Source organism: Ammospiza caudacuta, chromosome 16 (assembly GCF_027887145.1).
Source record: "Ammospiza caudacuta isolate bAmmCau1 chromosome 16, bAmmCau1.pri, whole genome shotgun sequence".
Lineage (NCBI taxonomy): Eukaryota > Metazoa > Chordata > Aves > Passeriformes > Passerellidae > Ammospiza > Ammospiza caudacuta.
In genome coordinates, this window is record NC_080608.1 from 4,873,051 (window position 1) to 6,026,483 (window position 1,153,433).

Here is a 1,153,433-nt window from a genome sequence, read left to right on the forward strand (position 1 = left end):
GGATCCATTGAACCACAGGAAGTCATTTCCACGTACAAAATGCTGCGTGCATTAGAAACAGCCAGACAAGAATCGCTTTTTCAAGATTTTGCAATGGAAGACAACTAATTCACAGGAGTTTTAGAGACTTTATTTATGTATAAACAATTTAAACACTTTGCCATAAATTATCTTTGCCTGTCTCTAGTCTTTGCTTAGCAGCAAATTAAAATTAATATAAAAACTCAATGAACAATTCATACATGTATATTACAAAAAAGTTCTTGTACCAAAGTTCTTATTAGACTTTTTTTTTTCTTTTTTTTTTTTTTTTTTGTGGTGACCGTAATGTGATTGTCTCAGTTTCTCGACCAAACAAACACACTAATAATTTTTAAATCTGAAACAGTGATTGTGCCTTCTGGCTGATGTATGTACAGGGTGATCTGACGTGGTGCCCATTTGCAATAGTGTAACACAATGCCCACAGCTCTACTGGAACTGATACCAACAAACTACTGAATCTAAACAGACTACACCCTGTAACTGTGTTATACTGTCCACAATGGAAATCTTCAAAGACAAACAGAGTATGAAATTTATCTGTAGTGATTTATAGCCACCATTTTGAATGTAACTTTACACTCTGCCCTCTTTGAATAAGTTAAGCTTCAGGCCAGACAAGTGGAGGGTCAGAGTGCAAGTCTGGTTTTGTTACTTTTAAATATATTTTCCTTTCCTATTTCCAGTGCGCTCTCACTTGCATTTCATTTGTCCTCCATTCGCTACACACAAATCACCCCAAAGTCATGTTTTAAATGCATCTGTATTTTGCTTTAAATGAAAACCTCTTGGATATTTATCAAACAAGCAGTCTGAATCATCTGTGTTTCATCAGCTGGTTAGTGAAAGTGGCCCACTTGGATTTCTTAGTTTGCTCACGTGTGAATGGAGTGAGGTAATACAATACGAGGCCTTCTTTTTGTTTTTCTTTAGACCCAGAACAAGTGGGTAATATTTCAGGGGTACTTTTTAATTTGTACGGTTAAGAGTTTTCAGTCTGGCTTTAGTCCACTTCAGGATGTGGTTTTTAATCACTTGAACAGTAGCATTTAACTCAAAAAATATGAGCTTTTTTGCCACTTACTATCCCAGAGTAGCTCAGCCTAGTGCCCCCATTTAGGTCTTCATCTCCTTAGGAGAGGAGATAACAGTTATGACTACTGATTCATCCAGCAAAGGATGACAGCAGGTTAATTTGTTACCTCTTTCCCATTTCATTCTGTCTTAAAAACTGGATGTTGCTGCTACTGTCTGCTAGCTCTGGGTACTGCTCCACGGGCAGGACATAATATCCCTCGTAACCTTGAACCCTTCCCGTGCTGAGGAGCTGCTGCCTCTCTCCGTCTGTCCATACGCGGCTGCCCTCGCGTCCGTCCCGCGCCTTCTGCTGCTCCTTGGCCCAGGCTGCGGCCAGGGCTCGCTGCCGAGCCTGCTCCAGCACCCTGGCCTTCTCCTCGTCCAGCGTGTCGGCGCTTAGCCCGTAGCGGATGTTGATGAGCAGCGTGGAGTGCTGGAACTCAACGTTCGTAAACCTTCGAGTCCTGCCGCTGACCAGGAGCGTGGGCTGCGACACGGTGACGTTGATGCCGCTGTCCAGCACCTTCCTCCCGCTGGTCATGGCCAGGGTCACCAGGTCGCTGTCGGCCGAGCCCACCTTCACAAAGTAGTGGGTGTCCTTGCCCTCGATGCTGTAGTGCATCTTCTCCAGGTAGTGAGCGCCGTTCAGGACCGAGGCGATCTTCCTGCTGTCGTCCGTGGCGATGCTGGAAACACCGGTGGTGACACGGCCTTCCTTCACGGCAAACATGATCCCTTTCCCCACGATGGGAGTGCTCGTGGCAAACCAGTGGCCTGCTTTTTCTCTAATTTTGGCATGTAATCTTTTAGATATGACCTGTCCCTCCAGAGCCATGAAAGCCTGGTTGTGTCGTTCTGTCGTCTGCTGCACTCCTGTAATTAGCTGGGGAAAGAGGAACAGAACAAAAAAAACACCAAAGAAGATGCAGGTCTGAACATACTCAGAGACCAATAATGATCTTTGCTTTGCTTTTTCAAAGGAAAGACATGCAGAGAAAAATTGTACACTCCAAAAGACCACCCTAAGTTATCCATCCATCCATCCATCCATCCATCCATCCATCCATCCATCCATCCATCCATATCTTGTTCAGAATCAGGTAAATACTCATTCAGCAAATCATTTTGCCATCTGTAAGACCAAATAAAATACTTCTCATCACCCTCTGTAGCATATATGCACTACACATTTCAATTTTGGCCAATCATATAATGCCCAGTAGAAGAATAAGAAAGGCCCAAGTCTAGCACAATTTTAATCAGAGCTGAAAACAAATAGAATCAGTGTATTTAAAAGGTGGCATTTAACTTGTGGACACTTTATCCCAGAGATTTCAACCAGTAAATATAACTAAAAGGCTTATGAATATAAGCTTTTTTGTAAATAGATGAAATTTGGGCCCAAAAGCACCAAAGAATTCCTGAAGAGGGGGTTTAGACTCTCAAATTACTTGGAAGCCTGGGAAAGTGGTATGTTTAGGTTTATATGATTATTTTTGTTGTATTACCACAAAGATGAAATAAGCCTAGCAAAGAGTAGGATTGGAATTGGCCTAGTACTCTTCTTAAGTTTATTAAATGGGCTGGAATTTATTATGAAAGTTAAACCTATATAGTGTTCACCATTAACCTGACAAGTATGAACACTGTAACTGAAATTAAATGGAATAGCAAATCAAAACCTCTAAATAGAAAAATGACAAAAAATGGCAAGAAAACCTCTTGCAGGGTGAGAAGTAGAACCCTTTTTACCAGTAAAACAAATACCAACCTAATTTTATTGGAACACATTATTAGGATGGTTTTACCAAAGGTACAACAGATGATAAATTACCCTGACAAAGTCTCCCTTTGTCATTGCTAATCAAGTTAATCGAGTTACAACTTGTTAATCAAGGAATAACTCAATAAAAGACAAACTAATGACACTGTAATTATGATAACAACGAAGGCTGGCAAGAAAGGCATATGTTCATTAGTATAAAATGTAGCTATACTCACTTCACTTTACACTGAATTAAGTGCTTGGCCTTCTGCTGTAACTACAGAAGAGCCAGTGATTGTATCCATAGAGTGGGACAAACTTATAAAAAAAAAGTAATTTAATCTTTCTGCCTACCTGTCCATTTTCACATGCTTGACTCTCAGACAGCTCGTATGGTGGTGACACAAAATACATTTTTGCTCTAGGGAAACCAGGAATGATGTTGCTAAGCTGAAATCCAAACATCACCAACCAGCTTTTGACATCTGAAAGTTGAAAGAAAGCAGTTAAGTCAGAAATACATGTGTTTAACAAATAGAGAAAATAGAAAAATTAGGAAATCCATCTTTGACATCCCTAATTTCAAGTAGCAAGTGAAGTCACAATTAATATTATTGTGTGGAACTTTACAGAACTGTAGCAATCCACTATGAAAAGGTGGATTGCTACACTGCATTAAATTTACCCTAAATACATCATCAAGGATATACCAGCTTTTTCACTATTTTCCATTAGAGCACATGAATTATCCAAACATTTTACAGTATACAGTACTTGTTCCATCTCTGACACCTTCTGATATGGGCTACTATATGTAACCTATAAACTGTATTGTATAATGATAAATTATTAGGTTAACACTCTAAAAACATCTGCAAAGTCCTTTGGGGAAAGACATGGCTTCTCCTCTATGTCCTACTTCCATCAGCTGTCATCAGGTCTCAGGAGGCTCCATTAAAAGCAGTGAGAAGCTAGATTTGTAAATCAGATGTCTAAATTTAGGCAACAAAAATATCCTCCCCATCCCTCTAGGGAAAGTATGAGCTGTGTGAGAGTGTTAGAGCTCAGCTCTGAGGTGAGCCTCTGCAAGTTCCAGATGTGGGATCAACAACAAAAACTCTATCCTCAGATCTAGCTGTAAAAACTAAGAAACAAAGTTAATAACAGTTATTCTCACTCTGCAGCTATTAAGAACTAATTATGTATTTTGGTTATCCAAATGATAACTCTTTTAACAAAAAAGAATCCATGACGACCTCATTTTACATTTTCTGTTTCCTGAATTCATGATAATTTTTGCTTAAAAATCTCTCTTGTCTTTCCCAGTGGCCATCTCTCCTCCTCCAGTGGCCTACACTGGCTCCACTTCTGTGAGCTGAGCTGTTGCAAAGCCTGTCTTCCCCAAAAGTCTTTTCTTTTCTTAGCCATTTTGACTCTAAAATTAGTAGCAAAATACTCTGCCTCCATGAGGTATCTGTATCCATCTTCCATCACACAGTGCCTACTGTATTTTCCTGAACCCTTGGACAGCACAGGGTTACTGCTCCTCATAAGGCTTCAATTTTATTTTATGGTAAAATGGTATCTCCTGAACAATTCACTTCAGCTGTTCCAATTCCACAGAAACCAGAGCAGGACCTGTATACAAAACAGTTACTATTTTGCTGAGCTAATGTGCTTTGCAGCACTGCATTTGCTACAGGAACTTGTTTTCAGCAAAACCTGTGAATAAACTCCTGTGTCAGGGGCTAACAGTAAGAATGGACTGCAGAGGAGGAATTTTTGGTGTTTTGTTTTGTTCTCTCTTTTTTTTTTAACTATGACAACAAAGTGCCACCATAATAATTTCTTGTCTAATTTTATCTGTTCAGTCCTACAGCAACAAATATTTGCATCACTGATTAAGTATTTTTACAGACTACAAGGTGTGTGTTGTACCTAAATGCAATTTATCTTATTCGATTTAATCTGGTGGATAGATAAATTAAATAAATACAATTTCGGAATGTAGAAAAACATAGTAAGATGATGTTGAAAATGAAGATCAAAGGGTGGTGGAGGAAAATAGGACTTTTGTTGAATTTAGGACAACAAGGTAATTTTAGTCACCAGTATTTTCACACTATCAGATACAAATCACATTATCTCCTAATTGCAAAGTTGCTCCACTAGAAACACTGGTGTGTTACACCTACTATTAGGTTGCAATGCACTAATGAAACATGCTGTGATTTTCCTTGAAGGAAATGCACACTTTTCTTGAAATTCAAATTACTGCTAAAATTAAGATCATTCCTTTTAAAAACGGTATCACTACTCTAATTATTGTATACTGCATATTCAATTCTGAAAAAAAGCTTTTCCTGAAGACATATTAATTATCTTTCCTTTTAGAAACTGCCAGCAGTTAGTTCAAGTACTGTGTGATGTTACTAAGGGAAAAATTATTCCTAATTAAGAAAGGGTTACAAGTTTTACCCAATTCTAACATATGTGATCAAAACTACTTTTGTTTCTCGGCTCCACAAAATCCATAACATTTATTAGTCTTTCAGGATGAAATAATCTTAAAAAACATCAAGGATTTAATTTTTAAGACTAAAGACTGTTTGCATATTAAAAGTTAAATGGGAAAAAGAGGTCTAATTAAATCCATTCTTGGTGCTAATTCTTAATGTGCCCATGAGCTCAGACAGTGGTTAATTTTGAAAGTAGCCCTGAAAGAAAGAGATCTGAACAGTTCTGGATTGTGATACTGAACCAACCTGCCAGATTCCCATACATGACTTCATTTTTCTTGGTACAGAATTAGAATGAACACTTCTTTACAGAGTACTAGTTCAATAGGAAGAGCACTATGGCTGTGCTGAAATTTTATATTCAGACCAACATATATATATTTTTTCCCTCCATAATTCATCATGGCTTCTCTCTTAGAGCCCTTTGTTCAGGGAAGAGTAGTGCCAAGGAATCAGAAATAGCCACTTTTAATAGGCAAAAGAGGAAAAACTTGATGTGAGGATTGAGCAAAGGGCTCGTAAAGAGAAGCTGGGTTTCTTTCCCAAATCAGCTTCCAAGCTGTAGTGTAATGTATTATAAATGTGAAGAAGTCTCACCTGTTACATAATTCTTTAGATCCAGTTCATTGCTGAGAGGGTTGTTACTCTTGAACATGTACAGATTGAAAGGAGCGGGTTCTTTGCCAATATTTTTCCACATGGTGTAATCAGGAGATGTCCAGCGCCCAGCCAGGACATCGTAGTCCCTTTGGGTAAAATGCACGAGTTTGGTTAAAGGATCATACAGCCCTCCATGGAACCCAATGACCAGCTGGAAATCTGGGTTGGAGTCATAATAGATCTCCCCATAGGCTGTGTACTGGAGCTGCTTGATCATGAGGCCATTGATGCTGAACACAGCTAACGGAGTGCCTGTGTTATCAGAGGCCACGTAATACTCTTCCCCGCTGCTGCTCTCCATTGCAAACAGGTGCCCTTGCAGATCGTAGTACAAAGAGGTAATTTCAGAGTTGGAATGATTGTAGACATGAGTTACCCTGGTTGGATTGTGAAGATCAGCATAAAAGTACTGCAGATGATGCCCCAGGTTGGTCTTGCAGGAAGCCCTTCGGCCCAGCCCGTCGTAGCGGTACTGAACACTCCACCCATTGGCTTTGTTGTAAGCTCTGGTCAGGAGCCCTTTGGAGTTGTACTCAAACACGTCAGCACCCCGCTGCCACAGGTACCCATCGTCATCAATCTTGTAGGGGATGTCACCCAGGCGCGTGATCCTGTCCCTGAGGTCGTAGCGCAGCGGCATCAGCCGGACGCTGTTCCCAGGGTTCAGGAGGTGCAGGTTCCCGTTGAGGTCGTAGCTGTAGCGCCAGGTGGGCCTGTCGTTGACTGCCACGCTCTGCAGCTGCCCATCTCCGTCGTAGTCATAGGTGTACTTGGTAGTGTTGGCGTAGGGACCGAGTTTCAGCTCTCTTTTGGTCACCCTTCCCATGCTGTCGTACTGCACGGTCATCCAGTACATCAGGGAGCGGAACATTTCGTACTGCACTTCCTTAATGCGCCCGTGGGTGTCAAAGTGCTTACTCAGCGTCATAACTGCCGTGGTGATAATTTGGTTTATATCGTAATAAATAACTCCAAATTTGCCAAAATGCTCGACTTTGCCAGAAATCTCATCGTAACGGTAAAGGTCAACTGGAAGAGGCGTCTCACTTATGATGGGTTTGATGCTTGCGATTCGGAAGCTGTTGTCATGATATGTATAATCAAACCTTGCATTGACCATCCCTTCTTCAGAGAACCTGTAGATTTGTTTGTCAACAAGAGGACCAATTTTCCTATAGCGAATGGTACAAGAAAACCCTCCACTTTGCAAATTCACCATTTTTAGGACACCCGTGGTTTCATCGTACCCAAAAGTAACCGCCGTGCTGTCGTAAACAATTTCAGACAGCTTGGACAGCTTTCCATACTTGTAGAAGACTTGCCGGCCGGTGCCTAAAAATGATGTTTTCAGAATCCTGCCGTCGTCGCTGTAATCAAAAATGACGGAGGCGTTGCTCTCGGGGGGGTTGTAGATGTTCCTGATGTAGCCCACGGAGGTGTGGGTGGACATGCTGTGCCGGGCCACGCTGGGCATGGTGACGGCGTGCAGGCGCTCCGAGGAGTCGAACTCGAAGATGTACTGGCGCTGGCTCTGCAGCAGCAGCACCATCGACTGCAGGGGAAACAACAACAAAGCTATCAGCATGTGGCCCCAGAGAGGGAACCGAAGGAAAGTTTACTGGAGAGGCACTAATGTTAAATGAGTACAAAGAGAATCAGATACATTAGTCAGGGGCACGGAGCTGCTCAGGAATATTGTCAGGTTGCCAGATGAGAGGATCTGCTCCTTGGAAATCAATAGGCTGACACTCCAGAGAAAGTGTAGGTTAGCAACCTGTGAGCTGTCCTCCCTGTAGGAGGACTTTTTTTTTATTTTCCTTTTTTTTTTTTTTCCTGAGGCATGCAGAGGAGTTAGATAAATGACTTGATTTATCTTTCTGCCAGCAGTTGTAATTCACAACTGTTACTGTGAAATATGTGAGAAACTAAGCAGAGAACATCAACTCTGGTTTACTTAGAACAACAAGAAGGGAAAGGGAAAACAATACAGAGTTCTGGAGTATTTAACACACTTTTATTACTGAAGTGTGCTAATTAGGCTAAGTAAAAATGCACTACCATACTTCCATTTAATAAGTAACAATTAGAGATGAATTACCTGTTTCTACATGAACCTTTTGTTAGGTTTAGTCATGCATTTTTGGGCTTAATTAAGCACAATACATTGTCTTAATTTGTTGCCATTCTACAGCAGGAAAATATCAAAAGACAGAAACCATGAACAAAATATTTCCCATTAAGAATTAGTCATATTCAGCTGACTAAATGAAAAATAAGGAATTTTGAGACCAGGGATGGCTAATGGCTGGGATACACCAAAATAAGGAATTTTGAGACCAGGGATGGCTAACGGCTGGGATGCACCAAAATAAGGAATTTTGGACCAGGGATGGCTAACGGCTGGGATACACCAAAATAAGGAATTTTGGACCAGGGATGGCTAACAGTTGGAATACACCAATCTTAGCTAGCGGGTGTGCGTGATTTATGCGCCACAAAGCCAAACAGAACTTTGTGTCCTTCCAGCTTGTGCCAGGAGGAGACACTGTCACAGACATATTTTCTGGAAAATCATTTCATTAGGATCTTTTCTCCTGAGAAGTTGGGAAGCTTTAGCTTCTCCATGTTTTGCTGCTTTGGAATGTGGTTTGGAGAATTGTTTACCCAGCATGTGAAATTGTTTTTACTTAATGACCAACGACAGCCACCTGTGTGGAGGCTGTGAGCAGTCACAAGATTTTTATCATTCCATTCCATTCCATCCCGTCCCATCCCATTCTTTTCTAGCCTTCTGATGAAATCTTATCTTCTATTCTTTTAGCATAGCTTTAATATATAATTTTCTTTTAATATCTATCATAAAATAATAAATCAGCCTTCTGAAACATGGAGTCAAGATTCTCATCTCTTCCCTTGTCCTGGGACCCCTGAGAACACCACCACACACACGACACCACCTACGTTTTCCAGGTAGGTGTAGCTCCAGACTTTGCCGTCGGCGAACATGCGCGACACGATCCTGCCCTGCTTGTCGATGTCGGTCCTCTCGCTCATGGCCCCGCGCTGCAGCCCGGCCAGGCGCCCATTGAGGAAGTAGGAGACGTTGACGGCGGCCAGGCCGCTGCTGGGCAGCCAGAGGAAGGGCCGGCCCAGCTGGTCGTAGATGATGCGCAGCGTGAACTTGCGGTGGTCATCGTAGATCTTCTCGGTGCGGATGTTGCGGTCGTAGTCGATGGACAGCAAGTTCCTGCCGTGCACCTGGTGAGGGAAGGAGGCTGAGCTCAGCCAGGGCTGGGCACACCCAGCTTACAGCGGGGAAAGGGGAGGCCTTTGTGCTATCATGGGATCAAAGCCCATCTGCCTAGTAAATTGGAAGGTCCTAGCTTAACTAAAGCACCTGAGTCGCATTTAGGTAATGGCCTGCAGACTTTAGCAGAAATTAACAGGGTTTAACTCTTGTTTAAGGCTTTGAAGGCCTTCAGTTTAGGTAATCCTAAATTTCTTAGATGATGGTAAGGATTATAGGGGAGATAGGAAGGAGGATGATGAACATGGTGGTTAAGATGGCAATTATAATGCTGGTTGGCTTGTTAGTGCATCATTGTTTTACATGGTTTGTGGTGTAAAACAGGGAAATTCTGTGAGAGGTGTAGGGCTCTTATCAACTAGCTTTTGTTTTCTATTTGGTGATATATATTGAAATAATTTGGGGTCTTACTGGGGTATTTCCCATCTCACTGCAATATGGGAGGTGATATCCTACAGTAAAAAGCTTTCATCATGGTCAGAACAGACAGACATTCTGCACATTGAGGTCTTAAAGTTCAGAGAAAAAAATTATTTTGCATGGAATATTTTTCTACTTATTCTATTTTTCTATTTTCTATTTTAATTTTGTACTTCCACCATCAATTTTTTTTGCCCTTTCCCCTACAATCACTCTAAAAACAACAGAAGAAATTTTTGTGTCTTTACTGAGGTTTAGCCACTTCTATAATTGCAACACCCTGCTTAGAATTCATTCATTTACTGTTTTCTTCATTTACTTTCCAAATATTCAATAGATCCTTCATTTGGGATGGGCTTAAAAATCCTGATCATACAGGCTGGGAAAGATGGACTTCTAGTGTTGAAAACAAAGGTGCTAAAAAATTAGGTTAAATATTTTTCTTTCCCCCCCCCTCCTTTTTTTGTTATAATTTTCATTCAAAGTACAGCATGAAGTGTTTCAGTGGCAGATTTATTTATTTATTAATTTAAAATAAATGAGCAAACAGAGGCAAAGGAGAATAAGAATGCCAAATGGGGAGCCTTCTAGGGAGAGTGTTATAATGAGAGATACATAAATATATTCACTGGGGGGTAAGGCATAGAATTCAGATAATGCTGTAATTTGATAAAGCTTTTTAAGTAATTTAATTGTAGATGTGTCATTAATAAAGTAGAAGTTTTAAAATTAGATATAATTTCAGAGCAATGACTACTTTAAAAGTATTCATCAATTTCTGGGAATTTGTTCTTTAGCTTATATTTTACAGTGGCTTTGATAATGCAACGTTTCCTCTTATCCAAAATTAAACTGTACATCAAACAATATGTAAATTAACCCTGAGCCTTTCTTGAGGATATAAAAATTATTCTGAGATATATTCACTGGCAGGGTAAACCCAATTCCCACCCCAACCAACTCAGTAGAAATTCAGTTATACAGACACATTTAAAATTAATACAGTTTTGTGTTTGTAAAGAAATAATTATTTCAAATTATTGCTCATTACCCTAATTTTTTCCATTAATGAAATTAATCTCTTTAAGAGTTTGCATTTCCTCAGTGGGCAATTACTAGGGAAAAAAAAGCTCTTTTCTTTAGGTTTTCCCAAAGGTTATCCCAGCAACAACTTGCCCTGTGATTCACAGAAAAGACAGAGTATTTTTCTTAAAACACCTTGGGGCAAAACAAGTCATATTCTGCTCTCCCATTGCAATGAAAATAAAGCCAGGGAAGCCAAACTCAGCATTAGTAGTTTCTCAGCTGGTTACTCTTGTTTTGTAGGATCAACCCTGATGGCAGACATATTGAAAAAAAAACCCTTTTCATGAGCAGAAGAGAGCTTTTACCCCTCAAAAACATTTAGCTATAGAAATAAAGGGTCAGTGTATGACTGAAATAGCCCAATTTCTTATGGGTAAGCAGATTTTCTAAAAAAAAAAAAAAAAAAAAAAAAAAAAAAGAAAAGTCTTTCAGATAGATTATGAACTGAATTTTAGCTTTGGGGGTTTTGTTTGTTTTGGTGTTTTGTAACTTCTGAAGCTTCATAAATCAGTCAGGATTTCTGGGTTTTGTTCTCTCCATTACAGTAACTGCAATAGAAATCTGCACAAAGGAAAATCTGACTGCAGGTATCCCTTCTTTTCTCAGAAACTTTATAACAGTTATTTGGTTTTGCCATAGAAAACAAAATTATTAGGTTTTTAAAAATGATTACACACACAAGAGCCGTGCACACACACAAATATCACTTGGAGATGCACACACGCACATCACCTGCTTGGAGAATTCAGTACCTTCATTTGCATTTGTAAAATGAGTAAAACCAGAGACTGTAATTGCAGTATCATATTAATTATATAGAAACCCAAACAGACTGATAATTCCCACCCTTCCTGGGGACACTGAGAGCAGTCACAAGTATCACAACTGCAGATTGCTCAACAGGCCCTTTCTCTTTTGTTCACTAATCTGGTTTTCCCCTGGCTGCTGCTGAGGTGGCCCTAGAGATGAGCCCTTTGTGCCCTGGAAAGGTCTGGCCACAGGAATCACTTACAGGATGCTGCTCCATAACCAAAACTCTTCAGACAGGAATCTCAGCAGGACTTTATCTGAAACTACAGCAAGACACTGAAGTGTGGTGCATCGCACAGCAGCAGTGAGTGGGGTAAGATAAAGGTGCAGTTCCTTCCTCAGGTTGATGAAACGTGCCCAGGCAGGTGTGCAGATTCCTACAGGTGCGGCTGGGAGGGCAGAGCCTGGGCTCAGGCAGCACCACTGTGTGAGGGCTCATACAGCCAGCCAACACGTTGGGTTGGAAGGAACCTGTGAATCTCCCAGTACAACCCCTCTGCACTGAGCAGGGACATCTTCAACTGGAGGAGGCTCTGCAGAGCCCTGCCAACCTCACCCTCAATGCTTCAGGAATGGGGCACCTACCACTGCTCTGGGCAACCTGAGCCAGTGCCTCTCCACAGCACCATAAAAAGCTTCTGTATCACTACTTTACATCTACCCTCTTTTGGATAAAGCTGCCACACCTTGCCCTATCACAACAGACCCTAAAACAAAGTCTCTCCCCATCTTTTTATAAGCCCCCTTTAAGAAGCACAGGGGCGTGGGCTCCAACAAATATTCCCCAGAGTACTGTGGGGTGAAGTACTCAGGCAAGAGGTGAATCACCAAGAATGCCCACCCTCCAGTCACACTTATGGTGAACTGGGGCTCCAGGAGGTGGCCCTGCTGCTCTGTCAGCTCTGCAGCAGTGCCCTGCTCTGTGTCACTGTGTGCCACCTGCTCCCCACAGCATTCCAACACACTTGCTCTGCTTCGCTCACTAAGCAACTTGTAAAGATGAATCAGAATAAATGAGATGCAAATAAATTCTATGCTTTCTCCCTTGTTTTCAAATTTCATTTTCAGTCCACTCAACCTGTGATAATCTCATAGTGATTTTCATTTAAAAGAGCTAAATGGATATGTGATTATTGTTACAGGAACTAACACCAGACAATTAAATGTTGAGGTGTTGCTAGATAAAGCATTGTTTTGATTTGCATAAACATGATGCAAAAAAACCTATCTCAGAAAACCTATCTATCTCAGGCAAGGTTTCAGCACTAAGATGTGCTTAACTTGAGCTAATTACCACAAGTACCTCTATTAAATTTTTAGTATTGGGAATTAGGATTACTGCAATTTCATTTCAGCATCTTATTTTTATTTTGAACAACACCTAGTCAAAATGTAGAGCTGACCTGTTTTCCACTTCTAATCAACTGCTGCAGGTCAACACATCAAAAATCAATTACACAGACATGAAATTTAGTCATTAAGGATTAGCTGCTAATCTCATTCAATTTTTTTGTCCAGCCTTCCCCCTCTCCCAAGTAAGTACATTCTGAGCATTTGTGAGTTACGATTTGTCAACTCAACACTGGGAATAAGATGCTAGCAATAGGAAAATATAAAAAAATTAACATCCAAGCCTCTTTTTTTTTGGTAAATCACTACATAATTGCTTGCATATAGTGCATTTTCTATGTGATCTTGAACACACTGAACTGCACTTTGTGTTCAGCAATGTTGAAAGGATTGCTAAAAGAGTGAGGACTTGATCAGCACTGCATTTGTTTTCTGCCCAGTATCTCAAATCCCTTCCTAAACTGCACATACTGAAGTAGTCCAGTCAAAAAAATCAGTGAAAATCTGGCCAGCAAAGCACAGAATGGGATTAATCCAGCTGCAGCAGATCTTTAATTTGGCAGGGGACGGATTACATGACCTGACTGTCTTCCTTATCCTGTGCTTAGGATTTTGTAATTATGGCAATTATTTTCCAATCTGCCATTTGGGAAAGGGAACAAACACAACATGCCTGTCTCAGTGAGTCTGTAGGGGGATTTCACAGCAGCAGAATGCTGTAGTTGTGTTTGCTCCCCAGTACCAGCAAGGGTAAGGCTGTCCTGGCAGTTTTACAAGTGGTGAGTGCTCACATTCCCACTCCCTTGAGAGGCAGGGAATTTTGCAGCAACAGGGCAATGAAGCAGGGGGAGGCTCTAGAAAACACCTTTAGAGGAATGGCTGAGGGAGCTGGGGGTGTTTAATCTGCAGAAAAGTTGGTTTGGGGGTACCTAATTGCTCTCTACAAATCCCTGTAAGGAGTTAGCAAGATGGGAATCTCTTCTGCCTCTTCTCAACTGGAAGGACAAGAGGAAATGGCCTGAAGTTGCACCAGGGGGATTTCAGATTAGATATTTGAAAAAGCTTTTTCACTGAAAGAGTGCTCATGCATTAGAATATGTTGCCCAGGAAGGTGGTGGAGTTACCATCTCTGGATGTCTTCCAGAGGCATAGGGATATGGCATTTGGGAATATGGTTATTACAGGGCTGGGGCTATGATTGGACTACATGATCTGGAAGGTCTATTCTAACACTGATGATTCTGTGATTCTGTAATATTTTAGATATTTTTACCAATCTCTTTTGGAATACTTTTAGTAACAAAGCTCTACAGCTGCTTGCAGCAGATGATCCCATGCAGCCAACTGAGCTCTCCAACAGTGTCACACCAAAGACAATCCCAGAGCTGTACATTTTTAACAAGCAAAAGTAACATCCTTCCAAATAAAAACAAAAGAATTTTCTGCCCAAAGAAGAAAGGATGATTATTGTAACAACAGGTTCTACTTACCCTGAGCTTTCTTCCAAACACCGTCACTTTGCCTTTAATCTGCTCCTTCCTCAGGCGCCATTCAATTGAGTTTAAACCATTTTCCATGGGCAGAGAAATATTACAGCGTCCTATGGTGGGAGTCACAGTCCCAGCCAGGACATGAGGCTCGCTGTGAAAGCTAATGCTCATGCCATTGGCATACATCACTCTCAAAGTACCATTATTACAGAGCTGGTAGCTGTTCCTCACTTGATCTACAGCAATAATGAAAAGAAAATAATTTAGCTACTCCAGTCATAAAGAAAACATATAGCTTAATTTGATTGGTTTTTTATTGCACTCCTGTTGATGTTAAATGAAGTCAGCCTGCAATTACCATTTACGTGGTACTATGGTGGAAATTACAGATGTTACTGATTCATGTAAAGAACAGTAGTGTAACAGTGAGCCTGCAGAGAGATACTGTGTTTATTTCATTATCTTTTCCCTTCAGTCTTAATTGTGAATCAAAATGCACAGTGATATGTGTTGAACCATGTAATTTATTTCTGATATGAACAAAAACTCCTGAAAACTGAACTGCTGGATAAACAACAAAGCATTAAACTCCAGGACAAAAAGAAAAAGATGATGATTGCTGGACTCTTTTATAAGTAGGAAGAAGTGCGTGCCTCTTCTTTTTTGTTTCCCTCTGTTTAAAAACTGTCTCCAAGCAGAGGTTTTGTACAGAATTACAGCGTGGCTTTAAACCCTCAAGGTGTGAGGCTCCAGCAGTGCAAGCTGGCAGCCACAGTGGCTCCCTCTCCTGCCTCCCCTCACTGCCCTGATGTGCACACCCAGCCCCTGTTTGAGAGGAGTTACAGAAACAAGCCTGTGCTTCTCTGGCCATGCTGCTCTCCAGCTGTTTGACACAGCCAAGTCCCCTCTCAGCCAGGATGGAGTGCCAGAGTGTGCAGCTGTCAGCAACACATCAATATTTGCTTGACAGAAGGACAGCATCTACGTAATTAATCATCTGCTATAAGAGAAATTAAGTCTTTGTAACCGAAGCTGTCACGGTATGATAGTCTACAAATGTTGACATTTATGTCAGGAGGAGACTATTGTTTGATGGTGATATTCTCATTCCACTGACGTTATATCTTAATTAAAAAGCCCCACCACTCACCAAATCCCTTTCAGTCTGTATTTGATAACTGACCCCACTCCATCAGATGCAATGCCTGGGCGGTGCTGGAATGCTCTGCACAAACTCTGAGCCTGTGCTGCTGCTGCTGCCTCCTGCCACCCTCAGGCTGTAACTCTGCTCTGGGAGAGCCAACTCTGGCACACACCATCCACTGCCCTGACTGTTCTACACTCTTATTAATGGCAGTGTATACATTTAGAAGATGTCTTCTACTAGAAGGCTTCCTGAGCCTCTCCAGAAGGATCTCCCCCAGCAGTCAGGTTGCATCTCTGTGGCACAGAAGAAGTCAGAACCAATTTTGCAGGGATGTACAGAGAAATATGCAAGTGGGTGAAGTGACCCTGACCCAGGAGGCAGTGGCAGGATTAACTTTCCCCAGCAGACAGTGAGCATAATTACTTGAATAAAAGCAGGACTGTGAAATGGCTCTTACCTGTCCTGAAGACCTGTCATTTTAAGAATAAGCTTTTTGGGAGTTTTTCTTGCAAACCTTACACGGTTTCCCCCTGCTCATAGGTGTACTAATGACACGAAGTGAATTGCTTTCTCAGGCTGTGTGTGTGGTTAGGAGTGTGCTGAGAGGTGTGCTTTGGTACCTTGAACAACTGTATAGGAAGCCTCCACAGAGGAGAGATTTGTGATGACTGTGACATCGTCATCCCGATTAGAATTCTCAATGTCGATGGTAATGGACTTTTCCATTTCCCGATGAAGGCTAGTTACCACTCCAGTGGGACGTGTCACATTGGTCAGACGCCCTTCATGATCATAGCTAATAGAAAAGTTAGTGAGAGCAAAAAAGCATGAGGATATATGTTCATTTCAATACCCAATGTATTAATAATGCAGCACATTTGTGCAAAAAACCCCAGACTGAAGCAGCTTTTCAAGAACATCCTGGCCATATCTATTTCTCTGTTCTTGAAAGAGTCTCTAATGATGAAATAATAGTTTTTAGATACTGATCTCAACTACATGGGTGCAAATCCAGGCTAGCATCTTTTGAATTATTAAATTAATTAAATTATTATGAATATACCAAGTGATATTTGGCTCAAACAATTATAACTAGTAAATTAGTCTGCATTTTAATAGTTGCATTTCACTCTAAGGAAGTGGACTTCTGATGGACACTGAAATAAACAATTGAATAAACTGCACATTTGCTTTTGAATACCTAGTGGAAACTAAGTATAGTCTTGAGTGACATATCAAGGAATAAACTTGCCATAAAGTATTAAAATATACATCAGCTTGACAACATTATAATTTCATTTAGATCTTATCTGTGGTATTGAACTGCATTTTGGGGTCAGTATTTTGGATCATAAAGATGAAAGATGAAAAGTAGAAAGGGCAGCAGCCAGCACTCAGAATAGACCTTAGAAAATTATTTAAATGCTCCAGAGGCATAAAGATTAAAAAAAAAGAAAAAAAAAGAAAAAAAAAGAAAAAAAGAAAAAAATATTTCCATGATTTTACAGAGTTAAATTTCTTTAGAAGTATAAAGCCTGAGGAGGGGGGAGAGAAGGAATGCTGCTGGAAATCAAATCATACCCTTTCCCCCTTTCCTGCAGTATGCTCTAGCTGTGTGCATACATTTGCTAAAGAAGCAATCCCTTGGATCTTAGGGGCAAGAAATGGGGACCTGAAACAAAATCAGCATTCCAGTCTGACACTCAGCTTGCTGCAAGTCTCTACTGGTGCAAGTCTCTCACCCAGCCACTACCAAAGCACAGGCGCTTCTAGAGAGCAGAAAGGCAAGAAAAAATGTCCTGTGTAGATAAAGGGAAAAGTTTAGGCAGAGATTGAAACCAACTGGTCATCCTTGGGATGGAGAGATGCAGGGAGCAGGAAGCCTGGAAGAGAACTGGTAAATCCATTGCACTGCCTGAGAGTAACAGAAGAGAAGAGGAGCACGTTTAGTAGCATGGAGCCAGCTCAGTTCAGGGTAGGCTGTGGTTAGCTGTAAAGATGAAAACAAAATCAGAGCTTTCAACATGGCTTTACAATCAAAACACTCAGACACCTCAGACTAGGCCACCTGAACTGTACAGCACATCTAAAAAATTAAGACACAGATTTTCTCCTCAGTTAAAATAAACAAAATATATGACTTTCAAATCCATTGCAAATGGTTGCACCCATTCAACTGAATATTGAGGAGGAAGGAAAAAGTCACCTGTGGAGCAACAAGCCTTACCAGAACCAATGGAAGTATTAGGCAAAGAAGGAAATCAATAAAACAAAGCATCATGGGACCTAAAAGGGACCAATAACACATGGTGTTCATTTAAGTGGCTCAGGATCAAAGAAAGATTAAGCAGCATGATTTTCCCCAATATAGTCACAAGTTTCTCCCCACAGATACATATATATTTATATATAGATATATTATCATATCAGCAAGATACTGAAAAAAAGATAATATGTTGAGATAATCTATGAAAGTGGGTTAGGTCTTTATAGAGGTCTTCACAAAAATATTGAAAAGTACTCCAAAAGAATAGCTAAAGGAAGAACTGGATCCAGCCAAGCATCTGTCTTGCAGGGGAAAAATAAAAAGTACAAAAATGGACAATTTCAAAAATTTTAAAGGTTAATAAGGCCCCTTAAGAGCCTGTATGTGGTGTGTTTCATGATGAGCAGAGTGAGGAAGAGAACACTTGGATGTCAAATCTTACAGCACAGGCAGTGTTATTTAGGACAAACTAGAAAAAACTATGAGTGTCTCCAGTGTGACTCTGCAGCACTCGGTGAACTTCCAGAAAAATGGCTGGTGAAATTCCCCATCAGCAAATATATTTTAGGCAATGTAAATGAGACATTAATTTAAAGTTTTCATTCACATTGCTGGGTTTTTAATTAACCTAGGAAAAATTCCTGGGGATTGCTGTGGGCTACTCACTGGAAATCTCTATTCAAAGTGTAAGGGCAGTCTAAAAAGTAAATATGGATGTGGATGTACATAGATTGAAGCGGAAGAATGGAAATATTCCAGTGCTATTTCAAGAAATGATTGTTTTACCCCTGCCATGGGGTGGGTTCCCAGTGCTGGTCACAGCTTTGAAAGCAGCAACAGTACAGATTAAAAGGGCTTATAAGCAAGTGATGGATACACTTAACAAAATACATACAAAAGAACTCTCATTGAAGATCTACAGACCATTTAGATTACGAGTGAGATATAGAAAAAATTCACTACTTAAATGATATATACACACTCTGATACCAATAAAAAACGCATTTCTACTTTGTCCATTGTATGAAAATAAAATCTTATTTAAAAAATACTTTAAAGGTAAAAAAATTAAAATTAATATAACAGAAACCTTTTATCGACCACAAAATTTAAGTGACATATTCCTCAGGTTTTTTTAGAATTTATGTATTAAATGAGAGCAAGTGCTCAGTAGAATACAACACCCAGACATTTATCTGAATAATAAACTATATATTAATTAAATGACTATGCACTTCTCTTCTTCATGTCATGAACCTGGGTCTGATGATGTAAAAACCAAAAATTTACAATGAAAAATATATTAATTGACATGGTGTCTTCTTCAGAAGCAGTCTCTGCCTACTGCAATGTGTGACACAGCATCAGCCTGGATGAATCAAGTCTGATAAGGCAACCTTTACATTTTCAAATGAGGTGGGCTCTGGGTACTCTGAAATTCCTGAGCTTTTGTTACTGAGTTCAGTTAGAGTAAGGCTTCATCCCAAGTTTTTCTACTAATAACATTACAAGGTCAAACAAGCTTTCTTTATCCCAGCACCTTAAAAACCAACAAACAGCATCTCCCCACTGCTACCTCACCGGATCTTTGCTAACTGTGACCCAGACCCCCTGGCAGCAGGCAAAGCTTTCCCAGGACAGCTCTGGGTGACAAAGCTGGCGGCTGTCTCTGCAGCCTGATGGCTCTGAGCTGCCCATGGCCACACCTACAGCTCAGCCTGGACCATGGGACACAGCTGAGCACCTGGCACCTTCTCAGGTAGCCACAAGCATCTGTGCATCCATCCCTTCAGTGGGCTCGTGACAGTGCCCTGAGGGCTGCGGTCCCTGGCCACTGCTGTGGCACCTCGAATCCTCAGGCAATTTCTACGAGCAGCATCCCAGCCTCAGGTTTGAGTTGTGCTCCTGACAGCTCGTGGGTGGAGCAGGAAGGGCAGGGCCATAACCAGCACTGCAGAGAGGAGGAACAGCAGCTTCTGACTGAACACAGAGCTGGGCAAGGCACAGACCCACACACATTTACACACACCCCTGTCTTCTCTCCCTTTTAAAACTGATTCCAGAAAAAACTGCAGCACTCTCTCAGGATGCTCCCTAGACCGAGAGGAATTCCACTGGGAGCTGCTTCAAAGATCTGTGCTTCATGCCCAAGCCAAGCTTAAATTACCCCATGTGAGCCTGCTGGTAGCTGTTCTATTATTGAAGAGCCTTGGCTGCTCCTGCTGCAAATGAGCTGCATGCACGTGCACAGATGCTATCTATAGAATTCACATATGGAGTGTGCACACACACAAACCAGCCTGTGTCTGCAACTCTCTGCTGATGCAGATGCACACCTAGATTAACTGTACAAATTAAATTCTGAGAGCATTTTCAGGGTGAAGTTGAAATTTTAAAATTTAAAATTGAGAGGAATATACCCAATAAGATAACACGGCACTTCAGTGCCTGGTTGATATAAATGCACTGACATAAATTTTTCATAAGAACTTTAGCTCATGTAGTACTTTACCATTTAAAAGACCTCTGTTCTTTTCCAGTTCTGCTGCCATATTAACAATTTTGACTGCTGATTATGTCTGTATGAATGCATGAATGTAACTGCACAGAAAACTATTTTATTGTCCTTATAAACTCTCATTGGCTGAATACTTCTTTCATCTTAAATTGATATTAAGTTATAGCTACCAAAAAAATTTCAGAATGATGAATACAGAATTTTCTCTTAGGAGATGTTCCAAAGAAAAAACAGAAACCAGAAACCAGTACTGAGTGACTGTGGACTGTGATTGTTTAGGTTTGTATATTCAATTTAAATAATGTTTTTATGGTTCTCTCATCTATGAGCTCTATGCTTATGAGAATGTATGTACAAATTTGGGAGAAATGAATTATTTCTGCTGCCTCATCAAAGTAACTAATTATCTAAGACAGTACCTCAGGCTGTAATATTTAGATCTAAAGATGGCATTTAACTTCCACTGACCTGAGGCAAAGGTTGTGCATCTTTTCTTATTTGATCTTGGAAAAAAATTTGTAGCACTATGTACACATTAAATTATATTTTCAGCTGATCTCAGTAAGACATCAAAGCCTCTACCTTCTGTATTTCCTTAGGAATCATAACAGAATTTTGCTAATAAACCATGTTAACTTATCACTAGGTGTGACTCTCAGACACCAGTTATACCAGTTTTGTAACCAGTAACTTTCTGATGACATTTTTTAATGTTTCATGGATTTTCACATAGAGTTTTAAATTAATTCACTATTTAGTTTCTGGTGTTTTGAGAAATACCTAATTTATGTGACTGCACCTTGAGCTGCCTATTCAGGAAAAAAAAAAAAAAAAACAACAAAAAAACCTTCTCAGAAGGGCATTCACATCTCATCAACAATAATATGAAATTTATTCTGTCTAGTCCAGTGAGCTTTTAATCGAGCTTATAATCAGCAGGTAATACCTTCATGTGGTCATGTAACTGAATTATTTGTGGTGAAGAATTAATTTTTGCCAAATATGAAGGACAAAGAAGGCCCTGCCCAGGTGGAGGCCCGGGCTGGAGGAGAGCAGTGAGTGGTTGGGCATGCAGGGCCCCACGAGAGGGCACTGCTTTCCTTCCAAAGGGAACTGCGTGTGCAGCATCCCTGCTGAGCAGGGCAGGCATTCCCAGCACACTGAGCACAGCTCCCTCCATCCCTGCATTTCTTATGTTTTCTCTGAACAGAGGAAACAGGTGGCCAAGCTGAATGCATCAATAAACTAAGAGGTGTGTGCCATTGCTAGGCTGTGACTTGAAAATAAGCCTGCCATTTAAAATTAAATATAAAGCTTACTCCTATTTTCTACTCACTGATTTGGAGAATGATATTTTTGAATTATTAACTAATTCAGACAAAATATATGGCATCATACTTGCCATATACTTAAATATATTTTTCAATATGTCATTTAGCTTCTCTTTTTAATACTTTTTGATCAAAAAATGGCAATGAGACTACTAAGAACAGGATAAATATTAATAAAAATTGGACTAGTTTTTCTAGATTTTTAATATACTTTTGAAACTCATCTCTTCAGATGAATTTCATTTAAAGAGGAAGTTCTGTCTATTTAATCTATATGCTCATGAACACCAGTGTGCTTTTGGGTTATCTACAAATTATGGAAGTTACACCAGGGGTCTGACAGATAGCTGGGGATCTAATTTCCTCACTTGTCTCAGGAATGAACAATCATTGAAGTTAATCAACATTTTAACAACCATGAGTAATATATGAGGCTGAACAGAAAGAGAGATAATTTGAGTTCCAGAAGAAGCTGCAGCATGAGGGCTCCTAGAGAGAGCAGCTCTGTGGGAGCTGCAGGGGGAGTGCTGGGCTGCTCTGGCTCTGGGCAGCCGTGCTGACCATGAACAGCAGCTTAAACTAAGCTGAGGTTCTGGCCATGGCACAGGTTCTCTGTGCTGGGTGGGGATGAGCTGCCCAAACTCAAACCCCAGGCAGGGATTTAGGGGGATCAGCACCCACCCAAAGGACGCCATCACAAAGCCACTTAACCATTTCCAGCATCGCTCTGGACTGAGGCACAATGGCCTTACTCAGTATCATTGAAAAACCTACAACAAACTGCAGCAGGGTCAGCCTAGGGCCTACTGACTACCATTTGAAAAAATAAACGTACGCTTTAATATATCCAAAAACATTCTTACTCATAAAACGTTGTCCATCCTGTTTCATCACTCTTCGTTGCTAAGAGACCACTGTTTCCATTATATGTCATTAATCCGAGCTCCAGGGTCTGTGTTGAGACCAGCTTGAGTCCCCCATTGGTGCCAACGGCCAGGGTGACAATCTGATTGTCCGGCATCAGCAGGTGGCGGGGCATCCCGCTGGCGTCCCGGCGCACCTTCAGCGAGTTGCCGTTGTTGTCCATCACCTCCGTGACATCGTTATCGCTGCTATAGGTGAAATTGTACAAGTACTCCCCAGTAACGAGGCTCAGAGTGTACTGGTGAATCCCATCAGCATTGAAGACATACAGCTCCTGTTCTCCTGGAGATGCAGCTTCATATTGGTTAAAGGAATTAAGAACGGGCCTGTTTTTACTGACAGCCCTAATGCGGATATTTCCGAGATCAGCTATGTAGATGGTACCATCTGGGGCCACAGCTAAGGAAGATGGTGAATTTAAGATGGCATCAGTGGCATACCCATCATCCCCAGCATAGCAATTACAGTTGACATCATTTTTGCAATCACAGTCTGAAGCTGCCCCTGCAAGAAGGCATATTTCTCCATTGGTAGTTACCTGGCGGAGCCGATTAATTTTTTTTTCATCTGTCTCACTGATGTAAAGAACTCCTGTGTGTGAGATGGCAATGGCACTGGCTGATTCAAGTGCAGAATGAATAGCCAGTTTGCTAAGAGAGTAGTCTATACCAGGAACCTGGCAGTGCATGGGGCGTCCAGCAATAATGCTAACTTGATGGTTTTCTGTGATCCGTAAAATAACATTGTTCTCTAGGACATAAAGGGAGTTGTCCATGGGATTGACAGCGAGATCAGTAGGCCACTCCAGCCGTACCTATGAGTTGCACAAATTATTACTGTAAAACTCGAAACTGAAAAGTACACTCCTAGTGTTTAAAATTCCACGTGTAACAACAGCAAATTAGTGAGGGGTTTATCAGTGTAAATCATGAAACCAAGCCATGAACAGCAACTATTTCAAACAATGATTTTGTTTTTCGGAAATATTAAAGCTACGTGCAGTTGTAACTTTGGCTAATTGTGTTTCTGTGCAAGAATGAATGCTACGTTGTGGAAGCTCTACAATAATTACAGAAAAACAGGCAATTAAGACAAAAACTCCCATTATCTCAACCTTATTTCTCTATAGTTGCATAAATAAACTGTGTTAGCCACAGTAAAAAGGATGGTTCACCCATTTCAGTAACAAATCAACTATGTTATCATCTTGTGCTGCATAATGCATTTCTTAAGTGGCCAGGCAGTCATCCAAAATAGATGCCCATCTCTTCTAAGACAGAGAGGAAAATAAATGCAGTAAGAATCTACCTGGGTGACATCCATGCTGGAATCACAGCTGAGAGGTCGAACGGCAGTTAGGTCATTGGAGCCCAGCAGGGTCGATATAATTCCATTCTGATCCACTTTTCTAATCATAGTGGCATCCACAAAATACATGAGTCCATACTTATCCACTGCAATTCCTGCAAATATAAAACCCGGGCTTCAGTGCAGCAGTGAGGCTCCTGGCTTCAAGGCAGGCTTTGTCTTGTTTACAAGATGGTGAAATTTGTTCACGTCCCCTGTTCCTTCCTCCCTCCCAAAACGAGCACAGGTTCTGGAACCCTCCAACAACCCATAGTTCTGCCACTGAAATGGCATCAAGCAGGTTTATCCTTCAGGGCTCTAAAGAAAACCACAGAAATCCCCAAACATGCCAAAGACCCAGCAGAATGCATCATCTTATTTCTAGATTCAAGCTCTCTGATATATTACATAAACCCAATTAAAAAATTATCTCCTAATTTTACTCAGAAATTTGAGGCATTCCTTTCTTAATCTGAAGAATCTAATGAGGATGAAGAATTTTTAAAAAAGCTTTTAAAATACCTCTAATTTTTTTTTTTAAACTAAGAGGACATTGTATTATTTCTATATGGTTTTTTAATTCTTTGACCTGTTGCAGTGAAAATACAGAAAGAAACTCTGGTGTTTCCAGATGAAGACACAGGGGTTGCCAGCCTATAAAAAAGGGAAGGTTCAATGCCTGTCACACTGTGAGTCCTTAGAGAGGAAAGGCACAGAATGGAAGGGTGCTCCCTTTCAAGAACAGACAGATGCTGCTGCCTGTTGGGAAGGAGGGCAGCCTTTTTCTCACTTGCCTTTCTTTCCTGCTTTGATTTGGTGCACGGCCTTGTCCATTTCTCAGGCTGAAAATAAAATATTGATCTAAAAAAATTCTGTCCTCAAGTGGTTGCAGTGCTCATCCCACTGGGCAGTGAGAGAAGATACAGCTTCATCTTTTCAATTTCTACGTGTTAACTGAAACTACTTCCTATACAAAGAAACTAGAATTTCCATTTTTGTGTACCTGTATGATCATCTAGTTATTTTCAGCCACTGAAAAAACCCAAAGATGTTTGAAACACATGGCAATACACCTGATTAATTCATCCTTACAATTAAGATGAAACAAGAGAGAAAAAACAAAAGCCTTAAACACATCTCCAAATCTCTATATCATCTTGAAAACCTTTTGTCAAAAATTAGAAACTGGAAAGGGCAAAAATCCTTTTATTTTTTTCTCTGACTCTGAAGAAAAAGGAGATACATGGAGGAAAAACTCAGAGAAAAGACACAGCAAGCAATTTCTCTCCCCAAAGACTGCATCTCAAACAGTAATCAGTTTCCCAGTTCACACGCTGGCTTCTTGGAGTGAACGGTACCCTGCTAATTTGTGTTCTGTTCTCCTTTTGCAGCACTCACTGCCGGGGTAATAAAGTTTGCTTTAACTAAACAAAGCACGAACACTTGCCAATCCACTGTAATTAAAGCCCAGAATAAAAATCACCAAGCAAGGAGTGATTTAATTGCCAGATAATTATTTCCACATCCAGCCTAGCTGCACACAGCCATTCTCTCAGGCTTCTTTTCCTCCTTTACCTCGAGGGCTCATTAGGGTTGCATCCACTGCCTTCCCTCCATCCCCACATCTGGCTTCATCAAAGGGCAGGCACTGCTCTCCTGTCCCTGCCACCACTTCAGAGTTACCAGCAAGGTCCTTCGTGCCCGTGAGGGACTTGACTCTGTAAATCCGTCGGCTATTGGTGTCCGACACGTAGAGGGAGCCTGAAACAGGGTCCACGGCCAGATAGTATTTATGAGCAGGATTGTTGCTTTAGAGAAAAAGAAAGCATAAAACAGAAACAGCTGAGCAGTCTAGAAACTTCACAGGCTTTCAGAGCTTGGATACTCATCAGGCACAGAAAGATCTGGAAAGAAAGTCTGACACCTTTGTACGGAGGTGAGGTCTGAAGGACCATCACCTGAGGACCTGACTTGATTAGGGCCTGGTCAGTGCTCAGAGGGATTGTAATTTTAAATCTCACTCATTCTTCTACACTGAACCCTGCACAGCAGAGCCCAATAAGCCAGAGCTGCACAGCAGTCTTTCCTCTTGATCTCTTTAGCCCTTTAGATCTGCTCCAGGTCAATTCTCTTCAGCTTATCTGTTTCCCCCCTTCCGCTACCTTGTTTAAACTTCCTTTGGAAGCAGAAGTCATAGGAGTAGGATCAAAGAATCAGCTTCTGAGTTACTTAGATTACGCCACAAGATTTGTGAGGTCTTGTATAAATAGAAGGCAGAGGCATAACAAATTTATTTCTAAAGCAAATTTGTTCTCATTCATTCTTATCAAGAATCTCATTTACAGCAGATGAAGTTGGTTATATAACTAAAACCAGAGACCCCAAGTGTCTGACTTTAACTCCAAACCTTCTGTTATTGAAAAACTGGTCCTCAGTTTGTGATTGGAATGGGCGCTCATATGGAAAGCTACTTCTCTTCTGAAATATATGTTTTTTGACAGCTTGTCACATTTTGGAACTACTTTAGCAAATCATCTGCAAATTGAGAAATGTCAATCTTCACAATATATATACATTCACACACACAGAACTGCAGTGCAGAAATATTTTCAAAATCTTGCCTGGCTAGTTTTACTCAGTTTATTTGGATTTTAAGCATGATGTGGATTTTCCAGCCTTTGGAGCCTATGGGTGAGCATAAATAAGATCAATGATGGTTTCAAAGCATAGAAGACAAATGAAGACGGGAAGAAAAAAATGAAGGTTACTTACCAGTAACCAGAGATATTTGCCTCCAAATATCCACACTCCTAGTTTCATGTGGCAAAAGTGCCCATCTCCAAGAGTGAGGATACACAGAGGTAAGCTATGATGGATTAGGCCATTTCTCGAGCAGAATCGCTGAAACTATCATAAAGCCACTTTCAGCAGATGGATCCATCGGCACATCAAGATAACTGTGGCCATGTGGTCATGACCACATTTGGAAGAATGAGGAGGCCCCAAAATATCACTTTCTACAGTTATTTTCCTCTATGCCAGTCTTTGACATGCCATGGGTTTAGGTCAATAGTGGTTTGTTCTAAGACTGTAGAAAGTAGGAAGGAGATTGGTTGGATCTCAATTCAGTAGGCAGAGGCAATACCATCTGCTGAAGTCTAGGAGTGTAGAAATTAGAGATGAAGAAATACAATAAACAAAAAAAAATACTTGGCAGGTTTATTTCATGCATGGATCTCAGAGTACTTTAAAAAGATGGGTGTAGCACCCATTTTACAGAGGAGGAAACTGAGGCACAGAGAGGTTAAGTGGTGTAGACAAAGTTATGCAGGGAAACTAGTGACATGCTTGAGATTAGAGGACAATCTCATTATTCCCCAAGTTTGTCTTATTATCTTCAGCAGCAGACTGCACCTCTTCACTACACCCTTACCACATTCCTTCTCATCCCTCCAAAATAATGCTCCATAGAAAAATAGCTCTTTCCACTTTAGAGATTCCTCCAGTCTCCCAGGTATCTGAGCCATACTAACACCTGCATGTCTGTCATTGCTTCCAAACGCTTTCCAAACTCTGCTCTGTTCTCCCACCATGCTTTCCCCTCACACTGAAGAACACTCTGCTGTGGCACTGGTGTTGTGCTGCACCTCACAAACACACCCAGACTTAGCTCAAGGCTGCCCTGCAGCTGGTGCCTTTGGCAAGGCCCTTGTGCAAAAAGGTACATCCCCCATCCTGGCCAAATGGGCACCTCCAGGAGCTGGGCACAGGCTGGGGCTGGGCACAGACACTGCTGCTTGCCCCTGGAAGGGAGGGTCCTGCTGGAGTCAGTGCTGAGAGAGAGCTGCTCACACAGCGCCCAGGGGAGCAGCAGCCACCCTGCAGGAACGGAAGGGTCTCTTGTTTTACACATGGTTTTGCCAGGCTGTGCCCACCCCTGCCTCTCCTCTGCCCTCAGCCAGCCCTAGGTGTGCCCAGGATGGGATAAGACATGAGTCAGGGTAAAGAGCAATGGCAGAACATGGGATATGGGAATATTCCCTCTCCTCTCCTGCAGTCATGGTGCATCCATGGAGCTTACCCTGCCTTTCTCCTCTGGAATCTCCCCCAGGGCAGCTGTGCCAGGGATCAGTCACAAGCTTTGGTTCCAGATCAGAGAGCAGCTCACTGGAGCTGCAGACCTGTTCCATACTCCTCCCCTCTTTCCTGAACTAGGTCAGAGAACAGTGATAGTGGAAAACTCAAAGCAAATTTTTGAGGGAATTTGACAGAAAATGACTGCTGGAAGGTAACATGCACTCTTTGTGCTCCCAAAGAATCAATGAGACTATTACCTCAAACAGGGATTTTTTTTATAAATGAGTACTCAATATTTCTCAAACTGGCATCCGAGCAATTAAAGAGCTCTGCCTCTCTTTTCTCTGCACCCTTGCAATCTTTCACTTGAATTATAGAAGGCCAAGGATTGTAACTTGCTTTAAAAGATTCTCCATGGCATTCAGGGTAGCTCAGAGGCCACTGCCAATAATGTCTGTGGCTCCAGCCCCCGAGTGAATGTGTGGTCACACCACCTGCAGCCTCACTCTGCTCTCTGAGGGACCTGGGACCCAGCAGCAAGTGCAGCTCATTCTCCCTGTTCTTCTCACAGGTGCATCAAATTCTGTTTCAACAGCAGCTTTTCTTTAAGCTTTACCAAAAGAGAAGCTGTCCACAGCAAATCTCTAAGCAGATGGAAAACTAACTAGGCTTAGTTAAAGCAAATGAGGAGCCTCCAGCATCACCAATAATCATCAGCAAATTGTGAATGAATTCACCCAGATAAGAACAGTTAGAGGTGTTTCTATGCCAAAATATATTGCTAAGGGGAAATGATCCTGTTTAGTCCAGACCATCTATTCCATCAACTTGTCACAGAAATGGAAAGTATGGTTTAAAAAGGGTAATGCACAGGACACTATGAAACAGTTTACAAGAACTCTTCTTGTTCTTGCCCTTAATTTCCTCCGGGGTGAATATGATCCCTGTCCCAGGTGTGGCATGTCAGGAGGCACAAGTGTTTCCTATGCTGCAGCCATCCAGAAGTCCTAGTGCTCTCCTCCTGACATGCAGGAGGGTCAGGCCTCCCTCCTGAATCTCACAGTGACTGCTTCTAGTGGTTGCACACAGCCAGCCCCACAGGCTGGCTATTAAATGGGTTTGAAAAAAGAAATATAAACTAAATTATGGCAAAAGACAGCGGGTTCAGAAAATCATTAATGATCAGAAAATGAGTTTTTGACCTATATGCAGTCATTAGTGCTTTTGTGAACCCTTCTGGCATTTGTGAAAATGCTGTTGTAGTTTACCTTGACCATTTAGACCAATTATAGACAGCAGGGAGAGGTGTTTATCTAGAAGTTAGCTTGGGGTTCATTATACTTGCATTCTACTAGAAATTTCTAATTACTGTCAGGACTTATTGGCTGCTTTTTGACTGCATTTCATAATTGCTAATGCTTATCATATTCATAACACACAATTAGCACATAAAAATGTTTCTATATATGGTACATGAAGAACATAACATTACACAAGAAGCACAACACAAAAAGCAAACACAATGAAGCAAACAAACCATATCAAATTATATGGGAAAGAGCTCATGTCTTACCTATGTTTAAACTCTTTATTTCTTTATAGAAAGGGAACAGAAGAAAAAAGAACAAACAGTTAGCTGAAGAATAGATGGTAAAGCAAACATAGTATTTGTTTTATTTTACAAAAGGACACAGGAGAAGATATCTCTTTTCAGCACTAGCCTTAGCTTCGTTTCCAGATGAAGAATGAGTGGGAGGGGTAGAGCTGCAAGCTAATTCCCTGTAGGACACCCCTGCCCCCACCCCCCTCCCCTCATATTTACGAAAATTTCTGAACCACTGAAAGAATTTTCCCATGGAAATGTGTGTAGCTTGGGGGCTAGGAGTGAGAGAAACTGGCAGTTCTCTGAATACAGAGCTGGGCAGGGGGAAGTACTGGTTTTGGACATTGTCTGCCAGTTGGAGGCAACTTCTTTAATCAAATAGTTCTCTAACAGGCCATTTCTAGACACATTTTTACTATGCAGTTTGTTTTTCTCTCCTCCTAGTCTCTAAAATAATTGCTTAAAGCAAGTTTGGATGCTCCTTGGTGTCTGTTAAGCCTATCAAAGCCAAAGTCAGGGTAAAAAAGCCCCTTCTAAGTGAGCAGTAAGGTACTGTACAATGGGAGATAAACAGCATTAACTGATCCACAGCTTACTGCCCAGACACAAAGCCCAAGGAAAAGTGCTCTCTACTTCCCACAAGAAAATGAACACACTCTCCACTCACACAGCATCTCACTGTGTTGGTGTAATTTCCATTCAGGAATATGCACTGAACAGAGCAAGGGGGTTTGTGACTCCTGAGCTGCAGCACTCCAGGCACAGCCCCAGCTTGCAGTCCCACGTGCAGTGCAGCCCAAATTCCTGCTGGACATTCAACCAGGCACCTTCACAAAGCACAGTGTGAAGGAAACGTGCACACTGGGATATATCTGACACATAAAGGCACTCAGGATTTATAGGGACTTATGTGAAACCAAAAGGACATCAGCTGTGAAATCTAAACAAAGCGATGTTTTTGGTTTGCAATATTTGAGGATGTACTGATTGCAACATAACCCAAATTACTTGATATGAGCTGAAGACTCGGCTCTCATTCACACTAAAATGGCTCAAATCTTCAAACTCTTACCCATGTAACTCATGCAGATTTCAAGATGAGCAATGAATCACAATTACTGCTATATAGATTATGTTTGCTGGAATGGACCTTAATTCCCTTTAGAGGAACGGGGGGTAAAAGACATCATAATGCAAATCCTAAAAATCTGTATGTCAAGTCCTTTGCAGCTGTCCAACAGCACTCACAATGCATCAGCTTCATTGTTAATTGCTTCTAGTTATAACAGAAGCTAAAGAAACTATGCTATGGAAAACAGACTTTCATAAAGGAGGAAGTGGACAACAGCAGATAAAAATCCATCTTCTATTTCTTTACTGATGTCCTTTCCAATTTTCCCTCACACATCATAAAAACCCATGTTCCCTTCAATCTCTCTCACAGAGAGACGAAGCAAAGTACTCACACTAATATTGTTGTAAATTTTGAGGCAACATTTTCAAACACAAGGTGGGCTAGCAAACTTTCACTGGCTGATATTGGTGAGGTACATATAAATGCATTATAAGAAATATCCTAATCTGAAAATGTTTCTCCTCACCTATAAAGCTGTAGTCCTATTTACTACAAAGATAAAATGATCTGAACAGCTTAGAAAAAAAATAATTAGCATATTCTGTATAATGCAGAGTTACAGTGCATATTGATATAAATATTTATAGCAGGTCACACTTCCATGCCAGCTACCTTCTGTGGTTTAAACTGAGCTGCTAGTAGAAAGCACTGGATGATCCATGACTTTAAAAAAAAAATATAATGAGGCAGCCTGATGGTGTATGAGGTAGGTGTCAGAGAGTGATTTCAGAGTTGAATTGGCCTGAATCAGATCTCTTTTCTTTTCTATAGAATCAGAATTCACAATAGTGACATCAACAGAATGACATGAATGGAAGAGAGGTGTAAAATAGAGCTAGGCCTCCTATTCTTTAACAGTCCAATCATTTTGCACTTTTCCCCACTAATTAAAAACTAAATGTGGAAGCAGAGGAATTGCTTATTGGTCATATCATTAAAAAAAGACTTGTGACCTAAATTCACTCAATGTACGTTGCAGTTGTATCCAATTTCCAGGAGGACCAATGCTGCTGCCTGAGTGGGCTCCAGGAGGGGCAGCAGACAGCCAGGGCATGCAATTTTTCCTCATTTTTCTGCAAATACTCAGTAGTGCTGTAAGTATAAGGTCAGTTACATGAGTTAGGGTTTGAAGCAATAGCTCTTGCCTCTCCTGGCAAAATGAAAAAAGGAGATGGAACAGAAATGGGTGAAGTGGTACATTCTACACTCATGCCTTCCCTATTAAGTGATCAAATCTTAAGGCTGGAGCAGGGCACGGGACAAGGGGAAAGAGTTAAAATCTTAAAAAGAGTTCTGATGATGCAAAATGAATCTGTATGTCAACCTGAACTGCACTTGTCAACCTAGAGAAAGAGACTCACAAGCATGGAGAAGAAATGTGAAAGTGGATCTCAAAACCACTGGCAGCAGAAGCTTCCCTCTGACCTCATGAGATTGTTACACCTCTGCCTGTCACTGTGGCTCAGTACCTAAGGGCAGTCAGTTCTAGACTTTTCAAACCAAACTAAAAGATGCACTGAGGGAGGACAGAATCAGTGATTACTAAGGAGACAGAAAGAGATGCTGTGTACTTTCTGTACAAGTTGATTTCTGCTCTTAAATCCTTCACTTTAGTCACTGCTCAGGTTAAGTTACAGACTTTGAACTATGCATTTCTGTGCCCCATTTCTCCACTGGAATTTAAATAGGTTGAAAGCGACAATGTTTTTCAAAATTATAAGAAGTAATGGTAAAGGCTGATTTGAGCACAGGCTCCAGAAGCGAAGCACTGAGGTGAAGCCTTACCTCAGCTCCAGGATGCTGGTGACATTCCTGGAGGGGAAGATACGCCGGATATAGTTAAAATCCCCAACAAAGAGACTTCCATCAATACCCACTGCCAGTGCCACAGGGGCCAGGAGCTTATTTCCTTCTGCCAGGCCATTGCAGCTGGGACAGGAAATGCTTCTGCGGCGCCCGTTGCCCATAATGCTGGTTATCACAGCTGGCTGCTGAGTGAGAAACTGATTTTCTCCGTTGCCTTTGTGCAATATACCTAAGGACAGAGAGGAGAAGAAGTGGTTATTACCACTGTTCATTGCAGGGGACTTGAGGCTGTTTTCTTTTCAACAGCCGCTTTTAAGGACTGTACATTGAAATGACTCTGGCGTTCGGATTTTCAATGGTGCAAAAAGAGCAGGAGGATTTCGCAGTTGTAAAAATAAAGGTGTAATGAAGATTCAGTGTTAAAACCCACACACATACACACCCACAGACTCAAACCTACACTCAAGAGTCCTCTGGTATTCATTATGAAAGAAAACCCTGCCACACAGCTCTGGCCTGGGACTGTGGTTTAGGTTTCTGAGTGGGTGGAGAAGAGCTGCTCCTTATTTGTGTCTCACTCCAGTTTCCTGCATCATGTTTTGTTTGGAATTCTGTGCCAACCTTACTGTTCTCTTTCCACCTCTCAGTTCTTCACACTTTTTTAATGGAAAATGAAAAATGAGAAATGGAGGAACCAGAGAAAATGATAGCTCAGAAAATGAAAAGATAGGAGAAAGATCAAACTCCCAGAAGGGCTGCTAAGGATCAATGATAAAAGGCAAGAGGGAAGCTGGTGGTACAGATCTCTATTAGACTTCAAGAAAATACCTTCAAGATAGGATTTATCTTCAAAATATTTGTTGAAAGAGCAGACCCCTGCTCCAAGAAAGGAGTGGATTTTCTGACAGTGTGACCATATTCTGGGGCATCAAAAACTGTGGAAATCTGGCTGGAAACTTTCAGCTTCACGTTCTTGTGGGAATAAAGTTGCATGACCCTAACATAACTGGCTCCCCACTGGTGGCAACACTCTCTGTTGGCATGTGGACCCAAATGTGGATCCACTGCCCAGCACTGGAAGTGAGTTCAAATAGCCTGATCTAGCCAATTCTGAACAATACTTTAGATTTATTAAGCAGAAATACATTTTCTTACTTGGTAATGAGCAGCAGGAAGGCTGCAAATGACATTTTGCAGGGAACAAATAAAATGTATGCTGAGCATTCAGCTCCCAAAGAGTTGTTGGCAAAATACAAAGATTATGAAGATTCAGATCAGGATATGGGAAGACAAAAAAAAGGTGAGGAAAAAACAAACAGGTGACTATTGAGAAAGGCAAAGGAGACTCAGTATCTTGTCCCAGACTTATATTCCTTGTAAGCTGCATCTCAGGTTAGGGGGAAAAGGAGGTCAAGCAAAAGGAACCAGGAATAGATGTGGCTAACATGAGAAAAACAGGGAAGACAGAAAGATATTACAGGGGAATAAATGAAAAACAGAATAGAGGATAAAGATTAGGACTTTAAGAAATTCAGCCTGTGCAGAACAGTAAAAAATGTGTTAAAATTCTATAGAAATTTTCTGACAATGGAAATATGTCTATAGACAATTTTCTGACAATGGAAATATGTCATATAGAACAGCAAACACAAGGAATGAACTAACTCACCACTCTTGACATTAAGTACATGATGTTTATCCAGAGACCATCCTCCTAAGTTTGAGGGATCCAGTTCAAATCCTTGCAGCAGTGCTGTCCTCTTCTCCCATAAAATGAGACTGGGGCAAGTCTCATATTCAAACCCCACAGACACTGAAATGAAATAAAATCTAATATACTTGCTGAACAAACACTGAATTAAATGTCCAGAGCAGGAGTATTCCAGTCCCCCAGCCCCCTCAAGAAGATGGAGTGATTACATTCCTCACTTTTATTCTAAAATATTATATTCAGATCTTTGACTAGACACAAATTTAAAACTTCATTCACATGTACTCTGCAGGGACCTGATCACTTCTGTTTTAATAGCTCACACTGGGAAGTGATGGGTTTGCTGAGAGGAGAGTGAGAAATAAAATTTTTAAAATATAGTAAAATTTTATTAAATAATTAAAACTATCAGATAGCAGGACAAGATAAATTCTTAATTTGCCAGATGTTCACAGCATTTATTTAGCATATTCATTTTACATACTATATACCAAACGGCAGTGAAAACTTCATGTGCATTTAAGCAAAATTACACTGTAAGCATTACACAGGAAAGCAATATCCCATGTAATAACATAAGAAAGTGAAACTATAGCAAAGAATAATTTAGAAATTATAGAAAATAATTAAGATTTAAAAAAAAAAAACCTGCTCTTTCCACATCGGCACAGCTCTGATGCTCATTTTTAACACTGCTGTATTAAAATTATTCAGACAGTCAATGAAAACTGAAAAATATTATGATGATCACTCTTCTTCCTACCCACTAGAACCAAGCTAACTAAAAATAGCTGTAGAACTACAAGACTGAACAGCATTAGAGGAACAGCATTTTCATTTCAAATGTGTTATGGCACAAGAGACTACAATAAGGGTATGTGTGAAAACCCAAATGCACTGCAGACTGCCAGCCAGTCCAGCACGAGGATCATTTTATAACTAAAGAAAACAAAATTATAATGATGGATTAGGTTTCCCTAAGTTCCTATGGCCAGTTTTTCCCATTGCCTGGTCTAAACCTTCTAAGTCAGGTTTAGAAACCCAGGAAACCCAAGCATGTTGATGAAGTTTAGACCTCTGAACATGATCCTGAATGTGTAAAAGAACCATAATAGAAAGATAAATTGTGTCAGGGAGACAAGAACTGTTCAGTCTACATGTGCTCCTCCATAAGGAAGTTTGCAGTTTTCTTATTTAGAATTATAGGTGTTGCTTGGAAACTCTTGGAGCTTGTATATGCTGACTTACCTACAGCATCTGACAACCCATAAACCTTCTGACCATAGGCATCTGTTTTGTCCCAGATAAATGTATATGCCAAGTTGGGAGATGCCTGAAATGATTTTTGGAACAAATGCCCTTCTACTGCTACCATCAAATGAACTTTGATCAGATTGAGTGGCACCAGGGTCTGAGTCATGATGATCTTCAGTAAGGATTTGTATCCAGCAGTGCGGGAACTCAGGTAGCTGAGCTTTATACTAGAGCCAGGGATCTCAATTTCCTCATGAAGAACCTGGGAAGGAAAGACATCAAACACTTTACATTATTGATTTTTCTTTTTTTTTTTAATGTATCACCTTGTGTATTCTTCTGAGCTTATGTCTTTCTCTTACTGGGAGTGGATGTCCTCAAACCAACACAGTTCAGGTGACATTTCTGACAAATAATTATTTGGTGTCTGTGTACACAACTTTTTAAGAGCCCACTGCTGGCAAAATGGCAAATAAGTACAAACATTTTTTACTGCAAGTTATATGCAAGGGTAACATAAGAAATATCATAGGAACCCACAACTTCCACTAACAGTATAAAACTGAATACAGCAGAGAAAAAAATAGCACCAACAGAGTTTGCCTTTGTTCTAATTAAGAAATAAGGAAACAGTCTGTGGTCAGCACCACATGCCAAGCCTTTGCAAAATTCTCTTCAAACACCTAAGCTGGCAACTGAAATAAACAGATATACTTGGTATGTTTTATGATAATGGGAGAGTGCAAGGCGATCAAAGATAAACGTGTCTGGGTGACATAAACCTTGGGATATCTCCTGCAGCCCTCATTAGAAAACCTGGCACCTGTCAGAACAAAGGCAGCTCTGCAGAGACATTTGCTGTAGTAATTGCAGGGGACACGTGGTGGCCCTGTGCTTGGACCAGAACTGTCACCTGCCCACTGAATTCCCCACCCTGCTCACTCACACTGTTATTACCTGGGTTTCTGGCACGATGGGATTGCGGCTGGGAGCGTCACTAAAGAAAGTTGAAAGTGGTGATGAAATGATGACTGGGTCAGGACGGACAAAGCCACTGAGATCACAGCTGGGAATGGAGTTCTCCTCTGTCTTCATCACAAGTGTGTCCATGGCATAGAAGCTGTTCCATGGCAGCCACACCGTCCTTTCCTGGCTCATGAACGGGGCCCGCTCAAAGTGCAGCGTCAGGGATGCTCCACCATTTGCAACCAAGTCAAACCTAGAAAAGTGTGGCCTTTAGAAGGGCAAGACTGAGTAATTCCAGTAATCACACTCCTGGCTAATGAGACAGCTACAGAGGCATACCAACAGCGATGGGTATTTATCTGGTTTTGGCTGGGATAGAGTTAATTTTCTTTCTAGTAGCTGGCGGAGTGCTGAGTTTTGGATTCAGGATATAATGTTGATAACACAGGGGTGCTTTTATTAAAGCAGAGCAATGCTTACACAGAGTCAGGGCCTTTCCTCCTCCTCACCCCATCACACCAGGGAGTAGAATGAGAGGCAGGAGGGGACACAGCTGGAAGAGTTGACCCCAAATGAACTGAGGGATATCTCAGATCATAGAGTGATATAGTAATATACATTGATATATAACTGCCATTATATAAACTAGGAGAAAAGCTGCTCAGAACCTGGCTGGGAATTAATTTATCTTTCTGTTATTTTCCTTTTTACTACAGTTTTTATAATTATTATTCCAGTTATTAAACTGCTTTTATCTCAATGCAAGATTTTTCTTACTTTCACCCTTGTGATTCTCTCCCCACATCACCAGAGGTAGGGAGAGTGAGCAGACCATGATTATGTTTTAAATGTCATGGTTCCAATGATCAATAATGGGATGTGAACCTCTGGCAACTAAACTGCTAAAAACCAGCCAAGACAAGCAATGATTTGAAGTCACTCGGACAAAACTCATTCTGATAAAATTATAAATCCTTAAATATTAAATAATTTAAAAAATACCCAACCAACAAACCACCACATTTATTATTACAAGTAACCTTTATATAGAAATAGCAGAGAAGCCAAGTGCATTCTGAGCAGAACACTGAATTATCCCTTTCCTAAAAGATCCTGTCCATCAAACATAAAATGGGACACATGGCAGTAAGACAACAGTAATGAGAAGCGGTCTACAAGTAAGAGTTCCTGTCCCCAAGATAACTGATCTATCATTTTTAAGAGAAATTAGGTGTTTCAACCTAATTTCCTAAATTCCAACTCCCTACACAATCACAGCAGTAATGTGGAGCTACGCAGGCATTTCAAACCTGGCTTAAATGAGAAATGCTTTCAGGTTGTTCTGACAACAGAAACAGGTATATTTGTTTTATGTAAATGCTGGCAACATAACAAATTACTCAATGACATCAATAATCTATGCAGATTTAAATATAGTTCAGCTCACCATTTACTGCAATTTTAAACTACTGAAATCAATATTTTACTTTTATTATAACAGATTAATATTCTGGAAAGTATGGAACTTCAATACTCCCTATAGTTCAGTTGACTTGTATTAATTATATCAATTCCATTGTTTTTATGCAAGACCAAGATAAAATGGCAAATGTTTACAATGCCTGTGTCAGATAAACTGTTTTAGTTACCACAGCCAGTAAACCAGATAAACCATGACACAATGACTTTTGTTTATCTGAATTTGTGTGCATTTCAAATAAGCTGATACAAGGGGGAAAAAGCACTTTTTTGCACAGCAGGAAATTGTCTAAATATACTCAATTAGAATCTTTTGATTACATTCTACCCTGAAGAAACTCAAAAGAGAGTGTCTCTTCAAAAGCAAAGAGAAACAGAAGGGAAATTTTAACAAAATATACTATTCTATAATGATGCTTTCTTTCTTTCCTAGAAGTGTTAGCCTGCTCTCCATTTTAAAATAAAATATTTCTTGTCTCAGCTGGATATTGCTGTAGCCCACAAATGTTTTCATAGATACAGAGCAATTTATTTGAAAGGAGTGTGCCTGCTAACACGTCATTATCAAAGTCAGCCTGTCCGTATTTACATGCAGTTAGTATTCAAAACGCCGTGTGAAAAATTACTTTTGTGTTTACTTAATAGCTCTTTGCCCTGGGAGGAAGGCAATGCCTGGTGCCACATGGTTCCATTAGATGACACCATCTGTTAATCAGCAAAGACACTGCAGAGCACCCAGGGGCTCAGGGGAGCAGGGACACTCACGTGCCATCCTGGCGAGTGATGGTGTAGCCGTACTTTGGATACTTGACAAACGACACGTTGACCCCAACTAGGGGAGTCCCATCTGTAGTCACCACTTGGCCTCTTATGAGAGACACAAGACTGGAAAAGAAAGAGAATTAAAGGTAGTAAAGCTAATTACAAAGGGAGGTTATGTCATTTATAAGTGAAGTAGTGGAACACCTGTACCGCATTTATTCTAAATACAGTTTACTCCAAAGGTTTTTAGAATATTGCCCAGCTCCCTCTATACACCTAAATCAAGAAAATGCTTGTTTATGCAGTGAGAAGTGCACACAGAATGGCAGTCAGTGCTCTTACCTAACAAGGGTTTGCCTCATTGTCTAACAAGGCTTTGCAGGGTACAAAGGTCCCTCCCATTCAGCCAGACCAAAGCTGTGCCCCTGCAGCCACTGAAACTCCAAAACCTCCCTGCAGGGCACAGTACCACTCCTGTGGGTGCCTGACACACTTGACAAACATGGAGCAATGCCACATCTCTGTTTTGTACCACCAATTCTCCACATCAAGGTTGAAATTCCCTCATCTCAGGGAGTGACTGATACCTGCACACTGCACTCCAGCCTGGTTTGGAACCCTTGCTTGCACTTTGCCAAAAGGAGGATTTGGTTTAAAGTCCAGCTTTACACACAGGCAAGACAAAGCATTTCTTTGGCCAGCAGGATAAGCAGCTTTGTTTAACCTAAGGGAGATGAAGATGAGCTATTCCTCTAAGAGGCACAGTCAGATTTTTTCTTTGGCAAGTGCTCTGCTGCTGCTAAGTGCACAGCAGGCACAAAGTGCTGCTGCTCCCAGCTGGAGAGGAGTTCCCAGCCCCTGGCTCCTTTCCCTTCCATCCTCCTGAGCCCTGAGAGAGGCAGATTGGGGAGGGAGAAACTGTTTGCTAAAAGGGCAATGGAAAAGGAAAAGCTCTTTGTGATGGCTTCCATTGCTATACTGGAAATGTGAAAACTGGAGAAGGTGAAAACAGGCAGAGTGAACTGCTCTTAACCCATAATCTCAGGGATTGTAAAACTGCACTTTTATATATTCACCAGTCTGTGCCTCCAGCAGGAGCCTCCAACTCTGCTCTGCTGACAGAAGGGGGATGAGGAGCCCTTCCAGCAGGACTGGGGCTGCTCCCAGAGCTCAGCAGGCTCCAGGCACAGCACCCTGAGCCAGCCATGTCTGAGCTGGGCAAGGGGACTAACCTGGGCTGAGCTTGGCTGGGCTGGACACTGACCATGGGCCCCTGGCACAGGACAGCTCCTTCCATCAGCGATACCAAGAACGGTTTGCAGCTCTATTCTGCCCACTCTGAGATGTGCAGGGGCTGGGAGGTACATTTCTAACTGTATTATATTGGCTATTTAACTGCTATTTCCTCATATTTTTATTTCAAATAGGGTGACATATTTTCTTCAATACTGCATTTAAAAAATCTAATTAATAAAAACGAGCCATTTCTGTTACTTTTCTTTTAGGATTTTCAAGTGCTTTTTCACCCATCAGGTCAATTTTTAATTTGCTAAATCAACATTTTGTAACAGAATATGGGATTTAATAGAAATTGAAACCTGTTGAGAAAAATCTGCTTGGGAACACATTGGACCAAGATAATTGTCTTGGCATTATTCATTTTGCTTGAATTATTTTATGTGACAAACACACAGAAACAGATGCAGGAAAAAAAGTCACTTAAGCTTCTCTAGGAAAACTGTGCAGAAAGTAGATTTAGAAAGAAATTGTCAGATGGCAGAAAAAAACTAATAATGCCCATGACTTAATTTTTTCTACCTTCAATTTTAGTATTTTAGGAAATAATTTGAATAAAATATTTTGGTCAATAATATTCCTTTTTATTTCTAAAATTTTAAATAAGGAACAAAATAGATATTAGAATAAGCTAAAATGTAGCTAAAATATGGACTTATAAGAAGCAATGTTTTGACTAATAGTCACACATACAATCACCTTTCTTTGGTAATCTTTTAAAAGTGTAACAGAAAAACTGAACTGATACAAGAATTATATATATATATATATATTTTTACCAAGGAATTTAAATGTGTACAAACACAGCTTTTTTTTTTTTTTTTTCCCCTGGAAACATCATTTAATCTTGTTTCTGCACAGAAAATAATAATTGAGATTTACCTATTTTAGCAATCAATAACTTATGTTATTTTTTCCTTTATAGTAGGAAATAACCGTTTTTCTTAAACTAAGACTGGAAAAAAAACCCCAAACCATTATTTTGTCTCACTTTTTCATGTCTTTCAATGGAATGACAGACTGAGCTCAGTAAACAGCTTACAAACACAGGAGCTACTTTTTGAGACAATGGCAGCTTCAGTATATGGAAAAGTTGGGATTTCAACTTTGTGGCACTTTTAAAAGACAAACCCATCAGTTCTAAAACTTACAATTTGACCCTATACATTAGATTTGCCTAAAATTGGTACCAAAAATAGCAGCTGAGCCATAGAATTATCAGAAGTACCTTTAAAACTTAGAGGTGAAGGCCAATTTTAACATCATTAATAGGTCATTTGCAAAGATGTGTTAAAATCTGCAGTGTAGCTCAGATGAGTAAAACAGAACTAAGAGTCCTACCATGAGGAACATTTAAAAAAACCCCCAAAACTAAAGTTTCCAAAGAGTTCTTTTTTTTAATGGAGCCTCAGGACTGAACTGCTCAGCTCCTGTTTAGTTTAGAGCACTAATTCATAGAACCATAGAATGGGTTTGAAGGGACTTTAAAGATCATTTTGTTCCAACCTCCTGCCATGGCCAGGGTCATTTTCCAATAGATCAGGCTGCTCCAATCCCTGTCCAACCTGGCCTTAAACACTTCCAGGATTTAAAAAAGGTGAAAGTAGAACAATTTTTTTTCTATTTTTTTCAACAACTCCACATGTGTATGCATGGAGTATTTTATAGAACAGCATAAAATCTATATTCCATAGAGTAGGATCCAACAGGAGTTTCCTGATGGAATATGGAAATGATTGTGCACAGCACAGGGGTGAGTACAATGGGGACCTGCCTGGTATATCCAGAAACATTATGATCCTCTTTTCACAGACAAATATTTAGGGACATGCTCTACATCACCCACTAAGCCTGTAATGGGATCCTGACTGAGAAAAATTCCTGTAATGAAGTGCAATCCTTTGGGTGTTATCTTAAATGAAGCTCTTTCTTCAGTTTTAACTTTGGTGATATGAACATAAATAATATACTCATCAATTTCTTAGCATGCAGAGGAAAACTCCCCCCTTGTGCAGGATCCCTGCTGCAGCAGAGCCACAGCTGGCACTGCAGGAGGGCTGAGCCCCCATGGGATGGGGCTGGGACACCCCCTGACACACAGGGGGCAGGGACTGCTCTCACTCTGGAAGTACTTTTTTTGTGGTTTGTACTATTACATCTGTATTTTTAGTTTTCCTAGTAAAGAACTGTTATTCCTATTCCTATATCTTTGCCTGAGAGCCTTTTAATTTCAAATTTATAACAATTCAGAGGGAAGCGGTTTGAATTTTCCATTTCTGGGGAGGCTCCTGCCTTCCTTAGCAGACACCTGTCCATTCAAACCACGACACGTGTCACATTCCCAGCTGCTCCCTGCAGTTGAAGGGGATTTCTCACCTGCAGTTGAAGGGGATTTCTCACCTGCTATTGGAGGGGCAATCTCACCTGCAGTTGGAGGGGATTTCTCACCTGCTATTGGAGGGGCAATCTCACCTGCAGTTGGAGGGGCTTTCTCACCTGCTGTTGAAGGGGTTCTCCCCAGGGATGATGTGGGTGCTGTCCTTCCCCACGAGCAGCTTGATGCGGTCGTAGAAGGAGCGGACGGCGGGCGCGGCGCCGTGGCTCTGCTGGATGATGTCCAGCGGGTCCCGCGAGCCCCGGCACAGCAGGCTGTTCTGGCAGGTGGCCTGCAGGCAGCAGTCAGGGTCCAGGCAGTCCACCAGGCCATCTGAAAGGTAACAGGCACCACTAAGATCCAGCACGGAGCTGTGGAGCAGTAATACCCATGGAAATCTTAAGGCACTGGGAAAAACGGTTAAAGTTCAGTCTTCATAGCATCCCCATGCCCCAAACCTGGTAAATCAGCCAACAGTGCCATGAGGATGAGGCTTTGAGCACATTCCTTAAAAACCACTACAATTAATGCAAATCAGGGTTAGATGAGGATGAATCTCAATAAATCTGTCAAGGACTGAAATTAGGCAAAAGGAAGTGGAAACAATAAAGGATTTCTGTTTAAGTTATTTGCTTGTTTGGCTGATTTTTTTTTTCCCTGTCTTGAGAATTATGCTGTTTGATTTTATTTGTTCCATTTGAAGAGCTGAGAGGAGATGGAGATGACAAAGCTATCATTATCAAAGTAAAACACAAATGACACTGTAGCCATTTTGGCAGTTCCCAGGGAAGGGCTGCTGGAGCTCCCACCTCCCATGGATAGCTGGCTCACAGCTTGTGTGCATGCTTGGACAAGGAATATCAGTCACAAAATTGGTGGGTTCAGTCATCATATTACAGATTGTTTTCTATCATTAATATTTTTTAAGATGCATTTTTAAGAAAAAAAGAGAATTTTAACACCAGAAATTAAAAGGGAATCAAGGGAGAGATCAATCTGTATATTTAGATAAATAACAATTTTAGCACATGCAGTAACAATTCTATCATCATCTCTTCATTTGGTATTATTATTTAACTTAAATATGTTCTCTCAATGGAGTTCTACTATAATTTAGAAATTATTAACCATTTGCTTTGAAATATTATCATCTCTAACAATTTACAAACATTTGTTCATCTACTCTGGCAAGAATCAGGAGTTCAATCTGCAATCTACTTATGTCTGTAACACTTTCCAAGGTGTATCAATCTGATTTTTGAATGCAAATATGGCCTGGATATACACTGAAAATCATACAAAAGAGAGAGCATTCCAGTATGGAAGCAGACAAAAGTACCTCAGGTTAAGATCATGACTCATGCATTTTCAAGATTTTCAAGTGCACAACAGACCAGCACAACTGGAAAAACAACAACCTAAAGGAAAAAAAACAATCTAAAAACTACAAAATACTTTCTTATTTTACAATTAGCCTTTTATATCCAACCCATTTTGTGTGCCTGAAATGACTGTGCCTGACCTGATTTAAAAACAAAATTGCCAAGTTATGCTGACAATGTTTCATTCAGGCCTCTAAGGAGATTTAAGTCAGACAAACTACCTTGTTGTGAGAGCTATATGTTGCTTTAAGGTCACTCGCCTCTTCACATTAAGAGCTCCATTCATCTTAAAATTCTCTCCAACAAGGCTGCAGGATCTTTCTGTTTTGTTACATCTAATTTTCCCCCCACTTGATATAATCATTCTGAGGACATCATTAGCTTCAGGGTATAACTCAAGGCAGTTTTCCTATTTCTGAGAATTCCTCAGCTTCTCCTCCATTCTGTGAGACCTCTACAACTCTGAACTGAGCTTTGCCCACTGTTAAGTCCACCCAGTTCTCAGATGACCACCAAGCAAGGAAACCCTATCAACACACTAGAAATAACAGAGGCAAACCACAGGATATAAATTACTCCCTCTGACAAATTTACATTTACCTATTGAGCTGCATCATATTTTGGCATAGCTGTTATTAGAGGTGAGCAGAAGTTCTGCCTGTAATGACCTCATCATGCAGCTGATTATGGGATGCTGTGGCCAAACACTTGTGATGACACCCTGAACTTGGAATGGCCATATCAATCCCTCAGGCTCCTGTCAGTCATGTGAATCACACCTTAATGCTCACGAGCCCCCTTGGATATTGTCTGACATTGCAATCTTCAGTAAATTACCCTGCCACTGCCAATCTCACCGTTATCTCACAAACAATCAAGCAGGCAATCAAACTGCTCTGAATTGCCAGTTCAGGACCTGGGAGGCTGCAAACATCTCCACTCAACAGCAGGGAAAATCCTGCCTGTGATTCCTTCCATGTAAGAAGGTTTTGCTGCAGTTCTGTGAAGTCAGACTCAGATGCTCTCAGATGCATCTTAAAACAATATTTAGAAAAGACGGGCATAGAGCATAACACAATTTACTTTTTCTAACATTATTACTTATATGGCTCTATTTCCCTGTAGTAATTTATCCTCAGATGGCAAACTTCAGGATTTAGGATATTTTCACCTCATGTGAACTAGCTGATCCAGCTTGTTGCAACAGCAGAGTGAGCTCTGGGTCTGCTCAGCACACACAGCCAGGCCCTGGGCACTGCTGCTGGGTATCAAGGGCTTACACACCCCTGTGCTGCTCACATCCACAGCTGCTGCTCTTATTGACTCTGCTGCTCTGAAATCTCTGCCTCCATGCACCAAAGAGTAGTGGTTACTGTCAGAATATATCTGCTTTTAGGCCATGTTTGCCTAATTTGCTATCTGGACTATTATTTCAGAATGGCTGAGATTGGCAAGGACCTCTGGAGGTGATCAGCTCTGGCCCCTGCTCAAGCAAGGCTACCAGACACTGGATGCCCAGGTTGCCCACACAGCTTTTGAAATGTCTTCTAGGATGGAAACTCCACAGCCTCACTGGGCACCCTGCTCCACTGCTCAGTCACTGGACAATGTGACACAAGTGACATTTGTGCCTGGGGTTCTTCCTCAGGTGCAGGACCTTGCACTTCATGAGGTTTCTCTCAGCCCATTTTACCAGCCAAATTGTACCATTATATATGAAGTAAATTGTTACAGAATCATTAATTTGCATTAGACTCAGCTGATTAAAAGCAGAGTTAGAAAAAAAGTACCTTCTGTAAAAGAAAATTCTGCTATTAACATAAATTTTAATTAGAATTCAGTACTGTGGGTTTTAATATATATTTCTGAGCTTGTCATCCTCCAAATTTCCTCAGGTATGCTGAATTATTTATATGGTTAATGACAAACCCTCACCACTTGCCTCACCAAAATATTGCTGCTTTTCATGGCACACAGAGCTGAGTTTCAAGTGGTTAGTGACCTCTCTGATACTCTGCATGCTAAAGGGAGGAGGCTGGAGAGGGAGCTGAGATGGTGCTGAAACTTCTCCAACAATTTGCGACCAACACAAGTCCTGACTTGGCCTTAACTGAGATGAAATAAATAGGAAATTTTGATCTGATTTAAACTGGCAGCACAGGCTTAGCTCTCCATTGCTGTTCGTGGTATTTCTGAATTCTCAAATCTTTTCAGAAATGAAGCAAGTGACATGGTATCCCTCTTGAAGAGTTCACTTGGTTAATGGATCCACACGATTCTCAACTTTCTCTGAACTGTTCCACAAGCTTTTTGGCAGAATTCACTACACAGCACAGAGAAAACTTCAAAGAAACACTTGAAAGTAGATTAACCTACTCATGCATGTCATATTTATGACTGCCTTACTATTGTGTTCCTCTTGACCATCATTAGAAGGACTAAAAAGGCTCTCAGGAGGAACAGTGATATTTTTTACCACATTACTGTTCTAATGTGTTTAGAACCTGTCAGCACCAGTGTTCCAGCATCACTGAATATATTTCTCACCATGTCCAGGTTACTGGATTGTAGAAGTAGAAAGGTGCTACATATTTCTGCAGAAAGCTGATGCTTGAGCTATTGGGGTTTATAAATCCCAATGAGTAAATTATCTACAGTTTCCACACTTCCTCCAATACCTGCAGGTTGTGCTTTGGGTTCAATTCACTATGCACACCAGAATGAGTGAACCTTGACCTGACATCCAGCTTGCTCAGCCAATGCTTTCTGTACCCACAAGGGACAATTCTGCTTCCAACCCAAAACTCCTGAGCCCACGCTCAGCAGAGGGCATCCTTACACTGCACTAGCTGCAGGAGCTGGGGACTTTCAGAGCCTAATTCCTGGAAATTTTTCTTTTTCCAATAAACATTTCAGACTGATGATTAAAATGGAGGTGGGGAGGGGGGGGAACAGCAGCTACTACAAACCCTGAGGGCAAAAGGGTCTTTGATCACTCTAAGGGCAAATTAGTTAATTTATCATGAACCGATTTTAATTATGTGCAGTATTAATATACCCAAGGTGAAAGAATTAAAGATTCTCTATCAGATTATCAAAAGAGTAGGCCTTCTCTGCCAACACAGAAATATATTAATTGAGCTCTAAAACTGCATGCAAAACTCCTTCCACAGGCAGGCTATGCCACAGCCCAGGATATCTTATTACCAGGAAGTTTATCTAATATTTAACCCAATTTTTCACACTTTTGTAGCTTGATCTAATTACTGTTATCTATATTGGCATGTATCATTCAAAATAATTCCTCAGAAGTTTCTGGTGCTCACAAGAAAGGGAATGCTTCTATTCCTGCTCCAGCCCTGTAAAGACTCCCTGTAAACCATCAGGACATTGATTATAACACTGGCTTTTGTATCTAACTGTGAGCATAACAGAGTATTTTTGTAACCCAAACTGCCTTTCAAGACAAGCTGGATTGTAAATCCCAAACTGTGGTAAGGTAGAATGAACCTGGAGATTGGTTGTGCCTTTGAATACCCCAAAATTTTCCCAATGATGTTTTAAAGTACCCTGGAGGATGAGTGGTGAAGCACCCACCCCACTTCCCTGGCCCACTCGGGATCCCTGTGCTGCTGAGTTTTGGCATGAGGAAAAGCCTCATTCCTGAGAGCAGCACTGCAGGAACCCACTGCAGGGGTAGCTCCAGCCTGGGGGTCCCTCAGAACCTCTGGAGAACTGATGTCCTAAGTCCAAACCACTCCTTGCTCAGAGCCAGGCCGACCCAAAGGGCTGCACTAAAAAAAAATGAAACTTGAAAAACAATGTTTGCCCAGCTCCAGTGTACATGGACACCTACAGGGGTGCTGGAGCCTTTCCAAACCATGGAATTTGCAGGCTCTGAGCTCCTTGTTTTCCCTGCAGTGAGGCACTGCAGACCACATCCCAAGGGGGACAGGGATAAGTGTGAAGGTGAGCAGAGGCTGACATGGAGCTGTAACACAATCACATACAAGCACACTCATTAGCTCTTGTCAAAATTTGAGTGCCTACTTTTGATACAGATTTTATACCCGAGCCTACGAGACTCACTCTGGCCCCCACCCACTACAGATTTCAGCTCCTGATTGCATTTAATGTTCCACAACTGACTATTGCACAGGCTCTGGGAAAGGTATTTTCTGTGCCAAGAGTATTCTGGGTATTTATATTGAGAACTTCATAAAAACTTTTGTCTGTGCTGAATTAGAGACCCCTGCTGAGGCAATGCTTGTTGAGGCAAGCTAAATTACATGATTTGCTTTTGTACTGTGAAATACTTGTATTATCTTAAATGTCATGAGCCTGATGCAGTATCAAGTCACAGGATTTGTAATTTTCTAAAAGCAATTTTTTTCTAAATGTTTATTGCAGGAAGACACTTCTCTTTTCTTTCTATTTTCCTTCTGTCTAATTTCAGAGATGAGTTTTCTAAGACAACTCAAATAAACAGCCTTTCAATCAGTCAAGTGCACTGTCCTGACAGTGAACTTCACTAGAAATGCATTTTTCTTGTGAATTGAAGAGATTTCATGATGGAGCAGCTAGTTGGCTTTCTCTAATTCATTATTTTTAATGTATTGTGCCAAACAGAATTACCACCAACTGTACTTCCTGGTGGGGTTAAAGATATAGAGTAACAAATTGAAGGGCAAAATGTGCCTTCTGAGAGATGCACATCTCTCTTTGGAAAGCCAAGCGGAAAAGAAATTAAAATGTATTTTAAAAAGAATGTGCTACTTTGCATAACAAATAAGAAATTCCTCTTTTCTGTTTGGCTTAGTATTCTATACTGCTAGGGGTTGCTTCCTTTCCTTCTCCTACCAATTTTAGTCCAGATAATTACATTGTGAGGAGAAATGTGATCTGGGAAGTGATAGAAGCAGTGACTGCATTTAAGCTTTTTTAAAAATTTATTTCTTTTTAACCTGCCTGCACCTGCCCTCTTCATCCTGATCAAATACTAAACAAATTTAGCAAAACTTTGCTTATTTCCTGTTTTTCATTCTCTGAGACTACATAATTTAACTCTCTTGCCAATAAAAACTACAAAAATGAGTAAATTTGAACAGATGCAAAAGGGGGAGAAGAGAGAAAGAAGGAGGAGAAAAGCCTAGAAGGAGCAGCCCCAGTGGGCAATATGGGCTTGTGCCAAAGCTGCCTCTGCAGAGGACACGATTCTTAAATCTCTTTCCCAAATTATCTCAAGACATTCAGGACAAACATTCCTAAATGTGATGGATATCAACTGCATCCAACATTTAGTGAAACTATAATTTAGGAAAGACATCTGAGTTTTGCTGTGTATCCCATTGTCTCATGCAGCTGGAAGTGCTGCAAAGTCTAAGGTGAAATTTAGTTAAACTGAAGTAATTTAGGGAAACTAAAAATATTTTTCTATTTAGGAACAAGCAAATTATTATAAAATAGTTATTTCAAAATGATGGGTATAAACAGCCACAGTAGTGATTTCCTTGTGCAATATGCCAAAAGAAATAGGAATGTAAAAAGTAGCATATCCTCTCCCATTCCTCAAAATACCATCAGTAATGCCTAATTTCCTAAAATAAAGCCATGGTGAATTAAATAGGTTATACGTGTCTGTTAGGGGGATTATATATTGTAATCACAATTACAGGTCTTAAAATAAAGCTATTTCTAATCCCTCCAAAAGATGCTTAATAATGATTAGATTACTGAGGGTCTGATTAAGGGAAGAAATTAGCTTTAGAAGCAGCCACAGTGAGCAAATTATGTAATCCAAACATGGTTTGGAAAACAGAAGCACTTTCCAATTTCGAGAGATGTTAAAAGTGAGGCTATGCCAGAATCCCCTCACTTTTCAGTTAGGCTTTCTCCTTACAGAGAAATGGAAAAAAAACAAACAAAAAAAAAAAAAGCAGCAAAAGCAAAACGAAACCCAACCAGTAAAAGCCCCCAAAAAGATAAATAAGAGGTTTTCAAGTTTTTTCAGCAAAGTAGCCTGTGCACCATGGTAACCCTAAACACGTTCATTATGAATCACAGAACCACAGGCTGGTTTGGGTTGGAAGGGACCTTAAAGCTGATCCAGTGCCAGCCCTGCCTGGGGCAGGGACACCTTCCACTGTCCCAGGTTGCTCCAAGCCCTTCCAAACTGGCCTTGGGCACTTCCAGACCTAGATAAGCCATATCTTGATTTGCCATGTGATGGCAAGGGCAAAAGCAGGTGAATTTCCCAGTGTTACCTCAGATCATTCACCCTGCACAGCCCTAGGAGGAGAAAGCAGCTTTGGAGCCTCTCTCCTCCCGCTGCTCTGGAATCACATTTTATTCATGCCAGTAATCCACACTGACATCTCATTTAAAATGAAGATTTGTAAGTCTAAAAGAGAGGGGGACTCATCTGCCTCTTCTAGGAATAGACCAACGAAAGGACATTAATCTAAAATGGAAAGAAAATATTAAGTATAATCTTTCATTTTTCTCTTTTTGAACTATGGTATGGAGTTTGCATTGTGGCAGATAATAAGACAAAGCAGGACAAATGGGAAACCCTCTGGAGTCAGTGGCAATGCTCTCCTTGACATCCATAAAATGAAGACTTGGCCCAAGGCATTTGAATCTGATTGTGAGATACAATTGCAATAAGAATGGCTGAACAGGGAAAAAGCTCCAAAATATGTTAAATCTGCTGCCACAGAAGATAGGAAATGATAGTTCCCTTTCAGTGACATGCTGAAGGAATTGTATTTTAACAATATGCAGAGATGGACAGAAAGGAAAGAGGCTCAACTGTCCAGAAAAGAACTCATTTAGGAAAAAGAGGGAAAAAAAGGTATTTTTAGCTACCCTACTGCCTTCCAAAAGAACAGCTTGTGTGTTCTGTACTACCCCAGAACTGCTTGCTTATGTTAACAGAGCAATGTTGGTAATGGAGCAGCAAATGAGTTCAACACTTTGCTGCAAATAAACTCAGCTGAGTTTCAAATGAAAAGAGTGACTGGGAGAAGAGGCAATTCCTTTAACTTCCAATAAACTTGCATTTTATGTGAAACTTGGCATTCTGGTAACTAGCTGGATCCTTACTATTGATTCCCATAGTACACTTTTCAGCTTTGTCTAATGAAAAAGCTTAATTTTATCTGTTCCTTTAAATAGAGAGTCACAATTACATCAAGGTGCAGCTTGAAGCACAGAACACACACAGCCCTTCCACCCTCTCCATTCCTGCAAACTCCCCTCTGAACACGGAGCCCAGAGCACAGACTCCTGGCCAGGTGTGCAGAACCAGACATGTACAGGGCAGTGCATCTCAGGCAAAGGCAGGGCTGCATTCTGAGATTTATTAATCATTAAGGGATTAATATTATATTTGTCTTTGAATTTTGTTGTAGTTCTTGTGAATTTGACAAGCTGGTAGTCAGGAAAATGCCTCTGTCCTCACAGCACACATGAGACAGAATTCCAGGACATCTCAAGAGGAATCTGAACCCCAAAATATGATGGAGCAAACTGCAGCAGCACAAACCACCAAGGCATGGGAGAGACTGAGAGCGCTGCAGTGGCACAGCCTGAGGGGAGCAGCATGCAGGAAACACAGCAGAGCTCAAAGTGCCTCTGGTTCTTCAGAAATGCCTGGAAAGCTTGAGGAGAAGCAGCAGCTGAACAAGTGTTGAGCTCCCTTATACAAACATTCTATGGGAATTAGTGAGGATGAGACTACAAGAGCAGGAATGATCATTGAATTAAATTGCTGAGACTAATTTCCACCTAAACCCCACGTGAAAACATGGGGGTCAAAGGGACTTCTCAGGTTGTTTGGATCTTGGATCAAGCTTAAATTTTCAAACTATTTACACTCACAAGAACCAGTGACCAGTAACCTCTCTAGAATCCAGAAAAAAATTACTTAAAATGCAAACACTGAGAACATCTGGAGAGTTCTCCCCTAAGCCTTTCCAGCCTTCAGCTAGACCAACTAATTTTCTTTCAGGTGCTTTACTATGGTAAACCAAAATCCATGCAATTCACATGATAATGGAATATACAATTCTGCATTAATTATTAATTCATAATATGATGTATCTGTTGTATGGCAATTCTGTCTGTATTCTTTGCCTCTGATGAGCTCCTGTTTACTCTCCTTGAATAAGTTTTACAATTTTACAGTTTTTCATCAGGATGAGCAGCAGAATATTGTCACTGGTCATTTTTTCCCCTGCTTGCCTGTCTGTTTTACAAGTGCAAAATAATGTCCTGGGTAGATAAATAAACCTCTTATTGCAATTTTTCTAATAACATTTCCAACCTTTTTCCTTTCTTTGAGGAAATTCTAATAATACATCTGTTTTCAAATTTCCCTTTATAATCTTCAAAGCATGTAAAAACTGCAAACCTAAGCATTTCACCTTTTAGTTTCTTACACTGAATATTAACACAAGTTTAGTGGGTTTTGTTGTATACTTAAAAGCCAATTATTGTACTCTGGCAGTTAGATTCTGCTTTCTATAATTCAGTAACAGCTATAAAGCAAGTTCTAGTTCTCTGAAACTGAAATAGCTTTTGAACTTCTAAAATACTTTTGTAAGCACTGAGCATGTGAAACCAAGGAACTAACAGAGGATTTACAAATTAAAACAAGTTGATGACATTCAGCTGTTGTTAATATCATGTAATCAAAACCAAATACACCTGTTCCTCAGTTTGGGACTTACTTAAATTAAAATACTCAGCCTAATGACAATTCTACCCTTGATACAGCCCAATCTTGCTTTGCAGTTTTAGGAAATAGATTTATAAAATATTTATTAATCAGCAAACGGCGGATGTTTTCTTTAGATTAATTATTGGCCAAAGGAAAGGGAAGGAGTCTCAAGGAAAAAAAGCTGTGTCTGATGCTTGGTTTATAGCAGATAGCAGAAGCATATGAAAAAGAATCTGTGTGACTTTCTAAAGACATTATATTGAAAGTTAATAAGAAAGTTCCTTTAAATTAAGGAGCAAATTAACCAATCTTTTTGAGAAGTAAAACATCTCAGAACTGTTTTCAGGCCACCATGGAAGGCTCAACAAAACCCAAAAAACATCTTTGAAGGGAAACACAGGACACATCCTATATTTAATAGTGATATGTCTGACACAGGGCAGGGAGAGCAGAGCAGGGATGTCAGCCCCTTACCCTACATGCACATGGAGCACACCTCACCCTGCCCTGCAGAGCCTGGCACAGGGACTGTACAGTGTGACAGCAAGGGACAGCCTGGCAAGGGCAGTGCACAGCAGGGACAGCCTGGCAGAAGCTAAGGGACAGCCTGGCATGGGCTGTGGGACACCAAGGGACAGCCTGGTAGGGGTGAGGGACAGCAAGGGACAGCCTGGTAGGGGCTGTGGGACACCAAGGGACAGCCTGGCAGGGCTGTGCCCAGCAGGGACAGTCTGGCATGGGGACTGTGCAGTGTGACACCAAGGGACAGTCTGGCAGGGCTGTGCCCAGCAAGGGCAGCCTGGCAGGGGCTGTGGGACACCAAGGGCAGCCTGGCAGGGCTGTGCCCAGCAGGGACAGTCTGGCAGGGGCTGTGGGACACCAAGGGCAGCCTGGCAGGGCTGTGCCCAGCAGGGACAGTCTGGCATGGGGACTGTGCAGTGTGACACCAAGGGCAGCCTGGCAGGGCTGTGCCCAGCAGGGACAGTCTGGCAGGGGCTGTGGGACACCAAGGGCAGCCTGGCAGGGCTGTGCCCAGCAGGGACAGTCTGGCAGGGGCTGTGGGACACCAAGGGACAGCCTGGCAGGGGCTGTGGGACAGCTGGCAGGGCTGTGCCCAGCAAGCAGGGGACAAGGCCAGCACGGTGGCTCTGTGGCCGCTCCGAGGGGCACAGGGCGCTCCGTGCCGCTCCTCAGCAGCAGCGGCAGCGGCAGCTCCGCTCGGGCCGCGCTCCCAGCCGGGCTGGCCTGGCACCGAGCCGGGCTCCCTGCGGGTCCCGCCCGGCCGCAGCTCGCTGTCCATGCTGGAGAGCAATGTGACCCCTGCCAGCAGTGCGGGACATGGCAGGACATGGCAGGACAGTGCCTCCCGAGGCCCTCTGCCCGCCGGCACTGACGAGCCCCGCTCACCTCCCTCGTTGTCCTTGCTGTCGGCGCAGGCCGTCTCCATGGCCACGCTGCAGCCCGGGCCCCTCCAGCCGCTCTGGCAGACGCACTGCCAGCTGTTCTGGCCCAGCGTGCACCTCCCGTTGCCGTTGCACAGGTCCGGACAGCCATCTGCGAGGACAAACGGACAAGGTGAGCCCCGGGCACCCCCTCCCCGCTGCGCTCAGGCCGTGCTACTGTGCAGACAAAAAGGCTCGGTCCTGCCACCGCCGGGAACGCTCGGTTAACGAAGGGACACCCTGCAGCAATGGGGATCTAGCTCGGGAGCCCTACTCCTGTAACACCTGTCTGAAGGTCCAGACCTTGAGCTGATAGAAATGACAGCCTGCTGACAGATCTGTCTCTTATTTTTCCCTCTGTATGTGCGTACGCATCTTCTTCATCAACAAGCTTGTCAATGCTCAGAGGACTTTTTGTAGTGAGTATCGCATTATTCTCCAGAATAATTTATTTAAACTTTGTGTCTAAACACAAAGTTTAAATAAATACTTCTATCTATTTAAATAAATGAATTAATATCTTCCTTCATTGATGGTAATTTTAGAATACCTACTTATTTAACACTAAGTTTACTTATATTTTGGTGTCACATCTTACACTTTCTGAAAAAAACATATTAGAAGAGATATCCCCTCAAAGATGAGTGTTTTGAATGGACTATGAATATGACATGACTTATTGTATAGCAAGAGCCAAATTAGGAACAAAAATACTAATTAGCTAAGCTACTTACATGTTCTAACAAATGTCCATAGGTGATAGAATACCTCAACTCCTTTCTCCGGGAAGTAAATGAGTCCCAGGAGACATTAGAGTATCTTACTGAATATTCATTATGGAAAAAGGTAAGAAAACCAAACTGCAGCCTTGGTTCATACAACCAGATCCATCAATACCCAATCCGCACAAGCACAGCTATTTTTTGTCTGTGGGGTGACAGAAGATTTGAGGCCAACCTCTCAGAGCACCTCTTTGAGCAGGAGGAGAAGGCTGTGCTGCCTGACAATAGGTTTTTTCTTTTACAAACCTGTTCAGAAAGCCACAGCTCTGAGTTTGTCTCCTCCTACCCCTCCCAGCTGCCTTGGCTGTAGCCAGGTGAAGTCAGAGAGCAATTTCTCTGACCCCAGACTCATTCTCACAATGCTGCAGCAGCTTCCCATACAACAAAGTGATGCTCCTGGAACTCACAGCTGGTATCACGAGAGGTCAGAGACTCTGAGTCCATGTTACACAGAAAGCTGTTGGCAGACAGAAACAAGTCCTACAAGTTGTTGTGTATTAAAAAAAAAAAGTCTCTTTCACTTAGATTTAGGATTATTTTGCCACTACATATCTTAGCTTAAAAAAAAACAGTTACTTTTGCAGCACAGGTAATAGATTTTCAAGACATTTCGTTTATCTCTTCCATTTGTCAGGTTGTTTGAATGACCAATATGTTAATGTTTGAAAGGAGGAGGCATCACAGTGTAGGACAAATTATTTGTTTTAAATGAAAACCAAACAGTAATTGTGAATATACCCATGTGGTTGGTTTTCTACTGAGGCACCGACAAGAATTAAATCACTGAAGCAGTTTGCCTTGCAGCATCTGAGCAAAATGAAAACATGAACAGTGGGGAGCTAGCAAAATCCCTGAAAAGTTTTAAGTGCAGCTGGGGATTAATGGACATGACTTTGCTTTTAGAGAAGAGAGGGAAGGCAGCACCAGTGCCACGGACATGGTGTTGCTAGGAAACACGATGCTACCTCCACAGAGCTCATTTAACTGCAGCCTTCCAAAGGGTTTGAGGAGCATAAATATCAGAAGGAAGGGAAGGAGCAGCAGTACACTACAATAAGATCTAAGTACTTGGACAATAATGTCTTCCTTAAAAGATCTATTTAGTTAATTATGAATTAGCTTTGAAACAGCTTTAAGTAATGGCCAACTAATTAGGTGTTTTGCATGGTTATGTCTCTGTACATGCCTGTGTGCATCTATGGATTTCAGGTTTTGCCTGTCTTCAAGCTAGTATCCATATAGCATTCTAGTCTGTTAGACCAACCAGAAATCAGAGCTCCATTATGATGTAGTAATAACATTTTTCTTCTTTAAAAGGCTTATATTTAGCAATTGCACTGCCTATCTCTGTTTAAATCTTCCTACCAGTGCATGTGAGCAGTGATTGTTACTGATGAACACCTGCACACACAGGATTTCCACATATCTCACGGGCTTGGTGGCCACCAAGGGGTTTGGAGAGTGGACAAGGTGACCAAGTGCCTGCCTGAGGAGCCGTGAGAGCCCAGGCTCAGTGGCACAGCTGGACAGATGGCCTTTGCTGGCCAGGCTCCCTGCAGGCAGCACCCCCAGCTCTCCCTGCTTTGGCAGAGCCTGCCTGCATTCTGCAGCCACACTCAGCCTGGGGAATCCTCCCAGAGCCACACAGGGCAGGGCTATCAGCATCTCATGTCAAGAAGCAATCCCGTGTGGGATGGAGCTCTCACTCACCACTCAGCAAAGGGCCCTTGGTGCTAAGCAGACAGGTTGCTATTCCTGGTGTGCAGAGAAATTCTCCTCATCTTTTCCATTACAGTATGCTTAATGGAAAATGTCAAGAAGCAAGGTTAAAAAAGAAGAAAGTGCTTGTTTAAAGTGCTAGATTGACAACCTATTTATTCACAGAACAGGCAGAGTACAGGCAACAGCAGTTTGAGTGTCTCACGCTGTTCTAGCTGCTGCTGAAGGTGAAACACTAATGCAGCCTCCCTCCTCTCTATCTCCAGCTTGCCTGTGGAATTGGAAGCTGAAAACTTTACTACAAATACATATGAATTCACAATTAAAACAGCAAGAAAGATTTCAGAAAGATTTTTCAGTGTTGCATCAGGAATCTGTGATGAGCATATGAGAGATATCAGAAAGCAAAAACCATGCTATGGACTGTGCTTGGTTCAGAAATGGAGGGTGCTGGATATATTTACAAGAGAATACTCCCAGCTTTCATTGACAGTGAAATTATTCTGAGATTAAATTGTAAGGTGACTAGTTCATATTTGAACTCAACAAATTAATTTCCAGTATCTAGGCAGTACATTAAGAATTCTAATCCAATTTTGGATAAATTCTGCACAGATTTCCTTTTTACTCTGGTATTCCCAAACTTCAGGTATACAATTACACATGTCCAGCTTCCCACACATATATGGATTTTCCATTGCATAAACTACTTTAAACTCCAAAACAAACATTTTAAATAAACTAAACCATTTAAGTAAAATAAACCAAACTAAAGTCTGCCCAAAAATTTTTTTGGTTTCAGCCAGAATCTTCAGAACTCCCATTTATTGTGGGGCAAATCTTTCTCCAAAAAAGGAACGGAAAGGGCAGCCAGGGAAAGAGAAGTCAGAGACTTCTCTTTATAAGTTTCCAAACTCTGATGGAAGTCTCTTAGTATAATGAAAAGGAAGAAAAAGAATAGGAGAGATGAAGGGAAAAAAAAATCTAAATGGTGTTTCAGAGCCGCTTAGAGAAAAGCATTATGCTTTTAGCCTCTGGTCAGTTTGTACATGGAAAAATAGAAGTAAATCAAGAGTTTGTGTCTTTTGAGTCCTTCTGATGCTGTGCCATCAGCCATTTATTCTGCAAACAGCATCTCCCAGCAGAGTGGGCTCCCAGCAGCTGTCCCCATTTAGGGCACATGGGCACAGCTACATCTGGAATGTGGCATCTCCTGTTTATCTTTCCACATGACCTCATCTCACACACCCTGATCCAAAGCCTGCTGGCACTCACTGGAGCCTTTCCAGTGACTTCAGCTGGGGCTGGATCAGGTGCTCCTGTGGGTGCAAAGCCCTGCAGTGAAGAGTATGTTCTACACACAGTGTTTTCTCACTCACTCGATGCACACGAGTTTCAAGGGGAACATTTAAATTACATTTCAATCCTCGTCTTCTCATTAAAGCTGTTAACTACAGAACTGGAGCAAATAAAAGTAGTCTGGGATATGATGGTACCTAAAGAATTTAGAGAAATGACATAAAAGCAATAATGACAATAGCCTGTTTAATTTGGATTTTAGAGGATAATCACTGTTTCCATATTTTCTGTTCATTCCTTCGGTGAGCTGCTGGTATGCCTACAGCTATCTAATAATAAATGAGCTACATAGAATGAGGTACCTAGCAACACTGAAAATAAAATCATGTTTTTTATTTGCTATTGTTATTTTTTAATCCTTCAATTCCAAAGCCTTCAGGGCTTAGTTAAAGCCAAAGAAAGGGCATACAAATAAAAATGACACAGTGTTATGGTAGGCACAGGCACAAGTCATTTTCTACAGAGTAATACTTCAACTGAAATAAACTCAAACCCCAAACACAGAATGAAACACATGTCAATGAACCAGAGTGTTGGTTGAGTGGGAGGTGAGGCCCCTGTGAGTGAGTTTTGACAGTTCCAGAACAGGCTGGAGCCATGCAGAGGCACCAGCCCAGGGCTCTGAGACAGGGCAGTGACACTGATTGACAAATTGCTGAGAATGAAGCCAGGCTCTCAGTGCAGCACAGAGCCACTGCCATGTACCACAGCAGAGCTGCTGCTTCCACACAGGGCTCACACACAGCAGGAGCCTCTCCTGGCACTCAAGGGTTTGTCACCAGCATGCTCTCACTGGCTGCCTTGCTATTTCTTTTTTTTTTTAGAAAAAAATTTTTTTTAAAACTACTCAACACCCTAAGTATTTCATTAAGCAACATATCAAACAAAGAAATAAAGAATAAATATCTACTTGCACATGTGCTGTGCAGATGAATATATGCCTGAGTTAGAACTACAGACTTGCCCAGCTACAATTGCATTTATTGAACTGGCTGAAAAAAAAAAAACAACCAACAACAGTCAAAAAGTATGTTTAAAGAGCCCTGCAATCTTCCACTCCAATGTTGGAATCCATAAAGTTAGAGGGTTTTTAGGAAATGGTTAAAAAAGTATAGGCCTCAGACTGAAGTTTTGTTAGCATTGCAAATACAGCAGAAAAGTTTCCCAAGCAGTAGAGCATACGTGACAAACAACAATAGGCCTCTGTAGAATTGGCTTAAGGATGGCAACAAGGTTATTTAATGTATATCTTTAGAAGGTTAGCATGAATAGAGCTCTGTTCTTTGTCTCTTATGAACCAGTCTTTGTTTTAACTACCATTACGTGTGTTTTATAAGATTGGATAGAATGCTTGTCAATATGTGTTGTTCTATGTATGATTGGCTGAAATCTAGACTGAGATGGTTTTATGTCATTCTATATTACCCCACCTTCCCTGACATTCCCTGTGGATCAGCGAGCTGTTAACATCCTGTCTCCATTGTCTAACAATGTCCTTAAACTGATGTGCTGAAAAAATAAAAAAAAAGCTCTTCACTGGTCTGGTTTGTCCAGTGTTGTCCATATTTGGACATTCTGCTGCGGCAAATGGGTTCCTTTTTTAAAACGTGGGTTCCTGACACAATTGGACATATATTTCCCATATATACCCTTCCCCCGCACTCCAATACTTCCTCTGCAGATAAACAATTAGGAATTTTAAGTAACATTTCTTAAATTGCCTGGGATATGTATTTCATGACAGAATGATCTATCCTGCAAATCCAGTCTTTCTCACATAAGGGCAGGAACTCAGGGAACACCCAACTCTCCAAACAAAACAAATAGGAGAAAAAACCTGTGACTGTTTAGAAGTAAAGATCTCACAAAAGGGAACTTCTGGCATGAAAAAGTCTCAAGTACAGTCACTTGCATCTTTCTGAAAGAAAAGAACAAAAGAAAGATACAGAGACACACACACAACAAACAAAAAGAGAGGGAAACTCATGTTTCAGCAGAGAACACAAAAATTTGAGATTGAAGAAAACCCCAGGGGTGCAAGAGCTTCACACCTTGTTAACAAGGGATTGCTGCCAGAACTTTCCATGTTACCCAAATTCATGTTCAGTGACTCAGGCAAAGGGGCTCCTGTGATTTGGGGAGAGACACCCTCGAGCTCTCCCTCTTGTGCACAACCAACAGAGCTCTGTCACCAGCTTTGGTGTGACCCCTCCAAGCTGCTGGGCAGGGAAAAGAGGAGGACAGGTTGTGCTACACTGTCCTGAGATCTGGGGAAACCAAACAGAAACCAACCAAATGTCCATGTCTGCTCAGAATGCTGAGTACACACACACAGAGTTTCAGCTGAGCCCAGAATTTGGGCTCCTAATACACAGCAAGGAAGGGAGAGTGCCTTATGGGAAGGTCAGCATCAGACTGAGGAGCCTCTGCTCTGCTGCAGTCCCAGTGCTCTGTGACAGCCAGGCAGGGCTCTCTCTGCACCCCAAAATTGTAAATGTGAGCACAAGGACAGCTCCTCCTGCACAGAGCCCAACATCACGGCTTTACCAGCATCAGCAAAGGACTTATGTGAAATATAACCTAAGAAACTGCTGCAGCCCAGCCACACAGCTCCTTCCAGAGGCCAAGCAGGTTATTTGCTGAAATTTTGAGCTAAAATTTGACCCTACTAGCATATTTGAGTTACACAGTGTATTCTTTTCAAACAAGACTCATATCCAACTCCTATTCATATCCCCAATAAAAAGATATATAAAAGATGCAGTAAAAATTTGTATTTAAGATAGCTGGGTCTTTCAAATTAATCTTACTGTAACAAAATCCATTTAGAATATAATTCCAGGTGAAATTGCATTCATAAAACTAGTACCAAAACCATAATCTTTTATTGTATTAATGTTTCTGATATCACATACAAGCACTGGCATCATCCTTTGTAATATGTAATATCCTTTCTGAGAAAGAAGCCTTCTCAAGCTGAATTTATCTCTAAAATAACGTCTATTTAAAGAGTTTTGTGGCAGCATAATGATAAAGTGACCTATCAGACAGGATGTATAAATTCAGTCAATTGAAGGGCAACATGCAAAACACTGACTTCATGTTTGAAAGAATAGCTAACCTAATTACAATGTATACTAGACTTAATGTAATTTAGGATTTTTGTAGGAAGACATTCTCAGTTCAGTCATTAGCTTCAAAATACTTTTTACACTTCACAAATCCTCCACATATTGCATAGAGGAGGAATGAATTCCTTTCCTCCTTAGACAAGAACCTCCACATAAGATAAGAAATAAAAATCTTGTTATAAATCATGTTAAGAAATGCTAATTGCATTTTTTTGACCATAACTCCTTTAGTGTACAAAAAAACTTTACCAAATTGAGGAGTTTAAGTCAATCAAAATGCCCAGGAAGCCAAGTTAGCATTCAGAGTGACCTAACAGAACTGCTCTCCTTCTGACAGTGCTACTCAATAGTAGCTTTCATCAGTATTTCAAACTCAATTTGAATTCAGTAATGTGAGGGAGTGGGATTTGTGCACACACACACGGATACACAAGCAGGGAGCTGCAGTGAGAACAAGCAGATGTTATAACCTGCTTAAGCAGCTCAGTCCACTGCAGAAGATGCACAGCACCGAGGGGTAGCAGCCTGTAGGGGGTTTGGAGGGGCTCTGCACCAACATTTATGGGTCCAAGTCTGGTGTCTGACCCCAAAACCACCCCACTCTGAAGGGTGCCTGGACCAGTTGACCTGCTGACATCCCTCCTAAACTGAATTATCCACCATCCCTTTGGTTTTAGAGCTTTATATTTCATAATTCTCAGGGCAGGGAATCCCAGTTTTCTCAGGCACTATTAAAATATAATTGCTTGCTATTCATTAGATATTAATGCCTGCATAGAATTTATAATTTAGCAATTAACTTTCAGGTATGCAAATGCTGATCCCGTGTAAGTGTGCAGGTTATCTCTGGCAGAAGAATAAATACGAGCCTCAACAGAGGCAGGCAGTTTCCTCTCTTACTGTGTGGCAGATTAGTACCTTCTGTCCCTCAAATTTGGCACAGAACTTTGGAATCCCTTCAGGATGAAAAACACTATTTAGACATGTGCATTATATTTTGCAGCTGATCTTCTTAAAGTATTAATCACATGGATTCCATTAAATGGCTGCACACTGCATGGGTTTGGATTTCAGAGCTCCAATATTCCAATTTTCCAAAAGAAAAATCCAAAGAAAGTGCCAGAGAAGAAACCAGAAGTTTTTATGAAGTTTTGTGGAATAGTTTGGAATGAAAAATATTAGCAATGCACTAAATGTTTTATGCCTTCTGGCTTGCAGCAGTCCTAAATCTTCATGACATTAAAATATGATTACAAGTGACCAAAAATAATGGGTATTTGAATATTAAAATAAATATATCTCACATGTCTGTTAAGGCTAGAATTTATGGAGTTTGAAAATAAACAAATATAAAGTATGAAATAATGCTCATGACCTAGGAGCAGTATTCCATCACATGGGCAATGTATGCAAAACAAATTAAAATAGATAAGCAATATATTCTGAGTTATGGGTATGCTGAGTTGTTTGGCAGATATAGGATAGAGGATGAATATTTCAATTCATAAAATATACTTTATAAACATTCCTTTAATTCTAAAGTGCAAGGCACCATTCTGCATCCCTTGTCAATAAACATAAGCCTCACGAATATCATACCATTTTCCAATTTTTATATCTACCAACTGCACAAATAGCTAATAAAAGCTACAGAAATAAAAATGTTGCGCTCTCAAATGAACTGCTTTAAGTCCTGCATGCATAAAAGAGTTATCTTTCTGTTCCTTTTTTTATCTGTTTACGTGGCAAAGGAAAAAACATCCCAATCCTTCAGATCTAGCCAGTTGCTTTGATATTTAAACACTAAATAAATCTGCAAAAGTGATTTTGATCTACAAGGGAGCTCATCTTCTCCATCTCACCCCAAAGAAAGCCAAGAGTATTAAATCTGCACTTGGAAGAAATTTGGAAGACAAACGAGCTCTTCAAGCTCTGCTTGCTTTACATTAAACATATTTACTACCAGGCAGCTGATGGCTCTGCTCCTCCCCTCGCCTCACCACAAGTGTCCTTAATTCTCTGGAACGAATACTTAAGTCTTTCTGCTGCTGGGCAGAGCATTTATTTTCCATTTCTCTGTAGAAGCCATCAGAAGCACCAATGAGACTTTTAATTTGATTGCCTTGCATCTATATTTGACAGCTTTTAAGCCATCCCAGGGCAGGCAGGTTGTTACTACTTCCACCGGGACTGTTTGCCACGAGAATTTAGGAAGGGAAACACAAAGTAAGGGAGTGGGAGATGAAGCCAAGAAATCTGGAGACCACTGTGCCCCAGCTCCAACAGGATTGTGTGACCAGGAGAATCAGTATATTGAATTAATAAACTCCATTCACTGATTCATGCCAAGCAAAAAAGTGCAGAGCTATGTATTGTCAGGATATTTGCTTTAGTTTAAAAAATCAACAAAACAAGGTAAAGCAGAAACAGATCAGTTAAAAGGAATTTCCAATAACAAATAAAAGTAGTGGTAGTAATAATAATAATAATAATAATAATGATAATAATAAAGAAAATCTATGGTCTATGCAAGGGACATCTAAAAGATAATATTGTGTAATTACATTACATTTTGTACATTAATAATGTAAAGTTTTGTGTAATTAACTCTTTCTTTGCAATGCTGAAAACATGTGAGTAACTCATAGGATCTCTAAACATAACAAACAGATGCCAAAGAAATTTTTCTTTTCTATCCAGGTCATCACTTTTCTTAGTGTTCCAGGGGAAAGGTACCAGAGTATGAGACTGCCCTGAAGATCAGCATTATTGTTCCTCAGCATTCAAATAAAATCAGAATTTAGGTTTCCCCACTCTGCCTGTGTCCCATAATTTCACTGGGGAATGGTGTCACTGTCGCTTCTTTACAGCTCAACTGCCACCACCACCTTTCAAGGAGCATGTTAGAACCATGTTAATTAGGCTTTCCTGTAGCTGATGGCCATTTGTTCAGAGCTGTGAACTGAGCAGAGTGCAGCCCTTTCCCACTGCTCAACACCAGCACAATCCTGCTGGGCTTGGGCTGCAGAGGAGTTCCAGCAGGTTCCCCTGGTGTGCCACCAGCAGCTGCCAGGGTGACACAGAGTGGTCCCCAAGGCTTGGTGCAGTTTGGTGCAGGTTCCCCTGGTGTGCCACCAGCAGCTGCCAGGGTGACACAGAGTGGTCCCCAAGGCTTGGTGCAGTTTGGTGCAGGTTCCCCTGGTGTGCCACCAGCAGCTGCCAGGGTGACACCAGAGTGGCCCCAAGGCTTGGTGCAGTTTCACTCTCTGAGATCTCACAGATCACAACCCAGCAAAGAAAACTGGGGACAGCTCTGCCTTTCAGGGTAAACACATATGTGGGAATAGGCTTAATCAGGCACAGTGCATATCCAGTTTGCTCTAATAACTGCTGTAAGCACTCAGGAAGTTTATGTAAAAATCCTTTTTAATGGTGTCACTCACTGGAAAATCTCTCCTGCAGTTTAGTGACACAGCCTGGCTCCTCAAGGTACAAATCTACCCAAACCTGTATGTGGGTTCTGCAGCATGCTCACTTGCTTCTCATCATGAAGGAAACCACTCACCACCTGCAATTATTTCCTAGGCTGGGCTCAAGTTACCTAATTCATGTAAGGGATCAGTAGCACTAGCCCTGTGGAAGTTCATCTTTAATAAACCTATAATCTTGAGTCATAGGACAAAAATTCAGAAGCAATACTGATGAGAACTGACATTTTCCTTTTCCCTTCACTGTCATTTATTCACTTTTGAGTGACATCCCTTCTTGCATTTCATTACGTTTTTATCTCAAGCATTAAAACACAGCAAATAAATTATTAAGATCTGGGGACATATTCTGCAAATAACTTTATTAAATCTCCCTTTTAGTATCAATGGGAATGCTCACTTCAGAAACCAGAAACATTATATGCAACTTACTAGGAATTTTTAAAACTGCAGTGTTTAGTATCAGAATTTCTGACAAAAATCCTCAATAAGTAGGGGAAACTGTAACTATAAAAATTGAGTAAATAGATGCAGTCTTCAATGGAAGGCACACATCTTAAATCCTCCCAGTTCTGCTGAATAAATATTTCCCTTTACAAAGCATCTCTTACTTTAAAATTTTAATGCAGTAAAAGCTTTTAAATTAGTTAATGAGGATCTTAGGAATTTCATGGTAACTAGAAACACAAATACTGGTCAAAGATGACAGATTTTACTGAGCATATTCTCTGTGTATGGAAGATTGAAAGATTAAAAGGAATGGGGATATAATTAGATTGTAATAAGCATTGTCTTAATTGTACTTAAAAAAATCCCAACAACTTTCATGTGGAATGGAAATATTAACAAATTTAGGAGACATTTCAGTGTATCCAAAAAGTCTGCTGAGTGATATTTCACTGCTAATTGACACTTTTGATTAAGTATATAAAGTACTGTTTATAATTAAGAGTGGGTCTGAGTGATTTTAATTCACATTTTTTCTCAGCATACAAGCAATCAAAATTGTTATGGAATATATAACAGAAGACTCCAATGAAAAATCAGCCAGTGTCCATTCAGCCTTCACAAATAGGGTGACCTTGACTTTGATGCCCTGTTCTCTAAATATGGCAGGCTTTCTCCATTCTAAATCAATATTTCTGACTTATTTTGGAAAAAAAAATGTTTCAAACATTCATAGGACACACTGAAGATATATATGGATTGGTTTCATGATAAAGAATCAATTAATAATGATCCAAGGGAGACAGGAACAAAAAAAGCAGTTTTACCCCTATTCCAAAGCCAATAAAAAGATGAATTGTATCTAAAAATCTGTGTCACTCTACTCCCTCACCCTGATTCAGCTGTTAGCAATGCCACATGGGAGCAATGTTAACCTTCAGTTCAGAATCCTTACAAACCCTATGCAGTGATTTTCTGTCCTAAGCCTAAAGCATCTTTTCAATTGCTTCTGAAACAAGAAAAGGCACATTACTGCTGCTTTTCCTGCACTGTTATAAAGCTACTCTTAAAAGGAAAAATAAGGATTAATCAGAATCTGCAGACATTTTAACAAATTCATTCACTTTTCAACAACAAATAATGATTCATGGCTTCCTGCTTACAGTAACACCTTTATGCTCCAATTGCAACGGATTCTGCAATTTAAAAATAAAATATGGAAGAGGAAGAGAAACACCCATTTTTTATAGAACTACTTCATTCTGAGCATACTATCTTCCATTGTAGGACTGGATGCTATAATGCTAATTCCTCTTGGTTTGAGAGATAACTGGTCTGTAACCCAGCATACACACATTCTGCCCTGCTTTATGGAATGGAAAGCAGTCTGAACAGTTTAAATTTAAACTGTGCTGAAAGGTGGATGGCAGCATGCTACATCAGAGACTCAGTTCTGGAATTCCCAGTGGTTTAAACAAAAAGTCAGTTCTCTCATCTGTGTCTCTGTTTTTAGGAGAATCAGCATCTTCTGGGACATTTAGGGGTTTGTGTTTGTACATGCTGAAGTTACGAAAATAGCTTCAGTGCTATCCTTGAGGAACTCCTTCACAAGAAACTCAGTAATGCCTTATGATTCCTAACAATTGGAAAATCACACTATTTGAAGCAGCACCACTTTCAAAAATCAATAAACCATCATGATCCAGGAAAAAAATGCTATTCCTAAACAGTTTTTTTGTTGTTGTTGTTAATTTGTGCTTTTAGATAATTGTCCTCTTAGTATTGCTTCTAAACTAAAATCACAACCTAGCAACCTAGTAATATTCTCCACTACAAACTGATTTAGTTTTTAATTAAAAAGAATGGTTTTAATCACAATTGCATCCTTATATTTACTTCTTAGACACCAAAGTTATTATCCCTACTAATTCTCTTCAGAACAGAGACTGCACCTTGATGCATTGTGGTTCTTTGGCTCAGTTGTTCAATGCTATGAAAAACTATTTGAAAGAAAATGAAAACATATATGGTCCAGATGAATTATGAATCTTAGTTATTTTTCAAACTCTTGAACACCTTTAGTCTTCCAACACCTACCTAAAAAAATACTCATCTGAAATTTTATAATTAAACAGAGAAGAAATTAATCTTCACATGGGTTCATGTAAAAATATACTGAAATGTTAGAAGTGTTTATACTTTTCAAATATATGAACAATTAACTATTAGCTCATGCAGTTCAATCTACCCTAATCAAGCCAGAACATCTAAAAAGAAATATCTAAACCTTTTCTCACAGCTATTTTGATGCTATCTTGTTTTTACAGCATTTTAAAAGCAGGATACAGTCCATTGATGCTGAGTTTGATCAAACTGCTTTGCACCGGACTCTTAATACAAACTAAAGATACAGTGGGATCAGGAAAAAAGCAATAAACTTAGATTTTTTTTTTTTTTTTGTCAAAATTCAGGAGTGGCATAGAGGAAGGCAAGTGAGGGGGGCAGGACTTGGGGGCTACTTTGCAAACCATGTTTGAGAGACCCCAGAGCCTGTTTGACACTTGAACAGCTGGGACTCATAGCCCAGCTCCCAAAAACCAGAGAGCCACCACAAGAAAATCCACCCCAGATGTCAGACACCACTCATGGGCCACACAGCTGGCTGATCACAGTAAGGCAAGAATAAAAATATGTTTTAAGAGTAGTCGAGTTAGAGGAAGAAAAGCTTGATGTGGATAAGCAGACAGCCATGTCTCCCCTGCCTAAATTTTCATTAAGGATAATGTTTTGATCCATGTCACAGCAAATCCTTCATGAAAGCAAACTTGCTACTTTTCCATGAAAACTGCTTAACTGTTTAAGAGAGGTGCTTTTTTTGAGTGAAATATTTAAGTGTGCAGTGCTCAGGGTCAGCTCTCAGAGCTGAAAATCCTCAGGGAACAGCTGGGCCATGAATCCTTTCTGCTCTAATCCCGTTAGTGAATGAAGAGGGGATGATGACAAACACAGCAACCTCAATATATCATGTCCTGCTTTTCCTCTGGCTTTCAGCAGCCTGGCTCTGAACTGCTGATTAATGAGACACCAACACTGCTTTGTCTCCATCTATCCCAGCATGGATGTGTTTTGAAGACAACTGACAGCCTGAGATGGACAGTAATATGTCAATCAACACAACATCACTGAAAACACGACAGTAGAATGTGCTGGAAATTGTAGAAATCTACTCAGTTGGACACAATTTCTTGGCAGCTATAAATCAGGTAATAGCAACCTCGGGATTATTCCAATTATTTTTCACTTTCAACATGAAGAGATGAAAATTGACTGAAGCATCAGACCCAAATACCTTCAAGAATACTCAAGTTTGTATTCAGCTCTTACATTTCAGTAACCCAAATTATGTTTGCAATTTCTTTGGGCAAATAAGATATATTATATGATGATTTCTGTTTCTTTTTATATGTATAGAAAGGCTATATGTAAAATGAAATAGGCTGAGGCAGGAATAATCTCCAGAAGCATCGTTATCCTATTGAGCATTTCATAAGCAGGTCAGAACAGAGCTGGAAAGAAAGAAGGAATAAGAGAAAAGAGCTGGATAACATAAATTTTGTAAAAACTTTCTTCAATAAGAATGGCTCATGATACCTCGTAACTTGTGCTCTGAACAAGTCCCCATATTCATTCCTTAAGATCTGTTAAAAAAACTGGCTAAGTAAGGGCTTTTAGTGAAAGAAGGATGTATCAATATTCAGCATCAGTGTGTATTCATCCTCAGTGAGTAGTTACTGCACAAGAGAGAGCTGGCAGCTTAGAGAGAAGCCTTTCAATAGTTTCATTTTTCCCCGAAGCCCTAAATAGATCACACAGCAAAATCCTGAACTGACACCTCAGAGGTTCTACAGAGACCATTTTTTCCTTTTTATTTCTGACATTAATATTTTTTAATACAACATTAAACTAAGAAAATAATGAGCAGAGAATTTCAAAAGCATCAAATACCTTAGGAAGACAAGTCTCTAACTTATAATGCATCCTACTATTAATTTGATACTAAATTGGCAAGAAGCTGAAAAGAAAAAACAACCAACAAAACCCTTTGCAAAGCTTTGCATCTGAAATATTATTCCACCGAGTTTGCAGCAGTCAGGCAAAACACATTTGACTTTATTTGCATCTTCAAGCAGGAAAGGTTATGTGAAACTGATACTGAAGATGCAGGAATGATACCTTGAGAATGTATAAGTAAGAATAATAGTGATCAAGAAAAAGGTAGCTTTAACAGGAATATGAACAGCAGGTCTCAAAAGCATGGACAGCTATTGTTCTCTTTTGTATTTCTTTCCTAGTAAGTATAAATATTATATATATGTATATACATGGCTGTTTCTCAGGGTCCAGCTCTACCTTTCTGTCTCTATACAATCCATGCCACTGACCTCTCACAAGCATTCCTGTGGCTTTGTTGTTTTGTTTCCAGCAACATTGTGTAATTCACTCCCTTGCTGAAGCTCTGCTTGACACCACAGGGTACGAAATAATACAGAAAATATTATCTGCAGGAGAAGAGAAGATTGTCTGGCTCCTGGAATACTGCTAGGAACAGCATAATCGGCTCTGCCCTTTCAAAAGTTAGATCAGCTCCCTGATTGATTGCCCTCCCTCACTTTTTGTGGTCTTTTAAGAGTTCAAGAATTGGCCAGAAAATCAATATAACTCATGAAAAAACCCTCCAAAAAGAAAAAAAAGAAATGTGGTTTTAGTTTGGGAAACTATTCACCAGGATCTTCTGGGCACACCTTTGAAGTACCAGACAAAATGCAGGAAGTTTAGCTGAAAACATACTCATTAAATTTTTTGGGCTAGAAAGGAAAGAAATAAGGTCATGTTCTGCAAATATCCTGTAAAAAGAGAAAGAAAAAAGCTACTCAAGTGTTCTGACACTGAGCTGTGACATATTTCAATCATTTACAGGAAGCCCTCAGCAAAGAATGCAAACAGGAAAGTTCTTCCTCATGAATAAGCTTGCCTTTCAGCCAAAAAAAGATCCCTAGCTGCCCCCTGAAAATTCTGTAAATGAAAAGGAATTCTTTTCCTAAACTCCTTGAAAGTCAAACCACTCTCACTATACATAAATCTCTACACAGAATGCTTCTTTCCAAGTATTCATAATCAGCTACCTTGCTTGGCTATGATAAAATTAAGTGGATGTCTATTGTAGTTCTGGATTCCTTAGTGCTACAGATATTATTTTGAAAGTTTATTCATCCCTGATCCACAAAAGTAGCCAGTATACTTCAGTTTTCAGCATAGGAATATGCAAAGTTACAAACCAGAACCAGAAATCCCAAGCAAAAGCCATCTACATAATACAGAATCTGGGGACTCTAAAAAGAGATTTTACTCAGAAATAAAAGATGACAAAGGCAACCAGCAAAGCACCTCAACAGCAAATGTATCTGGGAAAGATAAGAAGCATCAGATTCCCAGGGAGAAATTTATTTACCAGATATTTATTTACCAGGAACTCAGACCTTTGCTGAAGCACAGAGATGCTTCACTAGATGAGCACTTATTTATCCAAGTGACGAGAACATTTCCTTGGCTTTGGTTATAAAATGGAACATGACATAACATATGCTCCCAAAATTCCACCCTATGAGGAAGATTTCTACCTTTTGAGTCTCTCTGTCTTTGAATGATGGAAGTGAAAATGTGAATGATGTGCAGCGAGTGACAGAAATAATTGAGAATCTCTCAAGCTGCCTCATGAGGTACCTGCTGCTCCTCTGCTTTGCTGAGGAGGCACAGGGGGAGCGACTCAAAGAATATATCTGTAGAAATCTGCTTCCATGTATAAAACAGGGAGATGACTTGTGAAACAGGTGATGAACTGGAAACTGCACATTCAGGAGCAGCCAACATCTCCAACATTTTGGTCATGTCATCATATATATATTACCAACATGTTTCAACGTCTGCAGTAATGAAAAGTGGTCATGACCTAAATATTCTATGCATTTTTCAAATAAAATGAAAGAAAAAAGTGTTCCTCCTTCCTCAGAGCATGCAATCTAAATTCCTGTCATCGTTGTTAGAGGGTTTTTTATGCCTTGATAGGTTATAAACTGTTACAGATTAATTTTAAGTTAGAAATCCATTGGAGAAGTCTAATATATCTAGCTCCTTCTAAATTGCTCTTTGTCAGATACGATGGCTTTCCACTGCGTCCTCCCACACACTTTCCATCTCTCCTGAAAATTGCCTCATCTTTGAATCATTACCCTTGTAATTACAACAAGAGAAATCAGTAGTAGAAGAAAAAAAATCTTTGACACAAAGAGCATTATCAGGGGACAGAAATATCTTGCTATATCCAAAGATAACACAATGCCACATCATTAATGTTTCCATTGATTATTGAGTCCATGATGAGGTAAAGAACTAAACCTTTACACTTTACTTGTGGTATTCCATCCAGCTGATGGAAAATATAAACGTGTGTCAAAGCTGGAAAGGTCATCCCAAAGCACTCTGGGGGGAAAGGTTTTTAGTAAACAATTTTTTATTAGAACCAAAGGTGAAATATGGTCCACACAGTGTTCACCTTTAAAGGGAGAGTATTTAAAGTATTTCCCTACTGGGTGTGAGTTTGTGTGGATGTTTCAGAGTGGCTCAATATCCACATTGACAACCCATTGTTCTGCAAATACAGAACACATAGATCAGTCTCCCTGCCTGGATAAATTATCAATTCTACTTCCAACAGTGGCATTGGATTCTTAAAGGGAATGACAGTACAGCTCTTAAGGTAGGCCATTAAAAATAAACTCCTTAGAAGGAATGCTTCCTCCTATGCTCATTTAAAAGGAGACTGGAAGAGAGCTCATAGAGTTCAATGATTTCTGGTGAAGCTGCTGCCCCAGGGCAGGATGAATTACCTCTGTTATTCCTGACTAGTTTGTCTAAATGGTTCTTAAAACCTCCATTGATGAGGAATTCACAATTTGCTTGGACAACCTCCTACAGTTTTTTCATTCATTGATGACATGTTTTTTCCTAATACAAATACCTTGTACTACAACTTAAACTTCTCAGTCATCCTAGACACAAAGTCCTTTCTTTTTTTCTGTACAGTTTTTGCATCTGAAAACATTAGGTTATTTTACACCATGTAGGTGACAGAATCCTAGCTTTTTAAAAAATCTTTCTCCTTTACTCAAAGCCTTGAATACATAGAAGATAAGATACAGAGCTAATACAGATTTACAAACCCCTTCTTCACTAAGGAACTTGTTCTCCAGTTTTGACAGTTTTAGGGCCAAGGACCCAGTGGGGCAAAGTTGCTGATGCCCAGCTCTGGAGTTGGATTTCAGAAAGCACTACCAAGGCCAGAAGAGTGTGAGGTTTGTGGCTGGACTTGATGATCTTAAGGGTCTTTTGTAAGCTAAATGAGCCCAAGCAGAGCCTGAAGAGATGGACTCATCACCTGCTTGTGTTTTGTCAGGCAGGCAGGTGGAGGCTCAGCTACAATGTCTGTACCAGGGGTATAGCTCATTTGCATAAAAATAATTTTAAAAAAGAACATAAGAGATAACAACTGTCTGGATCAAAATCTGCAGCAGAGTAATCAGGTTACCAAATAGCCCTGAGTATAATTTTTCCCCACTTTCTGTCTGAAAAAGAGTGCCTAACCTACCTCTAATGGAGGACATGAACAGACAAGAGCAAGGCTTGGGAATATGACAGGCAGCCCCAAAGAAAACTTCACACATCACCTTCTGGTCAGAGCTCACCTTAAAAGATCCATTTGCAGACATTTAAATTTTACTTGCAAATATTTAGGATTAAATCCTGCTTTCAATGGTCTCCCAGTGAGATTTTTACCAATAACTTAATAAGAGACCACGCTCAGGGATATGAATTACAGATGGAATTACACTTTTAAAATGGTATTTCTGACTGTTTCATAAGATCTCCATATATATCACTCTGTCCTTGGAATGCTATCTTGACAGTTTATATGCAGAACATCCTCTGCAAGCATTTAAAAACAACAGTTTTAAACATCCAGATAATATTTTCAGTGAAAGTAACAGATCTGTTTTATAACAGTATGGTTTAAAAAACATTCAGATGATTTAAGGAAAGGCTGAATCCGCCATCTTAAATTTCTGTCATGAAATGGGTTCAAGATTAACAACTTCTATACCTTTCTTTCACTTTGTTATTAGTTTTCCAATATTTTTTTTCATCTAGATTACCCTCTATTATTTAGTTATAACTTCCTCCATAATTGCAATCAATGAATAGTAATCACTTAATAAACATATCCTGACAGGTCTATTTTTGCACTGGGAAAAGATTAATTTTCTTTATCACCACTCCAGTAAGCAATTTCTTTTCTTACCTGAAGTAGCAAAGTGAACTGAAGTTCTGCTCTGCTTCGAAAAGCAGCTGAGCAAGACCAGACTCCTTTCACTTTTATATTATTTGGATATAGATTTATCAAAATCTGAGTAACTTGGAACATGCATGCATTTTTATTTGCATTGATTCTTACACATAATTCTATTGCACACAGGCAAAAGCTGCTTTGCACAGACACTGTGCTAACACTGAGCTCACACTGCTGTTCTGGGAGGATTTTCTGAGTGCTTTCCTTAAACCAGGTAAAACAGAGAAAAAAAAAATGCATTTCTATTGAAACTTTTGAGTTTAGATACTCAACAATGAAATGACAAGGAGTGTGCATTCTGTCAAGCATCTATTAAAGCCTCATTTTGATATTAAATAGGATTAAATATCTGAATTAGCTTGGATACCCACAGTTTGCTATGATGTTTTCTTTTCCACTGCCATGTAAATATAGCACAAAGAAACTGGTAAAGAAACAGAAAGAAAACAAATGTTTTTTTATATAGAAATCTCCTTTTCTTCCTCACAAATCAATTTGTGGACTTGGACTAAAGTCACTGAAATCAAAGCAAGTTTTTATTCTGACTTCATTTCAGACGAGGTGTAGCAAAAATGGAAATTCAGGGTAAATAACCTCTCCTACAGGATTTGCATTTCCTGCCTTAGGACAAACAGCCTGTGCAGTTTTCAGGTACCTTCCAGAAGGACTAATTGGTGGCATCTTCCTAGGCAGACACTCGTCAGTAATTCTGACATGAAGTGCTGTGTCAAACTTTCAGCTGGAACATGAAGGCAGTACTCTGACAGTGAGTTGCTGTAAAATTTAAGTGCACTTTAGTTCTTCACACCAACGTTTAAAACATCTTGAGCAACTCATCATTGTACCAAAGCATCAATTCACTCTAAGTACAAATTTTCCAGTGTAACTTCAAGAAATTTCATACCAATACTGACAAAAATCCCTTTTACCATCCTTTTCCTCCGAACTCTGTGCTTCAGCTCCCTGTAACACGAACCAGTGGGGTCACACTGAGCTGTCCCTCTGAACTCAATTCCATCCCTGGCATCAGCCTTTATGCTTTTGTAAATGTCCTCAGGACATAACCACGTGAAAATCCTTACTGCTACAGGCCTGTCACAAGAATCTCTGTGTGCATGCAACAGACAACTTCTGACTGCACAAACTTCATCCATGATAACTAGAAGGGCGTACCTGAATTTTTTGCACTAAGTCTCATCTTTGCCACAGGCAGGACCACATTAAGTTTCAAGGAAATCTGTGTAATACACACCAAACAAAAAAAAGCTTACGCATATTTTAATCACTTTAGAAATATCACCCTTCCTCTGGAAAGAATTGATTATACACATTAGTAATAAGGGAGATATCTAGTTCAAAGCTCTGAAAATTAGGTTTAAAATCTCACTTCAGAGTTCACTAGTTCAGCTTGCAGTTTTCAGCCTACTTTGAGATCTTGGTAAAAGGCATCTTTTTGTCTGCACAGTAATGAAGACTTTACATACACTAATTACTTCTAAACATCGGCACATTACTAAGAGATTATAAAGCAAAACAAATTTTGTGCGAAGCATCAACTTCTGAAATAAGCAATTATTACAGAATTTAATGAAAAAATTATATACTAGGCATTTTGTAAAGATCTGGGAAGAACTTTGAAAACAAAATGCCTGGATTAATCTAGCAGAGGTATGTTGATATGATGGAAGTCTGAAAGCAATTATGAAATAAACACTCTGCATCTGTGCTGGTCACAAAGTGTTCAGTCATAAAAGCTTTGATTTAAATCATATTAGCACAGTGTGAAGGAAGCATGCAGCACCACAACATCAAAGGATATGCCCTGAAAAAATGTATCAATTTTTCTTTTTTTTTTTTTTAATCTCTCCAATAGGAGTATACTTTTATTTTCCAACTCCTGTGTTGGAAATGGTTTGTATATCCAAAGATAAATCAGAGGGGAATGAAAAAGAAAAACATCTTGAGGGATGCAAGAATCTCACCATACGTTTAAGTAAAGAAATAACAATTCACTTGTAATAGGACTGTCCCATTAGGGTCCCTGACTGCCACAAAAATCTCAAGTGACCTACTCTTTTCTTTCTTAAATTCATCACCTAAAGATAATGAAAACAACATGACTCTGGATTTGGACTCATCAGATTTCTTCTAAGGCATACTTCAGTTCTCCAAAAATTCTCTGGAGAAAAGCACACTTGTCTCAACCTCACAGTCTCAGTAGATGGGATACTCTTGTTCAGATAAATCTGCTCAAACTTCTCAGAAGGGATGTGATCCCTGAGAATTTCCCATTTTTGATTATAGCTCACAGAAAATAAGTTTTCTCCTTTGAGTAAATTTTCAAAACAATCCAAATAGAGTGCCTGACTGCTTGTAGAGACAAAATAAAGAGCTTCACTAAGGAACAATTAATTCCTCTTTCAAGTAAATTTTCAAGCATGGTAATTGAGAGGATAGAACATCATTGCTTTGTGTAAGGATGACCTTTTTGAGCTTCCCAGGCTGGCAGAGCCCAGCTGAGATTGTGCTGCTGATGCTGCAGTGAGCTGCAGGCTCTCAGGGAAGGGGCTCGTGGGCTGGCAGTCTCCATGCAGACAGCAGGGCCACTGTCCCAGCACAGCAGGGGAGAGTGCCAGGGAGCTGCTCCTGTACCAGCAGGAACAGACATTCCCCAGCGCTGACCCCTGCCCTGGGTGCTGCTGTGGGCTGTGTTTCACATGTGATGTACAACAGCAGGAGAGCACGGATGGGTCAGACGGGGAAACTGAAAAAGGGGCCATTCACACAAAGGAATGCTTAGTTAGGTTTGAAAATCATTCCAGTTCAGATGATACTGAGATATCATCCATAGTACCAAGTGTTGTATTTGTTGATATCACATATGGTACCATTTTTTCCATCTTTACTTACTAATGTGGAATTTGTTGTTGTGTTGGTTTTGTATGCTTTTTTTTCTCTATAAAAAGTAAAAAATCTATAAAAATAATTGTTATTGATTTGAAATGATTCCAAGAGTCCACCTGCACTTCCCCCAATACATTTTGAGTCAGGCTTGATAGCTGAGAGCACCTGGGTCCTTAAGGGAACAGCCCATTACGGTCCACGACAGTAACTATGTCTCTACGATTTATGAAAAGAAAGCAATATGTGCCTGTTTCGGTGCCTGTCGTTTGCCTACCAATGGTGCAGTGCTCCCCATTCCAGCCCTCTCTGCATTCACACTTCCCATCTTTACAAGTCCCGTGCTCGGTGCAGCGGGGGTGGCACACACGCTGGTCACAGCCCGCTCCCGTCCAGCCCTCCTCGCAGCGACAGGCCCCGCCGATGCACACGCCGTGCGTGCCACAGTCCACCGAGCACACTTCTGCGAGAGAGAACAGCAGTCACGGCCGGCCCCAGGGCCAGGGAGCACCCCAGCAGCGCCTCTGCAAAAAACCACACTCAACAAAAGCCGGCCTGCTCACCTTCTGATGAAAGCCGGCATCTAATTTTTGTTTAAAAGCAGACTAAATTAAAGGTCGCTTTGATATCTTAAGGTTTTTCAAATGCCTTTATATATTCATATTTTTTTTGTTTTTTAATATAAACACCTTTATATTTTTTAATATAAATGCCTTTATATGTCATAACCCAGGAAATTCCTCTGAGTGTCCTGGATGGCTCGAGCCCCTACCAGGGGCTCAGAGACCTTGGTACAAAGCGCAAGATGCATGTGACTTTGATCTTGACCCATGGAAAAAATTACCAACCTTATATGAGGACATTCAAGCCACAAAAATTTAAGTAGAATGATAGTTAGTTGATCACAGGGTGAAAAGTAGAATTTTGGGGTTTTTAGAATGTGGGGTCTGAGTCCCATGATGGAGGAATTTGGGCATACCCTGTCCTTCTTCCTAACCTCCATCTTCTGGGTGATGTTGCCACTTTTGGATTGGTTTAAGGTAGAAACTCACTGTCTAACATAGGTGATAGGCATTGGCAAATTATGGTAAATAATGTACATGAAGTTTTTAGTATAAAAAGAGAACACTGCCCTGAGAGTGGTGAGTGTGCCACAACCCAGCCTGACAGACAGACCTCAGTGAGTTGGAGAAATAATGTAATAGATAAGAAATAATAAACAACTTGAGAACAAGAACAGAAGAATCCTGACTCCTTCTCTGACTGCCAGGCTGGGAAAAAGAGGCTTTTACGTACCTCAGAGTCACTCTGATCAGCAGAGATTCTGAGATTTATATTTTAAATTGTTTTAATCAAAATACCTTTATATTTTTTTCATATAAATGCCTTTATATTTTTCAAATCCTGTACTGCATTGGTACATAACTCTAAACTCCATGTAAAGTGTTAGCTGCTGTCTACACATTTTGGTCAGATGAAACAATCCCTCTAGGCCTGTAACTCAAGGACACTCTACTGCCTCAGGCCATGAAAAGTATAAACAAAAGTGAATTGGGGGGAAGCAAATGGGGGAATATGACTTCATTACCTGAAGCTGTAACCCTTGATATGTAAATGGACCTAAATTTAAATTGTCTGAAAAACTTGTGACCATCATTTACCTTGGGTGGAGGCTCTCTCGGAGTATTTTGATTGCCCAAGGTGCATCTATAGAAGGTCTTTAATATTATTAAATACCCACTTCATTCTCTTAATCTTGTCTAGTCTCTGTTCTAGGCAGCCACTCCAAGGCATCAGTTTCAAAAAACCTGCTAATGTGCACTGGACAGAGCTGCAGGGCTGCATCCTCCACACAGACACAAACATGTCAGAGGTGCTGTCCCCAACAGCACAGGAGGTGAGCAGGTGGCTCTGCTCTCCTCAAACCTGGACCTTGGGTGATTTTGACAGATATTGATTTGCTAAGAATTGAGACTGAAACTCACCTGAAACTCATTTGGCAGAGAATGGCAGCAATTCAGGGTCATTTAAAATGATGGGTAAAAGTCACTTTCCAAGGAGAGATCTTGTATTCCTATTTCTAACATGGTCAGTTATCTGGTGTCTCACTGCAAAAATTCTACAGCTCTCTGCCAGCTGAAGTTTCAGATAAGCAGAAGGGTCTTTTGCCCCACACATCACCAAAGAAAGTGGCAGCAAAACTCTCATTCTTGAATTTTTCTGACTGCTTATCCATAAAGCAGAAAACACATCTTGATATTCATGTCACTGGTAGGGTATTCCAGCTGATTAACCTTAGGAAATAACTGAATAACTGTGAAAAATGTAAATATTTGTCTCCATTTGTCTCCAGTGTTTTGAGACACTTGGTTTTGACCTACAGCAGCATCTCAAGGTTCAACTGAAAATGTAAAAGCAAAATTCCCCATATTTCTTTCCCCATAAATGGAAACATTGGGACATTTTCATTTACAGTTGGGAAACAGAAGTACACTTATATAACTTTTTCAGTCTAAAAGAGAACCAGTGTTAGAACAAAATACAAACGCCTAACCAAATTAAGAATGTCACGAAAACATATATAGAAGTACATCCACAGTTCTTCCCAACAAAATGAAACAAGCCCAATCATGCAACAAAGACAACTTTCTCGATTATTACTGCATTTCAAACTCGCCATAGAAATTAACCTTTGAACAAAACAGCAACATGATTGCAAAATGAGGGAAAAAACCTTTTTCTTACTGTGGATGCCATGGGACAGAGGGAGAGAAAGGGCCAAGGGACAGAGGGAGAGGAACGGCCATGGGACAGAGAGAGGAACAGCCATGGGACAGAGAGAGGAACAGCCATGGAAGAGGGCGAGAAATGGCCAAGGGACAGAGAGAGAGAAATGGCCAAGGGACAGAGAGAGAGAAATGGCCAAGGGACAGAGAGAGAGAAATGGCCAAGGGACAGAGAGAGAGAGAAAGGGCGAAGGGACAGAGAGAGGAATGGCCATGTGACAGAGAGAGAGAAAGGGCCAAGGGACAGAGGGAGAGAAAGGGCCAAGGGACAGAGAGAGGAACGGCCATGGGACAGAGAAAGGGCCATGGGACAGAGAGAGACAAACGGCCATGGGACAGAGAGAGAGAAAGGGCCATGGGACAGAGAGAGAGAAAGGGCCATGGGACAGAGGGAGAGAAATGACTATGGGAGAGAGGGAGAGAAAGGGCCAAGGGACAGAGGGAGAGAAACGGCCATGGGACAGAGAGGCAAAAATGGCAAGTGTTTCTCACAGCGGCTTGTGAGAATTTTTAGGGAGTTCTAAGCACGTGATAACCTTTTAAGTATAAACAAGCTGCAAGTGGTGTTTTTCTACTTCATCTTTTTGTTCTTCTCAAGGAGGGTGTATGAGGAAGGTTTTTTTGTTAACTAGCCAATCAAATAGAATGTGGCGCATCACTCTATAAAAACCGCGCGGTTTTCTCCAATAAAGCCCTCTTTGCTCTTTCTGCAGCACTGCCTCCCTCCTGTTCCTGTGCCACTGCTGGTGCCAGAGCGAGCTCTTACCGACGGAGCAGTCGGGGCCCATCCAGTTGGGGTCGCAGGTGCAGAGCCCCGTGTCGGGCAGGTAGGAGCCGTGGCCGCTGCACTGCTCGGGGCACTGCGCGCGCGGCAGCTCGCAGCTCGCGCCGCCCCAGCCCGGGCTGCACAGGCACTCCCCGTTCACACACACCCCGTGGCTGGAGCACGTCGGGTCCAAGCAGTCCACTGCAGGGGGAAACAAAAAACGGGTGCAGAAGGGTCACTTCACACCAGGGAGAGTGTGGAAAATGTGCTCTGGAAAGTCTGGACAGGGTGATAAATAGAGCAAACTGAGGGAGCTGTCCAAGTCATATTAATACCTGGTCTGAGAAGGGGAAAGTGAAGTAATTTACATTTTACATAAAATAAATCAAGCAGGGTTTGACTGTGCAATGACAGTTTACTGCAGGAACGCTGTGGTGGAGAAGCATGAAGACTTAAAAATAGTACTTAAATATATATATAGTCAGAGTTCCACACATAAACCTGGAGACATTTCTTCTGAAACCATTGAAGCTCTGATGACTCATGTACTGTATTTCAAGTACAAAATAAGTTAATAATTTGCAGTTTTAAAGGACTTTTTATTTGGAGTATCTTTATAAAAACTGCTATTATTACTATTAAATGTTAGAGCACTGTTTGAACATTAGGACAGCCACTTCAAGTACACAGAAGTCAGAATGTCAGTGGCTTTCAGCTTCATTTAGACTCTTAATCATTCAGGCACTTCTGAATGTCTGATCCATGGTCCATTAGTATCTGAGCTGTGAAACTGAGAACCCTGGTTACTTCAACACATATTCTAAACCAGGAGATTGTTTCTCTTAAAGAAGTTAAACCAGAAACATACGGATTTCAACCCAGAAACAACAAAGTGAACATAATTATGATGGAAAATGATGCAGTGGAATTTCAGTTGCTATTTCAGTCCTATAAAGGAATGTTACAAGCTGTCTTTCAAACAACTTTATCAGTAACATTATGAGTTTCCAAATTTTTATCTTATATAATGAATCTGTACCAAATTTTTATCTTATATAATGAATCTCTATAACAATACTGTGCTTTACTGCCAATACCCACATGGAGGCTTTACCGAGTACCTTTTGCTGTGGAATTGAAGGTCAAGGTCAAATTCATGTCTTAAATAACTTGAATTCATCTCATGACTGGTATATATTAGCTCACAACAGCAGGACCAGAAATGATTTGCATTCTCTCTCACTGCTCCAGGAAGATCTGAGTTTATAATGAAAGTGATTTATCTCTCATCTTTTCCAAACTGATCCTTCTAAATTAAGGCAAAGACATTTTCACTCCACCTGATGTGAACAATACTTGATCTTTCAAATCTCAACTTTTCTATGAACATAAAGCCCTGTCAAACTATTTTATTTAGTTGTAGAACATTTAAAGCAAGTATATAGACTAGATACAGGCAGAGGATTGAGACAGATGCATTTAGAGATGCAATAAAATGAGTTATCAGAATACAATAGTATAGAACTCAGAATACAGTAGTACAGGAAGAAATGACTGTAAAATTTCTTAAAAGATTTTCATTTTAATGATGACACTGGCTATCATTTTGGGTTTGCTTTTCCTTTTTTTCTTTCAGATTTAAAGCCAAGTTAATTTGACATGAAAATATAATGCAATTTCATATTTATAGGTAAACCAAGATTGGTTTGTGGTTCACCTCGAAGTTGATAAATTCATAAGCTGTTTTAAATTACACAGAGTACTTGTCCTGTATTGTTACTCCTTCTTTGTGCTTAGCCAATTATAACCTGTCTGAAGTTTACAATGCATCTTTTGTACAACTGCTGTTGAACTCAAAGGACACAGAGCTGTGATAAAACAGTCTGATTGAATAAAGAAGTAAAGTATACAAAAAGTTAGGTCAATCTTCTTTAAAGATGAAGGTTACTTTCCTCCCACATTTGGTCTGTTCTGAGTTTTTTTAGAATATATATTTTAACAGAAAATGTAGAAGGGTAGTACATGTATAACCTCGTTATAGGACAGCTAACTTTAGGAGATAATGATAACTCATAATGTACTCTCCTTGTCAGGAATGTATCATCTTCCTTCTCAAATGAAAGCACTAATGAAAGGAATGTGGAGCATATGAAAAACACCACCTTCTGCTACATAAATTAACTGTCTTCCCTCTATCCTGAATTACAGTGCTCATGCAGCTTTGATTTATTTCTACAGAATGAGCCTATCAATGCCCCAAGCCCCCAATTTCCCTTGCTTTACAGGATAACACACTAAACACCTTTGTCCTTTGTTCCAGACAAATGTGCTTTACAGCTGTTTTGTTCTATCATCTGGGTAAGTAGCAGCTTTCAAAGTTTAAACTGAGGAGAGTTTTTACTCTGAGCTCCAATCTTGTTCTATTTTAATACATACTCAGAGTTATCATCTCAGGCCAGATCCTCGCTGCTGAAATTAGCATAATGTGATTACCTGCAACAGAACTGCACTGACTTGTGTTGCAGAGGTTCTGGCCCTGAGGTGTAGCAGGGTTTACAATGGTATTTAATCAGGATTTATCCACAGACCCTCTTTGGTGTTTAAACAAAGGAGAATGCACCTTAGCAAGTATGTTAGGCTTGGAACTCACAGCCCCCTGGCAGCTCAGATCATTAGAGCTCATTTAGTATTGGGCCCTCTGTAGATTTGACAAAAAAAGGTACTGAAAGCAATTTATATCCTTAAGGACAAAAAGGAGGTCAAGGAGTTTTTCAAACAATATGTACCATGAAGTCCCCAAAGAGCCATGAATTACACTTATGAAGTTAAATGTCATTGAAAAATGACTCGAACAGGAAAGTGACAAGAAAACCACCTTTAACTTAACCTAATTTGGCAATTTCACTTGTGTCCCCCCCAAAGTAGACTGAATGAAGCCTGACAAATACCCCACTTCATCTTCTGTGCAAATTTGTTAATAGAAAAGCAGTGTTTATGCTGCAAAAATTGTGCATCAAAAATATTGATTTTGGTGTCACTTTCATTTCAGGTAAATTGTTTGAACAATATAACCATGATGAATATCAGAAATAAAAAGCTATTGGGAAGAAAAAAAAATTGCTGACCCACTTATTCTAATTCAATATCCTAGTTGGAAAATGGCAAATGAATCAACCTTTGCCATTCCTTTTGGAAGTTCAAATCAATAGAGGAGATTTCATATATTATATAGAAATACAGTCATATTATTTCTATCATTCTACCATTAAAAGTGTAAAAGTTCTAATAATGCAAAAACTTTAACTAAGACTAGATGATTAATTAGAGAGACATCACTTCATAGTGTACCCTTTCTCCCATAGCACTTGAATTAATGTGAGAAATATGTACAAAAGAAATGGAATGCTAGAGTAGAAACATGGTGGTTGATTTTTATTTATTTACAAATTAATTCATTGACTTATTTATTGCCCAATCATATATGCAAAAGGGTGCTTTAACCTTTCTTGTCATGTTATTGGCATCTTCCAAGTTTGCAATCAATAGCTCCTGCCTTTGTAATTCATTTATCTTTTTAGGAAGAAACGTATCCTTCCAAGCACAGTGTTGATTAAATGTAAATCCTGTCATCTCACATAGCCATTCACCTCCCAAAAATCTCTGTTGACTGACAGATTTGTTGTGCTCCCAATTTTGGCTGGAGTTAACCCAATACCTTTGCCCAAAGGCCTGCACTGGCTTTTTCTAGAAACTTCTCTGGAGCTGCTGATGTCTTTGCTTCACCATTCCAAACATTCACCTGAGGATAAGATGGAATTAGCACTACAGGAGCCTATTTCTCTTAGAGGAGTTTGGGGACCCAAGGCAGATAGATCCATGGGGATCCATGGCCCAGACAGACCACAGCCATTCTAGAGAACTGAAAGCAGAGAGAGAATTCCATGCAAGTACCTGGAAATTACAAAGTGAGGGAGGAACGGCTTGCAAGGTAAAATTTCCTGAATTAAATGAAACAAAGATCATTTTAGGCTACCTGCCATAATCTCTCTAATAACTCAAGCATTTATACAACAACAGAAAATACAATGAAATGCATAAAACTTAATGAGACCAAGCAAACAATTGCAGTTAGTACCAGAAAGGGAGGTTCTACAGTCCTGGGGAATAGATTGGGTGCTGCAGAGCATGTTAAAGACAGTCTTTTCCATTTTGATTTTCATGAGAATGATAGTTAAAGCAAGGCATTTCAGATAATTTTTGAAAATCTCCTAGTATCACACACTCAGGGTGAACTGAGAACTATAAATTCTAAGGGGAAAAAAAGATATTACAGCATTTTCTGGATATAGTTTAAAACATAGCCCATTAAAAACAACACAAAAACTCGGCTTCAACTGAATCGTGGAGAAAAGCTCTAACAACCAGTGTTGAGAGGATTTAGTGGAAGAAGGTGACAGGAATGAACTGAACAAACAATTGCAGTCCTACCAATGAGGATCCTTGGTTTGTTTGGTTTTTTTTTCCTTTAACTACAAGTTCACTCAGACTAATGCCAGATCTTGTCCTAAAGGTGATGACAATAAAACCCTTAGTAGTTTGTTTATCTACAGTTTTTTTCTCTTTCTCTTCTGATGGGAGAGACAGCTGTTCACTATAGGGTAAGATGAAAATTGACACACACAGTATCAATACAGCTCTGCAATCCATTGAGAATAGTCCAGAGAGACTCCTCAGCCCTATCAGAATGACATCCCAGCCCTATCACTTCAGTACTCAAGCTGGTTCTCTGTTTGGAGGATTAATAAACCCTGGAGCACAGTAATATATTTTAAAAAGAAAAGCAGTCCAATTTACATTGTGCATTCTAACAGAAAACAGCCATTATTGAGCTTAATCTATGACCACATTTTGCATGGCTTATTTTAAAAAATTTCTTCATTCTATATACTCAAGGAATTGGACACTTTGAATCTGAAAAGCTTTTCTGCATTTAAAGGACAGTTATTGTTCATATGTGCCATCTACCTTTCCTTAATCCCATATGATTGCAGCCAACAGGAGCAATTTGCCCCTCATTAAGTCTGTAAGTAGCAAGGATATCCAAGTCTTTCAAATATTTTTCATCAGTTTCTGTCTTAATAGTGATTGATATGTGCTTTGTGTGAAGTTGAAGCTATACAATTTTGTCTACCACGGCTCCTTTTTCCTCTGCGTTTCACATCTAAATTGTTCAGTAAATATAATCCATAAGAAAAGATTTTTCTTTGCTCTTCAACAAAGGAATTATTCAGGTTTACTTGTGGCAGACACTCTTAATACTGCAAAGCAATGTATATAGAAAGTCTGAACTCTGATAGATCAGAAAAATTGTGGTAGACTACATTTTTACCCTCTTTTAACTGCTACAGCAGTTTTATATTTAGATTTTTATTGCATTCTTTCCTTTTCCCCCAGCCATTAAATAACTCCCAAACCCAGAAAACAAACTAACAACAGAGAAAATGAATATCCTACCTTCCTCACAGTTTTCTCCTTTATAGCCCACAGAGCAGACACAGTTGCCCTCGATGCAGGAGCCATGACCTCCACAGGAGGGGTCAATGCACTGGCTGATGGGCACGTCACACTCTGGACCTTTCCAGCCACTGTAGCACAAGCAGGTGCCTTTGGAGTACTGACCATTGCCACTGCACAGAACGGGGCAGGCAGCTGGAAAACGGAAGGAAAAAAAAAAAAACAACACACAGGGTCATGCATGTAGTTGTGTAAAAGTGCACTAAAAATCCACTATCACACACTTACACTCAAATATGTTCAGTTACTGGGGAAAAAATTGTGATAATTCGTAGTGGTTCAGTTCTTCACTTCCCAAACAAATAATTTGATTGCTATTTAAAGCACATAATAATAATAATAAAGCACACATGTGTTGGGCATTCTGAGAATACAACTCCTATTCTTTGGAGAATATTGATAATATTTGGGATAACTAATAGGGTAATGTGAATATATTTGAGTTTGACATTACTCTGCTTTGTTTCTCTAGGTAACATCCAATTTTCACAGATAAAACACAAAACATTCAGTCCCCACAACAGCTTATTATATGGCATCTTTCTTCTACCATAACACTTCTTTAATGTAATGTCCCCAAACTTTTTTAGACCCTTTGCTTTTCAGTAAGAATCTTGAACACAAGAATGACATAAGCTTTCAGCTACTACAAATGCACCTTGGCACCACTATCCCTGCTGAGCCCTGTTTCCCTGAATCCCAGTGACAGCTTTTACCCTGTGTGTACTGGCAAGAAAGCACCATTAACCCTCATCCCTCTCCACTGTGTTATTAAGGGGGTGAGACATTCTCAGCAAATATTCATTTATGCAAATAAAATGAAGCTATGAATAATAAAAGTAGTCAGTAGGTTTTGGGTGCCAGGAATCAGATGTTGTACATATGCAGAGCAATGGAAAGAAACAAGTGGTTAATTAAAACCCAGGTGCATATAAATGTTTCCCTAAGTCATATTCACTCCTGTGTGCTCATGTCTCCCTTGGGAACACGGCAACCTGTGAGCCTCTGGCCCTGTCAAAGCCTGGCTGTGTGGTCACTGGCCAGAGAAATGGAAAAAAACCCCAGAAAAATAACAGAAAATGGGAGTAATGAAGTGAGTCTTTAAGAAAAGCTTGGAGCACTTTTGTGCTCTTCTCTCTGATGCAGTTTGATAAAGACAGAAAAGTATTTCCCTGTCTTTTCTCTCTTCAAAGTAATTAGAAATGAACGCCCGGTGTTACAGTGCCAAAAATATACTCAAAAGCTACTATTAATCATTAAAAGGTCCTAATGCCTTCTTGGCTTCTATTATCCCTTTAACCCCAATGATCAAGAAGAACCCAAGTAATTGATTTCCTACAAAGAAATGTGCAATGGTCCAGTTATCCAACTTCTCCATTGTTCAGCCCTGCAATCCTTATTAATCTTAGCTGTCCCATTGATCTGCTGCAAAAACATATTTCAGGACAGATTTTTTTGTGAATTTTCTTATTTGATAGGTGAAAAAATTGATCAGAAAAAATAAAATTCAGATTTTCAACCTGAAAAGTTGGCTAAAATTTAGAGTGCTGAGAATTATTTCAAATAAAACTACAGATTAATGGGCTGCATGTCATATAATATGTATAATATTTTTTGGCCTATTTTTCTTCTACAATAGAACAATTTCAAAGTCAGTATGCTGAAGTTTGGGGTTTGCTACTGCTCCTATGTCTTAGATTAATATTATCCATCCTTTGTAGCAAGAGAACTTCATTCTGCTTCATTCCTGATGTTCTCTCTTACTATAAGTTTAGTCCAGATGCTTTCTTATGCAAAAATGAACAGAAATTTGAACAAAATAAAATTTCCATCAGCAACTGTAGGTGTAGCAGAAGGGATTACAAGTGACCTCACCCTGGTAATTCACAGTAGTCCTAATTACCAGAAGAAAAGAACAGCCTTGCCCTTAATGGGTCACAGTTGTGACTAATAAAGATAAGTGTGAGAAGGGGTGGGCCGGCTGGTCAGGGAGAGCCTGGGGGCAGAGGAGCCCTGAGGAAGAAGGAAAGATTCAGAGAGACAGAAAGAACAAAACTAGGAAGAGAGCTGCTGCTGCAGAATATCTGAGTCTGATGGAGTTAGAGGTGCTGCTGGAGCCTGCAGTCACAGTGGAGCCTCTGTGGTCAGAGGCAGCAGGGAAACACTTCAGACACATTCCAGCAGGAGCAGCCAGGGCTGTCAGAGAAGCAACAGCAGGAGCTCGCTGTGGTCACAGTCAGGATGGTTGAACTGTAAAGGAGAATAATCTGGGACCCTTTTCATGCTTTAAATGAGAGTCTGTCCTGGCTCATTTCTACCCTAGCGAGAGGTCTGCTGCAACAAGCAACATTTTCATTTCAGATGAGATATACGTGCACAAGTGCTTTACTGAGTTCACTGAAAAAGTTGATGCTGAATTTCTGTTGGTTTCTGACCTAAGTTTACTGAGCCAGCTGTATTGAAATACCACACAGACAAATTGTCCTCACACTGCACTCCAGGACAGTCTATCTTACATCTTTTTGCACCTCAGCATCAAACACCTTTCCATGATGGACCACACACTGAACTAACAGCAACTTGAATGCTGCATGACTATTCCTTCTGGCTGCATGTTGCCCTGAGCAGCCTGGCTCAGCTCCCAGCACAGCCTTTCTGATCAGGTGTGCACCTCCTGCAAGTCACCAGGTGAGCCAGAAAGAAAGGGATCAACCTGGCACCAATTCCCCTTTTTGGCTATGAAGATCTGGGGGCACAATGCCTTTGTCCATAACTCTCAATTTCACTGCAATTTAAAGGCTTGTTTTGGGCTGACACTGATACATTTTCTCAAATCAGTATAAGGAAGGTAATAATCCCTGTCCTGCTCTCTTTGCACAGTGTAGAGGATTTTGGGCAAATGATCAGAAGGCAGCCTGTCCTGAAGACCTGGAGTAATCATGAGTGTCGAGTTTCTTGGTGTCATCTTGCACACCCTGAAACACTGTACAGACCCTGCTCTTTTAACTGGAACTCACTTTAACACAAAAAAAAATCTCTCTAGGACAAGGCTCCTGTGTGTGGTGGTTAAGCCTGCAGTCCCTTCGGTGAAGTCCACTACAGAAGGCAGTAAATATTGCTGGATGCAAATCCTCTCCATGTTTCCATGGCACTGCAGAGACTCAGAGCTGTCATTGCTGAGGGTTTCTCAGTGTGCATTCCCCAACTGCACTAGGACACACTTACTGAGCCCACCCAGCTCCTCACCACACTGTGATAAAGCTGCATGGCAAGAACAGGTCCCAGGAAGGCTAAATGAATCTGGGGGCAGTTTCTTTGGACAATCTAATAGGCATTAGGCAGTTTCTTTGGAGAAACTATTTGTTCAAGTAGTTATGAGGACAAAAACTTAAAGCTGACTCACAAGCTGGATACAAGTGAGGAACAGCTCTTGTTTTCCTGTTCTACAGACCAACATGTGAATCAATTCCTGAAAAGATTTCTACTCTGCAAACCTCTCCTCTAGCATGAAAACTCAAATGAAGACAGTAACTCTATTTAAACAGCACACTACCTTGAAAGCGGGACTGAGCAGAAATAACCCATTTTAAAAATAAATAAAAGAGAAAACCAAAATGACAAAAACATCCAAGCCACTCAACTATGACCAGTCTCGACATAGCTAGAGAGGTCTGGACCTGTAATTGTGTGCCAGACACCTGCTGTAAGATCGCTTCTCTGCTTGCTTTGTCCCCAAGTCTCATTAAGCACTGGGTAACTGCAGTCCAGTTAAAGGCGATGGGTATCTGCTATTTGGAACTTGTCTGTGGGGAAACCATTCTTATCTCCTGCTTTTGACCTGGATTTGCATGGTTCAGCTTCTGGGATACCAGAGCCTGGCATTGCAGAGGAAAGGTTACTGGGTGGTGCTGGCTCTTGGGCTGAAGAGCTCCCACAGCAGTTTTTAAATGTTCTCTGACTCTGCTATGGTGCTTCAGGAATTTAAGAAAAGCTGAAAGCCATGTCACAGCTTTTCATGCCTCTCTTCATGTATCTATCAGGTCAAAGGTCTTGCTGTGGTTCATGGATCTATTCAGTCCTTGTGCAGCTTGTCTGTAAGCTGAACAGCAATCTGCCTTCAGGGGTCTGCCAGGGCAGTCACAGTGCCAGTGACACCAGAACTGACTCTGGACAAACAAGAGAATCTGTCACAACCTTAGGGATGAGTGGATAAAGTTAGAATTAAGGCACTTGCAACTTAAAGCCACAGTTTAATCTACAACCCTCTGCTGGAGTTATTCTGCAGACTATAGGAATATCACTTTGAGAACGAGAAAAAGGACAGATTCTGGGATAGATTCTAGCATTTCCAAGACTGCCATGTCACTAAGATTGCAGGAGAAACATGTAAGCAAGAATGCAAGAAGGTCTAGATTATTACAAGAAGCTGGCTTGTCACTGCTGTAATGAATAGCCCTTCATGACTGTTTTTGCTATGGGTTTATAGTCTGTCCTGTGTGAGGAAGAGAGAGAACCAAGCTGCTTTTCTCTAGAGAACAGGAGCAGGTAGCCTAAAAAGAGTTCTGCTATGCCCATTTCCTAGATCATTTTGCTGCAGGATGAGACCCAAACCCGTCCACCCTCATTTTACATCCTGGCAGCTTCAGGTGATGTGGAAACTCCTCAAAAATATTCTGGATTTCTTGTTATCTAGGACTGTTTGTGTGACTAATAAAGATAAGTGTGATAGTCAGGGAGAGCCTGGGGGTAGAGGAGTTTGTTTGGAAGTGGGCAGCTCCTGGTCCAGGACAGAACTGATTGCTCAAAGTCTGATGAAGCAATGTGAAGGAAGGTGGTTTATGTAATGGAACAACCAAGCTCCATCTCATTTCTGTGGAGATGCATTGCATATCTTACACCAGCACTGGCAAAAGGTGGACAGAGATCTTCAGGAGTAGTTATGGCAACACTCAGGCAACTTAGGCCCAAAGGTGCATGTCCTGAGTGAGGTCTGGATGAGCACAACAGCTATTAACTTTTAATGTTTTTTGGTTATGGGATTATGCCCTTTACATGTATTTGAACAAAATCAGACTAAATTTTTAACATGGGGCTCAGCTGATGAACAGACACTGCAGACCCCTGAGTCCTGCACGTATTTGAGAACAGTGATGCAGCAGGAAAGACAAGCCAAGCATCCCTCTAGAAGTCCTCTCTCTAAAGGGTATTTTGGAGTAATGTTCATATTCCCTGAAGCATGAGGAAAGGTGATTTGGTAACAGGCTGTTACACACAGATGAGGAGCAGAGATGGCCAGGGCTAATGCCCAAAGAGTCTGGCACCAAAAGCCACCAGCTTTTGTGTCCCAGCTGCAGCCTGTGCACACACTCCTTGCACCCCCCTCCAGTGTCCAAACACACATACTCACCAGAGCAGTTCTTCTAGAGCATGGCAAGAAACCAGCAAAGGATATCTGAGGAGACAAACGCTTGGAGGCTGTTGAAGAACTGGATTAGTTACACAGCTGCTGGGCTGAGAGGCTTTTCCCTGCTACTTGAAGCTCCAAACAGGATGGGAAGGCAAAGCTCTGGCTTGGTTTCTCTTGCTGTAGAGCAAACATTACCCTGGTGCAGAGAGAGTCCTGTACCACTAGGATCTAGGCTGCCAGTTCTCTACTGCAGAATTTTTTCAGTTCCTCCTTGTAAAATAAACAAATTGGTATATTTCTCTTGAAAATCATTTGGGTCTCTGGGCACAAATATATGCAGACTGGAAGGGTTTTGGAATTTGCATCTATAAAGCTTCCCTGTACTGGACCAGGTCAAAAGCAATGCCTTTGTATTATTCTTATTTTGCAAGCAGCTCAGCTTTTCATTCAAATGTAAATTTTAAAACGTGGCAGAAGAAGAATATAATTTTTGGTCCCTTCTAATTTTTAACGTGTGTATCGCAGAATTTTGTGGTGAGATGCCCATGACAAAACTGCACCAAAGGATGGTATTTGGGTAAGGGCCAGTATGGTTGTATCCATAACGCTTGCAAGCCCTAATCTTGCACAGAAACCACATTTTTCTTATCACAAGCGGGAGTACAAAAAAAGATGAGCTTGGCTGTTTGTTCACCATGTAAATAGTATGGAAAATCAGGACTGAGCATTCAAGTATGACCTTAAGACTGAACTAAAAGAGCACTAGGAAATGATCTGCAGTGCCTGAGCACTGCTGACTGTTCCATCAAACAGTTTTAACAAGATTAATTGACATGTTAAAACTCATAGAAGAACATTCTGTGATTGATCATAGAATTTCAACAAATTCATAGAATGAAAATCTGCAAAGACTGCTGAACACAAAGAGGCTTTGTCTGTTGTTGAAAGTCCTAGTACACACTACCTCTGGAACCAGAAGAATTTAATGGAGGAGCAAGAAAGGCAAATAAAACTTTTACTCTCCTCAGCTATCTGCTGTATGTCACCATCATAGCTAAAATTCTGGGTGAAATGGAATTTTGGTCTCAGCCATTACAGCTTTACTTCCCTCTAAACAAATAAACACATTCAAAAAAAAAGCATTCTGAAGAGACACAATTTATACTCCAATGTAAGATATGTTCAGTCCTTGTTGAACTGCACAGAATTTTGCCACATCTAAGAAAAAAAAAATTATTTTTATCTGTAGTTGCTCCTGTTCAGGAGGAGGAAGTAAATTTCAGTCACAAAAATTCACTGAACTGATTTGGGCTGCCTTGCCATGCTCTTTGGACATGGAATCACACAAATTCCTTGTTATATAAAGGAGTGGATAATGCAAGCACACTTGCATAATGAAACTGAAGTTGTCTTTTTTTTTTTCACTGACCACCAGGAATTGAATTGAAGACAGATGTAGGTCAAACTTCTTAGCACTGAGCCCTACCAGGGACCCTTCTGGGTGCAGCTCCTCTAAGGGATAATTAATTCAGCTCTGTAATACCTCACACTTGGACTTCCTTTTAGCAGAGATTAGGCTGCTACTGCTGAGAGATTATGCACGATTTTGCCAACATATAAAGAAGATGGATTCCAGTTTTTGACAGCCTAATCTGAAGCCTATAAATGCACTCCAGGTCAGCTCCAAACTGGAGCAGAAATAGAGGAAAGAGCCAAGACAAATGTTGTGTACAACTGCCTGGTTCCTAATGTGATAGATGAGAGCAGAGTCACAGTGTACTGGCATGTTTTTTCCTCCTTATGCTGGTGAGACATATGCAGCATTTAGACTACACATATTAATTTATATTCAATGGACAAATTAGATTAATAAGTAAGCAGGTGAAGATGTGTTTTACTCATGCAAGAGCTGAATCCTACAACTGTCAACCAAAGCCCCAAATAATTTTAGATTCACTGCAAAAGCTACAATCAAGTTTTTGTTCTCCTAACCTATTTATGTATGAACAATCTTAATCTAAATGGTCTAAAATCAACAAAATTACTATACCCAAAGGAATCAAAAGCATTTGCATTTTAGAAAATCTGCCCAGTTATTAAAAAAATTAATTGCTGTCAACTTGAGTCAGAACATTGGCTCCAGAATTTATATGAATATTATAAACAAAAAAGTATTGAGACATCCCTTGTTTTATTATACATCCCATATAACACCAAATATTTGCCCTTAATTCTCATATCCCTTGTTACACCAAGTATTTGCCCACAGACATTTCTAAAAAATTAGAAGACATAAAAATCCATTTCTAAAAAATTAGAAGACATAAAAATCTATTAGTTGTATTCTGAAAATACAATGGTTTTGACAACACTTCCCTTCATATTTTCTGTTTAAACCTATTTCTATCAGTTGGCTGCACATTTCACTACTTGTCTGCAAACTTATTTGTTTTTACTGAAGTTCATTTGTGGATATGAAAATCTGAAATAACTTCTAAGACCACTTGACGGTTTGTGTTGTTTCTCTTTTACTAGTTTATGCTAATTTTACACTACTTGCCTTGGGAGAAGCTGCTCCACCCTAGCAAAATCATGCCCAAAAAAATCATTCTGGAATGGGAAAGTCAATGAATCCAGGACTGTGTTCTCTCACCTGCTCTTTGTGCCCCACAAATGTGCTATTTGCATCGTCAAGAAGAATGGTGTTTGACTAGTCTGGTGCTCTTCAGAGATCACTAAATTCACTAACTCCCATCAGGCTGAAACATTCTTAAGAACAGTGACAATTAGAAAGATCTACAAAGTCTTTTTTAGGTTGCTCTAAGAGCTTGTGCTCTTCCAAGCAGAAATCATCTAGAAATTCACCCAGAAGCAGGAGAACGCACAACTGTGAACAACTGTCCCTGGCATGAGGTGCTTCAGCAGTGACTCCATGAAATGCCTTGACTGCAGAACACAGAACTATTCAATGGTTTAACAGCAGTGCTGCTCTGCCCTGGCTGGCACCAGGTCAGCATCAAGAAGGAAATTCTCTCCCAGCACTCAAGCTCTGCTCTTCCTACCTCAGGTGCCCAACACCAGCCCCACCAAGCTCTGCCAAACTGCACATTAGCAAGCAAGGAGGAAACCCACAGAAGAATTTCCAGAAGGACAAAAAACCCATCAGGTGTGTCAAATCTCTGACATTCAGAAACCATTTGGGGAAATCAGCACATGCTGACTTAAGCACTAAGGGATGGATGCTTTAATTAATCCGGGGTGAATTTAATTGCTTTAGTTAAGTGGAAATCGGGTTAAAAATGATGCAGAGCATGCTGGGGTGTGTTAAAAACATGACATATGAGTTGGATGAATCGATAAATTAAAACTGCACAGATGTTTTAATTAAACCAAGGAAACTTAACGAAGATCACCAGAGACTTTTAAGCCTATGATTAATTCAATTCATTTAAAATACCTGTAGAGATATGGGGATGCCTCCATTTTGGGAGTTATAGAAGTTCTCAATCGATAACTACTTAAGCTGTTCTACAAAAAAAATGGGATGATTTTTACAGAAGTGACTGGACAGCATTAATGGCACAATTAATATTTACATTCTTCTGAACACTCAGCAAACTTTTGCTTTGGCCCAAATTTATCACAAAGGTCATATTTGTTCTCATGCCTTCAGTGTGAGCCTATCCATCAAAAAGAAAACACTTGCTGTTCCCTCCTCTACCATTGGACAAAGTACCTGTTTCCATTAGATAATTGCTTAGCTTAACAACTGTTACAAAAAAATCTATGTAAGAAATACAAATGTGTCTTCCCACACTAGAACCAATTTCCAGAAATGCAACATTTTTTTCGAACAGTGTCTTTGAGGTTGCTCAGTTAGTACAAGTAAATTTTGCTTGACTATTTAACCCCTGTAATATTTGCAGTAACAATAATGCAGTCCATAAGAATAAGGAAATCAAAACTAAGCCAATATCAAATACCTCAGAACTATTTTAATGGTGGATTGAGAGGACTGAAGCCCCATTACTGCTTTTGTGAAGATAAGCTTAGACAATCTCGCTAACCACCAACAAAGATCTTAGATGAAGATGTTGGAGTGCTTCAGGGGAGGGAAAGAGACCACTGTTCTGTCTCCCTGGAGAAGGCACAGCCGCACATAAAAAAAAGAATTTCAAGTGGCATAAAACAAACTACAAATTGGAGATGGAGAAAAAGAAGGACATTTGAGTGTACTGACACTGGATAAATCAGCTAGCTGTGCCAGGACTTGGTTCTGTCAGTACATTCTGGATTCAGCTCTTGGTCAGCCAGGTTGTTTCTCTCTCCACCATGGCAGAAGCTCTGCCTGTGCTAAGGGAAGGGTGCAGTTCCCCACACAGTGCAGAAAGTGATTTGCAGCCAATCCAGATCAGGTCCTGCCTCTCTGCTGCACCCTTAAAGAGCAGCACAGTTCAATCTCTTTTTCACATGCATCAGTGCATTCAAGGAAATGGAAGTTCCCTTGCTCTGGTTCTGACTTACCACAGAAGAATGAGACTGATCAGTTTGCCACTTATTTTATGCCTTCTAAAAGGAAGGAAAAAACCCAAAGCAACCAAACCAACTCTTTTTCTGTGAGTAACACAGAATCAGAGCTGTGAAATTCCTGCTTTAGATAAAAGCAGTGAAGTTGCTACAAGACCACGCAGAGAAACAAGTTTTACTTCCTACCAACAGATGGGAACCAGCAGATGTTGAAATCAGCTACTGTCATAGACAGGCATGTAGATATTCATTCCTATGTTTTGATAACTTCATCACTAGGAAAACTGTGGAGGAAGGCAGAACTAAACTATTTCAGAGTGTTCAGTTGCTACCTCAGTGGAAAGAGTCAGTGAGGAGTCAAAGAGATGATGCTTCAAAAGAGCAGCAGTGAGATGATGCTCACAAACAGGAGTGGTAAGGACAAACACCAAATACCAGAAATTCCCTTCCAAACATAAGTGTTGTGATCCATAACAGAAAAGCACTAACTGCACAAAGTCACTCACGAACTAGGAAAACTTCTTTTAGAAAAAGGAACAAAAAAAAAAAAAGTGAAATATTTCTTAAAATATTTTTGTAAGTTGAAGTTTTACACCATTGCCAGTGAATGGTGTAAAAATGCTTGCTCCTGTGGTAGTGGCTCAGCTCTGGCTAAACAGCAGTGCAATAGATGCAGGACTGCACCTACAGCCTGCAGCATTCAAGGTATTTAAGATGCAGGCTGGTTTGGTTTCATTTCAGTTACTATTATTTGCCTTGTTAAATCTACCAGAAAACTTAAATCATAACATGTTTAACTGCACAGTTCCACATTGGCTGCAGATATTTAAACATTTTTCTACATTTGAATTAGAGATTTTTTGTTTGTTTGAGAAAGAGAATGGGGATGACAGTTAACTGAATTTAATCTTACTGAAGTAAGAACTAAATATAGAAAATAACTAAATTACAGTTTTGAATCCAGATATAGTGTAGGTGTGAACAAAGTCATGCATGCTGAAATCTGAGGCTGTGATTCAGGGCTGTTTCTGTTATTCAGGGATGGCAAATGTCTAAGGATGTCTGACAACAGCTGTACTTCTATAATGTGATTCACAATACTACTTAATCATAGTCACTTCAATGACATTTACCATCATCACAAGGACTACAAGAAGATCCCAACACAACTGCCAGGATGAACCCTTAGAACTTAATAAAATAAACACCAGTACAATTCTAGGGAGACAAAGCAAAATAAAACCAAAATGTAGATTGCAATACAATTAGATAAGCTAACCAATTAAGCACAAAAACAAATTACAAGGCATACAGCACAGTGAGCACAATTCAGCTCAGCAGAGCAGAGTGGGAGCAGAGAAATTCTTGGCCCCCAATGGAAGTATTAGGAAGGAAAAAAGCTTTTTGGGTTGCCAGAACTAAGCTGCACAATGGTTTTTGTCCTGCATGTATTTATATGGATGTCCACTTCCTTGCTGCACTCAGAACCTTTTGAAATATTCTACCTACTGGAACTCCATTGAAACAGAAGATATTTGTGCAAATAGATGTGCTTGTGCTGCACATGTTTAAGAAGGGAAGAAAGAGAAGTAACTGATAACACAGCAGTCTTCAAAGGCAGCTGTGAGAGATCAAATGAATATACCCAGGTTTTATTAAGTATGAAAATATTACATAATTCTGTTAAAGAAAAATCCATTAATAAGATTTTGCTGTGTTTCCATGTGCTTTCCATCTTGGACATGAGCAAAGCAAACTTTCCAATAATACTAAGCCAATAAAATTTGGTTCCAGCTCAGCTACAGTACTTACTGCCTGTGGCTCTCTTTAGTCCCTGAGTTTCTCCAGGTGGGGTAGAGCATGATCACACCAAAATACCTGAGTGTTTGCTGAAATCAGAGAATTATAATTCCTTACATGTCCACTTTCCACCTATCATGTTTTGTCCACCACTGGCATCAGTGACTTCTGTCAATTATTTTCTTCTTCATCCATTACTGAATTCCTCAGTATTCCCCATTATTTTTTTTCTTAATCCTTTCAGCTTTGTCTGAAACTTCCTCCTGCAGAATAAATCTGCCTTCTTAGCTGCACCACTACCCTACAAGCTCTTTGGGAAAAGGAATCATGCATAATTCCAAGTTCACAGGCTGCAGCATGAACTCAGATACACATGAAAGGACAATGTAATTCACACGGAGAAATTTGCCTGTATGTTTACTGGTGGTTTAATAAAGAAAACATGCTAATAAATTGCTACATGAGATGCAACTATTAGGTGTATTTAACAACATTAAATACATTTCGTTAAAAAGTTTAAAGCATTTTTGTTTCCCTGTAGAGCCCCAACCATAACAAAAAGAATGAAGGATGTACTTCTAAACAACAGGGGAATCTTCACTTTAAACAATTCAGGACAAGACCTTTTGCAGATAAATTCTTTATAACCCTAAATTCAGTGCTGGAATCAGCAGAAGCTGTAGAAACTTTAAGAAGAATGTGAAGTTAATATTTTGCATGTTGAAACTTATATTCTTAAAGTATTATATACTCAAATACTTAATTATATCTCAAATACTTGAAGTATTATATACTCAAGTATTCCTTTAAGGAATACTTGAATTCCTTTATGCTACAAGGAGCTCCTGGGTGCTATTTCAACTTTGCAAATACTTTCTTACAAAGAATGCAGAGGGTAGGAGCACCAGTTCCAGCCTGGTGCAGAAAAAGGAGCAATCTGAGCACTGCTAATCCTCCTGTTCAATCTACACTGTGCTGGAGGGACAGGTACACATCTCTAGGCAGCAGTGAAATGTTATGTGTTAAATGCTTTGTGTTGTAACGAATTTAACAAGGAATCTGCTGCAGAATTCTAGAGCCCAGCCCCTCCATCCAGCCCCTGTTCTTATTTCCAGTCTCCAGGAGGATCCCTGAGGATTGATGAGGAAGCTCAGACCAGACACGATGGCTCCTGTTGCCCTGAGCCCCTTCTGGAGCCATGAGCACTCACAATCTGAAAGAATTCAGCCTGTGACCCCTCCAGCCCCTGGCTCCTGCTTAAATTGCCAATTAGAAAGAGTTGCAGTGATGGATTTTGTGTTGGCACCCCTTGGCTGCCTGACACTGGATCAAAGATACTATCTCATTTCATGCAGGCCAGCTAGCAGCTGACAGACAGCAGTGCCTGTCAGTCATTGTCCAAATAGGCTGTATGTCTATTTATTTATTCTGTAATTAATATTAGCCAGAGTTAATGGCACAAGCTCCTTTTTAGAGTGTAATGCAGTTCTGTAAAACCAAGAAAAACAAGGGCAGGCAGGCAATCACTGCCCTGTACATAAAAACCTGTCCTCAACTGAAGACATGACCAGTTAGCAAGAAATGAAAATAGCCTGCTAATAAAATGTGAGACTGGGAAAACAAGAAGAAAATTTATAACAAAGGCACTTAAAGGTACTGAGTCAGAGAGGTGGGAGCTGCTGGTGGGGAACACTGCCAAAGGCAGCCTTGTCTGTTCAAGTATCAGAATGATGCTTCCACCCACTGTGAGGGAAGATTTGAGTGACAAGCCAGGGCTGCGCTGCTGCAGCACGCACACAAGTTGGCACACATACACACATAAATACACAAAACCCAAAAACAAACCCACCCAGAGAGAGGTACAAAGAGAGAAGCTGAACATGCTGGATTCTGTCAACTGCAAGAAAGGATGTGAGATGTGTGTGGGTGACAAGTCAGGAATGCAGCATTTCCAGAGAAAAGCACACTTCTTTTTTCTTCCTTCAACAGTACAGTGTAAAATGATACATGCTATGATTATGAACATCTAAAATGCTTACTAATAGTTACTTCTTCTTTGATTTACCTTTTTTTCTCTATCTCACTTCTTCTCAGACCTACCCTGCATTCTTGCTCTATCAAAGTGGAAAATACCATCATTCTACTTTTCATTGAAGTTCATAGTCTGGATTTTTTTTTTACTTTTTTTCTTGCCTCACATTCAGGCTTTGACAAAGTTTTTTATGGACTTGATTCTGCATTGCCTCTCTAGGTCAGAATTCTGCCCTGGCTTCCAGTAAATAAAATCTACATTAAATAAACACCTTTTTCTCCACATTGATAAATTCAGTCTTCTTCAGTCATGTTTATATGCAACACTGCTTCACTAATTACATTGCTAATTTATTAATCTAACCTTCATCTGTGTGCCTCTTCTTTCCCAGTCTTGTTTCAGGTCTTTTATCTTATGGAACATGAACTTCATGCTCTAACTCCAGTTACAGATCCGCTTCAGCCCACAGTGCTCACTGCTTGAATTCTGACTTCAACCCTTTTAGAAGTTAGGATAGGATGCTTTTGAAAGTGAAATTTTTGAACTGCTTTTTCTTTTTTTTTGAGCTGTTTCCTGTGCTCAGTCTCTCCTCTGAAGGGCCCATTTCCCTCCATTATCCACAAAGATGTTATCTGCCCCATCACCCCCTCTTTCAAACTGCCTTTACCACAGTGTTCCCCCAAGACGACAACAGTCACACTGCTGGTGTTTCTATAACACTGCATTTCCACCATTTTTCCCTGTACCTTCATATCTGTCAATTGGTTCCCATACATTCCCTTTAAACTTGTATTGAGGTGGTACATCCCTGGAGTCAGGTGCTGCTTTTGTCCGCTTTGTGTGTAAAGGATTAACCACAACAGGTCACCTTTAACTTATATTATTGCTCAGGACAACCCTGTAATAATGCCACCAACCTGCCATTTTTTACACTTCTCCTTTCCAGCTTTGCTTTGCAAACCCATCTGGTGATGGCAGCACCATGTTTGATCCACCCTCCCTCATTTCTCTGATCCTGTTACTGCATTTGAAGGGAGCCACTTGAATAGTTCAAGACCCTTTCTCCAGTTTGACTGTGCCATGGAAGGCCCAAAGTGCTGCCCCACCTCAGCTTCCACCTCCTCTGTGAGGCCATGGCCATGTGCTGCGGGCAGAGGGAAAAGGGGATTCAGCATCCCCTCACCTTTTCCTTCAGAGTCCAGGCAGCCTCTGTGTGCTTAAGCTGTTTCCAGTTCCTAAAACTTCAGCCCAAGTTCTGACAACAAATAGTGATTCCCTGAGTCACACAGAGAGGAGATGTGCGCGCCTATAGATCAGCAGCTGGACATCATCCATTCCTGTGGGCCATGTGCTCTACAGCAATGAACCAGGTACTGAGTTATTCTGCAGGATGCACCCCAAAATTTAATGTTGTCCCCATTGCAATCACTCCCAGAACAGTGTGTGCCACTGGGAGCATTCTGGACACAACACAAAGACAGCAGTTTCAAGCAGTGTGTTCCATGGATGAAAAAACATTATTTTATGCACTGTTGTCAAAGCAAGAAGCCTCTGAAAAGCTTCAGAGCAAGATGAGTCTCAAACAACAGAAATTAGATAACAACTACAAAAATGCAAGAGTTGCTACTTCTAGTAATTATACCTTACTTACCTAATAATTGACAGTTTCTTACATTTTTTGTACAGAGATTAATAGACCACACATAACAAAGAAAATGACAATGGTAGGAATTCTTACTATGGTGCAAACAGCAAATCCATTAGAATAAATTTAAAGAGAGAGAGACTACACGTTACAGATTTGTAACTATTTCAAACTAAATAGATGTTGCAAAAGAAATAAAAGGAAATTTAAAAAAACCTACCCTTCTTTTTATACTTATTAAAGTGGCGCCGTCCTTTGCCAGTAAGCCAAAAACAAACAGAATGAAAATAAAATAATGAAAAACCCACACAAGGAGAACAGGAAAAGAAATTGCGAATAACATAAATCTGAATAATTAGAGTTCTTAAAATCAGATTAAAAAGTCAACTGATCAAACATCGCACAAATTTCTGGTTTAAAAAAAAAAATCCAAAAGCCTTCATTTCATTTAGATTAAAATATTAAACATGTTTCTTATTACATTGCATAATCAACTAGAAGTATCTGCTAAATGGCAACTTCATGGCAGTTGACATAAGCTACTTGACTCCATTTTTGTCCTTCTTTCACAAATTGGACACCATCTCTTAGCAGGCTATGCTCATCATATCAATGTAGAAATCCTATGTGATGGTGCATTGTTCACCTTTTCAGATTAGCTAAAGATGCTTATGATGCAAATCCAAGTATTTTAAAATGCAAAATTAAAGGAGGCTCTGCTCACAGTTGCAAAATAGTATTTGACAGAGTCTTTGGAAGTGGTTTTGTTAAAGGAGTGGAAGAGTTGCATGCCCTTCAAATATCTTATGAGATGAAATGAAATTATAGCCAAGTCTGATTCACTTGTAGAACTCAACTCATTGTAGCACTGAACTCCATTCCCAAGTGGTGAAGGGCAGGACATGCTGATGGATGCCTGCTGCAGATTCACCACAGACCTTGAAAATCCAAACTAGGATCAGACATAAACAGCAACAATTCTAAGCAGGGACTTTTTTATATACTTCAGTGGTTTTCAGAGCTTTTTCAGTGGTACTTCAGTGGTTTTCAGAGCTTACAGAAAAATAGAGATGAATAGAAAAAGGTGCAAAACACCAAAAAATAACAATAATCACAGCTGCACGTCTGATTCTTTAATTGATCCTTGGCCAGAGAATCGCTTTTCACCAATAGCTCCTACATATTATTGTGGACAAGAGGTTACTCACAGTGCAGTTCAATTCACAGCAAATCTTCCACTGGCTTTAACTGTACACACTTGCTTTATCAGGACACATCTCTGCATGGAATTATCCTTTGATTATCAGATTTTCTTTTTCTTTGTATGCCATATCTTATCCACATGAGATCAAAATGTATCATTACCTTTTTTGTTTGTTAGATGAAATTCTTTAACCTTAATAAGGATAAACTCCAAAGGGAATTTTGCCTAAGCAAGAATGGAGTAAATCTGCTGATACTGAAGACCAGATAATAAGCTATTTCCACAGAATGAGAATGAGAAATACCCCACACAGGGTTTGGCAGTGTTTGAGAGGGTGAAGTTTGTTCCATTCCAATCAGGGTATGAAAGTGTGTTACACCCTGTGGGTTGGGCCAAAAGTTCATCTCTTTCCAATAATTTTCATAGTGTTTTCTTGAAGCTAATGGATCTGAAGTCAAATCTGTGCTGTGTCTCACAGCTTTCCTTCATTTTTGTATTTTAGAACCACGTGGATGGAGGGGTCCCTGTGCACTGCCTGCAAATGGTTTGCAGAGACTCCCCTGATGTCTCACTGCCTCTGATGGCCTCAGGATCAGCCCTGGGATAAAAGATTGTGTTTTACATCTGTCAGACTTGGGGTTCACACAAAGGGAAGCTCCCAGATTGCTTTTACTGCATGGACCAAGTTCTCAAAGCCATCTGAGGAGCTTGCTCACATTTTCTCCACATTTGAGTCTTGACTCAACTTATTTTATGGTGGAGAAGTGAGACATTGAAAGATGCATTGCTAAGGAAATAATGATTGAAAAAATGAAATTGAAAAAAAACCATTATCCTTCCATACTTGTGACAGTTCAAATATAAATTTAACGTTACGGTAGATGTACATTAAACATGTGTCCATACATGTAGTATGTATGATGTAAAGGATGTGATTCTCTGTCGCATTTTACTGTGTTTACCCTGCATAGAATTCCAATTTTGATTTCTGAGTTCTGAAACTGCTCTCACATATGAAGAGCATTCAAGTAAGCAGAAAAGCCTGTGGCTGTGAGAACAGGCATGAAAGGGGTGAGGCAAAAACCCCTTCCACCCAGCTCTCAGGGTAACACTGTGCAGCTGTTCCAGCACAGAAACACGAGTTCTGTCAACACACCCATGTTCTCGTCTTGTGCAGTTTTTCAGGCTTCTTTGTTCTTTAGAAATACCATCATGTCTGACAAGAAAACAGTACCAGAGTTGAAGGAAGCTTCCATGAAACCATTTCTGCTTTTGAGGGGAAAGAGACAACACAGAAAGGACAAAGCAGGAAGCAGAGGGAATGCACTGAGGGGCAGGAGAAGCCTGACAAATAGTTTGACAAGCACCCTATTCAAAAGCTGTTTATCTGTCACAGCCTGAAGGAAGTATTTTCTAGCACTAACACAGCACACAGTGCTACACAGAGGTTCAGTAGACAATGCAGGATTGCTGCACAACTCAGAATGCAAATGAGTTGATATAATGGCCATGTATGTATGAAGGGTGGCAGTGAAGCACACAGCCACTGCATGCATACTTTCACAGGTTAACACCACAGAAAAGCACAGAGCTGTCAGTCTGTATTTATAGCTCACATTATCACACCATTCACTTTGTGCAATACAGATATCTCCTCTCCAGATTTACCAGCTGTCTTAATTTCTCAGGTAATCAAACAACTACTTGAATGTTCTGTAAAATGAGCAGGGTGAACGCCAAAATAGCAGTCTTAGCTTTTCAAGCCCCTTGGGGTCTCTATTTCTCTTTTTTTTTTTTTTTTTTTTTGTACTGGGGCATCTTCAAGAGGCAAGTGTGGAGACAAAACCCAGAAATTACTCACTCCAGTACAACTATGGCAGCTACTCAAGGAGTATTTGATCGACACATGGATGTGCCACAGCAGTGACAGAGATGGGGCACAATGAACTCTCCCCATGACTGCATCAGGAATCTAAGAAGAAATGAGCAAATTTCTAAGGCCCTTCAAGTAATCTTAAAAAGCTTTCAAACACCAGGCTTTCCCCCTTGGAACCCTAAAAACCCCATGGAAAATAATTGTAAGCATGCTATTGATAGTGTGCCTAAATCTCACACAAACTAAGAAGGAAGCAAACTGTAAAATGTCCTGAGTGTGCTCAGGAGCAGAGGGCAATAAAACCAAGCCACTGAATTTAAACAACACATCTGCTACTGGCTGTACAAACTAAAGAGGTTGTCCTTTATGAATCATTTCCGTACCACTGCTATCCAAAACTCTCAGAAAAACCTAATGAACACATACTGCCAATCCAAAGATGTCATTTAGATTTCTAGTTAATCCTTGATAGCAGTGTATTTCCCAGTTTTAGTTGTTAAAATTTACAATTGACATTTCACAAAATGTTTATTTTAAGATTTTATCAGGTCCTACCTATTTTCCTACAAAAGGCAAAGTTCCTTTGGTCAAAGAGTAATTTTATATGCAAGAAAGATGCTTTGTACTAAAAGTAAGGCTCAAGCAAGCCAGAGTATGTACTACACTCTATCAATGAAGACAATCAGTCTTTTCTTGCAGACCAGATTATCAGAAAGCATTGATAATTCATCCACTTTTCCAGAAAATAAATATTTTCTGCCATTTCTGTCTACTACGTTTGCCACAAAAAAAGGCTGTAGCTATGCAAGCTCATTGGAAATGCGGCAATACTTCCTCAAGATCTAAGAATAAACAAAGCAAATTGTCCTATTTCAACCTAACTCAGACCCATTCTAGGTAGCAGGCACTGTAGATCAATAGATGACAGACACACACTGTGGTTATTTGTAAATATAGGGAAAATGATACCTTTAGCACAGTCTGCTCCATGATATCCTGGAAAACAGTGGCAGACACCTGAGACACACTCGCCATTCCCATGGCAATGACGTGGGCAGTCTTGCACTGAGTCTGAAATTGAAGCATCACAAGTACATTAATTGGTTGGTTCCTTCTTAGGCTACAGATATTTTGCTTATTTTTTTCTTCATTTGAATTTGTCCTCAATACTTAGAAGTGAAACTCCTAACAATATTAGCAGCACAAGGTTCAGGTGAGGCAGAATGCACAGTTTCATGAGAGCATGAGTACATGTAGAGATCTAGTGACACTAAAGTCACATATTAAGTTCTGGGCTTTATCAGAACCCAAGGTCTTCTGACAGTGCTCAAATCCTCTGCTCCAAAAATAGGCAAGACCTCTTCAGACTTCTACAGCCATGCTGAGTTTATGTTGTGCAGCAAACACAATGCTTCCTCAGAAAAATCAACACTCTCCCTTTTGCAGTGAGACTGTTCTTGCTCAACCACCCTGCCATGGGAAACGGATCATCCCAAGGACTGACTGTGTCTTCTTTTCCTTCTACAGGCATTTGAAGCCTCATTAATTAAGCTGACAAAAGTATCTGCTGAACATGATAAAGAGGAGCTCTTTTGCTGTGGCAAATCTACTCGACCCTTAAAGAAATGAATTAAAAGATGCAGGTGGCTGTGCAAGTGAATGAAGAAGAGTTCTGTAAAACACAGGACAAAGTTTAATATCAGAGTTCGAGTGACTGACTGAAATGTTGATGACCTCAATAATATGAGAAGAGTAGACACATAAGCCTGATAACATTTCAGCTGCACCAAAATACTTATTTTCCACAATTTCTGTTATCATTTGGATAAGGCACACACTACTTTGCATAAAAACAATCTAAAGATAAAACTCCATTTTTGAAATAAATTCTTAAAATTATTTTAATTTGAAAGCTGTTGGATTTCAGCAGAACATATTTTCAACAGGGAATTATTGGAACAAAAATCTAATTGGAATATTACTCTTCACTATCATTCTCTGTTGTTGTGGGACCTGTGGTTCCAAACTAAATGGTTCTGACAGCCCCAGGCACCAAATCAAGCTGCTGTACAACACAGAAAAGAGAATTTGGATTTGGAACTAGCAGAACTATGGAGAGTATTTTTATTTGTCAAATAAAACTGCAAAGAAGAAAATGATTCAAGTAGAACTTTAAATCTAATTTCACAGTTACAGGACACTAAAGCAAATTTTTAAAGATATGTCATTAGCTTGGGCTCTTGAAATGAGTCATATAAACAATGGAAAGTAAAAATTGAAACGTAATTCTCAAAGATATCAATTTGTCTCATGAAGAAGCTTGTTTATAGATTTATTCATTATTTTGCTTCATGGCACACAAAAGCATTTTCTATGTATTCAAAATCATGGTGAATTTAGTATTGTCTAGGAGTTCACATAATTTCTGTTATTCTTCCTCCTCTTCCACACCAGAGAGATGTTCAGCTGTCTCAGAGCCTTTCATTATGAAGCATCTGATACAAGGTGTGTAGAACCAGATAAAACACTATATTTTTCTCCAGATTTCATTTCAATCACTATCATTGCTCTATCAAGTAGCCTACCTGGCTATTACACCTTTGATGCTCCTGAAAGCAATAGCCTTGACCTGGCAACCCTGTAAAGGGCAGCTTATAATATCCCAAGGTTTTCTAAGCACAACAGGGGCAAAACAAGATATGAGCACAAATATTGTTGGTTTTAGAGAAGTGGAAAAAGCCTTCTATGGAAAATATGGGGAAAATTATATAATGTCATAGTTTGGCAGGGGAGGAATTTAGAGAAGTGATGCAAAAGCTTTTTGTGTAATTGATAGTTTGTGGAACCACTACGTATATATACTAATTTTTTAACATTCACAGAAAAGTATTTTTTCATCTTAATTCAGGGTAACAGAAACAATTATATTTGTACTTAATGACAGTGTTGATTGTTCACCTACACCCTTTGGGATTTAGGCAAACAGACTGAATGCTATATTAATGTAAAAGGAAAAAATCTAAGCTACATATTAATTCGGCAAGACTAGAAAACACCTCTGACTATTTTTCATCAAATCTAAACCCTCATTTTGACTTTTTACACCTTCCCTGAAGTAAGAGGAATTACAGATTTATGCAACACAGTGCCATTTCAGACTTCACCAGCCAGGACAGAATATCACAAAGGATACCTCAGAATTTGTTACCCCTCTGTGGAAAGATAGTCAGCAAAGTTCATTAAGAGCTTCAAAGGACAACAAATCTAATAAAGCTTGGAAAATTTAGACTCAGTTTGATTCTGAACTGAATGTAATCCTATTCTAACAAAACTGCAGCTGGATGTTCTTCCGCCACGTTGAGGAGATGACTCACTGCTAGGTGAGTGGTAAGCTGTAAAGCAACGTACAGCTAATTAACTGGCTCAATTAATCTCTAGGATGGCTGCAAACAATAATCTCATTTGCAGGTATCATTTTCTTGAGCTGTCTTTCCACCAAGATTAAACAGCTCTCCTGTTGGATACTATACCACCTGGGTGTAAAGAAGCATCTTCAGAGAAGCAAATAAAAAGTATCAAAATGACAGAGATAAGGGAGCGGAACATTAGCTGGGGAATGCTTCAAACCACACTGAATTTTCTGAGCCTTGTTTTCCAAAAGTAAACTCGAGATCTATGGGAATGCTAAAATATTAAGAGAAAAATTAGTGAATTAAAGTCAGCACACCCCATTACTGATTCTTTGCTAAAGCAGTGTTGAGGAAAAAAGTGCACAGCATCACATAAGGACAAACAGGCCAAATACTGCAGGAAAATATTCCAACTTTGGGTAAGGCAGGGTATAAACAGAGAGGAAAAGTGCCCAGCTGGTGGGAGCACCTACCCAAAATGACTGTGCTGAAGGAGACCACCTCCTTGTCCTTGCCATCGTTGTAGAAGGCCAGGTGCCACAAGCCCACGTCCAGGTACTGCACGAACACGGCCTCGTTCTGCACCAGGGTCTGCACGCTGCGGCGCTCCCGCGGCGACTCCACCACGCTCCACTTCTCCTTGCCATCCAAGCGCTCCATGAAATCGTACTGCAGGGGGAAAAAACAAAAACAAGGGGGGAAAAAAAAGAGAACACAAACAAAACCCCAAACAAACAGACCTGAATACAGAACTGAATACAAAAATCTGCCTCTCTATTTTCTCCTCTACCTTGTTATAAAATGGTATTCTGGAAGAAATGGGAAACTAACATTTACTAGCTGACCATGGAACACAAAGAGATTCTGTGACTTTTATTCTTTCTTAAACAGTGACCTAGAATTATGCATCTTTCCTCTGCATAGGTGATCATAAAACGTACAAACTGACAGGATGGTTTTTGAGAAACAATTTGAAATCTATTATTTGACCCATTAATTTTAGGTTCCTACACAGCTTTCAGAGATTCAGGAGACCCACACCCTTTTCTAATCAATTGCCTGCAATAAATTCTTTTTGAAACAGGAACAGATCTGAGGTGTAACTCCAGACATAATGTTGAATGGAAGCCCCCAGAAAGTGAAACAGGAATAGCACAGACAGGAAACGTGTTTGTCTAATGTAACTCATGACCAGATAAACATACACCGCACAAGTTTTACATCACAAAGTTGCTTACCTGAGGTTGTATGAGGAACAATCAGGGCAAGTGTGATACAAAAACCAGAGGGAGCATGGAAAGGAATAACACAAATAAGGGAATTGAACATATATTAAGGAAAATTGAGAATTTCTGTTTGGATGGCTTCCAAAGAAGGTAGAACATTGCATTAATCTTTGGAAAAGGGATCAAACAGAGCAAGTGATTATTTAGAACATAAGAGCGATGGCACCATTAATGGCATGAAACTAAAAAAAGAAAGAAAGAAATTTAAGATGAATGTCAGATAAGCTTCCCATCTATTAAGCTCAGTAAATAGCCTCCCAGTGGAGATGCCACAATTAAGCAAGACTGGAAGAAATATTGGTTAGTCTACAACAGGGAATAACTCTGCATAACAAAACAGCTGGGAGAGCTGTCCTAATAGGCTTTTTTTCTGTCATTAATGTCTGTGATTCTGGAGCTCTCAAGCTCAACTGAGTAGATCTCATAGTCCCTATCTAAGGGAAGCCCTTAAGAAATACCAAAACCAATATATCTAATCTTTTGATAGCTGTATAACAAGTCCCCTATGAAAACACATCTTGTTTTAGACACATTTATCTGTGTAGGAGTAGATAGAGATAGATAGACATGTCTAAAGAAAGATGCATGTGTTCAATAAAATACAGTAATAGTATGTGCTTGCTTGCCAGTAGCTTCATTACATTTCCCTCTGCATTTCCAGGCTGTGCCCACAACTATGAGAAAACATCTACCTTCTCCTACTTTCAATTTAAACAGAAATCTGTAACCTTGCCTCCCAAACAGAATAAACATCCAGAGAAGGACACACAGATTGTCTTTCACACTGCATTCCACTCAAGAACTGTGAGCCCTAGTAAATTATTCACAATTTGTGATAAAATAATGAAGATTCTCCCTATTAGTGGAAGACAGACAAATTTAGCACTCTAGTGCTATCACATCTACCCAAAACTGGGGTATAAAACCTCACCTTTCCAGCTGAAAACCTCTTATGTACCAGCATTACAGAGCTGGTATGCTCACAGCCTTACAACAAAGGGAAATGTCTGCCAGAACTATTGTCTTGCTGGTAAACTGTGGAACTGACACTGACCTGCAGCCTTTCCACAAAGCAAATCCATGGCAGGGAGGAATTTGAGCCCAAATCTACTAATGTTGAGAGCTATCATCACAGTGAGTGCATTATGTACTCTATCTATGATTCTATGCTCTTAAATGAGGGACAAAGTAAGAGAAGTGGAATAAAAAGTTTCACTCAATATCAGATTGCCATCCACTCGAGCCTTTTCCATATATGATTTAAATGGGGAAAGGTAAATCAGATAAATTAGTGAAATTCAGGCAAAGCATGCCAGAGATGTAGAGAATTCTGGCATGCCAGTAACTTTCAGCATATGTGAGGTACCAAACACACATATATCTATCTCTGAAATCAATGGCATTTGGGAAGATTGCTAAAAGCCATTGTCTAACAGTCAGAGGTTAAGGACAGACTCATCACCTCCTTGGGAAATGTTATTACTTGGGCAACATCTTGGGAAAAAGAAATTGTGCTCTTCAGAACAATTGTTCACAAAGGGTCAACTGGGGAAGCAGCAATAAAAGCTGACATTTCTCACTGGCAACACGCTGTTCCTCTCTGCTTGTGCTGGCAGGTTCCTCTGCCTCCCCCTGTTTGATGCTGATTCTACCTCATATAGCAGAGAAGGCTCAGCAGTTGGCCAGATCGAAGGGGAAGAGTTTTCAGCCTGAAGCTGCTTGAAGTAGTTTTAGCTGCACAATCTCTTTTCATGATGATGGGGTGTGACCTGGTGAGAGCAGGTCCCTTGGCACGGTGATTTTAACTTGGTACAGTTAAAAGGGGTATTGCCCCTCTTTAATCAAACCAGGACATATAATTTAATGGCCAGGCAAAAGCAAAATGACTGAATCTGGATAACTCTGAATGCTGTAGTACTGGTGCAAAGCGATATAGAAAACAATAATACATTTTTATCCCTCTTTGGATTTCTCAGGACTGAGGGAAAAAAAAGAAAGAAGGAAGTTAATGTATCTGCTGGTCCTTCCCTGGGTATATTAATCTTAATATGTCAGTAAGGACCAGGCATTTGTGCCCCAAAATCGAAAATCCCTGACTGAAGGGTCACCAAGAAGACACTGGGAACTCATAAGCAGATAAGATTTCTTCACATGCTTGGCTGAATTATCATTTTGCTTTTCATGGCCCTGTTGATTTTCTGATTTACCACCCTTGCATGATTAATTACTTTTACATAATGTTGTGCTGAAGATATCACTCTTGCTTTAAAGCTACTTATTGGCATATATGAATAGATTAGAAAACCCATCTAGGAAAAGGAGGCAAGTAATTTCATGATCATTAAAAAGCAACTGTGGAATCCTTAATCTAACACACACACACACAACTGCTAAGGAAGAGGCCACTAAATCACATGAATTAGGGAATGGACATGTCAAACCAAATTAAATCATTGAAGTAATTTGGAAGTTTCACTGACTTTTGGCTTTTTTGTTTTCTTTTTTAATGATCCTTTATAGTTCACGGCTTCATACTGAAAGTCACAAAAATGGCTAAAACAGCTCAGGAACAACATGCAGCAGAAATCCCAAATGACTACATCATCGGAGTTCAATTTTGCAGCAGGGAGTACTTACTATGATTAAAGCCCAATATAAGCAACTGACTTGCCAGCCTACACTGCTAAACAAATTCCAAATTCTCTCTCTCTTGGTGAGTTTGTTTATTTTTACTACCCAGCATACTGAAATCCTACTGCTTACTTTTATTTACAAACCTAAAACTTCATGCTAAGTTCTTTCTGAGCAATTTGTTTTTATAATTTCTCCATTCAGGGCTCTCTACCCTCTGATGCATTTTATTCATGGGCTAATAAAGGCTTTCTTTTTCTGGTAACCATGGGGAGCCAGCAGAACAGTTTGGGAGCTCCACACCTATGGCTGTGAGTCCAGCACTGCACAAAGCCACCGAGCCCAGCCACACACAGAGGAAAGGAACCACTTGTGACCACTGTGGAGCTGAGGGAGCTCACAGGGCTCAGGATTGGAAATGCAGAAAACTGCCATAATCTTCAGGGATTTTCTTAAATTTGAAACAATTTGCATACCTCCACAAAAAGCCTAGGAATTTTTTGAGATTAGGAATTGAAAAGAATGATCTCTTAGAGCTCTTGTCTCAATGAGGGATGCATGTTCAACAGGAGAGGGGGAGCACACCTGGGGTGGCGGCCAGCATTCGCCTTTATGCCAAAGCCCTGTAGGATCTAAAGCAGCCAGGAAAACATATGGCAGGGAAACTTGTTTGCAAAGCGCTCTAAAATTAGTTCTTCATAAAACCCAGTCAGTAATTATTCATTAAAACACAGCCATGAAACATCTGACAACCACGATGGCAGCCAACCAAGCGGTTTGTTCCCACATTTGGAGTTCCACAATCCAGCCAGTTCAGGCCAGCCCCGTGGCCACCAGGCAACTTGAGGTGCTCAGAGCACCTGAAAGTGTTTGAGCAACTGCTAAAAACCAAGAAAACACTGATGCTCCCCTGCTCTCAAAGGTTTTTTTTCAAATAAAGCCATTTCCTGGTCTGAATGTAAAGAGTTTTCATTTTGACATGAAACATTTATAAGTATAAGCCACGCTGCTGGAAATGAAAACAATACAGCCCCACACATTGCTTTCTCCAGACATTCCAGGGAAGTTCCTCTCAGGTTACCTCATTTCATGCATCATTTGGAATGTGCTACCAGCATGTAGCAACACCACAACTCCTGTAAGCTCTGCAGAGTCACTTCATGCATTATTTGATATTTACAGTTCATTTTCTATACATTATCAATTCTATTAATATGACTCTCTTCTGCTAAATTCCTATTGATCATTCAAGCCTGCAATGTGCATTTTTTTATTTCTGCATAGGATTTCTGCATAGCAGTACACAGGTTGGAGGGATTTTGCCCAAAAGCTCTGCATTCCTGTTTGTACTCTGCTTGCCACTCAAAACTGCATTTTGGCCTCTCCTCAGAGCTCCCCTCCCCATGCACACAGCACACAGACTGCATCCAGACAAGTTTACAGCTACATCAGTTTGACTGACTAAACCAGGCACTTGGAATATTTGCTAAACAGTAATACTGAGAAGGTTAAATCTCAGCAGGGCTCTCAGACAGGAACTGCATCTTGTTGTCTCAGGTTAATCATGTACCTAATTTGCTGATTATTGACTTGTTCCCACAAAGGATTTTACTCAGCTTGACATATGAGCACTGATCAGTGATGAACTGTCAAGCTGTTCACTGCTTTAGAGCTCATGTCCCTAACCTACAAAAACAAGGATTTTAAATTTCAATTTTAAAATATCGTCTGGTGTCAACTTCAGACTGTTTTCATTCATACAAAAGTATTGTGCTCCTTTCTGTCAGAACAAGGCTTCTTTTCACTAATTCAGGTCTGTAACAGCTTGCATTTCTTATTCTAAAATAATTTCTCTTGGTAGCAGCTTGACTGAATTTTGATTGCTGGGCAAACTACAGCAGGAACCTCCTGCTGTAGCACCCTATTAACAAGCACCAGGACCCTGCCTCAATGTGGGAGGTTTATGCTGGTTCATATTGCAGATTCAGACCAGATCTATACGAGTTTATACACAGTGTGTTTCATTAACCCCACTTATGAAGAGGTTTAGAATTGCTTCCTCAGAAGACTGGAAAGCAGGTACCCTGAGGAGGAATCCAGCTCAACAGGAAACAGATGATATTTCTCATTATTTAATTTAACAGAAAGGTCACAAAATTTCTATTCTATCCATGTGAGGTGGAGTCAAAGGAAAAAAAAACCTCTGCCTGATCACAGCCTTCTCAGATGAGAGCATCATAATGAAACCTAGAACAAATACATCTGATCATACTGCAAAATAAAGTTCATCCTGAATTAAAAGAAAATATTTTGTACTACCAACTACTTCCAACTGGATTTCTTGTAAAAGATACAGGTACACTTCCCTCATGTCTTAGTCAAAAAATTAAAATTAACCTGTATTTACAGCAAACTTTGGTGATTGCTTCGGAGCTTTGGTTGCCCGAAGTAATTTTCATTTAATGATTTATACTTTTGTTTGTTTTCCTTAAATAAATTCCCATTTTATTCATGGTGGAATAGGGTAAGTGAGCACTAAAATTCTGAATTGAGACATGTGCAATGAATTATGCCATGACCTCACTGGAACAGCTGAAGATCCACAGACAGAATTTCACCCTTAAGACAGCATACTGAATGAAGCCTTACAGCCAAAATCAAAACATTCTGAAGAAAGGCTCCCACCCTGGAACACATTCTCTGAAGATATAATTTTTGCGCTGCCTGCATGGCTGGAAATGACTGAAAATCAGTCAGCAGCCCTCTGCAATTTCCCAATTTCTCCAGCCTTTGTATCAAATTTCAGGACAGCATATGCTAACATGGAAAACTGACCAGATCCTCCCTTCCTTGGGCTGTGCACTGCTGATGCTGATTTCTTACCACTCAAACACACCCATGCAGTAACTCACAGAACATTGGAAAACAGCTTACTACAGAAAGCTGATGAATTTTGCACAGCCAAAGCTCCTTCTGCACAAATTCTTAGAAGCAGAGGTAATAAACCCAAATCAACCTCCTCACTCCTTTACTCTCAAGTCTAATCAAAGATTTTGGTCTTCAACTCATCAGTTTTGTCTCACAGATAACTGGATAGTTTTATCCCAGTTTGTACCAAGATTATACCAGAGAATTAACACCACATTTGAATAGCAAATACATAATTTCTTATTTTATAAATTTATTGCTTTAACAACTCAAAAATGTTAAGATGAGGGTGGTTCAGTCAAGTTAGACAAATGAAGGAATTCAGGAAATCCCAAAACTTGAATTCTGTAAACTCCAACATAAACCCAACAAAGATGATCTAAGTTTTGCATTCTGACATTTAAAGCCAACAAACACATTGATAAAGTACCTGGGCATGTGATGGTGGGAGTCCTCTTCTTATATAAACACCAAAAAGAGCATCCTTCCCTAAGGATATGTTGAACTTCAGGAACTGTGGCTGGCTGATATGGATCTGAGACCTCCAAAAAACTCCTGGGGGCACCTCCTGGGTGACCCTGTGGCCAACTTCTGTTTCTCCACTATCTATGCTGCTATTCCTAGTGACCCATGGTCCTGTAAAACAAAAGCAAATATAAATCAAATGAGACAACTGGTTTTAATACAGGTAGTTTTATTCATTCAAGATTAACAGCTGTGGCAGTGACGCCTCTTAAATCAAACTGTAACTTTCTTATTCGGATGCAATCTGCCTGCTGTTCCAGTCAGGATGTAAGAATTTGGCCCTTATATTTGAAGCAAAAACTCTGCAAACCTCTTTTTTTTTTTCATGGAGCATCAGCAATCTCCTCATCCCTCAAACCCTTTAATTCTGTGATTGCTCCTCAGTGATCAAACAGCAACAGCAGAGTCAATTAAACACACGTGAATCTCCTTGTGCTTTTTTCAGTTGCATCTTGTACACAACTGGGATATAAAAAATCACCAGAAAGGTGAAAGGAAGGGTAACTTCAATGTAAATTAACTGATTGCAAATTTTTATTACCACTGTTTTCTTCACTGAAGTAGTCCAATAGACTTTAGGTCACAGAAAAGAGAGTTGACAGAAGAAATGAAATGCACACAAAAGGCTTTAGAGGACAATGTCTGTGCTCTAATGTGCATCTTCTCCTTGAAACAGAGTTAGCACAGCTCAGTGCAGTGCCTTTGAAGCTTTCTCTGCCTCAAGCAGGGTCTATCTACAAGTCTTCTTCCCCTGTGCTCTGGTTAGTTAAAATCCATCATTTGTTGGTTTTTCAGCATGCATTATTGAAGACAAGATACAAGGCCTTTCTGGTTGAGTGCTCTGGCTTCCAGCCCATGAAATAGTCAACTCTTAAAATATGGTGCAAATCCCTTCTGTTCTCAACTGAACAGGTTCTGAGGCTACACATATTTTAAACATGGAGTGCAGAACATGGAGTTAGCAGTGTTTTTAAGCTACAGTATGCAGCATTGCTTGGTTTTGTGTTCTGTATTCCCAAACAACATGGTGAGAAATCCATTTAAAAATTCTTACAAAGACACTATAATAAACCAGACAACCACAGAAAATATCTGTTTACAATCACAGAAACTTAAAGGTATCACTAATACCACTATTACCATAGACTGGATGCTAGTGATACCTCTGATAAAACCTGACAGCATTTGTAAAAAGTGTTTACTTCATGGGGTTTTTTCTGTTTACTTCATGGGGGTTTTTCTGCTGTGGTGTAATGCTGTTTTCAATAAAGGGCAAGTTACTTTTGAAATACCTTCCAGCACTGTATGAATGTAATGGGATGGCACAGAACAACATATAATTCCAGCAGGTAAGTACATAACAGCTTTTCTGTCTTGACTATCTTTAATTGAGAGAGCAGCAAAAGCACGGTTTCAATTATAGATTCTAAATTATCTATGTTAGCAGCACTTACACTTGTACATAATGAAACAGATACTATGTTGGCAGTGTTTTGAAATGGTAAAAGAATGCTCTGAATACCAACTGCTCTACAGTTTTTGGCAACTTGTTTGTTTTTTCATTTTCTATGTTAATGGGTCTACAATAACAGCACTGACAAAGAAAGGGAAAGCAGGAGAAGCTGCAACAAGAGGCTGCAAAGAAGGGAAAAATGGCTGAGAGGGTCCAGCAATGTGCCCTTAGTGCCACAGAGAACAACCAGATCCAAACACATCCTGCTTCATGGAAACTACAGAATTTCACTTCTAATGGATTACTGCAACAGAGGATATCTCAAGGTTCCTGTCTCAGTGAAGGCAGGCACCACCTCACTAGAATTTAAATTAGTTCTCACCCACCTACATGGAGAGGAAAACCAGGGGCAGAGAACACACCAAAAATCACCTGTGGCATGGTACACTATCGCTGGCAGAGCTGGGAAGTCAGCAAAGACTGCAGGCACCTTCACCTCCTTTGAGAACATTACATTTATTTCATAATCCCAACATATGGTAATAAATGATGAATATTTTTTCAATATTTAAAAGTAGGCTGTAAATAATTTCTTTGGAAGCGTTCTTTAATGAACATCAACTGTATCTAATCTGCAAAAGGCTCCTTGACACACTGTAAAGAACCTTCTTCTTCAGGAGCAAGATATCCATAGCCAACCAGCCAAAGAAAAAGCTATTTCCAGGAATTATTATTATTATCCAGTGCAGCAAATGTGCAGAGGCCACAATGGTCTCTGTTGGCAGTTATAGTTTCACTGGCTATTAAAGAAACTCCAAAACTGTCAGTGGCTTTTGCTAATTATGTATGTATTCTCTAGAACTGTAAAGATGTAAACTGTAGAATAGAATAGAACTGTAAAAATAATTTAATTCTAATGGAGGATAAGGTTTTAGTATTTCTAGATAAATTTACCCTTAGTTTCCTTTGGATATCCAAATTTCTGCTTTGTATTTCTCTGTGGGAAAGGGCATTTTTCAGGATTCAAGGATCCTCAAATGTATCAATTAAGCTAAAATAATAAAACTTCAGCCATCAGGAAAACCAGAGTTACATTCATACTACTTCAGCGTGCAAAGGTAAAAAAAAATATATTGGATGTCAGACTTTCCTCCAAAAAATTACTACAAGACAATTCCTTTGAATTTCTCATCAGCAGGTTGAAGTTATCACGGTGAAATAAAAATTGGTGAAAACTGCAGATAAGACAATTGAATTTGCAGTTATTACTGAGCCCAGAGACTTGATTCAGGTTTATCTAACACTGAAATGATTCTGTTCAGTTTGATATCGTCCTTGGAAGCATCTCCCCACAGATACACTTTTATTTTGTTCTACAACACAAATGACCTGGTTCCTAGTTCTTCTCCTGGAACACCTTAGGAAAATCTCCCTGGGAAGGGAATTGTGACAGGGGTTCACCCCAGCAGAGGATTTTAAGAGCAGGTTAGATGATCAGCTCTCAGAAGTGGCTGAGATATATTTAACCTGCAGCAAAGAATGGGGCAGATGGGTGACTCTTGTCAGTCTGTATTTCTGTAGTGTTTCAGAATATTTCAGAATGCTCTATACCCAGCCTGTGCCACATTTGCAAGGAACAGCTGCTGCCTCACCTCTGGCATGCTGAAAGGACCCTTTCCTTTTGCTTTTAAGAATTTAAATCATGGCATCCTGTTTTTATGGAGCTACATTACAATGCTGTAATAACAAAATTTAGAAATGCTTCAAGTTATACTAAAACCCAGGTTTCATATTTGCAAGCTTAGCTAACAACTTATAAAGTTTTAAGTTCCACAAGATGTCAATAAACTCTAAAGATTATGCATTATTGAATCATGCTCTCATAAATTCCTGCTGAATTATCCTTGTTGGTGACACAAAACCAGTGACAGCATCTTGGCTCTGCTCCTTGCTCTGATACTGCCATTGCACCTGGGTTGGTCATGATCTTGCTGCTCTCAGATGCCTATTTGTAAAACAGAATTATTAACAATGACCAGTGCTCACCTTGAAGATGAGGAAGGCAGAGCAGTAAATATAAATATTACAGGAGGTGTCTAGGTGTCTCAGTAGTGGCCTCTTCATACTGTTTCCTCCCAGGATATAAATACAGAGAGGAATGCAAAGTAGATATGACCACTGAATCTACCTCAGTTAATAGGCTAAAGTTGATTTTTTCTTAAACCTGAGAAGCAGACCATCATCCCAACTTTGTATTTGCAGAGCCTTTTTCTGCACTAACAGCTTCCCTGGCAAAGCATGTCACTAGAGACTCAAACTTTTTATAGCTCCCTTCAGTCCTCACCTCCTAATGCAGAGAATGTATCTTGCCACCTGACTCACTCCCCTCCAGCTATTTTTAGAAGCTTTTCCAATTGATGGACCACTGCAGATCACATTCAAAGAGCATCAACTGCATTTTAGTGAAGGTACAGATGTGACAAACTGACAAATCTGTGAAGAAAGACCAACCCAAACTACTCATGCTGCTGTGAACAAATGAATCCCAAGATCATTCTCTCTGTTGTGGGTGACTGTTGTAAAGTTCTATGTTTATCTCATAACTCCATAGATACTTGATTTTTTTTTTCCCCTGTCATTTTCTCTCTATAAACATCTACAAAAGAGTTTTAAAAGCATACTTCTTCATCTTACCCAGGGGAGCCATTTCAATCACGCAGTCAAACATATATTCATCATCTAAATAACACTTATTCATTTAAACTGCTGGTTTATTTACCCAGCTGAATCACTATTTTGGCATATACATTTGAAAAGACTGTTTTTAGCATTCAAGTGTATTTGCCTTTGAAGCTATCAGACAGGCAATCCATGACAACAGCAATGCAAACTCCCCCTGCTAAGTTGTCAGCAGGTCTCATCTGTGAGCTGGAGGTCAGACTCAAGGTGGCAGAGGATGGGACATACCCAGCCAGCCTTTGATTTAACTGATGTCAAGCAGTGTCAGCCATGGAGGCAGAGCTGTATTTACTTGATTACAGATATACTTGATTATTTATAACTACAGTATCCTACACTGTAGCTAAAATTAAAAATAAAAATGAAATCTGGCTACCAGCAGTGTCACACTACAGACATCACATTGAAACAGCAATTAACTCCAGTGCTGTGGCTGTGTGCCTCTATCATGGGGATGACTGCAAATTGCATCTTGATGGCACTCTTGAAAAATACCTAGCAGAATAACCATTCCAGTGGATCTGAAATGAACTACCAAGATAATGTGGACAAGATCAAATTAAATATGAGGAATAAATATCATCAGGGTTGGTTAAATTCTCTTTACCTTCTTTTCCTGTAATTCTATATTTCTAATAAATCACTGCTACAGACATAGCTTATCTTTTTATCTAGCTTATTTTTCTGCTGTTCTTTTATATAGCCAGGGATTTTCACAGATGACTTGGAATTCTGAAGAAATTTATGGTACAGCTGTGTAAAGGAAACCATTCAATATAAAAATAGACTCCACTGACTTTTTGCCAAAAGAGACCATGTGAGAATTACTATGGTTCAGCACGATAGTTTAACTTTTTTCCTTAAGTAAATTTGCTACTTATATGGCCAGACATGTCTTATTGTTCCAGTAAGGCAAATAAAATAGAGTAGAAAATGCCTTTTCCATACAAATATCTTCAGTGGAAAAATCAGTGCTATGCACTGTTACCATACTGACAACTCCCTGTATGAACTTACACTTCAAATTATCTACTATCACCTAAGTGCCCTAGGACTCAGGTGAGAACAGATTACCTCTGGAATGTGTACAATAGATTGACTGCTACTGCAAAACAAATTCCCTCAGCTGCAATGAGCTAAAAAGCCAGGCAATGAGAGTTTGTCTGCAGGAGCTGCTGTGGCACATTTGAACTTCAGTCACACTCAAGATGCTGAGGCACCAATGAGCTCTGTTCTGGAAAGTGAGGAGGAAGGAAGCTTCTGAGTGTATGAGCTTTCAGAAGTACAGAAAAACAGATTCTAGTACAAAACCAAACCCTCAGGTTGTCTGGTCAGCATCCTAAATGCCTGTTGTGGAAAGAGGAAAGAAAATCTTCAAAGTGAGTGTCTGCATAAAACCCCAGCTCTGGCTCAGCTGCAGCCAACCAATGTGCAGGAAAATGAAGCAGTTTGCTTTTACTAAAACATGACACACCTGATACACCTAAAAATTTAGGCACATCTTCACATTCATGTGAGCATGGCTTCACAAGAGCCATTGCTTTCAGAATCAAAAGCAAATTATAACCAAAATATAATTAAGATCTGTTGGTTTACTGCATTTCACAAAGAGCAAAGACATACTAGTATGGATTTCTAAATCAGGATAGCAATCATCTCTGATTGTTCATCTCTTTGGTGCCTGAGTGAGAAGTAAGGGCTTCTATAATTGGAACCTTGGACATGGCATATACCTGTTGTCATCTTATCACAGGGGTTCCATACTGGTGTCTCCTTATCACAAAAGTTCCATACCTTCTTGGTGTTTCCCATGGGCATCCCATCAGAGCACTGACTCTTTCTCCTTCACAAACTGACTCCAGTTCCCCTCTCACCCAGCCACCCCACTCTTTTATAGCATCTTCTTCTCACTGGTCACAGCTGTGACCTGGTGAAGTCAGGCCCGTTCCTAATCTTTGATAATTGGCCCAGCTGCAACTCCTTATGGATAAGATTACTTTCTACACTATCTTTATTTTCTTATATCCCGCTACATTTACCAAACTTCATCACCTAACTTTGAACAGAGCAACTCATGCTATCACCATTAACACACCCACAAAGCTAAAACTCCTCTTCTGTAGAATTTAGCCAAATCCTTTGCTTTTCTGAGACAGCCCTTAAGTCTGGTCTATTTCCAGAAGACCACATCTGCTAGCCTTCATAGCCTCCATCTTAACAGTTCTGCTTGCTAACGTGTTAATTAAGATCTACATTACATTAGCCACATAAATACTTAATAAGATTAATCCACCTGGAAAATGATGGCTTGTCTTGATTAAACTTTAGGAAGGTAAGAGAAGTGACATTTAAAACACACTGACTGCTATTACATTCTGATCGTCTGTTTCAAGGCGTCTGACAGGAAACAGCAGAACCGGGAGATTCATGTTGTTTACATTGTTAATGAGGGATGAGTTTATCTTTTACAAGGCGACAGAGAGTTCCCTGCAGCTGCTGCCGAGCCCTTGCACGGTGTGCTGGGTGGGTTTCAGCAGGAGCACAGTCAGGGGTAGCACGGCTGCCTCAGGCAGTGACTCACGAGCTGCTCTGCTGGCATCTGAGCCCCAGCTCATCCCTCTGGCAGGATGGCACATCCTCCCCCCTCAGAATCCTGTCACTCCTTTAGCACTGCCTGTGTGCTGCATCGCTAATAAAATATCTGAACTATTAGAAAACAATTTGTGTGCAGCCCAAAATGTGACTTGCAGCTGCAGCATCTGGCAGAGCTCTCAGCGTCATTTGGAGAGAGCTGAAGACGACCTGTACAGCTCCACAATGACTGCTGAGCTCAGCTTCCCACATTCATCCAAGGACAATTTCTGCTACATCAGTAGAAATCTGGTTTTCCTCTCTCTCTCAGCTCAAGCAAGTGAGGTGGTGCCAAATTTAACAGCTAATTAAACTTTCTTCGTTTCATTATTGACATTATATTTGCAATTCTGAATTTGGTATCTGGAAACAAGTATTTTTCATGACACTTCAGTACTTTAATATTTAATAACTGCAATATTTTTGAAAAAAAAAGTCTTTCTGAAATCCACATGCACTGTGGTAGACTTTGTGAAATACCTCAAACTGAGCATGAGCTTGGATCAGGTTGGTTCATCCAAAGAGAAGCAAACCCTGGATTATGTGAATATCAAAACACAAATTAATATCAACTTTTTTTCCAAAGATTCAGTGTATTTATTGTACCTAAATTGATCTTTCTACAACTGTCCACAATTACTTTTGGTGTCTTTTAAAATGGGAGGTTCTAGAATCAGAGATCACAATCTCTTCCTGTGTTTTTCAGCCTTCTAGAGCATTACTATAGCAAACAATCTAGATAAAAAGTACTTAGACAGTTTTGAATTACTATAAAATTTGCTATATTTGTGAGCACATCAAAGACAATATGTCCTAAATGAAAAAGTTGACACCAAAGCAGTCTTTATATGGGTTTTCAGCTGGGGTTAGTGCTGGTGTATTCTGTCAATTAGAAACATGGTCACAGATTTTATGGAAATGTGTGTCTAGCCCACCACATAATTTTAAATTTAGAAAACTTTTGGCATAGATGAATAGAATTTAGATACAGATAAATCCCATAAGGTCATCTATTTCACTGCTTTTTGAAGAAGCAATTATTCCCAAACATGCCTCTTTTCTTTTCCCCCACTTTCCCCCTTAATTTAGATTTATTACACCCAAATTCTAACGTTATCCTTATGCAACATAAGAGATAAATGGGCTTTACTCTCAGAAAGTTTTTTAATGTCATAATAATCTATCTCATCCCCACAGAAATTCCAAGGCAGTATCAATTTTTGAGGTTTTATGCACTATGAAGGGTTACTGCCTTATGATCTGTATTAGGAAGGGAATTTTTGTCTTCTAATTTAAATCCCTACTTGAACACAACTTTCACAGCATGGTGGACTTCACTTGCAGTTTTAAAGCAGCACTGGGGATTTTTCTGCCCATTGCACTTGCCTCCTCCTTTCAGACATACCCACTATTAGTGAGATGTAGTGTGTAATTACAAAAAACCTGAAACTGTGTTATCTTAATAGTGAATTTTGTTTTCATTCAGATAGGAAAATGCAGTAATAAAGTAATTTACATTCCCCTTAAATTGCAGTTTTATTATTTCCTACCAGAATTTAGTCTCTTAATAAGGAACAGGCAGATCAAATTGAATACCTGCTTTATTTTTTTTTTCCTCCTTTCAAATTGCTCTACTTTAAAATGCTTTGCTTGCTGAGTAGGCACAGCTTGTGTTTAAGTGGCCCTTCTCAGAGTAGGGGTTAAAGGTTTCTTTGGGAGACCCGTGTTTTGAAAAGAATGGCTTCATCCTGAGTTGTGTCAATTATAGAAAGGTCACTCTCCACAGCCAGAGCCCTGAAATGGTTGTTGTGTTAAAAGCTGTCAGAGGCTTTTTCCTAAAAACTGCTGGGATAGCAATTTTAACTTGGACATAAAAAGAAAGGTGAGGTAGAAAAACTTTTCACCCTTCCCTGCTCTAGGAATTTGTCTTCTTGATATTCCTTGTGTTCACCCAAACCTGTCATTCATTTTATTCCACTGTGGAAGATTACTTGTCTAAATATTGTTCTTCCTCCTTCCCCCACCTTATCAGCATTTCAGCAACCTTCTACAAAATGTCAGAAGAACAAGCAAACTTTTCCAACATGCTCTGAGGAAAGCTAACCGCAGCAATTTAAGACATAACCAGCAGTTCTGTCTCCTTGTCTCCTCTACAGGAGGCTACCACTCCCAAAACAGCATCTCAGCCTCTTCAAATGTGCAAAGCTAATTAGAGTGGGGCTGGGATAAACTGCCAGAATTTGCACTGAAGTGCCCCAGGCAGATGAGCCCATTCCAATCCTGCAGTCCTGCTGCCCTATATTTGCACAGAGATGGCAACAAAAAGCTGCAGGGAGGGAATTGGGAAAGGTGTTAAAGCCCTGCAGTTGTCTGCTAAATGACCATAATTGCCGACCTGAGCTCTTCAGGTTCCTGCCCAAAACCACAGGGTCTCTCACCTGTGCCCAACCTGGAGGCAGTTCAGCAGCAATGAAAACCTTCTGCCTTGCACTTAGGGATGTGCTGCTCATGCACTTTCACCTACAGCCAGCCAGAGATGAAAGCCAAACCAATGAACACTTGTCTAAAAATTTTCAGGTTTTTGGCACTAACAGGATGTAGCATTTCATCACAAGGAGGAGGTAAAAACTAGATCCTCCATGGAAAACATGGAGAAGCTGAGGTGCAGCAGCATTTATTGAAAAAAAGAAGCAAATCCATTTAATGATCAAGCTCATAAAAGAACAACTCAGGTTCCTTTCCCAAGTCTATTTTAACTGATTGTTTTCCCAATACAAGTATCCTGTGTCAGCATTTGCTTCTAACACTTGCTTTGGCAATTACCAAGTTTCACATGAGACACGGGTCCTGAGTGCAAAGCAGTGCTCAGCCCCTGGACAGAATTCAGAGACATTTCAGCTGACAAAAATCAAGTGCTCAGACTTCTGTTCCAGTCATGCCATCCACCATCCCAGCCCACTAAAGCGTGGGAGGTGCTTTGTCTGATTGTAACATTCTGTTCTGCCTTCTCCCCATAATTTTTATAATAACCAGAGAAGACTTTACTGTGATGTAGCAAAGAAAATCCCTGAACCTCACCTGTAAAAACATTCAACTTAAATGATTAAAATCCTTTTTGTGACATGTAACTTCGCTGTGTTTTTAACACAGGTTTTCTCAGTTTAATAAAGTGTTTCTGGTTCTAGGTTTTACTTATTTCCCCTGCCACATCTTTGTCATCCTCCTCTGGAACACAGTTTTTCTTTAAGAGAAAAAGAAACCATTTGTTGTCTAATTTCTCACATTAATATCACAAGACAGACCATTTACCATGGGTCAAATTCTGCTGTCCTTGGTGTTTGCTATTAGAATTCACTGAGAAAGAAGAACCAGGGATGTGGTCCTGGCTGCAAGCCAGTTCTTGAATTCTCTCAAGCACTACAATGCTTGCTTTTCACAGAATCCCAGAATGGATCAGGCTGGAAAGGATCACAGTGGGTCAATGTGGTCCAACCCCCCTGCTCCAGCAGGGTCATCCCAGAGCACAGGGCACAGGATTGTGTCCTGAATGTTCTGGAATATCCCCAGTGAGGGAGATCGGGCCAATATGATCCAGTGCTTGGTCATTGCACAGGAGTTCTGCCTCCTGTTCAGGTGGAGCTTCCTGAGCACCAGTTCCTGCCTGCTGCCTCCTGTTCTGCTGGCTGGGACCACTGTGAGGAGCTTGGTCCATGCTCTGAGCCCTCCCTGCAGATATTTACACAATTAATGAGGTTCCTCTCAGTCACCTCTGCAAGCTGAGCAGCCCCAGCTCCCTCAGCCTCCTCTTTCTTTGGGATCTCTAAGCTATGCCTGGAAAAAGAGCATGCAGCCAGTAAACACAGCACATTTCTGAGAGCACTTCCCCAGCATCCTCCTACCACAACTTCACTGGTGATAAACCAGAACCTGCAGGATTTGGTGTGACCATGGGGCGTGCTGAGAGCCATGGGAGGGAGACGATGGGTGGCATTTTGGGGTGGTTTGGCAGCGTTTTGGGGCAATCTGTGGGGGTTTGGTGGTGTTTTGGGGCTGTTTGGCAGCCTTTAGGGGTGACTTATTGGGGTATGATGGTGTTTTGGGGCAGTTGGGCAGCATTTTGGGGAGGATTGTGGGGGTTTGCTAGTGTTTTGGTGGCGTTTTGGGGCTATTTGTGGGTTTGGTAACATTTTGGGGCTGGTTTTGCAGGTTTTTGGGGTGTTTTCTCGTGGCTTGGGGGCATTTTGGAGCAGTCTGGCAGCGTTTTGGGGTAGTTAGGTGGGGTTTTGGGGCAGTTTGTGACGGTTCATCGGGGGGTTTGGGGCACTGTGGTGGTTCAGGTTTTGGGGCAGTTCGGGTGGTGTTTTGGGGCGGTTCTTGCCAGTCCATCTGGGGTTTTGGCGCTGTTTGGGGCAGTTCAGCTGGGGTTTGAGGCAGGTTGTGGCAGTTCAGCTGGCGTTCGGGTCAGTTCAGCTGGGGTTTGGGGCGGTTCGCGTCCGTTCGGCCGGGCCAGGCCGCGGTGGGGGGCGCGGCGCGGACCCACCTCTGCCGGCAGGGGGCGCGGGCGGGCCGTCGTCGCCGGGCGGGCGCAGGCCGTTGCTGAAGGTCGGCGGCTCGGCCGGCTGCAGCTGCCAGTTGAGGCCCAGCAGGTGCATGGCTGCGGACACAGGGACAGACAGCGGTCAGCGGGGACACAGGGAACACAGACAGGGACACAGGGGACACAGACACACAGACAGCGAACACAGGGACACAGACACACAGACAGCGATCAGCGCGGCCGCGGACACCCGAGCGCCCTGCGGGAACGCCCCAGAGCCACTCGGCTCGCAGGGATGGGGATGTGCTGACAGAACCGGCAACAGCAGCAAAAAACACCCCCTTCCCCCCCATAATAAATAAACAAAAGCGATCCCTGGTGATTCACACGCATCTGTGTGGCACTGAAATATAAAAAGCAAAATGCTCACAGCTCTGGGCAGAGCCAGCCACTTTCCTGACTCACACAGTGCGGGGACACATCTCGGGAAACAAAGCACTACTTGCTGCAAGTACCAGCTCCGAGTTTAAATTATAGGTGGTAATTTATATGTTGATTATAAAATTGGCTTTAGCCCTGTGTAAAGTAGTGACTTGGTAATGCAATTATTCTGTGTTTAGTACAACTTATTTAAATCAATACATTAGGATAATAGAATCACACAGAATGGTTTGGGCTGAAAGGAACCTGCAAGATCATCCAGCTCCAATCCCCTGCCATGGGCAGGGACACCTTCCACTGTCCCAGGCTGCTCCAAGCCTTGTCCAACCTCACCCTGAACACTTCCAGAGCTGGGGCATCTCCAGTTCATCTGGGCAACCTGTGCCAGGGCCTCACCACTCTCACAGAGATTAATTTCTTCCCAGCACCCAACCTGCCCCTACTCTCATTCACTCTGGAGCCGTTATAGAGCCTCTATCTTCATTTTGTAGATTGAGCTTCCCTGACCAAGCCAGGGCTGCTCCAATCCTTTCACCTCCCAGATTTTTGACACCACTGCCCCAAATCCTGTAACAACCCTGGGCAGTGAAGGTTTGCCTGCTCATAGCCATGGCTCTCCAGCCATCCCCGTGCCAGGCACTGGTCCATGTGTACATGTCAGAGGCTGTGCAGCTGCACCTGCAACTCGAGCTGAGCAGTGGGAGCGAGGCCAAGCACGCCCTGCACAAGTGCCTGAGTTATAGGCACTGTGGCAGGGCTAATTGAATAAGTCCTGTGCATAATGCATGAGACTTGACAGGTCTGAATCATTCAGCCAGTGGATTTATGTGCATCTTCACCTTGTATAAACACAGCTACCTGCATACTCTCATCACATTATCCCCACGGCACTCTCAGTACAGTAGAGCAGCGGTGAGGGATAAAGCCCACCAAAGCTGCTGCTTTCCTTTTCTTTGCATCTTTCTGCTTACACAGGATGTATGTAACCTATATACCACAGGGAACAGCATTTCCAGTTATGTCAAAAGGTGTTTGAGAGGATTCACTGCCAATTTGCAGGCAGGAAAAAAAAAAATATTGTGGGCACCCTTAGAATTGTTCTATTCTGCAGTGTCAGAGCCACACAAGATTATCAGATATTTTGCATCCAATTCAAAGTGATTATAGTGGTTACAAACAGCCCAGCAGTGGCCACACACTCTGTTCAAAGACTAAATCTTAGGGATAGGAGAGACAAAACACTCCTCACAGAAACTGCCATTTACAGTGCTGGAGCCACCACTCAGATAACCTCAGAATCCATTTAGATGTGAGTGATTCACATGTGCGTTCCTAAGCCCCAAGAAAACAAAAAGCATCCCCCACCACCCCCAGAATCCATCCATCCATCCCAACCCCTGGAAATCTCTCAGCACGCAATCTATGCAGAGTTTAACCTCTGTATTTTTGACAAAAGCAGCAGGGGAGCAAGATATCTTTCCTAACACCATCTTCCCCTGGACATCCTATGGCTAATGTCTGAGCAGATATCTAAGAATAGTAAGTAAAATCAGGAGACCTTTTCTGTGAAGAGGGCAGCTGCCAGATTTCATATTCATGCTGAATTTGCAAATTTTGTTTCTATTATGTCAAAATAGCTCAGAAAAACAAACAAAAAATACCTTAAAACCTCTGGTATGTTAAATACCAGACATGAACCTGAAAAGGATGTTTTGCAAAGAAATTATTCAAAATTTATTTGTTTAAGAATGTTCAAGAAACCTTGGAAAATAGACAATAAATTTCTATGGGATCAAATTAATTGTTCAATTACAACTTGTCTTGCCAAAACAAACATTTTAAAAGGTTATTTTACTCTAATCTCAAGCAATGAATTTTTTTTTTTTCCTTAAGTATGGCAAAGGAAACTGAAAAATCATTCACAAGGCTCAAACCCCACCAAAGTGCACCTTATCCCCAGTGAGCAGAGGCAGCTGTGCTGGGGCTGGGACAGCAGAGAGCAGCTCAGGGTGTTTGTGCTCTCAGCAATTCCCACTCCCTGCACAGGCACCAGATTCAGCTGGACCAGCCCCGAAAGCCAAGAGTACATAAAGATTAAGTGAATTTCAAAGCCCCACAATGCAAACAAGTCACAAAGGAGAATCAGACTTTTGTGTTTTATACTCTCAGTGTGTCTATTCAAAGTTGCCTTTTTTTTTTTTTATTTTACTGTGAGCATAACCATAAATGTAGGTCAGTTGCAGAGATGAAAGCCTGCTGCTTCAAGTGTGAACCAGTCTTTACAACAGAGAGATAAAAAAAATCACAACTAATAGTCTGTCCAAGAAAATTATAGTTGCTACCTTATAATTACCAGGTAAATTCAGACAGGGAATTATAAAAGATCTTATTAACATGGTATTAAAAACTACCTGTGATCCATCTGCTTCCAAGCACACCATGGTTTCATTAATAACTGTGTTTTAATCAGGGATGCACGTGAGGTAGGAGCAATTAGAGCTCCTTCCTAACGGGGCAGGGATTTGCAGGTCTGCTCCATCCCTGGCGGAGGCTGAGGATCTCCTGCACAGCTCCCACACCCGTGAGGTGATCTGCAAATTTCCACTAAGACAGCTGCAGTCACAAACACCAGGAGTGTTCCCTTTCCACCAGGAATGAGTGGAGAAAAGTGTGTCACAGGGGCCTGAGGGGAAAGCTCTGTGTCTGCACTGCACTGAGCAGGGAGCAGAGCTGAGCAGGGGGAACAAGGGGAAACCTTCTCTCTGCTGCTTCACAACGCTGTGAGATGGCAAATTTATATGATTAACCTTTCCTTCTGTTAATCAAACAAAATGCCTCCAGCAAAGGAATAAGTAGAAGCCCGTTTAATTAGAAATGTGGGGATCCACACAGAAGTTGAGTGCATGTGTCTCAGAGGAGAAATTTGGGCTAGTCAATTTGTGCCTGTTTGCTGGTTTTGCTGCTGTTCTTTTCTAGTTTGAAATGGACTTTGCTTTTTTTCCCAATAACAATTTGTGTATCCACAAATTATATTTTTACAGAGTACTTACAGGTATTATTTTTCTGTGTTTGCTTTCCTCCACCTCAACATTTAAGCATATTTTCAAAGTTCTTCCATATTCAACTTGATTTTCAAACACTAAGCTTGTCAGAATTTATAGAGTTCATTTACACTAATATCTAGTAATTCAGAATAGTGTATTCATATTCTTTAAGACATGATAATTCAGGAACAATAATTTTGAAGAAAAACCTTTGAGGTTTAAGTAAAAAATAATAATCAACCTCTCACTCCCACTCTAGCACCATACAGATACAGAGAGCAAAAGCACCTGGGAGCTAAACCTGCATGCCCAGCAAGAACAAAAGCAGAGACCTGGCTCATCACTCCAGGTGGCAGAGCTGCCAAGGATCAGTCTAAGACTTACATAAGATAGAGGCTGTAGAGTGAATCACATATTATTTTAAGAAGTCCCAAAAGGTACACAAATCCAAAGGAAATTGATAGAACTTACATGCAAATTATATTGAGATTCTCTAAACTCAGTGGTGTCCTCACATTCCTCTTTCATTGGTCTTCTCTCATTTTGGCCATGAACCCACTGCCCACTGCAGTCAGAGTTTTGTCTGAAGGACAGTGGTTCCCAAGCTCAGGAAGCTCTCTGTCTTGTCTTTGTGCTCTTGTCACTCTTGACCTTGTACTTCTAAAAGGAGAGACCTCTGGTGTTTTTGGGAGCTGGAGATCTCCCTGTAGTGCAGCTCAGTGTCTGCCAATAGGCAGAGCACAATGAGGATTTTTTCACTTATCCCTTTCCTCGATTTCTTCAAGGGAGAAATATGCAGCCTAATGATCCATCATCTCTCCCACTCCTACTGCATCCTCCCAGTACGGGTCTGTAAAATACACACTGCTTCCTTGTTGGAAAGTTCAGTATTCCCTAAGCAACTCAAAAAGATGGGAAGATTATACAATTGAAGAGAATTAAGGATGTTTCCATAATTTAATTTCCAACTATCATGCTTATTAACCGCTGAATTATCATCATCCACCATGAAGCCATCAAATATGGCTTTGTCAGGATATATTCAGTGTCTGTCTGGAGCAGAACAACCTCTTTTCATATGAACAAGAGATCACTCTATTAAATCACGAACAACATGAACAAACGTACCCTAAAAGCACATTTTCTGTTCCAAGGCCATTGTGTTATAGGAGCAGAAATGTTCAGAGTTTGCTTTCCATCCACTCATGAGGTGAATGATGCAACTCTTGTTATTTATTATGTAGTTTTCAGCAACATCAAATTAATTTCCAAGCCAGGTCTAATGAATCACAGACATGACGAAACAAAAGGTACCTAATAAATCTCAGCATAATGGTAATTTCATAGCATCTATATTCACAGACCTATTTTCACATCTATTTTTTATTTCATATCGTCTGAACATTGTTTTAGGGCACTACAATGTTTGTATGAAGCAAAGGATATCTAGTATTTTGCACTTCTAGGTGCATATAGATGGGTACCCAAAGAACCTGAAAAGAATAAATGTATTCCCCTCCAAAAATTGAAAAATAATTAAACATTATTGCATACTTACTCATATTAAATCTTACTAAGATGAGACTCATGGTCCTTTATTAGTTACTACTTCTTGATCCTGCAGCAGAACTTGAGGAATACCAGAAATTGATCTCACTGATCTCAATTATTATTCAAAAAATAATAGTTACTCAAAGGATAAGAAACATAGTAATTTAAAGTTTTATTATTCCTCTGGAGAAAGAGGTTCAAGTTCAGCCCAAGTCACAAGTGAAACGAGTGCATTAGGCCTATTCCCCCGTGATTACTTGCCCCCATTACAGAATGAATGCACAATCCATCACAGCTGACAAGCTCTCCTCAAGAGATGCCCGAGACAGGAATAGCAGGGGGCTGAAAGTCAGCAAAGAGCAATGGGGGAACTGCATGGGGAAAACTTGTGCAGTGCTGCAAACCCTCCACTCCATTCTGACCAGAGCTTTCAGGGCTCTGCTGAGGAGTGCTAAGAAGCCTTTCCCAGCTCTTCATATCTGAAGAGGTTGAAACACAGTTCCCAAACACACAAATGATCAGATTTTGCTGAACTAAATCGCAGCTGAGATCCATACTTTGCTAATGTACCTTACAATGAACAGGCACTGAACAGAGGACAGGGAGGCTCTGCCGCATGGGCTGCACTGAATGTGCTCCTTTTGGGGACAGTCTGTAACAGTCCTCTCCCATAAAAACTGGACATGGCAACACATATGCCAGACAAGGATTTCAATAAATCACAGATGATTTAAAGAGACTGGCACCACCTTCTGCTCAAGAGTTTTGTTGGCCAGCCTGCAGCCACATTTGCAGCAGGAGCAGTACAAGCCCTGTCAGGATGAAGCTGTGATGGGATAGGGGTCCTTGACAAGAATAAGGAAGGTGTGTCAAAGAGAGCTCACATTTATATTTATGCCCTTTCATATTCTGCTATTGGCAGAAAGGGACAGTGTCTCCAGGAGCTCTAGTCTGCAATCCACCTGTTAAACATATATTAAAGTGCTTGAAATGTCATTATCAAAGAACATGAGTCTTGCTGCTTAAAAAGAGCAGTCTTAAAATAAACAACGTGAGCAAGTAGCACCTCTCCTTGCTAGAGGAACAATGACGTCTCTCCTAAAATTCAGAAGTGTCAGAACTTTCTATTCTTCCTTGAATACCTCATGTGACTGTGACAAGGATGCCAGAGTTCTCCTGAGATATCCAAGAGATGTCACAGAAATTGATCACGTTCCCACGCCTTTCTCTAAAACAAAACAAAAGCCACACGGCTTGCTGGGTGGACATCTGCCACTTTTGTTATATTATCTACAGGAATGTCTAAAGTACGAGTTTAAAAAGTCCAAACCTAGCATAGCTATGATAGAATTCCAAATGGAAAACAGGCCAAGCAGGGAAGGGGGCACAGTCTGCTGCTGATAATGCATTATTCAAGAAGAGACCTGACTGAGAACTGCACAAGGACATAAAATAACTGAGCAACTGGGCCAGAAATTGGCAGATGAAGTTCAAACGCGTAAAATAAAAGTATGCTGGAGAGGAGTAATTTTAACTCCACATGTAAAATAATGAATTCTGAGCTGACTAATATAAAATATCAAGGAAAATTTTGGGCTAGATCATAATCTCAAGTAAGCCAAACATCTAATCATTATGGGAAGTATAAACAAAGCAAGGAGTATTGTTATGCTATTGTTTCTCCTCTCCGAAAAGACTCAGAATGAGCAGAAGTTGGAGAATGAGTAGGGCAAAGTACATACACGATTTGTCCTTCTAACAAGCTAACCATTTTTGGGTGCTGGACACAAATGGATAACTTGACTTATATCTAACCCAACACAGCTGATTCTACACATACACAGCACTCTGGAGTGTATCCAGCAGTCCCAGTGTTTCTGGATGTGTTTGATACAAGCTGATGCAGCATGACCCTACCCATCCACCAGGCCTGGCAATATAGGGAGTGTTTAGTATGACTCAGGCAAACCCTGGGATTTATATGCCATAAAGCATTTCCTAGAAGCAGCATGATTTTGGGCAGAGAATGCAGTACATAAATGGCAATTGCTGATGTGCCACAACTTTTGCGCAGGTGTCACAACCCAGTGTAGCTGTGCATCAGTACAATGGGAAATAATCTAATTAATAGCACAGCAGAGTCAGTTATAATTATGAGAGATGCATTTTCAAAATATTTCGTTGGAGATCCCAGGGCCACAGCAGATAAGAATTTAACTTTTACAGGGTTGACAGCAGAGATCAAAGATCAGCTAAAAAAATGCATCACTCTCTGGACTACAAGTACTTAGGGTATTTATGAATCTGTGTTTTAATATTAATGACTCAGAATCCTACAGAGCTCATATAAAACATTTGGATGTATTCCTGATTATATTGCCTCTTCTACTTGTGACCACTCAATTGTTTGTAGGCAAGGTTAAAGTAGCATTTCAAAAATAGATGATTTGATGTAAATTTAATACTTATTTTGTGGAATATATGCAAAAAGTCCTGCTTATTGACTGTGACCATTGAAACTCAACAACAAATAGATGGCTTATTTTCAAGGTCATTCATTCTCAGCAATTCATCTTAATCATCAGTATGCTATTTGCTGTGCACTACGTTTTGGTAATAAATCTAAATTAAAAGTTCATTTGGGAACTCCATATAAAGCATTATCAAAATCCACAACTTCAATTACAGAATTTACAGATACCACTATTTTCATTAAAACAATAGGCTTGCCTGTATTGCACCTAGAGAGCGCAATAAAGAACCATTTTGCTGTGTTATTTATCCTGCCCATAACATTGAACAAGACCTCTCACTTCTCAGAGTCACTTTTTGCAGTTTACAATGCTAAAAATGGAAAATTCCATTAACTATAATGGCACTGTTGTGTATTTTTATATCTTGTTGCATGTTTTTTTTCCCACTTCTCTATCAATTGAATTAAGCTCATATTGCTACCCATGTACAAGCTTCTATATGTTACCCAGCCGCAGGTTTGTGCTCTTGTTAATTGTGCCTGACATCTGCAATAGTTTTATACTTAAAAAAAACCAACAACAACAGCAGCAACATTTTGTAACTTTTGAAATAGAAAGTGTATTTTCTGGCTTCGGGAGGAAAGCTGTGAGGATTGTTCATAAAAAATCAGTGTAAGGGATCTCAGGCTGCCATTCCCTCTGGCCTCCTCACTGCTGCAGGGAGAACCCAGCTCTGGGCTTCTCTCACCCAGAGCATTCCTATAAACACCACAGACATGGGAATTGGGAATTCCAGCACCCAAATTTCTGGGACATGAGCCAAGGGAAGGGAGGCAGACCCTCAGCTTTGGACAGTCCTTGCTGCGGAAGAGGGATGAGCTCAGTGTCAGCTGTGCTCCCTCTGCTCACCAGGGAAATGCAGACACCATTGGAAAATATAAGGGAAAGCAGAGCTGATATGACACTATCTTAAACATAACAAAGAAACCCTTGGGCATAATTTCACCCTCAGCATGTGAACTCTTTTAGACAATAAACTGTTTAGAACAAGATGTTTGCTTTAAAGCACCCAGCCCAAGAAACGTTTTATAGAAATACCAGAAAGGATCTATGAGTGAGTGTATTGTTGTCAGCAGCAGGAAAACTTCTGCTAGGAATTAATTGCTTTCTTTTGAATAAATGTTATTTAAGATTTAAAAGGAGATGGAAGAAGGGCTATAAGATGCTTCACTGTCACTGTGTTCACACAGAAGAAATAGGGGGACCCAAAAAAAGTTTGTTTGGTTTTTTTTTTTTCAAATTGATCACCCCCCTCCAAGCTGCCTGATTTATTTCCCTGTGCACGTCAATAAACTGAATGGAATGGATTTTCAAAGCACAGCATGAATGATATACCCACAAATCCCATTAAGAGTAATGTGATTTGTGTGCTTATCTGCCATGCAACGCTTTGAAAGTTCATTCCTCTATTTCCATCTTCAGTTTTTCTACTTCCGAAAATAGTTGAAAAGCTCACACACGCTTGCAGCTCCTTTGGGGGCAGGGAGAAGTGGAAGATGTGCCCAAATCCCAGGATAAAGCTGGGTAAGCAGAGTTCCAGCCCAGGAACACGAGCTGTACCTTGGTGGGTGTTTGTTCCCAGTCCCCACCGTGATGGGATTGGAAGGATCCCTGGCTCAGGCCTCCACTTTGCTTCTCTCACTCCTCTTTACTGAAATGTTTTGATTTTGTGCCACTTTGAGCAATCTTTTTGTCACGAGAAGGGTAACAGCATTGCGTGCTGCCTTCAGAGTCTGGAATCTCATGACAAAGACCTTAAAAGAGAAGCAGAATACAGTGCACTGCTCATTTATTCTCATGACAGGCTTTAGATTGTACAGAGTGCAGAGAACTGGCACACGATTAATCAGTTCCTGAGACTGTGTAACGTGAACTCACTTCTCATGGCAATTTCAGGAGTCAAGGCTGCAATCTTTTTGGTCTTGCATCTGAACTAGATGACTGTAACTAATAAGAAAAGTGTATATATTTTTATTTACCCAATACAGCCTCTTTCAGCCTGGAGGATCCCAGATCACATTATACAATATCCACTTTACCAGCCTTGCCAAAACACTGCCACTTTTGAAACAGGCTTAGAAGAGCAGAAAGGGATGCTCTTAACTCAATTTTGCTCTATTTTTGAGCAATTGTGAGCATTCAGTGTTAATACAAAGAAAATTGAATCAAATTTTAATTTCACACCTAAAAGACACCATTATCATGAACAAAGTACCCAGCTTGTCTTTATTCTGTTTCCAAGAGGAGGAAGAACCTAGATGAGGCTTGAAACTGGTGTTTCAAGGAATATAGACACAAATACTCTTGAAAATCACTGAGGCCTGAACTTACAAGAATTAAAATAACTGCTTTACTTTTAATACTGATCATAAACCTAAGGGATATCACGTCAAACATTTATTCAACTACGTTCCTCTTCTGAAACTGCAACTGCCCTAATTTCTACAAACATGTTGAACAAGACTTTAATAATCTCACTGTTCCAAAGCATTCAGACCTTGACTCAACCTCTGTTAGCCACACTGCTAAGAAAACAGTTTTCAGCTTTATTACTCCTTCGCATACACTGAATGAAGTGAAACTGCATTACTCAGTGGCCAAATTTCTGTCCTCAGTACAAAAAAAGGGTAATTTCTAATCATAAAGTATATTCTTCCCTTAATAGAAGTGATACAGAATGGCCTAATGTGATCACCTGATAAAATCACAATTTAAAACACTGCATGAATGATAACGTTTAACGTTTTACTCTCTACGCAAAGTAATTATTGGAGTTAAAAGTTCATTACAAAGAGGAAATAAATCCAAAGATGAAAAGCAAATATGATTTCTTCTCCCAAAGCCTCTAATTCATTTTCAACACTATAAGCTGTTTATATTTCTTTCACAATGTGCTTCAAAAGGTGTATATATAAACCTAGCCTCAGTCATATCTTGATACTGACATGAAGGTACAGATTATATTTAGCATCTAAGCAGACTGAGACTTTCTGTAAGCCTTGAAAGGCTGCCATTATTAATATATTGTGATTTAGATGTCCTATGGTGCCAGAATAGAAACCTATGAAAATAAAATGTACAAATTTGATAAGTATCTTACATAGTCAATCAGTTACAGCCTTGTAACTCATATTCTTTTGTGTGGGTTGTTTTTTTAGTGGCAATTTTGAAAGAAATAAACAATTATCAAATTGGACTATAGTTACATTTTTGAGAATTTTTTTCCATTGTCCTTACATGATTCCTGTTAATCATTTCCCATAATGGGTTTACTATAACTGTTTCCAGCATTTTACCTGTCTTCTTCTTAAGTTTGATCATGCTACCTTCCAAGGAAAAAGGAAAAAAAAGTTTTACAGCAAAATTTTATAGTTTTCAGAGACTAAAAGCTGGCCCTCCTGCATCTGTGCCTTCTCCTCTAGAACTGCAGAGCTGCTAAGGGAATGCAAGCTGCAAGTGAGGACAGGATTTCTGTGTGATCACACCAACATGGAAACACACGAGAAATCAGTGAAGGGTTTCATGGTGCCAGGATTTTAATTTCAGATCACTGCCTTATTTTGAAGTGCCAGAGCTGTGAGTTTTCAGACTGCAGCAATAGACATTTCACAAGGAATTCCTCTGTGTGTGTATGCTCATATATGATTATGAGTTGCATCACCAAAACATCTGTTACACAATTTCATCAGCCAATACAGGAACAGGAGCTGGTTTGTGCATCTGAAATCCCAAGAGACACCATGAGAGCACACCACAGTCTAAGTCCACTTCAAGCACTGTGCACCATTAATAATGGAAAACATTTTTATTTAATTTGGACACCTACATCCTGATTAATCTAAGGAACATCAAATATACAATTAAATATTAATACTTGTATTAATTTTCTTTATCTCTTATGTCTCAAATTGCCTTTTAGAAGATGGGGTTTTAAGGCTGGCTCAATTTGATCTTCTTAGTATATCAAAACTAACCACTGCAGAGATTGCAGAAATCACTGCTGCAGATGGAGCTGCTGTCCACAACAGAAAAGTGATGCCAGTTTAATGCTCAGAGCATCTGATACCTGATCAATTTAATGAAGCTTTCTGTATTGCATAGGAAATGCTGCAGGAGCCTCTGCACTGTCTGGGGTCAGCAGCACAGGATGCTCCTCATCAGCCCATTTAGGGCTGGTTAAAATCAAGGCCCATTGTAACCAAGGTCAAAACCATCACTGACTTCAGTGGGTACAGCTCCACTTCAGAACTGCTCTATTTGAGGTATTTGAGACTGCAACTATCATAACAGTGCCTGAAAAAACCAGTGTTTTCTACAGGCAACAGCAAAGCATCCCATCAAAAACTCAGTGGTTTGACCTGCAGGGTGAATTGGACATGAGCTGTAATGCATTAGCACATGCATCACTGTATACAACTAATTAAAGCATCATGGGATAAAATACAAGCTAGATTACACACCCTCAGAAACCTTTGCCTTCAATTACATGCACTTTGTAAGGCATAACTGAGTTATGTTAAATGATTAATACAATCATAATATATGGAACAGCTTTACTTAGTAATAGCAATAAAATAACCAGGAATTATCCTTTAAAGAGAAGATAACTCACACTACAAGGGGCAAAAAATAATATATATATATATATATATATATATGGTAGCTAGAATTACACACTGATGCTTCATTGCTAATACTCAAGTTCTCCTTCTTTATGTCTGTTACACCCAGTTGGCTGGCACTCAAACCAGGATTATATATCTTTATTTTTTTCTTTGATGAATGTAACAGTAAATACTATATTTTAAAGGAACCCCAAAACTTGAGCTACATTGAAAATCTATCTAGAATTTCAGCTTCACTTTTCACTATGAAATTTATTTACCTTTTTTTTTATCTTTTAAAGAATTTGCTTCATCTTGAAAGCAAGTATCAAAGCAGCTCCTCAGCATCTTAAAAGAAAAATGACTAGGAGCTCCTCAGTGTCATTGTACTGACAAGTTTCTGCAACGTATTTACCTTCTTCTTTCACAGCACTACGAACATTAGGAGCACAAGAAGTACCACAGCTGAGATTTTTTTTTTCCTCATCCATCCTGATTTGAAAAAGATGCATTTTTTATTATGATCTAATAGAGAAAATCTGCTTCTGCCTACTGGAAGTGGTTGTCCATGCTAATTAGTGAAGAATAAAATACACACAACCTCTATTTTGCTAGGATATAAACAAAAATGAAAATGGAGATACTTTCATATATTTCATATTCATAAATCTTTAAAAATCTCACATTATAGGACAGGTTTAAGAAAACACAAACAACTCAAAACCACCCCTGAGGTAACAGCTACACCAATTTTCCCATTTAAATATAATTTTAAAAAATGTAATGACTGCATTCTTTCAAAAATAACAATGGCATTATGTGGCTGGCATGTAAATGTAACTCAGGATTGCTATCAGTTAATAAAATTGTTTCAGAAATCTGTTCACATCCCATGGCTTTGCAGAGTTTACATGAACTGCACCTCTCACTTTGCTCTCAAGAACTATTTTAACATTTGCATTCAGGTCCTCACAGGGAAGTTTTGAGCCGAGATGCAGAATTACCAAATTTCCATGCCTATCCTATGTGGTGGAATTTTACACAAAGGCAACTCTTTTCTCCCCCCAGCCTCTGGGACACTGCTCTGCTCACAGAGGGCTGCAGAAAGTCCAGAGAGGAGCAGGAAAAGCTGCTGTCCCTCTGTGCTGGCCAGGGATGGAGCTGGAAGGATCAGACACTGCTCCAACAATGGCACCGACTGCTCAGTGCCAGGGAGCTCTGAGCACTCCGTGCTGCTGCATGGTTCAGAGCCAGACCTCTGAAGTTCTTTTGAACCTTTGCTGAGCCAATTTCACATTTGAAATACTGTCAGAAGTTATCTTCTCCATTTTAGCAAGCTAGACACAACACACTCCCCGGCTCCTGGCAGGGAACAATGGAGGGACGGAGCGTGCAGTGGCTGAGCACTCTCATTGAAAAAACCAGGGGATGCTGCAGTAATTGTCCTGAGAGGCTAGAAAGGAAACAAGCCTCTGTGCTGACAGCTTAGCTCAGCGTGAACTCTCATTTTTCACATGGAGCTAATTAAAAACTGAAATTAGTTAAATATGGAAATGACACTTGCAAGCACTTTAGCTGAATCCTGGCGAAATCCCTCTAGAGTGCTGAGACACTACCTGCTGCTTCAAAACTCCCCAACTGAATTTCACAGTTAAAAGGCTGAGCAAAGGGAAAGTTATTACAGAGATTTCCAATTCAAAATGTGTCTGTAAAATCCTAAATTAAATTTCATGGTAGCCCTTTCAATAACGAGGGACATACTGTGCAGTCCAACGAGCTGGTGCTCCAATAATGTCCCTGTGTGTATTCTCTGATTGTCTCACCTTTGGGCCCTGTGCTGGTTGTGCCAGCACTGTGATGCTCACAAGGATACCAGCATTACAATGCTACAAAGATAAGCCCTGTACTGCTGCTGAAGGAGTCATTTGGAAAGCCTGGATGCACAGCACATAAAGGATTTACTTCCACTGTCTAACAGCAGAAATCGGAGAAAATCAGAACCCACTGACCAAAATGTTTTATGCCCATGATTTTAATTTATGTGATGAATACATATGCAGAGAAGAGTCTACACTGCAATAAATTACATGGCCTATATATCTCTATCTCCATACTTTACAGGCAGTGTAATAATAAAAAGCACTTCTGCATATTTAAATGGGCATAAAGAACCAAGGGACTGGATATGCATAAAAGGTATGATGACTGACATTAGCTTTTTGACTAAAGCACCATGTGAATTCCATTTTAGTGCATGTGACTTGCCTACTGTGCATAAAAGCAAGGGTATCTGCCCAAGGGCAAATATGATTTCTGAATGCAATTTAATGAAACCCGCCCACAGAACAGCTCATTCTGGAGCCAGACCAAGGCATTCAGGATAGCCAGTCACATTCAAAACAACTGGAGTTTTTTGGGTTTATTCTTTTTCCTACATTCCATCCCTTTACCCTTGAGGCAGTCCCCTCCCCCTGGCCTGCTGCCACTATTGCACCAACAAATTTCTATCCAGGAAAGGCAGCAAAAGATGCCACGTAGCATGAAATCCACTGTAACTCACTCCCAAGTCTTCTGGCAGGGGGTATTGCTGTACCCAGCCTGCCAAAACCTCTTCCCTGGCAGCTATCTGTATAATCTGTATATCACACCCAGGCTTTGCTAGTCCAGGGCCTTGAAACATCTCAGCTAACCCAGCTGGAGGGGATATGCTGCAGCTGCACCATCAGACCCTCTTATTTTATTGAATTTTGAATATGCAGTTTCAAAGCAATTCAAATGAATTTGCCCAAGGCCTCAGATCAGTAAAACTACTGATACCACCTGCAGCAGGCTTCCTACATTTGAAGCATTTAAAAACAGGTGACAGGATAGGAGCTTTCAGTGTAAGGGCTGACTCTCATGAAAAGCCTGCTAAACAAACTTGGTTATGCCCCATTTTGGCAAGGAAGGAACTGTATGGCTTTCAGCCCAAGTCTTACAATAGCACTAGGAGTAATGGGAAGATCCAGTTAAAATTATTTTTAAAATCATGTATATATATATATATTTAGGTTAAAATGAAGCATTTACTTGACCACTGAGTTTCATTTATTTTCAAGCATCTATATGAGTGGAGATAAAAAGCAGACTTTGATGAACATGGACTCATTAATAAGAGGGTGCATTAGGAAACCCAGAAACAGACATCTAGCAGGTTGAAGCCACTTAATGCCATCCAATTCTTCTTCCAGCAAGCAGAGGCAAAAGAGCAAATTCCCCATCCATCAGTTTTCCACAGCCATGGGCCTTCTAAGTATGTCTGATGGACAGGTACAAGGTGAAAAACTACTGGGACAAATACCTGGCTGGGTATGGAACCAGGAGCCAGAGCCTCAGGCAGAGGAACCAGAGCCTGACAGCCAAAGCCTTCTTGTTCACAGTGGGCTGCAGAAAGCAGCAAGAACTCTGAAAGAAAGAAGCAAGAACTCTGTGGAGGTGGTTGTGGTCCTTCTGTCCTTTCCTTCTCCTGTGTCTGCAGAGACAGCCCTGGCAGGAGCAGTGGCAGAGCAGATAACCAGAGCCTCCTTCTCCTGCCCGTGGGTTTTAACAGCACCCATGTTGTTTGTACAAGGAACTACCCTACCTGGGGATCAGTGTTCTTAAAGAGATAAATTATTTTTGTAATCTCCTCCTCCTTCTGTTGTCCTACCTGAGTACATTCACAGGAACATACAGCTTGGTGAGGGAGCTGGAGACAGGAAAGGGGAATCTGGGGAAGGGCACTGTCAGATACAGCCAGGCAGCTTACTCTGAATAGCAATCACAAGGCAATGATTTGTGCCTTTATAAAGATCCCTAAAGGATAAACTGTAAAGAACTGTCTGGAAAGAACAACATATATTCCAATCAACTTGTGATTGTACTTGAGATGTGCAGGGAACAGTCCCTGTCCCAAGGCAGCATGTGATCCACATCTGGGTGAGCACCCCTGGGATGAGACCCAAGGAACACGAGGGGACATCAACACAAGCTGCTTTTGTCACTAATGCTTCTGGGAAAACATTGACTCAAGAAGCAAATTAAAGGCTTAAAGGTGAGAAATTAAGACTGAGGATTTTCACTTTCAGGCCCTTAAAGGTACCTAATAATTCTCTCATTCTTTCCCCTGCTCTTGCATTCAGAAATTTCCAATAAAGTTTAAAAACTTGAATCAAGGAGAAAATCTAAGCCTGCAGCCTCCCTTCAGGGAGAAAGAAGACAGGAGGGAGCAAAGGGGACTGACAGGCAGAAATACATAATTTATTCTTTCCAAGGCAGCACAGTGGGGTGAGCCAGGGAATTCTGTGCCCAAGCACACGTGCTCCATCTCTGCCCTTGCAGGGACTATTTCAGTGCTTGGAAGATGCGGCATCCACAAACCCAGCAATGTCATCCCCCTGACATAAACCAGTTTCCACATGCACAAAGCAGTGGAGTGAAGATTATTCCCAGAGCTGTGGCTAATGAAGGGCTGCTGGTTCCAGAATACCCCCAAACCAAGCCAGGTACTCCCCCAGAGTTTAGAAGCTGGTTCTTCAAGCCACAGGCGAGAACAAGACTCCTAAGATCACTCAGCCTCTCTCTGAACTGCTTTCCTCTACTGAATTTCTCTGTAAAGAGAGGCTAAAATCATCCCATGAGAGGCAGATAGAGCTTCTTTCTCAAACACAGGGTCCTCACTAGGAGTAAAACATAGGTTTTGCCCCATAAAGGGATTCTGAAATTCCATACAGTCCAAGTCATTGCATGAATTCTTTGAATTGCAAAACTTTAGTCAAGGTCATTTGCAAATGCAAACCTTGAGTTCAATTATGTTTTAGCAGCAGATGACACAATTACAATAAAAAAACATCCCCTGTTTTTATACCTCAACAGCTTTTCCCCTTGGTTATCAATTTTTAAATACAGGGCAAGGATAAAAAGTGTGCTTTTGAGACAATTCTGAACACATAAATGTTTCAGGTCTGTTCGACTGCACAGAACAAGAAAATGCTTCCTTTAATAGTGTGATTTGATGTAATTTGCCTTATGATTTTTCTTAAGGTACAGCAAATGCTGAACAGAAAATGGCACATATTTCATTTCGAGAAACAGAGCCAAATTCATCCCTGCATCTTTTTCATGCCCTATTGGTTTGAGTCAATTATTTTCAATGTAGCTATATCAGTGTGGAAGAGGAATAATGCAATCATGAATCAAGTCCATACTATTTTTCACGACAATTCCACTTGAGCATAGCCTCAGATATAACCTAGTGAACCACAGATCACAGTCATATTTTATAAAATTTATTCAACAAAATGTATTAAATAAACTTACCTTTCTGCCTGTATCTTAGCAACTTAGCAACCTTTGCAATATGAGAATGCTGGAAACAAACCTCTGAAGTCTACAAATGCAGACTTGACTTTTAAGAATAGGTGTGCCAGCATTGAGGGCCATAATTGCAAGAATAAATTTTGCTGAATGGTGCCATAACACACATTTTCCTGTATCTGCACCCAGTCCTTATGGGATTCCTTTATTAATGGCAGCATTTTCTAGGCTATTTGCTAGATCTGTCATGTAAATTCAATGGCAAGGATATTAAGGTTTCATTACAGGAGATACCAAAAGAAAAGTATCCCCACAGTGGCTGAAGTATTCCATGGTCACACATTCCATGGTTTCCAGTGATTTCACTGCCCTGAGCTGCAGGAAAGGACGTGCCCTGTGGCACTTCCAGCACCAGCTTCATGCTCTGGGAGCAGCCCTGCCCAGCAGAGCCCTGCGCACACGACACCTTCAGCTTGTACCTGTCCATCAGACATACTTAGAAGGCCCATGGCTGTGGAAAACTGATGGATGGGGAATTTGCTCTTTTGCCTCTGCTTGCTGGAAGAAGAACTGGATGGCATTAAGTGGCTTCAACCTGCTAGATGTCTGTTTCTGGGTTTCCTAATGCACCCTCTTATTAATGAGTCCATGTTCATCAAAGTCTGCTTTTTATCTCCACTCATATAGATGCTTGAAAATAAATGAAACTCAGTGGTCAAATAAATGCTTCATCTTAACCTAAAAAATATATACATGATTAAAAAAAATAATTTTAACTGGATCTTCCCATTATTCCCAGTGCTATTGTGAGACTTGGGCTGAAAGCCATACAGTTCCTTCCTTGCCAAAATGGGGCATAACCAAGTTTGTTTGGACTTGCTTTAGTGGGGATATGGCAGTGCTGGGCTAGGGTTGGACTCAAGTATTTTAGAGATCTTTTCACACCTTAATGATCCTGTGTGAGCCAAGAATGGTGCTGCACTGCAGGTGGGGAAAGGAAACTTAAATCCCCATAGGAAAATGCAAAGGGGCTGTAAGAAAACCATAGGGGCTGGTCTGCACCAACCCTGGCCATGTGTTAGATGGCAATCAATCCTTAATGCTGTATGGAAAACTGGTTTACACTAGAGCAGCCTGCAGTTTTGCCATGAGAAGGCAAGCAGCAGCTCAGCTCTGCCCAGGAAGGCACAGCCACTGCCAGCTGTGGGACACAAGGACAGCAGAGTCACAGGGATGTGTCCAGTTGATACAAGACTGAAGTAAGAAATCTGGGGTTGCCCCCTGCACCTGTAACTCAGGATTACTCCCTTGCTGCTCAGCCCCTGCCTGGCGGGGCACTGGCACAATGGGGGTTTCTCTGCACTGCCTGAAGCCCTGCCAAAGCTGCCTATTCCCCAAAAAATGGGAAACACGTGGGCCCTGCCGCTCCAGAAATGTGACCAAACCCCATCAAATAAACTTGGGAAGCAGTGCAAATGTTCAGCAAATGTAAATATCAGTGCAGCAGATGCAAAACACGATTTTAGCAATGGCTCCTGTTAAATGTCCTCATGTTGGGTTCATCAGAAACACTGACAAATGCTGCAGCCAAAAATCTGAACAGTTCTCAGTGGCCCCAGCAGCACGGCCCAGGTGCATTGGCACCCTGGAGACTGAGGTGCCAGAAAGTTATGCAACAAAGCATGAAAATCCTGTTTTTCTAGAAGAATCATATGAATTTGCCATTAGTAACAAGTTTTCTTGGCACAAGCACTGTGAAGGACAGTGGCAGAGATGCAGAGCCAGCGTGCTGGGGAGGGCAGGGATGGCTGAGTGTGCTCCTGCCCCAGACCCTGGGATTGCTCAGGCACAGAAACTGGCTCTGCTCCCTCACCCTCCTCTGCCAGCTCCCAGCTGCAAGCCACAGCATGCTGCTTACCTTAAATTCTCCTTGTGGATGGCTGCACTACACCTTTGCGAGGGCTGGTGATTTAGTGCTTGCCGGCTGGTATCAGAGGGAGAAGCATTTTTCCCTTCAGTGCTCGCTTTGTAAATCAATCATTAAATTATGTGCTACTTCATTCACATTTTTGGGGACTATATCTGCCATAAGACACCTGCTGTGGTGACAACTGACAGAATTTATGGAACCTGGGGAGAGGATGAGGAAAGAGAAGAAGGAGGAGGACTCTGACTATCTTTGCACATGCGACCTGCTGGCACAAAGGCTCAGGCAGAGGCACACAAAACGCTGTAGATTGAAGCTATTGAATTTTTCAGCAGCACCATTCACTGCATAACTTTGCTGTGGCACCAGAACACGAGCACTTAAAGAGCAATCTTCAAAACACTAAAGTAAGACATACCCAGCTGTGTTTCCATTCATATACATCAACAAGGAAACGTAATTTTTTCACTAATTCCACAGAGAAATCAAATAATAAAAAGCTATCAAGAAACTGAATAAAGTTCGACAAACACTAGCGATCAAGAAAAATAAATCTAGTTTTATTAATCTGCATCAGGGAAACAGAAGTGATTTAAAGCACCTTTGCAATGTGAAAATCACAATTGGAGGAAATCACAATTGTATTGTCAAGATCAAAATACTCACTTCTTCTCCAGAAAAAAAACTATTAAAATTTTTAAAAGCAATTTGGGAATGTTGAGAGAGTTTTCGACATCACACTCAACAGGTACTGCTAACACTCACATCTCATTATATTTTATCTTTCTTTCTCAAGTCCTATTTTTTTTTCCCAGTAGTAATGTACAAATTGCTTTCCTTGGAATCAGAATGAAGATCCCTGCAGATTCTTAAATGGAAAACACGTTATCATCACTAACAGTAGCACAAACACAAAGCACAGCCACTCCTACTCCTGACAGCACTAAAGGGAGGAGTGTGGAGTATCAGCATTGGAAGATAGATGAGTAAACCAAAGGTGGGAAAAAGAAGATTACTGTTCAAGCAGAGTAATTTTGAAAACTTTACTAGGGGGTTGAGGTCTGAAAAGAAAACCAGAGAACAGAAATAACACACCATTCTCTGTCCTTGTTCTGTGAACATCAAATTGTACCGAAAACAGAATAAAGCTTGTCTTCTTCCCTTCAGACCGGAGCATTAATGTAAAATATTTTATTATTTTTACACCTTCTGCCACATTAGATTGCACTTTAACTCTTTTTAATTTTTTAAGTTGACCATTCTGCTAATAAAAGACACTGGATTGATGGTCCCAGAACCTGGTACTTGCCATTTATTCTCAGAATAGGCATAGCACTGAATGGTTCCTCAAGTTGTCCAGCTTCACTCCTCCTCTGAAAAAATTACTGCTTTGTACTTATAAAGGATATAACTCAGCTAAAACAATATTAAAAAGTGACTTTGCACTGAGTGTGGGCCAAGGGTGTCACAACTGATATTCTGGCAGAAAGAATCCACTGAAAGCCAGGGGCTTTGCTCCTCTCAACAGAACCAGCTCAGAGCTGGGCAGTGCTGATTTCTACTTCCCCTCTGCTCAGTTTACAGAAGGAAAATGATGCAGCAACAGCTGCACTTCCACAAGAAGCAGAATTTCCCAGAAAACAGCCTGAAGAACTGTTTGCGCCACCAGAGAGTAACTTGGGGTCCCGAAATAAAACTGGATAGATAACATTGGGCTTGGAGAGCAAGTCCTGCATCCTGAGAGACCAGAGGAAGATTTAACTGATTTGGAACCACCCAAGGCTACAGCCCTCTCCTTGCACAGCTACCTGTGAAAATCCAACGAGCTAGGAACAAGGCAGAGCAGGAGAGTGGGCAAAGAACTCTGACACACAGATCCCCAGACTTCTGCTGCCCCTCACCGTGGTGGTGTTCACAGGGTCCCAGGATGAGAGAAGAGACGAGGATCTGACTCCATGTTTATGAAGGCTGAATTATTATTTTATGATATAATATATATTAAAAGAAAATTATATACTAAAACTATACTAAAAGAATAGAAGAAATTATTTAATCAGAAGGCTTGAAAGGAAAGAAGTGGAATGGAATGATAATAAAATCTTGTGACTGACCGAGAGTCCGAGCCAGCTGACTGTGATTGGTCATTAATTAAAAACAACCACATGAGACCAATCACAGATGCGCCTGTTGCATTCCACAGCAACAGATAATTATTGTTTTCTTTTCCTCTGAGGATTCTCAGCTTCTCAGGAGAAAAAATCCTAAGGAAAGGATTTTTCATAAAATGTGTTTGCGACACCTCACCTTCACTTTTAATAGAACACCAGAACTCAAAAAGTATATACTGGTGTTCTTCAATACAATAACTACAGAATGTTAACTATACACAAGTAAAGGTGTTGAGATGCTAGCCAGAACAAAAGATTTTGCCTGCTATTAGGGAAAGCACTTTGTGAAAACATTGCTCCAAATGTGATGGGAACACGTAGGGTTCTTTGAGGAGTGAGTATAGAGCAGCTCATGTTATCATTCCAGCACTTGGTGAAGAATTCTCTCCATTATCCCGACACACACACGCACAGATCCCTCCTCCTGAGCTGCCTGGAACAGCCAGGAATTGCCTGTCATGCTTTGCTGTCTCAATAGGCACCAATTGTCTATCACACTTCACCACCTTGGGCTGTGATTTCTCTCTGAAATGCAGTGCTCTTCCTTACATTTAGTTCTTATGATACTTTTAAATATCAGAATATAGAGGCTGATACTCCTCAAAAGACACTCAAAACCAGCAGACCTAAGATCCATTTTTTACAGTAATGTAAAATATATCACTGAAACTCAGTTTAGCCATCTGGAGTGCAGGAATAATAACATTTACTTTCCCCACAGTAAAATGCTTCTAAGCTAAATTAGCATTAAGTATTATTCATCTCAATTCTGCAAAACAGTGAATCATAACCTTAACTTCAAGCATTATTTTTTAAAAAAATTACTAAGTAATTTCATTGAGCAGAAAATAAAACTTTTGTCTTACTTTTCAATTCCTCCAACTATCATTATTTACCAGATGCTAATTTAGCCTATTTACAGAAAAATCAAGTTATTTTTTGGCTCCTCTGTGCTAGAATTAATCAGAAGCAGCATGATACCATGTTTAATTTCAATCACAGCAGCTATTGCTTTACAAATAAATAAAACTTTCAAAATTTTTCACTGCTCTTAAATCAGATGCTATTTTTTTCTTTTTCTTAAGGAAAACAAAATTTACAACACTGGCTTCTACACAAACTTCTCTTTAATTATGAGAGCACCACAGAATGTGGGCTTTTGCTCAATAAAATCAAAGAGTATAAATAAAACTGCATTTTCTAAAAAGAAATAGCAATAGCTGGGTCATCAGGACGTCCAGACTGTTAAGAATTAAAACACCCATAAGGAAATACAATCTTGGGGGAGGAAGTGGGGGGGGTAGAGGATGGAAAAGAAAATATAAAATAAATCTATTGACTTAAGGCAAGTGCTATGGAGTGGTACACAAAATTCCTTTTGTAGATCTGGGCCTCACTTATTCCAGCTTCAGTTGGAAAAGCTGGTTATCCATTTTCTAGCTGGATTTCAGGAGAGGACAGCAGAGCTGGCCCCATCTGTTAGTCCTTGGCTGGGAGAGCGGTGCTATTTGTTTTCCTCCATGGCATCCCAGGCTGCAGAGCAGATTGATGGTGCCAGGGAGACACCAGGCAGCGGTGCCAAGGGCAGGCAGGGACAGTCACATCCAGAGCATCCTGCACCAAGGCGGGAGAGAGTGAACAATCTGCTCTGCCTGCTGCCTTCCCCAGCCCAGCCTCACGGGAGGCTGATCTGACCTTCAGCCAGGGAACACAGCGCTTGCCCGCAAAGCTTCAGAGGCGCACAAGAACACTTTCAGCCCGAGTTTTTCTGGTTTTAAACCCATTCTGTCAAGGTGAGAGACTGCTTTTGTCCTAAATGTCTTGTGCTTTAAGATTTTTGTTCCCTGGTGCCCTCTTTCACAGCAGCCTGCACAGGGAAGGAAGGGTGGCTTTGTGCAGACCCAGCTGATCTGCACATCTGTTGGGACAGTCTGGATTTAGTGTTCAGTGACCCCAAGCCACACTTAAACTTACCCAAAGCATGCTCTGAGCCTGCAGTAACAAAGGGTCTGAGGAACACTCTCCTCATAAAAGAGTCCAATTTTATTATTACGAGTATTGGTTGAAATAGGTACTAGATTCCTCAAAAATACTGAGTGCTTCAAGATACTGCAAATTTCACAAAAGAAAATAAAACTATTTCCAGTTACTGTCACAGCTAATTTTGTAAACTTCTCCCCTGCTGCAGAAAAGTTCAGACAAACTATAATTTTTCCCATTCCCGACTTTACTGATATGTGCATTTCTAACAAACTTCAGAACAGTACATATGGACAATTTTCAAGAATGGGCCTGGGCTAAAACTCTGAAGAAATATATGAAATAAGCAAGCTAAAAAGTAGGGTAAATATGCTCATAATTTCTGTCAGCTCATTATAATATTATTTAATTTTAGGAAAGTATATATAAATCACAAAGTACTATGTGGATATGACTTAAGAGCATGTAGCAGCATACAACAAAAAGCAGGGGAAATAAATCAGTAAAATCTATAGAGAAATCAGTTCAATTTGTATGTATTTGTACAAAAACACAATGAGCAAGCCAGAGACATGTAAAATATAATTCTGTCTACTACCAATTTGGCCTTTTCATAATCTGCAGCCCAAACTCTATTATGATCTTGCCATTTCAATCCAGACCTTTGACTTCCACAAAAAGGCTTTAGGGAAAAAACTGCTTATATTTAGAAAAAGCTTTGAAAGGTAAAACTACCATAGAATAACATTATCTTTATCTTAGCAGGCCAGTCAGATAGTTCAAACTGAAATGGCATTTCATGCTCAGCAATAACGTCTCCATTCATAAATGGCACTTACACAGCTGAAAACCAGGGATTAATGACTGCAGGATTCCCATTTCTTGAGTTGACAGAGGGGATATTTTCATGGAGGTGACACTCATGGGTTTCAGAGGCCTCCCCAGCCCAGAGCTGGCACTGATAAATCACTAAATTTAGTGACTTGCTGAAGACTGAGTGCACACTGCACGTTGGCATAAATCTCATATAACAAAGGACACCCCAGCAGAGGGCCTGGGAAGAAGCCCCACAGTCTTACAGACCCTGCAAGGGAGGGGGAACCATCTAGAATTGGTGTTTTCCTTCAGCCAAGAAAGGACATGACTGGCTTTAAATTTCTAGCCAAAGAAAACAAAGATTCACCGTTCCCGTCCACACAATGGCAAACATTCCCCTTTCCTACCAGTGCCCTGTGCCTGAGCACTGAACTGGGACCAGCTGAGGAGTGAGTGCTCAAAAGAGCCAAACTGCCTTCACAGCCATTCTCCTGCCCTCTGATGAGTTACTCTTGCATCACAAGATTTTCATGAGCAATGTTACTAAGCCAAGTGAAAGGCTGATTGTCTGCTACCTCCAAACCCCCAAATCTTAACATTGGGTGTCTGAGACCTGTTTTGCCTTGCAAGAAATTATAAAAATCTTTTGTCTCTGAAAACAGAAAGATTTGGGTTCACACAATAAAACTGGATTTTTAACAAAATCACAAATTTTGGCTAACAGCATTCACACAGATGCTTACTGGTGACCTGTTGTGTTCAGTAATTTAACCACGTGCCAAATCCCTGAACACTGAGCTAAGGAAACTGCTATTTACAGCTATAAAAAATATTGACGATTCCAGAGTCACCACTACACTCAGGAAAAAGCAAGGTGTGCAGTACATGCAGCCATTACCTCTTTTGCAAACTGCTCTGGGATTTTCAGAGTATGCAAGTTGTAGCACTCAGCAGAAACTCTTAATGGAGAGCATTTAAAACAGAATCTGCTGAAAGTATGTAAAGGATAGCTTACAGCTGAAAAATGGAAATATGTTAAGAGAATTGTTGAGAGAATTCCTAAGCTTTGGGCCCTGAGCTTTAGTTTGGATTTTTCTATTAGGAAGAGCAAAGATCTGTGCTCAGAATAAGGCTCCTTACTCAAAAGGTAGCAAATAAGATGGATTTTATGAAGGCAACACAAGGCTTTGTGCTGCTCCATCCCTGGGAAACGATTCATCATCAGGGACTCACACTGGTCCCAGGCAAGGGCACCCACTGGGCAAACTGGAAATCCAAGGTCCCAGCAGCAGAGCTGCCAGAGCAGGATTTGCAGCACAATCCACAACCTGTAGTTTGTGCTTCTCCTGTGACAATGGGGCTCTGCAAAAAGAGTTCCAGAATGAACCTAGGGATGCATGGATTGTTCTGGCAGCCTCACTGCCTGGTGGTCTGAACCCCTCAGCTGCCCTGCACTGAACTCCTCACCTCCAAACTCCACCACCATGCTAACAGTAGCTACTCAAAGCTCTCCTCCTTCAGACCAAATTCATTGAAATTTCAAATTCCAGGAATTCCAAGTTCACTACAACACTGAATTCTGTACTGAATATTGGCTTCTCAAACCATGGGCAACACAGGAATCTTTACACTGAAATACACAGAGAGGCAAAGCAGAGAAAACTCCCACTGCTAAGGTACCTGCTGTATATTTGGTACTCCAGGAGTGCCAAAGCAATGTTAAGTAAATTGTGTTTAAAAGCCTTTTTCTGTTCTAGCTGTTTACAGTTTTCTAATGGTAAATATGGGAGAAAATATGAATGATTTATGACTGCTCAGTGTAAAAAGTCAAACAACATATTAAAACAATGCTTCATAGCATGGGGAAATGGAGTTAAGCAGACCACTTTCCTGGTGGTTTTTATAGACAGGAAATGCATAGTTTTTTGACAGGGAAAAAAATCTAAAGATAAAAAGAACGGTGTTATATATTGTTAAACCTTTATTTGGCCTACAGCAAAAGATAAAGCTCATTCTGTCAGATATCTAAGAGAAAAAATCTAAAGAGATGAAAACCACAGCTTTTTAACTTAAGTAATTCCCCATTACAAATATTCTCAGATGAGATTGAGTGAAACCCTCCACCGAGCTACATCATGAAAGCAAAACTATTCCCACTCTCTCTGTTAATATGAAAGTGAGCAGTGCTGATCAAGTGACAGAAAAACAGTGGAGGAGCAGGGTAGATCCTGCTGTTTTCCTGAACATCTCTGAATTCCGTGCTCCCAGGACAGCAGCCCCTTCCCTTCCTTGCTGCAGGTCTAATGGATGGCGCATTGCTGCTCAGGCAATTGCCCTGACCCAGTTGTGCAAGGAAATAAAGAGCCCCTGAACTGACTAAGGAGTGTCACAAGGACAGAAGGAAAGATTGGCTAAGGGAGCACATCGGCAGCTGGAGGAGCATCCTCAGGTGGTGCTCAAGGAGAATGTACATTTTAATTTGTAGCCCATTTACTGCAATAGGACACAAGTTTAGGACATGCCATGGAGGACAGGGTGGCAATCCAAGCAAAGAAAGGGAAAGCCAGTTTTCTGTATTTCTGAGAACAAATAGCTGTCTCTAGCACCACATCATTGTTTTACTATTACCAGCTAATACAACAGCAGACTGGAAGTGCAGCTGTGGTCCACAGAATATTTGGCATTTCTGGCCCAAGCATAATCCCTCAAGTAATGAAAAACCTATTTCTATTTCTGCATCCTCGCTACTCTTCATACTGAAGAGGCTGCGTCTGTCTCCCATTTATTGAAGCTTATTCTTCATCTAGACAGCCAGAGCTGGTTTGTATTAGAAATTAGGTTTTAAATCACTATTTTTCTATTATTTGTTTTAGGATTTTCAGGAAGCCTCGAGAGGTGCAGAAAAATTCTGCTGGTTGGAGAAGGCTAATACTGTTCATGAGCCAAGCACCAAATCCCTAAACACTTGCATAAGAACTTTGATGCTTTTAAGGTTCAGATTCTGGCCATGAAGACAACATGATAACAGTTAAAATTACATAAAAATGTTTTTTAAAAAAGTCAAACTCCCCCTGCAAGAGTAAGATTAATCAGATCCCTGAGCTTTTCTTAATGAGCAGACTCCATTATGGTCTCTCTTTTCTCATGTGGTTGGAGTTTTGCATTTCAGTGATTAATAGATTCTCATGATGTAAAAGGGGGATACGCATGAAGAAAGAAACAACAGGTAAAATAAATTTTTGGCTGAATAAATCAAATGAACCTAAATTGCCTTTCTTTTCTCTTGCTGCCCCCTGCTACCTTGTGGCCAGTTTTAACAGGATTCTCTATTTTCAGATCCCATCCCTGCACCACATCCTTACCAACATGCACAGGTCTCTCCTTGGAAAAGGTTTGGATGCTAAAGGCACATTAACCCATCACCATGAGGTACACATGGGGCTTTGGTGCTCCATTTCCCAGCTCTGGAAATTTTAGTGTGCCTGCTGTGAAATTGCTTCACTTCCCTTTCAGTCTAAGGTTCTTTTGCATTTTCCACAGACCAGCAAAAATGTCACAAGTTCATATCCACTCCTATATTACCTTGGGATACTCGCTGTGCACTCCTGACATTTTCCCAGCATTCATTAATTTTCTCAGCATATCAAGCACTATTTACCTCTCTTTTAAAGCTTTTAATAACTGAACACAGAAATCCTCTAGTGACAGAAGGAGTCTCTTCCTTCTGCAAAAGAAAATATTACCCTTACAACTCCAATTCCAACTGTCAGGAGCAAAACCTGAGGTTGTTGACAGCCCACCTGCCTTGGATTGCACTGGTTCCCCTGGAATTACAGATGGGTTTCATGGTTCTAGATTTAGGAGGCAACTTGTAGCAAAAAAGATCCCAATTGAGAAGTGAAATCTCTTGATGGTTTTGGAGGTTCTGTGAGTACAATTGCGTATAAGTCAGTTTTTTATGTGAAGCTGGGATCCTGAGCAGCAGCAGCGGATCGCTGGCATTCTGCTGCAGCCAGCATGGACGGGGCTCTCTGAGCAGCCCCTGCACCCCCAGCTCATTGCTCACCCTCTGCACCCCCAGCTCATTCCTCCTTGCGTTAGAGACCTGCAGCCACCTGCACCTCGCAGAATGTGGAAGCCTCTCGCAGGAGAAATAAGTGAATTGAAAGAAGAAAATGAAAATGTACAGAAAATACAAAAGAGAGCTGCAGGGATAGTGCAGTACACCCAAACTGAAACAAAACAGCTGTTAACATGCAGGGATGAGCAGCATCTATGGAACAGGCTGTCTGACCTTTCCAAGAGCCTTGTCTGCTCCAGGCTGGCTCCTGCAAGGCACAGGTGCCACAGACACACCTTGTTATCCAGCACGTGGGGAACCTGCTCTGCCACACTGGCAGCAGCATGTGGAAACATTTCCTATTCTGTGCTTTTCTCAGAAAGTGTTTAGTAAGAAAAATGTTGGAGGAAATCAGCTGATCAACCAACCAGCAAATTAAAATAAAGCTTGAAATTCAATTAACTGCAGCACTGTTATGCATTATGTATAGTACATTTTAAAAATTAAATATGACACAGAGGGATAAATCTGGACACCCCAGAGAAGAAAACAAACTAAACCTAGAGCATATTTACAGCTTTAGGTAAGGTTCTGTAAGATCAACATTAGAGAATGAAATTCCTTTTCCATTCAGGAACTGCATTAATACAATGCTTGCCTTTCCTAGTAATTATTTAGTAATAGCCAAGATAAAGACATTAAGAGTGTTTTATAATCACACAGTGGGGTTCAATACTGATTCTCTCATTATCAAATCTGTTCAACATACAAGTCAAAACATGATTTTTCTAACCAACTACATTCTTCACTTTGGCATTGTAATCCAAGCTTCTGATGTCAGAAATGATTATGAGAAATTCAGAGAGAGTTTGCTGACTATAAATATACATGCACCAGTCCAAAAGGGAGCCTCTCCTTCCTATGCACATTGCTCTAATAAATAAAATAATTAAATAAAATAATCTTTGGCCTGCCTCTACCCATTCAAAGCAGCCTGTTGGACCTCCAGGTCATGAAGAAGATAAAGCCACACACAATCTCTGTCCTTGGGGCTCTGCAGGAGCAGAGTGGACATAAGAGATGACCCATTTGGAGCAGAAGAGACATCCAGAGGTGCTTTCCAACACAAATCATCCTATAACCTTGCAAACCCAAATCTGGAGTGCAGAATTTGTCCTGGGGGTCAGACAGGTTGTCACAGAGGATGTCATTTTTCCTGTTTATAGCTACAAGGCTATCTTGTAAGGAATTAATAACAAGGCACAGCATCACACAAATTTGGTGTATTAGCTGCTCAAACTGTCTGACCTTGCCAAGTCAATGACTTTATTACTGGACATACAGAATATATATGATGGCTGGGATCTGAGCAGTGACATGAGAAGGCAGGTCAAAGGCTGATGCAACACTACATAAAATTAAACCCTGAATAAGCAAAAGCTGAAATAAACCTGAAAACTGTTTCTTAAACAGCTTTTAAATCACTGTGCTCAAGCTTTACTTAATGAGTAAAGTTTTCTGTGATATGTAATTTCTCTTTCAATTTGTTCAACTTCTTTTGCTCCATAAGTTCCCTACTGTTACCCTATCTTATTATTTTCACAAACTGAATTTAATTTTGATTTTTTATTTTGTCTCCCTTCAAGTTCCTTGAATATTCCTTGACTATTAGTTTATAGTACCTTTAAGTATTTTTGTGGGGTTTTTTTAAGGCATTCATAGTGCTGCTTTAAGAGCTACATTAGCCACACTTACAAAATCCATGTCAAATCTTTCAAGACTCTATGAGCCCACAGAGCAATATTTCTGTTCCTAAAGGCAAATATGTACTGCTATACTTAAATAAATAAAATCCATAAGCACACTGAGTGCAAAACAACACAGTGAGTCAACAAAGAAACACAGCAACAAATAATCAATATAAATGAATCTATAAATGATCAACTGGTGATCTCAATCTAAATAACTGCTAAGAGAGCAATGCCTCCCCAGGAAGAAATGAGACATTTTACCCTGGTATTGAACATTGACTTTTCAGAGAGAATGACCACAGCTTTATTTGATAGGTATCTCTGACTTGGCATTATTTAATCTTTAATATCCCTTATGCTTACCCTTTCCCCGAAAAATGGCCTCAGCTCAGTTTGCTGGGCTGGGTTATAAAGCATGTCTCACTAAAATATCTCAGCATTTTTTCATCATTTTGCCCCCTGGCTTCCTGCAACTCTCATTCTGCATCTACTTATCTCTGCTATCTCTTTGCCCTGACAAAGCTGTGTTCTGGGATTAAATCCTAGGCCACCAAAACATTCATAATATTAGGTATTTGCAGTGATGAAAGTGAGAATAGGCTCTGTCATGCAGCCATCATCAAATCCAGCATATTTTCTAGTTTGTGCATGGGAGGATGGCAAGGGCACGTGAAGTACAACCTGTACTTCACAACTGTGAGACAAAAGAGAAAGCACCTCTGAGGAAGCCATTCTTGCAGCTATGATTAAAAAACCCAACGTTTCTGTTATATAACCAAAGACTGTACTAATAAATTACTAATTGTAAACAGCATCTCTCTGTAATATCTGGGTTGGCCATTTCTGTCCTGTCACATCACAGTGCTCATTTCCTTGGCACTAATCTTGGCCAAGCAGATGTTCTGAGCAGTGCAGGCACAGCCAGGACAGCAAGCTCTGGCCAGGCAGTTGTGTTTCTTTACTCAAGTTGAAAGCAATATATTTTAACAGCTCCTGAGGAGCACTACCAGCATGTGTGAAAAGCATTTCCTCAGACCCATCCTAGATTGTGCTGTGCAATTTGCATTAACAACCCAAAACGTGCCCTGAAAGCACAACTCCAGTGACACATGGAAGAAAAAATTCTGTGATCCTCCCTGTCCCTGTCTCCTGCCAAGGCTTCAGAGTGTGCTCAGCCTGGTAGCTGAGCAAGAAAGGTTTTCAACTGCAAGAGCTGAGTATGGCTGGCCAGGGGCTCTGTACAAATCACAAACGGGACAGGGCTGCTTGGGAACGTGCCTTGAGCTGTTTGATTTTCCAGCACCAGTCTCATTACATTGTTATGGCAATGGGAAGATGCCACCAGCTCACATCCCAGGCAGCAGACCAAGAATTTAATGTTACAAGTTACTTTATAAGTTATTTGACCAATCACACAAAGCAAAAGCACGCTGACAGTAGTTCTATCCAACCACTAGAAGCACATGTACCTTTGGTTAAAAAAATGCTTGCTTATTTCAAATACAATACCTGCTTGTAAGCCTTAAAACACAAGGCACAGAGCTCTATTAATTATCTTCAAACTTCCTAATATCTTGCTAGGTAAACTTTTCTGTAGCTTACGGAGTTATTCTAGACAAGTGTTAATACACAGACCATTGTTCTATTTGTCTTTGCTTTTCTACTTTTTAAATAATTTTTCTGCTGACCAATCTCATGGCTGCTGCTTAGCTCTAATCACAGTTTTGCTGTCTCTGGGGCCTGTCTTTTGCAGCTTTCCCAAAACCCTCTGATTTTGTAGATGGCCACACTAAGCTGAGCACATGACAGCACTTTGGGAGTCATGGGAACATTGGGCTCACTCCAGTTTGAATTGCTGAGTTTCATGGTATGAAAATGTCCCACAGACAGAACTGCCCAGGCTGTGAGCCTGCCCCTCCACGTTGAAATCCTCCTCCTCTCCTTCTCCCAAAATCTCTGCTAGGCAAAACAATAGTACATTGGCTTTTCCTGGAACAGATCTATGGATCAAGCTCTGGTTTTTGACTCAGGAAAAGCCCAGGAAAACGATACCCAAGGAATTTCATGTCAGAGTGCTCCTGTTCTTTGTGGCATTAAGCACAGAGCGCAGCTGGAGCAGCTCGTCTCCAGGAGAACTGTCCTGGTAACATAATGAATCTCACACCTTTGGACTGTGGAACAGGGAAGGGACACTTGCTAGGCTAAAAAGCCACATCTGAATTTTCTGGACACAGGCACCAAAATTCCCAATCCTAGCACCTGTTTTTTTATGGAATGAAGCCAGATTATTTTTCCTAAAACTCCTCAGAGGTAGCATCAGACAAGCTCGTTGAGCTACTACCACGCTTTTCTCACTCAGATTGACTGATAGCAGTCAATAAGAATCACTGAATGTGTGACATTTAAAATATGACAGGCATATTCTAAAATTTAATTATTGCCCCTAACTGACACCTATTTTCAATGCAAATTTAAGAACAGAACCTTCTGTCATCAGCTAATCTTGCAAGATGCAGCATTCCCTTGGTTTACATTGATTTCAAGTGAATCTGATTGCAGTGATTGGCAGCCAGATGCCCTCTGCCTCTCAGAGGTTCCAGCCTTGCATGATTCTCCCTTTTTCAGTCTGGCTTTCCAAAATGTCTAGCAAATTTGATTTCAGCGAAGTCTGGACAAGACAAAGGCTGTGGTTTTCTGACTGCACAAGCAATAAACAAATGCAAGACAAAAAAATCAAATGAAATGGAAGCTCCTGCTTTTAGAGTACAACTCAGAGAGAGAGAAATAGAAAACCAATGGGTGCATTAGACAGGCACTTCAGCAACCTATTTTGATGAATCCTCATCTATGGAATCAGAATCAAAAAGACAACCTGAATTAGGTGTGGAAGAACTTACAAACAGGAATGAACAACAGACTTCATCCAAGCTCTTACAAACTGACCCATTTGAGGGAAGAAAATAAGTTGATATCAACACCTGAAGGATAAAATTTTATGCAAACTGTACCATGTACAGATATTTGATGCAAAGATGAGACTTCTACTTCCAAGTCAGAAATCCTAATAGACTTTTTTTTGTCTGACTCTTACACAAACAAAGGAAAACTTCTTTGGTACAAGTGGAAAAACTACATAAATTAACCATTTATTTCCCTATATCTTATAGTCTGTGAATAACTATTTTTCAGGTTCTTATTTCAAATTCTAAAAGAAGGACATTTTCATTTGCTTAATTAACTGCCAGACCCTTTGGCAATTCAGTCCTTTCTGTGGCCCTGAAGTGAATATATTATTTCAAGTTTATGCAGAAACCTGAAATTTATCTTAAACCTCATGTGTCTTTAAGGTCAAATAACAGTGAGGAATAAATGACTAATAATACTTTCATGTGCAACATAGGCACGAAAGGTGTGGTGCAAGCTTGCTGCTCTCATAGTTAAGTAATTTTTCTTTAATTTTTCTTGTATCTTCTTGTATCTTCTTGTATATGATAGCAGATAAAAATAGCATCAATATCTATAAGTTTCAGTGTGAGTATCAAGACACTATTTTCACGTGAAACATCTTTAAACCCATCACAGCTTTTAATTTCCACAGGAAATAACAGTCCAGGGTTTTGGTTTTTTTCCCTACAGGAAAGTCTAAATATTTAAATTACCATATTTTTAATGTACTGACATGTTGATGGTCAGATGTTCTTTGATGCTCACAGATAGATTGGCAGAAATCAGAGCAGCATAGGGGCTTACAAAAATGTGGTATTTATGTTTGGCAGCAATTACTTTGTGAAAAATGCAAGGTGACTCTTCTTACGCTCCTTCTTTCTTCTTTTTTATATTTTTCTCCTCCAACTTTGGCATGAATCAAAAGAGCTAAAAACTAATTTAACATGACAAATGCTTTCATCACTCCCTTAACCTCTGAAGTGAACACTCTGACAAAGACAATATGTGTGCTATATGCTTTCCTTTTGACACTTTATAAATTACTTTCCTGTAACTGGGTTTTACCAGCAGCCCAATATCTTCAGCATGTCCTAATTTGAATGGCTGCTTCTACATTCTTCATATGTCAGCCCTGGATAATAGGAATTACTCCTGGGCTCTGTGAAATGGTGCAGGAGTCTCAGGGAGGAATGGGACAATTTCATTTCCATCCTGCATGCTGTAGTTTACCAGAAGGCTGTGCAATACTAGCATATAATACTCTGAATTTTGCTCACATCTGGCTATTGAGGAAACAGGGAACAGTGACCAACCTGGCTTTAAATGTGCAGCCACCCCTGTGAATGCCATGTAATGGAAAAGTTAATTGAAGTGACTTTTCTCCTATTCTCTACTATTAAAAACAGTACAACAATTGGCCATAGAAACATCTTAGAGTGCTCTTTCACACACCCCATCTGCACTTTGTTGCTCTCTAGTCCTTTAATAAGATGACCAAAACTCACCTGCTTTATTTTCAACCTGGTGAATTTGATCTGTGTTAAAGTTTCTGCAGAAACCTTGCCAGTGCCAAGGAACTCAGACCTGTTTGTCTGAGAGGGAAAATGTCTGCACACAGAACCCAACCTATCCTGCACAAATGGGTGCCCTAGCACCCTGCACAATTTTCTCCCAGACATCAGTCAGGGTAATTTGCAGAGAGATATTTAGAAAATTTCAGATAATAATGGTACTGACTGGCCTAAAAAGAAGAATCTACCTAAAATAGCCAGACTTTAATGACATATTATGATATAAACAATCAATCTATATGCAACTTAAAAAAGAAAATAAAACCCCAAGTTACCTTCTAACAAGGCATATTGCCATTATTTTGACAAATGTTTAACTTAACATCTCAGTAGTATCTTTATTTAACATCAATTATGTAGTGTGGCAAAAAGTTCCAAAGGTTATTTATGCACTATGAATTTATTTTTAGAGCATTAAACATACTGCTTTTTAATTTCATTCATTGTATTTTTAGTTGTGTGTTGGAGGAAAGGCAATAGGAATGCCTAATAATTTTTAAAATATTTTTCTTTTCCATCAGTTATGGCTTTTTTTTCAACTTCTCCTTTAAATCACCCTTATTATTATTTTTTTTCATGCCAGCCATAATCTTCTGTAATCTCAAAGCCCCATGTTTAAACATGTGGACATCATTTTTTTCAATGATCCACCTATATCAATTCTCTCTTATGATAAGACAATTCATTTAGAAATCCTGAGGAGTATAAGAACTTCAAAGTACTCTTTGAATATCATTTACCCCATATTTGCCATCACTGCCTTTTGCATTTGGTCCTGCAAGAGTCTGGACCAGCATTGACACAGTCACATTCCCACAGATTCCCTGACAAACCTAAGGGGCAGAACCATTGGCTGCAAATTTTGATGAATTTTTTTTACTTTTAGCTAATGCAACCCCAGTGATGGAACCTCTGCTATGCTAGAGTGCAAGAAATTTTCTTTGTGGACATGTAAGGCAGAAATACAATAGCAGCACCTTCAAAGCCTTTCCTTTTTTCAAATCAGGAGATGATTTAGCACCTTAAGTCACACTGTTGGAGGACAGCAAGGGTTAGTTTATAGCTGATGGTCCTACTCCTGCTCTTTGTCATGTGCAATGAATTGTATAATTTTTTGCTGAGAGTGAAGGAATTAATTTAATAAATGGCCTACCAAAAGCACTTCACTTTTACCTTTCTTCTCATGCATCTAAGGCTACAGCACTGCTTTTTTGTTTTTTTCTTTTCTCTCTCTTCCATCACTTTAAATTATGATCAAAGTGGATCTATCAAGTTTATTCATAGGATTAATTTCAGCTATTTTCTGGTTGTGACATGTACTTATTCTTTCCTATGTATGGCATGAAGCTTGTCAGGTAACTTCTCATTATTTAAACCTTGAGCTAACACTCTCTCCTAAACCCTTCTTTGTTGTGTTCACTACCAGCTCTATTGTGCTCATCATTCTTTCAGCTGGAAAGAAGACCTCAAAAACTTCTGTCAAAATGGATCAGTTATGTCGTTCCTTGAAATGATAGATCATTCATCAATTATTAAGAGTCAATACATTTCCTTACATTCTCTCTTGTCTTAAAAATGAAAGTGTAAAAAGCAATAACCACGTTGCAAAGATTTGCTTAAGATTACAGCAACCTAAATACCAAGGAAAAACCACATTTCATAATCCATCACTTCAAAGTTATGCACATGATTAAAATGTTCAACTTGCAGTATATCATTTCCCATGTGCATAATCACTCTAACAGGGAGCTGCTGTATGATAACTGTCAACTTCAATGAATTATGTGCCTTCCAATCTTTTCATTTAGACACCAAACTAAGCTTGTTATTCTTCTGAGGCTTTCTACAGGGAAAATACAGAAAGATGGTTAGATCTGTAGTACTCAGTGTGCTGGGATGTAGGTCTGGCCTAAACAGACAGCAGGGATAGGCAGACAGTTCTCTCCTATTATTGTATAAATTAATCATATATGGAAGCTCATTAGTATGAAAAATGGGGTTTTCTTAGAAAATGGTGTCTATCCTGAAGAGTCAGGTTATATAGGATCAAAGAAAAAAGAAGAAAAAAGAGAGAAAATTCAGCGCATCTTTATATAGATCTTTTGAGTGCTATATGTGAGAATAGTTTCAGAGAGGAAATAAATCCCACAAAGAATAGGTCTGGAAAGTATTAACAGAAAATATTGTCAAGCTACCATAATTTTGCCATTTACTCAAAGAGCCTAAAGAGTGGGCAGCACTTCACTGTCATCAGCATATTGTTAAAGGCACTGTAAAAGGTACAAATACACTGGTAGTTTGTGCAGACACCTAAAAAAAGACCTCTACAACAACAGAGAATGAGAGAGACCAGGGGAGGGTGAGGAAGTCAGAAATTAATGAAATTAACTAAATTAAGAAAGACAAAATCTCAGCCGTTTAAAACATCTCAGAAACCACAGAAAGGATTGGAACCAAGTGTGGTCACTATTCACATATGAATCATGGGAAATAAACACAACATTCAGGGTTTCTATATTTTTCCTTACAAAATGCTAAGGATGAGTGGAATATAGAAAAGAACTGCATGCAAAATGGAATCACCTTATGATTCAAATGTAACGCCACCAGGATTTAGGCACACAGACCAATATAGACTGAGAACTAGAAATCAAAATATTTTTTTTTTTTTATCTAAAGGCAGAATTGATGGTAATATCTGAATTCAAATGCCACTGGCTTCTGTTCCTTATATGAATTCACCACCTATAATTTTTTTTTTCCAAATACTTTTTAAACATATGTCACTACATCAAAAAGCCATTAAATCCCTCTGTTTGGACCATTTATGAGATGTGCATATCTGACACCTAAAGTTAACACTGCACGTTGAGAATCCTGAATCAATTTCTTGCTTCCACTGCTCTTACAACAGTGAACGTGACTGGAACATTTGATTTTCCCTCATTAATCAGTATAAGGAATAATAATATTCTTTGCTCACTGCGAACACACATTTTTAAAACACATCGACCATCCTTTCATGTGCTGAACTCTCATGTTGTGACACAGCCATGTGATTGGAGAGAGGAAACACAGCCTTACCTATGAAATATGCTAGCAAGATGGCAAGCAGGACTGCAGCAGCAATTGCAGATAAAGCAGCACATTTCCAGCTACAGTACTTGGAGGGCTTTTTCAGCTTGAATGCATTCCTGGAGAATGTATTTCTAGGTAACAGCCTGGGAGGTGGAGTGTAAACTGTTCCTGAGGTCAGCGGGTAACCAGGGGAAGAACTGCTGAACAGTGGAGTAGTTCCAGAAGATGTCTTAAACAAGAAATGCCTGAAAAACATAAAATGGAAGAGAGTTGAAAATGGCAAGTCCTGCAGTTAAGAGAGAACATTTCCTACTCCTGTACCATTCCAGCTGTCACAGCCTGGTAAATTCAACAAAAAAAGATTTTGTAGGAACATATAGAGAAATGAAAATTCTCCTTTTTTTTTGCTACCAGATCCTAACAACTGGCAATAAAATACAGTGTCAGGATATCTTTCTTAATCTTTTCTGGAATTAGATGCAACTTGACCACATACCAGCTAAAACACCAGCATGACCCATGTTTGGGAGCTCCCTCTGTAATCCACCACTCAAAAAATGTCTTAAGAACACCAAACTGAGTGTCATTTACACTCTTGGCAAAAGCTCCCAGCAAAACCACTGAGAACATACTGAGCAAAACCCATAGTCCTGTAGGAAAAGATCTTGCCAGAATTAGAATTAACCATGATTTTGTGCTTTAACAGTACGCAGGTTTGGTTTGAACAGCTAATTACAAACAGCACATGACCCAGCAGATAAAACCAGGATTTCAGCTGCCCATACATTGGTTAGGAAGAAAATAATAGAATACACTCAAATTAATCTCAGAAAATGCTGTCAACATATTCCAGACAGAGGAAATGGAGAAAGCAAACTGGAAGACTGATTTCTTTACATTAACTTCTCACAGTCAGGAAGAACCGACTACAAACAGTTCCCAGTAAACAATAAAAACAGAAGCACAGAATAAAGGCTGTGGTCTTACAGAAATTCACTGGGTTTAGGACAGAGAGCTCTGAAGACTTGCTCCATACCCTCTCCCTTCACAGCTCTGAAAAACAAGTGCTTCTTGGAATCAAACAGAATGAAGACACTCCGTAATCTCCAAAATCAAAATCACAGCCTAAAATAACCCAGGTCTGACTTCCAATGTAAAATATGTTGAACATTTTTATTCAGATACAATCCAGCATGTCACTCTCAAACCACCTGTTAGAGCTTTAAAATCCATGTCACTCACTGACAACAACAATTTGGAAGTTGGAGGCTGAAATGTGTTTCCCAAGTCTGCTTTCCAGCCCACCATCATGAATGTGCCTACTGTCAAGCATAGATTAGTGTATACCTATTCTACAGAATACCACAAGTGATTTTAAAGGCATTTTTTTTGAAATATTTGTTTCTAAATAAAACCCAGAGCATAAGAGATTGCACAGAACTTGCATACAGGTAAAAGACAGTAAAAGGAAGGCTGGCTAGGCTCCCCAGATTTCTGATTACATGTTTCCATTTGAAGACAACCTCTTAAAATATGTTTTTGTGGGTTTTTTTAATAAATCAATTATAAACTCTATTAATGAACATGAAAAATCACTTTGACATTGCCTTTGTTATTGATTTTAAACTTCAAGTGGCCTTGTACATCCCTTTCAACAGTGGCCAAAATCTAGTTTATTGTAGAAAATACACAAAAACCGTGGCAATATCTATCCACTGTTACAACTTTTTCTTTGTGCTTTGGAGGCTTCAAATATACAATCAAACTCAGATTAATTCCAACCAGTTACTTCACAGAAACATTGGGAGTTTTTAACAAATAAAGCCACACTTCTTTTTTCTTTATCAGTGAGGGATATTAGGGGTTAGAATCCTTTTCTGCACATCATAGGTGATCTATGAAAAAAAGCAATAAAGGCAAACGCTAAAAGACTTCCCCTTAAAATTAGCAGCCTTTTAAATTATAAAGAAAATCTTTCAGCTAAAAGAAAGCAAGAAATAAAGAAAACCTGATATCTTGAATCCTTTATTTTGAATGGTTATTTACTTTGCAACAGTTCAATTAAAGTCACTGATGGGAAAACAATGTTGTGGGGCTGATTGTGCCACACCAGATGTATTGACTGTTCTGCTCCTTCTGTCTGGGCAGAACCTGATTAATTGGTCAGCAGAAGCAGGTTTGGTCCTTTCCAGCTGCTCCCAAGTGTTGGAACACAAGATCACTTCCATGGTCGGATCCAGGGAGTGAAATGACACCGAGCACGAGGAGCAAGGGGGAGCCAGGAGGGAGAGAGCCCCAGTGAGACAAAGGCAGGCAGGAAAGCTCCTCTCTCATCCAGGATAACTCTGCCTCATCCCAGGAGTCCTTCTCCTCTGAACCCTCAGGGCAGGAGTAACCCTCTCAGGTTTGGACAGAAGGGTCTACAACAGACAATTCTCACCCTTTCCCTGCCCCAAAGCAGATCTTTCAGAACCAAACTCGAAATTACAGTCCTTGGAACTGTCTTTATCTGAAATGCCTTTAAACCCAGGAATTTTATGTCCTCTTTAGCTGAGAAGGCAGCTACAGCACCAACAGAAATTTTAATATAAAGCATTGTTAAAGTAAACTCAGATATATAATGAAACTCTGCTCCCATTAAAATTGAATTAATGAATATCCAGATATGCTTTAATAGAACATGTCAATCATATCCTGTTGCATGTGAGAAGACAAAAAAAGTAGAACAAAAAAGCAGCTCCACTGTGATCCACTTTGAGATACATCAAGTATATAAAGAAAACTAAAACACTTATCCATGCAAACAGGATCTCTATGATATTGTTAAAACTAATCAGGACTTGGTAGAAGAAGAAAAAGCTGACTGAAAAGGAGAAGATGTCATTCTCAAAGCAAAAAAGAAAGAATGTCATTGGATAAACCCTGAATTTTGTCACATTTTGTCCTACCCAGGCATTTCAAAAGCTGAATGTTCATTGTCTCAATATGAGAACACCTGACAAAGTGCAGCTATCAGACATCTTGCCACCTGAAAGTACACAAGTTCTGCCTTCAAAAGTTAAAAAAGACATTTAACTAAGATGTGTTAAATGTCCCCCAAGACACTTTGGAAAACTGGCAGTGCATTCCAAAGCTGGGGGCCAGGTTAGCAGAAGAACCCTAAATCACAGCAAAGCACCCCAGAAAAACTGGGAACATAATGGACAAAACACTTGGACCCCCAGAGTTTTAAATCTAGATTCAGCTAGTAATGGAAATAAATTGACTTGTCTCAACTCTGTCCCTAAAGCCAATGATCTATAGCCATATTTTTATGTGAGATTTGACATGCTCTGGTACAACCAATTGTCTGTGGGCTGAAGCTGCACAGAGAGAACATGAGCATTTATCAACATTAATTACAGCCTCACAGTGGTAAGGCTGGGAGCATTTTACAATGCCTGCTTATGAAAAGAAATGATCTGATTTGTACCAGTTCACTTAATTTCAAATACACTCCATATAAGAATTAAAAAATTGTATTCTCTGTCTTACCTGTTCACCTATCAAATTACGAAAACCACATTTTCTACCTCACAATTAAGCATTAGCAATTTGAATTAGACAGGGACTAATTTTCTGTTTTGAAAACATGGGAATGAATTTGCTAAGTCTCAGCCCAGTCTCCCTTATTTCTGTGGATCCATAAGACAATTCCACACTGAAAAATTCACAAAATGTGGTTGCCAGCCTACGATGATTCTGTTATTTCAGTGACCTTGGAAAGCTATGGAAGGAGCTTGGGTGCTGCCCACAGAATAGGAGTTTATTCTGTAGCTCACTCTGTGCTCTGTTCTCCTCTACCAGGCTCTGGCTGCAGAATTTGGGATTCTCCAGGACTCAGGATACTCCAGAATTCAGAATTCTCCCCCTCTGTTGCCAGCCCTGATGCTGTGGGGTCACCCCAAAGGTGATATCTGGGAAAGTTGAGCTTTCCAGGGGACATTTGAGCACTGCCCTGTGCACTAATGGCAAATGGCAAAAGCTCTATTTTGCTTTCTTCATTAATTCAGAGCTCTCCCTAGCATGTGCTGCTTTCCCACAGGTCAAAAGGACCTCTGGTGTTCAGGGAATAGTGGTCTGACAGAGACTGTATTAACTTCCATATTCTTTGAGAGAACAATCAGCTTTTCCCCCCCTCCTTTCTGGACAGATTGTCATGGCAGCACACTGAAAGAATGAGTGGAGGGAAAAAAAAAATTGGTTTTGCGATGAAAAACTGTAATAGAAAGGAAGAAAAAGACATTTTCTAACATAAATTGCTTTTTTCCCCTCCTCATCCTGTCCTAAACTTATTCTGTATGAAAAAAGAAAAAAAAAGACAGAGAGAATTGTAATGCTTAAATTGTCTTTTTTATATTTTATAGGGTTTTTAATAGTAATTAATAAATAGAAAAGCTACAGGTCAAGAGAATAGTAACAGCTCAATTTAGTTGTTCTAGACTTAAAAATATCTTCAAGCTGTGGTAAAATCACATCTGTCTATCATTTTATTGGACATTTATTCTTAGCAGAAAACAATGGGATATAGAACATAATACACTGGCTTTCATTATGATTAAAAAGAAACCCTTCTGCAGTTTTCAAAGTCTTCCAAAAAAGTAGCCATGAGTCATTTTATGTCAGTGGAACCCTCAAAGTGGCTGCCAAATTCAGACAGTGAAGTTTTATGGAACATTCCTGAGTTCCAAACAAAAAGAAACCAAGCCTGAAGAAAACCATGAGCTGTTCTTATGCCTGTTATGGAAAAATTAATTCTGAGGGGTAGACTGGTGCAAGCTTTGGTTACCTGTGTCTCAGTCTTTCCCCCAATCAGATTTATTTGTATGTTCTCTCAGCTTTTTGCAGAAAACATGGGACCATCAGCCACATTTCCACAGCTGAGGGCTGATGTGGCAAAACTGCACAGAAGTTTCTACCCTAGAACTCTAAAGCCATCAATAAAGCCTAACAAGTGTTATCTATTTGTGTTTAAATGGTATAGTTACAAGAAATTGTCTCAATCATGTCAAATCCACAGATTAAACTCAGCAAAACAGATTTTTCAGTAGAAAGCTGTTTAAATACACATCTGTATAATCCACTGGGCATTTTCCATACCTGTGTCTTGTGCACCCCACACCCAAATAAATGCCTGTGGAAACAGAGGACAGTTCTCATGATACCATTTCAGTGATTTTCAGCCTGCTGCAGATACTGATACAGAAACTAAGAAAGAGTAATAGGGAAAAAATGAATTTACTACACTGAACAGTAATTCAGGATGAGCACCTCAGTATCACCGCTGCCACACTTGTACCCACTGCCACCTCCTGACCCTTGCAGCAGCCCCCAGCACCCAGAGCAGCTCCAGCTCCTTAAAACCCTTGCTGATTCCTTAAGGCTGGGTTCTCCACATGCCCAGGCCAAGTGTTCTAAAGACTGCAGAGAGCAGAGCAGTGTCACAGGCTGCTGAGAGCACCAGGCCGGCTTGTCACCACTGCCACCCTCCAACCAAGGCACGGCTGGACATGTGAAGCACAGTAATTGAACAGTGCCTGACAGCTGGGCAGGGTGGTGGACAGAAAGGCAGGTGCCAACCTTTGGGCACCTTGATCTGTCATTTTATGAAACAAAAGCAAGCAGGCATTGCTCACAAAGGCACAGAGGCAGAACACCTGCACTGAGTGATGGCTCTGTGCGGGCACCTCTCCACAGGACACCTGCTCTTCATCTGCAAGCTGAGATCCTCTTGGATCCACTTTTATCAACTTCTCTCTCCCTAATCCCACTGTGAGCTGAGCCCTGGAGCATTCTCTGGGGTCTCTCACCACGTGCTCCCAGCTCTGGATTGTCCCCACAGCCCTGCCCTGCCCCAGGTGCTCAGAGGCTGCTGAGCTGTGACACTGCTGAGCTGTGAGAGAGGTGAGGTGGAAAATATAGAGACATATATCTGTACAAAATACAGAGACTGCTGAACTAGGGATCACGAGCAGCTCAGGAGTTTGAGATGGAGAACACCAACTTGGGAAGGCAGAAAATCTAGAAGGGGAACGTGCACATGGCAGCTCAGCAGCTCCAGGGCCACCCATCACCCTCCTGACTGGTGGCTCTGTGGTCCAAAAGATTCCAGGTACTCTGCAAGAGGTGTGAGCCCACCCATTCAGCCTGTCTGCCTGAATCCCACTCAGCTTTTGTGGGAGTTAGCCAGTCAATAGCCAGCTTTGCCCTTCAAATTGATGAATCTCCTTCTTGCACTACTGTTTATTCTCCAGGAACAGAGCAATCAAACTGCTGGTTAATGCCTAGCAAAGAGTAACAGGCACCGCTACACGCATAAACACAAAAAATCAGGGTCTTTGCATGTGTATGTACATGAAAGTGTAGCAGGATCAGTCAGCAGATCCAGGAACATTTAGGAGTTCTGAATCAACTCATCTACAGGAACTTTCTCTTCTTAAGCAGAAAACCTTGTGTCTTTTTTTGCCATAGGTTCTGAGTAGTTGTTGCATAGTGCCAAGTGATGAAGTGCAATAATGCCTCCATTTGTTATTCCAGTGGTGGGGATTATGATAACAGTGTTTTGCATTTCAATGGGTCCATGCAGTTTTAACTTCCTACATCAATTAATGAACATCATTTCAAAACACTTCTATTTTAAAAGGCATACATGGAAGCTCTCCACTATCTCTTCATTCAACTACTCACTTAACAAGAAAGAAAGTATTAACAGTGCTACTTCAATTCTATAAGTAATAGAACAGAATAATAAAACTCAGAGAAATTTATCAGTCAACACATAAGCTTAAATAAAGAGGAACTAAAGTCACATAATTCTAGACTTTTCTTCATAAAGACCCTAAACATGCCTGTCTATTCCTGTGCAGTCACTCATGCTGCCTCTTCACTCTGCACAACCCAGAAGTTAAAAATGCAAATGACAAGATCATGAAAACATGCAATTATCTGCAATCAGTAAAAACTTCTCTGAGCTTATGTGTACGTGAGTGGGAGTACATCCAGATCGATTTTCTGAATCATCATTATGTATCCTGCTTTTGTAGTGTTCCCTTCCCCCTTTTCTCCCTCCTATTCATGCCTATATTTCATTTGTTATGAAAATGATACTCCAGCAGCCTGCTAAAAATGACCTTTTTACAGTGCTTTTGGTGTCCTCCAAGTACATGGCCCAAATGTGTTTAAAGTCCTTGGAGATGCTTCTGACTGTGCTTTCCTTGACTCTTTAAAGTGCTTTTGATTTTTAGACAGGCCCAGAATCCATCTATGCAGATTCCAATTATTTGCAAAGTCCCCACAACCTTTCTGCAACCTTCACATGCAGGAACAAGAGAATGAAGGAGTCAGTTCTTGCCCCAGCCTTCAGTCTCAGAGATAGAACCTGCTCTAGCATGTGAACCTGTAGCTGCAAGTAAATGGTAAGAGAAAGTCACAAAAGACAAAGCAAAATTAGAGTGAGGACTCGTTTCACTGCTCCAAGTAGTTGTTTGTCATGCTCAACATATCCTAGGAAATCACATTAACAAAAGGAAAGGAAATTTTGTTTCACTGTTCTGTTCCAGAACATTTTGCATCATGTACAAAGATATCAAAATATTGAGACATCACTGAAAATAGGCAGACAATTGCAGAGAGCAGTTGTAGCTTGGAACTTCAACACATTCAGAAACTTCAAGTTTATATATTCAGTTTAGAAGTTCTGCAGTTGATCTTGACACCCCAACGTGGTACAAAATGTGAACGTGGTATTAAAGAGACATGTCAGATATTTAATTTCTTTCTTAAAAAATTAATATTGCTTTCTCCCACTGTTAAATCCCTCTCTTCAGTGCCCTATTCTTGGCTTTTTTGCCCTTACTGCTACAGGCTGTGCCCAGGCTCAGTGCACTGTGTGCATTTCTGCACTGCAATGAGCTGGAGCAGTGCAGAAATGAGCTGGGTGCAGATGTTTCCCAGCTGTGCTACCCCACAATTTTGAGTTCAAGCTCTGCATGGTGCACACTGGGATCAGCTCACGTTGCTGTTCCATCCCTTCTGATCTCACTGCTGTCCTCAGGCTCACCTGAGTGACTGTGCTGGAACCAGGCTGCCAAAGTAACAAATGCAGCTTGAACCCCAGGAGAAGGCAAATATTTTGAAGAGCTCTTTTAAGGTTCATAGCAATTCTTTCCAGGCTCAATTTTTGGATTTCTCAATCTTTAAACTGAACTTGGCACAAATGACCTCAGATTTGGACCATTGGTCTTATACTACAGTCCACAAGATCTAAAGAAACCTATTTCATAATCACCAGAAGAGTGGCCATCATCCTTTCTCCTGAATCACAGAAGAAACACTAGGATGTTACAGTATTCCTTAAAGCCTAGCATCACATCCTTGTGAGCAACACAAAGAAATTATAGATATAAAATTATCTTTGTAACTGAAAGATTTGGACCGAAAATATTTCAAATTACGAGGCTAATAATGAGAACTGAAGAATAAGAGTAATTTCTATTTAATTCTACCCTTTTTTTCTCCTGAATTAAGTATTATTAGTTATAATGGTAACAATTATTTTCACATCAATATAAAGTACTGAAAGAGGCATTAATAAACCAGGCCATCTCAGTGAAACATCCATGCATGGAAGCTCCTCTGCTCCCCTCCCTCACCAGTCACCCCAGTGCCCATGTGGGGCTCTCATCCCAGGGGATTCCTGCTGTGTGAGGAGCCACAGGAGCCTCCCCTGAAAAGCCATCCCTGCCTCCCTGTGCCCTCAAAGCATTCCCAGCTTTACAGCAGAGCTTTGCCCCTCTGGCTGTCAGGAGGGAAGGAGACCCAACCTGGGATGTTCAAAGGCAGCATTTTCACCACACATCCCCCTGGAAAGCAATGATTAAAGCAGCAATAAAGGAACACCTCTCAACTGGAGAAGGTAGAAACCAGCACTTTGTTACGAGGAGGAGGAGATGCTTTGAAACACACTGCAAGAGGACAATAAAAGTTAAAGAGCATTAAACAGCAGCTCTGAGCCTAAAGGTAAAGCAGCTAAATACTGCAGAAATGAACCATAAAAATAGCACCATAAAAATGCTACAGCCATGCATTACTGTGTCCTTACTTAGAGATATTTCAACCCTTCCATTACAGACCCTTATTTCAAAGAAAACAGAGTGATTATGCAGCCAGCCTGGGAGCCTGATGCAGCCACAAAGCAGGGAAGGGAAGGCACAGCCCCTGTTTGTTCACCTGAACCAGGAACAACCACCCCAAAATCAAGCACACATCACTGGAAATGTTCCAGGCCAGGTCAGCCAGGGCTTTGAGGAGCCTGAACTAGTGGAAGGGTCCTTGCCCATGGTGATCCTTAAGCTCTTTCTTACCCAAATCATTCTACAACTCTAAATAAGTGCAATTAGGAACTCTGCACAGGCATGTTGCAAACTCAGAACTCCACTAGAAGCAATGAGCTACAGCAATACAGATAAATGGAATTATGTAACAAATACAGCACCACAAAGGATCCACAAAGATCCGAGCACAGTTGCCTGAAAAGGCCACATGAAAACGTGTGCAAGCAGTAAAAGCTTCCTTTACATCACAGAGAAAATAAACCAAATGTGATTAGCATCCTCCAATCAATATTGAAACAAGAGATAAAGGATATATTTGGAAAATGTGATGTCTCCAAACAGTCTGAATTTAGCCCAAACTGCCTAAGACAGCAAAGGAAGAAAGGGAAGGTTAAAATATTCTTACCAGAAAAAAAAAAAAAAGAAAAAAAACAACATGCAGACGTGTGTTGTATTATTCAATGGTTTCAGCACTTGGTACTGTTAGATAAAGAGACATCTGGAATCTAAATTGTGATCTGAGTTTTGTACTGCTGACACAAAGCATTCCCTTCAGACAGCTCAGGTGCCACCTTTTGTTTCATAATCACCAACGTGACCACTTGCACATCATTGTCAGTAGAGAGCAGAATCTACTGAAGGCAACTGAAAGATGAAAACAGAGTTATGAAACCCTCTCTTGATAAAGCAGGTGCTCTCAGTGCTGGCTTTGCCTCCTGAGCGCTCCTATACTGAGATTAATAAACAGATAACAAGATAAAAAAACTAGAGTCATGCACTGTGAAGGGGCAGCATGAGAGGGGTCAATGTTCTGCAACAAGCTAAAGCTTTAAAGTAAATGCTGCAGTAAAAAGTTACCAAAAATATACCTTTTTTTTTTTTTTTTTTGTGGCTATTGGTGTCAATGTAGATGAAACACCAGTTTTAAGGGGGAAGAATTACAGGCTAATTCTGAAAGTCTCAATGATTTCACAAGCATCAGTTTCAGTCATTTTTGAGTTAATATTCTTGTGATGAAACTTGTCATCAAGCCCTGTCAGGTGTGTAATTTCAGAGAAGAACTAAAATCGATCCTGAAGGAGCTCTGGAATAGTTTTGGAAGACAGCAATTCTGCCAGGACATTTTCTAATAGCTTAATGCTTGCCTGTGACAAACCTGTCTTCCAAAAAGCTCCAATTAACTGTCGGGCATCCTGCAAGCTCCAAAAATAACAGTATTCACAAAGTAACCTTTGTCATGTACACACACACTCCCAGAGGCTGCAGGATAAGAAAAAAAGAGAAGAACCAAAGTCAGTAAAGGCATTCACAGTCACCTCTGGCTGGGAATAGGTACAAAATCAGACAGTAAAAAAATTCCAGCCAAACAAATTCCCACTGCTGTGGCTCAGGATGATGGCAAAGAATCATTTTGTGAGTATACCAAGGAACTCCCTCCAGGTAAAGTGATTGGTAAATTGGGACAGTCTTGAGCCTTCGGAAATGATATGTTTAATGCATTGTTGTACCCAAGAACAATTTCATGCAGGAAGAGGCAGACCAGGCACAGCACATGGCCACTCTATACCAGAATTAAAAGCAGGTACTAACACTGGGCAATGAACCACACTGCAAGAACTTATCTAGCTGAAAAGGACCAACACTTCTACCTTGTAATTCTTACCAATAAATAACAAATTCAGGATGTCCAAATTGGTTCTATAAAGTAGCAGAGGTTCTCACAGAAGCAGCAGTTTAGAGTTAAGGGGTTTTTGGGATTTTTTTTAATTTTTTTTTTTTTTTAATTTGGCCAAAGTTAGCTCCAAACCTTCAGTAAGCAAGAATACCTTTCCCTTCCTTTTTTGGCCATCTCAGCTTTGGATAACGTGAATTTGCTTTCCACTTCTTCATGGCACCCGTGTTTCCATTTTAGGGGAGCAGGACAAAGTGAGGTGTGCCCTGTGCACGCCCCAGCCCAGCACAGACTCCCTGCCCCTTCCAGGCTCATTTCCTCCCCATGGAGCTGTAACCCACCACTGATTAACCCCAGAGTAACACCAGCCTCGGTGTTGTCAGCTCCAGCCCCAGCTCCTCCCAGAGCTCCAAACCAGAGGAGCAGTCTTTAACCAAGCGTTGGAGGGGCTGGGCTGGGGGTGTAACTCCCCCAGATGCTGGGCTCTCCTTCCTTGGGGTGTGACCCAGCAGAGCCCCATGAAAGCCCTGGGAGGCTGCAAACCAAACACAACATCCCAGAAGCTGTTGTGCAACCAAGCAGCTGAGACCCTGGCAGGAGCCAGCGCTCCCAGCAGCCCAGCTCCTCCACCTGGCTCCTGTGTTTGCCACTCTCTGGGCAAGCAACACCACCCTGCTCTTCCAAGCGCTTTATTCAGCACCACAATGGCTAATTTTAAATTCTGAGAGATCAGCTCTGCCAACTCTGCTATTTAAAGTGCAAGTTAAATATGTTTGACATTCCATACCCCAAATGACAACAAACCAGAATATTTAGACCAGCAGCATGTCAGGCATTTATTTATTTATTTCTCTGTCAGGCCTAAGTGCTGCACCTCTTCATTTATATGCTGCTGTTTGCCCCACAGGCATCAAGCTGTTAACATGTACAGAAGAGATTAAAATGAACTTGCATACTGGATGAGGTATAAATTAAAATTATAGTACTGTCAGTCATGAATCTCGGATTGTTTCTCAAAGTCTCCCAAAATGCATAATGTCAAGTGAGTCTCTGTTTGTTGCTTCAGGAAACGCAAAATGTATAATTTTTCAGCAGCACAGCCAATATGAATTCTAAGTTGTCCCTGAGCCTGTGATATAAATATGCTGTATTAATAGCATGAGTTGTGTATGCAAGGAAGGTCCAAGTCAATAAAAGGCTTTAAAATGGGATGTGAGCAGTGATATTCACTGTGCACCTTCCAGTGCAAAGCAGATTGGGGCTGCTGGCTGTTCTAATGCCACTCACTCCCCATGCTGTGTCAGAAAAACCACCTCTGACACAGAGGACACCAAAAACAACTCCCAGCAAACCGAGTCTGCTCTCTGTGTGCTTTGGAGGACCACCAGTGGCATCCTCCAGGGTGTCCATCCCCACCACCTAATGTCAATGCATGGTGAGCCCTGTGGCAGGGAAGAATGATGCTCCATGGTATCAGAAGGCTAATTTATTACATTATTATAATATATAGAAGAATACTGTACTAAAGAATACTGAATACTATACTATACTGTGTAGAATACTATAATATACTACAATACTATGCTAAAGAATACAGAAAAGATACTGAGTGCTAAAAAGATAATAAGGAAAACTCGTGACTCTTTCCAGAGTCCTGACACAGCTTGGCCCTGATGGGCCAATGAGTCAGAACAACTCACACCAGGGTCCAATGAAACAATCACCTGTGGGTGAACAATCCCCAAACACATTCCACATGAGCACAACACAGGAGAAGCAAATGAGCTAAGAATTGTTTTCCTTTTCTCTAAGGCCTCTCTCTCTGCCTTTCAGCCTCCCAGGAGAAAAACCCTGGGTGAAGGGAGCATGTTCAGAGAAAGTGCATGCCCCGAGCACCCACCTGGTCTCGAGGGGCACGTTGCTGTTGAGCACCCAGCTGTCCTGGAGCTGCACGGACTCGGGGGTGGTGGCCAGGTCGTTGGGCGCCGGCGCGGGCGCGTGGATCTGGTTGCGGCGGTTGGTGAGCGAGTTCCTGTTGAGGGAGTTGGCAGAGGAATGGTGATGGGACAGGGAATGGTTGTGAGGAGGAGGGAGAGGCGGCCTCAGCGTTGATTGGCTGTGATGGTTTGAAGGGCCTAAAACAGAAAAAGAGAAACAAATCACAAATGTGTGTGGTGGCACCGCTCTCCTCGGCATTTTCAAGGGGTCACTGCCTGGGAAAAGAGACTGGGCCTCTTGGACCTGTGGGCATCAAAGGGTGGGCAAATCAGAGCAGTCATTATTGGAGATAAACACAAAACAGTGCTTCCAGCCTGCACAGCTGGCATGTTGACAAGGACTCTATTTAAATTTTAAAATACTTCTTCATGGATTCTCCCTGGAGAAAGTGTCCTCAGTGGAGCAGCCAGGACAGCAGCCTAGCTGGACCACTCCCTACATCTACCAGGGAGGAAATTTACCCCCTCTGTTTCTATCAGGGACTTTGAGCAGATGAGCTTTAATGGATTAAAAATAGCCTCTGGGAATATGGTCTGTAGGCCCCTATAAAACTTAATCAGAGAAATCAATCTTCTTTCATTCACTGTATTTTACCAATCAGCTTCAAATGAACAGGATTTGTGCCAGCACAAGAAGATTAAACTCCAAATATGAAAGGAGAGCAGCAAGGCAGTGATGGTATCTTTCATGTTATTCCATGTGATCAGGATTTGGCCTGTATTTTTCTATTCAGTAATGCCACAAACACACAGCAAGATCTGGAAATTATGCAATTCTTTCAGACTCTTTCATTCAAAAATGACAGATGATATTTTTAGGGATAAAGAAGGATATAAACTTTTCTCATTCTTTGAGTACTGATATGCTTGCACTGATAATGAAAAATATTTTTTTCTAATCATTAAGGCAAATGTATTAAAATAACAGCACATGAAAAGAAAATCTGATAAGCAGGTGTCATTCTAACATTGTCACTTTTCTAAACATAAATGTAGACTGGTAAATAAGGTCATGTACAATTCCACACATTACAATAATTTATGTCTAATAAAAACAGCAAAACAGTAAAAGAGAATAAAGAAAACAAACACTATAATGAACTGTATGCTTTAGACATTGTATCAAGTTGTTTTCTAGTGAACATTAATCAGTAATACTAGAGAAATGATAATTCTAATGATGCATGTTTGTTTTTAGAAACTGAAGCAAAGTACTTCATTGTACTTAATGAATCAAATAATAAAAAGAAAACATCACAAAACATCATTTGCAGCAAGACTGATCTTTGTCACATGAAACAAAGAAGTCTAGAAAAGCTGCTGAGCTGAGTAATTACTGTAAGTTAATGAAGGCCAATATTTATTAAAAAAAAAAACACCCAAATAAAATAGACACAAAATGACACCCCAACCTCAAACCACAGAGCAGCAGGAGGATATTTCACTGGCATGGAGCCCTGAGCTGCAGCAGCACTTGGGGACGTGGTTGGGGTGACCTGCCAGGGCTGGGCTAAGGGTCAGACTCGAGGATCTCAGAACATTTCCCAGCCTGAGCCAGGGTTCTACGGCAGCCCAGGGGCAGCTCTGTGCTGGCACTGCTCTGCCAGGGCAGGGAGAGGCAGGCAAAGAGCTTCTCCTAACAGCAGCACAGCCAGGGAGCAGAGACAGCAGCAGGTTTGGAGAGAGGCTGCTCATGTGCAGCATTTCTGAGGGAAGCACAGGCTGCTGAGGAACAGAGCCAGGTGTCCTGGGGCTTGCACAAGGCAAGTATAATTTCTCCTCTGATAAGAAACTTTAAAAAATGAATTATAATAAATTCTGCATCCTCCCCATGTTGCCTTAAATCTACACAGCAGTTTCTTTATCTTTTTGGAATGTCTGTTGCCAGAACGTGCGCCCTGTGGGAATGTCAGCTGCTTGAAATACAAAGTCACCTTTTATGAACACATCCTAAATTTTAAGCCCATCATATGTGCAGCTCTCCTCACTATCCTTGGCTATGTCTTATCTAAGCATAAAAGGGACTGTTTAGCCAATAAAGTTTGATGTTTAAAACCCCCATTTGGACCTCCAAGAACATCAAATCAGTAATCTGTACTGGGTCCTGTGCCATTCCACAACAGCATGCAGAGCAAGACACAGCAGGAAGAAAATATGTTTGGACAATATCCACATGCACAGAAGCTTAAGTGGAATTACTCTCCTAGTCTGTGTTCTGACTTTAAACAAAGCATGCTTGGATTTCAATAAGCGAATATTTATGAGTGATAAAATACAAATATGTGCCCTTGTGTTAATAGTTGCTTCAAAAGATTCATGTGCATCATGTTTTCTCAACTTACTTTAGATGCAGATTTTCCTTCTCAAGGATAAGTACAAAAAAAGTCATTCCCACATAAACAAAACAGTTTTGCTCTGAGAGCCACAGTAGCACCAGTCAAATAAAGACTCTGAATCTTGTCACCACAATACCATGGAGGCTGCTTTTAAAAGTGAGCCAAGTGCACATCAGTGAGAATGAACAGCATTTCTGTAAGACTAAAAAAGAGCTGAAATCAAATTAGCACAGATTATTTAATCTGCCTCAAGATTCAGCTCCCACACAATAAATGTAGGATACTTTGCAAAATGAGCTTTGCAGAGGTAACTGAACACACATTGCAGCTGCAAAAACTCCGAAACCTGGTGCAAGACAAATGTAGCATTTAATATAGAAAAATAAACAAACACCAATATTAACATCATATAAATGTTATATAGCTTCTATTAAAATGTATAAAAGCTTATATATATAAAAAATACTAACTAGGGACATGCACACACTTGTGAATATATGAGAGAGATAAAAGCTTAATGTGCTGCCTCTTCATAAACCTGTTCAAATGAATCAAAAGCAGGAGACAACACTGTTCAACTTGCCAGGGATATAAAACTGGATTCACATCTGAACATCTGAGCGCCTCTCTGAGAGCATCTTTGCCTAAATTAAAACTTCACCAGCAGTACCTGCAAATCTGCTGAGCTCTGAAGTCCAGGGGAGGAAATCACTTGTCCCATAATAAAGGATCCAGAGGGATTGGCCCCATGGATCCCATGGCATGACACACTCTGGCCCCTGGAAATTGCATTTGATTTGGAAGCTTAAACACAATGATTGTTTTGATGGAGTACATCTGGCTTTTTACATCAGGAAATGGATTTTATTTTTGGTATAGCAGTAGCCAGTATTGGTCTGGGGGACAATACTGAGGAAATTATGCCTTTTCTCATTTATTAGCGGAATTAGTCATTGCACCAGGATACACTACACAAGCTCAAACATTTAGAATTTAAGGAAAAGTCTTTCAAAACCATAGTGAAAATCAAAGACCTGGAAATCTGAAATACTGGTACTCTCCACACTTAGGCTTTTAAATATTTTCAAATTTCTCATTTAAATTCACAGACAACATATCTAATTCCAATCAATTTTAGTACACATTGATTGTGCTGAGCATTTCCAAAAAATCACGGCCTGGTGTCCACATAATCAACATGTCATTCTTCAAGAGATCTTACTGCAGTCAAGAATATCAGCAACACTCATTGCAAATTAGAAGTTGAGTGAGGGTAAATTGTGTTGTAATTAAGTAATCTGAGAATACAAAGTCTGATCTGGGTAGCTTTGAAGCAATCATAAGCTACCCAATTGACTTAGTAGGGTTTAATCAGAACAAGAATACTAAAAAAAAAAAAAAACCAAAAAAAAAAAAACCCCAAAAATTTGCTCGGTTCATTCTTTTATCTGGTGAAACATTTAATAGCAGTGCTATTGTGGCACGGCCTGGCAGCCCCAGGGGTCACAGAGAGCCCCTGGATGTCCCAAAGTTACAGGTATGGCAGTGATGGCTGAGAGCTCCTGAGCACACATTCCCAACATCACTGCTGGGCTTTTTACAATCCAAATGCTGACTAGAATACAAAAGAAAATTCAGATCTGCTTTAATATGGTCAAATAATTTTTCATAGTTCTTCCCAGGCTTTGGTACACTCAACTCATGCACTAAATCCAAGTGACACGATCTGAGGAGAACAAGTTGATTCCCACCTCACAAATGAAATACAAAGCAGGAAAGGCAGCATCCTTAATCTCAGCAAAGCAATTGCTTCCCTGCATCCCAGTTCTTTGTCAACACTACCTCAAAAAGTAATGGAGATTATATCTTAGTTGTGCTGAACTATCCTCTGTGACATTATTAAATGCTAAAGAGCCATTACACCTCCTCATCCTTCCTTTTCACAAAAGAAATAAAAGGGAAAGCCCAAACATGTATTATTTTTCTGATATGAACAATGACACAGATATTTCCTTGTGCTTTAAACAATGCAAATACTGAAAAAAAAAAAAAAAAAAAAAAACCAAAACCAAAAAACCACAACCCAGAACTGTAACTGATGAATTTAAAGAAAATCATTAAAGAGCCCACAGACAACCCTTGTCAGGCAGCATTAGAAACCTTGTCTGCAGCACTGCTGGCTCTTTATTCAAATCCCTCTGCCGCTCTGTTTTCCCAAGGAAACCACATCATGGCACCCCAGTGAGTAAGGGCTATTTCACAGAACCACAGGGCCAAGCCAAATCCATCTCCCAAGGCAGCTCCCATCGCTCTGAGTCAGGGAGAGCAGCAGTGTGGCAGTGCCACAGGAGCTGCTGTGCCCAGCCCCATCCTTGGGGACCTTGGCAGGGTGGCACCAGGGCTCCTGCCCAGCATTGCAGGCTGGGCTTTGTGCTGTCTCTGCTCCAGTTTTCCTGTTTGTTTGCTGCATTCTCTGCATTGTTTTGTGCTAGGCCATAGCTAAATGGCATCTCAATGTTTTGAAAATGTTCTCAACACATGGTGTACAGAAGAAAGTTATCTCACTCCTAACCATGGATACCATTACCTCTCTCTCTTGTTGTTTGAAACCCGAGACATTTGCCAGGTGTTCCTTCTTTTGTGTGCCTGTTTTTTTTTTTACACTCTTTGAGGCAAGAATAGGTTGAATGACTGGCTGTCATCCCAGACTGTACATTTCAAACTGAAAATTCAGTAAATGTGTGATATGAAACAGTAAGTCACTTATCAGTGTCTGCCAGTGCATTGCAGCCATGGCCCCAGCACAATATTACAGCACAAAATTAAATGTTGCTCTGACAAAAAAAAAAAAAAAAAAAAAAAAAAACAGAAACAAACACAAAAACCCCAAACCAACAAAAAAAACCAAACAAAGTAAAAATACTCCACTTCTTGCCCACAATATCCAGTGCACAGTCATACAAGCAAAAGCAAAGCTGGACTCTTCAGCAGGAGTCAAACCTAAGGGATTACAGTCCCACAACCACTTCTCTCAAGTGAGGGTCACCTGCAAAAAGGTCCAAACTCACTGCTCTAAAGAACAGTATTCCCTGAGACACCATGTACTAATTACATTTGTTGAAATACATCACTTAAATATTCATTATCACACTGCCTGAGGTACATGGGCTGCATGAAATAATGTCTGGTCAGGGGCAAATGACATCTCTTCAATAATAATGTTTATGCAGACTCTATGTCCTGTGGTACTTTACATATGTATATGTAAAGTACCACAGGACATAGAGTATATGTTATACATATATGGAAAGGTAGGCACACTATTTCAAATTTTGAAAGAGAAGTTGTAGTTTTCTTCTTTCTAATTGAAAAAGAATCATCCCATATCTTTTTCAATCTATCTTTTAATTTAGTTTCCAAATACTGATATAAATATGAAACATATTTCAGAGAGTTTAAGGATGTATTTATCTTCAGCTCAGGTACGTGAGCACTATTCACACTATTGTTTGAAGAAGGCACTGAAGTAAGAAGAACTAAAAAGAAAAGCAGGCAGTTCTGTTTCTAAGCAATGAAGCTCATTATTACTGTCTTCATTACTATGGAACATTTTAGTGCAGAAAGGTAAATGTTGTTCTCTAGGCTTGGCTCTGCAGAATGGGAAAGAGCTGGACCCTGTCTAAAGACCCAGACAAATTCTTGCCTGAGCTCAAACAATTTGAAGCACTGGGAATCACACCAAAGGGAAAATTAAGACACAGATTTTTCTGAACAACAGACAGAAATTTCCGAACAGAAATGTTCAGGCCAGCAGTGGAACCTGGTGACATTTTCCTGATAGAATTATGGCCTGAAAGCTGCTGCTTCTCTGAGTGGCCTATGGAGGACCCCGAAAACTGTCATGGTGACTTAAGAGTAACTGTGCCATAATTTCCAATTAATTGTGAGTCCTGGTCTGGTGCAATAGAAAGTCATCCCTGAAGCTGTTACAGCAGCACTGAGGATCTTGCATCACCCACTGAGCTGGAACTCTCTTGGTTTCCAAGGGGCAAAAGAAACACCAGCCACGGGTGGTTTAATGCAATGCACGACCTTGATTATTTCAGAAGTGTCACAGAAGGTATTACACAGCGTCCAAAACACTCTTTTTTTTGTTAAACCCAATCTCCTAAAAAATTTACACCAGAAAGAGTCTCTCAAAATAAATTTCTAAAGTAATTATGCCAGAAAGAAGATCTACTAGGAAACAGCTTTTTAATAAATCAGCTTCTAGGTGCTGCAGCTCTTTGAGAGAAGGAATGGTCTAGCAGCAGAGTAATGATTTGGAATCTTTCTGCTGTTTGAAGAATCTGTAAGGTCAAGTTGCACCACTGAGAAGTTTGGCAGCTGAACTACGACTGAAACGAAATATATTGAACCAGGCTTTCAGCAGCACGTAATTCCTCTGTTTCTCAGGCAGTATTGTCTCTTCCCAGCAGCACTAAATTTTTCAACTTCTGAATTTTTTTTCTTATTCCATCTTATACTACTGCCTTAGGACAACTCACCATAATGCACAGTGCACACCAATCTAGATTTTTTTTTTTCAGTTCAACAGCAGGATCAACAAAAATATAATATTTTTGTTGTCTAAAAGAAAAAAAACCCAGCAAGTTCCATCTTGCAACAATGTTCTTCAATGGGTTTTCAGGGTTTAACCAATTTTTTCCCCAAATTACTTAGAATATAACCCCTTTAGCCCTCAAAAAGCATGAAAATATTAATTAAAAACAGTTTTACTTTTAGGGTTGAACCAACTGATAATCAACTGATGGAAATAAATACTGATATATAAGCATCATTAACATGAAGGCTCACTGACATATACCAGCAAATAGAGGGTTCCTGGAGGAGCTACCTGGGAGAATTCAATTTCATAGCTCCTGGGAAGCCAGTTATTTACTACCTGGACCATCTGTTTCTCAACATGTACAACAGGTAAAAATAATTTGTGTGGAATATATGGAAAAAGTAAGAGGAATGTTGCATAATTCTAGAGTAAAGAAAAGCAAATACAATGCAATGTACACATTGCCCTGGATCAGGCTTTTCAATGGGTTATTTCTCTTTTTAAAAGCAGGCAAGATACAAGGAAGTACAAGACAGAAACAAGGATTTGTCTGCCTCCAGGGTACTGCAAGCTGCAATACTACATGACTGGCATTTCTTTCACAGGCAGTGAGATTTCATTTGAATTCTTTATTGGTTGTTATTGGACTAAAGAAGGAAAATCACAAACTGTTCAGATAAGAAGTCGTATTTAAGTTTCCTGACTTTTCAAGGTATCAGAGATGTTATCTTCAGCTACAACAAGATTCTGTTACTCAGGTGAAACCATGGGTTAATGAATAAAATACAGAAAAGTGTTTTATTGTAAAGTAAATTAATTTGTAATTAATGGTGAAGTGCTGTATGAAAGGCCTCACACAATTTATCACTCAGATGAGGCACCCATGGAGCTTGTGATAGCCAGCAATTCTCTCAGGAGCACTGCAGCAAATACTTCCCTACCACTGCATTTACCATGGAAAAATCTCCTGCAAGCTACAAACTCACTCTGCAGCACAGCAGAAAGGAAACAGCCCACTGAAAACTTTGGGTAGAAAAATCAAGTGTTGTCTTCTCTAAATAGCATTACTAACATCTTGCAGAGACTCAATCCTTACCAAGACATTGAACCTCTATGCAATTCTCTATTAAGGGAGCTGGAAGAGAAGAACAGGGCTATTGTGGTACTCACATACTCTTGGAACAGAGGGACACATAATTCTCTCTCCCAGGATTTTTCCTGGGGAAGGCAGTGAGAAAGCTCAGAGAGAGAAAACAAATCTTATCTCTACTTGCTGCTCCTGTTTGGCACATGTGGAATGTGTTATGGAGATTGTTTAATGAAGAGTGATTTGTTAATTAGACACTGCTGATGGTTGTTTGGACTGATTGACCAATTAGGTCAAAGATGTGTTGTGACTGCCTGGTAAGGGGTCACAGGTTTTTCTCTAGTACCTTAGTAGTACAGTTTAGTATTAGTATGTAATAGAACTTAATGTAATATAGTGTAGTTATAGTATAGTGTATATATATTAATAATAATATATTAATAGTAATATTAATAAAGCAACTGTTCAGCCTGCTGAATCATGGAGTCAGAGCACATTATTCCCTGGCTGGGAGCTGTCCTGCATTGATAGGCTATGGATCTTTTCCATTTTTTAAAAAAATTAAATAAGGCCCATCAATTGCTTACAAAATAGTGAAACAGGAAACACCATCACTTCCCACCTCCTGGGCTGTGCTGCTGCTGCCACCCCTGCCCAGCTCCCCAGGCTATGTCCCACAGCAGAATGCAGTGCAGTGTGCTCTGGGCTGCCACTCCAGATCTGCCCTGCTCTCCCCTCTCCAGCATGGGAAGACAATCCAATTGCCAGCCTAGAGAGGCTGTGTGATCATCCTGGCAGGCACCAACCACTGGAGTGCTCCCACATTACCAGAACAAACAGCAGGCAGGGAACTGAAATGCCTTTCAGCAATGCTGCTTGCTCCCAGTGTGGAGGGGAGAGGGATCAGCACAGCCCTGTCCATCACTGCACTGAACTCATTTCTGACAGCACAGCCTCACCCCAGCTCCTCACACCAGCACAGCTCCACAGGCCTGGCTCATCTCAAGGCCATGGCTTTATTTTTCTGAGCCCAGCAATGCAAAGTCAAAGCCACAGAAATATGGTATTAACTGAGAAAGGAGGAAACAGATTCCACTTCCTACTTAAGGTAGAAAAAACAGCTATCATAATTGCATTATATACTGTTTCTTCCTTCAGAATGTCTGAGGCTGCCACAGAACTACGTGGTGTTTAACACTGTGAAAAGAAAGTGAAAAAAACATTCACTCTGTAGCACAGCCGAAAGGAACCAGCCCACAAGTGCCATACACCTCTCAAGTGCCATGCTGAATTGATAATCATGACAGTGGCAACACTAAAGAAGAATTTAAAAATGGGAAAAGAGGATGACCACAATATTTTATCCAACTAAAGACATAGGAGACTAGAGAGTAGTTAAAAATCCAGATATCAATTTGGGTAAAACCTCTGTGACTCTGCAAAAATTGCTAGCAGCTTTTTCTAATGGTGTGAAACAAACAAAATCTCTGCTTTACACTAAGTGTGGATTGCTGGAATCCCTTGGACAGAAAAGGCTCAGGACAGGTAAAACCATAATATGATAGATGAAATTCAGCAAATCCACCAACCAGGAAGAAAAGTTTTTGACACTGAAGTTGGCTTGTGAAATCATGGCAGAGGAGGAAAGAAGAGCATTCTGCAACTACTCGGACAATTTGACTTCTTTGAGATATGGGGCAAGGAAAGAGTCAGAAGAGGAGAGAGGACAAAGACACAAAATCAATGCAATCTAAGAGCTCCTACAGAAGCTTCTCCCACAGAGAAATGACGCTTTTGACAATTAAGTGTGATACATGCATAGGCCACAGGCAGATCAGCAAGGAGCTATCAGCAGATGAGAGCAGAAGCTCACTGACACCCTGGTCTGTTCCAGATAATGTCTGGACAGTGTGGGCAGTAAATTTGGATCAGATTTAGTCTGACAGACCTGGAACAAGAATCTCCCCCTCCACAAGTTTTGAAGAGTCTCAGAGAGCCATTGTTGTTTCCACCTCTCAGGAACCCACTAGAAGAACGAGTCCATTTGCATTAATTTGTCAACACTTCTAACACAGCAGATATTAAATTGCAATTCTATATTTGAAAAGTCCAATAACATTATTTTAATTTGATATCACAACTAGGATACAGAATGATAGCACACAATCTTCCTATTTCTAAATTAATATGCAAGAAAACTCTGTGTTAAATCTTCCACAGAGACATGCTTAATACATCAAGACCTTTCTTCACAGACCTTCTATGAACCACAATGTCAGAGGAACATTTAGGAACAGATGTGTTGTCAAGCTTAAGAAATTCCAAAGCACAGAGGACTTATTTTCCCCTAAACATGTGTAGAGTTGATAGTTTTTTGTTATGTTTTTACCAGTAAATTACAGATATCTATGGTTTTAGGTAGTGGGATACTTACTAGGTGTCCATGCTTATCATGGAATAAATGAAAATCAAATTACTTAAAAAAATAAATGTATCTGAATAAATTATTGCTGTTGGGTAGCTGTGACTCCGCACCAACAGAAGTTACCTTACAAATTTTAAAATAATATTTTAAGATATCCATTCATTTTTAGTAATTTTTTTCATCTGTTATGTGTGAAAGATTTTAATTCACACTCATTTATCAACTCAGACAATTTCACTAATGGAGGAACTCATTTCAGTTTCAGAAGGTTATCAGAATATGGCTACATGGACACGGATCAGGAAGAAGTATAATTTTTTAACATAATTCTTTAAAAATAGGGTTTTCTTATACAGTTCTAAAAAAATATGATGCCCATATAGAAAAGATTTCATTTCAAATGAATGCACCTGAAAGAAATATTCAGAAACATGGGAGGGAAGAGGAGACATTAAACTGGGCAGTTAAACATGGTAGAGAAAGGGATCTTAAACCAAACCATGTTGTACTGTGGCAACCTTGACTGTGGAGTTTTTATCTCCCAAAAGTGATTGCAGTCAACGACACACACATGGAAATGATCAATACCAACAACCAGAATGTAACAATAGTGATAACACCTCGTGTTCTCCACAGGATCTGCTGTGTGTTCTTTTCACATGCTCCACAAAGAAACCCAGTAAGGAAAGGATGTTGTTGGAATTTAACTGAAACAGAGAGCAGAGAAATCACACGGAATTGTGTGACCAAACCCTGGTCCACCAGATTCACCCAGATCTTCTTCAAACAGGCCTTCAACATCAGTCACAATAAACTAAAACACGTGAAAATTAATTCCAGTGGGTGCTAATAGAAAGTGTCCCACGTTTAACTATTGTTTCAAACAGCTTTGGTTTGGGTGTTTGGTTTTTGGTTTTTGTTTTAAAGCAGAATATTTCAATTACACCTCTCAGTAAGCAGAAACAGATGAGGAAACTTCTCCACTGGATGAAGATCTAGAAATGCAGTATTGTTCTGCCAGGCCTCTTACACCTGTTAAAAAAGAGGAACAAAAACCCCCTAACCAACATCCCACAGCTGATCAGAGATTTTTCTATTTGATACATAACACAAGTCCCACCCATGGGGCAGGTTTAGATTTTCAAGCTAATGTCAAGTTAGCTTGAAATGAGTATATTTTAAGAGAGATACAAGAGCAAAAACTACTCTCTACAGGGCATGCAAGCCAGTCATCCTTAAAGCTTGAAGACTGATCTATGCAGATTTTCTGCATCATAAAATAGTCTGGAATAAACCCCAAACTGCACATCAGTGTAGGATGCTGATAGACATCTTGATCTGGCTTCACTATTTCAATTTAGCTGCATATTGTTTGATACTGCTCATGGAAATATGACAAGCTGTGCCACGACTGGAAGGGAAGAGAACCAACTCTCTGTTGCTGTACATTATATTTTTATTAACTGAGACTCTAAATTTATGAAATACTGAAGAGAAATTATTAAATTATTCATCAGTGATAAGACAATTAAGAAGCAAACTAAGGAGCAAGTGGAAGCTCGGTCCTGAGGGAGAACAGCTGGTCTTCTCATTAAAAGTATGTTTTGGCAGCAAAATACCCTATGAACAGAGGGAACCTGCTGCTAAAGCAGCATCTGAGTCAAATTTAGGAGCAAGTGACGAAGACAGGCTGATGTGAAGAGCAAGGTGGAGCACTCTGGGTAGCAGCATGGGGCTGGTGCCAGCCACACTCCCCCTGCTCCTGGCACAGGGCTGAGGTGACTTCATTGTACTTTGGAGCCACCACACGACATGGGAGCTGCCTCAGCCATTTGTGCTCATGCTCCAGACTACAAAGAAATTAACTTCAAACTCAAGAAAAGTTGTTCTTTGTACCGAATGAGCCGGCAGCTGAGCACAGAGTCCAGTGGAGATGATGGTGTTGGGGTCACTGAGTCACCCCGTGCTCCTGCCTGACATCCCCTGCTCATCAAACAGCAAAGCTGCAGAGCCCAAAGGGGCACTGGGTCAGCACATCCTGGGGTTTCCCCAGCAGGGCAGGAACGTGCAGGATGTGCTGAACATGAGCAATGTCCATCTGCCCAGTGGGCAACCACCCCCCAGGGCAGGAAGGGAAATTCCACCTCTGAGCTGTGCTAAAAAGGAACTGCATCTTGTTAGAGACACACAAAGTCTTTCAGACGTGGAGAAGAGAAGGAAAGGGAGTGAGAAAGGGAAGAAACAGCACTTTGGTGCAATGTATTTTATAAAGCTGAAGCATCATATGCAAAGGAACAACAGGCTGGAGCAGGGCCAGAGCTCTAAGGGGGTCTGAAAACTCTTCACGAAATACCATTGCTCCTTTCCTTCTCACCCCTCTACTACTCATACCTATTACTTCCAGGATTGTGGGGTTTTTTAAGGTTGGGGTTTTGCCCCATACTTTTCTTTTGTGTTTTTTTTTAATTCTTTCCCTGTCCTGCCATCAATAGTTCAGGAGATTTACCCTTGGCTCCTTACTTACAATCCATCCTCCAAGATCATCCACCTTAAACACTCAGTCAAACAAAAAAAACACTGATAAACCAGCTCTCGCCCACAGAAACACAAAGGACCTCTTATGATTCCATTGCTGAAATACACAGTGATCTGTGTTTTTTAAAGATAGTATCCTTAAAATATGTCCACAGCCAAAAAACCCCCAAACATTTTGTAGCATCTGCTGAAATATGAAATCCCCACTCACTGGCACGCCTTGTTCTAGATGTTTGAGGAGTTTTTTCAAGTACCATCAAGGTCTATAATTTTTTTTGTAACATGGAAACACAAATCAGATGCTCCATCTTAATTTTGGACACACTTCCTAGTTAGATAAAAAACTGGTAATTTTCATCCCTAATGCCATTCTCTTTCCTGTATTTCCCCACGTCTGTGAAGTATCTTTACAGCTGAAAACAGAAAGAAACAATAGGTTGATTCCTAATCAAATAATTCTGCTTAAAATTGTTGCTTCCATTCTTGCAAAGATTCAAACATCTTGCAAAACTAGCAGGAATTCTGACATCCCTGCACAATACCAAATTACTCTGAGCCTGCTTCAAAGCCTGATTGATCACATAAAATATAACAATTCCCACTCCAATCTTTCTGTACCTATTTGTTCACTTAGGTTAGCTGGCAAAATAAGCATGTTAGCCTTTTCTCTGCTCCAGATATGTCATAGCAAAGTGGGTTTTGCATAAAGAGAAATGGCATGCTACTATCTTTGTAACATTTTTAGAGCCTTGGTTATAAATACTTCAGATGATGCTCAGACAGAAACTCAAGTGATGCAGATTTCAGCTCTTCACATGAACAACAGGGAGAGTTACAGCTTCAGTTTGATTTGGACCTACACTAATTTACCCCAGGTGATCAACAAAAAGGAGAGCATAGCTAAAATAGAATTTCTGAAGTGATGGGATTTATACATCTCACATTAAAATGTGTTAGGTACACAGAGGTATCTGGACATACAGCTACACACAGGGCAACACTCTGATGCACGAAAAGGGGAACAAGTGATGAGCAGGTGAAGCAAAAACCCTGCCTGGGACTCTTGGTGAGGCCAGACTGGGCTGTTGGGGCAGGCAGAGCCCTCTCAGCCCAGAACCAGGCTGGGGAGAGGAGAGGGATGTACAGGATCCACTGGCTGCACCTTCCTCAGCTGAGAGGGAGCTACAAAGGGACACAACCACGAAGGCAGACCAGGAGAGCTGGAAAAGAAGGAAATAAAATGGTGCAGAGCTCCAAGACAGTTGCATTTTTCTTTAGGCAAGATTCAGAGTAAAAAATAAAAAAGAGAGGGAAACAACCAGGAGGGCAGTGAAGGACAGGACAAGGGAAGTGCATGGGCAGGAGGAATGCAGAATTGAGCAGGGTGAGCTCTGCTCCCCACTTTGGGCACACCTAGATCACACAGAGCCAGCTCAGACATTGCAGACTTATCTATATCTGTAATTACTTACAGATACAAATCCATTCCTTTCTGGTTAGTGTTAGATGTGAGCAGTTTGTGTTACACAAACCTTCCCCTCAGCCCAGCAGTACCATCTTGTTTCCTACTTCAGAGACATGACTGCAAGCTCCTAAGACAGATCCTTCTTAAACCCCAATACTGTTTCAGAGGGTTTAGAAAATAGGGAGTCCACAGCTGTGCACCTGTAAAAGATAGTTGCATGGAGACATCCTTATTCTTGCACCACTATAGCTTCTGCAAAATTAAATTCTATTTCTTTCTCAAGAAGGAACAGTTTTTGCAAGCAGTGTTTCTGTTAAGGGAAAAAAAAAACAAACAAAAAAACAAACCAAACCCATGATCTTAAGGCATGTTAAAGAAATTATTTAAATTCTGCTACTTAACATGTTCTGTTTGGAGGCCCAGCCTCATCCAAAGGAGAAAAGACTAATAAAGGAATCCTTTGAACCTCAAACACTTCAATATAGCATTTTTTTGAGTCAATCCTACTCAAAGCAACCAATGAAAAGACAAAATTAATATTTCTATGTGCTATTCTATATTTGTAAAAACCCAGACTCCTACTTCCTAAGCTGACAAACTGAGCCATCTCTTTTTTTATGCATTAACAATTAATATGGATTCTGCTTATAGACATCTGTAATGCTTTGGGCTGTATTTATGGTGTGATAATTGTCATTTTGAGACATGGAACACCAAGATGATAGAAAGACATAGCTGAACTCTTCACTATCTAAGGGACAACACTGCCATCTTGTTCAAAACACTGCCCCAAGCAATGAAAAGTTTCATAAATCTTTTTTTTCCCTACCACTGTTGTCAGCTTCTATTTTTGCCCATGGCTGAATGTGATTATAATCTGTTTCCAGTGTACAAGAAAACAAAGTGATCTAGAATATAATGAGTGGGGAACATTTTGGAGCCCTCCTGAGCTGCAGGATATTTCCAGCTGCTAGCAGAGCTGATAACAGACTTAATAGAGCTAATGATTTCTAATACCACTAACACAAGGCTATTTTCACAGTGGGTAAATAATGACTCTTGTTTTGGAAATAGTTAAGGAGTCATGTAGATGTTTGATAAGTACATGATACAGTATAAATGCAGCAATATTTGGGTAATTAATGGTGGATTACACCATAGCTAGAAGATAATATACTTCTGTGTTTCCTTCTAAGAACTTAAAAGTTTATAACCCTGTTAAGACCAGCATGACAGAAAGGAGATTTCACTGTAAACAATTAAAAGTAATGTTTTAATCTAAGTGTAAGAAAGCATCCATTTGTTTCAGTGCACTGCATCTTTGTTTTTATGTTGGTAATTAATATTATGAAAATTCACTAGAAGTAAAATAAAAACTAATTGGATAGTAAAATAAATTTTCTTGAGAACTGAATGCAAAAACTGCATCAATGGGGCAAACTATGAATAGCACATATGCCTTCAGCATTTTACTTGCTCATGGCTGCATGTTTCTGATGAGGATTAACAACATTTGCTTGGCTCCCTCCTTTCTCAGTGTGCAATCTGAGTTCCCCATTCAAGGGCCTGTGCTCTCATGAAAGAGAATTCCACTCTGTAGGCTGCAAAATTCCTTGCAGGTTTTTTTTGTATGTCATTATACAGAAAAGATTCCCTATGGTAAAAATGCATTTCTTCTTCTTTCTTCTCTCCAGAAATTACCTTTCTATAGAGGCTGCACATATGGAGCTCCTATTTTTCCTTTAAGACGTCTGAACATTATTTCACATTAAGTTCATGGCAGCTGTAAAGAGTGGTTGGGATCTCTATCCTGCAGCACTCAGGGCTTCATGCCCCTGCAGTTTTGCTGCTTTTTCAGCTGTATCCAATCCCAAACAGGATTCCCTGGATGGGACTGTGTTTGCACATGCCCATCTGTCACCCAAAATGGGTGGTGTCAATCAAGCTGATAACAATTCAAACTTCTTTATGGGAATAAAGAAATAATGATAACTCTGATGAAGACAAAACTTTAAGATTTAAATAAAATAATTCAAGCTGGGCAGAGCTTTCCAAGTCAAAATGAAAGAAATAAAAGGACTTACGATGTGAAAAGAGTGAAAGAAATTGTGTAATGCAATAAAGCAATATCTACCCATTATAAACTTTATAGATTTTAGGAAAGCAGATGATAACCCCCATTGTGATTCATTTTCACATATCTTGAAATATTACAGGAAGCAGGCAAAAATAATTAAATTTACCTAACTGTATTTCAAGGTATGTCTTTGCTGGTTAAAGAAAATACAAACTTAAGCAAAGAGTCTGATACAGCTGCTGGTGTCAAACTGAGAATGCAATCTCTTCTCTGGTTTGTTACTGCCATTGCTTCATTAGGAGAAGAAATTGTAGATTGGAACAACAGAAATATTTCATGGTCTAAGAGTCAATATCAGATTTTGTTTGTGCTGGTGATACAGCAGTTCTAAATGACAGGTCAAACATGCAAGGAACAGCACAAGATTGTTCCACATCACAAGTAAATCAGGTTAAATATTGTGGAAAATACATCCAGTAGGGACTCCAGCTTCCAAATTAGGTTTCGTATGAGAAGGCCAAGAAATACAGGGTTTGTAAATTCATATATTTGACAGGCATGAGCAAGTTAATGAATTTAATCATAAGGAAACAATAGCATGATCAAGGAATGTGACAACTGCAATCACTAACTTCAACGACTTGTTCAAATGTTTCTTCTCCCTTAGCAGATAGACAGGGACAAGGAAAGCCACCAGATGCTAACACTTTCAGAAAATACTAGGTATCATATTAATTAAATCCACCTTTTTTTTAAAATAGTAGCAGAAATAAAGACAAACCCAAGAGACATCAGAAACTGAGCTTGAGCAGAGAACACAGCAGGTACAGCACTGCCAGTTTGAGAAGGATGTCAAAGGCCTACACAATGTAAAAACCAAGAATATTGAACAAGTTTGAGAACAAGATGGCTAAGCTGTTCAAAGAATAAGAATTAAGGATTGCTTAATTAAAAACCACTACAGTATCACAGGGCAGAGCTATATTACATGTATTAGCATATAAAAAATGAAAAAGTAGGTATTTTGGAGATCAAGGAGCTCTTCTGTACTGATATATGAGTTGTAATGCCAAACAAAATTAGATTCAAACATGTAGATCAGGAATTTACAATAGGAATAGATAGCTGTTAAAGAAAAGGATAATAACCAGGCAGTGAATTCAACATTTTTATATGGAATATGTCTAAGGAATGGAAAAAGTCTAGTAGAGAATTCTTAACAAAAGGTCTTGAAAACTGAGAAGATACAAAGGACACAAATCTTGCTAAGTCTAAAAGCAACCACATTTTCTTAAAAATAATTAAAATACAATGCACTAGGCAATCCTTCAAAGGGAAGCAGAGCTTTGTAACAGGTGGCGGGACAGAAGATGCAATTCAGTGTTGACAAATGCAAAAGCAACTTAAAATTCGTCTACTAAATGCTGATTACTGAAATGAACACCAAGAAGAAAAAGGTGCGGAAGGATGAATTTTTGTGAAGAAAAGCATAATGCAGCGAATATGCCAGGATAACATTCTCAATGCATAACAATGGAGGGAAATAAAAATGCAGTGTATGTGCTATGCCAGGACATCAAGTGCTGCATCCTGTTACAGAAGAGAAAGACAACCAGGGGCTCCCTTAGAACATGCCTTGTGCACACATCAGAAATGAGCCAAGCTGGGAAGCACAGCCTTACTCACCCACAGTGACTGGAAGGTGATCTGGGCTATCCCTCATCCCCCTGCCTCACTCCTGCTCAGCCCTGAGACACAAGCAGCAAAATGTCTGTGTAACACAACTGCTGCTTTTAAACCTGAATTACCATTTAGCCTGGGAACTGCCAGTGTCCCCCCTGCAGACAGAGCTGTGCTGGGCTCTCTGGGAGCACAGGAAACAGAATTTCCAAGGACCTTAACACATATACCCTGCTGAGAGTCAGGCGCACAGCAAAAAACATTCCCCAAAACTCTGAGAGCTCTGCATTTGCAATTGGGCCTCACAGAGCACAATCCCAGTGCCACAGACATGTTTTCTGAAAAATCCTTTCCTTAGGATTTTTCCTCCTGAGAAGCTGAGGGCCTCAGGAACGCAATGTAAACATTGATTATCTGCTGCTGTGGGATGCAACAGGTGCATCTGTGATTGGTCTCATGTGGTTGTTTCTAATTAATGGCCAATCACAGTCAGCTGGCTCAGGCTCTCTGTCCAAGCCACAAGCCTTTGTTATCATTCTTTCTTTTTCTATTCCTAGCTAGCCTGCTGATGAAATCCTTTCTTCTATTCTTTTAGTATAGTTTTAATATGATATATATAATAAAATAATAAATCAAGCCTTCTGAAACATGGAGTCAGATCCTCATCTCTTCCCTCAACCTGAAACCCCTGTGAACACAATCACATTTCCTGAAGCTGTGTCTTTCCCACGTGGGCAGCCTGGTAAAAATCCAGTGCCAGGGCAGAGGCCAGGCTGGGACACTCTGAGGGAAACACCATTTTCCTTCTGGTTCACCCCAAAGGATCCCTGAGCTGTCCAAGGGAATGAGGCACCTCCATCTCCAAGTGCAGGGGTCCTGTGTTCATGTTCTAAGCACAGTTTATACCTGAACATAAACTGCTATGAAATGGTGCAGCTTCCTCTTCAATCCAGCTACTGTGAATTATATAAATTATTTTTTTTCGCTCCTGAGTCAAGGCAGTTATTGCTGGATATTGCTCATATGAACTGCAGCATCATCAGAGCCAAATAATAACAAAGGCATCACTTAGGCACAGCCTAAGTAGTGATATTTCTGTCATAAATGCTAAACAATAATACATTGTCTTCAATTTTCTAACACTTCATAACTTTTCAGTGAAAGAGACAATACTCCTCTGTTCTCATTTCTTGGTAATTCACAAAGCTCCTACTAAGCAGTTCACAAACAATTAGAACACATTTGTTCTCCAAATATTATTAGTTTACATATCTGATTTTTTTAACTCCAAGCAATTACAAGCCCAGTGCAATTACAAGCCCAGTGCACTGCAAGCAAAGCTGCTGGTCAAGGAGACAGCGCAATAAAAACAGAATAAAGCTTCTCAAGATCAAAAATTAAAGAGCTACAGCGTTACAGGCATTGTTTGTTCACATTTAAGAAGGCTGGAAGAGACAGGCACGCTGTCTGCCTCAGTTCTGTGGGGGATGTGGTAAAGAAAAAAGAATCTCATGATTTGGAAGAGCTAGAAATAGCTTATCATTTATTTGTGGTCCCTGAATTATCTGTCTGCTGTCAGGCCTGCACAGGCACACTGCTGAGCAGCCTCCACTCCCATCCCACAGAGCAGGACACCTTTGAAAAAGGACAATCTATTTCCTTTCTGATGTTCTTTCTAAACGTCATGTACTCCCCAAAACTGTATTTATTTCCTTTAAGTAAAACCAACAATAATGGTTACATGAGAAAAGAGGAAAAAAAAAACAGGGAAGGAGATGGAAGTGGGAAAGACTGCCACTGAGACACACTGCTGAAAGAAACACACAAATGTATTCACTTGCTTTGATGTTCACACTGGTAGAGCTTGCAGACCTGAACCAGGCAGGTGATTATTATCTTTGTTTGTCTTTATATATATATGTATATGCATGCATATATATATATATATTTATATCTCACTGCCATCATCAGTAACTCAATAAACAGTTTAAATGCACACAGCACTTCCTTACGACGTTTCTCCAATTACTCCTTCAAATTTTGACAGAGATTTCTTCCTTCCTAAACATATCCATCAGCACTGTTTCCTCCCAGGCTGGTGACTGTCACCTTCTATTCAGTTGGCATTTATCCTGGGATATAGAGGAACGCAAGCAGCTTTTTCCTCCCACACCAAGCTCTTCTGCAAGGTGCAGCTTGTTTCCCTGCTGAGGAGGCAGAGTGTGCCACCATCAGAGTTTGTGACAAATAGTGACCTTGTGGTGCATGGAATTTACCCCCAGCAGAACAGAAGGGTCACTGAGGCACCTTTGGGAGGCTCTGTGGTGGGTCACAGGTTGCACACAGCAAAAGGGAGCAGGCAGGTGATCTCATTTCTACCTCTGATTATTTTATTAGGTTCCCATTATCAGCTTGCACACCTGAACTGATCTGTGTGGAGCTGCAGAGCCCCTTTCCACACCTGCTCTCTGCCAGCCTGCTCTGGCTGCCCTCGTTATTCCTCTCCCCAACAGAGAGGGATTCATTACTCCATGCAGCAAACTGACTCGCTCCAGCCCTTTGCTTACAGCTCCAAACCTGTCACCACACAGATTATGCCACTATTTCTTCCCTCCTAAACTGTTTGACATCACAGCTTTGATGAACAGGGGAAGAAATAGGGGGAAGGAATGGAACACAAACTGTTAAAATGATTATTAGAAAGCAAAGAATCCACAGGGAGCATCACAGCTTCCTGAGGCCGCTGGAAATTCAAACATTTCTTGTTTAATTCCCATTTATACCGAGAAGTTTTCAAGCCAGTCAACTGAGAAAATTAAAACAAAACCTATTGTTTACAGAGAGAGCACCTGTAGAGCAGCCCATGCTCTGCAGCTCTCTGGACTTCACTCAGCTCCCTGCTAAGAAAAAGGAATAATGTTTTTAAACCATCATTAGCTTTCATTCTGCGATTCCCCTTCTGCTGCCACAGTATTCCTCTATGTAAATGGCATTTATTTATTCATAAGCACTGGCATACATTACTTTTGTCAAAGCTGGTCTCTCCCAGCCTGTTGTCTCTGTGCTCCTATAAACGAACTGGAAAAGCAATTAAGATTCCGGGATTTGGGGCGGGGGCAGCCGTAACGCGATCCCCGTGTGTGACTGCAGCTCTGGGCACGGCGAGATAAGCCAAGTGACACAGATGAAAACAAATTGTTGATCCCTACCAGAGAGCAGCTAGGCAAACAATAGCAGTAAAAGCATAAATGTCAATTTGGAATGATAAAGGATACAATCTAAATGTAATATGAGAGGCCCCCAGACAAAAGGGAGAAATAGAAATTACACATTACCCAAGTACCAGATGCAATAAACAAACAAATATGTAAACACACGCATGAATATGCATATGGAAAAATTCAGATCACTGGATTGATGGCTAAAGTAGTTGGATTTTAAAGCAAAATACTGAAGCATCTTTAAAAAGTGTGACTGCTAGATTTGAAAGACAAAAAAAAAATCTTATTCATACTCCCGGTAATTTTATTTAAATTTTGAATAATCTGCAAGTGCCTCAAAACATGCTTTCCTCTACATTCTACATTTGCATATTAATGACACAACTGTCCATAAGACACAAACCAATGCCAGGAGACACTTTCCTTTCTCCCAAGAATCTGGCTTTTTATCTGCTGAAAGAACTGTCAGAAGGGTTCTCTAATTGCTTTCAGAATTTCCTCTGCCTGTTCCCTTCATGTTTTCTAGTCCCCTACAGCAGTTTGCCAGATGAACTATAAGGTTTCAAAGCTCATTTAAATAATCTTATGACTATTCTAGCCCTGGTGAAAGAAAAATCGAAATAGTTTCATCCAAACTGTGACCTAATAACAGATCAGTTAAAAGACCTACCCAAGATTTACTTCTGACAGTCTACCTGATACTGTTGGATGAACCAAACATTTATTTTGTTATGGGAAGACGTTTGAGTTTAACTTAATGAAGAAAGGTCACAAATGCAAAGGAAATTATCAAGAGCTATATGTAGGAATCAGTGTGTCAAGCACAGCTCTGTACACAAAAAATTTTCACAGTGCCACTATACTGGGAGAAAACTCATTCCAGGTTTTGAGCTGTATCTGGGATTGTCCCATCCAACTGTCAACAACAAGTTCTTGATGCAAGCACAAACCATCACAAAACCAAATTAACCAAAAAATGTGCATATTCAGACCCCCAGATCTCCCCAGAAACACCTCCAGCTGTGACACAAGTGATGCTGCACCACGTTGTGCATCTCAATAATGACCCAGCCCAGGTGCCTGAGGTGGGGCCATGCTCAGACTGCAATAATAAATGATACCAGTGGCCATCAGCACAGCTCCCTGCCAACCCATATCCCCCTCCTTATTTAATATCTCAAACTCTTGCCTTCAAACATTTAGAGATGAGAGGAGGTGCAGGAAAATGAAAATGTACATTTTATTCCTCCAAGTCTGAAATGCAATTCCTATTTGAAATACAGTCCCCAAACATTAGGTGAATAATTTTAGATTAATAAAAGATGGCATTACTGCTGCTGTGTTTGAGTCCTTCAGGAGGCTCTCTATAACTAGGGGAAGTTACTGTTCAAAACTCTGTTATGAGGCAATTATACTGCCTGACATCTAACATCTTGCAAGGCAATCTCACTTTTGGGCATTAAGAATTAGCTGTGCTAATCTCATTTTATGAAAGACATAATATTTTCCTTTCAAGTATTCTTTTTAGAAACATGAGCTGCCAAATCTGTCTTCTAATCTAAGGTTTCCATTCACAACTATTCTGTATTCTACTCATGTCAACTTTGTTTTTATTTACAAACAAACAACACTGATTCTTTGTATTTTCAGTGTTTTAATTTTTGCTTCTATCCTAGAAATATATTAAAAGGAGATTTAAATATGCAATAGAGCTGTTTGAAATACTGCATCTGTTCATCATCATTCCAAGAAAAAATGTATATTTATTTTGTAAGCATTCTATTATTTTCTGCACAGGGAATTCTTAATACTTGCCTTATTTTTAAAGATGTAAATAAAAAGATTAATTTCAATGTAGCTGTTCCTCTGCCATTTTTCTAAAGATTAATAAAACTGATAAAAGAATTTGAATGACAAAGGAATATATCAATTTACACGTCTACCAATATTTTGACAATGTTCCATCTGTACATACACCCCATACACTACAAATTCCACCATTTATCAATCTTTTCTGTGAATATTCTGGTTTTCTCCCTCAGAACACCCCTAACAACCTGGTCATCATTCTACAGAAATTGGCCTAGCCTTGCTTTGGGAAGAGTCAGGTTTTTCCGGGCAGAGAGGCAGCAGGAATGTTCTGCTTTGCCTTGCTCAGGAGAAGAAAGGAACATTGTGTTTGAGCAGCACAGGCAGGGCTGTGGAGGTGCAGTGAGCACTGGTGAAATGCTCCCTGCCATCCCTGTGCCCATGGGCACCACAGCTCCATTTGGCTGCCCAAATTCCACATCTCCAAACACTCTGCTGCCAGGATCACAGACAGGCTCTCCTCTCTGCCCTGCCAGGGGGGCTCCTCCTCTAAACCCTGCCTGGGACAGGCAGTAACACAAAGCCACAAACATCACATTGTCCAGGGCACCCGAGAAGAAATGCAAACAAAATAATGAGAAACTGGCAGCAGCAGCCTCATGCTCTCCCCTGGCTGTCTCTGCTCCAGGGACTGGTGATGGAATCACCCAGAATGACCTGCAGGGTGATGGAATAGGCAGGAAAGCCTGGAAGGGGTTAACATGGTGCTGCACTATTGTAAAGCAAAGGTGACTCTGAAGAAAGGGAGAGAATGATGGGGAGGACTCCATGGATATCAGAAGGCTAATTAATGACTTTATTATACTAAACTAAACTATATGCATTTCATCTAAACTGCATCTGCCAAGCACTCACTCTGCTCACGCTGCCCTGAATCTCGTGACTGTCCCCCAACAATCCCCACACACACTCCAGGCTCTGACAGGCCAAAGAAACAAAACACCATCACTTTGGGTAAACAATCTCCATATCGCATTCTAGTTTGGCACAACACAGGCACAGCAAGTGATAAGAATTGTGTTTTCCCTTTGTCTGAGGTTCAGAGAACGTGAATCTCAGAAATGCTTGGGAAGAACTGTGCCTTGCTTTTCTCTGTGAAGAGAAATGTGGCAGCACTACACCTCCTCAGAGAGCTGCAGTCCTTCTTCATCCTCTGCAGCAGGGAGAATCGCCTGAATGTCTGAGGATCTCAGGGTGGCTGATGCTGCCATTTATTAGTCATGAAAGGAGGGAGACAAGGACTGAGAGCTAAAAAAGATTGAGGATGAGGAGCTGGGAAATGGAAAGCTGTCAGTCAGGGGGATGGAGCCAACCAGAGAACACATCAAGGTTCTGAGAGAAACGAGACAGAAAGGCAGACCCGACAAAAGGGAGAAAAGAGATATTTGGAGTTCCCAGTAGAGGAAAGAAGGACTAAAAACTATTGAGAAAAGTGAGACAAAAACCCAAACAGGAAAAACCTGACACAGAGCCAGACAAATTAAAGGGTGGAAGTCAGTTTATGAGAATCATAGAAGATGAGCAAGGGAAATGAGAATTAGGATTAGACAGAGAAGCAGAATGTGCACTGAATAACCAGCCAAGCTGGAAAAGGAGCACCAGGAGCAGGGTGGGAGGGGTGCCCTGCTGCCCAGGTATTCCCAGGCTGGCCAAAAAGCTGCTGGGGCAGAGCAGGGCTGCAGCTTCTGGCACAATGGGCACAGCCAGCCTTATTCCTGAAAATCAGAGGCTTCTCCAGGCTTGATTCTGCAGCTTAGGCTTCAGATCCTTTAAGGTTCTGTGTGTTTTATTTTCTTTGGCCATTTTGTTGTAAAATAGAAAATTACTCTCAGTGAGCAGAGACTGACAGCTTCAGCTGGTGAGCAGGAGCTGTGGCTGCTACCAAACAACACACAGCTATTAATTTATTTGGGAGTTATTCTTATTATTTCTCAACACAATAACATTAAATGTGCTATGTACATACACTGATGGAAGACAGACTTCACAGTTTCTGTCAACAGTGCTGTATGTGTTACAAGTTTGAATTTTTATTTGAAGTTTCCAGAGCTGCTTTGTTAGCTAGAGAGTTGATCTCAATTTTATGTTGACACCAAAGCAGAGCAGATTAACTTGGAAATGATGCCCAAAGCTTGAAGTGCTGTTGGATCATTTGTCCTTATTGAATGAAGGCAGATTTCTGCATTATATTACACACTGCTGCTGATGCCACAGTTTAAAATATTGTTCTTTTCATCACTCTTTGTCAATTATCCTACGTTCAGAGTGTTTTTTAACTAAATAAATATTCGTGTGTGGTGACTGTCAGCATTAGTAGGAAAGTCCTGAAAAGCCAGCTCATAAATGAAATTCTGATTTCAGCAAATTCATTCTTCTCAGATAGCTACATTTCCAGAACAAATGATCATCTCTAGTATCATTACCTGAACATAGCAAACCTGGATTGTAAAGGATCTTGGCAGTGAATGATGATAGGCATCAGAGGCTTAATGTTTAATTACTGAGCAGAGTTTTGTGGCAGAATATTGTGGTTGTTGCTATCTGTCAGGGAGAAGTGATTCATAAACTTTGCTGCCTGCTCCTCATAGGCACAGCTGGTGGGAATAAAAAATGGACAGCTATTTATGGCTGAAAATCCCACCAGGAAATGTCCTGAAACCCACATGAAAAATAAGTAGAAAATTTAATGAGAAGAGGATTGTGTATTCCTACACACTGCGAAGCGCAGAACACAAAGAACACAAATTAGTTTCTGATATTCCCTTGGACCTGTGTGTTTTAGGAGCTAAGGGAAAAAAATTAATTCTCAAGATAATTAACAAAGGCATCACTCTACTCAATGAAGAGAGTGAAGCAAGCTGAGTTTGGCATCTTAATACCCTCTCAAAGTAAACTGTGCTGGAATAGGATAAAGGAAAGGGAGAATTGAAGAAGATTAAAATGCTGACTTTTTCTTTTGCTACAAACAGCATGGTGAGCTCTAAAGGAACCAAAGGACATCCCCTGTAACCCAGTGGCAAAGGTTTTGTGGGGAATGGCAGGTGTAGGTGCCTGGCTCACAGACCTAATGCGTTTTTTTCTTTCCACCAGTCTGTTCTCTTTTGTTCCAAATCATTGAGAAAACTGAAATATAGCGAGTTAAAGACCCACAACCGACCCCAAATAACTGGAGAACAAAATTTTTTTCCCTTTACCCAGGAATGCTCCAATAGAGATTGCAGGAACATTCAGAAGTGCTGTGAGTGCTCCTACAGGCACAGCAGCTCCCCAGGCTGAGGCTCCCAGCAAAGCAATCCTTCCAAAAACTTCCACAAACTCTGAGCACCACAATTGAGAATGTTCATTTCAGAGACAATTTCAACAGGCAAGAAGGTGCATCTCATAGCTGGATGTGCTGAGCATAGTAAGAACAAGTGTTTGTCATGGTGGTTCTGAGGCTCCTTTTCTATTACAAGCCTTTTATACTTAAAAAATGCTCTATTTAAAAAGAAAAATTCTGCACTTATCAGTATTCAATTGTTGCTTTGTGTGCATGGATGGCTGCATACATGTTTAAGAGTGAAGGCAAAAAGAGGGAGCTTAAATGGAGATTAATTCATGAAAATCTGAAGCTTGATTTTAGATATTGGATACTCATTTAAATTTGTCTGACAGAGCTCTGTTCTCCACTCTCATCTGTTTCAATCTAGTTAATGAAATAATGTTTTATATAATAAATAACAGGGGAATTAAGCCAAGGAGTTAACAGTAAGCACTAAATAATGAATCAATGCAAGTCTGGCATATAGCTTAAAGTTGTTTGCAAGAGAAATACATCAGACTTGATCTTTAAAAGGGAAGCAGAGCCCTGAGTTACTTAGGAAGGGTCATCTCTCCTATTTTATATCTGGTGATTGAAGGCCCTGTGATTCTGCCATGGCTGCAGTAAGAACTGAACCATTCACTGATAACTGGAAGAAGGAAGAACAATAGGAGGTGAGAAGAAAGAAAAAAACAAAACCAGCACAGAAAGGCAAAAAGTAGAAGAGATAGAGCAAAGTACAGAGTTCCTCATCAGAGGAAGGACCAGCAAGAGACACAGTGAGGCAGGTGCTCCAGAGAGGTCTGTCACAGACATCTTTTCATGAAAAATCCTTTCCTTGGGATTTTTCCTCCTGAGAAGCTGAGAGGCCTCAGGAACAAAATGTAAACAATGATTATCTGCTGCTGTGGAATGCAACAGGTGCATCTGTGATTGGTCTCATGTGGTTGTTTCTAATTAATGGCCAAACACAGTCAGCTGGCTCGGGCTCTCTGTCCAAGCCACAAACCTTTGTTATCATTCCTTTCTATTCTTAGCTTAGCTAGCCTTCTGATGAAATATTTTCTTCTCTTCTTTTAGTGTACCTTTAATGTAATATATATAATAAAATAATAAATCAGCCTTCTGAAATATGGAGTCAGATCCTCATCTCTTCCCTCATCCAAGAACCCCTGTGAACACGGTCACAGAGGTCAGCAAGGAGAAACAGTTTGGACTCACACATGAAGAGGAGAAGGAAGAGCAGGACATTCTCCAAAGGAGACCCTGGATCCCAAGCAGAGCTCATTAGAATCTCATCTTTACACAAATATCTCTAAGAGTGCAGCTTTCCAGCTGTTTTTGCAAAGTGCAGAGTGCTGCCAAGAGAGGCAGTGCAGCCCCTCTCTTGCAGCTGGCAGGTGACAGCAGCAGTGTCCCTTGGGTGACACCAGCCCTCCAAGGGACCAAACCCTGTCCCAGGCTGGCTGAGCTACCAGGCAGGGGCTCTGAGGACACAAACACAGAGCTGCTGGAGCTGGCACCAAGGCAGGGAGAGCCTGAAGCCAGGACAGGCAGCTCAGTGTTGGGCTGATGGCAACCAGGGGTGAAAATCAGACACCAAACTAAGGCTGTGCCAGGCTTTGTACGGGAATGAACTCTTCCACAGCTGCCTGTGGCACTCTCTGAGTAATCTCAAAGATTCTCTTGACCAAACATCATTTTTGGCCAAGTCTGTCCTGCATTTTGGCAGGTGGCACACACATACAGGTACAACCCCATGAAGCTGTGCAGCACTTTGATGAGAACGAGGTACTTTCTAAACATGAATTCATTTCAAGTCAGAGCTGTCAGTCTCCTGTGGAAGTGACATCAGTCACTCCTTTTTGGGAGGGACAGGGCTGCTCAGCCATGGCTGCTCACAGCAAGGAGTTCAGCTTGAGCTAAGGCAGGGCTGACTTGAGCTGCCAAATGAAGGCAATGTTTTGCCCACAAGTCTCGGCTCTGGTGAATAATCAAAAGCAGAAGCTCTCAATGCAGGCATCATTACTGAGACACTTGGAAAAGGGGGATCTTTGGGAAAGCCTGGATCTGAGGCTTGCTGCTTGTCAGCACCACTGATGAGCCTGAGTCCATCTCCAGGCTGGTGCATCTCAGCCCTGGGCAGGAGGGAGCAGGGGCTGAGCAGGGTGGGGAGGAACTTCTGCAGCAGGGCTGTGTTCCTGCATGCTGAGGGAAAGAGTAAAGGTCACAGGGACAAAATAAAATAAAACAAAATGGGTTTATAGCCAGTTAAATGAAGGGGAAAAGGTTAAAAAGTGAAAAATGTTTTTCCTTTTAGAAAATGTAAGCACACTCTTCTGTAGCTCAGGTAGGCTTTTTGCTGCCTTTTACTGTAAGTTACAAATTTTGACTGAGTTTCTTAAACACTAACCGCTCTGTAATCTGCTCTATTAAAGTAAATTTAATTGATATAAGTGAGAACACAGCATGCTCCCTAATATTACCTGACTGAATTGATCAGTTCGGAGTGTTCCATCACACTCCCACCCTTCACTGGGATCCTGGCCCCTGCTTTGCCAGCTCTGCAGGGCTGTTTCCCAGCTGGAAGAGCTCCAGTCAGGCTTTCTGACCTCCAGAACACAGACACCAAATGGCTACTCAGAAATACCTGCAGACTTCCATGTCCACGGTTTAACAGAACTTTAAAAAACTAACCTTGTAGCAGAGAAAATGACAGAAAATGGGGTTAGGCGGAATAAATTAATCAGTTTAACTTCTGCAAGGAAAACAGGTTTCTAGTCTCCCTACTTGCTTTCAGATAGCTGACTTCCATAATACTCTCTATAGACATCACCTGGATTTCTGCACCTTTTCTCAGTTTTAAACTTTCATTACTTCCACAGAAACAAGCTCTAAGGCTTAAATTAAATAAGAATTACTTATGAGGGAAAAAAACCCCCACCAAGAACCTTTCCAACAAGTTTTTATAAGATCTTAAATGCTCTAAAAGCAAGGTTAGAGCAATTTGCTGTTGATAGACACTGAAGAAATTAAAAGTCATTTGAGTTAAACTGAAAATAAAACTTTTCCATATATTACACTTCCAAAAATTTGTATCAGGTTCTAATTTGAGAAGATTGTAGAGAAATTTCTTTTTTCACTATCCAATCCAAAACTTCATTTATGACATAATTTCCTTCTAATAAGAAATCTGTTACATATCTGCAATAACCACAAATAAAGATGATAAAATTAACCTCAATGCTTAATAGTAATCTAAGAACAAGCAACAGAAGTGTTTCTTCAAACAGTGTCCACTAAAAATAATGGTGTTCCTCTCTATATTTCTGTTTGTATCTAATTTATTCTCAAACCAGCTTCAATATTTTTGAAACACAGCAAAACCAGAAAACCACCAAATTTCTACTTGGAAAACGTTACCAAAAATCCACAGGAAAATCTCCGAGATGTTTCTTAGAGAAAATTTCATCTTACAGAAAGCCAGCACTGCTTCTTATGGCTTGGATCCTCTCCCCTGCTATTTGGGCACAAAAACATTTTTACACAAGTGGTGTGATATATTGTTTTCCTTTACTTCAAAAAATAAATTCTAATTGCATGGGTGAGCATTCATGCTCTGTGTAAAAACATGCAGTTGTTCTGTAGAGAAAACAGATAAGTAATAGATGATAAATCTTCTCAGAGCACATTTTTGATGTGTAATGAATGTTTGTTTAAAGTGCTTCGTAACAGCATTTTAATGAGTCTTTTGCAGAAAATTTCCTAAAACACAGTGAAATTTGAGCAGTGTAGCTGTGTATATGAAAAAAACAAACCTGACGACAACACCCCCCCAGCCAACCCCCCGTAAATCTTACCCAGTGCTGTCTCCCAGGAAATTGTGACAGATTCTGTGAGGAACCTGGGTCCCGTGCACATTAGGAATTCCTTCCTGCAGGGTTAGCAGGTGTGGGCTATGTCAAACAAATTTATTGCAGTCTGTGCTAATAACCAAAATTATAGAAAACCTAGATGAAAGTGCTCTGCATCCAGCTAATTTGAAGCTACCTTATGAGACAATAACAAGCTTCTAACAGTTTTCCCCTTTTTTAAAATACACTAATTATGCTTAATGTTCCCTGTCGCATTGGCTTTCATGGTAATTATATTTCAAAACTTTTGCAATTAGGGTACAGTTAATATTGTGGAATATTGCAATTATTTTTCATTGTGACACCTCTATTGAAAACTGGTGGCATAATGATCACATTGTTCAACTAAATCAGAACTGTAGAAATATGGCAAATGAACCAATTATAGATTATTATTTCTAATTACAGATAATGCCCTTTTGCTTGCTTTGTCCAGAACAATCTCCCAAATACCCAGACTCTTCCTAATTAAAAAAAAAATACCCAACAAACTGATTTCTCCACCTTAATTTTTCTTACACACATTCTGATATATTTATATTTATTTGTCTATATTTTGTGATTATATACAGTACATTATATACTTACAATGTGTGAGCATGGACAGATGTGGACAGGCACACCAACACATATAGACATAATTTAGGTTCATACAGGTTCAGTCAAGTGCAGCTATAAATGCATTTCAAATGCACTCTGCAGCATTTCTAATTCAGCCCCACACAACATTTCCTTATTTCTGCTCACCCTCCCTCTTTAATAAACTCAAGGGCTTTGGCTCTCTAACCTTAACCCTCCTGCTCACATTTCCATCATTAAACCTAAATATCAACCTCTTCCCATTTACAGACTGGGTTCTGTTTATTGGTGCTGAATGAGCTCAAGCCCTTGATAAATGACAACAGCAGAAATGCCTAAGAACTAATATATATAATTGTGAAAATGTGAGGTTCACTCTGGGGTTTTGAAGAGCTGCTTGTAATTAAACCAGCCTATAATTTGGTAGGACAGACCACTATTACATAAAAGTGCTTTTGGAAAAAACACAACAGAGGAGTTGGAGAGGTACTGCTAAAAAAAAATAAAAAAGCAGCCAGACAGGTAATGGGAGACATTCTGTTATTTTCAATACTTTAGCAATTCTGAGCTTAATTATCATTTACCATTTACATTCTTCATATGGAATTTTAATCAACGCTCGCTTAATTAAGTTTTCATTTAAATTACACTAAACCAGTGATAAATAAATCAACGATCAAATCGCTGACTTCAAACAGAGAAGACCTTTACCAAATTCCCTGGCTTGCCAAACCCCACCATCTGTACATTTCCCAGCTACCAGACTAATGAATTTCAAGGTTATATTTCCAAGTGTAAGATAGAATTTCTGGCCAGCATCAGACAGGGGAATAAAGCGTGTATGAAATGCTTTCCCATCATTTCTGACATGAAAAGATCTGGGGACAACTTTACGTGACTCCTTATTCCCTTCAATAAAGGGCAACATAAGACTAAAGTAAAACTCCTACAAAGATGATTTTGGGCAGAAATCTGAAAATTGCAAATCTCAGCTCATTCAATACTGTGGAGTAAGGTTTTTTTTAAGAGCAATTGCCTGAACAATGAGCACATTTTCAAAATGAACTATAACTCTATCTCCTCTGACCCTCTGAAACTCTAAAAGCTGATTTGAGTGATTAAATGACAGCTGCAAGTCATGAGAAATCTGGCACAGAATATAATTTTAAAGAATGCCTCAAAGTCCTGCCATCACTAATGTCTGTCATCACCCACCTTTCCATCATTTCTTGGCTCATATTAATTGATTCTTTTTTAAGTTTACGTGACTTATTTCTCTGGACATAGCATTTCTCATGCAATTTTTGTTCCCATTAACTTGAGACACACAGTCTCCACCATCTGCTGGGCACTGACAAAATACAGGATAAATAAACTGTGCAGGGGAATGTGTTGCTTCCTCTCTGGGTAACAGCATTTATTTACCTGTATGGATGGGAAGGAGAACATGACCACGGGGGTTATGTTCATGTATAACCATCCTCTATAATGACACAGCAGAACTCCATGGTGCTCTGAGCCACCGACATTTAAGTATTCCCAGAGTAAGTGCCAATGGCTATTTAGGAGCTTTTCCAATATTCAAAAAAGGGACCTAGCTTCACTGTCATTAAAAACAACAGGATTAAATTGTATTTTTTTTGTCTCATCTTTGAGAAAATTCAACCTTTTTTTTTCCCCTGGTGATTCAGTATTCATCAATATTGAATGTCTAACATCTCATAAAAAGGATCCAACCAAGCTCAACAGAAGTGAAGAAACCTGAAGTTTGTTTCTAAATTCAAAAACTTCATAATACTGTCCAGACTAATAGATAATATTTGCAGTGGACCAGTCAGTAAACCTGTTATTTCAACCTTGCTTATCTATTAATTTTTAGATCCTCTAATAAGCTTTTAACACTTTCAGCTAAAAAAAGTGACATAAAAATGTATTAAAAAACCCTTAAAGTTTCCATCACGACAACACAAAAACAATCTATATTCTGATATGCATCACCTGCAACTATGAGTGGGTTTAATATCCTTACATCACATTGCTAGCAGTGAGAATTCAACTATAGAGAATCCTTTCAATGGAGATTGCCACATGAAAAAGTGCCAAAAGGAGCACTAGGCACCGAGTTAGAGGCTCAAACAAGATTTAAGAACAAATAAAAGCAGGCGAGCAGTTTCATTATGTGAATTTTGATGAATAGGGTGCAAACAAGAAATCATTAGAGAGCCTTTAACCATCATCTAATAACACAGATTAATAAAAGCAGCTGGGAGAGCTGTAAGAAAATCAGTTCCCTTTCATTTCATGGAGCCTGTCAGAGCAGGCAGAGCCCAGGCACAGCTCCTTCCCCACCTGAGCAATTTGCTCTGAGTGTTCTCCATCCCTGTGAGCTCCACTCATTGGAATATTCAGCAACATTCACAAAATATTGTTGTTAAACTATTAAATTAACCATGTCTCATACCTTCAACAGACCCCAAAGTGCAAAGCAAAGGTGGAAGAAAGCATTAAATCTTATGAAAATATGAAGTGGGCAGTTTCTACAGGAGCACAGTGGCCTGGAGAGCCACGCATGGCTGGGCTGCTGAGGGAAGCTCCTACCCAGTGATGTTTGGAGTGGCATCACCACCCAGAACAGAGGCTGGACAGAGTTAAAAGAATTGAGTGGGTATTTATTAAAGGCCTTTAACAGGTACACTTTGGGCAGTCAAAAGCCTGGCAGAGGCTACACCCAAGGTGGATGATGGTCATGAGTTTTTTAGACGGATAGAAGTTTGGTCCATATGCTTATCAGGGGTTAATTGTCCAGTTGCAGACTCAGGGAATGAAGTCACATTGCCCCAGTTCGCTTCTCCCCCCTTAATTCAATTTTGTTTGTACTTCTCAGGGCCTGAGGCTGTGATGGTGGCCTGGGTTCCCAGGCCTGGAAGGATTGTCTTGTCTGCCCAAGCTGTGAGGAGAGCTTGCTGACACTGCATGGAGTTAGAGTTGTACACTAGTGCAGGGCAGGGTCTGAAAACCACAAAAACTCAAACTTCAGGCATTACCAGGTCATTTGCTCAGTGTTTGCCCTGCAGTGCGAAAACAAAAGCAGGCCTGGAAAAGGAACACAAATCTAACAGTGGCTCAGACTGGGGACTAACGGGGAGATGGAGAGAGTTTCAGCTAGAAAACACATGATGGGGTTAGAAAAAAACAGAGAGGGAAGTTCTCCTTTTTATCTTCTCTTTACTTAATATTTTTCTAGTTTTGATAACAGTACATTGAAATCAGAATCTGAAATAATACAATTTCAGAACAGTGCTCAAACTTTTTAGGTGCTCTCATAAAACCATCTGAGAGCATTTTGTGGAAATGAGAAATAATTCAACAGCAAAAGTTTTACTCAGTTTTAAACCTAGTGGTCATATTTCTGTAGATCCTCTCAATATATGCCTATAATAACAGACTTTTTCATTAATCAAATGAACTGAACAGATTGGTTATTAAAAACAGTTCAAAATTTAAGATTTGCAGAGAAAAGAGAAAGTATTTAAGGTGGACATTCAAACATCCCCCAACAACCTGACACAAACAGGTATCCAGGTCTCCTACCCTTTTCCCCAAACCAAACAAACACCAAACCAGCCATCCAGATTTTGCATTTGTGCCTGTATATCCCTTAGGAACTTGGAATTTTGAATTGAACCTGCCTGTTCTGTAAAGAAAACACCGCTCTATGCTACGCTGTCAAGAAACCAGTGGATGCAGAGGCTGCTGATCCAGCAGGATCCAGCAGCAGCCCTAATTTGCTCAAAGCCATGGAGATGTTAAACATGAAGCAGCTGGCACCGGCTGAAGCCAGCGCGGCTGCTCGGTGCTCCCCGCGAGAGTCGGCGGCACTGGGGGGTTCCTGCTCTCAATGAGCAATTGCTGGAGCTCCCCACAATAAAACTGCCTTGATAAAGAGCTGTGAAACAGCACCAGTTGCTTTGTGACAGCAGGATATTAATGGAAATTGTTCCAAAAAAAGAAATGGAAACAAGAGTCTCTAATGCATTTGCGTTTCTGGCATGATCTCAGAGGAACTGAGGAATCCAGGCTGTGGAATGCTTCCAGCAGTCAACAGCAGAAAATAAAGAGAGGAAAAAGATATTTAGAGCTGGCCTGTAGTTAGAAAGCAAAGGAAGAACCAGGTTTTGTGGCCATCTATGTACACCTGGATGACAACTGCTAGTGATTGGTATTACCCCTTTCTCCTGTAGATCCTTTGGAAGGATGGCTGTGCCCCTGGGACATGGGCTGGCCTTCAGCTGCTGGCAGGGCCCTTGGGCAAGGGGAGTTTGCTGCCAGTCTTGAGTCTTTGCCTTAGATTAGTTCCGTAAGGACAGTCTCTCACCAGCCTTTCTGCAGTACCTCCATTTCTCAGCCTGCTCATACACTTCACTGTCCACAACCTCCTAATCCCATCTTGATTTCAAGCCAGTCTCAAACTAGAAATGAAAGTCTTGGAAATACCTGATTTTCTTCAAGGCACCCTGTTTTTCTCTTTACCATCTTCTCCAGCTGTAGATAACACTCACAAGTGTAACTGACTGGCCTTAACATGTCCACTAAATTAATGGATTTTAGAATAAATAGCTGGTTTCTGCTTAGTGCCTGCTTCAGACCACAAGAAGACAAACTTTTCACAAATATCTAATTGAATCTTGCTACATTTTTAGCTGAAAAAAGAGAATGAAGAGACAGACTTGGAAAATAAAGAAACATTAGGGAATTAGTTTTTGAAATTCAGAACCATTTCATTTTTAAGCCAATATTTTCACCTTTCATTTTGACAATTTACGTGTTTTTCCTGTTTTTAAACCCACACTGAAAAGTAAACCACAAAGGTTGAAATTAGAGTGAGAAAAAACCTCATCCACATTCTCCTGTAGATTGAAGTGTTTCATATTACTCTTCCTAACCAAATTTACTGATTGGAAAAGCCCAGATTTTTTCCTTCATCCCTCCTAAGCCTTATCAATGGTGTTTTTATTTTTTTTGGCCTCCATGTTACTCCATTATGGTTTTACAGCAAGTTTTTTCAGGTAAGCTGGAAATGCAGGTGCCAGGAGTTGATGAAACCTTCATGGCAGAGTAACAAAGGTTTTATTTCCCCAGTCTCAGCCCTTGAGAGAAACACTCACAGCCATCCTCTACCACTTGAGTTCCAACTCACCAGACTCTCTCAACTTTTACAAATTATTATAATTATTTTACTTTTTTAAATTACTTCAATTAAAATTATTTTTAAGAAACCTGAAGCTCACAAGCTAACAAAGATTTTACACCTTTCCATATTTGCTAGTGACTGCAATTGACAGGTTTCTGTCAAGTAAAACAATTATCCACCTGTTTGCAGGAAAAAGTATTAACAAACATGCTCAACACTGCTTTGTTAGGTAGAACATTCCACACCTCATTACTTAACTGAGGAGTTAGCCTGGTGTTCAGTGTACAGAATTCCTGCTGATTCCAGCAGAATAAGCTATTTGTATGCCCCAAAACAATTATCATGTCATATACATTACAGATTTAATTAATTCACAACACATTATTAAAGTCCAGATTTCTGAGTTCTTCCTGAATCAGGTGGATTTGCAGTTGGGACTTCCCATTTAATGCCATACTAATAACTGTTGTCCAGGTCTGAAGACCAAGAGGGACCTTTTGAAATAACAGGGTCAGTAATTCAACAATACTGAACTTTTCTGTTATTACAAATGGAGCTTTTGGGGCAAGGCAATTCACAGCAAACCAAACCCTCTTTTGCAGATTTTTAAAGATCTATCAGCACAGCAAGAGGCCCAACTTTTAGGGGTTTGGGGTGTAAAGGTTTCTATGCCCACAGATGATATTTTATAATTCATAAAAAGTCATTCTCATTTTCTACAGTATTCTAGCTATTGCTCCTAAATTAGCAGAGCATCAGGTACAAGGAACCTTCTCAAAATAACCCAATTTCCATACTAAGCTGCCAATTTTCCTTCCTTTTGATTTACTAGGTTGCTTTTTTGCAGATCCAAACTATGCAAGATAAGCACCAGTTATCACTACAGTCGTAGGGATGCTGTTTTGGTTCTGCTTGTAGGTGTGCATTTATTTATTTATTTATTTCACAAACCATTACCCCTGACATGAATAAAAGGAGAGAAAAGCTCAGTTTCTGAAGATCCCACTGTTGCAGCCCCATGACACCCAGCACAAGTGCATTAGACAGAAAGGAACCATTGTACAGGAGCAACGTGTGAGGCAACACCTTGGTGGGGAGAGGCAGGGGTCCAAGGAGAGAGGAGTGACAAATAGCATCCTGCATGGATGGAAAAGGTCACTGCAATAAAAGCAACCTGGGGAACTGGGAGCAAGTGGAGCATTGCTACAGACTGGAAGAAAACACAAAATACAAACAAATGGAACCAAGCAAGAGACAAAATTTCCTTCAGACAGAATGAGCTGTGGAATCATTTTGGGAGCTGATAAAATGGAGAAAGATTCCCTCTATGCCTTGATGTGAAATGAGCTGAAAATTAAGCATTTACTCAGGCCAGTAATTAACTTCTACAAACATTCAAAGTCCTCAGCTTTCTGTGTAACAATCTGTCAGAAACATGAATTATGCACATTTGCCAGGTAATAAAAAAGGCAGTGTTCGGTTGATTTCCCTCCATGAGAAAAAAACCCCTCATTTGTGGTTTTAGTCTGCAATCATTTCAAACACTGTGGGAATTACAAACTCCACAGGAACTGGATCAGTTCAAGACTTGCACTGGATTTCCTGACTTTTGTGCACAGGCACACCAGGGCAGACATGGTGAGAGCCCCAGAGCATCACCAGAGAGCCCTTCCAAGAGCACACTCAGCTCTGAGTGCAGCCCATCTGAACATCTGCTGCTTCTCCCAGGAGAAATCTGTGTGAAAATGCACCAAAATAAAGCAGCTGTTTAGTGGAGGAATCTCAGATTTTTATTACATTCCCACTGTAGCAGTTCCTGCAGCTGAAGTTGAGACTGAGAAAGACAAAATCCTGGTCTGCAGAAGCACTGAGCAGAAGACAGGAGTCATCCTTACAACATGGCTTATGCATTTGAAGAGCTGGGTTAGGAAGCAACAGGAAAGGATAATTTGCTTGGCTGAGCTCTGTTTTCAGCTGTTTTCACCAATCAAGCTGTATTTGCAAACCCTCTTAGGGCACGTGCTCCCAGAGGGCAGCAGGGCTGTGGCAGGGAAACACAAAGGAAAAATATTCAGAGTAAAATGACAGAGTCCAGATTTCTTGCTGTTTATGCTGAAAGGATGTTGCAGACATGCATGGGAGAACTGCCAGGCAAAGAGTAAGGCATTAATAGGGCAAGCAAAAAAATAACACTGAGAATAATTAGTAACCACTGATCAGTTTCTCCAGTGATGTGCAGAAGTTTCCCAAGTCCTCTACTTCCTAAAATAAGACTGAGTGTCTTCTGACGGAAAAAATCCTAATTTGATTGATTTAATCGTGCTTTACATGAAGACAAACTCAGTTTCTGGAGATGTTAATGTGATAAATAGGTGGCATATATTTACAGTTTGCCTGATAAGATGCTAATATATATAATCATATTAGAAACAGGTATCAAAACTGTAAATCCATTAATGTAATTTTATAACTAGGAGTAATAATTAAGCACTAGATAAATGCACAATTTATCATTTAAATAAACCAGAAGTGTATGGCATATCAAAATCAGAAAATCCATAAGACAAGATATTGACTCAGATGAAAAGTGTCTCCTTGCTTTCAAGTGTTTATAATGGCACTTATTTGGATTTATGGGGAGAAAAAAGGAAGTTATTAAACTTTCTGCTGTTACAAAACCAACCAACTAAGCCACCCACAGAACCTTCTGTATACAAATATTGCAAAATATTTTGAAAAAAGGATACCCTAAATTTTAGGTTCTCTACTTTATAGCCATGAAGTGCAAACAATTTGTATACGCTCAACTCTTCACTTTCAATCAGCTACAATATTGTGTTGGAGGCACCTAAAAACATGAAATGTTTTCTACATGTTGCCTTTCCACATAAACAGCAGCACTATGCACTGCAGAAGTTGTCAGGACTGTGCCACTGCCAGTGAAAGGGAGATGCAGTTCAGAACATTTAAAATTCTGTATCAAAAGATAAAAATATTGAAAGCATGAAAAGTTCTTCCCACATGGCATCACTTACAGCAGAGACTGTTAGCAAGAACATTTTTAGCCTTTTCTACACACAAAGGAAAAACACACAAACAGCATCTGGACTCAGCATACGAAAGAAAGGAAAGAACAAAAAAGATTTTCTGCTTATAATTACAGTATTCTCAGTGCCTTTCAGTTTTCAAGTGAGGGACCAAGCGTAGGCACTGATTTTCTTGGTGCAATGACACTGAGCAACAACATCGAGCCTTTAAGCTTCAAAAGCTTCAACAGCTTTCCAAAGTTTCCCAGTTACTGGTGATGTCTAAGAAGCTGCCACGAGACAGAATAAGCATTGGTAATGAGAAAAGGCCACAGCCACTGAGGTGTGTCCCAGCCATCAGGGAAGCTGTCAGAAAACAGCAATACACAGAAATGTAAAAATGGAAACTTGGGAAGTCTGTGCTGCAGCTGATTGCTGGGGGGGCTTTTATTGCTACAGAGGTTCCCAGTTCAACACATTTACAAACCTTAAACTATCAAAAGCAGCTAAAAAAAAAAAAATATATGTATATATATATCTGCAACTCTCAAAACCATGATGAGCTAAAAAAACCCCCGTAAACAACAGAATTCAGGTCTGTTCTCAATTCTACAGCTTTTTGTAATTCATTATCATTTTTATTACCGCAGAACCTTCTGTTTGAGATTGGATTGTTGTTATTATGAATTCATAAATTAATAAATGGAATGTTTCTGCCATATCTTACTATCTGGAATCACGTCTTCAGGCAGAAATTCAGACATCTGCAGGCATCATCAACACAGGGTACAGAGATTAGCAGCAGCAATAATATCAGTAGTAGTTGCAGCAACATGGAGCTGATGCTTCAGAAAAAGTACACCCTTCAGTTTCAGTGGGAACACATTGGTCATGCTGTTCCCTCCATTTCTCATTCCAGATCTAAGCTCTAAAATTAGACTCTGCTCAAGAGATGTAACAGAATGGGAATGCAACTGGTCATTAAGGATTTAGAGAAGTATTAGAAACAAATTTTGAAAAAAATTATTTGTTTGAAGGCCTTGCTGCTACATCCACACACTGTTTAAACAATACATGTACAGAGACATTCCTCCTTACAGCCTCAAATCTAGGCCTGGGTCTATAGCAGAAACAAACACATAATTTACTTTTAATTTGGAAACGGAAACAAAAATATCAGTCTATCACCCTTTTTCTGCATTGCTGTAAAACATCAGAAGCAAGTTCCTTATGGCATTTCCTTGTGAATATATTGAGTAAGAGCCACCCTTTCTCAGGAGAACTGCAAACACAGCTGCAATGCAGGGCTGCCTTTTGGAGACAGTTATAGGAAAGCACAGGAAATAATTTAGGAACCCCGGGCCTGGAACTTTAACTGATTTTAACTGTTGCTGCCCTTGACAACAGTTAATTTGTCAATAACTTGACAAATTCTACAATGCAATATTCTGAAATATGTTGCAAAAGATGCTCCTGAAATCTCAATCAAATACAGCAGCTATGACAGGAAAGTGATGCTGGAGGAGGCCAAAATTTTCTTTCTGATTACTGTTCCTCCCTACCTGACCTCAGAAGGGATGCACAGAGATCAAACAAAACCAAACCAAAAGTAAACAAACACAAGAACAAACAAGACACAGAAGAGTAAAACAACACCCTCTCTCCTGGCCCCAGCTGCAATATTGATAAGGGGAGGAAGATTCCAATTCCTTTTCTCCCCCATTACCTACTGAGCTATCCAAACTCTTTTGTTTATTCTCTTAAATAAAACAAATGCAATTGTTCATGAGGATTAAAAAAAGGAAATAAATAAAGCTATGGATTCTCAATATTTGTGGCTGCCAATGTATTTTCTGTCCTGTAGGTTGACAGGTACAGAAAATTGAGGTTTCCATTCAATAGGGGGTGATGCTTCATCATCTGAAGGGATGTAATCATTTTTCTATAGGATTCATTTATTTCTTAAAGATGACAATAGTTCTGCATTTTGGTTTGCATTATGTTGTGGTGTGCTGGGAGCATTTTTTTCCAATAGCATTATAGAGTAGAAACTGGAAATACTTCTTTATTTGATGCCAGATTGTAAGAGGGCTATAAAACAAATACTTCCAAGCACTCCCAGCAGAGAATCTAAAATAAGTTCTCCAGCTACAGTGCATTAATGAAAGCTCTGGCTTCTTTCAGAAAAGATTTTTACAAACTTGATTAAACTGCATGGAGGTGGTGGTAATTACACATTAATAATAATCTAATTCTATAGACAGGTAGTATCTATGGAACACAGGAGATCCATCTAGATATTTATACTAAAAATAATGAATATTGATATTTTATATAATATTTCCACACAACAGGCTCATAGGAAAAAGGAGTCTTATTCTTTATCCCAACTCTAAGTAAAAGACAACACTAAAGAACAATTATTTCCTTCAAGCCAACCTGTTTCTCTTTCCTTCTCTCCTTGCTGCCAAAAACTGCTTGCGAAAAAATCAAAGCAAACGCTGCCTTCTGAGCAGTGTCCAAACAACTCCGTGGGCTGATATTGTTACACTGAGCCAAATGCTTTGTGTCACTGTTTCTGAGCCAAAAAGACACATTAACACCAAAAAATGGGTACCATCCCTCCTTGCAGTTAAACTTCAGCAAGTTCTTGACAGCAATCATGACAATATCTAAACCACAGGTCGGAATTTTCCAAAATATTCCAGAGATCATTCTGCTTCTACTTTCTCATTGTTTGAGTGGTTGAAGCTGATGAAGGTGTCAATTACAGATCCATTATATGAAAACCTAATGTGTGAGTAGGTCTACCCTGTGTCTTTTACTTGGACTGAAAAATGAAGAAACAAACAAATTGGTTTTGTGTTGTGAGTTCAAAGTTTGGTTTAACAGCAATAAATCCTCTCTAGTAAAGGCAAAAGTGCAAACAACAAAAACCCTTCTCTTTCTTCCACATAAGGTTGAGAACCAGCCTGTTATATTGTATTTTGACTGAAGCCATTAAAATGGCATTTCAACAAGCTGAGTTATATTACCAAAACAATTATATTAAACACATACAAGAAGAAGAAATAAACCTGTCCTATTTTTACCTGTAAGAAACCATCTCAGGAATAGGTATGGCAGGAACTGACCTTCTTTTGAAAGGGAAAAGAAAAACCCACTACCTTTTCATGGCTAAAAGGTCTCATTTCCTTCTACAATGTTTGTGTTTTTCCAAATACTATCAGCAGGTGCACTAGATTTCAAAAACCTCTTGTCCTTCATCACATATAATTGTGCTGCATATTATATTAAGAAATACAAGCAGAGGAATGTAAGTGATGGGAGTTCAATTAAAACCAGCATAATATCTCATTGCATAGAAAATGATCCTGCAACTGAAACAGGTTCTAATGAGAGAAAAAAGGAATACATTTCCACATATTTTTAATTACATAGAACTTCCTCAAACATGATTTTTAATAATATATTCCATTAGGTTAACATCATAGTTAAAGAAAGTGCATTTTCTGATTTCATTTCAAGTTTGATTTTGAGCAATTATTGTGTCATTGTTCTGCAGCAGAAAGGTTGAATTCATTTACTGGGTGGTTATGCTAGTTATGATTGATGTCGCTTCTCCAAATGATAAACCAATCACCCCGATAATGCAATGTCATTTTAAGAGTGCTATAATCACATTTCTCTCAAACTGGGAGTTTCTGATGAGTTCTAACAAAGATTTATTGTAGATTAAAGGCCTTCATAATATCAACAATAGATGGCTCATTTGATAGAATATTTGATTAGGTAGTTTTTTCAGACAAATTATTTTTTTCCATATATATTGAGCATGGTTCTTGTGAAGGGCACAGGGCAACACATGGGGACGAGTGGCCCCTCACACCCAAAAAGGTTCATCTTAAACCTGTTGAGGAACACAGGTGAACCTGTGTTCACCTGTAATTACAGAGCTTGAAGCAAGAGAAGCATCCAATCAAGACAAACAAGAGGAAGCATCTATAGTGTAATTAGTAGATTACACTATTTCATGTTGTGTATTCATATTCAATATGAATATTTCAAATATTTCATATTCAACATGTACTTTGAAGACTGGGATAGAAATATTTAAAGCAGCAGCTAGAAAAAGCTAACAAAAAGTTATGAATAATTGTCGATTATCTGGAATCTAAGCCTTCCATATAAGCATCTACAAATCTTCCTTTTTAACCCAAGCCCAAATTTAAGCAAAATATTTACATTTAATTACTAACTCTCAAATTCAAATGTCTGGGTCTATATTGCTAGGTTTCCAAAGGAACTAAAAAAATACACTAAAAAAAATCAAAAAGAAAAATAAAGGAACACAAAAAAACCACAACCAGAGCATGGTCAATGTTTTCTTGTCATGTAGATAGTAAAAGCCACTCTGAAAATCTTTCAAGGATAATGATAAGCCACAAAAAGTAGTAACTTTCTCCAATTTAATGTAGAAGTCATTATCTGTCATATTTTCTTATAAGCTCTAAAAAGAAACATTGTGAGAACTAAAGAAAAAAAGTGACACCACTAGGAAATGCTCATTATTTTCCAGAGGATCCATTAGGTCCAGAATAACTCATGCTACAGAACACTCTGTGGTGATCAAGCCATTATGCATGTGTGCATAGTAAAAGATATTTTAAAAGGACACCTACATCTTACACTCTGAAAATTAAATGTCATTATATATTATATTAGTGTTTTTTAAAGAAGTAAATGGCATGTGGGGAAAAAAGTTTTAAAATGTAGAATAAACAAAGCAAAGCCAATCAGAGGATGCCAGAAAAGTTCCTTGGGTCAGCCCACAGAAACAACTGTTAAGCACAAAGCTTTTCAGGATACAAAGAAACAGTGATTATGATTTAAAATGAAACATAAAGAGCTCTTCCATCAAATTTTCTGACGTTGTTTTACTGCCACTTCCTTCATTCGGCTTCCTAAGAAATGCCATGCTGCTTCCCTCAGTCCCAGCAGTGTCTGTAATTACTCAAGTATCCACCAAGCCTCTTTTTTTAGCTCACACATTCCCTGACCTTGATTTTCTTCTCCTTATTTCATCCCTCTCCCATTTACTTTTTCCATTCCCCTTTAAAAATCTCATCAAGTGCTTGATCCACCACACCTTTCAGACAGAGTCCTCTCACCCTTATTCCCTCCTTCAGCTGTGAGCATTCCCTGTTCTGAGCTCTGAGACAGGCAGGCATCCCCCCTGCCCACAGGTAATGATCCATCACCAACCCAGCAACCAGAGCTGCTTTCCCATGAATATCCCTTTACATTTCTCTGCCCTGAGGTCCCCTGTCATTTTATTTCCCTGTTACTTGGACTCACAGGTGCTTTTGTCAATCTCCACAAGCTGACCTTGTTCTTAGCACCCTGCCATCACCTGCTTTCCTACTCCAACATCTTCTCTGAGTATTTTAATGTCTTGTGAAAATTCACTGGGGAGCTCCAACTTCTGCTCACTGTCTTTCAAAGAACTGCTCACCATGCAGGAACCTTCCCTCTCACCCTGTGCTAGGTTAAATGCTTCCTTGAAGGCATTTAGTGACAGATTTTGCTGAGACCCTTTTGAAAACACAAAGACCCTTCAATCAGCTGGATCACCCTTTTCCAGAAATGGCTGAGCCCTGCAAAATCCTCTTGAATGCTTCTAAGGCATGAAACTACATTGCTGCAAGAATCAATCACACTCACTTCCATGGCTTCTACAGGGCTGTCCATTACAGATTTTGAGACCTGCAGCTCCCAGATCACCTGAAATCTCTTAAAACCCCCTCAAAAGTGGCATCATATTTTCCAATACGCTCAAGGAGCAAGGAAGCACATTCAATTTCTGAATTATTTGTTGTCATTATATTGCAGGGGTTCCCTATTGCTGTCTCCTAATTGGAAGAGTTCCATACCTCCTTGGCGTTTCTCGTGGGCATCTCCTCAGAGCACTGACTCCTTCTTCTTCACAAAGCAGCCACTGACTCCAGTTCCCCTCTCACCCAGCCATCCCACTCTGTTAGAACATCATCTTCTCATTGCTTACACCTGTGGCCTGTTAAAGTCAGGCCTGTTCCTGATCTTTGATAATTGGCCCAGATGCACCTCCTTAGGGGTAAGATTACTTTCCATACTACCTTTATTTTCTTATATTCTATCCTCCTACAATTATTATTTCATTGTGCAATGATATTTTAACATGCCTGAACAGGGTTAAAGGATAATTCAGGATGGAAGGAGTGCCAGGAGGTGCAGCACATGTTGCAGTTGAGACAGCCACTACGCACAGAGTATCATCCTACAATATCAGAAGGCTTCACGCATCTTCCCTTCTTGTTCCTTAGCCCAACCTTTCATCCCCTCCTGTTGATGCCCTGCCCCTGTGTGCCCTCTGCTCCCTTTGGTGGTTGCTCAGTGCCCCTGGGCACTCCAGGGCTCATTGCTGTCAGTGCTGCTCACAGCTGTGCCCATGGGGACGGGCTGGGCCAGCCCCACTCCAATCACCACAAACTGGGTGCCCACAGGTGCCCAGTCCAGTGCCCTGCCAAGCAAAGGCAGCTCTGAGGTCAGAGCAGGTAGCTCAGGATTTCAGCCAGCACATTCTCAGAAAGCTCCAAGCACAGAGGCTGGACAGGCTCCCAAGGCCACCTGCTCTAACCCAATGCTTAGGGAAAAATTATCCCTAATGTCCATTCTGAATGTTCTGTTTCAAATTCTGCTGCCTGCTCACCCTCCCAGCACACCCACAGCCCCTATTAAAGAGGGTGTTCAGGTGTGCAGCCCACAGTCCCACACCATACACAACCTCCAGAGCTCCCTCATTACAGCAAATTTATCCCTTGGGCAGACCAGAAACTGCATAGAAACTCCACACCTACTGTGTTCAGTTAAATAACACACAACATGTATCTTTAATAATAAAAAAAAGGTGCTAGAATAGCTTCTTTTTATTTGTCTGTATTTCTAAAAAGGGACTGGATCTTCACTCAGTTTTTGGCTGTCAAAATGAAAAGTCAGCACCTACTAATAAAAATTAAAATAGAAAAATGAAAAGAGAGGAAAAAAGAAGAAAGAAAACCCTAGGCATTACAGATTCCATGAGTGATAGAGCTGCAAATGTTTTAAAACAGTGGCCTGAAAGACAAGAATTAATTTGCTGAAAAATAGCAGATCTTAGTTAAATGTGACATTGTAAGTACAGAACCAGACAGATTCAGAAACAAGAACAGACACAGACTGGCAGAAGCAACATGCATTTTTTCGATACAAAACCTCATCACCAAATGATATATTACATTAGCCCATGCAGAACAAAGAACCATTGTGTGTACATTTCTCTCCTACCAGATGCAACAAGGAGCAGGAAACCTACTTTGAAAAATAAATCCCTCTGATGACAAGAATTCAATAATATTTTTTACACAGCTCCTACCATACTTCAAACTAAAAATCCCTCTACAGTAAAATGAAGGAACACCATCTATGATGGATTGCATTTCCAGGAATTTTCCATTAAATAAACCAGTAAGATTTTCTTTGCCCCATTTCCGTAGATGCTCTCAATTTTCTGCTGATGCAAGAAAACATTTGCACGCATTCAAAAAGAAGGCTTAGAACTGGCACAAACATGTCACAAACAAACTCCATATGTTTGCAATTTTCTTACCACTGCTGGAAGCCTGCTGTGGCCCCGAACACGCTCTCAACAGATAAGAATTGGGAGAGAACTCCTCGTCAGGGTTGGTGTCCATGATTTGATGGGACGTGTTGCTGTCTAGCAAAGGCATCTGGCAGCTGACTGGTGCAGGGTTGTGGGAGCTGGGCAGCTGGGCAGAGGGGAGAAGGCTGGACGAGGACGTGGGTGGAAGGGGACGACCTGGGAGAGAGGACAGAGGGATCAAAGATCAGCAATGAGTGCAATGGGAAAACCCCAGCAGCCAAGTCATGGCACTGTGACCTGCCGTGGGTACACTCCAGGACTGCCACGCTCAGCCCCACAGCCTCCCCACTGGTACCAACCTGGCCCTTTGTGTCACATTTCCTGAAATTACATTACATCTGTACAGTTCTTAAAATAACAGTAGTGGGCTGATTGTTTTTTTTTTTGTTTTTTTAACTAGGAAAATTGCTGCAGCACAGGAATCTCTCAGAGGCAGGAAACAGCCCAACAAGGGCTTTCTTTGAGCTAAGAATGCTCTGGACCTTCCCAGATCCCCCTGAGAGATGTGACAGGAGGGGACAGCAGGACTGAAAGGCAATTAATTATTCCATTTTAAAGATGGGCTAAACTGGAATCTGGGCTGACAACTCTCAGTTCTGCTGTCCTTCCTCTGCCATTGCTTTCCTCACCAGAGCTGTAGGAGCACAATTTCCTGCCCAGCCAGGTTAATTCCAACCCTGAAGCCCAATCCTTAATGGGTATGAAATACTTCAGCCCACAGCAACAATATGGTCTTGGTCACACAAAGCTGTGATATCAATTCAACAACAAAAATGTTCATAATTATGCATCCTATTCTTTTGTGAACTCTCATAACTTTACATTGGTCCATTCCATCAAATGCGCACAGATGAAGACAGGTTTTTTTTTTATTCTCATTGTGTGGTGGGTTTTTTTGCATTGCAAGTTTATCTAGTACATTGAAGAAACTCTTCATGAATAATTTAAATGTAAGAAAATATGACCTTTGTGATACTGCCAAAGTCTGTAAGGCAGAGATCTGCTACAAATGTTGAAACACAGCAAAACTACATAAAATGCTGTATCTTTATTTCCATCATTCTTAAAGAAACAGTAGAGAGAAAATACACACTGATTTTCTCACTGGTTATACCTTCATTTTCTTGAATCAAGGATCCCTCATTTTGTATGAATTACTCTAAGGTTTGTATACCATTAAGTAAATATATGGAATCACACATGAATATCCAAATGAGGGGGGAAAAAAAGCAAGAAAATGAAAAGTCCCAACTCCCACATATAAATTTTATCTGGGATGCAGCAAAATACCAAAGGCTCACATAGATACTGAAAACCACCAACTTTGTACTGCTTGGTACCAGCAAATAACATGAAGTACTTTTTTCCCTTTGAAAACTTTTGAAATAAAATAAATACTAGAACACATGCAAGTGAGTTTTATGATTATTTGTTATTCATTTTTTAGTCCTGGATAAATTGATAAGACTGAATGACCAAGATATTATATGACAGAAATGGATTTAATCTACTCCATAGTAACTCCCATCTGCAATCTTTTATGCAGCAGAAAATTCAATATGCATTGAATATTTTCATTGTGGACTTGCATTTGTGAGGAAATAATTCTAAAACTGATGATAGGAATAATTACTGTTATTATTCATGATTATGCTATTCTTATGAAATACTACCAGAAAATCCTAAACATTCCAGGGATGTGATTGAGCAAAACCAGCTTCTAATTATTTCTTTGCAACGTGCAGAAAGAAGCAGAGAGGCTGAGGTTTGACACACCTCTGACAGGAACGTGACACTCGTGCCCACTGTGTGCATTTAATTTTCACATATTCTGGCTCTGCTTCAACACTGTGAAGTTGAAAGAAGCAGCTTTATAAATTCTAAATCTGCACTGACTGCATGTATCATATGGAAATATATTACTATACTATAAAACTGTTGGATGTGTGAGGGTATGAGATAAAGGAAAAGATTTTTTCCTTTTGTGGAAACTACATATGGTATTTTAGAGCAATTTAGGTACAATTTTTCAGAATACATTGAGAAATGAAAAAAAAAAAACCTCAAATCCTGAGAATTCTTTTGTCAGGAATGCTAATGACATTGTTACCATCATGAAATAATACAGCCCAAGTCCCTGAAGAAAAGGCAAAATGTCTAATTACTGCAGCTCTGTTTGTAGCTGGGAGGAATCAGAAGGTATGGAGCTGTTAAAATGGGGCATCATTTTGGTGGGAAGTTTGCTCTTGAGGAAGATCTGCCCACAATCACGTGCTAATGGCAAAACAGAGATGCCTGTGAGCCACAGAACCCACTGCCAGTCCATCCTCATCCAATAAACAGCCAAATTTAATTAAAATTTTTCTTGTTGAGACGGTCTTGGTCTATCAAGTTGATTTTTTTTGCATCTACTAAACATTAAACTCCCACTACAGCCTTACCTACCCTCTTTGTGGGACTCTTAAAAAACATTATCTCTCTCTCCACTCCCCGCCCCTGAAACACACAGGATCTCTTAAGACACCCAGATTTATGTAAAATTAGGTGGGAAATAAATTGAAAAATTACTAAACAGGATCAGAAAGACTCCATCAAGCTTTTTTGCCCTAAAAAATTAATCTAAGGGGTAACTATCTGTAGCACCAGTCAAGAGAATGGCTTGTGAAAGTCCCAATGTGTGGGGATGCAGTTAGGCTATAAAGAGCATCATATATGTAATTTATTTGTTACTATACATTCATAAGTGAGAAATGAGAGGTTTGATTCATACTTACATTAATATCTTGGTCAAATAAGTCCAATGTAACATTTAAAAGAACAGAGTAAGCTTTGCATGTTCTATAAACCTGTCAGACCCATTCATGTGTCTGCAGACATCTCAACAGTCATATTTTGAAACTTCCCAGCTCTTTAAAATATTCTAAATTTCCATAGCTTCTCAATGGGATTTGCAATACCCTACGGTCTATAAAAATGGTGTGACATATGATAACATCATATTCTATTACACTGCTGTTTTCAAAAGTTAAGTCATAATAGAAGTTCCTACAATTTGTCTTCATATAGTAATATATTAAAGCTTCTCTGAACAAGTTTTTTATCTAGGTGAGCATTGACAGAATCCTATGTAATGGATACTTACAGTGACAGCAATAATGTAATTGTGTAACACAGTCAAAGAAACATAAACCAGATACAAATGCTAGAAAGGGAACCAGGCTTAAAGCTGATATATTACATTTTCAAAAGGGAATTGTATCAGTTCTTTTCCCAATATCTGTTCATATGCATGCTCATACTGCATATACTCATGCATGACAAAGACTTGTACAGATACTGAATACAGCACTCGTAAGGCATTTTTCAAAAAGCAAGCAGCCAAGAAGAAAAAACAAATTTCCTCTCCTCCCACCCCTTTCTCCTGTCATTTCTCTTATCTTGCTTTTTGATAGTAGAGTGAAGGAAGAAATGTGGTAACTCTTCATTCAGATTTGGGCTTGCTTTGGGCTTCCACACCACACAGCACCTCAGCCTGCAAGGGCCTTCTTTACCCTCTTTTCACCTATATTCCATTTTCCTTTTAAATCAGGCTCATGTTTCTTCACCAGCCCAGGAATTTTTATGAAACCATTCCTCAATTACTGCCACACTTTAAGTCCCCAATGCTTAAAATCTGCTGTAGAACCTACATTCAGAAATCAGACCATGCTCACAGCTGGTAATGTCTCAAGTCCAGACAGGGAAGAAGAGTCCTGTTCATCTCAATCACAATAACACATTGGGAAAAGAGATACTTCAGTTGAAAGACCACACCATCACCAGAAGGACAAAAAAAAAAAATACAAAGGAAAAAGAAAGACTGCCTGCAATCACTCCCAGCATGAATATACATAAATAAGAGACACAATCAAAGAAGAGATGCAAGCTGCTCATCAGTTACTGAAGGATATTTGAGATACACTTTTCATACTCTCTGTTCTTCTTCTGCCTTTAAAGGACTGATAGGGTTTTGTGGGTAAATAAAGCCCACATGTGTGTAGAACCCTGGCCTCCATATTACACCATGGTGCAAATAGGGAACAAAAAAAACCCCTGGAATTTAACAATTTTGTGCAGCAATTATGGAAAAATGCATTCCAATATGTATGTGCACATATTTATATACTTTTTTATATATACTGAAGTATAGTTACCCACAGAACTCTAGATAGACATGCATAATATCCAAACCATGTTATTTTAACAGGTATAAAGATGAATCCAGACTCCTTAAATAGCTATTTTGCCATTAATTTGGACAGGAGGGAAGATCACAACCTATGTGTTGCCATCTCACACTCTTAAGTTACTCATTTCAGTCAATCCTGTCATTTACCACCACTGAGTCCCAGGTGTGGTAAATACTGATGTCAAAGCTTCTTGTATCTGTAATGCAATTCTCAAGCTTTTTCCACTAGCAGAATTTCTCTTCTAAGGTTAGATATGTGTAGCAAACATCTGTGTAGAGTGTTCAACCCTGTGCATTTCAGCATGATTGTCATACACCTAGGCAGCATATTGATAACTGACATTTATGACAGAAAATCTTCCTTTATGTACAGGCTTTTATAAGCAAGATCATCTTTCAAAAGTTTCAACAGCTGTTAATTTTCACTAGCAAGAGGTTATCATATAACTGCTGTGTTCTTCTCTAAGGATATCTGCCCAGTCAAGCAGCCAATAAACAGAAATGCCCTGTAAAAGCTAAATTAGTCACATAAATTGCTACCAATAAAGCCCTTTTGTTCTACAGCTCTGGTCAGAAGGACCAGGGCTCAGGTAGAAAAGGTGGACACAAGCCAACATCTCCCTGTGCAATCCCTGGCAGGTTAGATTGCAGAAAGAAGGGAAACTGTTTTTAAAAAGCAGCTCTTTGGAAGATGTAGTGGCATGCAAGTGTTAATGCAGGAAGCTGAGGAGGCAGAGTGAGAGCAGAGGAGTTGTTTCTCCATAACTGATGGCATCAGAAACACTGTGTAAAATACTTAATTGGCAATTAAGATTTTGACATTTACTGATTGAAGCTGCTGATATTCATGTTACACCAATACAAAGTATAGGACCCTGTGCAAAGTAATCCCATAAAATTATGTTAGTGACTTATTTGATGGACAGGATCATTAACTGCAGTTGCTGCATTGCTCATTTACACCAAAATGATACACAGAGGGCTATCTAGCAATGGAATGGGGGGATGTTAACTGGAGGTGATAAAAGAGAAGGATCAGATCTCGTCCTCCTTTGCCCCCTTCCATCAGGAAAGCTGGACAGAATCAGAACAAGGACCACAGGCAGGACCTGTAACAGCTCACAGCCTCCTCCACCTAACACATTCACACTGCGTTTTCAAGTCAGCCTAAACTGAAGCACCTACATTGTCAGCATTGCTAAGTTCACTGTAAAGAGTGAGAAAAGCTGCTAAATGTGTCAGGAAACAATTAGATAGGTAAGGTGCACATTTTTGCAGTGCAAAGCACTATGAATTTAGCAGGTGGCTGATGAAGGTGAAACTTTCCTGAGGTACAGCACATTCAGCAGACTCTCCTCTTCCTCCCCAGAAAAATTGCCTTCTGCAGAAGAAGAAAAATATCTCCTTCTAATATGAATGCACAGCACTGCTCACCACTGGCTTGGGCCCTCTCAAGGCGGGGGGCAAGAGTTATATTTAATATATATATATTAAACATATATATATATTTATATATACTATATATAGAGAGAGTTATATTTTATATAACTATATATAAATATATATTGTTTATATATGTATATTTAGTATATATTATATATATATATAGAGAGAGAGAGAGAGAGAGAGAGAGTTATATTTAATAAATTAAATATATATTGTCCTAACTGGCACAAAGAACATAAATATTTTTTACTTGGTGAATTAATACATTTAACTGACATGGATGGGGAGCAGCATATGTGATTTTTGTAGCTTAACTGACCTCTGTGCACTGGGGGCCAGCAGAGCCCCAGCAGGGAAAGCTCTGCCCAGGGGAGAAGGTTCTTCCCCCCAGAGGCAAGCAGGCTGTGCTGGCTGCTCCCAGGAGAGGCAGGACAGCTCCCAGGGGTTAGCCAGGAGCAAGCAGCAATGCTCAGCCAGCTGTGCAGAGCCTTCCCTTAACCCCTGACTGCACTCAAGTGCTGCCTTGAGCAGGCTGACCTAGAACAGAGGCTAGGCAGAGTGAAAAAATAAAGTAGGGATTTATTAAAAGGCCTCAATGGATATTCCCTAGACAGCACAAGAGGCCAGCCAGGGCTACACCCCAGATGAACCCAAAATGCATGACCAGTTGTAGCCATATTTTCTGAAAAACCCTTTCCTTAGGATTTTTTCTCCTGAGAAGCTGAGAGGCCTCAGGAACAAAATATAAACAATGATTATCTGCTGCTGTGGAATGCAACAGGTGCATCTGTGATTGGTCTCGTGTGGATGTTTCTAATTAATGGCCAATCACAGTCAGCTGGCTCAGACTCTGTCCAAGACACAAGATTTTGTTATCATGCTTCCTTTCCTTTCCTATTCTTAGTTAGCCTTCTGATTAAATCCTTTCTTCTATTCTTTTAGTATAGTTTTAATGTATCATAAAATAATAAATCAAGCCTTCTGAAACATGGAGTCAGAACCTCATCTCTTCCCTCATCATCGGACCCCTGTGAACACCATCACAACCAGTCATTAAATCTCTCACTTTTATAAGTTTTGGTCCCTTTTCATATTGTAGTTAATATTCCAACTATAGCTTTAGGTTATGAAGTTCCATCCTCCTTGTTTTTCTCTCTTCAATTCACCATTTATTTATAATGCTATTTATTATACGGTTATATTTTTGGGCCTGGAGCTTGTAACAGTTGTCCTTGGTCAAGCTGGAAAAGGATTGTTCTGTTTACCCACCCTGTGGAGAGAACTCACTGACACTCACTGTGAAGCTCAAAGCTACACACTAAAGCAGCACAGAATCTGAAAAACACAAAAACTGAAACTTAAGGCATTACAAGAGGGAGAGACGAAACAAAAGCCCCAAATGAAGTATGTGAGAAAAAGAGGGAAAGGAATCAAACAGTCTATGATCGTTTTCTTCAGCTCCAAGTTGTTTCCTCTTGCCTAAACTGCTGCACTTCTTCTCTAGGGCAAACAGGATTCAAAAAGAGCAAAAGAAAAAGATACAAATCAGGATTTGGATGACAGAGAGTTATCAGTGAAGAAAAGTACTTCCAGTCCTCCTGAAGCTCCTATCTCCAAAAGCAAACAGGCACAAAACCAGCCAAGCTAAGAAAAAGATTTTCACAGAGTCTATTTCACAAAAGTCAAAGGACAAAACATGGTCTTTCTAAAAGCCCACACCTGTTTTCTGATGTGTGTAGGTATTTTTCTGCATCACAACAGACATTAAGGGCCACTAAGGATGCAGCTGATGCCATCTCATCATTCCAGGCAAAGAGAAAATGGTGCTGAGACAATTAAAAGAGATTAGCAAAAGAGAGATTTAGACACAGTAAGTCACCACCTGTGATTTATACCACAGTGAATCAGCAAAGGCAATTCACTACCACAGGTTTGTGTTTTTCCCATTTAACAAAATTAGTAACTCCCTACCTCTTGCTTAGTTTTCTCAACATTTGTTCAAAAAATTTAATTATTTATTTTACAAAAAGCAAAACAACAAAACATAGAAATATATTCGTATTTTATATATTTCTTTTCCCTCTTCTCTGAAGTAAAACCATTACTGCACAACTAGGAATAGACTCTGAGAACTGCAGATAATAGAAAAGGGATAGGTGAAGAAACACCAGCAAGTCCTGATCCCTGTTTTTTTATTACAGATCCATTCTAGAAGCCTGTTTAAGCTTTGTTATCTTCTTTAAATCATTTGACCTCTGTACATGATTAATATTTTCTGCAGTACTGCACATGTGTAATCTTTGAATATGAAAATCACTGTACCAACAGAAGATATTATCATTGCAAAAACTCTGCAGGAGAATGAGACTAACTTGGAAATCAATCACTTCTGACTTCCAGTGCTGAAGTTAAATTATTTTTTCTAAGCAATCCATCTACAAAATGTATCAGTTTTATGAAATTTGGATATTAAAAATAAGGAGACAGTCATGACTTCAGAATTATCTAAACCAATTCAGTATGTAAAGGAATAATTTGCTGCTGTCAAAAGCTAATGTCACTTAATTCTTGTCTTGTTAAATCATCTGATGCCCCGTTCTTTTTTAGTTAAACAAAGATAAATAATAAAAGCAATTTACAGCTAGAAGATGTTAGGGTTCTGCAGCTGTTCAATGTCTTCTGGGCAGATTAGATTCTGTAATGAGAAGTTACTAGCCTCATTTTATAAAAGCTGTTGCTGTCTCGGGAAAAACATCAGTGAATAAGATTAGAAAACCCTTTTCCTTCATGAACCTATTACACTCACAAGCTGATTACTTGGCATATGTTTGATACCTTCATAGCTGGAAAACAGTAATTTGTTTCAATGATTTTTTCCCATCACTCATAAAGTCAAAATGTCTCCTCTAATATTCCCCTACCTCTGATTCAGCCAGGAAAACCAGAGACAAATCCATGGGAGCAAAACTCACACCAAGCAGAATTTAACTTCCCTAAAAAAGGTTCCACTGAACTAACTATAACTAACATTAAATTGTAACAACTTATGAGCTGCCTGTTCCTTGTGGGACAAAAATAACATTCTAAGATTAGGAATGTATTTAGAAGAAACTTATTGGAAGATCCACAGCCATATGTGAATGAACTTTATGCTAACTTAATAATATCTGCAGCTTTTAAAAACTGGGAAGAAAGAAAATTCCCTGTTTATCAATCTTACCAGCTAAACATTCATGTTAGGGAGTTCCACTAACAAAAGGGTGGTAATTAGGCTCTGGGTAGGTAATTAGCAGGCACCCTGTGAAATCTTCCCTCCCAGATCAATCTAGAAGTACTTGATTTCATCTTCATTCAGGGACACCAGGAATTCAGACTGAGCTGGGCTACAATCTTGTTTCCACTATCCAAACACCTTCTGTTTACCTTCACCTAATTTTAGTGAAATTCTAAGTACTGTTAAACAACCACTCACACCATCTGCACTGCATTTATCCCTGAATGTTGGCTTTATGTCTATTAGAGAAATTTATTTCCAGGGATGTTGCAACACTCAGCATTTCAAGTGCCTGGAGCCACTAATGGGTGGGATAAATAACAATATCTTGAACAAACATGAGAAAACTCCAACCTGTAATTATTTAACAACTCTGTGAGAGTGGTACCTAGTCAGTACTAACTGGTGGGAGTTGGATAATGATTAAGGGATTTGTGTTGACTCTTTGCAGCCTAATAAAAAAAAGCAGCTCCATTTTCTGGAGGAAAAATGAGAAATGAAAACAAGGCTTCACATGACCCACATTACGTAAATGGCCAAATAATTTAAATAATATGCTTAAAATCTGCTCTATCATGTGCCAGTGCTATATTCTGGCTAATTCTGCTCCAGGCTATTAAAGACTACTTTTCTTGGTTCCACCTACAGTTAAAATATGGTGTTGCTCTTTGCTTTCGAAATGTGTGGTGAACACAGTCCTGAATTAGTGCTGTCCCACTGCTGTGACACACTCTTTGAGATGTTTTTATTTTAGTGCTGCCAGATAGGGAGGTGCAGTTAGAACAGCAACAGAATGATGGGAATTATTCTTGATAGTTGAATTTACATGACATAATCTTGAGATTTACATTTTCCTTGCCTCATTTGGTTTCTTCTCTCAACATCCAGCTTTGCATTTCTTACACCACCCAGATTGACTGAGCAGGAGTTTTGGGTGCACAAGCAAACTAAAAGTTTGACTTTCCAGTCCTCTCTGTAACTGGTGGGATTTTCCAAAGCACAAAAGCATATCAGAATTTAACTTAAACATTTAACAGGTGCTGCAGATGTGTAAGATTGTTGTGATATTTTACACTGAACTCCTGTGTGCCCCTGCTGAAGTTAACACACCTGTAACACATCCTCCTTCAGGCTGAACACCCATCCCAGCATTTAACAGTAAAGCACAGTGAAACCTCCACGTCAGTCAATGCAAACTCTATTTTTGCCTTCAGCACAGCCAGGGGTTCTGCACTTTTCTGAAGCCCTGAAATGCTCCCCCAGCTGCAGTCTTTTCCTGACTGCAATACCAGGCTGCTGTGCTCATTCAGCGCAGGACATTCCTCTGTGCTCAGGTCTAGGAAAACAGCCTAGACCCAAAGTGAAATTTAAAATCTAAGGCAATGTGAAATACCATCACATACATGAGCTAGGCCCAGCTAAGCCTTTAAGGAATACACAATGTATACCAGCATAGGATTATGGACAACCTATCAAATCACTTACAAATAAGCAGATGAAATTTTGTTCTCACCTAGTATTGAATAAGGTTTGAAATATTTCCATCTTTGTAAAGGTGATTTCTAGTTCAGAGTTTGGGAAGTAGACTCAAATAAAGAATCAGAATATAAACTACAATCTATAGACCACACCTTAGCTGAAGACTGGAATCTGCTCACTTACATGAAAACTGAAAACTATTTCTTCTTAAGTGAGAAGGCTTGTGTCAAATTTCCCTTTATGTGGAAAGATTTAGCCAAAATAAAACCTGAGTGGCAGACTGCAACATAACAGTGATCAGACCATTAATTATTTTACCACTGCTGTGTATCCCCATAATTAATGGCACTCCGTGAGACCAATACAGGAAATTAAAATTTCCTTTTAATGAAAAGAAATTGCAGACATGAAAGGCCACTATATGAAAAATGGGTCTTGATTCTGCAGTACTAAAAAAACCTGTAACCTGATTAAAAGGCATTTGGAAGCACAAAACTAGATGTGCTAAAAAGGTAAGAAATCAGAAGATTTCTTTTTCATTATAGTTACACTTAAAGTTGCCAGAATGAAGGAATAAAGATACATATTCTTCCCTTGCAACAAATGGGCTCTGTTCCATGCTTTTTGGTAAAGCAAAAACCCCACTGAAAATCAAACAGGCTACAGAATAGCTTGAATGTACCATTCTGTATTTCAGCACAAACTGTATCTTTAAAACAACGACAGTTTCTCTCATCTTTTCAGTCTTAAAGCACTTTAAAACTCCAGCCCAGAAATACATGGACAAAGAGAAATTAAAGCAACTGAAGCTGAAATTTGCTACTTAGGAATCCAAAGTTTGTTTACACCATTAGAAGGCACTCAAATATATATCCCCATAAATGACAAGGTCCCAGCAGCAAATTAACAGGAACAATTTTCCCATCTCAGGAGCTGTCAAGATGGGCTCTGTTAGCCAATTTATCTTACTCTAGCACATCTCTGGTGCTTGTCAATCAATATGTGAAACATTTGGTGTTGATTGCCATTTTTCTATCCACTTCCTTTTGCCTCTCGTACCAGGCAATTTACTGCAAGTCAATCAAGGTTGAAGCAGACCTTGTTTAAATAAAACACTGTTGAGTTCTTTTCACACCAACAATTTCAAAAACAGAATGAGCTGTAGCTCTTCACATTTACATTTATACTACTTTTTCTGTTTTTCCCAAATGCCATGCTCAAGCTATAAGTCATAACTAAACTCAGCCGAAGGCTTATGGAGAAATCAGTCAAGGAAGATAAACTGCATAGAACTGTAAATGCTTTTGCTGTCAAAAATTCAGGCTATCAATAGAGACAGACAACATTAAAAAGTACTTAAATAATCTGGGATTGTTTCTTTTTTTACCCTTGCTTGAAGTCAGGTCTCCACACCAGAAAAAACAACTTCTAACTTGTCTGAATTTCTTAACTCTGGATAAATATTTCAAATATTCATTTATGCTGGTATTTTAGGGTAAGAGGAGCTCAACTACTGTATTTATAGCTGTGGTTACAAATAAATGTCTGAAGAAAGTCAATTCTCCCAACAAGAACTTGGTCCCACATTAAGCACACCAGCTGCCTCTCACATTCAGATGAGACAATTGCAGAACAATCCCAGGACACACCACAGCTGATTTTAGCACTACCTTGGCATCACCTGTCAGCAGTGAGGCAGGGAAATAGGGCAGAAGAACACCCTTTGCACCATGTAATTTTATAGGTATACAACTGAAACAATACGCACTTACAGTATGCAGCACTGGACATTTTTCAAACTTTCTACACAGTAACTTGGTTTTACAATCAACACCTACAAAACCTCTCTAGTGTGCTCAATCTTGTTTCAATTTTTAGGTTCACCTTGGACTGCAAAATTTACCCCACAACAATTCACAGCAGTGGCACACAGAATGACTGTCTGCTGGGTTGGAGCAGCCATTCAACTCCTGCCAGATGCTACAATGCTTTTAGGTGCCATAACTAGGGACTGGCATCCATTTATTAAGCTTAACACCATTATTTATCCTATTCCCATATGTATAAGAGCAACAAAAGAAAATGTAAGTCAGACCAAGCCCTAAGATCTCCAAAGTAGTAATCCCTTATGGATAACCCAGAATATATTCCCTTAATAACAAAGGGAAAGAAAGCGACTATGTTACTGTTATTAGTGAGATCATCCACTCCTGCCCTTAATTCTGAAAGACACAAAAGTGCAAGACATTCAAAACCCCTACAAGCTTAATCAGATATACACATTAGCATACCTGAAATATAAATTTTTTGATATATATTATATGTAGACATGTAAGAGAGTCAAAACATCACTCTCTCTATGTTAGAAAATGAATGGTCATTGAAAGATAAAAAAATCCTCAGTTCCTTCTTTGGTCAACAACTTAGAAATTCGCAACGACACCAAATTGCCTATAATTAACACTTGTAAAATTTAATGACAAGAAGATTCCTGGTCATTTGCTTATACTTTCCTATGAGACCTAATATCTTCTTGATCCATAGCACACAGCCGAAAATAGATAAAATGCCTGAAACATAGTCAGAGACTGAGTGAAAAATAAAAACAAGGGTATTACAAGGCATATACAATCACCAGTCCCATCTTGAGCAGTATATTTAAAAACTATGCCAGCATAACAAGCACCACAACTCAAATGGGATGCATTTCACTATCTTTAGGGTAAAGAATGCTCCAGATCTCCAGATTAATTATAAAATAATAAATGTTAAACAGTTTAGAGTACTAGTCTCAGGAAGGAAAAACCTCTGATGTTTATCCTCCCCAAGGGGCTACTGTAGGTAACCCTTACCAGGCAGGCCCCAGTTAAAGGATCCTCCTTTACTCTGCCGCAAGTAATAGGTGGGAAAAAAATTATCAAAAAACCACAAAATTCAGTTTATATATAAGAGCTAGGGGTATATCATCTATATGGATGTTTTATAAACATATACAAATATAGACGTACACACACACAAGTATATGTGTATTATGCACACTGGGATATGTGGGGTCCTAACACCACCAAGAGTTGATCTTTGAGTTATTTTCAGAAAAAATTCTCATTGGCCATGAGAAGGAAGTTATATGTTTCACTTGACATTGATGTCACTAAAACAAAACTAACAAACAACAAACCCAAAATCAACAAACCAGCGAGCTGGAGGCATTAAAAAGTATGTCCTGCAAGGCAAAACCAGTTAGCCTGATTTATGCCAATATGATCCATGTTCTGCTTCAGTAACAATAGCCAGGAGCCCACAGTAAAAACTATCATAAAAGTAATAAACAATTCCAGATTGCCAGTTTTAATTAAGGGTGATTTCCCTGCTGTCCTCCAAAAGATGCCTCCTACACTAAAGCACAAAGAGCCACGCTGATATAACATTTATTTTAGAATTTTCAGTGATTTTTGGTGATAGGAGACCACTTAAGACATCACAAAATTTCCCTTTCTTTTCTCTGCACCTATCTAAAACATACCTTGAGAAAAACCTTCAGAAATCTCTGGGCTTCTTTGGATATAAATTTTGCCACAGGCCAAGGCATGCATGAGATTTTTACAATCCTCTCAGCTATGTGGATGCTACTCAAAGTTTGCAGAAAGCTCATGTCTGGAATTCAGGTTTACAGCTGGGCTCAGACAAGTTATTGGAAAAGCATTTCCTCCAAAATAAACTCAAACACAACAAACAACACCCTACACCTGCTGAGGAAGTGTTTCTCTTGCTCACAGCAAAGCCTGTCTTTTCAGCAGTAGGATTTTCCCCAACATGTTGTACCAATTTTGTGGTATGTGCTTTCTGACTATGAATTCAAAAGGCAACACAAGATGTTTCTGCCACAGAAGGAAGCAACAGGTGATGGGTGATGCAGTTATTTATTAACTGAATACCCTAAATCAGCAACTGGCTCAGGTCAGAGCAATTCACTGCCTGTCCCCTCTCTGCCCAGCCCTGTCTCCAATACCTTCCAAATCTCCTCAGATTTTCCACTGGGACCCTACAAAGGCTGAACACAAGGTTTGATGGATTTTAGGGAATGTAGATGAAGTTAGCAAGACAGAGAGGCTCAATATAGAGAGAAGCAGTGTTCACTGCCAGAGGGTTGCAGAGTTAGTTACCATCCTCTCTGAAAAGGGGATCACATATTTCACTATCCTTACCATCAGACAGAAGTCCAGGACTTTCATCAGTTCCTACCCTCCTTTTTTCCCCCATCCAATACCAGATTGCTTGAAACCTTAATTTTAACAAGAACCTGCAATTTTAGCTGCTAAGAGAACTTCACTTTCCTGTCTCTACAGCCCCAGGGACTAATTAAGAAGATTACCTGAAGGCTTGAGGTCTAAATGCTCCAGAAAGAAAAACCTGCTTAAAACAATTTCTACAAAGAATGCTGACAGAAATAGGAACAACAAGGAGATCTCCCTGTCAGTGCAGGGTTTTACAATCACAAATGAGAGCATGCTGTATGTTATCATGTGTTGGGAAAACCAGTAATAGCACAGCAGGTTTCAATGATTTATTTTATTGTAGTACACAGAAGGGTGATAGATAAGGAGCTTGTTTTCACTACAAATCACAGATCTGAAAAAAGGTCTTGATCTAAAACTATTATGAACTAAGAAGGCGCCAAGTTTTCTTCTGTCCTTGCTAACTTGCCGTGGTGAAAGATGAAATTTGTTAAGTGTCTAAGGCTGAAATAATGCTTCTCTCAGCTACCACGGAGATCATATAAAAGTGGGATTGAGAAATAAGTGGAGTAGATATGTAAGAAAGAGTCAAAGACAATTTTAAAAGATGCCATTTTACCTACACTTAGTGAAATGAAAACTAGAGAATCCACCCTCCTCTTCCATCAGAAGTCATGACCCCATCAGAAACTGATGTACAAAACAGTTCCAGCAAGGTTGGTTAATAGAAATAATACATCACTATCCAGCCCATTTGGGGCTTTTGTTCTTAAACACTTCAGTAAATGGGCCTGTTTTTTAACTCCAACAGATAATTATGAAGTGCAATAAAAAATTCAAATTATGTTAATAGGCCAGAGAACAACGGCTGTTTCTGAAATCACTGGCAATTACTAGACATAATGGTTCTCAATTAAGCTGGAGGGTAGTTTCAATCGTTCATAATTCACTATTTTAAAAGCATCATAAAAATATATAAATGTGAGTTGTTAATAAAATTTTCAGACCAACCATGTAACTGCATATGTCACAGAAAGTAATACTTATTTTATATGGATGGTGCCTTTTCCCTTGTGAATGATATGTGAATTGTGAGTGAAGAGAGGGTAACTACCTGGGATTTGTTTCTCTCAGTGCTCCTAAGTGGAAGAGGAGTGATATTTCTTTCTTGAGCAACTTCAGTTTCCCTTAGGAATACATCAGCAATCATACATGTCTTTACCAATTCTATTTTTATATCCTACAGCTCACAATAGAAACTTTAATACATATGTGGATGTGAACCAGAGGCATCAGGCTTGCCCACTTTCAGATTGCTATTTCACATGTTCTTTAAAGCAATAAAATGGACCAAAGTGGAAAAATTAAGGCCTAAAATCAGAAATCTTGAGGATCATGAAATGGCAAATCCTAAGCACCATCTTTCAATTATGAGCTTGATTCACAATAGATTTCTACCAAATCAAGTAAAACAAAACAAAATGAAGCCATTAAGGAAAGATCAGTTGGTGATAATTACTATCCACACTTCACTAAAACTAGCATTTACATGTCCACCACATGTTTAACCTTGCTATTAGGGAAATAGCACAGCTGCAAATTGCTAAGTTCTCATTGTAACTTTGCTATATATGATTAATGATCAGTTTTCTGGAGACATGCCTGAACTACCTGAGTATATGTATTTGAACACATGTGTGCATTTGTTTTATTTATTTATTTCCAAATCAATGACACCTTAGAAACATTTTCTCTAATTCAGCCACTTCAACCCTCCTCCTGCCAAGAAGAAAAACTTTGATTTTTATTCAAATACATTTGCACACATATTACTGAGAAAGAGTAAATCATTTGAGAATAGTTCCTAACTGTAGAAATTAATATTTTCATAATTAAACAGCAACTCAAAGATTGAAGCATGACACAGTAATTCATCAGTGAAAGAGCCATTCATCATCCAGACTTCAGGATCTGTTGAGAGTCTTTATTGCTTTGGCCTCATTAAAATGGTGAAAACCATGAGCTAACATAAATCTGAATCTCAAAGTATTCTATCCCTTAATTTTTAATAGCTCCACAAAAAGAGAAAGGTTAAAACCAAATAAAAGAGATACAAATAGTAATACAATTGCCCTAATGAACTGTTAGTTATTGGTTTTAGCCATTTCTCTTTAAAAAAAATTAGTTCAATTTCTGAATGAGTTAGTAATTAGACTCTTTATTGACCTTTCTTGGTTTTTGTTTTGTTGTAGGATGTGGTGTGTTGGCATTTTTTAATCCCTTCATTTTTATTCCCTTTTCTCTTTTACTTCTTTCACTTTTAGTCTCAAACTTGCAGCTAAAGTAAATCTCAAGTGTTACAGCTGGACAAAGATATCTACATAAGGACTACATTGTAATTCAAACTTCATTCCAAATGGGACAGAAATATTCTGAACTCATTCCTATGCAGAAAACAGTTGTTTTTCTATCTCATTAAGATCATCATACAATATCAACAGATGCTTAAAAGCCTCTAGTGCTCAAGGAATGTTGAGAAAATTGAAACACAAGTACTTATGAATGGTAATCTAATGATACTGCAAAGATTTTACTTTTCTGTACTACATCTACCAAAACACACATATCCCAACACTCCCTCCACCAAAAGCCAAAATCTGTCATTAAATAGCTTCCATTTTTATGTTACTTCTTACTGGTTGGCACTGTTCATAATTTTACTTCAGAAAAAAGTAAAAATAAAAGAAAACAGGCTGGGTTGAAGTTTCCCTGAATTGCCCACGCCCTCAGAACAGAATATTACCATTACATTACAATCACAGTAAACAAGCATCTGGCTGTCACTTAAAATACAGCTTTTCTCTACTGGTAATAAGAAACATTTTCTGCTAATTTCTGTTATCTGTAAATCTCTCTTGGCATTCCAACTCTGCACTTAATGTGCTGTACACACTCCACTTTATGCACAATGAACATTGCCATCAAATGTCAGCATGTCTTCTTGTTATCTTAAAGATAAGCAGGGATTCACTCAATGAACCATCTAGAGAGTAAGAAGATAGAGAATAAGGAGATATTTTTTTATTATGGCACAGATATTTAACAGAAACACACATACACACATATGCATGTATATTTTCTTCCTTTTACACCAGGGAAATAATCATAGTCATTTGCAAAACCCCCTCACTATTATTTCCTGGCTAGCTCTGTTCATTTAATTGCAGAATGGGAGTTGAAGGCAAGTTTAGACCAAGTTATGCATCCATCTACCACATCTCCACAGGACATCAGCCCCAGGTTAATTGTACCTGCTCATTTTCAGGTACCACTGTAGGCTCCCTGCTACTCCAACAGCAGAAACCAGAAGCTGAGTTTCAAGGCACTGCCCTATTTGTTTTTCATACCTCTTGTCCTTTTAGACTACTGGAAAATTAATCTGCAAATGACCCTTAAAAACAATATGAGCACAGTGCACAGGTGAGAAACAGCAGCCTTGAAAAATTAAACTTATGTAATAAATTTTCCTTCTTGATTTAACAGTGAAAAGAAACCCAATTGACTGAATTCACTAGTATGAAGTCAGTGCAAGGAATGTCACAATTCTGCCAAAGGTTTCAAACTTTAAAATGGACAAAGTGTTTCATATGCATCAGGAATAGCAATATTTTGGTTAAATAAAAGAGAATTTTTAAAAGTCGTGACCTCTAATTGAGTGCCTATATTTTCAATTTTTATTAAACTCTGTGTCTTATTCTCCCCTCATTTAGATGCTTGCAAAATAAATATAATTATATCCAACTTAAATAACTTTGGAACCTTGAGCTGCAGGTGCTGGTATGCTGTATCTATTACCATATTTTAAACCCTTTTAAGAAGATTGCATTAATTTCTATGATAATTTAGAGCCCATAATGCATTCCAAGATGTGAATAGATGTTAATCACCAAGGAATGATTCTCCTGTATACTAACGAAGTCATGCTGCAACCAGTAACTACTACTTTTAAAATTCAATATTTCCACTGAAAGAGTTAGATTAAGATTTGTTAAAGTAACTATACCCCTGATATGGGCTTAAAAACCCCAAAGTAATTAACAACTACATCAATAGCTATGGCCTTCCTATCTACAGGAATTATTAGGACAGAAAATGTTTGTAGTATTCAGCTCATTCCTTGCCTGGTATTATTAAAACTTAGCCATGCATATTCAACTTCTGCCACCACCACAGAGCAGGAGAGCAGCCAGCTCACAGACAGCAGACAGAAAAGAGGCTTTATTCTCACAATGATATTATGTTTAATAGTACAGATACATCACTGAGGAGAAGCTGACAGCTGTGATTGCAGAACTATTCTGATATTTGGATTGCTCACATTCAGCCAGAGTTTACCTCTCGTGTAAGTCAAAGCTCAGTTTGTTCCATCAGCCTCTAACAGAGCAGCATTCAAATTGAAATATCTCCACAAACAGGTGAAAATTGGCCATGTTTTCCTGGAACAAGGCAGGAAAACACAGCTTTACCCCAACCTAGAGGTAACTAAGCATGCCTTTCTGCAATAACCTGCTCACTATTGCTCTGGACAGCAAGCAAAAGCAGGATGCAGCACAGGTGAGCCATTGCCTTGTCACTGTCAGCAAGGAGACCCAAAGAGAAGGAGCACTGAAAATCCAGGTGACCCCAGCTTTGGGAATAGTTGGCATTTGACTCCATGGCTTTGGAATGCTGAATGCTTGCTTTATTAAAACTCTATTATACTATATTAAAGAGAGATGCACTGGGATGTCCATGATTATGTCAGAACAATCTCTGAAACACATTACAATGTACTGGAAGAAAATCAGCTCCTATGCGAAATATGAGCCAAAAAAATAAATTCAGAAAACTTTGGGGGGACTTCTAGATCAACTTGTGTTATGACTTAAAAGACTTTGCACTCTTTCTGGCATCATGCTTGACACTGCTGAACACTTTCAAATTCTGCTGCCTTCAACAGAAGTTCATTATGCCTTTCCAAAATGTGTCAAAAGGTGGCAGATAAAATTTAAGACAGCTTAAAAGGTCCCATATCCTCTGAAACCCAGAAATATAACATTAGCAATGCAGAACAAATTTGTAGTTCACTTTACAAGAATAATATCTAATTGAGAAATTAAGTATTTGATTCTTTACTTTTTTTTTTTTAAACAACAATCTGGGATAATTTGATGGTTGTGTATTTTTGTAGCAGCAGTCAATGCCATTTGAGCAGTGACAGGATTTAAACTGCCACCAATACAAATTAAATCATTAGCTGCTAGATGTAGAAAAATTCAGAATCGTGAATTTCAGTCTCAAGAGAGAAAGCATTTATTCTCACACGTTTTATATAAATAATCACTTAAATCTGTACTTGTTAAGTACAAAATATGTGTTAGCATAACAAAGTATTTGGTTCATATAGATGTGATTCTTGCCTTTCTCACTGAAAGAGAATAAACTATTTAAAAATTATAAAACAAAGCAATGGCTTGAGGAATTGAATTGCTAAACAAGCAAAGGCAGAATATTTACTGAAAAAATTAGAATGGCTATAGCATCTTATACCCACGAGTCACACAGAATTTTAATAATAAAAGTATAAAAAGGTGAATAAGGATCTAAGCAAAAGACTCATCTGGAGAGCAGTCAGTGAAAGAAGATGCAGGGAGTGCACAGCCCCAGAAACTCCGCACTTCCAGCTGTTTATACCTGGAACCCTTCTGTGCTTGCAGGAATTTCAGACCCCATGGGCTCACAAGGACATCCCTGAGCTTTGCTCCCCTTTTCCCCATGGGGCAGAGCCCCTCCTGCTGCAGCTGGGTCCAGTGGGGCCCTGCAGGGGGGGAGAGGAGCAGGGAGCCCAGGGAGGGGTGACAGAGCACCAAAGGAACCCATCCATCCATCCATCCATCCATCCATCCATCCATCCATCCATCCATCCATCCATCCATCCATCCATCCATCCTTTTATCCATCCATCCATCCATCCATCCTTTTATCCATCCATCCATCCATCCATCCTTTTATCCATCCATCCATCCATCCATCCTTTTATCCATCCATCCATCCATCCATCCTTTTATCCATCCATCCATCCATCCTTTTATCCATCCATCCATCCTTTTATCCATCCATCCTTTTATCCATCCATCCTTTTATCCATCCATCCATCCATCCATCCATCCCCTTTCCTGGCCATGGTTCCATCCAGGTGACAGCCCTGGGCTGCCCTGGAACATAAAACCTTCCCTGGGGCTGAAGGATGCAAAGGTTAGGGTTAGGGACAGACTTGCAAGCCACAGTGGAAAAGGTGAAAAGGACAAAACAGAAGTGTGGAGTTGTAAAATGAGGCAAAATCCATTACTTTTTCCTACAGCAGACCCCAGATATTCTAACAGCACAGTCCTACAACACAATCTGTTCCTTAATCAGCATAATAAAAAAACCCAGACAAGACTTGGTATTTTATTTGCTGCACCTCCACCAATTACGCTCAATATAAAGAACTGAAATGAAGAGGAAAATCAGGCCTGGCCACATAGTGGAGTAGGAGACAGAGAAAAAAAGCAGAAATTAATCTAGAGTACTCTCACTACAGGAAAAAAAATGCATGCTACACTTGGTCAGAAATCTTTTCTTGACAAATTCATGCTTTACACAGCTGGAAAAATGAAAGGGCCTGAGCAGGCACCAAGATTTATGGATGTCCCTGGGAGCTCTGGGGTCTCCAAAAGACCAAGAGGTCACACTGAATTAACACCAGCCACGGGCACTGAGGAGAGAAACAGGGAGAGCAGGACACAGAAATATCTGTAATAACTCAGTACCACAGGAAATCCTCTATTGTGGCTCACAAATTCTCCTTCCTGATGTCAAGTGGCCAGCTGGGTAGCTCAGAGAACAAGACAACCAACAAAATGCAAACTGAAATTATTAAAAGCAGCAACACTTGAATAATGATGATTTGCTTGTTTTCCTTGTAAAACAGGAAATGTAATTTCACTGATAAATTTATAAGGGTTTCACTGCCAGCCATTTAAAAAATGTGGAGTCCTTGACTAGAGGGTATGCACTTCAGCCCTTAAAGAAATAATTGTAATACTTAGAATTAATGAAAACTTTTTTCCAAAGTTTTTTCCTTTAATTGCAAAGTTTAAAAGGAATTTTCTCTCATCTAACTTTTCATGTCAGTCAACCCACAAAACACCTCAGCTAGCATTAGGAAGAATTTCCCCATTTACAGCATCATATTACGTGTACTTTATAGATGTTTTTATGACTTATAATAAAGCATTTGCCCTTTGTCACTGTCAAAAATAAGACAATTACTGCAGCTACCCATTCAGCCTGTTGTGCTGTATGGTTGTCTGGTATATCTTAGAAAATGAACTTTTTAAAACATATTTTTAACTTGAACTGCACAATGGATGCAGTTAAAAAAGACTGCATAAAAAACCTGACTGTTAAAAAAACTTTGTATACAGCTGGAAAAGATATTCCAAATTCCAAGCATAAAAAAAAAAAATAAAAAATTAAGACTTAGAAGAGTTGAAAGCTGAAGACCTGTTTAAAAATTAAAACCAGGGGTGATGCTCAGAACATGCCAAACAAACACCTGATCAGCATTATTCTTCAGGACATCTCTCCCTTTTAAAGTAACACCTTTTAGTGAAGTGTCTTTTTAAAAGCCACAATTTCCTAAACCCTTTCCCCATCTAGGCTGTACTACCTAAGAAACAGCTCAAATATCCTTTTTCTCCCTTGAATGGCCGTGCATATTTTGCCAGAGAGAGGAAAAGTCGAGTGCATTTGTGCTGATGCTAAATGTTAATAGATTTGCCTAAATGTCTGCTAATAGCCCTGCCAGAATTAGCTAGACTAGTAGTGCATGCCTAATGTGTTGTTTTTGTTGTTGCTGCCTTAGCTGTTTTCCCCTTTTTTTTCCTCTCAGAAACCAAAATAAAGGAATTTTTAGTAAAATGTTCCTATACATCTGCAGCCTGAACAGCAGCCGTGCCACCACCACGGGGCTCTGACAGAGCATCACTGGGATTGTAAATCCCAACATTCTACTGTTCCTTTCAATTAAACATGAAAAGTTTAATGTTTTTGTAAATTAAACATGAAGCCCTAACTTTGCCAGCCAAAATATGTCCTTCTATCACCTCTTCTAATTCCTCCAGGTCAGTTCTTTTCTTAGCTTCACACAGGCAGAGGCTGATGCTCTTTTATTGACGTGTATTTGCAGAATGTTGTGGGAGAACAAGGCCTTTGAAAACATTTTCTACAGGCCAAAACATTTAATAAATATGCATTACATTCCCAGAGCTCTAATTTGCTTAGAATCACAAAGCCGTTTACACATGTAAAAGATTTTCAAAATAAACAGCTCTAAGTGGCTTAATTGAACAATTGTATTTTTAAAACGGAATAATCGGTGAAAATCAGATAATAGTGTACTATTAAAAAAATCTGATTTACCAACTTGTTTTTGCAGCCAGTCTACAAATGCACTGTTTTTCCAAGTCTTCTACTGTTTCAAAATACATTTTTATGTAAAAATATCTTAGACTACACCCCCTTCCATTTTTATAAAGGACTGCTAATTTCCAATTGTCAGTTGACTGAGCCACTTTGAAATATTTTATTTTTATACTTCCTACTGTTACTGTAGTGCAGAACAGATACCCATTGCTTCTATTTCTGTTCAAAGTATATTAAAAGGCTCCATTCTGACTTTAGGCTGCAGACAGAACATTTACTACCCATTCAAAACACACACTGGAGAGCAGAAAAGCCAATAGTTCCTCCAGGTCCAAGAAACTTTCAGATCTTTAATTAGAAATTCTGGTCCATAGTCCAACTATGATAATATTAAGTAAAAAAAACTCAAATCCAAACCTAAAAGTCTTTTAATCTATGCCAATGGAAACACACGACTGAGAAGGAAAAATAGGAAACAAGTCTGTGATTATATTACCTTTCAGAAAATTTGTTAGCATGTTATTAGCAAAATGTTTATTTGTTAATTATAGTTTTAATTAAGATACAACAATAAATTATCTTTCACATTTCTGCAGATATTTACCACCCCTGAGACTTAGATATCTCATTCTCTGTCTATAAAGCTGACTGAAGTAAATTAAAGTTATACCACGTGAGCACTTTGCTCACAGAAAATCCTCTGAAACTTGGAAGGAGGAACGTGGTGCTCCTCCAGATGCCTCAAACCTGATTTTCAAGGAGGAAATTGTTGATTTTTCATTATTTTATTATTTTTAAACTAATTGCTACACTGTTTGCATAATCTAGAATCTTGCTAATGCTGGTCAAAATTAATGAGAGATGGCATGACTGGTAGGGAACAGCCTGTACAGACCAGATCCATTTGCTATCTGTCTTTGGTGTCACCTGTTTTCTTCATCTCAGTAACCTGAAATTCTCCTTTGCAAGACATTTCTGTTAGGGGATATCATGTGCAGCTTTTCTGCAAAATGCAGCATGTTCTGCCATGCCAGTCAGTAAGGCACCTTAAAAAGTCTGATGTGGGAAGATGATTCCAAAATGAGCTGCAACGACCTTTTTGAGTGTTTGAGGGCTTGTCTGTGAGCCCTAAGTTTATGGCACAACTTCTGGTTTAAGTTTGGCAGTGCTGCCTTCGTCACCTCTCACAGAAAATACAATACAAGGTGCATGGACACCTCTCCACATCCCAGCTTCCCATGAGCCAGAAAGCTCAAAGGAATGCAAATGTGAATATCTGCAAGGCATTTATTGGTTGGATGATGAAAGCTACAAATCAATCCAATGTCAAATCCATCAGTCCTGGTTTTTGTCAAGGACACAACACAACAGCACTCACAGAACCACGTTACAACAGTTGCTTTTTGTGTGTGTGTGGTGGGGTTCAGATTATTTGTAATTTTCTCATTACCTAACAATTATCTGGGGTTTTATGGTCAAAGCATAACAAGGCCAATATATTTCTGCCAGGAAAGCTGCAAACAGAAACACGTTCTATAAGCAAAGCAACAATTACTCAGTTTGACACCGGTGATGAGGTCGCTGCTCTGCTGACACACACAGAACTTGTTCATGCTGTGTACCAGAAGCCTTAAAAAAACCACTAAGGGATAGATGTGTGCAAAATGAAAAATAAGCTGTTTAGACTGGATTTAATTAGTGTTTCCACACGATTATTAACAAATTAATGCTAGATAAAAGTATTGATTTTGCCCTTTAGTTGCAACTCTTGCAAATGTACAGGAAAAAAAGAAATTGTACACTATTACTCAAAAGCATAAAGTTCATCCAACTGAGGAGGTTTCACAGCTTTCCAACCAACTCCCCCCAGGAAGGAAAATTGTTCTTCTTCTCCCATTTAAAAAAAAGAAAACTGTTTTTCCTCTCTTCAGCTGAAGATTTACAGTAGAATGGTACTTCAGTTTAAAAGGTACTGAGGCTGTTTCTGCCTTAAAAAGTCTTTTGAGTGCTGCTATTTCTGTATCCCTCCAGTATGTATACTTTGCTACTTTATTTTCCAGAAAAAAGAAAAAATATTAAGTCAAGTATGTAAAACCACCCCATGGCAGAACAAAGAGACCTGACCACTCCTATCCTTTTAGTGCTGTGTTGCTTATTAATGTCATAATTTATCCTAATACTAGTTAGACACTAATATCACAATATTCCATAATGACAACTTTTACTTCATAAATATATATACACACACACATACCTGTGCTCAAGCTAAAAAAATAAATTCCTGAACAATATCCTGGGAGAAATGTGACTTCCTGCAGCAATAGCAACTGACAGCAAATTACTTATCTTGTCTCATCAAATTTTCAAAGGATACACATAATAATCATTGTTTCTGCAGGCATGCTATTTGATTTCATCACACAGTTGAGCAAAATCTCACATTTAGAATGTCTTACACTCAAAAAGGGACCCTCAGCTGGCCAGATGTATTATTAAACATGTTCAAAGCTGTAAACCAGGGACACAAATGGGTCCAGCTGCACAAAGCTTACACTGGGATGGCAACATGGAGCACCAGGCATTTCACTGGATCTGCTCTGAAGTTCTACTGACTTGTTGTGGCTCCTTCTTATTTTTCCCAAATTAAGGAAGAGCACAAGAGGGGAGACTATTTGATTTTAATCTCAGGTCTATTGCAGTTAGAATGGCAGGGATTTGTTAGAAGCATAATAAAAAGTATGTGAATTGATAATGGAAAGGCTCCCCCAGGAGGAAATTCCCTTTGTAAACACTAAAACTAATACTTTCATTAGGAGAAGTATTAATGACAAAATGTTAGTAGTGTCACAGCTAGGAAAAAAAAAAAAACATGAAAAATCAGTATTATTTTATTTCCCCCTGTGTATTCTGAGAGAAGCAAACAGCTTTGGATTTTGATTAGATGCCTTTAATCATCAAAGTTCAACCTTTGACAAAGAGCTGTTTGAGAAGCCCTACTTTGTCAGCTGAAGCCTGTACTACATAGAGACATTTCCAGTAGAAAGCCAGGAAGGAAACAGAAAGCAGAGTTACCCTTTCTTCAAAGATCCTGGCATAATGTCCTAAAAAACCCCACAGGGCATACTTTTCTCTAGAAGACTTTATCCTGCAATGTGATCATGAAAAATATGCACATATTTTACCCTGCACACCTCCACAGAGGTGCTCACAGTCACAGGCAGTATCTGTAGGGGTGCTGCCAGCACAGCTGTGTGGAGGGATAAAAGGTTTGCTGCATTTAGAAGGTACCACCTTCAGCTGATAGTGGAACCCTGGAAAAAGTTAAAGATAGAATCTAAAATGTTAGGCTTTGTTCTTTCCCAGATCAACTGCACCTGCGTAAGCAGTATGATAAATTATATAATTGTTAGATGTGATGATTGTTTAGTAATTAAATGTAATTATTATATAACCATAAGAAGAATAGTGAGAAACTATGTTGGAAATTCAGAGAGGGGCTAAATTTACATATACAATAGAACAATATAAGTTTAATAATTAACGTGAAAGTTGTATAATGATAGAGTATAAAACATGATCATTTCGGATGTATGGTCGGAGTCAGATTTGGGTTGAATATACCCCGATTCCCAGAGCTCTTAATAAAAAGCACCACATATAATCGTTCCATGATTATGTGTTTTTGAACACTAACACAGTGACACCTTCTAAATGCAGCAAATCTTCAGTGATCTTCAGTTCCAATGCCTGTAGCTCATGGAGTAGTTGGTGATAGAAAAGTGGACTACAGCTGACCATCACAAATCATCCAGCCCATCCCCTCCCTGTCCAACCTCAACCTTTCTTTGCCTTCCCTTTTTCCATCAATCAGCAAATGATTCTCCACACTAGGACCCTCAAACTTGTGTTAAAGTATTCTGGGCACATGTAAAACCATTCTGAAATAAAGACAGCTTGAGCAAGGTGCAGTCACCATTACAGAAAGCTTCTCCATCTTGAAGCAGCTCAAACACAACCCAAAGCTGAACCAAAAGCTGCAGTGGATCCCAAGCAGCAGCGATCTTGGGCATCTACAAATGCCCAGGCTCTGTATCATTTGGGACTTAACCTGCAGCACATATGATAGCCCATCATGACAGGGCTTTTCACAAGTCTCTGACCTTCCTTGACATTTAGCAGCCAAACCTGGTCCTGGTCAGATGGCAGGAGCACAGCTCCCATCCTCTGTGCTGAGGAATTGAGCAAGGAATTTCAATTCACAAAAATACAATGACCCAAAGTGGACCCAGTTATGGGCTTTGCCTTACAGTGCTTCACAGAGCTGTATCATTTTCATGAGATGCTTGTTGCCCTGTTTATCCCCTTATATCCTCTTTTTATTCAGTGAATAAGTTCCATTCAAGCCTCACTCTGTGTTTACCAGTATGCTACTTGTTTTTCACCCAAACTTGTATTTAACTGACCCTGCTGTTTGCTGACATTGCAGAAGATTTGCACAGATAAATATAACATTTCTCCACCTCCCTCAAGGTGAAACCATGATAAAGAGTGGAAGAACCTCCCAGCTGTCACAGCCCCATCCTGACCTGAAACTCAGCAAAACCAGGCTCTGTATCTGTTTACAGAGAGGCTGATAATCTAAATATTCTCACTGGAGGCCTCTGAGATGAGACAAATGCTGCCACACCTCTTCTCAATCTCATTATTGATGTGTATGTACCTTTGCAATTCTGGCTTCATTTGTTGTGCTTACCCGTGCCATTTCCTGTCTTCACGTTGTCAGCTTGTGTTTCATTCTTTTAATAGAAAATAGTTTATGAGTGAACGCCTGGAGGAACGAATCCTGAACGATGTGTGCTTTTGCACTTGTCAATCTTCTCCAGTCTTTAGCTTAAGATCTTTTGATAATCTTTATATTTGAAATGCTGGCAGGCTGCAGTTTAGCACCATTTTAGTTTGGATGAACAATAGCATTTAGAAGAGAGTGACAGAGGGGATTACTGGCTCCTGAGAGCTGCTGTCTGCCAGAGATCTGACCTGCATCCTACATCCACTGCTCACAGATGGAGAGCAACTTGTAAACGTGGTGCTTGATAATGCAGAAATTCCCAACCTTCTCAAATCTGCATTTTATTTTGCTTCCAGGGATTTATTCTCTTTTTTTGCAGATTTCTCAGTCTATGCCTCAGAATGTTTACTGCCTACATAATGCAACGTCCCCCTCCCAACTCAAAATTTAATCTCAAAATTCTCCTTACATATTTGGTGTCATATGCACTAGAAGCCTCCAGCTCAAGTACAAGTTTCTTGCTTTAATCATAATTCTTTTACTTCTCAGTAGGAGCAGCACTGCCTCCCCTAAACAGGTCACAGCTCAGTGTACACCTTGATAATAATATTTTAGTCAGTGTGAAGTGTGTGACTAAGATATATTAACCTATGCTAGTACCCTGCAGCCCCAGCAAGGCACAGAACAATTACTATTATGTTTGCAGTTGGATAGAGTCCCATGTTTTAAATATGGAGATTCATTTAATTTCTGAATTAGCTGTTAATTATATGAAAGTTTACTGTTCTAGGCTTAAAATGAATCACTGGGATTTTCTTTTAGAAGTAATAAAATCTCTGGAACTTATAAACAGTAGCAAATGCTAAGCTAAATTCACCTGCTTCTCTCAAAGCCCTAAAAACATAAACCACTGTGATAACCTTGAATCAATCCAACTCAAGATATTTAATATTAAAGTGTTAGAACTACTGTAATATTAATAAGAACGTTTCAAATGAGGAACATGACTCCATGTTCTTTGTCAATACTGTAACTGCAGTTTATATTTTTTAAAAATGGTATTCTGCTTCGCAGCAACACACATTCTGGCAGAAAAGTGAATAGCCATTTCTTCCACTGCATCTAAATCTTTGCCACAATAGCTGCGGTCTTTTCAAATAACCCTGTTCTTTAATTTGTCTTTTCACAACTGTTTACAAAACACAGCCATCAAAACCAAAGAGATAGAGAATCAAATAAACCAACTCATTGAAACCTCCTGCTATGAAAGTGAAAGACAATTACAGATATTCCTAGGTAGTCTGAGAACCTCTTCCTTGTTGTCCCTGTGCCTGATGGGGCTCACAAGCTCACCAGGGCAGGGATCAGCCACTGAAAAGCTCTTAGTACTCTATACAGGGTACATAAAAAATGCAACAACTCTCCAGGTCATGAGGTGAAAACAAAGTACAGCTGAGGAACACTCACAGGAGCTTATATCAGAGTTACCTTCATGAAGCAGAGATGATGAAAAAACAGCAAATCAAGATGGAAGCTGTGTGAGCATCACACCTTTCAGGAGTAGTGGTTTAAGACAAATAATAAATCAATATTTATACTGATTCCTACCTATTAGCTCTTGAATGAGAAGTTGTAATAGCTCCATGATTCACTTATGCCTTTGTGACACCACAAACACATCTTATTCCCCTCTTTCCTTCCTTCTCGCTGTATTTCTCCACACAAAGTGTGCAGCAATCCTGCCCTTCACAACAGCCACCCTACTGCCCTGGCTCAGCAAGCAAAGCACTACATTGTTCACACATTTAGGAAATCCCCACTTTAGGGAGGCTGCAGAGGCTCTTCTGGACCTCCTGCATGTGCCATCACATGAAGAGTGACAGGTACTTCAGCAAGTGGGAGGTTTCCATTAGCATTCTGACATTTGGGTCAAGATGCAAGAAAAATAAGAAGCAGCAAGGAAGCAGCTGATTTAATGAACTGACCTTCAGTATCCAAACCATCCCAAAGTTTTAATGTAGATTGACCAAGTGTTATAATAAATATTAATCATTAGCCATTTCTTTGAGAGCCTCCTATTTTTGACATGTAGAGCTGATGAAATGAATGTTTACCATGTGTTTGAAAGCTAACTGTTCTCCTGCCTGAGAGCAGAAACAGAATCAGAATATGCTGAATTTAAGGGATCCATCAGCATCACTGGGCCCAGCTCCTGGTCCCCACACCCCTGGCTGTGCTGGGACACTCCACATGCATCATGCCATTAGTGATCCTTACACATGGGCAGAAAATGTTTTTAGACTCCCAGACAAACATAATCTTTGGGCATCATAACCTCTTCATTGTACTCTATTAGACAGAAATCTAATCAGAAAACAAAGGATTTAAATAGAAAATACATGACCACTATCAGGCTCGTTCATCTTTGTTACTTTCAAAGATTTACTTTTAATGGGGGGGGGAAAAGGGACTTATAAAATTATAATATTGCACAAAAAAATCCAGGAAAAAGAAAATCAAGGCCAAGAAACAGAATTCTTGGCAATTCAGGATGAGTGTTTTTTTAAGTAATAAGTTAATAAGCAAGTGTAGCTTTCAGTCATATTCAGCAAGTATGTATGCACGTCTTATACTTTTGGAATATATTTATAATATGTTTAAATAGTTCAATGAAGGCAATAGTAGCACTGATCAAAATATGAAAAACTATAGATTATTTCAAAAATACTTTTTATAACCACTGAGATGAAACCACTGTGAAAATAACTGCTCTTCAGAATGTAACAAACAAATTGATGTATTATTGAGGATGGAAAGTAGCAGCTTCATAACAAAAATACACTATGGAAAATCAGACTATGGGCATTGAAAAAGATCACAAAATTGGTTTTCTCATTTTTTCTGTTTGACTTATAGAGTTTGTCATTAGAGAATTTCTTTTAAGTCATCAGATATTCAAGGCCTGCCATATAATGATGATATCAGCTAAGCTAAAACTTAGAGCAAGAACAACCCCCTGAAATCTCTTACCTTGTCTCAGGTACTAGAGTGCACTGGACAGAATAATTTTTGTCCAGTTGCCTTCTGTAATTTCTGATATCACTTCAACAAGCTCTTGTTTTTCCTGTCCCTTTTCTAATTCACTAGAACAAGATCAAAAGCCAATAACATCAAGGTAATCAGAATCATTTCATGTTCAGCCTGAGAAGAAATAATTTTAAATGAACACATTCATGCTAAAGGAAAATCCATACATTTAAAAAAACCTGAACAAACAAACAAACAACTTTGGTTGGTTTTTTGTTAGTGTTTTTTTTTTTTTTTTGAACCCAACTACTACCAAAGTACTTTAAATTATCCTAGGGCATCAACAATTTGAGATTATCTGCTGGCTTCCAGCTATTACATAATGGGTAATTAGATGCTGAAAATTCCAGTGACTTAGAAAAATAGTCTACATGCTAATTGCTTTTATGAGTCCTTTAATGCAATCTGGGGACAGAAAGAATTTTGGACTGTCTCTGAATAATAACATTACTGGCAACAAGCCCAATTTCTTTTCCATTTTTTCCCCAGACATTTCTTAGAGGTTTTGATGATTTCTTTCCCTCTCTCTGTACACTATATATGTATACATTTTTACTACCACATTATTACATTTTCTATTTAATTGCAACCAATGGTCACTGACCATTTCTGATGCAGTACCACAGCTACCACTAAATTGCTACACCCCCATGAAGATACAATTGTATTTTCACTTAGTTATTTGTTTCTAGTTCCTTGCTTCACACCCTTTTAAAATTACATTATAATTGAAAGAAAGACATTTGCTTTCCTTTCTCCTTCCAAATCCTCCCAGTGATCTTTGACATTTGACTTTCCTCCAGACAGGGAACCATCAGCAATCTCATCTTGCTCTTGACAGGCTGACAGTGGTGAATTTTTTGGCAACAAAACTACTACTGCCACAACACAGGCTGCTAGAAGCTTGGCATGGAGTGCTGCCTACAAACACCTCAAGAAATGAGGTGAATGTCTAGTGCTAAACTGTCAAAAGCAGAATGTTTGTGTGATTTAGTTGAGAAAACATTGAGTGAATTTGGGAAAACAGAAAACAAAACAAAAAACCTGAAAAGACTGAACACCCCCCCCCGCCCCAGAATATTCAAAACTAGTATGGAAATATAGTAATACAGGAGCTTCCAGAACTCCACACTGACATCATCCAGTTAAAACTTTTTCTTTCAATCATTTATATGTATTAGCTAGAGGGTAACCCAGAAAGTTCACAAGTTTCCATAAATTTATGGTTTCCCTTCACCACCTGCTGTAATAGTGATGCCAGTCAGTGGCAGGAGAGCAGGGTTCAAGAAACACAAGTTTTAGAGCAAATCAGCCTAAACACTCAAACATGTCAGCACAAAACAGATGAAAAATTCTAATTAAAAAGGAATCACAAGTGATTACATTTACTGAAAAAAAAGAGTGGGTTTTTTAATCTGTTTTATCATGCTTCTGGGGATATAACCCAGGAGTGTGCAATAAATGACACAATTCTTCTAAAAACTGCATGGATCTCCTCTTTGACAGCCCAGTGCAAATCTGAGCATACTGACAAGGACCTTGCTTATCAAGTCTTCCTAAAGAATTGATTATCTTTAACCACAGAATTCTTGAAGAAAAGCTATCATGGAGCAGCCTGTGCTACTGTGAACAATGGGCTTCTGGGCTGTTAAAGAAATCTATAAAACAAAACTGCTTCCAGAATGAGATGGGTGGGAAATAGTACCTGGATTCTCTTCAGAGAAAGCTTACAAGGGAAGAACAGATAAAACCCAACTGTTGATGCACAGTCCCTGACTCAAGTGCAGCATTTCCTGAAGTGACAATTCAGTTACCAATGTTTATTCCACCTTCAGTCCAAATGGTTTCTGTAAGGGACTGACTGACCAAACTCTGTCACAAAGGGCAGAAATACTGGCCTTGAGGTTGTGTACAAACAGGTGGAAATGAGAGTTTTGCTTGGAAAGTGGCAAAGATTAATCAAAGAGCTCTCCTACCAGGAGGAGAGGCAGGAAGGCAGGAGGTCAGCAGGAGGAAGGAGAACACTTTTGCCTCCAAGAACTCTACAAACAGAAGACGACCCAGGACTCTGATTCCTGCCTCTAGAGTCAACATGATCAGGACTGCAGATGCTACAAGCCCCTTGCTTTTTTGCCTTTTAAATTCAATTTAGTCTCATTTTCTCAAGATTTCCTGCTCACGGTCCTACTATCACTTAGTTACACCTCTGATCTAATAAAAATGCATTGTTATCACAGAGCTATTTAAGTAACAAAAAGAAAACCACAAAGAGCAGATTACCAACATATGTAATTGTCCAAAGGAGGCAGACAGGTCTTTTTGCAAAAGTGGTTATCAGAATTTAGAGTACAATATACCACTGTATTACATACACTAGTGGTGAGCTGCAATCAGCCCGTGTGCAAGTAAGTAAAATTCAGAACAAGAGTGATTTATAATTAAACTAATCAAAATCTTACAGGTGGCATAATAAGTGCTTCTGAATTTTCCATGTGGCATGCTGATTGTTAAATCTTGATAAGGGCTGCTCTACGTGATGCAAGCACCCCATTGGGCTCCATCAAATAAAAGTCTACATCTTAGAAATCTCAATTCCTTACACAAATCAGACCACAGAGACTGATGTGTATTGCTGAATGAACAATTGACCTTTGTGGAAAGAACTTCAAGGCTCTGAGAATGCATTATGGTGTGCAGAGTCCTTTGGAGCTATAATAATCCATGTGCTTACCCTCCAGTGCTTAGGAACACTTTTTTCCTAAACAAACAAAAACTCCACACTACAATAAAGTTTCCCATAAAAATTTTATCAATTTCTTAAGCAATCAACTAAAAAAATAACCTAACCAAACTTTTATTTTTGTAGCTTCATAATTCGATGTCACTACAGTCTCTGCTTACTCTAATAGGGTTAAGCATACATTTCATCAACTGCTAACACAAATGAAATTATTTGATATTGTTATAGCTTTAGCTCTACAATTTTGACTTAATTTAGTGGGATTAAGATGTTCCATCTACTTTAATGTGTACCTGACCTCGGATTCTGACATGTCAATTACTTAGAAGATGGTATTATCTTCTAAGAAAGACAGTGATTCAAACAAGTCACGATGCATTCTCCTGGCAAACACGGAATTCAAAACACGCAAAAATTAATCTTTCTATAAATACTTCTTGATTATTTTTAATTACTTTAACTCTAAAAGCTACACTCCTCCCAGAAGCATCAGTGCTTTTGCTTTACCAAACCAGCCTGGGAAGGGAGTGAGAAGGAAAGCTGTGCCAACTCGAGTGCGGTCAAGTGGATGGAAGTCTGCTTGTGCTATCTGAATCACACATTGGCAGATGAAAAGACATGCCTTTTACCATCTGTAAATTTTAATGCACCAGATTTTGGCTGCCATGCAACCTAAAGTATTTACTCCACTGAGGTACACAGAAGGAAAAGAGGACATAAGTTTTTATCTAGATTTAAGTGACAGCACTAGATAAAATCATTTTATGCTACCATTCAAACTTATGGACTGAAGTAAATTTCTCATCTATATAAAGATGTTCTGATGGAAAAACCCAAACCCTGATTGTCTCTTGATGTCCCCATAGCTTCCTTTCTGCATTTTAGAAGAAAACAGGCATGCGGATTTATTCAAAGGTTTGAAAATGCCATTTCACTAAAACTGAAGGTATCTACAAACGTCTGATCCTTTCAGGGCTTGTAGTCTCAAAAGACCATTGCAAATGCAAATAGCTACAGTTGTTACTGAGGAAACAGAAACAATGAGAAGGATAAGAATGGCAGTGGCAGAAATTATCTTCCCTGCAGCAGCAAGGCTGGAACCAGCCCTGTTTTGCCATGTAACACTGAGGGTAACTTCAATCAGCTCTCTGAACCTCACAGCCAATTTTAAATAACCATGATTTATGCTTTGTCCAAAGTGGTGCAGCAAAATACCTTTGGCATATGAATACATTTGCCCCATTGCTCCCCCCTTCACTCTTCAATCTCCTTCATATTAACCCCTTATTTCTCAAAACTCTGTACTGAATAAACTGATATTAAGCTTTCCCTATATTGGGTAATTATTTTCAGGATAAATGATTGTTTATGTCTCTAAAGCCAGAAATGTACAACAGTAGTTACACTCTTGCATTGTTGCTTTTTTCTTGGCACTAGCACAAATAAGAAGGTAGTTTAAAATTTAAAGACTAATCCCCCTCACCCCAATTTGTGGGGGGAAAAAAGTAAACAAAATGCAGATGTGAAGGCATGTTGTCTCTCCTATTGGTCTCATTTAAATTTGGCAGTTCCTTTACAGTCTTTCCTTGTTTTCACATGTTTAGCTTCAAGGACCATAAACTTCTATCTGAAGAATTTACACTAAGTAGCATGAATAATGTCAAATTTATGCAAAATGTAAGAGAATTGCTGCAGATTAGCTGTAATTTTGATCAGTTGTATTCTAAAATGTAGAAAAATCCTTCACAGATATGTGAAGCAAAATCCACTATTTCTGAACAGAAGGAGGAAAAGCAACAAAGCCACAGAGGTACTGCACATATTGTAGAAAAGTCTTTAAGCAAATGCAAACTGGCAGAATGAAACTATCTGAATATAGGGAAGAAAGAACAAAATGGGACAAATCAGATGAAAATGGTGCTGTTCATCTAGCTAAGGTGACTTCAACACCTACTGAGAACAAGAGAGACATTCCAAGCTGAAAGTGTTTTTCTTCATTCTGATCTCTCAGCATCTGATACTGAAAGCAGCACCAGAGATACTGAACATCTGGAAGCTTTAAAAAATTTTATCACTCTACCAAACTAGAGAGGTTTTGTGAGCATTGTGGCTGCTGAAGCTCATGAGAGCTCATCCTACAAGCCAAGCCCCACTGAATGACAGGAACATTTCTGTTCCAAAAAGTGTTTTTGTGTTGGAATATATCTTTAACTTGGGGAAAGTGAAAGCACAGGTACAACCTCAGCCTTCAGAGCTGCAGCTCTCCTGGATCACCACTGACCACCTTCCCCACCCAGACCTGTCCCCTTTTGCTGTCACCAGAGACAAAAAGGCAGAATTGTCACACGTGCACAGAACACAGGAACATGCAAATGACTTCCACATGTCAGAGATGGAAATATCTTCCAAGGCCCCCCAGACACAAAGGCAATGTGTGCTTTAGCTCACTGTGCAGCACACAAGTGGCTCTGTTTGCAAACCCTCCCTGCCAGAGGCCATCAGAGGAGTCCTCACAGACACCACACGTCCCCCATGGTACAGTGAAAGGACTGAACATCTCAGCTCTGATTCCTGTGATTTTCAATTAAACTTCCTTTTCTGCTGGAACACAGATCACCTGCTCCACCACGCATACTTCTGTATTATTAATTTGTTAGCTTGCTGGAATCACAGTTGAAAACCTTTCGGCCTTGGTTTGCAGCAATAAATTCAACTGACAGCTGAAATTTGGAACGCTCACTTAATATTGATTCTGAATGTAATAACAAGCGACATGACCTTTTGGAGGGTGTAAAATATGGCTGCCACAACATCTGTGCCACATTTCTTGCTGTGTAGTAATATGCTGTAACAGCACGGAGCTGGCACTGAAGTTAAGCTTTATTATCAAGCAGATCTCTCCATCTCTCTGGCTTCATTAAAAAAAAAAAAAAAAACAAACCAAAAAAACCGCAGAACTTTACTCCTCACCCCCAAAATGCTTCCCACATCCAGAACTCGTGCACATATGACTGTTTCTGAGACCCAATTTATCCTGCAGTAAGGAAAGGGATTTTGGATGGCTAAAAGAGACCCCCTGTGTCAAACACAGCAGTTTCAGCAGACTGAAAATCAGCACATCTTCACTCAGACAGGAATCTTACACGGAGTATCTCCATCAAACATCTATTGAGTTATACTGTTTCTTATCTTCCTACCTAAAGGGAAATAAATACCTTTACATCTTTCCTAAAATAAAGAATGCATTAGTAACCATCTTTTGTGAGCTATGACACCACAAATATAATTTTCATTTAGCATTACCCCAGGGTACCTTGAACTCATTTTGCTAGGCTGGATACAGGTTGGTACATGGCAGTAAATTCCTTTGAAGTGCTGGTATCTTTAAAAAATATAGTCCATATAGACAGAATATAAATGGTTTTTTTAAAATCCAATTTATAACTTCAAATTATGCAAGAAGCCTGAGTTTGAAAACCCAAATTCTACTACAAAAAACACACACATCCCTCTTCAAGTATTATAAACAACACTTCAAATATCTGAATTCTTTTTGGCTAGCAGAACAAGTAAACTGAAACAATTGATCTCTTTATCCTTATGAAAAGCACCTATTTTATCTCTTAATGAATACAAAACACAATGAAGCAGATATTTACCATGACATTTTAATCTTGCATCTTGTGATTTTAGTTTCCACACTGCCAAACTCTTGGTAGCAGCTAAAATTTTACATGTTTTAAAACTCATTGTCCAAGAAAAATTAAAAACTTTTATATTAAAGCTTAAGGCACTCTAAAAAATAGATATGTGAGGATTTTTGCTTTTTTGCACTCTTTTCTAGGACATGTACCTGGGCTGGCCTTTGGGACTGGGGTAACCTACCCCAACCACATCACCACACCTCACACGGTTACAGTCAGAGCCAGAAAAGTCTTCTTTTACTAAAATTTCACAAGCAATGGAAATTTATAAAAATACACCAGGTGTACAAATACATTCCTTCAGATGTAATCCTGAGGTAATGGGAACAGATGCCCAATATGTAAGTTTCAAAAGGCATTAAACACCACTGCATACATGTACTGATGCATATGGATTCACACATTTTACATTTAATAAATGTATGTACATTTGACTATTACTGAAGGCAGATTGAATCGCTAATGAGGACCAATATGTACAGTTTGAATTTATTAAATCTATTATATATATATGCTAGCACAAAAAAATGGATATTTCCTGTCTGCCTTTCTACTGCTGTAATCCTAATTTCATTTAATTGTAAGATCAGCACCTGAAGCAATCAACATTGTGCTACAATAGATGAAGCTGAGGCTCTAACAAAACATGAAGCCTGAGCAAGATGTGAATTACTAAAAGAATTGTTAAATTCTTTTAAATACAATGAAGTCTAGGACTCCTTTGAAGGAGTTGGAGAAAAAATTGGAATACTTTAAGAGCTATAGCTGAGCTCTGAGTTCCCCTCCATCTCCTAATTATTTACTCCTAATAAATCCCAGGAAAGTAGTAAAAGTGTTATTGGAAAACAGAAAAATGCCGTGGATTTGGTCTTTACTCCAGCTTCCATATTACACACAGAGTGTCCAAAACCTCCAGCAGTTTGATCTCTGCTGGGGAGTGTTTGACACCCACACATTTGACCATTGTTCCCTTGAAATCAGCATTTGTAAGTCCTACTGATGGACTTTGGGATCAGAGACAGAGACACATTTCCCGCTTTGGGGAAGGTTTCTCACTATAATTGTGGGAGACTTGAGAGCTGAACTGCCCAGCCAGGCTTGGGAGTTTTGACACAGACACCAAATTCTCTGGATTGGTCTCACATCCCCTCAGAGGGTCAGCCCCACTGCTGCCTCAAGTTTGAGCTTTTGTGTTTTTCACATCCTGCCCTGCACTAGTGTACAACTCTAACTCCATGCAGTGTCAGCAAGCTCTCCTCACAGCTTGGGCAGACAGGACAATCCTTCCAGGCCTGGGAACCCAGGCCACCATCACAGCCTCAGGCCCTGAGAAGCACAAACAGAAGTGAATTGAGGAGGGAGAAGCGAACCGGGGCAATGTGACTTCATTCCCTGAAGCTGTAATTGGACAATTAACCCCTGATATGCAAACAGACCAAACTTATATCTGTCTAAAAAACTTGTGACCATCATCCATCTTGGGTGTGGCCTCTGGGAGGCTTCTGACTGCCCAAGGCCTTTAATAAATACCCACTCTCTTCTTTTAACTCAGTCCAGCCTCTGTTCTGGGCAGTGATGCCACCCCAAGGCATGAGCACAGCCCAGCCCTCCTTCCAGCCTGCTGTGCACCCTTGGAGGCACCAGGAGCAGCAGAGGTAAACAAGCACCAATTGGATTACTCCCACAGCCTCACTGAGACAGAATTCAGGACTAATCTGATTATATGTATATTACAAGCCACTAAGAATATTTTGGCAATAATTACCAAGCTTCTATACATAAAATAAGGGCATTTTATTTAGCACTGGGCTAATCTATCAAGTGGTAAGCTTCAAAGGGAATGTTGGGGAGGGGAAAAAAACCCACAAACAGAAAACCCCCCTGAAGTAGGTTTATAAAGCAGAGATATTTCATTTTTACTGAATGGCAAAAAATTATTCCAGACTCTTAAATGCACTAAAAGACTTTCAAATAAAATAGAATTTCTCCTCTCAAAGCTTAATTTCCAGTGATGAAACTTCTCTGAGTTCTAAAAGGCTCCATAGAAGGATTTGGAAATGCTGCCACTGTTTCTGATACACATTTCCAACCCAAGAGCTGTGGTGGGTTTGGGTGGAGGGATGGAATGCAAAATAGCAGTGCCTGACACCTGCCTTAAAAATTAATAGCCAAGACTATATGACAATTACATTTCTGCTTTATAATTGCAACCAAAATTTGTCAAGCAACTAAGTACGAGCTGTGTGTTTGTTTATAGATAATACAAGGCTGGAAATGAAAAACTGAAGCAATACAGTATAATGTTATACATGCATATGTGCTCATGCACATCTGTAAAACTCAATTTTTACCATAGCTGTCAGTAAATATATTAACATAGCCCCGGGGGTACAAGCACACAACACAGACTGAAACAAATGTAAAGGAGGAGGAGCTGTAACTGGAGGAGTCATACAGGAGGGAAAACAAGAGGCACTTTGCACATTCTTGCCCTTAAGAGAGGGTTTTCAGAACCTTCCTCAGGTGTCTGTCTACTACTGTGCAGAGTTTGGGCAACAATCAGGAATAAATTCAAGTTAATTCAGTGATCTGTGACATGGCCATGATCAGAAGGAAGTGTATGAGTGGAAAAAATGGCCATTGATTTACAGAGAATGAGAAAGGGAGGAAATACCACCTAACTGCACCAAATATCACTTTTACCCTGAAATGAGTGAGTTTGGAAAGCCTGGGAAGGCAACTGGCAGAGATTTGGGACTCCTGAGTGTAGTCTTTGGTGTAGCCAGGGAATTGCTGCACAGAACATCCAGGGCAGAGGCTGAAGGTGATGCCCAGGAGCTGTGGCACACAGGGAGGGGGCACAAGGCAGGGATGGATGCACAGCACTGGATGGGGCTTGCCAAGATAGCTGAACAAAGCTGGATAAAGTGACCTCATTTGGGAGAAATCACTGTCAGTCTCCACCTGGGAAGAGCTGACTGGCAGCCCGACCAAAGCCTACTTTCTTTAGTTCTACGGAATTCTTAGAGCTCTATTCCATGACCTGAGCCTCTGCAGCCAGCATGAGCCCAAATTCACAATCTGAGTCGCCAAATCTAAACACCTCAAAGACAAAGCAGCCCCAAACCACTGAAAATATTTCTTCAAAGAATTCTCAGCTAAACTTCAGGGGACAGACTGTCAGATAAACTCAAAAATGGTTATGTGTGTCTGTGCTGTCTTCAAGCCCCAAACATTTCTTCAGAAGAGCTCTCCTGCATTAGCCTGAGTGTTCTTTTGAGAAGCACAACTGTGCACACTGTGCACCAGCACAGGACTTCTTGAAGTTCTACCAAGATACTGCTCCAGTGGGCAAGATTTGTTTAAAAACATCTTTACATGACAACCACAATCAATGCTGTTGTCCAAAAGTATTTTAATTCTTCACTTTAAGAAATCAGTTTCTAGGTTAGCATTGCTGTTGGCTTTAAAAATTGTTTGTTTGCAGATGTTAAACTTATTTACCATAAAAGATAAGTCAACAGAAGATTGCAAGTAGGGTTACTCTTTCTTATCCAGTTTCCTGATAGTATCTGCAAAGTGAGACAAGTCTTGGGAATATCCAAATTTAAGCTATGACTCCAAAGAGCATTCAAGTGACAGCAGTAAAAAATTAGCACCTCTGGTGTCCCAGTGCCCTCCATGGAGAAGCAAGGTGACAAGAAGACAACTGATGCCAAAGGACAGAGCAGAGCATTTAACTTGTGAGAGAATTCCAAATGAAACATGCTTTTCTGTCTTAACTCAGATCTTTAGGATGAGCTTCAACTAATTCAAAAATAGTTCCCTAATCCTAACTAGTCCAGCAGTTACCTCTGCAGTTAATGGACAGAGATGCACACCAAAGCAGGGGCATTTCTCCCATGCCATCCCAAGATGAAGCATGCAGGATGGATCACCCTGTGCTTGTCTTATTTTACTGATGATTAACTTTGATTAATAGCATATCGTTTATATTAGTGCAAATTAAGACAAGATTAATTCTATCTTTATTTCCTTATTTTCAAGTAATAAGAATCTTAAGCCCTTGGGCCAGAGGTTCTTTGGAGCCTATAGAATGGCAGAACAATGCAATTTGCCTTAGCATGTCACTTGTGCCACCTCCTTTAATCTCTAATATATTAGCATATGCCAGTCTTTATTAGCCTGTTGAATCTGGTGCTATTTACATCCACTGAGTCACGAATGTTCTGTTCTGTTAGTTCTGACTAACCCCCTTATTTGGTATTTTGCTTCAAGCTCCTACTCCTGGAAAGGGCTGATTATTTGAAAGCCTCAGTGTTACAATCCCCCAAACTCCACAAAAAGGCTTTTTAAAAAGGATGCGGGTGTAGCCTAAGGATGTAAAATTAAAAGGCCTCTAAAAATAATCCATTTATAGAAAATAAGCTCATTGATATTGTCAGACTTAGTCCATAACCTGCCCTTCAAAAGTCTTCTTATTTTTAGATCTGTTATTTAACTGTACATATACTTTAACCTTGTTGATGGAAAGAAGCATGACAGGCACAGAATCATCTAGACAAAACACCAACATCTCATTTGCATGCTTACTAGTATTGTACATTGAAACACGAGGGCTTCTTCTCCCCAGTAACCTCCCTGGCAGTGTCAGAGCACATTAGTGACTGCTCTGGGTATTTTTAGGCCATTCTTTCATTCCATTGTTTTTGTGTGTGGGGAAGCTCCTGACAGGCACAGTTCCACCCTCTTGCCAAACTCTGCTGAGCACGGAAGGCACATTGGCTGCACCCAAAGGCTGCTCTGCCACACCAAAAAACACAAACCCAGCCCCTTTCCCCACCACCTCTGGAATCTGGGCACTGCACAAGTGCCAGGATGGCGATCTCAGGCTGTGGGTGAAATTTCTCTGCCAGAGCTTTATCATTCTATGCCTGTAGTAGATAAAGCTCGCAGTGGATGTTTACTGTGGAGCTGGAGAATTCATCTACATATCTATTTGCATGCACACTTCAGTCAGTTGTAGGAAAAATAGCACAGGATTGGTAGAGCTCTCCATTGACACACTGAGCATGAACATTTATCCAGCAATCATAAATATGTATTATTCCCTCCCAGTATGCAAGTGGAGACCAGAATAGCAAAGAGGACTGAAACAGACCCTCAGAAACCCACAGATTCCAAGTATTTTTTGGGAATATGAAATCACTAAGAACAAACACACAGAGGACATACTCTGGAGCCTCTGTAACAATGCCTTTTTTGTACAGGTGAAAACTCACACAGTCAAGTGGAAAAATATTCCAAGCAGCTTATTAATCACAAATACAGAACAAATGTATCAGTGCAACTGAAAATCACCAATGCTAATGCAGAAGGCATCTCTGATTAGAAAATGCTCAAAAATGATTACACAGATGAGTAAGCCTGATTTTTGGGATCATCATCTTTCTACATCTGACATGCAAATGTAACTATTCTGATAAATCAGAGTGGGAAGTAGCATCAAAACACAAAAAGTTGTATTTTAGCTTAAATTGATTTGACCATTTTTTTTTTAGTATGGAAGCTGTGATGGACTGTATGGTTATCTGCTGTCTACAGGCAGGTTGCAAAGTGAAGATGCAAAACATGAAAACCACATTTTGCACAGAGAACCAAAAAATCTTCTTGTTAAACTGAAACTCCCTAGGACCAATATTTTTGTAATTTTGTGAAAAGCAAAATAATATGCCAGTTTAAAAGGGAAAAAATAATAGAGAGAGCCAACAGAGGAGTTAAATCTTGAAAGGACTAGGAAGAAACCAACACAGAAGCCATTTGTCACCAGTTCAAAGGACACTATATGTAAAGAACAGTAAATATCACCCTTTTCTTGCCCCAGTTTCTCTGCTGAGCCATAATTTTGCAGAAGGGTTGTGGGTGACTCACAGGACACATCTCCTGGCTGGGCAGGGCTGCTGGGGCTGCACTTGGCACCCAGGGCTGGAACACAGCAATCTCATCACCACCTTCCAGAGTGCTCTGCTGACAGCTGGCCTACCAAAAAACCACTTCCAGCTTGGCAAGGAGCAGAAAACACAGCCCATGCAGCACATGCAATCCTTCTCATCCAGCAGATGAGCAAAGAGCAAGCTGCCATCACTGAGATGAAGGGGGAATGCAGGAGAGGGAAGAGCAGGAGCACCACTGGCACCTTATGCTGGTAGCTCTGTGTCACAGACATCTTTTATGAAAAATCCTTTCCTTAGGATTTTTCCTCCTGAGAAGCCGAAAGACCTCAGGAACAAAATGTAAACAATGGTTATCTGCTGCTGTGGAATGCAACAGGTGCATCTGTGGTTGTTTCTAATTAATGGCCAATCACAGTCAGCTGGTTCAGACAGAGTCTGAGCCAGCTGCCTTTGTTGTCATTCATTCTTTTTCTATTCTTAGCTAGCCTTCTGATGAAATCCTTTCTTCTGTTCTTTTAGTATAATTTTAATGTAATATATATCATAAAATAATAAATCAGCCTTCTGAAACATGGAGTCAGATCCTCATCTCTTCCCTCAACCTGAGACCCCTGTAAACACGGTCACAGCTCTGAGCCTGCAGCCATGTCCCTGCTGTTTCTGAAGGATGGGTGCTACTCAGCTAAATGTCTTCCCTTCCCAGTTTTAGGGAATGCTCTTCCAAAATGTCTTCCCAGATTTGAGATAAGGTGATTCCCTTAAAATTAAAACTGTATGACAATGTTAAGCACTTCTTAGGGTGGTTATATATTTGAGCACAAGCAGGTGCTCACATCTGCTCAAGGTAAGGAGACATGGGTAAGGACACGGAGAACAAAGCTGGACTGCTGGGGCCTGTTTCCATGAATCCCTGATGCTCCTGCATTGGGACTTTCTATTTTGACCTCTCAGGAATCAATTAAAAACAGTCACATTCACTTCAATAGCACTTCAATAGCTCTGCTGGCAGCAACACTTTGTTTGACATTTACTGATCATCTGGTAAGCTCAACACTGCAAATTCTAAGTTGCAGGGAAACAAAACTAAGCAAGGAAAAAACAAATACCAGCATCATGAGTCTGGAAGAACAAAGCAGCCATTCCAGCATTCTATTAAACAACTTGAGACACAAACATGAGCAAGGGAAGGATCAAGCACTACGGTTAAGTTGTGCTCACTGAAGTTCTTTTTCTTTTTCATACACCTAATGTCTTAAATGGTAATGTTTCCCACTAAAAAAAAAAACAACCCCCCATGAAACCCTCAGTGCAAACAATATTTCTCTCTTTTTTTTTTTAATTAGGCCCCTCTTCCTGCAACACTTAAGAGTAACTTATCAGGCTTTTAACACAATGCCATTAATAAAACATTGTCTGAAAATGAGGATTGAAATAATTAGAGCACCATGAAATCACATCTTCAAATCCCATTAACGCTGACTCAGACCATCATTCAGAAAAGTTACAGAGAGCTTCTTGAAAATGACACCACTTTTAAACATTAAAGGATTCTAAACACTTTTCCATTTACTCCTTCTCTTCATTGGTGCTTAGTATCCATTACCAGGATATAGCTACAGGTGCAGTACTAGATGTTTTCCTCAGAAATAAGAAACCAAAAAAAAAACCCTAGAACCAACTACTGAAGAAGTCCAGCCCCACACATTGCCATTTATTTCTTAATATTACTCTAAGCATATTTGCACATTGTAACAAATATTAAAATTACAATGAAAAATTTCACCACCCAGATAAAAAAGTTGTGAGGATCTGGAGGTGTCACTGAAATTCTCAGGAAGCCTCCCAAAATGATCAAATTCTCTTACTTCTTTTATGCCACCAAAGAATAAAGATTTTGCTCTAACCAGAACTTTAAATGGTCAAAATTACTTTCATTTCTGAGCCCAACAGACAGAGTGGGAATCAAAGTATGGTTCAAAGGAACAGTCAGGTCCTCAGGCTAGCCCCAAGCACACTGAAGAACTACAGCTGGTGAATTTCTTTCCTCAATAAGTTCATTATTTACAGTTGTGCTTAGGTTTCATTTGAGAAAGGCAATAAACCAAACTAAATTTATGCAGCTTACAAAAAAGAAATTAAAAGGTGTTTCCATGAAATGACAATTCCATTTATAAAACCCACCTTCTCCTACATGTCATTGCATGTCCTTCTCTGCTCAGAGGCAAATTTTGGGCAGAATCATTTGCTTTATGGTTTATATCCTCATGTGACATAAAAATGAAAAGTATTAATAATTGTTACTGTTTTGTATTTAAGAAAACTGAAGACGAATCCCAAGAATATTAATCCAATTCTACTCCCCAGTAAGGCTACAAACAATTATTGCATTACACAGAGTGTGCGGTCCTGTTTCACCACCCTGCACTTCTCTTTGCTCAGCTGTTTGGAGACCTATGACTGCAACACTGAACAAAAAATTCAATATATCTTTACATTTGAGTCACCTCTGCTGCAGAAGGCACAGTCCCTGCGCTGCCCTTGCTGCACAAGGTGACAGCAGCAACACCAAGGCACGCAGTGGGAAGAAGGGTGGCACAGATGAAGCACAGAGATGTCCTGGGGGATGTGGGAGCGCTGACCTTGCACTCCCCAGTCCCAAGGGATGTTCAGGGCAATGACAGAATGAGCTCCACAAGGAGAAGCTGCCCCAGCAGCCCAAGAACCCATCCCAAGCCCTGCTGTTTCCCACACACACAGGTGAGGCAGAGCTGGGACCAGGAACGTGCTGTGCAGGGAGCAGGAGCACTCACTGAACAGAACACCAGAGCTTGACACCACCCTGGTGGCTCTACAAAAAATGTCATTTTTACTAATATGGACCAGTGATGCTGTCTCAAGTGCAGCACAGGGATAATTCAGCTTTTATGTCTTCCTCTGACAATGATGTGCAGTCCACTAAGTTACACAGGTTTTTAAGCATCTGCTTAGAGATCCTTTAAAAACTTCTGCAACAAAGAATTTTTCCTTCATCTACTAATGAACTATTTGGCAGGATTAAAAAAATTCGCTGTATCCTACTTGTATTTTCCCCATGTAGTTAGCTACAGTTAAGTACAGCAAAAACAGTCCTGCTGCAGAACATGAAAAGTCAAATAATGATTACTGCTGGAGTAAATTTGGTTCAGTATTTGCATCTATTTGATGTCAGTGATGCTGTAATGCACAGTAATCAGAATTTTGGTCTAATCCTGGGGAAAAAAAAAAAGAGAAACAAAAAGGGATTTTTTTTTTCCTTTCAGTTTCTGCCTTCTCTGGATTCATAACAAGAAGATGAACTCAATTACTGGAATTTATTCACATAAGAAAAACACCGTCTTAATGAGAGCAAAATTAGTAACAGAACATTTCACTAACTTGAAAAAGACTTTTTTTTTTCAACTTTCAAGTCTATATAATTTTTTCCTCATGCAGGTTGAACTTTAAAATCACATCTACCTGAACCAAAGGATCGTTTAAAATGTGATATCTAATTTTTCTTATGATAAACAAGGCCTTATTTTTTCACTGCATTCTGACCGTATTATAAAACCCTTCCTATCAGTGTCAACTGTGATTATATGAAATAACCATAATAAATATTAGAATTTTGAAAAAAAAATGCAATAAGGAAAGGAAACTATTTGATATGAATCTGAATTTTCATTCACTGTTGCTTCTTTATTTAATACTGCTGCTAAATTACGACAACACTGATTCCATCATTTAGAGTTTACAGCCTAAAAGAGAATAAAAATCCTAACTGTTTACATTTTTGGTGTATTTATGAAGGTCTCTATGGGAAACAGTGTATAAAGAAATTGTAACCACTCCCTATATTCTGTGTATTCATTAAAATATTGCTTTCATGCAATACTGTCCTGCAGGAAATTTGGTTTTGAACAGACAGTGATACTTAAATCCCATCTCCCTCACCGTGCTCCTCAGGCTATGTGCTGTGACAGCTGTGTCAGATTAAACCCCCACAGCTGGAGCCAACAACAGGAGCATCACCAATGGCCCTGCTGGGACAGAGCTGTTCTGGGGCCAACAGCCCCTGCTCACGTCAACAGTGCAGCAACCAGGGCTAAGATTTGGCACAACTGACAGGAGGGGAGAGGTGAGAAAATAGCTCAAATGGCAAAACCAGAGATTCAGCCCCTGCACCCCTTCCCTATGGCTGAGAGGACCCCAATAAAACCCAGCCATGCATGCTAAAGGCAGCAGCTCATCAGCAGATAATATTTATTAAACACATGTGAATTGTAAGACAGGATTCTTAATCACTTTACATGCAGCGCACTAGAAAGTGCCCATTTGTACCTGTGCTAGTGAGCTGCACAGCTTGACTCATGTTTTGCATAAAATATGGAATTTATTCCAACTCCACAAAGTTCTCATACAGCGTGACTGACATAACTCATGGTCTTCTCTTAAAGAGGAAAAAATCCTGTTAAAACACCTCCACAAAATAAACAATATATGCTTCTACCCCTAGCCCTGCTTCCTCCCTGCAGACACACTCAGCGTGTGGTTCCTGAGGAATTAGCTGTAGAAGAACTCCCCTGCTGACAGCAAAATGCCAAATGCACGTCCTGCACATGTAATGTGTCTGACATTTCCACATCTCACCAGGTTCATGTTTCTGACAAGTGCTTAAAAATATATGTCTGTTAAAAAAAGTGTTTTTATTGCTACCTTCTTAGCTCCACTTTACAATGTTTTAAAATGCTGTTTTACTCATGGAAACACCTCCGCATTTGTCTTTTGATTTGAGTAGAAGTAATTGGTTTTTCAGGGTCAAACACCTTTTTGGAATCAATGGTACATTTCAGTTGATGGATGCTATAAAAAGTGCAAATTTGATCTTCCTCAAACAAACAGAACTGTGAAAAACTGAGAAGACTCAACATGATTGACACATTTAACATGGGCAGCACTGAAAATATTTTAACACCCTACCTTCTTTAATGTTGTTATTCTTTGCAGTAGGAGACCTTAGGAAAATCAGCAAAGCTTTCAAATGTTAAAGGTATTTCTTCCCCACTTCTATTTTTTCCCCATGCCAGTATGAATTCCCAGTTGGGAACTTTTAAAAACTAAAAGAGGATCTGGCACAGACACAGAACTGGTGCATCAGCTGCGGGAGTTGAGTCACCACAACAATTTCTCTTTAGAGCAGCAGACAGCATTCACAAAAGTGCAGCACTAACACCTGCTGAACAGATTTTGTGCACACCCTCCACAAGTCTTTGGGCATTACACACAGTGGGCATTGTATTAATTTTTCTCAGAATTTTCTAAAGTGCTTCTGGAGAATAGGTCAGTGCTCAGATTCTAAATGTGAATCATGCAAAGGGATTTTATCTAAGTCACCTGGAGAGACCCTTGCTCTGTACCTGGCTTCATGTAAAATAATTCTAATATGTATACACACAGCTACATACATTTACATATGCAGTTTATATTGGCTTTTGAATTCAAGTTTAAAACAATTTCTCCTCATTAAATATATATTTTCCTCCCAATAGTTATGATATTGTCAATGACAGTAACAGTCACTGATGCTAATGAAATTTTATGATTTTGCATCGAATTTCATTAATTAATTTCTTTTAGACATTCAACTGAATAAATAAAGAACACTTGGAAACATGCTGTACACAATAAAAGTGACAAAGCCCAGAAAACCAGAAGAATTTTCAACTCTGCTACAGAATACCTGCACAATTCAGTAAAGACACTTTTTTCCTTGCTGAACTGTAAGTCTTGTACTTTTTAACTTAGCCTGTCCCTGATCATGATAAAAATAGATTTCAAGGAAAATTAGAGGGTTTTGAACCTCCTTGGTATCCAGTCAGAGAGGTCATCCCTGTTTCAAAGGAAGACAGACCTTGTTGGATGCAGCACAGAACAGCAAGTTCTCTGTGAATTCCTGCTATCTGACCCAGCCACAACTACTCATTTTTCCTTCTAGCTCACAATAGACACTGACAGAGTTATAAGGAAGATGGCAAACACTGTCATCAAAATATTTCTCGCTTGAACTGAAATCACAATATTTCAAAATATTTCTCATGAATCAATAAAAGACATGAAGTTGATAATTCCACTTAAGAGAAGATAATCCAGCTCAATGCCCTTGAAAGAAAAGCAAACATGAGAGAGGACAGAGTGACTTCAGACTGGCCTCAGGTTCAAGAACAAGACGGCATCACACTGAAGACAAGCTCTCAAAGAGGTGAATTCCTTTTTTCCCCTCTGAGGATCCAATGTTTGGTACATCAATCCCTGTTTTAAGTGCCCACCTTCCAGACTACCACTCTGACTCACCAGCCAGACTCAGCTTGTGATTGTTTTTGGCTCCAGACACCAGGATTTAGACTTCATTGTGCATATTTTTTATCCCTGCTTTCTTTCCTCAGAAATACCTTCTGGATGAACCTGCTCTAGAAGTTCACCAAAAGTTTTAATTTTTAACAGATTTTTCATATCTGACTCATTCCAGGCTCTCTGTCAATTCTGAAACTGTGAATACCCTAACACTGAGAGGAGGTTAATAAAGTTTATTTATCTGATCTGCCTTGTCAATCTGTTTGTGTGCTGGAGACAGTGTAACCATGCATTCAACTCATTCTGAAACTACCAAAATGATCAAATGTTCACCTCTTCACACATACTTAGGATATTCAAACACTGTCATATGTGAACTGTATCCTCTAATTGCAGAAGACAAAAAGTGAAGTTATTTTAGAGATTTTTTCTGATAAGTTTTGACGTTATTAGTCTCCTACTGTGCTTACTAGAGCCTCAAAAAAATCTTACTGTTTTCTGTAAATAAAGAAATAAATAAATGACTACAATCAGTTTTATCACTCCTAATGGTCACAGTCTCAGGCCAGGTAGCAGATCCCACACTAGCACTACACTGGTGCACAGGGGGCAGTTTTGCCTTATTTTGCACAATCTAGTCCTGCTGCATGCAGCATGATATTTCAGCATTTTGCATTATGCTATTACATCGTGTATCCCAGCTACAAGAAAGATTTTGCACATCACAGGACTCTCAGGAACTAAAAGAATTATTTTCTCTTCCTCCATTCTCCTCTTTTCATTTTAATATTTAAGGCATATATTTCTTATAAGACTTCAATATAACTGATTTATTTTTAATTTTTAAGTTATATCTTTGATTCCTTTAAATTATTATCTCAATTTGAGCAATATCTTCCCCTGCAATTACATTACTGTAAATATTATACTGTATTGCTAACTGCATATTAAACTGCTTCGTTTCATTACAAAGTTCTCAAAGCCTAAAAAATTTCTTAAACTCTTATCTAGCTAACAGATTGAATCGTGATTGTGGAACAGATTGAAATCTCCATAATGGGAGATCATATTAAAATTCCTCTGTAAGTCTGCTACTGCTTAAATGAACTCTTTAAGATGCAGGGGAATACAACTGTGGGGGAGAGGGAGAGAAAGAAGTGAACTGGAGAGTTCAGCAAGGGAAAGGAACTCAGCACATCAGATACCCAGGCTTGTTGACAAGGGAGCTGAAAACACAGAGAAGGAAGAGCTGAGACTAATGGATTTATTTTAACCAGAGGATGATAAAGAGCACCTGTCTGCCTGACTCAGGGATCAATGTGGAAAACACAAGCCTACCTGGCTGAGAAAAAGAAAATTCTGGCCAAGATTAGACAAAGCAAACCTGTCCTGCTGTGCCCCTACACACATCTAACAGCACTCACAGACCCGCTGAAAGGGAGACAAACCAACACAGGAACTTCTTCTGTATTTTCATTTTATTACTGCTTTTCCCTGTTTCATTTACTAACATCAGGATGACTAAGTCACACAGCACCAGTGGAAATTCAGATGGTAACGTGTAAATCATTTTTTTTGTGCTCCATGTTAAAGATGCCACTTAAACACTGCTCTAGACACTTGCATTCCCTACACAGCATGTGAACACTGCAGTGACATGCCTTGAGTCAGACAAAGAAAGAGGATTTTAGGAGACAATTCCACACACAGGTTACCAACATGCATCCCCAAGTTATTGTAACTAACAAGGGGAAACAGCCACAGTTCACCAAGTAAAGCTGAGGAAGCCGGCTCCAAGAACCTGGACCAAGGATTACATAAAGGCTTTGACAACCAACATGTTTGAAAAGGGAAAATAAAAGCACATTCCTGCGAGGAGCAAGAGAAACATTGCACTCAATGCTCAGGATTTCTTCTGGACAGTGTGAGACAGCCTTGACTGTGGAACCAGCAGTGCCCAAACTGCACAGAATGACAGCACCAGACAAACTGGAAACAGCTTTCTAACAGTGAAACCAACCAACCAACCAAAACTTCATTGTGCCTCTAACACTCAATCCTTTTTCTTTTTTTTCCGCACAGAGTGAGGCTATTGTACTCTGTCTTTGTCCAGGCTCCACCAGTGTGATAATGTGATGTTGCTCTAATTTAACCTCATTATTCTTTTGTCTTTCCCAAAGAAAAATGCCACTTCTCTCCTTCCCTTTGAGGCTTATCTCAAACAAATGTCTTTGCTCTTAATGAGACCAATCCATATGTTTGCTCCTGCATATTGTGTTTAGTTAATGGGAAGATTTTTCTAACACCATAAAAACTCTTCTATTATTTGTCCCAGGCAGCTTTGTGTTCAGTAACTGCTGCAACTGTTACCTTTGACAAAATGTCCCACATTCACTATGTTCTGCTTCTGACTAGTCATCCTACCCTTGAACTCAAGGTTATTTATGTCCCTTTAGCATATGTATATCTCCTTTCCTCAATTTACCTTATCATCATCTATGTGTTTAAAAAATGAAATGTACAGTGAAGGCACTGATCCGGCAGCCTGCAGCAAAACACTACACATCAATTGATGCATCAAAACTATAATATAGGTTATTTATCAACAATTAAACTTTTAAATATTTGCTTTTCTGATTACCAATAAATCAACAGATAGTCATCAGGAGAAATCTCATTGTTTACTTTCGCTGTTTTCTAGCTAGTAATCAATGAACAAGAATGTAATTATGCATGCTAACTACTCAGGATATTTTTTCAGTAAAAACCAGAAATATGTATAAAAACAACATAAAAGCAAGTAGATTATTGTGAGTTTTATAAGTGTACACACACACTATAAAAATACAAAATTCACTGAAATTATTTGCTGATCTTCTAATGTGTAATAGCTTAATGACTTCCTTGATTTAAATGTAGGCTCCTGCAGCTCCAACAAGGTGCTCTGGCAGCCAGACAGGGCCCTGATATCATCAGGTCTCTGATACAGCCCTGTTTCCGTGCCATGGCACCTTGCACAGGAGCTGCAGAACCGTGTGGCACAGAACAGCAGCCCTGTGCTCCCCATGGCAGAACAAGATTAATCCTGGGGAATGTCTGCTGTTATCAGGCACCCCATGTGCATGCTGATGTTTGTTGCTGCTTTGCTCACAAAGGAATGCAGAGGAGCCCTAGTGGTTTACATAATATTCCTGATTTTCTTTTTAAATGGATCTCCTGGCTCTGTAGGCAAAATACACGACAGAACACAGGAGCTCACAGGATTGATTCAAACCCTTTGCATACAGGATGCATAACAGCTGTTTTGCTTTAGATTATGGTGAACATGGGCCTAACAATTTAAATTCAATTTTATCTTCTAAGCTTAAAAGCAGTGAGAAATGTCTTCTGAGCACTGTTAATTCAGTTTTCTCTCAAGTCCTTTCCCCATCAGACAGATCTGAATTCTCCCAAACACTCTGGCCCACTGTAGTCTAAATGCTATTACATTTATTTTGAGCAAGTTTTCAATTTCTCATGGTAGCCTGCAACTGCGACAGGTTGCTGAAACAACTTCCTTTTTTCAATGGAATGAAATATAGAAAGAGAATACATGTTTCTTCACAACGGGCTTAACACAATTATTAGAACATCACCCTTTACCAAATGCCCTTATTTCAGGCAGGCTTCTGGAACTTCTGCGATCACATTTTATTTTCCCAACAAATAAGAGCTCAGACTAGAAGCTGGAGAATTGTTACTACAGTTTGAAAACATACATCAAACAACAATTAACCCCTCTCACAGCCTCCCTGCATGGGGCTGCAGTAGTCATCCAGTAACCATAGCTACTCATTTCAATGGAAAGAAATTGCTATGAATAACAATGAAAACATAAAATATGTCCTGAAGAGCCACACCAAATCCTGAAAGCTAGGAAAACCTTCCCAATGCAAGGGAAAATAACATTGGCAAAACATTTTGGCTTGATTTCCCACAGACCTACTTACCTTTTCAGTAACACATCCCAAAAGTACATGTGGCCATCCATGTTGGGACACCAACAAAAGAATTCATCAGCTTGTTATTGTCAGAGAAATAGCAAGAAATTAACAATCTTTGCCACAATCCTCTTACATCAGGTATGTCAAGTAACATTTCTGGCACAGAACATGAAGAGAACGAAGGAAACAGTGTGTTAGTGCCTTGTGAAATGCAGCACAGCACCAAACTCTCCATTGCAAATTCACATCGAACATTCTGAGGCTGAAATGTTGCTCTGGGGCTGGCAGGCTGCCAGCCTGTACAGCAATTATCACTGCCCACCTTCCCTGGCACCGTGCATGTGTCCTGAAGATGTGCCACCACACAAACATCAGCTGCTTCTCCCCACTACAACGTGGGAGGGACAGGAACACTTACAGCTTGTTAATTACTTACTTAAAGAGGGATTTTAGTATTTTTAATCCTGTTTATGTATGGAACCAACATCACGTTCTGAGGCAGTCAATCTTTTGTTACAAATAGCAACAGTGCTGCCTTTAAAGCCTGTGCATCTGGGAAAAAACAGCAGTTTATCATCTGGCATCCTCATACAGTTTATTGTCCAATACAGAAGTTGCAGTACTGCTGTCTCATGTGCAGCACAGCACTTGGTGATCAGATGCGATTTTTCTGATGATATTATAAATATCCGTGCTGGGAAATACTCTAAATTTGGGGTTTATTTCAGAATGGTGGGTCTATCCCTCTTACCTACTCACACTGCTGGAATAACCTGCAGCACTTACAATGGACCAAGCAATGATCTGGGTTCTGAACAGATGAGAAGTTCCAAAAATGGTATCAAAAAACTCAGTAACAGAAGGGCCTATACTCAGGTCAAGATTATTAGGATTTCAGGAAACAAATTACAGGTCTCACACAAATTAGTTACTTCCCTTCCAAGTCACAGGGAGATCATTAATACAGACCTGTAGAACAATTAAGTTGAAATGGACCTCTTGAGGTCATCCAGTAGAATGCTCTGACCCCAAAAGCCAATCTTGAAGTCACATAAGGTTAGCTCCTCACTCAGCTCATTCCTGAATACCACATTTTCAACCTCAGATATCTATTTTTGGTGCCTCAAATAGGAGCAGAAAGAAAGATGAGCTGAGAGCCCCCACCTTTGCTACTGATGACATAAGAAGTGCAAATTTTGCTGGCACAAGCACATGGGCTCCACGTGCAGACTTCAGCAACAATCAGCATTCTACCCTATGCACATTATGTTTCTATGTTCAGACAAATTATGCAACGTGCCTTTATGTGAATAATGGAGGTTATTTCTAGAACTTAGACATTTTTTATTTACCAAAATCCATCTGAAATAGCTGACAGCAAGGCACAATGTTCAAGTGACTCCAGCATCAGAGCTTCAGGCATTGGGATAAACGTTTCTCTCTGTCAGAGCTGGTGTGATCATAACTTACTTGTAAATCAGGAGCACTGTTTCAAAGCTTGTTTACTGAGTGATGAAATCACATCTTCCTGGTAACCCCAAGCATGTCATTTATCTATTTATCTCCATCAGAAGAAAGCCTTTAATGAACATAAAGGAAGTGTCACCACTTATCATTAACAGGAAATCTGCCAGCAATCCTGACTCTCCCTGTGTGTGACACGGAGGGGAAGGAAGAGAAGTGTGAGCATATATTAATAAGAGCATATATAAAAGCAATAGTTGCCATTTTCACATAATAAAATATCTTTGAAAAGTGTGAGTTAGAAATAAGGATTTGCCTTCTCCATTTATTGTGTTTTCAGCAACTCTTGCACATTAACTAATATTCTGTCTTCAATTTTCTATTGATATCTAAATGCAAATCTTGCATTTTTTCAAAATGAACTATTGCATTTACAAGGAATTGTAAATTCCAATATTGACATTTCTTTGAGGTGAGTTTTTTTTTTTCCTTTAGAAAGAAATGAAGCAATAGTATTTTGTCACATGACTGAAATATGTGCTGCTTGCACCAACACAGAGCAGCAGGTGCACTGTGCCTGAAATACTGCCTCCTACTACGACTTGCCAGGTAAAATTTATAATACATCAAGATGAAAATTAAAGTAAGATTGAACAACCTCACAGAGCTACGGAACTCCAGGGTTACAGATGTTTAAGTACAGACAAATTGGGAAGAATTATAATTAAAGTTCCAGTTCTACAAAACATATTAAACTGTCAAAAGCCTGCTCAAGCAACTTCATAGGAATAGTTTGAATGGCAACATTCTAGGAAAAAAAAATCTGTTAAAGATACTTGAAAGCTCAAAGTGTAGTACACAGTCAATAACGTAACTGAGTGTATGAACACCTCAGTATGAGATAGAAAAAAAAAATAACAATAACAAAACCCCAAAACCCACAAAAAATTCTGCCAATAAAAACCCCATCCTGACCTAGCTGCAGGAATAAAGCATCTTGGATTAACTTAAGATCTGGCAGGTAGTTAAGACTCACAAGGATCAATATCCTGTGCTTCCAGGGCTCTGGAGCACACAAACACCAGTGTAGATAAAGCTAGTTTAGGTAGCACTATCCAGGAAGGGCCAATGCTGTCCTTAAAAGCAGCCAAGAGAATGATTTATGTGCTTGGCTTGTGCACTAAACTAAAAGAACCATATATATGATATTCGCAGGGGAAAAAACCACAAAACACAACAAGAAGAAAACCCAAATCAAACAAAAACAAACCACCAAAAAATTCTAGCACCTCAGTGCTCTTTTCCATCCATACATAAACTGGTTTCTTTCAACACAGTTCTGTTCACTTTTGATTAATTTTCAGCTCTAGAGTATTAATTGTTGAGTGCCTTAACTAGCTGATTGAAATTCAATACAAAGTGTATGCTGCACTTTTTTAAAAACTTCAGTTTATTGAAGAAGGAATTACATTAAACAGCTGCTGGAGTATATTTAGCACACAGTTTATATCTTGTGTATGTTTACCATAGATTACCTACACACTGTGGCTGGCCATGGTCACTCAGCAGAGCAGGACTTGCTCTGCAGAGCAGATCAGGGCTCTTTGCCTGCCCTTCCATGGGCTTTGGGAACACTCAACACATCCTCACCCTACACCAGCCTTTGAGCAGGTGAGCCATGCTGAGCAATAAAAGCACTGCAAAGGCAGCAGATTTGGTAAGGTGGGCATAAACAATTCATAAAGGACATGCACATCTCATATTTAACAACACAAATTCACTAAAACCAGGGCTTGCCTCTTCAATGGAATTTGTTTTTTATGTCAGAGTGCCTGCAGCACACACTGATGCTGGTTTTCAGCTAGCAAAGAAGTGCCACAGAGTTTATTCCTATCCAGCCTTCAACAAAGCACCTGTTAAAGAGCCTTACTTATTTTAATTCTACATTTTTATGATATTCATCAAAGAACTGAAAGGACACATCAGAAATTATAAGAAATTGAAAAAAAACCCATCATTCTCAACTACCTTGCTTTCTTTAGGAAGCACACTCAGCATAAAACACCTCAGTGCATTTCTGGACATGCAAACTCTCCCCATAATGGAAGAAAAACTTTGTGTTTGCATCCTACAGTTATGAAAAAGCAACAGTTTAAACCCAATCTAATTTTACTGCCTCTTTAATTGCACCTTCTGGTGCCTCACGCCTGAGAAGTGATTTACGTTTAAGCTGATAGGTTCAAACACTGCTTCAACAAATTAATGACTGAGAATTACCCACTCACTGAACCAGAGCCAGGGTTTGCTGACACTCACAAACCTGTGCCTGCACAGGAGCAGCAGCTGAGCTCTGCCACACAGCACCCAGCTCGGAGATGGCACCGGGGAGCCAAAAAATGCAAGGTGAAATAGAAAAAATAACCTCGACTTTTGATAGCCGGAGCTTATCAAGATGCGAATGATGAAATCAGATTGTTTATTTATTTTTAGCCCACATCCCTCAATATGAAATTCAGCTTAATTACCTTATGTCTCTGACAGTAATAATTGCCACATACAAGATACAGAGGAAAAGGAGACATGCAGTTACTATGGAGGAAAGAGAAAAGCTGACAGAGATCAGGTTCAAAAGTTTAAGTCTTTCTGGGAATTCAGAAAGTTACATTCTGTACATTTTTCTATTAGAAATTAAACAAGAACAGAACCCTTAGCATATATATCTGAAAAACAAAACTGAAGTTGTGTTACACATTGCCCCTCAACTAAAATAAGTGTTCCTCTGTCACTATTAAGTGGAACCACTTCAAGAGTTGTGCCTGTGTTTCCCTGCTCTAAGCACATAAGGCAAGGAGGGTTTCTCTGTGCACAGGCTCTCACAGCACAGCTCAACACCAGGTTCAGGTTAGAAAGAAGCAAGAACTAAAGAATAATTAAAGCAGGTATTTCTATATTGAGAACAATGAAGGAAAAGGAATTACTAAATGCTAATTTGATTGTCATGTAAAACAATGGTCATAAGCAGAAACCTAGACAGGGAACCAAATTTAGAACTTCATTTAAATTAATTAAAAGCTGAACAAGGAATTCAACTATGTGCACATATTCAGAATACAAAACCATGTTTTTCTGTATTAATTTGATGAGGAAAACAGAGCTAGGAAGATTGCATAACAGCAGCAGCTGTTTTTATATAACATTTCTTGATTCATATGAAGCAGCTCAGGTGCTTGGATTTTTAGTGACTTAAAATATTGTCCACACGGATCTCCATAAGTATTTGTGTATTTGTGTACCCACACCTAAGAGATATTTCTCTCCTTTCCCCTTACTTCATGTTTAACCTCAAGACAATTTGATTTCTTCTATCATCATGGATTTGGAAGGACAGGTCTGAAATCAGCACAGTAAAGGAAGGCAAATATAATTTACATTTTTTGTAACTGCTAACATCTGCAGTGCTTTTCACATTATTACTGCTTCATTACCTAAGCAGCAGCACTGTATTAACCACTCTGGGAAGTGACATTGCCTGACATGACATTGCTTCCTGACACCACACTTGGCCATCTGAGTCACCTGAAATGGAATGCCAATAATGCACATCACACAAGTGACTCAGAAAATGCAGAAGTCGATACAAAACACATCTTTATCTAAATCTATCCTTATCTTCTTTATCTAAATCTATCCTTATCCATCTTATTCCTAAATCTGCCCAAAACATGTTTATCTCAAATCTATCTCTGCAGAATTTGCATCTTAGAGCCTTTATTACATGTAGAAGTACTGCACAACCAGGGCACTTATGGCCTTGATTTCCTGGTTTAGTCTCAATGTCCTCCTGTATTCAAGAGATTGTTGATACAAACACTAACTTTAAGCTGCAAATACGCTGATATCAGCCTGTAAGACATGGAGCTCACGTGCTCTTTACAAAATTTAAATCAGACAATGGTCAGAAATCAATCTAGAGTGAAGCCAGTTCTGAGTCAGATCCAAAAGGGAAGAATTCAATCCTTACTGCCCTAAGTGCAGTGCTGTTATTTTGATAAAGCTTTCTATGACAATGAGGAGTGATGGTGACTAAACGAAGAGATGCCTTTTATTACTCTGAAAAAGTCAATTCCAGAGACTAAAGCAGGCCCTTGCTCAATCTCAGCTCGTGGCTGTTCAGCCTGTGCTGTGTAAGAAGCTGCCAGGGAGGGTGCACAGGCTGTTTTTACTACTGAAAAAAGAACCAATAGGTGTTCACCTAAATGGTGATCTTGTCACAGGATACACAAAGTGAAATTCAGAACCCAGACTCAGAGGAAACCTCTCCAACTAATCCTAGGAATGACCAACCATCCTTCAAGTGGAAAGAGAAGGGAGGGCAGTAGTACAGTTTTGCCCTAAAAATGAATATTGTACAGTGCTCAAAGGCTGAAGATTTTGCAGGCTGGATAGGTAAGAAATGAAGATTTCTGGTTTGTAATGAGAAACAAGGCACCTGATGCTTTTTTGTCCTTGTTGAAGTTCATTTACTTTTCCAAAATGCACTCAATTTCCCACTTCCACCTGCTATTTAATCATATCAAAATCATGTTTTACTTTAGAAAGTGATTATATCAGTAATTTTCATTAAGTCCTTTCAGGCCCCTCCTGGCATTAACACCACATTCAATATTTCATTAATTGGGACCAGGTAGTTCAGGCCATGTGGGATTTGAGGCACAGTATTTCCCTGTGCCAGACTTTAACTGAGAAAGCTTCTATTCTAATAAGTAAAATCAAGCATGGGCAGATACTGAGCAAAGCACTACAGAAAACTCTCTCTGAAGCACATTCATGCTGCTGAACCATCACACAAAATCTAAACAATTATACAGGATCAAATACTAACTCCTAATGATGCTGCTTAAGGACATAAATTTTGAAGAAGCATGAAAAACTTTTATCAGCTGTGTCTGTAAGTCTTAACAACAGGAGGAATGCTTTGAATTTGGTTGCAAATACTGAGCTCACTTATCCCAACAAGGAAATGGATATCAAGACATGGCCTATGTGAGTCAGCTTTTCACCTCTGCTTATTGTCCCAAACAGATTTCAATCTTTAGATCCAATCAGACCATCCACTACATTTCTATCAAAATACTTGGCCTTCCACTGACAACTTGTGAGCGCAGTTTTGCACGGTTAAAGCAAAATTCTTTAATAAGCAGAAGGGTTTGGAAGCAACATAGTCCAAAACCATGTGCAGCCATCATTTCCTCATTGCTTCTCCATATTTAAAATACCCTGTAATATATCATGTAATCTGTTAGAGGCTATAAAAGTTTTGCCACAGATGCAAACCCAGATTGGAGTAAAGCACCTTCACTTCCAGTCCCTAATCTGAACAAAAGAGTTTTTATAAAAGCAAGCTATGGATATTGATGAAAAAAACTCTGTTCTGACCTGCCCCACTTTTACCTTTAACACTGGATTGAAGTAAACCTAAACTATGGAAATATGGCACGAGTGTAAAAAATATACATATAATTTATATTTTAAGTCAGTCCTTGTTATCTCCCTCCTTACTCAAGTTTCACAGCATACATATGGGTATGAATAAGCAAGGGATTTTTCACCCTTACTTCATGAACAGCAGCTTGAAAAACGTTTCTGATTACCATAAATGATAATACACGTACATAAGGCTGTCTTTCAAAGAGGTTTGATAATTCATAAATGAAATGTTTACACAGATGAGGTCAAGCCAAAAGGTTTGTAATAGAAGTATTTAACGGATGTAAATCTGTTCATCACTGCTAAGGAACATGGGATGACTTCAAATATTCACTATTTGAATGTACTTGAGCAAATTGCATGAATTCTCATTCCAATTTTTAATTACTATGCAGTCTGTAAAGACAAAAAAATCAAGAGTCAGATTGCTCTTTTTTTTTTCTTTTATCAGAACAATTAACATTAATGACATATTACTCACAGCACTTCTATGCATTCATTATCAAAATGATAAATTTAATGAAGTCTGAACAACAGCAAAACAATACCTACAGGTACAGATGTTTACCCTTACAAATATTTCTATCAATATTTTCTTAGGCAGTGTTCATCAGGAGCTAAAGCAAGGCTTAACAAAACAAACAAAACCCCAAGCAACTCCTTTAAAAAAATATTTATAGCGTGTTGGCATTTTTTTCCCAGATCTAATTTTCTTCTTGGACTGTATAGAGCTTTACTTACATAACTCAGTTTTTGTGGTTTTATGAAGACATAAAATGAGGACAAGGATTTCATACCATTCAACAGACCCTGGTGGCCCAGGAAGGAAAGACAATGAATTTGTTTTCACATGAAACTTTTAGACAGAATAGAATTCACGTCTCCATCCTGGTTTTTCACTTACCAGAGAATAACATAACCAAATGTGGTTTGTTTTTCTTTTTTTTTTTTTTCTCTTAGGGTTTCCATGGTTTTAATTTCCATCTCAATCTTAAAATTAAATATTAATAATTAAAATTAAATATCCACCCATCCACATGGAGATGCAGACATTTAGTTATTTGGATTTATTAAAATCTACTCACACTGATAACAGCATCGGGACGTACGATTTGGCAGGGTAAACACAGGTTTAACAGCCTAATTGCTCGGAATTTTGCGGATCATTATGCTAATGCCTCTGCAGCAAAGCGCTAAATCGGAATTCCCATCACAAAGAATTCTCCTTGCTCACTGAGGAGGGAAAACTGGCACATCCTGGGGAGATGGGAAGAGATTGTTCCTCAGGGACACTCGAGGGGGATTTTCAAACCACAGGACCACCGAGCTCTGCCAAAGGGAGGAAAGCAAAGCCTGACAGAAAACATCAGGAATTACAACTTGGTCTGCCCAAAGCAGGGACTCGGACAATGACACTTGTGGTGCTCGGGGGCAAGAGGGATTCATGGAGCTCTACAGGACACAGACACACTCTATGCAAGCAACTCTGCATGTATATTCAATTTTGTGTTGTCCAAAATTCAACAGGACCTTGAGCTAAGCCCATTATTTTGTTGTCCAACTCCCACAGTACATTATGTTCCCTTAAATCTATTTTATGTAAGCAAATCCAACCCTGATCCCCCAGGACACCCAAACTTGCTCTGACCCCACACCCCCAGACCCACAGATGCCCTACAAAACCAGGCTTGCTTGGAGAACTACAAATATCCTACTGGCAAGGTTTTTGTTTTGGTAAAATAAAGGCCAAATGAGAAGTCTTCCATCATAAATATGAATTTTGAAAGAACAAATATAATTTGAAATTTTTGATCCAACAGTAAACAAGGTCAAAATAAAAAAAAAAAAATAAAAGCTATCAACACAATTTGTTGGCTCCTTATGGCACTGATATTTTCTTCAGTTTTCTCAAAAAGTTTTGTTACTGTTTTCTCGGATCCTGCGTCCACATTTAATCACCAAAAATGCACCTCCACCACACAGCAGATGTGTCATTAACTATTTCTGAAAAAAGGTGAAATAAAATCACCCAGCATGAGAGGGCTATGGAGTAAGCCAACATTAGCAGATGGTGTTTATTTTGTCACAGCTCGTGTTAAAAATTGTCACCTATTTCATCAGTATCTTTGAGGTAGAAACTTCATGCAAAAAGTGAAAGAGCTGCTTTTTATAAGCTGTCACAGAACCCCTTAAAAAATAAAATGTATTCTGTTTGTAGCTTCTAGTTTTTAGGACATGGTGCATTACACAGGAGATCAATTTGTGTAAATCTGAGGTGATTGAGAGCTTTGCCAGCAGCTCAGCCCTTCATCACACAACCTCTTTTGTTTCTTAAGCAAATTTCAAATCCTTTATTTCCAATACTGGTGCTGTTCAAATTCTGTAACATTGCTCCTAGAAGAGGCACCTGTTAGAACTGTCTGCTTGTTTTCTTCTAGGACTCTTTCTTCAGCAAGGGTTTTACTTCTCCCTCAGGACTCCCTATATTTTTACTATTTTATTTTATCACACACTTTTGCCTCTGTGGATTGCATTCTCTAGCTGACAGTTTCTTAACAAAACAGTTCCATGCAGAGTAATTGCACAACCCAGATTTGGCTATTTTAAGAAATCACTGCTAAAATCCCATGATAAACTCAGGTCTTGCTTGTGTTGTTTTGAAAGAACACCTACTAGAATTTGAACCTAAAAATCCCCTGTTAGTGCACTGCAATAGGTTTGACTGACTCAGTCCTTTCCCCCTCACTGTCAAGCCTTCAAGCTCAGGCTGGTTGTACACACTATACCAGGAGCTGACCCTTTTGCCTTTAGCACTTAATGGGGCCTTTCAGGGTCTTATTCACATCATACCCCAAGCAGCGCACTTCTACATTTCTTTATATAAATAAATAAATAAATAAATATGCATGCATATATATACATACGCACATATATACTCAACATTATACTTCTGGAATGCTTAAAAAACATAAATAATTTTGATAAATAGCTGGAATTTTGTTACATTGTTTTACAGCTCTGAAAAGAAGCCAGGGCTGGTCTGGTTATTTTGTTTGTTTTTAAGTCTAAATGCTTATTTTGACATATATTTGAGATTTTGGGGGTGGTTTGGGTGGGTTGTTTGTTGCAGTTTTTTAAATCTACTAAAAATTCTTCTTCCAGAAAAGGAGCACTCAGAAATGGTGAGATTTAGAACTACTCCGAATACTAATGAGGGGAGGTGTTTTTTCTGTAAGACAATTTTATTCTCTTTCCTTCCAGAGCCAGACCACACATCTGACAACAATCCTCCTGCCTGCATTTCTGAGCCACTGACCATTCCAAGTCCCATGTTCAGCACTTCATCTCCTTTTCTGTGGCTGCACCAGCGGCACCTCTGACCTTGGCAAAGCAAAGGCAGAGCAGATCAAGAAACCCATCATTTTATTAGAGCACTGCAAAGCAATCCCTGCTCTAGATGAGCACACATGAGCACTGGGTACCTTTGAAATGCAAAGTCTGAGGGCTCTTCTTATGGTGACACAAAGAATCCTCTCCTGTTGACACAACACTGAAAGCTTTGCAACACTATTTGGATGCATTCTCAGCCAGCTGAGGCTCTAAACCAAGGTTAGTGCCATCTGTCTGGTTTTGGCAGCATCCAGATCGATGTAGAAAATCCTATGGCACTGTTTAAAAGCAGCAGAGATAAAGCTTGCTTTTGGTCAGGTCCCTGGAATTATTAACATCAAAGATTTGGCTGATACTGTTAGGCAGCACATCTGGGTCAGCAAACTCATTGCACCTTTCTCACCACATTTACAGCATTCTACAAACTATTTCACTACTCAGATCAGATTTAGCATGTCCAAGAAACGAGACTCATAAAAGTCATAAAAGGTACTGCTTTCTTGTTGCTTGTCTCAGTTCAATTATTTTCTTAAATGCATGTTTAAATCAAGCCCATAGCAAGCATCAAGTATTTTTGAGTTATGATATAGTTATTAGTACATTTCCACATTCTTCTTGCATTCTAGAGCCCTGAACAAACACAGTACCAAAAACTGAAAGCAATATATCAAACAAAATCTGTTTGAATTGGGAAGAGTATCAGGTTGCAAGGAAAAAGAAGCAAACCAAAAGAGAAACAGTATTTTGTTTCTATAAAAGCCTCAAAGCTTCAAATGAGGAAAGACATTGTTCAGTTGGATGCAATTTGTTAGGCAAAACCTGTCTGTGATCCTGGAAAATGCATTCAAGCATTTTCTTCGAGATATAGTAGAGCATGAATAGCATAACCCACTCACTTCACCTGTGCCAAAATCCTCTTGCAACACCAATAATCATGAATGCTTCAGAAATGCAGAGCTATGTACAGGATCAATTCTGTTCTTTATTAATTTCCTCTTTATTACCAACCATACACACATTACCTGGGGCAGTTTTTAGCATTGTACAACAGCACTATGGAAATTTAATTTCTCTACCAAAAGCTCTGGCTCCCATGCTTCTAAGAAGCATGGAAACACAACAAATAGTTCTTATCTGCTGTCTGAAATCACACTGAACCCTCATGGGCTGCATTGACTAGGAAATGGTCAGAGATGCTCAGTCCTTTCCAGAATCTGATTTAAGAAACCATTCCACCATATAGACAGTCCAGACACTGTCTGAGATTCAAAGAAAAATGCCATTCACTAGTTTTTACCAAAAATCAGGCAATTATGGAAAGAAGTACATCAGAAAATGAGGGTAATGAGAAAACCTTGGTTTATGTCTCATTTGAATATTAAGCAAGCAGAGTATTAATCCTGGTTAGGGCCCTCATCTTGCAAAGCATTTACTTAAGTGCTTAAAAAAAAGAGCCCAAACAGAAAGGCATCTTTCATGTATGTACTAGGTCAGAGGTGCAGTGGAAGAAAGGAATGAAATAACAAAATCCATCTTTCATCTCTCTAGGCAATCAAACACAAGGTAAAGTTTGCCAAGTCAAGGAAAAAAGACTTTATCAAAAACAGCTGATACTAGAGTTAGTATAAGTGTACATATCCAGTTAATGAAAATAATTCTTGAATTACAGAAATATCAAGAGGAAGATGTCACTGAATCATTCTCTTTGAACTAAAATTCCTTGAGACGTCTTTTGATTTACATTACTACAGTCTGGCAACTTTTCCTTTTTCTAAAAAAGTGCATTGCAGGTTTTTTCCCCCAACATCCTCTTCCTCCCAAAGGAGTTTTACTCTCAAGGAAGCAAAAGTGTGAGTGTGTATGGGGAACAGTGATACTTCAAAAACCCCTGGCTGGCAATGCACAATTCCTACAAACCCACAAAAACCAACACAACTCCCTGACTTGCACAGCCCCTAAGATACAAAACTTCAGGGGCACATCAAGTGTGGCTGTCTGAATCTCATCCTCTTAGAACAAAAGAATTCAAATCAAGACTGAAGATGCAGAGTCATCACTAAATCTTTCACTCAAAAGTCTGATTGAAGAATCTCTGCAGAAACTTGTGTCCCACGCAAACCTTTACCAATGGAATACAACATAAGCAATTGCCTTGGTGAAAATACAGGTGCAGGTACCATTTTGTTTAAAATTATGCCTGTGGCTACCCAGAGCTGGCATCTCTTCCATGCCTCAGCTCTCGTCCTCTCATGGGATGAGCCCCACATCACAAAGCACAGTCGGCTCAGGGAAAACAGCTCCTTCACCACCAGCCCAGTCTCCCACTGAAAAATCCCTAAATTAGCTCAATCCAACCAGGAAGGTCATACTGAACAATAAGATAGAAATGAGTAGTAGAGATCAGGTTTATTCAACACAATATAAATTCCCAGGAAGAAAAAAACCCCAACCAACCAAAATCCCACAACACATAACAAACAGAACATAGACAGAACAAGATTAAGCATTGCACAACACACAAGTTCTAAACTAGGTTCTAAGTTGACAAGGAATACAGTTTAAGCAAAATAAAAACCTTACGTATTAGAGAGTTCTTTGTCTCAGCCAGCTGCTGCCAGCTTGTCTGTCTGTCTTTCAATTTCTCAGAAAGGTGTGTGTGAAAATCTAAATGAAATAAAACAAATAACATTTTAGAGATGGCTCTCCTCGTTTTCTTCCATTCCATTCATCTTTGGTACAACAACCAATAGAATGTTTCACCTCCTCCCACCCAAAGCATTCCTCAATAGCCAGTAAAACACATTACTCTTCATTATCTAGAGATCGAGAATTCTTTTATCTTGCTATCAATGGCATGAAAAGGCAGATTGAGTAGCAGAGGTTTGGTGCAATCTTGCTTTGCAGGCAGTCCATATACCCACTCTCAGCATCATTAACCACAAAAAGGCCTGAGTGCATAAAAATCTCTCTCAGATCTCTCTTTGGGTAGAACTTGACTCAAAGGCCAGCAGTTTCCATCCAGGCTGTACAGGAGGTGCTTAAGTTCACACTGATTTATTTGCAGTGTACTATCCATTACTCCTATAGTCAAATACATATCACTACATCCTTTTAAAAGATCATTTTTGTTCTGTAAAAACAGACTCCTAAGATAAATTTGGAAAATGGACACTTTCAGCTGTAATAATAATTTCTTACAGTTTATTGCAGCAGCATTATTACTTTTACATTGACTCTCAACATAATCAAGCTTATTCTGGTAAATCTCAACTAGACAGGAACCAGTGAAACTCTACTGTTGCAAGGAGATTATTTTTTCTTTTCTGTCTTATAAAAACTCTCCATCTTTAGGAAAACAGATTTTAATACTTACATACAAAAAACCCCCTTTACTTTTGAATTTACTCTCTCTTAGACTAAAAAAAATGAATTGAAATAATCCTGGATTTTGAAAACATGACATAATCAAGGAGTCCTCTTACATTTGAAAAGCTTGAAATCAATTGAGAAGTATTATTGAATTTCATAACAACATTAGGAAAATTTTCAGATGTAGTAAACAGGAAACATAAAACCTATTTTTATTTATTTACATGATTTTCCTTGCAAAAACCAGCAAGACCAGAAGACCAAAAATTAATGTGTGGTCACTCTAATTCTTGTTTTTCACTGGAAAATAATTTTACTTGGTGCATCTCATGCTCAAATCCTTCATAATATTTATAAGATAATAATTTAACCTTTCACCCAACACCTAAACAAATCAACAGTGAAAATGTGTCCTGTAAACACAGCAATTTATTATATACAAAGAAAAAAAGGCAACACATTGACATAAAATAAAAAAGAGCTGACCAAAACAATAGAAAACAAATCACTTTGCACACTAGACAACAAATTAGATATTTGTTAGGAGCAGAAAGGCTTTGCTTCAAGTGCAATAATGTGAAAGAATGACAGATCCCGAGTCTTACATCTCTTCTCTGAAGGTAAAGGAATTTCAAGTGACAAGTTACAAACAATAAAAACCAGGCAGAGTTTACTGAACTGGCTCAATGTCTCCCTGCCACACATGAAGTTTTGCTAAGGTAAAATTGTAAGACATTTTTGCATACTTTGGCTCACATCTGATTATTTCAGCTTTACTTTTAGGGTACAGAGTTCTGATTTAAAAACAAGAAAAGAAAAAAAAAGATTTTCGGGAACACTTAACAAGAAAGATCATTCAAAGAACAACCAAGTCAAGCAAAGAAATGTGAAGGGCAGAGCACTGTGGATATGAATGTAAAAAAGCTGATAAATAAAAAATTATGGCAAATTTCTTGTTATGGTATTACCAGCAATTTTCCCCCAAAGCAAAATACTAAAAGTTGGTATTATTTTCAAATTTTAAAAAATGGGAGAAATGAAATATAACTAAACACATGCATGTGCAGGAATATATCAAAGAGGAAGTAATGGAAATGTTTTGTGAAGCTTTTTTCCTTTTCTTTTTCTAAGTGAAGTTGGAACCAAACTCTTAAATACACTGCAATTCTTCTGCAGTACTTACAGCTAAATTAAACCATTTTAGTAGTTTGCAATTATACTATTTCTGTTACATCCCTCCCATAATATGAAAAGTTTCAAAATCTTTAATGTCTCTATTTCTGTTTTAATACAAGCTTTAGCTTTCATTTCTCTTTTATGAGGAAAACCAGAATTAATCCATCAACAACTCATCCATTGACATTTTATCACATTACCCTTTAAGCTTGTGTATGCTACTGAATCTGCTATTTTCTCTTCCACCTGCTTGTGGCCACCTTGGGATATTTTATCCTTATAAAGGGCACAGATGAGGACAACAAACTGCTCAGCCAAGGAAGCTGAACCATCCCTCTTTTTGGGGAAGCACCTAAAACTAATGGCTAAAGCCCAAGTTGCCAAGCACTGTTACTCCAGAAATCAAAAAACAAACAAATTGTCACCAATGCCCAAAGGAAAGAATATTTCAATGTTAAGACACTTTAAAATAGTGCCATCTGAAGGGAACTCTCCATGGGTATTACCTTCCTTTGACACTCACAGGGAGTTAAACCTAATTGCATTTAGGGTTATCTCTAGCAGCTACATTTGGAATCAACCATCCTCAGGAGGAATATTCTTCTAACTAATCTACTTATTAGGCTTTTATTCAGATTTAGTACAGCCTTTTATAAAAAACATCTTGAAGGGACAGTAATGGATTTTGCAATTATCGGCAGGAAAGAGAAGAATATGACCTACAATCTTTGGCCTTAACAAAAATTAGGAGAAGAAAATCTTTTGTAAGTAAACTTAATGTTCTAAAGATTAATTTTAGTCCCTATCAGACACCACAGTTATATCTGGAAATGTAAAACCTGTGTGGATTTCCTGTGCTCCTCCTCTACGTTCCCTTAAAACACAGCTCCTCCCACAGTAACTGGCAGGGAGAAAGGAACTTTTTTTCTGTCCTTGCCTTTCAAAGATGAGTGAGCAGCAGTTTTAGTTTGCTGTCTCAAGCCCCAGTTTACAGGTGATTTCTGATACTACTATCAATCCTGGCAGCACCTTTTGAAAAATGAGAAAACAGCCACTGCAATTCCTGAGCTGCCCTCCCATGAGGAATACAGTGTTTGGACCAGCTCCTTGCCTTCTGCATATTTTAAATATTTCTCTAAATTGCCTCCCAGCCCAACAGGCTCCCAGGGCAGCTGCCACTCTGAGGAACCCATTCCCTCCCACAGCTGGGAAGCACATCTGGACACCAGCAGCCAGAGGTTCTGCTCCCCAGGATCCCAGTGTAAAGCTCACCTGGCCCCACAGGACACGTCTCTGTCCCAGGAAAGAGGCTGTCAAATACCCAAATATCCTCTTGTTCTTTGTGCTAATCCCTCTTCTGAACTGTCCTTCCAACCACCCACAGCCATCAGCAATCCAGGAACAAGCATCACTCCTCTCCCCTCATCCCCAGTTGTTTCCCACTTTTGAAATTCTACCCTTCATGGTTTAAATAAATGCTTCCTGCTATGCAGTATTAATTTCCAATCTTATTAGCTCACAGGTATTCTGGCATTTTGCTGTTTAGCATTTTCCAATTGGCATCACTAAAAGCTGGGTAACCAATCATGTAAGATGTGTTCCACCCTGTCAGACGACAGCACATTGTTTATGGTTGGGTTGTTTGGGGGTTTTCTTTGTACATATGAGAACTTCCTTACTTTTTCTAAGAGTTGCTTCCTCCACCCCTAAGTCTGATGTCAACATTGATCTAAAAAATGACTGTGGGACATTACACATGACCAGAGCCTAAACATCCTCCTAAGCTCTGTTCTCATTTTTCTTCTTCTATTTATCAAAGTGGCATAACCCAATTTTTACTAGTAATATACAATAAAAAACTGGTTTATTTTTATAAAGTAGCACTTCAGAAACCTTGAAAAAAAGCCTTACAGATAAATAGCCTAAATTTCTCAAGCTGCTTTCCCTCCCTCCCCATATTTACACAAAAACATCCAGTAATAAACCCTTGCTCCTTTCCTGTCACACCTGTGTGGCTGAGACCTGTCCTAAATATCTCCGATTTCCTTTTTACTGACCACTTTCTGTGAGCAGAATTTTCTCCTCTGCTGCTATCTCAGTGCATTTTCATTGTTATTTGCTCAATGATTATTGCCCATCATTATGAGTGAGGAACAGGACAAACCCCATAGCAAGTGACAGAAGAGTCTCTCAGTACCAGACAGGTTAATGCTCTACTCTGCCCTCAAAAAAGAGGATTTTTTCCCCATCACACTCTACCCTAATGCTTCAGACCATGCCTGGTGGGCAGATGGTGCTCACCCAGCACTCAACCTCTGTGCACACCACCTCCAGCTGGAAAATACCCCAGTAATACAAAAGTTGTGCACAAAGGTGTGGGAATAAGAACTGCTCTGCAACAAAAAGGCCACACAATTTTTCTTTTCCTATATTGTCTTGGCAGAATTACTCTCTGCTGTATTACTCCATTATGTTCTATTGCACATTTTATATCCAATGTTTTGTTTGATCTTTTGTGAAAGTTGTGTTCGGTTTTCTCTCCTCCGAAGCACATTCAACAACTCAATTAGGCTCAAAAAGCTCTACCTTCAGAGTGTACTGGCAACTCTCAAGCACAATTATTCTCCAATGCAAAACACCCACAAGACATATTTAAGAGTATACTTCCACAAAATAATATGTTAACACACCACTCAACGTTCCTGCAGAATTGACAAACACTACAAAGGAAAATGCTCCAGTGCAGTTCAAGGATATCTGAAAATGTATTTTAGTTCAATGCACTCCACAGCAAATACACCATTTTCTCTCTCCTCAGCCTAAAGGTAAGGATATAAAATGGGAGGCAGAAGTTTCTACTTGCATTGCAATTTAAAACTTCCTAAATGTTATCAGTATGACAAGCAACAGATCTACTGAACCAGGAGCTGGGTTTCCAAGGGCACTATCCATGTCTTTTACAGAGAATAAAGCAAGTATTTAGCCACATTAGAGACAACAACACAGAAATTAAAATTAAAAATACTTAAATGTTTTGTTTTCATTTCCCATGGAGCACTAAAAGCACTGGGATGTCTTTCTACCATAAGAATCACAGAGACATGCATAATTCACATCAGTACTTAAAATGCAGAGATGTGTCTATTGCTTTGTGTAGAAGTCTGTTATAGCTATGAAGTCAAAATTAAATAAATCTACTTGAAATTTAGGTTCAGTTAAGTCAAATTAAATGATTTCTATTAGTCTTATCTCCCAAAAGAATTAAATACAGCCCTATTAAGTCCAAGTGATTATGTCTACATAGGAGTGTCAATCAATTTCACAATATCACATTAAGATCATGCCACTATGTATCTGGTAATTTTGATAAATCTCCTCAGATTCCCCTCAACAGCCAAGCCCAAATGTTTAAAATATTCATAACTGCCTCTTAATTCAACATGGTCATTGACTCACACAAAAAGTAAAACTCTAATTGAAACTTCCAACATTTTTTCCCTTCTGGTTTTACTTTGCCTTTTGAAGTAAAGGTCAATTCAACAACGATTACTTCATGCTGTTAGGAATGGCTCAGTACCCCCATACAGACCAATGACTCAGTTACAAGCCATGATTTAATAATTATGGAGATGTGAGTCCCAACTCTGATGGGAATAATTTATTAAAAATTAAGAAAAGCTTCAAGAAGCAACTGAAGGTTCTCTATGGTTGCTTTCTCTTTCTTTAATACCTTTCCCTGCAAGACTCTCACAAATAGCTCTTTACTCTGTGCCGATGACTATGTTTTAGATCACAATCATGTCTCTAAACTGGTTATCCTTACATAAATATGGTGAAAAAATTCACATAAATGAAATTTTACAACAGAGGCTGTCAGGTGCAAAATTTAAAATGTAGAGTAGACCACATGCACTGTACTAAAACCACGCAACACTTTAATTTAGGCACCCAGTGCTTTTTCTCCTCACTTTTGGCACCACACAAAACTGCTTAAAGAACTTTTATCAAGAACACTAAAATCAGTTTAAATCCTAGAAGTAATTCCATAAAAATTAGGATTTAAACTGATCCTTATTTCAGGATATGTATTTTTCAGCTTGAAAGTGTGAAGAGAGGATAAGTCAACCAGTAAAAGTTTTCTGACCATTTCTTTTATAGAATTAGGGAAAAACTAAGGGTAGCTGCTCTTCATTTTTACAGCAACCTGAATATTACACAGACACTACAACACCCTGTCTGCCTCTAACACTGTAGCTCATTACTCATTTAAAACCAAGCAAGCTCCTAAAATCACAAAGAAAGTGATTGAGATCAGTGTTCTAGCAATAGCAGTGCCTCACAAAACAAAACAAAGCTCTTCAAGTAATAACTTCAGCATCTGTCTTCCTCATTATTCATTTATGTTCTTCACTGTTAAGAATTATTGTTTCTTTTTAAACTGCTATGGCAAGTTATTAATTGATGAGCCTCAATCACCTTTAAACCTACTTTTACTTTCTGATCTCTCTTGTCTTTCTGCAGCAAGTTCTACTAGTGAAAAAAAAAATCAAATTACAGTTCTGAAGTAATTTATTTGGTAAGAACTTATTTGTCACCTGTGTCTGTAAACAATTTTGAGGAACTAAGAACTGACACACAACTCTCAAGAAGACAAGCTTACTGCTTCATTGTGGTTTTTGCTGGGGAAAAAGATGTGAAGAACAAGATTTCTGTCTCAAACTCTACCAAATATCTGTTCAGCCTCTATAATGAGCTCACCTATAGCTTTGAAACAAAACTATTCTCAGGACTCTTTGATAAAGAATGTAAGTACAATGTGTAGTGAATCATATCAAAGATATTCTATCACTTCTCTAGCCCAGGGAAAGGTATAAAACTAGAATAAATGCATGAAAGTAATACTTGAGAATATCCTCTGCAACTCCAGGAGCTTGCCTCTCCAATTTCCTAAAAATTTTATTCACCAGCTCTGGTTGGATTTTTCTTCCATCAGTTCCTCAAGTCTGGCTCTGAGCCATTGTAAATTAATAGTATTTACAACATCTAGGGACAAGAAGCCCTGAATGTACAGAAGGTGGATTTTTGCTCATTTTGGATCTGCCATTTGCTAATTTCATGCGGAACAGTTTCCATACAGGCAGTGAGCAATCATTCATTTTTCACATTTTTATGTCATTCACCGCAGCAGAGTTATGTTATGTTCAGTTATGTCACCAGTGGTTTTTACACTGAAGAATATTAAAGTTATACTTCACATGGAAACTATGCCATACTTTGGCTAAGTCATCTCACTACCTTCTGCAGTTCAACTGTATAATTCTTTAAAGGAAATAAAGAGAATTCAACATATTGTTCAATGTTTATGGACCTTCCACACCTTCCTATAGTGGCAGTGACAATATTTTCTGGTTTCTTTAGATAAACTTCCCACTACTTCCTAATTTTGATATGTTTGTTTGCATTGTTGTAATATCGCATGGGTATCTTTCCACAGGATTGTCCACTGCTGTACTAACATAACTTTCCTGAATCTTAATAGACAATTCAAAGCCCATCATAATTCCTCAATATTTATCCATTTCACCTACTGGTCACACCTACCATTTACATTGTGAGATTATTCAGGAAATTCTCAACATCTTTGTCTTCACTATACTGCCATACAGAAATCAATCACTCCAGTACTTTTCTGTTTATTCTGGTCAGTATTTTTTGCTCATTCTAAAAACCACCAAAATCAAGTTTGCACCACGAACAGAACAACAAAGTGCAGGAAGAGGCTGTAATGCTCAGAAAAAACCCAGATAAATTCAGCTCTTTTCTGTAACAACATATGTTACCTCACACGTGCTGGCAGCTGCTCCCCTCTGCACACACCATGGGCTGACAGCAAACACACTCATCTGTTTCCTGATGGAATGGAGCCCTCAGTGCCCAGACTGCACAAAAAGCAGAAAAACTGCCCTGGACAAGAGACACACACCCAAACACATCACAGCTTCATGCTGTGCACAGTTACAGAGAAAGCATTACACTCCCTGACTCAAAGGGGATAGGAAATAAACATAGATAATACTTTCTCTTCTACCAGAAGGTATTTATGATGTGAAAAACACTGCAATGTTTTATCCAAGCTACAAATACTGAGTCATGTGGTGACTGACCTAGTTTCCTGTTAACTTTAAGTGTAATTTTAGTTACTCCCTGTTGATTTATGTTTTCATTAAAACCTGAGGGAAGTGTCTTTTGAAGTCTGCTGGAGAATGAATGGAGGTGTGATGCTTTGCAGAAGATGCTGTGGCATTTTTTTCCCCAATGCTTTCTCTCTCTAAGTCACATGTCTAGTAGGAGCTCAACTGAAGAGCAAATAAACATCATTTGTTTACCTCTATCTTATCTTCCGTTCCCAGAAATTTAAATGCAAATGAAAAATAGAACAAATACCAACAAATGCATCAAGTGGCAGTGTAGTGTAATGACTCCAGCCCACAGAGTCTGTGCTCTGCTCACTGGCACAGCCCTCTGCAGTCCTGGCAGTGACTCCCCTTCTTCTGCTTGCAACTGAATATACACAGAAGTACTTAGAAAATCATCCCAGTGTTTATACAGGAGTGATGTAATTAATTTTCAGAGTTTTGTGGAATGACATATAACATTCTATATAGACTATTAAGGAGATTGCATTGATTTGAAATAAGGCAGAAAACCCACCTAAGCAAAAGAGTCCTCTGAGTGCTTCCAATCATGGAGAAGATGCATTAAAAGGGTTTTCTTTTTGGGAAATGATGAGCTTAATTTGCAGTAAGTAAAAACTAATTGTTCTCAGACCACAAATGTAAAGTCAGGGAAATCAGGTCCACTGTTGCCAATTCTTTCTTAGTATGAAAATGGACCATAAAACTTAAAAATTTATGTATGGACTCCAAAGGTTCACAGCAATCCATAGCTGATTTTCTTTTTGCTTGTCTTGCCCCTTGTCTACCACTGAATTAAATTACATTAGATTTTGTGTAGTAAACAAGCACAGGGCCTAGCTTCAAATGAAGGCTCAATTTCAGTAATGATCTTGATAATTATATTAGGACAGTCTAGGTTTCCCTACAGCTTTCTATTTTTCAAATTTAAAGAGAGCTATGTGCGTGATGACAGCTCTGTGTGCTCACAAGACTATTCTTACTTTATCCTGTCTACTTTCACACTCTCCAGAAATTCAGTTTTAAGCTGCAGTTTTCAAGTATTTTGTCAATCACAGTTTATCAAATGCATTCTGCTAAGGCAGCTGTCAGGACAAGATTCAGCAGTGACAAGCTGTCTCAGCTCCTGTTCATTCTACCCTTTTTATCTCTGAGGAGGAGAAATACTCTGCTAGAAAAGGCTCTACCTGCTCACTAAACAGGCAGAGGAGTCGCTGTGTTGGCAGAGCTCCTGATCAACAGAATGAGGACTCCCAATAAATTCTCAGCAGCCCATTTATGCCTACTTCTTCCTTATCATAAGTGCTGCTCTGAAAACACTGCTGGCACTCTGCACACAGAGGTGATTGAGTAAAAAGACACAGTGCAGGTTGTCAATTTATCCTGAAATAGCTTCTAGAAGATAGATAAAAGCCATGTAAACCATAGCACAAGACAGTGCTATTACACAGAATCCCCAGACTTCCTACAAAAAATTCCAGAAAAATTCTCTGCCCTCTGTTACACACACACCAAAACTATGGCATCATACAAAATTAATTGTGTATATAGTGAAATATCAGTGCTTACTGAAGTATATTTTATAAATCCTGGCAATTAAGAACTTCATGTAATCTCACTCTGTATAAATAATATTTCAGAAAGGCAAAATCTGGGATCATGCCAAACTTGCCTTTTAGCTTTAATTGTGTTGACTACATTACCTAAAAGAATCTTCACTTATAATGACAAATCATGACTGGGAGAACATGTATAAGTCAGATTTTCTCCTCCTCCACATATATTACCATGGAAATGCCAAAAGCATAAGACAGTTCACAGACAGCTTATCTCCAAATATTTTAGTTGATCAAAATGATGCCATTTGATCCTATACATTTGATCTGTTGTGGGATGAAGAAGGGTGTCTGAAAAGTAGAGTCAGTGTTAATCTACATCAAATGCTTCTGCTTTTGGGAACAGAATGAAGAAGTTTCAGTCTTCATTACAGAGGAAGCAAGAAAAGGCCAAGTAGCGACTTGAACTTTAGAAGTGTTAAATAGAATTTGAAACAGGCTGACATTTGAAAATTTTCAATGGTTGTCCATTTTTTAAGTGTCCATCATTGTTCATAAATGTCATATAAAGAAGAACAAAGCAATAAATGGGTCAGAGTAATCTCAGAAATAAGAGAAGAATCATTAGGGTATGAATAGGAGCAATTAAACTGCCTTAGCACAGTGTCTCATTGCCAATCTCAGCATGAGGAGAGAAGCAGAGCTGGAGGCAAGAGTGGGAGCAAGGAAGAAGTGAGAGATAAAAAATACAAATAACACAAGAATGACCTTAGGTGTAAACAGAAATCCAAGTCTCAATCTAGATGTTCCTACAAAAACTACCACATGTTGACAGCTAGTTTTCCACTGCACACTCCATGTTGCACATAATGGAGCAACAAACTACAAAACCTCCAGGAAAAGCTGGAATCAAAGACTTGAAAAGACAGCCAAGAAGGTGAGAAAACAAACATTACTGGTTGCAATTCTATTAGAGCTGGGAAAAAAACCAACTCAAAAGCTCCAAGGACCAGGAATCAGAAGACTGGCCTGAAGAAATACATTCAGACTGTAATAGGTGCAGCTGAGCATTTTATTCCTCCAAGGTAAATAAACTGGACACATCACACATCCTTTGGATCAAGGATTAGATGTTGCCCAAACACTAGGGCTCAGTTCAGAATGTGGGAGGGGGCTGGCCCTGTCCAAAGGCTGAATTTCCTTTCCTTGCACTCCTGGCATGGCATTCTGTGCAAGCTCCTGCCTTCTCTCTGTGCAGGGCACAAATCCTGAACACATCCCTGCTGTTCAGCAGATCCAAAGAGTGCATTAGGATGGGAGGCAAGCATGCTCATGTATAAAATACTGCACACAGCTTCTCTGCCAGCTGATGTAAAAACATGACAAGAGATAAACTTAAAAACATAATAAGAATTTTCACTTGCCAGTAATTTTTTTTAGACTTTCTTTTTTAGTACTAGCCATAGGACCAAGATATATCAGTCAGAAGAAATAATTTTCTGCTTTAAATTTGTGTAATATCTGCCAAATAAGAGAAGAAAACACAAAGACAGGAGGAGATGAGTCAAGTGAAGGGTCACTGGAAACCTGCCTCAGCCCAGCAGTGATCCCCCAATTGTCACTGCTTTTATCACAACACCTCTGATGCAGGTTGGGTCATTAACTTGGGATATTAAACATGCCACTAGTCACCCGTGGCCAAAAGCTGTATTCAATCATCTGGGAGCAAAGGCAGGTTTTTGAGCCTAGAATTTAAACCTAGATCATTCCTGGACAGAGTTATGTTTATCACTGAGAAAATCCATACAGCTGCTGACCCTGTTCCAACATGAAGCACTGAGCTGTAAAACCAGCACTCTTCTGAAGGAGACAGCAAACAGAGCTTGGAACTGTGACAGAGCAGAACTTCTGTTTCACAGGGGAAGTTGCAAATTCACTAGAGTTCACCTCTGGATGAGTTTCTGGATTAATTTCACCAAGTAGAGTATCATCAACTCACACAAACATTGATCACACAACCAAGGGCACTCTGACATCTTCACTAGTCCCTCCCAATTACTTGGTGGTCTTACCCCATCACAAGCATTTGGAACTTCTAAAATGTCCACATATCAAATTCTAATTGTCAGTCATGACAAACCCTAGATATCATCTGGCACAGAGGCGCCATCAGGCAAATCACACCTATAGTGATACTTTACAAAAGGGACCACTACAAGGTGAAACATCAGTTCTGGAAGGCTCAAGTGAGCAATATCTCAGCCGTTTCACAAACAAATGTTTCAAAGTTCATCTTTATGACCTTTCCTTTCACCATCTAACACTGAGAAAACCCTTTTAAGCTGGTCAATATGTCCAGCATGCATTAAAAACCCATATAGATGGGATCTTTACCTTAGGCACTTAGAGCATTGCCTGATTCTTTACAGATAAGCCAAATCTATTCTCTGCAGTCAGAGGAGAGAAATAAGCACTCCTGAGATGTGTTCAGAGGGAGGTCTTGTCCACCTAACTCAAATGAGTGAATTAATGACAGAATGGTCTTCCTCTGGAAAATATCTAAAAGAATCTGCCACTCTCTGCTGACTCCAGGAGGAAAATCAAGCACTTCATTGCAGCATGGCCTCACCAAGCACAACATGGGCACAGAACTGAGCAGATTAAAGCTGTGTGTTGGACACTTTGCTCTTTTAATCTTCAAAACAGAGTGCAAAACCAGCCTCCCTAAAAAAATACGTTCTTGCATGACTGGGTAATATAAATTGATAAAGGAAGGAAAAATGTTAAATTTAAATGTCACTAAGCATGAACAACCATTGCTGTGTTAAGGTGCGAGTAGTGCAGCCCAGGCAACAATTCACTCTGAAGAGAGCTCAGTCTGTGACTCAGCTTCCACTGCTTTTCACCCAATTCCTCTGGCATTGCTCCTGGATTCTGAATGTCCAAGCAGCCCACTCCTTGCACAGGTACTCAAATTCCATTACACATCACTGGTTTGAGGTAAGCAGTGTATACAGGCACAGCAAGTTATAAACTCACACTCAGAAATCATACCTGAGGACTTAAAATAGAGAACTAAAGTAGTCTCAACATTGAAATAACTTTTACTGTAGATGTTACTACTTAGAGGATTTGCCAGATATCCCCATCACAAACAGGACAAACTGAAAGAACACCTACAACAATTCCAGTAGATACACAATTGTATTTAACAGAACATTCCTGCTTTAGATGTCTTTTGTACAGATTCAGTGTAGAATTACATATTACCATACCAGTTCTATTTATTTCATAACTTATTTAGACTCTCCAGTCTTACCTCAAGGTAGGCACAGCAGGTTTTTTAAAATAAATTTTGTTGACAAATTAAATTGTGTGTTTTTTCAAAACATCTGTGGTGTTCCATGAGTCTTCATCTAAAACTGTGAGATCAATGCCTCTAAGTGGGAAGTTCAGGACAGTAACTATGTTGCATATAGCAAATACAACATGCAAATATTGCCACAGTTTCCCTTACGTGAAATTAGGGTACAAAGGAAGATTATATCTACAGAACTATGATACATTGAATTAATTTACCTTCAAATATTAGAAGCAGTAAATTTTCTGCACATTTTCAGTTTTCTAAGAAATCTCTTAATACTAAATAAGCTAATATATCTGCACTAGTGAATTCACTTTTATACTACACTGTTCTTCACAGAAACTCGGGATTAATAAACATTATGTATACTTTATTTATTCAGCTTTAAATTTTAATTATCTTTCATAGAAAGTAAATGTTCCTATTGAATGTCAGTAAAACTGGTGCAAGTGAAGAATGGTAAAGCAGAATTGTTATAAAAACTCTTCTTGTTTGGTTCATTTAAGACAGCAAGATATAGAAACCCAAAGTGGTTAAAAAGAGTATTTAGGACTGGTTATTTAAAAGTACCTGCCAGAGCTGCTTAATCAAGAAGGATAACATCCATGCTACAGCAGAAGCATTTCCTGTTTTACAATAATCTTTACAATTTAACTAGTATGAAGATTTTGTTGAACTGCAAGAGCTAAAGATGATTTTAATGCTATTGTGAGTAAATTAATTTCTGGTTGAACTTTTCATCAACACAAAACTATATCTAAACCCTCCTTGCACCCTTCCCCCCTCCCAACTCTCACTTTTGCTACCTACCCACATAAACCAAAAGCTGCAAGAGAACTTGTCCATGGCTATGGCAGCACCCCTTTCACTGAAGCAACACTTCACCATTTCCAGAATAAATAAATTGTTCTACATTAAGTTGATTCATCTCTCACATCTCCACAGTGCTACTTTAGATTTGGGTTATAAACCAAAATAAATTCATCTGTTGTTATATCATGATGTAAATGTAGTGATCATTTTTTATATCCCATTTTTCCTCAGTACTTCTCCTATATAGGACCAAACCACTTCAAAAGCCAATCAGTTATACTTTTCCCCCCTTTATGTTTGTGTCAGACCTTAATGTTCTTCAATTAGATGCAGATATGGGCTCTGAAGACAGCAAAGTAAGGTCATGCCAGTGGGAAATTACAAGTTACCAACCATCCCAACTACATTACAGCTCCACAGGAATTTTACCTCTCCAGCAAGTTAATAACTCATCTTGCATTGCTTATTTTATAAGCAGGGAATTTTTCCCCACTATTGAGAGCACCTTCTCTAATATCAACACCATCTAACAATTTATGCAATGCTTACACTTCCATAGATCTAATATTTAATTGCTTTATAATGTCCCTGACCTCACTATTTTGGGGAACAGAAATACAGCAAGAAAGGACAAACCGAGGTGATTGGGTAAATGAGTTTCACAAATCATTAACACCATGAAGAGCAAGGATTCGGTGCGTTACTTCAGCTTCATAGGATATAATTACATGTTTTGATTAGCAGATATATTTTCCCAGCCTCAGGTGTCAACAAGGGTTCAAGTGTATAACATGTATAAATGGGTGCTAATTTTACTAGTCATGAAAATGTGTTTCGCTAATTACATTTATATCCTCTTAGCCCATTTCCATTCCATATTGCTTCTCTGTAGTACCTCTTCCTGTTTATTTCCTTACAGTGACATTTGAGCTCTTCCAAATGACACAATGATTATAAAATTCACTAGGCATGGCAAGTTACTTCCCCACTGAATAGCTGTTGTAAGCTTTAAAGAGGAACAAGACTTACAGAAGTGCACACGACTTTGTGGTCATTTCTATACTTCTGTGAACTGTATCCTCTTTAGGGTGGTATCATCTGGGATGGAAATCTAGGTGCTTTTCTTTCACCTAGTTGAGTCTTGTTAGGCATGCAAGAATTTCTGACTCTTGACACCAAAAATTAAGGGAGCAAACCTGTTTTAAGAGAGCGAAGCCCTTTTTCCTTGCCCTGCACTTTCCTGACATGCTTTGTTCACAGAAATGGGATCAGGATCAAAAACTGGAAGAGCCTCTTTTCACACAACCAGCTACAGAATGGTTTGGGCTGGAAGGGACTCAAAAATCATCATGCCCTAATCAAAAACATGATGGAAAATGTTTAAGGCTTTGGATAAAAACATGGGATAAAGCTATTAACCACAAGCTGCTGGACATTGGAATACCTAGATAAGGACATGTTTCTATAATTCAGATTGCAAAACAAGAAAAAGACGCCAAAGGTTTCCAAGTGTGACTATAGCAGCACAAGGAAAGTAAGCACCAGCATAACCAGTTTTACTGTCTGTGCACCTTTATTGCATATTTAAACTTAAGAGTTTGTCTTCCTTAAAAAGAATAGTCACGAAGCAACTTTTTAGAATGACATTAACATTTTCAAGCTAATGCTGTGATCTGTAACCCACACAGATTATTATGGCTAATATGAAGCCACACCTTACTAGGAATTACTTGATTTCAACAAACAGCCAAAGACCTCCCCAGCTCAGTCCTTTAGCTCACCATGTGGCATCAGTGTTGTTGGCTTGGATGGGGTAAAATTTCAGAGCACAGTATAATAAGAACAATAAGACAAGGACAGAAAATTACATTATTCATAAACACATGACAATTGCTGGTATAATCTCCTCAGAGCCTTCTCTTGCCACTGATACTTCAAGACTTGCACTAAATATTCTAAACACTATGAACTCAAAATAATAATTAGGGGAAAAATCAGATGGAAATTACCAGCATATTCATATGTGTAAAGTTATTTCAGTAAAGAGCAGGTGTAGAGACTGGATTTCTAAACTTTGGACTGGATTGGTATACTTATATAACACAACTGATAGACCTCAAAAAACACATTAAGAACTCAGTGCACAGATTTAAAAGTAGTCTAACCATGCCACCAATACCAAGTGGAGGTGATTTACGCTTCCCTTGTAAATATTCTGAAACATTATTTATAGAATCAATACTACATATTATTCCGATAGGATGTGACGACAACTTATGCTTATTCAGTAAATAACAGAAATTCTGTCTGAAAGCCTATCTGGAACTCTGCAAGTACACAGTGGCAATACATTTACAAAAACAGCTAAACAGGGATTGAAACCTTCAACTCTTAATAGGTACAGGATGGCAACACTTCACTGAAGCTGAATGAAAAACTTACTACAAATATAAGGTTTAAAAAACAGCAACTACATTTGCATAAAATACAACCTTCTACCTACTATGGAATGGCTGGCACAAGAGAACAAGTGTGATTTCTTTTTTCACTCTTCTCCTTTGCATGAGTTGGAGTTTCAGAATTACCCATTTGGGTGGAAAAATGCAATTGAAGGAATGATATTTATGATGAGAGGCTTCTTTTCTTTTGCTGTACTCTAAAGGCTGCAGATAGCTTTGCCTTTCTTTTAATATCGCAAATTTGAACAATGGGAGCAACAAGGGCATATAGTCAAAGATATCGTAGGCATGTTCATTTTAATGTAGTCATCAGTACTATTTAGTTAACAATGCACAAAACCTGTTCTTTCATATGGCCTTGCTAAATGTTTTAAGGACAAGCAGGCTCCTTTCAGAGAATGGGAATACTCACACAGGAAGGTAAGTGCACCTTTAAGTGTTTTAATCACAGGGGGATTAAATGTGCACATTCGGCACTTGGCAAAAAAAAAAAATTACAATCTTCTGCATTTAAATTCTTTCCATTAAAGTTCTTTTACTATATATGAGAGCTTTTTAGCAAGTCCAAACAAAAGCCCTGTGGATAGCAAAGTATTTCACATATGTGAAGAATGTTTAAAAATTAGTTCTTCAGGGTTTTAATTGTATATACATCAATTCGAGTCAGCTGCCATAACAGAACAATTGCTACATTCATGCTGTGTGTTATGAACTCTAATTGTTAGAAACGCTTTTCATTTCAATCTTGACAACATCTATATTAATTTTTTCATGATTTCTTTGTGGGGTTTTTTTATGCTAATTCTGTTAATAACAGAATAAGATTATACATTGTACTTTTATTCCTGATCATTAGAAATGTAAAGCACAACATGAGTCAGAAACTGTAAGGAAGAGGAAAAAGAAAAAAAACCCCTTAAGTAAAAGGGAGGAAAAAAAAGAAGGCAAGTTGTGCTAAAACTGGATGAATTCTTAACAGAGATTTTGCTTTTATCTTCAAAAAGGGACTGCATTATAAGTAGAACTTACAATTAAAAGAAAAACTCTGTACAATTTTTTTGAAATCTATGATAAAATAATATTTAGGCATTACAAATATCTTCTCATCCATAATATCAAAAGTCGAGCCTACAGCTTTTGAGAAAATGTTTGAGAAAACAACCAAAAAAAAATCTCTAACCAATTTGTGATTATCTCAGAACACTTGGAGAGGTGAAGCATCCCTGAGGAGCACAAGCAATACCTGCCTTGCAAAGTGAGAGAAGGGGAGGAAAAAGAAATTAATAGACCTGTCAGCTTAACTCTGATATCAAATGACATGGAACCAATTGCCAAACATGAGTTTTGTGAAGATAAGAAGTGAAGATAAGGAACAGTCAACATAAATTTGTAATGAGCGAATTAAGAACAAATTCAAATTTGCTTCTTTAGCTAAAAGGGCTTTGGCATTCTTGGAAAGGATTTCAGTGTGGTGTACTAGATGAAATTAATCTTTACCATGAAAAGACAAAGGAAAGATGCCTGGCCTGATGGAGGACACCAAGTCACACCTGAAAGGTACTGTAGAAGGTTTTTATCCCTCAGGACCATAATCTTGAGAGCTGGTTATCCTAAGAGACAGTGCTATGTAGTTTTATTTCGTAGGTTTTTAAGAACTGTCACTAAGCCTTTCAGAAATCACTCAGTAAATCAACAAGTAAACATCTCACCTAACTCAAAGGGCATAAAATTCAGCTGTATGTTTCAATCATTTAGACCACAAAGCTACACTGCATTTAAAAACTACTCTATCAATACTAGATTATTGTATAAATATTATTTATGACAGTTCTTACAGTGAAGATTTCCAGCTGAAAAGCATTAAAAAAAGTGTTTCAGAAGAACATGAAGAAAAATGAGACTTGCTAGAGAAGCCATAGTCTTAATAAATACATGTGATAAAAAGGGAAGCAATCCCTTCTCCCCTGCACCTCTCAAACTTATTTTGAAGTGACAGGAAAACAGATGATATGCCACCTTTTTAAAACTGTTTGCAAACAGACCAGTGAAGAGGAATGAATCCTTCCAGAAGCCATAGACAGCATCATTCCTGCAATATTAGTCACAAACCTTCCTTCCACACCTGTAGCCACACTTAGAGAACAGGATTAAAGGGTTTTTATTTTGCATTATACTGGTTGTCACAAATTTAGCAAGTCTTTGTGATGGTCAAATATTAATTTTTTTTTTTTTTATGGGATCCTGGGCCTGTATGAGAAATCCCATAAACTGAACTGCAGTTGTGGAAGGGAATTCAGACAATTCCACCAACATTTCACATGCATGACCTTCTCTGTTTTCTCATGGAGCCAAAAAGGGACTGACTGAAAAACGAAGTCAATTCTTAACACACAAATAAGATATAATGCAAGCCATGTCCTCCTCCAAGTGCCGGGTTTAAAGTCTCAGTGTAGTTTGCCATAAATTCTACCTTGGCTCCTGGTTAACATCATCTGGACACAGAAAAAGCCTGTCAGTCTCCATTTGTACTCAGCCCTGTGCAAATAACGCTCTCTGCATTCAGAACATGCACACACAGAACCAGGCACTCAGTTATATTTATTTTTCACTAGAGGAGCCTAATTTGAGAGCTACTTCCAAAGTTTAGGACCTGACACTTGCTCTGAAAGATGAGAGCCCCATTTCTTACTGCACTGAGAAGGCAGCAGCAGATGTAAAGCTCCTACTGTGCTGTACACCCCGGCTGCCCATTCCAAGCTCACATAACTCCTGCTATAAAACATCCCAGCTGCTATTTCTGTGCTTAATTCACAAATCAACAATTTTCAAGTGAAATACAAAGACACCATTATCTTACTAACCCTAAGCTCACCCTGGATGTACTTTCAGGCTATTATTGGTTCATCTAGTTATTCAGACACAACACGACACAAAAAGTGGATTTCTAGGCTAGCACAGCATGCCTTTGGGTAGCATTATAAAGTCTGAGAACTGAAATAAGCATCATAAAAATACATGGCCTGCCCTGCAGATGCTACTTTAGAAAATGAGTGGTATTTAAAAATAAGAAAAGGACCCCAAAACCACAAAAAACAAACAGTATTTCAGCAAACACGGAATGACGCCCCTATCAGAGCTTTAACAGCCCTCCAAAATATATTTTAATGCTAAATTAGCTAACAAGTAATTTCTATTTTCTTACTATAAAAATAATTTCCAGTTTTTGTCATGAATCATGCTGTATTTTTAGGACTTCTATCAGGGAAACCATTATTTACAAAAACCTTTGGACAATCTCGCACACATAAAGTAAAAAAGAATTCTCCCCCAAAAATCCAGAACAAAACAAACTCCAAAGCAGTCAAACAAAAACCCACAAACCCTTCAAAACAGAGATTTAATACATGGAACAACTACATGTGGTGCACATGTTTGAAAAGCAAGGAGCCTCAAGCTTATTTTCTCCTCTTCAAAGAGAAAGGAAAATTATCAAGGAGAGAAATAAAAGGAGTAGAAATTTGACTGTGCCCTTTTCACACAGCTGTATTTCACAGAAATGTTGAACACAGCACTGAGCTGCCTGTGCTGCTGGTAGCAGTATTTACACAGCGAGCGTGTGGCAGAACAAATATTCTCCACAATTAATTCACTGTGTTACATGGGGGTTGTTGCTTAGCTATTGATGAAAACATTGAATTTAATAAAATGCAGCCTTTCCCTCTGTATTCCTGCTCCACGTCCCATTGTCTCTAATTGCAGCACCTTCTCTCTCTCTCACAGGGAAAGCTGCCAAGCAGCTCCCGCCGGAGCCAGTGTCACGGCTACTTTTCAGATTACTAGGAGGGGATGTGTAAACTGCACTGCCAAGTATCTTATCCACAGGGATTAAGAGTGTCATTTCAGAATCCCCAGTCTCAGATGAGTCACTCTGAAGCCCTCTTGCTGCACTGTGGTCTCTCAGTGAAGCCATCCCTGCTGGCAGCAAGTCACCTCAGACTCAGCTCTTACCAAAGGCAAAGTGTGAACCCTTATGTTTAAATTTGGTATCAGAAGATTTTAGTACCAAAGCTCCCCATTCACAACCAATGTATTATATAATTAATGTTTAACTTGGTCATTGTGGATTTCAACAGTTCAGAAAAAACAATTTTTTTATATGGCTACACAGATTTTTGCAAACCCAACAAAATACTCCACGTCTGCAAAAACTTTCATCACCCTGTTCTGCTAACGCTCATGTAGAGAGACTCCTGTGCTGAACTCTCTTATTACTCCTTATTTCTCCTTGTTGTATCAAATGTCAAACAAAACCAAAGCCAAACAACCCTCTCACTGTCACATTTGAAACGTCTGTCATTTCTTGAGTTGTAAATTTGTGAAATCAAAAAACAGAAAAGAGGCATCTAAATCTTCTTAGGTGACAGCGGTGATAGTCTGCTCACCCAGATCCAAATGCCTCCTTAAACTCCCTGCGTACGCTCACAGACAGGGATGAGGTCCCCTGGCTCATTTCTTCTCCTGGCTATACCCAACTCTCACAACCTCTCCTCATAACCCAGATGCTCCACTCCATTAATCACCTTAGAAATGCCCTGCTGGGCCTGCTCCAGGAGCTCCAGGTCTCTCTTGTACTGGGGAACATGAAGCTGGACAAAACATTCCAAGTGAGTCCTGATCAGGGCAGGAGCAGCTCCCTGACCTGCTGGCAATGCTCTGCCTGTTGCACCCCAGGACACACTGCTGGCCCAGGGACACAGCTTTTCCATGATCCACAGCAAAGGAACGATGAGTAAAATATTGAAGAAACCAGTATTCAAGCAAAATTTAATTTCACTTTGTCCAGAATACTCTCTTTTATTTCATGGAGGGGAAAAGAAAGTAAAAAGTTCCATATTATCTCATTGAAATAAACAAACCAAAACCCAAAATAGTGGCAAGTTAGCAGCTGTTTTGGAAGACAGACAGAGATAAATAAAAGACAAAGCAAACAAGAAAAGTGATGATTCCCCACTCAAGCTCCTCTACAGCTGTTCAGATGTGTACATACAGAAAATAAAATAACTGTAAGGTTGTTTTTGCTTCCTAGGGGAACTGCTGTCTTTTCCATCACTGCAAACACCACTTCAAGCAATTTTCATGTCTGAAGATCTCTTTGCCTCCTCTGGATGTTTTCTTAACAAAATGCACTATAAAGGTTGAACAAGAATGGTATGGAGCAAAATTGTCACTCAGATTTAAGTTTACTGAGGGAATTCTTTCATACGCATACATTTTAAAACACAGAGAAACCAAGTATTTATTTCTTTATCCCTTTGAAGCAATATCTTACTATTATCTGATCAGAGAGGTCAACCTTCCCAAGGAAAAGCAAGCATTATCAAGTTCCTTAATTCACCATGTTCATAAAGAATAAACTTAGAGTGCTAAGAGAAATGGCAAACTAATACAGTGTGACTAAGGATAAGCATGCAAATGGTTTAGAGAATATTCTTGATGGTTGGAATGTCTCATGCCTGGTTTAATAATTCTTTATGGAATATTTTGAGCACAGCATGAAATTCTGAAGATATGCAAGCAGTATTTCTAACCAAAACCTAAAGAGGACTTGGACAGTGACGGTGTCCATTGTTTCAATACTTTCTGGCAGCCTCTACAAAAAGTGCACTGGCAAGGTAAAGGATCAGTGACTTTTCCAAAAAAAACCCCAAAATCTGCAAGAAATGAAGATTCTTTTCAAAGAAACAACAAACTTATGTACAAACCTAAGTGTGTATATTTTTATGATTCTAGTAGTATTTGTTCAAAAAAGAGTAAATTGAAAAAGAGCTTGTCCCCTACAACTTATTGATTTTAAGCACTGAACTCTGACACATTCAGTACTGCCCTGTCTCCTTGAAATTTTAATATAAATAGGAAAGCCTGAAAAAGCAGACACACATACAGGCTTAGAGTAAGAAAGATCACGTGAGCCTAAACTTCCATTTTTGACATTTGAATGAAGGCATTCTCTCACTTTTTGGCACAATATTGCTGGTTGTACCAGACAGATAATTTAATGAAAACATTTATCCATACACACCATGTGCAAATGGATGATCCTATTTGCATTCTGTGACGAGTATGCAAATCCATCAAGCACATGCAAAGTGAATGAAGCAGGCAAGCAACAATATCCATTAAGCACATATAAATAAAATAATCATTAATTAGACAAAGCGCAACTTCCTTAACACAAAAGATTGTAGGGTGAAGATCCCCCCCATTGCTGTAGCAGGAAAGTTCTGCCATATCATATTTCATAGCGATTGATGTTTTTTGGCCTTGCTTCTATGTCGACTCCGTCGTGTTGGGCACTCAAGAAACTTTTCAATCATCACTATGTAAAGTTTCTAATCCTGCCTGTTTAACTGTCCCACTGTACAGTGTAAATAAAGTGTTTTCTGTGAAGTTCCCAATCCTGCCTGTTTAATTGTCCCACTGTGCAGTGTTTTCCCCAAGTCCTGCTCAGGCCATTTGCAAACGCGCCGGTTGCCGCGAGTCAGCGCCGCGAGCCTCTGTCCATTACCGTGACAGGGAGTGCTCCTACTAACAACTGCTTTTTACTCCCCCTGACAAATGTGCTCTGTGCCACGGCTGACGTTTGTGTAGTAATCAGGACTGATGGATTGGGACGCTGGTGCTGCCGAAAGTGCCCCCCATTTTAATGTGAGCGATTTGTCACGCGCGCCGCTATCGCGCTGCTGTCAGGCGCGGCCAGCACAGCACTCCGTCATCTTCCCCCCGACCAAGGTCACTTTGGCAGCCACACGAGAGCTCCACCACCAAGTTTTCATCCTTGCTGGTGGGGTAAATGGCCTGGTCTTCAAAGCATCTCTTTATTTCAAGAAGTCCTTTAAAGTCCTTGCAAAATGTCCACGGTACCAAACGCTAAATTAAAAGATCAGAGTAAAAGCACATGGAAGCAAAAGTTACACAGCCGGCTATCAACACAAACTGGGAGCTCCACAGATGCAGGTTCTCACAAAGACATACTTCATTTAAGAATTATTTAACATTCCAAGGACTTTTGTCACCAGAACACCTTAAAATATATAGTCAGAATTGAACCATGATTAAAAGACCAAAGTGATATATCTATAAGATAGATCTGTGTAGCTTCATGAAATTTTGAATAAACCAGAGCTTCCAAAAACAAAACAAAGAAAACTAGAGAAAAGTAGGACACTTACTCTCTACCATATAAAACATAGAAAATTAATAACTTTTTCTGCACTAATTACAGAAAAATCTAAAAGCATATTAATCTAATGATTATAATCTATATTATATATCTATAATGTCTATTATATTATCTATAATCTATATTATATATCTATAATAATTATAATCTAATCAAAGCATATGAATTTTTTTATTTTGCAGTATAGGAGCCTTAGCAGCCGCCAATTAATTTTTTATTATTTTCCTTTTTTTTTTTACCAACACCCAAAATATAATCACAACAGTGAGATTTACATGCTTATACATTTTAAAAATAAGTTCTCTATGTCCAGTCACTTATACAAATGCACAGTGTTCAGTGCCAAAAGAATTTAAAGAAATTAGCTGAGGAACTTAACACATTATGTGAGAGGAAGGTTATACCAAAGGCATTTGTGAAGTAACAAATAACAGCTCCTGAATAACAGTCTCATACAGACCAAGGCAGAATGCAATATGTAAGTCACTCTTCCACTTAAAGAAACATGAGTTAGTCCGTGAGGCAGAATACAATCAGCACACTTGCCCACATCTCCTTTCTAGATCTTGAATATTTGCTGCCAAAACCCAAAGCCTGTAAGAAAATGCCATTCAAGATAAAAAACCCCTAAGATACACAGGCAGAAAGCAGCTGTACTAACTGAAAATGAGAGAAATCAAACCACACTCATCTTCTGCCTACTACAAAAACCTGAGGGAGGTGGGCAGCCCTGCCCCAAGTTACTCTCACAGCTGCATCCACCCCAATCCTATTAGCAATTACTTCTGTTTTCAAGGATTGCAAAGATGAAAGCAAGAATCTGGTTTAGAACTGTTGATGCTGCATGGCTTTTTTGCTGTGCATTTCCCCAGAGCTCAGTAAGAACTGGCAACAGCTGAGACAGCCTCCAGTACTGCAAAGTCACTCACATCCTCAACTGCAGGGAGCTCTGAGCTGTCTGACAAAGCCTCCACCCACTGTAAATGCACTGCCCCCAGCCTGAGTGGACGTTCACTCTCTGACTGCTACGCAAATCCACATTTACTGCTTTAATCACTGCAGGAAAATTGCCCTCTCTCTTTTTTCTACAGCATATCATCACATCAAGAGAGACTCAAGGATTAAGGAAATGGATGTGGGAGAGTCAAGAAACCAAGAAAGGTAGACATTGCTTGTATCTTTAGTTATTAGGTAAACTGTGAACCTCATGTTTAAATTGGGCACCAGAAGATTTCACTTTACCTTTAGTTAGAAATTGGTCTAGCCCAAGAATGGCTGTCTCGTACAGAGCATGTTAAAAACACACCAGGACATCTGACTAGTCTCTCTTCAAATATCTGCTTTCCTTCTGACAATTTCTGTAATAAACATTTGGATCAGGTGGTGATCTCAACTTGCTGTCAAGAATGTAAACATGACTTCTGTGCCAGAAGGTAGGTCTGTGTTTGGTGCAAAACATGGCTGGGCATTACTATGAGCATAAAAGGTGAATAATGACTAAATATCTATGCATCTAAATATATAAAAAAAATCTATCTAAATATCTAAAAAAATTATATTTTAGGTCAAATTTATGTGAAGCTTTAGAAAACTGACAGCAGAGTCTGGGATTACAGTTAAGGGAAAAGACAGCTTCTTGTAAAGAAAGAATTTGTGCTGTTTCTGACGTTGAAATCTTGAGTACCTTCACCTTACAAGAGATGTGGATGTATGTGAATAAACTACAATCATGAGTGAAACTTCTGCTGTCATAGAAGTTGACACCAAAATATTCAGTGCATGACTCCCTGAAAATTGCCTCTTCTACAGGTACAGTACAAGTCAAGAATAACAGAAAGATACCCCCAGACCCTACATTCCTTAGAAATTGCCACATAAAAGTCAACTAAACCTTTGTGAAGTTACAGGAACAACAGGCATTTCTAGAAATTTATGCACACAGAGACAAATCATATTATAAAAATGCTACAAGTTTATCAATTACTGAAGAAAAAATTTTGCCAATCTCAGTCAATTTGTCCAGAGCTCTCCTCACATGAAAATATCCTCACATAACCAGTTCTCAAACATAAGAATTTGCACAGATTATATCTGGGCAATTGCATCTAAATATACACATAAACACTTTACTAACACATAAACAAAAGCATATGGAAAAAACATACAGGTAGAATCCTTTGGGGAAAGGAGGATTTTGGACACAGCCTTGAAAAAATAAATTACCACCACACAAACAAAAATTGTCATGATCAAAACAAACAAAATAAAAAGAGCAATTTCTAATCTACTCTGACAGTGATATTAAGCCAACTCAGCACTCCTCAAACAGCAAATATTCATAGTCCCATTCTCATTAGTGCCTTGCTGACACTATTCCCTCTAAAGGAAACAATAAACTGAATCCACACACATCTTCCAGTCTCCTCACCTAAGTGCTTCATGATGCCTATCAGATATTTGAACACAGTTTAGGAATTATCAAGTTATTTGAAAAATACTGAGCTGAAAAAACCCAATTTTCCCCCCCAAAAGATAAAAGGAAGCATAAACCAAACCTCAAACTTTAAATTATAAACTTTGTACAAGATTTTAGACACACTTATATCTCAGTGTCTTTTGGAAGGAACTAGAAAATTACTCAACAAAGAGTTATTAAGCATGCTAAATAATGGTAAAATGATAATTACACTGGAGATTTGTGATAATAAAAGAGATTCAAAGGGGTCTTTGTTATCCACTCAGGTGCACGTAGAATTTAATTAGTTATCACCTATAAACGCTAATGGCAGAGCTGCCAATCAATCAATTTCCTAAGCAGGAACTGAGGAAACCCCAAAACATGAGAAGTGAATGCTGAGGAAGGCTTTGGTTAGAAAACAGTTAACCCAACAGCAATATGGAGAGAAGGAATTCCTCAGAGAGCCTAAAGAAAGATGTTTTCATCTCATTACATCTACCTTCATAATTATAACAAACTCATCAGCCTCTAGATGAATACCACGTATAATCATTTTCCTGCATATTTTCCAAAGCAGGAAACTTAACAAGATATAAATGCTACAGACTAATTTAGGCTATTTGCAGTTCTCATCTCATCTTGAACTGAAATAAGAAGAAAAGTAGTATAGTTAAGCTAAAAATAACTAGATAGAGACTTAGGCTTGTTTATTTCCTGTAATCCTTGCTCAGAGCCAGGCAAGTAATAGGTTTATCCTTTTTAAAAGGAGGTAAATTTAGAGCATAGTTAGACTGTGGTCTTTAAATAATAAAAAATCCAATCCAAATAGGTAAAAATGCTGGTAAGCTTCTAATGTACCTAAATGGATGCTTCCATTAAAATATTTGAAAATACATAAGCCCACCAAAAAACTGAAATCCCACTTAAAAAAAGAAAAAATGTAAAGATTACCCCAAAGATGAAGTTTTCATATGCTGATATTACAAAACAGACCAGGGGATTACATTCAGTTGAACAAAATCAATCACATATAGAGTACAGCAGTGAAAATCAGCAAAATCCTGACCCACTCAGTGAAGTGGAGCTCTGCCAAAAATACATTTCTTGGCAGGGCTCTGTGCCTACTAATTAGAGCCTGAACCATTTGGGGAGAGCTGCTCGGTGTCCTCGGGAATTGATAGAGAGCTCTCCAAGCCCACCTGCCCCTCCAGCAGTGAACTGTGTGCTCCCCACCTTGGCACGGGATGGGCAGAGGCTGCAGCAGCCCCAGGAGGTGCCAGAGGAGCTGGGGGATCAGGGTGGGTGTCTGAACACCCAGGGTGGGCGTCTGTACACATGCACAGCACCTGCTTCCCACTGCCCCCAGAATATCAATAATTTTGGTGGTTTTTTTCATTAGCTGCCTGTGCTGGAGATTGTGCAAAGCTGCCAAACCTTTGCTGCCACCTCAGCAATGCTGTTCCAGAGCTCCAGCCTGGAGACCACTGAAGGAACTAAGAGTCTATCCCCTGGATACAGATATTTTTGAGGACACAACCAAGTAAGAGAAACAGTAAGTATGCATGTACACTTTGGATACCAAATACAAATACAAATTTCCTCTTTAATCCCAAATATTTCATATTTTCTTTCATGTTTTCTTCACAATCTCACAGTATCACGATGGAACTGCACACTGATTCTGTTTTGAAGAACCACATATATGTATGTCTTAAGTCACCAGGGTAGCTTGCTTCAGCAAGCCTTAAAATCTGGCTTGATAAGGAAATTGTCTTTTAACATCTAATATGGACTGGAATCTCTCTTAACACTTAAGAGCAATAGGCAGCTTTCAGGTGTGCCATGACTAAACTGCACACTGAAGGAGAACCCAGCCTGCTTTTTCTACTTTGCAATGTAGCAAACTTAAATATCATATATTATGAAGAAAGTACTTAAGAGTGCCCCTGCCCCAAATCACAAGCAGTATTAAGAGATAACAGCGGGCAAAAGCATATGGATGGAGTGAGTTAAAAAGAACTGACACAATAATCTGACAAACTATCCACATTTAACACAAAAAAATTAAGTTTCATTTTAAATGCCTATTTGCTTGCCAAAAGTGTATTTTGCAAAAGACAAATTGTATTGTCTTTCTTCAAGACTATACACAGCTTTGCAAAAACAACTACTATGGCTGGAAGCTAAATTTGACCTGAAATAAAGGGTTGAAATTGTGCTGGTACAGAGATTTTATAACTTTTTTTTGATCCCAACATATCACTTATCTCACCATCCTTCCTGTCTGCATGCTTTACACTGCCTCTGTGCACTGACTGGTGAGCTTGGAAGGGTCATAAAAGAAAAAGGAAAAACCAAAAGTGGAGGGAATATCAGAGTACCATAAAACAATCCCAAATGCTGACTCATGCTGTAGCCTGAGAGAAATGAAAACTGGGCCACGACAGAGAAATGATGGAGAGCCTGAAAAATCCACTGCCATCAGTAAAGTGCAAAACTGGCATTTAATACAACAGCCTACAAAGGAGGAGGCCAACTTCCAAGCAAGAGCATTAATTTGGAAATCTTCTGGAATGCATTGGTGCCCTTAAGTCCCAGTGCAGACAGGAGCAGGCTCTGCTCTGCCAGCCCTGCTCCCACAAAGGGCAGCCTTGTTCTGCACAGCACAGACACTGCTCGGGATCTCAGCTCAGATCCTGAGCACTGAGGGACCCTGGAGACCCCACCTGCCCCACTCTGACCCTCACAGCCTTTCTAATCTAATAGTCTGTACTAATCAAGGAAAGCAGACTAATAACTCCCCTATTCAGACATAATTCATTATCCTTATTTACCCAGGCTGGCAAAATTTAGAAAGACCCTTCCTTCCAGCCTTTTTAATTACTAAAATTCTACTTGCCTTAAAATACCATGGTCTCCCTTGAGTATTCAGCAGAGCTGAAGATCACCATGGCAATAAGAAAATGGTGCCAATGTTATCTTGGCACTGAGTGTCTACAGATCTCAGGAGACTTAGCACAGGAGAAAATTGAGCTCACGTAAAAGCAGGAACTCACTCTCTCTAATGATTTTAATATACCTTTTATTTCTGCTAATTTGATGTTAAAGACCTTGAACAAAACTCCTAAAAACCCTAGAAGCATACATTTTCCTAAACAGACAAACAATTCCTAATGTGTTTATTATTTCAAGGTGAAATCCACTTTACTCACACAAAAAAGCAATGTCCTACAGTTTGCTGGATGCATGGGAAAGTGCTGTCAATGGATTGGAGTATGAAAAACAAGCCACATGAAAACAAAGTCTGAGCAAAATATCCCTTTAGATCTTAATTTCAGTCATGAGACGAAGATTTTCCCCACAACCACAACATGCCAAAATCCACAGTACTGCTGCACAGCAGCACAATGCCTATGTTTGGTGTTTGCTTGCTTTTTCCCTATTTCTTTCCCCTTTCTCTGAACTGTGTCACAGAGACAAGGGACATATCTTTTATCAGGATTATATCTGTAAGCTAACACACAACATGTCACAAAAACTGGCAGCAGTACAAATGGACAGCAGTGACTTCACTGTTCCCAACTTTTAACCTGGACTTGGGGACAAAGCCAGTGCAGCACAGGAACATTTGCTGCAGGCAAGGTCCCACACAGCCAACAATGCCAACATCTACCAGAACACACCTCTAGCACAGAAAGAGCATCTTCCCTTCCAAATTACTGTAGTGCCAGTATTTCTGCAGCTTTTTCTTCTCCTGGTATCAAACCAGCCACTGGTACATTCCATTCTTTTGCAGTCAGCAAATGGGACAGCAAGAAAATAAGACTACATATCATCCCAATGCCCACACACACAAAAGCAAAAATTAATTCTCTACTAGTTGAAAGATGCATTCAAAATTGCAGTGAAGAATGAAAATAAAAACATCCAGAGAGGGATTTAACTCCATATAGTGCTGATCAAAATAATCACTCTGAATTAACAGGCTTCAGACTGAAAAGGAATTGCCAATTCCCTAAATTCTAATTTTATAAATCTGGTTTCTAATTTTTCTCTGTACCACTTTTTCCATATACATCCAGAGGGATTTTGTAAGTGGTTACTACAGACTTGTGCTGACAACTTTGTTGAGGAAGTAAAAGGAACGTATCAGAACATTGCTTCACAATTACATATTAGGAACAGCAGTATTTGTACTGAAGATAACTTTCCCTTTCTAAAGTAGAAAGATTACAGTGGGGAAGCCAACAGTGACTCTTCCACTTTCTGATGGCCAGAATGTTGGCATTTCATAAAAGTCTAAGCAATGTCTGGCTTTCACACAGTCAGAAGCATCTAGAATAGTCAAACCTTCTCTCTGAATCAGATAATTTGCTGCAGTCAGTGTCACTTTTGTCTCTCAAATGCCTGAGTTACCAGAATACAAATTCATTCACAAATTCAACTCCATGTTTTCATTAAAAAGCAGAGCAACTGATGCAGACAGGCTTTGTGTTAATGTAGCTGAAAGGGGTTTTTTTTCCCCATCGAAAGGCAGCAAAGGAATAAATATTAAAACATTCTACATGTGCCACCACACAATTATTGATATCTGGAGAGCTCTAGTTTAATATACAGGTATTGCAAACACATTGTACAAAAACTGCAGCTGAGCAAGGGTTTGGAACACAATGCTGAGATTGCATAGGAAGCACTGCTACTTGGCAAAGAGGATATTGCATTACACAACCCTGAATGAATTCAGAGTATCATGAATGATACAAAAATAATGAAAATTCCATTCTGAGGCCAGAAAGGCTCCCTGCTTAGACAAGCTAATGAGAAATTCTAAGCAAGAAATCAAACAAGTAAACTTGGTTAAGTATGGATGGTAAAGCTCCCATAACCAGAAAAGGGATATCCTGTATAAAATCAGTTTGAGTCTGACATGGACAAATATGAACAGAGATTGTTGTCCTTTGCCAAACTCTCTGAAAGGTCCAATCCCACTGGTCAGTTAACCTGAGCTAAGAAAAACTCCAATTTGCACATTTCTGTGAAAAGACTGTTAGCTGGTCACCAACACGCAAAAAAACCTCAAGAACTAATCACCATTTCTTATTTATTAATAGAATTGTAGGTGGGCAGATTTTTCTGCCCTCAAAACATCAATTTCAAATCGACATCCCTGGGAAAAGATCTCTCAAACTTCTTAGGCTGGACTTTTCAGCTGATCAATGTGAAACTGCAGTTCCTGCTGTTTAAAACAGCAGGGGTGGGCGGCAGGAGCAGGATGGCACCTTTCAATCCTGGGCCTCCTGTTACCTCAGCAGACCTTTTCAGAAAAATAACAGACATTTCTGCTGGTTTACAGCAGAACAAAGATAATCCTGACTCAATTAGCTTATTGGCTTTTCCCCCATGTGGCATGCCAGGATAAAAACATTGAAAGCAAGAATTAATTTGCAGGGGGTTTCTTAGATAATAAGCTCAACCTTTCATGTTACCTGCCTTTGCATAACAAGGCTCTACCCTTCCCAAATTAGTTCTTGTAAGGAAGTTCTTTCCAATGTGACCAAGAGCAAATCTGTGATCCAAACAACAACTGATCATCCTGCTTAGGCTCCATGTCCACTGCAGACAGAATGTCACAGCCAAGGACACCCAGAGGAGCACAGGGCATCTCCTGAAATACACCTGGGGGCAGCAGGTGCCTGTCCCTGCACTGCCCACAGCAGCCAGGCATTCTGGGCCTCATCCTTCATTCAAACCCATGCAACTGAAACCAAGGAAAGACTTTTGATCTGTCACTGAAGTGAAGAACTCTTTAGTAACAGAAGTACACAGAAAAATCACATCAGCTGCAGAAAGGTCCTTCCAGCAATCAAATCTTTTCGGGGGGCTTGAAAGGACCAGCCTACTTGTTTGGATTTCCATCTTCCTTTTGAGCCAATTTAAAGTACAATAAAATGTTACTAAGCCCAGAGAGAAACAAATTTCAATTCAAAAGAACAATTAATAATTAGATCAATGATCTTCAATAGTCAGGTACACTCTTTCATTACATTACAGAACCTAGATTGCAACCTTTCACTTAAGTTATTAGTCCAGGGTTTAACAACTGACCACTAGATCTGCATCAAATTTATTTCATTCCTGACAAAGCAATTCTTAACCTCTCTTTTGGCTACTTCCACCTTTGCTGAGTGTTTCCCCAGTTTTAGTTTACAGATTAAAATGAAAATACTGCATATGCTTTATTAGATTCTGCTCTCTTATTTGGGATGAGACATCAATGTTGTTTGCTAATTTAAAAAGCAGCTCTTTGGCACAAATGTTTTGTTTGTTTGTTGTTTCCCCTCTCCACCTCTCTGGCATATGTCAAATGTTTAGACAACATGATTTTGATGGCAGATTAATTTTAGTACTTACAGTACAAGCTCAGCTTTCAGATGCAAAAAGCCAACTAAAATAAACTTAATTGTTTTAAAGTTTGGGTTTCTTTATGTAGTTTCAGTTTAATCACAATGTACTTAAAATAAAACTTGTACTCTAAAAACAACCCCCAAACACCACAAATCTACACTAGCACTTCCCAGTATACAACGCATTCTAAGTCAGCAATTTAAAACATATAAACAAAAAATATATATTATATATAAATATATGTTAAAAATTCAAACTTTTGTTTCAAATCTACACTGATATATATATATATACACACATATGTATCTCAGTGTAGGTTTGAAACAAAAGTTGCAATGTTGCAATAAGTGGCTTTTTGTGGAAAAGGTCTTCTACTAACTATATTCCTAAGAAAGTGTAGCACTATAAAACATAATCCAATATAAAATAAGGGTTTCAAATTAAAACTTGGCTGTATAGGAAGCACACCACACACGTGTTCTGACATCTCCAGTGATCACAGAGGCTGCACCCCCTGTTGGATACATAAAACAGCATTGACCAAATGGAGCAGGGCTGAAGGCAACAGCATTGAGATCCTTCATGTCTCTACTGGACATCACATCCCGGAAAAAAATGAGCTTTTCAGATGGTCCTGGTTCACACACTGGGCTCTGCACCTGCACAAAGCAAACTCTGTCACTGCTGGTCATGATGCACATTTCCCTGGTCTACACAAAAGTGTGAGCAGAAGTACTGCAACACTGCCCTTGGTTACAATTTTGTGATTACAAGGATTATTTTTAGAACACCTTTATTGTAAAACCTTGTTTATTGAGCCCCACCATTTTTATACATCAGAGTCTGCAAATTAATTGGGATTAATACCAGTACAGCTACTTTGTGATTTTTTGGTTTACTATGCTCTGAAATGAAAACAAAACCTCAATAAAAAAATGCAATATATCTTCTCTCATTTTATTATTACCTAGGTCCTACTGATTAGAACAAAGATCCATTCTGAGATTTTGTAGAACAAAGCTGTTTTCTAAAGTAAGCACATTTCTTCTAGTAGAATCTTGTTTAAGTTTGCTCATAAGCAAGAAGAAAACCCTTAAAATATTTAGATACTACAGCTTTCTGTAAGCAGACTATAATTAGATTATTAACTCCAGGAAGCAGATCATACCTTCCCACAGACTTGTTCAGCACTCAGCAGAACTAGACTGACCTACATGGACTCCACCCAATGCAGGGTCAAGAAGAGGCTGCTTTCAGGAGGGAAAATAGCTTTCTGACAAATCAGTTGACTTGGTTCCAGCTATAACACTGACCTACTTGTACAGCATACTGCCAGGCATTTAAATTTCACTGCCTGTAAAATAGAACCTATCTATTCCCCAGGAAAGAAACTGGGTTACTGGTCCCTGATTTTATAGTTTAAGAGAACAGATTATCCATGTGCAACTCCCACAGCAGATGAGTCCAGGCTCTCTCTTTCCAGCCCTCATGGGAAGGGGGAGCAATTGTGATGCTCCATTCTGGGAAGGAATGAATGCAGAAAGACCAGGAGGTAATCAATCAATTCTCTCCAAGACCCAGCATTACCAGTGTCAGAACACAGATCTGGCCACAGAGGAAGAAGTGTGTGTGTGCAACATCTGCAAGGGCCCACAAAATTAATGAGGGAAGACTGCAAAGAGGAGCTGATCAGTTTTTATAGAGCACTTGATCTCAAAGATCTTGCCTCTATAAGGATGTCTCTCTTTTGTTTTCTTGGGCTCTGTTGCCAAACATGCAAAAGGCACAAATAAATACAGGAAGGACATGAAAGGCTGTTCACATGACCTTTACTCATTAAGCTTTAAGCAGTAGTCACTCATCTATCAGATTATGCTCTACCCCCGTCACTGTTTGCACACAAGATCTTGGTTATTCATAATAAAGCTGCTGTATTTATAGGCAACACAACAGTTGAACCAAATACAAACACTGAAGAAAACAAAGGAAAACTAGTTATGAAGACTCCAATCCATACAAATACCCTCTATTTTCTTAAATAAATAATGGTAAAGTAACTGCCCTGACTAACAATCCATTTTATATCTAATTAAAAAGAAAATTATTAGCTGGAAGCATCTCATGAATCAAACTAACCCCTACTCAACAGAGTATGCATATCAGTGTATCAGATTTAGTTTATTAGAAAAGTTACCCTGACAGGTCCCTCTCAGCTGATTCTGCAGTATCTGTTTGAAATCACCCCCTTTTTTAACCTGTTCTGAAATCAGAAGCAAGTTGCCTCTAGCATTTGGAATTTAGCTGTCAAATCAATCTCCACAGAACACTTGGGGGAAAAAAAATCATATCAGGTGCTGAAAAAATTTACATATTGGCCTCGTGCACAACTGAAGGCAGACAAACCCCCTGCACATGACTTCTTCTACTCCCTCTTAATAACTACTAATGCTTCACATTCCTTTTTAGTGAAAACTTAAAAGAGATTACTCCTCTAGTAAGACTATCATTGGAGGTAGGTTATACAGATCAAAATAAGCAATCATTATTTTATATCCAAAAGTTTCACTCTTGCTCTACCATTTGTTTTCTGCTCCTTTGCTTTACATTTTGGTTTACACTGAATTTATGGGGAAAGGAATAGGATACTTTCATATATTTGTAAACCAATCAGAATACTACAGCATTGATGCAATTAAATAATTAAAAAATAATGATCTCGTCTGAAGAGGTTTTTCAATATACCTCTTGGCACAATGATAGCACTCGAGAACTCTCCTATACCACAGCCTACTTGGCACTTATTTATCAACTCAGTTCTATTGTGTTTACAAAGTGGTGCTAATGAAGGAAACCTCGAGGGGTTCTGGTGGGTTTTTGGGCGTGGGGGACTTGTTCTGGCTGCAGACACTCTCCCTGCAGGAAGGAAAAAACTCCCACGGAATGATAAAGGACTCACTGTTACACTATTACAGGAGATGAATTGCATTAACCCCTGCCCTTCCCCATTGTACTTGCTGCCCACTGAAAACAACAACAGAATTACTAAAATCCCACACTCTCTAATGGGATGGTAATAGGATTCAGAGGCCATTAGGGTAAAGGCAATCCATATTTTACAGTTTAATAAGCTCTTGCTGAAGATGCTGGATCCCTCTTCAAAGCCAACAATTACTGATTTAGTATTAACAAATCCTCAACTGTCAAGACTGCAGAAGCATTCAAGATGAAGTCAACAGCTTATAGTGACAGACTTTAAAAATGTGTGCAGAAATATGAAATCACTTAAATTGAAATAATTTGTAATTTTACAGTGATACTGGTTATTACTGTCATTTCATATTTCTCTAAATCCAGATCTCATGGTTATTCAAGTTTGCACATAATTCAGAGTTCTGTGGTGTTTGTTGTAGAAGCCAAGAACTTTTGTCCTGTTTTCTAAGCATACACATCTTCGCACAAAGAAATAAAACACTCAACAAAGCACTATGGGACCGACTGAGTAATGAAATCAAGTTCTCCACAATCACAGCTAATTACATAGACTATTCTTTAATGTTATGATTACCTATGACTGGATTGCCTACTAGGCTGTAAACTCAAAAGAGCCCAGCATTTCCTACTAGTATGCCTTGAAACATAGAGTGAACAATACAAACTAACTCTGCCTGCTGTTTATTATTGTTTAAAACCATTGGTTTATGTATTTTTGAAAGGTAAATGTCCTTTTAAAAAAACCACAAAATCTTATCTCTGTTTTTGCTCTATCCAGTAATTTCCCATTCCCTTATGTAACTGACTGGGGATATAAGGAACAATCCACTCCTTTCATTTCCTGAAACCAAAGGTACATCTCCACCATCAGTGCTGCTGGGTCTAATCCCCACCTTCTCACTATTCTTTTGCTTGCACTTCTTAAAGGGGGGGAAACAATCAATATGACAACAGGTGTTTTTTAGAAGTGATAACTCTGAAACTCGGTTTTGTCCCCACAAACATTAACACAGTTCTCAGATAGGTAAGAGACATTGTAGCTAAAAATATGGACCATTACTGTTATAATATAATTATTTTGTGCCTAATCATACAAACAACAGGAAAGCAAAATAAAATATATCATCATAAACCAACTAAACCCAAAGGTCTGCCATAATTTCAAATTGAGGAAGCCAGTTCTTCACCATGTACAGAGGCGATGTTTTCATATAATCAGATATTGCAACTTCACACACTAGAACCAGGCTGATCTTCAAAGTTTTATGTGCTGCTTATGTGGAGAACTATTAGACTGCATTAACATCAACGCATATTCACTATTTATCACAATGTATTAATGATGAACCCAAGTACATATTTTATGACCGTCACAATGTTATGTTAAAAGCATAAATTTAATACAAACTGAGCAAGTGGCTTTCCTGTTTCTACAAAAGCAGATACATTGATGTTTGAGATCCACTTCCACAACTTCATTTTGTCACATCTAATTCTTATAGAAAGTTTTCAATACACTCAAAGAACAGCAAAAAAAGAAAACCAGAGTGATTCCTGCAATAATTGACTCTGTTTAGCTCACCATTAAAACAAGTTGTGTAAACTACTTTGAAAGATGTCTTCCAGAATATCTAGGGAGATCACAGAGATTTTTGAAGCATAGCTTCCAGGCAAACTAACAAAAATAACCAGAAGGCAAATAAAAAGGGAATTGACGATCTAACTAATTCCATGACAGGGATTGTTCTATCAATATTTCACAAGGCAAAGCAGAACTACAACATGAAGAGAAGAAAGATGTCAAATACCACCCAAAAAGCCTGTTAATGGAGAGAAATGGAGAGCATATGAACCATTAATTTCTAAAGACCTTGATCTATATATATATATAACAATTTAACATCTAACTCCACTTAAATCTAACCCCATTGTTTACAATACAACAATACAGATGTGTCATCGTGACTCAGCCTGACTCTGGAGTCAGGATTTCTTTCCAGTCTGGATAATGTACTGCTGGAGCATGTCCAGACAAGGAAATGGAGCTGCAGAAGGGTGTGGAGAGTCAAACAAGTGAGGGAGCTGGGGGTGTTTATTCTGAAGAAAAGAAGGCTCAGGGGGGACCTTCTGAACAACTCCTGACAGGAGGGGACAGCTGGGTGAGGGGCAGGCTCTGCTCCCAGGGAACCATCAACAGGAAAAGGAGAAATGGCCTCAAGCTGCACCAGGGGATGTTTAGGTTGGACATGAAGAAGAATTTGTTCACAAAAAGGGCTGTCAGGCATTGGAAGGGGCTGCCCAGGGAGATGGCGCAGTCCCCATCCCTGGAGGTGCTCAGGTGAAGCACTGGGTGACAGCTGGGTGTGGCACTCAGTGCTCTGGTCTGGCTGTCACGGTGGGGATCAGCCACAGGTTGGACTCAATGATCTTGGGGTCTTTTGCAACCTAAATGATTCTGTGATTGTGTGCAAACAGTTTTTATAAAAGGAAACAGAACCTTCCACCGCAAATGATCAGTTAATGCAGAAGATTGCATATTAGAAAGTGGTGAACAAGGATGAAACAATGTTTTAAGGCTGGCCATGGCTAACAGGGTAAACAGGAAGAGAAAATACACTGCCCACACTGGAGCCTTGATTTGCTTTGCATTTTTGACATGTGCTGTCTCAAAACACCATTTTAAATTTTATTGCAGCCCTTCTACAAGATCCTCTCAGAAAAGGTAGCAAGGAGATGCACTATAATGAGCTATAATACAATAATCATGCTTTGGATCTCTGTCAAGTTTCTCAGAACGCAAATGAGCATTTATCAGGAATTTGCCCAAAACAAATAATTTACACTCATTTCCGCAACACGACAGACATGATTCTCCTCCATTCAGCTCTTTGTTAACTCTGATTAATTACTTCACTTCCAAATTTCATTACAAACATATTCATCTTTTTCTAGGTTGCAACAACTGATATGCTGCATCTCAAAGTCTCACATTAGAAAACTGAACATCTGTCCATTCCTTACATTCTACTGACCTCTAGAGACTGCATGTATATATGTATAGCACATATACATTATTTATGTCCATGCACTCACACCACAGCAATAGTACAATAGGTTGACTTTAAAAGAAATCTGCATTCAGTCTCTGATGTTACAGTTTTGACTTTAATCCCACACTGTTCTCAGAAATGGTGTCTCTCCTGCAAAAATCTCTTGCTGTTTTTTCTCCTCTCTTCTCTTTGTGTCCTTCCAACACAAACACACCACACCTTATCAGTTATGCACAGAATCAGGCTACAACTATGAATATCGATATAAATACTGAGATAAACCAGGTTCCATTTAGCATTAATATCTGCTGGGGAGGGAGTGCTACAGGTCAGACACACTGAATTACTGAAAAACAGACATTATTGTATGTGGGGAGAGGAGACCAGTCTCTCCCAGCTCAGTAGAAGCCTTGTTCTCCCACCAAAGGATAACATCTTGCAGCAGATTCCTTGTCTCCATTGTGCTGCCAGGGAAAAAAAAAAAAATCCTCCACAAAAGCCTGTGTTGGGTTTGACATTTAGACCAAACAGAAAGGACTGAAGGAGTTGAATTTGTCAACTAAAATCTATTCAAAATAGACATTAATCCAGTAACAAAGAGAAATGAGGGGAACAGAAGAGACTGTGTTCCTCCCTAACAATGTTAGAATAACTGACACTGTTAAGAGCCATTACTTGGTGGGACTGTGTGGTCAAATACAACAAGAGGCATTCGCACAAATATATACAAAATTAACAGGTGACAATTCAAAGGCACATTCTCCAGATGAAAATACTCAGTATTCAGTTCCATAACAAAATTCCAAGCAAACATATATTGGGTTTTCCAACACTTCCAATGTTTTATAGAGAAGGCCCACATATAAGACACTTCCATATGATTTTATTCCTGAAATCCCACAGACAATGGTAAGTTTAGGAGAACAGTCTGAAAACAACAGCCTGCTCCAAAAAAGCTTCCTCAAAAAAGCTTTTTCACTTTTTAGAAATAAATTATTCTTGAGGGCAGGGGGATAAAGCCCTCTAATGCAGTGTTTTACCATGTTATAATCATATTCCATGTGATAACAGAATCCAAATTTTATTTGATTTGGAATCAGCTATGAGCTACAGGTTGCATTTTATTAAATCAATAAAAGCTCTAGATAGCAACTGATCTCTGTATCTTCAAAAATTGCATGCATAGAGTAAGAACTCTGCTAGCTAAATATATTCTATACAATCCAGCTCAGAGAACTTACATCCCATACTTTGAGTTACTGCATCATTAATGAGGAAAATATATACAACCATGTCCTCCTGTAGATTTTTAAGATGACTTCATTGCCAAATCCTATTTCTAGTTTTTAAAATCACTTTTTTTCGCATTTTTATTTACCTATTTTAATGGTACTATCATAGTCTCTGATATGGATGCGAGCCTCACAAATAAGTCATTAAATTACTATTATCTGTAGTACATTTTCCTGTGTACACATCCCAGCTTTATGTGTCAATAACTTACTGCAGATTCCTAGCTATCTATTCCTCCTCAGTTCCAATAACGTGAGACCAGGTAAGTATTTTTAAATTTCAAATGGGCTTAAATTAAAACACACAGATTCAGATTTTTTATGTTGTTTACACATAAATAAGCATCCAGAGACAAACCTAGAAATGCACTATTGCTGCTGCTGATAATTATGGCACTAAACTCAATTGTGGCCAGAATTATTGACCTTGTGTAGCTATTCTGAGCTTTCAGGAGTGACATCCTAAATAAAATTCCAGTATACAAGTATGCTTGCTTTTCTCCTCATGACTTTGAGAACTGAGAAATACAAAGATAAAAGTTTATTCCTTAGGGCTATATTGTGTCATAAGCCTTTAAACTGAATTTGCCAATGTTTTCAACAGGGAATTCTCTTTAGAAACTGGTGACATATTACAATCTTTTAAACTAAATTATATACCATTTCATTGAATTGACAAGTCTGGGAGCGAGGAAGGTACGAGAACATAATTCTGGTGATCTCACTGGAAGAAGTGAGGCTTAGTTTTTGGAATGACGCAGAATCTTAAAAATGTCAAAGTGCTCGTGAACTTTGGGCCATGGCCAACTGAGACACAACATTTAATGGCCACGGCTAATGGTCTCTAAAACAGTGGGAACTACTAAGTTTGAAAACAAAAACTACTCCCCATTCAATAAATACATTCAGTGTTATATATCCTAAACTATACTCATGAAATGCAGAAAAATTTCACTTCCTCGGCATACCAAGTACACAGCCAGTTTTCTGAAGGTTAAGGAATTACCTTAGCATGTACACAGTTGTGTGCAGGCACAAATTGAGCAATAAATTAAAGAAGCAGAACATTAAGGAAATCCCTATTAGCAATAGCAAACCTATATTGGAAATAAAATCCCAAACCAAATCAACGACAATAACAAAACTCCAATCAACATAAAGCTTCTCAGATTAAAGACATTTTGGCACATGCATCTGCAAACCCCATAAAAATACTAAATCTAAACCACAATAAGTAAATAGCATACAATGCTAATTACATGAGAGGTGACTGTAGAGATCTGGCACACATTTTATATGTACATTTTTTCCCCAATTATAAGCTAAAGTTGAAATTTTCTTACACATTACGTAACAAACAAAATAAAAGCATGCTCCTATGTATCATAAAATTCAGCCAAACATAGTAATTTTAATTATATAAACTGAGATCTCTAAAAAGTCTTCAAACAATTCTAGCTTGTCTTTTATTATTTAAGGTACAAATAAGTACAAAGCAGTTGCACACAGAGAGATTGTATTTTTAGCATGACTAGCCTAAGTTTTGCATATTTATCCTGCTTTACATGAAAAGCTAGGATTAAAGAAACAACACACATTAGTGTTTTGAATTTGAAATTAGTTACGGTTGATGATCACCTCCAAAAATAAATATTCCCACAGATAGAGGTCAGTGGTTGCCTGAAATTGCATCAGTTAGTGCCTGTGTACTAAAATCCTCCACTCCTTTGGGACTGCTTTATCATTTTGCCAGATTAATTAAACCAGTAGTTTTAGCATAGAACATCACAGTTTACTATTCACACATTTGCCATTAGGTGCTTCCAATTTATTGATCTGACACTCATCAGGGCTTCTCTCAGAATTTACTCACATAAGAAGATGGTAACTCACAATTGTTAATAGATAAAAAGCACACATAAAATAACATACAAATTAAGAGGGTTTTTTTTTTGTCTTTTATGTGTTTATTTGGTAAGCTCTTGCTGTTCTCAAAGGAAAGCAACTCCACTGTACTAGAACTCTAATTTTGAGGTGGCATGCATTTATTTATCTTACCTTAGTTTATAATTAAACACCTGTATTTTATGGCTTTATTTAAAACAAAACAAAAAGCACAACAAAAAGCCCCCTAACTTTCAGGGATGTTTCAGCCCTTCCTTTAAGAAAACCCAGATCAAACATTGTCAATAATAGTGATAAAATTTGAAGAGGTAAGGAAAAACTAAAAACCTTTAAAAAAGACACATGGTTGTATTTGCCTGTGCCTCATTTCAGCATGTGTCTCTTCAGGTTTTCAGATGGAACAGCATCTACAATAATGATGTAAAAATTATTGATCTCATAGTATGGAACTACCAACAGCCTTCAGGTTTTTCTTTGGTTTTTGTAATCTCACTGCATTTCTTTCTCTAGATGAAGTAATCTTAACTTTGCTCTCCAGCAACATCTACTGGAACATCAGTAAAATGCTGCTATTTCTATTAATCACCCATTTAACATCTAGTAGGGCAGAGTTAGCAAATGCCAAAAGCAGAGATAAATGCTCTGCAATTCAGATCCTGCATTCTGGGCTCAAGCACATCAAGGTGGCTCAGCTTCAACCTTCCACTCTCCTGCCATTTCATAAGGACCTCAGTCTTCATGACTAATTCCTACCAGAATTCATCTACTATTTATACTCAGATATACTTTAAGTCACAAAATACCATTTAAAGTACCACATTACATCCAGAACTTCTATTTTTGTCAGAGAATTTACTCCTAATTTCAGTTTGACCCAACATGTGCCTAAACAGAACTGAAGCATAAAAAGAACTTGGAAGAAGATACAGAAACATTTTCAAAGGTGAAACAGATCTGGAGTGGCAATTCCAATGCCAAAAAATAAACAAGTTCAGCAAAACCATAGATAAGAAGCAAAAATATGCACAGCAAAACAGTGAAACATTTCCAAGTTCTGATCACAAGTCTTGAGGAAAAAAAAAATAAATCTGTGCCTTTGTATGAGGATGAAAGTGCATGAATAACTACCACTGGAGGAAGGAGCAGGGCTTGAAGTCCCCTTCACCAGGGGAGACTGTGCTGCCCTGGGGGCTCCAGGCAGCCCTGCACACACACCCAGCCCTGCTGGGGCACTGCACGCTCAGGGGGCTGCAGGCAGCACCCAGCCTTGGGGGGAACCTGCAGCAGGACCAAAGTTCTCAGGTGAACAGATTGATTTCACTCTGCAGGTGCTCATCTGGAGCTCTGCACCACGACATTCTGCCCAGCCATCGATGTTGATGACAGCTCACCAAGTTGGCTTCTCCCAGCTCTGCTCAGAGCCAGGCAGCAAGTGCTCCACTTTGCAAATAACTCTGATCACCACAACAGGATTTGCTTCCTTCCCGAGCCCTAATAATGGTCTAACTCTCCTTGACTGCTTGCTCACTCCTCAGTGTGACAATGAAATTCAGAATATCGCTGCTGCTCAGAATCCCTTCCTCCTATTTTGAGTCAGTTTGCTGATACACAGAGCAATTGTAAAATGCAGGGAGAAAAAAAGGCACTAAAGCCAGTAATGAACAGAAACAGGCATCCCAATAGTTAAATATTCCAGCTGTGAATAAAAAGCACTTACTAAAATTATTTTTGCCTTTTGAATCCCTATAAAACCTTAATATATTTTTATAGAGAATAAAAGGGCACATTTCCCAAAACCACAAACCCTTTAGGCTATAGAATTTTATATTATCACAAGACTTAAGTTCAGAGGCTTTGCCTGATAAATTAGCTCCTCTCAATAACTGTTAAACAGAAAGCCCTTTATTGTAATCCAAGTGCACTTGTGGACAGCACTTTCAGAGTTAACTCCATTTGACAACTGACATAAATCCATTATTCTAATTTGGTGATTGCTTTACTAAACACAGATGCATTTTATGAGTTTTAGTCACGTATTTCATTCAGGATGCTACTTAATCTCAATTTACAAAACATAAACACAAAATAGGTTTTACAGTATGTCTGAAAGGGTATAGCTATTCATCCGACAGAATGCCAGGCAAACAAACCATATTCACCTAGATCCAAACTCAATGCTAGATTTTACCTTACAATAAATTGTAAATAAGTAAATAATTTTTTAAATTGAGTTGTTGCAATCAAATTGCAGAATGCAAGCTCCCTGAGGGTTCTAAGACTCTAAAGCTTTTCTTACACTGAGATTTCAGCACTGAATTTAACCTTAAGCGAAGTCCAGCTTTCACAAAAGCTGGCTCTCTGATTTATTTTGATACACAGAGAAAAGGGGGGAGAAAAAAACCAAGCAGTCATTGTGAATACAGTGCCCTCAGAACCCCATCTCTAATTCAATTTCCAGCACAGACTTTACATGTTAAACAAAAGGAATCTGATACCACACCGATGCTGCCTCTTGCTGCAGTTGCCTGCCTCAGTTACCGAGGGCTGAAATCCGCCGCTCCGAGCGAGCACTCCATAAAACACTGGGATTCAGACACTTCTTACCTGCCTCAGTTGAAGGCTTCCTTCCCTTGTTAGCAGTATGAAGCATCCTCCAGCCTTCCCAATCCTTAGCACCGGCCTCGAATCGCACAGCCAAGTCCCCTTTTCGCAAGAAAACGCTTATTGGAAGTGATTAGTTTTTGTTGTCCCTTTTAAGTCCCTCCTGCGGGAAAAAGCCGGGGAGCGATGTGACGCCACCTTTTAATCTTTGGCGAGAGCGAAAAGGCAGAAAAGGAGCGCTCGATCAAACTGAGCTTCACACATGACTAAAACTCGGCGGAGAGGCTGCGAGCTCTGGCTGAAGCACCACTAGGCGTGAGTGTAAGAACAGAGAAGAGCGGAGAGTCAATGAAATGTGACAACGTATGTGCATCAAAGACGGGCAAGAGGGAGAGAACAATGAGAGAGGGATCGCGACAGCAGCGAGCGAAGGAGGGAGAATGAGAACGGCAGGCAGAATGAGCCGGAAGAAAAAAGGAGAGTTTCGAAGCAAAGAATTCGCAGAATAAAGCCAAAGTGTCTGGCAGCTTCTGTTTTTATCTCAGTGAGCATGACATACTGCCTCTCTCATTTAGCAACACGTTCTTGTCTCTTCCAGGTTTGAAAACTGAGATAATCACAGTGTGTGCCTGTTTGCGCCTGACTGGCACACTCGTGTGCAGCCTACCTGAGATGCCCCCCACCCAGCTCCTGGAGATGCATTTAAATGCAATTAACTTCATATATTCATTAGCAGAGACGCCTCCCCCTGCCCCCCCAAAAAACAGGAGCTGCTAATTTCTCCATTAATTTACAATATAGTTTAACTGGCAGATGGAATTCTACTTATAACTACTAACAAACTGCCACTGATAAACAAATGAACTGAACAAATGTTTAATGTTGATAACTGAGTTATCATGGCAACAAAACATATTAGCGTTGATAAATCTGTTTTTAAAAAAGGTATTACAGACAATTTTATTAATCCTGGAATTTCTAGATGAAGTTGCTCTAAAGTGGTAGAAGAAGAATAAACTGGACCCAGGACTAACATTTTTAAAAGAGTGCATCAGACACATTCATATCTCCAATGTTTTTTAAAAATCAGTAACAAGCTAAAGCTCAAATTTAATTTTGAATTCCCATTAGAAGAGATCTACACACTTAGTCCTCATACAAGCAGGGTTCATTTTCATGCAAGATGAGGGTGGGATGTGTGTGGATTGTTTGGGTCTGCGGTTGGTTGGAGGTTTTTTCCCTAACCACAACACGTAACATCAGGGCAGCCTCTGTGATTTGCTTTGTCCATACCATCTACCTTTACATGGTCAAGGCAAATGGGCTTTATGCCAACTGGCAATTGGTCAGCTGGCCCAAAGCACACCAAGTCCTTGTCTGCAGAACTGACACAAGCCCACAACCACACTAGGATTTACATGAAGCCAACATTAAATAGGAAGAAACCTTAAAACAGACATTTTCTTTGCTGCAGCACCCTATTTGGGCTGTTGGATCCTACCATGTCAACTGCATTAGGGAAAAGAAAATAATGTAAAAAATCTGGATCTAGCTCTGGACTGTGCAGAAGAGTGCTCATGCAAGCCACACAGTGCCACATTCTGGCATCTGGGTCTGAAGGTACTCAGGTAGCCTGAAGGAATATTGCAACAGCTTTAAATAACTTGGTATTCTCTTTTGTAAGGGTTTTCCAGTTCCAGAGAGGAGGTTATAAGGATGGATTCACAGATGATTATCAGGGAATCGGGTCAGTTTCAACCCCAGGTAATTTCATATCATTATTGTATCACAAAACTTGTAAGAATTAATGTTTTTCTGTGAATGGTTGCCTCCAGATTCTCACCAAAAACCATCACAGTAAGCTCTGGACAGATGGAATCCAGTTTTCATATCTGTATAGCAACACTTGCAAAACAACTCTTTAAACTTGCAAACCCCAACCTATTGATAAATTTGTGATTGCTTCAGCATTTCACCTCTTATTTTTTGATCCCTGAGGACTGGGAATCCACAGACTTAAATACAGATCCACTAAAATCAGATTCTCACTAACCTTCTTAAGCAGATTTCATCATGTGAACTTAAAGTTACCATAAGGACAAAAATATTCACGAGAACAATGGGCTTTTAAATCTCTCTGCATGTGTATCAATGCACCACTAGCTGACCCAACACAGCAGCAGTGTGTGTGATGGATCAGGAATTCCTTCCTGCTCTGCTGCTGTAAGGAGTCCAGTGGATTCCTTACACTCTTTTAAAGGTCTCCTCTTTTATGGAAATTAACACCACCTGAAATTTCCCAGAGAAAGATGAGGGAGAAATAGAGATGCATGAGTTTAGTTATTGCATTTTTTTCCCAGAGTATTATTAGTCAATACTCTAAAGGAACTGCCTCACTACCTTTTGAAAAGAAAACAAGCAAAAATAAGTCCCAAGTGCTGTAAGAAGCTCCTCTGCTTAAAATGAGTAAACAGGAACAATTAGGGGAGAGATCTTTCCTGTTTCCCATTCATTTTGTGTTTTCTCACCCTTACTTGTAAATTGCTTTTCTCATGCAAGTCTTGATAAGAAGTTTCCACATCTCTTACAATGTACTAGATTATATCCATGACAACAATTTTCAGGAAATGCAAACACATACATACAGTACTTCTAGAAGTATTTATTCACTCTCACAGGCCTATCTACAAATTCACAATGGAATTAAATGGCTGCATTTGCATCCAAGGTCAACAAAATCTTGAAAACATGCATGCAGCTTGTTTGTTTTCATGAAAGGCATAAGGCTGCATGGCTAAAACCAAGCATGAGCTTATACATTGAAGAAAATAAATTGTTTTCTATAAGAACTGACCTTGTGTTCAAACTAAAAGTGTTTGGACACTGAAGTGCTTGACTCCTTACAGCTCCAGTGAGCAAGGCAAGTCATTCTCCTATGGAAGTTACTCTATAAATCAGCCACATTTCCATAAGACAGGCAAGGCTTTGATGAACATGAGTGAGAAAACTCTATTTTACTGCTGTTAAATGTGCTTCCACTTAAGCTTCCTCAAGCAGTACTGCAGGAGCAGACCAGCACCACACCATTACAAAATAACTACACACAGAAATGTACTAGCAATGCCATTTTGTGCAGAGATATAAATAGCTGATTTCCAGACCTTTTCTTAGACTTTCGCCATTACAGAGAAAATAACTAAACCAGAGCTTTCCCCTCAATCTTACCTGACGAAGCCAGGTTTGAGTTTAATCACAGAAAGCCTCTTGGTACCATACTTGTCTGCTCTGCCAGCAATCTGGATAGCTCTGCTGCGTGTTTTAGTCCACATGCAAACACAGCCTCAGTGACCCCAAACTTCGGGAGGAACAGAACAATTTCAGAACATTCATCACACTGCTGTGTTTCAATGGTGCTGAATCCAGCCCCAGCCCCTAAAAGCCTCAGGAAAAGACACGGCCTCACGTGGGGCATCACACAGCACAGGATGGGGCAACAACCTGGCAAATGGCTGGGAAAGCTCCCACACCCATCACAGGGACTCCTTGCCAGAAATACTCATTACAAGTCCTTTAGAGCTGAAGGAAAAGCTCTGGCTATGCAGAAAGGCCAATGACCACTTTCTCTTAGCAATATCCTTCTCTATTTTACATCTAGCAAAGACTTCCTTTGCCAGTTATCTATTTGGGTGACACAAACACAACATTAATTTTTCCAGCCTTTTGGTTTTGTTTCCTCTGTTTCAGACCTGAAGACAGACTGTCTCTGAGAGCATGTATTTTTTTTCCCCCAGTTACATCTGTTGGTTTAATAAAATGTAGCACCTTCATCTCCCAAAACCCTGTTTCAATAATACCTGTGGATCTCTAACAGCACAAGCACTATAAAATTATAAGGCCACAGTGTGGCCCTTCATCTCTCCCCAGCCTCCATTCCCTTGAATGGATCTGTTCACTGCTCAGAGGGAATGCAGGAGGAGCAGAAGGGCTAGAAGGAAGGCAGAGCATGCAAGAAAATCCCTTGTGCCTTAAATTGCCTAAATTTAACTTCCCAGCACCCAATTTACAATGAGAAATGCAGTTGGTGTGGTAAAAGAAGCATCAGGATCAGACATAATTTTAGTGGTGAGAGGCACAAAATAAAGACCTTGCACAAGCCTAAGCTACAACATCCTGGCAGGGTGAAGAAAAACTGTGATGCTATTGCTGCTATGAATAATAAAACCACTTAAACTCTGCTTTTTGAGCATAACCGAATACATGTGATAGCATCATTATAAATTAAAACTGTATATGACCTCCATTTGGTCCAAACAGTACAACCTTACTCACTATATGCATGGTTGAACAAATTGATCTATAACTGCCTGTGTTACATGATAGAAGGGATAGCCAAGTGTTCTGAAAAGGAAACAAAAAGAAAACCCCAGCAAAAGCAGCTTGTAATGACTCATGCAGATTTCTTAATGGCTATTGAAAGTAATCTTTGATTCCTATCATTGTCTACTCAGTAAGTGATAATAACTAATACCTAAGTTATTATTTTATTTACATAGTTAATTTCTAGTTTTCTATATTCCATAAAAAAAGTGTTAATATGTTTTGAAACCAATCATTTCATGAATGAATTGGAAATCAGTACTTCTATAAATTCTGCTAAAGTACTAAAATAGGAGATAATCAGTACATTCTTGACTATTTGGGTACAGAATTTTCAAAGGACATGTAATTCCACCCCACCCTTGTATTTATTTGTAAAACCATAGAGGAATACACATTAAAATGACATTTCAAGAATCAGACTTCTGTAGAACCAACTTGTTGTCTGCTTCATACATTTCTATTTAGAATTTTTCTCCAATTATAGTCACATGCTGAGGCCTTTCAAGAATCCTCAGTAGCTCAAACAATTCCTGAAGTATCTCCCACAGAAGACTTACATTGTTTAAACCAGCAGTAAACCAATTACTTTCATCTGTGCCTGAACAGCAGCCAGTTCAGGTGAACCTCCTGTGCCTCAATTAGCATTAGGGATGGAAAGAATAATTTACCTGCAAGGTTCAGGTGTGCCTAATTCCTTCCTGCCACAGGCTGAGAGCTCCTCCATGCTCTGTAGGCAGGTTCTGCCTGCAAAGACAAAGGCTGGCTTCCAGGAGAGCACTGAGGCTCCTAAAGCATGTTCTTCACTACTAGGTAATTTAAGTTCTCTACATGAAATACAAATCTACGCTGAGGCAACAGAGCACACAATTTATGTCAGAGTACAGGGCAACACACTTAGAAACTGAACAAAGCCCAGTTTTACTGCCCAGTCCCCAGAATTAATATGCAACATTGATACCTTAAGTATACCCTTGAGCACTCTCTGAGCCACAGCTTTGAAGATGTGTTGGTTTCCTGTGCACTAACTTGACCTATATTCAGGCTGACTTCTATTCTGAGATTATTTCTGCTGTGAATTCAATTCCAGCCTCTATAGACACTGCTTTGCTACACCTATGATACAGATGGCAAAAAGGAGAAGGATGTCAACAAATTAGAAGGACACTGCTGTCATTGCCTTACAACCAGCATAATCAAAAAACTCTTCTTTTTCTTCGTCAGCTGATCTTGACACAAGCACATTTCCTTGAAAATGTGGAAGCACAGAACCACATCTATAAACCTTTTAAAATTGTTTGCTTTTATGTCAGGATACAAAGACCTGCTGCCTCGCTGGAGCCAAGTTTTATTCATACCATGAGCCAAGGATGCCAAAAGACTGCAAGAGATGACCAAAAACGGAGGCAAGGAAGAAATTTTATTTTCAGAATGAGTATTTTATAAATTACTAAGTTTTTATTTTCAGAGTAAAATTACAAGATGGAAACACAAAATTGGCTCTCTAATACAGGACACTACAGAGGAAATGAAAAACAGTAACAAACGTCTTATATTTTTCAAACTTGCTCCTGTTTACTTGTGTCCTGATCCACAATTTTTGTACCAGAACTCCACTTTTCCCACTATATTTATAGCACAGAGGTCTTACAGGATTAGGTCTACACCCTATTAGTAACAGCTGACAATTCATTAACTGCTTCAAGTTGTTCCATGTAATGATCAAGAGGACTTGTATACCATGACAGAACACCTAAAATTCCACTTAGCTCAAAAACCAAAACCTACTTGTCATAGGAGTCAAAAGCTTCTTTTATTAAACACCTCCATGCTGTATCTAGACTATGACTCAAGCCAGTGAGTTGATAAGAAAATGGGGAGGCAGGGTCAGGAAAGTTTGGTTTATTCCCCATCTGGTTTGGAACAGCACATGGAGGAAAATTCCACCAACAAGGGTTGACACGGCATAAAAAGCAACCTTAATTTGGCATTTCCTCAGCTCTCATCAGACACAGGACACTGTTTTTGACAAAGCTGTAGTATCAACCACAAAAGCTGTTCCTGCCTTTATCCCTGCCATACCCCTAAGAAAGTGCACTGAAGCAAAAAGAAATAAAATTGGTAAATGTGAAGTGCTGATTAGAATGTTGAGAACAGCAAGAGCTTGATGTGATTGACCCTTCAGAATTTTAAGATATAGTATTTTTAGTAAATTGTTAAAAAATAACAGAAGCGTTCAAAAAAAGCATATGCATATTAAAAATGCTATAAAAAGTGAATATGACATTATATTACAGATGATTAAAATGTAAAAAAAATATTTAAATGCACATTTTAGGTCTGGTTTTATGTTAACTGTTTCACAGTTCTGAAATGCAACCAGATCAGATTATAAATAGCAAGATATGGCTTTTTAGATATATTCATTCTCTTAAAGTTATCAATAATAATTAATATACTATATTTAAGAAAGATCCCAATTTAAAAATAACATTTTTTTTCTCCTAGATTTTTTTTTTTCTTAAGAACATACAGATTTTGATTCCATGGAAACTCAATTGAGACTGTGCCACATCTTTCATACAGCTGACTAAGAGCATGGGTGAACTATCTGGCTGTTATGTGAAATGTTCTTCAACTTTATGAAGACAGACTCATTAAAGCAAAAGCTTTCTCACAAACAGTTTCTGACAAAGTGAAAAAGTAATTAACACAAAAAGAAGAGAGAACTATTTTTACTTTTACTATTTTTCACCCAGCCAGTTTATTACAGGCATTGTCATTTTTGACGTGCTCTCTCCTGTGACAGTCACGGACGCAATTCGAAACTTTGCTGAACAGCCAACGCTCTTTGACAATTACCTCACCCTTGCTTATGAAATCTGGGATAAAATGGTGCAACTTCAGGTTCTGAATACCTAAAAAAACCCCACTGGAAGCTGCCAGGAATAGATAATAACTACACTATACAACGTGACAGAGTCACCATGCACACTTCCCAGAAAGTGCTCATCTTACTGAGCACCAAAAGCACAACAGTTAAGGGATATAATTTAGTTTAAAAAACCCAAAACCAAAAAATAACCACAACAACAATCCCAAACACACAACAAACCCAAACAACAAAGCAGACAAGCAATCTTGTAGTGATCAAATTGTCTAATAACATCCATTTCCTCTTTCCATGAACCTCCTGTTTTCTTTTGCTGTTTTTTTTCATCTGCATCTAAACTGTGTTTGTTGAACTCAATGGAGAAACACATGGATCCCTGATGAAATTTCATATAACCTTATTCATTATAGATTTTTCTGCTGATTAAGGTTTCAAAGTAACTATAATAATGTAAAGCAATACCATGCTGCTGCTGTTTTGGGGGTTTTTAGCATAAAGGATATGAGTGAAGCCAGACAAAGCATAAATCATAAAGCATAAAATCAGCACTCTTATTGGGCAACACTCTTGTTGCCCTTATCACTACTATAGCACCTAGTTTTTGTTTCAACTAACAGGTTTGCTGTCAGCCAAATTCACAGACTATTAATTGTCATCAACATATATGTGTTCGTGACAAAGAAACTAAATGTGTGAACAAGCACATAGTACTGTGAATTTCATTTTCAAAACGCTTCTCAGTGTGTTAAGAATTAGCTAAACCCATTGTAACATCACAAGTAATGCCTGATCCAAGGCCCAAATAGTTCCGATGCACGTTCTGGTATTCACCAGAATATAAATATTTACGTTTATCAAGAGGTCCTTTAAGAACAGTGAAAGGATGTTATTTAAATACTTCCAGCACCTGCTGATGCTTAAACTCCACAAGATAAAACAAATGTTTACCATAAAAATACCAGGAGGAAACTTTTTGTCCTGGATAACCCACCCAACACAAAAGACAAGAACATTTTTCTTACTTACAGCATTGAAATGACATCCATGGAAAAGCAGCAGACAGCCTTGCATTTGTGGGGCCTCGTACCACCCTCGTGTAACTCTGGCTACGATGGTGACCCTGAGGCATTTGGGCTGCACAGACCAGCTCAGAGTGGAGAGCTGACAAGTGCCCACACCTGTGGCCCATTCGCTGTGCCCCACTGAGCTGACCCGGGGACTCAATCACCACTGCAGGGACACCAGGGCAGGGAAATCACAGCCCTTCCCCACTGCCCAGGTGTGTCCATCAGAGGCTGCAGGCACCTCCTGCCCAGGCACACAGCCCTGGAACCTGCAGGTAGGGCAGCTACCTGCAGTACCAGCTCTAGGGCTTTCTCTGCAGGTCTCAAAGCAGCTCACAGAATTAGCCAAACACCCAAGCACTCTGCTGTGTCACACTGAGAAAGCTCTCCTTGCTGAGAGGACTGCTCAGAGGTGCCCCAGTGACTGCCACACCTCTGCCAGCAGGGTCAGCAGGGAGGCTCAGCCTGCCAAACCAGAGCTGCACACTCACTGACCCTGTAACACGGTCACAAGTTTTGTTACGAGGTGAGATATTTACTGAAACGGCAAATAAGGAGGATGCCACTGCTCAAGCTATTCAGCTAGAAACACAGTGGATTGTCCCAGAACCACTGAAACTGAGTTTAACACTCAGCAAGACAATTTGCATCCACACCGAGGGATAGGAGGCTGGGGGTTTCACTTGGGCACATTTGTCCCCAAAGCAGCATTTGCTTAAAGCTGGGCTCTTTGCAGCCCGAGCCTCTCCACACCAAGGTGGTGGGACACAGGCACCCAGTGCTCCCTTCTCCCCCTGCCCAGCCCAGCTGCTGCCTGGAGAGAAAAGTGAAGAGAAGACAGAAATTCCGAGTTTAGCTCTGGCTGTGGGGGTATTTTTTCTTTCATATAATCATAGAGTGGATTGAGTTGGAAGGGACCTTAAAGATCATCTGATTTCAGTCCCCCTCCCATGGTGGGGGACACCTTTCTATTGAGGAGGCTTTTTGTTGGTTGGGCCACAACAAACCACCTTTTGGGCAAACAAACCGCCTTTCACACGAGCGCAAGCTGAATTCTTCCTGTTGCCTTTGCTGGGGAAAGGGAAGGATGGTTCCTGCTTCTCTTTTCCCCTGAAGCTCGGCCCCCGAGGGCTGAGCCTCGGCCGGAGCGGAGCCGCTCCCGCTGCCAGCCCAGCCTCGCTCCATCTCCTCCCGGCCCCGGGCAGAGCCTGCGGGTCCCGGCACCGAACGGCCCTCGGGGAGCGGGCGGTGCCCCCGGACCTGCGGGGGACGGGACCGGGAGATCCGAGGGGTGGGGGATACGCGGGACCGGGGAGGATCCGAGGGAAGGGGGATGCGCACGGACGGGAGACCCGAGGGACGGGGGGTGCGCACGGACGCGGGGACGCGCGGAACCGGTTGGGATACGCGGGACCGGGGGATGCGCGGGCGCTGTCCCCGCATGCACGAACCGCACCCGGGGCGCTGGGGACGGCACTGAGCGGCGGTACCCCTGCCCGGGGGTCCGGCACACGGATTCTCTTTAGAAGCAGCGGAGATGGCTGCTCTGGGCCGGGGAGCGGCACGGCAGAGCCCCGGAGCGCCGCGGGCAGCACCGGCCGGCCCTGCGGAGCCGCGGAGAGCAGCGGGGCTGAGAGAAAGCAGGACTGACAGCGGCTGAGCACAGACACTGCTCCAGCCAGGGCAGAGCGGGGATCCTTCGGAAAGCACTGCGGCTGCGATGTGCGGTGAAGAGCGGAGCAGCCCGGCTGCGCTCACCGAGCACAGATGCCAAAGGGCCGGCACTAATGGCAAGGCTGTCTCGCCACAGTCATCAGCTTGACAAGGCTGATGCTGTAGGTGCCTGGAGAAACAGATACTTTATTTTCTCAAAGACGCAGGTATAAACTATGGGCTTAGCTCATGCATGAAACCCAAAATGAGCAGAACTGATGGCTGCTAGTAATGTGAACAATTAAGGACTATAGTTTTCAGTTTAGAGTGACAATTTTAAACACAGGATTCCAGTGAATTTTTAGCTACACTGCTGCTGAATGAAAAAAACAAGCCCATAAAAAACAAGCCACCTTTTACACGAGCCCAAGCTGAACACTTGAAGTTATAATCAAATAAAACCTTATTAAAATTTACTTGCCCCATTAGCAACTCGGTTACAATTCAGGAAGACCAATAAAAGCCATTAAAAAGCACACAAAAAAGAGTAGGAAATTGAACAACAGAGGGAGACAGGGACATGCAGAATCAGTACATATTCCAAAGAACAATATGCAAACATGGAAATACTTTTGCTCTGGCTAGAAAGACCACGTTCAAGATGTGACTGTTTCAGTCTGAAAGCAAATCAGTAGCTTGGAATCTTAACTCAGCCAGTTCCTCTGTGGCCTCAAAGTACATCAAACTTATCTCCCCAGCTGCATCTTGCACATTTGGCACACAAACTTCCCAGAACTCAAACATGCCCCACTGTCCCTGGCACACTGCTGGGCCACAAAGGGCAGGAGGGAGTGAACTCTGTACTCGGGCAAAGAGACATTCCCACAGCAGTGCTTACACCTTCCTAGCAAACTGATATTCCAGGTAGAAAAAAAAAAAACAAAAAAAAACCCAACAACTTAAAAACCCAACAGAAAAGCCCACAAGCAAAGAACTCTTGTTGGAAAAGGCAGAGAGGGGAGCCCCGGGTGACCCTGCCCCTCGCAGTCTGTCTGCACAGGTGACAGATGCTGCCTCCTCCCAGCCCCACACTCACCAGGGGGAAGGGAGGCTGCAGCTATCTCAGTTAAGTGGATAATGACTCCATATGCTGTCCTGCAGCCAAGCAACAAATAAAAATCATAATGTACAGGCCAAATAACTTCCTTGGAATCTAGACACATTACTGTGCATAATTCCCTTCTTAATGGTTATAAACGGACCAGAGCAATATACAAAAATAACATCTACACAGAAGCACGATTATAATCAGCTATGTATGACATTTCTGTGCCATTTGGGTTGACTTTCAACAGCATTCTAGCAGAGTTTGTCATTTTTCAGGTAATATCTTGCTTCAGTAATTCTATTTCAAAGTAGAAAACAACACCTAAGGTTACAACTACTAATAGAGTTATACAGAAGCCACCCTAAATTCCCCAAAAATATTTTTTTATTTGCAGTAGGGATCCCCCAAAAAACCACAGGGCTACTACTGACAACTAATTTCTTCTATGATATCTAGAAAACAGAATGTAAACAATATTTTTTATTGTTCAGACAAGTTACATTGAACTTGGAGTCAGTGTTTTAAAGCATGCAGAATCCATGGCTGAAACAGAGCCTTGGAGATCAAATCACATCTCAGTTTGGGATTCATTGCTGGGTCTCAGGAAAGACAATTATCTTTGATGTGGTCAATTTTTTCAGTTTATATAATGGTGGTAATGATACCTCACAGGACTCATTTAGGGGTTTAATAACTAATGCTTGCACAAAATTTCCAAGTTGCTAATTATGATTATTTAGCTAAGTGTTAACCTAATGCATATGTAAGGAATCAACATTAATGTATTCCCAGAGACGATTATGATCATAATTATTAATGCCACATGGACAAGTGCAATTGTTCCTAGCCCACCCAGGTGTGTGTGACACACCTGGCAGGAAAGGCAGGGCACCTCACATGTCACAGAACATGGAAATTATGCTAGAACAGAGATGCTGGAAGGAAAATATGCTCTCAAGCCCAAGTTTAGAGTCAGCCTTGACCATTGAGATTTCACTGTGAGTGCCTGGCTGGGCTGCCAGGAAGGGCAGAGCTGGGAGGTCAAGGGGAAAGCAGCAGCAGCCCAAGGAAGGGGCAGCAGCAGACCTGACCTAGAGGAGAAGGAGAGAAAGCAGCAGGAGTTGTTGTGAGAATGGGAGGGCACAGGGGAAACAATGCCATTGCCAGTTTTCTCAGCTAACCCAGAAAACTCTGGGAAGAACTGCACTTGGTGTAGTCCTCCTCAAAATAGAGGAAGTTTTATCCCAGCAAATATGAATACATTAGGGAAGAGAATAATTGAGAAGACTTTAAAAGGCTTCAGGAAAAGAAAAATCCTGTAAACAAGATTGAGCAACAAGTCTTTGAAAGAATCCTTTTGTTCCCAGCACAATGCTCCCAAAATCTGCTTCTTCAGAACAGTATTCATTTAAGAAACAGAAAAAAGAAGAGAGATAAAGGGAAAGCCAAGAACACATTTTAAGGCAAAAGCACTTAAAAACCATTTTCTTACTCTTCAGATTTTTTTTTATACCTCAGCCTGGAGGTACATTGGCCATGCTCCATAACACTGGAGGTTCTCAGGCTCTGCTGCCTGCCTGGCTTTGACAGGGCCAGCACATACCCTCAAACCCCCACAACCCCTGGCCTGCCAGGTGGGGATGCCATGGTCTCAATTTCACACTGGGAAACCCCCACAGCACCCATTTCCCAGAGGGGTTTTTAGAAAATCCCACTCTGTTTTTGGCCAGGGTGTGCCCCTGCAGAGGGAGGAACAGAAAGAGAAGGCACAGAGTGAGGCTGGTGAGAGAAATCCAGGATTTGGCACACCCTGACCAAAACCAGAGTGGGGTTTTCCAAAAACCCCTCTGGGAAATGGGTGCTGTGGGGGTTTCCCAGTGTGAAATTGAGACCTGGATGTAGCAGCAGCCCAGGGGGAGCAGGGTGAGCTGGAGACAGTGACCCTTCACTCTGACGGGACTCACTGGTGGCATATTTAGGATCAATTTGTCATTGATTAGCTTAGGGTGTGTCAGACCAGAAGGAAGCTGCAGCAAACTGAGGATTTCCCTAACAAACAAAAGGGACTGCTATTAGCATATCAAACAAAGGCACAGGTTTCATTTTATTAAGCAGTGTAGGAAGAAGCCAAGCTGTTAATACCTGCACTTCCTGCTCCTGTAGTGGACTTGCAGTGCAGCCTTGTAATGGCTGTAATGGTTATTGTCACCTCTATTAAAGATTATTGCCAATCTACCTCTGCCCAGAAAAGCCAAGGCTCATGCTTCAGATTGTCACAGTCTGACTAAAAATGTCAACACTTGAAAGTTATCATATATTCAAAGTATCTCATGACTCCTAAAGAATAGACAGAGAGGAAAACAAAAGTTCTAGTTTCTATACCACTGGCTTTAAAAATCAAAAATTAACTAACATTGGTACCTTCTTCCTGTGTCTCTAAGAAAGTCTGCTTCTCTGTCAGTACTTCTTTGAAATACTCAGCTGGGTACACACAAATTTGTGTCAATCTCAAAGCTCTGAAATGCCTAAAAGTCTCACTGACTACCGCAAATGAGCAGAGATCAGCTCCCTAGAGCCAGAAGGGCTCAGCCACAAGCCTGGAATTGCCTGTTCCATCAGATGTGGCCAGGACAGCCTGTGTTCTGCTACAGAGCTGGGGCAGGAGGAGGGAAAGGAGGACACTCCAAGCAGGTGTGAGAACAGAGGGTACTGCTACCTGGAGATGCCCAGTTGGTTGGATGGGGTTTTTTATTCCCACGTGCCAAAATCCTAAAATGCTACAAGCTCCACTGAAGTCCACAGGGCTCTAGCAATGTAAAATAGCTTACAATGTAATGTTTAAAATGTACATTTTCTCTAGTATTAGAAACCCATTTTCCTCACTGTAATGAAATCTTTACTAGAGTAAACTTGTTTCTAAAATACCCCAGAACAGTTGCTGCACCTTTAAGACACACAGCATATTTTTCAAACAAAAAATAAAATAACGAGCTTCGAAAAATCCCCCATAATTATAACGAACATGGATGTATTTTGGCTGCAGCCAGTAGTAAAAAAATACAACTTACTGCAAAGCAAACCACAATCAAACATATTCATGGCATTCAACATATTAAAATTAGATGACAAATCTAAGACAGAAGTGACATTTAAGTGAATGATTTCCATAGTCTCTGTCCCCATATGTTCTCCAGATTCAAATGCTGCCTCTCTGAAAACACCACAGTGACACTGGAGCCCACCAGAGCTCCCTCTGGGGAATGGACAGTTTTGTGTTAATAACTAATGAGATACAGGGACTTATTGCAATACTTTTATATGTTACAGTTGAGATGGCCACAATACACAGACACCATCACACAATTTCAGGAGGCTTCAACCCACACAGAGTAACACCTTACCTTATCAGAAAACTTCAGGTATTCATCCATACAGAGCAACACCGTGCCACTTCAGAAGGCAGCAAGGCTCTGCCCTTCTTGTTCCTCAGCCCAGCCTTCTATCCCCTCCTGTTGATGCCCTGCACCTGTGTGCCCTCTGCTCCCTGTGTGACTGCTCAGTGCCCCTGGGCTCTCCATGCCTCGTTATCTCCAATATCATTCACCTGAGCACACAGCTGTAGACAATTAGGGATGAGGCTGGACCAGCCCCACTCCCAATCACCACAAACTGTGTGCCTACATTTATACAATACTCTTCCTGCCTTCAACCTAAACCCAAATTAAACCACGAATGAACAACACAAGATGCTCCCTGAAGGGCTGTAATGGTGTGGGTGACACATTTCTCATCTCCCTAGGGGTTAAGTACATCACATCCTCAGAACTTCCAATCTTGCCCCTCTGCAAAGCTGCTGAATGTTCCCAGAGCAAATGATCTCACATTCACACAGGTTTTATGTGCCCTGGGACTGAAAAAAGCAAAACAAATCCCCATTTTACAACGGGGATACACAATCCCCCATTATAAAATCCCCACATACACAAATCAAAACCTAAGTAGAAGAAATGTATACAAATAAATTCTGAAATAAATAACTTAAACAACTCTAATGTTGGACTTCTAGTATGCCTATCTATCAGAAAACACTGATGCAAGCAGCCAGTTTAGGTTTCACTGACTTGGAGGTAGCAGGCCCATTGACTTCAATTAGGCCAGGATTTCATTGTGAATTTACTCTGGAAACATCTCTTCTTGCAGGAGAGGGCAGGGCACATGGCTACATGACTGAAAGTGGCACATAAAAGCAGCCCCAGAATGTCACCAAGACACACAAGCCAGAGCCTGATGAATGAGAACCCTGTACAATGCAGTGCTATATATTGCATTAAAGGCTTTTTGGTTCTGGTCATTATTAGGACCTGTTATTACAGGTTTTTATTAAAATTATGCATAATTGTAATTGCTAATGTGTTATTATATCCTCCTCTACATGAGAAGTAATGAATAGCTTAAATTAAGGAAAGAAACAAACCTGTAGGTGAATGCAGGCTTGTTCCCACTGTGATTTACTGCAGGATGTACTTACCATCCTAAGGACTGCTCCAAGACAAAAAGGCAGAGCAACATTTTCAAAGGTTTCTTTACCAATTTTTTTTTAAATTTGAAACATACATTATAAAGTGATCCAACAGGTTAGAAAGTATTAAGTTCTGCTTTTTAAATTTCAATTTTAAAAATTAATCATTTAAGCCTGTGCATCTTCCAGTAGTTCACAGGTAGTGCAGAGCTGGGCAAGCTGCAGCATAGGTGCAGCTCACTCAGCCATATGCTGCTTTCCTTAAGTAACCCATTATACAAAAAAAATAAATATCTTGTGACAGATTGTTTTGACAGCTAAAAAACATTTAAATTTTTTGAATGCATTTGACTGAAAGGCAAAAATGTTACATAGATGTTAATTTAACAGATGTCTAGTTTTGCATCATCAGCCTGAAACAGGCAATTTCTAGCAAGTCTCCTTGCTGCATCACAACATGAAATCCTATGAATTCCATAAGGATATGCCTTTCACAAACTTCAAATGAGCCACACTCATTGAAAGGGAAGTGAAATTGTTGTAAGAAGATGGAACCACCTGGTTGTACTTCAGATCAAGCAAGTAAACACAGCCAGGGATAACCAAACCAATATATTGTCACTACATTTTAGTCTGGAATAAGGGGGCTTTATTTGAGGCTGTATGCTAGAAGCATTCATTTACATGAGAGAAATAAATAGGGTGGTCTCCTAAAACAAATAAATTCCTGCAAATCTAATTATCCTATGGATAAATATGAACCAAAGATTTTCTTATTTTGTTCTGCAAGTCTTAAATACAAATCTTTGTATGTTGAGTATACTGTCATACTCTCTACATGCTTTAATTGTGGTTCTGTACTGATTGTAGAAGAAACTGAAATAACTACAGACCAGCTAAAGCTGGTGCTGCTGGCACAGCAGTCTTAGAAAGATTTGGGATTCAGTACCCATCAAAAAATATATATAATACATATAAAATAGTTATATTTATATATTTACATTTATCTTCATGTTAGATAATAATTTACATAAATATATATTTCATTATATAAATAACATTATATATATTTAAATATAATTTGTATAACTATTATACAATTAGAATATTTATGTTATATTATAATTATAATGTATATTTTATATTATTAATTATATTTATGATACCATATAATACATTATATTAACATAATAACATAAAAATAAATAATAAACAATAAACATAATAAACAAAAATAATTATAATGTAATAAATTATATTATAATGAGACTAAATATTCTATTGTTATAATATTCATTATAACAATAAATATTATAGGTTATAGGCAGAAGAAGTTTTACACAGGGAGAATTTCTCCTCAGAACAGTCCCACACACTTGGCTATATCCATTTGAGACCTCAAAAGCAGCAAAAACTGTTCTGTAAATTTCTGTATCGAATTTGCACATAGTCTTACTGTTCTTACTTTACAGAACAGGAAATAGAAAATAAAGAGATTTAATTACATGGGAGATTGAGAACTCCTCACAACTGATTTCAAAACGATTTTTACATTCAAACTGACGAGCTGGAAACTGGTGCTGAAATGTAATGTGTGTTTGCTAATGCCACCTGATCTCTAAATAATGAGGATCAGTGATATTTACCTGCTTAATAGGGATATTATGAGACAAATCTAATTCATTTAAGGGTACTTAAAATCACACTCTCTGATTTATATGCTGATACAAATTGCATTTACCTGCTCTAGTTGTGATCTACATATCATGGCAAGCCAGGGCATTTCTGCAATTGGTTCCAGACTTAAAATCTGTGCTTTTGAAAAGGGCAAACATGCTTCCCCAGTGACAACATTCATCTGCTCCCATTTCCTTATCAAGTTTATCACCTTCAATAAGCAGACACCTGTTATTTCATGACCCCAACTCAGTTTTAACTCTTTTTCAGAGAAGCATTTGGGTTGGATCAAAAGATCCAGTTTTTTCCTAATTTGGAATATGTCCCAATTTTTAATTTTTTTTTTTTTTTTTTACTAAGACATAACATTGCAACACATAATTTCCACAAGCTGAATAACCTTAATGACACCTCCATGAATTCTGGAAGACAAAATGCCTTACTTTCAAGTTTTTTTTCTTCAACATACACAGAGTACAAAATGTCAAAGTACATTCAGATTATTCAAAACCAACTTTCTCAAGAATCAAACCCAAAAAGTTAAGGAATGATGAAGTTTCTTTCTCTGGTGAAGCCATGCCCTGAAGTGACTTAAATAAAGGTTTTGAAATTTATGGAAACGCTTCCTCAGGGTAATTTCTTGTAATAGGGGAAGGTTAAACCCACAAGGTTAACATAATCTAAATGTAAGAAATACAATAAATAGAGACCCCAAAGGAATGGTTTTGCTTTAACTGTCTTAACTATGTCACTACATCAGGAGCAAACATTATTTTTTAGTATATCTTTACAATAGGAGAATCATTAAATAAAATGGGATTTTTTTCACAAGCAGTAAATCATCATGTGATATCAAGAATCTGCTTATGACTCATATTTATGATCTGGTCACTGTTGCTTTATAAATACACCTTTGATTTTTGACCTTCCTAATTAGGCTGTGTGCAAGTACTATCAACTGCTGGAGACAGATGTTAAACACCTGCAAATATTCCATAAATTGATGTTTACATGCCTGATTCCATCTGCTTGACTTAACAGAAATCTCACAAATGCTGAAAAACATTTCTAATGAAAGTATTCTTGATCATTATTTTTGTTTTGCCCAGTGCAACAATTCCAGAATTTTCATTATTTTTATTTTGATTCTTATTCGGCTACATAAAGTCCATACAGAACAATAAGTCTGGAAAAATGGAGCACACCTCACATTGATTAAAACAAAAAAAAAGGGTTTAAAATGAAATAATATCACCTTCTGTGGACTGACACAAACTAGAAGATGGCACAAAGGAGTGGATCCACTGAAGGCATTTCCAGAGATCCTTTGAAGAGAGGGTAACACGGTGCCTCCGTATCCCTGTTACCCATGGAGGGGTTGCTTTTGCATTTTCCTTGACATGTCAGTTCCTTGGAAGGGGAGCAGCAATAGAGCCTACAGGTGTTGAGTTATAAATTAGGACACTCAAATTGACAGAGAGATGATTGGCTCAGAATATGAGGAAAGAAGAAAGCCAGAGTCCTGCAGCATTCCTGGTTCTTCTTCCATGTATCAGTGGAATTTTAATACAGACATCCTCCAAAAGTTACATGACAAAGTTCTTGTCCTGACAAAACCTGCCCTGTCCTGATAAACGTGAGGAGGAAAGAAAATAAATACTCCTCCCATGTTTAAAGAGACATAAAAATAAACCCTACAACCTAACAAGAAAATTACTATTCAATAGAAGAAACTCTTCATGTGTTGAATTTTCCAACATTAATAAATTTAAACTAAATATGTATTAAAAACAAATCAAAATGCTAAAAGCATTATGTATTCTGTTTTACAGCAATTCTTGACCAACTACAACCTTAAAAACCTTTAAAGTAAGACCTTTTTTTACCTCAACCCAGCAGTATATGCTTTAATATTTTAGTAAGAGTCTAATTTCTGGTACAGATAGTGAGATAGTGGGGACAAGTGAACAGAGAAGCAGACTGGGGTTTGGAAAAGAAGGTTGTGTTCTCAAATTTCCTCCAAATAATTTTCCTGCCTCTTTTTTCATGTTCTCATCTGTAACTGGGGCTGGTGGCAGCAACCTTTCCCAGGGAAATACTTTGCAGTTCTGAGCTGAGTGTCAGGGCTGAGCATCACCACTGTAAACAATGGTGAGAGTTAGAAAAGTCACAACGGATGGAAAATTGCCATTAGGCAAACTATTTGAGCATCATTCTGATGATGAAAAGAATGTGCTGATATGCCCCCTTAAGTTGCAAAGAACATCAGCAGACCATACCAGTGCAAATCAGTCCATTTCCAATAATGATGCCAAGCCACGCATGGAAGCTCCTATAAAACACACTCATTTTCCCATTTTCCCAGATTCAATGCACAGGAATAACATCTCCTTCATTTTCCAGAGGTCTCTTTCAAAACTTTTTTTTTCTCCCCCCCCAACATTTCTATTAAGTCCTCACACAGTAATCCAAGCACCGTTTGCCACACTTCATTTTTATTCACATATTTAAAAATTTCTGCTGTAACAAGTAACCCAAGCTTAGGAATTCACAGTGGCTTTAAAAGAAGCTAGGATAGAAACCAACAAAAGGTAAAAAATCCCTGTAATTAGGAATCAACTGGGATTGAGTCTGGGGAATAAATATTTTGCTCAGCAATATGATGGGTAAGATTTTTAAAAAGCTGACACTTGATATTGATAGTCACTTCCTTTGTATTGTTGACCAACTGGTGGCTTTATTAATAAATTTGGGATATAGATGTTAACCCCATGCAGATCTGGCTGCCTGAACAGGAGGAAAATTAAACACATCCAGCCTTTATGCTGTTTATTTATATCTGTTTTCCATTTGGCTCCGTCGACAAAATATTCCATTTCTGTAATATTTAGGAAGCAGATTCTGGAGAGTATGACAATCTGATACTGTGCAAATATTGCATCATTAGGAGGAAATATACTGCTGAGGACAGTTGAAACTTCAGGACAAGCCATTTCTGCTGAAATGGAAATCAATTCAGTGGAGATCACAGATGAATTGCTTTTTCTCCATCTAAAAGCAACAGTTTGAACCCACATTATCTTTAATTTTAAACTGATAGTAAAAACTTATTGAAAAATGTTTATGAATATGAATTAGAATGCACCCAGATTCCATAGACAGACATTTAATTTTCAGGAATTTGAGCAAAAAAGGGTTGTGCTATCAAATTCTGCAGAATCAAAAAAGACTAATTCTTCAGTCCTGCAGCATTTTTCAATATGTTGTTGCATATTTAAGCAGTATCTAAATATTTTATCATTAATATTATTTTCATACATTTCCTACAGTCTGTCTACTTTCAAAATCAGGCTCCTGCTTGTATTATTTTGGAGTGAACTTAGAAGTGTTGCTAAAACCAGGCTCCTGCTTGTATTATTTTGGAGTGAACTTAGAAGTGTTGCTAAAACCAGATGTGAAAAATAGTTGGTTTTATTTCCTCCTTCACATTCATAATTTTGATGATGACAGAAGCACAATGCTCTGTACTGAACACTGTTTCTAGCTAAGATGTATTTATCCACTCTGTGACAAAATAACTACCAAGGTAGATTCTGTTTGTATATAATTTATGTCTCTCATAAAAGAAAATGCAAAATAAAACCCACAAAACTTAATAATTAATATTCATAACAAGAAACTTATCACCATGACACACTTGAGCTATAAAACTTAAAAACAGTAGAATTCTGAGAGCATTTTGATTATTCCCTCCTTGGCTGCATTCTGTGTTCCACTCATTTGGGGTATACACAGTTATCTGTTCTGTAAAGAGGAACACTACAGATAGTCCTTCACCTGGAAAGCAGAATCAAATCAAATTAATATTATATTCTGTTTGGTCTAGTGAATTTACCAGCATCTGAAGAAGTTTGAAAATACCTAAATTTTAATTTTTCTGGATCTTGCCTCACTCTTTATGAATGCATTCATTTTCCCACCCCCAATTATTGGAGCTGAATTTCGCTTTTTATTTTTAATTCACGCAGTTCAGAGAAAAATAAAAGTTAAAGTTACTGTACCTCAACAAATGTACCTAAAGTGGCACTATTTTTGCATGCATGAAAGCTCAAAGCCTCAACAACTCCCATGAGCGATTACTCTTCTAACACTAATTAGATATTTGCTAATTAGTGTCTGATGTGTGAAATGAAAAACATTTTGAAGCTGAAATGGATAGGGTCTATAAAGATAGCAGCGCTATCCCAATTCCCTTTTTTCTGTTATCATATTTCATAAATATTAATAAGATCACATGATACTACCCCTTCTATAAAATTATCTTTCTGAAAGCAGTCTATTGTTTGGTATAATAGGGCTGTGTCAATATTTTGCATTAGCTGTAAAGCACTCAATGGAGGGAAGTGTTTTCTCTCAGTGTTAAAGAGATGTCACATTTCATGCATCATCTTTACGCTGCGTTAACCGGGCCCTCTTTTTAATAGTTTATCTTCAATGCACTGAAACTAACAATGCAAAACTTTATTGAGTAATCCTTTACATTTCTGAATAATTCACCAAACTTATCTCATTTCAAATGTATCCCAAATGAAATACAAATGATGGAATAGCTTTTTTCTTAAGCAGATGCTGAGAATATAAGTTCTTGTCTGTGAAGATCATTTCCAGGAAAGATTTTGGTATGCTAGAATAATGTACTGAAAAGTAACTTCTAAATTTGTATTACAGATGGTTGAACAATATCTACCTGTGATCATGCACAGAAAATTGTTCCAAACTGCCAGGGCAAATGATCTGTGTCATTTAATGATACAAAACTATTTATCTATCAAAATACTAAGGTCTAAGAAAAAAATTTAAAGAAAAAAAAACCATTAAGGTGAATAATTCCTGATGAAGAAACTAATTCCAAACAGGAACACTGAAGCACTGCTCACCTGTAAAGACTGGCCACATCACACCTGGAATCTAATCACAGGATTGGCACCAAAATTTTAAATAGTAGCTAAGCATGAATTGACAAAGGTGACATTGAAACAAAATAACGATGAGATTCTCACTTTCCCCAGGCTGACATTTGTGATTCTAATAACACCCATCAAGGTGATTAAAACGATAATAAAAGGCAAGTTCTGAAAAAAGAATAAAACAGACACAGGCAAGATAATACGTGACAAGTGAAGCTACAATTTTGCATTTCACTTTTTTCAATGAAAATTCTTCATTTCAGATTGAAGTTAGGCAGTTCATCAGTCCCAAAGGTGTTTCTGAAATAGAAACCGCCTTTTCTACCAATACACTGTGCTTTTCATTTCTCATGTACTCAACAGAAGAATAAGCTCTTCAATATCTATTTATCCTGAGACAGTCATTTACACTTCACATTAGCTTGATACTTTTATCTAACTTCAAATAATTAAAGCATCACAGTATGCTTCACACTGAAGTTCAGGGGCAAATTCTGATTTCATTTAAATTTGTTTGTTTGCTGATGTAAACACACTAACAGCAGCTACAATGGCTATGCTTTCTACCTTTAACTACTGTTCCCTCCTTGACAAACATTATGGGCTAACTTCTCTCACATACTGACAAATTTTGCCTTTTATAACCCTAAAGGTCACTGTGGTGACAGACAGCTATAGAGATGCAAAGTTCTGATTAAAGTCCAAGTGGGCCATGGAGGTGGATAAAAGCTTGGGACAGACAGTGTGACAGACAGACAGACAGACAGTGACTGTCCTGTAATCCTGGGATTACAGAGAGCAGCAAGGACCAACCAAGAGAGATGCATGTGACATGATACAGTACATCCATATCCCAGTGGGGGTTTTGGTACACCAGGAGTTTCAGGTTCCTGTTACACCCTCCCTTACACGTGGCAAACCTTCCCCAGCTTTGCCTCAGGACTCATTCTCCTTCCCAGTCCACGACAGAAGTGACAGCAGTCACCAAAAGCAGCTCCACTGTAAAAAACACCGGGTTCTGTCCTTGGATGATAAGTGCAGTCACTGCTTCTGTAAAGTCAAGACTTGTTTGGTTGGGCAACAAAGGGTTTGCACTCAGCTGCCAATTAACATGAGCTAAAATGCTTGTAAATAATTAAACTTTACATTTCTGAGTTCTGCACATATTAATCTATTCATGCTCTGCTGACACTGTGAAGTAAAAAAGAATCACAACATATTTGTTTCTTTGATCTGTAAAATAAATGACTGGTTAGAGACAAATGTCTCACAAATACAGTATTTATTGTGCATCTACTAGGGAGATAAAAGGCAAGAAAGCTGAGGTACTTGGACAAATGGATAAGCTGTTAGGAATAAAAAGACTGTAATAGTCACTGAACTTGGACAAGCTGCTGTGCTCAGGGATGTACAACTGATTCTGAGAATGGATAAAATCCAGTTTTTCACTGCATTGGATACAATGAAGATCTTTCCAACAAAACACAGAAACTGGTTCAAACACATCACTTCTAAAACTGAAATGAATCACTGGGCATTCTGAAGCAGCACAAAATAACCAAAATGGTCCGTGCTGGAATGTTTCTGATCAAAGTTTTGCCAGTACTTCCAGAACTCAGTCAGGTCGTGCAGCAGCCCCAGTGAGAAGTCACGTCAGGCACATGTGCAGGCTGAATGAACACAGGTTGCTGTTTCTTGCAGAAATCATTTTGGCCCCAAAAGAATTGGTCCTATCTCATCCCTAAAATGTACCCACTGTGTCATGGATGGAGTAGGAGCAGCTGCTGTCCTAAAGCTGTCTGTAAGAAACATTTTTACCAGGAATGATCAAGGGACAAACCAGACTTTCCTTCTGAAAGCTGCTTTTACTTATGCAAAAATAGGAGAAGTCTTGGAAGGACAGGAATATATCTATTCTCAGAGAACATGTAGCTCAAGCAACAAGCCCTCTTTTTTTTAATAGGCAACTTCAAAGAAAACCTACATCATTCATGTGTGGCATACTAATAACCTGCACCTTTGTGTTCTTCTGTTTTACATCGCTCTTACAATCTGTTAAGCATACTTCATTAATATATTAAAAATATTTAATATCCAGCATCTAATTCTTTTAATTTCAGCTGCTTTCTTGACACTCTGAAAGCACAAATGTATGGAATTGTAGTGTAGGGCTAATCAGCCTCACTGTACGGCTTTAAAAAAATCCACTAATTAAAATGAATCTTTTATAAGAGTCGTTTTCTCAGCCATCATCTATGCTTAGGAAAGGCTTGTCTGCAGCAGCTCACCACTTTCTGTGCTATTTCTGCTGTTTCCTTGCAAAATACTGAATTAACTGAATCTCTAGAAAGCCAAACTACTTATCCTTCATATATTTAACAGAGAAGAGGATACACAGAAAACAAAGAGAAAATAAGAAAAAAAATACCTTTCTTAAAATAAAAATAAATTCTTAAAACAGTTTCTGTTATGGCTAAATTTTCTTCATTTAAATGTCTAGAGAAAGAGTAATAGCTTAAGTTCTAAGATAATGAAACTCACTTTCTGTGAAAATGAAATGGCATTATATTGTGGAATAAATGATTGTTTCTGCATTTTCTCTCTCTTCCACTAACTGAAATTTGACATTCATTGGCAAAGTTTAATTACTGAACTTTTTATCAAAATAATAAATGGAGAAGAATTTGTCAGAAGACTGATTTTATACACCTGTCAAAGAATAACAGCAGGTATTAAAAGTCTTTAATAGCCTGGATTCACATAGCTACAGATCTTTCCACACCTTGGTGAAAAGACTGAAAACCCAATTGCATTTGCATGCTCTCCTAATGTTTTCTGGCACATGGAGCCTGCTATTTTTTATCTAATGAATTTTAGTCTTTCACACAATTCCACTGTACCTTGGAACTGTTCAAGTTTCTACATTCTCTTTTTTTTCCCAAGTATTTCCAAGTGCATAAGCTTTTATTCCGAGAATGAAAGTCTTGCATGACTGAAACTTAATGAGCTGAACATTCTGCTTTAATGTTCCTCCTAATGGATCAAATGGAGGATGTGTTCAAAAGCAAACAAACAAAAAGCAAACAAAAAAAAAAAAGTCAGAAAGTTTGTGCTCAGGAAATTAAGCAAATATGTGTGCCTCTGTCATGGTGCAGCTGTTTTCAGCCTGCCCTCCCACATTTTAACTCTGTGCAGTGTGAGTCTGCTCTGGTCTCACACTCATGGGAAGGTCAATGGTAGGAACTGCTCTGGAGAAAAAGAAAACCTGATTAAAGTCACACATCTTCCTATCATGGAATCCCAGCATGGCTTGGGTGGGAAGGGTCCTTAAAGCCCATCCCATCCCACCCCTGCCATGGCAGGGCCACCTTCCACTGTCCCAGGCTGCTCCAAGCCCCGTCCAACCTGGCCTTGGGCATTTCCACCAGGGGCAGCCACAGCTGCTCTGGGCACCCTGTGCCAGGGCCTCACCACCTCACAGGGAGCAATCCCTTTCTAAAATCCAACCTAAATAAAAATAATAAACTCTATAAATCTTCGTGCAGCCACCAATAGCTCTCCAAGGCTTCAATTTTTCCCCTTGACAATTTACACATTATATATACATATTAAAAAAATGGTTACAAAAAATAGTTACAAAAAATATAAATGGTTACAAAAAAAAATAAATGGTTACAAAAAAATAAATGGTTACAATAAAATAAATGGTTACAAAAAATAAATGGTTACAAAAAAATAAATAAATGGCTACAAAAAACCAAATAAATGGCTACAAAAAACAAATGGCTACAAAAAAAATTGTTACAAAAAATAAATGGTTACAAAAAATAAATAAATGGTTACAAAAAAATAAATAAATGGTTACAAAAACATTTATTACCAAAAAAATTGTTAGTCCAGTGCCCTAGGACTAACAGAAAGAGAAGCTGGACTGGTCATGCTGAACTCCTGACCTAACAGTAAAATTCCCATGGTAATAAGTTGCACGACAGAGTGGCCCCTAAAGCAGCAGTGCCAACACGGCTCTAGATACTGCTACCAATGGTGCAAAGCAGTTCTGGCAGCACCAGGATTCTGAAATACAGCTGTATTGACGTACTGCTTCTCCTAACATGACTGATTTTCCTTTTGTAACTTCAACATGATAGATTTTGAAAGAGTCACTCTGGTGATCAATAGCAATTTTTCACAGCATTTTTGCTATTTCAAACTTCCTTTTCCTTAACTGTTTTTACATTCAGTGCACACAAAGGATTCATGTCAGTCTCCATTCAGAAATTATTTGAGTTTAAGAAAACATATGCATTCATTTTCCATATCTTTGAAAACCTCACACGGTTGAATTCCATGGAGCTGTTCTGTCCTGTCATGCTCAGGTAGATGAGCATGAGCCCCACCTAAGTATAAATAAGTGCACACAGGGATGACAGGAGCAATGGGCAATTCTGGGGGAAGCAGACAGCAGAGCTCTTGCTGACCTGTTTGTGCAGAAGAGGCTCTGGCAGTGTTTGTGGGGTGGCAGGCTCTGTGCCTCTGGCCATGCCAGCCTTGTCCTGTCTCACTGGAGCTTTGCTTTTGGCTCTAATGATTACTTTGTTTAATAACCAACTGCTATTCTAAGTTTAATTAGTGTTATAGGTCCTCAGCTTTGTATAGTCACATGAAATAACCACAATTTATAAAGAGAATGCAGTGATGAGTGGTCAGCCTGGGCAGAATTCCATATTTCTGACCCTACTGTGATGCTGCAGCTCCAGTCTGACTGCAGAGGGAGGGCACAGAGTGACATGGAAAACACTAGCACTGTGAAGGTGCCACAGGTCCAGGCCTGGGAGGGACAGAAGAGTTTTTAAGAGCAAGGAAGAAAACAGTGAACAGTCTGTGACACACAGCACAGACTGCCCAGACAGCAAATGCAGTGTTACAGAGCCGCAGATCTGTGGAGAAGGAGCAAGGTGCAAGAACACATCAGAACGATATGATATAATGAAACCTGTCATGTGGCAAGCCACATTCAAACAGATTTCAGTGTGTCATGTAACGAGTATTTTATGTTTTATTCTGTTTAGTGGTTTAAGTTCACTCATTTATGGGAACCCCAAATATTCCCGAGTGAGGAGGATGAAAAACCCCCAACAGCAGCCTGGTGCTTTCCCAGGCAAAGAGCAAGATGAGCCCTGGCCAGCAGTGCCATACTCCTCCTGCAACAGGAATGCAACAGGAATGGCTCACTAAAACTTTCCTGCAGGCTGAAATCCACAGCCCTCGCACCCAGGGACAGTGGGAGTGCAGCAAAACATGAGAAAGGAAGGGGTAGGTGCTCAGTAGTATATGCAACAATTTTAAATTTATTACTTGTATTATGGTAGGGGGATAGAATATAAGTGAATAAAGGCCATTTGTTGTCATTATAGTGCAAGAGTTCTATTGTCATTACATTGCAAGGGTTCCATATTGCCAGAGTTTTGTACCCCCTTGATGTTTCTCATAGGCAGCTCCTCTGGACACTGACTCTTCCTTGTCCTCACTGCAGCCAATTGACTCCAGTTCCCCTCAACCACCCAATCCACTCTGTTATAACACTCTTCTTATGTGGCCTCCTAACATCAGGCCTGCTCCTAATCTTTAATAATTAACCCAGCTGCAACTCTTTAGGGGGTAATATTACTTTCTATACTACCTTTATTTACTTATATTCTATCCCCCTATATATTACTTTTTTATTTATTGAGACTTGTTGTGTAATGGCTTTCTCCCCTTCCCTTTCCTCCTTTTTCTGTAACAGCTACATGTGGCCTAACAGTAATTTTTTTATTAGCCTGCTCTGTTACATTAACAATAAATTCTTGATTTTACATATGGTTGTCTTTCTCTTTTTCCCTAACTAAGACTTGCTAAGCTGGAGTTCAGGCTAGGTCCTCTGTTCCCCAGTGAAACAGTGATCTTTACACAAAAAACAATGATCCAAATCATCTTATGCTTCTGTAAGAGAAGGACACAAAAGCATAATGTATTCTTCTAATTACTCATGTTCAAAATCCATATAGATTATGTTTGGAAAGGCTAACTGTGATTAAAGAACAGAAGGAAAACATATGTCTCAAGAAGCACTGTTAAAAAATACTTCAGGAAAATCTTTCATTGCACAAACCCCCCTCTAACTTCAGGAGCTATTTAGCTGGATATCTGCACACAACCAAGAGGAAAAAATGCCTGAGTCACTCGAAATGAGTGCGAGTTGGCAGCTCTGCAGAGCTCAGCGCTGTCTCCCTTGCCAAGTGTCATGCTTCATACAGAAGACTCACGCATCAGGTGTCCATGTCACACTTTTATTTCACTCTGCATAAATCTCACACAGAGAAATCTTGACAAGGTTTGTTTTATGCCAGCACAGTACTCCATAAGCATTTCTCTGATAGGAACTGGAAAGACCAAGAGCTGGCAGCTGGATCAGCTTAGGTGAAGTTTTGATTCCTGCATCAGAAGTTATCCTGCAAACTGTTGTGCCAGCCACTGCTGGAGCCTGAGCACTCACCCAGGAGCTGTGTGTGATGTCCTCAGAGCTTCCCCAGCCATGCTCTGCTGCACTGGCAAATCTAATACACAGTGACCTTGCTTATACTCCTGCTTTTTGGCTCTGGAGAAAACTTCTTTGTTTTTGTCAAATGAATGATATAATGAAACCTGTCATGTGGCAAACCACATTCAAACAGATTTTAGTGTGTCATGTAACTAGTATTTTATGTTTTATTCTGTTTAGTGGTTTAAGTTGACTCTTTTATACAACACTCACATGTTTTGTTTAATTCTGTCTATATTTCATTCTATTTTGTCACATCTGATTAAGCTCTATTTGAAACTCTTACTTTGCATTAGCACACTGGCTCTATTCCTATCTGTTTTGAGCTACGTGGATAAATCATGTGCTTGGAGCAGTGCCTCAGTAATCAAATTGTCTGCTGAGAGTGCAGTTCCATGCTGTAATTTTTGCTAGTGCTGAACCCAGTGTAAACAGATCCTGCCCTCCTCCTCTCGTACCCACTCATCCCTGCCTGGCCTGCCAGCTCTCCCCTGCTCAAACACAACTGCAAACACAGGGGCTGAGGAGCTGACTTAGGGGAACTGCTCCAGTCTGAAAAAAAACCCCCAAAACAAATGAAAAAAAAAGCAAACAAAATGCCCCCTCCAAAAAAAAACCCAAAACCCAACCAACCAAACAAAGACAAAGAAACCCCAAACTGTGTCGTTTATAAACGGATGTGGAAACTCCACCTGTGCAATTTCACCTGCACAACTCCAGGATCACAGGAGGCAGGAGGGAGAGGAGGGGTGGGAGCTGAGCAGGGAGGTCTTGCACCAGCCTTGCTGGAATTGATCATCCTGCAGACCTCTGCTGGCAGGGAAGGGAGCTGATGGGGTTCAACAGGCACCTTAGGAGGGAAAGGTCATGATCCTGTTCCTTCCACAAAGAAGAGAATTTGCTCAAGATTTCTTCCTCTACAGAGACACAATTTTGAGCTCAGTTGCCTTTGTGTACTTTATTCACTATGTACCAAGACATCCATCCTCTATTTTGCACTGTTTGAAGAAATAAAGGTATACACTCTGCAGGTTATGGAATCTTGGCACTACTCCCCAGCAATTTTGTGTTCTGTTGCCTTTTTTCTCTATGTATTGTCCATGAAAATTACCCATTTATTTTTAAAATATCTTTCAGATATGTAAGCCATATAGGGAAGAAATCCATTCTAAGAATCACTGAAAGCTAACAAGTCCATAGCCATTTTAGAGAGGGGTTCCTCCATTTATGAAATCCCCGTAGTAGCTGCTGAGTGATTCAGACCAGAGCTAAGCTGAGACCTGCTTTGCAAGGCTCAGGAACCCTCTGCATGAGGCACCTCCAGGTCTTGTCCTTTCATGTGATACTGGTTCTCCCTTTGCTTTTGTTGCCACCCTTGATCTTCCCACTGCTCTGATGCCACACACAATTTGGCTGCTGGCTTACCAAGAGCAGCTCCTCCACAGAAATGTACCCTGTGATCATTTCATTCAGAGAAGGGGGTTTCATCCTGGGAGCAGCAGTTTTCAGAAAGAACAATGTTTATCAGGAAAAGAAAAATCACTGTTCCTTATGGTATTTTATGAAAATTCCCTGGAAGAGTATACAGGATAAACAACTTATGCATAGTGCCTTCTTAAGCATGAGATTCCTTGGAAACTTTGTTCTCCAACAGGCAGGATGTTAAAGCTGCCTGTGATACTCATCTCCTCCACCTGCACATTCATTTCCCTACCTTTTTAACTCACTCCTTTAAAATACTTTACAGCACCCTTGATATTTGGACCAGCTAAGGCAGTGAACTCACTTTCCTGCTAAAAATGACATTCAGCATCCCACACCTGAAACTTTACTAGCCCAAACCAAGGTGAGATAACTTATTAGAGAGGAATACAACCTTCTACATTAGGTATGATAATACATGTGCCCCTTCTAGTGACCATTTCTCGACTTCACTGTCAGCATCCATTCTATTCCATATGACAGTGGAAAGCTGGAAGAAGAATCACTGATACATTACTGTACTTATGTTTACCATGTGTGGCAAAACATTCTTAGATAACACCTCAATTTGTCTGTGACACAGCAGGGAGTAAATGAAAATGTTTATTCTGACCCCTCAGCAGAAAGAACTCCCTTAATCCACTCACTGATGAGATAACACTGTAGGATTACAATAATCAACTTGCAGTACGTCCTCTATTAGAGCACCAAAGATAGAGAATTTCATATCCACTGGGAAATGATTCTTCACTTGCGTAACAGTGAAGAATGTTTTTTGCCCTTTGAGATCACATTTTTCACCCCATGCTGAGCCCTCAAACGGCTTCTGTATCAAATGGCTGATATTAAGCAAAATACTACAATTCCAAAAGCCTGTAACTAAAAGAAAAATTGTCTGCAATGCCCACTATTGATTTAAGTAATGGAATGATAAAGAGACGGATGTTAACAATATACTTAAGCTTCTAAGCATCCTCATAGGGGTAGAGTTACAATGTGCTGCTTGTGAAGGGCTCTTATTTAAATGTAGATACAAATCCCAATCACTTCCTGCCCTAAGAAATTTAAAAACTGCTAATAATGTAGGGAAAGAGATTGCTCCATAGATTCCACCACAGTTCCTCATGACCACTGCCTTATGTCATGCAGGAGTTTTCCATTTGTCACAGAATTACTGAGTTTTGTCAAAATTCAAATAAGGAAATATGGGGAGGAAGGGAGGGAGGATGAGAAAAGTCAGATAATTCATTCAAACCAGAGTTTTTTCCATACACTTTTCTAAAGGAAATTTTAAGTGTCAAAAAATACATATCTTGTGCTCATTATTAAATGCTAAATACCACAGTGTTTTGAGCTGCCTTGTGGCCATTGTAAAGAAAACAGGTGTTCTGATAGATTATAAAGTGTGAGTCAGAGGATGTGCAGAACAGAATTTTAATGAGGCTGCGAGCACACAAATCTGACTAGCCTTTTGAACATGATGCTAAAACACTGAAAGTAGTCTTAAAAGAGACAAAAAGCAGGGACACAACTAAAAAATCCTCATTAATGTACAGCAAGCGAATGCGGTGCAGCGAGTCATTAAGTCAGGTTTTGTAAGACACCGGTGCCCGAGGTCTGCGGGAGAGGAGGAGAAGCTCCGGACAAACCCTCAGGGGTGGGGCTGCCTGGTTCAAAGGGGCATTCATCATTCCTGCCTTTGATCTGTCCCACTCCTGCTGCTAAAAGATGCAAATTTCTTAATGATGCGCTCGGCTGTGCGAAGGGCCAGCCTGACAGTGCAGTAACTACAGCAGAAAATCTCCGCTGAGCACCTAAGGCAGCCCCATCTCCGTCTCCTCCGGTGTGAGCACAGATGGCACAGAGCCTCTGTGTGGGCAGGCTGACGTGTGCTCAGACCTTCCCAAAACAGGAGCTGGGAGCGTCCTTAGCACAGCACAGACCCACCCAAACCACTCCTTTCATGGCACCAGCACAGAGCCTCTCCAACAGCCTTAAAAGGTAATAAAAAAGATATCCTGTAATTGGTATTTAGGAATAAAGTAGTTTTGAAATAAAAAGAAAATAATTCTTGCAAGCCCCATATTTCAGAAGAGCTTTCTCTGACTGATAATAAAATTGCTGACTTAAAACTAAAACTGGACATTACTAACAGGAGAATATCTGAAGGTGTGGGGGGAATAAAAAGGAGGGAAAGTGGTCTCCCAAACTGACACCACACCAATTGCTCTGCAGTTTTCCTCACATGATTAAACCAAAGGTGAGGGAAAAAAAAAATCTCATCTCTATACCCAGCACAAATGTGCAGTTGCACACATACCTGGTTTTGAGACAGCATTTGTTTTGGTATCTGTGAGCTTCAAGTTAAGACTGAATCTAAATACAGGAGTGGATCTTTAGTAGAAGGACTGCACCAGACACAAACCCATGTGCAAAATATACAGAAACAATATTTTGGGGGAAAAAAAAAATGACATTTGCTTTATGTGAGTTAACTATTTCAGAATAATTCCATTGGACTGCTGATGATTCCCACCCTCTACTGAGGTTATTCCCTTCCTGCCAAGCACATGCTAGCAGGAGCAGCACTGTGTTCTGCAGCTAGCTGCTCCATGCTTTGTCAAGCACACAAGTTGTTCAGCGTATGCATTTTTTGCCTCCCACACACTTTTGGACATATGCTGTTTACTTTTTAAACTCCAAAAAGTGAGCATAGAAAATTACTTCTACACAGAGGATTTCTTTAGCTCAGCCTCAGAAGCAACATCCATTTGGGTTTCTGGCATTGGGAGCTGATGAGGAATGACAGAGCATTAGCAAAGGGAAGGAGCTATTCCTTTCTGCAAGGCTACCTTAGAAATATCAGGTATAAGAATCATAATAACATACAGAGCATCAGTCTTTCTTCATAAATCCATTGTAAAACCAATAGGCAACATCTTCTGACAATACATGACTTCTAACACAGAAGGAGGATCTACAATCTTGAATAATAATGCAGAACAGCCTGATCAACTGGGCTCTACTAGTTTTCAGTAGAGTGGGACAAGGTTTTAATTATTTTCCTGAAGGAGAGAAGGTAAAATGGCCCAACAATGAGGGAACTCCAGAAAACATGTGAAAAGGCCAGGTGAGAACTTCCAGAAAATCTGAATAAGAGACATCCTTGGGCAAGCCAGACTGACAAGCCAGGCTTGGCTGGCTGGGGTCCTCAAGGGACCTGGGAAATGTAAAAATCCAGAATGCCAGGTTTGAAACCCAAAGTGTCAAAAGCTCCTTGAAAAATGCAGTCACATTATTTGTGGGGGAAACTGTGATCTTCTGATGCTCATGTGGACACATGAACACATAAAAGAATGTGTGTGTGATATATTTGTATGTACGTGGGAATATAAATCCTGTGGGTATATAAATGAAAGCATCAGCTTCAACACAAAATATTCCCTAGCAGGGGTAAACCTGGAGTGCATTTCTCAATAGCAGAACTCATAAACATAGGACAGGTGCCTACAAAATACCCCTAGGAGTACTCTAATCCTTTCATTAAGCCTTTAACCTTGAAACTGTATACTTCATGTTGTTTTCTGTCAGAGTTTTTAGGTTCTGGATGGATTTCCACATTTTTAGAACTATGTAAAGTTAAATTTCTCCATATTTAGATAATATTATAAAAACTTAAGGGATGTTCCCTGTGCATTTTTACTTTTCTCTCTGCTATTAAAACTTTAACAGTTATATCGAACTTGGCAAAGCCTAATTAAGAAAATCAGGAAGTCCAAAAATTGCATTAAAAGAAGGGAACAAGCAATTGAAAGAGCAAGCGTGTTGAAATTCCAGTTTGCATCCCTACAACCAGAGAAAGGATCTAAACTAAAATGTGTGCACCAATGCCTTAGAAAGTACAAATATAATGGAGCTACCCTGACTTACAGTGAAGTGCAGCCCACACAGAAAACGCCTCTATTATTACAGCTTAAAGCATACATGTAGGTGGTGGGAAAGGTGACTAGTTTCATTTTCCTTGGCCATACACCCTGGTCTTTCTTTAGAAGAAAAAACCCCACAACCATAAGAAACTGGAAAAACCAGAGTACCTCGGGATGAATACATCTAAATTATTCTACACACCCACCTCTTCCAATCACAATCAAAATAATTCATGATGCAGAAAACCTGTGACCTGCACACACTTTCTGAGCTAAAAATACGATTTATATGACTTATTTGCAATGCTCATTAACAATACAACACAGGCAGTGGGTACATCTGTATCACAAGCATTCAATCTATAATCTGCAGAGCACCTTTAGCTAATTATTTAGCATTCCTGATTTCCCCTTTCAGTGAACTGGAGATCACTGGTGCCAAGGATATTCATTCAGCCATGAACACAAGATCATATCCAAGCACTTTCAGAATTTTTCTTTTATTAAGCTTTTTAATGTATAATTAGGGATTTCTATACCAAGTGGATACTTGTCAGCTCTTTACAACCTAGTGCAAAACATATGTTCTAAAAAGATATTAAAGAATAGCTTGAGTGGGTATTTTGCTTCCTGTATGGATATTCCTGCAGATACTGGACATTTTCAAGGCATGTATTTACACACATTCAGCCAGAAAACATGATCCATTAGAACTATATCTTATTTTGATTAAAATAAAAGAAGCTTCAAAGATCTCTTTCTAGCATGGCCTCTATTTTCACTGCGATTTGTATTTCAATATATAAAAAATGAATTATAAAAATTGGTATTTTACAAGCTTGCTTTAGTTGGATAAATATCCCTGCTTCTAAACCTGTTTCACCTACCTGCATGTTCTCTCAAATCTCTATTAGTATAATCCAGCTGAAGTGTTAGGAACAGATATTACTCTTTCAATTATCAACAGATGGCTTTCATGCATACTTTTTTTCAGTCTTGTGATCAAATGAAACCTGCTCTAACAACAACTTCTTCCAAGTTTCTGTTTTTTCAGAGTCAAGGTGAAATAAAGGAAAGGAAGCCTTTTCCCAGCTTCATGGAAAATGTGTTGAATGTGTTCTTACTGACTTCAGCAACAGAAGTTTCCAGGAGTGAAGCCTGGGCTCAGTGCATGTAAACACTGAAGTTTTTGTGTTAGTTTGCTATAGGTACCATTTAAGTTGCATTTTAAAATACCTCTATTGTAAACAATGCATTTTTATCACTTGCCTACAGAGAGTAGGTAGGAGTTTGACAGTGTTGCCAAAGAAATGTCAGTAAATGAAAAGCAAGTGCCTAAATTTTCAGTTGGAGAACAATCAACCTTCTAATTATTGCACATAAGTTACAGCCTTTGTGTAGTAAACACCAAATAATCAGGAACTGAAAGTTCAGGTTTGGAAACAAAATTTTTGAAATATTTAAATGACAATAGTAGTGCAATGGCCCTTTACAATTAAAATGCATGAGGTTTAATAGTTTACACCCTACCAATTCCCCAATTACGTCCAGAATGCTCAGATCTTCAAGGAAATAATCTTAATGTTTTCCATAGCACATAAAAGAAGAACCAGAGCAGAAAAGGACCATATACATTTTTCTTTTCTTTTTTCAAGTTGATTGCTAGGCAATACCAGTGAATGAGCATGTCTATAAATCAATTCCTTCAAAGACTTAATCCAGGCAACTAACTAATGAGAAATGTTTAATTGTCTCAAGAGGATCTTTAGCTTTTCTTCCCTTGCTCACTGAAAATGGCATAAATGGCACCTTCTTTCCAATCACAAATTTATCAGATGCTGACCTTGTAAAAACCAGTCTGCCCCAGGCCAGAGAGATGAATTTACAACTGATATCAGAGCTGTATTCTTTTTTCTTTATCCACACAAAGTAACTTTGTGCTGTGTCTCAGAGGTCCAGGTGGGAGCTGTACAGCCCAGCTGGGATACAGGGACCCCATAAATCTCCCCTTGGACCACAGAGAGCCCCAGCACAGCCCCACCTGACCATGAAGGGCACTTTGTGTGGCTTTCAGTGACTTGGAAAAACAGGCAGAGGTAGCAGATTGACATTGGTGCAAGAATGCCAACAGACTAGCAAGCATATAAAGTTCCCCACTCCAGTTACTACTGCACTAAATGGTCCACCAAAGTTTACCCTTAAATACATACAACAAGACGTAAAAACCACCCCTCTCATTTTGTGCAGATATTACATTCACAAGAACAAATCATCCAGAGGATTTCCATATTTGAAGTGCAGCCAAAATGGTGCAGTAGGAAACAGCTGTAACACAGCCTGGTGGATGTATTCATTTTTGTTTTCTGAGCATCATTCCAGTAGCACAAATGCTATTTCCCACATGCCCTCAGTCTGCAAAAATTATGATGGAAGCTTCATAAATTACTGATGCATTGCTTAGACATACTTTATAAAATTAATAAATTCTTCATGAAGCAATGGAATGATGTGCAAGCTTCCAATAGAGATTGCATGTAGATCTTCCTTGGGTAGTTGCTATAAAGAAAAGGCCCTTTAGAATAGAGATTAAGATGAAGCAGCTTCATGATTAGATAGAGCACTCACACAGCAACAAAATCAGAGCAACTTCATTATTTTCCAGCACTCTAAAGAAGAAGTGTGCACAAAAGACTAATAAAAGTTACACAGCAAGAATGTAAAGAAAGAGATTCAACACTGCACTGGGTGAAGATAGGGCTTGGCTGTGATTGCAGGTGTACAGCAGCACAAACAGCTGTGTACAGCTAACACCAAGCAAAACCTCTCTTCCTTCTATTTTCTCTCCTGGAAAAATGTCAATTGAGAGTAACTGACTTTACAGTACATTAATTAGTGCATGTTGTGTATTTAGCAACAACTTCAAGTTCTCACTTGGGTTACAGAAGCTCCACAAGGCCTGTAAAGCCTATACTAATGTCCTCTACTTTCATCAAAGGGACAATTTCTCAGCCCTAGAAAACTCAGAAAAGTAACACAGGAGAACAAACTCAAAGAGATACATATTAAATAAGTATTAAAACTTTCAAATTGTTTAAAGAAAGATGAGGTCTGCCTTCTCTCAGTGGAAGGCAGGATTTCAGAGGTTCATATTGTCTTTTTTCCTCTGAAGCTTCAGATGTTTCCTGCCTCTTATTTCACAGCTGAAGATGCAGGACTAACCTAAACTTGCCGCTCCTCTAATCCTGCCTGGCTCATACAGAATGAAAACAGTCAGGCTCTTCTGTAGTGGGTTTAGAAACCACACACAGGTCACACACCAACCTTATGCCAGGACAAAAGAGACAAGGGGGCAGCTGCCAAGGGAATTCTATCCCAAAGGCCATGGGCCATGTAAGGAGAGCTGCTGTTCCCCAGGGTTAGCACTGGGCAGTGCAGGCTGACCACTACACTGAGACCCCTCCTGGACACCCTCAGGGACGTGTGGCAGGAGAATCCTTTGGGACCAGGGGACCCTCAGGGAGGGAGATGGACCCACTGAGCTCCCTGAGCAGCACCTCAGCGTGCACAGGGCACTGCAGAGGGTCTGGGGAGATGTTTGAATGAAATGGATGGCAAATGGCTGATCATGAAAGCATCTGGCAACCCTGCTGCAAACAAGACTTGTATGTGAGTGCCCTTGTGGAGCTCACCATGCTGGCTGAGGAATGCAAATGCTCTCAGGGTAAGGGCCTCTGTTGTTTGTCACAGTCCTTTCCTTTCTACATTAGCATCAGTCAGAAAACCTTCAAACCCAAACAGAAACATGGTGCTTTCTTTCCAAAAGTATCATCACGCATTTAGGGCCATCACTTGTGCTGCAGCTGCCTTAAAGCCATGACAGGCTCTATTACTGTATTTAGCTGCAATGATTGCCATCATTCCTGCAATGCCATAAACAGGCCTGGCATTTAAAATATTAGTTTATTTCTCAGGTTTCTTGGATGCATAATTGCAATATTGAGCTGTTTAGAGTTACTAGATGCTATAAATTCTGTTGTCATTTCTAGGAACCATTTCTTTATAATACATATCCAAAGGTACCTTAAAATAAACAAATCCATATAGGAGAATTTAATTCCTTAAAATATGCAATGGGAAACAGAGACTGTTTAGAATATGAGGAAGATCATCTTTGTAAACCCATCCATAAGCTTGGGATAAATGCATATTTTAAAAGACATCTTAAATGGATATACATTATGGAATTGAGCAGAGATGTTCATGATTAGAAGAAAAATAAATGAAGTTGTTTGAAAGTTTACAGACTGGAAAGAAGCAATAAAATGCAACACTTTACATAAATGACTGTGCTAGTATTGGCTGGTGTAGAGCTCATTTTCTGTAAGTATGGTATGGGCTGTGTTTTGGATTTTGTTGGAAATGGTTTGCTAGCACAGGGATGTTTTCCTTTCTGCTGGGCAGGGCTCACACGGAGCCAAGGCCTTGCCTGCTCCTCACCCCAGCCCAGCAATGAGGAGCCTGGGGGTGCCCATGGAGCTGGGAGGGGACACGGCAGGGACAGCTGACCTGAGTGACCACAGGGATACCCCACACTGGATGGAATCATGCTCAGATATAAATCTTCCCAAAGAAGGAAGTGGGGATGTTTACACTGATGGTGTTTGTCTTCTCAAGGCACCAGTGTGTTGTGAGGCTCTGCTCTCCTGGAGAAGTGGTGAATGAGTTCCTTGCCTGCCCATAGGAAGTGGTGGATGAATTCCTTGTTCCCCTTTGTTTCCACTCAGGTTTTGCTTTTGCTCTGAAACTGCTTTTATCTCAAACCACAAGTTTTCTCTCTTTTACCCTTCCCATCCTCTCCCCCATCCCACCAGTGGGCAGAGAGCTGTGTGAGGTCCAGTTTTTAATTGGGGTTAAACTATGACAGTCGGTTTTGGTGCTCGATGTGGCGCTCAAAGGATTCGAGATAACGACAGATTTGATTGGGATGTGCCAGGTGGAATTTGTGGCTGTCATTGCAGCCTGGCTATTAATCAGCAGCTCCTGTGCCTGCCATGGGGCTCTCCTGCCTGGCTGCTGGAGTCCAGTGCTTGTTAGTGGCTGTGTTTTGCTCTCACTGCTGTGCTGTGCCCTTATCACCTCACTGCTGTGCCTGGGAACGGTTTGATAACAGCAATGGCCACACACCTGGGCTGGAAGGAGGCCAGGGCACCTGTGCTGGACAGGCTGGAGCTGCTTTAGAACTCCTGTCCAAGGGACAGTGAGCAGAGGGTGAGTCCAGGCGGGACTGGGGCACCCTGCCTGCCTGTGGCCATGGCCAAGCCCAGAGCAGAGCAGGTCCAGCCCAAAGCATCCCTGGCTGTGGCTGTGGAGCAGCAAGTCCTTCCCTGGAGGCACTGTGGCCCATGGATAAGGCCATGCTGCAGAAGATGGACCCCAGTAATAGATAAATCTATGCCACAGCAGTACTTTGCAATTATAGAAGTATTTGGGGTTCATTATTTCTCAACTGTGTCTTTCACAAGCAAATTAATGCAGCATTCAAACTACTACAAATAAAACTTACGTATAGAACACATGGTTGGTGTATCAAAGTTACTCAGGAGAGTGACAAATTACATTTTTCAATTATTGTTGGCAGGCTAAAACTAGAGAAACGTTCTTCAACTTCTTTTGATGAATATTTTGAGTTGACACAAAGATCAAGGTCAAATATGGTCACCATACCCTAAGGAGGACCTTGTTAGCAAAGCAACCCCATATGAACTGATTGATCATTGAGTGCAGCCACTTTTAGAAATGCTTTTCTCTAACAAGAGGGAAATCTGGACTTCAAATACCTTTCTAACCATAAGGATTGGTATTAGTCTCCAGTCCAGGAGACTAGAAATGGATTTAGTGAAGGGATGAGCTAACTTTTTCCAAGTGACTTCCCACCAACTTTAATGACTGAGACTGATGAGGCAGGAGTTCAGTGTCAGCACAAGCACAGGTTCGAGAAAGAGAAAGGAGGGCAGGAGCTCACTCTGCCCATGTCAGTGTCCCATAATACTTCTGGTACAAGGCTTGGACAATATCTTGCATCTTTCCAAAGAAATGACTCGTGAAACCCCATGTTGTATCTACAGAGCCCAGGACCTGCCTATCCGTGGTACAAACAGGGACCTCACAAGGTCTAATATGGCCCTGGAGCCACCCAGGGGAATCTGTTTAGTAATGTTGTAATTAACATGCTGAGAACAAAGCCAGCATCACTCTGTAGCAGTTACCATTAAAAAGCCACAGACCAAAAAAACACCAAAAAGAAGAACCAAAAAACCAACAAACCAACCAACCAAAAAAAAAAAAAACCCAAAAATCCCAAATACCAAAAAAAAAACCACAACAAACAAATGAAAAAGATAAAAATCTAAGAAAGGCATGGCCAGTCCAACCAGGTAGAAGACACTGGGTAAGAACTTCATGCTCCTGTGCCACAGAATGACCTGACACTGCTGATTGTGAAGTTTGGGGACATCCCAAATGACTCATTTTCTGTGATCCTCTAAGAAGGTCATACCCACTCATAAGAAAACACACAACAGAATTCCATGCAGACAGAAAAAATGAGACAGTGCTCCTTGAAGGCTTCAGTACATCCCATCCCATGTAACACAATTTTTTTTTTCCTGCTGCAGAGTTCAATCCATTAACTTGTTTGGGTTAGAGACTAGAAAGCACAGCCAACAAGACCATCTTGAACTGTTTGACAAGGTTTTTTCCCCTTCCAAAAGCCACAGATTGTGAGCATCCATCAAACCACCCTTTCTAATTTAATTGGGTTGTAGTTTACACTCACAACAAACAATAAAGTTAGAGTAATGAGTTTCAATCACAGGACTCTAGCAAAGAGTTTAATTTATACACGTAATTAAAGTCACCATCTTACTGTCCTTTCCTTGCTCTTGGTACTGTACTAGAAACTTTATCACCAGTTGTCATCTCATAGCATTAGAAAATTCTACAGGCATGGGCAGCAATGTTGCCACCTGAAACCAGTATCAGGCTTCACTGCACTGAAATGAAATGAGCAGAATGCAATCCTGACTTCTTTTACTCAACCCCATATTTTTTAAGATCCAATAATACATTTTGAAAGGGCTGCTAGCAACTCGCTAGGTTTTAATAGCATTTTAATAGTATTAATAATTAAGTAGTGATTTTAAATGCAGTAAAACCCATGTACATCTTCTGACTGAATGATTAAACAGGTGCAGCCCAAACTTAATCAAATTTAACTCGGCATTAATTTTTTTAGTTCATTTAGAATCGAGAGCATGTATAGTATTCAAAATGCTAATTAGCAACATGAAAATAAAATCCTAAAATGGTTTCAAAGAGTAACTTTTGCACGATTTCTGAATTACCCTAAGCCAATCACTTCTTCATCCTAAGAATTAAACAAGAATTCAATTAGACGAAACCATTAAACCAGCAGCTTTAAGAGCAACTCTTCTTTCTGCATTTGAATATAAACACTTATCTTAATACCAAGCCAGACATCGTTAAAGTCCCTTGTATTCAAGAGAATCCTTGACTCTTGTTATAGGAAGCAATTTTGATATCAGGAAATCAGTTGCTTGATTATTTTTTGTTTATTTATTTATTTTCCCAACTAAATTAGTGTTTGCCAAAACACTTCAGAATAGAAAGCAGCCTTATTATGAAATTACAGCTGGTTGGTTCATACTTCCTGCAATCCTCAGTTCATGCAAAATATCAGGTTTACATACTTTGAAGCAATCTCAGCAACCAGTACCAGAAGAACCTGGACAGAGTATCTACGTTTATTTCCACAGATCAGAAAGAACTTTTTAAAATGAAACATTTGCAAAAACTACATTCAAATGAGGACTGAGAAACACTGAGTGCCCCTATTATTCTGGGATCCCTAAAGGAAAACCTTTTCAACACTCTCACAAAGCACTGCTTGTACTTCACACTTCCATGTGTATGAGAGCTGGACTGGAAAAATGGTAACAGAAATCTGTTGGGGTGTGAAGGTGAGAGGAGCTACAGGCACGGTTCTGCTGTGCATGTCAATAAAAACACCAGATAATTAGTACATTAATGGTTGTTTCAATTGCTATACATGTTCATCAGAGTATTTTCTTAGCACCAAGCAATACTAGAGCCCAGTCACTGTAAAAAGGAGAGATTTCCTTGAAAGGAGAGGCACAGAACCACCTGCTGCCCCTTTGCTAGAGGATGCTCACCTTAGAGAAGCACCCCGCACCTGTATGTACAGAAAATGAAACCAAAGAGCAGCACAACCACAACAAACAGCCCTGTACCTGCCTGTGCCAGGCTCCTCATGCCCACCACAGCCCTGCTGGGAACAGCAGGGGACACGAGAGCAGGAGGGACAGGACACAGTCCTGGCGGCCACGCTCTGCTCCGATCTGTTCTGAGCAAGAACACCAGTTCATGCAAGAGGGACATGAAAAGCCAAAGGAGGAAACCCTGAAAAATAGCAGATTTAAGAGACCAAGGGAAGGTTAGGAGGTCATGAGGGCAGGAAAGGAGCCAACCAGAACTGACAATTGGCTGCAGAAAATGCCCCATCAGAATCTCAGCCATCCCTTCAGCGAGGCAAACTCCCTCCTCTGGCTGCCTTTTCAGCTGCTCCAAAGGGGCTTTCTCCTGCTGCATGAGAAATGGAAGCACCAAAGTCCCACTGGCCTGACAATTCCCCCTTCCAGGAAGAACCTTTGCACATTAACAGGTAATTAACAGCAGGAGCTAATTCCCCTCCAGGCAAGGGAAGGCAGCTCCTTGCAGGTGATGCTGCCCAGTGCTCTTCTCTTCCCTGCACATGCAGCCAAGCACCAATTTAATGAAGGAAAGTAAAACAGCTCTGCTGCCCAATTTCCCTGCCTGACAAACACGAGGACTGCTTTTTCCTGGATATGCAAGGCTTTGCTTTTCTCTCTTGTGTTGTTTGTGTTACAGTATTTTGCTTTTTGTAAGGCTACACTCCAGCATTGTTGCAACAGGGTAATTATATTCTATTTCAATAACAGTCTTGGTTTAACTTCTGCTTGTATGATATTAAACTCTCAATCTCACCCCTGCATCCTTTTCCAAAAGGGAAATATCAGACAGCCTGTGGTGGTTATGAATTTTTCTTAGCCTCTGTGATGGTTTTTCCAATACATCTTATTAATTACTACTGCAAATGTTCCGAATCCAGTACCTGCAATGGTCTTGGTGATTGTACTCGATAACTCTCTAACTCTCAGTGATCATCTCAGCCCTCACAAATGAAAATGACTGCTTCTCCTCTTCAACCTCTCATTTTTGTACCAGATCAAGGACTTTTCCCAGTGGAAACTACTGGTCAAATGACAGGCAAAGGGACACACTCATGTTCAAAACATTCTCTCCAGTTTGTGACTTCTCAGGATTTGCTGCCCAGCCATTGTCTCCCCACCAGCTGCAGGGTTTTGGTTACTGGGGGAACCACAGTGACATGAACACAGAAATTACCAAATCACACTCAGCCCCATACTGTCTGCTCCAACCTACACAATCCTGGGGAGAAATAAGGAATTCAGTTAAACAAAACAGCCAAGGGAGAAAGGAAACCCACAGGCAATTCCTTCTGATCAAAAGCACGGACATGGAAAAATAAATCTCAATTTCAACCAGAGATTGTGCTTGGGGGTGTTTCCCAGATTTGTCTAACTTCAGGATTTCCAATCCTGTGCTGTATTGGAGCCCTTCTGCTCACTGCCAGGCTAAAGAAATACTTTATCCTTCAGAATGCACATGAGTTTTCATTTTATGGCTCTAAGAGAAGCTTCATCTCCAGGAAATAGAACAAAAAGGAAAATCAATGTTGTGTAGTATTAAGATTCTACATATCTAAGTATTCAGATGAATTAATCATAGCAAAAATTATCTGCACAGAATAAAGTCAAAAAATACATTGAACTTTAAAATTTTACATTGAAGCAGAATAACCCCCTCAAGTTATAGAGTACAATTACCACAACACTATTTTGGCTGTGCACAGCCAGTTAAATAGGATTCATTTAGCAACTTGTAAATACCAGTAAAAGGCAAACATCTTCATGTATAGGCCACGCTCACTCATTCCTGTGCTCTGGAGTGTATTCAGAAATGATTTCTTCAATTAGCCAGACACAGTGTCTAACGAAGGACCTACTTCTCATTAAGGATTATTTAATCATGTGGAGATTGGAAGGCATTTTCTCCAGCTATTTTTGAGTTCTCAATTAATTAAGAGATGCTTAAAATGTTTTTCAAATGTATTTTCACCCCATAATAATCCCAAAGAATTTTCCCTATCCTGATTCATTTCTTTGCCACCGTCAAGCATCAGGAACACACAAAAGTTGTCAGAGTGTGCACCAGACCTCCACCTACAGCATTCACTGCTCTGAAGCCTGCAACAGGAAAAGGGGGAAAAATAAAAGTCCTTGAAACATTGCAGAATAAAAAAGCAAGAGATAATCCTGCTGCACGATTCCACCTGGCCTTGCTTGGCTTTGCTTTTTAAAATCTGTAAACCTCTAGTAGTATTGTACTTTATTCATATTTTGCAACTGAAGACAACACCTTAAAAAGCTACAGCAGTAGCAGTACATTCAGTTATTACCTTATTATTACCTTGGCTCCCATCTGTGAAAGTTTCTATTAGACTACATAAGCAGGTACTTTTTCAGTCATATGGCTGAAATCCATACAGAAATGCATTACACAAAAAAGGCCTCTCATAAAATACAGTTTTCACTCTAGACAACACAGACAATGAAGGGGAGATGAAATTTTTAGGATAAATACTAGAGTAAAATAAATAAAGCAGTAGCTGTCAACATATTAACAACAACCTAATCTCTTGAAAATGAGAAGCAGAAATGAAATCAGAAAGAATATTCCCGACAGCTACAGTTACAAGTGACATACACAAATCCTGTTTATTGTTCTCTTCCCATGTGAGCTGGTATCTTCTATATCCCACTGCTGGGGAGTTGATTATGAAAGCAATGCTGGGGTCTAAGATTCTCTTACAACGATTCCTCTGAATTCCCATAAGAAATGCAGAAATAGGTCACACCAGTTCTCATGATGCTCTGCCTTGCTAATTTGGCAGACTAACTTCTATTAGCAGCACACTGCACTTGCCTGTAATACATCACAGGCTGCTGACACTTCCATACATACAAATAATTGCTTTTAGAGAAAGAATTACTGCATCAGTACTAAGTTATGGAGTACTAAGTAATTTGTAAGAAGCTCATCTGAGAAGTCTACCACATGGCAGGGTTTCCCATTCATTTAAATAAACACAGCTGAAAGGAAAAGTCTCACACTCTAAGTGTTCCTCTTCCCTCTACTATTATTTCCATATATCATCACGAATACTGAATGAGCTTTAGCAAATGCAGAGTGTGACAAACTGTATTGCTTTTGGTGAGAGAAATCCTTCCTTCAACAGCCTCACGACCACGTTCCTTTCTGCCTTATCTCCTGCTCTATTCTGCGCCTGTTCAGAATGATATTTTCTCTGCCAATCTTCTAAATCCTTTCCTTTTCTGTTCCTCACTTTCTCCTTGCTCCCATTACCACTCCTGCTTGTCCATATTTTAGGGGTTTTTTTCTCAGATACAACCCATAAGAACAGGGTAACTCATGAAGAAAGGCTAGAAACCAGAGCTCCATTCCTGATGTACCTGTCATGCACACATCATCCCAGACCCTGGACACAAGGCATTGAAGTAAATTCACCAGTATCAGTCGTTTTTCCAGTTCCCATAACCAGACAGCAATGTCATTAACAACAACCCATTTTCTGTGACATTTTTGCCTGAGTCCTTTTTTTTCCCTGAACTGATAACAAGAATAGAAAACAAATTACATGGTCTATACACTTAAGTGATTTGTAATGGATTCATTTCACACCAAGACGTGGTAAGTAACACCATCCAGCACACCATGTCAGTATCACAGAGTTTGTGATTAAATGTGAACAAGAACTGCAGAATGCAGGTAAGAGATCCCAGAAAAACTGCTCCCAGAGCCTCTCAATGCCAGCCCACACCAGGCACCTCCCAAAGGGCCAGAGTGGCAAAAGTTCAAGGAAATTTAGTTACAAAGGCATGGCTGTGAGATGGGTCCTCTTGATTCCTTCTGGGGAATAAGAATTCATCTTCAAAAGCATCACCCTGGACAGGCCAGAGGGACTGGAAAAGCTTGTGGGATGGTTGCAACAGCTGTAATATATCGAGCTCAGAACTAAAGAAAACTCCAACAATCAAAAAAAACCCACCAGCTGTTTGTGAAGGGGGATCTTACTCCATATTGAAATTTGTTTCATTGATTTCTCTTAGTAAAGGAAATGAAGTTGTCTCAATAGGAAGCACAGGTTTAAGTCCTGTGCAAATCTATTTTCTTTGTCTCTGAAACCTTGCAGAGCCCAAAGAGGGAGAAGACACTTCAGGATGTTGAGAGATTCCCCAACACAGTCTTCACAGATGACCAAAAAACCCAGTGTTGCTAGTCGTGTATGATGGAATAGACTTCTTTTAAAAGGTAAAATAAAGAAACATGACTAGGAATTGCAAAGCAGTATTATTCATTCAAAAAACCCTATGGCATAGCAGAAAAAGAAAAGTACAGACCAATGAAAGTATGTGCAAAGTACAATCAAAGTACAAAAAAAATCTGAACTAAAGAAATAAAGGTTAGTAGAAAAGCAGAGGTCACCAATTTCACATAAAAATTTTGTTCATCGGGATGACAGAGAAACACTAGAAAAGGAACAACTTCAAGCTTAAGCTGATAGAACAGGGAAGATCTCACCAGGTACACAACAATTAATTAACATAAGAGTACTGTAAAAGAATGGAAATACCTCCAGTTGATTTGGGTTCTGATTTATTTTATTGTTGATACTTAATCCTCCATTTACTTCCTTTTCCACTGACTGGGCTGAGATAAGAGGACTGCAGGACCACTCCAGAGATAACCTCCAAGAGCTGCTGGGGTCAGCGCTGACCTGCCCAGGGCTGCACCAGGTGCCTGCAGGGACAGAGATTTCCCCCGCCTCATTTGGGCAACACGTTCAACAGAATTCTAACCAAATCTAAAGAGAAAATGGCATTAATGCTGACAGATTATGAAAAGCTTGAACAGAAGTTGTGAGGCTTAAAAGTGTATTTTCAATCTGGTTTATATAAAGCTACCTACATACAGTGAGTGTGTCAACGTTTGAGGCCTCGTGCCTCTTGCCTCAAGAGCTCCCTGAGAGGGAGAAAGCATTCAGGATTGCTCAGTGGGAGTTTTCACTTTATTTAGGAGGAAAAAGTGAGCAAACAGAATTTTAGGGGGAAAAAGCTGCATAATTTCGAGTTTTACCTTGCTTAAACTTTTTCATTCTTCATTATGATGCCTGATAGAAATGGTACAGGCATGAAACTGATATCATCCCTTAAAATGATTCAGGATAACTGCCTCAGCCTATTTCTGTGAAAACTGTGCATAACCCTTGGCCTAAATATAATATAAGTAAGTCTCAAATCAGAAACATAATACTGAAATCAAAGGACAGGGCTTGCTTGTGCCTCCTTTGACCAGCCTCAGCAGTTAAGGCAAACATTACAAAGTTTTCATGCTTACTGTAGCATTAAGAAGGAAGCAAAACAAATGTTTCAAGTATCTTAAATGTTGACACTTGAGAAACACCTCAAATAGGCACACAAGACATGTTGTGCCTCTGTGAAAGGCTGGGTCTGTTAGCTTAGATCTCCCCAACACTGGGCTGTTTGATTTCTCAGCCCTAAAACTGCACAAATTTGATGGTAGCTTTTGCACTAGTATTTTGTAAAGCTGTGTGTCCCAAAGGAGGACAAAGCACCTAGAGCACTGCTGACAGGGAACAACTCAATCGAGATTTGGGATAGGAAATTTTTAGGGACAGGATTGATACCCCAGCTACCCATGTTAAAAAAGAAACCATCCTTACAAGAAGAAAGGAGAACATTGGCTACCTAAATCTACATAATCTTGAAATCAACATGAAAAAGAAAAAAAAAAAGAAAAATAACACACCAAGATTCAGGCTGACAGATCACAGCCATTGTTACATTGACTAGAAGTTTTACCAGATGGGTACCTTTGATTTGTTTTTGAAAATGCATTGCTTGAGGAATCTAGTAATGTTTAATCCTGGTATTATGTGTCTTATTAAAATCCTAGCTGGTTCCACACTTGTGGATTACTATGAATTTGAGAAGTATAACCACACTGTAGAAGAAGCTTCACCAATTCCTCAGCAGACAAATCCCTACTTCTAAATATTATACAAACTCCTGCTCAGGAAATTTTATCCCACTGAACCCTTTTTTATTAGAAACTTTATGATTATAAACGTCAGCACAGTTTAAACTGTCGGAATACTTTTCTCCCAGAAATATATTAGCTGTATTTTACTGTAGCATTCTGCATGGCTTCAGCTTCAAATCCTACTCATAACAGCTACATTAGCAATAACACAAATTACACATAATTGGATTTTTTTAGACTGCTAGTCTCCCCCACTCCAGCAGCAGAGTGAATAGAAACCTCTTCATTATAAAAACCTTTTCTTTTTTTTTTTTCACTTTTGGTTTTTTTCCTCTTATGAAATTCCAATAGGGAGAGGATGTTATATAGCACATTTACTATGTAGCAAATTAGGGAATCTTTACCAACTGCTAGTAAGTCTGAAAAGAAATGGTAAAAATTCACCGTAATTGAGAATATGTTATAAAAGAATGATGTACTGGCTATGTAATTACATTATTTCCCTTTGAATATAGGTGGTACTGACAAAAGGATACTGTAGATAATTAATGCATTAAATTCCTTTTAAGCATGATTTATGATAGAATGTTTAAATCTCATGTTTTCTGCATAGATTGAAACCTAACATATTTTCCCAAAGATATTACAATTTTTGCTAAAAATATTTACTTTGAATAATTGCAAATATTTATCATGTACTATCTACTCCTCTATTTGTGAATTAAGCTATACTATAAAATATATATATTGAAATTAAAAACTCAAAATAAAATGCACTTCTCTCCCACTCACCAAAAAACCAAAAAAAGAGGTGGCATGAGGTGCTTCAGGAACATTAGCATTGTTAAACTAAGGTGATTTGCTCCAGCTGTATAAACTGAGGGGTTTTTGCTCTGCTCCATTACCGGTACAATCACTGGTGGAAACCAACCATTAACTCTGTGTATTCACCACAGCAAGAATCCCAGCCCATTATTCCTAAGGAGTGGGTTTTTCGAAAGTTCCCTGTGATTTTTGACATTTTGGACTGAAACTGATGCCTTTTCCTGGTCTTCAAAAATTGAGAGACAGACAATGGTTAAGGGAAAAGGGCTTTTTACCTCAGTATTTTAATTAGGACCTTTATGGCACCCACTTCAGCAAGGTGGAATTGCCACAATGCACACCCACAATGGATGGTGTGTACAATTACAGACCTTAAAAATTAACATCTCTAAGGGTGCTAATTAGCATTAGAGATGTTAAATTAGCATCTCCAAGGGTGCCCGATGGGAGGCCTGGATGAATGGTGTGTTACTCTCCCTTTGGAGGAATTCCTCCCTGGATGGGCCAAATCTCCAGTTCACAGGATGTGTTCTAAAGGGAACCTTGCTTTCCCAAGATAGTGGAGGGTGTTTTGGCCTCCTACTATGAGGCCTTTAGGATGTTTGGTCTCCTGGCCTAACAAGATATTAGGGTTATGTTATCAGACTTAAGGGATTACAAGTAAGCATGCTAAGAATACTGAGGATAGATAAAAGTTATATAAAAGGTAAAGAAAAGGCAAAAAATCATCTTGGCACCAAAATGAGTGAGTGGGAGGGTTAATTAGCACCTGGAGCATTTGCAGGAGCTCTGCTGAGAGCTTTGGAGTGCCCATGCCAAGGGAACACCAGCAGCCTGGCACACCTGGAAAGGAGCCCACACACCTGAACTGGCCAAAGGCTACCCAAATTCAAGGAAAAAAACCCAAACTTTAAATTAAACAATTTTAAATATCTTCCAAAAAATAAAACTGCTTAAAGTTTTCATCACAGAAAGAGATCCAATCTTGTATCTCCTTTTAGAATTTCAGGCGTTCCCAGTGTGCTTCTCATCCTTAGGATGACAGACCTAGTGCAGCACCAAGGACTTAAAGCAAACCCAAGGACAGCACATAAATATCTAATAGAAATAAGATTTTAGAAAAGTTAAATTAAGCAAAAAAATCTATTGATTAATGCAGTATTGTAAAATGTACATGTGTAGCTTAATACAAAATCAATGGGGCATTCATTACCTTGGCAATTTCCAAAGTTCATTTCATTTGGTTCCTTTATTTACATTTTATTTTTATTTGGTTCCATTATTGACATTTAAGAAACCTACAGGAATATTTGCAAGACAAAAGAAACACCACAAAAACAACCTCAAAATTCTTTGAGAGGAAAACTGGGGAAACTGGAGAAAATGCCTTAGTAAACACATATCATACTTACAACATAATGTAAGATCTTTATGTTAAAGATACAGGATAAAGTTGCAAAATACACTAAATGAAAGCAAAATAACTGTGATTTTTTAACCACAGCTACAGTTTCATTGAAACTAAATTCTGATATGTTTTTATAAATCATGGTTGGCTTTGACATGCCAAATATAATAGAAAATTTCTAAATTGTCATGGAAGTGAAAGAATATTTAATGTTTGTACTAAAAAGACAAGAGCTACAAGAATGAATCACTTGTTCACAACCAGGAGTTGCTAAATAGAACAGTCTGTGAGATATTTGATAAGAGATTCACACATGCCTGTTTGCCAGAGCCAAAAGAAACACTTGTTATAGTTTTTCTGCCTTGATTTGTATGTGTAATTTATTCAAGAGACAAGTAGGTAATAAATTATCCACAGACCTAATTTTAGCAGCAGAGCACAGAGGGTCTTGTGGCTCACCTGTGGGCAGCTCTCAGTGCCCAACAGGCACTGCTGCACCTTCTCTTGGGGAAGATGAAAAGGGAAAGCCTTATAAATATGATTGCCTGGCAAAAGATTTTGAGAATATAAACTATAAACGAGATTGAAATGAAAGCAAGCTTTGAGATACCTTAGTAACTGAACAACTGGAAAACAATGGTGTGGCCAGCTGAAGATGATCCCCTTTTGATGGAACAACACCCTCTGCTTGCAGACATGTCCAAGGCTCAGAGCAGACCCTACAGCTTGGCAGAAGGGGTCCAAAGAGGAGTTTTTAGGATTTAAAATGTAACACAGTATGGTAATGCAATAATTCTTATAAGCTGTATGTAAATGCTATAGGATTTGTATATTGTACTAGACTGGTTTGTGAGAATTAGAATATTCAACACAGAAGTAGATTTATTGTATTGTAATGGGAACCTCACTCTCTTACCCCTTTTACTCTCTTACCATTTTACTCTCTCACCCTCTCATCCTCTCTCAGCCTGCTCTGAGCTGTGTTTGGCAGCTCCCAGCAGGGCCCTGCTCCCAGACACTTTGCAACAAACCCCAAGGTCCTGACCTGGCTGCAGAGATCTCTGTCTCCGTCCGTCCCTGTCCTACCTCCCGACACTCCTACAACCTTCCATTGGGGATCAGCACCAGTGAGGAGGCACTGAGCCCTGCTGACAGCCCAGCTCAGAGGATAACCTCTGTGTGCCACCCTGCTCTTTGTATTGAAATGGAGAAAAAGGCTGGACACCCCGAGAGCTGGGGACACAGCTGGTGTCACAGCCGTGCTCGGCAACTGCCCGGCTTCTCTTTCATCAGCTGCCACTTCACAGAGCTCTTTTCCTTTGCATCTTTGAGCAAGGCTAATCAAAGGTATGCTGATGAATACTATCACAATCAGAGTAGGAGTGTTACAGAGAGTGAGAACTAAAGGAGAACTTTCAGTGAGTTGCTGGAATGATGCAGTTGCCACTTCACCCCCGAGATCCTGATGATGTGTGGGAACAACACCTGGTCCCACTGCCCTCCCTCAGCAGGAGACTCTCAAATCCCACTGCTGCCAAATGTGCTTTGAGTACATCCCCATGTCCTGTGACTCTGCCTGCAGCAAGTCTCTAGAAATTTATTTGCTACTTTTGCAGCTCTGATCATCAAGCAGATTTCCAGCTTTGTGCCTGTGTCTGAGTAAAAGTGCTGCTCCTACAGGGTTCCTGCTATACCTGCCTCTTGTCATCCCTGAATAGTTAAAAAATGTCCAAACCCCATGAATTCTTTACTAAAGAATCTTACTGTAGCTGATGACTTGTATCATCAAAACAGTTTTCCCACACAGAACTTTTTCAAAATAAGGCAATATGTATTGTGAAAGAAAAGAAAAAGTTCACTCAAAGAACTAGAGAAATTCAAAGCTATTGCTTGCTTGTCACTTAGGAATGGGATTTTCAGTGGTATGTACGCTATAGTACTTGAAAAAAGATATTTTTTCCTTCCATTGTGCCCATACTCAGAAGCACACAGAGTCTTACTGACTGAAAAAACCCCAACCCTCTCAGAGTACCTGATACTGTTTTTGTAGCTGTGCACATCTATTTCAACACTGCACTTTACATTAGTAGTTTCACAAACATTTTCTCTGCCTATAGCACTGATAGGTATAATCAAACAGCTCCAGTGGATTAGCCTTACAAACCAGAACTTTCATCACAACAGGATGAAGGACTGGTACAGGAATTGAAATGGACCAACTCCACAGCTGGAACTGAACAAAACAATTGCTTTGCAAAGCCTTTACTACTGGAGCTTAGACTTCATTCCCTGACTTCAGTTTACATAGGCAAAGGAGGTAGATCACAATTAAAAATGTAGTTAGAATACTTTAAATAAATCCTCCATTAACCTTTGAATGCCCTGGAATTGCTATTCTTACCTGAGTGTGGATTATGCATTTTTAAGGAAGCTCTCCTAGCACTTACCTGAGTAAGGCATAAATAGAACTTCTTTTATGAATAAAGTTTTTTCTTGCCCCAAGAGCCTGTCTGGTATTTCTTAGTCATGAACAGCAGCATTCAGGTAGGTGGGACATCTTCTGGGAATAAGGTCTGAAACCCTCAGCTTCATTTCTCAGGATTGCTGTATTCACTCGACGGCAATTGAATAAAAATAGTGTTCTGCAAACCTCACACAGCTGCCTGGAAACACACTGTTCCTGCAAGGCTGACAGATTTGCTTAATTGTGAGGAACACCTTCCCTCATAAAATGAAATGGCTTCATGTCAGTTCAACAAGTGTGTACCTGGGAACTACAATATGAATTACTCTTAATTTATCTGCAGTGCTGCCTGCATGCTTTATGAAAAGTATATGTGTACATATAAACAGGGCAGAAATTAACTTGTGCCTTAGGCTACCACCAAATGTCAATTAAGCTGCCAGACTTTAAGGGGTTGGTATTCTGTCTCTCTGCCTGGGGGAAGATTTGTATTCAATTTATTGTTGAATAAGACAACCAGTTTGGCAGGGAAAGGAGATTAACAAATTACAGACTATTTTTTTAAAAGGCGAACATAACTTACTGAAAACAAATTTTAGGAAGCTTTCTTATTATTCCTGAAACTATTTTTCAATGTATAAAGCTGGAGAGGGGGAAAAAAAAACCCATTAACTGTCTGTAAGCAGGATCTCATACAAGCAATATAAGTTAAAAATGCACCCTTGTCTTTGTTTTATTCTTTCACTATTTTATTAACATATAAATATCATTGGGAGAAGCTGCTGCCATACTCAGGCAGAGGATGTAAAAAACAATTGTGCTTCTAAACAAGGCAGTAATTCACTAGCTGTTAAAAATGCTTTGTTTTTTCTATTAAACAAACACATAAATTACTTCCAAGTCTGTCTCTGTCTTTACAAAGAAACCCTTCTTACCATTTCAAGCTGTCTCAATGTTGCCAGACCTTTAGAACTGCTCAAATAGTTAGGTGCCAATTGTATCCCAAATACAGCCATTCAGGCCCAAAGTCATTAAGTACACTAAAATTCAGAGTGCTGATGCAGACAGAGAGGGTCTCAGGTCTGGATTCTCCCCACATCACACTCACACTGGTTATTTCTTCACATGGACTCTGTGCTTTGAAGGCTCTTCCCCACTCCTGGACCCTCAGAATGGCCAAAGTTTCCCTGTCAATGGGAATGTACAATTTCTAGCATGCCTCCATGTCCAGGGAATGTACAATTTCCAGCATTCCTCCCTGCCAGGCTCTCCTCACATGGGTGCTTTTCCTCAGGTTGGGAGTTCCAATTTAAAGCAGCCAATTTTTGGCACTGACTCTGCTGAAGCAAGCCCCATTTTGTTCACTCCTATCATTACACACATGATCCAATTTAAGAATGTAAAGTGAAACATTCTGATGCAAAAGACCCACATGCAGGCAAATCTATGGAGGAAACCTTCACCCAGCTAGATGTTCACAATATCAATCTGTTATTGACCAGTATGGCTTGGTATTGGAAAGGGAATGGGATCTCGAGTAGGGTATTTTCCTCAACTTTGAGTTTCTCCCTTCTCTTATCTTGTGATCTGAGGAAAATCAGTTTTTACAGAATTTATTTGTGATTGCATGGCCAGTCTATATACTATCTATATGTACTATATACTCCATAAACTCTCATACATATATATATATATAAATAAAACTGTATATATACATAGGTACACTATACACATAAATGTATATAAGCACAGCCTGTATGGAGAGAATTTATATATGTGTAATTTATATATGCCATATATAGAGAGAAGATATACATATATATAGTGTATATATATATGATATACTCTATAAACTCCCATACACATATATGTGTATATATATATAACGGTATATATATATACACACTATACATATAACTGTATATATATACACACTATACATATAACTGTATATTAACAGTTTATATATGTCTGTATATATATGTATATATATATGTGTGTATATATATATGTGTATATATATATCTATATATATCTATATATAGATATACATATATACACAGTTTAGATGTATGTATGTGTGTGCCTGTGTATATTCACACAGTCTCACACCAGAGGAAAATATATATCCCAGAGAATGACGTGAATAATCTGCTGGATTGATCAATGTTCAGGCACCCCTAGAGAGCTGCTCACACAGTATCTCCCAGCAATCTGGCACACAGGGCATTGGCTTTGGGGGACCCCATTGCCCAAGCTGTGCGAGAGCTGAGCTGAGTTTCTCCTGCTCACCCCAAGGAAGAGCTCTGCAGGCATTCTGCAGCTCAGCTGCTGGGAGCACACGCTGTCACACGCTGCCACCATTCCCCAGGCACACTGCAGTGCCTTTGCCACTCACTGCACCCTCGGCTCCTGCATTTCCAGGAGCCACCAAAGGTCACCAACGTGCTCACCAGCAGCTCCTGCTGTTTGGAAACAAATATTGGCTAAAGGGCTCTTTGCTCCATCTGAATTTGCAAAAACTTACCAGTTTACAAACACAGAACATCAGAAATAAAAGGCCTGACAGAGAGCTGTGGCAACCAAGAAAATCCTCACAGATGGAGCATCTATTCTCTCATTTTCTCTCCAGGAGCATTTTCAGCCACTTAGGTTCTTCCCACATTTAGTCCTACAGTAAAAATATCTTTTGGTGCCTTTCCTCAAAACATAATTTAGTAGAGCATGAAAAAGAACTGAAACAAAAGTGTGAAAACTACTAAAAAAAAAAGTGCAGGATTACTGTACCTTTATTTTTTAAAATATTTTGCCTATTTTTTCTATATGAATTTTTCACATATACTAATTTTCTTTTTCCAAAGGGCCAGATAGGCCTTAACCTCTGCAGTGCTCTGGGCCTTCTTTCTGCAGGTCCACAGCTTATACTGTCAAAGACAAATGTAATGTCAACAGGAAACTGAATTATCACCTTAGCAAGTTTTCTGAATCACTATCACTTTAAGACAAAGGGACAAACAGGGATGTCAGCAAAATAATCAAGTTTCAAAGGGAAAAAAAGAAATCTATCAAGGCAATTGTACTTGTTATAAAAAAATGTATTTTTGATTATATTTTTGACTAGAATGCTAAATATTAATTCTCAGGGCAGTTGTTTTTTGTGGGTTTTTGCAATTATGTACAAGGACACTGTTTAGCATGGCAGCTGTGCCCAAATCTCATTTATTGAATGGACATCATTAGAGGCAGCAGAGCTCAGGAAGGTTATTAGAGCCTCATCTGAACGACCACAATGTCAAGTCAAACGGGAATGGTGAACAGTGATATGAAACTTTTTCCAGTTACCTCATGTTAACAAGAAGAAACAAGCTGAGTTTTTACCAAAAACAAAACAAAGCGAGGAAAACAGCAACACAGATGTATTTGTGACTACAGCCATTGAGATACCCATTTTTTAATATTCCTCATATTTAACATCATTAAAATGATGTTAAAAGCCTCCTGCCATTAGTTGATTATTGCTTCTACCTCCAGTCACCAATCAGCTTTGGAGTGCTGGTTACAGCATGGACAAGGAACAGCTGTGGATACGGAAAACAGCAAAAAGGGGGGTGAAAAACAGCAAAAAGCCTCTGTGGAAACAGTGATTTAGAACTGCTCTCCTCCCACTACTAAAACTCAAGTGTCACATCACTTCTTTTTTATTAATTTTCCTTGTTTTCCTTTTTTTTCCCCCCTCATTTTATTTGATGAAGTCAGAGAGGTCTGAGAAGATTTTAGGAAAAAACAAGTACACAATAATTCTACAAATTAAAAAATCAAATCCTTTCAGAATCCCTATTTTTCCTTGACACACCTGAACTGTTTTAGGGAGAAAATGTCTTAGAGCTGTCAAATAAATGTGTGACTAAGAAAATGAATTTTTAAAATCAGTTTTGTGATAAACTGTTGTAAACCAAATTAAAGTAACTTTTGGGTTTTTTTTTAAGATATATCCTTCCTGTTTTTCAGCTATAGCTTTTACACATGTAGGAAACACACAAAATCAGAGGTTACATGTGAAATACTGCAAAACCCCAGCAGAGCCCTCTGATCGAGCCCTGCCTTCCACAAGGGCTCATGTGCACTGCACACACGGGGCGCGCGAGGTTAATGTGCACAAAAAAGAGTTTTCTCAAGGCCAGTAAAAAGTGTTGGCTATGATCTTTTTTTCTTCTTTAGTGTACCTCCAAGTGTTATTTTTCTTTCACATTCTGTTCTACAAAAGATCTTTAGCACCTATTTTGGCAGAAAGCTTAAAATACCAGGGCAATCAGAAAAGAAGTGCAACAGTGACTTCACAGAAAATTGAAGCTGAGCAACAGAGAGGAAAAAGGATCTTCAGTGATCTGTGTAGGGCATCTGCTTGTTGTTTCCCTCAGACCTGCTTGCTATAAATTAACACCTAAATTTTGGACAGGGTTTTGTTTTTTTTTTTAAAGATCTCTTCATTTTTTCAGGACTATGTTTACCTGCAATTCTATTAGTTATTATCCAGATAAAGCAAAATCAGAGCAAACAGGACCTGAATTAGAAGACTGGATATTTTGTGACAAAAAAAATTAATTCAAGCATTATTTTAAAAAATAGTATTATTAAAAAATAGTAATGAACAACTCACACTGCAGTCCTCCTATACATTTCACAGTAAAAATACTATGATAAAATAACATTACAATGACAATTACAATTTTCCTTGTTTCTGCTGATTGAAGGCCCTGACATTGACCTGTTCTGGGGAAGGATTCCAGTATCACTGTCTTTCAAGGGACTGAATAAACCTGGCTCTGCAGAGCACATTTCCAACCATAAACCTGTGCATACTCACACATGTCTTGCAGTAAAGCCAGTTTACTGAACTTAAATTTGAAAATAAAAGTTTCTGGAGGCCTGATATGGCCATCAAAACACTGTAACATAAAATGTCAATACTGAGAGACTTTAAACTCAGGCCTAAATAAAGTGACCCCAGAGCCAGTGTAGCAGCTCAGAACAAATGGAATCAAAGCAGAAAGGGCACAGGCAGAACATGAGAGGGAGAGGGCAGGGGAAAAGCCAGAATGAATGAAGAAGGAACAGAACTTGTGCTCCAGCTCTCCCAAAGCCATGGCTGCAATAGTTCACAAGGTTTGAAACTTGAAAGGCTATGTTGCCTTATTAAGAAATGTTATCTTGATCTGTAATTACATCTGGACCATATAAAATAAGCAATTAATTTTTATCAATACAGATTAGTACAATTTCTGTATTTAAGATCCAAGGAACTGATCTCTGTGTTTGCAATCTTTGCTCATTTCATTTTGTGAGGCTGTCTGTCACTGGCTTATTAAAGTCTCATTATATCATCAAGCCCAAATGTCAATCCTGGTCCCTGTCCAGGCTCTTCTCTCTGGATTTAGTCATTTCCCACAGAAGTATTTTCTGATAGCAATGAGTCTGACACTTGTGACCAGTCCAAGGTTTACAGCAACACTCCAAGCCTTCATTTCTTTGGCTAGAATGCTATAGTTACTCAGTGCTCAGCACATGCAGTATTGTGGAGCAAGAAAGATCTTTATATCCATGCAGACATACATATCTGTCTGTATAGGAAATGATCTACACAGAGACATTTTCCATGGGGAAAGCTTCCAGCACAGGTGCCCAGTTCAGCCAGAACTGCCTCCCCATGCCAGAACTGCCCATTTCCCAGCACTCTCACACCTTTATGGGGCATGGGCTGAGCATCCCTCCAGCTCAAGTCTCCAGCTTTGATGCCATCTACAAAATAGAAGCAATTATTTGCCTTTTAGCCCAAGCTAAGTTGGTCTTATTTCGTATAATTTTGCATATTCAAAATAATTCAAAATTCACCTCAATAGCTATGACCATAAACCAACTCAGACCAGCTCATTCCTCCAACACATTTTGTTCTGAATGGATTACAGCCTGAAATTGGAATTAAAATAAATGAGTAAAATAAGTTAGAACTTCAGAAATTATTGCAATAATGGCTTCATCCTGCAGTTAGGAGGAATATGGAAGAGATTTCCAAGTAAATTAGATGCATCACTGTAAGCCCAAACAGCACTTAATCATTATCCCAAAATACACCGAATTAGCAATTTTAAAACTATTTTCCATATTAGAACAAGGTGACCTAATCTACCAGGATCAGCTTCCAGGATTCTGTCGGATGTGTTGTCAGTATATTTCAAGTTCAGAAATTTGATTTTAAAAAGCAACAGATTTTTCAAAGATTATTCTCACATTGGCTAAATATGATACCCATCTGTGAATTAAAATAAATACATTTAGGAAACTATCATAGGAAACTATCAAACTGTTCCTTAAAATCAAACATATGGTAAGTGTTCACTATGTCAGGCTCGAGCTGGGACTCTCCAAAGCTGACCAATCTCATGGTTTGGGTTCTGAATTCTTTTTTTTTCCCATAATGTTAATTTGTTGAAAAGGCTTAACAAGATCATCAACACGAATATCTGTAAGACCTGAAAGAACAGTTCACATGCGGATCAGAAACGTATGGTATTTTTGTTATTTTTAGTTTAGAAAAAGAAGCACCATACTGATAATAGGTTGCCTATTGCAAGGAGAAAAATGATGTTTAAGTGGCTTTTTGGAAGAACAGCCAGACTAAAGGAAAAGGCCCAGCTTCTCAGCTTAGTCACTAATATTTTACTGTGTTATGATGCAAACCAATTCCAAATAACAGCACCAGCAAAAAGTATCTTCCCTCTAAGACATGCACTCACCTGGGAAAGGACATTTTGTTGGGACAAGGAGCTTTGATAATTCTAAATATTAAAAAAGAGAAGGGTTTTAAAAATGAAAACCCTTTCATGCAGGCTTTTCAATAAAAGGGGAAAAATATTATGAATAAACCATTTCAGCAGGTCAATAGAAGGGACAAAGAATGGAAAAGGAAAGCAAGAAATAAATAGTAGACTAAAATGATAAAAACTGAAAAATGCCATTTTTAAAGTTAGAAGCCTTCTTGAACTTGGGTCAAAACTCCAACCATCATTTCCCTTCCTCATTTTATATATCTAATTATTAAATGCACTTCCATTTCAGTATGTTACTTAAGAACTCAAATGTGTACTGTTTGGGGACACCTCTTTCTCTTTGAAACACTCCTGGGAGACAGATTCTTGGGGATAATTGATTTATTCCAGTTGTCAGGCTTAGAACAAGGGATCCAAGGGATGGGTTTTTCAGATTTCTCTGGTCATTTTTGCTGGTTTTATGAAATATATAACAATTTATCAATACTTCCAGCACTCAGGATGGACTCAGGATGGCAGAGCTCAGGCAGCTGAGGAAGCCTTGCCCTGCTGCAGGAGCAGAGGTGAGCACAGAGCCCCAGCTGCAGCTGGAGAGGGGCATGGGGGCTGCTGCCAGCTCTGCACACCTCAAAGGCTCAAACTCCCCTCCACTGGGCTACCCAAATTGAGGGGTTTGTGCTCCTCAACCTTTCAGCCCGCCTTGGAAAGTTTATTAAGGAAAAATAAAAAATCATCCATTTAAAGTTGATCCAGTCCATTATTTTTAGGCCGCTGCCTTTGGAGGCAGCAGACGACAATGGAATGGAAAATTCCTTTCCTTCTGCAGCTCTGCAGGTGCACTTGCATCATGAAGGAGCTTCTGAATAAAGCAAACTGTACATATTACTAGTGCCTTCAAAACAGCTTATGAACTTTTCAGTCCATTGTGATCACAGTTCCCTGTATTGGAAGGGAGCCTATGCCCTTAAATCTTAACTCTGTGAACTCTTCCCTTTAAAGTACCCAACATGAGAACTTTTTCAGGAACAGGAAAGTCTGAGCTCTAATGAGATCCTCTCTGACAATTGCAGAATAAAACCTTCTATTATATATACTACAGAGATTGGAAACACATTTGCTATACCTCTCATTTTTCTTTACGATCCTCTCAGTCCCTTAACTAGAGTACAATGTCCCTGACTTGAATTTATATCACGCTTTTGAGGATGCAATAAGCAGCAGATTGCAGAACCTGATCGCTTAAGGAAAGATAACTTCATGGAGAGGCAGGCTGCTGTGAGCTAAAGTGCACAAAGCAAGAGATTAATGCCTGCAATAATAAATACATACATATGGACAAAGCCACACTCCTCCGTATTGTCTTGGAAAATCGACCAATTGAATGACCGAGCACCAATCCAAAAAATAAAATAAAACAGAAATAATTCTGTAGTGTCCAGAGTAAAGCAGATTTTCTGCAGTGTAGCAAATGACAGAAAGTTGCACTTACTCCAGGAGGAAGAATCCAGGTATCTGAGGCTTAGTGAGAAGGAGAGGGAGGGAAGGAGACAATGCACAACAACCCAACACAAGTCCTGGTAACCTGACTGTACAACCTCTGCTATCCTGCACTACAAATGTAAGTGTGAGGCACAGAGAATAAAACATTAACTCTGAAGGCCATCTGAGGAGATCAGCATGATGGGGTTCAAGAGTCCTCTAAAGCTCCCATAAAGCCAGAAGGGAAGTAAGATTTCCATTCCCAAACGAATGGGATATCAGCTGCTGTTATTTCAGAACCAAGGAAATAGCTTTATTGATTTCAGTTTTAAAGTTTAGAAACTGTGGCCTTCATAAGCACACACATGCAGCTGAACAAAAGTACTCTATCAAGATCATAAGATCATAAGCTTCAAAGAATTCTCTTCATACACGCTGTCAATTGTGGCCAGAAATAAAGGCCAAACTTGGAAAACAAGACAGTACCAATGTTATGGGTTGGTGGTTTTTTCCTTTGATGGGATTTGTTTATTTTGTTGTTTTCTCCCTCCAAAAGGACCAGCTGCTGAAAGATTCTCTCAGCTATGTGTGCCATCCTATCACTCCCTCTCTTCCTTACAGTATCATGTCTATCATTAAATCAAACTATCCGCCCAAGCAACATGGAGCCTCAATAAAACTCCATTTCTGCTGAAAGCAGAGCACAGGTTACTTTAGTGCCATGTTGTCAGATGTTTCCCCATCTCTATTTGGATAGTGCCACCAGTGTTTGAACTGAGGGTGAAGCACCCTTACCTCATGCCAAAGGGGAGCTGGAGAGTGTTACACTCACAGAGAAATCCTGTGAGAGGAACCAGCACTTCAGCCCCCTTGGCAGATGTGTTTGAGCCCTTTAACTGCTGCCTGAAGTTTGAGCTTTTATGTTTTTCAGACTCTGTCCTGCACTGCAGGGATGCAGTGTCAGCAAGCTCTCCTCACAGCTTGGTCAGACAAGACAATCCTCCCAGGCCTGGGAACCCAGGCCACCATCACAGCCTCAGGCCCTGAGAAGTACAAACAGAAGTGCATCAGGGTGGAAGCAAACTGGGGGAATGTGACTTCATTCCCTGAAGCTGTAATTGGACAATTAACCTCTGATATGCTAATAGATGAAACTTATCTGTCTAAAAAGCCATCATCCATCTTAGGTGTAGCCTCTGGGAGGCTTTTGACTGCCCAAGGTGTATCTGTTAAAGGCCTTTAATAAAAACCCACTCAATTCTTTTAACTCTGTTCCAGGTAGCCATTCTTGGCATCATAACCACAGCCAACACCAGCAGGGTGCAGATGCACAGAACAGGCCACTGAAGGGCCCTGAACAAATTTACACACCCATGTCTCACAGTCCAATGCATCCTTGGGGATAGCAGATGGCACTGCTGGTCCTGCCACCCTACAACTCGGACAAGGGGCAAAAACAAATAAAAAGACTAAAAAATATCCTTAAAGTCACAAGAGTCACAAAAGAAGGAACAGCACTCAAGTCCTCCTCTGCTTCTTTGGTCATTATCATCTCTTGCAACAGCAGTGAGACAACACTGCCTTCTATCTGCACACAGCACCTCCAGAAGTTTCTTCCAGAAGAAGGACTTCTGGTTTCATCACAATATTCTGCTTTTCAATATTGGAAATATATCTCAAAACAAAAAAAGATGAGTCTTCAATGCATCCACAACACTGTATGTTCTACATGAGGATTTCCAGAATGGCAAGAGAATAACATTTCAGTTATGTAGTATAACATGTCCTTCTAAGCCCATTGTTTACTTTTATCATATTCCACCTATGAGCTATTTACAAAAGCAGAGTGTCACCAAGAAGGATATTCTCTTAAAATGCTCCTTTAGAAGATCACAGTAATTCTGGTTGGTTTTTTATTTTTATTTTTTTAGTAATTGTTCTACCTCCTTTTTTTCTTGACTTTTTTTTTTTTTGTAGGAAATCTATTTGATGAAAACACTTCATGTGTCATACCATATCTTCTAAAACTAAATTTTAATGACTGTATTAAATAGTGGCCACAGGCCAACAGGAAAACAGCTTGCCTGGCAGTTTAATTGACAGAGCATCTGAAGTGTCCTTGAAAATTATTAAAAGTTTATTACAGTCCTGGAGGTCAAGAATGAAAGGCTTCAAACAGCAGTTCTGTGGAGGTCCTTCTCTGACCCAGATGCTGGAGCTTTGATGTTCCTAATAATTCAAAAATTTAACTTAACACACAGACACCTTCAAAAAGTCTCCTCTTTTGAAAATTTGCAATCATTCATACACCGTAGAGCTCAACAGTGTTTGAATCTCTGACTGGAACATAAATCTGTGATGAAGCATAATTACTTTAAACCAAATAACCTACACGATGCCACGAGCAATGGGAGAACACATTTAAAAGTCACTAATTTATTATGCAAGCTGTAAAGAAGTGAAATATGTTGAAAACAAGTATAAAGTGACAGAAAGTATTTTATGTATTTATGAAATACCTCAGAATATACCTACTGCATTCATAGTTTCTTTTTCTCATTAATATTGTCAGTGAAATAAACTTTTCATGATGATATTTGCTAAATAATTAGTTACTGCTGTACTTACCAATAAAGTTTGCAAAATTTACATCACTCATGAGGAAGGGAGAATATTCTCTCTGCCTCCATCGGACAGCTTAGGATACAGTTTATAGATTAGAATTAGATTAGCATACAGATTTTGCATAGAAAATAAAAAATATCTTCACACTGAATGGAAAACATAAATTTTCATTCTGCCAGAGAACAGTGAATACTTTAATGACTGTGCCACATATACAAAATTATCAGCATGGAAGGCTGACAAAAAGGAGGTTAACTGACAGATACAATAGCTTCACCTTAACCCAGATGTCAGGAAACTTGTCATTATTGATATTCAAAGCTAGAAAAGAACAGTTAAATGACTCACAGAGAGCTGAATAGGCTGGCATTTAAAACATCATGTGTGTAAAAATTATGAGGTATTTTCTGCTTTGTTTTTATTTCAGAACTTATTATTTTGTTAAATATCTTCTCTACATGGCTTGGGATGATTCTATAATATCCACGTGTGGTCTAAGATAAACTGACCATTTTTCCCTCTGAGTTTTCTGCATTAAATCAACAGAATTATCCAAAACTTTAAGAAAATTGGAGCTCAGAATACAGCCTAACTGATCTCAGTGTTATGCATGAACATAATCTCTTTATTCAATCCAACATGAAGCACAGTTTAAATGTGTTGATGACAGTTGGTCAGAAAATGTACATGGTGAGAAACAAATCTGCATGCTTCGCTTGCTTGATTTTCAAGAATGCAGAGCATTTAACTCATGTTTAAATTATGACAAAATAGGATAAATGTTTCAAGGGAAATGAAGGAAAACAGACACAAACTGTGGTTTGAATTAATTTCTCCTGTTCCCCAAACATATCAGGTATTTTTAAAAGGATGTATGAACTGTTCAAAATAAGACTCATCCTCTTATTACTTCCCCAACACCTATTTTTAATATCTAAAGAGCCCAAAAAGGTGCCTGATCACCATGACACATGAGAACCATAGAGAACACCATTCCAGAGGATCTTGTTCTGGATCACAGCACATGCTCACACCCACAGAGTATCCATACTGGTTCCCTTATTCAATTACCTAGTTTGTCCATATGTCCAGCAAAAATAGAATTAGACATTTTAGGGTAATTTACTCTGAAAGAAATCAGCCTCTTGCTAATACCAGTGAAGGGAAAGTGAACGGTGAAAGGACATTGAGCCTTAGTCTGAAAAGTGCTATTGGCTGTCAGCTCCAATCACTGAAATTATGATATAAATTAGTATCTTCTAGACATGTGAGAAACCTTTCTTCACTTTCCTTTGAACAGATTTATGAATCTGGGCTCCTCAGTGGAGGTGAATAATTCACGGTTCCCCACCCCTAACTTGATAATGAAAATGAGTCCAATTTGAACTTTTAGCTCTTTGACATTGGAGAATATAAAATGCAGAATTAGACTGTAATATGAATGCAGCCTAGATCAACCTATTAATCATTTTGTGATCTTTGGAAAAAAAAAACAAACAAAAACCAGAAACCAAAAAACTATTAAGAAAATTGGTTGTTCAAATGAATCATTACATTTCAACAAATGTTAGCTTTAGTATTCCCCATCTAAGAGGAATCCTTCCTTTTACCAGAAGCATTTCTCCAGTAGTCTTTTTTTCTAAAAGAGTAGACTACAGTTATACCCAAACAAATTTGTTCTCTCAAACTTAAAATAAAAATGTTATTCTTAACACAGAAAGAAAAGTCTTAAGCATTTCTTCGGAAAAAAAACCCAACAAAATTCTTATTCACTTTTGTGCCCATTTTTGTAACTGCATTCACCTTCATTACAATAGCATTTAAAATGTTATAGAAGGACAACAGTGAAATAACAGCAAGTTTATCATAGCTAATACTCAGGTGGCCAGATGACTTCATACTTTGACTAAAATCACAAATTATGATGCTTTCATCCCTTGGTAATGACATGGAATGTTTTCTACTGACAAGATAATGAAATTAGTCACAATCTTCTCCACAATTCCTATCCCAGCAGAATTTCAATTCATGGCAAAAGGAAAAAAGGAGGTCAATGTACAAAGCTAGACAAAAAAGAAGACACCTGAGCAGCCACTGAATATTCTATTTCAAGCATCCATCCTTGACAAGCTAGCTGCAATTAAGATAAGATTCATGCATCAAGCCCTTCAGTTGGATCTCTGAGGCTGCACACACTTTGCTGCACTGTTGTTAGAAGCATCAGTTAAAATGTTCAGCACAACAATACATAAAACACTATCTGAAATAACAATTTTTTCTTCTGCCATGGAGCTGGTCTGGTGCAAAGACAGAGAATGCTCTGAGCAGCAGCACACAGCTAGAATTCCTTTCCCAACTCACTGCCAGCCTGGACAAAGCTCTTCCCAGATCTCTGTCGCCCTCTCCAGTCTGTAACACAAGGGCTCACCAAAATGGTGAAGTGATACTGCAGCAAGAAAATTAATTCATCAATTTGGATGCTATTTAACCACCATGCCACAGGGACTACTGTCACCCAGTGTATGAACATTTCTTTTTACGCAAATCCCAGTATTCCAGTGGAGCTACTTCCTCAGCCAGGGCCCCATCTTCTTGTTCATAATCCTAGGGAGAAACCAATGAATTGATATTTTGTCTGCCCACAGAGCTTTCCTGGGTCATTGCAATAGAATAAAATCCCACACCATGACTTCCAATATAGGCTTAGAACCCCTAACTTGGAATATCCAATAGGTGGATAACAGGAACTCAACATGGTAACAAGATATAAACCAAGAAAAAGGCATAAATTTGGAGAACATGGAAGACTGGAAACAGTTCCTGTGCTGTGCCACATTGTAACAGGGCAGAAAATAACATTCTATGCCATTGTTTAAATTCTGTAACACAGGAGTGTGACTCAAGGAACCTCAAAAGGCAGAGGTAAATATCAAGGCAACATAACACTGGTGCCACTGTCCAGCATGCACATGACTGATCATTTATCTCTGGAAAAAATTTAATTTCTCTCTTGAAAAATATTACCAGGACTGGAATTCCCTTCTTCCTCCTCCTCCTCATTATCTGAATGCTGAGCCATCACCGTGCCAGTGAACATTTATTCTTGATACTTAACAGGCCAGGAAGGAGAACAATGAATTCCTCAAAGGGTTCACAAAACCAACCTAAGAACCACATAAATGATTAAGCGGAGTGAACTGAAAACCACCACCTAGAAATAAGAAAATTGGAATGCCTGGCAAATTGTAAGAGCAAATAATGTCCTTTTGAAAAGCATGCCTAAAATGAGCATGAGTACCAAACCCCAACCTTTTAAAGATGATAAAGCCAAGAACCCAAAGAACTAGACAACAATGTGTATGGCTTTAAGTACATATCTTTTTCACCTGTACAGCCACTAGTCCAATTGAAGGGAAGTTTTGTTGTTTTGTTATGGCTTGCTTTGGTTTTTGACTGTTCTTTCCCCATTTTAAAAATGCTTTAGTCCATTGCTGCTGAAGTTAGGTAAGAGCAGGAGTTAGTAATCAGATAAACATCTAGCACTCAGACTTTTAACAGCCTTAAAATGGTCAGAGATGCTGGATATTTTTACACAGACCCATTCTCTCTTGTATATTACAACTGAGAGACCGAGAGAGAGGGACCATTTAGGTCATTACAGAAACATTTTCTTCTCACCTGTCTCCAGAGCCTGAGTCCATTGATTTTCCCTGGGACTTATCTTCCTCAGTCACTCCAGGGCTTTTGAAGATGTCATCATTAAGCAGTAATCTAATCTGTTTCTCATCAATTGCTACCAGCCCTGACCAGTGGAAGTCAGAACCAACCCACTTGCTAGCTTGAAAAAAAAAATGCTTGAAACTAAACCACACAGCAAAATTTTGGTTTGCTATAAATAGTATTGACTGAAGACCACAAAAAACACACACTTTGGAGAGCTGATGGGTGTTGCTCAGTGAAGAGAAACAGATTAAACTAGAAAGGTGAATCCCCATTAGTCATCCAGCCTATGAACAACACACAAAGCTCCATCTTGCCATATTTTTTTTTCTCCTTTAATAAACTACTATCTTCAAGTATGAAGGTGGTTCAGGACAATTAAACTGCCATCTCAGACAGGCTAACCTGGCACAAAATTTTAGTCATGCAGCTAGATCTGATCTATTCTGATCTATTGCAGTGTGATGAACCATGTGTAGTATGACAGTGAGTAAAACCCCCCTTACTATGCTGCTAAAAATACCAGCACCATGCTAGATATAAGCATTTAAGCCATAAAAAGTGCTTAAAAAAGGAGAGAAAGCTAATTAAATGTACATTTCTCTATTTATGTGTTATGGGGAAAATTTGCAGCAGCTCAGATTCTTTTTATGTGCACCTCACACATTATTGTTATTGAAAAATGTTCTCTACATTTGAATACAGCCAGAAGACAAATATGACTGACTACTTACTCCCAATATAATCAGTAAGACATAGAAATCAGGATAAGTTCCAAAATATTTCAATAGTCAATTCTAATTTTCATCTCCATAAGTTGCAGATCAACTCCCGCTCTCCCTTGGGTTATTTTACATTTGATCCTTCCAAGGCCAGCCCTGACCCAGCCATACCTCTCCTCTCAATATTGGGAAGTTGGAAGTGTAAAGCACGTACCAGCCACATGTTCATCAGGAATTTTGGGGATTTTTCTTTTCCTGAAGAACCTTTTTCAACCCTGTCCACGTTCCTGCATTTCATGAAAACATTTTGTATTTTATACTGGCAATCTTAAAAAAACAGACCCATTTTTTTTACAAGCAGACTTGAATGGAATCTATCTGCAGGACAGAATTAACTCCAGTGATTATTCCTTGAATATCATGTTTAAGGTCATGCTACCCCCCCAAAAAGACAGAAGGATATGACTACACAGCATAAATGTTGCAATTTCTCAGACACCTCCAGTTGCAAGATAAGCTCACATCCCTTATATTTGTGCTACATCCTGCTGTCTTGTAGGTCAGTGGAAGGGGATAAGGAGGTAATTACCCTGCCTCCTTCTCACTCTCTTGGTAATAATTTCTTCCCTTTATCCCCTTCCTACACTTGTCAGCATACCTAGCAATAGACAAATGCTACTTCCTCGTGAATACTGAAGATTACTCCTACCTATTTTACAAAAGCACAACAATATTGTGAGGAACATTACTAGGAATATTAGTTGGCTTAATACCTCCAGTTTGGCCAGATTTCAGCTATGAAATGAATTAAGCTGGAAGAGTGTCCATTTGACATTTCTACAGCAGCTTTTGTGCCGAGTCTGCCACAGAAAATCATGCATGTAGAATTACTCATTCAAATTTTCTTTTACAATAAAGCTGTTTGATATGTATTTCAAACTGATGAGACCCAAAACCAATTGCCAGTTGCTAGTTGATTTTTGGAGCTTCATTTTAACTGTGCTAGCTCCTGTTTATTAAATTTAAGATATGTATTTTTTATTTTTAAACAGCACTTTGTAGTTCTTTTCCATTGCTGGCAATTAATTTGTTCAGTGAAGAAAAAAAGAATACTTTCATGTATTGCTATGTTTTTTAATTCTGTGCTGATGTGTGATTAAGTATTCTCTTTCACACAGAACAAAGAGACTTGTTTCTGTGTTATTTCCCTCTCTTGTTTTAGGAAGTACAGATGAATCCATTTTATCTTAATTTGATATATCTAGTAAAAATTAAACTGATGTTTCACTTTTTATAAAAGTAAAAGTAATTTTTTCCCCAAAGTTAAAGATAAACTGAGAATTATGAGTTTTATGCAGAACTTTTTTGCCTGGCTGTGATAAATACAGTGAAAGGAAGGTTACTGCAGAAAGTTTAGACAAAAGTTTGATATGAAGGTGTAAGTCTTAATTCCAAACACATTTCACATTCCACAAGGATCTCCACAACTCAGTTCACTTACATATTTTCACTCTCCACCTTTTCCAAAAGACAAAACTATTTTATGGAAATAAGGACCACGTAGTTAAATGACTTATTTTATATTTTACATATCAGAACAAGAAAAAAATAGTTGGATCTAGTTTAAATTTGCAAATATGAACCAGAGTTCTCACCCTGATTCTCCATTTCAAGATATGAAAATTCATATCAAATTGAAGTTGCAGTACTTAACAATGGCAGGTGTCAATTCAGAAAACAGAGACAATAAGCTCAAGGAAGCAACCACCATGATTTGAACAAATAATTGTGATAAACAGAGAACAAGAAATCAAGACTGAAAAAAATTAGATATTGGGTTATGGTCTGGTCTTACAAAAAAAGAGGAAAGAAAAGAACAGCAATATTAAAGACAAGGCACACTGTTGCAAGGTTAATAAAATGGAAATCAGATATTAAAAAGATGTTATTTTTGGCAGCATTAGCATTTACAATGGACTGCATCCCCAAACCCATATTTATCCAGCATTTATGACATTTTACTGCTGCTTTTGGGGAAAGGAAGGAAGTATTTTAAAAAACAAATGCTTTGTAGCAGCAGGAGCCATTTCATATGGAGTTAGGATGAATCCTAGCCAGGAAGGCTGGCTCAGGAATGTCAGATGTTTGTGTGAGAGAGGTCATGTGTGGCAGGCAAATCTCCCTGGATGAGAGGACAAACCAGTGAAAAGTGATAATAGAATGCATGTTGGAATGGCAAAAAGGAGTGACTCCTACAAAGTCCTGAAGTCCTTTATAAAAAATGGTGGCAGTTAAACAGAAACAACTCTGAGTGACTGACAAACTCAGTTAGATGAAATACAATCTTTTTAAAGCAAATATGCATCACTGGATTTAATAAGCATCAACACAGCTTATTTTATAAAGCAAGTTGTTTTCAAATGTTAATACAGGTAGACAAATAGATAATTACCTTTCCAATATATTTTTATTAATTTGCTTTAGCTGTACATAGCAAATAAGCTTTACCAACTACCAACTTATACATCAAGGCAAACCTGCTCACAGCTACAGACCTTCAGTTACATTAAATGATTTCAGTGGAAGAAAAGTACTAAATACTCCACAATTCCTACTTTGCTTAATCATTACAATAATAACCTCATGTAGTGGCAACTGGAAATCTGACTATATTATTCTTCCATTTTAATAAGCTTTACAACTGAAAATCTATTATGCCTAAACAGCCCGTTTAAAAAAAATAATAAATTGAGGCTATTAGGAAGCCTTGGCTCCATTAAAAGTGTGCTCAAAATCTTTAGAAAACATCTCAGAGCACTTAATAAAGTGATTAATTCTCATTCCATTCCTGAGCCACGGGCTCTGTAATGGAGATGAACAGAGCAGAGGTCCATGGGAGGAATGTCACCAGGTCCCTCTTTGCTGGGCAGCCCAGGACAGGTGGCTCTGCACAGTCTCCATGAAGTGCTTGGCATTGCCAAAAATCACTTATTCTGCAGCCTCAGTGTCCCATGACAGCCACAGAGGCACGATGCTGCAAAAGCTAACATGACACAGAGCCTGCAAAGACCTCAACAAGGGCTTTGCCATCAGCTGGAGCAGGAGCCCTGGTGCTGCTGGCCCGACCCAGAGCAGCAGCGTGGGGCTGGCAGCCTGACAGGGCAGAGCCAGGGCTGCCCCGAGCATCTCACAGCCTCAAACAGAGACTGCTCTTCTTTCCCAGGGAGCAGGGGGCACTGAGGCTCCTCCAACCACAGCAACAGAGACTGCAGCTTCTGCAGACACAAGGACTTGCCTCCCTCCCTCCCTCAGGTTGTGGAGGTGGCCAAGAGATGACACTGCTGGAGGTGCAAGTGATTTAACTGCTAAGTAATTATATGAAGAGGGGACTACGACCTTTATTTTGCTAACTGTCTATTAGAAGAACTTCTCTAATTTTGACTGGGACAAATTAGCAATTTCTAGATATAGTTCTTGACCTTGAGCACATAAACCTTGAAGGCAACTATCACACAGCAAATAATTAACTAAGTGATATATTACCAGATCATACTACAGCGTCCTTTAACAAGATGACATTCTACATATTCAAGCAGTGAATTCCTATTTTCCAAGCCTGAGTTCTGCACAGATAAAAGTGAACATTAATAAGGGAACAGAAACCGGAGGCTCAAGTATCTGAACCATGAAGAGAAGCATTTAAATTGTTTCAATCTTTTGTTTCTGGCACCATGCCGTCTACTCACACAAAGCTGTAATTGAAACCACACCATGTGTATAGTGGGTTCATTACTGGCTCTGACTGAACTGTCTCATGTGCTAACCATGGACTGATTTTTTTTTTGCATCCTTAGCATCAAGGATTCTTCACCTATGCATTTGTTAGCACATATGGCTTCTTATTCCTTCTAGGAAATTAAAATTATCTAATATTTAAGAGCCACAAATTGATTTCTGAGTCCAGCTCCCACAGGACAGTGAATGACATGTCTAAGCATCTGCAAAATAAATCACCTGGGAAGATACTATATTCATAGAAGTAAAATATAACAATGGTTTAAATAATTGATTTGTAATACTTTGCTATATGATAAATATTCAGTTTACTGGAAGTCCTTTTTTTGCTGAGTACTTGCTTTCCACTGCTAAAAAGAATGAATGCATTTCAGAAGGAAGTACCTTGCCCAGAAATAATTAATACAGCATTTTAACATTAAGTATAATTTTAATTACTTCTGGAGGAGATGCCACCTAAGTATCTCCTCTATTGTGCCCTGAAATGAAACGCATATGTTTGATGAAACATATAAATTTAAAGCCCAATAATGACACATTTATAGAGTTTAACACCGTATCTGTTTCATTAGACTTTGTAACAGTTCTAAGACAATGAGGAAACTCATTCAGAAAGCCCAGATGAAAATTCTGTGACTGTTCAGAATACTCCTTGTCCTCCAAAGTAAGGCAGTGCCAAATAAGCTGAGGCCACAGAAAAATACAAAGACACAGGTCTCTGCAGTGCAAGAAAGCTGTAAATTTTGACTGGAGAACAACAAGAGGTTTTCAGACCAAGTACTATACTTTCAGGCTCTAATGCTACTTTTTTCAGAAGTGTAAACAACAAAAGTACTTCACACATTTGATGCAGTTACTGCCACTCTAAAACTCTGAAATTTGTTTACTATTATATGACAATTTCTGCTCGCTATAGTTAAGACTTTTTAACAATTCCATAAAGAGTTCAAAACATGAGGATTATGTAAAAAAGGAAACATCAACAATCTGTCTTTACTCCCTCCCTAAAATGTTTTCAGTCTTCAACATGAGCTTGGGTCATCATGCAAATCAAAATTAAATTTATGGTCAATGCAGAAACAGAAAACAAAAATCAAGCTCCCATTTTTAGTTTTACTAAAGTATCAAAAGCTAAAGTATCAAAAGGTGGGAGAGTGGGGGAGAGAGATGCAGAGGAAATGAAGCATTCATAGATGACTTCAGTTCCATCCTGAGGTCAAGATTTCACCTTTCTTCTTTTGGCTGTTCCATCAGCCTATGAAACCATAAGGACTCACCTGTATTTTAAGCTCTAATAACCCATATCTGCCCTGGGAATTCATGGGGGGAGTTAAGCATTTCATCTTGGGAAGCAATATTATTAACATGACATAGTTCAATTGTATTTATTTGTGAGTTTGAACCTGGACTGTGTTATTTGTGAAATTCCTTTATAGCTATAAATGAAATCTTGTGCAATTCCTAAATAAAAAATGTATTGTTCTTTGCCACTATAGAGGAGTTGATCATATTCCTGCCTGTACATGTCTGACCAAGAACAACTCTGATGAAGCAGCTGATCTAAGCAAAGCTGTTTTGCTATTTATAGGTACAAGTCTTCTCATAACAAGTAAAGACAGGAATATTTTAAAACTAAGATGGTGGCTTTTCATAAAGAACCCATTTTATTTACACTAAATAAAAGCTAAGCTATAGCACAGGATTAGTGTAATATTTAAAAGATTCTGTGCAAACAGTCAGCAACTTGTAGACATCCTCAGCGTGATCCATTTCTTTCTGTAGCTTAGCAACATTAAGGCTATAACAAACAAAAATTAATTGTGCCAACGCTCATTTCCATATGTGATGCTTGTCCAAGTTCACTGGAACCCTTTGCAGTTTAACCTGCACATCCCCTCCCTCAGAGCCAGGCAATAAATGACTGCAGGGCAGCTCAGGTGTGCAGCTGTGGGCAGCAGCTTCCCCGTGCTCGGTGTCAGTGCAAGCTGCACTGCTGAAGCAGATGTTTCATGTTGACAAGCAGAGTCTGGAAAAGAAATTTCTACACCACTTTTTCTTTTTTTATTTCTCTTTTTTTTCCCTCCCATATTTGGCAATAACTGATTTACATATTTGCCATGTGAAGCCCCTCTGCTTAGAGTAACTTCCTCACCTCTTTTCCTAAATCCAAATAATCATTAGTTGTGCTAAATCACAAACCACCTCCTTTCAAACTTCCTTCTCACTCCTCTGGTTGGAAGCTCTCTCTTGCTGTCAGATTTAACTTTCTTTTGGCTATCCTTTCTAGGGAAAGACACAGCCTATGTCAATACTATTAATCAACAGAGCTATAAAAATTCCCATACAGTGGGAATCTACAATCTAAGGCATATGTTATCTTACTGCTAAGAAATCTGAATTACAAAATGCAAATTTCAGTACAATTCTATAAAATTGTCATTATATCCTGTGGTATCCACAGCATTTGTTAAATCCACCACAACTTAAATATTCAAAGCTGAAAATGAGGCAGAACTAAAGAAATTCAAAGACATTTCATTATGACCCTAAGGAAAACAGATAGGTGGGTACCAAAGCAATCCACATGTACAGAATGTTGGAATGACCTTGGATATCCACACCAGCTACAGTCCTCCTGGATAGTGTAGTTCCAGCACTTGCCTCCACTTTTCCCTCTCAATCTTTAGATTTGGGAATAAACTCCTTTTTTTAGGTTACATCCCAAACTACCTATTTTTTTTTCAGGTGTTCTGCAGTTTTTATCTCCTTCTCTGCAAAGAAAGGCCATATCAGCTGTACACCCCAAATATTTGGGAGTCAACTGAGCAATAACGAACTTCAGGAACTGCGTATCCACCTGAATTTCTCTTTAAAAATTTAGTTTATAAATCAGGTTAACAGTTTACGAATAGAGAACTACATTGGAAAGCAGAATGGAAAATGTGAGCACACCACTCTATCTCACTGCAACCTAAGCTGCAATAAATAAAAAATGCATGGGAATCTAACAATGAGAAATTATACCTTCCTCAGTGGTTAAAAATATTTGGAAAAGGAAAAATAATAAAAAAATCTATAAAACATAGTCTGGAATTTATTGTCCTTTAAAAGCCCTGTAATACTAGCTGCAATCACATCCCTACAAATTAAATATATATTAGGCTATGGAAATCAATGTAGTTAGAGAAAGTAAATCAAAGGCAGAATGTAGCTTACCGATTATAGTGAAAGGAGCTTGCTAAAAATGTAAAGACTCCTAAATACTGTGAGGCTTTTTAAGATACTTGCTTATCATTAGGCTTCTAGTTTTGTGAAGTCAGAAGATATTTAATGTTTATTAAAATTTAGTTGCAGAGGACTGCTAATCTGTAAAATTCTATTTTAAGAAGTACAATTTATTTAATTTATTGAATTATTTGAGTAAAAATGGCTGGAGTAAGAGGACGTAAGGGACAAATTTTTAAGAGTAGGCTAGACCCTCGGAAAAAAATTACTACAAGCCAATCGTATAATCTACAGTGCAAAAATCTTCACAAGTAGTGCAGGAAGCTGCTGTTTTAAATTTAGGTTGTCTTCATTGCTCAATTGCAGTGTGCAGCCTTTTCCCAGTCACTGGGCAGGGTAACATGGGCACAGCTTCAGAAGCCTGTGAGCAAAGCCCAGTTCCTCCCAGCCTCTGCCTCCCCTTGCCACGAGGTTTGCCTGGAGGGCTGGCAGGCAGGAGCTGCTGCTCCTCCACCCTGGCACAAACCCAGCCCAGGGCAGAGCCCTCCCTGGGATGCTTCAGGAGGGAGGGATCAGATCCACTGGTCCAGGTCACCCTGCTCTGGCCACAGAGAGGGAGCTGAGCCTCTGGGTACAGAGGAGAGAAAAGGGAGACTGCTGGCTTTGTCCCCTTTGAGAGATGGGTTAAAAAAGGGAGAGCTTGCACAAGCAAGAATGGCTGCTTGGATAGATCCAAACTGCTCTGGAGACACGGTTTTGGGGAGGCATTCCCCATTTAGGTTATGCAGGGGAATCTGGAATAACGGTACAGGACAAGAGAGAGACCCCTGACAGAGACCTTCCTGGAAAAAAGAACTCACAGAAATTGATTTATTCAAGCAAGTCACTGCACACAAACAATGAAATATGGGAAGGAACAGGGTAAAATGCTCTGAAGCACCTACATGATTTGGCAATGTTCATTCTGGACACAGATCAATTTTAGTGGGAGTCTGAAATTCCTCTCTGCATCTGATGGCATGTAAAAAATCTCACTTAAGTACTGTGAAAATTTTACCTTGACGTAAACCATTAAATCTGAACCAGAAGGTGAGCTTGATTTCTTATCTGCTGGTACAGTACATTTAAATATATATATATAAAAATACATAGTAAGTGTACTACATGAGCAACAGAAAGAACCTGGATTTCTTAAAACTTGCATTAAAAATGTAGCATGATAAAGACACCCTAGTAACTGATAAAGACATTATGATTATTATTATGTGTATTTTAAGTGAGAAAACACAAAACCAAAACCAACAGACTCCTATGAACCTGCTGCTACACAATCACACCTGTGCCTTTGGGCATAAATTGCTACGTCACAGTAACTTTCTGCATAAAAAAAGAACCATCTTTCCATCTGGATATAAACTAATCATTTGAATACCATTACAGTTCTCAACTTGGTGATTTTTATATACACATAAAGCTTCTAATCTCTTTTCTCTTCACCTATTCAACCTCTGTGGTACATGCGAGTGGTCAAACATTTAGTTTGTTTGAATTAACTAATGGCTGAGGGGTTTGTGAAGGTCACCATCCTGGTTTACACACATGGCTGATTAACACACACCCAGAGCTAAAAGCATCAGATATTACATTTTGATTTAAGCATGCTTTCTAGCAGGGGCTGCAATCACCATCTGCAGCACTGCCTGCCTCCAACCTTGACACTGCCCTAAATGTCAGGCACTGCCACCCAGCCACCAAACGCTGCACCCTCCTGAAGGTCACTGGTTCCACACGGTCCATGCTGAGCCCAGCCAGTCAGCTCAGCATCCCCTGCCCCCAGCAGCATCCTGAGGGGAGCTGGGCTCCACCTGCAGCCCTTCAGCACAGCCAGGCTGGCTCCTGCCTCCCTCTCCTTCCAGGGAATGTGGCACCCTGTGAGGAAAGGAACCTGCCAAACTCTCTGATCTGACAGGTCCCATCGTTCTGGATCCACCATATGGCCCCTAGTCCTACCCTCAGAAGATCGGGGATGAAATACACCCTCAGCATCCATACAAACCAAAAATGTTTCTAAAACTGCAGAGCAGATTTAACACCTGAGATGCTCTTTACTGTCAGAAAAAGCCCATCAGTATTAACTATGTAATAGTCAGTAATGGCAGCTTCTGCCTTTTCCCCTGTAGCAAATTTGCTGAAGCTACTGCTTCCACAGCACACTGCCAAAACACAAGAGAGGAGAGAATGACAAGAAAAGAGAAAGAAGAAAGAAGAGCAAAAACTTAGCCAAAACTTGCTTGGCTTCGACACTTACAGGCGGAAGCAGCCATCTCCCATAACTGCACTTGACTGCAACCCATCACAGAAGGAAAACACAACAGGCAAAGAAGCTGCAGCTGTTACTGGAAAAGATGTATGAAGAAATGCTGCCAAATTTATTTCCAAAAGTATCACAAACCTGAACATCCCAGGAACACTGAGTGTCTGCAATACGGCGCCATGGAAAGGAGATAAGAAATGCCATTCTGAGTGTTTGTCTGCCTGCATCAAAGAGAGGAAAATGTAAATATTCATTCCCTCATAAAAATGAAACAAAACCCCTGAAAATTTTTATCAATGACTGTGAGGTCAAAGGGATAAGGAGCAGCAGACCTTGACTGGGGAGAGTGGCTCTATTTAGGGACACTTGTGGGGTGTTGGAAGTGATGGTAACCTTTTATTTCAGAGCTCTTTCCAACACATCATTTAGGTGTAAGATATTACATGGAAAAAAATGCAGAGTCACGTAAATGTAGGCAAAAAAGCAACAAAAGATGCATAGGTATAAGTTGTATAAGCCAATGTTACTAGAATTGCAGATACTTTAATTATATCCATTAAAATTTTACAGCTAGGAGTTTCTCACAGCATGGGGTACCAATGCACTGTGGGCAGAAGCAGAGGCATGTTGCACATATCTGAGGATTTCTAAAACCTTCCTGAATAACTAAAAAGTAGACATTCATAAACCTCTTTGTGATCACAACCAGAAGGGCTACCTTAACTTTCACATGTTATCCAGACCCAAGAGTATTTTGTTGAATAACAGACAGTCACACAGAATAACTGTGCTTAGAGGTGTCCAACACTGCTGTTCACCCCAGGCCAGCACTAAACCTGAACCCTCAATCCTGGCTTTAGCTCTGGGCTCTGTCAGCTGCCTCATCCCCCTTCTCACCAGCCCAGAGAGGTGATGTGGGCACCCCTGACCACCTGGCCATGCACAGCCAGCATTTCAGGGAATGCAACACTGAGCCAGGTTCAATCATTTGTGGGCAAAAGGAACAAAACTTATCTCACAGCATCCATTTAGGACTTATTTAACCTGTACCATAAGCCTTAACCACCCTCCAATATGAAGTGTATCTTGGAGTCTGACCCTGAAGGAAAAAAAAATCCCATTATGCTGAATGCTCAAGGAACAAACAACAACATTAATTGTGAGTCATTATTAACCTAACAGACCATCAAATGAAATACTCTTAACTGTGATTTAATTAATGTTTTAATAATTACAGCTTTTCTTAACAAATACTTCTATGCCTTCTACAGATGATTACAGAAAAAGGAAATAGAAATTCAGTTCCATCACAATAGAGCCAAAGCTGTGCTTCAAATGAGGCTGCATTTGCACAAAGCAAGCTTGAGGAGGCTCCCCAGCCTGACCAAACTCCTCAGAGCTCCACCTCAATCTCGTTTCTCACACATCTCACTAAGAGCAGCCCCATCACTGCTTTCCTTGCCTGCACCTCCCCAGCTCCTGCAGCACAGGCTGTGCTGTCTGGCTCTGCAGAAAGGGCACCAAACCCTCCTCCTGGGCACTGCAGGCATTTCTGCTTCAGGAGACACCAGGGCAAAGTCAAGCTTCAAGTTTTCTAATTGATACAACTTGCCTGAGGCTGACAGGTGTGCACCTGTGGGCATGTGTAACATATATATGTATATACCTTCTCTTTTCTCTCTTGATACCCCAAGAGTGACTGAAATGTCATGTGGAAATTCACTGAATAATCTGAGAAATAAAATACGATTGATTTCTGCTGTTTTTGATGAATTAGTTGTACATAGACAGGCGATGCCAGCAACAGAGGCCATACAAAAAAAACAACAAACCAAAAAACCAGGGAGCAGCACTGTCAGAAACATTCCACCTGTCACTCAGGAGGACAACACATTAACTGATGATAAATCAAATCCACAACATTTTAGTTTATGGAAGCCATTTTCAAATCCTGAAATGTACAACAGTTAAGAGCCCTGAGAAAATTAAATGTTGCTTTGGCTTGCAAGGATTTGGCTTTGAGAGCAGCAGGAGATAATATGGTAAACACATGGGAAAAGATGGGATTGCTCTAAGTGAAGCAGCTTCCAGAAAAGGGAATCTTTGAAGAATTGCTCTCTCTGGTTGGAAGGCATAAGCCATGGGCTAAGAAAGGAACAGTAGTTAACAAGGAAGAAAGAAAAGTCATTGCAAACAGAGTGAATTTTCTCACTGAACCTAACTTATCCTAAACATGACTTCTAAAATTAATTGAACCCAATTGCCCAGGTTTTCATATATGAAATGAAAAAAAAAAAAAAAGAGGGAAGGGTAAAAAGAGCTAGCAGATGTGTTGAAATGAAGTTGTAATATTTAATCAGTATTAAAACTGAGTTGGGAGCCAATCAATACCCAATAAATTAATTTTGGTGGAAAACTATTTAAATTACAGGCTATTAAAGGATTTCTCCCCTCTAGTGAATTGATGTCTCACTTCCATAGAGAACTTCTGCAGTGTTTTATTTAAAAATTCAATTAACCCTTTGATTAATGAAGCCGTAATTTGTTGTACAGTTCTGACAGTCAAAGACGTTATGGACTTAACCAACATTTATAACAGATCTATTTTTAAATTGTGAAGAACTGTCTTTTTAATTTTATTTTGAGAACCAATGCCTTTTCCCCAATAGCTGGTGCTGATGGGGTGACATTCACTCCAGCTGCAATGAAGGAACATCCCTGAGATCTGGGCAGGTTCAGCCTCCTCAGCCCCAGAGCCCCCAGTTCCCCATCCCTGCTTTGGAACAAAATCCCAGGACACAGAGCCCAGCTGGAATTCAGATTGCTTTTCTGATCCGGATTATAAAAACAATTGCTGTTCTCCAAAAGGCACTGATACAATTGGGGTTGGAGCTACAGCAAAAGATAAAGTTTCATGCAGCCATTGATCATTCCCATCTGCATAACTGTTGCTAAAATCTCGGGAGCTTCCCCGAATTTTGCATTCAATACAGACATTTTACCCTGTACCACTGTGTTTTTGTTATGATAATTTAAAATGTACAACATTATTTTTCCTGACAAAAACAGTTCATGATATTACATGAATATTAACATTTCAATAAAATATCTGAATTTTTATAAACCACAATGCTTAAAAAGTTATTAAAATAATCTGAGTCAGATTTCATTTTTTTTCTTAAGCTGCATAGTACAAAGTTCCCAGTATTTCATAAAATCTTATTTTAAAATGTATGTGGGTTCCTTATTCTTCCTTTAACCACATCACAAAAATAAGAATCCCTGCACATTGGGTTGTGTGTGAACATCACTGTAAGACTTAACAGAAGAATCAGAGAGAAGAATGCTTGTCACATATGAAAAGCAGCACCAATAATTATTCAATGAATTTAGAAATCAACTCCAGCAGGGAAGTGTATGAGATTCCTGCTGATATTGGTCATCTGAGAAATAATGATTTATTGCTGTTCAGTGCATGCTCACTTATGTGGATACAACTTCCTGCTATGAAATAAAAACAAACTGAGAAGTCCAAACATTAGCATGGTTTCTTCAAGACACTGGGAAATAAATTGAATACTAATAAGTATGTTTAGCACAGCTGATTTAGTCCATGTTCAAGAAGTGTAAAACATGAAAAACTCCTAATGCTGTTAAGTTTGTATCTTTTTTGTTAATGTCTTAAGAGCTAAGTGTTTCTCTGCACAAAATTAGAGGGAGATTCTGTAATATTCATTTTTTCAGAACATTCCTTATGTTTTCTATTACTTATCTTAATCTCCATTCACAACTTTGCTCATTTGAATGCAGCTATTTTTGATTTACAGCAAAGCATTCAGACTCAGCCTGTGAAATTTTAAGTTAACTGATGGTGTAACAGGAGGGAAAAAAAAAAAAAAAACCAAACCAAACTTTTAAATTTGGCCTTTCAATTTGTGCCTTGAACTATACACACATTTGATGGCTGGACATGAAATGGGAATTAGCAAATGCATGAAAAGCAGCCAGGTACCACAGTAACACAGAACATAAGAATATGAAGCACTAGAGACTCATCATAAACAGGACTGGAGACTAGATTACTCAAAAGAAAAGGGGAATACCCCAAAAAAGTGGTATTTAGGGTTTTTTTTTTAGGAAGTACTAGAAAGCCTACTCAGTCACAGACTGAATTCCAGTCTGTCCTGCATTACATACAGATCTTCATCATTGGCAGGGTCAGAAACCTTTGAAATCAGCACCCTAAAATCCAACCACACACCCAACCCTCATGGTCATGAGAACAGAAGAAAGCCTTTCAATGTTCAGAGAGCACTGAAGCAGGTAAAGCTGCAGGTTTTCCTGTTGTGAGCAGCAGCTCTGCACTCCTGCGAGCAAAGGGCAAAGCGCTGCCACCGATCCCTGCAGCAGCCTCAGGGGATGAGACACACAATTCCTGCTGCCTATTTCCACACAAGCCATGCTATCACCATCTCTGGCTCCTCCACTTGCCCCAAAGCATTTAATCAGTAACTCCAAGGCTCCTGTTTTAACTACAAAATCCGCACTTGGAACAAATAAAACAAGTTTTCAAGAAAAACAGAAAAGCAACGAGAAACTGTGTTGTTTTCAGTCTGTAATGCTATTCCAACCTAAAGTTGGTAGAATTAACAATTCGAAAACTCTACAGTAATGCCAGATGCTGCAGCCAGTTGTTGTTGACTATTTTAAAAAAAAAAAAAAAAGTAATTTTGAACACATCCTGACAGTATGAAGCTCTTACAACTCCTTCGTTTCTTAGGCTCCCAGCTGGGAAATGATAACTGGAAGACATCTGTCCCTATATTCCAAAAATCTGTAAAGGACAAGCTTTTTATCAGACTGGTGACAGCTTTTTTTTTGAAAATATAATTTCTCAGTTAATCAATTATCTATCCAATTAGATAGCTTTTTGAATAAATCCATCTTTTCAGAAAAGGGAATGACAACTCCTCAACCTCCCACTAATATCCTACAAATATCCTAATCAGCTTCCTACAGTCATCCATGCTCTGTGAAGCAAAAGCCTGATTGGGTCTCCTTGTAATTGTGAGCCTAACTTCATCTAATAGCTCTTGCTAAGTAATAAGCTTACCAGATATCACACAAAAATTATGGCACCAAGTTGAATGCATACTTTGTACTGCTCCTGAATGAATATGAATGCCTGTTTAACTTTACTTAGCTCTTGATCCTGATTCCATTCAGCTCACAGAAGAAAAACAGTCCTTGATATTAATGCAGTAGAATCGAGTCAGCAGGCACATAACCCACTCAATTTCTGCAGAATACAGTTAAGAGTATTTAACTCTAGTTAAATTAATGCCTATGCACTCCTAAGATTGGGTTCAAATATTTGAAATTCAAGAGCCAGCTATTACAGGCTGGAAGATGACTCCACTCTGATCCAGCTGCCCTACAGCTGCTGACAGGTTTGGGCCAGGGTGACCAGATCATTCTGTCACTGAGGTGACAGCCCTTCCACTGCAGGCTCAGAGTGTCTGCCCAGTGGTGGGGGACACGTGGCAGGAGGAAAAAAGGACTTTCTGAAGAAGACAGTGACCTCCAGATGATCTCCAGCCCTTCCTCCCAACTAAAATGCTCTCTGGTTCCCTGACACAGGCTTAAGCCCAGGACACCAACTGCCTTTTTAAAGCAGAACTAAATAAAAGGATTTACATAGCTCCAGTATGAGCCCACAAATAGAACCGGCTGTTGAAAAGGATCTTTCAAAGCCAGAACTGTGCTTTTTGAAATCTGATTTATTTATGCAGTCCCCCATAAAACATAATTGCCTGTGAATTGCCTAAAATTTTTACACTTCCACTTGAGATGAGAACAATCAGGCATGGACTTAATTCCACTCACAACTGTATCCCAGGTTACCTACCTTTTCCCCTTCTCAGTTATGATTGCACACATACTTAAGAGAAACTCACAAATGAGGAGTCTTTTGATGATAATTTTAGCCTTAAAATTCACCTTAAAATTCAGAAAAGTAGTTTGCTTTTTTTTTTCTATGTGACTCCCTTTAAGATCTTCCAGTGGTTTTTATTAAATAGAAATCTTGCCAAACACCACAGTCACATGTTGGATACTTGTACTCCATCAGTAATTTCACCGGTCAAACAGCAAAGTCAACCAATTGCTACTTTGTTCTACTTCCCTTAAAACAGAGGAAAAAAATTGCAGTGGTAAGCACAAACCAGAAGGATTTGAATTTCAACTGGAACTAGTAAGGTCAAAATGATCTGTGCTTACACAGCCAAGTGGAGTAACACAGGGTGTGAAATGACATTGGGTGAGTATTCCAAGAGTTAATGGATACCAAGGGGGGCACAAATAAATTTATGTTGATATTTTGATGGAGAATTTGAAAGAGATTAGGTTTATGGTATGCTCCTGAGGGAGCCCTGACCAAGATAAGGAGTATGAGCTATGAGAATTCATTTCTGAGAATTACTTAGAAAAAAAAAATAAATAAGCAGCCAGAGAAGTTTTGATGACTGGTATACAGACACTTATACCTGGCTTGCAGTCCTTGGGGGAGAGTTAAAAAGAGTCCAAGAAATAATGGATTTTCAAGCAAAAATGTGATATACTGAAAACAAGTGAATAGGAAATACAAAGGCAGTGGTGGAATTGAAAGCAGGATGATTCTGGTGAACCCAGAAATCCAGCAAATTGTAAATAAGACATTTAAACCAGAATGAAGACAGATTCATTGAAGTCCTTGGGATCTAAATGTCATTGTTCTATTTTTAAATGCCTGGTATTTAACACAAAATATGACCTGTAATAATTGATATTTAACTACTATATTCAATTTGTAAACATGATAACAAGGAAAAGACAAGATGCCTGTTTATAGCTGTTATGAAGATGGCTTTGCAAGGACAGTGATGAAAATTAGAAGGGTTTAGTCTACCTCCTCTGAGATAGCATACTGTACACGTCAGCCCCTCACTGTCTGATTCACTAATTTGCATGAGCACTATAATTGACAGCTTGTTAACAGCTTATTAGGGACTCAGAAACCCTGTAACAAACACCACACGAAAAACAAGAGTGGACAGAGGCTCGAGCCATAAGTGCTATTTTAATGATCCCAGCTGAAACCTGCAGATCAAACAGTGCCCCTTGATTGCAGAAGGAATAATTATGGCTGGGGTGGGGCTAGAAAATCAGCAGATAGAGGAGTGAGAATACACGAACAGCCACACCAGGTCAGGCAGACGGTCAGTGTACTCAGCTCCTTATCTCCAGCAGCAGCAAGCACAGGGAGAGCTCCCACACACTCAGCCTCAAGCAATCTGCAACTCTGGGACTGCCTAAGCCAGGAGTGGTAATAGCCACTGATGGATTTTCTTTTGCTATGAATCTCTCTAAACGCATTTTAAGTTTGAGCACAATTAAATGGTTTGGTATACCTTGCTATTGCAAATCCTTCTGTAGATAATATCCTAGCGCTCGTTTCTGGGGGGTAAAATAAACAAAGCAATTAATTCTAAGCTGCAACTCTGATTTTTTGGAACTTCTAAATGTAATGTAGTTACAACATGGCGTTACCTCAGCCCACGATGGAAAATGTCTATTAGCATGAATTGCAACATATCACATGAAAGACAATAACAGCATCATAACACATAGAGAAAGCTATTTGTATTTTCTGGTGAGGGAGTACAGAGCTACTGAATGTTGTCCTTACTTATCTTAGGATGAAAGCCTTATTATAAGCTCATTTCAGTTGAACAAATCTCTCTGGGCTCCCTGCTGAGCAAGGCATTTAAACTTTAAAGCTAAAGGCATTCATTTTGCTTTGCTGACAGTGAAGACCTTCCTGCACAAGCTCCACGATGCACAGGGAAGCTTTTAGAAGGCTCGGTGGCAGAATGCATTAAGGCATTTAGCTGCTTACTGCGTTTCTCTGCAGTGCACGGACATCAAAGGCATTCATTTCCACGGGCAGCCAGAGTGGACTCTTCAGAGCAACTATCATCAGCCTGCTCAGGTTTAAGTGCTCTTTAGATTCCAAATACAGAGCACAGTGACAAAATATCCTGGGCAATATTTTTTCCGAGCATGCTGAACTGGCTGTTGTTGCTGAGGAGTGCTTAGCGCAGTGGTGCAGGCACTGGGCAGCTGAGAGGCTCTTGGCTGGGTCACGGCACCTGATAGCCAGCAGTGGGGAGCACATGCCTGCCCCAGCTTCCTGATGTGCACTACCCTTATCCCAAACAGCTTCTACCAGCAAAGCTCTTTCTTGTTTCCTTTCTAAACAAAATAATGCTTTGCTCTGTGGAAAATGTGCATTTTACAAATGAATTTTGCAAATATTAAAATGAATATTATATGTGTTGTGTTAGAAAGTAATGCTGTATTAATTCTCTTAAGTAGTGTGTTAAATATAGTTTTAGGTTATAGGAAATGTTAAAATAGAAACGATGCTGTGCAGGATACTTTTTTTTAAAGAAAGAACTTAGACTGAGATAGCAGCCACCGGACACCTAAATCTTTCAGAGAAAAAGATTTTATTGCCCTCTTATCAGAAGAAACAAACTTCTTCCTGCCTCAAAGGTGATGTTAGGATTCAGAAGTTGTTGACAATGACCAGACAGAATCCTGTGTTTGAATGGAATTTATGCATCATGTATGAGGTGTATGAATATGCAACAGGCTGTTGTTTTTAAGGGTTAATCCTCTGCTAACAGGGGTCCTTTTTTGGGCTTGTGCTTCCCAGAAAAGGTACCCGGACATCTGTAACTCTTTGTCTCTATTGTCTCATATTGTCCTAATTCAAATTGTCCAAATTATTACTACTCTAATTGTATTACTATTTCTATAACCATTTTATTACTATCAAACTTTTAAAATTTTAAAAACAAGCAATTGACATTTTTCACAGCTCTTTCCTAGACAGTGATCTCTGTCTATGAATAGTTACTGCCAAACACAAATACTCTGGAGTCTGACTACACACTGCAAAAAGGACCAAGCACTTCTGCATGCACACTCACAAGCAAGATCTTAAAAGGTTATCTGCCTCTATATTGGGTGAATCAGAGATGAGAACCAAAGTTTAATCACTTCAGGTCACCCAAGTGTAACATGACCCCAAATCGAACACCCTAACTGTAGAAACTCACTGCAATAAAAAGCAGGGCAAATAAAAAATAAAATCCTTTTCATTTTGGGCCTCTTTTCAATTTTACTTAGCTTAAATTTTGGCTCCAGCCTTACAATCACTAGCACCCACTGCAACCAAGAGCAGCCTGCAAGGGCAACTTTTGATCATCTATTCTCAGAAGCTGCTTCTATAGGAACACCAAGAAAAGTACTTTAAAATAATGATGCTGTAAATGTGGCAAAAAGAACAACTCAAAAGAAATACTACCTTGTCTGTTATATTGTGGTGTGGGGGGAGGGTTGTTTTTTAGTCTTGGTTTTTTTGTTGGCTGTTTAGGGGTTTTTTTCCAACACCCAGAACTTACCATTGCCAATAAGCATGAGAGTATCTTAGTGCTAATTGTTATGAATACATAGATCAGGAAGATTAGGAAATGTGACTGCAGTGTTTGTTACACAGGCTGCATGCAGGTAACAGTACAAAGCTCACAAAATGCAAAAATAAAGCTTTAGACCAAGGCAAAAGGTCAGTGAAACATGGGCTGATCAGTATCTGAAGAGTTAAATGCAGTAATTATGGAAATATTACCTTAGCAGACTATGGTTTTAAATAGCTCTATAGTAAAGGTAAAGGCAAAACACAAAACAAAACCCCAGCAACCCCATTATCAGTATTAGGTTACAACTTCAAGGAAGATTCTGTTCAGGCAAGTCCATACAAATAGAGAGACTTATCAACACATTTTGTTGCTTGAAAAATACTTAAATCTTTGTCTAGAAAATTAAGCATTTAAGCCAGCAACATTTAATTTTTTGAGTATTTGAGATATTTTACTTTGAAGTCAAGGGACTACTTGCTTTAACTTAAAAACTGTAGAAATGGTATTCTTATTTAACACCAGAATTAACAGCAGTATTTAACTTTTTATTAATTGTAGGATGCCTACCAGTAAAATAGCAAAACTGCTGCTGGTTCTTGTTACTGAAAACAGTGGTGAGACCATTATTCTTCTGAATGTATTAATGCTACATGTTTTGCTTAGTATATTAACTCTGAAAAATTAATATAACTCAAATAGATTATAAATTAACCTGATTATTAAATTAAGAAAGAAAATTTTAAACAGTAGGAAAAACCCATTCTTCATTTAAAAAACAAGCAATAAAGGGCTTCAGCTGTGGTAGAAAAGACTCAAACACTTACAGAAACTTTGTGATGAGAAAGCAAGCAAAGCAGAGGAAGAGAGGAGTGGATTGATCAGATCGTGTATAAACTGTTATGTCATACCCATGGACCAAGTAACCTTTAGAGGTCAGCCTCAGACTGCAGCTAGGAAATGTTTCTCTAATTAAAATTGGAAAGTGGAATTATTTTATGAAAACGAAAAATTGTATTTCCTCCTAAGGCTGAAATCGACATGTGCTAAGGAGAATCTGCTGGGGCAGACACAGGGACAGAAGCAGCTCTGCTCTCAGGGCACCAGGTAGCAAACAGAGCAGTCTGGAGGATCATCCCCAGCACCCACAGACCAGGAAAATGTCCCAGGAGGGACCAACACTTGTGTGTAACCACCACAGTAGTGGCTTCCTGTAAGATTAACAATTCCTCTTACATCCTGTCACTTAACTGCTAAAAACCTATTTCACATTTTCCTTTCCTTTCCAAAAGTTTGAACTGACATAACCAATATTAAGAAAAATGACTTAACACTCCACTTTATAAAGTTTAACAAGAATTTTAGTCTGATGTTCAGCAAAGATTACAGATCCATAGTGCTGCTGATAAACCATTTATTAGGCCCACAAAAAGAATGAGCTCACTACACAATCTGCTGTCTTTTGTCTTAGCCCACTTGCTTTTACACTCAGGCTCTGCCTGTTACTACTTTGAAAATATATTTGTGTAATTGGCTTTAATGATTAAGAATAAAACAGAGAGAGCCAACCCACAATACAGTAAATGCAAAAATGACAAGATTTTAAATTTAAATTCCAAGTGTCCAGCAACTAAGCAGGGTAAGCTGAAAAGAGTGGGAATTGCTACAGCATTGGCCCTGAGTCAACTCTCACATGCTGATTACCTACTGTAACTACCAGTGATTTTGATGGTGTTTGGCAATCTTTATTTTACTTACAAATACTTGCATAAAGGCAAAATAAGGCATTTTAAATAGCCTCAAATCATTGCAAGAATAAAAGCCAGCTGTATTTACTGTCCTCCTAAAAAGGCCCTACTGCTGCTGTACCAAAATTTGTGGTGCTCCATAACTACTGAGATTGTGATACAAGATTGCATTCACTTTTACCTGACCCTAAGCAATACTATTTTCTACAACTCTAAAGGAACCACACTATTATATGCTATGCACTATCATATTATAATCTAAAAAGAACTCGCACAGCTACAATAAAATCATCCTTTTTTGAAGCTTGTTCTTTGTAAATTATCCAAATGCTAGCAGTTGAGGAGAGCCTTTAGTTTCTTTTCACGTTGGCACTGTAAACCCCCTCTTGTTCAAGACTCACATATCCCTCAACTTCTGTCAAAAGCAAGAACAAATTTCCTAACCAAAACTGAAAAGTCCTTGGCTTTTCAAATGACTATAAATTGCATGGCTAAGTGCATATGGCCACAGGGCTGTCACAGTTACTTTTCCTGACAATTCATCATAGCATACTAATTCTGTAATATCATTACTGTGTCTCTTCTCACTGTACTGATCCAGCCAGTTAATTTAATCAACTAATAATAGATTCAGAAATGGATGCAAAGGGCCCTAGCACTTCAAATTATATTACTAGAGATGCACAGCAGTGAAAACAATGTATTCTATACTTGCCATTAAATATAACCTCAGCAAGCTATATTCTTTAACTATGTTGGAGATTTTCCTTTAAAAGGGAAAGAAAAAATATTTCTACTGATTTAGAAAAGGTTCTTTCAACAAGATAAAAAAAGCAGTTTATTTCACACTAAGCATAACTTAAAATTACATTCCATTAATTTGAAGAAAAAATAATAACCAACAACTTAATCAATTATCATAATTACAGGTGAGTTACAAGGTAAAAAAAACCACTGCAGGAAAGAAATACCCATCTGCAGGGGAAGCTAAAGGTGTGTGATTAACCGCAAAGTGAGCCATTCAAAAATGGACAATTAATTTTATTAAATTTTAATCTTCTCTGAAAATGTCAATGATGATTAAAACATTATTCTCCAACACCTCAGACCATTTTGCATGTCATGAAGACTAATACTTAAACTTTGCAGGATAAAAAAAAAGTAACCCAAAATGTAAGCAAGACTAGAACATGACTGCATCCAATCTGTCTTCTAAAACATTCACAATCAATGCAGCACACTGTGAATGCTTTGAATGTGCAACACAGACTTGGAGCTGATATCTGATTACTTCAGCTACAAAATGCACACACCCCAAAGGGCACACCCTGCCAGAGGCCACAGACTGAACACAGGAATAGCTGCACTTCGTACAGCAAATCCAAAACACACAAATGTGTGTGTGCACAGCTGGAGCTATTAGACACATCTGTATTTCTAAAGAACTCAAGTCCTTCAAGACCAAGGTGGTTTTGCTGTCCTGTTCTCACAGGCTGGTGAGCAGCACTCTCTCACACGAGGCACCAAGGGCAGAACTCGCTGCAGCTCCTGGCTGTCCCCACTCCCTGCACAGGGACCACCCTCACCTGAACCTTCTGGCTGAGCTGCCTCAAGTCCCCTTTGCACTACTGGAGCAGTAAAGAGGACAAGGATACCACTCTGGATATAATGCATTGTTAGAAAATCATGTTCAAAAGACCCAATTTCAACCCCCACACGGAATTTTCTACTTAAGACTAAATCAAGAGGAAATGTTAATGCCAATTCAATTTATGTTTTGGGGACCTTAGACTAAAGTCAATGAAACTCTTCACTTGGTGAAGCAGTTTATGTATTGGGGCCTAAAATATGGCAAAAAAGGTGTTTCCTGATGTAAATAGAATTCATTTTGGCAAAATTCAGTGAGCAAGGGTGATAGAGATTTATAGACTTACTCTCTGGCCATGATTCAGGAAGGCAAATGTTTAACATTTTAAAGGCAATTAGAGGCCTCGAAAATGCAATTAATCTTCTGTAACTGCCAAAGTACCCTCCCTGAAACAAGGGTGCCTGAATTCAGACCTACATTAAGTCCAGACTAAATACATCTTTCTTAAAACACATTATGCAGAGTTCACCGTGTACCCTCCCTTTCAGGTGTCCAACGTCATTTGTTACTAAGAGTGACTCCAATTATGCCAACCCAGCCTAAAAGCAAGGCATCTGCTTGAGTACCATAATCTAACAAAACAAATAATTTTCCTTTCATCAATATACAACAGCTTTGTTCATTACTGGGGAGCGTTAGGTGGTGAAGTATTGAGTGCTATGCATTTTACGCTTAAATCAATGTACTGTCTTGCAGTTATGCCACCTAATGTGTTTTTAAGCCATGCGCTACAGAAATCAATGTGGTTCTTATTTGATATTCAGTGTTAAGTTCAGCCTCATAAATTTAGAACTGCACTCTGTTATTTTGATGGTTATGTATTAACCATGTCCTGTAAGTTTTATGATTTTATATTCAGCCGTGCAGTAAATCACGCCAGTTATACACAAATGGCGTGTGCTGAATTTACTTTTACTGTCTGTTCTAAAAGAGAAAGTAAAGGATGATTCATTTGACCTATTGGGAAAGAAAAATACAGTATATCAGATAAAATTCAGAAGGTGTATCAGTAGAAGAATTAGGCTCCATATAATTTAACTGGGTCTTTTCTGAGACAAACTGATTTGCAGCAGATAAATGTGTTTGATATACTTCATCTTACCAATATTTTACACGGGAACAGCCACACAACAGTTGATCATTCTCTGGAACACATCTAGCAGGTGCTATGCTATTGTACAGAAATCTAATGCTGCACTGAAATTATTTAAAAAATAATGGATATGTACGTACAGAACAAAACTCAAGCCCTTTCCCAGCAGCTCCAGAAATGTTTTTATAAGGGAAACAAACTCTTAATTTGTGGTTTTTTTTAAGTATCCAAATAATTTTTTTCTTGTATAGGAAGTATAGATACGAGAAAACAAGTGCTCTGCAAGATATGCTTTTTTCAAGAGGAATTTTTGATTTTATTTCTATTTGCAATTGAATGTCTTGCCATGGAACAAACAAGAGGTGCCTAGATCAGGTGGAAAAATAAAAATAGTTTGCCCATTTCATTAGATATAGTGAGGCAGTGCAATGCCCTTAGTGAGAGAGAAGACTACTGATGCAGCCAAGTTCTTCTGCTGCCTTTCACTTTCTCAGGTCAAATCCTGGAACTAAAATCCTTTCATGTTCCAAGAGCTGATAAGACAGGAACAACCATTTAAAATCATGGTGTACAGCACTGAAATTTCAGTTTTTTTCTAAAGCCACTAAAGTTTAAAAACTAAATGTTTAAGAATCACATGACGGACTTCGTGCTTCTCCTGACAGCAATTCAAATAACATGAAATAATGTGACAGTAGCTACAGTGTAGTGCAGGAGAAAAACAAGAAATACTTCTTTTAAATCTAGGGATGTACGCACTGGACATTCACATGGATTTCTGACTGCTCAGACCTCAACAGCTCATTGCTAAATCAGAATAAAATCATGTTAATTTATGTCCACCCACTGGGCTGGAGTGCCCTGACTCCAGGGAAGGAGGAGCTGAGCTCTGCCCACCGTTCACCTTGTCTGAGTTTCTGGGAGCCGAGCCCTGCACTTTGCAGAGGAAGGCATTCAGAACACCTCATTCCACCTATTCTTTTTTCATTTTCTCTGCAGAAGGAAAGAAAAATTCCTTCACTACCAGCACATCTGTCTCAGTGCCAGCACCACAGCCCAGAGCAGCCCTGCCTCAGGCACTGCCCCTACCACAGGGTGCCCTTCAGGGCTTGGACACTGTCTACAATGCTCATTTATGTATCCAAGGTCATTAAAACTCTCTTCTACCACACACAGCAATGCATTATATCCATCTTTTTTAATCTTTGCTTCTCGGTGGGAGAGCTCTGTGCTTTAAAAATCTGCAATGCCTTTTTTTTTTCCTCCTTCCTACCATGGGAAAAGATTTCCAGCAGCCATTAGCTACAGCCATTTTCACATCTCATTTTAACAAGCTATAAAAGCAGAACAACATGCCAATTACATGAAATAAATAAAATGAGTGGGTACAAGATGGCGAAGAAAACCTCTTGCACTGCATATATTTGTTAGAGAGTGTATTAGAGTTTCACTAATGCATTTATAATCCTGCAGAACAGTCTGGCACATCTGCATCTTCAGTACAACAGAACGGCAAAGATGATAGAATCCTCAGAGAATTTCTATTTGAAATAATTTTAGATCTGTTTTATGTATACCAAGGAAGCTGCCAGTCAATCTGATCTTCAAACACGCTGAACTCCACAGAGGGAATTCTAGTAAACTGCAGACTGTTCACCTAAATTCATTTATTTCAGCAATGTGAAAACTAGTAGCTGTGTTTGGCTAATAATATGTTGCACATTTGGAACTTGGTTAAATACCTTAATTGTGTAGCACAGAATAAGGCAGTTAATTTACACAAAAGGACACAGAGGTGAATTCTATGTCTACATCTTTGAACAAAATAAGCAAATTCACTGAACATATGGCTTATTAAATTTAATAGTTCCTCTCCAAGATGATTCTGATTGCCATGTTTTGAAAGATAGGATTTTAAAAAAATTTCTTTTGGATATTTGCCGTTAAGCAGATATGCCATCTGTCTCTCCAAATGAAAAGAAACTCAAGACTTTGATTACTATTTTCCTAACCAAGATTTAGGGTAATGTATTTCTAGTACACTGATTAACTAGATCTGACATCACATCTTGGACCTGTTTATTATTCTTTTTTCAAAGAACTACCCACATAACGTGCCCAAATGTACTACATGATGTGTGATGAGAGAAGCATAAGGAAGCACCATCACCTCTCACATCACTTGCAAGCTCTGCTGGTGACACCGTGTTATTCAAACAGGCATCTTGTATTTTCACTCCACTTTTAAGGACACAGATGTCTAAAGCATAACATAATGCTCCAAACTGGACTTGGAATTTCTGTCAGAAAATGCTCACGCTAAAAGAAGAGAAAATAAAAAAAGGAAGCCACTAGCAAATTTCATTGTAAAAATCTATTGCAAATAGGATGCTTGACTGAGCAGGTCACACAAATTCTGTATATCAAGGGAAAAAGTCTAAGCCTGACAGTATGCCAAATTCTTGTAATTTGCATATTTTATACTTCAGATCCTCAGAAGCCCAGCTCATTTTTCCTGCCTAGTTATTTTCTGGGGAAATCTTTTTCACCAGTAGCCTTCAAGCCCATCACAAGCAGTAACTCACCTGTGTCTGAACAAAAACGACTCTTTGCTTCCCACTGATAAATGCACAGATTGTGCATCTACTTCCTAAGTCACTGAGTATCTGTTTCAAACCGTGTATGAGGCAGGATGGCAGCCAGGAGCAGCAATCAATGGACTAATGGCCCCTGCTCAGCCATGGGGATAACTCAGCATTGCTGCTGCAGGAGCACAGGGAGGTTCTGGCTCTCAGGTGAGCACCCTGCCACTGAAATCACAGGCAGCCCCAGCTCTGACTCTGGGGCACATGGTGTTCCGCACTTCAGAACTGAGCTGAATGAAATTAACCAGTGATGTACAGTGATGGGCATGGCAGAAATCCACAGCAAACAAAACAAAATCAAAAAAACCTCCAAAACGCCAAACGAGATTTTGGCACTCAATTGCTATGTATATTACCAAAGCCCTATGACTTATTGCTACAAGGCTTGTCTGCTGTATCAGTCCAGTATTAATCAAAGCACTTCTGAATGAGAGCTGGACTCCTAACCCACCCTCACTCCTAATCCAATCCTTCCTAACCCAGCCCTCACTCCTAATCCAATCATTCCTAACCCAGCCCTGGCTCCTGACCCAACCTGTGCCCCTCAAGCAGTGAAAGCTCCATGTGGCACTGTCCCCTGTGCCCCTGGCCACCATCCCTGTGACACTCCTTTTTCTGGACACCATAAACAGAAACGGGTTATATAAAGGTTGTAAAGATTTAACAGAAATGGTTTAAAAACTGCGTTTTAAGCTATTTTTTCTTTTGTGCTGGGACAGCCCAGCCAAAGCAGGGGATGCTGTATCCCTCAGGCAGGCTGCCTGCCTTCTGCCAGAGGAGCTCTATGTTATTGTCATCTTATCACGGGGGCTCCATACTGTTGTCTCCTTATCACAAAAGCTCCACACCTTCTTGGTGTTTCTTGTGGTCAACTCCTCACAGCACTGACTCTTTCTTCTTCACAAAGCAGCCACTGACTCCAGGTCCCTTATCATGCAGCCACCCCACTCTTTTATAGCGTCATCTTCTCATTGCTTACAGCTGTGGCCTGTTAAAGTCAGGCCTGCTCCTAATCTTTGATAATTGGCCCAGCTGCAACTCGTTAGGGTTAAGATTACTTTCTACACCATCTTTATTTTCTAATATTTTATCCCCCTACACAAGGTAACACTGGCACAAGGTACCAACAGCACAGGAACACTTTTCCACATTTAACTTTGCAAGAAGCACCAACAGCAATAAGGCTGAAGCATTCTGTAATGAAGTTCAATGAAACATGTAAATAATATATAACCCCACAGGGGCCAGAGCAGAGCTGTGATACAGCTGGACAAAAAGGACATAGGAACACATGTGAGAACAAAAACTTGACAGATAAGAGTGGCAAAACAAGCAGCAAACATGTCCAGAGGAACATGGAGGAAAAGGAAGATATGTTATGCTAGGAGGAGATGAGATCCTTTCTCTTTTGGGGGAGAAGGACCAAGAAAACACTGAGGAAAGGGGAGGTCAAGCAGGGAAGGCAGGAACCTCACTGTGACAGCAGCAATGCTCAGAGGCTCACAGGACACCACCTCAGCTGTGACTCAAGCCCATGTGGTGAGCACACATCAGGTGCTGCCTGTTGCAGCCCCAGGTGAGAGTACACCTGGGTGACCAATAATCCTTAGGTAACAAAATTACTGTGAGGTGATTTTTATTTCAAATGTTTCATTCAGATTGTGAAGCAGAACTCAAGCACTTGTTCAACATCCATGAATTTAGCTGTTTAAGCTGAGTTCATGTAAATTTAGCTATTTTAGCTACTGCTAAAAAGGGCTGCTTGGCAAGGGCTCTGTATTAGCACCTCAGTAACAGCACTAAAACACATTTACCTAAATGGGATGGAGCTTTCATAGAATCTCCTGTATAAAATTATCACAATTCACTTACTGGACTTTATGTTTCAATTAGATAAGAAAAGAGTCTATAAAAAATATTGCCTCTGACATTTTAATGCCTCAGACTTCTGAAACTCTTTAAAAGACAAGTCAGTATTTTCAGACCATCAGGATACAGAACAAACTACGTCAGGTTTGCAGCCATTTCCCAGACTGGTGAATGCTTTATTGGGCACAAATAAATGGAGTATGGACTTCACTCTGGTACACTGAGCACCGCTGCAGCTGTGCAGGCTTATTCCAGGTTCCAGACCTACAACCATCAGATTTTTGTTGCATTGCCATAAATTCAGTTTCTATGCAGACAAACCAGAACTTTCCTTCATTATTATTGATCAATCCTAATAATGAAGTTGCTCTCTGATTATTTCTCAAAATCCTTTTTGAAATACCATTAGTATTGTTTCATTAAAGCTAACAGACTTGCAGAACCAAGATTTCAGTTTCCAATTCTTGAAGAATGTTCAAGAATGTTCCTTTCAATGTTGAGATGTACTAAACTTGATTACAACCTATTGTGGTTACAACACGAGCATCATGACAGCTCAGAGACTTGTGGAATTCAGCCTGTCATTAATAAGTAAAATAGATCTTGAGAATTAGATAGACTGTAATAAAGAATATAAATTTAATTACTGTGTATTTTTGTTTTGAGGGTATAGGCATAGCTTATCTATCAATCTGATGTCAGAATCTCCAACAGACTCTCCTTTGCTGCTGCTGGCTTTTCTTGCAGCTGATCTGCTAGAACAGCTTCCACTATGGTTGTTTTCTAATGCAAAAAATATTAACCAACCAAATGATAAATGCATTCACAACTGCATTTAAAGCATGAATGAGTCATATACATGCTCACACAAGAAATCTGAAACAGAAATTATCATAGTGTGAGGTGTTTTGGTCCAGCATTTCTTTTAGATACATATGTCTAGTTGCTCTGAAAATCTGTTGGGGTTTTATTAAATAGCTTTTTTTTTTTCACAGTTACAGAGTCAAGTCTGTTAGAATTCCTGTCAGAAATACACAACTTGGGTTCATACTGATCTATGTTAGCTGATTACTTTCAGCTTTAAGCATCATTTTGGGTTTTTATTCTTTAAGGGAATCACAGGAGGGCAGAACCGTGTTCCCCTGCTGAGCCCATGGTGTGAACAGCCCCTGGTTATCATGGCACACCATGTCTGATAAAGTGAGGGTTTGAGCTCATTCCAGGTTCCCTCATCATGCTCCCTCTGACCCAGCTCAGGTTCTGACAGGTGCCTGGGTTACAGCTCTGGTTCACGACCAGCTCCTGAGTGTCTCCAGCTCTGTGCCTGCGCTCATTTCCAAGTCCCTGTCTTCCTTCTCTCTCCTTGTGCAAGTTTGTACATCTTTATAATACCTTCTGATTAATTTATCACATAGTAAAGATTTTTAAAAAATCATTATCCTTTTGATCTAAAAATCCTTATATTTCATCTTTAATATGTTCTTTTGAGACGTTCTTTCTGGAGAACTTGCCACATATGTTCTACTCCTCTGAGACATAACAGAGAAACTCAAGAAATACTTCAAATCTAAAATGGTTTGAAAAGATTTTGTTTGCAGAAAAAAAAGCAACATTTCTTTCAAGCTAAGAAAAAATTATATTGCAGTACATACAGCACAAGAAGGCTAACAAAAAGGAAATACATGAAACCAATATTTGAAAGAGTGTCAAAATTTATCACCACAGAAGTGATCTGAAGAAGTTTAACATTCCATTACTTCATGAACTAGACTCAAATAAGGAGGGACAAAAGTCAGGAAAAGAAAAATATTGATTTCTTCAGATGGTTTTTTCTAAGATGATCATTATTTCTGTAAGATGATCTGTTCCTCCATTTGTTTTAAGCCATGCAAAGAATTCATCAGATGTAGAGAAAGAGAATAACCCTCACTTTGCACATTAATACTGTGATATTCTGCTCTATAAAGAGTGCTTTTAAGCCATCACGTGTCAAACAAGACTAGGAGATTATCTGGAACCACATTAATGTCTTAAACTCAAGGCACTATGTTACATTAGAAAAAATGCAGGAAAGTGGAATAAATTATCTTTCAGACAAAGGCAAATGCCATAATATTTTTACCAGGATTGAAAATTATGGGGGGAAAATATGGTGAAAAGTATCAGTATAAAAACCAAAAAACCTAGAAAAAACCCTTTAATATAAAATATCAGGGAACTGACCAAAGTCAGAAAAAGCACAGTGATGTGCTACCTCCTTTGCTCTTCACCATGTAGAATTGTTTATCTTCAGGATGCTGACTGTGAACTCCTCAGAATTCTGTCCAAATCCTCCACCTCAGCTCCAGCCTTCAAGCTGAAGCACTGCAGTACTGGCTGTTCCCAGAGTGTTTTCTCAGGATCTTTAGCAAAACAGCTGGACTGATGGTAACACAGAAAACACTGATTATTAATGTCTGCCTACTGTGGTTATAGGGCAGGCTCCTAACATTTATCACAAGTCTCTTAATATTTTTTCCTTTAAAAAACCTCTAAAACTCCCACATAGCTGTAATCACACTAGACTGTCTTCATCTGTCCTGCTACCTAGAAAAGCGAAACGAAATTAATTAATTCAAACCACACAAAAAAAATAAAATTAAAACATATGAGAAATTCTGCTTTAAATGAATAGAAACCTTCATTTGGAAAGATTAGATGGCACTCTGTCACCCACAAGAGCTGATGCTGGACTCCATTATGTAAAAAGTGTCCTTATTGCTGTGAAGGACATTTAGCCCACAAATAGGGAATCTTCAGGGGACAGGACAGGGAGTCCTGATTGAGACAGAGGACACACTTGGAGTGTGATTCAATCCCAAAATGTAGGACTAGACTGAATATGCATACCCATCTTCAAATACTCTCACGGAAGTCAAATTATAGGTTAAGAAATAAAGTATCTGAAAGAATTAAATCTGGCTAAGTATCACAACAGAAGTGGTCTTGAAATATGCAGTAATTATCCAGAAAATTAGAACTGGCAAATGAATATAGATGATTGAGACTCAAGGAGCCTTTGAGAAGCTGCCCAGGGATATATTGACAGGACTGGGCACATAAGGATTATTATTTCACTATTTAATACTGAAAATGTAGAGAACTCTGTGAAAGAAGGAAACTGATTTACATACATTATTAGCTTCAGAAATGCAGCTTGGGAAGTTTGCTGTACTAAAAGAGGCTTTAAAGTTAACCAGAATTTATATAGATATTAACTTTCAGAACTTACTCTCTGAATTGCTCTGGGCTGTTTTTGCAGAGCAGCATCCCCAGCATGCATGGGGAGCAGCTGGTTGGGATGGCAGATTCCTCCTTCCCTCACAGATGTGGTGTTCCATTGCTGCCCCAAACCTGGAACCTCCTTGGACTCCTCTTTCCTTTGCCCCTCTGGTCAGAGTCCTAACCTTGACCCAATCCTTCCTGCCCCACACCAAACAAAACTGATCAGAAAAAAAACTTCTGAACACAGGAGTCAGTGATGTTTCACTGAGCAAAACAATCTTAAATAGGAAAAAAAATAAAAGAACCACAAAAAAACAAACTCCAGTCACTTAGGCAATTACAGCCATCCCTTGTTTTGTCCATATCCACACTGTGTAATATAGCTGGAGGGTACAGCATTATGTGGGAGGTATAAATAGCACATGGCTCCTTAAAATAATTCCCCTCCTAAAGAAAACTGGAAAGAGGAGTAACTTCACTGTAATTCATCTCATTTCAAGTTTACTAAATATGTCTTCTGTGGAAAATTGATAAACCTATTTATCTAGTGCCACTCAAGTTAAAAAAACAAAATAAATTCCCCCAGGAATCACGATTACTCATTCTTACAACTCAGCATCTGAGGAAACAGAAGCTATATTTTCACTCTTGAACGCTAATTTGATGCTGAGAAAAGTCCCTTAACCATTTGTGTGAAAAAATCCAACTGCTACCTTTCAATATTTCTGAATGACAGTCATGGCTCTGAGCAAACAAACGATGCTCACATATTGTGCCTTGCCTACAGGCATGTTGCTGTAATGGAATGATTTTATGCCTTTTTACAAGATGCTGTCTCAGTTTCAACAGGGCAAACAAGGCAAGGAAGTTTTGGTTTCCATGGGCTCCTTGGACTTTCAGGCAAACACAATTTCACCCACTCAGTGAAGATCTTCTCCCATCAGCAACGTGCTACTGAGAAGCCTGAATGACTCCAACAGTCAGCAGTTCCTGAGATATTTATAACAACTTCAGAAACCACAAAAGTCATCCTTCCCACTGAATAGCTGCTCAGCTGCAAGAGAGATGCTATTTGAAGGACCTCAATAATACTAGCATGCTTCTTAATAAAATGAAAACTAAAAAACTACAAAGCATCTTCTTCCATCTCAGCCTTTAGGAAGTCAAGCTTGATAAGTTCATCTTTTTTATTTCATTTACCCAGATTGCTGCATTATGCATTTGGGAGCCCAGAGAAAATATCAAAGGACAGAAGGTGTAAATATGAGTTGGTATTGCATCTAAATACAGTCTGATGTGCTCTGGGGATGAACTGTACTTGTGATACATTCCAGGAATCATGTATCTTAGAGTCCAGCTTATGTAAATCTCTCTTTCAGACCTGAGCACAGATGGACAATCACTGTGCAAGCACAGAGTAATGAACAAACAATACATACAAGTCTCAGGATCTTACTCACATTCAATTTTAGAGCAGGTGCCTCCAGGAGCCAGCATGGAATACACTAGCAACTTACTTTGTAGTGGCTACAGCTCCTTCTGGCACTTTATTCACAAATAAAATGCCTCTTCCTCTGACACCTGTGCTGTTCTGCTGCACAGTCCTGAGCTCCAGAAACTTGTGGTTATTCTCAGGGTAAGGAATGAGTTTGTACATCACTACAGTGTAAGTGGTGCTGATGAAATGTAAGAAACCCAAATGGACACCAGGGAAACAGCCCTGTTTTAGCACAAGGTTGTTCCAACTACTGTTTCAATCTACACATACCTCTTTTGCCAGTTTTCTCCATAAGGCCACATTTTTGCCATTTCTTTACACAATCAAAAGGAGCAATATCACATAGAAGCAGTGCCTCTTCCAAAAATCAGTGGGTTTAGCACATGAACATGGAAAATCACAGCAATGCACCCTCTGATGACAAAGAGAAGCACATAATGGGGGACAATTATTTGGGCTTGGAAAAACATTTAAAGCTACTTCACATGGACAGGAGTCCTACTGCAAGCTGAAAAATGGAGTTAGCTTTAAGAACAATGATAACAAGCCTTTGAGAGCAGGTAGCTTTAGGAAAAGACAAGTTCTTCAAGGTACTTCCATCTCCCCAGTATCATCACATCTTTCTTTTATGGGCTTGGCCTAATCTGATGTTCTTTAACCGTAAGATAGACAAAATAGAAATTGAAAAAATGGTCCTCTGCTTTTACCAGAGATAGTGTTTGTTGTTCACAGATGGTTCAGATTTCAGCATGGTCTCTGTGGTGCTACCAACAGCTTTTGAGGTGTTGAAGAACTTTGATGAGAGGTCTGTGAGCCAAAGACTGAACAGGCAAGTGGACAAACAGCTGCTCACAAGAAACCTCTCACTTGATTTGAGAGGCAGAGCTTCAGCCTTCCTGAATCATTGCCAATCATCCCCTGAGCGTCTTACAGGAAGAGTGTAGAGAGGAGAGTCAGCGATTTCAGATGCTACAGAGAGGCTGAACAAATAGATAAAAGTACTTCCCTTATCACTGCCAAGGAAGGAGAGCGTCATAGGACTTGTAAAAGCTTAAATTAAGCAGAAAGTTGTTTTTAACCTGTGTGAAATATAAGGAAATTAAAAGCAAAGAAAAAAGTTAATTTTCAGGTTGCTCCTATAGTATCTGACAGAAGCCATTCAACTCTGCCAGGAGCTTCTGCAAAACATCACAAAAGAACATTTTATGTATAAATACCACCCAAACAAAAAACCCCAAACACCACCACCAACAAAATTTTGCTTATTAATTAGATTTTCTCTCCTTTGACCTAAGGAATGGAGCTTAGGAAGCATCTTTTATAACTTACTACTTAAGAACTAAGTGAAGAAATTTTTATAATATAAGAGAGTAAAAAATGAATAATATCTTTCAAAACTCATTAGTTATGGGATAATTTATTTTCAAAAAGCTCTATTTGATCTTATATATACATCTGAAACCTTTCCTATCCATTTTCCATCTGAAGGGGAATTCCATCCTGCCTGAGTAGGACGTGACACTTCAACATCACATTAACAATCAATTCAAACCCATTGCCTTTGACAAGCTGACAGATTCCTTGAAAAGAACAGTGTGCAGAGCATAAACACAAAGCACATCCCACGAAATATTTAGAAAATGTAATGACACTTAAACAGCCACCTCCACGTCACGTTACACGTGTGACAGCAGGCATTCACTGCAGCACTGGGGCTCATTGGCCAGACTCAGGCTGAGCTTTATAAATGAAGTATTGACTAGAAAAAGCAGTGTGTACCTTGATGTAATTATGCACTAATCAGTGAAGTATGCAAGTATTTGTAATTAGGAAGATTATTAATTGTACTGTATTAAATGACACTGTACATGATACTGTACATGAGGAAAGGTACCAGTCTCTGGTGTGATGAATTTAGAGGAAGCTTTTGGTAACATTTTTCATTTTGACAGGCAAGACAAAATAAATCCAGAGTATGGATTTCCATGATCTATGCTTCAGTTTACAAGGGAAAAGTAAAAGTAAAATACTTGGGTTTTGTTTCACTTTATTAAATTTAGTTAAACACCAAGTACAGGCAAACCTGCAAACCTCCCTGCAAAGGTTTTATCATTCATCAGCCACACACAATGCATTTAGTACCAAGCTGGATTGGCTTTATCAGACACAGATCTCTTTTATAGAAAAGAATAAAAAGGCATTATTCTAACTCAGTTATGGTTTGAACAAAGGTGCTGCTGCTTGCTTACCTGGGTGACCTATATCATCTAAGTTTTCTTTTATAAAACTAATAATTGACAAACTGAATAATGTGCTGTAATGGAGTTCTTGTTAAACAGTTTCATCATTTCTCTACTAGATGGAAAGGCTTATGTTTAAATAATAATTGAAAAATCTTGTGGTTATTTTGAGAGGTTTTTTTTTCAAAGCTCTCCATGTTGTGACCTTCACACAGTGATGTAGATACAGCTGCAGGCAAAAGCTCTTTCCTTAGAATTCAGGAAAAAGGAAGATCCCAGCTAACCTCAGCAGTTTCTGCACCCAGCTGCTGCAGTATTTTCCTGATAGCCTTAATTCACCAGCCCATATTTCTGTTTTCCTCAGTTTCCTGGCTAAATACTGGACTTCAATTCCTCGGTCTCAATTCCTGATTGCCTTAGTTCATTTGATTATGAGGGGGTCATTCATATTATCCAAAAAAAACATCATGAAGAGAGACTGCAAACAGGATACAGGTCCAGCAGGCTCTTGAATGGTATAGGGACAAAAAGCCCAGTGATGCTGTGCCAGAGCAGGGCACAGAATGTGGGACTGGTGTCACCTCAGAGGAAATGGAAAATTTTCCAGGTGCTGAAGCCCTGACTGATGTCAATGGGGGAGAACAGCATGGACATTCATGGTGTAAGTCTCACCTCACCATATACAGGAGGATTTTTTATTTTGGTTCGAGATTTTTGTGGGCTTTAATGGGTTTTCTGCTTGTTTGTTTTAGCATTCCATCCATTCCTCCTGTAATCATGAGTGCTAGAAACACTTCTAACTCTGGGAGAATGAAACCCAAGATCCTGTTGTACATCTCCCAGGTCAACACTGACCTGAATAGAAAATCTAAAGGCTGCCCAAGTGCTCAATGCCAGCTTTGAGCAACTCAATATCAAAATGGCATTTGGGTTTACTCTTGTAGGCCACCAAAGCAGAGCTGTCTTGCCACATCTCCATCCTTAATCTCTAGAATACCATCAAGCACTCTGTTCCAGATAGTATTTATTGAGCTCTTTCAATATACACCAGACAGCAGAGCAGTAATTCATCACATCATCCTGCCAACCTACACTACAGTCTTGCTGGGTTATATTAAAATTGCAACAAATGTTTAAGCTTTTTAATACTGTCATTTCATATTCCTGTCTTACACAAGGCTTTAAAGTTTACCAGCACCACATATCCACTTTGTGTCCTTAACCCCATCATCTAGACTCTCTCTGCACTGAATACATAAGCCATTTACCTGGACCAAATTGAGTTTATGTGTAGTTAAGTCTTTAAAAGTCATTCCTGCTAGTCAATTCCCTCATTAGGAAACCACTTCCTATCAGAAGTGCCCTCAGGTTTTGAGAGCACATCAAAATTGGATCCACTTAAGCAACCGAGCTTTGATACTGAGCTTAATGACTTTCTAAATTTGTCATTTACAAAGTACTTTACAAGCCTTCCTGAAGAAGAGCTGAAGCCTGCCCATGCAGGAGCTCACCTCCCCAGCTCTCCTCCTGCAGGAGCCTCGGTGATGTGTGACGTGTGCAATGCCATTTTCTCAGTGTATGACATTTCATTTCAATCCCATCATTTCCTTGGGACCATCTGGCCACTTTCTCAGCTAGGAGCAGATCTCACAGCTGTGACAGCTCTTCCTCTCTCAGATCAGTGCCTCCTGTTGTTCCCAAGCTACCTGGGTCGCTCCAGGAGAGAAACAGATACAACATTCCCAGACAGCTCTCCCTACAGAAAGCAGCACTCCACTATGCCATACAGAGCAAATCTGCATCTCCCCTGCTGTTCCTTGTACCCAAAATATCGATATTCTATCCCAAAATATCGATATTCTAAACCAAAATTACAAGGGCATATTTTGTTTCCCACATAGACACAGTTGACGATGACACAGACCTGCTCCAACTGCATCACCACTATTTAAACATCCCCTTTTAACAAGGAAAGTATTTCCTGTTGGTGAAAGTGAATATTTCTTGGTGAGGAACTTTAAGCATCTCCCACTTGTTTAACCCAAACAGAATTCTGGGACTAACAGCATAAAAAGCTTTTACTTTCTACTCCCTTACAACTCAGACACATTAGCATGCATACGACAAACCCAAAATAGTCTCAAGAGTAGAACCACAGTGTTGCTATAATCTTTCCTGCAAATTATGAAGTGTGAAATAGAAAGCTGAAAAAAAAAATTAAAAATGAAATATTGATAACAACATGTCAAAATTACAACAGTAAAAGCAAGAAAATAAACTCCTTGGCTGTCATCTGTCTGGTGCCTTTTGTAAACTTCTCTGATGCAGTCACATCTTTTCTATTGTAATTCCAAGTTTACTATTCAACAACACCCCAGGAAAAGCTCAGATTATACTGCTCATAAAATTGAAACAATGATAAACTATGAGGTCAGTTTCAATTATGAGGTGGGTTAGGTTTTGATTTTAAAGTTTACAAATGCATTTGAGAAGTTACTGTAGGAAATTGACATTGAAAATTTCACACCAGGGGAAAAAAAAGAAAAAAAAGAAAATGTACCTTATTTTTCATGAGATTCAATCAGAAGCACAACACAAATACAGTTTATTATATTTTACCTTATAATTTTTCCAATTTTTCTTTTCTTTATTCATGGTACCCTTTCATTTAGTAAGTGATATGCACATAAGGTATTGTCTGATACCCAACTTTTAGTTACTGCAATAAAAAGCACCACCAAAGCAATATGGAAAAAATAATCACAGTCATTGCCACCAGTACATCTAAAATAGCAAACACTGATGGATATTGAACCTGAAAATATCAGTGCAGCACATTATCTATCCATTATATACAATAGTGAGACTAGTAGGAAAAGTGCCAAGGGAACAGCCAACTACCCCAAAAAATGTTACCAACAACATTTCTAAATTTTCTCTTTTACAACAGGAGAATAGCAGGATCTAGAGTCACATCAACCTGAAAATCCTCCTTCTGGGTTCACTTGGGGCCAACGAGTTCATTTCAGGACTCAAACCAAGATTTGCCCTGAGTTTACATCCTACTGTTCCATCCTCCTTTGCTCTACCTAAGATTATCTCTTCTCTTCTCTGTTATTGGTCTGTTCAGCTTTTCACTCCCATCTGCCTTATGTCACTTGAATTTCACTGCTTTCCTAACAGCCTGTAACTGGTCATTCGACAACAGTGTAGGCAGGAAAAGAGAAAATTGCAGATCTGTAGCAAGAAGATTCTGTACATAAATGCTCCTTAAGTATGATCATTCCGTTTTCATGGATTTTTAAACCAAAAGTTACCTTATTTTCCAAAGTTTTATATTTTTCAGAAGAACATAATTTTCAGTTCAACTTTAAAAAAAAACCAAAAGCAGAAGAAACCAACCCCGAAAGAGCAGTTGCTTCAAGGTCACAACTTAAACATGAGCAGTCCCTAAGCTTTACTCTGGAAATAGAAATACTGTAGGCTTAGAAAAGAACATTGCAACTGATGAAAAAAGAAATCGTTTTGAGAAGTTTGCCATGATGTTTCAGAATAAATAGTTACAAGATTTAATCAAAGAAAAAAAATAAGCATTGAGGAGCAGTGCTGTATCCCCTGTAGCTCACACCTTGCATCCCCCACAGGTGATTCTCTCTCCAAAGCTGGCACATGACATTAGAGGTGATCTGTATTTTTAACCGGCTTTTTACATTTGCATGCATCCAAAATAATTAATTTATTTAAATCTCACAACCCAGTAAATCACATGGAGTACCAATCTGCTGACAGATTTGTGTAACAAATTCAGAATTGATCTGTCTAAAGAAGAGATGGCCACATCTAAACAGCAGCAAAAACAAGATACACTAAGAATTTAGAGCCGAATCAGACTTCTGAAAATATAACTGGTTTTAAAAGATCAGTAAGGTGTTTTGTTAGGAAGAATTTCAGTATACTAAGTAAAACATGGAACTTAATGAGCTTCTGTTATTTCAATTTATCTATAAGCATTCCAAGTCTGCTAATATTTCAAGGTTCACAGCATTCTGGTTTATGATAAAATTAAATCATACAAAACCTACAAGCAGAGAAAACGGTCACAAGCTCTGTGGATGGATTTGAATGGGAGCAATTTTTAGAAATTAAGCTTCCTCTGTGCTACTTGGAGATGACAAAATAGATTTATTGATACAAAAAAAATTGCGAGAGGTATGGCTTTTCGTTTGGGGTTTTTTGAAAGTTTAAATTGTGATAGGATCTCAATATTTAAAAAACATAGTAATCTTTTAGAGTTGAACTATTCTTTCATAACCCTTGAGCTGTATCAGGGAAAAAGCTTTAACAGTACTTTCAATAAATTCAGAGGTGTGAGCATCATGAGTTCCCTCTAATATTGCTAGGCATAAATGGGTAAAGCCTCATACCAAGTAATGTCTTGCTTAATGCTGGTATCCTGCAAATGTGAAACCATATCAGAGTACAAATTTCTCTTGAAATATAGATTCTTGTTACTTCCTCTCAGGATGAACACCTAGCAGGTTATTGATCTGCTTCTGAAGGACACAGTGTTTATTATGTAGAAAACCACTGCTGGGCACAAGTGTGAGAAATTAATGATGGTTTTGTAAGTGTCCACACTGTGGTGCTGAACCAGTGGGGCAACTGTCAATCTATATGATAATGTATCCCAAAACTTCATAAAATCAGTGATGTGAAGAAGCATTGATTTTTGAGCTAACCAGGGTTTGTGAGAGAGTAAGGCTAAAAAGTTTACTGAAGTTAACACCTCTGTGTACACAACAGTTGCTTCAAACTTGTGTGATGTTTTTTTAAAACAACCAAACTCACAGAAACACTTCTCACAGAAACCCAAAATGAATTCCACATATGGGTTTATTACCTGCTTGCTGTTTGATCATGTTGTTCTTTCTCCTATTAATATCATTGCTAGAAACATGAAAAATGGATTCACTGCACTGTATTTTCAATTACTAAATAATTCACTTATTATGGGGAGGAAAATGAAAAACAAGTGAACAGACTCATTCTTTTATCAGTCTGTGACAGTGTGTATAAAAGTGGGTTCTGAGATCATTATGTTTTCTTAGACAAAAGGTGTGACACACTGCTGCCACTGAAATGGAGACAACCACCTGCACAGAAGTGAATTCCTGCTACAGCACTGAAGCCCAATCATTTCATAATGCCAGAATTCTTAGTCAGGTTTTTAATTTGCAATTACGCTCAGAAGCCTTAACAAAACTGTACTAAAATCAATAGAAGTTGTCATATTTTCTGTGAATGGTATTATTAAAAGGAAAAATCAATTAACCAGTTACAGATTCTTTTCAAAACATGGGCTTCCTTGTACAAACCATTATTAGTAAATGCACATTCCCTCCTTAGTTTTGATGGAGAAATGTATCCTGCTATGCCAATGGAGAGGATATATTACTTGAAGATTCAATTGAAATCAACAAAAAAGACTGTTGTTACAAACAAAATCAATTGCACTTTGCTGAACTTCTTCCTATCAACATATAAACTGTTATTTTGCCCTGTTTGCTTTGACAAGCAGCTGCTTGTGTTTCCAGAGCCTGGCACACCCACTCTGCTGAAACCACAACAACTGTCAGTGCGTACAGGGAGGAGCCCAACAAAAGCACCTACAAAAATGCTCTTCTGAGAGGCACCCAACATGTATCAAACAGAATTTTACCCCAATATGCTTAGAGAGAGCTGGTGTCATGCTGCTGGAACAGTGCTCCCAGTGTTGATGATGTTAAAGAGGTTCCTCTTCACCTCCTCAGAATAACAAGATCCAAACCCCTTTGCTTCTGTTTTAACTAAGCTGAGTTCACACTTTCATCACCCTATAGATGGAGGACAAATTCCTGCAAATCCTTTTGTACTATTTTCTGTCTTGAGTTCTTGAAACCTATGTGAGCCCAGAAAATTCTCCAGGTAAGAACTTGAGGGTGACCCACACCAAGGATGTGAATTTGGATGTGTGCACCTGACAGGACAGTGCCGAACACAGGATACTCAGACTCTGCTTCTACTGCCAAGCTGTTTGGTCACAAGTGACTGGTGCTGTGCCCAAAGTTTAATTTCTGTGACTCTAAACCACACTAAACACAAATGTTCTGCCTCAGCCCAATGCACAGATTTGCTTTCCAAAATCTCCCCCAATACCAGTAATAAAAGAGCAAAAGAATTGTTTTTACAACTTCAAAACCATGGAAAAAAAACCTAAAATTAAATCTGATTGTTACGAATTAGCATCATTGTTAAAGCTGTCAGCATATTGTGGACTATTAATATTACTTCAAGCTGTGTAGAAAAATCACATATAAAAACTATTTCTCTTTGGAAATTTCTTTCTGCTTCTCATCATTAAGTTTAATTTAAAATACTCAGAGCACAAACTTCTGTGACAGATTATGGCATGAAAAGTAAATTGTAAGATCAAACATAATATCTATCATATGATGCACATATATTAGTTTCCTGATAGTGATGCTAAAAAACCCAAAACTATTGTAAATGCAGGCAACCCCAACAAGGGGAGAGAATGGTGAGGAGGAATCCATCTTATCAGAAGGCTAACTTATTACTTTATAATACTATATTACATTAAAGAATACTATACTATACTAAAAAATACAGAAAAGATACTGAGTGCTAAAAAGGTAATGAAAACTTGTGACTCTTTCCAGAATCCCAACACAGCTTGGCCCTGATTGGCCAAAGAGTCAAAACAACTCACACCAGAGTCCAATGAAACAATCACCTGTGGTGAACAATCCCCAAACACATTCCACATGAGCACAACACAGGAGAAGCAAATGAGCTAAGAATTGTTTTTCTTTTCTCTGAGGCCTCTCTCTCTGCCTTTCAGCCTCCCAGGAGAAAAATCCCGGGTGAAGGGATCATGTTCAAAGAATGCGAATACCACCCAAAACACGTTAAAAACCAGCTTTAGTCAAACTGAGAAAGTGCAAACTTCACCTTGGAAAGCAGAGTGGAGCATTTTTAAGAAGGTTAGGAATAGCAATTAGGAATACACTGAAGTAAATCCCTACCGTTCTCCTCGTCTGACTTGTTGTCGTTGTCGGAGTCGGTGAGCGTGAGCGCCGAGTTCTCGCGGCTGGACAGGCCAGAGCTCCTCCTGGATTTGATGCCTCTGCCCCAGAGCCTGATGGCGTGCTCTGGGGACATCCCTCCCTCCGTGTCCGAGTCGTTGTCGGAGCCCGTGCTCAGGGAATAGCCCTGGTGCAGGATCCCTATGTCCGAGCAGTACCCGCTCCGGTGCGGAGACGGCTCGCAGATCCCCAGCTCTGCAAGGGTGAAGTTTGTTCCTAGAAAAAACAAATAAATAAAAAAAATTAAGTCATTTAAAAAGCTAGGGGATTTATTTTTAGCTTGAAAATATCAGATCTCTTTTTAATTTTGCTCAGTTCTGGTGTATACCAATGAGTTACTTACAGAAATCTTTGGTGCAATGGTATAGCAAGACTTAACCTTGAAAATATCAAATGTAACTAAAATGGATGAAATATAAAAAACATAGGTAGGAAAGGTCTCTAAATTCTAGGCTACTCTTTTGGCCCCAAATAATTAATCATTTAATATAAATCTCATGACAAGTGCTAATGACACAACCTGCTTTACTGTGTATGTAACCTCATATTTGTAGAATAAAGCATGAGCTTTTGATTACTCAAAACGAGAATTTTTTAAAACGAAGCTCATTTTCACATACACAAATCATTCACAGAGATAGTGAAAGAATGCATCTTTTTCAGTGAGGAAACATGGAACTTTGCCACCAATTTTCTATTTACATTTACTGAAACTGGCAATTTAATATCTGGTAAAGAAACCAAGATAGACCTTACATTGTAACTGTTTTCTTTTTCCCCCATATTCCAGAAGAAAGAATGAATCGATACCAAAATCAGGAGGTCATTTTGGTTTAAAGGCAAAACTTTCTGAGACAATGTCAAAACACGTGACCTTTAGCAGTTAATAACGACTCAGTGGACAAAATCTTATACATTTTTAAAGCACTCAGAGTCCCCCAGGGTTCTCACAAAGTCCAGAGTTACTGCCTGATTTCTGCTTATGTACTTGTTTCCTACAGTAATGAACAGGGCAGTAAAAAAATAAAGGGAAATATTCACTAGTCTCTAAGGCTTTCAAAGATTTTGAAAAGCAAAGTAATTTGAACTTCATTACATTGGGTTAAAAACAAAAACCAGACTGAAGTTGCTGGCAATATTACTTCCAATTATTTAACTAATTCCTTAATTCACAGGAAAAGCAGATCTGTGGTCTGTGTTTCTAAAAGAGCAGTTTTATTTGTCCAAAATTCATTTCTATTTTTTTCCTTTTTTTCTACGTATTTGTTAGAATGAAGCTACATGATGGAAGTTCCTACACTAAATAAAACACACAAATAAGTGTCTTCTATTAATAAAGAAGGTAACTATTTTTTTTTTTTTTTTTTAAGTATTAGAACTTCTTTCTCAGATTAGCCATGAAAGCTCAGAGTTTTGAATCCATCTGGTTCCCCTTTCTGTATCAGCCCTCTCCAGTCTCATACTGAACTGCCAAAGCACATTTTGGATAAGGGGTGTGTGCACACATGTAAAATGTGAAACTAGGGCCCAGTTTAAATTTATTCCTGAAGGTCATCAGTTAAAGGAAGGGGATGGATTTCTTGTGGAAGCCTGACCTATGTCTTCAGCCATCGGTGACCAGGCTTGGACATGGCTCTGTCACCCTGAGGTCAAACAGCCCCACAGTGACACCAGCACCAGGGGAAGAATTCTCACCAGACAATGCTTCCCAAGGAATGGAACATTTAGTGGCTACGTGTAAAAAGAACATAGAAAAATATTACATTAAAAAGGCCAGCTCCAAATTAACCCAAACCCTTCTAGTTTGGAGCATATTTTATCTACCTTCTAATATTTAATGTAGCAATCAGAAATTTAGTGGTTTAGTCAAAAGGAGGGAACTCAACAGTCCTAAAAATGAGCTTTTCAAGTGCACTGCAGTCTAGAGATTTTTTGCTTGTTGTTGTCTTTTTGCCTTTTTTTTTTTAATAAGTGAAGAGTTCTAGCACGACAGATAAAGTTACTCTTAAGGAAAATGCAAACTTTAATCATGTGCTATTTCAGTGGAAGACATTTAACAAAACCAGTTGGATTGATTAGTTTTGCTTCAGCCATATAGGCAAACTAAGGTTAGACTTATTAACAAAAAGGTCAAAATAGAACCAAAATGAATATAAAAAGTGGACTGAACTCAATCATAGTAGCCCACCTCAGGTAGAATAACGTTGACATTAGATACACGTTAAAATTACTAAACTCATAATGAAAATGAAGTTTTTCAAATTTTCTTGTTTGCTGGTGGCATGTCTAAATTATGAATATATTAGCTAAATTAAGCTGTTGTACATACACAGTAAACATTTTGATGATATTCTGTAAATTTTAACAGCCCTTACAAGCGCAGATGATTTCACTTTGATTAGCATCCTGTTCTTACTTTGTCTGAGGAAAATGGCATAGGCACTGAAATACACTATTCACAGAACTCATTCACCCATTTGAGTTTTATTATATGGGAACTTGGCATTTTCCAGTAACTGACAAAATTTTTAAAAAAGTGAGAAGTAGATCATATCAACAGCACAAATGGAATCAGCCTCTGAACCTCTGGGAAAGGATTTTCTATGCTGCTTCTCAGAAATCCCTTTATAGTCTTATGACCTGATGGTAGACATGAAATATTCTAGAAATTTCCCCATCAAGTAAAGACATGTTATTTGCTGGTAGATTTTAAATTAGTTTTATATACTAACTTGCGTCATTTGCTTCTGCAAAATATTATTTGAGACTTTTCTGTAAGGCAGCATATAATGACAGAATAACTTGTCCTTGGATAATCATTTTTTAACATCTACATACATACATATATAAAAGAGGTTTTCAGATATGTATTTCACATCTAAGAATATAGAAATGTATCTCTATAATTCCTGATGCTTTCCTAACCCTTAATTTACTGTAAAATCTGAGAAAAGGAAGATAAAAATACTACTGTTATATTCTTTAGACATTTTCTTATTCTGGCCCATGTTCTCCTACATGCCCTGTTTACTAAAATGAAACTGCCCACACATGTCCTGAATGACACATGAACTGCTTCCACTAACATTTTTCTCTCATTTACTCGGCCATTATTGCACATTAAGGTACTAACGCCATCAGATGACCACCAGCAGACCTTGCATATTCACCCTTGTATATTCACATAGAGGATAAATAAAATCTGGATGCACAGAAATAATTTGTCCAGTAATCCACAGAATAAGCTGAGTTGGAAGGGGACCATTGAGTCTGACTCCTGGCCATGCACAGGACAGCCCAACCTTCACACCCTGTGCCTGGGAGCATTGTCCAAACACCTCCTGAACTCTGTCAGGCTGGTGCTGTGACCTCTTGTGCCCAAACATCTCCTGGGTGAAGAATCTTTTTCTAATGTTCAACCTAAACCTCCTGACACAACTTCAGGCCATTCCCTCGGGTCCTGTCACAGGTCACCCTAGAGAAGAGATCAGTGTCTGCCCCTCCTTTCCCCTCATGAGAAAGGGGACCTTCTGTACCCTGCTGTACATGGAATGAGGTCTCTCCTCATTCCCCTCTTCTACAATTCTACAGATCAAGTGCCCTCAGCAGCTCCTCTCATGGCTTCCCCTCAAAGCCCTTCCCCATCCTGGCTGCCCCCTTTGGGCATCCTAATCTTACTTTGCAGATGAAGTATAGTCTTACAAAAGATGAAAAAATACCTAAGCCATTCCATGTCCACTCAGCCCAGAATATTCCATGTGGAATCCTGATGACAAAGTTCAGCAGGAACAGCCCAGCCCTTGTGCCCCAGTGCCAGCACAAACCACAGCACTCATGGACTGGAGAGAGGAAAGGCAGGCACAGCCCAGCTTGGGGTAGAGGTTTAGTGTCTCCTTCAAGGATTTATCATCTGATAGTGGGAGCCCAGGCATAGCAAGAACTTGTAGGGGACAAGCAGGGCAGCAGTCCCACTGCCTGCCATGCCCTGGCCAGGCACACTGCTCTGCTGTGTGCCCACAGACAGAATGCTGGGCCACAGGCCAAACTGCACTGCCAGCATGAGCAGGCAGGCAAGGGTTGGCTTCTTACAGCCTGAGACACCACCCCCTATACCTGGGGCTTGCAGGGAGCTGAGAGGAACTAAATTGCCCCTCCCTGAAATGTCACCTGCAAAGCAGGACTGAAATGTGCAGGCAGAATCCATTCTTGCACACTAAAAGCTTTTTTTCATATTCTTGTAGCATCTACTACTTTGCTGGTGACACTAAGAGAAAAGAGATAGATAACATCAGATCCTTAGTGGTGGAAAAGAAAGAAACTCCTTTGCCTTGAACAACACAGCACCAAAAATAGAAATTCACAAGGTTTTTGCTTTTTCACATGAAACAGAGCTTAGCAGTCTCCATCCTCAGTCCCTTCATGCCCTCCTGCAGAAACCACTAGATGATTTTCATTAAAGGAAGGCAGTTAAACCCAGCTGCTCCCTTAAGGTGAACATAATCTCTCATACAAAAACGGATCAGCAGTGTTCTAGTTTAGCAGTGTAATATAATGTTATGTACTTGATCATCATTGCCCATAATCTACACGCTGTGAATAGTCTCTCAATAGAATAGATGTTTTCCTTTAAATGAGGACATGACTTCTATTATCTCTTTAGTGCACTTCCTTGTACAGAAATTTACTGTTTCAGTTATTTAGGATATAAACACTTAGTAACAGGGTGTTGAATTCAATGATGTACTACTGTACTCATTATCCCTGCTAAGCCTAGAAAGCATCACCATTTAAGCAAAGGTTACTTTCACCTAACCCCTAGGCAAAGGTCTCATTTGGCTGATCACAAACTGCATGAATTGCCCTTCTGAAGATTAATCTAATCCAGCTGTGATCGCTACAAGATGCCTCAGAGGAAGATCTCTGAAACCAGTAATGCACAGATAAGATAAATTTGCCTTCAACAGGATATCAAGTTCAAGACTGGGCTAAGTCTAAAATCAAAAGAATAAATACAACTCACAGTCTTTGCTATTACAATCAGTTACAGAAAATAAGAATAACAAATATATTGATTTAAGACATTCCATCCTTTCTCAAGTTTTTGTTATGTTCACAGCTATAATGATTTTGCTGGCAGGAGTTCCACAATTTAGGTCTAATCTCTGGAAGTGGTCTCTCTTTTTAAAAAAACCTCTGATGCACACTTAATTTTGCTCAGTTCTTTATAAATTCAGTCTGCTCTGGTCCCTTCTGCAGCAAGCTAACTAGAAGCAGCAAACAGAAATGTTTGTGCACGTTGGAATGTGTGGTTTGAATGTGAAGTTCATTTCCTGGCTTCTCCCATCAATGACAGAAGAATTCTTAAACAGTCTTTTATAAACTGCCTTGCTCCTTTCTGACTCTGAGGTGCCCAGGCTGGACTGCTTTTGGCTGGGATAGAGTTGGTTTTCTTCTCTGCAGCTGGTATGGGGCTGTGAGGGTCCAGCTATTGCTGAGCAGTTCTTACACAGGGTCAGGCTGTAAGAATTCTCTTTTCCTCCCTATCCCAGCAGCTGTATTTCCGGCATCACCTTATGGAGATGAACCTGATTTTGATGATATTCTGGCTTAGGGAAAAGTATACATGTATGGCTTTCTCCTCAATTGATGGTGTTGATTAAAGACAAAATCAGATTTGAGAAGACAAGTGGCTGGAGCTGGGTAGCAAACATGACAATTTATTATCTACCCCACACAGCCCACATTGAAATGCAACCCTTCAGGCTAACACTTTACTTTCTTAGCCCATCTTTCCAACTTTTCCAAGCTCTAAAGAATGGCAAAAGAACTACAGCTCCATTTATTATAAAGGGATGTGTTATTCCTACCATTCCTGTCCATTCTCAAACCTGAAGGAGACAGATGTTTGCAAATCTGTAAGCAATTGCTCTGCTCTCCTTCTGTGCTCTCCCCAGGTGCACTTCTCCTCCTTCTCCTTGCTGATTAAGTGCCAGCAGAAAGAAAATTCCAGGCTGAGCCTCCCCTATCATTCTCTGTCTGGCAGCAGAGGGCTGGGAAAGCCCTGCTCAGAGCTGAGCTCCTGGGCACACCTGAGAGCTCCCAGCACTTCTGCACTCAGATTTCAGCAGAGAGGCACAGACAGAAAGATGGGAAGGATTCCCTGACTTGGAATCTCCCATTCAAAGCATGGAGATACCTTGGTTTAACCAACACAACATGAGGGATTTTCTCCAGCATCCATCTTAGAACCAGTCCCTGTCCAGTCTCCAAACAAGCCAACCTCAAGAGATTAAAATTCAGTTCCTGTTACCTTTTCCTTTACAAGCAGCAGAGAAAAAGCAGAAAGTGAAGCCTCATGGCAAATCATGAAGTTCTGGTAAACTCCCCAGCTCTGGTCCAAACACCATCAAAGTAATAGTGGGTTTTGGAGGTGGTGGTTGGGATTGTTTGTTTGTTTGGGTTTTTTTACATAAAATTTTATGAAAAAGAGTTAGAGTACATGTTTTCTATTCCCAGCCCCAAAATGGATCAAACTGTGGAATAACTTAGTTAAATGCCTGTTTCCTTTTAAGAGACAGTGAATTTCTAAATAAATTCCATCACAGAAACACAAGAAAATATCAGGAATTTCTGTGTACTTAAAGTGATGGCTAGCATAAAGAACACTGAAAGAATTATTTACAATCTGGTTTTTTATGTTAACCAACCTGCTCAACACCTGATAATATCTCCTTCACACAAGCATAGTATTTTCCTGTGAAGGAAAAACAACTGCAGCTCCATGGGAAAAGTAAACTTGGAAAAGCAGTCAGTTTTAAAGACAATGTAAGGAAAGAATGAAGTGCAATCCCAATAGAGGACAGCTACCATTTAGTATCTGTATTGACTGTGCATGGTTGCAATGCACACTTAGGCTCATTTGGCACAAAGTAGTACAATAAGTAAACCATGGTCCCACAGAATTTAAAGTCAGTTTTCACTAGTAAAGAAATGTCATTTTTATTCTAGTCTAGCTCAGAAGATTTAGGTCTGCTGTTGTTATTTTCAATTGTGTCAGAAAAGGACAGTGAGTTCTCCTTGATTTCCAGTTGACTATCTCTCTCTCTCCCTCTTTCTATATATATATATACACATAAAGTATTTTTTGATAAAATCACTGTATGGCTGTTTATCTTCACTGATACACTAAACTAAGTTCAATTATTAAGAAGAAGCTCTACAAAAATCTGCAGTAAACAACCAGTAGATAAATGAGCTGCTGATACTTTGCTAAATTAACATAAAGCCATTTCCTTATTTTTATAATCTTAAATCAAGATTTAAAAAGTGACAAAAGATAAACCACTCTTCATGACTTGATAAATAAACTGTGCTCTCAAGAAACAGCAGAAGTCAATGGTAATAAGCTTTCATACTTCCATGACTGTTTAATTGGGAACTCTCAAAAAACCTGAATCAGCTGTCAACACAGACAAAACCTTAATTGTTTCTCTCTACCTTGCTTCACAAGCTGGGAACACGGCTACTCTATATTTTATGAAGGTCCCCAGGCACATATAAAGATTTCTGAGCACTAGCAGCTGTCAGCTCTTTAGTCACAAGGTGCTTCTTCACTGTAAATACCATGTCACTTAGAAATAAGGGTAATGTAAATTGTAACCTGTACAGCAGAATAAAAAGTTTAAACCATTATTCGGCTGAGAACTTGTGTTTATATTCTGAATGACATTGCTCCTAACATATTTCATAAATGACAGAGATATCCGCCTTTAACTCTGCATTTCTAATCCTACTAGGAGCATCATCAGTAAAGCAATATGAATGACTTTGAGGACTGAGAAAATAATTGATCTAAAATGAAGAGGTTCCCAAATAAACATTTTAAACTGAAAACTGCATCTGTTGAAAAAAGTCATATAAAAATCCACATAAACTTCATGCCAGACTTGGAGAATAATTAAATTAAAATCATTTTAGCACTATAATTTTGGAGTAAAAGGTAAATATCTTATAATCAGCTATCAAGGGAAACAGATGAAGCTCTTTGAGAAGTTTACCTACAAACAACCACATCCTCTTTTATTCACCAATTGTCATCGTTATATGAGATCAGGAAACATCTGTATTTATTTGACTGAATTATAAACTGCTTTCAGCTTTCCACTTTCAATCCTAGCTAAATAATTAGTTATTTTCATCAGCCAGTCAGTTGTGGTATTACAAATGAATCAGCTGGCACCAATCCAGATGGTGACTGGTCCTGAACTTTGCTCCAGACAAAACAGAAACCCTTAATACAGGATTTCTTTCATTCTACCCATGCCTGCTGTTTGCACACTGCACATACAATCCCAAGCACACAAACACAGTGATCTGCCTGGCTGGCACACCCAGAGCTTGCAGGGCTGCAGCAGCAGCACTGCAGAGACACCAGCTCCACTGCTGGAGCTCGCTGGTCATACCAGGCACCTGAGGACCCATGGGGGAAGAAATATGATCTCCCATGCACCTCTTTTCCCTGCCTTGCAGTGTTTTCCAGGCAGTCACAACATGCTGCTGTTTGATTTTGTTTTCCTGGTCTGTGTGCACCCACATTGAACACCAACACCTGAGCCTGTCGCACCCAGCAGCGCTGGCAGGCATGGGCTGTTCCAAGGTTCTCTTCCCACCTCAGCACACCAATTCCCCTTGGTTAATGCAAACTGCTTCTCTATTTCATCTACACTTCTCTGCGTTTCAGTGGTTTAGAATTTCAGTGTTTTAATTTAGATTACTTTTCCCTTCCTCAATGAACAGAAAATATTTCTGTTATGTGCCAATAAACAGCTATAGATTCTGTTTATTCAAACTTTCTGCTGTTTGAAACTACATCTTTGTTCTATAAAACTCCATTGGAACAATAGGGCCAGTTGTTGCACTTCTGTTTTCCCTCCCCTCTCACTTTTGTCTCAGATTTGAAGGACTGCCAGCACTGACTTTATTGGTTAATAATAGAGGGACATGCAAGTGTGCCAAAGAGTGATTCAAGCTCCCACCATCACTCTGCATTAAGTTTAACAGGTGGCAGTGTGAGATCCCCTGAAGAGGAATTATTACAATATCTCAATTAGAACAACAATTTTGTCAAATAATCTTTTATGTAGGGGAAAATGTTGACACTGATTTTCACAAACTGAAAAAAGACTTTAAAACTAATTATTTTCCCCCACTACATCAAATATTCTACACAAGAACCAGTAATTAAAAAAATACTACACTTGCCTGTCACTTAGGTCTGCATTACAAAATTTACAGCCTAACCCCAAAATCTTTGAGGCGTTATTTTTAAGACATAATACAGAAAATAGTACAAAATCAGACCAAAATTCAGTTGGTTTGAAACAGAGTTACTGTGCAGGCTGTGTTATCTGACTATTTTTAACACTCACGTCATCTCAATTGCTAAGTGCCTTTACTTGCTTCATAAGTGCCTTGCAGATCAGGTGTAATGATAAATTCACATCTCACTGATAAAGGTCAAGTATGCCTAGGCATCATACGATTACATTATTATGTTTTTTATTTATCATCATCATCGTTATTATTTTTGAGTTTGCAGACTCCAATTACAGAACTCTTTGGATTTAGCAAGAGAGAGATTAGATTGGATTATTCATTAATCCTCCCACTAGTTCACACTTTTCAGCCTACCAACATTTTGTAAAGAAGCATTTTAGGCTAGTTCACATAATTCCCTTTAAGTTAGATGGGAGTCACAAGCAGCTCTGAACCTAAAATCTTGCAAAGGGAGTATGGAGTATGTAAGGACAGCACTGGAGAACAGGGATGGGAAAAAACCCTCTCCTCTCTGCTGCTTCAGGATGCCTTGGATGAGAGCTTGTCCATTCTGCTGCCAGACTCCTCACCCATGACTTGAATGCTGACAGCAGCACTGCCTGGTGCTGTTGGATGCCTCTTGCCTGTGGCCTTGCAGTCACTGTCTTATCAGAAAAAATTCTGTTCTTAATTACCAGTGTGACAGGGCACATGAGCTAAGCTGGCTGGTGGCCTCAGGTGGCTTAAGCCACCATGACAGGCTCTGGATATTCAGATTTATCCATCACTTTCAGACTGATGAACTCTGATTCGGCTGTGCATGCCAGCACCTCTATTTAAATTTCAGATTTGTGGTTCTCAAAGGCATTTGCTTGTTCTATTTTCTTTTTTATCTCTTTAAAGACTTCAGAACAGAGAACAGGCATACATGTCAAAAAACTACCCTTGGATTTAAGTTCTTCTACAACTTACTTTTGTTATGGGAACTGTACAGAGAAAAACTTTTACAGGGCTTTGGGGTCCTTTTTTTTGCATAGCTTTTCATTTTGTTTTGGGTTTTTTGTTTTGTTTTTTTTTCTTGTTGATTTTAAACTGGGAATTGGGTGAACAATGTGCATGGATATAGAGTCAAGGAGAGAACAGTTTCATCTTTGAACAGGAAAGCCTGAAGAGAAAAGCCTGCATCCAAAAAAGTGAGAAAAGCCTAAAGTTTCCAAGGGCTTCTAACCTGGGAACTCACAGTAGAAATCTATAGCTAAAATAATCAGAAGTGTACAGTTGAGATAAGCTCTAGTCCTCTAAATTATTTCAGGGATAACTTTAAGAAGTCCAAAGCAGGAACCCACAAATCAAGTAATTTCCATTCCAATATGTTGTCTGTAAGGGGAAAAGATATTTTAGTGAAAAAAATTTTGGTAAAAATCAAGCACCAAACCAGTGATATTCCTGTTGATCCTTCTTAATATTACCTATGTGGAAGAACATGTTTGAAAATGAGCTTGGAGGTGAAGTTGTTTTCCAATTAAATGCACAGAGAGCACGGAGCACAGGCTCCCCCAGGTAAGCTCTGCCCTGCCCACGTGCACCCAGAGCTGCCAGGGGGGTTTGCAGGCTGGGGCTGCACTGGCTGTGCCCCCACCTCACACAGTCCCTGCACCAGCCACGCCCAGCCAGAATTAGCAAAGCCTGACTGGAGAGCACTGGTAGCAGAAAATTTGTGAACAGGAAACTGGAACAAGCACCACGAGGCATATGGGCTCTTGTAACCAACCCACTAAAGGAGCTAAAGGAAAATGAGAAAAATGTTGCCATTTGGTTTCCATTTTACCTAAAATTATGGGGTTTAATTTTTTGACCTATTTAACAATACTTGCCTCTTCAGAGTCCCACTGCAGGCACAGCACACAGCAAATGGGTAGTACTGCTCAAAATTTGTTTCCACTGCAGGCTAATGCCACTGCTTTTTTTAAATTAGTCTACAACATTCCTGTTATCAGGAAATGCCCTTTTTAGAGGGGAAAAAGAAACCTACACCAGCCTGCTCTTATGAATGCCTCAAGCATTCAAAATTAGCAGTGAGAATCCTGTGGATACTGCATACTCCCATCTTAAGAGCAGATGTGGCACTGTATAGTTTTGGTATTAAGTACTGGCAAGGTTCCTTTCAAGCAAAGAACTATTTATCTACTTAACACAGAACATAACCAACTTTTGTAAGTTTCATATATTACATTTATTTCAAAATGCTTGGCATTATTAATCCTTTTTATATTGTTAATATAAAGATTCTGCTTCAAAACCCCAGAAAGTTTATTTTTTTTCCTCTCTTTTTTGCATTGCATGCACTGATGAACTAGCCTGCTCAGCAAGCATTTAACAGATTAGACACTTGAACATGGTTTCAGGCAATGCTCTCTCATGTTTCTGCGTATTGCCTGATAAACACTTCAAAGTAAACCGCTCATAAATATGAAATGAAAAGCCAAGAAGTCGTTATGCACAGCTTTGAGATACAAATCTCTTTATTCCCCTCTGAAGTGGAATTTGATTGACATAATGAGTCATAGATCCTGTCCAGGGACACACTGCCTTATCCCCTTTTCCTCAGGAGACAGGGAGTCTTTAAAGAAATCCACTTCAGAACTTCCTGACAGACAGCTCCAGGAAAGTTGAACACTACACAAATGTATTACTTTGTATTAATACCTACCTTAACAAGTGTGACACGTGTCAAAGATTGACTCCAAAGCCCCAGCACCTCACCCTGTCACGGGAGGCCAAATCCCAGATGTCCATTCTATCTCATTATCACGGACACAGCGACCCAGGGCCACAAAGGAGAGCTCCCAGAGCCACCAGGGCTGTGCTCAGCTGGGCTCTGTCCTGTGCTCACCCCCAGGGCCCCTCGTGAGCCTGGGCAGCTCCATCCCCAGCAGGAAGAACAGCTCCTGGTGGAGCTTCAGGAGGAACAGGAGAGCCCTTGGGCCGCTCCGCCTCGGAACCTGGCACTTCCTTCCTTTCCATTTTCCCTTCCCTTTTTTCCTTTCTCCTTTCCCCTTTCCTTTTTCCTTTCCCTTTTCATTTTTCCTTTTTCCTTTTTCCTTTCCCTTTTCATTTTTCCTTTTTCATTTTTCCTTTCCCTTTTTATTTTTCCTTTCCCCTTTCCTTTTCCTTTTTTCCTTTTTATTTTCCTTTCCCCTTTCCTTTTCCTTTTTCCTTTCCCCTTTCATTTTCCTTTTTTCCTTTCCCCTTTCCTTTTTCCTTTTCCCATTTCTTTCCTTTGCTTTTTCCTTTCCCATTTCTTTCCTTTCCTTTTTCCTTTTCCCATTTCTTTCCTTTCCTTTTCTCCTTTCCCCTTTCCTTTTCCGTTTTTCCTTTTCCTTTTTCCCTTTCCCTTTCTCCTTTCCCATTTCTTTCTTTTTCTTTTTTCCTTCCCTTTCCCTTCCGAGCTGCACCCCTGCCCTGCTGGCACAGCCCCTCCAGCCCAGCTCTGCCCACCCTGGGCCAGAGCAGAGGGGGCTCTGAGCCAGGGATGCTCCCACCCAAGGAGCTCCACATTGCTGTGACCCTCATTAGAAAGCAGATTTATCAGGTACAGACCCCCACAGTCATTTCCTACAGTTCACAGGTCCATGCTGTGAAGGAAATTAAGACTTTCATGTGAGAAGGAGCAGTTAAAACCACCTAGCCTGAAAAAACCTCTGAAATGCTAATTTGGATATTGCTGTTAATAAATGATACCCATATGAAAATGACAAAAACTATGTAATTGTTGGTCATTGCTATTCCACAAAATGTCTATTCCAATAAAAGTCAAGCTTTAAGGCACCACAGTGAAACTGCTGATCAGTAGTGCCATAAACAAAATTATAGTGCAATAAATTGCTACCCTACAATGTTATATTCACAACCTGCATTTGTAGTATTTGTGGAGGTTTTTAGAAGGAATGCAGAAAATATCTGCCTAAATTAAATGCAACTTCTGGCACCTGATTTGCTAGCCATGCTGTATGCATTAAATTATCCATCTTTACTGGCTTTCATTAGTCTCTACTCCCTATGAAATAATCATACACAAAGCATACAAGATTCACCACTCGCAACTTGGCTTTCTTTTGTTAGTGGTAGTGCTATTATTATTAGTGTTATACATGAGCCATTCACATGATTTATACAATAATACATACATCATTAAGATTTAAAAGGCAACAGTAAAAAATTAGCTTAATTTGTGGTGTTCAAAATGCACTCAATTTTTTTTATTATTTTGCCAATAAAAATGAAAGGCTAATATCTACAAAAAGCACACAGTAAAACAATGAAATGGAGAGAAGACTAACTATTAAGAGGACTGAATCCATATTACATGTAAATAATGAAACATTAAAGTCTAATTTCGCAGAAAAAGGCTGAAAGTGAGATTTAGAAGCTTAAGATGATGAAAAAACCACAATGTGGTATTGCCCTCCATCTACAAAGAACATCACTGCCTCTTCTCAGTCACTGAGATTACTCAGACATTGTTTTTCCCTCTGAAATGTTTCTTGTTAAAAAATATTACTGTTGTTATTTATTATTTGCAAATTACAAACACATTTTGACCCTGCTATATTGCGAGCACTCTTCCTTCTCAGACATCTTAATGGCCTGCCCTGGCTTCTCTAATCTGGTAAGCAATAAAGATTTACATCAAAATACAACAACATGAATTGCAACAAATATGGAGCAAAATGGGCAAGTGCTTGAAAAAGCCCAGAACTAAATCAAAGCTTATGACTATAAAGGCATTCTCCCATTCTGCAATTTTTTGATTATGGATTGCCCTATGTAAATTACAATTTTTTTTCCTAAATTGCAACTTTTTGTAACTACTTTGAATATTTGTGAAGAATGATTCCCATACACAGAACTAGGGAATTATGGCCAAGTACCTTGGCACGTATCTGCAAACACTGTCACACCCAAGTATTAATTTTAACACATGTATTATTCCAGTGTTGATGGATTGCCAAATGAAAGGCAAATAAGACATCCAAAATATTCTGAATTACTCATTCTTCACAAGTCCTCTGCAGCCCTCACAATTCCTCCAAAATCAATATTACACATGCCAATAAAAGTACTTCAAAAATGAACTAGAACCTAAAATAAATACCTTTTTTTATGGTAACTATCTTAGAATAAAGCATGCTCCTATAAACTAATGTTATTATAAGAGATGACACCACAGTTGCTGAGCTTCCATTACAAGATGTGAAATGTTTGGGGAGGGCTTCAGGCAGCATTAGGCATTGTGATGAGGTGAACAAGCACAGCTGCCACTCACACCCTTGGCTCTGTCAGTCCCCTCAGCACACAGAAACCACTGGGAAAGGAGCTCCTCAGAGATCTGCAATTGCTGCTTGACCTGCAGCTGAAAAGCAAGTGCTTTGCTCACTAGATCTATTAGCCCTTTGACTTCATTCATTCACTGGCTAATATAAATACATTGCTGAAGTGAGTGATTAATTCCATTTCTTTGGCGAGAGGGCTGAATTCTTGAAGCCTCTGGAATGACTATCCATGGAGGCTCCAAAACATAACTGGTTATTTATCATTTGTAGTTAGAAATCTAATGGTGGCAAGGACCACTAAGTTGTTTCTTTTTGTTTTTCCCTCTTCAACTTCTCTCCAAGAATAACCTTTTCTTGCTGCCCCATAGTTTCATGTAACAGACACCAAAACAATCATCATCTCTATCCATTTTTATTCAGTCATCTTTGTGCTGGAAGCCTATTCAACAAATCAACATCTTTCTATTTCTTTCCTGTGCTTCCCAGGTTTGACATCAACACAACAGCTGAAACAACACTTTACTGTTCTCCTAAAGGAACAAGGCTTCCCTCAGCTTAAGGAGTCAGACAACCTCAGATAGAGGAAGAAACCCCAAACCACCTTTGCACACACTGCTGAATTCTCCCCTGGATAGAACCAACAGATTTTTTAAATTGTCTAAGATGTCAGTGTGTAACAAGGAGTCTGGAAAGCATTCTGACAAAAACAATGGGAATCTGACCTGACAGTCCATTGCTTTTACATGAAAAATTCCATCTTTTTTCCTTCCTTCAGTATTTCTGATTAATTACACCTTAGCATCTCCTGATCCAAGTATGGCACTGAGATGAAAACATTGTACAAAACAAGTTTCCAAACTGAAAACAGAAGTTCCCTTCCAATCATGTGGACAATTTTCTTCATTAATAACCAGATAGAGAATATCTATAGACAGTTTTGTAAATTAGGGTTGTGTCCATCAAAAGGACCCCATAGCTAGACATAATGGGGTAAACAAACCCAAATTTTGGTAAGGTTTCTAAAGGCTTCCTTCCCTGATTAAGTCTCATTCTGAGAAAGGAAGGAATACCTTTACAAGTATCACAATCAGTTCTAGCTTTGCATGCTGGAACAGTTGCAAGTGTAAGAGATTGGCTCTATCTGCTAGTTCACTCATCTCTGCTGCCTTCAGCTTTGGTCCCAAACACCAAACATTTACACAAAATGCCACTAAACCCCACAGATCTCTGAAAAACATGCAAAAGGGAGTATTTCAGTTTTGAAGGTGCTGGTAATGCTGACATTCATTTTCAGTGCACACAGAACAGCTGCAGCTTAGTCCTAAGAAATGAGCAAGAGCATTTTCAACTCGTGCATATGCTTATATTTACAAACAAATTCTTCCCATTTATGCCAATTGCTAAAAATTATTAACTTAGCTAAAAATTTCTGATACAAGACTGTTGAATGTTTGACTTTTTAAGTCCAAGCTTATTTGAAAGCTGGCAACAAATTGGAAGGATATGGTTTTGAAGTCAAATTGGAAAAAAAGAGTAAAATCTAGATAATTATATATATTACTTTGTTTGCCATTTTCAGCAGTGACATCCATTTTCTAGCACCTCTCAGCTCAGGAAACAATTAGTTGTGGGCAGAAGAAGCTTCCTTGGAGGAGCTGCACTGCACAGTGGCCTGAGCAATGGCCAACACAAACCTGAGCTCCCCATCACTGCCTTCTGACAGCCTGCATTTCAGTGATGGAAAGCATGGTCCTTCCTACACAGTATGCACTGCACTATGCATTTAGTCCTTGGAGAGCTTTCAGAATGAAAAGACCATAATTATTACTACCATCATTATTATTAATGAAAAATACACATGTAAAATTAGGTTTCGAACACAGTGTTTTATAGCCCCTATTTGTCTCTGTGGACACACGCCATAATGGCTTTAACAGACCTTTAACACTCACTGACTAATTAATCTTTACACTCAGGACCCAGCACTGAGTTTTATTCAGTAAGGAGCAGAAAATAGCATCTGTGGATTGGGCTTGCAAGGTCCACTGCATGAATAAATTGACAGGCTACAGGAAGAGTTGGCATTAAACAGCTCCTCTCCTCCCCTCAGTACTCCTGCAAGAGCCTTCACCAGCCACTGGAGCTTCTCTTCACAAACTCCTCACATACAATTTATTTTTATTTCCTGAAGTGACTCTTTTCAACCTTACAGGGACTCAGTCTTCCAAGTACATTGACACAGATAGGAAAAAAAATATTACAGGGACTAGATATCACTTTAAAATAGAACTGCATTTCCTACACAACCAAAGTGTGCACCAGAAAATTCAGTTTGACTATGGAGAGCACAAACGAACCATACAAATTAATAGACCTCAGCAATTTGTCAAAAAAACCTTTAGGCTTCCATTTCCAACTCAGACGGGTTCTAAATATGAAAAAGCACAGGGAAAATATTCTGCAAAAAGAAAGCACAAAGAGAAAACATACCACGCAATTTCCTAATAGAATAAATTCAATCTTTGCTCCTCTTAAAAGAATTTTAAAGGTATTGTAAAAGAATTAGCATATAGGGGTAAATTTCCCTCAGCTCATTTGCATGACACAGTTATAGTCAATAAAGCCTACCCAGAGTCCTGCCTTTTGCTGTAAAGCCAGGCAACCAGAACACCATCTTTAGTTACAAAAAATAAAGTGTGTGTTTACCAGTCAAGCCTCAGTGGTAGAGATTTCATCAAGATGCAATTACCAAGTATTCTGATTTTTTTCCAGTATAGGCAAACTCTGGTAACACTATGGAATCCCAGATCATGGCATCTGTTTCATTCTATGAAGCTAACTTCAAGAATAGCTTAATCCATTTCTTCTATATGTAAAATGACATTAGGAACCAGACCTTGTGAGCTGCAGCACAGTCAGCAGCCATGACAGCACAGCACTCATTTTGGGAGTCAAAAACCCTCCCTAGGCTGTTGCTTCAGCCAGGAAGGTCACAGATGAGTTATGGTGTATTTCTTACAGCAAAGCATTTATTTCTCTGTATGCCTGTAGAGATAATACTTGTCAGATTAGCTCTTTTTCTTCGGAATTCCTCACCACTGGTTTAGCCTGTGTTTCCCAGCGGAGGGCTATTAATTTAAGTCCAGTAGGACTCAAATCTGAGCTTATTAATGGTTGGATGGACCCAAGTAAAAACACATCTGCTCCCACACCTCAGTCTCCTCTCCTTGTTTTTCCTCACTTATTGAAGCACATTTTCGGTTTCCCACCATAAATTCCATGAAATCCTCCCTATCAATGAGCCATATTCTACTCTCAAGCCACCTCTAAGTGATTTCTCAAGCTTAAAAAAAGGACAGAGAGGTGAATCAACTAGGAAACAAAATCCTCATCTGCCAGCATTTGATCAGTTACAGCTTATGGTTTTATCTCCCCAAACATTTTCCCATTATAAAAAAACGAAGGCTTGCAATGCTCTGTGTATCAGTACATGTAAAAAAAAAAAGACTTCAGAATTTAATAGGATTTTATAGGGACTCAGCTTTGTGAATTACACTCATATAAAAAAAACCTCTAAAGTAATTTCTATTTGATTTGAATCCATTTATGTATGACAATATCTGCTATAACCTGACAGGAACAGTCCAGCAGAAATTGCAAGGACGTGAAACCAGGAGTTGGCTCCCTTCCCACTCAACCTGCAATCCTCTCAAGTGGGGGAGGAAAGTTACCAAGCACTGTGTAATCCTTCCCTCCTGCTTTAGAATGAAATAAAACATTGGTATGAAAAAATATCCATTAGATTAAATTTTACTCAGATTAACCATTTACTCAAAGGTTGAATTCTGAACCAGATGCATGTTGTACATCTATTTTAATGGCAGCATGGTGCAGAAACAGACACTTTGTGAACTGCTACATCACGTCCATCAGGACTGAAACAGAAAACTGTAAACACAAGGAAAACACAATTCCAGCCTGAGAAACACTGGAAAAAAAGCATGTAATATACATAATGTATATAATGTAATTCCAGTCCTTTGGTCCAGCTCACCAGAAACAAAAAATAAGCCACAACATAGCACTTAAATGATCTCACATATTATGAAGGGCATGGCTCAAGACAGAAAAGGGAGGAAGGTCAGTATTAAACCATAAACTTCTGGACCCTCCTACCACAGCCTGACCTTCCCTGGGATGCAGTTTCCTGGCTGATGGCTGCTGTGAACCTACAGCTGCATTACACACAGTCCTAAGTGATGTAGGATCAAGGATCAGGTGCACCTTGATTCCTTCTGTTTCATGCACAGGAACTGAAAAGAGGCAATGACCCTTGGACCTAAATTTGTTGATGGCACCTCCAAATTGAAAGAGTAATAAGCTTATTTTTCAGGCTGGAAGAGAAATTAATGATGAGTTACAATGCAATAGGCATGGCAAAGAAGTTGGCTTAAATTTCTTGGTTTTGTTACATATGTTCTGAAAAAATTAAACAACTAAGTATACCTACCTATACCTACAAATGTAGATTTTTAGAAACGTAATAACTTTTACTTTGATGTAACAGCTTCCAAAAATCAACTAATGAAACTGAAGTAAGGTCACTAAAGTAATGAATAAGAGTGAATTCATGCAGTTTAAGTAGTATTTTAAACCCATATGATTTTTTTTTCTCAGTGTCTTCATTTAGATATACCTATACTTTAATTTTCTTGCTGGCACTGATAATTACAAGCACTGTCCCCACGTAAAACGTTTCAACTTTTAAAAACATATTTTTAAATTAATCAGACTATGTATGAATGAAGTAGTTTTGTTTGACCATGAACATTTCAAATTACTTGGATTTTAAAATACTTCTTGCATGCATTTTTTTCTAAAGTTCCATGAATTCTAAAGACTTTATCCTGTGGTGCAAAGTTACCTGAGGATAACTCATATTTTCTTGCATCCTCAAGAAATGGATAAGGAAGCTCCTCTCCACAGACAGATCAGACTGGCCACCACACATATAATCCATCCATACATAGTTAGCCCATATTTAAACTACATCATGCTTTGTGAATATACTGAAGTATCACACAGAGAAAAGATTCCTAAAATTACCCCTGTGTTACAGATCAGAAGAAAAAAGGATTATTGACCAAAGGACAACAACAAACTCAAAACTCTGTATTTTCATTTTATGTTTTAAATCAAGGTTGGCTCCACAATTTTCTAGAAGGAATGATTATTTTTACAGGGAGATGTGCCCTGAATTTCAGGAAACGAGAAATTCATTTTGTTACAGGTTTTTTAATTAATGCAATGAAAGATTTACAGTGCTTAGATAGATATTATAATCTGAATAAACCCATCTAGAAGACTTAGCTGCAACTTCTTTTTTTGGCTACACACTATAAAAATTGCTCATGGGACTGCAAATTATACTGGTACAAGCAATTTAAGTTGTTATCAGTAACAGTATTAGAAAGAATCAAGTGACCACGACAGCACACTCCAAACACAATTTTCCTTGTGCACTTGAACCATGAAGGAACTCATTGACTATTGTGACAAAAATTGCTCTGGTAGAGGCCAGGAGTGGCAGAAAATCTTGTGCTAGAGCTTCCCAGTGTGCAGGGGCCATATCCATGTCATGGCGCACGGGGTCTCTTCTTTCCTTGGCAAACAAGGAAATCCATGCTCTGCTCAGGGGCTTTACTCCACCTGTGGCCTTTTACCAAAGAACAGGGTTTATAATTGGATCTCCTGGCACCACAGGACACTCCAAGGAACACAGCGCCACTGTCATGGAGCCTGTGGTCCATGTTCAGAGTAACCCTCCCAGGATCAACAAAAAATTCTGTCTCTGGAAAAGATCCTCCCTAGTGAACCCTGGGTTTGGCCGACATGCAAAGTCTCCAAACGTGCTCAGTCAAATCCTACTGACATTTTTCTGGGAGTCACCCTAGGAGAATAATAAACCTGGATTCACAAAGAAAGAAATGGTTATCACTGACTTCTGAGATGTTATTCACACTTAGAGTTAGATGGCTTACTCCTAAAAAATTGTGCAAATTCAGCTCATTTTTCCTCTTCTCTCCTTCTCCCTTTTATTTCACAACTCATTCCTAAGGTGTGAGAGCCCTCACTGAGCCTCCACTATTGTCTCTCTTGATGCCAACCTTTCCTATTTCTTTGACTATCTTTTGTTCTCCCCAATCCAGCAGTTTCAGACATCTTTATTAAACAAATTACGTTAATAAATATGCTTGAACAGGAGTAATTCCTATGTTAATAAAACCCAGAAAAAACATGTCTTTGACTTCACCTTTGTATTTTTAAATTCTATTTTCTAACAACAAATAAAGCACTCCAATCTTTATTTTTCTAAATTATTATTACAGTTTTTGTGATGGATAAAAGCAATGAGCATTTTCCAGAAACACAAGAAAATTAGAAGAAACAAGACACATGGAATTAACTGAAGTGGAACTCTCCCTTTTGATGGATAATTTGAAGTTTCACTAATCAGAGAAGTTTGCAAAATAATTTCTGATAAGTTAAGAATACATGCTACACAGACAAGAGAAAGAAAGGAAAAAACCAACAGCGGAAATATTAGCTAATATAAATAAAAATGGATTACTAATCCAAGTGCAAAGATTTTTTTGCCTTTTTCAGCTCACAATGTTATTCATGCCCCTAAGCAACTCACTTAATCTTTTTTCTCCTGCACTTTGTCTGTAAAATGGGAATGAACCAACATCATTTATTCCACTGGCGTAATATGTGAGTTAGAGTAAGACAAAAAAAATAACAAAATCCAAACATCTCAATTATTTAAATAGGATTTGGTACATCAGAATGACATATATAATCTTAGTTTTTGTTCTCTTCAGGAAAAAAACCTATGAATTACTTACAATCTATACATTTTTCATTCTTAAGCATTTCACCTCCGTCTTCTTCCATTTTATATCATGTCTAGTTACATAAAAGATGAAATAGAGGCATTTCAAGTTATTTTTCTTAGACTTTAAATCTTGAGTAACTTCTTATTTATCACCTTTCACCACAAATTAACAGGCACATCAAGACAAGTTCATTATCATTTAGAGGCCTGTTAAATAGATGAAAAAAGAATTGCATCTTAAGGTGCCCTGGATAATCTACTGGTATTCTGTGTTGAATAATTTTATAGTTCATAATAATCAGTTTGCTTTTCTTCCTTTCTAATTGAAAGGCTCTGAAAGTAAAACTTATTTCCTTAGTAAATAAATGTTTGTTGTCAGAAACTACAATAACATTTGCTTTCTGAAGGTAAGAAGAATGCCTGTATAAAATAGTAAATGCAATTATATACATAAAACTATGATATGTGTGCATATATATATATATATATATGAAACTATCTAGAAGAATAAAATGTGCGATTCTTATGGAAGAAATAAAGCCAAGCTCAGCATATGCTTGTCCTGCTGACGTGAAATTTCACCTCCCATTAGGAAAATGACATTTGCTTTAACACAGCCCCAGCACAGGAGAACTCAAAAGTGAGAAGAGAATTAAAATCCATGGAAAGTACTGGCAGCCAAACAGACCCAAAATCATTGTAATCAAGCATGAATAATGCCATAATGAAAATGCTAAAAAATAAAGTGACAGCTTTCTACTGCGAACTCAGATATACCCTGGCTATTAATTATTTAGGGTTAATTATTAGAAGGAAAAAGAATTTAAAAAGGTACTATCAGCACAGCACTTCAAGCTCCAGTCTCTCAGAGTTCAGCCACACATATGACAAATACAGACTGTGGGTAAAAAAGAAAATTTAGGTGGGGAGAGATGACGGCACAAGCGCAATTCCAAATTCATCCAGGGCTGTGCAAACACTGCCTGGTATGTTCTGAGCTTGAGAAGAGCTCAGTTTTATTCAGTGAATAAAATAAAGCACCACATACTCTGCCTCAGAAAAACCCAGGTACCTCAGTACTTTTTTGTTTTTATATCTCAGTGTTAATTTAGATAAGAGCTCGTTCCAAAAGTTCTGCTAATGCTTTCTCTTCTTGCTGCTTCTGCCCATAGTTAGCACCCTAAAGCCCACAACTGACACCTTTTGTTCTTCAGCCTCTTTCAGCATTGCTCCTGACCAGCCTTGTTCACCTTCTCTTCATCTTGCTCTCTTCCACATCAATCCTCACATCTGAAAATTTACTTTACTATTTCAATATGGAAGATACTCTCACTTCTATTAAATTCACTAGATTTTTTTTCTGTGTGTGTGATTTTACAAGTCTTTATTTACTAGTATCATTCTGCACAGGCTAGAAATCTTTAAGAAAAGAGCACTGAGATAAAAAAAATCAGAAAAAATGATGTAATTGAATAGAGAATATAGAGATAAAAAGGAAAAACCACAAATGCACTCAAAATATTTGGCCAAGATTCTTGCAAAGAATTCATTGAGAGAAAAAAAAAATAGAAAAATTGACAGACACACTCTACCACCTGCATATCCAAAAATATCTATGGATTTCAGCAGAAATATAAAACTCCAAGCATAACAGTCTCCTTGACAGTAAGACAAGAAGCCACTTTCCACAAGTGCCCTCTCTCCCCTCATCTGCATTTCAGATTATGCCATATGTTAATTTACAACCTGGAGTCATAAGAAATTGAAGATAGTCCATAGGAAAATGTTTTTAAGTGGAACAGGAGGAAGTTAAATGATAAGAAATCACAGTTTGCCCTCTTATGCAACAGGGTCTGCTTCACCCTTAGCTGCTCACTCTGCTAAAAGATTTCCTTTGGTTCTTTCACGGGAGGTTTGTGGCTGCCAAAGATCAGGTGCAGAACCAAACCACAGAACTCTCTTCTTGGAGCTGCTGACAACAGAAAAATACTGTTCAGTATTTCAGGATACCTTTCAGGCTAAAAGGTAAAGTTTGTGCAGAGATTTAGCCCAGCTTCACCCTCTGTCCTGCAAGCTGAAATGGTAAAGGTCTTTGAGAGCCAATATTTCTGTAAAAGGTTCTCTTACAAGAACAAACAATAAATGACGTACTTACTTCAGTCATTTTCTTACATAGGAACAAGATGAATTTAAGCCAAACAATTTGGCCTTTTTCCCCTCCCCAGGAATATTGAAGAGCATTAAGTAAATTATACTGCTGGACAAAATGCAGTAAACATATGAGCTACAATACATCTTGCTTTAAAAACCATGTTTGCTATTCACTGACACTACCAATAACTTTGAGTCTGCCTCCTTGCTAAGTAGTCATATGACCTCCAGAGACATGGATTTTAATTCCTGTTTTGAAAACATTACCATAAATGTGTCCAGCAGCTTAATTTATTTAATCATTTGTGGGAATTTACTGTGCATTTCTGTAACAGCATTTTTTGATATGCAAACATAACTCCCCTCTTGCAGCACATTATTCCCGTCACCTGAGGAGGATCTAAGGTAAATCTCTATCAGTTTGAGCCATTTATTTGTTTGCAGATCCCTGGTGCAAACACAAGTAAACAAGCCTTTCCCATGCCTGATAAATAACCTAAGAACTGTATTTTCTTTTCTATCTGAAATGGTCACTCCCTCTATTTATCTGAATAGAAGGGTTGCCCAGAGGGTTCTGTTTCTTTATTCCATCAAGTCATTCTATTTATGACAAGTTCTTCCTTTGCCTTCTTATTCTACAGATCATCATCATCAAGTCTTAAAATGCCAAAGTTTCTGGTTTATAAATATCACACCTGTATGGTTAAGAGGATAAGTTGCCACACTTCTGAAATATTTTTTGAGATACACTTCCTTAAACTGAATACTAAGATTCTCAGGAGTAAAAAAGATAGTGGAGAAAAACTAGATAAATTCTGTTCCATTATGTTTTTGCAAGCTGTAGACATAATGAGAAAAGAGAGAGATCAACAAAAAATTCATTCTCAAACAATACTTCAGAGGAATTTTGTTGACAAGGACTGTTGTGCTCATGTAGTGATGGCCACAAAAAACACCACACAGCAAACCCCATGTGAGATAGATACACTGGGATCAAGGTGTAATATTGTTATGCTGTCAAAAAAATGAAGCAAGAAGATGAATTTAAGAGAGTGAAATTAAGATGGAGGAGTCTGTCATGCAATAACAGCTTATAAGAGTTACAAACCCGACATATAAACATAAAAAAGCAAAGCTGACATATTTGATAACCACAAAGGCAGCTTATCCCAAATATACTCTCAATTACAGTCATTCTGCATTACACAAAACGCAAAAACAAGTTGAGGGAAGTGCAGTATCACAACACCATCTCAGTTTTTGTGTTTTTTACGTTGTCAGCCTCCTGCCTGGGCAAACTGGAAGGTTTTTCCCTTCTTTTCTCCCTCTGTGAGAAGGCAGTTTGCCCTCTTCCAGCACACACACCTGCCTGCCCCATACAGGAAGGTGGAACATGGCACAGCAGCTCCTCGTGCCCTGGGCATCACCTGGGAAGCTCAAGGATTTTTTTGAGGGTGAATTCCACAAATCCAGCTGAGCCCCAGCTGTGTGGCAGCAGCTCCGGGCAGTGGGATTTTTCAAACACACCTTGTTATGTCAAACCAGCCCCTCTCATTTGCCTGCTCCGTGGCACCTGCCCCAAACTGCCCCAGCACAGGAACGAGAGCTTCATTAGGCTTTGGTAATAGAAAAAACAAGCACAAAGGTTCATTTTACTTCAGAAATGGTAAAGAAACGGGCACACACGGATGAGAGATTGTTGCACTGAGTCAACAAGAGAGACTCACATAACTGAAGTACTGAAGACATCTAAACCCACAATCTGTTGTGTACACAGTGATTTCAGAGAGCAAATAACATTTCAGTTTTCTGTGCTGTGTTCTGGTAGAATTGTCCACATTTGAGCAATCCTAAATACAAGTGCAGGATTTTAGTCCATATATAACTCTAGGTAATATATATTTCCAAGTACCTCAAATTTAATGTTCTTTCTTCTAATTAGACTTCTGCTGGATCTGTAGGCAGTCTTATAAACCACTTTAACCTTAATTTTTCATTATGAAAATTGTAAGTATTCATTAACTTTGGAAGACATGGCATTACAGCTGTGATATATCATTCCTCATATTATTAACAATCTACTTTATAAATTCAGTGCTTGAAGCACATAGTGGTAATAATGCCTTACGAGTTTTATTCTTGTAAGAATTTAGAAGCAAACTTAACAGGAGCTCACACACTGAGTTGCCTAGTCATACACAAAATTTTATTTGCTGTAATTACTTTAATGTTCGTGTCAAAAAAAGTCCAGATTATCACTTTTTGTGTAGTAAACTTTTAGCATATTGTAAATTATTTTAGTCAAAGGTAATACTTACCCCACAGAGACTAAGTACCATTTTAGCTTTTCTTCAATATCATCCAAATGCCTATCTCAGGAATAGAAAAACTTCAAAGGAAAATCGGATATTGCTATGAAATCAAATTGACTGCCATCTACAAAAAGTTTTTTTGTACTCTAACTACATAATATGAAAAATTATTATTATATTTATAATATTTAATACATCATCCTAAACTGCCAACCTTAAAACACAGTACTCTACTGGAAGTAATTTTTAAAAGTGAATATACAATTCTAGACCAGCTACCACATAGTAGCCATTTGCTTGAAGGGATAACATTTATGCAATTTGTTCTACATGATGGGTTTTTTTTAAAAATTATCTAACATTGCTTCTGGTCTTAGTAGCAAAACCTAAAATACTGATAATTTTTACTTCAGTATTGAAACAAATGGAGTTGATTAATGTATTTGAGAAGACCAAGTTGTACTGAACTGAGTCATCTGCAACTGAGCCTTTACCATTTCATATAATCAAATATGATTATGAATATCAATTTCGTATTCAAAATTTCTACTTGTTTCCACAGACAGCTTGCTCTCTTCTAGGTAAAACTGACCACAGGCTATTCTGTGGTTTTCACATGGAATAGTAGAAAAATACAGCTGATGTTAGCCAGCTGCTCAAATTTCCTTAGCATTAGACAATTTTTAATATTCTACAAGTGCTGGTGGAACTGCAAAACAAAACCCCTCAGCTGCAGTGCTTGGTGCCATCCCCTTGTAAAAGAAAATTTCTGTGAGGTTTAGGTGACACATGACTTTGGAAAAACATGCCAAGAGAAGAAACACAGCAAACAGCAAGCACCAAGAGTCCAAAGTTGGGAGTGGATAAATGATGCAATAAGGAAAGAAGGAATATGAGAGTGAGGATAGGTTGCTAAAAGATGTCTAAAATTACCATGATTGCAAAGTCATACCTGGGCTCCGAACATGGATTGAGGAGCAATGCTGGGAATAAGACAGATAGATACTGGCAAGTTCTTCCAAACAAATTGTTTTTTTAAGCTGAGGAAGAATCTTGCAAGGCAATCAACAGAAGACCAAGACTCAACATTCAAAATTGCACTGGACAAACTACACTGGTGAGGTATTTCAGCACTGATGATCAAATTGTTCCTCTCTTGCAATCCTCTTCAAACAACTATGTTATTTTATGAAAGCAGGGATTATCATAAGGAACACACTTGACTGCTTAAGGAAAAGAGAGTCCAGCAGCATCATCAAAAGCAATTCCAGCTACACATAAGCAAGAAAACAGAACTGCCTTCACTGCCCTGTCAAGAACAGTTTCAAGTATTAAATTCAGTTGGTAACATCCAGGTCTTGACCAAAGTTTAGGAAAAAAAATATAGGTCTTAACTACTGTATTTTCCACAGCATTTCTTTAGGTAAGTGATTTATTTCTCTATTTTCTGGATTTGCCCAAATTCAGCTAAAATAAGATCTCTTTACTTCTCACGGCATTATGAAGAAACAGCCGACTGTTTTTTCGAGCTATCTGCATCCATTTTAACAAGGTTCTGCCACACACAAAAACATCTGAGCCTCACTCCACCTCCCATATTAGCAGCAGCATTCCTCAGAGAGGCTTTTTCCAAGCAGTTTTAAAAATATATATTTTCAATCTGAAGTAAACAGGATGTAGAGATGGCCACCAGTGGAGAAGCAGGAATCACAAACCTATAACCCAACTATTCTAAGGAAATGTGAGCAAGTAATTACAAATAAAACTGCTTACATTCATGCAACTTGTTTGGCAACAGCAGCATAGCATAAGGAAAGCTGCTACAATTCATAACAGCATCTTGTAATAAAACAGCTTTATGCATCCCTCTCAAACTGTTTAGTGCTCAAATCTCATCAGATGGCTGAGGAAGCATTATACTTTGGGACAGTAAATCTCTGTTTCCAATATGGTCTGCATTCACAGACACGTACTTTTGCACTCACTGTAGTCACTTCCAGCTAAGCACTCACATGGAAAAAAGAAAGAAAGGCAAAAAGGCAATACATAAAGACATCTGCATGCTACTTTGTCTAATCAGCTATCCAGACTCTGAAACCATTTTGGAACCTTAAAGGATGAGCATCTCAAAAGGAACTGACTGCTACCAGCAAAAGCTAATTTGAAGTTGGATTTACAAACATGAAATAGTGTCAAAGAACCACCTTTATACAAGTCACTAACTCTTCAACCTGTCTTTATCCACATCACTGGGGCATATAGGGCATTGCCATGGCATATTTCAGTTCCATTGGAGACAAACTAAAAGGTAGGAAAGGGTTTAGAAACCACCACCAAGTTGAAATTCATGACAGAAAATGACATTACACAGGCAGATGCTTGAAGAGCTCTGCTTAGATTGACAGACAGCTCACAGAACACACAACTGACTGAAGTGCAGAATCTAATTAAATCTGTACAGGAAAACACTGGGTACTGTGGGTTTTCCAATAACACAGAAAAGAGCATCACGAGACCTCATGGCTAAAACTGAAGCCACTTTCCAAAACCCAGAGAGAAGCTGGCATCTGCTTTACCATGGAGGCTGAGCTCCCACAGTCACTGCCCATCAGTGCAAATCATGGATTTTCATGATCTACTTCTACTTCAAGGTCTACTGAAATTTCCAGAACTTCAGAATGTGCTTAATTCAAGGAAAGATTACTGGGATCAATGTAGAAATAATCTGATGAAAGTTAATGAGCTACCCAAAAGCAGGTCAAGGAAGGAAACTGCAGATCCTCTGACTTGGAACTCTGAATCCAGAGACAAATAATACAAAACAAAACAAATGCTGGGCCCTGCTTACCCAATTATACTTCCTTATCATTTTGTTTTTCGACTGATTTATAGGCATTAAATAATTTGGTCATCAGCACTTGGACTCAAATCCAAAACCTCCATGGAAGACAATGAGCTCTGGGTGGTATTTTATTTGTTTGAAGCTTTCCTTATGTTTTTCTTACTGAGTGAAGTGTGTGCATTTGGGTCCAGCCATAATATTTTAAAAGCTTCTAGAAATCACATAATGCACTGGAGGTTTTAGGAGAACAAACAGGGAGGGCAGAGGAAATATAAACAGAGCAATCATCACCACGGATGAACCAGCTGTCCACTGAGTCTAGAATTTTGCCCCCAGTAGTAAGACATTTCAAAACAACATGGGGGAAAAAAAATAAAGCAGAAAAGACAATTAGAGAGAAAACAAAAATACACCTAAAACCTGGTCCCAATGCATTTGAGCTGAAAACTGACTCATGCATTGGAGCAGTGAATACCCTCTGGTGCTTAACCCATCTTCCACACACGCCACTAAAATACAGATATCTAATCCTTATTTTTTTTCTGAAGATGCAGACCTTAAAAACATGTGGCATTGGAGAGTTCATCAATGTAAAATCCAAAATAAATGCTGATGTATGCTAAATATTTGCTGCACTCCATTATATTTAAATAGTTCTTTTTTCCTGTATTATAAGAAAAGAGGAGGAGAAGGAAAATGGCCTAATTGCTCTTTATCAGAAAACAACCTTTAGAGGGGTTCTCAAGTTCACAGAAACAAAATTATATTCACTAAAGCAAATTCAGGGCTACATGTAAAAACTCATTTTCTGGAACCCACCTAGGATGCAGGGACAAAGATGCCCAATTCAAATCCAGATCAAATGTAAAAGCTTTCTAAATCTGACATTTCAATGTTAATAAGTGTATTAGAAAAAAATCTGAGTCTCTCCATCAGTTTGAGAACACTTACAAGTAATCAGCCTTCCTTCCAAACACATCTTGCTGAAAACCAGATGCTAAAAAATATCAATTGAACTTTGGAAGACAAGACACAGAAGGTGGAACAAATTTGCAAGATTTGCTAAATGTGAGCCTTTTTCATTATTAGAACGAATCAAAAATCGTTTTCAGTTAAAGGATAATTTTTAAAAACTAAAACTATTATTTCATCTCCATGGAGTACCTTATCTCCCTTTACAGTGGATTTAAGTATGAGACAAAGCATCCACAGACGTGTGTAAACAAAGTTCTTAGAAGAGTGTGTGCGCACGTGTGTCTGAGAAAATGGAGAAGGGTTTATAGGATCAAAAATTATTATTTTCAGTATCCAAAGTCTTAGAATTCTATTACATAGCAGATAAAGGGATGAGGGGGGAAAAGAATTCACCAAGCAAAGGTTTTGTTCAACACCCAGTCAGGCACCAGAACTACAAGATGAACAAATATGGCTTTCATTGAAGCACAAGATCTTTTATTTGGTAGAAATTTGAAACTATGAAGCATAGAAATCATATTTCCTATTAATTTTGAATTTTTTTCTGAAAAGGTATTTGCATTAAAATGGTTACTAAACCTATTTTTGAGTAGACCTGAGGTTTTAATTTTTTTCTTTTATTCAGTGTGTGCTTACTACACATTGATAACATCTACTTTTTAGAAGTTTTCCTTCTATATGTGGTTTATACAATGTGCATGTAACTTTGCAAATGGTTTTAAAAAAGTAGAACCTCATTTAACTTAATCATCAACTAATGAGGAGTCCAGTAGAGAAACAGCAAAAATAGTAGTTCTTTTTAGATAGCTAAATAAAGGAGTAAAGAAGAGGAAAAAAGGAGCATAAGTCTACATAAACTTATATACTTGCATCAGAAATCCCTGCATTCTGAGTCTCTAATTTAAACTGTAAACAAATGCTGATTTTTAATAATGATCAGCTGTGAGAAACTGCTGAGAATAAAAAGTTATTCCCTGAGAGAAACTTTGTGTACAGAGAATTCTCATACTATGTCTAGCTGTTGTTTATTCTACAAATACATATTAATATTAGAATAGTGCTGGGTTTTCCAGCACTGGTGTTATTAATTATTACTGGAGCTCCCATCAGAGCTGCTCAAGTGGTCCAGCAGGTGAGGAGAGATGAAGATGAGCCTTTGTTAGCCCAGGTCAGACTCTGACTCCCAGGGGCCAGCCCAGCAGGTCTGAGCACCCCAGCACACCCAGCAAAGGGAGAATGGATGAAAATATAAAATGGTGAAATGCCAAAAAATAGGATAGAAGGGGAACGTAAGGGAAGTGAAAAGGAGGAGATTATCAGAATTAATTTCAACTACCACTTGTGCACCACAGAGCTTGATGCTCAGAAGGAAAGAAAGAAATCAAAAGAAAACAAAGACACAAACAAAACTAAACCCTCAAACACTACAAAGCAAAGCAACAACAAAAGCAACCAAAATACACAAAATACAAAGAGAAAACAATGTGTGCATATTTAAAAGAAAGCACCCCAAAGACTGAAGGTCAATCCCATGATGTCTCCCTGAAAATCCACTTCTAAAAACATTTTCTTCTGTTTTTTATTGTGACTCAGCTCTAATACGCACAAAGTTTTGGTTTAATTCCTGTCTATTGCTATTACATCTCAAATGGACACTTGACTGATATTAGAATATAAATCAGAGGAGGAATGTTAGGTTTGGGTTTGACTTTCTTACCTTTTCCTTTCTTAAAAGCATATTGACAGAAGGCTGCTCTGAAGGTTTCTACTTTCATTTATTTGCTAGTTTAGTAATACTGCTACACTGCTCCATTATTAACAACTTCAATACAGATGAAAGCACAGATGAAAAGTGCTTTCAGGTTTTTTAAATCACTTAATAAAACCTTATCATGGTTTGGGGAGGGAGAACGTAAGGGAGGGAGGTGTTATGCAGCATCTTTCCTTTATTAAATAAGGTACACAAATTATAATTTTTTTATTTCTCAGTAAGTCCATGCATTCTAGAGGAGAAATGGAAGAGAGTTGTCTGACCTTAATATATATTTTACACTGGGATGTTGTTTCTCTCAGGTCACCATTAAAACCAAAGTAAGCCCTGATTTTAGGAGAAGTGGAGGTTCCACATGCACTGGCAAGAAGAGGAGAGCTGCCTTGAGGCCTTTTCCCACACAAGCCACCCTAAACCTGATTCCATGTCAGAGAATCTGCCACCTTGCCTCTACCCTAAATTTCCTTTGATTATGCAACTGCACAGATATAATGAAAATCAACAGATTGCAGAATGCCACCCAAAAACCTTGCATGACAAAGGAAAGCTATGAATGTGCTCTCACTCTAGGCAGAAATTTTATTTAATGTATTTAATCCAAATCTATCAAAAGGTCACAGGTCCTGGAGAAGAAGTATTAAAACTATAATTGCCAAAGCTCAGTTGGATTTTGAAGGGATACATTAATTTTAACACCAGAGTTGAGGATGACTCAGGTTTGATGACAAGATGATCAAGGATCTCATGGTGTTATTGGGAGTATGAGCAGCGAGACAAAGCCTGATCAGCCCAAGCACCTGTAATAGCAGCTGTTGCCTCTAAGTAGCAGCCATCAGTCACTGTGAACAGGTAAAACCTTCTTTTAAGGCTGAACAACCTTCATATCTCTCAAAAACACTAAAACAAGCCAGCAAGAACTGTTTCAGACTTCTGAGCTCTGAATGTAGTTTTTGTTATTAGCATTTTGCTAGCAAACCATGATAAACAAAACCAGAATGAATGCAACTTTATCTTAACAGATTTTCCAAACCAGTAATGTATAAGAAGCAGATCAAAACAGCTGTGAATAGTTCCAGTGCCATGGTCAAACCAAATATTTTGCAGTAAGTCAAAACTACTTAGCTTTTCTATTAGAAAATATCTGCAATTGCTTAAAAATATTCAAGCTTTTTTCTAATCAAAGAACAAAAAAATCTCTAAAGACTGTTTTAATCGTGTTTATTTCCCATAGAATTTAATCCCATCATAACACCCACTCAAAGTTAGAACAAATTTAAATGTATAAATTCTTAGATGTCTGCAGCTGGAAACTGGATGCACAAGATGTAATGAACAGAACTTCCACATATGAACCACATTTTTATCCATCTAATGTTAATATAGAAAGTGAGAACAGCTACCAAATCTTAATCTAGATCTGTCATATTTTCTCGAATTTCATGCCAGTAAAAGTGTTCAATCAGAAAGATATCCAGCTTTCAAATACAAAGAATCATCACACAGACTTATTTTCTAAAAAAATTGCTTTCTAAACTTAACAAAAGCAGGAAAATAAGGAGTTGCTGCTCATTATCTAACAAAAATATTACTTTGGCTCTCTAAAATAAACACTATTTATTTAGACACAACAACATAAACCAGTAGGGGAAAAAATAACAATAATAAAAAATAAAAATCTGAGGTTTCAATTCACTTACCAACAATTTGCATTCCCCTTTGTAAAGAGGGCAGAGAAGAACACATTAAGAGCAGGGGGAGGATGAACAGTTGTCAAATCAGTAATCAAGAGAGAAAGACCATTATGAAATGCTGAATAATGACCTGCAAACTAAAATGAGGCACTTGAGCTGAAGCATCAATCATCCTGATAAGGAAAAGTAATATTTAGATGACTCCTGTACAGTAAAGTAGAACAAATTGCAGTGAAAATGGCTCCAGCAGCTCAGAGGTTCGAGGTGCACTTTGATGCTTCATCTTAGATAAACACCTCTAAGCAAAGAAAGAACCTCCAAGAACAGAGATTACCCCAGAAAACAGAGCTGGGTGTTCGACAGACCAAGCACAATGCAAACACTCCCACGTGTCTGCAGACAAATGTGAGAGAAACAAGGGATGAGACAAGGCCTTAATTATCAACACTAACTATTAGATAGTTTGATTGAAAGGGGAAGACAGACACTGACTGCTGCCAGAATGTTTGAAACAAGATGAGTGACGTGATACCAGGTATTAGAAATGACCTTCCACTGAAGAATTTCCACAGCAAGTGTGGTACCTTCCTATTCCTTGAGCCACAACATCAAAAATGTGCAGCAGAGAACTATCCCATGCTGTTTACAAGAAGAGTTAAACCAGAAGAGTTTCTGCATTTAAATTATGGTACTCTTAAATGATGTACCTGATGATTTACCTTCCATTTTAGGGCACAAAACCTACGCATTTATCCATCAAGCCTTCCTTTATCTTAGCTGGTATGAACCACATCTGATTCTTCAACTGACACTAAACCAAGGCTTTTAATTCAAATGCCATATCTAATCACTGACTGAATGCCAATTTAGCCTGGCTATATGGGCAAGTAAACCACATGACTAAACACAGTTCCTATGAAGCAATGTTCACTAATGGTTTCAGCACAGAAACTTAGAAGTTCTTGAGCCAAGAAAATACCCAAATGAGAATAAAATTCTGTGTGTACAGTGCACATTTACAGGCTGTCAAGTAAAAACATTTACATTGTTAATTCATTAATCCATTGGACTTAACAAGGACCATTTTATAAAATAAGAGATTAATTCCCCTAGCTTACAAGTTCATATGGGCAGGTTATTTCAAATATTAGTTGTAGGCTGCAATATTCAAATAAAGCCAATTAAAAAAGGAATTAGATGGGTTTCCTCCTTTTAGTTTTTAGGAGGTCAAGGGTGGGTAATATTGGTGAGCAGTGACAACATGAAATCAGAGGAACCACCACTCCCATTCCCACAGTTCAGTTACCCAGCATTCAGGAACAGGAAAGGAATTCCAAGGCACCTGATGAATAATAAATGTATGTTGGCCATATGGGTTTTTACCGTAACAGTGTTTTAGTTGTCTTTTCAATAAAATCTGTGTTAAAGAGAGACACATTTAGGTGAAAATGCCATTATCATTTGCAAAATTAACCTAGGAAGCAGGATCCCAAGCTAGCACATTGGCTAACCCCAATATGCGTGCAGAAGACATCCTCTGGTTAAGGGCCATGGCATTTGCGTCTATCAGATGTTTTGATCAGTGAATCCCAGTTTGCTCTCTTACAAATTGTGGATTTCAAAAGTACCAGAACTCAGAGAAGAAAGAACTCTCTAATTTAAGATAATATCCATTCTCCTAGGGCTCTTTCATTGAAACTCCTGGTAGCACTGAGATGCTTTAACAAGGAACAGATTGTCCTCTGAGGAGCACCGTAACAGGAACCAGTCCTGACTGCAAACGTACCTTGTCTTGGGAACTCATCCGACTCCCTGTGCACCAGGTCAGACACTCGGTTGCCATAGTGCATCCTGCTGTCGTGGTCATAGGCCTTGAGGGTCTCACTGGAGCTGTAGGACTTCTGTGTGGGCACCCTGCAGTCCTCGCTGTCCAGCGAGGAGCTGGTGTAGCGGCACTGCTTCCCGCAGCGGCCCCGCGTCAGCGAGCGGTGCCTCCTGTCCTTGATGTCCATCCTCCTGAGCCAGGCAGTGCTGCCAGGAGAGCCACTCTTCTGCTTGGGGTCACTCACTGCCACCTAACAACGTGAAAGGATGAGAAAGGAGTAAGTAACGCTGCCATGATGTTTTGTTTTATTCTACTTTTCCTGACTTGTCCTTGAAGAACAATGTGGCACAGATTGAGAACAAAGGGAAGATCCACATCATGCATCCTCTAAAATATTGAAATAATTGACCAGAATGGGTAGGGAGCAAAAAATTAAATGCTATAAGATAATTGCATTCTATCCAAATTATTGTATCATCAAAGAGTTTAAAAAACAATGATAAAACAATAATACTGTCATCTTTTGATTGAACTCCAGTAACAACACAAAACTGACAGAGCAATATTTATTTCTGTTGTGCAACAGAACAAAAGTAGACTCAAACCAGTTTTAATTATTTCCATTCTTCCTGCAGGAAGGCATGCAACTAAGACTGAAGCATGCAGGAGAGCTCCAAAGAGGAGATTATTCCTATTCAGTGTTAATGCATTACAGAGCTGGACATTATTCTTTAACAACGTGTTCACAAGCAGCAGCAACTGATTTTATGGCCCCTGGTTAATATTAATCCAAGGCCCTGTTCTGAAGGTGGACAAAGTTTCTCCAAAGGTCCGTCCCAGCCCTGACATTCCTGTGTGTGAGTGTCTGAGCACACTTTGGGGCTTGGCTGCTCTTGTGCACCCCAGAACGTGACTGGATGAGCTTCTTCACCACCCCATAAGTCAACCAGTTTATCCAACTCAGCACTTGGAGCTCTTGAAAACTGTCTAAATCTCCTCTTGTTCAATGGACCATAGAGTTTTTTTACAGTGTGCTTAATTAGGACACCCTTACTGTGGCATATAGACTTTAATATGTGCATTGTTAGCATACAAAAAGTGCAAAATGAAAGCTACTGTAGAAAAGAAATACAGTAAAAGCACAAACACCCTACCCACTGGGGTACTAATTATTTTCAGCTGGCATTGGTATGTATGTCTTTTTCTCATGGCATTCTATGCCCAGGTCTGTGCCAGTCCTGAGAAATCCTCATGACAAATTTTTTTGCTGGAAATAAAATATTCCCACATAAAAAAAATACTCAGATTTGCTAATCAGCAAAAATTGGAACAAAACATCTTGCTTTTCTCTACATGGCTCGGGAGTTGAAGGATGGTTTGGGTGAGTTAGCTGGGACAGCTGAAGAGCTTTTCCTTGCCCCTGTCCCCTCTCAGTCCAGGTTCCCCCAGCCAAACCCACCCAGCAGAACGTGCCCAGGGCCAGGAGCTTTGCTTAAACCACCAAAGCATTTCAGCAGTGACTCCTCCTGCCACCTCTGCCACCAAGGGAGCAAACTGCAGCAGAGGATGATAAAACATGCAGAAGGCAGCCAAGCCTTTCCTTGTGGTAGCTGTTTGCACCTGCAGGAGAAGAGGTCACAGCACTGGCACAAGTATTGGCTAAATCATTGCTTTTTGAAACAGATTATGGGCCTAAGAGGGAATAAATGTACTTGGCCAGAGGAGCTGGTGACCTAGAGAAAAGGTTTCTTGCCTTCATTTAGATTTGACATTTAGCCTTGTTGTGGTTTTTTGGTTTTTAGGTTTTTTTTTCCTTTCTGTATTTTAAAGAAGTTAGGTAACCACAAGAAACAGCTGCTTTAAACCACCCACAGGTATTCTGCAATCTGTGAGGAATAAGAACTGTAAACATGCTTACTTTTTTATTTATTTTTCATTTCTTTTTAACACTTCAGAGAGGAAAAAAGTCCCAAAACAACACCTAACAGAAAAGCCAAAACAAAAGCAGAGACATTTGGCACTTGAAACCATTAAGGTTCATTTTATAACTTCAGATTAAAGAGAAATTTTACACTCCTGTTTCTCAGCTCTCTGAACATGGAGTGGCTAAGCTGACTCCCCCATATCTGAATTTTTTAGTTCAACTCTTTGGTGCTGCAATACTGATTGAACTGGAAAGCATGTTAACTGTAAAGCATTTTAACGCTGGTGGCATAAAGAGTTTCTTGAAGTTTCAGGAGATATATGATCATTTAGATTAACAATGCCTGGCTCTTTGATCTCATTTTAATACTCTCTCATCAAATCCAGATATGAATATATCACAATTATAAACACAGAAACAGACACAGACACTACAGCATGGAGCAAAACCTGCCAATTACTCTCTGGGAGCCCTCATGATGCTATTCAGCACAAAAGCCTGTCATTCCATATGAATTCTATATTGTCTGTCAGCTCAGATAAACAAACAGCTTTTTGTTTTTATGACTGCTAAACTTAAAGCTGTCTGGCCTGATTTCTATTGTTTCTGAAAGAACAATTAATTCCTTGTTACTGTAGTTAAAAGAAGGATTTACTCTGACTGAGATAAAATATCTGAGCACTTCCAGGACATTAGCTTATGAAAGCATCTTCTCAGGAAGACAAGAGTTTTTGAAATTGTTCCCTCAATAACAATTATTTTTTAGAGTTTTGTGCAATTCCCCTGCAAATACAAATGGAAATGGTAAGACACTGTTCCACTTCTGAGCATGCCTAGAAATATTCCTCAGTCATCTGTACATGCAGAATGTGAGGCACAATGTCTGTGCTACAGTAACTCCAACTGGCTAAAACAAAAAAATAAATGTAGAAATGTCTCAAGATCTTTACTTTGATCTTTCATAAGGAAAAACCTTGTTTCAAGAATCAGACATCAGAATAACTTGGTGAATAATTTGATTTTATGACAGCAGACTATTAAAAATTTCTTGAACTTCACTAATTTTAGAAGGTCCTTCAAATGCTGTAGATAAAATGATAACATTTTTATTGGAAGTTTAGTTCAATGTCATTTTCATATTTTTAGAATAGTTTTGTTTTCCTTATTTTTCCATTACTTGAGGACAAATCCCAAGCATCTAAGACAAAATACCTCTACCTGAACACAACAAAATATTCTCAGGGATAAATCTCTCCTCCTCTCCTGTGCTTTGGGGGATTTATTTGAACTTAAGGCAGCCAGGCAGAAACCAGTTCCAGAGCATCATGCTCAAACCATTCTCAAAATTTAGACAATGGTATCACTATACATGCCTTAAAACACAGTCAATTAAGTTGTGAAACACTCCTAGAAAAGCTATTTCACTTTTTTTTCATTCTTATGTTAAATAGATTAAATACTGATTCAATTCAGTGCTAAACACCTTTCCTGTTAGACAGTGAAATATTTATGTACTGTATTCCTGGAAAGGTAAGGTGTGATAGCTTTGCTTAGAGAATAATGGTGAGATGCAATTTGAGTTCAGAACTCCTGATACTCTTTGACTTGTCTGTCTCAAGGCACTCTGTGAATGGTTTATTTTGAGTCATTGACCTAAATCATAACTGATTTAATAATTTCTTTTGTTTCAAAGGATTTAACTAATACAGCTCATCCTGACCCACTTACACTACAGAGCAGTACAACCACTAACAAGTGGCTTCAAAAGTTCTCATTTAGTTCTGGTTTAATTATTTCAGAAACACAGAAGGTCTGACTAATTTTCTGAGAAAGGTGTTTATTCAGAAAATATTTATTATTTATAATGTCCTGCTAAAGGGCTGGCCAAGTTTCATAGGAATACAGTCTCAGCTGATCTGGACCACCCATAGCAGTCAACCTAAAGCAATAAATAGCACAGCTGTACTTGCTGCTGATGTACACAGACCCCATGTGCCCCCACTTACACATGTGTAATACACTTCTGACTCACAATTCATCCAATATAAGATTTATTGTGGTTCTATAAAGCAACTGCGTACCTGCCCGTGACTTTGGCAATTCTAATGAGAGCATAATTTTAACTGAGGGCAGTGCAAGGGCATTAAAACCCTGCACGTCCTGAAGGGACAACAGACACAAGGGGGAACAAAGAGGGAGGGCAAGAGAAGAAAAAGCTAAGGAGAAGAGAAATGAAAAATAGGTTTTTGTTTAGGGGGTTTAAAAAAACTGACCACTCCTCTTTGTGTTAGCACAGGCAAATCAATAGAAGGCATGGAGGGAGGGCTCAAGATGAATTTTAATGGCTTAGAGAAGCCTATGCTAAAACTCTCTGTAAATTTAAATTTGATTCATACATTTATCTAACTCAAGTAAGGGCTTGTTTGCTGCATTTTGTAATGATCCTGACATGATTACAATGTACAGGGCCATTAGAACTGCCACTCACACCACACAGAGCCCAGGAATCACTTGGAAGTTCAGGGAAAACAAAGAACCTCACATTTACATTGTGCCCCCAAATCACCTGGCACACTAAATCAAAACATTACAGTAGTGCAGACAGTGTTGGAAACAGCCTTTTTTCTTTTTTCCCCATTTTTTTTTTATTTAAAAGAAGTAGCACACCATGTACCAATATGAAAAAAAGGTTCCATAAAAGGCTGGACTCCTTTTCAGGAGCAGCAATTGGAAATAGGCTTGTGATTCAGATGTTCAAATGCTGTTCATTATTTTATGCAAAGACTATTTTTCAAAATGAGAAAATGCAACAATTCAGCTGTGGTGCCATACAAATCTTCAGGCAAAAAATTAAAATGGTTACTCAACTGTTGTATTTATTCCTGATTTTAATATTAGTGAAAAAGAACATCTCTACTTCTGGATCCTGTCTATAAAAAAAAAAAAAGAGGCAATAAACAAAATGAAATTTTGAACTAAATACTACAGTTAAGTGCACCACAATATGTGCACTTGGTTAGACGAAGTAATGTTGATGACAAGTATGCTGGTTTTGCAGCAAAAACCAAAATATATTTGGACAGTCTGTTTGGTGTAGCCTCATTTTTTGTTGATAAATTGTTCGTCTGAACTTTTTAATTCTTATTTTTTTTCTGTCCAAATACTCAATTTTTGTTTTAGTGAGCCACTCTATACTAAGCTGAAAATTAGATATATTTAGTATGACATGGTAAACAGCTGTGTCAGAACAGTTGTGATGAACGATTCAAGTTAAGTAACATAAGACACACAATGCTTACAGGCATTCTGTCTTCTGCTTTACTGTAGAAAAAAAACATTTTATTTTTTTCCTTTTAATAAATAAAAGCTCTAGGAAGTATGTTCAGGTTAATGGCAGTAAAAATGGTACACATAAAATCAAGCACTGAGCCAAATATTTATCCCATATATGTATTTTTATGTTTAAATATACATGTTTTTATTTCTAGACTATCTTCAGAGATTTCTGTACTCCAGGAACATCTTATAAATCCCAGAAATGTTTAAATCCATTATGAAAATAGTATTCCATTAAGAAAACAACATGGCATTGAGAAAGGATGAAAAGCCCAGGAGCTAGAGACAGTTTTCAAACAGTGCCCATCATTCACTGACTGCTGAGGATTAACCCTTTTTCTCCCCTGAATGGATTCCCCTTTCCATGGGGCAGGGGAGGAGAGGGGATGTGAGCCCAGCTCTCCCCTGTCCCCAGGGGCCTCTGAACCACAGCTCACACCAAGGACAAATGGAGAGTTTCTTTCTCAGAGCACAGCTGGAGAACTTGTTAGAGATGGATAATGAGATGATTGGCTCTTGCAATTAAGGGATAACTATTGTGTGAATATTAAGGAAAGCTTTAGTGATGTATAGTTATGTTATTGTAGTTTAGATATCCTCTGTTCTTCCCACAGTTCCCTTTCCCCCTGTATCGTTGCCATCACACAGCCAGGGCTGTCTGGGACAGGTACAAAGAAGCTGCACAGGTGTCCCTTGCATGGGGCAGTGGGGGATGGAAAAGCTTGGGGGTGCTCAGGGGGTGGGCATGGCAACACCTGAGTTCACAAGAAAGCAGTTTCCACTGATAAATGGCAAAGGAGAGCTGCCTGACAGACTTTGGGAGGGACCAGGGCTGGCTGATGCAACCCCAGGGGTACAAAAGACTGAGCATCCATCCTGAAGATGAACCGTCCACGTGGCATCCAAGAGGGGCAGTTCCCAGCACTGTGAATTTTTCCTTATGTAGTCTTTTGTTGTGTTTTTCTTAAGGTTTAAAACACCTTTTTACATTTTCAAAGTGAGCAGTTGTTTCTCACAAAATTCAGGTACAAAGTCATCAGTGTTCTTAAATGTGGCTCCTGGTTTATGCACAAGCTGGGGAGCACCATGGATTTGGAAACCACACCAGTAAAATTTAATTATCAGCAAAGCATCTGCAGTGTCCCAGGTCTGAGGCAGAGCATGGAACACATGAACCAACCAAGTCTTTGTGTTCAGCTGCTACAAATCAAGTCCTTGTCCCTCTCTGAGAGCATGAGAAATAGAAAACTCCACAAACAATATTCACTTAGTGCCTCAATAGCCACAGAGCATATTTAGTTGATTTTTCTTTAAAATTGTGTGAAATTCACTAAAATATTATTGGGATGGTACACAATTCAGTAGCTGATCATCAACTCTCCTGTTGATTCCCTTCCTAGAAGCTACAGCAGCCATCAGGAGATTGTGTCACAGTCACTCAGAGGTGAGAAAAGCTCATTTTTCAGGGAAGGGCTTATAAATCCCTCAAAGTGGTACAAAGCAGAACATTGCTAGTCATACAAAAGGGACTGAAATCTTTTCTTTCCAGATACATAGAAGCAAAACCATGCAAAGTTTTCAAGTTTTTTCCTATTTGAGAATGTTCTTCCTTCTTTTCTGGGTGAGGCCTTAACTATCCCCCATTCCAGAAAAAGAAAAAAATATTTTACCCAGGCATAACATGTTTCCACTACCAACTCATAGCTGTTCACAGATACTTATCAGACTTTGAACAGCCAGGAGAGCTAAATGTGTATCATTCTTATTCTACAGCAAAGGTTGAACCATGAAGATAAAAGTCCCACCCGAGGTCACAAAGTGGGTTTGGTGCACATTTGAAACCCCAATTTCCAGGGCTTGGTTTCCTGCTCTCAGTACAATTGTTATCTAAATACTTACATCACTCCATGCAGCCAGGTTTAAATAAATAAATAAATAAATAAAATCAAGCCACTATAAAACAACACAAAAAGCCAAGGTCTCAATTAATATAATTACTTAAAATTGGTATAGCTGAACAAGTTCAAAAAACAATTTAAAGATCAAATACAAACTGGTCACTTCAAACGACTAAATTTGCTAGAACTAATTTCCTACAGAACACTGTTACTCTTCCACTGCCTAGAAACAATAAACAATAATATTATCTACTGCTAAACTGCTATTAATGAAGAAAGGTAGAATAATTTATCATTGTATAATTAAGACAATGCTGTTAAGCATGCTTTAACGATTCTGTATAATAGTTTCCTATCACCAGAGAATACTTTTGAAACAGGGAGTAATTGTCTAAATAATTTTTGATTAAGTCCTTGATCAAACTGATCCACATTTATAGAAGTGAGACAGATCTAAATGCCCATACAAGGGAAGACAACATGCTTTATTTAATTGTCCACAGGTGATGCACTTATTTCATTCTAATCCTAGGTAAAATGCTGTCTTTAATTAACCGAAGGGGATTTTCAACCTTACCAGCAATGGAGCCAAGACATCAAGCAGGTTGGAGCATAAGTTTTGCTCCAACCATTCCCCTCTCTGCTTTTTTTTTCACCAGCACCTGGTTATGAGTTCATTTAATTACTAACCAGCATTTTCCAGCGTGCTGTCCCCTTGTCAGGCTCCTTTATCTTTTTATTTTCTCAGGAACCTTATTTATGGCCAGAGTTTCCATGATGGATTTGAATAGTGTCCATATCCACAAGCCTTTTCCTTCCCACCCACGCTAATCCATCAGCTGTCTCTGGGAGCTCCTGGGCACTGTGCTTCCATATTGCACTCAAGGATTTGGATTTTAAATAAATCACTGTGCTATCAATTTGGAGAAATGAAATATCAAAGGATTTATACTTCTCTTGCACCCAAGAAGGTCCAATGCCAGGAATTTTAAGACCGTTCCTTCCTAATCATTTTCCACTTCCTTATGTTAAAACACTCTGTTAATTCTACACCCATTGGGCAGCTCCACTCCTGCTGGCAGCAGCAAAACCTGTACCACTGGGTACAAAATCAGCCAAGAGAGAAACACCAGGAATGTGCCTTCCACTCCTTGTTTACAGATGAATACACTGTGCAGGGAACTCTGCCAGAACCTGAGATCAGCAAAGCTCCTGTGCACATCTCATCCTACTGCGAGATGATCGTGCTGCTCAAGAAGTTTCTTAGCTATTTTCAGACCTCTACAGGACTATTCTTAAAACTCATCAAATGCAGAAATCATGCAAGCAGTTATGGGTTTAGGTACTTATTTCAGTCAAGAACACCACCTGTTTTTCAGTCTGCACTTAAATAAATTTCTCTAATTCTGTCTAAGAAACAGTCCCTTTCTTTCTTTAAAGCTTCCACAGAACCTCTCTTGCCTCAATTTGATACTAACAATTTTCATTTGCTTATTAACAGGAGCCTTTAATACATTTTGCCCCCACTAGCAGTGTCAATCTAAAAATATTTTTTACAGAAGGCTTTACTAGAGATCATTGTTAAGGTTGTATAAACTTATATTGTAAGGAAAATCAACAATATTTTAAAATGGCTAATAGTATTTAGTAGAATTTCAATAAAACTATTCCAAATTACACATGTGAATAGTCCACTCAGCTAAGCTCTGATATCTATTAGAGAAAAGCAAAGGGGGGAAAAAAGGAGATAAAAAGTGAGAGCGTTTCTATTTGTGTGAACTGGTACTTATTTCTTGTGAGTTCTCCACCTTTTTAAACACATAGATTTTATCAGAAATAACAGCTTCCTGAAGTGATTCTTTGTTTTAAAGGTTCAAGGTAAGGGAAGAAAAAGTTAAAAGAAAAAAGAAATAGGAATGGAAAACAACAGAACATCGTGATAAGGCACACAGAATGGATGACATCATTTCTCAACAGCCTCCATACAAGTATTTGCTGAAACATTTTAAATTCTAGATCGCCTCAGCCAGCAATGAAACTTTGCATAATGAAGAAAGTAAGTTACTCTGGAACATTCTCAGCTAACAAATGTTGTTCCATCTTTTAATAAAGGAAAATTAATTGCTTTATAGAAATTAATTAAACCTTGCAGTGATGGATACAATGAACACAACCATTATATAAAATGACCAGCTGTAATTGAAATGTCTGAAGTGAATTTCCAGAGTCCACACAACAAGGGGTCATCAGGGATGGAACTGAGAGTTTGCCACCCTGAAAGCTGGTCCCTCCAAATCTGCAGTGCAGGGTTTACTCACATAACATCATGGCAGAAGAGAACACTGAGGGTTATCTTGATTAATGGAATTTTTTAAATAACCTCAGTCAAGAAAAACACACTTCTGGAAAATCAACTAATCCAAGACCACAAAAAACAGCAAATATCTCATAATGTTGTACAGTCACTGTGCAGACATCACTACATCCTCCGCTCCATCTCAAATCGTGAAGACAAAGGCCCCGGTCCCTCCGGAGGAAAATCTCTCTGGAGAAAAGGCCACATGCTTCAGCAGACATTATCTCCTGTTATCTACCTAATCATTCAGGACAGAACATGTACTCTAATATTCACTCTCACACTGCAGATTTCCTGCACAGGACCATCATCCTGCTTACTCCCTCCTAGCTGTGGGTGCCTCCAAGGAAAGCCTGGCATTGCTGGTGGGTGAGGGGTTTCCTCGGTGTCACCCTGCCACCAGTCACTGCTCACGGGGCTGGGCTGGCACAGAGAAGCCCATCCTGGCTCCTCAGCCCTGTGTGACACCCTCATCCCACACCCCACAGGCAGCTGGGGACAGCAAGGGCTGAGGCTGCACCAGCCCAGAACAGGGGAGCTCACGTGGGGAGAGCTCAGAGAAGCTGCCGCATGAGAAATGCCAACAGCCCTCTCCAAACCACCATCTGTGCCAGAGTTTCACCAAGCAGGATCAGTCAGAAAGGAGAAGCAAGTTTAAAAATGCTCTTAAAAGTGCATGGAATCTTTGCAAAACCCATTCGGTCCTTTCTTACGTTGCCCTTTCACAGATTGAACAATAACCAAGCTGCAATGTCTAATTTTTTCACAGCTCTAAGCTCCCTGCATTAAAGCCAGCCCCCACAATTTTGCCATCTGCTGCCTGGATTGCTGCGCATCCAGCACAGAGATCCCAACGTTCCTCAACTGCCATGGTCGAACTTCCAGGCAAAAGCATCAGCTCTCTGTGACAAGGACAGAGATCAAACCCAAGGGAACTTGGCAAGAAGCATTTAAAGCAAATTCAAAGCAAATTCTGCTTCACCTACCACATTCAGTTTTATCACTGGCTCTTGCAAAATAAAATTTATCCCCTCAATGAAGACACTTGATTTAAACTAAGTATTTATTGTATCTGTACAGCCATAGAGACATCCTGATCTCCATCCACAGTATATGAAACTCACAGTGGTTTAAAATTCCCTATACTCCAAAGATGTTGGACAAGTTTGAACAAGTTCATAGCTTTGTTTCTCAAAACAGAAAATTAACTGTAGGTCCAAAGCTTAGTCAGTTCTTTTTCTGAGGATTAGATGTTAAGTACAAAGAACAAAATTAATAAGGCAGTTTAATAAAATTTACTTTGTGAAACCAGAATTCTCTGTGGTTGTAACCAATTTATTTTAAATTAAACACAAGCCTTAAAATGCTCTCTTTGTTCCAATTCTGTATTACCTACCAAGGTAAATGGTTTCTTTGTACTATTATTTTTAGCAGTACTTTACAGAAGGCATAACACACAAAGTTCTCCCACTAAACAAGAAAGATGTTCCCAAATTTAGGCAAGTCCAGGGAAGGAAGCCAGTGTGTCAAGGGACTGGAACATGGGATCTACATGGAGAGATGAAGGAACTGGACTTGTTTAGTTGCAGGAATGGCCAGCAGTGGCCTTGCTGTTCCTGTGAGGCCACAGAGAAAAGGGAGATGGGGTTTTATTGGGGGCAACCAAAGGGGAGTGAGAAACCACCAGTGCAAACTGGCACAGGAAGTTCAGAACAGAAATGAAGTGAGTAAAAATCCCTCTGGGGACAAATAAGCACTGGAGTGGTTGCTGCAGGGGCTGGGGAATTCTGCTCTTTTGCACAACTCAACTTCACAAAGCCCTTAGGAGCCCAGCCTCAGTTCAACACTGACACTTGGATTAGGTGAGCTCCAGAGGTCCTTTCCAGCCTCAGTGTGCCTATGGTGGTCTTAATCTAGGAAAAATTCCATAACCATCAAAAAATAGGAAGAACCAAAAGAACTATTTATTTTAGAAACCAGCCTGTAAAGCAAACACACAAGGCAAGCTTTGTAAGCTAAGCATGTAGGCTTACAAAGCCAGGGTTTTTTCAAGTAAAAAAATCATCTAAGTTTGAAGGTTTATAGCTGAATTCCAAGCTTGAGGAGCACAGTAAGGCAGAGACTGCATTCTGACACTGCAGTAGGGTCCTGCCACAGCCACACTGTGTGTTGTACCAGGATAAAATCAATGGGTTTTGCTCCTTCTTCAGTTCCCCAGCACAGACCTTTGTGGGAATACAGTTCTAGAGTGAAGAAAATGCCCAGGAACTAAAAGCACAATTTAACAAAAGTAAGAATCACAATTTCCAAGACACTACTGCAAGCTCATTCATTTCCAAATGTCATTTGACGGTGTTGACTTTGAAACAGTCCCTTAAAAATGTGAAAACAAACCTAAAAGAAAACAACTCTCCCATATGTTGAGATGACACTGCCATAAATTTAAAGAAAACAAAACATGAGAAGGAATCATAACCTCTAACACTCACCCCTCCACCAGGCAGAGCCACATTCCTGTGTCATGTAAATCAGTACAAGGCCTATTCTCTTTTCACTGAAGATTTTGTCTTTTGTTTGGAGGCCCAGGAAGCACGGCATTCATCTGGGCCTGTCCTATAGATATATGGCCAATGACCAACTTGAGATCTGTGTGTGATACACAGGCATATGGTACATTATTCTGTCTGTAAATCTAAGGATTGTTTTAAAAGAGTTTTTGAAATGGAAATCAAAACTTAAGTTGTTATAGCAATTTACCAACAAATTTCTATTTCCATCTCTGAGTAGGACACGGATTGTAGGTGTGAACCCACAACCCACAGAAGTCAGTGGTGTTTTCTCTTCCTGTACAATTTAGTCTGCCAAACTACAAACGGCTCACTGATTTTAGCCAATAGGAGCTAAAATCAACTGGCATTTTGTCTCAGCTGGGTTGGTGGGTGCCTTTGTGCTGTATTTAAATCTCAGCAGGAACGTGGAGAACATGACCTGCTAGGCCTGGGACTAGAGAGAGAGCAGGTGGCCAGCAGAAACTGTGAAGGAAGGAATCCTTTACTGATATCCATTATGTGAATTAGTGCTGGTAGTTGTTGGGATGTGCAGAGTCAATAAAGTGTCCTAATTAACCACCTCCTTTGCAACTCCCCCATTTGGCCCAGGTGAGTTCCCATCCATGCTGGGCTATCCAGAATTTCAGAGTCTATTTCCAAGCTCATGAACTCATCCCCACACACATCTGGCTCTGGTAGCAGTCACAGCTGCACCTCAGTCCCCTGGACAAAGTGTGCTCTAAGGAACATCCTACTGCACCTTCCACCAGTGATTTTAATAATGCTCCACCCTTTAAAGAGCTGCTTTTCTTCACCAAGACAAGCACTGCAATCCCTTATTTTAATACAGAAGTCACTGAGGCAGAGGAGAGCAAAGTGCAGCAGCCCTGCTATTCAAAGCCTCCCCTGAGCAATAGGTCATCCTCCCATACAGGCAGTGGGGAAAAGAATCTCCTGTATCTGTGCCTCTCAGAGCAGGAAGGAAACTGGAACCAAATACTATAAATGCTTTATTACCCTGAACTGAAATCAATAAACTATGAACAGTTGTAACCTAATTTACTAGCAAACAGATCTGAAAAGGTATCTGACAAAGCTTTTCATATACATTAAGAGCCATCAGATTGTAATTTTAGGTCAATATCAAGACCTAGAGTAAAATGATCTATATACCATTACCAATTTACTCATTTGCCCAAATTACCTCAGTAAATTCTAACTTGCATGAAAACTTTCATGAATTATTAAAATAAAAAAAAACCTAAAAGGTAAAGGAGAGAAAAGAAATTTCTTTCTTGATGCCATTGCCACTGATGTGCACATGCTGTTCATCAAAAGCAGTGGTGGGACTGTGACAAGCAGCTCCCTGAAGGGTGGATCTGTGAGCTCAGCCCATGGCAGGGGACAGTGATGATCCCTCAGAGTTGCCAAAAAGAGTCTCCAACCCAAAAAAGAGCAGGAGTGACCAGGGTGTATTTGGGTGTTTGGTCAGTGGCATAGCCAAAGCCACTCAAAGGGACATCTCCTCCAGCCCTGCCATGGAGATTCCCTGCAGGACAGCAGCCCTTGACAAGGCTGGTTCCTCTTTGCACTAACACAGAATTACAGGTGGGATAAAAGATGTGCAGGGCATTGGGCAGCAGCAGTGAACACCCCTCCATCAGTAATTGCTGCTCCTCCAGGGAAAAGCACTCCCTGAACCAGACAGCTTCCCACAGACAAGAGTTCTGTGCTTCGAGAAGCAGCTGGAATTGCAAACAGAAAAAGAAAACAAGTATTTGTTCAATTAGAAACAAAACAACCAACACCAAACTGAGCCTGTGTTTAAACCACTAATACTGGTTTCAATTCTAACAGCATTCAAGATACATGATTCATTATTTTTTATTTCAGCTGCTATAAGAGCAAAGGATTTCCATTTCCATCACTCAGCTGTCCAGTTTCATTCCCATTTCCTGAGAGGCAAGATAAAAAAAAGAGACAATTCCCAGACTGAGCAAGCACACTAAGAGTTAACTACTGGGAACAGAAATCAAGCTTCAGCAATTTAAGACTGTCCAGCTTCACAATTTTCATTGAAAAGTAAGTTTTAGTCAAGATTTGTTAAACATACACAAATGAAAAATGTCTTTGTTTGAACTTCTGCAGTGGGTATTCTCTTAAATAAACATGTTATTTATTTAGTTTGGCATTGAGTCCCTTTTATCATTCTCATAAAAATATTGTCAAAGACAAAGCAGTTTGCATGAACCCTTGTTCATGTAATATATATATTTTGAATTATTTAGTTTTAGTTTTCAACTTCTGGTCAACTTTCAGCTTCAATTTTCAATATTTTTAAAGTAGCCTGATAGCATAGTTCTGAATTAAAATAATAAAATGAAAAAAAAAAAAAACTAAAAGGAAAGGAAAACAATTTCTTAAGAATAGCTCACAGACTGGAATTATCTCTGCAGTTTTGAATTGATGTAACATTTATATATTAGAAGATCTGCAAAGGAGAGATTCTACAACACACACACCTCAATGCTTGGGGTAACTCCCCAAGAGAAAGGCCTATAATAACCTCAATTGCAATTGATTTTATGGAGGTGGAATAACCTTTAACTGAAAAGAGTGATTCTTAAACATAAAATAAACCATTTATATCTCATTTCCTAGAAATATATTCAAGGAAGTCTATATACTTCTATAATATCTTGAGAAGTCTAGATGCTTCCATAAGATCTTGCTGGAATCCTCAGTTTTCCAGGTGGGATGGCTTAAATTTTGCAAGCAGCTTAGGAATTCTAGCCTGAACAAGCAATGCCTCTCCTCTTTTTTGCACAGGTGAAAAATCGTAGCTATGTGCCTTTCTTTAAGTCATTTATCCATCTGAAATGTTTTTTATAGCCAGTATGAAAAACTTACATGAGACTGCTGGAATATTTTCCAATAATCAAGACTACAGAATTAGGAAATGTCCCATTTAGAAATTGAGTTTTGAGTAATAAGAAGGAAATACAAACTGGTCCACAGTGCCATGCCTCCATTTAGACCGCACTAATGTTAGTTCTGATACAGTGCAAGTGCATCACCAGACAGATGGTCAGATCAGGACTTCAAATATATGTGACTTAAAAACTGTAATTCAACATGAAATTGTGACATATCAGGTAATTAGATTTTGTTTAATGAAGAATCAGAATGCTTTTAGAAGTTATTTCTTTCTATAGAGAGATTTGTCCATACTTCCTAAGAATTCCAGAAATTAGGTAAGTCTAAGGATAAGTCTACTTATCTATGTAGAATCAGGCTAATCCTCACTTTGCTAAATAACATCATTTATCAGAGGAACCAAAAGCAGATTTCCTTATCATTCCCACTAGGAATTTAACTAGGAAAAATGTCATGTCATGAAAAACTCCCAAAATGTCTACTAAAACACACCCACATGAGATTACAAACGCTGTGCTCAAGCTCCACAGTCAAACCAAACCTCTGTGATTCACATGAGAGCCTGGCACAGTAAAGCCACACAAAGTAACCACCATGGAAAAGTATCTGGGGCAGCAGAGCTTTGCTCCAGATCAGAGCTGTGAAACAAAACCAGTAAAACAGGAGGTGCCCAAAACACATCCCATGGGCAGCTAGGTACAAAATCTGCAGCAGGTAAAATGAGAAGATTTAAAATAAATAAAATAATTTCTTTGAAAACCCCACAACAAATAAAGGTTGGAATTTGATGCTTACATTTCACAGCAGTGAACTGACAAGATTACAAGACTTTCTTTTTCTCTGTTTGTAATCAGAACTTCATTAACATTTTGGGGGGTTCAGCTACTTGATTTTGACCCATTTTTGTGCCTGAACTTTTATAAATTTCTTAATTTTGAGTGTTCCCCAAGCCCATCTGCATTTCTAGAAACAGTTCTCCTTTATTCTCATGATTTCACAAATTCCAGGTGCAGTGCATTTGCAACAATTCTCTTTATAAATGAATCCAGCATGGGACAATAGCACAGATTTTCAGAATTCATCTTTTCCTCATGTGCATTTCCAAAATTACTCAAAATTAATGAGTTTCTACAGTGTGCATTTAAATGCAGCTCTTTGAAGTAATCATTACTAGCCAGGCAAAGTCAATTGAAGAAATGGATTGATGAAAGAAAAAGAACTAATGCACTATCCCCGTACCTACAATACTTATCAACACTTGCAACTGCAATCCTGGATCTAAAATACACTAAAATAAATTCCATATTCAATGCTGACCAAAATAATGAATTTCTAAGTATGCTGAACATGCTTTAAAAAGTGAAGTCTAAGGACTTGTCTTCTCTGAAAGGTAGGCTTTTTTCCCTATCAAAACTTAATTCCCTTTTGTCCCCAAATAAATATGATTTTACACACAACTGAGTTTATCTGCCTCAAATAGATTAAAATATTAAAATCAATCTTAGAAAAAAAGAAGTATAGTTAACCAATCTGATTATTACTGCAAGTCTTGTAGGAACCCAGATGTGCTGAATATGAATTTCACTGCTTGAAAGGCACTTTGGAAGGTGTTAGGCATTACTAGAATCCTTTCAAAACAAGTGCAGCCACTTACAAAAAGTGTTCAGGAGCTTTACCCAGTTTGAAAAGAGCTTTTTCACAGCTTTAGTTTTATAGCAAGTCTTTTTAGGCAAATTTCAAAGAATGTATAGTTCACATAATTTAAACTGAATTCACCTATAATTTGGTATTTGACAGAGCTAATGCTTAACTGTCTCTAAGGAGTCTGCAAACAAAAATATTCCTTCTTTTACTCCCCAAACATTTCACTAAAATTATATTTTGCTTTGTTTTCACATTGAAGATTGAATTTGACACTTTAATGGAGAAAAGCAGCTTGTGCTGCTTACTATGCTTCTAATTATTGTACTCACAATTTTCTTTGTTTTATATCAGAAGGAATTTAATGAGACTTACATTTTGAAATATAGCACTGCTGCTGTAGAAGAGGCTTTCTTCCAACAAATTCTGGTTCAGCATCCAAGCAGCTCAAAGAGTTTTTGACCAATGAGTTCACCCCAGCAGCTTGCAGGTTTGAATCCAGATGTGGACACAACTGCATGTTCTCCAAAGCCCACCATGGGCTGTTTATTGTTTCCCTCTCAAGTGTTTTAAATCTTATCTCCTCTTATATCAGATACCAGAAGCTATTTTCTGTTTAACAGTGCAAGGTTAATAAACACTTTCCAAATAATGTCATAATCTACTGTGTAGATCTTCAGAAACAGTTTTATCTTCTTCACACAAAGATAATGAGGATTATCTCTGCAGCTCCCATAAATCTCTTCACCTCCACTGAGTTAATGGAGATATGTTGATTTGCATTAGCTGGGGATTCTGCCAGTTTCTGCCCCAAGCAGGGGTAGGATCATGATTTTCAAAGCTCTTTTTCAGTGAAAACACAAAGCTGCATACCGGTAAAAGTCTTGGTTTTGTCAAAAATTTGTTTGCATTAAAATTTAAATACAGCACTTAAAATTTCAGTCAACTCATCAGAGTACACATTACAATTCAGTGGATTCTGAATTTCTGAGCAATGGTGAACAATAAAATCTCCATGTCCCTGAACACATGTGCCCCCATCGCTCAATGCCTGTGATTCTGAGCTTTTTCATCTCTACAGCTGCAGGTTCTTTTTTAAAAGACTTTTATGAAGGACTGTCAGCAATTCCACCTGCACACAGATTACTAATTAGAAAGGAAAAATAAGATATAAGATTTGGACCTAGAAATTGTAGTGCTTCATCACAGAACTTGAGATGAGTTGCTTTAAGGTATTTCCAAAGAGACAAGGACCAACATCCCAGCAAGTTGGTGAATATTTGCATGAAAGCATCAGCTCAGTTTCCATTTGAACCCAAAAGTTCTGCTCCTCATTTCCCCTTACACATGACATATGCTAACATTCAAATGAAGAACACTGCTTTTTCCATTATTAACATAAGAAAATGGGAGAATATATTCTGTAGACAGAATGGGAAAATATATAGTAATTTATAATGGACTAATCAAACAGCATGTATTCTGTTTTTATAACCTCCCATGGAGCTCCAAAGGCAATTATAGCAGAGGAGTTTTCAGAGTTACACCTGAATGAGAAGGAAAGGTCTGTGTACATCAAATATTAAAAACAAAATCACTATAAATAACCTCTAACTGAAGCACAGCCTCAGTGACAACTAACATTCTTTTTTTCTTTTTCTCTCATTTCTGCCCCTTGACATTGCAGTGTGAAAACTGGAAAAGAAAAGATGGAATATATATCTATAGAATGACCTAAAATTTTCCAATTCTCCTGATGTTACCAGTGAGGGAAATGTATAGCCATGTGTGTGGCCATTATCTTCACATTCCAGTTTCTTTACTGCATCAACAAATATAATCGACCAGAAAACAAAGCAGTGTTAACTGAAATACAATTCTGCTACAAAATTTTTAAGAGGACATTTGATTTTCAATAGTATAAAAGGAAGACTATTCCATATCTCTCCTAAAATATTTGTAAATTACATCACAGATTAAGAGGTGGCCTTAACTATCTGAGCACCACTTGATGCTTGCTTTATGTTAATAGACACTCTATCAAGTAGCTGTGCTTGAATATGTTATAAAGAATAAAAGGAAACACCGTTTAGCAGTGTTTTTAAAACCGTGAGCAATTTCCATAATTTGTGACAGGCAGCAGATTTTGATAGTATCTCACATTGATTTTTATGTTTCCAGATGACAATCATTACACTATTATCTGCAGTTTGAGTAGTGGAACCTAACCTCCTAATTAGGATGAAAAACTGCTCCAGTTGCAATCCCAGTAAGTCACAACAAGTCAATAATTTTAATAAGAATTAATTTTAAAAACTCTACAAGGTTGTATTGGAAGTTATTCTGGCATGTCTATTGATTAACACTTGGTATTACATCCTATAAAGGATTCATTAAATACAACATCAATCTAAATGCAATATTTTGGTATTTCTTAGCTTTATTCTTTTTTCATATTTTACTTACTATAAGCTGTAAGAAAATAGAACAAAGCACTAACAGATCATTCAGGTAAAACAGCTTTTTGATTGGTGTCCTGGCTCCCCACTGCACTTAGGAGAAATATGAAGGATTAATTCACTCTGTGATATACTCAGAATAAAAGGATGTATGACTGAGAGCTGGCATTTCCCTTATTTGTCAGCATCAAATGTCCTGAAAAATCTCACAAATTTCCAAACACAAAATATCTAGGTGCTGCCACATACGAAATCACTCTTGTCTTGATTACTGTGGTCCTCTTTATCATGATCCCACAGATATTCTTCCTTTTAGGAATTTGTAAATATGGGGTACGTGCACTAATGCCATGAAGAGATTTCTTCATTTTCCAGTTTATGCTTGAATTTGAAAGAACAGTAACAATACTAAATGCAAAATTTGGTTTTTGAGAGCTGCTGAAATAGTAACATTTATTAACACAGCATCTACCTAGGCAAATTTGGAAACCATTAATATTAGCTATACTAAAATTATATCTGTTTAACAAAAAAGCTTTTACTAGTCCTGTTTCCATTTGCCTGAATTAAAAAGCTTTTAATGTTAATATCAGAGGTTTACCATGTAAGAGCTGTCTTTTTTTAGCACAGACATTTATACTCCAATAAAGGTTGGAAAGAAAAAAAGAATTCCAGTGAAAACCCGGGAGTGATGCTGCTGCAAGTCTGGAGCTGCTGAGAGCTGTGAGCTGATGCTAGGTGGCAGTCCTGTGTAATTAAACACCAACCGCTCCTCTGCATCTCATTCACTCCAGGCGTTTTTCAAAACAACCAACTCGAACATTTTGAATAATAATTTAAGCAACAAACACATCTCTTCTCTCCTTTACTTTCACCTCTTCAGAACTTCATTTCTTATACACAAAAGGTCTCAAAATTAAATTTCCTATTCATAAAGCTGTGTTCTAGCCCAGCAGTGTTATTTGGAACCGCTCACCAAACAGAAGGCAGACTGCAGTACTACACCCCATGCTCTGGTAGTGCACAATTTCCCACTCCTGTGTAGGTGCTGACCTCACTTTTCTCTGCATCTCAGAAACAGAATTACCTCGTGTTTACTTCCAAAGCCTGTTTTAGTCTACAGATATGTTTGATTGAAGAGCTCACTTTAATAATTTGATCCCTTTAAATGCTTTTATCAAGTTACGCGTTCACCATGGAGTAGTCACAATTATTTGTAGCTACCACAGATAAAGGCTACAGCTATTTTCCTAGACAGAATTTTGGAAATGTGTCTCACTTTTTACAATGTTTATTTCTAGAAGGAAAACTTGTCTGGTTCTCACAGTCCCTTGAACTACAATTCCAGAAGTTTTCCCAGGTAAGGCAAGTCAGCCTCCTGCAAAGGCACCAATGACACAGAGCTGGCAGGGAAACTTTCAGTACAGTGATCAATAAATAAATATAAGAACAAACCACATCAGTTATAGTCACGTTATTCCACAGGGAGAACTACAGTGTATATACGTAATACAGTGAAGTTTCTTTCACATTTAAGGACACCCCCAAACAGGGAGGCAGAAGAGATCTTCCTGTAATACTGATACAAGAACAACACATTTACTGTGAAACAGACATTTCAGGACCCAAGAATCACTGATTATGTATGAAGAGGCATCAGACCTCTCTGCCCAGGTTTCACTGATGATGCACACACATTTACTGTATTCATTCCAGAGTACTGGAAGTAGCATCCCAACTCAATAAAAAAGCAGAATGGTCGATTAGGAGGCCTCAGAATCACAGCAAAGAGATGTGTACATGAAAGTTGGAGCATGTGGCTGCTCCCTCACTATAATTAATAAACTTTCTAAAACTTGAGTCTGTTGCAAACATATCTGATGTCAGTGGAGGCCCTCAGAACCAGTTTTTGTATCTAACTGACCTTATCCTTCCTTTCTAGGAGATTGATGTTCTAGATGTGTATTACAAGCTCCTTCTTTCCAAGTAGTAGAGACATCACATTTTAATATTTAAATTTTCTATTTTTTCTGGGCATTTCTAGTGCAGAGCAGGGACACTGTGGTGCCCAATCATACCTACAGAATTCTCCACAATGCCAACACACATTGGCTGCACCTAATTCTATAGCACAGGAAGAAGAAACCAATTGTGTCACTGGAACACAGGAAGAACTACTTACCCCGACTCTTATTACCCAAAACATCAGTTTAATCTACAGAGATGTTAAATAATGGGGAGGTGCTATTTTGGTGTATCATGTTAACATTTGCATACAAGAGCGCTAATTTCTAAAACTGTGGTCCATCACTCAGTATGTGACTGCCTGGATTCTTCCAAGGCATGTGGGGAAAGTTACTCAGGAACAACAAAAAGAGTTTTGTAAACCATCCACACCTGCTGCAGAGCTGTGTCAGTCCTGGAATGCCTGGTGTTGTGCCACCCTGCTGAACAAAGGCTTGAGGAACTTCACTCAAAAAACTCATTTCCCTTCACTACACAAATTGTAATCGTGGCCCCCATGGCCCTGCAAAGACCAAGGCTCTGCATTTCAATCCAGCATTTCAATTCAAATAATGAGAATCAGAACTCGGCTGAGGAACACTAAAGGAGTTCCTACATTCTATGGAAGGGATCCTATGCAACATCACTTTCTTCTTCTCTTTTAACAGCTCTTCTAGCTTCTTCCCACTGAATTATAATCACTTATTTATTTTTTAGTAAAAGGTTAAAGCCTTTCTGGAAATGACAACAAGCCAACGTCTGGTGTTGTTTTTTTCCACAATGCAAGAGTTTATAATTGACTTCTTATGTAGTAATTGCTCTATTTATAGAGATTATTTGCAAGAGAAAAGTGATTGACATCACCTGATATTAATGATAGAGGATTTATTTTACATTTATGACCTAAAGCTTCTTCATAATTGCTTTCCCTTCCTAAGATGTTCATGTTCCACATGAGTTTAGGGAATCAACGTACGAAATCACATGCCAACCTTATCTTTTGTACATTATCTAAAAAATACTATTCTTTAAAAATTATTTTGATAGACTAACTGCCTAAGAAAGACTCCTCCAAGTCACTTGGTGCAGTAACACGTAGCAGTTTCCATCTCTGCCTTTTGAGCATCCAGGTTGGCAGTGCTGCTTCTCCTGCAAGTATTCCAGCACAGTATGGATTGCACATCCTTTCATTTTGATGGACAAAAACTCTGATGTGCAATCAAGTAATAGCATTTTTTTGTGACAGAAAATAAGTGAGACAATTGGCAAAGAAATCAGGGATGGAGAGAAGATCTGAGAAGATCCTCCATCTCAAAGTTCTGGCTCTCCAGTGGAAGATGAGAAATGTAGCAGGAAACACAATAGTAAAAAGCCCTATAAAAGTATTATAGCCTTATATTCTCCAGCAAGATGGGTCTGAACAACAGGAAAACTAAAGTGACAACACTGATGAAAAGTATTTCAGACTGTAACTAACAATAACATTTACCTGTCATATAATTTCATTGAAGTCAAGTGAGAATAAACAGTCATTGTGTAAGACAAAAATATATCCACAGAAGGCTTATAAAATTTCAGTGTCATTCATCTATTCATTGAAAGGATAATCAAGACCATGGCCTTTGAATTATCGTGAACTTACATTTCTTTGCCATGCTTTTGTTCTTGAACTGCAGCTTATTGGCATTTTCAATGCAACACAAAGCCATATATTGTAGAAATAACTGAAAATATTTTCTGTCCTTCATTCATTTGCTGAATTATTTTTTAAGATATGAGAGTTGGAATTTGATTACACTTAATCCCTGGCAACACCTTCTTCCTAGAGCCCAAATCTATAAATGAAAGAAAATACTCCACTTTTATACAATACAGTTGTTCTTCAAAACCAAAATGGCACTTAGGTTATTTCTAAATAAATTATCAAAAAAAACCAAAAAAACAAAAAAAAAAAATCAAAGACAGGGATTTGCACTTGTTTGGGGTTGTCATCTTATCACAGGGGTTCCATACTGTTGTCTCCTTATCACGAAAGTTCCATACCTCGGTGTTTCTCGTGGGCAGCTCCTCAGAGCTCTGACTCTTTCTCCTTCACAAAGCAGCCACTGACTCCAGTTCCCCTCTCACCCAGCCACCCCACTCTGTTAGAACATCTTCTTCTCATTGCTCACAGCTGTGGCCTGTTAAAGCCAGGCCTGTTCCTGATCTTTGATAATTGGCCCAGCTGCACCTCCTTAGGGGTATGATAACTTTCTACACTATCTTTATTTTCTTATATTCCATCCCCCTAGAGTTTGGCACTATCTTCTTAATGCCATCACAAACCAAAACCTTCCATTTTGGGAAGTTATACTGGATGCTACAGGAGGGATAGATTACTTGAACAAAGCTTAACAACTCAATTCAAGGCTTAGATTCATATTTTACAAGATATTTAAGAAGTATAACACCTCTGTTGCTCACAGCAAACCTTTGAAATTTATCAGGGAGATAGCCATGCCAGCCCTGAGCTGCACCTGCACCCAGCCCATCCCTTCCTGCCATGCCAGCCTCACAGCAGCTCCACACAGGTATTCCAGGGCATTCTGACAGCGTTTATTTACAAATCTGTGTCCTACACTGGGCTGTGCTTGTGGGACTTTCCTTGAGACCAATTTGCAAATACATCCACAAATTGGTTCTAATTTACACACTCAATCCTAATGTACCAGTGAAACTCCTCAGGATTTTTTTGGTGGTTTTAAACTGACTGTTAGCAATTTTCAAGACTACACCGTAACATTAAAACCCTCTAGAGCTAGCTGAAATTTACTTTCAAAAAAACAGGTAAAATTATTAGGTCTAAAGCAAATCATCTATAGAAGTTCTACAAAAAATTAAATATACTTCATTACTCTAAGCCAACTATTAACTCCATAAAATTAAAAGCAGACAAATCAAGTTTGTCAGTATTGGCAAGCCAGGGAGGAAAACCTTTGCCTTCAACTCTTTCTTCAACTCTTTCTACACATTTTTTTCCTTTTTTTTTTCCTTCCTAGCGGCAATTTTCATCCATTACTCTGCATGGAACCAACATCCATTATATGAAGACAGTGTCTTAATCAAAATGACTTCTTCTACAAGTCTATTTAATAAAAATTCATTGTTTTAATCTTGTAAGTGTAATATTAATGAAAACTAAATTATGTCTCTTTATTAGTCAGTTACTGATGCTTCTCTGCAGCTTTAAAACCAGTTCTCTTAAAGCTGAATGTATTTTAAAGCACCATAAAAAACTCAATGGCATTTGCTAATGGAACAAAAACCAGTTTGGCCAATACCATGCATTGGCATTACTGCAATGTGACTGACACAATATCATCACATTTTCTTATGTAAAAATGACTCTCACACGACTAGGAGGTTTAACAGATTTTACAACAGCTTAAGAGGTTTAACAATAACATTATTGTTTCATAAAAATCCATATAACTTGGAGTGAAGAAGCAACTTGTAGTCGTATGTTGGAGGAATATGCTTTACCTGAAACAGTTTTGGAAAAAAATTCTCTGCAGCATACACTCATCTCTTGAAAATTAATTTTTTTTAAAAATAAAGAGCTGAAAGCTTGCAGCTGTTAAGAAAAGACTGGAAATGTAGCCCAAATTTTCCATAGCTTAGTGGAAAACTTCACCTGCAATGACACCAACTGGAAAAAAACCTTAAAAACCTCTGTGAGACCTCTAAGTTTCTCCCCTCACGCAGCCGTCTAGTTCAGATGGACAGCCTCATGCAGTGGTAAAGACGTGATTTCTTTAATCTCCCATCTGAACTCTGTTCTTCAGATGAAACCAATTTCTTGGATTTCTTCCAGAACACAATCCTACAGATCTCCTAACGCTTCCCAGCCTCTCAGTCCCACCACTTGCAAATGCACTGAAGCAACAGACCAAACTCCAATTTGCACCTTTAAGAGCTTCCCCATTGGAAGCCTGTGTCCAGCAGCGTACCCAAGGAACTCAAAGCACATTTCTCCTCACAAATTTATTTATTCAAACCATCAAAACCACAAGGGTCTGCCTTCATTCCCACCAATATATCCCAGAAATCTTCTAAAGTTCCTACCTCAGAAACTCAGCACACAGGCTCTTTCTCAGCCTGCCCACCCTCCTAACCAGGCCATGCTCCCTATTTAGAGAAAAGTTGGTTGCTATTAACATTTATCTTCGTCTCTTGCCCTCAACCTTTGTGTACGAAGTGTGTGTGGCACTGGGACACAGAGAGGAAAAGAAAAACAACTAATTAGTGATTGAGTTGTGGCCTTGGATACTCTCTTGAAACTATTTATCCTGAGACATTTTATCTCTGGACGCTGTTTAATTCATTAAGAGGCTGAAAAAATTAAAGCAATTTATTATAAAGCAAAGTCACTGAAACACACTTGATAGAAATATAAGTGCAGACCTCTCTCACATCTGTCAGAATAAGCAATGCAGAATGAGCAAATAGAGGCCAGAGTCACGAGACAAAGAACACCATGTCTGAGACAAAGAACACTGTGCACATCTCAGGCCTGCAAAAACCACCAGCACTTCCTTGTTGTTGATGCTCCCCATCCACACCAGCAATGCTTTACCCACTGGTGTACACTGGAGGTGGCTGAAGTCCCTTTTAAATGTGCTTTTTATTGGGTCTTCTCATCCCTGTCTCCTTTCCCCACCAAGTCTCCTTATTGCCAAGGACAGCAGCTGAACTCTGAGAGTGTTGGTGAGATCTTTGGGGAGATGATGCCACAGTACACCAATATATCTCTCAGCAACCAGCTCAAGTTGCTGCCTCAGAAAAACACCACCCAGTCTGGCTGAACCTGCCTGCCCTCCTAAACAGGCCATGCTCCCCACGTAGGGAAAACTTGGTTGCTGCTTAATGACTTTTTGCACCTTTAAGAGCTTCCCCGTTGGAAGCCTGTGTCCAGCAGTGTATTTAAGTAACTCAAAAACATTTTTCCTAACAAATTTATTTATTCAAACAATCAAAACCACAAAGCCTTCCTCCCAATATCTCTCAGCAGCCACCTAAAGTTATCTGCCTTAGAAACACAGCATAAAGAGGCTTGGTTTTGCTCTCATTATGCTAGGGTATGAACAGCATTTTAACACTTACATTTGTTTAGAAGCCCTTCCTTCCCCACCTGCTTTATTTTTTTTTAGGTCTGGTACCACCCCCAATTGCCCATTGCCTACAAAGCCTCCACTAGATTAGGGCAGCACTCTCAAACTTCTTGTTATGGTTAGCTTTAATTTCCTAAATTTGCAAGAATCAAATGAAGCCACACTCTTCTGGTGGTATCGAATGCCACCAGAATAAGGAGAGGTGATTTTGATTCCTTTCCCTGGACTCCAAGGGAGAGGGAAGGAGAATTTACTTTCCCCCTGCAGGGAGCTGCTGTGTTTAATGGCTGACAGAAATGCCTCAGAGCTCCCTTCCTCGCTGAGCTAAATTGTGGTAGGTAGCTGTGGTGGAACTGTTGTCATCTAAGGACATAAGCAAGACAAAGAACAATAAAGGCTCTGATCAGCCCAAATTGCAAGTTTAATAAAACAAGCAAACAAACCCTACCCAACTCTGGCAAACAAGCTGTGATTTTCAATGTCTTTCTCATTTCTCTTGCCACTAAGAAGCTGTCACTGAAATTTCAGCCCCATGTCCAATAATGTTTAATGCTCTTTCACTTTCCACTATCAACTTATAAAAATGCATATTTTCTTCCATGCACAGGCTAAACCTTGACATTTATAAGCACTCACAATCAGGATCTTCTCAAAATCCAATATGAAAAGCATTTGTGCCCCTCAAGACACATTGCTGGCAGTCACATCTGTGGCTACTGACAGCAGCGCTCTATGACAGTAATAACTACGGTGTATGACCACATACATTATTCACACTAAAGTAATATTATCAATTACAATCAGAATTCATGAAGCTCTACAAAATGGCAGGTCAGAACGATTTAAGTGCCATTTTACATCCTAATATTTACAAGCTAATGCTTCACAAAATGAGTGGGATACAGTCAGTAGAATCACATCCGTTTCCAGTGGAGGCACTAGCTGAAGCATTCCTAACTTTTATGGTAAGACACTAGTTGAAGGGTGTTGACAGTTTTAACCTACATCCTTTTATTCAGAAAGACTTCTAATCCGGAATCTTGGCTCTTTGTTTTAAATCAGGGCTGTATTGATTAGCTGTGAGCCTGAACGTAGCTCAGCGGTGGCTGAGTCGGGTATCCACTGTGGAATTAGGACAGTTAAACACCAGAATCGATCCTCTCATTGTAAAGCCACAGCTGCTGTGGCAAGCAGTTTCTCTAAGCTATTAATTTTATTATTAGCACACCTGGAGACACTGTTTCCCTGAGGGAAAAGCAATTCAATTGTGTGTGCTGCACCAACTAGTGGCATATGATCAATGAGCCAGCTGGGACCACAGGCTTCCTCCTGGAGCTCAGGGTGGCTGTGACAAAGTAGTTTGTAAAGCAGTGACAATACAAACTAATATTGCTTTATGTTTTATGCACCTCATTGTAAGCACATAGCTTACACTTTCCAGTGTCTGCCAATTTTAGGCCTTTTTGGAGTAGTTCACCAGTCTCAGTCTTCCAAAAGTCTTTCACTGATATCTGGTATCACCTGAGCACAAGCCTTTGCCTGACCATTGTGCCCTTCCATCCTTTCCCTGTGCCCCAAAGGCAGCAATAAGCCACACTCCCTTAAAAGGCAACAGCAACACTTGTTTAGCATACAGTGGAAAGACTAATTCCAAGTTTCCACACATTTGGTTCTATTCCATAAGCATGTTAATGAAAAGATACAAAGCCCCACAGGTCTGGCAACAAAGCACCAGCGATAAATGAATTTCTAATCCCAAAATAACTAATATATCTCAAAAAATTTGATCCAGAAATACTTGAAACTTAGTTAATATTTAAATGTAGAAATTAGCAGGAAATGAAGATAAAACATGGACCACTCAGGTATTACACACATATAAATGATGCACCAGCAGCTCCACACACTCTAAAAAAAACCCCAATTCACTGAGGAAGGATAAACCAACCAAACCCCTCATGAAAACAAGATGAAGGTAAATGCTGCATCTGATGGAAATCATGATGCTCCAGTACCTCCTGCAAAACCTTCAGGAGCTTTGGATCCTTACTCTAAAAAAGCAAGGTCTGTGCTGTGAAACCTTGTAAGAGACAATATATGTGTTGGGAAGACCTCATATTAACAGGTCATACTTAGCATACTTAGCATTTAAGATTTCCTAGAAATTTGATGTCAGCTGGCTTTTACACCTTTGACTGTGGGGTTTTGCAACTCAGCCATGTTCAAACCCTTCTTGGTCCATCCATTCACAGACCACAAACCTCTACTCTCCTACAGGCTGGCTATCAAGAACAACATCACTCCATCCTGTGTAATTTCCATTTCCAGATTTTGATGAGAAAACATTTGATTGTGAGTACAGTGAGAATTCCAGTTTTTAATGATGATTTAAATGTGTTTAAAATTAACCTATCATTATTGCCAGTTCTGCAGTAAAATCATTGTCAGCCTGCGTACCCATGTCTAATACGTGCAATCAAGAAATGAAGAGACTTGGGACTCACTACTCTGATGCTGACAAGAAATTTCACAGAAGTTTTGAGCCATATTTCCCAAATCAGTCAAAGCATTTCAATGACTAACCATGGAAAGGAGGTGTCCTAGTCAGCAGATGCTGCAACAGAACTAAGACATAACCTTTATTCTTCAGCTTCCACTATTTTTAAAAGTGAAATAAAGTAACACCTTTGTCAATCACTGTGCAAACGTTGAAAATTGAGGGTAGGGTGGAGTGTGGGTGTTTGTGTCTAGAGGAACCTTCTAGTTAACTTTAGTTACTTGAACTTTGGGGTCTCTGCCTCATGGAGAATTTTTCTGCACAGAAGAGCTGAGAGATGATTTCATTTCAGTAGATTCGAGGCTGCACAATCATACAGCCAAATACAAATTTTTAACCACCAAGCCTGAGCAGCAGAGTCAGTAGAAGGTCCTACACAGATCCTACCCCTCGCATTTGCCACTCACACCAGGATAAAACAGGATAAAAGGCAGAACACTTTCACAGCTGTGTTTCACAGGACTCACTTTTCCCTGTGCCTTAGAAAATTCCTCTTCTGTTCTGCTTTCAACCCCACCACTTCTGCCAGCTATGCCCCTACAGTAACATCCCTAGGAAGGTTGGCCTCTGCTCTCACTTTTCCTCATGATTTAGTCCTAGATTTTCACAAATTTGTTTAGTTATCCAATACCTATGTCAGGTATTGAACATGTGCTTTAATGTGTACAATTCATTGCCAAATTATGTTACCAGTGGTGCCATTATGTATACACTTAACTATTTCTTGAAATCTAAATCAGTTAATAGTCCTAATTTAGCTAGCAGGGCTATTAAGTACTCTCAAGCATGTGGCAAATTAATTACTGAACCCTGGACATTAAATTTATTAAATTTTAATGAATAAAATACATTTATATCTATTTGCACTGGAAATATAATTTCTACCTTGTAACACTACCATTTATTATCTTCATGTCTTTACATGTGACAAAATAGTTAATATTTAACATATTTGAGGGTATTTTCACTTTAAACCCATCTTACCTTAAACATTCAACCTATGTCCCTGCTTTTAGAGATGCTGGCCATTCCTATGAGAAAAGCTGTCTAAAGTAGAATTTATTGTAGAAAGTGAGGAAAGGTAATATGATTTCAACTTGGAGCTAATAGATTAGCTGGATTGCAGCATAAATAATATTGTTTTGCTCAACAAAGAAATTGCTGGATATAGTTTTGAATGTTAAATGAAAAAATAGATTTCTTCTTTCAGCAGAGATCAAAACATTTATCAGAAAACAAAAATATATCAGAAGGTAGTTATTAAAAATCAATCGATTAATCATATATATATATATACACACACACACACATAGACGTGTGTGTGCAAAATGTCTAGTTTCTGATGGAGTACCTGAAAAACTACATGTGAGCATTTTAATCTGCCTGGCTTAGACACCATGATTTAGATCAGTGGTAGCACAACAGCTCCTGGAGGCACAGAGCCAAACCTCCTCTGGTAAATTTGCAGCTTTTTGAGTTACAGACTGAAGCCCAGCACAGTCGGTCATGGCTGTGGTGAATGAACACAAAGCAGAGCAAAACAAATTTTGGCTGCTTTAAATATCACACAACTTCCTAAATCTTACACTGTATTTGTTATTTTTCTTATCAAATAGGAAAGGGAATGACTAAGAAAATATTTTTTCTAAAACCAGTTAGAACAAAAGCAGTTTTGAATCTACCAAGACAAAGGCATAATGCCCAATTTATCCTATGAGAGGGAAATGCAATTCTCCTTGAGACCCATCATGATGAGCTCCTAACCAGGCAGAGGTTCAGAGGTATTTCTGTCACCCCTCAAAACAGTGAAATTCTCACTGTATTTAGGGAGAACTGGCTGCTACTTTCCCTAGTTCTGTCTCTTTGGGATGCATGCCAAGTACCTAAGTGGCTGTACAATCAAAGTGCAGCAATTACTTCTCACTTTTGTGGAGAACCAGTTCAGGACCTCTCATGACAATCAGATGGACTTTTTTCCTTCCCATCCTTCAAACCCCCAATCACTTCACTCTCCCCTACTTTTCCAAACATTAAATTCAGCATTAAATTAAACAACTATAATTGTATATTTGAATACTTTCAAATCAACTTAAAAAAATCATAAAATACTCCACCCCCTATTTTTACAGCTCTCACAATAATATTGGCTTACTTTTCACCTGCTTTACCAAATTATTCTCTAAAAAGAGATGGGAAGAACAATAACATATTGAAGAAACTGCATGTTCTCTATAAGGTATGTTTGGAAAGATTGAGAAGGAAATACATGAAATTTTGTAAACATGTGAGGAACAACAGTTTGGACTCCTAGGAGTATTACAAAATGGCTACTATTAACAACAGAAGCTCATTTATCATTTTTTACTTATCTATGTGTTTGCTCTCTGGTTCTACAGTGTATTCTCACTGGATTTCAAAGCAGACTCTAATGTAGCAGAAATATGTCTTTGAGGAAAAGACTTAGAGAAGTAATTTCTACTGAAATGTTGCAAGAGCTGCCCTGACTGACAAGCTGAATATGCATAATTCAAAGGTTGAAACAGCCTGAACTAAAAAGTATGTGGATGAGTGTAGAAAACAGGTAGTGTATGAAAAAATAGGATACTACTTTAAGGAAAAAAAAAGGTAAAAGAGGAAAAAAAATATCACTATAACTAATTGAAAGGAACATTCAAACTAAGGAAAATAAAATCTGGTGTAAATATGCTGCATCAAAAGCCTGGTATTACTGTGTGATTACTTGTATTCCATGAAGATTTACAATAGTTTGTCCGTAAATGACCAAAAAAAAAAAAAGATCATGATCCAAGAACATGATAATCCAGTCATGGCAGAGCAGGTGACTTGTGCAAACAGCCTGACTGACTCTGCAGTAACTGGTCAGGTGCCCATGTCTGAAGTACAAGGAGATGCCCAAGCACACAGGTTTGGTACATTACATTTCTACATCCTTGAGACAGCTCTTCCCTTGTACCTGTCTCAGTTACACCACTGTCATGGTTCTGACTGCAGAGATTCTGCTCTTCCACTTGTAAACTTCTGTTTCATTACATGTTTCTGATTTTTCCTATAGATCCAACCTACCTGAGCTACAGAAAAAAGGAAGCTGGAATCAAGGTACTTTTTTTCCCCTATATATACGTTTATGGCAATATATGCCCAAACTGCTGTATAGTAAAGCTTTGACACTGTGGTTTCCACTTAAGACTGCTGTAATTTTTTGTTTATATTACTCCATTAAGGTCTAACATACACTATCATCACAATTTTCCTGTCACTGAAAAGCAGTCATGCTTAGGACACGTGAGAATCCATTTAATAATTCAAAACATTATTACACTTTAGTTAAGAACAAGAAGGAAAGTACTAAACTGGAAGGGAATTCAGGCCAAACCTAATTTCACAAACTGGAATTTGTCCAAGACACTGTATTTAACACCTTTACCCCTGTGAGCAATGAGTGAGTTCTTTAATGACCACAAGTGGCCAAGACCTTGCTTTTAGATCTCACCTGATAGAGAGGCTAATGAGATTTCAATTTTGTTCAGATTGACAGCAACTACTCCATAATATTTCCACATTTCCAGTCCCTAATGGAACCAAATAGCAAAGCTGTGCAAAAATGATAATATGGAACTTTTTTTCCCCCTCCAAATCTCAAAAGTGATTTGACTCAGGGTCAGGGTGAGCTTTAAGTCTGTTCATACATCAGGTTTTTTTTTACCTTATCTGTAGTTTCCAATCCTTGACATGCAAACACATACAGGCACCTCTCTGAAAGCCACCACATCAGAAAACTCAAAGCATTTCTCTCAATATATCATGACTCTAGAATATTATTTACCCAAATTTAAAGGATTACTACTATACTCCTACATAAAAGCATAATATATTCACTACAGACTGGAATGTCTCAAAAAGATGTGCCTTGTGCTACCTATAAATAATCCAGATGGAAAAACCCCAACTTGAATTAACCAGAATATCAGAATGGAATAATTATTCAGAATGCTTCCCTGAAACACAGGTATGCCATTGATCACCATCTCACCATTTATTAGAATATCATTAATACCTTTGCATGCAATGAGTATTAATTAAAAATCAAGCACCAAACCCTAACCAGTTCCATGGGAAGTGTACTCTTTATTAAATACACAGCTAAAGCACTGTCAGTGGCTTTGGAGCAGCTGTCCTACGCAAGTCCTTAACCTGTAGGACACGTGTTGCCTCCAGTCTGGTGGAATTACTCACCTCAGCCCATGCTCTTCCCTTGGAAAGCTTTTTCTCAGGACAAGGAAGGTCACAAGTGCAGATTTGTGGGCTGGGAGCACTATCTGCCCATTCACAAGTGACATTGGTCACTGCAGCATCCCCTTTCAAACCTGGGAGGGAACAGTGTGGGACACAACGTGCCTGGCACTAGGATGGATGAAATTCCTGGTGTCACCTCCTGCTTTTCACACAGCAACCCGAGGACAAGAGCTGTGCCTGCAGCACACACAGCACACAAAGGACTGCGAGGGGGAATAGTTTCCAGCCATGGATTATCAAAACTACTCATGTGTGGCTTCCTCTAACAATATGAAAAACTAATGTCTTGGTGGAAGGTTCTAGGGGATCAGGAAAGTGCTGCACATTACTGTGCATTTCCAAGTGCAGGCATAATAACAGTACATTTTTTTCCCTAAAGCCTGAATTCCTGTATTTTAGCAACTGTTCCATATTTTGACTATGCTGTACTGTATGACTGGTTTTAATGTTTGTGTTAAAATTACCACATAATGTGTTTTTACCCAAAGTTTCAATACAGTTTAGTAACTTTGGAAAGCACTGGAGGTTTTAATTTATTTAGTTTTACTTTTCCAGCACAGTCTTTTTAACTGGTTTGCCCACAACTTTTTGATGGAACATAGCAACAACAACTTTCTTGGTTGTGATTTACCAATCCAAACATCTTATCCCCATCTCTGGAAATATTCTTGATTACATTGCAGAGTAAAATAAACGAACCTGAAAAGAGACAACAGCCAACCATGGCTTATAAACACTGGTAAAAATGAGAACATTCTCAGGAACATTTCTCACCTAAGCACCCATACTTGACAGCTGCCTGTTTGAAGGCAGGTTTTGATGTTTGCTATCAACCACCCTTTAAAAAGTTCCAACTAATTAAATTAACAAGGAAATTATCTGTCAGCTACATGTTGCATTTTAAGACAGTATCTCTCCAGTCCACCCTTCCAGGTCTGAGTTCACCCTCAGACTTTAATTAATTCTGCTAGAACTTATCACACCTGCAATCTGGATCATAAACAAAAGGGAGAGCTTTATTAAGGTGTGCTCCTTCCTTTCTTTAAGCACACAAATAAAATAGTTTAATGTTATTATGTTCATACTAGACAACAATATTATAATAATAATTAGATACTACAGTACTGATTTAATGCGGCATTAGCAATAGAGGATCAAAAGTTTTAAAACAATGAAACATTTCTCTCAATTGCTTCCAGATTGTGTAAAATTATTTAAGAAAATAGGGAATTCTGCTCTTATTTATCAGTTACTTCATAGCATTGTATTTTCTAAGCTCTGTGCATTTCATTCATGTGGCATGTACATACCAGAGATTTTTTTTTTATCTAGTCACAGTCAAAATAATAGAATCAGATACTGTTACCTGGGGGTTGTAAATCGATTTTTTTAACAACTCATTTAATCTAGAATTTTTTTTCTAAAATATATCTGCATCATATGAAACAAAAAGAACATTGAGGTGCTCAGCCTGACTTCAGTGACAGTCAATGACCTGTTTGCATTTTATTGTTTCACTGGTAAAGAGTAACCTGTGCAGACAGTGTGGTCAGAGGATCATTGCACTACAGTCCATGCACTGCACTATTTTCATTATGTCCAAAGCTGAATATGAGGAATTTCAATGTTTATTCATGGCATTCATTGCAACAATTTTCAGGCAGAAGGTTCTTAGATGGACCCATGCTGAGGCAGTAGAAGGGGGTGAGATAGACTTTCCTGACAGGTATTTGCTCTTACTCCTGACTGAAGTTTGCCTCCAAATTCTTCCTAATTCATTGCTGAGCTCCTCATCTGGACAAATCTTCTATGTGATTAAGCAGTGTTACTCACAAGAGACAGAACTGACTGAGATCACCAGGGCTTTATTTGAACCTTTGAATTTCCCAGCAGCCTTTATAATTCTGCTTCCATAATATGAATACAGAAATTCCATAACTTTCTTATAGTACAGGTCACATATTACTTGTTTGCACCTTGCTAGAGAGCACAAGCAGTAATGTAAGTGTAGTAAGGAAAGTGAAGAAATACAGATGTGTTGGTATCTAGGTTTGGTGAGGGTTTTTTGGTTGAGGTTATGTTTGTTTGGGTGTTTTGGCGTTCTTTGTTTTGTGTTATTGTGGTGTTTGGTTTGTTTTTGTCAAGGATTTTTTTTTTTTTCTGTTTTTTACATTGCTGTTTGGTGGATGAGAGCATTTCTCTTCAAGTCAGTCATAATAACTTCAAGATGAAAATTTTTAGCAGAAGGTGTTTCTTTTTGCCTCAAGGCCATCCTGTAAAAAAGCTGCTGCCACAGCTGTAAAGGTCTGCAGAGCAAAGCCTGGGCACTGCACTCAAGGACAAAGGGCCTTTGGTTCCAGGGACAGGCACTGAGGCTGGGCTGGAGACAACAAAACTCCACTAACACAACCTGAACAGAGCAATCTCCCTATTTCATTTCCTTCTTTTAATGCCCCCAGCTCTGCCTCTAAGTCACCTGAAGACAACATGCAGTCCAGTCAGACAGAGTACAGGCAGATCTACAGCACTCAATGTTTTACTGGTGAATTTCAAAACAGAAATTAAGGTCTACCACATTAATATGTTTCTTTATAAGTGCAGGCCAACACTGGAAGCAAGAATCTGCACTGCAAAACTGAAAGCCCTCCAGCATTCTTTTGAAAGCCTGGGGTTAGAGCTAATGCTCTAACCAAGCTCCAGTGAAAAATTTTATCAACATCTTTGGCAACTGCTGCAGCAATGGAATTGAGTACTGCAGAGAAATGGCAAAAACACAAAAATATTTGCAAAAAATATATGATGGTCTTTGCTAGATTTTCAGACAGTACTTTTTCACTCCTATAGTATAGGTAACAAAATTATGACTATGTAATATATTGCAGAATGAGGAGAAATAGGAATGTGAATTCTCTAGGATGTCTGGTCAAAGTCAAAAATAGTTGTCCCTATCACTTGTATTCAAAGATGCAGGGCTCAAAAAAAGAATTATTCCAATAAATACAAACTTCCACTCTGTGGATTTTTTATCATGTATACACTAAAATGCCAACAATATGTCATGCCTAAGAAACATTCTTTTATCCTATTTTAAAGCCAGTATTCATCTTAAATGGTAAGGCATATCTCTTGATCTTGTTTTGTAAAGGTTGCACTTGCTACAGGCTTAACACAACTGTGGGAGCCGGTATGGCAAGGATCGATAAAGCAGCATTACCCTTTGTGATAGTGGATCTCTGCAGGACATTCCAGCTTAACTCTGCTGCCTGCACTTACACTTCACACTTTCCCACTGGGAGAATAGCCTAAAACACAGTGATGGACTTACAAGGCAAGGAGAGGTGTGTAAATATCCCCCTTCTATTCCTGCCCTACAGTTGCTACCTTCCTGTAAATGTCATAAAACAAAGCAAAACTAAAAAAAACCCTGTTAAATTACAGGGTTTGTTTATTAAGACAAAAAAAAAATATTCCCAAGCCCTGCTGAACACAAGCCCTTGCTTCATCACACAGTGAAGATACAATAGGTTACAATTTTCATTTTAACAGCATCACAAACACACGACAAAAAAAAAAGGCAGAAGAAGTACACCATGAATATCACCAAATGAAAAATCTCTTCAGTGCTAAAGAGGCAGAAAAAATGAAAGAATTTCAGTTTCAGCACAAACTGGGCTGCTGGAAGTCACGTGTGGGTGATTTTAGTGCGGCCACTGTGGCAATGACAAGTTCTCTGTGGGAGAATCTGAGTTACAAGTAAAGAGGGCTCTTGCTGTCTGAAAACAGATCTGAAGAGACAGGGGTATTTTGGGCACAAAGCAAAGTAAACAGCTTCAATTATAGGCAGTAGAATGGGAAAGTCACAGGCACTTAAGTGGGTCAGACATAAGATGAAGACTGGAACAAAGTCAGCAAAGAAGAAAAGAGGAGGATGTTAAACACAGAAAGTTTTAAATACAGTTTAAAAGAAAAGTTTCAGAAATTAGGACAAGTGTTTTAAACTTGAGTCAGACGTGAAGGGTCTCTCAGGTAGAGGATACAAAGGTGGAGATGACTTAGCTATCACAGTAGAAAGGGAATTTGCTTTTAATATACCTAGAGATTGCTACATAATCACATTGCAAAGCATTAAAAACATTGGTACAAAGCCTTACACCAGAGCCAAGAGTCGGTTGTGTAATGGTACTTTATCAAATGCGCTAAAAATATAAATAGTCACACACAGAAACAAAATCAGCTATCAAAATCTTGTGCCTTTTAAAATTTAAGCATCCTAGAACAGATTACAGCAAGCCACTTGTACAGTGTGTCCTTGAAAAGTGACACATAATGTATGTTTTATATTCTCACAGACTATTTGGAGTTTGAGATCAGAAACTTCTTTTGAGTTGCTCTGAAATTGTGCAAGCTAATAAAGAATTAGAAGTGGAAGTGATGTAAGCATGAAATTGGAAGCAGAAGAGTTAAACAGGTGATAGCAGCAGGTGGAAAAAGTAAATGATTCATTTGGAGACTGAGACAGACAAATGCCAAAGCAGTTTACATAAAAGGAGGCATAAAAATAACACCAATTAACTCCAGAGGCCCTAAAACTACCCAGTTTGGTGGGAAAGATACCTTGTAAATTTGCATCTCTGCTCTCACCACTTACAAGAGCTGCCATTTCCCCTTTGAATCTTCTGTTTTTAGTCTCACATCACCAAACCCCTAATCTGCATCTTGTTCACCCTTCTCCTTTGCCCCTCTGCCTGCAACCACACCTAAATCCCGTGAGGTTACTCTTGAAGCTGCCTCTGGGGATGCAATATCTTTCAGGAATTGCACCTGCAACCACCTCTTCTGTCCAGGCCAAGGAACAGCTCCACTCTTCTCTCCAGACAGAACAGATGGGAGCTCCTCAAAGGCTCGGGAGGCCGAGGGGCTGCTGCTGCTCCGGAGCATGGGTGATGTCTGAGCACATCCCTGTCCCTGCCCGATCCCAGCCCTGCAGGAGCCTGCCCTTGGCACAGGCAGCCTGTGAACCAGCCTGCAGGGCTTGGCTGGAAGAGCAGGAACTGCTCCAAGCCGCAGGTGGAGCAGCCAGGGCACAGAGCAGAATGGCTCCCCATTGCACTGAAGGGCTCAGCTCTGCCCAAAGGACCAGAGCTCCTGCCAACCACTCTGCCATGCCATAAGCAAAGCTTGCTGTAAGATAAAAAAACAAACACCTTGTTTGACACTCAACAATCCTCTAAGACATCTTCATTATCAGCTGTTTCTACCCTCAACACATTCAGAATTTAGTCTAACTAGTACAATTTTTATTCTAGTTACTCAGGGCAATTGGTGAGTGAAGCAATCTGGAAAACTAAGTGCAACTACAATATTATATTATGATGTAATTATTGCATGGGGTTATAAAGAATAGGCTCAGATGATTTTTTTTCCTGCTTATAGCCAGTATTTTTAATACATGCATCACATTTACTCATTTTCAGGACACAGACCCCATTGCAACATGGGGAACAAAGCTGAAGTTATTTTTCATGCCAGCTCTTTGGCTAAGTGTTGTATAAAACTGCCACTGGGTTCCTTCTCTTCCTGGATTTAGCTCTGGGAAAGGTATTTTGATATTGCACACATGAAACAGTTCTGTCCTTTATAACCTGCCCTACGTTTCTTATGGATGCTTCAGAGCTTCAGAGAATATTTTATCATTTACCCATATGCAAAACTCTCAGTTTATGAGCAAATTATTAAACTGCCCATCCAAGCCAGTGCAGGTCAGAGTAGCTTTCTTTGGAGCTACTGCAAAACCATGTGTGCCATATATTTTACATGTGGGATTGGGTGTCATGGTCTCTCTGAGGATGAACTGTGCTGCATGTAAAGCTAAGCCAGTAAATTTCCATCCACCATCTTCTTAAGTGGGACCAATTAAAATCAAAAAAATATCTAAAAACATTTTGACAGAAATAATCGCATACTAATGTTAGTTAGCAAGCAATTCAGAATTAATCTCCTTATGCTAAACAATGCAGAATTTTGTATAAAACTATATATATTGCTGTGTATGTATCTCAATGTAAATATCTATTACAGATACATTTGCACACGTATATGCAAATGTATCTGTAATAGATATTTACATTGAGATTTTTTTATTAAGATAAATAAGATAAATTGTACCTTTGTTTAAAAATAAGTGATTCTGATGATCTTGTCAGTCCCTAATCACTAAAGGTTTAAATGAATAATTTTTTCCTTTCCTAATAAGTCCAGATTGACTGATGAAATTTCAGTGAACAGTGGTTAAAATTCATCTTAGCTTTTCCATGCAAAATTGGATTCCACTTTATCAGAAACTTTCAAATGCAATATTACTCCTTGTTACATATACAGCAGTAACTTACATAGGGCACTATTTATCATTCAGACAACTTAAGTACAACACAAAAAATCACCTTGAGACAAATGAGAAATTCTCTCTTGGGAAACCCCAAACTGTATTAATATGATAAGAAGTAGAGCTTCACTTTTCCTTCATTAAGTCTAGAAGGCATTTCTTATACAGCCATGTAAGAAGTTAGGGAAAAAAATTAAAAAATAACACTAAAAACCCTCCAAGGTTCAGACATCTTTTTAGTCATATCAATCATTTTCAGTTCAACCAACTTTTTCATTGTTACAAAAGCATTAAAACTCAGATGGAAATGAGCTGAAAAATTCAATGCCCACAGGGAACTGAGTGCTTAGATAATCTAATCCATTTGGGAAACAAAAAGTTCATGTCAGGTATTTAGTAACCAAAGCAATTACCAGAAGCTGACTACTGAAATTGGGCTGAGTAATATTTCATCAGATTTCATCAATCCTGCTAGAACAAAGAAGATTGTGGGGAATAACAACCCATTCAGTGTTAGTTGAGATAAATAAACTGAAGAAAAATAAAGCAGTGATTGCAGTTATCTGTTATTGTTTCCTGAAAACATTGCTCCATATATAATAACAACAATATTTTCAAACCACTGAAATGTGGGTAGCAGAGTGGCCATTTTGATTTCTGTACTTTTGTTATTTATGCTGTCCACATCTTTGTTTGCACTGCAATTTGGTCTGCACATCTTCCCCTCTTAAAAACAAGAGAAAAATCTACCCCTGAGTAAGCAAGAAGTGTAGCACTGGAGGATTAATAACATGAAATCCATTTGTTGAGCTGCTTGTAGGAAACTGTTCCATATAACCGGGAGGGTCCAAAGCAGATGTGCACCCACAGCACCTACCCGTGTGCTAGAAATGTTTAAAAAGCACTTTTACTGAAGATGCTTTAAGTCAGAATTCAGAAATAGTTAACATTCACAGAGAGAAATTGTCACAAAATACATTTTTTAAAAAACTTCCCTGAAAAAAAAAAACAGTCGTCTTTTCAAGCAAACAACATTAAGTTTAAATAAATTTCCACCTGTGAACATAAACCAGCATCTATGCAAATGTGTCTTATGCCTGCAGAATCTATCACACCAGGCATTTCAGTTTGATTAAATATTTTATGCTCATAGTTCAAAGTGGCTTTATATTTAGTTTAAAATAAAACCTCTCATCATCTTAAAAGATCATCAAGCAGGCCTTGAACGTGCAGACGTTATGCAAATGCTGGTTACAGATTGGTCTGTATGGGTGAGCACCAGGCACATCTGCTTTGGAAATTTACTGAGTCATCCTTGAAAAACCAGAACAATTTCAACTCAAAAGAAAAAAATTCTTTGGTATGCTAAGAGCCCAGCAGCAGAATGAGATTTTTCACAGGGAGCTGTGTGCTGAGGACCAGCACTGACTCATTTTGCTCCAGATAACCTCACATCTCTGCCTAATTAATGTGAACAGGAAATTCAGAGTCAGAAGCCTCTGCCACTGTTACCATGGCCCACCAACAGGCTGAGATCTCAGATATCTCAGCAAACCCCTGGGGCACCACTGCAGCTTTTCTTATCCAATAGATATTTTAGGTAATACATGGGAGAATCAAAGACATTGCTTAGCAAACAGCATGACCAGCTAGTTATCAATATCCAGGAAGAAATGGTAAATAAAAGCAAATATTCTTGGAGTGGTATTCATTTGGAACAGGTGCTGCTTATTGAACAATTAGCGTCCTAGATGTTTGAAGTACCTTAGATGAATGCTAAAGAAAAACATAATGCAAAATCATAAAAGCTTCTCCTGAGAAAGAAATTAGGAGCATGGCTTTTACTGTTTGGTTTGCATGACCAGTTTGTCTATGTAAACTGTGGTTGTGTTTAATAGAAAAACACTTTGTCCCTGAGCATCTATTTCACTGTCTCCCTAGTAATACCAGTTCTGTTCCTGCAATCACTAACACAAATCACAAAATAGTGTCAACCTGTGAAATCCTCTGCCTTTTGCACCTTTTCCTGGTTCCAAAGGATTCTAAGCCTCAAAGATTCACAAGGTTAACAACTCTCTAACATTTCATTTTTTAAACCAGTTATGAAATACAGAATTTATTCTAAGGCAAATTAATTATATCACTGGTCTTCACATGGGAAAGTTTTGCAGAGATTTTAGCACAAAGCTGCCATAGTGCAGCTCACTAACCCACCTTTCCACTAGACTTCAGAGCTAGTTTATGGGATATTTCAAAGAGAAAGATAATCACCTTCAACATATCTAAAATCTTCTTGTAGGTTAATTTTTAGCCCATGAGTCACAAGAACAAAATACTGAAACATCACAAATAATAAAAGGGGAAAATAATCAAGATATTCATGACTTGCTAACAAGCCTAGCAGGATGGACAGAAGTAATTTACCTCTGCCCTGCTGAGTCACTTGGGCTGTCCATCCTCCCAGAATGAACCTAATTAGCTGCTATCAAAAATGCCACAGCTTGAGCAATGGCCAAAATATATGAGCAAAATAAAATCAATCAGCATGAGACACCTTCATTTCCATCTACTACATATTAAGTGCAGTAGTTTGCCCCAAATTAACTCACAGCTAATGAAAGCCTTATTTAACAGTATTCATCTCAAAATCAGAATGAATGAAAGATTATTTCCAAGTACCCAAGTTTATCCAACCATTTCATATTCTTCCAGAGCACACTGTATCACAACATATTTCACCTTGCATTTGTAAAAGAACGTTCAACCACTGAACACTTTATTAAAATAACATTAATGGCCTGTCTTAAACAGATAAAAGGAGGGACAAAAATTCATGCTGACACTTTATTATGGTCTTTTACTGCTCTGTAACATACACACCCCCTGCCTCCAGGAGACACAACAGCTTGGATGAAAACAGGAAAACAGTCCAGCTTTCCCCAAAATGCTCCTGCTGCACTGCTCGTGCACAAACAGCGACCACCTCAGGATTTCTGATAGCTGCCTGTCTTGAAGCAGCTCATCAGGATTTAAAGATGAGATGCACAACTTTGCCTTCTCAGCTGCATCAACCACCTCTTTCACACAACAGCACAACAGCCAGTAAAAATAGAGCTCCATTTTAGTTCATATGTGCATTCTCATTGATTAATGCATTCATTCTATCAACATGAGCACACAACATGCACTGAGAGGTTCTATTTAGCATGCATTTAACTTCACTCTCTTCTCCAGCTTTTACACAGGTTGTAGCTGAAATTTCCACCCAGTCCACATGGCAGCATTTTGACCTTGCTTTTAGAGGCTCTTTAGCATAAAATAATCTTTGTGGTTAGAGCCTGCAACTTATGCTGAATTATGGGTACTTTACAGTAAGGAAATAAAACAGCATAGTCAAATGCTGACAGTACTCCAAAGCTTTTCCCACAAGTCCTCTGAAGAACCAGCCAATTACCCTGCAATTGACACAAGTGACTGAAAAAAGCATCCTCATTTCTAGCAGTCGTAAATTCACTTGCAAGTAGCTCATCAAAATTAAATGTATACTTATTACAACACAAAGACGTGCTTAATTCACATTAAAGGGATCATTTTGTGATACTTGTAATTATTTAAAAAAAAAAAAAAAGATTTTTTCTATGCTGTATGTAGTAATCCTTTGCAAGCTTTAAACTTAAATCTGTTTCTTTACTAAAGTGTTTCCTCGCAGTGTGTGTGAATACTGGTTTGCTATAATAGGATTGCATCAGGCTTCTGGCATTGATCTTTGCAGCAAAAAAGGGAACAGTGTTCTGGGGGTGAAAAAATATACAGAAAGGACTGCATGGTGCTCTAGGAAAAATTTAAAGAAAAGGAAGCTGACCAAAATTGTGACTAATCAGAGGTGGTTGCATTCCTTTTGCAGCCCTGACAAACACTGAGAACATTAAAGAGTTTTATCTAATAATGAATGATTAAGATCTGGTATTGGATATGAAACATTTCTAGCCCACAATGAGAAAAGGAAGATAAAAGGCAGAGTAAAGGAAATAATGGCAGTACTTATGACTGTTTCATTTTAGGGTTTACTTAGAAGTTTATTGCCAAGGCTTGTCACTAGTTTATCTGAGTCTGATATACACGTGTGTATTTATGGACACATTGACACACCTTTTTCTTCATTTTCCCTGCAAATGTGAGAACTCTTATTGCTCTAGATAACAGAATGAACAAAGAAGTTTGGGGCAGAAAATACCCTGCATAACACCATTTCCATGAATCTTGCTTCTCTAGTCACTATTATTACTTTAATTATTAGGATATTATATTTTTTTAAGAGAGAATGGAGAATGTACCTTCCTGTCCAACAGAAAAAACTGCATTAGGGACTGAAATACACTTTTAAAAGAAAGTATATAACTGACAATAAAGAAAACTATAAAATAAAGAATTAACATTTAAGTTACAATGTGAAATAGACTGCAATATCCTTCAAAGAGAAAATCATATTTAAAGCCAGGAAACAAACAATTTGGTGAAGGACGACATTTGAAAGTTCTCCAACAGTCTCATAAAACATTGCAATAATTTTATAAAGCCTGGCTTTACTCTTCCTTAGTAGCAACAAACAGATCACAGGTATCAAAATTCTTAAAGTTCATTTCTTATCAAATGATTGCAAATTTCAAGCTTTACCATTCAAACCCGAACCCAATCCTGTGCCTGGGTTTTTTGCTTTCATAGCAGTAGCAGCAGCTATTCATTGCTTAGGATAATGCTCATCTGCTAGTTCTCTTTCCAGTCCTCTCCCAGAGAGCGGTCATCTCTTTCTGATTAAGGCAACCTTTCATCACAATTGTCCCAAGCGCCAATTCAGACTGCACTACATTCTAAGCCCTCAGAATGATCTTTATGTCATGCTTCCCAGAAGTGGTTAATTCCACCGATCTGCTACAGGAAGCTTCTTCAAGGCTCCTCATTCAGAAGTCTCTGTGTTTGAAAATGCAGATGTGAACTGTTCCAAGTGTCCCTTAGAGCAGGGAACAGAAGAAAATGCTGCTTCCACAGTTCCTGTGCCCAGGAGTGAGAAGGTTCTAGTCCTCATGCAATAGGCTCACTCTTGAACATTTTTCTGTCCTCCTATGCTTAGATAATCGTGTATTTATTTTTGTATTTCTATGGTAGAAGAAAAATAATGTGATGATGCTTCATGGTTAAGTGCAGAGTAATTGTAATCAAGCTGCCAGGCTGTGACATGGATAAAATAACTCCTGACTGTTGTGGTTTTCTATATATAAACCATCTGAATTTAATTATGATCTATTCTTTCATAACAAATGATGTCTGCCTCCTTTGCAAAACAAGACCTCTGGAAGAGGGGGAAGCAACCACTGTTTCACATGAGGTGCCATAGCCGCTGGGGCTACTGCAGAAGATTTTCTCCTGCACTAAAGTTTGTAAAATTATCACATTGAAGTAATGATTCTGCATTTAACATCTCTGCAATGGAGCCCCACAGACACCTGCTGCAAGGGCAGTGACTTCAATGAGCAGAGGGTAGAAGCATTCTGAGGAAAAAGATGTAAATTATTGACTAATGCAGAATTTAAGTTCTGTGGACAATGAGAACAGGTGACACAGGGTGCACCCTGAAAGTGTGAGGTGACAAACAGCCCTGCAAGGTTCTATGGGGGAAAGGGAAAAGCCACATCCCAGAGGAATTCCCATGCTACTTAGAGTCCACCTTAATCAAAAGTGAAAAGATAAATACTAATTCTACAAATCTGGTCTAATTCCTCACCCAAAGACTGATTACTTGAGATGTGCACAGAAAAGGGTTAAATTTAATCTTTCATTCAAGTTGTAGCAGCTAGATAAATTACAGAAGCCCACATAAAACTGACCTTTAACCACCACTTTCTGATAACAGAGTTTCTCACCTTTTTCTTTTATCAGATCTGTCTCAAAATTTCCTGCAGCAAGATTTCCCTATATTTAGAAACCAATCAGTGCCAGCAGCTGCAAGAATTGCCCTCCAAGCAATCAAGGGTGGGAAATACGTAAGTTAAAAATCCAGTGAGGCAGAAATTTCTGATGAGCCTTGAAAGGAAGCTCTTAGGAAACTACATTCATCTAGAAATTGAGAGGCAAAACCTTGACTCCTTCAAAGCACAGCATCTTCAGGCACAGTTCTGAGGCTGGGAGTTTTCAGGCTAAAATTCAGAAAGACAGGACTGCCAAAAACTGCTAATCAGATAAAAAGAAGTACATGGTCACTATGATTGAAGTGAAGAAACTCGAAGCACTTGGTATTTTGAAGGCTCCAGAACACAAATTTTACCATGCACATGATGCAGAAAGGGATGCTACTGAAAGAAGATGGAGCCATTTTTTATCCAGAGTGATTACATAATCACATGCTCTTCCTCAGAGTGAAACAGGGTACAACAGGAAATATTTCTGACAAAACAGAAGGTATGGCATTGCCACAGGAGTTGAGAATTACCTGATGTGTCTTAGGCAAAACTATTGGATTTCAGAACTGCACTCAGGGAAGGGTAAGACCTAGCAAGCAGGGTACACCAGAGCAGTCAAGTTAAAAGATTGACTACATGCTATGGACACTTCCTTATCAGTACAAAGGCATACATTTATCTTGTTTTTCTCAGTGACAGCACAATATAAACTAAGGGCATGTCTATCTCTCCTCTCTCCATGGCACTGAGCACTTCAGCTGCGTCAGCAGCAGGATTCAAACAGCCCCAAACAAGGGCAACCTGCAGCTGCACTTGCACTAAGGAAACCCTTGAGAAGTAACAAATCGTTTTCAAGATAGATGCAGTCATCCTACTGTTAAAATGTATGCTCTGATTTATAGAAATTATGATTCTCAGGGTCCTCTGGGTTAAACACAAGTAGAAGTGAAGGTAAAAGACATCCTGTAATGTATTTCAGAAGAGAACTGTCTTTGAACTAGATGGCTTAGAAAGCATGCTTCAAGACAGAGAGGTGTTATCAAAGATAAGAGTGTGCTACAGTTCCACAAACTCCACTTGAAATGCTGTCTGACAAGACTGCTGCTCTGCTAAATAAGACATTGCTAGCATTTTGCACACATTATTCAATATATGGCAGAGTTATTAGCTGCAGATTGTGCAGACTATTGCCTTTTTTCAAATTCTAAGATTTTTAATTTCCAATTTTTTTTTACAAAATAATACATTACACAACCATTTTATTTGCAAATAGATTTAGTTTATGAAAACCAGGCTAACCCACTTGCCTTATGCAAAACATTTACTAACATGAACCTACACTTGCTTCTCATCCACTACCACTTAACTAGCAATTACTATTTTACAACTGGCAGTCTGTATCTACCTTAGAATAAAATCCAAAACACCCTGAGAAGAATCCGTCACTCACTGCTCGTTCTCACTCAGAGAGTAAGAAATTATAAGAGTTGCTTTCTACTGCTTTCATGTTACACCAAACCTAAATCTCCACATTGCTGTTAGAAATGTATTCACCAGTCAGAAATATCTGCTCAAAATTGACAAGAGTTTTTTAATAGAAATAGAAATGAATCCATTCACAGCTTCTCTCATGTAAATTTCAGACTATGAACTTGAAATAGTTGTGTTTCACCCTAACTTTTTACATTGCAGGACAGACCAGCAAAGTCCCCTCAACAAGCCAGGGTAGGAGGGTTAACAAAACAAAACAAACAAATAAAGGAGAAAACACAGAAAGAGAGCATCATTTCAGCTAAGGTCATAAATGTCAGAAGACCAAAAGTATGCCAATCTGTAATCAAGTCTTAAAACGTTTTCAGTATCTCTCATAATATCCCTCCTACAACCAAAAAGAAGGGAAATCTTCAGCTCACAAAGAATTCTCCCTGAGTTATTGTGGAGAGTTGATACATTTTTTTGTTTAACTAAAAAAGAAAAGAAGTTATGATCATAGCTATCTATGTCTAAACAAAAGCCCTTTTTTTTACAACTCCACTGCTGTAACCATATTGCAGATCCTGTTTACCTCTAGCAATAAAAACGTGCCCTGTTAAGACATATGATGGTGCTACAGTAATACAGTGATAAAGTTCTTCCAACTTCAGTAACATCTTTCCATATGAAACGTAAGTCTGACTTCCTCTGATATTCTGGAGGTAAAACCTTGAATCTTGCTGAGTAACTTCAAAAACGCAGCTCAGTGTGGAATTGCACTTTTCCAGGAAGGAGCCAGAACATTCTGTGATCCTTCTTTGCTGACATGTTAATTGTTCTTCCACACACAAGGAGAACTGCAGCAGCAGTGTGCCATATTTATTCTATCAAAGTTGAGCCACAGGGGTGATGGTGCATTCCTCCTCCAACATCAGCCAAATTATCTCAGTGCCCAACTTTAAGAGGGTGCAATAATACTCCATCATTTGACAATGCTGGGAGGCTTATGAATCATTTTAACAGCATGAAGGCAGATTGAGATCATCTCCCTGTTACAGGAACCTGGAGACAAATGGCAGCCCTGGTGAATCATTTCCATACGTCCTTAGTCCTCACAGTAACCTTAAAGAGACACTACCACACATCTCAATCTGCATCCAGCATGCACAGGAACTTCCCAGCACTGAATATAACACATATATATAAAAAAATACATATATATACACACACATATATATAGACACATATATACATACATACATATATATATAGACACACATATATATACATACATATAATCATAGCATAATATCTAATATTGCATATACTATGAATATATATGTATAGATATATAGTTATATTTATGTTTTATATATTTATTTCTTCATATAACTATACATAAATATATAATTTATATTAAGATTATATCTTATAATGCATTTTTATATATTTATCTATAAAGATACATTAATAAATATCTTTATATCCAATTTGGAGCCATATATATACACATATATGTATGTGTGTATATATATATATATACATACGTGTATATATACACACATACATACATATATATATACATATAAGCAAATAAATAAATTAAAAAGAAAAATATATATGACTCCAAATGGGATCACTTTGTCTACCAAGAAAACTCATACCCTCCCAAAATCCATTTTAGGGGAAAAGAAGAAACGAAGTTAAAAAAAAAAAAAAGTAGATATAACCTTTGTAGTTATGAGAGAATGCATGACGCACACAGAGTAACTTCAGCACGTTTGATTGCAATGCTCCAGAAAGAATAAAGGAAATGCTCTTGAAAATTTGCATGTGAAGTAATTTCTAACAGAATTAGGTACCTACATGCAAACTCTGTGTACAAACCTTCACATACATGCAGACATTTCTTTAATAAAATGAGAGAGCCTTAGACAAAACAATGGCAAATGATAAAATAAAAGTGATAAATTAATTTTTAATGAGAAAACTCATGACCCTTGGAAAATCAGTGTATTTGAATACAAGTTATTAGCCTATGTTTCTTCCAGAAACACAACCCTATAAAGCAAACTTTATTTTTTTCCTTTTTTTTCAAACTAATTTTTTATGAGAAAGAATGGCTCAAACCCTCCCTTTGAAAGAAAATACAACTCATCTAAATGTGAGGCCATTGAAATTCAGCTGGAGTTTCATATTTCATTATTAGAAAGTTTGAATGCTTTTAGGAAAATAACTCAATTTTACTTTCAGTTTGACTCCAAGTAAAACAGCCTGAAAATACCTCAGTTTTATTTTTGATTAGACTTGAAGAAAAACAGCCTGAAAATGCAGCAACAGAAGGGCTGCCAATTTCCATTAGGTAAGCAATGCTTACAACTTCTTCCAAAGTCTCAACAGGAAGTGCAACTGTGTTTCTAATTATGCCATAGAGATTTTTTGCATTAAGAAAAAATAAAATACAATGCATATCTCATTAAAGTGCTTGGTGAAGGTAAGTAGGTCTATCCAAATGGCAGTTTAGGGAAGAGAACTATCCTCACTTTTAAAATCGAATGTTTCCCAAGAGCACGAGCAGCCAACACCACATTAACTTCACTCTCCTTGGATTCACCCAGGAAAGGAAGGAAGGGTGGAGAGAGAAAATGTACTTGGAACACAAAAACAGCATGAGCAGGGTTTTAGAGAGCTCCTAGTAGTGGTGCTTTAAAAATGGTGTTCATTTTTGTTTGGCTCTGCCAAACACAGCAGCCTGTGCCATGTGTGCCAGCAGAGTCCAAGGACAGGGTACCAAACCTGTTCCATGTGGGTTCGGAACTGAGGAAAGGCAGCAGGGCAGGAACAGGGCAGGAACAGGGCAAAGAGAGCAAAGAGCTGCCCTCATTGTGCCCCAGCACAGCCTGGGCAGCACCTGCAGGGGCACAGAACCCACCTGGCAGTGCCTGATCTGGGCCACCAACACCTCCCAGACCTGGGAATGGCGAGCTGGTGTCAGGGACTGCACCAGGGAAAGCAAGGAAAAAAACTGTCAAAAAGGAGGATTGGCAATTCAGAGACTGAATTTCCAGTAACGTTTTATTTTTGCTTTGGTAGAGGTTCATATTTTAAAAGTACAGAGTAATTGAGGCCATTTTGAAATCCACCTTCACTTGATAAAAACTTATTTTTTCACCCAAGTGAGAGCTCTGCCTCAATACAGTCACTGAGGCACAAGAGATCCCCCCAGTCCTACAGGATGCCACCAATACACCATGCTGAGCAAACTGCAATGGCTTTGGCCCCTCTTGCCATCCAGCTGCTCCCAGGCTGCAGGTCACAGGCTCCTAAACTCTGTTTTATTACAGGAAACAGCAGGAGTGGCACTCCTGTAATACTACAGTAATTCTTTAAGTAATAGTACAGCAGTTCTGTAAGCGAACTGGCAAACTGTCAGTTTCTCAAAAGTCTTCAGGATTGGAAGAGATGCAACAAAAATTCATTAATAAAAATATCCAGCAAAAGAGCCTACACAATCACTAACTTCAGACTCAAGCTAAAGAGCAGGCAGAGCACCCTTCACTTTCTCTCAGGATAACAGAAACGCTCTTCGGTTCCTGAGTCATGAGGTAAAAGGAGCTTCAGAAGCCATGTTCAAACAACCAGAGACATTCAGAGCAAGTGCCCCAGGTAAATTTTAAATGCTAGCAGGAGCCACTGCTGCCAGGGAAGAAGCGTGTCACCATGTGAGAGTGACTAGCACCGGGAGGAAGCAGGTGGGGGATTCTGTTCCTGGCCCACTTGAAAGGGATGTCAGTGTGCTCCCGGATTGTGACAGACAGTGGCATCAAAGGTTTGGCACGATGTGCCGGAGGGCTTCTACTTGATCCTTCTTTTAAAGAAGTGCCAGCGAGCTCTGAATCATGGAAGGAAGCAGGCCTCACAAAATACACATCCTTATCAGAATTCTTCCCCAATCTAGGAACAAATGCAGTTGGGAGAGTTTCAGAAAAGGTAGGCTAATTTGTGGACTGGCAAGCACTGGAGCAGGGTACAGGATCAAGAGGAAAACTGTCAGGTCCCCAGAGGGCCATATGGCCAATGAAGACTTTGTGCTTCCCTGGCCACGATACAATGTCTGCGTTTGTGCCTACTGCTGAAAAACAGCAGAGCAGAATATCTGTTCTGCTTTCAGAGGACAGTCAGGAATCTGGCACTCCTGAGTTCCTGGGGGTCCACAGCCATGCACACGCAGCATTGGGAACTTAGAAATTAACGTGTTCCTCTAAAGCATAAGAATGTTTCCACAAGAAAAAAATAAAAAAGAAATATTATTTCAAATGTAGCATTTCATGCCATTTTGTTAAGCAATTCCCACAGTCATTTTGCATTTGTAAATGGCACAAATACCTGATGAGAAGATGAGGGTGAATTCATTCTATATGCTGCTCAAATAGAGAAGCTATTTTATTTCATGTAGTCTTTACTTCATTCTTGAACCTTTTTGAGTGAGTTCATTTGTCTCAACATGTTTTTAAAGTTTAGCAGGATATATGAATTGGTCAGTTAATAAAATGCAGCAGAAATAATCAAGATTTTGCTCTCTCAACTCACAAATCAGTTTCTAGCCATAGCAAGAGTGTCAGTTTTACAGATAGTTTTCACTACTTCTTAACTCTTGCAGCATGAGGATTTGTTTGACTTCCTCAATAGAGATGGGTCAAAAATCAGGTCATGTTGATCAGACCCTTAAAAAAAATCAGCAGCCCCCCTACTTGATTCAGGCCTGCTACCTGTATGTCTTCTCCTTTATTTAACCATTCCTTCCATCTGACCATGCAGATGGAAAGTGCCTTGGTGCCTTCTCTGTTGCAGAATTCCATTTATAAGAAACCCATAAGGAAGATAATGTGAGCATATTCTAATTCAAAGTCACCAAGTAGCAGAAAGAAGACAGAAGTCAATTCTGTATTGATCAATGGTGTCAGGACATGCTACAGAACTCAGCAATGGCAGAGGTGTTCCAAACAATGCATTCTGATCTTATTTCCATAAAGATACAAGGAGACAGCAAAGTCTTTAAATTATTACTCCTTAACTGGGAGAAGACAACCAAAGGACTACTTAAAAGCCAACTGACCTAGTCTGAAAATATAAAAGACACATATAAAAGACTGACATTCACAAGTCCAAACATGTGCATTGTTTGTGTGATGAAACAGCTCTACAAATGAGCCCAGTCATATCAAAGCAAAATCAAATATACAATTATAGTCACAAGATTTATTCACTATGTCAATAATATGGCATTTAAACAACAGTATTGGAGAATACATCAATTAACTCAGTTTACTATTAATTTGGGTATCCACTAATAAAGTAAAGATTGATTATGTGGCTGGATTGAAGAGCAGGTTGTGAACACTGCCCCTTGGACGCGTCACGCTTGGTGACATTTAACATCTACCTGCAAAAGGCTGAGCACAATCCATTGCATCCATGCCAGAAGTGCTGCTAAGCTGGATACAGGGGAAAACAGCAATCACAGGAGCAACTGCCCATTAGCACAGAGTGTCTGGTGAACAGAAAAGCACAGACTTCCTCAGGCACAATTCCATCCTCCCATTCAGCTTGGACTGGGTGATTTCTGACATTGCCCAAGATGTTGATCACAGGGTTGAAATGTCAGACTAAGAACCAGAATATAATTTACAGTGCAAACGAATTTTAAAAAAAGTTGAGAGCTGCCTTTATACATGCAAATTATTTGATGTATATAGCTTCCTCTAAACCCTGTGCTAGGAACAAGCAATGCTGCCGTGAATACAGAATTGATATTTACAGCCTTCATTCTCTGCCCGCTTAGCTGCAGCAAGAAGCTTAGAAAAATTAAGACAGTATTAATGCCATGAATCAAACCTCCAAAATATTTAACTTTAAGCCAAATCTACACCATTTAAGATTATCTATTTTGTTGTAGCACATGAGGAGTGAACTACTACCAAACTGCAAAACAATACATACAGAAATGAATCCCTCTCAACAACACGGCATGGAGCTTAATTCAAGCTATGTGTACTACTGAAGAAACAATTATTCCTAATAAAGGTCTAAGAACATCACAAACAAAAGGAAAAAGTTAATTTTGGTTTCACTAAATTACCTGCACTGTTTGCATTTTGGCCAATAAAGGACTCAGATTTGGGTGTCTCAATGCAGTTTTTCAGTGGCCATTATCGGGAAAGGTAACACTTTGCCAAGAGTGTCCTTCCTCAAGTTCTCACAAAATAAATGAGCTCCACTTGGTTCTTTTAACTATGACAGTGACTGCCTCTACTGAAGTTGAGGCAGTATTTTTTCTCAATTTGTTTGCATTATTATTTTCCCATACAGCATCAGCCCACTGAAAATCATTGATTCATTCATTACAACCACAATTACTGCCAGTCTTGATATCAAACTCTATTCAGCATCTGAACAACAGCTAACTGATGAACAGAGCAGCATCCTGTAGAAAGTAAACTTAGGATCATGTTCCAGGCTTTTGTAGAATCCAGGCATCTCCACCAGGTTTAAAGGTTTTTCTTGAATACCTGATTAAACTCGGGCTACAGCTACACCAAGACCAAAGACCACAGTGTTTCACGGCTCACTGCAATATGATAGCTAGAGGGAAATGCAAATTAAAGAACCATTTCTTTTATTTCTCATCTCTGTGCAATTGGCAGCTGAGGGTGAAAACACACCCCTGGCAAGTCACACGAGCATCAACCTGCTAGGAGCCCTGATAAAAAGCTTAAAAATGTCAGGTGTTATTCTTCTTAAAAAAACCCACAACCAGACACAAACACAGGAATCTGAGAAAGCACATAAATTGTTTAAAGGCTATATTATAAAACTTGAGGTTTTTTTCAACTGAATTGCATGTGTCCCTTGATAGAGCGACTTGATAATTTCTTCAATTCAGCTTGATTGCAAGTCTGATACTTTGACATTATCTACTTAGAAGGTACTGAACTAATATTCAAATGATTGATATTAGAGCAGCAAATCACTTGACAGACAGACCCTGACCAAAAACATAATTAAATCATTATATAGATAGGTGTTGCTACAAAACCAACCCTATGAGATATCATTAGTGATGGAGAGAGATGCCAGTGCTGAGTCACCGTTACCACAGATGGGCATTAATCAATGAGGTGCAGATTGCACCCACCCCTCATACACACAGAGCAGCCACACAGACACTCAAACTGCTCCTGAAGAAGGAAGGAGCACTGAAATACAAGGACTAAATTAGTCACCAGACTGAAACAAAGCATCTGAGTTAAAAAATACATACAATCAAAGGCAGATACTGACTCTAGAAGAGATCTGTAGGGAAAAAGCACAGGCGTGACAGACACTGGAGAAATCCATTCCTGTCTCACTGTCCCACAGTCTACCTGGAACAAGCCAAAATCTTGACCAAAAAAACCAAACCAAAAAAGCCTAACTCATAACCAAGTACCTTTATCTCAGGTTTTTCTCATCTTTTATCTTCTGACATTACATTTCAAATGCTAAAATTTCTATCAAAAGGTGTAGTTTTAACGAGCTAGTTATATTACAGCTGAATTCTTGGCCATATGAGACAATTTACAGTGTAGTTTGATTTCTTGGACACTTATGCACACTCATGAAGGCAAGTTTTTGTTCTTTTTATTTTCTTTTTTTTTCTTGAAGAAAATCCTTAAGAGAAGCAAAGGAGCCCATTAAGGACAACTGGTACTTAAGACATTTACAATCACAGATCTTCCTGCAATGACAATCACTTTAGATTTGATTCTTCTCCAGTTATGAAAAATCAGGCATTTCCTTTGAGGGAAACTTAATAAATGCTCTAACCACAAGGGAAACAAGAAAAAGGAGGAAAAATAAAGAAATAAAATAAAATCTTGTAATCCAGGAAAGCAGGCTTCATTCCAGGGATGCTGTGGATGAGGGAGCCTTTCTACCACAGAATCCTTTAAAAGAAATATACACTATATGGACAGAATGTGATTAATTCTCAAGTTTTTTTTGGTTTTTTTTTTTTTTTTTTACCTGTTGGTACACAAACTTCCAACAGTTTAGACTTGCTCTTGGTCTGCAAGACTCTACAGGGAGGTTCTGAAGTGGCTGTGGCTGCCTAATCATGAGCTCAGCAGTGCCACAGGTCTGGAATCTCTGCCACAGACAGGATGCCTTGTGAGATCCACCCAAAGAAAACCCATAAGAGCAAACAGAGAGAATGTACATGAAATGCCAGTAAATTTTCCATTTTGCACCACTGGGGAAAATAATGGCAGCCCTCCCTTGAGGTTATAGCATGTCTGTCCCATAGACTGGCAGAATTTATCTGTCTAGGACTTTATCAAATGTAGAGGAAGTCAGTCTAAAATTCAGATGTGAAGACAGGAGTAGTGAGGCAGAAGCAAGGAAAACAGCATAGACCCAGAGCTCCACACATTAAGACCCAAGGATAAACATCCTTAAATAAGCATCCCTTATCCTCTGTCCTTAAAAGTGCCCCAGGTACTAGGTTAAGCAGAACAAATATTACATTTTCCTAACTGGAAAAATAATGGTCTTTTCAAGTCCATACCAAGCCTGCCTCCTTAACTACCCTGCCTATCGTGTTTTTTACTATATTCAGATAATTTTGTAGTTTGTTGGGGTAGATGTTATGTATTTTCTTTTCTCCTGCTCTCGCAGTCTTGCAAGATGTCTTTTTATTTACAGCCTCAATTTTCTCACCTCTAGTTCTAAAATTTCTTGTTTCAACAGGACGTTCCAACTGTAAAAACCAAGCCAGCCTGTTCTGCTGCGCACTCCTCGTTATCACATGCTCCAAAAGCTAAACAGGACACAAAGATGCAGGCATGGGCCATCCTGCTCATGCACTGGGTGAGAAGGGCTTTGCTGAGCAGGGATGCAGCCTGGCAGTGCTGCTGGGAGCCAGGAGCTCAGAGATGAGAAATGCTGCTGTCCTTTACCCAGCCTGTCACAGATTAATTCACTTGAGCTGATGGTTCCACTGGGTGCTAACAGGAGCTAAGTGCCACTGGCAATAGGAACTGATTGGTTCATGAGATGCCATTATCTCAGAAAAAATGCATTGATAAAAGAAAATCACTTCAGACCAAGAGATGATGGAAGCAACTGATATATCATCATAATTTTTTCCTCATTCATGTAATTCCCAATAATGTCCATATCTGAGCATGTGCCTCCTCATTGGAGCTGGTTCACTTTCTTTAGAACATCCTCTTTTTCTCTTGCAAGAGGATTCTATTAAAGTTCACATATGATACCTTGTTCTACAATTGCACTCACTGGGCTCAGTTAAAGAAGCAATTGAAAGCCCAAGTCCTCTTGCAACAAATTCCTATAGGAAACTCCTCAAAAAATAGTAAAACTTTTGTAGCCCAAATTATTAAGTTCTGTGACACAGAGAGATCTTGAGTAACTCTGCCATCAGAGCATATTTTCATGATTACCAAATAATTTTTCATATACTATTGATACATACTACTTTCATGGTATTTGTTCTTTCTACTATGAACATAAGATTGGTGCCTAACTACTTTATTTTTAGCATTCTCTGCCTCCATAATGGCCACTATTATAATCGAGTGTGATCTGTATCACAGTAATGTTTCTTAATTGCATTAAACCCCAGTGGAGCAGCCTATAAAAACCACTCAAAATTCCCATTTTTCCAAAGCAATAGCTACAAAAAATGTAGCGTGATAACATGTTGAATACTATCTTAGAAAAACACAGTTTAGCTCTGGTTAATTTTAGAAACACACAAAACTTCAGTTTCAAGCAATTGGAATTTGCATTGGGGTCAAAAAAAAATTCTAACCACATGGGACAAAAGATCATCCTAATTATGACTGCAGCTCCTTTTCTTTTTGCTATCTATGCACAAATTCTGAAGTAGCACAGGCTCTTTAGTCTTAAAGTTATGCAACTGAGTACTTCCTTTTTTTTCATAATTCAAACTATTTGATTTTAACTCTAATATTCCTTTAAATTATTTTCATTAAGAAATACAGAAAATAAAAGCTTAGTACAGTAGATTAATTTTGGGAACATTTTTACAATGCATCCTCAATAGCTGTTAATAATTAACATGATCAATAAAGGGTTCTTAGTTACCCAAGCACAATGATTATCACAATTATTACAATCCATAAACTTATTTCCCTATACTTAGAGGCTAATGCACATAGTCTGGTCCTTCAGTGAAATATTTCTGATCCTTTCCCTTAGAATTTTGGGAATAAACTACATCTTTAATTACCCTGGAGAGCAGGTTACCAAATTACAAGCATATATTAGACAATTGCAAGAAGCAGTAACTTTTGCCTTCTTTTCTGTGGCATTATGACAGTTCACCAACAATAATTTAAGGGAAAAAATAATCTATGAATTTAAGTTATTGTCATTTTTATGATCTCTTTCACAAACTTACCTAGAAGTGGAAATTATACACTAACATTTATAAAGTGGTAAATTTATTAATTAGTTGCAAATCCTATGGATCTCAGGTGAGATAAAACAGACAAATACAGACATCAAATATTAAAAAAAAAATCAGAATCCAGATGCTTAAACTCACCAAGAAGTTTAGGAATGGCATAATGCTTTTATAGAGCTCATTTAAAATAATTAGGAGGTAATGACAATGTAGGGCACATGCAGACTCTGCAAATACAGCATAATGCCATGTTTTCCTAGTTTCAGTAATTTCCCTCATTTTCCTCCATTGTATATGCTGGACATAATGCCTACAGTCTAAAAAATGACTCGAAAATTGTACCTTTAATGGTGTCCCATTGTTTCCCAGTCATTCCACATTGCATTTGTTTATCAAAGCCACTCTCACACCAGACTCCCAGCACTCTTGCCTTTCTTCCATCTCCTTTCTGCCTCATTAGAGGATATTTAACAATATCAACTATCAATTTCCTTGTCAGGTTTAAATTAGGATAGTTATTACCTGATCAATCAATTACTCATTCACGTCAATAACTATTTCACGTCTCTGCTGCTTTCAAGACTTCAAACTACCTTCCCTTCTCTCACCCAGGGCAGATGTTATTTCACTGCTTGCCTTTACTGTGGCAATAATTTAGACAAAAAACGTCTTGGTTTGGTTGAGGATTTGTCATTTGCAGCCATGAAATTAATTACCCACAGTAGAGTAATTTAATTTTGAGTTGGAAATATTTATTTTTGAATGAGGGATACAAACTGAGATGTTGCACCTGAACATGGCATCACTTGGACTCTCCCTACACAAACCAAACATCTTTAAAAAGAAATGGATCAGAACAACAAGCATTGGTATATATTTATGTTCTTTGCTATGTTTTGATAACAAAACATTTAAAAGATAAAAGCCTTGCTTGCTTTAACAGATTGCTTTCTCAAGGACTTAACTGCAGGTTTGCATTGTACTGCTTCTACAATCTCACCTTTAAAAGAACACAAGATGCAACATCCCAGTACATAAGGTCAATGAAACTCCTTCAGATCAAATTTATTTTTAAAAAAATATGTTCATGTACCAATCAGTACATAATAATATCATATTAATATAAAACTCAGATAGTAAGCAGTCTCATGTTAGATAATTTTCTTTATATTTAACTTCTTCTCTTCTGCCAATCCATTTATATTCTGGTGGTTTAATTTTTCTTGTAAGCTCCTTGCCTTAATTTGAAGGCTGTGTTTTGGTCTTTCTGCAATTATGCCCATACTGTTGAAAATTGCATGGAGATAGCTGGTGCTTTTTCCAGGTGATATATTAACTCCTGGATGAAGGCTTGCATATCACTCCATTCAAAAAAACATTCACAATGCTCACTTCAATAATTTGCCAAAATACATGTTTGCACAAAGCTATTTCACCCTGATAAATTGTACACATTGCTTTTTGAAGTCTCCTTAGACACTTGCTTTTGTTGAACTTATCAATACAGCAATTCTCATTTAGAGCTGAATTTAAAATTATACTTCTTTTAATGTCAATGTTTCTCACCATGTTTTTTTTCCTCTGCAAAACTAATTAAATGAACGTTTATTATGACTTTCTTTTCCAAATGATTAATCTTTCTAAGTTATGGATTAAGACTGCAGTTACCTTTCCCAAGAAATGAATCTTCCCAGTGCTATCAAGAATCATTTGATTTTCACAAATATTATACATTTTCCTCCACTTTTAAGCAAACATTTTTCATTAAGAATCTCAATATATAAAGAAACAAACTGAACTGTCTCAAAATCCTAGTTCTAACATACTGTCTTCAACACACACTGTAAGGTTTATATTAAGAAAACCATCATAAAATTTTACTCCAGTGTAGCCAGAGCCACCATGACTGGCAGAGAAAGATTGAAAATAGAAATATCTCGATTGTGATATCTAATTCCTGGTTTTGATAACTCTTTCCAAATCAACAATTAATGTTGAGAAGCAAGGGAAGGCAGGGGAATTTCAGGGGAATGATTCAATGGGGAGCTGCTCCCTGGGCCCCCTTCCTACACAGCCACAGTCACACAGAAGGGAAATTAAAAAACAGCCACTTGAAAACACAGGCATGAAAGTCCACTCCAGCATTTAAAAAACCCCAAACCCAAACCTTCAGGAACTGAAACATGGCAAGCACACAAGAAAAAGACAGAAATTCCAAAGGTGTGCGTTATCACTGTGCCAGTTTGATGGGATATCATTTCTGTACCCACATGGATGCTGGGAGCTTATTCAGAGAGTAAACCCGAGCAAAACAAAGCACTCATCACATTGGGGACCACTGGTCCCTGGCAAATTTTGTGACAGAAAACATCACAGTCAAAGGAAAGAAGAAAATTTCAGGTGCACACCAAAAACTACAGTTTAAGGCCCTTTCCATGTTATGGAATAATTTGCTGACTCCTGAGGAGCAAACACAGGCTTGCTCCACAAAAGCAGCTCGTCCATGCCAGCAGCTCATGGCTGAAGAACCTGCAAAGCCACCACAGTGAAAACCTCAGATCAAAAGAGCTGCTACCAGCTTTAGTTTGTGTCAGAGCACAGAGAAACTGCACTGAAAACTAAAACTGGCAGAAATCACTCTGGCACATCAAATAATTAATGCACTAAAACCCCAACCAAAATAACTAGAGTGAATGCCGAAATCCTTGCAGGATCCTATCTAAGTGTTTGAGGGCAGGTCTTCAGTAAGTTACCTGCAGAGTTTTAAACATCTAGCAATGTTATTAATCTTATGGTAATATAAACAAATTCAGTAATTTACTAATTTTTAGTGGCAAATAAGATCCTGGTTCACTTGGCAAGCAATATTTGTGAGTCAGCTTACCCCCCTGTCAGTGAGAGGCGACAGGAAGATGCTTGGTGTTGGTGATGATGGATGAATTGAGCAGGTGGCACCATGCAGGAGCCCAAGGCCAAACACCACCATGCACCCACGGCTTTTTTGTGCTCTGCAGCAGCAATGCTCAGGCCCAGCAACTCTCAATACTGCTCTTCATGCAGTTCTTATCAGTGCTCAACAGATATCATCAGTTTCTATCATCATTTCCTTCAAAGAACAGAACCTGAGTGCAAGGAACTGCTGCAAGAGGGAACCAAGTGACACTCAAAGCCTTGGGACAGCACATTAACACAGAATGACCAGGAAAAATGAGAATAAAACCAGACCAGAAAAAATAAGACTAAAAATATTGGTTGCTATCACTTTAGGCAGCTGCTACAAAACACTAACACAGTGTGTATAAAGCTGCTTTAATATTCATCATTTCAGGGTTTTAGAAATGTACTTTAAAAATTTATGCAGGACATTTTATTCCTGAAGTGCATCCATTTTTCTGTCTGTAATACCACCTTATGAATAAACCCAAATGAACAGGCACATTTCCTTTCTCTTTGTGAAACAACTAGAATGCTTAAATGAAATGTTAAACTGTAGAAAATTCCAGAATTTTCTATACACTTTCAACACTGGGATTGGAATAGCACTCATTTTTGCCTTCCAATTATTAGGCTTCCTTGAAACTAATTAAACTCAAATATTGTTTATCTCTAATCAATTTCAATATAATGGGAAATAATTTGATACTTTATTCCTTCATCCAAGGGCAAATATACAGCAGAGTCTGCAAGAGACTACCTCAGAGACTGGATATGGAATTATCTACAGTTACACTACAACCTCACCAAATTTTTATCAGGTCCGTACACATTTTCACTTAATTTTCCCCACTATTTATATTAATTTTTCATAAAGACTCAACATAGTAATTTAAAGTGAGATATTGCTAGAAAATGTAGTAAAAAGCAAGATGTGCAAACTACAAAAAACTCAAAAATACCCAAACGCTATATATAATTTTAAATCATGCATTGCTAATTTCTCAACAAAAGCTATTAATTCTGTGAGCAGTGGAAGTGATGAAATGCAGTTGATCAGATATAAAAGGTGTTTATCTGTGTTTGATTGACAGAATTTGGTGCCCCCAGAGCTGCATTCACCAATGGACACCTTTCTAGAGCTGAGGCATTTTGAAATCTTTTCTCTCTTCTGGGAGGTCCTCATCACACAACCATTTAAAATTCTCTGCCTTCTTGCAGGTAATTAGTTATCTCTGAGATCTCTTAGCCTTTCATCTAAGTCAGCAGACGTGGTGGAAAAGTTCAAAATCTAGGTTGAAGAGATGCAGAAAGCACCAATTCATAAACCTTGCTCTCTCATACACAGAAGCTGAAAATGCTTCAAGCTCAACTTTGCAGCCCTAATCTCTGGCAGTACCCGTTTCCCAAACTCATATAACACAAGGGTGTTTTAACTGTGAAATATATTAGGGGGAAGTGTAATTGCAATTTAATCACTGGTGCACTAACAAGCTGAAGCAAAAAGAATGGATTGATGTTCAATAGCAACATTTAAAAAATAATGACTTCTTTTTTTTTAATTGGTATTTCATTAGTTGTGCTATATAAATTTATGTAATAAAATATTAAATGATACATAATTCAAACCCATAATTTAAAGCTCTACTACGTAGTTTCTTCTACAACAGCTAATAATTTTCAGACAGCTCCCATAAAGATTTACTGCATTAAATCACACAAGGAAAGACTGAGCAATCCTGCTTTACACTAAAACAGAAGAAATTCAACAGCCCTGACATTTACCCAAGTACCCAAGTTATCCTCAGGTACTTGGGCTCATCTCTCATTTCAGTGATTAAGTTGTTCAGACAAAAACAGCTCCTATATGTCACATATAGATCAGTTTGCTGCTTGCTCAGTGAGCTTTCTGTCAAATCTTCCTGCTGTGCCATGCTCACATGGATTTTATAATGTATTATCATTGTGCTAGCCCAGAAATGTGGAGCTGAAGGGACAGGAATAATAATGCCCTCCAAATGAATGTAAAAATAGCTCAACAATTATTACATTATTATTTATTCAGGCAGTCACACTCCATTCAATTTAAGTTACCTACAGAAACATCCTGGCTGGAAGGAGAACCTGGAACACTGCACCATGTCCAGGGAATAGCAGTGGTGCAATTCAACCAGTTCTATATAAATATGCTTTGTATGCTTAGAGAGCTGCTAATTCATAAAAAACCATTTTTAAAGTAATTTCTACTTTGTTACATATGATAAAAATTAACACATTCCTATCTACGTTTCTTCCTGACACAACTGGGAAAATATTTGTCCTTGAGGTGAAGGAGTTAGGCCTGCAATGTCTTTTCCAATTGTAGCATTGTGTATTTTTGTTTCCATGAGATGCAAAAGCTTAGCAATAAATTTCTGTTTAGCCAAATACATTTATTTTTAACAGACCCCAAGTTATCTTTTAATTTATAACAACTCCATACATATATGTGTACATATATGTACATACCTATACCTGTCTAATCTAATGTCTACCTTTAAATTAAATGTATTTTACCTATATGTAGTAAAAAAAGGTTGATATAGAGTGTCTGACAATAAAAAAAGACACAAGACACTATCTACAGATTCTGATAGACAGCAAATCAAAATAATTCAAGCAACCAAATGCACTTTGTGGAAGTGGCTTATTTCACTGTGTAGGCTAAACGCATTTTGAGGAAGGATTACATTTTGTTTGGCAATTTATTTTATTGACAAAGCATATTTCATCAGATATTGCTTCGCATTTTGTAGACAAATGCATGTTGTCAAATTTCCTATTTCCTTTGGTGGATGAAAAGCATTTTTCCACAGATTCTACACTTCTCTAGAGAGCACAATGAATTCCACACAACAGCAGGTTCTATGAAAGTGTTTATATTGCAAGTTTATTCAAAATAGTAATATTTTTAAGAGCATACCTGAAATATATAACAAAAAATGGTCTTCAGTGTTGACATGTGCCTGATTAGGGTCTGTCACTATAATTAATAATCACTACAGTAAAATTGAAAAATTAAAAATCAGTACCTAATTTTGGGTTCTGTGATTCTAATGTATGCAATCTTTTTACTGAAAATTTACCCTCAACTTAGAGTAACTATGAAGTCTTGGAGTGGTTGCTGCCAAACATTTGAAGACAATTACTCTTCATTTCTTTCTTTCTGACATATTTTCTTTTATTCCAAGAGTACAAGTGTCACCACACTCTAAACAGTGTCAACAGAACCAAACTAAGGCAATTAATTCAGATTGTTCCTTAAAATGAGACTATGAACAAACAAACTAACCAAAGCAATCCTCTCCCAGCCCCAGACAAACCACACATAAAACAGGCCTGTCAGGAATATTGATTCAACAAATTACCCTCACAAATCTCTCATGCACAAAACCCCTCAACAGATATTATGAATATTCTGTCCAGTTAGAGGCCATATTTAACTCCTATATTCTCACATATAATTCAAAATACTGATTTTACATGTCTCATTCTCATTAGCGTTAAACTGAGTGGAATTCATTCTTTCAATATCAAAGAAGTGTTCTTCATGACAAGTCTGTGTTTAAAAATAACTTGGGGACAGACATCATGAAGAGCTGCAGAATTATCAGCTATTTTACCTTAAGGGTTGATTTACCATGAACATTTAAAAGGCCCCCAATTGCTATGGCAGCATTTGAGGAGCTGTGTCCATGAAACTGTGCAGGCATTGAGACCACTTTCTTTTTAGCCAGTGTTATTTTTTTTTTGTCCACTTGAATGATGAAAGAATTAGTCATTTTCTTCTAAATTCTCTCTTATTCAAGTAAGCAAATCTATGGCAGTAACAGACAACTTACATATGAAACAAACAGAGAGGATGAAAGAAAATCTGCAATTTCCTCTAAAATACCCTGTAGGAATGATCCACATTTATTCAAAAAGTCCACCAATATGTAAGAAATGATTTTCCAAAACCCAGGAAGCATCAAGACAACTGGTGCCAAGGGAAACATTTGAAATGGCTGGATGGTCAGCCAAGGAGACACCAGGGAAGTGAAATTTCTGCTCTTATCACAAACCAGCTTAGTCCTTTTCCACTTTGAAGTCCCCAACTTCCAGGCACTGCTGCAGAACAGGGTGTCTTGCACAGAGCCACACTCATGGCTATTATTGCCTCAAGCGGCAAAGGGCTGCCTCACTGCTTATCTGCAGCTATCATCAAAGAATTTGCACCATCAGAATTTGAATTTGGCGCATCAGAATTTGCACCATTTGCTCCCCAGAAAAAGCCTCCTACTCCAGTAATTCAGCTGGGAGAGAGCCAGCATGAACCAAAGGCTGGCATGGAAAGCATGACCAAACAGTCATACACCTGTTTGAATTTCACTTACAGAAGGTGACCCTGGCAGTAAGATTTCATTTAGCTTCTCTTATTTCACAGTGCCAACATTTGTTTCACCTACAATAAACTGAGTAAACTCAACACTGAGTAGGAATAACACTTAATGCCCTCAGCAGCCAGCATCAGGCAAGGACAGCCTACAGACAAGCAGATACCCATTGCAGGCTCCTCCCTGCCTACACACCAAGGTTTTGTCCTTTTCTAAGACTCTTTGCGGCAATAAATATTCCTGCCATTTTTGGAGCACTGTCCCTGGCCACAAGTGATGAAAGTTTTCCCTTCTGAGGTCCTCCCACAAGACACCTTTACTCCTCACCCATTCACAGAAGTTCCACTGGGGTGAACAGACAGCAGTGCTCATCCTCCCGGACAGCCAGCCCTGCCCAAACCATGCTGCTCTGCTTCCTGCAGCACTCCCACCCCTGGGGAGCTGTGCCCACCTCCAGCCACAGCAGACACCAAGACTCTGCACCTACTGAGCGATCAGGGATGGTCTCATATTTGTATTTTTGATTATTCTGCACATCCAACTGGAATGCAGATGGTTCCAGCCCTGCTTTAGCAGAACCTAAGGGGCAGCAAGGCCTGCTCCCCTGTGCCCACTGCCCACGTGTCTGATGTGCTGGCCAGGTGAAAGGATTAGAGCCAGGCTTTGCTGCTCACTGCTCCTCCCAGCTCATCAGCTCTGCCATGGAGGAAGTTCTCAGTGTTCCTGGCCCTCACATGCTCCAGATGGTTCTTTGGTAAAGCTTTTCAAAACCATTTTTGCCACCGACATTCAGTTAAAGGAGTCTCAGTCAGAATTATTATTTTCAGGGTTGGAGGGAGACTAAGAAAAAGGAAAACATCAGGGAGAGTAACAACTGTGATTAAAGGTTGTGGCATAACACTAATCTTCATCACCTGTTCCTTCTCTGACTTTTTCTGGTTCTTTCTTAAGTAAATTTATGTCAAAGGCTTTGTTTTCTTCTTCCTGCTGTGAATGTGCATGCTGCAGGAGAATGTCCTTGTAAAAAAAAAAGAACAGCCAGTTTAGCCCCATCTGAACAACTGCTTTTTCCCCTCAACACTGCTACTAAACTCCATGAGATGAACTAAACATATTAACATTATCAGGAATGAAGGTCTGTTTTGCACTGTTTTTCAAGCACAAATGTGGGTCCATACACATGCAGTTATCTTAAATGATAATCACTCAGGACTAGGGGAGCAGAAGTCCTTCTCTCCAAACTTCAGAGGTGACTCTGTTTCTCGTGGCTGACAGAGACGAGTCCATATCCTGATTCTGCAGTCCTAACTCATTTCTCTCTAAATCTCATCTACATGTGCCAGTTTCTTGTGAATTAGGAAGGCACTTGTGCCCATACAGATGAAAATCAGATTAAACCGTTTTGAAACCCAAGTAAAAGCTTAAAATTGTAAAACAAGTCCAGAGAAAGACAGAAATTTGAAAAAGAGCATCACTGTAAAACAAAGTCCACATTTAAAATTAATTATACCATTTCATATCATAAATTGACATACAAAAATATATATTTGTAAGGCCATGCATATTTAGTTCTTTGTCTTCAAGGCAAACTCTTCAATGACTTGCTTTGAAGTCATAAATTAATAAAACATTAGGTGCACATTGATACAATGTATCTCCTCAATAAACCAGAAATATTCAAGCTCACTCTTGTCTTTATCACACAACTGCACTATAAGAGCAGATAGATTTTAGCTCACCTAACCAGCACAGGTTAACTAGATAGCTATATTTCAATTAAAGGAAAAAGCCAATTGTTGCATGTCTTATTATCATCCTAAAACATCTTGGCAATAATTAATAGCTACCCAATTCATAGAAATTGCTTTCCTTATTTTTGAAGCAGCTACTTTCTTTGAATGTAATGACTAAGAGAAAAGAAACATCTGTTTCTGTTGCTAAGGAGATCAACAAAAAAACATAGAGATAAGAAAAATATTTAGAATACTTTTTAAAAAGAAAAATTTCTTCCCCTTGGGTTCAGCTACATGCTTTATAATCAGTGGCACAGCCAGCTATCACATAACAAAACACCAGTGTGTTTCTCTTTTTGCATTGTGACTGCTCAACTGCCAGATATTCTGCATATTTATTCAGGGACAACACAGCACAACAAATGAAGATGCCTAGACACATTCACCAGCATCTCTGTGTCTTGAGTAGCTGCAGATGCTCATTCTCAAATGTGGGTATCTGCATAATTACCTGGATTTCTGCTAAAGTGAGGGAAACTTCAACTGGCCGTGAAACGTGCCATGTGACAGTTATGACAAAGCTAATATTAAAAAAAAAAAGAAGATGCAGTCTTGTAAAGCAAAAGAACAAAAAAAAATCTCTCTACCAGTAAGCAGATTGTTCACAAGGCTGTAATTAACCTGGTGTTGTACAAGCACAGAGCAGATTGCCAGGGGGTATAAAAAGCTGGGTCAGTAAGGATCTGCATGAAGCAAAGCTGCTTCCGCTGCACGTGCTCAAAAAGGAAGGTTAGACCCATCTGCAGTAAAATAAGTGCGCAGGTGCAAGGTAAAGTCAAATAAAAATCCAGTTATATTGACTTTATAATTCTAAATTAATTTGATGAAACTCACCCTGAGATACATTTTGGTTTTCTGTAGTAGATGATGTAAGACAATAGTAACCATGCTGTTTTCCCATTTCAGGTAAAGGTGCCAACATTGTGAGATGTATTTATGTCAATGCAAACTTGTAGAAGGCCCAGTGACACAGAGAGTAAATAACAGCTTGCAGACAAATAGCAAACCACAACCTTCCCTGCACACAGCTTCAAGTTCAAAGGCAGAATAAGAGTGCAGAACAAAGCCTGTTTGTGTTATGGGTCATGTTGGCTCACAGACCCCATGGAATGGCACAGGGCTCTCCCAAGCCCTTATTGCCACGTTCCTCTAGTCAAGGTTAGCACCCTTGGAGGGTCCCTGGTGTGCAAAGCTGAGTTACCCCTGCAGGTGCCCTGCTCACGGCTCTCCCTTCCTGCACCCAGCACCACCATCTCCAGAGTGACACCTGAGCTGCTCCTCAGGCTCACTGTCCCTCACTCGTGTCCCAGCTTCAGCGCCAAGCACATGCAGCTGTCAGTACTGATGGGGTGATGCTTCCCATACAACAAAGTCAGGGAACACTGAATATCTTGATTCTCACTGTGATGGCAGTTTAGTTTTTATCTACTTCTGTTTTCTTTCTATGACACATGATTTTTGAAGATCCTATCTAAGAAACAGGTTGCTCACTGGAAGTTAACTTGTGATTTAATTTCAGGCTGTTCACAATCAGAGTGTATTTTGTAACTGTATTTTTTTATTTGTACCTGTTACTTCTAGAAACAAAAACAGTGCAATAAAAAGCTAAGGAAAAACCTAAAAGATAACATCGATTTACTAATATTCCCTTCTCATAAAGATTTCCTTTTTTTTCTTTTTTGTTAAATACACAAAAATAAGCTGTTCATGAAGGCAAAGGCATCAGCCTGGTCTGGAATGAATGGAACTGAAATGCAGCTTTATCCACTCATTCCTCATATGTGTGCTCTGTTCCACCAAAACCATTTATCAGACACCCACACAGTCACAGCACCTCAAACCCCAGTCACGAAGTAATTACAGACAGAGGGTTTCTACCAGGACAGATGCTGACTGAGAACCTTTCCCTTTCTCAAGGAAATAGGATCCTTCACAAGGAAACTATTTCACTCTGAAATAGTTCAGCCCAGGATTCATCATCAAACAGGAAGGTCTACGTCATTCTCAAACACACAGAACTTCTTTTGAAGCCCCACCAAGCTTCCAGGAAGACTTCAAAATCAGTTGCACAAAAATCTAGAATTGTCAGTGCTGAGTTTTCAGTACAGGAAGGAAGAAATAAAACCATAAATAAAGGGCAGATTAGTGCACCACAGACATGATTTTACATTTTCCTTCATGCCAGATGCCCCTATTCAGTGCTTGTAGCAGGTTACACAGACTATTTTATAGAGAATAATCTGTCATGAGTTGTAACTGTTTTCTTTGGGCTCTCCAAGGACAGCCCCAGAATGCACAAAATGTCATTTCTGGAATTTCTAGGCAAGATCTGTCCCCTTCAGTCTCACTTTAAGAAGCATTCAGATCCCAACATTATCCTAATATTACCCTCAAGCTGCCACTCCAGGCCAGCCTGAATACCCACAGCATTTCCCCCCACCCTTTCACCCACACTCCCAGAGTCCCACAGAAGGCAAAAGATGAATTTTCTTTTTAAAACTATGACATATATTAAAACTTGCCCTTAGTTAGAAAAATCAAAGGTCAAAACTCAAATATTTTTCCCCCCACAGAGCCTTTTTCATACAGAGGTTCATATCCCACTCAAGTTTATGAAAAATAAATGAATTATACAATGTCCTTTTTCACACAAAATCTCATATCCCACTGAGGTATTGGAAGAATACATGAATTATACAATGTCATGGCACAGAATGCACATTATTGTTAATAAAACTGGTACCTGACTCAAAGAGAATTCTCATAAAATAGCAAATATTATCAGCATCTATTTATCAACTCTCAACTTTGTATGCTACATAGTAGTCAGTCAAAAAAAAAACCCAAACAAAACAAACAGGACTTGAAACATCCCGTTATCTTTTCCAGTACATTCTTTCTTGACCTTTAGTGATAATTTGGTATTTTCATATAGTTAGTTTTTCTCACTACAATCCTTCTCAGTCTGAACACTCATATCTAGAGTCCACTAAAATATTTTAAGATACAGTAATTTATTTTTAAATTATCCTAGGCTTACTGTTCTGGTTGAATTATTCCCATCTTCCATACATCTGACAGAGGCCTGAATTTATCCAAAGTAATATTCAATTTCTCATCTGCTCATGCAGTACTTGAGAAATGGCAGTGCTTCATCTCCTTCATATCAAATGGTGGGTCTTAAAGAATGCTGCCAAATAAATTCCTCTCCCAACAAATATGCTTGCAGTGCTAAGGCCAATGTGGGGGCACATGTCCTGATAAATTTAAAACCACTTGTAAAATTGGTTAGCCCCATTAATATCTTACTGAACTTCAAACAAAGACACAAATGGTATTTGGTGATATGGCAAAATTTACAAAAGCATGGGCAACACCTAATTCTACTTCTGTAATTATCACATTACAATGCCCAATTTTAATTGCATTTATGCCCCTTCTCTTTCACCAGGCTTAATTATTGCTGGTAATTCCAGAAGATCATTCATTTTTTTCTGTATTTAATTAAAAATAAAATTAAAACAATTTTCTGATACATTGATTCTTATTTGGGATACACAGTTCAGGTATGGGGGGAAGAATGGGAGGACAACACTGTAGCAATGCTGATTTATTGGTTAGTTTATAATTTAGAGTAATTTACTCTAAGTTTGATGCTTACACAGGATGGCAACCTGCCTTTGCTACCAAGAGTTACTCAGGAGAAAAATCAATAGCAGAAATTGCATTGGTTTTGTGGCTCCATTTGTGAGTGCTAATACTTATCAAGCCCTGATTGTGAGTTGCCTAAGAAATAAAAGACACAAATACTTAAGAACACATCATTTGTTAACTTCTGTTCCCTTTCAAAATCATTGCAAACTAATAAACCCAACATGGTAGGAGCATCCAAGACTGACAGTAAAAAAAGGGCTTCTTCAGCAATTTGCTCAAGCAGTTTTGACTATTTATACCAATGGGAGTTTGCAGAAGGTTTTCAAACCATATAGAATATGCTCTTTTTTTTCAGTGGCAGCACTAAAAATGCCAAAAAATTTGCATCCTCCAGACCTAGAACTAAGAGGAGCACAGAAGTTGGCAGTGATGAAGAGGCTGTTTTCTTCCAACTCCCTCAGAAGACACAAATTTCCTGTCAAGATGCATAAAGCTAAGAAACTGAGTTCTCCCTTGAGGATAAGTCCGAAAGGGTTTTGTTCAAGAAGTTAAACTTTTTCCTCTAAGGTAGTTACTTTCTAAAGGCTTTGATCCACTATGATGGGATGATAGGAGCCTTTGTTGAAAAGAAATCAAATTAAAAAAAGAAAAAAAGAACCTAACAAATATGCTGAAATATTGATGTCACAGCCTTGGCCTCTGAAGAACACAGAGGATGCTGGAGAAGGGCACAGTGGAGGGAAATGAGCCTCAACAGTGGTTTGGGGGCTGACAGTGAGTTTTTGACAGATGCATAAAGAACATAAGGCAGAAACAGGCAGTGCTGAAGGGCTGGGCAAACCATACAATAGGGAATTAACTGGGAAGTTCCCAGAACTTTCTCACCACACCAGGAAATGCACAGGAACACAAGTTTAGGAATGAAATAAAGAACAGACAGCACCTACAGCAGGCTGAAAACCAGTGATGCCACCAGCACCTGGGACAGAACCCAGGGCAAATTCCCAACCCAAAGCTGCAGCTAAGGAACACTCCCACTACAGACAGAACATCTCCCAGAACCCTAAAGGCCCAGAATGAAACCCAAATCAGCTGCTGCACCATGCTGCAGGGATCTGGATGTGCTCATGTTCCTCCCCTGTCCTGGGGCTCAGTGAGGAGCCTCTCTCAGCTGGAGGAACTGCTGGACATCCTCTAAAGCAAATATTTCACTGCCAGGGAACTGCTGGACATCCTCTAAAGCAAATATTTCACTGCCAGGGAACTGCTGGACATCCTCTAAAGCAAATATTTCACTGCCAGGGAACTGCTGGGCATCCTCTAAAGAAAATATTTCACTGCCAGGGAAGGAAAGCTCTGCTCCTCACACACAGCACTGAGCTCCTTGTCCCAGCCTGTGTCTGGACTGAAATTAAACCCAAAGCAAACTCCCCCAGACATATGATGGGAGCAAGAAGAAAAGTTTTTCTTCAGTACCTGAAAATCCTTCCCAGCCTCAGTATTTTCCAGAGCAATGAAAATAAGCAATGCACAGGATCTAGCCACCATTTTGACAGTTTTAAGCAGGCATATTGTCAACCTCAATTACTGCAGGGAATTATCACTTTGGGTTTTATGTTCAGCTTTGTTACTGACTTACTGTCTGACCCTGGGAGATCATTTGGTGTTATTTTAAAAAACAGACAGCAAAAAACAAACAAACCAAGACTACAGCAGGGGATTTTGAGATTGAGCTATCAGGTGTTTTGAAATTTTCACCAAGGACCTACTTCTGCAACCTTTCCCTGACAAACTGCTGTTGAGATACAGAGGAAAAGTGAGAGCTTCTGGAACCAGTATCTTTTATCACTTAATGCTTGTTCTCCTGGAATTTGCTGTGGGAAGTACTTGTCAATCTGTTCTTTACCTACTTAAAGATGGGCTATGAAGGTCCCTTAAATACAGGAATATAGACACAGCGCATATACAAATAACTTATACATAGCCCAGATAGATATATCTATAATAGTCAACACAGATTTCAGGAATCCCCTATTTCATATTTCTAACCACACAGAACTGGTAGAAAACTGTCATCAAACTTAGACTTGTAAAATATTAAAAGTAAATTTTAAAACCACCACAAGCCTCCATATTTTCTTTCTCATTTTGAAGGATTCCTTATAGTGAAGTATCTTGTTTTCATCACTTTAAATTTTCAAATTTTATGTAGTGTAAGAAAACTAAAGATCAGACCCTTGGAGTAATTTACTTTATAAGTATGGAGCATGGATCTTAATGGCCTAAAAACTGAAAAAGTACAGACCTGGAGACAGAAATTAACCTTCCAGTAGAAAGTATGTAATGACAACCAAATGACCCATTGCAAACAATGCAGAAGAACGTGTTGATTTTTTTCAGTGTGAATTAAAGAATTTCCTCAGAATTTGGTGCTTGCCATATCTAAACCCCACTATTTTACCACGCTTTTCAAGACAAGTGAAACAATTTAAAATGTTATATTAAACTAACTCCAAATGAGAAATTTAGAAAAGGCACAATCTGGAAGGAGCTTCCCATGAAATACTGCCACTGAATTAAATTACTCAAGTAAGAATTCTCAGGTGTCTCACTGAAAATTATTCTCAGTAAAATTAAAATCCATAAGAGGACTTTTTTTTTTTTTTTTTGGGAACATAAGTAGGGTTTGATTTTGGTTTTTTCCTGATGGGAATCCATCAACCAAAGGTTATGTTCCCATTACTCTTGAGTAACTCTTAAGCAGGACAGCCCCTTTCCAGTGCTGGACACACTGGGCTAAGTGTGGTACTTTATATAATTACCTGAATTCCCAGAGCATGTGTACAACAGTAATTAAATTGTAGGGTGTCTTGTGAGCATTCTGACCAGCAGTTAGAGACACTATGAAAGAACAGATAATGGGAAGGTTTCTTCTCTTTCTCTGTTCTCTGCATGGCATATGTTGTCTATACACAGATATAGAACTGTATGCAGCCAGTCATACAGACTAAATAATTTTTTTTTGTGTTCAGAATCTGAACAAAAGGCTCATTCCAGTGAAGTAAAAAATATTTTGATGCCAGGAGCAATAAATTCCTAACACCCTCATTTGATTCTGAATTTGTCAGGATGAGCAATGCCCACAAATGAACATGCAGGTAGACAGGAAAAAAGCAGATTTCTTTTAGTGGGGCCTTCTGAAGTAATTCACTTGGGCTGGAAAAGACTGAAGTAGATTCTTTAAAGCAAAGTGCTGAGAAAAATTGCTTTCCTCTACAAAAACACTTTCCTGCAGAGATCTTCCCAGGCACTTTTGAAGCATAGATGGAACCACTTTGGCCAACAATATACAAACACATCTGTGAGCAAACAGCACACAAAAGTCAGGCTGTGAGTACTCACTGACCAGGCAGTCGGCAGTGCTCAGTCTGGCAGTCCTTAGGGTCGTGTCTTTAGCTCATCAGGTGAGAGGGAATTCTTACTGTGGTGGGCAGTGAAAACCAAGCTGGATCTGTCACAAAGAAATAAGAATAACTTTCAGGAAAAAAACAAAACAAAACAAAAAACCAAAAAACCCCTAAAGAAACCCCAAAACACCCAAAAAAACCCCCCTGTAAAATCCTCACAATAACCAAAGGTTTTAACATGAAACTTCATTTAATGCTATTTATCTATTACAGTTTTTAACCACCAAAAGGATTACAGTCTAACCACACCAGATGTAAGAAATAAACCTTGTAGATTCCTTTTTCCATATGCCTCCTATTTTCCCTCCCCCTCGTCCCAAATGCAGACACTCAAGCACAGAGATTGCTCAGTAATTTAATTTTTACACTGCTAAACTAGTAAATAAGAAAGAACCACATCTTCCCTACTCAGTTCAAAAGAACAAAAAGACAAAATGAACTTAAGCAGCATTTCTCAAAACTTTAGTATTGTGACACTTTTTCCAGTGGGCATTTTAATACAAAAAAGTTCAATTTAAAATTGCCTTAGATGTCACCACTTCACAGACCATTTGTTGCTTTCTCTGTCAATTTATTATTTTCTTTCTCAGTATGCAATACCTTCTGATACCTGTTGATTTCCACATTTTCTTCAGAATTTCTATTATCCAGAAAAGTGTTTTTGGAAAGACAGGTATTACCTAATACGTCCATTGCCTCAGCAATTTCCACCTGCTCAATGAAACGACCCAGGCAGAGCCAAAACCAGATGTAAGATGACTTTGAAAGAAACATATGTGTCAGCTTGCATTATGAAACTGAGCAATAGGAAATAAGGGTGATGAAGTGATTGGTTATTCTGCCAAAGAAATTCAAATAATGGATGGCAGCCCACTCAAAAATACACAAAATCCTCACAGGCTGGAGTGGGGGAACAGACATGTTAACCATCAATATTAGAGCCAACTGTTTCATCCTAAGTATGTACAAAAGCCTATAAAGACAAGCTAATGCTTTCCACTGTTATGCATGAAACTTTTAAGCTACTTTCTTTTAACAGTGAGAGCATTTAACACTGCCTTAGCCATGTCTTTCACTGAATTTAAATTAATGGTACTTATTTTTGGTTAAAAAAGAAGCTTGATGTACTAGCACTGCTTAACTGCTGAGGTTTATCTCCCTGGAAATGAGTAGGAATAATTGTATTTCAGGCCAACAGCTTTCCATAAAGCATCTTTTTTTTTTTTTTTTTTTTTTAAATAAGACAAAGAATTGGATACACATTGTACATTAGTATCATGTAAAATCTTTATGGCCAGAATCCTGGCATAAGATTTTCTAAGAATATGAATCAAGGTGAAAAAAAAGCCCCAGTGCTTCTAACGAGCAAATGTGAAAGCTGAAATGCAGATAACCTCACTAATTAGGGTTTGGGATGAAGTCTTTACTTTCATAATCTCCTTATTTTCACTATTATGCTTACTTTCTTTTGTGCAATCCTATCAACCTATGCTTAAGTGGAAATTACACTTCTAATACCTCCCTCCGGCTTTGGTAATTCTGTGCCATTTACAGTATTTGCTAATAACTGTTAATTCATTCATACCTTCCCCTGCTTGTTTATCACTATTTCAGGAGCTGCTGGATTTGGAACAGCAAGATCCATAAGAACAGTGTTGGGATACAGACACTGATGGGCTACCAAGAAAAAGAATAATTAATATGTGAGAGCTAAAATAATAATATGTGAGGCCACTGTGCTGCTGGAGTCACCTCCTCCCATGGAACAATGCATGAGGAAGAGACAAGATCATGCAAAAATGATTTTAAAAATCAGGCTGGATTAAGTACACAGCTTTTCAAAGTCACAAGAGATGTAAAAGCATATGACACTGTAAAAAAGTGCAGTAGAGCTACAATTTCAGCTCTCAATTTTTCCTTTGTCCTCTTTATATGTGGAAGGTCCAAAGACAGATGAAACTTGCTAGCTGTAACAGAATTAGAAAAGAAACAAACAAAGACCAAACAAGATAAACAAAAAAACCCCCATCACAAATCCATGTAGAAAATTAGTTAACAAAAATCAAAACAGGTTTCATGTTTCATTACAGAGTTGTCAATAAAGTACTTGTTACCAAGACTGACTAAAAATACAGTCTGACAAGTTCTAATATTTTTTTGCCTTGCAGTAGCTTTCTGTAAGAGAGCAGGGGAGAAGTGTTTGTAAACATCGACCAATATTTACAAACAAGCCAAAGCAAGCAAGAAAAGCAGCAAAGCCAAAAGGAATGAAGTTGCTCCTTTCAGACATTTCAGAATAATACCAGACTCTTTAAAAATAATTTTAGCAGGTACTACATAAGCAGCATAAAAATGGAGAGCATTTTCTCAGAAGAGAAGTCACAGTGCAGCAGAGTTTGTCCATTTCCATAATGCCATAATCCACATCATGAGCACTGAAAACTCCAGGGCTGCCCATCTGCACCAATGCCAGCCTCAGGTCCCTGCTGCCATCCTCATCCCAGCCATCCAGCAGTGCTAGCAACCTCAGCAGCAGGGCACAGAGCAGCAGTACGGAGAGGGTTAAATAAATGGAAGGCAGAGTTGCAAATTACTTGGAGTGCCACTGGAAGCACTGATATAAAAACCCATAAATTTAGTATGTGCTGCAAGATCTGGTCCTTTAGAGTAATCTGCCAGGACTGCTGAGATGTTATCTACGAGCAGTCAGACACTTAAAAACTTTGAGAGGATTTGGCACACTTGATGCTGTTGCATGTCTTGCCCTTGGTAATGATTAATTAATGAGTCGTGTTTCTTAGATGAAGGTTATAGATTACACACACAGTAATGATAGAAATGAAATATCACAGCTGCAAGCATCTAAAAGCCAGGGAACAGCAAAATCTACATAACACAGACAATTTGTCCTGGTTGGTACATACTCCACATTTTATTAGTAGTATTTTTAATTTTAATTTATTTTTTTCTCTTAGTCAATAGATCATTTAGCACAAGGTACTCAGAGCTTCCCTAAATCAATTTCCTGCTCATTTTTGACACTGCTGGCCCCAGGTCAGGCAGCCTCCCTGACTCACCCTGCTGCTGCTCAGCACCAACCCCTCCATGCTCGCTGCTTCCCAGAGGACACCACCCCGCTTTAATTGGCTGAGATTTGGCACAAGAAGATGGAAGAAGTGTCTGTGAACAGCACGTGCCCATTTTCCTTGCATTTGGCATTACACAGCACTTTGCATGCTGCAGGACAGGCCTGGATGCCTTCAGCTGTAAGCTCAGAGTGATAAGCATTTTTACACAACCTGTAAATAAGGGACAAGTGCACATTTACTGGCATTGCCAATGCAGAAATATCTGTCACCACGCAGGTATTGCAGTTCCCCTCTCTCCTGCAGGCTGCAGCCACAGGAACTATCCTGAAGGGTGGCTGTGGTGAGCTGGGGGTCGGTCTCTTTCTCCGGGCGATAACAGATAGAACAAGAGGACACAGTCTCAAGCTGCGTCAAGGGAGATGCAAGTTAGAATTAAGAAGGAAATATTTCACAGTAAGAGTGGTCAGATACTGGAATCATTTACCCAGTGAGGTGGTGGAGTCATCATCCCTTGAAGAATTCAAAAAAAGAATGGATGTGGCACTTGCTGCCATGATCTAGTTGAACAGTTAGAACATCGACTGGACTTGATGATCTTATAGGTCTCTTCCAGCCTTGAACTTGAACTTCTGTGTGAACACAGCAGCAGCAGTCACCAGCTTTGTGTTCACTCCCTCCTTATATCCAGCTGTGCAACACCTGGCTCCTCTGAGCCAGCACCCATGATGGGCACCTGTGAGCCTGACTGGCCACCTCACCAAACCAGCGCTGTTTGTTTAGTGTCCTCCTGCCACAGCTTCAGTCAGCACCAGTTCCCCACTCTGGTTTGGTGCATTGCTGCCCTGTGAGGCAGTGCCAGCACACGGGGCAGGAGAGAGGACACACAGCAATGTCCTCATCAGGTGCTGACAGCTGACGGCACAGCTGGAGTGTAAGAGAGAAAAACTGTGTGCATTATATTGTATCCCCCCCCTCCTGATGGACTTCATTTCAGCAGGAGGAAAACCCAAACCAAACCCACAGCTCTGATCTCACAAACACCACCCCATGTGGCTTCCCAAGACTGATTTCTTCTGAGACTGCACCTGATCAAAGCACTGCACCAATGAAGAAAAGATACCATCATGCAACTTCACCCAAAGGCCAGGACAAATTCAAATTAAACATCTGTGTTTTGGCTATGAAGTCCTTGACTTTTCTCACTGCTCCATCTCCACACTTGCCTCTTTTTCTTTGGCAACTTGAATAATTGCCTTGTAATGTAGCCAGTGCTCCAATAAAGACAGAGACAAGCTTGCAGAGAGAGGACTTGGAAGAAAAACTGGTGCACAGCATTCAAATACCAAATCTGGTACTTTCATATCAGCTCACTTTGTATGCACACTGCATACTTTATATTCAATGTATAGAGATATCATCCTATAGAAACTTAAACTAATGATTTATAAAATTCTGAATGCACCAAATCAGAGAATGTCTAGAATTTCTATTCAGTTGACATTTAATACAAATGCCAATTACTTAAAGTGATATTGATCATAACATAGCACCCTTGACAAATAGGAGTAAAACTTTCAAAATATGTTTTTCCTCATCTTGACATCAATACATATAATGGAAATTGAGTTTATGAGCTGTAGGCCAAACATTTTGTCTTCCTATTAGTCAGCAAAAGATATAAGAGAACGTGGCAGATCAATAAATGGAAATTAACTGAATTCTGGGTAATGAAAAATAATAATAATAAAGCTTTTAACAGCCATGAAATTGTAAACATAAGTTTTTTCAATATATTACAGCTTTAGAACAAAAAAAAAGATTAAATGACAAAAAGGAAGCCACTATCAATTTCTTAAGTATGTATCATAACAGACATATTTCCAAATGTCTACCTTAAAATCAGCATCATTTTTTCTAATGAATATAGTAATAGTTGAAGACAACACTATATGTTTTCAAGAGAAATTCTGAATGAGGTCAGGAAGAATGGGAATGACAGCAACAGGAAAAAAAAATCATGGCAAGCATCTAATAGCATTGCTTTCAAGAGGCAGAGAGAAAAAATCAGCTGAATCACAGCAGAACAAAAAACCCCAATACACCACAGAAGTAACTTTGTAATATCTTCAGAGACATAGCAACCTTAATCCAAATAAAAAGAAAAGCAGTAAAACAAAAAAATACACCAGTCTGACATGTCTACTGAAATATGTATCCTAGGAGCAGGAAAGAATGCAGAAGCTGAAGGAAGCACCATGGTCATCCAAACATGAAGAAGACCATGACTTCACACAGAAATTAAAGATAATGCGATGGAAAAACAGTAAAAGTTGTTGTTTAACATGCAGCAGCTGTAGGAAGAAGCCATTGCACGAATAAATCAGGACAGCTGACAGTAACAAAGCAAACTGTGCTCAGTGAGAAACTGCAGCCTTCACCACCACTGCTGGGTGCTTCATCCATGGCCTGTATCTGGTTACAAACCAGAGCTTTGGACAGATCAAAGCCCCTGGATAACAAACCTCAAAGGCTCTGTCCTGTTCAAGGCTATCAGGAGTTCCTAAAATTGCAAGAGGAAGAACCTGAAAGGAAAAGGCACAAGAACTCTAGGGAAGAAATGACTAAAATAAATATTTTCCTATGTATTTTAAAAAATATATATATATATCTGAAAAGAAATTATTTTTTTTTTCCCAGAACAGATATAGTGTGTATTTAACACCTACAAATAATACCTCTTGTTTACTAACAAACAAAGGAGTGGAAAAGCATCATGTAAACACAAAACATCCATCAATAATTTGGAAAGTAAAGAAGAGGCCAACAATGAAGAATTCATTCATTTCTCAAGAGGAAAAAAAAGGTGTTTGAAGGAGGAAGGAAAATGTCTGAGTGAGATGCATGAGCAGCACAGGGCAGGGGAGCAGCACAGAACATCCTGGGCTGTGCCCACCACAGCTGGTCATGGCTGGTGACCCAGTGAAGCCCCAGGCCACTCTCCCTTGATACTGAGTTTTGGTTTAGATTTTCTTTTTAAGTAGCTCAGCTAACAAAAACATTAATCAATGTCTCAGCAGAGTACAGACCACAGCATAAACTTCAGCAATTACTGATTCAAAGAAATGATAGAAACAAACAGCCAAGTAGACAATAAACAAAAGAAATTAATCAGGAGCTCCACTTGTAAGCGTGAAAATAAAAATAACTATTTACTCTGAGAGTTTCCAATAAAGAAGGATAAAATAAAACAGAAAATAATAAAACTTAGAGTGGAAGTGCCAGAGTATAATGAACTTCCAGAACTATTGCAAAGCCTCAAAGATGGGCATCTTGGTAACCAGAACCAAACAGCAGGAGACAGTCACTTAGGGTGAAAATGGGAACATCAGGAGAGGGAACAGACAAGGGGGATTATCTCATTAGGCCAAACACAGCTCACCAGAGGATGGCAGCAACTGGGGCTACCAGAAAGTGAAGGGAGTAACAGCAGGACAGGGAGAAGAGCTGACCTATCAGTCCTTTACTGCTGCTGGGAGCACCACCCGAGGTGGATCTGCAGCCTTGAATCACAAAACACCCTGAAAATCAAGTCCTGCTCTTCCCTTCCTTACATTGCACCAGACACCATGGTGGAAGCCCCTGAGGCAGCTTCAAGCATTGGGAACCATTCTCCGGGGGAATAAAGCGAACTCTGCACCCACTCACAGCACCATCTCCAGACACCACTAGAGTACAAGTGTAATTGGGGCTGGAGATAAGCAAAGCTTAACATTCCACTAAATTAAGAACTATTCCAACAGTATAATATGAAAAATCAATAGTAACTGCAATTCCAACCACAGTCTGTGGATAAACATTATTATTTACAGGCTCACTGAGATGAGCAGTATATTGTCTCTTTAAAAGGGATGAATAAAGTTACATCAGCAGAGTCTCTCATTCAGAGACATAACTGTGTGTATGTATAAACACACATTCCTTTCTGTAGATGAAGGGCAGCTAACCTGAGTTGCTGCAGAAATGTCCATTTGAAGGCATGGGAAAGGTGCCTCTGGCTTTATGCAGTCCTGCACAGGAGTATATTCTTCAAACTGTCCAGAGCAGCACAACTCCACCACGGCGGGTCAGCCCTTCATGTTAATGGTCCAAGTCTCGGTGTGCTTTGATTAGATCAGAAGGAAGCAGCAATACACCAGCCCCACCTTCCCCTGCCCTGTCTGGGTGCCTCCAGGAAGGATTGTGCCCCCTGGCAGCACCTCCCACCCCAGAGAGCACTGAAAACAGCAAACAATGCACTGAATTTACTTCCCTTTGACCACATGCCACCATCAGAGGCAAGGACACCACAGAGAAAGCCACGAGGCACATTATCTGACCTTCCTGACTCTATTCATACAAAAACCAGGAGACATAAACAGAACTAGCAGTAGTCTGGTTCAAAATTCTTCTTTTTTTCATTTTTCTCCCCTCCTTAAAAGAGACAGCTCTTTACACAGCAAATGCACATTTGTTAGGGAATGCTGGGGAGGCCACAAGTTTACAAGGATTTAAGCAATGGCAAGAAAGCTCCTTGCAGAGCCCCACTGAGGCTTCCCAAGCAGCCAAGGCCACATCCAGCTCCAAAAGTCCCCAGACCAAAAGGGCTGCAGGCCTGGGAAAGCCTAAGTGGCATTTCAATTATGACTGCCTCTTGTCCTGTCCCCAGGCATCCACTTAGGGCCATCGATCCGAGCCAGGGCTGCCCATCTCGTATTCCCAGTCCCTCCTGGCATCTCTCTAACTCCACACAGAGACAGACAGCAATGATTTGGCTGATAACTAACACCTCAGTTTGATAATGCCTTCTGCACTGGCAAATGAAGACAAGAAGTGATATTTTCACCTTTCCCCAAGCTGTTCATCCAACCCCAGAATACTGTCAGTACTTCAAGCACTATGTATCACCTGATTTATTTAGGCCCACAGGATAGTGTGATTCAAAGGCACAGAATCAAGACACAGCACTGAAAAAGAGGCATTACAAGATGTTAATCCCCTTCAGTAAACAGCAAATTTAAAAAGGAAACAAAACCAAAAAACAAACATACCAACAAAAAAAAACCCCAATAAAAAACCCTGCAAAGTTCACAGTTACTTTTTACCCTTTCACATTTTTAGTAGATCCCCTTCCTTCAACCAGACTGCGGACACTGTTTTAGGAAGTGTCACAAACACTACACATTATCAAGAACTGTCTCACCCGTGAATGTGTTCTGTGCCTCATCAGGATTAGTCACCCATTACCAGCAGCAGCTGCAAGAGCAGCACAGCCCCTCGGTGCTGATGCTTTGCTGCTAATGAGCATCACCTGCACTCCCCTGCATGGGTAGCAAGTGGGGAAAACTAGAAGGAATTTTTCATTCCTCTATATTTATCCATATTTGAAATACCAAAATATGGTCTGAAACTGCCTTTATTCACCCTTGTGTAACTCGTGTTCTAACATAACTATTGTAATGAAGTTTTCCCATCTTTTAAGTGTAGCTCTAATAAAACAGTGTAAGAACACACGGTTGGTTAATTCCTGACACAAAATAAAAGGCCAACTGCATGGCAAGCCAGAGCTGTCATCTGAAATTAGGGCATATGACAACCCTAATGTGATCTGAAATTCAGATTTCTATTAGGCCTCATTAAGCAGTTTAGAGAAATTCTTCCTTATTTTTATTGGGTCTTTTTATCGAATTACTTTTACAGAATGATGTACCTAAATACATAAAGCCTTTTAAAATCATAAAATATTTTAGTATTAAGTTTTTTTTTCAAGTCCTATCACCTCTGAGCTATGCAAGAGAAAAGGCAAGAACTTTCATTGTTAATTAAAAACTAAAACCCCTCAAAATTATGATTAAAAAATCTGGCCTATGTATTGGTTATTCCTTCCAAAATGATCCCAAAGTAAGCAGTACCCAATATTCAGAGAATTAAGCAGCACTTTGTCTGCTGTCTTTTAGATAAGGGTTATTTATCCTAAGACTAAAGTAACATACTTTTATAAATTGTAGTTTAAAGATATATTTACTTTGTCTACGTAGGTTCTGTTTATTATTGTCCTCAACTCTTACAAAACCTATCAATTCCTCAGCTTAGGGCCTTGATACAGCACAGCAATAAAATGTGCCATGTGGAAATGCTTATGGCTTATCAACAATCCCTCAGTTACAGAAATAATTATATTTATTCATTAATCCCTGAAGAGCCACATGCACATTCTTTGCTGGCATCCAAGTACTAACTGTAGTTTATTTGTCTGCAAATCGTTTGTTTTCAGTACGTTTATATGGTAACTGTTGCAATCTAAAAATCTTTTTTATTTAAAAAATATTTCTCAAGACGCTTTTGTTTGGTTGTTTTGTCTGTCTTGGGGTTTTTTTGGCTGGTGAGTTGCTTGGTGTGTTTTTTTAATAAGCCTTTGGGAAAGTAACACAAAGAGAAAATTTGATATCCACCAGGAGATTTGGTGTAATTCTTCTGCTCCCAGCCATCTCTATCACTCTGCACTGAGCAAACAGGACAATTTCAAAACCTGCAGGTGTTTTCATTAAACACATATTGATAAAAAAATACTGTGCATGTTTTCATTTTTGCAAAACAGAAAAGACTCAATGCACTAAACGAGCTTAAGAGTATTGGTATTTGAATACTGACTGCTGGGTAGCACTGAAGTGAGCATACATACACTCAGGATTTTCAAGCATTAAAAGCTAAGATAGTGAATCTATACATAGCCACTGAATGAAGCAGAGCTTAAAAGTACACCAATTGCTCCTGGCTTTGCTAACTTAATAATAGGCAAGAATGGTTTCCCCTTTACAATAAAAAATCTTAAATGCCCTTACATACAAGGACAGCTCAACTTCTAGGTAATAAACCCCTGGAAAATGTAATTAGTGTCTAAATTTCAATGTACAGAATTTCAAATGAAGTTCAATATTTTGAAAAATACTTGGTTTAGAAAAGAATACTGTGAGTTGCACACAGATGTTCAGAAATCCAAACAAAAGTTTCTGATGAAAAAAAGACAAAAAAATCCAGATGAAATACAAGACTTTATAAACAGAGTGGCTGACCATTTGTAATATGAAAAAAAAAAAAAATTCCATCTCACAGTGCTGCAGGGAGGGTGCACCTGCACAGAGCTCACAGACAGGACAAGGAGCAGTGGGCACAAACACCACCCAAACACTGCTGTCCAGCACTGGACACGGTCACTCAGAGAGGCTCTGGTGTCTCATCCGTGGAGTTTCCCCAAACCCAACTGGATGTGTCCTGAGCAACCTCTGGTGGGCCCTGCTTGGGCAGGGAGCCAGACTGAAACTCCAGAGGGGATTCTGGAAGTACATGGAACTGGCAGGACTCCACAAGTTCTTTCCAGCTGAAATTTTCAGCATTCATCTTCCACTTTTGTTTTTGGTATGCCTTAAAGCCAACCATTTCATGCTGGCCTCAAGTGCAAGAGCTGCAAGATATTAAGTTGCATATATGCCCTTAAAAAATAGTAAGGGGCTAAACTCTCCTTTCCTGATCTGTGCTTGCTTTCTATCCAGTTAACATCACTGGTAACCACTGCACTTGATTTGCAAAGCAAGAGAGAAAGACAGAAAAGAGCAGAAATTTAACAACAACAAAAAAATTAGTCTACCAAAGACCAATCATCAGAACAAGGAGTAGGGAATAAAAACTCTTAATATCTGCTGGTCCACTTCTATGAAACTGAACAGAGGGCAATCACCTTCAAGATATTAAATTGCCCTGAGTGCTAGGAAAATCTGTCAGGTAGTAAAACAAGAGACTTGAATTATCCTCCCCTGTGAGATATCTGAGGCTACCTGAGCAGCTCCCACCCAGCATCCCAGGCATGGTGACAGGGCAGGAGGAACTGGCATTACTGCAGGGCAAAAAGGACAAAGGGAAGATCCCATGAAATATGATCCCATGAAAGATACTAGTAAATATGAGCAAAGATAAACCAGTAAAGCTTTCTGGTGGGAGGCTTGCTGAGGGGATCGGGGATAAAGGACAGAAACCTGCAGGCAGTGAAGCTTCATTAGTTCCACTAATCACAGAACAATTTGTTTTAGGAAAGTATTTTGGTTTGTTTGTGGTTTGCCTTACAAGGATGAACAGGTGTCTCAATATACTCTGCATGTGGAGTAACAGAGGAAGAGCCAATACCAAGAGCGCTCTGTTCAGCCTCGATTTATAAATGGAAAAGTGATTCTGCATTCAACAGGAAGGATAAAAACGGTATCCTGCTGTTCACAGTGGGAGACAGAATTTAAATATCCTGTAATATAATTTGGTACATCACCACATGTCAGGCTTGACTATCCTCATTTACACCAGTAAGCTCTTACACAAGAACAAATCTTTTCAATCCAAGGCAGTAACTTCTGATTTACACCGGGACAAATGAAAGAGCATGAGGTGCTTCTTATCATACTAAAATTTGTCATCTCCTGTTAAATGCATTATTGGCAGATATAATCATCTGTTATTGTTGTATTACAAGATAACAATATCGGCACTGGATTGGAAGGGGAAACAGATTGTGATTTGTTGTTAAGTAATCTTACCACCATCCACAAAAATCAGTTAGTAGGTTATAGTGTTCTCTAATTTCAGTTGCTTTTTAATTAAAAGAGTAAATCAAATCACAACTAAAAAGAAATTAGAAGCTTTACATTGGGGAAAAAAAGCTTTTCAAGGATGGTTTTAACACCCATCATTATGTTCAATTTCAGATGATAGAAGTTCAACAACAAAGGTGTCATTTCTTTCAGTAGTCACACCTTAAACTAAATGGGGAACATTTTTTCCCCTCTAGCTCCCAAATTCTTCCACTGTACAACAGCATTAGGCCACAGATAACTTGTAGGAGACAGTGTCAACAAAACACCAATCAGACAGAAATACCCCTTGCCTAAATGTCTCTCATAAATATTTAAAAGAAAAAAAAAAATCCCATTTTTAGTCCAAGGCATCCTCGAGCGCATTCCCGTGCCCAGGCTGAAGTGCCCTCTGCTGGCCCCACACTCGGACTGGAACAGGAAACTTCAGCACATTCGGCACCCAGACCCTCCAAAAACACTGAATTTAATCACTCAGAGTTGTTCTCCTTTTTTACCTCTACAGAGTAATCTGCATAAGGGAAAGTTATAAAAGGGGGTTTAAACTTCACAGCTAGAATTGAACGTTGTCGCTATAGGACACGAAATAAAACTACGTGGACATGCAGCTTTCCAAGGTAAAAAAGAATGTGTTTAAATTCTCACTCTAGCATTTATAGATTTTCAAAAGTGACAGTGGATTGTAAGGTGACAGTACCACCTCTCCAATGACACTGGACAAATCAACAGGTCATCAAATTTCTGCTCCTCCATAAAAGAATGCAAAACAATAAGTTATTTACATAAAGTGCGTGAGAAAGTTCATTACAAGAATGTAAACGTCAGAAGGCTTAGAAAAACTTAAAAAAACAGGGTGACAGAAGATCTCTTGGCTTGGCTCAGAGGTTCTGATTCTGTGGTTGGGGGAGAACAGATGAATGAACAAGAGAATGACCAAAGAGGTGAACTGAAGAACACCAAGAGACCAGGTAGTTGCAATGATGAAGTAGATTAAGCGCATAGGAACATAGTGCAGGGGAGATTCAGTAGGAGATTCGAGAAGAGAGAGCATGCAAAAATTCATCCATGAAACAAGTAAGCAGTTTTCACTTTGGCTGAATTAGATTTCAGCCCTGAACTTAATAAAGGTGATGGAGTCAGATTTCTCCACACCGTTTTTCTATGGTCAGGAGGTGGGCAGGTGATATTTTATTTTTTTCCTTCTGAACCTTCTCTAAATCTACAGATGCCAATATACTCGAGAGCTGCTTCCTTGGATTCCCTTAAGCTTCACAGCAATCGAGTTCTTCAGGAGCTCAGCAGGGGTAACAGAAGCCTGGTCTGTCTTTGAGGAAGGAGGGCAGCTTCAGCCAAAGAATATTAGTTATGTAAAGCTGCAATAAACTCCTCAGAGACACCTGCCTGGACCTGAGAAAGAGCAAATTACTGCTCCATCTTTTCCTGCTCTTACCTTGTCATTTAGATCCATCAAGAAAAAAAGAACACAGAGAATTTTTTTTTTCTTTCCATTAAAGATTACAAGCCAAAAATCAGGAGGAGGTTTAGGGTTGGGCGTCCCTCTAATAGAGATGAGCAACAAGACTGAGGCAGTAAGAAGGATCAGAAATAAAAACCACAATTAAAACTTAAAATTGATCTCAGGCTGCCCCTATAAATCTTTCATTATTCCTACCATTAGCATTAGTTAGACTTCTATAATAAAACAAATACCATCCTTGAAAGGCCAGGTAGAGAAATCAGCTTTCATGCTGGCTAACTGAAAGACCAGAGAAAGGATAGGAAGCATTAAGATGCATCCAGATCATTAAGTCTTTGTCTTCAAAGAATTTTCATCATTAGCCAGTTACTTTTCATAGAAATTTTGGAAGCATGCTAAAAAACGTTTTATTCTCTTCAAATTAACATAAACTCCAAGCACTGGAAAAAACTAACTTCCTGTCTTTTGCTAAATCTAAGGCAGTTTGAGGATTTTTAGGATCAATCTTCTGTCACCAATTAAAGGGGGAGGAACAATCAGGCTTAACAGATTTAGTGAAAATACAGTCACTGGCATTCAACCACGTGCCAATAGCTGCAAGTTTTCTGGAATAGAAATTTATTTCACCATCTGATGCAACTGTATGATAAATCCAGTTTTCAAAAGTGCAGTCCATTTCATAGACATAAAGACAAAGGCAAGCTTATATCTACATGGCTAAATGACCTTGTAATAATTAAAAGATGAATTCATTTTTCTGCTCAATTTAGGCATGCTTATAACAAAAATACTCATTTGAGTTCTGCTTTTCCAGCAATAGGTGGCACTGTCAAATATCACTTGCATAAGCATCTCTTGTGCACCATATCAATTCAATAGTCAAGTGGAACATCTGCAGGGAAATGTGGCTAAAGTTATTTTCCTTTCTGCTTCCTCTAAACAGGACAGAGATTACATCTTGCAGTTGTTTTATTCCCTGTTTTAAACTGCTCAAAAACATTTTTATGACAGTTAAAAATTCAAGAGAAATATGCTGTTAATGTTTTGAAGAGTATGCTGCTTTAGACAAGTGGCAAGCAAACAAACATGCCACATGCTCCAGCAATCTGTACGATAATACTAATATTTACAAAAAATATACCAAAATGCAGTTTTAAATAGGGATTACCTCGGCACTTTCATCTCACTTTTTGTGACTTGTTAAAATCCTTCCATATCTCCCCAGATTTGTAGATAATATTCATGGTTGGCAAATGGCACATCTCTTAGCTTCCAAAATAAGCAGCTGGCTACTCTGCCCCTTCAGCTTATTCCACCACCTTTCCCTTTCTTCCAAATTCCCCAGATCCCTGCTCTCTGCAGCATTCCCTCAATGTGCTGATATCTTTTTTCTCCACTAGTGGTAGACAGGCTCTGCAGCCCTGATTTGTCCGAGATGCTTAACAGCAACCCAGAGCCAGAATCCTGAGCTCACTGTTTACGAGGCTGATCATGTACACAATATTGTTTTTGAGACTTGCCACTTCTCCAGTGTAATTTTTGAGGTCCCAACTCCAATATATTATGCTCCTCACCTAAGCTGTTTACATAAGGGATATGCTTCACGGGAAAAGAAAAGTATACCAGACTAAGTCTCTTTAGGATTTTAATTTCTTTTGTTTCAAAGTAAAATGTGCTGGAAGCCCAGAAACAACAACTGGTTGTCTCAAAGCAAAGAAGGAATTAAACATCAAAGCTGTTTGCTTAAGTCTTTTGGTTATTATGGCAAAAGCATTAAATCAATCTTGAAAGCACGACATGCCATTAGGCAACCTTCTCCTCTTTCTGCACAGCAGAGCCACATCCCTGCTATTTCACAGGGATGTGGATTTGCACTTTCTGATGTGGAGCACACCCAGCCTCCACTGCAGTTTCAGCCTGCACTGTCCCTTGTCCCCTGTCCTCAGCTGCTGTCCCTGCACAATGACGACACCCTCAGCCTCCTCCTGGGACTAACCTGCTTTGCTGCAGGGCTTCTTGCAGCTGAAACACACAGCACACACCTTCTGCTTTGGAGCAACAGCCAGACAGCTGCAAAACTTCTCTCCTTCTCCAACTAGCTGAAGGCAGGAAGTAAACGTGTTTTTAAGCAAGGAGCAAGCAGCCCAAATGAAATAGCACCTCCCTTGCTGTACCAAACTCACTGTGAGCTCTCTCAGAAACACTGACTCCAAGTTCTGTTGTACTGAAAAATTCCTCCTACCAAGAAATCCCCCAAATATAAATAGCTCCAGTAACAGTGAAACATATCTGAAATTACTAGAAAGTTTTTTCTCACCTTTTAAAAATATCTCTACTTTAGGACTTGGTGCTGCTGTAAGGACTTCTCTTGTAAAACTCCAAAATGGATTTTTTTAACAACAGAATGATTTGCAGCTGAGGTAGCCAAAAGCCAGCAATGAGCTCAGAACTACAGCAGCTGTTTCCCCAGCTGAAGTCACTCAGTCTAATTCTCTTGCCCAGTGACAAGAAACAGGACATCTAGGACTCAGGAACTGTCATTTTTGGTTCTCAGTGAAAAGGAATTAGTGCTAGGAAAGTTATCAGGCATGAAACTGTCACACGTTTAAATGAGATGATAGCTTTGAATAAAAAAATGTACCCCCAAAATGGCAGCAGATTGTGTTTTAAAGGCTTCATTAGAAAAGGTCTGAACTGAAGAAACGGTTATGTCAAGTTTAGTTGAATAAAGCAAGGCAAACAAGACATCTCACTACCTGGGCAACAGAGTAGCAGCAGTAAAAAACTCAAACCCCCAGTACAGTATCTTGATGCACTGGGCAGAAATTGTTGGTTGTAATTAAGATAAAATTACTAGCTGATATTAATTACAGAAATTTTTTGTTTCACTGAGTTCTCAGTTACACTGTCTATGTCATCAATAAACCCTACTATGACATCTCCCATCAGCATTCCAGCTTGTATTTTCACATCACTGTCCTGTGTAAATTTAATCTGTGTATTGTAGCACATTCTAAGCCATTCTGTTTGCCCTGCACCCAGACATATCTCCAGACAGCCTCACTCAGTGCCACAAGTAAAACTGCCTCAGTGTAGGGGTAGAAACACAGGAAACACAAATCAACAATGTCCAGCGCGCACCTCCCTAAAGCCCTGAGCTGTGACCCTCAGGCTGCAGCTGGCTGGCACTGAGCTCCAGGCAGAACAGCTGTGCCAGAGCAGCCTGACTGACCCATAAAGAGAGATAAGCTGGGCTGATGTGCACAACTGGGGCTGCTGGAGCAGTGACGCCCTCCCAGACAGAGCCTCCAGTGGGCATCCCAAACTGAGCAACCCTCCCAGCCAGCCTGGGCCAGCACAGCTCAGCCCTGCTGGGCTCATTTCCTAATTACTGACTGATTTTCACTGTAATTGGAGAGATATTCTAGTACTTGTACATAAATAAATGCTTGTTTGACTTCTCCTGGAGTCTCAAGCTCTCAGCAATGTCCCATCACAGTGACACCCCTCCAGCAGCCACCACACTTGACCCCACAGCCTCAGAAAAGAAGGTGCTGTGACTTCTGATGCTGTGGTTTCTGAAGCTCAGAAATGATATCTCAGAGTAGTGTCCTCTTATTAGAAAGAACACGGTAAACTGAGATTAAAAAGGCAGAATTCTGCTGTGGGAGAGGAACTGTTACAGAGAAACCAACAGGTGTGCTCTGCAATAATTTTCAAATTTTCACTTTGATTTATATATAAGATGAGCACATCCAGCATTACTTGTCCTGAATGATTATATTTGTTTAGGTGTAAATCATCAAGGTTTAGATACTAAGGGCAGCAAATGTTGCATTGATCATTGCTGCAGAGCCAGCTAATCCAGATATCTCCTCAAAAACCCATAATCTAAAAAGACATACATTATCTTCATTGAGCAATTAAAATGAAATTTTATTTATGAAAGTTTGGGTTATTCTAATCTGCTTTAAAAAACAAGAGTAGACTGCATAAGCATTAGTCTTTTAGAGGACTTTTGAAAATAAGCTACTAGTAAATCTTCCCTGCATGTGGAACAGTATTAAATTTCAGCTCTGCCTCTAGCATAATTAAGTACCCACCAACAGCATAATACCTTCATTAAATTAAGGTGTTTGGAGTGAAATGTAAATTTGTCTTCAGATATGAGGCTGATATTTCAACCCCTCCACAGGCTGAATATCATTACTGAGGACAGACGAGGGGGAAGCACAGAATGAGCAGAGTTACTGAACACTCCTCTCTCTGGGTGCTGCATAACCAGTAAATAGAACCATTAATGCCCATGTCTGTGCTACCTCTCACCAACGGAGAAAAGAAAAAAATAAATAAAAACCAAAAAAGTTAAGAGTATTTTTAACTGCTGTTTCACTAGAAACAAGTATTGCTTTACTAAATCTTATGACATTCAGGTGAAAGGGTTTTTTCCATTAGCAACATTCAGTCTTAAAGTCCAGAAACTGACCCCATGAATTTTCCAGACTATAAAGACAAAATCATCAGAATTTGCATTTGGAATTTTCTCCGGCAGCATGGCTGTGTGTCTGAATATACAGGTATGGGGTAATAAAATACTTCTCTTCAAAAACCCTAATATAAATTATATTGTAAAACAATAACTGTCAGTTTAAGAATGTCAGGGTTCCATTTATTGTAGGAGCTTAGAAAGATAAGAATTATCTCTGAATCTACCTTATCACTTCAGTTACCTGCAGTGTGAGTTAGAGCACTATTAAGTGTCTTCTGCTTTGTCTATGTGTCATGTACCACGCTTGAAGCTTCAAAAGATGATTTACAGCAATCAGAATTTTAGAATATAAATCTTCATCTACTGCTATCTAGGAAGTGTGTAAATTAAAAACAAGCTTGTATTATTAAGTTGGAATAATTACTTTTCTGTATTTATCATCCAATGATACCACAGCCAAATGAGAAAAATAGCAAACATTCAAGCACTCATTTACAGACATTCTCTTTATAATGAGAATAACAATAAAAGCTATTAGATGGCACATAGCTAAAGGGAAAAGCTTTTCTGTAGGTCAAATATATCAGTACTAGCTTGTAATGATCAAAACAGAAAGATTATTCCTTGAAAATCCTTCAATTCTTGATATCCACAGTTCTAATCCTCAAGTCATTGTTGAAGGCCACTTTAATGTTTGTGTTACACTGTTTAAATTTTGGTGTCAAGACTTTTTTCCCAGTACTAAACTACTCATGCTTCACTTCTGTAATTTATGTCATTTTAGAAGCCCTTAATTTAATTAAAATCTTGTAAAACTAAAGAGGTTTGACTTCATTTTCTATATGCAAAGGAAGAGGAGCATATTACTTGGATATTTTGTTTGAACAGCTCATTTCAAAATTTATTATAGGTTGCTATCATACTGAGAAATAATAAAGATATATTTTTAATTACTTTTGCTCACAAGAACAGGCTAATACATATTCCATCAATATTATGATCCCCTTGGATGGAGAGAATCTAAATGCTAACTCAAACAGATTTTAAAGCTATAATTACTCGGTAAACAAGGGAATCATACTAAATAATTAGACACTGAGATCAAATTAAAGCAAAAGAAGTGTTGGAGATGCTCAGTATTGTGTTTCTCTCAGTGTCCCCGAGCCTGTCACTGTCTGGCAGTGTCACAGTGAGAGGGATGCTCCATGCTCTGCCCGCCTGGCTCTGTGTGACCATGGGCACGTAAGGCACTGGGCCACCTCACACACTCCAAAACGCTGCTTCCTGTCACCACTGAAAAAATCCCTTCACCAGGGATTTTCTGAAAAATCCCTTCACCAGGATTTCTTCTCCTGGGAAGTTGAGAAGCCTCAGAGAAAAATGTAAATAATAATTATCTGATTCACTTCTGTGTTTGGCTGCTTTGGAATGTGGTCTGGACATTGTTTACCAACAGGTGGATGTTTGATTGGTTTCATGTGAATTGTTTTTACTTAATGTCTGTTATAAATGAATACTCCAATTTAATACTCAAGGAAATTTATTAAATAATCGAAGTATAAATTTGGAAAAAGCCACAAGCAATCTGACTCTGAGCCAGGCGATCAGAGTTGGGGATACCCAGGATTTGGCCTCTACCGCACCAAAGCCCCCATGGGTCTCCAAATGTCATTTCTAAGGGGTTTGTTTTACCCAGTCTTTTGGGCTGTGGAAGGGGCCCTTCTTTAGCACATTATTGTAGTTTTTTCTTTCTTCTACTGTGTTTCTCAGAACTGGTGAATAACTGCTGGGGTCTTGTCAGACAAAAAAATCCCTTGGAATATGCATCTCTGGAGACAGTGTCCTCCTGGTGTTTGAATTTCCCTCCTTATCATTTAGCCTGTTACTGCTTGTTGCCCAACGCTGGCTTTAGTACACAAAATGCTGTGGTTATAATTTCCTTTAGCACAAATTATTTTATAATATATATTACAATGACCAATTACCATTAGCTGTGACGGACTCTGAGGAGTCAGTCACGAGCTTTTATTATTCATTCTTGTTAAGCCTTCTGTCTGTATCTTTCTTTAGTATAGCTTTAGTATAGTATAAATAAAATAAAATAAAATAAAATAAAATAAAATAAAATAAAATAAAATAAAATAAAATAAAATAAAATAAAATAAAATATCAGCCTTCTGAGACCATGGAGTCAGATTCTCATTTCTCACCTCATCCTGGGGACCCTCACAAACACCCTCTGATCACAGCCCAGCCAGAAAGCACCAAACCAGCAAGTCACCGAGGCAAGGGCATGCAGCAAGATTATTTCTAATCTGCTTTAAAAATATTATTAGGGCTTTTTGTTAGGATGTCTGCAGAAAGGCTCTCTGGTTGGCTGAATGATAAACGCTGCTATCTGTAACCAGATTAAAAAAAAAAAAAAACATCCAGCTCTTTTGCCCATTCAGGTATTTAAAAAAATCTTTTCATCTACAAGGACTGATGTCCTTCTCTGCAATTGTTTTTTAATTTTAGTATTAGCAAGGAAGGATCTCCTAAAAGACCATGCTAGAACAGAACACCCCATACAGAACACAGCTAAGTTTCTCAGAACAGTCTTTCAGAGAAAGATACAGGCTGTAAAGACGAATAATTTCCCTAGGACACATTAGCTTTTATCTCCTCAGCATTTCTCCCCCACCCCAAAACACACCAATAGTGAACTTTGCAGATATTACTGGTAAAGATCTTGATACTTCTGCCTTCTGTGTCCCAGTGCAATCACCTGGTAACAAGGCAGTATTTATCACCTCAGATCAGCAGCAATGTACCAGCTTTCCAGAAAAGCCAAACATTCATTTTTTCAGAGCAAACAGGAACATCCATGACAAAAGGCTGTGCTTTTCCTGATCCCAAACTTCCCAAATCGCTGCAAATCTTTTCCATCGAGTCCCCTTGACCTCCACTTGAGACCAGGGCAGCAGGACTAGCAGGGAATAGTGACCTGAGCAAAGTATGAGCACTGCAAACTGTAATGTGGGGCAGTACAGGATACTCAAGCTCATCCAAATACTTTACTTGTAATGAAGGAACTAGAAACGACGCTTTTTAAGTGCTACAAAATTATGCAACTGTAGAATGATGTTACAATTTTGTATTCTGTGGTGGATTTTTAATCTTTAATTAGACTAGAGAATAGCAAAGATGAATCACACCTTATTAAAAAGTTGGGGGTTTTTTTTAAGTCAAACCTTGCCATTAAGCTCCTTTTGCATGCTTAGCACACAGAACATTTTGTGTCAAAAAAAAGTACAGCAGCAGACATTGCTTTAATCCATTAAGTACCTGTAACTTGGTCTTTGTTAAGGAAATCTGTAATTCTGATATTAAATGAGTTTGATTATCTAGCCAAATGTCAGCACCAGAACCTGTCCCACAGTATCTGGCAGCCTCAGGACCAAATGCTAACCCAGGCCCTGACCCAGCCCATCAGAGCACACGTGGCCGTGGCTTTTCTCCATCCAGTCCCTGACAGTATTGGGTCATTATTCCTGCAGGACACAGCTCCAGAACCCCTCCTTGCTGGGCTAGCCCAACTGCAGCCCCTCTCATGCCAGCTCTGCCTCCCTCTCCCTTGGACACAGCTCCCACAGAGCTCAGCACCAGCCCCTCCGAGCCCCAGCTCATCAGGCAGCTCCACTGACCTCAAACTGATGGGCATTGGATCAAAACAAGGGATTTACAGCAACAACTATTACCAATAATACATTTTTCCCATTGCCCCTTCTTCCCACAATGTCAAAGCCTGGCAGTGTGAAGGGAGCTGGCCTCTCCCAACTTAGGGGAAGAGGCAGTTGGAATTATTCTATATTCTAAATAGTAAAGCCATGCCCTGACAACATGCTGCTCACAACCAGGTAGTGCTTCTAGGAAAAGCCAGATTAAAATCCCCCACATAGGAGCCAGTCAATGCTTACATGGACTACCTAAAGCTTTTGTTTAACCCTGAAGTAAAGTTGTACTGAGAAACTGAAGTGGTTTTCCTCTGCAAATCTCACAGTTTGACCTCCTAACTGACAACAGAAGGGACAAGCTGACCAAGCTAGTGAAGCACAGTCGAGTTAGACAAGTACAGGGAAAAGGGAGAAAGTTATTTCCAGAATGCTCCTAGGGGTCGCAGACCAAATACAATGCATGGTGTTGAGATCTGTGGGGATGTGTGCTGGATCTAGAGCAACAAACACCTTCACTGAGCAGCTGCAGCAAGGACTTGCACAAACAACCTTCCAACTAAACTATTCTAGTATTATACAGAATAAAATGGAGAATCTAGAAGCAACATAAAGATGAGGAGATGGTGTGCTACTGGACAGGTTTCAAATTAAAATTCATCTTGACATATGGTCGAAATGTTTCAGAAGAGAAGAACCCACAACAGTGAGAAAATGGTCAAGATTTTTCCTTTATGCAGAAATACTCAACTGCACACAAATAGATAAGAAACAAGTAATTCTGCAGTTAAAAAAAAAAAAAAAAAAAAAAAAGCTGTTGGCTGTGGCAGATCACAAGCTGCACATGAATCAACAATATCATGCTGTTCCTCACTCTCTAAATATATACTATGTTTATATTTATATAGGGCTGTATAAACAAGAAAACAGACTGAAATAATCCTTCCAACTCTGCTCAGTCACAGTTCTGCACAGTTTGCAGCTTTGCACTTCAAGAACAAGGAAAGCCAGACAAGGTCCAGAAGAATGACACAAAGATAATCAGACAAAACATGACCTACATAAAACCAGACTGAAAAAATCTTGATTGTTTAGTTTAAAGGGGAGTTGATGTGGTAGAAGAAGGGAATAGGATAAGATAAAACACTTTCAACTGCAGATAATGCAAGAGTAAGAAGAAAAGGAAAAGGTTTATTCATATTCATGAAGCCAGTAACAGCATGCAAATTGCACAAACCAAAGTAAAGGTTGAGGTTATGAAATACTTTTTAATGACAGAGAATGATAGGTGGGACAGAGGTTTCATAAATTGACCATCATTTGAGGCCTTTAAAAATGGCTTAGCCAAATACCTGATGCCAATGCCATTAAGAGACTGTATCTTGTCCTCAGGCAAGAAACCAACCAGAATTCCTCTTAGAGTCATCTCCAGTCCTATTTTTGTATGATGCTATCATTTCTGCTTGGCTGGAGTTGGCCATGTTATCTAATGGTGTATGACTGCTATAACTGCAACTATTACTTGATTTTGCTCGCTATTCCTTGTCATTAAAACCCTCCCCTCCAACAGCAAGTCTCCAGCCATTAATGTCATTCAAGCATGCCCTGAATCCCAGCAAACCAGTGGCATTCCTCATACAGAGAGCGGTTAATGGGTAAAGTCAAGTGCAAAACCCACTGATGTCACATCCTAGAACTCAGAGAATGGTGCTGGCTGGTAAAATGCACTGTTGTGCATTTTTGGACGAGCCCTGATTTGGTGGAATAGTCAAAGGATCGTGTTCAGCACAAGGATTTTATACCACCTCAAAGCTTTGCATGGGCGTTTGTGTGGCACATTGTTTATCACACATCTCTCAGCTATGAAGGGAATCAGGCAGAGACTGAATCTTTCATAGTCTTAAAAAAAGTTTCCAAAAATCTGAATATTCTCCTTTTACCCTTGCATTGAAATGATGAGGGTTTGGGTTTTGACAAGATTCACTGGCCAGAACTGCAAGCTGTGGAATGTGCTGCAGCAGCACAGCTCTTCTGTGTGAGCTCGTTTGCCTTCTTCATCTGGGGTCACCACATGTGAAATGAACTTCCTCTTTGCTCATAGTCATGCTGTGTGCTTTATTTTCAGCTGTTCAGGTGTACTTGGACTTCAAAACCCTACTTTGGGTGTGAATTTTACAAATTTCTCAGACTACACTCCAAGCACCTCCACGGTGCTGTGGTTGACACAAGCATTCCAAGTAAGATTTACTTCATGCTCTGCACTGGAATACCATAAAAAGCCTCTTCTCAAAGAGATATTTCCTGGTGTCCTATTTCCAAGATGTTTCTTTTTGCCCTAATTCATACAAGAGAACCAAGAATATTCTTCTGACCTTTGCCACCCAATTCTACACTTTCGTTGTACTGTTGGCGCTTTGTTGCTATCAAATTCTTTGTCCCAAGTTCCCCCTTTCTTTAAAGAAAAGCTCAAGTGTTTTTACAAGTCTGGGTTCATATGAACAGGCCTCACATCATAGGACTACCAAGTGAGTCAGCATAATAACCATATGTGAGCCTGAATCAAGATAAAAGATCTGTAGAGCCTTATTCAATGAGAGCAGAAAATTCCTACTTGGCTCTGCTCTTTCATGGCTGTATTACAATCTCACACTACGCAACTCCAATTTTCCTGAGGGAATGTATTTTTTTTTTACTGTTCTTCTGAACATAATACTAATCTCATCATGTGTTTGCCCTGTCACTCCTATGGATTCCAATAGGTTTTGTGTGCAGTCTATAGCAAACAAAGCACATCTTATTACCGTGCACTTCATTTAAAGGCTATTGAGGTAATGACCTTGCAATATTCCACCTGTAGTTTTCAGCAGCAGGACACCCTCATTGCTGTCTTGCAATACATGAACACCATTTTTTTTCCTATTGCAGCTCAAATCATCGCATTTAATGGAAATATACCAAAGATTAAAATTAACTCACAAGAAAAACAGCATCTCTCCCACCCTGCCATTCCCTCCTTCCACAAACAGCACTGCCACATGCAGGTGCTCTCTGGATAGCTTTCTAACTAAACCTTCTTTTGGAAGGTGATTTGAAAGAACATTGCAATTTAACTTAAAAAGCAAATTAAAATTTTGTCAGGACTGGGAAACAACAAATCCAGGCCATACTTCAAAAAAGCTCACAACAAAACAAAACATGTAGAAAGGTGAATAAAGGAGCCTTGATTTTTGCTTTATACAACAAGTACAAAAAAATTTCAAGTCGGAGATGAGATCAGTTCATCTTTATATCTAAAAATACTACTTTATAGAAAACTTTTTATAGTGGATGGAATGGTAACACAAGTGTTAGGAATTTAAAGGCAGACAAGCCATAGGCACTTACACTCCTTGTAAAACTTCTAAAGAATATTTCCTTAACCTACACCCAAGTCTGAATCATTCTTGAAATATCTCACTGACTATGGGAGAAAATTTAACCTTCAGCAAGTGAAGTTGGCAGTTTCCTATTTATGGGACACGACTGCCCCCCAGTTCTGAGCAGCATGAGGGCCCAGCAGCCTGAGTAGGGAAATAGGGAAAAGCAGCTGTGGGAAGAGGGGAAGCAGGCAGGTTCTGGTCTGCAGCCCTCAGCAGGCAGTGGTGGCGGCACAGGCAGTGATGCTGCTGGGGCTGAGCCCCACCTGGCAGGGGTCTGTCAGTCCCCCCGTGATGTTGCTCTGTCCCCACTGCTGGGATGGCTCCCAGCAGGGGCTCAGGCACAGAAATTCCAAGGTAAAGATAAAATATACAGAGACACCAGTATTGTATCTGCAGGGAATGTCTCAACGATGGCAGGGATGATGAATCTGACTCCATGTTCTCAGAAGGCTAATTTATTACTTTATGATACTACATTATATTAAAAAGTACTATACTCTACTATACTAAAGAATACAGAAAAGAGACTTACTGAAGGCTAAAAAGATAATAATGAAAACTTGTGACTCCAGAGTCCCAACACAGCTTGGCCCCAATTGGCCAATGAGTCAGAACAACTCACAGCAGAATCCAATCGAACCATCACCTGTGGGTAAACAACCTCAAACACATTCCACAGGAACAAAACACAGGAGAAGCAAATGAGATAAGAATTGTTTTCCTTTTCTCTGAGGCTTCTCAGCTTCCCAGGAGAAAAATCCTGGGCAAAGGGATTTTTTCAGAGAATGTGAATGCCACACACCAGGGACTGTGCAGAGTATCTGCCACCACAAAATGTGTTGGAAAAGACTGGCAAGAGCCTCCACATTTCCAGTACTGCCACCACAGAATTTCAGTCCCTGTGAAGATACTTAAGAACGTGAGCAGCATAACACAGCACTCTGTCACCCTACTTAAAAGTTCACAGGTGATTAGTATAAGCCTGACAACAGGTGTTCAGGCTTCCACTCTAAATCTGCTCTTAAAACATTTTGAAATAAATATTCCTACTTTCCATGTCTTGAAAGAAGTTCACTCTCTGTGCCAAAAATAAGTTTCATTCTTAGGCCAAAATGTCTTCTTATCACAAGTCACAAAAGTATATGAAAACCATATCTCATTCTGGAAAGCCTTTAATTTGTATACACATTTTGCCTCAAAGCTAAAAGGAAAAACAAACAACAACAACAAAAAAATGCCCAGCATTTTAGATGAGCATGTTATTGTGCCAGAAAAAATGACAATTTAATTTGTCTAAATTTAGTATGTGGGAAAAGGCACATTTTAGTGGAGCTAAAAATAAAGCTTCAACCTTAAATTAAAGGGAGAAATAATTTCCCATTAGATGCAACAGCTTCTCAGGAGAAGTCTCTCAAACAATTTTGTGAGTCAACTTAGCAGTTTTTATAGTTGCAGTTCAAGGTGAAGGGGCAATTCTTGTTCATAGCCTGACCTCCTGCACATTAACATGCTGTGGCATTTGGTGATTTCTGCTTTGAGCCCAAGAATCCATGTTAAGCAATGGCAAAACTCCTACACTAGATGTAAGGATTCAGAGAGATGGATTACACCTTTCCTCTGGTACTTGATCCTAATGCTTACAGGTCAGTCCAGCACTCTCCATTTCTCTGTCTACCCAGGTAGGGATGGTTGGGGCCCTTTCTTGCAATTGGATAAAACTTCTGCTGATTTGTCATTCCTGAGTCCTGAAGTTTCTCATTATTTCATTTTTTTATTATTCTTATTTTTACAGTAGATGGAATGGTAACTTAAAATGCCTTTTCTTCTTAGCTGTAAAGCTTAGCATGTCACTGAATCAGAATTATGGCTGAATACAGGCAGGATCAGTACAGATAATTCTGTATTACTCCCTGCCCTCATTATTTACTGCTTTGGTAATCTTTGAGTCATTTGCAAATTTTACCACAGTTCCATGTCCTCCAGATCAATGCTGAAACTGTTAAATGGTGTCAGGCACAGTGCTGATCCCTATGGAGCTGCACTCTATTATTATGACTAATTTTTTAGGTTTGTCAGTTGGCCAGTTCTTAGTCCTTTTAACTTGTGCTTCACTGATACAGGGCAGTGCTATTTTTCAAACTGGAATGTCATGCAATGCGAAGAACTGTCTTACTAAAAGGGCTGTTATAGCTACACCTTCACCTTTGTCAGCCAAACCTTTGAACTTCTTTAAATACTGAAATTAAGCTTGCTCATGATTCATTTCCTGTAAAGCTGCACATACTGAGAATTACATCCCTATTGCTTATTTCTTTGTAAATGATACTTTTGAAAGATCCACAGTATCCTTCCCAGCACTAATGTCTGGATCTTCAACCTGCAGCTATTCCAAGTCTGTCTCCAGAACAGAAGATTTCTCTACAGAAACAGACATGGAAAGTCTTGGAATTAATTATAGGTTGAATATCTGATGTTACCATGTCCTTGACATTAACCATGTCCTCACCATGAACATGCCAAGTCCTGTCCAGAACTGTGAAACAGACACAGCAAGATGAGTTCATGGTCTAAGTGCTGATGCATTAACATTGTTAGTGACCCTTTTTTGGTTTTTTTTAAAATTCTTAGGACATTAAGACACAGAAAAATGCCTTTCAATTTTAAATCCACTGTAGACAATAGAGGGTTTTTTTTTTGCTTCTGACCCGACTTTTTTGATTCTGCCTATACAGAGGCAACTATAGGATTTTAACATCCTTAGTTGTCTTTAGAGACTGTGGTAACTCAGCAATGATTTCTTTAAGAGTCTGAACATTCCTCATTTTTCTGGATTTCAGATGCTGAAAAACATTCAAATACTGCTTTTCAGTGCCATTCACACATTTCCTGACTGTATTTCATTCTGTACTCCTGTGACAATCCTGGTGAAGAGAACCACTAAAGTGAACACCTGAACCTCTGTTAAAGTCCAGAGCTGATGGAAGGCAGGGAGATGTTTAGAGCTGCTGTGGATCAAACACCCTGGCTGTGGGTACCAACTGTCCAAAGTGTTGTGGAACTGCCAAAACCCCAGCAACAGAGCTCAGGTGACATTCCATCTGAAAACAAGGAGACAAACCCAGCCACCCCAGCCCACTGAGCCCTGCTCTTTATCTCTGACCACCGGGTCATGGCAGCGACCCTGATAACAGTGACCCTGATAACAGTGTGACCCTGATAACAGTGTGACCCTGATAACAACCTCCATCTACAAATCCAGCTGCCCTGGGACAGAGCCAAAGCTGCTGTTTTCCACCTCTCCAGAGAACTACAGCATACCTCCAGCTCAGCAAAAGCACAGCACTAAGAGCTTTATGTGAAAACATTAGGTATTAAAAGAAAAAAAAGTACCATGGAGCTATCCATATTTGGTTAATTTGATTGATTCTAATAGTTAGAAACAAGTTTTCATTACCCAGTGCTGTTGGTTTTTGAAACAAAGACCCCAAAACATGCCAACTCTCTTAATGCTGCACTGCACTTCCCTCCCCTATAATCAATCCTAGTGTAGACTGCAACTCAACGTGAGTGAAGGCAGCAGGCTGAGCTGTGTGCAATTACTCATTTGATCTTATTAAGACACCAAATTCTAAAATTACACAGCTGAGGGCTGTGCGTTGGTTCACTGCTGTAGACATAGGTACTCAGCAAATTCAGCCTCAAAAGCTACCTACAGGTAGCAGTTCAACTTCTCTAAGGCAAACAGACATGAAATACTTAGTAACAGAATTTCAGTGATGACAGAACTGTTATGCACAAATTCAGTGCTTTTAACAAGGTTAATGCAGACAACAATACAAAGTAAAACTCTAGGAATGTAAAATATCCAAATATAAAATTTCTGTCTGATGTCATTAATGAGCACATTAATGTATAGGTATAATTTGACAGGAATGTATAGGTATTAATTTGACATGTATATATGAAAGACGTGTAAATTAAACCTTCTTTTGTGGATGTTCAAGAACTTGATTTTTCATTAGTGAATATCAGCAGCTCTACATAATCATTTCTAATGAAAATTATAACAGCATGACCCATGTTCCAAGGTTAAAGCTCAGAGAAAAATATTCAGCACGAGAGAAGTGCATGATAAACTATCATAGCAGAACTGGGCACACTGTGTTAACAGAAATAGTGAGATACTTAATTTAAATCCCAAAGAAATCTGGTTATCCATCTTAGGTCCTCAGGAAAAAAAGCTTCATTCTTAAAGCAATCTGCTCATATTGCCACAACTTCCAGATAAGCATCACTATTAATCCTGTTATGCTCATTTACATCATTTGTTTCTTTGCTACCTCACTAACAGATGTCAATACTTCTACTATTCACACATGGCAGAATAGTTAATCATAAATAATCTATTTAATTTTTAACCTTTCTATTTGAGCTAACTTCAAAATATTTGTGTAAATAGAGTATTATATTAGACATAAAGACAATAGATCAGAGTCACATTTTACAGCAGGTCTCCAAAATGTGACTGAGTTGCACCCTCCTCCCCAAGGGACAGGCAGCTCCCTCCATAAGGGGAAAGCAAGAGCTTGCAGCACACTCTGAACTTTGGGCTCCCTTGATCAAAGGACTTTTAAAGAAGTAAAACACGAGGAAAAGTAGAAGAGGTGAAGGCATTCAGCTGCCAGCAGCTGGGAGTTCTGTAAAGAATAAACTCCAGGGCTGGAGAAACACAGACATGAAGCAGTGAGGTAGGCAAGATCCTCTGTGGTGGCTAGAGCTACTCCAAATCTCATGCTTCTAGATCACCTCCATGCAAGCCTTGGGAAAACACCCTCCAGTAGTTGCTGCCTGTAATGGAAAAAATGACCAACCAAGAAAGAACTTTTTTTAAAAAATAAATTAAAAATCAAACTTGGCAATCACAGCTACCTGATCATCCAGCAAGAGCCCAGGAATTGATACCCCTGCTCTATGAGTAGGTCTAAGAAAAACACCTTAATGAAGGTCAGGATAGTGGGACCAGTGTCTGAATCATGTGGGAAGAAATTAGTCTTGACTTTAGCTGTAATTAAGTATTTTAGGTTTTTTTGCACTAAAAGAAAAAGTAAAAATTCATAATAATGTGAAGTGAACTGAATATTAACTTCAAATTACAGTTTTCCTTCATTTGGAGATCAACTCATCCCTTTTAATGTCAAGAGGAAAACGGCATTTAGAATCAAGTAATGAAATCCTTTAATTATGAAAAAAATATTGTCCACAGAAATACTATTAAAAATCCCATTCTTTCCCCAGAAAGCACTATCTAAACTAATTCAGAAAGAGCTCTGAGTGGAGGAAAGAAGAGTGCAAATAAACTTGTGTCTTTAAAACAGCCCTAGAGGCACCTTCTATTTCAGAGGTCAGAATTAACTTCCATGGGTCTTACTGCACTGTGCTAACCTAACTAGTTTATATATATAGATACAAATATATATATTTAACATAACTTTGTAGTTACTGTTGCAGTGCTGCTGAAGCAAAGAAAAGATTTGTTTAAAATAAACATCAGAAGCTGAATAAGGTGTAATGTAAAAGCAATGTTAAAATACAATCCCATGACTAGTTAGCAGAAAGGTTAACAGAACAAGACATATTATCACCAACATTTAAATACAAATATGTAAATATCAGCTACCATGGATCACTGCCAATATTTAGTGAAAGAATATCCAAATAGTCTCATATGACTGTGCAATATATGCAGCCTTGGCAAAAACAAAGTCAAAGTTAAGGAGGAGTACCTTGGTGGAATATAAATGCTTTGATCTGACAAGCAGGTCTGAATTCCAGAAACTGCAACAGGATTTGTGACCCATATAAGACTTCAGCTCTTTTTCTAACAAGAATAATACTCATTTCTCTGTTAATGAAAGAGCAGCAGAGTACAATTGACAAGCATAAGATTATTCAGGGAAGTATTACCAAGATTGCTAAAAGAAGGAAGAAACTGAGGAAAAAAAAATAAAGCTTTTTGTATGACCCTAAACAAGCCCATGGTTGCAGTAAGATCCAGCCTGTAAATGACTTTGTGCCCCGAGCTGAGCACAGCAGGGATGAGGGTGAAATAAAATGGCTCAGGTGAGGGACACACCCCAGCCAGCACTGCAGCTGCAGCAGGTAAGCCCAGAGCACGTGGATTTCAGGGGTAAATTGAGTATCTAGCTGTGATTTACACAGATCTCTCTGTTTTAATAAAACTGGAAAACTGAATATAGAATTATAGCCCGATTTAATGCTGAAAGTTTATTCTATAAAAATATCTTTAAAATACAAATGTACTCACACTTTTTCTTTTACTAATTCAGACATGTAAATAGAGAATTAAAAATTTGGGCACATGCATATTTTAAGTTCTCTTCAGAGCACCATACACAGACCAGTGGGTGAAACATATTTGTCCCAATCTTTGACAGATACTGTAACAGATAGCAGTTCATTTATTGAGCCAAATATTACTGCACATTGTAATAATAGCTTACATCAATGCTATTCTTCATTTTATTTAACAGTTTATGATGTGTAAGACAGAAGAGCCTGGGATGACAATTGAAAAATTATTAAAAATGGAGGAGAGAATAAAGCAATGTCTTACTAGCTAATTTTATCTTCCCATTTTTGTTATGCCTGGCAGTTGATAGGTTTATACTTCCTCAGGTCACAAAATCCTATTACAGGAATTTCTACAATGACCCATGATTTCTCTTTCTTAACATTTTCCACATTGCCTACCCAAAAGTCAAAACAGGAAAAAATAAAAATTGTGGTCTCCTTGTCCTATGGAGTTTCCATCCTGTTACACCCTTAGAGCTGAGACCAGTGGAATGGGATGAGTGATGCTCTCACTGCCTAGGTGGAAAAGATCAAGATCTGCCTGATTTTTTCAGAGATGCTTTTCACTGTCTGTGCTCATGACAGTTTTTTTCTGGGCCAACAAATGGGCTTTTTGAAAGGCAAAATTAAGTTGCAACACAGTGATGAAGTAGACTGAAGAAAATACACTTCTTGCAAAATCATCATCTAATAGTAAGTTTATCATAAATAGTTCTTGTTTATCATAAATCAGTGTAGGTGGTTGTCACAGAAGTGGCACAACAAGCAACAAAAAGGCGCCTAGGTGACCATATGGGAATATAAGTATGGCTAAAGCATATTTTCTGCAAAAAATTTAATTAAGAAATAAGATATTTGCACTTATACTGATAAACATAGACATACAGTTGAGTGAAAGGGAGGAATAAAGTTATCTATCAGATCTTTGAGCAAAAGGATAATGATTTTCTCAAAAATGTGACCTTAAATTTCATCTATAACTATCCTGAATATTTATCTATTTTGCAGTCCAGAACATTTTGTTTGTTTCTTAGTGGGGTTTTTTGCAAATGTATTTTGCTATATATTAATGGTTCTATTTTGCAGTTTTCTAACAATGGGAATTGTGATAATTTCCATTTTCAACCAGCACCAACTAAACCTCCCATTGCTGTGTCCCTCTCTGTCTTCATAGCCTGGATAACCCAAAACAACTTTCTATTTATAGAAAAGCTGTATTAAATTCTTATAGAAGAAAAGTTTTAAACAATAGGCACATATTTCCAAACAACACATTTGAAATATTCCTTTTACTTCTATGTGCAGACCTAAGCTTAGAGCATTCCCTCAGTGGAGCAGGAAGAGAGATTATCACTATCACTTAAATCACCACTAGAAATAGTGTTCCAATTGTCCTGAGGTGTTAAGTGATGTTATCAGCTGCTACAAGAGAAAGAAAATTCAGGGGTGGAGTTTGGCAAGCTTCAAAATAAAGGTTTCTCCACTTAAATCTCAGTATAGAGCTTGCAGAGTTGATTCAGTGCTGATGAATGGAAGGGACTGTGCTTCAGCTCTCAGCTACATCACAGTTAAAAGGCAATGAGAAGATACAGCTATGCTGATGTTTCAGAAGTAGAAGCATTTCTGTCCGGTGTATACCTATCAAACCTTTCTCTTGAGTTTATCTACCAGATACAGGAAATACTTATGTGAAAGCAAACAAAAAATACACAGAAGGAAGAAAAATATGTTGAAGGATAAAATGTTACACTTCTCTAACATATGACTGTATGATTCTTTTCCAGTAGTTTCACGTCATAAACACAATCTATTTTTCATCAGAATACGAATTTTTGTTATGAAAATCTTTACGTAACATTAATCTTTCTGTTATGACCTAGGGGAATATGCTGCAATAATATTAGAAATCTTCATGTGTTTCTTCACTCAGTGATTCCAAGCTGATGTCTGAGTTTAAACAAATTTAATGACTAAAAAATTATTGTAATTATGCCACGGCCTTTGGACTTCACCCACACAGAGCAATAGCACAACTCACTCACTGGAGGAAGTGAGCACCCTCTGGAGCAAGCTATGGCAGTATTGTATTCATTTCCCTGTTATTCCAAGGCCCCAGCAAAGCTGGTGGGAGTCCCTGCACTCCCGGCTGTGCTTCTTCTAAATGCTGGAGAGCTGGTAAAAGGCTCAGAGGCAACAGAAGAACTCCTGTACCAGAAACATCAGGTGAAGAATCTCAAATCAACCTAAAAATCTGTTAAATACCAGCAGCCATAGCCAGGACAGATTTACAATGCTGTAACAGCCAAATCTTGCCATGTCACCTCAATTCCTTCTACTTCCTTCACATGAAACATAAAATAATCCAAAAGCACGTGAAGAGATTATGCACACTGCCTACTTTCAGTTAGGGTGAAGCCTATGCCACTGCTTAGGGACCTTTAAAAAATTTAAGGGACAAAGAGCACAAATCCCCCTCCCAATCCTTGATGAAATGGGGGAGGAGGGGGCAAGATGATGTGCCCCCACTTCCCTCTCTACACTGAGCATTAACTTGCTCTCCTTGAGCTTCCAATAACCCCACCTGCCACCTCTTGCAGTCTGATACACACTGGCTGCATTGTGAATTAGCGAGTCAATCTGGCCCTTAAAAGATGTGTATGTGCAAGGGTTAACAGAATGTTGAGATTTTAAGTCATACTTTGCATTGGCTAATCATTACTCAGCTTGAACTCCTGATGGTGAACTCCTTGACACTAATGAGCCTACATCTGCTCCTCTAACTCAAAATTACTTTGCTCTATGAGCTACTTTTATTAGCAGGCCAATGACCATAATGAATTTTTGACAACGGACAGCTATTCAGCACAAATCAACTTAAGCAATTCTTCCATCAAGTTTAACTGTGTTGTGTTAGAGGAAGCAATTGATTGCTACTGTAAACCTGTGCCTCCCAGGCAAGCTGATTTCTTGTCATACACCATGTAAGTAACCAAGAAGCAAACAAACAAACCCCCACGTGCTGTGTGAACAGCCAGATCTATCTGTTATCAAGCAAGCTGAAAAAAACCCTTGTGTTTCACTGGAAGTCAAAAGGTCAAGTTATAAAGCAGGCTAATTAAATGAAACAAAACTATAAACACTAAAAGCAGCCGTGAACTGCCTAATCTAAATGACCTACAGACACAAAGACAGTAATTGGTCCCAACTCAGATTTGCTCTGTGCAGAAGTGCTTGAGGAAGCCCAAGAGTTGGCTTTTCCCCTGAAGGGCTGGAAGGATCTGGCAGCTGCCTGTGGAGGATCTCCTTCCTCGGTGTGCAGCCTTTAACAGGAGCAATGCCCACATGAACCAAATGGAGAGGGTGGAGCAAAACACCCTGTGCTGAAAGATGTTCAGTCAGGACTTGGAAAAGCTGGGTAACTTTATGGTCACTGACAAAGCTCCAAAGCTAAAGTTTTCACACAGTTGGTGGGTTCCAGTGACCACAAATGAAGTTATAATACATCGTTTCTATCAGATTTGAGACGGTTTTAACCACTGAAATTTACAGATAGACTTTTTATGTTTTCTACACTTAGCAGCAAGTGGAATAACACACAGGGCAAGAAAAAACAAGCTGTATGTCTTGTTTTGTATGAAATATGGTGTGCAGTATGCCCTAACTTCCAAGGAGAAAAATAAAAAAGCCTCTCTAAATTCATCCACAGCTTTCAGTCTCAAAATAAAACTATATCCTGCTCATCTTAATAATTTCAGACTCCCCTTTACACCCCAGCTGTAAAGCACAGCATGGTGATGACACTTCAAGGTACATACACAAACTCAGAAGCAGAACACCAGGCGAAATTTATGGATCAGATATGTCAAAATACTTTATGAAAAATTGTTTCATCTTACTAATAATCTCTGTAAGCTCATAGATGTCACATCTTCTCTAAATTCAAACCACGATGCTGATCTGAATATTTATTTACATATACCTACATATCTACTGCATATTATATGTGCAGATGCTGAAAAATGTTTGCATAAAATGCAACTTGTAAATCCCCAAGACTCAAATACTGCTGATGCCTGACACTTGACAAGGTCTAAACCAGTAAGAATAAGGGATTTCAAAATTTATTTCAAGAGCATTTCACAAGATGTCTGAATTTAAAAAGTCTTGGTTACCAAATAGGCAGCTGACAGTTATTTCTTGTGTAATGTATTTCAGAAATAACCTAACACGATCACAGCATCTCCAAACCTCACATTCTCATTAAGAAGTGAGCAGGTGGGTTTCAGAGTACATGAAAGCATCATGCTCCTAGTAGAGGTAACCTTTTTTGTCCTCATTAGGATGAGTGATGACAGCAGTGAAAAAAAATGAAGCATTTTCTCTTTTCTTTTTCTTTCCTTTCCCTAGTACAGTAACAATAACCAGCAGAGAGGATTCTTTGCAGCAGATGAATAGATCCACAGTGGTTTCATGGTTTAGTTTATTAGACAAGAAGTATCCCAGGTATTTCTACCTTGTGTTTGACTTAGGATGACATAAAAAGAAAATGCTGCTTGCTATTGCAGCATTTGATCCAAGACTCTTCTTTCATCTTGTTCTTCTAACTTTGCATTTTGTCTTTCCTTCTGCCATTCTTTCCAACATCCTGCAGGATACAAATCAAACAGCATTCCACCAGAAGGGCAACGACTGCAAGATTAATAGAACACACCAAAAATTCATGTGGCAAAAGACAGCAGCTAAAAGTTAGCAGAGACCACCCATGTGTAACATCAGCTGGACACTTCAAAGTGAAATTGTCCTGAAACCAGAAAAACACGGTAATTAAACCAAAACCCCCAGAATTTATTGTACCTTTTCCATTACAACTCATGTTACCAGAAATAAATGCATGGACACACACATAAATGCACCCTCCTAAGCTCTCTATCCTTCCACACTCATCACTCCACACAGCTTCACCAACACTCCCACTGTCCCACAGAAGCACACTGGAAGGAATGTGCCCCTTTGGCCACTGTCAGAAACCAGAATATTACCTAAAATTCTGCACAAGAAGAAAGGAAAATAAGTCCACACTGCTTTAGAGGTTAGAAAAACAGAAGTCATACTTCTGAATCTCACTTCATGTTTTTTCTGTTCTGATCAATTCCCTGCACAACTCCTGTGCCCACCTGTGGGTCTCAGACACACGGCAGGACAGACAGACAGACAGACGGTGTGTATGGACCCAGGCCTCCCATCAGTCAGGGGCCATCCCTCTGGGGCCCAGGGGAGGAAATTCCAGAGGTTCTCCAGCTTGTTCCAGCCATGGCAGCAGCACTGGCAAGAAGTAGAGAAGAGCTGATTCAGGTTCAAAAATCCTCCAGCTAAGAACTGAGGAACAGCCTGTTGCATTTGTATTCATCATTATTAAATTCAGCAGGCTGAAAGATTATATAAGTTTATATGTGGTGCTGCAAAGCTTGCAGAAATAAAGGATAGCCAGAATCAACACAAACAAGCCCCAAAATAAGTGAAAGCCCAACTATGTTAGCATACAATTGCTCCTGATATGTAAAGTTAAAATTTGTGTAGAAACACCTTTGATTCAAAGACTGACAAATACCACTGCACCTTGAAGAGCTCAAAAGGTATGATGAGAACAACTGGTCTAAGATATGCCCAAAACCTGAGGCTGCAGGTACTGCCATAGTAAAAGAGAACCAACAAAATGTCTTGAAATGTCTGACATTAACTACTCTGCAGAATATTACAAGCAAGGAAAAGAAAAATTAGTTTTAATTCCTTAATGCTGAAATATAGTTCCTGTTCAAATACTCTCATCAGACTCATTTCAATTTTGAAAAACAGAAACTTTTTTTTCCATTTTAAATAAAAGGCTTTCATGTTGTTTACAAACAGCAGCAACAAAAACAAGTATTTGTAAAGTAACTCTGCACAGAAAAACAAAATAGGTACTAGTATTAATTCCTACTAAAACAGAATGCTAAGCAGGAGGCTTTAAATTAATTTAAAATTATTAATTACATTCAGTCACAGGACCATAAAATTAAGCAGTCTAATGTATCAACACTTGAAAAATACACTTGAACATGCTTCCCTAGTGAGCAGTGGTCTAAGCTATCAGCTTCTGTAAAATTCAAACACCAACATTTCCATCCACAGAGCTTCAATGACACCACTTAGTTAAGAGTTCAGGAGTTAACAGCTGCAGCATTCCTCTGCTCAGTCTATGGGCAGTTCCAGCACGTCTCCTCCAGCTCAGGATATTGATGAGTATTAGAATGAAACAACTGGCTAAGACAAGTTTCACAGCTCTTGTTCAGAAACATGTGGGAGGTTTTGCAATTTATTTTTTATGCTGCAGCTGCAGCTTCAGAAAGTCATAGGGCTGAACTCCAATATTTCCTTGAGAGAAGCATGCAGTGTGAAGAACAGAGAGAATAGGATATCTATCTTTTGCTGCCATCACCTGCAGGCACGAGGCTTTGAAGACAGGGTGAAGACATGACAGTAATTGTGCATCCTCACAGATTTTGAGGCCATTTCCCTGAACCACCACATCTCTTGATGTGCCTGGGGTGGCTGCCCAGCATAATGTATGTCCAAGGGTGTGGTAGGGCAGAAATACCACAGCACCCTCTCTTCTGATGGAAGAGGTAAATTAAGAACTGCTGCTGATCTTACCTGCCATCCACTTTCACCCTTTCCCTGCCTTCCATCTCTTTTTGGCTGAGAATGTCAATTTTCTATCCTAATAAATAAGAGCATCTCATGAGTTACACAGTTGCCAGAATTTGGGGTTTAACTAAAAATACTTCAGGTTTTGAAAAGCCAGTCAAGGTGCTGGTAACCCTTCCTTTTATATTCACCACATTATACAAAGTTCCAAAGATTGAAGTTGAAGGTCGCAGCCCATCTTTAACCATCTATTAATATTACAGGAGAGCAGTTCTGGAATATTATGGTCCTTTAATTATGAAAAATTTCAAATTATTAGCATACCCATATTTTAAAAAAACACTGTGCTTTTACTTCAGCAAGCAGAATCAATGGTATGCTGGTAAAATTTGGTTTGCTACATTCACTAGAGTGGAAGTATTTGGCAATTCCCTCTCAAACCAACTTTAGAGTTTCCCAGCTGTCTAGCTCTCTACATTTGTCATGGCAGACAAAGTTAAATTAAAAATTCTAAACCATCACCCTAGGACAAAACTTGATAGAAAAGCATAGAGCAATACTTTTTAAAACCAGTATCAAAATATAAAAAGAAAACACACTGTAATTTTTGTGTGCATTTACTCCCCTACTCCTTTTCAATACATGCAATTTTCATGAAGTCTAATCACAAAGCACAGCTCAAATGGGTGTCTCACTCTAGTCTTTTTTTGAAAAGTCTAATTCAATGGATCACAGCAATGAAATCTTGTATTCATCAAGGCATGTGTTTAGGCACAGAGGTTAGATGTCACTTGTGTGATTGATAATGTTTGTTTTGTGCTCTGCTTTTCAATAACTCTTCACTTTAAGCAGCATTTTGCTTCTAAACAGGAGTGGGTGTAAGGACACTCAGCATAATGGAATGGGCCAGGTTTAATTCCCTTAATCACTTGGTCAGGGCAACAGAATTAACTGTCCACATCTGTTCCCTCCGAGCACACATGCTTAGTTTTCCCTCTTATGCAATAAAGGAGTGTGGGGTCATGGTGCCACATCTAGCCTGCCTTTTCCTCCAAATCTGAATCCACAGGGAAAGCCCACCAGCTGACTATGGAGCAACACAGCCTGATTTTAGACCACAATGTACTTGAGATGTGGCAAAACCAGCTCCATCTTGAGCTTCAGGAGTAACTTCTTATAGGATATGCCATTTATGTCCAAAGAGAAAAGCAGAGCTGTTGTGCCAGTTGTAAACAGACAGACAAAGAGAAAAACACACTAAAACCTTGCTATAAAATGGTTTCCTGATGAAGATGCTCTTGATAGAGCACTGAAAAAGGGATGTAATGACACTCATGGTAAGGGTGATCTTGTGATCTGATAAAGATGACATTCAGCATCCTTAGTCACACTGACAGAGAGCTCTGGAGAGCTGCTCAACAAAGAACAAGGAGGACCAGAGTCAAAAGAAAATTTGGAAAGGTGTCATTTAAAATGGCAATTAATTAAGACCTACTGTTTTGTGCTTCTGCTTTGCCTCTGGAACCCTGTGTTTCTGTACTCTGAAATTGTGATGATGGAGGTCAATTGCTCCAAGCCCTGGTGTTCACAGGATGGTTATTACCGCAGCGCTCTGCTCAACCTGGAGCCACCTACACCCACCCCCTTTTGACATTTGTATCAACTATGCTTTTTCAAGGATGAAGACAGAAAAATCCTAAGTTCAGAGAAAAAAAAAAAAACAAAAAAAAACAAAAAAAACAACAGAGTTCATGCTGGGAAACAAACATTGAATCACCCAAAGGGGAAGGGAGGAGTCGCCAACAGGCAGGTAAGTACAGGGAACACAACATGAGTAACAGACAGGGAGCTTCTAGAAAGTGACAAAACCCATCAATTTACAGAATAGCTGCACTGTTTTCTGGTATAAGAAATAAACTAGTTTTGGAGAGAAAGAAAACAACTTTCTCCTTTAAGGCCAAGGACAAACAGGCTAGGCAGTAAATGCTGTTTCACCGAGAAGTTGTTCTCTGCAACAGCTCTCATAAGAGATTCTAGATGCAAAAAGAAAGATGGCCAGGAAAACCTACAGGTCAGATGACAGCTGGAGGGTGAGGGAGAACTTCCTGAAATCTTTTAGTTAAAAACTGATCAAGAATCTTCTCATTTACACCCTTTGTAGCAACACTGCTGTTTGCTTGGACACTGACTGCCTTCAGCAGTGTGTCCTTTGCCTGACCTGGGCTAAGGGTGATTTGCAGACAGCAGGTTAAACACAAAATAATCCCCTCTCAAGGCTGTGGCAGTCTATGAAATGAGGCAGGAGGTGAGGCAGCTCTTAACTCCCTCGTATGTGATATTGCCCAGGGTGAGCCAGGAGAGCAGAGGCTGCGCAGGAGCCCTGGGGGTGCTGGCATCCCGGGGGACAGGGGAGCAGCAGGGAAGCACAGCAGCACTGGGGCATGCAGCAGGGCAGCAGGGAGCCCACCTGAGCCCCTGGATCCCTCGGGAGTCTCTTTACATCATCCCTCATCCTCCTGGGCAGCCCCTGCCAATTCCTGCACAGGCGGAGCCCAGGACAGTGCGCTTCAAACCCATCTGTGAACCTCGGGTTTCAGCACTAGAGCAAATAATAAAGAAGTGCAAATGAGGATGATAATATTGCTTGTTTTACATGCAGAAGGTCAGAGAGCATGAATTAGTCACTCTCCTGTGTAGGCCACTGCTGGAGAGAAGAGCCTACAAAGGGCACAATTCCCTCTCTGGAGTTAAGCAGAGCATGTGGTGCTGTGATTCTGCTCAGCTCCTCCATGAGCCCACTAACAGCCAGGCAGTGCAGAGGAGAAAATAATCAACTACTGTCTGGAGATAAGCAACATTTTATTTCTCCTGGGAGCAAGAGGGGGAGCCAGGATGCAACAGCTGTTTTCAGTCACACTATTTCTGCCTTGGACTGCTCCCACTACACACACTGCCTTACTACGGCTTGAAAGGAGTTGCCTATATTTATAAATACAGAGAGATAAATAGCTCTGTCTGAGTGTGTGTGTGCATCTGGTTGTAATGCAAAAGTAAGGAGAAAATATCCTTCCCACGCACATTAATGCAAATGCAAAGAGAAAATATCCTTCCTACAGACATTTATTTTAAACTGTGTGTGCTAGCATATTTTTATTTTAGAAAACTGATTACTTCATCAATGGATTGTGTCCTCACTGCACTTAGCAGTTTGGGAAAAAAAATACGAATTCAAATGTAACTCACAGGACAAACAAGTATTTATTTGAATTTTTAAACAGCTTGGCGATTTTTCTTCTCCATTTCCTACAATAATATAAAGCATGTTAAATGGAAAAACGTGGTACAAATGCAAATCCTCTGTAAGTGAAAGCGTATAGAAAAAGAATAAAGCTATTGAGCAAATGGTAAAATAATTTTTCTCCCAGCACAACTGGAAAACAATGCTGCCAAACAGTAAACACACCTGCAAAACCAGATTTAGGGAATAAATGAAATCCTCTGACCTGTATATTTTTGCAAATTGATCTAGAATTAATCCAGTGAACATTTAAAGATAGTGCTAACAACAACATTTTTTTGTAGCTGGAAATTTTGGGAGCATTTGCTGTGATATCATGGTGTGTGCCTGAGAGAGAGATAGGTTTAATAGCATTCAGTCATCATATAATTACACAGCCTGTATACAACAACCATTGAACGATGCAGCTAAGCCAATTTAGGACAATATGCTCATCCACTAAGCTATTACAGCTTAGAATGACGTTCTTATCCACTTTAAAGTTCAACTTACCATTAATTGTTTAACACTAATAGAGTTGTGAATAAATAAAGTCAACAAATTAGAATGCTATAGTTAATTGTAATTAATGTGGCTGTGTATAAAATCCTGCTTCCATAAAGAATAAGATGGCAAAGAAGATAGCTTTATGTTTTCCTAATGAAGTTTGAATTCTTCTACTGCAAAACAATTACTTACCCTACCATCTTCACCCAAATAAAAAATGGCCAGATAAAAATTAACAGCTAACAAAGAACATTTTCTAGAAAAAAAATATTCTTAAATCACAGCAAGGGCATTTGCATTGTAAGCTTTTCCACATATGTGTGTAGGCACATCCACAAATATATATATATATTTATATCTATATATAGATAGTAAGGCAATGCACCTTCTCAAAACCCCTGATTTATATGGTTTCCAACAGCAATTTACTGCCTTCCTTTCCCTAGTCTGTGTTCTAGTTCTTTCTCTCAAGTTTCTACATTCAACTCCAATCTGTGAGGGAAAAGCTAAACAAAACAATCCACAACAAAACAAAATAAAAGCCAAATAATACAAAGGATTTTCATCTTTATCTATCTGCCTGCATCTCTTGGTTATATAATCACAACTGTAATCTCTGGTAAATGCAGACTCAATCAGACAGCACAGTAATGCTGGGGAAGATCTCTCCAAGCTGTGAAATGTCATTGAATCTAAACAGACTGCTAAAGCTTCAGAATGTTCCCATCAAATGACCAGATGGGGATGCAATCATTCAAATCTCCTGCAAGAGAAAGTGCAGCAAGACCATGAAATGTTAGCTTCTCCATCATCTGTCTCAAATACTGGGAAGGAAACAGGAAAGAGAAGCTTCTTCTCATGTGTCTTAACAATTCTGCACGAGAGACCGTACCAAAAATGAGACTCTTGGGTGGAATAATGAGCACTTGTCAGAGGCAGAGCTATTTGCCATACATTGGATGTAACACCAGGTGTTTGACCGTCACTTGTGAAGCATTCTGAAGACTCCACATCAGACTGCTCATTTCTATTCAGCAGGGGAGGAATCAAAGCTGACTTAAAAATCCAATATAGCTATTGCAGCTTTTTTTTTTTCCAGTATTATAAAATACAGTCTCTTTGAGAATATATTTTCTGTGAAGTGTGAAAGAATGAAAGAAATCCATAGTACTTGCAGTCTGAATCACACACAGAATTCCTATTTCTTGTACTCCTTGTTTCTGAACTGTATCACCTTTAACCAAGGTGATAAACCACACACTTTTTATTACCAAGCTCCCCTGAAATGATGTGCCTACTATGCAAATTTTGGATTATATAGATGATACTTTTGAGTGGCCAGGATAAAGGAATTCCTTGTTTTCTTCAGATCTATCAAAAGAGTTGGCTGCAGCTGAGATGAGATTTTTAAGTTCATTCATGGCATTTGCTACACTTACCACATCCTGCGTGAGAGAGAAATCATGGCTAAGGGCAGAGCCTGCATTTTCAGCAGGGGGAAGGTATCAGGGTACAACTATCTGGGCTTCAATATTCCACTTCCAAGCACACACAACAAATGAAAAGTTCACTAAATAAGAATCTGGCAGTGAGAATAATGGAATAAACCTTGCTTCACCATTCCATACAGAATTCAAAGTGCCAGCAGATTGAGATCAATATGAAAGTTCATAATGTGTGCAAGAAAGACCTGTGCCAACACACTTGGGTTTAAAAAGTTCACCCACAATACTTTATACATCTAATTTGGAGATGGCCAGGCATATCCCTGTGTATCCAATCATCACATGTACTTTATCTGCACAGGCTGCTGTCACAGGCTGTGTATTCACCCCCAGACAGATAGATATGTCTGAGGGAGAAAGGCCATCATGTTTTCTCATGTTCTGTCAGCTTGTCACAGATTACAAAATGAAAACTCTGTTCTTAGGAATCGCCATCCACTCTTTTAGCCTCTCACACTGGGTACCATGCCAATAAAACAATAAAACAGCATCAAGTGAGAGGAGAAAACAGCTCACCCCAATACCAAATCTAAGAATTCCCACCCTCCTGAACCAGCACGATCCATTCACTGAGTACTTCTGCTTTAGTTATCAAAAGTACATGAGGAGCAGCTGAGGGAGCTGTGGGGGTTCAGCCTGAGGAAAAGGAGGCTCAGGGGACACCTCATTCTGCTGCAGGGAACCACCAGAAGGACAAGCAGAAATGGCTTCAAGCTGTGCCAGAGGCACTTCAGGTTGGACATCAGGAAGAATTTCTTCACTGAAAGGGTGCTTGGGAGGTGGGGGAGTCCCCATCCCTGGAGATGTTCAAGGAACACCCAGATGTGGCACTCTGAGCTCTGCTCTGGTTGACACGGTGGGGATCAGCCAAAGGTTGGACTCCATGACCTTGGAGGTCTCTTCCAACCCTGGTGAGTTTGTGATTCAAACACAGACCCAGCAAGGGGCAGCTGCAGCATGGCAGCCATTCCTTTTATCAAGGGCATTCCAAGGGCCACAGGGACTAAACTGAAGTGACTCCTGCTCTTGTCCAGAACTGACCCAAGCAGTTCTGCCAACAGCCAGGCCTGGCTCACGCTGCACCAGCAAAAGGTAAATATTAGATGACAACACCATGTTATGCAATTGCTTTTGACATGCCTTGGTCATCAGGCAGCAGCGTGAACTGCTCAACAGACAAAACACGTTCTCTAGTTTTCTGCATCACAGACAAGAAAAATCACAGAGATTAGGACCATAACCAATTCAGAGCCAGCAGGACCATTAACTCTGTGCCCTCTAACCTGCATTCCTGTCACTCTGCGTAGCTGCAACAAGCAAACGAATTTGTAACCTTCAGTGCAGCAGCTAAACAATATATAAATTTCCTGCTTTACATCTCACCTCAGAAAGCTCCATAAGCACCACACCAAACTTATTCAGAACACAACAGCTATTCCTCCTCAGAAAAGGAACTTGGTGACTTTATTACATTTCTCCCACAGCATAATGAAGGATTTAACAGTCACTGTGCAGAAATAATCGCTACGCTGAAGATGTATGAGAAATCTGTTCAGATGGGTTTTACCCCAAAAATGCATATTGTGAAAGTGTAACAGAGAAGCAAATTAAAGGGAGAAATGCTTTAGAAAATGAGCAACTAAATTAATAAAGTTGTAAGAGTTTTTTTTCTAAATTCTCTAACATAGTAAAATTATTTAAGACTTGCAGATTGCATGTATTCATTTGCCTAGTTTTGCTAGAACAAAATGAAACATATTGCTAAATGAAACATACTGAGGTACACAGATATTTTTTCTGCAGCAGCTCTAACCTGATTTCTTTTTAATTTGAAAAAAGCAAATCTTAATGCAATATTTTGCACATATAGTACAATCAAGTACTATACAGTACTTTGTACTATATTGTGATTTTGTTTTATATCTGGAAGTAAGGCATAACCCTCTTTTCCAATACACTGAATTAAAAATAATTATTTTTTAATCAACTGTTAGAAGTCTCTTAGTATCTGATGAAGACTTAATATTTTTAAAAATAGAAAATATCTGTATTCCTTTCCAATTTTCAGATACCAATCAAACTAGGAAACAATATTTTAGTATTAAAAAGCTCAATAGATATGATAGGAGTTATTTAATTCACTGATAGTCTTATAACCAATACCTCCTCTTAACACAAATTTGAGACTCTCTTTTCCATCTTCACAGAACCAATAATCAGAAACTTCCCACACCAACTTCTTTTTGAAGGAAATAATATGCATACATGCATATCCTTCTAAAAGCCAAACAAATTTATCTCAGCACAAGAAAAAATGACAGCCTGTATGGTGTTGTGCTTCTCCAAAACACATTCTGAGAAGCAAGGGTTTTATGTAGGATTGCTGACCAAGTCTTCCCTTGAAATATACTTTTGTAGTATTACCTTCACTCTGAACTACTGAATCACAGGAAAAGGCATCTTCATCATGAGTTCTCTAATGGAAACTCACTTACTACAGAAATACCACCAGCTGATGATAAACAGATGAATGATTCACAAATGCAAATGAGGGGAAAATATTCTACAATAACACATTTGATTTTAGCCACAATTTAGAAATGCATTTCCAAGATTGTTTACAAGACATGACACATTCCTTCCAATGTCCTTGTCAAAGTCCTTCACCTGACCAAGAAAAGCCTCATCCATTAATCCAAATCAACACTGCCACGACCCCCTGCAGAATCCCACTGCTGGAACAGCTCACAGTATTGCACACAAAAAACCCTAAAAACTGGCAAAGCCAAAAGTGTCTAAAAGGCAGGTATTCTTGCATCATTAATGGCTGATTTAGTCATCTCCAGTGAAGGCATGCAGAGGGAAACATTTGTGTTTCCACAGTGATCTCTCCCTTGCATCACGCCATGGAGCTGCCCACGATGGCTGTTCAGCCAGCAGGTAACATAGGAAATGAGAATTCACAGCCCTGGCAGCTTCAAAAAGGCCTCTCCCCTAAAAGGTCTGAAAATCCAGCTGGACCTCAACATCATGCATCAAGCTAAGCAGCATTAATTCCCTTCTTCAGGAGCCTGACAGAACAGGGCTGGTTTTCTCACAAAATCACTGAAATACTTTTAATGATCACACGTCTGTCACCAGGGGTCAAAAAGCCTTCCTAACAAAACCTGAAGACATTATTACACATTTTGACAGATTTTTTAAACCAACAATTCAGTAGCCATTTCCTATCTGACCTTCATTAGAATTTCCTTCATTATCATGTTGCAAAAATCTATTACATTACTGACTGAGGCAATTAGTCACTAGAAAGCCACTGCCATGTACTCCAAACTGGGGAATCATCATTACCATTAATTTCAAAGGACAGCATTAAAAGAGACAGTATCCAATATTTTACTTGCTAATTCCACTGCAATTTATATTTGAAAAGTATGTGGGAAGGTTATGGCAGCCTGGATAATCGGTCATTTTTCCTGAGCTATTTTGTTTTCCAGGGAAAGCCTCAGCACTATCTAGGGCATCTGGGGATACCTCAGTGGAATTCAGAGTTCAAGGAGCTGTTCTGCAGTACTGATACAGTGGTAGTCACAGAGGGCACCTATTTCCACTTTTAAAAAGATCAGTACTGATGCAATGCAGGGAAACAAGGAGAGAGGCAGGGCATTCCCTCACAAAGCTATTAGAGCTTAAATCTTTCATCTTGCTCCATTTCATGTGCGTTCCAGGGACTAGCATGAAGACTTTGCTGCTATTATTCTCTCCTCACAGTGTCCTGTATGATGTAAATCATGAGCTCATTTTCTGGGCTTTTGTTTCTCACCTCAGGTCTGTCACCAAATAGGGACACTGTCATTGTATTTACATGGCGCTTGGTGAAGCCTCAGCAGCCATTTGGATGCTCTTCTTAGGGTACATGATGCCAAATGAATTGCCTGGGTTATACAGATACTTATTACTGCAAAATTTCAGCCATGCTGCAGCATGAACAGATCAGCTCAGAACAAGTTATCTTATGATCTTAGCTTCTTTCCATACAGTAAGTGCTTGCTTAGATAGGGAGCCTGAAAAGGAAAAAACAATTTAATGGAAACAACACAATATCCTGCCTTGTCATTGCAAGGATTTTTATATCCAGGCACAAGATTTTTACCCTTCTCTATCCATGTTTTCAGCTGTCCTAACTCAAAATTCCAGTTCAGTCACTTGAGAAATACTTTAGAAACACACCTTGAAAAAAGTTAGAGGGTTTTTGGTAGACATCTCTTTAAATCTACCTATTTCTATTATGAAGTGCTAGTCCAGTACATTGCAGAAAAATACATCTGGGAGAGAAACTGCAAAGTTTTCTAACGTGACCCCTTCATGCAGGACAGTATCAATGGTAATGCTATCATCCCAGATGGATGGCTGGCTAGCCTGTGCTGTAATATCAGTAATGGTGAGGATTTCACAGCCACCGCAGATACACTGTGCGTTGCTATTACCATTTGAAAGGGGATTTGGGGTTTGAGGTTTATTTCTTTTCTCTAATTTTTAACCTCAGTCTCACTTGGTGAAAACTTTAAGGAAGTCCCACAGAGAGCAGGGTTGTTCAAAGGGTACACGAACTGAACTGTGCCAACTGGGTAAAGAACAAATAATCTTTCTGGGCTGCAATTCCTGCAAGAAAGTGGGAAAAGAAGAAGGATAAGAAGGTCTGAGGAGAAGTCCTGTGGACCTCAAAACTGTAGTGAACAGAACCCAAAAGCTGTGAAATGGCAGCTGGGGGAACTGAGCAGCCAGGTTAAGCATTCCTTTTCTGGCTAAGGTTTCCATGTAAGAATAATGTCTCAGCCATTGTAAGTCATGACACTCAGAAGAGAAGATAAGAGAGTCCTTAACTGCAATACACAGACACAGGAAGGAGGAGGGGGGAAAAAAGTCTGTCTCATGGTGAAAGAAGCTACTCTCTGCAATGAAACTGCAAATTAATCTTGCAAAGTCTTTGATAACTCACAGGCAACAGACTCAGAGACAGCTATAAATAAACCACTTAAGAAAAGCAGACAGCTCCAAGATCTAACTTACTCAGTTCTCCCAAAAACATGCTTCCCATTGAGACCCCATATTTCACTGTGATCCACAGTATTCCATTATTCCCCTGTATTCCATTACGCAGGGGGATAATGGATTAAGTCAGAGAAGACTGAAATATTCCTTGTCAGGTGTCTCCCAGGAGTTAAAAGAAGCTCAGCTCTTGTATTCCAGAATTTCAGATTTTAGTCAACACAGGACTTCAGAGATGACAAGGACATGGGGAACAAGGTGACACTGGGATTTCAGTGCTGCCAGCCAGTTTTAATTTGGGGGAGGCACAGGAGCTTCTGGCACCTGTATGGCACAGCCCTGGTCAGCAGGGAGGCACATCCAGCCCTGCTCACCAAAGGATTTCAGCCTTGAAGTATTTTACAGAGAAGGGCTAAACATCATTTGACCAAACCTGAGCCTTGGCAATTGAAAGAGGAATATGGTTCCATAATGAGCTAAAAGCAATCAGTGAATGGGTCATCCTGCTGCCACAGACTTCCAAAATAATACAGCCAGCTTAGTTTTTTTTTTTTTTTAATACTCTTGTCTATGTTCAGACTAATCACAAAGAGAGAAGATATAATAAAGCTGTTTATCTGAAATTAAAAAGTGGATTAATTTTTTCCCTCCTACACTACTAGAACATCATCCAATTTCTATCATCTTCCAAAACACTTTCTAATTGAAACATTCGCAATTAGCAACAAACAAAAAAAAAATCACAATTGCAAAAGGTGTGTAATTAGCAAACCCAAAGGCACACATCTTTCACAAAACTGATATATTTCAGGCAGTAAATCCGGTTCCCAAATGCACAGACTCTGGCAGGGCTGAAAGGAGAGCACATTTTGTGAGCTGAGTGTGTGAAGGGACCAGCAGAATTTTGTCTGCTCTTCAGAGGCAACAGATGCAGACCCTTATCTGCAGGACTGTAACAGCCCTTTTTCTAAATGGAGAATAAACTTATTTTTCAATCCATTAGCTTATCCTGAAGCACTGTTTCCTTACCCAAGGAAGGATTGTTTTCCATAATACAAAAAGCTATTACAGATTTACTGTGTGAGCAAACTGGGATGTTAAATAATTGCTAACTAGAGAAGATGAATAAACAGCTCTATGGATCTGCAAGTAATCAAAGTGGGAAAAAACATCAATTCCTAACATTCAGCATTTAGCTATAATCTACTGGTAGCGGACACAAATAAGAGTTCATACAAACAGAAGAAATGGCACTGAGTACACATACAACTTCTGGCAATTAGATATTTAGTCAACTCCAAACTTTAAATTATTCCTGTTAAATCTTCCCCAGCAATGTCATGGCCGAGGGGAGCAGGGTAGGGAAATGGGAAAGAGGGAGGTGAAGGGAGAAAAAATACCACTATCCAACCAAAGAGATTCCTTTTAGGGTCATGACATAAATGACCACCACCTGACACAGAAAATAAATAACCCAAGCACCTGATACAGAAAGCATTATGTTAAAATACATAGGAATATGGTTACCATGACTTCTGACACAGACAGATGCATTCATAATAAATTTGGGGAATTACAGTCCAAAATTTTCATGCACTGACTGAACTAAGTCAGATAACCCTTGGTTATGGAGCTTAGATCCTGGAGCTTTACATCCAGCTGTGCCAGACTTAAGTGTAGAGTAGATAAGTGATGTAAGAAGGAAGACAGTAAGACATTTTTAAATCACAGTTTTGCTAGTTTACTATCTGGACCCAGGAAACAGCCCACCAGCCACAGTGCTTCCATCTGCCATGCCTGCCAAGATCCTTTTTTGCAAAAAAGGCAAGACCCAGATGGAGTAGCACATAGCTGCTCCTGAACCACCATGAGAGCCACTGGTTTCACTTCTGCTCACACTGCCTAAATGGAAAGCAATCTCAAACCAAATATTGAGCACCTTTTTCTTTAACCTCAGCAATTCTTTTTGCAATGTGTGGTGCCAAGCCTCATTTGTTTCTCTTTTTCTATAAAGAAAAAAACCTAGAAACAAGAAGTGAGCCTCCCTACCCAGCTAAAACTGTACCATGGATAAGCAAGATTTGATCCTAAGTCACTACAATTACTACAAGGCATAAATAAACTTCAACTACCACAAGTTCAAGCTCATATATATGTTTCTTGCTGCTTAGTTTGAAAATAATACCTACCAGCTATAAATGATAGGTTCTGCTGTGCCAATATTATGGTCTACTAAGTACAAAACAGCATTTCATTAGCAAAATTGAAGTAGCATCTAACCATCTTGTAAGTGTCCTTCTTTGAAATGTATAAATTAAACTGCAAATGGACAACAGTAAGAAAAACGTGTTCTAGTAGAGGCTGCCCTAAGCAGGTGATCCTTTCCCATGCACAGCCATTTGAACAACAGCAGGGCAATAATGACTATTTTCAGGATCAGACCCTGATAGTACAACTTATCTAATTCAGGCTTAACTGTCATTTTATTAAATTATTTTTACATTGCAAATTTAAAGACATTCCTATTCTATAATACATGGGATGAGTTACTTGTTTTCAAGAAAGCTGCTTAAATATTTTTTGAATACCCACCAGGTTTCCTCTTTACAAGGACTAACCCAGTCTGACTACACATCAGACTTCTAACATTTCATTCCAGGGGCCAGGAAATTTTAAATAATCAGAGACTCTTTGTGCCCAGGGCAAGATGGAAAACCTTTGGTAAATGGAGGGAGAACAAAGCAGCAATCATTGCAGCTTTACAAAGGATCTAAACCCCACACTTCATAGTGTTCCCTTCTGCAGGAGCAGAGGAATGAGAAAAGCTGTCTTCTTTGCAAGGAACCACCAGGCAAGTAGGGAATGAGCATCGATGTGGGGAGAATCAACAGACTCCCAATTCTGATTTTCCCAAGCAGACTGCTGAGACAAGGAGAATGACACAGATCTCACTGTTCCAGTATCCTTGTGTGGGAAAAGGTCATCTGGAAGTTGGCCTAAAGCTAACTGCAAATTTCAATCTTGTAACACAAGATCTACAGAACAGATAATGCATAAATTCTAGTGTTCACAGTCAGTGAAGGTTATGGGGAGAGAGACAGGCATGGAGGTAATGCATAAGCTGCTCTGTAAAAGAGAAATCTATTAAGGGCTTATATTTTGGACTAAGAAACACAGAGGGAAGTGATTACTCCTACTTTAAAGGAAAAAGAAAGGCAATTTAAGCCTGGAGGTGGCTGATACAGAATGCCAGCTGAACTAGAGGAACTTAGAGAGGCCGCTGGGATTACTGGAGAGATGGAAGAAGAGTTGCAGTAAGGTAATTAGAACTCCAATAGAAGAATAAATACTCCACAGGCAATCCACAGGTTCTCCCCACCTCTCACCACTTCTCTCCAGCAGTGACATCTGCTTGTGCAAGCCAAGGGAAAGCTCTCTCTCACTCGGCTCATCAGTTCCTAATCCTCACTGGAAGCACAACAAGGGGCACAGAGGCAGAGGAGCTGCAGCTCTCCCTGCAGGCTCTGAGGGCAGCTCAGGGGTCTGCAGGGGCTCACCCACAGCAGCCAAGCTCTGGTGGAGCCACAGCCCCAAGGGCATCTGAGACACAAACACACACCCCAGGGCACTGAGGCATTATCCAGGTTACTTTTATCCCTGTGTTTTTCTCCTTTTCCCTTTCCTCATGCCCCAGAGGGAAAGAGATGGCTGTTTACAGGCAGGCTGCTGAAGCAAGGGGTGGCACCTTGCTGGGGAATGATCTGAAGGGAGCAGGAGGAAGAGAGTGATGACAGCAATCCATTGAGGAGTCACTATCTCAGCTTTGTTCCTGTGCAAGGCATTTTGGTTATGCACATGGAGATCTCTGTCTCTCCTTTGCCCTGCAATGCTGAAACAAAGTGCCATGATGATATTTCCAGAGGGCCTGCTTTATAAGGAGCACTGAAATAATTGTGACTTTGATAGCCTGGGAAAATGCTGCAGCAAATTGTGCTTCAGCACTGGTCCTGGCCACTGCCATCATTCTGAAATATATTTTGTGCAGCTCCACTCTGGTGTCATCCCTCAGCCTCAGGTATGCTGCACAGAGGAAAGAAGGTGACAATGTTCTGGATTTCAGTCAGCATCCCTTAGCAGGTAGAAAAGCTGAAAGAAAAGACAGCAGCACAGCTTATTCTTTACTCCACAGCTGAGGCCAGGGGTGTCAGCTAGGATTTGCACTGCAATACCACACACTTCAGAATTGCTTAATAAAGCTGTGACCTCCAAATTTAGCACTGCACTAAGAGAGCTTTGCTCAGGCTGCTCTGTGCCCACAACAAGCAGCTGCAGAGATGGGGAAAGAGAAGACTTATGTCTTCTCTGCAGGGAGAGAAGGAAAGCAAGCTGACTTCTCTGCTAAAACAAAAAAGGTTTAGTTCCTTTTGTAGCCAAGGCTACAACACCAATCTTTATTACTATCCTTGCTTTTTAGATTATTAATAATCTACCTGACAGTCCACTTCCCATAAATCTTTCCTGAAAAGACTCAACTACCAAGCATATGCATTTATTTCAGGTGACTTGACAGAAATACTTTTACAGTGCTTTTCTTTCTCAAGGATTTTCAACAGCCAGAGATCCAAGACCAAGTCCAGAAGGACACTAAGAATTGAACTTTAGAGAACAGCTAACAGGATTTTTTCCTGTTCCATCATCTTATAGGCACCCACTAATCTTTAAACAGTAAACTTTCTTTAAAAACCTTTGCTGTATTGCTGCACTCTCAACAGCAATTTACAGTTTCACTTAACAGAGTTTTGGTGTGTTCTTTAGCTTTTTGTGTGATATTTAGGGACAGATAAAAGCCATTCACTATGGGAATTTTCTGTATCTCCATTGCAAGCTAGACCCCCATGTGTCACATGTATGTTTACATAAACTCAGTCATGTTTTAGGTAATTGAACACTTATAGAAACACCACCACAAACTGCTACAAGATTACTAAAATTGCTAATCCACTTCCATGGTAGTTTTGTGTTTACTCAAACCTGTGGTTAAATGTATCAAGTTTCAACTAATTCAAATATTCTTCTATAAAATAAGATTGCCTAAAACTTTATTGTGATTAGAAGGGGTCTGACAAAAAAATCTTTTTTGTGAGACCAAGTAATAACCCTTTTGATTTTAATGCTGTCAGCTATGTTGAAGTAGGAAAGAAAACTATTTCCCTATCCTCACAAGGCTTATTTTTGTGGATGCTCACATTTGTATGTTCTGATGGGAAACCAGAAACCAGCTAGAGCTCACTTCCCCAGAAACCATAGACAATGTGAAAATATTTCTCTATGTCAAAAGTACATGGAGAAAAGTTAGGAGAAGTGCCCAAAATAGAAAACATCCCATAAGAGAAAGGTCTGTGTTCCAGGCTATGCTCTTGCCACCTCCTGAAGGAACACAACCCTCTGGATGTCCCTGAGCATAGACCCAAAACCAAACACACCAAGAGCCTGCACGTGCACATCCAACCCTACAGCATCTGTAATCAGGAACTAGGATGAAAAGTATATATATATATATATATATATATATATACATATATATATATATATATATTTTTTTTTTTTTTAATGTCTAAATCTCTAGTAATGGCCAATTAGGTATCTGCACAGAGACAGCAGAACTGCATACCACTTGTTTTATTTGGTTCAGAAAACTCATTTAATGTGGCAAGCATGAAGTGTACAACACTTCTCCCCAGGGAATGTATTTTTATACAGTAGGATGAATTTAATATTTACTTTATTTCAGTAGACTCGTTTTACCTCCAGAATCTGAATCTAACACTGTATTTACTGAAACACTGGCAAGTAAAGTGAACTTTATTTTCAAGACCAGAAAGCTTCTTTCTAGTGTCATTGTTATATTTCAATATCTGGTGTTCTGCCTTTGTAAATATTAATTTATTATTTTCTGCTGTCATTGTTGGAAAAGGTACTTACCATTGCTTTAGTATGTGGCACAAATATTGGAGCACACTATTATGATAACTAATTCTCCTTTTTTTAGAGAGATTAGAAAAGTCACTAGGCAATTACACTCAGAAAAAGCTTTGGAAAAATCTATTATTTATATTTAGTAGGATTTCCTGTATTTTGCTGTTTTACATCTAAGCCCTACACTCCTACACAATGGCTTCATGAAAGAATTTTTATAGTTTCCACTTACATACAGTTATCCACACCTCTTAATACAAGACAGATTTCTACAACACAGCTGACAACACTGTACAGGGCCACTCAAAACCAAGCAGAACCAACACTCCTAACCCAATTGTTTAGGAAAAGTGATTTCCTTAAAAGTTATCCTCAAAAGCAACAGAAAGTAAAAAAAAGAAAGAACCCTGTTGAGAGTTAAGGGAGCACACCTGAAAGTTCCCAGGAGGCACAGCAGCACTCACCTGGAGACAGGCTCAGCTTTTGTACCTGGGCACACAGGTAGGAAAAGCTCCTCTGGGTTTGGTTCAAAAACTGACACTGGCTGCTGTCCCTGTGCCTGACACCACCCAGGATAAGCAGCAGAAGACATTTTTGTTCCTGTCACTTTCACTGCTCCCCCAAAGAGCACCTGAGATGAAACTCCTGTTCCTGCTCCTGTTCCTCTGCCAGTGCACAGGTCCAGCCTGGCCTTCTCTCCGCGTTCTTCACACAGACTGCACCCAAAGCTGTTTCTATCCTCCTCAAGGGTTTCCCTGATATGCTCATTAAGGATTTGAGATAGCCTTGCACCACCCCTCTGAACAAGCCCTGGTGTTTTCCTTGCCTGTGTGGGCTGAGAAACAACAGATAAATCTGGAGAACTGAGACCAATTCAAAGCTTTAAAGGATGCTACTAAAGGTAAAGGCAGGGTGCCCCAGACTACTAAGAAAATCCTCCAAGAGCATCTACTTATGTATTTTATATTATTTTAACACAGATTTGTAGTTCTGAATGGTTACAGTTAATATTTTGCCTGTGTTTTTGGTAAGAAGTCTCTTCGGAACAAAAATAAAGAATAAAGACCCTATTATCCAAAACCAAAAAGGGTGACACTCAGTTCTTAATTTAGCCATATTGAGTTGCATTATAGTTAAAACAAGAACAACTCAAAGAAAATAATCACAAAACCAAAAAATGCCTAAAGCCAAACTACCATTCCAAAGTGAAACTTTATTTCCATTCATCAGAGATAAATATGTATCCTCTGTAAAAGCTGCTCCTGAGGGAAAGAAAAAGGCAACTTATGATAGTTGTTTCCCTGACTATTGCCCAGAATGAGTCTGAATACAGCCACTGGTGTAAAGCAGTGTGTGCACCATGTATCCATTCCCAACCTGCTCAGCTAAACACAAAAGTTTGTAATCCAGTGTTGTGCAGCTTGTCACTAAAAATCTTACAATTACATCCCTGTTTGGATGACTACTGGGTTATTAATGCTCAGCAATAAAGATGAAAGTAGATAATTTATTACTATTTGGCACCGAATGTCAATCAATTCAACTAAAAAGAACCTATTTAAAAATAATAAAAAATGGATAATATCTAAGCTTAGCACGCTTCCTGCTTATCTGAAAAGTCTATCTGGTTATATTGAGTTAGTGAGGCAGGTGGATTTAAACCAATGTATTTGAACTTCACCAGCATTATGGGATCCCAGTGCAGAGCAATGATTGTGAGACAAAAGTGAGCTAACAGAGGATGGCCCAGAGTGTCCTTTCAGTGCTGTGTGGATTAGGGGAGGCTGTGCTGCAGGGAACACTGACAGCAGCAGGAGCAGGGGCTCTGCGAGGCTGCAGCCACAGCCAGGAGCCAGAGCTGGAGCAGCCTGTGGCTGAAACAGGGTGACACAGCCAGAGTCACTCCGTACCTCACCAAGAGCACTCTGTGCAGGAGCTGCTTTGTGCAGGAAGAAATTAGAGAGATGAGTCACCATCGGTTGGCATGAAGGCTCTGGGATGTGACACCTCCGGTCACAAAGTGGGGACCAGCTCTGCTTGTACTGAGTATCAGCAAACCCTTCCTTTCTGTTGTAGCACAGTGAGTATTAGATTAAACTGTTCCTCCTGATAAGGATCTTGTGAAACTGTAAGTAAAGCACAGTTAAAAAAAAAAAAAAAAGTCTGGGAAAAAACTTGCCATTTCCATTAAATATTAACCTTCTGAAAGAGCAAGTAAGGACTAAAACATCTCTTATCTTAATTAGTTTAGCAGAAATGAATTTAATTTATATTGTAAGGTTGTATTTTCTATTACAGATCCAGGGCAAGGAAGGGCAAACTTTTTAGAACTATCCATTTATATAAAAGAATATTATTGTTTAAAGGAGCAGCCCAATAAATTTTTGGTCTTATCTTTAAGCATGGACTTCAGTGGTGCTCCTATGTGCATCTTTTGCCAAAAACATTAAGGACTGAGGGATTAAATTCACAGTAAAATGCAAACAAACACAAAACAAACATTGGTATATTGACTTGAGTACTCTAATAGTGGCTAGAGCTTTGTCTTCATCTAATTTGACCTTCAGTTTAGTTTGACCTCTCAGACAAGAAAGTCTAGACATTGAACTTGATTGAACTCAACATCTTCCCTTTCCTATGTTGTTCTAAATAATTTTAAGCACACAATCACTAATACAGGTAACACCATGACTTACTCTGACAGTAAAGCTGTTCACAGGAAATGTACTCTGACTGCAGAAACAAAAATGTCAGTATTTGATAGGAAAATGGCAAAATCATGTCCATGTATGAAAAATTGATGTACAAATATATATATATCAGGAATAAAACTGTTCTTTAAAAAGGCAAAGAAATGCAACTATTAGCCCCCTCAAATCAATAACCTTTGGTAATGTCTGTGACCCAACAAGAGAAAGCACCTCCTCAATTCCTGCAGCTTTGACTTTTAGTGGGAAATATTACAAGTGAAAATACAGTTCAGTTTAATTACAGGAAAACATTACTAGTGATGCTCACGTGTTAATTCTCCCTGTGCTACACAAGCAGTTAAAAGCTAATGACACAGAAAAACCATTATTTTAATTATCCCTATTAAAAATGAGCATGTAGAGGACTAAAATGTTATTGTTTCCTATGAACACTGTCGTAATAGAAATGTTTTTTTAAAAGCAGAATAAAAATTCAAACATTATCTGGACCAAAACTTTTTCTTTAAAAAACATGCTGTAAACCTGTTCATAATTGGATTAAAAAATACTTCTTTGAGTTCTCAGGCATTGCCAGGAGACTAAGAAACCACAGCTAGAAAAGTTTTCCTCGTTAAATGAATTAAAGCTCAGACCTCACAGTTGGCTTTTTGAATACCACACAGTCTATATGGGTATAATGTAAGACTAGTTTTTATTTATTACTCAGCAACTAGGAACCTCAGCATATGGGCCAAGCCAAATTAATCATCAACCTGATTTGCCAAGGCACAGGAAAATGATGCTCAAATACATTGTTTGTATATATTTTAAATCTTGACAAAGCAAGAAATGTTCCTTATTGTTAGGTTGTCATCCCCTTGTAAAAACTGACTTTACCCCTAGAACAGACCAATTGTTATTCTGTACAGTGGTTCTGTACAGCTGAATGACAAATAGAAATATCTTACAGAAAGAATCATTCTCAATTCCTCTGAAGTTTGAAGAAAAACTTTGGAGTCTCTACAGCCACTGTAAGCTATTACACTTACCTCAAGTAACCATACTAACAGGTGCTGCTGCTCTTTCATTAACTCTGCCCTTAACAGAGACTGTGGTTTAATTACAACAGATTTTAAGCAGCATTCCATAAAGTGCCCTGTGAGGATGTTGGATGGCTACAGAGATTTATTGACAGCTTGCATTCTGTATTGTTACAGCAAAGCTTTCTATTCTTAAATTGCTAGAACGCTGCTCCTTCTGCACTTTACTTCTCTAGGACACATGCATTTTGAATGTCTTTGATCTTACATAATCTTCTAACTACACAACTAAACCTTACAAACAAAGTCTCCTTTAATTCTGTGTTCCTGCATTTTAATTCTGTTATAATACCTGTTTCCTCCCCACAATGCAAGATTCTCTAAATTTAAACAAGTACAAGCCAAACATTATATATAAATATTTAAATATTTATGCAACACACATATACACACACAGAGACAGTACTTGCCATTTCATTCTGAAAATGAAAGAACACTTAAGCATGAAGTAAAAAAAAAAAAAAAAAAGAACATGAAAGCACATATTAGGACATCAGTACTATTAAATCTCCCGAAATTGCTACAAATAGATGTTTACACAAGAACCCTAACAAGAAGTACTGAAAAAGGAGTCTGGTTCAAAGACAGAGAGTTAAGAGCTCAGTTCGCACCTTATTTAAATTTCAGTCTGGGTGCGTGCAGGAGACAGAGCAGCCTCTTGTCCAAGTGCCACTCCACGGCGGGTGTACGAGGGACGCGCTCCGCTGTCAGCACACGCCGGTACATCGTGTGAGCGCCGGCTGCGATCCATGCCAGCAGTCCCTGCCCGCACAGCCAGGCGTTCATCATCCACAGCCATTCCCACACTGCTCAACCGCGGGGCTACGCGTGAAACACCAGAGCGCTTCGCTGGTTATTACCTTCGCAAACAACAAAATATCACCGTCCCTCCGTGCTGTGCTGCCCGCAAACCTGCGGCAATGATGCAAAGCAGCTTTCTTTTTTTTTTTTTTTTTTAATTCCCTTTCGGAATACAAATGCCTGCCTTCTCCTATTGCTGCCTGTTCCTAGCCGAGACGCACTGTGGACAATAGTTTCTGAATCAGCGATACCTTCCCACACTGTTGGCAAACACTGAAGAAATAAATAATAACATTGTACTACAATCTCGGAAGAAAAGGGGGGAAAGAAAGTAAATAAACAAATTAAACCCCAGCAGCTTCAAAAAAAAAAAAAAAAAAAAAAAAAAAAAAAAAAAAAAAAAAAGCAAAGACAACATTAAAACACGGTGAAAACATGAGAAATACCAGCGGTTAAGGATGAGGATTAATGGGCAGCAGCGGCAGTTATTGCGGAGGCACGGAGGATTCTCATGCGAGTAATGACCTCTCCAAGTGCTGAATCCCGCGGCTCCGGCACCCGCACGCCCACACACACATCCCAACTTGGCAACTCCACCGCGCAATCACACCGGGGGCTGCCGGGGCCACGAAGCCCCGAGCGCTGCGGCGCACAAGGGATGAGAGCCCCGGGCATGTCGGCAAGTAAGAAGTGAAGAGCATTTACCGGCAGCAGCGGCGGCGGCAGCAGGTTGAGCAGCCCGAGCGCCTCTCACCGTCTCTGGGCGATAACTTCGCACCGGTGCGGATTCCTTCAGTGAGGAGGGGACACCCCTTCCTTCCCTGCCCTTCGCCGCCTTCGCTGTGCTCTCGCTGCGCGTCCCGTCCCCGCTGACACCGGAGCGGAGGCAGCGGCGGCTGCGGGCAGCAGCAGCAGCAGCAGCGGCGGCGGCGGCGGCGGCAGCGCCTCAGCCTCGCGCCGCCCCCGGGGAGCGCGGGAGCCGCGGCCGCGGGGGGAGCGCGCGCCGGGAGAGCGGGCGGGCGGGCAGGGGGGAGCGCGCGCGCGCGCACGAGCCGCGGTCCCGAGGCGCGCGCACGGCGCTCCCCGCGGGTGCCGCGCGCGCGCGCCGCAGCCAATAGCCGCGCTCGGCGCACGGGCGCGCGCTGGCGGGCGCGCGCGGCGGCGGCGGCGGCGCGGGGACGGGGACGGGGACGGGGACGGGAGCGGCGGCAGCGGAGCCGCCGCCGGCAGCGCGTCCTTGGTGCCTTGACCGTCCCTGCGCACAGCGGGCCCCTGCCCCGGCCGGGCGCTGCCGCAGCGGCGCGGGAGGCGGGGACGCCACGGGTCTCCGGCGGCGGGATGCTCGTGCGGACCGGGAAGGGATGAGGGTCAGGGGAGGATGCAGCTCGGGAGGGGATGCAGGTTAGGAAGGGACGCGGGTCAGGAAGGGATGCAGGTCAGGAGAGGATGCGGGTCAGGAAGGCATGCCGTTCGGGAGGGGAGGGTCCCTTCCCGCGGCCGCCGCTGCGCATCCCGAGGAGCGCGCGGAGGCGACAACAAAATCTGGGCAAGAGGGAAAAAAAAGAATTGTTCAAAAATCGCTTCCATCTTCTTGCCACGAGTTAGAGCCGTTCCAAGGACTGTTGTCACTTCTGCAGATCAGAATTGCTTTAGCCTCAATCGTCGTGTTCTACATAATGTTACTTCCAAATTGTGCACAGAATACTTATCTTTCCTCTGAAATCATTAAACGTTGACTATTATTTACCCTTTAATTTCTCCCTCCACATTGCTACACATCTGTCAGATCACCAAAAACATAAGTGTTAAAGCAAAGTAGATCAGGCAACAAGAGAGTGACGAAGTACAAGGCACAAGCTGATGGCAACCTGTAAAACTTAGTATTTTTGGCAAGGCCAGGAGGAACGTAGCGACTGAAATTAGCCAGGAATCAGAAACAGCAGTGAAAATGACATGGGCAGTGCACAGCAGCAGGGCTAACAGTGCCACAGATCGACTTCATGACTATTCCATCCCACAGAAAATCCCTGTAGAGAATGCAGCAAACTGGAGCACATTGGATTCGCTGTAGTTGGGGAAAGTGCACTGTAAATTTCTGATTAGAGAGAAACTACAGCAGAGTTAATTTTCCAACTGCAACTGTAGTTCTGTAACTGTCAACAAAGAGCAAGAGTTTTAAGGGGCAATCCAGAAACCAGCAGGGAAGCATCTCTCAGCTTTTCAAGGTTAATTGAGAAAAGGGGAGAGTTGAGCATACTGGTAGAGCTTGGTAAATTACATGCAATGCTGTTGCTTGAGGACTCTATCTATTCACAGGAATGAAGAAGATGCACAGAACTACAACTTCTCCCTGGCCTCATCTCGTTCCATGGCATTTCACAGATTTCAAGATGTGTCCTTGTCTCTAAAGCTGTGGTCAAGATTTTAATGTATATGTGGTGATGTGTTGATTCTTTAGAGAAACTTGTGTACAGGTATACTGTGGCACTCATTTTACTGGAAATAACATTTCTGCTTGAAAATAAACTAGATTGCAGAAATGAATGCTAGAGAAGTCTTAAAAAGACAGTTGCAGTTAAGTAATGAGTTGTCCCTATCAGGAAAGAAAGACAGAATTACACTGAGCTTGGAAGTAAATCTTGTCAAACTACATTATGATGGATGTAAGTATCAGTGAAAAAGGTAATGGAAAGTCTGTAATAGCAGCCCATAAAACATTTGACTTGATGTTTATGATGATTAGGCAAATTAACAAAATTCAGAATTCATTCAGCTCATCCGATCTAAAAATACTGGAAATCTTCACCTCGTTGGAGTGACATAGAGAGTATTACAAATCTACTTAAACAGACCAGTGATTTGGGAGAGAACAAGCAAAGGGCTTATTAAATGCCATGCAGCAAGTGTTTGTTGCTGGTCAATTATGATGGATATGGGTTATTGGCACAGACCAAGCCAGTTGCCTTGGTAAGGTGGCCTCATTTGTTCCACAGAGCTGGTGAAGTCAAGGTCAGGCATCTAGTGACAAAGAACATGGGTGACATTTCAGCAGCATTAGTTTGTCCTGGTGAATAACTGAGTACATGCTCCTACTGTTCTGGGTTAGTGAAGATGACAGCTGGGACTGGATGAGTATCAAAACAAAAATAACCAGGAGTTACATGTCGAGGCAGTATCACTAAGAACAATGTGGGAATACTGGCTCTGTGTCCACATTCAGGATTAATGTTAACTATATAAATCCAGAATATCTGAGAGAAAATTAATGTAAGTTTTAGAAGAATAACTGTGTCTTATCTCTAAAGTGAGTGTCCTAACAGAAGACAGGGAACCATGCTTCCTCTTCCTCTTGTTCTCTGTTTAAATTGATATTGGATTCCTTTAGATGTGGTGGTACAGCTTCAGTGGAAGGCAGGTTTGTTCTATCCCTTTTATCTGCCGGTAAGGGTAATCTCCTGGGAGTGGCAGTGAATATGCATGAGGCTGCGAGAATAACCCAAACACCTAATTTCTTGGGTTATCCAAGTCTCTAACTACTGGATTAGTCAGTAAGTGGTGACCATAGGCTACTCCTCCTTTAGCAAATTTTAAATACATTAGCTCTGTTTAGCTCTTTGGAGGAAAGAATGTGCGCACCTACCTTCAAGAACAAGTTCCAGGCAGCAAATGTGAAGTGAAAATAAGTGTATTTCTTCAGCTTTTATTGAGGTGTTTGGGGAATGAGACTGCAGCTGTGTCACTGCCCCGTTGCTGTTACTGCATCAGCCAGCGCTCCGTGGCTGAGCTGAAAAGGCACAGCCTGGAGCCTGCACATGTTCCCAGTTCCAGTCCTCAATGCCTTCAGGGGCTCTCTCAGAATCACCTTGTCACTTACACAGCCTGCTGACAGGAGAGCATCTTGTCCACTTTCAGAAGGGCCATGGCTCTCTCTTTTCACACTTCTTTGAAAAATTGACCTTCAGTGTGATTTGAAAGGAAAGAAGAAAGGAGGCAACAAGAAAGATTAGCAGTTTACTGGTGGTAACTGCTGGATGCCTGTCCTGTTGCCTTTTAAGCACATGTTTGAATTTTCTAACCTGGAACTGCTGATTTTTCAGTGTGTCTCTATACATCATTCTTTCTCTATTAATATGTACGTGCTCCACCACACACACTGCTATAGCTTGATCAAAACAGGCATGGTAAAAGGATTTCTGGAAGCTGATGCTATATAAATACATTTTACAATGAAGGTGAAATTTTATGAGTGCAGCTTGTTAGTAACAGGAGCATTTGACCTATGGAACGTGCATTCTGGTCTTGCTTAGATTCAAAATAGGATCTTTCTGGAAGTTATATTGCATCTCACATGTAAGTTACAGGATTGATGGAGTGGTTACCTGGGGGAAGTTCACTGGCTAGCATCACACAAGAGGTCACTCCAGCTGATAATCATGATTTTTTCCAAACCTGTAAGCTGGAAATTGTGAAATGCAATGATCCATTGTAACAACATAGGACTCTTCAGAATAAAGAGGGAGCTTATCTTCCTGAACAATGCCTCTCAAATGTTTTAATGTGTTGTAAAGAGGATTATTTTAATTAATTGGTACAATTTCCTACCTTTATCATATATACTGCAATATCATTAGTCAGTCGTGCACCTGATTTTAATGTCCAATTTTTATTCTTAATCCTATATCTGCAATTGAATAGTAAGAAATTGTGGAAAAATTAATAATAAAAAATACACATATTAATATCTCTCTTTTCCAAAGAAGTAACCACACCATGGTATGGGAGGAGTAGCTGTTTATCATGTAGTGAGCCCCTAGCAGAAAAGGAGTGGCATGATACAGAATTTTAACACACAGGAATTCCCTTTTTTGGTAATTCAGTAAGTGTGGTGTATGTTTGACATTGCAATAAGCAAGTTTGTGTCACCTCCTAAATATTGCCAGAAGCTGTGTGTAATTCATCAGACAAGAAGAAAAGAAAGGTGTTGAAATTGTACTAGTATTTTCAGGTAGTTTCCAGTCTCTTTAGCCTTTTTTTCTTCCCTTCCCTTTTATAGACAGCCTTATTGTTATCATTGTAAGAATGATAGCCTGTCTTTGAAGTGGCTCAAATGGAAGCACCAAGCAGGTAGAAATCCACTTGCAATGTGCTTGAACAGCTCTCAACAATGCAAAGCCATCAACAAAGGTGCAGTTTTGGAAGAAGAAGAGGGGGAAAAAAAAGATGGAAAGTCCTTCCACCTGCTCAGTGGAAAGTTAAGAAAATGTGAAGACTTTTATAGGCATGGAATGCTGTTGTACTTTGAGGAATTGCTGTCTGCAGATGAGCAGGTTCAGTATGCACAGCCATCCCTAGTGGATGCAGAACTCCCCAGAGCACCACCTGTATGCCATGGTGTGTGTTCTGTACGCAACAAACTCTGAACTGACACACCTGACCTCTTTTGTCACTACAGCTGACCATAAATAGTTGAAAGGAATTTGGAAGACTATGGCTGTCAACAAAGTGTAAAGTGGATTAGTCCCAGCTGGAAGCAAATGATGAGTCTTTGCTCATCTGGCTGGCCAAGAGGAGAATTCACCAGTCACTGAGAATTTTTGTGTTTAAATTGTTCAGCTCTCAGGAGAAAACAGATTGTGGGTGTTAAAATTAGGTGTCACTGTTGCAGAATTGGTAGGATGCCTTGCTTCCTACCAATTCTGTAGTTACTGTGCTAAGAATGCTTATGTGACGATCCTAAACCACTAATACAATTGTTAAATAAAGACATAAATATCAGGGCCATTCTTACTTTGTGAATCAGGACCCAGGTCTCTTACCCTCTTCTGGCACACCCAGTTACTGGAGTCATACTGGTGTCCAATGACTTTTAGATGCCAGCTCCCAAATACTGAAATCTGAGTATTGCCATTGCTGTTGTAACATTAATGGAAGATACAGTTGTTAACTATTCCTCAGTTTGGTTTGGCAAGCTCCTGTCTGAGTGTAATTGCAGTGCTAATTCTCTCAGCCATTTTAATGTCTCTGGCACCACAGAGGATGAACAGTTTCACTTGCATTCCTGCTGCAATTACTGAGAGGTTGTAGCCATTACATTAAGAAAAATTATTTGCTTTATGTACTTGTCTGTATATGGTTTTTGAGAGAAAATACCACCAGGTGATTATGATAAAAACCATAGAGGTCAGGGGGTGTTCTGGATGGCAACAATGAGTTCACTGACAAAGCGAGCTGAGGATAAATTCAACATTTATTTCTGATGTCAGGAGTGGGTTTAGCTCAGCTCTGCCTGAAGTGGTATTGGTGTGGATGAGGTACCCCACAGACACACACTCTGCACGAGATGGAATGAGGCTGATTTTAGGTAAATGGCACCACACACAGACAGTTCTAGTACCTAGTCTAAGTGAAAGGTCACTTAGATTGGTTTAGTCACAAGCGGTAGAATAAAATATCTGGAACACTATACAGAGAAGGAAAAAAAAAGCAAGTAGGAAGGGGTAAAGGATGAGGTAGCTATTTTACATAAGATTGAAATTACTTCAGTCAGTCCAAGATTTGAAGCCAGCCTCAAAAGCAATGTTAAGTTTGCAGTCTGCTTCAGCAGGGAGCCTGTGAACTGGAAGTTGCATGTGAAAATGCAAGGAATAATTGGGGACACAATTATGAGAAAAAACCCAAAACCAAAAAGCAAAACAAAAAAAACAACCAACCAAACAAACAAAACCAAAAAACCCCACCAAAACCAACAAAGAAACAAAACAAACAAAACAAGACAAACAAAACCCACAAAAAACCAAGGCAAAACTAGAAGTGTCCAATACATAAACAGGATGTGCAGTTTGTGACAGTTTGCCTTGTGAGTGATACACATCTACCCTTATATGAACTGCTAATGCAAACTTCACCAACAGAATTTGTTCCTTAAATAAAAAAACACTCCGGAGACTGAGGGAGGAATTAGAGGGTGGGGAAAGTGGAATTTGTTGTCTAAAAATACTTTCACAGATCACTGAATATGTTAGCTTTCACAGGCTCACTTCCCATTATGAAGTATAATAGAAAAATATTTCAGAATTGGGATAACATTATTTTTTTTCCAACAGGTAGCATGAATTCTCTGGCATTGCACAGCATTTTTAATAAAATAATTAAATATTAGAGGTAGGTCTTTAAGGAAGCTGTTAGTTAATTTCACTTTTGCTCTGTTCAATCTTAATTTGGCCCCATCTTTCATTGCTAACTTTTATGTTCTGTGCCTTCTTATGCCCTCTTTTCTTTAAATGCAAAGTATTTCCTTGAAAAAGACTTCCACACAAGCACACAAAAGTATTCAGCTGCTTAATTTATCTTCTGACAAAATCCAACAACTCCATTCAGGATCAGAGCCCTTTTTTTGCTACTGAGTAAAGAGGATGACACAGTCCTCTCTCTGTGAAGGTCGTGGTTTAAGTGCCTGATTTCCTGAATACTGTATGAAAGAAGGATGATGAACTTAGCTGTTATCAGCTACTTTGTGTGAGGAAAGGTGCAAGATAAAGAGGAACTTTTCATGCCTGATCTCCTTTCATTATCTGTTGTGTTAAACTGCACTGAGCAGTCCCCGAGAAGCCCAATATTTAATGCATTGGCTACAGCAGCACTGGGCAATAGATTTATAAAGTGATATGGTAGACACAGTTTACTTGCTGTAAATATGTATAATGCAAAGAAACATGTCCATTTATCACTTCTACCAGTATGAACTCCTGCAGTGCAAAAAGAAATTAAAACAGCCATAGAAGAGTGGGAAGTTTGAGCAGGAAGTATGTTTTCAGGGATGTATAATCTACAATGTGTGTTTTAAGGTTCCAAAAATACCAATAATCACTAAAAAAATTATTTTTTCATCACTAATGGAGCATGATTTTTTAACTGTAGATAAATAGGAAGGAATAAACCAAAACCTAATTGAAGGGTTTATTAGATCTGGATGTTTTATAAAGTTGAAATTTAAAACGCTGACAAAGGGAAGAGAATGCAAGTAATCCAAGGAATAAAGAGAATATTTACTCAACAAGATTGGTTTAATGTGTGTTTTATTTTCTGTTGTTTTCTTATTTTAATACATATATATCATTTTTAAAAATGTCATGTTTGTCATATAAAATCTGCCAACTTAGGGATCCACAATTTTCTTCTAGGTTTAATGTCACTTCACTGTAATTTTTCTGTATTTTCAAACCGTTTCATTTTGTGTGCTCATTAAAGCAATTATTTCTTTGCCTCCAAAGGAATTTGAAAATGCTGGTTAGCATCAGCACTTGCTAAGCAAGTTATCTTATTAGATTATTCTTCCTATTCTCTTCCAAAGGCATGTAGATATACTTCAGTTATTTAAAATACTTGTGTCAGTGCTCTCACATTATTCAGTGTAAAATGTGAAAACAGCACATTTTCACACTGATACACTTTTGCAGAACATTTGTGAAACTGTATTTATGTGTTCTCTGCATTCTTCTGTCCTATTAGTGTTAAAAAGGTGCAGGGGATCCTTTGTACTATTCCTGTCATAATTTCTGATTTCAGGAAAAAAAGGTGTAAACTGAGGCTGTCAGATCCTCAATGAGAGCATGTAAATGGGATATATAGGTACCTCAAAAAGAGAGCTTTAAATTCTTTCACTGTCTCCTGAGGAAACTGAAACTTATTTTACTAATACCAATGTTACTTTTTTCCAAATTATCACTATTGAAATAGTAAACTGATATAGAAACTCTGAAATATAATATATTCAGTATAAAATTTTGTACAAAAAAATGAAATATAGAAAATCAAATGCAGTCTTTACATTGCTAGTAAGATTCTGGAACTGGAATTCACTCATCCTTGAGTTCATCATACACAATTTATCCTGAGAATACTGCAGTCTCCCAGGTTTGATGACCTGCTTCACTTCAAAAAAACCTTTTCCAGTGTTCCAAATAAATATGACTAAATACAATGAAGGATATGTGGCAGCTCTGTAAGAAGACACAATCCATGCTAATTCATTCATGTTCAAATTCAAACTCCAACCCATGTCTAACAATGGGCCACACAAAACTTGGTGTCTGTCCATGACACTGATTGTTGCTCCTGGCATAATTAAGATTGTCTCTGGCAATTAATCACCTTGCATGCCAACAAACAGCGTGTTTATCTTCATTAGCCTCCTGCATGGGAGCCTGCCCTTTGTGCTGTGGGGCATGAGCTCCAAACACCCAGCTGGCTGCTGAAGGGACGAGGATTGCCTGGAAGGGACCTGGGTTCCATGGAAGGGAGGAGGATTCCATGGACGTGATGAGGATTCTATGGAAGGGACCTGGATTCCATGGAAGGGATGACGATTTCATGGAAGGGACCTGGATTCTATGGAAGGGAGGAGGAGTCCATGGAAGGGAGGAGGAGTCCATGGAAGGGATGAGGATTCCGTGGAAATAATGTGGATTCCATGGAAGGGATGAGGATTTCATGGAAGGGATGAGGATTCCATGGAAGGGACCAGGATTCTATGGAAGGGAGGAGGATTCCATTGAAGGGATGAGGATTTTCTGGAAGGGACACAGATTCCCTGGAAGGGAGGAAGATTCCCTGGAAGAGACATGGATTCCCTGTAAGGGACACACGTTCCATGGAAGGGACACACATTCCATGGAGGGGACACACATTCCATGGAAGGGACACACATTCCATGGAAGGGATGTGGATTCCATGGAAGGGACACAGATTCCATGGAAGGGATGTGGATTCCATGGAAGGGATGTGGATTCCATGGAAGGACACAGATTCCCTGTAAGGGACACACATTCCATGGAAGGGACACACATTCCATGGAAGGGACACACATTCCATGGAAGGGATGCAGATTCCCTGTAAGGGACACACATTCCATGGAAGGGACACACATTCCATGGAAGGGATGCAGATTCCATGGAAGGGACGTAGATTCCATGGAAGGGATGTGGATTCCATGGAAGGAGCACAGATTCCCTGTAAGGGACACACATTCCATGGAAGGGACACACATTCCATGGAAGGGAAGCAGATTCCCTGTAAGGGACACACATTCCATGGAAGGGAAGCAGATTCCATGGAAGGGACACAGATTCCATGGAAGGGAAGCAGATTCCATGGAAGGGAAGCAGATTCAGCCATCCCAGGGGCTCCCCTCTCTGGGAGAGGGCCAAAGGCAGCTCTGAAGGGCTGGGCTGGAGCTGTGCATTGAGTGTGACTCCACAGCCATTGGAAACTCAAGTCTGTTTAAGACTGTGATTTTGCATTTTCAGCTTCCCCATATATTTTAATGAAAGACAAACAGAATTATGGACAGTGCAAATTATTTTTCTCAAGTGAGAAAGAAAAGAGAGGATGCCAGGCTAATTTATTTGCTTTTGTATGCATCTCTTTTTCCATGATTATCTTAACAAATGAGTTTACTAGCAGGAATGTTTGGTAAAATAATGAAGCAAATATTGTTAAATATTGTGATTATTCATAGCAGAACCTATAAGTCATGTTTCTCCAATTGGAAAAGAGAAATGTGTTGCACAACCTACATACCCATTCAAAAAGAGCTTGAATATTCAAAAAGCTCTGCTTATGAATGAATTACATAAAAAATTATGCATAGATATTATTCAGCAAACAGTTTGAACATATACATCAGAAAAACTAGTTTGTTTGGAAAACTTGCAAACACATAATGGAGCAAAGAAATTATTCATTATGAATTATTTGCACAGCATCTGTCTTACTTTCTCATGTTAATTGCCTCTGCTAAACCACATTTTCACCCCCTCAGTATGTAAATTTAAATGATTTTGCATATTCTCTGAATATCCAGTAAATGCAAGTTTCATTACCTTACGGCTTACATTTTTTTCTCTCTAATTGTACTGGCATTTATATAATTTTAAAATTTGACCTACCAGCTTCCTGTAGATTGCAACCTTTTCCTCTGGATTCTGATTATTGCCTAAAAAAGAAAAAAACACATATTAAAAAAATTAAACCCATGCACATTGACTGCATTTGTGAAAGATCTTGTAAGGTGTGTGTTAATTCCTACTGCATTTATAAAAGCTAAGGCTTGTTTTTAATCACAACACTTTAAATGTAATTATTATAAATCTAGGACATGACCCACAATTGATTGGAATTAACACAGAAAATTTTACTGACTTCTCAGAACTTAGAGCAGAACTCCTACAGGAACTGGGTGATGTATCACCATATCCTTTTGTGCTTCTACACTCTTGTGTAGAATTATTCGTTCTACAAATATAAGCTGATACATCAGGCAGTCTGACTTCTCATAAAAATATCTTTTTATCTCCCTGAATTTTGTGAAATTTTGGTTCTTAGACCATTGACTCATGTTGTCTCTCAAAGATACACCATGAGAAGAAAACGTGCACATGGTATTCTATCTTTTCTTTGCCATCACTTCAAACCACCAGCAGAAATAAATGTCTTGTCCAAAGCTGTCTGCTCTTAGAAAATAATTGCAAGTTTAACCCTTCGGGCCTGTGAACAGAAACAACCCCCTGGCAAAATCTGTCCCCTGGGTCACTGAGAATGGGCCAGCCAAGAGAAGCCTCAGGATTGTCTCTCCTTTATCAGCACACACTTTGGTAGAGACCTGCAGAAAGCGCCCAGAAAGCCTCAGTGCTGTGCAGAAGCCAAGCTCTTTGAGAAGTACAAATACACACTTTTCTAATGGCATAAAACCTTTGGTCAGTATTCCATCCTCAATGTACCACAAAATACATAACCCTTGAAATAATTGTTTCTATTTTACACTGAGGTTACAAAACACTGTGTTAACATGGGTAGAACTGAACATCCTTATTCATTTATTTGCTGAGGGCAGGAACCTGGCTGAATGTTTACAGGAAGTGTTTTTCAGCAGCCATTAGTTGTGACCGTGTTCACAGGGGTCTGAGGATGAGGGAAGAGACGAGGATCTGACTCCATGTTTCAGAAGGCTTGATTTATTATTTTTTGATATATTATATTAAAACTATACTAAAAGAATAGAAGAAAGGATTTCATCAGAAGGCTGGTTAAGAATAGAATAGCAGAGAATGGTAACAAAGGTTTGTGCTTCAGACAGAGAGTCTGAGCCAGCTGACTGTGATTGGCCATTAATTACAAACAACCACATGAGACCAATCACAGATGCCCCTGTTGCATTCCACAGCAGCAGATAATCAATGTTTACATTTTGTTCGTGAAGCCTCTCAGCTTCTCAAGAAGAAAAATCTTAAGGAAAGGATTTTTCATAAAAGATGTCTGTGACAATTAGTCCTTTGCCAAGGCACAGGAAGCAGATGCTACTGCCTGCACATCACTACTAAAAACTCAAGTTTTCTACCATCCTCATGGATTAAAACATGGGAAAAGAACTCAGAATATATGGTTATGATACAGCATTTTTTTCATCAATATGAAATTGCACTAATTTGTGCTCTACAGGTACTTGTGGGCCATAACAGAATTTCTGCCTTGAGAAGTTCCCAGTGCACCACAGAGCTCAGCAGTATTTTCTGCTGCTGATCCATCCACCCTTCTGTGCTGTAATGCACCAGGCCTGGCTGTCAGATCACATCTGAAATGAGCAGCACCAATGCAATTTTGGGCCTCATCTTCAGCAACTCATTTTTTTGTAATATACCTTTAGGCTACTAAACACATCTATAGGTTTCTCCTCAGGACAGGATGTGCTGTCCTGTGTGCTTTAGCAGCTCAGTGAGCTGAGCTGATTCAAATGAGCCTTGAAATGTTAAATACAACTTGTAATATCAAACGCTCTCATATCAAATAATTTTCTTCCCCTGGATCCTAGGGAGATTAAGGACTCATGCAGTGACTGAAATGTCCACTACTTACATCAAATACCCCAGCACTAGCCATATCATTATCTGCTCGCTGGAGGAATGGCTGGAAAATACAACTTCTGACTTTATTTGTAAATCAAGCATTTAAGGAGCATCTATCAGGTCCATATGGCAACAGGTGAATGTGAAATGTTGAGTAACTGTGTCACAGTGTGACCAAAGCCTTCATGTACAACCCTGAGGTGATGTTTTCTTTGTAACTGGTGTAGAAATTAATTTTTGGGTGAGAGACCCAACTAAATGCAGTAGGGCTGCACTTCAAATTTTCCTTCCTTCTGCTTATCTCAAAGCCCAGAGAAAGAAGTTGTCTCTTCTTTACTGTTTTTCTGGTTTTGCTTTCATATCTTGCAGCAGTGTTTGTTTACAGCTTGCTTACCTTCCTTTCCTTCTGAATTAAGATGAAGTCTGGTTCGAATCATCCAAAACGCCTTCACCCAAACCACTCCTGTGCGTTCAGTGCTACTTCTTCCCCCCACCTTTTGCTTTGCAGATGCAGAAGAGACACTTAGAGAAGGGTGCTCATTCTTCTTGACCTCCTGGGCCTGCCCTGTTTGCCAGTGCATCCCCTGTGTCCCAGTGCTGAGCCTGAGCTGCGTCTCCTGCCCTAATTCTGGCACCTTCTCACTGACACACATTTTTGTGCTATAATTAACTTAATTATCATATCACAAAGCAGCAGCATGATTTCGATCTATGCACTTCATGGTAGCCTTATAAAAACCAAATATTTTGAAAGGTAATTAGTAAGGAACTCAGTGTGGAAACCAGGAGGTTGTGTTTTCCAGGACTGGTGTTCTCATTGTAAATGCAGTCACACACAGGATCAAATGGCTCTGGAGATGCTGCTTGAAAAACTCTGAGAATGGCAATAGACTATAAGTGGGCAGACCTCAGTGTTGCAAACAATTAAAAGAATTATATTAGCATATAGAAAATAACCCTTTCTAAATCACATTTATTTCAGGAGGAAATGTGGAGTCTCGATACCTCTGTGGAACAACTGTTAACTGCATAATGACAGCCACAGCATACAGAAATGAGTAGGGAGTACTTTCATGGAAAGCATATTGTCATTTTCCTTGCACTGAAAGTCAAAGGCAATTAAAACATAATTTAATTAGAGAATATCTTATCAGCTGTAAAAAGTAAAATTGATTGATATGCAGTGTAGGGATAACTTGGCTGCTGCTATTTGTAAAGTGATGCTGAGGCTGACAAATTAGTCACTTGGTTTTTTTATTTGATAATTTCATGTATTTTTATATTTTCTTTCACCACTGAAAGCATTTAATTAGCTAATGTTTGATTGCTCATTGTTTGGAAATGGAAAATGTTACAACTGCATTGTGATTTGAAGAGTTGTTGGCCTTGAGATTAAGCATCCTGCATGACTACATCCTGCTCTCTCATTACTAAAAATATTTATCTGATAATAGGATTTTTCCTATGATTATTTTTGTCTGTGTTACCATCCAATAAGATGTTTCAGTCTCCAGATAACTCATCACATGAAGCTGGAAGCAGGTCAGCATAGCTGAGAGCAGCTCCACACGAGTGAGCAATCTCCTCACTTGGAAGAATCCGTATCACTGACCCAAGGGCTGGATTTGGCCAGGCAAGGAGGAGCCAGTCAGGAGGGATGAGCACTGACAAACCAACAAACCTGTTTCTATTTTTAAAAAGCCACAAAACAAAAGGGATAGCCAATTTATTTGTTTTTCCTTAAAGCATCCTTCTTCCATTCATTAAACCCAAAATTTGTCCTCGGTCATTACTTCAGTAATGAGTTGCAGGGTGGCTTGAGTTAATAAATATTAACAAAATATCCAGGTGTCCTTTTCTGTTAATTATATTCTTAAGAAGAGGGAGAGTTGATGACATGGCCTCATGTTTTTTTGGCTATTTCTAATATTTCTCTTCTGCTAAGAGAATACAAGCAGACTAATGTCCATATGGATTCCAAATTAATGCATTACTTCCCTCAGAATGAGCACTTCTACAAGAAAATCCTAGGATACTTTCAAAGTACTAGTAAATAAATTAATTAAATAATTTAAATTAGATTACAAATTAAATTAGTAATTTAAATTAAATTCAACACTTGACTAAAACCAGATGCCAGTGCTTTAGGGGTGGGATTTCTGAACTCTGTAATGTCTCTGTCCATAGAACTTCTACTGCATTTGTAGAGATTAACTGGGTAAAGAGATTAATCTTTGCTTGACTAAAATAATACCTTCAAGTTAGATTTTTTGTTGTTGTTGATCTTTTTGTGTGGTTTTTGGTCTGTTTTCTTTTTAAAGGTTTCAGGTCAGTTTGGTTTTTTTTCTATATACGAATCCATTCTTCTTGGGTCTACCAAAATCTTTTTTGGAGTGTGGCAGCTGTGGTTTTTCCCTGCCAGGAAAATCTCCGTAGGGGCATTTATTCCTGTGAAGCCCAGTTTTCTATGTGGGCTAACTTCTTTCAGAGTGGAGGCCCATAACAATTGAATATGATTAATAAGGTAATTTCTGCTTTGCTCAAGGAAAGGATATCAGTGCACGTGTACACCTTTCTATATTAGAATCAATTTCAGAGGATAGGTTTTCATATTAAATAGGTTATGAATAAGAATGGTCTCATTTAGATGCAAGAAAATATACAGAATTCTGTATAAATATTCTAACAGTCTGAGAAGGGAAAATAATTTGAAGAAGTAACTCATTAGGTCTGACTTCACAGTGATACATTTAATTAAAGAAACAACTAAATCAATTAGTTGTTTCTCAGATTGTTGGAGACAACTGCTCTCAGGTCTATCAAGTGTTATATATATATAAGTACAAAAGATATATAATAGATATCATAATAATGCAATTGCTTCTCTGTGAACTGGTGTTTAGGAGCTGGTTGAAAAAGATTATTTCATTCTAAAAAATCACCCAAAAAGCTGCTAAAAACAGCATCATGTTACTGAAGACTCATAAGTACACTGCTAGAGATGTATATTAATTACACAATCTACTGCAGTTGAAAATGTCCCTGCTCAGGGCAGGGGGTTGGCCTTAGATGACCTTTAAAGGTCTCCTCCCACCCTAACGATGTGATAATTCTCTGATTCTCTGAACTAATACCAGAAATCAATTTAAAATTTTGTGAACAAAATCACTGAGAAAGGCTTTAGTTGCATCCAAAAGGAATGTTTCATGAAAAGCCATGCAGTTAGTAGGTTAAATTATTAAAGAAATAAATTAGTTATTTCACCAATTAAAAGTAATCATCAAGCAATAGTTACACAGCCTAATAAAATACCTCTGAGTTTTGCTGCTCATTATAAACATCTCTGTACTTCACATACTTTGTACACTGAATATATTAAAAACACCTGAAAGCAATGGGTTTGCCAAAAAGGCACAATCACCTTTAAATAAATAACAAAACAACTTCTCAGAAGTGATGGCAGGCATGAGCAGCGTGCACAAACTGTTAGCTCCCCTCCAATTAATTTTCCAAGATGCTTAAAGCTCTCATGCTCATCTGTGGAGATAAAAACCTTCCCCAGCCTGTGCATGAAGGTGCCATTGTTTTCCTTATTGCTGTTGAAAATATTGTACCACTCTTGAGTGAGTGTGTAAAGAATTCAGAAAAAATGCCAGTTTGTGGGATTAATTTTGTGCTTTCAGTGTATTTCACACAACTGGGGCTGGGTTCTGCCACTGCATCCACAAACAGGCTCCCCACAGGTGCTCACACCAGTGGGCTCAAGTGTCTGCAGGAACACAAACTGTACTGTGAGGAACAGAGTGAGACTCCTAATTTAAAAGATCCAGCTGTATTTTTGAGTCTTCATTACCTTTACAGGGAGTAAAGAGCAGCTCTAAGCCAGCCAGCAAGATAAAAGCCTCCTCTCTTCAGTTACAAGGAGACCTATAAGAGGGATAGCTGCTCTTTATTATTTTGTGGGTTTTTTATGGGGAAGAGAAGGAATGTCTTAAGGAACGCATTACAGGAATCAAATTTACTGAAATAGTTTAACTTTATATATTGATAATCAAAAATATTTTTGTTTAACCTAAAATTCCCCTGGGGAAAAAAAAAAAAAGATTATGTGATATATGTGATGTAAAGACATTTCTCCTAAATACATATTAAAGACGAGTTCGTTACAGACAAACAATAAATTCTGGGAATGCAATTCTCTAACAGCCTGGAGGAGATGGCTGTTTTAAACAAGAGTGATTTCCTGAGCCAATATACATCTGGGAAGCTGAAGAATGCTGGCAATGTCCACCTCGATGGCAGCAACCACACAGTCCAAATCTATGCCTGCCCAAATCTCCCTTTCCTGTTTAAAAATCCTTCTCAAATCATCTGAAGCTAGCAGGGGCCTGTCAGATGTTGTTATGAATTACATAAGATAAAAAAAAAAGATTGGGAGGAAGGCTCTGCATTGTGACAGAATGTGTTTTGAGTATTTCATGTTTCTTTTGAAAATTGCAGAACCACTGAGTTTTTACTAATGTGACCAGTTTCTTAAAAAATGGTTAATACTTCCTAAAAGAAATCTGCAAATAAGAAACTAGGACAGGCAGTAATGTATTTTGATTCATATTTCACTCAGAAGAATCCCAAATCCTGACACAAACACTGTTGATCATGGCCTGCTGTAAACTCAAGGATAATCACTGCTCTAAAAGGAGCCTGGTCCCACCTTCCCAATGGCAGCTTTCTAATAGAGTACAAGAAATCCTCAAAAGTTCTTTCGGGTGGTGGCAGACCTGACTAAAATGGTAATGGATTTTTGGCCAAGAAACTCAATATAAAGGCAAATAGAGAAGAGCTGTGTTAGTCAAACAGAAGTTATTGGGCTCAGAACAGAGTAAATGGATGAAATGACAGATATGCTGGAGAGAAGGTCAGGTTACACAGTGTAATGATCCCCTTTGGCCCTCAGCAGGTGATCCTGCTGCAAGTCTGTAATTCCTGTACCTCCACTGATTTATTTGTGAGCCCATACACAGTAATGATACCTGTGCCTGATTACTGACACGTTTGGCCATCAATGATGCCAGTAAAAATGTGTTTAAGTAGAATTATGACTTGAATGTTTTTAATTTCACGGTGAGATCAAGGCCTAAGGAGGAGAACAGGCATATTAATTTCCTAATGGGAAAGCATAAAGTGCATTTTTGTTCCCTGTTTCCCACCATTGGTATTAGCAGTGCAGCTTCTCTGCAGCAATGAAGGAGCTGGAACATCAAAACTCTGTGGGTTTTTTCAGAGCCCTCCAACTGGCACTGTGCTGTGTGCTACCATTCACGTCACAGCTCCCTCCAAGGAGGCTCTGCTGATGGCACTGGGAATTTTGACAAGGAGAAGTCCATTCATGTGCTGAGTCATGATGATATACTGATGATCTCCATGCAAATAAATTTTTACAAAGAAATCAAGCAGTGTCATGAAGTAAAACCAGAGTTCTGAGCTCACCTATTTCTGGTTCTGATTCCTGACTCTGTAAAATGGACAGTTAATGTGTACTTTGTAAAACAATGCAGTTGGCTTTTTGCTTTCAAGCAACGTTAAGAAAAAATGAAAACTAGTAAATTACAATATAAATATCTTGGAGACCTAACTCTAAACTACTGCGGCCTCACAGAGCCTCCTGTTCCACATACATGCATTTTACTTTATATGCACATTACAAACCTGGTGCTTAAAGAAATCTGTATCATACAAACTTGTAATATCAAATATTAATCTTTGATAATAACACAATGCAACTAAAAATCCATCTGAATATACAGAAAGGAAAATCTTATATTTATACTTTGTGTATCCTTCTGCTCTTACAAATATTTTGGGTGTTTTCACAGCCTTTCCTCATTATCCAATTTTCAAAATAAAGTCCTGAAAGATACCTGAAGCAGTTCACCAGGATGCAATAGTTATTTGTATGCCATTGGCAACTTCTTTTTCAATAAGTAAACCCAGTATAATGGTATATGGGAGGAAAAAAAGCCTTCAAATATATACAAGAAAGCATACTAACCCCTTACTAAAATAAAGTCAGGAAAACTAGTTTTACTTTCTAAAGACTTATGGTTTCCTATAACAAATATCCATGTTCAATTGTATTAATATCATTATTTGAGCCAGAAATATTGCTTTAGCAGGCAATCTGTCCAGAAGATTTTCAAACATTCCATAAAGGGGATTTTGGTTAAGAGAAAGTGTTTGCTATACATACTATATTGCTACTATATCAGTTTCTGCTTTGTTATTCTTAAAAAGGTTTTTTGGCTTTGCTTAGTCTTCACCTATTTGCTGTTCATTAGTCAAAGCAAATAAATTGGAGTCATGTGATAATGTCAAAGCTGGCTGACAGGATAAGTAAAATTATATAAATGACCACTGAGGCATGAATTGTAAGTAACTATCAAACATAAATACACAGTTAACAGATGAAGATAGGTTATGTTCACATCAAAATGCACAAAAAGACTCACACAAAAGACTCAGTGAAACCAACAACTAGGGATTCTAGAAGTTTACCAGTATGTTATCCCAACAAAAAGTAAAATTTTAAAAATAGTTATTTTCTTTTGGCATATTCTAAATAGCACCATGTCGCAGTAAAAACAACTCACTTAAATATTCTAACACACAGTAAATGAAATAAAGAGTGTTTCCCAGTGACTGGTCAATAGCCTGTCATTCTGTTTACTTGGCATTTCCAAAGGATTGCTCAGATATTTTATTCATATGTTGAAAGATGCAAGTGGTAACCATTTAACTGGATAAAATCCTACAGAGTAAAAGGTGTTCAGATTAGGCACTTAAAGGTTTAGTTTCACAGTTTAATAAGCCTTTACAATTATACTAGCAATGAAAATAGGCAGGGTAATTAAGTTTCTGAAATAGCAGCTTTGGTTACACCAGCAAGTATTTGCTTAAGAAGCTGAGGAGTGTACCAGAGGTTTTAGAGGAGTCCAGGTAAATATCATCTGTAGCCCTTCCCTTGCCCACTGATGTACTCACTCTATCAGAGAAGTTCAGGACAATTCTTCTGAACTTTATGAAGGGATAATTAACTTTGAATTCTGACATCTTACCATGTATTTCTGCCTCTCAGTAGGTAGATGAAAGGACAGGAACAGCATGGCAATTCCAGGAGAAAAGCAAGAAATGTCTCATCCCCATTGAACCCAGCGCCTGCACTTCCCCTGTCCTGCTCTCCCAGACACCAGGGAGCACTCCAAGGATGCTCACAAACCCCAGCCCTGCCTTCTGTGGTTTCCAAAGCAAGAATCTTGGTCCTGGTTTGGATTGCTGCTTTCTTCCAGCACATTCAGCTGTGCTGTAATACTTCATGGCTGGAACATGTGAAAGCACATGAGGATAACCAGAGGGGAGGGCAGAGATGAAAAGCATTTCTGATACCCTGAGGCATCCTTTGCTAAGGGACTGCTGGCAGAGTGGCCCTTGGTGCTCTCTATAGGCTTTTTCTTGTTGAAGTCTAGCACCAGGAGGGTTTTCATTGCAAGTTTTTCCAGGAATGTTATTCAGAGACAGTAGATAATCACTGAATTTCATATTAACAAGCTATGATGTTAAATAAAGTACTGAAAATCTTAATCAAAGTTATGAGCATCAACAAGAAGCAAAGTAGCTGATAGATTAGCTGCTGAACAAAAGTTTTCCATGATTAATTATATCATAGAGCACTAATTTAGTTTCCTCGATCTATAACTTCAAATATCTATACTAATTAGTTGCCAACCTACAATATAATAAATGAGATAATGAAATAAAGATGTTTTAAACATCCATTTCTATTACATGCACAATTCGAAGCATGTTAACAGAAAAGATGAGTTCTGATTGTTTTTTCTTAAGGATATATTAGCATATCATTATGTACATGAATGCCAAACAATACTTTCCCTACAAGAATAATGTTCAATTACTAAATCCACAGGAATTTGAAAATAAAACAAAATACTGCACATTAGATGGAGGCTGGCATGGGTTAAATTTACAGAGACATCACACCTTTCTCCATCACATTTTCACCTGCTCACGTGATGCACAGTTTTGCTTTGATGGAAAATTCCTTTGGGTCTTCTTGGTGTAAAGCTGTTGGTACTTGCAGCAAAATTTGCAGAGAAAGTGGTGAACAGAGAATGTTTTCACTCAGTTGTTAAACCAGAGAAATATCCACAGCATTTTTCACAGTTCATGAAAGGGACCATCAATTTCTGTTAGCTTTGTTCAATTTGAGAACAAGTTATACAAGCTTATTTTCTTCTATGAATTTGGTTGGGGGGGAAAAAAAGAGTTATTTTCTGAATTTGTTTTAGAAAACTGAGCTCTTAGGTTCCAAATTTAGACAGGAGGAATTGTAATATCCCCCATGGAAGCTGAAGAAACTCTTAAGGAGCCTTGGACTGAGGCAGTATTATTCATTTTCCTGAAAGCAGTGATGACAGCCAAAGCACGAGCAGTGTGGCTTGTTTTATATATCAACCTTGCATGTTTTCCTGTCAGCTTTGTAGTTTGTCATCCACAGCTTTGCCTCCAAATAGCATGAACTTTGAGGATAGCAAGCTGAAATGAAAGACTCACTGCCTCCTATAGAGAAGAAGCAGGGCCACCAAGGAATAGCAGAATTTCTGTTTATTCCACTTTGTGTAGCCTAAATTGTGGAAAAATATTTCATTACTAGTAGAAACACAATACAATTCTGTTAATGGTAGTATAATTTGTTGTTACTATTTGGAGTGAATCTGTGAATAATCTAGCTCCTATAACAGATGAAATCATAAAAGAAAATACTAAATGCAAAATCTGATCTACAAAAGCAAAGAATGAGCTGGAACAGCTGCAATAGCTGATTATAAATACTTGTCAGGATTGTTCAGCTCTGGCAGTGTTTGCCAGCTGGAGTGTAGTGGATCTGGGAGGGAGGTGAGCTGTCCCTCCTCTCTACATGGAGAAACAGCACAGCTAAGTGAGCAGAAATGCACCAAATGCCCTGGTTTGTCACTGCAGGGTTTTACTGCTGGGACAATTCTCAGAGACAGAAACCTTCCACCCCTCCAGGCAGGGCTGCCAGAGCACACAGGGAGCTCAGGCTTCTGTCCTTTCAATCCTTCTATAAACTTCATCAGTGGTTGGTGTTGTTTTCCCTCCCACAGCTGTGAGCTGCAGATGTGTGGTCAGTTCTGCTGTCTGGGCACAACCTGCAGAATTTTCTCCTCATTCTGCCAGGGCTGGGAATTGTACCTGCCCTGAGCAGCTGCATTTGTGACAATACACGTCCCATTACATGACATTTACAACTTCCCCAGTCAGGCTAGCATGGACAACATGAGTTTGCAAGGTGATAAAGACTTGTATCATGTCAATTGGAAAGGAGATACAAACATCCACCTATTTAAAATAAATTTGCTTTAATTAAAACTGACATACACTGAGTCCATTAGTCGGAAGTTCTATAGCATGTCAGCATTATGTTAGAATCATTTTAAATATGCTGAAAACACAGCATAAGGCTAAGTTCACGCAGACTTGCGGTTTTACTGGTCAAACAGCACTAATCAAACTGTTTTATTTGGTGTTTGATCTAAAGCCCATGAGAGTCTGGCTATTGCATTCAGTGGGCATGGACTTCAACCCTTGATGAAACAGTGCTTGATCCTTGTACAATTCCATCACTTATGTTACTTGTTGAATATATTAATTCTAAGATAGTTTTTTACAAGTAACTACCAATAGATAGAACACTTAAAAAACTCAGACCACTTATTGTTGCAGTTTTCCTTTTCAACCTCTTCAAATCCTGGTTTATTAGTGCCTCCCTGGTTCCCTGGTGTCAGGGGAAAAAAGGGGTTTATTCACTAACAAGAAACATTTAGATACCACTGAAAGAAATCTGCATGCTCTTAGCTACAATGCATCACATCTCTTATGTGCATTTTAGAAATGCTATTTTAGCCACTGGTGTGTTATCAAACTAACTGCTGCAGTGTGGACATATTTTACTGGGAGTCACAGGTACCCAACACAGCCATGCATGTCAGCAGAAAGGTGGCATCTGCTCTTCTCACTACGTTTACCCATGTCTGGTCAGTTTGGTCATTGTCACACAGAATCAGAGACTGGCTGGGGCTGGCAGGAACTTCTGGAGATCATCTTGTCCCTGCTCAAGCAAGGCCACCTCAGAGCTGCGGCCCAGGAGAACATCCAGACAGCTCCTGATGTCCCCAGGCCCTGCAGTGTTGCGGTGTGATGTCGTGGTTGGCCTCAGATACCCAAGGTTCCTCCCTGATAATTCCCTGCCAGGTGTGTCAGTCATCCCTCCTTTGCCCTCCCTGACCCTTCCCAGCACTGTCTGTCAGTCCTGGCGTTCCAGAAGGGCATTGAGTGATTGGCAGAATTCAAAATGTCCCTGAGGGGACATTGGGCCATCCAGGCGTCCTTTGCCCTTTGTCCCTCCCCTCCTGTACCTGCTTGGTGGCTCCCTACCCCTTCCCTCCCCAGGGTTAAAAGGAGCAGCAACCACGGGCTCAGGGAGTTCTGTTGGAGCTGGTGCTGCATTCAGAGGCCTGAGGGCCAGAATAAAGCTCTGGATCCAAACCCTCCATCAGAACCGACTCCTTTCCTTCACCATCGCCTTAAAGCTTCTCCAGCAGAGGGAAACCTGAGGAGCAGCCCCTGTTATGGGGGGAAGCTCCATCCCAGCACCTCCAGAGCTCCTGCAGGCCTGGACTTGTCTCCAAGCACCAAGCTGCAACATCCAGCCAGCCCAAAGTGTCTGTGGGGTGAAACACCACACACCCAGCCAGCCCAAAGGGTCTGTGGGGTGAAACACCACACACCCAGCCAGCCCAAAGGGTCTGTGGGGTGAAACACCACAGTTGCTGCTTTTTGGTCAAGCAGCAAGGGCCAGACAAGCTGAGGCACATCCCATCCAGCTGTATTGGTAATATTCCAATACTGCAGGGACCCTGCTGCAGTGCCCAGGGACCTCACAGCGATGGCCACAGAGCCCCCAGTGCTTCACTTAGTGCCCATTGCCATGGGCTGCCATTGGAGCAGCACTGAGGGAAGCCTTCATCTTCCTCACAGCCTCCCTTGTGGAGCTCACACACGTTCCTGGGACCTCCAAGCGTTCCCTTGGACAGGCTGGAGATGATTCAGCCCCTCCAGCACCTTCCTGGCCCTTTGCTGCACTCTCTCCAGTACCTCCAGATCTCTTTTCTACTGGGGAGCCCAGACCTGGACACAGTGCTGCAGAGACCACAAGGATAACATTTACTCACAATAATACAGTAACTAATACTGCTACTGAATTATGAGAAATTATAGCTTAAAAACATTTGAAAAATTGGAGTCAAATGTTTGTACGTACAGACACAAAGGGAATGAGATTTCAGGTGCATAACTGAGTAAATGAATGCAGAGAACTTTTTGCATGCTAAACAATAGAATAGTAAGCATGGCTGTGGTGGAGAGGATGAAACATGGCAAACCACCCATTAATAAGTATCTATTTTCCTTTACAAATGCCTAATTGTTCAGCAGAGTAATTTAATGTTCTGTATTAAGCTAAGAGGCGCACAAATTTAAATACCCACATCAATGGGCTCTGCTCAGTATTCTCTGCTCATCCTGACCAAAACATTCACAAACCTCAACAGAGAATTTTCCTGAGATCAGCTAGTAATGGTTTGTACCCAGCACATAAGCCCTTAAATCTCTAAAGTTGATTTTTCTACCAAACCACAAAACTGTCTTTCCATCCTTTTGTTAAGAATCCTCTCTGTCCATGTACTTTACCTCTTACATATGCCAAGATGTAACTCAATTAAAGCTGAAGAATGAAAACATCACAGTTTAGGGTAAAGCAAAAAAAATATATAAATAAAAAAAAATCACCAAGTCTTTAATAAAAGACACCCAAATAAAGCCAATGATAAGTACCTATATTTCAGGTGAAACAGGAGGCTTGAATTGGAAGCCCATGGAAACACTTGAAAAGCAGCTGCTTCTCAAGCAGCCATAAAACCAGAGAAAAACACTTCCAGGCAAAGCAGTAAGCCTGTAAGGGAGAGAGGAGATCTACTGAATGAACAGCAACTGAAAGGAACCACTGTGTAGAAAAGTGGCATTGCAGGATAGTTAAATGACAACTCTGTAAAGCTTGACCCAAAATATATATATAAAAAATATGAATACCTCAAAAGCTAATGGTCCATAATGCTTGATGCCAACACAATGAAATCAAGTAAAGGAAAGGGATGAAACAAGGGTCAGTGACAAATTTTTGTATGGTATTAATTTTAGGAAAATAAAGACAAGGAAGATTTAGCCACACAAGAAGATCATGCACTGATTAACAGTAAATCGGTAACTGCAGTAGCTTGGAAGTTAGCAGCACTGAATAATAATGAACTTAAAAAGTAAGTAGCTGAACTTCTCACAAAGTATGCTATTTCTTTTTAAATCAGAGTGAAATAGAGAGGGTAAAAATGTTCTTGTCTTAATAAGTAAAACAAGCAAAGTCTGCATCAATATCAGATAACCAACAAACAGTGCACTTGAAGGACATATATCATCAAACACCAAAACAATCCCGTGAGAGGATCAAACATCTGTAATCTCCACTTTACTGTATGAAATGAAAAAGTATTCAATTGGAACATGCAGAGATCACATTCCACATACTCTAACACATGCCAGTGGAATTAGCTATGAGTTTGCACTAGAAAAATACAATGTGTGTTTTAAATTGCACAATATCTACATTTACATCCTAATCCTTTTTTTTTCTCACCTTAGATCAGCTTCTGCTTGAGTGCTCTAGAAAATGCAACTTAATGACTGTATGATTTTGACCACAACGGAGATTATTTGGCAATGCCACCCCTATCACAGGACAAGGAGAAAGGAGGGTTATTAGAATCCACACTTTTATCCTAAGCTTTTTCTGCATCTTGTGTGTGCCTATAACAATGTTTTCATGTGTTTGTCAAAGCAATGCAGCAACAGCACCTTTCAGCACTTCCTTTCATTGTGGAATCTGATAATACTGCACATGCTTTGAGTGTCCCACCTGGAGCAGCGTGTGCCGTGATGCCTGAAGGCTGGATTCAGGGAAGCACTTCCACCTGGTTTGTGAGGATTCCACCAGATAGAAGGGCAGAGGTTACACTTGGGGCAGGTTTGGGTGTGAGCATGTTTAACTTTGTCCTCAGTGTGCCTTTGGCCCAAGCCAGCCCCTCTGAGGCAGCCCCTGCTCGCAGGGGAGGTGGCAGCCCTGGGCACAGGCAGCTCCCAACCTGCTGGGATGGCTCTCAGGAAACCCATCCATGTGCCTGACTCTGGGGCCATGCCAGGCTCATCCCACTTCCCTCACCACATACATCCCTCTCCTTACCTACTACTACCGTTTTTAACCAGGAACCTTTAACACAAAGCACAGACCCAGTGCAGAGCTGTGAGAGCCGAAAGGGAAGACTCCCTGTGCTACAGCCCATGATATTTCTGGTGCCCTTCCCCACCTATGGAATAGGGCTTGAATCCCCTTCTGCACATGGCAGAACTTCAGCTGGAGTGTGAGAGTAACTTGAGTGAAAAGACTATGAACTCAGGCTCTGCATGTCCTGGGAGAAAGCTCTGGTTTTAGCAGATGAAGGTATTGTTGTAGTCATGATAAATTAAAGGTACAAGCAAAACCTGCAGGAAAAGTAATTATGTTTCTAAGGCCAACTGAGGCAGCGACACCAAACCCCCCCTGTTTTCAGGTTTGGAGATTTGTAGGCAGGATGGGCACTGGAACTGATACCACTGCCTTCTAGTGGGCTCCAAATTGATATGGGGTCGTCAGAGCACGATCAAAGGCAGGGCTAGGAAGGGAGACAGATCAGCCCCAAATCATAATTCCATTCTCCCTTGCAAATCATTGTACACCATCACCTCTAATCACCTCCAGGCCAGTGATGAACATGCATTAAGCCCACTTATGCAGACTGTGTTAATTATTATTACACATCACACTGCAAGGTTACATGAGATATATGGATCCATGTCAAGGCATGAACATTCATTTGACAGTTGCAAGGTTTTGACTTTTTTGTTTTTTTGTTGTTTATTTTTTATTATTATTTTTTAAATGTTTGAGGTAAGAGAAATTTAAATATAATTTTTTAACACCATCCATGCTATCCTAACAAGTCTAGGAAAATCCAGCACTGTCCAAGGAACTCTGCAGCCCATCATAAGGGTAACAAGGGACACTTTCACCTGGCTAAAACCTGTCTGTCTGGGAGCTGGGAAGATCAGAAAGGAGGTACTGCATGCTCAGCTTTGCCCAGGAAGGTTCCATGTGTGCAGAGCAGCCCTGAGCCCCCAGGCAGCTCAGCATATGTTATTGCTGCTTTTGGGGCAGTTTGCTCTCTCACTCAGGTCCCAGAGGGGCAGAATCCCCCTTTAGAAAGGAGGAGAGATGCAGAAACATCTGACACAACCTGCAAAGTTCTGCACAGCCTGAGCATGGGTTTTCCAGAAAGCATTTTTGATTTATATTGCTGTACTTTTTACAAGTTCATTACTGAATGCAACGCTTAGATTCTATTTTTTGATATGAACAATAACTTATTTCTTAGCCAGTCTCTCCTGCAGCCAATAACTATTGTCTCTTTTGTAAACTGCAGCCCCTCTTGTTGCCAGTAATATGTGATTTGGGGAAATGATTTAAATGACAAAATGCTAACTTGCAACAACAAAAGAAATGACACAATATAAACTAAGCTTTAATAACTAAAAAGATCTTTAATTAAAATTGCTTTCTATTCAGGGGCTACACTTTTCTTTAACCGGCTGCCCTATGAAAGTTATTACCTAAAGTTTTCATTTTCCCAGTACACAGCTGCAGAAAAGATTTTATTCTGGTGAATGAAGGGCTGAACAACAGCAAGGACAAAGCTCACTTAAACTAACAATGGAGCCGTGGCAAAAGTCATAACCTTCTGCTGTCTTAGGGGAAGCACACTTTCTGAATATAATCTCTCTGATTATGCCTAGTATGCAAAATGCAGTTTTATAGCTGCTGCTCAAATAGATTTCAGTATTACCACTGAATACTAATCACTGATGCAAAAAACGTTCAGCTCCCTCAAGGCATTTCAAAAATCTTGATTATTTAATCAGTGCTCTTGATTTATAAGGCGAACTGGTTGATGACTACCAAAATGTGACACATTGGACACTATCCAGATGGAATGCCAGTTTTCATTTGAGGTTAAAGAGGTAAAACTCTACAAGAGAGGTTTTTCCAGTACCCTGGACCAGAGCTAGAGTTATAGCAGATGATAAATAAAACCTGGCAGTTTGGCTTGCACATAATATTGAAACAGAAACGTCACTGAATTGTCAGTTGTAAAATGAAATAATCAACTTTCTTTCTGATTATTCTCCATTTCCACTATGGACTTTTTGTTTATTTTATGTCTTCCATCTTAATGTGCTCTTACATTTTTTAAACAGCACCACTTTACCTTTTTACAAATACATAAGTGGTGAGTGCTGCCTTTTCATAAGCACTGATTTCCCAACCTGCTGGATGCAAAACTTGAACAGTTCAGCTCCTTTACCCTATAACCACATATATAAATATATGAATTTGAAAATATTTTTGTTTCTACATCTCTATAGGGAAACATAGGCTTAGGTGTATATAACAATAATTTAAACTCATGACTTAAACTGCAATAGAATTGCCAAAAATCTTTAAGAAACTGATGTATACGTTTTATTAATTTCTGAACAGGTTTATTTCTGAGCTGCTTGGGCTTTTACAGTCCCATGCCCATCTTTAATTGTCATCAATGATTTTCTGTTATAGGATTCCATATGAAATTTCCAATGTTTTTTCTATTAATATTTCAAGGAGCAGAATGACTTCAGATTGAGACGGCAAAGAACTAAATTCTGCTTTAGAACTTCACTCCAGGCCTGGTCTCTAGAAGTGAGCATCACTCTGGGGATGTGACCGTGTGAATTTGGAGGCCAAATACTTCAAACTCATCTTGAAGCTGTGGCCATTGCTAGAAGCAGTGACCAACACTTATATTCACAGCAAAGTCATAACTACAGAGAATTATTTTGCCCAAATCCATGTTGGTGCTGCAGGTGGGCAGCAGCAGTGGAGCACCCAGAGGTGGCAGAGGAGCACCCAGAGGTGGCAGCAGTCCCCAGCCCATGCCAGCAGAGCTGCCTGGCAGGGAACCAGCCTGTGCTCTGCCCCAGCCTGTGCTTGGTGTCCTGGCTGATATTTCAGTCTGACCTATCAGTGCTAAAGAAAATAATGACCACAGATAACCACAGCTATGGCACGTGGGTAACCTGCCAACTCAGCAGCCCTGGACAGGCACTGACCTGCAGGGATAACCCCAGGGAAGGCTGACTTGGAGGTTAAAAGCATCCTCACAACCCAGTGCAATCCTCTAGACCCTTCTAAACCCAAAATGATGAAAATTGCAATCCAAACATGGGAATTTAGTGGAAAATCTAATGACAAACAAGCATTAAAATTATGAGAAGTCATTATACCAACACACTGAAAAGCCACTAATACTATAAAACATTGTTTCCATTCCTCACTTAAAAAAGTTTGCTAGAAAAGCCATCAGTGTGGATTCCAACAGCCCAGCAAAAGGAGCCACAGGAGTGTGCATGGCTGTCCCCAGCACACCCCCAGAGCAGACAGACAGACAGACAGACGTGTGTGGCAGCTCTGCCCACGTCAGCAGCCCCCGTGCCAAACTGCTCCCCCTGCTCCAGCACTGACACTGTCACCTCCACACAGGCCTCACATCCAGGTTTTGGCAAAACTGCAGACTTGTATCCTGTTACAAAGCCAAAACATTTTAATAACTGTGAGAGTTCACTTATAAAATCTGTGTAGTTTGGGCTTGTGCCCTTCATAATTCTCTGTGTGTGTGTGTAGGTTTTTTATCATCTGGAGCTTTTTGAAAGAAAATCTCACTTGACTGGACTTGTGGGTAAGACAATCATGGGGCAGTTCAAATAGCTGCATTATTCCATTTTCTGTCAGGAATCCAAAAAATCTGCTTGAAACACAGATGGCTATTTCCCTGTCAGCATCCACCTCCTCCGCTGATCCCCCCACCACTCCAACCACATTTCTCTGTGTTGGTATCCCTGAGCAGGGAAGTTTTGCACCTTCTATTTTCAGGGAAGAGCTACAAGCTGCTCTGTGAGGGTGTTTTGATGGTGGATGAGACAGTCCTGCTGCAGACAGCACTGCTGGTGACTGCCTCAGGCTCGGGGTATTGCAGGCACAACGTCATAAATATATCACAGGTCCTCCCAGGCCCTGTGCCATGTGGACAGCATGACAAAAATAGCTTGCAGGGATTGTGTCCCCACGTTCCAGTCTTGCATGGCAGCAGCCACACAGCAGGAAAAACACTGGAGCCAGAACTTGCCCATGCAGGTTAGTGGTTGCACTGCAAGGGAGGCTGCTGGGCAAATCATAACCCCAAAAGGAATGGGGATTTCTGTTTACACAATGCAAATGACACCATTGTTCCTCCAGTCTCATCCTTGCCCCATGTCCCACACAGCCTCACTACAGGCAGCTGTGTCAGGAGATCAAAAATCCATTTCATAAAGGGCTCCATTGGTTTTGAACCTAGAAAAGGGCATCAAGAATATTCTGCTATACTGTGCCTTTCTGTTTCTATTGGGGAAGAATTTCAATTCTCCTTTGCTGGATTAAGCAAAGTCAAAGCCAGTTCTGGATGCATCTGGACCAGGAGTGGGAAGTCCCTCTGCAACACCTCTGGGATAAAGGCACCAGGACAGTGACTGCACCCTGGTACAGCCACAGGCTGTGCAATCAGCTATTTACTCCTAACCCTTCTACCTCCCTCTGCATTCCTATATGATTTTCTCCACCTTCTCAAATGACATTTTTTAAATAAAAAGCCCCTAAAGCATTCTTGGCAAAGCATCTCATAAGAATTACCCATGGGATGGGCCTTGTGGCTAACAGAACATCACAGAAAATGATCTGAATAATTCCATGCACCTGACACCAGCAGAAGGCTAAAGATCCATTAGGCCAGGACAGAGAGATGATGTATTAGAATAAATTTTGGACTGCTATTTTTAATGTGTGGGTAAGTTTATGTGAAAGTTGAAAACAAAATTACTCTTAAATGTTGTTAAACCAACAACAATGCAAAAATCTATGTTTAAAGAAGAACTTTTCTGGTTTGTGCTGCACCTAAACAAGAACTTGGGTTTTTTTTCCCCAGTTGACAATGCAACTGTGGGAGGAGATGTCACACAGACTTTCTGTTTTTTAGAGAAGCTGGGTTTAAATACATGCTTTGCATTTCTGACTCTGAACAAAGAACTTGCTACAGAACTAAAAAGCAATATTCTAATATTGTCTCACAAAAATCTGCTTCACAAAAATTACCAACAGTAACATTGCTACAGATAAAAGTGGTTCCTGAAAACATTATACAGATGTAGGATTTTAGTGCAAACACTAATAAATTCCTATTTTCAACAGTTATGTTGATTCTAATATGAGTCCCACATGTGAGGGTATCCTATTTGAATACAGGCAGCAGGAAAAAAGACTACTCCTTTCCAGAATTTATACATGCACCATATGTCATTAAAATAGAAAGTAGCAAGAAAATGACTTTATTAGTGGGAAAACCACAATTTTTTAGGAAAACAAAAGGGCAATAACATTTCAATTTTGGGGAAATTTGAATGATTCTGAAAACATACTGCAATATATGCATTAAAAGTACGGAGGGGTAATCTATCTCCTTCCAGACAGATTATTCTGATTTTCAAGGACAGAAAACTGAGACTTTATTCCTTCAGTTTACACATACACCTTTGTCAGAAATAATAACACATTTCAAAGGCAAGAATTTTCATAGTACTTAATTATGTGGCCTCTAACACGTCATGCTCATTGAATTCATGTGATCCTATATATTTGGGCATCAGAAGCCCTTTATATTTTCATAATTAGAAACATAGATTCCATTCAACTTGCCAAGAAAATAGATTAAATCCATATACATCACCTGTGAGCAATAGCCCTGATTGAGCAGGGCTGTTTAAATCTCTGTGGTTGGCAGTGTTCATCAGTGAATTTGTTTACAAAGTGGAAAGAATGAGATGCTGTCAGAGAATGAAGAATAAAAGCTGGATTTCTGGGGAAGGAGACATCAGTCTTTCTCTATTTGTAAATGCTGACGAGCAGGGTTTAAGGAGGGCTAATGTCATCCATTCATCTTAATTAAAGAGTTAATTGCTCGTGTATCCTGATTTGGTTAGCTGATCTCAGTAACATGAGAAGAGTTTGCTTCCGTGTATTTTATTGACCACTGCAATGACATCATCAGCACAAGCCAGGATTTATTCCTGCCTCAGCCTTAACTTGTGCCTTTAAAGACCTCCTACATGATAAAACTTCCAAGAGCAAAGGACTTCTTTAGCATGGCACAGAATACTGAGAGGTCTGTTCAGACCCTGTTAAAATGTCTCAGTTCAGCTGCCATTGAAGTATTACTTCAAAGTCTAGAGGCATGAAGATAAGTAAAAAGTAATTTTAAACACTAGTTCTGGGCAAATGTATATATGGAAATAGCATAAACCATCGAGAAATCACATATTGAATAGAGGCAAGAGACTTATTACTATTCAATTTTTCCCATCTGTAGTCATAGTCAAGTAAGCAGTGACACAAAAACAGACAGGTGAGGTTCACAGCCTGCTCTAGAGATTAAACACCAAATTGGTTTAGTCCTGTGTTTTACAACACAAAGAGGGAAAACTAAAGACCAGTTAACTAAGTAGAAAGTCTCTGAGGTTTTTCTCTACAATGTCTTTAACATTTACTGCAATTCCTGATGTTATTTCTTAAAGATTCTTCACAAATATTAAATTAAATTTTACACAAGAGGAAAATGGACAGTGCTAGTGCTTTTTGATTGATCAACTATGTGGTAGTTAAAAATTAAATAAGAGAATCCATTACAAAACATAATACATTGTATTCGCTTATCCTGGTAATGAGTTTTCAGAAGTGATCTATTCATGTTCTGCTGCTTTCAGGGGATCAATTTCTGTTGCTAACAACATCCATAACTTACACAAAGGGTGGAACCAGCTTCTAAGAAGCACCACACACCAAACATAACTCACTGTAACACAGGTACACTGGCTGTGAGCACACACTCAGTTTGGGAACAGTCCCAGTGTAGCTCCTGTGCACTCTCCTGAAATATCTAGAAGCACTAAGAGCACTGTGATAAGGTGCTGCAGCTCATCTAGTTTTATGTACTGCACAGTGAACTTCACTTTGAGGGGTTTTTATGCAGTTTAGGCTTTTCAGATGACTGGTTCAGAGACCAGAACTGGCTCCTGTGCTTTCTCTGACAGACAGGAGAGCTTTAGTACTGGAGGTTTTCTCAGAAATATTTATGTAAAATATAATTAAAAAATATCTAATAACCTCTGTATCATAGGAACACAGAACATAGAATACATTGCCCCTCTCAATGGCATCAGGCAGTCCAGGCCACAGAACTGAGGATGGTGCAGTGGGCTCAGTTACCAGAACACAGTAGCCAGCCCAGAAGGGGAGCCAGTCAGCCTGTGGCAGCCTGATGCTGTCCCCAAACCAATCAGGCCTGCTGAGGAGCCACAGGATCATCCTTCAGGAGCTGCTCTCCTTTTGGGTCTCCAGCACAATGCCATGTGGCTCAGGGACAGTTCCAGCCAGGCCATGCCCCTCTGCAACCCCATGGGAGTGTGTCATGGATAAAGGGAGCAGCAGATTTGTTGGCTGTCACCAGCCCTGCAAGTGCCTGTATGGTGACCTTCAACAAGGGCTTTCAGCTGATTCTGTCCCAGTTATTCCCCAAACGACCTGGAGATTCATTTATGGGAAGATGCTGGCTGGGAGTTGAGCTGTGCTGCTGTTTCTGAGCAATTCCCTGCTGGAAAAGGCAGCACAGACAATCTGGGGTTGCAAACACAGGAGAGGACAACAACTGAGGCAGGAGGAGACTGAGGGAGTTCCAGCCCTGAGCTCAACACAGGGGTCATTCCAGTCCTGAAGGAATGCAGGGATGGACACTCCAGAGCCTCCCTGAGTAACCTGCTCCAGGGCTGGACTACCCCCAGAGCAAGGTTTTTTTTCCTTATGTCAAGGCTCATGGATAGGGAGGTGGCATGACAGCAGAATTTCTCACTGGAGTTTACATGTTACTCATCATCTTTCACAGGTCAGCTTCAATTAAAAAAAAAAAACTTTTTAAATTAAAAATTTTTCCAGTTTTATTTACACTCTGATAAAACTACCCGTTCAACCTTTCTTCATACACCCCAGTCTGTTTAGTGCAGAATGCCTAAGAAGAATGTCAAGAACAAAACTAACAAACCACTCTGCACTTGGGCCCCTGTGGGCCAGCATTACAGAGTCCCTTTGACACCAGCCAGGGCCCAGGGCAGCCTGGCAGTGCTGGCACAGGCAGCTACAACCCTGTCAGGACCCTGAGCTCCTGAGGACACCCATGGCTGAGCTCAGAGATCCTGTGCCAGGCTGCTCCCATGGGGCACTCTGCACTAACCACCACATCTGAGCCTGCAAACCCTCCCAGATACCTTCCAAGGTATTAAATGTACACATTGGTGGCCTTGGAAACACTTATAAGGAACTGTAATTTTTTTTTTTTTTTTTAATTTGAAGTCTCTTTTGTTATCTCTGGTTTGTTTTCTCATGCCTATGCATAAGCTACAAAGCTATTTCATAAACACTTGGAAAAACTAAAAATGTCCTTGGATGTAGACTGTGGACTAGGAGTGGTCACTGTTCATTTTGAATGCTGCTTTACATAACATTAAAATAAAATGTCACTAAAGAGAAAAGTGCAACGTGTCGTTGTTCAGTGGAAACGCTTTGGATGATGCTAAAATAAAACCTCTAGTGGCATGTGAAGCATTTAGTTCCGTTGTTTAGCAATACCACCTTTCAATTTGTAAAGCTTCTACAATACCTAAAATTAGCTAAGAGAAGAAAGTTTAAAAAGTTTTCTCTAACTAGCTAAAACCACCTGCTGTAGCTTGAATCAAGGAAAAGTTCCTAAGAACAACCTTCTTTTGAGATAACACATTTTTGAATTACTACACTGTAATTTTTGCACACTGCATCAGGCAATGGCTACTGCAACTTCTCACAACATTCCCAGCTTCCTAATAAACATGTGCATGAAGCGGAACAGGGCATACAAGTTATAATTCTTTGGCTGTGCCTGGTAACATAAACAGGTCTGATACCATCAGAGGAAGAATTGAGGAATTAAACCCTCCAAAAGACTGATGTAAAGGATTGGACATGCTAAAAGAGATGGTGAAAAGAGGCTGCTAAGAAATGGAACAACATGCAGGGGAGAAGCAATAGATCCACAAATGGAAATAAACATAACCATGAGAAAATGCTTTATCAACATAAGAGCCACAATGGAGCTGTGAATTTCAAAATAAGCAAAAACTGTTTTCAAGAAAAAAAGCCCCGCACGGTAGGTAGGACTTCAAAGACTTTACTGCAACAGACAGAGATGAACAATACAAAAACTACAAAAGAAGGGAGACGAAAAAAATCCTACTAAGACCAAGATCAACTATAACCCTGTTAACCCTTTGATGCCAATGCTGGGGAACGAATTTCAGTGGTTACAGACAATAAATATTGCAGCAGCACAGCAGTGGCTGCCTCCATTCAGCTCCCGAGCCTGCTCTGCACCCTTGTGTCCCTCCCTGTGCCTCTGCAGCCCCTGCAGGACACTGCAGCTCCCCTGCTCAGCCCTTCCCACCCTGCTCCCAGCCCCAGCCAGGGAAAGCACAACTGATGTGTCAGAGAGAAGCCACACAACCACTGTGCCCTGGGTGGAAAGCCCACTAAGTATTGTATTTCTAATTGCAGATATTAGGAAATAATACATTCAAAAGAGAGGCATGCAATAGGTAATTAATTACATGTCATAGTTGTTCAAGGGTAGAAGATGCAGCTATTATATGGAATTCCAGTTTTCTAAGGTGAAAAACAGGTAAAAAAATAAAATTTTAACTAGATTAAAGGAAAACAGCAGGTAAAGCTATAGTTTCATGCAAAATACACTGCAGTTTTCTTGTGTCTTGGTTTTGAATCATTGACATGAGGAGGATTTTTGCCCCTGTCTTTAGCAGAACAGAACTAGCTAATAATTTTCTTCTTAAAAATTTGAAAATAATTTTGAATCCTCAGAGAATACACAGTGCCATTCGTCTGCAGTAAGATAGGGTAGAGAAATGAAGTTTAAATAGTGTTGGACAAACTGAAAAACTAACTGACTGCCATGAAAAGCTATACATGGAAAAAGAGATTTAGGCAAAAAAAGATTGAAGTCTAATGCTATAAGAAAACAGAAATAAAATTTTCATGCAATTTACTTTTTGATATCTTTGCACGCAGATTTATTTTCTTTTGTTGGCTGTTTTCCCAGCCAACAAAAGAAAAGACAGAAGACTTCCAGACAGAAGGCTTCAGAAACTTTTCACTGAGGAAATATTTGTCATAATTCATACACTTCTAAATGCCTATTTCAATCCTCTTTTTCAAATAATTTTGGTAAGCATTGAAAAAGCGTGTATTGTTTTGCTCCAGTATATAGCAAACTGTAAAAACCAAATTCTGTTTAAAGCAGAACCAGATTTTCTATTATTTTAGACAGTCATTTTCACAGAAAAACCTTTACAAGTCATTACTAATAACATTACAACCCCCCCCAGCTGCCCCCAAGACCTAGCTGTTTTCTAGCAGACATTATTTGACATCTTGGTTTGCAATCTCAGAAAAAAGCCAAGAGAACAGAAAGTGTCCTGTCAGAAAACAAGGGCTCCAGAAGCTGGTAAATATATCACATTTCTATGGCGACGTGATCAAAATCAGAATGTTTGAATCCAGAGTTGCCTGCTCAGTGATTAATTGCAGATGTCAATACCAAGAGGTACCTGCAAGGCAATTAGCACTGTACTTGCCTAAATGTCAGCACACTGTAAATACAGAATGGAAATAAATAGACAGATTGGCCTGGTGCATGTTGTTTGGATTTGGAGCAGGAATCTTGGAAATGTGGTTCTTAACTGAGCCAGATTTTTATTCTGTGCTGCTGATATGCTACAAAAGAGTTCTCTCTTTCTTTTTTCCTGGTGTACTGGGAGGTTAGTGCCACCCAACCCTCAAAATGCCACGTGGCAATGCTTACTAACCAAAGCCATCATCACACTGATGAATCCCAGCAAAATGCAAAAACAAACAAGAAGGAACCTATACAAATTCCTGCAGGTGAGGATGCAAATGCTGATACTGAGGCAGAACTTTGTTTGCCATTAGAACCTAAATTGATAAATTTCATGTTATGCTTTACAGTGGCTGTTTATTTTGATAATTCTTTTCTGTCCTGTCGGCTCCCAGTTTAGAATCATGGGAACAACAACTCACAGCTACAGGCTGAGAGTTAAGGAGCTGACAGAGGCTGATGCCACTGCTGTGCAGGACTAAATATAAATTACCATTGTATCTGTCAGATTGACATTTCATAGTTTAACTCCTATAAAAGGGAAACAATAACACCGAACTCCCTCCTCCACCCCTTTTGGGGATTTAGTCATGTTTCATCAGTAGATTAAAATCTGGAAAGTAATTGTTTATAAAGAGTGGGAGGAGGGCTTTTCTTTTAATCTCATAACCAAGATATTATTTTTTCCAGTGTTTTTCTCCTTTAAACATATTAGCTGCTGGTGGCCTTTGAAAATTAGAGGATCAGATAATGCTGGCTCTCCTTCTTTCCATCTGCTAGCCTGCATAATAAGAAAACTAATATATATATTAAATTCTTATGTTAAAAAACTAATTAGGACAGATGCAAGAATCTCATGGCCATGAAGGATTTTGTGACAGAACTCCGTTAAAGCTCATCTATAAATTTGGAAATCCTTGCCTATAAAGGTCTTTCATTAGTAGCACACACTGAACAATGATCACTGCTGTACGATGAGAGACAAATTAATGAATCAAACATTACAGATTTCATCACATTCGCTCATTTGCATTTAAGCTGGTTTCCAGCTCTGTCATGCATTTGCTTTTAAACGAGCCCCTGTGGATAGTGCTGCAATGTTTGATTCATTAATTTGTTTCTCAGTGTACAGCAGTGCTCACTGTTCAGTTAATGGTGAATTCTTTGAAAATATTTGTTTTAACAACCTATCCTTTATTTTAACAAAGAAATCGTAATCCTGAGGAAGGAAATGCTGGCCATTTTGCAACGCAGCCCCTGCCAAATCTCCCAGTTGCTACCCCAGCCCATCGTTATACCACTGTGATATTATCTGGATTAAATCTTCACAGCTTGCTTTCACATATTCTACAATTTCATAAAGCTTTGAGCCAGCTCTTTGGGCTGGAATTACGATGCCAAATTCAACTCCTGGGAAGTTGAAGGTGGCTCTAAGCCTCTGCTCTGCAATCCTTGGATCAGTCCCAGGCAGTGACTTAGATCAGCCTCCCGGCCGCTCGGTGACATTCTGCCACCACTGTGCCCAGTGCACCAGCTCCTCCACACTACAGCAGAGAGGGCTGCTTGGCAGAGCCATCTCTGGGAGAGCTGCACATCTTTGGAGCTGGTTTTTGGTTTGTAACAGCTTGAATTTGGTGACCTTACAGCACGCTGAAAGCACCATCTGTTTTAGAAGAAAAGGCAGGCAACGTGTTCCCTGGCTGGTCAGTGCACAGAGACTCAGGGTGTTCTGGTAATTAGATGTGTGGCTGAGTTCTGAAGTTCTTGTCTGAACCCCAAATTTTATGTATTTGACTACAACATTGTTGTAGCAGTCATTGCTCACATTTAATTCCAAAGAAATAAATGCTTACAGGTATAAAGCCTGGCACATTGCAGCCAGGCTTTTGGCCATGTACAGAAGGTGGCTCTTATTTTCAGGTGGATTCACCACTCTGAATCTTCTCTTGCTAGAACACAAATCCAGTGATCACCTCTACTTTAAATGGCAAACTCAGGTGAAATTAGATCAAACCTAAGGAAACCATGTAAGGTTTATTTAGGCAAAACAGATTGCTTATGGTGCTTGAATTTCCATCACTTGTTTCTTACTGCAGACCACGGGCTAATCTGTCAGAGCTGGGGTAGAGTTTCCTTTGAGGAGGTGCTATGAAAATCAGCATAATCCCAGTTAACTCTGCCTCACCTCTTCCCAATACTTGTATTAATTTTTATTTATTCACTAAAGAAAACATTCATCAATGTGCAAACAAACTAATGGTCTTAAACTGTGAGTATGAAAGAGTCCTGCCACACTTCTCACTGATATCCTTTCCATTTAAAGAAAATTCACATATCAGTTAAGCTCACCTGTTAATTAAAAGATTGTCTGGAAAATTCCTTGCTAGTTGGAAGCAAAAGAAAGTGTAAAAACTATCTGAATGTTGGGGCTTTGAATTTTAATTACTTACTCCAAGGTTTGTTTGTGATCCCTCAGGTGTTGGCTGGGCAACAGCAAAGAAATGGAAAAAAGAAACAAAATTATTTTGTAATTCCGGCTGTGGGGAAGAAAATGTATTGAGAAGGCTTCTAATTTTCTCTTCTTATCTTGTTTAGATTTACTCTTTATTAATGTACTTTTAAGGGAGTATCTGCACAAAAGGAAAAAGATTCTGGAAGATTACTGGCAACTACAGTGAATAATTGTCCTCTAGATTTTATATCTTTTTTTTTAATAATATGAGAATTCCTATTGTGTTTACCTCACAATGGAGAATGCAATTATAAATGAGAATAATGCTTACGAATTTGGAATAAAGGCTACAGTTTATCTCAGATCATCTATTATATGTATGTATTAAATTTGATGTGCTGTTTATTTTATGTGCATCTAAATAGAAAAGACATTAGCAGTTTTTATTAAAACTTGGACACTTGTAGGAATTTCATTCCTCTCTCTAGCTAACCATATAATAGCTAGGGTTTTGACCATTTTCTTTCCTTCCTACATGTTTTTAGAAAAATTATCCTTTTTAATAGAGCAGAATAGTTCATCTAAAGAAAGTCTGTAAACTGAACATGGAGGTAGGGGATGGTTTTTGTGCTTTTCCTCATCAAAATAATCACCCCCTGCAAAGTCACAATATTTTAGTGTCATGAATTTGTTAGTGCCCCTTTATTAAGGATAAATATCTGAAAATCTGATTTGTATCAGCAATTTTTCTGGTAGGAAAAATAATTTTGACATTTTTACAGAGGAACTTAGAGATTACATGAGGTTTCTGATGAATCTTTACATGTGAAAAATTTGGCCATGTGAGTCAGATGAAGATTTACAACAGTTCTCCAAGAACTGGGATGAAGACTTGCATTTTTTTTCTCAATACACACACACAGCATACATACATCTGTTAAAAAGATTCAGTTCACAGTTAAACTATTACTCTTGCAAATGGACTTGGAGGCAACTAGATGACAATAGAAAATTAAATTCAAGTAACTCTGCTATGAGTTTTCTTCCTCAACATACTTAAGAATTTCAAATTGAAGAAAAAGGTCAAAAACAAACATAAATGCTAAACAGTTTATATATATTTATTGAGTGAAAACACTAAGCAGAAACTGAACACATGTGAGTGCAACAATTGAAGTCTGGCACAGGTTGTAGGACGGTAAAGAGTGAGGTGCTGCCTCAGAGTGCATTTGAGGGACTCAATGTTAAACAGCAGAGATTTCTCTTGCATTAAGTTAATGATGAAGGTTCCCTCATCAAGTGAACAAGACTTCATGAACTGTGAGTGCACCAGTCGTTTTTGGCTATTACACTCAGCTGAGTGCTGCTGGTTTAGCAGCACATGTTCAGTCATATATTCAAGCAGAGACTTTTGCTCACTGTGTTCAGCTAAAAATTCTGACTATTGTGCAAGTCAGTAATTTTAGTAGCCTTAAATGAATTAATATATGGAAGTAAATTGGGGGTGGATGAAGAATAAACCATGAGAAATTCAGTCACAGTTTAAGAAAAAAAGGAAGAAAGGAAAGGCAAAAAAACCTGAAAAGCAAGCAGGTGTCTATTTTCCATTTTTTTTTTTTTTGGTAGCTAAATGTTTGATAGCTAATTTTCAAATGGAGATAATCCAAGATGTTGAAAATAACTTCTGGAATATATTTTTTAAATATTTTTTTTACCTCTAAACAGCTCATCTATTATTCTCTACATTTCCAAGTGTCCCTAAAAGTTGTGGGTTTTTTTAAGAGCAACAAGAAGTTTGTATTCATACATTCATGCTCATTTTTTTTTTATTTTTACTTATTGACATCCAAAATGAATTCTGATATTTTTTTCATACTGCTGTTAATTTCTGCTGCTTGGAGAGTGACTCTTCCTTTATGGCAGCTATCAACAACTACTTCTCAATAGTTATGAAACAGAATCCTATAGAAAAATGTCAAGACATGTTAAACTCCTGTGTGATCCTTGATGATCTGCCAGCATGCCTGATCTATTTCCATTTCCAGCTATGTGCCTTGGTTAATAAATAAACAGTTCCTGTAAAACTTCTCTTTTCTCCTGCTGTCTTAATCCTCTATGTTGTTAGAAGAAATCCATATTACATTTCAGTCAGGATCTCTTCTCTTAAGAGAACATTGGTAGTGTTTTAGGTCTGAAATTTATAAATGAAGCAAAAATTTTGCTAGTGAAGCTTTTGGCAAATTATTTTTCAATGTATTGCACAGTCTGTTATCATCCTGATCAGCACAGATTTTCTAAGTCCCAACAGCCTGGTCTCTCATGAGTGAGAAATTTCACTTCTCCAAATGAAGTGAAGGGTAATGTATGGGATTTAGCATGGAAATCATTCACTCACTGTTGAGTGCTTTTATGGTTCTCTTCTTGGCCAATATGAAAAAAAACACATCTTTTTTTGGTAGTACAGACATGCACCAATTGAGATATGAACTACAGCTCCCAAAACATTTTCAGAAGTTGCCACTAAACTTTATGAGTGCTGAAATTAAAAAAAAAAAACCCATCTTGATCTGCATCTGTACAACTTCTGCAAGATATCATCAACCAATTCCTTATAAATTATAAACTGACTTGGGATTTGCTGTTATATTTCATATTATTCAATATTATTTATAAAAATAATATATTTTATATTTTAATAAAAATATATTGAATATATTTTAGACAGATAAGCTGCTAGTTTAATTTCTACATGATCTGTTTTTCTTCCGTATGGTGCAGAGGAGGGAGGTGCAGGGCTCCTCCCTCAGGACAGACCTGCCTGAGCTTGTTTTGGTGCTGGTACAGCACAGGAGACTCCCCAGCTGGTCACAGGTAGTGTGGGATCATTTCCCAGCATATTTCACACCCAGGAGAGTGTGGGATGGCATCAAAACCTGCCCTCTCCAGCACGATGCAAGGCAGCTCTTTGCCAAAGATGTTTTTTCTATCATTGCTAATGAGAGGGGAAAGCAAATTCAGAACACGAGCCCATACTTTCGGCTTGCATGGGAGGTGCTTCTCCTTTCGGATGAGCACTGCCAGGATTGGCAGCCAGAGCACATTTTTTCCTACACACATTATGACCTTTGAGCAATTTGTAAATCCCCAGTTTACACCAAAATACTATGGTGATGCCTTTTGCTAATTTCAAGCATTTATAAATGAGGATGGAATATCTTGTTAGCAGGAAAGAAAGCACAGATCAATATATCAGGGAAAGACCTGAGCAGAGCAACAATCAGACACTACAAATGTCAGAGCTCTGCAATTTCCACACAAACAAAACCAAGCTGCCATTGGCAAACAGTTCCAGACTGCCAGAGCCAGTGTGAGCTGTGAGGTTCTGAAAAGCAGAAACTCTTCTCTTTAATTTGCAATTTCCTAGAAGAGATAAAGGAAATAAGGAAGGAGTAAAGTTTGTATCCTGTAATTTGTAGACCCCAAGTTTTCACCTTCTGTCACCAGAGCATCACAGAGGTGTGACAGCTGACCACAGTTTGCCTTGTGATACACACAGTTGAGTCATGGGGTTGGTTCTTGCATGAAAATAAGGAGAAATACAACTCTCAGTCTTGCAGTTCGAGTGGTGTGCCACAGGATGAAAGTACACATTTTTAAGGTAGGAAAGCCAGCTATTGCAACAAGGCTGGCTTCCACATTTTCACACCAAAGCCACTACTGCTTGAAACCAAATCATTAGTAAACCACTCGTGCATCTCATCTAAAGCTTAAGACTGATAATTCCAAGTCTAAATGACCTCAGAAATGTTAGCAGCTCAGTTAGCACCTTATTTACCCAGAGTTTGTCCAGCCTAGCCTTCTGTCCTCCTGTTCCAGCCATCTATTCATGTTATCATATTAAACATCCCATTTTAGTGGGATTCCAACATTCAGTTAGAGTTACAGCCTCTGGAATCTAAATTATTAATCAGCATTTTTGAAATAGCAAGAATATATTTAATTAGAAAATCAGTGAGATAGCTAAAAAATTAATCTGAGTAACAAATCTGTGTATTTTGAGATTTTTGAAGTTTGTTAAGAACAAATGGGAGATTTTCAGAAGGACTGAGCAGTCAAGGGATTTCCCTTCTGGAATTTCTCTCCAGACCTTAAAAATGGTCAATATTTCACATAATGAGATTATTTTAAGGTGTGGTTATTCAGCATTTAAATGATGAACAAACTTTTTGAAAGCATTGCTCTGCTGTCTCTAATCACTATGTGCTGTATCTTAGGTTAACAATAATTAGAGATGAGACCCCTGAAATGATAACTGAACACTTTTCATAAGCCATAAATTCATAAATTCAGTTTTATGAATTCTCCCTCTCCTCCTCAATGTATTCTGTATTTTCAAAGTGAAGCATGACTGTTGTTTCAGCTGCTCTGTAATCTCTCTCAGAGCCACAATGCCATGCAAGGCTGTAATCCTCTGCTGTTGTACAGGGTAACCAGAGTTTTTTGACATTTAAAATATCTAGTGGCATGACAAGCCGTTGTATTTGCATATACATAAATTGTGCCAGGGAAACTCTGTGAGTGACAAACCATCAACAGCAAGCTGCAGCATTGCCTGTGGCTTTCACATCAAGCATGGCAGAGTATAAAAATGTTACTGTGCTGAAGAAAAGCAGCCTGACCACCACAGCATCTGTTTTATATATACTCCTCTGAAAAAGAAAATTCATCCTTTAAAAACTACTGCAAAGGAGAAAACTACTTATTGTGTTTATTTGAAACCTCCTTGCATTGGCAATCCATTGAGGGTGAAAAAGTTTCCTTTCCAATATGATACTTGACATCAACTTGTTTGTGAGAATTTTCCTCCCCATCCATCCCTGGCTATCTGCAGTGGTATCTCCTGAGGTTTCCACAGGCTGTGATGCCTGTGAAAGGTTTGTTATAGCTCCCCATGGCATCCCACCAGTGCCTCTCCCCTCACCTGAAGAAGCAGCTGAACTGTACAGCCAAACCTATGGCTAGTGAGGATTAATGTCACAGAAAAGTAAAACATGGATTGGTTTTCATGTGACTGATAGTGCATATATTCCTCAGAATCACAGCAGACTCCAGAGGGACATTTCATGCAGTTCGAACAAGCAACTCATGCAAACCATCTGCAGCTTAACCACATGACAGACCCAGAGGTGATTTCAGAGTTGCCAGTGAAACAAACTCTGATTCCTCCCAGAGAGACAAATACTGCTGCAAAACAATGCTGAGCATTTCACACCTTGGCGTGAGCCTTGTGAGAGCTGACCAAAAGAAAAGGAGAATAAAGTAACAAAGAAAATAAGAGCTAAAAAAGAAACCAAATCAAACTTTTAAAAAACTCCTGAAGCTAGAAGATAATGCACAAAGTAAAATCACTCTTTGTTACATAACAGACTTTCTCTCCAGCTAGTAAGGTTATGTAGTGTACAAGCACCAAATTTAGCCTATTTTACTCTCAGCTAAGACAGTTGTACAATGCAAGATGAAAGCTGAATGTGGAAATAGGTATTAAATGCTGAAGGTTTTGGGTTTTTTCCCCTTTGATCTCAATTTTTTAAAGAAAGTTGCTGATGGATCCAAACTGGTCTAACAGGGAATAATCATAGTACCCCTTAGATGGAAAAGACCTTTAGGATCACCAAGTCCAAATGTTCATCCACCACTGCCAAGGCCATCACTAAACCAAGTCCCTGTTTGGCTGACATGACCTGATATGATGCACCACAAGATGAATTTTGAGTTTAAAGCAAGAAAAGATCTTGTTTCTGGACCCCCCTTTAGGAATTACTGCATTTTCTCTGTCTGTAAATCCTGATCTAGTGAATGGTAGCAGGCCTGGAAAGTGCTTTTTAATAGCGAACCCCTCATCCAACTGCTTTTACTTTGTGAAGATAATTTTTAGCAAAGCAGCACAATATATTTCCTTCCTTCTTGGAAGTCTCTGTTCTCAGTTGCTATTTCAAATTAACCTAGATATGGAGATTAAACAACCATTTGGGAAAAAGTGCTAATCAGAGGGAAATAACACTGTCTAGTGTTTCTCAGCCAGAGTGGCTTTGGTGGGGATTAAGTCTGTAGCACAGAAAGCAGAGATGACTCTCAGAAATAAGAAATGAAACCATCTATTTTCTGTGACCTCCTCCAACAAACAAGGCTTGAGCACAGCAGCTGTGAGAATCCCCTGCATATGCTGGCTGATGGCAATGCAGGCTGAGATGATTTCAGGCTGGATCCCCTGTGAGTGACTGCAGAGCTGCCTCATTCATTTCGTGGCCGCACTCCAGGGCCAAGGTTTATCTCCCCAGCCCTGCAATCCTCTGTGCACACAGCTCTCCACAGGAAGCCCCAAATAAAATTCTCTTCGTGGCTACAAGACTGAGTGCTGAGAGTTGGCTTTTGCAAGCAGCATCCTTTTGCCACCCCTTGCTGAGCCCCAGGGGAGGGGGAGCCTTGGTGTTCAAGGGACTGAGTGTTCCTAGAGATGGACAAACCACACTCAGGAGCCCGAGGACAAGTCTGTGCTGTTAAAATTGTCTGTATAGCCAAAGCAAATAGACTCCACAGTCAAATAGAAGTAGAAGGGAAGACAAAAAAAAAAATCATGTGAGCCTCTAGAAGCTGTCACCAGTTCTAGGAAACAACAGTGATCCTAAAAGTCAGAAGGTTGTTTGAGTCTGTGATGTCACACTGTCAGAGACAGCAGAGGGTAAGGTAACACCTTCTCCAAATTTCAGCCATCAGCAGATGATGTAGAGAGCTCTCTCAGCCTCCCTGCTAAGGCTGATGAGGTCCTCCTTATTAAAAAAAAAAAAAATTCTGCACCACTAGAAATTTTTGGTGAGCCCTAGTGTGCCTCAGCCACACTTGGATTGATGCCACTGTCAGAGAAAGCTCAGCTTACCTAGAAAATACCAACTCCCATATTCAATAAGCCAAATGTCTCCTTCCCTGGCTCCCTTGATTCCTGTATTACTGACAAGAAAGGGTCCTAGCAGTATTAAGTCAGTTTATAGATTTTTAGCTTTTATTTTGTAAAACTGTGTTTTTCAAAAGAGTATATGAATAATCAAAGCAGAAATAATGAGACAAATCAGCAAACGCAGTAATTTCTATGTGTAAAATAGTTTCAAATCAGAAATTGGAGTTGTATTTGTACTAATGACAACCTTAACATCCTAACAGGCTCCAATTTTTGCATAAAAATGATACATTTTAAATATCTAAAACCTTGATAGGGATTTTATCCTCTGTTTATGTTAAACCAAAAAAGTGAACTTAAAGTAATCATGTAAATTGAATGATAATAAGAGTTCTTTTATATTTTTAGACTACTTCAAATGAATAATTTAAAAGGCATCAAGCAAAATATTTTATTAACATAAAGTTAATGGTATATTTTTGCGGTATCTGATTTTCAAAAATTTGTACTAAGGCATTATCATAATCAGCTCATGTCAGTAGCATGCCATTTCACATGCTTTTATTTTTCACTAATGTACTCCCTGGCACAGACACCAAGTCTAAACCTTATTCCTGAGCTATCACTACTGCTTTTATTAAAATACTTGTAATCTGTTTGCTTCTACACAAATCTAAAATAAAGAGAACCCTGATCTGTGAACTGAAATTCTTGTTAGGATGTATTCCAATGACAAATTCAAGGCCCCTGCAGTCCCAGCACTCCCAAAGAGAAAGAAAATAAAAAGCATCAGGCAGGGTGTGTGACACAAAGCTGCTATTATGTTGTGAAACCAAGACAATTACACAATGTTAGAAAATTCCTTGCCATTCCCCGGCTAGAAAAAGAAAAAAAAACCAAAGCACCTTACTCAGTGCCAGCTTAAGGACAGGGAAAGTGATCTCACAAGCATAACATTTGAGTTCTAATTCCAAGTAGAGTTTCTTTCAAAACAACCACTTACTATCTGGCAAGTATGAGTTTGTAACAGCTCACAAAACCTACATTTAAACTTGGTTAAAATGCACTAAGTCTATACTACATTTAATTTCTTTTAAAATTATAATTTCATCTAACTCATTCAAATATTTTTTCCAGATAAATAGGGATGCTCTTTTTATTTCTTCCATCACCCCAAGTAAAGGACAAACAACACTCTTGTTCTAATCAGACAACTCTCATCAATAATCAATGTAGACCTTTTTTATCTGTGATTGCACTTTCTAATGCACATTCCTTTATTATCTATTCCAAAATAATTGTTTATCATGAATTCTGATATAAATATCCCCCCATTTAGTGGGATGGAGCACTGCCATTGGCTTTGCTGGGAATAAACAGAGAGAGCTGAATTCAGCCATGAGCAGAACGAAAGATGAAGCAATTGCAGACTTAGGGCTGTGGAAACAAACTTGGCATGTTTAATTACCCTTATCAAAGGCCTAGATACTTTGATAATGTACTGTGTAAAAGTGCTGTAACATTTGAGAATAGTTTGAATTAAAAATTCCAATTGATGGTTTGTCAAAATAAAATATAAAAAGGCTATGAGGGTAAATATGCAGCCTCATGAGTCTTCTGCAGTACTTCAGTGTCTTAATAATCACCAGTAAACATTTGAAGCCCCCAAAATGTTCAAATGATTAATTTAAAAAAGAAACAAAGCAGGGAGATTTTTGAATGTGGAGTCCTATGACAGACTTCAAAGATTCCTTGAAAAGAGAACACTTTGTGATGGAAATGTTTTTCCTCAGGGGTTTCCTACCACCATTTGAAATTTTAGATGCTTTTCCCAGAATGTTGTGCCCATTCTATTACCATCTTCTCTACAGTAGCAAGAAAATTAGTAAAATATGAGAAGATGAAGAAAATCCACAAAGTTGCTTGGTCTCGCATGTTTTGAATTAGGGGAATACATGATGGTTTTTTTCACTCTAATAAAAAAACCCCAACAGTTTGCAAGGAAAACATCATAAAATTTAAGGCAATAAACTCTTCTGATACTGTGGGTTGGTTGTTTTTGATTGTCTTTGAATTGTGAATGACACAATAAAGTATTTTTTTTAAATCTTATTATTAAAGACTCCTAGGTGTACACTGGAGTTCCACATTCCTGTCAGTGAAATTCATCCTATGCAGTCTTAGTTCAAAATCTTAATATTACTTGAAACACCCCACTTAGGTTTTGAAATCTCAGAGAGCTCTGCTCTGCAGTAGCTGCTGTTTCCTAAATATACATCTTGTGTTGGTTTATATGTGCATCCTTTTACTGAAGGACATGTTTTAAGATTGTAAAAACTCAAAAAAACCCCATGGATATCACTTACTTCTGTCACTTCCTTTACAGAGAACAACAATGAAAAAAACCCAAAGAAATCCTAAAATAATCCTCAAAACAAAAAAATCCTCAAAACAAACCAACAAGATCTTGTTCTGATGTTATTTAGATAATAAACAGAATAGTTAATGGAATTTATTACTAGAACCTATTTCAATTCCAATTCAGATTATAAAAAAACTTCCAGTAACTAATAAATAAAAGGAAAAATTAAACACAATGAAATATCTCATTTTTCTAAAGCTGAGAATTGTCCTATTATAGTCATGCCAGAATATTTTTTTTCTTTTTCTACTCCAATGACATGTTACATTAACATCAATTAATCACTGGAAAAAAATGACCCAGTGAATTTTTACATTCTCATTTCCTAAAATCTTTAAACCCAGACTGAATGGATTTCCAAAACATACTATTCATAAAAACCTATAAAAGCAAGTCATTCCTCTTATACAGGAATAATTAGATAAAGACTTACTCTGTGCAAAGACGCAGAAATCAGATTACATGACCTTTCTGACATAAAATCCCATCTCTAACTCCATCAAACTGATGAACAAAGCATCCAGAAGAGTGGAGCCCAGAGAGAGCCTCATCCATCACCCCCCTCTGCACTGGGGAGGTTCTGGTGCTAATTTGGGACACACAGACCAGAGAATGAGAGGGCTGGGGAAAGGCTGCTGAGTAAATGAACTGCCAGGAAAAGCTGGTCTTCAGCTCTGAAAATGAGTGTTCTTTAATATGTTGCAGAGGTGACCAAGTGGGAACATTTAAAAACCATGCAGGAAGAAAAAATCAAATGATGCCACAGAAAATTTTTTAGATATTAAGATGCAAATTTCACTAATCGAGCTTTTACTCAAAACTGGGCTACAGTGGTGACCAACATCCATGATAAGGGAAAAAAATTCATCCATTGGTAGGAAATTGCTGAAAATTCTGCTCCATAGAGAAATATATCACTTGGATTTTCCTGCTGCAAAATGTCAATATATTAAAAATTTTAAAAGAGATAGGTTTGCTGTAAGGGTTGGTTGAATGGCCAAAATTCCCCCTCCCTCCATAGCCACTTACTGTGTCTCTACTTTCTAAAACCATTAATTAGCAGGAACATGGCAACATCTTCCTGCAGTTTAATTCTCCTCACATTTGTTATATTGACAGCACCTTCAAAATAAATATTTAGGCTTGATTCCATTAAAGCGTACTCAAATCACCTAATGGGAAATAAAAATCACTAAAGCCATATCTAACTATTGATACACTGCACTTTTGTTTACACATTTTTTAATAGAATTGTTTTATTTCTAATAACAATCACTCTCTGGAAAACAAGGATGTGGGATGTCTCCTTTCAGCTAAACTGAGAGATTCTCAAACATTGCGCCTTCTTGCTTAACCAGCTAAAGACAATCTAGGAATTCTAATTCCTGAAGGAAAAATAAAAGAAGTCCAAGTAAATAAGCCTGACCATTTGGCAGTTTGCTCTATTGTCCCCTCTGTCCTCTACTTCCTGGACTGAGAACAATCAGGATTATTATCTCCTCTGGAAGTTGTGGAACTGACCAACTCAGACACTGCTGAACCTTCCTGAAAATGTATTTTTAAGTCTGGCTGAAGGATCCCCACCTAAAACTGGAAGTAAAGCCTTGATAATCTAGAAGAAAATTATTTTAAAATTATTAAACCATCTTGTTTAGGGCAGGGATTTAAAGCCAGAACTACATTTTTCCTTTTTCTTTCTTTCCTTCTGACAGGACAAGACCCTCACTGGAAACAAGACCCTCACTGAAAGATTGTGAAAGACATTGAGTCTGGAGTTTTCTCAAAAACCAGACAAAATGTTGCTTTGGAGTATGGAGATCAGATTTTGTAAATCCAGTAGAAGACCCTATTAGAGACAGAAATCTCCATTTCAGGTGTGCAGAGGACAGACACACGGAGGTGGGTGGGAATGGTTTGGTGGCTTTAGTTCTCCACTGTTCAATGCAGGCAGGAAACAGGATCCACAGTTTTCTGTGGCCTCCATGCTGTGGTTATTTTCTGCTGAATAGCACAGAAATAAAAGCTTTTATATGTATTTTTGGAAGTAGAATCCTTACAGGGGTGAAATAACTGTAATCAAGAGCAAGCTGAATATGGAGTGTAGGAGGATAAGAAAGCTTTTCAGGGCTAGAGTGTCCTGCAGAAGACGAAAAAGTCTGAAGTAAAGATGATATTTTAAACAGAGCTTCACAAGAAACTTTCAGATGTATAAAAGTGCCTTTAGGGTCAATGTGAGAACACTCCTTGTAGGATGTTTACTTGGATATTTCAGGGGTGTTCTCAGCTGTTAGTGGATTTGTACAACCTTCTGTGATTGTCTCATTTGAATTAGAAAGCCATGAGCACTCTGGATAATTCTGCATTGCACCTGCACCTACACAGAGAAATAATTTCTTATTGCTTTGTGCCAAGATGGAAAAGTGTTGGTGGCCCAGATCAAGAATGTGTCATGTACTTGAGGAAGTGATTAAAGCCATAAAAAATAGCCAGCAGTGAGCCAGTCAGATAGCCAGGACATATTTGAATGCTAAAATCCACATCTGTTTCCCCCTCTCATCCAAATATGATGATCAGATTCCGAATTTTGGCTTGGTCTGATTAATAAAAATTAATTAAAAAGTAAAAATGATAAAGAAATGGTGATATACACATTTATATACTATAGGAGGTTTTGTACTATTCCTCTACTCCAGCAAACAGTAAACAACTCTTCAAAAATTCTTTGTCCACATTGTCAATACGATTTCTCCTTTGTTATAAGCGCACACATAAATACTCTTTATCTAGTGTGTACTTAGAGCAGTGAGGATGCACCATCCTCGACATAACCACACTCAAGCAACCTGCTAAGATTTCATTCTTTGTGTTTACAGCATTCTGTCATGACTCAAATTCCTGCCTCTACATTGTTTTTTAAACAATGCCTTTTCTTTTTTCCCAGATTGAAATACAAAGCTTCAGTTTTTATAACAAGAATTAGTTGGGGAATAATAGCAATGCTACACAAAAGGAGAACAAAGTACTCAGATATTTCCCTGTATGTTTTGTTTTCATCCATCCACACAATCCAGGAAAACACAACTCTATGCACAGACACACACACAAACACTCTCTAGAGGAAATTAGTACAGAATACAAATGCACTGCATTAATATGTGAGTTTTGATCACAGCTGTGCCCTTTTCCCCTTAGTACTTAACTTCTCTTAACTTTTAAAGTTGAGTATTGCTGTTAAGTGATATTTATCTGGACATCAACAGCAATTTCTGTGTCTTGCCTCATGCTATTATTCAACTCAACAACTATAATCTACACAAAAATAATGCTTCATTTGTCGATTATAGTCCCAGGAAGAACTGTGGAAAAAAAAAAAAAAAGAAAGAGGAAACTGTTAAAAATCTAGCCAAAGAATGACTTGTACGGTACTGAAATTAAACCACCCACATCCATCCATTGCAAGGATGAGGATACTGTGCACACCAACTGCAGCAATGTGTGCATGGGATGAGAGATGCACAGCTTGACATGGCATCCAAAAGAGGTTTGGTTTTTTTCAATATTTCCTTAAACTTTTGCCTTTTAAACAAAAAAGGCCCACAAAAAAACCCAAAACAACGACAAAATAATTTTACAAAGGATGAGATGGCCACTGCTTAGTCCTGTGGTTGTGTTGAAACAATCCTGATGAATCAGGTCTCATAAATCCTTGTACTCTTTACTTCTTTTCCCATAAATAGTCTTATAGTTAAAGTGTAGGATCTCTGGGACATGAACAATCTTTTGTTCTTTGCCTGTATGTACTGAATAATGCAGTGTCCTGATTTGTGCTGGGCTCCCAAGTGCTATGATGTAATACAAATAATGAATGAAAGCACTTAATTTTTAATTTAAAATAAAATTGACAAAAGTGATTACTAATTTTAGACTTATCAACCAGAAACAGCTGGGATCTCATTTTAGGAGATCCCAAGCATCTATGCTCTCAGATAATTCAAGTGCAGCTGAAGTGCTCAGATTGAGCACCCAATATCCTCAGCCCCAAAATTAATTGAGGATTTTGAAAGTGCTGGCTTAAACATTAGCACATTCTGTTGATTATCTTTTTGAGGGGCCTGTTCTTCCTGCATTTGCCAGGCAGGGCAAAGGGACTCTCTGCTCTTGTCTTGTGTTTCATCAATCCCTTTCTCTTTGACAGGACAGGTGCAGATTAAGTCTCACTTGAGGATGCCCAAAGAATCAAACAACCTATACCCCAAAACATAAATGCATTTCCACCTCTGCCTTATTTGCACCCATGCCATTCTCTGCTCACTCACTGGGCATCTTCCAATAATTCCCTCCAGCAAAGAGAGCTGGGACAGAGCGGCCTTGGATGCTGCTGGTGTTCTTGGATGGTCAACAAAGGGTGCTAATGGACATGGCAGCTGGCTTTCTCCCTCTTGAGGCTAAACATTTTCCCTGCACTAACTCCACACTTGACTGATCCAAGAGCTGACAGCTGTGAGTTTGTCCTGAAACCATGCTGCAGTAACTGCTGCCATTTCACAATATAACTCTACTTTCTCATGTGGATTTAGTGCCAAGTACACAGCAGTTTTTGAGCCACGCAGCACAGAAAAAAGCTGAGAGAAACAAACACATTTCATTTCTGTCTACATTACCAGCACTTTTCCTTCTTTATTCTGGGGCTACAAGCTAAGGAAGAGTGGAAAACGAACCTGAGACATTTTAAAGGCTGTGCCTGAAAAATCTGCTTTTGCATGAATGACAAATGGGTAGAATTACAGACTCTGATGGAGATTTAACTGGATTAGCTCTTAATACTATATTTTATATTATTATTCACAGGTGTCCTTCAAAGTCACTTTCATTTGGAAAGAGCTGAGAAGTGTTCAGAGAACAAAAACCTGGGGGATGCCTCTGAAATGATGTGTGTATATTTGATATCTTGCAGTAACTCAAAAGTTAATGCAGTAATTTGCAACTTATGATTCTTGTTCCCACTGTGTAAAGGTGGAAGTTTTACTTCTACTTTTTCAGACCAATGAACTAAGGAAAGCAAAATAACTGAAATATGGAACCTGCCAGGAAATTCACAGACAGCAAACTCAACACGTGCTGTATGGATGTGTAATACAGTGTGGCAACAGTTGTTACTTCACAGCATTCCCTTGTATTTCTGTTTCCATTTCATTCTCACAGCCTGCATATGACCAAACACTTAGGAGAAAAATTAGCAAATCATTAGTGATTATATTCCATTAAACCTTTAGAAAACTGGACAGTCTATCTGATTTTTGGTAAGCAGAAGGTAAGGAGCTACTAGAGAATGTTTCATTTTCTGAGTATTTTGGAAAGGCTTGCATGCCACACAAAATTCATCAACTTCTAGGGAAATCAAACAAACAGCCAAGCTATATTCTATTTGCAGCAATTAAACAGCATATAAAATATTTTCAGAAGCTAAAGATTCAGTCCTAAAATAACTACCTGAAATAAATCAGAAATGCTAAGAACTCTCAGGGATTCCGGCACCTTTGGAAGGCAAAATCATTCTGACTTCTGTGCCTGCACATGACCCTGAAAGTCCAAGGTAACTGCAGGGGCCACACCTGACATTTCCAGCTCCTCATCTCAGCAGCCAATTCATTTTGAAAGCTAAAATTATTTTCTCTCTCAGAAGTTCTTATAATAGCTTATTTGTGAAAAATACCAGCGTGAATCGATTCCTTGAAGCCAAAACTCAGGGCTGAAGAAAACACGCACGCATTTATCACAACAATATAGTGCTGGAAAAAGCAATATTACTGTAACAAATCTGGAAAAAAACAATGAGAACTGGGAGAGGTGGAACACAGTCTGCTTCACCAATGCCAGAAAGATTTCATGCTGCAAGACAGTGCTGTTTCAATTTTTTTCTGCCTTATTTTTCCTTTTAGGAGGATCAAAACTAATTTTATTAACTGCAAAGGTTCTCATGCATTTCACACTTACATGCCACATTTTTATTATTCTAATAATTTACTTAATATTAGGGGAAAGATGTTTTTAGGCTGGTGGGAGATTCCACAGTCCCAGTCCCCAATATCCAGACTGAAGAGCTAAAGGAGCAGTGCTGACTTCTCAACGCTCTCAGCAAAGTTCCTCAGGCTTGAAGATCTCAGCTGCAACAGAAACTGGGTTTTTCAGCCTCCCCAGCTCAGATGGTCTTTGCACTCCCTTCTGAGACTGTCACAGGGTGTTAATTATATCCCACTGCAGCCTGAGGCTTGGGATGTGAGCCCCTGCCAGTGAGCAATGAACTTTCCCATAGCTGCAAACGTGTGCCAGCTCTAAAATAATGTTGATAAGAGTAGAAGTGCTCACATTTCTACCTGCCACTGTCACCAAGGTCCCTGAACAGTGGGATTAACTAACTGAGGGTTAATTTTCTTCAGGCTGGGAGGAGCATGGGCAGCATTACTGTGAAGTGAAGCACTCTGAGCTGCCCCAGCTGGACAAGGGGCTGTGAAGAAGGGGCAGAAGAAGCTGGTGCTGTTCAGCACAAAACCAGCATCACCACATTGTCTCCTTTTTCTGATTCTGTGAAATTCTGCCATTGTGAAAATTGCTCTGAATATGAACAAAGAGGGATGAAAGGAGCTTAAAATGTTTTAAGGAATTTCTGTGGACAGAGATATGTATTGATCACCCAACTTCAGTGCAAGGGTACCAAGCACTGATACTCCCAGTGACCTCTGGATCATCCTACTTAATTCCACTGATCCCTGAGCAGCCTGTGAAACCATCGGCCCAGTTCCTCACTGCTGGCTGCTGTGAGCAAGCCCCAAAAGACCACCCTCACCTCTCAACCCCCTCCCCATATCCTGACACTGTGAAAAAGGCACAGGAGGAGAATCCCAAAACCCCAGGGAAACGCAGGCCCTCAGCTGTCAGCTTTCTGTCCCTTGCTTTTTAAACCCCATCTTTCTTCTCAATAACTTTTTCATCTCTTCTGCTCTCTAGGTATTTAGCAAGCTGCTCAGGTTCCATTCCTTAACAATACATCTCCTAAAAAGTCATTCCGTAAGTAACCATTCTTTCTTACTTGCACTGATTTAAAACAGAAAAAAAAAAAAAACCCAAACCCTCTTTTCATCTCCTATTCCATTATCAATATATCCATTCTATACTCAGTTCTGAGTGTAGAATCACAATTTGAAAATAAAAATGAAAATGCAACATGATGCAGTGGTTATTCATCATTCATAACCACAGCTTTTTCTGAGAATTACCAATTGCTTATTACATAGAATTGTATATTTCAAGGACATGAAAAGGGCTAAAGGGAACATAACATGTTTTTCTCTTTTCCTCTCTTCAGCAACTCAGAGAAAGGGAAGAACAATCACAATAAATATCCAGTCCTTCTGATACATTTTCATGAAGTAGTTTTGCTTGTGTGTTTAAAAAGTAACCAACAGTGGGATTTGCTGTGCAGCTGAATTGGGAAATGGATGGTTCCTAAATGCTGAATACGGAAAAAAATTAATTCTATCATTTCAGATCAAAATAGGGCACAGAATAAGGACAAGATTTTGAATTTAAATGAAAAGTTGCCACTGAAGCTGGTAAAATTATTGACTATACTGTTTAGAGATTGTATTCCTTTTTTTGTTCACAATACATTTATAAGCAGACAACTTTATATGAATCAGATCACAATTAGTGGACCCTGGGTGAGAACATATCTCAGCATCAGAGTTCCTGATGAGCTATTCATTTCACTCTGCATTATTCATGATGTGCAATTGGTCAGCTAAAATCACTGTATCACTTTTGTTCCTGGTGTAGACAAAACACTTGTAAAAGGAAGAACAGAAAATATGCCTACTCATGTCAGAATATCTTTGCTTCTAAGTGGTTAGGGCCACTTTCATACAAAGAACAGTCCTTCCACAAATAAACCCAGCTGAAAAATAGCCAATAAAACATGGAACAGAGGAGCTCACTAAACTCAAATAGCTTTTGGACCTAGGTCATGGATCAGACAAATAGATCAGATAGACTAATCTAGAAAATAAGCTTATTTTTGCTCCATGGGAAAGTAATGGGGGAAGAATCACACATAAAAATCTCAAACTGAGAAGCAAACATCAGAAAGTGAATCAAGAGGTTTAGATGTCAATCTCCTGGTAGTATGGGACAGTAAAAGACACAGATTACTAAATGTATTTAACTAACACATCCTTCTGAATTGGCCCTTCCTCACATCCAGGCAAACATGGATGTATAACTCAGTGTTCTGCTGCTGCAGCCCAGCCCTCCTTAGTGAGCACCTGTGGGTAGGAGCAGTCTCCTACATTTTTGTGGTACATGTCTGTACCATCACAAAAACATCTTATATTTTGATTTACCAGTGAAAAATGCCAGTTTAGTACTGGAAACTAAGCCAACATTTAAGCAGATCCATTCCTTCAGCAGTCACTTTAAAATGGATATTTTTTCACTGTATTGTTGGAACCAGCCTTGGTCAATCAAACGCAGTTTCCTTGTTGCTGAGTCTTGATTGCTTCCATGACAACAATGCTATTTTATAGCAAGAGTATCCTCATGTATAATTAAGGACACTATATGCTTGTTTATATTGAATTTAAAAGATAACTTGAAGAACACATCATGTTTCTTGAGTTGTGATCTCTGAGCAGTACTATTAAATCATAAATATTCAAAATTAAGGTAACTTCATGTTCTGTTCTGTAATGGAGCTGTTTACAGTACTGCTGGTAAAGCTTTAGACTTTTCCATTAAGAAAGCATTTAAATGATTGCCATGTTATTTGGAACCCACAAGTCATGAAAATCAAAAAAAAAGAAAAGAAAAAGAAAATAATAACCCTAAAACAAATAAACAACAAAACAACAATTAAAAATAAAAAGGAGGAAAAAGCCTAATTTGCACATGAAAATAAAACCACAAGCTCATGCCCAAACCCATTTTCTCTGCCCTGGAATGCACCTGGCATCTCCTAAAGGCTTGCAGAGCCCCTTTCTCATGGGCAGGAGGAATTCTGCACGTGCTGCTCACAGACCCCTGCCAGGAAGGACCTGCACAGGGTTTGGGCTCCTCCTGAGGCTCCCACTTGGAAGTTCGGTGTCAGTTCTGACTTCTTCTCTTTTGAGATTTTAGTTCATACTCGGAGTAAAATTTTTTTGTACTTCAGTACTGATGTGACAATATCAAGGACTTTGACACAGAATAATCTGAAGTTCAAAAGTAAAATCATTTAATGAATGCATAGCACATCCCTTCTTCATTATGCTGAAGACAGCCCTGGAGTTGGGCAATGCATACACTAATTCTCTATTAGAAATGTTTTCTACATTCCTCATTTGTAAAATAGCATTAAAAAAAAAGTCAAGATGTTTGGCTAAAAAAGCTTTCATACCATTTTGAACTTTCCTAGTATATTTTTAAAAGCAGGAGATAATCCTTTTTCACAGCTATTGTGTTTTATTCTGTTGAAGGTTGCTGGCTGTAAAACATTGTACCTCCCTTTAAACTTTTCCATATAACTTGATTAGACAGCAGTAATCTCTAATGCTTTCATGTGCAAATTTAGGAGTGACCCGGAACAAGAGTTTCCTTCATCCCCATAGCAACCAGGAGGATGGAAGAATGCCACTCACCAGGCAATGCAAGGCAAATTTCATCCCTTTGATGTTAATTAACAAATTGCTTTCAGAAAAGTCAATGCATTTTTCTCCTTTAAATGTTTGTGATAAATTTTTAATATGTCTGAAAATGAAAGAAATGCAGAAGCATTGGCTGCTGAGAGGGGAGTGTGGACAAGTGCCTTGGCATTGGTGCTACAGCAGTGATGACCCCCAGGAAGGGTTTGCAGCAGCTTGAGTGAATTTAAATCACCTTGAGTGAATTTTGGAACTTGGAGTTAAGGACTGATACCCCCAAACTAATGCGATAAGAAATTCATCCATTTTCAGTTTTGAGCACAAAAAAATAACAGGATAACACACAAAAAAATCTCAAGATGTGGTTATAAGCATATCCTAAATAATTTTGATATACTTAGCATGAAAATCACTTCTCACCCATAAATTTTGTTTGCACAGTTCTTAGACTGCTTGTTCCTCTTCTTCCTCTTTCCCCAGCTGTCCAAATGCTTTACAAAAGTTATCAGTTCTTAGTACAAATTCCTTTAAGGACTACTGCTTGGAAGTTGCCAGTCACTCAAAACCCACCAAGAAACCCCATCAGAGTTCCCGCTATGGAGGAATACACCTGGTTAGTTCAGAGAATGTGTTTTCCCTTGTGCCCCTGTTTTTTAGATTTTCCAGGACTAATCACCTGGGTGAATCCTCATTAGAGAGATAGTCTGAATAACTCCAGGTGATCTGAGGAACTCCCACAGAACTCAGCTCAATGAAACAACCACACTGCAAACTGACCCCTTACAGACACTGATTTCATTGTTATGTGCTTTGTTCTTACCAGACTCTGTCACTTTCACCTGGATCTTCTTTTCCCTGATACAAATGTTTTCCTAAATAATGTTTGAGACCCTGGAGGTGACTCTGTAACTCAAGTTACCTTCAGCAAAGTTCAGATTGAGCTCATTTCCACTTGGACACTGCAGAGAGCAGAACCTGGTGGGGTCACAGGATGTTCAGGCTCTGAGCAAGCTGTGCTGTCCCTATCCCTGGAGGTTTGCAAGACCAGACCAGGGCTGACCTTAAAGGTGCCCCTGCTCCAACCAGGTGGTTTGGACTTGATCCTGAGGTCCCTGCCAGCCCAGAATATCACATGATGCTATTATCAGATACAATGATGGATTTAAAAAAAAATCCTACAAGATGTCAGATATAGTGTTGTCATCTTATCACAGGGGTTCCATACTGTTGTCTCCTTATCACAAAACTTCCACACCTGCTTGCTGTTTCTCGTGGGCAGTTCCTCAGAGCACTGACTCTTCCTCCTTCACAAAGCAGCCACTGACTCCAGTTCCCCTCTCACCCAGCCACCCCACTCTCTTATAGCATCTTCTTCTCATTGCTCACAGCTGTGGCCTGTTAAAGCCAGGCCTGTTCCTGATCTTTGATAATTGGCCCAGCTGCAACTCCTTAGGGGTGAGATTACTTTCTGCACCATCTTTATTTTCTTATATTCTATCCCCCTACATTATAGTAAAAGGTAGTTTAAGCAAGCCAAGATTTTGATGACTCTCACTGCCCCAAATTATCTTTAACTTCAGCTGAACTGAAAACAAGGCTGTGATTTGAGACAAAAATGCAAGTTTCTAATCCCCAGCAATGACACATTAATCCCAGAAACCTCTCCTTCCCTGAGTGCTACAAAATCCCTGCTGCAATTTTTTCTTGCACCTCTCCATAGTTAGGAACTGTGTGAAACTCCACAATGCTTTTCTAGCACACACACGGCAAATGATTCTCCCTACCCATCCCTTAAAAAAATTACAGAATAAATTCCACTTGTCCTGTATTTGCATATAATCTTATTTAACAAGCTTGCTATTGAGCACAGCAGTTAGAGTCCATTAGAAGAATGACATGCAAGAATCCCACCAGAGTGAAATGAGAGGCTTCTCAGATGGTAAGAAGTCACCTCCTTAATGCCCTTTGCCTCAACTATCAAAACTAAACCACTGAGCATAAATCTGCATGGCTGTAATCCCAGAGAATTACAGACTATAATATAGAATACAATTTTACAGTCCAAGTCTGTGTCTGGGGAATTGCCAGATTCTGGCCACACCTCCCAGGGCAGATGGCAGGAGTGGATGATGACAAGTATCCCACCTTGTGCAGGAGAGTGGGCTGAAAAAAATGGATATTTGAAGATGCTTGTGAACCCTTTGTGCCCCATTCACTGGAAAAAGGAACATCCAAAGGTTAAGCTAAATTCTACAGTAATTTTCTAAATCTGAAATCTTAAGATATAGAAAAGAGTTGAAAGAGATTCAGTGTAACCATGTATCCTGAAAAACATTTAGATTTTAATCCAGTATCTGAAATCAAAATCCTCTTTGCATACAGTGATCTGAAAAGCACTTCTTTCAATAAGACTTTAATTATTTCCTAAAGAGAACAGGAGAGTTTCAAAGACTCCAAATGTGTTGGTATCTTGTGCTTGTATTTCTCTCTAAATATTTCCCTTTTTTCAGGTAACTTTTAATTATTTTTTCTTTAAATGGAAAAACATGTACAGAACAATTATATTTTGACCAGACCTTGTGGTCAAACAGCTTTAACTGTTTTCTACCAGGCAGCTTTTCAGCTTTACCTTACCATACTGATTTACATGTAGGGAGCTGCTTTCTAAAAGATATGTAGTTTCTGGAAAATATGACTGCACTGGAGAAAGTTGTTTTTCAGCCATCTGAGAAGGTGCCACTCCTATCTTCCAATTAGAGTGGTGCAGGCAGGGGGAGTAATAATGTTTACTTGGAAAAACATGAAAATATGCATATGCAATACAGTAAATAAAATTAAAATAAACATGAGATTTTGAATTCTATTTACTGGAAGTGGCTGGCTTAACTGTGCAACTGCTCAGCCTTGTATGTGAGTCATGCTAATGTATGAATTCATTCAATACAGTATGATTATTTTGCCAAGCAATATATTAGAAAACTCTTACCAGAACTTCCCAGAGCAGCCAGTCATATAAATTCATATCTTATAATGAAAACAGAAATCACATTTTAGTCTAATATGGAGCTACATAAGGATTGCTCCCAGTACCCTAAATATAAATTAATATATATATAAGCTTTGTATGAATACTTTCTAAATTAACATACTAAACAAAATCATTATCAGAATTTACTGGGAAAATAACTTCAATTTGAGAAAAATGCCTGAGAGTTCATCTACATGTTTCTTATGTTTTTCCTAGATACTTCTGTTACAGGTGCAACAAAAAAAGGTTTAATTTTATATACATACAGTACTATATATTATATTTACTAAAGAAGTCCAAGTATGAGAATATTTTGACAAGCATTCAGATGTAAAGGGTCTGACAGCAAAGGAGGCTGTGCCCAACTTACACATTTAAGGAGACATAGAAGTGGATATTTGCTAAAATACTGGGATATTCTCCATAAACAACACTGCTGAAACATTGCCTGATTTTCTACATTTATAATTTTATCTATAAGAAAAAATTAACCTCCAAATACTTGAAAAATAAGCAAGTTCCTGAAAGGACAACTCCTTTGAAGATGGACTCCATGTGAAGGAAAAAAAATTATAGATATCTATATATATATATTTAGATCTATATCTATCTATCTATCTATCTATCTATATATATATAGATATGCAGCATGCTGTAGCTCACTTCTGTAAGCAGTAAAAGTGCACACCTGCCACTGAGATGAACACAAAGGCTGAGAACAAAACTGTCCAAAATAATGAGAAGGCTTCATACTTGTTTCAATTTCCATTCTTTGTTATTATAAACAAAAAACCCCAACCCCCCAAAAACAAATAAACTAAAAACTCCCCCCAAAATTAAAAAGAACAAAACCAACCAAACAACAAAAACAAACCAACCCCACCAAAACCGAACAAACACCCCCGTCTCCAGAATAGAAAATTATTAATATTTATGTCTACTGATGGTATTTCTATTGCTGGTTTATTATGACTACTGGCATATAAAAAAAGATTAGGATAGTAACAGTAGTTTAGTAGTGGTTTGGTGTCATGTAAGGAACTGAGCCAAATTCATGCTGGCAGACAGACTAAGTTAGTAGACCCAAAGATTACTAAAGATATTTCAAGCTTAAAGAAGGAGGAATTTCCATAAATATTTTGGCATTATCTGGATTCTGTCATCTTGAAAAGGATAAAAGAAAAAAAAAAAGGGAGGACAAATTTTCTTTTTCTCAATGAGCAGAAACTCACAGTATAAGTAGAGAGGAGAGGAAGGCAGCACTAAAATTAGGCAAATCTGACTTTCAGGCACAGAGTTTTATTGACACACACACTCTATGAATTGGTTATTCCAAGGGCAGTGCCCTGTACCCCCACACCTCTGAGGTGGGAGCTGGCACAGCAAAACAACCCCACAAAAAAGACCAAGGGGGACATCCAGGTTGCGCGCATACAACTCAATAATAAATCTTACAGCAGAGTGTTGGAAGAAAGAGATGCATCCCAAATATATAAACAGGCCTCTGAACATCAGGGAAACAATTCTGGCTGACAAAGGAACCCACATGCAGCCAAGAGGAGAAGAGCCTTCATTTGTGACTGGCAACTGAGCTGGGCAATTTCCTGTTTTCCCATTATGTCTCCTATTGAGACTCTCCATAGGCTCTCTGTAGTTTACAGCAGAAGGCTGAGGGAAGGAGACTCTGTGTTGACAAAAGAGCAAAAACAGAAGAAAAGGAGTTGTGATTTTTCCTGCTTGATGGCTGAGCAATCACCAGGACACCTTTCCCTTATTAAACAACAAAAGGGAAATGTGAATATGTAATGTTTGTTGGTATTTTCTTTGCTTGGCAAGAAGCACTTTGCTTCTGCAACTGTGATGTGAAGAATCTCTTCATGCTGGATGGCTTTAGTCTGTGGGCACCCTGATGGGCACAAAGAAAGAATCACACACAGACCTGACATCAAACTGGCAGCCAACACCCTCCCTTTACAGCAGCATACACAAAAGAGGAAAACAAGGATATGCATGAACAGTATGGGTTTCTTTTTCTGTGCTTGGTATCAAGTCAATTGCTAACATGTTTGTGATATGAAAACATTTCACATGTACATCAGTGCTTCCAGGCACCCAGTGGAGACCATAGCAACAGCAGATTTCACTGCATTACTGCAGGAAAAGACTTTTCTCCTTTGCTTGCTCCAAGTTCTTTCTAAAGCAGAACCAGTGACCACTTATCTATACATCAACATTCTCCTCCTCTCTCCATGCACACCCTCAGCACACTTGAAAAATACAGCAGGACTTGCCTGCTTGTGGCTACATCAGAGAGAGCAGGAGGTGCAAGATCCTTTTCTGTATTTACTAACAACTCAAACACTTTATTATCTTAATTTCATGCTCTTTTAATGTATATTTTTCATCCTGTCATAGTGCACAGCATTGTGTCTAAGTCACAGCACAGAATAATACAAAATATATGTTCTGACAATGGGATGGTGAGATAAAGGCAGCTGCTTGCCATAAAACAAAACAAAACAAAACAACCCTAGCACATAAATATCATTACTTTTGTGCAATGCCTTACTTCTCTACAGCATTCCCTATCAGTTCTGCCAGGGGTGTACACTCTGTGCCACCTTCACTGCACAAGCTCTAAATGATTCAACAGATAATTACTTATCACAACAGTGCTAGAGATGTTGTCATGCATCCAGAGACAAAGCAGCCAAGGAAAAAACAAATTCAGTTATTGATATGAGTTGTGCTGACATGTTCAAGCTGACTTATGGAGGCTATTTACATTGTTATTTAAAGGGCTGACATCTTTCTGTGAAGTTTTGACTTCACATTCCATACACAGCAAACTGTATTGTATTTTAAAGAAACTTCTAATTAAGCCAATAATAAATGCTTGTTTAATAAAACACATGAGGAGCCTACAGAAATAAAATACAATCATCTATTAATCATATAATCATAATGCTGGTCATACTATTTTCATCAATATATTCTGCCCAATATTTCATAAATTCATTATGTCCATAAATACAGAATTTGGCTCAAAGATGTCAGTGAGACATATGTTCATTGAACTTATTCCTTAAATGTTAAAAAAGTCAAAACACTAGAACTACAATAATCCTTAAATTGTGGAGTTTTTTCTCAGAAGCAATTACATTGTTTTCATTCACAGCCCTGCTTACCCAGCCTAAACAGCACAACATCATGCTGTGCTGCAGATATCATTGGAAAATACCCCAACATGCTTTAGGTTTTCTTTTTCATGCTTTTAAATTTTTTTCTTTCAGTATTTTACTCTTGACACTTTTAAAACGTAACATGTAGACAGTGAGTGTCACACTGAGAATAAAGAATTTTGTGTATTTGCCTATTGAATAATCACAACAACATATATTTAAGCACAATAAGTCAAATATTTTAGCATTTAACAAAGAGATCTTGTCCTCAGGCAGCCTAATACAAAACTTGTGATAATCTTCCAGTAACTGAGACATTGTGACATTTACTGCATAAAGCACTTCTCAGTTTTCCTGTGTGTAAATGCCTGCTTTCCATGAACTCCCCATCAAACACAGGTATTTCTCGGGTACTAAATAATTCCACTGTCCTATAGTGATAATATGATTCTAATAACTTTTTTTCCAACTCATCTTTAAGGACCTACATTTTTCAGTAGTAAAGACATTAGCTTGCTGAAGGTGAATTTGGGATAGCAAAGAAGAGGATTTTAATTTTTTGTCATTATTAAAGATAATTTTTTGGCCAGAGTTGAATTTATTTGACATACCCTATAAAGCTTCTGTATTTTCATGTTCCATTGTGTTACCAGTGCTATTTATTTGCTGTAAACTGGTATAATAAATCAATTTTAGTAGCCAGCAAGGAAACTTCAGCTCATTGGGCCCTATATGTGATTCAGCTAGGCACTCCCTTATGTTGTTTGATAGATTTGATTCTGTTTTTAAAGAAAAATTATGGATACAGATGTTTTTTACACCGCTGCCACTTACAGGTTGTATATGTCATAAAATGTCCTTAGGATATTCTCTTTTTACTGTCCTAGATAAATTAAAAAAAAAAAGAAAGAAAGAAAAAGAAGGGAGAAAAAAGAGAAAAAAAGATTAAACGAGAGTGATGTCAATGCATTATAATGTCAAAGTCTTGTTTCATGTTGGTCAAGATGGCTCATCTCACAGTCTGTCCTCACTTTGATGCTGGGGAAGTATGATTGTGCTGTAGTCTGTGAAGTCCTTTTCCTTGTCAAGTGTTTTGAATTTTATGATAACGAAATGAGGAGGGGCAGCGCTGAGGTTCAAAGACCCAAGCAGCAAACAGGAATGCTGCTGTACAGCTAAACAAGCTGAACCTAAACACTGCAGGCAGAGCTCTACACAACAAGGAATCAGATGGGTGATTTAATTTTAAATGCTAAGTGAAAATCCTCCATTTTAACACTTGGACTTCTAAACAAGTCTCTTCTAAAAGAGAAACAACAACCCAAGCCAAAACCCCATATCTGACTACTTTACATAACCAGGGTTTATAATTACAAAGGTTTCTTTTTCTGCTTTCTTTAACAGAGCTTCTTAAAATTATCTGTCCTCGCTGGTGTGGTTCACCATCTAGAAAAGTTACATAAAGTGTAAGCATTGACAGAGTTACTTATTTTTTTTAATGCAAAAAAAGCATTTTAATTCTGCTTTTGAAATAAAGTACAGAACCAAAACCACATTGAATGTTTGCTACTAATATTTCATGCCAAGATAGCAGATAGTCCTTATCTGCAGGCCACCCTGCCCTCACTGTCACCCACTGTGTCTCCAGGGAAATTGCTACCTATACTACATATAACTCACAGATCTAATGCCCATATATATTGGAGATATACAATCCCTCTTGCTTTTACCTCCTCAAAAGAAAAGATGAGCACTACTCCTAAATATTCTGTAATATTAGCCCAAAATGGCTTAGTGCCGGCAGAAATATCAGCACACATTAAACAGACTGATCTCAAATGTGTTCTGTAATCCAACTCCCCTGACACGACACAAGTGCCCACTGAAGGAGCAGTGCAAGTGCCAAATGGCTGCAGCCACAATTTATGGTGTTGGCAAACAAGAATAAGAGATGAATCCAACCAGAGCAGCTCCTGAGTGATCACCCTGCTCTGTCTCCAAGTCCCCTTGCAGGGAGCGCAGGTTCTCCAGGCACAGGTGACAGAAAATGCCACAGTTCAGCACCTTCAGCACAACCATACAAAGAACCCAGACCCCAGGCAGCTTCCTGGTGCCCACTCCACAGACCCCAGAGCCCTTCTGGCAGCAAGGAACAAATCCAGTGAGCTGTCTACATGGTGCATGGATAGCTCTGGGAGTGCTCCTGGACAGGGACATAAAAATGGATGAACTCATGAGGCAAGAGCTGGGAATCCTATGCCTACCCTAGTCAGAGAAATAAAAAATCATAGCAAAGCTAAGGTTAGAAGGTCACCCTGACGTCATCTAACAAATCCTCCCTTTAAAAGGAGGGCTAAGTTGTCTTATAGTCAATTTCTTTTCCACTAGGACACCCAGATTCTCCTTGCGGGACCCTCCTTGCCTTTCACCAAATCAGGTGTGACATTTGCTTTTTCCTACAGTGAAGAACTTTCCACACTCACCACAACTTTTTGAGGACAGTCAATAACAGCCTGGCAATGGCATGGTCTCCATGCCTGCATACCCTGACTGTACCCCACCCATTCCCAAGGTGCTGCTGTACAGCTCTAGACATGTTGTATCATTTACAGAGAAATTCAAAAGGCTTTGGCAGACACATAACTGTGGGTTAACATAACACATAATCCCAGGTGGGCTCACAAACACAATGAGAGGCTCTCAGAAATTATCGCTGAGAAGAGGACACGAAACTGAGAAGTCACCAGAGACAGCCTAGAAGAGAGAGTTGTGCCTCCTCTGTTATTTGGACAGGAGCAGCAACTCTCCCAGGTACAAGCAGAAGCACAACTCAGGGATATGAAAATGTGGGGCCTCTAAAGGTGGGTGAGATGGAAAAAAATAGTCTTGGCCAGAAACTTGGAGTGTGGGGAGGAAGGGGAAGAGTGAAGTGATGCAGGTTCTTCCAACTGAAACTATAAAGGTCTGCAGTTATTTACTCTGTACAAATACAGATATATACCCCCACCCATACCATTACATTTATGGTAATTGAGCATGCTATGTACATTCTATAAAACCAGGACTATTTACATCATCTTTCACAGAAACAGGGTGAAGCAAATTGCACTTCATTCCTCTTGTGCTTGGCTGGTGAACCCAGTGATTTGCCCACAGAGTGAGAACCACTCCTGCATGGCAGACTTCCCACAGGGGCCCCAGGGGAGAGCAGAGCCTGGAGAAACTCGTCATTCTCCTTTTATTGAACATGCTCTTTTATTCTGAGGAGGGTCTGCAACATTTTTGAGCTGCTGCTGTGCTCCTGCCATGGCTTGATGTGCAGCTGTTTTCAGCTTTGATGGAACATTTTAACAGAGACAGCCTAAAGGTTCAGAAGAATCATGTGCTCGGTTGCATAAGCTGCCCCCAAAGAAAGGAAAGGTTTTGACAACCTCCTCCACATGACGAAAACTGGAAAGGGTGTAAACAGGTGACTGAACTACTGGACAAATTTTCCCAGAGGAAATGACCCATGTGCTATTCTGAAAACAAAACCATGACTGCCCACTGTTGCTGTTTGCTTTCTCAGCCTAAAATGGGAACCTGACCTATCTGAGGAGGACTCTTTAACAAAGAAAATGCTGAAATATTCTAATTTCAAAAATATCCCATTTGCAGAAACAAAAAATGAAAAAAAGGAAGGCAAACAATAAGAATATGCAGTTATAGAAGTCCATTGAAATTTCTGTTTTATCTGCTCTCATTTGAAAAAAACCCAAAAACATTATGCATTCCCAGCCATGATTTTTTCATGTTTCCCAATAGAAAGGATTATATAATTGAGTACATGTTATTATCAATGACACCACTATGCTATGGAACCACTGACATTTTAAACTTAATTACAGATGGCAGCTTATGAAATAATTATAAAGAAAAGATTGGACAGCAACCACAGTGATTTCATGCTTGCTCTTCATGTGTGTTTAGCACAATATTGTCGAGTCCCTCAACTTTAAAAAGTAATGTGAATCATCAATCAGATCATAGTGCTGGCCAATGGGAGGTTGACTGAGGAAATGATAGCATGTCACATTTGGCAGCCCAAGCCCAGGTCTCTGCAGAAGGTGTCCCCACAGCCCCCAAGGCTGGCTGGTGGCCACGCAGTGCCCACTGCCAGAGGAGGCACTGATCAGCACATCAGGCTCACAGGCCGCTCAGGCAGGGCCATACTCACACTGAACAATGGATTTGCAGAGCACAGACCATTCCTTTGGGCCTACAGATCTGAATTGAAAAAGTGAAATTTGAGTATGAGGATCTCATACCTGCCTGATTTCCTTCTATGACATTCATTTCCAGCCCCTGTGAAATTCCCTCCCCTCCATGAATCCACTAATTAAAATGCCAGTGGCTTTGATACTGATGCTACCTCACTCCAGGGAGAATTTTGTCTGACTCTCCAGAGATTATTTTAATGTGTTCCATGTTAAATTGGTAGGCACTTTTTAACCTGTTCCTTCCTGATTCCATCTCACCTCTGTTATTACTAATAGCACATTAAGCCTTTAACTACTATCATTTTAGTGAAGGGCTAACACAAAATAGCTATTAAGCCTTTCAGCTCTCTACATACCTTTTTTCTTCTACTTACATTTCTCTTAAGCAGAGGACTGACAATTCCTTTGGTTATTCCCTGGCCTCTTATGCATTTTAAAAGCATGTCCTTCCTGCCTTTTACATGGTTTACTAATGGTACCTCATTTAGAGCCTTTACCTTTCTGACTCTTCCTTCGGATTCATCCTCTACATCCCGTCCTCCCTCCTGTAATTTTACTCTCTTTTAATGCAGCTACAGCTTTATTATTCCAAAGATGCCCAAAAATTTCCTTGGGGCTTCTGATTTGTGGGGTTGTATGGTGGGTTTTTTTGTTTCTATGTTTTTTTAGTAGGTTTTTTTTGGTGGAGAGAAGAATAAGGAAGGCATTTTAGGAGGACTTATGTACAGAACACTGATTCACCCCTACCCTAAATATGGCTTCTTTCCTTTCCTCCTCTGTAGCTGTCAAAGCTCTGTGGTGAAAAGCATTAATTACAAATGCATCCTTCTTTTGTCACTCTCATAAATTGCTTATGATTTTACAAACTATGAGTGCTTGCTTTGCAATTGCCAGTCACTGCAAGTGACAGTCACTGTTATATGACTCTTTTTTTAAAGCAAGTGATTAAATAATAAATAGCCTAAGGTCAAGGCTAATGTACACTTTCAGTTTATGCTAAAATTTAGGGTGTTTTTAGGATCAGGAGACCTTTTTCATCAAACATGAGAAGTATTTGGGAACATCTGTACATTAAAATACACACAGCAATATTGCAATTTGTGTCTCAGACAGAATTTGTGAATTAATCACTAGTTTTTCATTATGTACTCAGCTCTTCAGTGGGACACTGCACCTTAATAATTATGTTGCCTGTAGAAATAGGCAACAGAGGCTGATTAACAAGCCTCTGCATCATATTATCATATTCAGCCACAGCTGTAGGTCACATCCACCCTTCCAACTATAAACATTTTTGTTTCTTCTTAAGGAAACTATCCAATAGATTTTAATTATTTATCCAAAAATGTATTTTTTACATTTTGCACCAACTTCAGAATCTTAAGAAAATTGCAGAGTTGTCTTTCTAACCTGTCCCTGTTGAGAAAAAAATTATTTCAGAAAAGTACAATACTGCTTTCATTTAACTATATTTGTATTAAATTCTATCTTTTCCAGCATATTAGACCACACCTTTTCAAGGCCCCACCTCTACTCTAATCAATTAAAATGCCTGATGTATACTGAGAACAAAATTCTTTGCTCAAGGAATTTTAAATATATATAAATATTTAAAATATCAAGTCTTAGAGGAAACAGAAAGGATGAAGACCAAATCATATCATAAAGATGAACCAACACTCTGTTATAACAGGTAATATTTTAGTTTAAATATGGGATTATGATTTGAATGATATGCAGATCAATATTAAAAATACTATATATGCATTTTAGGCTGATAAAACACAAGAGGAATGGCATACAATAGTACAGTTTAAGAAAATTATTTTCCCCTATATTACCCTGATATAAATGAAGAATGTTTCTGTGAAACCACTGAAGATACAGCACATGAGAAATGAATCAAGTCCAACATTTCTTTAATCTACTCAGCATTTCTTTCCCCATTACCAGACTTACCCTGCATTATCCCCAAACAGAAGGGACAAAGCAGAAAATTATCACCTCTTGGTGATAATGGTGACTAACAGCAGCCCCAGCATACCAATTATTTTAAATGTTTTAATGTAATCCATCATAAGTCACTACATATAATTAACAGATGGAAAGAAAAAAACCCTGCAGTCAAAACGCTGAGCAGAAATACCTGCACAGAGTCACTGCTGAACTTGTTTGACCCAGTGTGACATTTCTAGTTAAAAGAACAAAGTAATCCCAGAAAGACTTGGTAAAGAATCTTCCATGAGTCCAGGCAAAGGATCTTACAAAACATAACAAAAAGAAGAGGAAAACAATAGAGAAGCAGAGGTATTTAGAATAAAGGAGAGATGGATCCAAGTCATCCTTGTGAATAAATCATGTTCTTGTTCCCTGTTCTGGGAGCTTTGCAGGGTCCTTTGCTTGGGCACAGCCTCCTTAGCTGAGCTCAAGCAAAGTGCAGCTACAGCTGTCAATAAACCAGTGAGCAGATAAAAAATCTCACACATTTTTGTAATAAGAAAAATGCAAGATTTGTCCTTTTTTGTGCTTTCATGTCTGCAACATGCAAAACTAGCATGAAAGATACTGCTTGTGCTTACAGGGCTGTTAAGGAGCTGGAATCTTTGGTTTTAAAACATGGAGACAAATCATGCAATCTTCCCACAGACCACTGATGACAGCCGTGCTGGTGTGCTCTGTCAGTCCAGTTCCATTACTCTACAAACCCAGTTACTGCTATGGCACACCTGAAAAACCTGATTTTTCTTGCCTCAGTTTTTATTTCAACCAAAATAACAGTTCTGGGAAGTTGCTACATAAATTCAGAGAACAGCTCCTTTCTGGAAACAACACTGAACTAATGTCCTCAGAGTATTAAAAGGTATTTGTCATTACAGATTACATCTTGTGTAGGTGTTGCACACAGTGCCCATGCTAATACTGCCATAATTAAAAAACACAGCCTCGTCTCCCTTGTTTTACTGAAGAAAAGCTCACCTGCTACTCATGCCATCCAGTTACATCCTCCTGACATACCCTCCACTTTTTTTTCTTCTAAACTTGCACTTTACTGCTGCTAAAAAGAGTACAACTTTGCCCTCTGCCTTTATTTCAATATTGCACAGAAGAAAATGGAAAATAGTAAAATATGAAACCCCTAGACATTCTTTTTTTTTCTACAGCTTTAATAAATTGATTTAATAATACTACAGAAATATGACTTGTGGTTTAAAAAGTTTAAAATTATTCTGTTGGTTTCTGCAGATGTTACAAACATTTTGAGAAAACTATCAAATGCATCTTGTAATATTCTATTTGATTAAGAAGTGTTAATTTCTATAGGATTGGAAGCAGTTTGTCTGCTGGTGTGGCATCCCTTAATCAGGGATCAAGGCACCCTTCCAGTGGCACTTTAACTGCAAACAAAGTTCAGCTGCTGGGCTGTTCCCAACCCCCAGACCCTGCGCTCAGGGCTGTGATCCTGCCCTGAACCAAGGACTGGGACAGAGCACCTTGAAGCCCCTCCCTGTACATGCTAAACACACATGCAAAAAGTCTTTTTTGTCTCCTTGGAGTGGCTTGAACTCAGCTCTCAGTAGTGACAAAAAATGAATTAATTTCTCTCTCTCTTTTATTTGACTTTGAGCCAGTTTCACTGGCCCATTCCTACACAGGCAGATTTAATAGAAACCAATTCACTGGGCCTTTTAAAGGCCATTGTCAGGAAAATTAATCCACAAACACCAGAGGTTTATGTCCAAAAAGGAGGCAGAGGAGTCCTGTAACTTTATTCAAATAAAGGAAGAGTCCATGAGGCATTTCCCCTGGGGTGTCTCAAATTTTTAGAGTACGCAGCTTGCTTTTTATCCTCATTTCCTGGCTTTATTTCCCTCTCTCTTTACCCATTGGCTGAGATACTTGAGAGGTACAGACTTCCCAAAATGTCTAATACCTAAGAACCCCTTCTAATATATCCCCCCCCATACTTTTGCTTTTTCTTGTGTCAATCAGTCAAATTCTTATGGAATTGATGGTTCTTCCATGAGAATGGTTTCTTTCATCTCTCAGTATCCAATTTTATTTATCAGCAGACCTAGAGTTTGTTTGCAAAGACAAATCTCATTCTATTTATCAATCAGTGGAATCCTTCCCATTGTTTCATCTACATGCAGACCCATGGTTTGTTTGTAAAGTCCCTCATTCCTTTCAATATTCTCTGTTCATTTTAGTTACCACTTGCAAAGTGGATTATAAGGAGATGGAAGAGTGAAAATGAAAACCAAAAGGAGATTAATACAGTGCCTGCCTCTACAGGAGCAGAGCCTGGAAGACTGCATATTCCCATTCCTTGATTTAATGTTATAAGATGCTTTGACCTAACACACCACATTATTTATAAATTATACTGAATATGCACTATGATATATTTGAAAAGTTGCCATTAAAGGAACTTCACACATGGGAAGGGTATATAAGCTTTTTGATCAGAAAGAGAGGACATTTGCATTAAAATAAAAAAAGTCTCAAATCTTAGTTGGAGATGTAAAAAATTACTTTGCTTATTAATAGGAAGAGTTGCATTTTCATACTTTTTTTCTTTCAGTATCATGATCAGAATTTTAAAGGACCACACGTTCATATTTCTAATTAGGTACCCATACTTTTGACAAAGGCAGTTTTTCTTTTGGTCTCTCTAAACTTTTGAATTTTCCACATTAGAAAGTCCAATATAAATACAGTGGAACCTTGGTATTATCAATTCTACTTCTTAGTGATTTTGAAAACACTTTGCATTATATGATACTTCTCATTCATGGAACTAAAATTATTAAAATGAATAAAGCAATAAATGTAAGCTTTGAGAGGTTAATGGTGTAATAACAAAGGAAGAGGGAATTCAGAGGAAAAATAATTAAAGCGGTTCTACAAAAAAATAATACAAATACAAAGCTTCCAGGAGCTTTGCAATATACTGGGGGAGGAAGGAAATAAAGCACTGCCAACAAGTCACAGGTAAACAGCTTGACAGAGAGTGAAAATGTTGCCAAGAGGAAGTGATAATGGTTTTGTATCCATAATTCATTTATCTCGAGGGATGCAAGATTACATAATGCAGTGGCAGTGCTGTATCCTGATTCATTAGTGAGTCCTGCAGAGCATTTTCTGCACTCATAACTCGGGGAAGTGCCTGAGACACAGGCACTCTGTAAATGACTGCCTCCCATGCTCCTGGCAGGGCTGCGTGCTCTCAGGGTTTGAAGCTCAGTCTCATACCAGTGGTAAAACAGGGTGAAAGTCTGAGCACAACTCAATCCTCACTGCACAGACCAATCAGAAAGAGCAGGATTAATCACACTGCTGTTGAAGGAAGGAAAAATGAAAGAGCAGATACATTCCCACCTGAACATTGGTTTGAGGTAACACAAAGGGTGATGGAAGCTTGAAGGAGACACACAGATAAAAGTGGCAGTAATAAAAATTGGCACAGATGAAATATGGGACTCAGAATAGGGAGGTGAGAATTGGAGGAGTTCAGAGGGGATAGCAATTAAACAAGGTGAGAGTGTGTTAAAGAACATTGGGCATAGACATGGCAAGTGAAGGAAAAAGGACGGTGAGAAACAAAATTAAGGTCAACAAAGTAACAATGTTACACTGTAATGAAAAAGAAGAAAGAAAAATTAATTTGGAAAATGACAGATTATTGGAGGGGGATGTAGCACTTCAGATAGAGAATGAATCCTAACATTTTAAGCAGGGAAGTTCAACATGAATGAGAAATAAGGAAATGAATTACAAAGCAGTCAAGAGAAATTAGTTATAATCCAAATATTAGTTGTTATTAGTTATAATCCAAATTAAAACACACCTTTGATTTAAAAGCCTCAGAAGATTTTTTTTTTCTCCTATGCATAGTCTCACATTTTCTAATTAGAGAAGTGTAAATGTAATTCATCGTGTAAACCACTGTGCCTTACCTTCCCTTCATCCCAACCATAAGAAAACATGTGGGATACTCTGATACTTAGAAGATGTAATAGGACTTTTATGTCCCAACAACTGTAAAATGTGTGATCTCTGAGAGCTGGGCTGGGTGCAGGCTGTGCTGCTCTTCAGAGCCCTGGGGTGGGGCTCCAGGGAGAAGATATGGTGTGGCCCTTTCAGGGTGAGCTACAAAGGGTCAGACAAGGACAATGGACACTATGAGCTCTTCCTCAGTCTGGCATCTTGACTCGGCTTCTCACTCAGCTCCCAATCCACCCAGACCCACTGGGGCTCTATCAGGGCACTCCAGGAGCCCCAGGGCAGCCTTGGGGCCACCAAGGAGGCTCCAAAGGGGCTCAAGGACAGCTGTGCTGGGGGCACACCATGGCACTGGGGAAGGTGCTGAGCTGAAACCCTTCCTGCCAGCCTCAACTTGTCACTGCAGCAGTGCACAAAACAGTCAGCAGACAGCACACATTTCATACTCATCTATTTGAAAATGACCAAAATCAAAGCAAAGCTAATATTTTGAAAAGCTAAACAAGCTTTTCAAAGCTTGAAAGCCTTTATTTTATTCATTTTACTTTTAACAGTTCCAAGAAAAGTGACTTTCTTCAAGTCCCATGTACTTTCTAGTAGCAAATGCTATTGAAGGGAGTCTGTGCCACCCACACATAAAAGCAGCTAGTGGCTCTCCCAAATCTGAGGTAATAAGAGTTACTAAGGCACCAGGAAAAAAAAAAAAAAAAGAATCTATTCAGTGCTTTTAAAACAACTAAAACTGTGAATAATTCATTCCAAATACTCTGTTTCTCCCACCCAAGTATGGCAAGCTATGTACATGTAATTTACGCTATAAAATTTGGGAAAAAACCAACAATGTATCAATGTATCAACCAGGTATCTCATGAGATGGAGGATCAGATACCAGGTGATGAACACCTTCAAGCACAGAAAGAAAAAGCACATAAAGAAGATGCTTGCACGGTGTTAACATCTCATGGCCAGCCAAAGGTCTGGGAAAGCTCCTTTGCTCATCAATCTGAGGCTGCCTTCAAACTGCTTCCAACTTTGCTTAATTGCTCTCTTCCTGTAAGTGCTTGACAGTTTGACAGAGACTGCATTCCTGAGTAATCTGGCCTTTTTGTTTGGTCAGAATGAAGTTTAGGGTGTGGTTAATAAAGGGAAATTGGGAAGCAATATTTTGCATTGAAATGCTGGCCCACAATGACACAGACAGGAATTATTAATTAGTACAAATAACTGACACAAATTCTTAGTGACAGCACTTCATAGCTGTGTCCATGAAATTGAAATCCTGAAATTTCACCTCACAGTAAAATAACCTGGTTTGCACAGTGGGCTTGAACCTAGTGGAAAGAAAAAAAAATCTTTTGATATCATCATTTATCATGGACAAAGGGGAGATATCAAAGACTGAACTGAAACCTAAGGACAAAGCACTTGGCTCCCAGTCTTTCTCTTTCATTTAACTGTGTCTCTGAGCCACTGAAGTGCCTGGTATGCTCACAGCACTTCAGGCTTCCCCTCCCTGTGTCTGTCACTGTGTCCCGGCCAGCTCCCACCAAAGACACACCAGAGTTCCTTGCTGCACTCCTCATCTGGCTCATGGACATGTGGCCTGAGAAGTCCTGCAGAAATATTGCGCTTAAAGCACCACGGGAGGCTTAGCAGGTGTCAGCACCAGGAGTGAGACGCTGCTAATTGAGCACTTCCCAATAACTCAGTGATGTTAATCAAGTCTCCCTGAAGAAGGATGTCAGCAGCACTGACAGCAACGTACACAAGAAACAACAAGAGGAAACAGAGCAGCAGGGCTGGGACAAATATTAATGACACTGCTTTTCACTGAGCTGCTCTGAACACAAACCATGCACAGATTTGTCCAAATACACAGATGACAAGACACCTTAAATTACAAGAAATAGAATCAGATTTTTCAAATTGCTATGATTTGAAGCTTCTAGTTCTATTAAAAATAAGCAAAGCTCAAGGGAAACCCATTACTAAATGTCCATGTATTGGGGTCAATGATAAGCTCTCATAGGAAAACTAAGCTATCAGTTTCCCTTTAGACAGAGGGTGTTAACATAAGAATGCTTAAAGAGTTTTTTGACCAAATATATCCCCTCAGATAAGGGAAAGCTACACAGAATGATTATCTTCACTGACATGATAATATAATATGCAATGGTCAAAAATGAACACTCTCAGAAAGTCCTGTTTTATGAAGAGATAAATCATTATGGCAAGTTTTGGCTGCTGAACTGCTAGTAATTTTAAATGAATATTTGACAATGTGAGAGTATTTTCCTGTTGTATTTCCAGCACGTGATGAAGCAAGGAGCCTGCAGTTGGGTATATGATGGCTGGTGGCATGAAAACAAAAACACTGTATGCAGGACACATAATAGCACAGCACTGAAGTATTACACTGGATTTTAGAGCTGACACTTTTTTTGGTTTGCACCTGGATCTGGGACTATGGTGTGTTCAAACATGCTCTTCTGTCTCAGAGCAAATGATCTAAATTGCCTTTAACTGAGTTACTGGAGAAACTTGCTGCCGTCCTGGGAATTTTGCCCATCTTGGAATGAAGGACAGTTTTTTTTAAAGCCACTGCCATCTTGACATGGTGGGTTCAATTGTTTTTTCATGGAAATCCTTACGGATTTGTTTGGCTATTTTAATTCTTGACTGTAGTTCTTTCTTTTAGAGCATGAAAATTCATTGTTTGCCTAGAAAAACTGGGAAACTGCCCAAAACTCCACAGATGCCACTATGATTCTATTGCACAGTTTTATGAAGTCAGGTATCTTCTTTAAGAGTTAATGGCTAGAAATGAATATAATAAACCAAATATGAGAAATGTCGAAGAAATCTTTTCAGCGTCTTAACCAGTAGTAGTGACTACACTGTTTTTAAGCGGAATGACTCAGCCTTGTCAGCCTCTGCATGTTATTTTGGGATCACAGCACTGCCCTGAGTCTTTCCAGAAGTCACTTTTTGTTTTTCATCAAGGTTGTCTTCACTCAAGTAGCAAATCAAAATAACTTTGCAGTGCAAACCAAAGGCACTGGGATCCCGTCAGTGGCTGCTGGAGCCTGTGTGTCCATCAGCTGCACTCCAGACCCTGCTCACCACGTCTGCCTTTGCAGCAAGCCTGTGTTCTAAGCTGCTGCATTATGGATTCTGTGCAAAACACATTCATGGTTATCCTGACCACACATTTGGATTACAAAGGATGCTCTCTTGCCATGCTTGGATTACTTCAATTTACCAGTGAATTTACCCAACTGAGGCTTTTGAATATATAACCTGCAAGCACACAGCCTGCAAAAGCTGGGCAAGAGGACCACAATTCAACATTTCCAAGTTGCCACTGCTCATCATCTCGTTCTCTTTTACCACCAGATGCTCAGCACCCTGCAATGCAGATGCCAGGGCAAAGGCTCACAGAGGGGCTGGAGCTGGGGCTGAGCAGCTGCTCCAGGCTCCCACCACAGCCAGGGGATGATGCTGATCCACTCACATCCTACTTCTGTGCAAGGCAGCTTTTCTCACACCTGCTAAATGTCCTCAGCAGCACACTTCATGTTTGGGAAAGAAATCCATGCTCTGGCACTGCCCTTGGGTGGCTGCAAACCCCACTTGGCTGCAGCACCTGCCAGGGCTGCTCAGTGATCCAGGCAGTGAGATGACAGAGCTGAGGACTCCATTTACTGGCTCTCCTACCTGCTGTGGATAGCCAGAAAGGAACATGCAGTTGTTCCCTGTCTGGTAAATAGTCTGGGATCTTCCAGTTTTGTCACAAAATGAAAACCTCTCCACTTAGGTATTGGGAAACAACAAGAATAAGGTTCTAACCATCAATAGTTACTATTTTTTTTCTGAGTACAAATTAATAATACTGCTTATACAACCATGTCATCATTTCAGTAAAGCATTAGTGCTGTTGCTGTACTGTTTCTTTTGTTGCTGCTTCAGATTTAATTGTAATTCTGAGCTAAATTTTAAAAGCCTTCCATCTGCTAAGAAAACCTGGCATGGGAGTACATCTCATGACACTCTCGCCTCCCTCTCTCTTTCCCAAAATTGTCATCATCTCCACATTCTCTCAGCCCTTCACTCTTTGCATTTGCTGTCATACCACAGAAGTGAAGAAGTGTCAGCACACAGGGTTTAGCCATCAATTTCTGAGTCAGTAGCCCTGAAGAACATTTTCTCACACGAAAGCCATGCTGACTTTTGTCATGTGGCTGCAGCCCCTCACCTCCCATTCCACCACCTCAAGGGCCACATTTAGCAAAGTAAAGCAAGCTTGAGTTGCAAAGATCTGTGTCAAACAAAGCGTGTGGCTTATCACATCCACTCATGCCAGCCAGCAGAGCAGGCTATAATTGATTCATGAGGTTCAGTCTACACAGCAAGAAGGTGTTGCCTAAGCAAACATCAGTCTTACACTCACCAAATGCACTTTTTTCCAGATACAGGGAAACATAGACTGTAACTGAGCCAGTGGTAGGGAAAGAAAAACATTAAATAAGCCTGTAAGCCTGAAAGAGAGTTAGGCAGAACTGTAAAGAACACTTGGGAATTCTTTCCTCCACAAAAATCCCCCAATGTGTTTATGTCATCTAGACACTAAGTAGATTTCTTTGAGGAAAAACTGTTACTTTATCTGAGTAAACATGTCAGTCAAAAACAACAACCAGCAATTTACAAAAATGATGCTCGATTATTTAACGCTGAAAGGGGAACTTTCCTCAGGGAGAAGAGTTTCTATTTACACACTGTACCTAGAACAGCTTTAGGCTGAGAAGGAGTAACCATAACAAATGCTATGTGTTCTGCTAATTCAGCAAAACTCCCCGGGCCTGGGACTGCCTTTTCAAGTGTGTTTGGCTGTGGTTTCAGTGTGTGGCTCATTGCCACATCCAGCTCCTCACTCTGTGAATCTTCCAAGACATCTCCTAAAGAGCAAGAGGTTTCCTCAAAGGAAAAGAGGGATTTCCCCCTTTATAGTGGAATAAGGCAAATCCTTAGCTAGGCTTTAGCTCTACAGTTCCTTGAGAACTCTTATTTATTTCACTGTGCTCAGCACATCACCTGATTAGGCTTCAAATCATTAAAAATAGCTGCACACAAAAGGAAATGATGGAATTACACATTGCTCCCCTGTTATTGAGGTTTTGATTACTGCAGGCTAATTTTCTCATTGTACTTTCGTGGGGTTTCTCCTAACTTAACATTCTTTTAAGGTAGCCTGTGTTGAGGGAATTATCTTGTTTTTCAAAGCAAATTTCAGCTGATTACTAAGTATTTACATACTGTAATTTGAATGTCTAATTATACAATTAGTGTAAATACATGTAATATGGTTTATTTTTCACAAAAGCTGATAAGGTACATTGCTTTTTGCATTCCAGTGTTACGAGATTTTCATTGCTTGTAATACACAATCCAAAAATTCACATGAAAAGCTTCCAGTAAAACCTGTCTATTTATCAGCTAACAGCTCCAAGTGGTTTGAAACCCGCTTCATACCATAAACCAAAAAAAGACATCTGCCTTCTTCCAGCAGATTAGGGCCCACAACCACACCTTACATTCCTAAATGTTAGAGTTGCCCTAAGTCTCTCTCTTTTTTTTGGTTTTTTTTTAGGACTTCACAGCACATTTCTTTCCACCCTAAAGTCCCCAGCACTGTGGGAGAATTCACCTTTTAAGTGCAGGACTACAGCACTGCTGGCCCAGCAGACATTTCTGTGTGACTTGTACTGACATTTAAGGTGATACCCCTGATGAAATAAGGAAAAGTGCCCTTGGGAAGATGGATGGAGACAATGCCCCTCCAGTCCTAGAGCTGCTGTTTTAAGCAGCTGTAGATAATAACTTCCTAATGAGAGGCAGCAAAGGGCTCCTTCACTCTCAGCTGTGGAAGCAACAACACATCAGCACCAAGCTGCAGAAAGCACCAGCCTCCCTTGCTCCTCCTCAACAATCTCTAACATCTTCCCTCAATCAAAGTTTACTAAATTCAGCCTTCAAATATAATGGTATTTCCTTAATACCATAAAATGTAATCTATTAGCAGAGAAAAAAATTAAGTCAGTCTGTTTGTGAGCACATATTTGTACATCCATTACTGTGTCCCAGCAGGACACACTTCCAAATTTTTTTCAGAATTTCACTGAAGCATATAGACCATATTTAAACAATATGGAAAGATCAAGCATGTAAGAAATAATTCTGAAGTATATGTTATAAAAAGATTTCTTTGTCTGTATTTCCTTAATCTACTATTCCCCCCTCTAGGTGGAAAATGACTTCAATTGGATATTGGATTTTACAGCGCCTCAGAAAGCAGCATCAAGAGATGAGACTACATCTCATGTTGTCAACGTGAAGCTTCAACTTTAGCACCCAGTCCCATTCCCCCCACATCTTTCATGGGAACTTCCTTCACAGAAATTTAAATGACAATTAAACCCAAGGACCTGGGCACTGCCCTCCATGTCAGCACTAAGAGCCCTGTCCTGCTCCTAAGGTACTGTAGCTGAAACTCTGCAAGCACACAGTGCTTTCCTAATGTATACACCAGATTTTGTTATCCTTGCTTACACTGGAAAATGTATTATCCTGAAAGTAAGATAAAAGACAGGACTACTTTACATTTACTTTCTATTCTTTTTAAAAAACAGGACACCATTAAACCACAGTAAAAATCTTGGCTATATTGCTAAATCTAAGCTTTAAAATCAGTGTATTGTGAAAAAGAAAAAAAGAAACCCAAAAAAAAGAAAGAAGAAGGATGTTCATTTCATAAATATATTGCACCACATCTGAATAATTTCAGAAATACACTTCCTAAAATTCTGGGCCCAGCAATAGAACACAGTCAAGTTATTAAAGATTCTGAACATATACTTAATTTTCAGCATATTTTTGTGCCCCCGTGGCCTTAGTGAGATTTAAGGGCACGTATAAATTTTCTTTTTAATCAAGACCTCATTTATGAAGATAATAATGCCTTTACAGTGTGTATTTTTCTACTGTAAGATGCAACACACAAACCAAATGTGAGGAATATCATCTTTGGCAGCATTCCCTAAGGGAGTCTGGATCTATAAACACATGGATGTAATGCGTTTGTTAAGGCAATTCTTCTTCCATTCTCTGACAGTTGTAATATAAATAACATTTTCTCCTTAGGAAGCAATCCAAATACAATCAAACCAGTGTATTAATATCCCTTAATGTAATCTTCAACTTTGCAACTGGTTTAGAAGTCTGTTTTGTGAGAGGCTGGACACAGACATGAGGTAGGAGCCACACCCCACCCCACCTTATCAGGATGGCCCCATGCCATGCCATGCCATATTGTATTTGCAGAGAGCACCCATGACGGAAGGAATGATGAGCCTGACTCCATGTTCTCAGAAGGCTAATTTATTATTTTATGATACTATATTATAATAAAGAATGCTATAATAAACTATACTAAAGAATACAGAAAGGATACTTACAGAAGGGTAAAAAGATAATAATGAAAACTCTGACTCTTTCCAGAGTCCTGACACAGCTTGGCCCTGATTGGCCAAAGAGTGAAAACAACTCACACCAGAGTCCAATGGAGCAATCACCTGTGGGTAAACAATCTCCAAACACCTTCCACGTGAGCAAAACAGAGGAGAAGCAAATGAGATAAGAATTGCTTTCACTTTTCTCTAAGGCTTCTCGGCTTCTCAGGAGAAAAATCCTGGACAAAGAGATTTTTCAGAAAATGTGAATGCCACAATCCCATCCCATCCCATGGATCCCATCCCACCCCACTCACAGCCCTGGGACAGCTCTGTTATATCTCAGGTTCCTTTGCCATGGTAGGCAGAGATACTCCTCTGCCCACTTATGACAGATGCTTACACATTATTTTTTTAGCTCTAAGCTCCTCTCTTTCAGTTTACTCTCAAACAGCCCCCATTAGTCAGGGATCTGATCCCAAAGCCTGGCCAGAGGGGGAGGCAGGATGTAGCTCCTGGTCTGCACTCAGAGCTGCTCTCCAGGAGAATGCAGCACTGAGAATGTGGAAGAGGGGCCATGTCCAGCTCAGGTGTGAAAGTCACATCAGCTTTCATCACCTGCCACTTGAAAGCACTTCAATCCCTCAGAAAATCTAAGTCAGGCTCTCAGGTCTAGTTAAGTGAGGCTAGAAAAATCGCCTATGTATCAGCCAGAATGAATTGATGCAGTCTGTTTCAAAATGAAATAAGTCACAAATAAACACCAGTCACTCATTTGTATGTGCTGGACTAAGCAGCAGATATGCAAAAGAGCATGACAAAAGAGCCAGAAATCAGCCTGGCTTCACAGGAGCACAAGGAATCCCTAAGATGGCTTTTTTTCAAAAACTTGCCAGTTAATCAGGAAATACACAGAAGCACAGAATCAACAGATTGGAAAATTCAGCAAAAGATCCAGAAGTTTGGAAAAATGTGGGTTGTGAATATTTTGTTCAAATTAATATTCTGGCAGCTACATTTCGAACAAGATGTAATTTGTATAAGGCACCTTCTGTTAAATTTGTGGCACAGAATTACAAAGACCAATCCAACTTGAAATCAAACCATGGATTTGCATCAGTACATCTATTTACCCTAACTCACAGGCCTAAACTACTAAGAATGAGATTTTCAAAATTACAGAATGCAGATAAACACTTAAAAATACCTTTCCTTCAAAAATTAAAGATGTATTTTAATCTCTCCAAATTAAAAGGACCTGCCTAAGTCTTGAACCATGCTCTGACAGCCATTGTTCTACATATTAATTTTGTACAACACATAAATTCACAGCTAGAAAGGAGGTTTTAGGACTTAAGAAAAGGTCTAATCTATCAGCTCTGTTGTCAACTTTATATTTAGAGAGAGTGAAGGCAGAGGTATTAATCTGTCAAAATCAAAGCCAAGGATGATGCTCACTTCTGCAGAATGGCTGAATCAAAAATTTTCAGCCATGCATATTAGTTTTGAGTACTTATTACTAAGTTAAATCACTTTAAGAAGGGTATGTAGCACAGCAGTGACAAAATAACCTGGTGGTGAAATACAGCTGGCAAACTATAACTTAAAGGAAAATGAATCACTGACTTTTCTTGATATAATATGAAAACTAATGAGAAAACAAGACACATTAATTTTTAAAACAAAACAAAAAACTCCCAGCAAAATTATTTTCCCTTATACATGCTGCAAATGTTATTTCAGTTCTGATCAATTACAATATATCAATTTTTTGCTGCTGTTTTTTCTAGCAACACCAGCCACGCTGGTTATGCTCAATGCAAAAGGCCAATACCTGGGAATTTGAGCAGCTTTTTCCTTTCCCTTCAGTGATGTTGATTTTTTCAGAGCTATCCTCAGCTGTTGTGTGGCACAGACATTATTTTCCAAACACCACAAACCAGGATGATTATTAGAGCCAGTGATTTAGACAAGAACCTTTTTAATGTCAGGCCAGCAGCATTAGCTGAGTGCAGAGCTCTCGAGAGTGACACCTCCAATCCCAGCCACACCACTGGGCCACTTTGCAGCTCCATCACCAGCACAGTTTGCCCAAACTCATATTTTATGGATTCACTGAGGTCACACCTTGGCAGCTGGATGTCACTGAGGGGGCACGCACCTGCTCTGTCGTTCAAAACAGCGCAACACATTTCAGCTTTGATGGAAAGAGTGCTGTATCTGGTATTTGCTCCTTTTTCCTCAACATAAACAGCTTTGTTAACCAGTGCCACAGTATCATGACCCAAGCAGCTTTTATATTTAGCAATCTGATTATTAGAATAACCAATAACAACAATCAATAATCAATAATATCGATAATAAACAATCATCAATAATCGACAATCATCACTAATAACAATCTGATTGTTAAAATATAAACTTTAACAAGTCTGATTATTAGAATAAGTTTGGAGAGAAAATATTTCCAGATTGTTGCAGCAGATGAATTTGGATAATCCTAAAGACACGCCTGAAGGTTATACCAAATAATCAACAGGTCTGTAAGACTGTGAAGAGTGTGCTGGAAACCAGGCTTGGTAAGAACCTATTCCTCCTCCTTTGTTGCTTAATAGAAATTTAATTATTCTACAAGCAGTAGAATTATCCAGTCACTTTAAGTAGGGAAAGAGTGCCTAGATCAATTTGATTTTAACTAACTTTATCTAAAAACCCCTGTCAGACACATTGAATCTGTGCCACAGTCAAACAAGATGTTCTATTTTCCAAGCATGTGATTCCTTTCTACTACACATGAAACCTTCTTTTATCTCATCAAGGAGAATAAAGAAAAAAAAAACACTTATGGAAGATAAATTGTGAAGGATATGAAGTTGCATAAATGACTTGATAAAAAATTGCTTTATATTGTTCTATTTGACATATAATTCTTTTTCCTCTTCATGGGCAAATTGTAAAAGTATTTCTAAACAAAGTTTTATCATGAGCTCATCAGTATGCATATTCTGTGCTCACATTTAGTATCTATTTATAAAATCAATTCTGTTCTGGGCTTTGACAAACAAAACTGAAATGCAGCTGTGTGACATGTTGATAATTTTCATTAGTTCTAAAAAGCCTCAACAGAAATTACAATCTTACTTGTTATGACCAAATAACCCTGTGGGATCCACAGGAAAGGTGACTTTTCTAAATGATCTTATTTATTAGTGGAGAAAAAGAAGGGGGAGGAAAGAAGTGGATAAAAACTGGAAGTAAAATGATGAAAACTTAAAAATCACAGATGTACACACTTGAGGCTGTGCTGACTAGAGACTCTTCAGTATTGCTGTCACAGACAAATATATATTGAATTATCCTTGCATTATTTGCACATCCTTTATTACACTGGAGGAGTATTTGCTCAAATTTTGAATAAGCTTGTTGCTTGGAAATCAGAAAACCTCATAGTATTTAATATAAAGAGCCAAAATTCAGCAACTACATTTCTGAACAAACATATCCATATCTGGAGTGCAAAAAAATAAAAGCAAAAAGAGTTTACAAGTGGTTCCTTTTTGAGAATCACATCATAGTGAGGAAAATCACAGATGCTTGAAAACTATGTCTTCAGAGAAAAAGAAGCAAATCTCTTTCATCAATAAATTGTCTTTAAACAACAGTCTATAAAGTAATAGAATAAAATCAATTTTTATATCCCCTTTTCCAGTGTTTAATGGCTGTTCTACTTTTCCCTGACTAATATCTGGGGGTAAGGGTGTGGTAATTTTGTTTCCTTGGAATAAAATGCTTTTCAAATTCTGCTGAAGAACTACCCGCATTTCTTGTTTTCCCGGGAAATCTGTTGATCAAAAGAAGAGCAGTCTGAAGCATTCCTAGGCAGCACAATTACAGAAGAGCTGCCAAAAAAGATCAATAATAAAAATGTCCCTATTGAACAGTCCTTTTAATTTAAATTATTAAATTTTTGGTCTTTTGGGGCTCTTTCCTAGGGTTTTGTTTCTTTAATTCCCACAGGTAAAGATATTCCCAGAGCAGGCAAACATCAAATCTCTGAGTGTAAAACAGAAGCAGGGTACTCTAAACATGCACAGACCAGTTCATTTCAAGGCAGTTTGAAAAGCAGAGAGGCAGCAGTGATCACAGGGTCCAGGGTGCACTGGTTTCAATCTATGAGAACTGTGAGAATCCACCAACCAATCCTTTACACAGCATAGATCTTCTTTAATAAAAGTCACTTTTGAAAATGAAACACAGTTTTATAAAAGTAAAAAAAAATTTTTCATTTTCCTAAATTTCTAAATATAGTAATATACAGGAAGTTGGTTGGCTTCTCCCTTTTTGATCCATTTTAAATGCCCCTTAAATTTGTACATTTTTGTGCAAACTGCTATTTCTTTAATTTTCTAAGAGAGATAATGAGGACTGGTTTCTCTGTAATTCTAGTGTGATATTTTTCTGGGTGGTTTTCAAAGTACACAGTATGTAATTAGGGATAATGCAGACAGTTCCTTTGTTTTCTGGAGAATAGTAATTTTTTTTTTTTTTAATTAGGGCCTTTGGGTTGTTTTTGTTTTTTTCTTTTTTTTTTTTTTCCCTAAGTAAATGCTGAGTTATTGGACATGAAGTGGAGAGTGAATTGATGCTTTTTCACCTGAGGGTATTTACACTTTAACAACTCTGACAGTATCTGATTTTCAACCAGGTCCTGCAGAATATTTAGAGAGAGCAAAGATTTCTTCTACCAAGATGTAAATAATTTAGAGTAGAATGCAAATAAGAGACTGATCACTGCTCAAATCTTCTTCCAGAACAGCTGACAAAAACCAGCAAGAGCCACTTATGAACTGCAGAAAGGAAAATCTGAGTAAAAAGCTCATTCTTGTACAGCAGGATCAATCCACTGTGTCTATCTGGCCATACTTGTGAAGATAACGAAAACAGATCATTCCCCTCAGTTTCAGTGAAAAAATGACTGTGTTCAGCAGCTCTGAAAATCAGGATAACACTAAATGAATGCTTTTCACATAATTATTGGGTATAAAAAGCCTACACTGAATAGCAAAATATGCTTTTGTGAAAAAAATATCACAACACCATGCTCATGTGATTTCTCTTTGCACAACAGAGCAGCAACAAGTGCCTGTGAGCAGCTCTGTGCAGTGCAGAGCCAAGCATTGTGCTGGTTTCAATGCACAACAGGCACAATCTCACCAAACAGGTACAGCCCTTGAATGGTTGGAGAGAGCAGCAGAAAGCAGAACACATGATATGTGGAATAATAACATATTGATTTACAATCTTCTTCTAACTGCAGCTGCACTTAAAGGTCTACTGTGAAGAAAAAGTGCTAGAAAATTCCAACTTTCCTCATTTTGTGCAAATCATTACATGAACATTTAATCAGGAAACGTGGGAGAGGACTGCAAAAAACTGTTACTACATAAAACAAACGTGCACTCGGTTATTTGGGAAACATTCCCCAGATCACTCATCCCATAAGGACCCACATTCCTCTCTTTTCACTCCATTCTCCTCCCTTGGCCTCAGTTTGCTTTGCTTTGTGTTTGCTGGTACACTTTATTTAAACTGACAAGACAAAAGCTCTGCTATCAATGCTCTCCAGAGATGGAAAATCCTGTTGCTGAGCATTCCTTTCCAGTCCTGGAGATATGGTACCTTCAGACACACACAGAGCAGTGAGATCTGCAATCCATCCCTTGCACGCATTTAGCATAGCCATTTTTTCCCATGACATTTAATTGTTTTAATTCTGTTTGATAGAAGAAAAAGAAATATCTAAACACTGGTCTCATGGAAGCTTGCACATACACTGGAATAGAAAAAAAAATATTGTTATCCTCAGGAGTAACATAATTTTAGCTTGCAGGTGATATCAGTGTTCAAACAAATTCTTTAACAGAAGTATTCATGAAATAATGCATAGTGTATGTTAAGGATAAATTGTTTAATGCTTTTGTTGAAATTTAAAAATAGCCATTTTGTATTGCTTCTTCATTGTTGTTTTTTTGTTTTAAAAAGTCAAGAAAAGTTTCTGTTTCCTGGACATGCTATATTATGAATATTTTTAGTAGAAAGTTAATAAAAATATTGATAAAGTCCCGAGGTTTTATTCTAAAATCATTGTTAATGGGATTTAGGCTACTAGAAGACCAGACCTTTTCTCAAAAGTTTTATACTGAGTATTTTTGCTTTGATCAGTCATAGCATGAAGACTAAATTTACCAAATTATTTCAATGTGAACAATACTGGATGCTACTTGTAAATGTATTGGAAAGTCAGTATCATTGCTACTTTTACCAAGTTATCAGTAGAAAAATGTACTGCTAGGACTTAATGTTCTAAAAAACATTGCAGAATTTCACATTTCCCTTAAAACATCTAGTAGTATAAATATTCCTCTCACCATTTTTTTCTGGTTTTACTACAAGCTGAAATCCTGTCCCTGTCATTCAGGGCAAAAAACCCCCAAACCTCTCCAAAGTCTGAAATACTTGTTTTCAGTACCTGAAATGCAGAAGATCTGCCAAATGATGTCTACACAAAAGAAAGGAATAACTTAATATCAAATCTATTTCAAAAAGGCAAAACCACAACTTAGTTTGCTGCATTCTTGCTTGAAATCTGTGTTCACTTACTATCCAAGCACACAATAAAGGAACTTCTCTGATTAGAAAATGAAGAGTCAGGCACCATCTGAGAACAGTCTCCTATAGACTTCCTGCACATTCTCTGTGAGTCTGCAAATGCTGACATTTTAGCCTGCACATTTCTCAATTTACACTGCCACATAAAAAAAAAGGAGCTTTCATAGTTGGACCAGTGACTCATTCTCTTAAATGAAGTGTAATTAAATCAAATCAAATTTTCATCATTCATCCACCTATCTAGATTAAAATATTCACTTGCACAATCTTAAACTGCTGCCATGGATCAGATCACTGGGAAAAAACCATAAACTTTTAACCACTGCTGATTGTCATTTTCTAAAAGTTTGCCAAAGGCTTTTTTCCATTTTCCAGTAGTCCCACAGTGCTGTGGATTCTCAGCCCCACATTTAATATCAGAACATTTTCCTTCAGTATTAAATCTGTCTCTTTAAAAAAGGTTTGCCACCTGTTTGGGCACAGGTTATAAAATGCAACACGCAGAGGAAAGGAGTTGAGATTTTTTAGCAGATAAAACCTGCAGTTTTTACACCAGTTTTTGGTTCTAACTTCCAGTGAGAGGCTCTGAAAGCCAGAGCTGAGTTGGACTCAAGATTGTGAGAAGAGGGCCTGAAGCTGACTGTCCAGGTGCTGCCTGAGACCACAGAGGCAATTCCACAAAATAAATCAAAGGCTGAACAGCTCAACAAGGAAAGGAAATAATTGAGATATTGTTTAAATTTGTAAAAAACCACAAACAACCTGAAAAGGGAAAAGTGGCTCGTGATCAGGAATGGGGGCACTGGTGCCCACACAGGTCATTTCTCTGGACAAGAGGGGGCTGCCAAAAGCAGGGCTGCTGACATGGAACAGGGTCTACATAAAATAAAGTTTGTAGCAAGCAGACTGAACCGAATCAAAGTCCTTTTGTAGTTAGAATGGGAACAAATAGACAACTTGGCTATTGAAGAAGTCATGAAGCCCAGTGATTTTGCCATACAAATGTCCTGTTTGTCGTCACAACATTAACAATTAGGCACATGCAGTTTGTATTTATGGCACTTTTTAGATGGGATGTCACTGTCTCAAAGTGATACAAGAAATGAAAACAATGATCATGGCATGCACTTTTACCATGTAGCTTACAGCTGATAAATCCAAAGCTAAAACCAAACACTCAAACCTTGCTAAGTTTAGGCTTACAGGAAACCACAATTGGAAATACAGCAAGAAAGACCTTTCTTGCAACTGACATATCCATGCAGGATGAAGTACAGATTTTGGAAGGAGCTTGGCAGAGCTGTCTATGTGCAGAACACATGTATTTCACAAAGCAACAACCAAAATGCCTGAATTAATTGTTTTGGGGCCAGGACATCACCCACCATTATCTGACTTCTATTTCACCAGGTTGAAAGAGAAGTCAGATAATGCATTGAGAATATCATCAATGGAGAACAGACTCAAATCCCTCAGGAATATATTCAGTGAAATACTTGGTTTTTTATTCCAAAATTCAGGCTAACTTCAACTCACTTATTAACAGAGTATTGCAAAACAAAATAAAGACAAGGTTTGCTTCATTGTAAAGAAAGTTGTTTAAATTTTCCACTCAGTTCACAGTTCAGGTTTCTGTTCTATGATCACCCTTGTCACACTGACAATGAACAAAAAAAGTAAATGTGTCAGAAATTCAGAGAAGGATATAATTTCTGGAAAATCAAAAACAAAACAGGAAAAAAGGGGGAAAAAAGTGGGGGGGGAGTAAAAAGGGCATACGGAAAAGTAAAAATAGGGAAAGAAATAAAAGGAAAAGGAGAGAGAACTGACATAAAAAATAAATAAAATAAATAAATAAAATTTATTTTAAAAAGTCTAACCTTTAAAATAAATAAACAATGAATTTAAATAATCTTTTAAATAAATAAAATTAATAAATACGATTTTAAAAGCTTGCTTTAACGTTAATGCCCTCAAGAAATTCAGAAAATCAGAGTCCTCTCAGAGGTTTGTCACTTGAAGATATCTTACACACAACAGGCAGGGAGCTCCCAGGGAAACAAATCAGCCAACAGCAAAGGGCAGAAATGTGCAGCTGTGTCAGGCACTGAGGAGCAGAGGGACCGGCCATTAGTGCGAGTATTTGGGTGAAAGAAACAGATCCACATGCAGATACTGCGAGCAGAGCAATTAGATAAGGCTCCTACTGATATGAGAGCTGTAAAGCACTAGGAAAACACTTTGCTGAGATGAAGTGTCATCACCACACACAGCTCCATGGCTGGCTGATTTTGGAGAGGCTGAGCCTTGTTGAGCTGCTGCTCTGCTGAGCTGTCTCTCCATTATCCAGCACACAGCACTGTGAGATCAAGAATTTGCGCACCTCAGGGGAAACAGAGCAGAGCCAGTCATGTCAGAAGATGGAAGTGTACAGGGTGGGAAGCCAAACTGAAGAACTTGAATGCCAAATGTGAAGTGAATGATAATATATTTACGCCAACATCTGCATAAACTTCTGTAACACTTCCACTTGTGCACATTCAGTGCCATGAGAGAATTGAGATTCAATAGCAGGTATGGTAGAGGCAAAGTAAGGGGTGTAGAATAAAAGAGAAATAGAAGAAAGTACCTGAAACTACTTTCCAGCATTGGTTTGACTGACATTTTTTGAAACTTGGAGAAACATAAATATTGATTTCTTCCCCAATATTATTTGATTTGCAAACTCCAAAGACGTTTCTTTGTGTTTTAAGAGATGAGCATATTCCAGTACTATCTGTATGAAAAGGCAGCAAACAGAAAGAGCAAATGGGAAAGGATGTACCACTTGGAATACAAACCAGATTTAAAAGCACTTACAAAGAGCCTTAATGGGTGTGTATATACAAATCCAGGGAACAATTTCTGCTTCTGGAAGCCACATAAACTGTCTGAAAAGACACCATACCTTGTCAGAGAGAGCTGCACACTGACCCTGCTGGCCCCTGCTGCAGTGGCTCAAGAGCTGCATCACCTGCTCCCCTGCAATACCCAGAGACCTCAGAGCTGGGTTAACCAGCCAGGGGGTCAATGCCTGCACAATCCCCCTGATTTTGCAAAGGAGCACACTGAACTGCTTATAACACATCCCACACTCCACAGAAACCAGCAGTGCACTGGGCAGCCCTGCAAAAATCACTGGAGCATCTGTGGGCTCACTCAGCATGATTGAAATGTAAATAAAACACATTGCTTTGAAGCATCCAACACAAAGGTGTGATGGGTGAGGCAGCAACACAATCTGAGGTGGTTTCCCAAAATGGTAACAACATCAGATTAATGAAACTAAAAATCTTTCCTCAATATTAAATAAAAGAATATTTGATACTAATAAAATAAAAGGTATCTTGGGATTTGGACTACATGCCTAAACTCTTCCAGAATAAGAATACCATAAGGAGAAAAAAAAATCTAAATGTTTATTCATCTTTAGGAGATATCAATATATTGACAAAAATATGCATAATCACAAAACTCACCATCCAGTATGAGAATTAGAATACCCTATACTGCTGATGGATTAATTATGTTTTTTCCAAGCTATTCAGATAATTAGACATATTAAGTTCAGAGCTATTTTTGCAATGATAATGGACTTGTTTTGTTGTGGTCTATTTAACAAACCGTTGGATGCTTTTTCTAAAGCTTGTTTACATTCCTGTACATCCTAGTTTGATTGATATTCTGTCCTTTGGATTATAGTGTAATGCCAGCAACACCATTGAAATAGCTCAGGACAATATAAACCTCATTTTTCAGAGCCTCTACAATAAATCAGACTACAGCAACTCTTTAGACCCTTGCTGAATTGAAATGTAGCATATTGTGCCAAATAATTCTTTTTAATTTTATACACACACATACCGTTGTGGGAGAGAACCTCAGACACAAAGGATTCCATTCAGCAAAGTGTTTCAGAGCTACTTTCAGCTTCAAAACTGTGTCCAACCTTAATACAGAGAACACTCACCAAATGCACCATGACACAGAACAAAATTTAGATTTTTCAGTTTCGATGCTTGTAATAAACACATTTCAACTTAGGCACAGGCACACATGAAGAACTCTGACCATTCTGGGTAACTTCTCATCCTTTTACAGAGTCAGCTGTTTCAGCTGCAGCGTTTGCTGGACTGAAGAGCCACCAACCTCAGCAATCTGTCCTGGATCACATCAGTCACATCAGTCACATCAGTCACATCAGTCTCTGCCCTCGGGCTGCAAAGAGGAGCCCGTGAGGCCAAACTCAGCCCCAGCAGAGGCTGAGCACAATTCTGCACCTCGTGCTGTCAAACTTTGCTGTGGAGGCACTTCACCAGCTCTGGCTATTCTGAAATACGGGCAGCTTCAAAGAGAAGCATTCATGCAGCTTCAAACTTTCTTGTGCTTGCTCAAAATCTGATTAAACCAAAGATTCCAAAGAACCAAATACCTGTATTAAGAAATCTTGCCTGCCACAGAGATGTCATGTACAACAAATATGTATATGCAGGCACAATTTTGTTTAAAACACACATGTGTGTATTTCTTGTCATCTGTGTTATCTGGCTGCAACAAAAATAAACAAAAGTTGCACAGCATTTTTGAAAGACCACAAACACTTAACAGCAGTATTCTTCGAAGTGCCCATTAATCAACACATATCTCAAAACATGGCTTTGTTTTTAATGTTACAAATGAATAGAATCAAAATATTAAAGTTAGGAGAAAGAATTCTAGAATTATATAATAAACACTGCTTCTTTCCTTCTGGGTACCATGACTCACAATGTGCAAATGTATTATGCAAAATAAGATTAAAACAGAATCTGCATTTTACCCTTGGGTTCATTCAATAGTCAAGAGGAGTTAGAGAAGAAGAAGTTAATTTAGGATGAAAATAAAGCATTAAAAAATAAAATTTTTCATATTGTCCTTCAAAGATCAGTCCACACAGAGACTTGAAAAGAACAGTATGTCTCTTGCAGTGGAGGGACATTTAAATCTACACTTTCATTTGTATCACACATCCCTAGAGTCATGCAAAGTCTGTTTGCTTGCTTTGTTAAAAAAAAAAAAAAAAAAAAAAAAAGAAAAGAGGACTTTACCATACTCTCAAATAAATGTATTATTGGACATACATAAGAGATCTGAATACTAACCTGAGTATCTTAGCCCTGTGAGTATGGTATTTCCAAAGTCAAGATTTTGTGAGTTGGAAGGGATTACACAGCACTGAATAACCTTATGCAAGCAAAATTCTAGATGAATATCCACTGTGTATTTTATAATCCCAAGATATAAAATTGCATCTAGGCCTCATGTTTTTTAAGATTTTGTTGTTGTTGTTTTTGGGGTGTTTTTTTTTTTTTTTTTTTTTTTTTTTTTGTTAATCCTTCATGCAAATTAGAAATGTAGATTTATTTATTTATTTATAACATTCACCCAAATCAGCTTTGCTGGTTTATTCTTGTAGCCTACAGTTTAGCTTGAGATTCATTTTCTCAGGGGATTCATGTTCTCTGTCCAGAGCAGCTTTGCTTCTCTAAGCAATGCACTCACTGTGTACAGGACTGGGACTGCAGCTCATTCCTGGGCTCTTTATTGGAAAATGTTCATCTGCAGGTGGTAATTAAACACTGGATAGTGGGAAATGATATTTGGCTGCTTAAGGGGCAAACCTCAGCTCTGTCCTTGCATTACCCTTGAGTGTCCAGGAAGGAATGGGGCTGATGCATACGAGGACTGACATGCTGAGCATGAGATTGCACAGAGGTTTTGGTCAATTTGAGCAAAGATTCCACCAGAACACCCTCCCTGACTGCCTGTGCCCTTCCCTTGGGCTACTTCTGTGCTTTTACAAACACACAGTGATCTAGCTCATCCTCCTCATCACACAGCATCTCTCCCCAGCAATGCTTTGATTATATCCATGGCCTCGATTCTCTCCAGATCCAGACACTACACAGAAAAGGTGAAAACACAGTTTAAAGGCAGAAAAAGGCAAGACAGGACCGTTCCAGGCCTGGGCACCCCAAAAACCACTTAATCTAAGCTGGTGTGTGCTGGCATCTGCAGCCAACATTTGAGATATTCCCCCTGCTCACCGGGAAGCCATGGCTCTGGCAGCAGGTGACAATCCTGGCATACAGGTGACAATCCTGGCATACAGGTGACAATGCTGGCGTGCAGGTGACAATCCTGGCATACAGGTGACAATCCTGGCCTGCAAGTGACAATGCTGGCGTGCAGGTGACAATACTGGCCTGCAGCGAACACCAGGGACAGGTCAGAGCCACAGGGGCTCGATCCCCAGCACACAAAGAGAACACTGAAGCAGCTAAGGGTGCTAAGGCAATGACTGAAGCTGATGAGCTCACAAAGTCATGTCATTCCCAAGCCATGGCCCAGTGACAGGCCCTTGTGTCTCCAGGTTCCTTGGTTGTTTCCCATTTTGGTTTGCCTTTATGTCAATCCAGCTCCTCCAGTGCTAGGCAGCAAAACACAGCTCTAAGTCAGACAACTCTTATTTATCCTGCTCCATCTGTGAGTGACTCAGCTGCAGAGGGCAATTAAAAATAGTAAATATTTCCAGTGTTCTTCTCTCCCCTCCTTAGAGGAATTAAACCACTGCTGTCACAGGAGGAGATGAATTGTTCTTGACTGCAGCTAACAAACACTTCATAAGTGCTTGGAACACTTCTGGTGATCATGACCCTCATATAAAATGTCCAGTGTGAATGGGCATCTACTGCTCTGTAAACAAGCCACAAAAATGTCTTCATTATTTATTGGAATAGAATCACCCTTGGCATGTGGATTTCTCACCTCAAAGAACTTTTTAAACCCCAAATCTTCAGTCAAAAATAATTCATATCATACAATGGTCTAAATGGATAGCAAGAATAAACATATATTTGCTCAAAGTTCCTCAAAAGTCACTGATGATAGATTATCAAGTAATCCCTATGCTCCAGGTCCCCATATCGCTAGCTAAAATGCATTAAAAAAAAAATCACTCAAGGTTACTACACCTATGTACAACTTGTGGTGTGGTATTTTTCTTTATAGCACTTTGAATCTTCCACCTCCCCAGAACAATGGACTTCAGAAAATAATATGAGAGGAAAAATTTCTCTTGCTTTCAAGAACATAATTTCAGGTGTGATTTCAAAAGTGATTCATTGAAATTAGTGCAGAACGGAAAAGAGTTGGGATAAAAGATGAAAATGGCCATTCTGTTTGCTTTGTATTGATTCTGCTTTAATCTCTGTGCAGGGACTGTGCATTTCTAGGTGTGGGGCATGGCAGGAAGGTGGAATGAATAGGGCATCAAAATTACATAGGAGTACTTAAAGCCTTCTGTTCTTTGTTCTATAGACTGCTGCATATATATCTGTGAGATGCTCAGCTGCTCTGCACATCCAACTCCATGAAAAGAGCACACCGCTGTTCTTTTTTTTTTTTTTTTCCCCTCCCAATTTTCAAAATTGTTTTAAGGAGGCAGTTGATTTATAAATTTCACAAAATCAAATTCAGATGAATTTTCTATTCATATAAACATCTAAAAGGGAAGAAAATTGACTCACTAGAGTCTTCTCTGTCCCTGTATTCAGGCAGAAAGCTACATAAGGAACTGGTTTGCTGAGAGCTGTTGGAAACTCGAGGGGTTTCTCTCCACTTATGAGAACAAAAGAGAAAAAAAACAAAATTCAGATGCTTATCTCTCAACACCAGAATGAAGCACTGGCCTCACCATCATTGCTGGGGTGCATGCCTTGGGAACAGGGGGGCTAACAGACTGCACAATTACTGCACTGAGCCAGCATGCTAGGTGCCATGTGGATTATTAAAAGCCCTGTAAAGTTTCTAAATGAGCCTGAAAAGTAAACTGTGCTGCTTCTCCTTTTCTCTCTTCTTGCCTACTCCATTTATTAATGATTTAATTCATAAAATGCTTTAGGATCAAAAAACCAACAGATATCCTGCTCACCTATAATACAAACTATGCTAAAAATGCAGGGGCACAAAACAAAAGCCAAACAATTTTTTAAAGGCAGACAAACTGCATGATAACAATCACACTACAGAACACTACACCACATCCTGAATCAAAAGCCCCAATGAGCCAACACATCAAAGCAGGCTTGTGGTCACTGCCCAGGTCAGCACGAGGCCACCCCTGCTGCAGGGGGACCACAGGAGCAACCCAGTGCTGCCACTCAGAACCTTGTACTGAGCTGCTTCTGCAGACACTCAGAACCCCAGGGGTGGCTCTGGGTGTTCACATCATAGTTTTCCTGTTTTATCATTCCCATTTCCCATCCTCAGCTTTCCTGGGTCACTCAGGGGGTGGCAGGGGAGGCTGGAGCCTGAGCTGTGCAGGACTGATCCCCAGCCCAACAGACCTGGTGCAGTGACTGATGGCTGCCAGGGCCCCTCTGGCTCAGGGACTGCTGAGGAGGGCAGTGCCATCATCACTCTTGTGCTGCTTGAAGGATGCTTTCCTCTCCAGGGGGACAGAACTTTGATGACAAAAAGCCCTTCAATTGCTCAGCATCCAAAAGGCTGGTTTTGTGTCACTGGGGCAGTGCAGTGACCCAGACAGCAGGGACAAACTGGGCTCTGGGTGTGTTCTTGTAATGCAAACACATAAAACAGATAACCTCACTTTGGTCAAAGTGTCATCATGTCATCATTAAAGCCAGATCCTGTGCATGTGGTCAAAACCATCCTTGTGTTGCACTGTGATTAACCTGTGCCCTTCTCTGCTTCACACCCTTCCCAGGTAGTGTAAGTCATGTTAGCTCTTCAAATATTTCAAAAGTCAAATGTATTCATTTGTATTTCTAAACTTCAGTCCTCCTGATAAATCTTATTTAGTGGGAAGAGCTGCTTCCTTTCTACTAAGCAAAATTACAGTTAGAAAGATTTAAATATCAAAACCTTTATTTGTTAAAAAATCAATCTTCAAGACTTCTGCACATTTTCTTTGAAATGAATGCAGACTTTTACTTGAAAAAGGACCAATATTTAGCATCAACTTCTACCTCCATAATTGCATTCAAAGGGTGCAGGCAGCTTTTTCTTTGCTTTTCATGAAAACTCTCAAACACAGATTTAGGATTGTTGCTCCTAAAGCTTCCTATGAAGCTTCAAAACAGCCACCATCTGCTGGAGTGGAGGGAAGAGTCAGTTACTGCTCTGAAGTCCCTATCACAGCACCTGACAAACAACCAGACAGAAAAGAACAGCAATAGTTCTTGCTAACTTTTCTTTTGCTATAAAGCACAAGAAGTGAAAACACTCTTCAGTCTTTACTGGCTTTGTGATTAATTTTATAAAAAAAGGTAAGACTGAGGCTTGCTTCAGTAGATAAAACATTAATCCTTTCACCTCTAGGACAGATGTTTTGTCCAACACAAGCTCCTAAACAACCAGAATTTGGTGTTCTGCTTTGGGATAGCAGTTCATATCAGACTCAGCCTGAAGCTCTGACAGGCTGGGAATCCTCTCTCAGCCTGGGATGGGTGTGAGGCAGAAGGGCACAGGTTAATCACAATGCAACATAATGATGGTTTCAACCACATGAACAGGATGTGGTTATAAGAAGTCACAACTCTATTTCCACCATTACTCTGACCTGCACTGCCCTGGTTACTCCAGGAACAGAAAAACTAAAAGAAGAAATAAAAAGAAAATTAAAATGTTGAAGCAACTATCATCACATTCTACCTTGAGAAATTTAGATTTCAAGCGCTGAGTGAGGCTGCATGCATAAAGACCTGACAGTTGCAAAGATAAACTTTTTATATATCAAAACTGGAATATACTCATGGAAAGCTTTCCAATGAAATCTTAACCACAAGCAGCCTCTGCACATTCTGAACTGTCTGTCAGCCAGAGAAAACTCACAATTTTGATCAGTGCTTAGCTTTTAGAAGACATCCACTCTGAACCATTCTCGATTCCATAAGCTATATGCCTTGTTTGTCAATGAGTCAGCTCCTGTTAATAAGTCATGCAAAATGATGCAGATTGAAGTTATGCAAAGAAAATTATCTTTCTTGAAACTACTGTGTTAGTTGATTTGCCTACTTAACATGTTATGACAGCTTCAAGATCTTGAAACTGTCTAGAGATATACACAAACCATTAAAAACTCCAAGAAAAGCTGCATTTGAAATAATAGCAAGTGTCAAAATATCTTGGAAAACGTAGGGCAATAAAATATTAATAACAAAACAGCTGTTTAACGGCAGCCTACTGAACATTTAAACATGTTGGTGTTATTTAAAAGTGAGGGTATGTCATATCTGGAAAATGATGAATGATTCCCTGTGGTTCTCCAAGATGCTTTAAGCACATATTTGGGAGGAAAAAGAAATAAAAATAAGAGAGAGGGAGGAAGGGAAAAGCCCTATTACCTATATTTAAATTTAACCAGCGTAGAAGTAAAAATGACAACTTAGCTATAAAGCTTTCTTTGTGCACTGACTCTTGATAGCCTTGAAGAAAATAAGAACAAATAATGCCTTATTCTGATGTTAACATCTTTGTTACCTGTCAGTGGTTTTTGTTCATTGGTTGGTTCATTTTAAAATACCAAACACAGAACAGCAGGCAGAAGAGACCCCCTATTATTCACATGTGTTGAATGAGCTCAAGTACATATCTGTGACCTCCAAGTCAGTGTCACAGATAGAAAATATAAAGTTCATATTATACCCTGAATATCTAGCTTACTCTGAAAGATTAAGGGTCATCAGAATAAATAGATTTTTTAATGGTGTCTGAATTTGGAAATATTTTAAATATGTAAAACCTTTTTAATAAACTACATGAAAAGTTTAAGCACTTCAAACTGAGCTGTAGTTGCAAAACATACAGGGCATAGAGTGCTTCCACTCCTGAAACAGGTTACCTTATCCTGGGTCTTACAGTTTGGTTTTCTGGACATTGAAAAAAAATTAAGAAAAAGATGAAGCTATGCCCCTTTTTTTTTTTTTTTTGAGTGCCATTTTCTTAATGAGAAATTGATGAATGATGACATCTGGCAAGAGAAAAAAAGCATATGGTCTAACTAGCTGTTTCTAGAGAGGTTAAAATCAGCTTTGCAATTTTCTGTGGTTGCCATTATGATTGACAGATCATCAAATAAATCACTCTTCTCCCCCTCTGTGCTGGTCCTCTCTACCATCAAAGACACCAGGGGGTAAATTTGCACTGTACTATATGAGGAATTAGACATGCAAGATCCATTAACATAAATGGGATTTTTGCACCTAATTCCCCACACATCATGCTGAAAAACGTCGCCGTAGGATATAATATTCATGTTTTCTTCTTTATTCTATTTATAATTTTTAATTATTAATTTCTAGCGTAATTGGGTTCTTCTAAAGAAAATGAAATGCTTGGTGTGTTACCTAAAATACTGTTTAAGACCCCTTGGGCTTGGTGTGGAAGATGACAGGGAGGGTGAAAATCCCTCAAAGGAAGGAGGGTGGAAGGGATTGTTGGTCCCACACTCAGATTGGCTCCTCAACAGGCAGAACACAAACCTTACCTCAGCCCACCCATCCCATCCTTACCTCTGTCAAAAAGTAATCCAAATGGATACAACAGGTGAAAACTATAACAAAGTGAAGCTAACTAGAGCATCTCTGGCTCAATGGAATGGACAAAAAGATGTTGAATTTGAGATTTTTTCCTTCATAATCCCTCAAACTGCCAAATAAAGGCAAGCTTTCTGGACGACTTAGATGCAGTCTGCTGCCATTTCCTTTGCATTCATTGGAAATTCTGAAACTGACTTATCCAATTTCAATCTGCATAAATTTTAAATCTCTCATTTTGATAAATGTGCAAATGATCAATTTGGGTTGCTCCACTCTTTTTTTTTTTTTTTTCCCTCAGGAGCTTAATGGCTACAACGAAAAAGTTCAATTCCACTGCAGTGCCATAGAAATGAGATATGAAAAGCTGGTGCTCAGGACATGATTTGCTATCCCAAAACACTTCTGTGCAGAACAGAGAAAATTTTTATAAGGAAAGAATGTCCTTCTTCACATTTCTATCTGAAACTGCCAAAAAAGCACCAGAGCTGTTGAGACTAGAACTGATACTCAACTCTTTGTCTACATAAAATCTAGGTGCTATTGTTCAAAGATTCAAGAAGAAGTGGTCCTTTACATTGAGAGGTTCAAAAAGAGAAGATAATGGGCAAAACTTCAGGAACAAATTAACTAACTAAAAAAAAATTCCTGCAGGAACATGGGGTAGGTTCAAGGGAAAAGAAAATTACCCAAACAACATAAAATTGAGGCTGGGTTTGCCATCGCACAGTTTAAGATCTGAATAACTGAGATAATATTAACAAATTGCCAGGTCAGACAAGTAATTTGTTGCCTTTGTTAGAGGCTGAAGAGAAACCAAGGCCAAGAATGGTGTGTCATTACAGATGATGTCAATGAAGATGAAGCAAACCAGGGAGACATTCTATTGAGGGAGATTTTAACAGAATGGGCAAAAGGACAAGTCCCAAACTGGATTGAAGATCTGAACAAGAATTGTCTTTTTGAAAGGGTGAGGGAGAAGAGGGAGAAGTGCTGTCATACTGACTGCCTTATTTGTTTTGGCTATGATTAATTTTGAAAAAAAAGCAATGAAACACACCAGAGACAGAAAAACACTGTGTAAAAGAACAAAGGTCAGGTTGGGAGTGTTAGTTTTACAACCTATTCAACATATTTCAGTGTGAAAGGTACAATTTTAAACTATTAGATAATATTTAGATCTTGATTTCCAGTGTTTGCTGCCACCTTTTCTTCCATACTTTTGGAATTCACATTTTTAAAAAGTGCAAATTCAAACTCTAGACAAAGCATGTTCCTGTAAGAACAATGTGAACACAGAGTATATTGCTACCTTGGTCCTTTCTGACAAAGCCTGGCAAGCAGTCCCTCTGTTCCTAACAAGTCTGTTTTATAAAACAAGCTTGTTTTGAACAAGTATTTTTTTAAGAAACACCTGTGTCTGTAATGATTCCTATAAACTGTTCTGCTTACTGGTTAATCTAACAGCTTTGCACATCACTTCAGCAAACAGAGAAAGGGAACCTGCACCCTTTTGCTTCTTGTATGACAAGTTTTTATACAAGAATATATTTTCACAGAATATAATGGAGCTTTTCATACTTTCTTTTTCTTAAGATTTTCATTTCCTTTTGCTTTTCAGGAGCATTGATTGACAAAAAAAATCAATGGTATAGTTCATGCTTACAGCCTCTTCTCTATCCAGTCCCCTCATATCTGACATAACCAATTATCCAAACAATGCTACCACCACCTTCATTTCTGCTGAACTATACATACTTCTTTCAATCACTCCTGAAATTACTGAGTGGGAGCTTTTCTGGATGGCTTTTAAAATGGATATGCTCATATAGGTCATCATTTCTCTCAGTTTCATTAGTTTGCATTTTTCTGTGATGAACAGAACTTGAATTGACAGCTGCATTTTTAATGTTTCCTGAACTCTGTTTTCATTTTTGTAACAGCTTATGTGCTGAAGCTGAATTCCCTCTGAACATGCTTTCTGTTTGCTACTGCTGGATTACAATGAACATAATTAATAAAACAGCACTAGGAAACTCGAACAGTGTGTCAAATGTGGGACATGACAAACTGAGTCAAACAGATTCACTTTTATATCTATTGCTTGATAAAATGCCCAACTAGTTACCAGAGATGGTGCCAAGAGATTAAATCTTCTTGTTAATAGCATAGAAAAATCAATGTTAACTTCAAGAGATTGCTGATAAAAGATTATAGAAATATTTTATTTTCTGGGTGACAACTATGCCTGTTGCCCTTTTATTTTAGATTCTTTATTAAGAGATTCAAAATACTCTCAGTGATGTAATTCCTGTAATTTTTTATTTTTATGGATTCAAGTTTATGAGTTTATTTGTGCCTATTCCTTTGGGGGAATTAGTTTCCTGGCACTTTGAAAAATTTGATTTCCAACAAGGGCACAAAATACATATACCATGCAGAGATCATTAATGATGTAGGCATGATTAGGTTAATTTGCATGTAGGTATGCAAAATATATATGTATGTGTAATCTAAATGTTGCCTTCATTGTGGTTTCCACTTATTTTCTCCTGAATAAAACCAGAAAAGTTGCCCAGATATTCAGCATTAAATGTATATTTAGTCCCTTTCTAAACACCAAAGGAAAACTGTGAAGACACCTGTGCATGGAGGTGCACTCTGAGGGCACTGTATGAAAATGGAATTTACCATGCAGCTCATCTCATACATCTCAAAGGAACTGTCTGCCTGCAAAGTTTAGGAAATTGTGGCCTTCAGCATCTTCATGCTGTAATAACAAAGCTTGTGGTTTTATTGCAGGCTAGTTGAGTAGATGAACAATACATCCCTTAAAATGCCAAATGAAGCTGCTATTTCCCAAGCATTGTTGTTCTCTAAATCTGATTCCAGCTCCCTTATCTACCGTGCTTTCCTCTAAGCAGATTATAATTGATCAGACTTATCAGTAATGTGGGATCTTCAGTTTATTATTTCATGAGCTCATGCTGAAAGGGTTTTTCCCTGCTCCAAACTGAGAACATTTTATATGGGCTGCTGGTGGTAGCACTGACCACTTCTCAGCTGTCTCAGTGCAGATTAACATCTCATTTGTTCTCCCACATTTGCCTCAAGGTCTCTCAGTGCTGTTACTGCACAGTCATTTCCTCTCAGCTCTATGAGTTTCCATTTTCCCCAATGAACTTTCCTGTGTTCGTTATGAAATTTTACTAAGATAATCTTTCAACAAGATAAACAAAGCAACAAATAATCTTTTTTTTCCCAATTCCTTGAACAGGGATGCTGAAAAGGAAGAGCCTAAAAATCACCATATGAGCTATGTAATAGCATTTTTTTCTCTTTATCAGAGGAGGCACATTTTTGACAAGCTGCTTAAGTAGTTTCATAAATATTTTTATCATAATTTATGTTAGTAAAACACCCAAAACAATTTTCTTCAAATGAATTGCAGCCAATGCTGTAATTACAGCCAGTCAGAAGGCCAAGTAAAATTTATTGTTGCTTTCATTACAGTGACATGAAAGATACTGTTCCTCATTGTTCAGAATAATTTTGTCTCCATATTTATATTTACACTCTAGAATATTCCTACCTCATAAAATCCTAAACCAAACTAATCAATTGAAAATATACTAAAAAAATGTCAGCATGATTACTGCCTATATTATGAATACCATAGATCTGTTTCCTTATAAGACTGATGAAGAAACTTGATATATCTGATGAAGATAGCTAAAGATTCTAAATCTTTAATTTGTTATTAAAATCTCTTAATTGCTAATTGACATTATTCACCAATTTCTCTCAAATTGTGCACTGACTAATGAATGAGGGAATCTTCCCACATCCTATGGGCGATTACCACACTGCAGATACTCAGTCCTTCATATCCTTGCTTTGATAATCCATAATCTGAAACTGCAAGGCTTGCATAGGACAGGACCATTTTATGCCTCTAAGTTATAGACTTGCACTACTATGGCTTTTTGCAGGAAAACTGTGGGAGAAACCTGCCATGAAGTTAAAATTATTGGAGAAATGCAGCTTTTCTTTGGTGGTTTGCTGCTTTATTCCACACCTGAATACAGAGAAAACAGAATCATACGTAGATCTGTGCCTAAAATTTAGCAAGATAAAATAGGCAGACTTCTTTTGAACAATTATCAAGGATGTTGAAATGCAACCAATCATCAAAAACTACCCCAACAGCAAACAGTAGTAATTGACTTTAAATTGATTTTTAAAGGTGAGATATTTAAATTAAGTACCTCACTTAATTATAGATTTCTTTCTAGACTGATAAGCAAAAGAAATATGGCTAAATTATTTCCCATATTCAGGTTTTACATGAATATGTTACACAAATACTACGAATAATGTTGTGTTCAAGATATTATAGTAAATCTTATTTCTCTTAATTTCATTCATAATAATACTTGAATTTCTGAGGTGAATATAAAACCCATAGATAATAAAAAAGTAGATTTGTGCTTAATTTTTGAGTAAAACATAATAATACTTTTTTAAAAATCGAGAAACTCTCATGCAATACTGACATAAACAAGAGGTAAGCTTAGAATGAATGTACAAATTTACTCATGCCACAAATCTGCCTATGTTGCTAATTTTGTAAAACAAACAAAATCCACAGCCTAGTGCAGGACAGAACCTGTTTCATGTTCCACATGAGGGTATTGCAAGTTCACAAAATGAGTGGTTTTATTTCTTAGACTATTTCTTAGACCCTCCTACACAACAGCTGTGCAAGACTGAAACTTGCCCAATAGAAACAGAAGTTGTTTTGTTATCATGGTTGTGAAGAACGAGTTGGAAATGTGAACACCTATGTCTCAAACAACTAAAAGGAAATAAATCCATAGTATTCAAATCATGATTTCATACCTCTTTATAGTTCACAAACATTTGTCTCCTATTTGAGTACACAGGATTATCTGTGCAGAGGAAGGATCTGATTTTGTCTCACTAAATCCTGTACTTAAAAAACAGGAAAGGAGGAAGGATTCTGACCAAAAAATATGGAGAATATTACCTTAAATGTGTTAGGAGTCCCTGACCTTTCAGACTTGGTTAAAGAATGGACAAAATGTCAAGCAACATTTAAAGGAAGCTGAGAACTCCAGACAGGGCAGCTGGCAAGGATAAATCCAACATCCATGATAAAGACAAAGGTCAGGGGGCAAATATATGAAAATTACTTTGTACAAGTGAGGACAACAATACTGTCACATCTGTCAGTTCTTCAGAGCATCTGAATAATAATTTCCCTTGGATCAGGACCCAAATGAGCCTTATAATATGAGACTGTAATTCCCCTTTGGGTAAAAAACCCTTTAAACACAATGATAGCCTAAAGATTACTGGAACTGGAATAAACAACATCACTTGGTCACACAGAGGAGTCACACTGCAGACACTCACAGCGATGACCAGACCGACCTCAAAATGAAGCAGGCGATGCAGGACAGACAGACACAAAGAGCTTCAGCAAATAAATGATTCAAAGTCATCAGAGCTGGAAGACCAAAGTGTTTCCTCTCTGAGTTTGGGTATATACAGGCAGGTGAAACAGTTCTTTGCTGTGACAGAAGCTTTTAGCTCAGGACTAGTTGAAGTGTGCATAACCCTTCTCTGCAGCAGACTGTAAGCACAAGAGAAGGGAGAGATGTGTAATCTGCATCTGTACTCAAAAGATTAAAAAGCAGGAGCCTAGAAAGCTTAAAGTATTACTGTGGTGCAGCTAATGCAAAATCAATGGCAGCAAAACACCTCAGAGCTCGGGTGATGCAGGAGTCTGGCTGGGGGAGAGGTCCCACGAGCTGGGCAGGGAAATAACTCCTGATGTGAGACTTGTCCCTGTGAAACAGTCCAGAACCTTTGTAATATTGTGGGGTGTTCACAAAAGGAGATGAGCATCGAGCTTTAAATAAATGTCATTTAGAAGACTGCACACATTCAGTGCTTGGATCAAAATTTTTCCACTGACTGAAATGGGAATATATCAAAATAAGGACATGAATTACAATAATAAGTATTTCTTTTTTTCTGAACTCCATAGCAAGATAAAAGCTCTATGTCTGATATATTTGCCTTTCTACATTTGTTTTTGCATTTCCCATATCTGATGGCAAAGCACACACACACACACTGTGCAGCAAAACAATCCATATTCATATCTGAGAGTGCATTATGTAATTCTGTCTTCAGATAATATAACTGTAATGTGAAGTGAAAAGTGCTGAATAAATTACTTATCCTGATAAGTGTTTCTCTGTAAATGAAAGTCTAAAGGCACCACAACAGTAGGGATAGCATTCAGGCTGAAATAAGAATTGGAATTGTACAGAGTATTTTCACCATCCTGGTGGCAATGAAATGGGACTGCTCAGTGTACAACACATCCTTAATATTGTTTCCAAAAGAAAAAACCCTGATAATCTAAGATTCCTGGTGAGTCTGTAGCATTGAGCCAGGATTTATCACGGCCATAACAGATGGTAACACACTCACAATGATTCTGTTATGGAACTCTAACCTCAGAGTCACAACACTTCCCCTGCAATAGCAGTGCAATCCACGAATCAGGGAAAAGCATTTGACATTCATTTGTTAAATAACCTGTTTCTGAAATGGAACAATGGGTCAAGATGAGTCAATTACTATTTACACATTTACCCAGCTGTGTGACAGCTGTAGCCACAGGTAGAGCACACACAGAGGCAGCTGAGAGTGGAAAAACAACCTGAGAATTGCCACAGCCATCTCTGCTTTGCTCTGTGCCATCCTCCATCCTACTCCTCCCCAATGCCAGGGAGCTTGAACAGTGTGGCAAAGTGTTATTATTTCACTGAGTAAAGCAGTGCATTGCTGAAATTACCCTCCCCAGAGTGAGAGCCAGAGGGGCCGAGGAGTAGTTTGAATTTTCTGTGATTGTACACGCTGCCCTTGGCTCAGCTTGTAATGAGCTTTCCCTCTGGAGAGGGCAAATCCCCAGGGCTTGGGGCAGAAAAGTGAATAGAGAAGGGTGTTGCTTCATGTTCATGTTAGTACAGGGCTGTGTTTTGAGGAGAGGGCTGTAAAATTAAAGAGAAATTGAGAGGTAAAAGGGGGAAACTAAAAGAGGGAAAAGAGAAGACAATAGGAAAGTGAGAAACGATAGGGAAAAAAGCAACAAGGAATGAAATACTGGCAGTAGCAAGGAAGCAACAGGATAAAGTTACTCTTCAGTTACTGTTTTACATGGTTCTGTTTACCTAAAGCACAGAGATGAAACATAAAGTGATTAACAGCCAACAGAGTAAAGAATATTTGTTGCCATCTATCAATGTGGAAAATAAATTCCAGTTCATGTAGAAGGAAACATCAAACTTTCTAGCATTTAAAAAGTCAAGGTTAGATTATTTTAAATTAAATTTTAAATTCAGGTGAAATTTATAATTTGTTGAACAGCTGCTGACATTTTTGTTTTTCCTCAGACTCCCAGAGAGGCTAGAAGGCTTATCTCAAAGTAGAGAGGGAGAACAGGAATCAAATTCTTCCTGAAAAGAGGAATACATAAAAACATCCAACCTGTGATGTCCCTTGGTTCAGATCTCAATCTTAGCCTTCAAATCAGCACAACCCATTGTCACTGAGGAGAAGATATGGAATAGGAAGACAAATCACACAGGTATGTGTGGGGAAGCAGCAAACCTAGCAAAGAACATTTCTAGATGAACTAACAACCCTTCATGAAAAATAAATACCAGGATGCAGACATCCAGGTTATTTCTGTCACCAATTTCTTTGTGTAGTGCTTTATATCAACAGAAAGTTATTTTTAAATACTTGCACAGTGTTTCTTCTTTAGTGGTGTTTTACACACATGCAGATTAAACAAATCAGATATGGAAAAGGACAGGAAACTCATTGGTCTGTGGCCATAGAGGTCTGGTTATTTTAAATATAATTGTAATTTGAATTATAGTAAGGTTAAGAGTGGGATTCTGAACAATTCATGATAAACAACAGTGATCATTTCATCTTAATGTCAGGCAAATTTCATCCTAATGATTCAAATATCTTTTTGCTTTAGAACCTGTATTACTCTTAAAAGAAGCACCTGTATTGCTCTTAAAAGTATTCCTCTTAAAACAGGCCTCTGACACCAGGGGTGAAGCTCTGAAGAGTTACCTCAAGATCACAGCAGACAAGACTTATATGATTAAGTGTTGGAATGCATGAAAAAATCCATATTACAAATTACCAAAGACAGGATAACAATAAACACCCATGGGCAATGGGGTGACATTTGTCACCCAATGTCAGAGTGCCCATCCTTCCTTCTTGTGCACCAAGCCACAGCTGAAACTGCAGCCAAGGGTTTATTGTCAGGCTGACATTTCCTTTCCTTTACTTACCTAACAGAACAACTGAATGCCTCAGAAAAATCTTATTCAATAAAGATCCTGGTCTTAGATTTTGCAATAACACCCACAGAATGCCAGTGGGTCAATCACATCACCACTGATAATTTTATATAAAATACTGATTAAACATCAACCCTACACAAGTATTACACCTAAAGTCAGGTAATTTTTTTTGTTTGTTCCTTCATTCTTCCACCAATCCTAAAGAGGAAGATCTGCTCAGAGCAAACTGTTTCAGGCTGCAGCCCCATCTCAAACACTGGTAGTCCCTGCTAATCACTCTAAGTGCATCCCTGATTTGTTTACCAGGGAAACTGCCTCTTGTCAGACAGCTCTCAGTGCTGCTGTTTACACGCTGCAGATGTAAATCATGATGTGACCATGCCAATGTGACAGCAGCAAAGTGTCCGAGCTCCTCTGAGGAGATGAGATGACAGGGGACAGAACAGACCTGCACAGCTGACAATTCCTGACACGGAACATAGGTTGTTGATTTTAGCCATTATTTTCTCAGTTTTACATAATATCCCTTTGGTGATTTATAAATATTATCAAGGCGGAGAGCCCACCTCATTTCACAGAGCTGTGGCTCACACAACAAAAGCTGTCAAAGCAGAGCCAAAGAGAGGGAGGGCCTTTGGAGATGGCATTTTGTCCTGCCTGGTGATTTCATGAGTCCACCGTGCCCTATGGCAGGTAAAGATGCATTGCTACTGAAATGGGGAGTGGACAAGAGGACAAAGATATCTTTTATTTCTCTTCACCTAATCTTCATTAAGGAAAAATTAATTTCATTTCAAAGCAAACATGCTGACTTAGATACTTTCTCAAACTGGCATGCCACCATCCCTTCAAAATTTTGCAAGAACAGAGTCCTATCTGAACCAACTCCACTGCAAACAGGAAAAGGAGAGAGATGTGGAAGACAACATAAACCTGTACAATTATTTTTCAGGGCTACACAATAAATTTTAGAAACCTAGCAATTAACATTAATTTTCACTCTGTAAAAGCACCTTGTTACAGCTTAAACAGCTTGTTAATATTTATTGTGACAGTGGTTTGATGCAAACCTATTGCTGCAATTCAGAAAATGCTGTAATACAAAGTCCTTCAGGGGTGTGGGGCACAGCTGGTTCTGAATCTCAACTCAACCCCAGTGACCCCTTTGGGCTCCACCTTGCTCTTCACAGAAAATGCTCAGCTGGGGAAAAGGAGGAGTGGGAGGTGATGACCTCTGAGTCCCCATTTTGAGCTACATCTTATCTGCAGATATCAAAGAAAGGATTTCAAATGTTTTATGCTCTCCAACTGTATTTTGAAGCATATTGACTTTTTCTACTTTTTAAAGAGAATTTGCATACATGCTAAATTCAGCATACAAACAAGAATTTGAGGAATAAGCTTAATGGCTTTTTCCCTAATGCACACAGTTTTCCATTACTAAAATGCAAGTTAGTCTAACTTCTAGTGGAAGGTGTCCCTGCCCATGGCAGAGGGGTTGGAACTAAATAATTTTTAAGGTCTTTTCCAGCCCAAGCCATTCTATGATTTTAATCCACCATTCCAACTTACATTAAACAAAACTCAAACTAAGTACATTAAACTTACATTAAGCAAAACCCCAAAATGTATATGATTTAAAATAGCTTAATAATTGCCACTTGTGTCCATCCAGAAACTTGACACCCACATGTATATATAAAACACAGCCATGAAATCACACTATGAATTAATTTTATCTCCTTCAGTCCTCTTAACATGAGGTCATCAGGAGAAGGAGGTTTAACACAGATGCTTAAACTGCATCTGGATTGGATAGTAGATCACAAAAATTTCCACCCCATCCTAAATTCTCCACTACTGAGAGGGTCAGAAAAGATAAAAAGGCTTGAAAAGTCACATGAAGTACTAAAGCAAGTCTAAAGTAGTGTTAACTGGAGATTTTTGTTGAGTGTTGTCCTGGCCCCCTCACCCCACTCCCTGCAGGTGTTTTCTGTGAGTGCTCAGGCAGTTTGTGCTGGTTATTAGCACTTGTACAGAGCACAGATATGGGTACCTACACTCTGTGAGGGCTTGGGGACATTTTGTGCCTGGATTCTGGGGTTACCTCCAGGGAACACAGAAGGAAATTGGACACGTTTGGTTTGGTGCTCTTTGCTGCTTAAGCTGATGTCCAACAAGCAGATCACTGCCACAACATCAGAGCTGCTGCTGCAAATGCCACTGGCTGGGGAGTCAGATATTCACCACAGTTGTGGGAACCCAGAACATCCCTCTGGCTGTCCTGGACTTCAGAACCCCTGCCAGGGGGCTCAGAGACCCTGGCACAGAGCCCAAGACACCTGTGGTTTTGATTATGAACCATGGAGCAAATTACCAACCTTGTATGAAGATCAGCAGGCCACAACAGTTTAAGTGGAATATTAGTGAAGTTATCACAGGGTGGAAAAGTAGATTTTGGGGTTTTTGGTGTGAGGGCTCAGGAGGCAAAATGGAGGGAACTGGGTGTGTCCAGCCTTTCTCCTTTTCTTGGCCTCCATCTTCTGCTGCGATGTTGGCACTTACACATTGGTCTAGAGTAGAAGCTCACTGTCTAACATAGGTGATAGGTATTGGTAAACACTGTACACATAGGTTTTAGTATAAAGACATAACAACACCCCTGGGGCAGGCAGAGTGCCTGGAACTGTCCTGCTGGATGGACCTTGGCAGGGCAGGAGAAAGAATTTTACAGATAAGACGCAATAAACAACCTTGAGACCCAGAACTGAAGATCTCCGACTCATTCTTCAAGCACTCAGGCTGGGAAAAGAGACTTTTAACAATCTTGGGGTCACAGTGACCCAGAAAGACCCTGAGACACTGTCACTGCCTGTCCCAGACCAGCTCAAAAACAAACAGGAGGGCTGCTTCTCCCAGCTTCTGGTGCTGCTGTGGTCATGCACTCAGTTGCTGGGCTAAGAGCTTGAATCGGAAATAGGTGTCAAATTGGTGTCACATCGTCTCACCAAGTCTCTCAGGGAGGAATGGTTGCCAGCAGAACGTTTCATTCCACAAGAAGAATGAGTAATGCAGCAGGGAGGAAAAACAAAGAACAGAAGGCAAGCTCTCCCTCTCTGAACGGGGGCACCGTGTTGTCATTAATGACTAACACCAGAAAGTGTCTGGAAAAGCTGCAACAATAAGCATAAGGGAAACTGAAGCAATCACATCACACTTTCACAGCTATAAAATCTCTCTGACATGCTTGGCAAGGAAGTTTGGTGTGAAGGGACTAGTATATGCAGGATGTAGTAGCAGCAGATAAAGAATGAAAAATGCCTCTGCATTTGTTGATTAATCACAAGCTTGTCCTTGAGTTCCCTTCAAACTTTTGACCATGACAAAAAAAATTTTAAAAAATTATCCAAGGAAAGAGAATGACACCATGTTCTGAGAGTGAAACAAATCTGACAAATCTGTAGCAATATTCTGTGTATTGCCCTACATGACTGGATGAAATTAGGGGCTGTCAAAGTCAGTAACTAAGTCCAGCAGCAATTTGAGACAGATGGATCTTGTGGAGAAAACATGAGCATCCTCAAAATGCTCTGCTCTATTCAGCAGTTAGGTTGTTGCAACTGGGAATAGAAATTTAAAAATAGAAGAAACTTTCATTTGAAGAAGCTGGAAGTCTTAACTAAAAGCCTGGAATCTCAAAAGCAGCATTTTTTGCTTGAAACACATAAAAATTTTGGTACCTATGGATAAAACGTGGCTTTTTCCATGAGCATTGTGCCACATTTGTATGTTGTAGCAATAATTTTCCGCTTTGGAATTCTGATTCTTTGCCTAAAAGAAAGCCATTCTCCACATAAAACCATATTTTGTAAAGACTCTGTAAGGCCCATGAAGTATCCCTTTTTTGTAGCTGGACAAATTTCCATGAAGAAAATAGATATTTGGGGTAGCTGATAACTGCATTGAAAGAAATGCCAGGGCAGAAACTCACTGTATATTAACAGTATCAGGCAGGGCTACACCTTGTTCCTCTTTGTTTTGTTCCTCACACAAACAATTTGGGCAAAATTATCAAGAAATGAAATGGAATTTTTTTTCCCATTTCTTTATTTTCTGTACTGCAGTTAATTTAGAAAAACATTTTCTAAGGTATGCCCTAAAATTTCTCAGAGCTACCAGGGAGTAATTTCCTCAGCCTAATCTCCTCCACAAGATTGTAAAAACTGTAGGATAAAAGGGGAACTGTGGCGATTTACCTACTAATTAGTTGCTCTTATTAAGAGGAGCGAGATAATTGATTTTCGGATGCACTACCCCTTATTAAGACCTAATTTAACTGTATATCAAAGACTAATTAAATGGCATTACTCCATCTCACTGATGAGTTTTGATGCTTGGTGAATAGATTTGGGTGAAAAATGAACACTCAGTAATAGATTTCTAATTCCCACAGATAACTATGAACTGAGTAGCTGAGCAAAGGGAATTTTGCATTATCTAAAACTAACACATTTTTTGGTATTCCTTTACATGGGTAGTCTGAAATGAAAAAAATAAAACATTTAAACACCTGCTGAGAACTACAGGGAAAGGGAAAGACAATGAAAAGGCTCTCTGTGTAAAGTGGTTATTTAAACATTTAGGTAATTTTCTTACAGTGAGGAATTAAATTTGTGAAAAGCCTATGTTCTTTTGTGTGTATTCATCTGTTTATTCTGCAGAGCTGTGTAGCTACATAAAGGGATGACAAAAATATATACTATTTATTTGTGTCGTTTTTTAAAAGCATTTAAAGAAAACAGACTTCCGAATTATTTGAATTTCTGATTATTCCAATACCTTACAACATTGAAACTTTATTTAGTGCTGAAAAGGAATTAAGAGACTGAATTACATGCCTCCAATTCCTTGAAATAGTCTGCAAGTTAAAATAAATATGAAATAAGAAAAGATTAAGTTGCTTTTGTGCAAAGGAATGGCAGGGACTGAGTTTACTAATAAATCCTTCAATATTCATTTAAATGAAATCATCTGTCCTAAAATAATTCCTTTAGCAATCCAGTGTCTGGTTTAATAAAAAACAACTTACAGTAAATTTGAGTGTGTAAAGGAAATAAATGCAAAGCTTTAATCCCATCAATCTACCCTCTAAATAAAATGTTTTGTCCTCCAGACAGAATTGCTCTGACAATACAAACTCATCGTTCTATTTAATCTCTCAGGTCATGGCCCCAGAGATTATGATGAGCTGTCTCTCAAAGCCACACTGTGCTGCAGTACAACATCTCTTGGATAAATCACAGGATCCTCACCCAAAAAAACAAAGACTTCACTACAGCTCTGGGGTGTATTTGCTTGTTTCTATTGGTTTCCTTCACTGGCAAGAACATAACTGCATATGGGAGCATCAGTCATGTGTCACTTCTCCATTCATTTTGGGCCAAGGTGTGACATACAAAAACAACAATCTATAGCTTTTAGACATTTAAAGAAACTGTAGAGACTGAGGGTTATTCATTTGAAACTAAAACTTGAAGGTATAAAGTTATGCGGTATTAGCTGAAGGATATTTACACATTAATTATTCTTCTACTAATTCAAGTAGAAATAGCAATAATGTAAAGGAAAACAAATATTTATTTCAGCATTTGCACAAATCATATTTATAAATAGATATGCAAGCAAACTATTTATGTAAACATTCCCTAAAGAACCCTGGGTATGACCAGCCTTGCAGCCAAGCTATACATGGAAGATTTTTGAGCAAATAATTACAACAGAATTTACTCTTCAGTTTGTGGAAAATGTGGAGTATTTTATATATTAAGGCATTTATATCCAAATATGTAAATGCTGCTAGAGAAAACTTGAAGCTTTCTAAAAAGAACTAAAATGCAAATAAACTTAAATACTACATTAAGAATATAATGCTTTTCCTTCTTACTTAAAACATGTCCTTTGTAAGCACGTGGAATTCGCTGGCTGGATTTAGAAATACAAATCACCTCACCCTTCTCTACATCTGCACCTTCATGATCACAGATACACACAGGATGCAAAAACACTCATTTTATTCATGTTTTTGCCTAGCACTCAGTCTTACTATCATGGATATTTGCTAGATCAGCAGGTGAAGGAAGGACGTGTTCAGGTACTTGGGGTCTAAATGCAAGACATACATCTACGTTGGATGATTATGTTGGATCAGTGATGCAACATAACAGGCAAAGCAATGTTGCTCTAAGACCTTTTCCCCAAAATCCACCCTGAACTTTACATAGCAACGCAAAACATCCCACAACCCTCTGGTACTGTTACTCTCTCCTTATTTTCTTTATTTGCATTTTGCTCTTTCAAGATTTCTGTTGGCACATTCTGATTAACACCTTGAGAGATTTCAGTACCATCACAGGACTTTCATATTCTACTTCAGGTCTCTTCTCTTTATACTTAAAACAGAGACTAACATTAAGTGAATGCAACCCTTGATCATAAATTTCCCATTCTGCTGACATGAAAAAAATACCTCACTATTGCGTAAGAAAATTACAGGAAGAAAAGTGAACATTTTGGAGACTTCACTTTAATGTGAGAATAATGAATTTTCTCTTAATGGAGAATTTCTGTGATAATCACTGCAGGCTTTACTAAAGGAGTCACAGAGATTCTATTCCTCAACATTATTTTTAAGATGCCCATTGGCTTAATGGCAAAACACAATATCAGTGCTCAATATTCTGCAATAAGGACAGCCTCCTTTTCTGTTTTGCTAAAGACACTGGCACAAGGATGTATTTGGCATTAAAACACAGGATGTAATACTGGAGGGAAGAACAACTATTCCAATTAATTTCCCTGAACTGATGAAAAGGTTAAAATAGGGGAAGCTAAAATATCAAGTTGGATTTTTTGTTGTTTACTCAGTGAGCAAGAAGAACACCGGGCAGCTAAATAAAAAAAATCCAAAACTATTACTGCCTTACCTTCTCCAATTAACATTTACAAAAAGGAAAATCTGACAGCATTCAATAGCCAAATCTTAGCAATTATTAAAAAGCACAACTCAAATAATCAAGCAATTCATATATTACTAAAGAAAGAACCAACAGTAGAACATGCTAAATGGCCAGACAAGTTCTATATAAACAAGTATTGTAGAATGCCAGCAACAATGTATGGTAATGAGTTATCTATAATTAGTACCACAAGCCTTAAAATAACTCCATCCTCCCAAGTTTGCTGTATCCTGGATATGATTAAATCTTTTTTTTTTTTTTTTTTTTTCTCCCCAGCATAAATAAAATGGTAATTGAAAGCTGATTTAAGATCAAAGACAATCTCAAGTTTATAAATAGTTGTAGCTGGCTGTGAAGTATTCTCGCCAAAATTTCTTGAAAGTGCTACAATGGTAGTACACTTGCAGGAACTAAACTGAAATAAGATATTTTTTGAAAGACTTACAGACAGGAAAAGAGGTCTGAGGAAAAAACCCCCACAAATACATTATCATAGAATCTACAGCACTAAGCACTGTTAGACGAAGGTAATTATAAAACAGTCTATTTGATGTATCTGAAAAAACCCAAAACCAAAAAACCAGACCCCACCACAATACAAAAATAAAACAGTCCTAAGACCACTAGAGAGTAAATATCAATTACCACTGAGAAGCCCAAATTCCTTGTGTAATTCTTTATTCTTTTCATCCAATGTTTTCACAGGACACCAGCAATTACAGGAGCTTTGGTTTTTATTCATGATTGGCAAAATCCTAGTTTATAATCCCTCTAGGTACCAACCTCAATATTTGCAGTTGTATTTAAATTATTTTCTGCTATTTTACCATAGTTTCTGAAACAATGTACTTTAAGTTTCTAAAGCAGTTCCACAAATATGCACTTTTGGAAGTGTTATTTTTTGCATTGTATGAGGCAGCAAAGCAAGACAGAAGCAGTGGAAACTTTGAGACAAAAGAAACTTGCTACCCAAAAACCCTTCCTCAACTGAGGTTGTTTGTGGACCTAAACAACCCAAATAACTCTGGGATTGAAACTAAAGTGTCAGTTCCAAACAGAACTGATCACATTTAATGATACTTAAGATAGAGAGAAAAAATTCCCAAGCAGAAGAAAAGTGTGAAGTAACAATTTTGCATAAACCATGAGCTATCCTATTAACTGAATCTCAACAAAAACCCCACAGAGAATGTGGCTTTGAATTGCTGAAATTTATGATATATTTTCATGAAGTGTAATTACAATCTCATGAGAATCTGGATTAATACACCCCATTGATACACAGTGTATAAAAATATCCCCTCTGAATTGCTACTGTATATTCTAATCCAGTTGTTTGAGACACATCTGGATTGCATTCACTTCCTCTTAATACATTTGTTATTAAAAAACTATTAGTAGAACTCTTTGTTCCAAATTTTTGTCCTCTTGAACAATCTGACCAATTCATTTTAGAGATCTGAAGGAATAAATATAATTAATACAGTTGAAGGGATGACCTCTGATACAAACATCAATTTCCCGAGTTGTTTTTCTCCCCTTCTTATCAGTGCTGAATAATTAACACAAGCAGAAAACCTGAGTTCCTAGCTGAAAAGTGCACTTGAATATTTGAGACCCACTTAGAGACTGATGACCTTTCAGGTAGGAAAGTGAGAGATCAGATCCAACAACTTGCTTGCAGGTTGTGGTGCATTAGCATCACAAATGCCAGAGGCTAGCAGTCCTGGGCATAAGGCAACAGGACAACATTCAATCAGCAGGTGAAACATGCCAAGTGAAAGGATTAGGAATTTCCATTGCCGGTTTGTGTAACTCTTATGTTCCTCTAAGTTGCTGATCATGCCTTCCCCCCACCAACTGGGTTAATTTTCTCTAAGTTGACTACTATTTTCCCAGAATAATCAGTCTAAATTTCTCAGTCTTCTAACACAACACTTCACCTGGCTGTGGCACGTATGTGCGACAGGTTTTTCATCCGGCAGATCTGTGTAACCTGCATGTATGAGCAACCCTGGGATCATCTTTAGCTATCCAAACAGAGAAATCATTGAACTAACACCCTTGAGTGTTGCTATGCTGACTCTCAAAGTTCACAAATAGGTCTTTCAGTACATCTCTGACCTGCAAGTGCAAAGGGAAGCTGCAGACAGACACAGCCCTCATGTCACCAGTTTATTCATATGTGCCATAATCTTCTGCTGACAAGATCTTTCTGCTGTGAGAAGAACCATATTGTAAAACAGGCCTCTAAATACAGAGAAATAAGTAATTAAGAAGTGCTGGGGCAGCCACAGGAAGAGAGAAATCCTTCCTCAGCCATTCCTTACAAGAGCAGACTGCAAACCAGTGAGGCAGGGAGAGCAACTGAGCACCTTGCTGCACCCAGACCTGAGCAAGGCAGTAACAACAATCAATGCAAGCACTTAAAAAGATTCCTGATTACGCCCTAAGGCTTGAATTTTCACCAGGGAGCCAAAGCACTGGGAATAACATATAACACATTTTTATTTTCCCAAATCATAGGACTTCCTGCCAAGAGCAGCCCAGGACAAGGCAAGCAGAGTGCTGCAAGTGTCAGTAGGGATCTCAAATCCCACGACTGCAGCCTGGAATGCAACGGATATTGTTCATTCTGCAGAGCACAAACCCATCAGCACAGCTCAGGAAGCAGATCAATAGATTATAAGGAACCTCACAGTCATCACAGTGTCCTCTCTCCTCAAAAAAGAACCTCACTCAGCGATATAGGCATATCTATATGGTCTGTTTTCACTGCAGCAGTGGGAGTTGCAGGTGTTTATGTATAAAAGTATGTATACATACACATATGTATTTTATACATACATACAGAAGTGGGTTTCACATGCATTCACATGCACACAGACACAATCTTAAAGATTTGAACATATAAACCTTCCACTGAAGATTCCAAAAGGAACCATTTCATTGGAAATCCTTTTAAAACCCACACAATGAGTTTTTATAAAAATCACACTGGAACTAGATTGAGACCTATTTCAGAAATAAAGGGCACAGGCTTATGGCAATGAACACCAAATGTATTTTTTAACAGGGAAATAGACTAAATGCTTGAGCAGATGTGGCAAAAATTAAAAGCAGTTAAAGGCAATAATCAAGTTGACGTCTCAGAAAGAAAAAACATCAAGCAGTATATAGAAATAAGGTGACTGCAAAAGATGAAAAGATAGCACAGAGATATGAAACTGCAAAATTTGCACAACAGCATGGAAAATAAAAGTGTGATTTAAAAATTAACCCAAAATAATCAGAAAAAGGACAATTATGGATATTTAAGCAGCAAGACAGATGCTGACACTGAGAGGAATAGCACAGACTATAGAATTCAGAAGCTCTTTGGATGAGCAAGAAACATTTTTCAAGATTTTAGCTTACAAAACGCCTGCTGTCATTCACAAGCATTACCTTGAGGAGACTTTCAGCAGGGGATGAACTCTGAAAACACTTCACAGAGAGGTGTTTGGATTTCCACGTTGAGTCTGAAAAACAGAAAATCACCGGTTAAAGCCATCAGCTTATGACACAGAGGTAGTACTGGCAAAAGTGACAGAAAATATCCATATAAGAAATCTGCCCACTGAACAGAGAAAGTGTCAAGGAGAGAGGTGGATTAGTGGCTTTATCTCAGAAGTGACAGATTTCTGCATTTCAGAAGTGCCGTGCTGGAGTGGGTGATGGAAGGACTTACATGATCAAGGAGAACCTGTGGTTCACCAATAGCTGAGGGTTTTGATTTGATCTAAACTCTTTTGTAAAATCCCAAGATTAACCCCATACAGCCACTTTTCCCCTTTGAATTCCAGGGAGATTGAACAACACTGGAAATACATCCCAATAATATAACCTGAGAACAGGTTAGGAAAAAGTCTGGTTTCAACCTTCCTTCCACACCTCCCCACCCACCCAAGGAATAAAAAGCAATTTTGGGTGACAATAAACTTTGTTGTATATGCAGCTAGAAGGCAGCATATTCTTTTCATTTCTCATTTAAAGACAGATCATCAGGAAGTCATTACATTGGGAAGATTGGATCTCTGCACTGTTGTGGTGTAATTGAGCACTGCTGTACACAAATATTGTAGATAATAAAACATAAAAAGGTTTGCAGTATTGGACTTGTCCTTTTCCCTAACCTATGGTGTTAGGTTTAATCCATCAGCAAAAACAAAGGAAGTTTTCTCCAAAGTTAAACAGAATTTGCTGGATTGGAATATATTTTCTTAATTATTGTAAACAGTTTAAAAATTGGATAACCTAGCCTATGATTCTGGCTATTTTGTCTGAACTCCACCTCCATCTTACAGAGGGTTACAACCAGGACAGGGCACTACTACCAGCACATAAAGAAGCAGTAGGGAGGGAGGAAAAGCAGGCAGGCTGTTTTAATGGACATGTCTCAATTCACAGGTCAGCAGTGCCTACGCTGCTTTTAAGTCAGCACCAATGCCCTGATGATGTTTTTAAGCTGCTTCTTGCAACATCAGGATCACCATGGATGACAGACTTGCTGCAGGCTAAATTCAAGGAATATGCAGAGATCCTGTAAGGGTTTCAGATACTTCAATATATCATGTCTGCTCTGGCAGGGGATAATATTAGTGCTATTGAGATAAGGGTGCAGTGGTGCTGTTTGAAAAGATCAGCATCCTGCCTGCTGGGCTGTGATAAACAGTGGTGTGTTTCACACATTGGGGGAAGCAGTGACAGCCCCGTGCAGGCACTCCAGAGCAGCAGGGAGACACAAACAACTTCGTGGTGTGCTGGGAGTAGGAACAATTCTGCATAAATGAACTCATTTTTGGTATGGTGGGAGTAAGAACAATCCTGCATAAGTGAAATTGTTTGTGGTGTGGTGAGGGCAGGAGAAATTCTGCATAAGTGATCTCGTACTGCACAACTTCTGTCTCGCTTCAGCATCTCAGGAGCTCGACTCAGCGGTTACAGGGTTCAGGTTCTGATCAGAAAATGGGAGGAAGACTTGAAGAGAAGGGGCAGAGAGCAAAAATTCAACACAGAACAACGGAGCCAAGTGAAGACCACACAGCTACATTTCCTCTGTGACAGAGGGCCACAGAATTGCTCCATAAAGGTGTGAATAGCGCATTTTCATTCTACCTACAGCAACAAAATGACACACCACCACTTTAAAGTGTGTTGGTTTCTAATCCATAGCAAAGAATTCTCTTCTTCCACAAAAAGCACTTTTGTTTCAGTGAATTTTTGAAGAAAGGAGAATACTTAGCAATTGCTTAAGATTAAAAAAAAAAAAAACCTGAGAGAAAAGAACTGCATTCAGAATATTTTTTATGCACACAATTAAACAGCTTTAAAAAATTTCACTCATCTCTTTTTTTCCCCCCTTCTCCTTACTACATTTATTCAAACTATCCTAGTAGATTAAATACTACCTCCAAACTTTCCAAGCATCCTTTTCTACCTTTTGAAAGGACAGCCTCTTAACCATCAGTGGCTTTGTCAATCTGAGTTAATGGGACAAATGCCAATGCACAGGTAAGATCATAACAGAATTCTGAGCCATTAGGATTTGTTTCAAACATAGAGAAAAAACTGACATTTCCAAAATTTAACTGAAGTTCTGGAAATCTTACTCTCCAGTAATTTGGGGATAAAGATTTTCAGCTCTGGCAACTTTAGAATTATTTTTAAGAAAGTGAAGTTATAAGAGGTTCTCATAGATTTGTAGTAATGAAGAGTTGCTCCTGTAACTTCAATTCAGCAGAACTGCTTAAGAATTATTGGAAGACAACAGAAAGAACATTTCCTTCACAATACTCTCTCCACAAACAATAAAAGTAACTACCTGAAAGCAATTTCCTCTCCTAGACTGTCTTAATATTAACATAATCATAAACACTTAAGACAGCATTCCCCTCACATCTCCATTATTAAACTCTTAAAGCTGAGTTATGAACAACATAAAACATTAATGCATCATGCCCTAATAATTGTTGTCTTATTAGAACATTTGCCCCATATGGCTTGTTAGATGGTTTGTGTTCATAAGGAAGTTCCCATTTACCAGAAGATATTAAAAAACCCCAGCATCTAAAACAAAAAACACACCCTGTCAATATTACTTCCATCAACAGCATTTTCATAAATTAATAAAAAATTAATGAAGCAGACAAAATGTAGTAATCTGGTTAAATATTAATTTAGGAGCACGTCTGCTGAACTTTGAGCAGTATTTACTGACAGCACCTGAGCCCCCACCCTCGGCTGCTCAGAGCAGCTCTGTGTGATGCCACAGGAGCAGAGGGGTCCCCTCACCCTGCTGGGAGCAGCCACGGCCCAGCAGTGCTGCCCAGACAGAGCTGCAGCCCGGCACCAGCAATCCCGATTTCTGCCCGCCAGCCCCTGTGCTTGCTCTACACCTGAGGGTCTGGTCTGGCAAAATGTCCCTCAAATAGCAAGGGTTGCCACAGACATCAAAGGAATGCAGCCAAGTGCTCATCAGCCTCTGAGATGGTAAAAAACACACCCCTAAAGGAGATGGGAGAGTTCTCAACCACACCTGAAACTTTAAAACTTAAGACTTCTATGATGTAGATTATTTCATTAAAGCAGCAGTGTAAATTTGCATGTTTTTAAGTTCATTTGTATGACTCTAAGTACTTTGATTAACCAAATCCACTAAATTCAGACTAGAGGAATGAAGCTTGTTTTCCATTTTCTGCTTCCTGCCTAAACACCACAGTTTCTTGCTCTTTAATTTTGAAGTTTGCAGTCAGCAGTGATCCTACAGGAGACATCCATCCTTCAACAAACTTGGACCAGTCAGAAAACATAGCAGAAGAGGGATTAAAAAAGATAATAGTCTGTCTGACTATAAATAAATTTCCCATCAAAGCCATTCCTAGCAAGGTTTCATTAACAGAAATTGTATAACCAACACCTATAGGTACATTTCCCAAGAGAGGAATGGTGGGGCAGTTCAGCCAGAGAACCTGGACACAGAGGTCTGTGCATTCTAATTCCACTCCAGCTCACTTAATTCCATCTCACCAACTGTCTTGGAGCTCAGGAGCCACTCACAAAGTGTTTGCTTCAATTCCTCCATCTGTATAATGGCAATGATATCTAATTCAGAGGGATGCTGTGAGGATTAATTAGTTAATGTTGGTAAGTGCTTTGAAGATGAAAAGAGCTACAGAAGAGATAATCAGTTTTACAGTCTCTAAAAGCTTTTAGCATGTCTGCAGAATTATTTTGGAGTACCACAGGAATATCATCGGGGAGAATCTGTCATTTATCACCTACATCCAGAAAAGGGGAGGGGGACGCTGCAGGGTTGGAAGGAACAGGTATGAAAATATTTCAGTGTTAAATCACCTATCCTGTTCTGAAATCTGCCAACAAACAGCACAAAGCTCTGACTTCCTTTGTACAATCTACCTGTACACTGCTACCATTTTCTTAAGAAAACAAACACTAAATGGCTTTGTTAACTTAACTCTTCCCTTCTTCCTAATTTGAAATTCAGAAACTACAGTGACTTTTAGGGTTTTTTCTGTGTCTTTGAATATCCTGGCTTTTTGTCAGTAAGTATACTGTAAAGGACTGCAAGATGATGTCTCATTCTCCGAAGAAATGTCTTTAAGGTAAATGATATATATTTAGCTTTGGAAGATTTACTTTTGGTTGCCTATCAAAGTCTTCAATGTCTATAGCCCAGCTGCAGTTCCTGTCTTAATTGGTTTTCATTCCCAATAATCAAAAGAGAAGTTTGTAATGAAACAATCAGAGCCTTCAAACTTGGCAAAGTCAGACAGGATACAGAATCATACATGGTTGAAAATTTCAGATTTTTTAAAAAATTCAGTAATAACTCTACATTTTTCAGATAATTTTATATCCCACATAAGAATAAACATATCTTCTCTTTGATTTTTAAGTAGAGCATTTTTCATGGATGACTTGAAGCACATTAAAAGAACGTCAGCTGCTGATGTAACTGTTCCACAGCTCGTGTGTCTTCCTGGATGAATTGCTTCCAAGTATAACTATTTTGTGATCAAAAATGTATTTTTGAATACACATATTTCAAATGACCATCAGAAAAAAGACAAAGAATTTGATTTGATCTGACAGATGCTGTCTACAGGGAGCACAACCAGAGGAGTACAGATAAGTGATGTGTTAGTGTGCAAAGGGAGCAAGGTTTTTAAAACTGTGTTTATTGCAAACTAAATGCAATGCTGACAGGCACTGGCTTCAGATAAAATTTCTACCGTAATCAAATATAAAACTTCTGTATTAAGCTGTACTTTCCTCTTTAGAAAACAATGTCTAGTGGCTCTTCTACTTATTTTCAGTAGTTAGGTTATCAGTAGCACACGATGAAACAATCTACAGTCAGCATTGTTGTGCAATGAAATATATTTTGCTGCTGGTTATAATCATTATGTTTTGCTCAGAGCCTTTCCCCTACCTTATGTCAAATGTCAACACTGACAGGGCTGAAGGGAAAAAAGTAAATATTTCAGCTCACTCTTGTTTCTCAAGCCCTTTGAGTTTCACAAGGAAGTAATGATTATTTATAGTCCCTCTCTGCTCCCAAAGATGCCACCCACTACTCTCCCACCACATTTAATTCTTCAAGGCTACACTTCTGTTTTGTGGAAAGGGCTAGAATGTCTTGACTTAGATGCACCCTTTCATAAGGCAAAAGATGTGGAAAAGATGCTGGGTAACTGGACAATGATTTGTTATTGCAATTACCCCATATTCTTACAGTCTTTGCCAACTCCCATCACTCTGCCTTGAAATAAGTCTGCTCTGCTGACCCCATGGAAGTTTTCAAAGGCAAATCTCAGTGCCTGGTAAGCTGGACAGATCCACTTTGATCATGGCCAGATGGTACCTTCCAGGGATTTTTATTCACATTTTCCTTCAGGTTAAACAGCCCTTTTCCCTTTCCCAGTATTTATTCTTAATGCATTTATAACAAGTAGTTATAAATTCAGATCCTTTCTCCTGCGGGCCCAATGATTAAAGGCCTTTTAGACTCATTTGCATGACAGGTTACCCATTATCCTAATTGTCATTGTACAGCATCTGACCCATCCTTCCCCCCTCCCCATTTATTTAACATGAAAGAGCAGATTTTAAACACTACTCCAGTGCAAGGTCATTTTGACCCTTGCCTGTGTACAGCAAGCCCTCAGCCAGCTGCACATGGTGGGCAGTTGCTGTGGTGGGTGGGGAGCAGCCTCATTGCCCCAAGCTCTGTGTCCAGCTGCCCAGCTCCACACTCAGAGTCCAGTCTCATGATCCTCAATAAACACCACAGAGTTCACTTTGCTGGACTGAAATTTCGTGTTTGTTGCCGCTGCCCTCATTCTGTACCCCAGAATGACAACAGCAGCAAATGTCCCCATGCTGGGGTGTTCTTTGCAGTGAGCACAGGAGGAGGTGCTGTGGGTACTGCCCCAGAGACAAGACATGTTGGATTTCCTGTTAAAAACAACCAAACTTGTCTATAATATATACATCAAAACTCAGGGACATCCCTGGTATTTTTTTTTCCTTTCACAAGAATAAATTCCTCAAAACCTGCTTACCATTCCATGTGCTGCACTACCTCCTGTGCCTCCTGCTTACCAACACACGATTTCCAATGAATGTCCAAAACCTGCTCCTGAATGCAAAGGACTTGGTGGACCAACCACACCAACAGCAATCAATAATTTCATGTTGCTACAGAGTAACCAATACTAAGGAAAAAAAACCAAAACAAACAAACATGAAAAAATTAAACAACTACTAATTGCTGGGAAAACTGCTGCAGGCCAGTACAGAGCCTCAAGGAGGGCTGCTGTGAGCTCACAGGACTCCTGCTCGTGCCTGAATCTTCCATGGAGTAATTGAACCTGACAGGAAACAATCCTGATACAATTAGAAATTCACAACTTGCCAACACAGCCCTATCAGTCACTATGCCACCTACCCCAGCAATATTCCTGAGTCCTGACACAGACACAGCTCTAAGTTAAATATTTAGTTTAATTCATCTGAATTCAGAGAGTCAATAAAAGGGCAACTATCCTCTCAAAAGAACCCTCATCTCTCACTGTTGATAATCAAGGAGAAAGACACTTTTGTTCTGGGGAATTAACAACAGGTCATCTTTCCCTTTACTGATGTTTCCATTTTGTTCTGTCTGCACCAACTATGCTTCTTGTGCAATCAGACTTCAAAAATGAAAAATTTATCTCATGTTGCCTACCTGATGAACACCATCAGAGCACACACTAATCTATTGCAGGTTCAGAAAAAACTTTTCTGTTTTTGTGTTCATGCTGGTCACGATGACCTGTTTGCATGGATCTTCACTTTTACTTAGCCTTTCTAGGGCCCAATAAAATGTTACACAACTAGGAAGGATAATAAGACCATGCTGGTCTAGCTGAGAGTTTCATACTGCAGAACTGGGGGAGAGAGACTGTTAAGGATATTTCTGCTGCCACCTTTTATCCTTCTTTCTATTTTATTTTCTACTTTAGCTCCAAAACTGGACATTTTATAAAACAACTCATAATTTATTGCCTGAGCTCAGAACAGAAAGGTTTAATTTAGCTGGATTTGCCTCTAAGAATTAACCAGCAATACCTGTGCATGAGACTATGTGGCTTATATGGGGAGGAATGAAAGCAAAAGAGAAATAATAGTACAGTTCATAAAGCATAGCAAAATATATTGGCACATTCTTCCCACAACTTTTAAAGAGACATGAAAGCACTTTTAATTGTTTTCCTAGCCTCCTCATCTGTTTAATAAAACAAAATTTTCAGAATTGTATTCATCATTTTTCTTGCTCTGTTCACAACAGATGAACTAAGAAACAAGTGAATTCACTTTCTCTCTTCTTAATTTCACATTATTTAGGTCCTAAAATATCTTTTAAATTACATACATTTCTTTCTTCTTTACTGAATTCCAGAGAATTAGATAAAGTGTGCCTGTATTAGTGTAACAAACAAACATCACTTCTGATTAAGCAGCTCAAGCACTGCTAAAATAAACACAGCAGCTACACAAAAGTATAGAAAAGGACAGAAACAACAACAACAAAACCCAAATTACCAGGGCAGACACTCAGATACTTGATCATGCTGAGGTGCAGAGTGCAGGGGTTAGGAACAGTGACCTGGTCTGCCTGCATTGTACCTAAGAATTGTCACTGCAGCAGTATAGACACACACTACAATTACCTCAGTTTGGCATAATAAAAATTAGTGCAGACAGACCACAAAAGATAAATTAGAAGAAAATAAAGAGACACTTTAGTCAATTAAATTTTGTTTGTTGTATGTATAAATGCTACCTTACCTGATCAAAAGCCAGAAATATCCTCCATCGTGCTTCGGATCTACTAGAGAAATAACAACGCTCACAGCAGCAATTCATTAGCTGCAGCCAGCTGATTTAAAGAATCACAAGCACAGCAGCACAAAATCAAGTGAGCTTGGACAGCTGAAAGTACTTTAACTGTGCAAGAGCTCAGGTACCCCTCAGTGTCACCTGTGTTGTGTGTTCCAGCTGTGAGGTAGTAGCTAGAAGTGTTACAATATAGCCCTAAGAAGTTTAATTAGAAACCCCATGCATTTCTAGGATCCAGGAATGCTTATTTCATTTCAAAATAGATGCTATTTTATACCTAATATAAAATCACTTTAGTCCCTTTCAAGTCACAGGAGAAAATATTAGAAGTGTTCTGATCTCCTGAATCACAACCTACTAAGCCGCAAGCTTTGTTTTCAAACCTTAAATAGTTTTCTTTAGGTAATTCAATTCTCATATTTGATAAAACATATTACCAGCCCTTAGAAACAGAATATGCAGAGTAACAGGGTAAAAATTATAGGAATACAGCTGAGTCTAAAGCTGAATTAACTCTGCACACGCTAACAGGGCTGTATGGCACAGGAAGGCAGTTTAGCTACATCAAATTAAGCTGAGCTGGACTATCATCTCTTATTGGCAGGCTGCTGACTTGATGAAGTTATTGCCAACATCCACAGACTCTGCCTGACCAGATTCTTCTGTCTCACTCTGCTCTTGCAGGCTCTCACACCATGGACATTCACTCCAGAGCACATTCTTCCACTGCTCCTCCCATGACATAAAGATGCAAGAACTATGTTATAATATTTTAAAACATTCAATATGTGAATGTCACCTACTGAAATGCAAACTGTGGCAATATAAATATTTTATATATATATAATATATATTTATATATATAAATATAGAATAAATAAATAAATAAATATGCATCAAGTCATCCTTGGCACCTGGGATTGAAAGCACAGGTGGGGGGGGTGGGCAGCCTCCTCTGTCACCTGCTCTTCCACAGAGGCACACCACAATGTGTCTCAACACACAGCCATGGTTGGACCATCCTCAACCTCCCCAATACACAGCAGAGATTAGTTCTGAGGGAAAGGATCATTCCCAAAATGCTGCCCTCTGAAGAGGAGTTGTTTCTCTCAAATATTTCAATTACTAAAGCATTTTCAAGAATTAAGTGGCCCTTGAGATCCTACTCCCAGACATGATCTTCCTAATAAGAACAGTAATGGTAAAATTATTGTACTGAAAAGACAGTTCTGCTGCAGCCAAGTTGGAGAATTTTACATGGCTGTTGCATCTTCACATTAGGCTGAAAATCAGAAAGAATGCAAATTTGTCTTAGGGATGGACTGCTCAGAATGGGGTCCAAGTACATCTTTCATTGAAGAGCTGGGCCTGGGCTGCCAGTTTTATTCAATTAACAAAGTTCAAAATGAGCTCCACTTCACACAAATATTCGTTTTATCTATTACATCACATGCTATTCCTAGTGGGATAGAAGCCCCAAGCATCAGACTGTGTTCAAAAATCAGAGGCTGCTTTATATTAAGTCTTTATATCAGGGCAACTTTTCACAAATGACTTTGACACAATCAATCATGCCTAAAACTAAGCTGAAGTGCTTCAGAACGCTGCCCACCATGGGCTGTTGGCTAAAGAGGCTGCAGAACCTCCCCAACAAGGCTTTGACTTCAGCAAAATAAATGTCTGCTACCCCAATGAGGTGATAGAGGTTTATTTGATTTCAAATGCTGTGTTGGTTGCTTACTACTAATACCATAGACTGGAAATGAAAAACATCTAGCACTATTGCCACTAAATAATTTATGCAGACCTTAATGTTGTCTATACAACATTATTTGAAGCAGACTTGTTGCAGTGCCAGCAAGTATTGAAATATTCCCAATAGGAACTGATCATATCAATCTGACCTTGCTCTTTATAGCAAGTCAATGTAAAGAGAGGAAGGAGAACAATCTAAACAGTGTTTAGCATCTTCAGCATCTGCTTGAAAACAAAAAGACCAGCATTTTCCTAGAAAACTCATTCCCTGTTTATCTTAATGAAGGCAAAACAAGCGGCAGAACAACTTGTTGAATGCAACCACAATAAAATATAATTCTTTTTATTTTTCAGACAAAAGGGCACAAAATCAGTTTTCATTTGGCTCAGTGACTATCCTGTGTTTGAAAAGAATGTTACATATTCATTTCATTTATCATTTAAAGTCAGATAATCAGGAAGTCATTATGTGGCCTACACTGGGCAGCTATTCGATTAGAGCATAATTGAACACTCTGTAAGGCAGCCAAAGCTGACAGGTTGGGAATGCATAATATCCTTCCCATGGCATTTTGAAGCAGGGGATAACTGTAGGAAAATCATTGTCAATCAAAACCTGACAACCCAGTGAGAGAGGCTGGAATCTCTGCTGCTTTGAAAACAGAAACCCAGCTTTATTTCTTAAGCTCTTGAGGCCTGTTGTGCTTTGTGTTTTCATCAGATTATAAGGCGTCGTTTTAAAAGATCGTAACTGAAACCAGAAAATTTCATTTGGCCTTCTTGTCTTTCTCATTTATCTGCAGGGAAACAGTGATCAAATATGAAAATGAGAGTAAAGGTTGGACTCACTTGCCCAATGTTTTAAACCTGGCTTTGACATGTTCTGATTGCTGAGAACAACTATTAACAAGGAACAAACACTCACACAAACCCCACACGGCTTGCAAAAACATCGACCTTCCAGTTGTTGAGTATTTAAATTACTGTTTAGTGTAATACTGTATGAGGCTTGAGATGAAAAGTTATTTTTACTAAGAGACTTGAAACTATTTCCAGTTAGTAGCGTAACAACTTTTCTAATTAGAAGCCTGTTTGTTTCCCTAGCCTTATCAGTGTGTATTTTAGTAGAATCTTACAAGTCCTTTGGCAAGCACCTACTCATTTTTCTGGGTTTCGCAAATGTGCACACACATAGATCAGGAATGGGAACATCACTTTTCTATCAAAGGTCAGAGATAAACCTTACAGTTGTAGTTTTCACTTGTAGAAATATTTTTTATCACTAGCAAGCAGAATAATAGGGCTAGCAGATGATGTCCAATACCACTGAAATGCACCAACACCATGTTCCAGCTACTCATGGGAGACTAAAAACTCTTTTGAGACCCCAGCATCTTTGAGCAGCTGGTAGTTGATATCATGAAAAGCAGATATCTTAAGCTTTTCAGAGTGCCCTTGAAGGCTGTGCTTCTCAGTCTCATTGTCTGCACAGCACCACAGATGTCAGAAGTTGGTCCTCAGCTGATTACATATATATATATATCTATATGTATAGTCAATATATTTAATATATGTATACATAAAAAACGGTGGTATATTTCTATATGTACCTGGTTAAACAAAATGGAGGTAAATAACAAGTGACCACTAAAAGATTACTCTCATTTCCACCAGGTTGCCACAATGGATTTCCTTTTTCTTTCTTTCCTGAAAGCTCAGTCTATATGCCCTGCAGATACAAGGTTGAGCGGGGAACACAAGCAGAAATCTCCTCACCTTATCCAGACAACACAATAACCTCTGATAGGCTCCATCCTAAACCATCCAGCCACGCCACTAACAAAGCTTGGGAACGGAATGGAGCCTTTCGGCAGGAGCTGTAAATCACTGGGGTAATTCCAACCTCAGGGGGAGTTGTATCCCAGGTTTGGATAAATCCAGGCATTGGAAGGTTTCCTTTAAAGCACAGGTGACATCTTGAGCTCGTTTGTGGCTACAGTGTCAGGAGCAGGAATGCAGGAAAGTCCTGCTGCAGTCTGCACTCCATTCACTCCCCATCACTCCATAGCCCTGGGCTTGACACTGAAATTCCCATGTATTTGGAATTTTCTCAGTTCACTCCATGGAATTTCTCTAGCCAGCATCTCAGCGGCACAGCAACCAAAGGGGCCCCTTGGCCCAGTGAGGGAAAGCTCCAGTGAGAAGTGGAAAAAAAAAAGAAATAAGTGAGGAAAAAAATTACTAGGAACAACAAAATTCTGATCTGTACTCTAACATTAACAAATACTAAATTTATGTTGTTCATGAGATTTCACTAGAGTTATTTACATAAGATCAGCACCTGATTTACAGAAGAAAGAGATACTGCAATTAGCCTCCAATATAATTATAATTAATAATTATTTTAGTAGGTGTATTTATGCCAATTAATTTGTAAACTTGCAGATTTTCTAATCTAATAGGAAGGTTTTAAAATTACTACAAGCTTCCTCAGCATTTACCTTGATTTGACTTTTCTCACACTTCTTTTTTCTCCTTGCTGTCTGGCTTTTTGCCTTCTAACACTAACAAGCACAAACAGGAGTAAATCCAGTGGAGCAGCACTAAATTGCATTATTCTTCCAGAGGTCATCTCTATCCTCTTTTTAAGGAACAGCCATGGGTTTGTGCTCTGCTGCATTATCCCAGCTTTGTTACCTGATACTACAAATCTCCAGAGCTGCTGGGGATTATATCCAATGAGGAAAGAGTAGAGAAAATTAAATGAAGAAACCAAGAATTACTTGTCAGACATTTCAGCCTTTCAAACGTTTTTGGGTTTTACAGTCAAGTAAAAAATAGTAAATTATGGGAATTGTGTTTTTTAATTTCTTTTTTTAATGTACTATAAATTGGTGGAAACATCTTTATCATGCAAAATAAAAATTTGCATGTGGACAACTCTTTTCCCATCTGACAAAGTATTCAACTGAAAGAATTTACTGTCTTCTAAAAAGATCAGTCCTTTGTCTCTTAAAAGCTAAAATAAGAGAGGCATAGGATGATTCTCTGATGAACAGGATGAAAAATAGTAATGTACTTGTTAAAGGTATTTCACCAGGAGGTCTCCTCTTTCTATTTAAGAGATTCCACAATTTCCTTTCATGAGGTTGTATTATCCATCTGGATTCTTGAGACCAGCCCAGAGCAACTCTGTGCCTTGGTTTAGATTAAACCAGTGTATTTGTAAGGGATGGATGTCTCTTTTTTTGCTGACACCATCTCTCTACCTCATGTTATCTTGGCATATTTCTCTGTATTTTATCAGAAAGCTTATTATTGAACATGTTCTCAAAAAGAGACCCTGGGGCCTGGGGAGAATAGAAGCTTCCAGGTTCTTAAGGGGCTACAAATATTTTCAATGCTTCTGCTTCTGGAATGGGCTGACTCAACCCCAAGTACACACCTGAGTGCAATGAAATCTTTGGATAGTTTTTCAGTTAGTGGTGCCACTTTCAACCCAAATTAATTTCCATCTGAAATTTAATCATAGATTTGTCAAAAATCATGAAGAACCAGTGAGCTGAACACCATTTCTTTTGATTCTTTCCCTCAAGCTCTCCAAACAGGACAATATTTCTAAACCCAAATTTATTTCAGCTGCTCTACAGCACAAGTTTTAGAACTGAACTGGACATTATTTCCAATTCCAGAGGGTTGCCACTGCCTTTCTTTGCTTTTGTACAGCATAAACTTGTGTTTTGCAATTGTATTTATTGCTGTCTCAGTGAATACATAGAATGTGCACACAAGATTTACAAAGAGCAAAATTAATTTGTCCACAGTGTGTGTCAGGTGAAAATAATTTAGTATTAAAAGTACTGCTAGAATGGAGATATCATAATAAACTTATCTGGATGCACTTGAAAAGTCTTAAAGAAGTTCCATGGTATTCTGGCAAAAATATTAACCCTTCCACTGGCCACATTGTGGTAGAAAAAACAGAGCTACATTTCCCATCAAACTCTCACACCACTCAAAAATGTGTAGTATTCAACTGAAGGGAGTAAAATGAGAAGCTCTAATTTAAGCAAGAGGCAAAGAGCACTCTAACATGTGCCTTCATGGGATTTTCAGTTATAACAAAAATAAGTGAAGATGTAAACAGAGACAGAAATGACTGTACCATCAAACATCTGCTTCATTATTGTTTGAACAGCAGATTGCTTACAAATCTCCCATCTATTGATGACCCTGGCATGGACAGGTACCACTCATTTTGATCTGGTTTACTTCGAGGTGTACTGTTCAGTAAAAGCATTATTTCCCACACCGACATGTGGTGTTAATGGGATAACAGCCTTGTCCTCAAGACTTGATAACATATTGTTTGAAGTTGGGACTTTAGGAAATTGTTTAAGAAACCACATCTGGCAGTGATCTACACTATTGATTGTCTCAGGTTTTACAGCACTGCACAGCAGTACATGTTTATGATAAAGATGAACATTTATCTTGTTATCTGAAGATAAAATGGAGGCCAGTCTGCTGCTCCTGTCTTTAGGAATAAACTATAAAATTCTGAATTCCACATAGAAATGTATTTTACAGTGCAGCAATGCAGAGCATTTTCCCCCATAACTCATAAATTAAAAATTAAGTTGGAAGTGACTCGTTCCACAGGTCTTTATTATAATAAACTTCAGTCTGAAGAAATTTTCTTACATACAGTTAATTCTAGCAATTAAATCTTTCCAACAAAAAAGGAAAATAAGAAATTGAAAAAAAAATTACATTTAAATCCTTCCAATGAATTACTGTGAGACTGAGAACATGTGAGAAAATACATGGGCACAGGACCACACCTTTAAAGGCAGCACCATTTCACCAGATGTGTTTATGGTGCCTTAGAAAAGATTCCAACCTTTCATTTTTGAATGTGAGGCAAACCCTTGCCCTCTAACCTCATCCTTCTTTCCATAAAGCTTCTATGTAAAATTTTCATTTAGCATCTTTAGCAATCTTTCATTGGGTTTGAATAGTACATTTTCATTTCATTCATCATTTAAAGACAGATAATCAGAAAGTCATTACATGGGCTGACACCGGGCCCGGCGCTCGATTGTGTTGTAATTGAGCACTGCAGAGCGTGTGCCAGATCTAATGGATAATGAATATATTATGTCAGCAGAACTGCCTCTGCAAAGCTCCTGGGGAATCACAGGGGGACTGCAGTGACATGGAGGGTCACAGATGTTGTGCTGATTTACTGATGGAGTGATTGTGTAATTAGGTAATCAATGGTGGGTAGAGGACTATATGTGGACAGCTAATTTTATACAAATAAAGACCATGCAAGAAGAAGGCTCCTATTTAGGACAGTGTAAGATGATATTTTGGTTTGGCTTAATTATTCATAAATTCTTAATGATACATTCCAAAGGTCTGATGGTGGAAGGCCAGCAGCAGAGGTCTGGCTCCAATTTGAACACTACAGTAGCCTACTTTAACAAACTTCTTACAATATTATCCCTGTCATTTAGAAAGCTCAAATTTTCTGCCTTGATTAAAATAAAACTTACCTTGCTTTGTGTTAGTGATTTACTGTAACTTTTAACATTTCAGGCAGAGATAAAAAGCAGTCATGATAAAGACATGAAACAACTCTAAATATTTGCCCTATGTTTACTCTGCTCTCACTAGGAGCATTTAGTAATATTTACTTTCTTCTGAGTGACAGCATGTTTAAACAAAAAATGTAGAGGCAGAAGGTTCATGTCCTAAATTTTTGCTATAAACATATGCATGTTTGTAATAGAAATAGATTTTAATAGAAAAAACATGTAACTTTTTAAAAAGTCAGCTGATTGAACTCTGTACTGAAGATGATGAACAGCAATTCACATTTATGTCCTTTTCCTAATTATGACTGGCTGTAAACAGCAGCTTCTGTCTCATCTGCCCCTCTCTCCCTGGTTCCATTTTAGTGTAATTCTCTCAGCAAAGGTCTGTCTGATCCAAGGCCTCTCTGAGGCAGGAATACACCTGTCTGGTTTCCAACCATGTCAGTGACACTGTCTCAGTTGGGGTTTTGGCATCCACAGGACCTTCCCACAGCGTCTGTGACAGCAACTTCCACTCAGGGTTTGGCATCCGTGAGGGTTCCCTCCCAGGAGCCTCTGGTGGGTTTGCAGTGCGTGACTCTTCAGAGAAAAATGTTATTTACTCATTACTCAAAAATAGAAATATCAATTAGGGAGACACAAGGTATGAGCAGGCAAAGGATGGTTATCACTTACTCCAGTTTGTTTCATCCATGGCAAGCAGCAGCAGATGGCTCCTGTTCATTTTCTGCCTTTGTCCCTCTCTAAGCCTTTGCCAAACTGTCAGATCTGCTGACACCCTGGGCATCCTGAACTCAATTCACTCAGCTCCCCTGTTTTTACTACGGACACAGGCTCATCTTTGGTGCCAGGCTTTAACCCTGGGAAGAATAATCCATTCTAGCCAGAGGGAATCCACACATCCAAAGACAAAGCAGGGCAAATCCTTCTTTTCCTCCTCCTCCTACACCCTATTAATATTTCTTTTGGGGCAACTGCACAGTAGGTAGGGAACAATAACAAAGCAAATGTAAAGCAAAGCATTTGCATAAAAAGTAACAGATTTTCTTAGTTTACCATAATCAGAAATTTCAGGGAGAATGATATAATTTGGATTCTAATGCTTTTTCCTGTACCCTCTTTGGAGATACACAAAGTTCTGGACTGTGCTACAGATATTTGCAGTTATTTGCTACACACAAATATATCTATCCTGTTTAAAGATGCATGTATAGAGCATGCTGGGTTTAGATCAATCTGTATTATTTAGATCAACCTTCAGTATTAGATCTTTTCACACCTCCTCCCTTTCTTCCCATCTCTGCATTTGTGCACCCATCACTAACAACTGTACATTAGTACATGGAATAAAAACAGGCTACCACTTTTCATTATGTTTTTCCATCTATTTGTTCATTTTCTACACCCTACAATGGCATAAATATTGTAAGACCCAAATGCTGCAAATCCTTTGCTGCTATGAATTTTGGCAGAGAAGTGTTAAGTATTTAAAAGCTTTTTTTTTCTTGGCCCTTGATTACTTTTCTCTAAGTGTAATTACTTAAGGTTTTACTGGGCTTTCTGAATGATGACTTTTTCTTTCTTCAGCTCCTACTTTAACTGAATAGTATCCCTTCCTCCCAAATTATCTCTCCTTTCCTGAGTCCTGAGCAGTAGAACAGGCACCCCTGCTACTTGGTACCAGAGCAAGAATTGCTGAAGCAGGCTCCCAGCACAGCAATTCTTCAGCCTGGGCAATACCTATCAAATGTGCATCAGCTTAGAGTTTTTTCCTGACTGAATTTCATTGTCCACAGACTCCAGAGAGGCAGCATTGACAACCTCTTTCTGAAATTAGGAATACCTTTCTAGCACAGAGTACTGTAATCTTGACTGAGTTTCTACTGTAATTTCAGAGAAAAACTAGATGAAAGCTTGAGTTTCAAAATAAACTTCTTATTTTTATTCACAAACTAGGAGATATCAACTGTTTTGTTTAAAAAGCCCTTAAATCTCTTTAGGACTCTCCAAGTATTGGGCATGGACACTTTAAAGAAAACAATACAAAAATCACCCTATACAAAGAGGATTTTCTGGCAAACACAGACCAAAGGAAAGCTTTCCTTAGAATTCCAGCACATTCCAGCTTCAGGGAGCTCCTCAGGCTATCCTCAAAAGTGATAATGCCATTATCAAGGGGAGGTCATGTTTCTGAATGCTGCTTGGTAATACTGCATTGTATTTATGATGATAATAAGATAAAACACTCATTTCTAAAAGATACCAGGAAATAAAGATATACATTTATTTAAGTAATAAAAACAAGCAGCGTTTAACAGCCTCCCAAACCTATTTCAGGTACTTGTATAATGAAATTCTGAAAAATGGTTTTACTAATCTTTATTGTGTTTAGCCCTTTTAAAAGTACATAAGAGCAAGAAGATGAAAATTCTTGGAGATATAAAGAGGTGTGGCTGGAGCAAAGTGTGATCTGATGTGTTACAAAATCCAGAGAAATGTGGTGAAAAATGTTCAGACCTGCCAGAGGAGGAGGAGGGGGTAAACAAAATAAATGCTTGGGTGAAAGAGAGGAATCTTTCATAAGAGTTCCTGAATTTTTAACCAAGAACAGAGATAACAGAGTCTTCCTACACAAGAATCTGTTAAAAGCACAGAGAAGGAAGGGAAGAGAGGAAATAAAAAACACACTAAGTAAATAAAAATGAAACTGAGGTGGATGTGGATAGAAAGAGTATGAAAATGTTAATTAATCCTGGCTGTTATTATTTCTAGTGAAGTTTATTGTTTTAAAAGTACAGACCTTGCAAAGCCTTAATTTAAGTGACATGCAATGTTCTTGGGCAGATCTTTATTACCATGTTACTTTATTATTTCTAACTTACTGCTCAGTGCAGATTTTATGATTAAATAATTGGCAGTATTTTTGCAAACACCATAGAAAATCAGGTTGCAATCAACTTTATCAAAGGACTCAAATGCTGAGCAGGAATAACTTGGAAGTAATTTAAAATAGGGCACAGAATACTAAATAAACAATTATATTAACAAGTAAGCCAAATAGATAAAAAATTTACAAGATATTTAATACAGAATATAAAAGATCCAGATTAACTGCTCCCTTTCAAAATTTCACAAAAAAGTTACTCATTATAAAACACTGAGTAAAAGAATGTTATTAACTCAAAGATTCCTTGAGTTCAATATAATTGAAAAACTTCTTATTCTTCAATTCCTTTGTATGACCACAGAGCTCCTATACTTTTAATCATCTCCACTGGTCAATATAAATCTTGTTCTCTTTCCACAAAAATAAGAAGCCTTGTTCATTCTTAAATTTAGAGACCTTTTTATATGCAAAAGAGGATGTAGCACTTTACTTCTGTTAGAAATACATATTTTTGTGAGGCTTTTCTAAGTTTCATTGGAAGTATAAACACCTGAGGTGTGGAGGCTCACCTCCAGTTTCATGATGGGTTACTCCTGCTGCTGCAGCTTGCTGCTGTTTAGCAGAACCGTTAATTTTAATTTCTGCTCAGTGTTAATGTCCTTCTTTCAGCCCCGGTGTAACCCATTCCAGGAGCCCTGTGTCACCCTGGGGCTGTGGGGCAGCTGCTGACCCTGTGCTGCCAATCCTGCAGCAGGCTGGCTCTACTTTGGTCACCTCACTGCCATCTATTGCCCCCCTTTTGGAGAAAACTTCTGCAATTCCATAAAAAAATCCAGATTGAATGCATTGTATAATTTGTACTTGATAGGGAGTTTTTTTTTCCCTCAAGTCTGCCTCTATTGCAGAAATGAAAAATGGATTTTACCTCCTACTCATGTCTGAACTTCATCAGAAAAACAGAGGGCATTAATCCTGAAAGATTAACCAGAAGAGAGGGATGGATATTCCACACTTGCTCCCTCAGTTTGGTATCTCTGCTAACAGCATGCACTGTACATATAAAATTTTTCCTTCTACTCATGTGCCCTAAAGAGTTTTGTCCTTGCCAGTGAGGAAGAAGTTACGACAAAGTGTGTGATAGAGATTATTTTTAATGGAATTTTTTGTTGCTAAGGAAGTAATGATACAGCAGCCTTAGAGCACAATGTCTAATTCTAGAGATGAACTGTCATTTCATTAATGTCATTCAAACAGCAAACTTTCCTTCCTTTTCCTATAAAGCCAAACATTCAGCATTTTCATCATTTGGGAAGTGCAACATCTGTACAGAGGCCTAAGGAAACATTATTGTATGCCACGAATCAGTCCTGCAAGTTCACATGATCAAATACCAAGTATTAAATATTCACGTTTTCTTGTCAAATTGATATTCTTCTACTGTATGTTTAATGTACAACCTATATAATTTCTATTAACTTGCTTGGTTTCTTGGGGGCTAAAAGGAGTTATTGTTAGGCATTTCTTAAATGTCAAAGAAAAAATTTTAGACAATTTCCTTCTGCAAATCCTCCCAGTATAGATTTTTAAAGACAAGCCACCACACAGCAATGTCCACAATCTCTCCCTCCTATAAGGCTTAAAACTGTATAGGGTTTGGAATGTTTTTTTTTTGAAAATTTCTATTTTTTTTTTTTTAGGTTGGAAAAATCCCTCATCTTTATCCATTCAAAATCTCATGGCACTCCTGATGGGTGATAAGTTGTATTTCATACAGCTGAAGTATAACAGGGGTAAATAACTTGTGTTATTCAAGGCTCCAACTCAAGGAGCAACTTCATTGAGGATTTCATGTAGTATTTCCATTAAACTGTTAAAATATAGAACACAAACAACAAATGCTCTACCACCAGAAGTTTTCAACCCACAATTCCAACAAAAAATATCTGTATACAGAACACTACATAGGCATAAATATAATTAATGTTAAGTCCTTTGCAGGATCTTTGCAATGAGATTCCACTGCTCTTTTTAATCCCCAAAGGAACAGAAGCAGTCCAGAACACCTCTGATTTAAGTGGGTACAGTCCAAGTGAAGTTAAGACAGACCATAATTGCTTTGCTGAGTTACAACATAACCCTTGAGCCTCTGCTCCTAAGGCTCGTATATTAACTGGTCTACAAAGGCCATTTCCTGAAATTTGTCTCTTTAGCTTTTTGTTGGCATGAATATAAAGAATAGTTTGTAGTCTCCTTTATTTCTGTCTTAGAGAATGTGGTGAATACTTCAGAAAATCTATTTTTTTCTCCCCAACCTCCATTAGAACACACATGCTAGATTTGTGCTTTATTTCTTCCTTAATTTCTGTTTTACATGGTGGGCTAAAAGCATTTCACAGGTGTTTGCTGGAACTCATTAGACTATTTGGAACTCCTTCATGCTCTCTAAAAGGCAATTAAAATGTGTCTGCAAATTACCTCATGTGGTCTGAAGCACAGCTGCCTCTTATCCCCGTTACTACGCGGTGTGCCCAAACAGAATAGAAAAACTGCTTTGATACCTGCAGTTTACAAAGGCAAATCCTGCCTTCATGAGTGACAAAAAATCCTCTGCTTGCCTCTTAAGTCTTCAATGCAATTGCCTTTGTTCCCCCCCAACCAAAAAACCAAAAGTTATAACGAGCTAAGAGACACAACTGGTTAATTAAGTGGATAACAGAAGTGATGAGAAAGCAGCAAGTGCTCACATAATTCAAAGAATTGTTGCTGCATGCATAGAAAAGCTGGGTGTGTGCAGGTAAAGCATCTCTGATTCTAAATGGCCAAGATGCTTGGGCTAGTATTTCTATTTCTTGTTTCTGCATAAAAAGGAGGGGTGAAAGAATCCATTACCCCAGCAGGTGTACTTACAGGATTTATCCTTGTTCTGCAAATATCTGGCAATTAAATGGATATTCTGCTTGAGTAGAGACTGAATGAATTTTAAACTTTTGTGTTTTAGCTGCTTTGTCCAGTCTATTTTATCATTAAAAATGAGTTGTTCATGACACTGAACAGTTATCTTTTGCCATCAGATGCTGACAAATTAAAGTAAAATTCAAGAAAGTTTTTAATAATTTGCTTTACTATATATATTTGTCAGTTCCAGAGTAGCAGAGTGCTGTGTCTAGAGCATAAAGGCCCAGCTCCAGCATTTCCTTGCTGGCCAGCAGCAGAAAGGAAAATACATGTCTGGCATTTTACACTCTGGGGGTGATGCAGAGTCCAGAACAGCTTCCAGGTTATAGCCTGTCCTTTTAAGTTCCCTGTGTTCCAAAATCACCAATACAAATGGCAGCAGGAAGGGCTGCAAATCCTTTAACCCTCCTTGTACCTTCAACACCCATCAGCTGAAATTCACTTTGAGCTCTAATGATTGCCTTGGCCCCTTCCAGCTGGAGCTGATTCCCCATTCCACCCCACACTCAATATTTTTCCCCTTTTTCTCTCCACTCAGCCACGATCTCCACTGAAGCCTCTATGGTCACAACTCTCCATTACAATCAGCTGAAAAAATCCTGACCAACACATCTGTATTTATTCCAGACAAATTTTCATCTCTCCCCTTTCTCAATTTACTCTTTCCTTTTTCTCTTCTCTTAGTCCTTAATTCCTATTCTTTTTTTGTTACTTTCTTCAAGTGAGCATAAAAAATGAATATGTAATTTCCATGCATTTTAAACAAAGTAGTGCCTGATAGTTACAAACAACTTAGTGATGCTAAACAGCGATTAAAACTTTTCATGAGTCATGCCAACTAAATTGTGGTCTCAGGAAGACTTCTATGAAAGCAGCAGCTGAAGGCAACTGTAAATATATTGCACTTTTTAAGGGGCAGTCACATAGCAGCACTGGGGAGTGCAGTTCCTGGGTTACTGCGATTGCCACCACGTGCAGGAGAATTGCAGGTTACAGCAAGAGCCATTGAAGATGTGGAGGAATAAAGTGCAGCCTGCAATGGAACATCCACAGCAATTGCACTAAACAGCAGAGTCCTTTAGCTCTGATCCCACAAACTCTTCTGTGAGTCATTTGAGTAGAGTCAGTAGGTGTATGCATTAAAGTATGAAAAAAACACAAACAACAAACCTGGAACCCCAAAAAACACTGTATTTCTTGCTCCTGAGTCTTTACAGCACAATTGTGAACAAATGGCACACTTTGCTCAAAACAGCCTGAGGGATAACCTTGTCTTTTATATGAATACAAAGTTATTAGTTTTGTCAGAATCTTACAAGACATCAAAGTTATTGTTTTGGTTCCTGATTTCACATCTGTTTCCAATGATCAGAAATATCACATACTATTCAACCACCAGATTTACACAGTGAAGCCTCCAGTAAGCTAACCAATGCACTAATTTAAAAACTCCTAGAGATGCTGTCTTTGAATTCCTACATCACCTTGTCTAACCTGTATCCATTCTAGCTGCTTAAAAAAATTTATTGTTGAAGCTTATAATGTGATTATGGGAAGTAATTATCATAGTTTTATCCAGCTTTCAGAATCACAAGAGAATTTAGAAATTGTGTTTCAGTTTTAGAAGACTGAACACTTCTTCCTAGTATAAGAAAAGAATTAAAATTCTACCAATAGATAAATTATTTTCCTAAATGATTGTTGAGTACAAAGACCTTCCCAAAGCTTTGGAATATATCAAAAGAAAGTTCCTTTAAAACAGAAATATCCTGAAACAGTTGAACAACCTTCTGTCCTCAGCTGAAATACAGTCAGGTCCAGGCCAAGACAGACACACACTGTTCATTACATTAACTAAACATATTTGTAATTTTGTAAATAAAATGCCCCCACAATTAAATGCATGAAGTAGTGAAATGACACAGTAATTATACTATTTTCAGAGCTGTAGAAATTTTGGGCTGTCATCTTGCAAATCCGTACATGACTTGCTCCAGTGGTGATGTCAGTGACAGTTCTGAATTCCATTGCTTTGAATGCAATTTAAATCCCATTTTTATATGAACAGGAAATTTTTATTTTAATGGCTGGGCATGTTGTGTCACAACAAGAAATGCAGCTATTTACTACTGCCAGTACTCTAAACCTTGACTTGCTGAACTTGTGGCAAAGTCATGTAGAAGTTTTACTGACTAAATCTAGAAGTTCTCTTTGTATGACTCACTTAATTATCAGCTTCATCTCTAGAAGAATGATTCATGTAAATGTCTTGCAGGACCTACTCCATAAAGCAAAATTTCCATTTATTTTAGAAAATGAAGATTAAACAATGGACAAGAATTCAGGAAAATAGTGCCCATTGTCATTCCAATTTTTTTGCTAAAATTTTCAGCAGTGTAGTATGCGTATATTTAAACTTAAAGGAAATGTGTAAAAAGGGGGAAAAAAACCCCTTTCTTGATGTTCATAATGAATAGGGAAAAGAAAAAGTTATTCTTTATTATATTCATACCTATATAATTACTATTTTAACATTAACTCCTTTGGGTTGTCAGTTTCCAGTATTCTTCTCACCTTAATTGAACTTTTTGGGAAGTGTGCCATCTTTTGTGTGTTTGTGTAGTAGCTGGAATAGTTGGAGGAACTGTAGCTCCCACGTACCACAAACTCCAGTGAGGCTGCTCATCTGCTTTCAATTATGTATTAAGTATGTGCTGAATCATGTTAAAAAGATCTTTCTCTTAATGTTGAATTAAATACATTTATTCCTCTTCATCCTACAGATGTATCATTTTCATTTCACTGGGGACCATTCCACATATCTCAGAGACTGTTAGTGCTATGTTCTCCTCTGCCCTCCCAAATTGGCACCACCTGTCAAACTGACTGACATAATTTAAATAACCTCATCAAATACAAATTTGTAGTGGAAATACTGAAAGACTTCCACAGAAAAGTTCCAGGTTAAAAAAACAGGAAGCTGATTGCTTCTCCTAAGGTGGTCCTTTTTAGAATAAAGAGTTTATAAACCAAACGTCTGCCGCCATTTTTGTACTTTTACAAGCACTAACATTTTAACAGCAGAAATGTTAAATATCAAAGTAATAGATGAGCATTCCACTAGAAGGCAATTTCACTAAATACCACAGGTATTAATCTTTCTGAATCTTAATTACACCCTTTTGACACATTATCCTTATCTGACCTTTCCTCCAGAGCTGCGTGAGTAGATGTGAGGTTGGCAGGCAAGCTCAGCCCTGCTTGCCACCTGACATGCAAAGAATGAGTGGACATAAAGATGCAGCTCATGTGCAGCACATGGAGTCATTAAACCACTATTTTCTGGAAGTTATCTTCCAAAACCCAGCTTTTGTTCCAGGATTTTCCACCACCTTCCCTTTCCTGGCTTTGGTCATGCCTCAGAACACAGAGGTTTAATGAATTACTAAGAATGTACAACTATAGGATATTGCCAAAGAACTAAACTTCTTGAACTGGAACCACCCAAGCAACATTGAAAAACAATTAGTAATGGCAGGCCTTAATCGAAGAAACGGAATTTCGGTTTAGATAAGTAAGGGCTGGCAGTTCCAAGATTAAAAAAGTAATGGTTCTGCCACTAAGCCACACTTCCACCAATCAATACTGAAAAGTTTCCATATTTTATTAGATCACCTAAATAAGCAACAAGTGGGTAACTTGGGTAACTAAAAAATTTAGGAAGTGTTGTGTGAGAGGTGAAGCATAGAGAAGGAGCATGGGAGAGCCAAGTGCTGCTGTGACCTTAAGGAAGTTCCTTCATCTTCCTTGGTCAGGATTTCACAGCCACAGCCATGTTTGAGACACTCTCTCAATGTAATCCACATCTGTCTGATGCTCACATTGTTCTTGTCACAAATCTACAGCAATTTTTATCCTGTTCTCCCACTTGGTGTTCAAAATGAGGTTTTGCATTATAAATTCTCAGCTGGAGCAATGCACAGCACTAAACTCTGTGTATTTAACAACTGCTTTATGGCAATCCATGTTGTCCACATAGTTACAGCCTGTGAGGCAGCATCAGTCCCTGCCTGCACCTCTCAAGGCCTTTCAGAAAACATTTAAGAGACTCTTTAAAGTACCTGAAGGGAGGATGGCACTTTGTAAACAAAACCAAATTGCAGTACTGCATTAAAGTGGGAAGTTAAATCTGAATTGTTGCTTCAAACTAAATGAAAAGAAGGAAAGCCTAGGAAAATTTTTGGAGTCAAAATGCTGGCCAAGTCAGTCTGAAACCTATGGTTGATTTTTCAGATTTTTTACCTTTTTAATTACCTTGTCAGCATGATCACCCTCATGTGCATTATTAAACTGAATACAGCCTGAAGATGAAATCTCACAATTTTTTTCTGCACAATTCTACTTGATTGGAAACAAATTGAACAAATAATATTTGATAAATATTTACTTTGCAAACCTGCACATCTTGATTTGTCTTAGTTTTCTGTTTAAATTTATACTGCATTAGGAATTGCCATTTTTTCTGGTGTTTTGTTCATTCAAAAAGGTTAAATGATTATTAATTCTGACTAAGTAGCAGGGTAAGTGTCCTTGAAATCTGTGATAGTTTGATTGGGGCTGTTGTTCCACTTTGTTGTATTCTTCACTCCCTCTCATGTTCCACTATCAAAGTGACTTTCATAGTTTATATCCATGCGCTGGAGAGAATTAACCAGAGAGCTCTGACTCTGTGCAAATCCTAAACAGCTTTAATAGGAGAATATAAAATTGCATCCCTACATTCACTAAAGTATTCATAAATGGCATCTTTTTTCAGGATTAAACCTGTTGGATTACATCTAATCAGTGCATATGGTGATCCAAGCTTTTTTTTCTGAGAAATGTGTGTTAAGATGCCTAATCACACACTTCTGGGAATGGGGCTGGCTCTTAAAATTTTGGGTGTCCAGCACTGGACTGTCAAGTCCGTGGGAAAGGTGAGAAACAGGACAAGGTGATAGTTTGGCACACATATAAGGGATGATGGGCTGAAGGATGCTAAAGGATGGCCCAATTTCCTCAGCTCTGGTTAAAGCTCTGACCAAAGGAATGGCTGTGAAAATGTCTCCCCTATTATCAACACCAAATGCACACACATTATTAAAAATGTAATTGTCTTAACTAGTTTAATGTGGATTGTGCCTGAACAGTTTGGATTTTATTGATTGTGGAGGTAAGAGAAGATTTTCAATATTGATGTAGAGCAATACTTATTATTGCTCCATGGATTAACTCTCTCTCACATTACTGGTGTCTTACCCAAAGGTATTGTACCTAGTGGATTAGGACTTCAAATACTTCGAGGACACAAAAGCTCTTTACAGTAAAATCCAAGACTCTAGTAATTATTATCCAAGTCTTTCAATGATTTTTTGACGTTTGGTTTGAGCTTTCGGCAAGAAGATTAAAAAAGAGAGAGGAAAAAAATGGCAAAAAAAAAATATCAGTTGCTATAAGAATCTTCAATGTCTCATCTATTGATTTTCTTCAGATCTTTAAATTCACAGTGTGACTTATATTCCATGAAATAGGGTCATTGACATCTGAAAACATACTACAAAAAATATACACTTCATATCCCATGGACTGAAACACATAATTGTCTAATGAAAAGGTTATCCCGTGTGTTAAATCCATCACTTACAGAAATTTTTTTCATGCTTCTAAATGAATGGATTTTACTGCATTTTAAGAAAGGAAAAGCTTCATGGAGACTGAAAAATCTGCAGGCACTATACTGTTTGACTGTGAGCTTAGAGCTTTGGTTCTAATTTTATTTAATGTAAGATTCTGTACAGTGATATTTCTGAATTAGCCACCACATGAACAGACTCCCTGACCTGAAAACTCTTATTTTTGTACTGCTTACTTTTCTATTGCCTTCAGTTGTCAAAATAGAAAATAAAGAAGGTCTAAGATTTAAAGAAAACCTTGAATTATCTACTGATGAACAAAAGCAGTCAAAACCATTAGCAAGCTGTTTGACAACATGAAACTGCCTTTACAAAGCTCAACCTCTAAACAAGCCCTTTTTGTAATCTTGTTTATTTCCCCCATACAATATTTTGAGTTCATTTTCGAGCTTTTTCTTTATGCATGTGAAAACTTTGATGCTCAATAACCAAATAATCTCCACAGCACAGACTTTAAGAAAACAGTGCCATAATGTATGATTAACTTTTCTCTTCCCAGTTGTGTTGCTACTGCAGAGTAAATAAAAACCTGCACTCTTCTATCCAACAAAATTACAAATAATAGAATATGGAAGGCATTTTGTAAACAATTAAAGTAACTAGTTTATACTTTAAAGCAATGAACAACTGTACATGCATTTACCTTTCATGAATTCCAATGAAGTGAGTTATTAACATTACTGTAATTTAATCACACCTGTGTTTATCTGGCTAGACTTTAAATTTTCACTTTTTTGAAGCAGACTAATTACTAGAAGAGTGGGTTTTTCCCCTATAAATATTACCTCTTCCTTATTTACATTTAATTAACTAAAAATGCACAATGGTTTCTTAGATTCAGAGGTCTCTTGAAGGAAATTTTGCCCCAGCACTTCCCAGGAGGACCAAGCATAGAAACTGCCTGAAAACAGCCACTGCTAGTGAACATAATGAGGCAAAATCCAAACAAACACAGAAACAAACACAAAAGTCCAACAACTGCCATTCCAAACACCTTTCCTAAACCTTATGATCACCACGAAGCACATATACCTGAGAAACCACACTCTGGATTGCCCAAATCCTAGAATCTCTCTTCCACTTATAAAAATTCAACTTTGTTCTTTGAGGGGATTTACTGCTTCAGAAACTCTTGCTTTTTGTGGCCTGACTGATAAAACACAGCAGTAAAGCAGCTAAAATTACCACTGCAGTCCCAACTTCGATATAGATTGCTGCTACAGATAGAAATTTTTCATTTTTTCATATGCTTGTAAGGCTCTGAGTTTGGGAAAAGGAATGAGATTGCTTTACATGAGGGCAAACCTTGCTGGAAACATTCCCACTCCTGGGTTTGGTCATGTTTATACCTCCTGCTGGACACGGATTTAATGTTTCATGAGGTCTTTGGAAGAGTTTTGACTGATTTCAAATGATTTTAGATCATAGACAGGTTGATAGCATTTCACAGATATACATCTGTTTATCTATGTCACACAAAACATCCAGTCCAAAGAGAATCAGTGTCTGCTGAGGAAAAGTGGAGTCAGTTCAAGGGAAAGGGTGGTAAATCACAAAAAATCATGTGTTCTCTAGGGATGACAGAGTTTGAATGTTGTCAGTGCATAAAATGATCAATTTATTCAATGCTACTTTAGCAATAACATTCTGAAGGATCAAATCCTGATATCTCTAAATTATTAGGCATTCTGTAAAGCTGAGATAGAATCAGAGTTTTTACAGATTCCCTGGACTTTTGCCTTATAAAATAAAGACAGATCTAGAGTTCTTCTCTTAAGCATGACTAACAACATTTTCTGAGTTAAGACAGAAACTGACCTTTGTTTTTATTCGGTCATTTAAATGGCTTATTGGGAACCACAACTACACAAAATTAAACAAAGTTTAAATTGATCAAAGAGAACAATTTGTATTGGCTATACAGCAAGAATTGGGCTCCCCCTGAACTGGAAGATGGGCCCTTCTGGGGAAGGATGTTGGGCCTCAGATGGTTTCCCCAACACTCCATGAACAAAGTCTCCTGTCACACCACTGTGAGTAACCAGCTCTTCCTAACTGGAAGCAGGTCAGCCTCAAGTACATTTGTAACCAGGTAAAAACAAGTCAAGAAATAACTGTTGCCTTTGATGGGACACTGGGAAATATCCTTCACTAGTTTTGGGTAACGATACCTCAGTATATTGATAATGCTCAAATTAACACTAGAAGAAAAGCACTGCAGGAATTCATTAAAAATAGATTTATCAGTGCATAAGAATTCATGATGTTTAACCTTAAGGCAAAAGCAACCAGGGCAGTTTGAGTAACAGCTTCAAGTGGATGATTAGCTAAGGGGATTCAACACTTAATAGCCAAAATAAATTAGTGTAATTATTTTATTACCTATGCTAACTGATTTCATTGTTTTTTATAGAAATAACGGCTCCCTAAGGAATGGAATGTTGCTTCAAAGAATCCCAGCTGCAAGCTTCTGTGTTCTCTTGTGGCAATCAAAAATGGCAACAAAAATAGCTGTCATTAATAATAGTATTAATAAGTGTGCTACCACACCTTAGAAATACATTCTGGATTCGTCTGTACACCTGGACTTGAATACAAAGTTTTCTAGCCACTGGAGGGTTTTAGATACAAATGAAATAAACCTGTAAAGCACTTATTAAAATAAACATTAATATTTATAGAGAACAATGGAATGCTTTAAATAGATTTTTAATAAATGAGTGTGTGATTAGTTGAGGAGCCTGAGAAATCTTTTAATTTGACCTCAGAAGAATTATTTGAAAGTCTATGTGTTTCTGCTTTTGCTCTCACTGTGAAGTGTTAACTACATAACCTCTACACAAGAATAAGTTTCAAAGAACCTTACTGCAACATAAAGTGAATTTTTATAGAGTTCATCTCTATCACTTTCAAGATTCTACCCAGGTCTAACTTGGAGCTGATTTGTATTCCTACCAGTTTGTGTTGCTGTTCAATTCCTGCTGTACCCTCCCCTTGCCCCTCTGCAGGCTCCCACCTTACATCCCACTAGAAATGAGACCCTCGTGGAAAAGCCCCAGGGAGCTGCCAGGCCCCACGCCTGGCTGTGCCTCCATCGTCTCTCGCACCTGATAGAGGCAGAGGGAGGGCACAGAGCAGATCCTGGCGCCTGCAGCAGCTCTGCCCCAGCCACACAGCCTGGTGTGCTCGGGCTGCTCCTGCAGGGCAGCCCAGCTGCAGTTGGGATGCTCTAAGGCTGCAAGGACCAGAGAAAAAAGTTGTGCAAAACAGAGCCAAAGAATTCTGGGACTGGATCCAGTAATAAAAATGCACATCCTAGGGACACTGATCAACAGCAGATTTTGACTGACTGTGTCTCTGTCCCTCTGCTTTCTAATGCCTTAACAAATGCCCAATCCCCCTGCACAGCTGGAGAAACTAATTATCATTCTAATTGGTGGTGGGGGGGGTTTTTTGTTATTTTGTATAATATAATACACTAGTACACACAAACTGAACGTGGAGATTTTCTCATTTCTTACTTGTTGAGGTTTCACCATGTAATTCTGGACATAACAGATGTTACCCTGAACAAACAGCTACCAGCTCATCCTCCCTGTCAGAGGAGCTGGGGCTGGAAATCAAAACAAGGAACGAAGGAGTCACAGCAGGAACACGAACTACAGAGGGGCCCACTGAGCCACAGCCTTTCTACTGGTGAGCCCCAGCCTGTGGCACCATGGAAATCATCTGATGACCTTCACAGGAACATCAGGTCTGGAACCTGGCCTAAACTCCATTTGGAGAGATGGTTCTCAGAGTGCTGACAAGGCTTCAACATGGTATCATGAGCCCAATTAACTGGTTGTAAAATCCGGTACATATCTCCTTAGTGTTGTAGAATCAAAAGAAAATAGCTTGATGAAGTTCCAGCTAGTGTGCAAAATACTGGAAAACTTCCTCATGTTTTTTATTAGTGGTACCAATGGTCCTAAAAGCTATCCAAAAAAAAGGCTTAGCATGATTTCATCTCTTTGGTTTGGCTTGGGGATTTTTCTTTTGTTATCCATGGAAATCAACTTTCCTGAAAGGAAAAGTAAAATCATGAATGCAAAAAGAAACTATCTAAAATTAAAAGCCACTGTTATTTGACCACAATACTGGCAAAACCACAGGGAATGCTGCTAAAAAAATTAGTGTATATTCAACAAGAGCTGGCATTAATGAAAACAAACAAAGTTTTAACCTTCAAAATACGTGGCTTCTCAGCATCATTAAATCATAGGCACCACATGTATCTCCTGACATTTTCAAAGTTAATACCTGGACATCTAATACTGAAAAGAATAACAATTCTCATAGGGTTCTGAAAAAAATAGTTTTGCATTAATGGCCCCATTAGAGCTGGGAATGGAATGGTTATGATGCAACTCAACAAAGATTAGCAGGGAGAGACCTCTGAAAACACCCTGTGGTTTTGAGTCTTATGCTTTGGTTTCTTATATGTTAACTCTTGAATTTGAGTTTTTACCTCCTCAGCTCTGAAATTCAATCTCTTTGAATATATCTACAAGTCAACAATATATTCTGTAGTGAAGCTGTCAACTAATTCAAGTTGGGTGTAAATACTCTAAATCCTACTTCATCTCTTTAGGACAAAGCTATCCTAGGTGCACAAATTGCCTTTTATCTTTCATATAACACCACATTTGAATAATTTTTTTCAGTCATCTTCTTTACATTGCCTCTTTGTACAATTCTATTTAAAATTATTTCTTTTTGTCTAGTCTCTTCTTTATTCACTTCTGATTTCTGAGTTCTCACGTGTGCCTGTGCGTCACACAAGCAACTTCCCTCCTAATCACAGTCTGTTCCTTCTCAGCTACAGGCACAGGAAGAAAACAATGATTCTGTGACATCAAATCCACTTAAGAAGTAACAAACTGTGATGCTACAAATGCTTGATTGTGGCAACCTGGAATGAATCACAGACAGGAAAGGATGATGAGCACAGAAATGTTTTTTTTTATTGCACATTTTGGTAATTAGCTGCAGTGGCCAAAGGCACAAAGCAGCAAACACTGTGCTTCTTGAAAGTGCTTCTGGTTAAAAGCAACTTTGTCAATTAAAAACTGTCTGGAAAAGCCAACATTCAATAACGCTGTGGTCATTGGCCTGGATGTAACTGAAAACTTTACCCCAAAATTAGGATCCAAGGAGACTGTTGATTCAAAAGATTTGTTATGTAAACCAGTGTGAAATGGTTAAACTTAAATTCTCTGCTTTTTAAATTTTAAGCCTGGAAGTAAACACTGAATCAGAAAGTGATGTAAATCAGTCAAAACCCCAGAACATTAAAGGCTGATTTACACCAGCTGAAGACCTACCTCCATTCATTAAATCAGTCTTTGCACAGAGTGATCTCACAGTAGTCATGAAATCACAGGGATGAAAGAAACAAGCCCAAGGTAAAGGAAAACAAACCAAGGATGGCGCAGGCACATTCAAAAGCTGTTTAATAGCTCTCACAAGAAAGAGGCCATGGGGAATGTCTTGCCCCTACTGGCACTTGTCTTGCAGTAACTAACACTCAAACAGTGTAAAACAGGAAGGCAACAAAACCCTTCTATTTGTAGCTGTTGTTCAGTGCTCTCAGAGGCTGCCCCAAGGACATCTCCCAGTGCCAGCTCGGGGCTGCCCTTCCCTGGCAGATCCCTTTGCTCTCAGGCTCCTCACAGCCCTGCTCTGGGAAGAACTGAAGCACACAGGGGAAAGCTTCACACCAGGTTCCCAGCAAACACTTTGTTTAATGTAGCTAAACAGTGTCTACTTCAAGGCACAGGGAAATTCCAGTCTTGATTTTATGTAGAGATCCAAACCTCAGAAGAAATCCAGGTACTCTTTATGTAAACGCTTGCCTAACTCATTGCTAAATCCAGGGAGGAGCAGCGGCTCTTTCTGGTTTTGTATCAGTTTTGCATCTGCTTCTGCTCAGCAACTGAATGGTTTTCAGCAAGAAAAAAATCAAAATGTGCATTGTAAACGAGGATATAAATTATGAATCAGCCAAAAAAGGACAGATAAAACTGAAATACTAAATCAGGGAATGGGAAAAAAGATTAAATTAATAAAACAAACATATAGTTAAGAATTTATGTAATGTTTTTCTTGCCCCTTAGTTTTGACACTTTTTGTGTTCTGATGGTTTTACAGCCCTCCTCTGAGTGTGAGAACAGAAGTAATTGCTTTGCATGGCCATGAGACAATTATTTCTGATAGTGGAAGTTCTCTTTCCTCCCACACACAACAGGACAACTGTCCACTCCCCAGATGTAAATACAGATACTCAAGTAGTCTCTCTTCTGAGTAACCCTGCATGAATTTCAAAACAGAGGCATGGAAGATGTCACAGCATCACCTTCCCCTGAGTGTGCACAGTTTATTCTGCTGCTGCCACCAGTGACTCCCTCTCTCCCCCCCTCTCTAAATCAAACATGCAAGACTAAAAATCTCAGAAGATATAAACCATTACAGATCTGCTTCTACTAGACATCTGCTACTGCCCTTTAACTGATTTTAAATTCACCAAAGAGCTGGTGTCAAACTATTTATCTTTACATGTCATTTCCAAAGGCACGCTCCTACGCAGTTTCAGTTGTTTGGATCACTGCTGGCTTTAGGCATAGCACACACCTCTGGGAATTACACAAACCATATTGCCATACTTAAAATTTCATGTGATACCAACATGACTACGTTTATGTCCAAAAGCAAATGTTTTCAGACAGAGAAACGGAGAAAAAAGAAGAATACCAAGCCCAGTAAGTGGGAATGATGCTATCTGCTAGCAGAACACTAAAGATCCTAGAGTACAATACTTGCTGCCTTTCTATAATTTAACAGTGGTTTAAAAATACAAGAAAGAAGAGCAGAAAGGAAGCAGAAAGAGGCCAAAGTTTACACTGGAAAAGAAAAATTCTAGTTTCACATCTAGCAATAAAAAGGAATGTACACAGTTATACCTTGCAATATAGGCATATCTACTGTTTCTTTAATTCAGCTCTTGCACTTTATAAAACTTGGTGTGACACTTTTTCTAACTGTTCCAGAAGTTCAGCCCAACAGAGCTGTCAGGTCCTTTCCCAGTTCCTCCTAGGTTATAACCATGAAGAATTTAAACGTTTAAGTCTATAGACCAGAATATTCTATGGCATCCAGAGGAACTCAGCTATGTCAGGATATATATGGCAGAACACTAAAGTTGTCTTTCCTGCTGATGATCATGATGTATTTCAGGATACATTACAATGCTCGTGAGCCAGAGGGTTATGGATAACTTATTAAGAAAGAAGTCTGCAAGGAACCACTGTGAAAGAAGAAAATTGTAATTGCTAGAAAAAATCTAGCAAATCCTTTTATGTTGTGGCCTCTTGCAACTTTAGTAGAGATCCTTAGTTCTTGGAAAAAAAAGAAAGGGAGCACTAGTAATGGATGCTGCACTTAGAGCAAGGATCTTGATATCAGGAATCAAAATCTAGTTTGCTTAACAGCACAGTTTATGTGACCTGGTCTCAAAAGACACACTTTTGCACCTCTTCACCTCTTAAGATCAGTTGAGAACTGGTTCTAGAATGATTCTGGGAAGGATCTCCAGACTGTGACAGCCAAAGAACAAAGAATGGTACTTGTTGTGAACAGTTTCAAACATTTTAAATGAAGTAATATTTATTTCTTCTAAGTGAGAAAATGACAGAGATTTTCTGAGAGAAACCTAACAAATTGTCATATCCTATTTTTTCTAACATGGGTACAATTCTCTCTTATTAGCACTGAACACAATTTACTTCAACAGAACAAAATATTACAATTCCATCCAAGCCTAGTCTTCAAAGATCTTTTAATCTTATTTAGTGATCTTGCTTTTCTAAGGCTGTGGCCTACTTGGAATTACTTTTTGATTACCCAGAGATGATGTGAACGTACCATGGTATATTCAAGCTACAAAATTGTCATCAACAACATAATACAATAATGCATTTGGCCTTGCACACTCATGTACTATAACCAAATATCATACACTATAACCAAATACTATTTAAGCTATACTAGTCAAGAGGCTGTGGAAGTATCCAAGTGCTTTTAAGTTTCCTTTTAGCTCTTGCAAGAGATGAAGACAAGTAAAGACAGAAATCCTATTTACTGATTAATTACTCCAAATGTATTTATTTGGTATTTTGTTTTATGCTGGTCCATGTTCCCAAGAAGTGTTCAGTGCTATTTACAGAAGCCCTGCATTCCCTACAAGGGATCATTGCTGTGAGTGACACAGCAGTGCAACCAAGGATTAAATGTTAAAAAGGTTCCTCTAATGGTTTCCAAAATAGTAGTGTAAGGCAGAAGATGTCATCACAGATAATATATGGCAGTTACAGTAAGAAGGCATTTGCATTTGTTATGTAACAAAAGGAAACCAGGATTTGTGGAGAGAAGGAAGCACACAGCACTGGCACATCCATCCTTGGTAACCTCAGCTGCATCCTTGCTGTGTGATCAGGATTCTCCATCCCCCAGATTGCAAACTGGCACAATCCCAGCAAATGTTATAAGAACTACAGAATGCAGAGAAAGCTTCCTCATCTGAATGGTAACTGACCAACAAGTAGCAGAGGAAGGCTGAAAGCAAAGCATTTGTTACAATTTTAATGAGCATCTACTTTGATCAAAATACAGTAAGAACTCAGTGCCTTGCAGGCAGCTCTGAGTGAATCAGGGCCTGAACATCTGTGTTCATCCAGTATTGCAAAACACTGGGATGGGCATTCAAAGGTCTGGCCCTGCTTTTAAAACTTCCTTTTTGCACACATACATATTTGAAATGTAATACCACTAAGATGATTTATGGACAGTGTTCTAAAACTGACATGGCATAGTAACATGAAAAATAACAAAATAAACAAAATCTAAATAAAATAATAAAGAATGGACCTCTGAAAATGTACTTATCAATTTTACAAGAAATGCATCAAAATTCACATCACACTAAGCTAAGAAGTGTGATGCAATACCTGTACACTTGGTAGTTATGAGCAGTGTAAAATTTTTTCATTGTTGCTATCCCAGGTTATCAGATGGCTGCTTGCTACTCTACAGCCTGGCAGAGTATAGCTCCACTGCAACCAGTAAAATAACATTTTGCAGCCAACTTAAAAAAAAATAAAATTCTATCAGACTCCCAACTGTGATTATAATGTCAGTTCCAGCTGCTGCCTTGTTCTAACACCCCCACACTTCTCAGCTCACAAGGACACGTTCAGTGAGAGAATAGCCTCCATTCAGGGTGTAATTATCAACCTCACACACCTCGGAAACAGAGAAAGCTCCAACACGTGTAGGACTAAAAACACCACCATGAGATTATGGGCTCCAACAATTAAACTATTTCCTCCTGTACTTAATAGACTATTATAATGGGAATATAAAACCTTTTCATTACCTTGACTTTTTATAGAAAGATTTATCATTGGAAAATTGTATGATTGAGATAAAAGGAAAAAAACAAAAAGGAGTCAAATGCTGGAAGAGGAGGGCCAAGAACTTGCTCATGAGTTGGCAGGCTGCCCAAAGCACCTCTGCTGGGGAATATGCAACTTTAATCTTTATTATGGAATGATCACAAATGGACTGTTTCAGAATACCATCTGTTCTCACTGAAGCATTGGATCAGCAGGCTGCATGCTTCAGTCTGTCCTTCACCTTGTGTCTGGGTTTTCAGCAAAACTCCCATTTTGGAAAGGGAGGATTTTTGAAAAGAAGCCTTTTGGAAAGACTGGCATAGTATCTAATTTCAATTTAATTTGTTTTTATTTTTGCAGTGTTTCTATTTTGACTTTCCACATTTCTCTGAGGTAAGCTCCAAATGAAACACTCATAGAAAGACAGCACTTCTGATTTCTATTTTCCCTTTGTGAAAAACTAAGTGTTTTTACCAGCTGTAGTGTCCAAACAAGCTCTTTACAGTCTAACATTCCTCCCAGCCCTCATTCCAGAATATCATAGCAGTTATCTCTGCATCTACAGGGCATGTTTATGAGCAGACCTGAACTTGCTACTAATTCCAAATGTTAATATCTAAAACACAGCAAAGAAATTAAAAATGCTATGTAAAGGGACTTAGTTCAGCACTCCCATCCGTGTGCAAAGGGCACTCTGCTGCACAGCTGGCTAAGCCACTGCAAAGCCATTAGCCCACCAGCAATTAATCACTGATCCTGTTCCACATCTGCCTACAGATGCAATATTGCAACCGAATCTGCTCCTGGGCTTTGAGCACTCCCAGGAGAAGGCAAACAGAGGGAAAGGAACAAACCTTTTTGGCTGAAATACAGATTCAGAAAATCTTTGAAGGATTAAAACATGGGAGAAAGGAGAAAAGATTTATCGGCAAAGTGAAACGTAACAAAGGCATGTAAGAAATACAAGGGGATGTGAAGTTTAGCACAGCGTGGCTGAGGTGTCACTTTCTCCTCTGAGCACACCTGGGGGTGTAAGGTGTGTGTGTGCTGTGACAAAGCCTCACCAGAGGGGGGATGGGTTTGTTTGTAAGGTCCAAACTCAATAAAGACAGAGAGACCTCTTAAATTCCATTTTTGAATAAACACATTTCAGCTGCATGTCCTGCAAGTCCTAGCCAGCAGCTCTCTCAAAGATTTAGTTTCCAATTTTTTAAAAAGCAACTTTAACTCAGTCTGTAGTAAGGGTGATTTACCAGTAGAAGGAAAACAACAGAAAATGAGACATGCTACTGCCATCTAAGAAACAACCCTTAAGCATTGGATACCCAAACACTGCTACAGAGTATTTGAGGAAACTCAGCATCTCCAAAGTATTCACAGAGCAATGGGATGCTCTGCCCATTCAGCTCCACAAGCTGCAGCGCAGAGAGCAACACTGGGGATTTGGGAAGAAGCACTTTGTAAAAATCACTGCTAAATTATCACCCCAGACTCTGGAAGTTATTAGAAAAAGGGCTTAACCCACAGCAGGTTTGTGAGAAGCCTGGTGATGTCCAGCACACGTTCCATTTTCACCCCTTCCACTGCATTTTAGGCAGCTGGAAAATATCTCTGTGGTGTTAAGGTCCAGTCCTGCCAACTTTGATCCACACCAACATGAAGAAAGCAATTGCTCTGGAGAATTACACCAATTAAAACTGTCAGCTGATAAATCCTCTTACTTGTTTAAGAAACCAGATCTGGCTGTGCAAACTGACAGGCAGTTTTCTGAGAAACTTTCATATTGGAGACAAGGGAGGAGAAGGAAAAAAGAACATAAAAAATAAGCATTTGGAGCATCAAGGTGGTTTTGCATGTGATTTTCAATGTCTGGCAAATGAAGAAAACAAAATTATTGGTACTGAAAATCTTAGCTAAGTTCTCATACATTACTGGAGCCTTACTGGCACACACAGGAAGCATAGAAAAGTGGAGGGAAATTCTCTTTAAAAAGTGTAATGCCTGCAAAATTGCAAATCTAGTTTTGCTCCCTCTAAAGCGAATGAGTTTTCTTTCTTTTTTCTTTTATTAGAAAAAGCCTTGTATTTTGCCATGAAAAAATATCTTGACAGTTTTATATAAATCATATGCTTCATAAAAATTAAAGTGTGAAGATTCTCTGTTATGTTTCCATTTTTGAAATTTTATTGAATATTCAAGGATTGTTAGTCTATCAACAGGCAGAAAAAATTACTATTTTACTGTTCTGTAGTGATGAAAAGTGACTTTTTTTCTGTTCCCTGCCCTTCTTTTTTTCCTGTCATCTTCCCTCCAAATGAACACCAAAGTAAAAGAAATTGGAAAACATTTCATGAATGGATTATTGACCCAGTTGATAAGCTAAATTACAGCCTACCTTCACATTTCTTAAGTGCACAAATCTTTAAAGATCATTCTCTACAGAACTGCATGTTTTTACCTTTTTTTTTCTTCTACCTCACCATCTACACTTCACCTGTGTTAAAAGAAAATATTATTGTCAAATGCATACTTACTGCTGAGTGTAATCAACATCTGACAACATTTCTACCATTTTCTCCTATTGAGATTGGAGTATTCATTAAGACAAGCTTTGGAGAAATTAAAAGAGTGCTAACGAAATCCTAATTTGCCAAGGTGAAAAGAAGTGACTGCAGTCTCTTGCTAATGTAATTATGAAGGATTATGCTCTATGTATGTTTTTTCCCCAAAGAGGACTTCTAAACAGAGTCCTGTTTAACCTTGGGAATATTTCTTGTCTGAAGCTGTCCTTGTGCTATGCTCATAATGACAAAGAGAAGGCAGCCTGGGAGAGAGGTGAAAGTATTAAGTACAGAGAGTGAAAAAAAAAATTCAATATATTTAAAAAAAATGGTGTTAGTTTATAATGCACATTAAAGGATGCAAATCAAGCAATAACTCAGATGCAACCAATTATTTTGTTTTTAATTTAAAAGAAACATATAAGTCATGTTTCTCATTAGTACACCACTTGGAGTTCATCTTAATTTAGTACATAGTCTGCAAGATTAGAGAAAAGATTTTGTCCTTATTGGTGTAAATGGCCATGTTTCTGTGGCTTTAGTCATTCAGGGTTACTCTTCATGTCAGTGATTTACATAACATCAGACAATTTTTTCCCTTCATTGCCATAGCAATTCACCTGTTGGAGGCTGTGCAGTTTGAGAGAAGGCAGGCAGACACTGAAACACCCACCCAGCTCCCTGGAGCTCAGGGATGCTGCCTGAATTCTGCAGTGCCCATCCCAGGGATGCTGTGTAAGAGCCTAAATGAGGGATCCAGGGGGTCTCCAAAATGCAGTTTATTGTATCCAAGGTGTTCCATCAGCCCAGGGTGGTGGGTGACAGAGCTGTGCCCACAGCTGTCAGCTCCAGCTGCAGGCAGGCCTGGAGACCCTTTGGTTTTGGTTACACTGCATTATAGACTTTTCTTTGCTGAGCATCTCAATACAGTAGAACCAATCTATACCTTAACTATTATCTATAGCCTATCATAACTACTGTAATTACCATATTCATGTTACTGTTCTCCAATCACTAAAAGTTAGTACATTACAGTTTAAGCTAGAAATTGTTATTGACTTTTCTTGCAGTGGAAAATTCTGAGACCTTTTTTCTACTTGCAACATTTGCAGGCTTGTTTGCCTGTGCTATCTTTCTTCTTGGTAAAAACATCTTCCTGTCTGAGGAGGGTTTACCCTTTGCTCTAAGTCATAAAAACCCCTTCCAACCAACACACCCTTTGCCTTCTTGGTTATCCAGTAAGACTGGCTCAGCAATTCTTTTCTTCTATATCAGAACTTGCTTCCATCTTTATTCCTTCATCAGACTCTACATTTAAAAATCTTTCTGCTAAGGTCACATCCGTGAGACTTTCTTGTCAAACTTTCATCCTTCCTAACAATGCTGCCTGAATTCTGCAGTGCTCATCCTGGGGACAGGGCATGGTGACACTGCCCAGGGACTGCCCATCACCGAGAGCAGCCCCTGCAGGGCAGCAGGGCTGATCCTGCCGGGTCTGACCCCCCTGGAGCTCAGACAAAACCTCCCAGATTCACAGCATCCTTTTGGAGCACTGCACACTCAGCCCGGTGGCGCTGACACTGGACAGAGAGGCGACACGCTGCCTTGTTCTGGGTGAAATCACCCTGAGGCAGATGAGTGAATTGAGAATATGATGTGAATTAAACCCAGAATAATTCCATAGGAAATCTCATGAGATTATCAGATTTGAGGCACACAGCAAAGGAGAGTCCAGCTGCTGTGAAGGCAGTGCCTGCCCTGGCTGGGCACCCAGCACAGGCAGTGCCACCCTGCAGGGAGGGACCTGAGCTGTGCTGCACAAAACCTCACCTGCAGCAGCTTGCAGTGTGGATGTCTTCAGACTTTCATAAACCATCATGGGAGTAAAAGCCAACTGCTGACAAACTAACATGATGTGAAGTGAACTAGGACAAGATGTAATGATTTAAACAATTGGTTTTCTAATATAATGTCATACAAGTGCCCTAGAACACAGCAAGGAATCTGCTTTGTGTGCAGAAAGAGCCAAAATCCAATACCTTTTCTATAAGAGCATTTATGCCTACACTTATGAGAAGAACATTGTTGCATTTGACCATGTTTTTTGAAGGTCTTGCTACTTTACAAAGAATAAAAGAAAGCTTTCTGAATTAGATGATACTAGATTATTTTTTATCTAGATTAACTCCCTTATTCCTTTCATGGCACGGCTGCACAAACACTTGTAGTGGCAGAGAGCAAGGAGCTGAAATGAATGGACAGCTTGGAAAACACAGGAGAGGACAGGTTTTTATCCATAGCAATGCTGAATATGTGACCCAAGTTATTTTGCTATTGAAAACATCCAATATTTTTATTCTGGTGCAACATGTCTGAAATCAGCAGAGGTAATGCTGAATATCTTTGAATTCATGCTGTATTATGTTTATGGAAGCTTAATTAAATTAAATGTTTACTGTGAACACACTCATTACAACAAATATCTGCTTCCCAAAAAGACTGCAGGACATTCTTTGATTGATAATTACTGACAATGTAATTTTTGAAGACTGTAAACTGGTAAAAAAGAATTAAAAGTTCTGAATTCCCCTTCTTTCCTGATGGTTTGCAGGGAGTCCAGCACAGAGTACTGAGTGCTGAACACAAAATCTTCTGGATGATGCTGGAGTTGCTTCCTGCACATGAGCTCTGGTCTCTGTCATGAGAATATCAATGGCAAAACAAATTGTTCTAACCAGCTGAAATAATCTAAGCTTTAATCAACACTGCTGAAGGACAGTTATATGCTTTGCTTATCCTGTACATAGTTTCAGGCAGTTGAGAAACAAGTGCTTAATAGTAAAGAATTAATTTCTTTAAAACTGTCATGCAAAAAAGATTCCCAGAGTCTCATTACTTGAATTTCCAGGCAGCAGTATTGCTGAGGTAAAACACTTTCCTCAGCCCTGTGGAGTAACAGATAAGGACAGATGCTGAAAACTCATCAAGAGGAGCTTTGCCTACCCTGCTCTGAATCACATGAAATACCTGCTGCTGCTAAAGAGCTCTCAAGACATCTCAAGTTGTCAGCTTTGCTTACCCACTGGCACAGCAGATCCCACTGGTTTCCATAAGGACAGGACAGTGTCTGCTGTCACTAGACAGCAATGGCTCTGGTTGATTGTAAATGAATGGTGCTGATGGGCTCTGAAGGAAGTTTCATTAATCCTGTCCATACCAGAGGAAAGTTTAATTCTTTTTGAAAAGTGTTTTCTAACATAGCTGAACTGTGTTAGCAAAACAAATTAGCTTGTCCTGGGCACTCCACTAACTGCTTTCAGGGGCACATTCTCTTCCCACCGAAGTAAAAACCAAAATTCTGCTCATTCCAGGGACCAAGGCTTAACTCTAAGTGTATCTGACAGTGCTGTCAAGGAGAAGCATCCAGGAAATGCTGCTCTCCACAGCACCTACCCTGACACCCAAAGAGCCCAAGCACCTCTCTAGGTACTCACTGGGCAGCTGCCAACACATCACAGGGACAGGGATTGGTCTCAGACTTAATTTGCAGCATAAATCACGATCATTTGTACACAACAACAGCAACAAAGTAGAAATTCAAACCTCAGAGTGGAGGTGGCTTTGAATTTCTCAGTCAGTGAAGCTGGAGTTTACAGATGGTAAGAAATAAGGGAATTTTGTGAGCTGAAGGTTTTGAACTATATTAAGTAATTAGGCAATCAGCTTATTCCTTACATTTCCTTGGCACAATAGTCCTATTTCCAATGCCGGTGTCTCTTGAAATGTCCCTAGAATGACCCAAAAGGCTCAGAGAAATAAATTCTCAATAAGTTTTTTCCCTTTAAACTGACCATCAATTTGAGTGCAGTGACACTCCAGAAACATTGATTATTGTCTACCCAATTTTCAGTGATATATGTCTATAAAAAGTATGCAATTCAGGGATTTGTAAACAGCAAATACACTTTAAAAATAGAGTTTTAAATAAAATGCACAAGTATTTTCATTGACATATAATTGACTTTAGATATAACTACTGAAATAAAATAGTGTTGACAAAATTGCATGTACAGGTTATGTGTATTATAATGACCATCTCAATTCAGAACTGATTGTTTCTTGACCTCTGCTGGAGTAGGAAATCTACGTCACAATGGGGTTTAGGAAGATGGTGATAATTTAGAAAGATACAGTTAGTTTTTCAGCCCCTTTCTATTCCAAAACTTAGAAAGAGAAACCCTGTAAGCAAAATGAATTCATGGTATCATGTGATGGGAGACTCTATTTCATCTTCACCTTGAGAAGACTGAGAGCTATTAGTGAGCAATTCCATTTTCCATAATTCAAGAAACACTTCATTTTTTTTCCTCCAACACCCATTTTGTTTCAAGTACAAGGACAAAGTCCTGGTGCCAAGGATTTCCACAGTGCATTCAACTAACACAGCTAGCAAAAGGTGGAATCCTGTTTTGTGTGTGCACCATTGCCAGGTAAATTCCTTCAAATCCAAACATCATATTTACTGAAGCACAGAACAAACCAGTGTGCTGGTCTTTCTGGGATGATTCAGAAAATGGACTGCCTTGATTGGCAATAAACCATAGATGTTTCTCTAAGTACCCACAGAACATTTTATAACCCACAGAAGGCTAACACTCAGAATCTAGACTCCAAAATAAATTTTAAAATCTCCTAATTCCTTCAGCAGGGCTAAGATTTCAGTCTAAAGACTGACTTGAGAATCATCTCTATTCAGTGAGATGAAAGGTTTTGTGAGGAGAAGAAAAAAGATTAAAAGAAAGAATGGGACACCACCTAAAAACTTTAAGGCCATCTGTGATTTCACAGTAGCATAAAGAGGAATGCAAATATTCTTCCTGAAAGAAGAATAAAGAGAGTTAAATCACAACTCAGACCTCGTAGGTTATTGCTATTTTAGCTTGAACTCTTTGTGCAGGGGGATGAAAGAAAAGCTCAGGTAACTCTCTCTCTTCATGTTGTGGATTCACATTTTCCTAATCGAGGTAGAGCTCAAACATGAGGTTCCCAATATTGTGAAAAGGGGAGTTTTTTCACAATAAAAAGGCATAGTTAACAGGAGCTGTCATTACACAATCTTGACTGCTAAGTTTTCCAATCCAAGTTTTGGAAATAAAAGACATAATGACTCTTTTTTCAGAACTTTGACCATAAATGACTGCAGAATATTTGTAAATCAAATGTCTGTGGAGAACACAGCTTAAAACAAAGCTTTTGGAAAAGCATTGATCTGTTCTACTTGAAAGGATAACAGAAAACAGAGAGAATAGAAAACAGCTTTAATGACTGGTTCAGAACTAGGTGGGTACCAATGAATAAGGCATTTTTTATGAATATATGTGCACAATATAAATAAACCCAGACAGATTTATATGGAACTTATATATAATTACATAAGTATGTATACTCCCAGAGGAGCCACCACTGACTCTTTCTCTAATGATACTCAGCCCCCTCACACTGCTTGCACCAGTATTACAAAACATTCAGAATTCGTGCTAAGACAAAAAAAAAAAAAAAAAAAAAAAAAAGATTTAAAAATGAAAGTTCCTATTAAGTCATTTGGGCAAAACTTTATAACAATATGACATTTGCCTACAGCAGTGGGCAATAAAATCTAGACTGACTCACAGCACTCAAAGGAACTGGACCAAATTTTACTGTATTTGGTGAAACTGAACTTCAGTGCAGAGTTATCCATTCGTTTTGGTTAGACAACGCCATTAAAAAGTAAAATAACAAAGTTGAAGCCCTATGAGAATACTGCATGCATTTAAATGCAAAATAAAAATGCATGTACTACTCCATTCAGATTCACAGGAGTGACAAATTGTCCTAATAAATCAGTATTTCTATTCAAAATATGTAAAGCTGTACCTGTGATAAGAAAATAGGTATTTTTTAGCTGTGAGAAATGCCCAGCTATGTGTCTAGCTTCAGTAAACTTTTAACACTCTTCTGCATCTCAATGAGGGATATAGATTACCAGATTTTCATTTGCCAGTTTACTGCAAAGCAGACATATGATTCAATCTTTAGAAGGTGGCTCACTTTAAAATCTAATCTCACATTCATATAGCAACTCCTAATGAGCCCTCTAGGAGTAAACAAATTAGTCTCCAGGATGTATTATGCATTAATTAATCAGACTAATAGTATTATGAAATGTGTAATAAATGAAAATTAGTTCCAAGTATAGTACTTGCACTGAAGAATGAATGTAGAAAAATTAGAACATAATAAAAGTTTTCTCAAATTTTTACCAGTGTCACCTAAATCAACCATACTTCATTAATGACATATTTCTTGCCCATTTAAACTGCATGTTTTGGTGAGACAAACTGCAATATTGCATGCTATTTTATTTTTGACTGCCATGGCAGTCAAACCGAATTCATTTTTTGAAAATGTTGGTAATCATGGAGAGATATCTAACCTTGCACTGACCCGGCTGTAGCAGCCACATGCAGCATATAAAGTCACTTGAGTCCACAAGGGTGGAAACAAGGCAGCACCACTTACTGCAGTTCTTACACACAAGAGCTTATTTGGCCCTGAGCAGAAAATCTGAAAATGCACTTATTGCTAGACCAAATGGACAGAGCACTGAAAGACCTGGAGCTCCTGATAGAGACAGAGAGCTGGGGAAGTCTGGGCACTTAACAGAGAGAGGCACTGTATTTGTTCCTATGTTTTCTCTTGAGTATGAATGATATAACTTCTAAAAAGATATTGGAAAAGATCCCCCAGGAGAGATAAGATCATTAAACAGATGTATCACACACACTGTCAACTATTCCCTATCTCCCCTGAAGTGTTGCCAGCATCCCTCCTCAGGGTGATGCTCATGCCTGACCCCCTGTCTGTGAGTGCCAGGCTGTGCCAGGTGTGCCCAGGTGTGATCCACACTCACAGCTGAGAGCAGAGCAGTGCACACACACAAACACACACACAATGCACTTCTACTGGTGTGACATGGCTGGGGGAAAGCCAGGGAGCTCTAAACCCTGCATCCTAAACCAGGCAGGCACATTTATGTGAATACTGCACTAAATGATCAGGCTTATGTGCCAGAGGAAATCTCAGCTGGGATGAAAATGGTGGAGAACCCAGGGCAGAGGCAGTGTACAGCTCTAAGGCAACAGGCATCCCTGTATGCATCAGGTTGCTATTTTAAATTGTGATCAGTTTATTTTGCAATGCTTCTGCTGATTTCAGGTTTAACCACCTCTTAAAAATCTCATTAACCAGCATTTTCTTTCTTTCATGGTAAGAGCTAATGCCAGTAGGAGACTGGATCAAGGGAAAAAAAAAAATGCTCCAATCAGTGATTTTGTCCAGAACTCTCTACATGTAAGTCCACTTAACTACCCACTCACCCCAGACTTCTCACTTCAATAGAACTTGCTCATAGCTATGCCTAAACCCAGCTTAACTTTTCAAATTAAAAAAAAAAAAAAAAAAAAAACAGAAAAAGAGAATAAAAGGCTAGTTCCTCTACTAAGCCACTTCAAAATTATTGCTGGCTGCAGAAAGGGATAATTTAAAGCAAAACCCTCAGCTGTGGTTTTGTCTTCAGAATAACTTGGGAGTGATGCACAGAGTGGCTTTCTTAGCCCAGCCTCCTGAGGTGCTTTCAATATCCAGCTCAGTCAGAATTCCCCTGCAGGGAGCAGAACTCCAGCTGAATTCAGGTTGCCTACAGCCATCACCTCTGCTCATAGCATAGAGTAATAAGCCTTTAGGAAAGATGTGTTTGTCCAGCTACAGTCTTTCCTAAGGGTAGGAGAGATGTGCAAACCAGTCAGAGTCCCAGGATCTTTTCATATGTGCCGTACTTTCACAATATACAGCTAAATCAGTTTTTCCCCAGGATTTTCTTCCAGATTTAGTTCCCAGCAGTATTCCAGCATTAAAAACAGCTGAAGTGAACCACACAGCCACCTTGGCAGAGCAGAGGTGGGACACCACTGTCCTTCCCCATTTTCCCCCCTGCATACCAGCACAGTGGGATACAGAGGGAGCATCACACCTTCACTCCCAACAGAGAAATGTGGCCTCTAAGTTGTTACAGCCACCAATATGCATGGGCAGTATTCAGCAAGAATATTAAACACTTTTTTTTTTTTTTTGAGCCAGAGCTCAACACAAAGTTCTAGAAACAGTTTTAGTATTCCAGTGATGCACAGTCAGCATATAAACTTAAGCTAAGCTTTAGGGAACAAAACCCTATTAACTTAAATTGTATCTCCTATTGACTTCAGAGGGATGTACATCCCTGGAAGAGAGAACTCTTAGTACAGACTGAAAGAAGCAGAATAACTCTTGCATTAAATCATCCTGTTATTTTAAGAAAAGGTTAATTTGTAAAACAAATTGAGCTTCACAAGGGACTAATTGACTGGAAAATTTTCTTTTAAAATGTCTTCTAATTATACAGGTGAGAAAAAAAAATCTTTTCAAAGAACTTTTATAATTAAAAATCATCCTTGATACATTTCTTTTAACATTTATTTAACAAAGTAACAGTACAGGAAGGTTTAGCCAAGAGAAAATCATCACAGTCCACAGCAGTGCAATATGTACAAACAGGATAAATATATGAGAAAGACAATGTCTGTGGTTGCTGGGAACAATCTAGAAAGAAATCCATAAGCAAGTTTGAACCATTGAAGGAAAACATGAGATTTTCTACTGGAGTGATTCAGCAGAGACTGAGTTCTCTTTTTACAACTGTGAAATGAGCACCAAAGACAAGAAGCCTTATCTCACTAGGAAATATCCTCCCCCAAAAGTGTGTTAGACTTCTCTTCTTCACCATGATGCCTGAAATACAATGGCAGGTGTCACTCATATGAACAGTTATTTTTGTCTTTCTTTATCCCTGCCATAGTAGTGTAAAGAAAACCCTTGGATAAACACAGAGAAAACTTTCTAGTGTGATATTAGGGTAAGAAAATTGTGGAAGGACAGGTTTAAAGTGAAAGCACATATTACTTTGCTTTTTTTTTTTTTTTAACTTCTGCATATGTCACAAACATTTGGGGGATTTTGGATGCTGTGAGAAACTTGTTTTCTTTGAACTTGACTTGAAGCTACCTCAAGTCAAGGGTGATTTCAAAACTGCTGGGGAAGAGCAAGGTGTTCCCAACATCAGGTGGTACAGATCTACAAACTGAGCACCAGCACAGCCCCACATCGGGCTCTGGGTTTCCAAGCCTGGTTTCTCAGAGTACCAAAAAGGGCTCTCAAAGATGCCTAATGGGGAATCAGACAATCAAATCTATAGAAGCATCCTAAAGAACAGCCCAGGACAAAGATCAGGACCAAGGGAATTGTCTCCAGCTCTCAAGCTGCAGTAAAAGAAAACTTTCTCATAGCAGATTACTGCAGGGAACACTTGAAAATCAAGGGCATTTGGGAGCATGTAAGAGTTGATTTCTGGTCTTTATGCATATAGCATAATGAATTGTTTATCCAAAAGAACACTAATACAAGGGGACATTGGTTTACAGAACTAGAAGGGCAAAACTCTCAGAAAAAAACCTGGTGATGAGCAAAAATGGGGATAGTAAAGGACTGTTACCTAAATAAAAGATTGTATGAACTTAGAAATGTCTCTGTGTGAAAGACAGCTAAAACTAGTTTAGCTGGACTAAAAAGATATCTGGAATTCAATCAAGTGGCCTATAACAAGCAGAATACTCCAAAAGGCTAGAAGGCATTTAAATTATGCTAGTTGAGCTGCTGGGAAAGCCTTTGTCCCTGAAAGAATGGCCTCAGGTTGGGATAATCAGGAATGGTATAAATTAGCCCATGAGATGGAAACCTGGTAGTCTTGGAAGATGACTAAGCCAGAGGCAAAGCAACTCATCCAAGAGACTACACGTTTTTGTCAGACTCTATTCACAGAGCAACAAAGAATTATATAAGTGAGGAATAAAAGAAGTTTATTTGAAGAGTAAAATAATAGCTGGTGATCAGAGGTCTTCTTTTAAATTTGAAAGAGAAATTCTGTTTGCAGCCTCTCATGCTCGGGGACTACACTAGCTTTGCCACCTGCTTAAAAAGGATATATTAAGAAAGAGCAGAATATCCAAGAGCTATACTCTCAGAAACTCCAGAACTTCAAGAAACAGGATAGGTTAATTTCAAAATATTGTATCGCTTTTATATACTGGCAGCAGAAGCATGAAATAATGAAGAAATTAATTCAGAGTTAGAAAAATAAGATACAGAACCAACATTTTATCCTTCTGGAACTTAATTTTCCTTTATGTACACCCCAAGAACTACATGTATCCTTTTTCCCAGGACAATGCATGGCAGCTGAGATTCACCTAATTATTCACTGCAATTCCCAAATATTGGACTGTTGCTACAAATATACTCACCTTTAGGGATGGCTTACACTTCATGGGCCATGAGCTGCAGATATGGCCATCTCACCAAGTTTCAGAAATTTCTATCACTATTTCATTTTCTACTACAGTTATCTCTCAAACTTGGCTGATATTCATCTTATTTCAAAAAGGTAGTATTTTAGGTGCATTACTTTTTAATGGAACTGGTGAAAAGAACTTAGAAAAATTATTGTGATGTCAGTGAACACATTTCAGTACCGTAAAGGCAGAGCTCCCTTTCTCATTTCTTCTTTACAAATATAATTGCTAAGTGATTAAAGAGGAAGCTTGTTGATCCAACAGGAATGAAAGGAAGGGTTTGTCAGAAGCCCTTGTATGGAAAGTGCTCTGCACAGTGTTTTCTCCCTTCTGATCCCCTCTGCAATCCATACTTGGCATTTTACACCACACTTTAAAAACAGAATGAGACTCACAGGAAAACAATAATGAAACCTGTTGAACTTCTGTGTTAATCTCTAAGTTTTCACCTTCCTCATCCACAGATGGACAGCTGTCAAATGGGGATCCTTTTTCTGAACTCACATTTAGCTTCCTTCCCTTCAGTGAGCACAAGGTGGTTACACACTCTCAAGGCACTGAGACAATGATAACTATTCCCAACACAAACCAGGAAGATGTTATAAATCAACTGCACAAGAATTATTTTTAGTAAATAGAAAATGATGAAGCCAAATTTGCCTAGATAAATAGTGACTATGTAGGATATAAGTCCTTTTTAGATGAATATGTGCAAACTTCATTAATATTAATAAGCCACATATGCCTTGAGAAGACACAATCATTGTTCACTGAATGAAATGTTCTACCTAGTCCTCAAATAAAAAGATACAAAGACAGCAATCACTTATTAGCTCATTGCATATGGGCTGGTGGTGGAAATAAAGCATTCTGATGGAAAGCCCTGATTGTAATCTCCCAAAACAGTGTCCCTTGCACCATTTCAAAGCTGTTAAAATCTTCCTGGCATATTCCAAGTACCTACTGCTGTCAGGGCTTGCTGTCACTAAGAAAACAGTGGAGTGATTTGCATTTGGAGTGTGATTGTGAAGCAGCAACATAAGACACTGTGATTAGGAGAGCGAGTGAACCACTTCTGAAAAGGAGGAGCACAGGATTAAAACTTAACATGACTTACATGTTGGTTCCATGTTTTTCTACTGCAAACTCTATTGCTCCAAAAAGGCTACAAGTCTACTAATAAACGTACAGTTCCAATAACACACAGCTAAACTGATGGGAATCTAAACCCTCTGCTGAGCTTGGTGGATCTACACTGATTTCCATTACTGACAACCTGGACCAAGATTCTCAGTTACTGTGTGTTGCAAGTAAAGCAACATGGAAGCTCCTACTCTTGACTGTAGGATTCAGCTTTGGAAATAATTATTTAGCTTTTTTAGCCATATCCACCACATGTCTGAGCCAAGGCCCAGGGTTGAAATGCCAGTCTGTCACCCCTGTGCCAGTGCATTCCTGTCTGTGTGTTCACAGCCACAGTCCCTCCCTGCTCTCCACACCAAGTCCCTACTTGCAAATAGGTTCACACCAAAGACATCACTGCAAAGCGGTGCAGGACCCCAGAGTGCAGAGCAGTGTTCCCCAAGGACCAGAATTCAAGTGCTTCATTGTGTTTTCAGGCTTTGATAGCAGACTACAAAGCAGTTTGAAATGTATTTTGGAGTTTGCAGCTGTATAAACTGAAGGGTAGGCATTGCCCTTGACTTCTCATACTCCAGAATATGGCTAATTTCTAAATCCCCTCTGTAAGGCCAGAATTATGCACATATATAAATTATATGGTTTTTTTCCCTGATTACTTTTGTTATTTCAAATGTCAGACACAACAAAGGCTAGGAAATGCTAAGAGCATTCACCAGAATGGGTGCCCTTCTCACTCAGCAGCATTTCCCAAAGATTGAGAAATGTTTCTTTGGGAACAGCAATAGTTTGGGGTAATGCACTGCTTTTCAATCTCAGCTTCACTTTGAAGAAGCTGTATAGGTAATTTATAAACATTATGACTGCTCAGAAAACAACCAAAATAGTCAAAAGTTACCTGTGTAACCAATGCTTGCTTGTAAAGAAGCCACATGAGTCAGAAGATGTGAATTCCCCACTGAGAACAGTAGGTGCTAATTCACATGACAATGATGTAATGACACCCTCTGGGAACAGTAATATGACATTTCTTTAGGGTAAGTCACCAGAAAAAATTTCCACCCCCATGTTTTTCAACAACTTTTTCTCACAACTAGGCCAATTTGCTCATCTTCAGCTATTTGAGGGGCTGTTTTAGAAACAGCATAACAGAAATAAACAGAAAATACTGAAGAAGGCAGAAGGAAAAATAAAGGTAGTGAACTGGACTTATTCTGGGGCACAGGGGACTCAGCTGGTTCCAGGGATGACAACTGCAGAATCTCTTCTGACTGCACATTTACATTCCTTTCCGTTTGGTTTTTTTGTTCATTTTGTTTGTTTTTGTTGTGGTTTAACCCCAGCTGGCAACAAAGTACCCCAGCCAAAAGCAGCACAGCTTTTTAAACAGAGGTGAAAACCAGTTCCTCATTTTCAGCTTTGTTCATATATTGGAGCTTAGGCTTGGGGAGCTGATGATGGAATGTAGTGATATTTACCTTGTAATGCCACTCATGGTGCTACTTTATAACAAAATGATTCTGGGGAGACAAGGGAGAGATTTAAATGGCATTATACTGTATTTGCCAAACCATATTGCTAAATCCTAATTCTACAGGACTTCCTAAATCATACAGTGCTGCAGTAGCTGCCATGAAAAATACAACCGTGTTCATTACATTTGGTTGTGAAGGGGTTTTTATTTTTGTTGGGTTTTACTGGTTTGGGTTTTTTTTTTTAACTAAACATCTGGTGTTTTATCCACATATAGGATTTCAGGTGTTGAAAGCTTGGAATGGTCAGACTGGATCAGAAGAACATCCCATGAGACCAATTTCCTATTTGCTTCCATGAAATGGAAACTCTTGCATTACTCTTCTCTATTTACTATGACATAATTAGAATTTCCTGATAATCTAAAAGGTAGGAATATATAAATGTTTATTTAGTGAAAAACACAATTCAATTTGTGTAATTCCAGGAGAAGGGAAGGGGACATAATTTGTTTTTGACTATCAGAGTATTACTACATATCAGCTTCTAACTAAACCAGAAAAATGTATTTCCTAAACACGTGGGCTAAAGCTTTTTGTCTTTATTCCTTGAATAGCAGTGGGTAGCTCTACATCTCAGGCCAACTACCTACACCACTCTTCAGAAAGTCCTACAAGTTGTAATATCAGCGTTGATTGAAAATATAATTGTGTTTGATTATAAAAACGTAATTTCTTAGTGCATAACTAGAAGATGTTGAATCCCACAACTGAAGAACAAAAATTCTTCTGTGACCAAAGTAATACCCCAGAGTCAACAATTCAGTAAATAAGTATTTTCTGTAAATACAAGGCAGTAACCACTTTAAAAAAGAGTGCAAATATGGCATTAGTTGGAGAGTTGAGATCATGTTCCTCACCACACAAAAAGGGTCTCAGTTTAAGGTCCAAACTACAAGATGAGTTAAGAAATGACTTTCCCTAAATAAAGTGCTGGACTTTCCATGCAAAAACCAGTAGTCAAAAAATCCATGCAACTTTAAAGACTTTTTCATAAACAGCAAACAAGAAGAAATAATCAGAAACAAACAAACAAACAAAACCCCACAAACAAAAAACCAACAAAACAATCCCCCCACTGCTAAGCCACAGAGTAATGCTCTAGATAGATACTGTTTCTGCTCCTTAAGAAATTTGAAGATATTGTTCAGATTGTTATGGGAAGTGGAGAGCTGAAAAATCTGGAAAAAGCTTTAGAAATTGAACTGTAACTTAGAAAAAAAAAACCCAAAAAACCTACCAAAGAATATATCTAGGTTTCAATTGTTTTATACATGCAGGAAAGAACTGTAAGTACATATATAACTGTCCTCAAATACATAAAAAGAAAAATAACAATAACAGTGGAAGATATTCTGATTAAAATTGACTTTTAAGTTAAAATTCAGTGTTCTTTGAGATGTAAAGGTATATGAAATGAGCATCAAAATTTCAAGACTGTTCTTTCAAATGTAAATGCTTTTAGAGAATTGTTATTGTTATTCAACCTCTAGGAGAAATGAAATACAAAGTTCTTATAATTATATATTTTAAGGAGGGGAAAGTATTTCACTCAAGTTTGTTTTATAACTTTCCCATACAAAATTACGACCACAGACAAATAAAATATCAGTTTGAAAATGTAAAAAACAGTTCAGTTTCATGGTTCAACAGAGAATAAGCCCATAGCTCAGAAAGGCAAAGGACTGAAATGAGGGACTCAACATTTTAAAAACTGCTGGTAACTCCAAATTAGTCTGTAGTATTCTTTTATGTGCCCATCCATTTATTCTATTAATCCCCATTAAAAGACTCCTTGCACCATCACTTGTAGTGTAGATGGCAGCTCCCTCTAAAGTGAGATGGAAAAGGGGAGAGGTTTTTTTTCTGTTTTGACACAAAGTGTAACATCTCTTACCTAAGACTGGAAGTTCCCTCAATGTGTTTGCAAATGGCATTTGAGTCCTCCAGCAGCATGTCCTCCCTGCACAGACAATCTCCTGAAGGACTCATTTCTCCAACTCCTCCTCCCTTTCCACCACTTTTATGGAAATTATCCTTCCAGAATTTAAAAGTACACTGACAGGCACACCGACTACTTCTGTACCCCTTTCTATGATTTATTCTTGCCTCTTTTCCTTTATCTCCTGACACCAACCACAGCCTATATTTTCCATTCTGACACGAAAAGAAAAGGAACAGTGCCCTGCTGTATTTTGTGCATTAGGTGGGACTGCTCATCATGGAACAGAGGGGGCTTGAGCATGGACAAGGTTCTCAGGATAATGAACTGGAAAAGTTGGAGTAAAGACCATGACAATAGGAGCTGCTTGAATCCCTGGTTGTGGAAACCACTGGCCTGGGAAAAAATCTGTACCCTAAACATGAAAGGAACAACCTGGATTTGCATTGCAAAGGAAGAATTCCTGTAAATACAGATTGCTTCAAACCCTTCACACCACCTTGTCACTCCTCTTTTCAACTCCTTTCAAAGCTTTTAAATACACAGTAAGTGCCTCCCAATATCTACTGACTGGTTTTGAAGTAGAAGTGATTACAGATATTCTCACAGAAAGTTGAAGAAATAGATCATTGAGGTTTTTTGATTAAAAAAGCCTTTGTTCTTTCAAATTGATAGACTTGAAAACATATCAATTATGAGGAAATTTCACAGAAAGGAAATATCAGGCTGGACATTCTGCCCTCAGGTCATGGAGGGTCCAGTAGAATTTTTCAGGTCGCTTCCAGACCTGTGAACTGATGGCAATCATCCTGATCAGAAGAAAATATTTTCATTCTGGTTCATGTCCAATGTGACAGTAGATTAGTAATTTAATGCAGATAAAATTGCATTTCAACATTTACTTTTATCTTTACACAACTATATAACATAATTCTTAACACTTTTACTTGTTGCTTACTTGCCCTTTAACACTTTTTACTTCTTTCCCTTATATCAGCATTGTTGATACTGAAATTTGAATTAAACAGTTCTGCATTTCCAACAGAGCAGGAGTTTTAGCTATTCATTACTCCTAATGATACAAAATAGAATTTGATTAAATCTTCTGTTTAATTTATTTAAACAAGTTAGAAGCTTTGGTGGTATAGAGGAAATTCTACAGGCACAAAAGTGCAAGGAAAAAGAAAGAATGATAGCAGACTTTTATTGATTCCAGAGGGTTTTGGATTAAATGTGAGTTTTTTTCTGGAATACCTGAGCAAAGAATTTCCTAGAATTATGCTAAAAATAGAGAAAGGAAAGATAATGATAAGGAACCAGCACTGGCCTCAGGTTCAGTAACACTGCAGTTGTCTGAAACTCTTACTATCAAAACCAAAAAATATAAACCACATAAAATTAGAAGTTTTACCATTTCCTCATGAAATATCTAGATGGATGCTACTAGATATTTGTTGGCTATGCCAGCTACTAAATTCAATCTTGGACTTCAATGTTGGACTGAATATTTTGTTAGTGTTTGCAGAGACTTCTCTAAAATATGCCAATTAGGCAAATTAAGAACGGATTATGAAACAAGAAATTAATCTGAATTAAGACACCTCCCGCCAAATATTTGAAGACCAACAAAAAGGATCTTTTTGACAGAAGTGAGGCTTCTTCAAACCGTTTGTACAATATCTTCTAGCAATTGAGAATATTTCCAAATTTAGGTTTGAGACAGTCTTTTTCATTTACTCCTTTCTCCTTCAGACTGTCACTTTTGATGAGGAAGTATTTTTCTGCAGAAAAATATTCTCCATAATACTCCAGCCTACCTCTGTTACCAATCTCATGAGCAGGTGCAGAAATCCAAATCTGAGCCTGCTTCACTCAGAATTTGAAGGAAGTTCCAAGCAGGCAGAGCATTCCCAGTGATGTGAAATTCAGCTCCATTGCAGGAGCCCTGTTAGGGTGAAATGCTGTGCAAGGCTGTATAGAAATCCTGACTCACAGACACCCCATTAGTGAAACTCTGCCAGGTGCATTTGCCCTGTGTCAAATGCAGCAGCTGGCTTTCTGTAAATGCCCAGCCGCCAATGGTGTTTAGCAGGTGACAACTGTTTTACTTCTGAATATGACCTGAACTATTCTCTCTATTCCTTCTACAGCTGCTGACAGTATTTAGGAAGCCCTGAACTAACCAATCATTTTCAAAAGGTTTAAGATGAAGCAGCCCAGTGCCTGAGCAGCTCTGACCACAGACATGCCTTCAGCCTTTTGATCTCACAACTTTGTTCTGCAAGATGCAGGAGGGTCTGGCTCTGATCCAGCAGCATCCATGAGCCTCAGTTTAACTTCTGACAGAAGAGTAAGTCTGTGAAAGCTAAAGATATTTTTATGTTCCTACTTAGGCAGAATACAAGCTTTTAAAGGATTCAAAGGCTCTTAATTGAATAGCTGTACTGCCTCAATAATACGCTTGAAAAGGGGGTATTCCTCTTCGAGAGGACTCTCCAAAGAACTTGAAGTTTACAGAAGTAGGGTGTTTGTTCTCATGAATTTTGTGTATTGTGGATAATGTTCATTAATGTTGTATTCTGCTTAGTGTGGCTGATATAGAAATAAAAGCTTCTTGTACAAATCAAGGATCACAGAATCAGGTCCTTCCTTTTTTTGTGTTGTATTGGCAGATGAACAAAAGAGAAAGAAATAAGTTGTTTCCTAAAGCAGTGGGGAATCAGATAGCCTTTCTTTTTAACCTCAGATTTATTCACTTTGATGTTGAGGGTACCTAAGATTAAGAAATGTTCAATTTCTTGACTGTTAAACTCTGCCTACTTGTAGCTGATGATTCATGGCTTATTGTTTCTCTAATAGTTTGCAGTTAATTGGTATGGTGAAGAATTAAAGATTAACTGTCGAAATGTAAAAGTGTCAGGACTTTTATCTAAGGGAAAGAACAGAAAATATCTGCAGATGAAGAACTACTATCTAAATAACCTCACACAATATCTACACAGCTACAAAATCAACCTTTTTCCCATTGCACATGAGAGAATGCTTTTAAATAAGGCAGTTTCAATTTTACAGCATCCCATAACTTGCAATCAGCAACTCCTTAATAAAACTGAAATAAGCACCTCACAGTCAATGGGTATTTCTTATATGTTTTTTTGCACAACCAAAAATAGGATCCACATTAAACTGAAAATTGGGTCATGCTTCAGCACACAGTAATTTGACCTAAAGATAACACTCCTATCCCACAGTTACAAGATGTGCCTTTCAGACAATGAAAACGTTTAAGAACTACAAGTTTAGGTAGTTTGTATAATGTAAAAATGTCTGTCACGCTCCTGGAATCTAAAATGTAATGAAACCTTTCATTCCTGGCTGTACATAGCTCTGTAGTATTGTATGATGGCATAATGTTGGCACAAGAGAAGGAACACAAGAGGAAAAATGACATGTCTGATTTCACCCAATGGTTTATTTCATACTAATAATCTGCAGCAAAGCTGAACTTACAATTTGTAGGAGGTAAGACGAGTGTTTATTGGTGCCTGGGTGCACCATGAGAAAAGCCCTCAGATCTTTGATCATGGCAAACTTTGTAGCGCCCTGAAGGCATGTTTCACTCAGCTCAGGTGGATCAGGCAGGATTCAGAGCAAGAAACAAACCACAGGTCATTTACCAGGTACCAATTATTCTGGGTTGCAAGCCACTCACTGACATATTCAGAGACTAAAAATCTTCAGGCAAGAGTAAAAGAAGAGATAAGAAAAAAAAATCTAAAAATAATTGTGCATCTAGAAATAAGAAAGCACAGACCCTGAATATTACATATATTGTTTGGGTATCACTACTGCTACCTTCAGACTGCAATTTTCAGCATTTAAATCAAACACCTTGCAATGATCTCTCCCCATTGCCAGGTTCATTAAAGCACAGACCACGCTGCACATAAATACACAGAGCTGTGTGCTATGAGAATGGTAACTCTGACAGCACAGCCTCCCCCTGCTGCCTAGTAATGAGTGGCTTGGACACCACCTGACAGTTCAGCCTCAGATAAATATTTCAAACATTTCATGCAAGAGATTCTCAGATCAATCCCCACCTCCAAGACACCAGCGGAGTGAGTCAGAAAGCCATTTTGAACTGGTGCACCAGAGCAGAACACAAACAGCAGTTCTCCTTGGTTTTTGGGGGGAGGAAGGGTGTGTTTCCTTTTAGCCTGTGCCACAGTAGAGTGATTAAAGGTAAGACACTGATCTGTGCATTTGGCACCTCAAAATTAGAGCAGCACCAGCAATTTGGATAAATACGCACAGTGAACTCCTTTTACATTCCTTGTATGATGATCTGACATAGAATTAACAGAGTGTACAATGCCTACAAAATAATTTTCAAATGGCTTCATGAGAAGTTTCTCAAACAGCAGCATGCCAGACTTCTGAACCTGCCTGTGATCCTCTTCCCTCCATACACAAAATGGGCACATACTGAAAACCAGCAAACAGTCTAAAATATCCTGCTTCTATCACATCAGGTTTGCAGTCCATGAGATAACCAAGTGAATTGTCTTTGCAACACCTGTCTGGGAAAAGAAATTTATTTGCATATATGGAAAATGGGTAAATCCTTAGTTAAATAATTTGAACCAGTCAATAATAATGCTGCCAACACGGAGAGAATGAAAACTACCAGAATATTTTCCAGATATGGTGGAATACACTTTGACCAACATTTACCTTGGACCAATGCCTCTTTAGAGCTGCATAATCAGAGCAAAACTATGTTCAATAAGGCTCAAAATCAAGCTTTCATCCATGATAATAGAATGAAAAAAATGACTCAGCCACACATATTTACCCAGCTCCATAGCTAAACTCACATGCTGATTTAGCAGAATATGCCATCTTGTAAGACAGCAAAGAATCATAAACAAAAATAAGTCCAAAATGGGCCTAAACTAAAATAAGTCCAAAACAGACCAATTAACCATGATGATGGATAGTCAGATCCTGAAGCCCAGGGTTCATAACACCATTTCAGACATTTGAAATAATGGTATCCATCCTGTTGGCCCTGCCCAGGGTAACTGCTCTGCCTGATCTCCTCCCCACTTTGCTCAGAGCACATCCCTGGGAACTGAGCACAGCAAATTCACCCTGCTGAACATGCAGCAAACCTGGAGCCCAACAGAATCCCCTCCTTTGTGCAGGATGTGTGAGCACACAGCTCTTCCCACCTTATCCTTGCTCCTGAGCCACCACCTCAGCATGCTTGGAGCTCCAACAGGCATCTCTGCACTTCACTGCATAGAGAGATGTGAAGGAATTTTCTACTCCCCATTAAAATTCTTCGAAAAATATGCTTCAACTTATATTCCAAAATAAAAATTAGACATGGTCATTTGTATTGCATAAATTAGGAACAGGGCACTGTGCTGGCCTTTAAACAAACATTAATAATCAATGAATAAGGAAAGAAAGGGAAAAAGAATACCCACTCAAACCAAAACCATGAGGATGAAAGTTAGGAAAAAAAATAGAAAAAAGAGAGAGAACTGAGACTAATTATCTGTATTTAAACATGTGAAGATCTTACTGAGTCTACAAGGTTGAGATCTTGTTCCCTAATCAAGTGCATCAAAGGCATTCCCCAAGGCTCACAGCAAAACTGCAGAACATCCATACAAATCATTTTTATTCAAGAAAGGCCCTGCAGTGGAGTGAGTTTTGCTCCCCTCTCTGTCACAGGGCTGCTCAGCACTGAGCTCCCCGAGGTGCAACTCCTGCATCACAGAGCTTTGCAGATCCACACTGACATTCCAAATGAGCTCTTCACTTTTGTTCTACTCTATTAATTATTAAGAGGGCCAGACTCTGCCCTCTTAGTCTGCCCACAACCTCCTGCACGTCACTGACTCCAGAGTGGAAATTAAGGCAGATTTTGGCCATCATTTAGCAAGCACTATACGACTGAATGTTCTTCATTGTTCAGAATGATTGAAGGACTTAATTTACTAATAATTAACTGCATGAAGGGGCGATACTGAGTTTGGTTCTATTTTAAAGGGCTAATATGTAATGCAGAATAGTTGTATATAAGCTGTACATTTTCAAACCTTTGTTCTGACTGTAAAATGTCAATTGGACTCATTCTGGGTTTTTGCTGCCTCAAAAACCCTGCTGTGAATTTGTAGGTGCCATAAATGCTTAATGTAAGACCTAACTGTGCAATGCTGTGGGAATTCTGGTTTTAAAACTTATGAAAGCAACATTTTACTTACATTTTTTCCTCTCATGTCAAAAAAGAGTATAGACTTCAGTGTCACAATCATAATAGATGCATAGTAACTAGCAGAAAATCATAAGGAGTTGTTGTAACCTTATACTTTTTTCTTCAAAAAAGGAAACATGCATAACATGATTCCCAGTGGGGGAAAAAATGTCACTGTGACTAGCAGTTATGGCTTATTAGAAATTTGACTCAAAATCTTCGTCCTCTGCACTTGTATAATTTTTGCCAAGAGAGAGACAAAGAGATAAATAAAATTACCCATATTTTCTTTCAATTATCATCATGTTATGGAATAATCACTTAATAAGTGAAGATTGTACTTCTAACAGAATAATCAGCTGGCACAGTTAGTGCCTGATTTTTTCTTTTTAGTTTCTAACTTAATAGGCACAATTTTGCTGTGCCCAATTCTAGAACAATTAATAGTATTCAGCTGCATCTAGCAACCTACAGATCTTGCAGCTACGAGTAATTTGCCCCCAATTCCACACAAAGCTCAAAACTTGTCGAGAATCGCCAAAAAATTACACCTAAAAATTAGTTATGTAAAAGACAAGCTCTGCAAAGCCTGGATTCAAAGTTTCTGTCATTTCTTTGCTTTTTTTTTATTTCTTCATGTAAAAGCTACTTGTACTTCTCAGGAATGTAAAACAAGCCTCAGAGTTCTTCCCTAAACCAGGGAACACAAAACCTGCCGTGACTAGAAATCTTGGTGCAATATTATGCTTTTCTACTGAGAGCACTGCAAAAAAAAGCAGGAATTTGTAAGCTGGTCTAACACTGAAGTGTGAGGAGCCTGAGTTATGGTACAGAATAAAGCCCAGCTAAAACATTCCTTTGATCTGAGCTACTCTTCACACAGAATGCAGTACAGGGATCGTGGACTGGAGTTAACTTTTGTCCTGGCAGCTCGAGTGGGGCTGTGTTTGGGAGCTCTTGGCGACACAGTGCTGGTGGCACGGGGAGGTTTCAGCTTTGGCAGTGACACAGCCACAGAGTGAGCACGGGGAGCTGGGAGGGGACAGCAGGGACAGCTGTCCCAAGCTGACCCCAGGGACAGCTCATCCTTCATGTCTGTGTGCAGCCACAAAAGCTGTGCGAATCAGAGAGGAGAGGAAGGGCTGTGTCGTGGCATTTGTCTCCCAGGTAAATTACTGCAATGGATTTGCTGTCAGAGCGCAGCCACAGGGACACTGTGAGGCCCTGCAGAGATGGAGTTAGGAAGATGTTAGACTTGGCTAAGGAATCTTTCTGCCCATGGTTGATGAAGGGAGTCCACCTGCATTATCCAAAAGGGTGGGGATTCGATCTCCAAGTGATGCTCCAATCATCTTCATGACAAAGTGAAATCCCTCTGAGCTTGGCTCTCAGTGAGGTAAGAGACTGGGGCTGGGGAAATGGGTAAAACAGACAAAAGCTACAAGATACCTCAAATATCACTCATTCTTTGTCTAAGGTTATCATGGGTTTTTCTTGACCAAGGTTTGCAAGAGTAGGAGTTGTTATAAATTTCTGCTGTTCTCATCATCGCTGATGGAGTGCTTTTTAGAAATCTGAAATCAGAGGTTAATATAGCCATCTCTTAGGGAGCTTTAACAGAGAAAGATCCACATCTTTTCAAGCAAGAGGCAAATCAGCTCTTAATTCACCTGCATTTTGAAGACTCTCAAATTAATTAGATTATTAATTTCCATTTCTCTGTCTCTAAGCAGCTAACCTAACAACCAGACTGAATCTCCCAATGTATTTACATATACCATGCAGAGGGACATGATACATTTACTTTGTTTGACTGCTTCAATGACATGAACACAGATCAGTGGCATCTGCATTCCTTGAGTCTAAGGTAACTCAGCCTGGCTGTTCCTGACTGAAGCCTTCTCCACCAAGGGCATTTCAACATCATACAGCTGTTCTCTGTGAAGCAAACTGACAGACCACTCTTGCATCCCTGAACTCTGCAAAATCTTTGAAGCAATTTGGTGGTGAAAGCAAATGCCCAAGATTTCACACATAGACACACACATATCTACACATACACACTCACATATACATACATACATCCACTTTGTGGGTCCCTTCTAATTCAGGATATTTTGTGATTCTATCTTTATATATAGAAAGATATACAGATGATATAGATACTAATAAAGATATAAAAGATATAAGATTATGATACATACTTTATATATAGATGTGCATTTTATATATATATACATACATTTATATGTGTTCTATATATGTAATATAGAACATGTGCTATATATTCTAGATAATAGTTATGATTGCATCCTTGCTTATCTGCTTTTGTTATAATTCACATGGGATTTTTTATGCATTATCTAAGAAGTGATTGCTCCTCCTTACAAGCCCCAAATGGATTATACAGACACACTGTCTCCCTCAGCCTGCTGATGGACATGTCCAAGACAATTCCTAGACACCAGTATATTGGGCAAGTGGCTGTGCTCTTAATTAAGGAAAGAGACACTTCCCCAGGGAGGTAAGATCATTTAGATCAGTCTCACACAACTATGACCAAAGGACCTGGGTTGTTTTTTTTTTGGTGGGGGAGATATTTTTTCTTCCTTTTAATTTCTAGGTTTTGGAGCTCATTGAGGAAGAAGCTATAGTTGAAGCTTGCATAAAAATTTTCGGAAAGTCTAAGTTTGGGAGGAGAATTACCATAGCTTCAATGAATTCTGGCCTGCTTTACTATCTGCTCATTTACACCCCCCAGTAAAAAAACAGTGTATGGCATTTGCTGCATCTGTAGTATATGGCAGCCTAGAAGACAGCTGGCAACAGAGCTTTACTCTAATTGTGGGGTTTCCTGATTGCTGCTGCAAATCCTGAGTGTTTTGCTGCGAGGCTTAGCCAGCACACATTAAACTGAAGATATCAGGATTCTCAGCTCTACAGAGATGAAAGAGACCTAGGGCAATAGAGTTGTTGAGATTTCCAAGGAGTGTAATTCCATTGATTTTAGTGCTGTCTTACTGGGGGTATCTGTCCCTACAGCTATCTATACCTACTGTGAGCACAGAAGAGAATTACTCAGAACACTGGAATTTGAAACCAGATTATTACAACAGGTTTGTAGTTACTCTGATTCATTTAGTTTATCACAGGATTAGATATTCACCAATATTTGAATTATTTTCCAGCTCAGGTTTGATCTTGGTTGACAAGAAGGCAGGAAGGTAAAGCATAGAAGAGCAGAGATCTCCTCTCTCCCTTTCAAATCTGTTCCTATTTATTGTGTGCAATTTCCCTGGGATCATTTTATGTCAGAAAATAAAGTGATATTGTTGTTTATAAGTAAATGGGATAAAAATCATGCTAGGGGTATGATATACTGTCCAAATTTCAAATTTACTTTGACACTTCAAGATGGATTTTGCCATAAGTATGTAATGGTCTGCTCATCTTTCTTTGTGCAATAGGCAGGGTTAGAAAACTTACAACCTTAATATCTGGAATAACTAAAAATATCTTCCCTCCTTTTCATCTCCACTGCCTAATCAAAATTTCTGCAATAGGTGTCCCTGAAGGTCCTATAATTCCCTTTGGATTGGAAGGGACCTTAAAGCTCATCCCAGTGCCACCCCTGCCATGTGCAGGAACACCTTCCACTGTCCCAGGTTACTCCAAGCCCTGTCTAGCCTCACCTTAAGCACTTCCAGGGATCCAGGGGCAGCCACAGCTGCTCTGGGCACCTCAGGGAAGGATTTTTTTCTCATGCCTAAGCCAAACCATCCTGGTTTCAGGTTAAAGCCATTCCCCATTTTCCTGTCCTTACACATCCTTGCATAAAGTCCCTCTCCAGCTCTCTTGGAACCCCTTTAGGCACTGGAAGAGGCTCTGAGGTCTCTCCAGAGGCTTCTCTTCTCCAAACTGAACAATCTCAGCCTGTATCCAGGGCAGAGGGGCTCAGAGCATCTTCATGGCTTCTTCTGGACCCACTCCAACAAGTTCATGTCCTTCATATTTAATATGTTTATTAGATTAAAACCATAGAACCAGCCCTGATAAATGCTGAAGTGTCCCTTATTGCATGTCAAAAGAGAAGAACCAAGTGACTAACTCTAGTGTCCCTGCATAATATCAGTAGGTTCTTATCTTATAAATGGATATTCTGATTCACAGAATAGCTACAATTAAACTTAAAAATTTATAATAGAATTAACATTTCAAATGAACCTAGCATTTTCCTACAAAAAACTTCCCAAAAGAAAAATTCAATTTAAATGTTCGTTTGATTACAGAGACAAACAGGAAAAACTGTGTGGAACTGGACTGTGAAACTGATGAAAATGGAAGTCAATAAATAGCACATTGGAAGACAAAAAGAAAGTCTCAGGAGAGAAAGCTGTTAAGGCTGATTTTGAGAGTCTTTCATTTGTGATAAGATGTTATTTGTCTCTTAGGCTAAACAATTTCAAAAGCATCATTTTTAAATATGTAATGTCACTTGCTGTGTACATGTAGGAAACATTCCCCAAATTTGCTAATGCTGTGTGATGTGGACATAAATAAATATATCATATTGTACAGGCTGAGACAACATCTGTCTGTCTGTCCTCCTCCCACAGAATTCATGTGTTACTTATTCAATATAAAACCTGCTTCAATGATTTGGCACATCTTTATTCAGAAAGATGGGCTGATAGCTGACAACTTTGATGCAATAAAGACTGCTGCAGCATTACTGGAAGAAAGTCATTTGATAAATGTATATTTTCCATTTTGCTTTAAAGGAATCTATTATAAGTGCAGCTGCTTTCCGAATGAAATTAATGCCAAAGTGAAGCTCCGTATTACAAAGTAAAATGGGACTCGCTCTCTAATATTAGACTGAAAGGCATTGTAATGCAGCAGGAGGATTGAACTTTGACTCTTTCAAGAACACTGATTCATATAATAAAAAGGAGAAAAAAGGCTTTAAAAAATGCTAACATCTTCTTTTCAAAGCTCAGTAAAGCTGCTGTCCAGAAAACGGAATAGCAAATACAGGTTGCGTGCATCTCCAAAGATGTACCCTGAGGAATAGAGCAAGGAATTCACATAACAAAATTCTGAAAATTGTTTTGAAGTTTTTGAAAGATACTGAAACACACAACTGGGAGGAGAATCTCTCATCCTTTTTCCCATCAGCAGTGATACCTTGCTTATTTAAATGGGTTTTAACCAAGCTATATACTGTTGGATTACAGCTAAGCTTTACCAATCCTTTATGATTACAACTTCACATCTGAGAAATTCTCCCATCCTTTTCAAGATTAGAAAAATGTTCCTGTTCAACACTGGCTGTGAATTAGGGGGTTTTACTTTTTATTAAATGTGGTGTTTTTTTCCCTTTTCTGGTGGAAGACAAGAAGGCAGGAAGGCAGGCAGGGAGGCCTATCTCCTTTTTTATATATGGATTTCATACTTCCAAAAGATGGGTGCAGACTGACTCTCCTGCTTCTGCTAAAGGAACCAACTCTGAAAGTCAAACTGCTGCCTGGGTTTGGACACAGCTTTCAGGCCCTTGACACAGGCAGACATGAGAGATGTTGTTTCAATGGTGAACTACAAACAAACATCTGGGATTTGTCAGTTCTTCTTGCAAGTTCCTCACCCTTTTCCTTTAGAGATATTAATGCAAGATAGATAAAATTATCAAAATTATCTCAATACTAAAATATACTCTGAGTCTAACATTCCAATCCTTTTTCTCCTACTTTCTGTTCTCTCAATATTTCCTTCTTCAGACTTCAGAAATAGAAGCAGCACAAATTATCCTTCGCTACTTCTACAAAAAAATCCCTATTACCAACCTTTTAAACTTTTGAGGAATCTAGACATGATTTTGTTTCTGTACATTCTTGCTTTTTGTGTCCATAAAATATTTTGCAAGCAGAGAGAAGACTTTCTAAAAGAATACTGAATATTTTATCCTCATTTTGCAAGAGAAAAGCTGTCTCACATGGCATGGAACAATCCCTCCTCCTTAGCAGACTTGGTCAAAAGATCACAAGTCCCGGTGCAGACACCTCTTTCCAAATGTTATCTTTTGTTTCCCTGCTTTCTTTGTGTTTGGCTTGCAATAGTCTGTACCTTCCTGCTGGATAGCTGGCTAACCCGTTTCTAATATTTAAACGTTTTAGGTTTGCTCTCATCATGACCCTAATACAGTGCATTTACACTACACTCAGAGGAGATGAATAGCAAGCCTACCAGATAAATGGCCACAGACTCACAGCCTTCAAGAGACTTATTCACTGGTGTAACAGTATTAGCCCACAAGGGCACTTTCAAAAGCTTTTCATGCCTTTCTATTCTCTTGCTTCCAATCTCTGTCATTACTGGGTGATGCTGCTTTCAGACAGTTTGGGCTTTTGGTCACTGCCAGCTTGGGAAAGATTCATATTTATGACCTTGAACTGAAAAGCTTCCCACTGCACCTCAGCCACTTGTGCCACTTGTTCCATCCTGCCACTCTCCTTACACTGAAACTAATTTCCTTTCCTCTTCAGCTTAATCACTCTGTGATCCTGCATTTTGCTCCTTGTGGCAAGAGAGCCACAAGGACTGCAGAAAATATAAAGCAACAGTTGAATACTGGGTTATTCACAGCACCATATTCTGTGCTGTACAAACCAAGGAAGAGAGCTCTCCATCCCACAGACAGCTCCAGCCCTGGGCTCTGTGCAGCAGGAACTCTCACTCCTGCCTGATGCTCCTCCTGACCTCAGTCCAGGCACACACACAAACCTGTCTGAAATCTGAGCATTTCATTATTTCATCCTTCCTTACCAGATGTACAAGTCAGGTTCACAGTGACATGCAAGGGTGAAATAAGGTGCTCTAGTGAAATTAATATTGAGTCTGTATGGTTACACAAGGCTAACTTATATCACAAGCAGATATACACATTTCTGTCATCTTGGCCAGGGCTGATCATACACCCAGATTTATGATTTCCCTTTGGCTTTGTTTTGGCTTTTAAAGAACAGGTGAATTTGTACTGATTTGCAACCTGTAACAACAAGAAAACCTGGAAAGTAAAGACATTGGGCTTGACTGGCTACCTGGTTAAAGGCTATTCAGCATAAAAGCAAGGACAAGAGACAGAAAAAGCAATAAATCACAGTCAGAAACACAAACTCTAACAAAGAGGAGGTAGTGGAGACAATACCAAAGACAGAACTCTCAGGTTCCTGAATGATGGGAGATTGAAGGAACCATTCCAGGTCCTGAAGAACCCATAAGGGGTGAATTTCTGTGTCATAGCAATGACTGATTTCAGTGCAGGGCTGGCTGTGGGACCCTGTATAATTTATGGGGTGTTTTAAGCTGCTCTTGGGAATGTGAGAATGAAACAAATGGACTGGGGAGAAACAAGCACAAGAAGTAGAGAGGAGGGTTAATATAAAAAGAAATGCTGATTGCCAGCAAACAAGCTGCTGCTTAGTAGAGTTCTCTAGAAAGCCCTATCCCTAATAACTGAAGTTTTATGAAACTCTATCCATCTCTTTTCTGTGTGACTTTGCTCTCTGCTTATGTGTGATTCACAAGAAAACTTGAGGTTTCACTCAGCAGTAAGTCCTGGAAAGATGTGAGACTGGAGACAGGATCAACAGGGCTTAGGTTCTGGGTTTGGATTCTGTGAGGACTTAAGGTTCAGTGCAAGGCTTAAGATGCATGAGAAATGAGAACTTCAATCAAGCTGCAGTAGCTGGGAAGCTGGAACAAACCAGAAACTGGAAAAAACCAACCCAGGCTGGAGATAGGGAGGCCAATAATCAGGGCAGCAATCTATGTGGATTTACAGTGAAGGTTTGAGGGCTTTGCACACATAACAGTGGCTGTGCATCAAGATAGAGTTTGGAGACAAGGAGCAGGCCTGGGATGCGGTTTTTCCATGTTCCTGTAAGTGCTGTCGGTGGCAACAAAGGCAATGAATGCTCTGTGCTGGTCTCTGTATCCAAGCATGTGAATGAGCTGTGTGCGTGTTTGTGCACACCTGCGTTTTTGGGAGCACAGACTGTTGGTATGACCTGCAAATGGCAAGAGCAGAAAATAGACTGGGAAAGAGAAATCCAGGCTCCCCCAAGAGCCTCAGCCTATTTTGGACCTTTGTTACAGCAATGCACACAGACCACAACTCTGTGGTTTTCTGTGAAAAGGCTGTCTTTTAGCCAGCCCCAGAATTTTTTCTCATATTTCATTTTTTTCTAACTACACAACTATAAAATTTTAAGATCTACCTTTGTTGTTGGTTGATTTGTTCTACATCTTCTATGTTCAGCAGCTCTCACAGGATGAAGGGGAAATAAAACAATTACACTACAAATTTAATCCCTTTGTCCCAAAGATAGAGATCAAAACACATTCAGCTGATAAGGCAATGAGCATGGAAGTGGAATTACCAATCCTTGGAGTCTGTGCCAAGTATCACATAATAAAAACCATAGCAATTATTATAAATAATTTTTAAAAGACATCATAATATAAGAGCAAAATGAGAGTGATTAAGATCTCAGACATAGCTCTTCCAGTTCCACCTCTGTCTTCAGACTAGAATTATACCACAACCAGGAAGGGCTACCTTTTACAGCTTGCAAAATGTATCAGAGATTAATTCCCAAGCATCATTATTCTATGCTGTGCAAGACACAAATTTAAGGGAAAAAAAGTGAAGGAAAAAGCAGCAGCAGTGATGAAAATGAGAATGCCCTGCAGGAGCTGATAAGATTTCAGCTGGACAGCTTCTGCTGTTTCCTTCCAGCCTTTTTGGGGGTGATAATCAATACCTGTCTTCATCACTTCTGGTATTTTGCCTTACACACAATAGCATCTTTTGGGAATACATATAAATAGCTATTAGATTCAAATATAAATCCTTAACTGAATATATTTAGAAATGCTTTTTCCCCCCAGTGCTTAGAAGTAAGGAGACACTTGAAAAAGATTCAATCAAAGTACAGAATGAAGTGATAAAAAAGTAACAAAGCAGCAGCTGTACAGTCTTTCTGGCATAAGGAAACAGCATCTGTAAGGGGAAAAGCTGTGTGCACACATGCTCACACACAGTTTCAGGGCTCAGTGGAGTAGTTGGTTTGGCAGCTTTGTAAGTTCAGTAAAAACATATGTAATAAGAATGAAAGTATCTTTGCAATTCCCCTCTGTGACAGGATCTTCTCTAAAACGGCAACAAAGATAAGAGCCACTAAAACTAATCCTTTTTTGGCTTTTCTCCTTCTGGAACTGGCAGGTGTGAGGAGGGTACACCAGTGGGGGCCCACAAAGGTTCAGGTGTGGCTGAGGGAGCCAGTGAGACCCAGAACCACCCCCACACCCTGGAACCAGTTATGACTCCCCTTCATCCATCCAAACTCTGCAGGTGAGAGGCTGTTCCCTTCACTCCTGCTCCTTTCACTCCTGACCCTTTAAGTCACATTTCATGGCTACAAGACCTTTTTTTTCATTCTTTTAGCACATAAAATGTCTCAGAAATTGAGTGCAAAGTTTCTTGTTCCTTTGTTTGGTTTTAGGATAAATCATGTCTAAGTGTAATACTGCTTTTGTTGGAAGTTCTGATAAAGGTGCTTGACAGAAAAAAAACCAAACATCTTTCATTACCAAAAAGCTTTGCCTTCCTCAATACAGTCAAACTAATGCAATGAAATTCCCTGCCCCAATATCAGTAATCCATGTTCAAAGCAAACACGGAATTGTGTATTGTCATCTTACTGCAGGGGTTCTATACTGGTGTCTCCTTATCACAAAAGTTCCATACCTTGGTGTTTCTCGTGGGCATCTCCTCAGAGCACTGACTCTTCTTCACAAAGCAGGCACTGACTCCAGTTCCCCTCTCACCCAGCCACCCCACTCTGTTATAGCATCTTCTTCTCACTGCTCACAGCTGTGGCCTGTTAAAGCCAGGCCTGCTCCTAATCTTTGATAATTGGCCCAGCTGCAACTCCTTAGGGGTGAGATTACTTTCTACACTATTTTCTTATATTCTAACCCCCTTCAATTTAGAATTTTACTAAAATACATAAAGAAATATGATCATATCCTTAGGTAGAAAACAACTATTTAGCATCCTGTCTCAGAACTGATCTATGGAGGTATTAATGACTCTATGAAATTTTTCTCTGCCTGCTCCTAGTATGTACCTTCTCTTTCCATTAATGTATCATGGAAATTTATTATTAATCTAATCAGTTGGATGATCCTCTCTTTCACACTTGAGAAAAACATTATTAAGAAAAGTGGATAAGCCAGGAGTCCCCATACATTGGGAGACTTTGGTTTTATTCATTTTTTCCCTTTGGTAAGGATTACTGTTCTATTTATTTGTTTACTTAACATAAATTCACAAATTAATTTAGTCACTGTGTTATCAGCACTGTGTGTTAATGACTGGAGTTTCAATTTCTAGAATAGCTCCAGAGACCAAATCTAAAGGACTGGATTAGTCAGAGCACGAATCCACACACGAAGAGATTTTTAATAGCTTTTATACCTGGATGGCCCCTGGCTCCATGAGAGGAAGAGGCTGTGATAGTTTTGGCATCTCTGTGCTGTGTCACAGGCACGGAGAGCCACCCCAGAATGGCCTCAGGTCATGCAAAAATGCCGAGAAACAGAATAAATCAGAAATTCCTTCATTTCACCTCAGCTCTGATACTGCTCTTTGCTGAATGCTGCCTCCCCTGTGAGCAGCCACATGAGGAGTTAATCCTGCCAGAGGAGACACCCTGAGGATGGTTGGTGACAATGACAAGCTGAGCAGCTTTCACTGGAGGCTCTCCCCATCACCCAGAGCCACAGGAGCACACAGACAGTTGTAAATTTTCATGTTTTTCTTTTCTTTGCTGATTTATGACCGGAGATAGCTCCGGGATGCCACTTGCTCGGTTTCTCGGCTGTTTAGGCTTGTAAGTTTTCTGGTGCTGTTTAGGTGGCCTGGAAAGGCCCAGGGTAGCCTTGGACAGCCCGGCGCTTCAAAGGACGAGGAGAGACTTCTGATCTTGTCTCGGTCTCGGTGTTTATTAATTGTTTATCTAAAAGATTTTCTTTCAGCCCGACAGAGGTCTGCACAGCAAGTCAGCCATGGGCACACTGAGAGCCCCCGGGCGGTCACTTATCTTTATACCTGAAGTTACGTGTACAATATTTATCATTTTTCCCCAATACCTTCTACCCTTATTAACCGGTGCACTTTTAGTAATAACCAATCCCCAAGTGCCACCATCACCACAGAAGATGGAGGCCAAGAAGAAGAAGAAGAAGGACAGGACACGCCCCAATTCCTCCATCTTACTTCTTTAGACCCCCCTGTACCAAAATCCTAAACCCTGTGTTTTACACTTTAACTAACTTATCCCTTCACCATTCACCCAGTGAAACCTTCCCAGTCCTCATACAGGTGTCATTTCCTGTGTCGGATCAAAGCCCTGCCACCAGACACTTCTGGCTACATTCCAGGACTCCCGAGCCCCCCAGGGGTGTTCTCGGCCACTCTGCACCTCCATCCTGAGGTGCTGAGATCCCACAGACAGTGGGCAATGGGTGCTGTATGGCAACATTCCCCACTCTGCTTTTTCTCCCATATGCTGAAGTTGGGGAACAACAAACAGAATTAAGCAAATCCTACGGTATTTTCTTACTCACAGCTTCCTACTTCTAATTCTTAGTGAATATGATTTTATTAATCATCTGTATTTGATGTTGAATGTACTGCAGAGTAACCCAGGGACAGCAGAAGGAATGAACACACTTGGGAGACACACAGTTACTTATTAGAATAGTTTTAGACATGTATATTGTGAGGCTCTTTTCAGAAAAGGAATGAGCCTCCCCCATGCTTACTGAAACCTAATGCAATGTGGGAGATGTGTACCAGCTACTTCTGTGATAATCATGGTTTGAATGTGCACAGTCAATTAGCTAACAGAACAAAATCCTCGGTGAGAGCCTTAAGAAAACATTAGATTATACTATCAAATATACCTGGCTAGGTAATTACAGTGTTGTGCAGCAGCTTTACAATTCAGAGACACTAAATCAACTGCTAACAATGCACAGAGCTCCCTTTGGTGCTGCAGGGCTGCCTGTGTGACTGGAGCAGGGAGCAGAGCAGAGTCCCAGGACTGGCTGTGTCTGCCACAAGATGTGACTGAGGCTCTCTGAGAACCTTCCCTGGGACAGCAGGGGCTGCAGGAGCTGCGAGGCCAGTCTGAGGTGCACCATGGATCTGCTGCACGGCTTTACTTCCATTTATTTATTTCAGCTGCTAAGCTCCTCAATCTGCATTTTCATGAGCTTTCGGCAGAATCATTGAATCCAAATGGAAATAATCTGTCTGGCTAACAAGGGTGCACCAACCAGCTAATTGTATCATCTAATGGAAATTCAAATGAACAGGAAACAGCTTTGAGCTACAGCACAATTCCAGGTGCCACAGTGAAGGCAGGAAAAACAGTCAGAGCTGAGAATCTGCTGCAGGGGCGTGTGGGCAGTCAGAACCAACACACTAATCCCCCAGAATAACTCCTGGTAGGTTAGTTTCCCTGTAATATTTTGTTAACAAATAACAAAGTTGTTGATAATATTGTCGGGAAAAAACCCATAATGCAATGTAGTTAAATAATCTTCTCTTCACAATGGTAATTAAAGGGTGATATTCCCATTTTCAACAAACACATTCTATTAATAAATCTATTCTGCAATAATTGGGTTTTTTTCTTCTCCAGAAAAATTATTTTCCACTGTAAAAAAAAAAATAAAATTAAGTAGATTCATGGAGTCTGAAAAGGTCAAAGAGACCTGAATCTGAATGCTCCTATTTTTTATACTGTTGACCTACAGGGTTAAGATAAAAGTCAGTCACCATGATGATATTCATAGATGACTTTTTAAAGGTAACTTTGTTCATAGTGACAGAAGGATACAGTAGTTTGAATACAAACTCCAGGAGTGAAGAATGAGGACAAATACCTCCCTGAGGAAAGCAGGCCTCATCCAAGGTCCATTGAATTAATTAGCATCAACATTAGCTTTGCCTGGGGGGCTAAAGTCTCTCTTTTTTTTTATCTCTTTTTTTTTTTTTTTTTTTTTGACTGAGCTGCATATCACAATATGTAGACTGGCATCCAAAACCATACTTAATCATCTTTGTGAGCTAATCCATTTATGTATCCAGCACTTAGAAAGAAATTACATTCATAACAGTGTATTTTCACATTTGAACTCACTGACTTCAATTCAGCTGTTACCACTCCTAAGGCAAAATAACAAAAACTGCCTTGCAGCAATCTGAATTAGGGAGATACTCACAGATCTATTTTTGCTATTAGAAAAAATGGGGTCTTTTCAGCAATTTAAGTCTAACAAATTTATCTCATGCTTGAATGCAAATGTAGTATCACCAATCCATGGGTGTGTAGCCAAATATGTGGTAGTATGTGGGCATAAATATTTAGCAGTTGCAACATCCTCTGTTAAATTTGAGAATTGCAGGAGGACCACCAGTAGTGGCAGGCTGGAGGAATACAGGAACAGTAAGACTGTGTTCTTCTACTCCAAATTGGAAATTATTTGCCAAGGCTTATAATGGTGTCAGTTACAAGCCCCAGGGGTTTGTTGTAGGACAAGCATTTCTTCATTCAATGACTAAAATATTTCAGTATTTCTCAGATTATCAGTTAAGCCAACAGCTCCTGCACAGAAAGGACACTGCCATTTTAGTCCTCTCTGTTGGTTAATTTTGTTTTGTGCATCATTCTTGGATGGCTGGTCAGTACTCGGTTTCCAAAACAGGGATTCATTTAAGCAAAGACTTGTAAAAATTTAGAAACTTTACCATAATCAGATTACTGAGCATCACTTTTTTGACTGCCCTGGTCAAAAGGTAGAAGAAATTACATGCAGAGCTGGTACCTGCAATTCCCTCTACTGTTCTTGCTACAACAACTTAAAACTTTATGGAAGTTCCTTTAATCCCCTACAGGAAAAAGTATTGTCCTCTTTTTAAAGAAAAAATCCTAGAATTGAATAAATTACCTCTTTTACTTCAAACAAGAAAATCTGAGTTAAGACTGAAACTTTTCACTCTCTCTGCATTAACTCCAGATACTTAGTTTTCTTATCTTTAATTTTGGGAGGAAAATGGGATTGTTACAGTATTGCTGCAGTCCACTTCTGAGTTTTTATGTTTTATTTATTGCTATATTTAACAAGTCAAGTTTTTTGCAGAACTGCAAGAATAAAAAACTTTTTTTGGCTACAACCTCCTACAGACCATGACTTCTGTGAAATTCCTGTATGATTGTGACAGGTTATAGCATAGATACAACATCAGGGGACACAAGAAATGAAATCCTGTGCTCTCTGTCTCAGTGCTGGAGTGCCTGTCTGAAATTTTCAAAGGGGAAGGTGACCATCAAGACTATGCTTTGTATAAGCAGGATCTGCTGAGTGGTGTCTCACAGAAATCACATGCATCCTCCTCACAGCTTTGAAAAAGGCTGCTTACACAGCAAGCACTTCTCTTGCTGCACTCAAATATTCTCATTTAACTGTTTCTTAGAGGCAAAGGGAAAGTGAATAAGGAGCACCTTGAAGGGATTGATGACGGTGTTCAGCACATTTGTGGGACAGCTCATTAGATACCATAAAAAGGGCCCCTCACAAAGCACATTAAAGAATCCGAGGGGAGCACATTCTTGATAAGATTTAGATCCCAACTCAAAGGCACCACACCAGCTTTATGACAATGGGGTGAAGCCAGTGTGGAACACTTCAGAAGGATTTACAGGAATAAGGTGTTCAACCATGTATCAGGGATGATCAATGAGGAATAAGAGACACATTTCTCTACTGATGTTACAGACCAGATAGACAAGACTGCACAATAATGTAAAAATAAAATCAACCTTCTAAGTCAGAAGGTGATAACTTTTGTAACAGGCACCCCTGCCATCACTGCCTCTTTTTCATGATTTTTCTTTTGATACACAACAATCTTCTATACCACCTGAAAAATCAGTCTGGGTCTGGTTACTGGATCTAGCTCAACAAACGACCCAGTTTCTCCACTTGACATTTCCAATTACAAATAATTTTTTTTTTCTCTTGTCATTAGTAGTCCACAAGAAGAATTCAGTTACTCTTAAGAATTTTATTCCTGTCAGAATTTAGGGGTACATAGACCGTGAGAATGAGACCACATTAAGCATAATTCTTACTAGGGGATGGAAAATTCCCTAATCTTTGTGGCTATACTCTGTCTCTACCTTTAGCACTTTCACACAGTTGAAATCAGAACACTAAAAACCTGAATGACACATTGCATGCAGTGTGAAAAGACATTAAACAGCATAAAGACCAGTTCTGAAATCTAAATAGACATTTTTCATTATGAGGTGGTTACTCATAACTAAATTTGAGATGCTGACAGTAAGTCCTGCCTAATCATTTCAATTTATATGTCTTAGTAAAATGAGAGGCACCAGGAAAACAACAATCCTGGGGTGCTCCACCTCTGCAGTAGGGTTTTCTGACAGAAGGCACTTCCACCTTTCAAGCCTACTCTGTCAAACTAATTGTTACAACTCCTATTTCTTCCAAGATATTTACATTCCCATCAGCCCTCATTTCTCTGTCAAGAACAGCAAAATGTCATACCTGGAGATAGTTCAATGGAGCTGAAGTAAAGCAGGCCTGCAAGCTCTACAAATCAATCTCCATGGATAAGTTGCTTCATGCTTTTAAGAAACCTTTTCCCCAGAATTAATTTCTCCCTAGTCTGATGGGCTTGACAATTCTGAAGTATCCGTTACCTCCTCTATGTAAAAAAATCTATCAAATCCAACCAAGAATTACATGTTGTACTCTAAGCCTTTTCTGATTTGGTGATGCCAAAAGTAAGTGTTTTCAAGAGAATTGAAATACAGGGTTTTAGGTCTGTAGGGTGCATTAGGAACAAACAACAGGGCCTGGTATTAGACTGCAGCAATTGTGATTAGTATGACTTAGTTTGTTGCACCCAAAGGCAGCAGCTTACAAGGTACAAGAATATCTGATCTAGAATTTTCCTGTGGCTATCACAAAAGAAACAGCAGTAAGCTTCAAAGCAGAGGCTGCAGACAGGTGGAAGTTTATCCGTGACTAATCCACTCACTAAAACTTAGTACTAGTGAGAACTACAAATGAATTTATCCCTCAAGGTTGTTGTGTCCTTCTGAGCACTGCTATTTTCATGTGTTATGGACAGAAATTTCAGCAGTGATGTTGCTTTGGGTTTTGTGTGCCAGTCTTGAACTAACTCAAGCAAGCATACAGAGAAAAAGTATTCAGCACTTGATGAAAATTCCTCATATTGTTTCAATTGCCAACCCCAAGTCTCCTGCCTCTCTTGACTGTGACACATGCAAACTTTATGCAGTCTACAGTCTAGCTGCAATAACTCAGTCTTTGGGGGTTTGATTACACTTTTGATGCACATAACAGTGGAATGCAATGAGAAGGTTTCATCCTCCCTCCCCAGCACAGAGCTCCTTTAAGGCAAAGAATGCTTTTACCGTTGCAAGACCAGAGACATTTTACATTAGAGAGGAGTGCAGTGATCACTATCAGCATAACTTAATGGCTTCATCTGAAAATGGGTTTTCAGAACTGATTTTATCCACCTGCAGTTAGCTTAACATTTACAATAACCAACATATAGGGAGCTGATAGTCATCACAAGTGGGTTTTGGTAACAAAATTAACAGAGGGAAAAGAATGCTTTAATATTACACAACATTGCATTGCACTACTGCCATACACTACACTGATTAAAACTATTATAAACTCTTTTGTTGACTTTGTGAAGCATTATATTCCAAGGACTTTTATGTACTTTGTACACATTTGTTTACAAATTATCTTGAAACGAAATCCATATTGTACATTTACGTGCCTCAGGATGATAACAACCTACTTAGTGCCTAAATACAGAAATGCACAGGCATGGCATGGACAGGCCCACTGAACTAATTAGATAAAATGGAATGTAAGAATAAATGATAATATCTGGGACTGTAAGCTCTTTGTCACCAGCATTTTTTTACTAAAGGTTAAAAATATTTGATGCAAAGCCTTTGAACAGGTTTACAAAAACAAAATCTATAGATCTTCAAGCCCTGCTCCTCTGATGATCTTCAATACTGCTACAAATGAAACCCCCAGGGCCCCCAAAGATAGACAGGGAGAAAGAAGACTGAAAAATCAAAATTCTTAACTTTGAAAGAAAGTTCATAGAAAAAGCAACAAATAAACATATTTCAGTTTTACTGATTATTATGGAATGATCTTCAATTCCTACAATGTGGTGACTGCACTGACAAAGCAGAACTAACTGTACATATATATATATATATATATATATATATATATAATTATATTATTATAGTCTATGAAGACCTGACCCAAAATTCCAATAGAACTAAAAAAATTCTGACACCCCTTTCCCAGCTGCTCATTTAAGGTGTATCAAAATAAGCCTAGAGATCTTTTTCCCTCTGTCCCTCTCTGCCCTCAGAGCACTGGTCTGTGTGAGAGTGGGGATATCACAAGTTTAACAGCCCATACCCTGCTGTTCTTGACAGAACACGAAGCAAGGGCATTAATGCTAATTAATCACTGTCACAAGTGGACCATGTGTCAGGACGTCCTATTTAAGGTCAGAAAGTGAAGTCAGTAATTCCATATCACAAATGCTAGAGAAGACATGAAAAATGTGATTTTTTGTTGGAAGATTAGCAGGTGCTGCTCCTATTTCAGAAGTTTCTGTAAAGCATTTCCATATACTGACTGATTTCAAACATCTGCTGTTATATGGAAATCCTTTGCAGTAACAACAGACAGGTAAAATATTTTTATCATTGTACAGAGCATTAGTTTACTTATTTCTTCACCTTTTTAATTCCTTTTTTGCTTAACCTTCTGATTAAATATTACCATGGTGCAAATTATGAAAGAGAAAATCAAAATTGTTTTAAAGTATGACTCAATCTTAGAGGATTAAAATGAACAGCTAGCTAGGGTCATATAAAGCACCAAATTCTTAGACTTGTAAGGTTAGAGGCTGACCAAAGGTAACTTGTTGACCTGAGGCTTAACCAAGCATCACAGATAGGTCATATTCATCTGAATCATCAGCCACTGGTTCATTTAAGGAGAAATAGATCAAGATAATGGGTTTCATATCTTGATCTGTTTTGGCAAATCGTATGTTTTAGATAATGTAAAGTTAACTTCCTCTGCTTTGACAGCATGCAATGATAAAGGAAAAATTACTCTGAAAACCAAAGTCATGGACGTCTTCGGAAGAAAATGAAATATTTTAACATCACAGAATGGCTTGGGAGGGACCTTAGAGATCATCCCAATACCAATTCCTCTGCCATGGGGAGGGACACCTTCCACTAGGCCAGGTTGATCAGAGCCATATCCAGCCTGCTTCAGTGGTGGGGCAGCCACAAGTGTTATAAAATTGCGAGTATTGATAGGAGTCACACATGCTTGTGGGTATAAAGTAGAATCTGAATGATACAGCAGAACTCTACAATAACTTTTTCTGTTGTTATTATCAGTGAAGTTGGTGTGGGTTTGATCAGCTTCCAAGAGCATAGTTTGCTTCTGTGTCTCAGGTTGTTGGACATGAAATCACAGAATAGACTCCTTTAGGAACTCAGAAAACAGGTTCCTGGAACCTGTGAGGCTGTTCCTGTTTCTCAGTCATAAGGAAACAGCATAATTCTGTGTAATTATTCAGAACATCCTTATGTCCTTTCTGAATCAGTTTTTACATGACTGTAAATTAACTTTCTGGTGTTTAATGAAAGAAAAATTTTGGCCTTGAAGTTCTGCAAGAACATTAAACTTCATGCACCTCCCTATCTATCTACTGGTCTATAACAGCTAAGTCAACTCCCACAACCTTCAGATCAGTCTTATTCTCCCAGTCTTTGATATCAGTTCAAGCTCTACATTTCCTCTGATTTGCAAGAAGCAAAAGCAGTGCTACACATTACTCAAAAAGTGGGAAGTCAAAAAGAAAACTATAAATAACAAGAAACATAGAAAATCTTCACATGAAAATGTAATAAATATGCAAGAGGTCAGTTGTCAGAAACATCCTTTCCTGCATTAAGAAAACATATTCCAAGCGTTTCAGCTGAAGAATACACATATATACATCCCATGAGGACTTGCTTCAACATTCTTACATATTCAGGACTGATAAAATCAAGTGTCTTCTGTATTTTTTTAATTATTCTACCAGGAAGCAAGTGAAAACTTGGCTACATCTCATTTGGTCTTGAAAGCTCTCTCATGTATAGCACACGTCCTCAGAAAATGCCTCAACTGAGTTGCAAAACTGAATAGGAGCAAGCTTCCACATTTTCCTTATATTTGCATACAGATGGCAGTTTTTCAAAGATAAAATTATAAGCTGCTAGTACACTGTCAAAGTTCAAGCAATCTGTGTTTAGTACAAACATTTCTAATAGAGGTACATTGCTGTATTGAAAATAATTAAGTAGACAATGGACCATTTCTCATCCATTTAATAGTGCTGTACAAGTATTGGGAGGGGTATTTCACAGCCTCTATATTTTTGGTTTTGTTTTGGTGGTTTCTCCATGCACATCACTGTTTCCATGGAACCACTGCTCATGGAGCACGGATGCCCACAGAGAAACCATACAAAAAATTCCTTTTCAAAGAGAATCTAATTTTCCTCTAAAATTGAAAGCAGAATTAAATTATTGTGCAAATTCACAAAGCTGCTTTTCCTAAGATTTTTAGCTGTCAATAATACCCTGAAGCCCACAAAACAGTATTTCGCTTATTGTTGCAATCAAGGAATCTGTACTTGTTCTAATAGGTACAGCAGACTTGTGCCAAATTTCTGTAGTCTCTGTGTCATCTCCTGTGTGTTCAGGTTTTTGACAAAGAAAATGTAACAAGAAATTTGTTCTTAGAAGATTTGCTAGAAGAGTTTCAAATAATCAGTTTTTTTCTTTTGTCAGAGCAGTCCCTGCATCTGCTGCATAAAGCAGAAAAAGCCTTATGGCAGTTATTGAGATCTGCACTGATCCATGCAAAAATCATTTCTCCACTCATCCTAGAAAGTAGAAACCCATCTCTTTTTAAGAGATCATGATCAATGCTATAATGACATGTGCAGGTATAGCTGGACTAGCTACAAAGCATAATCAAAAGACTTCTTTTCAGATCATATTGACTGAAAAGTTACAAGGAAAATAGACATAATGAAAAGTATTTTCAGAAACTACCTAAATTTTCCCATTCTTCATCTCACCAACAACTCAGTTCAATTTGATGTGTAGTTTGTAACTAAATTACCTTTATGCTTGAAAAGAGTCTATCACTTTGTACAGTGTTTCAGAATACAGGTCTTGAAAAATATTCTTTTGTTTTTGTTGAAATGAAAAAATGGCCATGAGTATAAATTTAAAAAAAAATTAAAAAGTCATTCCAGGGCTTACTGTATTTTATCTTTTTTTTTTTTTTTGGTCTCACATTGGTCACATTTTTCAACTTCTGAGCACTGTGTCTCAAAACAAAGTGTGAGGGAGGGACTTTCAACTCTAGCTGTAGGAATCCTTAATGATCATCTTTTAAATTTACTTGTCTGTCCTGTGCTCAACAAGGTCCTGTTTCTCTTGCAAATTCCACAATATGCCTTTGAAGTCCTGCCCAGCATTTTTTGCAGCAGCTCAGCCAAAGTACAAGCTCATCAAATCTGCTGATGGCTGGAGAACTTCCTCTGCAAACACATCTGCTCCTGTGCCTGGCACTGGCTGAAAATTTCAAACGGACTCTGGGAAAAGCAGCTTCTAGGAGACATTTCATAGACTCACAGCATCATTTAGATTGGAAAAGATTGTTGTGTCCAGCCTTTAACCCAGCCCTGCCAAGCTGACCATTAAAGTCCACTCCAGGCATCCTGGAGTCTGCAGTCCTGAGGGACACAGGCCAGAACAAGAGCTCAGTCAGGACCCTGAATTTCAGGGAAACAAAATTCCTGCTCCTGGGTGAAGTCAAGAGGAGGCTTTGAGACACTGCCTTCAGGGAGAAGCAGCAGAACTGAGCTTTAATGATACTTTCCATAGAGCACAAGAAATCGTGCAAGAAGGGCAAGAAACTAAAGGGCAAGAAGAGAATTTGCAGGCAGTGGAAGCAGGGAGAGGTGTCCTGGAAAGAGTAGAGGGATGTGTTTGGTGGTGTAGGGATGGGGTGAGGAAGGCCAAGGCACAGCTGGAGCCATTGGTCAGTGGCTCAGTGTCCAGATGGGGATCAGTGACAAGTGGTGACCCTCAGGGGTCTGTATGGGGACCAGTGCCATTTAATGTCTTCATCAATGACATCGACAAGGGCAGAGAGAGCAGCCTCAGGAAGCCAGGCAAAGTCCCATTCCCCCTTTGGTCACAGTCAGGCAGAGTGTGGGCAGGTACCTCCAAGCTCATTTAGAAATTCTGAACCACCATGAGCTTAGAGAAAGGTCTCCCTTTTGCTAGTCCAGTACCAATGGCACTGCCTGGCTCTCCTGTGTGGGCACTGGACAGACAAAATGCTAACTGACATTCTGGTGTCATGATTACGATGCAAGATGTCTGATGCTATGACTTTGCTTTCAGATAATGTATGGATTTTAATATAAAAATCTATTATTTATCTTTGTGGAACAGTATTTCCAATCAACTGATCTTTTCCATGTAAATAGAAACTTGCCTTTAGATTATCCATTTGAAAGACCTGTTCACTGCGACAGGAGTTAGAATTGACCCTGCTGCTGATTGACCAGAGAGAGGTTATATGTAGCTAGTAGCACAGCACAGCCAAGATATTAATTCAGGATTTGATACAGATATTTGGTTTTAAAATTAAAATGATAAATGCATATTCATACAGTCTGATCTTTCAAATATATATATATTCATGTAACCTTGTTTACAAGGAAGTGTGAGAACATTTATGGTAGATTTAGAAAAGTAAGCAAAGGCTTAAATTATTTCAAATCAAGGGGATATGAAAAGCATATTTTAACACTGAATTGAATATCAAATGGAAATGGTGGAAGTCGGTCAGAAATCATAGCTGGACTATCCATGCATTCCTGTTTCAGACTTACAGGATAAACATTGGTACATACACTCCCTTCCCCAAGGTAAAAACCCTGCTTTACTGTTTCTGTAAAACCCTTAGCTATATTTTGACTACCATACAATTATTATAATAAATAACAGCAAAACAGAAAGGAAGTAATAAAAACAACAACAAAACCGTCTCCTAATAACAGTTTATTGACTTCATTAATAGCCTAAACGCTTAAAGGTTTTATATTACCAACCGTGCAGCACTGAGACATCTACACATATTCTAATTAACAGCAATCACACACACTAATAGTATAACCTACTGCTTAAGTAAATGAACATCCTTGCCCCCTGCTGCCACGGAGGGGCTGATAGGCATGTGCTTTATTGACAAAGTAAGCTAATTTACAGAGTGATTGTCCAAGAGGGAGCTGCTGTTTATTTGTAGAGTTTTTCCCACTGAACTTGCAGGGCAAACAACATGCTTAAATTGTTAATTAAAATATCAACAGCTAAATGTAAATACTATGGTCTCTGTGAGTACACTGACACAGGTTTACTTATTTAGGAAAAGAATAGTCCCAGCAGTTTTCTGTTTTCAAGAAATGTTGTAAATCAAAATGCTACTGCAGAGAAAGGAAGAGACCCTTCTCTCTGTTTCTCCAGCAATCACTGTCAGTGGTTACACATCTCAGAGAGCCCACAGACTTACAGACCCATCCAGGATTTAATACCACTTCACAGCTTGTCTGCAGATACCTTTCTGAAAAAATAATGAGCCAGGCTGCTCCTGGCAGAAGAGAAATCTGAATCTAGAGACACGATGGTATCAACTTTTGTGGAGTTTTCAACTCACAAGCCAAAGGCCCTCTTGAGTCTGCATTCTCTGAGTACTGACCTTGTTCTCCCAACCTTAATAGGACACTGAACAAGAAATACCAAAAAATATTTTAATGGTCAAAGCATCAAAAACTTCTACTTCATTCTGCAAGGTATGGAAGGCTGTGTTTTGGGAATCATGTTTTAGGAAAGAAACTTGTTTGAAGAAGAAAAAAATCCCACAGCCAAATATTAGAAATTTATTGATGAAATATCAAGCGAGCACACACTACTGTCAAATGTTATAGCATGTGCTTCTCTTAAATGTTTCTGCTGAAGCTCATATTAAGTTTAAAAGCTACATACTGGAATACTGACTCAAACTTATGTCCTTCTCTTTTTTCTGATAGATGTTTCCAATTAAAGACTGCCATTCACTTCCCCAGAGAGACAATGACCTGAACACCAGGGAACACACCACAATGCCAGCCTCCCTTTCCTAGGGCTCACTTCCTCAATTTAATAATTTCATACTTCTGAAATTGTAAAAAAATTAAACATAATGTAGTGTCTTCCTGTCAACCTAAATGCATTGTCCTACCACAGGTAATTTTTGCTAGTCGAAAATAATTTGAAGAAATGTTTCAGGGCAACCAAAACATAGCTGTGAAACAATAAAACAAATATTGTTCCAAGAACCACTAGTTAAAACTAGCCATCATTCAGGGACACAATGTTTTTTTCTCCCATATTACATTAATGCCTATAGAGGAATAAAATTTGGTAGCTTTCATACAAGTTTTTCAACAACACTCACTTTGTCACTTTAGAGCAAGTGTTGTTTTCTCTGTGCACTTTAGTCTGTAAGAGCATGAAAGACAAATCTCACTTCCTGTCCCTGCAACAAATTATGATATGCTGAGGTGGCATTTTCAGAAAATGGCTTTTATTATTGCTTTTGTGTCAATCTAGCAGTCCAACCTTATTAGACTTCTAGAAAAGTGTAAAGCCTGTAAATCTGCAGCTCTAAATTTCAGATTACACAGACCAAAGGGGGCACTGTGAGGAGCCTTAGATTAAATTTTATTTTTCCTGATAAGTAGTATATATCTGTAGAGAGGGAAAATAAGAATGCTACCCACAAGGGGGGATGCATAAAATTATGAACCCCCATTTTACTGACATGTGTGTAAAATACTAGAAGATGAAAATGCTGAAAATTATCAAAAAAGTATAAACCATTAAAAAACAAACAAAAAACCCAATAAGGCAATCCTCTCAAATTTTGTTTAATAGCTATTACTGCTAAAGAAAGTAATTTCCAGTCATTGAATGTAATGCTTTGAAAATGCCAGTTCTGGGCTCAGGGGCAGCCAAAAAGAATGTCTGGAATTATTAAGAAACAAATTTGGAATGAACCCTAAAAGCATCATTACACTGCAGTGTAAATCCATGATGGATCTATCTCAGATACCAATCCTCATCTTAAATAAGATATTTAGAATGTGTGCCACAGATTTCATGGGAGAAAAGATGAAGTGACTAAAAGTTTTCATCTTGAAATAGATGACCTAAGGGAAATATGAAACAGGTCTACAAAATCATGCACAGTAAACAGAACATAAAAAAAGGTTATTCACCATTCCTCATGAAATAGGAACTAGGAGAACAGCAAAGAAATGCTCACACAGCAAGCTTAAAATGGTAAAACATGCAATTCATATTTGAAATTGTAAAGGGACCTGCCAGGGAATGTCATGGGGGACAAAATAAAAGTGGGTTTAAAAAAGTGCTTATGTGACTCCATGATATATTGATAGCTATCAAACTTGATGGTGTAAATTCAAATTCCAGCTCTGGAAGCCACAGATTACCAGAAAGCAGGGAAGTATAACATAGAAAGCATCATTTCCTCCTCAACCTTGTTTCCCCAGGCGTCTGCTCCCATCCACCCACTGCTGGGAGAGTGGCTGCAGAGCACACTGAACCTTTAGTCTGAATCACTGCTGCCGTTCTTACCTTCCTATATAATTACATCTCAGCACACCCATTTAATTATTCTGTGACTGTTTGAACAGTCTAGGGCCTGGGATGTGATGTATTTGCAAATGAGCTCTGAAAGTCATCATTTAGCAGAGGGTGTTATAAACAATTTTTTGCAAATTTTCATCTAATACTGTTAACTTTTGGAGAAGGGAAAGTATGGATTTAATAAGCAGCACTTGGCTGAAGCTGTCATGCTTTACAGTTCTGTGAATTATTTCCATTCAGATTATGAACCTCTTCATGGCACAATCTAACTTCTGGGAGAGAATAAAAAAATAAAACCACAGCTGTATCTGGATAGATTTGAGATTAATGCAAGTTATTGCTTTAACTATAAAATACAGATTCAATTCAAGACCTTCAATTTGCATCTAACTAGTTTGTACAGTAGGAGAATACTGGTTTATATATAATAAATCTCATATTGATAGGTTACATGAAGCCACTGCTGCATCTCAAACATTTTTTCCCCATAGACTAGACAGTCTCGGGGACATGCTCGATTTTCCAGTTCTTCAGTACTTAACAGATCATTTTGAACTATTTTGAAGACTTTTGCATGAGTAATGGAGAGTGACATCTGAATTACAAGCAGGTCTGCATTGTAATTGAACCACTGGGCAGACAGAAGTGGAGTTCCAAGATTTGCACGCTTAAGGAAAAGAAAAGGAAGTACTTTTTTTAATCACCAACTTTATTAATCACTTGTCACACATGCAACCACTGCAGCCATTAATCACTCACATACAAGAGCACTCTTGTTGGTTTGCTAGCCCAAGTATAAATTATCATGTCAAAGATTAACCCATTTTATTTCATTAATACTTTGTTTTATTTCCTTCCACCCCCCCATTTTCTCTTGCAGAAAAGGCTTGAATTTGGACAACTGGAGTCTGAATGATTAATCATAGTGACAGGGGGTTGACCACAGGGTCAACAAACAATGAATAAAAACATAAAACACGGGTTCATTCCAGGTTACACTCATGTTTCATTTCAGAAGTGAGAGAACAGCAGGCTCTTTTCCTCAGAAATTGCTGTCTAATAGTCGGGAGGCAACCTTAGCACAATGCCCGTGCCGTTCCTTCCCCACCAAAAACCCAGAGCCATTTGTTATTAGAGCTGCTGTGTAGGCCACCCAGTCTGGTGGAACAACACACTTGAGCAATTTCAGAGCACAGCTAAATGCTGACATCTCTGGGGCTTTCACTACTGCAAACAAAGCCAGCAATCAAGCCACAGAAGCTTTCCCTGAAGTGTGATATAGGATCATAAATATAGCGTGATGGCTATTAAGCTCATAAGTTGTAGTCAGAAGATCTTATAATCAAAAGTCCTCAGGGTTGTGCTGCTAAAAATAAAAGAACTGTGAAAGAAAACAAAATATATGGAATTGGACTTTACTAATTGAGAAATTGAGAGTATTATGATGACTTCTAACAATTTTTAGGGATAAAAAATGGATATAAGTTACACTGCAATTGTGAAATGAATAGTTTTTTAAAATATTTAAGTGAAAGCCCTTTTTAATACAGTAGCTACTGAGACCAGTCAAGGGCAGAATAGAGTCCAGTTCTTGTAAAAAGCACACAACAAAAATGTAATGAAACTATTCCCTCAGTGAAGTTTACAAGGAAGTCTTCATTTTGATGATCATGAGAAAGGTTTTTTTCTCTTGGACCAAGAGTCTAACAATGGTGATATTTCCAACCCAGTGGAACAATTCCATCAAATCACTCAAAATCCCAGCAAGATTTCAAGGTCTATTTTGCAATACTAAAGGTTCAAAGACACTCAATCAAAACTCTCCAAGAGATTAAACTCTGTAAAAAGCTCTTTAACAGCTCTTATAAAAAAGTGTGGTGACATCTCACTTTTTTTTTTTTTAATGCTTGAAAAAACTGAATGTGAAGAATCAACAGAAACAGAAAATCTTCAGGTAAAAGAAAAAAGAATGGGCAAAGCCTCAGAAAGATGATACAGACTGCTTTGCTATGGCATAGCAAATTTTTTTTTTTTCACATATAATCTACACTTTGATGCACAAAATAGCTCCTTGTGACTTAGTACAGCTGTAAGCAGGGATCCTTTCTCCTATTTACTATTTTCTCAAAATACTTAATTGCACATTTAAGTTTTCAGAGCCTTCTTTAGAAAAAGTGAGGAAATGTTTACTCACTCAGCTATAATTTTAAAAATTTAAACTGGTCTTTGTAGTAAATTTTTTAAAATCTTAAAAATTATGTGACTGGAAGCTTCAGCATGCAATATTTTTATGTCTTTTTCTTCTTGATACTTGAGTTGGATCAAGATGTGGGCAAAAAAAAAGATGGAAGGAAATAAACATCTCATTTTTTCAAAATCTTTTAGAAATAAACACATTGTACATTTGGAAATCAGGTAAAATCCTTAGTGTAACATTATGCATAACGTTGCACTAAGGATCTTACCTGATTTCCAAATTTCCAAGCAGAATGTTGGTACAAATGTTTTTACTTTGCCATCATTTCTCTGATGCCACCATCCATGTCCAACTCTGCAGTGAAGACCAAAACTACAGATCAAGTCGTTCAGTCTTTGAATGATACCTTCCTCCTGGATAGCATTTTCCAGCTCTAAATCCCAAAGCACATGACAGCATTCCTATTTTAGGGCATGGAAACTGGAGAAGAGGGTGGCCAAATAACAAAGTTAGGAACCAAACCAAAGAGATCTGAATGTTCGTCTCTATTTCATCCAGCACATACCCTTTGCTCAATGATATGAACCACAGATACCCTTGAATTGCAATTGGATTCACTCAAGAGCATTCCCAACAAAGGCTGACATGCAAGGAGCCCAATGGCATCGTTATCCTGGGTGCAAAACTGACCATCAAATAAAATTACCCCCATCCTCCATGTGCTCAAAGCAGTAAATAGATTTCTTGGAGTTCATTAAGCTCATTCCTTTACATACCCACTGAAAACAACAGCATTTCTTTACAGGTTCCTGGGCATGCCAATATTTCCATTTAAAAAAAAAACTCAAAAAAGCAGTAATACTGACACAACTCTACCAACAAAAGTCAGCTGTAAGAGAAAACATTAATTGAAATATATTTGATTACATAACAATTCAACACACACAACTATCTTACTGTGAATATTTGTGTGACTGAACTTAATTTCAATCATCGCCTTAGTCTGAAGTGTTTTTCTAATCACTTCATTTTGCTTTGTTTCAGAACTCCCATAATTACCAGGAGTCTTTCCAAGAAGGCAATTTTGGTCAACCAGTTAAATGCAGGACTCAGCAAAGATCTTTGTATACAATCTGTCTGATCTACCTCGTCACCTGAGAGGATAAACAGGATTTACCTTGGTCTGTAGGCATTAACTCTGTGAGCTTTAAAATCCAACCTGTTCTCAGAGCGATTGCCTGCCCAACTGCACTGCATTACACTGAGACTCCTGATCACCCTGGGAGCTCTGCAAACAGGACTTTTGCAGGGCTCTGAAAAAGGTAGGGTGGTTTTTGTTTTTTCTTTATTTGGTTGGGGTTTTATCATGGATAAAACCAAAATTATTTCCCCCACATTTCTGCTCAGCAAAATTGTCATGAAAGTATTTTGCCTTGGTAAGAAGTGGATACTTTAATTCCAGATATTTTGTTGTTAAAGCTTTCCTCCTTTAAAAAGTTAAATTAGTTAAATTAAAAAAAAAAAAAAAGGACTGGTAATTAAAATCTCAAGTACTAATGTGGAAAATATTTCATTTTGCAGAGAGTTTTCTGTTACATATTTCCAGAAAAAAAATAATGTAGTATAGTGCATGAAACCTATATTTTATAGTCAAGGAAAACTCAAAACTTTGCCTTGTGGGCAAGTAGCCCACCCCTTGAAAGATTTAACTCAGCTTCAATTAATTTTTTTTAGATTAACAAAGAATTCCTCAGGATCTTACTTTTACTACTTCTCTCAAAAAAAAATCTACTTTTAAATTAATTCCATGAAAAGCAAGGCTTTGATCTGCTGCATGATTGCTCTGTGTTGTTATTTAGTGTATTTGATAACTTCCTGAGATGAATGCTTCTGTGAAAGCTGCAGTTCCTGAGCACACATCCAATGTGCTTCTGTGTCACTGTTCAGCTTTTCCCTGGTTTGAAATACAACTGCACTGTGTTGAAGTGAATAAGGGATCATTATTACTCATTTGCTTAAACTGTTTTGCACACCAATTGTTTGGTGCATTTCATATATTTTTTCAGCATAAATAGAGTTTGGAACCCAGATGAAGCTCCATATAAACATACTAACTGTGGTGAGATGAAATACATAAGACGAAAAATATATCTTCAACCTTAAAAAGCTCTCTTGTAACTATTTGACCAAACTATCCATTATAATGTTCCTGTATTCCATTGATCTCTATGTGATAGGGAATTTATCTCATTCTAGCAAGAGGGGGAATAATAACTCTACCTCAAACCACTTGTGAACCCTGGAGCAGTCACACAAGCTAAACAAAGAAAATTAAACCAATTTTAGTTGTCTTCTGTGAGGTTACAAGGTGAAGAGTATGAGCTATAAAACAAAAGCTGCTCCCACTGGGAGCTGATACCTGCACATCAAAATGTGTTCAAGCCTGTTCAAATTAAAAACTAGAAGTCCTGGAGGTTTACCTAGAAACACTAAAATAATTTTCAAGCCTTTTCTTGAAAATCAGCAGAGTTCCACGGGGAGCATTGGTCTTTGGAAGACCTTCTGTCCTATATTAAGCCACAGGTGTAAGCAAAATTGAAGAGTTTGCCTCAGGAGAGGTAGAAACGTTATATTACACAGGATGACATTAGTAATTCAGATGATAGCAAAAAATCCTAATTTATTCAGGAAATGACATTTTATTTACCGTGGCTGTGCAATTTGAAAATTTACAGAAGACACATCAATACAAATTTGTTGCTAAGAGAAGGTATAAGCATCTGACACGGCTGGCTGCTGCCAACAAACCACTTTCAGTATTCACACAGGGTTCTGCAAGCAGCAACGTGTTTGAAAACAAGAGGGAAGTCTTCTATAATGAAATGCCCATTCATTTTTCATGTTACACTGTTCTGCCCATTCTTTCCTTCTCTCATATATCATGCTTTTAACAACTCAAGTTTTTTGCCACTGCTCCATTAGCTTGGTATTCTTTTTCAAACTGTTGTCAACCTGTTATTTTTCAGCATCTGACAACCTGCCTATAAACTGCTCTGCCTGGAGGAATATTGCTTGCCTGATTCCTACAGAGATTACATGGTAATAATTTTGCAATATATTATGGAACTATTAGAAATTCTAAGTGAAATACAATGAAAACAATAGACTTGTATTTTAATTGTTCTCCTGAATCAAGCCTGTCAGAAAACAACAACAAATTTTCACTGAAAAATCTGGCTACATCAAAATAAAGACATATTGTGAGATCATTCCAATTCATCATAAAAAGCTTGAAAAATGCTAGTTTTCTAATACCTTAAAAATATTAAAGGTTCTTATTTTCAATTTTTGATTCCACCATTATTCAACTATTTTGTTATAAAGTAAAATTTAGAGAGGACAGAATCCTCTTTCATAGAAATTAATCCTAAAGTCTTAAAAATACTTTTTTTTTTTCCCCAAGAGGTGTTTTTTTTTTTTTTTTAAATTTCAATATTAAATATTTTTTCTGTTCTGTACTTATCCCTTTCCTAGCTTAGATAGATGAAAATGTAGCCTTGATTCTCTGCAGCGAGAAAGACCCAGACAGTGAGGAGTGTGAGCTGCAGGCAGAGCAGAGGCCAAGCTCAGGGCCTGACCCAAACCTCCCAAGCCCACGATGAGCAGAGCACACACCCGGCTCTGCTCATTCAAACCTTTCTCCTCTTGCCCGTTCCAGAACTCTGTTTCCTTTTTTTTTATTCTCTTAGCTGAATGGCAAAAGGAAAATGGTTTTTAGAACTCCATCAGGCCAGGATAGCTGGCAGTGCACTTCCAGGGACGCGGAGCAGAGGAGAGGCAGCTGTGCCACTGCCTGAGCTTTCTCTCCACTTCTGCTATTTTAATAACTCATATCACACTCTGGCAGGGTGACCCAGCTGGGAGATTTCAAGTGACTTACAAGGAAAAGATCATCTTTATTTTGTGTAGTTTCTTTCTGAACTACACTGATTAGGAGCCTTCTGGCAAAAAGAGCTGATGGGAGTTTTTGCAATTTAGAAACTAAAAAAATAATAAGACTAAAAATAATCTTTCAACTTTTTTGAGAGAGTAGGAATACATGACCTAGACTGAGAGGGAAGAGTGCTGGTTTAGCCAGGAAAAGAGAAGGCTTTGGGAGCACTGAAGAGCCATCTGCCAGCCCCATGGGGAGGTCGCAAGGGAGCCTGAGCCAGGCTCTGTACAGAGCTGCACCACGAGACAGAGCTGGAACATGAACCAGGAGAGGCTCCATCAGGACACAACAACAGTGCTCATTGTGATGAAAAAAAAAAAGCACTGGAGCAGGTTTAATGCAAGGTTGTGGAATCCCTGTCCCTGAAGGTATTGTCAGCTTGACAGAGTCCAAAGCAACCTGGTCTGAATCCAGCTCTGAGTTTGCTTTGAGCAGAACATGGGACTGGAGGCCCCATGAGGACTTTCCAGCCTGGGGGAATCCATGGTTCTCTGAGTTCTGGTATAACAGGAAACAACTGAACTTCTCCACACCTCAGAAAAACAAAACATCAAGAATTTCTGGTTTGCTTCTTATAAAAAATGCAGTCACTTTGTCCTGATCAGGAAACAGCTGACATGATACAGACTGAAAGTTTCTACAGATATTTTGAAATAACTGAAGGAGGCAAGGCTCAAAACCAGATTTGGATGGAGTAGCTTGTCTGATTGTTGTCAGAACCTACCTCTTAGTTTTGAGCATCTTGGATTTCATTCTTCCTTAAGAAATAATTCTTCACCCATCTAATTGCATGAAAAAAAAAAAAAAAAACAACAAAAACTTGGGAAAGTAAAACTAATGGAATGACCTCTGCTGACTCCCACTTGTAGTTGGAGCCCCAATTAAGGGAACAGTACACAGAAACACACTATTCCCTTCTCTACCTGTTTGAGCTCTGTTCATTTATAAGAAAAACCCCCACTTTATTGTCATGCCTACACACATTGTAAAATATGGTTCCAAAGATCTTACAAGCCCAACATAAGGAAGTCAACTGCTCTTACACTGCAGGAAACTAACAGAAATCCTACATTATAAGGTGAAAAGAGAGCAGGGTTTCAGCTTCAAATGAAAGGAATCAAACCCATGACTGCTGGTGAGGTGTGCATGTCTGCAGGCACGACTATGCTATTCTTGTCTCTAAATAATAGCTAAAGAAATACAACTAAGTGTTGTGCTAAAGTCACAGCTTCTGCTGCTTCATCACAAGAGTGCTATTTTAGTGAATATCTTCTGTTCTTCAGAGCCACAGAATATAACCGTACAACCCTGGCCAAGACTGAAGTGAAATGTACAGAAAGATGATTGGTGTTTCAAGAATTTTTCTTTTTTTGCTACAAACAAATCCTCTGTGAAAAAAAGTTATTGTAAAGCAGGAGCATTGAGAATAAGAAGATGAGAACATTCAGACATGTATGAAGAAACTAGGCAGTGCTTCTCTTAAAAAACAGCCAATAAGTAATTTGTTTTAAGAAAAAAAAAATAAAAAGCACTGTTGTTCAAAACTCTGTGTATTAGAAGAGTCTGTGCAGGAAGCCTGCTGGAGGTGAGAACTGGCTGGTAGATGGGGCTGCAAGCGTAAGCACTTTAATACTGGGTTGTCAGAGGTGGAAAAGAAAGTATTATGTCACAATTTTCATATGTCTAAATTTAGCAAGTTTCTAAAGCTGTCAGTTATCACCCTGTGTTTTGATGCAGCACACTGGATTCTGGGTTCTCAAAGGTATCTCTGCCAGTTTTACATAAATGCTTTTAAAATAGAAGTTATCAGTGCATGAAGGACAGTGAATCCCGCTGACTTCTAGTTACCTGGAAGTACAAGTCTGGGTGAGAATATATTTGGAACTTTCTCAAAATGCAGGTAGACATAAGTGAAGTACATTTGTGTTCCCAAAGACATCCACAGAGTCCCCCAGAGCAGGGAATTTACCTCTTGTAAATGCACTGCCCAACACTGGATAAGAGCAGAGTCTCTGATGTCACTGTTAATGCAAGCCAAGCATTCAGACAGCTGTGCTAACAAGCACATTAAAAAATAATTTCCCAGACTTCTCACTGAAACGTGCGAGTCCCAAGGAGTAAAAATTATGCAATTTGTAATGCAGACCAGTAATTACAACTCCAGTGGTTTACCACTCTAATAAATACAAAGTGCTAAGCAGTGCTAATCTGGATTTACTCATTCAATTTCTCCCTTCACCCCAATCCACTCCAAACAAGTCTGAGATCAATACTAACAAAACTGTCTTTGTGGTATCAGGTTCAGCTCTGCTGACATACTATTATATCTTAATTTTCCGGACATAAAATCCAACATAATTAGACATACTCTGGAGAAATTGTTTCATTTATTCCCTTATTGTCATTAGTATTGAGATCATGGGGGAGAAAAAGGAACAGTAACCTGCATAGCAGGGCAGCAAACAATTTACCATGGTTGCCTTCTAGCAATGTCATTTATTATTGCTTGAAACAGCTCAAGTCAGTTCATACCAGTTAAAATACTTCAGCCAACCTAAAAATTATATTCTTTCAGGGCTTTTACTAGGAAAAAAAAACAAACAGAAATCAAAACCACTTTCAATTCAATAATTACCATGTGTATTTTCCATACAGCAATAACAGAACTATGTCTTCTTTCATGGAAACAACTTTAGTAAGCATTTATTATATGAAATTAATCTGTAACCCTATTTTCCATTAATAATGCAAAAATTGGTAATACAAACCACACCAGTTGATATTACCCTCTTGTTTTCTTGTGCTTTTCATTGTAAATAACATGATTCACATTTTCTGAAATGCTTCATATTATAGCAGAGCATTTGAAATAATCCATTTGGAAAGCAGTAGCAAAATGATTTTGATTTATGTCAGAGTGGCTGCCCATTTTTCAGAAAAAAAATGATAGAACTCTTCTAGTAAACCTAATAAAAGACTATTATGAATGACTGGTAGAACAAAAAGCTTGTTTTTCATGTTACAGTCAAAAGGCATTATTAACCTGACAGTAAAATATTTTAGTTCCTAATTTTTTTCTATTATTTCTGACCCTCAGAAGAAGGGCCCCTTTGGTGGGGACAGCTGAAAAGCCTGAAGGCAAAACCATCTTTCTTCAGAAGAGGCCAAAGTAAAGTTTGGCCATCATCACAATGATGGCCCTTTAATTCTAAATTAAATCGGAGAGAGCACAGTTGACTAAACTATTTTACCCATTGTGTTTTGCTGTATATATATATATATTCAGCTTTTCCTTATTCCCTCCAAACACAAGCACAGGAAATACACCAAGACTTGACTCTTGATGGATTCTGGTATGATTTGTGCACATGCAGCCTGTAATAGATAGGCAATTCTTGGCTGGATAAATCAATCTTTCCATTTTATGGGAAGAAGAAGTTTCCAGCACAGGTACAGGCTCAGAGAGAGAGGGAGGGAGTGAGGTTAGAGATGTAAATAGCTTGCCTTTCTCAATCACCTCCTGTAAATTCCCTAGTGGCTCACAAGACTCCCCCAGACCAACAGAGCAGAGAATTTTATGTTCTTGCTTCATTTTTTCTATTAAATGCAAATAAAACTATTGAACTTTCTTTGTATAAAGAAAGCTAAGTGTGTAAATATTTGAAGGAACATGGAAACAAAACTCTCCTGGTTATCAGTAAAATAGACTTTAAAATACATCACACTGTACCAGTTGGGACAATAACAAGTCTACCATTGTGACCAGACTTTAAATGGAAAATTCCATAGGGCTGAGGGGGGGACAGTGTACTGAACCCTGTGACATGTGAAGGCAAAATAAAGCTGAATGCTAAGCACAGCCCCACAGACTCAAGATTGAAGGTTACAGGGAAGGTGATGGCTGCAGTCACCACCCTGGGCTTGTCCACACTCACACCTGGCACACTTTGGCCCCCTCAGCGCTCACAGCAGGGTAAGGTCTGAGACCTGCTCAGTCATTAACATCCAACCACATCCCGAAGCATCCCTTGGATGCTTGATTTTATCAAAGTCAACAGAACTTTGGAGTGCCTCAGGTCTAGAGGGTTTAGAGCAGCACAGACAGATGCAAAGCTCCATTTTTCTAACAGCTTCCTTCATTTAATAAAATCACAGTGTTTGGTCACTGGAAAGAATTCTTGTAATGATCAAGCAATACTTCCAGACCTGCATTAGACTTAATGTCATGCTCAGCCTTGCCCTTATATTTTGAAATAATCTAAATTTACCTTAACATGCTGATATTAGATGATGTAACCTAAATCATCTGCAGTGTCCTACCTTTCAAATGACAATGGCAGTTTTCAGAGTGAGTACACACTTGGAAGAACACAGCCTATAAATTACTGCTATTTTAAAGCATCAATTAAAATAAGAAAAAACAACATTTAGATATTAGGTGCTGCAGTGACGGGACTTTTTCCTTGAAAACAGAAAACTGCTACCAGCAACCTTTTGTCTTTAGTCTATCTAAGTAAATAAACTTGGAATCAACTAAATTCATGATTTGCATGACAGTGGACTAAGCAAAAACCAATCAATCACTCCCATGGGATTAAGCAGAGCTTCAGGCTGACCAAGGTTGCTTACCTTTGAGAATAAACTATTTTTTAAAAGAGTCAATCTCAAAGACTTTGAACAAGCAAGTTGCTTTCAACTTAATGAAAGCAAGGTTTACATTTTATTGGATTTGTGTTTGCTGTCTAATGTGGTAACAATGAAGCATAGCTAAACATTTGAATGAAATTAAATAGAAGGCATCTTTGATTTGCAGAAAGTCAACCCAAGTGCAATTTTACTTTGAGGCAGAGATATAATGTGGAGTGGATGCCCTCAGAAAGGCTTTTAGAAGTTTCATATTAGGTTGGTTTTTCTTAGCTATAAGTTTCTACTTTTCAGCTTCTGGGTTATTCTTTTTTGAATGTATGACATAGAAATCACTGGGAGTGACAGCATTTCCCCACTGCCAGAATTCTTCCAAATGTTTGGAACAGTAGAAATACTTCTGCTGAACAGCAGATGCCAAGTGTCAGTGGTACTACAAAGTACATCATTTATAACACATCATATATCATATTTCCATGATATTCTAAATCTACACATAGATATTTACCTGTGTGTGCTAATATGCACCCATATAAATTAAAAATCTGCACGAAGTATACTCTAAACCATTCATTTGATGCTTGACAAAATTTCAGTTTGCAAAACAGGTGTTTTTTTCATTTATTTGTAAACTTGAAGTCACATTACTGGATCTTCTTCACTTGAACCTTCTGCAGGTGACAGTACAAACACAGAATATTCCACCTATTTTTCTCACCAGCTATCATGCACTGCTGTGTATCTAGTGCTAAAACAAGCAGTTTAGAGAGGCACTGCTGTTATAAACTAGACCTTTTCCCCTATTTTAAAACAAAATAAACATTTATTTTGAAAATCCAACCAAATCAGCTTGCACACAATCCACACAGTGGCTCTAATGTCAGTCAAGCAACCTTCTCCTACATAAAATGTTTTTTGAGCTTATGTAACACATACTTAAGATATTCAAATTCCTCTTGCAAACTAAGTTGAGCAAAGCAGCAGACAATTTCCTTTGGTAAACACAGACTGCATTACACACAGGCATTGCACATGGTCTCACACTCACACACAGGCTGCTGACCTCCTGTCTCAAACAGGGAGCCTCAGGGGATTTGGTTTGGTTAGAGTGATGCCAGCAGGACACTGATAAGGAGTCTTTAACTTAAAGGTGAACAAATAAATAGCCCAGTAATGATTCCATATTTATTTAACAGCATAGGTACTTTTACTGGCCAGACACCGTCTTCAGAGAAATCCTTAGAGGGTTTCTAAACCTTCCTCAATTCATCAGCCTTTATCATCCTAACAAAACCATATTTGATTCATCTCAGATGTTAACCAGGCCAAATCTGATTCATTCACAAACAGCTGGTGCTTCCATGCTTTTCCATTTTCTTTCAATGATCATATGTCCTGGTGGGAATAATGTCTTAGCCAAATTTCTGGGATAAGTAAAATCTTTCTCTCGAACATACATATTCAAAATTTGTATTTCTGTGTGAAAATAGTACTTGGATTCATGCACATCAATTTTCTCAGACTCAGACTTTGAACTGAGCTATTTTCTAGAATTTATGCTAATGATCTGAGGCTGGCAAAGCTTCATTGCTGTCCAGCCCACCTCCAGCCTGACTCTAGTAAAATCCAAACAATGCACTCTGTCCAGTTGTCACAAAGATACAAGGATGGAACAAGAAATCAGAAAATGGGAACAGGCTCTTTAATCTCTAGAGGAGGAAAACTACCATCCTCTGATGTGTTTGCACAACAGATTGACCAAGGATGAGCAAAAGCCTCCATATTGTAAAACAGTATAAACAATAAAAGTGATATCTGTTGCAGCTATGGAATCTAGAAGAGCAGAAAAATCTTTTGTTTGAGGAAGCCATGACTTGTTCTACAACGGAGCAGAGAAAAGCCATTACAGCCAGCCAGACTCCACCTTTCCCAGTGCCGTAATTGAGTGCTAACCTCCTCAACCCAGGTCTGCAAGGCAAATGGTCCTTAGCCATCAATGTGATTTGGAATGATGGATTTTTAAATATCCACCATTGTGAGCAACTAAGGCTTTAATCTATATTAACAAGTCATTTGGAGCAATCAATGGCTGCAGCAGCTAGTAGCTGAGGTTCCTGCATGAGCACCGTATGTACTTCCCATGTCTTATTCTGCGATGCATTCAGCCTTGTACTCTGCCATAAACATCTGAGAAGTACACGAGGGGGCAGTTATTTGTTTGGATATTTTTTTATGGGCTGGGATGCATTTTGTGCCCCCACAGAAAGAATTTTCATAGTTTGTTTCCTTTGAAAAAAACCCACTTTACACTTCTAAACACCTTCTGGACGTGGAGCAGTGAGTGGGCCAAGGTGGCACAAGTGAGAGGAGTCAGGGCAGAACCTGCTGCTATTCTGAACTAACACGGATGAAGATGAAGACAACTTCTATCCAAGTTCTCTTCAAATAAAAGTAAGTGGGAAATATATGATTTGTGAATAAGTAAAAAGAGAAACTGGCAGAGGAGGTACAGCATTGGGGAACTGCCTCAGCACAGATGCAGGGAGACGGGAGAGCAGTGAGAGGGAGCAGAACACAGCAGAGGTTCAACACCTGGCTGTGAAATGGGCTGCTCCTTTAACAACTGGTTCCACACTAAACCACACTAAAGTAACTCCAGATATATCACAGAATTTAACTTATAGCGTTAAATATAACTATATGAAATCACAATTCTCTAAAGAACATTTTTGAAATTAGCTTTCAAAAATAGGTTTTCAATACATTTGTCTAAATGGATGAGTTATTTTTAAAAAACCTGAAGAAAATATTTGCTGTAGCATCTGCCAAACCACTGTTGCTCCCAAGAACTTTTTTGTAAATTTAAGCTTGAAATCCCAACTTTAAAATTATTTTAAATCCTTTGAAAAGAATGTTGCTCCTAATTCCATTCATCTGTATTCATGCTTATGAACATAAATCATCAGTTAATACTTTTTTCACCCTTGATGAACCAATGAGCTTTAATAGGCTACAATCAACTTAAATGTTACTCTATAACACCATCCAGGTACTTTTTTTTTGTTTTATTTTCTTTTTGAACTAACTAAATTATGTTGATGAATGCATTTTTAATATGCCTAAAGATAAATTAACATAAAGGTTTTGAGACCTGCGACAGTGATCCCACATAAGAAAATTGAGAAGATACAACATATACTAGCTCAAAAAAGGGTTTAATTTCTTTACCAGAAATCTCCAAAAGCAAATACTCTCTCAGTTGTTTTCCAACATGATAGAGTAGATGCCAATTCCAGCTTCATCAGCATTGTACCCTGCAAACTCCATCATTTCACAATGCAGCTGTGCTGCAGTTCTCCTCTGGCCTCATTTCCATGAATTATAAAGACAAATATGCAGATAGGGAACTGATCTTGGAAATACCCTCTGAAGTTTCCAGTCAGCTTCTAGGTATTGTTTTACAGAAGGTATCTGAACTAAGTTGTCAGTAGCGAACAGAACAATTCAAATACACAAGTTTGCAGGTAGGGTACCTGTGAGAGCCTGACACTGCTGACTGCCTTTGCAGAACAGTGAGTGCAGAGCTCTGACACTGGCAGCACCTCCTGAGACACACAGCAAACTCACGGCAAATGCAAGGGCTGAAGCAGAAAACATTGCTACAAATTCTGATTATCATTAGGCACAAGAATCCTGGCTCAGAAAGGGATGGATAGAAGCATATAAAAAATTTAGATGCAATAATGAGACTGCACTCCTTTAAATTTAATTCCTTTATGTTTCAAAGGCTGACAGCTCTGGAGAGTTTTCTTTTTCCCTCCTTTCATTGGTAGTGCTTACAATTGTTGCTAGGCTTTGTACATAAGAATAAATTAAAAACTGCAGCAGGTCAGTGCATCCAGATGGAAAAGCAATATATTTATGCTACAATCTCTAACAAGGGATAAGGATCCCTGTCCTCCAGACAGTGGTAAACTTCCCTCAGGAAGTTTATATTTCTCTATAAAATTACTTTATTTCACATCTACAAAGGCCTGTTGAGTCCAGCCTGAGAATTTGTCTCTATTTTTACATGCCCTGCTCATAAGGAACAGCTGCCAGAATGTAGTTTGCATGAGGTTAATGGATCAGACTTTGACTTCACATTTTTGTGTCCAAGAGCAAGTAAATAAAGCAGCAGGACATTCAGCTTTCAAAGATGGTAGCCAAATCTGACTTGAATTGCACTACCAGTGCTCACTCAAAATCACATTTCATTTTTGCTCAAATGTTGCTATACCAGGTGTATAGTGACTAAATCAACATCTTTCAAGCCCATCCATCTGAATCCACCTCCAAAGGCTCCATAAGGTGAAAAATCATGACAGAGCCTCTTATGATCAGTCAAGACACTTCTTCAGGAAAGAGTTCTGTGATGATTTAAAATGTTTTTCAGAGGTTTTACTGTCTAGCAATGACTGTAACTCACTTGTTTGCAAATGTCTTCTATGCTGCTAATCAATTTGGTCATTAACCTTCCTAATTTCAAGCATTGTCACTACGAATTCCAAATATTTGAGGAAGCAGTATAATAGTGTTTATGCTGCAAGATGACTCTGCACTGTTCACTCTGCATTGACCCGACATGGACTGGATTTTTGCTATTATTTTATTTGCAATATTCCACTGTTAAGTTATTCAACTTCATATTTTATTTGGATAATTGGCAGTGCAAAAGCTGAAGGGCAAATCTGATTTCAGCAGAGAACAGAAATAGCAGTGTGGTAATTATACCAGACATTAGGCATATTTATGATGTTTAGTGGTGGTAGTTCAGACTAAGATCACTTCTGTCCTTTGGAATGACCCACAGAACATAATTCAGAGTTCATGTGCAAGATGAAATTATGTTTATTTTATACTATTATTTCAAAATATAATAAATTAATAGTGCACTAAGTTAATGCATCCTGATACTCATTTGGGCACATCTGTAGCATGGGCTGCTCCTCCCAGCTCTCACTGGGCTCTGTGTCTCTCTAGAACAAATGTGTACATTCTTATGTACCTCCCTCTTCTGCTCTAAGGTCACATTGGCAGGGCACTGCTTCTTCCTGGCACTTATCCCCTTGCATGGAATTCTTGGTAGTAATAATTACAAATTGAACATGATATTTATTTTAGTCAGATAAGAAGGTGGATGTCATTGCTCTAAGCAGATATAAGATGTCTAGCCCTCCCTTCTCTATCCCAGCTCCCAATTCTGGCCTGGAACAATGGCAGCCCGTCCTTTTTTTGATGTGCTCAGAAAGCTGAAAACAGCATCATGGCAATGAAAATTTAACACTTGCCTACACTTGAAAATAGACAGGCCAAACTCCTTAGGAGAATGACTGGGCTTTTTCTGGCCTCAGGTGCCAGGGACACATTTTTCTCTGGGTGCCCTACAGAGCACCTCAGGGCTGGGCTTACCACCACAGCGTCTCCATACATGCACTGCATCCATCCCTTTTCCTAGCTTGCGTTTTTGGGAGGGATGAGGGATGAGGAGGCTGCTGTGTCCAGGATTGTGTCACTTCTGAGGAGCTCAGGGCACAGACCCACCCAGCACTGGCAGCTGAGTGAGGGACAAGCTCCCTGTAGGGGCAGCACAAAGGGATCATGAACACAGAGAGAGCTTAGTGAAAAAACATCCCATTAAATTCCTTTCCCTAATTCTCTCTTCTTTCTTATTTCTTCCAATACAAATTACCCAGCCAGCTCCAGGGCAGGCTGAGAGAACTTATTCCCTGAAATTGGCTAATGTATGGGTGGAAGGGACTCAAATGACGTCTTTTTTCACTGTTTTCTAGAACTCCCAGAAGTTCTCCTTTCTCACAGGGAATTTGAGAGTAAAATCCTGAAGTTTCCTGGAAGGTAATGATTTAGAATTGGGTGCTAAGAGGTGCAGCCTGTTCCAGTTGCCAGAAAATATTGATTCACCCCATTCTTAGATATAACACTACAGCCCTAAACTCTGCCCTCTGTTTTCCTCAATTATGAAAAATGTGCAACTTTGTAGAGTTTTATCTACTAGATTAAAAAAAAAAAGATTTGAAAGATTAAAATTGGTTGGAATTCCTTACTCTGCATCAAACCAGTTACCAGTTAAAATGAAAAACATTTTAAAGACTGAATTAGAAATTGTTTTGAATCAGAAGAGTCTCAACTTGCAAAGCTTGCTAAAGTTTATAGCTTGGCAAGTAGCTCACACATTTTGCTGTTCATTGGGGAAATGAGTCCCCTGAGAATGAGGACATATCCATTGCTCAGTCCCAAGGCTCCTTACTGAACCCTCTTGCTTGGAAAGGGACTACAGTGGGAAGCTTGAGAATCTACAGAAAGGAAAATCTCTCCAGAATTGTAATTAGAACAAGAAGTTAACTGTCCATTTTCTGTAACTCTGACCTACTGAACTGCATGTTAAAGAACTGTCCATTTGAAGAACCTGCACACGCTGAAAATTCACTTTAAGATGATTGCCTCATTTTGGTGCCATCTCTTTTTCCCTCTCCCAGCCCTTATAATATGAAGGCAGACGAAAAGGGCCCTGCCCTGTCTGCTGCCTGCCTTCACCTGTGATGAAAGATTACACAGAGGTGTGCTGGGCCAGGGAAATTCATAATCTACCCATTAGCAAGGCCCACAGGCAGGAAAAAGTGCAGTTCCTTTGTTTGGCAGTGCTAAGAGTACTTGTGACAAGCAAAACTCCCCAGAAACTGGGCATAGACATAATCCACAACAATCTGAAAGCTACCCTGACAGGCCATCAAGTTTTCTAGAACAGAAAATCCAAACAAAACCAGTACTAAGGCACACATCAAATCCCAGTGCTAAATGAGGTGCAGTGGGAGGCTGATATGTCTTAGATGAAGTTTTTTATTTCATTGAATTTATTGTGTCTCAGGTTCACACAATCAAGCAAACTCACTTCATATGAATTCATTAATGACAAAGGACAGGTAAAGTTGTCTTGATTGGCTAAGGATTTTATTTCTTCCTGTTAACACTGTTGTTTGGGGAAAACAAACCAATAACCACCACTAACAAACCAAAACAACCACCTCTACACGTGATCAGATGTTATTGTGTGAGCTAAACAATAGCATAGATTAGGACAAACTGAAGGCAGGAATTGATTACCTTTAACAGCTTTAGCCAGTTAACAAAAGACAGAGTGCTTTCAGCTGTGATCTGCTGATTTACAGTTAAAAGTACCACCTGAAATATCCATGTGTTCACTAAAACACACAGAAAAAGACAATTCAACAAGCTGTTGTATAAAGTTTGCCTGGCCCGATGTTTTTATAAATCCATAAAACACAATTGTGAAGCTACCAACACGAATTATCTTCCTCCCTCCCCCCAAGAAAAGAAGAAAAAAAAGAAAAAAGAAAAAAGGAAAAAGAAAAAAACAAGAAAAAAATAGGACTTAGTGCTGGCAAAGATGCCAAATTGACAAGCAATCACTCTGCTGGCAGTCAGAGCACAAACAGGTGCATGTAGCTGGAACACACTTGCCCAGTGACAGCTCAGAGTGAACCTGGCACCACACCAGTTAGAAGGGTTGGCAAATCATAGAAGTAACAACCATCATCTCAAGTCTCCTGACTCTGACCAAATAATCCAATGCAATAAGAAAGGTTAACAAAGTAAAATATGTTGCAGTCCTTCAGAATGATGCCAGTGCTAAAATAATCTCTTATCCTTCCTAAGGCGAGTCAGGAAGGGGACAATCAACTCTCTTCAGCATCCAGGGGATGTTTGTGTTAATAAGACCCTCTGTCTGAAAATACCCTCTCTCTTTATTGCCTCAGGAAAAGGCCAACACAAATGAATCCACTGAGATTTTATCAAACCAAGACAGGATTTTTTGGGCTTCTCCCTGGTTGTTAGTTTTAAATATCAGCTGTCTGTGCTTGATGCTGTTCAGAACTGGCCCAAGATGAAACTCTTCCTTTAATTCTAAGCTATATATGGTGCTCTCAAAATGTGTTTCACCTAGAAATCATTTGTTGTGCTAGGAGATACAAATCTACATGTGGAAAGGGATTTATTACATGAAATCAAATAATTACCAACTAGTTATTTAAATGCCTTAGGGAGGAAAAAGTGGAGTCAAAATAGTTTTATAATTATTTGGAAAAAAAGAAGTTGGTCATAATTTTCCTTTCCTGTTTACCTTCAAGGCATGCTGCAAGGTAGATCTGTTTGGTGTGGCTGCAGCACAGGCTGTTTTGCGATAATGAATTAGCAGAGGATGTTTAAGTTCTGATAAATGCTTCAGTTAATATCTATCTGGACACTGTCTCCTGGACAAGTGCCTAAATGTCAAGTTCTGTGCAGTTAAACTTTTGGATTTTATGTTAGCTAAAAATGTGTAACTGGCACATAATTTGCAAAGTGATGTTTAAGAGAGACTTTAAAATTATTTTTGTACCATACTTCCCTCTCTGCTCTTTTTAAAGCAGATGTTGGATTTATTGCACAGGCAGAGCTGAAGGGACACACTCAGGCCCAGTGCAGGAGTAACAGGGTCCCAGCAGATGTGAATTGCTAAGCAGGGCAGAGATTGGTGAAATCTAGAAAAACATGGAGGCAGCACACGAAATGTAAGAATGAACAAAATAGATGTTCAAATGCCCCAAAATTGTGGACACCAGGGGTAAGGTCAGATGCTGTTAAATACTCAAGGGTTTGACTTAAGGAGCAGCCTGCTCTTGTACAGGAGGCCTAGCAAGGAAAGAGTTAAAAATATTAAAAATATGGAAGGCAGAAAAGTACATTTTTACCTCTCAACTACGGATGACCATTAGCAAAATTCTTTGCTGCATTTGCCCCATCTGCTGCTGAAACACTGACAAGGTACTGCAGGAAGAGGTTCCTGCACAATCCCTGAGCTCCAGACACCACGAGTTCAGATCTGTTACCAAGTCAGACCTCAAGAGCAGCACAGCTGCTTTCTCTTTCCCAATATACAACTTAATGAGAGATGAGCTCTGTGTGTGTGTATATATACAGAATTTTGTTTATATGTAAATGCCTGAAAAAATTTGGAACTACAACTAGTGACATGTAGAACCCTGATGAAAAAGTAGCTCCTTCTGCAAAGTGGGTTTTGATGAATTTTGTATGATCTCTTTAAAGATTCTCTAATGCATATTTCAAAAGATGTTTCAATAGTGTAAGTTTTAGATCAGCTCCTAACTGATAATTTAGATTTTTCCAAGACTATTCTCCTGCGGTATCTACTTTCCAAACTGAGATTTAAATGTATAGTAGTTCTCAATGAAATCCCAGGTTGAATATTAGATTACAGCATATAAAACATCACAAAGCCCTTTGTTAATGCTAAATTAAAACCTCAGCTAAGGGAAACTTACTAAAAGTATCTGGGAATGCCAGAATTAGAGGCCTTTTGTGCTTAGCAGTTTTTCTAGTATGACATGTTTCTAGTGCCTCTGTATAAAGAATGATCAAACATTACCAATGCCTTTAGCTCCTAAGATAGCACAAACTGCAAAGAAATACATTATTTTAAAATAAGATTATTTTTTATGAAAATAATCCCAGATAATAAATAACTACAAAATTTAGCTATTGTATGGGTGTGCAGACTTTAACCTCAAAATAGCTACCAGATATTTTAGATAATTTAACATTGTTAGGTAAGCTCTAGACATTTTACTGCTGTTAAACTCTGTGCTCATTGTTCAGCTTTTCCCTGCCTCGGCCCCCAGTGCTGTTTATTCCCAGTCAACTCACTTCACCCCAATATCAAAAGAGCAATTTCCTGCTCCTGCTGCTGCCCTGGCACTGGGAGCAGGGCTGGGAGGCTGCCTCAGCTGCCTGCACAATTCAAGGTTCTGCCTTTCCCTCGGGATGGGGACGTGACCCCTCCTGTGAGGCACCTGGAGGGGTCCAGGAGGATGTTCCAGGATAAAAGCACAGCTCTGACTCTGCCTGCCCACACCAGGAATGGCCACCGTGCAACTGCTGGCTCCACCAAGCTCAGGCTCCAATTTCCAAAGTCCTTAGTTCTCTCTCAGGCACCAAAACAAATAGTTTCAGGGGGAGCTGAACTCCCCGGAAAATAGCAGCAAATGAAGAAACCTTGCTGGGCATGTTATATATAAGCTGTTTCACCACCTGAGCAACTGAAAGTGAAAGGGAAGTTAACAGCACCACTGCCTTTTATCCAAATCTTGGTTTGCCATCTTCCAATATGACAACAAATTGAACAATAATGAACAAAAAGTTCTGGCTAATGTAAAAAAAAAAAAAAAAAAAAAAATTTAAATTCTGCTAAGCCCACGTTTATTCACATCACACTTTATTTCACTGTGCCCAAAGCCTTCATTCCCCAAAAGGCTGAAACATGAGCAGCAACAATGACACAGAGCTCAAGGCAAAAGGCACCAGGGCGAGCCTGTCCCAGTGTGTGGCTGCAGCAGGACCAGATCTGCAGCAGGGCCCTCGGCTCTGGCACCCACCCCATCGCTCGTTCATCACATCAGATCCATCACCTCCAATTGCTGGATCACAGGGGGAGAGCAGAACATCCAACGGGGAGCTGCAGAGCACAGGCAGAGCTCAGGTCCAACAGGATAGGTCTGCTCTAGGGCAGAGTCACTGCCAGTCTCAGCCTCCTAAGAATCATGTCAGTCACTGCAATTATATATTTTTAAATAAGTGATTTTAAAATAAGTCTATTTTCTCTGTCCTTTAACAAATTGATGCCGAAAATGTCTCAACTATTTTAATTCATGCTTTAATATGCATAAAATCAAGATCACAAGTAAATCATACATGAATGCAGAAATGTGTTTGTAAACCTTAGTTCCCCTGCCATGATAATTGCTTAATATCTGGCATTAATGATGTTTTTTTCTAATGCCAGATAACTGACATTTAAACACATTTAAGCATTAATGTGCAGGCATTCATGCAGAGACAGGGGATTATTTAAACAGGAAGGAATACAGTTTTAAAGACAAATAAAATATTTGCTGTGCCCCTGTAAAGGACAATCTGACTTAATCAAGGTTACATATGTAATATGTTTTCATAGTAGGTTTTTATAGCAATAGTATATGTATATTCAAAAGGTGAATAATTTTAAATTTAACATTGCAAATTTAATCTGCCTATAGCAGAGCACCTTTAAAACTCCAGTAGAAAATCTAATACAGTTAATTTTAAATTACATTTGTTTGGTTTGCCTTCTTAGCTCGTAGGACATGAGTTAGAAAATACTTGCTTTTTCAAGATACAAGTGTATAAAATTAAAAAATAAAATGCTGAAACTGCTTATATTGGTCCTTAATGTATTTTCTTAACACCTGATCAACTTATGCCAATATAAAAAACTCATTCTCAAACTTTTCTTGTAACTAATAATCAATCTTTTCTGTCCAAATGACAAGCTATTTTCCCATGCAGTGCCTGACTGTGTGCTGTGTGCCAATGCATTGCTTGGGGCAGCATTAATAAAGACCAAAGATGTGCATGGGGCATTTCAGAGGGCCCAGAACTACGATATTCTCAGCTGGGGCTCCCTGACAAAGGAAAATTGCGACCTTTGCAACTGGTCTCACAAAAATCATAGTCACAAGAAGAATTTATTTTAATCTCATGCTCTATATGCCCATTTATTGCAGCAGACACCAAGGCTCATATCACAGGTGTTACATGCAACAAATGTAGGAGATAAAAAGAGATTAATCAATTATATTGGACTTTACTAAAAAAGAAACAAAAAGCCAAATAAGGGGAGTCATTGTAGTTTTACTCTGAATTTACCCTCCTATTTCAAGCAATCAGAAACATTCATGTAAAATATAAATGATGAAGATGTAATAGTTTAAACCTTTTGACTTGATCATAGGGCAACATTTCTAAGGGATTAGCACTGGTCTCTGTGAGAGCAACAGAAAAATCCCTAAAATGGAAGCAACAGAATGATCCAGCATAGATGGAATCAACAGGCATTTTTATCTTTATTTGGTTTAGACATGGACTTGGCTCTTAGTGCACAATATTTCAAAGGAAAGTCTCTGATGTCTCTGAAGTAGTCTGGAGACTCAATTTGCCACAGAGCTAAAAGAAATTCCTCATGAGAGCCAGGGCCTGACTGTGTCAGGGATCTGGCACAGGCTGAGGCTCAGCCAGGGCACAAAGCCCCAGCCACTTCCACCTCCCATGACAATGAGGAGCCAGGCATTGGAGCCACTGCACATCGCTCTGAGCTAATTCCACTGGAACATAAGCTACTCTTAAGACTCAAAGCATTTTTTCATCCACAATATGAACATTTAATATCTGAAACACTTATTTATTTTGAAACTGTAATACTCGATTGTTACAGCCCTGGGAGTGACTCATTTAAATTTCTTAATTATTGCGAGCAACTTTGTCAGTAAAATAACGTTTTGAAGAGATTAACAGGTTTTTTTTTTAAACAATAAAAGCTTTTGTGTCAGTCAGCAACTCCTTAAAGGGTTTCATCTGTTTTGCAATACTAAAATGCCAGAGCAACTCAATATTTGCAGACAAAAATAAAATGTTTAAATAATGTGATGTTGTGACACTGACTTAAATTTCACATTTGTTTTTGAAACTATAATGGCAAGATTTGTGCATTCTGTGAAGTCTCTACTAGACTTTATTTTAACTCACTGCATGCACAAACTGCTCATGGAAAAGCAATAAATTTATATTTGACTGTGGTAGCTTCTTATGCACACTGATAAGCTACAAAACATTATGTTCCTCTAAAGTACTTTAACAGCAAATAAAAATGGGAAATCTAATGTCTTTAATATTACCTCTACCATCATGTTTTCTAAATTTTGTTCAGATATTCAGGAAAGATAAATGTCTCATGGCTGGTACAGAGACAGCTTTATTTTAATTAACCAAGATATACATTTTCTGTTTCCAGAAAACAGAATTGTGTTTCATCTCTTTCATCACTTCTCTGAGGAAAGCCAGGGCTTCTCGACACTGAGGTTTGTTTATCTGCTTTCTTCTCTTTCTAGATATCCAAAGAGCTGAGCATCACCCAGGAGCAGCATCCAGCACTCTGCAAGGGCCAGGGGCTGGAACAGGGACCTGGCACTTCTGAGGGCACTGGGCACCCACCCTGCACCCACTGCTGCCCTTCCCAACAAAACCTTCATTTTCTATTGAGGACTGGCTGACAGGTCCTTCCTTCTGGACAGGATGCATGAGTTAATGTGGTTAAAAATTTGATATTTTCTAGGAAAGAACAGAGATTTGCATGGTGCTCACATGTTTTCAAACACACTTGCGCATTCACTGAGCACACATGATTGCAAGTATCAAAATTACTCATCTTTTGAAGAGAAAACCAGCAGATTATGACTGCTCTTAAAAAATAAAAACATGTCTGATGGATGAGAGTGATTTTGTATTCCTGTCACAAAAAAACAAAATACCAAAAAACCTAAAACTTTCAGTTTTTGGAAATTTAAAGTGCTGAGGATAGACTTGACAGACTGTCATCAATTTGCTCCAGACGTGAAGGAAGAATGCCATAACTATGTCATTATGTTTCTGAAAGCATATCCAAAAAAGTACATTCATGCAATAGAGGAAGAAACAAGGAAAAACTCATCTATTTTGCCTCCCTCACAGCAGGCTCAAACTGTAACCAACACAGGCATACTTGTTCTAAAATAAAATATCTTCATATAACTACCTGGTATTTCATTACACATGTATGAAATATCTGGATATATGCAATCTAATATACATATTTCAGACAAATACACACATACACAGAAAAATGAACACATGTATAAAAACCTGAATAGCAATGAGATCAAGACTTGATTTAAAAGGTCATTTTTAAAGCCCAGAAATTCAGGGTTCTTAACAACATAATTCAATAAATAAGAACTAGATCATAGGATGTGAAAAAAAAAAAAAAATCAAGCCACTATCTAAGGACATAAATAGCATTCTCCTTCTTGCTTTTGACACATTCAGAAATCTACAATTCTACACCAGAAAATTCCAGGCAAATAACCTAACGGATCTGTATCACAGCTGCAGAAAAAATCTATTGGTAAATGTTCCCATTTGAACTGGTTACAACAGTTTAACAAGTGACATTAAATTTTTATTACTGTTCATCATTCAATGCCATTCTGGATGACCTCTTTGCTTTTACCAAATCCCTCACTCTTATGGTAATTCTTCAGCTAATTACATGTTTACCATATGGACTGGTGCTGCACAACCCCTTATTACCCCAACTAGAATATATTGTTAATTGTAATTTTATAAAGCTACAGTATTCAAAATGAGACATTCCATCATCTCACCTGTGCAGTGGAGACTAGAAAAATTCACAGAACAAATGCCCATAAGCAGCAAGTTTGTGGAAAAGAAAACAACAGATTCATTCCTTCTCTCTTGGAAAATGAACAGGTCCAAACAGTCACAGAAATAACATTTCAAGCTGCTGCTTGAAATGATGCCACCATGACAGTTGGTCATTATGATTAATCTTGTGAGAAATACTGATTATTATTAAATACATGTACATATCCATGCATTCACACAACAGCAAGAGTGCCCAACAAAACACAGCAGCGCCATTATAAGAATTTGCATCAATTCTCATCTGTATTCCACTCCCCCTTATCTCAGAAATGGCACCACAGTTAGGGGAATGATACTGGAAGCTGTTAGAAAATTTCGTGGATCCCTAAGTGAGGAATGTTCTCTGGGGAAAAAAACATTCAATATGTTATTCCTTGCCAAAATACTAAAATCTACCAGTGACTTAAACACTACACAGGAGCCCTACTGTGCTTAAAGGCCTGTTTATTACTGTCATTAAGTCCTGAAAATTGCCACATTATTTGTAGCTCACTGGACTCAGTGGTCTGGCAGCAGAGCACAAGGTTTCAGTTCAGGCCACGAACATTCTGCAAGGAGAATGGTTGTGCCTTGTGGATAAGCTTCTATTCATTGCCACAGAAATACAAGGAGAAAAGGTCAAACACACATTTCCCTATCAAAGTGACTTCCAAATTTTTCTGGTTTTATGGATCTTCAGTTAAAATCAAACCAGTTTACTGTGCTATGAATTCCTTTGCAGCTGATTGGTATGTTATGAAACAACTGTGAATGTGTGGACAATTATTTTGTGTGATGATATTCACTAGGCTCTGACACTCCTGTTTCGGTAGGATTTATATCTGATAGACAAAAATAAAATAAGTCTAGCTTGCAGATGGTTAAGTAACTGAATTTATAAAGCTGACTGAGCAAAATGCCTCTTCAGAGTTTTCACTTTTAAATCTTGTTACTGCTCATTGGTGAGGATTTGCAAACACTGTGCCTGTCAAGCTTCCTGATCAGTGATAGCTTTGAAACTGAGCTAAAGCAGCATGGAGAAAAAGCCAAAACTGGATTTAGTCTCATTTCAACAACCATTTTAAACCTGTTCTCACTCAAAGAAATAAAAGTTATGATATTTTCATGCTTTCAGTTTACTGCATATCTTTAGCAATAACCTCTGCCTGAAAAATAAAAACCTCCAAAGTGAGTACAGAGGGAAAATGTCCTGATTTTTTTCCCTTTTAATCTCTGGGGATTGTTTTGGGACCACATTTTCACTGACAATCAAGAGTGCTGAATCACATATCTGAATTTGGGGAATCATTACATGCATGATTTTCTATAACATAGCCAGCCCTAAAACTTGCTGGTTTCACAGCAAACTGTTCAGACAGGCAATGCAGTTTGATTCACCTCTCTCTTCTTCTCACATTTCCAGGATTACTGAACATATCCCTCAAGCAATAGTTAACACAAAGTGACTTTACAGAATTAAATCTAGCATCATCAATTCCAAGATAAAAAGTATGGGAGGATGTGAATGAGCAAATATACATGTTCACTTGCACAATCAGCACATTTTGCAGAAATTATAATTAGGATGAAGAACATTACCTCAGAGAACATCACCATATCCCCAGCTTTGAGAGGTAAAGAAAATAAAGTTTTTCACTGAAGAGCAGGGCTTTAAGGATATAGCATTACTTGCATACCTTAATGAAACAAGAGGATTCTTGAGTATGACAAAATTCTTATGATACAACCATTGCAGTGAAAGAAATACTAGGAAGCTGTTATTTTTCTGTGCAAAATTTTGCTTCTATTTCCCCTGTTCTCTCAAAGAAGTGATGGAGACTTATCTTCAACTATAGGCTCATCCTCCTTCGGGGGTACTGGCGGAAGGGTGAGCATTTTGCTTTTCTTTGAAGTGCAAGCACACACTGGAGATGAAAGCAACTGCATTATTGTCTTTGATGTTTTTGATACTGAATTTCTCGTTTGATTTTTCTTTGTAGACATTTGGAAAGTAGATTTACTTCCTCAATCAACCTTACTCTAAATCCTCATTAGGTACTTATCCCCTTAAATATCTGAAATTGATATCACTATATTTAAAAGTTGGAGTTCGGAATACTTTAATAAATGCAGTAAATTCTAAAACATTCCACAACCTCTTTATTTGTACTGGGTCCTTAATCTCACTATGTGCTATATAAAGAGAAGCAGCAAAGGAAATCCTTATAACTTATGTGAGACACCACAAAGACAACATGCTTGAAATAAAAAAGCTTTATGCAGAGCAACCCTTTATGCACTGCCCTTAATATTATCAATAGTGTGCTCATTAGACAAAACTTTTTAAAAAGCAAAAGAAAATACCAAAAAACCCCAAAACATAAAGTCAAAAAGCAAACCCCAAAGTTGTTCTTCCAGCAGTAAAGTTTTAAAAGCCAAATCCTTCAAAAATATATCTAAGCCTCCAAGTGGATGCTCAGATGAGTGGGGACCATGTGAATGGTGGGTTCTCCAGGAGGACATTACAGGAATAGCATGAATCAAAAGGCAGCTGTAGGGACAGCAGATGGGATAAGGATTTATATGATATGGTCATTTACAGAGAAGTTGCCTGTCTTGCATGTTTATCTGGTTAGCACTTTTAAAAATCAAAATGTTGCACTTTGGGTGCCAGGTATAAAAAGCCACAGGAGGTGTTGGTGGTATAATAATCAAGCACAGAAGTTTCAGCTTTGTTTCCTATGGGTATATTCTATTTTACATACATTTGGAAAGGTAACTGAATTTGAAATCAGAGTAGTTATTGTTTCTTTCAAAAGGTATTTCATTTTTGTCTTGCATGTGATTGTACCATAATAGAAGTGGCTGAAATGTTCCATATGATTTATCTCCAAGTTCAGTTTAATATTGGGCAGATACATTCTTCCAGACAAAAAATGTGCATCCACCTGTAATCACACCTGGCTGGGAAAGGCCTGCCAAGACAGTTGGCACCATCTTTTCTGCTCCTCCTTCAGAACAGAGTATACTCAGTAAGCAGAAGAACATTAAACTCCAGTCTGCTTTACCTTACTGACTTAAATCTGAAGGTGTAGAGAAGGACATCACTTAAAAAACAGCGAGAAAAAGAAAAAAAAATGAAAGCAAGTTGAAAACACAAACACAGCCATAGCAAGAGCTGGCCAACAGACTTTTTGTTATGAAATAACCTACAGAATTGTTTAGTTCCTTCTAGGTAGCAAGGCCTGTGCTGCATGACTTTTGCAAGCTCTTCGGATAACTGGGAAGAACATGAATTCGAGAATGTTTTCATCTTTTAGGATAGGGTATCTTCAAATTAGAGATATCTCAAGTCAAACTCTGCCTCTCTGGTATGAGGCAGGGGCACTTGGCTAGGTGAAGAAACTGATACTTCATCTTTAGAATGAAAAACATTCCCACAGGGAACTGCTAAATCCCCAGTTCTTTTGTTCAAAATACTGGTCCTTCCAGAAGACTGCACAGGTCTTCTTGAGGAGCTCTTCAACCTCACTAACAGCTAGGTTAGCTCCTTACAAAGAAGGTTAATTGTATCTGACAGTATTTACAGGCGGTTCCTACATCTGTATTGTGCTTTGTTTGGTTATGGCACATAAAGATGACAGAATTTCTTCTATCTTAGCACACCTTGCTCCTCTCAAGTAGGTCTAATTCAAGATGGGTTAATATCAAAATCTCAACATTAAAATCTGCCTACAGAGATTCTGTCCCACTGGCTCCATAAATTTCAGTCAGCAGAGGCCTCAGTCTGGCTGGATCAGACACATTTGATGTTCACCACCCGTAAAAACACCAGACATCATCATCCCAAAAGCTTCTCTGACCTCTGAGAGGTGATAGAAAAACCCAAACCCAAGCTTACTTGCCTGGCAGGGCAGCAGAGAATGAGCAGCCTCCATCAGGGAGCTGCAGCTCCTTCCCACAGCAGCCCAGCCTTCCTCAATCAGCTGCTCAGACACAGAATAGCTGGGCAATCTCTTCAAATAATTTTGGACATAATGGAGGAATAGCTGGTAATCCCAGAGTACCTGCACACAGGAAACTCTGATCCTTCCACAGGGCAGGAATCCTGTGCAGAGGCCATAAGGAACTAGCAGCAATTTCTCTGCACCAAATAGCAGCTTACCCAGTGAATTAATAGTTTGTCATCCTGGACCAAATGGAGATAAAGTCGAAGCTAGTTCTTAAACACAACTAGATAGATGTGTAGAGAGGAAAATACTGCCAAAGGAATTGAGACAAGACAAGCAGTCTAGGACAATTTATCAAGTGGCTCCCAGTAAGAATACAATTACTGAATATGCTTGGCAGTAGCATCAGGGGCAGGATGCAAAGGTGAGCACATTTGCTGCTCCACCCATGAACACTCCCCTGCGGGCAGCAGGACATCCAGCACTGTCACTCGAGGTGCTGTGCTCTGCAGCTGAGCTTGGAGGTAGCACAAGGCTGTCTCTGACAAGTTTTATGTTCTCAGGTATCACAGGTTTGGATCAGCAAGAGGAAGGTCAAAGTGCTGCTGTTACCACAGATAGCTTTCCCACCTCTTCTGGCACGTAAACCAATTATCCAGCCTGCCCTACATCCCTTACTCCATTCAGCAGCAAAAACTAAGGAGAAATGCTAGTTTCATGTGACATGTTGGAATTATCTTCCCTGCATCCGTCCCTAGGACAAAAATATGCTAAATCTCATTGCCATAATTCACCACCTTTGCAGGATAAATTGTAAAATGATTTCACTTTGCTGAGGAGTTGTCCCTTGAATGTTCTCACTTAAAATATATATAAAAGATTGCTAGAAAAAGCAGTGCAAGATGTGGTTTACATTTAAAAATTTTATAATTTTTTTCAGTTTATTTATAAAGAAAAAATGCAATTTTCTTCTTTATCTTTTTATTATTAAAAGCTGCAGCATTTGAGATGTAAGCACATATACCTAAGACAACAGATATGCAATTATTGGCCCTTCCAAGAAGCAAAATGGGATAAATCAAGACATCCTTTTCTGGAGACAAAGCTTCCTCTTTTACCCTGAATCTGCCCATATAAATATTTACCTGCCATTTCTGGATGTACTTCTAAACCACCATGTTGCAAACACACAGCCATACCCCTTTTTTTTCACAATTCCCTGCATATAGAAATGATAAGGATGGTTCCTACCATTTCTCATCACACATTCAGTAACCAAAGAAGTTTATTAATCTTCAATACTTCACCCTGCATTCTACTGTAAACTGGGTGAACCTCTGAACTCTGTAATTAATATTACTCATATTTGCTAAGAAATTATTTGATCTCTGACTGCAAGTCACAACAGTGTTAGTTAATTATCTGACTTTATATAAAGTCTGCTCCTTTTAAAGTAAGAGGGTATAGAATAAAACTTTAAAATCCTACAGAACATGGGCATTTCCTACCTGGGGAAAAAAATAAAATCACATTTTGAACTTGGGTATTTTCAATGGTGATGACAGAGGATGTAGTTGACATGGGGTCTGTAAACTGTATTTAGCACATTTCTTGTCTCCAATAATTTGTGCTCTTTGTTGGTGTCAGGACAAAGAGATCATCCATTCAACACAAGCACCAGGGGCTAAGCTGGAGCACGGGAAGGAAACATTCCATTTCCAGTGTCAGGAGGGGCTGGAGATGTTGCAGCAAACATTGTCCTTGCTATCCCCCTCCTGCCAATCATTAGAGCTGCTACCCAGCAGAACCAAAACGGGAGTGCAAAATCTCTCCATCAGCCAAACAAGAGATTTCAGCTTCAAATGGAGAGGAAGCTGCTCCAGCTCCCTGGGCTGAGTCCAGCTCCCTGCACTGCCAAGGGCTGGGGAGTGCCTCCATCAGTGCAGCCTTCAGATGGATAATAGGGGAGTTTTTATTATTAATATATTGGATAGATGCAGAAAAAAATGTTATATTTGCAAACAAAACTTTCCTTTCTTTTCTTAAAGAATGAGCAGGCAACTCCCACTTTCTAAATTAAACATGTGCCACAATGGCAAAACACTCAGGGCCCACACTGATTTAAAATGGCAACCCACCATGTTTAAAAACAGACTTAACCTGAAAAAACCCACAAGGTATAGCAGTACTGTGCAAAAATCACATCACACTAGTTTTTATTCTATATTAGAGATGCTATGCTTTAAAAGCTGAGCAGCAATTAATTAGGAAAACTGCAACCTAAACCTCCAAGACATATGGACCACTCCAGTATTCAGCTCAGCCTCCCAACGAGGACTGATTACAAACTCATTTCAGTTACTATTTTCTGACAGCTACTGAAGAAAATAGAGCTGCATGACAATTTTTTTCTAAGATATGAAATAGTAAACAAAGTATGTTACACGACATAGTAAATTAATGTTATTAGTGAAGGCAATCTGCCAAAATCTGGCAGAAATAGCTGACAAAGTAGATCACAGAACAGTTGGGGTTGCAAGGGACCTCTGAAGATCATCTGGAGTCCAAGTGACCTGCTAAATACACATGTGAAAACACATCCGAATAAACTGTGATAGCAAAAAAATTTAAAAAGCAACCAAAGGAGAAAAAAAGAAGTTTCTTTTATAAGTAATTTGAACAAGAAAATATTTTTAATGTAGGAACAATTAGTTAATGCCTGGGAGAGCAGTATATGTATACTATCTGACAAATGGACTAATGGTATTCCCCTAGCTGACAAAAAACTGCTTTCTATGTGTCTGACTATTCCCCCTGCCTTTCCCTTGCCCCTCTTTAATCCTGATAGAGCATGTCAAGTTCTTGATTCTTTCTGGACTAATTAAAACTCTTGGTTTGGTGCAGACCTGAAAATAATAGTCTGGCTCAGACCTTCTTCCTAATTAAAATCTGTGTTTAGAAAAAAAGGTATTTTTCCATACTTTTGTTTATATATTCTGGCTAAATTGCTTTGCTATGCAGCTTGTAGAGATTTAAATTTCTTTAAGAATTTTCTGTTATTTTTGTGAAAAAGAAAAACATGTAAAAAAGGTAAGAGAATTTCACTTTTTTTCTTCTCCAAGGTTGTTCAGCCTTGAGACAATACAAGAACTGCCTTGGTTGCTTTGAAAAATGGTGACTTGAATCTAAGAGACCTCAACTGTCCTTAGTTTGAAAATGAAGATCCCTAATTGAAAAGAAGCTGAATACACATTTTTGATAAGTAGTATTTATTTCATTAGTTTAATTTTTTTTCCTTCGACAAAACATAAATGTGCTTTCCACAATAAAGCTATCAGAGGGCATGGAAAAGTTTCTAAAAGTTTCTTGAAGCAACAAGCCAATATGATGTGGTGAAGCTATTTAAGCCATTTTACTAAGAAAAAAAACCCACACAAACAAAAGAATTCTTACAGAGTTGCTTCTGTGCAGATTTGTTAAGCTCCTTGAGTTTTCTGTTAAAAGCTTAAACCAAACAAAATTGTTTCTGATTATGGAGGTCCTGGTTTTTCCAGCTTACCCCAGAAAAGTCTCTTCTTGTCTTTTAAAAGCACTGGAGACTGGAAGCAGGAGCAGGAGGCTTGTGGCAGGAGCCTGGAAGATTGCTGAGGTAGAGGGGGGACCTCCAGGAGTTTGAGTGGTAGAGAGGCAGCTGGGGGAGAGCAAGGAGAGCCAACAAATCCACAAGAACACAGGGAAAGAGTCTCTGTTCCCATGCCTGGATAACAAGGCTGGATCATTCTGCTGCTCCTTGCAGAGAGCCCCCAGCGGCCACCAAAGAGTCCCCAAACCACACAGGATCCCAGCCCCCCTTGGACACACACCTTCATTCCACATTTAGGAACGCTCCTGGTGCCTCCAGCTGCCATTTAGCATTTCCATGATCCCCTGTCCTGCAGGAACTCCCCAGAAATTCAACCATTCCCTCAGAACAAACTCCCCATCCCCATCCACAACTCTCTCTCCTGGGTCTGTAATCCCTGGCCAGCCCCACAGGGACACACAGTTGTCACTTTAGGGCAGGGTACCCACTCTGCCATTTCCTTACTATTTCACTATTTACAGCAGTTACTCTCCAACACATTACTGACTACACTCCAAACTACATTCGACTACATTTCCATGGGATTAGAGACGTCTGTGGAATGATGTCAACATGCAAAGGAACAGAAGAAATCTTTCGTCTTCAAACAGACACCACTTGTGCTTAACATCAAACAATAAATAGAAAGCTGAACCCTCTAAGCAGGTAATGAGTAACTCATACTGGCCTTTAGCAAGCAGGCATTAAACACTATCATTATAATTGGAATTGAATAGAAGCAATTAATAGAATTGATTTGTTTCTGTATTCTTTTTTTAGAGATGTGAAAATTAGAAGTTAACACAATTGTTCATTATGAACAAATCACAAACCATCATGCATTAATATATTACAGCTACTCTGAAATAAACCAAGCAACTTAACATTAAGAAACACCTCTACAATGAAGTATTTCTTTTTAATCCATTAAACCAGGCTAGTTCCTTTTCCTATTTTATTACATCCATTCCTTTGTATGCCTTAGCAATATTTACACTTGCATTCTGCAGAAACTTCCTCTCCAGCATATCTAAATAGATTTAATTTCTTCAGCTGCTGGACAGTTATAAGATCCCTTTCTACCAACTAAATAAACAAACAAACAATCTCTTTCCCCAGTAAATCCTGGATAATTGCCAGCAGAGGTGTTAACAGATGAGCAGCCTGCAAGTGGCTTTTCCAGTGGGACAGACACTTGCCTTGCCACTCCAAATCAGAGTAACACTCCTTGCATTTGCCAGAGAGCTGCTCATCTCTGTGTTCCATAACCTCTTAATCTGTAGCACACAGGGTATTTTAAGCAGTTTAAAAAGAGATCACTTGCACTAAACCAGATCTTTGTACTCAAATAGATTAGGGAGAGCAAACATGAAAAGCTCTGCTGTCAACTGTCAGAGAGTGATAACATGGGCCATGTGGGAAAGGTTGCTTCAGCCTATCCTGGTAAAGGAGACCTGTCCACAGTGTGAAGTGCTCAGAATGGAACACAGTTCTCTGAGGAAATTCTTCATTTTCTGGAAGAAAGATGGATGTGTACAAAGGTACTTGAAGAGTTAATACAAGCAGCCCTACCTGCACCTGGTAGATGACTATGAGGAGTTAGTTAATGTGAGGTTTTTGTTTCTTTTTAAAATTCTTTTTCTTGGCAAGAGATTTCTTAAACAGCTGGTTTTTAGCATTTTAAAACAAATAATTTCTATATATTTGTTTTTAAAAGCAAATATAGTTTTAGCTGAACAAAATATTTCTTAAAAAATAACTTCTGACTCAATTATTGCTCAAGAATTTTCTGCCTTTCTAGACTCCCTATCCCTGCCTGTGCTGCAGAGTGACAATGTGGGAATCAGCTTAATCTTCGCTCCATGGAGGGGAGCAAAGCAGAGTTGGAAATAAATGAAATTTCTAGCTGAGCAAGAGGTGGGCTGGCCCCCTCATGCTTATCATACAAATAAAATTTTACTTGGACTAAAAGACAGCAAAGAGAAAAGTAGAGAGAGATTAAAAAAAAAAAAAAAGTCCATTAAGAGGAATGTGCTGAGATCCTGGGCATGGAGCCAAACCCAAAGCATCCTGCAGCATGGAGCCCAGCTCACCTAGGAGCAGTGAGAAAGGGAATAATCTCCACAAATGCAGAGACTGGCACAAGATCAAACTCCTCTGTGAAGAAACTCTGCCTTCAAGGTACACAACAGGAATGGGGTAAGAAACCAAAACTACAGGTCATCTGAAATATTGTGGGAGCTCTTCCCAGGAATAATGACAGGGTGATTTTCCATGCATCTCACAGGAGCTGAATGAGCTGTCATAGCCAAACATCAGCCTTTCAGTTGTAGTTTAATGTCTAAAAATGGTGTTTGTATAACTTCTGTGGACACTCTGAGCCTTCCCAAACGACAGAGGGAAAGGGACAGGTGAGACATCCATCTGCTCTCTCCAGCCTGACTCAGGAGATGGATGTCAGGAGATGGATGCCTGCTCCCCTGCTCCCCTCCTGGCTGTAGGGATCCCAGAGCCTGAGAGCAGAGAGGAACAACCCCTGGGTCAGGAACAGCCCCTGGATCAGGGGAACAAGCCCCTGGATCAGGGGAACAAGCCCCTGGATCAGGGGAACAAGCCCCTGGATCAGGGGAACAAGCCCCTGGATCAGGGAAACAAGCCCCTGGATCAGGGAAACAAGCCCCTGCCTGCCCAGGCACCCACAGGGACACCTGGCCTCACCCATCCCACCTACCAGCACACAGCTGCCTCACCTCTCTGCACGTTCAAGTTTACACCAAAATCACTGGAAAATGTTGTTATAAGCACAAGGTACTAGAGAAAAGAGAGGCTAAATCCTGGATTTTAGTCTCAGTGAATGTACTCATCTAACAGTCAAACCACCCAGCTTCACATGAGTGTCCCAACTATTTTACCTTCCTATGTATGTCAATGTATAAGGTAGAAATAAATATTTTATCCCCAGACCACTGATTTGACAGTTGGAAAATCAACTACTACTACTACTATGACATAAACCTGACTCATTAAACTTCTTTACCAGTCAATTTCAAGAATCCCTTTTCAAGTGATTTGAAAGTAAGTAAACATTTCTTTTGGAAAAGTTTGTTTCCATAAGTCCAAAACATCAAAAAAAAAAAGTGTTCAGAGACCTTAAGGAGAGTTTTCCAACTGTGAAGTCGAGTACTTTTGATTAAAATGGTATCTGGAGCAAAGTTAAATAATACTTCTGGGGTTAAATGCTGCAGTTACTAAGCAGAGCAACCAGGAAAAAAGCCAAGTTTGGCTGATTTCCCCAAATGCATCACTCTGACCATCTGTGAGAGAGGTAATGTTCTCTTAAGAGAAGAAACAATTATCGAAAAATAGGTTGTGAGATTGTCTTGATACTTATTTTGTTGTTGTCCAATTAACTCTTCATTTGTAGTCTTCCCAAAGCACAAAATCTCCCTGATGAACTTGAACGCTGTAGGCTCTGTTAAAAGATGGATTTTCTTTCTGATGGGAGCATGCACACAGTGCAATAGGTGAAGCTCCTCTAACAGATTATGGTTACAAATTGTGCATCTTTTTACCCCACAGTGTTTTGTCAGCTTTGTAACCGGAGCCCTGGTTGTAAGTTTGTAACAAGCAGAGAATGCACAGCCTTGATTTTATCCATGTCTGTGTGCACAGCCGTGTGTGCCTGCAGCTGCCGCTTTTGTGCACACTGAAGAGGGAAATGCTCCTTCAGAAAAAACCCTCAAAACCCAAGGAGCTGCTGATTGTCCATCTGTAAACCTGGCCCTGCATCTCCTGGAAGGTGCTGCAGAAACCAGAAGCACACCTACTGACATGAAGCAAACTTTCCATTGTGTTGTTATTACGGCATCTAGAAAGGCTGATTTCAGTTCCTCTTTGCATTATTTCTGGGGTCATAAATCACTGATCCTGAATGGCAGAGCCTTATTACTTCCCAACTGCTCTCATCTGCTGGGGAGCCCTCGGGGACACGTCACATCCCTAAAGCAGCCCTAATTTGCGGGGATCACTGAATAGACTCCTAGCTGGCCTTGCTATTGAGCACAGAGCTGCAGAAATTCACCACTGGGGCTCCATTCTCTCACAACTCATTCAATCATTAACACAAAAAAGATGTTAAAAGAATTTTGAGCAAATCATACAATCTTTTTGCTTCTCAGCTCAGATCTGAGCTTCTTGCTGCATGTGATCTCATTAACGCAGCATTTTCAGGGGCAAGCCAGAAATAATTTTCTAACATTTTTCAAAAACAGTCCAAAACATGGTGGCTCTAAAAATTCTCAAAGCTGCACAAGCTTATCTGCCTCCACTCAGGCACGCTTCTGTTGCCCTTTAGCACCACACACAATGTTATGATTGCTTTATCTCTCTACACATACTACAGCATAGTTACTCGAAAATAACTTCAGAAAAAAGAGAAAATACTTATTTAAATATATTTTTGCTATGATGCAGAATGCTACAAAGAGAGCAAGGACTGGAGAATTAAGCACATGAATCTAAGCATTATTTCTAATGCAGACAGCAGAAGATACAATTGCACGGCCTGAGGCTCAAATATTATTATCCTCTGAGATACAGACATTAAAAGTAATTGCCAGGAAAATTGTTCTTCATCAATTACTTAAAATACATTGGAGTTGAACAGTCCTTGCTATTTCTTCTAGGGAAACTACAAAGGGAATGATATTTTTAAAGCATCTTTGCTTTTTCCTGCTCTTCTTCAGGGTTTGGGGTTTTTTTGGATACTCATTGATAAACTACAATTTGAACACTGACATTTTTTTAGATTATTTTCAAACACATTCTTCACTTTCCCTCTATCTGTATCTCTCTGTTGCACTACAAATGATCAGAAATCACCAACCTTATTCATATTTTAGATGTAAAAATATAATTTAAATGATATTCCATAATTACAAAAAATTACTATGTGTTCAAGCTTTGACACACATCATATTTGAATTCCACCAGGTGACTTCTGAGCCATGAATTCCAAAAATTTAGATTATTGTGCATGGGAAGGCTTGTCAGCTATGATGTAGTCACTAATCATTGAATTCATTGATAGCAGTTTGTTATAATGACTGCAGGGAAATGAGATTAACTTGTTGGATGTATATAAGAGTACTCTCAAAACTCTGCTTAAGTATCTTCTTTATGATATATTCCCTGAATGAAATGGGAAGATATTTAGTTCCCTTTACCCACTGCAATCTTTGCCTTTTAATACCAATTATTTACACATATCTCTAACTGCCAAGAAATCTGAGAAAATAATTTGGACATTAGAACCAATACAGAATTTGGGAATAACAACTTTTAGCTAGAGATAGGTCAATTAATTTGTTTTGAGGGTAAAAAAACCAACCTCCCACTGAAATTTGAAATTGAATCATGTAATGTCCTGGATTCAAAGTTTATATTAAGTCAGGCAAAAAATAAAGAAAATAAGGTTTTCACTCATAATAAAAAACCTACTTTCATTCCTTTTTTGGGCACACTTGAACTGCAGTCTCTTGAGACACTTGCCTGACCCAGAGCCGAACAACTGCCAAGACAGTGACACAGAACTGCGTGGATAAAAGGGATTGAACATGAAAAGGCTGACTCAAAACAACCATGAAATGGAAGCATTTTTGCTTTTACTGTCATAAAATAACTCTTATTTCATAGAGCACCTCAAGAGTTGGTGACAGGGAAGGGAAGCAGGGCAGCAGCTGACGTGGATTTGTGCCCCCACCTCCTCAGCAGCGAGCAGGAGCACAGGCAGAGCCAGTGCCCAACACAGCAGTTATAACTCGGGCAGTTATAAATGCCAAAACTCCAGCAAAACCAAAGTGAAAGCAATTTAGTGGAACTTCCAGGTTTAAAAAAGCAACCTGGACCTCCCTCACAAGGTTCCTGTAGAATTAAAGTGTTGGGGTTTTTCCTGCCTTCCTTCCCTCCTCTCTTATTCCAGGTAGTCTGCAGATAGAAAACTAATGTTCATTATACTTTTGATTTACCATTGCATAAATTGTGAGGAAGCTGTTAGAGAAAGCTTCTCTGTAATTTAAAAATACATTGTCTCAGAAATCTTTGCTCACATGTACAGATTCCTTTATTATTTCCAGTTTGTGCTACCTCTTATTTTGTCTACTGCATCTCAATTTCTTTCCTATTCTCCTAGAGTATGGCATTCCACACATTACACCCATAATGAGGCTATGTAAGACTGTATAAAGCTCTTTTGATGAGATCTGGTCTATAAACAACACAATAGATGACTTGATCTTCTTAACCATTTCTTTATTTGCATAGTTTTACACAGTAAATTTCAGCTGTTATCAATATTTTTACTATGAACTTATCATAATAATCAGTTAGCCTCCTGGAACACATTTTGTTATATTTTCTTCTTGTATTTACTCTGCAAATTCATAAGCTGCATGTTTCCCTCTGCAGTGGCATGAAGCTGGCATTTTTAACCAGAATGGGATTAAATTTTCTGTGTGATCATAAAGCATGAAAGCTTTACCACACAAGACAGTCCCCTGTGACCTCAGCTACAGAAATGGAATAACTTTAAGCATGCTCTTCCCAAGAATCCTCTCTCTGTTCCCCTTCAGGTCCTTCTCTTTTAGTTTTATTAATAATGCCAACTACTTTACACCTTGCTGGATCATTATTTGGTTCTCTGAATGTTGATGAAGTTGCAAAGGTAACAGAAAAAAATCAAAGCAACTCTAAAAATTCAGAATTGGATTTGAACCACTGTAGGCATAACAAAAGCAGCTTTAAAGTTAAATCACAGTGAAGAGGAGTTTCTTTAGAAAAAGAGAAACATTAACCTTTTATTATTTCTCATACTGCTCAACTCATACAAAAAGTATGGGAAAAGTCTAAATATTTTCTCATCTACATTTCTATCGTTATTTCTTTGTACCTAGCATTTCAGTTTTATCTTTCAAATAAGAGGTACTAAGCCACTTTTTCTATCTTCTGAATCCCACACCTAGAATTTATAGCATACCATCTCACTTCATTTATTACAACCTAAACTAACTATGGTCTCAATTCTCTTGCAACACCCACTGTGCTCCAGACATCCAGTTCTCTTGGAACTCTCCCATCTTCCCTAATTATTTTGCTGAGGGAAGGTAAAATTTCATTGCTTCACAAACACTGAAATAATAATCTCAGAGGATCCAGCCCAGCATTAGAGAAAAAAAAGAGTAAGTGGTTAACATTTTTTGGCAAAAACCTGGAATTCCACTTACTGTAAAATAATAACTACTTGTGGTTTGTAAGAGGGGAAAAAAAAAAAATGCAAGCACCATATCCTACCTGCAGCTCTTTCAGCTTCACCAGTCTATAAAGGTGTAGAATCTCAGCATGTGGTGTGGGCATAAATATAAGACTACAAAACAGCAAAGTCCTGCCTTTTCCACCGCCACCCTCCTGCTCCACAATCATCCGTCTCCTACTCCTGTGATTAAATTCTGAGACAAGAAACAGAAGTGGATGGCATTGCACACCACTACCTTGGTATGCTGCACTTAACACTTGCTACTAAAAACACAAGTGAGCAGCACAAAGGGCACCAACTCCTTTTTTGAAACACCACAAATATTTAGTTCTTAAAGTGAGAGAAGGAAGGAGGGGTGGGAAATGCTATTGACTGTTTCTGTGGTTCTTCAGCAATTATAAACTTACCACAGGAACTCAAACATGTGTTAGTAATAATAGGCTAAGCATGTCCAATATTCTCAGCAGAGCAGATTTTGATCATATGCAAAACTTGGAGGAAAATATGTTATGACCACATGACTCCTTCCATGTAGAGTGTGTGATGAGCTGTGGTTTGTGTGGATTCCTGGGTTATTTTTGCTTCCTATTTTGTCCACGTGAGAAAGGGCTATTTGAAATTACTACCTGCATGTATGGAGTTCATATAAAATTTAGCTCTACAACAGACAAAAAAAAAATTAAAAAGGAGAATGAAATGAGAGGTCTAGTGGTCAAGTTAGGTCCATTGGTAGGAATCTCAATAAGAATCTACAAATCAAACCAAGTAACAGTAGTGTTAGGGGTGCTAAGTAATTAAGCATGAGAGTGCACTATTTTTTTTTTTATTGTTTGTAGTGTCCCAGGTGTGCCCTCTGGGTGCCTGTAGAACATTCCAGCAGTGTTCTCCTGAAAGCAGCAGAGCCCTACCCATGCAGGTGCCCAGCTGCCCCCTCCCTGCCCAGTGCTGCAGTGGGACAGGCACAGAGCAAGTCACAAATGAGCACAAGAGAAGTTAAAGGAGGGAGAGCTATCAAAAGATAAACACATGATAATTATTTGATTGCCTCCATCCTGTCAGAACACATTTGGTTTTATATGTCCATAAAGCAGGCTTCTGCCCTCAGAACAGCTCTGTTGTGAAAGATTAGTATCTGTCAACTAAATTTTAAAGAGTGCCGTGGTTTGAGCTGGCAGGCAGACAGAGCACCACAGAGCCATTCACTCCCTCCCTGCAGTGAGAAGGGAGAGAGAACCAGAAAAAAAGGCAAAACTTGTGGGTCAGGATAAAGACAGTTTAATAGAACAGAGGAGGAAGGGAAAAGAGTGATGAATGAAGAAAATACAAACAAATGATGCACAATGGGATTGCTCAGCCTCCTCTGAGCATGCCCTGCTCAGTGGGTCACCACCCCTGGCCAGCTCTGCCCAGTTTTACCGCTCAGCAGGACACTGTGGGAGATGTCTGGAACATCCCTGGGTGAGCTGCCAGCTGTCCCAGCCCTGTCCCCTCCCAGCTCCCTGGCAGGAGATGCAGAGCAGTCCCTGCCTGTGCCCAGCGGCAGCTCCTACAGCCCTGTGTTACCAGAGATTCTCACAGAAACCCAGGGCACAGCACCAGCCACCAGCAAGCAAATTAACCCTTTCCAGGCTGAGCAGAACAATCAACAGCCAACAAACCTTGTTTTGAAATAATTACAAATCAATTATTATCATTTTTAAACGACCAGATACAAACAATGGCAAGCCCAAAGGCTTTAAGCAACTCGTTTACCACAGTCAAAAGATCTCAGAGAAGCAAGTCCAACATCTCTGTAAGAACATGACAGGAGATAAGAACTTGCATTCTGGATTACTTTTCCCCCTGTTTTAATTGTCACTTTAATGCAAATACTCCACAAATCAACCAGTGTACTGAATTATCGGTGTGATAATATATTCAAATATTTGACATTTACATTAATTGGAGATAATGAAGAAAATATTTTTTGTTGTTCATTGGGTGAGACTAAATGGGCCGGAAATTCAAATGAATAAAACATCATTACAACATCCACTGTACACCTGTTCACAGCTCTATTAACAGCTTGATATTTTTATTAGGTGCATGTACAGCGATACAAGGACAAATGACCATTTTCACACTCAGAGGATAGAAGTAAGCACCCAGAGCTCAGTGTGTGGGCTCACTTAAACCACAGAGCTCTGACAAGTGCTTAACTAGACCCAAAATGCTTCCACTTAGTCTTGACTTCTAATTTTATAAATTATTTACAGTTTAGTAGGTGCAAAGCTAGTGGAAAATGCCTTTTCTGGCAGCTTGATTGACAGGATAATTATACTGTGGTTTTGTTTTTAGCACTGTTATGCAGAATCATAATGCTATAAAAAAATATGAATGTTATGAGCTTTTAACTTTGACAAGGTCATGCTGAAGCCTACCGAACAGATGTCATGAAAAGCCACTGCTGTCATTAGCCAGGTCCTCTAAGTACTGCTGCACCTCCCCAGCTGTATTTTAGTAAGACTAAATATTTTTTGGGTATAAATTTAAAGACTGAACAGTTAAAACCAAAACAATCAGAAGGAGCAACACAGATATTGATTTTTTTCTCATTAGTATTATTTCTTTTGAGGAAGTGCCTAGAAACACTGGCAGCAGGTTACATTCCTCTGTGTGAGACTGTATTTTAGTCAGTTAATGTCTCACAGCAATGCCTATAGACTTTCAGCTCCAAAACAGCAAAATTCAATAAAAATGAGACAGCCCTACAGAATTTACCTTTTAAAATACATTTGATCTTTGGTTTATGAAGATTCTTGATTATTACAGACTTTAGTGAGAGACATGAATGAGTACATTTGGATGAGTTAAATCACACTGCAGCCTTGTGTCCATGTCTTTATTCATCCCTGTTGCTGCTCACCCCTGCCAGCAACAACCTTGATTAGCATTTAAACACTCAGAAGATTGGTTAAGATATTGAATAAGAAGTTGTAACAAATCTGGCAGAAATTAGTGTCACCTGAGGCCCAAACCACTTGAACTGTGAAACAATAGTGTATACCTAACACTGGGAGCCAACAAATCTTTTGAAAAAGAGGTTCAACTTTCTCTTCAAGCTACTAAGAAGTGAATAGATTGAAGTTGCATGTCTATAAAGAGAGGATTCCAATAGTGGGATGAAGATGTTATAAAAGCATAAAGGGCAAGGCCTCAGAACATGGCAAAGAAAAATGGCTGCAGGAATTAGGTGACAATACATAATGCATTTCCCTGTTTATTTGATATTGCAACTTCTACTCAGTCCAGGAGAGGACAATAATGAAGTCCATACACTTCTGCCCTTTTTGCATGATTCTGGATCTGTGCCCACAAACACAACTGCAGTAACATCTGAGAAAAACCAAATACTCTGCACAGAAATTTACTGCTTTAATGAACAACCAAATGAGCAGGAGCCTCACAAAGATAAACAACCAAACTCTGCTGGAGCAACCAAGGTCACTCTTTATTTGTCCATGGGCATTTGTGCTCAGACTTTTCTCTTTGTTACACAAGATTATAATTTCCTATCTTGACTGATGCTTTCACAGAAGCTCGGTATCTACTCTGAGGCTGTTAGTTTCCTTCTCTTTTTTTATTCCTTCCCTTGCTCCTTTACATATCTGCCCACATGCATTATAGATAAAACCATGCTCATAACAAAGCCTCTAAAAGAATATCATGTCAGGAGTGTTAGTGAAAAAGAAAAACAAATAGATTGTACTTTAAGATATCTTATTTCTCATTATGTCCAAACAGTTCTTCCTATCCGCTCCTTCTCATCAGCCTAAGCACTATTTTATCTTTCAGAAACACTGCAGGCAAAGTACATGAAGGAATGAATGCACAAGTGATATGGGTACAACTCAGTTATCAATTTGGGCTTCCCTCTTGTCTTGTTACAGACAAGGAGCTGTCTATTGCAGGCTCAAATGAACGACGGCTCACCAGTGCTTCTCTTAAACCATTTGCTGTAAGGTAAGGTGTTCTAAAAAGTGACCTCTTCCATTATCAGGCATGCAGAAAAGCCCTATTGCTACTCTGCTCTGACAGGAGACCCCATGTTTCAGTCCAATACTGCAGTCTGTTAAAGGTAAATATGACAGATGACATGGAGGCTTCCAGAATTCCTCCATGACTGTTTGGCTTCATCTGCTTCGACAGAGAAGCCAACTCCAGTAGTAAAGAAAAAATAAATCTCAGGCAGCAGATGTGCTGTGCCTGTGCATAATATTTTCAGGTAGAAAAACATTTTTGAATATAGTTGTGATAAATTCAGAAGGCATAATAATAGGCAGAAATATTACTTCTCATCTTGAAAGCAGACATGTAAGACAAAGTGCCTAATACATGAAAATAAATGCCACTTGCTATAGTAAATAAATTATTGTGAATATTTTGATAATAACCATGAAGAAGAAAGGTTCATACTATATTGTTGTTATTAAATAATTTACTTAGGCAATCTTCAATAAAATCCCTGCTCAGCCCTTTGTCTTCACTAGTTCTCAAGAGCAGATCAAAGTGAGGCAGTCACCTTTACTTGGAATAGTACACACCTTCCTTCATAAGGAATACACAGTTTAGTGGTTAATTTAGTGAAGCTATGGAAAGGATAAGTTTTCTCCCAACATGGTGCATTCCTTAGAAGTCTTTCTAGCAAATGCCAGAAAAATGCAAAACTGCAATGATTTTATTTCTGACCCCAAGTTTAACCTCAAAGAGAATTTATATAAGCTCTTCTTATTGCATTATTACTCTTTATTTGCATAAGCTATTCTTATTATCTGTTTATTGGTGCCCCTACATTACACTACTGATAGTACACCTATGAACTAAACTTGATTAAAACAAAGGATGCTTTTTCTTTCTTGTGTAGGCAGATATTGTACAGAAGCCATGTGTGGCCTACAGGCTTTACAAAGGATGCATACAAGTCAGTTTAGGGGGCTAAAGCAGAAGACACCATATCACTCAAACCAAGTTTATATATGCCCATAAACTATGCCTCTGTTCCTGCTGGAATAAGCTGTACCCCAAATGCTCTGCCTGGCTAAAACCAGAGAGGCATATAGACTCAACCTGTGTCATGGTAGTACCAATCCTGATAAGTTAAATAACTGCAATTGCAATGATAAATTCAGGAGTTTGTAAATCAATATATTTTCATTTATGTCCATGACTTTGCTGCTCCTGCCAACAGTGATGATTATAATGGAGTTTTTCCCCAACTGATTAGATCACCCCTCATCTGAAAACATCAAGCTGCTTTTGCCAAGGCACACTCAGACTAACATAAACCAGTCTGAAGCTGAAAAGGCTTTCACCAAAAGGCTTCAGCCAATGCAACAAAACTCCAGATCCAAGCCAAGATAAGCTTTGCATCAAGATGGAAACGTAGCACTCATGGACAGAGAAACTCCTGCCTATCATTGCTATAGTGACTGCTGGATTCTAGAACTGTTTTATATAGTATTTAAATTTGAAGCAATTGGGTGTAAATGTTCAGAATCAAGCGTTGCTCTGGCTGTCCATATGCAGACCACGCTTTGTTGACACAGGCTTTAAGCAGAATGGGGATGGCAGCAAAGATGAATGCAGAAAACCTAATTTGTTCCCCCCTCATTATTTCTCATATAATAAGCTTTTTTATTTCCTATGCAAGATGTAAGTCAATATAAGGGTACCAAAAAAAAGCCCCCAACTTTTAAATTTGCCACATTTATGCAGTAGAAAAACCCCTACCATTTCCACCTGGCTGACTGTTGATGCAATGCCTTAAATCTTGTTCAAACTGAGAAGCAGGCCTTATTTTCCTTCAGTATAAGTTGCTTTTAGCTGAGAGAAAATGAACCCTGTGTATCACAATAGAACTGAAGGTCAGGAGGTTATTCAGCTTGCTGTGGCAGGTTGATCTAAATCACAACTGCCTTCTCAGCACTGCTCACACAACAGGAAGAAGTGGAAGGGAGGTTGCACAAAGCCAGTATCAGGTTACTTCTGTCTCAGTCTTTGAAATAATTTTCCTACCCCTACAGCTTTGTTTCCTTTATGGTTTTAATGAACTCAACTGCCAAGGGAAGAAAAGAAGAAATAAAGAATGCTAAGGAAGGGCTTAGTAGGTGTATGGAGGACATCACCTTATTCCAAATAACAATCTAATTGAAAACGGCTTCCTGAGGCATTCTGACTTCATAGCTAACATAACATCTTAGTCCACAATCAGTTTAATCTGGTAAGCATCCTTAGGGAGAGGAGTGACTGTGCTCTTCTCCTCACACAAAGCCACTTGGTTCTGTTCTCCCTTGAGGTGGTAGGGCTGTTGTAGCCACACAGTGAGGTAGGAAATGTATCCAGCCAAAACTCACAGCAGCAGCAAGCAATTCTGTTTGGGCTGGATCAGTTCACAGACTTGGGTTGTCATGTGGCTGCGTGTGAATTCCTGTAGCACAAACACAGGGTGAGAACATATGGGCTGCAGTGGAGGCTGCTGAACTGAGCTGATAATGGAATGGTGGGAGGTACTCTCCTGAGACAGGCACAGGTGGCAAACCGAGCCTCCTTTCACTGGGCTGAGAGAAGGCATCGAGGCAAGGGCAACACAATCACTCTACTAGTGCTTCTCTACCACACTACTACTCATTTGAACAAAATAAATCATTCCCACCGCTACCCAAGTCTTCAAACAAGTAAGTATGACTACATTAAAAACATAAATTGGAGCAGTGAGGATTGCTCTGGTTTGAAAAGTGAAAGGTCCCCTGGGCAAGGCTGCACTGAAGGACAGCAGCATGTCCTAATGCTGCTCCTAAAGGCCATCCCACCAACCACCCACCAGGTAGGATTGGTGTTTTTACAGCACATTTCCTATCAATGGCTGCTCTGAAGTTTCACCTCTGAGGTAGGATGGTATAATTTACATGTGGAGTAGCAGACAGACCCAGAGCCATCTATTTGCAGTATTTTACAGAGCAATAGTAGAACAATATTTAATGAACTATGGCCTAAATTAAGAACGGAGGAAAAAGGTCAATAAACAGAATGAAAATCTCCTAATTTGATCCATTTGCTGACAACAAACACAGATTGGGCAAAGTACCAGACAACTCTAACAGAACTAGCAAGGTTAATGGAGCTGCTGCTGTAACATATTGTAGATCTCGTAGTGTCAGTGGCGATAGTGGTAATGTTGTAAACACAGTTTGTTTTCCATCTGGTGCGTGGTACATGCCCTTGATAAAAGGGTGCTGCATTATGCATTTCTGTTCTCCTAAATTTATTTACTCCTAAAAATGTATAATGATTTTAATAGCCATATACAAAGACAGATCTGCAGCTTTTTTAAAAAAAAATTGTAATAAAAATTTCCCTAATGAGGTTAAGGGCAACATTAAATCAAAAATATTGTCATAATAAGTATGGGATTTCTTTCCTCCTTTCAAAAAAACCAGTTCAAGTATTTCTCCAGTTGAATACCTTCAAAGTAGCTGATGTGGATGCTGCATAGGACTGGAATGGAATATAATATTAATATTTTACATTTGAACTCATAATGAGCATTTTAGAAAGTGTGTAATACACAATTTTGAAGCTATTAGTTAAAACTATAGAATATCTATGTTCCAAAGTAAATTAAAACCAATGGAAAGTTTTATCTTCATTGCAAGTGACTTAGGATCAAGCCTGGAGAGATCACTAATCTGAAAATAAAGTTCCTTTCTGTAGCCCTTCATGCTAACATGCAATAGTTGTGAATATCAGATTGAACTCATCCTGTACTCTTCTGGATCCACACTGCTGGGCACATACTTTTACTTCTCTTAATCAAAGTTTTTAGCTAATATTCTTGTTGAAGCCTTGATCTGAAATATAATCACTCTTTTCATCAAAATATTTACAAGAGCAAATGTGGAGCCTTGCAGGCTCCTGTTTGGATTGTGCAGGGTATCTGTGGTTACAATGTGCTGTGGATGGTGAGGAGCAGGAACACGCCGTGTGCAGAAGAGAGAACCGCAACCAGACAAAGTGAGGCAGCCTCAAGGAGGTGCCACATTGTCTAGAGAAATTCTGTGTATTGGGGGAGGAAGCTGATTAGAGGGAATAAGTCAAAAGGGAGAGAAATGGTGTGCAAATAGTGCAAATGGCATTAAATAGATATCAGATAGAAGGTGGGAGATGGTGAACTGGCCAAAGAGAGAGGCAGGGCATGATGCTTTGCTGTTCCCCCATGATCCCAACTGTGGCCCTGGATATCTGAAGTGGCATCCTGTGCCTTGGCCCCTGGTGCCAGCACAGGCACTGGGTCAGTGCTGCTGCAGGGGAATGTTTGTCACTGGGGAACAGTTCAGTGAGTCACTCGTGGCTGCTGTGCATCACCAAGGGTGAACTGAAAGGGCTGAAATTTGCTGTACAAGCGTTTGCTTGAAGCCAGCCCTCCATAGCAGCATTGAGTACACAACTCACAGAAACACCTGCTCAGTCACCAAGCTCCAAGAATTAGTTTGGACCTTACTTTCAGAGCAAACAATGAGAGTACCAGTGTGAAGATGAATTCAGTATAAACTAGGAGCTTCAGCCTATGTTACCTCAAAGGTTGCAGAACAGAATCATAATGGACATAGTTTTTATGCAGATGTATAAATTGAGTTTTAAGAGCTGATTTTTCACACTAAAAGAATCACAAGTCCATCCACTTTTTACACACTGACATCAGGGAGGCAAACAGTTTGTATTATTAAACATTCTCTTCTAAGAACAACAATTGTTTGTTTTTTTCCAAAATAGAGATTTGGTGTCAACTTGCTTTTCTCAGAAAAATGGAGCCTGGATCTCCCCCATCCCTTCCAAGCATTTTGTTATGTAATAGCAGTAAAAATCCTAAATTTTCCAACTCAGCATTTTACATTTTCCTTCTTGTAAGCACCCTTAGGAAATGGAACTGAAAGAAAAACTAGTTTCAGAAAGTGAACATCATCTTACTAGCTTACTTTTCCCAGTGGAGTAGGTGAAAAATACAAGTGTGAAATGACATATATATAAAATAAGTGAGCACAGTTGGAAAGAAAGGGAGAGTTCAAAATGAAAGAACTGACATTAAATTACCCATATTGTATTTTATTGTATTATCAAATATACCCATATTGTATTGAATTGTCAAAAAAGCAAAAACAGATTGAATGAAAATGGAGATGAAACATGTTTGTGTTCTCTCAGACTTTGAGATTGCACTAACAGAACTAGAAAAAAGTTTTTAAAAATTCAGTTACATTTGACTGTATTTGCTTTGTTTTGTTCACGTTTGGAGGAGAAAATTTCAAATACAGCCTAGTTGTCTGTTCACTATATTTCTTGCCAGACACAAAATATTATCACTGTTTTGAAAATGCTTGTGAGAGAAGAATTCTTTTGAGAGAAATCATGTCCTTAGCAGGAGAACCTGAATCTCAAGTCCAAACGCTATAGTAACTTTTATATTTTTAAGGAATATGCTACATAGGCTTATTTAGCTGACAGACTGAATTTGCCAGTGTTTTTTCCTCATTAAAAAAAAAAAAAATAATTGAAAATGTTCCATTTTGACTGTTAGACCTAATGTAAAAAGTGCTTTTCTACTAAGAGGCTGGAATGTGAAGAGAATTTCTTAACAATATGCTACTCAATGTTGCTGAAAACAAGCACCCCACACCGCCTTTCTATAAAAGTTATTTAGATTATAGAAAATAATACAGATGCAAATATAGTGTCCAAATGATAGCATAGTTTCAGCCAAACTATTTCCAAGGAAATCACACTATTAATCTCCCAGAGCTATCAGATGTACAGAAGACATGGTTGGGTTACAGAGACACCAAATTCTGTGGCTGTTGTTATGCAGTGATTACACTACAAGAGCCAGAAGTCACCAGGGATGATTAGGAGGATATGGCACTGGAGCTATTTAAGCAACCAAGATAAATACCCTCATTGGAATAGGTTACTGTTCACACACACAATATGCATTAGCTTTTGACCTGATGAGTGTGTAGTTTCAAATAGTTAAGACAGAAGGCATAAAGGAGAAGATGTATTATTATCACATAGCAAAATGACACTTACTCAGTTCCAGGACCCTGACAAGCACAGGAGACAAACCCATGTTACCTGAATTCATTAGTCCTTTACTCATTATGTTTCTCTAAACATATGATTACACTAAATTACTCCACTTTTCTCCAGCTCCTTGTCATGATGAGCTATCATGCCCTTGTCATGCATGATGTGGTTGGCTAGGATACCATCCTTTTTCCTTAAAGCCAATTTTCCTTTCTCTCCTCCATTCCCCACTCTGGCTTTTACACAGAAAAACTTCTATCAGTTTTTGTGTTTACAGCTACTGGAAAAAAAAATTGCTCTATAGTAAGTTGTTTCAATTACAACTGTCAAACATTCCTGTGCATTTAAAGTCTCTAAATCTGAAGTTTATAAGCTTGACTATTAATTGAATACTGGAAATGATTTTTCCATGCAGTTATTACTATAATGCAGAACATCACACAATGAAACCATTCTACATTCCACATCCATCACAAGGGTTACCTGGGATCTGGGTTGCACATTTAATTTCAATTTAGGTTTGATTTTAATTAAGGTTTAATTTTATACCTTGTTCAGGTTACTCAAATAGATATTTTAAGCTGAAATAGTCTTTGCTTTCTGTATACAGTTTTATCACCACCATTTTATCAAAACTTGATTGATCTACATTGTGAATAATTCAGCTGTAAGCACCTGGGGATCTTGTATATAAAAATTCTTGATGACAGAACTCCTCAGGAGACTGGTGGTTCTTGCAAACTAATTATTAAAATTAAAAAATTGTAGATTAGTAATAGATTCATTTTGCCGTTGTCTATACTGAAAAAAAATTTCAACACAGTAAGAACTGTTTACAAATTAAGATTTATATTTAAAAGTTATAGTATTATTTTTTCTTCTTTTAATTTTAAGTGAAGTCTTTGATTACTCCTTTAGACTACAGTTACTTTTACGGCAGATAATTGCTAGAAACTAATAATTCCCAGAATGTTTCTTTTTTAGGTTTCTACTTTTCAGGAAATGAAATGATGGCAAGTATTTTGTAATATACATGTATATACATTTCTTTTTCCCATGTTAATCTTTGTTTCATGGATCAACAGAAGAGTTACTTAATGAAAAAACTATTTTAAATAAGAGCTGTCACAAACCTGTTTGACTCATATTTAACCTTATTTATTCCTGACATAGATAATGTCAGGGCTTGATTTTCCAGCAGTCCTAATAATCTTAAAGATAACTCTGAAATTTACTTGCTATCTTTTCTGTGATGACCTTGAATGACTTAAATGTTTCTGCACATTTTCTGGATTACAAACTTTTCCCTGCTAGGCACCAATGTGTAGTTTGTAATCATTGCCTTGTGTATTTTTAGGTACACTGTTCTTGAAGCTTTGTGCTGCTATAGAGTTCTTCACACAAAGCATTTGTAACAACATCACAAAGACAACACTAAATCTCCTTTTATGTATTAAAACATAAGTATCAGACATGCAAATGTACTTAAAAATAAATATCAGACATGCAAATGTCCAAAGTGCTAATAAAATATCTGAACTGTACCATTTTATTTCTGCTAACAAACAGTAAATGCAAGGATTCCTAGAAACCTCAAGCCACCTTTATGACACTGATTTACTTTAAGAAATGACTGATTGGGTGAAATTGCACCTAATGATATCTGCAGCACTTAGTGCCACTCACTAAAGGGAAATCACCATTTATAACCATACGTACTCCTGGGTAAAGATAAAACTAAAATTTTATCTTACAGGAAGCTTAATCACAGAAACTTGTGAACTAACATTTATACCATAATTTTAAATTTATTCTAAGTCACCGATAAATTCTCTGGATTTTGCTGCCTTCAGCATTTTCAGAAGCAGCTCCCCCGCAGGCTCAAAAAAGTAGCCAAAAAGTACCCAAAAATGTTCCTAAAGCTGCTGTTCCTGTGCTGCTCCCCCTGCATTAACAATTCCAACTGCAGAACTGCACAGCAGCATCACACTCAAACCTGCTCCTGCAGGAAAAGGTTCTCATGCTTTCTGAAGGACAGGGCTGCCTTGGGAAGAGGTGGGGGAGCCATTTGAGGTTTTAGAGTTTTGTTTTCCTCCTCTGACTGGGTTACTGCACCCCTGTAATAGCCAGTGTAAGTAGGAAGGAGGAATATGGGGTCAGAGGTGAGGAAATCAAAGCTGCCACTCTGACTGCAGCACAGACCCAGAATGGTCCAGGCTGACCTTGAAACTGCACCTTAAACCATCTTGGATAAGATATTCATGCATTCCTTCCCATAGCCATTTGTGCAGGTTTTCCTTTTAATTAATTTCTGGATATGATAGATTGTGCTTTCAAGAGCTATCACGCTACCATATTAAATTTTAGAATCATTAGAAAAAGATATTGGAAAAAAAGAACAAAAATATGAACTTCAGAAGTTAGGCATAGAATAATAACCGTAGGAAATAACAGTCTCAAACACCTTGGAGTTTCAAACAAGCTGTTTTCCAAAGGTAAAGAAAGGTCATCATGTTCTGACCTCAACAGTTATTTATCTGTTTCCTCACATTCCAGAAGTTTATGTTCTAACCATCAGAGTGTAAAGTGTCCCATTAGTTTACTTTTTTCTTATTAGCAAATATTACATATTTTGTACAAACGGCAATCTATCAAACACTAGGGTACACCCATCTCACCTTGTAACACTGAGGGTCAAAAAGCTGCTTCTGGATGATTGGAGAATAACTTTTTAAAGCTTATTCTACCTACCTGAAGTAGGGGTTTCAAGCCAAATCTGTCATAACACAACATTCCCAGAATATTCTGCACTAGAACTGCTTCTTCCATCTGTTGTGGGAATTCAGAGGGGCTGCATCTGCTCTACTTTGTCCGAAGCACTTCACTTGGAACAGAAATGAGCAGCACTCCTCCAGTCTGTGTGCTGACTTCAGGGCAATTAGGCAGCACCTGAAGGGAGGTGCAAGAGGCAGGGATTTGCCTGGCAGGCTGGAAGCCCACTCTCAATCCTGTTACTGGGAAATGCTCTCAATGGGTGACATTTACAAAGAAGAAACTACTGGATCTCTTGGCTGGCAAAGATGTCTTTTGTGCCAGAAGAACATTCACAGTCTCATCCAATAAATTTAAATTGAAAGTGCCCTTAAATTCCATTATTTTATTTTTAATTTTTTTTAAATTAGGTTTCACCCAATAGTTTGGAACAAATCAATAGTGTTACATCTTTATATTTGTTGATTCCCTCCTAAACCCATGTGTCAGGTTGTTATTGCTGAGTGCAAGTGCTTCCTTCTGCAAAGGCTGAACCTCATAATCCATTTTGCATCTAAACCCAATCTGCACAGAGAGAAAAAAAAAAATTGTCCAACAAAACACACCAAGAATCCTCATGTCTGTATAGGCACTGAGGCATTCCAGAGGCTTTGTGCTAAGCAGCTCAAATAACTTTTATGGAAGTGTTTAGACCATCAAACCAAGGAACTATAACCATTCCAAACATGTTTTCCTTCTGTACTCTGTATTGAAAAGTAAATGTCCTCCTACTTACCAGTGTCCCATCTGCTCTTTTCAAGCCTGGTGACTATTCACTCATTCAGTAACCCTAAAAACGAGAAAGCAGGAATGCTTATTTTAGGTGCCACTATCAGGTTTAAGTTGATAGATCCCAAATTCAGCATTTTCCACAAGCATTTAAACATGACATAGTACAAAAGAAAAAAAGTTGAACAATACTCTACAACTTGATAAAAGTTTTCCCAAAATCAAGATCTTTGCAATAGATCTGAACATTTCTATGAGAGACAATATCTGTTTCTGCCATCCTCTTCATTTTCTCTTTAGTCCCTAAGCATGGATTTGGTACCTATGGTGCCAAAAGTTAATTTTAAGATTAAATTAAGAAAAAAAACAAAAACTCAGACTGTATTCTACAATGAGAAAAAAGTATTTACACAGCTTTGTAAAACAGTCCAAAACACTTAGTTTCCATCAAAATCTTTTATATATAAATACATTGCCTTATTTACTTATTTTGCAAGTCATTAATTTTTTAAAAATATTTTCCTCCATCTTAAAATTTTGTGGCAGATTTAAACCTAGGTTTATTAACAGAAGCATCATAAGGACCTTAATCTAGCTTGGACTTAGCCTGTGCTCAGTGTCTCTTCTAGCTCTCATGAGACAACATTTTGGGTGAATTGTGAGTCATCTCAGTGATCCCCACAAATGGAAAGCTGTCAGAAACTTCTTTCAGTATAACAAAGAGGTTGACAAAGGCATTTCTTTTTCCTACAAAAAAGTAAAATAGCAATAACAAAGACCAGCACTTGAATAGTAACATGAATTTGTACACAATACTGTGTTCAGAGGCAATTAAGAGTTTCATTTACAGCAGCTTGTTACCAAAGTAGTGCCAGCAGTGTTTATTAATTAAAGGTGTTTTTTCATCCTTAGCTCCTTTGTGAAGAAAGTGAGAATTAGTCTACTGTTTCTGGGGAATTACAGTTTTCTAATCATTTAAAAAATGAGGGTGACTAGTTCTGCCACCTATTTGCCCTGCAAACATTCTGCCTCTTATACGTGCCAGGATTATGACAGCTCTGTTTCACACTGCCTATACATTACTTTAAATATTGCTGCTGTACAGAATCAAAATTATTTTGTCCATCAACCAAAATCTGTGCTGGTGTTCTTTTAAAAAAGCTCTGCTCTTGGCTTTCAGAAGAACATGTTGTTTCATTCCCCTAAAGAAGCTCAGAACATCAAGGAAAATAACATCAAGTGATAGTGGGTTCAAACATATTTCTAATCTTTACAACCCTTCAGTACTTACATTAAAAAAGTGAGGCATAATTTATTTCTGATGAAACAGAGTTGCTCAGCTTTCTGCTAATAGGATCCTCAGGGCAAAAGGGGTAGGGAAAGCACTGATAAAAGTAGAGAGCTTCATTTTACTGTTTTTTTTCCTAGTCTGGAAACAATAAATTAATAATAGTGTTTACTCTGATTATCGTTGATTTAGGATAAATTGTTCTCATTTAGCAAATGGGGAAATGAAATTCAGTGCCCAAGGGACAGAGAATGTAAATCTGTGCCAAAGGCTACAACTGAAGACACATTTACAGATCCATTCTGAGTTCCTGGATTAATTCCAGCCATTGCTGATAGTAGGGAGGCTGATATTCCAGTACCATTTACCAGTTTAATGATGCAAGTTGCCACTCCTTTCTCCTCCTCTCTCTTTTCTTCCCCTTCTGCTCTCCTTTCCCTCATAAAACTTATCTGCTTTTTTATTAATCCTTGAAGGGCCACTAGCTTTCAGGCTTTTGGAAAAGCCAGCACAATTCTTTCTCAGAGGTACACACCTATGTTTTAATACTTTTAATTCATCCAAAATTATTCTTCTGCCAGCCAACCCTTATTCAATGTAGGAATTGAGCAGGAAAAAGTCAAAACCTTGAAATACCATAATGTACTACTAAAAAAGAAGAAATTCTCAGGAAAAGCATCATGAAAGCAACAGAAACACCATTATTAATCCAACAAGACATCTTGGACAACGTGTACTGTTAAAGGTATTTTCATTTCCTTAAAGTGCTGTGGCATCATCATACCTCCCATACTTGACAACAAGGAAAGAGGGCACATAACAGTACAGGAGGTGATGACAGACAGCAAAAGCTTCAGGCTAGTGCTGCATTTCCTGCTATGGAAAGTATCACTGTTTATTACCACTCATTAAATTTTAATTTGATAGAGCATCTTTAAAAGGTCATTTTAAAAAATGAGAGTATTATAGCTGATATTACTGACTAGTTAGAACTTTGAGAACACAAATCCTTGGACTTGTTGCTTTCAATTATTAAAGATAAGGCATAAATCTGATAAATTCAGCTCTTTTTAATAAAAAGGAGTTTATTATTTTGCTATGTATCTAGCCCAATCATTTGCCTTGAGTTCTCTGATAAATACCTTGGTCTTGAAAATGGCATTGTATTACTACATTGATGTATTAATTCCCTCATATTGCATATATTTTACCATATAAAATATGCAATACTTTACCATATTCTAAGATGGCATATCCCTTAATGTTTTAGTTACTTATCACATTTGCTGCTTTTAACATTTACACACCATGCATGGAAGCAACAATATCTGCAAATATCAAACCAAAGATTAATTGACAAAACAAAAACTGCATACCTAGAGTAGCACCCAAAGTATTCAGCAGGCATATCCCAATAGCATATTCATTATTTCCATCGTAATATTCAGAGCAATTTGATGCTGCTTAAAAATCCACTCCAACAAATCTTGGTGCCAAAATGGGTTTAGCACAAGTGTGCAGGTTACCACTGCTTCCTTCACAAGTTGTCAATGGAAATTAGAGGTACAGCTGATCCATTTCTTCTAAGAAAACTCAATTAAAAGTGCATAGATGGTCAGCTTTAACCCTTAAAACCATGAAACTCAATTTCTTTACTGCTAGTTTGAAGACACCTTTGTGACCTGTTCTAACAGCTTCTCCTCATTGGCACAAAGACCGTGCTGACTTTGAACGCTATCAATGGCTTTTGGCGTCCTTGATTCGGGGTTTCAAATGATCCAGAAATGGCACAGGGATGAGCTTGATGTACTTTTGAATGGCTCTGTTTGTACTCATAGCGCTGCTCTTTTGAAGGACTTTTGTTTTCAAACTTGGATGTAACAGGATTATGCATTTACTGGCTGCTCCTCACCCAAATCAGTACTTGTGGCTGTGCTGCTGGACTGGAGAGTGGCAGTCAGGGAACACTTGGTTTTCACAATGGGAGAAAGGAAAAAAGCCAGAGCAAGCAAGACATACCAGTGTCAAAGACCATCCCCAAAGATCTGTAGAACCTAACCTGTGCCTCCTATTTCTTGTCCCCTTGGTTGCACACACTGCCACAGGAATGTTCTTTTAAATACTTTAAAAAATTCTTCGATTTCTGGATGAATTTGGAAATATACAAATAAACGTTTACTCTTTAGAGTCTTACTGGCACTAGATCCATCAGGTAGATTGAAGATCCCTTTCTAAAACTGAGTAAATGGCTTAAGATGTGACTTCATCTCTTTCTTAGCCTTACCATAATTTACATTTCAGAAGGAAACAGTAATGTTACAGAGATGAAAAAAAAAATAAAACTGCAAAGAGACAAGCCTTAGTATCAAATGAAGACTTCTTTCTAGGATATTTAAGTCAGACATTTGCAAGCAAATAAATAATAAATCAACACCATACATGGAAAACTAAAGAATGTAATGATTGCAGGGTGTAGATTTCATCTTCTCTTTACTATTATGAATATCATTACAGAACACTGTTTAAACACATCTTGAAGCAGAGAGATCTGTAACAGATGTGTGTTCCCAACTACTGGTCTCAGAAAGACATGCCTTCCTCTCACCTCCATCCATCCTTTATTTTCAAGCTTTCCCAAAGTTTTAGACACATCTGCATCACTCATTGCTGAGCTTTAGGCAGGACCTCAGAGTTTCAAGTCTTATCCAGGTCTAAATCCAGCAGAAATTAAGGATTAATCTATCCAAGACCTCTTGGAATATCAATCCAATACTTCCCTTCCACATGGGTTCAGTCAGAGCACACACAAGTGGGTGTTTTAACAGTCAACTCCACTTTTTTTAATGCACAACCAGAGAAAATTAAAGCCTAGTTGCAGCTGACACACAGACACAGGGTATGTGATGCCTTGTCTAAATAGTTTGTTTAGACTGACCAGATCAAACTCCAGATGTCAAACTGCACTCAGAGAATGAACTAACAGATGACAGTGAACACCTTCAGTCCTTGGTTAGAAAGGTTTTCCAGGCTGCTAGATATAATGCCAGATTCAGTGAGATGTGTGATTTCACTTCTGCTCCTTGGACTGCTTCTATATTTGAACTGAAATTACAATGGACTTGTTCTGAAGGGAATGCTTGAATCAGGTACATCAAATATAGCCACCTGCTACTATTAAATAGCATTTGTAGTTTGCCCACTGTGATATCATCTTGTAAGTAAAGTTCAAAACCTATGAGAAAACCTGCTCTAATAAGAAATCCATTTCAACAGAAACACCAGGTTACATTAAAAAAAAAAAGAATTGGTTTCTTAATACCTTTTTAAGTAGCTTTGGCTAAACTGCAGGGAAACATCCACCTACCTTTAGTTATCCAACTGTACCAGAAAAAAGAAAACTTTAAAAATCACAACCATTTTCCAGGATACTTGATTGAATTTTGTCATTCCAGTAACAAGCAACAGCCTTCATGTAATCCATCACCAAAATCATGAATGACTCCTAAAATTTATAGTAGAAACAGATGTAAACCTTAATTCTAGAAACAACTGAGAATCAACACTTTCCCTGAAGCATTCTGACTTTCAGTCTGTCATTCTAAACAAAAATGAGGAGTCTAACTCAGAGAATCAGATGTTCTTGAATTTGCTCCAGAGTGAGATCTTTATCTGCACAGAGCCATGAGCACATTCACACCGCAGAATGATCAATGCATTTGACTCTAAACCCATGGCCTCTATAAGGCCTCCAAAGTTCTTTAATTGCACTTGCTTTCTGCTGGTAATAATTCCTTGACAGGATCAGCTTCATGGTATGATGTGCAAAGCTTCCAAAGGTTCTGAAAAAACAATTTCCACAATAGCCTCTCAACTCAAGAAGGAAGTAGCACAGCTGCCTGCAAACTGACATTCCTGGAGTTTTTTTTCACACCATTTTCTGATGACCTTACCTATTATTTTTGTAAAATCTTTTACATATGTATGTCAAAAGGACTTTTTTAAACAAGGGCAGCTGGTTATGGAGAGCACAGGAATAGGAAGGAATAACATATCAGGAAGGAAAATGTCCTTTCAAATGCAGTTTGCAAACTCAACCTTGTTTGCTGTATACTGCGTATTTTTTAAATAATGCACAAATCATCTCCAGTACCATGGAAATAATCAACACAGAATCAAAACCTGGAGCTTCTACTAGAGCACAAATCAAAAGCTGTTGGAATCCAGCAGCTGGAGCCTGTCTCATTATTTCACTGCACTTTGATGTGCTTTTCAGCCAAGTATCTCAGAGATTTACTTACAGATATGTCTATCTACAAATTCTACATTGCTTACACATTATAGTTTCCAACAGAGATAAATACAATGAGTTCTCATTAAAAAAAAAAAGTCTTATATTAAGCTCAAAATCCTGTAAATAGAGGAATTGAAAATCAGCTGCATCTAATAAAAGAATCAAGTTTGTTATTGACTTTGAGCTGGTAGTTTCCATTAGATTATCCATCATACTTTTATTATGTGATCAACTGCCTAATTAATTTCATACTCATGCATTTAGGCAGAAAGCTGTATGTTTCAATGAGCTTTGCTATAATCCTGCACCTGCGGCCTCAGAGATTTAGACAGCTCTCTATCATAAGTTTATACTGTGCCTATAATCATGTCAGCTGGAGTATGCTTCCAACTATCCAGGCTGTTGAAATATAACAGTGTTTAATTTCTGAGGCACTAGAAAATTTGCATCTGTGGTTATGTATCTTTGGACTTTAATCAGATGAAAGTCACTGAGAGATATTAAGAGAGTTAGATACAATATTCTGCTCAGACAGTTTCAGTGGATGTATCAGACACTGTTTTGATTTTCCTTGCTTATCTAGTAATATGAACAGATGCAATCTATGCTATTGTATAATGAATGTTGATTGCCAACAGTATTTGATTTTGCAACCATTCTGTAGTGATAATTAAAGATAACTTGATATCCTATACAGTGACAGTTAAAGATTGCTTTGTATGCATTATTGCATAAATAAATGCCACAGAGAGAATGAACAACTCTCTACAACTTTTTTATCTAGAATATATTTCAGGGCAAAAAAAGGTCACAAGTCTTAATAACACAGTAATCTTCTTTGCAAAATTTCATTTATCCTTTATTTTCTTCTGGCTTGTGAAATTGACACAAAGAAAAGTTTCAGTAATTTAGGTTTCATTAGCTGTACCTTCCCCAAAAAGGACAAGAAATGCAGTCTGATGCTTCCATCATGCTATCACCCACTGATCACACCAAACTAAACAATCCAAAAAAGGTGATACAGGAGCCAAGTTGGAGTTGTCCTTTTCACATCAGCAGCTCAAGGAAAGGACGGATAGCCCCAGTCAAAGGGATTAGCAATTGTGTTTTGTTTTATTTTCAGATTGGGCATAATGACTCTGTGGTTTTCCTGGGTAGTGGAAGAAACCTGCCCCCGCCCTGCAACCACTGCTCTGCTCACATCTAGAATGTTCACTGGTTAGAGCATGTGTGAGGTGACACAGAAACGCATCTTTATTCACTCAGGTGTGCACAGCACTGGCATTCATCCTCGGCACTCCCTGTGTGCCCAGGAAGGCAGAGAAGCAGAAATACCTTCCTTTGTTCTGCCACAACCAAGCCCTTTGCTGACTATTTTGAGCTTGTACAGCCTATTTCAGTAACAGACACGGCCTCAGCCCCATGGACAAACAACATTGTGCCTCCAGCCCTGCAAACTGAGATGCCAGTTTGGGTAAGTTTGTTTTGGAACAATGCAAGTCTGTATGAAAGCAGTGTTTGACTGCCATGGGTGCTATATCCAGCACTAAGTAACGATGTGCATTTCCAGTGTCAATATTACATGATGATTTTTATCTCTGGAGTTTTATGTTTCACTTTTAATCATAATTCAACAGAAAAGACAGCAAGCTCCTTAGTTCACTGGTCAATATAGTTAGCAGGTGAACTCCTTATAAATGACAGATGTGCTTTCACTGCAGCAGCTCTTCCCAGCTTAGAAAGGATGTGTCAGGTGTTGAAACTTGCCAATTAAATTATCTTCATTCTTGATGTGAGCTGTAGTCATTGAGTACCTTGTGAGCTGAAATCTCCCTCCTCTCCTGCTCAGACTAACACCTATACATTCCATTCTGGATCACTGATAATTTGAAGCTGATAATTATTTCTGGTTTTTGCTAAGAAACTGAAGGATCCCTGTGCCTCTGATGTATTTCCAGTGTGTCTTTGTGTTTGTCAGAAAGCTATCAGCTCCCTGCCATCTAAGAAAGCATTTCTGCTGACATTTTCCTTACGACTTTTCATTCCAATTTATAAAATCACCTGTTGAGGAATTTTTATGATACCACCTACTTCCCATAGAGGCTACCACCTAAGCCTTGATTAGCTCACAGGAGATCAAACTCCCTAACAAGTTACTGTCAGTTGCAGTTTTTAAGACTACAACTAGGTCAGGTTTATTACCTACATCAATTCTTTCATGTAGCACAACTAAGACAAAAAAAAAAGGATTTTAGAACAAAAAAAAAAAAAAAAAAAAAGGAAAACAGGACTGAAAGTCAAACTAACAGATATAGAAATGCTTCTCATCTCAGAAGAGAAATGCCACAAATGATTTTTAAATTACCAAACCCCCGAGGCTGAAGCCATACAGTCTCCAGCTTTGACTAAGAGACCTTACAATAGTGCAGGAGGTTTTGTTACAAACATAGCATATGAGCAGAATCGTTTGTAATATGGAATCCCTCAGATATTCATTCAGCAAAGGCTGTGAAATGATTTTTGTTCTGATGAGGATAGAAATAGATTTACACAATATTGATCTTCTCCAAGTCTTGGGATTGCTCTGTGTAGTTTTGGAAGAGCTACACTACAATAGAAGTAATAGTCAAAGCTTAATAAAAAGCTGGTTTGTATCATATTTAATTACATTTCCTTTCTCTTAACACCTCATGATAACCCATCTCTCCATGGAATCCCAGATATGTTTCTTCAACTAACATCCATTTAGTGTTAAATCTTTATTTTGATGTTTTGGTGTTTCAGGTTCTGATTCAAGAAATTCAAACAAACTGAGGGATCACAATACCTGTTAAAAATCTAGGGCTTGTGATTAAGTTCCAAAGGTTTTTGTGGTTTTTATTTGTACTGGCCAGCCAACCCTATGCCCATGGCTAGGCATAGAAGCAATCAAACATAGAGAACCATACTTACATTTTTTGGTTTGTTTGTTTTGTTTCTTTTAGTGGCAGCATCAGTGGTGCTCCCATTTTCAGGCCATCAACTACTCAGTGCTTAAGCAGAGAGCAACTGACAGCAGATAGAATAAACCTGCTTTTCCAAAGCACTGACAAAATTATGGCTACAGCATTCGTGGTTGTAAGGGAGAATTCTAACAAACCAAACAGATACAAAGTCTAAAAGAGTTAATAAGCAAAATTAAAGCTCTTAGGTAATCACAACTTCCTATTGTGGTGGTGTAATAATCATTATTAATCCTCTTGCTTGAGCCCACTGAGTTTGGGGATAAGCCATGGAACTAGATTCAAATGGCTTTAAGATATACTTTGCAAGAACAGCCATCCCAGGAGACAACATGACTTAAACACATTTTTGGGTCATGTCTCCTCTCCTGTACACTCCTTATTCCTGCCAGTACTAATTAATGTACAAGATCAGACAAACATTGCCAGCAAGTGTGTGACAAGCAGCCTAAATGGGAAGCTTTCCTAGCAGGAACAAAACACAAGGGAAGTGGGATGAGGTGTAGACAAAACACCATTATACTGATTTTGCCATCTCTATCATGTCAAGTGGAAAAGCTATAAGAAGCAAGGAAGAGCCTTGTGGGTCAGGAGGCTCAGCTCAAACACAGAATGCTCCTGCAAAGCCAGTTTAAAACACTCAAGGACTAAAGCTGTCCATCAGCTTCCAACTCCACACATGCCAACAAAACCAGGTAAACAAACTTATAGAAAAATTCTTCCCACAGATCCTTTTCTTCAGCAGCTCCAGGCCTCCCATTGATCACCATCTCCTCCTCTTGTGAAACAGAGCAACACAAAAAGGAACAAAGCCCACCAGTGGCTTTACCTAGCAACATTTGAGAACAGAACCTGACATCTTTCCCTTCTGAAATCCATTCTTAATTAAGCTACCTGATCATGTTTCAACCCTTGCCAGCTTCTTCCATAAGGTCTTCACTTCATTAGGATGGTTAACAACACATCTGATCTTCCAGTGAAACCTCTCTGAGGTTAATGAGGGGGAGTTCTCCTAAAAATCCCATTCCCATGATCAGTTAGGACTGTATCTCACAAGAATGAGGTTTTGGGATTAGCTGTCTGAGGACAGGAAGCTGTGAGGCCTAACCAGTGCATCCTGGACTGTTGTGGCAGAAACCAGACCCAGCTGAAAGATACTGTGGTGATAAATGGCTGGAACAAAAGAAAACAAGCAACCAAAAAACCCAACTAACCCGGGTAGAGAGGAGGTCACCTACTTCTAAACACAGCACCCCAAGCTCTGACTTATTTTGTCTTAAGATAAGTTAGTTCCACTTTAACAAATGGAGCCGAAGTTCTTGCTTAGGAAAAAAAAATAAAAATCAATCAATACTCTTGAACATGGCAGGTCTAAAGACAAGAGCAGAAAGCAGATATTTAAAGAATAAAACTAATCCCCCCAAAGGAGAATTTATTTTAAAAAGTAAATAAATATGACCATCCTGCTCCTATTCCAAAGGGGAAAAAGCACCTATAAAAACCTTTTAAAAGTCCAAAGAAGTTTCCGAACCTACAGATCCTTTGCCCTCAGAATCCTTGCTCGTGTGATTTATCTCTACTATACTTTATATACACTGCATCTGTATTCACAGGGATGCATTGTTGCACACACACAGCTCCCAAAGCTCTCCAGCTCCTATTTTTCCCTGAAACATTGGGATCCAGCCTTGCGTGAGCCTGCAGCACTCCAGATGGGTCACAGAGCCTTGCCAGCAGCCCTGCTCAACATGGCAAGATAATTTTACAGTCTTCTGTTTAAACATTGTGCAGTGAATATGACTTCTGATTCAAAATAATAATGACATATGGCACAGCTTTAATAGCACTGCCATTTTGGATGGGATGGAAGGATTTTTTTCTTTTTAATTTGCTTTATTAAAACACAATATCTGCATCAGCTACTGAGAACAGACAGCCAAGAGTAAGGAGGATGACCTATTCAACGTGGAAATTTTGTGCAAAGGCCTTCTGTGCAAGTTGGCTAAATCATGTAGCAGGGACAGGAGTTCAAAGGTCTGATGAAATGACAAAACATTAACACCTCAGTATCTCTTTAAATTGAAGAAGTGTGGTCCCAGGGTTTGCCTGACTCCCTTTCTCTCTCCTTTTCTTTACTTCCTTTTATTTCTATCAGAATACCTGACTGGGAATTAATCCTTGACAACCTTTGAAACCATTAAAATATTCAAGTTAATTTTCCTCCATCCTCCAAAATGTAGCTGTACTTTGGGAAGGTATCATGCATGTGATTTGTATTCCCTTTACACAAACTCAATTATTGCACAAGTCCTTTTATCATTTAAAGAAGGGAAGGAATTCAAGAGCTTGAAAGAGCTGTAACACAGTTGATCAACACACTGGCAGTGAGTGACAGTTTAAGACCCTCAATCCCACAGCTGAAATATGAAAATTATTTTTCAAATAGCATAACTGCATAACGCAGAAATATCACTTCATTCCTACTCTGACAAGGAGTCCCTTCTCCAGTTGTACAACTTTGAACTTCACTCACACACTTTAAATTAGCTCAAGTTTCTTCCAGTCCTACCATTAACCTCCTAGCATTCAAATTCTTTGCCTTTGTCCAAGTCTTCCAAATTGGAGATTACTCTTACACAGCTTTACCTAAAAACAAAGACCAAAAAACCCCGAAACACCCTGAAAGTAATAGGTAAAGTAATCACAAAGTTAATTCAAATTTAATTTTAAAAAACCCAAAAAAAATATTGAAAGATTGATCATTAGCGTTTAGGGAAAAAACAAAATCGCAAACCCCACAATTATTTAATGTAAGTTTTGCCTCTTTTTATTTCCTGAATATTTTCATAATTCCTCTATGTCCCAGCTACAGATCCTCAACCAGCCACCACATATCTGGGTGCAATTAAACAGAGAAAACATACCCCACACTATACTTACAGAATTACCAACACCCAGCTGCATTTAGGGCATTTCCTTACAATTACATGATATTTTCATTAAAAAAGAAGGGATATATGCAAGTGGTTTAAAGGCTCCTTCAACAGAATTTGTTAATGCTATATGGGAACTAATGGAAGTAATAGTCTTTTTTTTTTTTAATATTTCAGTTTTAAAAGAAAAATACAATCCAGTAGTTTAGATTATACGAGCATTAGGAAAAGCAAGGAGATGCTTTCTTTAAACAGATATCAAAAAATACAGTCCATATTGCTGTCCCTCTCATAATGAGGAAGAACCCTCACAATTTTTAGTCTGCCTTAAGCCAGTGTTAGAATCCACAACACAGGAAAGAAAAAAATGTTCAGCAATTCTCTCAGCCACTCTGAGCTGCACACTGCAAACAGCACACATCAATAAGCCTTGCTCAGGTGTGGATGAATGAAACCTTGCTCTCTTAAGAGCCTGAGACAGAACACCAGAGATTCAGAGCTCTCCCTCTTTCAAGCCCACTCCATCACCTTCCCCATTAGAGCCAGGAGATGGAGAGCAGAGATGAGACAAAGCCCCCCATAGTCTGCAGCCTGCATGAACCCGTCTCTCCTGAGAGCCTTCCTTCCCTAATAAACCCTTCTTGGGTTTAAACTTCCTCCTGGATCCGTGCATCTGACCTCCACACCTCTCCAAAAACATCTCTCCAAGATTCCACTTATCTCTTCAAATCTGTGGGCTCTCTCCTATCTTGATCCTTTCTCTCTCTCCGGCTCTGAACGGTTGTAGAAAAGCAGCTGCTCATAAATCCTCTGCTTTCTTTCCTGTCCAGCACTGCATCAGTAATCTTTAACAAAGCAGCTTATGGAACAGCATCCACAAACTGTGGAACAATTCTCAATTCCTGCACAGTGCTATGAATGGTCTTAAAAATAAAAAGAGATGGTGACCTATGAAGTAGAAATCTTTTGAAAATTGTGTTTTCCTGTTTTACTTCCCTGCAACTTTACACTTGGATAGATTACTCATTTAGCAGCATAACTGCAGTGTAAATTTGAATATTTTAAAATCCTGTTTTTGAGAATTGGTTTAATATATATTCTGGAAAATAGATACCTCTCTTGTGACTTGTCTCTGCAGAGTATTGTCCACTGAGCAGTGTTTATAAAAAGGGAAATCCCTGGGAACTATTTTGCTTTGTTTCCAGCCTGTAGCATGCCTTGCTTCTCAATTCTTCAGAGGGATGAGATACAGCTGTATTCCAGTGTTATTCTTCAAAAGCATTAAAGCATAAAATTACCATTTATTTCAAGGTGTAAGACAAATAAGAGAAAAAATGTATCTAATCTAAGTAAAACTTTTTACTTCTAATATAACTTTATTTCTTGAAAGAGACTACATTCAGGTTGCTGATGAGTTAGTGAAAGAATAAAACAGAACACATAGAATAGTTTGCATCTACTTCTAACAATTATCATCAATCAGAAAAATGGTACTATATGCCTTTCAAATATAATGTGAAATTACTGGAATCATTCCAACGTCAAGATGAAATCTTAAACTCTATGTTCACAATGGAGAAATTAATTCATCAACTTTACTGCTGGATCAGAAGTAGCCTTTAGCTCTGTTTAAAGGAAGAATGGGACAATAGACAAAGAAAGGATGGTTCTATAAGGAAAGTCTGGCACTCCCCATCACTTCACCTGGCACAGAAGCTGCATTTACCATGTAAAGACAAAGCCAGAAAGGAGGAATAAACTACACTAATCACTGGTAATATACAGTGGTGAATGGAGATTGAAAGACAACCTTATATACTTGCTGTACATTTGACAATGCATAACAGCAAGATCACAAAGACCTTCATTTTCCCCAGAAAATAACTTAATTTTCATTTTAAAAACCCATTTTTTCCCCCTTTTTGTGCAAAACTCAAATTCCATTTGAGTTCCACATAATTAGGCTTGCTTCTGGAAAGCAAGCCTAATGCTCTACTTGCCCTTGAACATCTCTTTCCCATATTTAGAAGCATTTAAGGAATATGCTTCAGCTCTCCTTATAATGACCTCAAGGACAATGTCAATGCCACCAGCCCAGGCACTGTCACCTGCACATTGAGGTTGTGACACTCTCCCAACAGGAAAGCAGACACCTTCAAGACATAAACTCTAAAAGCAAGCACCAAAAGGAGTGTAAAGGTGTTCCTGCAATCTTAATCTGATAATATGGGAAAAGTAAATTAGATATAGCCTGACATCCACTTAGTCCTGTGAAAGAGAATAAGAACAAAAATATTGAAGAACTGCTTTGTAATGCACAGCTGTAAGAAACAATCTTCAGGATATCTAACACTGAAATAGTAGGGATATGTATTTTCCTTTAAATCTGTCTTTTTTAATATACCCCTTTTTCCACAGCATTCAATACAAGCACATCTCCAATTGATAATTACTTAGTCAATCAGCAAGGACTGAACAAATCAGCCTGAGGAAAAAAAAAAAAACAACATTTGAACCATCTGCTTTCTTCCCCCTTGGTGTGAAATAGGGGTGGAATCAATAAGGGTGGTACAAAATGCACTTCTCACATGAAACCACTGGTTTAGAAGCACAAATATTCCTATTAAATGAGCAGGTCATGTAAGAACCCCAAAGCCTAAAAAGCAGGTCAGCCTGTGCTTTTCCATCTAGATTCCCCTTTCCAATTTCCCCTCCTTCCGCTCCTCTTAACTTGCCCCTCTTCCCTCATTCAATATCCTGCTCCTCTCTTTGTCTGCATTGGAATTAAACTGTTCCACCAGTTTTCTATTCTGCTCAAAGTCCAGGTGGACAAAATAACAACTGAAGGAGACATTTTTTCATTAGCTCAAGTGCTCGTCAAACAGAAAGCTTGAATAGCCAAGGGGAACAAACACAGTCACAACTGTGTTAAGGTTTAATTTACAAACCCAGAGCAACAAACAACATGCACACAATTCCCTGCTTAACCAGTAAATTTAGGCTCTCTCAAATCCAGGTTCCTGTCTAAATTGTGTTTTAAAGATAATTTGGAAGCTCTAAGGCCCACAATCACACTGAATACAGTTGCAAGTCCTATTAAGTAGTTAAAGATTTTTCTGTATAACCAGAGAAAAGCAACATGTGATCACTGTCCCTGGTGCAATATATTCCTGGATTAATAAAACAGCAGGACTCACATGGTTTGCACACAAACAGTAGGACAAACTGATTCCATAAATATTTCTAATCACATAATAGAGTAGTTGCTATGTATACTCACTCCCACTTTTCAACTTCTTAAGTAGATAACAGTTTTGTGTCAAATGCAAAGTGGAAATCTTCCACTCCAAACAAATTCTTATTTATTTTTTCAAGACCATGGTATTCAATATGAAATTTGTCTATGTGAGCAGAACACTTCAGGAAAATCTGCAATGTCCTTATTCTAAATTCCAAAAGCATGAATTAAATCACCTAATCTAACATTTTTACCTGCTGGATAAAGAAGGAGAACATTTTAAAAATCCTTACGCAGTTTATTATGCACTGAAAGGTTAGCAACAATTTTGGCATGTATCACTTATTAATTTCTGAAAGTCTGAAGGACTTCACTACCCCTTTGCAGTACTTAACACACCTGAGTTCCGGCAAGTGGAGAGCAGCCAGACATGAAAAACATGTTTCCCTTACAGCTACTGCAAGACAATTTTATTTCCACTGAACAGTGGGAAGAGGATGAAAGTTGCACAGAATCCATACCAGGCACAACCACATTCAGCCAGCAGCAGACACTGTGTCATACCAAATCCCCTTAGTAAAGAAACCTCCTTAAAAGTAACTGGCTATTAATTAGTTTAATCAATGATATATTGAGTGGTTAAAATTTTATAGTTCAAAGGGTGTAGCAACTGCCTGGAGGTCACCACAATAATAGGTTTCCACTGGAAAACACCTGGTTCAGCTAATATGCAGTTTTACAAGAGTTAGTTTTCCAGACTTTTTAAAAATTCTTCATTTTCAGTTGCCTCAATTCAGTCCAGGTACCCTGTATGAATACACATGCAGAAATTCCATAAAAGGTCTGAGAGTTTTTCAGGTTCTTTTATCTTATTATTTCCTTCTAATACTCTTTACCAGAGTCACAATCAGGTATTTCACCAAATTGTACCTGTCAGCACAACACAAAACTCACTGACATCAGTGTTCATTTTGCTACTGCATGAGTGAGAAACTTAAATCTACTTCTGTGAACAAAAATTTTGCAAGCAAAGCTCTCAAGTTATGCACTGTTAAACTAAGATTTAGTTAATGAAACAGTATGAATCATTCATTCCTTTTGTGATTGAATATCTAACACTGCAGTACAAGTTTGCAACCAAGAGATCAGGGATCAATGGAACTAATTACAAATTTAAGCACTTGCATTATGGGCCAGCAGCATTGGAATGAACAGAACTCAAATATAAACCACCACAGGCACAAAATTAATCTACCAATTACCCTATGTCTTTGAGAAAAATGACAATCCACAGGTTAACACACCTGTAAAATGCCACAAAATTCAATGCCACAAAATGTCCTCAATTCAATTGCTTCTTCAACACGGATTTCTCACACAAGTTGGGCAAATCAGAAATCATAATTCTGATTTTGGAGGATTTCTTTTCTAAAAGACATGAAGGCATTTCACAACCATGTTTGAGGCAAAATCCAAATGTACACAAATTAGTTTTATGCACAAAATTCAGGCTTCTAATCTTTATTTGTACTGCCTATGGTGATTAAGAATGAGAATCTCTTTGGTTTCAGCCAGCAGACTGCACAGCACAGAGGACTCTGGCAACTGTCCAGGACTCCACTACAGTCAAGTAAGATTGTACATGGAGCAGCGTCCCTTAAGAATAACTTAAGAAAGATGACACTACTCATTATAGCACTTGCTAAAGAGAAAATTTAAAATAGACCTAAATCTCTAGTGTAGCTTTTGTTCTCTTGGAACACCAATATCCTTTTAGTACATAACCATTTTCCATTACTGAATTTCCACTGTATTAACCCATAATTAAATACCAACACACATGTGCACGTAGACATTAAAGAATTTGTCAAATTACCATGTAGCACATTTACTGAACTAAGTTAAATACCTCAATATCTGTGTATTTGCCAGAAAAGGATTTAAAAATATAAGCCTGAGGATTAATGGGAAGAAAAACCAAAGTAAATTAAGAGATATATAATATGTATATCTGATACATTGGATAGATCTGTGATTTGAGCAAAACATCCAACTGCAATGCTACATCTCCATTAGTTCTGTGCAATGAGTAACAGTAAAGAGCAAGATAATGGCCTGAAGCAATTTTTATACTTTACAGGTAAGACTGATACTGTGTCAAGGCCTAGACTGTCAAATGTCACCTGCTCATGATGTTTAACAGAGTTCTGTCACGTGCAAACCCCACACAATCCATTAATAATGATGTATCTCAATCTGGGAGTTATATCAGAAAGAAGGAAAATTTATACACAATAATACTTGTCTTTTTTTCTGATCAGATTCCATTGATGCATCCCATCACCTCACCCAAGCAACTGGTGGCTTTACTGTGACTCAAGTGGATTGGTTTTAGTAGAACTGTTCAGACAACTGCTCTTCTTTTCCCAGTGTGTGACAGTGCACTGACTTCCCATGTCTAATTTAGCTAATCTAATTAATCCTTCCTCTTCCCTAACCTTTTTTCCAAGTTTTCAGTGTTTGGTCCTCACTGAAAGGTTGTGTATTAGCCAGAGAATGGGCAGACAGGCAGATAAACAAATCAGGTGAATGGCCACATATTTGTACAAAGCATGGCACTAAAAGAAAATTAAGCCTGCATCTGATAGTTCTGTTATTTCATATTGCCATTTTCCATTAACATTCACTCAGCAGATAAACATATTTTTTTCATGGCAAATGGTATGGGGGGAGGGAAAAATACATTTTACTCAGAAAACAACACAGCTTTTTCAAGTGTCAAGACACCTGCCATTCTTTTGCTTTACCTAAACTATTAAAACTCACTCATTATTGAGAGACCTAAAAAATTGCGAAATACATTTAAACGTTTCAGATAACCCAGCCCTTGCCCAAACTCTCCATTTTCTCTCCTGTATCAGCAGTTTCACTGCCATGTCTGGGTGCTTGCTGACATGCCACCAGGCATCTCTTCCTGTTGACGATTCTGACCTTTATTAATTCAAATCTGTGCAATCTTCACCACTGATCTGTCAAAACTGACACCTTGTCACACTAAGATTTTGCAGAGAGCATTCTGAAATAGTTCACAGGGCATTACATTGAATCTACCTGATACCCAGAGAGGAAATTTACATCTTTTGGCTATTTCTTTTATATTTCTCTGGCAGGATGGGTCATACGTGTTGCAATTAATTTGCAAAACAGCTCAATACTCCAAAAGACTGCAACCAATCCTAATAAGTGACCGACTGAATTACATTAATTTGTTTTTCTAAAATAGTTTTCAGTAGCAGGTTTTTTTCCTGCTCAAAACGTATCCCTAATGATAAACAAATCTTAACATGTTCAAGTTGAACCAGGTACAGTTTGAGGCCCTTATTCATAGGTTCAGTGCATAAATGTAATTCACAGGAAATAAACCAGCAGGCAAACAGTATAGCCCTTCTAGTATGATCTTTTGGAAGAGAATCAAGATTTAGAGAAACCCCTGCCTAAAATATTCCACAGGCTGAACTATTTTACAAGCAACAGTAACAATGGTCAGTTGTGGCTGCATTAGGTAACTTCAGACTGACATTCCATCAGTTTCTTGCACTAATTCCCATGACACAGCAAACTGCTGACATGAATATTCTTGCCTAGTTATAACACGGGGGTTGTATTTTTTTTTACAACCACCTAAAGCCAGCTTAACACAAAAGGGTAATATTTCTGAGCATGAACGGCACAAGAAATGTTTTACAAACAATATTATTTACAGTATTTAAGTCTCTTAAAAGTTATTACTTCTACATTTTAAGTCCTGTATGGTGTGGAATAACCTCTGAAAGAGCAATGTGTATGAACGCCTCACTATAACTAAGGCAGAGTGACTTTTTATCTGCTGTAACTACACTGAAACCAAGTGAAGGAGGAACTGAGCTTATCTGAGCTGAGGCTGTGTCAGAACCTGCAGTGCTTTATTGACAAGACAATTTCCCACCTGGAACATCACAGCTGTACACAGTAATTCCTCTCAGTATGGGTGTACTCCCATTAATAAGAACATTCTGGGGAGTCACATAGTGGCTGCAGAAATGTGCAGGTTGGACTTTCTTCAATGACCTAGAACTTCCCCTCAGAATCCTACAGTCTTTAACATGCTCTTGGGGAAAACATGCCTTTTATTATATGATGCATTCAGAAATAACCTTCTGTGCCAATACACAAGCATTTCTGAAGAGCCAAGTGCAACTGGGAAACTGGGTATTTACATTTTTTCAGAGGACATCCTCTCAAAGTTTCATTCCTGACAAAAATTTTATGGCTAGTGTGTTCTTTGGGGCCTTCTCTAAAACCAGCATTTTGTTTAAGACAAGGTTTTTATTTCCTGTCTCTAAAGAGATTAGGGTGAAGGAAAGCACAGACAAGTCAGAATTACAGACCAATTACAGACCACTCAGCTGTGCTCCAGCCCTGGGCAAACTGATAGAACAAATACATTAAAGTGGCTATTTATCAGCACTTGCAGATTAACCATGAGATGAATAGCCACCAACACAATTTTCTTGAGAGCAAATCAGTTGTTTGACAGCTCAGCCTAACTTCCTTCAACACAAACCTGGTAGCTAAAAGGAAAACAGGAAATTCACATCTTGACTTCAGTAAACCTCTCAACAATATCTAGCCAGATTGTCCTGCACCAGCTGAACAGACAGGTTGCGTGAAAACCCTGTAAGAGTGGTGAAAAGCCCACTGGATAACCATTAGGCACGTTTTGCATGTCCCAGTAATTATGGCCTGTCTTCAGTTGCAGCAAAAATATTCCAGTTAAATGCTGTTAGGAGGTTTCAAATCCAACAGACAACAAAACAAAATTGAATTGCATAACGAGGTCAGGGTGAAACATCACTGACAGCAGATTGAAGGAGGACAGAATATTTGTTTTTCAGGATTTTTGACTCAATTTCTAAGATACAAAATTACAAAGGAGTGGTGAATTCACTTCCTAAAAGATACATTTAGATTATCTACTCCTATTTATTCAACTTATTGACTACCTTCTCAAGACTTTTTCATATCTGTAAGAAAACATTGGTAGAAATCTGGAAAAATAAAGTGAAATGCAAACTAAATCCTGTAAATTGCAGGCCCTTTTTAAAGTTATTGCAAATTTAATGATAAAATGAAAATCTACATAAAGCACCAATTTTCTAAAATCACAATTCCCAATGAGACTGAAGAATGTTTGCCACTTGCAAGGTATATTAATCAACTAAGATAACCTCCAAATTAAACAGTAGAGTTTATCCTAAATTCCAATAAATACAGTGATGATAGGAAACAGGACAAAGTGCTGTGAACATTTACCATGAATTGATAAAATTCTTAATTCTGTTACCCAAGTAAAAGTCCATCTTAGTAGTGCCAGTTAATTATCAAATTTTCTTGAACTGTGGTTCTGGCACTTGATAATAGCAGGACCAGATTGATAACATGACACTACACAGCATGAGAAGTCTGTAAATAAGCTGCTTTATCCCCAACAGCAGCACTTAGATTATACAGGAAGCAGGAAATTCTCTTTCATAAATCTTAAAAATATTGAAAATACACTACAAATAAAAAAACTAGATGAGAATAAACTAAACTTTGCTTTCAGAGCCATTAGGATTTGAATAGGATTTGCTAAATCTGCTGGGAGAAGAGAAGTAACAAACAACAAACTTGTAGTAATCAGCATTGCGGTAGTTCAGAACATGATCTGGATTTCAACTACAATCACTATAATATGTGATTATTCATTGTCATGAGTAAGGGGAGGCACATTTAAGGCTGTCCATCAGTGCATCTGCATTGACACCTCCATGAAAAACACAGGGAGTGCCTCATACACAATTTACTTTGTGGATAATTCATCAATAGCTCAGTTCCTGACCCAAAACAAGCCTCCTGGGCCCAAGAGGGCACTTTGTGATGTGCTGCACACAGAATCAAGTCTGATTTCTCACAATGAGAAAATGGCAAATCATGAGCCTCAACTCTTGTGAGCTTGGCATAAAACACACAGCGTTCCATCAAGTGCAGTTCACAGCCTGGGAAGTCTGAAGTTAAACACAGTTAAACACCTTCCCTGGGCTCTGGGATGAAGCCTTTTCCTTGATAATGTTTTGTTTTTAGACAAAGAATTTGCCTAGAGAACTGATCAAAGAAATGATCTGTTGGACAAGAAGATGAAACTGCATATCATCTTTTCTGATATATTATTAAAAAGTATTACTGTACCACACACTTCATGTTTCTATTAAAGAATCTAACTACTCAACCAGAGATTGTTGTTGGGCTTTTTCCTCCCTTTTTAGAACTGAAATGGGTGTTAGAGGGTCTTCCCTACCTGCCTTTTTGTTAAATGTGGCTAGCTTTGAAGCAAGTATCTCTGAAATGAGGCAGATGGTGGATCCTTTGAAGTACCAGCCTATTCAAAGCAGAAGCAAAAATGGAGAAACAGCTCTATTGCTGTTACTTTATTATGCAATGCTCTTTTAATCTCATAGGGATGACCACTGAGAATCAGAAGATGAAATTATAATTCCTCCTGCCACTGCTTTGCAAAAAGAGAAATAGAGCTACAAGGAATGGGTTCAGGCTTCTCAATACAGTGTATGGCAGAAAAGCCCCATTGTAATGATGCACTGTCTCCCAGTGACAGAGAATGAATGCCATAATGAATTTTAAATCATCAGCAACTACACAAGTTCCTGCATTCCAGTCTAAAGAGAGATGATGGAACAGTAGAACCTGTTCAAAGGATCAATCTCAAGAGACCAGAATCTGTCTCTGGCATCAAAACTGAGCCAGCAATATCACATATTTGACAGATCAGTATAACCAGATCCAAAAGACAGCAATATTTTTTTAAAGTGTCAAGACAAAAGGAAGTGGCCTCTAGTTGCACGGGGAGGGGGTGTTAGGTTTAATATTAGGAAAATCTTGACTAAAAGGGTGGTCAGGCATTGGAACAGGCTGCACAGCAAAGTGGTGGAGTCAGCACCCCTGAAGGTGTTTAAAGGATGTGCAGATGTGGCACTTGGGGATGTGGTTTAGTGGTGACTTGGCAATGCTGAGTTAGCAGCTGGGCTAAATGATCTCAAACTTTTCTTCCACCTAAACAATTCCAGCTTACTGTGACTGCAAGATGTCAGTTCAAGCAAAAAATGTGCACAGTGAATATCAGACTGCTTTTCAGAAAGACAAAAAAGTGAGATTCTCCTAAGGACCAGTTTCCTCAGATGCTGCAATAAAAAGGAAAGACACCTGAGGAAAAATCTCTTTTGGTGACAGCAGGTTCCCATGAACTGAAAGTGGTGCCTGCTGGCAAAAAAATGTTAGCTTGGGATCCCAGCAGGGAACATTGAAAAACTTGCAGTGGCTAAAAGCTTTGGGTTTTGTAAACAAAAAGATATTTTGCCAGCCAAATGGGGTTTTGTAAGTGCTTGCAGCTCTAAAAGAATAGTATAAAAAGAGTAAACAGTGGATATATGCAGGTACCAGATTCTTTTTTTGTCACTTAAATAATTAAACGGAACCTTATTGACTAATGAAGTTATTAAAAAACATCAGAGTAACATTTCAGCCAGCATAAGCAACTGGTTTTGCCTCAAGTGACATGTTCAGTGCAGCAGATTTTATTATTTCTTCCTAAAATTTATTCTGTCATTTCTGCAAGAGAGTTATTTTTAGCTGACACATGAAATAGTAAAAAAATATATACATGCAAAGCTTCAAACGACATGAATAGTGACTCATCAGTCTGAAACTGCTCTTGCAGCAGAGGAGTCAATGGAATAGGAATTGGCCAATGGTGTCTTTCCTTAGCAATAAAAATACACCAGATTTCTCAAGTTCTATGCAAAACTAGCAGAAGTAGTATTGTGTATGTTGCCTACATGTCAGACAGGAATTGCCTGGTAGGTAGGAAAATGATTTCTTTAAAAATGTCACAGGCATCATTTGCATTTCACCCCAAAATATTCAAACTACTGATAGTTTGAAAGAACACTACTTTTTATTACCAAAATATGCACATGAAAAGCTACTTTTAGCTGTGCACCTGAATTAGGAAATTGTCCACTCTGTCTTCCAAAAAGGGACAGACAGCACACAGAAAACAGGAGAGGGAGAACATCAGACTAATTCTGTCCCTATAACTCATTTATTTACTAGAGTATTTCACAGATTATCATCACTCTACGGTTATGTTACCTCCTTGAAAAAAACCTTAGAATGACTGATCTTCTGTCCAAGCTTTCATGAGGAAGCAACATTGCAACACAAGAAAGAATTAATTACAGAAAATGACACTGAGATTCATTCTTGACAGTCATCTTTCGATCAGGGGTTAGGCCATTTATCTTTGTAATTGCTGTGAGCTCTGAGACTCTACAAAACCTACAGGAGAGATTTGTTTGGTTTTTAAGGTACATGGAACTCATTCTTGCTATTCATATTTTTGCATAAATGTCAACTTCTCCTTTACACAAAATGGTTAAGTCATTAGACACAGTCAAGGACCCCTATTTCCTTTTGTGAAAGAAAAAAATCCCATGACCAAAACCACATCATCCACCAAACAAAAAAATTCTGAATCAAGACACTTAAATCTGGAAGAGTTACCCAACAGTTTAGCTCAGATTTATTTTCAAAAGCTAGCTAATTCACAGAGATGAAGTCACTAAAAGAATGTTATATGCTATAAAATCCCCTGGCTGCAATGCAAGCACAAAGAGACACGGTATTTTATCATAGCAATAAAGCCTGGTTTAAAGGTCGCCTTTCCCATCTGTAAGGGAAGAAGTGCTCTAGTTTAAAAGGACCCAAATTACTCTTTTTGTAATGGACATTCTTTGCTGTAAGTATTCCAGTCTTTATTCTTGAGACTGAGGATTTAGACATGTTTGGGGAGGGGAGAAAATCATGTTTTCTTTTGGAGGGGTTTCTTCTGGGTTTTTTTCCTGTTTGATTAATTGTGGGGATGTTGGATGTGGGCTTTTTATTTCTGTTTTGGTTTAATTTGGTTTTCCTTGGTTGTTTAGAGTTTTTGAACAAAAGGGCTCTCCTCACATCTCTGTAAATTAATGGACTCAATGCACAGCCATTCTTAATAACCATTTGTCCCAGTCCACATGCAAGAGGCTCTCAGCCCTCTGCCAGACTTCCACCACTACACCCATTTCTTTCCTGTACTGGGAAGCCCAAACTGGACACCTGGAGACCCCAGACACGTTCACAGGTGCATTTCCCAGCCCTGCTGCTCACACAGCTGGCCTTTGCCCCAAACTGTTCAGTCTGGCTCAATTCACTGTCCTCCAGGCACTCCCTCGTGTCCTTTCCTGCAAAGCTGCTTTGGAGCCTGCTGGCCCCAGCTCCTGTGTGGTGTTACTCCACCCCAGATGTGTTGGCTGTTTCTGAATTCCACAAGGCTCCTTTCACATCATGTCTCCAGCTTGTTAAGAGGAGCAGCATTGCTTTGTAGTGAAACTATTTTCCTGGATTTACTCTCACTCAGCCTAGCAGAGTTCCCTGTCCATTCCCATCAGTCAAACTGTGAATAAAGACTTTTATCAGCCCTGCAAGAGGCTGCTGCTACCAACCAGCTGCCAACTCTCTACCCCCAAGTCCGGCCAGTTTTCCACACACCTAGCAGTCCTGAACCCAAACCATACCTATCCATGGTGGCTGTGAGGATGCACCTTGTCACAAGTCTTGGTGCAGCAGGAAAACTTCATGAGAGCAACTAGCCTTGGAAAGCCACCAGGCTGACCAGGACAATCCGTGGCTGCTCAGGTGGCCAACACCTCCCCAGAGCCTCATCCTTGGCCTTCTGAAAAGGGGAACATTTTCTTTTTTCCCCTCCCAGTTATTAGGAACCCACACCAATCACTCTTCTTGTTGTCAAGAATTAGAAAATCAGGTATGCAAAACAACCTACAAATCCCATCTTCAGGAAACAAACCCATCTGTATAACTCCACAACCTACAATCTCAGAATCCAGTTAGTGGATTCTCAGACTCAAAACCCATACATTCTTATTTTTCCCAGTTTTTCCTCGCTCAATATACTTGCCAATTGTCAGTGATGCTTTTTTCTATGCTCCCTCTCCTTTTTCTTCATTTACTGAAAACTTGGTAAGCAGACTGAAATGCCAATTCAAGTCATTTCCAAGTCTGGAGCAAATCTTTGTGTATGCAATGAAGTTTCTCCAGGGCTCTGTTTTAAAGAGCTACGAACTTCACTCTAAAATATTTCTAATAATTATTGCTGCTTATATAAATACCTGACATTGAAGACATGCTTTTGGAGTATATTACCAGAAAGGCAAAAACATTCTGCTGAAAAAGTGCAGAAAGTATTCCTCAGCTGTTCCTCACTCAGTAACCTCTGTGATTCTTTGAAGTGCTGGGATTCACTTTAGTCAGACAAACAGAAAAATTATGCATTTTAAACTAATGAGCTAAAGCACCTGTTTGGTATCTGTCTGTGAATAGTATTTATTCGTATTTGCTCCTTAGACACCCTCCCACCAAACAATGGCACTTCTATCACCTGCAGTCCTTTGCACACCAAGTGACTGAAGAGATGAATCAACACCCAGTGTCACACCTTTCTTACAAATAGGAAGAGAAGCAGTCTGTCAGACACTCCTCTGTGGCTTTATGAATCAAACCATGTGTGGCTTTATGAATCAAAGCTGACACCTGAAATTGCACCTAGAATTACAGAGAAAGACAAGGCAGTTGTCAGGCAAATGATTTAATACATTAACTGTAGCTCTCCCCATTCGACAGGCAGGCAAGCAGCTCCAGTGTGCAGATGTACACAATAAACAGCTTAACCACCTGCTTGAGGATGTTTAATCCAGAGCACAGATTACTCCAACATAATCAAAAATAAGTCCTAAACTCACATAGTCTTGATAGGTGAAGCAAATATAACCAGGTTATACCATCCTACACCTTATTGACTCTTGTAAGCAAGCAAAGCATTTAGCTTCAGTTAACAACTGTGTGAAACACTGCACAAACTCTGATAAAGTTATAGCCAGTACATTTCACACACAGAACTGCACCTTAAAAATGCTCTTCAGTCCCTCTGTGCTAATTTGATTAAGTCAACAGAAGAGCAACACACTGTATTGCTGAGAGGTGCACACTGAATTGCTACAGTGAGCTCCACCCTGCTTTTTGGAACAAGGAAAGAAGATAAAATGTCTCTGAATATAAATAATATTTAAAAGCCCCCATACAATACTTATTGCCCTACAGCACTACACAGATACTTCAGCAAAACATCAGCAGGCCAATTATATAGTACAGTGTATCAATTGTCTTAATACAGCAAGATCACAGATGACTTCAGTAAATTTCTGAAAGGATAGCACTGCCTTCCTTCGCCCATATATTATCTACAATGATGTGATCAACTGACACTGAAAAGTAAAAAAAAAAAAAAAATCCCTTCACCTCTTTTTCAGTGAAAACAGGCTTTGTCAAAGCTGACAGACAACATGCACCTCATTTCTTATTAACAACACGTTTGTAATGTGAATTCAGGAAGTTGTGATATCTGTGACCTCCCACAGGTCATTTGTAACTATGTCTCCTATGAGTTATGAGCTCTTGCCATCCATGGACTAACTTCAATCTGGTGACAGTAATGAGACAAATATGTATTAGCTTCATGCCTCTGAAATTGTAATGCCCCGAGTGAATCCTTGACATTTACTATTTGCAATTTCTCCTCATGTAAAATGCAGTGTAAAAAACAACTGAAACACATGAGTGTGTTGGCAAGTAATTTCAACTTCATAGCGACTCATTAAAATTAAAACATAGTCTTTTCCAAATCACTCAAGGAATAAAATTACCACATATAAAAGGGGATGCCATATCTAGTAATATCATGTTTTATGACCTCCACACCAATCTTTTGTCACTTATTCCTAGATTTGCTGCAAACACTTGAACAACTTTTTCACTCTGTGTTTATTTTGATCATCTTCCTGATGATCTTCACTTCCTTCATTGGACTTTACTGTGCCCACTCAACTTTCAGGATGACTCATTTCACTACACTTAGTGAAATTTGTCACATGCAGATGGCTGCAGGTGCTCTGTATTTTAACTTATTGATAAAAATCAAGATAAATCCTCTATTGACTGAATCTTCCCAACCCCAAAGACACTGCATTTTTGTTACATAGAAACAATTCATCACAACACCCACTACACTACCTCAGAATTCCCTAACTGGGAGCAAAACATCAATTTAAAGTGACTAAAAAAATCTTCACAGTCTACTGGGTAAACAACCCTTATTTTAAAGATCCTTATATTATAATATATAGTTAAAAACAGAACTGGTATTTTGTCTGATGGACTGTATTGGATCCTGAAGAAATAACAAGGATCTTGTAAAATATCTTTATATATAATTATGTAATGACTTGATGCTAAAATCAAACTGGATACACATAATACATCATCAATTTGAAATGCATAGGAAATTTCAGTGTCCTGTTCTAGGCCACCTATCGGTAATAGTGGAGTATTTCTCAGCTCACACTAAATAATATAATAATGTTAATGTCTGCAAACATTTCTCAGTGTATTCTATTTGGTCCAGACTTTCTAGTCATAATTCAGGCAGAATTTTGTACCTCCCAGCAGAGAGTACAAGATCGTGACTTCCTTATGAAATGTACTTCAAGTACAAGACTGTTTTCCCTAATCTTAATTCTGTATGAAAAGCTACATAGCTGGGATGTTTATTGTGTAAAACCACTGTATGATGCTTTCAGACTTGATAATTTTGAAGATAGGAAGCGCCTGTACTTTTTAGAACAGTGCAGAGTGAATAAGGCCAGTGAACGTTACAGACAACCAAGCCCAATCCCATCCATTCCTCCTGCACACCAGTTCTTTCCAGGCAATAAACACAAGCCCAGAAGGAAAGCAGTAGTCTGGAGATTATGGGCTTTTGAAATTGGAAAGATTAGTCATAGATTTCTGTAAATACTCTGTTCTCCAAGTAAACATTGCAAAAGATTGCAAGATGACACAGTACAGGCAAGTGGTGCTTAGGGCTAAAGTTACCAGGTCTGACTTAACAGAGTCATCACTTATCAAAGTACACACACAGCACAGAGAACAATTGATAATAAATCAGATGTCAAATCAGATGCCAAAAGAAATTAAAGGTTGAAATGTGAAGAACAGTTTGACATGAATGCCCTGCAATTAGCAACTAAATGATGTTTGGCACACTTCTGCAGGTAGAATTTTACAAGGCACTATTACCTGACATATATGACAATTAAAGGACTATTTGAGCCTTATTTAGGATCTTCCCTAACATTTCAATCAGAATTTGAAGATATTCTTACAGAATGCTGATAATAATAGAGCAAAGGAAGTGTTTTATAAAGAAGCCTGTAGATCTCGTTGCAGCAAACTGATAGAAGAGGTCACTAACCATCCTAACCAACACATACAAGCTGGAGGTTCACTGGAGTATTCCGCACTTTACCCCACAGTAATCATAGAGTCAAAGCATTCAAATTGAAATTTTATGAAATTAGCTAAAATGCAAAATCAACAACTTTCAAAATACTTCCCTGGAATTTGCCATAAAAGCCTCACAACTAAACTGCTTGAGAAGTCCAACTTGTCTTGTCCACCTCCCCACAAAATGTACCTTTTCAGGATGCTTGACTTATCTTAAAAGTAGTAACTGGAAACTCTACTCAATCAAACCAGAGAAAACTTTTTTCCTCCTAGTTAATTTGAATACCAGATAGTGTCTACTAAAATAAATATACACACAGTTCACTGTATTAACGTTTGGAATGCTTTGATTCATATAGGTAATTTAGTAATATTTTGCAAACAGCATTTTGATCCAGAAGTACTTAATTGCTGGAGCTTTCAGAGACAATTACTTCAAGAGACTCTCCAGTTACCTTCACTGGGTTATTTTTAAAGCTGCTCTTACATTTGAAATGCAGTTTCTTCCAAGTCCATAAATCAGTTTAACTATGCTACAATTGCTTCCTTTTTCACACTACCCCTTTATTTTGCCTGATGAAAAAGGTAAACCTGATACAAAATGCCTCAATAAATAGAAGAACAAACTCCTGTTAGCTTTGATGTTGATGGAGACAATTCCTGCTGTCGCTGGTTTAACTATTGCTGGCCATGGTATCCTGGGCTCCCATATGGAAATATCAGTGCCAAGAAGAAAAATGGAACAATCATAACAAGAGGCAAGTTATCAAATATGAGAAGCATCACTAGGATTTGAAATTGTATAGCACTTTGTGATGACATTCAAAACCCCAATCAGGGCACTAGCAGGCTCTAAATGTTTCAAGCATAGATACTTTGATATCAAAACAAGGTACAGGGGAGCTCAGAAAAGGAAACCCTTGTTCAGCTTGGCAGCTACAGCTATGATGATAATAAAACAACATAACCATGATTTTTTACTTAATGTTTGCATATAAATAAATCTACTTGATATAATCATATATTTTGAAACAAGGAGCTAAAACATGAATATTTAATAGCAAACTGACATGCCATTTTTAGAAGGCAACCTGACTCCAGGTCCATAAACCACATACATTTCAGTATTTATGGTCTTCCAGCAGATTTTTGCAACTTTTGCTGCCTCTTATGTTAGTTCATCTCTAATCCTTGTATTCTTTGCAGTCACTGAGAAGAAACTTCCAGTAGAAAACATGGCTGTGTCTTTCAAGTGTGCCTCAAATGTTTCTGCTTATTCTGCATATGCAATAATCACAACTTCTTGCTAGATACATTACAGTGCTATTTTAATGGGAAGAACCAAAATATTAACGTTATGGTAGTGTACAAATATACATATAGGTTTTACATAAGTTTATTCTTTTTGGACCAAAAAAAACCCATTTCAAGCAGGGATTAAGAAAATAATAGAAGAGCTAGGAAAAATAAAAAGGAAAAAAATAGCTTTTATAATGACTAGATTGTTAATATACATAAACAAATATTATAAGCTATTATTTTCTCTAATTCTTATCAGAAAAAAAAAATCCAATTAAGTATTAAAAGTGAAAAGTAGATATTTTCAGACTCAGAAGAAAAACTTCTATGGAGTGGTACAAGATCAAAAGCTTCTGAGTCGCAGTGCCCAGTAGGTAACCACAGATCCTGGGAACTGGCTTTTGTTTATTTATTTGTCTGATTAACAAGTAGATATCTGAGTGCCCTAATCCCAGAGGCATCTCCCCACCTACCACTCCTAATTGACTGATTTGCTGCAGCCCACACTGGATGTGAACCTGAGGATAAACAGTAGTAACAAATGCATTTAGAGAACTCAAAATCTTCAATACATTTCATAACCTGGATTATGGGCTGGAAACTGATTCAGTTATTATCATTAAGCAATCATTTGAAGACTTCAGCAAAACAAATGCTTTTTCTGATTGGATTCAATTGTATTTGGCTATTAATCTAAAACTAGCATTGGCTTTCTCTGAAGGCGTCTCACATCAGATCTGAAAATTCCTAGTTTCACAGCATTCTAAAATAGTTATCTACTTATGCCTAGCAAATTTTATCGTTTTCAATTCTCATCAGACTTTAAATACTGATAGAGTTCCAAATTTAACACAAATTCTCAGGTGCTTTAAGCACATAAACCTGCAAAGCAAAATGGTCTTCATATTGTCTCTGATGTGGAGTTTTCCAAATGTCTGGCAGTACTCTGTTACTAATACTCTAACTTCAGCACTGAATGTTCAGAGTAACACTGTACTTTTCTCTTCTCCTTTTTAATAACATTTTTCTCAAATAATTTACTGATTTCTACCTAGAGTATGTTACTGAGAAGGTCTCAGAGCATGTATGCCTCTCCTATTTTAAGCCATTTTACTCCTATCCTAAATTAGTCCTTACTTTGCTTTCATTCAATTTGGAGGGGAAAAAAAAAATAAAAACCAACAAAAAAACCCCAAACCAACAACCCACCATGCAACAGTCTTTTTTAGTAGTTTTCATCTATCTACTTTACCTGTGAGTAAAACAATTGATACAATTACATGTGTTTTTGGGGTTGTTTTCTTATTCCATCAAACAACTCCAGCAAGAGACTGGTCTTTTTCTCCAAAGATTTGGGAACAAGAAAAGATTTTACTGCAGCATGTAACTTCCAGTGTAAAGGGCTGTGTGTCCTTGCCACATGAAGGAAAATCATATGAGAGAAATTTCGAATGTATAATATGCAGTATGAAAATTAACCTCCTAGATCTTGTTAGTTTTCAGACCTCATGAATTATTACCTATTGCCTGTATAGTAATCTTGAGCCAATTTTAAAGGGAAAGCTGGAGTTAATTAATTTTAGGTAAGCAGTGCCTGGCCAGGTTCATGAAGTTAGGACAGAGCATTGCTCTGATTTCTTGCCAAATTCATCACAACCTAGCTACATAATGAGGCCACCAGCAATATTTCTTTTATTCTTGTATTTAAATCAAACTTACAAATTCAATTCCAGGTTTAACTAGTCCATAATTTCCTACAAAGGGTCTGAAAGTAGCCCTCCCTCTCAGAAGACCACCCCCTTCCTGCCTTCATTACCATTATACACCCACTTAACGAGATCCCTTATCCATGCTTCCTTGCTTTAACTTCCATATCAACCATACTCCATTTCCCTTACCTATTAAAAATGCAATTAACATCTTAAATAACTCATATGTATGTATCTGTTGCTGTGCTTTCTCCTCTGCACTTCTGTGCAACTGCAAGTTTTCCCTGGTGAGCCCCAGCCCCACCCAGCACTGTTTGTGCTTTATCCAGCTTGAAGTGCAGTATGATCTCACTTGTTCCAACCCTTTCTTCATGGGAATATAACTTTATATAATACCACCCTGATGTTTTTTGGCAACCTCAGAAACTTTGCATTCAGTATGCTGATAAATTCTTTGAGCTATGAGCTCACAGTCCTCAAGGTGACAGTACCTCTCTGGACATCAAATCCCCTAAGTTACTCAGAGTTCTAATCACGTTTCCAGTTTTTAATCCACGTTAAAGACATCTCTCTGACCTGTCTCTGCTCCTTCCACTACCTCAGTATTGGATTTCCTATGTGGATTAACATAGATTTCTCTCCTAAGAAGGTGGCTGTAATCCTGTAAGGGTTGGTTCATGTGCACCTCCCTGGAACTTCTCATCCTAAACTTTCTTATCTTCAATATTTTTTCCTGAAGTGGGTGAAACTGAACTCATCTGTTGTGTCCATTAGGGAAAAAGAAAAAAAATCTTTAGATTCTCCTCCAGGTTCTATTCTGTAATCAACATTCCCAGTGCAAGTTTTTAAAGCCTCTTAAAGAGAGCAACATCTATATACTTCAGATAGACAAAAACAAGATAAAACTGGAAATAAATTCTAGGTTCAGCAATACTTGGGCACTGCTGTATCAATTGTTCAAAGGCAAGATAGATTTGTACAACACTTTTCTGTAGGACATTTAGTTAGGATCTCTGAAAAAAAATTCTCTTTGACCCTTTCAGAGCACTGGCAGAAGAAGATTTTTACCTTTTGTATTCCAGATAGGTCTGGGGGATAGAGCAATGGACAACTTCCTTTTACTATGCCTGCTTCCATAGCAAGATAACCTCCAGGTAAGGTGGAGTTGAGAAAATTAATCACTCAGCTTCAAAAATCCACTATGAAATATCAGAGATGCTCAGGTAAAACACACACAAGGAAAAAAAAAAAAAAGAAAAGAAAAAAGCCAAACCAAACCACCTCCACACACACAAAACACATTCAAATGCAGTTTTTTCAAGTAATTTATCAATGAAAAAAAGCCAAGTGTGGATTTCCAGGACAGTTCAGAACACTGAGTGCATACTGAGAAGTAACCAAAGGCTATCCCTCAGAATAAACACTAAAGCAAATTTCAGAACCAAACCAAAATTACTTTCAAACCCAGACTTCAACGTTATTAAGTCATCTTATAAAAGCACTCAGAATCAGCAAACTGAGCCATTTTGCAAAGTAAAAAAACCCCAAGAGTCACAGCATATTCTATAATACAATATCAGAAGGCTTCAACCTACAGAAACACCTTACCTCATCAGAAGGCCTCAGGTGTCTGCCCATACAAAGTAACATTCTGTCACATCAGCAGGCAGCAAGGCTCTGCCCTTGTTCCTCAGCCCAGCCTTCTATCCCCTCCTGGTGATGCCCTGCACCTGTGTGCCCTCTGCTCCCTGTGTGACTGCTCAGTGCCCCTGGGCTCTCCATGCCTCGTTATCTCCAATATCATTCACCTGAGCACACAGCTGTAGCCCATTAGGGATGAGGCTGGACCAGCCCCAATCACCCCAAACTCTGTGCCTACACCCCAAGCCCTCAATTCAACTTCAGGAAGACATCAGTTGGGCTGCCTTGAGTAATCTTTAAAACAACACCATAAAATATTCCAAATCATCATTAGACGTGGCCTTGTAAATGCACAGAGAGCCAGTTGGGCTGAGGAACAAATCTGGATGGTAATCACAGACTGCAGAAGTAAATTAATTTCATTCCTATTATAAGCTTTTTACATTAGATACTATTTCATGTGGGGTTTTGGTTTTTCCCCTTCATGCTTTCATTCATCAATTCTGATGGGACTTGCTGCCACTTCTGAGGTCACTATCCATCTCCAAAGAAAGGGGATTCAATGGATCCTACAGAATTTACACAGTCCAAAGTAGAAAAATCTGAAATAAATCCATACAAATCTGCAGCAACACCAATAAAAACTAAAAAAAAAAATGCAAAATAAGAAACTGATAGGAAATATTTACTGCCACTCCGATATTGAAAAGGATTAGTCATCATTTCATGTTTTAGTAGGCTAAAACATCAGGTGTAGTTCCTTTCTGTGAACTGCACTGATGTAACATTATCATTGTACCTCGGGCTACGCTAGGCTTGATTTGATTATGCACTGATTTAGGGATCTGCTTTATTTCTGCTTTACAAGTTGCCCAGCTGATTCATAGAGCTCACAGCTTCAACAACCCTTGGAAAACAAGAAATCAGGAGTGCACTTCAGGCTGTACACTAGTGCACTTGAAAGATATACACCAGATGTGACAGAACTTTTAGGTCAGTAAAAGTTCTCTCTACTCAGATCTCCATCTTGTCCTATCAGAGCCCACTTCCCATTTCTTCTGTTTAAGATACTTTTGGTATTTAACAATAAAAATCATGTTACATATTGCCTAGCCTAAAATCTTATCATTTCCCTTTGGCATAATTGTGCTGTATTTTACTTTACAGTAGCAATTGATTCAACTTCTCATCCTCTTTCTTGTTTCTGACCTTAACAGCACAGTACCAAGAAGCTAAAAGAAAAATTATGCCTCACTATACTCTGATTGCTATTTGACATGAAGGATGGGGAGAGCAAAAGAGGGTGGATTTGTAATTTAAAAAAATATATATATAATGATTACTAATGTTACAACATCCCTCTATGCTGTGTTGTCGTTGTGAGTTAAACCAGCAACAATAATAATCTACATAATCTTGTAATAATCTTACATAATTCACATAAATTAGATAGTAATTTGGTAGTAAGATAGTTCAGCACTTCCAAAAATTTGTCTGCAGATAAAAAGACTGAATTGAGTGAAGCCCCACAGAGAGCAGTCAGGATTTTCTCCACATTGTATGCCAGACCATCATCCCTGATATGTGGTAAAAATTTTGTTCATTTCTTGTGCTCTGGACCCTTGTGATTTACCATGCCAAAGGTCTCAATTGTGAACATGTTCATTCCTTGATTAAATATCTCAGTTTTGCTATTCAAACTCACACAGCAGTATGTAAGCATCTTGGAAATATTTTTACTGAAAACAAAAAAAAGGAAAAAAAAAAAACAACTAAAACAAAGCAGCCCAATAAAAAAAATCAAACTCAAACCTTCAAATAGCACATTTCTTTCTGGATTTTAAAATAAATTAAACATGAATTCAATTTAAAGTGAAGACAATAAACCTCATCATAGTGTATTTAAAGCTATTAAGCATTGATTTCCATTTATATATTCTTGGATATTAGCAAACTATTTAGTGGCTGGACACATCAGTATTTTATATCTTTTGGATTCACTGAAATAACCAATATTAGCAAGACATGAACTGAACTTATTTTAGCATTGGCAAACAGGAAAGCTAATTAGTGGCAACAATTTACTTCAGAACAGGATTTTTATGATTTGCTGGGTTATGACCTATAATTAAGTGTATTTTATGTTTCTTCCACCAAGATAATTGATATAATGCATAGGGCTAGATGGTTTAGGGCCATTTCTTTCTTAAAATACAATTTAAAATAAACCACACTGTCAAAGATAGAATGTGTTGGACATTTTGAGGCTCAAAATCTTTATGTCAGTGTTATGAGGTTAATAAAACAAAAGAGAGATAAGAATGAGGCAATTTCTTTAAAGTGGCACTGAGGAAATCACATATTTCCATAGAATCCCGTGTGTTTGTAATGGAACCGAAATAGTCCTAAGCACATGGAGAATAATCAACTTGCACAACAGCATTTTTAAAATCCCACTCATCAACTTAGTGTTTTCAGAAAGACCTGAGCACAGCACCTGAAAAGATTGCACCATTCCAAGGGATTTTCATTCAGTCTTAAGAAATGTTATGTTTCTACTAAAAATGTCTTGCGAACAGACAAACTCTACAGAATATGAAATCGCCAAAGAACACCATTTAAAATTATTCCATTTGAAGGCTTAATTACATCATTGAGAGCAATAAAAAAATAGGCCTTTTTTAAACTTGTGTGCTAACAGCATAAAAATGTATTTTTGTAAATCAGCAAAGAAAGTTTGTAGATTTACTGAAGCTGTACATTTACTAAAGGCTGTACATTTACTGTGACAGTCTCTAAAATGTGTTATTCCTGCCTTTTGAATCAGTATAAACTGGTTTAGGTTCTCTTCAACATGATTTGTTTAAAATACTAGTTCATGCTCTGATAACATTCAGCAGGCAATATTTCCACTATTTTCAGGAACAACTACTGTGCTATTGAAAATAACTGCAACTGACAGGACAACATGTGAGACTTAACTGAACTTGAAATAAAACAGGAAATAAAAGGAAACGTGGGAGTCGGGTTGAGAGGCAACAAAATGGATACAAATGTGATAAACAAGTATTTAAGTTGGAATGTGTCATAAAAAGTGATAAATGTTTTAATTTGATGCCTATGTGCTCTTCAAAGTTTGGAAGTGTTTCAAAACAGTAAAACACTAAGCACTTAGAGAGTTGGATATTCTAAATTTCCATTTTCAAGTCATCCATTATTTTCTTGGGATGGACCTGGTTTTGAAAGTCAAGATTGGTATTAACTAACTCAAAACAGGTTGTATAAAACAGACAAAAAGAAAAGCCTGACTTTAAGCTGCTCCCAAAAAAAAGATTTCCTGCTCAACTGATGCCAGCGTATTAAGAAATGCAGCATGAAATTCAGAGTTGTGAAATACCATGAAGGTAGATGACACCAAAAGTATTTGAAGATCACATCCTGTGAGAAGAACAGCACTCAGAAGTCAATGTTATCAGCCCTTATCATAAGCATACAATTAGATTTAATATAAAACTAATTTCAGAAGAGCATTTGTTTACATTAGGGGACTATTGTAAAACTGATGTATTATACATGCTAAAATATGTTGGTTTTTTTTCTGAAGTTGTGCAAGCAGCAGTGCCTCAGTTACCCCTGGGGCAGAGGGGAGCACTGCCCTGGGGCTGGGCTCATTCCTGGGGTACCCAAGAAAGTCACAATGCCAAGGGCAGCCTGGAGAGAACCACCCTCACTCCAACCTTGGAGTGAACCCCACACACAGACAGAACCTGAGGAGCATTCTTGGGTCCTGCAGGCCAGCAACAACTGGAGCTGCAGCCTCCCAAACACCTAAATCCCTGCATTTTTGCAGGAAGAGAGAACAACCATGAATATAAGGAACAAATGCAAATACAGTCTTGCTGCAGTTGCAAAGACAAAAGAGTGGGGACATTCTTATCAATGTCCATGCAGAGGATCCAGGCACAGACAAATCTCCAGCAATCATCAACATCCATCCATAATAACCTCCCTGCCTTTGATCACATAAACCACTCATCTCATTCATTAAGCAGTTTTTGCTGATGGGTAATTAATTGCCAGCTGACTGAGCTCAGCAAGGGCTTTGTTTGGGTTGTTGTTGTCTGGTTGTTTTGTCCCCCCCTCCTTCCCTAAACACAGAAGACAATATTACCAGTTAATACTATTGCCATCATGGATCCAGCAAGGACAGCATTAGTGCAGGCATCCTTTTGCCTTCTACCTGCTCAATTTCTTAGAATGCCTTGAATTTATTACAGAAATCTTTGACTAATCAAACCATTATTTTATAGTGGGAAAGCATCTCCAGCATTTAAAATGAAAGCAGTAAATTACTTCAGTTAACTGTATAAAGTTATACAGTTTACTTCTGTAAACTGTATAAAATTCTCAAACTCCTCTTGATTTAAGTTTTAAAACAAAAACATTCAAACCCCTCTAAATAAACACATTCTATACTAATTATTTCTTGAGAAAAAATAAATTACAGATGAGTTGTCAGAGGGTACTGCAAAACTCTTTACATGTAAATATTCTCTTTATGCATCAAACTACCCATCACCTCACTGACAAAGAAATAGTTACAGTTGCCACAAAAATTTTCTTGTCATGAGGACCCTGATAATAAGTTAAGTGATAAATTTTCTATAAGCAACACATAAATAAAATTATGTTTTAACATGCAGCTATCAGATCTTCTCTTTATTTCATTACACTGGAAGGATGAACTAAATGAATGCTTTTATTTTGACAGAGAACCTCCTCATCCTCTCTCAGCTTTCTTCTCACTTGTGAAGACATCTTAGCCCCCCTCTGTCAACTTGAAAGCTCTTACTGTCACCAGGCAGAAAGAAAACACCTCAGTGTGTACGAGGACTGTCGTGTGCCAATGGATTTGGCTGTCAAGCACTGAAAAGTACTGTCACTCAGTGTCAGAGGACTAACAAAGCAATTATCAAAAAACCCACATTCATGAAGCTTAAGACATGCAGATTTAAATGAGACTCAGACAAATCCAGCTAGAATTCTCTCTCCAAACTGAAAAGGTGTGACTTTCATGCAGATCCCACTGAGCCGTTTTATTTATTATCCCCTACATGAACAAAAGAACCCCCACACCCTCTGTTCATTATTTAAGACTTGATAAGTATTTGAAATATTATTTCATGGGAAATCCTTTTAAAACAGCAACTGGAAAAACATCGTTTTATTATTGCCCTCTATAAGGGCCAGAAAAATTATCACTTTGAAGGTTGGCCATGGTAAAAAAATAGGTCTAAAGAAGCCAAATGCATGGAGGATGTCGAATTTAGAAAAGTTAGAATTGTGTATGAAATAAAGTCCAGACAGCAAAGCAATTGTGTCAAACAAGAAAATGTAAGATGAGACCACTAAAATCACACAGAAGATTGCAGCTACTGAGAATACAGTATTTAATTATAAATAACTAAACTGTTTTTTAAATACAGTATTTAGTTGCTCAAGAAAAGTGTTCCCAAGGAAGAGCATAAGACTCCTAATGAAGAAAAGCAAAGAACTGGGAAAAAGCAACTGAACAACACTGACATTCATCTGTTTTAAGGAGCAGCAAAGGACAATCCTTCCACACATGTGATGGTACAAATTCTCAGCCTACCAGCATTGCCAATATGACATATTCTTGTGACATATTTCAGATTAAATAACCATTTCATAGTCCAAAATATCTCCCTTAATTGGTCTCTCTGCACGCTTTAAAACCTGCCCAAACAAATCGACTCCAGTGAGGGGGTCACTTTCTGACAGGTAAGTCAGGTTAAAAGAAAGTTCTTAGCTCAAAAAAAAAAAAAAAAAAATTAAAACAATCTGTAATTTCATATTTCATTAAACAAACAACAACAACAACTAAACCCTTCACAGTTTAAACATTTTTAGTTTTGATGTAGCTCTGAAAAAAACCCAGAAGTATTTGCACAAGTATGAATAGTGCACACTTTTAGATCTGCACTCATTAATTATTGCAAGGTAGAAACAGCAGAAGTAATGATTTTCTGGATGCTGGGAGGACAACATTCTGCTGAGTTCATGGAGATAACTCATGAAATAGAGTAATCCTTTTCTAATGTTTTCCTTTCCTTGCTTTTATTTTATCCTAGATATAGTAAGAGTCCTTAGACTTTTTGAAATGCATTTACAATTGTCTGCTCCCACTTTCTTATCACTATTTCATTGAAGACTCTTGTTTAGATTGTTTGGAAGTCGTCACATATATATCCAATACATTTAAGAGAAACATCTAAAGCTTAAGTTGCTGCCAGGTGCTCACTAAATTTTAAATTTTCACAAATTCCACCATGAACATCAGGCTTTTACATAAACCTTGAAAGTAGGAGTGCACCATGACAGGAAAAGCAGGTGCCAGAGTCTGGACACTGTTCAGTCTCAGTCATGTCAAACCCTAACACAAGAAACACGCAGGTGGGAAAAGTGGTGTAAACTGTATCACATGATTTTGATAAATGAGACATTGCACTGTCATTGGAATAACTACAAATCACCAGTTTGCAGATATATTTAGGTGAGCAGTCTGTAGGATTTATGAGAAAAGCCTAAAAAAGATACAAAAATACCCTCAAGATTATTTTCCTTTCCTTGTCAATCTCCAATCTTTGTAAAAGATTCTGCCTCTTCTAAGTTATGCTGTGTTTGCAACATGTACTGGCAGAAGGGCTGCAGAAGGAGAGCTGGTGGCTGTGAATTTACGACATCTTCCAATATAGTAAATTCTTTACTGTCCATATCGTCTTTAACTCATTTTTCACTTGCTGATTTCAAAGTTAGAATGGTTCAGCTTCAGAAAAAACATCACAAGCCACAGTTCTCTCCAGTGCCTCAAGTATTGGCACAGGCACTAAGAACAGCACAAGTGGTCAGAGAAAGTTAAGAGGGAAACTCAACTGAGGAAAAGCTAATTAAAAATAATAAAACAGAAAGCTTTTAGCTAAACTCAGTCACAAGCCAGCACAATCCAGCACTGCACAGATACACTGCTTTTCCAGAGCTTTCCTCAAATCCTGGCCAAGTTGGGGTTTGCCCAGCTTGTGTCATTTCCCAGCAGGCTGCATTTAAAAGTTATGTCATCCTCCAAGTTGTCTCTGGTGACAAATGGTTCCATAAATGCTAACAGACTTCAGTGCTACTTCTTGTTTTGCCCATGTGTGCAAGAAGAAAATGTTCAGGTCATGAAAGTGATTGCTCAGGGCTCTCTTGCAGATGGAAGGACAGCAGTGGCAAGCAAGGCAGAACAATTGTTTTTTAAAGGGACTCCAACAATTAAGTCTTCTTCAGATGCTGGATTACATGAAAGCAATTAGAAGAAAAACCACTTACAACCATACACATTCAGATTTTCCTTTTTCTCGAGTGTGAATGCCATTTACACACTGAGGGTTGAATTATTACACTCAAAAGAATCACTTCATTCTTTTAGTTGAATATTTCAGAAATGTAATTTTGTTAAAAAAAATAACATAAAATTGCTTTGCATTTTAACAGCCATAATTATATTTGGCAAAAATGTCCACAGGAAAGGTGTGTGCCCTTTTTAAGAAAAGCAATTACTCTGCTCCAGGTTAAATCATTTCACCTGCTGTGAAACATTCAAAATCTCTTTTGCTATTGAACACAGGTAGCTGCTTAATAGAAGGGTCATGCAGGCATTCACAAAACACTACTTGCAAAACAGCCAAAAGTCTGCCAATAGTAGGTGCATTCAAAAAATTTTTTTTTGTATAATTTTAATTGCCAGTAGACTCTCAAATCTTTTGTAGTGATAAAAGTTGAGGGATACTCAGAGCTGCTAGAGAGTTCTGCAAAACCAATTTGTCTTAGAGATTTTTAAAGAAATCATTCGTGCTATTGTTAATAGGTTGGTGAAAAAAGCACACAACTCTAACAGATGTAAATATACATCCTTTATGATTAGTGACACCATTGCTACAGCACCTCATTTCTCTGCCTCTACCAGAAATCTGTGATTGCAGAGCACTCTGCATGGTTTTCCCTCACACAGATTTGCATCTCAGACCTGCCTTTCAAGGAAAGTGAAAGTTATGCAAACCTGCACTCAAACTCACAGACAAACTCCTCTGCCAGGAAGAATTCCCTGAGAATTCATAGATAGGAAATCTTTAGCCCTGATCTGCCCGTGAGCAAACACATCTCAGGAGCAGGTCTGACAGCCAGGACAGTGACCTAACACGGCAGGAGAGAAAGTGCCCAAGTGGGTCCATTTCAGAAGGCAATAGCTGAACCAGAAAGGTGAGAAATACGGGGCTGAGGCCTCGAGCACTACAGGCACTGGGTGGGGCAGGGGACCACAGGCACAGGAGTGACAGGAAATGGGACACAGACTCGGCACTGGCCGCAGAAACCTCAGCAATAATCCGCAAAAGGAAAGCAGATCAGCAGCTTGACTAAAGTGGTTTAAGAGTAACAAAAGACTTAAAAAGAATATTTATCACATGTAACAACTGTTGTCATTGTAGTGTAAGAGTTCTATTGTCATTACATTGCAAGCGTTCCATATTGCCAGAGTTTTGTACCTCCTTGATGTTTCTCATAGGCAGCTCCTCTGGACACTGACTCTTCCTTGTCCTCACTGCAGCCAATTGACTCCAGTTCCCCTCAACCACCCAATCCACTCTGTTATAACACTCTTCTTATTGGCTACAGCTGTGCCCTGTTAACATCAGCCCTGCTCCTAATCTTTAATCCTAATCTTTAATAATTAACCCAGCTGCAACTCTTTAGGGGCAAAGATTACTTCCTGTACTACCTTTTTATTACCTATATTCTATTCCCCTAGAACAACAACTGAAACAGCACAGAGCAATGGACAGTAAAAGATACAATTCCATCACCTTCCATGCTCAGTTTGGGTCTGTCGATGGTTGTACCCAGCACGGTTTGACACCCACTCCATCAGTTCCAGTGAGAGAAGGGGTCAGTGACTTGGGGCAGTTTGTTTGATGCAGCTGCTTCAAGACCTGGCCTTGCTCAGAATTCCTCCAAAACTGGCTAAATGACACTGGCACAACAGTCACTAACACAGCACAGCTCCCCTGCTGTTCAGAAATGTTCTTATTTACTACTATAAACACAAATTCTTTCTTGTTACAAAACACCGGCTTGTCACACAGCAAAATTATACTTGTAGAGCAAGTTAGTAGAACTTACAATATTTATATTTTATCATCATGATAATGAAAATCATTGCTTAATTATATAATTAAATCACAATCAGGAAGTGCTTAAAGAAAGTAGCATGATACACCAACTGGTTCATTTCATTCATTTAGTTCAGTCACTTAAAGACTGAACTAAAAATGATAGATAGGTGTTGGTTTAAAATAGCAATTAGCTAGTTTGCACCAAAAAAGTGTAAAAGTTAGCATTACATCAGCTTTGATAGTTGAAATTACTTTTCAGTCTTAAAAACCATTTCATAAAAAAATGCATAGGGTCTAGAAGGGCATTTCAAAGTTTTTTTAGGCAGTCTCACAGCCTTCTCGTTAAGTCAAATGTTTTCTGTTTTATCCCAAGTGAACATAATGCATATTTTTCATCCTGAAGTACTCAGTAAGAAGAAAACTGATATTTTATGCTTTGTTATTCATATACAATAAGAACACACATTAATTCAACAACAGGAACCCGAGCACCTTATTTCACATTCAGAAGTGTGGCCTCCTTTGCTGTGCAAGGGGCATCCCTCCTACAAATGCCAGGTTATTAAAAAGGTGGTGCCAGCAGTGGATACAGCAGCATTTACATCCCACTGAACTCTGCAGGAAAACACTGTTATCAGCAAGGAAAGCTGGTAGCATTTAGCAGGTCATCACCTTCACAAAAGCAACAAAGAGGACAAGTCAACACTGTTTTGGAGAGTCAACACCTGCATGATGAATGCATTAGAGCTACAGAGAGTGCTTTAAAAAAGCCATGTGGTGGCATTTATTTATTTAAACAGGCACAAAATAAACTGGTTTGTTTTTTCAGAAACTTTCCAAAGTTGTTATTTTTAATTTTTGCAAAGCACCTATGGTTACTTTTTCTCTCAGGGAAAAAAATAATTAGGGATCTTGAAACCAATGGAAGAATAAAAAAAAATTCCAAACCTAATTTACAGCGGCTCTGAAAAGGGACAATCTGCAACAGCATAGAGGTGTGTTTCACTACAATTAAGCTGACAGATATTAAAATGAATGTTAAATTAGTCTGGTCTTGTTTAAAAATACTCTATCCCCCGTTTTAAAAAATATGCACGATTTACTACATGGGGTTACATGATGCTACTTCTAAAGGCTAAAGTCATTGACATGGACCAGAAGAGAAAACTACACAATTTAAAAATTATCATCATCCAACTCTGATTCACAATTGCAACAATGAAATAGCTACATATCCTGCACAATCAAAACAGAATAGACGTCAAGTTTTATTTCCTGAAAATCTATGTACTTTATCTTTTTCAAGCAAGGGACTAAAATACCAACATTAATAATTTCCACACCTCTATCTGAGAGCACATTATTCTCCAGGCCATGCATCTCTAGATATTGGAGGGTTTTTGGAAGTACTGAATTAAAATGGCAGATATTTACCACTATAACTATTAATTGTCCCTCCACATCCATACGTAATCTATCCTGAAGGGGTGATCAATTCCCACTCCTGGAATTCATATGAATGAACCAACAAACAAACAAATGCAAGAGCTACCTGGCAAGTGAAAACAGACTTTCTGTGTCCACTGGGATTGATCTACACAGTAAATCCATTCAAGTAATGATTTCCCAAGGCTTTTAGGGAAATCTGCCTGAAATGAAGGAAAATACAAAGTATTCCAGAGAGATCCTCCTTTTTTTATTCATATTAGAAGCAAAAACTTGTATTAGATAACAGCATTTCCAACCAAGGGTATGAACAACAGAGAGGGAGATGCTGTACATCCAGATCATTGCACAAACAACCCACAAAGTAAATCAGTTCTCAAAAGTATGGCCAAAACCCCTTCAAATATGGGGAAATAATTTGATGGATGTTGTGACAGAATGTGCTCCAGCTCTCTCAAAAGCTATGCCTTTGGGATCTACTTGCAAAAGGTTCAGATTAAAGCAGTTGATAGGATAACCCACTTAAAGAATAAAAAAAAAAAATCAAACAAAGGACAAGCCAACAAAACCCCTCACACAGAACACCAAACAAACAAAACCCAGCAGCTGGAGAGGCAGCAAATTTGATCTAAGGATTATGAGGTATTTGCCTGAGTAACACCTCTTTTAGTTACAATCCAGAGAGGGGAGGCACAGCTGGGCAGCTGATTACCTTCCTCACCCATCCCTGCCTCTAAATGTATAAAAAAAGAAAAAACTAAAATAAATGGGAAGAAGCCAGCAGTGAAGAAACAACAAAGAGCATCCAGACACTGGCAGATATTGGCATCAGAGGAATAACACCATTCATGAGAAATTTCTGGGTATCAGTTTCTCAATTGCTACCAGCAGCCTTGCTAATCACTTGAAAACCTGCAGTCTTTCTGAAGCACATAAATAAAAACACAATAAAACATAGTCCTATTCCATACATCTAAGCAAAAAAACACCCTAGGAGCAAAAATGTCCATTAGAGAATCTCAATGACACCGATTTGGCAAAAATTCAATTAAAGAGAAAAGCTGTTAGCAGAGGATGGCTTGTGCTCACCAATTAACATGATTTTTGACAGTGTTACAGGATGATAATCAGTCTAATGGCTTTTACGGATTTCAATCTTCCAGACTGGCTTAAAATAATAATTCTGCCTTTAAATACAAGGGCCTTTGAGAGTCTTGTAACACAGCCATGCAGAACAACACTCAAATTCTCATTCTGAATTCTCATTCAGAGTTGCAGTATGGGTAACATGGACAAATATTCCATGAGCAACACAGAAAACACACATCTTATCCTTGTGCTAGCTTGAGTTACAAGAGCTGCTCAGAGTAACTACATTAATTACAGGGTCTCCCCCATGAGTGTTATCAAAACACCCAAGTTTTTTTTACTCATTTTAAATACTTGAGCTACTCAACATTTTAGTTTCAGAATCTGCAATTCCTTCAGCTGTCACGGTTTCATTTGGCATTTCTCTCTCTTGAGGAGTACCAGAATCCCTTTCCCTTGGTTTTTTCCCCAGCTGCCTGGCAGTTGGAAGTACCTAACAAACAGTTTGGTGGCTTTCAGCCCACTCTTCCTAAATACTTGCAAAGTGGGCACAGATATTATCTTATCAGATTTTACAGATCTCATCTGCTAATGGCTAAATTTATCAAGGACCTACTGTACAGCAGTTTCAAAAATAAAATCCTTTTGATTTACTCCATCAGTTAGCAGCATTTCTCACAGCACCAGACACTGCCTGAAGGAGTTTTTTCTACATCTTCTGCAGTCAGCAGCAATTCACTGTTTGGGGTATGCAGAGCTCAGAGAGCAGAACTGGAACCACCCATTCACATTCTCTGCTAACTGTCCTCAGTCTGAGCTCTTTAGCACTTTCTACAGACTCTGAAAATATCTGTGGTAAGAATACTTGGTATTTATTATATTTATTGTATTTATGTAGAGAAAGAGAGGCGCAGCTCAGTCAGATTTTATGCCCTGGGATATTGTAGCAGCTGCACAGGTATAATTGCTTGTCAATGACAGGGCGCAAGCAGGAGTCCAACCAAGTGCAGATTCAAGCATATCCTTTACACTGTTCCTTCCTATTACAAGGTGTGTCTGACAGGTGTTGGGAGTGTGAAAAGTCAGTGAACATCAAATAATGAAACACTCAAAGTGTCAGGAGGTGAACGTGCCTACCTACATAGGCAGCACAAGAAAATCATGAAAAAACCCACTCAACCCCTAAATGAGCAGGAAGCAAGATGGAAAGCAAAGAACACCACAACAATTTCCGTCAACTACAGCAATCACAAACTGTACAGTCCAAATCTCTTGATTTACTGTAGTGGATTTTTTGTGCCCTAATGGATAGGAGTAGCCAACTATGACAATGAGAAATTGCTTCTTCCACAGGCTGCACAGAGAGAACCTCTTCTGAGGATCAATGACCTCAGGTGCAATAAGGATAATGCCCCATTAGGACATGACCAAGAACCTCAAATACTCTGCAGCTCCTCCTAAAACAAGCCAGATATTAACAGGCACCAAATCATCCATCTGACAGCATGATCTGAATACAACACAAGACTGGTTTACAGCATAGTTCCCCAGGATTCAAGCACTGGTTTCAACATGACTGACTCAGATTTACATTTCAGGAGTTATGCATCAATTGTTTTACATGGTAACTTAAGTAATGTAATTTTCCTGCAGGGGTAGTTATACTTAAGCAATGCAAACTATGATGTAACTTGTATTTTTTATTTTAGTACCTGGCAATCTTGGTGGAAACAGTCTTAACTTGCTTTTCTTAGCCTATAAATAAATCAAAATTACTTCTGTCCTGATGAGCAATAATCCTGAAAATTGTTTGCAGGTAAAAAGCAAAAAAGTAACAATTTTAACCGCTCACTTGCACTCTGACATTTCAGCCAGAAGCACCTGTTCCCTTCAGGGAAAAGAGCAGTCAGTAAAACAGGACAACCACTAATGTTATCCATGCTTTTATCCCTCTGTGACCAGCTGACTGGAAACACCAAGGTCATTCAAAGACTCCAATCCTGCTTTAGGAGAGAGAAAAATTATCTTCCTGACTATGTGCATTTTCTCTAAGTGCAATATAATTTGAGCAGAAAATAACTAATGTGATACCAAGTGCACTTTTACCCAAACAAAATCTTAAAAGCATCAAGACAATAAATGAGCATTAGTCATAGTTTTGGCTGTATGCACAAAATTTAAGAAACCCCTGAACTCTACTTCACATCAATTCCACATAACTCCAACCTATGTCTCTTACCAGGCTTCTTTTTTCATTTAAAGTACAAACTTCATACCTGATAGAAAAACAAACAAACCAACCATACAATGACAGTTCTGCTCAATTTAGAGCTTGCTTCACCTTGTGGGGAGAGACCACAATGTGCAAAAAACCCCAACTTATTTACTGAGAATTAGAATGACACATTTTGAAAAATGCACAAGCACTAACTACTTTTGATGTTTTTAAACTCTGCCTTTGCCTTTTATATTTCACATTTAAGAAGAGAGAGCCTCAGACACAGAAGTGTTACAATTTATTCACAGATTTCGTATTTGTTGAACTGGGATAATGTATTGCCAAGCTCTCTGAATCAAGTCCCAGTCTCCATTTTGCTGCATTTTTCAGAGGTCACAGAAGAGCCAAAAACACTTTATCAAGGAGTGGTGAAGTGAAGCAGAAAAATAAAAACTAAACTCAGACTGTGCACTTATAATCATTTTTTTATCTTAATAAATCAGTTTAGGTTTTTTGTTTAATTACATTTGACTGGCCTTGTGGCTGAAAGAATGGAAATTATTACTAGAAGAAAAGACAGTGGCAGGAAGGTAATGATAAAGCTCCTGTAAAGTGACATTTTTGGATCAGGCCAAATTAGCAGAGACCTGTCCAGTTTTCTGGTTTTTTCACTCTGCCTAAAATGAATTGTGGAAGAAGACCACACCTCAGTACACGTGATCTATTGATCTGCCAGGAGACAGATTCCAAGTTTCCCTTTCTTAGTGACACAGGAAATGCTCTTCTGAAAAAAGAGATCATCAGAAGGGAAACTACATGCAAAGCTGGATATTCTACAGCACAATCATTAAATTTGTGTCAAAGATTGATGGCAGAAACCAACAGGCAACTCACTTGAGCTTTATAAAAGTGTAGCATCTGCAAATGGGGATTAAAAACAAAACCAAACCACAATAGAACAAGGACAGCAAAAAATGACAAGCAGCAAACCCAGATGACTTAAAGAGGCCTTTGATAAACTAGGAATATTAAGGCCCTTCACCCTTTTCTGTCTCCCCAGCACTGCATAAGTCATCTTTGGGCAAATTATTTTAACATTCTGTTTTCACCTGATAGATCTTTTTTGCTTGTACAATCCATTTTGGAGGCATAACTTGTTTTCTTTGCTAAGATTTCATTTCCTCCCATCTCAGAACTTGATGAAATCTATTTCTTAGTTACTCATCTCGCAGTGAAAGCTGACAACAAGCATCAGACAAAATGTAGCTGTCCCATATGAGGTAATTCATTTCTGTCAAAGATTAGACATTTTTTCCCCTTAACATGAGATGACTGATATTGTTCTGTGAGATCCAAAGGGACAATTTAACCACTTAAGTGCCAAGACATCCTGAGGATTGGATTTTCTCCTCAAAGCATACAATCCAATGGTGAAAGCAGATGGAAGCCTCTAGAAGGTCTGGTAATTTCCTTCCTTTTGATTTGAGACTTTGCCTCACTAAATATAGGCCTAATCAAGCGTTTTGCATTTGATAAGTTCTGCAAAATAACAATATTTTGAAATTACATATTTGAAAACTTCTAACCAGTAAAAATGTATTTTCTCTTCTATAGAGTAGAGGGAGAGAACCTGAAGTATGTTAAACTTATTACCATTCATGACATTAATGGTAATGAATTTTTTAAATTGAAATTCAGCTCTCACCTGACTTCCCATCCACATTAAATCATAATCATCCATCAAAACTCGGGGAAATCCAGGCCATGTGAGCTCATCATCCAACTCTCTAACAGTGAAAGAAGGGAGAGGAAAACGTGAGGTACAAACCCTGCTGCAGCACAGGAGGGTCAGTTCTGCTCAAGTGGGTGCTTCTCCCTCCCATGGGACTGGGAGCACACAGAAACCTGCCTAAAATCTGCCTTGGTTCCTGGGCTCCGTGGGACCAGGGTGCTGGGAGAGGGCTGACTCAGCTGCTGCAGCTTGGTGATGCTCCAAACAATAGCAAACAGCAGATGAAGGAACAGAAACAACCCAACCCTGATGCCTCAGGTTTTAGCTTTTCTAGTTTTCAGATTCTGTACTGCTTTGGTGTGTACTTCTGAGCTTCATAAAAGGGATAGTAAGCTCTCTTCACAGAGTAGGGAGACAAAACAATTCCTTCTCTAGCTGGGGACCAAGGACAAATGATCCAAATTTCAGACCCAAGAGCACAAACAACATGGACTGAAGAGAGAAAAACAAGAAGGATGGAACTTTATAACCTAAATCTTTAATTGGACAATTAATACCAATATACAAATGGAGCAGAACTTATAAAAGTGAGAGACCCAGAGACTGGTCATCCATTTTGTGACCATTTTGGGTTCAGCCCTGGCTGGGCTTTTATTCTGCCCATTGAGGCCTTTTAATAAATCCCTGCTTTATTCTTTAACTCCATCTAGCCAGCCCCTGTTCTAGGTCAGCCTTCTCAAGTCATCAGCCCAACCCACCCCTCTCTGTTAAATGGCTAAAGGCCCTCAGGACCCTTCAGCAAAGGTCTGACAATGAAATTTGCTGGATCAGGCCACAGCCACAAGCACAGCATATTATTTAATTTCTGACAGTTAATTGAACCTTTTCCAGAGAGATAGATGAAAAAAATAGAAAGCAAAACGTTTTGGTGATGGCATCTGATGTTTTCCTCAAGAAATAGCTCTTGATGCCAAAAATACTTAGGAATCAGCATTTGAAAGGTTAATTAGATTCTCCATAAGCATTTCAATTACAGGAATGAGAAATTAGCCAATTTAATACATATTTAATATGTATCCCAATGCATCCTATTTGTTTCCAGATTTTCTCTGTCACAAGACTTTTCTTTTGCAGACAGCGTTTATTAATTGCACCACCCTCTGACAAAGCAGTGTTTACAACTTAGATCACCTCTGGAGGCCAAAGGCTACTCCAACCAAGATCTTTATTTAGTTGCAGTTGTTTATTTCTTCCATCAGCAACAGAAAACCTGCTCTATTCACAGCAGTGAGCTGAGAAGTGAGCCAAGTGCTGCGTTTCCCACACCAAACCCTAAATCTGAATTCTGCACAATGAAGCTGTACTTGCAGACCCAAGATACCCTCTGAGTAGCCATGAATTATACACAGAGCTGCCCAACCTTGTTAACTGCACAGGAGTAGTCATGCAGAAATTCTGGGATGTAGTGCACCCTCTAGATTTCGTTCTAGTTTCAAATTGCATGGATCCAGATGTAGTTAAATAAGCATTTGTGAGATGAGAACAGTTTCATGTTTTGGAAGAACAGTTTTCTTTCTGAAAATAAGGCTTTATCAAGCTCAGAATATTTGGCAAGAACATACTAATTGTTCCTTACTCATATTTAGAAAGTGCAACTAACAATGATTCAGCAAGTTATAAATATTTAGTTTGAATTTCAGTAATTCAATTTCAACTCTACTTCTATAAACAAACAATATTAAGAGTTGTTAGAGTGCTTTAAAAAGTTACACTTCAAGTCAAATAAACAAGCCTGAAACATTAAAAATTGGTGACAGATGAATGAAAGGGAATGGAAGCAATTTTGTAAATAAATGGTAATACCATACAACTGAACAGTCTGTGCTAGGGTTTGAGGGTTTTTTCCATGTCCATAAGATTTATTTATAATTTTTCCCCTGAACTCACTCAGCACAGAAATCCACCTAATATCTACCATTCCATGGGGAATAAAGAGGGAGAAAAACTGATTTGTACCATGCTTTGTACAATATCTCACTTCATTTCTTCTGGGGTAGGTTTTTTATGTATATGTAATTCTGAAAATATTTGATTAACACACAGGATGAAATTCCCTCAGACTGTTTTAAATTAAATCCAAACAATTTGCCAGTACTGAGCAGACTGACCCTGTCTCTGTGTTCCATGGATCTCTAGCAGTGAGCCCAAATTAGTACTCATTCACAGAAGCAGTCAGAGTCCCTGAGCTTGCAGCAGAAGTAGGATTAGATCTCTGCTAACAGAGCCCAAGAAAATGTTTAAAAAAAAAAAAAAGAAAAACTTAAAAAAAATGCTACACTTGCAGCATTTTTATATTTCAAAAGTAATCAGAAGATGAGATAATTTTTTAATTGAGAAAATAAATATTGCTAATAAGGTTTTTATTTTCACCTCCCCATAGCTAGGAATTACGTCCACTAAAACGCAGTCTTAATGAATGGACAAACAATAGGTTCACTAAATACCTCAGCAGGCACACACAAGGTGCTCAAATAAGAACCTCAAAGATCTGCTGTGACACCCAAGGTTTTACTAGCTGACCATTTATAAATGACCAAAGTACTTCTCAGAAATTACAGTCTTGGAAATGGAAATAATAATTTTTATTGTAAATTTTACCTTTACACAGGTTTGAAAGTTTTGTTTTCTTTCTTGAATTATGTGTCACAATTGTAAATCAATCTAAAACTGCTCTGTTCTCTTTGTTCCCCCATCTCATACTGCTAATCCTAATCAAAGCCACCAGTCCCATCTCTCTGAGCATTCAAAGGAAATATTTCTTAGTTTTCACGATTTGTAACTTCAATTATTTTTGCAATTATTTGCTAAATTTAATTTCTGATCTTGTTCTATAATCCCAGTTCCAATTTCTGATCAATTATTTGATGCAATTTCAAAACAACAAATCTTAAATTGTATCTCATGCAAGATTCTGGTTTATGAGTGCTCTAAGGATCAGCTATTGGTAGGACTACTTCAGACAAAAAACCACGAAAAGCTTCCCTTAGGATTCAAATCACTTGACAAATTCTGCACAACAATTTAATTAAGAAAATTAGCAAGGGAATACTTTGGACTACTGCAGTATTTTGCAAGTTTTCAGTTTCCTACCAGCAATCTTTCCCCCTCCAGTCCTGAATGACAGCTCTGATGAAGTTGTTGTGAGAGAACAGTGGATCATCTCTTATGGGACCAAAATAAAGTTACAGTCACTTCATAATTTTCAGATTGCAAAAGGCACATAAAGTGCATAAAGGTCATTAAAATTAATCAAATATTAGCAATTTAATAAGACTGGATTTGATGGGGGAGAACTGTGTGAGCATCCATTCCAGCTGAAGTTGCAGTTAAGCTGATTTTTAGTTTTATGTTCTTTTCTGATCACTTTGCAATTTAAGCATATCAAATATTTTGATACAATTTTTGCTCCTGTAACAGATTTGAGAAATCACTTAACCACTCATAAGAGTAGTGGCTCACATCCAAACAGGTTTGAGAATAAGAAAAGCTTGTTGCACAATGAGGTGCCTTTGTTTCTTGAATTACTCTCCCTGTCCTAAAGGAGACCTTTGAGGTGAATTCTGAGTGAGCAGCAGAGCTGATAGAAACAACAGCCAGGAGTCAATGATAGAGGTGCAAGAGGCACAGGGCTTTCGTGGCCAAATCTGTGTTAGAACCTCTCATTCACAAAGAGCTCCACTGCAATTGCCACCTGCAAAAAAGCAATTTGGAAAAGACATTGCAAAGATAAGGTTAATGGAATTTTGCTAAAAGCACCTCCCAAGGGATTCTCTGTTAAAAGAACCACTTTCCACATTGGATCTCTGTTTATTTCAGTTATCAGTCTCACAAATTAAGTCAGGCTTCTGACCATATAAAGTGTATAAATAATATGCAGTCCTCCTTGAACTCTTCCAAATTAGCCAGCACTGAGATTCAGGTTAAAGACCTCAAAATAGCATCATCCAAACTGCAGAATTTTTCATCCCACAAGGAAACTCAGAAGTGAATAGCAATGGACTGTTTACAATAAAATCAGAACAGAAGTTCTGTTAACTTTCCCACTTTATTCAACTTGAGAATTCCGTCTGAAAAGGGAGTACCAGCAGAAAAGCCATTGAGAACACAGAGCTAAAAACTGCAAAAAAGTAAGAAATAGTATGGAAGCTAATGAAACTACAGTGGAATTGTTAGAAATTAATATGGTTGAAGGCCAACTAAGAAACAACAAATTACCCAGCTCACTCAGATGCTCATAGATAAAAATTTTTCTAAACATTATTCCTTTTGTCCCTTTATTTTAATACAGAGCTTAGAGAATACTTTTGCTGAGGGGAAAACTGAAATACTTTAAACAAATAATTTGTTAAAAAACCCCTCCATGGAGAAGTGTGATGAAATTATTTTATTCTCTTGAACTGAATGGTCAAGGGAGATGGCATTTTCTAATTTTAAGACCTAAAACAGAAAACAGGACGTAGTAGATGTGGTTTAAATTAGGAACAGCTGTGTTGAAGTTGTACAATAAGAAATGTAATGGTATTACAGAAAGGATAAATTTAGACTCGTGGACTGAGGGTAAAAGCTTTCTGTACCAAGCAGTACGTTTTGTTTCTGATCCAAATAACAGAAGCAAGCCACTGATTCTGAAGTGCTCTCTAATCACACAGTGCTGTATTTCAGCCCTCACATCAGAATGTCTGCAGACCTTAGTGACAATCCTCATTTTTGTCTCTGTGTTAAACAGGTTCATTTGCACAAAAACAAGGCGCTCATAATTCACCTGCAAGTCAGGTACAAACCTCAAAACTCCTTTGCAATCATTCCACAGCCAGGCTACTGTACATCCTGCTCCCATCAGCTTGTGAAGAAACAGTTTTGCTTTTGAGATATTCCTTCAAACCATTCCCATGTATTACAGGGACACTCCTGTGTTGTTGGGGAAATATTAGAGAAGCCCTGCTGTGCCATTTGATCCTTGGCCTGAGTGGGGTCAGTGTGTGGAAATGTCTGGGAATGTGTTAAGTCTGATAGTCATTGGAGTTTTGGCAAGTCTCCCTCTTGGGAGCAAAGAAAGTGTGGTTTATGAAAAGGAAATAAACCTAAAAGTTTTGCTCATGATAGCTGTCCATAATACTGAGCTCCTATTTTACACAGAGTTCCTTCTGTAGGATTGGATCCTGTTTAAAGGGTATAATGAAGAAAGATATGGGCAAGTCCAGCTCTAAATAGCTTTTCCTTTTCTCTATAATTCATGTATCTGCAGCCACACACAAAGTGTTATAAAATAGATTAGACCCTGAAAAACAATGCTCCTGTTTCTATATATTTGGAGAAGGACCCTGATCTATTAATTTAGCAGGATAAGATAGCTTTTGGGTCATCAATTGTTTCTGTCATTCCTGTGAGTTACAGCTTGCCTTTCCTTTAAGTTATTGAGCAGGAAGACAAAAATTATTATTTCATCCATAATTCTATCTCTATTGATGTGTCAACTATATAAAGATATCCCAATTCAGACTGTACTTTGAATTTAAAGTTGAATGTGCTGTTTGGCAACAAAGCAAACAGAATTTTTTCCTGGGCTGCCTGTGGCGGTTTTTTAGAACTTGAAGGAAAGCTCCATATGAACAGAACTGTAATGTTAGCCAACCTGCCAATCAAGCCACTAATCCTCCACACATCTCTACCATCAGGAGACAGATACCTGGAAGCTGGTATGCAGGAGATAAAGGGGAAAGTTGGACAGGAACCAAAAAATGTTCAAAATAAAAATTAGATACAAATGTCCAGATATATTTTCCTTTAAAAAATCGAATATGAATGATATTAAAGAATTTTAACCTCCACAGATTAAACAGAGCTGTATGCACATACTGGTTGCTGTTGGTTGCTTCCAAGCACCCCCTGGAACAGTCTATTGTCTTTACTGCATTTCCAGACAAAGACAGAGTTCTTGAAAGTGGAAATAACTGCCCTGGTTAATTTTGAGTCACATCAATGACTACAGAAGGTATATTTAACTATTTAAAGAAATAGGCAATATTTTATATTCAAGTCTTCCCATCTGGATACAATAAAAACATGGTGAATTGGAGAAGCAACAACATAATATCCAGAACTCACTGGTAATTGAATATTAAACAATATGTTCTTTTATCCACTGCAAAAGAAAGAAATGTTAGGATCTCTATAACTCTGCTGTCCATTTCTACTCTTTTCTGACACATTAGGTTCAAGCAGATAAATTGCAATAATTGAACAAATCTTTTCAGATATTCTCTTCAGATATTGTAAAAAATGCTTCCTATAATTGTAAATGTCCTTTCTACCCACAACTGTTGGTCTGTAGCATACACCCAGGCCATTCAGAACAGTAATTTGAAACTCCAAGTTTAGCTGTTTTGACCACGAACATAAGTTACAAGAACTGTTCATGCTCAGTGATACACTGATTATCTTTTTTTGAGATTAGGCTTGTCTTAAAACTCTGTGTGAAGTTATGAATGAGAATTTTGGGTTTTGTGAATATTCTTGCAATACTTAAAATTGGCTGGCTCCCTAAGTGTTCCTGCCAGTAAAGTAATTTGCTGGAATACTGTTGGAAAGCAAATACAGAAGGGGTGTGAATACAGTCAAAGAGAATTCATTTGCAAATCAAATGGATGGTGGAAGAGGAGTTGCATTCAATGAATTCAACAAAGACACTGTCACAATAAATACAAGAACATTTGGCAAGGATAACCTTTGCAAGACTTGCTATCTGTGTTCTGCAAAGGTATCCATATGTGTGAAGTTCCTGTCTCCGTGCAGGATTCTGTCTATTCCAACAGATGCAGAACTGGCCTATGGAACAGCTTGCAGAGCCCGATCACTAGACTAGCATTAACATTTAAAGCTGGAACAGAAACAGCTTTTCTGAAGTTACTGTATAAATAACTAGCCATTGCATATAGGAGGAAGAGAGGCTGTATAATGTTTTATTCCTATTTTATAATTTATTAAAAAAATTAACCAAATACTACCGTTATTATCACTACAGTGTGGGAAAGAAATTTAAAAAAAAGTGAATTGTACATTAGTAAAAACCAGGTACAGGGTATTTATATTTCAACTCTCCTATTCAGGAGAGCACAGAAAGATAGTCAGCAGCATTAAAAAAAAAAAACAAAAAAACAAAAAAAAACCAACAATAAACCCAGGAACCTATTATTTTCTCTTAAAATTCATGAAGACACTGAAAACCAACTCTGTTTACCTCATATCTCACACCAGTAGGCAGGTCCACTCCCCCAGTTATGGTCACTTGCCACAGGAAAAATTCCCTCTCCACAGAGATCACATCATGGCTCCCTGTCAGTAGCTGCTTGTAGCTGACCTGTCCTAAGCATCTACTGGTGTTGGGCAAAAAAAAAAAAACATGGATTTAACCCACTCCTATTTCTGCAAAAGGCTGTTTACCCTGGCAACAGAACACAGTAACTGGGCAAGGATGTTCCTCCTTAACCTGTCCTGCAATGGTATCAAAACCCTGACAGAAGATCTCAGGATTCGCCAAAACAATAAAATCCATCTCTGTTCTCAGGGCTTCTGTAAGTGAAAACAGCAATGAAAGAACACAGCCACATTTCTCAAATCTTATTCATACTCTTCCTGGCTATACTGTAATTGGCTAAACATGAGAATTTAAGTTGAGACTTGACTTATGAGTTGACAATTTAACGCTGCATTTTTAAATAAATATAATTATATTCCCCTTCAGTAGAAAAGTTTAAAAACAGAAAAACTTAAATTTGAAGTCAAGCAAAACCACCCTTTGAAATATTTGTCCTGGCTAGCATTTCTAAGATTTTGATTTCATTACATTTCAAAATGAAAAATTTTTGAAACTATAAATTTTTTGTAGGTCTGTTAATTTCTGATAGACTATAGCTAGGATCTGTAGAGACTCAGGAAAAACAAATTAATTGCAAAGTTTGCCTGATGCCTTAAAAAAAAAAAAAAAAAAAAAAAAAAAAAAAAAAAAAAGTATGTCCCGGTTAGGTAATAACACTTGTGTGGGGTCCAGCTTCCAGCTGAGTTTGAGTTCCAGAAGATTGTAGAGTCCATACTGCCTTTTTCAGTGAGGCTGCCCAAAGGAGGATTATGGCACACTTGGTCAGTTCTGAGTTTGAACCAGGTTCCAGAGATGAAAGCACATGAACTAATCTGTTGAGCTATGAAGTTCACTGCTGTGCTGGTTTATAAAAATCCTATTAGCAGTGTGACTGAGGGGTCAAAAGATAAGATAGCAGACAGCTGGAAATGATGGATCAGACAAATATTTTAGACAAGAAAGGTATTTCTTAGACATGTTGTACTTAACCATGTACTATACAACCAGGAAGTACTGCTGTCTAAAGGGTAACTGATTCTCTTATTGCTTCAGAATTTTTAGGTTTTAAAGTGCTTCTGTGCTATCTGCTAGGCCATCTTATGTCATAATGACTTAACATTCATTTTGGCTTCAACAAGACATTAGGTAAGAAATGCATATATAATGCACAATTAGCAAATTTTACAAAAATTAGCAATTTTTCATTTATAAAAGAAAGAACAAGAAATTACATAGTCTGAAAAATTATCAGAGGTACCAATAATCTAGGTATGCTTAAATGCAGAGTGATTAAGAACATATAACGACAGAACCAGAGGGAGGCACCTAAATTATTGATATCAGTCCCCTTAGATCCCCTTAGTGAAGACAAACAGCAAATTCTTAGTCCAACAACTTGCACAGACCATAGCCTTTGTAGCTCCATACCTTTCAACAATGTTCAAGTCAAGTTCAAAAAGTAACAGCTGAGATGACTATAAGGCATAGTAGGAACAAAAAAAAAGAACATCGCTGGAGTATTACAGAACTGGGCAAAATCCCAGATAATCATAGAAATGTAGTATCCATCCAGACAGGAAGAAAGCATTGCTCCCATTCCAATCTCTATGCGTTTTTATCAGTCTGACCTGACAAAACTTTTCTACCTGATTTCAAATATCTAAATCGTTGTACCTTGAGATTTGAGTTTTACACACACCAACCAGAAACCAGATAATGCATGTGGAGGGAAGAGGAGCACTGACATTCTGCCAACATAGCACTGCTGGAGATAAGACTTAAATACAAGGACTGGAAAGCTGATAGAAAGTTGCTAAAAAGGGAAATCTGTACATTGGATATTGAGGATGGACAGAAGGAGGTCCTAAAAAACGTCTCTTGGCTGACCTACGCAGAAAAGTAAAAAAATGAGTGTGCTCATGAAACACATCGATTTTTGAGATTCAGAACTATTGCCAGTAATAACATGCCCCCAAATGCTCAGGGTTTCAGCACAAGCCCTTTGACACAAGGCTATAAACACTGCACCAGTGTTACCAACTTATTGCAAAAGTTCTGTACCTTCCCAGCCATTTCTTGTGGGCACTCCTCACAGCACTGGCTCCTTCCCCCTCACAACACATCCTGCAGCTCTCTTCTGGACTAGCTAAGCCTCTCTTTTATAGCCCTCACCTTTATTGGACACACCTGTGGCCTGTTAAGGGCAGCTGGACACACCTGTGGTCTATTAGGGCAGGCCTGTTGTTAATCTTTGCTCGTTAATACAGCTGCACCTCGTTAGGGGTGAGATTGCCTTCTTCGCTATCTCTGTTCTCTTCCATTCTATCCCCACCCAAGTGGGGAGTGAGAGAACCCTCTCCTCATTCCATGTGTTTTTTACAGAATTATACATTTTTTTTTTCCCCCTCAAGGTTATGGGCGCCTCAGCTGACTCATGTTCTGGTTATATGCAGGAATCCAACCATTGCTTCAAAGGGTGATACTCTTAAAGAGGGGGGCACAACACAGTTTGCACCAATTTGCCCAGAGACCAAATGTACTGCACTGTGAAAAAGGCAAAAATACTAAAAAGAAGTGTAAGTTTAAGTTTTTTTTTTTTTTTTTAATTGAAATTCAAGTGAGGAAAGTTTAATGGTTTATAATTTCGTTTTTTTTGTTAATTCTAAGAAAATTAGCTAGAGCTTGGAATTTATGAATTGAAATTTCATGGAGGCTAAAACTTAGATATAGATTAGTCCATTGCAAGAGGAATGAAACCTGCCCATGAGTGACACACTTGCAAGAAAGACTATTACGACTTCAGGATAAACCAAGTAGGAAGAAATAGCATCTTATTTGAATTTCAGGATTTAGTCCCGCAGAACTCTTTTGTTAAAATATTTTTAAGTAATGAAAATCACATATTTTATTATTTTTATTGAAAACAAAAACCCTCCCCCCAAAAAAAAATCCAAAAAAAACAAAACCAAAACCACCCCTCAAACAACCCCAAAACCCTGCAGTACTTTGACCAACTGTAGAGGCAGTTACCACAGAAATTCCTACTAGTATTGACAACACATAATCAGCTTAGAATCATTAAATGCTTTGGGTTAGAAGCAGCTTTAAAGCTCATCTTCTTCCACCCCTGCCATGGGCAGGGACACCTTCCACTACCCCAGGTTGGTGCAAACCCCCTCCAACCTCATCCTAAACACTTCCAGGGATGGGGCAGCCACAACTTCTCAACACAAACTCTTTCAGTGTCTCACCACATTCATAATAAAAAACATTTTCTCCTATTCAATCAAATTTACTGTATACTTTTGAATATTAGATAATTAGAGACTTCCATAAAGTAATGTAATATTCCTTTTCTTATATGACCTGATAAGAGTTTTTCTACAAGATATAGCAATAAAAATTAGGATTTTTAGTGTCAGATTTGATATGCTTCCACTTATTTCCTTTTACTAGTAATAATATCGCAGCAAACATGATTTCTTTCAGTGCCCATAGAGATTGAAAAGCTCAGATTAACTCTGCATACTCCAAGAACAATTTAATTATTTTTATTTGCAGGAGGTGACAAACCATGTTATTGATGCTGGAATCACTGAAGGATTGCACTCAGGAAATTAGGCTTTTTCCCACCCCAGACAAAAGCACTGTTTTCTCAAACCATTAATTTAATATGCCTCCTTAAATTGCTTTTAAAGAATTGTCGTGTTACTGTACACATGGAGTCACTTGCCTGGAAAATGATTTCTATCTTTTAATAATTTCTCTCTTTTAATACATATTTTGCTATCAAAGGTGGAGTAACACTTAGTCCTTGCTATAAAAGACTCAATATCATTTTGTGTGAGAAGCTCTGTGTGTTATATCAACCCCTCCAGAAAGAAAAGAATTTCCCTCTTCTTGTGCATACCTATTTCCTTACACTGCATCCTTAGATATGCCTGTAGAAACCTCTTATGTGTATCACTAAATATTTTTCAGTGCAAAGATGTTCTTGCCATTTTTGTTTCCTTCTCAAAAGCTGTCCTAGGTTCCATCTCTCTTCTCAACTCTTACATGGCTTAAAAGAAATTATACAAACCTGAGTGCTTAGTTAAGAAAGATAATCTATGTTCCATGCTTCCCACAAGCTGACAATGCACCTGGGACAATTTGATGCTGTTTCCAAACAAAACCAGACAAATTGGTATTAAAGAAATACTGTAGCTCAGCCATAATTTCCTCATGAGCTGTGACTACCTTAATTTGGACAAAGGCATTTCCCAATAATAGGATCATAACACTGCCTTTGGTAGAAAATCCTCTGCAGAACACTGGATGCTGATGCTGTTTGGAAGAGGCACAACAAAGTCATCTGTCACCTGAAATACTCATTTGGGAAACCTTCTATGCTGTAAAATCCTGAAACGTAGTGATATGAAACTGGAATGCTTTTTCCTCCTTAAATTACAAGTTTTAGTGAGTGTAAAGGTCTAAATAGCATGGCAAGCTCATGTGATGGGAAGTACAGCCAGCAGATTTTGTGTAATGCTGTAGATGTGATTCTGTACTGATGATTTCAGCTTATATTGCACTTCAAATAGGAGTGGTAGAAAAGTTTTCTGTTACCTCACAGTAAGCTGCTGTAAATCAGTATCAACTCTACTCCTTACAAAGCATTGTTGTGCTCCAGAAATTGGAAACTGGAGTTCATGTCAGCACAGAGAGAAAGACTTAAAAAGAGCTCCTTTCCCCAAAACAGGCACCAGTTAAGAGCTGTAAGCCTGAGAGAGACATCTTCAAAACCACAGCAAAAACAACTTACTGGTCAGGGAAATGATCAAATACTAGGAATCTGAGAGTACAGGGAAAAAAAAATAGAAACAGTTCCAGCTAATCCTTTTTTTATAAAGTAAAAATGCCTTGTAGATATAGAGGACCAAAGTCAAATTATTAGTTTTGCCAAATATCTCCCATATGTGTTTTTCATATCATGTACAGGACTGCTTCACATGGGCTACATGTTTAGGCACATTCTGAAAAATGTATCTAAAAATACGTGCACATTCTGACACATGTACACACATAGATTCTTCTCCCTCCACTTTCATCTCCTTTCATCCATCTCCCTCATCACAGATGCACACACACCTCTGCTGAAATGAAATAATTCTCACTGCTTGAGTTGGCTACAGTCTTAAGTTCAAACTAGTGATTTTTTTTTCTTCTGTGTTCACATCTATATTTTTTCTCTACAGGATTTAAAGCCTGAGAAGCATGAAAGATAGAGTGAAAATAAATTTGAATTCTATATTACAAAAAAAAATGTGAATATCAAAAGATTCTTTCACAGCTGTGTGACTGCTGGCATTTGTAAAGAGTCAAAGAATCCTGGAATATAAAAAGGCAGAAACACAGTTGGTTTTTCAATCAAGTATATGGAGGAAAGAAAAAAAAAATCTATAGAAACAGCAAGAAGGGCTAAGGGTGGGTGACAGGTAAAACCTATTTCCTTAATTTAAACAGTCATTTCTAGAATCACTTGAGCAGGAGGATGATATGAAAGATTGACATATTCAGTTCTACTCTTTAAACTGTGGTTTGCATTTTACCAGCAATATAAGGAAGAAGATGAAAGATGTCTTTCCTTATTCCTTACTTAATTGAAGTGCCTATTTAGAATGACATTTAATAAAAGATACAATTTTTGTGTGGTTATTATTTGTATTACCAGAGCATGTAAGACGTTATCATGTAAGTGATAAACCAGCACCTTGCTGTGATGGTGATTCAGGTATTGAGAAATGACTTTGTGTGACTCCAAGCATGTTCCATATTCTGCAATGCTAATGGGAGGAAGGAGACAGGACTGCTTCTTTAATTCCACCAGTAAATTTTTGTGTGCTGTTCAAAAACTATAGCAAAAAGGATCTTCCATTGCTAGAAAGTTTCTGGCTCAAGAGGAGCAACAGCAAAGACTCAGTGAGGTGGAACTGCTTATTTTGCCCTACCAGCAACCCAATAATGTCTTGTAGTCTCCTGGGAATAAATGTTCAAATTAATATCAAACAATCTGGGGTGCAAAATGAAAGATTTTTCACAATGTTCTTCTGAAACATTTTAAAAGTGAAAGTTCTTAGTGAAGTAGAAGGGAAGTTACTCACAAAAGGCCGATGCTTGTGCTCAGTTTTATAATTTCGCATTGTTTCATCCTGTTCCATTTTCTTACTTCTTCTAATCCTCAAGTCACCCTCACTCTTCATGGATTCACAGGCTCCCAGGCTGGTACCAGTTACAATAACTCATTGCCACTAAAGAAGTTCTGCTCTGAGGTTTTCAACAATACTTCAAGTCCTTAGATACAGAATTACCATAAATTGTAAAAATTTTGTATTTCTCTGTTTTTAGCGCCTGATGATACCCATTAGAAAAAACTTCTCTTTTGATTAATTCTTTTAATTCTTGCAGGTTCTTCTAGACTCAAGAATAAAGGAGGTAAAATAAAAAGACTGTTTGGATGTCCTGTAACAGAGAAGAAGAAGATGCTTGTTGGTTTTGGTGAACTCATCCTGAATAGAGCTAAGGTTTGTATCAGGTATTGGTTTGTTCTGTATCCTCACCAAATATGCATACAAAACCCTGCAGTCACTAACCACAAGTGAGCTGGTTTGTATATTACATGATTAGATCTTGAAGGTCCCTTGCAACACAAACCATTCCATTATTCTAACAGTCACTGTCAGTAAAAAATATAAGCCAAAAATCAGAAATCTGGCATGCTGATAGTTAAAGAGCTGAATGTGAGAGCAAGATACAAGCAATATTCTTTACATGGCATCTAATGGACTGAACTACAGAAAAACCCCAGGAATACTGAAGCTTTTGTAAATACTTTTTTATATATTACAGACACTGTTGAAGGAAGGGCTTTCATTCAAAGCTTGCCAGAAACTTGATAGAAATGTTTACTCATTATTACTATATTGCAGTTCATTGGATATCACAAGTTTTAAACTAATTACTGATTTTTTTTTTCTAATCTCTCCTATTTGTTGGCTCTTAAACTAACAAATATACAAAGCCTGACCACCATGCACTCCATTTTATTTTGTGGGGAAAAACTGCAAAAACTGCCTTTATGGATACACATGGTCAAGATCTTTTGATTTTGTCTTTAGATTTGCTTCAGTCTCCTTTCTCAAAGTGTTTCTAAGGCAGCAGAATATAGGTGGCTCACAAAAATGCCTTTTTATTTTCTTGTGTACATGTCATATAAAAATGTATCATATGGAAAGAGCATAGCTGCTAAAATATAAAGTTAAATGTCAATTGGAAGAGAGAGCATTTGATCTGCATCTTCTGTGGACAGTTTGCCCTTTGGATAAGCAGCTACTGTAATTATGAAAAACTGGAGATTGCTTTGCATGGACTTTGCTTATTCCACATAGACCAGTATAATGTTTTCCAGCTAAGTAAGCTGGGTTTGTCCCTAAAACTGAACAGAATAAATGCAGTTGAGCTATAGGACAACAGAGTTGGTGAAGACTGAGCTCACCATGGTGAAAGTGTCCTTTAAACCGTTACCTCCATTTTGTAAATAGGCTATTCCAATTATTAGATAAGTGTAATTAGAGCAGTTGGGTTTTGGAAAAGATTTTAAGGAATTTGAATCAGAACTACATCAACTGCAGTAGTGAAAAAAATAATATATGCATATGTGTGTGTTTATATTTATCATTATAATGAAAACTTCCTGCCCATCCTTGGGGCATCCAGCAGTGCCTCCTTAAACTGGCATGGCCAGCAATGAGGGCACCCATGTGCACTACCACAGGTTTTGCTTTACTTGCCGAGTTCTGTGTAGCACAGCTTGACAAGATGCAAAACTCAAAGCTAACTAGGAAATCTATAGTAAATAAATGCATATCTCTAATGAGCTGAAAAAGTAAAAGGGCAGAGGCTGAGTTTTGACAACATCCTAAGGAACATTTGCAGCTGTTGGAAACACAACCTTTGACATCACACAGTTGACTGATTTTGAATTCTTGAAATAATACTTGAAAAAATATCGTAGATGCTTTTCATATGAAAAATAAAATAGGATCACAAAAAAAAAAAAAGAGAAGGAGAAAAAGGAAGTCTTTGCAGCACACCTTCAGAATTGTTTTTTATTTTTTTCTTTTATATTCTATTCAGCTTTTATCAAAGTAGCTACATCAAACTAAGCTCCTCTCAGAGGGCACATCATTTGAAGCCAGTAATGCCAGAAAAGAAGCTCCTTTTTCAGAAATGCTTGCATTTTAGCTAACTGCCTTTTTCCCCTTGACCAGTTCTAAGCGGTAAACTCTTCAAACCTCCATTCAGCTCCAGAGAAAATAAAAAATATATTCCTTTGTTTGCAAACATCTTAAAAATATATGAAACAACTCTGATCTGATACTTCCATCATAACATGTTGTCCTCAGTAAGCTTTTAGAAGAGCATTAAAACACTGCCAAAATTCTCATGAAGTTAATTTCTCTCCCTTACATACTCTCAGCTCAGGACAGGAAATGTAAAACTGATTTCTTCTCCCCCTCTCATATGAACTGTGCTCTTAAGTGGGTAGCTGGATGCCTTGTCAATTAAATATCCAAATGTTGAGTATTTAATAGGTATCCCTAGAAATAGGTATATCAAGCTCAATATCCCTCTTTGTGGAATCAAAAATTTAAAATCAATTTTAAACAGATCAGAAATGAAAAATATACGTTTGTATAAACAAAGCAGTCGCATCACTTCATAACTATCTACAAACACAAATACAAATTAATCCTGAAGATTCATTTTCTCCACAGCAAAAAAGCAAACAAGCACTGCTCATAGGCAGCTCTGTGCTCAGTCAGCAGCAGTCAGGGCTGCCTTCAGTGGCTCTGCTCTGTGTTTATCACCCTGCTGGGCTCAGCCTGGTGCTGCAGCCCTTGCTCTGTGAGCAAGAGGAGCACAAACATTGGTACCTCAGACTCCTGGGTGCCCCATGGATAATGGACAGGCTGTCCAGGGAATGGTTCTGATTTTTATATTATATACTAATCATATATACCCACACTTGAGAGCAACTGCAAGCAAAACAAACATTGCTTTAACAGCAGGTTTTAAAGGGAAAATACACCAAGGGGAACATTTATCTGTGTGCTTCAATGTTAGCTGTGTTTTATGACACAGAATTTCTATGGTAAAAGCACAGTGATACTGGTAAAGCTTTTTTCTTCCTGTTTAATCCACACTAAATTGCATTTGTAGTAGGCAGCAGTATTTTTTGCCTCCATAAGGTTGACAGAGAGGCCCAGTAATTGTGCTATTCTAATACTGAGTAACTGATCTTTAGTATTATCCCTTTTACTAGGGGATACATTTCATACAACTCCAGAAACAGCAATGCACTTATAACAGCAGATGAATTAGCCCTCTGCAATTTTTTTCCTATTGTCATTTTGCTTCTATTGGTTAGAAACCATCTAACAAAAAAATTATTACAAGGCATAAAATATGAGCAGATTGCCCATCTAGCATCTGTTTATGTAACTCGTGAAATATTTATACCGAAATCTTATCATTCCTCATTTTCACATATTTTGATTTTGTTCCTTCACTGTAACAGATAAAAAATAAAGAACATGTCATGTTGTAAATTTGGATTTCCTTTTTCTTTCTTTAAAATTTAGACCCTTCTGACATTTTCAGGAAACTAGAATGTCAGTTAGACATAATCAGTAATTCATTTAAAGTAATTGCCTTTAAAATTGTCTTAGGTTTCTGTTATGTCTCTCAGTTAAACATGAACTGTAAATACTTCTAATATGATGTTTCAAACTGAGATTCAAGCTAACTGCTTTGCAAACTCTGCCTGCTGCTCTGCTACATCAAAGGATCATGAAACCTGACATTAAAATGCAACCACCTCTTGGTGAAACAGGAGCAAACAACAACAGGTACGACTCAAAAAGGAAGAAAATTACTTAGGCAAAACTGCAGGGAAGATTTCTGTAGGCAGTGTGACCTTGAAGACAGGTTCAGAAAAAAATTAATCAGATGAAACAGGTAACAGGAAAATGACTGTTTGGGGCTACATGCCAGGAGGCCCTGAGGCAGCACCTTCAGGGAGCAGTGGACATGCAAGGCTAAAAAAGGCTGTTAGGTTGTTGTGTTTTGCTGCTTTTTTTATAATATCTTAATGGATCCAAGGGAAAGAGCCTTGTGCAGCTGCAGCTTTGTGTGGACAAAGAACTGTTTAAATCTGGACACTTTGTTTAAATTTCTGAAAAATTAGTAGGAAAGAATATTTGAAGTGGGAGCTAATCCTCCCTTGGAGTCTGACAAAACTACTTTGAGTGTAATGGTGGTCAGAAAAATAAATGGATGGAGACCACCACAACCACTGTCATAACACTTAAAATTTCACCCTTTTCATACCAAATGAATAATTTAAAAAAAATCCTGAATTTAGGGGACAAAGCATATTCACGACCATTTCAGTCATATGCAGCTAAGTTGCCTCTTGTATTTAAGCTATTATCAAGGCTTAATTACTTTAAATCAAATACTTTAAACCAAATACAAATCTCTTTTGGAAGAATAGTTCTGAATGTCAAACACAACTGAACTGCACAACTTCAATGATTGGTTCTCCAGTGACTGACATCTGAACATATTTAATTGCATAAATATTCCTCTATATTTAGCACTTCTGTCCTGGTTTAGGACAAATTTGGGAGGAAACTTCCAAAGGGGTCCTGCTAGAAAGCAGATTTAAGTGGCTCCTGCCCCAGCTGGTTTGGGGAAAGATTTCTTTGGAGAAAAGTGGGAAAAACCTGTTTATTTAACAAGTAAAGTATTCACAAGCATACAAAATGAATAATATTAAACAATAAAACCTCTCACTTTTCTGAAGAGATGGCAAATTCAGAAAATCCTTTTCCTCTCAGATTCTTATCAGTCCCTGTTGCGTTGGAGATCCGTGTCCCAGGCCCCAGTGGGGCACAGGCGTGAGCTTCCGATGTTTTTCTGGGTTTTCAGTCCAGAGCAGGGCCAAACAGCTCTAAGAAAAAGAAAAGTGACAATCTGGGAAACTTCTCTGCCTCAGCAGCCCAAATTAGTGTTCCCCTACACTGCCAGTCAGCCTTTTTCCACCTCTCCAGCCATCCACACAGAGCATTGGCAACCATCCATGGATCAGTGTAGAGGTAGAGCTTTGGCCACTTCTCTCTCTCAGCAATGTCCAGGGCCAGTTTAAAAGCCTTGAGTTATGAAAGCTGGCTTGATCCACCTTCTCCTTCAGTGGCCTCTGTGACCTGTCGTGTGGGGCTCCATACGGCTGCTTTCCACTGCTGCTTCATCCCTACGATGCGACAGGAACCGTCAGTGAAAAGAGCGTAGCGCGTTTCCTCTGGGGGCAGTTGGTTATAGGGAGGAGCCTCTTCAGCACCTGTCCCTTCCTCTTGTTCCTCTTCATCAGTGAGACCAAAACTTTCCCCTTCGGCCCAGTTTGTAATTATCTCCAAAATCCCAGGGCAATTCAGGTTTCCAATATGGGCGCACTGTGTGATGAGGGCAATCTAATTTATTCCATGTGGCATGGTGGATAGTGGGAACCTTTCCTTTGAACACCCACCCCAGCACCAGTAGTCAGGGTGCCGAGAGGAGTTGTGCTTCTGTTCCAATCACCTCTGAGGCAGCCTGGACTCCTTCATGGGCAGCCAAGATTTCTTTCTCTGTGGGAGTGTAGTTGGCTTTAGACCCTCCATAACATTGGCTCCAAAATCCCAGTGGTTGGCCTCGAGTCTCCCCAGGCACCTTCTGCCAAAGGGTCCAGGACAAGCCATGGTTCCTGGCTGCAGAGTAGAGCATGTTCCTCACCTCTGGAGCTGTCCTGACTGGGCCAAGGGCTACTGCACGAGCGATCTCCTGCTTGATCTGGGCAAAGGCTTGTTGCTGCTCAGGGCCCCAGTGGAACTCATTCTTCTTGCAGGTGACCAGGTAAAGAGGGCTCATGATCTGTCTGTACTCAGGAATGTGCATCCTCCAAAAGCCTATGGCATCTAAGAAAGCTTGTGTTTCTTGCTAGTTGGTGGAGGCATTGCTGTGATCTTGTTGGTGACCTCAGTGGGAATCTGATGCTGTCCATTTTGTCACTTTACTCCCACAAACTGGATTTCTCTGGCAGGTCCCTTGACTTTGCTCTTCTTGATGCTCTTCTTAATACACAAAATTTGGAATTTTGTGACTAATGCTGCCATTATCTAGATGGAGGATTCCTGATTATTTGGACTGTACACAAATTGCTTCGCAGCAGTTCAGTCGCAATGCTAATGCAGCGCGTGATCATTGAAATGCACAAGAGCAGCAAAATGCAAACGCAGACATTTGTTTTCCAGCCAATCTGATATAAGTGTAATTCATATCACTGTAATGAGGTCTGCTTACTTCCTGTCTTTTTTGAAGTCTCTACACCTTCTCAAGGGCAAAATTGTTTTCTAAATAGAGTGTGCCTGAATTCAGTCTCTTCTGTTGAAGTACTCCATCAGAGAGAACTAAAATAGCTCCTATTTACACATAGAGCCTGTCCTTATAATATTTGCATGTTGTCTGGAAGTCTATAGCCTTCTAAATCTATAAACAGCTCACAAAGTCACACACTAATTTCTTAAGGATCAAGAAGTTGCTTAAAGTCAGAAAAAATACAAAATGCAATTACAAGCCAAGAGAAAAAAAAAAAGAAGGTACAGTATACGATTATGTATGTGATAGAATAACAGATTTTTTTACTATTTCAGCTTACCTAGGCACATCTGCATTAATATCAAGAGGAAGGCTAGCACTGAGCATCTGGAATGTTTGCTGGGTAAAAATTAAACATCAAAAAAAATTTGGCCTCCTTCACCAGTCCTACCAAAACAATAAAAAAACCAACCCCCAAAAAAACCAGCAAGAATCTCATATTGTCCAAACAGGAATGCTAAACTCCTGAAATAAAAGCAATGAAAAGAAGCAATAGTAAGCCATTTCTGATATTCTGGGTCTCTTTTATTTTTAATGTTATCCATCCTAATGCTTTTACTGACAAGTGTTACTCAAGCTCATTGGCTCTCAACCACTGAGCTTTGGGCACCCCTTTTAAGAAAAGTGCTTAGAAAACTGGAAGTGCTGAAGATTTTCTTTAATATGCTGTGTAGCTTTATCTACAGCCCTCAAATCTATCTGCTGTCTCTCTTTTTCTGTAAAGAAATAGGTAACACGTGTGTGCATATAGGCCATTGTGATGACTCAGAAATTTTTGGCTCTTTAAGGAAACTGTTTCTTACAAATCCTCCATTTTCACATGTCTGTTTTCACTTCATATTCACCAGATGTCACAACTTCACTTTTGTTCATGCATCACAAAACAGATTCAGTGCTGTTCTTTTCTTTAGGATTACAGAATCCTAAAAGAGATTTAAGGATGACAGGTAGAAAAATAATTTTAGTAATCCTTTCATTACCTACCTTCTTGTCACCTCAGAAAGTGGCAGAGGAATGCTCTGCCTCAGCTAAACAGACCTTTGGAAATCTTTGATCCCTGCTTCTGATGTATTGGTTTAATTGGTTCTATTTTGATCAAGCCAAATTATGTCTGCTGCTCTTGAAGTAGAGTAGCACTGAAACAATTGCCTTAATTTCATCTTTGCTGTCTCAGGGCAACAGAAAAGCCCATGTAATCCATTCAGGAAGCACTGATTGATTCACTTGTGATAGCAGGTGTAGCCGAAAACACAAAAAACCCCTTCCCACTAAGAATTTGAACCATTCAACATGTACTGGATGTTCCAGGGATAGACAAGAAAAAAACCATGCTCTACTTATCACTTTTTCCCCCCCACAGATACATATACTAAATGTACACTACAACTATTCCCTAAATATAGACTATATATTAAATGTGACTGTGTCATTTCACATTTAATATTAAGCTTGAAATGTAAATGCAATACACAATATTGTCAAGAGACCTCCCTCCTTAGAGTGGCAAGTGATCCTCTTTGGAAATTCCCCAGACTGACCTGCTCCAACTCACAGTCAAACAAATCCATTTCTCCAGGAATCATCACAAATAATGCTTTTTTGTTTTCTTTGTTTTTAGAAGGGTCTTGCTTTGACCAGGATTTCCTGTGCATATCAAACATTCATTCTGTCATAATCACTATTAATGAAAAGACCAGAAAGGAAGAACAGGCTTTGTTATCATCTCACCTTAATAGAATCAGCAGGAAATAGATCAAAGGCTGGCATATCCATTCCTGACCTTCCCTTTTGCCTCGTTTTCAGAATTTGGGAAGTATTTACTTATCTTCCTTCCCCCTCTCTCCCCTTGCTCTCTGCACCCCAGGCATTTCTGGTATCAAGAGCAGTGCTCTTCCATCCAGGTCCTGTCTTCTAACCCCTGCAGCAAAAACCTCCTTATTACTGCTCTGTGCTCAAAAGATTTATTTACCAGATTGTGCAGTTGGCTCAGAATACTTTCAGATCTACTCCACAGTAGTATAAATAATTTCACAGCACAGAGGCAAACCTGGGCTTTGCCCTAAGAACCCAGGCCCTCTCAAAGCCTTCTGCAGGTCCCCACACGTGTAAGTGAGGGGTTTTGGAGTTGGGAGTGTGTGAATCCTCCTCTTCACTGCCCTGTCAAGAACAGGAACTGCACAGGATGAACTTTAACATTTGAAGCCTAGATAATTTTTTCAATGGAAGATAATTTAATCCCTATTAAATCATAAAACAAGAAACCAGGATAATAATAGCTAAAGCAAGCACAAAGGAACAGAGAAAGAATAAAGTTCTATATTCTATTCATTTGCTTTAAGACAGACTGCTAAAAAGTAGGAGGAAAAACATTTCCAGGAAGATGGGTTTAGTTTGACAATATATAAATAGCCCAAACTGAGGATGTAACAATTGCTCTGTCTCTTCTAACACCTGGCAGGGCAGTAACTAGAACTGAGCTGACTATGGAACTGGAATATTTTGCAGCTCAGATTTCTTCAATAAGGCTAAGCCAGCTCAAAAGATTTCACTGTTGCTCTAACACACAAGCCTTTGATGTTTCCTCATCTTTACATCATAGAAGGAGCTCAAAGGGTTAATTAAAATTTAATGATATCGGCAGTACTTTGAAAAAGTTATGAACTTGGATGAGATCAATCACTTTCTTGGACTGTCTGACTTCAAAGCAAACATTATGCAAAGGAAAAAAATTCTCTCATTCTGCATTGAATTCATAAGCAAGGATTTCCTCATTAGCGGTCTGTGCATGGAGGAGATTCCAAGTTCAAACTGGAAGAGGTGAGGTGCCAAAAAAATGGTTAATCAGAATTTCATGCCTTTGATGCTAGTCACATGTTGAATGAATGCATCACTGCAAACCAGGGGACACTTGAACAGTCCCAAAATAGGAAATCAGGGATTAAGGCATGAGCAATCTTTTTTTCCAAATTCACAACTTGTTTGCAGAGATTTAGCTAAAACCTCATTAACTTGTTTATTCACTCTTACTGACATTCAGCAAAATGTCAACTGAAATAACAAAAGTAAAGTTTTAAAAAATGTACACATCTCTAGTCTGCATTTGTAGTTTTATTTGTTTACTATCTACATGTTATTTGAGCTGACAGCTTTCACTTCCTGCAGTCTTACTCTGACCTGAAGGTATTACTGTATTTTCTAAGACAAATACAATTTAGATGACAAAATTATGAAAATCCCCTATAAGAGATCTGAGTTTACCAGTGACTAGTTAGATTTATCATGAAGATTAAGAAAAATTTACTTTAATGCACTCAAGTGTCGACAGTAAAGCACCATCTCTGCCCAGAAAAGGCTGTTTAGGGAGCCTGACTCAGCTCCAACCCTATGCCTTCCTCTAATTCCAACACAAACCTACTGTGCAAAGGTGGAAATATGCTCTGTGGTATGATTCCTTCTGGAGATTGGTTTTATCACATATTTAATATTCTTCATAAGCAATCATGGGGTGCATTCAATAGACTCGTGTTCAAAGCTCTACAGTTCTCAGTGTAATTATACACTTACCATGAAACATTTATTGCTTCACCCAATGCCTAAAATCTATGTCTGGGTTTTAAAACGTGCATTATCACTGAATGACTCCTGTTTGCAAATTCTATTTATTTTTATATGTCCTACTCTAGACATAACTGCATTCAGAACCACCAGGTGTGATGGTGGGGACACAGCACAAGGAAACAGTACAACTGCTTTGTGCAGAAATGCATTGCTGGTGTACCCTGAAAGGTTTTGTGAGAGTGATGCCTGTGAAATGTGAAATGTGCAACCAACTTCCTTAAAGGACGTCTGCTGGCTGTTGTGGTTGCAGGGTTGCATCATTTATAGGAAGAAAACCATGGGCATAGCAGTTCAATCATGACCTCTCAGGTAATGCCTGCTTTCCTTACAGCTCTTTACTAATGAGAAAGCCCCAACTTTGGTGGGTGTTTTTTGTTGGTGTTGGTTGTTTGCTGCTGTTGTTGTTTTTTGGTTTTTTCTTATACCAGCAGACCTTTAATCCAGTGTAATGGGGATTTACCCTGTCACCCTGCAAATCCACATATTCTGAGTAATAACTGAAAAGAAGTTGTCTGTTGGAAAAGCCAATATTTTTGTTCTCAGCATTTCAGATGGCTTGTATGGGCACACGCTGTGCTGATTTTGGTGGACTAAAGTCATCACCATGAATATGATCTTTCCCATGGTATCATAACAAATATTTCAGTAAAATGCTGCATTTTGAGTTTATAGATTTCAGCTGAATTAGCTCTGTGGTAAAGAGTTTCCATTTAAAATGCATTTAACCTTTTTTTAGGGATACAGATGAAAAGGCAGCAGCAGTATTTAAGGAACCAAAGCAACAACAAATTGATTTTATTTTTGGCACTCCCTTACCCCTTTAATAGACAGAATTTCTATAAAATCTATTTCTGCTTTTGAGGTGGAAGATAATAGCTGTCATTTTTCAAGGGAAAAAAATTACCTAAAAATGAGGTAGAGCTGTCTTTCTGTCTTCATCTTTTGTCTGATGTCAAAGCCAGAAAAACAATACAACAAAAATGAGAAAAGGAACAAGACAGCAGCTCATCCTTTCAGACCTGTCTTTCATTTTCTGACAAACCTGTTGGGCAAAGACAGACAGACCACAAGGTCTTGTCAGCTCCTCCAGGATGGCAAATCCATCCTCAGGACTGCTTGTAACAGGGCTTGTAGCACTCCTCTCTGGTCAAACGAGGGTATGGAAACAGTTTTGGTCAGGTAAGTCTGACTTTTTATGTTAAAAAGGCATTAGAAGAGAGGATGCCAGGAAAGCAGATGTGCGAGATAGGAGAGGAAGAGGAGGCACAGAGGAAGGGTGACCACAGCCTCACTCTCATTGGTGCCTGGACTTTATCTCAAGGTGGTAGAAGAGGACTCTCCTCTTCTGAAAAATGCCTGGGAGTCTCTATGGCAATCCAGAGGTGTCACAAAACAGCTTTAAAACACAGCCCCTCAGCCCTTTCAGGCCCCTGTTCCAACTGAAGTGAAAGGGAGGGATAGCCCAAGTTTTTGGATGTGATCTCATTTGTCTTCATATGTAGCATTAGAATGAAACACACTTGGTTCAGAAAGTCAGGCTTTGATTTGACAGAGAGGTATGAAATAGAGAATTCCCTTTCATGCCAAACACCAGTGAAAATTGTATATGGTTGGTAGTTTACATTATTTGGGGGAAAAATAATATTATTCAGCTAAGCCATACATAATTGTCCACATGTATACACTGCAGCAATCATGTTGTTCTTTTAACTTTATATACTTCTTTCTTCTCTAGTGATTTTCTCCAGTGAGATGAAGACACTAGCCAATCATTATTGAAGAGAAATTAAATCCACGTTTTTCCAAATTAACAACAAATATTTTTATTCCTTTATACTGACTTTCTACTAATTTATTTATAAATTTCCTGTAGCCTTGTTTATCTTTAAAATTAGTAAAACAATTAATATTAAACCTATACATTTTTCAATAAAGTTCAACAAAGTCACAGTATATAAACACGTAGAACTGTAAAAATTTGTAAAAAAACCTATTAAAATAGGCTAATCAAGAGCAGATCATGGGACTACTACTACATTTCGGTGTGTGATTTTTTTTTAGTTACTGAGCTTTGCGTTACGGGTGTCTCTTTATTTAAACTTCCATGCTGTACCTCAGGCAGTTCTGTTCCTTAGTATCATATTTGTTCATTTGAATTATTTCTGAAGTCTAGTCTGCCCTAACCTAAAAATCACAGGTAATGCTGCCAAGTGCTATCAAGTTCTCTAAGCAGTTCTAAATAATGGGTACACTGACTTCATTTAAGAAGTTAAAATAAAACATGAGCCCAGCTTAGCTGTACCATAGTAAAATCTAAACAAAAATGAAGGGTTTACTGTGACACACAAGTCTATTGCAAACTGTGTGCAATAAAGTATTTTCACTATTAGGTATAAGTAAATGAGGAGTCCAAAATGTTCAAAATGACAATCAAATTATTTCCATTAGAGCTACTCCCTACAACCGATGATTACGTGTGACTAATGCAGCAGAGACAGACAAAGCACTGACAGAGACAGAGCCACTGGGGAGAGGGAGGACGCAGATTAGGATGGCTGGATGCTGCACTGACAACGCACCAGGCACAGCAACCGTGACCAACTTCCAGAGGGAATCCCACACTGCAAAGTTCTATTATAACCCTAATGGTTAATGAAAATGAGCTCTGACATTTGGGAATTGAAAAGGAAGTCATGAGAGGAACAGTTCAGTCAGAGCTCAGACTGAACTCTCTTCTCAGAGACCCTGGGAGCTGTGACAAACTTCTTTTACTTTTATAAAATGATCTCATGTCTGAGAAGACCCTGAGGAAGGTGTCAGGTGAAGAAACAAACCCTTTTTGATGACAGACGATCACCTATCTTAATAACAGCTTTTACTGTTCACTCCAAAGACTTTCAAGTTCTTTATTTTAAAAATATATAACATTGCTAAATGAAATACAAAGTGCCTTTGGCTGTTGTCACTGTACCTCTTTCTGTGCTTCGTTTTTCCCATAAAACCTCCATGCTGTAAAGGGGAAACCGGTTTAAAAAAAAATAAATTTTCTTTTCTCCTCATTCACAAAGAGGTATTATAGGAAGACAAATGGGAGAATGAGAAAGGGGGAAGTATACACTGCATCCTTTCAAAAGCATATTTATTCTGCCCTAGCATGTGTTTCATTGCTTCTCAAGGGTGCAGTTTATCTGCTTTTCTACTTCCAAGTAAATACAGTGCCTTTATACCCCCTGAACATCTCCTATTACATCACTACCACACTGAATTCCAAAAGGATGACACGGATTCAAAATGTTCAAATGTTGCAGTTCTGTTAAATAGTCATTTAGCCACAAATTTTTTAAAGATTCCAGGTTGGAGGCCTATATTCCCTTAGTACATCTTAATAAGTCTGTTTAGTCTGTGGAGGACATGAATTATTATTTAATCCTGTAGAAGTCGAAAATAGAGAGGAAAAAATAAAAAAAAAGAACCTGCCCTTGGAAATAACAGGATTACATTTTAGTGAGCTGTCATTTGTATTGGGAATGTTGATCATTAGGAGCTTTAACCTGGGGGCTACTTTTGTGGTTGTTCTGTCTTTGTGACAGTACATTCAAACAATTCCTCCTCTGAACATTATGAGATAAAAGAGTCAGCAACAAGTGAGTTTTTATATGAGTTTGTAACTGGGAATATAGCTACACTCTGCATCCTGCTGCAACCGCAAGCTTGCGCAAAATAATTAATTGTATGTGAACTGTCATATGAGTTTAATATATAGGTGTTAAACTGCTGCTTTTGGTTGTTTTGACATTGTTAACAGAATCTATTTCAGTTCTGTATGGATTTTAAAAAGAGGCACAATATATTAGTCAGATTTTAGCTTGAATTTCAAATGGCAGAAGAATGAAACAAATTGCTGTGGTCGGTTGACCATTAATACAAGAAAAATATATAGTTAAAATTCAGTGCCTTTGATAGCTCTGCTTTCTGCATCTTTAACTATAAAACTCAGTAATTTTATGTGTAATATGAACATAACTATTTCTGGGTTGATCCAAACCAGAAAAGTGTAAAGAATTTTACGTTTCTAGCCTTAAGACATATTTTCAATAAAGTGTTTTGACTACATCCTTACACTGAAGTAATTGGAATTGCTGTGTTGTAGCTATGATGGTTTGAATGCAGAAAAAATTGCAGAAATAAATAATATCTTTCATTAGACAAAGTGATTTCGTTGGAAAAAACCAGACATTTATTTATAGCAGCCATTCTTCAGATTCCAAACAGAAGAAAAATATGTGTTAGAATCAATCTAATTAATAACTTAAACATGTGAGGAGAAGTGTGATGAAGACCTTTGGTGCAAAGAGGGGTGGCGTTGCCCATATCCATTTTTTCAGCAATAAAGCTAACTTTTGTTTCAGCAACTTATTTCTTAGATGATGGTATCACTCCCCTACAATTATCTACACCCATTACACATTGAAGGGTTATCACATAATACAGCTAAACACATTTTTTGGTTCCAAATCGCATCCTATATTCTATCTCAAATTTTCAGCTGCCTGCAGCTTAATAGAAAAGCTAGAGCTTCAATGCCTGGTCATAGAGGGAGAAAATTCATCAATAGTAAAGAGATTGTACTTCAGTCCTCATAATACGAGTGTCAAGAACGAGCAGTGCATGGGGTTTTGAAAAGATCATTGCACAGATAGATAAAATTCTTTCTTTACAGATCACCAGGAGACCTAAGCATCAGTGAACCCAATTTTTGAAGCCTTCAGAGGGACTACACTGGTGGAGATACTGCAGTGAAAGTACTTGGTAGTGCAGCAGTAGGAGCGTGCCACGCTGCCCACACAGTCCTGGCTGGAATTATTCTTCTTCATATAAGGCACACACAGAATCGTGGGGTGAAATCAGTGCTTGTGGATGAAATAAACTCTTGTGGGTAAAGCTCAGTTCTGTTACTGTGATTCCTTCGCCAGCACAGCCACTATAAACTTCTCACTACACTAATTTGCCTTTTTTGTAGTTTACACCTGGCCTATGGTTCAGCTTTCACACAGAGTTACACATCTATTCATTTGTAAATTAAGATTTAAATAAACAGGACACCTGTGGAATAACTACTACCTTTAAAATTAATTCAACATATGCTTAAGTGCTATGCTGTTTTTTTTTTATAACACCTGGATTTGCTCTTATCTGAAGGTGATATCAAAACATCTTTGCCTTTTCCATTGGTGTATTTCCTTCAATATGCAAAATGTTTACATTTTCTTAAACTAAAAATCCCAGCACAACAATAATAATTCATCCTGTGTTGCCAGAATATTTTGACAGTCAAACCTCCAAAAATATAAATAAATGTTTCTAGCTTTCATCTTCTCAAACAGCAAAAGCTGCAGCCACATCTCAGCTGAGATCACAATGATGAATGAACGACACAGCTCTGTAATGAAAAAATTTACATTTAAAGGGCCTAAACTCTACCAGCCTTCCTGGTCTGGTCTGAAGGTAGGCACAGACCTCCAGGATTCCAGGGGGATTCAGACTCCATTACACATGATTTTGAAAACTGAATTTATCTAGCCATCTAAACCAACTGTTAACAGAAGCTGTGTGTGTCCCAATATTCCGATGGCTTCTCTGGATCCACGTTAAAGACTTGAACACCTTGATATGTCAATAGCTTTCTGACTAAACAATAAAATAAATTGGAAGAGAAATCCCTGTTAGTTTGCCATGAATTATTTAAGCAGAACTCCTACTAGTGCACAAGGTCAGCAGGGGGATAGCACATTCTCACAGTCGTGCTCTGTGCCATCTGCCAAGAACAGCTCTGTGTCGGTGCTGGGAGCAGATTGACAGAATGAGGTTAGCTGGGGCAGTCAATAAGACATAGCCAAAGTCTGGAATTCACACACATCCCAGTAACATTAATGAACTGAGTGAACAGGAGTGCATCCACGCTATTCTTCTGAACAGAATGCTTTAACAGCCCTGAGAAAAGGACAGCCAACCTTGCTTCCCCAGTTGCACTTGTACAGCCATAAGAAATGCAGAGGCAGGATGAGGAGAAGCATTTGGAAAAGCAGAGATATTCAAGATTTGTCTTTACTGTTAGATTTCTTCTTGCAAACCAAACCAAGAGAAAATGACAAATGTGCACTGAATACTGGGAGCTGAGTTTTTCACCTGCTGTATAGCAAAGAAGCAGCCACAGCTCTGCAACAGAACCACTGGAGAGAGAAGAAGGATTCAGTAGTGCCTGTAACAGAAGCAAATCCAATTTTTGCTGTGTGTGCAACACCTCTATCTTGTAAATAACAATGAGAATAAACCACTCTATTCTGAATCTCACGAACCCAAGGGTTCATCACAATTTCTCTGTAGTTCAACATGCAAGATTATTCCCTGAAATATGTCTGGCCACAAAACACCTGTGCTAATGGCAGAAGCTTCTTTTGCTGCCTTTTCTCATCACCTCAACATGGTAATGAGAATAGAAAATGTGTAAAGCTGTGAAGGTGAGTGGGATTGCTGGTTTCCATCAGATATGTGACCAGGTAATGAATGACTGACAGGCTCTCTGAAGGGAACTGCATAACACAGGCAAGAACCTGGCTCTCAGATGGAAACTTGATGGCTGGTAAGAGACTTGTTAAGATTCACATCAGAATCAGGAATATCACTGCAACTGCTTCCATGACAACAAAATATAATGTCATAATGCATATTATGATTTCATGACAGGATGAAGCCTGTTTATCCAGGCAGCCCCTTCAGCACTGAACAGGATTGGAGAATAAAAGTTCACTTTGGGAACAAGAATACTACCTAATAACTTAAAAAGAAGTATTTTTCTTTGTTATAGAGATGGAAAAAAAGCTTATTTAATGCAGCTTATTTCCATCTCAACTATGATCAATACCTACAGTAGGAGTACGTGTACATATCAGGTTTCAAAACAGATGGGTTCTTTGCCTCCAACTATTTTGTTTTTCCAACAGAGTATATTAATCATAAAATAGATTGTCTCCTTTATCATGCACAATATAACAGTGATTAAGGCTGTCAAATCATTAATGTTTCCATCTCACCTTTTATTTCTATCTTTCATGAGAACTACGCCTTGCTGCCTCTGCTCCAGCACTAGGATTCCACAGGTTTACACACATACAAGTTTTACACCACATATCTGCACAGCATGCTGCTTTCCTGGCCTGCAGACACTCCATGTATCAATACATAAACATCTCATTTTTCTTTGCCCGAACTGGCAGAGTTTCTGTACTCAAGACACTACTCAGATACACATCCTGCCCATGTAAATCCCATCAGTGTTACACATAAGCATAATGGAATCCCCATGTTAAATCCTGATCCTTGGGAATGGTTTATCTGGGAAACATCTCTGCACAGATGGAAAGGAACCTCGTCTCTTGTGTTCTGATGGAGGGAGGGAGAAACCAATGACTTGCTCAAGTATTTCAGCAATAATCCAGAAGTCCTTTGCAAGTATATACAACACAATTTTACTGTACAGCCTGATGGAAATACAGCAAAGCTGGCAGTAAATAGTTGAAAAAGTCCCATGGCTGACCAATATAATCTTTACTGGACTACTTAAATGCCATCTCCATGGCCAGGATTGAGCAGCTGGAGTGGGGGAATAGTACAGGCCTGTCATGACTGGTACTGCTGGTACCCTGGCATGGCAACAAGCTGTGAAAATTGTTTCTACTCAAAACCAGCTCAGCAGTCCCCTTCTCCATGCTCCAGTTGTCAACCTAATCCAACAAGAACAAAAGCAAAGTAAATAACGGGTAAAAGCATGTAAAATTAATTTCCTCATTCCTGCCAAGAAACACTTTATTTCCTAAAAAAAGTGTGCCCATCCTGGGAATGAATAAAGGTCCTCACTGAAACAAATATCTAAATGGTCAGACATTAAAGCAACCATGACAAGATGCTGCTAAAGTCACTGCAGTTCTGTTTTAAATGGTTTTCTAATGTCAGGAACATTACAGATTCTTTGTGAAAGGAGCATATAAAACCTTAAGTCTTCTATTTTTCATATTTAGTTTAAGGATTTCACTTCAATCAGCTTTCTCTACTTCCTTTTTAGAACTATCTTTGGCTGAGTGGCTAAGACTGCCAGTGAATACATAACAGCAGTTAAGCAATAATTTTCCCCTAGGAGAAAATTACTTTTTGCATAGAATAAAAAGGAATTAAATTATTTGAGGCTCAAGAAATAAATTTCTCAACACAATTAATCTTTCTTTATTATTTTTAGTGCAGAGAAATGCTTTTTTCCAAATTATGTGTAATATAATAAAGACCGCATGCATAATTTTTAACCTTTCTGAAATAACTATGTAAAAATTATAAAAACAGTCACAAGAACAATGTTCATGATATGCATGGCCTAATTACATGCTGAGAACATTTGTTCTGATTTTTTTTTTTACAGTCTGAAATTCACCTTTTTTGTTTTCAGAAGCCATAGAAATAGCACAGCACACTTTTCAGAATAATGCAGCTGTCACAATAGGAATATGCAAATCACGATTATTTAAGATGAACTTGATCTTTTTCTCAAAGAGACTTTTATCAAATGTGACTCGTATAGAAAGGGTCTTATTAAAAGATAAGAAATATTATTCTCTCCTTTGATACATTACTCTCAAAATAATGCTACTGAATCAGACAACAATTACCTTACTTGTACCCAGAAGCAGTTTATTCCTGCTTAGTCCTACGCTTAGCTACAATTGCTTTCATATTTGCCAAAGGAAAATGTTAAAATACTAATAATCCAGTAACCTATTCCATGACAGTGAGTCACTGGTTTGAACTTTTGTTTCAGTCACACACACACGAAGAGCTAAACTTTAATATAAGTCCAGAAATGGGAGTAGATACATTATAAAGGTTGTAAAATCAGGTCTTAATATTTCCTGCTTCTATGAAATAACCAGTAGCACCAGCCATAACTGACTTTAGCAATGCAAAAAAAAAAAGAGGCATGTGTGCTTATATGTGTGCACTTCTGTGTGGTTGTGTTCCATTTATGAAAACACAGTTAATGGCTGAGAAAGTTCTGGTTGGAATGGCAAAGAATAATCCCAATTTGGAGTTTCTTGACATTTTTACACACAATTTGCTTTTCCTTTCAAGAAACTGAGGAAATATATGTAAATGTCATTATTGAAAATGTTTAAGTGTTGCTCATTACATTAAACTCCCTCATAAATGCTACAGGGACACACACACACCTTGGTGGCAAAACTGGCAATATTCCAGAGTAAAAACTCTTTAAAGGACACACCTGATTGTGCTTTTATCAATCCTGATGACAGATGAAGTTTCACACATAAAAGGCTCCAACATCTAAGCAGGAGCTGAGCATTCAATGGAGTTGAATAGAGGACAAAAGGAACCCTTTTCTTTATGTCTTATTCTGAGGACCTGAACACCACACTGGGCATAATTTTCATTTTTAAGAGGAGTTTTCATAACAAAAGGAGTAGAAAATCTCATATCTGGATTCACTATTAAGCCTAAAACAAATAAATAAACCAGTGTTTCAATTCATGCTAGTCATCATACTTAAAGAGAAATCGCTTCTAAATTTTTTTAAAATATTTTTTTCTACTATGTGAATTGAAGTATTGCACATGCAGCTATTTAGTTACTAGTTAAATTCAAATGTATATTTTAAAAATGAAGTAAAAATTACAGCAATTTAAATGCATTTGGTTGAATTTTTAAAATTTACTATTTAAATACCCATTAACACTAAAACTCAGTAAAATATTTTAAACAAATACAAGGAAATATTTACTCAAGTGCAAAAGCCCAATTTGCTTTGGTAATTTTTAAAACTCTATTTCTTTTCACATAGAATTAGTGGTTTTATATTTGGGTGTGTTGTCTTTTGGATGTTAGGTTTTGTTTTTTTTTTCCAAATATAAGTATCTTACTGGAAAGATAACACTCATGAAAATCACCAAAACTATGTTTTAATTTAAAGATTAGAGTAGGAATTGTTAAGGAGCCATTTTGCCTGCCAGCCTTGCTGATGTATTTAAATCCAGTTCCTGTTTACAGTCACCTGCTCAGAGCACAAAATGTAGGAGACACAGGGAGATGGCAGGCGACAGGTATGGAATACTGAAAGAAGTAATTTGATTGAATTCGATTTGGAAATTGATTGAAATTCATTTGCATACAAAATATGTTTTGCAATTTACTTGGCTGGGGTTGTTTGCAGAGCTCAGATTCCCCCCTGTGCAGCCGAGGCTGGGGGTACCTGCAGGATGTCCTGTCCTGCCTGGCCTTAGGACCCTCTGTGACCCTTCCTTCCAGCATCCCAACTCCCCTGGGGGCTCCTGCTCTGCCAGGGAGCTTCTCTCCCACCCCTGTAATGGTTCCAATGGTCTCAAAGCTGCAAAATGCTCAGCTGAGAAAACCCAGAAGATTTTCTGTCAGATAAAACTCTTCTGTATGCACCAGATCTTTGATAGCTAAAACCAGGTGAAAAAATAGCCTAAATGGGTAAGAACAATAAAACACAAAAACTGAGTTTTTCTGTCCTGCTTCTCTTACTGGAATGGCTCTTTCCATGGCAAGTGATATCCTGACCCAAAGCAGCAGAGAACACCCAGAGCCAGGGCATTCAGTCTGTGCTCTTGTTCTGGGCCACGTTCCCCCTGTATTAATCTTGGATTTTCATCAGAACCATGAAAAGGTCACATTATGGCACGATCTGAAAGGAAGTTTTTATTTCCAGTGTAAACCTAAGCTAACCAGCAAATACCCCTCCTTAAAACTCTACTATTCCATTCATTCATTCTCAAATTACTTATTAATTTAGCTGATGATTTCCTGTGGCTAATCTTACAGACGTAAATCTGCTTCTGTCTTCATCCTTCAAAGAAGAATTTAAACCCCTCTAATGTAATTCAGAAGTTCAGATTCACTTTCACATATCCCTGTATCTTTTCTGCTTCAAGTTCATGTCCTGCATTTAAATGAACAATAATACAAAGAACTAATATTTCCTTGTGTAATTTAAATTTTCAGACTGAAGACTTAGAAAATAAAAATGAAAGACACTGTTATTTAACTGTTTTCTTAGGCAATAACAGCTCTCCATTGTAAGTAGAAGGTTCTTTGCATTGAATTTCTTGCCTTTTTACTGGGAGCAGTTGCATGTCTGCAACATTAAAAAAAATTTACAAATGCCAAGCTGTTCATATTTGATAGAGAGCAATCATGATTCAAGATTGCTTAAATTCATCATTGTTTTTCTCTAAGCAAGAGAAATCTTAAATGGTATGAAGAGCTGTTCTATACCACCAGACATGAATTTCTTTGAATTGAATTAAACCCACTTCACCAATTTCAATATCAATGAATTGGAATATCTCCTACAGTAAAGAGAGTCAAAGAAGAGATACAGAATAAACTCACATATCCTTGCAACAATTATGATAATAAATTCATCTTGGCAGATAGGATGACTTTTTCCAAAGAATAATTGTCCCTTCCTGGTTGCCAAGATACAGAATTTTCACTCAAAGCGTATCTTAAAATTGGGAGCATTTGAATTTTTACAGTAATTTTAAGGTGGTGAAAGGGTAACGGTGAGTAGGTAAACAAAAATCATTGTGTTGAACACTTCACAGGACCTAAACCATCCAGGAGATATCATGCAATCTCCTGTAAATCCCAAATATTGAATTAATAGGATAGTACAAGCACTTAAATCTCACTGATTCCCCAATCCTTTCACCATATATTTCAATGTGATTGTCCAGTAACAAAGGCATAAAAAAAAAAAAATAGGTGTTTACCTCCAAAATATTGGGCATTTTTGAATGGTGGGATACAAGTGACAATTACCAATAAGCATCCCTCTTAAAGAAATCAGCTAATTTAAATCCTCAATTTCAAAACCGTTGTAATAAACAAGAACTGTGAAGAAAAACTTCAGCTAAGCCTTTTCTCCATTAAAGCTCCCAGTCTAGATTTTAGTAAACAGCCTTGATACAGTGATTTTATTTGTGAATTATAGCACCACTGGCAGACCATGCTGGGGCTGGAGAAATGGGGTGCCAGGAAAAGGCTGGGATATCCTGTTCCCTCCCAGCCACACACTGGAACTCTCTATGAACTCCCACTCACATTTCCCTTTATCAAACAAACTGCTCCCAGACTAAATAGTTGCTTTGACATCTGCACATCTGCAATGCAATGTGTGAACACTTAAAAAAAAAGTAATTTCTGACCACCTAATCCACTTTCCCTAATCCACTCAGAGTTCAGGTAGGGCAAAAATTTGATCCATTTGCTGTGACTTGAAGAGGTACACGATGCTGTGTGCCGTGCCCTGCCCTTGCACATGACAAACTGATGATACTACATGGCACTGAGAACGAACTAACACTGAGAATAAGCCAACATTTCTCAATTAAGTCGTTTTGCATGAAATCTACATTATTGGATCTTTTCAGGAATATAGTGCTGATGCAGCAGGGAAAAAAAGTCCATTTTATTATATTTTATTAAATCAGTATTTTTAAGTAAAGAATAGTTCTCACAGATATCAATAGCAATACATAGTGTATTACTTGTTTTGATATGGAAGTCTAACCTGTTTTGATATTACCAAATCTCTGAAATCAGATTACAGAATACCAAGTGAAAAGAACTTAATTAGTTGTTCTATTCCACATGACTTATAAAATCCTCAGAAAACCTGCATCAAGTGTTTGGTACATTTCTGACTAGTGGAGAATTTCTAACCTGTGTGCACAGTTAAGCATATTTTAGTCTCTAACTTGCACATAAATTGCCCAATGTGACATTCACATTTTGCTTCTTGACTGTCCTGTCTTGGTTTTAGCTAAAACCCCCCAGAGCTGGATGGAACAAAAGTCACAGCAGCACAAGGGAACTTGGCAAATCCAAACCAAATAAGCCCCAGGCTGCTGATTGTTTCCTGTCCTGTGATGTTCTACCATTAGAGGATGCTGAAGCAGCAGGTTGTTTCTAAATGTTTTTGTAGGATACAATTAACATATTAAAAATATACTTTTTAAACCCATGGCTGCTGATAGTGCTCTAACCTCATTATAGTCTTATTTCTTTCCTGCTCTCCTGCCCATATTTTTTCCACACACAGTTGCCATGTGCTTGAATATTATTTCCTTATTATTACAACAGTGAAGGAAATTGTAAGGATGATGGTCAAGAATGGGCTGAACTGCCTTAAAGGGTGCATTTTAGTACACTCACTAAAGGAGTGGTTTGTAACAGCTGCAAGCAGATACTCCTGTTTCAAACGGAAACATGAATGCAAAAATGAAAGTCTGCTGAGTTTGCTACATGATAAGGGTATAGCTACCATTAGCTATACCCTTATAAAAAGAATTTTTGGCACAGAGAGATTAAAAGTTCTGAGTAAAAAAACCCCACATTTTCTTTCATTACTAGAGTTTGTTTTTAATCATTGTGTACCACAATTTTTAACAGATTTTCCAGTTAATTCAGATTCATGTTATTTGGTGCCCCTCCAGAAGAACAGGAGCTGTCACCCCCCGCACATAGAGCTGTATGTGGTGTAGTTCATCTGGCATATTCTGAAGCTCATGAATGAATGAAGCACATCCAATTAATGCTGAAGTTTCTTTGAACTTCACACTGTCAGGAGAGCAGGAGTGTCTTATGCCAATTACTGCAGTGGAGGGGACTGAAGGACTTCCCCCCTTGTACTGTTCCAGTGAAGACAGAAGCTTTGTACTTTCACAGGAATTAGTCTCACAGTGCTTAAAGACCAGGAGTACTCTTCCCAATCAGCAATTCAGCCCCTTGCTGCTGCAGACACACACCTTATCAACACTTACATAAACATGTTTTGATCCATTTTAAGTGTTATCTCCTATACTAGTCAGAGAAGCTGCTACACATTTTAATACTATCTATAGTTACAACTGCTGATTTCCAATAGAAATTTTCAAGGAGGACTTTTAATATCTCTGTGAGAATTATATCCTTTACCATGGACAGCTCATCACATCTTCCATTTTGTATTTAGCTCCCACAGCAATGCAGCCTTGCTGGGCTGGGCTCCCAAGATGAGGTTTACAGGCATTTTGTGCATCTGCCTCCTTATGCAGGCAGTCCAAAGCTCTCATCTTTGTTCTGTGACTGCTGGAAGTGCTTTCCCTGACTTGACACATATTTGAACCACAAAGTTCCAGTTTCATAAGGTTAGAGACCAATGTGTCAAGCAGCACTGGAGGGTGGGGGAGGAATTCACCATGTGGCACTGGCCAGGTTGTGATGAGGAGGATCTGCATGAGGATAACACTGCTGGCCAAAGCCCCCAGTACTTCAACCCAAATGATCTTTTCTAAAGCAATATCAGAAAGTGTTCAGCATTTGACAGAGGAAAAAAGGCCAGTAGTGAACAGAAAAATAGACAGAGAAGCAGAGAAAGAGAGAGGAGTTGAAAAATGAAAGGATGAAGGAAACAAAAACCAGCAAAAGCACTTGTGATTGCCTGACAGTCTGCTCCAGGCCATAAGCAGCATCTCCCAAATCCCACAGTGTATAGGGCACAGTATGCTAAAAGCATAATGTTATGTAGATATGGTACATCAACAATGACCACTTAATTTTTTAGCTAATACTGGGTTACATTTTTAAAATTGGGAAGATTTCCAGAAGGATTTTTTTTTGCATTATTTCTAATACTTAGTTTAACACTTCTGTTCCACAGCAACAAGCATTAGCTGAATGTCACGAATATGGGATTTTCATTTGCTTGGTTGGGTTTTTTAAATGTCAACAAGGGCTTGTCCGAACTTAAGACTGAATCAAACACCATTCAAATTCTCAAGTGTGAAAATAACACAGCAATATTTGAAACACCTGTAGGTTTTTTGACTGACACTACTGTGCTAATACCACTGTCTTTGTAATGTACCCTACAGGCTCCCAAATCTTATACACAAGTCCACAGCATCCATCACTGATGACTCAACTGCTCTTTGTCCAGAACACTTACCACATTTACCAAGCCTTTCACAGCATAGATCCTTGACCTTTCCTGACACTTCAACAGCTGAAAAACCTAAATATTTGAAATCCCTTTTACTGTTTTTTCTTCTGAGGAGCTACAAAGCCTGAATGTCGGCTTTATGCATTGCTTTTTACAAAGCCTTTCATCATGTATGATATCTTGTTACCTTAGATGTTCAATCTTCAGTAGGGGCTAATCTGTGGATGAGCTTTTTACAAGCCCCCTACTGTGGAAGTCAAATCAAAGTACCCTTATGAATATTCATGAGCAAAACAATGGTTACTCACTGTGCTGGGCGGCCCTGGAAGCCAGTCCAAATGGTTTGGATTTTGTGATTGAGATTCTTAATGGTCGTAATTATCCGTTGCAGCCATGCAGTACAGAACATGATGGGTAATGGAGATACTTAACCCCCCTCAAAAACCAACAAAAAACAGCAATCCTGAAGATTCTAATGCTCATGTTGTAGTTCCTACAGGGCAATTAGCCCCTACTAATGATGTTTATATTTATATGCAAATGTATAAAAAAGAATCTTAACAGATACTTCATATTTATGCTCCTGGGATCTGACTATCCCATCTGTCTGCAGAAAATATTTCCCATTAGCTGTGTGTGCTGCTGATCTGGCAATAAAATCTATTTAATATCTAGTAATTTATATCTGATTTTATGTTTTTCCATTTCCTTCAGCTCTATCTTAAAAAAGCCTCTGCTGAAGAACACAAGAGTTACATAGCACATCAGCAAAGATTTTAGTTACACTTTCAACACATAACAAGGCTTACATTTTGATTTGAGTTTTAATATTTTTTTCCCCATGTACCACTGCTCTTGAAGTCAAAATTAATAATAATTTGGTAGCCAAAAGAAATCTTTTTTGAGGCAGACCTTTTTAAAGCTCACTCCCTAGAGCGATCTACCACATGTAAAGAAGAATGACAACCAAGCCAGCAACATCTATGTACAAAACATCTTTTTAAATGAGGCAACAGTTATTCTTCTGTCATTGAGAGCTGCTCTTCTGAGACCAACTTTCTGAATATGATGTAATACAAACAGCATTATATCATGGCAAGTATTTAATTTAACTTTGCAGTAAGCTGTCAGTTAAGGCTCCTAGAAATCACTGAAAGACATCCTTAAAAAGTAAGAATATGGTTGTTTTACATTATAATGACAGAACATATTAAAATTCTTAGAGTTGCACATGCACAAGTAACTGAGAGAAATCTGCCAGGAATTAAATATGTAAATTAAGAGCCTGAGCCCAACATAAAAATTTGGCTGATCAATGCTTTGAAGGCTTTAGATGAAAGTTATTCTGGCCGATAACCACAGTAGCATCATCTACATATCACTTCAGGTCAACTATTCTTTTTTTTTCTGGCAATACCCCCATGTAAAGTAATTGACCTACTAATTTCAAGGAATTTTCCGCTATCTTCAGAGACCTCCTGCACAGCACAGGTTCCATAATCTGTTTGTGCTGTTGAAGCAACATAGTCTATACACTGCATCTTTAATGACATTCACTGTGTGAGGAGCCTGAGGCAGGCAAAGCCAAGTCTGAGCCTTGCTCCTCTTCCTGCCTATCCTCCACCAACAGCATAACCCACATACCTCCTGTTGGTCTGATTTTCCTTTGATTCATTCATATTTTAGGAAAACAGAGACCAGCTGCCAGAATTCCTAAATAATAATAACAACAATAATAGTAATAATAATATGAAATAGATGGGTGTCTCAGCTCTGGTTTAGCTACACTGCAATGCAACTGTCATGTTTTTCTGCTATGAATTCTTTATATACATGTCTGCTAATCACTAGAAGATGATTTGTTTCTATTTATTAGCCTGACTTTAGGAGCTTAGGAAAAGCACTTGCCTCGCAGGTCTCTCATCCAATATCTGAACAATCAGAATGCATGACTAATTCTCATTAAGCTCAATGGCTTTAGCTGCAATTCCCCCACCTGTTCCCAAGTCTGAGATATTTATTAACTCTTCCAGCACAAGAATAGCTGTTTACCTTTTCTGTATTTTAAATGCTAAGTTGTAACATGTCAGACTGTTCAAATGCCATCCTCTGCCTCTTTCCCCTCTGCTCCTTGCCCATTGTTCTCCTCACATAGAAGACATTAAAAAAAAAGTAAAAAGAGAGAAAAACATTCAAGCAGAAAGATCTTTCATACAAATGTATCCTCTTTCAGAGAAGCCATGGTCTAATTTCCCCAATCAGACTTCTTAAAGATTTCACCTTCACCCTGAATATAGCTGTGACAAGTCAGTCAAGGTCCAGCGATTCCAATTAGAGAGGTTTTCTCACTTAGTTAAAGCATATTGCATTTCCTGACAATACTGTATTACAGCAAAATTATTGTGAAAGGGTTTATCTTTAAAGAGGGCAGTAGTAGCTACAATCACCTTATTCAGTGACTTAAAATTGTGACATAAAGTAATGGATAGCACAAAATATCTGCCAAGTAGAATCTTTTCTCCTATCAGTGTTCCACAAAGCAGAACAATCACTTTCATGTGGTTTTACTCTTAAAGAAGGAAGTGGTAAATGGTAGCATAACTCCAGTAACAATTAGAATTATAATTTCCAATACTGTTTGCAATTCTATATCTAGTTTTACCTCTTTTTAAGTTGAAAGATCAAATCTCATTTAAAAGATAAACTTTCAATTGATGAAACAATGACCATACATGGCAATAGATCTCTAAAACTGAAAAAAATTCTAAAAGGAATATATTTCATAATTGGAGGGGAAGGATTAAGGAAACAGAGTCAGAAGCAGAGATTGTGCACACAATTGTGTTCAGCATTCAGTTCCTTTACAGTACCATCTCCAGGCACTGGGTAACTTTCAAATGATAGGGTGATTAAAGGTGCAGCATCTTTAAGTCAGAACACAGTTTACACTGTGAGCAGTCACATGAGTATCAGATTGTTCATAACTGGGGAGGTGGGCAGAAAGTGAATCAGTTCTAAGACTGTAAAATTTTACTTAAAGACTAAGAAATCCACAGCACTTGACCTTAGGTGTACAGTCCAGGTCTACATCATTGTCTCAAATGAAAAGTTACACTCCTTTAGAAAATATTCTCAATGTCACACACTATGTAATTTTAGCCCAGTTAGAACATGTTATGGTGCTCCAATCTGGTTCAGAAAATGTGCTGAATTCACTGGCATGATTAGTGCTTCGCTGATATTTAATTTAGAGGTAGATGAAAATTTTCAATTATATCAGGATATGAGTACATGCTTAAGCAGATACGCATATTATGAACTGTTTTCTTTGTTGCTAAATAAGCAAAAAGCATTATTCTCTTAGGCTTTTAGTTCTTGCATGTTCCTTATAAGCTTTTTTTTTTCAGTAAGCCAAATACAGTAAAAATAAGGAGGCAAAAATCTATGACTATGCCTAACATTCACATATTGAAATTAAGAAATCCCAGAAAGTTTGTTTTGTGTTATTATATGTGCTAAGTGTCACATCTTAAAAATTCTTCCTATATCCTCTGTTTCCAGTGGTACTGTAAATAATTTGCTCACACATTTTTAAAAGAGAAATGCATGCCATAAGAAATTTCTTCTCTTATTAACACACTACCATTCACTGCTATCTTTAAGCAACATGCTGGGAGCTAAAGGTGATCTTCTGAAGCCTGTGGATAAGGTGTGCTCATTGCAATGGAGTAATTGGAAGAGTATAAACAGACATGAGGAGAGGAAATGAAATATTTTCATTAACACAGGAGAAATGAACTGTTGAATTTCAGATAAGAGTTTACCTGATGATTATCTAAATTTGCTGTATCTGGATTAGGGTTTTTTTCCCTTATCTTCTCAGTCTATATAACATATTATTTACCACAATGTATTACATTACACCTGACCCAAAGTAAAGAGTATTCTTTGAGGCAATTTTCCTGTGTATGATAAACATGTAATAATTCTTTAATAGGAATAATTGTGTGCCTAGTGTACAATTTCTGGAGATACTGCCTATTTGTTACCTAGTTTTAATGCTGAAAAGTGCACAGTGTGAGAGGTGAAGCAATGTCCTTTCTGGCAGGCAACAACACTCACTTGTTCTTTCTGAGGCAGCAAAGCTTCACAGCCTAAAAAGCTGTCTTTACTTCAATTTCTCTTGTGTTCTAAAAGGGACACCTTCAGCAATATGTAACAGTGGCATTAAATTCCAGAAGGAGTAGGCAATGCTAGCCCAACTCATTCGTAGTTGTAGAGCTGCTATTCTGGACACTCATAACTAAAAAATGCACAACTTCATCACTTGAAATATCTGCACATGCAGTCAGGACAGCTCTCCTCCCAGGACAAAACATTTGAAAGCATCAGACTCAGGACAAAGACGGACACCTTCCAGCTTCACTGTCAGTAACTACTCCTTCAGTCACACCAAATCTCTCAGATCTTTGTTCCTATTTACTCATGAACTGAAGAAAAAACCAGTCTGTCTTGGCTTTGTAGTCACACTGTGCTTTTTCCTGTGTAGGCCTCAAAGTACTTTACAAGGGTGGTTAAGTTTTATTAGCTGGATTTTACAGTTGGTCTAGCTAAGTAAAGAGATTTTAAGCAATTTCCACAAGGTAGTGCTGTCTATTGGATTAAATATTTGTCATGTAACTCCCGAGTTTTGTTCCCAGAACTCTATCAGACTTCCTACACAACTTTTTGGAACTTAATTTTGCTTCTTTTCTTTCACCTTGAAAATGGACTAATCCATTCCTCTTCTAGAGAAATAGAATATATTGGTTAGAGAAAAGGTTCAGTCTGATTTGAGGGTTTCATCTCTTTCAGGGAAAGACAGGATGATACAGAATGATAGAAGCATTACTTTCTCACTATAATCTCTATACTTCAGATTTACTGAGAAAATTGCTCAGGAATTTATTAAAATCATTGTAAATTATTCCACAAACAATGTTTAAATACAGCATTAGTTACATATAACTGGCTATGCTTCAAGAATTTTAATTCGTGATGGGATTCAACAATTCAAGAACTTCATCAATAATGTTCCTGCCTTATCCTAGGAACCTCTACAAACCAAAGTCAAACAAACTAAAACTTAACAGAAATTGTTTGTAACCAAAGTCAAACAAACTAAAACTTAACAGAAATTGTTTGTCATGTAGGAAACCATCAGAAGTCTAGGTGCATATCCCCATAAAGGATGAATAGCATTACAACATCCATAGAATATTTCAAGACAGCTGGATACCTATGACAAAAGCACCCAAAATGCTGTTCTCACCTTGCAAACATGGAGGAGAAGGCATGAACCCCCCGTGGCACAGGTCAGCCAGGCATGACTGGAGGGCACTGGGTGCAGAGAGCAGTGTAAGGGTCAGTAATGACACACAGCAGAGCTGCCTTCCCCAGCACATGGTGGAGCAGAGCCAGAGCACCTCTGGAAACTCTGCTCTTGGTCAGCCCTTCCTCTTTAAAGCAAGTGAAGAGAGAATTAATTCACAACCTATAGATGTCAGCCAGCTGCCACCTACTAGGCAAGATGAAGACAATCTTCCCCATGAGATGCTGAAGTACTCCTTTCTTGACTAAAAGCCACTTCTCAACCACTCTCACATTAAGTTCCCTGTGTTAAAGGGGTTCCCTTGCAGAGTCTATGCAAGAATGTTTCAACTCTAATTAATATTAATTATAAAAACAAAGAAAGCCTCTCCCTTTCCCATATTACTTCCATATACACATATTCATTATATATACACTCATTATGTGTACTCCTATATTACTCATTAATATAAAAACCAATTAAAAAAAATTAAGACATACAAACTAACTTTTTCACCAAGAGTTTTTTTTTGGCCATAGCTCACTACTCTCATAAAGGTTTGAAAAAGTAATTAAAGCCACTATATGCTAATTGGTACTGTGACACCCAGGTGCCAGGTGGTATCTACCTTGGAAATATTTGATTTTTTTCAAGTTTAGCCATGGATTCTGTTCTATTCTTTTTCCCTTTACAACTTCACCCCATAATCATGTTGTAGAACACAAAGCACTTATCTGGCTAAACTAGATGGTAAATGCTGGAGACAGAGCACTTATTTACTGCTCTCTACTCTATTAAGAGACACTGACAAAAAGCCCTTTATAATATAACTTACACCTGCAATCAAGACCCCACCTGGAGTGCTGCATACAGATCTGGGATCCCCACCATGACAAGAACATGGACCTTTGGAAATACCAACATGATCAAAGGGATGGAGCACCCTTCCCATGGAGAAAAAATTAGGTTGTTGAGCCTGGAGAAGAGAAGGCTCCAGGGAGAGCTCGCTGCAGCTTTCTGTACTCAGGGACAGCCATTTTAGCACAGCCTGATAGAGCTGGAAAAGGAGTAATGGTTTTGGATAATAGAGGGATGATCTAGATAGGAAGAAGGGTGGTAAAACACTGGCCCAGGTTTTAGCCTGAGAGGCTGTGGATGCCCCATCTCTGAAAATAGTCAGGATGGATGGTGCTCTGAGCAATGTGCACCAGCTGAAGCTTTCTCTGCTCATGGCAGGGAGGTTGGATGAGGTGACTTTTAAAAGGTTCCTTCCTACCCAAACTATTCTATACCTCTATAGATGCAACACAAAGCTACATTCCTTTTATTTGCTTTGAAAATGTCCTCAGTGAAGCTGTCAAACTGCCAAATGCCCTTCCTGGGAAACTTATTTTGCTAATGCAACACAGCTGCATCTCTGTCAAAGTGACCCATATACCAATCTCTAACAAGTTCTTCTGTATGTTGAGAACTGGGTTTTGTCAGTTCTTTGTGTTAGTTTCAGGCATTATTAAGTGCTTTTTTCAGCCTTTGTGGTATGAACTGACTTAACTCTGTTTCTTTTAATATCCTATAAAGTGGCAAAAGAAATAGGGAGAGGAGAAAAAAAAAAGAAAGGAAGCCATTCCTCACACCTTTCATTCCTAATGGGAAGCCATCAATGATGTTTGCACTGAGTATTTCTAGTGCTGTATGCAAAAAGTCACTGGTGACACTTCAGGACTCTGTGGGGCTCCTTTTCCATCTCTCTTTGCACACTGTGTAATCATTGTCTTTCTGAAAGAACATCTGCTGGTACCTCCACATCAAAAGCTGCTTATCCTCTTGTAGTTCTCTCATTTGAGAGTACCCCATATGATGTTGACAATCTATTTTTTAATGTCCTCTCTGATCTCTTTCCTCAAGGTCTCCCATAACTCATTGTGTTTGACCTGCTCCTCTCTTCTGTTGTAGTTTTCCTTTATCTGCCCTCTTCAATCATATGTGTTTTGTTTCATTTGAATGTGGCTTTTCTCTATAGCCTGTTACCTACAATCTCCTCTTTGCTTTAAGCATTGCTTTCTTTGATTTGTCACTCAAACTTTGTGTTGCTTCAGCCAGAGCTTAAAAACTCATCCGGAACTGGAGACTGAATTCTCTCATCGTTGTGGAGACATGTTTTGTTGTTGTGAGGTTTGACAGTTTTTCTGCTGTGTAAGTCATTAAAATGTACACACTGTTGCACTTGCATCATAATCAACATCTTGAAGGCAGTAAGCACTCTTCTTTTACTTCAAAAAAAGTCCCAATCTATTAAATGCAAAACAGGTAATCTGTTCACATATTTGACATCAGTGACAGAAATAGCTGATCCATTAACTGAATTATTTAGTTAAATGCTTTGATTTGTGCTGGTGTTTTCATTATTAAAAAGGATTAATAATCCGTTGATACTTTCATTTAACGCAAGATTCTCTTGTCATTTATTATAATCCTATTTCTTCAGCAATTCATCCAGTAATTTTGATTTGCTTTGGTTCTTTACAATGTTCCTGTGATTTTCAGCAGACAGACAGACCTTCCTTTTCCCATTTACAACAAAACTCAGCTAGGACATCTGGCCGTGCAGAAGGTGCTGCTCTGACCCTTCAGCATTGAACTAAAGCATTGGCTCAAGGACAGGTCAGCACTACAATCACAAACCAGACTTAGTGGATTCCATACGTGAATAATGACAAAGTCATAGGTTGGTCTCTCTGCATCTCTCACAGGGAGAAATGTACCTTGGGGGACTTATTTGAGGTTTATTGGTCACTAAGAAGTATTTGTCCAACTAAGAACTATTTGTCCAAAACGATGGGTGTTGTCTCAGTACAAATAAACACTTAATCTAATTTCAAGCCAATTTTTTTCACCTGGCAACAAAGCTAAAATAAGTTGCAATGCTACAATATTCACTTGGCTTCCATCCAAAGTGGGAATGTCAGCATATGAGAAAGGCTACATATTTCTTCTCATTTTCATTTACTAATGAGTGCCTTGCTTAGACTGTATGAGACATCTCATATGCTCTTTTAAAATTGAGATCTTATTACAACATCAGGAAAATCCCAGATACAGTCCCAGAATCTTTAAACAACCCTAATAGGAATTTATTCTCAACAAATTTGTTTGGCAAACTGCTGTAAGGGAAGTTCACCTGCTGTTTCCAAATCACTTGTGCTTACAGCTACCTGCAAATCACCTGCCAGCCATCTCAATTTGCATGAGAGCTGACCTGCAGTGCAATTTCTCATCACACACATTTAATGATAACTCCATAGAAGTGAGAAAGAGTCCAAATTTAATTCCATTAGACACCTTGTCCCGTGGTTGCCTGCTGTCCTGCAGAGTTACATCATCAACACATGTTTTCTCACAATACCAAAAACCCCACCTGCAAACTCTCACAATCCATACAGCATATAGCTGCTTTAAAACAGGTCAATACTCCACAAAATACTCAGGGAAAGAGTGATTTTAATGGAGGCGATAATGTTCCCTTAAATGCAAGCATCCAACAAGCCACTCAAAAGCTGCTGAGTATTTCAGTGTACAGTGAGTCTGTCTGGGATCATGCAAACATGTACCCAAACACATCCTCAGTGTTGTTAAGAGTCATGGCCTGTGACATTTGAATGAGAAAGCTGTTTAGCACAGCTGTCACCCTTGAAACATCTTTTTCACCTAGGATTCAAGCTAAATCCTAGTCAAGTCAAAGGAGTAGCTCAGGAATTCAGTAGGAATTTGATCAGCCTGGTTAGAAATCATAAAGAACCATGCCCGATGCCTGAAGAAATCTCTTTCCAGTCTGTCCTGCTGCCTCATGCCAACCTCTATTCCCTCCACCATACAAAACACCAGGAGAAGGAGAGTAGGGATAGGTTTCTTGCCTTTACTCTGCAAACAAACCCATACAAGGGGCATGAAGGCTCCAAATGCTATTTTAGAACTCAGAAGAATGTTCTCTTATTCACAAGATTTCTCCCTTCTCCAGTGACACTCCACACCTGAGAGCAGGGAGAGCCTGGCTAAGTGAGCAGGCTTACTGCAAGTCCTCAATAAATCTCATTTTCCTCTCTCTAGCTTTACCAGGTAAATTGCACTCTGAGTGCTTTTACCTGAGTATATTTAGATATTTTGCAAAAAAATATTGCAAAACCAGCTGTCTGCACTTCTGATTTATGAAACGACTGATTAAATGTCTCTCTTCCCAGATGTGTCACATGCCTTTTAAATTAATTTGCTGGATCTCTCATTTTGCATAGCAGTGAAAAAGACATTTTCACTGGCTTTGGGAGGAAATAGTTCAGAGGTCAGTCCTTGTACACACAGGTAATATGTTAGTTATAACTGTGAAATATCTCAAATTATTAAGAACTGATTCACCTTAGAAAACAAGGCTTTTTTTATTATTATTCAGTCCTTAGTATATAAAACAATTATTACTGGGACAAAGGTGGCAAGGCATTGCATATCTGGAAATGACAGAGAGCAGAGAAACAAAAGGAAATAGTGTCCATGTGAGAGGAAAAAAACCCAAACTTCTTTAAAAACTGAGAGTAACACCTCCCTCCATTTCTCATTTATTTATTACCCTATGCCATAAGGAAAATAGGCATAACCCTGGTGATAAACACATAAATGTGATGTAAGGGAGGGGAGCTACACCACAGGACTCATCTCCTCTCCCCGTAACAAGGGAAGAAAAGAAAACAAGGTGGGGGCCAAGGTAACTGTTAAAGACTTCAGCTGCTGCTATTCTAATTTTATTAATTTCTTTGAAGCAATATCTGCTTGTATGCCTATTATTCATGTTTTCTTACTCATTTATCCTTAGCTGTATGCCTAAATTTGCATGCTATGTATTAAATTTAGGTATAAAATTAATTTCTTTGAATATCTCAGTATAGGTACTTGTTTAATTGTAAATAATGCTTTGGTAATGTTTAATTCCATTCTAAGATTTTTTGCCTTCAAAACACTCTTCAAATCAACCTAAAAAGGTATTGGTTATTATCTATTCCCAAGAAGACAAATAATACTAGACTAAAGTTAAAAGACAAAAAAATCAAACAAAAGCCCAGATTAAACCACATCTCCATCCCCTTCTCCTCTTCCTGTCCTCCCTCAAAGCCCCAGACTTGTACCAGGGCAGTAAATCCACAATAACAGCTGGAATTCCACACTGCTGGGTGGATGCAGGAACCCTGCCTGCCATGAATGTCAAATATCAATTAGGTCTACACAGGAGTTGAGTTCCATATGCTACAAGGTTCAGATTTGGCAATTTAAAACCACCACCTACGTATGAAATGAAATCCTTTCCTCTACATCTCAACACTTAAAGTGAATGCCCACAACTGAGAAAGCATTGGATGAATCCCTAAACCCAGGCTGTTTCTGGTTTTTCTTTCACAGAGGGAACTGAGAAAAGAGAAAATCAGGGTTATAATTTTCATACAAAAGAAAGCAGAAAAACAGAAAAGGAAGCTCAAATCCTTTGTCTGCTCTTCCAATAGAGCTATTTCTTAATAACATCAACAGGAGTAACTAAAATTTTTCTCTATAGTGTACATCCACAAAGGGATTCATATTTGTAATTCAATATAAACACTATTAAAAAAATAAATTCCAAATAAAGATCACTAGGGAAGAAAAAGCAGGCCTTATGTATTCCTGAAAGTTGTCCTTTGAAATCTGTTATCACTGACAGCAAAACTGTGGAACAGCTTGTACAGACAGAGCCTGAGAGCTGAACCTGCAGCCCTCAAAATCCTGCTGGTGACACTGAGCACTTTAAGGGCAGCAGGACGTGGAAGTGGATCTGTGTTTGAGGGAAGCCAGGGCTGCACTGTGGAACTTGGCCTGGAGCTGCTAAGCAACAAATATTCAGGTGTTTAGGATTACGAAAAAAATATTTCCACTCAGCTCAAAGTGAGCAAGAGAGATGGGCAAGAAAAAAATGCAAGAATTTTGCCCTTTTTTTTCCCCCTTAAGCCTGAAAGGCTTTTCATTTTACACTGCATTGGTGGGTACCTGATTTTGGTTTAGCTAACTTAGACTGTAAATGTTACCTCTGAGTTCAGGCTTTCTCCTGAAGCCAGCTATATTTTCGTTTCTTCTCCTTACGCTATGCTGCTCTACAGCAGCAGAATCCATCTGCATTTCCAGGATATTGGGATTTAATTCCATCACTACTTTTACATTTTCTGTTGTATATTTATTTTTTCTTCTAGCAAGGTATAATATAATTTGAATTTTCCCTTTAATTTACACAATGGACAACTGTATCACAAGAATCAGAGCAAAACTATTTACACTGAATGCTTAGAGACAAGAGCTTAACAAATTATCACTTCCTCAGGACAATTATTGCTTGAGGGAGGTGGGGTACACTAGGGACTATTTTCATGGGTGAAAATAGTCTTTTTAGCCAATATCTCTGTTAATATGTTTTCAGATTTGCCTTAAGAGATGTTTTCATTTAGGCTCATGTTTTATCTTCTACGCTTAGTCTTTTCCGACTAAAGATTTTTCTCTATTTACATGTAAGGAAGTATTTCTTCTGCTGAAGTGGAAAGGTATAAAGTATGTTAAAACCTACACTTCCATGTGAAACCCAATGGCAAACCCTATAAACCCTGACTCCACTTGGGATCCTTGTCCTACATGGGAACCTGTTTTCTGTTAGTAAACCTGAATATGAAACTTCTGAGTATGAATAACTGGCTGTGCTTGTACCCTAGAGCTTTCAAACTCAGAGTGGTGAAGTTGAAATTGTGTTTCTGGCAATCCCAGGAAGCTGCACACACACAGAGATGCCATTGCTGAAATCACAGCTCCACTCTTGTACCCTTCATTTGCAAACACCTCTGAAATACACGAGTTTCTGAATTTCAATGACTGAAATTCATGACAGTTGCAGATGAACATTCTAAATGATCCTGTCATTGATGGAGGGAATGTCTTCTCATGCCACAGACACAAAATGTACAAAGTTTTGCTGATGCAGGGCTGAAGGAGGCTTTGGGGGCTTTAGGAATACATATGACAACAGAGTTGAGATATGGCTTAAAAGTCTCAACAAAAACGCAATTATCACAAATTGTGTCATTCAGGGTTTCTTAATTTCAGAATACAGCCAGATCTACTGCAGCAGAGTTGTTATCCATGAACATCCTCAGGTGCAGAGGTGGATCCTCTTTCAGCTGAGCACAGATAAACCTTTGAGAACATCCAAACCTTCGAGGGGAGGTAGTGGCCAATATGGGCAGGTCCTACTGGATAATTTGCACCCATTATTGAAGAAAACAGGAGCAGAAGAACAAAAGGACAGACAGAATGGATACTGTGGAGAGGAAGGAAGGATAATTATTATACTGAATATACCAGTATGTGTACAGGTAAGAGCAGTTTCTCTCCAGGTGTGCCTCCTTTGCTGTGGGTGTTAGGAGAAAAGGAAAGCATCACATACTTAATGCAAAGTGCTGTTTCCTATCACATCAAAAGTGAAATCCTGTGAGCACACTAATGAAAACATTTTGTCATACATGTACTTGCAAACAATGTGTGCATGACTGTCTCTTAGAAACAGACTAAAGTAATGCAAACACCAGCGAAGGGCGTTGCTTGGGAACAGGGACACTCATTCAGCATATCTTAATAGAAATTTGATTTTTTTCCCCAGAGTGGCTCAGAATATTTGATATTTCAGAAAACAAGCATGCACATTTATGTTAAAAAATGTTCTGTACTCTTAAAATATTGAAATACTATTTAATAAAACTTAAATACTAATGATCTAAATCAATCCAAAGCTTTATCACATTTAAAAATTCCTTTTTAGATAGAAGACTAAATACCACTGGGTAATTATTAGGCAACTCTCTTCCCACTGGACGCTGAAACATAGAGAAGCAAGACGCTGAGAATAGCACAGCCTTTTGAAACAATAGCAGAGAATTTTGGAAAGGACACTTTGAACACTATAAAACAACAGCTTTCCATTTTCATTGCTGCAGGAATTTACAGTGTTCACAACAGCACTTTTTCTGACTCTAAAAGTTGTCATAACTCAAACACAAATACTATATCCAACAGGCATGGGGTGCATATGTTTATATTTACAGGGACAGTAAAGAACCCTTCAAGTACCTCAACTACTGTTGGAAATTCCTCCTGGAGTGTAGGAATTTATCCATCAACAAACGGGTCAATTTCCTTCATCACATCTTGAACTACAGAATGTCCTGTACTTACTGAAAGCATGTCTTGTACATGTAGCGTTACTTCTGACTCTGTTTTACAATAAAAATCAGGAATTGCTCCAGTAAACTTAGACAAATATCAATATACATGTTTTTATCTGCCTCTACTTTGGCTGTTTTCCAGCTAGAAAACAAAGAAACCACTTGGAGAAATAGCAACAAGCCAGCAGAAACCCTCCCATTGAATGAAAACTAAGACTACAAGAAACACCATCTCCCCATGTTTAAAAAAAAAATACAGTTTTTTAAATGCTCCCATTTTCAACAGCTTTCCTAGACTGACACCAGGGAAAGAGAATTTCTTTCATTAAAATAACTGATACTGTGAGGAAAAAGAAAACCAGGAAAGGATGAAAATGGGCTGATGATATCAAGTTGGTTGCCACCTTTCCATGATATTTCAGCACATTTTTCATGGCCCTGCAGGCACTTCTATGACAAGTCTTACCACAGTACTAACTTCATAATTTCTATTCTGGAAACACAATATACTGTGAGTGACCTCTGATTACATTATTTAACTCAACACTAGTGATTACAAATGTTGGTATTTTACATGAAACAGAATATTTTGGAGCTCTCTTCCAAAATCCCCATTGAGACCTCAATGCAAGAAGAAATCTGCCACTTAAGTATGCAACTTTCTGTCATGATTGTATCTCTCACTTTGCACTGAGCAAATCAAACCACTTGAGGATGCTACAAAAGACAGAAAACTTTAAACCAAATGCCATTCATAATGCTATACAGCAGAGCAAATGATGTGCTCCCTTTGATACAGGAAAACATATTTACAGCACTGCCTATTGTTAAATAGAGGAAACTCTCAGATATACTTCTGTCAGGATGGGATCTCTTTTCCAGAGATAGAATATGCTGTTTAAACAACAGGACACACTTATACCAGGAATTTAAGTTGATTGTCTCTGTACATCCTATATTAGATAGAAAAATGAAGTCCTACCTTGATGTTTGTTCAGCAACCACCAGATGCAGAGGGTATTACAAAACTCTCTAGGTTGCTTTTGTTTCTCTGGCTAAAAAAAGAAAAAAAGCCCCAAAACCAAAACACTCAAACAACAAAACCCAAAAACAAAAATTCAAAACACCCTAAATATATATAGCCTCTGTGTATATATATGTAAATATATATGCACCTACCACTAAAGAAGACATAGCATATGTCTATTATGAAATTGAAGTGCAAAGTGGTTTGAGCTTTTTTTTTTATACAAGCACCCTTTTCCTTCGACTTTGGTCTTTGGACTGTGGTTTTTTAAATGAGTAAAATCATTTGTGCCATCCGGATCTAAGTTATAGTTCCTCACTAGACCAACCACACAATTCTCACACACTTTTTCCTGCTCCTTTGCATTGGCTGGGAACTGCTTTGCTGGGGTTCATAGTTACAAATGGTTATCTGCAATTCACATAATGAATTAAATAATGACTTTTATTAACTTGACCAATACTAGCCTGCAGGTGAACAGCATCCCCACTGAATCTAGCTCCATTAGCTGCAGTAAAATGGGAATCATGACCACCTGTGAGCTGGGATTGCAGCTCCTTTCAACAGCCCAAAGATTTTAGCCTGCTAGGATTACCCACTTTTTTTGCCCAAACAATTCCAAGTATTACATGGTCTGGGCACCATCCCTATAGTAATTGTTCTTTCCCCAGAAATCTTAGGATTTTCTATATATTGTGTTTGCTAGGAGCCTGTAAAATCCCCAAAATACCTTTACCTGATAAAGGCAGGCCATGTATAGGCCATTTCCTCCCTGCATTTTTGTGAAGGTCACTGCTGAGGGAGCTCAGAATCTCCAATTCCACCCAGCCAAACCCTTCCATATTTGTTTTAACCAACCAGGGAACAAGAAGCACTTTGGAGAGCCTTGACATTTTAGCTGAGTTTCATAAATACCTTGACCATATACTGTGTTCCTGACAGTGAGCATTGGGAAATAATTTCTTGGGAAAAAAGTACATCTAAAGTCACAGATTCTAATGTTTACAAGAGAGAGTTATGCCTTTGGACATTCATATAGAAAAATTTAGTCATATATACTTACAGGAGTTCTGTATTTTAAGCAGCTGAACCTGTTCACTGACAAACTTTTTTAGAGCAATGCTTCTCTAGAAATAAATTCATAGTATTCCTTCATACCAAGTTGCCAAATTATGCATTTACTAAAGCATGATGCAGATGTTTGTTTGTTTCTGAAGTAGAGAAAAAAAGTGAGACCAGTAATTGGGGGGGCAGAAATTTCACAGAGAACCCATGGTCTTGCACAAAGGAGTTCAATTAAATATTGAAATTGGGGTCATGCAAATGCAAACATACATTTTCCCCCATATGTTATTTTTCTATGCAAACTTTAAAAAGAATAAGCATCTACATGCTCACATATACTAGAAAAGATTGAATACAACAGAAGTACTGCTTAGTGATAGATGACAGATTAGTTAACTCAACCATATATCAATTTGGTGAAAACCAATTAAGAAAAACTCATTTACAGAATGTTTGCTCTTCATACATAAATAGCAATTTGATGCCAACTGTGTTATACTCAGAACATACTTGCAGACTACATTTTGCCACAATTTTTCAAGTTTCAATTTTAAAACTGAAAGTACAGTTACTGGAAGCTAATATAAAACAGCCTCACATAATAAACCATTAGTACAGAGTCAGAATTCAAACACAGCCTTCATTGAGTGAACAGGATTTTAGCTCTATTACCACTTATAAACTTTAAGCTGTTAAAGCCAGTGCTTGAAGAGAGAAAGCAACCTCACGAGAAAAGTCTCTAAACCCAAAACATTTCTAACTGATGTACTAATATTGACCTTTCCCAGCAACAACACTTCAGAACTTCTCAGCTCCATGATTCAGGTTTTCCTTCCATAAATAATTACAAAAGCCACTTCCATAAATAATTACAAGAGTAGTGAGCCTACTTCAAGTGCATGTGGGCCAGAGGAGAAAGCAGCTCCAAAATGAAGGAAATCTCTCACATTGAACTGAATGACAGTTAAAAAGTTTGCCCAAAACTAATTTGGATTTCTAAGCCAGGTTAAAGCTTATCTTTTCTAGCTACATGCATATGTGCTGGGATTTGGCACAGATTGTATTTGTTTTAGTGGATCCTGGACCTGACAGTGTTTGCTTATAACTTTCATTTATGCTCCTAAGTGTTACACATGTGCAGTGAGCAAGGAGCAATAACATGACATGTACTTGCTGATTTTTCTCTAGGAATGATGGAAGTTCAGGTATATCACTTACCAAATCTGACTACAGGAGAATTTACTAGAGGTAAATTATGATATATAGTTTTTGTTTGTTTTAATGGAAAAAACCACCAAAGCCCACAAAAAAGTCAAACAACAAACCACTACAAAAACACCACTTCCACTATTGAAATATTCACAAGTCATACATATTGCATTTGGTGAATATTGCAGTGTGAACAGATCCATGTCTACATTTCAGATGATGAACCTTGTAGGCATTGATGCCTATTACATACCAATATGTACACACTAAAATAACAGAATGAGGTGTTTGAGGACAGGTGTGTGTCTGTGCTGATATGAATGTTTTCCAGAGCTCTCTTCTAATGCTGAAGGCTAAGCAGACACCAATCATGCCAAGAACCACCTCAGGGTGTGAGAAGAGATCAAACTGTAACTGCTCTACCATAATTTTTTGTTAGAATTACAAAGAAAGCACTGAGACTAACTTTATTAGGTTTTCTGCATTACTCTTAAGGTTTTTTAGAGGTTCTGTTTCCCATTAAGCAGCTTAGCAAATCAGTAAGAAATGGAGGAAGGAGGGGAAGCAGCCCTGTAAGGACCTCTTTACATAAAAATACATCACTGAAGAATATGAAGGAAATTAAAATAAATATGTTTTCTGGTATAACCATTATGTAACAGTCTCTAGTTACTAAAAATATAATTACTTCAGGTCAGCATATTTCTTAATAATTAAGGGCCCTTACTGTAACTCATTAGTGCACATATTTAAGCTTGTCCCAGAGTAACTTCTCCTTTGCCATTCAAAATCAACAACACCCTCAACTTGCTTTCCCTACCCTGTCAAGGTCTGAAACAGCAAGTTAGACACTTGTGTAAAGGGCAGATCCTTCAGGATAAAAGATTATGGTCCTTCAAAGGCACAAACTGAGCACTGAACCTGAGACAACCCCCAGCAATCCATGTGCTTTCAGCAATGGCTTGATGTTAACACAGCATCAGTTTGATATTCATGATGCTGCTTCTTTCCATAAGGGTTTGTTAAACATGAAATCACTATAAATGTATCAAGTATTCATGTATATATTTTCCAATGATTAATTAATGGGAATTGGTTCATAAAGACAACACAGTAATTCAAATCCAAGTTTCAGGGCAGTGCCAACCTGACAAGTTGTCTTTCACAAAACCTGAGACTCTTTTCTGGAATGGCTTCAAAAGGTTGACATTAATCTTATCCCAAAAGTATCAAAGCAATTTACAAATGAAAGTGAACAACTGCACCAAAGAGAACTTCAAAAAGTAGGAGGGAGTGAAATACAAATCTTGCATTTTTAATTGCAGAACTCATTTCTTTAAGTTAGCTTTCCCTAAATAATTCCTTCTCTGAAATACAAATAAGCCTACTGAACTCTACTGACAAAGTTGCTACAAGCTGGTAGTAGGCAGGAGAAGAAAAAAATCCAAAAACTTACTTGGAAGAGTAAGAGATTGCACCTATTACTACATTTTTAATTATTTGACAGGTACTTATACATCAGAGCTAACCTAGTTATACAACCCCTAGACATTTAAAAGCCTATTAAGAGTGTGTATTGTTAATTGCAACCTTCTTATTTATAAAGAACTTTAAACTACGGGTTTGTGTCTCAAATCCCTCTCTTCTCCTTCACATTCTAAGTAGCCAGGCAATTAGGCTAATAGTCAAGCTCCCAGGGGATAAAACCATCAGGAACGACCTATGTTCCTGTGGTACAGTTTTACTGTGTTTGAGATATGTTTGGTAATGAGAAAAATAAATACCAGAGGCATATGATTATTTCTGTAATGTAACTTGCATTTCTCTAACCCCCCTAATAAGTAGATTAATTTAGATCTCATAAAAGAGATAGAGATGTGCCACAGAGTTTAAAAATCAAAGACCATGAAAGCTGTTTAATACAAGATTTTATCAGACATGATCAATATAAGCATTTGCAAACTGAATCTTATCATTCTTATTTATGTTTCCTTTCTGGCCACTTAGTATTCTCAATAATGCAGAGAATGAGTCAGCATAAAGTGGCTGAATTTTACCAGATGTTTTGTGGTGCTTGCTATAAAACAAGGCTTTAGCATAACTTGCAGTAAAATGTAAAAACTAACACAAACAAAAAAATCCAACACTAAGTCACAGACATGTCCTTGCAAAAGGAAATTAATCACACCACCCATACACCCATAATTAGTAAGTAAATTATGAAAGACCAGAATAATTTCAACTGCACCTAGCAAAACTTCATCCCACAGTTTCTGAAAATCAGGGAGATGAGTTAATTTCTAACCTATGTGTTTCTGTAGATAACTCCAAGCAAAGCTGAAAGTCTGGTGACAGAGTGCAAGACAAACCCAGGAAATTGTAAAATCAAGTATCAGCAGTGGATATTGAGCAGTTCTCAACTCTTAGCTGGTGAAAGCTGGTTTACAGAAGTCAAATTATAATCATACAAAGTATTTATCTTATAAATACGCTCAGATGTGAAACATTAGCAATCATAGTTTAAGTGTCCTGGTGAAGGAGTGCAGCACACCTGCTGCATTTAGCAAATTTCTGCTATTAATGCACTGTTTGTTATTTAAGGCCCCCAAACCAATGCTCTGCAGAAAGTTCTGATATCAAACCTGGTGCCTCCCCATTCCCTGGCAGAGACCTCACAATGCCATCATGCAACACACTGCACAGAGGCTATAGGGGCAGAACAATCCAAATTTAACAGGGCTGCCTCAAAGTTTTCCTGAACGCTTCCAAGTCACTCTGGTCATTAGAAACAGGGATGCAACTGAATTTAATAGAACACATGAAACAGCAGCACCCTGTATGCATTTAACTACTAAACCTGTTCATAACTTCAGTTATTGTAGCAGTATCCTTTCACCACTGAAACTGAGAATATAATTTGTAGCTAAGTGAGTCTCACTTTGAGCCCACAATGAGAACACCATGTGGCAAGGGTTCAGCTATTAGCTTCACATTCAAGGCCTATGAAATGCAGTTAATTCATTAAAATGCAATTAAGCAATGCAAACTCAGAGTAAAATGCCTTCTTTTTAGTTCATTTCCATGTTAAAGATCTTAACCTCTCTATTATCCATACCTTCATTGCAAAAAAATTAAAAATTAGACTTTGAAGAATTCCTTTCTGCTAATTTAAAGACAACTCCTTACCTTTAATTTAAATTTATACTTGCTCTGGAAACCACACATCTAAGTCTTTGTGCTCCTAAAAATGATACTACCAGGAAGGGTGAGGTGAAACCATTCTAACAAAACTTTAAATTTGCTTCTGGATGGCAGTTAAAATCCTGTCATTTGAGTTCTATTTTAATCCTAAGCTTTCATCTCTGGGAGCAACACAGCACAAAGTATGGGTATGGGCTTATTAAAGTTCAAGTCATTGTTGAAAACAAATACCTGCTGAGCACAAGCTGGTGTGAGTGAGAACTCTATAAATTGTTTACAAAGAGTATCCATACTTGACCAAAAAAAAAAGAAAAAGACTGGAAATAAAACTGACTATCAGTTTATTTTCAAGTGTTTCAACTCTCTTTTCTATAGAGGTGCAACAGCAGCATTCTCTCACATCAGTGGAGTTCCACAGTTGTGGAACTGGCAGTTGAAGTTGCCTTCCAGTAACTCAAGTTATTTCTAGCTACAAAATGAAAAAAAACCAAAGGGAGATTTGTCTCTTTTCATTGCCAATTTATCTGTCCTTCATTTGGGAATAAGAGTCCATTAGGTTATCTGTATTGTGGATTCCTTTCACATATAAAAAAACATTTTAAGAGGCATTCTCATGTTTAAATAGTGCTTCTTAGGCTTACAGCACCCATCCTGGATTTGTGTTCTCCTGAAAGCATTTCTCTTTTGTGCCAGTAAAATTTCTGCCAAATTTTAACTCTGTCACTCCTTGTTAACAAGGAAGGTGGTCTTGTATTTTGAGCACAGGACAAAGTCCAGAGTTAAGAGCTCATTTTGAACCTTCCCTTCACCCTCGTATGTGGTCAATTAGAAACAATTTAATTTGGTGAGTGCTGAGTCAGAATTTTTTTGGAATGAGTTGCGTTTGTGGTCTGTGTGCAAGCCATCCTGGGTTTCACTCTCAGGTTTGTGCTGCAGAGAAAATGCAGAATGTGTGGGAACTAAAGCAGACCAAGTGTGCTGTGAAGGCACCTGAAGTGATGCTGGTAGATGTTCTGCATCAAATATACTCCACCTTCCATTTAGACCTGGATAAGCAAAATACTTTGGCCTGCACTGAGCTGGCCCATGTATGTGTGTGTGCTGCATTGCTCTGACAAAGATCAGTGATCTGATATTCCAAATTTAGGTGTACAACTGGGTGACTACATCTCAGGGACACCAAATTTTAAATTATACTTGTGGTTATACACATCTCCAAATGGAGTAGAGGAGACGTGTAGGATGTGGCTGAGAGGATATAAGTTATTTTAATGGTGAATGTATTTTAAAGTGAGCCATCTACAAATTATTCATGTTACTAAAAAGAGCATGAATTATTTCATCATTCCCTTCAGTTAACAGTGTCTTTAATGTGAAGTCAAACCTCTCTATTAAAGAGGCTTTTAAGCAAATCTCCACCTGGCTTTGTCCCACCTCCTGGACAGTAGTCTGGAGAGCTGAACAGAACTGGCATTTATGTAGTTTGTGATGATAGCCACTGTGTTTCTCCAGGCCTATTTGCAAGACTCTCTTATCATCATGAGCAGTGATAGGCTGTTTCAATTCCTTTTCTCTCTGAACCATCTTTATAATTTATTTTTGAAAAAGCAGGGAGTCATTTTTGCTTTCGACCTTGCTATTTGCATTCTTCCTTGTCCAGTGAGCTGCTCACAGCCCTCTGCAGCACTGCCAGCGCCCTTCCAAGATAACGAGCACAGCACTTCTGCACTGTGCCTTTGCTCAGACAGGGTGGATTTCAAATCCACACAGAAAATCCTCAAGTACCTGGGTAGCAGCATGATGCTGCACTGCACCCACCATGCCACAAAGCAGACATTAGCAGGGTATTTCAGGTTTCCAGTAGATAGGAATATTGAACTGCCTCTGCTGGGGCACCTCCAAATTACAACTGAACCAAAACCTCCGAGGAATGCAGGGTTTTAATGTAGAACTCCAGTGTCAACCCATCATTCAGCAGTAAAGATTAAGTACAAGCAGAAAGATGAAAGCTAAATAAAAGCAATTGTAATGCATCACGATCTTTTCTCAAATATTTTGGGTATTTTAAACCAATGGACTTCATAGAAGTGAAGCACATACTTGTTGAAACAAAACAGCACAGACTGTAGAAGCCTCACCATGCAATCTTTGCTTTCAATTTATCTCAACAAAATTCCAGTATAACTTTTAATTTTTTTTAAGCAGGAAAAATATATGTTTGTCAATAAATAAATATTTTCAAATACTTCTGAAAGCTTAAGGTAATACTATTTCCTTGAGAATCATGAAACTTTTTGGCATAGGCCCCCTCAGTTTCTGTAAATCTCATATTTTGTTTATTATCACTACTTTAAACATTTGAACTGTTGTTTATAGCTTTTTAAAAACTAAAATATGGTTATCAAGTGTGACTCTAAGTAAAACAATAGCAGCTTAGCTAATGCTAGTCTCAGATGATAAAGCACTTGAATATGATATAAAAATAAATCCTTCTGGGGGATTTTGGACATAGTTGTTTCTCATACATGATTTGTTAGTGAGCTATGGTCAGGTCAGTGCAGTGAAGCTGTGCTAAAAGCCAGGAGAAAAATAATTCCTATTTAAAAGCAAATTGGAGATTTCTTTGAAAAGAGTATATTCAAGTGATAATTTTAAAGAAAAAATAAAATGGTTTCTTTAAAGAAACTTTTAAAATGCATTTTAAATTTGTCTCAAGCATTTGTGGGAATTGTGGTATAGTAGTGCTATGTTATAAGGAAGACATAAAAAGATTTCAAAACTTTCATTAAGATGAAAATTAGTGAAATACACCCTTTTATTTAGGTTGCACATCCTTATCAGTCAATTGGACTGTAACAAGCATAACTCCCCTCCCTCTCTCTAAACACAAGCTCTGTCAAACTGGAGAGAGAACTCCTCTGCTACAAGAGATTTCTCTTGAGCAATTGTCTACTTGGACTGCAAACTCTCTTAAGAAGAAAAAAGTTTTCTAGAACACAGAAAAAGTGAAATGTAGTAAAATTCTTATTTTGAGCTTTTATATTAACTTCAAAAATCACCCAATGCTCAGAATACTTCAGATATAACACATAAGCCAAAAATCTCCCCACTAAATCAACTAGTCCAGGCAATAACATCGGTGATTGCTATTTGCTTATGACAACTACAGTCCCAATTGCTCTGCACTTCCAGAGGATCCTTGATTTATTCACAGCTAATTCCTTAAATGTCACAACAGCCTTATGAAAATCTGCAGCACCAAAGGAATGATGATTTTTTTTCGAAAACCTCTAAAATGAAGAATATTAACCATTAATACCACCAAGAAAAGACATTTTAAGATTACATATTCCAGCCACATCTGCCATACATCCTGTTAATAGATGTTACCTTTCTTTCTTTTTATGGAAATACTTTGAAATAAACAAGATACAATGGAGCAAAGAACTAATACATCATCTCTGCAACATATGACAACTGGGTATGTAAAATCTCATGAGGCATTACCTTTCAAATGTGCAAAATTGCAATGTAAAAATGCTATAGGGGGTGGAGACATGACACTGAGTCAACAAAGAGGTCTAAGAACCTTGGGTAATGATCTCCCACTCTTCAAACATCATGGAGGTGATAAAGTTCGGGTCAATTTTAAATTAACACAGCCGAGATCTCAAGGAAAAATGGATCCCAACAACAGGGACAGTCTGGCAGGCTGACACTTAGAATTGCCACGCAGGAAAATGACAAAGCCACCTGCCTGACTATTCCCATGCTCCTGTCTCTGCTCAGCCTCTGCTGATTCATTTTGTTCAGAGCTCACCCTCGAGGACAGGCACTGAGTGATCCAGCGAGTTCCTTGGCTCAGCCAGCCCCAGGTGAGCAGGGGAGAACAGGCACCTTCATAAACAAGGTTATTTTGCCCATTTAGGGATTTGGATCATGAGTAGGCTCATGAGTGGCTCTGAAAGCCAAAGCTGAAGAGTCAGAATTGAGGTGAGGAAAATATATCCCAAGACACAGATTTTTTTTTTTTTCTTTCATTAGAATTTTTATTATTCTAAAGGTCATTTCACAACTCCATAACTAATGAGGAAGGATATATTCCTTGAGTCATCTGGGATCTGCCACAGAGCATTTGACCAAAGGTGTGCAGCTACTGAACTATGACATTCCAGAGAGATGAGGGGCAGCAGTTGCAGCTCATATCAAACCTCGTGTGGCAGTTCATATTTGCCAATATATCTTTCAGGCTAAAATGATGTGATGTCCTCCCTGGTGCTTTCACAAGTAGCTTTCATCAAAAGTTTGTTTAAATCTGGCATGGCAAAGGTTTGCAGTAACACTCTTGCCAAGACACAGAGGTTTCCTTTATGAGACCATATATGTTTTAGTTTTCCCTGGATATGAATATGAAGCCTAAGCAAGTATTTCTGAGTTGATTTCTCCAGAAACCCAGAAAGAATGAAAAGGAAAAGAGGTCATATACCCATGATTTGCCTGCTAATAATGTACATATCTCTGATACTGAGCTCCCTCTGGTCATTTTTAAGTACTTTGCAACTTAAAAATACACATTCAAAACAAAACAAACCCTACAGAAGCTAGAATATACTATTGTGCTGTCATATAAATAGTCAATTAAATGCACTCTCTTCCTTGCACTTGATGTCGGTTCCACATGTCAAACATTTGTAATTTGACAGCTGTAGTTTAAAAACTATTCTGCATCAAAATCAGCAGTAGTTTAAAATTGGTACTGTAAATTGTTTCCGACCATATTAGAAAAAAGAAAGCTCTCTACTACTACTCTCTGTTCAAAGTGACCCTCAGTACCCCTTTTCTTCTATTTATCTTCTAAACTTTTTCATCTGTTTTAATACACTTTGTTTAAGGATGCTGAAACTATAAAGGCTTCTTTTGATTCTACTTAGGTTTTTTTTGTCTGTAGCTTGGCAGTCTTATCCTGTTGGAAAGCTTTTCAAAGAAACATGCACAACACTACCTGCAGAATCTCACCACATTCTGGTGCTGATGGCAAGATTGCTGGATTAAAATTCTCCCTGTGCTCTCAGGCCCTGAGATTCCCCATACAGCAAATATCAGTAGAAGGGTCCTTGCTGAGTCTCCTGTGCTGAGGGATGGGGCAAGGTTGCTTGGTTGGATATTTGTTGTTCATTCAATACCCTTTTATCACCATTTCGGTGAATTTCCCCCTCTCATACTCTACTAAAACCATAGCAAAACTAAAAATAAAGTTCTCCTTATGCTTACCAAGCAGGTTTCATCCAAATTTTACAGTTATAATTAAAAACTACATTTTCATTAAGGAAATTATGAATTGCAATAAAGTGCAAGGAACATGCAAAATGAATAATTAACATTGTATAGACTTCAGCATCTTAATGAAGATTAAATAATACATATATTCAAACTGGATTAGCACATCCACTGAAAGCTGTTATGTGCTCAGTAGGGGAGTCTATGCACTCACAAAATAATGTTTTATGAGAAGTATGCTAGCAACATTAAGCATAAGGTTGTCATATATAAAATGATTAACATTTTATACAAAAGAAGCTGTAATTCCAGTGAACGAAGTCATTTCATCTCCCTGCTGCTTCTACCTTGAGGAATATACTGTAAATGAAAAGTGGCTCAATGTGAAGTCTAGTTAAATAGAATATGAATCCTCTTTTTCAAAGTTAATGAGACTTGGAAACCCGCATTTAAAGAAAAAATGTTGTGATTTTAAATCACAAATATCATTAAGATTTGAATACAGCACCTACATTCTTGTTTTATTAAGACTCCCACTTGCTTAGCTATGTAGGACAGGATGCCACCTTGTTTGTCCTGATCTTTGTGTGCAGCCTGTCCACCACTTAGAGCTGCTTCTTTACAATGGGGAGGATTGCTTAAGAGATCCTGCGTGAACAGAAGGCAGGTGAACAATGAATCTGCAGAAATGCTCAGACAGAACAGGGCAGGGAAAAGCAACTCCTTGGCTACTGATGATGAAGCCATTTTGTCAGGGCTGAGTACGTGCAGATTGCTGGGGTATTGCCTCTCAGCAGTGAGATGCCCATCTGCAGGAGGGGCCCTGACAGGCTGCCAGCTGCTCCAAGCTGACAGATCAGAGGAGGAATGGACTGTAATTTCCTCCTGAAGAGGACAGATGATGGCAAGGTTAAATCATGCCTAGGTAGGCAAGTGCCTTATCTACATCTGACATTGCTGTCAATCTATGTATTGGTATTTACTGTTTTCAATCTGTTTCATCTAAAGAAGAAGCTGCTCTCCAGGGAACACTGATTTCAAACTGGGAAACTCGGGTCAAACTTGGTGGACAGAAGATTATAAGTGCTCAATCCATTTTGACTAAAGAGATTTTGGCTGTAAAGCCACAGAAGGGGGGATAACTCATTTTACTGAGCTCTTTGGCAGGCTTTGCCCCCTGCCACTGAGAGGGGCAGGCTGTGGGGCTGGGGCTGCAGGAGGACATCAAGCAGCACAAGATGGTGCAGCAAAGTGATTCTTCAGACAAAAGCTGCACTCCCTGCTCTCCTGTCAGCGTCATCCTGCACCCGAGAGGCTGGCTGGGATCCCTGTTGAGCCCCTGCCCAAACACAATTTTCACTCTTGTCACTGCCTCCACCTCAACCTCTGTGGGCCTGCCACAGCCAGGGCTGTGCTCCCCTGTGCTCCTCATGGCAGAGTAACCAACTCTTCGCAGTCTGTACCTGATTTTCTTTTAGATTGAGAAAGTATTGAAAATTTTTTGATAATATTAAGAATACTCAAAACTTTTTATTCTTCTTCCCCATGAACATGAAATGGAAGTTATTTTCCATTTCTGTTCTGAATTTACAGTGCCTCTAAAACATTTTTGGAAAACTTCCACACCTGCTTAACCACATGAGAGGATGCAGTTCCTGAGGAGTTGTTCTCTCATTTACATGCAGTTGGATTTCACAGAAACACAGTTTTCAATCCTCCAGTGAAATAAATCTTTTTTCTTATGGTAGTAAAGAAAGTCTATGCAAACAAACTAACAGATTAGAAGCTGAATTGCAGAGCCCTGATTTTTAAAATATATTTTTGATGTAGTAAAATCTTGGCAAGATGCATGTTGCTACCATCAACAGAAAAAAAAAAAAATCAGCTTTTTGGCTGCCACATTTGCGAGAACACCTGCATTAGTAATAAGGGGCAACAAGGCACAGACCCAAGGATCAGATGATTTTATAAAAGAAAACAAAAACAAACCCCTCATTATGATGAGGTCTGTTGTTTTACTGCTTCACATTGCATTTATCTGCACATGCCTGCTGGCCCCTGCCTTCCTACCAGTGATTGAGCTCCATGTCTGCCCCAAGTAGGGATTCACACAGCTGGAATGCTGTCTGTGATGAAGGCCCCTAATAATATATGAAAAATCAATGTATTTTCATGCTGAGGCAGGCCAGGCTCAGAACGGCCTCTGGGATGGAGGGAGGATGCAGTGGCAGGGATGGGTGCCAGGTGAATCCTTGAATTCTGTGAAAGCAGGGAGGCAGGAGCTGCTGCTGGCACACAGACAGGGAACCCGGACCCAGTGAAACCTGTCCCAGCAGGGTGGGGTGGTGGCTCCTGGTGGTCTCTGAGCAGCCACACACTGAGGGTTTGTGGTGGGAGCAGCCTCTGGACTCCCCTGACCAGGATTTTTGGGATGCTGAAAGCCCTGTGCCTCCTCCTTTCACCTGAAACTCACTGGGAATCAGGCTGACTTCTGGGTCATTTGATGTGGTCTTGTGTCATACCTGCTTTTAATTTTAAAGAGTGATTTCAATTGTTTAAAGCAGCAGGGTAACTTTGGGATTACAAGGAAAGCACAGGTGCTTTATCATGTGAAATATTCATGCAGATACAACTAGATTAACCTTATAGATTGCATGATTTTGAGAAATTGTCCTCCAGGTGCAAGCCTGCAATGAAAGAAAATGACAAAGCGGAGCTCATGTCTCAGGGGCCAAGCACTCTGAGTCTCAGACTGGGTTCATGATATATCAAAGTCTCCTGGAGCCAAGGAGTGCCTTATCAGCTCACAGAAAGAGCAGAGTATGCCAAGCAGCTGGGTGATTCTTTTACTATTTTTTCCACTGGGAATGCCCTATGAGCCCTAAGGAGTACAGAAGGAATTTGGAGAGCTGCTCAGAGCCCTGCCTATGGATGAGCAGATCCTGCATGCCCTCTAACACCCCAGTGCTCCTGCGCAACTCTGTCCTGGCCACCAAAGGTGAAAATGCACCAGGCTACCAAAGGTACAAATGAACAGACAGATTTCCCTTCCACCCTAAAAACTGAAAGTTTTACCTGTCCAGTCAAGCACTGCAAATTTCCATTCATTTTTGTCAACTGGCAGAACAAAGCTCATTATTTACCTGTTAACTTTTCTAGGCAAACCCACATCCTAATATGTAAACTTACATGCACAGACCCAGGCAGTGGTGTAGGGCAGGGCTTGGACCAGCCTGGTCCAGTGGGAGCTGTCCCTGCTTGGGACTAAATGATCTTAAAGGTCCATTCCAACCCTTAATATTGTATGATTTTATGGTATACAAAATAAAGTTATTGCATGGATTTATAAACAGATAAAATACCCCCAAAATAACATTTAGGTAATAAATAGCCAGTTTTTAAAGGCAAACCCTTCAGAGAACTATGCTGGGGACTGTGCTGTCAAATGTGTTCATAGATAACCTGGGGAAGAGCTGAAGTTTCTAATGATACAGATTAATTATTTCTAGTAAAAAGAAAGGTGAAAAGATTTAAAGATTAGTTAATGATATTTTGTCTGAATGATAAGATGCCAGAGGAAAATCAGTGCTGATAAATGCAAAATAAAGTTTGTGAGAGAAACCACTATAACTTAATAGATAAAATAACGACAGTTAAACAAGCTACTACCACTCATGAAACTCTTGACATTAAAAAGATATTTAGATGACTATATTTGCTTAAAGTTTGGCAGAAACAAAAAAAAAATAAAAGGAAAAGCCAATTTCTTCCCCCCCTCTGGAAGTGACTATCAGTATAAAAGAAAGAAAAACCACACAAAATCAGGCTATCTGCATACAGAACTATGAGCAGCACATCCCTTATAATAGTTATATTAACAGTGGATCTCTGAAGCTAAAAACAATGGAGAATTTGCACCTGGGGCTTTCTTACAGGCATGGATACTGGAGCACAGCAACACATGGATGGAAAGGGGCCCATGAACAGAATTTGGCCATCCAGAAAAAGATGATTTGACAAGAATGAGCCAGCAGCCCTCATCCCACACCTCACCCAGCACAGCATGAGTAGTGCTCTTCAACAGGCTCCTGATCCTATGGCACAAATGTAGGGGAAAGTGCTGTTAAAGACAGTAATAGATTTACCTGTTCTTACAAGAGCTGAGAGCTTAAGGAAAAAACATGCAGGTTACCCACGTCATTGCTCTCAAGCCACAGAAAAAGGCAAACTTTCTTTCCTCCCCATCCCAAATCTGGTTTAACACAGGGAAAATTTTCTTCTGGGAAACAATTCTAGTGACCATTTTAATCCTGAGCAAAGGAAGGTTTATGAATTAATCACTTATGAGATTTCTTAGTATCTCTAGGCATGTTAGTGCATCTCTTCATCTCTTCCTAGCCATGCAAAGTCTCCAAGCTGAACCCTTCAAGCACAGATTTAATTAATGTCAACATCAATTCAGTACTTGCAACAATCAACAAATGACACCTGAGAACCTCAGCATCCCTGTCTTGCTGATAGCAGCACATGGAATACACAAGGAAAAAGTGACAAGTTTTAGTTTTTCTAATTCATTATTTATGCAGTTCTATTGTATTACACTTCACACTCTACATTGTCTGGAAGTGTTTCAGTACTTTCCTTTGGCTAGAGCTTAGAAATATTTTTCTGTTTTCACATCTACATTTAGTGTTGATAAATCTGAACACACATAGTATTGTACCACTAATATCATATTAAGAATTAATGTTAGCTTACCTCACTTTTCTCAGAGACATCCTCATATAGACTTGATCAGAATCCATTACCATAGTATATTTGCAGTTTAAAATTTACTCCATCAATTTCCCCCAAAAAATCACAAAGCTCAAAACATACAAAAAAAAAAATCACCAAAAAACTCTGGAATACCCCTACCTTAGTTTAAAAAAAGAGCTTGGAAATCCTGCAAGTGCTGTGACAGCTGAGTGCAGCTTGGTAGCACTGCACACTTCTTTAGGGTAACATAAGCTGCCTCCAGTGCTTCAATGAACTTTGAAAATCACTTGTTGAGACCCTTGTGTCCAGAGCCTGCAGAACTCCATTTCCAAACAACTCATTCCACCATGAATTGTAATCAGAGGAAATTTGTGTAAGGTGGCATTTTTCAGCCTTTCAGACATGTAGGTCAATCAGCCTTATGATTAAGATTCTTGCCTAATCATGCTAAAGAGCATTAAATTTTAATTGAAAATTGGATGAGAGTTCAGAGAAGCAAAATCTCTATTGACAAGAGAGCACAGCTTCCAATCTGTTGCTACTATTTCTGCCCTTGTGCCCAGCTTTAAAATATTTTATACACATGTTTGTGCCTTTAGCATTTGACAGACCTAAACACTGACAGAGAAACAAGACTGGGTGAAGGTGAAGTGATGTGGAACAATTACCTAAAGCAAAGGACTTACAAGAAAGATGGAGAGGGAATCATTACAGGGCTGTGTAGTGACAGGACAAGGGGCAAGGGCTTCAAACTGAGTGTGGGATTAGATTAGATATTGGGAAAAAATCCTACCTTGTGAGGGTGGGAGGCCCAGAGAAGCTGTGGCTGGCCCTGTATTCCTGAAGCGCTCAAGGCCAGGTTAGACACGGTTTGGAGAAACCCGGTCAAGTGAAACGCTGTCATCTTAACACAAAACTCCCATACCTTCCCAGGGATTTCTCATGGACAACTCCTCACAGCACTGACTCCTTCATTCTCACAGCACAGCCAACAAACTGCAGGTGACTCCTCACCCAGCTCTTTTATAGCCCTCACCTTTATTGGACACAGCTGTGGCCTGTTAAGGGCAGGCCTGCTCCTAATCTGTGGTCGTTAGTACAGCTGCACCTCGTTAGGGCTGAGATTACCTTCTGCACTATCTTTATTTTCTTACATTCTATCCTCCCACAGTGGAAGGTGTCCCTGCCCATGGCAGGGGTTGGAATTAAATTATTTTTAAGGACCCTTCTCGCCCAAACCATTCTGTGATTCTATAACTTTGTTTTGAAAAGTCCCAAACCAAAACCTTTTATTTACACCTAGAAGGCCCACAATCAACAAGCAAGCATCTGGATTAATATGACACTCTCTCACTCTCTCAGAGTTTGGTTATACAAAAAGCTCAGGTGTATATTTCAAATTCATGCAGCACTTACAGCTCATGCAGATGCATCTGAGTTAGTTATAAATGAGCTTAGCAAGGGTCATTGCAGATGCATTGCTACAGAAAACTGGGAAGACTTGCTGCTTGCATATTTATATAGGGTTCTGGATGGTTTTAAAAATCTATGCCAATGGAAGACACATAGAGAAGCTTTCTTTGATTTTTTTCTTATGCCAATGGCATGATCTTTATTGTTTGAATATTCTGCCAGTGCATCATCTCTTGAAAATAAATATTCAGATTGTATAGCATTGGAAACAATAATAAACAGGCATGTCAACTAATTAATGTCACTTTCACTGGTGAGGTAAAGGCAGCTTAATTAGGGAGCTAATGTACTTCTTCACCTTGAAGATTATGATTCACTTCTGGTATTATCCTCAAATTAAAAGTTCATATAAATTAGCATCAGCTCAGCTTTTTCATTGCACCTCAAATTGTCCTAAAGTGTTCCCTTGGGTCTATTTGTGTGGGAAACCATTGACATTATTCTTATTTTTATTTTGCAATAAACCAGCATGGCTGGAAATAGGTTAAAAGAATAAAGAAACCATGATGAAAGCAGGCAACTGAAGATTTCAGGATTACATGAAGAAATGAAGAAATGAGGAGAAAATATTGAGCTGGTACTGAAAACATAATGTTATAATAAACATTTAGGAACATTTTATGTCTGCCTTTAACTATGGGCAGCTATTTATAACAGATGCTTATTTGCTATGAACAACAGAAAATACCATTTGAAAAATCTACACTATTTGTAATTTACTAGGAAGTTTTAGGCTATGATTAATTAGGCTATACCCAAGGGCACTTCATAAAGAGAAACCAAAGTTGAAAAGGCCTCTTATGACTGTTTCCAGGAGGACTATGTATGCTAGCTTTGATTCCGTCTGAATATGTAAAAGATGAAAAATCTTTAAAACCAGATTTCATTAGTCCAGACCTGAGTTCTTCAGGTGCCAAGTTCACAAGGCTGATTTGCTTCCAGTGCCAGAAAATTATGCCAGAAAATAGCCATTGCACATATTCAAAAGATGCAAAGATTTTGTGTCTGTCTGCCAAAAAAGTTGCACATATGGGCCACTGCACATTATCACTAGAAATGAGTAATCCCTGATAATGGAAGGAGCAGAAATAGCAGTGGGACTGTGTCAGCTGGAGGTTTATGCTGAAGAACTTTAATCACCAAAAGACTTCATATAGACTAATGACAGGCTTTTGAACCTAGACTAACTTTGTCATAATCAGGGGCTGGAACAGGTTACATTTTACTCATCATGTAATTATACTTTGTACAAGACAAAACTGAATGAGAAATGAGCCACTTGTTAACTGTGACATCCTGTGTAGCAGGAGCGTGAACCTCACCCTTCTGTGGCTTGGAAATGCTGCTGGCCCTGCTGGGCACCAGCAGAAATGCACATTTTGGGCACTGCAGAAATCAAAGTGTCCCTTGAGATGGGTTATAACCCCTGGGAGTAAGGTGCAGTTTTAGACATTTCATTGAGTGGTGGAACACTGCAAATTTTAATGAGGATGTGCTGAGGTCCCTGAGTGTGAAACAATTGCCCCACAAGGGGTGACATCCTTGGGCAGCACAGAGGTGGTGACTGTGGGGACACTGGGCACCTGCAATGACTGTGAGAGGTGCACAAATCTCATTTTCCTTGGGAGAGCCCCAAACCTGCCACAGGCGCAGCCATGATGTGCCACAGACACTGAGGGAGGAACCTCTGCAGTTTGGTGTCACGACTTGTAGCAAGTACAAGGGCTTGGGACTGAAGAGTATCTCATTTCAAATGTTTACAGTCAGTGATGGAGCTGCTGTTTGCACTTCAACTCATCAATGAAACGAAATCTTATTTATATGATTTAATAATTAGATGCATTTAATTATTAATGTAAATATAATACCAGGAAAATATAAATAATTAATGATATACTTATAAATAATTTCTGTTAGTGAAATAGATTGAGAAAATGATTTGTTCTTAATAGTAGACTTATAAATATTTAAAATCAAGTCCCAACAATGCAGTTTACAGACACTAAGAACCCTAATGCCATTAAGCCACTTATACAGTGTCGGATATAGTTATTAAACTTGAAGATAAACTAATAATTTGCTGGACTTAAGCTTTTATTTACTGCCAGGAAGTTTGAAATTATTTTAAATCTGACTTTTGACATTGTTTTATAAATAAGACTGTTTTATAAAAAAGATGTAATTATTTCTAAAAAAACTTTTCCTTGAATCAGAGTATTTGAACACAGATGAACTAAGCAATGCTTGAAGCCATAGCAACTGATTTTGAGTTGATGTTTGGTAGCTGATATGACACGCAACTGAAACCTGAAGCTGGATCTTTATGTTTAGCTAAGCCAGGATTAGTGTGATGTAAACTGGGGGAAAATGTGACTTTTTGGTGTGTGATCATCCCCAGCCACCTAAGATAAATGTCACCAGCATAAATTATGACATCCTTGGGACTGCTCTGATTTACTCTTACTTGTAATGGTGATAGAGCCCTTTCTGACAGCCACCATCATTTATACCCAGGGATGCATTTGACTTTCTGACTTCATATTGACTGAAGTGGAAAAATAAATCAGAACCCCTATAGTAAGGAACACAAAAAGCTGTTGGGATCAGTTGTGTCCAAACCACTGCAGAGCAGTTGTGAACCAGACCTACTTACAGCCAAAACCAGTTCTCTTCTTCCTGCATCTTTAGGGTTTCGTAAAAGAAATACATTATTTTAGAGAAGAAGTTTATACCTTTTCAGAGAAAATAAATTGTCTTCAAAAGAATTTTCCAACAGTCTTTTCAATTTAACTCCTGGATTTGGCAGGAGGTTACTCAGAAACACTTCATGAGACTAATATATTCTGATCAATTCTGAACCCTTTGAATAATTTTTTTTTTAATGTGATTTTAAAATTCTATAAAATTCTATACAATTTCTATTGGTTTAATTTATGTTTCTATCGGTCACTTCCATGAAAAATGGGTTCTTTTTAAAATTACAAGATAGTAGAACAAAAGATCACACTGATTACTTTGCATTATTGATGAGCATGTAAAACTTGATCATCAGGTTGGTTTAATGGGTCAATCAGAAAAATATTTTTATTATAATTCCAGAATTTCCAAGCCACAGAAGGGTGAGGTTCATGCTCCTGCTACACACAATGACACAGTTAACAACTGGCTCATTACTCATTCAGTTTTGTCTTGTACAAAATACAATTACATGATGAGTAAAATGTAACCTGTTCCAGCCCCTGATTATGACAAAGTTAGTCTAGGTTCAAAAGCCTGTCATCTAAATGCCAGTGTGTTCTGTTCACTGAGGTATTTTGTGCTGGCTGCTGGCAGTGGGTGCCATTGCACCACTTTGGGGGCTGTGTGTCACTTCAACATCAACATTTCTCCCTTGGGTGACCCTGCAAAGGCCTTGGGCCATCCTGTATTTAATAATTAGCAGAAAAACTAAGAAAGTTTGGGATAACAGCAATTTATTTTGAATTGCAAGCATCCAAGTCCTTTTAAAACAGAAAATAGTCTCATCATTTCTTTTTAGGTTGTAAATTCCTCTGAAGTATGTAATTGTAAGATATCATAGGGTAGATTGAGTTTTTTGTTTGTTTGGTTGTCTGGGTTTTTTTTGGTTGGTTGGTTGGTTTGTTTGGATTTGGGGGTTTTTTGGAATTTTTGGTGAGAATATATTAAATAACACCTTTGACAGACTTTTCAAGATTTAGATTCATGTATTCTAGCCAGCTCCCCTGAGAAGATGCATTAATGCCATAACATCTTCAAGCAGCAGCACAGAATATCCCACCTGAAGTAGGGATATTCTGGGATAAACACCTGCCTCACCTGCTCTCTGTGCAATAGAAATGAAACATTTCCTATGTGTTTGGGCCTCCCTCACCAGTCACAGTGGGCAGATGAGGACTAAGGCATTTATGATAAAGAATGAGGTTCATTATACTCAGGGACTTTAAAGGCACCTGATTTATCCTGCAATACAGGTACAGTATTTTGGCACACTGTTTTCTCAGCACAGTATAATAAGTTAAGATCATTTGGCAAATGCTTATCGAGGGATTTTTTTATCTTTATGAAATGTAACAGCTCTTCCAAAGCTCTCAGTCTTTTTTCCTCATTTTTTTCAGTCCTTTAATTGTTTTTTCCTGTCCTTGGTCAGTGACTTTGTACAATACAAACTTCACTAAAGCCAGTTTAAGCCATAATGGTAACACAAGTATTATGAACCAAAAATGCAATGAAAGACTTTCAATATATGTGAAAAGTAGCATATAGCAAAGAGGATTGGAAAAAATTGTTCCAGTTTTCCCCGTCCCTGAAAACATAGAAAAATCTTCATTAATTTCTCAAATTTTTCTCCCATCTTTACCATTTTCAGAGTGACTTTGCTGTTGGGCAATAGGATATTCAGAACTGTGCCTTACAGCCTGCTCTGTTTTCCTCAATAAGAGAAATGTTTTCTGTGTGGTTTTGTTGCTGCACTTTCTGAGACACCAGGGTGCCCACATAAGCACTTTCTATTCATAACAAATAGGTCCCTTCCTTCAGAAGTGCAGCAGAAGCTCTTGATTTTGTTTCTGTTTCCTTGGAAAGTCCATCTCCTTTGCTGAGTGCCATCATCTATTGGATTCCATCATCCCAGATCTTCCTCCTGCCCTGCCTTGACTCCCATTCCATCTCCTTAACTCATGAACTCTGTCAGAGATTTGAGGAGAACATTTACAAGCCATGCTGCATAAATAGAGAGATAAACAGATTTTTGCTTTGAGAAACACACAAATCCCCAGATATTTCAGTGCCAGGGAAGTGAACACTTCAGGAGATGCCCAGAAAACTTGGACAGCAGTGGCAGATATTACACATTCTGTTTACCATTATTTAACCCTTAAAACGAATCTTTCTTCACTGCAGGAGCACTGCTCAGGTAATAAATTCTTCTGAAATCTCTTTTGGGAAGAGAATACATCTAGCAACAACCAGGAACCAGGCTGTCTCAAACACAATGTTCCATTGAATTTGAACACCCAGGTACCGAAAACCAGTTCCTTTTACTTTCAAACTAGATCTTTAAAGTCATTAATGCAGCACAATACCATACAATAACAAAATACCATGGTGTGAAGACAGAAATCACAATCTGATTATCTAATTTCAACTCAAGAGTGTCAGTGTTCCGGGAAAACTCCATTGTATGATACATCAGTCCTAACATCAGTCCATAGTCTGACATGTTGCAAATTTGATGTGAGCTCCTATTTCACAGCAGAAATTTCCATGTAACCTGGCATGTAGGTTTAAATCAATATGTTTGCTGCAAACAAGGCTCCACATTTGCTTTGCAGATTTTTTTTTTCTGACTCCTAGGAAAAGCTTTGAGCTAAGCAAGAGAAAAATGCCATTATGCTACAGGATGAGTATTTAAAAGGGTGTTATTCTAGCAGCAACACGTGGATGTAACTAGGAAAATTCTCCTGGGTAAACAAAATATCTGAAAAATGTCAAAACCTCTTTAGGAATGCTCTTTATGACTTTTATTCAAGTATGTGGCCATGTATCATTTTGTTTGTGTATAATAGCCTCCCATACAGCCTAAAATAGGAATATGAACTCTTGAATCTTGGAAATCTCTGTCTAGTTTTCAAATGCCTAGTGATTCCTTATATAATCTGAGACACAATTTACAACTGAGATTTGACCTCTGAAAATTGATCCCCTTTCCAGCTGCACCATCTGTAGTAGGAATTTTACTGACAACATTCTCCCGCATACTCATTGATATCTTCAGGGTATAATTATATTTTGTAAAGTTTTGAAATTCTTTAAAGCTGTAGGATTACATTGGAGCCACACTGAATAAACAGTTACTTTAGATTAATTTTACCAACTGCTGATCCACTCCAATTGCTGTATTTTAAGAGGCCCAAATACTGTTCAGAGGGATATTTTGAAAAAAAATTTCTTCTGCTGGCGAAATGATGTAAAAATAAAGAGCTTTGGAGTTAAAAGTTGCTTAATAAATATATTCCATGCTGTGTGTGCTTCTTTTACATAAGTATTTAGGAATGTATTTTAGAAAAGTCTTCTAATTGCTAGGGGAACCACCAAAACTATTTTATTAGCATTGAGGCAAACAGCATGAGCAGTATGATTCCCTTTACTAACTTTGTCTTGATTTTCAGTCCTTTTGATATGGGAGTAATTACTTTCTTCTCTCACTTCACCAGCAAAGGAGCTACTTTGAAGGCAAAGCTTTACATGTGAGTTAAAGAGGGGAGGATAACACCAAACTGGGATTTTGTGTTACCCACCCCTTGTTCCTCTGGTAGCCATGACCACTCCTTTGAGTTAAATATTGCTCTGCATCTGCACGGACCTCTCAAAGCAATAAAGGTCAAAGGATGTATTTTTCATTATCAAACCATGCAAAAGGTTTATATTTATTTGGACTTTTAGACTCCACTGGTGCCATTGCAATATTTGAAATTAAGCACAATTACTGATATCTGCCAAGCTGTGCTTTTGCAAGGCTGCTGGCCAGGGCTGGCCAAAGGCCACTGGTTAAGCAAGAGCTGTTAAACTTAACTTCAACTTATTCAAAGAATAAGAATAGACATGGTGTTTTCTAATTCCATATCTAATTCTAATAGATATGGAATTAGAAAACACCATATCTATTAAAATGTATCTATGATTAAAAATGTGAGAAGGAATCTGTTTATATAAAACAACTAGTAAGACAGAGTCAGAAGAGCATGTAAGCATAAATTAAAACAAGACAAAACACTTTGTGAAACACGCTCAGTTAATGAGGCTTCAATACACTAAGTGTGTATTTTCACTGTTGAGAAATCTATGAATCTCAGCTTGATTTTCTACTCTCAGTTTCTAGCTGAAAAACAGTCAAGAAGACAGAAAGTTTAAATGCAGAACACTAAAGCCGTGGATGATGTGACTGGTAAAACTGAGTGTGCTCTTATTTTGGTAATTTAGGAATTCAACTCATTTGAGTTTGGAGCTCCTGTGACAACGTGTTTGACTATTAAAAATCTGAAACCTACTGAAAACTATAATGTAGCATCTATTTATGATATATTGATGAATTTTTAATATGGATCTGCCTATAAAAAATTTAAAAAGCCATACTCTTAAAGAGAAAGGTTTTATATGGTACAGATGGAATGGAAGATAATTCTTTTTCTGACTCTCAGACTTCAGTCAGTAACGACACCAATTGGGAGTCTCCCACATTTTTTAAAAAATGCTTAAAGCTCACCCATAAATGTTGGCTTGAAGGAACTACACATTAAGTAATTTTTTGAGTCGATATTTGGTTTTAATTCTGGTGAAATTTCAGCATAGTTGAAAATGCTATTTAGCTCCCAAAGGTGTGAATTTTGATTACATAATATGTTTCCTTAGAAGTTTTTTTTTTTTTTCACTAAAAGCTGAAGACAATTACGTTTTAATTCAACAATACATTTAAAATTGTTTATTGTTCAGTGTGTAAAGGGAATGAAAAGTAGCACACATCAGTTTTAGAATGACATAAATGTCATTATGACCTTCATGGATTTTCATATAGCTCAAGTAATCCCTATAAACCAAACTGATTCAAATGCACATCTTCAATCATTTCACTGCTGTTTTGCCTTCTGCTGCAGTTTTATAAAACTCTTTCTAATACATCTGTTAAAAGAAGAAAAAAAACCCCAAAAAGCACAAAACAAATCAACAAACCACCCTTGAAAAAAAACCAGTTGATGCTGTTAAAGTTGTAAAGCTAAAAATCAGAGAACTTTTCAAGGAGACCCGCTCAAATACTGACAGGCAGCAGTATTCCAGGCTTCTGTTGTTTTAATTATATTGTATCCTTGCCTTTTGCACCACTTTAGTTAAGGTTGTGTCAGCATTTCTGTTCTAAATCCCTGTTCCCTGGGGTTTTATAACTCATTGTTAAAAATTCCCCAAAGGCTGCATCTTGGCACGCAAGATTTCATCCGACAAGTGGAAACTTATCTCTCTGTGTAGAAATGGGGTTTGGAGATAGAGAGAGTTTTCATATAAGGGTTAAATCCCACCATTTCAAAAAGCAAAGGAAGAAAAGTTTTGTAATTTCATATAGTTTTCTCTTTTATGAACAGAAAGCCAAAATAGCTCCCTCTTAATTAAACTTCTGCATCTGTCAATTCTTTTATTTTTTGAAGGAAAATATAGAAGTAAATAAACAGGTAAGTTGACTCATAATGCAATTTTCTACACACATGCTCTATGTTTTGCTATGAAAATGTCAAACATATGTTCGATCTATATATAGTGCACCCTGATAATAAAAAGAAGTTTTGATCAAATTTATAATGCCAGATTTTGGAGCTGGGAGAAGCTCTGTGTCAGATGAAAATTAGGATTTTCAAAGCCTTAAGAATGTGCACAATACTAAGTCTAAGCTGAAAAATGAGGAGAAGGAGAGATTTCTAGCACACCTGATTCAAAGTGATGGTTAAAGAAAAAAGGATGAAAAGCCCACATTGAGTAGCTTTAGTCTGAGCAACAATACAGCAGGAGGTACAGTGGGACTGGATTCTGCAGGTATTGTCAATCACAATCTGTGGAATGTGCTCCTGGAGCTGACTGTGCATTGCAGACCCTTTCACCATGTGTTTTCAGCTGCAGATTCTCCTACTGCTGCATCTAAAAATTAGAGCAGAAAAGTGATTTATAAAATAACCAGCGTTCACTCATCTGCGTGCTGCAAGCCCAACCTTACACTGCACTTCAGACCTGCAAATGAATGTTGTTAAATATACTGGTAACATACAAACATACAGTAATATAGTATTTAATGAATATTTACAGCTCAAATTAAATCTTAAACTGGCAGTCAAAATATGCTTTATTATTTGCTAAAGCCATCAGCATTTTCTCAGTTTGTGAGCAGACACATCAGAGCCTTGTGCTTATATAAGGAAGGGAAGCTCATAAAACTTCATAGTCAACCTCTCCTTTGCATCAGGCTGTATAATTCTAGAATATTAATATTTTTAAAAAGAAATTAACTTTTTTTTTTGTAACAAAATGGAGCTATTGGAAAAGAGATGAGACTTTCACTCTCATCTGGGACAAAATATTCCAGAGAGAGCTCAGGAATCCTTTCACCGTCCTTTCCACCCTGTTGATAAAATGTTTACTCCCATACTAAAATTTGCCAAAAAGCTGATGTAAAAATATGATTTTAAAAACACATATCTGTTTGATCGGTGTAAGGGCTGGCAAGCTTGCATTTTTGGTTCTTTTAAGTGATTCAGTTTGATCTAAATTAGTTTCAAAGCTCTACTCTGTAGTAATACTCAGCCCCAATGTTCAGCCCTCTGTGTAGAGGCAAAGGAAGGATTAAAATGAAAGTTCTGCTCTCCTGTTCACAGCTCATGTTCTCCAGCTGTTTCCTGACTCCATTTTACTGCTCATGTCACAGGTTTACTGTGAGCTGTGCAAAATCCACCTTTGCAATTAACAACACAGCAACAGTGCCCGCAGAGTGACCATCTTTGTGTCCTTAAGTCAGACAAGAACTAGTACAAAATATTATTTTATAAGGGGAAAAAACTAATTAATAGAAAAAGCTAATGATAAGAATTATAATTACTATTCACGACAGATGCAATTATAATGAGATAACTTCCAATTACAGCAGCAGTGGTGAAGCAGAAGAATAATGACAATTAGTTCTTCTCTTTGCTGCCTGAAGACTGTTATTATTTAATATCCTGTGGGGCAAGACAGCATGGGCAGCCATGAAATCTGAAACAAGTATGAAAAAGGACAAATACATTAATTTCCTAGGAGTTTGAGAGATGTTGTTTTTTCCTGGTGGCTGACTGTCAATCAGCCAGCATCACTCCAAGTAATATTTGAAACTTGCTTCCCCATTGCACCTTGCAAACTCTTGTTTCATTTGCTGTTGACCTTATCTATGTCTTCATGTGTAATGCACAAAATTCTCTACCACTTGCCTTGTTTACACAGCTTCTAATATAAGAAAGCCAGCCTGAATCTGTAACAAAGGCAAGAAAAAGGAATGTCATCTTCAACAGGGAAATAAGGAGGTGCAATGCTTCTACTGTGCAGAAACTCACGAGAACCTTCTATACCTTCAGAAATAGAAAGGAAGATAAGCTTGCTATTGTTAGAGGTAGCCAAGGGTATTTTGGCATTAGGTACAAATTTTAAGAGTAATATATTCCTAGGGAAGATATCACATACAGACTGCAAATTTTGACAAATGCTAAATTTACACTTTAAATGTCAGCTTTTGAGTGGCATATTCCAGACAACATCCAGCCTTTGGGGATCAATGAAATGGCCAAGCAATAGACAGCTCTCTTTCCTGAGCTGCAGGATGTAGAGCAGAGATGCTATGTGTAGATGGGGAACACTGAATTTTTAGCACATTTCAGTATCCCCAGTTGTGGTGAGCAGCAGCCCTGTTCTGGAAATGGATGCCACCATCTTTCCCTGGAGGATGTACATGCCTACCTCCTCGTATGGCAGGGTGGGTGACAGATGGTGGGCTCGGGAGGATTGCAGCTCCCTTAGAACAAAACCAGATTGGGCGTGGACAGAACTGACTGAAATGCTTTAGTGCCATCTGCCAATGGAGAGGAGAAACCGGCTGGGCTACCTCTGCCAGCCTTTTGCAGCTCTCCCACTGTCCCTGTGCACCTGCAGGGACACTGAGCCTCCTCCCTGCTCCCCCCTGTCCCACTGCATGACCCATGGTCTGCAGTCCCAATCCTGCAGCTGCAGCTTAATGGTCAGCCCTGATGTTTTCAAAATACATCCTTCAGCTTTTCCTCACCAATACTTTCCTGCAGATGTGAAATTTGAGTGGGTTTAGGGTGCTGGCAGTGAATACAGGCTCAGGACAGAGCTGAGAGCTGCTACACAAACACAGTGCACTGCTAAATAGTGACATATCAGTGCCACAAAGGACATCTATGGATCAGTCAGGGTGCCTGGCTATATCACTATAACCTATGGCACTGGCTGCTTTTGCTACCTGAATGTGTACTCCAAGAATATGAGGAAAAGAATTACATTTTATGCAAGAAAAAACAATAAAGAATTTGGGTATTTCTGAGTAGGAAAAAGAGCCATGTAAATACACATAAGGAGGATGTGAATTTGAAGAGAAATTTGAGGGGTTTAAATATATCTGCCTCCATAAATGTAACTATTCATGTAAATAAAAGAAACTGGTAAAGAAGACCTCAGAATGTATTTAGATTTTGGATTTCTTACAGCCCCTGTCTACCTGTTAAAGCTGTGCATGTCACTCATTATTCCATCTACCTGTTCAGGACCATAAATGCCAAAGCTAGTAAAGGAAAAGGGTGTGCACCCTGGGCCCACAGGAGGATAGGGGCAGAAAGAAGAGGAAACATCAACACTGCTCTGCAATACACAGGAAGAATCACCTGAATTGCTGCATTTATTTTGTGGAAAAGTCTGATGATACTACTATGGATTTTTTTAGCACAATACACACAATAGGTAGGTGATAAACAAAATTACTGTTCCATTGCCCTCCTGTGACCATGGTCTAAATCAGAGGCAATACTCCACCTTGCTAAAGCTCTACATGCAGCCATGCTCTGGGCATGGCATGGATCACTCCCCTTTGAACTGGAATGTCACCAGTTCACCCAGCAGAGCACTGTGGCTCTGCACTAATCCCAGCACAGCATTATTCTAACAAGAGCAGGCAATAAATTAAATGAACTGCATTGTGTACATGCAACATCTGTGCCTGCCTAGACATGACTTTACCTGATTGAAAGTGAGCTCTGGGATCAAGTCCCACAAATGGTTGAATCTTTACATCTCACCATGTGTTAAGTGTGTCCAGATGGCAGGTGATACACTACTATTAACAATCCACTCTCCCTTCCCTGAAGTGTCTTTGTAGCCCATTGCTGATGTTATTTTAAAGATAGAGGTGATTGAATATGCAAAATATTTTAAAATAATCCTTGTGAGAAAAATGGAATGCATTCATGTGCTTTAAATAGATACACACAGAGTGTATTTTGCACTGCTGCCAACAAAGTCATTGTCCATTTACAGAGAGAAAAAGTCAGAGATAAACAGAGTTATAATAGGAGCATACTGATTTGAACACTTCGTGTTGGCACTTACACTTACTCAAAGCCATTCTTTTAGCAGCCTGCAGGAACAGATCCCAGACTTTTCAGCCAGGTTTTGAGATGTTCTCTTCAGAAAAGTGATGCACATTTGAAATTATTTATCACAAAACTTAAAGTTTGTTAATCCTTCAGCATAGATGTCATTTCAGTGTAAAGGCAAGAAAAAGTTATTGCCCCCACTGCATTTCCACTGGGTAGCTCAGGTACCACAGGTCAGTTATTAAGGATCCTGGGATGGCTATTTAACACAAATATATTTAGTACAGGTGTTTCTGTAACTGTGAAAGACTGGAAAATCTGTAGAGCTTATTGCCCTTTAAGCTCACACTTCTGCACAATGTGCTGCAGTGGCCTAATGTCAACATGCTGGGCTGGAGTACCAAAGATTACAGGGTCAGGATCTCCTTGAGATTCTTTTCTTACTCTGTCTCTTTATCCACATGCATTTTCTCATTTCAGCTTTTGGAAAAGAAGTGTATTTAAGAGGAAAAGACAGCAGGTTTTTTACAGAAGTTAAGTGCTTAGTGTAGGTATACAAAAGCAAGCAAACAAACAAGAAAAACTTGGAACATGAGGAGTTGAGGAATACTTCCCTTTTTGAGCTTTTATGTTGGTTTTGTTTTTTTCTAAAATAGACTTATATGGTGAAAATTTAAAAGTGCAATTTATTCCCATTCATTTGGTCATTCAGCATATGTGTAATCCTTGCTTTTCCATTTTATAATCCTGTCAGATTTGAGATTCCCAGAGATTCCAATTTTACACAAGGTAAAAATGAAACACTGTGTATCTAACTCACTTAATATACATGAACTGCCAGCTGGAAATCCTTTGTCCTCCAGCCATGACCAAAGGGGTGATTAGGGAACACCTACTTATTCTGGGCTGCCTAGTGTCTATGTTCTGATGTCTTTTGGGGCAATTGCCCAAAAGCCTGTGCATTGGTGAGCTCTTTGATCACACAAGAAGTGTATAGTCCAGGCAACTGATGATACATAGGAAAATATTCCTCTCACATCATATGTCAGAGTGGCACTGGCAGTGTGAATCGGTGTCCCACGACATGAGCAAAGCAAAAGGGGAGAGTTGTGACCCTGCTGCAGGGTCCCACAGCTCAGCCAGGCAGCCACACTCCATCCCCACCTGCAGCTGCATTTCCTCCATTTCTCCTCTGCATCTTCTGCTCCATCACCTGATTGTTACTGCTGCAGGAACTGCTTACATAACAACAATATCCAACAACTTTTCCCTTCATTTCCCCCTTTTTTAACTCTGCACCATCCCTGCTGTTCCCAACAAGAGACAAGTTCCTCGCCTCCCCCTGTTCCTGGGAGTTCAGCGTGTCCAGGTGCTGCCCTTCCCCTCAGGGAACTCCCTGGCTGCTCTTGCAGGTCCCCTCAATGCCACCTGATAGAGACAAACATCACAGCCCTAATCAATACCAGTACCCAGGGAGCCTTTTGTAGAATTGTGTTTAGAAAAAGTGTGTGAAACTTAACCTTAGATCTCAACATGGAGGCATGGCTCTAAAGTTTTATTGATTGAAAAAATAATATAAAGCCACATGAAAATGCAGGTTGTAGGGCAAAGGGAAGGTTTTGTAAAAATCAGGCATTTGACAGGTTGAGTTTCCTAATCTGAACTCAGGTAGTGACACTTCTGTTTTTATAAAATTCTCATTAAAAGTCATGCTGCAAAAGGTGATCCCCTCCACGTGGGACTCAAATAGTAGCTGACAACACAGGTTTCTATCCAGCTATCATCTATCTATCACTTCTACTTTATTTACTTAACACAAACAACAGAAAACAAAGTACTGCTTCCTTGAGAAATTTCTTGGTCATGTTGATTGAGAAAAAATTACTGAAGATGGTTATTTTATGGAGGCAGGTTAATGAATAAAGCTTGTGTATCAAAATATTGATGCTGTATATGTGCTGAATAATTTCATTGAAATACTGGTTGAATTGGTCACTCAGGAAGTGGTTTATGCAGCTATGATTGAGTTGCACTGAACTCTCTCCGTTCTTTCCCACAGAAAGAAAGCTCTGTGGGCCAGGGTGGTCTGTCTGCCTATGGGAGGGATATAATAAACCTCTTAATTTTTTAATTCACCTCTTAATTTTGGTGAGTTGAAAGAAAATACACAGATGATATCAGCTGGTAAAAATTAATACAAAAACATTCTTTAATACAAATGTGTTTCACTTTAAAGAAAGTATTTTTAATAATTTTGTGTATCTCTATATAATGGGAAGCTGATAAAAATGTGTTTCATACAACAAAAAACAGGTATAACCCATGATAGCATTTTATAGATGAATGAAGGAATTTATATCTTTTCCTGAGTATTTTGCTCATTTGGCTTAAAGAGGTGTTTACATATCTACCCCAAAGCAGTGCCAACAGGATGGGCAAGTAGACATTGATACCCACAGTTGAGCAGCTTCTGCCAAGCCCCTCAGATACACCAAAAACAAAGGGATTTCAGTGACCCCCTGCCTGCTTGGGCTGAGGTCACAACACTCAGGAGACTGTTTTTAAGCCTTGTTTGTGGTTTTTTGTTTCTTTGTTTATTTTCATTCCAAACTACACTACTGTTTGTGAAATGCTTCCTATTATAGGGAGTCAAAATTCACAGTAAAATGGTTGCAGAAGTTTCTTGAGAATATAGGTCAGAATTATTTTATAAGTACTAAAAAATGACTTGAACCAGGAGAATGAATAACAGTCTCTAAGTATCATTCACACCACTGTACCACAAATCATCATTTCAATCATTATTGCAATTATTCCTGTAACTGGAAAGCTGGAAAGAATATTATTCCTTAGTAACCATTAAGGAGGGAAGAAAAGTGAGAAAAAAGAAAATTAGGCTTGCATCATTTAAATGAAAAGTTCATGTCTAAGTATGAAGCAAGAAAAAAATTAAAAATGCACACTGTTTTATGTATATGCAATATAGAACTCTATCACTTCCAAACTGAAATATGCATGAAATATTGAAAGATCAATGTGGAAGCTAAAATATCAAAGCTAATTAAGAAAATTAACAATTTGGTATTTTACTGAAAATGCATGTAATTAGAATTACAACAGCACGATATGTGCTTGGAGAAAATTGAAATACAACACCAGTGTGAGAGTCCTGCACAGAACGGGAAAATTGGCTGTGAGGGAAGAGAAACCAAGTTTACTTTATGATCTTTCCTGTGAGGGGAGGGATGACGAGTGTGCTTCCTTGGCTTTGCTGCTTGTTTTCCTCTACTCTGTGGCACGCTGTCAAATCTGAAACGGCCTTAGAATTCAACCAGTCTCTCACTTGGGATAAACAAATGAAATATGTGAGAGAGTATTATTGTGATCATCACCAGAATGATTTTTTCCACAAGAAATTATAGGAAAGTTTTTTCTTCTATATTTTCAATATAATCTCCTTTTGCAAACATACATGCAAGATAATATAAAGTAGGTTTGTGTAAGTGAGGTATGTAAACGTGTTTACAAAGATGTACATTTTAATCCCTGTTCTCTCTGCCTTATTCATTTTAATTCAAAAAGGAAAATCATTCCTTTCATTACTGTGAGGGACAAACTGTGTTGGAAAATACCACTTTACCTTTTCAGCCCCATACTTGACAAGGGTCTCGCAGCCCCTGGTGATGCTGAAGTGCTGCCAGAGATGGGCAGCGAACAGGATATTTCCTTCCAAAAGCTCTGATTCCTTTCCCAGCAGATCTTTGAAGCACAAAGGACAGTGAAGCAGCAGCTGATGTGAACCTGCCTCCATGGTCTCTGTTCTGACTGCCCAGAATGTTCTCATTCCATTTGGAGTGTTCTATCAATGCTTTTCTGCTCTATTGAGAAATAACGGTCCTACCTTTAAAAGGCTGGCCCTTGGCCTGGAAAGAAGGGTGGTGTACCACAATAATTATGGACATTTTTTCCAGGAGGGTTGGTTTGTCTGTATGCTTTCATGCTTTGGAGTAGAGGGCCAATGTGACAAACAGGATTTTTTGTTCCAAAGTAAGATGGCTACCCCATAGTAGAATCAGTTTAAAGAAGATTTTTGTCATTGAACTGGAAAAGAAAAAGATAGGCTTGTCACTTTCCCTCATTTTTTTGTAGAGGAGGAGTATGTTAAAGATTCAACAGTGATATTCTTAGACAACTTCAATTTCACATGAAAGCATGTTTCTGCCTCCTCTGCCTCTCCTGTACTATACTGATAGGTCTTTGGTTGTGCCTACTGTTGTGAAGAAAATTAGCTCTTTCTCATTTCCACTTCAAAACACTGCCTGGCAGGACCATCCTCTTCCTTACCTCAAATGGAGTTTAGAAAGTGCCTTAGAGAGAGATTCTGGTAAAAGTATGAATACAGTACCTGATTTCAGGAAGGAATAAAACCAGATCTGCATATACATGTATATATTAATGCACACACACAAATGTACATAAATATTTAGCATGTGTGCAAATATGCTCATAAATATGTGTGGGTACATTTCTAAATATGCAAACACATGTATTAATATACAACTAAAAACACAAGCCTCAATGCAATGTACAAATACCCAATTTAATTTTCAATTAACTTGCAGTCAGAAGCTTGAGTACTTTGTGTGCTCACACCCACACGAACATTTGTCCTTTTCAGCCAAAACCACAAAGATTTTATGGATATGACTGTAAGAGTAATAAAATTTAAATTAAACAATTATTAGAATCATCATCAAATTGAAGAATGGGAGGATAATTATGCTGCACATGCTTTGAAAACTCCTTTTCCTTCGCCACTGAGGACATGTCTGCTCTTTACCCAAATGCCAATGATTTGAGGAGGTATGGAAAATTGTGCACAAGGTACTCCCATGTGTTGAAGTGAATATTTCCTGTGTCAGAAAAATAGTCCCTATGGTCAGAAAAAAAGTGATTCTATGATTAGCATTCCAACAAAATGCACAGATTCTCACACTCCTCATGTTGCCTTTAATATTCCATACAGAATGACACAAGGTTTTCTGCATACAGATGGATTCATGTGCAAATCTTGCAAACTGCATGCTTGTTCAAAGTATATCTTAAGCAGAAACTATGCCTAACTCTTAAATTTATTAAGCAAAAATGATAAAAGAGTAGCCAAATAAGTAAAGAAATATGAGGGAAAACAAAGTTCTATAGAAAAGTATTTCTAAAATGACTTTTAGATGTCACTTGAGCATATATCTCTGAAAAGGAAAAAAAAAACCTTTACTATGGAAAAGTAAAACATGGATTAATTGAATTATTTATTTTTCTAATAAAATCTTTGTAGAGCAGCACAATTTGAAGTCTTTGAATTGGGCTAAAGTATCAGATTCTATGAATGTATGAACCTAAAATATTCTTTGTGAATGAAAATCATTAACAATTAATCCATCATGTTCTTACTTTCAGATAGAAAAACTGGACTGGGATTACAGTCAGGAATTCTAGCTTGCTTTCCAATGCCATGTTCTGCTTTTAAAGGTAGCAAGTTTAACTTTTAAATCTTAGAGCTCTGATTAGATTTCCAGCAAACTCTCTCCACTGCACATGAAATAAAATTTCCCAGGAATTCTGACAGTGAAATCCCTACAATTTCCTTCTGAATTTTCAAGCCATGAAACCACATAATTGTCTACCAGGCCTTAAATTTTCCACTGTTTTTCTGTTAATGTCTGCATGGAAAAGAATCCCAGTACAGAGTGGACTTCTAAGTAATTTCTGGTTTTCTAATGATTAACTGGGTAAATCAGAGTTTGAATAATCCCAGTCTTTTCATTTGTGACTAATTATTATGTGCAACTGTAAAGACTGTGGATACAAAAGGAGTAAGGCAGGCAAGATGACCTGCTGAAAGCATTCTGAATTGTCTGGAGGAAAACTTATTGCTGTGAGTTACTTGTTTGAGTAATAATGTCTGGCAGTGCTGCATCATGCATGCTCATTTTTGAAAGTTTGAGTGTTTTGGTGAGGAGCAGTTTGGATAATTGTACTGCAAAACCACTGGATTCAAAGGCTGAGGGGTGGAAGTGTAGCGTGTGTTTGCTGTCAGCTCTCTGCTCAGTGTATCGCCCTGGCAAAGAACTCACTTTGTATCTCAGCCAATTAAATTGCACTAATCGTTGTCCTTTACACCATTCTGTTACTATTTAGTTTTAAATAGTTCCATCCTTAATTGATTAGGAGGGACAAAACCTTCCAAGTAGCTGAGACTCTGGCTAGGCACACCCTGCAGTCACACAGCTCTGTGAGTTCTTTGGCAGGAACAGCACATCTGTTCCAGAAGAGATGGTCTAGGACAATTATCATGTGCGCCAGAGCAGAATGCAAGGTTTGATTTCATCACTGTCCATACTGTGGAAGAGATTTTCATAGGTAAAATTCCCTTATTGCCTGCATATTGGTAAAAGAACTCACATTCAGCAAACAGAGGTAAATGCAAATACCAAAGCTGGCACATGTGAAAGGTTATGGATGTGCCTCACAAGGCCCCTGGTAATGCAGATAAATAAATATTGTATATTGTAACTAACATCTTTCATGCAAGACACCAAGCAAAGTGAAAAGGACAATATGAACACATTTCTCAGTATGATCAGTATGAGGAGAAGTCTCTTTCATTTAGATAACTTCATTTCTATTTTCTTTTGGCTTTCATAAAGACCACTTATGTGAAAAGAGCGAATCATTACAGGTATTTATTGATTTAGGTGGAGACATAGTCATCAGAAAACTCCAGGCCAAAGAAATTAAAAGAAGATGCTGTGTGAGTATTTCCCAGGGCTAATTTAACCCTGTAGAGCAGTGGCCCCGTCACACCTGCAAGAACAGATAATCAGAGGATGCTGAGAACACCCAGAATGAGCCCAGGGCCACCAGCCCACGCTGGCATCACCCGGGCTGTGACTCAAACAGGAGCTGAGAGCAGCAGCTGCTCCTTGCAGGTGAAGAACCCAGGAGGCAAAGGGCACCCAGAGGGAGTTTCCAGGCACCCAGAGGTGTTTCTGTCCCTGAGCAGGGTGTGGGCATTGCCCCACAGGCTGGCTGGGCAGGGATGCAGAGACAAGAGCTGATGGTTGTGTGGGTGTTCGTCTGCTGTTAATTATAACAGCTTGATTCCACCAGCAGCAGCAGCTGCACTTCCTCCCAGCTCCAGCCCCTGTTAAGGAATAATCATAAACATGTTTATTCCTGACCACTTCATGAATGGACTTCAGAATTTCAGAAGGCTGCTCATAGTTCAGGGCAAATAGCTGATTACAAAAAAAAAATAAAAATGACAGAACCTAAAGAACAGCATTTCTTTCATCCACCTAGACTTTTGCATATGGACAGGGGAAAAGGAACTTGCTTTTTCTGACATACATGAAATTCCTGAAATTTACACCAATTTGGAGGGGAAAATATGTAATTTAGATTTTTGAGAAAATGGAAGCCACCTCTTTAAGACCTTCTTGGGCTAGTAATAGAAGTTTGTGTGCTGGAAACCTTCTTTGAAATGAACCTGAAACAAGTTAGCTGGCAGGTAGGTTTGTGCTGCAAGGGATTCTGACAGCCTGTCAAAGTTCCACTTTTCTCACATTCAATCAACCTCTCTCTTCTAAAGAAAGCAGAAAATATGTCAAAATGACAGCTGCTGAAGCATAGCAGGAGCAGCAGCCAGCTAACTGCTAGGCCTATTACCTTAGGAAAAAATCAGGGAAAACTTGTGTAAATGGCAAACACTGAATAAGCTTATAATTTGTCTGGTCAAGTAATGACTCAATTAAAGGCTAATTAACCCTTCAGCTACTGTTACTAATGTCTCCACACCTATTTTTTTATTATTATTATTTTGAGGTTTTGGCTCATATAGCAGTAACAAACTGATTTACAATGGGATTACTTTGATGCTTCTAATGACTTTCCAAAATTAATTTGTCACAACTTTGAGTAGAATTAATTTGAAAGCAAATCCAGCAGTGACAATAATATAATTATATGGGATTTTAAACTGCTATATTATATTGGGTCAATATAATCTTGATGATCTTCAAATCTGGAGGAGGAAATAACAGTGTTGTTTGTCTGAGGGCTCAGTTGCTGCTGATGCTTCTGCTCAGCAGAACTTTCTATGTGCAGAGAGCATCACACCCTCACCCAACCTGCTCAGATAACTGGAGGAGATCTGGTTAAGATTTCTGTCCCATTTCTTTCACTTTAGTCCCAGTTTTGCCTGCAGGAAATTCTTTTGGCAATGGCAAGAACCTGGTCTTAGCATGGAAGGTTTAAATGCATGTTCTGCAAGTATTTCTCTGGTAACTTCATCTTTATACCTCAGCTAAACCTGACTGGGATCTCAGGACAAAGAAAGGCAATGCTCTGACTGCATGGCTCAATTTCAAAAGTCTTTTGCAAACAACAGAGCTCCTCAAGCTTCTCACAGAAAGGTCACAAAAGCCTTTCTCTGGGAAAATCTTAAGCAACACAAATAGACAGGAGGCTCCTGACTGTAAAGGTGTGTGTGCACACAGAAAATGTGAGCCAGGGACCAGGCACATGAACGTGCAGCTCCCAGAGATAGAGTTGCAGGGTGGATTTGTCCTAACACCTTTAGCTACAGACTTTACCTTTGACATCTTGTACGTCAAAGTTTGGAAAATAAATGGCATTAGGCTTTTTTTTTTTTTTTTTAAGAGTTTGGGAAGCTTTAGATGTACAAGATAACTACACTGTAAAATAATACATCTGAAAACAGCAAAATGGTACTGAGAATTACTTTTTTAGAGCTGGAAACAATACCTCCCATCTTTCCATTGTGGGAAAGGATGAGTGATATATGTTATTTCTAACCCTCTCTTTAGTAGCTTTTAGCTCCTCTAATTGTGCATCTTGTAATGCAGAGTAAAAGCAAAGTCCTACCACGGAAATCATCTCATCAAACCCAACCACTTCCATTTATATGGCTTAATCTTTACTCAGCAGATCCTGCTTAAGTTTCGAAGTGCAGAGTGAAGTAAATCTCCTTTTTAAGGCTGTACTCATTCACTTACTCTCTGTGGCTGAGCCATCCTTCATGTAGGATGGAATCTCTCCTCTGTCACACTGAGCTGCTCCAGAAGGCTCTGAGAGCAAATTCCCTCTCAGTAATTTCTGAAGGAGAGGTTTCCAGCTGTGAGGCATGTTTGCTTGTGTTATATGAGCACCCTAATTGCTCCACAAAGAGCATTATGTTCTCATACCCAACCTCTGAGAAAAATTACAGTGATGCTGTGGTGATAAAAAGGGAGTGAGCAACAATCCCAAGAAAATCAAATTCAACAAGCCACTCTTGCTGTAGCCAGCTGTGCAATCTTAGTCACAGCCTTGACTTTCACATACCTCATTTAGAGAGAAGAAAAAGCTGGGTTCCCTGTATATTACTGTAATAATACAAAACAATGCCCCCACACAACCCTTAAACTTGCTTTCCTTAAAGCTTCCATCTGCCTTCTAATTTGCCTTTTCTTGGGAAAGCAGCAAAAACTTTCAATTTGTATGAGACATCCTTCATTATGTCCCATTTTTTTCATTAGGAATGCTTGACAAGCTTAAATTCCAACATGAAAATAATAGTTAGCAAAGAAATAGCAAGCAAAAGGACTACACTTTTGTTCTTTGTTTTTAGGAAGCTTCCTTTTCATGTTGTTTGATGGCAATAAAAAACCCCCAAACAAACAAAAACCCAAACCAAGAAAAACAAAATCCTCAAACAAAAAACTCTCATAATTAAGGCTTCTGCAGAGTCATGGTAGCCCTGGAGGACTTACCTGTAAGAGTTCAGCACTGCTCATTAATTCCAATTCTCAGGCTGTTAAATACAGCTAAGCTCAGTGCAGGACTACAAATTTAGACAGGGAGAGAAAACCAGGTCCCTGTTCTGTACAAGAGCTCATATTTTTATTTATTTTTAACACACTTCCCTGTATAGACAATAACTCCTCAGCTATTTCCATCTCTCTGACTCAATGCCTGTGTCAATCATGAGCCAAGCATCTCATACACAAAGTCTTCACCTGACATTAATTCCTGATGTGGTGAAAACACACCGAGGGGATTTTGTAAATAGCTTCACTGACCTGTCTGGAGACTAAAGAAGACAATATACAAATTTTTTTTGCATAAATATATACCATATATGTGTATATATATATATATATCTTGTACAATATACAAGATAGATATATATATATACAATATATATATTGTGTATACATACATATATATATACACAATATATATATCTTATACAATATACAGCAGAATAGCAACAGAACTGATTTCAGCTTGGTGAAGCCCTGCCCTGAATGATGTGCCCTAGAGCCATTTACTGAGGGAGAGGAAGATGTGGGAGAAAAAGAGAGCATTTCTGTGTAATCAGAAAGCATCAAAAGATAGGAGAGGATTTATTTAGGATGTATGAGCTCCGTGCAGGCACCAGAAAATGAATTGGAACTTGCATGTGGCAAGATCACCCTCTAATTATGATGTAGGAATTATTTCCTCATAATATGTGAGGTATTTGGGAAAACTTTCTGCTGGAGGCTCTTGATGACATCTGGTGCTCCTGGGTGAGAAAAGCAAAATCAGAGGTATGATCCTTCCATTTATCTTAAGGATATACCAATATATGGTTCTAACCACCCTAAAACATTCCCTGCTCTGTGCCTCATGCTCAATTTCAGCTCTGCAGAGCTCCCGGTTGCTGCACACAGTTTGGTTTTAAAGCAGTGTGTCTCCAGATGCTGGAGGTGACATGCTCGCTGCCTAGGGGATTAACCAGAAGGGAAAGTGGATCTGAATATCCTGGGGAAGCAGAGTTCTGTTGACTCTGTGAATCTCAGAGTTTCTCATGCATTAAAACAGGAGTTTTATCCAGCAGCAAAATGAGATCAAGATCTCTCAAGAGACCATGGAAACTCCTGCACCTCATTTGAGCATAAATAACATGATAATCATCACATCCTCCTATAACTGCCTGTGCTTAGATTGAAATCAGGGAAAAAAATGTAATTATAGATATACAGATCTACAGCTTACAATATATGGACATTTTGCTAATACTTTCCAATGAGATATTCTGATCCAGAGATAATTAAAAAAAAAAAAAAAAAACAAAAATTCTATTTGGGTTGCCATGTTAAAATATATATATTGTTTCTTTCACTGTTTTTAGGACTTATCAACAAAAAAATTACATCACTTTTAAGCAAAATATGTGACATTATTTAAAAAAAAGGTAATTGGAAAATTTTGAATAAATATCTTGAACCAAGAATGTTGAATTCAAAATTAATGATGCAGCATATATACTAAGAGATGTTACTCCTCTCTGCCAAAATCTGATTTTAAGTAACCAATGCTTTTAGTCCTACATGTTGTGACAGCAAATTAAATATTTCTTCAGATCTAAAATGCTTAATGAGTTCAATCTAAACATGCAAAATACTTACTAAACTTATATTCAATCACTTCCATACAAATATACTCAAATATTTCAGTATAATTATTTTAAAATGGGATTTAATTTAGTGTTTTTCTTAAACTGCAGATGTATTTTTCAGACAGGATGATGCGAAGGTAACACACATATTGTTATCCCTTCCAGTTTTTCTATCCTAGAAAAGATATATATTCTATTTCCCGGTGAAACTGAAGTCTTTCACAATCAAAATAAATTAATTTTAACTGACTTATTTCCATGAAGTATGATCAGCAGAGCACAATAATCTGTGTCGTATGTTGTGCTCTGTAACTATGGACCTGCTCTCAGTGGGACGCTTAGAAACCTCACACCAAGAAACTTTCAAAATGCTCCTTCACCCCTGAATTTAATTTACACCTCAAATAAGGGACCAAAATATATTAATGTACTGATTTGGTAAATATATTAAAAAATACTTCATTCTGTATGGAGCAGCAAATTAAATAACCCTAATGACATTTTAAGGAAAAAATATCTTCTTGTGCCTGTCTCTCTGATACACATCAGAGGTTTCATGGGATGGTGCCAAGATTTCCTCCTGTATGTGACTGTCAGTTTAGCAATTACTACTTAAGACAAAATGTTTTGGTTCATAAAATTATTGAATCTAAGCTTTAATTTGAAAAGCCTTCATCTTCATATAGTGCTATACTTCTCTTCTGTGAATTAGTGCGGCTTTAATTGTATCAGTATGATAGCAGGGGATCCACGAGAAATCCCTTCTTAGACCAACAGAAAACCAATTCTATTTGAGAGAGAGAGAAAAAAATCTATTAACAGACACCCAGTGCTTTCACAGGATTGATTCTTTTATGGAGCGCCGGCACTTTTGGATGACCTGGCAGCAACAAAATCAAGGTGGTCTGTGCTATTTGACAGTTAGACAATCATTTATTCACACAGGCCTGGTAAGCTCTTTTTGAACTCCTGCAGGAGGAGAACTTCAATTAAGAGTGAAGAGTAAATTGTCCCTGATGTTATTAAAGGCAGAATAAAAGCAGGAGAGGCTCCCAACCTCTCCTGTAATCTCAAGTTCTCAAGATATGACTCACAGCCCTCTTTTTCCAAGTCACCCATCATGCATCACCCAAAACTCTCCACACTCCTGGAGGGCTGGATTCCAACCCCTCCAGGTGAGTGCTTCAGCCAACCCTGCAAGCAGGTGGCACTGCAATAAAAAGAAGGAGGAAAACAAAGAGGTGTCTCTGTTTTTCACGATGAACTGTGTTCATTGAAGCAGGGGGGAACCTTCAGATTACTTTGCTTAAAACAATAGACTGCAGAAGTCACAGATCTTCCATCCCTTCTCTCCACATTTCTTCCACCTCTGCATAATGCAAGTCACCTCCATGAGGAGGACACAGACAGTGAGTGCTCACAGTGCAGGTGGGTCACATTTGCAAACCTTGTTCTTGTCCCCTCGATTTCAAGTTTTCTCATTGTTCCAATTATGGCAGAGTTCATTCAGAATGCAAGCTCTGCACTGGCTCCAGCTCTGTGCTGAGCCCTCGCTGCTGGAGTGGGCCATGTGATGCTGTTACTGCTGCAATATCAGCACATGAAAATGGCTTTTTGGCAAACAACTAAATCAGACACAAAGCATGCTATGCACAGACTGTAATTATGGCTGCATACTTTTTCATCATGGAGTGAAAAAATTTAGAACAGTATTTACTGTTGTAATTAAACTGATTCCCCCAAGAACTACAATGAACTTTAGGAGGTGATAAATAAACACAGCAGCAAGCTGTTCCTTTGAGATTTACACTCTGATGATAAGATCTCATGAGTTCCTGGAGAGAGGAGAAGAGGTAGGTTCATAATTTATCTCCTTCAGACCTGGTCCAAAACCTATTGGAGTAATTAGAAGTCTTTAAATTGATTTTGTACAAAGTTCATTCTAAAGTAATTTTATTCTTGAAATACAGGTTTTAATTTTCTAATATTAAAATGAAGCCAGAAATTGCTTATCATTTCCTTTTGAAATAAAGGGTTTAATATTTACTTTAGATAAAAAATGATTGCAATATTTTTCACACACATTTTCTGTAAAGAAGCAAAAATATTTTATGACCAACAGCAAAGATACTTTTTATAGATTTGCAAAACAAGCATCAAGAAATATTCAAGAGAATTTGAAGTGTATATAACTGGATAGAGCTTTTTTTTTTGAAAAAAGTTCACATTTAAACAAGAGGGCAAGAGTTCTCCTTTCTAAATGCTTATTTAAAGGTCTATTTCTCTCTTCATGTACATAGCTGCTGTGGTTTTCTCCAAGTAGCAGAGAAATGAAACATTCATCAGTGCCTTACAAGTCTGGTAGTACTGCCTATGACCTTTGGGCTCTTGAAAAGGAGAGGAGAGGAATGCAGAGCTGGTTCAGGGCTGGGAGCTCACATTTGATTCCTGTGCCTGTAATGACAATGTTTATTTTACCTGCTGCCCATTTGGGGAAGCATTCCTGAAGAGGAAAAATAATCTGTCAGCTTTATGGCTGAAACAGATGCAAATATGCTGCAAGCATCAAGGTGGCTGCCTACAGGAGGGTGAGGAATAATTTGTATCATATTATTTAATTTGATTGCCAGAGTTGTGTTTCTTCAGTCTTTATTCGACTTCTGTGTTCAGTGTGTCTTTTATAAAATGAATTTTCTTTACAGCTTTCTCCAGCACATTTAATCCAACAGCCATCCTTCCAATTGTATGGAGTAAGAAGTATCCAACTACTCCTTGAGAAGACAGAAAACATGAAAGGTGTCTCTGGTTTTGGGAACTGCTTATTTCTCATTTGCCCAGAAGCTCTACTAAAACCATGGCAGTTTATAACATTATCCCATGGCAGTGGGATCCCAGCTCAGCTCTAAGTCAATAAAAGGTGAAGGAGGTGCCCAGGATGGCTTCTGGCATGGTAATTCCTGCATCTGGTGCATACAGGTGGAGTTTATTTCAACAACTTTCCCAATGACTTGGGATTCTTCCTGTAGTGCTGGTGGCCTCTTGCATCAGGTTACAGAGACAAGGAAAACTCACCACAGCTCAGCAGTGATATTTGCACAGAACACTGTCACCATGGGAAGAATAAAAGGTGACTTGGGACAGGGAAGAGTGGATGAGGGTGAGAGCATGAAATCTGAGATTTCATAGTTTCTTGCTCAGGTCTCCTCCATAGAGATGAGTATATGGGACTCCATCTGACCCATGGGTTAAGACCCATGGAAAAAGGAAATCCTCGCTCAGGATCATTTTATGCTGTTTTGTAAGCTGTAATAGTCAAAAAGGTGGATTACATCAGAGTGGCTGATTATCTGGAGATGTGAGGCCACAGTAAAAGTGAAATTTTCCTCCTTGAATCCATGCATCTGCATTTAATGCAAAGACACACAGAGCATAAAATCTAAGGAAGGATTAATAGGCAAATGGTGAATGTGGTGTCCTACCACAGTTGTGATTTCAGCAGATGCCAGAAGAAGGAATTATGGATCGACACAAATCAAAAGAACCCAAAAAGTTTGCAAATCTCATGCAGCTCAGTTGCATGGATAACTTGACAGCTGGAGATAGTCTTTATTAAAGCTGAGGCAAAGAAACCTGGGAGGGACAAAACCTGAGGGCTGGAGTGTGCAGGAGTGCCTGAGGGCACCCACCCTGGCAGCAAGCACTGAAGGACTGGAATTCTGCCCAGCTGCTCACAGAATACCTTTGGCTCCCATACATTTGTGGCTTAACCAACAGAATAATTTATCTTTCTATTTACATGGCTGTAACGTGTACTACTGGTTATTTTTTAACATTGAAGATGAAAACACTCTAAAGAAGAGATGTTTAAAAGACCACAACATGCTTTGGAGCTTTAGGAAGGCAGATAAATGTTTTTCATAGCTTTAAAATGGAGCACAGAGGATAATTAATAGAGACACTGAACCTGCAATAGTTGAGAATAGAAAATAGGTCTCCTATAGGACCACAGAGGAACTATTACTACTTTCCAGCAAAGATAAACATTTAAAGTACTCCTCATTTTTTTTGTTTACTCTGACTGTTTCTCAAAACAGCCTCATTTTCAAGATTCATTTCTGCAATTGCTTTCAGCATACCCATTTTCTGTACACAGGAAGCAACACCTCTGTCTCTTTTTGCCCTGTACAATGAATAAAGGATCTTCAGTCTTCCTCACCACAGTTCCCTTGGCTCTAGGTGCTTATGTGCTGTGGAACAGGAAACAGAAAACTTTGTAAAAGGGCATGTACAGTAGATGAGGGCCATTTTCTTTTGGGTTTTATCCTGTTATAATCTTTTCACAGCTCTTTACTAATAATGCAGTTCCTGTTACATCCATCAATATGCCCCACACTCTATTATAAAGAACTTATGCTGACATTAATAATGCACATACTGATAATGCTTTGGATTCTAGTGTCCTAAAGCACTTCACTAAGCACTGCCCCAATCTGGAAGTGAATCCAGCTCCCATCTGCAAGCAGAGGGTGACAGCAGCATTTGCAGGGTCAGTTACCATACGAAGCATGTAAAAAATGCAAATACAGGTGGGATGTACCACAGGATCTAAGCAGCATCGTAACAGAGCTGATTTCTGAGGCTGCCAGCTGACAGGACAGTCCAGTGGAGTGAACTGAGGGGAGACAGCCCTGGCCCAGCAGTGAGGGCCGGTGTGGATTCTGCCGCAGGGGAGCACTGCCTTTAAAGAGCAGCTGGGACAGGGTTTGAAGAACTGAGCATTTGGAAAGAGATAAAATAAGAAGATGCACTCATAGCACTGAATTGTTAAAATTCCCATTTTCTTGGCTGCTCACTTCCTAACCCTACTGAATTGGTCTGTCTAACCATCCTGCTTGTCCTGAACAGAAAATCTATCAAGTTGATAAATATTATCCTGTTTTTCCTGGTTTTTTGTTTTTTTTTTTTTTTTTTTTTGTTTGTTTGGTTTTTTGGGTTTTTTTTTGTTTTTTGTGTCAATACTTATTTTTTCATATCTATAAACTGTTTCTCTTGTATATGCTCTAACCAGAAATAATAACACCACAAAAAGAGACAGAGCTTATATCTGAACCAATCAACACCTCACAGATCTTACAAATAATTAACTTTTCTTATGACACTTTTATCTTACAATCCAAAATGTAATTGCACAAAGATTTCACATAAATAAGAACTGTAAGTATATGTAGCACTGTATAAAGAATGGCTGTACTTGTAGGGACACCCAGTAAAATAGATACTTTTGACATTGAATTGTGAATTGTTATTTAATCATTCAATTGACTTAATGTAGGAGTATGAAGTGATGACTGAGAAAAATCTCCACTGTGTGAGTGGAAAAATGAATCAATGGAAGTGGCAAAACTGGCAGCCTGCATTCAGAGGTTAATGCCAATGGGGAGGGTTTGTCACATCAAAATTTGGGACACAAACTTTGCAGAGTGAGGTATAATGAGGAAAACCTGATTCTGATTTTCTTTATTCCAAAGCAAGAAGTGCCTTACAGAAGTAACTTCACATTTCCACAGGCTGGTCATTTAAGTGGACAAAATAGGCACAAATCAATTATGTATTGTAGAAGCTGTGACTTCCAAAGGGAGAATTGTATCACTGTATGTTTGTTTTGTTTAAATAGGAGAGTAGAAAAGATTCACCATATTTTCTGAGAGTTTGTTGGAAGATAGAAAAATGACAAACTGTGAAAAGGGAATTTTTTTTTTTCATTAATAATGAAGCTGGAGTCCATAATCCAGAGTTTTGAGCCTTTAATTTACAATTTAACTGGCAGCTCAAACATCCGGATAAGACAGCAACTGAAATAACATTTTACCTAAAGGCTTATCTCTTCTATCAGAAAGGGTATGAGGAATTAATTCTAAGTTTATCCTATGAGATCACAGAGGGCAAAGCTAGAGAGATATGCTGGATTAATCCTCCAATATCTTAAAAGCAAAACACATTGAAGAAGCCAATGGACAAGGGGAAAAACCCCCAGCACATATTATATTTGACAAAGGTTACTTGCATTTTGAATATGTCTGAAATTGATTTTTATTCTCCCAAATTATTTAATTTTTTCATTGCAACTAGATGTATAAAGTAATAAATGGCTAAAATAAAATATTTCTATTTCTGACCTATAATTAAAAATTCAGCATGAGCTCTTAACATCTCTCAACTTGTGTGTGAGAATAAAAGATTTAAATCAGGTCCCCTGCCACAGCAGCACCCAAGCAAAGCCTTGTTGATCTTGGTGGTTTGGAGTAAGGTTTGGATGAGATGAACTACTCAGACCACTTCCAACCCAAATTATTTTATGATTCTAGTTGCTTACTCTATTTCTCAGCTTAAGCAATAATGTACTTGTTGTTCTTTTATTTCTTATTAAAAGTAAATGAAATCAATATTTGCCTCAGTCCAAAGATGAGTTTCATACAGGAAGGGTGAGGACTCTCTGGTAAATGCTCTGTGCATACAGAGCCAACAGAACGAATCAAAGCTGAGCTGCCATTTAGCATTTAATCAGAACAAATTCCAAAATCAAAGACGGATTTTGTTATAGAGTCAAGACTAGTGTGATTTTTGTGTTTAGACAGCAGCTTTTAACACACGCCTTGTTTGAAAGAGATTCCTGCAGCATGGATTTATCTGTATGTATTTGACCTATAATTACTTATTGTGAAATTTTACTCTTCTGTCCCTGTTAAAGAAATACATATCTACTCCCATTCAAAACTGGGAGTGAAAAAAAGCCCTTCAAGGTCTAAGAACCTCCAGTTCTCTGCTAGTGAATCTCAGCAATTCTCACAATTATTCTTGGAATCCAATGGATTTATATACTCTTTTGGCAGACTTTATTTAAAAGTTGATAAATAGAAAAAAAAAGCCTATTTTGCAAACTGGGAAAAGATATATTGTCAAACTCTCACATTTCTGCTTGTGGAAATTCTCTGATCACCAACCAACATAAAATATCTTTGAATGGGCAATTTCAGAATCTGGAAGCAGTTGAACCATGCTAACAATGAATGCATGAAAAATCCAAAAATATTTATTCAGCTTGTTTGTCAGTTGAGCAAATTAGCCCAAACTTGAGTCATCGATAAGCCAGTGAATCCATCTTTTGCACAGAAGTTACCTTATTTATTTGGCAGTTAGAAGAGCAGACAGTCCTATAAACACAATTGTTTAAGATGCAGCATCTTAGGATTTTTGAGAGATAGGTAAAGTTGATCCCACACTTTTGATTTATTTGATTAGATTTTTGACTCATGTATTAGAGGCTTAACACTATCTCTCATAAGTGGGAAAGAAATGCTGTTGAAAACCTGGTGTTCTTCCTCAAATAGACAACCCTGCTTTTTTCACAGTTAATGTGTTCTACTTTTCAGAATCTGTTGATATTTTGACTTTTTGTCAATAGTAAATATTTAATCAAGACTAGAAATTCAAGAAATATTAGGGCATTATATTTTTTTTTCTCCCCAAACACTTTTTCTGTATTAATCACACAAACTGGAAAGGCTGAGCAGTCCAGCCATTTTCACACTAGATCCATTCAACCCTGATTAATGCAGGTGTTTTGGAAACTGTTATACTGAGAAGAATCACAGCATTCACTGGTTCTCACTCCTCCTTTCAGCCTTGGAAGTGTCTGTGAGCACATATATAGTTTGTGAAATGGAAAAAATAAGAAAAGTGGCTACTTAAGCTGAAAGGTTAGTTCTGACACAACTTTATGGTACTATTTGACTACTACTGAAAAAAACACTTCACAAGCAATACTTATATACCATAACATAGGAGCAGATTATTCTGGACCACACATATATAACACCTCAGAGTTACCCAGACTTAAAGTGAGCATTCAGACAGCCCAGAATTTGTTTTTTTTTTTATTTGTAGTAATTTGCCCAGCCTGTTCTCTGTCCTGCTTTGAGACAAACACCAAGGAACATTTTGCTTGGTAAGACCAAATATGAGGATTTGGGGTATATCTATTTCCTGGAACACAGGTAATTACAAAGATTTATTTTAAAATCATGCATCTTTTTGCCTATTTAATGCCTTGGTTTTCCAATGAAGCAGTGTGATGTTGAAGGGCTCAGTGTGTCAGTGGCACAGGACATATCATGTTTTTACTTCATCCACATTATGTAACAACTTTGAATGTAAAGGGATTATAGGATTATTTCAAAACCACACAAGGATTGAAACACTGCTGTGTGGCAGAGTTAATGCTCACACACAAATAGCTGGGCTTAAAGGCACCCCAGAAGAGAGACACAATTAGAGCACTGCGAGGGACTGAAAACTCCAGCTAAGCCTGACAAGGGACACATCCCCACAGCACAGAGCAGCATCCATCCCCTCCAATACCAGCCCCACCACGGCAGAAATGTAGGGAAAAATTATGTCAACTTCATCTTGGTACCATCTATACTTTTTCCTTCGCATATCACTTGCAGAAAAAAACCAAAAACCAACTTTAATTAACATGAAGTAGATCCAAGTAAATAATGACAATGTCTGAGTGAGAATTTCTTTTCATAGGCTGAAAGATTCACAAATGACTGCTAATATATTTTATTGGTCTGTCTATTTTTTTTGCATTTCTAGTTTTCCCTAGTATGATGGTGTGGGCTTTGGTTTGTTTCTCAATTAAAAACAAGCCACCAGGACTTTTCTTTCTCTGAAAAAAACCAGAGCCCCACTAAGAGAAAGGTTACTGGCTGTGGACAGCATACACTGCTGGCTGGACAGTCTGCACACAGGAAGTTTAAACAAGCCACAATCTTTGCCATTTCTTCACCTCCTGTAGGGTATGGACACAAAAAAATATGGACACCATTCTGTGTTTCAAGCAGGGAGCACTTAATGTTGGATATTAAATTGTTGCAGGAGCTACATGGCAAATCTAGATGTCTAAAACATGCTGCAGGTGCAGCAGACAAGAAATGTGAAAATGTCGATGCTGTGTTATCACCATACCAACCTCATGCCCTGCAATCTTCCTTCCTGGCCCAGTGTTTGCCCTGCTAAGCCCCCACCTCTGCCCTGGCCCCTCCTGCACCCAGCAGAGCCCAGCAGAGCTGCCTGAGCAGCTCCCACTGCAGCCGCAGGAAAAGCAGCAGGGGGATTCGGGCTGCGCTCCTCACTGCCTGCCCCCGGCTGCTGCTCTGCCCCCTTTGCCTCCCAGAACATGGCAGAAGAGCAGGGTCACTCTGGATGTGGAGTGGAAATCTGTGGTGTCTGGGAAAGGAACAGGAGAGGTGGGGGTTTTCTTCCAGTAGCAGAGCAGATGAAAAAAGTTTCCACTGTCATTTTCAACTGCAGCTTCTGTTGTTAAACCTATAAATCTTGATCTACAGCAAGATCAAAGTGAAAGGACACCTCAAAAGTGGCCCCTGTTCTTGACATGGGCTAAGCCCTTGTCCAGAAGTTGTGCAGTACCACAGCACCTGGTGTGTAACAGCGTTTCTCATTCAGTACCACACTGTGGAATTAAAGGTGCTGTTCATTACTCATAATTGAGAAGGGACAAATCCTAAGAGACAAGAAGAGGGCTGAACATGGATACAACCCAAATGCTGATGAAAAAAAAAAAAAAATACAGTTGCTGGCCAAGACACTGATTTTTTTCTTCTTCTTTTTAAAAGGAAGTGCTGGAATGTTGGCACAAACTCCAAAGGTGTCTGTGCTGAGGTGTGACTGCCATCAACAAATGAGTCCAACCTTGTCTCTTGACAGCAAAATTCCTGTTTGTCTTCAGTGGAAGAAATTCATTACTGATATAAGTTCATTAATACACTGACTAAAGCTGTCTGGGCAAAGAATGGCTGTGGGGATTCAAAGGAGAAAGCAAGATGGATCAAAACAGATACATAATACTGTAACTTTAAAGTACCAAATTAGGTGCATATTAACCCTCCTAGGATTGCACCCTCATTACTGAAAACAATATTTAAATCCATAAGAGAGTGGAAAAGGCTGGATTACTCTTTGTGACACAGAACTAATATTGTCTTTTGAGCTTTTCCCTTTAAAAAAAATTAAGTTGACAGCTCCAGTGTCCCTTTTGCCAAAATTTATGATACAATTTGCTGAATTATATAAAGCTCTAGCAAGGAATGACACATGTGGGATGACTTTTTATTTGAAATTGTGTTTCTTATACCAAGGTTCATCAAGCTGTTTCATATTTACTCCTCTGATTAATGATATGTCAGAATTCTAATTCTAGCACCAATTTATTGCTTGTTGGCAACTGGAGAATGAAATAGCTATGTAGGCAACATACAATATTGATTTTTATCCATCTTCTTTGAGCTCCAGTAAATGATTCCCAAATGTGCTTTGTTGTTGCAACCTAACTAAATATTACAGTCTTTTTCCTATCATCCAGTAATGCTGTTACTGATGTAGCATATTCCTTAAAGAGCAACAGTCTGCTATGATTTGATGTCAGGTGGGCTAAATTATAGGTTTTCTATTTAAAAATTGTTACTAGTCAGTTATCTCACTCACAGACACAGATCACATCTTCCAAAGGTTATTGGATATTTGTACGTTTTTGTAAGTGTGCTGAATAAAATAATAAAAAAGAATAAGTGCTGAATAAAAGAATAAAAAAGAATGCTTTCAACCATTTTAATATGAAATTTGGTGTATGTAAGGTTACTCTTGTGCAGAAGAGCAGAAATTGGAGATAATGCAAAATTTGCAAACTTGCCTCATGTATTTTGGAGTTGGGTCCATCATAACACCCTCTGACCAGTGATGGCTAATCCTATAGAAGGCAGCCCCATAGAAATAAAAAATTCCCTTCAGAGGCAGCCTCAGCAGCAGGTTTTGCACTCATGTTGTCATGTTCCTCTATATAGATTCAGAGCATGAACTTTTCTGTGAGATAAGGAGAAATGACTATTTGCACTTGAGATAAAATGATTTGTAAGAAAGCTTTCACATCCTTTTTAAAATGAGGAAAGGAAGTTGATCATAATCTTGATTAGGGAAGGGATGAACATTTTAATTGGGAATGATGCAGACAGAGGAGGGAAAGCAAGAGCAGCTCTTGGGAAAAGGTGTGGTGCACACATGCTGAGTGATGGAAAGGTGCTGCTGTGGCAGGACTTGTTAGACACTGTGTGCAGGAAGAGAAGAAATTTGACTCTATTTCTGGCCAGTACTAAAATTCAACAGATAAAGAAATGTGTTCAGCATTATGTCTAAGATTGTAGTAGCCACATACTTTGTGTAATTCTAGATCTACTAAGATATGGGAAAAGTAATTTGAAAGGAGAAGAGAAAGATTTAGAATGTAACCACAGCCCATATTTTCTAAAGCTTGACTTTCAGTGCTCTTTAAGCAGGCAAATAATGCCTAGGGGGATTTTTTTAAAGCCTCTCTTTCTGGATTTATGTGTCTGTAAGATGTTCAAATCCCAGTGACTACCTGTCTTTGAAAATATGGTTCTTAGCTTCAAGATAATGCCAGATATACCAGTCTTCAAAATTTTCCTCCTCTGGATGCTCTGGTGCTTATGTGATACAACTTTTGTACATATTTTCTTCCAACAAAACATTTCAATTTCAGTTAAAAAACAGACTTGAGACCATAGAGACACATTTCTGACTGCAGAAGGCTGGGCACACAGCCAGTGCAGAGTGGAATTGTGCATACAACACAGGTTCAACTTTTCAGCAAAATAACCAAGGCTTCTTCCTGGCTGAGGGCACGGTAATCAGGAGGATCATCATGAAGGAAAATTCAGAAAGTTGATAATAAAAGGGATTATATTTCAAGTCTGTGCTGGTTAATGACAATGTGAGAAGCTGGCCTAACTTCTCAGTTCCTTGTAGCAAGTCCATGCTCTTTTCCATCCCACTCAGGAATGTAGTTGGTTTCTGCAGGCTGCCCTTGTTCTTCCCACACAGAGCACCTTGTCCTGTTCTGAATACTAAGGTATCTTCTATTCCATAGCACCTTTCAACCCAATCCTTATTATCTAGAGGGGATATGATAATATCTTTGGTCTTCAGGAACCTCTGAGCCCTATTCTCTGTGAAAATTAAATGTTAGGACAGGAGATAGCAGCCACCTACATTATGGAACCATGATGACACATCTTGTTAGTCTTTGAAAAAGGCCCATTAGATAATCCAAGGCCCACTGAATTGAATGAAAAACTCACATGAATATTCTTACATCTTCCTTAACTGACTCCTTGTAATTGTTTTAAATCCTAAAATTTAAAGCTTAGTTAATAAATAAGAAGTTAAAACTGTAATATTTTCAACAGATCGTGACTTACAACAAGTGAAAAAGCTGCAAGTTGAACATTGAAACAGTTTGTTCCTCTGGGTTTTGCCTAGCATTGTTTTGTTTGCTTTTCTGGTCATATCTACACACCCTCATCTCTCTTCTCATGTCCTCCAGTTGAGTATATCTTTGGTTTTGTGACTTGGAACAAAAACAGTGTGCCATGAAAAAAGCAAAATAAAGAAAACCAGCAGATTTCCTTTCTAGCTTATTGTTATGTTGCACCATGTCATGCAACAAAAGAATGAAAATGAGACAGACAAGAAAACGACAATCCAGGTGGCAGAATTATTTTTTCTCTTTACTTTTGAGAAGAAAACACAGCAGAAAGTCTTATTATTATAGGAAGGTTGAGTGATTTATTAAAAAAGCTTGTTATCAACACAAGACAGCCTGTTACTGGTGAGCTACATATTCCTCACAGCTGAAGTGTGAACAAAATTGGTGAGGCCAATTATAGCAAAAGTCTGATACATACAGACAGCAGAAACATCTCTTGATCAAAGACAAGTTGGCAGAAATATTTTGTGCCTTAGACCTTCGCTCATCACAAGTGGCACGAAGAGATCACAAATGAAAGGCTCTAATGTGGTAACAGCATTTTTCATGCTGCTAATGCAACATATTGGGCCTGTTCTTCTGCCAGGACAGGCAGTGACCCCACCTTGAGCCCAAGGAAATGCCCTTTCTCAGTGTCACAGCAGCAGCAAATCTTGCCTCTTTTGAGCTCCTAGTGATTGTAGTCCTTTTGCTGGCTGAGAGGTACGCACAGAGATAAAACCCCAATCATACCACTGACATTTCTCTGTGTCTGTGTCATTTCTTTAGTTCTGTATGTTGTTTATTTTATTTTTTTCCCAGCAGAAGTCAAATCTCATTTGGCTTATCAGTCTATCAACAAGCACAGATGTTTCATACAGCTTACTGAAAGCTCAAGAGACCTTGAATTTAGCATCCACCCTGAAGTGAGAGAAGCTGGCCTAGTGCCCTGTCTCAGTTCCTTGGAGGAAGGCCATCCTCTTCTTCATCCCACTCTATTAATGCAGTTGGTTTTCATGGGCTGCTCAAATTTTATGCTTTCTAGGAAGGAACACTGTAATTTCTTCATAGTAAAAGGTCTTCTTTTAAATCTTTTCATCTTGTCTGAGCAACTGAATCTCCTCTTCCTGTATCTTGGTCTCTGGTTTTGTCTCCAAACCCTCTAATCTTGATTTTGCCTCCTGTCCATCAATCCTGGCCCAAGTGTTTATCCCATGACTGTAATCCTCTGGGGTCCATAAAATCAGCTATTCACAGAACCTCAGTCTCTATAGGAACATATTCTTGAAAAATTCACAATTCTTAATCAATCCTATGGAAGAATTACAAACAATAGGAAGATTTGTGGAGATTAGCTGGCTCAAAATGAAGCAAATCCAAAAAATAGCCCTTAAAGGAGGTTAAAAAAAAAAAAAATAAAAAAAAGAAGGAATAAATAAAGAATAGTCTTCTTCAGCATCTAGATCTAGCACCTGAAATTGCCCAAATGACAGGATATATAAAGGTTAGAAGAGTGGAATTTCCCAAGAGCAGGGGCTGAATAAATTTTCAGGAAGACAAATGTTTTGCTTCTGCTTAAGCCATAAATTCCTGTTATTCTCAGTGAATCCCCAATGTGGTCAACTGGTGGTTGATCCACTCTTTATTTTTTTTTTATCTCATGATATAGAGAAAGGGGGGAAACTGAAACCACAACAAAAGCTGTATTAAATGAAGGATGTGTGTGGAAAAAATACCAGGAGCAGAGGTCTTTTGGGAATAAAAGCAATCCAATCTTGAATATAGAAAACTATTTGCAATATTTCCTAAAATGAAGTAGGAACAAGGAATCACAGCCATGACCTCATCTTTATTCATCTCCTACTATGCTATTTCATGGTTCTCCAGAAAAATCACCCAGGAACTACAGCTGTTGTAAAGCATAATTCTTCTGATATGTGTGGTACTCTCAGATAATGCATCCAAAGTCATCTTTACAATGCACTGGGAGATAAAACTTGTAATGAAAAACCCAGCTTTTTTTAAAAAGGTCTGTCAAGACTATTGGTTAATGTCCTTATTTAACAATAAGGATACAGAAAATTTACAGAAATGGGGTTCAAATCTAGCTTAAAATTAGCTTTGGAAGTCACTTTTTAAGATATGGCCAAAAATGAGTAGAATTGTGAATCTGTAAGAGCTAAGAAACTAAATAAAAAAGGATACCAGAAACCATAAAAAACCCAACCTGTGTCTTTAAAATATTCCCTCTACTTCACTGATGTACTTCAAAAAAACCCACAACCAAAAGCCACCAAAATGAGAGGAGACATAATTTAAAGCAAGAGCAAGTATCTTTAATTAAGCTATCTTTAGAATCTCTTTAGAGTTAAAGCTTATAGGGTTTAATTCTTTATTGAAAAACAGTAAGAGTGCTTACTCACTATACAGGATTTTTTCAAGTTCTTGCTGACTTAAAAGAAATCTATTACAGATAAAAAGAAGCTTAAATAGCACATATTACATCTTGCTTTTGTTTATATATGGTGAAGACTATTCAGAGTGGACCACATCTTAGACTTGCACTAATCCTTAAATAATTACTATTCATCTACTCAATGCTGGAAAAACCTCATGGAACGAGACTTTGTTCTGCTGCCTTGTCTAATCCCATTCAATTACTTCAGTTCCTTCTCCCAGAGGTCTCACATTTAGAAAATGAACACTGCACGTCCCCTCATCCTCCTACCATCCCCCCAAAAACGCAAAAGGAAAATTGGAAGGTGAAAGAAAGAAAGAAAGAAAGAAAGAAAGAAAGAAAGAAAGAAAGAAAGAAAGAAAGAAAGAAAGAAAGAAAGAAAGAAAGAAAGAAAGAAAGAAAGAAAGAAAGAAAGAAAAAGAAAGAAAGAAAGAAAGAAAGAAAGAAAGAAAGAGAAAGAAAGAAATCAATTCCAATGGAAATGAACTGTACTTTTTTCACTATTATTATTTTGGTCCTTCCCCAAATATCAGTCCATCAATAAACATGAGAAACAGCCTGTAATTCACAAAGCCTTCGGCAACTCTGTTGTGATAAAGGCAAATTGGGCTGGCTCTACAAATGCTGTAGATGGGAATAAGTTCAGTGGTTGGGACCAATTTGAATGGCTGGAAATCACAGAAGTCCCTGAAGCTGCAGCAGGCAGAGCAGGACAGCTGGCAGCAGCTGCCATCTGCATGCAGGGAGCGACAGGAACGGTACAAATTTCCCGCCCACAGTGAACATTGCAATCACCTGGAACGGCTTCCCTCGGCAAATGGAACACTTGCAGAAAACCTCCAACTACAAGAAGAGTTTTGGTTTTTTTTTTTCCCTGTCCCTTCCCTCCTCCTCTTTTCTAATAACAGCCACCTGCCAAGAATCAAAACTTTGATTTCAAAATATCATAGTGCAGTGTGTCTTGAACAGAAATTTCATGAAAGTAAAGGGAATGCAGTGGAGCAGTATGCCACGTATAATGAACTATGCCATGTATAATCTAACAGATACCACAGCAGATGAAACTGTGTGATCTTGAGATAAAAATGTAGTCTTAATTAAGAAACCAGATTTCCCTGCAACCAAATGCTATTCAAAACAATTTACCCTCTCCTTTTGCAATAATTTCTATTCCTGACCTTGCATTACTTTGCAACAAATCAGAATTTTCATTGAGAGACAGTCCTATTATTTCTGTAAATTGTATGAATTTTCTCCACAAGGAATGAAATAATGAAATTAAACAGAAAGGAAAGTTGGAGTATCTTCCTATTTTACAAGAAAATGCAATTATCATGTACCTGAGAACTTCTGATTTCAAAATGTTTCCTGTCATTTTTGCACCTATCTTATTTGTATTTATTTAAAAATTGTCTTGATTAATTTGCAGTAACAGATTCAATATAGCTTTTCCCCTCTCTACTACAGAAGGAACCATTTTATCACTTGTAAATTGTACTTATGCACATGCTTATTAATTCCATAAATTAAACCAACGTTTCCTACCATGCAGCTCCCAGTCCCAGCAGAGGTGTAATCATTTTCAGCCCAGGCTGCTGCTGAATTTGAACACTTCCAGAGCTACACACACAACACACCTCTGCTGCCTTTCTTCCCTAGATCATCCTTGTAAAGCTTTTCTGGGAGCTTTCCTTCCAAAAGAAGTAACAGCAAATCCCCAAATCAGTTAAAATGACAAATGCTTGGGCAGGTACCCACAGCATTATCCAAAGTCAGGGGAGGATTCTGCAAGGGACAGGGCAGTGGACACACGATTTCCCACTGATTTCTTAATTGGATTTTTAAAATCAGATCCAAATCCTCTCGATCTGCACAGAAAACTGATTTTTATTAAAATAGCTTTTTGTTCCCCTCAGGAAATCTATGTTCTTTCTTTTTTTTTTTTTTTTTTTTAATCTTCCATTTCAGAAAAAAATGTACCAATCTGAAGCAGAAAATACTTCTTTTAGCATTTCTGGAGTAATCTTTATCTCCTCTAACAAAATGCTGAAATTACCAATAAATCCTTTTTTAGTAATAATTATATATATATATATACACACACACACATATATATATATGTAACTATATGTGTATGTATATATACATATTACTTTACATGTTTATTCCTTTTTAAGTATCAGTTTCTTCAGCATTTTTTCAAAAACATTGCACAGTTTCCCCCACAGATAGTGAGGATGTTAAAATACATAGTGGGGGCTGCCACCCTTTCCCTACTGGGGAGATGGTTGAATTCTGAGTTTATTATGAATGAAGAGTATAAAAATACCCTGCATCAGGAAATCTGATTATAGCACAACATAAAATATGGTTTTTCAATGCATCACTCTTTGTGAGAAACTCAGGAAATGTATTTCCCCTACATTTATTTTGGTATATTATAGATATATTTCCTTTTTTTTCAGAAAAAAGCTTTGACCAATCAGGAAGAAAAAAAGATTGATAAGTGAATTTACTACCCAGCAGAAAACAACATATATTCCAAATTATTTTTGGGAACTTGTACTTGGCCGTACCTACAAGTGCTGAGACATGGATTAGAGTGAGATCTTCTTTGAGAAGGTTTTCTCCTGTCCCACTAAACAATAACGTGGCACCCCAGGACAAATCCTGTTTATGTCTGTCCTGTCTTGGGAGCAATTTGCTGTGCTAAGCACATGCCCTTGGAAAATCAATCACTGTCACCCAACATGACTGCTCTTGTAATTCCATTTGCTTTGGGTGATCATATTTAGATAGCAGCAACCTCTATTTTTTTATTCAAGGGTATTTTTGTTCTGATTTTCGTTTTGTTTGTGTGTGCCTTGTTTTTATTTTACTCTTTCTTCTTGACTCTTTAAACTGTGTCTGATACCTGGTAAAACATCATTATAACAGATGTTTCACAAAAAAGCCAAGTGTTTTGCTTGGGTCACCTAGGGTGTAACTTGATGGGGAAGTTCTGGCAAGGGAATCTCTGCTTTCTATTAGAGTACTCAGGATGGAAAATGACTCTGAAACAAGATGCAATTTTATGCACAGTAGAACTGATGGTAAACCTTGAATTTTATTATTTCCATGATTAATAGTATTTTTTGTTATTTCATTTTCAAATGATTTTTCACTCCTTTGCATCTGATTTCATCCCATTTTTCTCCTTTCTCTCTCTTTTCTATCCCACTTTCCTTTTTCTTCTTCTGTTTTCCTATATAATTTCATCCTCCTTATCCTCCTTTTAAATGTTGGCACTGGATTTCCCCAGAGATAAATCAACACTTTCCACTCATTCCAGGTTTTTCTGACTGCTGAGTGCAGTGCTAGGAAAGGGGAGGATTACAGCCAGAGCCAGTTTGGCACTGGAGCTAGGGAAGTCTGGCACCAGCACTGTTACACGTTCAAAGACTGCAGCAGTGTGGTCTCCTGTCTCTGGATTTTCTTTTCATTTCTTTGTAAAATTCTATACAGCTGAAAGCTTTTTTTTTTTTTTTTTTTTTTTGGCAACCCAACTGAAGATTTTTTCATTTATAAGGTTTTGGAAGCTTATTCTTCCCAACAAAAGTGTTTCTAATTCACAATTAGAGAAGAATGATGGCATAAACACTCTAACATTTCTGCCATACCTTACCCTGCTTTAAAGTTTTTGAATATATGATGTTTGCAAGTACTTGTTTAAGAGAATATGCTTAGAGATTTTCACTCTCTTGGCAATTCAGCTGAGGCTGAGAAATGCTTAGATAATATATAATGGCCTTTCCTCTAATGTACAGGCATTATACAAACATATAGAGAGAGTAATTCTGGCACCAAAGCACTTAAAATCTTAATTGATGGTGGGAGGGGAAAAATGATTCAAAGCACTTAGATAAACACCATTTGGTCAACGAGATGTAGTAAAATATATTAACGACACCTTGAAAAGTGTAGTTAAGTTCATCAAACCACCTGACAACTATTTGTACTGTCTAATGACAGAGAGAAAACATTGCAAGAAAAAGGTGTCCCTTGTTTGAAATTCAAAATTGTCTGTAGATAGGAAGAAATGAAACATGAAAAGCAAACTCTTGAGAAGCTCATAGCATCCAGAGTCTCTTTGATTTTGGTCTTTATGCAAACAAATCTTCTAAACTTTTATAATATTCTGCTATCCCTGGCCTTTGTTGGGAGATTTCCTAGAGCTATAAAAGGAAAGTGAGACCAAACTAAAGTGTGTCTGACCAGCTTTAACTGTTCAACACTGTAATCCAGTTCCTGTGCTCTGCTGACAAATAACATTTATATACTATCACCTGTGACAGGCAACCCTGTGAGAAAAGGAATTAAATCATGTTTAACTTCGATCAGGAATTCCTAGCAAGGGGATGCACATGGAGGCTCAAGTAAAGTTATAAAAATGCACAACCTTGAAATTCTGAAAACATCAGAAAATATTGTTTATAAACAACAATGTACAGTGTCCTAATATTTCTTACTCTTGGGGGGGGGGGGGGGGCGGGGAAGAAAAAAAAATCCCCAAAAAACCAAAAACAAACCCCAAAGCAGCAAGCCACTTAGGATGCAGATGAGCACAAAGCTGCAGCAAACAGGTGTGGAAGACAGTCAGGAAACTCTCTGCTCTTGTATTCTCAGATTTATTCACCTGTTTGATCTAAGATGCTTCTACTTTGCTTTGAATAATCAGCATTACTGGCCACAGTAGGTGTCTGTTTTAAAACATATTTAATGCATTTTCCTGACTATTTGTACCAAAGCTTCAATTTGTAAACACATTTTTTTTCCCCCTTCATAGGTAAAAGACAAAACCCTGCAATGAAAGCAGGAGAATGAATCACGTCTATTTCTCCAAGTTCTCAGTACTTGGGAAGGAAAAGAAAAGCACTTTTCCAATGCTGATGACTTTTCTGTCTATGTTTGAGCTTAGGGAAAATTTAGCAGAACTTCATAACCTTCAAAATATATAGTAACAGTCTCCTCCAAAAGTGATCTAGTTTTACCTCCCTGTATAAGAAATATCTGTGAAGAAGAAAATGTATTTTTCTAAAATAAAGATGCTTCCCATCTAGCAATTAGCATCTTGAAGTTATCTTTTCCTTCAGGACAATAGCTGCTTTTACAGAATAGTAGTGGGCTCCTTCCAAAGAAAATTGTGCAAGTTCTACTTTGATTGAGAAGATTCTTTGAAAATGAAACAATGAGGGACAATGTTTCTGAGACAGAAAGCAAGCTGTAACAAAGCAGATGAACACAGGCATAACAAGTAAACCTCACAAACCATCACTGCCAATCCTTATAATTCATTAATTTTCAGATTGCACCTGCATTTTGCAGCACTCTCAGCCACTATTTTAGAGTGACATGCCAAGAAAACAGCTCTAATGATCACTTGATTAGTTCACAACACTCAAAGTCTTAAAAACAGACTAGAAGAAAAGCCAACCCAGCCTCATGGTGTTTTCTGACACAGGGTTTGATGCTTCCTGCAGTATAAGCATAATCACTTCTCCAAAAGGGAAAGGTAAAGCAACATTTTAAAAAATGAGTCCTTAATTTTAAGGGTTTCTTTTCTTTTTACCCTCAATGAGGTGTTATGGAATCAGTCTAATTGCTAAATCAGATTCAGTTCTTTCCTTTAGGCCGTATTACTCTTTGCTTGTGGACTTTGATTTCATAAGTACAACTACTTTTGAGATAAAATGATGATTTTTTTAACATTTGAATTTTTTTTATCTGGGAAGAAAGTAAAAAAAAAAAAAAGATCTGTTCTTTGCCACGTAAAATAATGATCTCACTGGTCTAGTTTACAAACAAAACTCTTTGTTCTCAGATCTATACAAACAGTATTTATCATTAGAAACACAGCTTATCAGTCCCTCAAGGAAGCGTGCTCTATTTCTTTGCAAGAAAAAAATAAGGGGCAGATATTCCTATTATTGGAAGTGAATGGACTTGTTCCATACAGTCCTATACTGCTGAATGTCTGGGGAGATGTGTGCTGGGTGTTCCAGCTGTAGTTTGAGCCTTTCCAATGCAGCACAGCAATACAATCAGCACACCCACACAGGCTGACACAAAGGTTAGGAGAATCCTACCCCCCAAGGCCAGTGCAGAGCTCCTGGGGTTCCACTGAGCCACCACAGCAATCTGCCCAACACTGCCTTGGACATGGCAAGAGAATTTTATTCACCATCTCTGTGTTTTTTCTTGAAAAGCTGTTAGCTTGAAAAAGTACAACTACTGATAAAGAGGTTCATATTGGTCACCACTCACTGCTCAGAATCCTAAAGTATCTTACATTCTTTTTAAAGGAAAAACTGTAAAATAATGCTGGGAAGTGGTGATAAATTCTTCCTGCTTGTATCTGGATGTTTGAAAACACTTTTTGCCTAAGTGAATAATGTTATATTTTTAGTGGGACTACTTGTAAGGAAAGACAATCATCAACGTGAGAACAGCCAAAATGATCTGGCCTGTCGTATCACATGAAATCCAGGAAAGCAAATTTAGCAATTTCTGAAAATGTCTTCTCCCCAGGGTTCCAGTGAGAATGACTGTTCCTTCCTAATCCACTGCTGAGAAGATTTGCTATTTGCAAGGCATAGTGTTTCATTCACCTATGAGCAAAAGGATCTAATTCACTCACTGTGTAATTTTGTAACAGGTTGTATTTCTCTTGAGAGAATCACTTTTTTCTTTATATCCCAACATGTGTCTCTACTGGGACTGCTCCACATCTTCTACCTTTGTGAATGCTGCTGGCATGATGAGGATCACAAACAGCATCAGATGTCAGCACATTATTTTAGCAGGTCTGAGATTCCACAGATGACCTTTGGGAGTCTTTTGGCCCTTAGTACACTAAATGTTTTCCAAAAAATAGCCTTGGTTCCAAAGGAAGAGAAGACTGACTGACCATAAACAGTCCATTATTATTTTCTGAATAAATTATATCTTAAACAAAAGTAATATACATTCTGTAATACCAGATTTGCTAAGGTCTATGTCTTTCCTTCACACTACAAATGCCAGTTCAAATGTTGTCACAACCCTATTCTATTAATTTTTTTTCTCTATTTTTGATAAGGCATAGCCAGAATTTTTTTAAATTATAAACCATCAATTTATAGAGCTATGATGATACTTTGCAAAACCAAAAATCTTCATTCCTTAAAATTATTGTTAACACTGCCACATAAGTCAGATATTCATAATTGACAAAATTCAGCATATAATAGGAAAGTAGTCCCCATTTTCCCACAAGAGCAATTTAGGAACCAGTTTGCCAGTGAGTTCTTGTACTGCCTAGCAAATGTTCTTTCTCCATGGAAATAGGTTTTTATCATATATAGTGATGTGAAAGGGCTTCACCAGTTAATTCTGCTGGGTTATGCATACAGCAGCTGAGATCAGAGTAAGAAGAGGTAAGACTTTGGATGTGTTCAGAAAGGCAAGAGGAAGCCAAGGTTATCCTGACTTCTAATTTTTCTTTTGCAGAAAAGCATTCTGCTATGTCCTACAGTGGACAAGCTCTCCTGCCTCAAATGTCTGGGTGGTTCTGTTAAAAACAGCAACTTGGGTAACAAACTGAACATATTCTCTTTTTCCTTATGCCTCCAATGATCAGAAAATCCACTAATGCAAAGTTCTGGCTACCTGATTGCTCTAATGGGGCACTGAAAACAACTTGGTGCAAGATAACAAAAAACGTGTGTGTGAATGATACTTCAAACAAGAAACAAGGCATCTCAGAGGTAGCATTTGACTAGGAAAAAGATTCAAAAGTACAGAAAAATTAGTTCTAGCAGTATTTACCTAAAACAGAGACCTATGCAGTCAGCTCCATCATGAGATTATAACGTGAAAGCAAAAAGCACAACGAGGAGCGATACCCAAGGCAAGGTGGTTACTGTGGGCTCAAAAACCGGTGCCAGGATTCCCTACTGCCTTTAGCTGGAAGCTGCCCAAGGCTGGAAACAAGAAGCTGCTCATCCCACACAGAATGCAGATTGCCTTGTTACCTGTTCTATTTAATCAGGAAACAAATCAATGTGACCCATATGAATGGACTGCTCTGAGGTCTTGCTTGTTACCACTGCCTGTACCCCTGCAAAATGTGTTACAAGGGGTTTTGATCCAAACCTTTTCTTTTCTAACACATTTTTCTTTTTTGATTCTATTCACTATTTCTATTATGATATCATTCTATTCATATTTCTATTATGATATTATTCACCATTTCCTAGCTGTTGTATTTATTAGAATACATCAGTCTACATGACAAATACATATGAACACATTGCCCTGTGAAATATCTGGTTGTAGAGATAATATGGTAGAAATCTTTTGAAAATGGAGCATATTTCTAGTGGTTTTGCTAATGAACCACCCACCAGAAGGGAGTAGCACATCTTAAAGGAAGCAGTCTCTAGAATGCTGAATAACTCAGCACTCAGGAGAACAACGTTTTGTTTCTTCTGTGCATCTTAACCTCTGCTCTGCAGGGAATATTCTCTAGGACAGCATCTAAAGAAGTGTATTAGGCTCCATGCTAATCAGCTCTGAGCCTTTCAAGTAACTGCTGCTGATTGTATCAAAAATGTGCCAAGAGAAACAAACTGAGAATGCAAAATCCATTTGAATTTTCTTTTGAAGCTACGAGTAAAAACTCCTGGCAGCACCAGTGCTTTCAGCAGTGTAAGATTTTCATACTTTATGCACTTCAAAGTGCAGATGAGGATTATGACCTTATATATTGCATATGCACCTATATTTTATTTATACTGCATCTGTGCAATCAAGAGAAAAGATATTTCCATGACCTTCTACCAGCAAGAAACCTAACAAGAGTATTCAGACCTATTGAAAATGCACAGTTAATTAAAGGTTAAAAGGAACTTGCAAATTAGTATGAAAGATAATTTTCCTCCTTTGGCTACCTGATTATGTTTTCCTTTGAATACACTGAAGTGTATGTTGTCATGCTGTTGGTAAATGTAATCATAAAGCACTCACTGTACCTCCTGGCTCTGAAAATACTTAGCCTTAGAAACCAAAATTCTATGTGAAGCTTATAATTATCCTTTCATTATGCATGTGAACATCTTTGCATAGTTGTGGGGAAAAAATATCAGTAGCACAGTAAAGGTAAGCAAGGCTTAGAACCCAAAGAAATGGGAGTTGTAGTTAGCATCACTTTTATTCCTAAAAACACAAGAGAAAAAGAGAACACTAAGGCTACAGCTGTGAAATCCAGAAGATGAGAAACATCTAGTGATAATTCTAACAATAATTGTGATCTTTTTCCATCTGCTATTCATGTTACCAAGAACAATGCAGAGTGCTTCTGAGTCAGGATGCAAATAGCACGGATCTGTTTTGTGTTCTGCCCATTTCATTTACCAGGTCACAGACAACAAAGATGTCCTTGCTCTCTCTCTGTCCCTCAGAAACAAAATAAACCAGAACACACCAAAACACCCCCTGCAATGTCAAGTAAAGAGTGAATTAATGTGTTTTGCTGAAACAAGAGCTCAACCAATAATCCAGTAAATAGAGAAATCACTGTTTTACCTCTAGTTGTGATCATAAGCTATCTATAAAACACTTCCATTTTCAGGAGGTGTCTTGCTTCAAAATAAATTAATTTAATTCTTCAGGCAATTTTAATTTAATTATAAGAAAAATGTTAATTATTACATGTCATTGACATACCATAGATTGCTATTTGTGGTAATAGAGAAACATACATATTACATTTGTATATGAATAGGTTTATAATTTACAAAACTATGGCTGAAAAAGAAACTTCTCTGGTCTTGAATGAACTTTCTCTTGCAAAGATCATCTGATTGCATTTTTCTTCTCTCTCAGTTGACTATCTTAAGGTCATTTTATATGTTCTCTTTTCCCCAGTGTTGCTCTCTTTATATATTATTTTTCTTCAAAATATCCTTCCCTGTACTGGAGCAACTCTCATGATTACACCAAAAACCACACCACACAAAAGCAACCTAGAAGACTCCTCTGGGCCTAGAATTCTATTTATCTCAGCTACAGTATTTATTCTACCTTAGCCTCCTAAGCTTGTCTTCTCTCTTTTCTTTTCTAACTTTTTGTGACAGACACTTTTTGTTATCACAATTCTGGCCATGCACTGTGAAGCCAATCAGTCAATCAGTTAAATCCTATTCAACTTCTCTGTAATGACAGTTAAAGTTTAAATCCAAGCTTGTAATGTTTCAATATAAAATTTTGGCAAAGTTTCACTCTTTTTATAGAATTATTTTAGAAGTATGTCAAGATCCTGTGATTAATTCTGAAAAAATGACAAGGACACTCTTTGATCTCTAGGCATGATGGCAAATTTGCTGTGGGTTTTCTCAAATCTGAATGTTGGAGACAATTGAATTTTCTCCCTGACATTTATGAGTCTCTTGGTACTTACGACAATTTTTCAATTTTTGCAACTACATTTGCTGCTATAATACATATGTATGTATTCCAATAATCTGACAAAGGCATTATGAATTATTTCTCTTCAGATTCAAGAAGAACTGGCACTTAGTTTCTGTTATAAAAATTGTGAATACTGGCACAAATAACTTCTCAGTTATGTTCATCAGGAGAATTGGCTTGGCATGGAAAGAGAATGAAAACAGGACACAAGCTACAGCAAACAACTTTCACATGCTGTTTTAACCACCACAATATTAACCTTATTTAAATTACCCTCAGATCTCATGCTGTTCTGCACAATATACTTCCAATCACTACCTTAAATTTATTATGGATTTTTTTTGTATTTGCAGGACTTTGAAGTTGGCAAGAACTATGCAAAAAATATTTGGAGATAGATTTATTTTTCTTATTTGGTTGCTTTGCTTATTTTCCTCAGAGAAATGGACATTTGGCTTCTCAGTCCTTCATGTGTTGTGAGGAAAAAAATGTATTTGTCTCAAAGCAGGAAAAGCAAATTACCAGAGCTATTTTTGAAAGAAATTTAGGCAATCTACTGGTTGATGTGTCATTACAAGTAACTAAAATTTCTTGTATTTGTTGCTGTATTACTCTCATTTATTTTGTGATGTTCAAGCCTTCCTAAAACTAAATGTTACACTATGTCATATAAATTTTACCAATGTGATCAGCTGTCATGACAATTTTAAGTTGAGCAAGAAATTCCAGTACAGATTATTCCTGTCACTAACAAGTGATTTTTCTAAAAACAAATTTTTTGCCTGCTTACTAATAACAAAAATCTGAAACACTAAAGATTCAAGCTAATCACTTATTTTTTTAAACAAAACACATATTGACTCACTGGTCAATGCTGGAGTGGGCTGACATTACCTTTGAAACCTCTCTATGAAGTGCTTATAAACAGCTTGACAAATATTCAATACCATAGTAGTTTCAGGCTTTTGTTTTGTTTGTGACTATTGTTTGCTACAATTGTTTTTTTTCCCCTTAAATTATCCTATTTTCTAAAAGGAGAACTGTTTTCTGTCATTACCCAGCCTGTCAGTGCACAGTCCTTGCAGAAGGCAGCACTTCACTGGGTACCACCTGAGCTGTTCTGTACTGACAGCTTGATCTGGGTTTTACCACTATGGGGATGGTCAACACTCTGGATGTAATAAAGGCTGGGAAAAAATGAAGAGTTGTCAAATAATCTCATTAATTATCTTCCTTTTCATCACAAATGTAAACTCAAACTTTATAAATACCAAAGAGGCCTCCAAATTTTCATAAGAAAGGACAGAAAGAAAATGAAAGCCTTATGACAGGGAGCCTCTTGTCTAAACCCTTTTTCTTTCCTTTGCTGAACTTTTACATCTTTTCAAATTAAATTCCTGGCCAGAAAAACAAGTCATGGCAAAGAAATCAACTGTTTTCTTTGCACAGAACACCTTGGCATATATTACAAATTAAAGCCAAGCCTGCACTTCCAATTTTCACTCTGCTGATGGCTGAGCATTCAGAACACATAGAAAGGAAGAGAAAGAGAGCAAAGCAAACTTACTAGAATCAAGGAAATGCATTTTATTTCCTGCTGACAGAGAGAAAAGAAAGACTCACCTTTATATCATTATCATGCTGAAAAAGAGCAAGTGATATTTTGAAATAACAATCAGTTCCTAAGCATTGATTGAAAAATCCTGCAATGATCTGACCAACACAGGGCTACTGAGGCATCCACACCTGGAGCCAACAGATCACAAACACACAGCCCTTCCTTCTAAAACACAGAACCTTATAATAATAATAACAACCATACAATAATATTCATATTAACATCCTTATTAATATTAGACATCAATATTATTTATAATATTTAATATTCATATTAATATTCTCATAATATAACATTGTAATACTGTTCTGCCATCTGAAGATACAGCACAACACACCTGGATGTGGATTTATCTAGTATGTCTAATTCTATACTACATCTGGGGATACTATCTTTTCCCCCCATAATTTGTTAATTAAATAGATTTTTTTAAATTTAAAAAAAAATCTAATAGCCCATGTAAGGTATAAATATGTTAACCTATTAGCATCCCATCAAAAAATCGTTATTTTTCCCTAATTATGCAAGACAAACCCTTGAGAATTAGAAAAGAGTTGATAAAGAGTTGTTGTTTCAGCTGGGTTTATATTATTCAGAATTTTAATTCAAAACTACGACAGGGTCTGGACATTGTTAAGACTTCACCAATTTCCTGTGAGTGATTGCAGGGTCCTGTCTGGATTTAGAAACAGTGTGGATTCTATGTAGGATTTATTTCATTCTGGTTATTAGATCAAGATGCCAGGTGGGAAGACAGTTCACAGTTTCTAAATAGGCATCAAGAACATATTTATCAGGAGGATAAAAAAAAATATTTAAACCTGAAAATGCTTTTATCAGACTTCAGTGATCAAATTTTTTAGCATTTTGTCCCAATAAAAAAATCCAAAATTTGGGAAGTTCCATGTGCAGATTTTCAGAATGGGTTCATATTATTGGCTTGGATAACTTCTGGTAAATAGCAAAAAGTTATTGTGACCTCAATCATTTAGCCAAAAGTAGAGTAAAACTAAATTTCATAGTCTGAAGTAAGTCTATTATCTGTAAAAAGCTACATAGAAATTTACAGAATATAAGAATGGAAGAATTAAATCAAGCTGAGAAATTTTTTTTTTGCTATTTCTGTTTTTAGAATTAATTTAAGAGAAATAGGAGCCTGAATAGAATTTGCAAATCATACCTATCACAATACTCAATATTGAAAAAAAAGAAACTAGCTTTATTTCACCTAAGTTAATTTTTAAAAGGAAAAGCCATTCCACCACTTTTGGTTGAAAAGATTTCAAACGACACTCTGAATTTCACTTCAGTGAATCAACTGTCTATAAATGTGAGTAACTTGAAAACGTGTCACTAGCAGTTCACTGTTAGTTCTGTTCTAATGTGTAGACTTTATTAAGTGTCCTAGGGTTTTTTTAATCAGTGTTTCATTTATTGATAGACTTTACCAATGTCATCCTTTTGGTTATACATTTAAATGTTTCTAGGCTTATTTTCAAAAGTTTCTGTCACATATCTGACCATCATGTACTTTAGAACTCATTAAAATAGCAATAATATTTAATCATCACACAGGTTTTCAGCTAACTTATTTAGAGAAGAATTATGCTTGAAATAGAAATTCCAAGTTCAAATTGTCAGTAGTGAATAATGGTAACTGGGCATGTTACCACTCCTGATATTTTGTTGAAAAAGGATTCCAGCCATGCTGCTTAGAAATTAATCTTCTCAATCATCAAATGGAAAATTAATTAATCACTGTATTAATCCCAAAAGCAAAGAGATGGGAAATAGATGACACTTCTGTTAGCAATAATTCTTATAATCTCTGGTCCGTGCTGTCTAGGCACAATCCAGCTACAGTCTAAGGATGTGTTCTTCTGTCAAATGTGCTAATACTTGAGAGACTGGCATCAAAAAATATAAAAGATGGAAAAGTGTTGCTCTAGGACATGAAATAAAATGATGTGGATACTGGGATCTCCAAGGGAAAAAGAGGGAAAGTTGAGTTCTGACTCCGACATTTACAGGTTTCCAAAAGGGACAGTGAATTGGAGGGTGACAGTGCCACCTCTCCAATAACACTGCACAAACCAACAGTGCATCAATTTCTCCTCCTCCAGAAAAGAATGCAAAACAATGAATTATTTACATAAAGTCCGTAAAAAAGTTTGTTACAAAATGTAAACATCAGAAAGCTTAGAAGTACTCAAAAGAACAGGGAGGCAGAAAAGGATGTTAAGCCAGAAGACATGACTGCTTTCACTTAAAAAATACTGTGATGACAAGCTTACCATAAAAAAAAAAAAAAAATAAAATAAAATAAAATAAAATAAAATAAAATAAAATAAAATAAAATAAAGTAAAGTAAAGTAAAGTAAAGTAAAGTAAAGTAAAATAAAATAAAATAAAATAAAATAAATAAAATAAAATATGATGTCACTAAATTGCACAAGGGTTAAAAGAGCGAGAATCCAACATCCAGCCAACACCTCTACTCACATTTACACATTTGTCTGGCAGCATTGGTATCTCCAATTGTGGCACTAGAAAAGCTGGTGAGGCTTTGAGCAGTAACCAGTGGACACTTTAACTCTGCTGGGCAGCCTGGATGTCTCACATGTGGCTTGCACAGAACATTTTCACAGAGGATACACAAAGGCTTCAATTTTATGTCCCCAGACAGAAGGGACTCTGCCTCTTTCTGGCCTCTGTGCCCTTCTGTAAGTGCTCACAGGTTCTCCATGGTTGTTTGAGGATAAAGGAGGCTGTTAGCTCAGAAACACCACCTGGGAACAGGGAAGTGTAAGTTGAGCAGCAGAGGAGGAAGAACGAACGTGCTTAAGTAAATTCTGAGAGGTAATTACCTTCTGTGAGAGAACTGTCTGCAGAGGAGACACACAGTAAATACCATATATTCTGCTTTATTAGGTCCTGCCACACTATCTCATATGCCAGTTCAGAAATCAACTGCAGAGAGAGGAAATTGTAAAAAGTTGAGAGAGGAAATGGTTGAAAAAACATACTTAGGATTTACTCATAAAGAGAGATGTGCATGGAGTAGAATTCAGTAGATGAGTGCAAGTATCTTTTTCTAGCTGATTGAGAGAACAGAAGAAATGATGCTTGAAAGCTTTCAGCAAACAGGGAGGAGCCAGAAACAGGTTAAAAGACCAGCTTGTCATACAGAAGAGTGACAAACTGCATAAATTACATGAAATATAGAATCTAGCTAAGGAAGCCTAAAATAGTTTAGGAGAAATAGTTTAGGAGAAATAGTTTAGGAGAAATAAATTAGCAAATACACATTGAATTGTATTTGGCCTTTTAAAAGGCCAAATTAAACAAATTATTTGGTACATTATCATGACAGATAATCTTGTCTTACCACAGGGAGGAGGAGGAGATGACTTCTTTTTTACACCCTTTGCAGCTGTGTTTTCTACAAGGCTATAATATATTAAATGGGGTTATTGTAATTTCACTAACTGTGAAGATAGTTGTAACGATAACTGTATTAAAAATTTTATGGAAGTGAGGACCACATAAAAAATTGCCTTTGTTGGTAGGTGAAGAAATGAAAGGTAAAAAACCACAGAAAACAATTTTCAAAATTGAAGCTTTTACATGACATGCAATTAAGTGAGAACAGTGGATATCATCCAGAAATTTGGTGATATTGTAAAAGGTCTATTCTAGAATGCATTCTAAGAACATGAATTTCTTGCTAAATTAAACACCCTGCTTTTATTTTAAATAACATCAAATCACATTTGTGCAGAAATCGTATTTGAGCTTTTAAACGGTGAAAAAAAGCCAAAAAGTCAGAGCGAATTACCAGAAAAAAAAACTGCCAAAATGTAAGGTCCATTCCCAACAAAAAAAAAAAAAAAAAAAAAAAAAAAAAAAAGAAAGAACCACAAAAGTTTCTTTAATTTTGTGTTATGGAGGGAAAATAATGAATGTGCTGTGATGGGGCTGATTCCATTAGAAAGACAAAAAAAAAATGTTTAGTTTCTCATCTTGGCAAATGAACTGTACATTCACGGTCCCTATTGAGAAGATAAGAACAATTTCTTCTGATGAGAAAAGAATGTAAGTGCTGCCATCTCTGAGCACTAATAAAAGCCATTAGGGGAGCAGCAGGGCCCGAGCATTTGTTTGCTCGCCCTGAGCTCTGGGTTTGTCTGCAGCCACTGTGGGTGTGCACAGCGAGCTGTTCCTGAGCAGGGGCTTTCCCTCTGCCCTGCTCACAGGGAATTATTTCTGTCTGGATTTAAATGGATTTAATTCTGTCTGGATTTTTAGTGTGGTTTCCAAAATCAGCCCCTCCCGTGGATTCAGTCCTGACAGGCAGGGCCAAGGGGGCATTAATGGGGTGTTTCAGACAAGCTTAAATTGCACAAATCTTGCTTAAACTTACTGCTTTTGACTTATCTTTCTTTCTGTTCTAGAATTGTTCAGCAATTCAAAATTTACCAGTCCCACAGTGATGCTTGGAATATGGACTGAACGGATGTACAATTTTTTTAAAGATATCAGAAGCTCTTAGGCTGAAATTGCAGGTTTTGTGGTTAAAAAAAATCCCATTTTTTTACCATTTTGTACACAATAAACACACATTTGAATGTCATTGAAATAAATAGATGTATTTGGAGCATGTTTGAAAATAAACAAAGGTGTAGAAATAAAACAGCAAAGACAAAAAAGCCAGGAACAAGACTGGTGGTATGGAGTATCTCTGACAAAAGGACAAAATTAGGATAAAAGGAAAACAGCATTAGCAGCAGCAAATACAAAAATTCATCAGCAAAAATTTAAATGGAAAAGAAAGGAAAACAATAAAGAGAGCTGAGAACAGTCCATCACTTAGGACTGCAACAGCAAAAGTGGAAAAGAAGATTGAAGGTTAAAACAGCACTTAATTAAAACTATTAATTGAAATTGTATATGATTGCACAGGGAACTGTTATGTCAACAGCCACTGAATATTAGATTAAATGCACAAATATTGTGCTTTTCATTTTTTATTGTTTAATTTAAATAAGCTCCTAGATATAAAGGAGTCAGGAAAATGCCATTCCTTCTGCCTTCATTACTTGATGGTAAAAGAAAAGAAAAACCACATTCTTCTGATCTTGAAGCCAATCTGAAATGGCGTCAATGGGACATTTTTTAACACTTCTACAAACTTAAGGAGACTCATATTGAACTTCTACCATTATAATCAAACTGTTCTTTTACTGTGAAGCTATTTAAAAAACTATTAAGTTTTTAAGCTTTCACAATGTCTCTGAGAAGTGCTTTTCTCACTGGTCTCAGAGGCAGTGGTTTTGTTAAGAAAAAAAGTTTTCATTTCAGAAGAGAAGGGACTCAATTTGCTGGTATTCATATGAGCTGCCTCGACTCCATCAAATCTGAGCTCCATATATCAATTTTTTGCTAATAGAAAGGGTTATCTGCATTCACACCAGAACTGTGTGTGATTTAACAGGTGGCTGCTAAGAACTGTTTGTCACAGGACATTAAATGGAAGGAACTGAATACAATGGATTAAACAGGAGAGAAAATTGGGCCAAATAGTTCAGGGAAAGGGGTTGAAGGGAAGATAATGTCACAAAAAATACTACAGGATCAAATGAGAGAAGCAACAGAATGAATTTAAAAGGGGAAAGTGGGAACAGAAGATAGATGAGAAAATTAGGAGATCAAAAGCTAAAAATCAAGTGCTTAACCAAAAGATTGGTAATTTAGGAGCTGCAGGAAAGTTCTAAGGGCAAGGTGATAAGACCATACCTAGAGGAACATGAGGTTAAGGGCCCAGATAACACCTAAAGACTGAGTGAAGGTTGTAAATGTGTTCCAAAGCACTCCAAGTCATTTCAGCTGTGCACAGAGGAGCACCTGAAATCACCACTTTCCATTTAAGCCAGCAAACCAGTGGCAGACTGGTGGTGCTCCTGTCACTGCAGGAACATTGAGGAAATCATATACACAGTAATGCTTAGAATTATTAATTTTTGCAAAGCAGAAAATGTCTTTATGGATGGTTTTTCTTCTCTGTAGATTTAAGGTAGGAAGGACCCCTAAGTTTATGTAGAACTTTATTCATTAAGGAATTATAAAGCTTGTTTCTAAGTTGAAAAATATGAACAGAAGTATTATAAAAGTATGAATATTCTTATTTACAGAATCACAAAATGGTCAAGGTCACCAGAGACATCTGGAAATCATCATTTCCCCATGTCTGTGCTCAAAGAGGGTCACCAAGATTAGTCTGAGCAGGGCAGTGCCCAGGTGGCTTTTGAATACCTCCAAAGACAGGGACTCCATAACCTCTCCAGGCTACCTGTGCCCTGTCACCCTCACTTAAAAAGGTTTTCCTTCTGTTCAGAGGGAACCATTTCTCTTTCAGTTTGTGCCCATTCCTTCTTACCTTGTTTGGGGCACCACCAAAAACATTCAGTTTTGTCAGTGGAATAAAGGACAGGCATGGTCAATAGTCCCAAACTCAAACAATCTGTGTCCAGCTCCAGCTATTCCATCACATCTCTGCCTTCTTAGATTTTACCTCTTTGCAAATTCACTGTGCAATGCTGCATGAAAACATTGCTTTCTCCTTCAAATGCTGGACTGTTCTGATCAATATCAAGGACAACTGCTGGAATAAATTAAGTAATCCAGGACAGCATATAGTCCAAATACTGTAATTTAGACCTCTGTCCAGATTTAAGACTGTATAAAAGAATATAAAATTTTGTTAAACTATATAATTAAGAACTAATGGCTAAAATCTGACATTAGGTAGAGAATATTCAAAAAGGGCTTATGAACTGATGCAGATGGAATCTATGAAGTGAGATCCTGATAACCAGCTTGAATTGAGATGCAACAATGAAGTATTCCCAGGCTTTAGAAGCCAATTTGTGGAGTAAACAAATCAACATTAGCAAACAGTGGATGACTGTATGGAGCTGATTTGCTCACCCAGTAAGTGAAGGGAGAAATACCTGCTCATCATCCCCTCTTTTATCTGAGCCTGAGCTAATGCCCGTGCAGTCAATGGAATTTTTTCATTGACTTCTAAGATGAAATAAAATCACTGAATGAAATAAAAACAAGGGAAAAGACTAGTTTCTTGTATTTTCACTTATCTGGAATGCTGAAGGAAGGTAATATTAAACCAAATAAAACTGATTTAACACTTCTTTCCTGTTGAGAGCAATTTTTTTTTTCCCCTTAGGATACCCCTATTGTTAGCAAGTTTTAACTCATTTGTCCAAATTGCTTGAGTAGTATAATTTTACTGCAACTCCTTAAAAATCACTAGCATTTTGCCAGTTCAGATTCATGGAGATCAGTTTAGTTAAACTGATAAGAAGGCATTTCAATAAAGTAGTGGATCATGTCACAATATTCTCAATTTTTGCACCTCTGTTTTTGCTGTTTATATCTTTTCTTTTCTTCATAGGTTGCCCTTTTTACCTTCTAAACAACTCTGTTCCATTCTCCCACACCTGATTGTTCCTGATAGCATTTTCTCAAATCTGACTCCCATTTGGAAATGCAATTTGTTTACTCACTTTGTTGGTTTGCAGCCCAATTGTTCTGCATCAGTTCTGTTCCCACCAAGGAGGCAGGCAGAGCAATCATATGGTATTTTTACAGCCATTTGTTACTGCTTTGATGACTTCACAGCTCTCTGCACAAGTCGCCACCTGATGGAAGTTTTTATTTTTCTGGTGGGGTGGGTTTATTTCAATCCTTCTTATCTTGAATGGCAAGAGATGTGTATGTTCACGTGCACAGGAGGGTGTGTGCTATAGCCACACCAGGCTAATGTGCACAGTAAAGTATAATATTTAGACAGAACTACCTGATCAGAGACTTAGAGCAAGCTCCCCAGATCATTTGGGAGGACATAAAATTCAGCAGGACTGAATTTTTAATTAGATTAAGTTCAACTAAGTATTTTCATTCCAACATCCTTCCACACAGAACAACTTCTTCCCCTGACTTTCTGCATCTGTGCAAAGATCAGTATTTTAGAGAGATGATGGGAGCCTGGAGCTGCTTGGAGCACAGCTGGTATTCACTGAGTGCCAAGAGTCCATAACCACTGTCCTGTTTATATTTTCTATATTTTTTAATGTATTTTTTATATTTGTCTGCTTATCCCACAGCCTCCACAGAAGGCCTGCTGTCATACACTTCCTATGCACAACCATCTATGAGCAGTAAGATAAATAAGAAGTATTTAAGAAATAAGAAATAATCTGTGAGACAACTTCTGTGTTCACCAAGAGAAAAAAAAAAAAAAAAAACAACAGGTAACAGTGGGAAAGAAGAGTACAGGGTATTTCTGCTTTCTAATAAATTAACATGCCATAACTATAAATGTACCATTCTCCTGGATAACTAGAATATTTGTCTCCACTCTTAACGTGGAAAACAGGAATTCACAATGAATTAGAAATATAAAGAGAAGGCTGAAATTTAGAGATATTTACCTTCAGTAATAAATATGAACATTTTACTATTTGAAAATATTGTTACCAGCATTTCTGAAAAGATAATTTAACTGTTTGTAGAAGAGGTAGAATTTTGGACATAAGTCTTTATTTGTCCTTCACCAGTTCTTGAGAAAAAAAAAAAAAAAAGAAAAAAGTACATTTTTGAAAAGTTGAAAACTTACTTTGAAAAGTAAGTTTTGCAATGAGATTTCATCTGAGATGGAATGGTCCGTTGTACAGAGGACAAATGCGATTCCTGAATATTAATAATCAAATTATAAAATTGTGAAGTGCCCCAAGTCGGTTTTGTTTGTTGGTATGGTTTTTCATTGACACACCAGAACTTTGACAAACAAACAGAACCAAGAGCTGGGACAACACTCTCAGACTCAAGGTGAGATCCTTGAGCTGTCCTGGGCAGGACCAGGAGCTGGACTGAGGTGTTCCTAGTAGGGCCCTCCCAACCCAGAATATTCTGTGATTCTGTGAAATGTAACTCATGGCAGTTCTTGTGAATGAATTACCCTCCATACTGCATCTATCTCTAAGCAAAATGCTTTTATTAAGAAGAGAAGAAGTCTGCATTAACTCGCTGGATTAGATCAATCTCTTGAGCACATCTTAATACAGAAAAAATACTTTAAAAGCCTTGTATGCCAAGATTCACAGGCATGGTCACTTAGAAAATACAGGCTGTGGATTCAAGTACAAGCAGCAACTTTACACAGTGTCTCTGAGGCAACTGATGTCACGAATTGAGGTAAAATGCCAGCTTGGAAAGACCCACTGGATAATCAGAGGAAGAGAAAAACATCCATCTCAACTGCTGTCTGAAAGGAGCCTGCAGAACAACCCTGGCCTCTCTTTTAGGCTCTCCAGAGAGCCCCTCTGCCCGAGCAGGAAGGCAAGAACTGCGTAACGAGCCCCTGAAACACCGCGACAAAACCACAGCCAGGAGGAAATCTTGGAGCTTATTTCTGAAAGTGGGAGCAAAAAGAGGATTTCACCGTTTCGTATTTCAGATTCAAGTGGCCCCGATTGCAAAGTGTGTGTGGTTGACCTCAATTTTGTGCAGTGCAGATCTGCAGCTCGGGTTTGCACAAAGCTCTCATCTGTATCTGCCTCTAAATCAGACTTCATGGCTTGGTAGCTTTTTCACTAACATATCCTAAGCTCCCCCTTGTCATTGTACAAATACATCAATTTATTTAGGGCCTGTCTTTTAACAGATCAGTGTCTTTTGATCTCCTCTTTTAGCCTTGGCAAAATAACTTCAGCACCATCACTGGGGCTGAAGATGCCTCTTTATATACATTGTGTTTTCCTCTTGTGTTGAGATTTGAGAAACAGTAGCTTTATACAACCTTTTAAAGGATTGTTTATAAAAATACTAAAAAGATAGACTGTTAGAAAAACATTCAAAAGTAAATGAGCACAATAATCCATTCAGTGCAACAAATTGGGCACCTATGAACCTGGTAACACTGTAAGAGGTACTCAAATTTCATTGCTCAAGTGATCTCACAATTTTACACCACAGCCAAAACAGAAGCCAAACTCTGCAAATAAATGTTCTAACAATGAAACTTCAGAAAATGCTGAAATACTCAAATCTGAAAGATGTGACAAGCTCCTCTTCCTTATATAAAATGCCATTGATTCAAAATTTAAACCCATAAAACAACAAGCTAGTTAAAATATTATTTTTAATATACTGAACAATATTAGGTTTATAGACTAGCTAACTCATCAGTGTGTGGAGATGTTCTGTCTGGAGAATAAAGATTTAAGTACATTCAGGAAATTAAATGTGCCTACTTGTCTTAGTGAATAAGAGATACACTTTGTGATGGTAAGTACTAATTTAAATGTTCTTCTGAAGTCTAAGAGCTTAGGAATTCAGAAGTCTGAGAAAAAAGGATGACATGGATGAAAATAAAATAAAATAGAACAGAATAGGATATGGGAAAAGACAAAAAAACCACTGTAAAAATCTCTAAAAAACCTCTTTACAACAGAAGGCTGGCTAGCTCCATCTCAGAAAAGGTATTTATCTTGAATTTTTTATATCAAAAATGTGTTATATCAAAAATGTTATATCAAAATGTGTTCAGTGAAATCAAGTGAAAGGAGAGAGAATATCAGCCTTGTCAACCATCAATGTAGGATGTAAGCACTGAGCAATTAAAGACCTGCAATACCTTTCATAAAGATCAAGTAGATCATGCTTTTCTTTAAACAGAAATAATTACACTGCTCATTCATTAACTTCTTCATAAATCCTATTAATTTTGAACTGCTATATATCCTGAAAATGCAGTTGAGGCTAAATGAACCTCATTACACAGTGTCCATGAAAATGATAATAGGGCTAAGGATAGGAAGTGCAGATGGTAATTAATTGCTCATCTTCCAACTTCACAAACTCTAAATCAACAGTTCTAGTTTGTAAAAAAATGTTTTGTTTGCTAGAGGTATTTTACTACAGTCCACTTTCATTGGTGATAGTTTCTTTTTAATGCAATTTTTTTAATGGTGAGGAGATAAACACAGACTGATTTTTATCTATGTTTTTGATAAATGAATGTCTCAGCAAAATTTTACAGCTAAAAAGGTTATTTACTTAAGAGAGATTTTCTGTATGTGGAAAGATCAGATTTTTCTTAGATTGCTGTGAAATTGCTTCTGTCTTTTAGGAAATCTTCTAAGACGGCTCCTCTCCTGGTAGTGTTGACAAGGACACAGGAAGGATGTGGCCTGAAGAAATCAAATGAACAGCATAAAATCCTGGCTGGAATCTTCTGCTGCCCACTTTGTGGGGTTTGAAATTCTGTCAAAATGTTGAACAAAACAAGAAGAGAGAGAGGACTTCTGAGCAAAAATCAATAACCAAGTCTTTTGAACTGTCCATGTACAAAGTTCTAATGAAAATGTCCTTGAGGGAAGTTTTAATATTGGACTTTGAGATCAGCTCCTCCATTGCCCTGATAGCATTGTAGAGCATTTGAAGTTTTCAAAGGTACCAGGGACAAAAGTTTGGCTCACACAGCTGAGGCTGGGGATGCCACTGAGGGATCTCAAAAACAGCAGTTTGCCACTGAAGACTGTACAGAATTCTGGATGTGTTATTTGCACTGTGTCAGGTTTAGCTGGAGGGTACAATTTACTTCAAGGGAGTCTGTAAGACTTTAAATGGCATCTCTCCATGTACAAACTAATAAGTGATCAGATGCGCAGCTCACTACAAAAAGTGCTCTGGTCCAGCTAAAGGGATTTGCCTTAATATACTGTAAATAGATAGAACTTTTATATAAATACAATTTATAAAATGTTAAATAAGGTTTGGATATAATATCCCATTAAGTGGGATTACATTTCTTTGTATCTGCGTGAGCCTGATAAAAAATGCAAAACATTCAGCACAGCATCAAGGTCATTCTGGGAGAACTGCCACACACATTAAACTTAGGTTAAAATGGTTGGTAAGTGAGGGTTGTACAGTAATTGCACTGCTGTTCCCCTAAAATACAAAATATAGACTTTTACTGTCCCTTTGGAGAATTTTTTCCCACAGTGCCATTGAGAATTCCTATGCCTTTACACTCAGTTATAGTTAGTGTTATTAGAAGAAAATATTTTTGGTATTAACATATAAAATAGCTGGCACAAGCACAGGAAATGTTTCAATTATCAGAAGATGTTAATTAAAACCACCCCAAAAATTTTTTTTTTTCATTATAAGATGTTTTTATATATATAACCCTATGTATCATAATAAAGACATATCAGAAGTCAGCACAGAGATTTCCACAGAGACAGAAAAGCAGCATTTTGAAATTAATTTTGCTTAATAAAATGGCGCCTTTGTCACTTTAATTTTACAACTGTGTTTTAAAAAACTTGTTCTTACAACTTTTTTTTAAACTTTCTATCATTCAATTTATTTCAAAAGAATTCACCCTGCAGTCAGCAAACCTTCTGCAAACATTCAGCCTGTGCTGAATGTGAAACCAGAGCCAAAGAGCCACTGCTGGTCAAGGTGAGGAGCTCATCACTCCTGCCTTGGTCAGCTGGAAACTCGGAGAAAACAACATCCCTGGGCTTGAGATCACCTGGGCATCCTCAGCAGACTCAGCACAGCCATGAACTACCCACACTTCCCTCAGGCCTGTTTGCAGCAATGCACCTCACCCCGTAAACCCACCAAGATTCAGCTATTTAGTCCAAAGCACTTTGCTTTCCCTTCTCATGTGCAGCCACTGATTTGATATTTACCAAGCAACTGTGATTTTGCAGCCCCTGCTGCACAAAGGCTTTTCCACCTACAGATTCCTCCATATATTCAGGTATTAATTATGGAAATACAAAGACTGATGAAGATACCATACACATCCTCAACATTCAAAATACACAGAGAACTGTGATAGCAATATATTTTCCCACTACATTTATATGCAGCCTCAACATGATGGCATTAATACAAAACAGGAACTGTTGAAGCAAATCCAGTAGTTAAAATCAGGACCAAGGAAGTATATTAATAACTGCAAAGAAGGATATGAAGAGTTAGTGAAATAAATTGTTGTATGTAATTGTGAATGGTTTAATTTATGGGAAGCATATCCATAAATGCTAAAAGGTGAAGAGATATGAGAGCTCACATCTACCCTATTATGTGTAATTGAAAAATATCATCATGAAATCACACACTGCTTAAAAGTTTCAAGACCACAATTTAATGTTCATCGCTAGCGTGTGAATAATTCCTGAATGAACATGAACTGAGTGCTTAGAGAACTCTCAAATACAGTGACTTTCACTCTGTAGTTCTGTTAATGACATTTTTTTCACTCCATAATGGAGAGGAAGCATAATTCACTGAGCTATTTCATCTTCTATAAAGCACTTGAGTCAATTCTATATCTGACTGAACAGAAAGATGCCAAAGAATTAATCATCACCTGCCTCCCAGTTAAAACTGCAAAGGCCAGTTTCCCTTGTTGTGAGGATTCACTTAGCCCTAATTGAAGCTGCACTTAAATATCACAATAGAACCATTCACTCTGAGAATTCTCAGCCATTTCCACCCTCCTCCCCATTAAACTGTTTCCTACTTTCAATCCAAATAACTCCTTAAAGCTTTTCATGGATTTTTATTGCCGTAGGAATGCATATGGGTGGAGTGCAACTGGTGAAGGAGATTTGGAGAGAAAATGAGATTTTTGTCATTTACCATGGAGATCTCCTTTTGAAACAAAATGCATAGCATTAATTACTAACATTAAATAAAAAGGACAAAATAGCTCTTTTATTTGCTTCTGAAATTATAATAATATTTTGGACAACTGAGTTTTTGAAAAGAGAGCTTAGAGACACTAAAAAATTAGATTGTCAGACAGACCTTACAGTAAGTAGGCATAGAAAATCTTAAATAGAAAACAGACCAGTGAGATTTCATCTGACATGGATTGCACTCCTGTACAACAAAATTATGGCAATTTGAGCAGATTCATCTCTGCAGGAAGTTTTCAAGCAAGCAGGATCTGGCTTTGGGAAGTAACAAACACATAGACTGCCCTGGACAGGAGAATTCTGGTTGTCAATAACCAGGTACCCATGATCAGCAGAGAGAATTTATTCATGTCTGTGGTGGGCTACTTCCTACTAAAAAAAAAAAATCAATTAATTGGCACAGGTTAGAATGGCACAAACTTTGAACTGAGGGGCTTCAGAGCATTAAAAAAAGAAGTCTAAACTAGAAAAAACATTCTGATTTTCTTTTCATTTGCCTAGATTTTTAGCTTCTCCCTAAACTAGACAGATACCTGGAAGCACAAACAAAAACTGAAGTTTTGATAGCCATTAGTGAAACCTGTTCTTAATAACAACTGATGGATTACATGATTCCTGTTTTAAATAAACTTTAAAATTTGGACTTATCTCATATTAATCTTCACTGCACTTAAAAGATTGTTTCAACATCCAAGTGAGGCAAAATGATTCTTTTTTCAGTGCATACTAGAGTGACTTCCCCAATCACATCAGACTGAATTGTATTTTTGTGAGGCTCTTCAACAGGCAGCCAAATAAATAGCTTTGTCCCTGCTGCATGGTTTGCTGTTTGCTTAAGCAAAAATCCAATTTCTGGAGAAGACTCCACAAGGGCTAAATTCCCTGCCATTTACAAGTGTCCCATTAGAGTAGCTTTCTATATGGAAATAACAGCCCAAGAAAAGGAGAGAAGGAGTAGGTCTGAGGTCCACTATTCCTGATGTGTTTTATTATTTCTTTTTCATTTGAAGACTAGAGCTGTTCTCCCATGAGAAAGAGAGAGTAATATTGGAATACAAATGTCTCAAGGAAATGGAGCTTCTTTAAAAGTAAAATCTTCTCTCTGGCTTTTTTTATTGTTTCCCCCCTGTATATATCAAGGACAAGGGGAGACCTGACAGCTTCAGACTCAAGCTGTCTTCCTTTAAAAGGTTTTTAATTAGAAATTCAAAGACAAAGCTCCTACTGGGGCAGCATATATTAGAAATGTTGAGTTTTGGACTTGATTACTGTTTTCTTTAGTAGAAGTTCTCATTTTAAAATAACTGCAATTAGAAGGATGGGGTGAACAAGACCCTGTGCATGCAGTGGCAGTAAGAAGAATTATCAGTTGCTAGTGTTACCACATCTCAAAGGGAGGAAAGGTAAAAGAAAAGCTCTTAATGAAAGTTCACAGAAGTGCATTTAATTTATATCTAATAGGACAGACATTTCAAATCTGCAGGATTAGAATTGATTACTGAAAGGAAGTTCACTGAAATTTAACAGCCATATAATGAACTCTGGCATTCCTTTACTTCACAAGTGATAGTCATGAAACATCCTGTATCAGGAGGCACCTCTGTATTTCACAGTGGCTCAACTACAAAAGCTGCTTTCAAATGAATTTTCTTCACTTCAGGATTATAATTATAATAATACAAATAAAACTCTGGAGTTCAGAGGGGCTTCTCCTGTACTGACAGGACTTGCTGGGTCACCAGATTGTTCCTGGTTTTAGAGAGATTGCAGGCAGGGAGATCAGAACCTCCCAGCCTGGGCTGGTCGCAGTGACCCTGAGATCTGGGGCTCACACCCTTCCCAGCCCTGACCCTGCCTTGTCTGAGGGCACCACCACCACGCTCTGTTTGAATTCTGACACACAGCAGAATATTCTGTAGCAGGCAAAGGGCACCAGGAACCTGGCAGGTTCCTGATATCTGATTTCCTGAGTGATGCTTTTTTCTGGGTATATTTTGCACTAGAATACTGACCAGAAACTCACTAAGATCACAAATTCAAACTCTTACGTGTAGGATTGAAGTTGTTTCGTTTTGGCCTCTGGATTATTAATTGCATTTATAAAAAAAACTGGTTTGAATTTGAGAATTCATCACCTCACCTGTCTTCTGAAAAGGAATTATGTGCATATACTCTATGCATATTTAAATTACAGAGCTTAAATATGTATTTGAAGTGTATTCAGAGCTGTATCCTTGAACAGAGCAGGAATAAGAGGCCTCTGAGGAAAATTGGGGAACTGGCATACATAACACCCAAGTAAAAAAGGAATGGAAATCACTAAAGAGTTAAATTTACATAAGACATTGGATTACATCATATACCGGGGTTCATAGTTGAGACAAAAATAAAACCTGGTTTTTTTCTTTTTCACAAAGCATCAAAATAGGAACGTGACATGACAAGTTGCAGGGAAATTTATTTTGTGCAAGACAAAGCTCCTGGAAATCCACAGCCCCACTTGCTTAGAACAAATGACCTGAAAAATACTTCTTGATAAGAATTTACTTTTTATCCAAAGGCCATTTCAGAACAGGCCTCTGCAGAGCATGGCTTCTGTTTTGACCAAGGCCAGAATGTGAGGAGCTCTGTGTCTCTTTCCCCTTTCATTTGTGCACATTTAGTGCATTTTAGTGTTTTATTGTGGTGAGAACATCATTTGGTACAAAGCAATAACCAGACTTTTCTAAATCTAAGCTACTAGTGAGGTTTAAAAGTTCAGTTCAAATTTCTGAAAGGTCAGTTTGAGTTACCTACCCTTGTTACACTCTTTCCTACATACATTCATTTACCTTACCTTATTAATGCACTATTTCTCCTTTATAATTTCATTTGTTGCCTTCTACAGCAGTTCTAAGTTGTCTGCCTTAATGTATTTATGCACCATTTACAAAACACATTTATAAACATAAAAACCACTTTGAGACTGAAAAATCAGTAAAGCATTATAAGATATGATATTTTTTTAATCTTAATACTAGAAATTATTTCCCTGACAATGCAGTGAGTAGTTTGCTTATTTTAATTAATGCCAATAAACAAGAATTCTTCCTAGGAGGATTTGTGGATCTTCCCTCACAAGAACAGGGCCCTGGTTCTCTAGAAGACACATGCATGCAAGTATTCTACATTTTGATAATTTCTTTAATATTTAGAAGAATGCAGAGCATAAGAAATTTTTAGTAAGAAAATATTTTTATGTTTTTATTCTATTTTCTAATGAAATTTAGATGGCAATGATTTTAATGTACAAGTTTTATATTAACCTTTAAGGTGAATGTGCTAAAAAAATTACCAGTGCTTAGAGATACTACAAATCTCTGTAAAATTCTGAAAACTGAACTCAAGGCAATACTTATAAAGAAGGAATTGTGCTGAATTTATTTAAATAACCTATCATGGTTTTGCTTTAAATGTGCAATTACATATTTTTGGATTCTATAATTTTCATGCAGTTTCTTGGTTTTGCTTAGGAGATTACTGGTTTAAATTTATACAGGCTTTACTATCTTAGAATATCTTTAAAATTTGCCTGTTCTGATGTTAGGAGAAAAACAATTAGAAACATTACAAATCCTAAAAATGTACACATCTTCATATGAATTATCAGTAAGAAAAATTATCTAAATGACCTGTAAAGAAAAATTTCCAGCTAGGATATACTTGGTGTTAATTTTATTTTTTTTTTACATACCTAATGAACTGATGTAAAATTGCTGCATATTTTATACACCCCAGAGGTGCCACTGTTCAGGTTGAGTTTAAATTGCTCTTGAATGTTAATAGTGTTGTATCAGATTATTGCAGTTTAAAAACCAAACTAGTTCATTTTGGAGAAATACCAACAACTCCTGGCAGCAATGACTTGCTAGGATTGGATACTGCATTGCCTTCATTCTTAGCTGTGTTAATTCCCAGTACCTGAAACATTAAATTTCAAAGGCTTTTTAGGGTATGAGGGGGGAATTCTGTCTTTAACAATTAGTCTTGTGTTGAATTGTTAAAAAGAGCATTGAGTCCAATGTGTGTTGCTTGTTCAATATGTGTATCTGACTTCTGGTAAACTCTAAATATCAGCAGGATCAATGCCTAGAATAAGTTCACAACACTTTGGCCCTAAACAATCATGACTGACAAAATTGCCCATGTTTGTGAATTTTTTATTTCTGCCTATAGGTTATTTTTTAAATGCATGAATCAAAAGAGCTGTACTGAAATGGGAATAACTATATTACATGAATATAATTGTGTCCAAGGGCAATTCCTAATTTAGTTCCTGAAGAATTCTTAGTGTCAAATGAGTGAGAGACAGATAAGAAAATAAAAATAAATTAAAATTAAAAAAACAAGCAGCAAAAAAACCACCAAACCCTCTCCCCAAAACAAAGCCACAAACAAAAAAAGCCTGCAAACAAATAAACAGACAAACCCTCCTCCCTCCCCCATCAAATCATAGATATTAGCTATTTCTGAATTGATTCATTCAGAGCATCTTCATCAAATTGTCTGGAATTAAGATATTTAGACAATAAAATTTAAAATTGTGTCTTAACTATATATGTATATTACTAAAGATACCCCATGGTGAAATTTAACATCATCACAAGGTGGATCCAGCATATCTGACAAAGAATGCTGGTTTGGGTGGTTTTTTTAAGCTTGCTGATTACTAAAGAACTTTTGAAACAATTTAATCTATCCAGGGATGCGACTGCTTATATTGTTCAAGGCTGATTACAGAAGAAGTTCTAAAGCAGTTTAATCTGTTCAGGGGTGTTAAACAAATATGTCAACATTCATTTTACATTTATGTCTAACACAGCCAAACGAGAAGAATGCTGGAAATAGATTGCAGTGCTCTGTTTGCTCAAGGAAAAAAAAAGTCAATATGCTTCATATTTCATAGGAGATGCAAACTCCTTTGTAAGATGAATGCTTTTCAGATTGAGCTTTTCAGTAGCTTTACTGTGCAGATTATGGTCTGGCATTCTGCCATATAATGATATATAACCTTATAGCTCACTATTATGCAAATAACAATTTGGCTGGGAGGACTGAGTGCTTAGATTTCCTCAAAGGACTATCATATATTTCAAACTTCTAACACCAAATTATATTTGACATTTAATTTGAACTCAATTTATGTAGAAAAATAATTTTAGAAACCCTCTTGTGTAAATTTCTAATAAATGCTACATTTTAATTTTTCCTTTTTTCATATGTAGATATATACGTGCAGGGGAGGCTTAATTTAGATTGACAGGGAATACATCATTATATAATACACCATATATGGAAGGGCATTCTAAGCCAGGATCTCCCAGCACAAAGTAAAATATCTCTGGAAAACAATAGCCAAAATGTTAAAATTCATACATGCATCTGCTATTAATTAATTCTTACAAAATAAGACTGACAGGTACATATGCATTCAAGCGTGTTGTACAGGGAATTAATAATGGAGAGTGGCAGATGAAACATAATGAAGTTCAGGAGCTGGTAATTAATCTGGGAAAGGTCAGTTCCAACCTGCACTCCTCCTTGCACCTCGCTCAGATTTACCTGGTGGGGCCAGCACAACACCCCTGGGAGAGATCATTTCATCATCTCATCTCCACCCTGCCCCACCAAGGACACCAGGACTGAATTTTCTCAACATCAGAATTTTCTCCTTACCAGGGGCTCAGGCTCTCCATCCAGAGCATGCTCTGACAGCACCTGTGAGTATTTGTAACCTGCAAATGCACAAGTACTAAATCTATCCTGTTATTTTTCTACCCTTATGAGCCCATTTAGTGTGAAGGATTAGATTACTTACTCAGAAGAATTTATTTCTACTCCTCTGTTGCTTTGCCTCATCTTGATTTTACTATCTGACACTTAAATATTTGTTAAGAACTTTTCCTACCTTGAATGAGCACAGTCCAAAGTCCATCCTATCATGTCACAGTCTGAGGTTTTAGGTTGTTTGTAATGACCTTGTTTAAGTTTATGCTCATAAAGATATAGAAAGAAACAATATAGGGAATGGATTTCCAGTTCTACTTAAAAAGTGCATGGTTTCTTGAATAAAAGGGGAATGTCTTCATGAATTTCACAGCAGAGCTTATCTAGAAAACTGTACCAAAAAAAACCAGCCAACCAAATTAAAAAAAAAAAAAAAACCCAAAAAAACCCAAAAAACCAACAACAAAAACAGGAAAAAAAAAAAAAGAAAAAAGCCAAAAACCAATTGTGTAATTGAGACGTTTCCTGTAGCTCCATACCTCTGACAGGTCAAAATTCTTCACATTTTGGTAATTTTCATACTGTTGGGAAATGCATCTCTTTAACAAGGATTAGCAGAGTTAGAACACAGGCAAGGTGGTGTGGTTGAATAACTGCTTATACTTTAATGGATGGTGATTTGGGTATGGGTTTTTCAGAAGTTTTATTTTGGACACATCCCTGAACACAGTGTGTACATCCTTTAAAAAGTTACTCTGCTGGTCCAATACCATGTCAGCAACTGACTGCTTGAGATGGAGGATAATGTAACAACCAGGACAGGGTGGGAGAAGGGAACAATAAGCTGGGGCAGAGGATTAGAACGGTTCTAACTACTAGAGGGTAAATGTTGCATTAACAAAACCCTGACCAGTAACCTTGGAGGCTTACTGTACAAAGAGAACAGGTACCCAAGGGCCTTGAAACTCCTGCATGACATAAAAATCTCAAATAGTTTGTTCGTTCAAAAGTCTTACATATCTAACTCTGCACAGAAGACTACAAAAATTCAGCTTAAGATGTCTCCAAAATAATTTCTCCCTCACTCTTTGATGCCAATATTTATTTCTGCGCAATAATGATCCTCAAACATCAGCAGCAAGAGTGAAAACTGTGGCATGGGGGAAACACTATCTCCAGCTCCAGCAATATTGAACAGGAATTGATTCTGTTTGGTCATGACAGCCTTTTCAGCCTGTCACTGTGCACTTGCCCTCAGGCAGGGCAGGCACAGGGTTTCTCTTCCACATGTTTCTCAGGTCCCCCTCTCATGAATTCTTTCATCTGTTCTATCCTGAGTGGCGTTTTCTGCCAAGCTGTGCAGAGGGATCAGTACATTTCTGAAAGGACCTCCACGTTTGATGCACACCAGTAAAATCTTGCAAAGAATTGCAGGAAAAGGTGTTTCAACACTTCCCAAAGGATGGTTCATGTAACAGGAAAGGGTAGATGGAAACTGATTAAAAAAACTGATTTTACAAACAAACACACAAACAAACAAATAAAAGAATTGCAATTTGCTTGAATTGTGGGAAGACTTCCATTGACTAAACATTGAATTTGAAGTAAAGTGAAGGCACAAAAACATTCAAAACACGAATACACTTGCAGTCTGTTGCTCTTTGGGATAAATGTGGTCTTGGGTTGGTATGAGAATCTCTGTGGTAATCAAAGACTTTAAACACTGTGAATGCTTTTTTGACAATAGCAGCCTTGCCAATGCAAATGTAGCTAAGGATTTATCATGGACTCTGTTATCAAATCCATTTTTCAGAATTTTATCCTGTGGCAAAAACTCACTCCTAGGAGGATCCTGTCTTTCCAAATCTTCACCTAAAAGAAAGTTTTCTCTTGGTAGCTTGCTCTACGACAAATAGTCAAACTTAGAGTGGGATGGTGCAAGAAGCACAAATCCCTGTGTCATAATTGTTTTTTTCTTTTGTTATTTTATATTAGGTCCTATAATACAACCTTGATCAAAATTATTAGCTTAATCTGCAAACTAAAATTAACCTTCCATAAATCTTGACCTAATGACATGCTGGGCAGGTAGAACTACAACTGGCTCAAAGACTTTTCAGTTCATCAACACTGATATCCATTGTTCCAATGTAAATAGAAGTATCCAAATAATTCATATGAAAACTATAGAAAAATCATGCTTCTGGAAGCTTGAAGCAAAGAGGAAAAATGAAACTGAAGCTATATCTTCTTTTCTGAGTAAAAATAACTTGTGGGGTTTTTTTGGGGGGGTTTTGTTTTGTTTTGAGAATCCTCACATAAAAAAAATGTTTCAAGGAACTTCACTTTTAAGTAATTTAAAACTGACTTCTACCTACAGTTAAAGACAAAAAAAATTCCCTATCAAAAAGTTCAGCAGCATGCCATGACTTTAGGAGAAATTATTGTGATCACAGTCCATAAAATAGACTATGAGACCTTGTCTAGCTTTAAAAAGTGATCCTGAAAGGGATCCAGCCAAAGCAACACACAGCTCAGATCATTAGTCCATGCAGCATTTCCTCTAGTGAGATTTCCTGTCCTGCCCAAGCCAGATAATGAAGGATAGCTAAATATGCACAATTATAGCCATTTCTGCTGTGTACACACACCCAAACTCAGTTTGAAGAAGGGTACAAAAATCTACAGCACAGGTTTGTGTGTGTATTTGTTGTATTATCATATAATATCATAAAATATGTGGTGCAGACAACATGTTTTATTTTTTTCCAATTAAAAAACCCTCCAGAAATTATGATACCTAGAATATGAAACTTAATTTCCTTAATCTAAGGCAAATGACAGTTTGCAGTGATTGACCCACCACATTCTTCACAGAAAAGAAAACAATTTTCTCCTCTAGGAAATACTGAGAGAAAAAAAAAGTGTAGATTAATCAAATGATGCTTTTCCAACATTAACTCAAAATACTACATCGGATGATTATCCCATCATTAGAACGACAAAAATAATTTACAGTGAATTATTCCCTCAATAATTTTTTCCTTATTCTGCTCACACAATGTCTGTAACAAGACTGCAGCTTGCCTGAGCTGAATCACTTTTCACTTTTCTTCATTTTTTTAGGCAAAGACTTTGGAATAATACAACTGCTGTCATTATATTTAGTTAGTTATGTTTAATCTTTGAATTGTGACAGTATTCAACTGGATGCATTCAAGTGCTGGATGAGTATAAGCCAAACAGAAGAACTTGTGAATACAGTTATTTAAAGGTTTCTACTGTGCATAAGATCCCTTCTTTTTCCCACACAGAACATCCTCTCTAGCAGGGAAAGCCATTGAAACTAGGCAGAGTAAGGTAAGGTAAATACCAAATATCTTCTTTCTTGTGTCTTGCCTATACATGCTATCTCTTTTCCCTTGAATATCTGAAAAAATGATATTACGTAAGAATTCTGTTATGGAAACAGACCTATATACACAGAAACAACACTAAATCAGAAACAACAGCTAAACAAGGGGTAGTGAGGACAGTATTGTGGTCTGAGAAAGAAAGATGATAAAAAAATAAGTCATATAAAAAGGGAAACAAATCCAAACCAATATTTTAAAATGCTTTGAAGTTAGTTCATAAAAAGTGCTGACTTTGCTGTAACTTATGGGGTGGCTGGATGCACAGAGACCAGATACTCTGCTTTTAATTACTCAGTATTAACTATAAACTCAGATTTGAATTATGAATTATGCTTAGCATACATTCAGCAAAAATACTGCTAAGAAGTATTATTTAAGCAATTAATGATATTAATTTAAAAATCTGCAATGTTATGCACAGTGTAGCAATGGACTCTCAAGTTTTCATGCAAGAATCTGTTCTAGGGAATTTTTTTGCTTGTATATCTGTTTGTTGACAGTCCAGATAAAAAGCACAGAAAGATAAAAACCCTCCCATGCTGCAAATCAACTTGAACATATACAAACTTAGATCAAAATTCAAATTAAAATAAACCACAAATCCTAAGTATCTCTACTTGTATTGTTTTCTGTGATGAAAACTTGCTTACAGCCAGAAATTTTAACAGATCACTAATTCATAAGAACACACCTTGCTTTGTAAAATACGTGACACTGTTAGGAATATATTATGAAAGGGATCTTGAAGGAACAAGATGCTCTGACTTCAATTACACAAATCATAAAATACAGACCTTGCTGATACCTAAAGACAGAATCAGGATAGAACCGTACACCTCATATGCAGGACTCAACTCAGGACACAAAGAACTAAAATGATTGTGTTCTAACCTAAAAACAGGAAATATTTATGGAAGTAATCATAGCATTATAATTTAGTAGTCATATGCTTTTTTGATATGTAAATACTTGGAAAGAATATTAGCAAATTCAGGCAGCTGACAACCTTATCCAATACTTTGCAATGTGACTTCAGTGTTTGTGTTAAGCAGAGTCTGTAGATCAAAAATGTACAAATATTCAATCTAGTCCAGTGCCTCACTTGGTATAATGAGATAGTAATGTTTTAATGTGATTACATCAGGACTAGTGCTAAGCCTATCTACAGCACATTTTCTAATCCTAGAACCACAACAGGATTTGACAAATTTAATTTTCACTACAAATGATCTAAAATTATCCATTACATTACAAAATCCTGAGACCATGGTGTGCCATATAATCCATGTTTTTAACACAGCAAACCACAAAGACTGCCAGTGGAATGATACTGAACTGAGCATAAAATATTTATCAGAGAGGTAGCCAAAGGATAGAGAAAAGTTACTTTTACTTCTTTGTAAAGTCTTTACTCTTTTTCAGGCAAAGGGTTTGAAAACTCAGCAATGCTGACCAGTTCTATAATGTGCACAACAGGAGATTATGATTCCATGGACCTTCTCTCCTGTTCTTACACCAGTTCTTATCACAGAGATGAAGAAATATTTCTATATTGAGATACTAATGTCAAAGGATTTGATCATTATGTAGGGTAACATTTAATGCCAAAGTTTTCTGCTCAAGTCCTTTATTATTCACTCCTAAGCAGTGAAAGCCAGAAGTCATGCTGCTCTGCAGATCTCACAAGGGTGCTTTCAAAAAAGCATGTTATGCAAATATTTGCCTCTACATAAAAAAGAACAACACAGCAAGTCTTAGATATTGTTTCTGATACACATTCACACACTTGGAGTGCTCTGCTCATGGTGTAGAGGGGTGAATCTCAAAGAGCAAGTGACTCACCTTCCAAATATGTTACATGGCCTAAAAGCTGGTGCTGCTACAACCACTTAAAAGCAAGTGTTACCTCTCCAAGAGCTGCTAATAAAACATATCTAACTGGTCATTTGCTCAAACACTGACTATAAACAAACACATTTCTTCACAATCAACAGAGTGACATGTCATATATAGAGAGGGAAAAAAAATCCAGTGAGGGGAGTGAGCTGTTTGCCTTCTGGGCATTAGGTTTATCCTAAGACACTTAAAGGAATCTATTAAATCCATTTAGAAACACTTCAGTATCATCAGAGTGTGGTTCTCTGGTGGAAAGCAAGTGAGCCAGTCTTACAGCTGAATGCCTAGGAGAACATTCCCTGTGATTTGTCAGACTGAGCTTCAGCATAAGGAGTTAAATTTCTTATTGCCACATATCTTTTTCAGAGGTTTATAACAAGGAATTACTGTTTTCCTCCAAAATTTTCTTCTTCTCCCTTAGCTGTTCAGAGCAAATCTACTTTAACTCACAGGATGACAAATGGCTTTGGTTACTCACTCAGTTACTCATCATATTGCAATATGCTCAACTAAGTTACTCTTCTCTGGGTTTAACTATCACATAGAGACATAGACCACTCATTCCTGCTGCATAAATGCTTTTAGGAAACCTACCAAGACAGTAATAACATCCCTCTTTTGCTAAATCAATTTTTACTAATCTCTACATGATCTCAGATTCCATGAAGAATACTGAGCATGAGACAGGGACTCACCCACCTCTTTTACCCCAGGAAACTCTCTCAGACTGGGAAACACAGCTGGCAGAACAACCTCAGGGAAAAAAAAAAAACAACAACCAAACACATAACCACCCAAAATAAAAATAAATAAGCAAACAAATAAATGAGAAAAAAACACAAACAACCCACAAACTCCAAACAAACAAAAAACCAAAAAAAACCAAAAAACCAAAAATCCCAACTCAAACCCCAAACTCCAAATCCACCTAACAATGCAGCACCATTGATGTTCTCATGGGGCCATAAAATGGACAGACAACTTAGAAGGGGTCAATAACTCCCCAGGGGTTTGTGAAATTTAAATGGACTCCAGTGCTAAGCTGACAGGTTTCAGACTGATGAGCTTTTAAACTATTTCACAAGGCATTTCTGTGCAAGAATGAACCCTGTGGAAATATCCATCATCTATGATCCTTGGAAAGATTTCTTCAGTCTGATGGTGCTCTTTGTGATGAGAACAGACATTTTGGAAGTGGAGAAGTCACACAACATTGCAGAGCTCAGAAGGAGAGAGGAACAGATGGTTTCACTAATGAGTTTTCTAAAACACACCCCCTGTCCTTGGTGGACTCAGTGCAGTAGCTAACATGTTCCAGTGATTATTTTCTTAAATATTTAGACCTTTTCTAATAGATATACCTAGCAAAATTGTATTAAATTTTAGATATCAATAAGCAAAATTTTTGGTTTGTTTTGTGTTTTTATTTTTTTTTCTTCATGCCATAATAGTCTGAAGAAAATCATGAGGCTGCATTTTCACACTGCTAACAATTATAATTTATGAAGGCTGAGCTCACTGATGTTAGGTATAAATAAGTAGGTATTATCATTGTCAATAAAGGCAACTTCAGCTTTTGTATTTTGTATTTTTTTAAAAAAAATTTAAAACATGCTGAAGAGAGGATAATTTATTCTTATCAGAAATGGAATCAGCTGCTGTGGTAAATAAGTATCATGATATACACTTGGTGACGTCTAGAAAATAATTAATTCTATAGGATTTAACTTCCTAACAACAAATTAATACCTATTTACACTTACCTTAAATTATTAAATGGTATTTTTTATTTTAATTATGGATAAATAAGACATTTAAAAGTAATGGAAAACTTTGGAACAAATGATCTGATTTGTAAGAGAGTTCCTGAAATTTTCATTCTTCATTTATGTGCATTTGCTGGTCAGCTTTTTCATTGTATAATATCAATATGAGCATTTTTAGGAAAAAATAAAAATAACCAAAAAATTAAACCATGATTCAGTATACAATCACTATATCTTTCAGAGAATATATCAACTTGGAGACCAAGAAGTTTTAGCCTTCTAATGTAGACTCTCACTTGCATATTCTTGCTCAAAGTATGATACCTATTGCTGTTCTTGGCTTTCTCACTAAAATAAAATATATAAACTGTAAAAATAAATGCAAGAAGTCATGGCTGTTATTTGGTAGCCACTCCTTGTATTGCTCTGGAGACGACCCCAGTGCCTCTAAGGTGGGACAATGACACTGACAGTGCTACAAATGCATAATTGCCATGGCAGGAGGGAGTTCAGGGCTGCTCTGACTCGTGTCTGGGTGAAGTGAAGGGCTGCTGCCCAGCACAGCTCCTGCCAGTGTGCAAACACTTGGAAATACTTCTGAAAGTCTCAGTATCCAGAGTTCCCACACCAGCCCAAGTGTCACAGCTGAGAGAGGCCATTCAGCAACACCACCGCTCTGAATTCTCTGGGACAAATCCCCACCAGCAGAATGTTTTGTACAAAAAACCCTTTTTACTGATATTATTTTCTACCAATTTTGAAAGAAGCTCTGCCATAAAGAAATACTAGTGAAATTAATATTAATGCTAATACCTGTTAAATAGCAGCCAAAAGGCAAATCAGTGAAAGCCAGGTTCCACAGTGGATGGACAGCTGGGTTACCTGGCCTCACCTCCAAGTGAAAGGATGATGTAAAAAAAACAACAAACCACCCACCAATGATGCTGGATAAGTGTCCAAACTCTCCACTTCCAGATCATGCCTATTAAATAAATAACACAGCCATTGGCACTGCCAAATGCACCACAGCTGTTTGGGAATTTAGAATATTCCATACTTCATTCAAAAATGGTGATAAATAATTAAGGTGTTATTTTAACATTTGGAGTTATTTTTTTTCTTTTAAGATAGTAGTAATAATAATAATAATAATAATAATAATAATAATAATAATAATAATAAGAAGAAGAAGAAGAAGAAGAAGAAGAAGAAGAAGAAGTAGTAGTAGTAGTAGTAATAACAGTAGTATTTTGGAGGGGAGAATCTGTCATTTCAAAGTATAAGACTTTTGTAAGTCCTCAGAAAGCTAAAAGCAATAAACACTGAGGAAACATCTGCACAACTTTAAAAGCTCCAACATTTTCTATAGCATTAAACTATTTTTGGGTTAATTTGCTCAGTCACTATAATTCTGGTAGGAAATATTTGAACATTTTCTCAATAAACTGGTTGTCTGCATAGTCCATACCCATGATTAAAATTTCTAGTGGAATAAAAGTTTCTGTTACAAATACAGACCGCTCAATTTCTGTGAACAAAGTTATTATCAGGAACGAATACAGCTCTGGAAGTTAAGATTACCAAAACTTTCACAATCACTTACAAATCTAAAAGAGTGGGAGATAATACATTTCTAAAAGAAAGATTGCTTTGACAGCATTAATCATAAATCAGCGCATCATTCCAGGTTTTGCAGCTACAAATGCCTTGTAAGAACATAGTGATTATTTGAGATCAACACACTTATTCCTAAAAGGAAAAAAAAATTCTGAATGTTTAGATTATGATTTTCTCTCTTCTTTGATAATTGATTAATTTTACTTGGTAGAATTAATTTAATTGATCCATTTCTGCTAGTTATTAGTTTAAAGAAGATAAAGGTTCTGATGTTATCCCATTCTCCTCTAGGAATTTGATTTTCATTTTTTCCATCAGTCTTAGCCATGGTGAGCCGCTGACACTCATTCTCAGAGATCTTTGAAAACAAATGCAATCCAATTATGAGGTTTACAGAAAACCTCCACAAATGCAGGACAAGAACACACAAGAATATTTCACCTCTAATTAGAATATACTTGTCAAAAGGATTTGTGCACCGAAATAAAACCTCCTCTTTCCTAACAATACCTTTTACATGTGCCATGGAGGAGTGTCTCAATGTCTTAATACAAAAGTTAAGTTTAACAATTCATAAACAATTCACTGTGGTTTTTTGCAAGTCTTGGAGAGCAGGCATTCCTCACTGCTCTTGAAGAACCTGTCTTGGTTAAAGTACAAGCTCTTAAATTCATAAAGTTTTTCTACCTTAATTATTATTTTATCATCCATTATTTTCTGTTAGACTACCCTCATTTTATATAACAGATAAAACTAGATGGAAAACAATAATTAGAACTTGAATCTTTGAAACTCTCAGGCTACAGCTTAGAAGTACTGACCTGAGCTCCAAGTTTTTAGAAGTCACAGCTGTGAGTAATTTATCTGTGTAAATTATGTGCAATCTATCACTTGGATGTTATGGAAACTGCATGAATAAGTAAAATTGCATGACTAGAATGAATGAATGAATACTAAGAGAGAGACACTCCATTCCTGAGCAAGTCTCTATTGCATGCCTCAAGTATGGCGAGGAAGAAGCTGCCAAAAGTTGTGTGAGTTGAACCACTGAAAAAGTAAAACAATCCTCTCAAATGTACTGCCTAGTGTCATCTCATTATTGTAAAATGGAAATTACTTTTTTGGAGGAAACTCTCACATCTATGCATTCAATAGGCTTCATTACATCAGGAGTGACATCTTTGGCAGATGATCTGGCAACACCCTTTGTGTCAAAAGTTCAAAAGCTATTTTAGAAACTTCCCTGAATCCTGTGCCAGCTTCTTTTGCTAACCAACAACTCCTAAAATGAGACTAAAACAAAGACTGATGTTGCACTGAGGCTTTTACTGAAATAAGCTGCTATATTGAAGGTGTTTAGCTGTAATTAGGACAAAATAAGAACTTGCCACTAGGTAGCCAGAGCAGATGTTGGAAATGTTTTATATTCACAGTATGCAAAGGGATCCAAACTCAGATTTAACCTGATTTAACACTTACCAGAGTATGCAGACATCATAAAAATATAATTACTGTGAAAAATATGGGATTGGATTGTGATTGGATTAGAATCTCATGACTCCTGTAAAGGTCCTCACTCTCTACAGTAAGAACAAACATGGAGGGCATCATATATGGATTTTTCTGCTTGCTGTAAGCACTAGGCTTTGACAGCTAAGCAGCCGCAGCAGAAACTTAAGTTAAAACCAGTTCTGATGGCAGCTGGTTACACACTTAAATTTCTGTGCTGTATCTACATCCTCTGCAAAGCTAAAGAAGCACATGAAATAACCTGGTTTACGTTCTTTAGAAAAGCTCTCTTGCCCAATGTATAGCCAAACTTAGGTCAGGTATAAACAGTAGAACTGTTCTTATCCTCACATAGAGTCATGAGATCTAAAAGTATGATCAATTATTTTTTAAGAGCACTTTTATTCATACTTTTGAACAGTTGTACTTTTACAGCACTGTTATTGGTTTAAGGTTCTATGTGTGAAAATACCACAGAGGAATTTCAGAAAAGGCCTCCAATGGACAAACAATAATTTAATTGGACTAAAGAGTGAATGTGAGAAGCTTTATAAATTGCTAAATCTATTGCCCTGGGTGAGGCATATAGATGTCTTTGTATATATTTGTTATTGATCTGGAGAATTGCATGAAATGACTTAAGGAAAAAACATTTATGTGATTTAGTTGTGTTTTTCTTAATAACACAGTAAAGAAAGTTAAGCTGCTTATGACAGCTATTAAAAAATGTCTTCATAGGGAGCCTATTGCAGCATCTGATTGCTTTATGAACTAGCTTTTGATAATATCATAATGGAAAATAAAATTTCTTACATTTCGGTTTTAGATCAAACAACTATATTGATTAGAGTGACAAGTCCAATCAGACCAAGATAAAATAAATTATAGCTCATGTTAACAATAATCTGGACAAGAATAGCAAGTTACTTTGCTGGTTTTGGCTGGGGTAGAGTTAATTTTCTCCCCAGCAGCTGGTATGGGCTGTGTTTTGGATTTTGTTGGAAATGGTTTGCTAGCACAGGGATGTTTTCCTTTCTGCTGGGCAGGGCTCACACGGAGCCAAGGCCTTGCCTGCTCCTCACCCCAGCCCAGCAATGAGGAGCCTGGGGGTGCCCATGGAGCTGGGAGGGGACACGGCAGGGACAGCTGACCTGAGTGACCACAGGGATACCCCACACTGGATGGAATCATGCTCAGGGTATCAACTAGGGGGAGTAAGAAGGAAGCGGGGGCATGGGGGGATCTTCTTAATAATGGTGTTCGTCTTCACAAATAACTGATGCATGTCATGGAACTGCGCTTTCCTGGGCTGAGGGGACAGCTCTGTGTGCCTGACTTGCTGGCTGGGATTAAACCACAACAATCACTTATATTCACTATTAGTGCTACCCCAAAAAACTTAAATTAGCAGAAGTCCTAGTGACTTTTGTTTCTTAATTTGAACAATTTTTTTAATGATCATCTCTAGGATAGGCTAAGAATTTATGAAGATCAAATGCCACATTGCACTAACCAAGGAAATGATAAATGTAATCTCGGTGGATATTGCAGTTGGATAGACAAAGAGAGATGTATTTGGTAGGCTGCAGCTGAAAGATACTCCGAAATAAATGAACAGAAAAGGGAAACTTTGAACAAGCATAATCTGTCCAAACCAAGACAAAAAGTAATTTGGTTTAACAGCTTGTCCATTGTAATATCACTATTTAAACATCCCCATGGAAAAAAAAAAGAGATGGGGAATCACCATTATTTTCTCTCTAAAAATAAAGTGATGAAAATTCAAACAGTTAAATAATACCTGCTCTGGTCATAGCCCTTCCAGTTCACAGCCATTCCTAATAAAATTAAGCATCTTCTGTAGTATCACTGGTAGCAAATTAATATTTATGGTTTAGCAGGCAGTATAGAGCTAACAATTGCTTATGGTGCAAGAGGCAGAAAATGCAGTGAAAGACATCTAGTTTTCCTTAACAGTAGTTCATATGGAAAAACACAATTTACAGTAAAACTCTTCAAGCAGGATGGAAACATATTCATTAGGAAAGTCTGCATAACATTTGGGAGGATTCATTAATTTCCTTTCAGCTTTAAAGGCAATATATCCTTCCACTTTTTCCTGTGGGAGTGAAGCAGTACCCACAGCAGAGGAAAAAGAAATCTACAGATTGTTCAGCCTGCTTGGACATGCAGAGATTCATGGGGTGCTGTGAGCTGTGCTGAGGGTGCTGAAGGATGCCCTGGGAAGGCTTTTGGACAGTGTCCCAGAGCTGTCCTGTCACCAGCAGGTGAGTAACAGCTGGAGATGTGGGCAAGAAGGCAGGTGCAGAATTGATCCAGGATGCCCAGAGCCCGAGAGCCCTGCTGACAATCACACAGGGGTGTCTCCCAGGGATCTGTGTGGGAACCAACACTGGGAATTGCCTTCATAATGCAGGATATGAGAGGACAAAGTGCACTGCCAGCAGAATTGTGGGTGTCAACAAATTGAGGGGCATCAGTGGACATGTGGGGGACAGGGCTGCTGTCCTGAGGGATTGGGACACACTGCAGACATGGCTTAACAGAAAACCACTGAGGTTTAGCAAAGGCCTTACCAATAAAAGATCCTGACACACTGGGATGGGTCCAGTGGAGACCATCAGGATGGGAGGGGATGAGGAATATGGAACACATGAAAGGCATCAAGAGGCAGGTTTGTTCAGCATTAAGAAGAGGGCACTAAGGAGACACGTTATTGCTCTCTGCAACTTCCTGCACTCTGGGAGATGCAGACTGACAGGCAAAGAAAATTTGTTGGAACATGGAAATCCGAATCAGATATTAGGAGAAAACTATTTGGTTTTATGATGAGGGTGGTCAAATATGCCCAAAAAGGGCGCAGAATCTCCATCACTGAAGTTGTTCAAGACTCTGATTCTGTGTGACTCAACTGGACAAGACTTGACCATCCTGGTCTGAAGAGAACAACTGTGACAAATTGGTTAGACAACTTAACATCCAAAGGTCCTTCTCAAACTAAATTGTTTTCTGATTCTGCAAGAGCAAAGGATCTTAACAAAAAGAGAAAAAACCCTCATGAATCCATGATACTGATCTGTCATTTGCTTCCTTTTTTAAAATTTTTTCTCATCCTCCATGTCAGTATTGTTATACTAAACATTAGTCTGAGCCTTCATTATTACATAAAACATTCCTTTATTCAAATGTAATGAAAAGCTCATTATGACTTCCCAGCTACCAGTGCAAACAGTGTACTTAGCCAAATGGTAATTGTATCGGTCTTCCTTCTATTCCAATACTGCTCTGAAAGTTGTGTCCCTCAAATGAATAATTACCTACAGAATAATTAAATGTTGCTGATATGGTCTACTCATCCCACTTGTACACAGAAACAGCAAAGTCTGTCTTCCCTGAAATCTATCTCCGTCATGTTGGATAAGCTTACTGCCCATCACACGGCTGGCATCAATCCCCACTCAATTACAGATGAACATAGCACCATATTAAAAGACAAATAAGGTTTAATTTTAATCACAGACAGCCTGTAAGTCCATGTTCCATTATAGATTAAAAGAACCAATTATTTTTAAAAGTAAAGATTTAATGAAAGGCCTTACTAATATATAGACACATTGCTCCCTCTGCATTCTAAGTCAGACTCTGCAGTAACGTTTGAAATTGCTGCAAGCAATCCAAGCAAGGCATGGGGATGCAACTTGGAGAAGAATCCTTTTCCTTCAGATACAAATACACTTTCTCAATAGGGTTTCTTTTGCAAAATTTCTCTTACAAAAGCTTAAAATCACAGACCATTTATAGTCAACAAATTAACTCTGTGGCCAGAGTTTTATTGTTACTAAGACAGAGTAAATGCAAAATAATTGCATTGAGGCAGGCAGAAATTCCGCACTAATGACACTGAATGCTGCTGAAATCACTTTATCCCAGACTCAGAAAGGTAGTTAGGAACATAATTCTCATCTGAATTCAATGGGAGTTAGACACCTACACATCTCTGAATCCAGGCATTACAGCCTTCCATCTGTAACAACAGGAGCTGGCTTGCATAATTAACTCCAGAATCAAGGGCATCAGAATCCTTATTTTCTTACTATTCATTCTTTAGTACTGGTTTCCAATCCTCCTTGTTTATTGAGGTAGTATAATGTTTGTGAGACTGTGAACTAATAAAATTTTAGCTCTGTAATGTTGTTGATATTAGCTCTGAGAATGCAAAGATAAAAATGTACATTTTAGATGTAAATCTACCAACTGGGTAATCTGAGAATGCTGTTAATAGTGCTATGAGTGTAATTCCACTTGTACAGAGAAAGTACAAGAGGTTACATATGTGTATATATATATATATATATATATATATGCTTTTTTTAGGAATTTCACATATACCATTCAACCAGAAATGCTTTCATGCATGGTAAAATCTCTTCATTTTTCTAAATTTGGACAGACCTTCTTTAGAAGGTAAAAAATGTTAAAGCAATATTTACCAACAGACATTGTTATAACAATTTTAGAATTACCATTCACAGTTAAAAACAAAAGCCCCAAAAAAACCCAGGACTCCCTTGACTAGAAAGAAGCTGTATTTTATCTGCCCCTCTAACCTTTGAGGAAAAGAGTACCAAATAAAATAGTACTCAGGGTTGTGGAATGAGGGTTCAGAAAAGAAATGTAGGTATTTCTGATATATTTTAGGGAGTTCATATCAAAAGATCACTTAGAATACTTCTGATGATGAACAAAAGAGTTGGGAAACCTTCTCATCTACTTATACTCAGCTTTTGCTGTTTTCATGCTGCAAAATTCTTTTCGGTTTTGTCCTCACTGATCCCTGAAGGAAAAAAAACATCTCCAGCTTCTCTCCCCTTGTTAAATATTCACAAAGAGAATAGGGGAGAGCAGCAAGCAGGTGCTCCAATGGAAGCAGCTCCTCACAAGGCAGGTGCACTGCAAGGACTCGGCTCAGAAAACAGCAGCTGTGCTCTGGGAGTGCTCCCACCTTCCTCACTCTTACATACACACAATTAACAGAAATGAGAAACTCCAATTACCAGGCCTAGGGATAACCAGAACTGTGCAGAACTGAATCCCTACTTTCAGGCTGGAATCCTATTCTTTTTCATTTTTAATGTTTTTTTGACTAGAACAAATTCCAGTTTTTAAGTACTACACCAAATTCGTCCAACATGTTCTGTGAAATATCTTAAAAGACACATGAAATAAAGACTTTTTTAAAATCTCTGCAGAGAAAACCTATAAAAACAAGATAAAACAAGGTACACACTGAAACTTCTGTCTTAGCATATATTTCATTAGCACCATGAGGGTATTACAGTTCTTCAACAGAAGTAACAAGTATCACAAAAATAATTAGAATATGCAAAGGTACAGATTGCTCTCTAGCTGATCTAATACCAGGTCAAGACAAAGATTACTGGTCCATCTATGATTTTAAATCAGCACCATTATTTTCCTATATTGACACCGAATATATTGCACATTAAATACATTATCAATGAATTCTGTAAACTTTCTAATTCACTGTCATCTCTTCTAAATTCTGTCAGACTTCCATAAAGAAGAAACACATTTTATACACAAGAAAAATTTGAGAATATTTCCAGGGTTTTCAAAAACCTCTTATGTGCTTGCTACACATTCAGAAGTAGAGCCTTGTATGCTGGAAATGAAGCTGATGGCTCACACTGAAAATGTCACCTGCTATTTATTGTCATGTTTTCTTTTTCAGATTCAAAGGCCTCACCAATATGTTGTAGCAGAAAACTATTTATGGCCATATTGTCTACTAAATCCTCATATGTATCTTTCTCTGCAAGCAAAGCACTCTCCAAAATCTGCACACTGGGTTCTAGATTCAACTATTATAAAATGCACCTTTATAGGGGCCTCTGAGTACCTTTCATGTGCTGGTTTTAGCTGGAGATGATCTAAGGTATTTTGCAAAAGCATTAGTCCTCCTCCAGAGTATTTGCAGCAGTGACAAATAAGATTTTCTGTTATTAGCTATCACAAAATCTGGCACAGCATTATGTGCAGAGTAATAAATGCCTTCATTCTCTCTGTGGCAAACAGCACTGAGACATTTACATGAGATTGCTGTTGTCACAGACAGTAATTAAGTGCTTGATTCTGCCATGGCCTTTCAAAAGGTCTTGGGTTCCTCAAATTCATGCTATGGTACATCATATATATTGCTCTGAGAAAATTTTACAAGCATGGTGCTGTAATATGCAGAGATATGCATATATGAGCTTTCTTCTGAACAATAGCTCAGTATAAAAAACAGTGCACTCAAAGTCTCAAATACTTAATAAAAATAGCCAGTTTTTATAAGCATAATTTTAAAATTAACTGAGTAATTTTGGCTGCATAATCATAGCCCTGAAGGGATACAATAAAATATAAATTTAATCAAATACATTTTTAGAACACGCTTCAAGCTAGGGCATGTACAATTTTGATCCAAATATCTAGTCATGAGTATAATATCAGACCTTTAATTATAATTCCTATTATAATTGTTCTATTGAAGAAAATGTAGCCAGTGCCCTTACCTGCAATTATGCACACAGAGTCTGTGGAAAGGGTAGATAAAGACTCTCCTGTGAACCGTTCCTTGCTGAGCTAATTCACCCAACTGGTTTAATTTCATTTGCCCTCAGTCTGCCATTGCAGTGATTACATCTAAATAAAACGACAAGGAAACACCAAAATGAAAAAAAAAAAAAAAGTCATTGGATTTATTGGGTAAATTTTCAATTTGATTTGTATTTTTGAACAATCAGGAAGTGTGGGTCACAGAAAGCATGTTGCAAGGAAAGCATTTGGTACTTTCTGATGGTAATGTGTATGAATATCTCATCTAGTGGCTAAAATGAGTGGCCTCCCTGAGACTTGTTATGGTGCACACCTGGTGTTCTGTGAGAGGTGCCCTGTAGTTTACTCCTAATATATTGAGATTTATAAACACATAAAGAAATGGCTTTTTGGGAATATCTAGTGTTAACATTGCAGACTGTTCTTCAAAGATAAATACTCTTAGGTCACAGTTGTAAAAGGTTTCTGTAGCACAATGATCTGAGGGAATACCCAAATACTTATTATAAATATCTATATGCTAATACATAATTTCCAATATTATAATATAAATCATCTTCTAATATTTATTTCAATGTACCTTCTGCAATGCACATGGAGCTTTGGAAACTGCACTGCTGGCTGTGTTAGCAATGTCCAAAGGATGGCAAAGCTTCGCACAGGAGGGATGTGTGGATTCAACAATCCCACATGTGAGACCCCACTCACAGGAAGGACCTAACCCTGGTGATAACTCAGTCTCTTATACTGTGTGAGTTATGGAGTAGCAGGATTACATCTCCACACAGTGCACCATTTATCAAAATCTGGTGCTATAAACACACTGAAATTATTCCAGAAAGAAAGTAGGCACAGGCTTCCCCCAAATGGTCCAGGACTCCCCTTCACCCATCTAATCCACAATGTATTTGGTACTTCTCTGGAAAATATCAACTCCCTGTCACATTTTACAGTTGCTTCATCTTGCCCAAATGATTGTTGACAATATTGTTTTTATTGTTGTACAATAGAATTCAACCCAGTAAATGGTCAAAAATCTTATTCAGGTGAATTCCAAGCTACACAGTGCAATGTGTGGATATAATGTCAATTCTTTTGAACATAAGCCATACATTGAATTTCACATGGATTTTTCTCCTCCCTTAAAATCTGCCTTGACCTTGCAAAGTGTGAAGTTGTTAGCTTAGTCTCCTGGGGAAATCACAGTGATAAATGCCAGGCTATTAAAAAGTACCATGCAATAAATTTCAATCCAAAGACCACAAATAAACAAACAAAACCCTGTATGACTTCCCAATAAAGCCCAAACAAACTATTCCATCAATTAGCCCAAAAAGCCCACTCAAAGAGGGCCTGGGGTGGTGATTATGCCATGTATCAATAATTAGATTAATTCATTCAACTGATCTGATACATAAGCATGAAATAAAAAAAAAAAATGGAAAAATACAATAAGCATACACAACCTCATTGGCCTCTCAGGCAAAACAGTGTCATGTAAGGATCTTTTTTTCCATCATGTGACTCATTATGCAGTACTAATTACATCATCTCCCCATCCTGCTGCCTCTAGACACTCAATTGCTATGGATTGGTTGCTTTCCCTCAGGCTGCTGATACATTTATAATAAGCATGGACTAACCTAAAAGTAATGAATCCCACCCCCTTGATTAATTTTTCTTAAAGAGAAAATGTTAGAAAAAACCCCAAATATCTTTTACTTAAGAAAAAAAAAAAATCAGAGATGTTCAGCTCTGCTTCTGAAAAAAATGTTTTGCAATTGGAAACCAGCTTGACCATGCTGATGTCTGGCTAACACTCCTTTATTTTTTATATAGGGATTTAAGAAGTACAGCACCTTTTACACAAGTCCATTTAAATGATCTGGGAACCAACCTTTTTGATTTCTGAATTAAACTTTAATATGTGACTACTTCTGATAATGCTATGAATTATATGTAAGCTTTGATCATACATATTTCAGTGGACAGTGCCAGAATTTAGTCTTGTTCTGTCATTGTTCATGTAACTTCAGATTTGGAAAGAGAGATTAAAATATTTGCTCTTTTTTCCAAATACTTGCCAAAGCCAAGGCAACCATTGTAAAATTATAGAAAATGGAATTTTTCCAAATCTTCTACAAGCATGTGCAAAGTGAGTTTAATGAAGATATGCTAATTGTTAAAGTTCTGTAGAATACCTCCCTGAACTCTTGCTTGCATTGGTGCTTCACACAGCCTTAATACCAAAAATACATCCTGGATCATTCCCCTCTCCACCTCAAGACAGAAAAAAGCTTCCTTAAGGAACGGATATCACAAAAAGATTTTCTGCCTTAAAATTGGTCTCCATTTTGTAATAACATGAGTCAAATCCACAGTCAGTTATGGGCACAACTTAGAGCAGTTTATCCATGATTACCACAAAGAAAGTTCAGATAAACAAGATTTTCAGGGTTTGAGTAGAAAAACACAACACAACAGCCTACTCAGAAATGTTGAGGCTCCTTTTTATGAATGCAATAGTTTCATTTAAATAAAATCAGGTAGAAGCAGTAGCTGCAGAGGTGGAGGAAGCTTAGATTTATTAACATTTCTGAATGTTACCAGTGTTAACAAATTCAAGTATTTATGAGGAAGAATACAGGGGAAAATGTCTGCTTGTGTGCCTTTTATGACACACAGAGAATAGATCCATAGGATGCAAGAGAATAGTAGAAATTCAAGGATGTCAGTGCCTGACAATAACAAAAACAAGGGTGCACAAAAAAGCAGTCACATCAGATAATAAACATATTCACCTCTCTCAGGCTTAGAGTTATTTTTCTATTAAAAGAGTGGAAAATAACTGTACTCCTTAGATAAGCTGAAGGTTTGGTCATATCCCGTGTAAAATTTGTATACTCAAAAGTATTTCACACACATGGTTACCTCTTCCATTTTTTTTTGGCTGTTCCTGCTTTTGTTCATTGTTGATAAAAGAAAAGGCTAGCAGTTTATCTGCAGCAAGAATTTACAGCTGTAGCAACACTTCTAGGTCACCAGCTTGCCAGGCTGACACAGTACAAGACTTTAAATTTAGAGGAGTAAGAGCTCCACCCTCATTTGAAACTTTCACAATACACTGAAAATTTATGAAGATATAATGGGAGAGAAAGAGAGAAGCTGACAGAGTGAAAAATATCTTCACAGTTTACAATAGCTTCACTTGGGAAACCTGACAGTCTGTGGTCCATATTCAACATTATATGATCAATATGGATTTTGGAAAGGGAGAGACATCCATTACCTTTAAACTAACATTCAGATCCCTGGGTGCCAAAATTTCAATAATTTCAAGTCACTGCAATCTGAAAGATTGCAAGGGCCAGAGCAGAAAAGAAACTCCAGATCTACTGAAAGGATTTAGAGCTACTACCAACAGCATCAAATATATTCTGGGTCCAGATATTAAATATATAAATGATGGATACCCCAGGGTGAGTTTTGCACTATCTCAGTTCTTTATTTAGGTAGTTTTAACCATTCATGGAAAACAGAAATTTGATAACGATGACTTCTTATCTCCATGATGGAGCCACCAAAGATGAAATAATTTTTACGAGCCTAAGTATCACAAATTCCATCTAAAAATGTTCACGTTTAATACTCCAAGTGTTTAACCTCTCCAGCCATTTATTGAGTGGAACCATATACTCATGAACTCCAGATATTTTAAAATCCAGAAACTAATGTTGATCAAAGCAAAGCTCTAGATCAAAAAAGAACTTATGTGCCTGTGGTTTTCAGCATGACAAATGCTGAAAGATAAACATGGCTGTTCAGAAATTTTTATTATATAAATTCAAAATTGATCTACACAGAAGGCCATTTAGAACACAACAATGTTAATAATGCAAAGAACTGAATAAAAATCCATAATCGCTATAAAACTTCAGCTTAAACTGACTTGGCTGGTGAGCTTCAGTGGCACTCTGAAAGGATAAGTTGCAAATGAGTCAAACCAATGGGCAAAAAAATTCCTAAGAAATGTGATTTTTTTTTCTCTCAACTCTGTCCAGTAACAAGGAGGTGATTCAAATTATTCAGCAGATGGCTCAGATGTAAGAACAGCTTGGTAGAAGCTGGACAAGGCTAATTAGAGTATTATGGCCGTGCCTCTTTATTTCCTACCTCATTCCTTCTTCCCTCCCAGAGAGTGAATCCAGCCTCTCCATTTCTCTGTCCAACATCACCTGAAATCTCAGCAATGCTCCTGTGCAGCAGCACAGCAGAGAAGGGCAGAGCGAGCAGGAGGTTTGTGCATTCCCCTCGGGGCAAGGGTGCTGCTTTTCCAGCTGCTGACAGGGAAGCTGCAGCATGCTGCACTCACAGCTGCTGGGGTTAAATCCCTGTAAATCCCTGTCAGTGCTCATGCCGACTGGTGACCACACTCCTGAGCACTGCTACCTGAGTTAGAGCCATGCCAACACATACGATTGGAGGCAATAGATTTCACACACCCAGTAAGATGTCAAAAGGATATTTGCACTGGAATGGATAAGATTATTGACATTCACAAGGTTGCACATCTGAACCAGAGAATAGGAAAACCCTTTTGACTTGTGATCTAAGTCAAACTCAAACAAGCAATAAATACTATCATGCTCTGAGCTTTTTGTTTCTTTTTTAAGTTATCAGAGAACAAAACAAGGTATCTACCCACGTGAATGAGTAGCTACTTCTCTATTTTACAAATAGATCATATTGCTACACATGGCAGGAATTACTGTCCATCTAATGCAGAAATATAAATAATATGAACACTGAGACCATCGATTAATTTATTTCTTAGCTCATACAATTTCAAGTGTGATTGCTCATTTTCTTTCTTATCTAAACTGTATCAAGGAAAGAGATGGGGATCCTTTCTACAAATCCTTTATATTTAAGATAATCTAAGTATGTGTTGCTTAAAATACTGCCACCAACGGTATCTCAGCCTAACATAAATGGCTACAAAGATACATCAAGGCCATTTACTTTTGTCTTTTTTTTTTTTCTCAACAGAATATACTGCAATAATATCTGTGCAGAGCCATTGTGAATATGCAGTGTTACAAGATGTCTTGACCATACATTAGGAAAGCATCAGTAGAGCTGAAGAAAACACCTGTGAACAAGGATACCTGGATGGCAAACAGCATTCATATATGAGAGATGATTTAATGGGGCATACCTAAGTGAATTAGTAAATCACACTATGTGAATTTTTAGAAAGCAGGGTTAAAATAATATTTATTACTGATTAAAAGCTGGAACTCCAAGCTGACCTGTGCTAACAAATTTTCTAAAGCTTTCTAAACTAAATGCAGTTAGATCTTAAAATGTCCCCAGCATCATGGGACAGTAACCTGGAGGTTCAAAAGCCAGCCAGGTATCACCCACCCTGACAATGCTTTTGCATAGGAGAAAATGCTAAGAGAGAGAAGTTAGAAGAGTAGTGACAAGAAGTTCAGATTCTCTTTGCTGCACTGCACCACAGTCATACATGAAAGAGGGACTGGATGCAACCATCATAATAAAGATCAATACAAGAGTAGTTTTAAACTGTTCTATGGACTATATGGATCTCAGAGAAGAATAAACACCTTCCTTTTTCTTAATGAAGTTATTTTTCACTTAATAAGATCAAAACCTAAGGAATATTTTCTTTTTTTTTTTTTTTTAAATGTATGCAAGTGTTTGAAATTACTCCAACTGGCTTCAAAACAACCAAGCCCCTGCAGAACTTCACCACAAACAAAAGCAGTTGTAACAGGCCCAGTGAAATAACCAAATCCACAGCTCAGACAAGGTACACACTGTTGTGAAACAGTGATATTGTAAACGTGTTCCAACTCATTATTTTGCAAAACTTCAACCATCATATTCAGCAAAAGTGTTGTTAATTGCATTCACTGTTTAACCTGCAGCCATGCTTAGCTGGGTCAAAACAGTTTTATGCATCCAAAAATTTACATAAAAATCTCTATATAACGTGTAAATAATAATTCAAAGAATTGAGCCAACTTTATCTTATTTTACATCAGATAATATAACTTTCAGCAGTGGTTGTATTATCACACTGTTTTTAAGGAAAGAAACTGTGAAAACATCATATAAATGGAGTTTTATACCATACTTTCAGTAAAGAAATCTTCTAGAGGGCTGGCAATCAGTACAATGCAATAATTTGGAGGTGTTTTAATCATACCATCTGGATTGTAGAACTCATGAGCAAAAGGGTGCTCCTATTAGTGCCTCTAACAGTAATTGTTATTTTAATTGGCTGAAATAAAATCTGCTGCCCCCAGGCCAGTCATAACACCAGGATGGTGTAAGACCTGCTTTCCCTTCAGAAGGTAGAAGTGCAATGCAAATTGCCCTGTGAATAAGTAAGAAGCTGAAATAGAGCAGTTACTAATTTTTGTAAAGATTGTTCAGGGGATAAAAACAAAATAAAACAGAAAAATCCCATACCTTAAAAATAAAATGGAATATGATATCATAAATTTTCCTGGGCACTAAAGCTTTCTGTCATTACACAACATTTTAATCATGCATCTGGAATGTAAATTAATGGAGAAAGGATGGTCTTGTACCTACTTCATCTTCTGGGTCTTCTGACAGAGTCCCATGTAGGTGATAACTATAATGTATAATTTGGGTATTTAAAGTATTTTGGAAAGAGGGGACATGAAAAATAATTTTGGAAATAGATATTTTACAAAATATCCTTGACTATTGTATTCGAGGTAGAATCAAGATCCCTAACCAATTCATCACAGAAATATTTACTTAAGTCAATATTTGCATTTAAATCAAACAATATCAAAGTCTTCATCTACAGGAACCATCTTTGCTGCTCATCTCACTTTGCTCTGTAGAACACAGCCACAGAAGAGCTGTGCTGAAAGGACTCGGGGCCCCAGCTCACACCTCCCTAAAGACATCCCAATCCCAGCTTTTGTGAGGGATTTCCCATTTCACCATCCCCTTGAAACTGGAGCACCAGACAAATTATAGATTCCCTACAGATCAGAAGAACATGAAGGCAACAAAAGGAGCGAATTCAGATTTTGTGCCAACAACTGATGTCCTTCCACCATAAAGTCAGGCTCTTTGACACCTGGACTGGAATGGACAGTGCCCAAACAAAGGAAATCTTTAGGACACTGCTCAGCATTTCCAAGAGGATATTCCAGGGGGCTCAGCAGCAGGGTTGCTGCTCTGTTTTCTATCCAGTGATGATTGACTGTCCCCAGAGAGCCCTGCAGTGCCCTGCGTTGTTATAAGCACAGAGTTCTTTCAGGTCCAGCCTTTAAGTCCCCTGCCTATCCCCAGGCCAGGTGCTTGGTCCCTTTGTAGGCAGCAGTGTCATGTTCCAATTGCCTCAAAATTGAAAAGAGTTGGGATGGGTTACTTCTGGGTATGAACAAATACAGCAAAATGAAAAAATATACAAACTATTTTTTTGCATCACAGGCAAGGCCAAGATAAGGTGCCCTTCCTGCCTCTGTGTCTAAAAACAATTGTTTACACTAACTTCACTGACTTCTATATTCAACTGTGTCCTGGTCTCTTCCTTGGGGATAATGATCCTAAAACACCTGCAGGATTTTGGCTAGCACTGAAACAGAGTGTCTGATTTACCTGTTGAGAGAAAAAGCTTTTTTCTGCAGGGGATTTGAGCTGTGTGAGGCCTCCTACTGACTATACCCTCCTGAAGGACTTCAGGACTTCCTGCTATTTCATTTGATATCTTCACCTCCCAATGCTTAATAACAGTATTTTAAGGGATCAGTACAGAAACACAAGTTGTTTTTTTTTTTTTAATGAAATAACTTTAGTTATGTCACCTTGCTGCTCATTGGCTTTGCCATATTTTAAGGTATAGAATAGACAAGCTGTGCTTAGGCAATTAAAAACAGGGAACAAAGATTAAATCCTTATAGTTATATATATTATATCTTTATAAATATATATTTTATTTTTTGAAACCTAGGGTCTTGTTATCAAGGAAATAAAAATAGAATTTACATTTTAGAGGCTTGAGCTTTGAGATAACTGTGGTTGAATGTTTCCAATGTTATAAAAGGTTTTTGCAGTTGTTATGTTCTGCCTTTATAAAACAACAGCAGTGACTATTTACAAGTTCAAGATTTACCAGATTTTAGCAACAGTAGTGACCCCATCTTATGTTTCTATCTTTTGTTTAATGAACTTACATATATATTTTGGCACTATGCTTCCATGATGAAAAAAAAATAAAAAAATCCAAGAACAAATGTGTTTGGCTCTATTGGAAAGACAAGACATAGCTTTTCTCTGATTACAAGCTTTGTATCATCCAGACAGTCCAGGGTCTTGCCTGGCCTTGTTTAGCTCTGGCAGCAATTGTCTAGCAATTAGGTAATTGTTCCTTGAATTAGTTTTAGTTGGTTTGAATTTATAGCAATGACAGGTACTTATTCACCATGGTTTGAATGAACAGCATCCCAGCAAAAGTGTTCTGTGGAAGAGGGCTCAGGAAACACCAGCAGAGGCTCCAGGACGTGCCCACAAACCAGGTTCTGTCCAGGAGGACAATGTTTTTCAATTCTCATGAAATCAGTTTTAAAGGAAACAGAGTAAACAAAAAGACTGAACAATGGAACCAATAGAAAGTAAAAAATACATAAGCAGATTAAATTTTATAAAAACAAACCAAATTCACCCTAAAACTGGAGAAGGAAGAAACTGTCAGTATCAAAGAGTTCCCAATAGCAAGAAGGAAACCTTCCTCACTTTCTCACAGCCCTCCCAGCAAAGGCTTGAGGATGCTGACAGCTCTTTGTTACCCCTCTCTCCTGAAGGGCATCACCCCCGGTATCCAAGGGACACCTCTGGTAAAATTTACTCTAATTTACCAGATTGCCACAAAACAGCTCTCAAAACAGGAAAAAAGTTGAATTTAAGTCATCCTGGCTCTTCTTATGGATGTTCATTTTTTAACCAGTGCTAATTTACCCTTTTTAATCTGGAGCAGCTTCTTTACTCCAGTCAATGGTGTCATGTGGAAACATTAGGAACAGATGTGGGTGAATAATAACAGTAGAAAAGCCAAATTTTTTATGATAGACCACATAAACCTCTCCACTGTGAGATGTCAGCTCTCCAGTCTGTAGCCTTTGTATAGTTTTTCTGAGGTGTTTGTTGCTTTTTCTCCTTTGAAGTACTCAGATGATAAGATACTAATTATGATGATGCACTAAATTATCAGAGACCTGCAGCATTAAAGACTGATGTTTATTGCCTTTTATAATGTCAAAACTCAAAAAAAGTCCTCATAGTCAAGTTACCATGACAGTAAATAAATAAGGAATACTATTTAAAAGATGTTATTTGCAAAAGAACCCCTTTTTTAAACACAAAATTTTTATGTAAGATGTTTTTAGCTGCTGGTGAAGGAGGGAATTGTCCTTTGATATTATTCTAATATGTCCATAAAGAAGCAACATGAGAATATTAGGTTGAAAGAAAATTCAGCAAAATTACTAATTTTAAAGGAACTTCTACTGAAACTTATCTTAAGCTTCTCTCTGACTGCAATGGTACTTAAGCCTGTGCTTAAATCATACTGAAGTTAGCCTGTGTCTGAATATATCCTTGCACACACACTGAATGAGCCTGTAGGAACTATTACCAATCGAACAGATCTTGAGATTCAGAAAAATTATTGGTGTTTTCTGCAGTCAGCACAGCCCTGTCACATCCTCTATTAATGTGAAGCTATGAAACACTAATATGAACTAAATTTTACAAGAATAACCCTACAAATTCTACTCCTTTGCCTTTTGTAAACAAAATATTTTTTTTTTAACTTAAAAAAGAACCATAGTAATATCTGTATGAAAATGTGAGCTCCCCAGAACCCATATTAAATTAAATATTGACTTACCAAGTACTATGCCATTCATTATTTACTTTACCCAATCTGTGGGATTTATTAAAAAATTGATAAGAATGGCTACTGGTAAAATCCCTCCAGGTGAGCTCCCTAGCCAAGCCAATTATGAAATAAGTAAAGCTACAGTTACTGCAATAAAATGACAGTATTGGATTTTAGCAGTTGGTGATATTTTAAAAGGACGCTTTGAGACACTTACTTGAAATGAATTAGGTGCAGTTTCGTATAGAAAAATTTAAGATTGCTTTTATTCTGTTATTTGCCAGACCTTTCTGTTCCTCTCTGCCCTTTTCTAAAAGTTGATTTCTCATTTTATTAAAAGGGTTTTTTTGCCCTGTATTTCAAGAGTTCTCTTTCTCCCCTTATGCTCTCTATTTTAAAGCCACTCTGTATATCTGAGAAGGGCTCATCAGAGTGCTCCACACCAACCTGCAAGGAACTGTGAAAATACTTTTAAGTGTGCAGACAAGTTCATAGGGAAAAGGACATTCCCAGCTATCTTTTCCATTGGTGCTAATGGTTAGAGAGCTACAAGGTGTGCAGGAATGAGTTTTGCATACAATTTGTTATGCAGTTCCATGCACACACAGGTCAGGCCTGCATAGTTTTCAATGTCCTTAATTCAGATTTCCCATTAAACCCTAAGCAGTGCACATTAAAGGAATAATCAAAAGCATTCTCAGTATTGTTAACTACCAAAAAACACAGCAGGGGAGTGAGAGGTACAGAATCCACAAGCATCCTTTTTTGGTTGGTGTTGTTTTTAGTTAATAGATTGTTTTCGTTATTAAGTTAATGGATAAACTTCAAAGTTATGAGGGAACATGACAATGTTGCATGTTACATTCCCTGTCATCCAATCTCAATTTTTTTTTATGTTCTGTGGGCCTGTGGTTGCTTTCCAACAGGGATACACTTCACCTGGTGTTGATCCCCAGACAAGGTCAATAAAAACTTTCCAATATAAAGAACCTGTAAATCATACAGGGAAAAATATTACAGCCTCAGATGGTAACTGGTCACATCCTTGCTTTGAAAGACCACAGGTAGTTTGAAAACAGAAAATTCAAGTCCATAAAATTTAACCACGTAGAAGTTTTTGAGCACAGAGAGCTCCACAGACCCTGAACCCAACCAAACCCAATGTTTGTGATTTACACATGAAAGCACTGAAATATCCCATGGAAAAACCACTTTAATTCAGGTCACCATTAGAGAACTCCTTGAACATAAGCCTCTACCTCTAACACCCATGAGTGTTCCTGGAAGAAAATGACTTCCATTCTCAAACAGGTCCCTGTGGGACCAAAGATCCATGCTGAAGTCCCCAGGCAGGATGCGGTGGCATTTTGACAGACAATGCTGGGGCACAGGGCCATCAGTAAATGAAAATCTCCTGTTCCTGAGCTGCCGCTCACTCCTAGAACCAGTCTGGTCTGAAAACCTCGGTTTGCTCTGGCACAAAAAACTTTGCTCAGGCTTTACTGAGATCCAGAAGAAAGTGCACAGCGTGAGAAGCTAAGTTCATGATTTTTCATTATGTTTGGATACACTGCTAATAAAGATTCCTTGACAGAAAATCCTCTGCAACATCATATCTATCAATACCAGCACTCAGACACTAATTCTGTCAACAATAAAGGAGTGATCATAATCTTGCACCTGCATATAAAGAGCTTATGGGCTTTTATTTGATAATGAGTTGCAGAGGTGCAGTGGAACTGCAAAAAATGTCTCTCCAGGAGACAGCTTAAGAACTGACACACCTGTAATCATAACTGGGGGAGATGGAACTTCTTTTTAAATCAGTGTGTGTGGGAAGGAAAGAAAAAGAAACCACATATATAAGTACAAACACTACTTGGATATTAATTCTGGGTCTTGATACAAAGTGGACAAGATCAAATATGTGAATTTTAATAGTTTCTCAGTTAATTTTAAAATTTCTTGCAAAGCTCAATATTATTTACCATGTCAGCATCTTACAATGAGGAGATGACGACTAAAGCTTGGCCTTATGCTTGCACCAGCATAAAATCTACATTTTAATTTTCTTAAAACCGAGAAAAGGAAAAGGAAAGCAAAGTTATCCTTTCCAAATTTTGATTTAACCCTTGTGATTTTATTTAAAACATCCATATGAGTTATGTTCTTTAAAAGTAGCACAGAGCTTTTTTAAGTTATCATCAAATATTTCTTAAGCCTAAATAAATTATTGAAGTTAGGGCTGATGCATAATCAAAGGATGGGCATAAACAAGAATTGTGCTAACAGGAATTGGGAATGTTGGGAATCCTTCTTGATTCAATGAGCCAATGCACTAGAGAAAAAAAAAAAAAATAAAACCAGACTGAATCCTCTTCTGTTTTATTTTCATTTTGCCTGTGAGGAAACACTCCTTCCTGCATAATTTTTCTTCCAAACCTTTCAGAAGCAGAAATTGCCCAACATCTTTCTGTTCCTTAGGAGAGATTTGCAGGAGGGGGACCTCCATGCTGATCTCTTGGAGACGTGTTGTCTCATTTAGACTCTTTGAAATGCCATTTTAAGAGCTTGGGAAGCTTCCAAAAGAAATATAAGGAAGTTTCATATTAAGGATTATTAAGGTATGAAGCAAATGTTAGGGAAGAAAATGTTATGTGGCAGTTTGCAAAATAATTGGATTCTATAACCATTGTGGAAGAGGATTAGCTTTTAAATTCTCTAAAATACTTGCACAAGCAAACAGCAGATGTTTCTTATATTATGAAAAGGATATCTTATACATACAGTTTAAAATATTCATCTGAGGCATAGTAGTGTATTATGTTTAAAGCTGTGGGGTTTGACTTTAAAATTTTTAAAATGTTTTTTAAAGATTTTAAACTTTTTAAATGTATTTTTTATAAATTAAAGTAATTGAAGGAGCTAGTTCCAGACAGCAAATGAAAACACAGTCATTTAGCTGACATTAAGTTATGAAAATATTACATTTTTTTGAACGCTGTCCCATGTGTTTGCTACAGATGGGTGCTTTGAGAAAAGATCACTGTGAATTTTTACATCAGAATTATCAAAGTACCCCAAAGAATCTCTTTTCACAAGGAGTCACACGGAAAAGTGGAGGGGTAATGGATACAAATTACTTCTGGGGAAATTCTGATTACACACAAGGAGAAAACTTTTTCCAATGAGAACCGCCAGCCATCGGCAGAATCTCCTCAGCAAGGTGCTAAATTCCCCAATATTGGACACATTGAAGATTCAGCTGTGCCGGGCCATCTTATCCACCCCATGTTTTTACAAGACTTTTGCCAAGAGAGCTTGAGGAACCCCCTCCATCCTCCTAACCTGTCCATGCTGTGCCATTCACCTGCTAAACATAAACAATGCCACAAAGCACTTCCACTACAAGCATGGAAATGTAATTAGCAGATATAAAGGGAAGGTAAATAATGCATAATGACTTTCTCCCCTCCTTTAACCTAGAATAATCAAGGATATTAAAAAATTACATGACTAAAAAATTTAAACCTAACCTGTTCATGTAGGGATTTGTTTTCTAGTTTATGTTGTGTGGAAGTTGGAGTGATTGACATTTACCCTCCAGATACAACCAAACAGCCAGACAATGCTTCAAAGTAAATCATCACAGACACTGATTTTACCTAATGCTGACATAAAACCAACAGCCCAAAACACATTACCCCATTTTCCTGAATTTTCTGTGAGAATACATTGCAGATGGTTCAAATATCAGTCAGAGAAAGATAGTTTTTTTTTTAATACCTTTCAAATTTTTTTCATCTGGTTTAGTGAGAATGTTGGTTTTTCTTGCAACTGCATGCTTCAAAAAATTTATGACATGCATGAAAAATTGGCTGTTTTAGTTTGGCTCCTACTTACCTTAGGGGATGGAGAATTAGAGAGCCCCACAGGTATTTAGAGTAGATTGAGACTGATATTCCCATTGTGAACATTTTCATTAGGTGTGCAATAAAATGAGAGTGAGGAAGGAGGGAGGGAGAGGTGACATCCTCACTGGGATGGACTCTGTGCATTCCCAGCCAGCCCAGGGGCTGCAGGGCTGAATTTCTGACCTCCCTGGGACAATGTGGAGCTGGAGCTGGGATCCAGGCTCTGGCAGAGCCCAGCCCAGCCCAGAGCCTCTGTGTGGGATCCTTGCCAAGTGCCTGAACCTTCCCTCCCCATCCCAGAAGCCCAGGTGTGTTGTAGATCAGCACAACTTACAAGCAGTGTGTGGAAATTTAGTACGATAATTGTTGCTTTTATTTTTTATTTCCCTGAACTCAAAGATAATTAATGCCAGTATGTGTCCTGGTGTCTGACTCCCTTAATTGGCCCTACGGTGCCTTGGGTGTTTGAAAATTCACTCACTTAAAGCCTTTTTTTTGTTTCTTTTTTTTTTCCTTTTGACTTGTTTTCCTGGAGCTGTTCATTAGTGCCTAAAATATTTGATTACATTTAATTGTAATGTCTTCAATTCTGTGCACCTGCTGCAATTTATGCAGTGGGGGAAAATAAGACCTACAGAAGCTAAAAAGTGGCACGAGGAATCGAATGTTAAAAAGAATTCCCCTGCAAAGGGTAATTGGGGTTAAATATGGAAACAAACCAGTTGGGGTTTCCTACCTGCTACAGTAACCCCAAAAGGATTTATTGCACAATGGTTTCCTTTTCAGTGTTCACATTCAAAGGTTTCATCTCCATTTTAACATCCCTAATTATTTTAAACCATATCTCTAGCATGGCAAAGTCCACGTGGTGTTGGTACTGCAGAGCTGTGGGCCTGAGCCCCACTCCAACATGAAGATGTGCTGCTTTAGTACATCTTTTTACAGTCTTTTAACAAAATATGTACATTTTGCTACCTTTTTTTTCCCCTTAAAATGACTGAAATGGCTACAATTTTACTGGCTGACACTTTAGTTTTAAAACACAGCTTACAGCATTTGCAAATCAGTCAATAATACTGATACAAATTAGCATCACTCAGTACTCAAATTCCCCTGACATCACAGGAGAAGGAATAAGGGAGAGAGCAAAAGAGAAAATTTTTCTCTATTTTTAACAGGGAAATTACATCAGAAGGTATTTTTAAAGCTGTATCATGATTTCTCATTTACTCCAAGGGGTGGTATAACAGGTTCTAAAACATATATTTTTCAGAATAAAGCTAATTAGATCAGTTTTAACACTTCAGTGTTAACATGATGTGAGAAATTCTTATTTCAGTGCTGCAGAGGAGAAGCAAAGAACCAAACTCTCACCTGCTGGTGTCTATGATAGCTCAGAGCACAGAGCTCACTGCTGTGACCCATTAAGTGCTCTTTGCCAAGGGAATCCCACAATTCTTATGCAGTAGCATCCCAATGCCTTTATTTATTTCTCTGTTTGGTAAATATTACCTGGGGCATTTTAAAGCAACAGTTAGTGATCCAGAGAAATCAAGGTCAGAAATAGATTTATCCCTGCCATGTCTTACTAAGCATGGCACAGACTGAAAAATACAAACACTGGTGTTTCTGCTTTTAGAATAATATTAGTGATAATAGTCACAAGCTGTAATAAACTGTCAGGGCTCCCAAGAATGTTACCACACAATGAACATTTTATGTAAATACCTACATTTCACTCCATTGGGGAAACCACAGAGCTGTCAACAAATGCTAGAAATGAATCTTACAGCAAATCAGAGGCAGCAATACATTGATGAGAGATGTGATGACAAACACTCCTCTCTAGTCATTCCCAACAAGCCTTTAAACAAATGTTACAGCAAATGTGAGGCATATTTCTACCTCAATTCAAGAACTGTCCCTGACGTCAACAACAGAAGACTGCTCTGCAACTGAAGGCATGGGACCAGAAGTGAGCAGGATGGTATTTTATTCCCTAGATTCAAGACAGATTTCCTGTCAAGACACTTCATTTATGTTTCCCTGACCTCCTGTGTAAAATGGAAATAAATGATGCTCTTCGCCAGTTTTTAATCACAGCACATTTGGTAGCCCCAGAAGCCACTGCTTTTGAACTTCCTTACAACCACACTCCCCCAGTCACACTGTAAATTACAGGGCTTTTCAGATGAAGTATCAATCCCATGCTTTAATTCTGTTTTTGCAAACAAGCCTGAGTAATTACCTCAAAAGAGGTGATAGGATGCGTTTAATGGATTAAGATCAGTCTCATTATTTCTATTTTGGAATATTGAGATTGTTTGACCCTTAGAGGCAAAAAATCAAAAAGTGGTCAGAGCTGTAATGTCCAGCAGTTAGGGATGACAGAACTGTGACAACCTTGGTGCATAAACAGGACCTCACAGCAAAGTGCCTGTAGTACATGCACAAGCAACATGCAATTTTTATTATTGCAAATAAATATTTTCAATTTTAGACTTTTAATATACCTTGATAAAGCAAAACCAATTAGGGCTTTGGCATTCAGATTCATTATTCAAATAACAAAAAGATGCAAAAACTGTCTACAAAAGAACATTGGTTTCAAAAAATCAAGTATAATTAGGATATTCCATGTAGTTGATTGTGAGGGAATGAAAACAAAACAAAAAGGTTACACAATGAGTATTAGTAGGAAAGGTTTAAATATATATGCATTGTCACAGCTAGCTGAAATTTTGGAGCTTTGCTTTTCCAAACTCTTCTGTTAAAGTTATCATGATAGCATCTTCTGCACAGCTCATTCTACAGAGCTCTCCTCCATGATAAAAATTTCAGACTTCTGATCTGAAGTATTCCACCCTGCTGACCCAGTGGCTCAAACAGAATTTAGTCTACGATAAAGACTAAAATAAACATTCCTGTATATGGCTGAGAAAAGAAGGATAAATTCCATCCTGTGACTCTGCCTTCAGGTTTTTCTCAGTTCTAAATACCAGTAAGAGTTCTTCTTTCTTATTTTTCTAGCTTCTCATGAAACTTTGGCAGAAACTACAAGTCTTTGCAACAATCAGCGAATTATTGATTTTTCAGACCAATGCACTTTTAAAATATCCTAGTGCAATTTTATGATAATCAAACTTAACAAAAATCAAAATAATTTCAAAGATGCTGTAATCTTGAATATTTAAAAGAGAATATGTGCTATTTTAACACTAATATCCCTCTAGCATATAAAGCCATGATCAAGGATTAATGAGGTTTTTTTATTACAGCTTCTGAGTTTTGAAAAAATATTCTTACTAACATTTCAAAGTGAATAAAGAACCCAGTAATCTTCTTTTGTGAGCATTATGAATATTTAGAGATGCAGAACAAAAGTCTTTCTTACTTGAAAATACCTGAAAGCTATTAGACTCCTCCCTTGAAAACCAGGTTCAAGCACAAAACTTTAGGAAGAAAGGAATAAACATAGTCCAAAACCAATCCATTACTGATCTAATTATGAAATGCCTCTATGAATTCTGTTCTTTCTAGGTAAATCAGCCAGATCTTTCTGTTGTTTTATTTATTCCAAGTATTAAAATAATTAAAGAGGAAGATGCATGAGGCACAGAACAGTGAATGTCAAGAACACTTGACACAACACCCTAATGATGAATGTTACAGCATACTCAAAGAAACAAGTTTCTCTAGAGATTGTTTGAATGAAAATAATGTAATGGCACAAATAGCATAAGCTGAGTGTGTGTGTGTGCACAAGAAAGTAAAGGAGAGACAGGCAGCAGTCATGTTTTTTGTGGCTGGTGGTGTGTGGTGAATAATTGATCATCCCTTCCTTGCCTCTGATGAGCTCACTAATTCTCCCAGTGCCACACTTCTGCAAGTGTCACAAGCACTATTAAACCAGCAGAGGAACCCAACAAGCCCCTGAGAATACTTTCTGTCTGGGATGCCTTTTCAAGCACCAACTGAAAAATTAAATGTGAAAAGCAAGAACATGAATTCTGAAGTCCCCTTCACCTTTGCTGTGTGCTCTAATGCTGTACTTGATAGGCTCTGTGCCACCGCCCAACACTGAATTTATGGGGCCTGCAATTTGAAATAAAGGAAGGGAAAGTAGATAGAGTCATTCAGTTTGCTGAAAAAAATGGCATTAACTACTTATTTTATATGCAGTCGATTAACAGCACAATTTACAGACTTAAAAATGATTTGTGAGTTAATTTGCACTTTTGAAAATGATGGGCATATAACAGCCACATGTATTCAGTATGATTTCATACTGAACAAATTCCCTTATAAGATAATGAATTAAGGACATTGCTCGTTTCAAAACCTGAAGACAAGCTGCCCTGTGCTTTAGTCTGTGGTTACAGATATTGCAGAAGATAGGGGTTTTGTCTGCTTTCAGTCAGCCATAGAAACTACTCAAAGGTAAATTCTTTTTCTTGAACTCAGTAAGATGATCACTGCCTTATTTTTAGACTGTAAAGGAATCCAAGAGCTCAGATGGACAAAGCTGTGGGTACACACCTGAGTCACCTAATAGGATTCCTGTATGAGGAAGGGCAGATTTGCCTCAAAACATTTTGGTGAATAAACTACTCCCAGCAACAACAGCATTTATTGTTTACAATATTTTAAAATATTTTTACAATATCAGCCCTCACATAACTGGAAGCAAGAAAGCTATTTTACAAATAAAATGAGAATTAAAATCTATAGTACTGCTAGGTAGGTACCCCATTCTGTTACAGGAGTTCTTCTCCAAATACAGAAAGAAACAAAATGAAACCAGATAAATCAGGAAAATCAAACCCAGAACTGGGTTGACAAACAGCAATAGGGGAAACAACCTGCACAAAAAATAAGCAACGGTGAGCAGAACAATGACAGTAAAAAAATGTGCAGCATGTGTACAGTCCATGTGCAGAAAGAAAAATATGCCAGGTTTTGAGTGAAAGGCATTCACCTATCAGTCTGTCAAAAGAGAGAAGCATTGTCCTCTAATATAAAGCATGGCAGGTCACTTTGTCAGGAAACAAACCGAATACGGTCCTGCTGAGTTTATTACTGTTCAACATCATCCCCCTCTTGTTGATATGAATTATATCCCTTTTTGCCCATGGAAGGTTTATGGCATCTAACCAATAACAGAGAAGCCCAGGGGCACAAACCAAAAAACTGTCTGGCACTCAGAGAAATGATGCAAGAATATATTTTGAACATGCTCTTGGGACTCCATGAAACCACACACACATGTCTCACAGCCAAAGCAAAAGGTTTGAATTTATGCTAAGGGTGCGCATGGACAATTCCTGCTTTGCAGCTCCAGTGGGTGAGGAGCACATCCCTGGTCTGTGGTGACCATGGGGATGGGACTGCCTGCCATGGCCTGTGTGTACCCCCTGCCACAGCAGGAATGCTCAGCACCCATGGACACACGCAGACATTGCTCTGGTGAGACCATGAGAACTGAATTCCATGGAGAGCACTGCACTTTTCTGACATTCACAGACAAATAAGCAGCAGAGCAGAACATAAATACGTCACACACTTCCTCCCACTCTATCATCTCCACCATTTTGATGTAAACCTTGAAAAAGAAATTTATGTAGAGACAGAACCCTGGCCTGGCATCTACAGCCATCCACATGTGGGACAGGGCACAGGTGGGTACAGCTCAATCCCAAGCCACATTTTGGTGACACCTGGACATCTTCCTCTAAACAGGCTTTGCCCTTATTCCTTATTCCTAGTTCTGCATTGAAGGCCAGGTAGGCAAGGCTCTGGAGGCTCTACAAACATGGCTGATATAGTTTTGTCCTGCTGACTGCAGGAATCCTTCACCCTTAATATGAGGATCAATCAAGGGAGCTATCCCAATGTTCTTTGAATCTTACTGGAAATTCCAGGTCAGTTTAGAGAAATCATTTACATGCTGATACTTTGCATAGCAGCATATTAACTGAAATGCAGATATGCAGAGATCATTTTAACTGAAAGTAATTGCTATGTAACCAAGCTTTCTTTGATGTTGCTCACCACAGCATTTTCAGCCACTTTATATCTTATGTTCAGCATTGGAAATTATGATGTTTATTAATAATGTTGCTGCATAAAGGTTAAAAAGTAATACTTTTTCTATCTCTTAACATTTCTGACATATCAGTCTTCTTCATCTTGCATTCAGAGAAAAAAATAAGAAAACTAAAAAAAAAAATTGAAATCATCTGAGTGATCCAGAAGACTTAATTTTTGTTTCAAAATTCATTATCTGTAATACTACAGGTTAGCTTAATTTAATACAAAGTTGTTTCAACCAGAATAGAGAAGCATTTTAATTACAAATATTCAAAAGGGATATTATTGCATATTTCAAAAGTTTGGGGTTTTTTTCTCTGAAATAGAAATCATGAAAGCTTATTCTTTCCTACAAATACTACTTTTGATTTCCCTACCTGATCCACTGCAGTAAATCTAGCCCCAGCTATGAGTCAAGAGTCAGAAGTTTACAGAGAAGCAGATGTTGTACATGAGAACTGTTGTTTCTTGGAGATATCATTCCTCCATTCTAAAAGAGGACATCAAACAAGTAATTTGCTCATGCTTTTAGCTGACATTGCCAATAGAATTTAAACTGGTACAAGAAGCTCAAGGATACACAGGCTGGACAATCAAGTACAGACTGAACTAAAACCCCAAGACTCCCAACTCTTACCGTGGCAGTAAGAGCACAAGACACACTCAGAAAAGTAGATTCCAAGTAGGACATAAGAGTGTAACAAACAAGAAATCTTGTTTTCTTGGGAGTAAAGCAGAGTGGATACAATATTCCTCACAGAATGACTGCACTTAAAGCTCATTTCCTCAATCTTAGCCAATGAAAACTGGAAATGTAAGAAGATTGAAAACAAGCCACAACAGTCCATACACAATAAGGAACTTCCACAGAAGTTTTTCCTTGCCTTCATCACTTTCATAGCTACAAAACACTAGTTATGACACACATGAAGTACACACTAAATGTCTAACCTGGGAAACATGCCCATTTTTTGAAAGACTTCCTGCAAAAATATGTTTAGGGAAAACACCAAACTCAACCAAACTAAAAACCCCACAAAGTGTACCCTAAACTGAAGAACTGGAACTAGAGACTTAGCTTTGCCAATCTTGATTTTTAAAAAGGGCAGAGAACATCCTCAAATGCTTTAACTAAAAATGTACAAATAAACCCAACAGACTGGATAGTTATACAGTAATAATAGCTGTAATGAAAACAATTTAGTGTATTTATTTTTAGAGATTCATTGTTTGGAGAAAGAGAGCAGGTAGCATATTTACACAACCTGATTCACAATTTATTTCACGATGACTTTTGCTTTCCCCCAGGACCCTGTGAAAGGAGGAGACTCAGCACTGCATATCCTGCAGTAAGTTAACTTGAATACTGCCATTCATATTTATTGGGTGATCATTTAAAAAGCTTACAGCAAAGAAACAAATGCAGGATTTATAGTGCAATTTTAAAGGGAAACAGAATATAGGAAAGAGAAAGTCCTGTTGGACAAATACATTTCCTTCCCCTTCCTCTGCCCTGCCAGGAGTATTAAGAGGAATCCTAGATGAACTGAGTGGATTTTTTTTCAAAGAACTTTTTTACAAGTCTCCATGCATACTGTTGTGTATTTTCAGGCAACATTTTTAAACAAGAGTTAATCCTACTAATTAGTCATAAGCAGGGCAAGCAGGCATTTCTTCGGCCAAGTGTTACAAAAATTAACCTGTAAAATAATTAATTAACTTGTAAAATAATTACCTTTAACACATTCTGTGTTTTCACTATTCACATGGCTAGATCCCCAACACCTCCATGTCTACATAATTTCAGCTACTTGCACTCACAATCATTTAAAGTGGCTCTCTGGAGCACAAAATGGAATCAAAAAAAGACCTTAAGAGAGACTTTTTCCCCTGTTACAGGCTGGGTTATGAACAACCTTCCCACACTGTCATCATTTAATGAAGGAATCCAAAATGAGCTGCAATGCCCAAAGAGCAGTAGCGTGCAGTTGCTTTTGTGAAATATCTTTCATGGACTATTAGGGTTCAGACACTCTCCCCACTTTTTCAGACGCTTTTCTTACTTTAAATGCAAACCCTGGGGCACTGCCCTCCCACAGGGATTCATGCATTGCTAACTCAGCTGGTGTAGCTCCACTTGGATGGAATTTTGCTACTTTTTGAATAGCTTGGAAAATGTGTTGAGGGCTTGCACATATATTAAAATGTTCCCCAACACCATGTTTAAAAATGCATAAGTGATCAGATGAAAGAAAACCTGCAATTTATCTACTTGTATCAATATTATATCCCACAGGATATTTTTCCTCTGATTCCAACTGAACTGCTATACTCTTAGCTCTAATACATATTCTATCTGGAATTTACCCCCAAATTTCAGTTCTTCCTTACTTCCCTTCCCACTTTCTTCAAGAAACAACTGATGCTCTGTTGGTCTGGGTAGCATTTGTTGTCTTTGATGGATTAACCCAGAGCTCCTTGGTTCAGTAAAAAGGGAAAATTCCACACAACTCCCTCACTGGCAATACAAATTCTCCCTAGCAATAAACATCCAGCAAAGCAACTCTGCTCATGAGATGCTTTTATACCACTTTGTACTCTACGGGAAAAGTTAACATAAACATGTCAATCATATCAAGTGGATGTAATTTTCCACTTTTTAAAATCAAAATTATATATAGCTATTTTAAATTAATTTTGATCAAAATTTCATACAACTATAATCAATGACTATGAGAGTCACTGAAGATTTAGATAACTACAAAGGCCATTGCACTAATTTCAAACATTACTTTTTTTTCCTAGACGTTGTGGATTATTAAGATCTCAATTATATATTCATTATTAAACATTATAGACTGCTTAGACTTCACACACCATATCAGTAAAATGTTATCACTTAAGCTGTCACACCTGGCTCACTGCAAATTAGTACTTTTAAATCTTTCTACTCTAGAGCATATAATTTAAAAAGGTCAATTACTTCCCTAAAGAGTTTTCGTCATTTGTTTTGTATTTTCAGAGAATTTCTAAGCCTCACTGCTTGTTTTTCTCTACACTTATCAGTAGCACTTAAGTTCTTCACTAATCAGCAGTGCACATATCCTTCAGCTATAGAAACCAATATGAGATATAATTTCCATAAGCATCAAGTACAGTTCACTGCTTCATTGTCCCTCATTTCAGGCCAGTGGGATTTGTGGCACTATTTCACTCAGGTTCCACTGAAAATTCTACCCATGTCCTACAGGAGCCTTTGCTATTTGCTCTTTAAAATAGCATTTCTGTTTTCCTTTTTTTTTTTTTCCTGTTCTGCTTCACAAAAATCCACTCCAAACAGATCAATGCTATGTGACCACATGGAGATAGATCTATCAGCAGGATTTCCAGGACAACATGGAAGCTTAGGTTATCAAGCAACAAATGAACAGATGGTCCTGTCATTCCTTATTTCAGAAAAGGTGATTGCAGTGATAACATCTGCTAATAAGCCTTTCTTGAGTATCCTTTAGAAAGTCAGCAAGCAATGGTGTTAGAAATGAAAGATCAAATTGGGTCAGACATGCTCTTCTCAAGGTGCACTGTAGCTTTCATAAAGGTAATAGCAAAATGGATTGAATGTTCACTCCACATCAGCTGCTCTGAAAGGACTGAAAATATGTGAAGGATGCAGCACACAAGACGTGGATTGGGGCTGGGGGAGAAGTACCTGTCCTATGCAGAATGCTCAGCAGCATGGAAATGTTGGAAATGTCCGAGGGTTTATTGCTTGGTGTTGTCCTAGATTTTTTATTTTTTGAGTTTTTAGGTCAAGTTTAAGATCTTTTTTTTTCTACTGGTGCAATTACTGAAAGTCTTTAAAGGAGAGAAAGAGAAATCTGAATTCCAAACTTCTCTGTAAATGTTTTAAACTATAAGGTATTTTAGCTATTATACTATTTGATTATTACAAAAACAACACTCTACATGATATTACAAAAAGCAGCTGAAATGGGAAAAAATGTATTTGAAAAGAATTAGTTTTGATTTAAAATTTAGCCTATCAGAGATACTGGAGAAAAGCTGTCAGTGGCTGAACATGCTTAGCTGCAGTGTTTACAGCAAATTCAGCTGGTGGCTTTGGAGAAGCCATCCTGACTCTTCTCAGCTGCAGCTGAAGTGCCAGATCCTCTGGTCAGCTTAAAATGAGGACAATTCTGCATTTTAACCAAGAGAGATCAGGGATACCACTGCTCCCCTATGCCAGCACACACTTACCCAGTCATGTCTGAAAAGGCTTCTCATATAATGTCTGCCATAACCAACTGCTTTTATTGCTTAATTGTTCTCAACATGTCAGCATTCAATTTTATTTTACAATTAATTGCTCTTATTACAGGGGTGAGGAACCAGTGGTGAATTTCAGTTTTTCTTGTTTTTTTCATTATTAGGATGTCGTTGACATTCTATCCAATCTTCTGTTCTGCTTATGTTTTAAGGCAGAGAGCAGGCTAATACAGTTATTTCTTCTAAAATATTTTAACTACAATGGGATGAATTACAAGCTTAATTTTGTTTAGTTACCACAACTTGTGGAGGGTAGGATGGAAGGCTGCTGAGCTTGTTTGTGAGATCATAAAAACTGAAATGGTAATAAGAAAGCTTATAATCTGCTATTCTCTTTACATAAGATAGTGAAGCCCAGGCTGTTCAGTGAGCCGTGAAATACAAACCCCAGCAGATATAATATCAAAAGAGGCTTTTTTAAAGAACATACTTTCACTTTCCTGCAACTGTTTACAGTGCATTCATGTGTTGTGGGAGACAAATAAAAATATGTAAAACAGTGTGTTATTGCTATACTACACAACTTTAAAAAAATATTTAAAATAGACTACTTTAGAATTCTGTTGCAACACTTTTCCTGAGTGTTAATATATTCATAAATATATATGTAAACAGTCAGATATCTTTAACTATTTATAAAGTAGTATACTTTACTAGGGAAATATCATCTTAATTATATTACCATAAAATGCAGTCTGATTAATTTATTTACTTAATAACCTTCTTTGGAATTAGGTGCTTCAATCACAGTCATTACAATCCAAAACAACAGGTAAATAAAGACAATAAATACATGTGTCCTAAATCAAGCCTCAGTGACTGCAAACCCAGGCTCCCACCCAGTGAAATAGCTGGAAAGGTGTTGGTTAGAGCTTGGTCTTCAGACTAGAAATCCCTTCAAACCCTGTAAGAATATTAAACCCAACAAGGCAATGCCAAAAGAAGCAAATCTCCAAATACCAAGAGCCAGAACTCCCTGCCAAACCAAGTTGCACATTTACATTTCAGAGCTCCCACCTTGCAGTGGACTATCAGTCAGAGACAAGCAAGGAGACCCTTGTCTTGAAAGAAAAAAAAAGCACAAACTGCTAGATATCATACAGAATTATATGGGGCAAATACACTTATTTCTAATATCCATCCGTTTCATGAAAGATAAATTATTTACCAGCCTATATTAATAATAATTATTTACATTTTGTGGAATTAGACTTTAAAGTTTCACTTATTCAGACACATGGAAGAAAATTTGGTTATTCCTTCTATATTATGCTTAGCTATAGCCTAATAGTAATAATGAGAGATTTCAGCAGGTGTTTTTTTCTTTTTACCTTAAAATTTGATATATATATCCCAGTCTTATCATTATTTTTGACATGAAATAAATGCAGATGTACTTGAGCAGGGAGGTTGGACTAGATTACATCAGTGGTCCCTTCAAATCCTAACCATTTTGTTAATCATTGACACATAACACTAAATGTAAATTCAGCATCTGAAGTAAATTCCTTCATTCGTTCTTAAAATAGATTATATACATGTAATAAAAGGAAACCTAGAGAGATCACCAAATTAATGACTCACACATTTTTTAAGAGGAGAGTCTAATGTTGGTCTTCTTTCACTCTTAAATTTATTAAAAAACCCCAGATCACTATGATGCTCAGCCTCAGTCTGACTGTGTCAATACTCTAATGGTACTTAATACACTTTTCCACTCAAAGTCAGGGAAGTGCTGAAGCACTCAGCTGAACTGGGGCCAATACACAATAATCAATAACAGATCTTCTCATCAGCACAGTCCATTAATAAAAGAGTACCAAAGGAGGAGGGTAAGTACACTGCCCTGCTGCTGTGTGCCATTAGCAGGTGTAGGTCACAGCAAAGACTCTGGGAAATGAAAGAGCATCAACTTGGCTGCAGCCTAGACACAGACCTGAGGAGAAAACACTGCAGCCACCTGCAGAAAACATTCCTTCTCTTCAAACAATTCACCATTCTGGCCAAAATTCCACAGCATTGGCATTCGGCAACTATCTTTTCAAAATTATTTTTTCGTATCCAACCATTAAATGAAGACTCATATTTAAATAAGAAGACTTATATTTCAATGCAAAGTAGGTACTCACAAGACTCTATTCCAAGCTAGTGAAGACTTGGCAGATGTTTCAAATATTCTTAGAGATAATATAGCTCCAACAGTCGATTTAGAAACCACTGATAGCTCCTCAGTTAATAATTTGGAATGTGATTTTTAAAAGAACCTGCAAGATCCAGCTAAACAGAAATACAGGAATACACTAATAGTAATAGTAACAGTATTCCACCATTTCAAAAATATTTGAGAGTGCTGTGGAAGATTTTAATGCCACCTAATATTGATTAAAGAAAAAAAAAAAATTCTAAAGTTCATTCATATTGACCAGACTGGAGAATGCTTTAATCCAACTTTCAGAGATAACAAAAATACTTCCACTGCTAAAACCCCCTTGATACACTGCTAATAACATTTAGCAGATGGAAGACTCCATTAAATTTTGTTTAAAGTGTTGTCCTAGATGTAATAGTAAATTCTCACAAGACTATTGTTAGAAAGGCAAAAATATAACAGGACAAGAGGGCATTAGAGTGTTCCTAATTCATCCCAATTCACAGAGGAATGCATCCTGGTTTCCAACATGAGAATCCAATCTACTTGATGTGTAGCTGAGTTGAAACAAAATCACAGCAGCAGCAAACTGACTTTTGCTAAATAGACAAGTACTATAAAAATGGCTTTTCTCTGTTTTTCTTAAATAGTGGTGAGCTCTATTTATCAAAACACATATTATGGCAGTAGATCTAAGCTATCCACCTCTTTTGTTTGACAACTGTAGTCTAATTTGTTCCACACTTACACCTTGGAAAGCTGCTACTCTTTGATATCCCTGGACTTGTGACTGAGACTTTATTTTTTTTTAATTTTATTTCTTACTAGATTTTAATAAATACCTGTTTGTTGTGATTTATACAGGATAATTAATATTCATAAGAGAAAGCACAAACATAAATAGTGCTTTACTACAAACTGTAACAAGCTCTAGGAGAATCCCAGTTTAGATTACAGTTCTGTCTCTGTAATACTGTGAAGACTTTTATAATATTAGCAGAAACCTGAAGTAAAAGTAGCATATTCTTGGAACTGGACTCAAACTGCCCTCTTAAATTTTCTTCCCATTTTTAAGTTGATTTTCTGAAGAAAATATTCAGACCCACTCTTGTTTATGGTGTACCATGCAAGAATATATCACACTCTTATTTGAGACAGCAGATGAAGCCGGAAAAACTCTTTTGAAGAATGTTGGGAATGTGGACTTTCAATGGGACTTTGGCTTCTAAAGACTTAAGAGTGCTTGCACATTCTTCCTCTGTTTGCCATGGAGAAAATATTACAGTTTTTAATAACTACCCACTGAAACTTTGCATGCTCATATAACTAAACTGCCTTTATATTGAGCCATCTACTCTGGATTCAGTATAAGAGAACTCTAAACTCCCTATATAAGGTTCTTCAAAGTTCTCTGGTGGTGATTTCCCATCTGCCCTTTTTGCATGATTTAAATAACAATATCTTTGTTGTGTATATTATTATTAGAAGGTATAAGCAGTCTTTCACTGTACACAGGATAGCACAGCACAAACACACATTTATCTGTATTTTATGCTCTTGCTCTTCAAGTACAAGTGTGGAGTTAGCACTGAACAATTTACAATGTCCTGAACTGTGTATTAGTGTATCTAATACATATTTAAGACCTTGAAGGAAAACATAATTTTGATAAACAAGACCTAAAGATGAACAGAGATGTAATCACATGTTTACTGTAGAATCAACTCATTCCCACAGAAGCAAATATGTCTGTGTCACTGAATTCCAGTCAGTATTTACACTTCATATTTCTCTGTACACCTACTGTAAAAGGCAATTTTCTGTATTATGATGCAGAAGATGAACTGGGGAAGAGATCTTTCTTTCTAAACCATTTTTGTAGATCACCAAATGTTTTTTTATTACAATTTTTGATTAAATATGAGGACTAAATGAAAGAACCTCTATGAAAATATACTGGATTTTTTATTTATTCATTTCTTAAATACTAGAGGGTTTTTTTCTGTGCTGCAAGCTAGGAGTCAATTTTTATATATAATAAGAAAAATGTTTGTAATTTAACTACGCCATAATAATTAGACAAATATGCTCATTAAATGAATATGCAGTTAAACCAAATTCATTCTCATGCAAACCCAGCTCAGCCCCAATAATATTCCATTTATAGAGCAAACCACCCAGAATATCCTGCAATTAGAACACTGAACTTGCTTAATCTTAAACTATCCTATCTTGGGTCACGTAAGAGACTAAAACACTGAAATTCACCTTGACTATTAGTACATTACTAGCCCTTTTTATGACCTGACATTTTAACAGTACAATCTAAATGCTATCAGTAAGTATTAGTGAAAGTGTATCCTTGATCTGCACTTATTTTAGTTCACTAAAGGTCCCATTTGTTTTTATTGAGGTTAATGGATCTGAGAATACAGATCCATTAACCTCAGAATTTTTAAATGTTAAATCAGCAGCTTTAAATAAATGTTAACATGAGGCAGCAATTACTGATACTGTAATCCCAACTGGAGGGCAAAGTTTGGAGCACAGGCTCCCGAGAATGTGTTAAACAACCCAAACTCCTTTCTTAGTAAGATTTAGAAAAAAGGACTCAAACAATACAAAGCTGAATATTCTCTGGAGCTACAAGCACTAAAAGCATATTTCCTTAAATGAAAAATAGAACCATGCAGTATCTAACGGAGGGCTTACATATCTGCTAATTCATCTGCTATTTTGGCTTTGAACAATTGTCTTAACGCAAAAACTGCGTCTGCAAAGTGATAATTTACACACTCACCCTGTGGTTATTATTACTTTCAAAATTAACATGTCACAATCAGCACTTATGAAAGTTTTTTTATCTCCCAGATGATTATATAGATTTTAAACAGCTTGACATTCAGAAGCAGAGTTTATTATAGACCAGCTATTTGATATCCATGGCAATTGCTGTAGGGAAGAGCAGCTCTCAGGGAGGTTGGAGCTTTATCATTTGTGAGAACTGTGTTGTGCATCTACCTGAGCTGTAAGACAGGCCCTTGAACAGTGACCTGGCAGCATCCTATCCCAGATTCCCACTGCTCTCAGCAGAAAGAGAGAAGCTGCTGCCACAAAACACACACTTATGATTAGATAAGGGTATTTCAAATTTAATGCCAAGGTAGTCTTTAAGGGAACACACCTGCTTTTTAGCTACTAGAAATAACCTCTTTCTTTCCACTAGCAGCATGTATTGACTGATAATAAACCAACAGAAAGTAATGGCTTTTCCTAGAGACGCACATGGAGCCAATAGGGTTTGTTAGAGTTGTGCAGCCTCCTGAATTGCATTTACAATCATCATGGCCACAGAGGCCAGAGCCACAGTAGCAGACCCATGGGCTATTTCCAGTCCTCACACAAGAGGACAAACACATCTGCACATGATGTGAGAGCTAACCAGGGCTATTCCATGTAGGAAGAGCACAGAATGGCACTAAGCAGACACTTGGAGTACCATGGATAGGCCAAAACATGTTTATCATGTTAACATGCTTTCACTACTTGCAAATGGTTCCAAACACAAAAAGGAGAAATAAGGAGAAACTCATTGTTAACAAATGGCATCTTCACATTCTTCTCTTACACACAATTAGCCTGCCTTCTAACATCATCTGTCAGCACACAGGACTCTTCAGGTTGAATTCACCTTCATTCCTGAGCAAGGGAAGTGTGGTACTTGTGGATGTTCAAATGGGAAGAACATTTCCAGGTGAGTTCCTGGGATGGAAACCCATATGTGGTGTCAAAGGTTTGTGCTGGACCTCTCTGCCTTATGTTTCATTCAGAACACACAGGAAGTGTTTGGTCTGATTCCAGCTCTCTAATTGTACACGTCCTGTCAATCAGGCCAACAGGGTGTTTTGCTTTCTATCACTATGTCTTAAGTTTTTTGGTTTCTTTTTCCAGTGAGGTACCATTTAAAAACTGCCATATAGACTGTGGTCTCCCACAGTACAAACTTTTGATTTTATTATTATACAGTGTAAGAGATGAGCCTGGATGAATAAAAATGGTACACAAGCCACTTGACAATACTGCACAACTTGGCACAGTAGGTCATAATAGGAAAAGGAAATTAATTTTGTGAGCTTCCTGGTGTAGAGAGGGCACTCAGCTAAACAAACAACAGTACGATCACAGAATAAAGACGCAGCTTTGAAGCAAACATTGGTCAGTCCCTATAATGAACACAATGAAGTAATTAAAAAACTCCAACATACAAAAAAGCCTCATTTCCACTTTAACCTCACAGACATGAGGCACAGCAATAGTACTTTATATTTTGAGTGCATGGGCTGCTTTATTCTAGAAGCTCAGGGGCCAGCTTCAGCAGAGAAGAATAACTGGGAAGGAAGAGATATTTGCTGGTTTCAGTCTTTCCCATTAGCTGGTGATAGAGGGGACCTTTCAAATTTTCAATATTTATGAAACAATGTCTTCATATTAATCTAACAGCTTGAAGGAAAGCATCCACTTAAGTGTTTTCTCCCTTAAGGAACAAAAAAACCACAGCAAACTACAACACAATCAGCTACTTGCTTTCTAAGGGTCTATACAGACACTCACTGCCTGTCCTGACAATAGTGCACCCCTACAACCTCATGTCTCTTATTACTACCTTGGGTATTTACCAGCCTCTCAAGTCTCAGCAAAATCCCTATAATTTCATGTTCCCACAACTATTGATAACAAAAATAATTCTCTAAGCATCGCTATGAGAAAGAAACAATGCAAAAAGAAGACAACCCACTTTTCTCCTTAAGAACACATCCTCAGCTAGAGCTCCACAGGCAAGAGCACAGAACAGTTTCTTAAAAAGATAACAGCCAGTCCATAGCACTGAGACAGCAGAGAAAACTACACAGTAATTTCAGAATACATTTTATTTAGGTAACCCTTTTCCAAAATAAATAGTGAAATTTATCCTTCACTTCAACACAGATTTCAGTGACCGACACTGACATAAAATCATGACTGATATAAAATCTATCTAATATTATCTTTGGAAATTTATCTACACACTCATTTGGCACAGGCAGAGACTGGAGCCACACTCAGTTGAAATAATTTGTGATGACATTATGCACAAATAGGGCCCACTGGAGTAGTCTGTACATAGAAACCACCCATAGTAAGCTGAATATATTTGATGTCAAACCAGTGCCTGTTATGCATAATGAAAAAAAAAAAAAAAAAAAAGAAAAGTAGTTTAAGAGAAAAGTTTTTGTGCAGGAAATTACTTCAATCCCCTTTGCATCTCCTCCCAGGCCCAGAACAGAGAGAAACACTTCATTGATAACGAACAAACCAAGTAAATCAAGCCTAATACAAAACCACTGGCTGTTTGACATTATCTGCAATTAAAGTTAAACTGGAATGGGAGTCTGTTCCTTCACCCAACTCCCTCTCACTTCCCTTCACCCCAATCAACCAAAGCACAGGGCTGAAGCCATCCTCTGCCTGGGGATCTTCACACTGATAACTAAAAGTCCTAATTACAAAAGGTGCTGTATATTGGGTGCAGTTGTACCTAGGCTTTGTACATGACTTGGGAGAAACTGAGCTTGTACAAAGAAAAAAGGGAGAGATCCCAGAATATTCTGAGTTTGAAGGGACCCATAAGGATCATTAAGTCCAAGTCTAAAGTGAGTGGCCCATACAGGTGTCTACCCCACAGCTGTGGTGTTATTAGCACCATGCTCTAACAAGCTGAGCTGATCAGGAGATACCTTTCGCACCCTCAATACCCCTAGCATGGAACATTAAATATAAATCATTTTTTATGCAGTACCTGTTGTACTTTATGGGATAAGTTACAATGTAAAGGGAAATGGTGTCTGGTGACAGCACTGCAGACTTGCCCTCTTACTCATACAGCCCATAGAGTAAAACTCAGTCCCAAACCAAAACAGCTTGGTCTGGCAGCAGTTTCACAGCCACCATTGCTATTTTCTCTCTTGAAAGTCTAGTGGATGTCTGATAAAGCTAACATCTACTCATTCCATTTGGGATCTTTCCACCAGCTTTCAGAAGCTATTTCACAGAGTATCTGCTGTATTAAAAGAGGTGTTGAGAAATGCACTTGAAGGCAAGCAGGAGAGGATGGAGACAGTGTTCCCACACTGATAATACAGACAGGAGAGAGCATGAACATTGTGTTAGGTAATCCCCTTGAACCACCTGCACCTTCAAAATATAGTGGTTAATTTGGGAAAGAAACTTTTTACTGAACTCATTTCTGGAGATGTTGCTTTGCCAGAAAAGTTTAGAGTATGAGTTTCAACAGGTATGTCTGGTGAGGATACTGTTGTGAATGATATGTGCATATTGAAAAATGAATGCAAGCACTTAAAATCAGAGTATTATCTATCAGAGAAGAAGAAAATTATGTTTATGGCTCCCAAACAAGATGGATGACAAAACATAGAGTTTATTTAATTTGCAGAGGCACTGCAACTGAAAAATTGCAAATCCTCTGGTAAAAACCCCAGAAAGAGGCCTGGGGATATCAGCAGTCATTGCAGGTGCACTGATTTGCCATTCCTACATGCAAAGTTCATGTATTACCTGTGAAGGTGACCCCTGCAATGAAGGAATTGGTGATAGATGCAGCACTTTGCTCTTTGCCCCCTGGCACCAAGATAGGTGGTGCAGTGCCTGAGTTCCAGACATGACATTTTATTGAGGTTATGCACGTGTCATTGTGCTCTCCAGGTGAAATACAAATGATATCACAGAGCATCTAACACCTGATTGATGCCCCACATGGGAGAAGCGGATCCACGGCCTCTGCACACTCAGTGTCCTGTGTCACTGCTGCACATTGCCAACAGTCACATCTGCTTCATGGGGGAAAAAAACACAACCTATTTTTATCTTAACAATAAACAGCAGGATTTAAGAGATGAGAAATTGAAAAATATTGGCACTACCAAAATCTACTTTGTAGAACTCTCTGCAACTGTTTGCTTGTATCCTGAGCAAACTTTTTTAATGCCATAGATTTTTTTTTTTTTTCCCAAAGTGCCACTAATAACCTAAGTTATCAGTACAGAGCTAGGGATCTGAAGGGTATGACTTGTGCTTTTTCTTGCTTAGGATATATTAGCATTGCAACTTCCAGTAAATTTACCTTCAGTCATACAGAGAGTTTTCAATTGGTTGTATGAATTTGTGGACTATAATACATAGTCCACATATAATACTAAGGAAAGTATCGGCAAGAAATCACAAAAGACTTTTAAATATTAAAAGAATAGGAAGCATGAAATGAAATGTCAAAATGAGAACATAAAATTACAATGTAATCTTAACACAAAACAAAGTATTTTTCAGAGAAGTCTTTTGATTTGTAGGAAAAAAGTAACGAAAAAAGACCTAATTCCATGTGCATATAATCACAAGTTTCTGATTATTTTTCTAGAGTTATTACTGCAACTTGCTCTGAATCTTCTACTTATATTGGAACCAGCAGCTTGCAATGAATTGAATTTCCATTTTTCAGAGATCCCAGGAAGGGAAAGCAACAGAATTCCTGCTGCTCAAAGCTTGCAGGCAAGTGACATCAACTCTCTTGTGTCACTTCACTACAGATGGATTCACAGTTCAATAAGCCACAGGCTCTTCATTACCAAGTTCTGCTACCTTAGGATGGGGATGCACCCGCAAAGTCAGAGCTTTCCCATCCAACCCTGTCTCACCTCAGCACTTTTCATCCCAACAGACCTTGGGAGATGCCATTTCTGTCAATTTTATCATTTGCTGTTCAATCTCTGTGAACTGGAACAAAAAAGCTTCTGCACTGGAGGCTCTTGGAGGGGCTTCTCCACCTCCAGTGGGTCATTTCAGAACTGTCTTCACCTCTCCAATGCAGAGACTCATGCTCTGGGGTGGGGAATGGGTGTGAGCTTACAGGTAATAGGGGGCCTATGTGGGCAGGGGTCATGCAGCAATATACACCTTTATTTTAATATATATAGACTTCCTGATTATCAACATTATCCAGATTATTTATACACATATAGATATTATATGGGTATAAATATATATATTTTATATATATGTATATATATGTATGTATATATATTATTATATATGTATATATAATCATATGGGTATAAATATATATAATGTATATAAGATATACATTATAATATATGTGTATAAATATATATCTAATTATATATATAGATAATGATATACTGAAAGATTTTTTTTCTTATGAAAAATAGTAGTGGGACATTTATGGCTTTAGATTAGGTCAGGCTTTATTACATAAATCTGTTAGACATACAAGCATATTTAAATATATACACCAAAAGAGTTTGGTAGATATATTTAAACATTGAGGATTAGGAAATAAAAGTGATATAATGAGCCTAGACTGAAAGGAAAAGAAAGCAGAAAAAAGTGATTCCATTAAAGAAAGAAAAGGACAAAGAGAAAAACCTTACTAATTTTTTTTTCCTGCAGCCATTTTTTCTATTTCATATGTAAAGCACCCTATCTTTTCAACCCCAGACATAGATCTAATAAAACCACTCAGGTGTGATGCTCTAATTCATAGAGACCTAGGCAGATTTGGTAGATGCAGTGCTCCAGCTTAACAGGTAATTGGTAGCAAGGCTGTTCTCTACTTTCTTTCTCTGATAGTGTTAAACATGTATTGACAGCATGCCTCTCTGTGCTGCTCTATGTTTGGCACTCAGGAGAAGTTCAATTAAGCAACCTTTCATCTCTATTTCCACATAAAATAGAGCTTTGCTTTCCTGTGCTAATTGCTGAGCCCAGAGTACTCAGTGCCTCTGCGAGTCTGCAGCCTGGCTGTTCACTTGGGAGCCCTAAGCATGTTCTCTGCTGCAAAGAGCTGGCACAGATAACCTGAATAACTTTTCACACCAGCTTCTTGTCCTCTCCCTGTGGAAGCTTTTGTCCACGCTGGCTGGAACAAAGAGTGTGTCTAATTTACAGGACTCCCTGCACATCTGCATTCAGCGAAGTTAACACACCGTACTTAATCCTGAAAGCATGTGGGTACTGTATCTCCTAGCATGAATGAGATTTCAAAACATTCACATTTTATATAAGGATAAAAGCCAAATCATACTTGTAAGCCAATTAAAATGTTGTCTCAGTGCTCAGGGGTTAAAATTGTTGGGAGCTTAGAAGTGGATACTTCTGGTAGAAATAATGAGTGGATGGCAGACAAAGAATTAATAAATTATCTTAATCTGTATTTGTTTACAAATATACAATCCCTGCAGATGGTTTTGAACAGAAAGGGGTTTTAGTGGCATAATTTAAGCATACACAAAAGTGATTATCAGCCAACACTTCAATCAGCAGCTTCTTTTTGGACAATTCCCTGAATGTCTTTGTTCCTGCAGAGAACAGATTATTCTCTGAACAGCTTCATTTATATTGCTCTCTGTATGCTTCTGCTCAGAGTTCCAAAATATAATTAATAACTAATACTTCAATCACATTCAAGAAAAGTTTTAAATTTTCTCCAATATTTTGCCTGACAAAGAAGGAGAAAGAGTTTTGTAGTGTCAAATTTAGCTTAGGTAATGCTGCATGGTAGGCAGCATTCTCCTTAAAGTAACAGCATCTGAAAACAACAGAGGAAATACAGTTTTTCATTTCCATGTAAGAAAGAGATTCAATAAACATTCCTAGCAATGTAGCTCTGGACAAAGAGCAATCCTGAAAAACTGAGTGAAATCACTTTCTGAAGTTCAGAAATCAGAGAATAATATATGAAATCCAGTATTTTATTATTAATGTAAACAAGGAGGTGTTATTTTAATACTTGAATTAAAGGGCTTGTAATTCCAGGCTGCGCTGACTTCAATTACAAAAACCACTCAAGTTTCAAAGGTTGAGAGTTTTCTGACCCATGGTCAAATTAGGAATGGGATTTCAGGAGCTGTACTGTGTACAGGTTTTCAGATTGTTTGAAAAAGCCCGAGAGGGTTCCCTTTGCTGCTCCTTTTAAGAGTAGGTAGCTAAAATAAACTAGGCAACCTTAATCCAGATGTATCAAAAAGCACACAGAGGATGATGCTACTGAGCATGTTACCAAATACAGCAAAAAAAAAAAGTTTTAAAAAGCACAAAAATCTACTCGTCTGCCACACAAGATGTATAAAAAGGACGAGCTATGATTAAAAAAGCTTTTTTTTTTTTTTCCTCCTCCTTAAAAGAGGAGGAAAGTTTCCTGAAGTGGACAAAACATCAAAAACCTCACTATAGATATAATTTTGGTCTTTTTCAAATTTTCAGCATTACAACAACAGAAATATTTTATAGTTATATTAAGTTCAGGACATCACTAAACTATAGCCTTTAGGAAAACATAGAAAAAAATAACCAACAAAATCCCTCTCCTGTGATCATATACTCTGACTCAACCAGTCAGGAAGTTAAAAGTACCGAAAAAACACATTTCTTTTTTAATTGTAAGTTGGTAGATAATTGTTGCAAAGTTCACACCAATAAAATAAGGTTAGGAGGGGCCAAAATGCACCACAGCCTTCAACATTCCTTACAAATTATTTTTCAGGGTAAGAAAACTGTGACAGTGAAATGCAGCTTTTTAGTTGCATTTAGGTTATGAGAATATTCTCCAGAAGACCTTCAGCAAGACTGAACCACTATTGCAGTCTATGAATATAGAAATTAAACAGGAGCGTCACTGCTTCATTGAAGTAATTCAAATCTAACACATTTATCAGCTCTTTGGTGACAAAGAAGGAAATAGTATGATCTAATCTTGACTGCAGACTAGTTTACTCCAAAATATTCTCATTTCACTAAAGCACCAGTTGCTTAAACCAATCTTGCCATTATGGCTAAACAACTTCCACCCATTTAACAACACAAAATAATTTTAGCATTTTTGTATCTTAGCTATCAAGTCAAGTGCTATATGGCATGAACAGTAATTTAGCATGGAAAATCCTGCATGAAACAAGTGATTTATTCTTCTTTGGAAAAGGAAATTTTTATCAGCATTTCCTCTTGTCATGGAAACTCCATTCATTTCCACAGCAACAGTAGGAATGGGTTGTATATGGTTTTTTCATTGCCTCTAGTCCCTAAGATGAATCAATGTTTTTACAATTCAGTATCACTGAAGTATTAGCCCATGTTCCTGGCTTTTTAATCATTAGATTAGAAGATGCCACATTCAACTTTTCTAGCATTGTTGTACAAACTAAGTTTACTTTCACTTTTATTTCATCTGCATTTAATGCAAGCTTAAAAAAAAAAATTGCAGTACAAGTGCATATTATTATTAAATGCCCATCACATTTGCTTACATTGCAGACACCTGAAGCACAAGGGGTTAATTGAAAGACAACAATCCAAGACTGGAGAATCAGATTCCCTGTCCCTAAACATGTCTTTTATCATGTCAGTCTCTCTATCTTCCTTGCCTCTGCTGTTTGTTATTTAAGGGAGATATTTTCCAAATGAATAAATGGCAAAAGTGACCAAATCTGTCAGCAAAGATTGATTAATAGTGGACGAGGGGAAAGACTCACATGGCATATGAGATTACAAATTCCAAAGCTATGCCTCTTCTGAAAAAGACACTGCTTAGGTAGAAATGAAACAAATTCTATAACATTGCTGTTATGGTGAATTGAAAACATTTTCAAGTGACAGAATCTGCTCAATGTGTAAAATCATTCTTATTTGTCAATTCTCTGCATAGAGCAGGAACTAAAAGATGACTAGTAATTTTTTTCCCCTCAGACAGGAGGATCTATTATATAACATTTGGTCCTGCTCAAAGGTTTACAGACTGTGTGGGAGAAAAAACAAAAAAAAGAGGAAATTCTAAATTGCTGCCAACTATTTGTTTCTCAATTCCGTTTTATTCATTTTCTATTCATTTCCCCAATTCATTTTCTATTACTCATAGACTGGAAAATAAAATTGAAATTGATATCAAATGAACTCTACAAAATGACAGCAGCTATCTATTAGTAGGGTATTTTTAACTGCACTATTTTCCTTTAGCCTGTATTTTAGCAATAACATGCTGCACGTGTTTAATTATCTGTTTTGTTTTAAATCAAGATTATATTAGTTTAATTGATTATCCACACATGTATGCTTGGCAGACTAATTTGTTCTGAGCTCTTTTGGGGAGATACATTTGAGGCTCTGCTTTGTGATTTGCATGACTACAGAACTGCCTGGAATCAAAGCTTAGGAAAAATATATCAGAATAACTATACAAAGTAGGCTAATTATTCCAAAGCAGCAGTATGTAGTTTGGCCACCCTTGGAGCTGGAAGAATACTTAATTTCCCAAGGCTGCCACCTCCCATTTCCATACTCCAGTATATTCTCCACCCAGGTAGAAACAGGATGGAAAGAAGAAATACCACTTAACCAAGTTCTGGTAGTTAATTAGAAATCTACCAGTTGAATAATAAATCCCCACATCCTTGAGACCTTTTATTACCATACATTTAATGAGAATAATTGAGTTATTGGAAAATTATTTTTACCTGCTCAGCTTTATTAATGCACTTAGGCATATTTCAATTTTAAAAGTCACTATCCAAAACCAGCATCAAAACAAATCAGCTGCAGGATTTAAATCCAGTGCAGAAATGTATTAGATGGATTATGATAGGAAAAATGTATCATTAGATTAATTAGGCAATTATCAGAATTCACAGCTGCTCACTTTGACAACTGATTCAGTGGCTCTGAATTAATAAGAGATACTTCCCATACACTTTCTACAAACAGAAGTTTATAGAAACATTTGTTTCTTCGATGTTTGTCAGGGACGCTAATAAGAAAGAGACTGTACACTCAAACTAAGTTTCTATTTGAGAAGTATGATCAAAAGGTGGTTCTATATCAGTGCTTCTCTAATATACTGCATTCTACAATGAATTGAGCATGTTTATGATATCCATTCACTTCAAGAGAACTTCTCTGTTTTTAACCTTCACTGGAGACAAAATTGGGCCCAATTTGATTTTTATTGCCAGTGTGTTTTTCAAGCCACTCCACTCAACCAAACAGAAGTTTGTACCACACCTTATTAACAAGATATCTAAAATATAGTAATGAAATGTGGAAATCTGATCCTCACAATGCAAGGCAGGTATAAACTGAAATATCCCAGGTTATCACCTGTTCACTAATCCTACTCAAACATGTTGATGCAGTTATGGGACAAAAATCCTCAATGGTAGAATGCAGTTGTTTATTCAAATCATACTTCTGGAGGTCCAAAATAATCTTATAAAGCTAAGAAATAGAATGGTATCCCTGCTATTTATGTCCATTTGGAAAAATCCTTCAGTTTATCCTCCAACTTTTTACTTCAATTAAGTTGAATTCATTTTTCTCATTTACTTGTACTGAGATAAAAAATACAATCAGTTTTTCAAACAGTGAAAGAGTCCCAAGAAAAATCCCCAAGCAAACCCAACCCATCATTAGTGTTTGCTTTCATATGAATTTTCAAATTAACATCTAAATACAAATTCAAATACTTTTCTTTTATTTTTCATTAAGTGGGATTGATATAAGGGTAAGGATGTTCTGCTCTAGTGCTCTGAGAATAAAGTGAATACCCAGAAAAAATTATCCAAGCCAAAAAAAAAAGCCCATCATTAATGTATTAGTGAGAGATGAACACAGGATTGACAGAGATGAAATGAGGAAAGTTGAGTTGACTAATGGCCAAACAAGGAAACTGAAATATGTCATAGTGAGAAGTCCTTGCCCTGGGAGAACTCAAAAGCTATTTATTAATTTTCTGCTAGGCAGAGCCTTTGCAAGCTCTCAGCTTTAGTCAGCATTTTACATAATCTCCTTACTTAAAGCTACACAAGCCTCTCCAGCAAATTCTGAAAGCTGCTTTTAGATCTTGTACAAACAGCACCACCCTCCCAGATTTAAAAATTTCTTCTCTGGGAGGAATGATTCAAATTTCTTGGCCAAATCCCTGCTGAATTTTGTGGATATTCATGAAGGATAAATACAGCTCATAAAGGACAAAGCAAATTTGCTTTTCCAGTCAGTAGGAAGGATTGCTCAAATACCATTAACAGAACAGACAGGGGGAAGGGATATATTTCTTCAGAGAAATTCTGAAGAAACTTCTTTACAAACTCAGAAAGGCTGAGTTACTAAAGAAAAAGCTTCACAGGACAGTTAGAATATAATTTTGTAATACCAACAGAAAATAGAGAGTGATTCTACACCTTAATTTATGTTATCTAATTTGACTGAATTCTCTTCCAGAATATGAGACTCAAAAAACATCATGTAAGAACAAGCAAAGAAAAGAAACCCCAAGAACAATAAACACCCAGGGAATATAATTTGTGACAGCTGTAGCAAGATTTAAGCATTACCTGTCATTCTTTAAACTACTATAAATATTTAAATTGCTACAAGTTTGCCACATTATAATCTAGACAGAAGTGTCTTTCTTTGCAATTACTGCTTCACATGACAGATCTCATGTTCTTTATATTTTTTTAATCCTTAGCCTTAGTGTTGATGTAACAGAAACAACATATGCTGCAGTATTTGCTGCTGTTTGTTCTTCCCTGCGTCTCTGCCTGTATGCAGGCTATGTCAGAAGGCAGTAAAGAACCCACATGACTCCCAGTAATCTTCAAAGATGTTCCTTAGCATGTTCAAAGGCACATGATTTACCTGACCTCATGCAGGCCCTAAACATCCTGCCAAAAGAAAGGAGCAGGCTAGAAAATGCTGTGCTTTCACTGCTAAAGGAAAAACCAATCCCACTGGTTCTTGGGCTGAGCTCTGTTCTGAACATGGAACTATGCTCTACATGCTCTCTGGTCTGAAATTCCACAAAAACAATATGAAAAGCCCCTCCTGCTCAGATTTTGGGTAACCCAGCCTGTGTTCAGGTCCGATGGATGCTGGGAGCACCACAGGAACACCAGGACGAAAGATGCAAACACTCCCTAAACAAGGAATGTAATCTGTGTTAAGAAGCATCAAGGTATCATCACTGGGTTATTTCTACTTTTAAGGCATTTTAATCTTTAATAGCAATATAGCTACATAGTTAAAATTGCAAACCAACTAATTCACTACTCTTTTCCATTAGGGAAAGCAGCATTATTCATAACTCAAGAATCCAATATAGTAAAAGGGTTTCTTTCTGTTCCCTCTAAGAAATAAAGCACAGCCTCATATTACATGATGGCACTCCATGGAGCATGTTGAGATGGATGAGCAGTTCTAAAACTACTTTTGCTGTCACAGGAAAACTTGTTTTCATCATGGGATAACTAATACCCAAAAACTTTCCCTTGCAAGAGAACACTGGAGTCAAAGCATTTCACACAAGGTAAGCTAAGAAACACAAAATGAACACATCCAGAGGAATGCATCTTATCCGGCTGCTCTTTATTGAACCCCAGAGGAATCAAAGAACCTTGCTTCTAGTTAAGATTTTGCACTGGCAGAGCTAACATAATTTATTTAATAACAAAGTAAAACAAACTATCTGGAGCCTGTGAGGAAAACACTGAAGTTAACAAATCCTGCAGATAGCAATAAGCTTTAGAAGCAGAACCAGTATGTGTGCAGCACAGCCACCAAACAGACGAAAGGTAGAATGCCAAAAGCAACACAGAGAAACAAGCAGCATTATTTGTCAAACAAAACTTGGATGGATAGCAAAGAGACAAAATGCATTATTGTCTCTTGATTTAGGCCACAACATATTTTTTCCACTAGTCACAACTACAAAGATATTAAATTATTTCTATTGTCCACAGTGGTTTCCAAATCCCACCCCTAAATGTATTCAATTGAATTTCCAGGATACCTGCCACTGCAGGCTTGCTTGCCAGCAGCTGATGAGAGAGGTAAGAGTACTCTCTATTCTCTAGGTTTGTGAAGGGAAATCCAAAAGCACAACTGAACAATCTGTTTCTGGGCTTTGCAACATTTCATAGCCATGGCCACATCTCCTGGTTTCTGCACATGCAGCTACAAGCTGTTATCTGCCTTTCACATTACTAAAATGTGTCCCCCTCTACACAATCGGGGCTCAAAACAAGAATTGGTTCATTTGTGTACAGAACTGAGGAGTTGGGGTGAGGTCCAATAATGTGTGAGCACCTGCATTTGGCCATATCAGCATCTTCCTTCTTCCCTCCTTATGCCACCAAAGAGTTCTGATGTTCCATGGCACCCTGAATGAGAGGGTTAGATGGTAACAGAGCACCCAGAGGGTGCATTAGTGGATGAATAAATATATGAACACTGATGGGAGTCTGATCTGGTAGAATTGATGCTCTGATTTGGAATCTGGGGCAATTTCAGAGCTGCTTTGGGTGGGGCTTTTTAACCAGTCTTTGAACAAGGTCTGAAGAGCAGTCTATCCAGCCTCAGAGGTAAAACCATGCTCCTTAATACACTCTCATTCTCTTCTGGTCTACTGAACCAAAAGCAACTTCTGCCTTATAACACTCTATAAAAAGAAAAGTTAAGTGTTGCAAACTTCTCTTCTTAACCTACAGCTGGCTGAAAATACAGCTGATGTGGATATAAATATCTTGAAAGGGAGAAAGCGCTGCAGCAAAAGCTGTTCTTCAACCATGGCATAGCAGAAGGACACAATGATTTTTTGTGCTGAGAAAAGAAAAACAGTGGCTGATGACCTGTGCTAGGTGTGTGACACAGGGAAGATCCAAGCTTCTGGTCCTTGCAAGAAAAGGCTTTAGAAAAGGAATATACCTTGATAAACAAATCCTTCTCTCTTGTTTAATTCCTCATCACACACCTATGAATTCTGATCACAGAGACATAGAGGAAGCATTTTTAGGACTGCACATTTGGCTGTATATTTCATTTCATCACTTTTCCACATTCTAGCACTCAAATCCCATCTCCTCTTCTTATCTTTAAGAAGTGGATTTCTCACTCCTAGAAGTGAAAAGATGCTATTACATAAACCTTGACTAATGCATATCTAGAGCAGACCCCCACTTGGAATGAAGAAGTTAAACTATCTCTCTATATATCTGAAGAAAGCAGATCTACTTTGGAACATTTTTGAGACTCCATGACATAGCCAGTACCAATCTCATTAGCCAGTTAATTCTCTACAACCCCTTGAAAGCTAAATTATGTTTCTGAAAAGAATCACTTCAATTGCTTAAGCTTCAGCCTAGTCAAGTAATTTGCACATCTTTAATTATGAGAGATTCATTCTTTCATCTATCTTATTTTTGGCCAGCTTGAAAAATGGCCAAATCTCTCCACACTCTTTACTACCTTCCATTTCATCCTTCATCACACTGGACATCAGTTCTTCATTACTGTTGAGAGTTTTTTAGGTGGGAATTCTTCATCATTACCTTCACATTCTCACCCTCACTATCAATCATTTGGATACTTTTTATTTGATTGCCATCATCAGCCCAACGCACTTCTGCCAGTTACAGAATCCATGACACTCCCTCAAGGACATGGCAACTGGAATATGGCCCTCATGGCCCTCAGTTGCAACTTTCCTTGGGGATCAATTCTTTCATTGTTTTCTTGTATAGTGTTTTGGGGTTTTTCTCTTGATAATTTTAACAGCATAGTCATACCTTTCCAAAAATCAATATTCAATTTAATCCCTTTCACTGCACATCAGGCCACATGATATAAAAAGAATTTTTCTTTTGCTTCTGAAACCCCACTTTTTAAATAATGTTCACATTCTCTAAAGTCACTTTTCTCTGATTCCTTTCTTTGTCTTCAATTTTTTACATTAATTTTCCTTTTCCTTTGGATATTTTAATTTTTTTTTTATAAAAGAGTCGCCCATTAACAGCTGAGTAGCATTCTGTCCACTTCAAGAAAAAAAAATATATTTATCTTACATTGTTAGCCCTTCAGCTATATTTTCAAGTAAAAAAATATCAGCTCAGATTCTAAAGTGTTTTCTGTGAAATAACATTAATAATTTCAAAGGAGTTGAAAATTAATATTTTCAGAGAGAACTCATTTGCATACACCAAGCTATTTCTTGGCACATGGTTGAAGCCACCACTTTACTATAATGAAACTCCCCTGGTGAGGATTTTTATTTATAAAACTATAGTCACAAATGCATATAGAATTTCACAGATCAGTGATTGCCATCTATTCCAAACTTATGAGAAAGAATCATCCAGAAATATACATAATTTATATATATATATACATAAACAAGTCCCTGAATATATGCAATTGAAGTTTCCATGACCTTGGACACATCAGATTACCATTAACCCTCAGTAGGAGGGAGATAGAATAATTGCCAAATTATGAAATAATAACACCATGAGTTTTTTATCCACTACAGCTGCAAGGCACAGAACAAATCAGGTTTTGGTGATAAGAATTGACCTTACAAACTAATATCAGATGAGGTCACAAATCTACTAAGCCCACCCATAGCTCTCAAATGAAGTGTGGGGGCTGTTGTTTATTTTTGGTTTATTTTTGCTTTGCTTCATATCATCAGGAAAAATACCTTATTTATAAAAAAACAGTTATTACAGAGATAGAACGCAAGGAGATTTCTGCACTGCAAAACTCTCTTTGTTCAACCAGACAATGAGATGTGTGTGCCCTTGACTGAGACCACCTGAAAGAGCTGCTCACAGCTCCTTCAGAGAGTTTTTTCCTCTAAAATATCTGCATGAAAGTGTACTACAATTGAAAGCTCTGTGGAAGGTGAAGCTCTGGAGACACAGAAGGAAAGATTTTAACCAAGTACATTTATACATCTCAAAAAGTTTGAGCCAAATCTGGCCTTACAGGACGCGAGAAGACCTCTGCATGCTGTACGAGGCAGGAAAGTTCATCAGGCACAGGAGAGCTCATGAGTGATGAGCAGGAGGGGTGGGTAACACTGCTCACCAGCAGCAATTAGGAACCCACCAAACACTGATTTATCTCGTCCTAAACTGAGCATTACAAGGTTCCTCCTTGCTGGGAGGAGGAACCATGTACCCTGACACTGACATCACCCTGAGGAAGCAAAACCACAGCAGCACCTGCAGACGGATCACACTCAGCTCAGAGCACAGGAAACCAGGGGCTGGCACCACAGCCCTACATCCTCTGTTACAATAGATATTAAAGAAGTAGAATGAACAGATAGAACATTTCTAATTAGACCAAACTGCCTGAGAAATGTTGCTGCTCCAGACTATGTCTCACTGCCCCTGTTTGCTCAAATGTTTGTAAGACCATGCTGTAAAAGCGATCAATAAATAAATTAAACCCAGCAAGCAAACAAAACCCAGAATAAAGCAAGAAGGTACTAACAAGAACAAAGCAAGGCACCTCCATTTATATTTTTCTATATTTACCTGTATAATTCTCCAAATTTTTATAAAATTTTTTCTATAGGAATTGTCTATTTCTATTTGCCAGTATTTAGGTTGTTATCAAACCCTATTTACATCTCCCATTGAAAAGATGCCTTGATAAATAACTGCATAAGCAGCAAGTGTTGCAAGAATGACTTAAATCAGCCCCTTTCAAAATTCCACCAACACTATACAAGTGGAAAAAGTCTTCAAGACGAGTGTTAATAATTTCTAATAATTTGACTGTCAACACAGATATGTAGAACTTTCCATATACTGAAATGCAAAAGTTTAAGTTCCAAATTTCCCAGATTTACAGAAATGCACCAGATATTTAGTTGTCGCTAAAACAAAACCCATGTATACATGTACGTGTACCAATATATATATATAAATCCAGTGTACAACCCCCCAAAATAAAATAAACTAAAGTAAGAGCACAATATGCCACCCTTATCCAGTTAAAATATACTAAATTGCATTTTAATTTTTCCTGTACTGGCTTTACAAGTGCATCAACAACTGAGCTAAGCAATCCTGTATTTATTCCTCAGTTCCAAGCCTCAGTGCTGTCTATGCCACCAGCACAAGTGAGAGGATGGAGAGCCCGAGTGCTGCAGAGTTGACTGGCTCCTTACAAGTCCTTTTTAGTCTTTATTCCACTTCTCCATTCCCAACAGACAGAGGAAACACCACACTATTTCTTTGGATTTATTTAGCAAAATTTTAAATAAAACTCAAAAGTCTTGACTTTTTATTTCACCACAAATGCAGCAGTATTCAAAGAAGCTCTAAAACAAGCCCTAGATCAGCCCAGGAGTAATTCAGATATAAATCAGCTTTAAATGGGTAATCCCTCCATGTGACTTTGACCTAGACTAACTTTTCAGCACACAAAATCTTTGCTGAATAAATAAAAGTGTGCATGAACATCAAGCTTCCAGAATACTCATAATACTCTACACATGAAAATAATAATAAAAATATTATGTAATTTTAAGAAAAATATAAGAGTATTAAGACTAGCATTATTCTAAATGCTGCTATTTGATCCAGCAATTAATTTAATGATACAAAATATAGTTTTAATTTACAGAAATTCCCACATGATTCATTTATTTGAAAAAAACTTAAATTATCCTGCTAAAGGGAAATTCCCATAATAAATTTCCCATGTTAAAACTTAGATAATGCAACATTTTGAATTAATTTTCATATTTCTCAATGGTATTTTAAATTCTTTAAAGAATGATCTTCAGAGCCAATATTTCTTTGGATATGTTTTACCCCCAAAAAGGTTTTCTTACAATTGCAGGCAGAGCCCATACAACAAAAAGGTAAAATAAATACTGTGGAATTTCATTTGTTTCTCTCATTGTAGTTATAGATATATTAAGAAACACAGCGTCTACAGTTTTAAGTCACCTAGGCAGCTTGTCAATTAAATAAAATAGATTCAATGTGTGTTTATTTAATAAGACCTGTGGCCCTTAAACTTTTGAGAGACATTTATAGCTAAGAGCAACAAGAAATCATAGGAGGTTGTAAACTCACAAGCCAAAACAATACGATTATTTTGTAGCTACAAAATAAAATAAAACAGGTCCATCATAGATAAAATTGGGAAATTTATTCCAAAGAAACCTTGGGATATTCTGCATTCCTCAGTAATTCAAGTGGGAAGGGGCATGTAATTAAAAAAACCCAAACCAGCAGGTGCTGAAAGGAAGAGTATGAAGCTGTACATAACATTCAAAGAACAAGACTCCCTACAAAGAACAATTATCCATGAGAAACACAGTCTCAAATTATAAAAGGCTCCCAAATTATAGCAGTGTGCAGTCTCCAGCAGTACCAAACAGGGCAAATAAACAATAAAAGCACCTTACTTGCATTACACAAAGCCTTCAGAATAGAATTATTCACACCACAAAATGACAAACAAAAATGACCTTTTTTTACTGTTTGTTGTTTTCTCCATTCCTTGGTACGTGGTGCCTTTTCTGGCACCTGTAACAAGTATTTTATTTGAGGCTAGGAGTTTATTCCTGGCTATTCTATTCTTATCTCAACAAAATGACCATTCCTACCAGACATTACAGCTTCTCTGACACACAAGGGCTTCCAGAAAGCCACATTTCCTTGAGAGAGGAAAGTGAAAGAAAGGAAAGAGAAAATAGTTAAAATTATGTATGAAACCAGTTTCCATTGCATCTGTTACCTAAAATTTCAGGAATGAATTCCCTAGCACATCATCTTAATGTTTTCATTTAAGATTTTACAGGTAGTCTCCTGCCATGTATATTTTCTTAATTTTTTAATAGGCAAAATATGCAAAGAAAAGCAGCTAACCAAAAAATTGTGAAGGTGTTGATGGCAGGAAAATCTACCTGGTAAGCATAAGGTTGTAAACAAGCACTTGAACAGATTATCTTAAAGTTTCACTGAGTGTGTTTGTCTTAGCGATATTTAAATTTCTACATAAAAATTAAAAATAAAATTTTCCATTAGAAGTCAAGATCATGAATTTAAGATTGCTGATTACCTCCTGATTAAATAAAATTAGACATCAATGGCACTTTAGAATTCTTTTTCCTGAAACAAAGCAGCGAAACAAGAAACAAGCACAGACAAATAAAAACATGTATAAAGGTTACTTCGGGTTTAACTGCAACAATGTTGTATCCTCCTCACTCTCAAGTAATATTATTTTATACAGAATAAATTATTTGTCTGTGGATAAGTTGGTACAACTGAAGTGCATGTACTTAGTTCTTTCTTGAGCCTTCAGATAACAGATGACCCATGGTGTGCACACACATGCCTGTATAGACACCCACTTAAGGTCTGTAATATCCACCTTACACAAGACTGTTCTCAAAATTACTTCCCTTTTGGAAGATGTAAACTTAAAAACACACATATCAATCTATGAAAATAAATATACTTAATAATTCCCCATTTGTTCAGAAATTAACTGGTTTGCAGCATGGGGTTACCTTTAAATTAATTCACTTTGTCCAGGCATATGTGTGGAAGTAGGAATGCATTGCTACCTTTCATGCAGCATTTTTTAATCCTTCTGTATTATATTACATATTCTCCTCTTGAAAATGTAATCCCTTCAAAAAATTATCTTGCTAAGTAAGGCATTTTCTTTTTTTTTTCTGCTATACAATTCTGCTTCCACCAGTTGCAGCAAATGAACTCATTCACACTTTAGCTTCCCCATTAAATGTATGTAAAATACGTTGGCGCATTCTCATTTTTTCACTTACTTCAGTGAAACTGCAATATTGTAGATCTAAGTGCAATAATTTTAGATATTTGATGTAAAAATGTTAAAAATAAAGACTCTTACATTCCCCTAAATGTATTTATTCACACTACTAAAATTGCATCTAGTGCTGTACATTTGTACCACAGTGTGCTTTGCCATGGTGTTCTGTAAGCAGACAGATCACACTTCCACTTAGAAATAGTATCTTTAATTAATCCAACAGTTATACATGGAAAATTAGAGAAGCACTGGAAAAGCGAAGCTCTTTGGATGTTTAAAATAAAGCCTATTAGGAACCTTACAGGTTTACAAATTATTCATTTTAAAATGAGGATGGTTTTGATTCAAATCCACAGGAAAGTAACAAAACTAATGGGAAAGTGCTACCAGCAACAGGAACACAACCAAGCTGTGAATCCAGCAATGCTTCCTCTGGAGTAGAGATTGAGCTGGAATCAAGATCATCTCTACACTCACAGGTCAAAGCCAATACAGAAAACAAGAACAGAGGAAAAACAGACCTGAAAAAGTAAGTTGCGTTTGCTAGCAAAGCAAATAGGAAAACTCAGATTAAACAGAACATAAAAGTAGCAGCAAACCTGGATTCAAAGCATTAAACAGCTTACGAAAAACCCCACAGGTAAAGGGACACTGGAAATATAAAGTATCAGACATAAAGATGGGACAGTTGATTGAAGTGTACAAAACCACAAATAGAGCATTAACCCATGACATGCAACATGGATAACTGGGGAAAGTACAAAGAACAAATTAAAGAAAGAAAAAAAATTAGAAACTGAAGCAGGTGAGAGCCTCTCCCCAACCCCCCTGTGTGCAATAGCCACGAGGGATGATGTTACAGACCAGAACGCTGAAGCCATTACATAAAACCACTCACGCCAGTCTCTCTGAAGCCATTGGAGTGAGCCCACAATTATCTCTTTAGAAGGGAGAATAGACAGAGGATCACAATAAACTGGATTGTCTTAAAATATTCAAAAGAAAATGTCACTAAACCTAAAGCAACCAAAACCAACTCAAAGTTTTACATAGCCAGGAGATTGCAGCAAACTACAGATGACAGAAAGTGCTTTAGGTTCTTTGACTGAGCAATGAAGAGGCCCTCGACTCTAAGTCAAAGAGCCACTCCCTCCACATCTGATTTCCACAAGTTTGGAATAGGCTCAGAGCCTGCTAAAAATAAGCACTCCCCATATGCTATCTCTCCATGAGGCATCCTGCCTGGGTAAGAATAAAACCTGCCTTGCTGCTGCAGAAAATGTACTCCTCCACTGAAGAAGACCTTACATTAAATCTTGTGAAAGTAAAACTACAGCACATGACAGAAGGAAGAGCCCAGCTGCACAGCAACCCTTATTCACTTCCTTTAACTTAGTGGCTGTATAAGATAAAGAGTACAGCTCTCAGAAACAATCTCCAAGGTTAATTGGAATGTGAATGGAATACAATACAGAGCACTATATCCTTTTGTAGTTGTATTCTCCCTCTACAGTAATAGATACAGCATTTTTAGCTTCCTTTTGCATCTAATGAATATACCAGGACACTCACAGAACAGAGCAGACTATTGTTTTTCACAGCCTTATTTACTCAGCTTTTGTTTATTCAATTGAAGATAGCTGGGGAGTTTGCATTCAGCATGACATATTTACTGGTGCTGGTAACAGGATACTCTGGAAGATATTAAGTGCTGAAATAAAGCAACTGCTTTCACTGCTTAAGTGTCCCTGGTTCACTTACCATGTATAACACATTTCAAAGGCACACAAAGTGCACAAGCTTACGGAATAAAATCTTCCACTGAGCATTTTCACATACGTTGGAGAAACTGACTCTCTTGTCTGTCAGAGTAAATCAATATTTATACTACCTAAGAACTGACTAATAATAGCATTTACTGAACGGGCAACTGAATTTTAGATACAAATTTAATAAAAGTAATACAAGACAGGAAATAAACATGGGTAGGAAAAGAAAAAGCTATTTCTATCTCCTTTCGGCTTCTGCAACTGAGAGATAGATTTCTAAGTAGTTGTAGATGTTATGTGTTCTCTGGCATGTAACTGTTCAAAATTTAATCACCATTTATTGTTTTCCCCCTCAGAACATTTACAAGCATAAGGGAAATGCATGCAGATAGAACTCACTAAAAAATTACATAAAAAAGCAGAAGCTACTGAGCAAAGACATGCAGGGTTTGGAGATCTTGATTCAGTACTCTGATTAAATGGCCTCAACATCCTGCAGTTTTCATCATTCTTATTCATGTCCATTGCATTTAAAAATGACCATGCCATAGTAGGAATGGCAGAGTCAGTCTCAGTGGATGTACATTCAGCCAATCAAAGCTACAGACAGCAAACATTTCTGGATGCTATCATGCAATCATTTAAGTTTTCCAAAATGCTACTGTTGTACACATCCTTCACCTGGCACAACTTGCTCCCTGACTCCCCCTTCACGTACCAAGGTTCTGTGCAATGATGCTTCTGCTGTTCTTCCACTCAATGTTTTATTTTGCAGCTAAAAGCATCAAATCCTTAGCTGAGCTAGAATATCCTCAAAAGACATTCCTGCATAACCATGCTTCCTGCTGGACTCCAGACAGCTGCTGGCATGCGCACCTAGGCAGCCCAAAACACTTGCCCATCTGATGGGAAGGACCCTTCCCTGAGGAAGCTGAAAGACCTCTTTAGGGCACATCACCTCTCCCCAAGACACACAGAAACATCCTCTGTGCAGGATCCAAGTCTCAAAGGATCACAGCCACATAGCAGGAATGACAACATCCAACCCTTCTGGAATGGTGGAGAACAGGACCCCCTTGCCTCTGCTCACAGCTCTGAATCCCCAGTACAGCAGATTCCAGGCCCCACAAGTCCCTCTTCTGGCAGCTGAAGACTCCTTTGGACCCTGTGCAGAGTCTCAAAGATAATTAGGAAAATTAAGCCTAAACCAAATCATCTGGTAGTTCCAATTTAGTCCCAGCGCCCACTTCAGGGTCACAGATTATCCAATACCCTGTGTTGGAAATGCATTCTAATTTGACATTTCTTGTAACAAGGTGTCAGACAGGACGCCCAAAGAGACATTCATGTTGCAATTCATGGAAGCTTGTCTTAAACTGTACAGAAAATTCCCCGGAGAGAATTTTTTTTAATCTGTACTATTCCAAAATTCAAGTTGGTTTATATTCTCAGACATTTTTATATGCCTAAAAGCCACAAAGATTTTCCTTTCCAATGTTGCCTGAGACCTAAAAAGCAATAGAAGCATGACAGTTTTATTAAATGTTTACCTAGAGCATTCACTGCACTTGGGATGTTTTCTCTGCATAAGTTCTAGCAACACTCTGATTCCAAAGGGATTCAAGCAGGGCTTTAAACACCCACTGCCAGCAGAGCTCCTACTGCCTGTACAACACAGTGTACACACAGAGAAAAGAAAGGTAAATCTGGTATTAGTCAGGTCTTGTGGGACTGAAGAGAGAAAATACGGTTTTGAAATACCTGTAAGTGGAAACTTTGCTCCAAATGCTCACTCAGGACATTTCAATCAATGCAGCTTTCAACAGAAATGCCAAATGGGACAAACACTTCACCTCCTTTCTTGATTGCCACTGTTTCATATTCAACTTGAACAAAATGAAACTCATTTTGATAAGTTTCCTACATTACTGTTAATTTTTTTTAAATAATAGAGACTACTAGACTGAGAAATCAGAGTCCTGTTCCAGAGGAGGAGCAACACTTGACCTAAAAGAAACAGAAGCAAATAGAGAAAGCAAACGTCCAACTTTGTAAGAAGGGGCTCCTTCCCAGCTGGGACCATGACTACTTATACCATCTGAAACAGGAGAGCTAGTGGTCACTAGAGATGTCACTAGAACAAAGTAGAAAGGTTTGGGTTTACACCTTTTATGATTAACAGAGACAGAGGAAAAGGCACATCTCACTAGGTGTTCATCTCAGAGAGGTTCCTCAATTAGCATTTTCTTCCATTATCTGCTTCACTCCTGAGCAGAAGACTAGAGGCAAAACTTCATACTGCTTTCTTCAGCCTTTCATAAATTTTGACCATTGATTAGCCTGCTCCTATGCCTCCTTACCTCCAAAATATACAATGGTATTGATTTCTAGTTTGGCACTTGGAAAGCACAAGGTAGATTCTGCCTCATTTTATAATTTGTCAGTCCTCACTCTATACATCCATCCATCTCTTTATGACTGCTTTGCAAGCTCTCTCTTTCTCTTACATAGCAAATATTGCCGCTTAGGCAATGTACTGACAGCATTTAATTTTTTATGTGCATCTCAGTACATCCTGAGCTCCTTACTGCTACTTTATTCCATACATATATATATATCTTAAACTTATGTACCAAACTACTAGTACCACATTTCTTCAATTTTCACATGCCTTTATTAAAAAGCCAATTGATTTAGACATCTGCTTGACCACCTACACTTTTACACACTCCCACCAAGCACACATACAGTCTAATCAGACTTGGTTACTGCCTGAAGCAGATATTGCCTGGTTTGTTTATGATTAGATTTTCAGCAGGATATTTCCTCATGTATAGCCATGGCCAAATTTATAATTTTCTCACCCTTTTAACCCATCTCCCACCTACACTCATAGTTCTTGTCAGTAGAAATTTCACCTTCTGATGTGTTGGATGTCATTTCTCCAAGCTCTGGAGCTTTGGAAATAAACCTTCAATGCAATTTACTTAGACTGCCAACCAATGTTATCATGGACCAGTACCACACTAAGACAGAGGCTCAGTAAATGATACAGTTGTGCAATTCATTACAAAGTCAGATGAGCTCTTTGTCATTTAAGTAGACAGGAGAGACTGACATTAAAATACGGTTCATTAGAAGTGAATTTGAGCCTCAGCATTCACTGTACCAAAACATCTGGAGACAGCCTAATTCTTACTGGAGTGCCTCAGAAAATATTTGATCTTCTAACTAAGCACAGGGGATTTGCCAAGTAAAAGGCTGCCTTTTTTGTATCACTTTATACTTGAGGAGGATTTATTTTATGAATATCACAGTACCTCACATCAGCTGCAAAACCATGGACCCAGAACCATGGACTATTTGTATTAAGACACATTATTTCAGAAAAAACTGCAAACTGTTTGCTTCAGCAAGTTGCCCAGGGAAATATTCAGCTAAGCTCCTAAGTTCTTTAACTTATTTTAAATATTTATCACTTTTGTCTAGAAATGAAAGAAAAAAATCAGTTTGATTTTGGTTATTCTGAGCAGATGATGATATTTTTGTGATGTTTTAATTTCTTGACCCTCATGTTTCATTATTATTTGGTTCTTTCTTGGATCATTAGGACCATAGACAGGTCAGATAAAGTAAAGGAGAAACTTTAAAGACGTCAGTAAACTGATCACAATCTAGCTCAAAGAACCATTATAGATTGATAATCAGGTTTTCAAAGTGCCTTGGAAGCAGCTAGCATCTGTTTTTTTAATGCTTTTCCCTTTTATTTAAGAGCAAACTTGTTACTTTTTTATCCAAAAAGAAAAAAAAAAGGCAAAGGAAAAAGAGTGAGAAAAACATAACAACTGAAATCAGCACATCAAGGCAGGTGGGTATACGAATGAAATTCTGTACTTCTCTCTAGACACACGTTTATTGTGATTTGTGAATAGATCAGAACTGTTTATTCCAGTTGAACATATGTAGCTTCACACTCTCTTTTGATCAGCAAAGGCATAATGAGAGGCAGAGCCATGAGTGCTATGCAGGATAGTGAGGGCAGTTTGCAATGCCAGCTGATTTCAGGAACCAAAGGAAAACACTCCAACAACATAACAAAGCAAACAGTGATATGTAGCCACACGCTAGGAATACCAAAATCTTTCATTCCAACCTTGATTTGCACTTGTCTATTTAAGCTTGTTTAAATCATGAGATCTTTCCTGAAAGCTTTTTTGAGAATTTATATTTTAAAATATTTTAAATCCATGCTCTATCATCTATATTCAAATGTATTCCAATTTATGTAAGTTTATAATACTGAAAAAAAGTATTATGGGTTAACTTCCAATCAGGAATGGAACATCTTGGGGTTTTGGGGTGTTTTATTGGTATTTTGAAAAAAAAGATCAAGCTTCATTAACTTTCATAACTCAGTCTGTCTTCTTATAGTTATTTATCTAGAAAGTTATTTCCAAATCTGTTTACTATTAACTTTTAATTTTAATCCAGCAATTTTAATGATAGGCCTTTGCATTTTGCAAATTATGGAGCACGAAACACCCAAATTCACTGTGCTAATCACTTCACAGTTCAAAGGTAAACCTTACACTTTTTACAACAGTATCAGCTGTTGTCAAGATGTAAAACATATGTGAAAGCAAACAACATAATGCAATTAGTTAATTTTGTTAGATTTGCACAAGTGTTACCAAAGCAGAGTTTGATCCAAATACATTACAAAATTACAATGAAAAAAAATTGCAGATTCCTGAATGTGCAAATATAATACATTTTATTTTTGATATCATTTCTATATCACCGAAGAAAGGAAGAAGATAAATTGTTCACTATTGGTTCTTCAAGTGTTGGACAGAATGACTCCCTATTGATTTTCCTGCTGCTGTTCTGTTCAGGGTACAATTGAAAGACATGCAAGTACTTTACAGTTTTCTAAAGGAAGTAAACATTTTGACACTGAAACACAAAATGAGACCTTGGAGGTAAAGTAGCTGAAGAACACAGAACAAAGCAAATCAGTAGCCTTAACACTCTCTACCTGAGAAAGGATTGAATTGAAATTTGAACAGCCATGTGGGCTGTAGGTACAGATGTGATCCAGTATCACATTGCATTAGGGATTTTACACTGTTGAAGTAAATGTCACACAGTTTGAAAAATGACTAAGTGAAATTTCTACCCACAGATCCACACATTCTCTCCTACCATTCCCATTTTTACTATTAATTACAACTCATTGCAATTATTAGCAGAAATATAAGTGAACTTAGAACTGACAATTTCCTGTGGTGTGCCTTGCTGCATTCCAAAAGCACAGTTGTGAGCACTACTTCTTCTAATTATCAATGCAACTGATAAAACATATACAGAGCTGTTTAAATATCAAAAGCATCAAAAACTGTACTTTGGTTCAAATGCCTTTTTCCATGATACTTATTGCATAAGCCTTAGAGCACAAAGCTACTTTTATTGAATTTCCAAGTGTGGCTTCACAGCTGTTGCCCTCAGTAGCAGTCAATATTTGTATATTACTTTAATGAGTTCCTAGTAACCCAGACTCCTAAGGCACAGCTGTGCTCCTGGAACCAAACACGCAATTCCCATAGATTTCTGTTACCAGAACTACATTGCTTCTTCCCCACCTCTTTTATTTTACTTTTCTGGCATGTCAAGTTAGGGGTTTTTTTCCCCCTTCTCTTTCATCCATGCTTTCCAAAGGAGCCCAGTGAGAAGAGATGGTGTTTGGTGGCTCTGTTGAGCAGCTGGGAGACCTTGATATCTGCAAGTCCAGCTGTAAATGTGCATAGAATGGATAAGTCCAAGCCCAACAGACTACAGTTTTTAAAATGCTGGGTTTTTTCAGGGAAACCTGAGCCAAGCTTGTTTATCAGACCACAGCTCCAGAGAAACAAACCTTAGCAAAACCTGTTAATAAGTCTTGACCACTCTCAATTTTTGTGAGTTTGGGGACCAGTTTCCACACTCTCCTTATCTTTCATTTGGCTGTGTGTGGAAAGGTCTTGAGCATAAAGAACTAGTTATATATACCTAGAGATTTATAAATAACTTTTATGTTTACAAGAAATGCTGCTTCTTTTCACTGCTTAAGAAAACTATTTCCCCTTCCTTGTTATAGTGAGAGGTCAATCATGAATTCAATCATTAATGAAGCTCAGCAGTACCCAGCACAAAGCTCAAAGTGAATATCACTTTCAGGCATCCACAGCAAATGGCCAATTCTGAAAGAAAAATCTGTTTAGAAAATGGGAAGAAGGAATTTTCTCACAGTCTTTCCTAAGCACATACATATTTACTTTTTGATAGGCAATGTTCAAGCACTTCTTCTAAAGATTGAATCTCGGTTTTCATTAAGATCAGTTTCAAATACCTCATAGTGCAGGGTGTAGGATACCTATGTTTCTCCCATAATAAAGGATATAAATTCACATATATTCCTCAGGTCTTTCCTTGCTATTCCCACCACCACAGAAAAATCACAAACCCACAGGGTGACACTTATGTTAGTCTGTGTCCAACCACAGTTGTGCTTAGCCAAGTCCTTCAAAACTGTCAGAGCTGTGTCAGAAGGAAGAAAACACAGCACATAGAACAGAAGTGAGGGGAGAAATGCTTAAGTTTCAGAAATGGAAAATGTAGTTCTACACCATAGTGAAAGACTTTTAGTGAAATTTCTCTCTTTTTATCTACAGATTCACTTCAAAATTGCCTATATCTTTCTGCAGGCTTAAGAGGTAACATATATTTGGTTTAGGCTTTTTTAAATTAAATTTTGCTTTATAATTCCCAGTAATGCTTCTGTCAAATGCGGCGTTCAGTGTCCTGTTTTTCACTAATACTGTTCCACCAAACATTAACAATATTTCAGTAGATGGATACACAGATGCAATTCTAACAAGCAGCGACCAGTTAAACAAGTCCTAGATTATTCCAGGCACTTTGGATAGTTGAAAAAATTATTTTGGATTATCAATACCGCTGTTTAGAAGGAATATTGCCTCTTCATCCACACTGGTTTTATTAAGAAAAAGCAAGGTTTGACAAAAGCTAACGCATTCAATGATGATTAATTTTGGGAAAAAAAATCTAAGCATATATCTAATTTTATGTAAAGTCATTGTAGGTTTTTTGATGCAACTGAAAAGAAAATGTTATTTGGAATGTGGATTCCTACTTCTCTAAACACCATAGAGAAACATGTATCAGGTTTCACCATAATAAAAAAAAAGTGGGGGAGAAGAGGGGGAAGGGATTAAATGATCTTTCAAAGGAATACAGAAAATCCATCTAGAAAGCTGGCTGCTTCATTTAACATAAGCTGTTTGCCTGGCTGAGCCTGGGGAAAGTCTTCAATGTGTGGCACTTTCTTGACTCTCCACTACTGATCAGATTTCCACCAACAAATCGAGCCAAATTAACTAGAAATCATCCTCATTTCCTAAATCTGAGCATCACACAACAGTTTCTAAAAACACCAGGCAACCTGTCATGGGTGTGACCTGTAGCCTTTAGTTGGATGGGACCAAACTACTGCAATCAGCCAATCCCTACATCAATACTTTTCCTGTTTCAAAGCAAGGCTTTTAAAATTCAAGCTTGAATGCAGCATCAGAGCCTCTTGGTGACTGTGAGAAGGGACAGGAAAGCAATTTTTTTTTGTTTCAGTTTAATTCCATTTGCCCATATAAGAGGTACTCATATCTACTTGTCTGGCACTGTTACTTCTCAAAAATAGCAGAACTTCTACCTCAATTTACAAGCAGTGTTTCTGCTGTCTTATGGTTTGTTTAGTGATGAGAAACATGATGGGTAAAAATAGAGCATGGATTTCATGAAACACGTATCATACAAGTGCTCTTTTACAAACGACTTTCAAGACATGCCTGTTTTAAAGTAATTTATATCTTCCTATAATCAGAGAGTAAATGAATCAATTTTCATGTGTTATTTTTTCTTGTCACGTTTTCCTGTGTTTGTACTGGGTTCTCCCATTCTCCAGAGAACCTGCACCACTAGATGTCACTGCAAGCAGAACATTGAGAATCACATACTTACATGGAATTTACAGTCCCTTGCTTTATTGCTTTTTTTTTTTTAACAAAGAGTTAGAAATAAGTTATTTTCTAGTCACATTTACTTTCTCATTTAGTTGAAGGTGAACAGCTGCCAAATTTCAAATCTGTATTAAATCCCCAGTGTCTGACTCTAAAGGTATGATGAGTAAACACACTGGCAATGTAAGAGTTGAAGGATGGCAATGATTACAAAAGCTACCAGAACCTTATTTACAACCTGATAACTTCCTGCACAGCAGTCAGTTTATTATTATTTCTTAAAAAGCATTTCGAGCCTCAGTCTCATTAGAGAGCAGAAGTAGCACATCGATTAATGTGCATATGCTACAACATTAATTAGAGAATAAGAATTTGCAGAAGATTGATAATTTCATAGTGACAATTGTAGCTGCAATTAAATGAATATTTTCTGGAAATCTGATGAGACAAAATGAAGAGAAATGAAAAGAAAACCGAAATTCAGCTTGAGGTAGAAAGAAGGTGGGAATTATCTTCAGCATAAGACAAAAATGCCTCTCAACAAAGTGGAATTTGCATTATGATTTTGCAATTATATTCCATTGTCTGCACTGGCTTCTAATGGAGAAAAAGAAAAACCAGGCCACATAAAAAAATATCACAGCTTGTTTTTAACAACAAACAAAGGTTCCAATCAGTAATATAAGCAATCAGCAGTTAAAATATCCTTAATAATAGGATAGTGGCAACAGAATAATAGTAGGGAAAATAACTATTCAAATTACTCTGCTCAACTGACATTTAATAAATTCATATTTAAAAAATGACATTTAGAGAACTAGATGATAATGCAAATGAGGGATATATTTATGAAGGGGTGAAAAAAACAGCTTCTAGTCTCAAGTATAAGAATATCCTAGGTTATGGTACCTGGCAAAAAAATATCAAAACTTGCTGATGGATAGTGATCTAGTGCAATTATATACTATTCTGAGCTAAATGCCATGCATTCTGCATCTGCCCTTACTGCCATGGCAGAAATAACTTTCTAGCACTGGCTCATTCTTGTTTATCCACATCACTCTCATGACATGAGGTGGTCTTTGCTGAACACAACATGGTCCAATAGACCAAAAGGAGCTGCTGTAATTTATGTGTTTGGACACTGCACTGTTCCAAGCAGGAGTCTGGCTACTAACTTTCCTATCATAATTCAGAATGTGCACATCTCAGTCCCTTTATGAACATGTATTTTACATTTCTACCCTGCCTCACAGTTCCCACTATAACAAGGCTATTACATTTCCTTAAGAGCATTTTCATTGTCTGAAACAGTCCTCTCACATTTAGCAGAGGCTTTCTGCAATCCCTTTTGCTCAACCGCAAAAACAAACACGAGGAACATTTTCAGCATCACAGTAAAAGTTACTTAGCAGCCCTCAAAATGCAGTACAGTGGCAGTACTGCCCTTGATCCCCTCACCTGAAATGGAGAAAGGAATCCAAAGAATTCCCTTGAGCCAGGTCATGGTTTTGTTTCCCACATTTTTCCAATGAGTATTTAAAAAATACTCAACCCAACCCACAAGTCTGACACTCACTTGCATCCCTTTGTTACTGACAACAATGTTGAACTCCCAACACTTCACTGCTAAATGGGAATAGGCTGTTTCCAACTTGACCCAAAATCCCAGATAATGCCTGGTAATGGATTATTTGGTCTCAGATTATGATATAGATGCCATTTTCCTGCTACCTCACTATCCCAAAAAGGATGGTATTGTTGGTCTTGGGGGTTGTTTTATAAAGAAATGATGTGTTTGTCTAGCACCAGTCAGTGCTATTAACTGACAATGACATCATCAAATGTTGGATTAAAGACATAGAGTTCATTTAATAACTGTATTTTCAGACAGTCTCTAATTTATTTATTCAAAAACAAAAATCTTTTATTTATAGCCTCGAAATATATTACCAAAACAGAGGTGAAGTCAAACATAGGAAGTCAAACAACCTTAGGTTTTCCTCTGGGAACACTGTAATTAAATCTTAAACAAATTTTGAGAAGTCTAAGCCTTGCTTCATACTCAGCTTGCAAGTCCTCTCATTTCACAGCTGAGATTATATCTGCTTCATAGAAGAGCCACTTCCACTTTCTCAGAACACAAATGCTAATTAGAGCTTCAAAATGCACGTTTGAATCTCAGATAAAAAATTCTCCAATACATAAATCAAAACAAAGTGATCAATACAGCTGCTGTAATATTTGTAGCATTCATTCCAATAGCTAGATAAAAATCCCAGATAAAAACATCTCAAAATGAAATAATCAACATCAATCTTTTAAATCAAATTGAAAAGCTTTCAGACTGTTTAAGACTCATGACTACATCTGATTAAGTGGGAACTTCAGGCATACCATTTAATTGCAGAAACAAACCCCAACCTCTTTGTTTGTGTTTAACTTAGTAATTTCTTATTTCAAATTATTAATAAAGCAGTATTCAATTAATACAAAACTCTTGAAATATAATCTTTAAATTCTGGAGATCACCTTAAAAACCTGGCACTTGAGAAGAAGGGAAGAAGTCTTTCTCTCACAATTAACACTACAGCACATTTTCTAGAGATTCTTGGAAGTTCATCCTCAGGTGTGACCTCTACCAGGGTATGATTGTAATGCTTTTTTTATTTGGAGGAGTTGGAATTCTGGTTGTGTTTCACTAATGGATTTCAAGCTGTTCTCTCCCTCCACCCCAGCTCGCTCCCCCCCCCACAGAGTCTTTCCCAGCTCAGATGGAAACATTATACATAACTGTTAAACCTCAGATTACAAAATACTGTATAAGACTAATCATAGATATTTATAGTCTGCACAAACTTTGTTTGCTCATCCATGGCAAGCATTTAATAAAGCTAGTTCATCTGGAAAGAAGTTAAATTAAATAATCCAAAATGAATGTGATGCATATTCAGAAAAATATGGTGTTCAGAACTAACAATAATAAAATTTAGGCCTTAGGGAAAAAAAAAAAAAACAAAAACAAAACACAACAAATAATTTGTAGCAAATAATAATAATTTGTTTCTTCCTTTCCCCCATTTATTTCTTCTTACAACCAAGAGGAAAAAAATTAAAGGCTAATATTTTACCAGCTTGGTAATTTTTTATTTATTGGAAGTTCTGATAATCGTCCCTTTCTATTTAAGTGCCAGCTAAGATTAGAAGAAAGATGTAAATTATAAATTGAGAAATTCAAAAGTATGATAATTTTCTTCTCTGGAAAAGACCCAAAATGCTGAAACTTGTCAACCCATTCCCTGCCATAAGCACTCCATACTGAAGCCAATAGAGAAGGAAAAGATGAGCACATCACAAGGAAAAGGTTACAAAATTGGACACGTGTGGTGCAGTACAATTTTAACTGCATTATAGAAACTCCTTCTGTGTAGTAGCACTCATCTGTTCTGTTTTCTCTAATAATTAAATCCACATCAGGAATAATAATCCTGCAATTTGACTTGTAGGCTTTGACTATAATAGCAATACACTGATCTTTTCACATAAGGTGTGTTTCCTTTGTGACTGTAAAAAGATGCATGACAGGATGCTGTGCTGGCTGCTAACTCAGTCATGAAGTTGTTTGCATACACTGAGCTCAGGTAGAAATTCCTTCAGGCCAAAGAAAGGCGAGGATTTAATTTCATAGACTGTGTTAACAAAAAAAGTCACAATTATCAAGCTTATGATACTTTCAGGAGAGCACACAGGAGTGAAGACATGATAAATATTAATATCACCCTACAACTTCAGAGACCTTAGAAGCCATAACCTGCCACAAACACTCCTACTGCTCTGTACTATTTATCATAGAACAATTTCTAACTTATTGTATGGGACTCCCTGCATTTATAACTTTAAACCAAGGCTTACTTCTGCAGTCCTCTGTATCATACTATCATAATATAAAATATATAAAGTCATATTTTACATGTTAAAATCTAATATAATTTTTATAAGACATATTTTTTACTTTAAGATCCTGTTGTTTTTTGCTGTGATTCATGGTAACTTTAGGAGTAACATGAAAATGAAGAGTTAGGAACTGAATATGGAAGTTCTGTCATTCAGAGATACAGACATTTCATGCCAGCAATGGGGGCAATCTGAACTGAGAAAATGTCACTTTTCCTTCAAAGAATTGGAAGAAAAGAAAGAATCATCATGACCCAAAAGATACCTCCACATTTTTGCAGCCAGGATTGGGAGTTAAAATGACAGGAATTATTTCATTTCTGATGGGTGCTCATGAGACCTTCAGCATACTCACTCTTCCCAGCAGATGCTGAGGCAGTTACACCAGCTACAGTTTGATAAACAATGTCAAAGTTACTATGGATTTTTTAAATAATTTTTTCTCACTTTCTCTTAACAACACACGCATTGAAACTTCTGTTCAACATCTCTTTGTTTCTTGTGTCAGTTTATCAGGATAATAAATATCCCTAATATTTGTTTAATTGCATTGTGCTCATCTATTCCAAGCTTAAATTAATAGTGATATCTATACATTTTATAGGTGGTGAATAAAAAAATGCCACCTTATACTTACTGACAGATCTGAATTTTAGATTAGCTTGTCTCATTACATCTGTGGTAGATCTGGGCCATTCTATCTTCTCTGACAGGTTTAGTTTCTTCTGAGCAATATCCCCCTGAACCTGCCAGTGTTCAGATTCAGGGTACTCACTCACTGCAGGTGGCTGGAAAACTATACTGGGATTTGTGGGATTTATTTCCCTTTAATTTAAGGGATTTCTTTTCCTTTAATTTATTTCCCTTTGTGGGCCTTTTCTCTAGAACCTTAGTGTTTTGATTGCATATACATAATCAAATTAATTGTTAATGACAAAAGTGAGCCAGTCCCACCCCAAACAAACCTGTTCATACTTTTTTGGGTACAAATAGAATGAGCCCTGTCCCTCATAGTGAAAGGCACCTGAAGTGCCACACACAGATTTTCCATACTGGCGTTGGATAATCCCCTCTGGGTGTGCCTATGTTAGGACACTGTTATGGGTCAGGAGTATTGTTTGGTTTGTTTTTAATGCTAATTTCACAATTAAATCTGGTGCATCATATGAACCAAAGCACAATCAGGAGACAGAGGACACAAACAAGATGTCTTTTACCTGAAAGGGAGCTAGAAGGTGTGCCAGATTTGCAAATAAATCTTTCCCATCCAAAATGAGTGGTCCACTGGCAAAGCCAGCCTAGAAATAGCACAGAGTATAATCCTTGTAAAAAAATATTACTGCAAATGCCATGCCCAAGACACCATCTCTTCACTTTGCACATTCATTCTTTAGCCTGCACTGCCTCCTAATGTGAATGTGGACTTTGTCACTGAGCATTATCATGACTTATAAAGATTGGTTTGGCATTTTTTCAAGAGCACCAGAAAGAAAGGTGTAATGTTGGTTTACAGATAAGCATTATTTTTTATATCCTGGCAGAGTTCCTGTTGCAGAAGCACAGTCTGGTCTTGAAATGTGACTTGAGTTCCCAACAGTCTGCCTGCTAGGAAAGCAATTCTTGGGGTAGTTTTAGCACTGCTGTTCAAAACCCAAAATATTTGGTTTGCTCCCTTACATTCACTTCAGTCACATCACTTGTGAAAAAAAAAGCCCAAACCCAAAACAACAACATGGACACAAGTTACTTACTGTTGTGCATAAATTATTACTTGAAACTGGAAAAAATGTGCTTTCATCTAGGATGCTGGAGCAAAGCTTAATATTTTTATGAAGTAATCCTTGTATCACTGACTTCAAATTGGCCATGAAATACCATAATTCTAGGGATCTGGATACTGTCAGAGCATATTTTTCTAATTTACCTTCAATATCCAGCTCACGTAATCTACAATTTAATGATAGTGGAGAAGATAATCTTGAACTGTTCTTCAGGAAGATTGAGAGCACTTCTAAAGCTATTAATATCATTAGTATTTGCTGTGCATGCTAACACATCATCTCCTTTATTTCTACTGCTAGAGTATAACCCTCCAGAAGGGGAACAAGTCAACTACATCCAAAACTTCTAATATTCCAAAACACGAGGCAGATTAGCCACCAACTGCCATTCAGATTCAGGGGAACCCTAAATCAGATCCAATATCACACAAGTGCAGCACAATTAAAATTCCACATTTTGCCCTGGGACATGGCATGACTAAAAGTATGCAAAGGCCCTGAAGTTGTGGATAACTGAGGACCATCAGGTATGTTATGTTCCCAAACTCAAAAATTCTTTTTGGCATTTTACTTGGCATCTCTAATCTTTATGGTGTTTTTGGTAAATTTCAAATGCAAGCTATGGAAAGCTTGTCTTTCTTTTCCAGGCTATTACCATACAAACTTTCTCCTTAGAACCTTTAATTTTACTTTTTTCTTTTCCCTCTATTCCCAATTCTTAGGGGAACTGAAGTATGGAGCAAGAGAGAAATTACAGGCAGCCAAGTGTAAGAGACACAAAGGATGGGAGAAATAACAGGTGTAAGGATACAGAGAAAATATCTAGGTTTTTTTTCCAGTGAATAATATCAAATCCAACATCTAGTGAGATATTTATTTGGCTTTATATAGACAGGATATTATCCCTCTGAATTGCCTAATAGGCTTAGTATTCCTGAGTAAAGGAAAATAGAATGTGTGTGTCTTGGTGTAGACACCCAGAAATTAAATTGCATCTACGTGGAAACATGCAAATAGATGTAATTGCAAGTGGTTAACATGCTGAGCAGGTTCCTAGAATGTTTTTCCAGCATGTTGGTCAGATTGAAATTAAAACCAGCCATATATCTGTCTATTCTTGCATTTAGTGGCAAAAGCCTAAATGTTATTCACCTCTCATGGTTATACACTTTATGGCTACCTGCATGACTTGACATTTTCAGCCAGTTGTCCAATTTACAGCTCTGTTTCACTCTCCCTAGCCTTAATTTAAAAATGAAGGAGTCACATGCACATTTTTCTGTGTATCAGTATTCCTTGTTAAGCTCACAATTTTGGAAATCTCACCTTATGGACATCAAGACCAAAGTGGACAAGCCAGTGTTATGTTGTTAGAAAACAAACAAATAAGCAAAACTACACATTTGATTCTTTCTTCATTCAGTTACTGTTCTAGCAGAAGTTAGAAGTCCATATGTGAAAGATATGGAAATAAAAAGGAAACACCATTCTGTAAATTGTACTATAAACAAAACAAATTTCTCCTAGAGTCTTGATAGTTCTGAAAAATCAGGACAGGAAAGGATTCCCTTTGGATGTACTATGAATAGAGCAAACAGTACCCTACAGCAAAATAAATGTTTGTTTTTCAAGGTGAGTTTTGGTGGGATTTTTCTTATTCCTTTCTAAACATACCTGTGATTTGTTTCATAAATATGAAAATGCAAGCAAAAAAGCTTTTTTTCTTCTTTAATAATACCAGTATTGATAATACTGCCAAAACTTATAACATGAGATCATGAAACAACCCTACAGACACAAGTGTCTCCAGGGGCATTAGTCTATATATGGCTCATATCCCAAAGTGTTTCTACATGGATAACTTTAAGGAGAAGTGATACTCTTGTTATTGCCAGCACCAAGGGCTACTCAGAGAAATAAAACACGTATATAAAAGATACACAGAGAGAGAGACAACTCCCTGAACTCCCTTCTAACACAGAAATAGCAGCGGGTAGCCTCCTTCACTGCTATTGCTTCATGAGACTCGGCTGAAACACGCAGAATTGTCCAGCTGCAGCCCCAGAGCACATATGCACAACAAACTGTGCGGGAAAGGAGCACAGACCGACCGGAGCACTCTACAAAGCCCAGGCTGTATTTACTAGTGGTGGTTTTCAGCTTTGCCATCTCTGCAAAGCCCAGGCTGTATTTACTAGTGGTGGTTTTCAGCTTTGCCATCTCTGCAAAGCCCAGGCTGTATTTACTAGTGGTGGTTTTCAGCTTTGCCATCTCTGCAAAGCCCAGGCTGTATTTACTAGTGGTGGTTTTCAGCTTTGCCATCTCTGCAAAGCCCAGGCTGTATTTACTAGAGGTGGTTTTCAGCTTTGCCATCTCTGTACCCAGCAGTCCCTCAGCAAGGTCACTGAGCACATTTACTGAGAGCAGCTTTTTAAAGTGCTCCTTTTTAGGCTGCAGCATCACCCCAGCAGCTCTGCCTGCAGCTGCTCAAGGGGTACCGGGGCTCCCGCTGAGGGCCACACCGAGCTTGGCCCTGCAAGGCCCCGGCCCTCCTGGCCACTGCCCAGCACAGCCTGCATGGACAGCCCTCCTGAGGAACATAGCTGCTCTCAGTGCCCCCATGGTGTCCCCCATCCCTCCTCAGGGACACAGCCACTCTCTGTGTTTGTGTGGTGTCCCTAAGCCCTCCTGCCATGGCAGCCACCCCTGAACACTGTTCCCTCAGCCTGTTCTCAGCTCCACCACCCACATTTCCCAGGCCTGGAGCAGCGCTCAGTGGCACATCAGTGATTACTGTTTCATACCGACTGATGTTAAATGGGACATTAAGTGCTAGCAATGTCAGCATTACACAGAAAACAGCGATCCCAAAGGCCTTTCTGACATGGATAGCTGTGGTTCTGTGAGCTCCCTCAGGCAGCAGGTGCGATCCAAGCTGCCACGGTTCCAGGAGGAACCTTCTAGAAGGAGACGTCCAACAGCTGCTGTTGAACGTGTTAAACTCTGAAATGTTCCATAAATGCCAACTTAGTGCCAGGCATAACATTTGCAAAAATTTCAATATAAATGCTTCTTTTTCTGCCTCTCCCCCAGCTCACACATCGCTCTGCAGCCGTGCGCTGCCTCAAGCAGGGCTGGGTGTCAGCCCTCACTGACTCACTGCAGGCACTCACTGACCTGAACCACGGCCACACCAGACCTTTTCTAAATTACACTGCAGTAAAAAAAAATGCTAAAATTTCACATGTAGACAGCCAATTCCTGATTTGCTGAGTACAAAATGGAAGAACAGGTAAAAGAACACTAATTTCTGAATAGCACTAATTAAAGCAGAGACTACTGGAATAAATATGGTGCAACACAGTGTTAGGAATGCTGAGGTTTTTTATGCCCAGCCAAAAACTCCAGAGATCTAAAACCAACCTAACTTCTAAAAAATAACACAAACCACCACCTTCTGAAGTTTGGTAACTCTTTTGCTGTATATCTAAACATTAAAGCCTCTAAGGAAAGCTGCAGCATATTTTAAAAGATGCTGTGAAGATATTGAAAGAATAAAAGGTCATGGTAACCAGTGATTTAACAGATTGTAGGTGGAGAGGTTTTTGTGCTTCTGATAATTAATTGGCAGGTTTAGAGAGCACAGTTCTTAATTAAACTGTAAATACGTGTTGATGAGCATCGTGGTTTAATAATGATTAATCGCTTTATGCTGTTACCATAAGAACACACAAAATGGATTTAGTTCTTCCATAATTTAGCAGACACAATCATAATTTTTCTCACTAATGTCACAGAAATAGGGAGTCTCTTTCTGTAAACATAAAGGCTGTGAACTTCAACATGAATATTTGACATGAATCATGTACAATGTGGATGGCTAAAACCAGTAAGCAAGATGCAGAGGGGGAAAACTAAGTATTTCTGAGGACTACAGTGTACAGGAAGTTGCATGAGATGGCATGTTTGTTATTTTCCTTTCATTTCCTTCAGAAATTTATTATTGGTGCTGAAAGACACCAGCCTTCTGCATCAAAAGAAGCTCTGTTTTGGTGCAGATTTTTTTAGAAAGGAGAACTAGCATACTTAAACATTGTGTCTGTTTTCACATAGAAAACCAGATCATGCACCACAGGAGACAGTATGTGGGGAATATTCTCGAGTCTCAAGAAGCAGGAGAAACTTCTGCTTTTACAGAGATAAGTTAATAAAAGCAAAGGTTCCACAGTTCCAACAAATCTTTTATTCAGCCTGCACAGAATTACTGATTGCAAGCTTGTTGGGAACAGAATTGGAAACACAGCTAAGTTTTGCAAGAAAAATTTATGATATAATTATTCTAACTCAAAGGACTGCTTTTTACACAAGAAACAATAGAATAGTCAGTGAGAAGGAAAAGGAATATTTCTGTCCTTCCCAAAGATTAGTAGGCAATTGATGTAACGCTTAGAACTGTCTCCCATGACACAGCATCTTCCTTTTTCCTAGCAAAATTGAAGAGAATGAGACTTTTGGGTTGTTGGTTGATTGTGTTTTTCTGGCAAAAGATGGTATTGCTAAAGCAAAAAAGGAGTATTCATTTGGATTACTCGAGGATTTTGCTCTAAAAGGAACTGGGATCCTGCAATTTTTGCAATTACAAAGGGTACGGACCTGGAAAATAACTCCAAACAAACAGAAAAAAATGTATAGAGGCTTGCAAATTACTTAAACTTCTAAACTGTAGCCAGAATATATAGTTCTTTTAGCTAGAACTTCCACACGTATTCTGCCTACTGAAAATGGTACAAGTTTTCTGATGGGATCTTCGAGAAAGTTGGTGTCAATCTCAAGGATTTAAAACCTGCTTGAAGAGTATAACCTGAGCTTAACTCTGGAGCTGCTAAGGTCTCTCTTGATGAATTTTACATAAGTTTACAATGCCACAGTGTTGCCTGGTGGCTCGCACAGCAAGTTAAAGAGCAGCCCCTACCCAGACCTAGCAACCACAAGTGCCTATGACAAGACAACTTGGAGGGGGTAGGAGGGGAAGACAAGACTTAGCAAAACCTCCCTGTGGTATCTCACGGTAATTTATTCTGAGAAACACTGAGCTTTTTCTTAGCAAAGCAGTATTTTAAACAACACTGCCTTGCAGTGCACGTAGATGGTGAACAGAAAGCAGCAGAACATCTCAGAAGCCTGCAGTAAACAATTCTTGTTTGGCAATATTTGTGGAAGAATACACCTAAAGAGTAACTGCACAAATCTTTGACTTTGACTGCAAGAAAAAGCTTACTTTACTCTTGGACCATTTGCAAAAACTGTAGTGAAGATGATTAAAAAGGAGCAAAAAGGAAACAGTATTTGCATTCATTCTGATAATAGAATATGAAATTAAAGCATGAAGGGATTAATGTTTTAAAGCTTGACTTGCAATGATAAAGCTAAGGTATTAGAAGAGACAACATAACCGTTACAGGATAGACAAGCAAAGAAAAAGCAGCACATGCCTTAAAGATGAGCAAGGCAACCTAGAATGGAATTACAAAATGATTAATCAATACAAATGAGAAAGTGTACAAGAAAAGAGAGCTTGGTGAGGCTTCTTATGGGACTCAACACTGCAGCCGCCTAAAGATAATGAAAGGAGCATAGCAAAGCCAAAGAAATGTTTTCATTCAGTAGCAAAGTCATTTGTGAACAGTTTAAATTACCCTAATCACCTCCCCTCCAGCCGTCAGTATGCTCTGTCTCTTTAGTTATTTAAAAAAAAAGAGTTTGGGGAAATGAGTTCTGCAAATCTAAGCTGCAAAATAATTATACACACACCGTTTTAGCATTTTAACAATGCAGTCCCAAACATTTGTTCTCATTAGAATGCAAATCGACTCATTTAATAATCCCACATGAGAATTCCACCACACTCAGCTTAAAAAGCGCAGTGGTATTCAAAATATTATTAATAAATGCCAAATATGGAACAGCCAGTTTGTTTTGCCAGCAGCTCAGGGTAGATAAAAGACATATAGAACATTTTTTCCAACCAAATTTGTTTAATTGAAATTTAACAGTGAGAACGGCCTGGGTTGGTCTTTAAAAATATGAAGGTGACAGTCCCCTCTTAACACAGATACATTCACATTCTAATACTAAAGGCTGAGAACTACAGCCTGTCCTACAAATCAATGGCATCAATTTGCTTCAAGTAGTGTCCAATTTCAGTAAGGTACTTCACTATTAATAGTTTTAACCTCTGGTACCAGTTCAAAGCACTGGCCTGAAGTGTGTAATTTCCGATTTATCAATCCAAGTGCTGGTGTCGTATTTTTAGAACTACTGCAGAATTTTGATAATTAGAGGGCTGAAAAAACCCTTAGCAGAGGAAACAAACAAACCAAAAAAAAGGCTTGGAGATATTATAATAATCAGAACTTTTCTATGGTATTTGCCATCCTATTCTTATCCTGGCATGCTATACACTTCTATTGCTCAATAAAGTATAATATTTCATAGCCATCACAAGGAGAAATAGTTTAGAACAGAAATCAGATATAGTTAAATGGCACTTTCTAAATAACTAAGAAACCAGTAATTACCAAGACTAATATAATTAAACAAAATCTGACCCTCCGGTATCTGCTATTAATGAGCACCTCTCATGTCAATATATATGAGAAGCAGGGTAGATGGCAATAATACTTTCTCCAAATTCCCAATACCAGTAAGAAGTTCAAATTAAATACACCCGGGGCCATTCCTGGAGTGAGCATAGAGAATTTTAGTAGATAAAAATCAAAATGATTGCTCTGATCTACTTGCAAGCCCATGATTCAGACCTGATTCACAATGATTTAGGGAACAGTTTGCTTTTTTTTCTGAGCGGGGCAAGTTGTGTCCCTTTACTCATTCAGAGCAGCATGTTCTGAACGTATCTAACATATCTCCACATCCCACACAGCAGGTCAGCAGGGCCATGGGCATAAATGACTGGATAAGGTTACAAACACCAACCAAAGCTGCTGTTCCCTGCTCTGTTCCTCCAAGTTTCATTCATGTGGATTCTGCTGCTTCCAGAAACTAACATGGAGCACAGGAGCCTCATCTAGGGGTGAGCAGAGACTGACCCAAAGAACATGTTGGGCATATTGTGCATACTCACTACTGAATGTTTTCTCAGCACTGATTAGGGGAACGCAGCAGCTGCTGAAATATTAAAAGTCTTTTAGAGTTAATACAGTATGACAACAAAAACAAATTATATATTGTAATATGACATGGAGTATAAATTGTCCTTGACACAAAGTTATAAATATCTGGAGAATCTTTATTTGTTTTGAAAATGTCAGCTTGTCAGAAATTTTCTTCTGACTGTTTTAATTACCTCTACACTGATGCACATTTAAGCCACAATAAACATTTTTAGAAATCCCAGCTTTGGGTTACGCAACTATGCTGTTAAGTACCCACTTCTGAACATTTTAAGACAAATTAAAAGGATTTCAGGTTTTCTGCCTCAGAATGCTGATATAGAACCCACTTCTTCCTGCCACATAAAGCTCTCTATCACATGCTGATCACTCAGCTAGGCTGCAGACACGTATGAAACAATCCAAAGCATTCATCTACAGGGAGGCAACGCCAATTCTCTTTCTGTTAATCACAAAGTGTGTAATGAAGTTCTAAGAATGGTGTTTAACTCCTTCTGAGCCTTGACTGAGGGAGACAAGACAGTGTGATGGATGAGGATGCTGTGCCATGAGCTGCACCTCTGCCACACCTCCAAATTCATTATTCAGTCTTTTAACCACTAGGTGTTTCTGCCTCACATGAGTAAAAATACACTCTAATGTAATTAACTGGATATCCCAGAGACACATAACCCACAGATGGACTAATTTAGTTTACTGGCAATGTAATTGCCCAGTAGCAGTGAAGCAATGGATACTCATCCATTGTAAGCTACTGTTAAGTGTGTCTTAATAGATTGATTCCACTGTTTTTTTTTGTTTTTTTTTTTTTTCCTGGGTACTTCTACCACCTCCTCCACGACATTTTCTGAACATCTAAAACCTATAATTCTCTTAGAAGGTAAATAGCACAATTCTCACATTACTGAGGAAGAAACAAAGAAGTGAATTTATTCCAAAGCATTTGTGTGCCAGCTGGGAACTGAAATTTTGCACACCCTCATGTGTGTCAGTAGAGTGTTCTGGAAGAAGATGGGCTGTGGCACTGGGATGCACAGAGCACCTCTACAGGATGAAGTGGCTCTGATCAAGGAACAGAGCATTTGGAGTTACATAAAGCACAGCATGTTTGAAAGGACTGTACTTCTGGATTTGGGCACAGCACAACACTACAACTCCAAGTTCAATGGCTGTCCTTGAGAGGAAAAAACATTCACAGCGGACCTAATCATAAAAATCCACTCCCGAGGCTCATGGAGAAAGAGGAATACCAGCACAGCAGTGTTTTTATTTAATTAAAGATGCCTGCTTGCTTATGTTTTGTACACTTTGTGTAACACTTAGCCAATCACACATGACAGTATACAATTATTCTAGGAAAACTTGCTTAGGCTATATTTGCCTCATGCTTTCAACCATTCCAGACATGCAATTATTACACAGTTGTGTCTGGGAAATTATCAAAACAGTATGGTATTTATAAAAGCGAGAGCAAGCCCACATACACATTATCAAATTAAACTGTGGTAATGTGCTTTTTCACATGACTAAAATTTTTATAACATAATTCTGCAATATCTTGTTGCTTCACAGAGTTCTTGCACTTAGTCGGTAAAAATCTCTCATTCCCATTTTTATGCCCAAAATGTTGTGGTTTAAAAAGAAGCTTTTATAACTTCAATTACTTGACTGATATACAATGAAATTATGAAATTCATCATCTTGGTAGCCTCTGAGCTTAGTCCATCCCAGTTTCCTGGCTGCATTCCATGCCTCATGGTTTAACACATAGTTTCATAAGGGATTAGAGAATTTAAAAAGTGCATCATAGCTTTCTCACAAATCATCTCCAAGAGAATTTACAGATTTCAGTCATGTGAAATTATAATAGTCCTTTGTTGTTGCTCTATCCACACCTTTAACTTTACTGTTGCTATATCCTTGGTAAATGCCTGGATACAGCCAGCATCCAGTGCCTTAACAATGCCAATATTAAACTCCGTGGTGCTGGAATTATTTTTCATGCTATGCAGTCATGACTATAACCTGTACTTGAGTTTTGAACATAATAATCTCTTTATCACACAGCATTCACATGGTGAAGAGGAGGAGGAGAAACAGAGCAAAATGAATTCTGTCTTTTCACACCCATTTTCCTCTGTCCCAAGTCAAGTAACACAAATTCCACATTGGCTGAGTGAAGCTGCTGTGCACTGCAAAGCTCCAAGCTCAGCTCAGCATTGTCCTGAACTGGAAGAGCAAGAGTTTCTTGAGGTCTGTCATCTAAACGTCATTAAATGGAAGTGAGCCAAACTGTTCTTTGCCCCTGATGGAGTAATATACTGGGGTTTTTTTAAATTTTTGTTTGGGTTTTCTTTTGGGCAAGGGGTTGTTTGGGTTGTTTTTTAGACAAGCAAATATCATTCCAAAGGGAAACACCAGCTAGAAGTATAAAGTATCACTGGTACCATATTTTTTTTATTATTTTCCTAATGTCCCACAATGAACAGGGCATTTTTAAATTGAAAGAAAGGTGCTAAGGTAGCTTACTGTTTACTTTTCCTAGCTGAATTGCATTCATGTAGTCTAACTTAATATAACTTTTACTAGCATACTTCTGCTTATGCATCACTCTAAGAAGAAAAAAAAATTACAAGAAAAAAAGATTTCTCATTGGAAAAAATTACAAGTTAACATTTGCCAGAGTTTCTCACTATTGACCTCTTCTCCTGGGGGAAGTTCTGCAGTGGAGATTTCATGGCAGGCTTTGACTGTGGCAGTTCTTCACTCCCATACAAGAAGTTGCTAAATGCTTTGTTAGTTGCTAAGAGATTCATTATTTACACTCACAGAATATCTAACACACTGATATTCACCAGGATTCCCAATAAAAACAACACAATCAGATTTTCACATGAGAACCTACCACAGTTATTGTGAGAAACAGAAATAAACTGTAATTAAGTGTTCTCATTCTGTTTCCTAAAGCGGACATCCCATCATATCCCACTTGGGCTTTTTTCCAACATTTTTTCTTCTGCAAAGTATTTCTCTGCAAAATTAATACCAGCCAGCTGTAGCATGATGCTTCCTAATACAAACTGTAAAGGTCAAAGTTGTTCAAAGGTGGCAGGACAGGTGCTAATTGTCAATTTTAAAAGCTTGTATGTCCAAAAGTTGTTCAGGTAAGTGAACACATAGAGGGGCAAGGGGGTTGGTCCTGCATTCTCTGAATCCTCAAAAGAAGACAATTTGAAAAGGATTTTACACATCCTTTTTTTGAGAAACAGGATACAGACCTCAGAAGCTCAGAAGATGCGCCAGACAATTAAGAGTTATTAGAC

At 38.6% G+C, this 1,153,433-nt stretch overlaps 1 protein-coding gene across 7 annotated transcripts; it reads right to left on the reverse strand.

Annotated features, from left to right (window-relative positions):
* Positions 1-312: 312 nt before the first annotated feature.
* TENM2 (teneurin transmembrane protein 2) lies at positions 313-480,985 on the reverse strand. Of its 7 annotated transcripts, XM_058815451.1 has the most exons (31): positions 480,760-480,985; positions 445,626-445,901; positions 433,030-433,032; positions 176,862-177,096; positions 163,925-164,163; positions 126,113-126,230; positions 118,718-118,725; positions 114,659-114,864; positions 107,857-108,052; positions 104,943-105,044; positions 85,423-85,617; positions 79,909-80,109; positions 76,634-76,819; positions 65,408-65,431; positions 54,034-54,180; positions 42,645-42,855; positions 38,856-38,975; positions 36,603-36,864; positions 35,640-35,907; positions 34,350-34,493; positions 32,660-32,909; positions 29,710-29,730; positions 25,635-25,867; positions 24,021-24,175; positions 22,652-23,526; positions 16,294-16,469; positions 14,527-14,762; positions 9,025-9,321; positions 6,001-7,615; positions 3,239-3,369; positions 313-2,002 (listed from the first exon to the last, which is right to left on the reverse strand). In XM_058815451.1, exons 1-31 carry the CDS (start codon positions 480,983-480,985, stop codon positions 1,241-1,243), a joined length of 8,118 nt encoding a protein of 2,705 aa, XP_058671434.1. In that variant the 3' UTR covers positions 313-1,240. The 7 variants fall into 7 exon arrangements, with proteins under 7 accessions (XP_058671434.1, XP_058671436.1, XP_058671438.1 ...); XM_058815453.1 differs by lacking the exon at positions 65,408-65,431; XM_058815455.1 differs by lacking the exons at positions 65,408-65,431; positions 445,626-445,901.
* Positions 480,986-1,153,433: the final 672,448 nt, after the last annotated feature.

Excerpts from the sequence above, each read along its gene's own strand:
- TENM2 (XM_058815449.1), bottom strand. The coding sequence starts at position 480,985 with ATGGACATCAAGGACAGGAGGCACCGCTCGCTGACGCGGGGCCGCTGC. Across the intron at positions 126,231-163,924 it reads CTTGCTAGCATATTTCATAG|CCATGCACCTGCTGGGCCTC; the intron begins GTAAGGCTGTGT and ends CTGTGTCCGCAG. Across the intron at positions 35,908-36,602 it reads CCATCGTGCCAGAAACCCAG|GTTCTTCATGAGGAAATTGA; the intron begins GTAATAACAGTG and ends TTTCCTTCCCAG.